Genomic DNA, 1,153,433 nt, shown 5'->3' on the forward strand with positions numbered 1-1,153,433 from the left:
CCTATATAAGTAAAGATGGTTTTCACCCATTTTCTTCTAGGGCAGAAATATGTCACATTCTGCACCCCTTCTCCTTTATATATACAGTAATGAGTGCTTAAGATAAAATTATCTGCTCCACAAACGGCCTACACAATGCCTCTAAAGCAGGAAAGTACTACTTTAGCTCTCAAAATACTTAAGTGGTACATATACCTTTGTCAGTAGAGTTAATGGAGGATGACACTTCTGGTTTGCAACATCTTTTGAGATTTCAGGCTTTGTCTTTGTTCCATACTGGAATGAAAAAAACAAAACCTTTCAGATATTTTTTGTGACAATTCAGTTGTGTCATTGTCCATTTCCAGACCAAAACCTGTGTGAGTGCATATCTGGGCTCTGGTCTGGAATGTGCAGTACTAAAGTTTAAAGCCCTGATCTCCCTGCAGAGCAGAGTTATTCTTCCCAGATTACTCTGAATTAGGTAGAGTAGGGTCTTGAACCAGGGTCTCCTATATTCTAAGCCAGGGCACTATCTGCCAGGAATAGTAGGAATTCCTTCTACTGATGAAAATGTCACAAAATTGATATGTTTACATGAAATAGTGTATTTCAGTTAAGAAACATCATTTTACAGAAATGTTCTGATCAGCTCTATTCAGCAGACCCTCATCATAGGATGATCTCATCCTTAGAGAGTAGGTCATGCTTTCCCTCCCATAAATGATTAAGACAATAATCAACCAGGGTGTTTTGGGCCCCACTGTCCCAGCAATCTGAGGAGGAGGAGCTTCAAATTCAGTCCTCCTTTTCTTTTGATTCCAGAATAGAGAACTGCTTTGTGAGTTTTTCTGATTTCATTCACGCCCAAACATTTTTTTTGGCCAGATATTCTCTTTTGTCAGGCTCTTGGTAGAGATTCTTTATTATACTATATATCAATGGATAAAATTGCTAAGGCAATCTGTCAGAATCCAATAATAACTATCCTCGCTTTCTTCTCATCCAATTCCTTTGTGGCCATCAATGGAGCTCTGAAGCCAGAGGGAACTAAAAAGCCATTGCTTTCAGTGTATGCTTATATGTGGGGGTATATTGATAGTTTGTTGTGCTAGGAAGGAGAGCTTATGAGTGCCTCTGGCAACTGGTGGTGTGTCCTGAGCTTATATAAATTTAAAGATAGCAATAGCAAAGAAAGGGTTTTCTTTAGCTAAGCCCTGTGGTAATAGTAGAAAAAATAAACTGTGCTACTTATGTATAACCACAAAAGGAACCTTCATTCCTAAACAAACAAACAAATACTACAAAGCCCACCAGCCCAAGCTATTTAATAAAATGCCAGTAGAGTAACTAAAACTAGCGGTAGGAATTGTGATGCATTACTCTTGGTCAACTTTTATACTAAGCACAACCATTAAGTGAGAGGATTGGTCTGTAAGCAATAAAAGTCAAATCTTCTATTTTGATAATCCTTCCTGCTTTTTTACTCCTGTTAGTCCTGCAGCTAAGAGGGAGACAGTTGGCGTATATCACAATCACACAAATACATTAATTTTACAAAAAATAGATTTAATTTTAAAATAACACAAAGAAATACTGAAGACATGAAAGTGGATTTCAGTGGAGTTATTGTGGATTAAGAATAGTGTATCTGAGGGAAGAATCTAACCTTAGAGATTTAGCAGCAGTCCTAACCTAAGAACGGGAAAACCCACTAATAACTTTGTGGATACCTCCCTAAATGTTGGGTTGATTTCAGGTACTTGTATCCCCTACCCTTCTTCCCCACCCCCTCCCCTCCAAGAGCATAACTGATACAACAAATAAAATTAATATATAACAAAGGTTTATATAAGACAAATAATTATTAAAACACAATTATTAAAATTTTGAAATTCTTTATTTAACTTTCTTCAGCTATTTAATGCATGGGATCCACTTTATCTGTGAGTCCACAATCTTGGAATGAGTTCCATGTGGAAGGATCCTGTGACAAAGATAGGTTCTAAAACACAAATTCAATTGTTTAACTTATTAATCAGTTATCTCTAATAGATTTCTCACTGTTCTTTGGATTTGTTTTCCTTAGGTAAAGTATAGCCTGGAGAATTATTATAAATCTATGGATTAGTCAAAACAGCTTTTAAAGTAGAAAAAATTACAGGAAGCAAAATAAATATAGTTAGCTCATGATGTTCACACTGTCAGAATTGACTTTAACCTGAAATATTACAGTTTTCATGACAAAATAAATCAGTGCAATTAATTGAATGTCTTATCACCATCTTGTTACAGGTGCAAACTTTTATCCTTCTTCTATACTAGTCATTGTAGGTGATTTTTTTTAGGTATTAGCAAGGAACTACGGTTCCTTAAATGATACTCACTATATATTTCCACTCAATTTTATGTGCCAATGGAATTATGGCACTACTCATAGCAGCTCAATCAAATGACTCTACAGTAGAATTTAGAAATTTTGGCACGTTACTTAATTACCAAAATGTCATTTCAATTCAAAATTATCTTGCCCAGGTGATACTCATAGCCAAGCTCTGCCACTTGTACACACACGAGACATTAAACCCAAACCGTAATATGCCAGTCATTATTTTGAAGCTAGTCTAATTTCTCTAAGTTTCAGCCAGTACCATTATCTCTAATGCCACTTACATCACACACATTCAAATAGTGGTAAAATCTTTAGTTTATGGGCCAGTTCAAATCTCTTTTGTCATAAGAATGGCCGTACTGGATCAGCTCAATGGTCCATCTAGCCTGGTATCCTGTCTCCTGGCAGCAGCCAGGTGCTTTAGAATGAATGAAACAGGCAATCATCCCGTCATCCATCCCCTGTTGTCCACTTCCAGCTTCTAGCAACCAAAGGCTAAGGACAGCCAGAACATGGGGTTGCCTCCCTGACCATCTTGGCTAATAGCCGTTGATGGACCTGTCCTCCATATGTCTAAGAGTATGTCTACACAGCCTGCAGGACTGAGCCTCCCAGCCAATTTGATAGACTAGAGGTAGTAGGGCTTGCAATAGTGTGCTAAAAATAGCTTTGTAGACAACCATTTGAAGTTGTGGCTTGGGCAGGAGCATGGGCTTTGAAGCCCACACTGCAACGTCAAAGTGCTGTCTACATGGCTATAGTTAGCAAGCTAGCTAGTAATTATACTTTATGATACTGTACCAAATATTATAGCTTGCTCAACTGTATTTCCAATACAAATGTAAACAGCATCTGAATGAGCTCTCCCCTGACATCTAGTGATGAGGTGTAGAAGAGGACTTCAGGAGCTGATCGCATTTGCATGGGCACACCCACCCTGCTTAGGTGCTCAGCATGATAGGATTGCCCAAATGATCACTTTGGGCTGGTGTTGGTGTGACGTTGCACTCTATATGATTTTAAAAAAATATGCTAATGAGTGTGAATATAATGTAACTGGAATATGCTTCATGCAAAAGGTCTCTTGTAAGGTATCATTACAAAGTTTATAATCTACTGAGTGTGGGCATCCTATTTGTATAAATGTATCACTCTTGTATCTGAAACTATAAATATGAAACATAACTCTGAGGTCCTATTGTAGTTAGGCAAAGTGTGAGCCATTAATGGTGGTTTGGAATCTTAATGGCTCCCATTAACCAGTACAATTGACTGTGGATGGCTCTGTTTTACTTGTACGTCTTCCTGTATACATGTGTGCTGGCAAGTGGGTAATGAAGGCTTACAGTGACATGTGATCATGTCACCTGAACTGGAATCTATCTTTAACCTGGTGCTTTTCCATTGAGAAGGAGGGGTGGGAACCCAAAGGATTCCTGCCTTATGCAAAAGATATATAAGTGGGTGGAACAGAACGAATGGGGCAGCCACCATGAGAAATTCCCCTAGCTACTACCTGGGCTGGAACAAGGGCTGTACCAGGGGAAAGGATTGTGCCCAGATTAGGAAGGCGTCCAGTCTGTGAAAGAAACTTATTGAAACATCTCTGAGGGTGAGATTTTATCTGTATTCAGTTTTATTACTGTACTAGGCTTAGACATGCGTATTTTACTTGGTAATTAACTTTGTTCTGTCTGTTACTATTTGGAACCACTTAAATACTACTTTTTGTATTTAATAAAATCACTTTTTACTTATTAATTAACCCAGCATAAGTATTAATACCTGGGGGGGGGAAACAGCTGTGCATATCTCTCTATCAGTGTTATAGAGGATGAACAATTTATGAATTTACCCTGTATAAGCTTTATTCAGGGTAAAACAGATTTATTTGGGGTTTGGACCCCACTGGGAGTTGGGCGTCTGAGTGTTAAAGACAGGAACACTTCTTAAGCTGCTTTCAGTTATGTTTGCAGCTTTGGGGCACATGGTTCAGACCCTGGGTCTGCGTTGGAGCAGATTGGCATGTCTAGCTCAACAAGACAGGGTGTTGGAGTCCCAAGCTGGCAGGGAAAGCAGGGGCAGAAGTAGTCTTGGCAGCCCCCAGGGGGTTTCTGTGATCCAACCCATCACAGTTGGATCCCCGGTCTCCTTGTTATCGGGGCATGAGTAATACGGGGTTGTTATCCTTGTTGTGTGAATCAAGGGCTGCAGAACTGTACTTGGCATACCCTGATTGAGGGACTCACCACTCAATAGGCAGGGGACATGGGTTCCAAAACCCAGTGAGTTGAGAGAGGGTGGGGACAGGTACTTGGTGATGTAGACTGTGCTTAAGGGTTATGATACCATTTGACCATTCCTCTCTCCACTGTATAATAAAAAAGCTAATCTAGGGTCAATCGAGTATTTTATTATATACTGCAGAGCTGAAGCAACTGATATCTAGTCTTAGCATTAGACCTGCTTTAGGACAGTGTCTCTGATGCAAGAGGCTGCCCTGTGTGCACCAGCAATGAGAGTCCCCCACTAACAGCTGAAATCACTGAGAACTGTGTTAAGTGGTGGGACCTACGATCGGCTGGCAGGGCAGCCAATGGAGAGGCACGGCAATCAGCCAGCAAGGAGACTGTCAGAGAGGACCAGAGCGGAGCCCTACAGGGATGCGTAGCCAGCGGCCAGCAAGGCAGCTGGTGGAGGGGTGTAGCAATTGGCCAGCAGGGCGGCTGGCGGAGAAGAGCAGTACATAGGATGGCAGAGATGTGTGGCAATCAGCTAGCAAGGTGGCTGGCGGAGATGTGTGGAGCACTGATCAGCCAGCAGGGCAGCCAGTGAAGAGGAGCAGCAACCAAGTGCCTGGGCGAGTAAGGTGCCTTCTTAACCCCGCTCCATCCAGAGTGGGAGGTGAACTCTGCCGCTGCAACTCTGGGTCTGCACTGAAGGGATGGGCACATTAAAGGGACTTTTGGTTGCTGGCCTTAAGACCCCAAGAGAAAAGGACACTGCCCAACTTACTTGGGGGGTGGGTCTTTTGCTCATGATTTATGTTTACAACCCCTGTTTGCAGTGTTTTCCCAAATTAATGCCGAGTTACTTCCGTCCTTTTTTTCCTTACACTCAGACTCCGTGCTTGTGAGAGCGGAAGTATTGCCTCATAGAGGTGCCCAGGGGGTGGTGTGTAATTGTCCCAGGTCAATGGATGGGGGCTTGAGACAGTTTTGTGTTGTATTGCTGAAAAGGAACCCCTAGATACTGAACCCAGCCTTTGTTGCTGCCCACTCTGACTGGCAGAAGGGTTACACAAATGTATAGGCATAAAGTTTACCCACAAACCTTGCTGAATTGCAGTCTAGATACTTAGCTGTTGACTCCACTCAATCTACATGTCCTGGCTGTGAAGCACAGAAGCAGCATCAGATGTTTGGCATATTTTAGGCCTAAATTATGCCCGGGATCTGGTTTATATGTGAGTGTGTATAACAATATTATTAATAAGCTCTATATTTGCTGTGTGATCACTACAGTCCATTTGCAGTATCCGGGATTTATTTAACTGTGCCCTGTAGCCTGGTAATGGTTGTGTTTGAATTTTGTACAACCTTCTGTAGGTTAATGGAGTATGGTCAGGAGAGTCGCTGGTCTACATGTAGCAACTGTTGTTTTGTGCTAGGAGAAGAGCCACATTATCATGTCTTTTCATCTCGCTTTCTAGTTCATCATTATTTAACAAAGGATACATTATTTTAGGACATAGAGGGATTTTATTTATAATCATTTACACGTGTTAGCATCTGATGCCAGAATCATGTTACATTTGAACATTCCCAGAGCATATGCAGAATATCTCCTGTCTGTATGCATCATATTTGGCACTTTGGCTACTTTCCAGTGTAATGAGCCTCCTTTCTTTTTGGGGTAATCTACATTCTATCCAGAATATTGTTGAATATTTATCTGCTTGACATTTTTAAGATTGCTTGTTGTCTCTTCAGTGTTTTCTCCCAAGCCACCTACTTTCCAATCAGCCCAAATGTACATTTCCTTTATTATATGGCTTAGCTAACCTGTAAAGCCATGAAATCTTTTATTAATTTATTATTATTTGCAGTCTGAGGCGCTTGAAAGTTCAGAGTTTTTCAGTAGTTCCCTTCCAGACCTTATTATCAAATTATGTGTATCCATTCATAGAGCTAAAACATGTATTTGATGATTGAAGCTCACTTTTAACCTTATTCCAAGGTTTTAAATTTATTTTCAATTAAATCGCTGCAAAAGTAAGACAATTCTTTATTATTCTCTCATTTTGAATACTGCATGTTGCAGAGCTGAGTGTATTTCTGTGCTTTATCAAATTAACAACAGATTGGTTCATACATTTGGAGGGTTTCTATAATAGCATTTGGTTTAGCCCAGTGATACTCAGACTGAGGCTCACGAACTGCAAGTGGTTCTTTAATGTGTCTCCTGTGGCTCTTTGCAGCATGTGATATTAAAACACTGGGTGATTTAAATATTAACCAATCTAAGTTATTAACCAATCAGGCTACTTTTATTATGTTATTAAGCATTTGTAGGTGATAAAATAATAATACTCGGTCAGTTATTTTGTTATGAGTCATGTGTGTGTGTGTGTGTGTGTGTGTGTGTGTGTGTGTGTGTGTGTAGCTATAGATAAACTAAATATTTCCCCATCAAATATGAACATATAGTACTATAGTAAATGAAAGAATGAATTCACATACTGTGGCTCTTTTGGGTAATGTTGATCACTAATTTGGCTCCTGAACCACTGAGGTCTGAGTTTCACTCATTTAACCCAAGTATTTGGGTCCATACCCCAATTTTTCAAGTACAGTAAATTGTCAAGGTCATTTAGTCTTGAGTGCCTTTTATCTAGCTACTGCTTAAACATGTTATAATGCCTATAAGAACAATAACCTAATATTATTAAAGATGGATTTGTCTGTTGTTTAAATCTTGGTTTAAACTTGGCTTAGATTGGGATGTGTAATCTGGGACATCATCCCATCAATATTTGAAGCACTTATAAAGTGAGAACATTTGGGCACAAAGTTGGAACACCACAGTGGCCTCTTTATGTTTCAGAATGGAACCACATTTGTCTAGCTTCCCTTTAATTTGCAATTACTTCATAAGCTACTGTACTGTATCGCTTGCCCTCCAGTCATGACCATAAATGGCTTCCAATCTAAAATTTGGGTTTAATTGTCTCTGTTATAGTTAATATAGTGAGCACTTTTTAATTCTACAATTTTCTACATTTCTGGTTTTTAGAATGTCCAATTTTGTAGTGCCACAATCTCCCTAGGTACCCTGGGCTACATTCATGAAGGGACTTAGGCCTTGCAATGCTGAGCAGGGAGCCGCATAAGCTAGCCAGTTGGAAATGCTGAGGAGTGGGGGATGGGCCTATCAAAGGGAGATAGGTGCCTAAGGTGAGACAAGAGGGAATCACATATCTTTGGTTGGGATTCACAGCCAGGATCCAGATTGGTCTCCTGGACTTAGGTGCCTTAGCCAAGGCAGGCTTTTGTCATGAAGAACAAAAGAGAGCGAGCGAGCCATGTCATGAAAAACACCTTTATTCACATAAAATGACATTTAAAAACTATTAACAATGTAATAACATTAAAATAGATACATAAAAAGATATGAATAAAATGGAGCAAAACATGTTTGAAGTGAACATTAAAACATAGATCACTAAAGCATCAGCATCACCAAGTTCACTCAAAATACCGTTAACACACCAAGTCAACCGAAAAGGGCCCAGGTTACACGCCAATTTAGAAAAGGTGTAATCAGTCCACAGCCGGACCACAATCAGTGTGTGGAACACACTGCTGTATCCCGGCCACCCTGTTCTGAAGAGCCTTCCAAAGTTGACAGTTTTGCTTGACCCAGCAAAAAGTTGGCCAGGCAAGAAAGTTGCTGAATGTGAGCAACAAATCTTATTCATTCTGAGAACAAACAGGGGCTTGGAAAAAATTAGTCCCAAACTGCTGAAGAGCTGCTGTAAAATAAAAACCAAAAAGAGGATCAATATAGGGTAAAAATGAAACACCGTGTCTGAACTCGAGCAGAAGGGGTGCACCTCCGAGATGCACAAAATAATTGGTTGCTACAGTGTTATGCAGGACCCTCTACTGTAAGTCACTGAAGCATTTAGGAAGAGGAGGTTTGTACAATGTCCTCCAAGCTGGGGACATGGAATCACCCAAGGACAGGGGCAACCTCCAGGCTGTATCTGGGTAGTGTGATGTTATATCTACACACATGCCACAGAGCTGCTTTTTGGTCATGGTTGCAAAAGGAAATCCTTCCAGGTCAACAATCTGCCTGGTTGCACAAGGATCTTGTCCACAAAAAGGGAGACAACTAGTGAGGGGAACACAGGATTCCCTCTGGAAGAAAATCCTTGCAACAACTTTCTGCAAATGCTGAACAGCTCACTGAGGGAGTGCCACTTGGAATGGTCTCAACTTGCAATAGTCTCAAATTGTAGTAGGGGAGGTCTAGGTTGTATATTTGGAAACACTTTCATTAGGAGGGTGGTGAAGCATTGGGATGGGTTACCTAGGGAGGTGGTGGAATCTCCATCCTTAGAGGTTTTTAAGACCCGCTTGACAAAGCCTTGGCTGGGATGATTTAGTTGGGGTTGGTCCTGCTTTGAGCTCTGGACTAGATGACCTCCTGAAGTCTCTTCCAACCCTAATCTTCTATTATTCTAATTCAGTGAGGACATTACACAAAAATTGCATAGATTGGCTTCTGGTTTGAACAGCAAGAGCTGTCACCAACTTCTGGCTTGACTAACTAGGAACAACCAGTTGAGGCAGTTTGGACAACCCAGCCTGAGTAAAGGCTGAAAACAGGCTCCTAGAGGAGAGAACTTCAGCTGGAAAAAGTTGGTTAAAAAAGTGGTCTGGCCATGCACGTCACAGAAATAACCAGGCATTAAAAAGCCCATTATAGACTGGATGCAAAGGTAGACTATGTAATTGGCCAAGTGTCAACAAAAATAGATGAGCGTCAGAGCCCATTCCCACCCTCCTCCCCCCCCCCCCCGCCAACAGTACAATGGAAGAGAGAAAAAGAAATGGACTTCCAGCCAGCAGGGAGTCAGAGTACAGAAACCTCTGAACAGACTGGAGGCAAAAGCCCCTCTGCTGACTAAATCAAGGAGCCCCTGGCCTCCTTCATCTAATGCCAGGACCCCAAAGCAGGGCAAAACCAGTGTAACTGTTACAAAAATGGTAAATATGCCTCTGAGTCCAGTCCAAAAAGCCCAGGGGAGGATCCAGCCACAGTAGCCAATACCACAACATAGAGTCTATAAGGTTGTTGGCAATCATAACCCATCCCTGGAAGGATAGTCCAGGAAGGAACCAGTGCCATTTCTGTAGGCGGCCTTGCACCTTCTCCGCTGCCCCCTCCCAATTCCATAACATTTTTTGTTCAAATCTGAAAAAGACGCCCAGGATCCCCCATTGCACTTGTTGGGGCAACAAAGGGGACCGCTACACTGCCAGGAGCCCAGTGAGATCAAATTGCTCTTAATCCAGTTAATGCGGATAGCATATGCCTGTTCATACACTTGTAAAAGAGTGCAACGTGCCTGCATGTCACAGTCAGACATGAGAAAAACTGGGATATCATCAGCATAGGCCAAACGAACCAGGAGAGTATCTGGCATCCCAACACAAACGTCAGTCAGACGGCTTTTGAGGATGTGCAGGAATGGCTGTAAACTAAGAGCATACAGCATTCCAGACAGAGGACACCCCGATGACTGCCTCTGAAAACTGGGAAGCAGTAGCTAAGGCCTCCACATTAATTTTTGGGACCCTAAAAACATTAAAGAAATATATGAAGATTTTAGATTTTTTATAGAAAGTTGAGGTGGTCTTTCAGCCACTTGGTTATGGCAAAGCGAGTGTGTGTGTGGGGTGAGCGGGAGGGTGTGGATGGTGACTACTTACTGTAAAATGTTTAAAACACACTTTAAAAATGGCCATAGCAAAAACAGATGTTTGAAACTTGAGATAGACACAGTCCCCATTAAGGCTTAGGGCGCCAACTCTGCAAGGTACTTACACGCATGTGCAATGAGGCTAAGAAGATGTTCCATAGAAGTTGGTGGACCTTTAAGTACCTTGCTGAACTGGGTCCTAATGGCCTTTGGCAAATCAAAGCCAATTCTTTCAGTGCAGCCCATCAACCTGTGGGGCATAGCACTGAACAACCAACTGCTGCAATTCTATGTGTGGATGGACTCCTCCACTGGACAGAGCCTCACTGTCACCATCTGGGCACAGGATCTGTGTGTGCAAGAATAGGGCCATGATATGAAAGAATTTTGAGCTGCTCTATTTTGTTTCCAAGCACAGCATTGGAAAACATTGTTCTGCCACCATTAACTGAAAAGAGGGCAAAAACTGAAATAAAATTAATTAAATTGGTAAGAAATGCGGTGGCAGCGGTAGACCATAATATTAAGATGCATAAGTTAACAAATAAGTATATATTAAAGAAATAAGGTAATTGTTTATCGTTTAAAAGTTTGGTAATCGTAAATGTGCCTACAATTTTGGCACACAGCCAAGGACAGTGACTTGGCAGTTTAAGCAGGTTAGCCTATGGCTGGTGTGTTGGTAGGCAGAGCGTGGACTGAGGTCAGATAAAGGTCACTTCAACACTGCAGGGAGGGGTTGGTCCGGCATGCTCAGTACATTTGTTGTGCAACAGTTTTGATTGACCGCCAGCGTTAGCAGCTATGATTGGCCTATAAGTATGGACCACTCAAGAGGGTCCGAAGGTGATTGGCTGATAGGTATGCTAATACTAGGATTGAAAACGAAGCCAACCAAAACAGGCCATTACGTGTATATAATGCAGAGAGCAGGCAGGCAAAAGTCAGGTCAGGTTAGGAGCAGGAGAAGAAAAAGGTGAAGATCAGAGAAACCTAAAAGAGCAAAGAATAGCAAGGCAGAAGACCTGAAAGAAAAAGCAACTGCAGGGTGATGGCAGTAGCAGTGGGTGGCTGGGGCAGAGCAGAAAAGGATCCTGAGACAGAGCAGAAGGATCCTTAAGACAGAGCAGAAAGGAGGAAAACTACGAACAGTAAACATGTGAGCCATAGTATAGGATATAGACTAGAAATAGGGTTAATGAATGTTTATGATAAATGTGTGTTTGTGTTATCAATGTTACATTGTACTATATGTATAAAGGTTAGGGTTCATTAAGATTACCCTGCATATGACCAGGGCTGCCCAGAGGATTCCGGGGGCCCGGGGTCTTCGGCGGCGGGGGGCCCTTCCGTTCCGGGACCCGCCGCCAAAGTGCCCCGAAGACCCGCGGCGGGAGCCCCCCGCCGCCGAATTACCGCCGAAGCGGGACCCGCCGCCGAAGCGCAGCCCGGTCTTCGGCGGTAATTCGGTGGCGGGGGGGGTCCCCGCCGCGGGCCTTCGGGGCACTTCGGCGGCGGGTCCCGGAACAGAAGGGGCCCCCCGCCGCCGAAGACCGGGCTGCGCTGCGGCGGCGGCGGGTCCCGCTTCCCCCGCCCCGGCCCCAGCCCCAGCCTCAGCCTCTTACCTGAGCGCGTCTCCGGCGGGGCCTGAGCTCCGTCCCGCTCAGAGCCGCGTGGTGAGGGGGCGGGGCTGTGAGCTCCACGCCGAGCGGAGGCAGCTGCCCCGCCCCCTCCCCACGCCGCTCTGAGCGGGGCGGGGCTCAGGCCCCGTTGGAGCTCCCAGCCCCGCCCCCTCACCACGCGGCTCGGATCGGGGCGGGGCTCAGGGGCTCGGCCGGAGACTCGGCGCTTGATGCGCTGAGGCTCCAGGAGAGGGGCGGAGGCAGGAGCCTCCGCTCTTCTCTTGGGGGGCCCTGCGGAGCCCGGGGCAAATTGCCCCCTTTGCGCCCCCCCCCCCTCTGGGCGGCCCTGCATATGACTGATCACCATGTGCAGAACATATCATTCAAGCCATTCCAACAGTATGACATTATGGTCTTGGGTACTTCAACTTGTATACCTTTTTAAGGGATTCATATTTATATTTTATTGTAGATTTAGATTAATTGTATGAGGAAAGGTTGGTTATATTAAATAAACTACTTTGTTTTGGAAAAGTACTGCATTAGTGTAAATCCTTTAAATGGAGGGCTCTATCTGTGTCCTCCCAGGGATGAACAGATCTAGTCTGTTCTGGGGAGTTTCCTGAAGGGCATAAGGAGATCCTTGGGCAGGCCCCCTCCTTTCACCTTGCAGGAACAGATTAACATGTCAACATCTTGGAAACCCAGAAGTAAGCAAAAGGAGGGCTACTCCAGGATCCTTGAGTCTGTTCTCGGGGTAATTGTCTTGTAATCTTTACAAGACAATTACCTCCAGTTTTTTTCATTCACTCCAAATCTTGGAAATTAAATGTAAAAGTTGCAAAATTGGGCATGCAAAAGTCAGGACATTCTGTTAACACTGCTACATTGCACATATGTAATAACTGTAATTCTGCTTTCCTTTGTTAAAGTGTAAGCCTAAGTTTTATCCAGTACATAGATAACTATTAAACTATAGCTATATAGTTTTCAATGTCTATTAATGCTGAATAATACTCTAATGTTCTGAATATCAACAACTGGACTACAATTAGTGGATTGAAAAATGTGGGTGTAAACCATGTAGTGAGGCTGTTAATAAAAACTCATGTGCATGAATCTCCTTTACCTTATTTATATGTACTAGTTTTCTTGTAACAGGAGGAGGTTCTCTTGATGTTATCAAAAGTCAGCCCTTATCTTGATGTATCTGTTCCAGATGCTGTTATCCCTGGCAGTCTGAGGGCTTTCTTGTCAGCAGGGCTGAGGCAGCATATTATAACAAGCATTCTCCGTAACAACTGTTCACAGGCACTGTTTTTGGCTTTACAAGCCCAGTTTGTGCGAATCTCCATTGGGATAATGATTATTCATCCAAAATGTTTTCAATAAATTGGGTCTAGCTAGTCTTTCCAAGGGTTCAAAAATGACATGTCTTCACTTTCTTGTCCCCTTACTGGCTTAAGGGAAATAGATAGCATGCTTCCGTAACTGCCCCAGCCCTGGTGGGATCTCGACAAAGGGTCTAATTCTGATAGCTATTACACCACTCACTAACTACAACTTTCTTTTATAATCTGAATCCATTGTCTAATTACAGTATCTAATGTCAGAAATGTAGGCAATTTTGTAATATGTTCCTTGTGGTTAATATACTAACTACATCTTTCTGTACACAACACATCTCTCAGCTCAGAGACAGCTGTGCCCAGCCACACAGACCCAGAGTCTGAAAGGTATTTTGGTGCCTAACTCCCACTGAAAAAACAGTTACCTACCTTCCACTGTAGGTATATGCAAGCCTCCTGCACAGTTGTTGGATTTTTCCCTCAGCTGCATCCGTTAAGGCAGCGTGAGTGCCCCCTGGTGCCTTACACTGCTGCACACAAGTATAAGAGCCTCACTGCCCCAACCTCCCCCCCAGCTCCTTCCTGCTGGAGAGGCTCTGATAGACAGGGGAAGGAGGGTGGGTCATGGAATGGACACAAGCAACACATCTCAAAGAACAATAATTCTGGAAAGGTAGGTATCCATTTTTATTCTTCGAGTGATTGCACATGTATGTCCATTCTACCATAGGTGACTCACAAGCAGTTCGAACTGGAGACAGGTTCAGTGTCTACTTGAACAGAGATTGTAGAACTACCCATCCAAATCTGGCACCATCTCTAGACTGATGAGTGATGGCATAGTGGGAGGTAAATGTGTGGATCAAAGACTAGGTTGCCGCTTATAGATGTCCAGGGTGGGCACCCCACCCAGAAATGCCGCAAAAGTTTCCTGTGAGCTAGTTATGTGAGAGCCACCACTTTTGATGGAGGTTACATATCTGCCGAAGGTTAGCATAGAGTAATACAGCCCGCAATCCACGAGGACATTTTCTGCATGGACACCAGGTGGTCTTTTATTCTGTCTGAATAGCTGTGAGGATGACCTGAACAATTTATTCCAATCCATATAAAAGGCCAAAACTGAACCTCAGTTTCTAAGCACAGGGTAGCGCTTCCGAATGCCTGGTAAAGGAGGAATAAGTATTTCTATGTGAGGATATGGATTTTAAAGAGTTTCAGATACCATTTTACTGTCTGCTTTGAAGTGTTTAAAGGCACAACTGATTAGATTAAGTTGAGAGTCCTTGTTTTTTTTTTTAAATCACTGATGACCAGGGCTGTGGGCTAAGTCTTAAATGTGGTATGGGGACAGTGGTGCAGTGAAAGAAAATGAAGAGGCAGCAACAGAGAAGTCCCCCCTACTCAGTGAAATCACGAAGAGCTGAGCTAAGAGGTGGCTGCTCAGAGTGAAGCACTGCAGAAGTGGCAGAGAGTGGCAAGCAGCAGTAGTGATTACAGCAGCAGAGATAGCAACAGTGAACCAGTTGCCAAGGCAGTGGCAGCAGTAGACACATTGCGTGATGTTTCCATCCCACTTTTCAATAGCTGGGAGGTGAATCCACATGAACTCACCTCTGAATTCTGGGTCCTCACTGACCAAGGACAACAAACTGAGTGGGGTGCAGCAGAGGGAAAGGGGAGTGGTGTGTTAAAGGGACATTCAGACATTGGACTTTTATGCTGCAATGTGGGAAAGTGAGGCAGCAAAGTACTGTGAGATAGATGTTTGCTTGTGGTTACATACTTTCAAATCATGATTGTGATGTTTTCACAAATTAATTATGGGCTCCCTTTCCCTTTTAATAGATGTTTTCTTTTGTTATCCACAGAATCACTTCTTGTGAGTGGGGAAGAATGGCCTCTAAGCTGGTTTTGTGTTGTATTGTTAAGAGGAACCCCTAAATAGAGAACCTGGCTCTTGTTGTTGCCAACACCACTTGGCAGAAGAGTTACATGATATAAAATGTGGGTGTGTATTAAAAAAAACAAAGCAGCAGGAGCAGGGGAATCATCAGTGATAAAGGAAGGCTTTTTAAAAAATATATATATATATATATAAAAGTTAAGAAACAAAACAACACAACACGTTGAACCAGAAATCCTGTAACCCCATAATTTTGTTAGTATTACCCTTTTCCCCTTCTTCCACCTTTTGTGAAACCCACTTGTGTCTGGGCTCATTTGGATGGTTTTTCAGGACAGGAACTTCCATTCCGTATTTGCACAGTAGGGTTTCTAAGCACTGCTGTGACAGTAAGAATTATTGTTAAATGGTCTTTTGTTTTATCACTTTCCTCCTAATGACACACAGTTAACTCTCTGACCATGAAAATGATTTTTTTCAAATAAATCTCACCTAATCTAATGCGGACAGTCTTCATGTAACAACATTCATAGGAAATCATTAAATCAGAATGTCAAGTAGCTGTAAAACTACAGTATATTTTTAAGGACTCATCTTAAACAAAATAGCAGTTGACTTTTTTTACTTGATGGCATGCTGAGGCTGTGATTCTGGGTACTTTTTTGTGTTCATGTAACCAGAAGGTTACCAGACCAAAAAAAAAAAAATCCAGCCTCAGAAAGGCCTACCAGCTTTTCAGAGGATTGATAAAGGAAGACAATTACCACAAATGTGTACTATATTTTAATACGGTTTTTGACATGACTCTAGTTTAGATAGATCAGGGGTTCTCATACTTCATTGCACCGGGACCCTCCTTCTGACAGTAAAGTTACTACATGACCCCTGGATGGGGGGGTGTCGGAGCCCAAGCCCCCCCCCAGGTGAGGGGAAAAGGAGCTGCGGCCTGACCTCCCCTGCCCTGGTGGAGGGAGAGGGGGGCTGCAGCCTGAGCCCCACTGCCCCAGGTGGGGCCAGAGCTTGGGCTTCAGCTTCCGCTCTGGGTCCCAGCAAGTCTAATGCTGGCCCTGGCAACCCCATTAAAATGGGGTTGCAACTCATTTTGGGGTCCCAACCCACTGATGGATAATTGCTTGCCAGATATTTCTATTACAGTTGTCTATTGTTTTTATGCTAAGTGTCAGGTATTGAGAGATGCCAACATGGCCTTGATCAGACCTTCAACCTGAACAGAGGTCCATTGAAATGCATGCTATCTGCTCACAAGGATCCAAATGACAGGACTGCAGCCATAGGCAGATTTTTAAATCATAAGTTTACTTTCTTCAAACTTTTCTATTTCTTCTTTTTGCTGTTCAGAACAATTTTAGTATTTTCTCTTTACGTGTTGGTAATTTAAAGGATTAGGACTCAAACTGTGTATCTAGAGTTCTTCATTCCCTTCAGAGACCGAGACCACAACCTCCAAGATATCCATTTTTATAGACACTGATTATAATAGAGAACATTTCTTAAAACTATTATTTATTTCCAGTGACGATGTGGATGTTTTGATGAAAAGTTCAATGAAATAAAAAACAGTCACTGAATTCTTTGCATATTTTATTTTTCTTTTTTGGATTTCCAACTCACACACATCTGGCATATTTTACATCTTTGCAATAAAACATGGTTACAATAGCTTAAGGAATTTATATATCCAAAATATTTCACCATGATCTCAAGATGAAATGAACTTGTCTTCCAGATGTTCAGTATTCTCCCAATTCTAAGCTATAAACTCAAGATATTGCTTACAGACTGGTGATGAATAACTTAATCATTACGTTGATTCCCCATGATTTCAGAATCTTTTAAATACAAACAACAATGAAGAAGGAATTCAGTGCTAAAACTTTCTAATACAAGGTGGATAACAAATAAGTAATCACATCAATAAATAATGATATGTTTCTGGTGCAAAGTGCCAATACAAAGAATCCATTATCATTTTAAATAAATGACTGCAAGTGAGTGTAAATTCTGAGAAAATTACATTCCTGTTACATGCCTCATAGCCCTACCGACACAATATGTACATCTATGACAATACAGTCACCAAATATACAAAGAAGAAACATGAAGTAAAGTGTATATACCCCTGGGTGTGTAATTTGATCAGTACGTGTGGAAAATTATTCTGATAGTCATCATTACAGTACTGTAAAACATGAAGTGCCTTAGGCTGAGAATGTGACTTCCGGTGAGATTTTCAGAAGAACCTAAAAGAATAACTTATCTTTGCAATAAAAGCTAAGGTTGTTAAACAAACCAAGATATTCAGAGGAAAAATAAGAGAAAAATGAACTGAGGCTCTCTTCCCTCAGCGGACCATATGCCAAATGTGATGAATCCAGAAGTATAGCACTCTTGCCGTGTTGGGAGTCATTAAGCACTGTAAAGCATTACAAGACTCTTGATGATATAATGAAAATCAGAACCTTTCCACTATGCTCCCTTTCTGACTTGTCTATAAGTTTAAAAGGGAAGAATTTAACTTTCATTGTATAATTATGGCAAATGATGGCTTCTTATCCAAATGCTTCATGAGCAAAACTCCACTTGGAAGAGAATGAGTTTAGATTTAAAAAGTGAAAAACATATTTTGGTGAAAATGTCAAAATTACTGTTGCACCCAAATTCAACCCTTTAATGCAAGCTGCACCCTTAGATAGATCTCCAGTTTGATTTGTGTGAATACCCCTGTTCCATCAAGACATCAGGTTTAAAGTACATGCAAGTTGTAACTCCACAATAAAATTAAGAAACATTTTTGTTCTTTATACAAGGTTTTACTTTTACAAAAGTATCCCTTCAAAGTTAAGATGTGCATCTGATGTACAAAGTATCAAACATATTTTTTTCTCAGCTTGAAAAGAGACTGGAAATGGGATGCATGTTAGATTCACAGACTAAACATCGTAACAACTGGACACAAGGTTCCTCAGAATTTTCAAAAGTCTCTTGTGGCGCATCCTACTACCTTTTCTCAATAAACAAAGATATATGAAATAATTACCAAAACATCTCCTAATTCATATAATTTACATGATACAAGCTTGCTTTTCAGCAGCTGGTGTTCAGTTGTGAAAAAACACACAAAATAAAATGGTTGCTGACTACAATGTACAGCTATTGCTGGGTGTAATGGAATGTACAACGGAGGTCAATGCAGACGTGTTTTTCCACCAGAGATTACGCCTTTCATTGTAGCACTTGTGCTCTCAGCTTTACCTTGGCTTTCAGTTCTTCATTCAGCTTCAGTATCTGTTCTGATGCTCATAATGCCACCGATTAAAATCTATATTAAAAGCTACAATGCTACCAGAAGCCATGCCAGTAATCAGAGTTCTGAAAAAGGTAAAAAGATAGATACTGTACTTGTTACATTTTTTACCCATATATTAGTCATCTTTTAACTTTCAAAAACTGCAGGTTACGCTGAATATTAAAAATAGCAACAGAACAGGGGCTTCTCTTTGACAGTTACATATAAATGCATATTGCACTAATTAGGTGTTTTTAAAAAGTTTCACACTGAATATACTCCTAGTTTCTTTCTTTAGCAGAAATAATTGTGATGAGTTTCTAGTTACAATTGACACCTTTAATTGTGAGTCTGAGTTTTTCTTATCTGCCTCCTACAACTGGATCTTGGATGTCAACCAATTGCTGCTACCAAACAATACAAAATGCATTCTATCTGTCCCCACTTAAATGAGAATTGTGTGCTGAAAGTAAGCCTGTGCTTATGTGCATTGCTGAAATGGGGTTTCAGAACCCAGCTTTAGAATCGAGAATAGAGAAATTAGTCTAGTAAAAAGAATCTGCTATATTTGCTTATTGTAAACAAGAAGCTATAGAACGCTGTACAGCACTGTAACATAAAATGGTAGAATTCCAAGAGTAAGTAAGCCTCATTTTGTAAGTTAGTTTTGATTTGGCTGAGACAGAAATCTTGTTTCAGATCATCAAATGATCCACAAATAAATTGATGTATGGATATTTTTGGTGCTGTATCAAACAGTGGCACATAGTATAAAAATTCTAAAAAGTATAAGAAAAATAAGCTGAAATGAATACTATAGGATTTTTTAAAAATCTATGTATCCTTCACATTTCATGAGAGTGAGTTTTGCTGACAAACACCATACTGGCAAATGATGCAAAAACTAAATCCACTCACAACCCGGTATAAATACATCAGTAAGACTTACATTGTAATCACACTAAAATAGGAGATTCAGAGATCAGGCTCATACATCCCTGCACTGGCCAGTGATAATACAATACTCACTCAGGCCCTGATCCTGCAAACACTTATGCATATGCAATCAAGCCAGATCCTTAGCTGCCATAAATCAGTGTATCGCAGATGAAGTCAATGTAATTTCCTGATTTACACTAAGAGAGGAAATGGTGCATGGGACTATGTGTCTGCTTAAAGTTAAGCAGATGTATAAGTGCCTATAGGATCAGAGCCTAAAATGTCAATTCAGCTAGATTAACAGGAAATAACTGAGAGCATAGTTGTATCATATATTTTAAATTAAGTATAACAGTAGTTCGACATGCTAACATCAAAGAAACAGTATTTAATAGTTTTGTTTAATATTTACCGGATGATTTTAATTCTAATGCAGCAACTCACCTCTGATCATGAGACAAGTCCATTGCTCTAATGCCAGCATCACAGCCAGGGTAAATATAGAGCTGTTTAAAATCACAAGCCTGCCACACTTCCACTACTCCATTGTCCCCCCCAGTGACCAGGTTCTGTCCATCACTGCTCAGGAGGATGGCCTTCAGAAGAGACAAACAAAACCAGTAATTTCAGTTAATATTGGGGGAAAACTGACAAGCAGCCCCACAAATAGCTTTCACTAATTAAGTGTATGTTTATGTTTCTGACCACATTTAAAGGTGAAGAGAAATACTTAAAAATAACAAAAACTGTTTAGGGCCCCCAAATTGTCATTGAATTACCTGTGTGCCTTTAAAATGACAAATAAATAAATTTCATCTGTGACCTACAAAGCTTTTCAGTGCCAAGACTTAAGTTCAGCATGCAAAACTTGTGTTTGCCCTGCAGTATTTGATGCCATCACCAACACCTAAGGCAGAGCAGAGATCTGCATTCCTTACACTGCTTCAAGTGCTACTGACAGAACAGGGCCTGAATTCATGTCTTTGCTAATAAGTAAAGAAGGAATTAATTACAAACAATTTTGTTCTAAAGACATATTTCCCACTGAAATTTATGTCTGAACTTAAATTCCAGGAATCATCTGGTATCATAAACAATTTGTTCTTACTTATTTTGAAAAAGCATGAGTTCACTGCTGACTTGAGATGGACATAAAAGAATTTCCATTTGAACATTAAATTTTCTGAGAACAGCAATTTTACGTGTTATTTTCTCAGGGGTGAAAGTAAGATAAAAGACTTACCGATCCGGGGGCCTTGGGCAGAAAGGATGGGGTTGGGGTCAGCCTCCCCCAGCCAGCCCTTCTATGCTGCCCGGTCTGCGCTGACTGGGGCTCTGGTGGCAATTTAAAGGGCCTGGGGATCCGGCCGGCCGCTGCCGTGGTAGGGGTAGCAGCGGCCGGGAACCCTGAACCCTTTTAAATCGCCAGGCCCCAGGGCAGCTGCCCCTTTTGCGCCCCCCTGTTGGCAGCCCTGCTGGTAGGGTGCCTACTCGTTGGTGCTTTAACGTGGGCTGTGTACGGGCCGGTACCAGTGGCCATTTCTTACTGGTATGCCGTACCGGCCCAAACTGGCCCAATTACACCTCTATTTTCTCTAAGTAACATTTCAAATACATTCCATTTATTTAAAAAAAGGAGTGCAGTGTCAAACGGCTGTTTGCATTTAGATTTACCCTGGTTGAGTCATTGATCTCCATCTGAGCTAAGAGTTTGCCATTAATGCTGAAATTGCTGAACCGTCCTCGCTCATAGTAGATGATGCAGTGGCCTTCACTAGATACTGAAATTAAGCGAGGGTACAAGCAGTTTTCAGTTCCTTCAAGTGCTCTCAGCAAATCTCCAGTGATTGTGTGTACCAGACAAGGACCTTCTGTACATTGAAAACAATAAAATATATTATACAGATGCTCATGTCACAAACTATATGCAGTATGCATACTGACAATAAGTCCAGACATAGGCAAACATAGTCCTTGACCTAAAAAGATTACAGTCTACTACAGCAACAATGAAGCAGGTGGCAGCAGATGGAGGAAAAGGATACAGCTTATCAGCAAAGTGCTATTTTTTTAAATTTACTTTACATGTTAACTACTTTCAATTGTATTTTTAACCCTTTTCTAATAATTAATCTTTGCAAACTCCTTCCCGCTTCCTCCTAACTGTTCAGAAGTCTGTCAAGCTGCATTCCCCCTTGTTAATGTGAACTCATTCCATCCCACCCCCTTCAAACAGAAAAACAGATGGGGCCCTATCAGTGTAAGGTAGAGAAGGCTCTCTGAGGACAAGGTAGCCACGTCACCACGTGTTCCTCCTGCAGTAACTGGCAGTTCCTGTAGGTCTTCTCCCCGCATGGATGTATAACATGCACAGATTTTAATACTGAATTATTATTACAGTGGATGTAATTAAAAAGTCAACATTTGTGACTCCCTACTGATTGTGGTAGATGGTATTTTCTAAAGAGTTTTTAATGGTATGCAGTAAACATGCATTTTCTTCAGGTAAATTTGAATGCCATTTTTTAGTGTTGTTGGTAACAAAAAAGAAGTATAAAAGCAAGAACATACTTTTTAAGTACTGGGCTCATCAATTTCCATGTAAGCATTTTTTTTCCAAGTGAGGTAGTGGAAATCTCTTTGGGAACCTAGATATAGCTTCTGCGAGAAGAGAAATAGTCTCTTCTGTGACAGGGGTAACAAGCCAAACTCCTTAAAAGCAGCACAATCTTTCTCTTAAAGAACTTGGGCCCTGATACAGCAGCTGGATTCATGTACCTGCTTAGAGCTCCACTAACTTCAGTGAGCTTCAACACATGGGCCTGCCCATTTAGATCCAGTTGCAGAATCTGGGACCTAGTTTGTGAATTCTTTGGGAAAGGGACAATGTTTTCCTAGATTTTTGTACAATGAAAGTCCAATCCTTACTGAGGCCATTAGACACTACCTCAATAGAAAAAATAATAGTCTCAAACTGCTGTTTGTCAACTTCAGAAACAGTCAAAGAAACGCAGGAAAGTTGCAAGACACAGACAGAGCCAGTTTTAGAACAATTAAAAACTAGATTACTCAAAAGAAAAGAGCAATGTATTAATATTTAAACAGACTGACAAACTGGCTGTTTCCTTGGCCCACATGAACCACCAGGGACAGAAGAAGAAAGAAAGAAAGGAAATCATGTGATTCAGGATTCTGGGTTGAGATCCCAGTGCCTGATGGGACAAAAACAGTGTCGCGGGTGATTCTGGGTACATGTCGTCAGCCCCCCCATGAAAGCCATGGCAGACAATCGTTTCGCGCCTTTTTTCCTGGGTTACCTGAGCAGACGCCATAATATGGCAAGCATGGAGCCCGCTCAGCTCACCATCACCGTACGTCTCCTGGGTGCTGGCAGATGTGGAACTGCATTGTTACACAGCAGCAGCTCATTGCCTTTTGGCAGCAGATGGTGCATTACGATTGGTAGCCATAGTTGTCATATTCCTGGGTGCTCTTTTAGCCGACCTCAGTGAGACCGGTTGGGGTGCCTGGGCAGACATGGGAGTGACTCAGCCAGGTCATTCCCATCTTCTGGTGAGCAGCCAGGAGATGATGATGGCTAGCAGTCATAGTGCACCATCTGCTGCCAGCCTAAGATGTAAAAGATAGATGGATCAAAACAAGAAATTGACCCGATTTGTTTTGTGAAATCAATGGCCTGCTAAACCCAGGGTTTGGGTTCAATCCTTGAGGGGGCCCATTCTGTGTGACAGTTGTTTGTGTTTCTCCTTGATGCAAAGCCACCCCTTTTGTTGGTTTTAATACCCTGTAAGCCATGTCATCAGTCACCCCTCCCTCCGTCAGAGCAACGGCAGACAATTGTTTTGCGCAAAACCAGGTGGGGAGGCGACGGCAGCGCGGTGACGAGAGGGACATGGTCATAGACTTCTCACAAAGTACAGGCCGGGCAATGTGCCCTGGCAATGTGCGCATCATACTGATAAGCGCTGCAAGAGCTCTGCAAACACGCTGGCCAAACAGGAAATGAAATTCAAAAGTTTGCAGGCCTTTTCCTGTCTACCTAGCCAGTGCATCTGAGTTGAGAGCGCTGTCCAGAGTGGTCACAATGGAGCATTCTGGGATAGCTCCCAGAGGGCAATACCGTTGAATTGCATCCTCACTATCCTAAATTCGACCCGCCAAGGCCGATTTCAGCGCTAATACCCTCGTCGGAGGTGAAGTAAAAAAATTGATTTAAAGAGCCCTTTAAGTAAAAAAAAAAAAAAAAAAGGGCTTTGTTGTGTGGACGGGTCCAGCGTTAAATCAAGATAACACTGCTAAATTCGACCTAAAGTCATAGTGTAGACCAGACCTAAGTGTCATATGTATCGATAGAAAATATGTTCAGAGTTGGCAACTGCTGAGACTATCAGAATTAAAATATGTCTTGGTTGAGGAGACTTAGGATAATTAAATTGCACTTGGCTCAAGGGTACACTGAAAAACACTCACTGAAGGAGACTTTGAAATTTTTAAAACAAACTGTAAAATGACTTCTGACCTTTAGCACCACTGATAACAAGTCCCAGCTCTGCACAGACCGATACACAGACAACTTCATGGTCATGACCAGTTAGAACAGCTCTAGGAGCAGGATAATCACCTGTAAAAAAACAATAGTAAGGAATTACAAACCATAAATGTTTCAGCAACAAAGGAGGAGTTTTGCTGCAATTTGTTTTAAATCATTAAGCATCAGAGGAAGGTACAATCTGCATAAATGTCTCATTCTTGGGTTTTCTGTGCAGAACTGCATTTAAACCTCATCAAGGCTCTCATAAAGCAACACTTCAGTGCTCACTTGTTCACATAAATATACCTCTATTATTTAGTAACAGTGGGAGGTGTGCTGTGTATGCTGCACAGGATGACGATAAGATACTGGAAATGTGTGCTATGTATTCTAACTATACGGAAAAGAGAGATTCATTCCAGAGACACATGGAGTATGGCACTATTAAAGGTAATAGTAAAACAATGATATGCAATGTAACATAGCACATACTTCTAGAAAAAAGAAACTTAGAAAAATTATGGTGGATTTCTGAATCCCTTCATGATTTTGTATTATACATATTTCTGAATGTCTATTACATCAAGATTTAAAATACAGGAAAACAAACAGCTGGACGTGTAATTATGAATTTATTTACAGATGTGTGTGTGTGTATGACACAGGTACTTCACACACTGACAATCAGCTACACACATTAAAAAAGAGGTTACTTACCTGTACAGTAACTGGAGTTCTTTGAGGTGTTTTGTCCCTGTGGGACCTACACCTCAGGATGTGCGAAGATTTTTTGTCAGCAGTGTCCAGAAGTTCATGCCTGCCCCCTGCATATCCTCATGCTCCAGTGTGAGGGTATATAGGGATGGGCAGACCCACTGCTGCTCAAGTTTCTTCTCAACCATGAAGCCCAGAAATAAGACTGCAGCAGCGGGGAAGAGGAGCAGATGAGGAGCACCCATAGGGACAAAACATCTTAAAGAACTCCAGTTACTGAACTGGTTAAGTAACCTCTCTTTTTTTCTTCCAGTTGTTGTCCCTATGGGTGCTCCACCTCATAAGACTCCTAAGCAGAGGAGGCAGATTCAGTAAATCAAAGAACAGCTTTGCTACAGGTCACATCCACCCTGGAAGCAGGTATGATAGTGTAGTGCTGGGAAAACGTGTGAACAGATGACCAGGTGGTGGCTGTGCATATGTCCATGATAGGTATATTCTGAAAAGGGCTTTGGAGTTGGATTGAGCCCTAGTGGAATAAGCAGTCACTTTAAGTGGGGGATGCATTTCAGAAGCTTCATAACAAGCTAAAATGTACCCTGAAACTGATTTTGAGTAGAAATAGGCTGTTCCATCATTCTTTCTGTGAAAGAGACAAAGTCTGGGAAAGCCATGAAAGACTGAGTGCTATATCAAGGTAGAAGTCAAGAGACCTACACACATCCAGGGTATGAAGATGAGCCTCCTTTCTCGAAGAGTGAGGCTTGGGGTAAAATACTGTCAATTGAATGTCCTGACTGATGTGGAATTCTGATGAGACCTTAAGGCAGGAAATGCGGATGGGGACATAGAGTCACTTTATCATAGTAGAAAATTGTGTAAGGAGGGTCAGCCATGAATGCCTCAAGTTCTTTCCCCCTCCTGGACAAAATGATGGTTATAAGGAATGACTTATTGAAGGATAAATGAAGGAATGAACAGCTCCCCAGGGGTTCAGATAGAGGTTTTCTTAAGGCACTGAGATCTAGGGTAAGGTCTCACGGTGGAATAGGCTGCTTGAGGTGAGGAAAAAGGTTACACAAACTCTTAAGGAAACTAAGAGTGTTAGGGTGTGCAAAAACAGAAATCCCTTGACCTGTGGATGAAAAAGGCTGTGGATGAAAATAATGGCAGCTAGATGCACCTTAATGGAGCTCATTAACAAACCCTGTGTTTTTTAATTCAGCTGGTAATTGAGTATGTTCCTGAGGTGAGGCTCATGAAGGATATACAGATCGATTGGCACATCAGGCTTGGAAACGCCTCCACTTTTGCAGGTAGTTTTTCCTCCTGGTGGATGTTTCTACTGCTCAGGAGTACATTCTTAACTTTGAGAGAACAGTCTAATTCTATGCCTGAGAACCATTGAGGAGCCAGACCTTGAGGTGCAGTGATGAGAGGCTGGGGTGGGTTATGGTGCTTGATTCTTGTGCTAGGAGATCTGCTGTCAGAGGAAGATGAAGAAGCAAAACTGATATGGGAACCATGCTTGCCTCAATCTTGATGGTGCTATGAGGATAGCTAATGCTCCCTCTTGGTTTACCTTGTTCAGAGCCATGAGGATCAATCGTGTTGGAGAGTAAGCATACCGCAAGGTGCGATGTCAAGGAACGAGAAGGCTGTCCACCATCAGGTTGTGACTGTAATCTCCCCTTGAGCAGAAGCATTTTTTGGCGCTTTGTGTTGGATGGCACTGCAAAGAGAGCTATTTCTGGGATGCTCCAAAACTAACAAATCATCTGAAAGACCAGATTGCTGAGTTCCCACTCACAGTCATGGCAAAAGTGTTTCCACAGGGAGTCTGCCATGCTGTTTTGTAGTCCCGTCAGATAAACTGCTGAGATGTCTATGTGCTGGGACATGCAACAGTTCCATTGCCTTATTAACTCTGCATGTAAGCACTGGTATCTTGCTCCTCCTTGATGATTTATATAGTATATGGCCACTCTGCTGTCCAACATTATTTTGGCTGAGTGGCCCCTGATGCTAGGTAGGAAGTGATCAAACGTACAGCAAACTGCCCTGAGTTTGAGAATGATGATGTGGAGTGACGACAATTAGGGAGTCCAATTGCCTTGGGTTATGAAATTCTGGAGATTTCTTTACCATCCTGAATTGCTTTGTAAAGATAATAAGTGTTCAGAGCCTGAGGTCCAGGACTGGTCTTCAATCTCCTTTTTGTCTTGGGAACCAGGAATGTGCTTTTCTTCCTTGGCTGGAAATTGAAGAGGTGAGGCATGCTGGTTGAAGCTGGGGACAAAGCCTGGAAGCAGCCAGTGTCTATAATATGATTCTTTGTGAACTGGGTTTAATGTGAAAAAAAAAGCTGCAAGTAAGGTATAAACTCACCTTTCACAGCATTAACCTCTCCTATTAAAGCAGAAGGTGTACAAAACTGGCAGGTGATCTGGCTTTTTAGCTAGGGAGAGCAGATATCTGTGAAAAGCAGAAAGAGACATGTGCTTTGTGTATCTGACCAGGGATTTATTAGAGTTTGAGGTTGAGTTTCAGTGGTTTCTTTGTCTATGTGGCTTTTATATCTCCAAGGGTATCATGTGTGGGGTGGAATAATCTGAGGAGATGATGCAACAATCTTATGGATTTTCCAGTCTGTTTTTCCCTTCTGTGGGTTCTTCTGTGAAAGGGGACTGTGACAGTTTGGGAAATCAGTATATGTACAATTCATGAATGTTGTTTGAGATTATGAACTGCAGCTCAGATTCTCAAAGGTATTTAGGTTCCCAACTTCCACTGATTTCAATGCCTCCTAACGTCTATAGATTGATTTAAATGGAAGTTAGAAGCATAAATATCTTTGACGATCTGGACTTCTGTATATATAGTTGTGTCAGACTGCAAACTCTATTTTGAATTTGGGCTTCGTCTGCCTTCTGTCTTTGTACCTCCAGGTTGTACCTCTCTAAGGGATGGTGACACAGGGCTAACCACAAAAAAGTCATTAAATCTTGATAGTCTTCTATTCCAGTGCAAGCACACTTAGACAAAGAAGGTGGCCTTACCAAGAAAACTGTTCCGCCCAGGTAGATGGTAACTGAGCAACAGATCACCTAGAGGATAACTTTGATTACCTGACAAGTGGGGATTGGAACTGTATAAAAGGAAGACTCTCACAAGCTGAGAGAGAGAGAGAGAGAGAGAAAAGAACAAGCAACTGCGTCCATACGCACAACCCAATGATTCAGAGGAGAAGTCAAGTGAAGGAGATGAGATCCTGGACACTCTAGAGGACTCTGATCAAATCCCAAAGAACACCCAACAGCAGTGAGGAAACTAAAGCAGGGAAGGACACATAGTATATTTATTTCTGGACCTGTACATCTCTTGTGCTCTGTAAAGGATAAAGTTATTGCTTTAGAATTCTTTTAGCAAAGTCTGTCTATTATGTGCTTCAACCATCATATGTCCATGGAGAAATTAAATGTAAACCAGAGTGCTCACAGGGATGGAACTCTGTGAAAGGGTGTGCTTAAACTACTGGAGAGTCTGAGATATCAGCACTTGTCCTGGGTGCAAGGTCCCCCATCTGTGAGGGGAAACAGACAGAGTCTGTGCCCATGAAGTGTGCCATGGAGACAAAGACACAGCAACTGGAGCCTACCAAGATCAAGGAAAGTTTAAAAGCATGTGGGCCCGGCGTGTGGGACCCACACACAGCAGCCTGGTGAGTGTCCCGAAGGGGAAGCTTTCCCAGGGCTGCGATGGGGACAATCTAGGCCCAAGTGTTTATTTGGTTGAAAAGTTACTGTGATTCAGTATTGCCAACTCTTGCGATTTCATCGTGACTCTAGTGATTTTGGGTGTTTTTTACCCATCTCATGAAAACATGATGAAAAGATGCCAACTCATGAATTATTCAAGATGGCCACCATCTCCTATTACTGTCAATGGGGCTAAAGCCAGCAAGATGCCCACCATTTCCCGACAGTTTACATGCATGTGGGAGTCCAGCTGCCTTTTATAAAGTGGGCTGCTACTTTCTACTGTTTTCAGTGAAACTGAAGCCATGCCCACATGGCTTCCATGCTATGATTCAGGAGGCTAGAGAGGACATGGACTGTGAGGAGCTGTGGAGACACTATGAAAGGTAGATGAGGAGAGTGAGGAAGAGCAGGGTCCAGGGGGAGCAGAAGGCAGATTTAGGAGGTGCAGAAGGGAGGTTGAGGATGTGGGAGGCAGGAGGGAGACTGAGGAAGGAGTGGGACAGAAGGGAGGCTGAGGAGGGTGCAGGAGGCAGGCTGAGGCTGTGGGAGGCAGGAGGGTGGTTGAGGAGGATGCAGATGACAGTTTCCCAAGTCATGGGGTAGTGGTGAGTAAAGGGAGTCCCCTCTGAGCAGCCAGGATAGTCAGTCTGGAACAGACTGAGAGTCACAGGATTTTGGCACCCGCAAGAGGAGCTCTTGCAATGGTACAAGAAGCAGCTCTGATCCCACAATTTCTCCTCTACTTGGGATCCAGGAGGAGATGAAGCCCCAGGGAGCAGTGAGGGGGGAAGTGCTACTGGGTCTGGGGAAAGGGAGAAGCACTTTGGGGCAGCAAGACAGGGGATCGGGGGACTCAAGGCAGCAACAGGAAGTGTATGGCAGCCCCCCTGTCTTAGGGGTGAGGCGAGGGTAAGTGGAGTCTCCATCTGAAAAACCAGGGAGAGGTGTGCAGTTTGTGTGCATTAAAGGTTGACTTTCAACCTAAATTATCACACACACATAGCCAGAAGAGCAGAGGAAAGTTAAAAAGCCAAAAGACAGACTAAAAATATGGCTTGATGATGTTTTAAAAATGTTTTATGATTTATGGGGCCAATCTCAAGGGGTTCTTTTGGGATCTGACTCATGATTTTTGATCTCTTGATCAAATTATTATAAAGTATTAAAGGTAAGGGGAACTACACAATATCATTAGACTGTGAGAAAACTAATAAATGGTTAAGTTAAATTATCTCATGTGCTTTTAAATTCTGAAAGAAAAGCAGAACACAATTTGTAACAAGATTTTTTCCTTATACTTTGCCAAAGACAGCAGTATATTATCTGTAACATGTTATTCTGGAATAGCAAAACATAAGAACACACTGAAGCTGCAAACATTTAATTTTAAATCAGCAAGACAGCATTAATGTAGAAAAGCAAACATTTTTATAATTAAACTGGATGTGATCTATGATCCCTTTGATTTGCAAACATTAAAGCCTATACAGACTGACAGTGTTCCTAACTGCAGATTTTAAAACATCCTATTTTTGAATATACTTCATAAATTTGTAAAATGTAGTCACAGAATTTGATTATTTGGAGTAACAGTTAAATGGTTACAAAAAATACAATATTTCCCTTCAGGGCTCAAAGAAAGAAAATAAAATTATAGTCAGTGATATTTTCTACTGGGAAAACTGCAGCATGGGGAAGAGAACCTCACCCACATTACATTTCATTGCAAAGAACAGATGTCATGAACCTCAGCAATCATTCAAAATCTAGCAAAATATTCTGTCACTGTCACATCACAACTGATAGATGCAGCTAGAGGTTAAAGGCTATGGCACAGAGGGAGCTGAAGGTGAAACTACCCCACTATGAATTGAAACACCATTACTATAAGCTCATAGTAATTTTCCCAATGTGGCACCTCTGCAAAAGAATCGTTATGGGGTAAACAAAGATAAAATGCACATAAGACTGAGTACTCTCTTCAGGCTACTGAGTTCTTCAGCAAGGTTTAAAATAAAAGACATCTTCTGTTCTCTATGACAAAAATGCAATGCATAATGCATCTGTAAAGCTCTTCTGTGGAAGATGCCATGCTCTTATAGTAAAAAAAAGAAATATGAACAATGTCATTATTTGTTCTGATGCACTGGGTTTTCTCACCATTATAATGCCACTTACAGGAAGTAATATATATACCTATTACTATAGGGAAATATCGCCTACTCTTCTTTTGGAAAAAAGGCCTGATTTAGAGATAGGGTCAAATTCTGTTCACATTGCATCACTGACTTTGATGGGAACAAGACCAGGCCTATAACTGAGCTATAGATGTTGAATTCAATAAATACGCATATGCTACAGAAGCATCTTATCACTGATGCCTTTGTAGAAACCACATAAAATAAATGCATCAAAAGGTGCTATATTTTGGAAGCTGATTAAAATAATCACCTTTAGTTTTTTTAGTCACAAAACATGCACAGATTTTGACAAAATTACAGGTTACATCTGAAAATGATGGAGCTATCGAGGTTAGGGAAAGTTGCCCAATTACAATGAGTTGATGTTTTAGGAAGAAAGATTTTTGATAGTATTAAGTTCAAGACAAGCTTCACAGTATCTCGTCTTGGCAGAACTGTTCCATTACTTGTTCAGAAACATTAATATTGTAGAGCAGGGGTCGGCAACCTATGGCACGCGTGCCAAAGACGGCATGCGAGCCGATTTTTATTGGCACGCTGCTGCCTGCTGGAGTTCCCTCCCACAGGGGAGGGGGGCAGAAGCTTGGTCCTGCTGGCTCCCCTGCCTCTTTCCGCAGTGTGCTGGGTTCCTGCCCCTCCTCCTCCTCCTCCTCCTCTCCATCCCTCCCTTCCTGCCGGCTGATCAGCTGATGGCCCTTGCGAGGAAGGGGGTCGGGGAGGAGTGGAGTCAGCATGCTCACTGCTCCCAGCGGATGCAGAGAAGAAGCGGGGGCAGGGCCTTGTGGAAGGGGGAGCGGGGTGGAATAGGGGCATATCCTCTCCAGCCCCCTGCCGTGAGCACCCCACGACCCCAGCCCACACCCCCAACCCTCTGCCCTGACCCCCCCACACCCAGCCCTCTGTCCTGCAGCCCCGCACCCCCCCCCAAGGCCCCGCCCTCTGCCCTGACCCCCCCACACCCAGCCCTCTGTCCTGCAGCCCCGCACACACCCCAGGTCCCTGCCCTAAGCCCTGTACCCCCTTCACACACATCCAACCCTCTGCTTGACTCCTTCACCCCCCCACACCTTATGCCCTGACACCTGCACTCCCCTCACATGCCCCCAGCCCTCTGCCCTGACTTTTGCACCCCCCCACATCCCCAGCCCCCCACATCCCCACCCCCACCCTGAGCACCAAATGGGAGCTCCTGCACCAACCCCCCACATTCCCACCTGCACCCCTTGCACCAAATGGGAGCTGCCCAGGTAAGTGCCCCACACCCAAACCTCCTGCCCCAACCCTGAGCCTCCTCCCTCATTCTAGCTCCTGGCCAGACCCTACACCCCAATCCTCAGCCTGCTCCTTCACCCCCAGTCCTGTGCTCAGTGCACCCCCACCATCAGCTCAGTGCAGAGAGAGAGGAAGAGAATGAGCCAGACCCAGGGAGAAGGTAGGTACCCACTGTATGTGGGCAGGGCCAGGACCCCAGACCAGCAGCGGGCTGAGCGGGGCCGACAGCTGGAATCCCGGCTGGCAGGAGCTGGTGGATGGAACCCCTGAGTGGCAGCCAGCCCCGCACAGCCCGCTGCCGGTCTTGGGTTCTGGCTGCCGGACCCTTGCCAGCCGGGGCCCCGCTCAGCCCATTGCCAGCCTAGGTGAACAGAACCCCAGACCAGCAGCGGGCTGAGCGGGCTGGCGGCATAAGATCAACATTTTAATTTAATTTTAAATGAAGCTTCTTAAACATTTTGAAAACCTTGTTTATTTTACAACAGAACAATAGTTTAGTTATATAATATATAGACTTATAGAGCGAGACCTTCTAAAAAACATAAAAATGTATTACCGGCACATGAAACCTTAAATTAAAGTGAATAAATGAAGACTTGGCACACCGCTTCTGAAAGGTTGCTGACCCCTGATGTAAAGCTTTAGACACCCACAAAAATCACCACAGGCAATGGACTGCGAATATTGCATAGGTGGAAGAAAGCTAAAAAGAGAAATGTAGTGTGCTCCAATACAGAGAGCACAGGTCTTGGAGTCAGGACAGATGGCTTCTGATCCTGGCTGGGCCACTAACTTGATAGGTGAATTTGGACAAATAACTTAACTTCACTTTGCTTTACTGTTCCCATCTTTAAAATGACAGGTAGTGATACCTTGCTTTGAGATCTATTGATACAAATATTATATACATGATAAGTACTTTTTATTGCATTACTTCCGATGTGTGAGATGGAGCACTGAAATTAGTGTCTTATCTCAACATCAGAGCCCCAAAAGGGCTCACTTACCATAGTATACAGGACAATGGTGGAGGCATATTTTGGTCACCATGCAAAGATGAGAATAGGTGAAGGTAAGGCAAATAGCTTCATGCCAACTTTCTTTGGATTGACACAGTGGAACACTGAACGGGCCTGATTTACAATGAGGTTCTGAAGCCTAGTGTCTGTTATAGACACATTTTGGATGAACAGAAGCAAAAAGCCAAGTTCAAAACCTGGGATTTAAATCGCACTAACATGTAATAGTTTAAATAAACATTTACACATGCAAGCAGATAATACATATACAAACATATCTGTGCAGGCATCTACCTAGTTGAGTCCACATGGTGCAAGATGTTTTGGGATATGTTTTTAAAATTCTGCCCTTTCAAGGTTTAAACACTGCAAATATAGGGTATTAAAAAAATCAAAATATAAAGGGAAGTTTTAGTGGCTCTTCTGAGTCTAAAATAATTCCTCTTTCAGATATAAGTTCACAGAACCTTTTTAATCTGGAATGTTCATCTAGAAAGAGTTTAAAAGTTCCATTTGTGCATTAAATCAAATCAATTTGGTGCACAAACAGAAAATTAAAAACTCTCCAGTGTGCGACTGTGGTCACCCAGAACAGACTATGGAACATATAACAACTCAGTGCCCGATTCACAAATACGAAGGAAGCATCATAATGATACACTCCACTATTCCTGATGCAATTATCTGGCTTAACCACCTAAATGTGAAATTATAGTTGCTGCTCTACATCTACATCAGCCATATGAAGAAGTAGTTTAAAACTGTTGCAGAAACATTAGTTCTAAAGTCAAAGAGTATAGTTTGAGAAATTCTCTATAGAGCTAAATAAGAGTGCAGGCTAATTTGCCTAGGCTCCTTTATTGAAATTCCCAGCGTTCCTTTCAAGCATATGTACAGATACAATGTATACGTAACACTTTAAGAACTATACATTATAAGAGGTGCACAAATTGAGCTCTGGGCTGATAGACACAATGTATTTATAATGGTCAGTGCAACCACAGTTAGAAAAAGCTGTGTTAACTCACACTTCTTGTAACTATCCTGTTGGAAGCTACGGTATGTAATGAGAAATGTCAAGTCCCAAGATCAATGAAATTTCAGGCCCTAGGGACAAAACAGGAATAGCATTGATCCTTTTAAAGAACACCAGTCACCGGCTGAATGTAATATATTGCACAGAGAGGCTCAGGAGGATAAGCGGCCAAGTCCAACCTACCTACCTGACAAAAAATTCAATCAGCTTTTAGCACTAGCTGCCTGCTCTGCTCTCCTTTCTTTCATGCAGGAGTGTGGTTCCAATTAAAGTGTGCAAATTAATTTTTATCACTTCCAAATTAGTGTCTGAATTTGTGTCTGTTTCAGATTAAATCATCTGACCCTCACTTTTCTGCAATTCTATCATCTACTTAGGTCTCTATGCAAAGACAGATTATTTTCTATTTTCAAAATCACCTGTTTGAAAGAGACATTCAATAAAGCCATCATAGCATATACAAATAATACAGCTGTAACAATACATATTGAACATTAGTGTGTATCACATAGTCTTTGGTATGCCTTTTATGAGGAATAATACAGTTACAGTAGCAATAAGCCAAACAAGTACCCAAAAAATCATAAAAGAGAAAAAAAGAACAAACTGGTAATGGATTTAATGCTGTCCTACAATGACTCTGCAGTTATGAGAGACTAAACACAAGAGATTCACATTTCTTCTTTATGGTTTTAAAACATGAATATCTCTGCTGTATTATGAATTGTACATGTAAACAAACCTTTACCATTAAATTCACTGTACCTTTACAAATGAAAACTTAACTAATAGATTTCTCAACCCTAATACTAAACATTAATGGAGAAGATTTTCAAAGGCAGTTAGGTGTCCACCTCACATCTGCGCCTTTGAAAATCTCCCCTTAATCTATTTGGCATATATAGGGCCTGATCTTGCACATACTTAACACTCAGGCCTGGTCTACTGTGTGTGTGTGTGGAGTCGATCTAAGTTATGCAACTTCAGCTATGTGAATAGTGCAGCTGAAGTCGACGTACTTAGATCTACTCACCACGGTGTCTTCACTGCAGTGAGTCGACAGCTGACACTCCCCCGTCAACTCTGCCTGCGCCTCTCGCTCCGGCGTAGTACCAGAGTCGACAGGAGAGTGCTTGGTGGTCGATTTATCGCATCTAGAATAGACGTGATAAATCGATCCCTGCTGGATCGATTGCTGCCCGTCAATCTTGCAGGTAATGTAAGACAAGCCCTCAGTGTAGTAATGAGTAATTTTAATGAGGTCACTGAGATTGCTCCACTTACATTGTAGTAAGCGTATGCATAATTTGACCCATATTGGACCAGAGTTGGCTCTCACTCAAACCCATAGACAGACTCCCACTGAGTTCAGTGGCAGCTTGATAGCCCATAATGAGTGTTTCAGACCTATTTGAAAACAGTTTGGAAATATTTCAGACTGTCCTGAATCAATTTTCTTCTTCCCACAGACATATATAATGTGGTAATCCTTAAAAACTTCCTACTTGCCTCAGATAACTAAATAAAGTTACTTAGGGTATGTCTACACTATGGGATTATTCTGATTTTACATAAACCGGTTTTGTAAAACAGATTGTATAAAGTCGAGTGCACGCAGCCACACTAAGCACATTAATTCGGCGGTGTGCGTCCATGTACCGAGGCTAGCGTCGATTTCCGGAGCATTGCACTGTGGGTAGCTATCCCGTAGCTATCCCATAGTTCCCGCAGTCTCCCCCGCCCATTGGAATTCTGAATTGAGATCCCAATGCAAAAACAGTGTCGCGGGTGATTCTGGGTAAATGTCGTCACTCAGTCCTTCCTCCCTGAAAGCAATGGCAGACAATCATTTTGCGCCCTTTTTCCCTGGATTGGGAGCTCAGCCAAGAATGCAAATGCTTTTCGGAGACTGTGGGGACTGTGGGATAGCTGGAGTCCTCAGTACCCCCACCCTCCCTCCATGACCATCCATTTGATTCTTTGGCTTTCCGTTTTGCTTGTCACACAGCACTGTGCTGTGGCCTCTGTCTATCATAGTCTGGAGATTTTTTCAAATGCTTTGTCATTTCGTCTTCTGTAACGGAGCTCTGATAGAACAGATTTGTCTCCTCATACAGTGATCAGATCCAGTATCTCCCGTACGGTCCATGCTGGAGCTCTTTTTGGATTTGGGACTGCATCGCCACCCGTGCTGATCAGAGCTCCACGCTGGGCAAACAGGAAATGAAATTCAAAGGTTCGCGGGGCTTTTCCCGTCTACCTGGCCAGTGCATCCGAGTTCAGATTGCTTTCCAGAGCGGTCACAATGGTGCACTGTGGGATACCACCCGGAGGCCAATACCGTCGATTTGCGGCCATACTAACCCTAATCCGACATGGCAATACTGATTTCAGCGCTACTCCTCTCGTCGGGGAGGAGTACAAAAATCGGTTTAAAGAGCCCTTTATATCGATATAAAGGGCCTCGTTGTGTGGACGGGGGCAGGGTTAAATCGGTTTAACGCTGCTAAATTCGGTTTAAACGTGTAGTATAGACCAGGTCTTAGTATTTATAGTATTCACTATAGTAATTTTAGGGAGGGATAGGGAATAATGCAGATACTCAGGCAATTATATTTATTTCTCTAAGTCTATTTTCATGGGAAACCACTGCATTTTAAAACTTTGTAAAATTTCATTTTCCTCACATCATGAAAATAACTGCGATAAATGCAAATTTAAAGCAAAAAAAAGCCTTTTTGTTATGGATTGCAGCAACATATTCTAAGTTATAAATTACTTTATACATTCTGTGTAGCAAAATCCTTGTAAAATTGTAACAGAGATCCCCATCCCTCTTTCCAAGTGAGCAAGTTCTTAACCACTGAGCTGGAACAGCACATTTCAAGACTCTTACCCAAACCAATTATTTCCCATTCCTCTGATTTAAACCAGAGCTGATCTACTAGTTCCCACACAGACAATCATGAACTGAGGTCATCTGCTAAGCACAATGTCTATATAGATTGTTTAGTAAAGAGTTCTGCACGAGTTTGACAGGTTTGACTATTGACATATGTGATGTTTACTCAGGATTCCAACTAATACATTAGATTCTCATGAACTGTAGCCAAACCAGTAAGGAGTTCATCCTGACAATCTTTTCTCACAATACATTTGGAAATAATCTATTAATTGCCATAGATATGTTTTCTTTAAGTCAAAGCACGGTTTATGTTTTATATATAAATACACATACAATGTTTTAAAATATATAACTGAAAATATTTAATAAAGTATGGTGCTTTAGAAAATAATGTTTTCTGAAACAATTAAAGTTCCTTTTGGTAATTGGATGCACTGAATCTGAAATTGATAATTAACTGTCTTTCAGTTTAAGAGATCATTATAAAGTCAAGCACCTAGCCCACATAATTACTATAACCTGACATTTTTCTTTGAATTCTTCACCTCCTTACAGTCCGTGATATAATATATCTTATCTGTGTCTCCAGATGACAGCTCTTAAGAAACTAATCCTTTTCTGAAAATATCATCGGCATCTTTCTAGGGAGCCATTCTAAAGATATTAACTAATTGGATTTAACCTACACTGAACATCTTACTTTCATTTTTCCTACAAGATATGTCCTAATCTACTAGCAATAAATGTATAAGAAATGTTGATGCAACAGAGAAATATTTCCTAACAGAATTATTTCATTAACTTAACCCTTGTATCTTCAACAACAAGAATCTTTGAGAGGATTGTAAAATGTGTATACAATTATTAGTGTGAAACAGTCACTTATTTGACAACTTGAAGTCATGGCTATAAGGGATAAAATCTTTCTTGCTAGAGACCTGAATGTATGATTGTGAATGAAAGCACCCTGCATTCACATCCTATACATTATTTGTACAAAATATGCCTTGTGAGGTATCATTTGAAAGCTAATAACTTGCTGGTCAGTAATATACTGGTGATACCGACACAGCCCTGACTAGGCAAAAATTATTAAACAGGTCTACTCTGGACAAAGGAACGTGTGTTTACCTCAATTTACATGGAATTAGTAAACAGGGTCCTTGAGAAAGCAAGAGGGGACAATGGCAGTGTAGGATTTGATATATAAAATATATATATTTTAGGTGTTGGAACATGTGAAAAGATGCCTGCTTGTCTGTCAAGGAAAGAGAACAGCCAGGTAAACAACTTGATCAGCAATGGGATCAGATAAAAAACTCAGCCAGCAGACCAGTCAGGTAAACAACTGAGTTAGCAAGCTAATCTCTTAGTGTTAGGCAGAAAAGTGTTCATACAGTATATAATGAATAACTTTGTAACAATGTATTTTAGGTAAGCACCCAAACTTCGGGGCGCACTTGCATTTAACCCTATTGGTGGACTCACTCACTGAAGCAGCAAACAAACAACATTTACTACTTCAGCTCAAGAGTCTGTCTGTGAACAAGGCAGAAGAAAAAGCATGGAGACACCTTCACCACCAGACTCCATTTCACCTTCTTTACTGTTTGAAAAAAACAGGGTAATCCTTTGAGGAGTAATCCTCAGAAGACTCTACTTCAAAAGGTGACTGGACTATAAAAACGAGGGGAAAAACACCCTGAGGGCTCTCTTCCTATCGCTCTTTCACCTAAGACGACAAAGGAACCAGCTCTTTGACTTCGTGGGAGATTCTGACCTAAGAATTTGGTCAACAATATTGCTGGAAATCTGTAGTAAGGATTTTACCTTGAACCAAGTCTAGCTTGTTAAATTTAGCTACTAGAAAGCATTCTATCTTTATTTCTATTGTAACCATTTTTTACTTTAATGCCTTATACTTGTACTCACTTACAGCCTCTCTCTTTGTAATTAAATGAAGCTTGTCTCATTCTTTAATCAAAACTAATCCAGTGTTAATCTGAATTGCTTGGTAACTCCATTTGAGTTAGCAAACTGTTGTACATTGACCTCTTATGGGGCAATGGAGCTCCAGTATCTGGATTGTCCAGGAGAGGGCTGGACAGTGCAGAACACACATTTTGGGGGGTGGGAAATTTGAAACTAGGAGTGTGTTGGGGTCACCCTGCAAGTAATAACCAAGATTGCTGGAAGCCAGAGTGTGACTGGAATGTTGCTGACAAGCTGCTGAAGTCAGAGTTGCTGGGCCAGAGCCGTAGCTATACACAGACACTCGGTATGACCTGCCTGCTGTTAGGCTGTTTGTGAGTGGCCCAGGTTGGGAGCTACAACAGCAAAGCATTGTGAGGCACCCAAGGTTGTATGGCAGGTGGTGATACAACCCCTTACTTGTCTTGATTGCACCCTGTAATGTGACAATGATATCTGGATGGTTAAAAGAAGGATTCAGGAACTGTGTATAGAGTTTTAAAATGCAATAAGCCCTTCACCAAAGGGCAGAAACTGATTTATTGCTTACCAACATATGTTCAGGAAAAAACAAAACAACTGTCAAATGGACTCTTAGGGAAGTTGCCTGTAACCCATATAGGAAAAGATGTAGAAGGCAATCAATTTTTTCCCCCAAGAACGGATTTCCATTAGTTGAATCATATTAGATTAGATTTAGATTTTGGCCTCCTCACAGGTTTGGCAGCGAGGCCAAGAATTTTACCATCTGTGCAGTCTCTTTCATACATCCAATGATACTGTTGTATTTAAATTAGCTATGGAGTAGGGGTGGTGGTTGGTGAGTTATCTATGATATCTGAATGGTCTAGGACTAAATATATGCCTTACTGCATACGTTTAATTCATAAAGTCAAAAGGACTGAGAACTTAAAACTGGATGGTAATAGATTCTGAATTCGAGTGATGGTTGAACCTGATGATATCTGAACAAAACCAATTCTCAACCACACTTGTAGCTCTTTCCATCACTGCACAATAACTCAACATTCTACATTTCAGTGACACATAGAGTGACAATCCTCGAATAGTATTATATAGATAATGCCATAGACATTTTCACAGATTTGTCCCTTCCATTTTTATCTCTGCTATCAGAGCTCTACAGTGACATTCCCTTGATGAGAATGTGTGTATATTATATATGTACATGCTAGCCTCCACTATAGATCCAAATCTGAGATAATTAATTTTTTCTTTTTATTTAACATAACTGTGTAAAACTTTTTAAAAACTCAGCAAGTAATGCAAGCAGAATAAAAGTCTGAGAAATGCACAAATATTGTAAATATTTTCACTTTGGGCTCTTACCATATTCAGCAAAATGTCTATGAAATTCTATAGAACACTCACAGAACTGTTCTACAATTTTACAAATTGCATCTCGAAGTCCATTAGTTTTTAGCTGACAGAACAGTAAACATTTTTGTTCCCATATTGAAAGACAATAGCAAACATCTTGATTACCTGAATGATCAACAGAAAATTCCTCTAATTGCATTCTTAGTATACATTTTAGCCTTTTATTATCTATTTTCTCAATAGGGACTCAGCAAATGATTACTGAATAGTTATCTCTATCTGATTTACTCTTGTCCCAAGTTGTTCTGGTGCACTGTCAAAAAGCTGCCCTTTTCCACCACAGAGGAATAACATAATAAATAATAAATAATAATAATAAATCTAGCCTTCCCTCACAAATGAAATGGAAACTTTTACTGACATTTTATTTTTCCCTATTTTTATTCAAACACACCACTTCTATACCAATATTGTACTCCCCTTTAAGTCTGTTCCTCAGAGTTACTCATTTGATTCCCCAATATGTGTGACACCTTTGTTTGTGCAGGTTAACATTTGCAATACGGTGTAAAAAGAAAAAAAGGGCGGGGGAGGAGATGACCTTACAAAATAACAAAAGTTAATTAATTAAAATGGAATGGAAACAGTTACAGGGAAGGAGAAATCAAAATATGGAGATACATGTCCTGCCTCTTGAGGGTACAAAGCCAGCTCTTTTTGTTCCAGTATGTTGCAACAGGAGGTGATAGAAATAATTATGAATTTAAGAAAATGCTCTCAAGTTATGATTAGGCCTTGAAATGATTTATCAAAAATATTTTTACCACACATAAGTCCTTTAAATATCTATATTCACTTTTTTCTGAACTAATTTCTCATCACTATTATACTGTACTTTCAATTCACAAGAATAATATCTACATTTTCTAATTTTTATTGATGTTAATGGAACAGATTTAAAAATCAACATACAGAATATAAAGTTAGCACGTGTTTATCACAATATATACTTACTGCTATTTGGATTATCTCCTATAATATGGTGTCGGCCACTCCAGTACCAAAGAAGCAATGTAGCATCACGAGATCCAGAGACAATATAGCAATCACCACCAATATAGGATTCTGATCTGGCAAGGCAAGTAACTACATCCCAGTGGCCAAAAACAATCTGAGTTAATTTTCCTGCAGTAAAAGAAATTACAAGTTTGGTTTCTGTATGTATTCGTATTCTTTTTTATACAAATGACAACAAGCACATTTAAATAACAGTGAAACCAAATAAATTTAATTCAACCATTTTTTTGGCCCTTTTGGACATGTGTAGCCAGCAGTAATTTGAACAGCCCAAAGGCTGCTCTAACTTGATGCAGGATGGATGGATGGCCCCGTACAGAGGCTGCTCAAGGATCAGGGAAGTGCAAAGGTGAGCTTTAAACTATTCACCTTTGCACTTCCTGGACCTTTGTTCTGTGCAGATCAGCCACACCCCAAGCCCTGATCTTAAAAGTTAAAAGAACATAAGAACGGCCATACTGGTTCAGACCAAAGATCCATCTAGACCAGCATCTTGTCTTCTGACAGTGGCCAATGCCAGGTGCCCCAGAGGGAATGAACACACCAGGTAATTATCAAGTGATCCATTTCCTTTCGCTCATTCCCAGCTTCTGGAGAACAGAGGCTAGGGACACCATCCCTGCCCAACAGTCATTGTTCCATGAGCTTTTAACTTCCTGCTGTGCAAAATGATTTTACATAGTCTCATGAATGATTGTCAATACATAAAATCAAATGAACTGTTCCATAACAGTATTACAATATTATGCTGAAAGAACCTATATTTGTTCCACATTAACGTCAACTGCAGGCCTACAATGTTAGTCATCTTTTTTTAATACTCCAATCAGTTTTTAAGTAATACGGGCTCCAAATATATTACAGTGGAAATTTGATCAGAACACAAAAGAAAAACAAAGAAACAAAAAATTCTACTGACTATGGATAGTATATTGTGTACATTTGCTTTCACATTAGATCAACAAAACAAAGAACCACTCACTATCACTGAAACTAAACAACTGAATGTAGAGTCATGTAAAACAAATCAACCCACCCAATCAAAAAAATATTGTAATATAATAAATAGCTTTGGTTCACCTTTTTACACAAGGAATCAATTAATTGATATCACAATGGTTTGTATAGATTTCATTAGCACAACAGTAAACTTTTTGGTTTTCTATTACATCAATTATCTTCAAAATTACATCCATAAGCTATTACAAGCAGATCTTTATAAAGAAGAATTTCTATAATTTCTTGTGTGGTAAGCACTGTACATTAAATACTGTTACTGTGACTAACAGCCATATAGTGACATAAGAGCCCATAAGAAACAGGATATTGTGTTTACGGTCACCTGTTTCTGTAGAATAAACCCGAAAGCTCTTGTCCCAGAAGCCACAGATAAGAATGTAGCGATTATCTGCTGTGACCACAAAACAATGTGCATTGATCTGGATGCTCTGATCCACAAGGTCTGTGATCTGCCGTTTGTTCACACCAGAGTTATTGGCTGTAAAGAAATGCAAAACACATTTACGACTAAGCCATTCCAACACCTTCCTGTCATGCACTTAAGGGAGAAAATGAATACATTTAACTTTCAATGAACTGTGAATTTGTTGTTCAGTAAGCATTTTGAATATAAACAATTGGAGCTGTCTATACTGGATGTCAGAAATATAAAATTATTGTGACTCTTCAGGTTTCCCTTTGAATAAGACAAAAGATTTTATATGCTGTGACAATTCTTGATAAACTGCCTAACACATTGTATAATATGTGCTAATATTTTAAGTACATTGCAGAGGTATTCTCTGATAAAACAGCTACACACTGAACTATGGGAAAATGAAAGAGGTCCATTTATAATCCGAATCCTAACAAACAAACTGTATGGAGTCAATTCTTACGTAAGAACGGCCATACTGGGTCTGACCAAAGGTCCATCAAGCCCAGTATCCTGTCCTCTGACAGTGGCCAATGGCAGATGCCTCAAAGGGAATGAACAGACAGGTTATCAAGTGATCCATGTTCTGTCACCCAATCCCTGCTTCTGGGAAACAGAGGCTAGGGACACTCTTCCTGCCCATTCTGGCTAACAGCCATTGATGGACCTATCCTCCATGAATCCATCTAGCTCCCTTTTGAACCCCGTTAGAGAATTGGCCTTCACAACACCCTCTGGCAAGGAGTTCCAGAGGTTGACAGTGTGTTGCATGAAAAAATACTTTCTTGTGTTTGTTTTAAAACTGCTAACTATTAATTTCATTTGGTGGCCCCTTGTTCTTGTATTATGAGAAGGAGTAAATAACACTTCCTTATTTACTTTCTCTATAGCACTCACGATTTTATAACTTCTATCATATCCCCCCTTAGTCGCCTCTTTTCCAAGCAGAAAATCAGACTTATTAATCTCTCCTCATACGGAAGCTGTTCCATATCCCTAATCATTTTTGTTTCCCCTTTCTGAACTTTTTCCAGTTCCGCTATTTTTTTGGGGGGGATGGGGTGACAGCATCTGCACGCAGTATTCAAGGTGTGGGCATACCATGGATTTATATAAAGGCAATATGATATTTTCTGTCTTATTATCTATCCCTTTCTTGATGATTCCCAACATTCTATTCACTTTTTTGACTGCTGCTGCACATTGAGTGGATGATTTCAGAGAACAATCACAACTATCTCTTTCTTGAGTGGTAACAGCTAATTTAGACCATATCATTGTATATGTATAGTTAGGATTATGTTTTCCAATGTGCCTTACTTTGCATTTATCAACATTAAATTTCATCTGCCATTTTGTTGCCCAGTCACCTAGTTTTGTGAGATCCTTTTGTAGCTCTTCGCAGTCTGCCTGGGACTTAACAATCTTGAGTAGTTTTGTATCATCTGCAAATTTTACCACCTCACTGTTTACCTCTTTTCCCAGATCATTTATGAATATGTTAAATAGGACTGGGCCCAGTACAGATCCCTGGGGGACACCACTATTTACCTCTCTCCATTCTGAAAACTGACCATGTATTCCTACCCTTTCTTTCCTATCTTTTAACAGTTACCAATCCATGAGAGAACCTTCCCTCTTATCCCATGTCTGCTTATTTTGCTTAAAAGCCTTTGGTGAGGGACCTTGTCAAAGGCTTTCTGAAAATCTAAATACACTATATCGACTGGATCGCTGTTGTCCACATGCTTGTTGACCCCCTCAAAGAATTCTAGTAGATTGGTGAGGCATGATTTCCCTTTACAAAAAACATGTTGACTATTTCCCAACAAATTATGTTCATCTATGTGTCTGTCAATTTTGTTCTTTACAATAGTTTCAACCAATTCTTGGTGGTGTACCCTCTGCAGTGAACATCTCATCTTGAGTTGTGTGGCCTTGATGTAAACCACACTTCCACACCCTGGATAGCTAGGTGGCACGGGCATTGATGCAGTTGCAGAAGGGGAAGGTGGTCTACACCTATAATCCCTATTCTTTTTTTCTCTGTAGGTCCTGATGGGTAGACATGGCAGAGTAATAGAGGGATTATTGAGGCCAGTAGTGTTTCCTGGAAGGGGCTGGGGTGTACAACTCACAGGACTTTAGAGTCACCCTTGAGTCCTTTAGCCCATGGAACTTTGTCTCTCTCTGTTACGAAAAGAATGAGGATTATTCGTAGTGAGGCCAGCATCACAGGTTTCCCCTTTGATGGTACTTTTGGGCGAGCTGTTATGTTATGGGTAGATGAAGTTTGTTCAGTACTGAGAGTTGTAATGATCCAGCTGGTTCCCCTGTGCCCGCTGACACCAATAGCAATAGCTGTTTTACTGCCAGCGAAACCAGTACCAACAGTGAGAGGAAATCCCTGGCAGCCGCAAATGCCTCAAGCATAGTGTTGGTACAATGCAGTGCCGCAGATATGAGAGCTTCTTCTGGCTCTGGACTCGACGGTACCCATGTAGGTGCTGGAGTCAAGGGTGCCAACTTCTGCGGTACTGAGGCAGAGGCGTGTTGTGGATCACCCTCTTTTGGTCATCTGCTTTTTATGACTCTTCCTAGGCACTGGGGATTGGGATCAGTGCTGGGACTCTGACACAGTAGAAGCAGCACTCCTTACTGACACTGGGGCATTGGGTGCTAAGTGTGACCCGCCTGGCTCAGATGGAGATCTCAGTCCCACCTTCATGAGCAGAGACTTTAACCTGGCTTTCCCATCTTTTTCTATGTGAGGCTTAAGTCCTTGCAAATTTGGAAATGGTCCCCAGTATGAGCTTCCCCAATGCACTTGAGTGCAAGTCACTCAGGGGCATAGCCTTATTACAGGAAACGCAGGGCTTGAAGCCCAGTGACTGAGGCATCCCTTGGCACCAGGGATTGGCAAAAAAGCAGATAAACACAGAAAATCTACCCTAATGGGTACCACTGAGAAATAAATATTTCCGGTGATTGTGCATGGGGTGCGCACACACCAATAGTAGAATGCACATGTGCAAACACTCGAAAAAGAATTAATATTTGCCTGTTTTCTGTGTAAAACAAAGCACAATATACAAATATAGCTTAATCAACAATTCTTGAAAACACTGTTTTCAACTATATAACCATATTTTTATTATTGACATACCAATCAATGGATCCATTTCAATGGGAAGATGATGGGCTTGATCCAAAGAATATCCTGGGGCTCCCCTGAGGCCTACAGATGAAAGAAGGAATAAAACAAATATGGAACTTGCTTACAAAATTTTCATATTGTTTTTCCAGTATTAGAATTGTAAAATGATTATACCCCATAAAAATGCTTAATCTCTTAACATTTCTTGTTATATCAATTGTTAAGATTCTTTTTTCCAAGTGACAAAATATATAAGTTATTTACTCAAATAAATAAAATTAAATACAAATATATATGCTAACTTTGCGCCAACATCTGCTGTTGCTCACTTCAGCAAATCAACTCCTAATTTACAATGGTGTAACCGACCATTATGTTATATACAAATACAGGGACAGAGCCTCACAGCGCCATCATAGTGGTACAAAAGGGGAGGGACACTGGCTTAGACAGCCAACTGGAGATTCCTTTTCTGGAGGGAAATCCATGAGTGGTGTAAAGCTGGCATAGCTACCTCTATTCCAGCCACTGCTAATATAAGAGATATTTCAGGGGCCTAGCCAGGGAGTGCCGCATTTAGCAATCCTAGTCCACACAAGTGCTACTATAGAGCCATTACTGTTGGTGCAATGTACAGCTATAATTAAAAAGTCATTATTTGCCAAGAGTCACCATACAGTGCATTGGACCAGAGTTTCCTCCTATGCTTAGAAATACATAACTTGAATAGGTGTGGTTAACTGTGGTAGCTGTTGGCTTTTACAATGATGACCCCTATACGTGTGTGAAGAAGATAACATTTACACATTTCTCTGAACTGAATGTTCAATAGTGAGTGATGGAGCTAGTAATAAGATGAAGCCCCTCTCCCATCACACAGGCATAGTTTATATTAGCATACTATTCTGACACAGTAGATCTATCTTAAATGGCAGTATAAAAGTACAAGTGCATAAATTCCATCTGTTTGGGGAATAACATTCTAAACCCATGTTGGGTGGAAATGTTCTGCTCATTGAAACTGCTTCATTATTTTTTCAGCTTACTTAAAAGAAAACTATAATTAAAAAGAAAATGGTATCTGATTTGCTTTGTGTTGCAAACTGAAATTGTGTAAAGTAAGCAGCACTTCTTATCATCCATAATCTGTGATGTTTTAATCAGAATTGACATTTCAGAGTTTTCTACTAGTTGTGGCCAATTTACTGAAAATATATTTATCAAATCCTCTAACAAGTACAACTCTGGACCCAGCGAATCAGTCTTGTTGCAAGATCTCAAGCTTGGTATCTATAATTGATTGGGAGAGGGGACTAAGCGATTTAAATTGGGCTTGGGACATAACATGACAATCTTTTCCATGCCAGACCACTAGACTGTTTACCCTTACAAAGTATGGAAAGCGACGTGTGTGTGTGTATATACTTTACTTTCCAAGTCTCCATAAGAGGAAATGGAGACTACTGCAGAATATAAATATATACACATATTATAATGGGGTTCAAAAGGGAGCTAGATAGATTCATGGAAGATAGGTCCATCAATGGCTATTAGCCAGGATGGGCAGGAAGGGTGTCCCTAGCCTATGTTTGCCAGAAGCTGGGATTGGGTGACAGGACATGGATCACTTGATAACCTGTCTGTTCATTCCCTTTGAGGCATCTGCCATTGGCCACTGTCAGAAGACAGGATACTGGGCTTGATGGACCTTTGGTCTGACCCATTATGGCCATTCTTATGTTTTTATGGTCTAGGCAGGGGTCAGCAACCTTTCAGAAGTGGTGTGCCGAGTCTTCATTTATTCACTCTAATTTAAGGTTTCATGTGCCAGTAATACATTTTAACGTTTTTAGAAGGTCTCTTTCTATAAGTCTATAATATATAACTAAACTATTGTTGTAAGTAAAGTAAATAAGGTTTTTAAAATGTTTAAGAAGCTTCATTTAAAATTAAATTAAAATGCAGAGCTCCCTGGACCAGTGGCCAGGACCTGGGCAGTGTGAGTGCCACTGAAAATCAGCTCATGTGCCGCCTTTGGCACGCATGCCATAGGTTGCCTGCCCCTGGTCTAGGTATACTTAATCCTGTTTTAGCATGGGGGATTGGACTGAGTCACCTCTTAATTCCCCTTCCATCCCTACATTTTTATGATTCTATACAAGACTTGGAATATTGTGCCCCAAGCCCTTGAGTGTTTTAGTTTGGGCTTCTTTAGATGCATTGTCATTGTGAAGTGTATCTGCCTTGGTAAATTAGATATGGTGAGGTAGTTTCAGAGATAAAGTACCAGTAGTAGTATTGCTGTGGAGTCTCTTAATATACAGTCTCTTAATACAGAGTGAGTTGCAATGGTCTAGTCCTGAGGACACTTCTGTGGTTAAGTCCTAATCTGATAGGGAGAGCAAAAGTCTCCTGGTCAACCAAAGATGGCAGAAAACACTATCTGCTAGTGTTGTGATGTCTGTATCCAGGAGCTTGATATATCAATGCCAGACAAATCATCCTCCTGTCTTATACAGGAGTTTGCTATACCAGGCTGCAAACATTAATGATTTTTTCTTTTCTATATTACTGAGCCACAACTTTTAGGCCCTATTTATCACAACAAGTAATCCTCACAAAAGGGGTGGGATGGAGAGGCAAAATTGGTGGAGCAAGACACTTGTGAGGGAGGTAGCACAATTTGGGTGCAGGATAGTTGTGGGGGGGGGGGAAGGCAAATGACTCTTTCCAAGGTCAGAAGACAAACCCAATCTTCTGTAATATCAACAGACATCTTAAGCTTACTATCACCAGACCTTTTAAATTAAGAATCTTCAACTGACAATCCTTATATTTAGTAATAATATAGTCAGTTTCTAGTAATGAAATAAATGTCTAGAGTAGCATGTCATAAAAGTAAAGAGGGTCCTCAATTAACCTTGAAAAATCAGTTTTACAAATCAGTAATTTAACAACTCACCTTAGAAAGCTAGATACTTAGTATTAATGCACTATGCACAAGCTATTATGGAAAAATTAAGCTGTGTTTACATCTTATGATGGTACCTGAGTATCTCTGTGCAGTTTTATGTTCATGAACCTATTCTAAATGCTAGATTGTTGGATAATTATTGTTGGAATAATTAAGTAAAAAACACTACAATTAAATAATGCCACAGTTTTATAATAGAATATACACCTTAAAAAGTTCTTTTATAATTTAAATCTAAGTAGGCAAGATACTTTTTAAGATTGTAAACCAAACCAGCAAGAATTAGAAAATTCAGCATTAAGACTGATACTCTGTCCTAAATTATGCTGTTGTGAAGTAACAGAAAATGCCACATACAGTGTAAAAGCTAAGAACAGTGTAGGATTTATTTTGAATTTCTTGAGTGTTTTGCTTACCCTTCTCTTTTGCCTTACTTATTCAAAAAGCATTGTGGTATTTTAGATAAGTATCAAGATCGCACAAAGGATGCACGGTTTAGTTCACATATGGTTTGTGAACCGAATTCTGCATGTTAGCAAAGATGTTCATGTTTTACGCGGATGTAAGTGAACAAAATAGTTACATGAACCTCAAGGAAAAATCAAGGCCTATAAGGCTTCTCTTAACTAAAGCATGGTTGCTAGGGAACACCTGAGGTTTCCTTAGCTACCGTATCAGCTATTATTTACCTTTGTCTCACTAAAGTGGTGGGAGTGGGTGCGTTTCACTACTCCCACTGTTCTACTGCCCATTAAAAGATCCTTTTAAGAAATGGAGGAGAGAGTTCCCCAAGGGGCCTGCTAACGGGAAAGGGTGGTTAGCCAATGTCCCCAGAAGACCTGAAAAACTGACAGAAGACTAACAAAACACTGTTATTCAAATTAGTATTAAAGTACTGTAGGAGACTGACTTGTTTATGGTCTCTTACACTGGGTTTCTCAACTGCCAGTGTCACAAATGTTTGTAAGCAAATGACTCTTTTGGCAACATGGCTACCACCTGTAGCAGGCTCAGATTACTACTTCTGAACAGAAAACATCTTTTAAATACATTTCCATTTCACAATTTATATATACCAATGACTACTTCTTACCCTTCAACTTTACGCTATAGGGATGAGCAAAATTAATATAATTATCTTTTAAAAAGAGATGTGTAAAACTCTGGATAAACTTTGGGTACCTCTGAATGTGGAGGTACCTGATATAATACTCTAAGGTAATAATAAGATTTGCTTAAACTACGTCTAACCAGATAGCTGTGCAACACCATTTACATGTGTATTGCACAGTGACAGAGCACAGAAACATTTAGAACAGAATGTTGAAATAGATTGATGACCACTTAGTTGTTCACAGGGGTAATGATTAAGTTCTTCTAATTCACCCATATTGGACACTCTGTAAGTGGAGCCAAGGAATATAGTCCTTTAGTTTTTGCTTGTACTATTGGCTCTTGTGACAGACATCTGTATATAGCTGACACACCTTCAAATAGTGAACAGTGATACACACATACTAGCTAGCCTAGTACTATGTATTTCTGAAAATTGTGGCATATTATATATATATGTGGTGTCAAGAATAATAGTACTGTCCCAAAAATGTTACATTAAAGACTGATACCGATGTAGCAACAAAGCAATTGGCTGCCAAGCGAATGTGGTGGCTTTGGGGAGGGAGCTTCTCGGACTGATACCATGGACACTGTGAGTACTCAATACACTCAGGGATAAGTGGGTAAAAAACTGTTGCTTATCTGTAGGCGAGTGGGATTAACCCAGCTACTCTACTTGAAAGTTAGATGCACTGCTTACAGAATGTTTAAATAAGAGATCTATCTATGAGCACATACCTACTGTGTTGTGCCATCTATTCACTGCAAAAAGTCTGCTGCAAGTCACAGTTACCACTGCAGGAATGGTAAGGTGGGGAAGCGTGTTGGCTGCCACGTGTGTGACAGGAGAATTTGATGGAAATTTCAGCACCATTATAACATCCTGCTGCATCTGATCTTTAAACATGAGTGGACTCTGTGGAAGGAAACACTGTTGAGTAGAAAGGAGAAGAGAGCAGAAGAAAACAGAAGGGATAACACAATTAGTGAGGAGGTCTGAGGGAAAACAAGGTTAAAATGAGTAGGCAAACGTGTACATACAGGGAAAACAATGCTATCTGCACTAGCAATATAGGAGGGAAAACTATTGCTGGATCATTACATGAGGACAAATAGAGAAAAGGTATGGTTAAGGTCCATTAGGTTATCATTACAGGTTGTAAAGTGATAAATCAGCATTAATTCAAAAAATCAAAATACAAAATGATCAGAACAGTTAATATTCATACACTGTGGGTAGGAGTCAAATAGAAGAGTCAGTTAACACATTATTACATCAAAAACATAAAATTGTATAAAATCCAATGGCTGAAACAAGAATTTTTAGAGGAGGAACTCAGAAATCCCACAGATGATGAGTTATTTTTCTAGTGCATTGTAGATTTAAGTTAATCGTTAGAGAATACTACATGAATTGACTTTACTTTTTATTCCTTACAAATCATATTAAAAGGTATAAATGATTATAAAATCAGGGTGATAATTCTGTATGTAGAACATAATTTTTTCTCATGGGTAGTAACATTTTTATCACCAGTGAGAATTATATGAATCACGGAACTGGAAGGGACCTCAAGAGGTCATCTAGTTCAGTCCCCTGCACTAGTGGCAGGACTAATTATCTAGACCATTCCTGACAGGTGTTTGTCTAACCTGCTCTTAAAAATCTCCAATGATGGAGATTCCATAACCTTCCCAGGCAATTTATTCCAGTGCTTAACCACCCTGACAGTTAGGAAGTTTTTCTTAATATCCAATCTAAACCTCCCTTGCTGCAATTTAAGCCCATTGCTTCGTGAAGCCCAATTTGCATGTATTAGATGTCTTCATAAATTAACTGCTGTATCAACTAGGATGAATTCTAGGAATTTTCTGAATCTATTGATTTAAACTGCTGTCTAAAATACATTATCTACATTTTTAAGATCTAAAATATCTAGCTATCATGTAAATTTGCAGATACTGTTTAATTTAAAAAAGAGCAAAACTAAAATTTCCAGAGGAATTGCCATTTGCACAATGTAATTTTCCTTATGGGTAATGGAAACTATGAAAGCTAATGAAAATATTATGATCTGTTTACAGAAACTTCGCAGGAAGTTTCTTGCCCTCAGATGTTTAAACCAAAGACACTAATAGGGACAGATATCAGTATTTTTCACTTTGGCTACATAATATAATTCTTTGTAATGAGCACATTAAAGAGTGCATTGGTAATTAATACTGAAGTTCAAATTTAAATTACAAGGACATGATGTGTTCATTCACAGGAATGGACAGAAGGGTTCCAGCATGATTTGAACTATATTTTTTCATTCCTGACAAGCAGCCAATGTTCATAAATCACCCTGGAACATTTCCCCCTTTTTTTGAAACAAAATGTTCAATATGAGAAAAGCATGCAGTCATTTTTATTTCATGCAGTTATACTCAGCAAATACATATTTAGGAAGATAGTTTTTAAATCCAAGATTGGGCAACAGAAGTCAGTGACTGTAGGAAGTTAGAGCTATTCCAACTTCCACTGTGCTGTTTAAGAGCCTGCATGCAATTTCTGCACAGAGTAAGGGCTATGGCATTGTAGGCAACTCAGGGCATGAAAAGAAAGTGTTACTTAAATAGGTATTTTATGACCTATAAAGGATCCTCAGGTTGAAAGGAAATAAATTCTCAACCAGCAGTTATATCTCACCAGGTGCATGGCAGAGCTCCGAGGCGGATGTGGCTCAATAAGCAACTGAGATGGCGTCTGTCCAAAGTTCTGTATCTGTGCCTCCATGGCCTGCAGGGAAAGGAGAGTGATTGTCATAATCAATATGCATCAAAGAGATAGGTCAACACACTATTTGACAATGCAAGCAAATCCTAAGTCAGCCATGAAAAAAGTCCAGAAAATTCACCGGGTGCTCTTCTCTCAGGCTGCAGACTCATCCAAGTGTTAGTATTTTGTAGACAAGCTCTGCTTCTCCTTTCAAGCATGCTTCAGTTAACCAAATAACCATTCTTATTTCCAATAGCTGGGGTTACATGTGAAAATGTTAACCTGTGAGGACATGCAGTTAAGGGCTTCAGAGATTTCTTTGCACCAAATACAACACATATACCTTAATAAAGTCCTTTGTAAGGAGGAAAGTATGAGGGTCTCTAATAAAATACGCCTCTGGGATCTTAAAAGGGGGGAAGCAAATTGAGAAACAAAATTCATGGATAATGTATAAGAAAAAAAATAATCACAATTTCACTAACAAAACAGTTAAAAATAAAAAATACTGGAAATATATCATTTCAAGATACACTATAGCTACAGGGGTTACAATAAAAGTCTTTAGATAATGATCTAACTTCTAGGTAGTATTCTTTTACCAGATAAGATGATATTTAGTTTTTGTGTTTACTTTGGATGAGTTTTCACACCACAGAATATTGACAGTTGTAAAACCATGAAATATATACTGGTAATTAGTAATTCCAACTTTAAATTTCAGCACCAAATTCTGCTCTCAGTGTACGACAGAGTAACTCCCCAAACAGTAGAAACTGGCCCACAGGCTGAGATGTTTCAACAACCTACACAACCCACTCAGACATCCAAGTGTTTTTATGGTATATTTAAAACAATTGCTGGAATTTTTTTTTATTACTGCCTCCACTAATGACACTATTTAAGAACTCTCCTCGACTTTCAGATACCCAGGCTGCATTTCAGTGGATTTCAGAAAATCCAGAACTACACTTTAAATTAAGCAGCTGATTTAAAAAAATACTAAGTAGTATATACCCATATATTTGAAAGGACCATGCCATAAATAATTTTATTGTTTGTGTCGATGAGTTTCTCACCTTAGCATGCAAAAACAGCACATGAAAAAGCCCCCTAAAATATAAACCACATTGATGAATTATATTATTTCTTCTAAAACAATTTAAGAGGCAGTAGAACCTCTTCAATGTGCAGTCTGATTAAATGTACTCTTTCTAATCCACACAAAACAACTGCTGGCCTCTCCCCATTTCTCAAAAAAGAGATTGTAATAGATGACATAGGACATCTAAAATGTTGGTAATATTTAAAAAATATATTACAATATATTTGCTAATATTCAATGAATTATCACAAATAAAATACTGACAAAATAAGAATCTAAGACAAAGTCTAGCTGAAGTCAATGACGACTTTCCATCGACTTGAATGTGCTTTGGATCAGGCCCTGAGTGAATAAAGTCCATTTTGTGATGTGTTATTCCTGTTTTTATAATAATTGCTTACTCACTAATTCACAGAACGCGCTAGTTTGCAATGGGTCTCCTGGGGCCTTATCTTGCAAGGTGCTGAGTATCACCTAGAAACTGATGAGCACATTCAGTTTCTATTGACTTCATCTCCTAGTAGGTGCTCAGCATCTTGCAGGATCAGACATTGGTGCAAACTGGCAAGTTTCCATTGTAGCTGTATTTTAAATAACCAGAATAATCATTATATAAAATATTATACACATACACACAGAAACTTGATTTACGTCAACACAGACACAGTATTTTATATTATGCACATTACTCTGTAACAACACTTTTTAGTTTTTGATTCAATTTGTGTGAATTCGGTGTTCATAAGCGCAAACAAGGACTAATAGCAACAGTTAATGCCAGATATAGTGTGATATACAGGGTTCCATGCAGCTCTGGTAATAATCAGTTGAAGCAAATAACTCCCACTTATCAGTAGTTCAGACAATTATCAAAGTTATTACTATAGTGCTTTTTAAGAATCGTATTTTGAAATACAAATGTGAGTTGTTATACCTACCAGCAATATTGATCACAAAACACACATTCCTCTACCAACTTTTATAGTGGTTGCATTACTGATACTTTTCTCCTCTTGTAGAAGCACTGAAATGAATTATTACATTTTGTAAAGTGATGCCCAGTTCTAATTCACTCATTTGGTCTCATGTTGTCCAGTCTCAGGGATATTCTGATTGTTCAGCTATAAAGTCAATTTACATAAATGTTTTTGACTTTGCCTTGCAGTTCAAGAAGAAGATTTATGATGGCAAAGGGTAGAGAAAGGTAGAATACCATGGAAAACAAGGATGACTTGTTCAGATGACAAGAGATGGACACTTAAAACTTACCTGTCAACAGTATCCATTATTTTACAACTAAAGATGTCCTAGTAAATGCTCACTACCTTTACTTTATGCTACTGATCTTGAGAACAATGAAGTTACCGGTAATCCTGGCAGTGAATTGAATGAGTACCGGGATCAAGACCTTAATCTGTAAACAGGCAATACTGGGTATTGTTATCAGCTTCTACTCACAAAGATACTAAGTACAAAACCCCAAAACAATCCTAAATTCCTCTATGAATAAGTATTTTTTTCTTGTGAAAATGTCTTTTTAAAATAATGGAACTTTTTAAGGAAATGAAACTATATAAATAGCTTTTCTTAAAATGCATATAACATTACTATGCTACTGCACAAGGAGCACCATAAATAATAAGAATTTGCAGGTCTGTAGCTCTTGTTCTTCTACACAGCTCAAAATACTTCAGAAAGGTAAACAAGTCTTATCATCCCCATTTTATATATGAGGTGAAAACTGAGACACAGAGAGGTTAAATGACTTGCCTAAGGATACACAGCATATCTGCAGCAAATTTGGGAATACAGGTCTGTCTCATCTTATGCGCATTAAACATGCGCGATTTCAGCGGTCGGCAAAAACAAAAAAACCAAAACACTAAAAAAAGAAAAATAACAATTTTAATACTGTACCTGCGGTGCGGGCAATTCCGCCCGCCATTACACTCAATGTAATTTTGACTATACGCGATTTTCGCTTTACGCGCTGACTGCGGAACATAACCCCAGCGTAAGATGCAACAGACCTGTAGACTACAGTTCTCTTGATTCCTAGCCCTGGGCTCAATTTACTAGATCAGTGTTTCCCAAACTTGGGACGCCGCTTGTGTAGGGAAAGCCTCTGGCCCGTGCCGCTTCCAGCAGCTCTCATTGGCCTGGAGCAGCGAACCGTGGTCAGTGGGAGCCGCAATCGGCCGGACCTGCGGACGGGGCAGGTAAACAAACCAGCCCGGTCCGGCCCACCAGGGGCTTTCCCTACACAAGCGGTGTCTCAAGTTTGGGAAAACTGTACTAGATCATAGCATACACAGATCAAAAGCAGATTCTCTAGAATATCTCCAGTAATTCAAGCAACAGGCAGGAATAGGAAATAGCTATTATAAACAATTTTTGTATAACTGGCGGGGCACTTACATTATTTCAAATTAATCACAGGACCAGTACAGGCATAGAATTGTTTTTTCTTAATAATCACATCTCTTGCTTTGTATAATGTTCCTTCAAATTCTGTTCCAATGCATCATTTTCCTTTCTCCCATCCACCAAGTCCTCAGTACCAATGTACAAAGCACTCCTATCACTCCTTGAAACACACAATCATTCTAGCTAATTTAATATTTTTCTTATAGAATTACACTTACTTTTATTTCACCTTCAAAATGTCCTCAATGTAGAAAGAACATTAGCTCTGAAAGCACTAGCTTACCAAATTTAACATCTTTGAAACAGCAAAACTACAATTATATTAGTGTTAGCTTACTTAGTAAGGCATTGCAGGAAAGCAATTTGAGGAACTGAATTGAGACTCCCTGCTGTTTTTCTACACATAAAACAAGGTTTGTACTCAAACACTTCAGGGAGCATTTCGTAGTGTATGGTCAAGCTTTTATATCACAGAAAGCAAGGTCTTATATCAAAGAAAACAAGGTCTTAAAAGAAGGAATTAGGGGATACCTGCCCCAAAGCTGTTAGTTGTATTCCACAGGAAACAAAATGAATCTGCTAAATTACATGCAATTTGCAAGTTGAAAAGGACATCCAGCTCAAACACCCTCATTTATGTAACCAGGAAAAAATATAACTTTATAACGTTCAAAATAAAAATATTGCTTCTCATAGAGTAGATAATGGATAAACATGCTGTACATATATTGTACATCAATATAGACACATCTTAGTTGCAATAAGTAATACTCTAAAAATTATGTATTTTGCTCATGAACAATAGATGCTTGGGTTTATATTTTCACATTTACAGACATATTTGACATACGCCAGGGCACTGGGAAGCTGAAGGTGTTCTGCACCTTTCAGGATCAAGCCCTATTGTCACCTTCCTGAAGAATGAACATGCAACTATGTTTGTCTCTCTCTTAGTGTGGCCGCTGACTTTGGCATTTTGGGTATTTTATTTTCACATAAAAGAAGCAGAAATCAATTCTTCCATTAAATGACAGAGGAAATCTTTGTTTCTTCAGGTATAATAGGTAAAAAGGGCACATTAATTAGATGTGAAGAAACCCAAAAACTCAAGTGTTTCTTTGACGTTGGTTTCTTCATTACTGACTGAACTTGTAAACACAAACAGAAACATTTTACGGTATAATGGCTTTTTATTTGTTATTTTCCTCCTATATATTTTTAAGATGAACATGGAGAAACACAGGGACTATTATTGAGGAAGAAGCCACTGGTCCATCTAGTCAATTAGCCCCTCTTTGAAAATAATGACTAACGCTGCCTGTGTAAAACACGAAGCATAAATCACTTTAACGCATGTAATTACGGATAACTAAATAGCATGGAAGGAGTGGGATGATTTCTTAAAATTACTTATATTTTTATTTACAAATAATAAAACAATGACGTTACTGGCTACAGAGCCACTTCATTTTCTTCCCATTTGTCAAAGACTACTGCCATGTTCAGTTAAGCTTTAGGATATATTTTTTCACCAAAACTTCATTATGTTTCACCCAATTTTTCTGCACTTCTTTAATTGTTAATTCCCATGATACTGGTGAGTCCACGGAAATTTTGTCCTACATGATCCATCTGCTCCTGTTGCAAAGTACCTTTAGTTATGCCAAAATCCAGTGCTCATCTATTGCATAGAGAAAGGGAAGGATACCGGTCCCAAAGGTAACTTGAAAAGGCTACTTGTCCTTAGCGTAACTTGCCCCATAACCTCAGCTGTACAAAATGCAATGCCATTCACAGCCTCAGAAACAACTCTGATATTATAATCAAAGGGGCCAACACAGGAGGTGCTGTAGTCAGAATGAACAGGTTGGTTTATGAACAGGAGGCTGCCAAACAACTCTTCAACGCCACATTCTAGAGGCCACTATCCTCTGATTCCACTGAGGAGTACCAAAAGAAACTACACCATCTGCTCAAGAAACTCCCTGCTATAGCACAGGAACAAGTCTACACGGACACACCCCTAGAGCCCTGACCAGGGGTATTCTATCTGCTACCCAAGATCCATAAACCTGGAAACCCTAGACACCCCATCATCTCAGGCATTGGCACTCTTACAGCAGTATTATCTGGCTATTTGGACTTTCTCCTCAGATCCTACGCTACCAGCACTCCTAGCTATCTTAGAGACACCACCGACTTACTGAGGAAACTACAATGCATTGGTGATCTTTCTGAAAACACCATCCTGGCCACCATGGATGTGGAAGCTCTTTACACCAATATTCCACATGAGGATGGACTACAAGCTGTCAGGAATAATATCCCTGATGAGGCCATGGCACATATGGTGGCTGAGCTTTGTGACTTTGTCCTCACCCACAACCATTTCAGATTTGGGGACAACTCATACCTTCAAGTCAGCAGCATTGCTATGGGTACCCGCATGGCCCCACAGTATGCCAACATTTTTATGGCTGACTTAAAACAACGCTTCCTCAGCTCTCATCCCCTAGCGCCCCTTCTCTACTTGCGCTACATTGATGACATCTTCATCATATGGACCCACGGGAAGGAGGCCCTTGAAGAATTCCACCAGGATTTCAACAATTTCCACCCCACCATCAACCTCAGCCTGGACCAGTCCACACAAGAGATCCACTTCCTGGACACTACAGTGCAAATAAGTGACAGTCACATAAACACCAACCTATACCTAAACCTACTGACCAATTACCTACATGCCTCCAGCTTCCATCAGGATACATCACACTACCCATTTTCTACAGCCAAGCCCTAAGATAAAACCACAGTTGCTCCAATCCCTCAGACAGAGACAAACACCAACAAGATCTTTATCAAGCATTCTTAAAACTACAATACCCACCTGTGGAAGTGAGCAAACAGATTGACTGAGCAAGATGGGTACCCAGAAGTCACCTACTACAGGACAGGCCCAACAAGGAAAATAACAGAACACCTCCGGCCATCACATACAGGCGCCAGCTAAAACCTCTCCAGCACATCATCAACGATCTAGAACCTATCCTGGAAAATAAACCCTCACTCTCACAGACCTTGGGAGGCAGGCCAGTCCTCGCTTACAGACAGCCCCCCAACCTGAAGCAAATACTCACCAGCAACTACACACCACACCACAAAAACACTAATCCAGGAACCAATCCCTGTAACAAACCTCATTGTCTACTCTGTCCCCATATCTACTCTAGTGATACTATCAGAGGACCGAACCGCATGAGCCACACCATTAGGGACTCATTCACCTGCACATCTACTAATGTGATATATGTACATTGGCCAAACCGGACAGTCTCTATGTAAAAGAATAAATGGACACAAATCAGACATCAGGAATGGTAACATACAAAAGCCAGTAGGAGTACACTTCAATCTCCCTGGACATTCCATAACAGATTTAAAAGTAGCCATCCTTCAACAAAAAAACTTCAAAAACAGACTTCAAAGAGAAAATGCAGAACTAAAATTCATTTGCAAATTTAACACCATTAATTTGGGCTTGAACAGGGACTGGCTGGCTCACTACAAAAGCAACTTTCTCTCTCTTGGTATTGACACCTTCTCATCAATTATTGGGAGTGGGCTACATCCACCCTGATTGAATTGGCCCTGTCAACACTGGTTCTCCACTTGTAAGGTAACTCCCTTCTCTTCATATATAATAATGCCTGCATCTGTAATTTTCACTTCATGCATCTGAAGAAGTGGGTTTTTTACCCACGAAAGATTATGCCCAAATAAATCTGTTAGTCTTTAAGGTGCCACCAGACTCCTCGTTGTTTTAATCTGTATTTGTTTTCATACACTTTTATTTTTGTATTCAGTGAATAGTGGCACAGTATTTCTTAATGTGTTCTCTCACACAGCCAGCATGATTAACAGCCCCAAAGCACTCTGTTCTTCAGAGGAAACATGATTGACAGCCCATTGGTGGATAGCATACACAGCCTGAAAATGTTATTGTTTTGTACTAATGGTGTGAGATATTGCTTTTTTATTTGCGTCTACAGCTGTTAAATGGCATCAGTATCTTCAGGACGTTTGATAAATTAGGTTAAGAATATTGATTTCTGTTTTATTATTGCACATTTGGAGGGGAAGAAGGGTTGCATTTTACAAACAAGCAGTGACTCAGCTAGTCTGGATTCTTCAGTGCAGTTGGTTATTTGATCAAGTGAATGAAACATGGGCACAGGGGTGGATTTAAGTGACAGGCCACAACTTTAATAATTTAACAGTGGGGAGGGGCATTATCTGGCCCTCCACTCTTCCTCCAAATCAGGTATTTTATTGGATATCGTGTGAGATTAAATGGCCTCAAACCAAATAACCAATAATTTGGGATTGAGCCATTTGAGCCTAACCTGTAGTGCTCAGTCCACCACTAAATCCTCTTGCCATTCCTTTGTGAGTGGAAAAGAGGGTACAAAGAGGGACCTCAGTCTGTGAAGATTAAAGTCTCCCCTTCTTACAGGTAAAAAGTCGACCAGCCACATCCTGGGTCTCTGGAAGCTGGCCCTTACCACCTTTATCTGCACTGGATACTGGCATAGGCAGTGGGTGGCTAAGGTTATGGAGGGCTCGGACCCTCCAGTCTCAGGCCTAGTCCACACTAAAAAGGGGGTTCAAATTAGGGTACGCAAATTCAGCTACGGAAATAGCGTAGCTGAATTCGAAGTATCCTAATTCGAACTACTCACCCGTCCAGATGCGGCGGGGTCGAACTCCGCGGCTCCCCCATCGACTCCACCACCGCCGTTTGCAGTGGTGGAGTACCGGAGTCGACCGCAGCACTTCCGGAGTTCGAACTCCGAGAAGTCGAACTCACCGCGTCGACCCGCGCGGTGAGTATGGACCTGCCCTCAGGAACAGTGCTGCCAGAGTGTTCTGGAGTGCCACTCCTGCACTTGGAATCCAGGATGGCACTATGCCTTGGCACTTCAGGAAGTGGCCATTCCCCACAACACACACACATGGGCAGTTAAGCCCAGAGACGTTTCTCCCTCTCCCTCATGCTAACTTGCCAACAAAGTAAAGGGTAAGGCTAGAACACCACCTTAAAATGCTCAGTGTCACTCTTCTTCCCCCTCCATGTGATGCTGGAGACCCTGAGTGAGGCCAATAGGAGTGTGCTGAGCTCTCAGTTGAGTAAGTCACCATCTGTCCCCAATGGGGCAGCCCTCTTCATCCTGATTGCTCCATGGGGAGGGAACCTCATGAGAGGGTGACTTGGGAGAGGGTTCCTCTTCCTCACAGCTCTAAGGGGGTGGGAATAGTTCCATGGAGGTGCTCTTCTTCCTGACTATATGAGGCCTCCCCTTCAGAAGAAATGGCATGTTCATTCTCTGATAATAATCATGTCCCACTATTTCCTCCACCACATCGTCCCCCTGCTTCCTCAGACCCTATCATCCTATCATGTCCCCTGCTCCATCAACCCCTCTGCTTCCACCAAACCATGTTCTCATCAGCCTCCTGCGCATCCCATCAGCCTCCAGCAAGAAATGGGATGGGGTGGGGCATCATATGGGGAGGGCGCTGTCTGCATGCACATAGATGTGGTGGGTTCCTCCAAATCTGTGAGCAGTGAGAGCCCACAGGCCGGCGCAGGGAGCGGTGCAGACCCACAGGACAGAAGAAATGGCTGTGGGGTGAATAAGGGAGCAGGTTCAACTTCCCCCAAAACTATTTTCACCAGCTGCCTATGGATACTGGTGGCAAGTTACAACAAAGTTAACATTCCTATATGTCTTTCCTGCCATTAAAATTCCCATTCTTACTCTTTTTAAACTAGAAGGTGCCTTCATGATGCTGTAGAGGTGGTGATAAACCTTCTGGACACCCTGCAGTTTGGCCCACTGGAAAAAATTCCCTCCTAATCCAGAAGATTGGTCAGATCCACAGCATCCTAGAAACACAGGTCAGCATACGTGAACTACAAGGAGAGAGAGTGAGGCAGCAGTGGCAGCAAGATGCCCCCTGGACACCCAAGACGGCTTTTAATTGAGAGGGTGAGGCCGTGAGAGAGCCATTTAGCTCTCCCAACTCTCCATCCTTGAGGATCACTGCTACACACACTTTGAGACAGGAGGAAGAGCTAGGCTCCACCATGTCTGAGCATGAACACTTCCCATTTTCTTCCCTGGCTGGCTGACTGTACAGAAGATAGGTTTCAGAGTGGTGGCCGTGTTAGTCTGTATCAGCAAAAAGAACGAGGAGTACTGGTGGCACCTTAGAGACTACCAAATTTATTTGAGCATAAACTTTTGAAGTGAAGAAACAGATTGACAGAGCCAGAAGAGTACCCAGAAGTTACCTACTACAGGACAGGCCCAACAAAGAAATTAACAGAACACCACTAGTCATCGCCTTCAGCCCTCAACTAAAACCTCTCCAGCGCATCATCAAGGATCTACAACCTATCCTGAAGGACGATCCTTCACTCTCACAGATCTTGGGCCAGTCCTTGTTTACAGACAGCCCTCCAACCTGAAGCAAATACTCACCAGCAACCACACTCCACACAACAAAAACACTAACCCAGGAACCAATCTTTGCAACAAAGCCCATTGCCAGCTTTGTCCACATATCTTTTCAGGAGACACCATCATAGGACCTAATCACATCCGCCGCACTATCAGAGGCTCGTTCACCTGTAAATCTACCAATGTGATATATGCCATCATGTGCCACCAATGCCCCTCTGCCATGTACATTGGCCAAACCATACAGTCTCTATTCAAAAGAATAAATGGAAACAAATCAGACATCAAGAATTATAACGTTCAAAATCAGTCGAACACTTCAGCCTCCCTGGGCAGTCAATTACAGATCTCAAAGTTGCAATACTCCAACAAAAAACACTTCAGAAACAGACTCCAACGAGAAACTACAGAATTGGAATTAATTTGCAAACTAGACACCATTTAATTAGGCTTGAATAAAGACTGGGAGTGGATGGGTCATTATACAAAGTAAAAACAGTTTCTCCATGCTAATTTTATCCCCCTACTGATACTCGCACCTTCTTGTCAACTGTTGGAAATGGGCCATCCTGATTATCACTACAAAAGTTTTTTTTCTCCTGCTGAGAATAGCATACCTTACTCTCGTTACAGTTGGTATGGCAACACCCATTTTTTCATGTTCTCTGTGTATATATATCTTCCTACTGTATTTTCCACTGCATGCATCCGATGAAGTGGGTTTAGGCCTACGAAAGCTTATGCTCAAATAAATTTGTTAGTCTCTAAGGTGCCACAAGTACTCCTCATTCTTTGTACAGAAGATGGAACCAAAGAGTCCTCTTGCCAGCTATATAAGTCATCACAGAATCCACCACTACAAAGGGGGCAGACTTGGCTGGGAGTGTAATGTTAAAACATACAGTATGTAACTGCTTCTGAGAGACCAGTGCCTCCACAGAATATGGTGCAGTCTCATTGTCACGCAACCATGGACTCTCAATGGGTAGGCCATCCATGAGGCTTGTGGACTCATTGCCACTCAGCCACTAAGGGGGCAAATTTGAGCTAGAAAAAGTTGTTCAAAATTTTGAAGAATTCTATTCAATTTTTTAAAAAACATTCCTCTCCAAACAAGCAATTTGCTTCTTATTGTAATTTTATATAATATGATTTTCTAAAATGTTATGGAATTATACACTTAGCGGGTGCTATAAAAAAATCTGAAGACATAATTTATATTATGCTTATGTATAATTCCTGTCCCATGATAAAATTTACTGAAACACTTTTCTGTTCATTGCTGCTGTGCCAAATGAAAAAAAAAAAAAGATCGTTCAACATTCACTCGAATATGTGTTAAGTTTATAAAGGAAAACCCTACTTTCTTTGACCATTCAATGGCTGAGTACAGTACTTTAGAGGAGGATTTCTCTGCTAACTCTAATACAAGCTAGGTAAAATAATTCATTAATGGTATATCCTCATGTCAAGAACAGGTAAGATTGTGAAAGTTGGTCAATAAGAATATTCCATTTTCAGATAATCGATAATTTTGCCCCCAAATCACTTTTCTCTTGTTATTCAAATCAGAAAGGGAGGATTACCTTGAAATTTGATTTTAGATGAATGTAGGTGGCAGTTTCTCATCACTCAGCCTGCACCCTCATCAGATAACAGACTTCAAAGTCCTCTTCATTGCCGAGGCTCCAAAATTTATGGTTATATTCCCAGGGCTCAATGCAGGAATTACTAGGGGAAGCTCTATGTTCCATGTTGTGCAGGAGGTCAGACTATATGATCTTTCCCTTCAGGTGTTTAATTCTATGAATCAACTCCTCTTAAAGGTCCTAATCCTTCAATGCAATCTACATGCGTGGACATTGTTTCACTGAGTGGATTGAGAATGTGGCTTATTACTTTTTGTGACTGTAATGAATGGCAGAAGGCTCCTAGAACTACAGAAAAGCATCTTTTTGTATTTAGAAATCAAAATAAAATAAAATAAAAAATATTCTCTGTGTGCTCCCTGCTGTACAGTTCCTGTGAGTTACTACTCGAGTCCCTTGTTCATTAAAAGACGATACTTAGAACATCCTCCTCCCTGGATGCTCTGATTACTTCTGCCTTTCCTGGCTTTTTTGCAATTCCACATCATATTCAAGTTCCTCATCTTTAATTCCAAAGTCCTGCATAACATTGTCCCTGCCTATCTCTCTCCTCTTTCATTTTCTCCCTTTCTCCCTATTAACTTCTTAGGCCTGGACTACACTAGTGGGGGGGTTTGAACTAAGATATGCAACTTCAGCTATGCTATTTGCATAGCTAAAGTCGAAGTATCTTAGTTCGACTTACCTGATCTTCCTCATGGCGGCGAGTCAACTGCCGCGGCTTCCCCGTCGACTTCACTTACTCCTCCTGCCGAGGTGGAGTATGGGCATCGATTAGGGGATTGATTTATCGCATCTAGACAAGATGCGATAAATCGATCCCCGATACATCGAACACTACCCACCGATTCAGCGGGTAGTATAGACGTACCCTTAGTTAGGTTCATCACAGTATTTACTCCTAGTGACACCCTTTTCACCTGCTTCTATTTGCTGAACGACTGAAGAGATACATGGCTAATGGTCTGGAATGGGGTGAGGTCGTCTAAAAAATGTCTGCTGCCACATTTTTCTCAAAGCCAACCTCTCTCCTCTTTGTCTTCCAAGAGGTGGACTTGCAGATCGGTGTAGTCTAAAAAAAATAGCTGTGCTGGAGCTGCCCCCTCCCCACTTGTTCCATCTTCCCCTCACACTTTTGGAAGAGAAAGAGGAAGGAGCAGAACTGAGTGCCACTTTCCCTTCTCCACTCACTTTAGAAAGCAGCAGCATTCATCTTTACTTACACATTGCTAGATGCTGGTCCAAATGCTGCAAGAAGCAGAAAAGATGGCCACAGATGAAATGGGAGAGTGGCAGTCTTTTTAAAGACCTCCCAGATCCTGCAAGATGGGTGACTGAATGCCTCTGCACTTCTGAGGCCAAAAAGATCACAGGAGCAGTGAAAACCTAGCCCTGCTGTTCCCTCAATTTTTGCATCACCAAGAGCCAGGAAGACGAAGAACTCTAAATGCCCTGACCTTGTTTCAGGGCCTTAATGAATGGTGGGAGTGAAGCCAAGGCTCTGGCATGGTGTTGCCTCCACCGATTTGAATGGAATGTGATATTACCAAAAGTGTCTATGCCCATAGATTTGTACTAATCTGAACCAGGGATCCCTCACCATGCTGCAGATTAGTGAGGTTTTTCTGTATGCTGTCTGAGAGCTGTTTAACTGTATGTTTGGGGTTGAGTTAGAGGGAGGAGTTTTGTTTTTGGTGTCTGCACCAACTTTAGTTCCATTTAATAGTCCCTATTGCCTTTGGTTTGGCTTAAGACTTTTTTTTAGGAGCTCAGAGGCCTTTGGGAAGGGGCAACTTACCCATAAAAAACACAATATTATTATAGTAATACCAGCAGGAGGTTTCAATTAGACTTTGAAACTTTACCCACTCTTTTCTAATTAAAAATGTTTTTCAGTGGCTGTGAGGTTTAACAGTGCTTGCTTATAGCTGTGCTAACTATTTTTTTTTACTTTAAAAGCATAAATGTGAGCTTTAAAAATTATTTAAAATTAACAATGAAAATATTAAAAATTGCTGCAGGACAAATTTGGAGAGGGGGTCACTTTCTTTTTTTAATTAAAACAGATTAAATGGCTCCATATCTTTCCCCCTTTCTTTGATCTTATCTCCATTCACTCTATTCTTCATTCTCCTTTTCCTTTTCCACTAGGTCTCCAATTCAATCTCCCCCATGCCATTTCAATGTTCTATTTCTCTTTCAATCTTCTTTCCTCTCTTGCCCATCCTTTCCTCTCCCCTCCCCACTTTTGAAGATGGTCATGAACCTGAGCTAATAAGCACTAATTAGTTTTTCCAAAAAGAATAAAAGACAGGACAAGTGTAGGGGATATAAAAGAAAAAAGAGAGATGGGTGAGTATTGCTGCCATTATTTGTTTAACATCTGTGACTAGCTCTAAATTCCATGCCAGTTGTTGTGGTAGCAAAACTGAAATAAACTAAGCCCCCTGATAATAATAGATAAATAATGATTGCTAAGCATACCTATTAACATCATTTGCATCATATTTTTATGGATTCCAGTCCATTCAAATCAGTAGAGGAACCTGAATGCATCAGATTTTCCAGACAGACTACAACAATGATGATCTTCTAAGGAACCAATCAGGCCATAATGAAAATTTCCCCCCCATAATGAATTCAGTTTTTTAATGCAGTCCTATAAATAAACTGCTACTTTAAATTTACACAAAAAAGTAATTGGCCTGAAAACTAGAAAAAAAGAAAAAAACAATTCCAAAAATGCAATGGATCATGATGGGAGCCAATCTAATTACAACGGTAAACTCATCACACAGACTGACATTGTGACGGAGTTACTGCCAATACATTTGGATTCACACTATGGTCATTATAGACTTGGCAGTGGAACACAACAAAATAGATGTTACTGATGGGAAAGTTTTAGATCATCCAGTCTATCTTCCTGCCAAAGCAAGATTGTTCCCTATATTTTCTAGTGGTTGTTCATTCTAGTTTTAAAAGACCCAAATAATAGAGATTCCACAATTTACTTTGGAAACTATTTTACAGCCTAATTACACCTAGCTGTCAGGAAGCTTTTTCCTGAAGTTCAGCCTACAGTTTCCTTTTTGAATATCCTTCCAGATGGTGATATATACTTCTGGTGGCACACTGAAAAATTCCTCTACCTTACTTGGTTATAGCAACCTTCAGATATTTCTAGATATTTACTATGCCTCCCCTTTACTCAGTCACCACTTGTCAAGCTCTTTAAATATTGCCCATAAATCAATCTTTCCTGTCCTTCCATCATTTTGATGCTCATCAATGAACTCCCTCCAATCTTTCTAATAAGGTTACATCCAGAACTTAATAAAATATTACAGATGCTGTTGCACCACAGCAGGAGAGAGAGATGGACTATTAACTAATAGGGACTTATTCACCTCCATTGGCTAGGGCAGCCAAAGAGGGCATCAATACAACAGCTCTCTTTAGAGAGCCCTGTTGGGAGAGTTTGCATGGAGTCTCACCAGAGAGGATAATAGAGCCGCAATTGTGAGTAAACGATGGGGACTGATTTTTGTGCTAGAGTTTTTCTGGTAATTTCTATAGGGAAGGGAATATTTTGTTCAATTCAGAATATTATTATTTTACACAGTTTAATTTTACTTCAGGTGGTCACAGGCCAAGTACATCTTTGAATTTTTGGTGTATTATAATCTTTAGATGTAGATATATAAATAAATGAGGCTACAGTGTCAAATCTATAGAATACTTCCTTATGGGATAAGAGATTAATCTAATATCTAAACTAATGAGTAATGTCTCCTGTCATGAGTTAGGTAACTTATATATACTTTGGAAAACTGTATCGTATGAGATATACACTATATTTTATTCCACTTGCTTTACAATTAAGAACATATTCTGTGGGGAAAGCCAATAAAATAGAGAAGCAAACAACAGAGCAGGCCTTTTGAGAGTTTGCAGTAATACAAAAGAAATGGTACTTATTCATGAAGGAATGTATTTCAACTGTGATTTTTTTTCTTCTGGTTTATTATTGAAATAAAACATGATCACCAAAGGCATTATTTTTTAATGCTTGGAATACACAAACAGACACAGTTAGTAAATCAAAGTATATAATAGCCACATTTTAGTATTTTTTTGGTTTATAAAAATAAAACTATATAAAAAATTAAAATGTGATTTCATGTTCAACTGCTTCTAGTTGCTTGTTGAAAGAATAGTAGTAAAACCCATGACTGAAAACTTTTTCTTGCTAATGAAATCCAGTAAATCACGATAAAAAATGTGGTTCTCCTACTCTACTGTTTTGCTAATCTTTCCTCTCCATTTTGGTGACAGTAAACCGGAGTGAAGATATTCTATAGTTAACTTTTGGAGTATCAATATTTGCTGTAGGTATATGGTATAAACTGAAGGGAAGGAGAATATTAGGGCATTCTTGTGGGTCCCATCCTCTCACTAGTGTTTTCCTCCCACAAATCTCATCAATCTTTCCTAACACATCACTTAAATCTTGACTTCGCCTTTCTCTCTGACCAAAGCGCTGAGACTCTGTCAGATCCTACTGTTTCATGTTATACTGGCAGAAACACCTGAAATCTGGTAGTGCTAGTAAGGCATGAGTCAGCCCCCAGCCTTCAACTCATGTATCACAGGCCACAAAAGCTATCTTACAAAATAGGCAAACCTTCAAAACAAAAAGCCAAAAAGGGGCTAATTGGGAAATGCTACAGAGTTACAAATACTGAAAGGGCAGTCTTAAATATTCCATCTATGAGACCAGAATTGTAACTTTTCTGTATATTTATTATAGTATTATGGTTTCACTTTTTATAGTAGGCTATACTGTTATTTAAAAAATAAAAGCACACAGTAATTTTCAGGGAGCTTAAAGAAATAATTACATTTGGATTATTTCCAACAAAACATTCTTCATAAAATCCACTCTCTATTCTTGACATAAATTGAAAACTATAATATAGATATGCTCTACCCAGGCTTCAAAATGGCATTAAAAAGGCACATTATCAATATGTTTAAAGTATTTTGAAAGTTTGGTGTTACAGCTCCGTAACTGAAATTGCGATACACTTAGAGACTGAGTAATATCTACTGCAACAAATTAATATATGCAAAATGTGTTGAATAGTAGTTAATTTATGCTGTAATAATGACTGCAATATATCTGAAATCTGTGCTAATCAAGAAAAAGGAGCCCCTTCTAGCTATATCCACTACAATCATCAGCCAGTAATTTTCACCCCACCCACCTTGAGTAAAATATGACTTGAAGTGTCTGGTAAAGTATTTGCTGCTAATTTCTCAAATCAATAATTTGAGAAATTAGCATGTAATAAAACAGCATGTAATAAAAAATCTAAAGATGAAGAAGCAGTTTTTATATACAAGATCTGAATTGTTCATATTTTTGTATTAAAAGCTGGACATGTGGAATTATCTGTTTCATGTGGATTGTACTGATTATAAATCTAGTTTTGAGATAACACTCTAAGATGGCCCCAGAGAGGTATAAGAAGTGGAAGATCAATGATGCTCTCTAGAAGTGGTCATTTGTTACATGACTATTCATTACAAATAATATTCATTATAAATTAAGCCCTCTTTTTGGTTAGTGAAGAACTCTTTTCTTCGCTTTTTAATTCAAGAACTCTTCCTGATTTTCTGCATTAATTCATCTGCAAATAACTATCAGCTATATGAGTTATGTGCAAATTCTTCACTTGGAACATTTCTGTGTTAACTGTGTTGTGTGGTGGGTCATCTAAGTCAGACAGCATTGCTCACTTTCCTCTTTTGTGCGGATGACAAACTTTTTAAACAGGGGAATTTTAAACAGGGGTTTTAAAGGGAGTTTTAAACAGCAGCAAATAAACTCCATACTTTTGGTTTAACTTTTTGGATAAAATCATTTGTGCTACAATTTGTGAAATTATTAGGAATCATATATTTTCATGACTACCTCAGTTCTTTTAATACTCAGGAACAACCAATAATAGGATTCAGGAATTACAGTGAATTGGGCTCAGTGCTTTTATTTGTGAAAATATTCACAAATCAGTATTTTTCATTATTTTACCTGTTTTAATGTTCTTATTTGACCTCCTCACTTAAAAGTCGTCCTGGTTAAAGTTGTTTTGTTGTTATGTTGCTGATCAATTAGGAAACATGTTTGTTTAAAGTTGTGCAATGCTCCCTTCTAACGTTTGGCAGCCGCCTGCTTTGTCCACTGCTTGCAGAAAGAGCAGCCTGTTGCAGCTGTCTGGTGGGGGCTTGGAACCAGGGTGGACCGGCAGCCCCCCCATCAGCTCCCTGCTACCCTAAGTTCCCTGTGCGGCAGCTGCCAGCAGACTAGCAATTGCAGCTGTCCCTTCCCCCACTGCCATGTGCTGCTCCTGCCCTCTGCCTTGGAGCTGCTCCCAGAGCCTCCTGCTTGCTGTGCAGGGTGAAAAGGAAAGGCGAGAGGGGGAAAGGAGGGGGTAATGTCAGGGTGTCCCCCTCCTCCCTGCTCCTACACCCTGCTTACCCCTTCTTCTCCATATAGAGTAGGGTAGGGGGAGGGACGGAGACAGAGAGAGCCTGGGGCAGCAGCTGCTCTCTCAACTTCCTGATCCACTTAAAAAGACAATGCATTTAAGAGTGGGTCAGCTTACTTAAAGGGGCAGTGTGCATCTCTCTCTCTCTCTCTCTCCCACACACAAGGTGTATGTCTGCCTCTGTCTGCTATGCCGTCTCCCCTCCCCTCCATTCCTGCTGCCTTGTAGAGTGAGAGGCTACATTAACAACAATGTATTAACCCTTGAGGCTCAGCCGAGTGCTAGTTCATCATTTAGCACAGGGGTTCTCAAACTGGGAGTTGGGACCCTTCAGGGGGTCATGAGGTTATTACATGGGGGGTCGCGAGCTGTCAGCCTCCACCCCAAACCCTGCTTTGCCTCCAGCATTTATAATGGTGTTAAATATATAAAAAAGTATTTTTAATTTATGGGGGTGGGTGGTACTCAATGAAATTCCACCGGAACAAGTAACTGTGGATTGATAAGGAAAGGCTCATAAGTGCAGGAGGCAGATCTTTCACAGGAGCTGGACCTAAACTTTGGAACTCACTCCCTGAAGAGATAAGAATGATCACGGACACAACCACTTTCATAACTAAATGCAAAACTCATTTGTTCAATTTGGCTTTCCCTGGATAATTTCTTCACACTCACACGCAAACATACAAAAACCACTCTGAACTAATAAAGGTATTTCTCCTACAATCTGGATGCATGGTGAAAGAAGGAAGGTCTATTTCAGGTGCGTGGAAGACACAAATTCAGAGTGATTTGGACATGGAGCTCTTGCTAAAGTCAACAGGATCCATGCACACATTCGCCAAATCAGAGCTAAGTCCTTAGTGCAGGGGTGGACAAACTATGGCCTGCAGCCTGGATCCAGCCCGTCAGGGCTTTGGATCCGACCCGTGGGATTGCCACCCCTGTGGCATCGGCCCTGCGCCACTCCCGGAAGCTGCTGGCACCATGTCCCTGCGGCCCCTGAGGGAGTGGGGTGTGTGTGAGGGAGAAGGCTCTGTGCACTGCCATCACCTGCAGACACCACCCCCCGCAGATCCCATTGGCCGGGAATGGGGAGCCGCGGCCAATGGGCACTTCGGGGGAGGTACCCACAGGCAAGGGCAGCGCGCGGAGTCCTCTGTCTTCTCTCCCACAGGAGATGAAGGGACATGATGCTGGCCGCTTCTGGGAGGGGCGTGGTGCGGAGTCAGGGCAGGCAGGAAGCCTGTCTTAGCCCTGCTGCGCGCCTCTGCCACCCTGGAGCCGCTCAAGGTAAGCGGCACCAGGCCGGAGCCCGCAACCCAAACTCCTCCTGCATCCTACACCCCAGCCCCCTACCACACCCTGCACCCCAACCCCCTGCCGAGCCCCCTGCCCTGAGACCCCTTCCACACTCCGCACCCCCTCCCGCACCCCAACCCTCTGCCCCAGCCCTACATTCATGGCCCTGCATGCAATTCCTCCACCCAGTTGTGGACCTCAGGCCAAAAAATTTGCCCACCCCTGCTTTAGTGCGTAACAAAATAATTGCCATTATCATTATGGCTTTTGCATGTATAAGGGTTTTTCCTGTACATCTTCCTTCAATTAAGTTGGAAAAAAGTGGATACTGACACCAATGACAATCTATCAGTTATTTCACAACTATCCATAATCGTTTCATACAATGACTGCTCCCAGAGAGGAAGCCAGGAGCATCCCTTGTATGGAGGCAATTAGGCAACATTGAACATGTAAGTGAACAATATTGTGAGTACAATTCAATGAAACAGATCCAGAGGGGTGGTTTTGATATTCTGTCAGATCAAAGAAAGAGATCACAGAAGAAAAAAGAAAAGAAATAAGAATAACTCAGAGCAAGAGCAAGAACAAGCACATGCTTGCAAGGGTTAGCAGTGGGTGTCATTATGTAAGTCTTTTATTTTATTCGAATAGTAAGTGTGTTAATTTTTTCCTCATAATTTTTCTAGGTTCAGCAAGCAGGAAAGGCTACCATTCCAACTCTTTGTTAAAGATATATCTATCTTGATGGTTCTTGACAACCCTATCATGTCAGCCCTCTGTAGTAGCAAAGAGTGTTTCAGCAAGAAAAAAAAAAGTGAAAACTGACGTGCTCTACTCTGCTTCCTGTGGGCATATTTCACTATAGCAGATCCAGAGGGATGCTTTGTTGTTCCTGTCAGATCAAAGAAAGAGATAAGAGAAGAAAATATCATCTAAAATATAAAACCCAGAAAGGAGAGTAACTGAAAACCACTACAAGACCACCACATCATTATGACTTTTTTAATCATTTAAATACGCTAACTATAAAGTCCACAGTAAAGAAATAAATATTGTATAGGCCGTATGCTCTACTAGCTGCCAGCAAAACTGTCCTTCTAGGATTAGTTTATGGGCATGGAAACTGACTGTCAGATGGTAGTCATTTTAATCATTTTTCAATTTGGCTGTGTGGGCTGCAGGTATGCTCAGGTATTTTGACAGGTGACTGCTCAGAACAAATATCTGAACCCAGTAACTTCTTCATATTCGTTTGTTTTTTCTGCGAACGTACAATTCATCTTTTGCTGAACATGCCGTACACATAAAGTCTAGCAGTTGTAATGCACTGCCTATCTACATTTGCGACTGAGTATGAAAAAAAAAAAAAGAAGAAAAGCCAGCTAGAATGTGCATACAAACCAAAAACTGTACAGTATAATGCTTCACTTGGTTTTTTAAACACTACTAATGATGAACAAATTGTGTGCTATCAAAGTAGATGGAGATCTGGCAATAATTTTAAACAAAAAAAATAAACAGTAAGCCAAAAATATTAACTTTCTGTGAGTTTATACAAAAAATGTGCTTTCAATGTTACATGTGACTAGTTTAATTACATTTTTAGTCATCAAAATGAGTATCTCCACTTAATCATTTTCAGTTTAATCCACAAGGCAGTACTGAAAAATTATTCACATGGTTATGTTCAATGTTTTTATTTTTTTTAAATGAAATGTATATTAGTGTGCTGTTCACGCTTCAATCACACAATAATTTATTACGTGGAAGAATAAGGCCCTGGCTTTTCAAAAATAACTAGTGAGTTTGAGTTCTCCAACGTCTGGGTACCAAACTTGAGACACATGTTTTCAAAAGAATGGGCGCTTGGAACTTCTGAATATGTCCTTTCGAAGTTTCTCAAGTTGAGCACCCAAGAATAGAGGCACCGAAAATCCCTAGTCACTTTTGAAAATTTAGGGCATGAGATTTATATTGATTAGCCTGTGAAATGGTCATTCCTAGGAGAATATAGAAGTACAAATAATGCAGTAACAATTTTACTTAGTGTACTTTAGATATCATTGTTTTATGCATTAGCATTTTTAACATCAGCTCTTTGAAGTCAGCTGGAACCTGTCCAGAAAAAAGGGTTTGGATTATGATGTAAACCAACAGTAAAGACAATTCCAAATAACATCTAATGTCCAATATAACTGCTGTTTACATATTAAAAAGAGATACAGACTTTGTACCAGAGATGTTCTGTCATGTTTCTCCACAGGAGAAGGCTGTCACAGTAAAGTTCATTATCAATTACAGCTTTACACGTACAAGATGAGTTAAGCTGTCATAATTTTCTCAGCCAGAGATCCTGTGCTGTCAAAGAATGTCAATTTTTAATCTGACACAAGGAAGAAAATTATCTGTTATTCTGACCTCTAATTTCTTGACATTTTAATGCCATAATTGCTGTGGTTAGTGCTGCAACCATGATTTCACCTGTCAAGTAAGAATGAATCAATATCCTTAAGCTGTTTCTCAAATTTTAGCATTTATTTCACAATTTAAGCTTTTTTTTTTTAATACAATAGATATCAGTGATATACAGGCACACCTGCAACTGAGAAATATTAAGATTACAACAACAACAAAATTTCCCCTTAATTTGCGCCTGACAATGTTAATTTTTACTACATAGTTCTTCCTCTTCTCCTTTTATTATAATATAAATACAATTTTGCAATGTGCAGAATAAAAGAGAAGCTACTCAAATTGCTAAAAAGACTCTCTTTCAAGTATTTTTATATTTTAAAACTGGAAGACTTCCCACTTCAAATTCAACAGGGCCTAAGCCAGAAATGTAGGACTTGGATTCACTTTGGGGCATCCAGAGACACAGTTTTGGTTTGAGCTAATTACTACTTGTAATGCATTAGGGTGATTTTTTCCCCTCTCTCTTTCTCTCTATATATATTTGGTGGCACCATGAAATCTGAAGAATAAGTTTCAGTAAATGTAGCATGTATATTATTGAATAGTTATTCCTCTAATTCAGTGCAGATCTCAAGTTCTCAAAGGCTTATTTAAATTAAGAGGTACATCTTGACATACATAAGTTATTGTTAATTTAAATTTTAAAAATCAGAGGTGGACCACACCCATCATGATATTAGGGTGACCACCTTTTCAAAAGGCAAAAGCTGGACACATGCAGGAGCCCTGCCCCCCTCTGTGACTCCACCTTCTGCTCCTCCTCCTCTTCTCCCATGGCCTTCCCCCAGCTCCTCCTCTTCCACACAAGGCCTCACCCCTTGGCCATGCTGGAAGCCAGGGCCAGCCCCTGGTAAGAGCTGCCCAGGGAGCCTGGGCTGCTGTGGGGAGCCCTGGAGCCTCCACTTGCCCTGGATGGGGTGACGGGGTGCCCAAGAGTTGCCCCGGCCCATGTCCTTGCCCCCCGGGGTGCACAGCCCAGGGCAGGTAGAGGGTCCATGACTTGAGGGCTCCCCACAGCAGCCCGGGCTCTCTGGGTGGCTCTTACTACTGCCCAGCTCTGGCTTCTGGCCTGGCCAGGGGTGCGAGGCCTCAGGAAGAAAGGAGGAGCAGAGGGTGGAGCATCATGGCGAGGTGGGGCTAAGGCCCACCTCAGCTCCCCCACCAGAAAGAGGCTGGTGCCCCCTTGCGCCTCGGGCAAGTGCTGAGCAGTGCCGCAGGGAATCCAGGACAAATGCTGTCCTGAAGTCATTCAGCCCAGGACCAGGATTTGAACTCTGCATTTCAGGACTGTGCCACCCAATTTGGGATGGGTGGTCACCCTACATGATATTCATAAAGGGGCAGATGGAGGGACCACTAATAATGGGGCCAGGGAGGTTCTTCTGCACTAGATGGTGATAGAGTATGGGGAAGATCCATAAGCATGTGCCTTCTCCCTGTGCTGCATGGAGCACAACTTTCAAGGGGCTCTGAGTGTAGCCATATTTGTCTGTGGGAAAAAGGGTCATTTAAAGACAAGGATGGGCCATCGTTTTCTCATTGCATGAATCCTCTGGTTTTTTTCACCCAGATAGAGGAGTGCTAAAGCTAGTCTTTAGAGAAGGCTGAAGCATGACCACCTTGAAATAACTCCACAGGATTGCCCAGTTGGTATACACAAGGATATCAGGATTTAGGTGTCTAACTGCCACTTTTGGCACCTAAGTCATTTAGGTGACACTGAGATTCACAAAACCCCTGCTGAGCAGCTGCCCAACATCCCTAGGGATCTATGTTTCTGCTATTAAAGTCCCTGAGGAGACTAAATTTCAGCAGCTGGATATGCACACAGTCACTTCAGTTTTGCTCTCCAGTAGCTCAGTGCCTAACTCACACCTACGCCAAATTGTGATTCACAAACTAGGCATTCTCCTCCTAGTTTACCTCTGGGGCCTCATCTGGTAGATGTGCTCAGAACATGCTTAAACCTACATAAAATGTGCAGAATGAGGAATAAGTGGTGGTGGTGGCCCAGTATTTAGAGCATTTACCTAGGAGACCTGGGGTTCAATTCACCCCTTTGCCTGATGTACAGCAGAGATTTAAACATTGGTTTAAAAATCTGGTTAAAAAATTGGTTCTTTCACCTCCTAGCAGAAGCTACAGCTAGGCTACGGTTGCATTTTAATTTTCTCTCTGGTGCAGTTGCTACTGGAGTATTTATACTCAGTGGAAAAAATTCAGCTGGAGAGCTTTAGAGAGCCCTGTCATAAAATTCCCCATAGACCAGTGGTTAGAGCACTCCTTAGGAAAAGGGAGATCCAAGTTCAAATCCCTGCTCTGCAAAAGGGGAATTGAACACAAGTCTTCCAAGTCCTGAGTACGTGGCCTAACCACTAGGCTAAAAGTTATTAAACGGCTATTATTACAGCTCCCCATCCTTTGTTTTTCTTCAAAAAGTGCTGACCTGTCTTAGCACCTCAACTATAAAAATTCTAGCACCCCTGCTTGTATAGGGGGTCTGGGCACCTCAGTTTGTGAATTCCACATGGTGACAGGGCACCTAAAAGTTAGATACTGCAATGCGGAACATGGCAGCACCCAAGTCCCCCTTGTGAATGCCACCCCCAGTGTTCAACTGAGGCACTCAAGCTGAGTGCTAAGGCAGGATTTCTGCAAAATAGCAAATATGTGAAAATAGTGTGCTCAGTTGTGTGCACAAACTGGCAACTATATGGTCAGTTGGGACACTAATGTACTTTCATAAAAGTAAATATTATCAAAAGGTGACAGAGTGCTAACTTTGTTGTGTTCCCAAATGACAAAGAGGGTCATGGATTTGGATCTGGATCTTGAACCCTCCTCTAAAATTGGGGGAGTGTTCAAATTTGAGGCATTGGGCCATCTATACTGAAAGATAGCACAAAAATAATTAGTTAGGTGTGGGGATCTGGTTCTCTCTTGCTGAACACAAAAGTGTTTTTACCCAGAAGATATTTTTTCCCCTAAACAAAGGCAGGAGCTGGGGATGCAGGGCAAATAATGATTTAAACCCCCAGCCAGGATGGAGGGGAAGAATTCCCTTTTATGACTGGAAGGTTATCATGTTACCTCACCGATCTGCTGATTTCCTGTTCTCACCTTTTATTTGTGGACAAATTGACATTGGGGGTGGGAAAGGCAGTAAGGAATGATCTTTTATTCAGCCAACCTGTGTTGATGATGTTGCTTTGTGATCAATGGCAGACTTTTAACAGCAGTTATTGTACTGAGAAAATGTTCAACTTTTCTTTAAAAAGATCTTTTATATTTAACTATTACCAAGTTAAAATATCAAGCACAACAGTTCACAACCTGCTGTGATATAATACATATGACAAAAAGGAATTTGATTTTCTAGTGTTTATGTATGTATATTTTATGGGGTTTAAAACATACCTTCTTGCTCATATATTGTTCAGTGGACTATCTGCTAAAATCAATTGTTAAAATAAGAAAATGGTATTTAAAAACATAAAAGTCCATTTTTTTACAGAAGAAAGCAAATAACTACTAAAATGTGCAGTTGTAATAAAAACATATCATCCATGCCTGAACTTCTAATAAATACTGATCCAGATATCAAATACCTTTTTATTGGACAGAGAACCTATATACCATTTATGCTTATAGTTCAAATAAATCTGAAAAGCCTCCAAATCTGCTTGTACATATCCATATGATCTTGTATGTGTGATCGCATATGGGCAAAAAGTGAACAAGAAGGTATTTTTACTCTGCAAAGAATACAGAGCAGGATTAGTATTTGAAGTCTTTTAGAGGAACAAGCAGTGATGAGCTGCCAAAATATTAACAACCGGTTCCCTCCTCCTCACCCTATGAGGGGGTCATGCCCCCCCCGGGAATCCTGCCCCCACGTTCCTTGACGGGCCCCCCCCGGACCCTTGCCCCATCCACCCCCCTTCCCTGTCCCCTGACTGCCCCCTGCCGCCCCATCCAACCCCTCCCCTTTCCTGACTGCCCCCCCGGGACCCTTGCCCCCATTCAATCCCCCTGTTCCCTGCCCTCTGACCGCCTCGACCCCGATCCACCCCCCCAACTCCGCTGCCCTCTAACCAACACCCCCTCCATGCTCTCTGCTCCCTTACCGCGCTGCATGGAGATGGGGGCGGGCCGGGCCGGGGCCAGGCTGGGCCATCGGCTGGGGTTGGGACCGGAGCTGGGGCACTTGGCCAGGGCCGGAGTCGGGGCATCCAGCTGGCCGGGGCCGGGCCGGAGCCGCGCCGCCCGGCCAGCTGAGGTTGGGACCGGGCCGGAGCTGCGCCCCCCAGCTGGCCGCGGTCAGGACTGAGCCAGAGCCGCGGCGCCCGGGGATGGGGTCGGGGGCCAGCCCGGAGCCGTGCGGCGCCTGGAGCCCTCCTCGCACCCCCGCCCTCCTGCCCCAGCTCACCTGCAGGAAGCCGCTGCTTCCTCCTCAGTTTTCCCAGGCTTCCCACGCGAACAGCTGATTCGCGGGAAGCCGGGAAGGGGGAGAGAAGCCTCGGGAGCGTTCAGGGGAGGAGGCAGAGGTGGAATGAAGTGAGCTGGGGCCGGGGGAAGGGCAGGGAGCTGCTGGGGCTTTGGTTAAATTTAAAAGCCCTTTTCGAACCGGTTGTCCCTCGTGGGACAACCGGTTCTAAAAGGGCTTCTAAATTTAACAACTGGTTCCCGCGAACCGGTGGGAATCGGCTCCAGCTCACCACTGCGAACAAGTATGTTATGTGTCTAGGTATGACAAACTATTTATGAGGAACTGAAGGGCATTCAGATTTCTTTTCTCTTTTAAACTGAACATTTTGCTCTCATCACTAAAAATAACCTTTCATGTGAAAATTTTCTTCTTGTGTGTGGAATGAAGAAGAAAATGGAGCTGTGAGAAGTGGTTTAGAGTGCACAGGGAAGCACAAGAAAGAAGAGAGATATATGTTAATGACTAAGGGGGCATGGGTTAGATGGGCATGTGGGAGCACAAAAACATCTCCCTGATTTAAAAAAAAAATCCTGACAATAAATTGTGCATGTAACTAAGCTCACAAGAGAGTTGAAGATGCTCATCATGTCACAAGATGTTAAGCAAAGCACACTGACCTCAATCCTACAAGCCACCCTTTGTGGGGAGGCCCTTCAAGTCAGACACAAAGGTCTGTCCATGCAAATCAGGGCCTTATGTATTGCATTACCTCTATTATTGCACAGTTACTAGTCATATTGAACTACTAAGTATTGCACTCCTTTGCTTTCATTGCATAAGCACCTTATTTATACTTTCAAAAATTATTGTTCTTTTGTGCATGCAGATCTGCATTTTATTGCCTCTAATTATGCTCTAAGTCTCTGGAATCTGCAAACAATTATGCACGTACTTAATTTTAAGCACTTGAGTAGTCCCATTGGAGTCAATGGGTCTCATCAAATGCTTAAAATGGGGTATTAGAATAAATGTTTGCAGGATCTGGTCCTTAAAATACACCTTTTGAAGTTCTAGCTCTAAGAATCTAATGATCAGATTTTTTTTTAGTGTCTCTATTCTTGGTTAGCAATCTAAATGGTAAAATGACATTCAAATGCATTATTCCAAAAAATTAGCCTCACTGAATCCAAATGTTTCTTTGATGGCTGTTTCTTTTTCACAATCTACTAGTTTTCTGTCTTCAAGATTAAAAACAAAAAAACACAAAACAAAAACAACTCATCTCTCCCTCCCCCCCGAAAAAAACAATTCCAAAGCCTGGTAGTGTATAAATTATTACTGTTTTGCATACAACAGATGGTAGATATCTGGGGGAATGGACGATTGTGTGTATAGCTTCATCACAGCAGCACTCATCTAGCAGCTGTTGTATCTTCACACTTTTCACTTAATTTTTAATCATTTTACCCAATGCATGAATGATATTTATAGCAATAATTCTTAATAATTTTACTAAAAACAAGCACATTGACTGTAAATAAAACACATATGAGGACAGCAACATGATTCTGCCCAGATGGCTAGTGTAAACATAGTTGAACAAAACACCCGCACAAAAAATCCCACAAAACAACACAACACACACAAAAAATTAAACCTAAAAACCTCCTTTAATGGTAACATTTGATTGTACATTACAGAAAGAAAAACTAAAGTAATTTGAACTAATTCTATTTGTCAGCCTGTAAAGTATAATTCTATTGATGCACATAATTGGTTTTGCATTATCTGGAAATGTTAGGCGTTTTCCTCTGACTCATGACCACAATGCAAAGTAATCTTTTTATTTCAACTTTTCAGTTTTACTAAGTGAATCTATCAGATGCTAATTGTAAAGATGGTTCATTTTGTAGAGCATAACTTGCACTATAATAAATGGAGTGCATATTAACTGTATTATATCTGACAGTGCTTCCTAGCAAAGAAAATACTGCCCAGCAACTACACCTCTTTGACATTTAAACATACTTGACTTTGCGTTTTTGGAATCATCTAGAATCCCAAGTTCTGAATAAAGTCAATAAAATCAAACCAAAAAGGATTATTTTTTAAACTAAAAAAGGATGATACATCAATGATGCCTGGGAGATGACGGCAGTTTTTAGAATGACATGATAGTAAATGCTTACCTCCCTGAGGACAGGATCAGTGATACTATCCAGATTCACAGAGCCTTCATATGTTAGATAGTGGAAAACATTGAGTGCACGCACTGCTTCTGGTCCTCGTTGCTTGTAGCCAAATATAAGGTCAATCCATTGATGAAGCTGGCATGATACAAACTCACTTTCCAGCGCCTGGAAATGAAATTCAAAGTCAGGGGAAAATACTGTTTCTCACATTTACATGCTTAAATTCTGTCTTCACTTTTCTTATTGCATGAAGAAACTGTACTGTACAGCACTACAATTCTTGTTCATACTTACAGTATATATCTGAAGACCTTCAAACAAACATTAAACAACCATTCAACGAATCATATTGTGAAAAAAATTAAAGGACATTACTCTGTGCAACACAAGTGGTGAGGAGAAGGTACTAAATTGCAGCCATAGAAGTGATGATAGCAATAAAGGTTGAGCTTGGCCTCTTTATTACAGAGAAACATCTACCTACCTTTAGATGTCACTGCCAGCATTGGGAGCTTTGAAAGGCTCAGAGAAGGCATAGGATGCCCTTAAATTCCTTCCACTAGCAAACCACTTATCTTGCTTGCCCACAGGCTATTATCTGGAAACATACACAGTTCTCTTCTACAGGTTCTTAGTGTGTATGTAAGCATTAAAAGGTTACATTAACGGATTTGTTATACCAGTTACTAGGACTGGTCGAAAATTTTCCAGTAAAATTATTTTTGGGGGGAAAATTGTTTCAACTAAACAAATGGTTTTGTAATAGTTGCCTCCTTTCTGTCAAAATTTTGATTTTTTTTTGTCAAAAACAGTCAAAAAGTGAAATATTTCAATTTGGATATCCTGCTGTGGTGCCTCCTTGGAGTTATAGTTTGTGTAACCATGCTGAACTAGTAACCAATACTAGTGTAACCATGCTGAATTTTGACTTTTGAATAAAATGTTCAGTTGTTCAAGGTCCAGAAGGGGTCTCTGTCTTTTTGGGGGACCAAGAAGTCAGGGGAATAGAAACCTCTTCCTTGATATTGAGGTGTCATTCACTCTATTGCCAATCACAGGAGGACGGAGTCTGCCTCCTGGCGAAGAATCACCTCATGACAGTGATCCCTGAAGGGGATCCAGGAAGGAAGTTTGCATGGATGGAGGGAGGGAAAGAAACTCTATGTAGTATCCTTAATGGATAATTTATAAGACCCAACGGTCTGTCGTTATGGAGTCCCAACTGTGTGGAAAACCTGCAGGGCATCCCTCAGAATAATGTGGGTATATTGGATGTCACTAATATCGGTGGGTGGATCTTGACCACGACATCAAAAAGCAGCCCTTAGCAAGTGGCTGGGAATGGGAAGAGTTCATGGCAGCAGAGGTGGCTGAAAACAGAGGCCTCTGAATCCTTTGTGGTTTACACAGGAGGTTGGCTGGGTGTTGCTGGCAGAATGCCCAAGTCCCTGGTATGGGGAGAAAAACTACCTATATTAATTATACTAAAACTTTAACTATGCTAATATGTACAATAAACTATTTACAAATTTGTTTAGTGAATAATAATAATAAAAGCTGGAGAAATGTGTGGATGCAGGGATTCTGACTCAGGCCATATGGGAGTAAGAAGGAACTGGAGAAGTGTCAGCCTGCATTGCCTCTTATGCCCTCGGTCTGGAGCATGAGGTGAATTACTGTGCATGTGCAGGCCAACAGACACTGCTTGCTAGAATTTCCAGACTTGCACACATGGCATGCACACGCACCTACGTGTGGAATACATATAGAACTCAAAGAAGAATGTTAAGTTTGGATACAGATGCAAACTTCTACAAAATTCAGATCAAGTGCTCTGTTTCAGGTCCATCTTATGAAAACATGCCTGAGTAGGGTTGCCAACCCTCCAGGATTGTTCTGGAGTCTCCAGGAATTAAAGATTAATCTTTAACTAAATATTATGTCATGTGAGGAAACCTCCAGGAATATGTCCAACAAAAATTGGCAACCATGTGCCTGAGCCACAAAATCCAGAACTGGACAGTTTTTGGAGATTTGGATCTGACGATCCAGTTCATAAACATTCTTCTTCGTTATATATGTGATCTACATTCACTACTGTAGCTCCAGTAAAGGCCATTGGCTTGTCCTTGCCAAGAATGCTAATGGACATAGTCTTATGAAATTGTTATCCATTACCAAAACTGCCAAAACATAGGTTAAATGCAAAAGGAAAGTGAAAGTCATATTATAAAGCTCAACAAGCCCATATGTGAAAGAGTGGCTGATGCCAGAATGGGCCATGGTTTGAACAAACATAGCTACTGTCATTTGGTGCTTGGGAACCTTTTGTGCAATGTCATAGCTCTGGTCCAGGTCAAGAAATCCTGTGCTAGAAACTGTGCTTGGGTGTTGGAGACCCACTGATGTGAAGCAACTTCTTGTTAGCCCTGGAGATCTACAGGATATGGGAGTTAACATTATTAGCCATGTGACAAAGGTTGTGTTTCTTTTATTCAAGCAAGCACATCTGTCTCATGATGAGTGTTGTTCTCCATGTTGGCACTATACATTCTCTCTTTCTGCCCAAACCTAGATATGGAGCTCTAGAGCAGTTAAAAATATAAACGATTGTGATAAGGTTGTCGCATGCATTAAATGCTGCACTGATTTATGCCGATAATCTGAAAGTGGCCTGAGAATAGGATGTTTTTCATTGTTTTATGTTTTATTCCTTTTTGCTGAATATTTTGAATATTTTATGCCTTATTCCATATACAGAATATGAACCTGAAGGATCTTCTGAAGAAGAAAATAATGTAGAGGGCAAGAACATAACAGTTTTAGGCCCAGCTTCTCAAAATGCAACATTAGTATAGCCACATTAAAAAATTTTTTAATATACAGCTGCAATTCAATGAATTGTGTCATTATCTGGCTGAATGTGTCCGGCTAGCTTTAAAATGAAGATATTTACTTATCTGGAGTAAAGGAATTAGGCTCTTAAATTAGCACTTCTAAATAACCTATAATCATCTTTAATTTCTTGAAAATAAAACCAGCATCAACATAACCACTTAAATCAGGTTTTCAGTTAATCACTAATTATAGGAGCTGGCAGCAACCCCCTATATTTAGGTTGCTTAACATTTTCCTTTGTCTGGCTATGCCGGAAAAAAGACAGGAAGCACCAGATGTGATTTTAACTAGGCCACAAATTTATTCTTAAAAATCTGGGAGTACTCAGAAGATAAAAGTGCACAGTGCAGGTAATTCCACATACATTTCTATATACTCAAGAGGCTGCTGTCAGCCCTCTCTCTTTCCAATCCTGGTGCCACCCATCCTGCTGCTGGGACCCTTCCACCACTTTCCGCCCTTATGAGGATTAGGGGGGCTATAAAAGGGGGTGTTTTAATTTTTTAAGTACATCAGAAGCAGGAAGCCTGCCAAACAATCACTGAGGCCACTGGATGATAGAGGTGCTAAAGGAGCACTCAAGGAAGACAAGGCCATTGCGGAGAAACTAAATGAATTCTTTGCATCGGTCTTCACTGCAGAGGGTGAGGGACATTTCCACATCTCAGCCATTTCTTTTAGGTGACAAATCTGAGGAACTGTCCAAGATTGAGGTGTCAATAGAGGAGGTTTTAGAAAAAATGATAAAACAAACAGTAATACTATAAATCACTAGGAACAGATGGTATTCACCCAAGAGTTCTGAAGGAACTAAATATGAAATTGCAGAACTACCAATTGTGGGATGTAACCTATCATCTAAATCAGCCCCTATACCAGATGATTGGAGGATAGCTAATGTGACACCGATTTTTAAAAAAGGCTCCAGAGGTGATTCTGGCATTTACAGGCCAGTAAGCCTAACTTCAGTATCAGGCAAATGGTTGAAACTATAGTAAAGAACAGAATTATCAGACACATAGATGAACATAATTTGTTGGGAAATAGTCAACATGATTTTTGTAAAGGGAAATCATGCCTCACCAATCTACTAGAATTCTTTGAGGGGGTCAACATGCATGTGGACAAAGGAGATCCAGTGGATATAGTGTATTTAGATTTTCAGAAAGCCTTTGACAAGGTCCCTCACCAAAGGCTCTCAAGCAAAATAAGCAGTCATGGGATAAGAGGGAAGGTTCTCTCATGGATTGGTAACTGGTTAAAAGATAGGAAAGAAAGGGTAGGAATAAATGGTCAGTTTTCAGAATGGAGAGAGGTAAATAGTGGTGTCCCCCAGGGATCTGTACTGGGCCTAGTCCTATTTAACATATTCATAAATGATCTGGGAAAAGGGGTAAACAGTGAGGTGGAAAAATTTGAAGACAATACAAAATTACTCAAAATAGCTAAGTCCAAAGCAGATTGCAAAGAGTTACAATGGGATCTCACAAAACTGGGTGACTGGGGAAGAAAATGGCAGATGAAATTCAATGTTGGTAAATGCAAAGTAAGTCACATTGGAAAACATAATCCCAACTATATATACAAAATGATGGGATCTAAATTAGCTGTTACTGCTCAAGAAAGAGATCTTGGAGTCATTGTGGATAGTCCCCTGAAAACATCCACTGAATGTGCAGCAAAAAAAAGCTAATGGAATACTAGGAACCATTAGGAAAGGGATAGATAATAAGGCATAAAATATCGTGATGCCACTATATAAATTCATGGTACATTCACACCTTGAATACTGCATGCAGTTCTTATCACCCCATCTCATAAAAGATATATTAGAATTGAAAAAGGTACAGAGACAGGCAACAAAAATGATTAAAGGTATGGAACAGCTTCCATATGAAGGGTGACTAAAAAGACTTGGTTTAGAATGCTGAAATGGTAGGGCGAAGTGCTGAGTTGGAGGAACCGGGGCCACCTCTCTCTCCTTTTCCCTCTCCCCAGGAGATGAGGGAGCTCCTGCCTCATGTGGTGCACCAGAGAGGAGATGGGCTATTAGTTTGTGGGGTGGTGAGGGAGAGCCTGGCCCAGGTTTCTTGTTTGTAAGCAGTATGACAACACACTATTTTTTCACCATCTCTAATATTTTCCCCTCCCCCACCATTGTTGGAAGAGTTGGTTGTGTATGTTTTAACTCGCATGACCAGTACTTACTCAGCAGCTCATCATTCCAGAGTAAGTCTTACTAACACTGGCAGTTTTGATGCGGTCATATTTTCACACGGATTAACTGTTCTTTAATAATTTCTCTATTCTAAGAAGCACACATGAGCTTCTTTTTAATAATAGAATTTCATATCTTTTGTCTGCTTTTTTAAAATTCAACAAGCATAGTTATTATACTGAGTATGTGAAAAATCCCATTAAAGTGCTGTATGACTAAATGTGGTAGGAGCTTGTGGGAGATTTGTGAGGACTTGAATCTTTCATTATTTTGAATTAGAGACTTTAGAGTTCCCAAAGGATTCTAAGTTTTCAAACAATTCCTAACACTATTGGCATTGGATATATCTGTGTCCCTACATTACAATGCCTTATATAAATTTGAATTATAATAATATAATTCTACTACTAGTTAGAGATGGGCAAAATATTGATTTTTTGGTTTGGTGGCTAACCTGAAAAATTAGAAACAAAAATTTGTGTTGATCCAAAATAGCTAAATTTTTAAATGAAACATTTTTAGGTGTTTTCAGAATGACCTCTCCTCCCCATCTTTTTTTATTCTGATTAAACTATTTGCTGAGTTTGACCCGAATACACAAATACTGTGATCAAACTGAAACTGGATTTTTTGGCAAATAGACTATTTTTTTTCCAAAAAAAAACCAACCCAAAAAAACAAAAGAAAAAAAAGAAAAAAAAATAGCTTTATTACTAATACCTTTAAGTTAGAAAAGTATGAGTAGAGATTAATTCCAAATACATGACATTTTCAGGGTGAAGAATATTGGGACTTCTGTGCCCTAAGAGTCAGCAGTTGCATACGTAGCTCATTTAGATATTTTTGTGGTGGCAGATCAATATCTGGAAGGGACAATGCAAGGCCGAATTCTGTCCAGTTTTCCTCAGTGAAGTTCTAGAGATGCTGTGTGGCAACTTCAACCTGTATTCATGTATAATATAATCAAGTGGGGAAGTACTGGGTCCTATGGGAGGGCAGGGCCTCAATTTTCCTTGAACAAGCAGATGTTAGGGCCTTGATCAACAAATGTACTATTGACTCTGACAATTTTACCACTTCTTGCCCTGACTACAGTCTTCCCTTTTTGGTACAGATTATTGAAATGACTGTGACAAGGCAACAGGTATCCTTTGGAAACCTCAGATATCCTTTCAACCTTTTACAATCTGGATTTGGCATAGGTATGACTTTTTCGACTGTCAGTCTTGATGTCCTGTTTGTCTACCTCTCTTTGTACTGTACATTTACTAATGCTATTCATGATACAGACTCCTTTTCCCTAATTTGGTCTACCAAACCCACAACCCTTTTCTCGTTTGAAAAGTCACTATACTTATGAAATACTAACAATGTGTGTGTCAGTTTCCTGGAGGATATGTGAAATAGTGTAGGGAAAACAGGGTGACGGAATTTTCTGTGTTAATGTAATAATTAATTTCCAGGTACAATTGTAACATAACACACACAACAGTAATAAAATATCTTTAAGATATATCATGCTTATTATTATAAAACACAATGTTCAAGGGCCATTTCAGCATAATCATTCTTTTATGGCTGGCACTGCCACGCATGTTTCCAGCCTGAAATACAAGTAAATATATTTTTAAATAAATAAATAAAATGTTCATGATTTTTGTCTAACGGGAACATAGCAATAATTAATAACTATTATAGATGTTTACTCTTAAATGGCAACTAGATATTACTAAGTGCGTTCTCTGTCCATAATTCAAAAATACACATAAACAAAGAAAGATTTTATTTGAGGGAGGTCTGGAATTAAATTTGTTTGGGGCTCTGCTACATATGATGGAAGCTTCATCTTCAAATGGAGACATCCTACCGCCCAGTCACATTTTTTCCTTCATGTTTTGTTCTTTATGGTAAAAAGATTTTTTTTTTAAAGATGGCACATCCAAATGGTGTACAAATTGTGCTGATTCTTCCTAGTCAACATTTCTAAGATCCAAACTTTTCTCTCTTCAACACAGATAACACTCTAGGTTCAGACCCCAGACATTTCCTGTCTTGATTACTATAATAACCTCTTCTTCTCTGGCCTTAAAACATGAAACATACTGCAATTTGAAAAGAATTGGTTGTTTAAGGAAGGTGATTGTCTAACAACGGTTGAGCAGAATTGTATTCAATGCATTTGGGATATTTTGGGGTCATCTCTTTCCACAGGAGGATATTTCCTGAATGGGTTTCTCTATATAGTAAGGTTAATTAGGCTTCTTTTGCAATGTAAAATGTGTTTTCTCAATAATAATTGTGTGCAACTGCAGCTGTCATACTTAGATTTAAATCACTCTGAATTAGATGTGTTTATTTTGTGTTAAATAAGAATCCTTACAATAATACAAAATATCAAAAAATTACCAACACAGCAAAATGAATCTTTTTTCATGTTCTATTTACTCAGTGCAAAATATTGTCAACTTCTCTCAATAGATGAAAAATAGGCACTGAACCACCCTAACTACCAAAACCTGAGCGCACTAAGGTTTCAAGTTATATATTAAATGTTTGTTAATCATGAAATAATACCCAAGCATCTGAGTAGTCATGAAATGATTCAGAAATGTAAATATTAGCCAAAAATTGTGTATATAAATCATTCTACAGAAAAGATGAAAATTCATCCTTAATAACAAACGTAGAACAGTAACAAAATATGAATTATAAAAACCAGAAACTGAGTGGTCTTTCTAAAAATGTCATTTATAGAAAGTGCATTTTATGCAACACTATAATTTGTAATATAATACATACATGTTCAACCATCAAAATATCATTATAATTAATGTAAATTACAGCAGATCACATCTTTTGTTTTTGAACTACGAAATGCTTATTAAAAAGGCTTTGTTTCACTGTTTCACAGTAGAGTTCTTTGCCTCAATTTAACATGCCTGACTTACTGGCTGAATATGTTCTACTTCTGGCTCTCAGAACACCCAGAAGTCTGCTGGGATTGAGAGGCTGAATAAGACTACAGATGCACATCTGTGGAAGTTTTTTTTTTTTTTTTTAAATGGTAGATTATGATTGATGAACCCAGCATTAGGGTAATGTTATCAGGGACACTTACTGCTTCTGTCCTCTGTGACATCACTGAGGTCAGACCATAATCATGTTAGCATTGAACACAATGCTTTATTAATGTTTCATGAGTAAGTCAGTAGTAATCAGTCTAGCTATGTATGGATAAATTAAACTGGTACAATAATCCCTGATGTATAAATCGAGTGCTTTTAGAATGTACCACAACAGCTCTTAAAAGTAACCTGACAATCACTTTTCCAAGCTTTCTAATTAGACCAATTTTCACAAGTTTCATGGCATTTCCAGGGCCGCCCAGAGGATTCAGGGGGCCTGGGCAAAGTGGGGGAGCTGCGGCGTTTGTACTCACCCGGTGGCGGTCCGGGTGTTCGGCGGCATTTCGGCAGCGGGGGGCCCTTCAGTCGCCCCGGGTCTTCAGCAGCACTGAAGGGCCCCCTGCCGCCGAAATGACACCGAACACCAGGACCGCCAGGGCTAGCGGGGCATTTCGGCGGTGGGGGGCCCTTCAGTCACTCCACGTCTTCGGCAGCACTGAAGGGCCCCCCACCGCCGAAGACCCGGAGCAACTAAAAGGCTCCCCGCCGCTGAAATGCCGGCTGAAGATCCAGACTGCTGCTGGGCCAGGGCTCATGGGGCCCCTGCGGGGCCCAGGGCAAATTGCCCCACTTGCCCTCCCCTCTGGGCAGCCCTGGACATTTCTTTCAATGGAAAGCCATTTCCACCACAGTACACATATTTAGTAAGTATGAAAAAACCCTACAAAGCCCCGTTATTTCCCAATTCTAAAAAGCCTGTTAACCAATAGATTAGATGGTAGAGCCATCTCTCTAAAGCAAATTCTGTGTCTAATGCTGAAATTCTTGATTTATTTATTTCTATTTATTTTAACTATCTATGAATGCATAAGCAAGTTGTAAATAAGCGTTTCTGTCCACATACATAGAATTATAATTTATATATGGCTATGGTAAGCAAAATGTATATGAATATCTATAATGCTGTCAACTAGAAAATACTGAATACCCACATTATGGTTTGTGGTATCACATAAGGATCAATCCAACATAATGGAAAGACTCCCCATTGACTTAAATGGGCTCTGGATCAGAATCATAGTGTCTTGAAAAAGCCTCCAGATTTCTGTGGCTTCCCTGTAAATATGTACAGTATCCATTTTGCTAAGCCTGCTGAACAAATTCCAGCTCTTGGGGCAAACTTACCTCATTTTAGAAATATCGGTACCACCCTCATGCTATATTTTTCTTTAGACAGATTTTTGTAAGACAAGTCAAAGTTTTGGGCTAGAGATGGGCAATTTGAATAATAAATCTGCTGAACAGTACAAATACATGTAGAATCAGACAATAAAGATGGGTACGATCCATTAGGGCATCTCCTTCCACTCCTCTCACAGTTCAGAAATGTTTTCTACAGTACATTTTCTTGTACACTGTCTAATCCAGTTTTATAAGTGCCAAGTGATAGGGACATTAGAAATCTATTCCATAATCTAATAGTAGATTTCAATATCAAGTTTTTCTGATAAATCCATCTGCTTTTTTTCCTTTCTAAGCTCAATCCTATTATTCCAAATTCCTTGGTGTTTATACCATTTTTACAGATGCTTTCCCTGCCTTAACTATTAGTTAGCCCACAACACACATTTAGCTTTAAAAAACAAAAACAAAAAACCCCTCCACATTCTCTTTAAATAGTCCCACCCTCATTCACGTTGTGTCTCTTCTCTGAACTCGCTCTAATTTGTCAATATCCTTCTGCCTTTTAGTTGCCCATAAATGAATGCAGCATTCCAGGTGCAGTCTCACCAGAGTCATATAAAGGGACTAAGTGCTCTGTGTGTAATGATTCCATATACAGGGCTCAAAATTGCACTTGCCTTTTTTGGTGCCGAATGGAACTGCATATCAAATTTGCTATTCATTATCACCCCCAACTTCCTTTTGGCATTACTACTTATCAGATTTTTTCTACCTATTCAATATCTATTTATCCCTTTCAAGATGAATGTCAAATGTATTATCTGCCCGTTATTCAAACTTCTCTATCCCCCTTTTTATTCTTTTCTTACATCTCCCAATTAAGTATTATTTGTAAATTTCATTAATATCCTGTCCTGCTATTTCTGGTTAACTGAACTGTATATGTTGGGGCTTGAGAAACCCAGGCTGACTAAAGACTCTTCTCCATTAGCATTGGCAATCCAAGACTATTTTCTGCCGTGCTATTGCCAAATAAGGACGAGAAGGGGCTGGTGGCCTGCTATCTGAAAAACTGTTTGGATTTGTGGAGGACTGAACTTAATATTTAACAACTATTAAACCACTCATTGTAGAATAGATGTTGGGATGAATAAAGGTCATCCAGAAAATATCTCCCATCAAGAATTGGATAAAAACAGTAGGATGCTAAAATCAGGGGAGACAGGTAGGTTAGGATGATATGTGAATTGGATAGTTCTTGGATTTAAGAGTCTGATAAGTATTCAATCAATTTAAGTCCCTAATTCAACTAACCCATGAATCCTAAATTAGCCTATCTAGTAGTCTGAGCATACCTATGGATGTACAGAGTTCATTTTTTTCCTCTGCAAGCCTAACATTTGGAAGGTGTTTCCAACTTTTAGCTCCAATCCTTTATTAAATGCATAGCATTGTAAATGGCAAAAATACTATACTTTAAATTCATGCAAACAGCTGTTTTCTCCAACAACCATTAATATCCCAGCACAATATCTCTACAGATACCTTAAGGTATTTTTCCAAAAGCAGAAACAAAATGGCAGCATAGAAATCACAGATTAGCACATCATGCATACATTCAATCTGTTTCTCATCACATATTGTCTTTGTTCCCCATTTAAAATTTTACACCTTTAAACATATAAAATGAGAGACAGATTTTAATATAAAAGAATAAAAAGTATTTCTAAAATTTCATGTGGGAATTAAATAATGTGTGCGTTTAATTATTTTCTCCAAAAGGTGGTGGTTTGTTATTTTCTTTCAGTAAGGAATCAAAGAAAACGGAGCTGCTGCTACTCTCATTGAAGTCAACAATAACACTCTTCTTGAATTTGATGAGATTAAGATTGGGACCCATATATTGCCATTGTCTGTGGTAACTATTAACTTTTATAAAGACTGTTAAAATAACTATGTCTATAAAACAAAAAATTCACAGTCAGATATTTTAGAAGGAAAATACCATTTAGTGTCTCCCTAACATTGCAGGACTGTCCTCTTTCATATATGTCTGGTGTTTTGTTATAAAATATGGTAGGTGTTTTAATACTCAGTTATTCTTTTGAACTTTAGAGGGCTGTTTTTATGTGAATCCCAGAAGCACTGTTCCCTAAAAGATATATTTCTAGGAATTAAATTGCAGCACTGGTAAATCAATAAGCTGATGAGTGGCATTCCTCCTAAAAGGTGTTTTAGGCAATGGTCTCCAAGCAGACAGATCTATACACCTCTTGGGTACGCATATATTGAGGGAATCTGTAGGCACAGGTAAGTAGTGGGTATTTTGATTCAGATCCATTTCAGGAAAAAGTTGTTGAGAACTGTGATATAGTGTATGAAATACCTTCCTTTTTCTAAAAATGTTAAAAATATATATCATATTATTCATTTTATCATTAACAAATAGTAACATATGTAAGAAAACCTGCTAATATAGGCAGATGAAATAAATATGAATAATTTTACTTAACACAGATTTTAATTCTAGGAGAAAATGTGTATCAAAGGTCAGATTACCTTTCGAAAGCTCGGTTTATTATGAACAGCTTTGCAAAGTATAAACAAGTGTTGATCATGTGATCATGATCATGTGATCAGAGAAAACAAAGATCTAGGTAGTGGAAAACATTACTGAATATGCACCACTACAATTCTATTATTATTTCATGAAAAAGCATAAATACGCATATTAATACTACTAATCAAGCCACTTTGTCACCAACATAATTTGGTAGATACCCAGAAGGTGAAATACCATGGCTGAAAACAGAGAAGAATAAACAAACAGTCTCCTCTTAAAACTGCTATATCTTTTCCATTGAAAGTATGTTAATTTATCGAAAAATATTTTATTTATGCAAAAAAGTACACTTTATGGTGTTTCATAGCTACAATTCTGCACACTTGGTAGTGATTTGTGGGACTTTTGCAAAACCCGTTCAGAAAATATAGTACTTGGCACAGTAGCTCAGTATTCCTGCATAAACAATTAATTCCTTTTGAATGGAAACTGAACAGCGTCCAATCATGCAAGGAGCTGAGTACTTCCTGCAAACTCCCATTGTGTTTATTTGCAGCAAATGTTCAGTATTTTGCAGGACTGGGCTCTTAATTCTTCGGAATATTTTACATTGTCCAACTGAGGCCCATCAAATCGCTTTCTCCTCAGGGAGCAAATAACCGAATTTACAATTCCATTATTGGTCCTCATTAAAGAAAAATCATTGTACAATAAAGAATCCTATTAAATAAGAGCTGAATGGAAACTCCTCCCCAACTTTTTCTTCTTGCATTTTAACCCTAATTCTGCAGAGGTGAAAAGCCAGTGATATGTTAGCTTGTTAGAAGAGTGAACTTGTTACTAAAGCTTAACTGAAATCTCTCTTACCATCCTGTTGATCCGGACAAAGTCTTCAGGCTTCTTTGCCCAAGGGGGAAGCTCAACATCATTTACAACAACTTCATCCTCTCTGACACCTAGATTATATCCATTACTGTTGACAAACATCTCCGGTAGGTAGTAAAACTCTGGAATTAACTCCTGCCAGAGAGAAAGCATAATGTGTTACCTTGCATATGTACAGAACAGCTGCACGATACTTAAAATTTTCAGAATTTCTGTTTCTCATACAATAAGCATATAAGAAAAACAATCTTCCCCATTTGCACAAAATCATACTTGCATTATTTATATTTCTGTGGACAAGAGATGTTTAAGGAAGAATTTTTATAATATTTTTCTTGTACTTAACTTTGAGCAGACATCTTGTTATAATATATTGAACAGTTTTTGTCTTCCTCAATCTTGTTTCAATAAATGATATGAGTTAGGAAGAGCACTACCTTCTCACCCTTTGTTAAATTAAATATGTTAGAAAGTAATCAGAGATCTTCCACTTCTGTTAAAAAGGAAGAACCTGTGAAATCTTAATGGAAAAGAAGGTTATATTTTAATCCTAATGTTTCTTTGCTTTTTTTTTTCCATATTATCCATTGCATTAACATATATAACACAATTTTATGGATAAAAAGATGGCACATGATGATACACAAAAACAATTTCAGGTGAGTGGACTTTTCTGTAGTCAGCAACATTCAAATATGGACAGGAAGCTGTCAGAATGGCAAAATGTCTTTAAAATTTTAATACATGCAACTTGAATTATGAAAGCTCAGTAAACAGGAACCAAATCTGAGCTGGTATTAATATTTAGGTAGTGCCTACTGTGAAGTTTATCACAGTTTGAAGGAGGTCCTAAGCTGAAATTCAATGATTTTGACACCATAAATATCTCAATTTGTAGGTGCCTATTATTGAAGCAGCTGGTGCTGAATTGCAATAATAGAAAAAGCTACAGCTTTAAACCCCACCATCTTTTCTCTAATATCTAGATAGGGATTAAATTCACTAAATTACATTATTAAAAGCATTAGGGCATTCTGTTGTGTAACATGATCAAAACTGATGACACAGCACCTGAAACCTTAATCTCTTTGTGGTCTTTTCAAAGGCTGCAGACACACAGAGCATAAAAAATCACTGCAGACACTAAAGTATCTAATTAAATCTGATCCACAACTCTACAGAGACTAGAGCAGTTAAAGCACAGAAGGCCCTTTCAAGTTTTATCATTAAAAACAAATATATGAATATTTACATAAAAATTTTAAGTATTTTTAGTGGAACAACTTATTTGGTTCTCTTATACCATTCATGCTGCATGACAAACAGTATGATTCAAATTAGACTAGAAAACACAACACTAATTAATATTTAGCCAATGTAAAATAGTAATTAAATGAGACATGCCTGAACATGCATTATGCTTATTATATAGCTTGTAACTACATAAAACAATAACATTTTAAAGAAATATTTCATACAGTTAACAGTAAAACAAACAATGTAAAAAAGATAAAAACCCTGAATATCATACTGGGTTAAACACAGACTATTTGGCTGGGAATCCTAACTTGTTATATTACCACCTCTAGTTTGTTTACTTGAAGAGTTTTCTAAAAATTCACTCTGATATGGTTGAAAACAAATTGTCCATTTTCCTTCTGACTCTCATCCCATCACTTCTTAGATTCTTGAAGAACCCCTATTTGTCCATTCTCACAGGGACAGCACGGGGCCTGATTATCTTTCCAGAGCTCAGCAAAACCACTCCTAACTGTGGACTAATGAGTTGCCGCAAAGCAACACATGCTGTAGTGCAAATCACAGCCCTCAGAGGTCCTCCAGATGCCTGCTGGCCTCAGAGTGGTGAAAGTATGTCATCTCAAAATAATTAAAATGAAATGGAATACAACAATGGAAAAACTGACTTCTAATTTTAAAAAAAATCTTCATTTAAATTTTGAACAAGAACCATGCAGTGCATATTGCTGATTTTTTGACCGGCTATAACATTTTTATATAGCTGGCTGTTCTATTAACATATAAGAAGACATATATGTCTCTGCAGCTTCTCAGTCATAGAGCCAGACTGGGAAACTCTTGCAGCTGATGTAACTGTACATTTTGCATTATCCAAATAAATGTCCAATCTCTTTTTGACCTCTACTAACCTCTGGCCCTCAATGATACCTTGTGGAAAAGAGTTCCACGCAATTATATATTAATAAATTACCAATTTAAAATGTGATGCCATTCACATTAATTCAATGTCCCTTTGTCCCTGTAGGGTGAGAAAGGGTCAACAGGAGCATCTTATTTACTCTTTATACAATTTATTATTTTGTAGTCATTTAGCATGACCTCTGTTATTTATCTTCTCTGGAAACTAAGCAGTCCCAGTCTTTTAATCTTTCTTCATATGTCGGTCTCTCCAGGCTGCTAATCCTTTTTTGTTGCTCATCTCTAAACACCTTGTATTCCCGATAAATCCTTTTTTGAAACAAGGTGAGCGGATTGATCATAGTACTTCAAGTCAGGGAATAATATCCATGTATGTGAAAACAGTATGATATTTCCAGAATTATTTTCATTCCTATTCATTATTTTGTTTGCTTTCTTGACCACTACCCTGTGGCATCCCACACTTAACTTTCTGCCATTTTGAAAACTGACCATTTATTCCTACTTGTGTGTTTTTTACCTCTTCATCAGTTTCTAATTTAGGACAATATTTTACCTCTCACCATATGACTATTTAGTTCCTTCAAAGCATCTTCTGGGGAACTTTATCAAAGGCTCTTTGAAAGGCCAAATGAATGCTACCTGGTTTTCCTTTGATCACTATTTTGTTGACATGGGGTTATAGAATTCTAGTAGATTAGAGAGGTAAGATTTTCCTTTACTAATGTAATGCTGGTTTGTCCTTATCATATCATGTTCATTTATGTATTTTATAATTCCATTTTAAATGTTGTTTCAATCAATTTTCCTGATAGAAAAGTCTGGTCTGTAATTCCCAAAGTCACCCCTAACATCTTTTTTAAAGACAGAGACAACATTTGTTACACTTCAGTCCAGTTCTTTGTTATTTGGATACTAGACATATTCTAAAGTCTTCTGTCCTTTGTGATAATTACTTCCTATATTGTTGGCAGCTAAAGATAAAACCTAGCTAAATTTATCAAATGCTTCATCCCAAATTTCTAAATAGTTTTAATCTCTGTAAATCTGTAAGGAGAGAACGACTTGGAACTCAGAGAAACTTTTGAATTTTTATTTTAGGACCAATCATATGTTCCATTTTAATACAATGTTCTTCCGTGTTATATTGTACACATTCAACTTGAGCTTTTAATTGTCATACTCGGTAAAAAGCTTTTAACTGTCCTTCTCCATTTGAGATTATAATTCTGCTTGTTGAGGACTAGACAGAAACTCCATTTGGAGTCTGTCAAGATTAAACAAGATCATGGCCAGAAAGCAAAAGTATACCATTCAATTAAGGTGAGCACATCACTCTGAAGGACATGCCCTAATCTGCTAGGATGGAGATCAGGAGAGGAGTAACTAAACCCAAGTCTTGCATGTGGTAGTACAGAATACTATCTACTTGAGTTGTCCAGTGTCAGACCAGGATATACCCTTTTAGTTTATTACATGTGGATATTGGAAGCAGATTATTTCCAAGATGTGCATATCACAAACTTTACAATCACATGGTTTGGACCTATTGACCTGTTACATTTTGTCAAATGTATATCACCCAGAAATAAACTAAACACAAGCATTTACACAAGCTTTAGATGGAACGCTAAAACCTTAGCTAAACCAACAGTATTTCCTGCTTCTCATTCATTTGTATGGATTCTGTAATTTTCCATCAAATAATGGACTGCTACAAACCCCCAATTTCTGCCAAGTAGAAAGGGAGCACTGGTGAAGAAGTTCATGTTTAAAGTATCTTGGAATACCAGTCAAAAGCATATGGCAGATCAGCAACGGTGTATCTACCAAAAGTTGGCCTCCACAGCTCTGTTGTCTGTTGATGCTTTCTATAAACAGATTGCTTCAATCCAAGCTATGAAGTTTTTCACTGTTCGAAGTGGCCATTGTTTAAGAAGTTGATCTTTTCAGAAAAGCCACCAATATAGGATAAAATGCTGATGAGAGCCAAATCTAAAAGTATTTTCTTCCTAAACCACAGCAGCTTCAAACAGTACATGAGCCTATATAGATCAGGATGAAATGGCAAACATGATATACTGTAACACAAAAAGCTTCCCTAACACCTATACCAGCTTGTAGGTATCAAATGGGGCAATGGGGGGGGGAACATTCACAAATCATAAATATTAAATAAAAATTGACATATTAAAAGTATCTATATACCTATGGATTTCCTTTACAAATATATTCTTTATTGTATTTTGTTCAACTGAAGTATACTTTTGCATAGACTAACATATGCAGGATAGTTACTGGCTTCTTGACTATTGCCAAACAGGTAAAAGGGTCCAAACAAATTTTTCAGATGGCATAATCTGTCATGTATTACTTCTTACCAAAATAAATATCTAGTGTTCAAAGAGTTAATAAAACTAGGGATTCTAGTGATCTAAATCCATTTGAGGTCATTTGTATCTAGTACGCCTTGACATCTCTGAAACTGGTAACCTCCTCAGCTCTCTTTCATTCACACATCTAATAAGACAGGTTAGCTTTCTATCACTTAATAGCCAGCTACCTTGTAAGCAGCTCTAGTAGCTTAGATTTTCTCAAATGAAGAATGATGCAGTAAAGCTATGAAGGAGTGTAAAAATGGTAAAATGAATTTTATAACAGACATTTCATGTCTGTAAATGTGATCGCTAGTTTATTTTAATAGCTATACTAAAACCCCGAGGTATATTTAATAGTATTATATGCCTTGTGTCTTTGTATGAGAAAACATCCCCAAACACATTTTCTAATTTACTAGCGTGTGACAAATCCGAGGTGCTTAGGAATTAAACTTTAAAAGTATGTCTTGGGGTGATAGAAGACCACTATTAATACTATCATAATTGTATACCCCTTGCATCAAATCTGACATTTCAGTTTAATATGTTTTGCTAAGAGTATACCATTTTATGGCCTGCTAGTAAAATCAAATCCAACACAGACGTTTTCACTTTTCTAATATAATTCACTTCAAGATTTTAAGCTGCTATTTCTTTCTTTCTTTCTTTCCTTCCTTCCTAAATGGTTGATCCCCTGGCATCCATTAATTCCACAACCGCCTCATATTGGGTCAATGAGTCAGTCAGGAGTACCTCCATTAACTGTATTAATTTGCACTATGTCACCTTAATGACATTTTGTCATAGCTACCTTTCCTGACACCTACATACTCTATTCAAGAAGTAATATAACAAGTTAGAGAGGCAGTAGGAAACATTAGTGTCTGAACAGTAAGTTCTTTGGATGTCAGTGTTACCAAAAACTGGAGGGGAGGAGGGAAGGGAAAAAAAAAAAGATGTGAAAGCTGACTGGCCAACTTATGGTCATTTCCGGGTGACTTGTTTCCTGAAAGGTCATTCTACTAACATTCATTCTTCTTCCAGCTTGCACTGATTACCACAGGAGAAGGTCGACATTAATAAAGAGAGACACAATAAAATAAACTATTTTATCCAGGTTCTCCCTTGTGTGTTACCATGCTGATATAGCACATGCTGTATTAATTCTGTTCGATTCAAGTCAGGTAAATGGATCTCTTTGAAAATGAACCCAAACAGTGCAAACACACTGAGCAAAAAATGTGTAAATAAATCTTTAATCATGCAGTTCACATAATTCTACAATATGTTAGATTTTTTAAAAGTATTGCACCTAATCCATGGGATAGCATTAAGTGCAAATTACTGTTTGCTTTTTACAAACTGATCAAACTACCACAGCCTTATTTTCATTATCTCAATGTGAAACAATTTAGCTATTGAAGAAACGGCAAGAAAGAAACTGTGCCATAATGTCAGTTTTTCAAATAAATACACATTGACAGGTAAATGTCAGATAGCTATTTGGTGTGATTTAAGCATTATATTTTTAAAAGGAGATTAAAATATATTTTAAAATATTAAGCTTGCAGCTGGAAAAGTAAAGCAGGCTAACGTTGTGGGCTTTCTTTGTTCAGCTTTAGAATTTCAATTTACAAACGTACATTGACAATTAAAAATTACCTGATTCATCCTCTCTCTCAAAATAAATCTCAATATCCTATCAACATATTCATAATATAAACTGTTAGACTTTTTATCAGACAGTGTGATAAAGAATTTTTAAAAGCATGTATTTTTCTGAATGTACGTATATTACATGAAAGCCAAAGCTATGGTAACATTCCAGCACATAAAACTACTAATTTTAAAGGATATATATGCATATATACGTTATTTTTGAAGGATTTTGTAATCTCTGCCATTTTAATTTGCTCAGACCAACAGGTTTTCAGCTCAGATTCATTTCAAAAAACTAGTTACATTTAACGTTCCTACCAATTTTTGAAGATTTTACTGGTTTGAGAGGTATTTTATATCTAATACACATAATGGTGAATATCAGTAGAATTAGTAAAACTTTTATAGTGTGCCCATTGTACGGTAAGTGGGATTACATTAACAAGTAATCTCCTCCAAAGAGCCACATGCGGAACTACAGGGATCATAGGTGGAGCTTGAATGAAGTTTTAGAGAAATCTGTTGCAAACTCTAATATAGTACACACATTAAGCGTCATATTTATTGTACATGCAGATACATTCAAAAAGAATTTTTGCCTCTTTACATGCTATTTATTTTCATCCCACCTCAGTCCAATGACTTTCAGACCTACTGTGTAAAAAGTGGAAATTATGAAGCAAGAGAATGTGGATATTTAGCTATTTCAAATTGAGCGAGCTCCAATTACTTTTAATTAACCTAGTTTACTTCTACTAGAAACCTCCACCTCCCATCTTCTCCCCCCCAATATATGAAGACTAAAAAGCAGCATCTTAAGAATGTGACAGTAAGAATAACAATCTAAATTAAAGAATAAAAATTCTGCAAGAGTACTTGACAACATGGGCCAAAAGTATGCAAAGAGATCCAAGCAGTAACAAATAGATCTCAAGAAATGGGATTTCTAGAATTAATAACAGTTCAGCTTCCTTTCTTTTCGTTGAATACACTTTGAGTCGTCAGGAGAAATTCATCCTGATGTCATGGCATTGAGAAATGCACCTCATTAAGGTCTTAAGCCATAAACAACAGCAACAATTAGCTGCTACATTCACTCTTGATTTATCACTAAGAAACAGACTTTAGAGATGGAAAGGTCCTACAGGATCTATCTTCTTGCCAAGTCATGATTGCTCTAGAATATATTTCCTAATGCTTTGCCCAGTCTCTTAAGAAATAGGGCCTTGTACTACTGCCACTGAGAATCTGTGGCACAATCAAATAAATTTCACTGTCAGCAAGTTCTCATATTATGTTGCTCAAATATTCCTTTTATAAAATTCATCCCATTGCTCTTACTTATATCTTTGTCCATGAGAAATTCTCTGAAGTTTTCACTCTTTATCTGAAGTATTTGTATGTTATGTCCCCCTTTAGAATCACTTACCCAAACCATATACATTTCTTTTAATTTTTCTCTGTAAATCAATATGTCCAGCTCCTTAAACATTTTGCTGCTCTTCTTAGTACTTCCTTCAATTTGTCTACATAATTAAAGTAATGAGTTGTCCAGCAATGAAAGCATAACAGTTGCTTTATTCAGCATCTATAAAAAACTCTTTTCTCTAGAACCATAAGATCTGTGTAACAGAACTGAAAGAAAAACAGACTACTTAAGGTGGAATTTTGATACAGTGATATGTTAGCTATTATAATATTAGTCTTATAACTTGGCTTCATTAAAAGCCCTCCTATTGAACTGGACAAAGTGTTTGGACCAGGAAGCTCAATATTGTATAACAAGGAGTTTTTACACACTGTTTACCCAAAGGAAATGTTTTGTACTGTAGCACCAGTATTGGCTTTGTGTAAGTCAGGGGTCTCAAAGTCCCGGCCCGCGGGCCATCTGCGGCCTGAGAACCTCCCCATTTAGGCTGAGACCCATGCAGCCACGCTGCTGGTTCCGTATGCTGCAGGCGCTGCCCCCCGCAGCTCCCATTGGCTGTGGGAGAGGGACAGAGATACCATCACTAGTCGCTGGGCAGAGTTAGCATCATTAGTTGCCACGCAGATTCAGCCATGGAGGCAGCATCACTTTTTTCCACAATGAATATAAACAAATCAAAACACAACTATCTGATGCACACCTTGCTGTAATCCTGAAGGTTTCAACTGCTCAGTCACTGAGGCCAAACATCAACAAACTGACAGAACTGAAGTACTGCCAGGTGTCCGGCAAATATTAAAAACTGTCTGGCAGGCAAAGAATTGTATAAAGTTGTATGACAGTTTTATTATTTCTAAGAAATTCAAAATAAAAAATATAATATAAATGTTTTCTTTTCTGAACACCATCCTCAGTGACATTGGCCCACTGGGAGGATTTGAGGACTGACACTGGCCCTAAGGTAAATTGAGTTTGAGACCCTTGGTGTAAATATTCTATAACTACATTGGGTAAAGCAGTATATTGAATAGTGGTACCAAATATGCCAGCAAGTTTGGCCCAAAGTATGTCTAATCTAACTGTAAAAGGCTTTTATCACTACACTATCAAACTAGCGTATTGTCATTTACTAAATATGCTCCTCTTAAAATATCTTCATATTCATGAACTATGTGAAAAACACCTCACGTCAATATGTACTTTTAATATAATTCTACTTAAACTAAAGATGGAAAAAATCAGAACTTCAGATCTGAAAACCTTGAATTTTGAGTAAGTTCTGGTCCTCACTTCGCAGAATTGGCTATCATCTCTGTAATGGGTGGAGCGAGACCCCCAGGTCCCACTCCCTCCCCCCTTCCCAGGTTCTGGGGGGAATTTCATTTTGAGTCCAAATTCAAACTTTGCAACTCACAGGACCATCTCCTCTTTAAAGTACATGAATAGGATTCCCAAAATGTAGTGACAGTGTATAAGAAATATTTGGCACAAGCATTAATAATACATTTTCATAAGGGCATGCTAGCAGTAATAGTTTAACCATAAAGTTTCTAGAAACTAAAGAGGATTTAATAGTAACAGAAAAAATTGAATATTAAACATTAAATTTTCAAAGCACCTTTATGGGATATTAGCCACATAATATCTATTTGTCCTGTATTTGGGAATTGTATAGCTAAACCTCTGTGAAACTCTATGACATTTTAGGTGGTAAACAAAAAATATCCCTATTTTGAAACTGCATGATGTTTTCTATAAATTAGAAGAAAAGGTTACTCACACTGTGCAGTAACTGTGGTTCTTTAAAACTTGGGTCCTTGGGGGAACTTGACTTCAGGTGCAGATGCGCCTCTCGAGCCCTTGATTACAGATTTTTGTTGAGTGTGTACTGGGCCTGCACATGCATCCTATACATCCTCATACTGTGTACCGACATGATACGTGGCTGCACAGGTGAATCACCATCAGTTTCTTCTCTATTCAAACCTCCCACAGAGAACAGTCCAAAGCAGAGGGGAATGAGGGCAGGTAGTGGAGTACCCACACAGAGACACATCTTGAAGAAAAACAGTTACTGCACAGGGGGAAGAATCTTGTCTTCTTTGAGTCATGTCCCTATGGGTGCTCCACTTCAGGTGACTCCGAAGCAGTATCCCCACAGGGAGAAGGGAGCTTCGGAATTGAGTCCAGAACCGATGATAGAACCAGAATTCCCAGTGCCACATCAGATCTAGCAGCATGGATCAAGGCACATTGCCTAGAAAATGTATTTATTGAAGCCCCTGTAGTGGCCTTACATATCTCAGATACTGGAATATTTTTGAGTAATACCATGGATGTTGCTTGCAACCTGGTAGAGTGCACTATCACCCTGTGGGAGCATTGAGCACTGGCTTCATCCTAACAAGCAACAACAGACCCAGAGATCCAAATAGACAGTCTCTGGGTGGAGATTGTGAACCCTTTGGATCTATCTGCTATGGAAACAAACACTCTAGAGGACTTCTGAAATTGCTTGGTTCTAGCTAGAAAGGCGGTCAAGGAGTGTTTGACATCTAAGGTATGAAAAGAGGTCTCCTGCTGAGACTTATGTAGTTTGGCGGAAAACATCGGTAGATAAATGGTTTGGTTAAGATAAAAGTCCAATAATATTTTAGGTAAAAATTCAGGATGGGATCATAAAGAAATCTTGTCTTTGAAGAACACCATAAAGGGGGATCTGCCATTAAGGCCTCAATTTCCCTGACTCTACGGGCCAACATGGAACCACTATAAAAGCTGTCTACATGGATAAGTGAAGCAAAGAATACATTGCCATCAGTTTGAATGTAGGTCTCGTGAGGCATCTAAGTACAAAGTTGAGATTCCACTTCAGTGGGGAGGGGTCTTTGACTTGGAGGGTAGAGGTTCACCAAATCTTTAATAAAGCTTGAAGACACAGGGTAAGCAAAGATAGAAAACCCTTTTATGTGGAATATGAAAAGCTCATATTGAGATCAAATGAACCTTGATTGAGCTAACTGATAATGCTGATTTCTTTAGGTCCAACAAGTTAACCCATGGTAGCTGAGAGAGATGAGGATTTGGATACGAGCTGCTGGCATTGATACCAGTGGCTGCATCTCTTCCACATCTACAGGTAAGTGACTTGGGTTGATTCCTTTCTATTGATCAGTAACACTTGTACTTCCACAGAACAGATAGATTCTAATGCCACACACCATCAAGGAACCATGCTCTGAGGTGGAGGACCCCCTAAGTTGGGGTCATGTAACTGACTTGTGTTTTGGGAGAGGAGATGGGAGGTGGATCCTGCTCTCCCATACTTGTTGATATAGAACATGCAGGCTACATTGTCCATCGTGATTCTGATTGATTTGCCCCTGATGAGGGGGAGAAAATGAAGGCAGACATTCCTGACTGCCCAGAGTTCCAACAGGTTGATGTGATGACTGGTTTCCTGAGGTCACCATTTGCTCTGAGCGGTGGGAGTACTGAGGTGAGATCCCCATTTCAACAGGTATGCATCCACTGTCATGGTGATTGTCAGAGTTAGATGAAGGAAAGGAATGCCTGCACCAACACTGAGTTGATCTTTCCATCACTCTAGGGAGTCCTTTACATGAAGGGGAACCGAGACTTGTTTGTCTAAGCTGTTGCTGACCAGTGAACAGACCTTTTTGACAGTTCCTTACTGAGGTACTAAGATACTAAGATACAAGGACTCCCTTAAATGGTCCTGACCAGATTTAATAATGTTATGAATCTGTCCCTGGGGAGGTGGGCTCTGGCTGTCAATGAATCCTAGGATGCCCCTATGTACTGTATTTTCTATAAAGGGCTTAACATAGATTTTCTTACATTAAACTGAAAACACAATTTCAGGAAAAGAAAAAGGGCCATCTGAGTGGATTACAGTACTGCTTCATATGATCAGCCCTTGATCAGCCAGTCATCAAGTTATGGGGAAACTAAAATTGCCTCCTGATGAAGCAGCTACTACCACTAAGACCTTGAGAGCACCCTTGAAGCTGAGGAGAGGCCAAAGGGAAGTACTCGGTATTGAAAATGACCTTAGCCTATCGCAAACTGTAGGTATTTTCTGTGAGATGCATGTACCACTACATGGAAATGGGCATCTTGTAGGTTGAGAGCCAATACCCAGTCTCCTGCCTTTAGTGAAGGGATGATAGCTGCCAAGTCACCATCCTGAACTTTTGAGACTTTATAAATTTGTTTAGTAGTCTTAAATCCAAAATTGGTCTCCACTGTCTGTCTTTCTTTGGCAAAAGGAAATACCTTGAATAGAACTCCTTCCCTTGTGAAGAGCGTGGACCCGCTCTAATGGTCCTAATTAAAGGAGGGAGTCTATTTCTTGTCTCAGTGAAAGCTCATGAGGAAGATTCCTGAAGAGGGATGGGGATAGAATGGAGAGAGGGACATAAAGTGGATGGTGTACCCGAATGTTATGACCTCTGTCTCTCTCATGATCTGCTTCCATGCCTGATGGAAATGGGAAAGACGGTGTCTATAGTAGGGGAGATAGGCAAAAGTCTGCAGTTGTTGAACTAGAGATGTGGGAGGATTTGAACCCCTGGCTGATTAATCAAAACTTTTTGATGATGACTGGGTACTTGCAGGAGGATGGGCAGCTCTCTTCCTCTGGAACATATGTCTCTTGGTGGGGGATTCGGTGGATCTTTGAAACCCTGAGAAATTAAACCAAGCAAAATATCTGGGCATTTTGTGACTTACTAACTCTTCTTTTATTCTTAGGTGTGTAGAAAACCAGAGACAGTAAATTTTAATGTGCGAAAAGACTCATCCATGGTCTCTGAAAATAGCTTCAGATCATTGAAGGGGAGGTCTTCTACAGTGTTCTGAACTTCTCTCAGGAACTCTGAGAGTTGGAGCCATGATGCCCTGCACATAACTACTACATGGAAATGGATCAGGCTGCAGTGTCTGAGGCATGTAGGGATGCTTGAAGCAATGATCTAGCTAGTAACCGATCCTCAGTGATGATGGCTTGAAATTGTTCCCTTTGCTCCTGTGAAAGATGATCAATAAAAGCTGTAAATGTATTGTAATTTATGAAATTGTATTTAACCAAGATCACTTGATAGTTTGTGATGTAGCATAGCGAGGTTATGGACTTCTATCCAAAGAAGTACAAGCACTTTTGGTCATAGTCATATGGGATAGACTTGCTTACCTTATTCGTTAATTGCATCCATAACTATAGAATTAAGTGGAGGTGGAAGAATAAGAATTTGGAGTCCTTGGATGGGACAAAATACTTTTTATCCACCTGTTTTCAAGTAGGCAGAACCATAACAGGTGTTTGACAAACACTCTTTGCCAGGTCCTCGTTAATAGATAATGTAGCTCATTGTAAAATGTCAAGCAACTTGTATTGCGAACCCTTGATTCTTGCTATTCGAAGACTATTTTAATGAGGTCCTGAAATTGCTGGAAATCATTGGCCATAGATGATGGTGAATGCATGACCAACCCAAATTGTGATTATGATGATGATCAGACAGGAGTCTGAGGGGTGGCCCCTTTATCTGCCCTAACCTTCTGTTCCTCAAATGTCTCCTTGTGCTGGGGTCTCTATTGAGGAGAAGAGGACTGAATATCACTGTTGGAGCTGGTGATCCGGCAAACTGTCTGATCATATCTGAGGGACACCTATATGGCCATGCAGGGGCCCATATGGGAGATGGGGTGGCATCCTTGGTTGATCCCACCAGCCATGCTATTGTCCACAAGTCTTCTCTGTGGGTATCAAAGAGTGGGTTCATATGTAGATGTGTAGGGACAATGGACAAGACTGAAGGCAGGTTTACCTCCTCCCCTTGGTATCGTTGAATGGTAAGTAGGGGTACCGGCAGAAAATGCTAGTGAATCAGGTGGTACTGGAGAGTGATGGTAGCCTCAGAACTAGAATCTTGGTTTTGGTACCTATGAGCAGTGGAAATTCTGTTTCATCTCACAATTTCAAGTCTTCCAAGCACCTAAATTCCTGTTGTACCATATGGAAGACTGGTACTAACACAGTAGTCTACTTGGTTATTGCCGCAGATGGTTTCTGATGCTTCTGTTTGCATGATACCAAGGGCCCTGACTGGGCAGGTACTAATGATGGAGCTGTGCTTGATAGTCGTGGTCTGGAGGAGTTCTTATGCCTGCCTTCCTTGTAATGTGTAGATGGTACCGAGGATCAGTTGGAGCTCTGTTTGTCCTTCAAGCTCCAGGATTTTCCAGCCCCATCAGTACCAAGAGGAATCAGTTTCCTCTATGGTACTGAGCTGAGGTCAAGCCCAATATAGCCTTGGTGCATGGCTCAAGTATGTATAGGATGCATGCATGAGCCAAAGAGACTCTGCTAACCAAAAAATTCTGATCAGGAGAGGCACATGCACATATGAAGTGGAGCACCCCAGGAACACTACTCAAAAACGAGGGTCTGCTCATTGGTTCTGGTGAAGAGTCTGGCTGCAGCTTCACAATCTGGATGCAATCTACAACCACAGAAACTTGAGTCTTGGGGCAACCAGGTAGCTTTCACCTTGTGGCAAAGTCTCTTGGACTTATCCTCCTGACTGTCATATACATTAGATATACTAAGATGACATTATGGGAAGCATTTCGTCTACAGTGATCTAGTGGGATGGATTCCTCGAATAACTGAATGACAGACAGATTGCTGGGGACAAGACTGAATGACTTGTGTGGCCCAAACTCATCAGTTCAGAGTGACATCTCTGAAATCTTGTGAATCTCAAAGCATAGCAAAGTTTATTCCTTGAACTTTCTGAGAAGAGAACTGATTGGAATGCCCCAGAACAATGGTGTACCAAAGTTGAGGTTTATGTATATATTATATATACACTGTTCCTGCTCTTTGCAGGGATGAAAACATCTGTTTAGTTTTGGTAATAACTTAAGTTAATAGGCAAATATAAACTCATGCTTCAGGACACTACCATAAAAGTCTTTTTAAGTGTTTCTGACTTCAACATGTTTCAGGTCTCTATCACCAATCACAGGTGGAGAAACTGAGATACAGAAAATAACTTTCCCAAGGTTACGCACAAAGAACAAGAAACATAACTGTGTAAAGTGAAATATTTGAGGACTTAGTCAACTTAGGTCAGGTTTAGTTGAAAAGACAAAAGCAAAACACACTTTAAATTTGAAGAAACTGCTACATATTTTTATATAGAAGAAGCTCATTTGAGATTGCAACCCAGCAAGCACTGTGTTCCTCACTTCGTACTATATAGTATCTAAAACATCATAGATATCCAATGGAACACACACAAACTAAGCCTCTTCCATCTCATTGTATATTTGTTTCCTCAAGCTAAGGCAGAAATCCAATCCATAAAGAATGTTGGAGTACCTAGATGTGCAGAACAAATGGTATATAAGATCTCACACTCTTTTGAGACACTTGTAATGTTCATGCAAAAAGAGGTCCAGAATAAAAAGAGAGACTAGCACCTCTATAGTTCCTTTGTTTTGTCAGGTCAATTCAGATGCCTAATGTTAATGTAATCTTGGTGTTTATACTTAATAATCTCAGTGGCAGTAATGGAACAATAAAACCTCTTTAAAAATTGCTTTAAAAAGCATGCACAATTAATATGGATGCTCCAGCCTTTGAATACCACCTTATTACTAGAGAAAATGAGAATCAGGAAAGGATCTTATTGTTTAAAATATTGGAAGATATGGGCTTCCTTTTGACAAGGTCCCATGTATATGTACAATAACCCTTTGTATTTAACAATAGGTAAGTAATAACAACAGTAAAATTACCCTGCTCTCCAGCTGTTTCTGTATATTGTGTAGATGTTGGTTTAATCGAATGCGTATTGTTGCATAATATCCCCAGGCACAGTCAAGTAAAAGCTAAAGCTGTACAAAAAAGCCTACATTTTAAATGGGTCTTGTCATTAATGCTTTATTAATTGCCCCAGGCAATGCAAACCCAGAGCTAGGCGAGCTATAACAATATGACACTTTAAGGTCAAATCCAATTTCTGCTGCGTTTTATGGACTGGGCCAAATATTGAGTTAACAGCAGGAAAGAACAATTTATTGGGCTTTTTTCATATTCTGATTAACTGATCTAAATTAGATCAGATTTTTTTGTGGAAACAAAACAACTTTAAACCCTCAACATAATAGAATTGTTGACTGTTTTCTATTATGGCAACTGTATTTTCTAACAGTCACCTTCTACTTCAAGTGTGTATAATATACAGGGTTTTTATACAAAGAGAGTAAATAAAAAAAGCCTCTATGAGCCTATGTGAAACAAAACATCAGCAATGAAAATGCATAAACTATAGCTCCATGTTATTTAACACAACACATTACATGAATTAATATATGTAAAATTAAACCTACCTTCACATCTGAGGTATCTCTTTGGCTGTTTCTCCAAGATCTTGCCACTGAAGAGAAGGTTCGATCTGGATGGTCAAATTTTGCATCATTTGCATTAAGAAAGAATGTTGTGAAGGGCTCCTGTGACCAAACAAATGAGTACACATATAATACAAGAATGCAGCAGAAATGGATCACACAGCAGTTTCCGAATGAAATATGAGACATTTTTAGTTTAAAATTAAAACATAAAAGAGTAGAATAATAATTGGCATCTCATTTTACACACACACACACACACACTTATATTGATAATGAATTTTGCACCATACAAATCTGATTGCTGGAATGGAAGGATACAATATTGCATACTCTGTCATAAGACTACTGTTGCCATGATAATTGGCAGGCAGGAATGCTCTGGTAATACTTTAATTGAAATCACCATTAAACTCTCTTTGTTACATATATTACTATGCCTGGTCTGATCAGCACAAGACTGCACATTCAAATTAAATCACATGAAAGCACCTACAAAGTTTTTATTTTGATATAATGCCACAGTCTACTCCTGTTTTCTTCTCAGTTGGTAGGATTGGGTGGAGATATGGTGACTCTTTTGACAGGTTGCTAAGATGGGGGGGCGTTGTCTGGCTTTATTGTTATTTTTTGGGCAGTTGATTGAATAAGGTATGAATTTTATTTTGTTCTATGAAGAATTGATTCTTTGTTCATGGTAATGAGTGAAATATAAAGATAAATAACTCAGAGCCTAGGAAGGACACTAACAATCAAAATAAATGAATGTCATCATTTTATCTTTTTATATTATGCCATTCTGAACAGTTATGATACACTCTACCAAACTAGGATTCTATATCTTCAAGAAATATGCTACTAAGGGTTAGCTCTGTTTGTTATCAGTACGTTATATGTGCTGTGGAACTTGCATCAGAACAAGACTTGTGTATAACTAACTCACTGTGTAATCTTTATACACATCTCCCTAATTCCCTACTTCTTGTTTGTGCCTCTGACTTGCGTCATATCAACTATTAGATAAAATAGCAACTATTAAATTTAAACATTGTCACAAAAAAAGGACTGTATCCCAGGAAAGCATTAATTCTCAAAAGGTGTGATAGTAGATAACTGTTATGGGGGGTCATAATTGAATATGACTTTCTAGTGTGATGCTACAGCTATCAGGGCAAAGATTTCCTGACTTGTTCTCAGTCTGGGAGCCTTGCCTTACTCCTCGGTGTCTGTGAAGATGAGTATGAAATTAACCCATCACACTGAATAATATATGATATTCTTGCTGTTTAGCAAATAATTCCAAATGGTGGAATTTTTATTCTATCTTTTTTTCTCTTTTAAATGCCTAGGAAATTATGCACACACAAAAAGACATTAAAAGAATGCAGATTGCAAAGCGAAGGCACTCTAAAGCCTAGTAATGGCAAGTTTTGCCATGAATCTTTGTCCATACAACTTTGAAGCTCCCAATAAAGTCTGAATTAAAATGATCATATACTGTTTTGGTTGCAAGTCCCTAATACATGTTGCACTGTAAATGGTCCAGAGGATTCCCCACCTAGTTACTGCGGGAGTCAGACAGCATGCGGCAAGTGAGGCAGAGAACCACATATTACAGCAGGGGTAGTCAAAAGGCGGACCGCAGGCCAAATATGAACTGCCAGACACTTTTGAACGGACCCCAAAATCTTTTTATTTATTTATCATTATTTTTGTATTTTCGCTGGAGTCTGGACCTTGACTACACCTTGCCCAAAAAATTTGGACCTTGACAAAATTGACTCCCACATATTAAAGTGAGGATAAAAAATATTCAACACTGGCACATTTGCTGAGCATAGTCATAACACCAGACTGAATCAAGATGCAGATAGGAACAGAGTTAAACTTGGGAGGGCAACTTTAACTTTGATGTGCCCATCAAAGCACTTTGGAATGCTTTACTTGGCGACCTTCATGTATGAAATAAGTACCCGGTAGATTCACATTACATGTTTTAATTAAAGACACTTCTTATTGTGGTTTATAATTGAAAAAACATTCTGTAATATTTACAATGGCAAGGTTTGCAAACTATGCCACTTTCCATCCTATTGATCCTGTGAACTTTAGATCTTATTATCTCTGCTTTCTAAAAGCCCCAGCCTATCTTTTTTTTTTTACATTTATACTTTAATTTGATTTGAAGACCATTGAGAAACAGTTTACCGATGGATGCTGAAATCCGAAGCAGTTGATGGATTAAAAAAAAGCAGAAGCCAGAAATATATAGTTACAGTAAATTATGTAAAAACATTAATCCAAAATTCCATGACCTTATTTTAAGCATCTGAGACAAATATACAAAAGCAAGAAAATTCAGAGTCAAGGATTAAACCTGTAACAGTTGAGCACTACAGGGTGTCCTATTATGTTATCCTGCTATGACCTGTTGTGCCTATCTTTTGGATTTTTAATTCTTAACTGGAATTCAGAGCTTTTCCTAGGTTTATTTCAGATACTTCACTTAATTTTAAGGTGATTTTTATTATCTGGAAATATATGTGGTTGGAAAATATAAATATAGTTCATATCTGTATACAATACATTCATTCAAATTTTGTTCTGTGCTACAGATTACTATTTCATTTAAATTTTTCTGTCTGTGAATGCTACAAAGCTGCAAAATGTATTTCATTATAAGCCCATTTCAGTTGTTCATAATATTCTGAATAAAATTGATACCACATTCACTGGCGATGGGATGAGACTTCTGCAACACTTGATTGCCACCATGTGGACCACTCCCTTTCCCCTCTAGAAGTTCAAGACGACGTGTTTTGAGCATACCCATTCCCCTCCAGTGGACAGACACTGGGGTCTGGGTCATGAAGGGGAAGGAAAGAGGAGAGATAGGGTGAAATCTTGTCCCCACTGAAGTCAATGGGAGTTTTGGCATTGACTTCAGTGAATTCCACTCAGGACACATTTAGGCTGGAAATAGGCCAAGGGTCATCATTTTGGCCATCACTGTTTCCCAGCTCTCTTCCTAATGTATGTCATTGGGTATCATCTGCTACATGACTCATTGCTCATTGGTGGTTTGGGGAAAAACTGGCCAGGTTTTCAGATCCACTAAGTGGATTGCCTATTGGGGTTGGGAATGGATTTTTCCCTACTACAGGCTTCCAGTGCCCACTGGGATTTATTGCTTTCTCAATTCAGTCTAGACAAGGGGTTTTGGATTAAGTTTGGATGATTATAGGGATAGCTGGCAGCAACCACTATATTTCCATTTTAAAGGATTACTGAGACCTCTTCATTTGAGAAATGTTAGCAACTCCATTGCTTACAGAAGGTCATTGATATTCAGTTGGGAGAAACCCCTAAGGTTATTGCAGTGCCTTTTCTTTGTCCCATTACATTTTAATCAGATTTAGCTGAGTTGTGAAGTGTTACAAATCACCATTTCCTTTTCCTCACTTGTGCTCCTCAGAACAATTTTGGCAGCCTGACAAAATCACTGAACATTGTAATAGACTGTATCCTACCATTGCCATGCTGCACTGTGAATGCCTGAGAGCTGCCAGAGCAGCTGTGGTGTGGGGGTAGGAAGAAAAGAGTTAGGGTGGGCTTCCTTCAATGACATCCCCACTTCCCTGGACCCAGCATCCCATCTCATGTGGCATGCACTTTCACAATTCCCAGGGATGACGAGACGAGAGAGCTGGGGCAGGCTCCCGCATCATCCCCCAGACCCAGCCATTGCCCCAGTGTCCTATCTCCCACACAGGGACTTGATTTGGGACAGGTGCTCCCCCACTCCTGGTTGGAAGGAGGTAAGAGAGCCACACCAAGATCCCCCATAATCTCTCAGACCCAGTACATGGTCCCAGTAACTCATACCCACCTCTGAGGGCACCACAAGGACTAGAGCCCCCACGTCTGGGAGTGAGAGAAAAAGAGGCAGGCCAAGCTCCTCCTGTTCATCGTCTGAACCTAGCATATGACACCAGTGTTCCATCCCCCTATGCCAGGATAACAGCTTTTTCATGCTGCCAGCTAATGTAGTTACTCCTGAAACTCAAGTAATAGACGTCTGCCACAGTGCTCAAGATTCAAACCACACTGATGATAAAAGGGGCTGCGGGACTGTTACAGTCATAAGAGAAATTATATTTACCTAGGAAATTACATGTAAACAACTATGTTAAAAGAATATTATTTAGGCTGCAACATAAAATACTCAAAAGTTAGGAAATCTCAGGTTCGTGGTGACCCCTACAACCTAAATTCAGCTCACACTTTAAGTACATGATCATAGACTATTTTTTCCATAGGTCTCCTGGGTCATTCAGTTCACAGATTGGACACACAAAAGGGCCAAATTAAGGTTGCATCAGCAACCATTAATCTGGCATTTCCTAATTTTTTAGTGCTTGACTCTGCAACCTCAATAACACTCCTTTAACGCAGTTCCTCACAGCATCGTGGAGGCACAGTTGGGGCAAACAAGACTAGGATTTATAGTTATTGGTTGTACGGTGGGAGTCCCAGAAACCTCCATTGGACACAGTTACTTGCCTAGTGAGAGAGTTGGATGGATGTATATCACTTCTATCTTGTGTTAAGGTAATAAAATTGTGGCCTGCTTAGGTTGCAAATCTACACACACAAACATCAGGACATAAAAAAGTTAAGATATATTGTCCATTTCACACATATGCACTCTTTTTGATTATTGAATAGGCTATTGTTGTATACTTTCTATTGTGAGTACAATATGAGGAATTTAAAGATGCGCTTACTGACTTAGGGCCTGATCCAATACCCACTGAATTTAACGGAAAGACTTTTATTAGCTTCAGTGGACATTGGATCAGGTCTTTAACTTTTTCAAATACCCTGTCTTATTTGTTTACTGATAACAATCAACTATTATAAAACAAGAAATTTAAAATTTTAATTTCTACATCTGTTCTACTGCATTATATACAGAAGGTGAGATCTACACTATCTGGGGAGTCTCTTTGTGTTAAAGCTAACTTGTACCACTGTATTATATCAATGACACCATAGGTGCACATATTCTAAGATCGACTCATACAAACTGGCACTTTTCCACCATAGTCAGATATGAAAAGAACTTGCCGGTTAAAGGTCAACGCCAATGAGAGAACAACAGGGCTGTGGACCTGGGAAAGGAAAACTTTTTATCTCATCATCCCAATGGTCATCACAGTATATTTCATACAGAATAATGGATTTTATTGAAACGTGTCCATAAATTGTGTTAATTTGGGCTGATTTTTATTATACTAGTAGTATGTACCTATAAAGCTGGTGGGTTGTTTTTTTCTGAAACCTATTGTCAGGTTAGTTAAATCTCTATTCAAGAGCACCTAACTACACCATATACTTACATTTGAATGAAAACAACACACAAAAGAAGCCAGGAGACTTCAAAAATCAGCTGAAGGAACAAAACAGGAAGATCTAGCATCACAGGATAGAAGTTTGAAAACAAATGTCCTGCACTTCCTTTGTTTTTATGTTACTGTACATTGTCTGGGTACACAGCAAGAAGGACAGAAGACTTCTTATGGGTTTTAATCAGGCTGCAACTTTATTATATAGATGTCTGGGACTACCCGGCAGATAAAGTGTACAGTGCAGGCAAATCCATCCTTATTTAAATCAGTTCTCTGGGGCTTTCCCCAGCACCCCTTTGTTTCCATCCAGGTCCCCCAGCCAACCCATGGCTTGGATCTTACCATCCACCAGCCTTGTGAGAGGGTTTCGTTGGTCTATGAGAACAGAGGGGGTTGGCTCCCTGCCGTGCTAGTCATAGGAGGCCCCGAACCCCCTCCCACGTTCTGTTCCATTATCCAGTACCTCCTTTTAAGCCTTTTACCAGGCCATTTATCTGGTCACTGGCTGCCCTCCCTGTGGAGTACATGCACTGAACATCCGCCACAAGGAGGCGCCAGCCATTTGCTTGGCTGCCTCCCCCAAACCCTGCCAGGTTCCCTGACATCTGCCAATGGCCTCTTGACTAGCAGCCCTACTGGGGAGAAAGAACCCACTTTTCCCATGTGTGATTGTCAAGGGGCACCAGCAGCTGCATTGTTCTTGACCTGGTACTGCAGCAACTGCCCTTAATGGAGGGCCGCATAGGCGATCCATTTTCTGGATCCTTGAATTGACAGGATTCCTTAAACCAAACCAAAACAAACAACTTGTAAGCTGGAGCCAATAATGTGCATTCTGCCAACCACATGACATTCTGAGGTTCCAGAAAGCCCGCAGCTCACGTAATCTGGCAAACTGGAAATGAGACAAGGTGTCTGCTATGCCATTATCCATGCCCAGCACGTGCTTGGAAGAAAAAACAGATGTTGAAGGTTAAGCATTGTAGAATGCCCTTACCAAATTTCCAATCCTCTGTGATTTGGAAGTTTGGCAATTGATAACCTGTACCACTTCCATGTTATTGCGCCAGAGGCACACCCTTATATTGGCCCCAAATTAATAACCATTTGTACCTGCACAATGATACCCCATTAAATTGATTTAGAAAACTTTTCCACACCCACAACTTTTCCACACCCACACTATACATCTGTATAGTGACTCCTACATAACTGTATGGTCTGGCTATGCCAGCTGTTGCCGCTGCCAGCCAGGCACAAAAATGCCTTCCCCGGGACAATAACCCTGCAAGCAAAGTTCAGCTCCAAGCCCAGGTAGGTTAATGTAGTGTAAAGGTTTTTGTTTGTTTAACCCAACTATTTAGCCAGGGCCTGAAATGTGCCCAACAGGTGAAAACAGTCATTTGACCCAGCTTGCCCGGCAAACAAAATTTGGTTTAGTTCTGCTGGCCGCACCACTGCCCAGTGCAACATTGTACTGAATTTTTGAAAGGCTGCACAGGATACTGAACAGCCCATGGACATAGCCTTGTGGAAATAAAATTGCTGGCGGCAGGTATCTTGCAAACATGCCTGTATTTACAGGAGTTGCGGAAATGACCACCATTATTAAATGCCCAGCAAATACTAGTATGGGTCCGGGGCGCCTTTTGAGCTTGTTGCGGGATGAACAAACCCCTGGTGGCCTTGGTGTTATGCCCTTGAACCACAGTATGTGATGCCACCTTATTCCAGTTTGTGTTGCTGCCCTTAATGTAAAATGCTTATGACATGCCCCCAAACATATTGGGTGCCCGCTTAATTATATTCATATAATTAACAAAGGCCAGGCTACTGTCTGGATAGGCCTGTACCATAACACACACCTAGATGCCTCCCAAATTTTTTCATGTTCTAGGCACCCTTGGCCTCTTGGGCAGTTCGCTGTTTTGCTTCCCTTGTCCATATTTACTGTCTGTGAACACCTTCCTGTGCCATAGGGATATTACATGCACAAATTGCCTATGAGTGAATCATATATTTAGTTGCACTGAGTAGGTGAACTCCCATTGGGTAAGCTACCCCGGCATAACCATACCGAGGACTGCATGTAGGGAGTTCTGTAGAGCCCTGCTACCCCATAATCCCCCCGGGAGTGTCTACTCTGTCCCCTGTGGTTACATGCCCTGATGGCTGATGATTTGCCATGTGCCCCTTCCCTGTCCTGCTGCTGCTGAAACTTGAGCCCCTGTTGGGCCTACCCTGTCACCCTGTGCAGACCCCTCACACCTAGCTGCCTGAAGCTGCTGTTGTAAATGCAAATTAGCTTTCAGCAGCTGTGTAATACCGTCATTGCCCCCCACTGAAGATGACACCCCTAGGTGGGTCTGCCCAGGCTTCTCGACCTTCCACTCCTGGGCCCAGAGTATTTAATACCCCAATCAGCTGACTCTTGCTCCCCTCAGGTGAACTCGCTGAGTGACTGGTTGAGCACGGTCCCTGCACCTGGCTGTGGCCCCTGCAACTGCCACCCTTTGCCAGGCTGGAAGGCTGGATACCACCTCTGCCCAGGACCGGCTCTACCATTTTTGCCGCCCCAAGCAACAACAACAAAAAAGCCGCCCAGACTGTGCCGCTCCAAGAATGGACGAAATGCCACCCCTTAGCATGTGCCGCCCCAGGCACATGCTTCCTCCGGTGGTGCCTGGAGCCAGCCCTGCCTCTGCCACCCATTTCCCCAACCTCTGTGTTGTTTAGATCACACTCACCCTTGGGATCAGCATTACCACCATCCCTTGGGTTAGGTGGAAGAAAACATCCTGTTTTTAGGTGACCTGGTGCCCTTTGAAGTGTTGTAATGCTGTGCAGAAAACCTCAGAAACATCATCACAGACCATTTGACCACCCCATTAATGCACACAGCCCGCTCATCTGAGTGCCTGGACACTCTCCTATGATCATTTGCCTCCCTTAGTCCATGAGGCTGCCCTGGGTTATGCCTTGGGTTATTAAACACACCACCCTGGGCAGTAACAGTTCACGTACTTGTGAGCCCCCTTTGCCCCTGCTGCAGTACTGTCTGTCTTGGGTTCCCTTCCAGTCCCTGGGCTTCTCTGGGGCTGCCCTGCCTGTGCCTGTCCTCTTTCCAGCAAAGGTATAGGCACGTGAGCAGCAAGCAGCACACAGCCATGAAACAGTAAAAAAAAATGTTTTTCCCCTTGCTCTGTCCCTATTCTTCCCCTCACACACAACGGTAATTGTCCCTTGCCTTGTTCCCTCCCCCTCCCAGGAGACGCCCAGCTTGCTCCAAGTGAAATAGAGACTTGCCCCACCCAGGTTTCGTACCTTTATGCACATTCCTGGGGGAAGGGGGGGGTGAGTCACCGTGGCAAAGCACCTTTTGTAGCAGTTTCTGACCTTCCTCTTTTCCCCTGTTACCCCCTCCAACCAACCACAAAGCAGAGCTGCCTTCTTTGGGTAAGCCCAGACAACTTTTGCCCCACCTTTACTTGTGGTGCAGTCATTCTTACTGAAGCAGATAACTTATATGGCACAAAGTCTATGAAAATATCTAGACCAACGTCTGAAAAAACAAACAACTGAATCAGGCTGTAAGATAGTCTGGCTTCAAATACAGGGCTGAAAATTCTTAGCTCATGTATGAGATAACTTTGTGGTGCTTGGTGTACTATAAATACCAATGCTTCTGTGACGGAGATTTGTACCAGCTTTGTTTCAGTTTTTGAAGAATGAGGAGGAACACAGTAACAGGGAAAGAGTTACCCACACAAGGTACGAGTTTTTTTTATGCCCCTTAGTAGTTGGGATGCATGTGCTCATAACAAAGACAAGCGTGCATCATGACCTGAACTACATGGGTTCAGAACAAAAGATAAAGGGGTATGCCATGAAACCATAAACAAACAAGGTAGAACATCGATTAATTAAATCCAGTTTCAAATGATGTGTACGGTACCTTTTACACTGGTAAACAAATAGGGGATGAAAGGATGGCTTTAGAGGAGTAATGTCGGGAAGCACACCTTCTACATAATATGACTCTAACATAGCTGACCGGGACTGTCCTCAGAGATTGGTATCATATAGAACCTTTTTCCTTTATCACATTAATAAACCTGACTGAGACTGGTTCTTTGATCTCTTGAGTATATTCATAACAAAATAACATACCAAAGTGTGATCTAGAAATTGACTAACAACAGATGTTGCTGAAGTGTCATTATAAGAATTTTATTTTATGAATATTCTTTATATTTAAATCACCAAAACATGCAGTTCTGTATAGGAGTTATTCAACTCATTTGTCACACCTAGAAGTGAAGCCATATAAAAATCCATGAAGTGTGAGAATGGGGCCCTTCTGCAGTCTTTCACACTGAGCATCCTCTGCCTTTATCAAAAATTTAAAAATTGATCATGAATTTCCCTAATACTTTCATACATGTGAACTTTATAGATTTAATTATAATATCTGGAAATATCTTCATTCTGGCCATAAATTTCGTCCATGAAACCAACTAAACCTACCTTCCATCATAAACCAGCAAACAAAAAGAACCTTGAAATTCATGGCCACAATGAAGACATTCAGGATGTATATAAAATTCATACTCTACGCTGTCGGATTTTTTTTTTTTTTTTTGGTGATCATCAAGAATTGTTGTTCCTCTAGGCCAATAAAACTCAGGCAATAAAACTTGACATTCACCCCAACAGAAGTCTGGATATTTCAGATTTTCATATTGGGTAATATTGCTATTTCTCACAACCACTTTAGGCTGTGCTTCCCCCCCACCCCCTTTGAATAACAAGTGCTTCTTAAGTTCGCTAATAATTTCATATATAAATATATAAGCTATTTTTGTTACTGTGGTCTAATACTTTCCATCAAACTGAACAATACTACAGTAATTCACTTTGCAATTACTATGTTTACTAATTTAATCATTTTATTTTAATAGTTGCATTTGAAAAACATTTTATTACACTCTATAGTTTTGACTAATATATGATTAGCATACATATATATTATGCTGATAATACTACCCACAATATATATTTCAAGCATTTAAGTAAACATGTTATTATGCATTAGTATAGCAGTTATACAGCCCAAATTGGCCTGTACCTTTGTTGTAATCCTGTATACAGTACTTATGCTAAGTATCCCATAACACCTTGCATTAGCTGAAGTAAGCCTTGGCTTGAGTAGATAGGAAAACTCTCAGGATATTATCAGAATGCAGTCTAAAATGTACAATGTATTAGTTTAAATAGAAGTTAACTAGATATTGACTGCTTTTATTCTGTTTAGCATTACAAATTCTTAATTGTATAACTTTTCTTCTACATTATCTTGGCTTGGGAGAGTTTCTGGGTCAGCTGTACCACTTTCAAGAGTGGATGTAAACAGCTCTGATGAGGCCTCATCATACGGAACTGCTACTCTGAAGCTGTATCGATTTTTAGAGTGTTCTTGGGAGATGGGATGAAGTGTCTCAGAGTTTATACCAAAAGCTTTTAAGGTGTATCGGGGCAGTTGTTTTTATTATAATATGTTCCGCTTATTAGCATCCCCTTGGTTTCCAGCAAAAAGTTGCTATTATCCAACAGTTGCCCAATAAGGGCAAGACAGGCTTTCAGGGCTGCAGTCAGAGAAGAAAGCACTGGGACTTGCCTTCGTGGGCTGCCTGTGGGTGGGACAGCAGTGAGGAAGAGGCTGCAGCTCGGATGACAGGGCCTTCCACAAGAAGGGAAGACTGTGGGCAGGGCAGCAGCAGTGCCACTGGGGGTAGGACAACAACGGGGAGAAGTACTGTGCAGCTCTGCAGGCTCCCAGCAACCCCATGCCTTGTGGAAAGCCCTAGCACCCAGGCTATATCCTCTTTCCCCATTGCTGCACTGCCCAGAGCTTCCCCTCCCAGCCCACAATGCCAAGATTCTGTCTGGGGCTTCCTCACTGGGCAGGATGTAGGTACTCCAGGGCCTTATCTCCTGTGCAGTCCCAGGGCACAGGCAGGGTTGCAGCCAGGGAAAGCATGTCCCACCGCTTCTTTTCCTGGCTGCAAACCTGCCTGAAGCTGGGGCCTTTCTTCCTCCAAAACTTCCCATAAGCTGCATGCCATTGCCAATATCTGTATGCCATTAACACTAAAGTCAATGGGATGGGATTAGTTCACAACAAAATGTTGGTATTAACTGGAAGTTGTTAATATCAGACTTGCTCTGAAGTGGCATCTACTGTCTTGTATTGCAGAGATGCCTAGTGGCCTCACTCAGGGATTAGGCCTCATTGTGCTAGGCCCTGGCAACGGGCGAGGAAGAGGACAAACTACTATTTATAGTATCAGAGGGGTAGTTGTGTTAGTCTGGATCTGTAAAAGCGGCAAAGAGTCCTGTGGCACTTTATAGACTAACAGACGTATTGGGGCATAAGCTTTCGTGGGTGAATACCCACTTCGTCGGATGCATCCAATACGTTTATTAGTCTATAAGGTGCCACAGAACTCTTTGCTGCTTTTAGTATTTATAGGCATCACTGAAGAGTGAGTTTTAAGGAGGGATTCAAAGGATGACAATGTTGTAGTTTTACAGGGAGATCCTGTCATGTACAAAGGTACTTGAGAGAAAATTGGACTACCAATGAAGGTTTGGACCATTAGCACAATGGAGGTGAAAGCTATTGACACCATAAGAGTGGATAGAGTCAGGGACAAGATCTGAAGGACCTAGAAAATAAGAAAAGTCCAGTGTATTAGAGAAGGGTGAACCAGTGGTAGAATGCAGAGAGGGGGTGATTGTCACAGTGATGAGCTAGAGAGATTTTAACAGCATTGTTTTGAATTGACTTTTGGGGAGCATGATTGCATCTGTCAGTGCCAGAAAGGAAGAGGTTGTAATAGACAGGACCCAAGTAGAACACCTACTATTTCAAAAAATGAATTAAGATTAATACCTAAAAAGAATAAATAAAACCAAACCATTGTATTCTGCATGCAAATTGCTAAGTCCAGAAGTCCCAATACATATCTGATGCCCAAAAATCATAGTTTTATGGTAGTAATGACCAGATTCTCTTCTCAACCTCTCATACAGTATTTGATACTGTGGACCTCTCCCTCTTCTCTTTTCTTTCTTTCCTTTTCTTTCGCTAGGTTTCTGCTACTCTGTACTATCTTTGTTCTTTTCCTACTTTGACCACCTCACTCTCAGCACACTTTGGTAATTCCTCTTCCTCCTCCTTCCCCCCTCATTTGTTTCTTCTTTTTCTTGCAGTATCCATTCCTTGGGCAACTCAATCTGCTCCATGGATTTAGCTACCACATTCACCTCTCTCTCTCTCTTTCTGTCCCTTCTGTGTAATCCTGTATCTCCATCTCCTCCTGACGTCCTGCCAATTTCTCAATCTACAAACTGAGCTCAACTTTACTCCCTTTGACCACAGACAACTCATTTACACTCCTTGACCTAAGATTGCAAACTCCTTGGTATATTTCACTCTTACCTAGTCTTCTTCCCTCACAAACTCTTGTTAAATCTTATCTCGTCTCTCAAATTCACCATTCCTCTATGTCCTAACTAGTAAACCCGTTTTATCCCTTATCTATCAATTTACAGCTCTTCTTCTTTGTTTCGATGCTACAGCCAAAATCATCTTCCACAATTACCATTCTGACCATATTACCCCTTAGTCCTAATGCCCTTTTACTATCTCTTTACACATCTGTTTCAAAGTCTTTATTCTTACTTTCCATACTATAGAGAACTCTGTTTGATCACAACTTGAGTTTCTTCCTTCTCTTCTCCCTTTTCACTTTGCCCTCTCTTCCCTTCACTTCCTTTGTTTCCTTCCATTCATGACTGCCTTTTTTTTTTTGGCATGCCATTCCTGTGCTGGGAACACTATCATCCCTATATGCTCTCTCTTCTCTAAATCTGCCCTCAAAATTAACTTCTTTTGGCTATCTTGACATCACTGATCTCCTCTTTGGCACTATTTGCCCCCTTTCTAACATATAACTACATTAAAATATTTTAAAACAAGAGAAAATCATGAAACAAACAAAATAATTATCTTAATCCTTGAAAATAACACTGTTCTGTGAGCAGCTTTTTTCATTCTTTCCCCTTGTTTCCTCTTTCTCTTCCCTAAGGTCTTATTATTTCTCACCACGTTATTTGTCAGATTTATATGGCAAGATCATCAAGGCAGGTACCTGGCCCTCTTCTTTCTTAGTTAGTGCTAAATAAACAACAACATCAACAATAATGATAAGATATTAGCTTAATATAAGAAGTGAGTATTTCTTTGTGTATTTTACATTCAGTCAATAAGAGGAAGTTACTCACCTTGTGAAGTGATGATGGTCCTTCAAGATGTGTGTCCCTCTGGGTGCTCCGCTGTAGGTGTATCTGCGCCCCTGTGCCTCTAATTGGAGATTTTTGGTAGCAATGTCCATTGAGTTGGCACATGTGCTCTCCCTCCCTCGTGGTCTGCTTACAGGCTATTGAGCGCTGCGTGGATGAACTCCCCTCAATTCCTTCTCAATTGCAGAGCCCTTATGGAGAACTCTATAGTAGAGGGGAGGAGGGCGGGTACACACATCTTAAAGAACCATAGTTACTGCACAAGGTGAGTAACTTCCTCTTCTTCTTCGAGCAGTGTCTCTGTGGGTGCTCCTCTGTAGATGACTCCTGAGCAGTACCCACCACTGGAGGCTGGGACTTCAGAGTGGAGTCTGTTACTACAGAGAGTACTGTGGAGTTGAAGATGGCATAAGATTCTGAATTTCCAGTGATCACATAATGTTCTGCGAAAGTGTGGGTGGAGGCCCAAGTTGCTGCTCTGCAGATTTCCAAAATAGGGACATCTTTAAGGAATGTGACCAAGGTAGAAATTGACCTCATGGAGTGCATACAGACTCTGGGTGGAGGCAGCAGGTTGTGCCCTTGATAAGAAGGATTAATGCAACCAGAGGCGCATTTGGATAGTGTTTGAGCCAATACTGTGCAGCGTTTGAATCTTTCCACAAATGAAAGGAAGAGTTTATGGGATTTCCTGAAGTCCTTAGTCCTGTCCAAGTAGAATGCTAGTGTTCGTCTAACATCTAGCATATGCAGAATCAACTCCCTGATGTCACAATGAGGTTTTTGGGAAAAAAATCAGGAAGATGGATCTGTTGATTCATATGGGAAGTGGAGGGAACTTTAAGGAGAAACTTGGGATGCGGCCTCAGAGTTACTTTGTCTTTTAAAAAGACTGTGCGTGGTGGGTGTGCCATCAGGGTTGCAATTTCTCCTATGCAGCTAGCCGAGGTGATGGCAATTAGAAATGCTGTCTTCATGGACAGGTGTAAGAGAGAGCAAGTTGCAATGGACTCAAAGGGAGGTCTAGTCAAAGCTCTGAGAACTAGGTTAAGATCCCAGGCTGGAGTAGATGGTCTCACATACGGGGGAGAGATTTCCAATGCCCTTAAGGAATCTATGCGTCAGTGGGTGAGGAAACACACAATATCCATCTACCTGGTGGTGGAAAGCCATTTTTGCCGCAAGATGTACCTTAAGGGAGATGAGTGAGAGTTTTCATCTCGAGTCTAAAATGTAGTGTAAAATCAGAGGGAGAGAAGATGAGGTTGGGTTTATGTGCTTAGGATGACAACAGACTTGGAATTGTTTCCATATTGTAGGTTAGTACATTGAGTGGTCAATTTTCGGCTGTATAGCAACACGTCTTTCACCTCATCAGAGCATTCTGCCTCTAAGCCTTGGAACCAAGGAGCCAAGCTGGAGGTGGATTCGCAGGTCGGGGTGAAGCATCATCCCATTGTTTTGAGAGGAATGGGCCGAAGAGAAACTGGAGGACATATTGCCTTCTGTGTCAGGTAAGGGAACCATACTTATTTTGGCCAGGAGGGACAATCATAATAACTCTCGCTTTGTCTCACTGAATTTTCAACAGATAGAAAAGGAAACTGGGGAAAGGCACATAAGAGGTCCCCATCTGATGGGAGGATGAGGGCATCTCCCAATGAATGTTTCCCGAAGCCGGCCATGGAGCAGTAATGAGGACATTTCTTGTTCCAGTAAGTAGTGAAGAGATCTGTAAGTCAGGGTTCCCCAAGGGGTGAATATATCTTGAAGCACTTCTGAGTTCAGTTCCCATTCGTGGTCATGACAAAAATTCCAAGTGAGACTGTCAGCAGTCACTTTCTGTATCCCTGGTAAATAGCTGAGATGAGCACACTGTGATGGTTGCACCAATTCCAAAATTTGAGTGCTTCTGTGCAGAGGGAGGGAGATCTGGCACCCCATTGCCAATTTATACAAAACATACAGGCTATATTGTCCATCATGACCTTTGTGTGGGTGTTCTTGATGAAAGGTAGAAAGGTACACAGATGTTCCTGACAGCTCTTAGCTCCAAAAGCTTGATATGGAGGGTCACTTCTGTGGAAGGCCACTTGCCCTGAACCTTGTGGCTGCGTAGGTAAGCTCCCCAGCCTATTAGGGAGGCATCCATCTGTGAGTCTGTGCAGTGGGAGGAATGCTCTTGCTTGTACTGTATTGAGGTTGATGCTAATAAACTCCAGTCACTGTATTGGGGTTAGTGCACCGCTATGATGGAGAGAACCTTGGAGAATATCCTGGCTGGAGCAGTCTGTACTGATAATTGTCCTGCCCAAAGGTTAACCATAGGAATCTCCTGTACGATGGTTGTATCAAGATATGGAAGTAGACATCTTGTAGGTCGAGGGCTGGAAATCACTCTCCTTGCTCTAGAGCTGGAATAATGGCTGCTAGCATGACCCTCTTGAACATCTGCACCTATACGTATTTGTTTAATGCCCTTAGATCTAGAATGGGCCTTCAACCTCCCTTTGCCTCGGGGATCAGGAAATAATGGGAGTAAAACCCCTTGCTCCTGAGTTGCATCAGGTTCTATGGCCCATAGGCATAACAAATGATCTATTTCCTGATGAAGTAAGTTATCATGAGAATGGTCCCTGAAGAGGGACGGGGAAGGAGGATTAGGATGGGGGAGGGATATGAACTGAATGCCGTAACCCTTCAAAATAATCTCTAGGACTCATCTGTCAGAGGTCATATTCTCCCAACTGCTGTGAAAGAGGGCCAGACAACTTCTGAAGGGGCATGACAGTTGTGTAGATGGCAGCTGTGTTGCAAAGTATAATTGTTCAGGCCCTCAACCAACCCATCAGAAGAGCTTAGAAGAGGTGATCTGAGAGGTTGCGGATTGGGGTGCTTCTGCTTTTGAGCCCTGATCCTCTTACGCTGCAGCTCGTAACAGCGCTGAGATGGTGGGTATTGAGGAGGTTGTGACCTCTGCTGTGGTTGAGAGGTGTATCTACTCTTCTGTCCCACAGTGTAGATTCCCAGGGAGCATAATGTGGTCCGTGAATCCTTCAGGATGTGGACAGAAGAATCTGTCTTCTCGGAGAAGAGCTTGGGCCCTTCAAACGGGAGATCTTCTGCAGCTCTTTGGGCAACCCAGAAATGTATAGCCAAGAAGCCTGCCTCATTACTACTGCCATGGAGAGTGGGCAGGCAGCTGTATCAACTATGTCCATTGCTGTCTCTAGCACCAGCCTGGCTATTAACTGACCCTCTGTGAAAATGGTCTGAAACTGCTCCTTTTGTGCCTCTGGTAAATGTTCCAGAAACGCACTCAGTTTCCCATAATTAATAAACTCATATTTGGCCATGACAGCTTAATTTGCAACTCTGAATTGTAATGTCACAGACAACTATGCCTTCTTCCCAAGCCTGATCACATGGGGTCGACTTGGCACGATGTTGCTTGCCTCATGCATTAACCACTATGATGGAGTTGCCTTGCAGATGTTGAAACAGGAAGTCTGCTTTTTGGGAGGGATGTAGTATTCTTTTTCATCTCTCTTGCTCATAGACTCATAGGCTTTAAGGTCAGAAGGGACCATTATGATTTTCTATTTTGACTTCCTGCACAACACAGGCCACAGAATCTCACTCACCCACTCCTGTAACAAACCCCTGACCTATGTCTGAGCTACTGAAGTCCTCAACTTGTGGTTTAAAGACTTCAAGGTTTAGAGAATCCTCCAGCAAGTGGCCCATGCCCCATGCTGCAGAGGAAGGCGAAAAACCCCCAGAGCCTCTGCCAATCTGCCCTGGAGAAAATTCCTTCCCGACCCCAAATATGGCGATCAGCTAAACCCTGAGCATGTGGGCAAGACTCACCAGCCAGACAGCCAGGAAAGAAGGTTGCTGGTTGATGCGATGGAGGCTGCCATATGACTCCGGCAGGATTTGGAAACGCCTCATTAATTGGGAGGGAAATTCTGGATGAGAAGGAGGTGTGCAAAATATCCACCAACTTGTGATGTGTATTTGCCACCTCCTGTAAGAGAACCAGCAGCTCATCTGCCACCCTCTTGGTAAGATCCAGAAAGTTCTTAAAATCATCACTTAGTGATAGCGGCAAGGCATTATAGCCTCATCTGGCGGAGATGAGAAGAAGTTTGCTGGAGGGGTAACTTCCTCTTTGAGCCCTTCATCTTGTTCTGAAAAGCTTCCTCCTCCCTGAGCTCAGGAGCTCTGGACAGCCAGCCTGTAGCATACCATCTGGAGGATTCTTTCGGAAAGCCACTGGACGTCTGTGACGTGTGGGATGTGTATGTTGCCCAAGGATCGCAATATGGCCATTGGGTGGGGGAGGGGAAAGCAAGAGCAGTGGGGTTTCCCCAGAGGGCCTGTATCATAATCATGGATTGGCTCAATGGAATTGAGGAGGACCCTTGTATTGTGATGGTGGGCCAAGATAAGGGGCCAAGGAAAGGATCTCCTCCTCCTCCTGGCCGCTATCAGACTCTGCACTAGGTAACGGCAGCACTGACTTGGGTATTGGTGGTACATGGCCTGGTACAGAGTGTGATTCTGGGTGCTAGGATGTTCTCAGTACCGAGGCCCCGGTACTGAGTAATGGGGATTGAGATTCTTCCCCAACCATCAGGTCTCCAGGGTACTGGAGCTCATGTGGCTAACTCTGTACTGCAGAGGAGTGTCTGTGGTACGTTGTCAGTACCGATGGTTGAGAAGGTGCAGAGTACTCCCTAGACACGAGTTTTGTTGCAGCCAGTACCGAAAGTTCTCTCGGTGCCACTCATTTAAAGATAGCATGGTAATTGTCTTTGTCCTTGGGGGATGGTATGGCTGCCTGAGAGCCTGAGCCCCTGGCTTCTCCAAGTGGTGTGGCAGAGCTCATAATGGAGGCCCCCTTCTGGGTTCCGTGCTTCAGAGCTGCCGGTGTTGTTGGTACCGAGGTGGCCGCACTGGGGAACCCCTCTGGCTGGCCAATGACTCAGAGTCCTTTTTTCCTAGACTTTACAGGGGGAGACTGTTGGGTTTTTTCCAGGACTCTACTCTCTTTGAAGTTAAAGGCTCCGGGCATGATCCGGGGTGAGCACCGGAGTCCCCTGGAGACTGAAGTGCCTTCTCCATAAGGAGGAGTTTTAACTCCAGCTCCCAGTTCCTGCAAGACTGCAGCTTTAGCTGGTGGCAGGGGAAGCATTTCTGAGGGATATGGGAGTCTCCCAGACACCAGTCACAGTGAGAGTGCCTAGCTGTTACAGGAATTGACTCCTTGCAGGAGACTTGCATGGTGTCAAGTATTAGAGGGGTAGCTGTGTTAGTCTGGATCTGTAAAAAGCAACAAAGAGTCCTGTGGCACCTTATAGACTAACTGATGTATTGGAGCATAAGCTTTTATGGGTGAATACCCACATCTGATGAAGTGGGTATTCACTCATGAAAGATTATGCTCCAATACATCTGTTAGGCCTGGTCTACACTAAGGGGGGGGGTCGAACTAAGGTACGCGACTTCAGCTACGCTTAGTTCGGGCTACTCACCAGTCCAGACGCCGCGGGAACGAAGTCCGCAGCTCCAAGGTCAACTCCGCCACCGCCGTTCGCGGTGGTGGAGTTCCGGAGTCGACCGGAGCGCGTGGGGAGTTCGAACTATCGTGTCTTGATTAGACGTGATAGTTCGAACTCCGAGAAGTCGAACTCTCCGCGTCGACCCGCGCGGTATGTATAGACCTACCCTTAGTCTATAAGATGCCACAGGACTCTTTGTTGCTTCTTGCAGGAGAGACATCTCTTGGAGCCTGGAGAGCTGGGCATGGGGCTAGCACCCTCTAGCAATGAGGAATGCAAAAGAAAGGTCTTCTTTCCTACTCTTCTTCTTTTCCTCTTTTTTTGTTAACTGAAAAAAGTTAAGAGTCTTCTAAATGCCCTTTCCCACCCCTGGGAGGGGAGAATCCCCCCAGACAGGGCAGGAAATTTAAACAAAAGTTCTTTTTTTCCCCCTTTAATCCCAACGGAATAAAAAGGAAACACTAACTTTTAAGGAGAACAAAAGAAACAAAAACAAATACTACTTACGCTAATGATGCAGATAAGGAAGGGACAACTGCTTACGCTGTTTGAGGCCACAGGTGGTTGAGAAGGAACTGAACGGGGGTTCCCCTGCGCAGTGCTAGCAGGGGCGGCTCTAGGATTTGCGCTGCCCCAAGCAGGGTGGCACGCCGCGGGGGGCGCTCTGGCGGTCGCCGGTCCTGCGGCTCCGGTGGACCTCCTGGAGACGTGCCTGCGGAGGGTCCGCTGGTCCCGTGGCTCCGGTGGACCTCCCACAGGCATGCCTGCGGATGCTCCACCAGAGCCGTGGGACCAGCGGACCCTCTGCAGGCACGTCTGCGGGAGGTCCACCGGAGCCGCAGGACCAGCGGACCGTCCGCAGACATGCCTGCGGGAGGTCCACCGGAGCCGCCTGCCGCCCTCCCGCGGGATGCCGCCCCAAGCGCGCGCTTGGCACGCTGGGGTCTGGAGCCAGCCCTGAGTGCTAGATAGCTTGTAGGCAGACCATGAGGGAGGGAGAATGCAGGTGCAGGCTTAAGGGACACTGCTACCAAAAATCTCTGATTAGAGGCGCAGATACACCTACAACAGAGCACCCATAGGGACACTACTCGAAGAAGAAGCAGAGTCTTCAGATTAAGAACTTTCAAACAAACAAAAGGAGCTCTTTTCTTGAATACAGGCCAAAATTAGTAGGCAAACATGCAAATGAAATCGCTGTTTTTAAAACACTGGAGGAAGACAGTGTATAGGAACCATATGTGACTCACACAATGTATTCACAGTACATGGATAATTTAGCAACATTTAAGAAGAATTTAGCGATCTTCAAATATAGCAGTTTAATAGCCAACAAGTTCTTTCCCTGGGGTTTGGGAGAACTATACCCTGAATTTGTAGTGAGATGAACTCTTTGATCTTATATATTAGGATTTTAATTTAAGATATATTAAAGAAGTTATTTGTAAAATAACACTCAAGACTGGCCTCCGGTAAATTGATTTACCTTAAGCAAAGATAGATTTTGGTATCTTCTCTACTAATTGCTCCCTGTCTTCCTTTTCCCACCAGCTCACTCAGAAACTTACGAGGTCCTCTGTCTTCATTTCCTTCTCAAAACAATATCTCAGCTTCTGATCAGTCACATGTAAGAAGTACTCTTAAAGTTCTTGAACACACTCCAGAATGCTAAAGATTCTTGGGCATATGAGAGGTGGACACTCATTGCTCAGGACTAAGCAGAAACCGGGATAACACCTTTTAGAAGGGAGTTGGTGGAGCAGACCACCACCAGAAATAAGTATGTTGGAGCTGGCCAACTGCAATGGCCAGTGCAGCCTGAGCACTATTCTAGTGTTTCTTCCCCAGATGTATTGCCTTAAGTACCTGACTACTTAGCCTATGCCTAAGGCTACTCTTGATTATAATGATAAATGAAGTATGAAAAAAGTTCAGGAAACCCTGTCATCACAAGCAAATGAAAAAAATGTAAAATAAAAATACCATTATTTTCTGATCAGTGCATATAATGTATTAGTTACTCCCATCTTAACTCCCTCCAGCACAAAAATGATAATATTTAGAAAAAGTAGAAATACAAGGAGAAAGAATAATATTTCAGTGATTGTATATTTTTTAAAAGTATAATAGTGGTCATCTTGAAAAAAGTATAGCTTTTAGGTGTTTTCCTCTGTGGACTGAGATTGCATGACAAGAGTGTATATTAAAAGTTCTACAATCAATTAATAATTTACTGCTAAAATGGCACAAGGAAGTGAGTGTTTGTTTTTAAATAGAACAGTATGTGTGCATTGGTTGTTTATGACTGAATGTGGGTAATTGCATTGATTAAAACAGTACATAGAGCAGACAGGCCAGTGCAAGTTTCTCAGGCAGCTCTGCCAATGCACCTCAGTCTCAACATGCAACAATCCACTGTTCTCTTCCTCACTCTCATTTGAACAGAGGCTGCCAAAGAGGCAAAGTCATGTGATGGTTTGGAGATAATATAAAATTGACTACACAGCTTATGAACATTGGTTGATCACATCCGATGTCCTGATTATGACAAAGAGGTCAATGCAGCATCCAGAGTTTCAGAAGAAGGTGTAACTTTCCCAGATTGCATCAAGTCAACTGTGCTGTACTGTATACAGGGTGAAGGCAGGGAGGGGATATATTTCCTGACCCCTTCAGAAAATTATCTCAAGTCACAGAATTTTATTACTTTAGTTTACATAACTACACGTTATACTCATAAAATTATCCATCCCTTTAAAAAAATCCAGTTAAAGTTTCTCTCAATTAGAAGGGCATTTAATCTCACAGGCTAATTATGTGCTATGTCAAATAGCATTTATTTGTTCTAAATTTGCCAGCTATTAATTTCATTGAGTAACTCCTTGCTGGTAATATCATTAGCCAGGGAAAAAGGAAGACCAGTGATTTTTTTTTACTATTGCCTTTGTAATTTGGAACACAATTCTTCTCCTTTCTAAACTAGAAAATCCCAGTTTTAAAGCTACCATATTTTAATCTTGCCATATCTCTATTTCTGCTGCCCTTCAACATTTTACTTACTGTAGAGTTTTCTTAGGGCCAGAGGACCAAAACTAGACCAGGACTCCTGAAAGTAGCATACCATTATCCAATGGAATTTTGCTGTTCCCTTTTCTATCCACTGAGCATTGTATTTGCTTTATTACTGCTAAAGAACATTGGCTACAGAGCTTCACTGAGTGATCCCCAATGATATCTAAATCTTTTTCCTTAGGGGATCTAGCAAGTTCATGGCCCATAAGTATATATAATAGAAAGCTTAGAGTATTTTTGCCAAAGTGCATTTCATTGCCTTTATCCAATTTGAACTTCATTTGCTGTTGTGCTGCCCAATCTCCCACAGCATTTATGCCTATCTGGAATTTTGCACACTCCTTCACATTTTTCATTAATCAAAACACTTTAGTGTCACCTGCAAATTTCAGCAAACTTTTATCCAATTCTCCAGTCAAATCATTAATTGACACTACTTCCAAAGCTGAACCTGGAGAAACAGGCATTAGAGGAAAGATAAATATTTTAACTTGTAACCTAAGCAGGGATGAGTCCTATAACCACAGATCTGAACACCCTATCATTGCCAATATGGGAAATGCACACCCTAGTCAGCGGGGTTGGATTTTGATGGTGACAGGAGCAATAAAGGCACCCCTTTGGTGCCTGGTATTTGTGTTGGGTGGCGAGGGAGATAGGGTGCATATCGCAGTAGTGTCTGGGATAGGGCAAACTTTGGGCCATGGTCCCTGACTGATTTGTTCCCACCACCCCATTTGGGACCATTTAGGGGGCTTCCTGGATTTGACCTGCCAGCTTCTGATGCCCTTAAGTTGCTCCACTCTTTCCTTCCTTCAGATAGATTCACTGGATCTCCTGGGATGTCAAGGGCTCAACTAATCACTTTTTTCAGGCCTTCGAGAGTTTTTCCCACAAGGCAGAACTGGCAAACTGTTTTGTGGGTGTTTTCAACTTCTTCTTGACACAAAAGAGGCCTGGATGGTTAAATTAGAGTATTGATTAAATGCAAATTGTGGACAGTTTCTAGTGAAGATTGCAGGGTAGCAAGGTCATTTTGGGCACCAGTCATTAGAACATAAGAACATAAGAATGGCCGTACCGGGTCAGACCAAAGGTCCATCTAGCCCAGTATCTGTCTACCAACAGTGGCCAATGCCAGGTGCCCCAGAGGGAGTGAACCTAACAGGCAATGATCAAGTGATCTCTCTTCTGCCATCCATCTCCATCCTCTGACGAACAGGGGCTAGGGACACCATTCTTACCCATTCTAGCTAATAGCCATTTATGGACTTAGCCACCATGAATTTATCCAGTCCCCTTTTAAACATTGTTATAGTCCTAGCCTTCACAACCTCCTCAGGTAAGGAGTTCCACAAGTTGACTGTGCGCTGCGTGAAGAACTTCCTTTTATTTGTTTTAAACCTGCTGCCTATTAATTTCATTTGGTGACCCCTAGTTCTTGTATTATGGGAATAAGTAAATAACTTTTCCTTATCCACTTTCTCAACATCACTCATGATTTTATATACCTCTATCATATCCCCCCTTAGTCTTCTCTTTTCCAAGCTGAAGAGTCCTAGCCTCTTTAATCTTTCCTCGTATGGGACCCTCTCTAAACCCCTAATCATTTTAGTTGCCCTTTTCTGAACCTTTTCTAGTGCTAGAATATCTTTTTTGAGGTGAGGAGACCACATCTATACACAGTATTCGAGATGTGGGTGTACCATGGATTTATATAAGGGCAATAATATATTCTCAGTCTTATTTTCTATCCCCTTTTTAATGATTCCTAACATCTTGTTTGCTTTTTTGACCGCCTCTGCACACTGCGTGGACATCTTCAGAGAACTATCCACGATGACTCCAAGATCTTTTTCCTGACTCGTTGTAGCTAAATTAGCCCCCATCATGCGGTATGTATAGTTGGGGTTATTTTTTCCAATGTGCATTATTTTACATTTATCCACATTAAATTTCATTTGCCATTTTGTTGCCCAATCACTTAGTTTTGTGAGATCTTTTTGAAGTTCTTCACAATCTGCTTTGGTCTTAACTATCTTGAGCAGTTTAGTATCATCTGCAAACTTTGCCACCTCACTGTTTACCCCTTTCTCCAGATCATTTATGAATAAATTGAATAGGATTGGTCCTAGGACTGACCCTTGGGGAACACCACTAGTTACCCCTCTCCATTCTGAGAATTTACCATTAATTCCTACCCTTTGTTCCCTGTCCTTTAACCAGTTCTCAATCCATGAAAGGACCTTCCCTTTTATCCCATGACAGCTTAATTTACGTAAGAGCCTTTGGTGAGGGACCTTGTCAAAGGCTTTCTGGAAATCTAAGTACACTATGTCTACTGGATCCCCCTTGTCCACATGTTTGTTGACCCCTTCAAAGAACTCTAATAGATTAGTAAGAAACGATTTCCCTTTACAGAAACCATGTTGACTATTGCTCAACAGTTTATGTTTTTCTATGTGTCTGACAATTTTATTCTTAACTATCGTTTCAACTAATTTGCCCGGTACCGACGTTAGATTACCGGTCTGTAATTGCCGGGATCACCCCTAGAGCCCTTTTTAAATATTGGCGTTACATTAGCTAACTTCCAGTCATTGGGTACCGAAGCCGATTTAAAGGACAGGTTACAAACCTTAGTTAATAGTTCCGCAACTTCACATTTGAGTTCTTTCAGAACTCTTGGGTGAATGCCATCTGGTCCCGGTGACTTGTTAATGTTGAGTTTATCAATTAATTCCAAAACCTCCTCTAGTGACACTTCAATCTGTGACAGTTCCTCAGATTTGTCACCTACAAAAGCCAGCTCAGGTTTGGGAATCTCCCTAACATCCTCAGCCGTGAAGACTGAAGCAAAGAATTCATTTAGTTTCTCCGCAATGACTTTATCGTCTTTAAGCGCTCCTTTTGTATTTTGATCGTCAAGGGGCCCCACTGGTTGTTTAGCAGGCTTCCTGCTTCTGATGTACTTAAAAAACATTTTGTTATTACCTTTAGAGTTTTTGGCTAGTCGTTCTTCAAACTCCTCTTTGGCTTTTCTTATTACACTCTTGCACTTAAGTTGGCAGTGTTTGTGTTCCTTTCTATTTGCCTCACTAGGATTTGACTTTTTAAAGGAAGTCTTTTTATCTCTCACTGCTTCTTTTACATGGTTGTTAAGCCACGGTGGCTCTTTTTTTAGTTCTTTTACTGTTTTTCTTAATTTGGGGTATACATTGAAGTTGGGCCTCTATTCTGGTGTCTTTAAAAAGGGCCCATGCAACTTGCAGGGATTTCACTTTAGTCACTGTATCTTTTAACTTTTGTCTAACTAAACCCCTCATTTTTGTATAGTTCCCCCTTTTGAAATTAAATGCCACAGTGTTGGGCAGTTGACATGTTCTTCCTACCACAGGGATGTTGAATGTTATTGTATTATGGTCACTATTTCCAAGCAGTCCTGCTATAGTTACCTCTTGGACCAGCTCCTGCGCTCCACTCAGGATTAAATCTAGAGTTGCCTCTCCCCTTGTAGGTTCCCGTACCAGCTGCTCCATGAAGCAGTCATTTAAAGTATCGAGAAATTTTATCTCTGCATTTCGTCCTGAAGTGAAATGTTCCCAGTCAATATGGGGATAATTGAAATCCCCCACTATTATTGGGTTCTTAATTTTGATAGCCTCTCTAATTTCCCTTAGCATTTCATCATCACTATTACTGTCCTGGTCAGGTGGTCGATAATAGATCCCTAAGGTTATATTTTTACTAGAGCATGAAATTTCTATCCATAGAGATTCTATGGAACATGTGGATTCGCTTAAGATTTTTACTTCGAATCTACACTTTCTTTCACATATAGTGCCACTCCTCCCCCTGCATGACCTGTTCTGTCCTTCCAATATATTTTGTACCCCGGAATGATTGTGTCCCATTGATTGATCTCAGTCCACCAGGTTTCTGTGATGCCTATTATATCAATATCCTCCTTTATCACAAGGCACTCACCCATCTTATTATTTAGACTTCTGGCATTTGTGTACAAACACTTTAAAAACTTGTCCCTGTTTATTAGCCTGCCTTTTTCTGATGTGCCAGATTCTTTTTTATGTGACTGTTTATCATCTGATCTGGCCCTTACATTATAGTCTTCAGTCCTCTGCTCCTGACTATAACCTGGAAATTCTCTATCATCAGACTGTCCCCTAAGAAAAGTCTGTGTCCGATCCACACGCTCCTCTGCAGCGGTCGGCTTTCCCCCATCTCCTAGTTTAAAAACTGCTCTACAACCTTTTTAATGTTTAGTGCCAGCAGTCTGGTTCCACTTCGGTTTAGGTGGAGCCCATCTCTCCTGTATAGGCTCCTCCCATCCCAGAAGTTTCCCCGGTTCCTAATGAACGTGAACCCCTCCTCTCTACACCATCGTCTCATCCACGCATTGAGACTTTGAAGCTCTGCCTGCCTACCTGGCCATTGTTCTGGGGCATTGGCATGGAATGGCGGATATGTGCAGTCTTCAAAGTTTGTTCATCTTGCAGCTCCTCTCAACTCAAGTCTCCAATTTCCTTCAAGGAAAGAGGGGAGGAGTCTGGCTTTCCCTATCAGGTCCCATTGGCTGGCTGTGTGACAGGGGTGGCCGCATCTCATTTCTCATACATCCTACCAGGGGAGGCTCTGTGTTTTTTTGCCGCTGGTCAAGTGGATTCGGCGGCGTTTCTGCGGGTGATCTGCCGGTCCCGTGCCTTTGGCGTACCTGCCGCCAAATTGCCGCCAAAGCCGTGGGACCAGTGGACCTCCCACAGAAACGCCACCAAAGGCTGCCTAACTGCCACCATCACAGAGACCGCCAGGCCACCCACCGCGACTTACCGCCCCAGGCAGGTGCTTCGTGTGTTGGTGCCTGGACCTGCCCCTGCATCCTACACAATTTGTTTTTGTTGGGGTGGAGTGCTATTTTAACTCAAGTTCAATAATTCTATAACAAGGATTGGCAACCCTTTGGCACGCGGCTCACCAGGATAAACACCCTGGTGGGCTGGGCTGGTTTATTTATCTGCTGCGTCCGCAGGTTCGGCCGATCGCAGCTCCCACTGGCCGCGGTTTGCTGCTCCAGGCCAATGAAGGCTGCAGGAAGGGTGGCCAGCACATCCTTTGGCCCGCACCGCTTCCAGCCGCCCCCATTGGCCTGGAACGGCGAACCGCAGCCAATGGGAGCCGCAATCAGTCAAATCTGCGGACGCGGCAGGTAAATAAACCAGCTTGGCCCACCAGGGTCATTACCCTGGCAAGCCGCGTGCCAAAGATTGCCGATCCCTGTTCTATGATAATTTAATTTTATAATAAATCAATGAAGTTGAAGCCTTTAATCCATATTTCTATGTCTATGCCTCATTGCTCTGGTGTTCAGGCTGGATCCAAACTTTGCAGTTTGGGCTCATTGCTTGATCCATTTACAAAGATTTATTTAATGTATTTAATGCCAGGTTTCCAGAAATGAAAGAACATTTCAGTACTCTAACGTGCTGTGCACATTTCAAAATATCCAAAAATACACACGTTTTTGATTCATTTGGAAACATACATTTTATTTTTCTGTCAATGGGAATAAACCTTCAATTTCAGTGGTCCATAATTTTATGTCTGTTTCAATATAAAACTTGAATTCTATAATGACTGCACCACAGTTAAGGTGGGGCAGAGTTTGTCTGGGGCTTAACCGGGAAGGACAGCTCTCCTTTATCGGGGGGTTAGGGGGGAGGAAGGAGGTCAGAAACTGCTGTAAAAAATGTGCTCGGTAGTCAGCTTTGCAGCAATGACTCCCCTCTTCCCCCACAGGAATGTGAGGTCCAAAGGGCATAAAGGTGCGAAATCTGGGTTGGGCAAGTCTCTTTGTTCACTTATATGGCGGTTGTTGCAGTACTGGGTCAAGGACAATGCAGCTGCTGGTGCCCCTTGACGATCACACATGGGACAATGGGTTCTTTCTCCCCAGTAGGGCAGCTAGGCAAGAGGCCATTTGGAGATGTCTGGGAAGCTGGCTAGGTTGGGGGGAGGCAGCCAAGCAAATTGCTGGCACCTCCTTGTGGCAGATGTCCAGTGCAGGTACTCCATAGGGAGGGCAGCCAGTGACCCGATAAATGTCCTGGTAAAGGACTTAAAAGGAGGTACTGGATAAAGGAACAGAACGGGGGAGGGGGTTGGGGACTCCTCTGATTGGTACGGCAGGGAGCCAACCTTCCCCCACCCCATTCTCATGGCCCACCTTAACCCTCTTACGAGGGTGGTGGATGGCAAGTTCCAAGCCATGGGTCGGCTGGGGGACCTGGATGGAAACAAAGGGGGGCTGGTGGAAGCCCTGGAGAATTGATTTGAATAAGCATGGATTTGTCTGCACTGAACACTTTATCTGCAGGGTAGTCCCAGACATCTATATAATAAAGTTGCGGCCTGATTAAAATCCATAACAAGTTTCTCCTGTCCTTCTTGCAGTGTACCCGGACAATTCCCCCTCTGGTCTGACAAAGCCTAAGGTGTTTGTTGTTGTTGGGTATTTTTTGTTTACTTTATTTTTTAAATTTCATGACATGTTGCAAAGCCCACCAGTACCTAAGTTATTAAACTGAGAGGGTAGCTTAAGTGGGTTGAACGTCTTTTACTGTTACATGCAACTTACAAAGTGGGTATTCACCCATGAAAGCTTATGCTCCAATATGTCTGTTAGTCTATAAGGTGCCACAGGACTCTTTTACTGTTTAGGAACTTTTCTTTGAGTTGACTTTTCTTTGTTAAGTTAGTTATTTGTCCTAGTTCCCTCCACACTTCAAGTTCTAAGCATGCCTCTGATTCTTAGGGCAGGAGGACCCTACCCCCCACCCCAATGGCTAGGGATTAGTAGTCAGAGTGCAGATGGAAAATTTGTGAGGCTTTTACATGATTCAACATTCATCGGGAGGATCTGATTGGAATGTATTTATATAACTTGAAATATAGGTACTGGTACATATATACTAGAGAAAGAAACACAAGTAAACATATTAAATGAAAAGCAGGATCCAAAAAACTACTTACAATACGAACAAGCCAGGACAGCGTAGAAGTAGATGTTGAATAATGGGTGTTGTAGTGATAAGGTGGAGTCTGATCATCTTCCCAAGTCTCGTAGCGCTCAGCATAGAACACTGCTCTCTTTGGGTTCAAAGCACCAATGGGCTGCAAAGAGATGAAAAGATGAATAATTTTAACAGATGAAGGGTAGTATGCTTTGGATCTGTGTGTCACTTCTATTCTGCATACATTAGCTAAGATTCACTATATATGAAATTCAGCAGCCAAGTGTAGATAACTTATTCCACATTGTGCTAATCCATTTAGATTACTGAGATGGATTTGGTATTTTATTTCAAAGGCTGGATCTACTAAAACGCTCATAACTTTTCTTTTCTTTTCCTTTTTTTAATTGACAAATATATGTGATCCACATCTGCAACGTTTCAAAGATTTTCTTGAAGTCAGAGTTGTTTCCCAATTAATGCAGTAACATTATTCTGGAAATACACTTTTAAACGGCATTTAAAATGCATTAAGACCAATCTAATATTTCTGTTATTGTCATTCACCGTAATGATACAGCTAATGAAAAGTGACTTTTGCTCACACGGGATACTTTGTAATGCACATTTCATGATGAAAAGATTTCACGCAGAACTGGTGGGTGGTGTTTGGTGATCCTAAGCAGAAATACTTGAAAACATTCATAGTCCTGCAAGACAGCAGCTACGCTCTGAACAAAACCAGGTTTCACTGAGAGAAACCAACAATCTTCTTACTTAAAAGAAATATGAATACTTCGTGAGTTTTAATTTCTGTCATAATCCTTTGTAAAATACACTTGTTATGGCTGCCTGTCTATATTATGTGGCTATTGTGGGAAAATATAGAAAGGTACTGGGATAAAGAAAATACATTGGGAGGGAATATATATCAAACTGTGAGATAATACATGTAAAGTGATCTTAAATATGTAATTTTCAGATAAGATGTTACTAAATTATTTATCTAGTATTAACTGTAACAACAAAAGCAATAGTAATCTGTTAAGAACCGTCAAGGATTAATTTTAGTATTAAAATTAATAAAATGTGGCTTCACGTTCAGAGGAACACACATTACTACACACTGGGATGAATAGTTCAAAAATGTATTGACGTTTTTATTTCTTAGAATCCCAAAAGACTACTTCACGTACATTACAATGTTACAAATAAATAAGAGTTTGGGTGTTTTTATAATAAGCCCCTATTAATCAGGGATTTACAACTTTAACATAAGTATTTACTCATGGATTTTGTAATATTTTTCTCAAAATACTAGAAGTTGTTCAGCATTATTTTGAACTAATCAGCACATTTCAATATATACTCAGTATCCAATATTTTATATCAAAGCTATAACCTCAAAATTATTTTACTTTATTATTACACTTGTATCTTTTATAGAAAATTGGTCTGGCCATTGGAAAAGTGAAAAATGTGTGCTCCAAATTTCATTCTGGAGCATATTTTTCATGCTTAGTTTAAAGTCACCTTACATTTGGAAAGAGTAGACTATCAAACCAGTACGAATGCCATCATCATTATGTTATGTATATCACTAAAAACTATTACTAGCAGAGTTTTAATTAAGTATTTACTGGTTCTGAATTTCCCTGGTCTTTTGAGATGTCTGCGTGTTAATAAGACTGAAGTAGAGCACATTTGTTTCACAATTTAAATAAGGTAACTAACTTCAAAGATAGTTAATATTGTTCAATTCTGCGAATTGAAATACTTCGAGTCAACGCTGTACCAGCATTTTGGTTTACCCTAAACATTCTAAGTGCTTAATACTTTGCTGTGTCATGGGTATGCTAATAGCTTTCTCATATGTGTAAAATGTCTGAGTAATCCCTAAGGATCAGCCTTATCTGATACAGATTGCACTGCAAGGCCTCACATATCATTCTTGAAAGAGAAGCATGACCCATTCCCTAATCTCTTCCAGGCGTCTTCTCAACTACTGAAAAAAGAATAAAATAAATATTTACATTTTTATTTTACTCATGTGTCATCAGTTATTCAATCTCTTCAGTCTTTTACAGTTTAGCTCTTGTGTCTAAAGAAAATGCTCAGACATTGTTACAGTATATAATTTGCAAAAATCTTAGCTTAAACAATTAATTTCTAGAATGAGTAACTTACTAAATGACTATTTTCTTTTCCTATTCATTTGACATACTATAAAATACACTTCCAGTCACCACAGAACTTTACTAATTCTCACTAATGTCCGGGGTCACTTTGTGATTAACTGAATTCAGCAAAAGGGTGAATGAAATAAAAATGTACTGACTAGGAGCAATCTCACTGCTGCCAGTTAGGGTTCACTTCCCAAATCCCTATGGCTATTTGAAAGTTTTAAAAGCTTTATTTTCAATTGCAAGGGTATAGTTGATGATGCTTGTTAACAATCAATGCTCATTCCTTCTGAGAACCAAATACAGAATGAGTTAGTGCGACAGGATTTTGTATCTTCCACAATGTAAAAGCCAGTGAGAGTTCTTAGTCCACTGTAACAGCACTGGCAAATATTGGGAACTTCAAATGACAAAGATGTAACATATCAAGGTTTTATTATAAATATGTGCAAGATGGTCTAGTTGGGAGTGAATGTGTCTAATGGTTAGAGTAGGTTGGGAATCAAAGCTCTAGAGTTCTAATCCTATATTTTAAACTGATTTGCTGTTGCATAGCCTTCACCAAATGAATCACAACCTCTTTTGCCTCAATGTCTCCATCTGCAAAATGGGTATAAACACAAGGACTTTTGTGAGACTTAAATGATGCTTGAAACTATTTTGAAATATTTTAATGGAAACAGTTCTACACTAGCAAGATGCTGTTATTCTCTTTAATGGAGATTTACACCTACATTTCAAAGATATATTTTTGAGGTGAGCTTCTATGTTTTTGTCACATTTAATGTAAAATGTACTGATGCTTCCGTTTCTCTCGAGCAGCTGACAATATGATTGCCAAGCACCACAGAAAACATTGATGCAAACACCATTGTGCTTCTGTGGTCATTTACGCTGAAGAAGTGATATTTCAATTTAGCAGTCTCATATTATCTATAAAGTTATACATTATTATTTTAATGTCATAAAGAGACAAGCTACTGCTTCTAGAAGATACATATTCAATCTACTTCATTAAATTAAAAAGCTGTGTTCTGAAGACTACACTTATTCTCATCAATAATCTTTTCAGACTTAGAATTCAGTTTTCTTTCAATTACCTTAGAATTCATTGGATTGGGAGGATCTGAATCACACATAATGTGTTTGCTGAATAAAATGGATAATTTAGGCAAAACCCAATTGTCACTTCCTGCATGAAAAACCATGGAAGAGAACTTCTCATGTAGAAATCTCCATGAGGAATCCCTTGTCCCAGAGAGGGGACAAAGGATGGAGGGAGAGAGATGGGGTTTGCTTCCATGTGGAAGGTGTCAACTTGACTCTCACCCACTACCCTTTACAGGTCACAGACTGCATGGTGGAAGGATGGGTCAGCTGGGGAACAAGCCTGGTACTCTGAAGACCCATATTCAATTTCCTACTGCATCACAGACTTCTTGTATGGCTATGGATGAGTCACTTGGTCTTTTTCTTTGCCTCAGTTCTCCATCTGTAAAATGGGGATAGTACTTCCCTACCTCAGTTGGTGGTGCAAAGATAAGTCCATAAATACTTGGGAAGTGTACAGATTATGCAGTAATGGGGGTCATAAAAGAACCTTGATAGATGACTTTGTGTGTTGACAATGCCTCCATGAGCTCTGGGGAATGTGGCCAAGCACCCCTATACCTTTTGAATGAGTGTAGCATAAGCTTCTCACTCTCACTAGGCCATCTCTGCTGACCAGTGGAGAAGGCACAGCCCGGACATGGTCCTTACTGTATCTCTCTCATTATTTCCCACTTTGGGCATGCTAGCACTGCTGTGAAAACTAGTCGTGAGAAGTTCTAATGCTTGCTGAGTGTAAGAACGGGATAGTTACTAGTCTAGATGATGTGTGCAAAGGGTACAATTCAGAATCATCTTGGAATTTGCTCCAGGTTAGAAATCTGCCATTTATTTAAACAAATTTTCTCTTGAAGAAAGTCTCTTGATTTTGCTAACACAAACTAAAATTTTCAGATGAATCTGCAGAACACTTAATGAAACAACAAAAATATGATTTAATATCACTTCCATCCTTAGATCCCCTCCCCCCAACATGTCTAATAGTCATGCAGAGAGAGATTACACCCCATAGCTGCATATGTGGAGAGGTCCTCCAGACATGGATATTCCCTCACTGCACAAGAGAGGAAGTGAATGGGATCAGTTACTTCCTAGGCATTGTCCCTACCCCAGATTTCACAGAGAGTACCTATACAGCCCCCATTACCATGACATCTGAGCATCTCACAACATTTAATCAATTTATCAGTAACAGCATCCCAGTGAGTTAGGGAAGTATTATCTCCATTTCACATACAGGTCACTGAGGCACAAAGGGATTAAATGACTTTCCCAGTGGTCACACAGGAAGTGTACGGTAAAGCTGGGAACCCAAATATCCTGAGTCCCAGTCCAGAGCCTTAGATGCAAGTCTAGTCTAGCAGTCTAATTTACTCAAGGCTAATTCATTGTTCTGACACTTCATGTTAAAAAAATTATTATAGAAATTGTTACAAAATAGCCATTTCATCTAAATATATAGTTTCCTTTGTTTTATAAAAATAAAAGTGTCTTAATATTTCTTTAACTTCCTATGTTTAAAAAACCTCTTCTGCATAGGGTCAGATCAAATAATATCTAATTATTCACTCTGCATGATGTGTTTCTAAAATCTACCAACAAAGTAATCCACTATTTTACTACAGCCAAAAGCTTATCTCTGCGTTTGTAAAATAAAAGATTATATAGCCAACTAAGGTCCAATCATTTTACTTTTAATGTACATATTGCACAAAAAGCTGGTTGTTACAACCTATTTTAGTTAACACAATTTGTGTGAATTTTTTCCATTAAAAACAAAGTGAGTATTTGGTTTAACATCAGAAAACTGCTGCTATTTGTTCCATTGCATGTTACCTGGATAATTGACTAATCTCTTTTGGTTTCCAGACTTTCAACCAGTGTATTGCTGATAAATTTAATGCTTTTATCCATTGGACATGTTATGCTAACTCATGTGGTATTTGCCATTTTACTGGCTGTATTTATAGAAGTACATTCCTCACTACAGTAGTGCCAAATTTATCTTCCTATTGGTTTGGTCACTAAAATATTGCTGTTATATGGTCCTGACCTACACAGTATCTATTTTATTTATTTATCTGCAGTCCTAATGCATGTAACAATGTGGTATTTGATTGCCAAGGAAATAATACCATGTGTACATTTAATTTGGCTCGGTCTAAACAGTAAATTTTTTTAATTGATGTAAACAACACTTTAAGGTAGAAAATTTTAAAACTTAATTGAAGAACTTAAATGCTAAAAATTACTTTAAATTTATGCAAAAATATAAGCTGTTTTATGGCTAGTAAATTAATATAGACTTTTTTCTTTCAGCATAACAACTCATTCAGATTCTGAAGTATAGGAGTTTTGTTTAATACATTAATTTTTAAAGTAAGAAAGGTAAATGCTTAATTTTATGGCTTATACAAGACTGAAATTTAACTCATTTCCACGTTGGTGGTATATTTACATGTGGTAAAGGGCAAAGTTAAAAATAAAATGAAGAAATTTGTGCAGCTTAGGTCTAGTTAGAAAGGCTTTTGCTAACTACATAAACTCCATTACATAGTATACAGACATTTAGCAGTATTAAGAGTGGTTTGCCTTGAAATACTCACACTTGGGTGCGTTCATTTGCATTATTACATTTAGAAGCCTTGAGGCATTATCACTTCCTTTTCTTAAAGTGGCACAGTAATATGGGAAAGTGGTTATGCTTATCATCATCTGTCAGTCAAACACCTTCCGCATTGACAAAATATAATTTTTTCCTTTCAATGAATGGGCGTGTGATGGCTCATACACATGTCAATATTAGTAGGACTTTGCCTTACGAAGAAACCATTTTATTTAACAGGATGCATGACTAGAAGTAAATGAGGAAAAATTCCCATTTACACTTTAATGAGCAGGGACAATGTAGCTTGTCAAACTCATGCACTCACTGTAATTTAGGAATAAATGTCAAATAATTTTACACAAACAAATCACATTAAATTCAAAGTGCTATCTTTAAAGAAATTCAGTGTACAATATGACCTGAACACACGTCTCATGTGAATACTCACTGCCACTGGTATTTTTGCATGGGAAATCTCAACAAATGAGAAAAGAAACAGATCACCTGATGGTTTGGTAGTGAAAAGATAATCTATGTATCTATGACAGCCTCTTTCATTAGCTTTTCATCCTGTCAAACAATAAATATAACCTTTAACCTTGTGTATGTAATGAATAAAACTTGAGCTTACACTGTCTAATCAAATGAGAGGTCCAATATATCTTACAGCTACAGCACCTTGATTGCCCCTGTGCCCCTTTTTATAAATCTCCAATTAAGCATATAAGGGGAAAAAAGCAAGAGATAGAAAATTTGACAGAATACTATGAACAAAGAGAATGTGCCTATTTTTAAACTAGAATTTAAATGTAATTGTTTGTGACTGGACAAGCAGTTCTTTAAACATACGAAGATACTATAATGATAGATGCAATACAGCAACCTGAACAGTACAGAATGAAAACACTGACGTATAATGTAAGCTCAAAATTATTTTGTTTTATGGAAATGTAAATATATAACTATGGTACTAAATAAATGTAAAAACAAACATGACTTTCTATAATACTATTTATACTTGTCACTTATATGGTGAGTAAATTATTAAATATTATTTTCATAAAATATAAAACATTAATATTATATAACATACCTGACTCAAAGCAACAAAGATATGGAAATGTAAGGCAGCTGAATTTTTATTTCCTTGCTTTTGTGGGTTTGTGTCAGGTATGTTAAGTGTGTAGGAACCGTAACTGCTTCTGGAAAAAAATTTTAGGGTATTAATTTCCTACACTTTTTTTTAAAAGGATGAGGACTTATGCAACGGCGTTGAGGGTAGACCTGTGAGGAGGTAGAAGTGCAGCAGCTACCAGAGAAGATTTTATCCATCAGTGGCTATGCAGGAAGTCCTAATGTGCCAGCAGCAGTGCAGGAACACTTCTTCATTGTAGATTAAAATCTGACATAAAGGGATAGCTCCTGATGGAGAAGATTTTACATGTGCCCAGTTCCCCATCAATCTGACCTGTGTGCATATCGTACATAACCTTTCAACTGTAATGTGAATAATGACTAAAAATTAGCAACTCCACTAGACTTACTCAGGATCCACCTCTCTACCAAATTTTGTGGAGACAGACAATGAAAGTAGGATTGCCAAGAAAAAATTTCAGACACAGTCTGATGACAAAGACTTCCTGTTGAAAATGTTTGAAGAGTTAAGAGACAAAAACTACACAGAATATTCAAAAGGCACAAAAACTAACCATGTGTGAAATTTCACATTGGCTAGTCAACTGCCTTCACAGAAAAATAAAAATCTATGCTCCATTTTAAGACCATTTTGAAATACAACCTAGTTAGTTGCTACGAGGCGCCACTAGAATAACGTGTTAATGAAAGTTTATAATTCCATTCCTTTTATCCATAAGAACCCCACGTGGTTTGCAGATTACATATAGGGATGGCTTTTCCACCACTGAATACAACTCACATCTTGGTTGCAATGCAGCAGCTATTCTGCTTCAGCAACACTATATACAATGGATTTCAACAGAGGAACTGCTGAGCACTCTGAACTTTTCCAGTTTGAACCATAGGGTAATTTTAGATTAACAGGATATAATTATCCAAATTGGGCAGTATAGGATTCTGAGGTAAAGTATCATTGTGAAAAGTGGGAAAAGATTCTTTAATATGAACACAAATAGTCAGGGACTTGCTTTTGAATCTCCTCTAAAAGAGCAGCACAGCACTCCCTAATACCACAAAAAAAAAAAAAAAAAAGCAAGCTAATTCACTAACAAGTCACTACCTACTCAAAGAAAAATGAACCTACTAAATCAGTAAGCTACTCCCTCTAACACCTATGTTCCTTGGTGGGATCTCATCCAAATATGGACTCAATCAGACCTAAATTATTTAAAAAAACTCTCATGAAACCATACTCTGGAGCAATCTCAGTGCATTGTACTATGCAAACTGCTGCATGCTGCTGCAAATATTAGGAGAGCAAATCAGAGATTTTGAAGAGATGAAGATTCTTATTCATATGTTTTATCATTATCATAAACAATATTGAAAATGGAAAAACTATTTTCACTTTCTTGGGAATTACCTGACATATTCGTACTATCAATGCTGATATCCTATTATTGTAGATTTTGTTGTCACTCTTGATATAAATTACAGCCTCATTATATACTTGCAAAGAATTTCTTTGGAAATTTTTAAATAATATCGTGAAAGAGCAGAGTGCCCTGCATAACCTGAGGCTAGACCTCAACCAGTTTGTTTAGATCTGGCCTTTTTTAAATTTAATTTAGGTATTTATGGTTTTGAAGAAAAAAATGGGATTATATGCAGGTTTACCATCGAATCAGTCCCTCTAACTGCTTTATCTATCCAAGTACTATCCATACATGCCAAGTGCAAAATTAGTCTAGATGTGTCATGAGAGCAGGCTTCCCAACAAGATTACAGTACTTCTGGCTTCTAGAGGTACTGCAACGAAAGTCCTTCTAGCAATTATGCTTCCACTCCCCTCTGTATCAAGGAAATTCAGAGATGCATGGAAATGAAATAAATATTTAAAAGTTAACTACGTGTGTCAAGATATGTTTATTTCTATTTATCTTTCTCTCATTTTGTAAAATTGCTAATAAAATATGTTTTGTTTACAACTATTTGGATGAGATCTTGATATCTAGGAATACACACGTTTACCGTCCTGTAGCCAATCAATAAAGGACATAAAAACACCATAATATAAACATTCAGTCTAAAACAGAAAAAAGTCTTATCTAGGTGACATCCTAAAAGGACAAATTATGTACCATAGAAATCACCTTCTACTTATGAAATTATTTTGTCATTTACTCTTTTAGCATGCCATGTAATGGCAGTCGAGCTAAGGAAATCTATTTTTATAAACCTGAACCTAAAATAACACAACCGCAAAAATGGTTCTGACACATGTGCCAAATGATGTCTTTAACAGGGCATGTTGAGGACTTTATGCTTGCTTTCCTAGATCTATATTTGAATTTTTACACAAGTCCATAAGGCTGAAAACTAATTATTTCAGGAGCTATTGAAACCTTCCTTTTTATATTTACAGGACGTTTTGACACTGCGCTCATAAAATACACCAGACACCTTAAAAAAAAGTTCCCATTTAACACTTATTTGATATAACAAAACAATACCAATCTTCCATAAGAAAAAATATTCTATTAATCTACAAGTTATTTTGCTATCAGGCTTGGAAGGGACCTCAGGAGGTCATCTAGTCCAACCTGCTGTTCAAAGTAGGACCAACCCCCAGACAGATTTTTGCCCCAGATTCCTAAATGGCTCCCTCAAGGATTGAACTCACAACCCTGGGTTTAGAAGGCCGATGCTCAAACCACTGAGCTAATCCTCCTCCCATGAGCCTTTATAAAATAATTATCTTTTCCTGCCAAACTTATTAATTCCACCTATTTAGTAACAAAAATTAAAAATATTCTGTTTCATTAAGAAGGTTGGCTAGATTTCTTTAACATAAATGGTTAAAAATTACCTTTGAAAGATCCCTGAAGTTGCCTGGTAAGGTCAGGTCCAACTCTTCTGATTCGTAGTTCGTTAACACCCATGGAAATACAGGGTATTGGTTTAGATCATTGTATGTTCGTCCTAATGAAGAAAAAACATGCTTGTAAAAGTTATGAAATATTGCCTATTTATGCTACTGATAAACAATCCAGTAGTAAATTATCTTTATATTTGTTGTATCTTATGTTCCCGATTATCTGCTATTATATTAATACAGTTATCACCTGAAGGGAAAAACATGCTCCCAGTTGCATGTATGTGAATGAAAATTGAGAAGACAGCAGCCACATAGGTTATGTGTAAGAAGAAGAGAAGGCAAAAAACCAAAAACCACATGCCACTTAATCCTATTTGATAGCCTCCATTAATGACACTAAACAACATTCTTAAACATCTGTTGAAATTTAAAGTTGGAAAAATCATTTTTGTTTAAGTGTATCCATTGTGACGAGTGTGATACAGATGGTAAGTAACAAATAAAGAAATGCAAAGTTCAGAACTGGATCTAGTCTCTTCCAAAGTTTCAGAGTTTGAATCTCAGGTTTTGAGGTTTGGGCCCATTTCTCCTAATACTGGTTTACCCAAAAGGTTAATTGCACGCCATCTCCCATGATGGTGGAGGGTGCCTTTCCTGAGAAACAGGTGAAATTCCACTGCAGTGGTGGGAATGGGACTGGAGGTAAGTCTGGCACACTGCCTGCCCAGTGTGAAGCCCTGTTCTAATGACTTTTTTAACATAGTAGCGCAAAGGGAGTAGGAGATCTGCAAGGAGCTAGGAGGATCTGCTACTATGCAGATTATCTTATCTTCCCACCCACTAGGTGTGTATCTAAGCCCCATGGAGGCTCCTGCAGCCTGCAGGTTTAAGTAGCTTCTGCAAGGCAGCTCTGTGCTTGCTTCTCAATTCAGAGACAACTGTGCTCCACTCCTTGTCCCCAGTATATGTCCAGCATCCAGCCCATCTACTCAGGCTGGGTATTAGGCTTGTGATTAGAGCCTTAATAAATTATATATTATCCTCTACACGTTGGACTTAAATCATGGAAGAACATTGTGGAGAACTATCTGGACTACATACACAAAGTAATGTCAATACTATAAGCTGTAGTTTAATCTAAAGCATTGAATGGAAGGAGGGAAGGAAGGAGGGAGGGAGGGAGGGTATGTATGGGTGTGCATGAGTGTGTTGTAACCCAAGATATCAACCAAACTTCTATTACAATAATGTTGATCTGGGCATGGTGGCAAATGAGAACAGACACAGGAATGGATTTTAAGCAGCAGCCCACAACGTCATTAAACTTAATGTAGGGGAGGAGCCCTATGCTTCCTGTCACACATACTCTCACACACCAGGCACTTTAAGTGGTTCCGGGGTCCTATCATATAATCCATAATTCAGGATAGCTTCTCATCTGCCTATCCCAGGACTCAACTCACTCAATGGAGACCTACCACCCTCACCCCCAATCTCACGAATGGGACAGAGGGTATTAAAGGGGGACCTCATCCTGTGAAGATTAAGGTTTCCCCATAACCCATGAGCACAAGGCTCATCAGCAAAATCCTAGGTCTTTTACTTTTGGGAATCATTTAAACCACACTGGAAACTGACCACAAGTTGCGATGAACTAACGCCGCTACCACAAATTACTAAATCTTTATTCCTATTTAACTTGGCTGCACCTCCAGAATGCTGAGGGAGAGCGGTTGCTGAAATAAAGCAAAGAGAGACTCCACATGGCCAGGATTAGGGTTTAAACTAACGGAAGGAGAGGGGCCAATCAGCTCCCTTTCTCCCACAGCTGGTCAATGATTAGCTAAGACTCAGGAGGAAGAGGGAATACCCCTCCATCTCCCCAGCATGTATTCTCCTCCTCCCATCATCTGGTCACCACCAGCCCCATCGAGTTTCCCATCCGTTGAGATGGGTGGGTGGATTTTGTTTTAATGTTACTTCCTAACTATTGTCAAGATGAAAAATCTCCTCAAAAAGACTGAACTTAACTCTACCCCCAAGGCATCTCCCCTAAATCTAAGAAACAAATCCCCATTACCACAAGTAAACAGTTCAAATTAGCAAAGTCAATTTGTAGATCCAATTTCTAACAATAATTTGCAGTTAAAATCAATCAATTGGAAATTCTGAATGAATTGCCAACTAGAAGATGGTAAATATGAAAGAACCTTATATCCATGTCAACTAGTAGCTAGCAGTAGTAAAAAAAAAACCCTCAATTATATGAAACATTAAAAAACACAAGTCCCTTAATCCTGCACCAGCTACCATATTGACTTACTGAGAATCACATAATATGCAACATGATTCTTTAAAAAAAATCATGTAATAAATACACGTGTGTGTATGTATGTATTAAATTAACAGACTGAAATAACCTACGTTAACAATTCCCAGTCCTGCTGCAGATTTACAGCCCTGTCTCACTAACTGCTTCCTTCCAGATTTTGGACAGATTCCTGGGATACAAAACCCAGCACAGGGAAACACAGGCTTCCTTGTTCTGGGCAGTTCTACAGAAAAATCATGTCTGCTTTAGTGAAATATAAAACTTTCATTGCTCCACAAACACCCTATTTTTTCAATGAATGTTGATGAACAACAAGCATTTCTCTATTTTTACATACAGTCTCACTGATACCAATAAAAGTAGGTATTAACAGTTTTTGTGTTCTTATTTTGTACTTTTAATAAATCAGTGTTATATCAGAAAATATAAAATTAATTTAGCTACAAATAGAAATTGGAAAGGAAAATTGATCTAATACCTATATATGTGCAAAGTATAAATAAAGAGGAAATAAATACAAATACAGTTCTCACGTAATCTCAACAATTACTACATCAGTGAATATATGTTCTTATAATACTCCTAGAGCAAATGAACATTTATCAAACATATGATTCAAGAAGCATTCAAGAATTATCAGCATAAAGGAGAGAGGGGAAAGGTGTTCAGTGGCTAAAGCAAAGGAATGAGTATTAATAGTTTTAGTTTTTCGTCCTTGCCTTTGCCAAAGTTTTGAAGTAACACCCTGGTATAGTTGCTTGACTTTACTGTGCCTTCATTTTCCACATTTGTAAAATGGGATATTAATTTCCCCTCCCTAAAAGGGTTTAATTAATTAATATTAGTAAAGATCTTGGAGATCCTCAAATGAGAACATAGGAACATAAGAACAGCCATACTGGGTCAGACCAATGGTCCATCTAGCCCAGTATCCTGTCTTCCAACAGTGGCTAACGCCAGGTGCTTCAGAGGGAATTAAAAGAACAGGCAATCATTGAGAGAGCCATCCCCTATTGTCCACTCCCACCTTTCGGCAAAGTAAACAGAGGCGAGGGACACTCAGAGAATGGGGTTGCCATTGATGGACCTGTCTTCCATGAACTTATCTAGTTCTTTTTGGAAACAAGTTATAGTTTTAAAAGAAAGGTTATGTAGAACTGCAAAGGATTTTATTATTTTAAAATAAACGTGCTGATGTTGTTTTCTCATATCATAACCTTGATTGAAGCCAATGGGACTACTGGCATGAAATGGTTAGCAGTTTGAGCCTGATGCCATCACAGGAATCTTTCTCCCTGCTTTCTTCTGAACTCTCTGTACTTCAATACCACTGTATGGGTTGTTCTTTCATAAATGAAGAAGAGTATAATAATGCCATACCATAAAGCAACTCAAGGAGCAAGACTACAATAAATGATAAAATATTTAAAATAAAATAATTTAACTATTGAATCCATAAATCACTCATATAATTTATTCTAACATTTATTTATACATATTCACTAAGAGGTAGTATGGCCTAGCGGATTAAGCAACGAATCGTAAATCAGGAGACTTGGGTTATGACTTGCCATGTGGTTTTGGGCAAGCCACTTAATCTTTTTTTGTTTGTTTCTGATCTGTAAAACGGGGAGGATAATATTTCTGTCTCACCCTCGCTCTGGTGTGTTGTATTAGTTAATATTTGTAAAGTAGTTGAATATATAAAATACTGTATAAACACTAACCATGGCTGGTATAAATGTTATTATTTATAAAATGTTATTCAATATTAATTCAACAATTTTATACTATTATAAATATAAAATAAATTGGGTAAATGAATGTTAATATACATTGTGAATGTAGACATAGTATGTACAAGATGTTATAGGTACTCTATTTATGGATATCTGGATGGACAACAGTGATTTTGTGGTATTATGGGATAATATATCCATAATTCTAAACATGTATAAATATCATTGTTTTAACTCCACAAGGAACAGTCTCCTGATTGCTTTTGATCCTGCTATTATCATTTACTGACTATAAAGAGCAGACAATATTTCATCATAATACCACTTGTTTGGTGTTTGTACACAAGAATTGCTACTGTTTTGTTGAATTATAAAACATAAACCTGTACTGCTTTTGGTAGACATTGTACCTTTTCAGCAGTTGCAGATTTTTCACCAGCTAAGCTTTTAGAGATTAATGTTAAAGACTGAATATTAAATATTGCAAGCCTATGACACTAATCTACTTGAACAATAAAACTGAGGTACAGTAAATGAGATCTCAGAAATACTGGATATGTTTCTTTATTAAAAAAAACTTTTTAATTAAACCATCCAATTTAATGTTTTTATATGGCACTTTAGTTTTGAAGGTAAAGTGATCTAGAGACAGCTGACAAAGAAATTATAACTGCAATTCCGTGGTGAAAATGTTAATGACAGCAAAATATTGTTTAATTAGATGATTGCAGCATCTGGATTAACACTCTTTAAGAGCGATGTTCCTGTGCTTGTCTGCTTCTTCACACTTTACAGACATTTTGTCATCTCTAGGTCATTAGGAAAGAATTTTTAATGATTTTTCTAGAAGCAAGCAGTTTGAGTTACATCTAATTAGATGACAATAATAAGCCCAACACATGCAGTAGCTAAATATATACATAATTAACCAGTGAGGGCTTGTACATCACAGGGTAAAAAAGTGGAAAATGCTAAACAGGAGAAAAAAGAGGAAGGGGGTAGAAGTTGGTCTACATTCATTACCTGGATGTACCATTTTCCCCAAGAAACCTTCAAAAAAGAATAATCCCCAGTCCTTACAGGAAATCATTTAAAAGGAACTCTGTACATAATTACTCCCCATATTTGTTAGACGCCATGGCATACAGGGAATTTAAAAAAAAATGTATGGTAATTTCTGCTTTTTTTAAGGTATGTAAATCAGTTAAAAGTCTGGGAATTAGATTTCAAATTTAACACGTTAAAACCTGGGCACCACAGAGAGACCTCAGCACAGATTTGTAGTTATAACACTCTCTCCCCAATTCTGATTCTTGTATCTTTGATTATTTTAAAGGTTCCCCCCACCTATATTCTTACCAAGTGAGAATAGTAAGAAAACACTTTTTTTGTTGTTGTATCACCTAGAGTGTTCAGTTTACATACATTCTGTTACTATATCATAAGGCCTGTTTTCCTGTGAATCTGGAGAAAGAACACCAAGTCAATTAGCATAGTTACTACTCCTTCTACTGCTTCAAAACTAAGGAATCCTTGAGAAGGGGTTGGACGGAGTTTGGCCAGGAAGGCTTATGTCTACAAAACTAGGACAAAAACCAGGGGCACAGAGAGTATAAAACTGAGACTGATTGATAAATAGCAGAGTGCAGTGTTTACCTTCGGGGGGTAAAAATCCAAACTCCGTTAAAAAAAAAACAGAGCTGTAAGCATGATGAAATATACTCAAGTCAGAAGAGAGGGCAGGGAAGAGGTGAAGATCTTTAAAATAGAATAAAAAGGCAAGAAAATAGGCAGCTTGGAGGTTACAAAGACAGGTTGAAACAAGACATTGGAGATTTTAGAAAATGAAGAGGGCAATTTTGAATTGAATTTCCAGAGGGACAGGAAGCCAGAGAAAGTTATGGAAATCACGTGTCCTTGAATGCGAGTGTTCTGGACTACTTAGGCTTAGAGAACAGTGATTTAGGAAGAGAGAACTACAATAGTTGACACAGACAGTGATTAAGATCTGAGTAAAGATTGTAAGAGAAGCAGAGTTAAAGATGAAAGTGGACAGTGTTTCAGAGGAGGTGATAGGCAGACTTACAGATAAGAAATAAAGTGGCACAATGAAGGCGTTTCAACGAAAAATAATCAGTATATGAAGAATTGATTAGGAAATTATGCAATAGCTAGGAACTGAGAACGTGAAGACAGGCATATTGTTTCATCAAGGAGAGAGTAGAGGATCGAATTGTAGATTTTGGTGTTTGGTTCAGTGATTCTGCTGCAGAGACAGCAACCAATTATCCAAAGCTAACAGTATTACAAGTGGGCAAAGGAGATCTTATGTGAAAGGACAGTCTCACAGATGTCAAGAGAAAGGAAATGGGTTTGTGTCAGAAATCCCACTGGTGAATGTATCCAGCAGTTCCCAATGCTACTGTGTTTGAATGATTGCAATGAAGGATAATATGAGAACATGTGGATGATTTCTTATGGTTTCATAAAGTGCTAGATGCCAAAATTGGTATAATGGCAGGAAGAAGGATAAGCTACAAAAGAGTGGACAAAAGAAGTAACAAAAATACTTGCTAGTTGAAATCTATTGTTTGTGAGAAGAGGAAATATAACGAAAAGAGCTGTGAACTATTTACCAGGATACAATTTGGCAAACATCCATGCTTCTTAAGTGGCTAACGTGTGACTCAGATGAAATGAACAAGTCAGTTAGCAGATGCACAGTGACAGAAAAAAAGAATTAATGGGGGGTATATCTCTCAGTGGTTAAAGATGAGGATATTAAACAGGATGGTGCAATTTAAACAAACAGCTAATGGTCTAAAACTAGCCCATCACTGTCTGCATGAACATTCTGGGTAAAAAAGCTTACACCGTTAAAACCAATATTTTATATTTGTTCCCACTGTGAAGGACTATAAATCTAAAAGTAAAAGAGAGTGTTAGAAATCACACTTTCAGAGAGAAAGCAAATAAAATATGCAATATCTCTATTTAGCAAGACATCATCTTTACCACAAGATTTTATAATTATATTAAATGTTCCAAAGTTGCCCATGAAATTGCACACACCACATTTTGTTTTAATTGACTGACTCACATAGCTTGTTGAAGGTGCTCTCCTGCCAGCATTTGATATACCTTTTGCTTGAAACTTGTGCATTTGGACAGTTATCATCCCTACTGTTTTCAACGTAGGGAAAATGTTTTGTAGGCAAGTGCATTGTTTTGTAGGCAGTTTCTTTTTGAACTGAGCAGTTGATTAGGCTGTCAAAGATAAATTTTATTCTCTCTTTCAAAACAAAACACTGAGAACAGTCTATGAGCAGCAGAAGAGAAGGCAGAGAATGTAACAGCTTTTGGAACTGAAATGTATTCTATAAATTAACAGTTTTGCTACTTACTAAATGAACTTTCAAAATGTAAGAAAGCAAGATAAATATTATTTCACGATGATGCAGATGCATTTCTGGGTTTTCATATGTACTTTGCATGGAAGGCCACGCCTAGTTCATAATAATTTTGCACCATTAGACAGCTGTTATAGAAGAGATTAAAGAAGATTTATCATGTCGCAAGAGTTATAGGACTATTAGAAGAGGTGATAGCACTACAGTGTATGAAGGCTGGAATGAGCCATTTTCAACAAAGAAAACACTAGTGTTTGCTCCCAGCCCCGTAGGAGGGATCTGGCCTTTTCTTAGGTATCTTTGTGGGGTTGGGGGGCGCATTTCCAGCACAGCACAAAGGCTAATATTACCCAACTTGGAAAAGTGATTAGAGAATTTGTAGATCATTAAGGAAGACTCTGGCAGTAGTTCCAAGCAATGCAGACAGGTTTCAGAGAAGGAGCAGCTTTAATTAATGTTCTGCATGATATGGGAAAGCTCCTCAAACATTAATTGCTTAACACCCTCTTCACATCCTACTCTGGGTAGTGTGCACAGGAGCTAATGAAGGGAATTCATTTAACATAACATGCATTATGGTCTTCTTTGAATCTTTCACTAATCAGCACATTGGCTCCCCACATGGAAAATACAAATTGTGTTAACATGTATGGCATCAAGACGTCATCAGCAAGGGTGAGAGAGTTAAGAAATACATTAGTCAATTCAAGATTGACCAAAAGGATCAGGGAACATAGCTTATCTTCTTCTGAAGACCTAGATCTTTACACAGGTTAGGCAATATTACATGCAGATGAAACATCCCTTATCTAAATTTTAGTTTGAATGTCTATTACAGAAAGGCTTAATTAAAGTTGGATATTAATCAGCAAAATGTGGGAAACATTTGGTTAGACAAGAAGCACTGCATCTATTGCACAGTGAGATTGTGAGGCTATGTCTACCCTGGCAATTGAACGAAAAAACTTGTCTTTCAGAAGTGTTAAACCCCCACCCCCAACCCGAAAGACAAAAGTTTTGCTGCAACAAGCACCAGTGTGAACAGCGTATTGTTGGCAGGAGCGCTGTTCTGCTGACAACGCAAACTCCGCTAGTTGGGGTGGATGTTTTTTCTCTGCAGGAGAGCTGACAAACAGCGCCTACACTGCATGACTTTTAGTGGCACGGTTGAAGAGACACAGCCACATCACTGAAAGCTGTGTAGTGTAGACATAGCCTGAGGCAGACAGAATTTGCAAGCTTTCAGAAATTTGATGAGTTCACAGCTGGGTGAATACAGGTGTGTCACATCACAAAAAGACACCACCAAAGTAGCGATCAATTCTGTGTTCAAAAAAAGTTAAGAAGATAACAGAAGCACACAGACAAGCAAAAATAAGAAAAACAAACCAGTATTTCTTCAAATCTTGCATTCAGTAGCAGCTGGGTATCTAGAGTGTAAACGTAGGGCCACACTGTTACAAGGGAGTTGAATGATGTGAAACCAATTACAGGGAAACCTTCCTTAAGTCCCCACCCAAATGACTAAGGCCTGGTCTACACTAGGCGTTTAAACCGGTTTTAGGAGCGTAAAACCGATTTAACACCACACCCGTCCACACTAAGAGGCCCTTTATATCGGTATAAAGGGCTCTTTAAACCGGTTTCTGTACTCCTCCCTAACGAGAGGAGTAGCGCTAATATCGGTATTACCATATCAGATTGGGGTTAGTGTGGCCGCAGATCGACGGTATTGGCCTCCGGGCGGTATCCCACAGTGCACCACTGACCGCTCTGGACAGCAATCTGAACTCGGATGCAGTGGCCAGGTAGACAGGAAAAGCCCCGCGAACTTTTGAATATTTCCTGTTTGCCCAGCGTGGAGCTCCGATCAGCACGTGTGGTGATGCAGTTAAAAATCAAAATAAAGAAAGAGCTCCCGCATGGACGATGCGGACGTGATCGCTGTAAGGGCAGGCAAATCTGTTCTATCAGCGCTCTGTTACAGAAGACGAAATTCAAAATCATTTTTAAAAAATCTCCAGACAGATGCCATAGCAGGGACTCAGCGCACTGCTGCGTGTCAAGCGTAACGGAAAGCCAAAGAATCAAACGGACGCTCATGGACTGGAGGACTCAAGCTATCCCACAGTTCCTGCAGTCTCTGAAAAGCATTTGCATTCTTGGCTGAGCTCCAAATGCTTCTAGGGTCAAAAACAGTGTCCGCGGTGGGTCAGGGCATAGCTAGGCAATTTACGCACCCCCCACCCCCCCTCAGAAGTGAAAGGGAAAACAATCCTCTCTTGACTCTTTTACATGTCACCCTATCTTTACTGAATGCTGCAGATAGACGCGATGGTGCAGCACTCAACACCAACATCCTTGCTCCCCCCACGCTATGGATGGCTGATGGTGCAATATGGCTGGTATCCGTCCTCATCATCAGCCTATTGGCACATGGGGCAGTGCAAAAGGACTGGTAACCATGCTGACTAGCATCCGTCAGGTCGATCAAGGGCGCCTGGCCCTAATTTTTCCTGGTAGATGGTACAGTATGGCTGATAACCATTGTCATCATAGCAACAGGGGGCTGAGCTCCATCAGCCCCCACCCTTCATGTGTAAAGAAAAGATTCAATTGCCCCTGGACTAGCAGAGGGATGCTGGGCTCCTCTCCTACACACTCCTTACTGTCCTGTCTGGACTATCATAGCAGCTGGAGGCTGCCTTCCACTCATATCTCACTAACAAGTCACTGTGTCTTATTCCTGCATTCTTTATTACTTCATCACACAAGTGGGGGGACAATGCTACGGTAGCCCAGGAAGGCTGAGGGAAGAACGGAATCAACAGGTGGGGTTGTTGCAGGAGCACTCCCTGTGAATAGCATACAGCTCATAATTTCTGCAGGATCTGACACAGAGCAGCTGTGCTCTCTGGTTCTATGATACAGTGGTTCTCTAGTACACTTGCCCATATTCTAGGCAGGACTGATTCTATTTTTAGATACCAAAAAGGAGGGATTGACTCAGGGAGTCATTCCCAATTTTGGCTTTTGCGCCCCTGGCTAAGAGCAGCCAGGGGCACTTATGACAGCAACAGATGGTGCAGTGCAAAAGGACTGGTAGCCACGATCATCTTATTACCAATTTATGGCATGGTAGATGGTACAATATGGCTGGTAACCATCTCTGCTATCATGCAAAAGCAAAAGCATGCTGCTGTGTAGCGCTGCTGAATCGCCTCTGTGAGCGGCATCTAGTACACATACGGTGACAGTCACAAAAGGCTAAACAGGCTCCATGATTGCCATGCTATGGCATCTGCCAGGGCAAACCAGGGAAAAAAGGCACGAAATGCTTGTCTGCCGTTGCTTTCCCAGCGGAAGGAGTGACTGACGACATTTACCCAGAACCACCCGCGACAATGATTTTTGCCGCATCAGGCACTGGGATCTCAACCCGGAAATTCCAAGGGGCGGGGGAGGCTGCGGGAACTATGGGATAGCTACGGAATAGCTACCCACAGTGCAATGCTCCAGAAATCGACGCTAGCCTCGGACCGTGGACGCACACCACCGATTTAATGTGTTTAGTGTGGCCGCGCACACTCGATTTTATACAATCTGTTTTGTTAAACCGGTTTATGTAAATTCGGAATAATCCCGTAGTGTAGACGTACCCTAATAAAAAAAAGCCTGTCTAGCAGAGGTAGTCTTTACCTACAGGTTAAACAACAACTTTACTGGAAACCTTTGGGATACTTTAAAGAGGTCTTTGAAGTTTGGAGCTTGTCTATTGTGGGAGACAACTGTCAGTATAAGTATCACTGATTTCTATACCACTTCAGACATAATCATGTCTTCCAAGTCTGGATGTGATGATGATATCTGTAAGCATAAATGAGTGGGCGTTTCAAAACTGATTAATAATGTACAGTGATTTATCAAGAATATGCTTTAAAAAGGAGCTTTGGAGTGTGTCCACTATCATTCTTTGACAGAGTAAGAAGCCTTGTGGATGTTGGGGGGGAGCGTTAGACATGGTATATCTGGACTTTAGTAAAGCTTTTGATTCCATTTCGCATGACCTTCCCATAAACAAACTATGGAAATGCAACCTAGATGAAGCTACTATAAGGTGGGTGCAAAACCGGTTGGAAAACCATTCCCAGAGAGTAGTTATCGGTGGTTCACAGGCATGCTGGAAGGACATAACAAGAGGGATCTGGCAGGGATCAGTTCTGGGTCTGGTTTTGTTCAATATTTTCATCAGTGATTTAGATAATGGCATAGAGAGTACACTTATAAAGTCTGCAGATGATACCAAGCTTGGAGGGGTTACAAGTGCTTTGGAGGATAGGATTAAAATTCAAAATGATCTGGACAAATCGGAGAAATGGGCTGAAGTAAATAGGATGAAATTCAATAAGGACAAATGCAAAGTACTCCATTTAGGAAAGAACAGTCAGTTGCACACATACAAAATGGGAAATGACTGCCTAGGAAGCAAGTATCAGAGGGGTAGCCATGTTAGTCTGTATCCACAAAAACAATGAGGAGTCTGGTGGCTCCTTAAAGACTAACAGATTTATTTGGGCATACACGTTTGTGGGTAAAAATCCACTTCTTCAGAAGCATGGAGTGAAAAATTACAGATACAGGCATAAATATATATTGGCACATGGAGAGAAGGGAGTTACCTTACAAGTGGAGAACCAATGTTGAAGGCCGATTCAGGGGTGGATGTGGTCCACTCCCAATAATTGATGAGGAGGTGTCAATACCAAGAGAGGGAAAATTGCTTTTGTAGTGAGCCAACCACTCCCAGTCCCTATTCAAGTCCAAATTGATGGTGTTAAGTTTGCAAATAAATTGTAGCTCTGCAGTTTCTCTTTGAAGTCTGTTTTTCAAGTTTTTTTGTTGAAGAATGGCTACTTTTAAATCTGTTATTGAATGCCCAGGGAGATTGGCTCACTACAAAAGCAATTTTCCCTCTCTTGGTATTGAACCACATCCACCCTGACTGAATTGGCCTTCAACATTGGTTCTCCACTTGTAAGGTAACTCCCTTCTCTCCATGTGCGAATATATATTTATGCCTGTATCTGTAATTTTCACTCCATGCATCTGAATAAGTGGTTTTTTTTATAATAATAATAATAATAATTGGAGATATACCAATCTCCTAGAACTGGAAGGGACCTTGAAAGGTCATCAAGTCCAGTCCCCTGCCTTCACTAGCAGGACCAATTTTTTGCCCTGATCCCTAAGTGGCCCCTTCAAGGATTGAACTCACAACCCTGGGTTTAGCAGGCCAATGCTCAAACCACTGAGCCCAAATAAATCTGTTAGTCTTCAAGGTGCCACTGGACTCCTCATTGTTTTTGCCTAGGAAGGAGTACTCCGGAAAGGGATCTGGGGGTCATAGTTGATCACAAGCTAAATCTGAGTCAACGGTGTAATGCTGTTGCAGAAAAAGTGAACATCATTCTGGGATGTGTTAGCAGGAGTGTTGTAAGCAAGACACGAGAAGTGCTTCTTCCGCTCTACTCTGCGCTGATTAGGCCTCAACTGGAATATTGTGACCACATGGGCACCACATTTCATGAAGGATGTGGACAAATTGGAGAGAGTCCAGAGAAGAGCAACAAAAATGATTAAAGGTCTAGAAAACTTGACCTATGAGGGAAGATTGAAAAAATTGGGTTTGTTTAGTCTGGAAAAGAGAAGACAGAGAGGCGATAACAACACTTTTCAAGTACGTAAAAGGTTGTTACAAGGAAGAGGAAGAAAAATTGTTCTTTTTAACCTCTGAGGATAAGACAAGAAGCAATAGGCTTAACTTGCAGCAAGGGAGGTTTAGTTTGGACATTAGGAAAAACTTCCTAACTGTCAGGGTGGTTAAGCACTGGAATAAATTGTCTAGGGAGGTTGTAGAATCTCCATCATGGAAGATTTTTAAGAGCTGGTTAGACAAACACCTGTCAGGAATGGTCTAGATAATACTTAGTCCTGCCATGAATGCAGGGGACTGGACCAGTTGACCTTTCAAGGTCCCTTCCAGTCCTATGATTCTATGATTCAAAGGGGCTAGAAACAGATGTTATTTACAAAAACTGTTGACAGAGTGATACTAAAAACATAAGAAGGAAATTATGGAGGAAGGATGGTTTTGTGGTTAATGACCTGGACTAGGACTCAGGATATCTAGTTAGATTCTCAGTTCTACAACAGACCTTCTTGCATGGCACAGGGCAAGCTACTTACACTCTGTGTCTTGGTTTTCCAGCTATATCATGATAACACTTCAATAGCTCACAGGGGCCTCTCAATCTCTTCTATTGAAGCTGGAGTACTTTGTATATATATTTAAATATTTATTGAATCATAGAGATACTGAGAGAATTACTCTAGAGCCTGGTGGTTAGGGCACCCACCTGGGAAAGGGGACACACAGGTTCCATTCCCTACTCCAGTTAATATTTAATTATTTATACAAAGAAAATGGAAAAATTTCAACAGGAAAGATTGAGACCTATTCCATAATATCTTCCCATAGCCTAGTGGTTAGGGCACTAGTGGTTAGGTGGAAGATCTGGGTTCTAGTCTCTGCCTCACGTCTGGCAGAACTGGGATTTGATCCTGGGATTCCCAGATAAGGGCTCTAATCACTGAACTATTGGGCAAAAGGGCCACACAGCATAACCACCATTTTTTCTTCTCCAGTGATTTTGTGAATGGTGCCTATGTCTCCTTGTGACTCTAGCCCTCCCAAAAAAAAAAAATTTGGAGCCCAAATTATTTGGTGAATTCATGTTGGATTTGTGAATGGTTTTGGTTGGCATTTTTTTGGCAAAGAGATTATTGGTGTGAAAAAATTCACTCAGTTCTAGTCAGAGGAAAAGAACAGGTGAGGTGTTAAACCTGGTTTTAGATACATGAGTTCTTTCAGCTCTCTGGCCTGAGGAACATATTAGGGAGGACCATCTTAAGTATGAAAATGAAAAGTAAGTCAAATGGTGTGTCAACTGCAACACTGGAGTACAAAGTGATGTTGATATGCTTGGTGGAGTTAATTTTATTCCCAATTAGAGCTCAATGCTGTGGGATACATGAGAAAGTTTCCCTATGGTGAGATTCATGAGCAATTTATATGATATGCTGCTGGAGAAATAACAGTGACCAATATTCGGTACATTTTTTGTATATCATTCAGAAAGCTGCCTCTTTTTTACATTTCAAATCAGAAATGTTGCCAATATATAGAAAACAGGAAGATGGAAGTGGGATTGCCACGATTACTGTTCAATTAGTGACGACTGCCAGAAAAACTCTTATTTTACTAATAAAGAATTAATATCTATGGAAGTTATTTATCATTTTAAATACCTGATATAATAATTCAGTACAAAGAACTAAAAGAGAAAAGATGCTGTAAACTAATCATACCACAATCCAGGTGACAACTGTACTAGGCGGAATACTGTTGTTATTCTGCTGTCTAGTTGCTGTTGCTGAGAATGACGAAGTAGTGAAATTACATTTTCCCATTATTATTTCCAGACACACTCTGGCAATGGTTTGTTGACTCTAATAAAGCTTCAGACAAAGCTGTCAGCAGAGGAAATGGCAGAAGCAGAGCAAGGAACAACCTTCACAACAATAAATGAATCTAAACCCTCAGTGATAGGTTGTGCGTTTTCTGATAAAATTTAATGTGAGTGTTTCAGAATCTATCATAAAACTGCAGCTGAATTCCAGAGGGATAAATATATTCTATCAAGTCACGGCACTCAAGATTTTGACAAACATAAACATATTATGAGGGATTAAAGAGTTAGAACCTTACCTGCTATAGTATTGAGGAACATCAAGTATTCAAAGTTAGAAATCTCTCGTCGCTGCCAGCGCTGAGTCATGTTGGAGGACTTATAAAGCTGTCTGGGAGTGGCCAGAGATATTCTCCTGGGAATTAAATGTAAAGAATGTTTATTTTAAGAAACTCGTTACATTTTAAAGTACAGAGCAAAGTTATTGGTAGGATTTACATGACAGTGTCCAAAGCCTTTTTATTTTGTTTAATGAAGTCAACAAAACACTACCACTCAAATTTGAGCAATGAATACTTCTCTCTATATTTTATTTTAGCAGTGCTATAGCATTGCTAAAAATGCTAAACTCTCTGTGCCTTGGTCTTCCAGTTTTTAAAAAGGATAATACTATTTCCATACATCACAGGGTTATTTTGAGGATAAATACATTAAGGTGAATGAAAGATGGCTTTGAGTGCAATATATTCCAGAATCACAGACAGAGGATATTTACACACCAATGAAGTTAGTGAATGCCCTCCCTGCAGCCTGCCTATCCCTGCTTTCAACCCCAACAAGCTCCAAGAACACCAGAGACTTTATCTTATATTTACTGTAACAGGGGCAGGGTTTATTGAGGAAAGAAAAGAGGGGGCTCTGGAAAAAGGCAGGAATTATTCCCTTTAGCTGTTGGAGTTAACTGAATTCAAAACTAAGAGTGGTGTTTGCTTGCAAAGCCTGAGAACTGAATTCAGGGCAAGCATTTAGTAATTGATTGTTATTATTAATTATTATTATTATTAAACTTTTATGCTGTGGTAGCATCCACAACCCAATTCAGGTTCAGAGCCCTATTATACAACACATTGTACAGACAGAGTTAGACACAGTCACTGTCCCAAACAGAGTTACCAAAGTATACATTTTAGCTCCAATACACAGCCATAATAACCCCCATATTTATGGCTTCCAGACTTTATTACTGAGATTCCTATCTAGTAATGAAGCTACACCTCATAAAGCTCTGTTGGTATGTCTACAGTCAGAACTCTGGTGTGGTTCCCACCTCCAGGAGAAATATGCTAGCACTCATTGCCAAAAATTGTAGTGTAGCCATGGTAGCAAAGGCAGCAGCTTGGGCTAGCTACCCAAGTACATACTCACGGGGTCTGGACAGGTGTGTACTCAGAGCCGCTACTCCCTCCTGCTGCTGCATGTGCAACTGCAGCTACACTATTTTTAGTGCACTAGCTTGATGAGAGCTAGTGTGCATATGTCTCCTCCAGCTAGGAATCACACCCCAGCTCCTAGTGGAGACACATACTCTAAATGGTATAAAACATAGCAGCATACAGGTTGCCACATACAGGTTGCCACCATTAATAGTCAAGTCTAAAAATCTCTGTTCCTCCATAGGAATAATGCTAGCTGTCTAAGAGATCGCTTTACGCTCCATGAGCATGAACGGCCACAACAGCTAATTTCAACGGAAAAATAAAATTGTTGACTAAAAGGGGGAGATTTGAGAGTGCAGGAAACAGAACTTTCACAGCAGCTTGACCAAGTCTCTGGAACTTCTACAAAAGTGTGTCTGTGTACCTCACCACTTTCAGAATTAACTCAATACTCCTTTCTTTGACTTACTTTGTCCTGAATAAGTTCTTTACATACACAGATACACACTCTCTTTCACACAGAAACAAATAAATCCTATAAACTAAGCAAGCTATGTCTCCTACAAGCTAGAAAGGAAGAATGAGATTGTTATTTCTATTCTTAAATACTTTGGAAATGTATTCTAATGCCCACATTAATACCTAGGCATATGGAAATATTGTGTACATATATTTTACAAGTGAAGAATATAATTATGTATTTACAGATCTCTAAAATGAAGATATTGCTACTTGACAAAATATACCTTTTAGAAATACAGTATGATCACATTTATGATAGACCATTTTACGGTACTGACCTCAACCTTAGCTATATTGGCCCCTGGCTTTATGGGTGTTTGTATAAGTTTATATTTAGGGACTTTAATATTACAATTTGTGACATCTAGGCCCTTTTGGACACAGTTTAGTATATGGATTCTTGACTCAAACACTAATATCTCTGCTACTGTAAAGAGTCCTGCTCAGAGATTTCTCAGTCCATAGATGGCTGAAATAATAGTCCATAATGGCTCCAAAGGAACCAGTCAGGTCTAAAGATGTTAATTTAGCTAACGTGTATTCAGGCTTATATCTAAGCTGCCCTTTTAAAGGAACAAAAGGCAAAAAACTCAGAAAATTCAGTGCTGCCAAGTCAGCAGAACATCTATTATTTGAATTTCTGTGGCTGAGGTTTCAGATCCACCTTTCTGCCAAATAGTATTAAACACCTGTTTTATCGTGTCCTCTATATGCCTTATTCTTATTCAATCCACAATTTTCCCAATGACATTTTATTAGTGAAAAATAACATAAAACATTATAGTAATTGTTACTTTTATTATAAGTAAAATAAACAATATGCAATTAAAGTGGGAGGGTCTGAAAAGTTTGACCAGTCTATGAATAAATATATGTACATTTTATTTAATTATTTGTGGCCTAAATTTTAAAAAGTGACTTGTGATCTGATGTGCCATGAGTTCTGGATGCCCACCTTAAGACACTTTAAAGTGGCTGATTTTCAGAGGATGGTTGCTCAGCACTTTTTGAATATCAGGCCCCTTTAAAAGTGTCAAGTTGGGCATCCAAAAACATTAGTAATTGAAAATGTGAGCCATATATTTGCACACACAGATATTTACATACCTGCATACAGAGTGGACTCAATTTACAGAGCAGAGAATGAGAATTTGTATGCTTAATTTGAACGCACAGTTACCTTGACTTGTGCATATAAATTACCAGTGGTTTGCAAAAAATGGTGTTGCTTACAAATGCAAATTAGATATGCAATTGTCTGTGCAACTACCTGCACACTTATTTGAAAACCTGAGCATCCATCTCTCTACAGCAGCTGCTAAACTGTTGCCAGTTTTTATATTCTTATTTCTCTACAAAATCCAGGGAATCCAATGTACAATACATCTGACAAATATGCAGCATACAGCGCTCAGATTATTTTATATGTGATTTCCATTCTGTTGTGTGTTCCCACACACAGCCTTCTGAAACAATGTGAAAAACTGATTTAACATATTAGTAACTTATATTAAATTATACATAGATTAATAATTAGTTTGTAAAGTGTAAGCTCAACCCCTAAGACACTGTGTGTACTATCAGACACAAATATATTAATTAATTAAAATAAATAAATAAAATATTACTACTAATAATAAATAAAGATCAGTACAATCAACTAATTTATTTTAGACTTGACCCGAAGTCCCCAAGGAATTCTCACAAATCTACAAAATGTCCACGAGTGCTACATTTTGTATATCTGATTCAACTGAAACACGTAGGAAAGCAAATGTATGCAGAGAGCTCCCTATTGACTATATATCTGAGGAATTTCAAAGAGTGTAAGTAATTTCAGCAGGGGCTGAAATAAATTATGCACAATAAATTGGTTCCATACCTACTTGTTTCAGGTAGCACAGGAAGAACCTAATGCTGTATGTTTTGCTAAATCCATCCATCTTTGATCAAACTACACCTCTTTTCGGAAATGCTATCACAAATGTGGAGATGATTATATGGATCTGCTAGCCTGGCTTTTTGGAAGATAGTAAATTCCCATCAGATCAATACCTTATTGTGCAGATTGGAGGCAGACCACTGATATATAGTAAGATATTCCAACTTTTAAAGCAGTACCATGTTCTAGACAGATTTACTAAATATCCTTATGACACTTTGTAGGAAAAAAGTTACTACATAAGTGTGGTAGAAGCTCTTTTATTCCATTCATTTTCCACTTAATTATCTCCAAAGCTGTCTGATACAAAATCTCCATAAGTACCTCACCAAAAAGACAACACCTGGGAAGAAAAGGCTTGGAAATATCACAGGCTCTTTCTGACTGAGGAACAGTCAATATTCACTCTTAATCAAAGCTGTAAAAGGCTATTTATGCTAAGATGACATCCAATTTGATTTTTTCCACCTCTCCTTTCACCAAAAGCAATGTCTACAACTAGCTGGATTGAGGTTTGGAAATCCGTCACTAAGTCACTGATGCAGAACATGTGGCAGCACTGAGCTGACAGTGAATTGAGTCACCATGCCAGCTGAAAGAGATGTTGTTCTTCATCAAGTGACTTCATCATTTGTATTTCCCCCCCTAATAACTGGAGGTACTGTTTTATATTATGGACTATGGCCCACACAATTTCAGCTTAAGGTGCAAGGACATCTTTAATAGTGAAGTACAATAAAGCATCTCTCATCAATTCACTTTGATTTTTGCACTCTTACAAATTAAAAGTTACTAAATCAAGTATTTCAATTCTGAATTAAAAGAAAGCTTCCAGGCTGTGACATTACAGTCTAAACAACTTGAAATAAAAACTGCAACAACAGTCTGCCCAATGGTACCAGACGGCTGCGCCACAAAGAAATTATCATCTTGGTATCAGATGTGAGACACTCAGAGCATGAAGAAACTGACTGTATCAGAGATGGGTGACCTTGGTCTCTAAACCAGAGGAAGCAGAGTGACCATAGTACTCAGGATTGACATGTAATGCTGAGTCCTTAGAAAACATGTGAACTTTATTGGTGCTTCATGGACAACTTTGAAACAACCACACATGCAATCATCACTATTAGTTATTGTTATAACATTTATTCATATGATTTACTGATAGTCACATAACATTTACTTGTCACATAACACATGAACCAGGGATCACCTAATTAAATTAATAGGCAGCAGGTTTAAAAACAAACGTAAGAGATGTTTATTCACCCTGTGCAGTAACTGTGGTTCTTTGAGATGTATCCCCCTAAAGGTGCTCCACCCTAGGTGTGCTTGCTCCCTAGGTGCTTCAGATTGCAGATTTTAGGTAGCAGGGTCCATTCAGCCCAGGCATGCACTGCCCACAGGCTCATGCCCTGCCCCAAGGCTATAAAGAACTGCATGGACAAACTGTCCTCAGTTATCTACTGTAGAACCCATTGTAAAGAATTCCAAAGCAGAGGGGAGGAGGGCAAGTATTGGAGCACCCATAGAGAGAGACATCTCAAAGAAACAGTTACTGGACAGGGTGAGTAACCTTCTCTTCTTCTTTGAGTAGAGAACTATCGGTTCTCCACTCTGTGTAGGGGTGTGGCTTTGGAGTTGAGTGTAGTACTGAAGATAGAACAGGAGAGCCAAATATGGCATCAAAAGCTGCGGCATGAGTAACAAATGTATGAATGGACGTCCAAGTCATGGCTCTACATATTTCTGTGATGGGAACGTTCTTAAGAAAAAGAAGTAGAGAGGGATCTTGTGTTTGCTTGGTGAATAAACAGTCCTGAGCCCCCTTGGAGGCTGTGCATGTGAAGTCTCATGTGATTTATTACAAAGGTGCCAGCTGCCATATATCCCAATATTCATGGATCGGTAACTGGTTGAAAGATAGGAAACAAAAGGTAGGAATAAATGGTCAGTTTTCAGAATGGAGAGAGGCAAATGTGGCGTCCCCCAGGGGTTTCTACTGGGACCAGTCCTATTCGACATATTCATAAATGATCTGGAAAAAGGGGTAAACAGTGAGGTGGCAAAAGTTGCAGATGATACAAAACTACTCAAGATAGTTAAGTCCCAAGCAGACTGTGAAGAGCTACAAAAGGATCTCACATAATTGGGTGACTGGGCAACAAAATGGCAGATGAAATTCAGTGTTGATAAATGCAAAGTAATGCACATTAGAAAACATAATCCCAACTATACATATAAAATGATGGGGTCTAAATTAGCTGTTACCACTCAAGAAAGAGATCTTGGAGTCATTGTGGATAGTTCTCAGAAAACATTCACTCAATGCATAGCAGCAGTCAAGAAAGCAAACAGAATGTTGGGAATCATTAAGAAAGATAGATAGTAAGACAGAAAATATCGAATTGCCTCTATATAAATCCATGGCACATGCACATCTTGAATACTGTGTGCAGACGTGATCACCCCATCTCAAAAAAGATATACTGGAATTGGAAAAAGTTCAGAAAATGATTAGGGGTATAGAACGGCTTCTGTATGATGAGAGGTTAATAAGACCGCAACTTTTTGGCTTGGAAAAGAGATGACTGGGGAGGGGAATATGATAGAGGTCTATAAAATCATGACTGGTGTGGAGAAAGTAAATAAGGAAGTGTTATTTACTCCTTCTCATAACACAAGAACTAGGGGTCACCAAATGAATTTAATAGTTAGCAGGTTTAAAACAAACAAAAGGAAGTATTTTTTTCGCACAACACACAGTCAGGCTGTGGAACTCTTTGCCAGAGGATGTTGTGAAGGCTAAGACTATAACAGGGTTCAAAAAAGAACTAGATAAGTTCACAGAGGATAGGTCCATCAAGGCTATTAGCCAGGATGGGCAGGGATGGTGTCCCTAGCCTCTGTTTGCCAGAAGCTGGAAATGGGCGACCGGGGATGGATCATGTGATGATTACCTGTTTTGTTCATTCCCTCTGGGGCACCTGGCATCGGCCCCTGTCGGAAGACAGGATACTGCGCTGGATGAACCTTTTGTCTGACCCAGTATGGCCGTTCTTATAGCTGGAGACAATTTCTGGCTCATGAGTGAGGGCTGACTTGGATTGTAGAGACTAAATTGGCTAAGGTTATGAACCTGTATGAAGGGAGGAATGCTTTAGCCGTTAATGCATAGAGGTAAGCTACTATGAACTTCGGACCTTGCTCGGGGGTTAAGGCAGACTTTCAGATGTTTAATTGTAGCACAGTCTAAGAAACAGGTCTATGCCCTTCTCAGTGGCCGTTGAAGCTGCATTGAAGGACTGACCTTTGAGCAAGCAATCATTGAGTTATGGGAAAATCAGAGTTCCTTGTCTGCGAAGATGAGCTGATACCACAGAAAGAACTTTTGAGAATACTCTGGGCATAGATGAGAGACCAAATGGGAGCACCATGTATTGAAAGTGCTCTTGAGACAGAGTGAAGTGTAGGTTCCTTCTGAAGGAGAGGTGGATTGCTATATGGAAGTAAGTATCTTGAAGGTTGAGGGCTGAGAACCAGTCCCCTGGTGCAATGATGGAATTATTGCAGCAAGAGTTACCATTCTGAACCTCTGAATCTTTACAAATCTGTTGAGTAATCTTGGCTCTAGAATAGGTCTCCAAGCACCATTTTTTTTTGGAACCAGGAAGTACCTGGAATAAAATCCTTTCCCTCTGTGTTATGTGGGAACTGGTTCTATAGCACCCAGATTCAAGAAAGAGTCAATTTCCTGTTGCAAATGGTGCTTGTGAGGGGGTCCCTCACAAGGGATAGGGAAGGAGTTGGTATGAGGGGAGGGAGGTAAAGTGGATGGAGTATCCTGTTGAAATGATTTCCAACACCTACTTGTCCACAGTGATATGTTCCCAGTTCTGATGGAAATGAAAATGGCGGTCACCGAAATGAGGCAGACATGCAGATCGTTGCAGCAGATCAGAATGGGGATGCTAACTGAGCACCTTGATCAACCCATCCAAATTGGTATTTTGAAGTTGAGGGTTGTGAAGGACATGCCTGAGAAGTTGCTGGTGGGATGAGATCTCTGTGCCGTTTGGGATTTACTGAATTCTAAATTCCCAGAGAGCACAAGGTGGCTCTAAAGTCTTTTAAGGTATGCAGGGATTCATCCATTTTTTCCACAAACAACTTCAATCTGTCAAAAGGAAGGTCCTCAACTGTATTTTGGACCTCCCTTAGAAAACTAGAGATCTGAAGCCAGGAGGCCCGCCTCATGATTATCGCCGTGGAGATAGAATGAGCAGATATATCAGCGGCACCCAGAGAGAGGCCTGCAGAGATGTTTTTGTGAGCAGTTGACTCTCAAAGATGATCACCTGGAACTGCTCCCTCTGGTCTGTTGGAAGATGCTCAATATATGCATTCAACTTTGAATAGTCAGTACAGCTGTATTTCACCACGAGGGCTTGATAATTGGCAATCTTTAATTGTCAGGTAGCCAGTGAGAATGACTTACACCCAGACAAGTCAAGATGCTTTAAGTCTTTATTGTATGGAGCCGATTTAGTATCATGATCTCTGCCATGATCATTCTCAGCATCAACCACAAATTCAGAGTCCTTGGAGAGACCATAATATTTTTATCTGCCTTCTTATAGGTGGGTGGTACTGGACCTGGGCTATGCCAAATTATTTTTGCAGGGTCTATCAATTCCTCATGAATAAGTAGTGCGATGCAGGCAGATGATGAAGTATGCAGAATGTCACGTAATTTATGCTGTGACCTCTTCCAGTGGAATTTGCAAAGAGTCTGCTATCTTTTTAATGAGGTCCTGGAACTGTTTATAATCATCAGCCAAAGACAGTGGAGGAGGCATGACAGCTTCATCTGAGGTGGGGGAAGAGATATTAGTTGTAGAGGTATTCGCTTTGTCCAATCTCACTTCCTGCTCCTCAAAGGTCTCCTCTTGTGGATCAGGAACACTAGAGAGGGAGGCTGGTGGGGACTGCCTGCTCTTCTCCTGGCGAGAAACAGTAGGGGCCCTTGAGATAAGCTATGCAATGGTCCCAATACTGCCACTGAGCAAGGGTGGAGGCACCCAAAGGTGGCCATATCAGCCAGGTGGAGAATGACTCACAAGGATTGCCCAACTCCTTAGAGGTCTCAGGATAGAGACTTCCTTGATAATGGAAGGGAGAGTGCTGGATAGAAATGTGGGAGACTGAGGAAACATCCCCATTGTCTTCCTCATCATCATCATCACTTAGTAGAGGTGGAGCAATTATAGAGAAAGGCAGAGACTCAGTCGGTACTGGGCAAATCTTCAGGGATTGAGAGGTGGGTCAGTACTGCAAGTGGGTCGGTACCGAATGAGAGATTCAGGTGTTTCTGTTACTGCCAAGTCCTGAGGAAATTGAAACTGTTGAGGTACTGAAACAGTGGACGGTACTAATGAGACAAGCTGGGCAGAGGTAACTGTGGCAGAAGGTGCTGATGGTACCAAAGGTCTCATGCACTATGATGAATGATCAGTAGGTGTCGGTCTGGTCTTTTGCAGAGCCAAAGTGCTGCGTACTGAGGTCCTAGTAGACTCTGTTGTTAGAAGAGTTGATAGTCTTCTCTGTGCCAGTCCAATCACCTGATGGTACCCATCTTTCAGAGCAGGAACCTTTAGAATCCTAGGCTTGCTTGTGGTCACAGTAGCTGAAGAACCTGCAGCCTTGTGGGTACCAAGTCGGAGATCAGTAGTTGCCAAAGCAGGACTGCTTTCTAGAGTCCTTTTGAGAGAATTCCAGGGATTTCCTCTTTGATGCTCTAGGGGAGTGTTGCACCGAGGAGGTGGAAGCAGTTGACTTGTTTGGAGATTGTTATATGGGCAGAGTACTCTGGTTGGAGTCAGAGGCTGATCAAAGCAAACTCTTCATCATGAGGAGATGTAAGAAAGTTCCCAGTTCCTTCTGGCCCTCAACTTTAATTGCAAACAAAAATTACACTTTTGGGGAATATGTGACTCCCCAAGGCAGTGAACTCACTGATTTGAGATAGCCTCTCAGCATGAAAGGCAACATTTAAACCCAGGAGAACTGTGGACACCCTCCCAGGGTTTACGCTCCCCTGAAGGGGAGAAACAAAGAAAAACAGATGGAGGGACAATGGTCCTTATCCTAAAAGTATAAGTAAAATCTTTTAAAGTTTTTTTAAATTATAAAATTACTACCACTAACCAACACAAAGAAAACTTGAAGAATTAACACTAACTATTAAGAATGATAGAAAATTACAGTTAAGATAAGCTCAACTCAGATGCTGCTGCAGCTCCGTCTCAGGCCGAGGCAGTTGAGAAGAAACTGAGAGTGGTTCACCTATCCAACTCTACATAATCTCGGTGGAAGGCACAAGGCTGTGGGGGGTCCATGCATGGGCCAAACAGACACTGCTACTTAAAATCTCTGATCTGACACACACGGGGCACAAGTGGACCTAGAGTGGAACACCCATAGGGACTCTACTCAAAGAAGAAGGAAGAACTTCTTCACACAATGCACAATCAACCTGTGGAACTCATTGCCAAGGGATATTGTGAAGAAGTTACTCACCTTGTGCTGTAACGATGGTTCTTAAAGACGTGTGTCCCTATGGCTGCTCCACTGTAGATGTATCTTTGCTAGGCACGGGGGTGCAGATACACCTACAGTGGAGCACATATAGGGACACTACTTGAAGAAGAATGCCAAAAGTATAACTGGGTTCTAAAAATAATTAAATAAGGAGGATAGGTCCATGAATGGCTATTTGTCAAGATGATCTGGGATGCAACCCTATACTCTGGGAGAAATAACAGGATCCAAGATTTTAAAAATTGACTTCTCTTTTATCCTCAATTAACAGGTGCCCAACTTGGGACACTTCAATGGAACCAGATTTTCCCAGGTCGCCCACCTGGGAAAATCTGGTTCCATTGAAGTGTCCCAAGTTGGGCACCTCAGTACTTTCTCAAAATTAAGGTGTTTCAACATGGGCACCCAAAAATTCAGGCATCTGAAATCACTAGTCACTTTTGTCCTAGTCATGGCTAGAAATGTGTGAGGAAGGAAGAGTATATATCTTGTTCATTCCTATGGCTGTTGGCATTTTTGTTTTTAATTATCTTATTAACGCTATACATCCCTGCTCTGTAGGTGAGGACCTTAATGACTGGGCTATTGGCTGTTCTGGAGTGGCCTCTATTTCACTTCAGCCATCAGGCTATACAGCATTGTGCGGTGGGTCTCTCTCAATCTCTCTTTTTGAAGCTGTTCCACTTTGTCCACAATGCTTGCATAGTCATTGGGCCAGAAAAAAAGAGTAAGAAAGACTATAGCCTGATGGTTGGGGCGCTCACCTTGGGTGAGGTGGAACACCTGGGCTCCAGTGCTGGGATTCAAACCCAGGTCTCCTACCTTCCAAGTGAGTGCCTTAGCCATGGGGCTATTACATAAAGAAGGGGGCAGGCAGCATCACCACCTCTTCCTCCTCTATTTTTGTGACTCTTGCCCTTCATTTCCTTTGCTTTTATTAAGAATGCTCAAAATGAAACATTTTGTTTCAGATTAAAATGAAAGGTTTTGTTTGACCTGAAACAAAATTTTTCCAACTTTTTTGATTCACCAAAAATCCAGAAAAAAATTGGTTCAACCCAAACCAATTGTTTTCCCCAATATTTTTGAATAATCAGCAAACTGAAAATTAGTTATTTGCACTTTCAGGACCTTAATTTTATACCTCATCCTCGTTGTAACTCCTGGTAACACAACGCCTTCTGATACCATATTGCATTGATTCAGTGCTGGTTAAGAGGTAAGAGTTTCATGTACTGAATTACTACTACTACTTCCTGCCGCACTTATATAATAAATGATTATGGACAACATTTGCAAATTTGAGTGCCTAATTCCATATTCAGGTACCTTAATAAAAGTGACTTATTTTCAAATATGCTGAGAACCTGCAGCTTCTACTGACTATGTTTGGACATCACTTCTGAAAACCAGGCCTCTTGTAATAGGGACCAAAATATAGTTTTAGGAACATAACTTTAGACATCCAAAATTAAAACTGCAGGTGTATAATGTTTAGGTTGGGCTAAAAGCTACTTTGTAATGAAGTTAGAACAGTTATAGTGCAATTTACATCATCCTGTTAAGTACTGTAGGACTCAGTAAAACCATGCAGCTGAACTACTGTACTATAAATGTTCTCCTTCATTACAGGTTCTCTCATATTTCCAGATAATGACTTTATTATAAATATGGCCTGATTTTTTAATGGAAGGTTGAAAATATTTGTCAATATTATTTTCACATTGCATTAGTGAATTATGTACATATAGTTTTATAAGATTATGACAAATACTCCAACAAAGTGCACAGCTAAAATACGTGAGTTGTGTATTTAGGGAGATAGATATGCATGGATCTGAAGACTGCACAGGGCTGCCCAGAGGGAGGGGCATGTGGGGCAATTTGCCCCAGGCTCCGGGCCCTGCAGGGGCCCCCACAAGAATATAGTATTGCAACTTTTTCTTATGGAAGAGGCCCCCGAAATTGCTTTGCCCCAGGCCCCCTGAATCCTCTGGGCGGCCCTAGACTGCAAGAGAATCCTTAGCCTCAATCAGTAGTGGGCTTGGTTCTTTGGAATGATCACTTCCCTGCTCCTCCACCCAAGACAGCATTATTCTTTCTCCGCTCTCCTCTCACATTGAGCTGTAGGGTTTAGCAGCAATTAGGAAAATCACAGATTCCCCTAGTACTGTACAAGGGCTTCAAGGGCCTATTTAGGCTCTGTAGCTCAGAGTGCGCTAATAATGGAATCTGCCACTCCCAGATCACGTGTGTGCATGTATTGCATACCAGACCATTAACAAGTCTTCTGTCCCGGCTTACAGAAGACACTCAGGATTCAGGCGGGTGATGGAGGATGATTGCTCTCTGTGGCTAATCCACCTGAATACTCAGTGTGGGAGTAAGCATTTTATCTGGCATCCTCCCAGAAGAGGTTGGGAGAGGACAAAAGACCCAGACTGCACTCTGTAAAGGCAGAGGAGGGAGCAGACTTGGAGTATCAGAAGCTAAGACTGCAAAGGAGGGAAAGTCTGGAGTTGGACTGAGGCTAGGGTGGCCAGGTTTGACTCTAGTGACCGGACACCCAAAGTCCGGTTACTGCAGGCAGGGGAGGTCGGGAGGCGCTGGGTCATCACCTGTGCCAGCCCCTACTCAGCTGGGGCTGCCTCCTATCTTGTCGGGCAGCTGCAGCTCTCAGTCCCAGAAAAGCAGGCGAGTCCCTCCTGACCCAGGTGGGGAGGGTGGGAGGGGAAAAGCAGTAAGCGACAGGGGGAGGGGAGGAGAGGAGTGGATTGGGGTGGAGCCTCAGGGGAGAGGCAGAGCAGAGGCAGGGCCTCAGGGAGAAGAGATGGGCAGGGGAGGTTCCTGCACTCCTGCTGGAGTGTCTGGTTTTTAAATATTACCAAGTTTGCAACCCTAGGAGACCTGGATGTGAAGGCAAAAGAGCATCACTCCCTGGCGCGAGGGTTGGTGTATGCATGCAATCAGGCCCCAGAAAATGCCAGAGGGAAAGATGAACATTGGTCTTTCCACAGAAGACAACAGCTGGTAGGAATGATGGGGAGTTTTGAAGGAGGGTGAGTTGTCTCAGAGGCTTAGTGGAACTCTTCACATAATGTAGGTAATGGAAATGGAAGGCTCCTCTGTTTGTTTTGACAATGCAGTGAACCTACGTGCAATTTGTTAATGTTTCAAGCTGGTTTTACCATGTATTTTTATACAGCATATAGATTTCTAAACTTGAGCCCTGAGTTTGCATATTTTTAAATGTATTTCCCTCTTAATCCTAGAAGCAGGAGAAGAATAATTTAATATAATTAGAATAAGAGGGGGAAACTTGGAAAGTGCAAAATACTTTATATACTGATGGATGGTAAAACCAAAACCAAAAATGTTTTTTGCCACTGGAAAAGGCAAAAGAACCCAAGCAAAACTGTTTGGCAAAACCAAAACATGCCCTACCTCAGTTCATGTCTTTAGTTTTAATACTCAAAGCAGCACATCAATTTTGGCAAAAATGTCACCTCAAAAACAAACAAGCACACAGTTCTTTCAATGTTTAAATAACAAACAATTTCAATCAGCTTTATTCTGTTTGTTTACTGGAGTGTGCTCATTTGCTAAAATGTTAAAAAAATTGCTGATTTAAAATACTTTTATATAATGCTGGTTTTCTATAACAACATATCACATCATTAAGTTAAAAATATTGCTGCTCAAGGGACCCTGAAGTGATGGGAATTCCAGACCCCTTGCAGTAGTAATGTTTTAATATTCACAAATATCAAACATTCTGAGTCTGCAAGCATATAAACACAACACAGCATAAAATATTTTAATGACATTACCTTGCTTGTGGCAAACCATAGCTGGTCCCCACTCCAACACGAGGTAAGCTGTACACAACTTTTTTTACTGTTGCTTGGTCAGGAAAATTAAACATAACCGAGGCTGTGATAAGAAGAAAAAAATGTGATTTAAAACACCAGAAATATTTTTCATTAATTTGTGTGTGTCCAGTAAAATTGATGTTTACCAACTTTTATTGATAAAACTCTAATCCTTCCAAGCCCAGCTATGTTCAGCATGAAGGGAATTTTTCCCCTCAAAAGACTGGTGGAACAGTGGTGTTTTAACACTTTACAGTAGAGAGTCTAATAGGTGCTACTGGTAATATTATGCTTTTGTGATAAAATCATTCTATATGGTTGCTGTGTGTGCATTTGGGGATTGTGTTCTGGAGACCCACTTAGTGGAAAAGATTTTTCTGATTTGTCAAAATGGCAGGAGTCCGCTGGAGGTATTGTATCGCAAACGTGAACACAGAGCTGGAAATGAGATAGCTATGGTATGCAGTGAGTGTTAAAGTACAGATGGGCTTTACTATTGTACACAGTTTAAAGCATCCCTAAGTCTGAGTTCAGTTCTTCACATGAGAAATACATTGGTTAGGGGATTTTAGTCTTTTTCCATTGGGTTGGATTCCAAGTTAGTTTCTGTCACTTTGGGGAATCAATATGTGCAGTATCACAGAAGTGGTATGAAAAATGATTTACTTTCATATAAATTCTGAAACTCTACATCTTTATTTATTTCAATAAAGGTTGTGGGCCAATCAAGCTAACTAGACATTGTGTGGAGCAAACTTAGCCAAATAATTTTAAAAAACCAATTATTTGACAAATGTCAACTCTTTTACTGTTTTTGAATTATTCATGAACAGAACTGCAAATATTTCAAATTTATTCATTATTCAAAATTATTCACTTTTTTCAACAAATAAATTCTAGCTCAGAAGATCTTTCGTTAGCAGTTCATTGTGAATTATCAACATTTGTGCTGTTATTGATTAGCTATGTAAATTACATGCTATTGTGTTCACTAAATAGGCAACTTGGACAAATAACAGTACAATTTTCAAATTGTATTTTAAAATAGTGAAATTTTCAAATTTCACTGTTAATTAAGCAATTTAAAAAAATCACTTTTGGCATATATCAGCCATTCAGGCTTAAAATTCCTTTTTTTTTTTTTTTTGAGTATTTGCACTAGTAAGGCTATTGCAATAGAATAGTTTCAGAAAATGAAAGCAAAGGGTATGAGGACATAGCATAAGCAAATCTGTTTAAAGTTCTGAACAATGATGCATGTGTGACAGAGTGCATGGAGTGAACAGATGAGCCTGCACTCTGATCACTCAGCTATTAATTAGTTCCCCCTCCAGAGGAAGCTGACTGGGGTAATCAGACTGACAGGTTGGGTGGGATAAACATTCAATTAGCTATCAGCCCAAGTCTCATAAAGAGGCACAGGAAGGAAGTGCCAGGGAGGGGGAAACAGAGAGAGGAACAGGGCTAGCTAAGCCCAGTCATATAAAAGCTTCAGAAAAGGGAGACCTCTGTTCCCCCCAAGTCCTGAGGAGAGGGCCAAAAGCACTGCATATATTGTAAATAGATTGTTGCATGGGGACTAAAGTGATATTGGTGGAGGGAACTTGAAATAAAAGGTCACTGACTGCACACCTCATGCAGTCTGTGCAGCTTCTGCTGGGAAGAAGATAGGAGAGGAGCCATGCTCTGTTACAATATAGAAAATAGTAGCAGCATTTACCAGCTTCAGTGTGTAGTCTTTATTCATCAAAACTTGTTGTCAGAGTGCCAGATTAAAATCCATATTCATGGCCCATTCACAAATATTTTCTATATCAGATGTAGTGAATAAATACAAGTGTGAGGGATTACTCAAGGAAAATGGCATTTTTCAAAACAAACTACAAAGTTTTAATTTGGGGATGAATGGATACCACCCATAAAAACTACCAGCAGATACCTTATACCAAATAAATGAACAACATAAAGACATACTTCTATTTGCCATAAACACTTCCAAAGCAGTGTTCTGGAGAAGATAACGTCTTGAAAAAACAGCTCGAATCTCACTGAACATCCATTTTCCATGAAGCCCTTCTGTGTAGGCAAGAACCTAAAATAAATAAGGGAAAACAGACACTTATTAGAAGATGTTTTGACAGTACCACAAGTTTTATGCTTCAACAAAATCAGGGTAAGCTTATCTTGTTGAACTTTATGGCACTCAAAAACATTAAGTTCAAAGGTGGACTGAAATGTTTTTAAAAGATAAAGCCTGGTTATAATCAGAGATGTGGCTGTAAACATGGCACCTTCATAATGTGTATATATGCTTCTCATGCGTCATATAAACTTATTTTACTTAGGCAAAAAATGTCCTGCAGTCAAGCACAGGGGAGTGAATAAAGTTCACTTGCAGATAAGCAAGTTATAGTCAATTTTGCAACATGCATGAGACAGAATTGCCTGTTAAGTTCTGAATCCACAATTTTATTGCTGATGATGTGTTGTATAAAGTAAAGAAATAATATGACTTGACCGTCGAATCTCTAATTTGAGTTTACAGGGCTATGAGTTAGAAAAATCCGTGAACCAATATATGAGAATAATTGAAGTGCAGATGTCATTGTTACAATAATTTTTCTAAGATTAACCACATTTTATTACTCCAAATCATTAACAAAATATGGTGACATGTATTTCTCTGTAATTTTAAATACAATATGAAGATTTTTTAAAATATGAGCTGGAAAGTAGCACTGCTTTTCTAACTTGCCAAGTCCCAAATGTAAGGTTCTGTTTGCTGTAACACTTATTGACAAGATACCTAGACCATTTCACTTTTCTGTCATTCCTCAAACTGCTTGAAGTGATGTCTCTTCATATTAATGCTTAGATATTAATGATGCATCTTCATAGATACAAAAGCTTTTTAGTTCAGTTTTAGAATATTCTATTTATGTTCAAGTTACATAGTTTCTGGTATTCTCACAAAATATAACAGATTTTTGTTAAACATTTATTTTCTTCTTTGCATAATAAAAATGACAATCCATTTCAGAAGGAATAATAATAATTGTAAATCAGCTTCTGAAACAGTCTCAGATATTAGCTGTTTCTTAGAAGAAAGCTGGACAGGAAGAGCAGTGAACTATGATGCTCTTCATGGTTTGTGTAGGGTTGATTTGGAGACAAGACCAAGTGTTGATGATACTGTTCTATTTTAGCTCAGCTGTGCACAATTACTAACACTCAGATTCACGGAGTGTTGGAGCAGTGGCTTGTTGGGCTGACTTTGCTTGGCGTTTCCCTGGATGGATGCCAGGGGCTCCTTGCCCCTTACAACCAATAACAGTCTTGCTTGGTGTCAAGTCCCGTGGTAAACTTCCAATGGTTAATTACATTCAGTGTTAAAAATCTGCATTGTATTTATACTTTGAACTTCACTGACTTCAACTTCCAGCCACTGGCTCATCTAACTCCTTTGTCTGCTAGATTAAAGAGCCCTCTAGTATCAGATATCTCCTTCCTGTATAGGAGTTATAGACTGATTAAGTTGTCTCTTAACCTTCTCTTTGATAACCTCAATAGACTCTGCTCTCCTTTTGTCTTTCATTGAGATCAGATGCTAGGGTATACTTGACATCATGTACGTGGAAGCTAAGGTCACCAAGAACAATACACCTCAAAGATTCCAGCACCACACTCATTTTCATTTACTTGCATCTACCACCCTATAATATTTAACAAAAATTGTATATGTGTGAACTCAAGACTCTGAGAGGAGATAAGGAGGCAAATCTTTGGATTTAAAAAGCTAAAAGTAGCTAATGGACATTAGCTATTATAACTGGAATTTTTTTTTAATCAGGTGTGTAAAATATGTATAGTTGTAATGAGGGTGCCGTATATGCTGCAGCTAGTGGCTATGCCACAGAACTCATCCCTTAACACAAAATTGTGCTCCAGCACTTCAGCTTTCACTTAAAAAAAAAAATCTAGCCCTCACGTGAGACTTGTGGTGGGGCAGAGTTAGGAAAAATATTTTATTTACTGACATTACTGGTCATTTAAAATAAAATATTTCAGTTACAATGTCTTGGCATATATAAATATTCAAAATATTACAATATTTTGTACAATATTAACAATATTTATCAGCATATTATATATTGACCATACCTTGATATAGCATTACTCCTTTTTTTTCTTCTTCAAATTATTCGAACAACCACACAACTATAACCTGATACATGTATATTTAACCATTCCTATGAACTTTTTTATTGGGAAGCTGAATGTTCTCTTGGGGCAAAGGTGTTGAGTATCAGGAGACAGAAAGCATGGGAAATTAGAAGAAAGCAGGATGTATTCAATTATTGTCCTCTATTTCCTTCCTGACTATCTATTGTTGTTATAAACATAAGATAAGTGTGTCCATATCGGAGCATCTCAATTATTTAATAGACAAAATCCCACCATACATGTCATCAGTCCTGTTTGAGTTCTAGCGCTAGCATTTTATTTTATTTCTTTCAGGATGGACTTCCAAAACATTTTTACCATCCAACATTCTGATGTCATGTGTAGGAAACAGGCCCTGGCTGTTTTGCATTTCATACAAATAGTTGGGGCAATATTGTATTTTTTTATCTAGAGATGGAGAATAATAGTACCAGATAGTACTGAACGTGTACTTTCTGGCTAGTGCTGGATCCACTATTTACTGTCTGCATTATATCATTCCAGCCATTCTTTTGTTATTTCACATTTAAAGTCTGCAATCCATAACTTAACAGATTCATGCAGTTTGTCTGTTAAAAACAGAGTCATGAAGTTGGAGAGACAAGGTGGGTGAGGTAATACCTTGTATTGGATCGACTTCTGTTGGTGAGAGAGACAAGCTTTCTTGTGTCACAGAGTGCTTGTGTCTCTCACCAACAGAAGTCAGTCCAATAAAAGATATTACCTCACCCACCTTGTCTCTCCAATATCCTGGGACCAACACTACTACTACAACACTGCACAATTATGAAGTTGTATGTTCTAGACAGACATGTTGATTACTGAAACTTCAAGCCCTTGTATGAAATTTTCAAATTAAGAATACTTTGTTCCTTTCTTTTCTGAAAATGATTTTAATAAGGTAAACAATCAGTATAAACTCATTGTGCTTTTTTAAAATATCACCTACATCAAATTGTTTTAAGGGTAGTCCGTCCCTGAAGAAATCATAGACTCATAGCCTATAAGGTCAGAAGAGACCATCATGACCATCTAGTCTGACCTCCTGCACATTGCCACACGAGGAAACAGAACCTCACCCACCCACTCCTGTAACAGTCCCCAAACCTCTGGCTGAGTTACTGAAATTCTCAAATCATGATTTAAAGACTTCAAGTTACAGAGAATCCACCGTTTACAGTAATTTAAACCTGCCAATGACCTATGCCCTATGCTGCAGAGGAAGGCGAAAAAACCCAGGGTGACCCGGGGGAAGATTTCTTCCTGACCCCAAATATGGCAGTTAGCCCCTGAGCATGTGGGCAAGACCCACCAGCCAAACACCTGGGAAAGAATTCGCTATAATAACTCAGAGCCTGCCACATCTAGTATCTCATTTTTCCTTCCATTTATGTCAAGTATCAGAGGGGTAGCCGTGTTAGTCTGGTTCTGTAGAAGCAGCAAAGAATCCTGTGGCACCTTATAGACTAACAGACGTTTTGCAGCATGAGCTTTCGTGGGTGAATACCCACTTCTTCTTGCATCCGAAGAAGTGGGTATTCACCCACGAAAGCTCATGCTGCAAAACGTCTGTTAGTCTATAAGGTGCCACAGGATTCTTTGCTGCTTCTACAGAACCAGACTAACACGGCTACCCGTGCTTGCATCCGAAGAAGTGGGTATTCACCCACGAAAGCTCATGCTGCAAAACGTCTGTTAGTCTATAAGGTGCCACAGGATTCTTTGCTGCTTCCATTTATGTGATATTTGTCTCAATATTAAAATAATTCCTTATGTAGAACATGTTTGAAAGCACTATTTTTTTATTTCTGATATTACTGAGATCTGCTCTTTTTATCTGGTCAAGTGCCTCACACATGCTTAGGTTTTGAAAGGTTAGATTTTTATCACTGTATCGATTTCACTGTACACAAAGTGACAAAAATATTTACATCAATAATAACTGAAATTTACAGACAAAGTAGAAAAATGCTGCTTGAGAACTCACTAGAGTTTCATTTAAGGGTATTTACTTTGTATATTTTGACATGTGATGTTGAAAATTTCTGTTTTAATGGTTATAAAGCTTTATCTTTTTGACTCTCAATGTCTGTTGTCATTAAATAATTGTCAGATCTTCCCCTAATAATTTCCTACAACTGTGTAAATTTAAACCAATAAAAAGACAAAAAAGATTTAAAAATAAACTTCAATATTATCTATAGAAATTATTTTTAAAAATCAAATACTGCCAACCCTACATATGCTCAACAACTATGTACATTTTAAAATAACACGTATTGTTTTATGGGTGCTGGAATTTTGAACTATGTAACAGAATTATATAATGAGATTGTTTGTCAGTTTCAGTTCTTACACCCAATGGTTTCTCCTGATTAGAGATCCATTCTAGTTCTGCCCTGATTTATGCTGCCCATAGTATCTCTTGAAATTTGGTAGCACCAGGCCTCCTATCTCAGCTGGACATCTCAAACATTCCATTTTGATTCATGGTTTCTGGTATAACCATCAAAATCTCTGAATAATTTTTAATTTTGTGGTAAAATATTGTTTTCAGTCTGTAAAGGGAATCATGGAAAATGTATACAGGACCATGGGTAGGACATTCATTTTAAGTACTTTAATTCTATCAATCAATGTCCCCTTGCCTAGGTCATAGTAAATAATTTTCATTAATGGCTCAGTATTTAGTTTAAACAGCTCCACCACTAAGTGATATATTAATCCCTAAATAACTAATTTATTATCCACTATTTTCAGTGGACGTTCTTCATTTTTATGTATCTTTTGCAAAGGCACAGTATCTCTGATTTAGAATAGTTTAGTCTATTCCATTGATTCCTGACCAAACACTTCAATTATTTCTAGTAATACTAGAAATTTATCTTATATTAAAAGCATAAGATTGTCAGCATATAATGAAACTTTGTTTTCTATTCCCAATACACTTATTACCTGAATTTCTTCAGTGTCCCTGAACTTTTGTGCTAATGGTTTGATAATTAAGTGAAATAAGGTTGATCAGGGATAATCGTTGTCTTGTTCCCCTGCGTAATGGTATCAGCTCAATCTTTGTAATACTTCCCCAGATACATGACAGAGGGTTTTTATAGACTATTTTAATGCATTCCTGAAAGTGCAAAACATTTCTCTAACATTCTGAATAAAAATGGACACTCTACTTTTAGTCCCATAACATTCTGGGGACACCAGATTGTTTCTGATTCTATTTTACCCATTTTTCAGAATATTCAGTATTGTCTTTACCATGTAATACTGTCCCCATCTTTCCCCACCATAACCCCCAGAAGTCTGTATCTATACAGTATTTGTTTATCAGGTGCCCTTCAATTACATTCAATGTCACACCTAATTATAACCTTAATTTATACATTTCAAACAATCTAGTTTCCATTTTCTCTTTATATGTTGTGTTATATTTTCTGATATCCTTTATAATGACAAACATTAACATTACTTTTGTACCGTTATTTGTTGAAAACTCTTACCTAACAATATTCCTTCTAATACATGTAACATAAAAATTACTCTATATATGTTTGGCATCAAGGCAGTACTTTTCTTACAACATAAACCACTGTATTTTACCATATTCAAAAATCATTCCGGTTCCCCTTCCCTGATATTTAGTGAGCCCTCAGTTGAGATATACTTATCCTGAATCTAATCAGTTCACTCTACTACTTGGTCTACCATATTTGGTTCTGGGACTGAGGTCAGGAACTTTGGGGCTTCCCCTGTGTGTAGAAAATGTGGGTTTGACCCAGACAAAATATTTTTGAGATTGCTGGAAACATCAGTGCAAACTTAAGCTTTTTCCTAAGGAGCTCTTTGCAGACTTTTGTAAATTAAGCTATTGTCCACCATACATTCTTACAATAATCTTGATAGAAGAATTCTCATTTGCCCTCCACTCTTAATTCTGTCAACTTCCTGGCTGTATGCGAAGAATCAAAACCACGTCTTCTGAAGTTGTGTAGTCACAACTGGATGTAGTCTAGCTGGATTTCTGTTGTGTGCTGGTATGCTGATCTGGTATGCCCTTTCAATCAAAGCTTTAAGGAGCCACGTTTCTAAGTACCATATGGAGTATTTGCCTTTGGTCCCCATTGGCAGTCCTAGAATCTGATTTCCATATCATCTGTTTTTTCAGTCAGTGTTTTAACATGAGATTCCAGACCACAATTCTCTCCACCCAACCTTGTATGTTCTCCTCAATGTTGATAATTTGAGAGTCTATATCTGTAGTAGCTACCACTAGATCATTTAACTACCCACCATGGCCACTTTGTCATTTTACTTTTCTTTGAACTTGCTGAAACAGGTGTCTAGCACCACATTTAATTTGAAAGTAATCAGTGCTACTATTTTACCAGCTATCCCCACAACTGCTGATTCTTCTGACTCCGACTCCTTGGCTTTTTGTTGCCTTCTTTTCTTTTAATCTCGTTCTCCCTTCTTTGTGTTTTTCATCCAGAGATCCCAACCATCACCAAAATTCCTGGGATACGCACATTAACTACAAGTTCAGGAGGAAGGATGGAGAGAGACAGCTCTCAGTTCCTGTTCATTCCTCTTTTCAGCTTCTTGGCAAAAGAGGAAAACTTGTCTCCTGCTGCCATGTTACCAGCGTGCTTGCTTGGGGAAGAGTGGGGGTGGGAGTGGGGGAGAGATGGCCCCAAGCCTGCAGCTTTGCCATTTTCTGGCAAGGGAGGGGGATGGGCCACTGTAACAGAATGCCTCCCTATAGTCACACTCTACACTTCTTTGTAATAATCTTTATATAAAATATGCCTTGTAAGGTATCATCTGAAAACTAATAACTCCCTGGTCAATAATATCATGATGGAATGTGTGTAGCAACGTTATATGGAAAGTTATAAATTCCCCTTGAATGATGTTGGTAGCACATGTTCAAACCCATGTAGCCCCAGATAGGCAGGACGGGTCAAACAGGTCTTAAAGAAAGGACTGTGTGTTTACCTCAGTTTACATACAAGTTATAAACAGGGTCCTCTGACAGTGAAAAGGGGAAGACAGGAGACCAGGAAAATCCATATTTCAGCAAACGGAGGTGAGACAAAACAGCATGCAACCTCTTTCACTACCAGACACCATTGTCACCTTTTTTACTGTTTGAATGAACTTTAAACTAGGGGTAATCTTCAGGAAAATGCATTTCAAAGGGTGACTGATCTATAAAAGTGAGGGGGAAAAACACCCCAAGTTAGCTTTCCCTGTCCATCTCTCTCTTTTTCACCTAAGATGACAAAAGAAACAGACAATGGAATTTAGGAGCAGATTCTGACCTAGGAGCATGTGATAAGAATTTTATGTGAACCAAGTCTAGTTTGATAAATTTAACACTAGAAAGCATTCCATCTTTATTTCTCTAGTAACCATTTCTGACTAACACCCTGTACTTGCACTCAATTTGTAGTTAAACTTGTTTTATTCTTCAATTAAAATTAATCCAGTGTTGTTAATTGTTTGGGTAACTCCATTTAGGATAGCATACTGTTGTATACACCCTTAGAGGTGTAACAGGCTTAATATAGCTGGACTGTCCAGGAGAGGGCTGAACAGTGCACAACACATGTTTTGGGGGAAAATATGGGACTGGGAGTGTATTGAGGTCACCCTGCAAGTAGTAACCAAGGCTGCTGGAAGTCGGAGTGTGGCTGCTATTTACTGACAGGTTCCTGGGGTCAGAGTTGCTAGACCAGGGCGGTAGCTTTACACAGATACTCAGGGTGTGACCTGCATGCTGTCTGGCTGTTTGTGAGGTGCCCAGGTTGAGAGCTACAACAAAGCATTGCGAGGCACCTCAGGCTGCAGAGCAGGGGCGACACAGCCCCTCACTGGTTTGGATTGTACCCATTCCTTTTCTCGTTTTCCCAACAAATGAAGTTTGTCTCCAGGAACTGTGTGCTACCAGTGAGTTCGTAGAGAGAAAGAGAGGTGTGTACGCATGCGTGTGTGTAACCACTGCCTTTCACGCTAATTACACCGGCAATGAGGCAATGACCTCTCACTCAACTCTCCAACTATACTGATGCCATTCCTCCAGTGGGTGGGGCAGTGAGTCCCTCAGTCCACTCTCATTGTCATTTCCACTCTTGCCTCTTTCTGCCCTATTCTCACTTGTCCCCTGTTCCTCTGGGCTCCCCCAGGTCTTAAGTTTAGGTATAAGATCTAGTGGGGGGCTTTGCTGAGAATGCTACTGGTAATTAGGGAAAGGGAGAATGGGAGCTCACCAAGTGTGCTTCCTCACTTGGCCATGACAGGCATATCACCTCCTAGCCCTCATGGTTGTGAAGATAACCTTGAAAATATGAATCTGATGTAAACTAATGCAGCAAAGTTTGCCTGAGTCTGAAACAATAACTCTGATAGGTGGGAACTGCATCATGCATTAGAACTAGGGCCCCATGGACTTCACAATTAATGAGCCAGAGAATTTGGCATTTTTCCAAGTTGACACAAAATTTCAGGGCCACCCAGAGGATTCAGGGGGCCTGGGGCAAAGCAGGGGAGCAGCGCTTGTACTCACCGGATGGTGGTCCGAGTCTGCGGCGGCGGCGGGTCCCTCACTCGCTCTGTGTCTTCAGCAGCACTGAAGGGCCCCCCGCCGCCGAAATGCTGCCGAAGACCCGGACCACTGCCTCTAGCCAGGAAAGGGATTCTTGGCCACGGCTCACGGGGCCCCTGTGGGGCCCGGGGCAAATTGCCCCACTTGCTGCATGCCCCCCCCCGGGTGGCCCTGAAAAATTTAGCACCTTTGCTGTGGAATTTGCTATTTTTGTGTAGCCAGGTGGCTATCATTTCCCCCCCACCCCTCTGCCTTGTTATGACCTGCTTGCAGCTGCCTCTTTCTCTTCACATTTGTCCATAAGAGTGACTCTGGGAAGAAGGATAAAGGAGTTTGAGGCGCAAGTGGTGTTCTCGTCTATCCTCCCTGTGGCAGGAAAAGGCCAGGGTAGAGACCGTCGAATCGTGGAAATCAACGAATGGCTACGCAGATGGTGTCGGAGAGAAGGGTTTGGATTCTTTGACAATGGGATGGTCTTCCAAGAAGAAGGATTGCTAGGCAGAGATGGGCTCCACCTCACGAAGAGAGGGAAGAGCATCTTTGCAAGCAGGCTGGCTAACCTAGTGAGGAGGGCTTTAAACTAGGTTCACCGGGGGAAGGAGACCAAAGCCTCGAGGTAAGTGGGGAAGTGGGATACCGGGAGGAAGCACAAGCAGGAGACTGCAAGAGGGGAGAACTCCTGTCTCAGACGGAGAAAGCGGAACAATCAGCGAGTTATCTTAAGTGCCTATACACAAATGCAAGAAGCCTGGGGAACAAGCAGGGAGAACTAGAAGTCCTGGCACAGTCAGGGAATTATGATGTAATTGGAATAACAGAGACTTGGTGGGATAACTCACATGATTGGAGTACTGTCATGGATGGATATAACCTGTTCAGGAAGGACAGGCAGGGCAGAAAAGGTGGGGGAGTTGCGTTGTATGCAAGAGAGCAGTATGACTGCTCAGAGCTCCAGTATGAAACTGCAGAAAAACCTGAGTGTCTCTGGATTAAATTTAGAAGTATGAACAACAAGGGTAATGTTGTGGTGGGAGTCTGCTACAGACCACCGGACCAGGGGGATGAGGTGGACGAGGCTTTCTTCCAGCAACTAACAGAAGTTGCTAGATCACAGGCCCTGGTTCTCATGGGTGACTTTAATCACCCCGATATCTGCTGGGAGAGCAATACAGCAGTGCACAGACAATCTAGGAAGTTTCTGGAAAGTGTAGGGGACAATTTCCTGGTGCAAGTGCTGGAGGAACCAACTAGGGGAAAAGCTCTTCTTGACCTGCTGCTCACAAACAGGGAAGAAATAGTAGAGGAAGCAATAGTGGATGGGAACCTGGGAGGCAGTGATCATGAGATGGTCGAGTTCAGGATCCTGACAGAAGGAAAAAGGGAAAGCAGTAGAACAGAGACCCTGGACTTCAGAAAAGCAGACTTCGACTCCCTCAGGGAACTGATGGGCAAGGTCCCCTGGGAGAATAACATGTCGGGGAAAGGAGTCGAGGAAAGCTGGCTGTATTTCAAAGAAACCTTATTGAGGTTGCAGGAACAAACCATCCCGATGTGTAGGAAGAAAAGTAAATATGGCAGGCGACCAGCTTGGCTTAACAGTGAAATCCTTGCTCGTCTTAAACACAAAAAAACAGCTTACAAGAAGTGGAAGATTGGACAAATAACCAGGGAGGAGTATAAAAGTATTGTTCAGGCATGCAGGTGTGAAATCAGGAAGGCCAAATCACACTTGGAGTTGCAGCTAGCAGGAGATGTTAGGAGTAACAAGAAGGGTTTCTTTAGGTATGTTAGCAACAGGAAGAAAGTCAAGGAAAGTGTGGGCCCCTTGCTGAATGAGGGAGGGAACCTAGTGACAGAGGATGTGGAGAAAGCTAGTGTACTCAATGCTTTTTTTGCCTCTGTCTTCACAGACAAGGTCAGCTCCCAGACAGCTGCACTCTGCAGCACGGTATGGGGAGGTGGTGACCAGCTCTCTGTGGAGAAAGAAGTAGTTCGGGGCTATTTAGGAAAGCTGGACGAGCACAAGTCCATGGGGCCGGATGCGCTGCATCAGAGGGTGCTAAAGGAGTTGGCCGATGAGATTGCAGAGCCATTGGCCATTACCTTTGAAAACTCATGGCGATCGGGGGAGGTCCCGGATGACTGGAAAAAAGCTAATGTAGTGCCCATCTTTAAAAAAGGGAAGAAGGAAGATCCAGGGAACTACAGGCCAGTCAGTCTCACCTCAGTCCCTGGAAAAATCATGGAACAGGTCCTCAAGGAATCAATCCTGAACCACTTAAAGGAGGGGAAAGTGATCAGGAACAGTCAGCATGGATTCACCAAGGGCAAGTCATGCCTGACTAACCTAATTGCCTTCTATGACGAGATAACCGGCTCTGTGGATGAGGGGAAAGCAGTGGATGTGCTATTTCTGGACTTTAGCAAAGCTTTTGATACAGTCTCCCACAGTATTCTTGCCAGCAAGTTAAAGAAGTATGGGCTGGATGAATGGACGGTAAGGTGGATAGAAAACTGGCTAGATGGTCGGGCTCAACGGGTAGTGATCAATGGTTCCATGTCTAGTTGGCAGCCGGTATCAAGTGGAGTGCCCCAAGGGTCGGTGCTGGGGCCGGTTTTATTCAATATCTTCATTAACGATCTGGAGGATGGTGTGGACTGCACCCTTAACAAGTTTGCAGATGACACTAAACTGGGAGGAGTGGTTGATATGCTGGAGGGTAGGGCTAGGATACAGAGGGACCTAGACAAATTAGAGGATTGGGCCAAAAGAAATATGAGGAGGTTCAACAAGGACAAGTGCAAAGTCCTGCACTTAGGACGGAAGAATCCCATGCACTGCTACAGACTAGGGACCGAATGGCTGGGCAGCAGTTCTGCAGAAAAGGACCTAGGGGTTACGGTGGACAAAAAGCTGAATATGAGTCAACAGTGTGCCCTTGTTGCCAAGAAGGCTAATGGCATTTTGGGTTGTATAAGTAGGGGCATTTCCAGCAGATCAAGGGATGAGATCATTCCCCTCTACTCAGCACTGGTGAGGCCTCATTTGGAGTAGTGTGTCCAGTTTTGGGCCCCACACTACAAGAAGGATGTGGATAAATTGGAGAGAGTCCAGCGGAGGGCAACAAAAATGATTAGGGGGCTGGAGCACATGACTTATGAGGAGAGGCTGAGGGAACTGGGATTGTTTAGTCTGCAGAAGAGAAGAATGAGGGGGGATTTGATAGCTGCTTTCAACTACCTGAAAGGGGGTTCCAAAGAGGATGGATCTAGACTGTTCTCAGTGGTAGAAGATGACAGAACAAGGAGTAATGGTCTCAAGTTGCAGAGGGGGAGGTTTAGGTTGGATATTAGGAAAAACTTTTTCACTAGTAGGGTGGTGAAGAACTGGAATGGGTTACCTAGGGAGGTAGTGGAATCTCCTTCCTTAGAGGTTTTTAAGGTCAGGCTTGACAAAGCCCTGGCTGGGATGATTTAGTTGGGTTTGGTCCTGCTTTGAGCAGGGGGTTGGACTAGATGACCTCCTGAGGTCCCTTCCAACCCTGAGATTCTATGATTCTATGATTAATTTGACTACAATGCCTGAAGCCAGAACCAGAGTCCAAAATTCAAGAACACCTTTTTTGTGCATGCATTAGCAGAAAAAAATGGGTGGAACAAGGGGAAACCATCACAATCACTCAACATCATGGCCTGACTCCTATCTTCTAGGTACAACTGGAAACTATAAACAACAATGCTTTTCAGTCACAGAAGTAACAAGCCAGGGTTAATCATTTCTTAAATTGCTGGTAGGCCTAGTAGGACCAAAATGGCCAGCTGACTCTAATCTAAAACCAGAAGACCATTCATAACTAACAAATATGACCAACTCCAAGGAAGACTATAACCCAGACTGGAACCTATCCAATAAATCACTAATGATGAACTGTATCTGGAATTGAATAGATGCTGCTTCTCAATCTCCTGCTTCAGAAAGAGAAGTTTGTGACTTGGTGGTAATTGACATGAATGATGTTTTTCCTAGAAGATATGCTCTAGAAATTATTTTAGGGAAGCTCTCTAGCCTGTGTTACGCAGGTCAGACTACATGATCACAATTGTATATGGTTGCCAACTTTCTAATTGCACAAACCAAACACCCTGCCCAGCCCCCTGCCATGCCCCTTCCCTGAGGACATGCTCCTACCCCGGCCCTTCTCTGAGGCCCCATCCCCCTGCTCCCCACTCACTCCAGCCCCCCCCTCCATCGCTCACTCTCCCGCACCCTCACTCACTTTCACTGGGTTGGGGCATGGGGTTGTGGTGAGGGCTCCAGCTGGGGGTGAGGGTCCCAGGATGGGGCCAGAAATGAGGAGTTCAGACTGTGGGAGGGGGCTGGAGTCTGAAAGGTCTGGTCTGGGGTGTGAAAGGGGGTGAGGACCTTAGCTGGGGGTGTAAGAAGGGGCTCTGGACTCTGGCCAAGGGGGCAGGGGCATGGGCTCCAGCTGGGGCTGAGGATGAGGGGTTTGGGATGCAAGAGGGGGCTCTGGGCTGGAGCCAAAGGGTTTGGAGTGCAGGAGAGGTCTCAGGGCAGGGCAGGGGGTTGGGATGCAGGCTCCAGGAGGGAGTTTAGGTATAGGAGAGGGTTATGACCTGGGGCAGTGGTGTGGGTAGGTGTGCGGGGTGAGGGAAGGAGTTAGGATAAGGAAAGGGGTTACAACCTGGGGTAGGGGTGCAGGGTCTGGGAGGCAGTTAGTGTTCAGGAGGGGGTTCCGACCTGGGGCAGAGGGTTCAGGGTATGGGCTCCATCCGGGCGGCACTTACCCCAGGCAGCTTCCAGACAGTGGCACAGCGGGGCTCTACCTTGGCTCTGCGGTGCTCCCAGAAGAGGCCGGCATATCTGGGATCCTACGTCTCCGCAGCTCCCATTGGCCATGGTTCCCGGCCAATGGAAGCTGCAGAGCCAGCGCTTGAGGTGGGGGCAACACGCGGTGCTTCCCTGGCAGGCCCTGCACCTAGGAGCTGCAGGGACATGCCGGATGCTTCCAGGAGCTGCACGGAGCCAGGGCAGGAAAAGAAGCCTGCCTTAGCCTCGCTGAGCAACTGATCAGACTTTTAATGGTTGAAAAACGGGACACCTGGCAACCCAACAATGGTCCCTCCTGGCCTCAGAAACTATGAATCATTCCAGAATCAAGAGTTTTTCTTGAAGAGAAAGAATATTTAAAGACCACTGACATTCTTCCCTTGTTGAGAGACATTAGTAATGCCTGTCAATAATGACATCACATCTGCACTAATGGTTTTCATAAACAGTTTAGGATCCTAAATATTGTATATACTCTTAAAAATTAGAAACAAACATAAGCAAAAATCATTTTATCCATCATCTTCCAAGACACTGAACAGACTTAAGTCTTTAGGTCTAGCAAGAAAAATACAAATACTGTAACTAAACAGGTAAAATAACTGTACTGATATATGTAAACATATAAGGAACACAAAATATGTATTTTTAAAAGACAAAAACAATTGCTCAAAAGATGAAAACATCATATGAATAAATTCCTGGAAAAGGGAGAATACAAATGCAAACAGCATGTAACCACACAGCTTAAATGAAACTAGTAAAACTGCTGTTTATTATCCAGAATGTTTTCATTGCCATTTCTGGATTTTCCAGGCTTATAAAATGTATTTGGGCCATTTTGGGATCATCCAATCTTTTTGCTTCAGTTCCCAGTCACAATAAAAATAACCACTTGTAATATCTCACCCATTATATTGTTTTATTTTCTGTACATTTTTTCAGTCCACAACTGCTTTTTATCTATATATATTTCTAAATCTGCATATATTGACCTCACTTCCTTTTGATTAGATTGTGTTTTTGCCTTTCTGAACTGTCTGGGTTTAAGGTTTATCATCAGCAAACCTTAATAGCCTTACTCGAATAGTCTTGGAGGACTGTGATCTCCAGGATGAGCATAAAATACTATGTGCTATTGCAATTCCTCAGTCCACATCAGTTTTTAAAACCTCTCTCAGAATGTTTTTAAACAAATATTGGCACTGTTGCTTCATTTTTCTCCTCCTCTTTGGGGTTTTAAAAAAATGCAGATATTTTTGTGGCTTTGGTTCTTTTTTTCCTTGCCAAATTTTACTCAACTTGTGTTTCTCCTTCCAACACTATTTTTTAAACTTTCAGGAGGTCACCTCCCAATGTTAAAATACGAGGCTCTGCTCACTACATTCTTTTATGAGTTTCTTTGATTGCCATGTTCAGAGTACTTATCCTTTTATAACCACTAAAACAATGTCCACTTATCTGATACATTCAGTACTGATGACTGACTTTCTCTAATTCCCATATTCATTTTTCAGTGAGTCTGAGAGCTACTACCATATTGGCCATTTTTATCTCAGCTTATTTCTTCCTTTTGTGAGCAAGGTGTTTTTGCCACACCTTATGATTCTATGTTCTGTGGAAACATTAGCTAGGATATGGTTGGGACGCAGCAGCAGCATGGTACCTAAGTAGATTGCCCTCATTTGAATTATTAGAATAAAAATCTATTTCTAGATGCGCAACAGTCTCCTTGAACAATAAAATCCTGGTCAAAATAGTCCACTTACATATCACTAAAAAGAAGATCTTAATTATTCTAAAGCCATTATTTCTAATTTAGCTGCCATTGTGAAACACGGATGTATGGTACAAAACAAGTGAATAATTGTTACTGACCTTGGGTGTTATTGTCCTTTCAAATACTGTGGATTCTAAAGAATGATTTTTAGTTTAATTAGTGGGCATTACACATCTGTGTGCATTTGGAGCTTTTCCCCTCTGTATGATCAACACAGAAATCACCAATGCACATAATTCTTGGAATGCTGGGTATGGTATGAAATTCCTGGAAACTCGTAGTATCACCAGGAAAAGATGGAACAGTATTGGACATCACCACCTCAGAGAAGGTAGACACGTACTGTTTTTGTCTCCTCTTCCAAATCAAATTCTAACAGTAAATCCTTCAGACAGACCTTTAGAAGGATCTTCAGCTTAAGAATTCTGGAGGAGACTATATGATAACAACACATGTGGAGAAGCAGAGGACAACTGAACCCAGCTAATGGCATAAAAGGCTATATGGCACATGGTCAAACTTTAAACAGAGGGGTTGAGGGAAAGGGCGGTCATTGACAAAGTACAAAACAGAGAGGCTTGAGGAGGATTAGCTCAAACCAAAGCAAGTTGTGTTCACACCCCAAAAGGATCTTGTACTGGGGTCAAGAGTACAACATTAAGTTGGACTCAATTCTGGTCTGAAATTTGAAAAGATCAGACATTTCAGTTGTAACTAAACATTCAGTGCTGCAAGGATGACTTGAACGGGCTAGTGGTAGGTGCTGGACTACATGTCTGTCACAGAGGTCATGGATTCCGTGACTTTCCACAGCCTCTGTGACTTCTGCAGCTATAGTGGCCAGTGTGGCTGACCCCAGCTCTGAAAGCGGCAGCAGAAATGGAACAGGAAGAAGCTGCCCTGGACCCGACAGCTTGTGTGGCCCTGGACAGCTGGCCCTGGGGACTGCCTGAGCAGCAGCCGGTGGAGCCAGTACCCGGGACCCCCAGAGCAGCGGTGCCCTGGGGTCTGTGAATTTTTGTTTATTGCCTGTGACCTGTCCATGACTTTTACTAAAAACACCCATGACAAATCGTATCCTTAGGTATTGGTACACACCATGCAACTCAACTACACTGAACGCTTCTGCTTCAGCATCACATTTTATGAATCATACCCGAGGTTATTTCTAGATCCTTCACAATATCAAGGATTTATTTTTCTTTTATCCCTTAGATAATATTGTGACCAAGTGGGCATTTGCAGTAATATTTTTATGAATGATATGCATGGCGTGACTTACTTGCCTAGGGATTGCTACCCAGCAGATGCAAAAGAGTTAAAAAGCTGCTCTTGGGGCACAGTAGGATACATGAGATGTGTGTGTCATTTAGCTCTACTGTCTGGGGCAGTACGATTGGGTCATTAAAGGACTGGCTGACTTGAAGGATCCAGAAAGACAATGGGAATCCCAAGGACTGAACAACTGACACCTAATAACAGTAAATTTCAGCAGGCCGAACCTGTGAACTCTGCAGGGATCCTGCAGGAGAACAATGAACCAAAAGGTGTCAGATGACTGTGTTAAGAGTTGGCCTTTGGAGAGACATAGAAGCTCCCACCTGGGACTGAGAGAGCAAGGGTGCATGCCAAAATGGATTCCACTTCACTGTGGCTGGGTAGAGCCCCGACAATGGATATCTGTCTTAACCTTTCCTTTTCTGTGCTAATCTAAGGACTTTGCAGTGTGGACACACTTAGGCCTGGTCTACACTGGGGGGGGGGTCGAACTAAGGTACGCAAGTTCAGCTACTCACCCGTCCAGACGCCGCGGGATCGAAGTCCGCGGCTCCCCCGTCGACTCCGCCACCGCCGTTCGCGGTGGTGGAGTTCCGGAGTCGACGGGAGCGCGTTCGGAGTTCGAACTATCGCGTCTAGATTAGACGCGATAGTTCGCACTCCGAGAAGTCGAACTCTACGCGTCGACCCGGCAGGTAAGTATAGACCTACCCTTAGTCAACTGGAATGCAGCACTGGAATGTAAGCCCAGGCTCAGACTTGGGGCTCAGGCTCAAGCTGTAACTCCTCTTCTGTCAACATACAAACTTCTTGGACTGGGGTTTAGACCCAGGTCCTAGGATACTGCCAGGGTAGAAGGTCCAAGCCCAAGTCAAGGTGGGACCCAGGGTTTGAACCCTACCATTTTGCAGTACAGACACATCTCCCATGGACTCAGGTCTTTGGAGTTCACTAAAAGTATCCCAGAATGCTATGGGCCAACTTCCTTTGTCCCCTATCTTCCAAGAATCACCAATAGACTCCCGGAAAACAGAAGCACCTTTCGCCTTTCTAGAACAGCAGATTGGCATTTAACCCTTCCATTTTATTCTGACTGCTGAGCTGCAAATATACCTTAGGAGAACCTTCTGCATTTGCAATGGATAGCAACCAGAAAAAATCCTTTAGAAAGCATGCTGCATCGTGGTCGTGGAAGCACAGCCAGATTTTGGTTAATCTCTGGTGCAATGTCAGCTAAACAATTGATTTTAGTAAGAGCACCAGGAATGACCATGCACACCAGCAAACAGTGAAGAAGCTGACAGTGTTGGAAATTTACCAGGTTAATGACTAGTACAGAAAATGGATTAAGCAACTCAAGACTGAGTATTAGAAAACCAAGAACCGGAATCACTCTTCTGGTAACTCACCAACACCATACCCATTTTATGACGGGGTGCTGGGGACTGCGCTGAGCACTGACCTGGTGCTGCACAATGACCTGGTCAGCTGTAATGGCAACCAGCTAGCCCCAGAAACCAATATGGGAACCAATGGTAGCCAGCAGCAGGCACTGAAAGAGGCAAATGAAGTAAGTCTGCTGATGAAACCAGCTCCAGAGGAGGCTTTGCCTCAGGAGTGGCTGCAGCACACCCCAAGGCCCTATTTGGAAGAGCTTTTTGATGCACCCTTGGAGGAACTGCCCGCTGTGAAACCGGCAGCAGAAATGGAAGGAAGAAGCAGGAAGAAGCTGCCCTGGACCCTGATAAGTTTCTGGGTCCATTTTTGGGTTTACTAATAGCAGTGGGAGGGATTTCCATGCTATAATCCAAATCAAAAGATATAAACCCCAGGCAGCAGTGTGTATCTGCTAATGGAGAACAGGAAATGCAAACAGTAAAAACAAGCATGTAAAAGTGATTTTTTTTTACCGGCAAGGTGCACATTTTTCCTACTATATTCCAGTCTGTTAAAATAAGAAACATTACCTTCTCTGTACATATGCTGCTAAGGCCTGGTCTACACTAGGACTTTAATTCGAATTTAGCAGTGTTAATTCGAACTAACCGCTCAACCGTCCACACCAGGAAGCCATTTAATTCGAACTAGAGGGCTCTTTAGTTCGAATTTGGTACTCCACCCCGACAGGTGGAGTAACGCTAAATTCGACATGGCTAGCTCGAATTAGGCTAGGTGTGGATGCAAATCGAACTTAGTAGCTCCGGGAGCTATCCCACAGTGCACCACTCTGTTGACGCTCTGGACAGCAGTCTGAGCTTGGATTCTCTGACCAGCCACACAGGAAATGACCTGGGAAAATTTGAATTCATTTTCCTGTCTGGGCACTTTGAATCTGACGTCCTGGCTGGACATCGGGGCGAGCTCCGCAGCACCTGCAACGATGCAGAGCTCTCCAGCAGAGGAGTTCATGTTATCTGTGAATAGAAAGAGGGACCCAGCATAGACTGACTGGGAACTCTTCGATCTGATCGGTGTGTGGGGCGAGGAGTCTGTGCTTTCGGAGCTGCGCTCCAAAACAGGGAATGCGAAGACCTACGAGAAGGTCTCCAAAGCCATGAGAGACAGAGGATACAGGCGGGATGCAACGCAGCGCCGCGTGAAAATCAAGGACCCCAGACAAGGCTACCAAAAAATCAAAGCGGCAAACGGACGCTACGGAGCCTGCCACCACTGCCCCACCAGTGACCGTGGACTCTGACGATGGGACAGTGTCGACGGCCAGTTCCTCGGTGATGTTCGCGGACGGGGAAGATGAGGAAGGGTTTGTGGAGGACGAGGCAGGCGAGAGCGCTTACAACGCTGGTTTCCCCGACAGCCAGGATCTATTCATCACCATCACGGAGATCCCCCAACAACCCTCCCCGGCCATTAACCCGGACCCTGAATCAGGGGAAGGAGCAGTCGGTAAGTGCTTTAACCATGTTAACTTTTATTCTTAATGTAACAGGAATCTTAACTGTGTGAAAAGGAGGTCTCTCTAGATATGGGGATAGAACAGAAATCATCCTTGGAGATATCCACGAAGCTCTCCTTGCGTTAATCGAAAGGCATCAGCAGGAGGTTCCTGGGGAGAGCTGCCTTATTGGGTGCTCCGTGGTAGCACAGTTTTCCGCGCAAAGCTTTCATGAGGTACTCAGGGAGCACTGCCTCCCTGAGCACGGCTTCATCGGGCCCTGGTTCGTGCTAGCTTTCACGCAGCATGCGCTCTCTATCTCCTTCAGTGACCCTCCTCAGGGTGATCTCGCTCGGAGACTCCTGCATCTAATTAGGGTAATTACTGTAATTTTACGCCTGGTCCAAAGTATTTTTAAAAAATCTACGGACAGACGGCATAGCACAGACTCAGCACGCAGCTGCGTGACGAGCGTAACGGAAAGCCAAAGAATATAATGGACGCTCATGGAGGGAGGGGGGAATGAGGACGCAAGGTATCCCACAGTTCCTGCTGTCTCTGAAAAGTATTTGCATTCTTGGATGAGCTCCAAATGCTTCTAGGGTCAAACACAGTGTCTGCGGTGGGTCAGGGCATAGTTCGGCAATTTGCGCACACACCCCACCCACCACCAGAAGTGAAAACAATCCTCTGTTGACTCTTTTACATGTCACCCTATCTTTACTGAATGCTGCAGATAGACGCGATGGTGCAGCACTCAACACCAACATCCTTGCTCCCCCCACGCTATGGATGGCTGATGGTACAAAAAGATGGAAATCCGTCCTCATCATCAGCCTATTGGCACATGGGGCAGTGCAAAAGGGCTGGTAACCATGCCGACTAGCATCAGTAAGGTCGATCAAGGGCGCCTGTCCCTAATTTTTGATGGCAGATGGTGCAATATGGCTGGTAACTGTCCTCATCATTGCAACAGGGGGCTGAGCTCCATCAGCCCCCACCCTTCATTGTAAATAAAAGATTCAATTGCCCCTGGACTAGCAGAGGGATGATGGGCTCCTTCATCCACACTCCTTAATGTCCTGCCTGGACTATCATTGCAGCTGGAGGCTTCCTTCCACTCATTTCTCACAAACAAGTCACTGTGTCTTATTCCTGCATTCTTTATTACTTCATCACACAAGTGGGGGGACAATGGTATGGTAGCCCAGGAAGGCTGGGGTAAGAACGGAATGAACAGGTGGTGTTGTTGCAGGAGCACCCCCTGTGAATAGCATACAGCTCATAATTTATGCAGGATCGGACACAGAGCAGCTGTGCTCTCTGGTTCTATGATACAGTGGTTCCTCTAGTACACTTGCCCATAATCTAGGCAGGACTGATTCTATTTTTAGATACCAAAAAGGAGGGATTGACTCAGAGAGTCATTCCCAATTTTTGCTTTTGCGCCCCTGGCTGCTCGGCCAGGGGCACTTATGACAGCACCAAATGGGGCAGTGCAAAAGGACAGGTAACCATGCCCATCTTATTACCATCTTATTACCAATTTATGGTATGGTAGATGGTACAATATGGCTGGTAACCATCTCTGCTGTCATGCAAAAGCAAAAGCATGCTGCTGTGTAGCGCTGCTGGCCCGCCTCTGTCAGCGGCATCTAGTACACATACGGTGACATACACAAAAGGCAAAACAGTGTCCATGGTTGCCACGCTATGGCGTATGCCAGGGCAATTCTGGGAAAACGGGCTTGAAATGATTGTCTGCCGTTGCTTTCCCGGAGGAAGGAATGACTGGCGACATTTACCCAGAATCCACCGCGAAAATGATTTCTGCCCCAGCAGGCACAGGGGTCTCAAGCCAGAATTCACAGAGACAGCCTAGACTCAGTTAATTGTTCACAAAAATGTATCTTTGCAAGGAACTCACTCCCTGTTTCCCATCTCACAGCTTCCTCTGTCTCCAGACCTGCCACAGCATCCCCCTCGCAGAGGCTGGCAAAGATTAGGCGGCGAAAGAAAAAGACAAGGGACAAGATGTTCGAGGAACGTATGGGCTGCTACCTAGCAGAGGCGGACCAGCAGAGCCAGTGGAGGGAGACCGTCTCTCTGTGCCAGCGCTCACACAGCGAACGGGAGGAGAGGTGGCGTGAGGAAGACAAGCAGGCGACTGAAACGCTGCTTGGACTAGTGAGGGAGCAAACGGACACGCTCAGGCGCCTTGTGGATGTTCTGCAGGACCGCAGGAGGACAGAGACACCCTGCAGTGTATCTGCAACCGCACTCCCCTGCCACACAGTCCCATACCCCCCTCACCGAAAATAATCAGGAGGAGGGGCGGCCGGGGACGTGAATACTGTCACTGCACCACAGCACAGTGCTCAAGTACCTAAAAGCTCTCATACCCTACATTTGCCGAAGTCCTTCACTTCCAGACTCTCAGTAGTCCCAATCCCAATCCCAGTCCCATCCCCTAACTGTCTACTTAATTAATAAAAATGCTTTGCTGTTAATTACTGTTTCCGTTATGTTTTTTCAAAGAAGACTGTGTTTGAATGGGGGGCGTGGGGAAGGGGGTGGTTAATTGCATAGGACAGTCACCTTTCCCAGGGTACAGACACGGGGGCAGGATCAGCAGCGGGTCACACACACGGTGCAGTCAGTAGGCACCCTGGTCGGTTTTTGGAGGTGGTTTCCAGGATCTGTGTGGGCGGGGGAGATGTGACTTTGCAGCGGGGGAGGGCGGTTACAGATCTATACAGCGGTCCTTGTCCTGGACCGCAGAGTCACGCAGCTGAGGAATCTGTATCCGTCCTCCTCCACCACAAGGTCACATATCCGCCCGCACACAGAATTCCATAAAGAGGGATGGCAGGCTCCGTTGAAAGAAGCATTCCGGCACTGCGGACCGCTCTAGGAGCAGGAGCCTGTCATTCCTTGAGTTTAGAGGCGGTCTTTACATCACCGCACACCCTAGCCAGCACAGCCTGCGTCCCAGTTCCAACCCTTTCACGAAAAGTCATGAATAAAGAAACCTTTGTTAAGTAATAATGGGACATGTATTTTATTTTTACACGTGTGCTGGAAGTGGGGGTAACAGGGTGAACGGGGTATGTAACCAAAGAGGAGAGTCAACAGTAACTGGGTAAAGAAACAGGGGCAGGTTCAGCTTCTCTGTAAAGAAACTGAACAGTCACAGGTCACGCTGCTCGCTGGTATTTGAAGAGTTCCTTGTCGCTGTCCCAGGCGCCTGTATAGGGCTTCATGAGCAAGTGCATTAGCGGGCAGGCTGGGTCCCCGAGGATGACTATAGGCATCTGCACATCCACAACAGTTGTTTCGTGGTCCGGGAAGAAACTACCTTCCTGCAGGCGTCTGAGCAGCCCACAGTTCCTGAAAACACACGCATCATGAACCTTGCCTGGCCACCCGACGTTGATGTTTGTAAAACGTCCCCTATGGTCCCCCAGTGCTTGCAGCACCATTGAAAAGTAGCCCAATTTCTCATCAGCTGACTGTGGAAGAGGTGGACGATAAAGTGCGAGGAGGAGAAAACGGCGATGATCGCAGCGGGCTCTGTGCTTGCAGTGCTGTGGCGTCCGCGCTGTCACTGACCAGAAAAGTGCACGAACAGATTGCCCGCAGGCGCTTTCAAGGAGGGAGGGAGGGAGGTTGTGATTGACGGTTCAATGACGACACTTACCCAAAACCACCCTCGACACATTTCTCCCCCCAGCAGGCATTGGGGGCTCTACCCAGCATTCCAATGGGCAGCGGGGACTGCGGGAACTGTGGGATAGCTTCCCACAGTGCACCGCTTCCAAAGTCGACGCTGGCCCCGTGAATGCGGACTCAGAAATTCGAATTAGTGTATTTAGTATGGATACACAAATTCGACTTCATAAGGTCGAATCCACAAATTCGAACTAAGTTGATTCGAAATAGTCTTGTAGTGTAGACAAGGCCTAAGAGCGTCAAATATATTCATTTTCAAATGTAGTCTATTTCTGTTAAATGTAGCCCATGCATTCCATGGGTGGCAAAATCATTTATCCGAAATATAACCAGGCATTTAAATTCAGTCTAGAAATTTGCCAGCAGGGCAAGGGAAATGGCAATGGAGTTGTGTGTGTTTGCATGCAGTCCTAACAGGCTGTATTGTAAGCTGTGGAGAAGCACTAAACCATGTGGATGCTAACACAGCATCACGTTGATTCCCTCATGAATTCTGACCAAATCCTGAGTGCTGAAAGCTTCAAACTCTTCCAGTAGCAGGAACTCCAGATAGGTATGCACATTTCAGGAAAGGCCTTATTTTTCAGGGCCTCCTCTGTAGCTCATCAACCCACTGCACTTGTAGATGTTCTATTTAGTCACCAACTGGGCACCATAAGAACTGCTATTTCCTCCAACATGTGCAATCCCTGAAATGATAGAGAAAGCTTATATAGCACAGTGTGGCCACCAACCTACACCCAAACTCAGTTTTTTTTGGGGGGGGGGGAACTCCTCAAAGTTGTGATTTTTAACTTACCATTCTCGGCATTTCCTTCACTGTGGTTAACCTGGCTGTATCCAGGGAGCTTTTGTGGTCTGAAGCAGCCCTCTGCCAGCATAGTGGAGTTCAGTTGTAAAAAATAATGTTTTCTGTCCTTGAAATTCCAGAATGATTTTTTCTGTGCTCCTGCATTGAGCTACTTTAGACAATAACCCTTTGTGTCTTGTTCTACTCCAGGCTCTTTCATCTCTACAAGCTGCAATACCTCCAAAACTTGCCAACACTGTAGAAGTCTGGCTCACCGTACCTTTGTGGACTGTTCCAAGAGGAAGCGTTTTGTGGTTAACTTATTGTTGAAGTTCTGCACAGGGGCCAACAAGCAAGCTGAGTACCAAAAGCAAAGGGACTTGCGGTAAGAGGAAAGATGCCAAGAGGCAAGCAGAAAGATGCCAAAGGCAAGCAGAAAGGCTCAGGCTGGCTTCACAGCTTGAGGACAGGGTAGCAGTTTGGAGCAGACACTTGCTTCACAGTTCCTGGAACAGGAGCAGCAATTAAGGGAGGAAGATATAGCGCAACAGTGAGAACAGTTAGAGCGGCAGCTCTCTCTTATGACCACAAGAATGCAGACTCCTGCTGCACCCGCACCATGGGCTGCATCCCCTCTGCAGTGCCCTGCATTCCTGGAACAGGTTGGACAACTCCATGGCTGGGAGGCCCATACAATCAGGCCCTACAAGCAACCCCATGTAGGTCTCAGTGCTGAAAACCTCTTGTGTGGGTGCCTCCACCCACCTGCCCTAGAGCCAAGTATGTGGCAAACATGGAAAGAAGGGAAAGGTGAATGCAATAGTAGGGAGGTCTTGTACATACTGTCACTCTTTTCACTTATTTATGCACTTTGTTCTTGGTTATGTTTAACGCTTTTGGTGTTGCTCGTGTGCTAATGGCAGCTAGCCTGTCAGGCAATGGTATCATATTGTACTTTTCCAATAAATGTGTAAAAATAAAGAGTTTTATTTTATAAAGAAATATTACTGCCATCACTGCAACACATCATATGGTGTGTATTTCAGATAATAAAGGTAAACACATGATCAGGGACAACTGGGAAGTTGTATGCAAAATCCATGTCTCAATACAGCTGTATATATCAATCCACACATCAATTACTGACATCAGACCCTACTGTTTCCATCACCCACCCCTCATTTCATAAGCGGTCATGTCATTCATAAGTACAATGCACAGCAATCAACCTCCCATCTCCCCTCCCCCAAGGAATCAACGCTCCCTCTCAAATACACACATTCATAAAGGTACTATTCTCCCTCTTCCGTTGGCCCATGCAAGTCCCTAACATGGGAGCACAAAGCATCCCTGATTTCTGTTGCCTGGGGGCATCCAGCTACAGGTGTGGTAGGTGCACTTTCTGGTTGAGTGTACCAGTTCAGTGGCCCCTCACTGATAGGTCCAATCAAAGGGGAAATGGCTCACCTTTGGCTTCACAAAGATTGTGAAGAGCACACAGTAATGTGGAGAGCATTAATGGCACTGGAATCCAAATGGGTGTGTAGACATTGCTAGTGGGATTTCAGTCTAACAAATTCATATTCAACCACCATTCTACACCTGCTGAGAGTGTAATTAAACCTTCTTTTGTTAGGGCCTCTGAGATCAGGGTACAGTTTCAGAAGCAAAGGCAAAGAGAGTACATGGGGTCCCCCAGAATAATAGTAGGGACAGTAACTCCATTTATGACAATGCCATGTGATGGGAATAGTGTCCCAGCCTGTCCATGAATGCAGACTTCTGATTGGCAGAAAACCTTGGCATCATGGACTATGCCATTGATATTCATAAATTGGCCTCTTTGGTCGACAAGTGCCTGCATAAGTATGGCATCAACATTGTGGTTTATGTACTCATGTTCTTCTTGAGGAAGGCAAACTATGGGCACGAGTCCCATCCATAGCCCCAGCGCAGCTTGGAAACCCCATTCTCTCAGCAATTACTTCAGGAATATCATTTGTGTCTGCTACCTTGGGGTAAACCACACGCCTGATTGCCTCAGAAACCTCCACCACCACTTTACCCACAGTCAACTTTCCAAAACCAAGCTGGTTGGCAATGGGCCTGTAGCAGTCTGAGATAGCCAGTTTCCAGATGGATATAGCAACCTGCTTCTGGACCAGCATGGTCGCCCTAATGCTGTGTCTTTACCCTGGGGAGGGTTGGGGCAAGTTGCTCACAAAGTTCCAGAAATGTATCTTTCTACATGTGTAAGTTCTGGACCTACTGCTGGTCATCCCGGGTCTGTTTGTGGCCCTGCTCCAGGAGCATCAGGCCATATAGGGGGCATCAGCTGCTATTCCAAGTCTCATAAGCAGCATCAGCCACTTTGAGTCTGTGATGACTGTGTCCTCCTCCTCCTCCACCATTAGCTCTGACAGGGGCCTGTGGTAGGTCAGAGGACACCACCAAACTATCCACTGGTATCTCACAGTTCTGTCTGTCTCCTGAAACAGGTGTGAAAGCCCAAGCAGGAGAAATTCTTGAAATGGTGACTCCTCCATGTTGTTGGCTCCAGTTGCCGGAAGCACACAGACCAAAAGGATGTGTTGGCAGGCCAGTCAAACTTCTTGTAATGTGCAATATGGATAGTCAAGTTTTCACACCTGCACCATCAACAAAGGGCTAAAGCAGCCATATTTCAGGAGGGTGCTAGAACATCTGGGGTCTGGCTGACTGGACTAAGGTCTGTGTACTGCACTGGGGACACCAGAGCCCTGGGTTTGGGCCCAAGTAAAAAAATTCATAACCTAGGGTTGGTAATAAGTGTAGATGGTCAAGCCCTGGGTTCTCAAACCCAGGGTTCATTGACTTGAGTTCCACTAACCTTGGGCTTACATTGCAGTGTAGACATACCCTAATAAACCCTACTATGTTTTTAAAGGCTGCCTGGTGTCACTGCATATACTTGCTGAGGTGCATAGATCCCTGAAGAGGGCAAAAAGTCTCTGGATAGGAGTCTAACTCTGTTGAGCTAGCTGGGTAGAGCTCATGGTATCAAACAGGCGAGCTGGAGCCCAGAGGCTCTGTCTTGGAAGTGTTACGGCTATATGGCCTACCCTTAAGGAAGAGTGGGATCCGTTAGGGGTCTGGCACACTGGAGGGTTTCTCCAAGGGACTGTATAAAGGTTGGGGCATAACACAGATCCTGTGGAGCTGTCAAATGCCAGGAGTGCAAAAGGAGCAGACACAGATATACTTGTGCAGAGGGTGAAGATACCAAGATAGTTATACCATCTGGCATAAAAGCACTCCCAACTAGCATCAGTAGATTGAGAAGTAAGGAGGTATGCGATTCTCAGAATGTTCTTGTCCCAAACACAGCAACTACAATGAATGCTAGTCTTAGAGGAACAATATATTCTACATTTTTGCAGAATTTGAGTGCTAATTTATTTCCTTCATGGACCAACATGAGAAAGAAATTTCTAAAGACCCAGACATTTACAATTATGCAAAATTTAAAAAATTATAATAAAAGAGGACGACTAGACATGAATAAATATAAGAAAATGTGAAAACTGAGTTTGGTGAAATATTAGCAGTTTCAAATCAAGACAGATAGTAAAAAATGGAATTGAGGGATCAGGGTTATTTCTCTCCTTCTATAGTTGTGGTCTTGATGCTGCACAGCAGATATTTAAGTCAGATTTAATCAGTGCAGGGCCCCCAAGAGCTGTGATCTATGGATGTAGTTTGGAAGCAGGCTGAAGACAGCAATTTTTCTACTGCATAGGGTAATTTTTTTTCAAAATTATGTTGATACCATCCTTGCCTATATAATGTTTAACCCCCTCCCGCAAACAAACAAACAAACATTCTCTGTTGTGTTGACTAACTTCATGTACAAAAGTAAATGCACTTGCTTCACTAATCCCAAAATTTGGGACTACCTTTTGATCAATTTATTTCTTTGAGATTGTAGCTGTTTTTAAAATTATAACATTTGTTGTACAAAAATAAATGCAATACCTAATTTATAAAGACACATTATGTTAGATACCACATACATGAGATCATCCTTACCAATCCCCGATCCACAAAACTTCCTCCAGTGCAATGTAGCCAAATGCATGAATGGGAAAAACTTAATTCTGCATAATGATTCATAACTGAGATCCACAAAACTCAGAAAATTCAAAGTTCTGTGGTTAGAACCTCAATTACACCACAGATGTGCTCATCTGAGAGAGGAGAGGGCAAAGATGGCCTTTGCTCTACTACCACGAGCTGTTGGAGGCCTGTTTGTGTCCAGTGTAATTCAGAGCTGTTTCAGAGCTGCTCTAAATTATGCCAGTTTGTAATGGACTCCAACAAACCATTATGCTGACCACAGATCATTGGAATGAAGGGCATTCCAGCTACACCTCCTTCCCCGACTCGTCCTTTAGTTGCCCATTAAAAACAACTCCATAGCCTATCTTGCAGTGCTAGAGGAGTATAAAGAATGTCTAGCATGGGAGGAAAGCTGGTCCATGGCTCCCTACAGCAAACCTCAGTGGTATTTTTTGGTACTGTATATGCTAATTATTTTCATGCCTTATTAAATTGTGTGCAAGACGACAAAGCAATGGATATTTTGAGACTCCGAGTATTCTGATATAAGTGCTAGTAAATTTCCAAACCATAACTAACACACAATTATATTTTGCATTTCATTTTCCTTGTTTTGCTTAAAAAGGAAATAAAAATATGCATACATACACATTTTGACACACATTTACCATATAACGCACCAATCACACTGCAACTAAGCACTGCACAGTAAAATCAATGAAAAACATTATAACCACAATATGCAGAAATCAATATATAATATAGAACCAAATGATTACATGTGGAAACACTACATGATTTTATTTCAATGTTCTCAGTATGTAATCAGTCAAATAAATCACTCAAATTAACACAGCTGTATTTATGTGTTTGTACAACAGGGTCCTGGGCATGATTAGGCACTATCGTAATATAAATAATATTTGTATGTACAGATATCCAGATAGACTGTTTGTACACTCAGATATTAATTTATCAGCTTGGTGTTTAATCTGAACCACTGTAAAGGCCAGGCTGCCTGGATCCGTGAAACATTTTCTTAAGGTCCAATCCTGAGCCAGGCTTTACTCATGAAAACAACAAGGGAGTGCTGCAAGGCTGGTGAGAAGGCTGGAAGGAATCCTCAGTCTTAAACTAGAAACAAATTGCAGGACATCCATCCAGCCCAGCCATGTTCAGCTACTTATAGGTATGGATGGGGAGTAGTACACATTACCTAATACTCCCTCCTGTATGCATTTGTAGCCATGTGGAAGTGTGCTATGTGTAGATCCACAGGTCATAACCTTTGGGATACTCATGACCTTCCCTGTAGTGAGCTGTGGAGCTCCAAATGTGCAGATTACTGCAGCACCTGTCAGGACGCAGAATTACTTTGCATGATCTCTTCTCTGTTTATTCCCACTCTCAGCCCCTCAGCAGAGATTCAGCTTCTTAGTAGCTTTTGGCTCTTATGTGCTTTTGAGCAGGTGTGCTGTTCCCAAACTTCTCTCACACATAATCCTTACATGGTGTACAGTACATATTTACCCTTTCCTAGGGTTTGATTTTATAAACACAGAAATTAGCAAAACAAAGTTCAGCTCAAACCTTCTCCTGGGCTTGGCTATTCCTAGCATTCTGACCTTGGGACTGCTGAAACTCACAGCCTAAATTCTCTCTCACTAGCCTAAATTCCCACCTTCCTTATATCCATGTGGGTAACAAGCCAACTGGTTCAGTGAGTCAACAAAACCCCTACCATTGTATCGGAAAATATATCATCTGCAGAATGACTGGTTCTAGCTATTGATATTAAGTCTCTGACTTTGATGAGCACTACATTCACTCTAAGAAAAGAATAAAAATATACTATGCAATAATTTACATGCTGTAGACCTAATTCTGAAAGGTACTGAGCACCTCATGTGTGCTGCTGAGCATCTTCAACTCCTACTGACTTCAACTGGAGCTGAGGGGGCTCAGCAACTCAGAGGAAGAACTCAGCATCTTGCAGGATCAGGCTGCATGTTACTGAAAGACAAAGAAATCTGAACACAAGAAACATTAAAATATTTTGGTTATGTCGGAAGTTAAAGACAAGAAAATTGATCTGTAGTAAAATGTCTTATACCCTTCAACATATGAGGGTATGCTCCTCTAAACTATTTGTGCCTAGGTGTTTGAGGACACACAGCATTTTCATTTTGTGATTATCTTTGCTTTTGTTTTATTACTGTAATATTATTCCATTCTAAGTTTTATTTGTATGTGTGAATGTCATTACTACTAATGGAATACTCTAATACAGGTCAATTACATAAGGAAAATCTATCATAACTAAAGAGATTTGAATCAATTATTTGAATGTTTACAATCTATTAAAGAGCTGCTATTCTGTCTCCCACACACACGTGCATTTTTTAAACATACAATTCTGATTGCTAATTGCCATTCTCATGTGACTATTCTCAATCACTATACTCCATACACAAAAGTCTTACTGTGCATGTGGCTCTGGGAGAAATGTGTTTTTGTTCATAAAGTCTGTCTTCAAATAAATGCCTATCCACTCATGCATAAAAAGAAATCCATGATAAGTCCAAGCTAAAAATAATTACCACTTCCCCCTCAACATTTTAGCACCAGGACAGGTTACTTTCATAGCAGTCTTAAAAAGAAAATCCAACACATGCCAGTTGACAATTGCAAACTAATCCTAGTCTGCTTTCTATTTCTTTTTATGAACTGCAAAGCAAGGTCCAACAGTCAGCCTCTGATGCATCTCAGGTCCAGTACATGCTTTTCAAACCTAATCAAGGGGGTGTAAAAATGTATATAAAAAGATGAAAGTGCCTTTGCCGTTATACATATGGCAAAAAACAGGGAAAGGCTGAAAAAGAAGTGAGATGTTTCATAGGGGAAGGTTAAGTCTGATGCTAATGCTTATTTAAAATGGTGACAGTCTGGAGTAGTGAAGCCTTGCTGGGCTGCTTTAATTTCTCCCTGGAATAGCTCTCTCCCAACCTTCTGCAGCACATCAAAGTCTCTGGAGCTCAATTAAAATTGGATTATATTGAAATGCTCTATCTATGGGACTGTATGCTCACTAACACTTTTCTCTCAGTAATACTCCAGATGACAGTTGCCCATCCCAATTTAAACAGTTGTCATAGAGACCATGAACTAAAGCAGCAGTAACTAACGATACAAAGGAAAGGTAAGTAGTAGGATTTCTGTGAACGAAGGGCTTGGTTTTCAGCAGCACTGTTTACACCATAAATGGCTAAATACACCAAATATAAAAGGCTGTAACACTCTAAGCAGAGAAGCAAAGTAAATGAAATAGCACAGATTTTCATTTGTTCCCCCACCCCCAATAATTAGACAAGTGTCTTGCATGTGGACATGTTTTAACTACTTAAAATATCCAGAATTAAATGACTCTCTCTAAGGAAAGCAGCAGATAAGGCTGTAGACAGACTATAGACAACGGTCTGTAAATTAAAGATGTCAATAGCTACTTTATAATTACAGGTTCAACATGATAAGAATAATCACCAGGTAAAGTATTTCGGTTTCTTCAATAATAGATTATAAAAGATTATTAGTTTTCCATGACTAACTATAACATTGGTAAGCCTTTGATACAAATGTATGACAATTATAAACAATTTGAACCCATTTAATTTTGTTAGTAACACACTGAGCTATACAAAATAGATCAACTACTGATAAAGTCTAGCGCTTTCAAATTACAGATAACAAAACAATTAAAATCAATTAGAAAGATACTCTAGTTGAATTTTGTTACATTCTATCAAAACCTGTCAATGCCACCAGCAAACTCTGGAAGCTTCCAAAAAACAAAATAAGGAAGACAGTTTAAATTTCTGGCAGCACCAGAGGGCAATGTATTTAACAGTGTAGATTTCTTGTCATTATACTATTTTCTCATGTACATGGCATGTTTCTGGCACTATGAAATTCTTAACCTTTCGTGTAATTAGTTTATTGAGAGTCCTAAGGTTGGTTTTTTACTCCCATTGTTGTTGATCACCATGGAAATGAACAATTATTGGTATTTTTCTGTATTGCTCTACTTTTCTTTCAAGCCCTCAGTAAGCATGCTTCTTGCTCTCTTGGGAAGACAGTGTTAGGATTTTGAAGCCGCAACAAGGCAGAGTACAAAGAGTGCAGGCCAAAGGGGATGAAAACAAAAATATGTCAGAAAATCTAAAAACTGCACAGATCAAAATTTGTCAAAACAAGGCCTTGGTTTAAACCAACAAGAAGGGCCCCTTCAGCTTGGGCCTTGACAAAGCGCGGCCTTTTTTATTTTATTTTTATTATTATTTTTAGACCAGCTGCAGAAAACACCAACTAATGAACCTGTCTGGGGCTGCTGTCCCCATCCTGTCAGGCATGTCAGAAAATGACAAGCACTGGGGACAGGCCGCCGCCAGTCATAGACAGGTCTGCCAGCTGGAGAGTTCAGCCCCAATCTAATCATACCACCAGAAAATAACTTTCACGCTTTCAGCCTGACAGGATGGGCTCAAGGAAAAAAAAAGTAATAAAAATTAAGATAGAAATAATGCTTTTTGTTTCAATTACATACCTTTTCCACAAAGAAATTAAACAGAAGATACTAGGAACCAGCATTTACATGGTATTACACTAGAACCAGCCAGCATTCATGCTGGTTCGTATTAATGGAACCATGTGTTCTTGTCTTTATTAAAACAAAAGCACATTTACAAAAGTTAACCATAACTGTCATACAAGAAGTCAAAATAAGACAATATATATACTGTACCTAGACCTTCAATTGCCTCTCCCTCTCTCTACATGCACATGTGCATGTGTGTGAGTGAAAACACACACAGACGCTGTCACTGGTGAAGCTCGACTTTTGAAAATCTGAGACTACTCATATTTGTATAATTTCACTTTCTACAGATAGTGTTTCTCCAAAAGTAAGGGTTCCTACCAGGAATGATGGCTCTTTGAGTATATTGCCACTGCAGATCCACACGCTGGGATACAAATGCCCACAATGCCATTGAGTCAAAACATTCTAGAAAGTAATGATTGGAAAGGCTGTTTGAGCTCCCCAAGTGGAACAACATTTACACCTAATAGTAAAAATGGGAGTAGAGTCTCTACTCTGAACATTCTTAACTCTTTCCCACTCATTCAAAGTTTCAGAAGAATTGAGGAATGAAGGTGGGGAGTATTTCTTTAAGGCAATATACTCTCAGAGAACCACAGTTACAGGTAAGTAACGTTTCTTTCTACTTCAAAAATTGCCTCTGCTGATCTCCACTCTGGGAGATTAATGAGCAATAAACCCCCAAGAGGAAGAGCTGACAAGTATTAATTTAACAAAAATTACAGAAATGCTCTGCACAAACAAGCCTTAGACTGAAATGCTCAATAAAGAGTGTCGTGCCTCAAACTATATGAACAGAGCAACATGTAGCTGTCTTGCAAATCTCTACTCAAGACATGTTGCAGACGTGCCACATAAGCTTGCCTTGGAACTCGCGAAGCAGGGGTCTAGCTAAAAGAGACTAGCTAAAAAGCAATAGGTCTAAATAAAATAATCTATTTAGAAAATCTGTAAATGGAGATAGCTTCCAGTAGTCATTAAACTAGGGTGACCTGACAGCAAGCGTGAAAAATCACGACAGGGGGTGGGAAGGTAATAGGAGCCTATACAAGAAAAAGACCCAAAAATCATGACTGTCCCTATAAAATGGGGACATCTGGTCACCCTACATTAAACACAAAGAAAAATCTAGAGATTACTGAATGTTCCCACTCCCAAACAGTAACTCTATGCTCATTTAACATCTAATTCTATACATTTTAGCATTTTCAATTCAGCAAGCTGGTTACATGGTTTGGAAAAGAGAACAGGGAGAAAAACTCACTTGTTCAATTGAAACTCAATAACTACCTTAGGAAGAAATATCGAGTGAAGAGGTAGGACCTCACTCCCTTTCATGTAAGGTGGAAAAGAGAAACATGCTGCCTTTAAAACCTGTGACTCAGCTTGTTTGTCAAACAAGTAACCTCTGAAAGATTCTGGCATGACATCCATCTTCAAAAAGATGGAACACCATGGCATTATGTGTTTTCCACAAAAGTCAACAGTGTCCCCTCTATTTTGTTCATGAGATGTCATTCTGATAATCTTGAGTGTGAGGAGATGGTTTGCCTTTCTTCTTCTCAGGAAAATAAGATGAGAGAGCCTGTGCTTTTTAAATTATGACTTTATCTGATCAGTTTTGGTATTCAGATCTTTTGGGCAGGCCCTCAGAACCTCCAGTCCTGTTACTGATAGTCTAGATTGGTTGTCTCAGAATCATAGCAAAATTTCTATCCAGTCATGATGGGTGTCCATTTAGCATCTTGGATTCTTGAACTTTCTGAGATATGGGTACTGAATGGTCTACAGAGATACAGCAGATCCTTCTTTAGATATACAAACTGTCAAGAAAAAAGTCTTATGCATTAGTGGAGGACATTTTCTGACTTGTTGTCAAGTGAAAATATATTGCCATTTCTAATTGGTTTCCTAAAATTTTGAATTACCTCCTTTATTTAAGAGCATTATTAGTCATTGTTTTCAGTCAGTGTATATATAGCAGCTGATTCTACATACCTCTACCTCTCCTGGATCATGTTTTTTGTTAGAGAAGTTAAGTATTCCTTTCCTCCAATTCATTACTTTCCACTCCAACTTGGTATCTAAACTTAGGTTTAACAAGATTATTATAGCCTGTTTCAGTCCAGGAAACAAAGGTGTTATAGACAGCAAGCTTTAAAAGTGGCCTTTCTGGTAGCTATCCCATCAGCTAAGAGAGTGAGTGAACTGCAGACTCTGATGGTTGATCTTTGCCTTTCATTATTTTATGGATAAGTCTGTGCTCAGAGAGTAGGTGACACGCTTCTGGTGAAGCCTATAATATAGAGTAAGACGTGAACTGGCCTTTAAGAATGATACAGGAGAACAAGCATGGAATCCCAAGTCCTGAGACCTCTCGTTTAGAGGGGACAAAACTGTCTGTATTAGGAAGCCACAAGCAGACTGAAAGTAAAAACTCAAATGGGAATGGCTATCCTCAATTTAAAATATGAGGTACAGTCTGTGAGCAGTCTAGATGGAACTGTGGAATTATGCTTCTTTTTGGGTGAAAGTGCCAATCACATCTGAGAACCCAGAGAAAGGACAACAGAAGATTTTCAATCTTTGGATGGGTATGTTCAAGTTTTTGAAAATACAGATTGAGAAAAAAAACTTCCTTTTGGAGATTAGGAAGTAAGAAAGCAGAAAGCTGGATACTTCAGAGGAAACCCTTTATTCTGAACTCAGTTGAAGAGGAGAGCAGCTAAAAAGTTGCCCACTTAATATTTGTAGGAGATAAAATGATGCTGTACTAGACATAATGACATGGAAAGCAGATAACCTGCTGTACATGTTGGCTGATGCAGCTTGACATGCTGAGGGCTAGCAAAGACTGGTGGATTTCAAAACTCCTGTACACACAGATATTCTCCTGTGACTAGATGTGGAGTAATAATGGTACTTTGCATTACTGTTTAATCACATACAGGAATCACCATTTATCCACCAATGAAATGCATTCACCACTGGGGTAGAACTCAGCAGCTGCTGAACAGTGTGTAACACCACTACACAACAGTGTGGGTCACAAAGTGATAAAGAATATTATATCCTTCTGAAAAGGCGGGAACTTTAGGTAGGCAGAATATAATTACTAAAATTGGAATTTGGCCAGAACATCAGAACTAACACCTCTGTAGTTGTGAAGGGTACCATGGGATCTTTAATGTCCGCAAGTGGTCAGAATATCCATTTTATGTTCTATCTGAAAAACAGATGAGACATAAAAAGGCATTAGTTTGAAATAGCATTTATAGACAATCTATTTTTCCAGTACACGGTATCTTTATCTAAAACTTCCATGTACTGTTTTGTCATTAGCTTCTGTGCTGCTGCATTATGGTAGCATTATTTAATTCATTTCATTCATCTAGAAGAAAGGAGAGCTCTGGCCTCCTGACCCCAATTTTCACTTAAAGAAACAATTTTTTTTTTGCAAACTAACTCAATTTTTCTCCTGTCAACCTTTAGCCTCGCTTTAAAATATTAACCTTTTTTTCAGCTTGATAAGCACTCAAGTGTCTACTATCCAAATTTAATGTTAATCACTAGTTTTTACCTTTTGATAATGTGATTTTCAATGTTAGCTATCTCTCTCAAGAACTCTGAAGTAATTTAAAAAAGAAATGTCCCTTTGGAACTTAGTAATATTTCACCATTTTTGTACACATTCAAAATATGTACATCTATTTTAATTAATAGTATTTCTTTTGAGATTTATTGCTTTTTTATATTTTGTTTTCCAGAAAGTAGGCTGGAAGATACTCCATTGCTATGAAGTAGGAAAACAAGCAAGTGGAGTCAAAGTCTGAGGACATGTTTCCAAATGGATGGTTCTGCAGTGAAAATAACTCAACAGCACGGGAAAACAACATCCTTACTTTCCCGCCCTTATGTCTGCAGTCATTATCCAAAAATTAGCATATAGTTGTATAAAAGGGAGCAGGCATAGCTGGAGGAAGACTGAAGTAGTAAAGCAGCCATTAAATCAGCGAGCAAGTTTTCTTCTCACTTTTACACTGGTGTTGCCTTACTGATTCATTAGATGAGCATAAGCAGTATAACTGAGAGGAGAATTCAGCCCATGTTATTGCTATGCTTAAATTAGTTACTCTATGCTCATTTAAGTCCAAAGGTAACAGATATAACAGCAATTTTCTCTAAATCTCTCACAAATGAACAACTCCTTAATAGGCCATATCAGTTACTGCAAATATTAGCGCTGATCCTGAAAAGTGCGGCTCTCATTGATTTTGGCAAAAGCTGAGAGCACCTTGAAGGGTCTATACTGAATAAAACCATAACAGGAACACTTTGATTTGGAGAAAATACCCAGTGCTAGAAATGTGAGAGAGGCAATTTTGTTTTGCCTTTTGACAGTCCAGAGCAAACTCCAGAGCAGATACACCCATTTACTTCAGAAGGCAGGGATATGCAAATTTCTCTTTACTGGCAGTGGCCTTTTACCCTTGAAAGCCAACATTAACATATAGCTTAAAGATTATAGCTCATAATCAAAAAGGCGACCTAATAATTAATTTATGAAATAGCTCACTGAGTCAAAATGGAGACTCACTGTTTGAACAGCTTAATCTTCCAATGTATGTGTACAAATGAAAAAACACGTGCCACAACAATTGTTTGTAATGCATTAACCAAGAAAAGTGGCAAACTGTATTTTAAAAATAAATGACATAAGAGATTATTTTTAGAAAACTTTGAAAAAAATCAAGTCATTTGCCATTGGAGCTGCTTAAACAAACAGTAAAAAAAAAAGGGGGGGGAGGGCATTTTTATAAATGTTTACTGAAAAATGTTGACGTTTCATTTTTTTCTTATTGTTGAAAACTTTCAACCACCTCAGTAAAAGACCTGAAATTTTTTGATGATCCTTTTGTCAAATTTAAGGGTATTTTCTATCAAAAATGGAATCTTTGAAGGCAAAAATCGTTCAAACTCAAAATTCAGGAAGCTTCAACAAGGTTTAGCTGCAATCTTTCTTTATGGTCTTGAGGAGGACAACATTCCCTGGACAGTCTCTAAACTTTTATATCTTTCTGTCACAAGATCCTACACATAGTGATCTGTCTGTCTGCAGCAACAAAGGCAGCTAAATAAACCTAGGTGAATGTATATAATGCCCTTATACACATTTTAAATGAAAAAAATACTTCTCATGCTGTAAAAATGATCATGGGGAATTCCTGTGGATGAGCTGTGTTTTGACAGAATGCTGAAACAATCCATTTGTCCATTGAGGAGGCAGAGGTGGCTCTTCTCATGGGAAAAAAATTATTAATGGAAACATCAGCAATATACACAAATATCATAATGTAAATTTTATTCTATTTTAAAAATTAACACAAAATGTGAACATTGAAATAAGGCTAGGAGAAACCTGGCAGCAGTACGATCTTGAACAGGTTTTTGGAGACAAATTCAATGGAAGGAGGTGATGGGTATGGCAGACAATCAGTATGCCCAAGGTGTGGAACTAAGGGGTTTGTATTCACAAAGGATGGGAACATTTTCTGTGATGAGTGACAACTGTTCAAATTAAAACAATGATTCTCAGCTTGTGGCTTCAGCTTCTGGGCATTATACATAGCTCTGCTCAAGTTCATTGTTTTGATCAAAATTCTTAGCCAACTTGACTTCCGTCATAAAAGGCCTGATCCAAAGACCACTAAAGTCAGTGGGAGTACTTCCAGTGACTTCCATAAACTTTGCATTAGACCCAATGAGAGGAACGTTGATTACAGAAACAACCCCTAACACAAATAAAGCAAAAGTGTGGGAAGCAGCACTAAGATCCCTACCTGCCTTTCTAAGCAGAAACAGAGAAAAAGAAAACACATCACCCATCCTGTTCAGTAATCAGCAGGGCTAGGATGAGGAAAGGGGCAATTTTGTAGTATTGAATGGAGATGCAAAGGAATCTTAATGCAATGTCCTGAGCAGGCCTCAGTGTTTCTGTGATTTATACCAGATCAAGTGCCTTCAGTTTACAAGTAAAAGGATGAATTTTTTCTAGAGACATGCAAACTCAATGAGGAATCTGAAAGTCAAACTGGATTCTTTCTTGCTTGCAGATCATCATGAGTAACTATGATCCAACTGACGTGTATGACACAGGTACCTGCGGTATAGCGGAGATGCACAGAATGTACAGTAAATTCTTAGGCACGACAATTGGGGGCGGAAATAGTTTTTTGTTTGTAAGCTGAGTAAATGTATTTCTCTGTGACTCCAGGTCAAAGAGACAAACATGGAACTCCATGATGCTATTTTGAGTGTCACTTTTCATAGTAGAAGGGAGAAAATCCTTCCCTCCCTACCAACTCACAGGCCTGGAGGATTTTCTTTGAAGTCAGAGAAATGTGGTTCTGCTGGGTGGTGGCAGGGAGTGAAGCAGGATTTGGGGAGCCCATGCTGTAGGTGCTCGCCCTCTGCATGCTCTGGAGTCTGCTATGCACGGGCTCCCTGCAAGCCAATGTGCTGTAGGGCTTTGAGGATGGGATGAAGTAGGCCAGGGGATGGGCCCGGGTGATGAATCCACTGGCATCTCTCTTTCCTGAAGAGTTGGAGACATCCATTGGCCTCTCTCTTTCATGGGAGTTAAGACTAAGGAGCAAGATTCCTTCCCAGCCAGCCCCAAGGAAATCTGCTGGAAACAGCCAAATACTCAGGATGTGTGCTGGGGAAAAGGTTTTGGAGATTTCTGCAGCCTAACCTCCTTGGTAAAACTAGCAGGAGACACAATAATTTGGCTTTAAATATCTGGCACGTCTCTACAATTTGAATTTGTTTCTGATATTTAGCTCCAGAGTAAAATGAATTCTTGATCGACTTAGAAGGGTTGTTTGATTGTGCTCTCGGGATGGATGTAGTTTTCGGCCTTTCAAATTTGGAAACAGCATTCCAAACTATGAACAAGTAACTGAACATAAAACTGAACATAATCTTAACTACTGAGCACAAAGGGACAACTTGTCTGAAGGAGGGCCCAGTTTCTAAATGAAAGAAAGAATGGTTTCAGCAAGGTGTTTTGATTGATGTCTGAGCGTGTGACCTTGTGGACTGCTAAGGAAACCAATCAAGTGATGGAATTTGAGCCTTTGGTCCTGTCTGGGCCTCATTTGGTTCCTTGACTGGTCTAGTCTGCTAGGACTACCTGCCCATAGACTCTTACTAGTTTAATTATATGGAATGGTAATACTGACTACCATTTCTGTCTAGTGTTTCTATCAGTGTCTGTCCTCGTTCAAACATGTCCTCAGCAATATATTGTTAAAGGAATCCAAGAGCTAGCTTACTTTCCTTTTTAAAATTATTTATTTATTAGTGTTTGCCCCGCAATTATGGAAGCTGTTTCTGAATAAAAACCTCCTTCCTCACCGCCCCTAAAAGCTTTGAATTTGATGTCGGATGCTGGAAATCACATATTTTGCCCTGATTCCTAGGGTGGATGCTGTACTCTAGATTTGCCCATTACTACACATGAACAGAGTGCTATTTGTAAAGGTGCATAACTTGATCAAATCAAAAACAGGTTTCATCAAAGAAACCCCCCAAAAGGGCTTCCTCATCAAGGGCTGTTTCCCTATCAGATTTTAACTTTCCACTTGCAGCAATTCCAGTGCTGAAGCCCATTGAAAAATGTCACTTTTTTAAATAATGGGGAAATTCATTTTCACTCCACTCTCCTTATACTTCAAAATGTCAGAATCATTCTTAATCAAACTTCCCAACCACCCCCCACCCCTCCTCCCAAAATCCACAACCTCCTCCCCTCCCGCCCCACAAAAATAGCACTCCATCAAACTCACCTTAGGAAGAGACCAAGTCTGTAAAATTTCAGCTTGAAAGATGAAAGTTTTGGAAAGTTATGAATGTTTAAAAATAGCATCATGGAATGGAAACTATTATGTAACCTTAACTAAAGTGGTCACTGCCATTCTAAAGAGAACCTTATTTACTAGAAAAAATATGCATTTGCACTGAGCAAAAATTTAAGTTTCATAATATTCACAAACATTTCAAACAGCAGGGAAAATACTTGGTGTTTTTTTTATTCTGTGATAGAAACTGTTGCTATTTTGTTAGAAATATGCATACCGAAATTAAGAAGGGCAACTGAATCTATTGGTCTAATGCTGGCAACTCTTACTTAAACAAAAATGTTCATAAACCTCAGTGGAAATTTTACCTAAGTAAGGACTGTAGTTGCAGAATTATTTTCTGCCTCTTCATTTTTCCAGTATATGTTTAAAATAATTGAAAATGCTTAATACTATGACACAATTTTGTCTTTCATAGCACTACCATCACTAATACCACAATAGGTCCCAGACTACCTTTGTGTTCAGAAGAAGGTCTTCTACACACAACTATTATACATACCAGTGGTACATTTAGAAGGGTGCAAATGCAACCATTGGGTACAGGACAACCAATACATCAGCCGATAGAGGCATCTAGTGTGAAAGCTTGGGGGGAAAAAAAAAGTAGCTCCAAAGAAGAAAGAACCTACCATTGGTTTCATGTTGTGGCTGATGGAACACTCAAGGAGTAATAGCCATTGTGTGTTTATGGAAACTGGGAGTTGACTAAAAAGTGCCCTGTCAGTTTTCTGCTCATTCTTGCCAGCTGCATTAAAATGCAGCCCTGAGCAATTTTTTTTGTCTGGAATTTCAGGAGCATGGAGTACAAAAGAGCTGATGAGCAATGAATGCTTCACCCTTCCTCAATTAATCTTGTCTCCCTACCTTTGCTTTTGCTTTCCCTCTACATGAAGGTAATAATGACACCCTCATCCATTATCCTTTTATCCCTGTTATTCTCGTGAAATTGCTTAATAATATGTTACAGATTCGTCTTCACTCACATAATTCTTCCTGTCATTTGCAGTATATCATCCTGCAAACATACAGCCCACTTTCACTGGCCGTTCTTTGAAGATTATTGTCAGTGACATCTTCAGGATGCGTTTGGAATCTGGAGCATCATTTCCGTTGCGATGGGGAATTACACTGACTTATCTGTCATTGCCAAAAGCACAACAAGCAATTCAGTGTTAATGCAAAGGTAACACAGGTTTTTATCATGCCGCCAGAACAAGAGCGCTTGTAAATTTATGCTAATATGGCCCTTTTATAGTTTAATAACCTTCTTCTCTACTGGAAAAAGGCACATATACATGCATGCACACACACACACACACACTCACTGGTAGTTTAATAATCTGTGTCAGAGTGTAGTAGGTAATTTGTAGCTGATCCTCTTGTAATTATTTATTTTAAATCTTTTTATGAAGGCTAATCTCGTAGCACAGCAGATCCCCAGTTTTTGTTATAGAGAAGTAGTAAGAACCAACAGAACAGTCTCTATTTCTAGTGGCAGAAATTAACTGTAAATTGTTCCTAGAGCATGAATTCTTTATCTCTTAGTAAAATGATGACAGACCAGGAAGGGGGAAAAAAAAGTGTCTATGGCTGCTGATTCAGTTTGCTTTCCTCACCAAAAGATCAGCAATACTACAAACGAGCAGTTTTCCTTAATCCAGGGTGGCATTCCAGAGGGACCCAGGCTATCCTGCATGCATGCCAAATCTGACAACACATGACAAGCCGGTCGGCGTGCAGTAATTTGACTAATTATACTGGATTAGAGCATATTAATGCAAGCTGTTTTCTCCAGAGTTAATGACCTGCTGACTGGGTTCTGTAAGGCCTCACTAGGTCTACAGACAGCTAAAAAACAAAACCCTGCTTTCTAAGCCCTCGTCATTTCACATCAGCAAATGAGTATATCAAACTACTGAGCAGCAAAATTCAAGCGACATTTTGTCTGCTACAGACCCATGCCGTCTTCCCTAACTTTCCACCTCAAGGGTTTCTTTGATATAAAATTAAAATCAGCTTGGGGGGGGGGTGAGGGGCTCTGCAAAGCAGAGTCCAGAAACTGAGGAAGCGATGCCTTTCTAGATTTTTTTTTTAAAGGAGTAGAAGTGGACTCTGGATATAGTGAGATAAAACTATCAGCCCATATTGCATAGCCATGTGATTTCACTATGATGTTAAAGTCTATACTTTTCCTCATATAACTCAGTACTTCAGAAAAATGTAACTATATAATATAGTGTTGTCACCACAAGATATTAGTAATGGCTCTGGAGACACTTTCATTATAAATCACTTTTTTGCTTGTAATTTTTGGAAAAAAATATTCTTTGGGCTGAATTTTTCATTTGCTTGTTTTTTCTGAGTGCAGTGTTTCTGTTTTGTTTTTGTAAATTGTTTAAAACATTCTGAAGAACTGAATATGAATTAAATTCATTTTCCATACTTGAGTGGATCATTTGAAAATAGTTTCATTGTAAAATTTAAAACTTGCTATACATTTAGATTTTAATGGTGACGAGAACTTTTAACTCATCTGAAATAATATGATTTAAAATTATCAGTTTTTTTCAAGAACCACATACTGTGCATGCACACTAACTGATTTTTCAAAAGCTCTGTAACACAGTTAAGTGCAAAGCCCCAGTTATGCACCTACAATATGGAGCATCACATACTGAAATAAAGAAATGTGCCTTGCTTGATTAGACATAAAATAATAAAATATTGAATCAAATGTTTATGTATACATATGAAAACAAACCTGAATCTCACATAATGCACAGTGAAAGGCTGTGTTTATATTCTAAGTTTTGAATATTTTAATCTTATATTGCGTATTGAAAAGATGGATGTACAATATGAGAGTGCAATTAGGTTTGTTGGGAGGATTATGCTTACATCTCATACTAAAATAAATGTATGTACCATCCCTCACTGTTTTACTTTTCTTTAAGTAAAAAAAAAAAGCTGTAACCTATTAATGTAACATTATGCATTAGAGTATACATGCACAAAAGTAAGGAAACTGAATTGCAACACAGACACATTGAACATGTATTCATGGCATAAATTTAACAGTATATGCATTGATACAAAATATGGAATGTACATGTGTGCAAAGAACCATAACTATGAAATTCCTGACTTTTACACATTTAAATTCACATCTTTCATATTGCATGAATGAGTAAATAGTGTAAAATAATTAATCAGATGTTCAAAATTAACATATGTTGTACACAGTAGGCCAAATTCTGCTCTCATTTGTACAGGTGTAAATCCACTGTAACGGAGTCAACGGAGTTACTCCAGATCTACACTGGCATAAATGAGATCAGAATTTATCTAATGATTTGAGTTATGCCATTGAAAGCCTTTCAGCCAAAGTCTCTCCTGATTTAAACCTACTGCAACTCCCACTAAAATTAGAGGAGCTTTGCACTGCATAAACCAGAGGAGAAATTGACCATTTGCGACTTCCATTTGGAAAAGGCACTGAGCTATTCTCTGCTTTTAGTGTGTGACAGAAGAGGGGTCACGGAACATCTGAAAAACGTCCTAAAAAAATTAGATAGTTTGGGAGATTGCTAATTGGGTAGGGAATTTCACATTTAACTTACTAGTTAAAATACAGCCAGGGAGCCAAATCCTGATCTTGCCATTGACCACAATAAGACCTACTGACCTTGTCTGTAGTGACTGAAAATCATCACCATCCGATTGGCGTTGACGACTCTGTGTAAAATGAGTTGGTGATTATACTTCACTTTACAGTAGACAAGTGTCCACAACACTAAAAGTACTACCACAATTGGCACTTTTTTGCACTCTTAGCAGAGAGCCCAGGGATTGAATAGGTATGAAGACTACTTAACTCTTACCCCAGAGGGGGTTCCTTCAGATCATTGGTCAAGCACATTGGCAGGGAAGTGTGGGAAAGCTTGCTCTGCTGCTGCTCAGGCATAAATAAAGGACATTGGTCTTTGAGGCTGTCAGTCCAGTACCTTTCAAGAGAACTAAATTAGCTGTACACACAAAGTGTACATATTCCTTCCAAAAGGAATTAAAAAAATTACTCATCCAAAACAGACATTTAACACTCCTCTACATAACTATGTAATCAATTTTATACGCAAGTTACTATTATAGCAATAAATTGTAATTACTTTTTAACATCTTATTCTGTATATTTAGAAAGAAAAAATACTGCAACAGAACAAGATACATGATGGCTAAAAATGAAAAAAATAATTCAAATATAATATCTAAAAAGAACATGTATAAACTTATAAGAAAGGATCAGTATTAGATGCCATTAAACATTACTAGAAAATCAGACACAGTAATACAGGATGTTTATAGAAGTTCTGAATGTGAAGGCACTGTTAATCTAAAATTCCAAACTTTGTAACTGACAGAAATTTGGTGGCTGCACCCATGCAGCCCGATTACCACTGATACCTTCAAATCTCTGTCACATTGGCCACAGATGATCTTCCTGAAACTTGCACAGAGGCATAAATCATGTTGTTGTCTTTCCTCCTGTGTTGTTATATAAATTCTGGCAGAGGGACCCAATGTTTGTGACACTATGGGCTGCACTGACAACTTGCCAAGAGCCCAATGCCTGAGCCTGATTTACATATACATTTCCATATTTTACTTACATATATTTTCTTTTATTTTAATCTTCCTTGATAAATAGAAATTACTTGCTGTTTTAGTTCATCAGAGAGAAAAAAAGCGGTAGATTAGCTTTGTTCCTAACATGTAGTGGCTGTGGAACCCACTATTTTTTCTGCAAATCACACGTGGTCCACAGGGGACACACTGCATTGACTTGGAATATGAGGATCTCTCTGGAAGTCAGTGATATGCACTGAGCATGTTCAGGAAATCCATTATTACATCTGAGGATAAGTTATGTTTGTAAGACACCCATGATATCTTGAAATTGATAAACTGGAGAAGGCCATAATTTTTTTCTGTAAAAGGCTACCTTATGAATACTTTTGTCTTTGAGTTTACTGATATTTTGCCAGAAGCACAGCCAACTCATACGCTGCAGGTTCTGAAATCTTGGGTTACCATTCTAAATTTAGAATAAGAGCCTCCATATTCAGAACAACATTTGGGCCATCATGAACATGCTGGAAGGTTCCTTTAACAGGCAAATGTCTGTAACCAGTCTGTTCCACAGTAAAGTTGATTTTTTAAAACAGGCCTACTGAAGCACCAAGATTTGTGACTTTCTGAAGTCTTACATTATGTGGAAGACTTGATTCATTTTGGATGAACAAAGGTTATAATAGCTTGAATATCCTAAGCAAGCTGCTATCTACTACAATTTGCCACCAATTTACTTAAATGTACTTCATCCACTAGAGGCCCAATTTATGCAAAAGACCAGGTTAACTGGAAAGAAAACATTGTTCTTGTTGTAGCAGTTCTAATGTAGCATCTGGCAAAGTGGACCTTTAAAATCTCTATCAAAAAATAAAATACATAAAAGTAGGGAGACACAAAAAGGTTTTCCAGAACTTAATTTCAAGAGACATCACAAATGTAACAATCAAAACAGAAAATCAAATCCCTTTTTGAATGAGAAGTTGACAGATCAAGTTTCAAGTTATTTCTTGTCAGTTCAGAGTACATTAATACTTCACCGTTGAGTATTTAAAAAAACAACATAGATTATTTAAGGATGTTCAAGGTCTTGGAGCTACCTTTGTCCAAATGTAAACAAAGATCTGATTGACTACACACACAGCCAACATTAAAGCACAATCACTGTTTATTACGCAGAATTTACTATTGGAGCTAAACTCTCATCAAATTAGATTCATAAAACAGGTAAAGGACTTTAAAATTAACGTTCTGAGTGGGATTTTCAAAAACATTAATTCAGTGGACAAACACCACATGTAGAGTTTTTTTTATCTGGCTTAATGATGAGGACAATAAATAAAAATCACTAGAAAGTTATAGCATCTGAAAGACAACAAAAAAGGCTCACAGCAGAGACTCCATTAAACATTTAGCTGGTATTTTCCATACACTGATCCAGTGAAAAAGGGCAAGCTGTAAAAATGTGCTTCTGAGAGTTTCAAACCATATTGTACAGAAGTCACATCAAATTAATACTGAGGACCATTTAAAGCTTTTATTCTGAAAAGCTTTTGAAAAAGGATTAAACTATGAAAACTCGCATGATACTAAAGTACCTATTAATGGGTTTAGGGGGGGAGGAACAATGAAAGTGGTATTTTTAGATAAATCGTTACTTTGTATGTAGCAGCACAAAGCATTTGCTAAAGAGATACTGCAACAGCTCTCTAGCAATATCCCACACATTTAAATACTGGTTAGAAAGAGAATTGTTGTCATTTATTAGGAACAATCTTAAATGGAAAACAGTGTCATATCATTTTTTAAACAATAACATAAAAATATCGACAGTTCATTTATTAAAGTCACTAGCACTCATGTTCAAAACATGCACAAGCAAAACCAGTGTAGTGTGACCTTTATACAATTATATATTTATGTAGAAAATACTACTGGTTGTTTGTAGCCTCGAGTATACACATGATATTCTCAAGACTTCTAACAAACTACTCTTATTAAAAAAGTTTGCACTGTACAATACATTTAACATGCAGAAAATTATGTTTTCAAAAATACAACAGGAAACAGCATGAGCAGTGAGAAGAAGGAGCTGGGTAGCTGTCATCTCATCAAAAATAATGAATGCTCAAGAGGTTTCTAACTTAATGTCTTCCCAGTCATTTGTCCAATAACAATGGGCTACCAGGAAAGAAAAGAGTAGGCGGAGAACACACTGCTTCTTCATCAGATCTAGCTAGCACCTGTAACCTCTAAACAACTATGTACCAGCTGAAATCTACATCACAACATCCCCAAAAGACAACTGGAAATGTTGTTCCTAGCCTGCTGTGACTCCATTCAGTTAAGGGATGCACCACATGGTGGATGACAGCTTTGTGTCTGCCCCATCTTGCAGCCTCCCCTCCTCTCTCAACACACAGTCATGCACACACAAAACAGTCTTATGGCTAATGATGCAAACATGAAGTGTAAAGTCTCCTTAATTTGACCCTTGTTAAACTCCTAATTGGATTGAGGCGGGCTCAGAGTGGAAAGCAACCCTGGATTATTCAAGAAAGCTTTTACAAAATGAAGACCAAATTACAAAAGGCTTCCACTCTGGCTGCAGGACACCACAAAGAACAGGCAATGAATTGCAGCTGTCACTTAAGTTAAAAATCTAATCAATTGCCTTTTTTAAACAGGTAACTTTTTGAACAGGTTCTTCATTGTGATACTCTTCAGAGTGTGCTTGACCCAAATTTAATAAGCTGCTATTAAAGCAGAAGAGCAGCTGTAGAGCAAACACTGTAGAGTGATACTGTGCATTCAGAGTCTTAATGATTTTAAAATGACTACAACCACTGCTTCATTCAGAAGGAACAAAGCTCAGGGCTCTTTGCTCAACAATGTCTTAACACAAACTGTCTGAACAGACAGCATTCATTTGTCCTTCATGAACCCAAAAGGTCAGCTGCATTGCTGAGAACATCTCAACAGTTTAATTGTTTCTTCTGTAGGAAGACAGAGGAGAAACTTGGAATTCCTTATATATGAAAACTAGCCTTTTTTTCCCAAGGAAATATACAGCTTAAGTACAGAGACAAGGGGTGCATGATATGCAGACAGGTGTAAAACATGAAGTAATTATAGAAGCTCAAATTAGTTCCTAGGCCTGAGGCAAAAAAGAGAACAGTGCTTTGACAAAAGGGAATAGCAAATAAGGATAGCAAACAAAAAATGGCTTGAATGTGTAAATTAGCAAGAAAAATGAGACAGAAAAGCAGCTTTACTCTACTATTATTCACCACATGAGAACAGAGCAGCTGAACATGATCAAGAGGGCTTTGGAGGAGAGAGGCAGGCATCAACACTGAAACGAAGCCAAAGAGTGGCAGGCCCGCACTTTCTAGTCAGTCACTCATTATGTGGTGAAGTGCTCTTGAGAAGTGCCTCTTATACTTGACCTATCATATTACTTCTTCTGTAAACACATAATCCCTGCTTGTTAGGTGGTGTCAACACTAGCATTCATTCACTGTGGTAGTCCTTTTGTGTATAGACACTTTAGAAGTGCTGCCAAAACCAAAGAATTGACACCATAATAAAACAATTTGAATTTCAACCAGGTAAACAGATCCTATGCATTTCTGTAAAAAGCAGTGTGTAGAGCAGTACATCAATTTTCCCTTATTTGAGACCAAGCTGTTTTCTTTTTGCAAGGCTATTTTCTCTTTGTGTCTTTTTAGAAGTGATAATGAGTGCCTAGTAATTAAGATGACTTAATGAACAGATCTAAGGCCAAGAATAATATCCAGTGCAACTTTTTTATATTGTGTACGTAAATAAAAAGAATTTAAATATTTTCAATGGGGGAAAAATGTGGAAAACCCCAACAAAGACAAGCTCAATGAGTTTGTGAAGAACTTAATGTCATCAACGTGTTGTATGTGGCTGGCATGAAAATTATGAGAAAAGCAAAAAAGTGATTGAGATTTTGTCACATTATAATTTCATCAGATCAGCCATGTATCATTTAAACTTAAACTTAGATTTAAACTTCCATGCAATGAATGAATCAATCATTATAAGTAGGTATATAATGCAATATTGTTCAGTTATGATTATTTTGTTTCTTGCTACAGAACCAAATTCAGATTTAAATATCAGTTCAATTTCTTCTTACTTAACCAATTTAACATGATAAATGATCAATTCTGTGTTTCTAACATAGGATAGGATAGGATACTGTAGACAGGATAGTGCCTTGTAATGAGTGAAGTGCCCAGCACACTTTTGGGTACCATATAACTAAGGCTGAAAGTCTGTCATGGAGGTCACGGAAGTCAAGATTCCATGACTTTCTGGGACCTCCTTGACTTCTGCAGTGCTGGTGTGGCTGACCCCAGGGCTGCCCAGCTGGGGCAGTCCCAGGGCCCGCTGCACCTGCTGGTGCTCAGGCGGCCCCAGGCAGCTTGACCCGGGGGACCCCGGGCAGTCACCCTCGCCTCAGAGCAGCCGTCTTGCCCCGAAGCAGCCGTGGGGCCCGGGTCTGCCTCCCTCCCCCCAGAGCAGCCGTGGGGCCCTGTGCCGTCCCCTCCCTCCGGAGCAGCCGTGGGGTCCTGGGCCACCCCCCACAGGAGCAGCAGCAGGGCCATGGAGGCCACCCCCCAGAGCAGTAGCAGTGCTCTGGAGGTCCCCAGAGCACCTAAGATTTAGTCAGGAGTATTTATTAGTACAAGTCATGGACAGGTCACAGGGCCATGAATTTTTGTTTAGTACCCGTGACCTCTCCATGACTTTTACTAAAAATACCCATGATTAAAACATAGCCTTACATATGACTAATCAAATTATCACTACCTTTCACTCAAAATATGATAAAAGAGTAAAACTCTTCTTTTGTGATAGAATAGCAATGAAAAACACTGTTACAATAGAAGTATCTGGTTTTATACAGAGCCTTTTATGAGATCCCAAGAAGATTTACAAAAGATCAATGGAACTCTATTTTTCACAGCCACTTCATCACTGAATGCATCTGCACAGAGCCACAAAATAATCACACAATTGTTCCAATTTGCATCAGTCTGGTATGAAGTGCTATTGTGACATATCATTAAAGAATAATATATCATACGTTGAACAAATGCCATCATCCCCTCTCCTGTCCCCCCGACACCAACACTAAGGCAGGGGAAACTATGCATCCTCCACTCTTATCTTCAGGTGGATTTAACAAGTAAATTTCTTTATGCTCATCTACTTAGGTATGCATTTGAAGGGAACTTCAACAACTCCAACACTACCAATCTGTTTGGTTAATGTATTTATCAGGCAACACAGAAAGCTTTTCTGTGTTTTGTCTTCAGTTTGCCCTGCCTGAGATCCACAAAAGTGAATGGAATGTCAATGAGATGTGCACACTCTGCAGTAGCTTCTGCATCTTGTTCAAATATCTTTGACCAAATTCTCTGCTGGCATAACTCTACTGACTGCAATGAAATCACGCCAGTAGAGAGTTGGACCATTAGCTTCGCTTCCAAGATAGGTGTGCCTATCATTGCCTCGTCCAACATCTGTTATTACTTCCTACCTTCCACCTCACAACCTAGGCCATTCTTATCTTGCAGCTATTTCTCATTTCCTCCCCATTCTTCCTATTTTCTTCTTTTCTGGAACCACCTAATATGGACCTTCCTTCTTTGTATTCACCAAGCATCTTCACTTTCCTCCCACTTTTCTGCTAGCTTTCTACTGCTGGAATTTACTTCAGCATCAGGATGTACAAGCTTCATACATAACATTATACAATCACATTATTTACTGTAGCTCCTGTCCCTTCCCCAATGCCTTTCATTCATCTATTGTCATGATTCCTTGCATGTGTCTAAATTTGACTAAGAACTCCTCAAGATTGGGATTGGGTCTTCTTTATTTCTGTGAGACAACGCAGAAATGTATGCTACTCTATAAAATTAAACAAGGACAATAATGCATAATGTAGCATTGAGAGTGGATGGCTCACAAGCAGTATGTTCAGTAACACTAACTTAAGTACCTGGCAATGTCAGGCAATACAGGCAAATACAGCAATTTACGGACTCAGCAATAGCTCACTCATTATTGAACATTAGAACCCATTTTAGTGAGGCAGGGACTGTTGGCCAAGATTGTCAGTTTTATCCTCTACCTTTTTTGTGTGTGTGTTTGTTTTTAAGAAGTGACATGACATTTTCCCCAGTCATTAATCTTGTCCCTTCCCACCTGATCCTCATGTCAACCCCGCCCCCCCGCCTTTTTCACCGCTCTCCACTTTCAAACACATTCTTTTCCCCCATTCTGTTAAAGTCTTCCCCTACATTTCCTGCTCCATAACTCTTCCCTATATTTCCTTCCCCGGTTTCATGCTTTGAGCTCACTTTCACACTCTCCAACCTAAAATTGGAACAGCCATCTTTAGAATGCTGCCAAATGCCTTTTCTCCTCCTTCAAACACACATATTTCATTAGATGCTCCTATCTTGATTTTATTGACAATGTTTCCATAATTTCCCACTCTGCAGTTGTTATCTCATGTATGTCTGACTTACTCTATAAGCTTGTTGGGGTACAAACCTTATCTTTAAACAAGTTTCATAAAGTGCATTCTATACAGTGCCTCATAATTAACAACCACTATTTAACTTCTACCTGCATAGTCTCCAGACATGGACAGTTGGGGGTATCAGCTTAACATCTTCTCTGAAATAGTGGTCTCTGGCAAGCAGCAGGCAGCCACTGAAATTGGTTTAGTTAAACAGGTGCAACTTGTATGTGTGGACTTTTTGTATTGGTTTAAGACTAGTTATATTGGTTTAACTTGTACCTGTAAATTTACCAACATAAGGTACATTAATGGAAGCGTAGTTTAAACTGATCTAAATGTATCCACACAGAGAAGTTGCACCAGTTTAAACTAAATCAGTATAAAATCATACCTTTAGTTAAACTGATATGTTATGTGCACATTAGTTCTTAACATGACACTGCTGAGTCAGTTCTAGATGGGAGTTCAAACAGCAGTATGCAGTTTGAACTTACTACATACTGTCCATAAAACAAGCATGTCACTGATCTTCAAGGTCATTGAAACTAACTGCCAAGTTCTCTTTAATCACAGTAGGTGAATGATCATCTATTTTTACATTTAACTACTTGTATGTGAAAACTATTTTACATGAAGGTAAGTTATAGAGTAAATTATATCCACTGGCCCAAATGCAGCATAGTATAAGTGGTGCATTTCCCATGTAAACCTCTGGGTTAAATTAAGCAGAGACATAAAAAGGGTTCAATAAATGTTAGGTGCATGTTACTCATAAAATAGATGTAAAGTGGTAAATTAGTGCAGTTGCACAAAACTATTATTATTGTTACAAAATAAGAAAAGCAGGAAAAGGACTACGGAGTCATTCAAACTCTCTTTCGTGTCTAATGATTTATCCACAATGGAATGCGGGGGGAGGGGGAAGAGAGAGAGAGAGAGAGAATAAATAACTCTGTATTCCAGTCACTAGGACACCTACCTGGGAGGAGGGAGACGAGGGTCCAGTTCCCCTGCTCCAATCCCCTGCTCTTTCATTATTAATCCACACTGGAATAGCTGCAATAGGAGAGCTAGATGGATCCCCATATCAGAATAACCCATAGTTCAGAGATTAGAGCATTTTCTTGATGTGTTCAAATCCCTTCCCCCCAGCTGGTGGGGAAGAGTTGAACCGAGGTCTCCCATATCCCAGATAAAGACTCTAACCACTGAGTTTAATGTTATAAAGTAGGAGATGGCTGCACCACCAGCACCTCTTTTGCTAGACATACTTTGAATGGGCCCCAATCTGGTATGCAGCCTCTGAGCACCCCAATGGATCAGGCCCCACATGCAAATTAGGTGGAAAATGCCTATCTTCCCCCAGTTTATGAATTGCTCTGGGGCCGGTGTGGGCAAACGTTTTAGCCTGAGGGCCTCATCTGGGTATAGAAATTGTATGGTGGGCCATGAATGCTCACCAAATTGGGGGTTGGGGTGCAGAAGGGAGTGAGGGCTCTGAGCTGGGGCCAGAAATTAGAATTCAGGGTGTGGGAGGGGGCTTCAGCCTGGGACTTAGGGGTTTTGCGGGTGGGAGGGGGTCATGGCTGGGGCAGGGGTGTGGGGAGGTTGAGGGCTCCGGCTGGGGGTGCAGGCTCTGGGGTGGGGCTGGGGTTGAGAGGTTTGGGGATCAGGAGGATGCTCCAGGCTGAGTTCGAGGGGTTCGGAGGGCAGGATGGGAGATCAGGGCTGGGGCAGAAGGTTGGGGTGCGAGGGGGGCTCAGGGGTGCAGGCTCCAGGTGGCACTTACTGGAAGCAGTGGCATGTCCCCAATCCAGCTCCTATGTGGAGACGCGGCCAGGTGGCTCGGAGCGCTGCCCCATCTGCAGGCACCGCCACCACAGCTCCCAGAAGCAGCGGCATGCCCCCGCTGTGGCTCCTACGCAGAGGCGTGGCGCCGGGCAGCTCTGTGCACCGCCCCATCCACAGATGCCATCCCTGCAGCTCCCAGTGGCCACAGTTCCTAGACACTGGAAGCTGCGGGGGGGTAGCGCTTGGGGTAGGGACTGCATGCAAAGCCCCCTGGCCCTAGCTACCCTACGTGTGGGAGCTGGAGGGGGGACATGCTGCTACTTCAGGGAGCCGTGTAGAAAGTCTCTGACCCAGTTCCCCAGTGGGAGCTCAAGGGCTGGATTCCGGACATGGCTGTGGGCCGTGGTTTGCCCACCCTTGCTCTGGGGTTTATGCAAGAGTTAGGCATCCATATGCCTAGAATGAGGCAGTGGTGCACATGCCCAGAAGCAGAAACTTAGGCACCAAGTGAGTTTGGGTGCCTACAACGTTCAGTGACAGTTTTGTGGATTGCAGTGGAGCCTATAACTAGGAATTAAATGCCTAAATCTGGGGTTTAGGCACTTAAGTATCTTTGTGGATCCTGGCCTTAATCCCCTAACTATTCCTAACACTCAGAAGGACCAAATTCAGCCTTCACATAAACAGGTGCAGTTCCCACTAATTTTAATCGTACTGACTTAAATGAGAGTTCAATTCAATTTATTAAAATTTGGTCTGCACAAAATACTAAATTGGTATAAGTTGCGCTGACCAATTTACCCCTGAAGTAAATGGACCCCAACATTTAAGCTGCTGCTAAATGTGGCACTTTAACATTACATATCACTTTTGCAAAATGAAATATTTGTAACTGTAGAAATATTTTATAGAATGTTTAAATCCTGACATATTTAACAGCTGAAATTCAACTAAACAAGAGTAGATTATCAGAAACACAAAATTACATTACATTATTTTAATGAGGACCAGAATCGTTAATTGCAATTATTTTTAAATATGTAAAGTTCCCTTTCCAACTAAAAAAATTGATCTGTACTAAGCATTTCTAATACATCCGTTGTTCTAGTATTACATGCCATGTTCTTTTAACACAGGAAAACTAAAAAATGTTAAAGAACTCCCGCAATGGACCTTATGAAATGTGCAAAATATTGGTTTTGTCTGTGAAATGAAATGAAGTTCTGAGGAATTCAATGTGAGGTATGTACTGCTGATTAAATGAACCTCTTGTAATACAACCTACTTTACCTTTTAAACACTGTTCCAGGCATCAGTTTAAGAAGGTAATATGAGTCTGATCCCCAAAAATAAAAACCTATTACATTTGTTCTGCCAGTGAAGGTCAGATTTCACACCAATCATTGTACCAATGATCTTGTAGAGAATGTATTCAAAACACACAGTTTTATAAATGGATGAAAATCAGAAAATGCCACCAACCAAAATATCCTGCTACCATAGCCAGAAAACAAAATCTACTTATTGTAAACATTTTACTAGAGCTTTTAAATTATATTTGTGAGCCAATACAACAAATCAGTCAATCAGCTTTTACATCTTGTTTTTATATACATCTTCCTAGAGCTTTGAGTCCCAGCTATCTAATCTATCTAAAGGTTTTATCTGCCACTCAATATCTTAATATCTAAGCACCTTCCACATACAATCAACAACAATAATGAAGTCTGGACTTCATGGAGTCTCTAATATTTCTCTCCTCTCAAGGTCAAACTCCGCTTAGAGTAGGGAAGTTTTGTTTGCTTTTGGGGGTGAGGACCACCTTGGGAATGGAATGGGATGTTTATACTGTGAGTGTCACTTACAGTGGAAAGGCAAGGCCATAAGCAGACTGGAGATTTGTTAGAGAGGTAACCCTGAAGGGGTAGCTTAGGAAAGCCCTCTTCTACAATGCACTTGTGACCTAAAGATTTCTCTTCACCCATGATGAGCTAGCATGGTCCTGTGACTGCTCATGTGCTCAAAAAAATTTAGATGAGGACCATTCTTATTGTGGCTATACATGTAATAATAAGAATATGAGGAATATTTCTTTAACAGCAGGTTTTCTTTCATGTCTGAGTAATAGTGCATACTGAAATGAATTTTTGGTTCACTTCCCCCAATCCCCTCTTTCCTATATACAGAATTACAACTTTCAGACTTGCATCCTCTGCATCAGATAAGCTTTGCAGGAGCATCTGTTTAAGCACTGAGGTGGCAAGATTTAATAGATTTGTCAGTTATAAAACCAGAAGGGTCCACTCTGATGACCTAGTCCAACCTCCTGTATAATGCAGGCCACGGAACTTCCAAGAATTAATTCCTGTTGGAACTACCACATAACTTTTAGAAAAAACACCCAATCTTGATTTATAAATTGTCATTGATGGAAAAGCCACAACAACCCTTGGTAAATTGTTCCAGTGGTTAATTATTCTCACTGTTAACAATTTGGACCTTATTTCTAATCTGAATTTGTCTAGCTTCAGTTTTTAAACCTTTTCATGTGTGCCATGTTTATTTTGTATCATTATTATTTCTTAATCAAAATGTGTGGCACCAACTCAACTGTCTTACAGAAGTATATTACATAAACACGGATCCCTTTATCAACCTCAGCAAATATACTTTGATGTAAAACCACAAAAGTTAGTTTGATAGGATCTATTTCTATAAATCTGTGTTGACTGGCATAAAACATATTACCGTCCTTTAAATCTTTTAATCAAGTCCCATATCAGCTGTTACATTATTTTGCCCAGGATCAATGTCAAGCTGTCAGGCCTGAGTTGTTCTGTTTACCCTTTTTCAATATTGGCATAACATTAGCTTTCTTTCAGTCTTCTGGAACTTCTCTAGAGTTCCAAGAGTTACTGAAAATCAACACTGAAGACCTAGTGAGTCTTTCAATCAGTTCTTTTAAATGTCTTGGATGCAAGTTATATAGATTTGCTGATTTAAAAATATCTAACTTTGGTAACTGCTGTTTAATATCCTCCTGAGTTACTACTGGAATTGAAAGCATTTCATCACCACCACCACCACCACCACATAAGACTATATAAAATGGTTACTCACCTTCTCATAACTGTTGTTCTTCAAGATGTGTTGTTCATGTCCACTCTAATCAGTTGCGCGCATGCACATGTGCACAGTAGCCAGAGAATTTTCCCCTTAGCAGCATCTGTGGGTCGGCCTGCTGGCCCTGCTGGGTGACTGCATAGTGCATGGTGAAAGTGTGGATGGAGGACCACATTGCTGCTCTGCAGATTTCCTGAGTGGAGACCTATGCCAGGAACGCTGTTGATGAAGCCTGCACCCTGCTAGAGGGCGCAGTGATTGGGGGTGCGGGAACCCTGCCAGCTTGTAGCACTCATGGATACAGAACATAATCCATGACGAAATGCATTGTGACGACACAGGCAAACCTTTTATTCTGTCCACCAATAACTGGACCAATTTTCTGAATGGCTTCATTCCTTTGATGTAAAAGGCTAGCGCCCTGCAGACATCTAATGACTGAAGTATCTGCTCCCTGCTGCTGGAGTGCGGCTTAGGGTAGAATACCAGGAGAAAGACGTCCTGGTTGATGTGAAACTGCGGCACCAACTTCAGGAGGAAAGCACGGTGAGACTGAACTGAATTTGTCCTTATAGAACATGGTGTAAGGGGACTCTGAAGTTAGGGTCTTCAGTTCAGACACCCTCCTTGCCGAGGTTATTGCTACCAGGAATGCCACCTTGTAAGAGAGGTAGAGCAGGGAGCATGTCACCAACGGCTCAAAGGGCGGTCCCATGAGTCGGGACAGGACCAGGTTGAAGTCCCAGACCGGGACAGGCTGATGGACGTGAGGGTATAGCCTGTTGAGTCCCTTTAAAAACTGGCTAACCATGGGGTTAGCAAACACTGAGAGGCCCTCCTGGCCCGGGTGGAAGGTCGAGATGGCGACTAAGTCTACCCTTATTGATGACATAGAAAGTCCCTGCTGCTTCAAATGGAAGAGATAGTCTAGAATGAGCGGTACTGAGGCAAGCGTCGGGGACGAATGGTGCTGTGTCGACTGGATTGAAAATCTCTTCCACTTGGCAAGGTAGGCAGCTCTCATAGAGGGTTTTCTGCTGCCAAGGAAGACCTGTCTAACCTAGTCTGAACATCAGAGGGTGACGCGACTCGAGGCTCGGATGCTGAAGGCGACCGTGATCTTGTGTCAGAAGGTCTGGGAAGAGCAGCAGGGTGACTGGAGCTTCCATGGACTTATCTAGGAGTGATGTATACCAGTGCTGGCAGGGCCAGGCTGGAGCTATCAATATAATCTGAGCTCATTCCCTTCTGAATTTGAGGAGTACCTTATGAATAAGCAGTATGGGATGAAATGCGTATAGGAGACCTCCTCCCCTGTGGAGGAGGAACGTGTCCACTCTGGAGCCCAGGTTGTGATTTTGGAAGGAGCAGAACTGCTGGCACTTCCTGTTGTGCCAAGTGGCAAATAGGTCTATCTGGGGAAGGCCCCAGTTCTGGAAGATTAAGTTCACAACATCCAGGCGAAGAGACCTCTTGTGGCCATGAAAGGACCTGCTGAGGTGATCCACCAGCTTGTTCTGTACCCCAGGGAGGTACAATGCTTGTAGGTGTACTGAATGTTCTACACAGAAGTTCCACAGAATGAGGGCTTCCTGGCACAGGGGAGAGGAGCGTGCACCCCCGTTTGTTGATATAGAACATTGCTGTTATGTTTTCCGTCAGGATTGATACGCACTGTCCCATTAAGTATGCCTGGAAAGTCTGGCATGCTAGGCGCACCACTCTCAACTCTCTGATGTTGATGTGGAGAGCCAGGTCCACCTGAGTCCTGTGGTCTCCTAGATGTGCTCCCCAGCCCATGCATCCATCACTAGCAGAAGAGAGAGTTGTGGACTGGCAAAGGGGATCCCTGAGCATACCTCCTGAGGGTCGAGCCCCTACAAGAGAGAGTCGAGGACCAGGCGAGGCAGGGTCACTATCCTGTCCAAGGTGTGTCCTGGGATGGGCTATACACTGATGCGAGCCATGACTGAAGAGGTCGAAGCCTGAGTCTGGCATGCTGTACCATGGGGGTTCTCAAACTGGGGGTCGGGAAGTTATTACATGGGGGGTTGTGAGCTGTCAGCCTCCACCCCAAACCCCGCTTTGCCTCCAACATTTATAATGGTGTTAAATATATTAAAAAGTGTTTTGAATTTATAAAGGGGGTCACACTCAGTGGCTTGCTATGTGAAAGGGGTCACCAATACTAAAGTTTGAGAACCACTGCTGTACCACATAGGTACATGCAGTCATGTTTTCCCAGAAACTTCAGGCAGTTTCTTGCTGTGTTGGTGGGAAACTGTCTGAGGCCTGAAATTATGTTGGCCAGGGCCTGAAACCTTGTTTCCGGCAGGTATGCCCTGGCTTGGGTCGAGTCCAGTAATGCCCCTATAAACTCTATCCTCTGGACAGGGGACAATGTCGATTTTGCTTCGTTTAGAAGAGGGATGGGCAAACTTTTTGGGCAACACATGGAGCCCTCTGCCCCCCCCCCCGCCTGGGGGCCGCAGGGAAGTGGTGCTGGCTGCTTCTGCAGAGCGGCACGGGGCCCGCGGCACCATGAGGGACAATCCCGCAGGCTGGATCCAACCCACGGGCCGTATTTTGCCCACCCCTGGTTTAGAAGGAGAACCAGACTGTCAAAGGTGGCTCTGAAGAATTTAACATGAGTTTCCAGTTGGGTCCTAGGGCAGCCCTTGATCATCCAGCTGTCACGGTACATAAATACCTGTATCTGGTGCCTGCGCAAGAACGTGGTGAAGACTGCCATGCACTTGGTGAAGACTTGAGGTGCTGCTGACAGGCCAAATGGAAGGACTGTTAATTGGTAGTGAGTATTGTTCACCACAAACCTGAGGTACTTTCTGTGGGGCTGAGCGATTGTGATATGAAAATGTGTGTCCTTCAAGTCAAGGGCAGCATAGCAGTCTGCTGGATCCAATAAGAGGATGATGGATGCCAAAGAGACCATGTAGAACTTGAGTTTCTTCATGAACTTGTTGACTTCTTGTAGGTCCAAGATGGGCCTGAGGCCACCCGTGGCTTTCAGTATTAGGAAATACCGGGAATAGAACCCCTTGCCCTTCTGCTCCTGAGGAATGTCGTCCACTGCCCCTAGCAATAGGAGCGAGTTCACCTCCTGTATAAGAAGTTGCTCGTGAGAGGGGTCCCTGAAGAGGGACGGGGAAGAGGGGTGGAAGGGCGGGAGAGCACAGAATTGGATGGAGTATCCCATCTTTACCGTGTGGAGCACCAAGCGGTCCAAAGTAATACGGGACCATACATGGTAGAAAGGGGATAGTCAGAGGAAAAGGTAGGATGGATCCAGATCACGCTGTGGTGCACTGTTCTTGACCGCCCTTCAAAAGGCCGGTTTGGCCCCTGAAGACGACTTGGATTGTCCCGAGTCCTGGCCAGAGGGTTGATGCAGCCTTCTCCTGCCACTCTGATTCCTCCTTCTGGAGCCATCTTGGTGGTTCTGACGACCGAATCGCTGAGGAGGCTGTGGACAGAAGTGTCTCTGCTGCACTGCAGGGGTATAGCGGCTCAGGGACCTGAGGGTGGCTCTGGAGTCTTTAAGGCTATTTAGCCTTTTCTCAGTTTCCTCTGAGAAGAGTCTCACCCTCAAAAGGCAGGCCCTGAATGGTTTGCAGTACCTCATAGGGGAGGCCAGAAACTTGTAGCCATGAGCCCCTTCTCATAGCCACTTCTGTGGCCATAATCCTCGTGGCCGCATCTGCCCCACCAAGTGCCGCCCGAAAGGATGCCCTTGAGATCAATCTCCCTTCCTCAACCAACACCGAAAATTTGGCACGGAAGTCCAAGGGAAGCAACTCCGTGAATTTAGCCATCGCCAAGCAGATGTTGTAGGAGTACCTGCTGACAATGGCCTGCTAGTTGGATATTCGGAGTTGTAATCCCCATGTCGAGTAAAGCTTTTGTCCGAACAGGTCTAACTTTTTTGCATCCCTATTCTTGGGGGAAGGGCCCTGGAAGCCTTGTTTCCCCTGTTGATTAGCAGCATCCACCACCAGAGAGTCAGGCTGGGGATGAGAATAGAGAGCTTCATAGCCCTTGGAGGGAACAAAGTATCTGCGCTCTTTATAGTTTGCAGTAGGTGGCAGCGAGGCTGGGGTCTCCCACAGGGTCTTATTCATGTCTGTAATTGTTTTAAGTAACAGCAAGGCGATACGGGAAAGACCAGAGGGGGCCAGGATGTTGACCATAGGGTCTGCATCATCTGCAACTTCCTCCACCTTAATGCCCAACCTCTGGGCGACCTACCACACCAGCTGCTGCAACACCCTGGAGTCTTCCAGAACTGGGGCCACTGAAACGCCTGCCAGGAGGAGGAGGCTACCAGGCGAGGTGGTTGCTCCCTACCATCCCCCACCCGAGGGATCTCATGAACCCAGAGTAACTGCAATAGGCTAGCCTGGTCCCGGTGCTCCGAGAGGCACGGGGCTGGTACCGGCACTGGGACCCATGCCAAAGCTGGTGTCGATGCCTGGTGCAGCATGTGCACCGGGGTTGTTGTAGGCACCATTGCAGCCAGCGCCAATAACGGAGGGGGTGCCCACAGAGTCCAAAAGGGCCACTGAGCCATATTTTGCCAATGAGAGGGCCATTGCATCAGGCGGGACCGCCTATGGTGCTGAGAGGTGGATCTTCTGCTCCTACTATAGTCAGAGCGATATGAGTCTGACTCCAACTCGGAATAGGAGGACCAAGGTGGAGCAGCCTCTCTCGACGTAGAGCGTTGAGAACCAGGAGACTGACTGCTCTCCTGTGATGGAGGCACTGGCATGGTGGGGTGCTGATATGATGGGGATCAGCGTGCCGTCATCGCCAGCTTCCTTTTAGACTGTCCAGGGTGCCAGGATGGAGCCTGCTGTGCCAGCGTGCCCTCCTGTCTCGGCGGCGAGAATGGTGCCGTGACGCTGAGCAGGTCCTGCGCCGCCATGATAGCCTCTGGAATGGACGGGAGCGGCAGGTGCTCTGATGGGTTCGGTGAGTGAGACAGGCCCAGACTCAACTGCCTTGCCTGGGCAGGAGTCAACGTGGCCCCACTCTGAGCCTTGGAGCCATGGCCTGACTGAGCTGCCACTGATGGCTGGTCCCTGGGTCTTGCTGAAGGAGATCTGCTTCTCTCTGACCTCTTTTTCTTCTGTGCCAGCAATTGGGACCAGTGCTGAAGGCTAGAGTGGTCCCGAGGGGCTCCATGATGGTGCCAAGCTTCCTTGCCGGTGTCTGTCTTTGACGCCGGACCTTTCAAGGACGGCACCGGCGCGCTTCTCGACAAAGATGATGTGCTGAGAGCGAGATCCCAGGCACCTAGGTTCGACTGAGGTCAGAGAGCTGCCTCCATGAGGAGAATTTTTAGAGGATGCTCCCTCTCTATAACGATTCTCCGTTGGAATTCCCGACAAATCTTGCAGTGGTCTTTTTGGTGACCCTCATCCAGGCACCATAAACAAGAGGTTTTGGGCGGGGGGGGTCACGTTTGGGCATGTGATTTGCACAGATCTGGCAAGTCTTAAAGCCCGGGGATCATGGCATGCCCTGGTAACAAAAGGGGGCGAAAGAAGGGGAAACCCACTGTAACTGAAACTTATAGAACTAATATACCATACTAACTAACTAAACTGGAAACTAACTATGTACAGCGTAAGTAATTAATGAACTGCTAAGCCGCTCGCCAAAGCAAGAGCAAGGCGAAGTTCAAGCTACCGTTACTAGTGGTAAGAAGGAACTGAGGGGGGTAGCAGGTCATCAGGGTTCCATATTGAGCGCCATGAAGGCGTGACTCCAGGGGGCGCCCAGGACAACCCACAGATGCTGCTAAGGGAAAAATTTTCCAGCTACTGTGCACTTGCGCATGCACACATCTGATTGGAATTGACATGAACAAGCACTCAAAGAAGAACATCTGTTTTCTCCTGAAATACATAACAGAAACTTTTAACAACACTTCTGTTTTTTCTGCATTACTGACAATTCTACCATTTCAATCTAGTAAAAGACCAAAATGATTGTTTTTGTTCCTAATATTCTTAAAAAGTTATTGTCCTTAACTCTGCTGGCCATAGATTGCTTTCGTGCTTTCCTTATCAATCTTGAGAATTCTGAGCTTCTGATTTATATTCATTACTATCAACTTTCCCTTTCTTCCATTTGTTATTATTTTTATAACTGCCTCACCTCCCCTGTAAGCCAGGTAGGTTCTTTAACTAGTGCAGTCTTCTCTCTCGATTGTAGCTTTTTGGGTTTCCAATACAAAGTTCTTAAACATTTCCCAATAATCATTCACATTTTTTGTTAAAAGTCTTTCTCCCAACTGATCTGGCTCATAATTATTTTCAGCTTTGTGCAATTGGTCCTTTTAAAACTTCAAGTATATATACATTATTGGTTCAGACTTTATTCTATTTTCACTTTGTCATTGGGCCAGGCTTCACCCCAACTTCAAAGCACACGCTGCCACACCCAGACTTTTGCAAGAAGGCTTATTTTCTTAACAGAGGTTAACAAACAAACAGAATGACTTGCGACTCCTTCCTTAGCCTCATGCTTCAAGGCCACCCCTTCCAGGAGTCTCTCGCACTCCTGCTCCTGGCACCTTCCCAGTTTCAGTCAGCTCTGCTCCCTTCCTGGAATGACAGCCCCAAAACAGCTTCTCTGAGCCCTGGTCCTTGCTCCAGGGACCCACCACAGGAGCTAGCTCCATTCCAGTGTGGCTTTCCATCCCTAGGGCGCAGCCTATGTCTGTCCATCTTCTCCAACTGCCTATTAGCAGCCCTTTATAGACCTAGGTGTAGACTCTCCCTCTTTAATTGTCTGGATAAGACTCACCTGCTCTAGTTCAGGGGAACTGGACTTATTCTATCCACAGGGACCAGTTACCCTATGATATCCCTGCCCCACTTTCCAAAAGAAAAAAAACAAATTTATTTTCCTTCCTGTGAGATGGACTCCTGGGGCTACTCTCAACTCATTCAGTGCAAAAAACACCTTTCCACCCTGACATTCTGCAACATCATTCATTACAACATTTTAGGGCCCAATTTCTTTTCTTGAACTAACCAAAATATTCCCCTTTGTGGTTTAACATAACAACAATATTTCAACCACCATTTCCCACAAGTCCCGCCCAGTCAGAGTGTTTTCTGAGTCCTAGAGGACATAGCCAGGTCCCTCTCCCCAAACACAAACTCTCAGTCCCAGTCACCCTGAGTTTTATGCAGTAGGGGCCAGGCTCACCATGCACAGTTCCTGTATCATCTTATCTCTGTCTCCTGGACTTTGGGTTTGCTGCATGCCTAGACTTTTCCATCTCTGCAAACAGAGCCTCTATTTCAGTCTCAAGTTCATGAACCATCAGGAGTCAATGGTTTCCTTCCTCCTCAGTGATCTAGAGATGTGTGGCTAGTTGTTCTCTCTCGAACTTGAGGTTCTGTAATTCACTCTCCACTGACTTGAGGTCGTCTGTAAGCTTGCTGGCCCTTAGGAGGGGAGCCATAAAAGAAGTCCATGTTTTCTCTTTTCCTGCATTGGACTCCTGTTTCCCACCTCTGTCCCCTATCTGGGCCTCCACTTATTGAGGTGGTCCTGTTTAAGTCCCAAGGCTTGCTTGTTTAACAGATAGTTCTGCCTGGGTTCCCACAGTACTCAGTTAAATTTGGGGTTCTGTTTAGGTGCCCAGAGTATCCTGCGGGGTTTGAGATTTCATTTGGTTCCCCATGATGTCCTGACAAGCCAGGGACTCTGTAAAAACTGGGACTCTGTCTGGGTCTCCATCGTACCTGGTTCATTTTCCTTATCCTTATCTGGGCCTGGACTAATTATTCCTGCATGGCCAAACACTGTTGCTTCTCCCGCTCAACTCCCACCCAAACCTGTGCTAACTCTTGAGCTAACATGACCAGTTAGTTGATGATTTTCCCTCATGAGGTGCTTAGGTCACCCAACTGATATTGGCACTTTCTAAATTGATCCTTCAGTCCTTGGAGAAGGTCATGATTTCCCTCTCAGTCTCCCTTTGACATCCTTACTCCAGTCACCAGGCTTTCTTACTTCCTTTCCTAGTCGATTCTGGACCTTCTCAGTCTTGGGCAGTTGTTGTAGCCCCTGTTTCATGAGAGCCAAGAAACCGACCCAGTCTCTTCCCAGAACTCTGGGCCACAGCAGACCCTTCATAATAACCCCAACCCCTGAATCTCCAACTCAACATCTGTGGTGGGGTAGATGTAGGTCTCGCCCTGGATACAGGAGACATATACTGGGAGGTGTCTGTTGAGACTATTTACCCTCACCTGATCTGCCTGAACCAGACTGTAGCCATAACCTGAGTCTACAAGTCCCTTAAACTACTGTTCCCTCCACTGCAACTGCTACTACCACTAGCGGGGGCCCCTGATTTTTGGAGGAGTCCCCTACCTTTTGGTTCCACTATAGTAATAGTTTAGGTAATCACATTCCATAAATCGGTAAGTCCTTTTAATATGCCTGGACTGTTACACCTGAAGCAAATCATGGCCCCCCCGATCCCTCCTCACCACTAAACTGCAGGGCTATTCAGGTTCTTGTAGGTTGTGTGTGTCCCTCAAGTTTTGTCCACTCAAGGTCTTTTCCCCTGGAGAGCTCCCCTCAGTTTACCATACTGCTCTGGCTGATCATCTCCTTTGGCCTCAAAGAAGGCATCAGCTCGTCCCACAGCTTCCCCAACTGAGGTCGCTGAAAGTGGCATACCTAGCTCTGTGCCCCTCCAGGGAGAACCTTCAGGCACTGCTCCAAAATGATCTGATTCAGGACTTTCTTCACTGAACTGGTCTCAGGACAGAGTCACCACGTCGAGAGGTCCTGTAATTTCTGGGCCACTACCCATGGTCATGCCCCTTGTGGGAACATTTCTACCTGAAGCCTGCATCTATATGCCTTGGGAATCAGCCCTAATTGGTACAGGATGGCTGCCTCCTAGCTGCACTACATAGGAGTTCACCTGTTCATCACTTACTGACCAGTTTGCTGCCTGTGCCTCACCCATCAGGAATGGGGCTATGATGGCCACCCAAGTCAATTCTTCCCAGTCTGCTGCTTTTGCGACCAACTTGAATGTCAGAGGAAGGCCTCGAGGTCATCTTCTGCTCCGAGCTTCGCTAGTCCCAGAGCCAACCAGCCCACAGTCCCATCAGCAAATGTGTACTGGTGTGGCTTAGTATCCACTCCCGTAATTTGGAGTTGACATCTTCCCACCTTGGTTGTGCAGCAAATTGGGATTGCATCAGCAGGGCCTGGGGCGGCTGCTGTTGCTCTTGCTGCTGTCCTACCACTAACAGGCAGATTACCAACTTCATCTTTCCCTTTATTACAGGGCATGTTGGAATCTAGCTTCTGGTACCAAGTGTCATTAGCACCACGGGAGCTAGCTCCATTCTAGAGTGGCTTTCCCTCTCCAGGACACAACCTGCCTCAGTCCATCATCTCCAACGGCCCACTAGCTGCCTTTTATAGGCCCATGTGTAGCCTTGCCCTCTTTAACTGGATGGATTGGGCTCACCTGCTCTGGTCCAGGGAGCTGAGTTTAGTCTCTTCACAGGAACCAGCTACCCTGTGACACACTAACAAATGTGGTCAAGTTATGATCGCTGGTACCTAAGCAACCTCTAAAGAACCTTTAGTTCTGTGATTAATTCCTATTATCCATTGAGGTGAGGTTTAATATAAAATTTGCCTGTGTTGCATGAAACTCTTTTTGAGTTAGGAAATTGTCATCTATAATATTTAGAAATTCTGAGGAAGCTCTAATACTGACAGCATATGTCACTCATATTGAAGTCCCCCATGATCATGCAGCTTTTTTCCTACATTTTATAGATAGGTGTTTCAGGAGCTAGTCACCCTACCTCCTAGTTTGGTCCTTAGGAAATATCAACTATTACCTCATCATATGCTTTATCTGTAAGGAGGTGGATCTATAAACAGTCAGATAATTTTCTTCGGAGTTGTCAGTGACTGAGAAACAGTAATGTAATTTTTGACATAGGAGGGTCACTCCTCCTCCCTTTTTGCCCCTCCATCCCTTCCTAAATAGGTTATAACCATTGACTTTAACATTCCAAATGTGCAAATCATAGCAGCAGGTTTCAGTAATACCAACTAGATCAATTTTTCTGTTAACAATGAGCAATTCCTATTCCCCTTGTTTGTTACCCAGGCTCCTAGCATTGGTGAATAAGCAATGAAAGAGCATGTCCTTTGTTTTCTTGATTAACTTTCTTCTCAGTATCTCAAATTTATGCTAAATGAATTCTCATTTGACCACTTTTTTCCCCCTCACCTTCTGTTATTGGTTTAATATCCTTCTGACTAGTCTAGCCAGCCTGTCCCTGAAGAGATTGGTTCTCATTCCCCATCCAAATTGTATATTCCTTGCTCCCAACAGAAGGTGGACTTTTGTTCCAGAAAGTCAAAGCCTTACACCACTCACCTAGCCTGTGATTCACTTCCAGAATCTTCTACCTTCTGTCTTCATTCATGGGGCAGGAAGTATTTTGGAGATCACTTGGACATTTTTCTCCTTCAGCACCTTTCCAAGTTCCCTGAAGTTGTCTATAATCTGTGAGATATTCCGCAACACAGTTCCATTAGTACTGATATGCACCATCACCAGTGGATTCTTGTCTGTCGACTTCAGAAGCCTATCCCAGCCTTAAGAGTGACATCCTGTGTCTTGGCTCTGGGAAGATATTGGCCTGTTGTCTGCCTGTTCCCTGAAGAATGTTCTTTCCATTCTTCTGAGTATTGACTCATCAACAAGGATCATCTGTCTTCCTTGGATAGTTGGAGGTCTCTTTGTGGGCAATCTTTATTTTCTTACAGGCTGGGATGAGCAGCCATCCACAGGTGCATCCCAGGAAAGGATCACCTTTCTGTTCCTTTCAAACATCTGGATCTTCACATATATTCTGCAGTTTCCACACAGAGGACCTGGTATTGACTGAATACTCATAACTCTGTGAAATTCCTCCCGGTCCTCTTCTCTCTCGTACTTACAACCTGTACCTTATCTGCCTCCAGCCATGTAAAATGCCCCCTCATCCTCTTTCTTGGCAGTTACAAACTGCCAAGCCTCCTCTCCGATTTCCTCTCGCTTTGATTCTTTGGTGGCCAGTTCCTGTCTTTCTTGAATCTGGGGCAGCAGCACTTCCCAAATCTGATTGTCCTGGAATTCTTCAGCTTCTCTGATGCTTTTCAGTGTCTGTACTTGCCCTTTTAACCCAAAAATCTTTTCTACCAGAACTACCATACACAGGAAGTCCCTTCTGGCTTCAGGGAGGAAAGAAAACATTGCACTTGGGTTGCAGGTCATAACCACTGTTCCAACACTGGCCATCACAGCATTGAGCATAGAACTGTAACTAACAGGAAAGCTTCTCACTCTCCAAACTCTCTCTGAAACTCTCCAGTTTACTACCCCTGTTCAGAGCCCCTGAATAAGCACCTGAGACAGGTTTGTTTGTTGGTTTCTTGGTAAGAACCATGTGGCTCAGACCCTCAAATTTTTGATCAGTTCCATTGTTTGATGTCTAAGTGGTTAATCTCTCCCTCGTCATGGAGGGGTGGAGCTGAGCAGGGAGGCTTAGAATAAAAAGTCAGTTGCTTGGTGAACCTGTGAGCTGTAAACAGGGACAGGAATCAGGAGTTCTGGAGGGAGTAAAAAACTTCCAAATCTGAGTACAGAGTTTGGAGGTGAAGAAAGGGGAAGCAAGCATTTAGTTCAATGACTGAGTACCAATGATAGTGTCTCAGCAGGAGTGACTAATCTGTTAGGGAAATAAATGGTGGTTCAGGCAGACTATGTGACCGGCCCTGGGGCTACTGTACCTTACAGTCTGATGACTGTGGAGGCACCTTGGGGTCTTTGACAAGAGGCTTAGAACCATTCCTGAAAATTTATATACAGCTTACAGGAGTAGCCCCAATGATGCCAGTGGAACTACTTGCATAAGGGACTGATGAATGAAGATCTTAATTAGGATGGGTGTGGAATCAGATCAGTTTGATACAGGACAGAACCCAGGCTTCAATAAATGGTTGGTTGGTTGTGTGTAAAATTGCAGGGTATTTTTCTTCCAACCAATGGGTCTGTCCTCACTGAACATACGATCAGGTATCAGAACTTAGCATGCCCAGTAGAAGTACCATTCACTAAAAGAGCTATAAAAAGGAAACTAAACCAAACTGGTGGAATTCAGAGCAACCTTGAGGTATTGAACCAGTAAAGCCCACTGGACCACTGCAAAGCCCATGACAACAAGCAAGAACCACATTAAGGAAAAAAATACCCTATTAAATTACAGAGTTAATTTGTAATTGAGATTTCATTTATTTTAATTTCTTTTGACAATTCAATACAAACAGAAAACGTAGAAATTTCTCCCTTTCCTACTTATAAGTTTTACATAAGAATTTCTTCAGTGATTTAAAGATGAATGATACACATCTATTCCTTCCCTAAAAGTTTACCAACATAAAATTCAAGTATTTACATACAACTTCTTTATAAATGGGGCTTTCATGAATTCCTGCCAATTGTATTACACAACTCTGGAGAATCAATGCTGTAAAGAGACATTCTGCTCCATTTTGGGAAATGGCAACACATTTTACTTTGCTGGGTTTTTTTTTTGTTTTGTTTTGTTTTGTTTTTTTACAGGCATGCCTACCCAGTCTCTTCAGCCTCATAATTAGTTTATGATACACTGAAAATCAAGTTGATTCAATCTGTCTAAGAAAACTGAAATAATGTCAGATACACCCACACTTGTCCAAAATGGTATGCATCATATAACCGTTTTACAGAAATCTCAAGAATCAGACAGGAGCAGAATAAATCATGTTGTGAACAAGCTGTGTTCCAGGCTTCATTAGTTATAATTACCCCCAAAATATGCTCAGCAGAATGCACACGTGTCATCTGGGAGTGACACACAATAGAGCGGGCAACTTATAAACTCCTCCAAGCACAGAAACAGTCCATAAAACAACTGGCTTGTGCATTTGGATTCATGTGATAACACCTCCTATTGCATAAACCACCAGATGACACAGATGGGGCAAATCCAAACATGCAAACGTTTCTTTTGTATAGACGCTGGACTTCATTTTAATCCATTCAAGCACAAACTGCATGAAGCTGTGTATGAAACACTACATCTTTGTCCTTTTTATTCCCCAGATTGTTGCACAGTTGCATAAAATATATGAAACATGTATAGTTACTAAATATTTAAAACATAATGCTTATAAGAAAAATTAAGAATTGCTAAATATCCTTATGTGGCAACAAAAACATCCTAAAAAGGAAAACATTTCCAGTATCTTTTAAGCAGCATGCACATTTAATTAAAAAAATTACCAAAACAGTTAAGTACTAATTGACAATATTCATAAGCAGAGTTCTCTCCTCCTACCCAAAAAAGAAACGGAAGTGAAGAAATATAGTACTGGTATATGGGGTTTACAATTACTTGAAGTACTATTACGGAGACAAACTTACTATAACACTATAACATTAATTTCATTTTCAAATCATAACATAATCCAGTTCAAATTTCCTTGCCTGTTTATATATTTATCCACTGCCTTGTGCTCAAGTCTACCTCAGATACCTCCCATTCCTTCTCATCATCTGGCACATGATGAGAAGGAATGGGAGGTATCCATTTTGGCCATTGTTTGTATGAAACCCTTCTCTACAGCGCTTACAATTTCTAGCAGGGGTGGGCAAACTACGACCCGTGAGCCATTTTAAGCCGGCCCGCAAGCCACACCAGCAGCTTGGCCCCTCTTTGGCGCTCTGTTCGGGGCGCTGGGTCGAGGCTGCACCACGCCGCTTGACCCCACTCCGGCCGGGGAGCTGGGTCTGGGGCCGCACCATGCGGCTCCCGGAAGCCGCGGCATGGCCCCGCTCTGACTCCTATCCGCGCCAATGGGAGCTGCAGGAGAGGTGCCTGTGGAGGGAGCAGCGTGCAGACCCGCCTGGCCATGCCTCCATGTAAGAGTCAGAGAAGGGACATGCCACTTCTTCCAGGAACCGCTTGAGGTAAGCACTGCTCGGAGCCTGCACCCCCGGAGCCTCTCCCCAGGCCCCAACTCCCTGCCCCAGCCCTGATCCCGCTCCTGCTCTCCAAACCCCTCAATCCCAGCCCGGAGCACCCTCCTACACCCCAAACTCTTCATCCCCAGCCTCACCACAGCGCCTGCACCCCAACCCCAATTTTGTGAGCATTCATGGCCCACCATACAATTTCTATTCTCCGATGTGGCCCTTGGACAAAAAGGTTTGCCCACCCCTGATTTATAGTATCCTTTCTCAGTATCCCCATCTCATTTACTTTCCAGGTCTATTCCAACCTCACACTGAACACACATTTTCTTTCTCTCTTGCTTATGTCTCAGTTTCTCTAACCTGTCCCCTTTTCCTGTTATTAGTCTTATTACTAAATGCTTCAGCATAACTGTTTCCTGTGATTTCCCATATACTGTCCACTGTCTCATTATTAAAATTATGTAAAGATTTTTTTTAAAAAATGCTTAAATATTTTTACTACAGTAGGTTAATACATTTTCAGAGTATTCATGACAATTCAGAGGTAATTTAATATTCTCATACAAATATAGGCCACAACACAAATTGATTTTACTGCAAAAGAAATTTGCACATTAAAGAGTTTTCCAATATATTTTAATTGTTTTAATAGAAAGTAAACTAGAAAAATACAAATGTTTATACATATATATGTGTGTGTGTGTGCGCGCACACATTCACTCCTATATACAAATCCATACGCACGCCAGTATGCAAATATATGGATAGACATATGCACACACTCATATAAAGACGTGTGAATGTATGCATGTGTGTGTACATACACACAGATATATAGAGATATATAGATATCTATATTATTTTTGCCTCTAGTGTGTTATTCATTCATTCTATAGCACTGTGAACCCATTTCCCCAGTAACATAAATTACAAAATTTCAAGACATTTTAGAGATACTTGATATTAATTCTTTCATGTTCATTTCCATTAAGAACATTCAAGTTTACACTGGAAAATTAAGCTCTAAGACTTCAGTTCAACAAGGTACATATACATATGCTTAACTTTAAGTACATGAGTAGTCCCACTGAACGCAACAACACTACTCAGGTCCTTAAAGTCAGGCACTTGCTTAAGTACCTTGCTGATGTGGGTCCTAAATCAGAATCATATGTTTAGAAATGGTCACATTAAACACTAATTAGATAAATAAGTATTCCCATGCCTTTTCATAATATTTGAGCACAATCAAGGTTTATTTAAAATATCTGGGGCTAAATTCTGCCCTCAATCACATCTGTGCATCAAAGGGATTGCACGGGTATAAACAATGGCAGAACACTGGCTCTCTATATCTATTTAACAGTACAACTGAAGGGTGGGTTTAAGAACTCATGCACTCATTCTGGCAAACTGCATATAATACTCACAGGCAGAATGGTGTCAATTTCCTATTTTTAAAGCAGTAGAAAAGCATGAACAATTTATGACTATGAGCTTCTATGGCACTATTTGAAATTTTAGCTCTCCTCCCCCCTTTTTTTAATAAAAGAAACAGATATTGAAACTCTCCTGGTTAATAATTTCATTCTGACACTTGAGTTTAAAAGGTTAAGTTACTATCTGAAGAAAGGTAATCTGGCTGCCTTCATAGCAGCCTACAAGATCTGCAATCTGCATAGAGAGGGGCATTTGTCATCATTAGCTGAGCAGTGACAGCTGGCACCTAGGGTGTCCCAGATTCAAGAAGTGGCAAAGAAAAGCACTCTCTTAGTTCAAGTTGCCAGTAAGTATAGCATGCTTCATAAGGAGCAAGACTTTCTTTTTGTAATACACCATGATGTAACAACAGTGACATCTGCATTTTCTTTAACAATGGGAACACACTGATATCATACGATCACCAGATGCCTTTAAACAACAAGATACAAAGTTTTAATATGAACTAACATGAAAATGGCTAAATCTTTTTCAAAATTAGTATACTATGCTTGTCTTCAAAGATGTTTTAGACTGGTTCATAAATTCCATATGCAGGAATAATAAATTGTGGATAAAACCCAGTTTTCAGAGAGATGTATATAAATGTGTCTTGAAACCACTCATGGCCAGTCACTTAAGTCAGACAGGTTAGAATGTATGAAAAAAATTGGTCTTACACTTGGAATACACATGAATACAATAGCTGAAAGCTTTTATGAATACTTGATCAAGCACGATTTTAATAGCGTTATTAGAAACTAAAAACAGGTTCTTAGTGTCTATTTAACAACTTGCAACAAGATTTTTATCAAAACGGTTACATGAGATTTTGGAAATGTACTCATGTTTAAGATTATTTTACTAACAAATGTATGGATGTAAGCTCTAAAAGAGAAGTCCAATTCATACCAGCATCAATAATTAAAGTTATGAAAGCCTAGAGAAAAGGGTACATAAACATAAAATGTTCCTGAACTGATGATTTTTTAAAAGTAAAGCTATATAAACGAAAAGCTACACACTAAAATGCCTTAACCTTAAAAAATATCTTTGCAAGAAAAAGAAAATTACAATGCTCTACAGTTTTCTAGGTTTGGCAACATAATCCATAATGCTAGGTTTTGCATTATTATGTAAACTAGATTTTCACAAATAAAACTAATTTTTGTGTTAATGTAAAATCTATGCAAATACATGCAGTCATTTATCAGGAAAGCTGACAAGCATTCCATATTGGAGAGGGAAAACGAAACTGCCTCAAGAATAGAGGCAATTAATTATTTCTGTATTTTCTCTTCCTCTGTCTTGAGGCACAAAAGTTATCCATCCAGTTAAAACAGCAAATGAAATAAAGAGATTTTTTTTATTTAAAACACATATGGCTTTTGCCTGCAATACTGATCACCACAAGGTCTACAGATGCCCGTGGCTAAATTGTACACTGGCAGATGCACACAGGGGAGAACTGTGCTAATGCAGCGTGGTGAGCAAAACAAATGAAGTACTGAATTTTCTGGAAAAAAAAATCTTTTTTTCCATTGAGATATGCAGTTTGCCTACCAAGTGTAGATTAAGTTAGCAATAAATTTAACCTGAAAAATACTCTCTTAGTCTAGTACACCAAAACAGCTAATAGAAACCTAGCAAAAAAGTGTGTGTGAAATGAAATAAAATACACATACGCACACTAGTTGTAAGGAAGGTACAGTCTCTACGTAATGGATTTGCCAAGATAAACAGTTATACAGTTTTATTCTCACAATTAAAGACTAATAACACATAATGAACACACTCAATGAATACAATGAGACAACTGTTGTCGTACATATTTGCCGTTATTTTTACTTATTTGAGGAGCAATCTCTTGAGGTGCTGTTGAAAATTGCAAGCATTAAGGCTCAATCTAGCTGATGTGATATTACTTACATACACTTCCCAGTGCCAATAAGAATTCTGTATTTATTAGCTGTTTCCTTTTACAAGTTTATTAAAAAAACATGCACGGGTCAAAGTTAGTCTTTCTATACCTGAGAAATTACTTGCACAAGAGAACAAAAAAGCATGGATGGTAAAACATTTACTGGAAATTACTCAGAATCATTTAGACTGCTATAACTTTTCTCCTAATAGGCCTGTAAACATGCATAACATTAAAATTACTGTTGCAATTACCAAGCAAAAACTTCAGTAAAGAATGTTATTTACATTTTATTTTTCTTTAATGAGAAAAAATATGTATGAGTACCCATGCCACATTACATAAGAGAAGTAAATTTAACCCAAAAATCAGTTTTAAGAAATGAGATTCAATTAATAAGTATTTCTCTTTTAATTTGTATAAATTAATTATTTCAGATCAACTGAAAATATGTTTCTGAAGAAGAGGGAAACAGCATTAACATTCACATCAACAAAAGGGAAAAAGTTACTTCACAATGTGTAAGTATAAACAAAAGATAAAAACATAAAACAATAAAAGTTATATTCACAGCACCATTTAAACCTTAGTGAGATGGTTATTTTTGTTTGTTTAGTTTATGAAGAAAACTTTGTCAGTACTATCTCTGTCTTATCAGTTATGCCACAAATGCTTTTTTCTTTGGAATGTACTAATATTTTATACTATTATACATTCGTACTAATATAGCCTTTTTTTTTTTCAATAGCAACAAAGCGTAGAAATTTCTGTAGCTCGGTAATACCACACACTTCAAGAACTGTATGCTTGATTTCTGAATTAATAGCATACATTTTACCTCCACATAAATTCTCATCTTTATTATTTTTGGTGATTTTTACATTTATCATTGAGCATGACGAAATATCATGGATTGTGCCTTGTCACAAAAGGCCTGATTCGATAGACCCCACCCCGATACCGTGCTGACAATGGACATGGAGATTTCTAGTACTCCAGTTAAAATTTCACTCCCAATTTTAAAGGAGGGTTGGAGTAATTTCACTGCTCCTAATAGAATTCACCTCCTCTCCGGCTACTAAATCATACCTTCTAGAGAGACTTTTACTCCACTAGTTCAGAAGTGGTGGCGGGTTTGATTTGGTTTGGGTTTTGTTGCCTTCAGAACGCAGCAGATTACAAGTGTCAGGTATTTTCTAACGAGACCTTTAACCTCATCGCTATTCAAATTACATAAACTGGACTGTTATACAACCAATATACTCAGCATATTTTTCAGGAACAGAGTATAAATGTTTCCAACAATCACATCAAGTTGTTCATATCTATGTTAAGAGGCGCTGCATCTTTTTAATTTATGTTTATGAGACCACATCCCCCGAGCCTCTTTGGGACAGTGTGTGCATGCGTGCGCGTGCACACACGTCCTTTAGTACATGGGGCTTATAACAGGCTAAGGAAGAACTTTTGTGGGAGCATCTTGCTAAAACATGGGCAACGTCACTGCCGTTTTCAGGCAAAACTCCTCAATGACATCATTAGAGATTAATTACATCAACAGGAGTTTTTCCTGAGAAAGGAGAAGACTGGGCACAACATACTTTTTCCACAACAATGATCACATATGAATGTAAAAGCTTTTCAAGGCAAATATAAGACACACAGGTAAATTTTTAGATATAGTGCATTTCATATTTTATGTGGAATTAACTCTCAAAAATTATCCCACTTAAGCATAGAATTCTGTGTGGGATCAAGGCCTAACTGTAAACCTTGAGAAGACCCATTGGATTTCAATGAGAATAATCACATATTTACTGTTAAGCAAGTATGTGTGCACAATCAGGGTCTTCCTAAGGTTCAATTAAATGTATTTATCGTTCATGACCAATTCCCTCAGCCATCTGCATCCACATTATTCTGGGGGAAAACATGTGGAATCTATACACTAAAATATTACAATGAATTACCAGTTTCTCAAGGCTACACTAAAATATGTAAAGCATGTATTCTTACGCCTAAATCTAGATTAAGTGAGATGCACAGAGGATTACCATACTTGACCTATATATTGCAAGGTGAGGGAGAACAGGTTGATTCTCCAGGTAGAGTGACTTGGTATGCACATATTATTGACAGCATTAAAAATATCAATGAACACAGGCTATGACAAAATGTAGGTGAAGAGAGAGAGCACTAAAAGCTGTTTTGTCTGGTTTTTAGGAATGCTGAGCACCTGCAGTTTCCATTGGCCTCTACACGGGAGTTGCAGATTCTTAGCACCTATGAAAAATACGTGATTTATGTTTGCTAGCCAATGTAAAAACAATTTTACAAAATACCTGTGACACGGATATTTATGTTCCTGTAACACTGTTCTCTTATTTGGGTTAGACTAATAGATGTTGAGCAAACCACAGAAGGTGAATATACAAGCAGAGTAACGTCATAATATACACAATTATACGTTTTTAAATGTTACTGCACTTTGGTTTTGATTTACTTACATTCTCTACTTCTTTGGTCTTTCCATCACACAGTAAATTTCAGAAATATAAATGATCAAGAGGAAAGGTTATTTTAGACATGCAGTCATTGGAAGCTGCTCATCCAACATATACAGCTTTATTCTCAAGGTCAGTGCTGAATTCTTTCAGTTGCTTAATCATATACAGCATGAAACAGTAATGAGAATTCTGCAGTGTTGGATGACCCGCTACAGATGTAGTAGATTAAGAGGCGCTAATCCCTACTGATTCCATATTCCTCCCTGGGTTCAGCAGAAAAGAGCATTCTTAAAGTAGGAAACCTTTAAAAAAAATCAGTGTTGGATTGCTTAAATAAAATCCTGTGTACTGAGAAATGTCTGGTTTTGATGAAGCTGATATAGAAGTGAACCAAATGAATAATACAATGCATTTCTCCTATATGAAAGTTTCTGCAGTTTCCAGCGAAAAGTGCAACTTGCAGTTGTGCAAAATGTGTGTTTGCTCTTGAAATATAAAATGATAGAGAAAACAAATTAATACTTGTTTTTACATAAGAACATACAAAACAGGGAAATTTTAAATTAACATTTTTTTCCTGTAATTTCCAGGATGACAAAGTCCAATACTGACAAGATCATTTATATTAATTTTGAAAATTTATTTTTAGTGAGGGGAATAATACATCAAATTGTGCTATTAAGATTCTTTAGCAGTCACAATTGTAATGAATAGCTTGTACTGTAAACATTCGATTCTAATTGATTATTTTTCATTTCAAAAGATAATTATTATAAGGCTCTGCACAAAACTGCATACCGTTTAATATAATCAAAGGGAAAATATTTGTATACATACATTCATATATAAAACCTATTTGCTATATAATAATGAGTATTAATGTCATTAACATGAAACTTTTGGGGAAACTATAGGAACTTTTTCCTTTTTAAATTTACTCTTTTGTTTTATTCTTTCCTGTGTTTGAAAAAGAAGTCAACAGTAAATAAATAAACAATAAAGTACCTTCAAGTTATATTACAAGAAAAGATTCTTCCTATCTGATTTTATATAAAGTGGCATCTAAAGCAAACCCTCTAAAAATGTGTGTCCACTTTATCTAGTGTAAAAACATAAATGTATTGTGGCTGGCAGGATGATACAGATAAAACAGCCAGGGTGCATTAAAAAAAAATTAAGAGCCAAGAAATCAGATACGTTCAATCAGCCTTCAAACCTACTCCAGCAGCAGGGATAAATAATTTAATAAACTCAACTTCATATTCTTTTTCTTTCTCTAATGCAATAAACAGATATTAAAAAAATAAAATTTTACATTCATGAATAGTTGTGTGTAGAATCACAACTATTATATAAGAAGAGATACAAAGAAATATCAATATAAGCACTTAACATATGTGCTTGTACATTCTAGCTAACCTATACTTTTTTTCTCACATGAAAGAACAGTATTGCTGAAATTTATGATCTGGCAACTGAAATTTTCAAATTAGGTTTACTGAAACACAGAATCCCTGTATTCACACATTTTTCAACACAATTGGGCTTTTTGGCTAATAAGAGGACTGCCTAAGCAATACATTTTGAAATGTCTAAATGTAAAATGCATTTCCAGCAGATGTGGTAGTAGTGGGTAGACCTAAGTAATTAGAAAAAAATACCTAGAAAACAGTAATTTGGGAAAACTTACCTCTCTATTTCATAGGCCTCCAACTCCCAACATCACAAATGAGATTATTTTAATCTCACTCTTCCAGTATAAATCATTATCTCTAAAAATAAAACTGAGTGACAGAAAAACCCACTCTATAGTTTTATAATTTACTAAAACCACAGCATTTTAAATATAGGATTGCAAAGTGAACAAACTCAGATAAATGCTCAGAAAACATTCGTAAAATGAACAGATTTTACCATGCCAACAATTAAAGTGTTCCTTCATTCATGGTTAAAACTTTAAACTGGTGCAATGAAATTAATGGCAGGCTTTAATAATAAATGCAACCTATGTAACAATAAATTTTATGTTTTTGCATATTTGCAATAATCACCAAAATGTGACTACTAAACATAATTATGTAAATTGCTCACTTGCTTTTAGGTAAACCTTTACATTTTATTTTAAAACTTTTGATTCAGGAAAGATACAACTTTAATTTTTAACAGATTGTACTAAATAACTAGCAAATTAGCACACTGGCTGAAAGTTCAAGAAATTATTTTGTTTTTAGAAATAGCAAAAATCTCTCGCTCTAAAATATAACTTTAATTTAACTGAATTAGTTGGCAGATGAACTAAATTAAATGGAAGGACTTTGGAGTATGTGTCATCTCCCCAGAAAGGGGCAGTTACCATGACAAGGATGGAGGAAAACACATGCCTTTGCCTGAAGTGTTTAACTTTCAGTTTTAAACAATGATGATGTCTAAACTCCACCAGAAGGATTTATTTTTTAATTGTGTGGAAACAGAGTCAAACAAAAACGAAGTCAATTATTTTTACATTTTCAATGTCTAAAAGAAGTCACTGTGTCCCACACCAGCCAGGACTAATATTTTGGGGCAGCTACTAGTAACAGTGATAACATATCTGCCTGTGTTCTTTTGTGCTGGTTATTGTCAGATCCAGATGCCCAATGGAAGAACGAGATGAAGTAAGAAACAATTCAGCAAGTTCATTTTTCTTACTAAGGAAATCGCCGGGAGCTGACTTCACTTTGTCGGAATAGGTCGACTTGGCCTACAAATTTCCCTGCAGCTTCGCACTGGGCTTTCTTCTCCGCAAGTACCAGTCACAGTTAAAGAGCACTCAAACGCACCAAAGAAAGCCTGCCTACGGTTTCACTTCGGACCCGCTCCTCCTCCGATTCAAGTCAAATTGGCCACTGTCGTCAACGGAGCTGGATCGGGCCCTTGGAAGCAATTAGGCAGAATGGAGCGTCTGGGAATCTCCCCCACCCCCAAGCATGTCTGTGCCTGTTCCAGCTGCAGCCTCTGTTCACAAGAAGCTCTCCTGGGAACCGATGGGGGTTGACCTGAGCAAGGTGGGTAGGATGGGGGTCCTCCATCCGTGCAGCCGGGTCCACCTGGCCACGTGTGGATTGTATAGCCAATACACGTGGGGGTGGGGATTGCGGCACATGCAGCGCTTGCATTACCGTAACTGTGCATAAAGACCTCAGGCTTCTTCGTGATAGCGGGGTGTTCTCTCTCCCACGCACACAGCTACGCGTTACATTGGCGCATTAAAGCTGAAACTCTACATATTAGTGGAGGTAGTAGCGCAAACACAACCACCGCCACCAGGATGCGAACGGGGGGGGAGACTAAACATAATCGCAGCAGGAGACTGCACAGCGGAGATCAGAAAGCATCGTCTGCCCCCTGAATTAGGCCAGGGCATGTACCAGGGTGTGGGGAGGGCAGAGGGGCGACCGCGTGTGTGCAGACGAGGAGGATACATTGGTTAGTGATGTGAGGGGTGAATGGGGGGCATCTGAACTACCCATTCCCTGGGCTGCAGCAGGCGGCAGCTCCGCTCCCGCCTTCTCCACTTGCAGAACGAGCCGCGCGCCCCCCTCCCAGGCTAAAGAGCCGCAGCAGCGTCAGGCTCTCGGACCCGGGAGAGTGGCCTCGTGGGGATTTCTTATTTTCAAAGCGCAGTTGTTGAGAGAGCACCGGGGCAAAGCATTTTGCTCCCAAGCTATATGGCTAACACTGGAAATAATACCCAGCCCGCTCAGCAGAGGGTCAGAGCCTGCTTGCTCACCAGCCCGGGTTTTAGTCCCCTGGACGTGACACTTTGGATGAAGTGAAGAAAGCTGAAGAATATGGAAAGTAGCTATTCCTTATAAAAATAGCAAGAACGTGCTGCGGGCACATTAGGATGCAATTGAGAAGAGGAAAGCTACTTAAGGGTGAGCTGATGTCTGCAGTTACTGCGTTAGGAGTCTAAAGACAACCCTGGTTTCATTTTATTCGTGCGTAGAAAGTTACAGACGCCCATTAAATTCTTCATCTGGATTAATAGTCCCCGAAATACAGGAGCGTCTGCACTAACGCTACATCGAGCAAGCAAAGCACAAAATAAACTCTTCTACACCTTTGATACAAACTTTGCCGCATTAATAGGTTAGTGACAGGAAAACGTTAATGGCACGTAAGTCATCTCTCTGCGACGATAGATGTTTCTTAGAAAATAATTTCAAGGGCCAGTAAATTTAAAAATTAAGAATCTGAGTCATAAATTACAATTTCTTAAAGACACTAGAGGAAAGAGCGTGTGCTATAAATATAAACCGTGTTTCTTCTTAAAGCAAAGCACGGAAGATGCTGCGAAATATGTTTGTCGTTCCAATCTTTGCAAACAGGAGGACCGATTACTGAAATTTAAGATACTAAAGAAGAAATTTGTTTAATTATATATCACACACACGAAAACCCAAACTGTCAGATTACTTGTCTACCAGCATGTCTGCACTCGCTAATGTCCCTCCCGTGTGCACATTTATTAAAACACAGCTTGCAAATAGAGTTCACATTAAAATAAACTGTCCAGATAAGGGGATTAATAGATATTCATTTTGCAACAATGTCCAGAAAGGCATCTGAACATATATGGCGTTGCAATATATTGGAGACATATCCAAGATAAAAATGAAGCTAAGCGCTAGCAAATAAGATTTACTCTAAGTATCTGCTACTTCTGAGACTGAATATGAAAATAAACTGTTAAATGCGTTTAGCAAGATTTCCTTCATAGGTTACAAATATATATAAAAAACAGGCAGAGAGAATGCAATATCTGCATAACCTTAAAATCGATTATACCCCGTCAGAACATCCTTTAAAACAATTTAATTAGCGGGTGCTGTGTAATATTTTATTCCTGCATACACTACATTGCCGAGAATCTATGGCCTTGTACACTGGCCAATTCGTGAGAGGAAATCTTCTGACCTGCAATTACAAACAACTATCAGGAGAAAAGGACACCATGATTTGACGCCAAGAGCGAGTTAATGAATTTACGTATCTGTTCTTTACAGACTAAACCCCCTTATATAGCTCACTAGTTGATGGATGCCCATTAATACACCTGCATTCACATTTCAGCCTTAAGGAGACAAACAGGGATTTAGTGCAGAACACCACAGTTTTGCCAAGTCCTTTCAAAACATCAATACACTTCAAGTTACACCGAAAGGCCAGAGATTCTTCTTGATTTCCAAATGTATAGGTGGCTTGGGTGGTTTTCTGCCAGCGGCCGCCTACCTTTAGTTGGTGTGTACATATATACATGTATATATAGAGCCAAGAGACGGATTAATTAGCCGGGTTTGAGCTAAAGGAGGCTGCAGTGACGAGACCAGTGGCGATTGGCCGCCCGCCTGCCTGGCCCTGCCTTTATAATTTCCACACGAGAGCATCTGGGCTCTTATACTAACCAACAGCCAGCTTCTCCTGACACATACACACACACACACACCGACACCCTGCACTTTTCCCACCATCTGATTAACAGCCCTGCACACACACAGTGATTTCTACAGGAAAACATAAATACACACGAAGAGGGTTTATTATTTTGACTACTGGAAGCCTTGCTGTGTCTCAGTTCAACTTTTGTTTTTATTGCTGCCGGGGAAGTGCCGATCTCAATGCTTTGCTCTCACTCAATGGTCCTTTAAAAAAAAAAGGAAGGAAAGGAAAATATCGCTCCCCCCTTCGAGGCGGCTGATCTAAAAAGGCAGGAAGAGAGCATCTGAGCAGCAGTTGCCACAGCGTATTTTGAAAGACATTTGTTACGTTTCAGAGCGCTGCAGCCTGTTTCCCCTCTGAAGTTGGCTCCAGCTTTAGCAGCCGCATTGGATCCCACAGCTTATTGCGAGACTCCGGTATACAATCCGGATCTCTGCCCCAATATGATCGCGGCCCAGGCCAAGCTGGTGTATCATCTGAATAAATACTACAACGAGAAATGCCAAGCCAGGAAAGCCGCCATCGCCAAAACTATCCGAGAAGTCTGCAAAGTGGTTTCGGACGTACTAAAGGAAGTGGAGGTGCAGGAGCCCCGTTTCATCAGCTCTTTGAACGAGATGGACAACCGCTATGAGGGCTTGGAGGTCATTTCTCCCACAGAGTTCGAAGTGGTCCTTTATCTGAACCAAATGGGAGTTTTCAACTTTGTGGACGACGGCTCTTTGCCGGGCTGCGCCGTGTTAAAGTTAAGCGATGGGCGCAAGAGGAGCATGTCCCTTTGGGTGGAGTTCATCACGGCATCTGGTTACCTTTCTGCTCGCAAAATCCGGTCCAGATTTCAGACTCTGGTGGCCCAAGCCGTGGATAAATGCAGTTACAGAGATGTGGTAAAGATGGTGGCTGACACGAGTGAAGTGAAACTGAGAATTAGAGATAGATATGTCGTGCAGATCACTCCGGCTTTTAAATGCACAGGGATCTGGCCAAGGAGTGCTGCACACTGGCCACTTCCCCACATCCCCTGGCCGGGACCCAACAGGGTAGCAGAGGTCAAAGCTGAAGGATTCAACCTTTTATCCAAGGAGTGTCACTCTCTAGCAGGCAAGCAGAGTTCAGCCGAGAGCGATGCCTGGGTCTTGCAATTCGCAGAAGCGGAGAACAGACTGCAGATGGGCGGCTGCAGAAAGAAATGCCTCTCTATCCTCAAAACCTTACGGGATCGTCATCTGGAACTGCCGGGACAACCCCTGAATAATTATCACATGAAAACTCTGGTTTCATACGAGTGTGAAAAGCATCCCCGTGAATCGGACTGGGACGAGTCTTGCCTGGGCGACCGGCTTAACGGGATTTTACTGCAACTCATTTCCTGCCTTCAGTGCAGGAGGTGCCCACATTACTTCTTGCCCAACTTAGACCTGTTTCAGGGAAAACCTCATTCAGCCCTGGAAAATGCAGCCAAACAAACTTGGCGACTGGCTAGGGAAATACTCACCAACCCGAAAAGTTTGGAAAAACTTTAGAGGACAATTAAAATATGGGCCTAACCGATTAATCTTCTGATTTTTAGATAAAGTTTAAACTTCCTGTTCAAAAAGTCAAATATTTCCACTTGAGAATGCTAATAATATTCTCTTTAAAAGGAATATTGCTTAGGCTCTTCACACACAGACACACACACTCACAACAGCAAACACTATGACATGTCTTCGTCACAGTTTTGAAATTCCCCCTGAAAAATGTATCTTAACACCCGGAAACAAATTCGGCTGTAATTTAACGTGATTGTGACCATTCTGCCTAGAAACGGCACCAATGGATTATAACAAAACCCGGTATTTTTATGTAAATCCCTCTGTGAGTAAAAGCTATTTGGATATGCCATCTGAACAAAACCCTAATGTACATTTTAATTTGTATCAAATATTGTGATCTCACATTGTCTTTGAAATTGTGGATGTTGGTGTTTTGTGATTTGGTGAACAGAAGTTAAATTGCCATTTCGGATACTTCAGGACATTTTCTGCTAAAGAAGATACCATTTAAAAAGGTAGATTTTATCATGGTACTTTTGTTAATTGTCTTTTGAAGTGTCTGAACTTAAAAGTTTACATTTTTCGTTTCATATATATTGCTTGTTCTATTTCTAACATTCCATAAATATACTTGAAATGTTATTTAAATATATTCAAAAGAAATTTGGATTCTGCTTATATAATAACGCTTGAATATTGGAATTATATATTTGAAAAATGCACTTGAAATACACTGGATAATGACTTTTTGTGATTTAGATTTTAATTTCTGTTGCTGATTTTATTTAATTACAAGCTAATAAATGAAGTAAAATAAATATTGTTAAGCGTTTCAAAACTGCATCAAGTTTTCTATTTGAAAATCAGGCCAATGTAATGTTTTGCAAATCATACAGAAACAGCCCTTTTCCTACTAATAGTTTTGTAGAAGAAGAAAATGTTGGTGTATCATATGCACCACAATTTCGTGTGGTAATTAATAGAGCAACACTTTCTAAAGGCATCAGAAAATAAATTTACTTTTGAAAGATTCACTGTACCTTACTAGGTTAATGTTTCTGCATTGTTTTGAACAGTACTGAGGAAACAAAATATAGCACTGAAGCAAAGGCCACTGAATGAGCAATGAGTCTGATTCCTGACAAAAATCAATATTTTGGAGCAAGTAGTAATAAAGAAGAAAGCAAAATTTACAGGTGAAGGGGTCAAGCCAGCAGCAATAAAATGAAGAACAATATAACTTCCCACCTACAAATCCACTATGGATGTAACAAGATTGCAAGTTGCATCTGTAGAAATCAACTCTCTGTGTTCAGAGGGTATTCAGAGAGAATAGCATGTGCACACCCATAAAACTGTAAGTGATTACAAATTGTCTGTTCATACTCCAGCATATGATTATTCAGAACGTATGTGTCTTTAAGTATTTTAAGATTAAAATACAAAATAATATACACCAAAAATAGCAACGTATATCATTTACTTAGTATTTCAATAGTCAACAAGTGCTGAACTAGGCAAATTGCCGATATAATGTCCAGTTGTAAGAACTCATAGTTGGTAGGTATTAGTGAAACCGTTACAATGGCTATTGTGCAAGAATCTTTTTTTATTTAGTCCTACAAGCACGTTCCTCAATGTCAGAAATTATTCCTCAATAGAAAACCCACTTTATTAAAACACGTTTTCAAAAGTGATAACTGCATTATTTAAAAAGTTATTATTGAAAATAAATTACAATGAAGGTCTTTTTGCAAGAAATAATATTGGAGTGACTTTTAAAGGTATCTCCTGTTTACCCCTCCCCCCACTTAAGAAACTTGTAAAATTGTTTTGTGAATAAAGCAATAACAATAAGTATAAACTACATGTCAGAAAGGTGACCTATAGATCTCTATAACAATTCCCCACCACATGTATGCTCGACTTAAAAAAAATCGGATTCAAATTTTTATTCTCAACGCTAATACAGGTCAAATATATGTAAATCGTTCTTAAATTGATTGGATCTACTTCTCTTGCAGATGTCAAGGTGTTTCGTGATATTAAACAATGCAAAAAATTAGATATTTCCCAAGAATCAGCTCGTGTTCAGGCCCACGATAGCCATTTTCTTTTTCAGAAAGAGACTATTAATTTCAGTATCTGAACAGATAACATTTATTAAAACGTGCAGCATTTTCCTATTTGGAAACTAACGTTCTTGAAATAAAAGGATTCTATAAAATCCACTGCAAGAGAAAAGCCCATCACTGTGTCTTAGGGGACCGCAATCTGGGACCGCTGTTACCTCAAGGGATTTCAGAGCAATTGGCTTAACTGCTAAATCTGCCCATGTTCATACAAAGGCATTCAGAGAAAGATTGTTAAAAATGCGCACGCTGTAAGTAATAGAGGATTTACCATCATTAATACATTTCGCTTTTTAATAAAACACAGTAAAAGCCCACAGGAGTAAGAGGCGTTTGGGGGGAGGAGGGGACCTTCCGCACCCTAGGATGTGCGTTCCGATTGTGTTCTCCGGGCAGTGTTTCACATACAAATCGCGTCCAGACCATGCAGACTGTAAACACAACCCAGCCCACGAGGAAACGCACTCTACTCACTTTGGGGTCAATCTTCTTGAAGGCCGGATCATCCTCATCCACCTCGAAGTAGATTTCCGTGGTGGTGATGGAGAGGGTACCTTTGGCCACCACCACAGGGGCGATGAGCTGTGCCGGCGTGCTGAGAACCACCGGGCCTGCAAGACAAGGGCAGGGGCGTCAGGCCGTAGCAACTCCAGCCGGCCCTCCCCCATTCCTTACTGAATGCAGGCGCCCAACAATCCGCCTAATAAAGTCCATTTGGAAGTTGCTTTATGTCTTTCTTGCCAGTGCTCAGCACTCTGCTCTCTCGTGAATAATCTGACAAGAGTTTGTGAGCGGTAGGGTGAGACTCCGAGATGAATCAATGACCAAAATACGGGGGGGGGGGGGTGAATGAAAAATTACTGCCCTCAGAAGCGGGTTCCTTCTCCTTTCATGACCTTCTTATTCCTGATTAACACCAACACTGTTTAGATACAGGAGGTTGCAAGTAGCAGTGACACGTTACATATAGTTCTCAATAAACAGGGTCAGCCGGTTCAGGGGAAGGGAGTCCCAAAAGCTCATAGTTTCCACAAAGTCTGGGGATTCATCTCTAGATATCTGCGCTTTCCTGGGAAAAGCAAATACCGCCGTCTGTACTTTTTATAGAAGCCGAAAACATTCCCTTTCATTAGTGTTAACTCCGAGTCTACAGCTTAAACCAAAAGACATCACAAAAGAAAAACAAATAGCCCCATGTGATGTCTCAAAAAGCAGTACCCGACGTTTTATACCTTTCCAGCAACATTTTTATTTCAATCTCATCGCTAAGAACTTTTAAAATAATCATACCAGAACATTTTACACGAAATATCATTCTTTGCGAGCCGTGTGTGTATTGAGGAATGGGGGTGGGGTAATTTGTATTCTAACTGCCAGCCTTTACGGCGCACTGTGGGAGGTTTTAATTTTAGGAAATCATTTCTGCTTTAATACAAAGAGGCTCTGATCTTTAATCCGAATTCAGTAAATCTGCCGTTAAACTGCTAATGTGATTTAGGAAGCTCACTTATTTTAAACAAAAATAGATTAAATATAACATTCTCTTACAGTCCACAACTAACTTGCAGGGGAAATCTATAGCTAGACACATGAGGGATAAATAATACAGGCTTACTCGACATTTTGGAAACTCAGTGAAACCAAGATATTTTATAGATATCCCCTTTAAAAGCTATTCATCTCAATGTAAAAAAAAATGATCCTGGTCATATTTATGCAGTTAAAATGTTCTGTACAAAAATCGGGATAGCGTGCAGGTGACCACCAGCCTGCTGCATTTCCAGTTGCAATCCCCAGGCACTGAGTAGACCCGCTGGGGTGAGTGGTGTTTCGACACACTGGCACGGACAGGACAAGCTTTGGGCTTGCTCTGCACAACAGCACCAAGGCTAACAGGCACCGGTACAATCTTCTCCTCCTCCCACAATAGGTTACATACACACACACTTCACAATCAGCTGGTGTAGGCAACACTTCACATTACTCACTTAGCCCAACTTAGTCGTGTATCAACGCATCTCTAACTGTCAGGTGAAACACCCAGTTTGAGACTGTATTGCACAATGTATTGTCATTTCCTTTGCAAAATAAATGAAGGGGAAGGCACGGATTATTGTGTGTACAAGAGGGAATCTCAAAAACTCTGTTTCACTGACAGCTTTCAGCAGCCCAGTGTGGCAGGCTAGATAATATTGATACAAACTCTAGTTTCCCTTCAGTTCATTGTTTTCTATCTCCTAATAAACCAGTGTGGCCGCTTGACTCCAGTCAGCTGATCTGAATCACATGCCGCGGGTTTGCTTTGCTCCTGTCCGCTTTTAGCCTCCATCTTCTCTCCGTTATTCTGCTGTGGGAGCCGAGCCCAGCCGCGCCGCGCCGCTAGGAAACCTGGCCTCTCTGCAAAGGGCAGGGTGATCGATCTGCAACGGCGCTTTAAAGGCTCATCAATCTTAATCTAGGTTGCTCAAGTAATTATGCCCGATTCTGTTGTACGATTACAAGTGGATTTGGGTTTCTATTCCCTAGGCTCCTCTTCTTTGTGTTTATAGAAGGAGGATCTATCTATATGGACAGCAGCTCCCTGCCCTGCAGAACCACTTGCCCTCTTAAACAGACCATTCCCACCCCTATTTTAACCCTTACCCAACAGTACCACCAGAGCCGCCGTGTTGCCCTCCCTACTCATTATGCTATACACACCGCAATGGGTTTACGGGCCTTTGTGCTAAAAGAAAACTGCGTTAAGATGATGCATATTGGAAACAACTTGATATTCTATCATTTTAAGGAGACATTAGTGGGCCTTACTGAATCCCAGAAGGAAGATCATCTGTTTAATCCAATTACCTCTCGTTCCCTTGTGTTATGCGAATAAAATAAAAACAAAGTTACTAATATTTAATGGTCAAAAGGCTAAAGCCTATAACCAGAAATCTACAAGGACAATAGGGGAACATCGTGAGTAGATTCCTACGGGTACGTGTGTGATTCTGTGTGTGTATATACACACAGAGTCACACACGTACCCGTACACACACACACACACACACGCACTCACGTGCTACAAGGAAGGAGGGTTTCACTTCCAAGACTGTGATTTAACTCAGGGATCAGTGAATTTCAGATTTTTTTTTCCAGAGAAAGACTCAGAGCTCCTTAAACGGTAAAGTGATTTTGACCAAAAAATAGTGCAGCTATATTCAAACGACATTCTACATTTGTAGAAACGTAATACAAGTGAGCTATGCAAATACTGTTACGAATAACCATTATTGTATTTTCTAAGGAAAACGGATAATTTTCATGAAATATTTTTCCTTCCACAGAGAAGATGAGCGCTTCCTCTGAATAAAGTGTAAGGGATTTCTTATTTTGTTACAGGGAACAAAGATTTTAAAATTCCTGCAGCCGTCTCTCCTCCCTCCCCCCAAAGACGACACAATGAAATATTCAGTCTTATTAGTGTGTCATTTTTACACTAGTCCTTTGGAAATCTCCAATTACAACTTCCAATTCCATAGCACGTTTAAGGAGCACTGAGTCTTTTTGTTGTAGCCTTCAGGGAGCAAACCAGCCACTGAGAGAATACGAAATTAATCCACTACAGCTATATAGAGAGAGGATTATGTTTTAATCCCCTTTGGGACAGTCTCTGGATTTTAAGGATCCGATATTAAAATGTTTACATAAGGCATAATCAAAATACTGCAGATTTTCCATATGGTACCCAGCTATCTGGAAGCTTTGGGTTCTTTTCCAAAACACAGGCGACCATCTAGTGAAACAATAGCGCGACACACCTGACGCCAGAAAGAGTTTGATGGGCTCATTCGGTTTTGGAGAGAGAACGAGTTACAGCTACCAATCGAACCCAATAACCTTTGGGATTGGAGAACTGTGCTTTTGGTTTGTAAGCAAATATTCATCTCAACCACAGACATAGTAATAAAAACGCGCAGAGTAATGAACCCTCCCAGGGTATACCTGTATGATATGTGGGGCATTAGAAAGCAGCTACAAAAGTGAATATTGCTAAATCTGCTCCTAGTGCATGTTAAACTGCAACTAAAAACACGATGTTCCCACCTGAGCTCTGGAAAGACGGGAACTGTTTTCCTGCACTATTTCACTATACAATTTGAAGATTGTTTATGGGTTGACAGGCCACCACGCCCTGTTATCGCTAGAACAGCAGAAGAAAAAAAAGAACAGTGGAAACGCTTGTCAGGAATTTGGATGCTTAAAAAGAGAATATCTTTTCAAGTATAATTTAGTTGAACATTTCCAACCATTTTGAAGTAGACCAGGGGGCCAACAGCGTAACGGAGGAAACGCAACGAACACTTACAGTTAAGAATTCACTTTAGATCCACAGGTTTTTTAATCGGCTCACGTGTAGGACTTTCAGCCTTGTGTGTCCCCTGTGGTAGGCACGTGTGATTTACATTTCTAAAACAAACGATGTAGCGAATATACACTTTTTAAAAGTAATATTTGTTTTTCAAAAGTAAATACTTGTGGGATTGGGCGGTTCCACTGCAAACGCAGAAATCAGTATCTGTTTTTTCCCTTCGTTAACATTTTGATATACAGGGAGTTGGTTTCTTGTATTATAAGGCTAGCAACGAAGGTCAATGCAAATGAAAAGTTTTAGGAACTGAGGGATAGCTTACAATTTAAAAAACAACAACATCGATACAATTACTTCTCTGGAATCTGGCCTTTTATGAAAGCCCAACAAGAGTAACATTCTGAAATATTATCTTAAAGATTTCAGCTTTCTCAGAAGTGCTTTGAGGTGGTTGTTTTTAATGGTAAGAGCTAAAGAGAAATTGGTGTTTACATTGCAGGTGTATTTGCTAAAATGAGAGTGCCCAATAATTCCTAAGTGGAAATATGTTTTCAGTGCACCTGTTGGATTATGAAAAAATATTTTCATAGCTGGCACAGTTTTTTTTACTATTAACCTCAACAGGAACATTTGAGAGTTGAAAATAGTAGATAAAGGAAATTTAATTTGTATGTGGGTAGTTTAAATGGAAATTCTGGTTTTGTATAACTTCGAAAAGCACACCTTTTTGTATGCCATTTTAATTTGATGACCTGGTATTACATATATAGTATACAATTAAAAAAAAAGTTCTGGTATCAACAACAGAGACATATTTTATACATATGAAATAGATTTTGCTATTTTAAAATAAAAATCCAACCTGTTTTTTTAAAATGTTGTGTTCAGTTGAAAGATGGCATCAGAAACAGTCATTTATCTGAACTGTAAATCTACTATGCTTTTCATCATTTAATTTCTTTAAATCTAAATGTGCACATGACCTAAACCTCTTAGAAATTAACTACAATTTCTAAATACAAATAATAATAATTCATGCTTTAATTGTAAAGAGCAAGTCAAGCAAATTGACAATGTCACAATTTAAAATAGTTCTAAAACTAGATATCTGAAATGGGTTCACACTTTAAAATAACTGGTTTAAAATGTGCACTGAAACTTTTTTTAAAATTAAAAAAAAAATCCAAATCCAACTATATAATCACAGAATAAAGATAGAAGCAGAAATAGCTTTAGGCACCAAATAAAAAAGAAGGGAAAGGGATTTGGAGTCAAGGGAACCAAAACTAATGAAAAAGATCTAGATATAGCTAGCTAGCTAAACTGTACAAATATAAGAAAATGTATATAACTGATTTGCAGAATTCAAAGATTTAGCCATCTTTGTTCCTATGACTTTTATAAATCTGACCCCAAAAAGCACTATCAGAAGAATTCTTCAGTCAATATCCTGAAATTTCTCACATCAGAAAGTCAGACCTCATTTATTATAAGGTCAGGAAGAAGTGGTAGTTAATTTCCACTCAATGACACTTCTTAAAAAGCTAAGGCCATCTTATAGGACATGGTAAATTCAGCACCCATTAAAAAGTGTTACTAACAGATTTCAACACACACTAGTACTGACCAACTTGTTGATTGTAAAAAATAACCAGCTTCTAAATTAGACTACTGTGCTTTCTTCTTATCTCTCAATCACCAGTAAACATTAGTTTAATCCATCCTCCCCACTACAACCCATTATGTCTAGCGTTTGTCCTTGCCTGCAAACTGACATTTTTTATATTAAGGGTGAGGAAAGTTATATGATGCTTCTTTTTAATGGACATTATCAAGCTGAACAGATAGACTTCAAATTCTAAAGTTTGACCCAAGTTGTTTTGTTTTTTTTCCATTTTTGCACTATTAAGGTTCAGTGAGAGCCACATATGATGATGTTCGTCCATCGTTGTCGATGAAGACCTCAACAACTCATTCTTTCGATGACCGGACTCTGTGTGTCCGAAGATGACTGATCAGTCCGATTCGGGCATGGAACGTCCTGTCACACGTTGGGCAGACATGTGATGGCACTGTCGATGATGTGCGGGCAGCTCTGGACTTGTGCAGCTCACGCTTTCTTTCAGCCTCAGCAGTACGCCTCGCCTCAGCGGTATTACTGCCTGTGTGAATGAGGCTGCGCCATGCTGGACGGTTCAGTGCGAGGGTTTCCCATGTGGCGGTGTTAATCTCAAAGGACTTCAGAGAGGTCTTCAGCGTGTCCTTGAACCGCTTCTTTTGTTCTCCATGGGAGCGCTTTCCCTGGGCGAGTTCTCCGTAGAAGAGCTGTTTAGGAATGCGCTCATCTGACATTCTCATGACATGTCCAGCCCATCTGGTCTGGGCTCTCATCAGCAGTGTGTGAACTGACGGCAGACTGGCTCTGATAAGGACTTCAGTATCGGGCTCTTTGTCCTGCCATCTGATTTTTAGAAGCTTTCGCAGACAGGAAGTGTGGAAGTGATTGAGCATTCGTGCATGACTCCGATAGACAGTCCACGTCTCGCAGGCGTACAGCAGAGTTGGAAGCACCACTGCTCGGTAGACCTTCAGCCTCGTTGGTAGACTGATCCCTCGACGTTCCCAGACGTTGGAGCGCAATCGGCCAAATGCAGAGCTGGCTTTAGCAATTCTGCACTTTACTTCTTCATCGATTGACACTGCTCGAGAAAGGGTACTGCCCAGGTACGTGAAGTGATCCACTGCCTGAAGTCTCTGTCCATTTACAGTGATGGATGGTTCTGAGTACAGAGTGTGGGGAGCTGGCTGGTGCATGACCTCAGTCTTCTTGATGTTAATGGTGAGGCCGAAGCTGTTGCATGCAGATGAAAACTTGTCCATACTGGCTTGCATTTCTGGCTCTGTACTAGCATTCAGAGTACAATCATCGGCAAAGAGAAAGTCTCGAAGTACAGTTTCCTTCACCTTGGTGATGGCACGCAGTCGCCTCAGATTGAATAGTTTCCCATCGGTTCTGTACTTCAGGCCTACTCCTTCAGTGCAGTGTTGAAAGGCATCAGTCAGAGTGGCAGAGAATATCATGCTAAACAAAGTGGGTGCTAAAACACACCCTTGCTTGACGCCATTGGTGACTGGGAAGGCCTCAGATGTTTCACCGTTATCCAGGACACGAGCCATCATACCGTGATGAAATTGACATACCATTTGTATGAATCGGTCTGGACAGCCGAATTTCGACATGATCCTCCACAGGCCCTGGCGACTGACAGAGTCGAACGCTTTCGTGAGGTCCACAAAAGTTGTGTAGAGTTCACGGTTCTGCTCTTGACATTTCTCCTGTAGCTGACGCGCAGCGAAGATCATGTCAATAGTCCCACGCCCCTTGCGGAAGCCGCACTGTGATTCTGGCAGTAAGCCCTGCTCCAGGTGAGTGATCAGTCGGTTCAACAAAACCCGTGCAAGAACTTTCCCCACTGTAGAGAGCAGCAAGATTCCACGGTGATTGTCGCATACCTGGCGATTGCCCTTCCTCTTATAGAGGTGCACGATGGACGCGTCTCTAAATTCCTGTGGAATGGATCCCTGCTTCCAGAAGGACTGAAACAGCTCAGTGAGTTTCCGTAGCAGCACTGGTCCACCGACTTTGTATACCTCTGCTGGTATGGCATCTGACCCTGGGGATTTGCCACTTGACAGCTGCTTGATGGCTTTCTTCACTTCGTCCTCTTCTGGTGAAGCATCCATGGAGTCATTGACTGCAACCTGGGGCATCTTGTCGATGGCCTCATCACTGATGACTGAGGGGCAGTTGAGAACTGCTTCAAAATGTTCAGCCCATCTCTGGAGAATCTGCGTCTTCTCTGTAAGGAGCACAGTGCCATCAGAGTTCAGGAGGGGAAAGCTCCCAGAAGCCTGTGGACCATAGAGCGTGTTGAGGGCTTCATAAAACTGCTTATAGTCGTTCCTGTCCGCGTATGCTTGTATTTCATCTGCTTTGGCGCTCAGCCACAAGTACCGCATTTTGCGCAGTCGGTTCTGTACTGTTCTGCGAGCGTTGATAAAGGTAGTCTTCTTTGCCGCTGAGGATGGATTGTTCTGATATGTGCGATGCAGGCGGTGCTTCTCAGCAAGTAAGGCCTGGATTTCTGCATCATTTTCATCAAACCAGTCTTGCCGCCTGCATGTGGAGGGCCCTAATACCTTCGATGCCGCTGTATGGACAGTGTTGCGGAATCGCTCCCAGTCTCTCTCAGCGTCATTCTCAATACGAAGAGCAGCAAGCTCGTTCTCTAGGTCTTCTGCTAGATTTTCAGTGATGCAGCTGTTCTTCAGCTTCGACACGAGAGCCACATATATACATCCAAAGGAAGATTTTTGTCTGAATTATATATCTTCTCGGTATTGTTTAGAGAGAAATGTAAAAACGCTATTTTTTTCGGAAAATGTTGTGCTTTACGATATTCATAGAAGTATAGTCCTGTTTATATTGTTCAAAATCTGGTGTAAGGCATCCATGATATAAGGCTTCATCCAGCTCCCATTTAAGTCGATGGAAAAACTCCATGATTGGATGGTGCAGGATTAAGCCACTGATGAATGAGGTCCTGGACACATGGAAAATACATTATGAAAACATGCCAAACCATGCACCTGCTGATAACTGTCCAGGGTTACATCACCTGGCAAAATTCACAACTGCAGAGCCAGGGATGAACACTGATCCTCCATTACCCAAGAAAGTATGAAGACCATCCAAAAGTTTTGCAACGGACATTCTGCTGGGCTTGATGGTATTCCACCCAAGCTGCTCAAAGGTGCCTTGCGGTGGGCCAGCAGACCTTCCAATGCACATAGGTATGAGTATCATGGAGAGCACTGTTGAGTTCATCTACGTACGCAGCAAGCAGAGTTCAAATGGTCACAGCAAATTTGATGTTTTTTGATGAACAGGACTCACCACCTCCTTCATGAAGTCCATGTCTTGCTTACGGATGCAAAAATGTTTTCACCGAGACCATGGGCAGTGGGTGAACCAGCCATTGGGGCAGGCTAGCTCCAAACTCCTCCCCTTCTGCCCGAGGCTTCTCCCTCACTGGAGCCCAGAGCACCTCCACTGCGGCCACCGGCCCCTCTGCCCCAGCCCTGGGCCACCCGAGCACCCCCAGAGCCCACAGCCCTGGAGCGCCGGGCAGGCAGCACATGGGCAGGGTCACACCGGGCTGTTTGGGGAGGCTCAGCCTCCCCCAATCTATGATTCCTGCCACCCATGGCTAAGACAAAGAACAGGATCTATCAAATCTTTCTATTATCTGCATTGCTATATGGGTAAGAACTTGGATCTTCTTATAGGCAGACATGGAGTGACTAGAGAATCCATATGTGCTGCCAGCACCAAATCCTGAGCATAAAGTGGTTTGACTTTGTCAAAAATTTCAGAATCTCACAGAGATCTGACCTTCCTTTAATCATTCATATTCAAATCAGCACTGCATGCTTGTCAGCCACGTCACTAGAATGGACAAAAACACCCCAGCCACACCAGGCTCTAGAAAACTCTACTGATTCGTGAAGGGTTGTGTGCCCTGATCCCAACTGGTTCTGCCCATGCAGCTGTCTCAGAGATTTGTGGATTTGCAGGATTGTGCCAGATCTGAGAACTTTACTACATGATGCCTGGTGCGGCACCATCAACCATGGTGACTCTGGCTAGCACAATGGTTCTCAGTAGACTGTGTGTGTTTAATGATGATCATCATGCCTATAGTGTGCTGAGCTCACTTTTATCAGGCACTCTTTCCCCACCACAGTGGAAACAACCAATGGTTTGTCTAAAGGATCACCACTTCAACCATTTATGGGGCCTAGCTGAAGTATGTTTTGTCCCACTGATGCAGTTAAAGCATGGTTCCAATTTGTGTGTAGATGAGATCTTAACAATGTCCTTGAACTAAGCTAAAGACTTGAACAGTTCACATGGACTTAGCACAGTTCAAGGACATGGTTAAGATTCTGTCTCAACTGCTGCCAGATGATCCAGTATCAGTGATTGCCAAGACTGTACTTAATCATTTGCATCTGGCGAGGAGCTTGTAACTATTCAAGATTTGGAGCTCACTGTCATGATTCATACATTTATCACCTCGAGATTAGACTAATACAATGTGTTCTGCATGAAACTTCACCTTAAAACCATACAGTAACTGAGGCTGGGACCAAAAAAGAGCAGCTTACTTGTTGAGTAGTATTACACCAATCTTCCATGATCTACACTGGCTGCCTGCTGGCCTCCAGGGAGAGTTAGGATATTGTTTTTGAACTTGAAACTTTGAACTAAATTATCTGGGACCTACCCATCTTTGAAACCACTTCTCTTCTTTTGTGATACTATTGCAGTTCTCTATGAGGAATAATAAAAGATTCACATCAAAAAGTGAAAAGGAAAAACTTCACCTGATTCTGGGAAAAGGGAGCATGGCAGCCAAGGTGGCATCATGCTACATAGCAACCTGCCCTGGATAAGAAACTGAGTCTCATAACAAATGGACACAGGATCAAACACCTAACATACCATGTAGCAATAACTTTGATGGGTTGTACCTGCTTCTGAAGAGCTATCTGTGGGGTCTGTCTTTTTCTTTGGCAACAGTAGTATAGCTTGTCATGCCAATACGTTTACTGAATAGAATCAAACTGTGAGGACTTCAACTTTGGAATTGTGAAATAGCCCATTCCACTACCTTCAGGCCATGTGCAAGGTTTTTATTTCCTCCAGTTGTGGAGAAAGAAAGGATAAGATGGCAGAGGGATAGTATGCTAAGGGATTGTGGGGTAATTTGACTGGTTACTAGCTGTATGCATGTTGGATTTTGGGGGAAGAAATGAGCTGTTGAATTTGTGTATGATATATATTATGTACATGTTTGTAAAAGGTGTCAAGGGTATAGTAGAGTGATTATTTCAAATTTATTTTAAACTGAAAAAGTTGTAAAAGTGCACACAATTTCCCCTTTGCGGACTAACTTTAGGGGACTGTTCATACAGCAGCTGAAATTTTACTGACAATTGTTTTTGAACACAGTTGACACTTGCATGATTTCCTTGACCAGTGAGCACAGGGATTTTGTTGGAGACCAGTGGCAGGCAGACTGTGCTGCTACCTCCTTGTCCTTGACTACTTTTTTAAAACAATGTTCAGGAAAAAAAATCACTGTCCATACTGGTCAGTAAAACTCTGACTATAGTAACTTAACTCTGTTTAAACACAATTGTTGCTAACATAATTTTAGATTTAGGTCACAGCCCTGCAATCTAATCTGTGTAGGCAGATTCTTACACCTGCATGGAGCCCAATTAAGTTGTTGGGGCTTTGCCTGTGCAGATCAGAGTGCATGAGACAAGGCTATAGTTTGGATAGGGCCTAGACAATGCAATGACATAATGAGTACACTGAGACAGTGATTCTTGGGGAGCTGAGGGGCTTTGCTTGCTTGGTCATTTGCAGAGACAGTATTAAAACAATCCTGCACCCATCAGAACTAGGAGAATGGTGTCTCCTAGAATCCTGGCTATCTGCTAAGTAGGGGAGAGCCCTAAGGACATGAAAAGCTGTCTCTGTACCCCAACCCTGATAATAAGTCCAGGGTAACCAACTAGTCAGTTGGGAGGCAGGGGCATCAAGAAATCCAGATGCCATTTTAGGAGTTAGGTAACCCAGCTGTGTAGGCATCAGTCCACTAGGGAGCTCAGTATCCAAAATGGATGGATAAGAATACACATTTTTAGGGACCGGGTGGAGGAGAAAGGCATGGTCAGAGGAGCTCTTCAAAGTTGTGCTTGGGAGTCATAAACTTTGACAGAATATTTTGGATAATGTGAAACCAAATTGATTAAAATGCTGAAATGCTTAAAAATAGGATGTTTCTGACATTGTTAATTTTGATATTTTCAAGTAGGAAACGGCTATGCAGCAGTTCTTTCTCTCTCTCTCTCTCTCTGTAGTTTATGACTGAATTTAAATTCAACTCATGTACAAAAATTATTTCCTACTTTACATGTTGATTTAAGGATCAAAATTTGAATATACAGCAGTCACAGACTGAAAATCTGGCTCAGTAAACTTTCCATATTTGGAACCACAAGACTAATATGGCTACAATAAAATAAAGGGCCAATGAAAACTCTGGCAGACTAGATTGTAAGGAATGGATGAAGAAATGCAACCTGCACTGGTCAGAGTGAGAAATTGATGAAACTGAGGAAAGGGGAAATCAAAAGATGTCCTATAGTATTCGTTAAAATTGGTCAAGAGAAAGCTATATGGAGTGCATAACTTAGCAGAAGATCTGTATAGTTGAGTCCTAGTAAAGAAAATTCCGTTGCAGATTTGGGGCACAAGAGATGCTACTAACATTGAATACATTTTAAAATGCATTTCTCCCCAAATTCAGTTTACAATTATATAAAAAATAGATTCAGTAAAAATCGTACTCAGGTTCTCCACCACCGAGGGTATTTATTTTTTTAATGAAGCTTTGTAATCTTGTAATTGTACCCCTAGTGTGGAAGCAAGACAGTTTTTACAACAGAATCTGGCCCTATGTAAGGCTCCTAAAATCTTGTCAGAAATGTAAATGAAGGATTGAAGATATCCCTTGCAGGCTAAATGATTTACTTGTTTATTTTAGATAACGTTACATAGTTTTAACATACTAGAACTTTTGGAACTGTTCCAATTTTCTCTCAACAAAAACAATTTTAATTGGAAATTGCTCAAAATTGTAATGATGTCTGTGATTGTGACTGAAACGAGACAAACAAGTAATTTTGCATAGGCCACCAAATAGATGTCGGTAACTTTTGCTTGCTATCAATCTCATCTGGATTTGAACAGATCTGGAAATGAAAGGCCCTGTATCTCATTAATAATACTACAAGCTGTCCAATTCCCATGATCCAACTTATTTTTCATAGCCCAGGGCAGGAAGTAAATGCATCCACTATGGGTATGTCTACACAGCGAATAAAAACCTGTGGCTGGTCCATCCCAGCTGACTTTTCCCTCTGCATATATTCTTGGAACCTCATCTACTCCCATCTTTATTTCCTCTCTCTCATTCATGCCCAGATATTACTCACTATTTAGAGACTGATCAAAAATATTGCCTGAACTACTTTGTCTGTCTGGTCCTAACTGTTAGTTCTGAAAGCTTACAAATGCCACATTACGGTGCAGCTGAAATGTATGCACATCATGGGACAACTCCCATGAGTAGAGTACCAGCATTGAGGGGTATAGCTTGTTCTGAAAGGATAGGTATGGGAAAAAAAAAGAGAAGTGTTGCACTGTATGTCAAGAACGTAGACACTTGCTCTGACATCCAAGAGAATGTGAGGGACAGACCTATTGAGAATCTCTGGGTGAGGATGACAAGGGAAAAGAACAGTAGCGATGTTATGGTGGGGGTCTATTACAGACCATCAAATCAGGAAGAGGAAGTGTTACAAGCAGGTAATAAGATTAGCTAACATACATGAGCTAGCATTAATGGGGGATTTTAACAGCCATGATATCTGTTGGAAGATTAGCACAGCAAAACATAATTTGTCCTGCAAATTCTTAGCATGTGTGTAGGGGACAACTTTCTGATTCAGAAAGTTGAAGAAACAACTAAGGGGTCATCCATTTTGGATCTGGTTTTGACCAACAGGGATGAATTAGCTGCGAATGTGAAGGTGGTTGGAAACTTGGGAGGAAGTGATCATGATCTGATAGAATTCAAGATCCTTTGGAAAGGAGGGCATGAGAACAGCAAAACAAGGATGCTCGACTTCAGAAAGGTAGATTTTAACTGACTAAGGCAAGGTCCAATGGAAAGACCAATTAGGAAGAAAAGGAGTTGACAGGGGCTGGCAGTTCTTAAAAGATGTAATACTAAAGCTCAACATCAAGCTAGTCTGATGCAGAGGAAAGATAGTTCAGTGGTTTGAGCATTGGCCTGCTAAACCCAGGTTTGTGAGCTCAATCCTTGAGGGGGCCAGTTGGGGATTTAGTTGGGGATTGGTCCTGCTTTGTGCAGAGGGTTGGATTAGATGACCTCCTGAGGTCCCTTCCAACTCTGATATTCTATGATGAAAGAATGCAGATTGGGATAAGTAAAAAACAAATCAGAGATCTTCTGACCAATTTGACTAAATTCAAAGCAGCCGGACAATTTTGGTCACAAAGCTGGAGGAGGGGGGATACTTGCCAATACTTTGGAGGATAGAGCTAGAATTCAGAGGTGTCTTGATAAATTCGAGAACTGGGCTATAGACAACACAATGCAATTCAGCAAAGATAAAAATAAGGTGCTACACTTAGGAAAGAAAAATGAAATGCACAAATACATAAAGGGGCAAAACTAGCTTGGCAGCAGCACTGCTGCAAAGGATCTTGGAGTTCTGGTGGATCACAACTTCAACATGAGTCAGCAATGTGATGCTGTTGCAAAAAAAGAAAAGGGGGGCAACCTAAAATTGCATTAGTTTAACAGAAGCATAGCATGTAAGTCATGGGAGGTGATAGTATGGCTGTACTTGGCGCTAGTTAGGCCTCAGCTGGAGTACTGTGTACAATTTTGGTCACCAATATATAGAAAGGATGTAGAGAAACTAGAAAGGATCTAGAGACGAGAGACCAAGATGATTAAAAGGATAGAATGCAAGACATATGAGCAAAGGCTGAAGGAAGTGAGTATGTTTAGTTCGGGAAAGAAGAGAGTGAGGGGGATATGATAGTAATCTTCAAAGACTTGAAAGACTGCCATAAAAAATAGAGAAGAGTTTTTCTCTTTTGCCATAGAGGGCAGAACAAGAGGCATTGGGTTCAACCTACAGCATAGTAAATTTTTCCTGAGATTTAATCTAAATCTGCTAACTGTAAGAACAGTAGGACAATGGAATCTCCTTCACTGAAGGTTTACAAAAGGAGGCTGGATAGCTATTTGTCTTGGATGGTTTAGACACAACAAATCCTGCACCTTGGCAATGGGTTAGACTAGATGGCCCTTGTGGTCCTTTCTAACTTTAGGATTCATGGGACACAGAATCTTTCCAAAGGTTCACTAAGGCCAAATTCTGCCCTCAGATGTGTGCACAAGCTCTTACTGAAGTCAATGGCAATTGTATACATGCAGCAGAGGTCTGAATGTATTCCTAAAACTTTAAACTGACGTAATCCAGGTGGTTTGAAATTTATTTTAATCTGTTCTCCAGTTTCTAGTTTAGCTTGATATATATATCTCTATCTATATATAGAGATATATATATTTAAAAAAAAAGGTTGTAAAGACAATACTAATGATTGGATAATACATATTCCACATTGAAAGTATAAACTTACCATGAAGTAACATACCAATATATTTTTCATTATGAAAAAAATAATTTACTTAGAGAAAAACAAATTATTAGTAAATTTGCATATTTAAGCTCCTAGATGAAATTACAACATTAGAAAATGGAAAAGAAAAAAAACTACTAAGGATACAGAAGAGTTAGGGATTATCACTTAACTACAACTGGTTTGATTGCAATACCATTGATTAACAATTTATTATTAGAAACTGGCTACAATAGACTGGACTATCATAGTCATTAGTTCTCACAAACATGTGACTTGCCTCTTGAAGTGAATGGTCTGGGAAGGAAAGGAGCTAAAATTGAAACAGAAAATGGTAAAATATTTAATATGTAAATACTAAGAAAATAAAAACAAAAGTTTTGATAATTGAACATGCCACAAAATCCTGTTAAAATACTCCTGCAATTGAAAATCTTGAGACAAAACACAAATTTTCTTTGAATCCATCATGCACACAAAATGAAGTAATTCTGTGTGAGCAATGAAATCCACTACATCACTGCTATTAATTAAAACCGAAAACAAATACTCTTAAGAAGATTCAATCTAAGTTATCCTCATTGTGACATATGGAATACTAGGCTTATCTAATGACTAAGATCCAGAATGCAATTATTTAAAAAATATGACATGTCATATGTAATGTATAGAAGTATGTTCTATAACAGGGATCGGCAACCTTTGGCACGTGGCCCATCAGGGAAATCCGCTGGCAGGCCAGGACGGTTTGTTTACCTGCAGCATCCGCAGGTTCGGCCAATTGCAGCTCCCACTGGTTGTGGTTCACCATTCCAGGCCAATGGGGGCTGCAGGAAGTGGCGCGGGCCGAGGGATGTGCTTCCCTGGATCTTAGTCATTAGATAAGCCTAGTTCTACAATGATTTGTGCAGTATGGTTGATGAAAAGCTATGAAGGAAAGTCTCTGGAATGAAAGATACTTAAAGTCCACTCATGTGAGTGTTTGCAAGTTTGGGCCCATAGTCAGGGTCGGCTCTGGCTTTTTTACTGCCCCAAGCAAAAAAAAAAAGGGGGGGGCAGAGTGGCAAAGCAGGGGGGAAAAACCAAAAACACGGCGCGGCCGGAGCAGCAAAGCGGGGGTGGGGTGGGGGGTGAAAACAAAACAAAAACACGGCACAGCCAGAGCGGCAAAGTGTGGGAGGGGCTGAGAGAGAAGGGAGGCGGCCAGCACTTCAGCGGGGCACTCACCCCGCAGCCCTGACCGCCACGCCGCCTGCCGGGAGGGCTCTGCACCGCTCTGGTCGGCGGGGAGGGAAGGACACGGGCTGCCCTGCCGAGTTTGCTGCAGGGCACTCCCCTCCTCCGCACTGCCGCCCCCTACAGGGTGGCTGGAGCAACGAACAAACAAAAAAAAAAGCGGCCATGCTGCCCTAGGTTTGGGTGGAATGCCGCCCCAAGCACAAGCTTGCTCGGCTGGTGCCTGGAGCCGGTCCTGCCCATAGTCTGTTTCAACTTTCCTTAGCATTTTTCGGTTTTGTTTTACTTTGAAAATCAAGATATTACAATATTTATATTTTCTGAGTGAAAAGTTTTCTAATAACTAATGTCTCTCTATATTTAGAGTTGTACTGTTTTAATAAAATGTGTTTTTTTAAACTGATTGAGTTAAATGTGTACAAAAGCCTGTGTGGGCACTCTTAATTCTATTTTTACTTGGTTTATATTGATTTAGTTTAACTTAATTCTTTAGTGAGTCAAGCTAAATCAATATAACCCAGGTTTAAATTGAATTCAGAGTGTCCATGTAGGGTTATGGACCCATTTAAGTAATTCATTTTTTTAAACTGACCAAGTTAAACCAGTACATCTTTGAATAAAGACATGCCTAAGTGTGGGTCTTCTCTGAAAAGTAGAAGTAAATGGCATTGTGGAGTCCTATATTTACTGTGTTTCAACAACTTCCAGATCAAATGTGTTCAGTTTACAGATAAACATGTTATTTTCAGTGCTAAACCCTGAAACCTGAACCTGAGATCTGAAAGTCAAGCTGCGTTCTTTATTTCTCACTCCACCACCAATTCTAAAGGATTAACAGTCCCAATACGGTCCTTAATGAGACTTTGCAAATCCATGGCCTTCAATGCCTGCGTCACAGAGTTAAACTCTTCAGGGAAGGGTCTATCAGTATTTGTACAGTGTCAAGCACAATGGGGTCCTAGGGTTGTCAACAGTCCCTTATTGCAAGGGACATCCCTTATTTTTTCATCTCTGTACAAGATTGGGAGTGGTTGAGTTCTGTAAAAAGCAACAAGAAATACCCCAGGTGAATTTAGGAGAGTACTACTACTACTACTACTTATTATTATTATTAATACTACTACTGATGATGATGATCGAGAGGAGGAGTGAGCCACAGGTGCTAAGAAATCAGCCCCTTATTTTTAAAATACAATGTTGGCAACCCTAGTCCTCATCATGATAGGTCTCAAATATTACCGTAATATAAATAATAATCATAATAAAGGATTGTTCCTGGAACTTTGTACAACTCTGTGCATAGTTAAGAGCTGAGTGAAATTCTGAATTCCTATCCACTGGGAAATTCCTATATTTCAGTATTTGTTTTCATCCCAAATTGGGAGAGAAAAAAAATCAAAATTATTCATGGAATGGAATTCCAACAAATTCCAATTTGGAGTCAAAACATTTCATTTTGACATTTTTGATCAAAACAAAAGATTTTGACATTCCCTAAGTCAGAATGTTTTGGGTTGTTGAACTGATTTTAAATGCTTCATTTTGAGTCAGTTAAATATTAAACTACACTTTCCCACAGTGGTGCATTACCTCATGGCAGTTGTGGCTTGGAAGTCTGATGTCCCCATTTTCCCTTATGGGCCAGGAGCCCTAGCTGGACTACATATCTCATAATGCATCCAGAGTCATGGGTCTCACAATGCACCATGTAGCTTGATCAGAGGGAAATCTGAATTGCATTATGGGAGATTTAGTTCTCTGGGGAGCAGAAGGGGAGAAGGGGGCCCAAACTACAACTCCCATAAAGCAATGCACTGACAGGGAAATGTAGTTTAATATTTGGTTGAACTGATTTTAAACAAAACATTTCAGGTTACTTCAAAAAATGAAATATTCTGATGTGTGTCAAACCAGAACATTTAGATTTGGAAGAAACTGCATTTCCCCATAAGAAAATCATTTGTATGGATAATTCCCAATCAGCTCTATTCATAACATATGAACATATGAAGAGAAAGATCATTTACTCCACTCTCAATTGTGTTTGCTCTGCTAACAGGAATAAAAGGTAGTAAACTTACTTTAGGGTACGTCTACCCTTCAATAAAACACTTGTGCCAACTTTCTAATTGCAGAAAACCAAACACCCTTGCTTGGCCCCTGCCCCGCCTCCGGCTCACTCTATCCCCTTCCCTCCGCAGCTCATTTTCACTGTACTGGGACAGGGTGAGGGCTCTGGCTGGGGGTGCGGACTCTGGGGTGGGGCTGGGGATGAAAGGGCTGTGGGGGGTGGAGTGAGGGGTTTGGAGTGTGGGAGGGGGCTCTGGGCTGTGGCAGGGGTTTGTGGTGCAGGAGGGGAAGGGGGTGCAGGCTCCAGAAGGGAGTTTTGGTGCAGGAGGGGGCTCAGATCTGGGGCAGGGGGTTGGGGCACGAGGGGCGGGGGTTCAGGCTCCAGGTGGCACTTACCTCAGGCAGCTCCCAGGAAGCTGCAACAAGTCTCTCTGGCTCCTAGGTGGAGGATGGCCAAGGGGCTCTGTGCGCTGCCACCACCTGCAGGCGCTGCCCCTGCAGCTCCCATTGACCATGGTTCCTGGCCAATGGAAGCTGCAGAGCTGGTGCTCATGGTGGGGGCAGCACACAGAGCTCCCATGGCTGTCACTGAGCTGGAGGGACATGCTGGCCACTTCCTGGGAGCCATGCAGAACCGGGCTGGGAGCCTGACAGCGCTGCTGCAGCCAACCGGACTTTAACAGCCCGGTCAGCAGTGCTGACCAGAGATGCCAGGGTCCCTTTTTGACTGGGTGTTCTGGTTGAAAACCGGACATCTGGCAACCCTAGGACCCTCCCCATTGTGGGGTCTCAGATCCCAGAGGCTAGCCCAAGCCCAAACGTCTACACTGTAATTTTATAGCCCCACAGCCCGAGCCCTGCGAACCCAAGTTACCTCACCTGGGCCAGCCATAGCTGGTTTCTTGCACTGTAGATATACCCTAAATCACTAAAGGAAGCAGATGTGTCTCTTGGTATATTTCGGTGACAGGTGTAGGAAAGGCATAGACAAGGTGTAGAATTTTTACAGAAGAGAACTACACTTCTGTTTTTTCCAAGAAAGAAAGAATGGTTGGTCTTGCTTCTGTGGGGTATAGTCTTGGCAGGGCTGTGGGTTCTAATTTTTCTCATGCAGAAAAATAGCTAACAGTTGTCTTTTTTTATTTAGGTTGCTAGGTGTTTTGGAATCACCCTGTGAGCGTGACGACCTTTGGAAAACAGTTTTCTTATCTAGTGTAAAATCCTGCAGTAAATAATTCTAGTGATTGGTGGAGCTGACACAGCATCAGGAGGATGTTTTCTGACAATTAACTCCTGCATTTATTTTCTCTCCACAGCCCTCCCCCTTCTCCTCCTACCCTTGACTTAGGGTACGTCTTCACTACCCGCAGTATCGGCGGGTAGTAATCGATTTCTCGGGGTTCGATATATCGCGTCTCATCTAGATGCGATATATCGATCCCTGAACGTGCTCATGTCGACTCCGTAACTCCACCAACGCGAACGGCAGTAGCGGAGTCGACATGGGAAGCCGCGGACGTCGATCCCGTGCTGTGAGGACAGTAAGTAATTTGATATCAGATACTTCGACTTCAGCTACGTTATTCACGTAGCTGAAGTTGCGTATCTTATATCGATTTTCCCCCATAGTGTAGACCTGCCCTTAGTTTCAAGGATTTGGGTTAGTTTGAGGGTAAAAATGAAATTATGGGTTTTTGTTTTGTTTTGTTTTTTGGTTGGTGTGTGCACCTGTGTACTGCTGCCACATTTCTTGCCACTACTTTCATATGGTCAGAAAGCCTCCCCTATATTATATGGTACAGCAGCATTTGTCCTACTAGAAGTGACAATTGCAGAAAGGAGACTAACTAAGAGGTAGTAATACTTCTGAAGTCCCTTGATGGTGTAGCTGAGACACTACCTGATATTATACAAGAGGCCAAAGATGATGGGATCCACTTTTTAGAAGATGGCACTAACTTGTGTATTTGACATTCAGATTTACTTATGGAAGTGCCTTGCAAGCATTCACGCAAATTGCTGACATTCCTAAGGCAGATTTCCTGGCAGTGTTTAAGATGTTAATTTTTATCAATATCCATAATCCACATTTGAATTATATAGGGCAGGGGTTCTCAAACTTCATTGTACTATGACCCCATTCTGACAACAAAAATTACTACACAACTCCAGAAGAGGAGATGGAAGCCTCAGCCTTCCTGAACCCCGCCTCCCTGGGAATGGGAGGGGCAAAGCCAAAGCCACAGGGCTTCAGCACCAGGCAGAGGACCTGTAACCTGAATCGTTCCACCCAGGGCTGAAGCCCTCAGGCTTCGGCCCTGGGCAGTGTGGCATGCGCTTTGGCCCCAGCAAGTATAAGCCAGCCCTGTCAACCTCATTAAAATGGGGTCGCGACTCACTTTGGGGTCCCAACCCACAGTTTGAGAACCGCTGATATAGGGAAAGAGCTAAACTCTTAGGGAGGAGGGTCATATTCATCTGCATCTCTGAGACCAGAAACATAGGACCCCTCCCCCAAAGTGTGAGTTTCTTAAAGAAGGATAGGACCATGAGGCATGCCTTGCATCTCAGTGTTTTGACTAGCAGGACAGTGTCAAGTATGTACAAGAGCCTACGGTTTGCAGAGGGATTCTAGGGACTTTCAAGATGCATAACAGCTTTATCAGATTACCATGCAGGTTAAATCAACATTTTAATATAGCTGCATACTGTAGCCTTTAAACCATAGCAATTGTATATAAGTATTTATCTGGGGTGTATGTCAAAGGTGGAGCTTGATAGAGATGCCTCCGACCTCTCTCTGCTATTAAATGAAACCTACCAAAGGAATCTAGATTAAGCGATCGCATTAGCTGTCTAAACTTACTATTTTACCAAGGTGAGACAGCAAGGTGTTCAGTGATGGGTACAAAAATGGACATTTCTAAACAGATAAATATTGAGTTGCCATACTGACTGTTGATGATTATATTGTTTATTAGTTGGTCCCAACATGAGTTTTTTTATAATTTAATTTCAAACTGCTAGACTAACTTCATTCATTATTTTTTGTCATTCATGCATGATCTAATTTCTGACTTCCAATTTCCACTGCCTGTGACATCAGAAAGAAGTACTGGAGTAAGGAGAACTTAATCTTAAACCCAGTGATGTTTCAAGTTTCTCCTTCAATATATCACAAAATCCCCATTTCCCCAGTCACAGTGCAAATTAACAAATATATCTTCCATAGTAAAATTAATCTTTTAATACCGATACCTCATTCCAGGTACATTTCTCATATTTTCATTCCACATGAGATAACACACTGGAGAATGTATTAATTCCAAAAGTGTCATTATTTCATACATCTTCCACAACAGGTAACATGGTGCTTCAATGCAGAACATGTAAGAACTCACTGGAACACAATTCCAGAAGTGAATCTAAGACCTGACCACACACCGCCACTCCAATGGAATGTGTTGATACCAAGAGTTCTACTCACTCCCAACTTGCATTCTGACCAACAATGTTCATTCCTTAGTTGCAGCTTCACCCCTTTTTCAATCTCTGCTTGCAGCCAGGAAGCCTCCCCTTTCCCATTCTACTACTGTGACAGAGAGTATATGCTGCTCTTCAGTCCCTCTGGTTTCACTGAGAGGTGGCTATAGGGGAGAGTGCAGGAGCAGAGAGCCCTCAACAACATAATTTGATCTAGTGGAGGGGTTCTCAGACTTTTGTACTGGTGACCCCTTTCACAAAGCAAGCCTCTGAGTGCGACCCCCCCTTATACATTAAAAACACTTTTTTATATATTTAACACCATTATAAATGCTGGAGGCAAAGCGGGGTTTGGGGTGGAGGCTGACAGCTCGCAACCCCCCATGTAATAACCTCGTGATCCCCTGAGGGGTCCCGACCCCCACTTTGAGAACCTCTAATCTAGTGGGAGAAGTGGCTGTGGAAACTGGGGAAATGGAAATACACTCAACAATCTCCTGACTTAAAAAAAAACAAGTTCTGAGAGTATTTTTCCTCCTCGTTTCAACTGTTCTGGTCTTCCATTCTGGTCTTTTAGCAGTTCAACAAGGTGCAGTAGGAACAGTACTCAGGGCTTTGCTTAATCCCCACTGGGCTGGCAGAAGACCATTGTAGAAGGACTTATAACTTAATCAGTTACCTCAACTCACAGTAATAGAACATCTGTTGGACCCAGAATATCAGTAATCTGGTCCCATTGTAACTGTGAGCACTATCAGAAGTCCATTAAATAACTGTCAACACAGGGCACTGGTTACAGAGGTTAAAAGTTAAGATTTTTACATCATCTATTTATTGATACCATGTTAGTGATAAAAAAAATTACCTGCAAGGTTGTCAATCTCTTTCTCTTGGAGCAGACTGACAGCATCATCATCTCCTTCCAGCATGAGCTCGGTTTCTGCATTCTGATTTACCACAGCCTGACTTCGGAAAGTTTTCTTTGACTTTACTACATCTTCTTCAGTGCCTAAATACAAGTTAAAATACTGTGAACTTAGGTAAATGTTTATTTTTTGTATAAAACACGAATACACCAACTACAGTACTACCATAAGTCCTGTACATTAAAAAGAAAATAATATAGTTTTTTAAAAGTACTTATTTAAAAAGGTAGAACATTTGAAAGAGATAAATTGTATGAAACTTTTAGCAAGGATTATGGAATGTGCATCCTCGGTCTGTCTTTTGAATAACCTGTGACTTTGAAACAGGTTTTGCTTTTTAAATATTCTTTCCTTCTTTTCAATAATTCATATTTTGTTTGTCTTCTATATTTCTCCTACAACTTCCCCGAGTGGGGGTGCATGTAGCAGGAGCTGTTCTTGCACTTCTGGAGTCCTGCCTCCCAGTAACCTCCCAGATACAGTCCCGACCAGTTCCTCTCTGAGCGAAGAGATGCTGTTAGGCATTTGGAACTTTAAGAGTTTCTCCTGATTTGTCTGTAATTATTTCACTAAGTCATAAGCAAAGGTGGGACAGGATGGAGGAGTGAGAGACAAAAAGGATAAATTCAGCATGGGGTAGTAATGAGCTGTGACCATTTCAGGTGTTCAGGAGAGAGACAAAAAAGGAAAGGTGAAAGGGGATGATTTTCTTAAATTAAAAAACAAAACAAAAAAGCCCTGCAAAAATCTTGGTACAAAGAAGACACATGCCAATTACACATTGTGTGTTTTATCCCTTCTCCCCTGTCTACATCCATTTTTATCTACTTAAATTGGCAGCTTTTCAGAGCATCTTACACTTTAGAGAGGCACATAGTAATTTTAAATAGTGCTCAAAAGTGTGCCAACTTGGTTTAAATGATAAAATTATAAAGGTGATTAACTCTTCTTAAAACAAGTATAGAGATATTAATAACATTTAATTGAAAGAACTGGAGATGGCTAGTCCAGACAAAGCATGCTTACTCTGGTACCCTTTACATAACATTGTGAGGTCAGCAAAACAATTCTTTCACAATTTGAGACAAATCATAAGTCTTTTTTCCCCCCAGAGATAACAGACTCATAGCAGTTCTCAATGCCAGTATGCTTTCTGTTACTATCCCCGCTTTTTCACAGGAAAATTAATAAAAAGGTTATATATCATATACATCCTCACTTATCTTTATACGTCTCCACCTTGGACTCCTAGATATTAATCTTAGTAATGAACTGACTTTTTTAAGGATACACGGTAGTTACTAGCTTCTTTTTAGTGTTTAGCTCTGAAAATGGAACCTCTTCTTTGGGGTTTTCTATCTAAGGATTACGGCACCCAAAACAGAATGATTAATATTAATGTACTGCATATCAATCTACAATTTATCATTTCCTAATTTGGTTGTGAGAACTAAGAATCAAGTCTAATCTTCCCTAGGTGTAGTATAATTTAGACATTTGTTTCCTATTTGGCTGGATCTTTACACCCATGCCAGAATTCTCATTGACGTTAGTGGGATCAAGATTTAACCCTATAATTATTTAAAGTAGATGTAAGGTGATGGGATGAAAACCTTGAAGACTGAAGTCCACTGTTCACTCACAGAACAGATACAGCCCAGGCACCAGAAGCATATCATCTCACCCTAGATTAGAGAGCACTATCTCTAGTTTCCATGTTCTTTCAATTGCTGCCATTTCAGTTGAGATTGTACAAAAGGGCTTCAATTAGCATCAACTGCAGTGATAGTTTTTATGATGTCACCTGAGCAACCAGAGCAAGACCATCAACTCATTTTGCATATGCCACTTAACACCTACCAAATGGCAACACCTTGCTGTTACTGCTGACCTGGTTTAAATTTGAACCAATGATCAAAAAGTGAAAGTCTTCAAATATCTAGCCAAGTACTACAATTTTAAAAATAAAAGTCCACAAAAAATGACTCGAGACAGAGTTTGGAAAGAGGGAGTAATGTAATACAGTAGCCTATCTAGTTTAGGTCACAAGTGCTGGGTGTTAACAGCTAAATTAGAACTTTGTGTATGTTTGACCCTATCATAAGACACATAACTTAGCATCACTTGCCACAAGTAGTCTCTGCTTCGAAACATCTTAGTATTGGAGTAGTGACAGTGCTGTAGACCCTGCCTGAGATGAACTGACAGCATGGCAGGAGGAAGTGTGCACAGATTGTTCCCCCACACTCTTCCTGGCTCTAGTGTATGTTATAAAAGCTTCTCACTTTCATAAGAACTGAAATTCTCCAAATTTAACAGTTGGGTATAATTGCAGATTAACTCCAGTTCACCAAAATTATTTATTCATGTGTGAAATTATCGTCTCATAAACCAACAAAAGTGTACTGCTGGTACCATGAGAACTTGAAGGCAAACCTCAGAAGCGGAGACTGAAATCTAGCCTATTGTAACTTGCCTGTCACACTGCCGGTAGTTATCCTGTTACAGAAATACTACAATACATCAACATAAGAAATGTAATGTAGTGGAAGGCACTAAGTTAGTTTGGCAAATTTGGATCTCAGCAATTTAGATAAATCTTTCTAAAATCAATTTTGTTTTACAATATTAAACATACATTTATCTACAAGAAATACAGCAAACTGTTCTGTTTTGGTTTGATAGAAGCTGCTTTGGGTTGTCTGTTCTTTAAATTTATCACTTTGTTGAGTGCACCTTAGTTTTGCTGTACTGTACCAAACATTTATCTAAATGAAAGTGTATGAGACCCAAAGTTGCCCTTCAATCACTATATCCTTTATGAATTAGAGTTCCATTTATCAAAATTACAGCAAGAAGAGGTAAGGTCTCGGAGGGCTGTCTCATTACAAGGCTTGTAAATACTGTCCTTACAAAGAAATGGTTTAACACCTAACAAATCAAAAACTGATTGGGAATAGAATTTATTTGAGATCATCTATCTTCAGAAGACTTGCCGTCTTGAGAGCACTTCTTGGCCTTTCTACCCATTCATCAAGAAATTAACAAGCGAATACCACAGACCACCAGATCTCCTTGGATCCTGAAATGTGAAATATGTTTAAAACAGATCTGTCACAGATGTTCTATTTTTATATTCTGGGATGACTTCAAAAGGCCTTAAAAATAAGAGAACCTCTCAAAATAGGAGTAAGAAGGAAAACAGCTTGTCTTTAAAAACAGGTAACACACTGAATAAAAAATTACTTGGCATGAAACTATGTTTCATACTGTTTGCAATGATATAAAAAGAGTGAGGAATAAATGAATATCCTTACATATTATATCTCAGCATTTTAGTATGAATTCTAAATATTTTTATCATAACTTTTTTCAAGTCCCAACAAAACTCCTCTGTAAAGAAACTAATTATAGTATTCTGTCATTATAAGACAGTTCTCAGGAGACAAGGAATGTGTGTTCTAAAGATACTCTGAATAATTAGGTAGCTAGCATCCAGAGGCTTTATATTAAAGTTACTTTTTAATGAGGTTCCATTGGAAAAAGATAGTAAAAAAATTAACAAAACAAATTGTTTAAAGTATGGCAAAAATTTGAAAATGTGGATGCCCAGAATTGAAGTCAACCAAAGCTATGGGTGCTCAAAACCTTGGGTAATCAGAGGGCTAATTAAGGGGCTAAATATCAGTTTACATTGCCATTTTCAATGACGCCAAAGGAAATGAGGTACTCAACTCTCACTGAAGTTTAGTGAGAGTTGGATCATGTACTCTCTTAGGCCAGGTCTACATTTTATTGCATGACAAACCAGAGTGTGAATGTGCAGTGCACCAGCACAGACACTGTTATAGAGCAGTAAAAGTTTTGGAGTGCAACAAAGGATATTATTGCACAGCAAGTTGTTGTGCTGTAGTTTCATATGCTGGCTGGCTGTGCAATAACTTACCATGTAGACAAGCCCTTAAGCTTCTTTGAAAATTCCAGCCACAGGATTCTGGATTCAGCGGAGCATTTAAACTTACGTTTAACTTGAAGCACTTGAGTAATCCCATCCCTATTCTGTTGAATAAAGATGGAAATACTAAAGTACTTCAAGTTAAGCATGTGCTTAAGTGCTTTACTGAATTGAAGCCTGGGTACCTATCTCTAGGCACCCAAGCTTTAAAATTTTGGCCTAAATTCGTATATTTAAATCCTTACATAAGGTTACTGCAGTTTCATGTTTGCATAAAGTGGATTCTTAAGAATCATATCCCTCAAAGAAAAATGAAAATTCACTTACAAAATTAGTTTTTCAAACAGCTATTATTTAACCCAAAATCCATTTCTGTCGTTCCATTTACTATCTTGGGCATTGTTCATAAGTGCATAAAATTCACATTGTTAAAACAAAAGGTGGCTTCCTATAGTAGTTACACTATATGTAAAAACAAGCAGAAAGCTCATTAAAAAAAAATCAAGACTATGTACTCACTCTCACTCCCATGAAAATATACATACTTTAATATTTCTGAAAAGCTGCAAAACGACAAACGTCATCTGTATAGAGTTGAGATTTTTTTAAAAATAAAAAATGAGGAAAAACAACTTGGGAATCCTCTCAAAATAAACATCTAAAAAATTCTAGGAAGACATGAATATCTCAATATAGATACAGCCTCTATAAACATTCCATGTAAACAATGAAATGTAAAAATTCATATATTTCTTCCGTTAGTAAATAATCTATTTTGTTTGGTTGCAGAGGTTTTTATTGTTGTAACATCTGTATTTTCCCTCTCCGTTTTCAATAAAACTAGTAAATTCCAAGTTGGATTCTTCTGGTCACAGCAGATATTACATATGAAGTTAACTTGCCGAGTTCCAACCCTACAAACAATGCCTTTCTAGAATAGGGTTGCCAATCCTCCAGGATTGCCCTGGAGTCTCCAGGAATTAAAGATTAATCTTTAATTAAAGATTATGTCATGTGATGGAACCTCCCAGAATACATCCATCCAAAATTGGCAACCCTATTCTTGATTAAGATTTAAACATGTACCATGAACATAATTTGTGGTTCATTACAAGGAGTACTATAATGTTCAGGATAAATGTAAAAGAAAAAATTCTGAACCATATACATCACCCAATGTTTAATATCTATTAAAACACAGTATTTTTAAACATACCTCATTTTATTTTAAATATAAAGGGAAATATTATTAATTTTAAAAGAAGTTTGTTTGGTAGGTATGGTACTAGCAAAAGGAAACTACTGCTTCTTACAAAGTTGATTCCACAGTTTACTTCAGTGAATTACAGATAAGACAATTTATGCAGAGAACTCGCTTTCATCTTTGAAAAGGGTTGGCAGAATGGAAAGTTAACCCCATTTTAATGTTACCTAAATGTACTGACAGGAAATTCTAATGTTTCCAAACATCTGGAAATCAGCTTCATGGGATGGTGCTCTTCTTTTATTTAAGAATGTTTTTTCATATATTGTCTTTTACAGCTTTATGTGGCTTCTAAAGAGCATTTTGACAGAAGTAGTCTGTCCATTTTACAGCAAAATGCTGCATTTAATTAAAAATTCTCTTTTATAGAAGGTAAAGAAAAGTTTTTGTGAACTTCAGCTCCCCTGGGAAACTTTCTAAAAAAGGGGTGGTTTTCCTCCTCAAAGTGCACTGACATGTACTGCTTTGTAAAACACTGCTTTTTGTTGTTGCATTTTTAGTCTCTAAGATGGTTTTTAATTTCCAATTAAACAAGGGAACTAAGGAATTAGTTCCTCTCAAGAGATGATGTCATATGTGATGACATGAACCATGAAACGATATCATGAGTAACATATAACAAATCTCATAAGTTTGAAAGACTTGGGTAGGTAAAATGTAAGATTATTTCAAAAGCAGACAGAATTAAAATGTTATCTACCGTTTTTACGTTAAGCCATGTTCTGCAAGATACATGAACATACTACAGGAAAAGCTTCAGAGTGTCAGTGTATAAGTGATTTTTTTTCCTGATTTATATATCACATAGTTGAGAATCCTGCCTCCAGTAACCATATTCAAGAGATTAGGTAGGCATTGGGGATCACTGTGGGGTCCAGGCTGTGGAGCATAGCTACTTAATAGCCCATTTGCTCCCCTTCACCAAGACCAGTAGGTCTGGCGAATCTCCATGCTCCCTATCTCCCATATATATTAACCCCTGTTGTGCATTTATATGCCTGGAGCCCCAGGGAGCTGGATTGACTGCATGTAAAGGGTGTGATGTGCACTCCTGTACATGTTCACAAAACCTGCCCTCCTTTTTTTCCTCAGCAGATTATCACTTGTGCTACAATTGGGCCCTCCATACCTGCAGAGACGGTTAGGATTTGCCCATTAGAGTTATAATATTATAATAACAGGGGTCAGCAACCTCTGGCACACGGCTCACCAGGGGCTGGGCCAGTTTGTTTACCTGCCACGTCAGCAGGTTCGGCGGACCGCGGCTCCCACTGGCCGTGGTTTGCCGTCCCAGGCCAATGGGGGTGGCGGGAAGCTGCGGCCAGCACATCCCTTACCCGTGCCGCTTCCCGCTGCTCCCATTGGCCTGGGACGGTGAACCGCGGCCAGTGGGAGCCGTGGTCTGCCAAACCTGCTGATGTGGCAGGTAAACAAAGTGGCCTGGCCCACCAGGGTCCTTACCCTGGCGAGCTGGGTGCCAGAGTTGCTGACCCCTTTATTATAATATGTTTCTGAAACTGCGTAACATTGACTGACATAGAATTATTTTCTGGGAAGACCATAATGGTGACTATTCTCAAGGGAAGCCTGTATCTTAATAGGCTGAAGTTAAGTATTGCCACAGGAACTTAAATTATATTACATTTCAATGATTAAAAATCTCTGAAGAAATGAGGGAGAAAAACCTATCTGGACATGAAAAATTATTATATACTTATAAAGGATACTGCACTCTTAACAAAAAGAAATTTAAAAAATATCAAATTGTTAAAAAAACAACTGGTTTTAGGATACAATTACAGACAAAACCAGAAAGCATCAATAAAAAAGTTTGTCCTGCTTTTTTATAGCTAATAGCTTATGTTTTGATCTTGTCCTCTAACAGTAACATACTATACTCTTTGTCATTGTGTAGTTTGTAAATTAATACTTTATTCTTATATGCCACTTTTTCTTCTGTCAAACCCAAAACCTTTTACATTAGTAAGTACATATCTCCATGGTAATTGTTACTCTTGGGAAACAGAGCCATAGAGGTTAAACAACTTGCCCAAGGTCAAAATCAGTGAGTTGTGCACTCAAATGTAGCAGATTATTATTTACTGTAAAAATTATCATAAGGAAAGTCATAACATTTGTATGCAGTGTTGTTATAGCTGTGATGTTCCCAAGATATTAGAGAGAGAAGGTGGTTGAGGCAATATATTTTATTGGTTCAACTTCTGTTGGTGAGAAGACAAGCTTTCCAGCTCCACAAATATAAGAGAGCAGAGCTGATCCCCTTATTCTACTTCCTGGATTTCTTTCAAGATCATCCAATATTTGGATTGGGTATAGAATGCAATTTGCCACTGGAACTTCCTCACTTGGTTTGGCTGAAGAATAAGCCCATCTTGTATGTAACTCATGTCAGTTATAAACTAATATAATGTCTTACATAACATAAGAACGGCCATACTGGGTCAGACCAAAGGTCCATCTAACCCAGTATCCTGTTTCAGATAGTGGCCAATGCCAGGTGCTCCAGAAGGGATAAACAGAACAGGTAATCATCAAGTGATCCATCCCCTGTTGCTCATTCCCAGCTTTCTAGCATCCTTGCCCATCCTGGCTAATAGCCATCAATGGACCTCCATGGAGTTATCTAGTTCTTTTTTGAACCCTGTTATAGTCTTGGGCTTCACAACATCCTCTGCCAATGAGTTCCACAGGTTGACAGTGCATTGTGTGAAGAAATACTTCCTTTTGTTTGTTTTAAACCTCTGCTGCCTATTCATTTCATTTGGTGACCTCTAGCTTTTGGGTTATGAGGAGGAGTAAATAACACTTCCTTATTTACTTTCTCCACACCAGTCATGATTTTATAGATCTCTATCATATCCCACCTTAGTTGTCTCTTTTCTAAGATGAAAAGTCCCAATCTTATTAATCTCTCCTTATATTGGAGCTGTTCCATACCCCTAATCAGTTTTGTTTTTGTCTTAAAATTAAACCACTTTGTGTACAGTGTAGTCTAGTAAATTACAGATAGCATTAAATGTTTCTGCTATTTTAGGGATCATTTAGAATTCTGTGTCTTAAATTATTAAATATTACACACAAGAAAATTAATTTCAAGCAATAGAAACAATATCCCCAATTGTGCTTGCAACCGTTTTATAAAAACTACAGTAATAACTAAGAGGAAAATAACTACATAACACCAACAGTTATTGCTCAGTGGAAAGGACATCAAGGACACTTGCAAGTAAGAGAATTGGATCAATATTAACACGATTTTCATTTCATGCTTCCCCAACTCCAGTAAGCTGACAATATACTCTGATTATGTGAACTGCCTGCAAGTAACATAGAAAAGGTTATTAGAGCAAGAGGTGGAAATGAAATGCACTTTTTATATTGACAGGTCTGCTAATAGAGTGTACTGATTTTCAAAGCCATGCAATGCATTTTCACAATTTGGTTTTGACAGCAAAAAAGGAATTTCATTTATTCCTAATTCAAAATATTCATACATAAGCAAAGATTTCTTCAGAAAGACCATCAAAGAGGGTATTCATAAATAGCAAAATATTTCAAATGAAATACAATTAAAAAGTTAAGAGAAAATGTGATTGAATTTAAATGTGGTATTACATAAGTATGAGAGGTAAATATAATAATCCTCTTAAAGTATTGAAAAATGCATTCCACGCTTTTGAAAGAGAATTTGATACAATGGGTTTTTTAAGATTAAAGATAAATGGTAGACGTGAAATCCTTCTACAATTAAGCTTGGATTTTGCCTTGATAGGCTTTAGTTTTGAGTTTGGAATATTTAAAACAAGCACACCAGCACATGTGCTACAGAAAATGTGTGCATTCTGTATTTTTATCTGTCTTCAGAACATAGGGACACCAGGTCAAAGCCACCAGAGTTGTAAGAGGCCACTGAGAGTCCGGTTACCTGCAATAACCAGCCTCCACCACTGAGAGGGGAGCAGTAAGCATAATAGCTACTGCTGGAGCCTGGAAGAGCACACAGGAATGGCTCCAGAGGAGAGAGGTAGTGGCAACACCCAAGCCTGCCCCACTCACCCCTCCATCCCCAATGTGCATGCTCTCCCGCCCCTGTCCTGCCCCACTCAACCCTCCATCCCCTGAGCACGGCTCTCCCTGTCCCATCCTGCCCATCACCCCCACCCCTGAAGTGTGGCTCTCCCTCCCCTGCAGTGCCCAACTCACCCCCATGAGGGCAGCAAATGACAGTGTGTTTGTGGGGGTGTAAGAGGAATGGGTGGAAGGGCCTCAGGGGAAGAGATGGAACGGGGTTGGGGAGGTTCTGGAGCTCAGTGTCCAATTTTCACAAATTAGAAAGTTGGCCATGCTAGCTATGCAGTGCCACGTGAGAAACATGTTTTGATTTCAGTCCTGGAATCTCCCACTTTTCCAGTACTGCCAATCCCCAAAGTTCAAGAATCTTGAGTGTCCCCCCAAATGAAATTGCCCCAAAATAATGATAATAAAGATTCAACTATTTTTCCACGGTCTTCTACAGTTTTCGCATGTCCCCAATGCATGTGTGACAATTACAGTGTTGACAGCTCTCACAAATGTATAGTATGGCAATTTTCACCTTTACTACAGGAGATGTCTCTATGAGATCCCATCAAGATCAGGGCCCCATTGTGCAGCACAGAGTACAGTCTCTGACCCAAAGAATTTATAATGCACTGCAAAAAATGGTAGTGACTTTATGATGTGAGAGTAGGAACTGGAATTCACCAAACTCATCTCATATAGATACTAGCAAACATCCATGGGATGGGAACAACTTTTAATCTCTACTGTGGGTAGGATTCAAATTCGTGATCTACAGGTGAAAGATGCTCTAGTTTACCAGCAATGCCTAGTGGCATCCAATAATTGCAAATGTTGCACCTTCAAGAATGAGGTTTGCTTTCTGGAAAGATAGGTTTATCCAAGTGAGTTCTGACCTTTTGCAAACTTACACAAGCAGGGTCTCTGCTCTTTGGGCGTATGCAAAAGCTCTTTTAGTCAGCTACACTTATTCTTAAAGGGACGTAATAAAATTAATCAAAGGCAAATAATAGAATAGTAAAGCAAACAGCTCAACATCCAGATTCACTTTTAAATACAATGTTTTTGCAATATAAAATGATTCCAACAATAATTCCAGGGTCCTTGCACTAACTTTTATACATAGATGCAAATTTTATTTTCACTCTCACATAGGTCATCAAGGTTTGACTCCACAACCTTCAGAATCCACAGTACAGATCATTTCCACTTCTGCTACAGCAGTAGCTTCTGGGAGAAAGCCTGTTCTTATCCTCTGCATGGGCAAGCACACACAGGGATGCATACACAGATCCAATGCTTTTGTGAGATGACAGAAGAATGCTGGACATCAGGATTCTTGGTTTCTATTTCTGGCTCTGAAAGCAGTTTTCTAGTAGTTACAGAGAGCCTGGACAAATATAACAGTGTCCCTGTCTGGGACTGAACCCAGGATCTCTGTAAAGGCATGAGCTTCTAGCACTTGAACTAAAGAACCAGGGCTGAAATCTTACTTCAGTGCGCTCAATAGGTGTTTTGCTATTGACTTCATTGGGACCAGGATTTTAATCCAGATCAGCCGCAGAGCCATAAACCTCTCTATGTGGTCTAGCTGCTAATGGGTCACACAGTGTTAGTGCGAATTATAAAATCACCTAATTTGACATGTTCTTTGAAATGATGTGTGGCAAGTGTACACAATCTGGCTCAGTTGTATTATAGCCCTGGGTTCTATTCCCAGCTCAGCCTGAAGTGAACTTTTGCACAGTCTTGGTTTCACAGTCACCTGTGAAATTGGTGAATGGTAGTTACCTTACAAGGTTTGACTCCTGGGCTCATAACAAAGATTGTTAACCACAAAAATCCGAACAGCACAGAAATATTAGTAGCTGTCAGAATTGGGATTAGGGGTTTGATTTATGGTGCCGTCTCCCAAACTATAGAGTATTGTTTGTGAGAGTCTCTCTCTGGTTTTCTAGTTTTGCTTTCCAGAAATCACAAGAAAGATTAAAACTTTTCATGTTATTGTGAAAGAGCCTGAAAAATGTCATTATTCCCATTATATTCACCAGGGCTGGCTCTAGGTTTTATGCCGCCCCAAGCGAAAAAATTTTGGGCCAGCCCCCCTTTTTTTGGTCTTTTACACGTTTGCACTTTGCATTTTTTGTTTGTTTTGTTTTGGCTCCCCCGGTGTGGGGTCTGGAGCGATTCCATCCGCCCCCCCCCAACCCAAGCAAACAGGAACCCCCCTTGTTTCCTGTCTCTCTTCAAGCTTCGCTCTGAGCTGAGAGGCAGGGGGTGGGGGTACTCTGGAAGGGCGGGGAGAAGTGATGTGCCTGTGTCAGGGGCTGGGATTCTGGACCGGGGTGTGCCTGGGGTGGAGGGCAGGACCCTGGCCTGGGACAGCCAGGCCCCTGGCAGGCGAGGCTGGCAGAGCAGCAGCTGGGGGATGGGTCTCTGGGCACGTCGCAGGGGGCGGGGGGCAGTGGCAGGAGCCCCCTTTATAGACGGCAGGCGGTGGCAGTGGGGCGCAGTGTGGGGCCATGGAGGACGCGGCTGTGAATCCACTGGGCGGCAAGCCCTACTATTACCACAGGGAGGCGAACGAGAGCGGGCCAGGTGTGCAGTGTGAGTGTCTGGCAGACTGGGAGGTGTCCTTCTCGCTGCTGCCCGTGCTCTGCATGCTGGTCTTCGTGCTGGGGCTGTCGGGCAATGGGCTGGTGATCTTCACCGTGGGCCAAGCGCCGCTCTGCCGACACCTACATCGGCAACCTGGTACTGGCTGACCTGGCCTTCGTGGTGACTCTGCTGCTGTGTGCCACCTACACAGCACTGCGCTTCCACTGGCCCTTCAGCTCAGCGCTGTGCAAGCTCAGCAGCTACCTGGTGCTGCTCAACATGTTCGCCTCAGTCTTCTGCCTGGGTTGCCTCAGCTTTGAGCACTACCTGGCCCGCGGCCTGTGCGCTGCTCTCGCTGGCTGCGTTCTGGCTGCTGGCCCTGCCTGCCCTGCTGTTGTGCGACACGCAGCCCAGCCCGGCCGACAACCAGAATGCCGCCCCTGGAAATGTGCCGCCCCAAGCACGTGCTTGCTTTGCTGGTGCCTAGAGCCAGTCCTGATATTCACAGGAGTTGGCAAGATCACTTTCCACGCTGGCTGGAAGTGAGATGCTGTTGAGACAGCATGCTCAGCTGTTTGAAGAGAGAAATTGAGTGCTTTCTTGGGTGGCAAAAGGAAAATCAATGAAAAAACTCTTCAACACAGTTCTCTAGCTCAGTGTTTCCCAAAGTGTGGTATGCGTACCCCTGGTGGTACGTGAAAGGGTCTCAAGGGGTACGTGGGAGAATTTTTTATTTTACTTTATCATAGTTTTTTTTTTTAGAAGCAGAAAACAATTCACTAAAATTTAATATATAAGAATGGTGTACACTTGTACAGTAGAAAAATACACAGGTTTACATTGTAACTAATATGATAACGTGTCCAATAACATCTAATAGCACAGCAGAGCTGACGCAAACCACGTGTGCGTGTTACTGCGGCTCGGGCAATACACTTGCCTTTGTGGCATGCACAGAAGTCAAACTGATGGATAAAAGATAAAAGTGAATAACTACTCGTAGTAATCTAAAGATCGTAGCAAGTACATACTTGGTGTGTATTAATATACAAAATTTCTCTCTTTTTGTTTTTGTTAAACCCATTTACAATGGATTGCTGGCTAAAAATGGGAAGTTTGAAACATACAAAAGAAAATTATGAAGGAAATACGAATGTTAGTGATAATTATGCTGAAAAATGCAGTGATATGGCTACATCAGACAATTGTGATGACAAAATTAGTGAACCGTGTGAACCATCTGTAAGTTTATTGAATGTATCAGCTGCAAAGAATACGAAAAAAGCCCGCAAATATGTTCAAGAATATCTTAAACTTGGATTTTCGTGGACTGGTGATGAGTGGAGCCTGTTCCACTATATGTGATTTGTTATGAGACTCTCACAAATGAAAGTATGAAACCATCCGACCTAAAATGCCATTTTGATAGCAAACAAAGAATATGAGGGAAAACCTGTAGAATTCTTCGAAAACAGGCGCAAAGATCTCCAAAAGTCCCAGAAAACAATTCTTAATGTGACGGGAGGTGAAAATATGAAAGCTTTGGAAGCTTCATATAGTGGCATACTTAATTGCAAAGTCCAGAGCTGCTGAACTGATTGGCAAGACATTAGTAAAACCTGCAGCCAAAGTAATGGTGCAAGTGATGACTGTCGACAAGGCTAGCAAAGCTATAGATTGTGTCCCCCCTCAAGTAACACTGTTCATCGTAGAATCACAGATATGGCCAAAAACGTAAAGCAGCAATTATTGTCAAGAGTACAAAGGAGTCGCTATTATGCACTGGAAGTGGATGAATCCACTGATATTGTGAATTTAGCTAATCTTTTGTTGTTTGTCAGATACGAGCTGAATAATGAAGTCCACGATGATATTTTGTTCTGCCAACCTATGCCAACACACAAAACTGGAGAAGGTATTTTTAAAGTTATTGATGGCTTTATCAAAAACAATGACTTGGATTGGAGTCACTGTGTTGGAATAAGCATGGATGGAGCAAGAGCCATGATCGGTTTGAAGAAAGGCTTTGTTGCACGTATTCAAGCTGTTGCGCCAGAAGCAAAATCAACTTATTGTTGCATTCACAGGGAAGCACTCGCCACCCAGAACATGCAGGCAGAGCTAAAGCAAGTACTGGATGAAGCTGTGAAAATAATCAATTTTGTGAAAGGCCGCCCTCTGAATGCCCGGCTGTTTTCTCTGCTTTGTGATGAGATGGGCACTGATTACACACAACCCTATTTCACACCAAAGTGCGTTGGCTTTCGTGTGGAAAAGTTCTGAATCGCCTGTTTGAGCTGCAAGAAGAACTGCAAGTTTTTTTAGATGAAACCTTTAACCTGCGAGACCGTATACACGACTGGAAATGGCTATGCAAACTAGCATATATTGCAGATATCTTTGCTCATTTAAACAACCTCATTCTATCCTTGCAAGGGAAACTCACATCCATATTCCATGTTCAAGACAAAGTGAGCGCCATGGTCGCAAAATTGAAACTGTGGCATAAACATCTTAGTCGTCGTGAACTGGATTCCTTTCCATCTCGTCATGACTTAATAATAAACTCAACTAACAAACTTGATAGCGATGTGTTGCAAACCATGAAGCAGCATTTGGAAAGCTTGCAGAAAGAACTTTGTAAGTATTTCCCTGAACTGGACGGCACCTTTGACTGGATAAGGAACCCTTTTATCATCAGTGTTCAAACACTGCCAAATAACCTCTGTTTCAGAACAGCTCTTGGAGCTGGCTTCAGATAGCTTCCTGAAAACAAAATTCGAGCAAAATATACTGACGTCATTTTGATTGGGGTTTAGCTCTGAAATCCAGCTCTATCAGACAAAGCTGTCAAGTATCTTCTGCCTTTTCCCGCCTCGTATTTGTGCGAGATTGGATTCTCTGCGCTGGTTGGCATCAAAACAAAAAAATGAAATTGTCTTATTGACGTGGAGCCCCATCTTCATTTTAAGATCACAAACACTGAGCCAGATATCCCCGTGATAATGTCTGGTCAAAAGCAGTTCCATCCCTCACACTGAATAGTTTGGATTGTACTGAAATTTTTTCAATACCAAAATAGTAAGTATTAAAACTAGTGCTTTCTTCACTAACCTAACCAAATCAGCGTATTTTAATTTCAGAATGACATGAATTCACCATATATATATATATATATATATACACACACACACACACATACACACACACACACACACACACGCTATTCTGCCAGACTGTTGATTTGCTTCTATTATTTTAATTATTTCTAATAAGATTTCTATATGTAACTATTATTTCTATTACAAGTTTTGTTTCAACTATATGTAATATAATTTTGTATTTATTTCTAATAAACATTTAATCCAGAATGAAACAAATTAGGAGTGTGTTATAAAAATGTGGCTACCAGCCACCGGCTGGAGAAGGGGGACGCCGGTAAGACAAATGTCTCAAAAGGAGTATGCAACTGTTGTAAGTTTGGGAAACACTGCTCTAGCTAGAAAAGAATGACTATTATAAATGAAGTCCAGGGCTCTATATAAATAATGGGCAAGAGGATCCCTAGGTATATAAGGATAGAGAAGACCTGCTGTAGAAAAAGTCAAAATCTTAATATAATGTGCATCATATTAAAAATAAATATTATATTATGTGTTTTGAAATATGCATGACATGGTGGTTGATAGAGCTCTGTAATAAAGTGTCTTTCCAAACACATTGGCTAGTGGTGTTTTTCAGAATGTTTCCTTAGAAACAGATATTCCTTTTAGTAAGTACAGAACATTGATAACCCCCGGGTGCTTCTGAATACCATAAGTGTATAATCTCATCTGAAGAAAAGCACTTTGCTGAAACACATAAGAATCTGGTTTTTCCCACAACACTGCTGGCTTTTTGTGAACCAAATGTAATACCATAATACAAGTGGTACATGAAGTAAGGTGCAGATCCTGAAACTCATGCACTTGTTATGCAATGCCCAATGGGCATATATGTGAGCATGTGTTCCAAACAGCAAGACGGTATTTCCTATGTATTTTTGTCCTACCGGATTCTGTTCAAATCCTACCAGTTTTAGTATCCCATAAATATAATTTTAACTGGTATTAGTTTTGAAGTAATACAGTGGAAATATTGGGGGGGGGGCGGCGGCGGCGCAACAACAACACAAAAAAGCCACTTCTTACTTTGTTGAAAATAAAGATATTAGCCCTGTTCCTCCATTTCTTCATTCTGTGCAGAGTTGTTCTGTTAGCTTTTTGTCAGCTGAGAAATCTCATTATGCAGGAGATATTTCCCAGAGACTGTTGCAGTCCACTAAAGGGTTTTTTTAATGTGATTGGAGCAATGTAAATGGGCATTAGGACTTGTAAACTGAGACCACTGGGTATGCATCCAGCTCAAGAGGAGCGGGGAACTAAGGAATTTTTAAGCCATTATTATGTGCCCTCCTGATCCTAGGTAGCTGAGAGAGCTGCAGCCCCACCAATGACATACTCCTCTCTCCCCTGCTCATCTTCTCTAAACCAAAGCTTGTGAGGATGTCCTCTGAGGACAGCCTGCTGCTGTCTTCCTCAGTTCCTGTGCAAGGGGAATTCTCTCTCACTCATACCTAGGGCTTTCAGGGTCCCTTTTTATACTCTGGCCCCTTTAACTGGCATAAAAGGGCTAATTTTTTCTGGAATGCTGTATGCATCAAGAGCATGGTATAGGGAACAGGGAATGGAGCTAGTAACCTTACATTTTTTGTCTATATCAGCAGGCTAGAAATACATTCGTGAGACCCCACGAGCTCCATCTGATGCTAACTGTATCTCCAACGGAGGCTTTGTACTCTGTTATTAAAATCAAAATCTTTGGGGATGCTTTGGGCCCAAATAGTGCTTTCTTCATCGTCTCTCACTTAATCCAGCTAAGGCTCAGCCCCTGTGTCCTGTTAACACATCCATTCACATAAAGCACTTCTCTACAGGAAAACCCTTCTGGGTGGAGAATTTTCATCCTCCATCTGAAGCAACAGCAAAGGTAAAACCACAAAGAAACAAACAACAAACAAAACCTGCCTAAAGAGCAATTGAAACATTGCAGCCAACTCGTTACTAGAGTGAATGAGACTCCTGCAACCAAGTGGAGGAGGAGATGAAGAAATGGGGGTTGGAAAAGGAATTTTAAGAAAATCATTGCTTTATGCTTTAAATTGTTGTTAAAACTGAGTAGGGGTGCTCTTATTCTACTGTCAAACTGTGTTTTTAAGCAGAAAGATGGGAGGTGTGAAGGGAATACTGGAAATCAGACTCTGAAGTGCTACTTGGAGCCTGCTGTGAATTGCTTGCAGGATGTCAAACTCCCACTTCCAGACCACTCTCCCAAAGCATCTCTATGGAGTGCTTTGCACACAGAACCTTCTCCCCAGGCTTAATGACTTCTATATTTGCTACTCAGCCATACATCTGAATTCAAAGAACAAGAGTAGGCTCCATACAATTTTAAACACGTTTTAAATCACAATGACTATTCTTTTTCTTAGCACTCAAGCTATCCACGTTGATAAGAATGGAAGGTGTCATGGGTGTGTTTGTGCATACATGTATACATAGTGATGGAGAAGGAAAAGGAAAAGGAAAAGCAGCAGCTAGAAGAACTATGACGCTATTTATTGTTGTTGGTAGTTTTAGTCCTTTCAGAAGTTTCACAGCCCACTGAATTTGCTTTTGGCTAATTTTTTGTTCCTTTTGCACATTTTGGAGTTGACTTGATTCAGCTGAAGGAAGTCAGAAGCAAAGGTGGCCATATCATATGCTGGCAAAAAGGATGAACATTCTATGAAGTGGCATGTATTATAGAAGCCAAGGGATAGGTCAAGGCAGAAGGTATCAAAAGGTGTCAATTTCAGAAGATGTCAGAGGAAACATTTGAAACATAGAAGGCACTTGAAACATAAAATCAAGATATTGCAAAAGTGATTTTCAGTTTTGACGAACATTTTGGATATCTGACAAGACTTGAACTTTGGATAACAGAGATTCTGATATGTAAAGCTTGGAAAAATCATTAAAGTAATTTGCATATTTGCTGGACATTTAGTAATGGGCAGATTTAACCTCCTGATTCAAGGGGTGCAGTATATTAAACTGCTGATGGGGCACTGACCAGCATCCTCTGTCCCGGCACTGCAAACCTAATCCTTGCCCGCCGAGGAGGGAGAAGCCTGAAGAGTGAGCCTGTCCCATACTTACCCTGCATCGGTGGATCTTGTCCCACAGGTCTGTGCTTGGCTCCCCACTCCTGGTCTGTGGGGTCACAGAACTATTCAGGTTTCACCCCAAGGTCAATACATCCAAAGTGGGGAGCTGAGCCCAGTCAAATGGGACATTAGTCACTACTGCAGGGTGAGTATGGGGCAGGGTTGCTCCCCAACCTGTCCCCAAGTCTCCACTCCACACTCGACCAAGAGAAATGTATGTTTGCCTGTTTTTACAGCCTTGGTTTCATGATTTCTGTGTATACAACTGAACCGATGATCTCATGCTAAAGTTATTCCTGGCAGTTACTGAGAACTAACCATAAAGTGACTATGAAAATTCTTGTGCTTCAAGTGGCTAATATTTTTTCAGGTAAACACAGGAAGTAGATTTTTACACTTTACAGTTATTGTAAAGTAACCTTAGAGTGCTTCTGCAAATCAGGTCCCCTTAGCTAGTCAGAGTACAGGAGCTTCCATAATGAGAAAAATAATCAGTATAATTTTGAATATTTCTTGTATTATATTATGGTAGGTTATAATTCCAAAGGAGATCATTATCATGGCTGATCTAATTAATGAGAATATAGTTAAGAGTTTTTTGGGAGTTAGAAATCACCAGGAAGAGGTTTGTGGCAATATCCTGTGTATTTTTTATTTAATTATTGTTACAACTAAGATCTTGCATTGCAAATCTGTTTAATAATCCCTGCTGAAAAACTTTAGACTATGATTGGATCTAGGTTTTTTAAAAATAATTATATACATGAAGCATCCATGTATATATGATCATTTTTAATGGGTCTCAATTACAACATAGTGTCTTTCTTAAAACTATATTGGGAAGAAATGTATTCAAAGATTATTTGGAGAAGCAGTGGATGGCACTGTTGGGCTATAATATAAGGCTGCAGATGCAAATCTCAAATCACAGTATTTCAAAATAATGCACATTTTTATATGCCACTTCAAGACATACAAGGATACAATTTAGGCTTAAGATGATTGAATTTATGTTGGACATAGCACAATTCAATGGAAAATTTAGTTAACACGTTTAGGGGATGTTGGATAATGATGAATTTTGGGGTGAAAATATGGGAGAATCAGCACAATTCTTGATTCCAATATTTTGGCCACTGTAGCTTTATATATATTAAATGGGATATCTGACATTGGGGAACTGGCTGCAAACAAAAAAGACCTGGTTGATAATTGGACTAATGGCAGCAAAAAGTCAGACTGAGAAAATGGAAAGACAATGCTGCTCCAACTGAAGCGGAATGGTTTACATGCCTGTCTCACATGGCTTCCTCTGTAATGATCACATTTAGATGGAAGAACAGAGGGGACTTATTTGATAACATCTGGAAACCTTTAATGCATTAGTACTACTACTACCACATACATATTTTAAAGTACTCTTCATTGTAATATCTAGATTAGTATCTACATAATATCAACCCATAAAGCAGATGCTACTCCTTAAAACTGCTTGTAATTGTCATCCTGTACTTGTATATAGGTTAAAACTAAGCATGCATTGCACTACAGCTTTTCTTTGTAGTTGTTAGCTTTTTGTTTCTTTCCTTTCTTTTATACATGTATATGTGTAATGTTTCTTAAATAATTCAGTTGGGATTGGAAGGCTCTTGGGCCATGGGTTGTGTATTTCTAGTGGCCAATATTTTTTGCATTGTGTGTGTTACTATTTTTTTTCAGCTCAAGCACTAACCTATTTTGAAAAGTGGCTACCTAGAACATTTTTGTTGCTTGTATGTTTAGGGGACAAGTATGAATTATAAGAAAAATCTGATTATCCATGAACAGAATGACATTGGAGGCGTTTTAGGAGAACCTTGATTATATGAAAATGTATTGTGTACGATATAACTAAAATTGCTCACAATAAAGCTTTAAAGATATGTGGATGGTGTTCTTTAAGGTATTTTTCTTCTGAAGATTACATTCTTAACCTCAGCCAATTGCTTCTTTTTTTGTTTTGTTTTCAGTCCATGAAAAGTTCTGACATAAAAGAAAAGGCTTGATAATAAAAACAAATGAATTAGTATTAAATATAAAAGCTAAATTACCGTAAGTTGCATCAGCCTCGTATTTCATATTTCTTTAATTCATGTTTACTAAAATATTACATACATTTCAGAGTTTGAAATTTATTATTAATGTGCTGTCTTACCCTGAAAATTGGTGTTTTGGAGATCTGACTCCATAACAAATCTGCTCAGTTTACAAGTAAAAATATTTTTTTCCCCCCAATGCCTGCAGACTTGATCAGGGATCTGACAGTTGGGTTGCACAGGTATAATTCTGGAAGAAAATGGATTTTCACAGCTATAACTGAAGTCATAACTTGGTCTGTCACATCTTTACTACCAGCAATAGGTCACTCTCATTGTAAGTATATGCTTGCTGAATGTAACTGTAACTAGATTTTACCCATCTTGTGAGGCTGCTACTGAGACCTTTAGCTAGAGATGATTCTATATCACATACCTTTAAATTTGCTTCTGATAATGTCCGATTTATCTAATAAATTTGCTCTAAGATACTTTTTGGATTTAGACTGTCAATTGGGGCAACCTCTGTGGACTATTCTCAGAGACAAGAGGAAGAAACATCTGTTATCTGAAGAGATACTGAAGGCAGGTAACAAGGTACCAGACCTGGAGCACTAAGTGAAGATGTGAGACTGAAGGATGTCATTGCTAAAAAGTGCTTTCAAGAGACTGACTGCAATCAGAAAAGGGCTTGAAGAAAGTGTAATGATTGCTAGGAGTGACACGAGAGGAAGCCTCAGGTTACAATTGTTTTCGAGTAGCTGAGATAAAAAGTTATAGGGATGGACAATTTACATAGCAGCTTTTCATAGGCAGACTAGGAGTTGCTCTCAATAGTGGTGGTATTTTACCAACAAGAAGCATTTTTACAACCTTACAGCAGAGCAAAAACTAAAGGTGAAAATCTTGACACTTCTGGGTAAGGGAAGACAATTAAAATAACATTTAGTTACTCTGACAAGCCAACATGCAAGAGTGTGGAATCTCAAATGTGGAGTGTCCAGAAACTAGGGGGGGGGGGGAAACCAGCTCTCAGATAGTCATGATTAGACATGGACTGAAAAGTCCAGGCATTTGATTTAACAGTGGGGCTCCTGAAGAAATGAAAGCAAACTGATTTTCAAGTGTTGAACATACACAGCCCTCACTGAAACTTTGAGCATTCGTGACAGGTCCCAGAAAGAGCCAGGTGTAGCAGCCTCCTTCAGCTAGAACAACTCTTGAAATCAGGTCACTTTTATTTAGATGCCTAAATATGAATTAGGGGCCTCGCTTTTGTCACACAGGGTTGAAAGCTGTTGCCATATTCCTCATTTAAAATACAACCGTAGTTGCACTTCAAAGGTTGGACATATAATTGGCAGGTTTTTCATTCTTGGGATTCATGACCAATCATTGTGACCACTATAATCAACTTAATTGGCCAAGTTTTCCTGAGCACAGGCAGTAACAGTGGTTCAATACATTTTATACAAATGTTCAGCTACTTGGGCACCGATCTATTTATCTTTACTTTCTCTAGTGCTGACTGCAAGTATGGTCTTTGCTGGACCTGGTCCATGAATTTTGTTATGCACAACACCACAACTGTTTGTGGAAGTTAAGCTTTTGGGGAAGCAGCCCCAAGAGCTTGAATAAGTTCCCTATTCTGCTCTTTAAATGTCCTTTGGGACAGTACTCTGTTTCACAGTCCTAGCTGGGTGCTGTAGTAGCTCATTTAATCACACACTGTTTGTAAGCTATTAAATTAATCATATCAAAAGGGCAACTTCTTACCACACATATGCTTACCAGGTACATATTCCATCATATCGGCACACTAAATGACAGAACTTAGAGTTTACTGCTTTTTACTCATGTTAGCACTGCAGAGCCCAAAAAAGTATGGGGAAAGGAGATGGATTCTATTCTCTCTTGTGCATTTTTTATTTATTTATTTATTACTCAGTTAGTTCTACCTGTGCAACTCCATTAGAGCTTCAATTTAAACAAAAAAAACCTTTCAAGTATAAAACCAAAACTTCACTCAATATTGCCAGCTAGTGTTAATTCAAACATGCTCCATTATATGGCTTATTCTTCTATGCTTAAGTACACTGGGGTATGAATGTATGACTGCATTTCCTTTGCAATCTTCAGAAAAATGAGATACCTACCATACGTATCATAGTAAGAAAAGAACGAAACAAGCAACTTGGCATAGTGTATAGGATATTGGTATATTTGCAAAAGATACTTGTTAAAATCTTTCTAATTTTACACTCAGATGTGCAAATTATTTTAACAGCCTACAAACACTTTTGGCTTCGTGTATAGTATTCACAGAGTTAGAGATGGAAGAGATCTAATAGATCATCCAGTTCATCACCCTACACTTGCAGGCATGACTGTGAAACAGAGCACTACATAAAGGGTAGTTAAAATACATCCATGGGGATTTGTTTTAAACTTTACATTGCTTCAATTTATTGAAGTGTTTTTACTTATTTATTAGCAACCTCAATCATTTACAGTAGTTTGTACCAAACATGGAAACCTCAATATGTATAAATTGGTCAATAATGAGCCTATAGTTAAATACTAGGCCAGGGGTCAGCAACCTCTGGAACATGGTGGGCCGGGCCAGTTTGTTTACCTGCCATGTGGGCAGGTTCGGCTGATGCCAGGCCAATGGGGGCAGCGGGAAGTAGCGAGGGCGAGGGATGTGCTGGCCGCAGCTTCCTGCCCCCCATTGGCCTGGGACGGCGAATGGCGGCCAGTGGGAGCTGCAATCGGCTGAACCTGCCAACGCGGCAGGTAAACAAACTGGCCCGGCCCACCAGGGTGCTTACCCTGGTGGGCCGCGTGCCAGAGGTTGCGGACCCCTGTACTAGGCAGTATTGATAACACTTATAGAAGACGTCTTAGAATGTAATCATAGTACACCTAGATAGGTGGATGAACATTAAAAAATAGATATTTCCTATAGAAAGTAGCCATCTCCACTATCAGAATAAGCTTTACACCCCGTTACTCCCTGTTCTAGCTCTTTAAGGAGGAAACAAACATTCTGATATTGTTTCTCTGAAACAAGTGTACAGACCACAGACATATTTGCCATTCCCAAGACTTTTCTATTCCTTTATGAGTGCGTCATATTATTACAGTATCCATGCATCCACCATCAACGCTGATTTAATTCTAGATTAGTTGTAGAGCAGTCTTTTATTCATCAAGGTCATATCTTGATGGCTACACAAACTCAGATAAATCAGGTGTTAAGCAGGCACATCTCCAAGGAACACAGAAACTCTCATCTGCAATCCTCAGCACATCCTATTATTTATTGCCAAAGAAATGACTGATTAATTTTGTCATCTTTGCTCTGTGTTTTTTTGCTCGGGTGAAGCTGCCTGCTCTCTTTTGCAATGCCTGATCAGACCTATTTAAGTTGATGCCTTTGATCGTAGACACAGAGGAGCTTGCTGACTTAGGCTTTGACTAAACATTCCTCCACTGCAATATTTATGTACAAAACCCGGTCTGATAACTGACAGTCAATGTAGATAACAAAAAACTTATAAGATGTTTTCCAGTATACTCATACCCAAAATAGCATTTCTTGTACTAGTTATCAGTGCAGATTTAAGGCTGCTATTGAAGTAACATTTAAAAAAATATCATTTTTTTTTATCAATAGTTCATTTTCCACAAATAAAATATTTGAGGTCAGGGAATAACCTGTTAGTTGGAAACTGTGTATGATGATTTAAAAAAAAACTGCTTTCAAATTCTTGTGTACAGTGACATTATATTGCATTTTACTATTAAACTATTCCAACATAAGATTATCAAACAAAATGAATAAAAAAATGCAATGAAAATAAAATACCATGGAAAAAAATTCTATGCCTCCAGCTCTTTATTAATCACATTCCAACACCAGAGGCTGAAAGTACATCAAACTGCACCAAATCCTTTTCACATGACAACCTCATAAATTATTCAACTCATTAGTATCACCAAGAGGCATAAAAATAACATCAGTGTTAAGGATGTTTTCTCACAGCGAAAGGTCAACTAAAAGTTTCAATATTAAAATCCATATACCCAAGCCTCTGAAAAGTAAGTACATCAAGGTGGAATCTCTGGGTTTTAACTTCAGTGCATGCTGTTTAAAATTCCTCCAGAATGCCACACCATACTTTTAATTTATTTATGGGAAAGCTGCATATCAGATACATTTACTGCCAACAAGATAACTTCCATCTACTGTAAATTGAAACACAACCAATGAGAGTTTGACTTGCACTGCCCCAGCAATACTTCAGCTTTATTCACCTGAATGTTAAAGGTAAATGGGGTTCCCTTTTGAATGCTGAAATGTAACAGAAGTGGCACATTAAGTTGTGGTGTGGAGGGGGAAATAAGAGGACATCATTTGCATTATAAGGGCATGAAACAAAGTCCACTGAAGTAAATGACAAAATTTCCATTAACTTAAAAAATGGTGCTGAATCAGGCCTTAAGAGGGATTGTAAACCAGTTTCCTTCTTGCTTTTAGGCTGGGTTGAAATCAGAATTTTTACATATTTAAATATTAACAGCCGCCTCAAAATTGCAATTCTGTATTAAAGTAGAATAGAGACTAGGGCTAAAATTAATATTTGTTTCTGAAAAGGAACATCATAATTGTTACAGCAGTTCAAACTAAAGATTTGACATCTGCCTCTGACAGTGGCTCTATATTGGATGCCTCAAAGGAAGGTGGGGGAAAATAAATACACCACTGTGTCAAATGTGCAATACTATATGCCATAAGGGAAAATTAGTTCTTGACCCCAGCTATTGATCAGCTTATGCCCTGAAGCATTACAATTGACAGCCTTTATATTTTAATAAATAATATACTAGCTAGTACAGGGGTGGGCAAACTTTTTGGCCCGAGGGCCACATCTGGGTATGGAAGTTGTATGGCTGGGCCATGAATGCTCACAAAATTGGAGGTTGGGGTGCAGAAGGGGGTGACGGCTCTGGCTGTGGTTGCGGGCTCTGGGGTGGGGCCAGAAATGAGGACTTCAGGGTATGGGAAGGGGTTGGCGTGCAGGGGGAGTGAGGGCTCTGGCTGAGGGTGTGGGGTCTGGGGATGAGGGGTTGGGGGTGCAGAGGAGTGCTCCTGGCTGGGACCAAGGGGTTCGGAGGGCAGTATGGGGATCAGGGCTGGGGCAGAGGGTTGGGGCACAGGAGGGGGTCAGTGGTGCAGGCTCTGGACGGCACTTACCTCAAGCTCCCAGAAGCAGCAGCATGTCCCACCTCTGGCTCCTATGCAGAGGCATGCCCAGACGGCTCTGCACGCTACCCCATCCACAAGCGCTGTCCCTGCAGCTCCCATTAGCCATGGTTCCTGGCAAATAGGAGCTCAGGGGTGCCGCTTGGGGTGGGGGGGAAGCATCCAGAGCCCCCTGGCTGCCCCTACGCATAGGAGCCGGAGGGGGGACATGCCGTTGCTTCCGGGAGCCACGGCACACGCGGAGTGGGGAAAGCCCCCAACCCCATTCCCTGGTGGGAACTCAAGGGCCAGTTTAAAACATCTGCAGAGCCGGATACAGCCTTGGGCCACAGTTTTCCCACCCCTGAGCTAGTATAATTGTACATGCTGATATTCATTTAAATGTCTAATCTTTTCTGAAGCTTACTACAAGTTATTTGCCTCAGTAATATCCTGAAGTGATGAGTTCCACAGATTAACTATACAACATGAATTATATCTAAGACTCAAAACTTCCAGTGACTTCACTGAGAGCTCTGGCTACAAATGGGCTGCATGATTTAGCTCATATTTGCATAAAATGATTTTCCTTGTACCAATTTTCAGTATGTTGCTTTTAAACTTATTTAAGAATAATGCTGGTTCAAGTTTGTTTACATCCAAATATAGTGGAAATTAATACTGGGGCCACTTTATTTTCAATTAGAAATATAAATTAAAAAGGTGGATAGGACCCTTTCCTGAAAAATAATGCCTTTGTAGATGTCTACAGAACTGCACAAGACCTAACTCTGAAAAATGTATCTCCTTCTAGACTCTTGCACCACTAAGGTTCATTCTGCTGTCCAGAGGCATGACCCCATGCTCCAGGTGTCCCTAAACCTCTAACTGCCAGAAGCTGGGACTGGATGACAGGGGATGGATCACTCGATAATTGCCTTGTTCTGTTCATTCCCTCTAAGCATCTGGCATTGACCACTGTCAGAAGACAAGATACTGGGCTAGATGAATCATTGGCCACTCTTATGTTCTTATAAACCCCTGAAACTAACTCTCTGGTGTCACAGGCGAGTCTTGTAAGCATGTCCCAATAAAAGACTGTCCACAAAAGCTTATCACCCCTCCAGGTGTTTGGAGATTAGCTGTGAAGTTCCTCTGTTCAACAGAGCAGGGCCAGCAGGGTAGAAATCCGAAGCCCCACCTAGAGTTGAAGCTGAAGCCATAGCAGTGGAGCTTTGTGGGGGGCCCCAGTCAACTGCCCTACTTGCTACCCCCTAATGCCAGCCCTATCTTTTACATGCAAATAACCAGTGTTGTGGCACAGGTGGGCATTGGAGTTTTTATAGCATGTCGGGTGGGCCTCAGAAAGAAAAGGTTGAGAACCTCGTGATTAAGTGCTTGGTTCATGACTGCCCAAAAGCACTGAGCACAACTGCTAAGCAGCTTTGTTTAAACAAGGGTTTATTGACGTATTTCACAATTTGCAGATAAACATTACTTCTGGTTTAGATTATGTATGCCAAGTTAATGCTTTCAAGATTTTTACGGACAAATTATAAACCTCCTTGAAAAAAGGTCTTATATGGAAGTGTTATGCTATATCATCTCACTGGCCTAAGAGTCATACTCTGCCAAGCAGGAGAGTCAGGTTTGATTCCTTATCCCAGTCTGAATCCTAGGGCCAACGGAGTCTGGGAATGCTTGAAAGGCAGTGGAAGTGCTAATAAGGGGTACCATGGCATAGAGGGGTGGCCTTTATGTATATATGCGGCACTTTTTCAAGCCAATAGGTATAATTGAAGGTGGCACCGCCAATGACCCATCACCCCCCCCAGCTGTGCCGTTGCTCTAAACCTGTTTCTGCTACTGCTGAAAGAAATACTGCTAAGCCTTTGGGAACTAGGAAGAGTGAGTGTTTCACGGCATCCAAAAGCAATTCCTCTGGCCCAACAAGAAATGAGGCTGAAAGAATTCCTGTTCCAGCTTCCTAAAACCATCATGTGAGAAAAAAAAATGACAAACCTCAGCAATCTAATATGGACATAGAAGTCACCAAAACAGCCCCTTTATTAAAAATGGGGTGAGTTAGTACTGACCATATTCCACAGCAGCTTTGAGGAGGGCATCAGAATGAGTGGATCCGAAAGCATTGCGAACAAATCGCCTTCGCCGGCGCAGATCATCCTCCCAATAATCCAAGCGCCAGAAGTCATGCAGTTGGCTACAAAATAGAGAACACATGTCAGTACCAACCAGAACTTGCACTGTATTTACATATAGCATATATATATAATTTCAATACTGCTCCTATATTTCAGTGGCATTAAGGAAAATGTTCCTGCAAAAATATATATTACAAAAATGTGCAATATTCTAACATTTTTACTCGTATGTACGCATTAAAGAGCTCAGCCCTGCCTGTCTCAAAATGCTCTGTCTACTGCTAAAAACATTAATCACAGTGAGCCCATTAACAAATGCAGCATCAAATTACAAGTATTAATGGCACAGCTTGATTTCTTTTACAGTGTTTTTAACAAGGTTAGTAAATCATAGAATGGATCTCAGTGCAAATAGTTTGCAATTTAATGACTATGGTCCCTTAGCAGACTGAACTTAGAAGTATAAAATATTGCCCACTTGAATTTTGTGGAACTATGATTAAACTAACGTGCTGAAATATTCATTGAAATAATTCCCCACTGCCCCCAGCAACCTGAGAAAATTGCAATTTTATTCATTATTAATAACACTGAATTAGAACTGCAAAAAATTTCACCATGTGGTAATTGTCTTGGTAAATTATTATTCCAACACTAACGGAGTCCTTGGATGATTTTATAGCTTCCAGCTAATACAAGCCATTAACAACCATGACCATCTTCATGTTACGTTTCTTTTTTGCATTCAGAACCAATATTAAAGTTCCACAGATTGAGACAGAAACCATTGTTAATCTATATCCAACTGAAAATGCAAATTCATGTCATCCTTTGGTGTTCAATTTAACTCATTACTAAATATGGGACTGGATGGCTGTTTAGTAAACAACCAAACAATATTAGTACTAAGATCGTGGTGGAACATTTCATCAACCTGTCCAACAGCAATGAAAGACTGTGCTTTTAATGACTGCATGCCTTCATTATGAGGAGTTGTACTGCCAGCCACTCCTAGAGGCATCATGACTGTGTGCAAAGGCACAACAGACCCCTTCCACAACCTTTTAAAGGGAATGCACTACACATTTGCCCATTCACTGACCCAACTGTACTGGCTGGTGCAGTGGATTGTATGTTAGCACAGGGAGTGCTACCCTGTAATTGTTACTAGACTCACATGGCTTTTATGTGCCAAAATTGCAAGGACTGCAGTGTGTCTGACCCCTGCTTAGGGGCTCAAAGGCTCATTGAGCAGAAATGAGGGGACAGGTACTATCTAGGCCTCTCTTTCTCTGCTTTGATACAAATGACCTTTATTTAGATTTATGAAACAGCATCAAATCCACACACACATTTTATCATATTATCTTTGTTAATAACCAATTAAAAGATGTTTTACTGTGTGGAGGGAAGAAAGAAAAATATTTAATGAGTAACTAATGAAAGATTAGCAAAATCCCTTTCTTGTTCCCATTTAAAAATATAAACATAATGGAACAGGAGCAGCAAAGGCCTTATTTTTTAAAAAGCACATGGATTTTGTGGCTGTTCTTTGTGAAAATTTGTTTGCTACCACCTAAAAAAGGGCCACTGATTTGAGACAAATGACATAATATTGTACAAATAAGAAATCCATACTAAACTTAGGAAAATTCACCTTTTGAGATATATTTTGATTTTAAATCATGTTCCATGGTGATAGAATATTAATCAGTTTGAACAAGGAAAAATACTGTATTCTCTTAACCAACAATAAAGCAAAATAGCTTTCAAAGCAAGTGTTTTAACCCTATACCTTACAATCTCTGCTGACCTAGAAGCAGTTCCACCCCACCAAGGCACAATGGGACATGAGGATGCACACCACCTCAGAGGATTGAGCCCCAATGATTAGGCCTCTAGCCATCAAAATATGGCTGGCAAGGGTCAGGTGGGAATTTTGTTGTGTCTTCATACAGGATGATGGGTATCCAGACAAGATTCCTACCTAATGCTTTCCAAACAACGATTTGATTCAACAAGCTAAGAAGCAGAAGACTCTTCATTGGAGAGATGACAGCATGGCTTTAATGAGTCTCCCAGCCTTTTGCCAACCCTTGGAGAGAGACTGAGTTCATAACCACATTGTTATTGCTTACATGGTACTGTGCAACATGAGCATTGGCTCACTCATCACAGTCTATAGTGTAATTAAATTAAAATTATTGTATAATGAAAAATTATCTTGAATTTAACAGTGTACTTCGCCCAGTGGGATTCAAAGCACTTTACAAACTATATTACCTGTACATACTATTCTATCAAAGAGAGTATATTAAAAAAACTTTAAGGTCGCATGGTGTATTCAAAAGTTGGAAAATGCCAAAGTTAAGGTTGCACATGTGACCTCATCTCTGTCCCCTTGTGCATGTGCCTTACAACATAGTTTAATTTTAACATGATCACACATTTCTCAAATACAATATAATTCTGCATAAATGTATTTACAGTCTTAAAGACACACTTAGCATCTTGCATTTGTTTTCATTCTCATAACACATGACATTTACATATATAACTTCTGTAAGCATTATATATGGAGGAATTATTTTTTCCACTCTTCACTTCAACAGCCACTGAACTGCCTTTGCTCAGCTCATATTTTCCCATTTCTAGTAGGGAAAATCACCTTTAAGCTGAGTCTAATTCATAAAATTTCAGCCTGAAAGGTTAAAGTTGGGGAAAGTTATAAACAATTTAGATTATAAAAGAAACCTTAACTGTAGCAGTTACTGTGCTGTCCATTGCTATAGGTTGCTAATGACAACAATGTATTACCTATCACATGACAAAGAAGGGGGGGGGGGAGAAGGAGGCGATATTAAGCTTCCTATTACCTCTGAGCAGGGGATATGCTATAGCTGTGGGGAAAGAAACTGACTACAAATCTGAAATCCAACGGGGTGGAATTACAAAGTTAACACATATGGAAGTTGAACCAAGGAAAAGAAATACTCTTGGGGAGCAGGCAGGAAACTACCACTCTGGCATTTTCTTTTTCAAACCTCTGTGAAACATAAGTGAGATAAAAAAAAAAGGTAACACAGAACCAGGAAAGCCTATCCTGCAAAAATAGCAGATTTTGGATCACTTAATACAACAAAGAGCTCAAGTTCTGGTGGAGTCTTGTGGGAGTTAATACTGTAAAAGTAACTAAACTACTAATTATTACCATCTGATGCAAGGATGTTGTCAAGGCCTCACAGGCAAAACATAGGTTGTGCTATTGTGTTGGGGCATTAAGCTGTTTGTATAGAAGTTGGTAACTGACTTGTAAACTAAGGGTTTCTGGATCTTAACCTGTTATGCTCCCAACCTACTGTCAACTCTCTAAGCAAAACTTTCAGTATGATGACAGAAACTCCTCCTTGCCTTATTGCTGGAGACAACAGAGGTATGAAAAACAGATAGGTAAACGTACAGTAACTTCTGAATTGTTGAGTTTCATCATTGTAAAAATCATTAGGGCTTCTTATATAAGAAGCCCTAATGATATATTGCACGGGACTGTTCCCCCATATTCTATTTTACCATATATTTCTTGGGATCAGAGTAAATTTATTGCAATATTATGGTTTGATGCTTTAGTTGGGAATTGGTCCTGCTTTGAGCAGGGGGTTGGACTAAATGACCTCCTGAGGTCCCTTCCAACCCTGATATTCTATTATTCTAAAGATATAAAGAAGAAAAAAGCTATGAACATAATCCTGAACCTAATGCTCTTAAACTTATTTGCTTTAAAAGTCTGGTGGTAAAGAATGCATCACAATTAAAGTTTCAGAGTAGCAGCTGTGTTAGTCTGTATCCACAAAAAGAACAGGAGTACTTGTGGCACCGTAGAGACTAACAAATTTATTTGAGCATAATCTTTCGTGGGCTACAGCCCACTTCATCAGATGCGTAGAATGGAACATATAGTAAGCAGATATATATATAACATACAGAGAACATGAAAAGGTTGGAGTTGCCCTACCAACTCTAAGAGGCTAATTAATTAAGAGAAAAAACTTTTGTAGTGATAAGCAAGATAGCCCATTACAGACAGTTTGACAAGAAGGTGTGAGGATATTTAACATGGGGAAATAGATTCAATGTTGGTAGGGCAACTCCCACCTTTTCATGTTCTCAGTATGTTATATATATCTCCTTACTATATGTTCCATTCTATGAATCCAATGAAGTGGGCTGTAGCCCATGAAAGCTTATGCTCAAATAAATTTGTTAATCTCTAAGGTGCTACAATTAAAGTTGCCTACCATCTGGATTACATACTTGGATGTCATAGTGGAAGTCACTTTAGAAATACTTCAGATAGAGAACACTGACCTATGAAAAACATTTCAGGCGTGAACAATCTTTAATGACTCTAGTGGCCAATACTTCAGCTTAGCTCATCCAAAGGATGGCAGCACCTCAAGCAGAACTGTTCTTCCCTAACAACATGGTAGGCACTGGTTCAATCCTGGCAGAGGAAGAATACCAGCGAATCATCAATAACTCTTCCTGCAACACCTGGATTTTTCCTAGAGGTTCTAATTATTGACCTGACTTGATTTCGCAGTGCCTGAAAAGATACCTTGAGGTGGTCTGCCAGCAAGTCTCATTGTATCTATCCTGTATGGTGTATTGATATGCAACAAATCCTGAATTATGTTTTATAGACGGACCCAATATTTTCCATGTTCAGTAAGATGGCAAGACATATATACATCCCAGAGCTATATAAGCATATCTTGTATCTGTCCAAAGGTTATAAGCTTGTTATCTGCTGCTACTTCTTTCCTGTTTCTTATCTGTAGCATTCTCTCTTACGGGGAGTTATTTATCTTTTGCTGATTACTAACAACACTATCTCTACTTCCTAATTTATATTGAAGCACAAAACAAATCCACAAATGACAATGAATATTTTATCTTTTTCAAAGTCTTAAAGATAACATATTTCTTAATAAGAGGCAATGCTAGCCACTTGAGGTCCCTAAACAGGAATATTTTTGACCTCTCCTCCTTACTTATACCTCACTCACGTCCTAAAGATACTAATTGCATTATTCCCACAAACCAACACACATTAATACACTCATTTAAAAGTCCATGTTAAATAAGATGAATGGTATTTTGAGGGTAATACTAAATTGGGGTCCCCTTGAGCTGCTTGAGGCCCTAAACAATTGCTCAGTCCCCTTATGCCTAGAGTTACCACTGTTCTTGATGTAATGGAAGAACTGACCCCCCTAAAAACAATGAAAATAAAAATATGATATATAGAAATGCATTTAATTAAAGTTAAAACATGAGCTGGATTAGAGACTGGAATAATTCCATACCTTTAGAAATTAAGAATTATGTTTAAACTCCTGTACTTTGTACTTGAAAATGAGAGTATGTAACATTTTAATTTAAGAACATATTAGTAGGGTTGCCTAATGTAATTCCTTACCAAATGGAAACTGAAAAATAAAAAAAAGTATATATGACTCAAACCTATGTTTACTTCTGTGAAATACTGGGAGCATAGAATCAAGTCACTTGGTTCATTTATTTTAGTGAAAAGCACAATATTTCAATAAGCCAAACTTAATAATATTTAATTATTAACATGTTTTATTTCCAGGGCTAACGTGATTATGTGCAATTTCTCAACCATCCCCCACTCCCCAATTTTACATCAGTTAAGTGACATTCAGCATCAGGCCTGTTTTAAGAAAAACTGCATAGGTATGCATATATAATAGAAAAATGCATCATCGTGACAAAATATAGAAATTTGCTATTTAAATTCTTGTGGAACCAAGAGTTTATAGTCTCCAACAATGGAACCAATTTCTGGTAGTTTGGCACAGTACAGCAGAGGGCAAATTTTACATACTTCAGAAAGGAATAGATTTTTCACCCTTTAGTTGGGCAAACAGAATTCCAAAAGTTAACTCTATAATAGATGACCTGGAAAAGCCTTCATGACAGATTTAACTGTAAAAGTACATTTATTTATTTATTGCAAACAAAATAATAAATATCTTTATTATCCTCTAATAGGAAAGAAGGGACTGCAGCAAAATGGTGATAACATTGTATTATCTATAACTACAGAACACCTGTAAAACATTTAATTTAGAATGGTGTGGTATATTTAATTTAGAAACCAGGAAATTATAAACCTCTATGAGCGTATTGCTTTGGAGCTCATGATAAATCACTGCATGGACTCCAGCAGGAGGCAAACCAACAGAAGTTTATTGTGGGCAGTCATCCCCTTTGGGGTTGAGGGGTGTCAACAGCAGTAGTCTCATTTAGTCCATAAAAGGTCCTGAATATAACAGTGAAACATAATACCCCAGCTGAAAAAGGGAACAAAATAGTCCCAGGTAATAAAATAAATACAACAGACCTGTGTCAGGCCTACCTTCCCTCAAGCAGACTCTGGCATCTAACAGTCTATGGCTAGGTCCTTGGCCCCAGTCAGGCCCTCCTTCAGAAAGTTAGCACAAGAGATCTGCTCTTGCTCCTAGCCTCCCCTCAATTGAGCGGGCTTAGCTCTCTTCTTTCAACCACCTCCTTCAAGCCTGATAACTCTTACAGGTGCAGCGGGATGGGACTGATTGACCCCACAGCAGTTTATCAACCCTTTCCTGACCAGTGTAGGGTTTATACAGTCCATCAAAGCCTAACTGAATTTTAGTTTTAATAGCTTTTATAACACACTTTGGAATGACAGGAAATGTTAGCAAGAGTCTGTTCTTGTGGCAAGTAGGGTTGCCAACTTTCTAATAGCACAAAACCCAACATCCTTGCCCCACCCCCTGCCCTGCCACTTCTCCAAGGCCCCACCGCTGCCCCGCCCCTTCTAAGGCCCCACCACTGCTCACTCCATCCCCTTTTCCTCTGTCGCTTGCTCTTCCCCACTCTCACTTACTCACTCATTTTCACTGGGCTGGGGCAGGGAATTGGGGTGCAGGATGGGGTGAGGGCTCCAGCTAGGGGTGCAGGCTCCAGGGTGGGGCCAGAAATGCGGGGCTCAGGGGTTGAAGTGCGGGAGGGGGTGCAGGCTCTGGGCTGGATGTTCTGGCTCCGGGATGGGGCCAGAAATGAGGGGTTCAGGGTGTAGGAGGGGGCTCTCTCCATTTTATTGAATGGGGCTGAGCTCTGGCTGGGAGTGCGGGCTCTGGGATAGGGCTGGGAATGAGGGGCTTGGGGTGCAGGAAGGGGCTCTGGGCTGAGGTGTAGGCTCCAGGCGGGAGTTTGGGTGCGAGAGGGGCTCAGGGCTGAGGCGACTGGGGTGTAGGAGGGGGTGAAGGCTCCGGGGTGGTGCCAGGTGGGACTGGGGTACAGGAGGGAGCTCTGGGCTGGGGCCAAGTGGTCTGGAGTGTGGGATGGGGGCTCTGGGCTGGGGTGTGGGCTCTGGGAGGAAGTTTGGGTGTAGGAGGAGGCTCAAGCAGGGGATTGGGGTATGGTTGGGGGTGTGAGGTGAGGGCTCTGGAGTTTGGGTGTAGGAGGGGGCAGGGAGTTGGGGTGAGGGAGGGAGTGTGGGCTTTGGGCAGCACTGACCACAGGTGGTTCCTGGAAGCGGCCGGCATATTCCTTGGCTCCTAGGTGGAGGCGCAACCAGGCAGCTCTGTGTGCTGCCTCTGCCTGCAGGCACTGCCTCCGCAGCTCCCATTGGCCACAGTTCCCAGCCAATGGGAGCTGCTGAGCTTGCACTCGGTGGGGTGGGGGGAGGCGCGCAAGCAGAACGCCCCGGCCATTCCTCCGCCTAGGGGCCGGAGGGATGTGTCGCCGCTTCTGGCAAGCCCTGTGGAGCCAGGTAGGGAGACTGCCAGCCCTGCGCCAACTGGACTTTTAATGGCCAGGTCAGTGGTGCTGACCAAAGCCGCCAGGGTCCCTTTTTGATGAAGTGTTCCATCAAAAAACAGACACCTGGCAACCCTGGTGTCAAGTGCATAATTTCTATTAACGTTATCCCTTGGTGTACATGACATTGAGAAACAGATAGCCCTATTCAGACTTAAGCACACTGCATAGGTTGTGTAACCTATGCCATGTAGCCCTGAAATTGCACTTCAGTCCTGACCTGAACCCAACTGTCCTATAGCGCTACTGGTCCTCTCTCAATCAAAGATTTCTAAGCATTTCAAATTGAGTTGCACAGCTGTGATGCATGCAGGAACTGATACCATGATGATGAGGCAAAGTATAAAAACCTGGATAGATTAGATAGATAAGAGGGATGTCTAATGAAGAGTAGATTGAAAATGTGAAGGTTACTTACTTGAAACTGGAGTTCTTCAATATGACATCTGTACATTCTTACTCTTTAGGGATGCACTAACGGTGCAGCCTAGACCAACTCCCAGGCTGCACTGTTGGTACATCCAAAGATAACCAAGAGCAGGAATCAGTAGAGGCCACTTCACCACTATCTCATGTCACTTGTGATGAAAGCCACAACTGAAATTATGTTTTCCCACAGTCTTAATAGTTCCACAGTTTCAAAAACGTAATATCTAGAATCGGATTTTTTAAAAAAAATTTACATATTTACTTCAAAATTTTGGATTCAGGCCATTCAATGAAATGGAGAGAGATTTTTTGTGTCTCAGAAATGTACAAGCTAAAATGGAAAGTGTCCTACTTTATATAGTTTATCCAAGGAATAAAAACTTTATCTTCTGCTGCCAGTATCTTCCCATATGCCTAAGTCCCCTGATATATTCTTATTTCTCCTTTAAACAATTTTTCACCATGTGAAAGTTCAGCACAGTGGGAGGGAGGGCAAATGTGGCTTTAAGCCACCTTTACACCCTTGAGATTCTGGGCTGTTCCAGAGAGTCAGTATGGTCTTTGATGTAAATTTATAGCAGCCTTCCAAGAGCTGCCTACTCTCTGCTTCAGACACCCAACATGGTGCTCACTACTATATCCCTGCCTGCTCCTGCCATGTCTCCTGGGCCAAGGTTAGTGGGATGGGCAGCAGCCTAACATAGTGTGTAACATATACTGTGAGAATTCTCCCATGGCTCCTCACGTGTTGTTTATGCCACTGAAACAGTATACAGATGACCATATACAGAAATACATAGAGGGTGAAGCCGAATCCCTCCTACGTTGTGCAGGTCATATATGCACATTGGATTATTTGGGGAAGGAGTTGTGAAAACATTTCATACTCTGTTAAGCCTCCAGCACACTGCTTTGGTTCGGAAAGAGAGCTTTTTTTTGTTTTGTTTTGCCTTTTTTTAAAAAAAACTTTTGAATCTCTATTGTCATTTGTAAGAGGAAGGAGAGCAAGTCTCTAGCCATCCTTCAGCCAATCAGCATGGTAGCTCTGTGATAGCAGCTTCACTGCTGTGAATTGCGCTCCCTATTATGCTGCTGTGAGCCTTCATGTTTGCATGGGATGCTATAACTTGTTGTTTGCTGCATGTCACCTAAAGTTAGTGCTACTGGGTGCAGATGAGCATGGAGGACAGTGCCAGTGCACAAGTACAAAGAGATCCCTAGGCAGGCGATTGGCTACCAGATGGAACAGATTAGGTTTGGATACGTTGTATTAAGGAAGAGGAACAAGCCTGCAGGCATGGGAGAAAGGAGAAGGGAAGTTGTTTGGGAAAAAGTGTGGGCCACTGCTTTAGAAGGAGGGGATCACAAAATCCTCTCTCTGTGTAAAGTGGAGATAACAATACAGAAAAAAAATGGAGAATTGCTGAGCTGCAACAATTTTAGGAATCAATTATATTTTTCCATAATATAGACAAGGAAAAAGGAAAAAATCCAGTCAATGCCTGTGACAGAGTTTACATGATAAGAGGTTGTATGAGATGAAAGAAAATTATACATTGGTGACAAACGTTTTCCAATAGAAGAATAAAGAAAAGAAATCTTTTAATGTATTAGAAATGGCTGTTAATGAAGATGAATTGTTCCCTTCTGCTTCCTAATACCTTAAAGTATAAAAACTACAAGTTAACTCTTACACAGCACACACTGCATTAGGTGTAAACTGAACTTTAATTTCATCAGTCAGAATAGCTAAAAAGCAACTGAATTAGGTAAGAATGATACAGTAGGTGGTAGTTCAGAAATATAAATCAGTAGAAAATGTGATCATATTAGAGCAACTTATTTCTGACTGCTGCTTCACTGAGAAACAATGACTGCTGCTTATGCCAAGCTGGTGTGACATGTTACTCAAAATCACACACCATGTTGCAATGACTTAAAAAAATAAAGAATTATTGTACATAGACAAAGACTAATATTGGCAGCATAAACCAACATGCATAAGTTAGACAATTTATACAGGGAAAATGTTTTAGTCATAAAAATCACAAAAGCTGCATTATGATTTTCAAAGTAAGATTCAGAGAATGTCAGAAATATGTTCTTGGAGACTAGAAACATCAATACAGAGAATAAAGACATTTATGACTCTGATATGACCCCCAATTCAATGAAAGTTTGAAAAGAATTCAGGGAAAATAATACCAACGTAGATTAAGGATCATCTTGGGCAAGCTTGTAACAGGAACTGTTTGTGGTTTTATTAATTAAATAAGCAAGAGGATATTAATTACTGGTACAGCACTGTAACAGGGTGCTGGCCTAAGAGGCACGGAACCAGCCCGTGTTAGCTCAGAACCTGCTAGCACAGCTCCCATCAAGGGGAACTGATTGGAGTTGGTGGGTGTGGCTCATTAAAGGAGCCTAAGAGTAATCACCTGTGAGCCTGCTGGGGAGAAGGCCTATAAAGCTGGCAGGAAGGAAGTGGAAAGAGGGGGGGGGGAGGAACAGGAGGAGTAAGGAACTGCTGCTGCTCCTAGCTAGCAACAGGAACTAGCTGTCCCCCGGGTGGCTACCTAACTCCTATTGAATTGTACAGAGTTGTATATGATGATGGTGGTGGTGGGAACGAACACAGGGAGTAAAAGGACATTGAGTTTTGCAAAGTAAGAGGTCTCCGGCTGATTTCTACCACGAGCGACGAAGCACTTGTCTACAAGCACCAAGAGCATTTCTGGCATGGTACAGGACACAAAAGACAACACAGATCTATCCAAGAAGAGCTCACAATTTAAACACTCAATGCTAAATACACTAGGAAAATGAGGGGAGGATTCAGTCTTTTTAAACATTGTTATGAATATAATGGTTGAGTGACAGTATTTTTAATTAGGTGGGTTAGAGATAGGGAGTTTTGTGAAAGAGGCTGGGTGGAGGGATTCCAGGGGAAAGTACATGGATGATGCAATGAATGCTGGGTTAAAGGGTGGAGCTAGCTGAGAAGTACTTGGAGTATCTGAGTGGTGAGTAAGTAGCTGGATGAGGTTCCATCAGGCATCAAAGAGGAGGGGGTGAAGAAGTACATGGGGAAGTTGGATGACTGGGGACTGTCGGAAAATGCCTTGGGCAGGGGTTGGTTACTGGGCCAGCAAGGTGGGTGGGTGGGCTGCTGAGGTTGTGGGAGTTAGTGAATGGGAGTCTGTGACTGAGCGCTTGGATTGGTGGGTGGTGCATGGTGTTAGTGAGGTATGTACTGTCTCCCCACTTTACCTTCTTCCTGGTGTCACCATTGATGTCTCACTGGATAGTTATCTGTCTGCAAACTAACAATAGGAGCAGAGAGAGAGGAGATAGAGCGCTCCCCTGGTAAACTGAAGAGCAAGTGCCACTGAAGCGCCTAATGTAGGAAGAAGTACTGTGCAGAAAGCCCTGCTGGATGAGTTACATCCCTGTAGAATTGCAGGAAGGAATTATAGGGCTGCTGAATGAGTGAATGACATGGCAGATAAATGACACTTCGAACATCCTGTGTAGGGATGCCAAGATGTGAAAGAGGGAAACAAAAGGAAACGTATCAGAGGGGTAGCCGTGTTAGTCTTGGATCTGTAAAAGCAGCAAAGAATCCTGTGGCACCTTATAGACTAACAGACGTTTTGCAGCATGAGCTTTCGTGGGTGAATACCCACTTCTTCAGATGCAAGTGGTGGAAATTTCTAGGGGCAGGTTTATATATGCAAGCAAGAAGCAAGCTAGAGATAACGAGGTTAGTTCAATCAGGGAGGATGAGGCCCTGTTCTAGCAGTTGAGTGAAAACCAAGAGAGGAGAAACTGGTTCTGTAGTTGGCAAGCCATTCACAGTCTTTGTTTAATCCTGAGCTGATGGTGTCAAATTTGCAGATGAACTGGAGCTCAGCAGTTTCTCTTTGAAGTATGGTCCTGAAGTTTTTTTGCTGCAGGACGGCCACCTTAAGATCTGCTATTGTGTGGCCAGGGAGGTTGAAGTGTTCTCCTACAGGTTTTTGTATATTGCCATTCCTAATATCTGATTTGTGTCCATTTATCCTTTTCCTTAGAGACTGTCCAGTTTGGCCGATGTACATAGCAGAGGGGCATTGCTGGCATATGATGGCATATATTACATTGGTGGACATGCAGGTGAATGAACCGGTGATGGTGTGGCTGATCTGGTTAGGTCCTGTGATGGTGTTGCTGGTGTAGATATGTGGGCAGAGTTGGCATCAAGGTTTGTTGCATGGGTTGGTTCCTGAGCTAGAGTTACTATGGTGCAGGGTGCAGTTACTGGTGAGAATATGCTTCAGGTTGGCAGGTTGTCTGTGGGCGAGGACTGGCCTGCCACCCAAGGCCTGTGAAAGTGTGGGATCATTCTCCAGGATGGGTTGTAGATCCCTGATGATGCGCTGGATGGGTTTTAGCTGGGGACTGTATGTGATGGCCAGTGGAGTCCTGTTGGTTTCTTTCTTGGGTTTGTCTTGCAGTAGGAGGCTTCTGGGTACACGTCTGGCTCTGTTGATCTGTCTCCTTATTTCCTCGTGCGGGTACTGTAGTTTTGAGAATGCTTGGTGGAGATTTTCTAGGTGTTGGTCTCTGTCTGTGGGGTTAGAGCAGATGCGGTTGTACCTCAGTGCTTGGCTGTAGACAATGGATCTTGTGATGTGCCCGGGATGGAAGCTGGAGGCATGAAGGTAGGCATAGCGGTCGGTAGGTTTTCGGTATAGGGTGGTGTTAATGTGACCATCAATTATTTGCACCGTAGTGTCTAGGAAGTGGACCTCCCGTGTAGATTGGTCCAGGCTGAGGTTGATGGTGGGGTGGAAGCTGTTGAAATCGTGGTGGAATTTTTCCAGAGTCTCCTTCCCATGGGTCCAGATGATGAAGATGTCATCAATGTAGCGTAAGTAGAGAAGGGGCGTGAGTGGACGGGAGCTGAGGAAGCGTTGTTCCAGGTCAGCCATAAAAATATTGGCATATTGTGGGGCCATGCGGGTGCCCATAGCGGTGCCACTGGTCTGGAGATATATATTGTCATCAAATTTGAAATAGTTGTGTCTGAGGATAAAGGCACAGAGCTCAGCAACCAGTTGTGCTGTGGCATCATCAGGGATACTGTTCCTGACAGCTTGTATTCCATCAGCATGTGGGATGTTGGTGTAGAGAGCCTCTACATCCATGGTGGCCAGGATGGTGTTTTCTGGAAGGTCACCAATGCATTGTAGTTTCCTCAGGAAATCAGTGGTGTCACGGAGATAGCTGGGAGTGCTGGTGGCATAGGGTCTGAGTAGAGAGTCCACATATCCAGACAGTCCTTCAGTAAGAGTTCCAATGCCCGAGATGATGGGGCATCCAGGATTTCCAGGTTTGTGGATTTTGGGCAGTAGATAGAATAGCCCTGGTCGGGGCTCTAAGGGTATGGTGATTTGTTCCGGTGTTAGCGTAGGGAGTGTCCTGAGTAGATGGTTCAGTTTCTTAGTGTAGAGGAAAGGAAAACGTGAAGCAGGATTCACTGACGAAATGAGAGCAAAGATGTATGCAGAGCCAGAGTCTTGAATGTGAGAATAAGAAGCTTAAACTTGGAACAAAGGAGAAGAGAAAGTTAGTGGTTCAGTGAGGAGAGTGGTATCTAGTGGGGCCTCACAGGGGACTGCTGAAATTCAATATTTTCATTAATGACTTGGATAATGGAGTGGAGAGTATGCTTTTATAATCTGAAAATGACTTCAAGCTGGGAGGGGTTGCCAGCACTTTGGAGGACATGATTAGAATTCAAAACAACCATGACAAATTCGAAAATTGCTCTGAAAACAAGATGAAATTCAATAAAGACAAGTGCAAGGGAAAAATCAAATGAACTACTATGAAATGGGGAATAATTGGCTAGACAGTAGTACTGCTGAAAAGGATCTGGGGATTTTAGTGGATCACAAATTGAATATGAGCAACACTGTGATGCAGTTGCAAAACAGTGAAATATCATATCCAGTTTTGGGCACCACACTTTAAGAATGTTATAGACAAATTGGAGATAGTCCAGAGGAGGGTTATAAAAATGATTAAAGGTTCAGAAAACCTGACCCGTGAGGAAAGGTTAAAAAAATGGGGCATGTTTAGTCTTGAGAAAAGAAGAACATGGGGATGAGGACAACAATCTTCAAACATGTTAAGGGCTGTGAGAAGGAAGATGGAGATAAATTATTCTCCATGTCCACTGAAAGTAGGACAAGAAATAATCAGCTTAATCTGCAGCAAGGGAAATTTATGTTAGATATTAGAAGAAAAACATTCTAACTATCAGATAGTTAAGTACTGGAATAGGCTTCCAAGTGCGGTTGTGGGAGCCCGACAGAGGTTTCTAAACAACAGGTTAGACTCGTTAGGCATGGAGAGGCTGGACAAGTGTTTCAGCCACAGAGACAAAGATGACCAATCGGATTTTAGAGATGTGGAGAAGGAATTGGCAGGACTTGGTCACTGTCTAGATGAGATAGGAGGAGCTGGTGTTCAGGCCAGGGAATTGAGACAAAGCAACCTCAGAGACAATGGGCTGGGGAGACAATGGGAAGAAAGAAAAACTGAGTGGGGGGCGAGAAAGTGACAATGGATTATGGAACCAGCAGGAGGAAGAGGTTTATAAAGGAGGCAGGAGTAGGAAAAAGAAATAGCTAAGGAAGCAGGAGGAAGATGTGTGACTCAGTAAGCAGGTGGCAACAGATAAAATTCAAGGAGCATAACAACAAATATACTGACTGGAGATAAAAACTGTGAAGAATTATCCCTTGGGAGTGGGGAAACAATTCTCTGGACGGTGAAAATTGTTTGAAACCAGAAACTCTAGATAATATGCCACTGTCTCAAATTATTTCTTTTCCTCAGGTCAATATTTTACCTTAATATTGTCTTTGTAGCCAGTGTGTATACATATCTATATTATACTCAGAATCATGCATGGGACTATAATTTCACCAAGAGGCTTTGATGATATCACATGCAATTACCAGAACGTCAGGAAAAACTGCTTTTTATAAAAATATTGGGTAACATATGGTTTAAAATCCTAGATTTCCACCCTGGCTAATGCTGCCCTCTCCCATCTTTGCAGCTTCCCTTTGCTGCTGGCCTCCATTCCCTGCGAGTGGCTTCTAACTTTTTTGACTGCTGAGCTGGTAGGATCCTTTTCAGAACTGGAAGCTCTTGTTGTTGGTTTGCAAGACTGTTCTTCAGGGAGAACAGAAGCAGTTGATGTAGCAGAAAGTCACAGGGTTTTTTTGAATGTTCCTTCCCCCACCACACACATCCTATCATACTAACACAGTATATTAATGCAAGTGAATAAAGCTTTTTCTAAATTTCCCCACAGTCTCCTATAGATGAAGTAGCAGAGGACTGTTTTAGATGCCTGGCTGAATTGTGGTTAAGCAGTGAATTGGAACTTAGAAGATCTGAATTCAATTCTCGGCTTGGCCATAGACATCATGTTAAGCATGTTTTATATTCAACGTAGCCTTCTTTAGAACGTAGCAATGTCGGAGTTGTTCAGATTATTACACCAAATATGCATTACCTTACACTTATCACCAGTGTGCCAGCATGCTGCCCATTCACCAAGCCTTGTTAGGTGTCAGAAATTCCTCACAGCTATCCTGATTCAAAGCCCAGTGAAGTCAGTGTAAAGACTCCCATTTATTTCACTGGGCTTTGACTCAAGACGTATTGTCTCTAGTCTTGTGTATCCTAAATAATTTTGTCTTCTGCAAATTTTCCTACTTAGTGTTTATCCCTTTATTACTGATAAACATATTAAACACTACAAGCCCCAACTCAAAACCTCAGGGCACCCCAGTTTTAAACTATTTCTTCCTTTATACAAAACAGTATGAATAAAATCCTGACGGCATTGAAGTCAACGGCAAACCTTCCACAGACTTCAACAGGGCCAGTATTTCACCCTAAGTTGTTAGTTAAGACTGGTGGATAGAAAACATACCATAACACACCATCTCAAAAGCAAAAAAATGAAAAATTAAGGAATCCAATAGTGACTATAGACTCCTCCCAACCCAGAGAAAAAAACCTCAACACTAGCACATCCACCACACCACGTAGCCATTTTCAAAGACCAGGATCTTAGCAAAAGTGTTGAGCAGAGTTTAGAGTTCCACTCCTTCTTCACAACTTGTTCCCTAGCAGGTATCTAGCCCACTTCAACAATTTCTCTATTCCCAATGTTGGAAAACAGAACTAGCAGACATAACTTGTTATCCACTGGCTACCTGCCATGCATAAGTTGTCAGTTATGTTGAAACATACTATTATTTTTCTTTTTGTTAATTAGTAAATTAAGTACATATCCACAGAGATAAACCCTAAATCTCTCATGCACAGATTTTTCATTTTTTTCCATCCACAGTTTTTAAGCTAGAGTGGCCCAGCAAACATGAGACTTAAAATGCACACAATTTAAAGGCCCATTTTAACTTGCTTAGAACTCAAATAATTTAAAAGAGTTACTTAAAAAAATCCAATCTTTATTCAGAGTTTGTGTTCTGTAAATTGCATTTTTGCAGATATATTTATTTTCACACAAAATAAAGAAATTAACTCTTAACTCATTGTTTCAAGTACACAAACAGAACCTAACTCAACTATGATATTGCTACCACTTCTCTACAATTTTTCTGTTTTGTCTCTTAGCCACTATTTAATCCATGACATTACTTTAGCTCTCTCATAATTACTTAGTTTCCTAAATCCCTCTTGTGAGGAACTTTCAAAAGCTTTTTAAAAATCCAGATAAATTATGCCCATTGGTAGGTTCTTCTTTATGCACTATTTTGTTGACATGTTCAAAGTATTCCAATAAATTCAAAAGGTTTACTTTTGCTTTATAGAAATTGTCCTAGTTTGCCCTTATCATTATATCCATTTAGGTATTTTATAATTATGTTTTAATTACCATTTGACTCATTTACCTGATACTGAAAAAAACCTTACTGGACTGAAATTTCTAGGATTACCCCTAGTGGAAAATAGGTACAAAATATGCTACCCTCTAGTTCAGGGGTCTCAAACTCCCGGCCCACGGGCCATCTGCGGCCCACAAGCCTCCCCAATGTGGCCCGCGGGGCTCAAGCAGTTTTGGGGTCAGGTCTCTCCCTTAGCCCCACCTGCTGCCCGCACCAGTGCAGCGAAGCTGAGCGGCGTCTTCCTGCTCGCTCCAGTGGCTGCCGGCCCCTCCCTGCGGCCCAGGGACGGGGCTTGCCTCCACGTGCTGCCCCCGCCCTGAGCACCCCTGCGGGCAATGGGACGCTGCGGGGGTGGTGCCTTGGGGCAGAAGCGCGCGGAGGCCCCCCAGCCTGCCCCGCCTTGGAACCCCAGGTAATCGCCGCACCCTCGACTCCCTCCCAGACCCTGCACCCCCATGTAACTCTTCCCATGCCCAAACTCCCTCCCAGAGCCTGTACCCCCTCCTGCCCCCAAACTCCCTTCCAGAACCTGCACTCCCTTCCCCTTCCCACACACACTCTCCCAGAGCTTGCACCCCCTCCCCAAACTCCCCAGCCCTCAAACTCCCTCCCAGAGCCTGCACCCCCTTCCCACACACACCCCAGCCTCCAAATTCCCTCCCAGAGCCTGCACCCCCTCCCCACATGTCCCCCAGTCCCCAAACTCCATCCCAGAGACTGCACCCCAGCAGGGCCGGCTCCAGGCACCAGCGAAGGAAGCAAGGGCCCGAAGAACAAACTGTTAATAAATATACTCAAGAAAACAAAGGAATACAATCAGAAGACCCAGACTGTCTATATTTCCATACAGAAATCTCTTTCACTCCAGAATGTCTGCCCTGTTGTTAATGGGTAAATATCTGAAACAAGATTACTTATTCCAAGTGGCTCACTTACACAAAGAAATGGTGACTTTAATGAAAGAAAACTGACCATTCATAAATAGATACACAAAAGATAGTACAACCGGAGGGTAAAGGCCACATCTCTCTTTGAATGCTAACAAAAAATTAGCAAAAGTGCACCTGATGAACCACTGGTCATAGACAATATTTAAAGATCCTACATAGTCCAACTAGAGCTAAGTACTATTATTACTAAACTTAATAGTGGTATATTGATTGTTCTGCACATTTCAGAGCCACAGCTGGATGGAACAATACAATTTTGTTATAGTTTAATATTCAGGTCCTTATTCGATTACACTCCATTGAAGTCAATAGGCAAATGAATAAAGAGATGGAATAAAAACTAAGAATGGATTGTCAGAATTTGGCCCACTAAAATTCTATACAAAATTGTCAGGATTTTTTTAAAAGATAACAAACACATTAGGTATAGTAGAACTGAGGCGTAGTTAAGTGGGAAGGGTACTTAATATTGATAAAGATATGGTAGACTCAGGATATATTTAAATCACTTTTATTTAACTTTTAAACCATGATTTAAATCAGGAAGCAGGAAACCTAAATCATTTTAGTTGCATTTTGTATATGTGCTTTTTAGTTACTTTACCAACCAATACCTTTTGTTAGGAATCATTAAAATAGGTTTGCAATTAAATACAGCTTTCACAAAATTGGGTGCTTTTTTCCCCCCAGCTAACCAGGAGAATACACTATATATGCATTTATTTAAGCTATATATAGTGATTTCCTGTGGGCAAGACAAGCAAGGCAACAGTTGAATGGTCTTGAGCCAAACAATGGCTTTTGAATCAGCCATGTTCTGCTTGAGAGCCCAACACGAAAAGAGGAACCTTTAGCTTTTGTGCAGCATCCTCTCCAGCACCAGAGATGCATACTAGGCTGTCCAGGTGTCCCAGGCATGGTCGGTCTTGGTGCAGTAAACCATGGCACACCTGAACTTGTTAAGCTGGTTATGGGAGCCCAAAGCTGGTAGCCATTCATCTGACCTGAAAATGATGTAGAGCAGAGGCTGTCTCCTACTTTGTCTGTCACAGTGAGATGACGATGCTATGAGCTGCGTAGGAGTCAAAATGGTCCTTTCTTTGTTTGCACAGATCCCCAATAATGTCAGAAGGTGGAGTAAGAATCTGGTCACCGATGGGGTCTCCTAGCTCAATCTGCCTGTTAATAGCCATTTGTCCAGATACAGGAAGACAGCGTAGTGGTTGAATCTCATCTGGGCCATCATCGAGACCTTTGTAAAGACCCAGGGTGCTGTCAGCATCACCAAACGGGATGTACTCTGAAATGGCAGTGCTCGTCATACCTCAAATCTGAGAAACCTTTTGAATAGCCACATGAAAATAAGCATCTTTCATGTTGAGAGCTACAAACCATGTGTTGTTCTTCAGGGAGGGAATTATTGATGCCTAGGTCTCCAGAGAATGGAAGGCTGTATTTAGACGCCTAAGAGAATGCAGAGACTTGTCAGTCTGCTCACTGAAGATATTAGACTCATTAAAGGGCAAGACCTCAATGGTATTCTGGGTCTCCCTGGGGAACCCCAAAGAGTGAAGCTACCATTCATGCCAGATGGCTATGGCTATGGTGATGGCTCTAAACACAGTGTGCATCCACTGCTGCCTGGAGTGATGTCATAGATGCCAGCCTGTTTTCACTGATGAGGGCTTGGAACTAAGCCCTGTCTTCCGTGGAAGTTTGTCTCTGAAGTCCACAAATTTGGAATAAAATTGTGAAATCGTACTGTGCTAGCAATGCCTGATGGTTACACGTTCTGAATCGGAGGCTGGTTGATGAAAATACTTTCCTCTCAAGATGATCAAAGCCTTTAACTCCCTTGTCACTTGATGTTGTCTTGGGGTGCTACATTCCTGTCCCGGTCTGTAGCCATTAAGGAGCTGGGTATTGGGTGGGTAAATAGGAACTCTGTCCCTTTGGCTGGTACAAAATAGCATTTTTCAGCCCTTTTTAGAGTAGAGGCACAGGAGGCAGGAGTATACCATAGTCTTGGTGGTTCCAAAATGGCTTTGTTCCCTTGGAGGGCCACCTTACTAGGGCCAAAGGGTTTCAAGAAGTCCAAGAGACTATATTGAGTATAACGAGCCTCCTCCAGAGGGATCTGGAGCTCAGCTACCACCCTTTGCAAAAGCTTCTGTTGCTGCCTGTGGTCAAAGGATACCAGTGGTCTGCAGGAAAGTCATAGCCAGGAGGAGGGCAGCTCCAAGACTTCCTATGGGATCTGTTTGGGCTTGTCTCCCTCGGGGGAAAGGCTTGTCTGGAACATTGGATTTATCTGATGAGAAAGTAGGTTCCCACTGTTCTGCTGGTGGAAAAATGCTCCAACTTGTGGATGTGGTAGGAGATGATCCTCTTCTTTTTAAGGTAGTTTCTTCTGGTGTTGAAATTTCCCTGAGAAGGACCAGGCCCAACAGGAGAGGAGATTGTGGATAGGGTAAAGCGTAAACATCCTCCAACTGCTTTGGAGGATAGGGTGAAAATTCAAAATGATCTGGACAAATTGGATAAATGGTCTGAGGTAAACAGGATGAAGTTTAATAAAGACAAATGCAAAGTGCTCCACTTAGGAAGGAACAATCAGTTTCACACATACAGAATGGGAAGAGACTGTCTAAGGTCTGGTCCACACTAAGAAGCGGGGTCGAACTAGGGTACGCAAATTCAGCTACGTGAATAGTGTAGCTGAATTCGAAGTACCCTAGTTCGAACTACTCACCCGTCCAGACGCCGCGGAATCGAAGTCCGCGGCTCCAAGGTCGACTCCGCCACCGCCTTTTGCAGTGGTGGAGTACCGGAGTTCGAACTATCGCTTCCGGAGTTCGAACTATCGCGTCCAGATTAGACGCGATAGTTCGAACTCCGAGAAGTCGAACTCACCGCGTCGACCCGGCTCGTAAGTGTAGACTAGCCCTAAGAAAGAATATGTCAGAAAGGGATCTAGGGGTTATAGTGGACCACAAGCTAAATATGAGTCAACAGTGTGATGTTGTTGCAAAAAAAAGCAAACGTGATTCTGGGATGCATTAACAAGTGTGTTGTGAGCAAGACACAAGAAGTCATTCTTCCGCTCTATTCTGCGCTGGTCAGGCCTCAGCTGGTGTATTGTGTCCAGTTCTGGGCACCGCATTTCAAGAAAGATGTGGAGAAATTGGAGAGAGTCCAGAGAAGAGCAACAAGAATGATTAAAGGTCTAGAGAACATGACCTATGAAGGAAGGCTGAAAGAATTGGGTTTGTTTAGTTTGGAAAAGAGAAGACCTAGGGTACGTCTTCACTACCCGCCATATCGGCGGGTAGCAATCGATTTTTCGGTGTTCGATATATCGCGTCTCATCTAGACGCGATATATCGAACTCCGAACGCGCTCTCGTCGACTCCGGAACTCCACCACCGCGAACGGCGGTGGCGGAGTCGACGGGGGAGCCGTGGACGTCGATCCCGCACCGTGAGGACGGGTAAGTAATTCAAACTAAGGTACTTCGACTTCAGCTACGCTATTCGCGTAGATCGAACCCCCCCCCCAGTGTAGACCAGGCCTAAGAGAGGGGACATGATAGCAGTTTTCAGGTATCTAAAAGGGTGTCATAAGGAGGTGGGAGAAAACTTGTTCATCTTAGCCTCTAAGGATAGAACAAGAAGCAATGGGCTTAAACTGCAGCAAGGGAGGTTTAGCTTGGACATTAGGAAAAAGTTCCTAACTGTCAGGGTGGTTAAACATTGGAATAAACTGCCTTGGGAGGTTGTGGAATCTCCATCTCTGGAGATATTTAAGAGTAGGTTAAATAAATGTCTATCAGGGATGGTGTAGACAGTATTTGGTCCTGCCATGAGGGCAGGGGACTGGACTCAATGACCTCTCAAGGTCCCTTCCAGTCCTAGAGTCTATGAATCCTGTGAGGTACAGGTTTCAGCCCTTCCTGGAGTTGAGGAGTGCCAGGGGTGGGGACCAACAGAACTGGTGTGTCCAGTGACCTGATATTCAGAAGATCCCACCCAGGATGTGCTGGAACTGCCGAATGGGGGTCCAATGTGGAACCCCAGTGGAACTGGCTGGTGCCAGTCATTCAGCCTGTGAGATGGAGATTGAGTTGGTACAGTCAGATCCTTTTTACTTTGCACCTTCCCTTCTTGGACCAAAGATTTATGCGGACCTAATTCCTTGTGGTCCACGTATGAAGATTCATCGGACTTGGACTAAGAAAGGAAGAGATCTTTTTTCTTAGAGGCAGATCTAGATGAGGATCCTTTTGCCTATTATCATGTCTCCTACTTTCATGAAAGGGTTTCTTAGATTAACTGTTTTGGTATCTACTCTGGAGCTCATGCTCAGAGGGGTGCTGCTCAAAGTCTGAGGCTGTGCTATGTGGGGCGTCTCCCCAGTCTGGATCTTAGTGGGATCTCATAGTATTCTCCGTGAGATGTTTCCATAAAGGGAGCTTTCATCCCTTACAGGTTCGGGGAGGGAAGAAGCAGTAGACGCTGCACTTGGTGGCAATGGGAGCCTCCACAAGATAGTAAAGGCAGAGCAGATATTAGTTACTGATTGAGAAAGAAATGGGGCAGGAGATACACATCTTAAATTGCCAGACTCTGGGCATAATCCTTCTCCCTGGGGAGATGTTTCCCATGTTGGAGAGGAATTAGACAAACTACACTGGCTATAAAACATTAAAACACTACATCTACGCTTATTAAAACTATTTACAATACATATTTACAGATTCTGAAAGCAGAGGAAAATCATAACAAGACAGAGCATTCCGACTCATGCTATGCAGTTGTAAGAAGGAACTGGAGAGGCACCATGCCACCCTTTATTCCCTCAGTTCAGAGCATGAGGAAAACAACTGTACAAGTGTGGACCAATGGAACTACTTGCTACAAATCTCTGGTCTTTGGTGCATGGAGAACATACATACCCAGGTCTGGAATACCCATAGGCATCAGCACTTGCAGACGAATTTATATGTATTCAGATTCTTAATTTTTGTACATTATTATTATTTTAGAATAGGGTGAATGCTGCATTTCTTCTTTTGCTAGATTATTTTTTATTGTGATTTGTGTCATGTTTTATTTGCATAAAAATTGGAATTCAATAAAAATGCTCAAATAATTCACTTTTTAAATTAACTAAAACATTAAATTAGTTGAATAAAGCTTGTTAAAAAGTTTACAAAACATGTTTTGTATTTAAAACTAGCAGTTATTAAACAAAGGAAGTATTTAGTAGTTAGTGGCCTGAACTGATTGTTTCTGATCACCATGTCTTTCAAGATTTTAGAATTAGTAGATCTCATCCTCTAACATCTAGTTTTTATTCATAGATTGGAAGAGGAGGAAAATAAGATTTCCTGCTTTTTCAACTCTCAATTGGTTTGCTAACTTTTCATGAACTAGTCATTGCACTGAGCTAAATGAATAACATGAAATGAAGAAAATATTCTCTCAATACTTGCAGAAGAGGCTAGTGCTGTCAAAAGCTGGTTTAGCACTTAAAACTCTCATTCCAGGTACTTAGCCAGTGACTATCACCAGTTCAGTGGTTTGACTTTCTTTAAAATTTGGCAGCAAACAAATTATTGCTTAATATTATTTTTTGTATTTAATTTAAATTATTTCCACAGATTTATCATAGTTTTAGACCTTAGCATACATTCTCAATTTCAAATTTAATTGTAAATAGATTTGTTTAAAAAAAAACAAAAAAGTTGTACTTAATTTAAATAACAAAAATCTGATTTAAATAAAAGAATCTGACTCTCTTTTTAAATAATTGATTTTTATCTACCCTGGTTAGAACAGCATTGATTATCAAGCTAGAGAAATAAGGAAAGTAGCTAAAACAATACTGTATAAATGTGCCACCAAGTGGTGACAATATTATTTTACTTCTTATGTAACTTGCATGCCGCAATAAAGGAGGAACAAACATGGCTGCCCCCTGAATACAATATGTAGTGGTCCTCAGCATGCTATCCACATTTTCAGCATCACACAAGAATCTTGGCAGGATTTTGCCATTTTACACTATAATCTCATAAGAAACCTATTAAGCAGTATGGGGGAGGGGGAAGTAACTACATTTTAACAAAATATTTCCTTTATTTGTGATTAGTAGACAATTTTCACTCAAGTTAATACAGTTTGCATTTCTATAGTGCTTTCCATCTAAGAACTTCAAAGTATTTTTCAGATATTACTGCAGGGATTCACAAACTGGTTGTTGTGAGCCGCGCTTGGTCACAAGAGGGTGGGTGGTTGGTTGTGACACACCCACCAAAACCTAATCTCCACTTGCACCCCATTGGGACCAAGGCAGGGAATGAGAAACTCTGCCCGATCCTCTTTCTGTTGTAACTCTGTTCTGCCCCCAATCCAGCTTTTCCTTCAGGCAAAGTTAATTAACACACTTGAAAATGTAAACCTAAGTGACTTGCTGAAGGTTACACACTCACGAAGTCTGTGGCATTCAGGAACAAAGTCTTGTGCTTTACTCAGAAAAAATAAAGAACAATGCTTTACCTACATATTTAAATACTGTTGTTCTAAAACTATATCACACTGCTTATCATTTCTGTCTTATGACAATTTCAGAAAAGCCATAATGAATTACTCTTTCAAACCTCTATAAATTATTCAAACTGCAACTGTTTAATGACAGCTAATTTATAAGTCTGACAATGTGGAGAAATAATTAATCTCCTTGATGTTTACCTACTTACACCAACAGTACACAAAGTCTAGTAAATAATAAATGATGTTTTGCATGAGAACTTATTTTAATTTCCATCGCACATAGTTCTTTGTTAAATTTTAAAATCTAGTATAATTCTGAAACTCTGCAATTTTTACAAATGCTGCACATAGCCTGGTAATTGGAAGTTGCAGAACAAACATTTTAATTCCAGGAATCTATAGGATGGAACTTGCTGCCCAATATTGTGTAGGACAGAATAACTTTTCTCTCTCTCTCTGCTAAAGTATCATACTCAGGTACAAAATGTTTAAACAATGTTGAAGTCAGGGTGATCAGACAGCAAATGTGAAAAATCGGGATGGGGTGGGGGGTCCTATATAAAAAAAAGACCCCAAAATTGGGACTGTTCCTATAAAATCCGGATATCTGGTCACCCTAGTTTAAGTTAAGATAAATATTCAAAAGCAAACAAATTCTGCATTAAACTTGACATTGTTCTTAAGAACTGAAACACTAACATGTTGCACAACATTTTGGATGGTTCTTCACTAATAAATTGTATTAACTGGTAGGCAAACAGTTAGTCTTACCAACAAATGTAACCCATGCTGATGAAATAAATATTTCCCCAAGTGACATATCACTCAGTGCTGTGGAATGTTCTGATAAAGACCATATTTATTACAATATAAAGTAAATGATAAAGTAATTTTAATTTAGAATTTTCTTGTTCTTGTGAATTTTTGTTGGAGCTGAGAAAGCAGCTTGGCAAGCAAATCAAAACTGTTCTATTTATACTTTAATATTGCTGATAGCCATGAGATTCTTTAGAAGTACAGAAACAGTCTTCTATAAAACATCCTGAAACATTATCAGCATGTCCTAATGATTTATTTTTGGCTTTGAAAAATATTATGGGAAAAGGCGTGAACATGATATATTGAAAAAATATTAAACAGAGGAATATTACTACTTTCTTATTTTCCTGTCTTTAGAAATCCTGGTATTTATTTCTTTAAAATAAATACATACACTGAAATAATTTTTGTCTACAAGGTATTCTGTAATATTATACAATTCAGGATATATTTTTCAGCAATGCTCTTTTTTTTCCTTTTACCCATTTAACCTAACCATCAGATAATCCTCTGTGTGACAATCATTAGACGTAATTGATTTTTCCCCCTGACTTATATAAATCAGTAACACATGACCATCTGTATTCTCTTATATTTTCAATGTACTTTCAGAGTAAAAAATTCCTTTATAGCTGATATTGGATAGTATGACTTCTTGCTAGGATATGCTTTTATAAATATAATACAGAACGTATATTAAGTTATATATCCTTAGATAATTTGAATGGATGCTTCTAGATAAAGAAATGTCAATAGAGACGATGAAATAAAAATACAATTAACATGTTTTCATAAATTTCAAGGTGATCATCATAATGTTTTCTAATTTAGCTAATTTTGTTCCTTTAAAGTTCATTGTTCAATTTATTAAGGCTTTGATGCCATAGTTTGAATGGTATTAGATTAGTAATTAGGACAACAGTTTTAAAAGGGAGATTTAAGGGATATTTAGTACATAAACACCCCAGGTCTCATCCTGTGCATAGCAGCTTAATCAATTTCATGGTTCCCTTTAAAGAAAGGAGTTCTCTGTGTTTATAGCAATGACACAGAAACATGGCTAGAAAATCACAGGGTCAGACTTAAAAATTCCCTAATCCAGATTCCAATTGCTTGACCTAAAACAGAAGTTATTTTTGAATCTACATATATGGAATGAGCATAAAATGATCCACACAACTGATAAAAAATGACCTTAGCATTTCTTCAAAAACAGACCATATTTTTAAACCTCTAGAAAGAGGAAAATGAAGTATTTAAAGGTTCAATAACTTTTTGTTATGTATAATTAAGACTTTGAAAAAGATCAAGTGATTTTGAACAGTCTGTATTTGTTCTATATAATTTTTAAGTTAGTATCCACATTCAGGCCCTGATCCTGCAAAGATGTATACACCTGCTTAACCTTAAATACATAAGTAACTCCATTAAAGTGAATGAAACTACTTGCATGCTTAAAGTTAAGCATGTTTATAAATGTAGAGGATCAGACGATATTTTGAAGTACTGGGATTTAACTGCATCACAATTTGAAATTTCAACCCCCAGCCCCAGCCCCAGCCCCAGCCCCACCCCCACCAGACAGAAGGATCTGGAACTATCAAAGGAAACAAATCAAGTAACAAACCAAATAGGTGGATAGGGGAGCCAGAGACTTCATGGGTAAGTCTACACGGCAATAAAACAACTGTAGCTGGCCCAGATCAGCTGACTCGGGCTCAGGACGCTTGTGCTGGGGGGCTACAAAACTGCAGTGTAAACATTTGGGCTCGGGCTGGAGCTGGGGCTTTCGAACCCTGTGAGGCCTGAGCCAGAACATCTACACTGCAATTTTATAGCCCCGCGAGCCCAAGTCAGCTGACACAGGTCAGCCATGGGTGTCTTATTGCCATATAGACATATCGCATGAAGTCCAATAGAAGTTTCCCTATTGCTAATCAATTTTACATGAAAGGTGTTCAGATACCATGGAGATGGGCAGCAGTACCAAACTCTTAGATAAAAAGTAGATCAATATTTTGTGATTCACGGATTTCAGTCCATTTTGTAGGACTGTTCCTTACATCATTATCACAAATGTCTCATCAAACTTGTTCTAAAATAGCACTAGTTACGGTGTCCTTAAAATGGCCAATCCTATGTGACTAGTCCCAAATCAATGGAACTAATCATGTGAGTAAGGATTGCATGTCAGGCACATATTCTATTCCATTGCCCAACTGCTTTGTTAATTTTTTCTAATGTCTAACTTTAACTAACATAGCTTCAGGCTATAGCTTTTTGCTCTATTAGCAACAGACTAAATAATTCAGTTCCTTCATTTATTCCATTGCTCTGAAGATATTTATAGACTATGATCATGACCTTGGGTTTTTTTCTAGACTATCTACATTTAGCTTATTTAGTCATGCTTATATATCATCCTCTAATTTTGTTGCCATATTTGTGCTCTTCATAGTGATTTTCTATAACCTTCCTCAACTGTGTCTTCATACTGCACACACTCCAAATACAATGTACAGCATAACTATTTACAGTTTTAAGTGCGTTTTCTGGTATACATTAGATAGGTTTAATTTTGGTGCTGGAATCCCACTTCTCCTGTTGCCAGTACAGGCTCTGTCACAAACATCCTGTGTGGCCTTGAAAAGAAAATTGCTCTGTCTTGCTTTCTCCCTTCTGTAAAAAAGACACAACACTAACAAAGTAGCTCACAGAGCTGTTGTGAGGATAAGTGGTGGGAAAGTGCTTTACACATGTACAATACTAGAGAAGTATTATTGAGCCTTCAGCCACCACACTCACAGTGACGTGCAGCAAATTCTTTGCTGAGAGCATTAACATACAACTTTCAAAAACAGATAAGCTACCAGACACTTTAAATAATTCAGTAGTCTGGCAAATCCTGGAAAATCATATACTTATTAATGATCTTCACAATTATAGTATTGTCTGCAACTTCCCTTTTATTGTTAGTCCATGAAAGGTAGTGCTGTTCAGGGAAACTTCAGCAACACCTTTTCCCTGTCAATATTTGGATCCCTACCACTCAGGTTTCAGGCCAGGACATGATACAAAAATGGTAGTGTTGGTGCTAACTGATGAATTCCTGCCCGTGGGCAGCAAACAAACCTCTCTGCAGCCTTTAATCCTGTTGAGAATATGGCATGGATAATACACATGAAAGATCATTACAAAGCAAATGGGCTTCACAAGTTGTATTCATTTATGAGTGAATGAACCACTAAACTGTTCAGAGAGAAATCTAGAAAGCTGTGGTGGTCACCTGCTCCTCACCAACCAGGCCTCTATCATGCAAATAACGGCAAAGCTCAATACTCAATTCCATCTACAAGCAATTACATGAGACCAGTCAGAGAAATCGTCAGACACCAATGTCTCATGCAACAAATGCACAAACTCAAATATGTCTCCCCTTCTCTAAGGTAGCCTCGGCCATTAATAAGATGTCCCAGTGACTGGAAGAGTTCAGTAGCTGGATTTAGAGAAGTTAGTTCAAGATAAATCTGGGGAAAACGCAGATGGTAGAAATAGGAAACAATTTGAGGAATCACAGGGTGAGCTAACAGCAAGCTGTACATTTCTGACACTAATACTTTCCATTATAAAGGATTCTGAACAACGCTAACACTTCCATTGTTTGCAACAAGCCTTTGAAATTCAGCAGGGGGAAAGCACTTGGGCTATAGAAGTGCCTTTTCTGAGCCCTATGAAATTCCATTCAGGTTTTGCTGAGATATAAGAACATAAGAGCGGCCATATTGGGTCAGACCAAAGGTCCATCTAGCCCAATATCCTGTTTTCCAACAGTGGCCAATGCCAGGTGCCCCAGAGGGAATGAACAGAACAGGTAACTATCAAGTGATCCATCCCCTGCCGTCTATTCCCAGCTTCTGGCAACAAGAGGCTAGGGACACCATCCCTGCCCAGACTGTTGAAAATTAGCATTTCCCTTCTCTTACTTGGGTTCCTCAGGAAAAAATATTGGCAGCCTGCCAAAACAATAACTGCTCATGAACATTATAAGTCTGAGCCCATGGTGACACCACAGCAATAGTAAAGATTGCTTACAAATGCTGGAAAGCTGCTGAAGCTGAGTGTGAGAGAGAGAGAATTTAATGATAAAGTCTTTAATTACTTGATCATATACTGTTTTTGCCACAGGATTCCAGCCTCATTCAGCGCACATGATGTATGCAAAAGGGGCAGAATGAAGGTTGCAAAAGCAGCCATAAATCTGGCATTTGCTAACTTTCAAGTGTGTGACCTTGCAACTTACATAATATTCTTTTAACATAGGCTAGGTTGGTGGGGTGGGGGTTGTTATGTAATGTACTATAACTTTACCAATGTTCAAAGGAATCAGACTACAAACCATAAAGGTGGCATAAAGTCTTGGTGTCATGCTGGACTCCTCACTACATCTAGAAATGCAGATTGTCACAGTAACAAGGAATGCCTTTTTCAACCTTTAATCAGCAAGAAAACTGTGCCCTTTTCTTTCAGACTTGTACTTAGCCACAATAATGTGTATTTTTATCATCTCTAGGTTAAACTATTGCTCTAGGCTCTGTAGACTCACTCTACCTGGAGCTGAATGCAACAAACCCAAGAAAGCTGATGCTGGTGCAACATGCAACAACTTGTCTCATAAGCAGTAACAGCCAACACAAACATCATACCTATTCTTCTCAATCTTGGTTGGCTCCCCGGTCCTTTAAGAACTGAATTTAAAGTCCTTGTCCTAACCTACACAGCCCTTAACAGATGGGGACCTACCTCCCAAGACCTACCATATAGCTTCAAGACAAATACACTCCACAGGAAAGTTGCAACTGGAAAGACCCAGGTTTAGACTATTGGACATGATTTTATTTATTTCTTCACATTTTTAAAAAAATACAACCATAGGCACTCATTCTATAAAAAAAATCATAACAAACATAACAAGGCCCATAAATATATCCACCTCCACCCACATCCTCCCCAACATACTTTTGCAGTGTGCCTCCCTGGAAGGTTAACAAATCTGGGCTCTGGCAGACCAAAAGGTAGGACTCCTCACAGAGAACACCCTACTAGCAGCTTCCTCATGCTCCAGCTCAAAAACCACTGCTGATCTCAATTGTGGCAGTATACCATGGCGGGATGTAAACCAGGTCCCAAACTATTTAGCGCTTTAGAGGTTAAAGCCAACACCTTGAACTTTACCTGGAAGCTTACTGGAAGCCAGAGCAGATCACTGGACACTGGTTTCATGTGCTCCCAACATGTGAGTCTGCTGAGTAAGCAGCCTGCAAAATTCTGCACTAGCTTCTGCTTCTGAATGGTTTCAAGGTATTGCCCCAAGTAGTGCAAATACTGCAATCTAATCTTGAAGAAACAAAAGGCATGGGTCATTATGGGAAAGTCTGTATTGGAGAGAAAGGTTGCGCTTGTCTTGCACAGAGGAGATGGAGAAAAGCACTCTTGGCTACAGGAACATCCAGGAGCAGCATAGGTTCTAGCACTACTACCAAACTGTTTTCCACATGGCGGTCACACCCCTCTATGAGGGGTACAGATACAAGTCCGCACAACTCTTCACCTTCTTCCCCCAGCCCACTAACATTACCTCAGTCTTTTCTGACTGCACCTCAATCAGCTAGCTCTCATCCAAGCCCCAAGTTCATCTAGACACTGGGTAATTTGTTCATTGCTTGGTCAGACAGGGCAGCGTTCTTAGCAGCAGGACCCATGGCATGGAACTCCTTAAATTAAAGTAAGCTCAAACTTGACTGTGTTCAGATCAAAGGGTAATAAGAATGACCTATAAGTAAAGTAAATTTCACTGGTCTCAGAGCAATAAACTACACTGTGGATATATATATAAAAAACCCCAAAAAACCACACCTTTGCTTTCCTTCAGCATTTAATTGCCAAAAAATGCACAAGGCATTTGTTACCCAACTAGCCCCTCAGTGCCAAATGGGGCATGGTTCTATAGCTCCTATCAGTCCTGACACACTCACTACACCTAACATATTGCTGTAATAGTATTTACCTGCCAAGATGTCATGTGAAGTATCAAATGAAAACTGGTGACACACTGGTTATTAATATCACTGCATGAGGTTCATATGGATGTTGCATAAAGAGTTAAGTATATGTGCTGGAAATATGTTCCTAAAATATGTTTGTGGGCAGAGTTGATAAATAAGTTTGTCCTGCACAAAGGAATGCTGATTTGCCTGTTTGCCTGTGTATATAATGTAAATTGAGCATGGCAATGACAGAGACATTAGGCAGCTCATTTGCATCTGAGGTAAACAGCAGTTATCTGGAAGATGAGGAAACAGCACACACTGCATTGTGAACCCCAGTGGGTCACCCTGACTCTCAAGATAAAGACAGTGAACTTTGGGGAATTTAGAGAGAAGCAAAAGGACATCTTGTTATCCAACATGGAGGGAACAACGAGGTCAGCGCTCTTTGTATCTATGAATGGAGGATCCCCAATTATGTAGGTTGGTGATGCTGAAAAGCAGTTGTAGGTTAGAAAACTGCTTTTGACAAAGCTTGGAGCCTTCTAAGGTTATATGTAGTTTCTTAGAAGCATGTTATACTTTTGTTTCATTTGTAACCATTCTGTTTCTATTACCTCTGTTTAGTATCACTTCAATCTTGTTATTTATTAATAAATGTATTCTTGTTTTTATTATAAATTCATCTCAGTGCTGTTATATTGAAGTGAGGAAGGCATCCTCGTTTGAGCTACTAGGCTGGTGTGTATTCTGTCTCTTTGGAGACAGTGAATGTGTCATTTCTGTGGATGCTGCAGAGAGACTCTTCTGGAGAGTTCAAGAAGTGAAGTAAACCTAGGGTTAACCTGCAAGGCAAAGTTAGGACTGTCTGAGTCTTATGGAGTTTGTTTGGCTGGCTAACAGACTGGGGTGGCAAGAAGCTGCCAGACAGCAGAGCACCAACAAATCCCTCTTTTGCTAAGGCATAGGGTAACAGGGTGACTTCCAGTTCTGGACAACCCTAAGAAAATGTCACATTGTTTTTCACCTGTGTTCACTTTTATGTCATAAATATTCCTTAACTGATTTATCAAGTAATTACTGGACTGTTCTAACTTTATACATTTAAACTATTTGCATCTGTGCTGCCAATAAAAATGTAAATTGGTAAACTTTAAACTCAAAATGAACGACTGGGTGGACATTTTCTAAACTAATTGACATCTGTACCAAGATTTTTAAAACCAGTTCTATTGTGGAGAAAATATTCACATCCAAATTCTAAAGCCTTGAAAATAAAGATTGATAATGGAAGTACTGGCAAAATATTGACTAATTAATGACAATATAGGAGTAGAATTAAGCCACCTGTTTTTTTTATTAATCTGTGCTCATATTAACTGTACTATTTTTGTATTTCTATGAGTTATTTATCTTGATATCAAAAAATAAAACAGTTTAATGAGTGCTGGAAAGAACCCATTATATAAAACTAAACAAACAAGGAAAAATGTTGGGAGGCATAGACTTTAGAGGCCAGTTTCTATGTATCTGTATTAAAACTGATCCAAATTCATGTATATGCTTACTTATATTATGAATGGAACAGACAGAAAACTGGTTTGAGCAGAGAGTATAATTTAACCTTAGTCTAGGACTAAATTAAACAGAAAAATTGGTTATCACCAGTTATAAGTGAGTTATAAAGCTGTTCAGTATTATGGTTTGTTGCTAATGTAGAAAAGGAATTTTGAATCAGCCCTAGCTATACTTCAACTGATGACAAAAATAGAGCCTAATTCCTACACACTATTATTTCTAATCAGCAACACATTGTCTGAAAATTGAGTGCAAGTTTTGAAAGAGGATTATTATACAGTACTAATTTCAAAGCAAAGGTAAAAGAAACCATAAACTGTTTATAATGTATATATTTTTAAGACAAGATTTATGGAAGGAGCAATCTTACTGCTATACTTGTATCCTGTTCAGCATTGTCTCTGAAGTGCACAGTAGGTAAGTAGTTATTAAAATATTATAATCAAAGAGCCTTTAATTTAAAATGGTTTGTTAAAATTATGACTGACTCTTTTCTATATAACTGAAAACTATGGAAGAAAAAGAAGTGCGAGGTGAAACAAAAGAAAAAATTAGTACATTTAGGCAACAGTTTATCCATTTACAAATAACACCACTTTATCTGTTCTTTTCCTTTACAAAATCCAATAAACTGCCATTATATTCCTTTTAAATGGTTCCATTACAAGGATTCTGTAACAACAGACTAATCTCTTGATAATTATAATAAATGCCTGTAATCAAAGCAGGAACCATTTAAAATAGGGAGAAAGGCTGTTTTCCATCAAACTCATTGTAGTTCTGTGACCTTTTGAGCATTAAGCTACATCATAGACCGCCACCTATAACTGCAACATAGCTTTCCAAGCCATCTTACTCAAATAAAAATAAAAGGGATGAGGGAGCAATGGAAATGTGAATTGACACGTTAAGAGTTTTTACTTTTCAACTTTGAACATTATAGAATATTTTAAAAATAAATTCACAAGTTTCCAAATGGCTCAAAATGTATAGAATTTAGATGGAGACCCTCATGGTTTGATTTGGAATGTAATGCTTCTTCGAAAAAAGTGACAGATGATATTTTAGAAAGAAATTCTAATCTGTATGAGTTGTATACCACTGCTAGGCTTAAGAAAGTATTATTTTCCTAAAAGACAGCACATCTTAACACAAAACTTGGTATTGTATTCACATGAACCAACAATGATTTCCAGAGATCATTTAAGTAACTGAAGGCTGATAAAATTACGGGAAATGACTATATATGATCAGAATGGCTTTCATCTGCATTTTGTTAGACCAAGCATTGATTTCACTTTTCAGCTGTGAACAGCAAGAGGCCAGCTGTGGCCAAGGGAGGGAGCATGCAATGCACTAGGGTCACAGTAGAGGCTGAGTTGTCAGAAAATTTAACACTTTTAATGATTAAATCTCTGCAAAAATCTTCAAGTTACAACCATTTGAAAATTATATCCAGCGGGTCCCACAAACTGTCACAGAATAGTGGATTTAATTTATGACAAAGTGAAACCTTTGAACTCTAGTTATGTGAATAAACAGAATTATAAGGAGAAAACAAACACAGCAAGGAAAATATAAAATATACTGCCTTCAAGGCAGAAACAACTACATTTTACTTGGTATTCCCAGATGTGTTCAAGGGAAATTTATGACAGCATACTGAAAAGCAAGATTCCCATTGTGAAACCTTTCACATTTATTTAACTAAGCACAATCATTGAAAATGACCTTTATCCAAACCTTTCACAGCTGTCTTAAAATGATCTAAAACTATTGCCAGATATTCTTTAAATAACATTACTTAACACAAAGTCATTACCCAGGGGCCATATTACACTACTGGCAAGTAAACATGAATCCATTTTCAACAACACGCTACAAAGTTTTAATATTGATAATACACTGAACACCCCTTCTTAAAGAAGTGCCAAACAATACAATTATCACAGTATTTCAGTTCTGGTAATAAATATGATTTTCTTGGTTTTGGCATCTGGTTTGCCACTTAATGAAAGTCAATGGATACAGAACAATGGGGAAAAAAACTTTTCAGTTTTGCATTTAAAACTCTGTATACTCAATAAGATGTCACAATTATTACAAGCAAAGCTGTTCTAGCAACACAATTTGAAGAGGCATCCTCTGCATTTTATTTCATGAAGAAAACTGGGTGCAGCAGTCAAAGGACAGCACACTCAATGGTTTGCATAGTTTTAATTAAGGGGATGCTGAAAGTAAATTGGTATCACTGTTTTCATTGCAGTACTATATTATTATTCTCATAAATTTAAAGTTAGACACAATGTTTGATTCTTAGGCTTACAAAATAGTGTATCAAAATGTTGAACATCTGAATCTTTCTCCTCTTTCCACTTAAACACTGAGCATTAAGGCTAAAAGACTGCCTTAAGGGGATGGCCTCTTGCAGGTCAAGATCAATTGACTACAGCTAGAGAAAAAATTATATTTGAGGATCCAGAATAGAACAGTTCACTTTTTTAAATAGTAAAATTGTAGTTAAACTGGGCACACAATGAAAAAAAAGGATTCGACTCTATTAAGAGGATGATTAGTTCAGTAAATCATGGCTTTCAAATAAAGATGATTATGGTAGCCCCTTGATGTGAGAGGAAGAAGGAGAAGGGTACAGGAGGTTCATTTCACCACAAAGTAATTATGCTGACCCGGAATGTTACCATTTATCATGGCTGAAAGATGACACTCACTATTAGCCAAGGGAAACTGCTACTCAAATGCTTCCATCTAGATCAATACACACCACATTTTTCCCCAGCAAAAAGTAATTATACAACAGAAAACTTCACAATCAATACCCACTCAAGCTAACTTACAGTCTGTGGTACAGATATAAAGGTATGGCACTGTCAACTGTCATTGAGGGCTACAGCATTAGACCCAGTTTAAGGCTGTTTTCTTTCTCTCATAACATAAGACATTGCAGTCTATTTTCAGACATTCCGTATGCTATTGCTCTTTTCTGAATAAAAAAATATTACCCAGTCTCCTTATAGAAAACAAAGTACATGTAAATCATGATTACAGGTCACAATTATAATCAGTAACTAAAACAGATTTACTTATTAATATTTTTTAAAGCCTAGCGTAACACAAAGTAAAATAAAATCAATCTGTTAGGCAAGAAATCAATCCTCGTACTCACTGAAAGCTAAAATATTTCCTGGAGCATTAGTTTCTAAAAGCTGCTGTTGAGAATCTGACCTTTATGAACTCCTGAGATCAGAAAATGGAGGAATATACCTACCTGAAATATTAAATTGATTTTTTTCAGCATTAAACATTTATTAATGTTTGTTTAGACACAAATACCTCTATTAACATACCAGGATAGTAGATAAAATTAGGTTTTAGGACTTCAGGAATTGTTTGAAAATGCATCTAAATGTCAGTTTTGACAACTGCTTTCAGGAAGGTAGAGCTTAGTCTTATAAACCAATCTAATACATCAGGAAAGGTTAAAGGGCATGAAAAAAATCACTACTTCAGTGAAAAAAAATTTGACATCCAATTTTCAAGCTGATTTATCAGTGGAAAGCTAAAATTGATAGTTTGCCATTACTGGGTAGCAGGCTGTCTAAGAAAGCTGTTATAAAGCCTTTCATTTTGATTTAGCCACATGGATCAATACAAACCTATACTGTTTCAATTTTAAAAATATTGATTTTCTGATATAACCTCAGCACGAGAACATTTATCATCAGCCATATTGAAAATATTGAAATTTATTTCATAAACTTATTTTCTCAACACAATATACTGATTTTATTCACATAGCATCTGATCATTGTTAAATGATACTCTAAGTAAAATAATTTTGTCTGTTCACTTTAAAGTTTGAGTTGCACTGTAAATGTGTAAGGGAACTCCTACAGGAAATATTAACAAAACTTCCATTCATTAGACTAGGATATTTTATTTTCTGGTCAATTATTTATGTGCTAATCTTTTCTTAAATTTTTACTAATGTAAGGGCAATGATGTCTCAAAAATCTTCAAACTAGAACATTTTGATATACTTAATATTTCATTCCTGCACATCAAGAAGTCCTAGAAACAGCATAGCATTTCACATTGCCATTTTCTTCCAACATTAGAAGATTAGAAAAAAAAAGAACAAGGCTGTCCAATAAAATGTGAGTATCTAGAGAGGTTATATTTTTCAGTGTTCAAGTCATTCTATCTTATATTTCTTTAGTTTTGTTCATATTTAATATTTTTATTTGATAAAATCCCTTTCAAACTGATGAAAATATTGAGCTCACCGGAAAGTCATGTGGGACAGTGGAAGAAGATATTTAACTTTAGATTTCTACCTTTTTTTTTTTTTAACAACTTATTTTTGTTTTCAAACCCACAAAACATGGTAATGTTTGGGACAAGGTTAGATGCAATTGCCTTTTCAAACCTTTATATTATTTTAAATGAAAAGTGCCTACAAATTATCATATAACCCTGAATCAGAAATGTCTTTTCTGCCAACGGCAGCAGAGCCAAAGAACACAGTGATTCAAATGCCAAAGGATACACAGTAGCACCTTTGAGCACCACTCCATCCCTGTTGAGTTTAGATGCCAGGTCCTTGAAAACACTTGATAAACAGGGCAACAAAATGGTAATAGGAGACTGAATACACTGCAGGAAGAAATAACCTCTCCGGATAAAAAAATTAAAGGTACTTCTAACTGATGAGAAAAATAAGAAACATAAGAATGGCCATACCAGGTCAGACCAATGGTCCATCTAGCCTAGTATCCTGTCTTCTGGCAGTGGCCAATGCCAGGTGCTTCAGAGGGAATGAAAGAACAGGTAATCATCAAGTGATTCATCCCTTGTCGCCCATTCTCAGCTTCTGGCAAACAGAGGCTAGGGACACCATCTCTGCCCATCCTAGCTAATAGCCGTTGACAGACTTATCCTTCATGAACTTATCTAGTTCTTTTTTGAACTCTGGTATAGTCTTGGCCTTCACAACATCCTCTGGCAAAGGTGTTTGATGACGTATGTATATTCAATGTTGAAGTGCCACATCAGATTATGAACTCAAAACAACAAGAAATGATCTTGCTAGATCAGTAAGAAATTGGACAGTGAGAACACCTGTTAGTGACACAAAGATATTCATATTAGCAATTGCTAAAAATGATTGTGAGAAACTCCATATTAAATCAAGTTGAAGTTGAGGCAAATGAAACTGCCCAATTAAATGCAATACAATCATTATAAGAAAGAATATTCTAAATTTGTTGTGTAAGATGGTTTCTAAACCAATAAGGTCTTCCCAGAAGGAGTACTTAAGACTCATGGATAACTTTCCCAGTATGCAGTAGCACTCAAGAAAGCAAACAGGACTGTTGGATGTATTAGAAAATAATACAGACATTATTAAAACCTTATATGATATACTATGGTATGTCCATAATATGAGAGCTTTGTTCAGCTATTCACCTGAAAAACATACATCACAGACACTGAAATATCTGACAAGGGCAAAGAAAAATTTTGGCAATAAGGCAATGCATACACAGGACAGAAGACTACAGAGATTGTGATTATTTAGCTTGGAAGAAGGAATGAAAAGTGAGAGGAAAAAAAGGAAGCGATAGCCTGACTGAACTAACAAATGAAGACCCACAAAACTGATCAGACTACTTTTTGCTGTGTTCCAAAAGCATTAGATATGGGCATGCCCGAAATGAAATGATTCAAAGCAACCCCGCCCCCCCAAGCCCCAAACTTTCTTTGTAATAAGATAATCAATACTAATACTAATACTTAGCTCTTCTCATCCATAAATCTCAAAGCACTTTACAAAGGAAGGAAGGATCATTTCTCTGTTTTACAGATGGGGGAAACTGAGGCACGGGGTGGAAGTGATTTGCTCAGTGTTAACACAAGGGTCAGTGGCAGAGCTGAGAACATAACCTCATTCTTTAGGGCATAAAACTGATCACCTGTGATGCTCAAGAAGGAATCTTGCTCTCAAATAGATGGTACAATCAGGTGTATTTTTGGCAATGGGTAGGAAGGGAGAGTGAGGTTTGGTGGTTGAGGGTGGATTGCCTTCCTCTGAAGCACTATGAACACATGTTCTGATTTGTTACAGCACTGACTACATACACTGTTTCTATTTTTATATCTGTCTTGATATGGCCAGATTACAAAAAAATTGACAAATGAGCTTAATTACTATTCTAGTCAACGTACATTATGCAATTATAGAAAAAATTTTCAACTCTGTATTGATATCTAGAAAAATATAAATATGAAAAGTAACTACTGCACATGATCAGAAGCTATTCTTCAAAATTATAAACCTGGATAGTTTAAAAACTATATTTTAATAATTTTGTGAAAATATTTCCCAATAATCACATTATTTTGGTCCATTGTTTGGACTGATTTCCCCAGTTGCTGGATTTCTGTCTGAAAACCAGCAACACAGAAACAAAAAATCCTTACCAACAACCTGTGTGCCAGTGATCACCAAGATATGATCAGAAATGGCAAACAACTAAGAAAACACAGCATCTGATGAAGTGAGTATTCACCCATGAAAGCTTATGCTCCGATACATCCGTTAGTCTATAAGGTGCCACAGGACTCTGTCACTTTTTACAGATCCAGACTAACACGGCTACCCCTCTGATACCAGAGTTTAGAGTGAAAATGTTAACAGATCCATTTTCTTTTGAGACATTCTTAGACCTAACTATATTCAAAATAAAAAGGAAACATCCTTCTAAAAGAGAATAATGGTGGTTATTCCATGTAATGGTTGTAACATGCAAATACAACAGCTACATCAAGGAACAAAAATCAGACAGCAACTTTATAATGCTTAAGGGCTTCATATTATATAGCACCAGCATTAATGGAAAAGTTAATGTAGCATTGAATAACAGTGAGCAGCTCAGCTGCTGCTGCAGAGGATTTAGATCATGGAAATAATGCATCATTTTTCTTCCCCTATTGCTTTCATGACCAGTTGTAGAAAATACGTAAAGTATTTTCTACATTACCCAATTAATCTCTCAGAAAATGTATACCCAGACACACACATTATGTTATATTAGAGACCTCTCAGGGGAGAAATAAGAGATATAACTATCAAAAGTCAAATGTTTAAATAATTTCAACCACAAAATTCAAAGAAAATAAGAGACAACGCTGAAGTAAATCTGGAAAACTACATATGCTGTTACAAGTGTAACTTGTACAATGGCTCGACTGAGCACTGACATGAAACTTGATATTTTACCATAACTCTGGCTCTTAATTTTCTTGCTTTTGTGCATTGAAATTAGTCATTTAACATTACTTAAATAATTGTTCTGTAAATGTATTGCCATTGTTTTATATCTAGAATTTAAAAACAAAAATATACTTTGCATTTTAAAATCGTCTTAAGTGCATGTGCGGGTGGAAATGAGGAACCTTTGAAAATGTCCAGCAGCCATCATACTGAATAAATATGTAATTACAGAATTACTGAAACACAGAGATAGATCCCATACTGGTAACCTTAAGCTTAGGGGAGTACTGAACAACACACGTGCTTGCCCTTTTATCTATTTATAGCTCTTTTATATGAGAGCATAACAGATTAATTACCAGCAAAAAATAAGTTTGAGAAAATGAATTGTTATGAAAATTATTAAGCTTTAGTTTTGCACTCATCTATGAGTCCCAGGAAATCCATATATTACTGAAGAGACACACCCAAGTTATGCTGCTTTCTACTTGGTGTAAAATTATAACTAATTGTTTTAAAGTGAAATTAACTCAGTGCAAAGGGCCAACACAAGGTGCTCTGCACAGGGCCGCCCAGAGGATTCAGGGGGCCTGGGGAAAGCAATTTTGAGGGGCCCTTCTATAAAAAAAAAGTTGCAATACTATAGAATACTATATTCTCGTGGGGCCCCTGCGGGGCCCGGGGCAAATTGCCCCACTTGCTCTGCACTCCTTAAGGTCTTCAGTGGGGCTGTGAGGGGGAAGAGCCTCTGAAATTCCCATGTGTTGTGAAAGGGAGCATAAAATCAAGTCCAAATCAGTGGGCATGCACAGGCGGGTTTGGGGATTATCTGAGGAAGGAGACACAGAATCCATGACTACACAGATCCCATGACACTAAACTTCTTCTCATTACTGCTGGTTGACGGGACAAAAAAAGAAGGGAAAGTAGTAATTAAAAGATGAGGAAAAATTGAGGCATGATATCATTCTTCCCTCCCTCCCAATTTAACCAATGACCCTCAAAACTCTGCTAGATCTTGGCATAAAATTATAAAATTTGTTATTGATTTTGTGGATATTAGAAGCTGCAGCAGAGTTTATATTTTCCAAAAAAATCAATGGTCTGACATCAGCACATAAAGGACTTCAAAGCATAAGGTTTCTGCACTGAAGTTGGACTGGCAGTGCTTCTCTTCCATGGACCAGCGTTTCATCCTGCCATGTTCTGCCGCTGCACCTCTTGTCTCACTGGAAGAGCAGAGAGAACCAGTGATTCTGACAGTGCAAGGAAAGAAGACTTGCTGCACTCCTATCTACTTTCTGGGTTGTGAAGAAAGCAACACTGATCTGACTTCAGTGGATAAGAATTGAGCACATTTTTGTGCTAAAAATCAGTCTCTGGTACATTATACTTTCAATGGTAATTACACACCTGAGCATGAAAACTGGAGAACAACCACCCTTGCTTCAAGGAAAAAAAACAGGAAAATGACCTGTTCTGTTGTTCTTTAAGATATGTCCATTTCGCTTCAGCCCAGTGCATCAGAGCTGGCAATTTTCCCTATAGCTGTACCCTTTGGGGTGACGCATGCACCCTTAGCACTCTCATGCTAGTGTCTGATTATATAAAAGGCAGCACTGCCTCTAACCCCCATCAGTTCCTTCTTAACAGATAGAGAGTCCATTATGGAGGGGAAGGTAAAGGGTGGGTAGTGGCATGGATGTGTTCAACACATCTCAAACAACAACAGTTACAGAACAGGTTAGTGACCATTTTTTTCTTCAAGTGATTGCATACGTCCATTCCACTACAGGTGACCCTCAAGCATTTGAACTGGAGGAACATTTCAGAACCTACCTGAACAATGACTCTAGAACTACTTGTCCATATTTTGCATAATCTCTGGATTGTTGAGCTATAGCACAATGACCTGTAAAAGTATGCACCAATGATCCTGTTGCAGCTTTACAAATGTCCCTAAGAAGCACCTGAGCCAGGAAAGTAGAGGAAGCTGATTGGGATCTTGTGGAGCATGCTACCACTCTGGCTGGTGGAGGTACTTTGGAAATGTTGTGTAACAGACTTATTATGCAGGAAGACATACAGGAAGAAATCCTTTGTCAAGAGCCCGGGAGGCTTTTCATCCTGTCTGCAACTGAAACAAACAAACAGCTGAGATGATGATCTAAATGATCTCATTTTATCCAAGTAAAAAAACCACAATACCCTTCTGACATCCACAATATGAAGCCGTTCTTCATTCTACTAAGAACAGGGCTTAGGAAAGAATGCCAGTAAGTATACTGCCTGATTGAGATGGAACTCTGAGACAACCTTAATTACGAACTTCAGATGAGGACAGGAGTATACCTTGTCCTTATAAAATACTATGTAAGGATCCACGACCAACACACATAACTGACACCCTTCTTGTGTAGGTAATGGCCAGCAAGAAAGCTACCTTCATAGATAGATGCAGGAAAGAAGAGGTAGCCATCAGTTCAAAGGGAGAATAACATTGCCCACCAAAATCAAGATCCAGGGAGGAGTGGGATCCAGGATATGGGGATACTACCTGTCCAATCCCCTTAGGAATCTGATTGATATAGGGTTAGAAAATAGTAAGTGGCCACCAGGTGCAGGGAGACAGATGTCAGGTGAACTCTGAGGGAACTAACAGAGAGGCTTTGTTGCTTCAGGAAAACAAATATCTAAAACATGCTGGACTGCGGCCAAGACTGGTGAAAAACCCTTCTACTGCACCCATAGGGAAAAACACTCCCACTACAACAGGTAAGAGTACTTGTAGATGACTTCCTCATTTGTATGTCCACAGAACACCCTACTTCTTGAGGTGTTAACATTGGAGCATCCATGCCCTGAGATGGAGAGTGGATGGGTTGGGATGTAGCATTTGACCTCGGTCCTAGAAAACTATGTTGGGGTCCCAAAGAACAGCCAATGGAGTCCCGACTGATAGTTTCAGAAAAGTGGAAAACCAATGCTGGCAAGGCCAAGCTGGTACTACAAAGATCATGTGAGCATGATCCTGTTTGAACCTGTATAATGTCATGGGGAGTTGAAGAATTGGAGTTGAGGAATAGAGAAGCTTTTTATTTCCAAGGGAGTAGGAAAGCATCTGTCAGAGAGCACAGAACGTGACCTGCCCTGGAACAAACCAGGTGGCATTTTCTGTTCAGTCCAGTAGCACACAGATCTATATGTGGAATCACCCAAGTCCAAAAAAACTGAACCTTAAAACATCCAGCCTGAGAAACCACTCGATTGCTGCTGAATGATCTGCTTAGATGATCTGCTGGGCTGTTCAGAACACCAGGAAGGTAGGAGGCTTTGAGATGTATTGCCCTGCTATATAAAACTCCCAAAGATTCATCACCTCCTGACAGAGGCAATCCGATCTGGCCTCACCCTCTCTGTAAAACATCACTACAGTGTTATCTGTTGACTTGTAAGGTCAGTTCTTTAATATGAGGGAGAAAAACAACATGCAAAATGAACTGAATGCAATACGTGGAGAACTAGATCTTGATGCAACCTGTAGTCCTTGATTCCAAGTTGATAGGACTATAGTCTTCAATTCATAGTTCTTACTTAGGTGAGGTCCCAACATAAAGAAGTGTCAATAATGACAGTCTTTGTGGGCAGAGGCAGGGTAAACAGAACTCCCATGACCACATTGTCTAAGGAGGCTAGGACTCCTGCAAGCACATGAACCAACATGTCTAGTGGATGATGAGACAGGGAATTAACCAACTTTCACCAGCCCTGCAACTTCCTGAGATGAAGCCTGCTGTGCCAAATCACGTACATGTAGATCATGTGCCCGAGGAGTGAAATATGGTTTCTTACTGTTGTGAGCAGATGGGCTTTGAGATCTGCACAAATATTTAGCATTGTGTGGCAACTGGCTTATGACAGGAACACCCTGGCCACTGTACTAGAGAGAAGACTGACTTATCCTTGTTGATTAACAAGCCCAGATATTTGAAAAGGAACTGGCTCCTGGCCACACTGATATCCACTTGGAGTTTGGACTGAACTCATACCAGCCAGCCATCCAGGTAGGGACACACTTGCATACTGGCTTTCCTTAGAAATGCAGCTACCAACGCCACGCATTATGTAAATACTCACAGGGCTGCAGGCAGGCCAAAGGACAGTACAATAAATTGATAATGGGTGGTGTTGATCAGAAATCTAAGGAATTTCCTGTGGTTTTGATGGATAGCCACATGGAAATATGAATCCTTCAAGTCAAAGGCAGCATACCAGCCATTTGGATTTATGCAGGGGATAATGGAGACCAGGGTGACCATGCAAAACCTTATTTTCTTTATATATTTGTTCTAATTTTGCAGGTCCAGAATAAGCCTGAGACCAGCTTTTGCCCTTGGCATCAAAAAGTTTTGGGAATAGAAACCCATCCATCAATGGAAAGTGGGAACTTCTCCTATAGCTCCCAATTGCAAAAGATATCATACTTCTTTGAGGAGACAGCCTTGTGGGAATGGTCTCTGAGGAGACACGAGGAAAGGGGATGGAACAGAGGGATGGAAATAAACTGCAGAATGTAACTCTGTTCCACAGTGCTTAGAACTCATTGATAGATAGTAATATGGGCCCAAGCACATAGGAAGTGGGACAGCCGGTTGGAAAATATAGGGAAGGGAGAAACTGGAATGTGGCCATCTGGTACTCCGTCCTTGACAAGGCAGTCAAACAGACTTCTTGGAATTCCCAGTATGTCTCAAAGAACCCACCAAAGAATAAAACTGAGGATGGGGGTGGGGGTGTCTCCTATAAATGAGTAAAATAAGTATCTCTGGAGAGGCTTGTAAATTCCCAGTGACTTGAAGGAGGCCATTGAGTCTGTAAGATTGTACAGCGTCTTATCCATCTTTGGTGAAAAGAGGATCAGACTCTCAAAGGGGAGATCCTGGATTGTCTGCTAGGCCTCTAGATGGAGACCTGACAATTGTAGCCATGAACATCGGTGCATAGTTATTGCAGAAGTCATAACTCTAGCTGCAGAATCAGCCTTGTTTAAGGCCACTTGAAGAGAGGTCCTAGTCACCAGTTTGCCCTCTTCTAACATGGCCTGGAATTCCTACCTGGCAACTTGTCAGAGTACTTTAATATATTGTCCCAAAGGGAGAAATTGTATCTGACCAATAAGGCCCGTTGATTAGAAACTATAGACCGGATCTGGAATAAACTTTTCTACCAAAAGGTCTAATATCTTTTGCCTCTTTGTCCTGAGGAGTACAAGGACGACATCCCTGACATTCATTGCTGACACCAGTAAGGAAGCCAGTGAAGGGTGGGTGTAAACATGATCATACCCCAGTACCATTTCTTATTTCTTTTATCTGTCCGAGGCAGTAAGGATGGCGTTTGCAACAATGACTTTGTAGGCTTCAAAATGGCTTAGTTTATGGGTGGAACCACTCTGGCAGGTCTTGCCAAACTCAGTATATCCACCAGGCTACAAGAAGTCTTTGAACTACTTCTACCTGAATATCCAAAGGGCTGGCCACACCTAGCTAAGGTGGAAGTACTCAGCACCTGCACCAAGTAAAAAGATTCCAAAGGTGGATGCAAATCTTCATAAGAAAGTGAAGCAGTCTTACCCCCTTGTCCTTTGTAATACATGGCTTGAAGTCTCTTTTGATAGTGGTCTTGAACATGGCCCTCACCCAGGCACTTCAGGCACCTGGAATGAGGATCACTAATTGCATAGACTTCTTATAACTGGCACAGGGCTAGAAGCCCTGGACTGAGGCATTCCCCAATACCAAACAAACTCCTGTCCGATAATAGGGATTTGATGCCTGAAAATTAGGAAAAAACCAACAACAAGAAAACTACACTAACTACAACGGGAGTATATCATCCATCTGATGAAGCAAGAGACTAGTATAAAAATAATGGAAATACAATAATTTCTATGTAAAAAATTATTTTCCTGTTTATAATGCCCCTCTATCTGCATTGAAGTGAACATAGTGCTCCATTCTCGCACAGCTCGAAGCAATACCTTTTAAACTAAGCCTAGTACTTTTTTCTTCATTTTACCAGACTAGCTGCTTTCATCACAAGTTTATTAGCCGAGTTACCATATAGCAGAGGTCTCATTGAGGCCATAGGCAGAGAATTTGATTATCATACTGTAACAACATCTAACTTGTGATTTTTCTGCATTTCTTTCATTCCTAGAATATTCAACTGCAATTCTATGTCTTTGATACACTGAATATCAACACCAAGGAAAGACCTTTAACCATAAAAAACAATGTACACCTGGAAAGAAACATTCATGTTTCATCTAGGCCCACAAGGAGACAACATAATTTGAAGCTTTCTGATGAATCAGATAAGCTACCTGTTACTATCCATCTCAACTTGAAAGGCTATTATGGAAGAAATGATTTTTCCTCAGTGTACAGTCTTCCACAGCTACCGCAGTTAGCTATGTAGTAGTGCAGAATAGCCATTGCTTCATGGAAGTTTTTTTCTCCATCTCAATGGTAGTCATCTGAGGCTAAATCAGTATAGTTAGCCAATTCAATTTTGTTCCCAGTGGACACATTTCACCTCACTGCTTTTCTTTTCTGACAGGTTTCAGTCAATTCATTTTCACAGATTTCTGACTCAGCATGAAACTGTGCCATTAACCCTCAACTTTGAAAATAAGACTTTTTTTCTATACACAAAATTATAAAATGTAGAGGGATTTGGGGTTTTTTATGCATGTCAACACATGCCGACAACAAACACTACAATACACTGGCACTATTCAACTGAAAGTCAAATACTTGGCAAACATTCTTATACTCAACTTTTTTTTTTTAAATCTGACTAGCTTCACATTAAAAAAATCTTTATTTATATCCACAATCACCATGAGGCCACTCTATCATGCTTTAATTTATTTTTATTTATATTATGAGCTGGGTGAAACCTTGTTCTGGGTTATGTTAAAATGTCATTCACAGGCTCTATAAAATGTGCAGTGATGGTTGACACTGGCTCAAACATGTCAATTATTATTAGACCAGACATGCTAAAAATGCTATGGAATAGGGAATCCAAAATTGAACCACCTACCTGGTCTCAAATGGCATCAGTGACTAGGCAAGGGCTCCCGTCCAAAAACTTGGAAAACTGGGTTTGAAGATTGAACCTCTGGCATTAAAGCAAGAAGTCTGGGTGGCTGAAGTAGCAGGTGAGTTCATAATTGGATGAAGTTTCATTATGGCTAATAATTGTGTAGTCAATGCCAGGGAAGACCTCCTACAAATTCCCTTTAAAGATATGGCCCAGGTGAGAAAAATGGTTTGTAGAAATTGGTTTGTTGTGAGTGAATGGTTCTTCCCTCAGCAGCAGAAACCATTATAATAGCTATATGTTATGGTAGCTTTCTAGCCAGGGAAAAATGGGGAGTGGGTGAAACCTGTTTTGAGACCTATAGTGTCGGGGAATCTTAGCTGCTAAAGCTCTTGTGGATCGAAACAAGAACTGATCCTTGTTCATTTGATGAATGATTCTGACAAGCAGCAAACAGTTAAAAAGGGAAACCATTTTGGTGGTCAGCAATGTGTGATTTAGCATCTTCAGAGTTGAAAAAGGTTCTTGGAATGGTGCCTGTCTTGACCTGTCCATGTTTCAAAACACCATTCCTACTGGATACAGATGTGAATGCTCACAGTTTGAGACACAGAATTTCAGCTTGGCTTCCCCCTCATCCTCACATCTGAAAATGTAGTTCTGGAAGCTGAGGCTAGAGAAACTGTTAGAGGTGAACTCCCCATTGAAACAGAACGGGCAGGGTATGGCTCAGCCAGTGAATTCCACAGAATCAACAGGAATTTCCAGGGCTGATTAAAATCCTCCCTGGTGATTGAAAGGAAATCCATGGAAAGAAAAGGCCCAAAGTGATTTGGATGGGAATAAAGCTATTTTATGTTCATGATGTGAAACTATTCTGACAAAATTACAGGTTTCAGAGTAGCAGCCGTGTTAGTCTGTATTCGCAAAAAGAACAGGAGTACTTGTGGCACCTTAGAGACTAACAAATTTATTTGAGCATAAGCTTTCATGGGCTACAGCCCACTTCATCGGATGCATGCAGTGGAAAAGAAGCCCTTGAGGAATTCCACCATGATTTCAACAATTTCCACCCCACCATCAACCTCAGCCTGGACCAGTCCACACAAGAGATCCACTTCCTGGACACTACAGTGCTAATAAGCAATGGTCCCAGAAACACCACCCTATACCGGAAGCCTACTGACAGCTATACTTACCTACATGCCTCCAGCTTTCATCCAGACCACACCACACAATCCATTGTCCACAGCCAAGCTCTACGATACAATCGCATTTGCTCCAACGCCTCAGACAGAGACAAACACCTACAAGATCTCTATCAAGCATTCTTACAACTACAATACCCACCTGCTGAAGTGAAGAAACAGATTGACAGAGCCAGAAGAGTACCCAGAAGTCACCTACTACAGGACAGACCCTACAAAGAAAATAACAGAACACCACTAGCTGTCACCTTCAGCCCCCAACTAAAACCTCTCCAGCGCATCATCAAGGATCTACAACCTATCCTTAAGGACGATCCATCACTCTCACAGATCTTGGGAGATGGGCCAGTCCTTGCTTACAGACAGCCCCCAACCTGAAGCAAATTCTCACCAGCAACCACAGACCACACAACAATAACACTAACCCAGGAACCTATCCTCGCAACAAAGCCTGTTGCCAACTCTGTCCACATATCTATCCAGGGGACACCATCATAGGACCTAATCACATCAGCCACACTATCAGAGGCTCGTTCACCTGCACATCTACCAATGTGATATATGCCATCATGTGCCAGCAATGCCTCTCTGCCATGTACATTGGCCAAACCAGACAGTCTCTATGTAAAAGAATAAATGGACACAAATCAGACGTCAAGAATTATAACATTCAAAAACCAGTCAGAGAACACTTCAATCTCGCTGGTCATTCAATTACAGACCTAAAGTCACAATATTACAACAAAAAAAAATCCTTCAAAAACAGACTCCAACGAGAGACTGCTGAATTGGAATTAATTTGCAAAATGGACACCATTAAATTAGGCTTAAATAAAGACTGGCAGTGGATGGGTCATTACACAAAGTAAAACTATTTCCCCATGTTTATTCCCCCCCTTCACCATTCCTCACAACTTCTTGTCAACTGCTGCAAATGGACCATTTTGATTACCACTACAAAAAGTTTCTCTCTCCTCTGCTGGTAATAGCTCACCTTAACTGATCACTCTCGTTAGAGCGTGTATGGTAACACCCATTGTTTCATGGTCTCTGTGTGTGTGTGTATTTATATTATATATATATATATATATATCTTCCTACTGTATTTTCTACTGCATGCATCCCATGAAGTGGGCTGTAGCTCACAAAAGCTTATGCTCAAATAAATTTGTTAGTCTCTAAGGTGCCACAGGTACTCCTGTTCTTTATTCTGACAAAAGACACTGTATACAGGTATTGTGTTTTCCTATTTTAGGCCTCATTGGGATGATGAGCAAAGCTAGATTGGGGGGTGTGGGTTGTTATGAGCTGGGTGATGCCTCATTATCGGCTGAGTTAAAACATCATTCAAACTGATTTGAACTGAACATGTCCTTCATTGAAGACAGTTAAGGGGCCATACCTAAAACAAAGCCTAATAGAATCTGCCCAGAAACTAGCACCATGTAGGCAGGGGTTTCCACTGGATATTGTGACCGGGGATTTGCGAGGGTGTGTGAGAGAACACACAGAAACTGAGAACAGACAGAGGGAGTGGCAAAAAGCAACAAAGCCAAGCAGAAGGTGGTGAGCACAGTGGAAAAAGCTAGAGAGAGAACTTTTGGGTCTATCAGCTAAAGAGGCTTGGGGCTGCAAGCTAAGAAACTGCTCCTCTTGTTTTTGGTTCCTCCTTAGTTGAGAGGAGCAGGATTTTGTACATATCTTGTAAATAAACAAGATTGCATCAAAGAAATACCTGTCCACCAACTTCTCCTCCTAAGTGCAACATCCCCAGAGCCCTGAACTTTGACTAGCTGCTCAGGTCGAAAAGGGGCAACACTATAATATACAAGTCACTATGGGTACAAATTACAACCCTAATATAGCAAAGGGATTCACCTACACAGAGTCCCTATAGCCTGGTCTACGCTAGGGGGATGGGATTGATCTAAGTTACGCAACTTCAGCTACATGAATAACGTAGCTGAAGTCGATGTACTTAGATCTACTTACTGTGGTGTCTTCACTGCATTAAGTCGACAGCTGACACTCTCCAGTCGACTCCGCCTGCACTTCTCGCCCTGGTGGAGTACCGGAGTCGACAGGAGAGTGCTCGGTGGTCAATTTAGCACGTCTAGACTAAATGCGATAAATCGACCCCCGCTGGATCGATCACTGGCCATCAATCCAGTGGGTAATGTAGACAAGGACTTAGTCTACATGTGAGAGCTTACAGCTGTGCAAATGTACTGATGCAGCTGCACCAAGTAATTAATTTGTACCAGGGCTTGCCAGGGCTGAGCCCCGGAACCTGTAGGCTTGGCAGTTCATAGCCTCAGCACCTTTGGGCTTGCCACGTCAGTTATGAAAGTAAAAAAATAGCCTGAGTTCCGGCATCTGTTTCATTACAAATTAAGCACTGGTTGCGCTACCGTAAGATCTCTTGTGTAGCTGATGGGAAAGAGCTTCCTGTCAACACAATTAATCCACCCTCAATGAACAGTGGTAGCTCTCCCACCAACATAATGCTGTGCATACTAGCGCTTATGCCGGTGTAATTTATATGGCTCGGGGGGTGGAATATTCACCTCCCTGTGCAATGTAAGTAGTAGTGTAGACATTGCCTCAAATACTTCAATAAATTCTTCTCAGCAGATTTCTGTAGATTGGGCCTAAGAAAATTCACTTCTGATTATTTTGCTTCCTCCATATATATATATTTTTGCTGTTTCCCGCCTGCGTATTCTACTCATCTTAAAATTAATCTTTGCTAGACATCAAGGTAATAGATTTAGAAAAAGCCCCACAACAAACAAGCAAGCAAACAAAAAACACCAAATTTGAGAGGAGCTAAATGGGGAAAAATTAACTGCTAGACTCTTAAAATTAATAAATATGCATGTGCTATATAATGAAAGAAAAAATGAAATAGTGATAATTTCCAATAGTAAACTAAGAAAAATTTTGTTTACATCAGTCTATTGGTAAAGTATACACAAAGCACGTTTAAAAACTGATTGTTTATAGTCTCAAATTCACCAACAATGTGCATATTCCTGTGTGTCTTTTTCTGTTTTTTTCTAATAATCCAACCAATTAGATAATTTGTTACATAGCAATGTTTTAGAATATTGAATGTACAAATCATATTATTGCATAAGGCAGTTTATTCCTGAAGCTGCAACAATCATTAGATTCTGATGTTCATCTGTTTTATTGAACTACCCGCAGGGAGCTTTATGGGAATACTATCATGTCAAGGTCACAGGATTAAGTGAGCAGTGATGACAGTAAACAAACCTTTTCTGTATATTCTAAAAGGTTTTACTGAGTTACTTAAAATGCCATAAACATAAATAGTCTTCTATCTCTACAATGCATCCATGACAGATGACTTCAAAATACAGCACTCTTGGGCAATGGAGCTTTACAACCTAACCAACAGCCTTTGTTATTGACAAAAGATATCAATATACTCAAGATCACAAATATCAAGAGATGGTTGCAGTCTAAGTTATCCTTAAACATTTTGTGTGCAAACAACATTTGTTTATATTATAAGCCACTTTGTGAACAGATAATACTACAACAGACAAGACGAGAGCTTGTACAGTTTACACTAAATTCACATAGAAAATAACTGTTCTAATTAAATCTGTACCTGGACACAAATCTATACATGGCAATTAAAATAAATAATAATACTTTGCATACTTCAACATCTTCCAACCAAATATCTTTAAGTGTTATATTGATTGGAAGGATTTAATCTCAATACCTCTCAGAAGTAAAACAGACAGTAGCATACCTGTTTTATCAAAGAGAAAATTGGCACAAACAAGTAAAATGACCTGCTTAAAGTCATATAAAATCTGAGGCAGAGATGGGAATCTTCTAAATCTTAGTCCTAGGCTTAACCTCTAGACCATTCTACCTTCCTATATAAAAAATAATCAAAATGAACCTGGCTAAGCTTACCCTTTTCACTCTATTCCCATTTATAAAAATGAAAATCATAACAAGCGTCCTCAAATTATTTTGGGAGAACACAATTAGACAAATAATAAATTACAAAAATGTTTCAAATGAAAAAAGTACAAGAGTAAGAAAAAAATGCGTCTAAGCAGTCCAGAAAGATTTCCTCATCAGTCTACTAATGTGGTATTTCCAATGATTCCAACACAAATGCCTGAGAAGTCTGCCAAAGAGCCAGATGTTACTGTTTGAAAAATATTTTCTATAGCTTGGTATTTGGATACTGTAATCAGCATCTAAAGAAAGAAAGAATGATAGACTGTGACAGTGCTACCACAATCCTAGGCACCTCTTACAAATGTGAAATTTCTTAAGCTTTATATATTTTCATGTGCTAAACAACGAGGACGATGTAATATTCAAATAAATCCATTTAAAATCACAGAATAAATTAAAACATTTGCATTTCTGCAGAAGTTGCCACCTTAGAATTTTAAGACCTTCTTTTTGAGATTTCCCACAATTTAATGTTTCTTGTTTTTCACATTCCTTCCCTCAGCTACTGAACAAGATATGGAGAATATGGGAGACTTGTCTGTATCATACAAAATGCTTACTGGGGCAGCAACTGATAAGGCAAAAGAGACAATGAAGAAAGAGAGAAATGGTCTGGTATCACCTAGATATGTGAAGTTAATTCTTTAAATCCTGTCAGACAGACATCTTCCCTTTCTCAATACCTTGGTCCGTTAAACAATCCTACCCTGGGTTAGAGCCTTAAATTGCCCAAAAGGGATGCACTAGGTACCTTGCTTGCCTACCTAAGGAAAAATGCATTATTTTCCAAGCCTCCTGACTGGTTTCTACCAAGTTCTGTAATGGGGGAAAGGGAGAAAGAAGAGGACACCTGTGAGGAAAATGGTTGCAAGATACTCAACTCCTGGTGTGAATGCCAGCATATCACACCAAGTCCCAGAGTGGAGAGGAATTAGGAGGCAGTAATGACAGAAGAGATTAATTGATATGATGGAAGCTGGACTGCTGCACATGCTTCTGTGTTGCTGGACTGAAGGAGGAGCAGAGTTCTTGCTTAACTTGCTAAGCATGAACCTTGGTCTTTCTGTTGGCAGAGAGTTGTTTGCCACTCTGAAATACTGTATGAGGACTTAAGTTTTTCCTTATATGTCAGAAGCTTTTCCTGACTCTGTCAAGGGCTAATATTTCTTTTCTTCATCTGCCACCTTCCACATGTTCAGATGGGAAAAGAACTGCCTTGTAGGTAGCTATCTTGCCCCAGAGTAAATCTTCAGATTCCCAAATTAGTGCTACCATGAAAAATATTGGTAGTCAGTTGTATAAAGTCAATGATAGAAAGATTTAGATTGTTGTTGTTGTTGTTGTAGGTAAAGGCAGAGATCTGTAGGTCTACTGTTTTCACAGCTTGGAAGGAGAGAATATTGGTAAGGCTTATCTCTTTATGCCAGTCTTTAAATAAAAAGGACTGATCTGCTTCCAAATACTAGGCTGAGAGAGGAAATGCATTAATGATTGTGTGGTGTGCAGAAGATACTGTAAAGGAATAAACAGAAATGAAAGAAAATAACCTGAGGGGAAGAATGGAGCAGCTGTAAGCTCCATCCAAACAAACTCTGGAAATGGGGAAGACAATGAAGAGATTTAAACAGCACTTCACTCTATCTGCAAGCAATGGGTGCCAGTGGAAAGGAAGATAATCAGAAGGTAACCTTATTTCGGCCAAGTCCTTGGTCTCATCAAGAGGGTACATCTTTTGGAGAGGCAGGAGACCAAAACAATTGAAGAAGAGTTTGGGGACATCTTTCAGGGGACAGGGAAGCTCTCAAGAGAGTACAGAATGTAGCTCAAAGAGCCCAACTGTTCCACAGCATGTGCCCATAGGAAAGTTCCCCTCACTCTAAGGCAGAGACTAAAACAGGAGCTGGATAGGCTCATTGTTGCTTCTTCAGCTTGCTATATGATTCCCAGAGCAGAGTGGGCACACTCATAGGTCATTGTATAAAAAGAGACTAAAACCTTAATTTATGTATAGACCCCAAAGAAAGAAATGTGTAAAAAGACAATATTTTCCACTAGCTACAAGAGGAGAAATTTGAATCGAAATGGCTGATGCCAAATAACCTTCTACACTGAATACATCAGCAGGTGCTCTTAGAAAAACAGTGCACACGTGTGCACATTCAACACCCCCTCTGGGAGACACTGTTTTTGCAGGCTTGTATTTGGCACCCAAAGGGTTTCACTGGCAAATAAAACAGATTTTTGATGATATATGGGTTTATATAGATGATGTTTTGATGTGGGGGGAAAAACACAGAAGAGCATAACCAAAGATTCTGGGTAGCTTTGGAAAGAGCCAGAACTCTTACACTAAAGTGAAACAAACAAAAATATGAATTATGTGTAATGGAAACAACACACCTGGGAGAGAAGTTAATACAGCAAGGTGTACAGGTAGTTCACAGTAAGGTTGAGGTTATCATCAACATGCCTGCCCCAACGGACAAGGAAGGGATACAAAGATGGAATGGAAAACTATGTATGGAAATTTGTGCCTAACCTAGCTGCTTAAACCAGCAACCTAATGGACTTGGGATGCTAAACTTAATAAAGATTTTGAGAAATTGAAGTAGTTAAACAGGCTACTGTCCTGAGGTACTATAGTGGAAAATGCAAAACTAAGTTGTTCACAGTTGCCTCCAAGGAGGGTACTGGCACAGTCCTTTTACAGCTTTATGGTTAAAACTGCAGAACAGAGGCTTATGAGTCATAGGTCCTAACCAAAAAAACGGAGTATCAGAGGAAGAGCAGCTTTGGCCTTACTCCATGAGCGTAAAAGGTTTTATGTCTTTGTTTATGGAAGACCAGTGTTAGCTGAAATTGCCCTTAAACCACTTATTACCATTGCCAAAAAGGACTGCCAACCATCCCCCTGGGAATACAGAGATTATTTTGTCAATTACAAATATATGATTTGCCAATCTAATACAAACCTGAGATATATTTGGTGGCTGCAGACACCCTCTAGAGCATTTGACAAAAGTTGAGTGGAGCAAAGTCCAGTGCTAGTCACTGTATATGCCAGTTTGATTTAAAAAGACCTATCCAGTCTCAGATGAAATGTGAACTGTGATTGCCAGGGCAACAGCTCAGAATGAAAATCTGCAGAAAATGATTAAGGGTATTAGCACAGAGTGGCCAGCACAGCATGTTCCCAGCCCCTATCACCAATTCAGGGGAGTATTCTCAATACTTGATGCAATTTTGTTTAAAAGCACCAGGATTGCAATCCCTAAGGCGTTACAGAAAAATATGTTGAAAAGGATTGAGAAATGTCTTACCTGATCATTTCCTCTCCGTTAGCAGCTTCTCTCAGAATTAATTACTCATGGACTAATGCCCCCCACCTGTATTTGGAGACTGACTAATGTTGTATGTGGAGGCTCCAAGACTTAAGTTCCAGCCGCCAGAAGAATTCTAACACAGCTGTAGAAACACTCCAGCAACAAATTATCAGCATTAAGACACCTTGATATGATGTATTAAATTAACCTTAAGAAAATGTGTCTTCATCTTCCTTTATAGACCATTTTTCATTTGTATTTTTGTTATTTGCTAAACTACAAAGGTGGGTTTAAATCAGAGAGAAGCTGCTAACAAAAAGAAAATTATCAGGTAAGAAATTTCTCTTTCTATTGCGCAGCTTCTCTCCTCATTTGTTACTCATGGGAAGTAGCCAGCAGTGAATCCCAGAAGTAGGGAGGGAAAGAATAAACAGAGTTTAATTATTATAGTGGAATCATTGGCAGGTATGGCAGTTCCCCCATATAAAGAAAGAGCTAAAACTAAGGAGTTATGTGGGCACCAACCCAGAGCATCTTCCTCCCAAAAGATGTCCTTGCAGAGGAATGGTAACTTACTTAACAAATCTTCCTCAGATGAGGCTCATACACTTTTCCCCTCAGTGCCTCTAGGCACTTCTGTGAATAGTTTCCCAAGATGCCTTGCATGCCAGCTGATGCAGAATTTTAATATCTTTTTTGCAGCAACTTTGAAGCCCTAAGACCTTGGCATTTTGGATATGAGATGAACAGAGTACTATTGGCATAAGTATTCCACATGCTTGAGATATATCTTTAGAACTCTAGGAATGCCCTTTTATGCCACCCCTTTCCAAGGGTTAGAACAAAATGATGGGAGAATGATCTCCCTGCCATGGTAGAAAAGAGAAAAGGTTTCTGGAGTTATAAGAATAACCTTTTTCTCATGACAAAAGCAGTGGGATTCTTGTAAGGATATGGTAACTAATTCCAAAACTTGTCCTTCGGAGGTGATTAGAAAGACCTGGCTTGTCTAAGTTGTCAATGTGATTAAACTTAGCCCCGATACTTAAATTGGAGGTGTAGTGGGGCAGTAACCCTGCTCGTGCCCTGAAGGGCTTAAAACAGCCCTGTGAGAGGGCTGTGGCGGGGAACCAGTAAGCCTGGGCTGATTGGGGAAGCAGCCACAGCTGGCCCTATAAAAAGGCTGCTAACCAGAGCTCAACAGTCTCTCTTTAGCTGTGAAGGGAGACAGGCCTGGTTGCTGGGAAGCTTAGAATAGGGTATCTAAAGTGGAGCAGGGCTGGGGGAAGGCCAAAGGAGCTGGGGAGCTCAAGCCTGGAAACCCCCCAGGCTGCAGGCCTTGTTAAAGGCTGAGAAGGGTACTGGGGTTGCAGAGGCGCAGCCCAGGGTAGGCAGAGGCAGCAGCTCCAAACCCCCCTTGCAGATTATGAATGGTATAAAGACTGCAGTCTGCCCCAGGGAGTGGGGGCTAGATGGAGACTGGCAATAGCCACTGAGGCAACGTGGGGATAGGGGATTTGGGGGTTCCCTGGGGAGGGAGACCTAGAAGAGGGGGAGAGTACTGTGGTGGGCAGAACCCCTGAGCAGAGGGGCACGGGGTCTGGGAGGGACATGGGGGCCAGCGGCAGGCAAGACATCAGCCGGCAGAGGGTGCTCTGGGGCTGGAAAAGAGCTAATTCCCTGGACAACCAGCAGGAGGTGCCGTGCTAGTGAGTCATCACTGCACCACAGAGGATCCAACGTGCTGGTCTAGAAAATGTTGCCTTGGCTGGTACCCACGTTGCTATGGTGCTGGGTTGTAGGACATCAACCAATCCTCCTGGAGAAACTCTAGTGTAGCTAAGATCCCCAGAACTTTGGGATTATTATATTTGTATTACAACGGCATCTAGAAGTCAGGACCCCATTGTGCTGAACACTGCACAAACAAAGAGGCAGTCCCTGCCTGATACAGCTTTCTGTTTCTCCTCACACCAGAACTGTAAATGTGACCAAACCAATGAATGAAATATCCTGGTTCAATGGAAGTTAATGAAAAATTCATGCTGAACTATACTTCCTCTTCCGATACCCCACCTGTTAACTGTAGATGTTCCCAGTCTGAATGAAGGAGTCCCTGATTCAAGAGGTCTGGTGTTTTCTGCAGGTACAGTATTGGCTATCTAACAAGTCTAATGTGCCTTCTGGACCAGTGGAGGACTACGAGAGAACTTCAGTTATCCCTCTTCCTCTTTTCTGTATCCTTTATGTGAATTGTCTTGAAAGGCAGCAGATGGTTCTCTACCCAGGACTTTATTTTCATTGCCATGGAGAAGCTTTGACCTCTGGTTACTCCCTGGTTTCAGAAAGGATATAAGTAGTCATGCCTCAATCATAAGCCAACCCCTAATGGGAAGTAGGAGGACAGTGCCTCTGTGAGTACCATAGATGTCCACTACATGGTTTCTTGCACCTTACACTGATGCAGCTGGTACTGGTCATGATCATAAGACAGGATTCTGGACTCGATGGACCACTAGTCCAGCCCCATATGGCCATGTTTCTGGGTTGTTGTGTTTTTTAAAGAGGCGTTGAAATGAACTGAAAGGATGCTTATGATGAGATTTTGGAAATTTGTCTTACAAGTATGCTTAGAATCATAGAATCTCAGGGTTGGAAGGGAGCTCAGGAGGTCATCTAGTCCAACCCCCTTCTCAAAGCAGGAGCAATCCCCAGACAGATTTTTGCTTGCTTCTATAGTGAGTATGCAAGGGTCTAGAGTAACAGTTGGGTTGACTTTCAGCATGGTGTTGAAACTACCTGCCCACAAAGGGGCACTGGATGTTATCTAAGAATGACACCTAGCTTTGTATTGTATCAACCTTATCCTACAAAAATGTACGACATTTCTTTGTTTTGTATTAAAATTTTAAACTTTAATATTTGGTTTAATCAGATGTCCTTATCTGGATCTTATGACACCCTCAAAAGAGGCATCAATAGGAAAACATGTACCTAATAGTACTTGAAGAGGAGGATATTTTATTAATATTGAGTTCCTTACAAGCCACCAACTGATATCCTGTCCTGGAAAAGACTTGTAGGTGGTGGTGGACTTTTGTCTGTGCATGTGCAATTCCTGGCTGTTTACAAGGGGGAAGTAGTCCACTCTTCATCCTGTCACAGGGACCACACAACAGAGGAGAGGTACTGCTACACATACCTTGACTGTGGAAGTAGCTCGTTAGATGTCCCCAGGTGCCTGAAAGGCTGTCTAGCTGCTCTCTCAGGCTGTCTAGGACTCAGTTAAGTACTGCAGATGCAACCCAGTACCTCTCAGGGCTTTATTCCAGAAATCAGGATGATTTTGAACATGGAAATGGATTTTTCACTTTCTGCCCTCTAATCCCATGAAGGTGCAGCTTCATGGGAAGTGAAATCCTCATGTGCCTCTCTCTCCTGATCACAGACAGCCTGAAGTGCTCCTAGGACTTTAATATGGAACCACCCTGTGGAGTGGGGGATGGGTGGAGAGAGAGACTTAATCCCATCTTTCAGAGTCTGAGCCTCTTTCCCTAGCAGAGCAAGATTTTATGGTTGATGATTAGAAGACACAATTCCCATTCAGCTGCTGTCTGAAATCTGAGCCCCCTTCCCTGGCAGAGAGGGAATCCTTGGGCTGAAAGCCAGACAGACACAATTTTGAGTAGACTGTAGCCTGAGGTGAGGTTGTGGAGGAGGAACATGCTTCTCTGCATGCCCAGACACACTGCAGAGTTGGGGGAAACGTGGTAAGCACGATACTGACCTCTGCAAAAGAGAAAGTATGTGTAGGAGAAAAGCCCCAGCAAACACTCCCTTGTGGGGAGCGGACAAAGGAGAAGAGGTTTAACCCCGGTTTTTCACTCCGCTTGTTGATTAACAATGATCTGATGTGTTACATGTCCTACAGCACCAAATGAAGCAGGCATATCAAAAGAAGACATGGAAAAGTATGATACTAGTAGATGAAATGTTCTGAGGCACAATCTGGTGACAACTAAAGTATTTAGCTGAAGCAGGGAGATGCATTACAATGTCCCTGCAATTAGGGAAAGAAAACCCTAAAAAAAAATTAGAGATTCTCTTTAGGTAAGCACCAAAAATTCAAAAGGTGTTCAGAATGAAGGAATTAGCATTCTGGAAGGAAGCTAGAAATAAACTAAGAAATACTGGAACTGCCATGACTGACGCCCACATATATATGCTGATCTTATATTTTTATGATGAGAATGATTCAATCCCATTAAGCTAGATGAAAGGTGAAAAGGAGAAAGTGTGACTTTATCTTTTGCTATGATAGAATCAGCTCTGGAACTAAAAATGTAGATCTTTCCTCAAAAAACACCTCAAGTTCCTGGCTTGAATTTCTAGGGTTAGAGTCCAAGTTATGCAACCCAAAATAGTATGTTCCTGTCACTGGAGTACTTGCTGAATTATCTGCAAAATCTGCAGCATCATATGTTCCATAAAAACCAAGAGATTCATGAAGGCTGGATCTGCCTCCAGAACCCTTTCTTCTAGTCTGCAGCTCCCTCTGCAATTAACAAATGAATTAGGACCATATCTGGCTCCCTGCTCAAGTTAGAAGGGCTGGGAAGGAGCTGCAGCTGAAGTGAGTGGAGTTTAGGAGAGAGCTTGAGCAGGGTTAGGCACAGGCACTTCAGTGTTCCTGTCTTTCCCCTTGGTAACAGCCACACAGGTGGTGACAGTCCCAGAGCCTGAGTTTAAGGAAGGCTCCTTTCCTGACCATCCCCTGCCTTCTCTCTGCATTCCAGTCCCTCTTGCTGTGAGCCATCAATATCTGGCTCAGAGGAGGCATCTTTAAATCATCTTCCTCCTCCTTCTGTAATTGCCAAGTCCCACAGCAAAGAGTCCTGTGGCACCTTATAGACTAACAGATGTTTTGCAGCATGAGCTTTCGTGGGTGAATACCCACTTCTTCAGATGCATCTGAAGAAGTGGGTATTCACCCACGAAAGCTCATGCTGCAAAACATCTGTTAGTCTATAAGGTGCCACAGGACTCTTTGCTGCTTCTACAGAACCAGACTAACACGGCTACCCCTCTGATACAAGTCCCACAGGTTCAGAGAAGTGCTTCCCTCCCTCAACCCTTCCCCTTCCAATGAACAAGCACTCAGAGGGGAATGCCCCAGGGGAAGAGGGAGGAAGAGAGAGAGGATGCCAATGAGCAGAGAAAAGAAGATGAGTGTGTGGGTGCAAGAGAGAGAAAGGGAGTAGACTTGGGAGGATGAACAGCCCTAGTGCTGCCCTAATGGACTGAAGAAGAGTGGTTCCACAAAATGCAGTATTACCTAATAAAGTCTGTTAAATCTAGGTAGAGGTCAGCTTCAAACAATTGATTTTCTGAACTTTTTTTTTTTTTTTTAAAGTGACTACTTTCTCATTACTGCAATCCCCCTCAGAACATCAAACAGCTACTTTCAAAATGCCTGTGATGGATATTTAACGTCAACATTTAGACCATAACTTGAACCTAGACTTCTTCATATGCTCTGGATCTGCCATGACGAACATACCTGAAAGTAAAGTCACCACACCTGAGGAAAAGCAGTAACTTTTTTTTTAAAGCTACAAATAGAAGGTATAAAAAAACACCGAATAGATTCTTCTTTAAAAAAAAACCTACTATTTTATAGCAGGGAAATTTAAAGAAAGATCCCAAACAAATGCTATTTATTCATGACCCTACAATACTTTCCTTTTTGATGCAATGGACTTTGTCAATATACCAGTAAGGAAGGAAACAAAATAATTTTGTCTGTACTAAAACTGGAGTTAAAAACATCTATTTGTGAAGTGGAAAAAGATAAAATTGATACTTAAATATTACTTACAGCCTTTAAGAGGCTTTAAACAATACAATATAAATGATTTCCAAAAATATATTATTTCTCTCATATAGGTGAAGCAGGAAGGTATTGTTGAGTAAATTAGTTCTCAGACCAGCAGTGCTAGGTTACATAATCTTTACCCATGCTTGTGGGAACTTATTCTCTCTAGTGTAGTAGTCAAGTAAATGCTTACTAATGTAAGTTGCCTACAGTAAGAAGCTATGCAAAAGGTAATGTGAACTGCAATTCACTTCTGATTTTATGGCTACTTTTAATGCTAATCATTGTCTACTCTTTGTAGAGTGCAATTAGCATAACTGAAATGTTTTATGTGGTATATTATTGAGTTTATCCATACTTATTCTTGTTTTTCAGACCTTTCAAAGAGAGATTATGTTAATATATTCAAAATTCATACTTTGTAAATACTACAAAAGTTCACTCAATCTTGAAGCATCCAACTTCAAAAGCAAGTTTTCTAGGCTTTTCTTATCCTATTCTTTGGAAATCTTGTCTGCCCTTTCTGAATCCTAAGACAGTAGTCAATCATTGTTCACATTTTTCCTCATGGTGCTTCCAGTATTCAACCTCATTCTGTGTTCTATTATAAAAAAAACCAGACAGCTAACACTGTGGCATCCCAAGAGTAAGCATATCAACCATTGGTCGTTGCTTTCTCCAAAGGCAGCATATGCAGGGGTACAAAAACTGGGAAGATATAAGGTAAGAAGAATGTATTATACTGGATTCCAAACACAATAAAACTTGTATCTATTCTACATCTGACACACACACCATAAAACCAGATCTTACTTTCATACCAAAAACATTTGTGCTAAAGACCTTTAAAACAGTCTTTGGACATGTATCATACATACTAAACATGAGCCTAGCTTGGTTCTAGAGAATCCAAGCTTCCAGGAATCATACCCACTCCTTCAAAGCACTTCCTTACCCATCTAGATGCCAAACCTCTTGGATCTTACATAAGTTTTATTGTGTGGAATCAGTGGACAGGTTTTTTTCACATGTTCCTCCTTGGGTCAATTGGCTACTCCCTATGTGTAGTGTCAGGGCCTCTCTCAAATTCAAAAGATCTTCAGGAAATAAGTTTTTCATTCTGCATTCGGAACTGTGGAAGAGACTTTTGACCACAGAGGTCTAGACATCCCATAAACCATATTATGGTAGCTAAGGATTTACCTGGCATGCCAGTTAACCTGGAGCAACTAGAGAGTATATTTGTGGAGTGCCTTGCTACCATGTAAAGTCTTATGGAGAGTTCTATGCCCCTGCAGTCACTATACAGGCACTGGCAGCGGAACATTTTCCCATATCTGCTGCCAGACTGGGAGGTGTCAAGTCCCTCCTGGTTTCCCAGTGACTATTATGGCTTTGAGGGAGGGGCAGTGGCCCTTATCTGGTAAACCTAAAACTGTAGATTAGGGGAGCAATCACTTCTCCACACCAAAACCCAGGAAGAAATGGTAGATCCACCTATCACTTCCAAGAAGACAACTGTCTCATGGCTTGTGGAGATGGTGGCCTACAGCTGTGCAAACAGCATCAGCTCAGATTTGTAACATCATCAACTTGAGTTGGTTTTCACAGAATTCAACAGAATTGAAACCCACCTCATTTTGAGCAGGGATTTTAATGGAAAACTTAAGGTCAATAAGCCCAAAATTACACCTTACTTTTAAAAAAATATATAAACTGATGTATGTTGTTCTCACTAAAATCAGCATTTTTAGTTAAATAGGAAGCACCTTCCCATTCACAGAAATATTAAGTCTAAATAGAAATGAAACATCTGTTTTTTCACTTTTTACTTGCACTTGTTGTGTTGATTCCTCCATTACCAGAGGTAAAAATAAGCCGGTACGGCCCGGTATGGAGTACCAGTTAAAAAAAAAAAAAAAAAAAAAGGTGCAGTAGTGTACTGGCAAATAAGTGGAGCATTCAGTACTGGCTTACTTTCACCTCTTTTTTGGCTGCATAACAAAAAGTTCAAACTCAAAGCTGCTAAAAGCTTGGAAAGGGAAAACCCACTGTCACATTTGTTTGTTGTTTCTCTCCCTCTCCTCCTCCAGCCAGGCTGCCCGACATGGCTAGGCTCCGCGTTCCCCTGACCATCCCACTCAGCAGGGGCTCTTCTCTAGCTTGTAGCAGGGGGACTGGCTGAGGGAGAAGCCTGCCCAGGTAGCCTGCTGCCTGCATAAGAACAGTTTAAATTTAGCTGTTCACCCCGCGGTCTGAACCGTGGGATTAAGGGCTATTTCTGGCATCCTTGTTAATTTCACTCTCAGTTGTTTTGGGGTGGAGGGTGACCAAAGCCGGGGTAGTTCTTTTCTGCCCCCTGGATGAGGCGATCTTCAATAATATACATCGCCTAAAGAACTGCCCCAACTTTGGTCACTCCCCTCCCCAAACAACCGAGAGTGAAATTAATAAGGATGCCAGAAATAGCCCTGAATCATGAACAGCCAAGTTTAAACTGTTCCTATGCAGGCAGCAGGCTACCTGGGGAGGCTTCTCCCTCAGCCAGTCCCCCTGCTCCCTGCTACAAGCTAGAGGGGAGCCCTTGCAGCCCCTGCTGAGTGTGGAGGTCGGGGGAACGCGGAGTTTAGCCGCGTCGGGCAGCCTGGCTGGAGGAGGAGGAGGGAGGACAAGGAGAAAAATGTGATAGTGAGTTTTCAGTTTTTCAGGCTTATTCCAATAGTAAAGTTTTATTATAGACAGTACTGGTAGTAGTAATAGTAGCTTTATTTTCTATATCTAAGTCATGCAATGGGAGGGATCCATGAAGTACATAGGAGAGGCGGGTTGCTTGTGTTTGGACTGTATGGGTAAGAAATGTAACTTACTTCCACCCCCGGCCCCGCCCTTCCATCTGAGGCCCCGCCCCTTCTGGGAGGGGGGGGGGGCAGAGTGAGACCTGTACCGGTAAGAGCTGTATTTAACTTTCACCCCTGTCCATTACATACTTGAAAATAAATGATACACATGCAAACATAGTAACAATAGGGTGAGAACAATATACACAGTGTTTATTAGATACCTTAACATTTATGGTTATATAATATTCATTACACATCTAATTCTAATGAGGCTTAACTCTAAGTCCATGGAACATATATTAGAACCTCATTTACTGTATTGTCAATTAAAGTACAGAACCAAATTTTCAAAATATGTCTGCAGAAGTGAGCATGCACTTTTCTCACACCCATCTTGGGCATGAGAAAATCTTGGGTACACATGTGCAAATGTTTGACTTGTGCATGCAGAGTTTGGTTGCACACACTAGATATTGACCTTTATGTTTGAATGTGAGGATAAAGATTTACCAGTGTATTGTATCAAAGTATATATTGATTATTTATACAGAAATAGTTTGGTAGATAGGGCACTAGTCAGGTGAGCTGGGTTCCATTCCTTGTTCTACCACTGACCTTCCATGTGAGCTTAAACAAGTCATTTTGCCTCTCTGTGCCTCCTCCCACCCTTCATCTCTCTTTTCTATTTACACTGTTATGTCTTTGGGACTGAGACTCTCTCTCTCACTACCTGTTCATACAGCAACTAGCTCGATCCTGGTTGGGGCCTCTAGGCCCTACTGGAATACAAATAATAGTGCTACATGATGATCAACAAGCATAAGTATCTACAAATGATCTAAAACAAATTTTAATAAAATACTGTGTTGATGGGCTATGGAGAATATTGCATCTGCACATCATGTACTAGAAGAGGAATCGCCACACAGGACGACTTTTGAGAAAATAAAAACAGATATAAAGAAGACAAAGGTTCCCTTGAAATGATTCCCACCATCAGCACATCCAATTTTCAATTGTACAGAAATGGCTGATTCATTTTAAATTTTGAAACAAATGTTTATAATTACACATTTATGATTACAGCTTACCTGTGAGAGACTGCTCCCCAAGCACCATGTTTGTTTGTTAGGATATTCAGTATCTTCTGTTTCAGTTGATTGGCTGTAACATGATCACGATGTTTAGCAGCACTTATAAGGTGGTCACACATCTTTTCCTCCTCTCTTCTATCAGCAGCATATTGAGCACACTGTGACTAAAAATTAAAAAATAAATAGTGAATAGTAAATAGAATAATGTAGGAAGTGCCTACAAGTTGCTTAGGCATGATTTTCATATATCTAAAGTGTCCTTTCTACCTACATCTTAGTCACCTTTGTTCTCACTAAACTCAGCATTTCTAGGTAAATAAGAAGCACCTTACCATTCACAGAAATATAAAGTCCAAATGGAAACACAATATCCATTTTTACACTCGTTACTTGCACTGGTTGTGTTGATCCCTCCTCCGGGGAAAATAAGAGCATTAATGCTATGTTAAGGTTTCGAAATTAAGCCATCAAAAGTGAGGAAATGCAGAATTACAGTGAAAACACACTTAACTCTGCCTCTTTGTGCTTATGTCTTAAAATATGGCCTCTTTTTAGATCATTATAAATTATTTGCCAGTTAATACTTTATACAATACATTATACTCTGGAATTTCTTATTCAATATTGCATACAGAAAGCTACAACACTGTACCAGACAGACTTAACTTGACTTTTAAGTCTCAGTAAGATTTACAAAACAAGATCTTAATAGTTCACAAGTTCCGTACTTTTATAATTATGGATCTTAAAGTGGATCTCCATTACCTTTGAAATTAAATGTCTATTTCCTTAATCACCATATGTTACAACATGGAAAAAACACCACAAGTTACATAAAAGTAAAAACAGCTGGAAAAGGTGAAAAGGGATAAAAAAAATCTATCAGAAATACTTGAAACTGAAAACAAGGCTAGAAATAATTATTTGATCATGTTGTTTTCAAAATCCATCTCTCAAGGAATTTCAATAATTACTGCCGTTTCCGTTACAGACTGATTGTGAAAAAGATTCCATTATCGAAACACTGTTAACTTTAGTTTCTATCTTCTAATACCTTTGTTCTCTTTGTAGCATACAGAATTATACATTTCTCTATTTTATTCTCAAAAAGAGACTGAATTCAAATTCTCAATACTCCTTTTAGTAAGGATCTGTTTGAGAAGTCTGAATAGGGCAAATGTGTCTATGGAAATTTAAAAAAACCAATATCAGAGTTTTCTTACAGAGATATATCAAAAAACTACATTATTCTCAAATTATTTTGAATAAATTGTGTTGGTTATTTAATGTGTGTGCGTGCAATTATCATTTCTGAATAAAATCCTTCATTTTGAATTAGGGGTTCTTAAGTTTATGCATTCCATAACAATTGATTGTTTCCCATTTTAGAACAAATTCAACGAAGATTTAATACTAAAACAAAATACTATATCATATTTATTATACCAGCAGTTGCAATTGAGCTAACATTGTACTGGAGACATCTTATTTTATTTCATGAATTCAGGTGTGCATACGTCTACACACTTTTTATTACAGAAAATGGCAGTACTTGGTAAAATTTTAATCATGTCCTTCATTTACTGTATTTAAAACTATTACTGAAAGGCATCTATTTCAGACTGGAATTACATTACTTTCAAGGGTTAATTCATTTTTTCAATTTATCTTCATGTACAGGGAAGCACCAATTAGTACAATGATCTGCCTCAGTAATGAGGTTAATATTTCACCAGCTCATTGGACAGTAAAATTAAATTTTCATTTTTCTTCCTGAACAATTACAGAGGCTAACAAAATGAATGTTAACTGGAAGCAATCACTCCGGAAAAACTGGACTCTTTCAATAACAGCCATAGCCATAAGACAAAATTCACTAGTGTTAACTTTACAAACCCTTATACTTACTTCTACACACCCACATGCACCCACACTGTGTCACTATATAACTTTAGTCAAATAGTTGCATCACTAATGATACAATTGAAGTCTGAGAGGTAAAAGTGTGATTACTTGACTGGTAAAATACCCATTCACTTTTTTCCTACAATGAACAATAATTAGCACGCTCAAAATAATCAAATATTTACAAAATAAATACATTTAAATATTGTTTAATAAAATAAAACTGATTTATAATTTAAAATGCAGTAGATGGTTAAAAAAAAACCTTCCACACATCTTTTAAGTGGGATGCATGCTAATATGATATGATGCCTATGTAACATTATTACAACATCAATATGTAAAACTGTTTCAGACTCTAAGCGCAATCTTATTTTAGGTATATCTAAGATTCATACTGGTACATGATTACATTTAATTTTTTTTATTTTAATTACTTACAGATTTTATCTTACCCATTTCAAACATATTTCTCAGGTTTTTCACAAGACAATAAGTATAATAAAAATGTTATAGAGGAATGTCTTGATTTCCTTACTAGAAAATAAGATTGACTTAAGGCTGTTCCTTTAGGGAATTTAGTTAATATTCTAAATCTTATTTGCTAACAGAAGCTGGAAGTTAATTGAATTTTCTCATTTTGTCTAGAGTTCTGACAGATCTTATACCTCAACATATTCTTCAAAGAGCAGATAACTCAATCTTCTATTGTCATTTTAGGTTACTGTATGATGCCCTGATAAATATCAAATGTTATTTATTGTTGAGGCAATATGAAACTTCACTCTGACATACACTTAATTGTAAATGTGATTTTATCTAAGCTCAAAATATCCAGTATATGTTTGGTAATAAAGTTGTTGCAATCCCATCTGACAAGTGTCTGCTGTCTGGCCTGACAAAATGAAGTAAAGGTTATATGTATTCAAAATGACAACAAGATATCTCTGTGTCTTATATTTTTCTGCTAGGTCAAGGAGCACAAGAACTAGTACATCAAAGTGTAGGTTTTAGAGAGCTGCTTCGATGAGATAAAAACCTCATCAAAATTGAGATTACTGGCTTCTATGTCTTGCCACAAGGTGCTTGTTGGCATTCCCTGACAGATGAATATGTTCATACAGCTATTTATTATCTTCAAGGCTACCAAATCAATCAAACCTAATTCTAATGCCATGCCACCCAAACATTAAAACATGCTTTTGTGTATTACTGTATTTTATATATGAGCATATAGACACACAAACATATACACATAGGCAAAAACAGGAATAATCAAAAAATTTATATTGAAATACCATAGATAAGCTTTTTTAATATCAAAACATATTGCCTGATAAAACCATGTTAAACAAAAAGATTTTTAACATTGTTGTATCAAAAGTTCTGAAATATATCAAAAGATATGTTTGAACAGGAAAATGAGAAATTCTACGTAAACAAAGGGGGAAAAAGTTCAAACATTCATTTAAATACACTTTTTATAATAGTCTAATATTTGTACAGTATTTTGCTACAAAATACTTTCAAACACTATAGCTGGGGTTATATGCTACATTCCTTACTAAAGAAATGAATGATTCACTATGTACTACTTCTGTTAGTAAGGATTATTCACATTAGCAAGAGTTACAGGATCCAGCTCCTGCTTTTCATCTTCCAAAATTAAAGACAATAGATATTTCAAATATTATCCTATCTCCTGTAATTAATTATTCTGATTAGCTTAGCAAGTAGAAAAGATACTTAATATCATCTTCCAATTTATAAATTATACCCGGTAAATAAGATGAAAAAGTACTAGAAAGCATTGGTATTGGTAGTGAAAATACTATACTATTTACAGATCAATATTTATTATTTTTCATAAAGCACCTCAAGTGTGCTAGCCTTTAGTTTTAATTATACACAAAACTCACATTCTATTGATAAAATCCAGCAAAAATAATTTCACTATTAAATGCTGTTTGTTTTACTACTTGCAATAAAATCAGACAAGTTCTTTGTGAACCTTAAAGATCTGCCATATCAAGTTAGTAGGCATTCTGATTAAGGGGTTTCTTCAAGCTGTAAATATTTTCATGCGTTTCAGTGAAGGGATGAGAAGATAAACTAGTTCCTTGTGTTTGACAATTACCACAGCTTTTAAAAACTGGCTTTCAAATGCCTTCAATGTAAATTTCTCTCTCTCTTGGGAAAAAAAAATCTTTATTGTATGAGGTTACAGTCTAAGTGATGGCTGAGTGAAAACAGAAAAGCAGGGATTCATCAAGTCTTGAGCTTACCTCAAATTCGGCGTGTTTGTGTACATCTTCAGCTCTTTGTCGGTTCAAAATAAACTCCGCCTCATTCGCAACACGCACTATGTGGTCTTTCATTGCATGACATAATAATCTAAAACAAAATAAAACACTTGAAATCCATCTTCATATTTAACTTTCTTCAAATACATTCTTTCAATAAGCTTGCCTTAGAATGGAAAAAGTTGAACATTTACCAAATGAAATATAATTGCTAAATTAGTTTACATTAATCATTTTACTTTTTCAGAAGAGTTCATTGTAATTTCATGTATTTGGGAAAACACAGAGAAAACTCTCTACAGTGAAAGAGGCCTTATGCAGTGAGTTTAGTATCAGCTAGCTAACTAAAGGAAACACTGCTTACAGAAGTGGTGTACTTTGGACCTGCTTATAGTGAGACTGCAACCACAAATATAGCATGAATATAGGAACATTTTTTATTGGAACAACTGCTTAACTGTTACTGGTATTTCATCTAGCTAACTAAAATTTGAATGCCCACAGTGCATATAAGATGCAATGTCTTTTTATTTTTATGTATAACAGCAGCAAAAATCAAAGAAATGCAAAGAAAAAAATGCACACTCTATAACTGGAATGATTTGAATGCACCATTATTAAAATACCAGTATTGCCAAAAATCAAATATCCAAAAATGAGACCCATACCATAAAAACAGATTCTTAATAAATACATAAATCATTTTGGATTTTTTCCAATTTGCTTTTGGTTTTTGAACCTTTTGTGTGAACTCAGGTCATATTTTAAAGCTTCTCTCTTCATCCAAGAGGGCTAGAAACTCACTTTTTACAAATATGAAAGCTGAGATTAAATGAAAACAGATTTTTTCATAATCAGAGGTTTCCAGCAGCTGGGGATTTAAGAAAAATATCATGAGACTCATGATAAAATTCCAAGAATTGGCAACACTACATGACATAATAATTGGAAAAAAAAACTAGATTGAGAGCTCTTTTTCAAAAATGACTATGCTCTCTATTATGGTTAGATTCATAGATTCATAGACTCTAGGACTGGAAGGGACCTTGAGAGGTCATTGAGTCCAGTCCCCTGCACTCATAGCAGGACTAAATACTGTCTAGACCATCCCTGATAGACATTTATCTAACCTACTCTTAAATATCTCCAGAGATGGAGATTCCACAACCTCCCTAGGCAGTTTATTCCAACGTTTAACCACCATGACAGTTAGGAACTTTTTCCTAATGTCCAACCTAAATCTCCCTTGCTGCAGTCTAAGCCCATTGCTTCTTGTTCTATCCTTAGAGGCTAAGATGAACAAGTTTTCTCCCTCCTCTTTATGACACTCTTTTAGATACCTGAAAACTGCTATCATGTCCCCTCTTAGTCTTCTCTTTTCCAAACTAAACAAACCCAATTCTTTCAGTCTTCCTTCATAGGTCATGTTCTCTAGACCTTTAATCATTCTTGTTGCTCTTCTCTGGACCCTCTCCAATTTCTCCACAACTTTCTTGAAATGCGGTGCCCAGAACTGGACACAATATTTCAACTGAGGCCTGACCAGTGCAGAGTAGAGCAGAAGAGTGACTTCTCGTGATTTGCTCACAGCACACCTGTTAATGCATCCCAGAATCACGTTTGGTTTTTTTTTTGCAACAGCATCAAACTGTTGACTCATATTTAGCTTGTGGTCCACTATAACCCCTAGATCCCTTTCTGCCATACTCCTTCCTAGACAGTCTCTTCCCATTCTGTATGTGTGAAACTGATTGTTCCTTCCTAAGTGGACCACTTTGCATTTGTCTTTATTAAACTTCATCCTGTTTACCTCAGACCATTTCTCCAATTTGTCCAGATCATTTTGAATTTTGACCCTGTCCTCCAAAGCAGTTAGGACAAGCTCTTTGGGTGGGAATTTCAAAAGTGCTCAATAATGGCCTAATTTTGCTCTCATTGAAGGCAATGAGAGTTTTGTATATTTGTCCCATGGGACTTAGGTGTCTTGACATTTTTTAAAATCTCATTAGGTGCCTATTTGCATTTTTAGGTGCCTAAATATCTTTAAAAACTAGCCCTGAGTGAACAGAGAGCAGTGAGATTTATTCATGGTTATTACTACATTAGTATTTTAAAATTTATAAAAAGGAGGTTGTGTCTCAGTTTTATGAGACTCCTGGAGAGGGAAAGAGGCTCAAGTCAACTGCATCAGGGGATGGGTCAGTGATACTTTACCAGAGATTTCTGAAAAACAGAATTGTGTTTAAAGTTTGTTGCCATTTCTATTCAAGAAAAGAGGACTTTGTACAGTTAATAAATAAACTATGAAAATACTTTACTTGGTGTCACTGATTTCTGCTTCAAACAGGAAACTGGCCTAAAAAGCCCCCAAATATGCTTCCATTCAGCAAAGAGGTGGCAGCAACATCATTATCGCTAGCGTGTCTGAATTAAATCACAGTCTGCTAGCTCTTATCCAATCCCAAATTCATGTTGACACTGTGGATTTCATTCAGTTATTCTAGCTGGGTCAGATATGATGGAGATGAAGAGTTGTGTGTCATCATCATATTAAATATACTGCAGTGCTTACCACACCAGCTGCCTCATGTATGACTTGAACAAGAGAGGTGACAATGTAGGGGAGTCTTCTTGGGGGCATCATTTGCTATGGAGCAGTGGGAGCAGTTGCCCACTCACAACTCCAAACTTTTCATAGCACCCTGGTAGCCAGGCTGTGGTGTCTCCTCCAAGCCTGCAGGAAGTGCTGTTGAGCAGGCTGGGGTAGGTCGCCTAATCCTTACATTGTCAGTGCTGGCCTCCCCCCCCACCCCTACCAGCTGCACAGGAAGCAGCAGCAGTGGTCTGGACCAGAACTAATTACAGAACGAGCCATGTCCTGATCCAATCCCTGTGTCAGCCATTGGTGAGACACCCACCCTGGCTCCCTCTCTGCTCATATCACCTCCCTGCTCCCCTCCACCAAGCAGGCGAAGAAGGGAGAGAGAAGCAAGTATGCCCCCAGACCCCCAAACTTTTCTGAAATGACATCCCTGACTCCTGTGGCATTAGTATAATTGCTTGCAATTACTATTTGATGTCGCTCATAAAGATAGCAATGTAGCTGGTGTGGTTCAGGGATCCATTGGTGCCAAGAGAGCTGGGGTTGGATAAGGTTTTACAGGAATCACCTGGGTCTGATATCTGCATAATAGGTCACTGAGAGGTGGCATGTGAAGTCTCTACTGAGAGCTGGTAGCCCACTGGTCATCATAATGATTGTAAAATATATGGATGGATATTTAAGGAGTTATGTATCTGTATTGAAAATTATGTTCTTAAGGTCTTGGAGTTAAGGCAGGTCACCAGGCGGTAACATACCTCATAGCTGTTCCATTCAGGCAGAGGGTAACAGACACCTATCTCCCTGTCTGGTCGTTGGTATATTACATACCTCACCCAACATGGCTATTTCCAGACTGAACCATGTGCCAACTAAGTGATTGTGGAATATAGAAGAGAGGAAATCTACAGGAAGAAACAGTCAGCAAGGGATGTCCTGTTTATGAAGTATATCTTGGAGTACAAAGAGATACGACTACTTCACCTAAAAGGCAAACGGACAGTGTACTTGTCTCATGAAAAAACAATCACAGCCAGGCAGGCTGTAAAGCACTGCAAGGATTTAGGTGAGCAATAGCCTACCCTACTAGACACGAGAGGATCTTGTTAATTAAGACAAGGATCTAGAATGTGTATTATGATTTTATTTTACATATAATCATTTGTTTCCAATATTTCTACTTGCTACTACTTGAATCTCTATTATTTGTTAAATAAACTTATACTTGATTTCACCATAAACAAATCTAAGTGCTGTGAGTTAAGGGGAGTGGTGACCTGAGGTGGAAAGCAGGGTTGTAACTGTTTCTTTGGAAGCAGCATATTGGTAAATGCTGAGAGTGTTCAATTAAACAGGGGGTGGGCACTCCAGGAAGATGATTAGAGGGCTCAGATGTTGAACAGTGCCTATCACTACCCTGTAGAGTGACAGCGTCTCCTGCGAGGCCTAGAGGGAAGTGCTTGTGTTGCCCGTGGCCAGTGGAATCCGGCAGCTGACACGTGACAGGGACAGACAAGGCTTCCTCATGCTAAGGGCAAGTGGTAGCGAGGTGCCTCATAACCCTGGGTTCCCCCAGGAAGCATCACAGTGGGATCCTAAGATTGTCCACAAATAGAAAAAATTAAATTGCATTATAAACAGCATCAAATGCTGCCAGCAGATCAAAAGTCATCAGTGCCTTCGTCTGCTGCTAGCAAGAGATCATAATGCACCCACAGATCATATACAAATGTAAGCAATGCAGTTTGTACCCCATATATAGACCTGTCACCAGACTGACCAGGGTCAAAGGAAGTCTGAAGAATAAAGATGCAGCCAGAAGTTGCCTCAACGTAATCTTTTTGGTGACTTTAACCAAAAATGGGAGATGGGATGCTTGTAGGGAGTTACACAGATTATCAGCATCAAAAGTAAATTTACTGTGCATATGGCCTGCAATGGCTTCTTTAAAAACTGAAGGAAAGGTGCCCTCCTCCTCCTCTCCTCTTCCTGCTAGAAAAACTTACAATATCCCTTATAAGGGAACCAGATATTTCTGGTGTCTTTTACAGTCCAGGAAGGACAAGAATCAAACCCACACGTTGTAGCATGAAATTGCCCCATCATCATCATATCCTCTATGAATAATACCATATGAAATTAAACCAGAGAAATCATCACATTTGTATCCCCCAAGACACTATTCTGTTTCCATGGCAGTAGATAGTTCAGTCCAAATTCAAGCAATCTTGTCTGCAAAGTAACATGAACACTCTTTTACAGCAAGAAAAATATGACACAGCAATCAGGTGAAGACAGCAATACAAATGCTTCAGGGTTTAAACCTCATGCTTCAGGTTTAAGATGACCTCTAACTATTAATGATCAGGATGAAACCTAGTGTGTGCATGGGAGGAGGCAGATTATCCTACATGTACCAACTGTGGGGTCCTTATATCTTCCTTTGAAGCATCTGGTATGGGATGCTGGATTAGATGACCCTTGTCTGAGGGTACGTCTACACTACAGGATTATTCTGATTTTACATAAACCGGTTTTGTAAAACAGATTGTATAAAGTCGAGTGCACGCGGCCACACTAAGCACATTAATTCGGCAGTGTGCGTCTATGTTCCGAGGCTAGCGTCGATTTCTGGAGCATTGCACTGTGGATAGCTATTCCATAGCTATCCCATAGTTCCCGCAGTCTCCCCTGCCCCTTGGAATTCTGGGGGTTGAGATCCCAGTGCCTGATGGGGCAAAAATCATTGTCGCGGGTGGTTCTGGGTAAATGTCGTCACTCATTCCTTCCTCCGGGAAAGCAACGGCAGACAATCATTTCACGCCCTTTTTCCCTGGATTGCCCTGGCAGACGCCATAGCATGGCAACTGTGGAGCCTGTTTTGCCTTTTGACACTGTCACCATATGTGTACTGGATGCCGTTGACAGAGGCGATACTGCAGCGCTACACAGCAGCATTCATTTGCTTTTGCATGATAGCAGAGACGGTTATCAGCCGTTCTGTACCGTCTGCTGCCATTGTAAATTGGCAATGAGATGACGGTTATCAGTCGTTCTGTACCGTCTGCTGCTGTCATGGGTGCCCCTGGCTGAGGTCGGCCGGGGGTGCAAAGACAAAAATGGGAATGACTCCCCGAGTCAATCCCTCCTTTATGGTATCTAACAATAGAATCAGTCCTGCCTAGAATATGGGGCAAGTGTACTAGAGAACCAGTGTATCAGAGAACCAGAGAGCACAGCCGCTCCATGTCAGATCCCGCAGAAATGATGAGCTGCATGCCATTCACGGGGGGTGCCCCTGCAACAACCCCACCTGTTGCTTCCCTCCTCCCCCAACCTTCCTGGGCTACCGTGGCAGTGTCCCCCCATTTGTGTGATGAAGTAATAAAGAATGCAGGAATAAGAAACAGTGACTTGTTAGTGAGATAAAATGAGGGTGAGGCAGCCTCCAGCTGCTATGATAGTCCAGGCAGTACAGAATCTTTTCTTTAGACATGAAGGGGAGGGGCTGATGGAGCTCAGCCCCCAGTTGCTATGATGAAGACGGTTACCAGCCGTTCTGTACCATCTACTGGGAATGACCGGGAGTCTTTCCTATTTTTACCCAGGCGACCCCGGCCGACCTCACCTGAGGCCAGCCAGGAGCACTCACGGGCTGATGATGACGATGGATAGCAGTCATATTGTACCATCTGCCACCGGGGAGGCGGGGGAGAGGATGCTGCTGTTCACTGCCGCAGCATCGCATCTACCAGCAGCATTCAGTAGACATAGGGTGACATTGAAAAAAGTCAAGAAACGATTTTTTTCCCTTTTCTTTCACGGGGGTGGGTGGGTGGGTAAATTGACGAGCTATACCCTGAACCACCCCGGACAATGTGTTTGACTCTACAGGCATTGGGAGCTCAGCCAAGAATGCAAATGCTTTTCGGAGACTGCGGGATAGCTGGAGTCCTCAGTACCCCCTCCCTCCCTCCATGAGCGTCCATTTGATTCTTTGGCTTTCCGTTACGCTTTTCACGCAGCACTGTGCTGAGTCCCTGCTGTGGCCTCTGTCTGGAGATGTTTTTCAAATGCTTTGGCATTTCGTCTTCTGTAACGGAGCTGTGATAGAACAGATTTGCCTCCCCATACAGTGATCAGATCCAGTATCTCCCATACAGTCCATGCTGGAGCTCTTTTTGGATTTGGGACTGCATCGCCAACCGTGCTGATCAGAGCTCCACGCTGGGCAAACAGGAAATGAAATTCAAAAGTTCGTGGGGCTTTTCCTGTCTACCTGGCCAGTGCATCCGAGTTCAGATTGCTGTCCAGAGCGGTCACAATGGTGCACTGTGGGATACCATCCGGAGGCCAATACCATCGATTTGCGGCCACACTAACCCTAATCCGATATGGTAATACCGATTTCAGCGCTACTCCTCTCGTTGGGGAGGAGTACAGAAACCGGTTTAAAGAGCCCTTTATATAGCTATAAAGGGCCTCGTTGTGTGGACGGGTGCAGCGTTAAATCGGTTTAACGCTGCTAAAATCAGTTTAAACGCATAGTGTAGACCAGGCCTCAGATTAAGTATTGCAATTTCTGTGTTCCTATGGTGTAAAGAAGCCTTAGTATAAATGAGAACCAGGGCCTCTATCTGTGCAGGATTCTCACTCTTAAGAGTAAGTAGAGCTTGCAGAGGAGAGGGAGGAGGCATGTCGCAATACAGAAAGGACTATGATAAAACATAACAAAAAGCAGTTCCAAAAGTCACTAACATAAAAACTGATTTTTGTAAATGAAAAGAGCCTAATAAGAGTAGTCTCCAGGAGTTGCCATCTCTCAGCTGTTAACTTTCAGAAATATACAATCCTAAAAGAAACAAAAGTCTAGGAGAGTTTGGGCACCTTGAAACCAGGTACTCCAGTATCAAGAGACCAAACCAGGCTGGTCTTGAGATGCTTCATATGTTTATAGGCAGTGCTGTGTGGTTTCCTTATATACGTCATAAATTGGAATATCCCTTAAGGCTATCAAATGCAGTACTTCTGCCTCAGATAGTATGAGCCATGACATGACCTGTAAAAAAGGTCTTCCAGCTCTTAGTATGATAGGAAGAAATACAGTTGAACAGCTAGTTATACATGATCACTTTTGTGACAAAAGTGCCCATTGAGCAGATGTCAAATGAAAATAAAAGAATCTAGTAAACCTTCTAAGGACTTTAGTCTGCTCCAAGTAGAAATCAAAAGAAGTTTTAACATTGAAAAAACTTATCAGGAAGGGAATCTGAGCACAGGAAAATGTTGTCAGGATGATAGGCTCATTAGGACGAAAATATATCTCCAACTTAAAGAGTCTATAGCTTTGTAAACGGGCCGACTCACCCCTGCCGCGCCTCCTGCTGGTTCCACTCGGAATTTCCCTCAGTGCAGCCCTGGAGCGCCCTCGGCAGGCTGGTGATCCCCCTATTCGCAGGCCCCCGTGTCCCTCCCTGAACCCGGTGCCCCTTTCTATAATTGGGTCTCCCCCCTCCCAGGGGAACCCCCACCCTACTATCCCCACTTTGCCTCAGTAGTGGCCACTGACAGTCATGGTCTAGCCCCACACCCTGGGGCAGACTGCAGTATCAGCCCACTCATCACAGGCAATAGGGGTTTGAACCTGCTGCTTGTCCTACCCCTGGGCTGCCCTCTGCAACTCCCAGTACCTTTGGCCCTTTGCTAGGCCGCAGCCTGGGGCTTTCCAGGCTGGAGCTTCCCTAGCTCCTCAGCCTGTCCCCCAGCCCTGCTTCACTCAGGTATCTAGTCTCAAGCCCTAAGCAGCCAGGCCCATCTCCCTCTAGCAACAGAGAGAGACTGTCTGTGCTCTGGCTTCCCTGCCTCTTATAAGCCCCAGGGCTTCAGTTTGGGGCGTGGCCCCCAGCTGCAACCACTTCCCCAATCAGCTCAGCTCTGTCAGGCCACAGTTTAAACCCCTTAAAACCCCGGAGCAGGGTCCACCCTGCTACAAGCTTGCTTGTAAAATCTAGTCTCAGGTGATTCATTCACTAGAGTCAGAAACTCATTCACACTGCAAACTAATTGTCACCAGAGGCAAATGAACTACCATTTAAGAAACCTGAACTCACACCTTTTACATCAGAGAAGAAGTTGTAATTGCTTTATTTCAGGACCAGGCTGGGCATCCATTCCAAGGGCATCAGTTTTCACTTACGTACCACCAGCATCAAGGACCACCGGTACCTGATGCCCTCCCAAGTCAATGCCATGTACATCTTTTGACTCTTCTCCTGAGGAAGCGATTCAGTCAAGGTATGAGTCTCCTTCCTAAATTTACCTATCCTAGCCAACTTCCAGAGTAGATGTCACTCTTTTGCTGCTGCTCTATTGTGGAGCGGCTATCTGAGGTCTGAGGTGAGTTTGTCTCTTTACCAATGTGCAAACAGTTTTGATCTCAACAGGATGGAAGTCAGTCCTACCTTGGTAATCATCAACACTAACTGCGCCATGACCATCACCTGGGCTCTGAGGGTCTTGGTGTCAAGAGGGTGATGAATCTGACTTTCTAGTCATGTTTGTACAAAGGCAAATAGCGCTGCTCTGCCAACTTGAATACATTTAACTTAATTAAATACTCTTTAACCCAGTGGTCCCCAACCTTTTTACTTTGTACCCCACCTTACCCCTTACTGAGAGGGGGGATGCGGACAGGGGTAAAGGGTGCCAAGGCTGGGGAAACAGCTGGGGGTGGGCGCAGAACCCTGGGCACAGGGCCGGCATCCAGGACCCCAATTGGAGGACTGGGGCCAGAAGCAGAGCAGGATGATGCTCCCTCCCTGCCCTCCATGGGGGCTGCCCCCCCCCAAATGTTCCTCATCCCCCCCCAAGGGGGCATGCTCCACAGATTGGGGACCTCTGCTATAACCTGTACTTTCCACATTGTGGTTTATGTTAATATTAAGTATTTTGTCACAATTTGCCTTTTTAGTGAAGACTGAAGCAAAATGGGCATTAAACACCTCAGTCTTCTTGATGTCATCAGGTATTAGCACTCCTTCCCTGCGAAGTAATGGACCTACATTTCCCTTTATTTTTCTTTTGCTCATATTGTATTTACAGAACTTACTACCTTTTATGTACCTTGTTAGGTGAAATTCATTTTGTGCCTTAGCCTAATTTTGTCCTACATGCTTGTGGTATTCTTTTGTATTCATCCTTAGTAATCTGTCCATGTTTCTATACTTTTTGTAGAATTCCTTCTTTGATTTTCAGTTAATTAAAGAGCTCCCGATGGCGCTATATTGGCCTCTTATTAATCTTCCTATCTTTCCTTTGCATGAGGGTAGTTTGCCATTGTGCCTTTAATATTGCCTCTTTGAGAAACTGGCAGCTCTCTTGAACTCCTTTTTCTCTTAGATTTTCTTCTCATGGCACCTTATCTACCAGTTCACTGACTTGGCTAAAGTTTTCTATTTTGAAGTTCACAGTCTTTATCCTGCAGCTCTCACTACTTCCTTTCCTCAGGATAATGAAACTGTTTCATGATCACTTTCACCCAAATTGCTTCCAACTAATTCCTCTCTCTTAATCAGAATCAAGTCTGATGTCTAAAATTTGTAGACAGTTAGGTCCACTCCAAGTCATAATTTAGGTAGCCATTGTTTAATCCTTTTTCATAAATTAATTATTCTAACCTCCTAAACCTGTTGCTCTTCTTTGAATTTCTAGTGTGCTAATATCTTCCCAGTAAAAAGATGAGCAGAATTGAGTACAATATTCCTGGAGACAGAGAGAGAGAGAGACAGACTATTACTTCTCTGTTCCATGGCATGGTGGCTATCCGCGCTAAGAATAACACTGTGCAGGCTGTTTAGTTTAAGTCCTTGCTTTTAATAAGGACAAGGATGTGATAGAGTTGGATATATCTGTATCAAACTGTGAACGCCATTTTTTATGGTGAACTCCCTTTGCATTACGTGCTGAACACAGGTCTAACCTTTCTGGAGGCGACTTACTGAATTGCATTTCAGATAGCTGCTCTGCCCAGGAAAGGGTCTTAACTAGTATGTTGAAGCCATTAATACAGTAATCTGAGGCAATCAGCTTTGAATGATTCAACTACTGACCCATGGATCAATGGGTTTTCTACAGAGAGGTGGATGAAGCCTGAAAAGGGGTGGTGGTAGGGGGCCAACCATCAGAACTGAAAGCCTTGCAAGAACAAGAGGGCAGGAGGAATTCTGCCCAGCCTGAAACGTCAGCAGACTCTGACTCACAGAAGGGGTGAGATAGACTCAGGGAGGATGCGTCTCATGACTCTGTTGTTTTACAAAGAGCTATAACACTCAAGTGCTTTTAAATGTAAAATCACTGTGGTTAAGAAGTTCCTTGGCTGAGTCTGTGTTCCTTGCTTTCCTGCCAAGTTGACCCCAAGGAGGTTAAACGAGAAACCCAAAGTGCCTTGGCTGAACTCTGGGAAAATGTATGCAAGTGACTGGGGCACTTCGGAAGTCTGGTGTGCTTGTTTCGGGGGCTAGAACCACTGGATTACAGATCCCATAGCCCCAGAAAGGACTCAGGCAAGTGATATGAGCTAGAATCCTTAGAATCCCAGATCTAGAAACAGTGAATAGACTTCGCCCAAACTCCATTGACTTGGAAGCATGTAGGACCATGTGGTTGGACTACTCACAAGAGAATGATGTCCATATTGGGTCAGGTTGCAACAGACGTCATTAATCCTCCTACCCAAATGATGTCTTCAGATATGAATTTTCACATTCATCAATTTTCTTTTTTAGTTTTGCTATGTTGCAGTCAGTTCTTGCAAGCAAATATCTTGCATAGAATGGAAGTGAAGAGAACTCTTAGTATTTTTTATATTGCTGGATAAAATAGTCATGATTATGTCCCCCAATCTGTCTGGATGCTCCGGATAAGTAAAAAAGGCAGCCTATTCTTAAACAGCAACAGTCAAAATGTATTACAGAATGCACATTTGATATAGTTTAGCTCAGATTCCACTCCCTGTCCCCATTCCTGAAGACCTGCCTGCTTACTTGTCCAGAGGAACAGATGTATTTTCATCAGATGCTCATAGCTGAGATCTGCCAAGATGCAACTTAGACCAGCTTTGGAGCTTACACAGAGCTCTGTGTAAGCTTGAAAGCTTTTGTATCTCTCAAACAGAAGTTGGCCCAATAAAAGACATTACCTCACCCACCTTGTGTGTCTAATCTCATCTCTAAACAGTCAGTCCATAACAAACTTGATACACAGCTCTGTCCTTTGCAACATACAACAACGCTAACATCATCAAGCTAGCCCAGTGCTTGGGCAACCTCAACTCATGGATGAAGAAGAGCAGACTGAAGCTAAACCCAACCAAGACTGGTTGCCAGAGAAAAACATTTTAAGGAATTTGGAGCCATCATGCAGTCTCCTCTGCTTTGAAATGCCAATACACAATTAGTCAATTTGGCGAGTCTTAGATTTTCCATTTGTGGAGGAAATTCCACACCTTCTGTGCATTGTCTGAATGCAGTTAAATGCAGTCCAATGTGTCCTGGGATTCTGGCTTCTCTGTACTCCTTTCATTGGCTTGTCAATCAAGTCTTTGTTTGGGATGTCACAAGTGATTCAAGCCCGTAAGTGCTGGCATCCTTTCTATTGGCCTGTAATCTTGGTGTGTGTATCCAGAAATGCGTCCTGGATTTGAGTTGGGAGGGTGGCAGTAAATTGAGATCTTGTATCAGCAGATCCAGAGAAACCAGAATCTTCTTGTACTCCCGGACCACAGCATTGTCTCACTTGATGTTGGCAGGTGTAATGCCCATCAAAACTAGAAGTCACAATATTGGCGTTGATTCGAGAAAGCCACTAAACATTCCTAAGCATGGCATTAAATTCAGCGTCAACAGATTAGCGTGTGGGCTGTTGAACCAAATTGGTGCACAATATTCCACTGTTGGCAAGAGCCTAGCTTGTATTGATGTTTGAAGTGCGCATCATATCCCCAGCATGTGCCAGCAAGTTTCTGGATGACGTTAACCCTTGTCTTTATCTTCTTTAGGTGGTGTCAAAGTGTTGGCTACAGCTCAGCGTCTGATTGCTGGTAACTCCAACGTACTGTGGATTGTGGACACATGAAAGAGGCAGACCACAAAAGTCCACTTTCAGTGGCACTTTGGCTTCATGGGTTACTCAAGTGGAAGGCAGAGACAAGTGTTTTTGAAGCACTGATATTTCAAAGCTTGGCGACTGAAACCATCTCAAGTGTCTGGAGGCTGTTCATGACTTTTTCTGTGGCCTTCAGAGAGGACATTTGTGTTGTTAGTGCAATGTCATTTGCAGAGATGAATTTACAAGATGATGCGCCTGGAATGTCACTGGTATAGAGATTGAACAATGCGGGTACTAAAACATATCCCTGTGGGAGGCTGTTGTTCAATCTCCGTGATTTACTGGAAGATGTGCTAAGGTGTATGTTAAATCTTCTGTTATTCAGCATCTTGGTGATGAGTCTGATGGTTGATTCGCATGGGAAAGCTAATGACAACTTCAGCATGGGACCTTTGTGCCATACAGTATTTTATTCAGAAAAAAAGGTCCAAGAATGCTGATGTTTGTAATTTTCACTGGTAATCAGATTCTATGTGGCTGGTTAAGGTCACTGCAGTTGCAGCCAGTTCTAAATCCAGCCTCCTCTTTGGGGACCAGTTGCTCCAGTGTCAGCTGTAACTTTAAAAGTAGGAGCTACTCCAACAGTTTATAGCAATTGGTAAGGAAGGAGATGGGCTGGTAGCTTTTTGGGTCAGTGACCTCTTTTCTGGGCTTAAAATGACAATAAACTTGACTATCTTCCACTCTTATAGTATAATACTATAAGAGTGAATGTTGCCGAAGAAGCCAGCCGGCGCTTTCTTGCATTGGACCAAGTTCTTCAAGAATTCGGGATACAGTCTGTCCAATCCTCCCTATTTTCTGGATTTAGTGTTGGAAAGACCCTTGGTCTACTTCATCTACTATGTAGGGGACAGAAAGGGGTGAAAACATCTGGTGCTGATTTGGTGCACTGTAGAGTTGTTTGTAGACTTGGCACCTGATGTTTTAGTCACCGGCACAAGGGAGTCGGCAATTAACTGTGCGGATAAGGCATGTGCACTTAGCTGAGGTAGTTTGTAGGCTGCTGGAGCCACACTTCCTAGAAGACGGAGGAGCTTCCAGGCTTTGTGGCTTGACCCAGTGAAGTCAAGCACCATCACAGTTTCACACCACCTTCTTTCTTCTTGCCGAGTTCAAAGACTCAAGCAATGGCATTGCAGTTACAGGGCTTTTGTTGGCTTGACGTTGGTGGAAGAGTGCCTCGCTCTTTTCTATCGAACAAGGAGTTGTGAAATCACCCAGGGTACATCTGAACCGTTGAACAGTTGTGTCCCCTCAGTTCTCCAACCTGGGGTGCTTTTTACACTGCTTTGCTGTGTAAGCAACCACTCCTGGTCTGCTCTCACACAGCCTTCAGTATGTAAATTACTCTCCGTTACACTGCATGGTTGCTATAGCCAGCCACTCATGGATTACACTGCAGAGTAATACCAGCAAAATCTCCATGCCCAGACTTTACCCCCAAAATGTGCATCTTTGTACTGCCCAGCACCCTCCTGGACAATACAAGCTCATATAAAATCAGTCACTTATTAATAGAAAATGATATGCACAAGCCTTGTTATCCCAAATGGAGTTTCCTAAACACTTCAATCCAAACACACTGGTTTAGATAAAACAATAAATTTAGTTTAACTACAGAAAGATAGATTTTAAGTGATTACAAGTAATGAGGCATAAAAGTCAGAATTGGTTACATTTATTGGGAAATGAAAGTAAAACACAACTAATACCTAACTTAATAAGCTAAATAAATTCAAAAGCAAAGGTCTCTCTCACCATATGTTCCACCAGATTTTATTGGCTAAATCCCCATTCAAACAGGATATCTCCCACAGTCCAATGCTGCTTTTTGTTGTTTCTTCGGGTGTTGTTGATGACGTGAGTAGAGAGATAAGAAGAGAGAGATGTTTTGGGGCATCTGCCGTCTCCCCTTATAGTCCTTTCTCTTTCACAAGAATCATCTCCAGCTGAGGTTCAGCAGATAGAAATTCTGCTTGGACAGGAATCTCAAGCTGTTCCTTTGTCAAAATATAGATTTTCATCCACACCCTCTTTCCTGCCAAAGAATGGCCACTAAATCAGTTGACGATCCATTTGATTTCACTGACACCTGACTGAGGGGTCAGTTTGCCTTTTGTCCCTGCTGTGGCTTCTAATAGAGTTCTGCAACTTCTTGGATATCTGTTTTATATCCCTGAATAAAAATTTGCACGGCTTTACAGTATTCTGGAGCTCATTTCTTTGGTTTGATGATACCTCCATGGATTGATCTAGAAGGTAGAGTTTCAGCTTCATGACTTGTACATTCTAGTAGAGAAGGATAAGCACACTGAACATCTGCTTGGAATCCACAGTTCTTCCAGGCAGAGGAGACACTTACTGTCTCTAGCCTTCAAGCGAATAAGTTCATCACAGATGGACATGGCTTGAAGCCTTCAGGTTTTGGTCCACCATGTTAAGTAGCCCACTACAAGGGGCTCTGTATGAGGTGGTGTATGGGGAGGGGGTTGTGTGACCTGTAGCGTTATGTCCAGACATGTCAGATTAGTTCACAGCAGTCAATAAAGAGTTTGGAAAGTTTTGAAGAAGTTTAGCCTGAGTTAAAAATTTGCAGGTTGGATACTCACCAGTTTCCATCTTGCTGCCAGGGGCAGTAAGAAGGAAGTGAGGGAGGGTTGCGAATATCTCATCCTTTCTGACTTCATATGGGAGGAAAAGGTGGCACAAGATGATGCCCAGCCTGGATGGAGACTGCTACTAAAAAAGCTCCTCTCTCATATTCATGAGGTGCATTTGCACCTATAGTGAGTTCCACACTGATACATACTCAAAAGAAGAATAGTACAGATAAATGCTTTTGATTGAACTATGGTTTTCTTAAGGTCATCAAAAGACTACTTAGAATTTTTTGTGCTAAATATTTTTTACTGGTATGCACTGTGTATCATTGTTAAAAAGTTTCATCACTTTCATTATTGGCTATCATTAGTTTGCTCTGAGCCAATGAATTTCCAAATAATTTTACACACATATTTTGGCAAATAAATGGAAATTTGAAATCCCAATTTTCAGGGAATCACATAACAGCTATTAATGGGGTTCTTGATTTGTGAGACTAGTACCATCAACTCTGCATATTCCCAGAGTAAAATGGATTAAAGAGGCATGCATAAAGCTGATACATTACAATCAAATGCACAACTACAAAATGGGGAATAATTGACTAGGAGGTAGTAGTACTGCTGAAAAGGCTCTGGGGATTGCAGTGGATCACAAATTGAATATGAGTCAACAATGTGATGCAGTTGCAAAAAAGGCTAACAACATTCAGAGGTGCATTAACAAGAGTGTTGTATATAAGGGCTTGTCTACACTACCACGTGGGGTCGATCTAAGATACACAACTTCAGCTACATGAATAGTGTAGCTGAAGTTGACATACTTAGATCTACTTACTGCGGTGACTTCACTGAGGTAAGTCGACAGCTGATGTTCTCCTGTCGACTCCGCTTGCGCTCCTCACTCTGGTGGAGTACTGGAGTTGATGGGAGAGTGCTCAGTGGTCAATTTATCATGTCTATCGCGATAAATCAACCCCCACTGGACCGATCGCTGCCTGCTGATCCAGCGAGTAGCGTAGACAAGCCCTAAGACATGGAAGGTAATTGTCCTGCTCTACTCAGCAATGGTGAGGATTGATGGCTGGAATACTTTGCCCAATTCTGGGTGCCACACTTTATGACACATGGACAAATTGGAGAGATTCCAAAGGAGAGCAACAAAAATGATAGAAGATTTAGAAAACCTGACCTATGAAGAAAGGTTAAAAAAAATGTGGCTATTTAGTCCTAAGAAAAGGAGACTGTGGGGGGCCCTGATAGTCTTCCACTGTGTTAAGGGCTGTTATAAAGAAGATGATAATCAGTTATTCTCGTTGTCCACTGAAGACAGACCAAGGAATAGCAGGCTTAATCTGCAGCAAGGAGATTTAGGTTAGATATTAGGGAAAACTTTCTAACTATAAGAGTAGTTAAGCTCTGGAGTAGGCTTCCAAGGTAGCTGTGGAATCCCCATCACTGGAGGTTTTAACAACAGGTTGGACATGTCAGGGATGGTCTAGGTGTACTTAGCCTTGCCTCAGCACCTTGATGATGTTTCAAGGTCCTTACAGCCCTACATTTCTATGATTCCAAGGACTGAAAAATGTTTGCAGTGGCAATGTTCTTTTACAGATTGATATTTAATGGAATTTTCCTATAAATCTGTCTTGCAAATATTAAATTTATGTTATAACCAGAAGCTCTTTTTATACTGAAAACTACAAAAATAGTGCCTATGAATAATACTTAGCAATTATGCAACTTTTTAATTTTAATTGTCAACCATGAACTAATCCTCATAATGGCCCTTTGAGGCAGGTAAGTATTATCTCAATTTTACAGATGGGAAAACTGAGACGGGGTAATGTAACTTGTCTAAGGTTAGAGAGAGAGTCAGGAACAGAATCAGAAGTAAACTCAGGAGTACCTGGGTAGTAATCCCATGTTTCTAAAACTGGAAAATAGTGCCAGAATGTCATGTAAATCATGACTACACAAATAGAAGCAGTTCAGACATCTATAGCACAACACTACCTTGAGAAAGCTAAAATACAAATATACTAACACATTATTTAAAAACAGGATGCTATTTATCAAAACCCAGGTAACGGGAATGTGGGCAATCTGTTTTTACTTTAGGAGTCAAAACTAATTATTATAATGAAAAGTCTTGTTTCATTATATTTCCAGTGAAATCATTAAAGATCACAATGGTGCACAAATGTTTTGATGCAGAAACAACAAACAGGAAATCAAAATTAGGAAACCTTTTAATAACATCCATATTTTAAAACCTGTAGGTGTAAGACTGAATGATTAAAAATTATGAACTGCTTTCCTTGTATTTTTAATTTTGTTTAAAAAAAAAGATGAGCTAGGCAAGGTTTATTTTGGTGAAACTGTTGATTTATTAAATAGATCATACACAATCTAATTCAGACTTTTTAACTATTCGTAGTCTTCATTTTGCACTTTAATAATTTAAAATCCAGTCATTATTGCATAGTGATTATATGCAATTTTACATCCCATTAACCATGCTTTGTTTTAATTATAAAGATCCTTTGTTAGATTCCTTTAAATGATCCAGTTTATAATTTCAGGCTGTCCTAGGGAGCACTTTAATTCAGCTGCACATTCATCAACTGTTTATGTCCCGTTAATTGTTGACAACTGCACAATCACATTCTCTAGCTATGATTGATGAATCACATTCACAAGTTTAGCTATTAAGTAGAATAAATATTTATAACAATTTCCACTTAAAGTATTGTTATCTTTATCCCCAGAAGGGTAAATTAAAAACTGATCTGCTAACTGTGGAGGAGAACAAGTGTCCTAGTAACATACACACACATATTCTGAAACATACCTCTGAAAAAAATACGTGGAAGAAGATGTACCTACAGATAGTTTGGTTAGGCATTCATTTGATTGGCCCTAAAGAGCAAGTTCTTTAATACTGCTCCTTCTGCTTTGAAGGTTACTGCTAGATGGATGTACACAGCCCACTGATATATCACGGTTATTACATATGAACTTAAAAAAATGCAGTTTTGACATTTGTTCAGCAGTGTCATTTTATCAATGAGTGTGCAATAATCAGATCTGATTTTACTATCAAATGATGATGTTGTAAACAAAAAACCAAAACAAAATTTGGGTGAGTTTTCCAGCTAAAATGGTTAAGTATAAAAACCATAGGAGACAAGCCAAGAAATTTGGACAAAACTACGGAAACCAAGTTTACTGTACAGTTTATTATTATTTAATATTTATACTACAATAGTGTTTAGTCAGGATCATTGCCCCATTGTGAGAGGTGCTCTACAAAGACATGGTTCCTGCCCAGAAGAATTTACAGTCACATGGGCCAGATTCTCAGATGATGTATATCAGTGTAGCTCCATTGCCTTCGAGGGAGCTATGCTCATTTACACCAACTGAAAATCTAGCCCAAGTGTATAAACTTAGTTTCTAGATAGAGCTGTTTACTGCATTATTTTTCAGTGTTTACTAGTCATCCTACGACAAGAATGTACGACTGAACAGCATATGAGTATATCATACAATTAGACCAAAAAAATTATGCTCCTTCAATAAAGATAACATTTCAACAAGGGAAGATTTGATGTTTCTGTATTGTTAATGTCATACTACCAGTAAAAATGAAACTATAAAACAAACCAGCAAAAAAATCTTCAACAAGTGTATTATTACAAAGATTTTTGTTCAGCACCACATATAATACCATCAAAGACATCTAGGTTTAAAAGGTTTCTACCCCCTCGCCAATAGAAGCTATACAGGCAATGGAGGTGATGACTACCTCTGCCTAGAAATATCTTCTGCCAGCTAAGCCAAAGAGTGCACCATTATTGCTCAGCTGGCTGGACAGACAGTATTGAAAAATGATGGCACAGAACAAAAGATAAAAGCAGACACAGACCAAAGTAACATTAAAATTACTCTAGTGTTAATAAAGTATCTTAACTGCTTGTAAAACTAGGTAGCTCACATAAACTTGATGTTTAATCTGTTTTATGTAGTACCTTAGATAGCACCAAGTAGTCTAGATAAAATAATTTCTCATGAACTGAGAATATAAGGAAGTGCATCTGTACAATGAATACTGTGCTCCTAAAACAGATGGAGTGGCAGATGGGTTTACAGATTGGGCTCCCTAGATCCTCTGTGTAAAACAACCTTGCTACTCAGTAGGATAATGGCTCAAATCTCAAATAAACCTCAAACCTTTACACAGCACACAGGGTGTTTTCAGTCAATTAATAAGAGTTTAACATTTTATACCTTACTAAATTAAATATTTGCTTTGCACAGTATTTGTGCAGTAAATTTCTTTTAATTAAAATGGCCTTTTCTCAAGTCTTTCTGGAGCAGATGGTGAGAAAGTAGTATCACCGAATGGAATGAAATGCAAAATGACTACTTGTCCAAAAGCTTTAAAATTAATTACCTTCCTTCATTGATGAGCTCAATAAACGCAAGTCCTGCATTCTTCTGAATAGAATTCTGCCATTCCTAAAGGGAAAAAAATACCATGTTTAAAAAGCAGTAAGGGATTTTAATAGGAAGCCTGAATTTGACCTTGATGAGTGTCAGAGGATTATCTGATCAACATTTTGCATGGGATTGTCTGCCCACCATATGCTTTGTCTTTTAAAATACACCTTCGTACTTCTGTAACACAATAACTGAAATTCTATCAGTGGTAGACGAGCAGCCAATATAACAATTAACTGAAATATGCTGAAGTACATAACAATTTAGAGATATGCAAGTTTCTAATGCCAGTAAATGGAAGGGTTCAAAAGAATACCATAAAACCAGATCAAGATCACAAATGAAGACTCTGCTAGGATGAGAGAGCAAGAGTTCAACTCATCCTACTGCCAAATCTGCTTTTTGCTTAGAACAAAAATTTCCCATGTGTGCTATGATCTACCCTGCTTTGAAATGGGAATAGATTAAAGTGCATTAGGGAACTTTTGTGTGTGGCAGCAAAGTCCACACACACATTTAGTGTGCCGCAGGTTGTTGTGGAATAGATTTATACCCCATCTCACTGCAAACTAAGTATTCATATCGATAAACCCTTAGTTTCAGCCCTTCCATTGGCTGGCATTAATTTGGTGCCTATCATAGTCTTCATTACTGAGCAAGGCCTAATGCCTCAGCCTTGGGAAGTGATCAACTTTCATCCACCTATCTTACAAATAAAGTAACCGAAGTTGCACAAAGTCACTTCTGTTGCAATTGGTACTGACATAAGTCTCTAATATGGCAAATCTTATCAACATAGTCACACTGTCTTTCAGAATAAACATAACATTTGTCTGTCTGTGACTGTCTGTAAGTACTGGACAAAAGACCCCTCCAGAGCCAGCAACAGAAAACTGGATTCCTGATTCACAACATTTCTCCGCTGTTTAACAAAAAGTGATGTGTCACATCCCCCTTTGTTGGATGATCCACACACAAGATTATTACTGCTACCATCTACTCTTAGTTCAAGGGATAGAGGTCATAGAATCATAGAACCACAGGGTTAGAAGGGACCCCAATGTTCATCTAGTCTAACATCCTACCAATATTCAAGATTTGTTGTGTCTAAAGAATCCAAGACAGATGGCTATCCAGCCTCTTTTTGAAAACCTCCAGTGAAGGAGCTTCCGTGACTTCCCTGGACAGTTTGTTCCACTGTTCTGCTGGTATTACAGTTAGGGAAGTTTTTCCTGAGATTGAATCTAATCTAAATCTGCTATGCTGTAGTTTGAACCCATTGCCTGACCTCTGTGGAAAGAGAGAACAATTTGTCTACATCTTTCTTATGGCAGCCTTTCAAGTAGTTGAAAACAGCTATCATATCCCCCCCTTAATCTCTTCTTTTTCAGACTAAACATAGCCAGTTCCTTCAGCCTTTATTATTATTATTATACTAAGAATATGCCAGCACTTGAGGGTTACAAAAAAGATACTAACAGAATACTATAAACTCATGGGTGGATTAAAGGTATTGGTGCTATAGGCCCATGTCTAAAGCTTCAGCTCCTGAAGTAATATGATTACATCAGAATCTTTCACTCTTTAATATTTTTTAAAAGTAAATTTTTAGCTCATGGTTGCAAAAAGCTTGAAAATATGAACCAAGCAAAACCGATACAGTGATGGCTGCCCGACTCTGCACAGAGCCTGAAACAAAACCTCAGTGTCCCACTGTCCCATGCATCTCACCGATGTGTTAACTATAACCAGAAGCAATGGAGGGGGCACTACCTACATCACACCAATAGAGGACTCTGGGTAGTAGTAGGAAAGAATCCACTGGGTCTCAACCCACCTTTCTACCAAGCAGATACACCCTGTTTGATGGGTGACATACTGGGGAGCCTCACTACTGCACTCCTGCATCTTCAGCAAACTGAAAATATAGGGGGGAGGGGTAGCTCAGTGGTTTGAGCATTGGCCTGCTAAACCCAGGGTTGAGAGTTCAATCCTTGAGGGGGCCACTTAGGGATCTGGGGCAAAAATCAGTACTTGGTCCTGCTAGTGAAGGCAGGGGGCTGGACTTGATGACTTTTCAAGGTCCCTTCCAGTTCTAGGAGATTGGTATATCTCCAATTATTATTATAAGGGATCGCTGATGCTCTACTGTCATACCTTGGGGGCACAGGGTGCCTCATGTTTCTGCTCCTGCTATCCCCACTCCAAGGTAGGGAGCGGGGACAGGACCATTGGGAGGCCAGATCACCTGCCTACAAGGCCTAAACTTGAGTAACTACAAAGCTTTAATTCCTTCTGCTAAGAAAATATGGAAAATAACTATTAAAAGATGACTTACATTACCATTAACAAATCAAATTCTATTAACATGAAAAAATATTCCAAATATTCTCCTCAGTTTCAACCAGCCAGTGTCACTTTAGAAATTGAATGTAGTCACTGTCTAGTCCCAATACGCTCTAAATATTCAGTAGCAGCCATTTCCTGTGTTTTTGGAGGGAAGCAAAGAGATGGGAACAATTGAGATGCTTTGAAGAAGCCAGACCTAACTGGTCCTCCTGCTCTCATCTGATTGGAAGCCATTATTATAATTGATCTATCCTCCCACTTTGCCTTGCATCCCTGACTGCTTGATCTAATCTCTTTTCTCAAGGGGGAAGAAGCAGTACAAAACTTCCTGGCAGGAAGTTCACAGTACTTCTGTTCATTTGGTTACAGAAGTGTGAGATGTGAGTAGAGTTAGGCTGGCAGCATTAGGCTAAGAGGTGTCATTAGCAGAGATTTGTACTTAAAAATTGTATGCTAGTATTGCTTCCATTTAGCTGAAACCTTAATTTTTGAATTGTTCAGGGACTGTATTTATTTCTCTATTGTCCTTGAATTTTTTATTTATTATTATTTATTTGACCGTATTTCCAAAATAAGGGCCTGACACTCCACTGTGCTCCCTGTGTAGTGAATCATACCTGTGCAAAGTGGATGTAAAATGCTACCATTCTGATTTGGTAGCATTTTACACCCACTTTGCACAGGTGGAAATGACTGCATAAGGTGCAAAGCCTGGAGAACCACCCTTATGGTTAGTATCAGTTTACTGGATATGGTCTTCCAAGTTAACCTTTGACAATATCTTGCTTTTTGATATTACATGTGAAAAACTCACTGACATTTTATGTTAAATTTTGTGATAGTAGTAAAAGTAACAATAACAAGATTCAACAACTAAACATTTTCTGATTATAAAGATTAGAGACCCTTAAAGTCCTCCAATGTCTATATTTTTCTCAACAGACTCTAGTAAGTGAATAAGTAGACTTTAGGAGTTCTAAAAATCATCTTTTAATTCTCATTCCACTGTAAAAGAGAGCTGAAATCTCAATTAATGTTATCTTTATTGTATCCTCTCTTTTCTGTCTCCCCACTAACTTAATTAGTCTGAATATTTTATTTCTTCCTTCATTTTTATTGCAACATTGAACCTTAATTGAATATGCAGTACTAAGATTTTAATAACCTAGTTAATTCCTCAATTACGGTACCTTAATCATAACTTCTTTTCAGAGAAACAATTCAATTAGTTTGGTCCTTTTGTTTCCTTTCCTTGAATATGCCTGGAAAAAGAAGTCTACGAGGTCAACTCTATAGTTGTGACCTTCCTTTTTCTTGGGGACAGGTTCTCTGGGTTTTATAAAAACTCTCCTGTCTTCATGAAATCCAGGTGGTTTAACCCTAGGATTATCCTTGATTTGAATTTCATGTTGCAAGATTTCTTACTAATGGGGTGGTCACATCACATGTCTAAAATCATGACCTAAACCATCTTCAAAGTAAAGGCTCACAGGAAATTTCATTTTGATTACTGAAAGTGTTTCCCTGAGGCAGAAAGAATGGATCTGGGGAGGGAATGAAGCCTAAATGAACTTGCCAATACTGATCAGAGTGAGGATTAGGATCTAAGCACTCCAACTCCCTCCCATTACCTTTACCCTCCACCATCCCCTCTCCTCACACTCATTCCTACTGTTGGGGTAGACATAAGATTGAAAAATCTGGACCTGAGCAATTATTTTTCCAGGTTCTGCAGCTAGCTGCTGATGAGCGAGAAGAGAAGAAAAGACACGAGGTTACACATGAGCTAGTCCTCCACGTAAATTTTGAGCCAATTTTAGGATTCTTATCAAAGACACCTCCTTATACTTGCCTACACTCATAATAAAATGAGTTCCAGAATGACTGACAACATGCTCCTGGAAGGCAACCAGCAAATATGGGGACCTCTTGGGATATTGGGTAAATCACAGCAATGAAAGAGAGTTAGGAATTTCTGAAGTGAAATCTATATGAATCTAATTTTTCAAGTGAGACTTTTTTATAGATGGCACAAAGATACCATCGGGGGGAGGGGGTGCATTAGAATTCACTGGCTACAATCTGGGGAGACTAAGGCCTCAGCCACCTTCTATCTCCTTGACCTGCAGAGAAACTTATGTTCACCTTTTTCTGTCTGCCTTTGAAGCATAGAGAGCCATTTCTCATGGAGTCTGCAATTATACTCTGCAAAAAGTAACAAATTTAAATGATAGATTATTAACTCTAATTTCCACTATGGAACGATTAGTGCATCGCCACAATTTCCAGATTTTATCTGGTTTACATGGCTGCACAATTAACATTAACCTTTGTAAGTTAGGATTTTCTGAAGTGTACCAGGCTACACTTGTGAGGTGGAGGGGAAAAGCTAATAGACGAGACTCCATGCATTCTGTCCTCCTGGAACCTGCTAGCTCTCTCCACTCTTCAGGATCTACCATGTGGCTGTTTCCCACCTGTAAGGTCTTTGCAGGATATATCCAGTACGAGCCTTTGCCACTCTGGTATCTAAGACCATTCACAAATACAAATGTCCTGATAGGGCAGTGAGAAATATCTTGACAGATTAGGAAGTGAAGGGATAGAAGGTACTGTAGCTTTCTCTTTTAGGATTGATCCAGCAGGGGCATAGAGGATGCCCAGATCAGGATGTCATTGAGACAGGCATAGAGGTATATCCCTTCCAGATAAAAACTGGCCCCTGGAACAACCAGGATCTTCATGAAGACTCAGGTCTGGATGAGATCAAAGACAAGAGAGTGCAGATCACTGAGGGCAAATCAGAGAAAGTGACAGTGCCATGGCTGTGGGGATGTACAGGCAGGTGTCCCACAGAACAATCTAGCAAAGGAAATTGGCCAGCATGAAGAAACGAATAAACTCTGAAACTTACATTAACAGAGGCAGATGCTCAGGAGATGGAGGTCGAGGATGGGCCCGAAGACATTCCTACCATGAATAAGGATTTAATGGGAGTAAAGTCCCACTCCTCTTACTTGTGGTTAGGAGACCAGGCAAATTACTCTTTCCAGAGGATCCTGAATTTTAGAGTGCAAGGCACAGGCACTTGCGTAAGCCTGAGAGAGATAAAAGGCTTAAAGGGAAAAGAAGCTCTCTGCTTCCTCTATAGAAGGGAAGAACTAGCTCTGCCAAGATTAATTTACATACTATAATTCAATCCAGCGCCGATCTGATGCTTTATTGTTTTGGAGTTTGTGATCTGGTTTTAGAAATGATATTAAATAGTGCATGTAAATATATTTATGTACGGGTGAGAGACTGTGAAAGATATAATGTGGGGAAAGTGTGTCATCCTGACAAAACAACTTGTGAACACTGGGTCGTGAGCCCAAATTCAACTAACAAACCAGAAATTCTGCCACAGTGACCAAACGTTCTGTATAGACTTTGTCTTGTTTTGCTTTGGGTTTCCTATACAAATATTCTGGACCCTATGTGGAGATGACTTTGTTGAATCAGAATGTGCAGCAGCTGAGCTGGGTGGAGCTGACTTTGATCTGTGGCTGCTTGGTTCTGGTGCAGTGGGGCAAAACTTGTTAGTGAGGACACTGCTATACTGCAGCAGACAGGTTAAGAGAAGCCTCTTCGTAGCTGGATTCTAACTGGATTCATGACAGAGATTTAGATGGGTGAGAACTATTTTGTGAACAACAGTTTTGGGCCTCAATAAGCTAGGCAATCAATAACTGGGACTTTGAAGTCAACCATTCCCTTCCCAACACTGCTGGGGTTTTGCTAACTTCATTGTATTATGTAAATAGGTATTTATCGCGCTTTTCCAAATATAAAGTATATGTGGTTTCCTATTCCCAAGAATGCCTCAGTGCAGGGCCGCCCAGAGGATTCCGGGGGCCCGGGGTCTTCAGCGGCGGGGGGCCCTTCAGTTCCGGGACCCTCCCCCGAAGTGCCCCAAAGACCCACGGTGGGGGACCCCCGCCGCCGAATTACCACCGAAGACCGGGCTGCGCTTCGGCGGCGGGTCCCGCTCCGTCTTCGGCGGTAATTCGCCAGCAGGGGGTCCTTCCGCCCCGGAGCGGAAGGACCCCCCCGCCGGCGAAGACCAGGAGCGAAGAAGCTCCTGCGCCCGGCCCCGCAAGAGTTTGCCGGGCCCCCCGGAGCGAGTGAGGGATCCGGCTCCAGGGGCCCCGAAAAACTCTCGTGGGGGCCCCTGTGGGGCTCGGGGCCTGGGGCAAATTGCCCCTCTTGCCCCCCCTCTGGGCGGCCCTGCCTCAGTGTTTTCAAGTAGGGAATAAATACCTATAAAAGTCACCAGGGGATATAGATTTTGAGATCTTAAACCCTGAGAGTGGACAAGTTTTAAACAGTGGCTCATTTATTTTTTTAAATGTGAGACCTAGACATCGTCTGTATCTGGCCCACACCCTCCTCTCCCTCTACTTACTTTTAAATGAGGTCCCAAAGCAAGTTCTTCCACTTCTCTTCTCTTCCCGCTCCTCCCATGACTCTTTCTGGTGTCATAAAGCAGCCTCTTGCTTTTATAGATTGTCCTCCACACCCATTCAGAGCTGATCCAGAATCTGAAGACTGAACTACAACCATCTATCCCCCTCTGCTCTGCTAACCCATCTTAACTGCCCTACTGAGCTCAGAATAGTCCAGCATTTTTCCCCTGGGGTGCTTCATTGGATTTGAACCACATTCTGTCAGGACACATAGGTGAGAGAAGTTGTCTCAAAGGGTTCCTACTTTGGTTACCTCCCACATCCCCACTCCAAGTGTAATCTTTCTGCCTGGTGTCATAGCAGTAACAAGGGCCAGGTTCCGAGGATGTCTAACACTTCTATTTAAAATAAATAAAATGAGCCTCTGCTTAAAACATTTTCAGACCCAATAGCGCTCTACTAGGGCAGTCTGGCTCTGGGGGTGGCTTTACTTTTTTATTCATATCAGGCTTTGCAGAGTGGGTCCCAGCTTCAGTCTCTGCCTGGTTTGATCCACTGTAGTGTTTGTCCACTCCAACACACCCCTTCAAGGATCTTGATACCCTTACAGGGAAATCACTGAGTTTGAATTTTGCACCCACCTTGGTGTTCCAGTTCCTCAGGAAAGGAGGACTTGTAACAGGAGAACCATTCCTAACGGACCCCTTGGAAAACCAGGACCTATAGCAGGTCAGGCTGTGATTGGAAGAGTTGTGCAGTAACAACTCAGGTTGTTTGTAGTAACCAGAGGTTGTCAAATAGTTTATGAGGAGCAGATACATCTTGCACTTCGGAGACAACAAAGATCCCATCACCGACCAAAGATCCATATTCAAATTTATGTTTTTGACTTCCTGGAATATTCTACTTGTACAACTGAATCTTTAAAATGCCTCAAGGAGCACAGAGTGTAAAGCACAGGCACACCTTTGTACAGAATATAGAGTAAATAAATAAATAATAAAAATGGACTGTTTATTTTGGAAGAATACTGCAGCTTAGATGTCACTATTAGGAGGATTGTCCTTATATACAACAGCCTAAATGTATAGATTCTTAATTACAAGCCATTAGCTTCAATTATTTCCCCTTGTAGAATGCCAATCAAATTCCTCTCTCCTCCTTGATGTTTACATGCTTCAAATATTTGGAAATGGTTTTCATGTTACAGTCCTGTCCAAATTATACACATTTAAATCGAATCCTGCAAACACTTAAGCATGTGCTTGATTTGAAGTCAATGGGATTACTCATGTGCTTAAAGTGACTGTCACATGCTGTAATTAATTACATGCTTAAGAGTTTAAAGGTCTGGAGTTACTTCTTTTAATCTTATAAGGGTTTATCTATTTCAGAAAGTTGCACCAATTTAAATCTGTTTTTAAATTGATATAGAATGCAAATACATGTGTGGGCACTCTAATTTTGCTTTAAGACTGGCTTACCTGGGTTTATCTTAAACCTGTTCCTAAATGACTTAAGCTAAACCAAAATAAACCACACTCAAACTGAAATAAGAGTGTCCACACCAGGATTTGCACCATTTAACTAAATCAATTTAACTGATGCCTGAATAAAACCAATGCAACTTTTTTGAATAGCCAAAGCCCTACATCAATCATTCTTCCTTAAGAATTTTTGTTGTTTTTATATACATTTCCTTCAACCTTCCTATATCTTTTAGTGTTAAAGTGACCACAGATAAACATAGAATTCTAAGTAAAATCTCACCATAGTCATAGAGAGTGGCTATAAATTCTCCAATCCACTTTGTGTACATTGCCCAATATTATTTTGACTTTTGAAACCATAATGAACTGAAAGCTCATATCTGCTTTACTGTACATTCACTCCAGTGTTTGCATCGACTATGTTTAATTTGTCCACTAATTCTGTAATTCTCTAACGCTATCAATGTAATCTGGCACAATTTCATTTTTTTAAACCATTTACAGTTCCACAGCTTCTCAAAGAAACTGTTTTCAAAACCTATTTACACCTGAACTGCAAGACTGAAGTTTTGAAATGTTCTCATCTCTATGAGAGTCTCATAAGAAGTTTTATTTGTTAATTATAAGTAAATCATTTTTGCTTGTTATATATGAAATTTCCCTCATAATTCCCCAGATGGCATCTCTTGGGAGATCTTGTATGCAACATGTAATGTCTAAAATCCAAGTCTTTCCTTAAGAAAAGGAATCAGGAACAGATCTTTTCCTTGCAACACAAGTTGCTCTTAAAATGCTTCCTTTGCAGACCCTTGGGTTATGATCCTGATTAAACTTAAAGCACAGTGGGGGAAATCCCTTTTAGCTAATCAGGAGAATAAATGAAAACTTCAAAACTGCCAAATATTGAAGTTTGTTAGCTATTAAGAATTTCAATTTGTTACTTTATACTTTTAAACAGGTGAACTAGTAATGTATTTTAAATAAAAAATAAATGTCTTAATATTTAAGAAAATAAACCTCTCTTGACGACAGATAAGGTACAGAAAAATGTAAGTGATATCTGATAAGGCTTTATTATAAAAACTGGAAGAATCCTATGGGATAAAATCACTCAATTTATGCAGAAGCTGTACCTCTGAAGAGGGGAAACTTTAAAAGAAATCTGGGAATAATTAGAAGCTATTGTAGTATTGAAAAAAAGATTGGAAAAAAATATTGAAATCTAAATCTGCTACATATCAAAGAAGAAAATATAATGAAAAAAAACTAATGTGAAGCACTTTTTAAAAAAAATTGCATGGTTTGAGAATCTGCCACTCAAGCCAGCATCACAGCTGTGACATATAGCACTAGGCTATGGGGAACAAAGACTATAATCAAGCACAGATCTTGTCAAAAATAACACATCTTCATCATTTTTACGCAAAAATATACTGCATTCAACATGAGGATGCCTGCTTTATATAACATGCAAGTCATTTCATATTACCAATTTTCCATGGAAAAAAAATTAAGTATTTAAAGAACAATTTTTGTTCTATGTAAATATAAAACGAAAATAAACCTAAAATTAATTTAGTTTTTAGTCTAATGCAATGGGTGTTATTATGGCTTGTTAAAAGAAAAAATAGAGAAAGATATACCAAAAATAGAGAGAAGAGAAAACAATTATTAAAACCAAATGATGCACTATACCTATAGAAGTTCCTTAAAGCTTAAAATGTATTTTTCACAGAGACTCAAAATTCCTTTGGGGGAATGGACTTGATTGCATATCCTTCAGTCTAAAAGGCTACCCATATGAAATGAATTATCCATGACATGTACCTTCAGACATTTGTAATGTGATATTTCATGTAAATTTAGACCATACCTTGGACGTGAGCCACTGGCAATGTTAAGTTTATTCAGGAGCTCAGATAAGAAAAAAAATTCTGACATCCTCGCTAATCTGTAGTCGTTAACATGGAATTTCTAACATAAAGAGCATAAAAGCATCTAATTTGCTGTAGCAAATGAAAGGAAAACAAACTTTGCATTTCCCTTTCCTTTTTCAATGTCTAAAGTTACCCTGTTCTATGCAAACAAAATCTTACTTTTCAAAGATTTCTAGATCATCATCTGTCTTTTGAAAGACAAAAATACACACAGCAAATTTCTATAAGTAATCTGGAGAATGTCATACATTTTGAATACCCATTTTAAATAAAGATTTGCTCATGTTATCAAAAAAAGCCTTAGTTACAAAACAAATATTTAAAAAGCACACAAAACATATACTGCTTCCAATCTGTATTTCTCAAATCTTCTTATGGAGAAGGGCAGGTACCATTATCCTCATTTTATATAAAAATCAGTGGCAGCATTAAGAACGGAACCCAAGTCTCCTGACTCCCAGTTTTGTGGCATACACAGAGAACCACACTATCTCCGTATATGCAGTTTCTCAAAGTCTCTCTCCTCTTAGCCAATATTTTCAACTATTTTCTTCATATTCAAATTCTTTAATGTTTAGCATACCTTTTTCACAGCTAGTTTTAAAATTAAACAGAAAAGCAAGTCTATAAAATTACTTTATATAAAATATTGGGACTGCAAGTATGGTGGCACTACTTGATATCATACAACGTTCTGGGGCTGGTTAGATTCATATATTCAGGCTTGATAAAGAAGGGAGAAGAGTCGTACCACTACATTAGAACCCCCTGTTGACCAATTCCTATCTGAACATTTCATGCCATTCTGTCAGAAGGCAACAATGTAATGTTACAACAGTGATCTCAGAATTGCCTACTGACAATGGGGTTCTAAATCTTCTTAATAGGGATGCAAAGGGAACAATCCTTAAATGCTCAGAAATGTCAGATTTGTGGGACACGCAGTAACAACTCTTCTTTATGTGGGTGATTGGGTACAGAGAAGAAAGCTTCTTTATACAAAAGCATTACAATTTTTGGTAAAATAGAAACTGAATAAATAATTCTAATTTTTCTAAATCTGTGTAAATCCTTTTTTCACCTTTAAAAACTGGACAGTTATATATTTTGAATCATTAAATAACTTTTCTAAAATACATAAAAATAGCAAATTGATTTAGCTACATTTGTTAATAGCTTCACTAAGAAGTCTAAAGAAAAAGCATTGCAGAAAGAGCTTAAATTTCCTCACTCTTCCTTTCAATCAATATTTGAGGCAAAGTTTCATCTCCAGGGCCCTTAATGGCAGGAATTCCTGGAGCCAGCAAATGAGTAATGTTAAACCTATGATTAGATGATGAGGCCATCAAAGACACTAGACCCTAATGCTACATTCCACTTTATTCCTGTGATTTGCACTAAAACCAAAGACTAAGGGAGAAGGCATTGTAAGTTATTCCTTCCCTCAAGTAAAGGCTTCAAAAGCTGTTAAAAAAAAGCAGCATGACATGAAACTCAAAGGCCTTAATGGATCTTTTGGAATTTCCCTTGAACCCAGGACTTAACCATTAGGTAACAAATTTTTCAAGTGCCCTGCAGGAGAAGGTTTGAAGTTCAAACCCCACTGAGGATTCCTGCCAGAGATGTATTTTTCTTTAACTTCTCCCTAACCAATATCCATCTTGGCTAAAAGAAAAACAAGATCTAATGATTTCCTTATGGGTACAGGCTTGAGGAAACGTAACCTACAGACTGGCAAACAGCAGGTAAGTTGGAAAAAAAGCAGCTACATTCAGTTGTAAATATTACTAATTTTCAGCTCTCTGTACTTTTGACCAGTCTTCACTTAAGCTAGATACTGTACTCATTGTTTGGACACATTTCAAATATGCACAGTGGATTCTACAATACAAACTAAGAGCAAGTACAAGCTTAGTAATAGTGCTCTGTGTGTGTGTGTATTTTATATTATATAATATATAATAAAATAAAATAATATATATATATATATAAATTAAATTCATAGGCACCTCATTTTACACACTACTCTGTATGAATTTAATTGTTATTTAGGCATTTGTGTGTGTGCATTTGTTAAATAATCTAAAATAATTAAATCTTTGGAGAAAATTTAGAAGCTGTTTGGGATTGGGGCTCTATTAGGGTAATACATATTTGCTGTAGAAAACTAAAGAAACCAAAGAATATTTGTTGATTCTTTAATACAACTATATTTTACAAGATTACAGGTATGTAAGAAATCTAGCCAGTAACACATTTTAAATTTAGTTAAAATCTAGGGGTGAATTATCAAAAGCACCAGGAGAAGTTATTTCAGTTTCAAAATATTTTTAATAATTTTGTATTCTCAGTTTTTTTCATCTTTGAGTGTTTCTGTGAGAAATCTAAAATTATGTTAAATAATTTGAATGCATGATAATTGAAAAATGGAAAATTAAAAAAAAATCCAAGCTTCTGAGAGATTATTAATAACCATTTTGCCCAGCTTTTTAAATACTGACTGAAAGCCTACATCAAATGTGCAATAACTTACATCATGTATCCTAGAGGTGAAAGTTAATGTTACTACATAATAACATTTTAAAAATAACTAATTCAGGAAAATGAAAGTTTCATGTGAAATTATGACCAAAAATTCTGCATAACAGGATAAAGTGTTTAATGTATATGCATATATATTTTACAAATAACTGTTTAGAAAATATTACCTTGCATGTTAATATGAATGTACTGTTGCTCTACAACATGTACCAAGAAATTACACTTTACAGAAAGGTGTGAGAAATGGCATTTATATTTGCATCATATTCAAATAGAAAGAATGAAAGAAAAAAATAAGCAAGAATAACAAACTCAAAATTTAGTAATATGTCACTGTGTGAAGAAACTAATACAATTAAAGCCAAAAAATGTCTTACCTGTGAACAAAGCAGCATAACAAGTTCAACCACAGAAGTACTCGACTTCATACACACAAGGCCTGCAATGAACAATCCAAAGTGAATTAAAAAGGTTACATATATCAAGCTGTCAAAACTCTGTCATTTTATACATTCTATAAAACTGAATTTGTTTCCTTAAAACCAATGTAACATGTATTTTCAATCATTCAAATTTACTGAAACAAGTTTGAAGTGAAAACGGCCTTAAGAACTTTTGATTCAGATATACATAAATGTACAGAAAGCAGCACACAATTGTTTGGAATCATTCTCATGTGTAGGTTAGAGTTTTTTATTTAATCATATTTTATATTTAAATTTTTTTTTGAGGGTTAGCGCATTTCAATGACTAGTAGAAAGCAATCTTACCCAAGAAAACTTCATATAGAAATACACTGTGACTATAACCACAAAATCTTTGGAGGCCTGAACCTACATTGACTAAAGTTATTCATATGCATAAGTCTCATACTATTGTCTTTGCAGGATCAGACCCTTGTTTAGTAACTAGTTAGATTTTCTTTTGGAAACTTCCCCTTCATGTAGCTGAAAATATAAAATATTTAGTTAAGGAAAATATGATTGCCATAATAGCTGTCATTTTCCAATGTGCTTCTGAAATAATACAATTAACTACAGGCTTCCACTAAAATGTCTTAATATAATTCAATATTACTTTGTTTTCCTGAAAATACGGGCTGAAGATGTAAAGGAGAAAAATGTTCTTAGTTACAGTGTCAGTAAAAATAAAATCAGCACTTAGCATGATGAATGAATTTTGTCATCTGTAATTCTTAGATCATTTATAAATTAAAGCAACATGAGCATAGTTAAATATACAGAACTTTATACTTAACTCTGAATAATTATTACAATATAGTATGTTCATATTTATTTGCAGCTTCAGAACTGTAGATTTCCTTTTGGAGAGAATCAGTGTCACATTTTGCATGTAAAAGATACATTTTAAATAGTGGATTGGCCATTTGAAATGCAATAGGTATTGGAGGAGAAAGGCAAATTTATTTTGTTAATTTTAAATATAGTAGTTTCAAATTTTAAAATTAAATAGGATATATGTTCATTTTAATGGTTTGGGACATGGACACCCTTCCTACGATGCTGAATAAAAACGTCTAATATAGAAAAAGTTTCTTCATAGCACTAGTTACTAAATGGAAAGTTGAAAAGCAAATGGATTTGTTTTAAGTAGGTTTCAACAAACAGCCCATAGAGACAAAAGTACTCCTACACAATAGCATGTATATTTATTGCAGGTAGCGGATAAATACTCTTTTGTGCCTGCTAAGCTAACAACCCCATCCTTATTGTATTGTAAGACAGAACAAGCTGTAAGAAGCCACTAGTATTCCATTTTATCAGTTCTTTGAGCAGACAGTTAACTAATGAACTAAGATGTAGATGTGAAAAGCTCATTTAGGGAGACAATTGCTGTAATTGATCAGCTATTCTTATGCTCAAGTGCTAGAGGATCAAAAAGATTAATGGGACACTTTTCACCTGCAGGCTACCTCAACTATGTGAAATCTGACAAAGAAAAACTAAAGAGGATGACCAAACTATACAGCTAAATCAACACAATTAGCATGGATAGTCTGAATATTTTAAGACAGAATATACAATTTGCACCTACATAAATCCACTTAGGTTCACTGGAATTCAAAATTCTATTTCTGCCACATATACATATTTCCTTTCAACATTAAAATAATTTGTCTTACAGTGTGTGACTTAGGCAAAATAAATTATAAAAAAGAATTCCTCCTAAAGTAATTTTCTCAAAAATTACTTCTTGAACTATTAATTGTCCTTTAAAAAGAGAACAAAATGTTTCCAGTCATCACGTACAATTGAGTAGAATAAAGACAAGATACCTCCGTTAGATAAGTATTTAGGTCCTCTGCAGTGATTCCTCTGTATACCTTTGATACATTTTCAAAAATAAACAGAGTGAACTATTTGGAAAATATTTTGTACACAGAACAAATATGCCCATTTGTTTCATTACATTAGAAATGTCTGAAGTCCAAAGGCATTTTATAGTAGTTAAGTCATGTGCATAGCTCTCACTGACATGGACAAAGTTTGGCGCGTTGAACAAAAGTAGAACAAGACTCCATCTGACAGAGAGTCAAAATTATTATTCATTATTTTTATTATGCTAGTAATTGGATCTCAGGATCCTTTTGTATTAGGCAGTGTGCACACAATACAATACCTGCCTAACATACAATCCATATCAATGCAAATGTAGCTATTTGTAATATAAAAGTTACCATAATTTATCAAACTTTGAAAAATCTTCCTTGTATTATTATTGGCTTAGTGAAGTGAAGCCCCATGCTCTACTTCATAGCATTTATCTGTTTGTCTGGATGTAATATGATAACTTTGGAACACAGTGTCTGATCAATTCCAAAATTTCAGGTATTGATTTGGGTGAAAAACAGAAAAAAAAACCAGACTAGGGAACTGAAGGACACAGAGCCCCTGACATCTGGTTAGCACACCAATCAGGTCTGTAATTTTCTATAGATCAAAGGCAGTTGATGACAGCTATTAAACACCTTTCATCATAACACTGCCCCCACCCATCTCATCCCACTACATTTAAAAAAGTTGACACCCTGAATGACTTATCTCCCAGACAGAAAAAAGGAAGTTATTTAACAAATTACAAATTGAAAATATTAAACCATTTACACATGAAGACAGGTGAGGCAGGAAGGCAGTTCACAGGAAGGGGGGGGGGGTTCAAGGAGCGGAGATATGCAAGGAGCCTCTGCCTATTGAATAGGAAGGCCACTTGTCTGGTTTTAACATAAGAATATAAGAGCGACCATACTGGGTCAGATCAAAGGTCCATCTAGCCCAGTATCCTGTCTTCTGACGGTGGCCACTGCCAGGTGCCACAGGGGGAATGAACAGAACAGGTAATCATAAAGGGATCCATTCCTTGTCACCCTTCCTTAGGGGAACCCTTCCATTCCTTCCTTAGGAAGAGACAGGTATTAGTAATTTTGAACTGGACAGTCCTCTTATCAGGTGGGTTCTTCCATCTGGTTCTGAAACAAAACTGTACGTGGATTTCTCCCATATTGGACAGGGGGATGCCACTTTGAAGAACGTACACTTCCATCCCCCTCCCATCCCCCCGGTGTGACCTTGCACACACCATGAATGCAAGGGTCATGCCGGCAGGGGCGGGGCAGCACATTCTTCAAAATGGCACCTCTCTGTCCAGCATAACCTCGCATGTGCAGTCACATCAGCAGGGGTGGGCCATGCCGACAGAAGTGGGCCCACATTATTCCCAGAATAGCAGAATGTCCGGTGTTCCAGGAATGTTTGAGTGGCCACACTACAAGGCAATGAAGCGTGCAACCCTCTAGACATGGATGGGCTAACACAAGAGCAGTAACAAAGGAAAAGTGAGGGGGATGCACAGAGCTTCTAGCATATATAGCAGAGGGGGTACTGGTGGGGCACACAGAGACCCTGCCATGGGGGCAGGGAGGACACACAGCACTTGGCATACGGCAGAAGAGAGAATGGGAGGTACAGAGAGTCACTGGCATGGAGAATAGGAAACCCTCATATGGAAGGAACAGGAGAATTGGGGACATACAGAGCCCCTGGCATGAGAGAGTGGGGAGTGGATTTGCAGGGAGTCGCTGAAATAGAAGGGAAAGGGAGGCAGGCACACAGGGAGCACGCAACCCCTTCTAGGTATGATAGTACTCAGAGGCCCCTGCTGAGATCAGGGCCCCATGGTGCTAGGCACTGTACAAACACACAGGTAACAGACATTTTCTCCCCTGAAGGGCTCACAGTCTAAATAGCCAGGCAAAAGTTGGGAGAAAGGAAATTGTATCCCCATTTTACAGCTAGGAAAGTAAGGCACAAAGTGGTGGAGTCATTTCCCCAAAGGTCACTCTGTGCCACAGATAGGAACAGAATCTATGTCTCCTTAGTCCCAATCTTGTGCTTGAATTGAAATAAGCATCATTCCATAGGCAATGCATGGGCGGGGGGGGATGCAGAGTCAAGATTGCTGCTTGGCTTGCTGTGGGGTGGGGGAAGAGGGGTTCTGTCCTTCTCCTGCTGTGTCTATCCCCTGGTACACTCAGCCCCTGTCCCCAGCAGCCAGGCCCGGACAGGGAGTGGAAGGAGCAGGACCAGCCACTTCTCACGCCCGCCACTCAGGGTCACTGCTCTGTGCAGTGTAGCAGCTGCCTGAGAGAGTCTGGCTGGGCAGGCAGCAGCTTCCGCTCCCTGCTCAGGCAGGGCTGCTGGGGACAGAGGCCGAGTGAGCCGGAGTCCCCTCTTCCCCCACCCCCACCCCGGCATGTTTCCGTCTCACTTGGCCCCTGTCCCACCACTGCCTCCTCAGCTAGGCTCTGTCTCAGGCAGTCACCATGTTGCACAGAGCACTGACCTGGAGAGTCTGGCTTCAGCTGCATGAGAAGTGGCTCTGTCCCACTCCCTGCCCAGCCCGGCCGCCAGGGAGAGCATGCTGGGGTGAAGGCACAGAGAGAGAAAGACAAGCCCCCCTTTCCACCCCCACAGGTAACATAGGGCGGGGAGAGCGTGTTGGCCCCGGGCTGGGTGCAGGGTGTGAAGGGTTGCTAGGCAGAAGAGACATGTGGGGCGGTCACATGTCCTCCCCTTACAAGTCATCTATGCATCATTCTTATTTCAAAGTGATTTTTAGAAATTGTACAGTCATTACATTGGGTACAAATTGCTACAGCAAATTAGAGGGATAGAGGCATTACCTAACGGTGGCTTTTGAGACTGTGGAAAACACACATCTCTCCTTCCCCCCGACATAGATCCTGTGATAAAATGTGTTGTAATTTCAAAGAAACAACTGTTGCCTGTGTTTTTCAGCTGTAGATGGGTTGTCCCTATACAATCTATATCAAATGCTATTACAGAAGCTTAATATAATTATTAAAATACAAGTAGATACTTCCTGCATACATCAAGGTTAAAAAGGTCATCGTTCAACTGAATGGACTACATGCTGTCTATATTTTCTCTTCTTAGTACTTTCCTTCATCATCTAGTCTGAGTTCATTAAATATAACCATCAAGTTCTGCAGCTTGATCGCAACAATGACCACATGTATGGATGCAGTAACTGGGGGCACCAAGTGCATGACCTTAGCTAATCTGTAATAAATGATGTATGGCTAGTAATTAGTTGGAAATGCTCTGGTTTTTCAGTGCTCTTCAGTTGCCCCTTAATATACGCTAATTATATTTTTTTGCCATCACTGTGACCTATTAATGCATAAAAAAGATTAATTTCAACTTTACTATTGTAGGTTATGTCTGTGACATTAATACAATGAAAGCTTCAAAACTTTAAACTCACTATGCTAAACTAGTCAATCTGTATGAATTTCTTTTCTGAAAAAATACAAAGGAGGTTGATAACCTCATTTTTTAAAAAAAAACCTTATGAAATAAGATCATGGTTTTGAACATCTTTTTATTATTATTAATACAATGTGTGTAGGAGTCTAAGTGAAATACCATCACTATTTCGTCTGGTCTTTATCAAGGTTTGTCTGCAGTTTCTTTCAATTATTTTACTTTGGGTTAACTTAAAACCTTATTGAACTAGAATCAATGGTAATATTAGCATGAAAAATGTTTTATATCCTTTATGGAGCTTAGAAAAACTCTTAATAAATCAGATCATTAGAACCTGCAAATAACTAACTGAATTACAGTTTCTAATTAACTGAGCAAGTCTCAGATATGTTTATGCAGAAAGCGAGAGAGCAGCTTACTTATTATAGACTTATTTCACATAAATAATTTACACTCTCACCAACCCATGGCATATACTCAAAACTTAAGAAGCTCTATATAGAATATAAGCATGTGTGAAGAAACAAAAGTATATTATAGTTATATGCATTATTTTTATTACCATGTGGAAAATGCATGAGATTTAAGAATTTTTGGAAATGAATAACATTGCTTAAAACTCAAATACTGAAAAAGCTTGAACATAATACACCTTTTCCTTTCCTCTTCTAACTTCTTATTGGCTATTTTAGATTTCTTTCCCACTCACATAGGGTCTTCCGTGTCCTTGTAATAAACCTAAATTCCCTTAGTTTATCTGTAAGGATTGCTACCGAGTATCACAAGACACTCCCCTTCCACAGGAGCTGCGCACTCTTTCTCCACCACAAGTCCCACAGTCCCTCCTGGCCTGTGTATCCAGGGATGGAATGGAAACCAAACATGGATCTCTCTACCTGACATAGCACAGATAATTACAACTGCCCAACTGTATTCAGTCTTTCCATTGTATTTTATTAGTGTTTATTAGAGATGGTTCACCAAAGTGGTGATGAGATCCATATTAGATTTAGTCAGAGGGGTCATATTAGTGATTGGAGCAGGATTTTGGGTTTAACAACATTAAATCTATTACAAATGTACTGTGAGATTTTGGTTGAAAATGGCAAAATGTTTCAAAATTAGCAGTTCTTGTAAAATTTCCTCCAGGGCCAAAATCTTTTGACTGTTTACTTGAGGAATTCTGGCTATATCCAAAGTGGAGCTAGAAAATAATCTTCCAGTGTTTTCATTTAGGAAAAATAAAAATTGTATTTTTGGGTTCAAATCTGTATCCTTCCATTTCCCACCCTAACCTGACATTCAAAGGGATTTGGATTCAATGCTCTGGCTCAACTGTAGTATTGACTATGAGAGAGACACGGAGGGTAAGCCAATACTGAAGTGATAAGGGATGTATAGGAAAGAAAAAGAGCTCAAGAAAGAGTGCAACAACAGAGATGGAAATGTGGGAAATGAGTGTGATATGTATAAAATTAGTTATTGTTTGAAACGAGACAGCTTGACTGTTGGACAGGGAAAAAGTGTGAAGGGTTATGGGAAGGATGAGGTGACTTAAGTCAGCTCACAGAGAAACACTGAAAGAGGTACTTGCCTGTGTCCAGCTCTGGAAAAACAATGAATTAAGCAGTACGTAATCAGTAGCCAGCAGTGGAGAAATCCTTCCCTTTTCAACTAACCCATATGGCAGGTTTTTATAGAAATATTGTTTACTTGGTACTGGTGGAATAGTAGTGACTCCCTGAAGCAGGTGGGCTGTGCCTTCTCCAGGGAAAAGACAGAGGAGTATTGGGGAAGATGATACAAAAGGAACATGGAGCAGGATATAACCCTTTGCAAGGCTTACTTTGAAAGATGGATTTCAGAACTGACAGTATTGCATAGTTTGTACGTATTTGGGTTATGTTGGTGGGCTAGATTTGCCAATAGTGTAAAGCCTGTCAAACATTCAGTAATGGTGGAAAATCTGCTGGGGAAATGCCAGTTATGGCCCAGACCGGCTACAACCTCACAAACTGGGTGGGTGGGAAGGGGTCACTGCAGTCCAAGAAGTTGGCACCCATCAAAAATGTGGCAGGTAGAGTCAGGGTCACTGACTGAGCACTGATCTTCAGCACCTCTAGCTGGCAGAATTCCTATGGAGAGTCCCAGTGCAAATTAAATCTGCCCCTATACTAAGCACCATGGGAGATGGGCTGCATAAGCATCACAGCTTGTCCCCCCACAAGGGGTAAATCCCCAATGGAGCGCAAGGGGCTGCTAATGAGAGGTGTCATTTAAGTGAATATGAATTTGACCCAGTGTATTTATAGTTAATAAAAATTGTTATGTTTACATCTCAGTCTCGTCTGGTCCTGGTACCAAGTACTGTACAACATGTGTAACTGTTATTCTCTGACGCTAGTATCCTATATATAGAAAAGCCATCACCTTGTTTCTTAGGCATCAAACAGGTCACTGAGGAAGTCTCTGTCAAAGTTTGTGGGGATTTCTGGAACTCCTATCTTAAGAACACTATTGTGAGCATTGATAGGTCATGTAAATAACACATATTGCCTCAAATTGTCAGTTCAATTTGGGCTAAGATGTAAGAAACAGATCCTAATTCTAGTCTTACAGGAAAAAAGCATGTGGATTTGTACAAGATTCAAGGAAAAGAAGGAATACCTACATATCCTTAGCCACTCCGGTTACTAAAGGGAACCTACAGTAGAAACATAACATATGTAGAAGAGTAACAGAATGGCAAAAAACACTACAACACATTGATTATAGGAAGGTGATTTAGTACAATATATACAAAATTTACTCTTAAAAAATTACAGGCTTTCACACTATCTCATGAGCTATAACAATTCAAATATTACACAAATTGGTGCCACATTACTTTTAGGAATCCAGTCTCTCACTACAATTTTTGTCCAAGATACATTAATGTGAATGGAAGATTATATATATATAAAATGCTCATACATCAAATGGAGAAGAAAACACTTAATGGGTGGTTAAACCACCACACACAATTTAATTTATAACATTGCAAAAAAAAGGTTTTCAAACATCCATTTTGTCATTTCCCACGTCTGGTAATTCTTCAGTAAGACATCAGTTACTGATGTTCTCAATGTGTTGTACTTGTATTTGTGTTTCCCTCTTCTAGTAAAAATAGTTAGCTCTGGGCACTTCTGAAAATATTTTGCAGTGATAGATTGTATTTATTTGTCTTCTCCAACTGACATAAAGGGGGCAGATCTTCAGCTGGTGTAACTGACAATAGCTCAATCAAGAATCTATTAATATGACACCCACTAATCACCAATGGTACAAAGTATCAGAGGGATAGCCGTGTTAGTCTGGATCTGTAAAAGCAGCAAAGAATCCTGTGGCACCTTATAGATTAACAGACGTTTTGCAGCATGAGCTTTCGTGGGTGAATACCCACTTCTTCAGATGCAAGACACTTCACTTGCATCTGAAGAAGTGGGTATTCACCCACGAAAGCTCATGCTGCAAAACGTCTGTTAGTCTATAAGGTGCCACAGGATTCTTTGCTGCAACGGTACAAAAAAAATCTCCCCTTTATAGGAGAATAGCACCCTAAAAGTTAGTTTTAAGGCACCAATTTAGGTATCGACTGAAGTGAATTAGACCACTTTTGGAGTAAGGTGCTACTTAATGTGAGTAAAAGTATCAGAATTTGTCCCTAAATTATTAACAGCAGAACAACTAAATTCACATCTCAATCTACTCTGAAGTCCTCTTTCAGCACATCTATACCAGCAATTAAAAAAATGGTGATCACACTTCAATATCTTCTCATTCATATTCACTAATATTTCTTTGCGCATTGTTGATCTACCACTTTTGGACAGAGTTCAAACTGACAGATAAGGGGTGGAACCAGCTGAGCTGCAAGCAGTTAGCACAGCACAGTCCTGAGGTCCTCATGCAGTTTTATAGAACCGTATATATATATTTTTTTAAGATCAGAAAGACCATTATGATTCCTGCACAACTCAGATCACATAAATTTACCCAGTAACTCCTGTATCTAGGCCCATAATTTGTGGATGAACTAAAGCTTATCTTTTAAAAAAGATATCCAAACTTGAGTAAAGAATCAGTAATGGAGAATTTACCAACCCAAATCTCAGTTATTTTGAAATATTTATTTCTTATGTTTCAGTTTCCTTTATTTCAATGACAGTATCAGTCCTGGTATTATCATCAGCTCCCCAGAAACCAGCATTGACATCACTTTGCCTCCTTCATTTGCCATCCTACGGTTGTCTCCACTGACGGACTGAAATTCTTTTGTCCTCATTATTTGTGATTTGCCATTACAAAAATGTCTCCATAGACCAGAGGTTCCCAAAATGTTTTTTTGCTGAACCCACTTTAGAGATTCATGACACATGTATGCCCCCTTTGGCACAGGGGAAAGGGGAGACTTGGGTAGTGGTGAGTTCAGAGTCTGTGTGAAGTGGAAGGTAAAGGGGAAAATCCCCATATGACCAGCATGTGTGGGGAAGAGACTCAAATCCCAGTTGCCCAGAGCAGCAACTGATGCACGGTGGCTCTGCAGCCTCCTGGTGTGCATGTATGCGTGGGGCCAGGATGTATGCATGGGGTATCTTCTTTATACCTTTGTTGCAGTCTTTTTATTGTATAAAAATGTATCCAAGTCTGTGGGGGAGGAGAGAGAGTAGTTTGTTTTAATTTGTAAATAAAACAGGCTTGATAACTTCCTAACATTTACGCTCAAGTAACATTGGCATGTGGTTAGACAACTTGTTTGCTAAGTTTAAAACTGGTGCAATTTGAAAGAGCTCAGTTACTAACCCTTCAACCACCAAATTGTATCTTAAAATGGAAAAATAGCATTTAGCTAAGAATATGCATATAATTATTTAAGTGTGGTAGCATAGGGCGAGCTAAATAAAAATCATGATCGACAGATTGTGAAATTAACTATGTATTACTGCTATTTTTTTTTAAATACCTTTCAACAAAAACTTTCTTGGTGTTATCCTTCCAAACTTTTCTAATTCAGGATTTAACCACACTTTCTCTGATCAGTAAGTCTCAGTTTTCCCTGAATATGATTCTTGAATCTAGGCTTTGTCCAAATGTTGATGCTTCTTCCTCCATATCATTTATAAAATCTAACTTTTTCCCTCTGTGTCTAGATAGTAAAAACTTTCGTGATCAATCTTGATTACTGCCAATCTTGATTACTGCAACGTCCCCTTTTATGGTCTTCATGCCACCCATGTCTTGATTCTACCTCAACTTCCGTAAAATATGGATGCTAATGTTTTCTCCTGCATATCTTAATCCAGTTACTACAATGCAAATGATACCAGTTTCAATACCCTTTTTGTGTGCATCTCGTACAACTGTTTCGTAAAGTATCAACTATTCTGTTCACAAACCTTGTGAACTTATTAGTGACCAATCATTCTTTCTGTAATCCCTATGGTTCTTTTCTAACCTCATCACCTTATTTTCTTTATACCCCTTTTTGTGTCTTGTGTGAAAATAGATTGTAAGCTTTTTAGACAGGGAACACTTGTAATTTATATATACTGTAAGGTGCCTAACAATTTTGGGTGCTGTAAAATAATAATGTTAAGTCTGTAAATACCTACTTCGTCAGACGCATACCCACGAAAGCTTATGCTCCAATACATCTGTTAGTCTTTAAGGTGCCACAGGACTCTTTGTTGCTTTTTACAGATCCAGACTAACATGGCTACCCCTCTGAATGTTAAGTCTGGTTAATGATATATTAATTAGAAGAAAGATGTGAGCAAGTCCATACAGTGGAGATGCTTGGAAAGTGTAGTTTTTCTGTGGAGCTTTGTCTCCAAGACTCAAAATATAGAAAAACAGATGTCAACATGGACCTCTTTAATATAAGTTTTAATCTATTTGGACAGGATAGCTTTGGCTCGGTCTATTGTGGATGTCCCCAAAATGTCCAACAGCCATTAATCTACCCAAAATTCTAGATTCTTAGTAAGGCAAAACTTTGCTGCCCTTCCATGAATCCAGACAGTGAAACTGTTATATCCTGTCATCTGAGAAAGGGGGTGTGGGGGGAAGACACTTATGCACAAAGGAACATAATCAAAGTCACCTTATTTTATATACTAGGTTAAGTGAGAATTACTATAGAAGGTTACTGACTAAACAACAGCTAAAATCAGAAATCACCATCTTGTCCACAGGGCCAAAGGGAAGCTTGCACAAGATCTTTAAGTCACAATTTAAACTATATCTTAGGACAAACTCCAAGATAGAGATCTGTATCTTATAAGAGCCCTTAAGAAACTAATCAGTTTGGGAAACCAGTGAAAAAACAACAACCCTATATCGGACACACAGAGGTCAGAAGCCCAACCTTTTGAAATACTGATAGTCAGGTACATACCAAAAACTTCCCGCAGAAGATCTAGGACTTTGTTCAAGGCGCGCGTGCACACACACACACACACACACAGAACTGTCTCTTAGGAAAATAAAAGAACTTCTTCCAAATCATGTCAAGAGGGTTAACCCCTTGCACATGAAGTCATCAGATATAGGATCTGGAGTGTAGTGGTGGAGACCCTATCACTGAGACAGGAGACTAGGAATCTGGGTAAGGAGTCACTGCTTGTACATGAACAGCTCAAATATTGGCAAACCAGGCTTTTCTTGGGCAAGCAGGAATAGTTGCATCTGCCTCAATCTTTCAGACAACTTTGACTAATGGGAAGCTGGGGATAGGAGGGAGTCAGATAAAGCCGGCCCATGGACCAAGGGACAAAAAAGATTCTATGGTGGGCCACAACAGACCACATCTAGGTACCCAATGCAATTCTTCTGGAATTAGGTACTCATCACTGACAAACAGGTCATATATGGGAACTCCCACCCGGACAAAGGGGTTCTAAATAATAAGAGGGAGCGACCACTCCCGAGGAAATACTGCATTTTAGTTTAGCCTGCATGCAAAGATGGTCTGACCACCATGAGGGCTATTAGATGCTTTTCTTTCCACAGGAAGTGGATACTCAATTCTCTTATTAACCTAGGATGCCTGGTTTTCCACAGTGATTTCAACATATCAGAAAACAGTTCCACTGTCTGATCAGATCACCGCTGCTGCTACTTTTTTTCCTTTTGTCTCTTTGAAGCAGATTAGAGCCAATCTCACTGTTCTATGTGAAACTTTACAATAAAAGCAAATGGCCATTTATGTGCAATTTAAACTCTCTCGGAGACAACTGTCCTTATGCGATCCAGAACACCACCTGTGCCCTCTACCTCAGACTTCCTCTAGTGCAGGGAAAATTGAAAAAAGTCCTTTGAGCTTTCTATTATCAGATGGGCATAATCTTGACATGAGAAGAAATTAATTAAGTTGTGTCCAGATTGGTGGTCCTGTGAATAGCAAGCTTTAATAGATGTATATGAATCTGGAAGTGAACCTGAGGAATGGATTATTTGCATGACACAAGGACAAGGAAGTGAAAACTTTGCTGGGTGATAGCACCTAGAATTCACAAACTCCTTTTAGTTTCATAGCTCTCTCCACTAAGGGGAAGACTTATTTATAATTAGTCTGGAAGTGCACATACGATTGGACAAGACTGTGTGAGTTTAGGAGACCTCATGAACCAGGCCAAGGAAGTCTTAGTCTCTCTGGTCTTTTCCACAAATGACTGAGTCTCTGGAAGAAAAGATTCCAGGGGTAAACATTTAACTCCCAGCAGGAATACAAAATCTTTAATTCAAATACACATGACACTTCAATGTACATAGTATCAAGTTGTGGCTCTGATAGTGAAGAAGTTTTAAGCCTACTGATTGGAGGAGCCTGACAGAAGCTAGCTTGTCTATATATGGAAGTTATCTCAATATAAGTTGAGATGTAAATTTAGACACATTCAATTATGGTACAACTCTGTGTGTGGACACTTATTCTTGTATAATAGACCTCTTTACCTTCCTCTTCACTCATTCTGGAATCAGAGTGTCCACCTGGTTAGTTGTACCACTAAATCTTTCCTGTATAGACAAGCCCAAGTCAAAGGATATGAGTTATCATTCAACATGTTTCTTTCCACCATCTCTGAAGGCCCTAATGCAGTTTCTTAGTTTTCTACCTTCATCACCAAACCTTTGAGTCAGTTTTCAGCAATGAATTTTGTTTTTATATTTAATCTATTGTATTTTTGACTTAAACAGTGTAAAATAAATTCTATATCCATAACACCTCAACTGTACTGTTTTTCAAGTTAACTTGAAGTTGGCCAAGAAAGTTTTCAAGTTCTTTCCTGGTGCACATCTTGAAGGCAAGTAACAAAAGCATGTACACAACCAATAGGATGTATTGCAGGAGTGTATATAAAACACATGGACAAGCAAAGGAGTTTTTTACTGTTGTAATGTTTAATTGGTCACCCAATTAAAGGTTTCAATACACGTCATAAGGACAAGTGCTAAACAGATATTGGTTTAAAGGCACATGGAAGGGAAGGCTGTGAAAAAACCACCACTACCAACATCAATTTTGGAAAACCCCTGGGTACTGAGGTCAGGCTGAAGGTACTATTTTATTGTATTATAGAAGAAATGTTCCAGAGCAAAACCTGGCACTGGGATGTTATTCACATCCTACAGGTTTATCAAGGCTAGATAGTTCTCTGGGAGCAATTCCTAGGATCCCTGTGTAGATTGATTCTATTTTAAACCTCATGGGGGTGACAAGTGGGGCAAATACCAGTCTAACCATTTCAAGTCCAAAAATCAAGCACAGTCCCCTGCTGGGTTTTGAATGATGAATTAAGTGGAATAAGAGCTGGAGAACCTCTGCCTGCAGGGAACTGCAATCACAGCATGAACATCCTTTAGATGCTGAATAAAATTCTGGCATAGTGCCTCATTTTTCTTTGGACCTCGACAGAGGAGGAGAAAATAATATAAGGAAAAAAGATGCTTGTCCTTAAAAAAATTTTTTTACTACATAGTCCAGTGTTATCATGCAGCAGTTCCACTTGTTTGATGTGATGAGTCCACCTACAGGTTATGTTAGAGTAGTACTTACAAATCAAAGGGCTTGCTCAGAAAGTCTTTATAAAATTCTTTTCTGGAGCAACAACAAGTACGTCTCTCCAGGTTTGCTCTAGGATGAGACAAATTGGTAAAAAAAGAAAAACAAATTAATTCTGCATAAAAGCAGAAAGCTAGGTCGCTGCAAGAGAAAGGGATGTGGGGGAAATGCAAGACATCAGTTGGCTAGCAGAATCCTTGGTCTGACCCAGAACGTCCATTCTTATGTTCTTAAGCCACTGACCCCTAAACGTAGCAAGACCAAAGGAGTACATGTATTTTCTTCTTTGAGAGTTACTGACGTAGTGGATAGTGGGTAAGCAGTCGATCTGATAGATCTTGATTTTAAGTAAGGCTTTTGACACTGTCCCACATGACATTCGCATAAAGCAAACTAGGGAAATGTGGTCTAGATGAAATGAATATAAGGTGGGTACACAACTGGTCGAATGATCATATTCAAAAGGCAGTTATCACTGCTGTCAAACAGATGGTATATCTAGTGGGTCCCACAAGGGTCTGCCCTGGGTCTGGTACTATTCAATATTTTCATTAATGACTTGGATAAAGGACTGGAGAATGTGCTTATAAAATTAGTGGATGATGCCAAGCTGGGAGGTGTTACTCACATTTTGGATGACAGGATTAGAATTCAAAATGACCTTTACAAATTGAAGAATTGGTCTGAATTCAACAAGGTGAAATTCAATAAAGACAAGTGCAAAGTATTACATGTAGGAAAAAAAATAAAATGCACAACTAAAAAATGGGGAATAGCTGGCTATGTAGTAGTACTGCTGAAAAGGATTGGGGGTACAGTGGATCACAAACTGAATACGAGTCAACAATGTGATGCACCTGCAAAAAAGGCTAATATTCTGGGGTGTATTAACATGAGTGTCATATGTAAGACACGGGAGGTAATTGTCCTGTCCTATTTGGCACTGGTGAGGCATCATCTGGAGTACCGTGTCCAGTTCTGGCTGATGCACTTTAGGACACACAAAAATGATAAAAGGTTTAGAAAACCTGGCCTATTAGGAAAGATTAAAAAAACTGGGCATGTTTAGTCTTGAGAAGAGAAGACTGAGGGGGAACTTGATAGTCTTCAAGTGTGTTAAGGGCTGTTATATAGAGGATAGGGATCAATTGTTCTCCATGTCCACTGAATGTAGGACAAAAAGAAATGGGCTTAACCTGCAGCAAGGGCGATTTAGGTTAGATATTAGGAACAATTTTCTAACTATAAGGGTAGCTAAGCTCTGGAATAAGCTTCTAGATTGTGGAACTCCCATCACTGGAGGCTTTTAAAAAAAAGTTGGACAAACACCTTTCAGGAATGGTCTAAATTTAGTTGGTCCTGCCACAGTTCAGAACGCTAGACTTGGTGACTTCTTGAGGTCCCTTCCAGCCCAACATTTCTATAACATCCTCAAGGGGGTATTCTACTATAGTTTTGGACACACAGACCAGTCCTGTCCAGGTTTTCCTCAACGGCTTGAGGGCTGAAGAGTGACAACTAGTTTGAAAAAGAACCTCGGATATGCTGTCCAAGACTGCACATGGCAAACAGGGTCTGAGAAATCCAAGAATGTCCCCTGGTCCAAATTTCTATATGTTCAAATTTTCCAAGTACTCCCTTACCTGCTCTCTATGAAGAGTTGTTTGTATTAAGTCTTCCTTGTTTCTTAATCATAAATTTTTTAGTTTTGTTAATGACATTTTAAAAAACAAAATTCAGCATTTCAGTCCTTCTCAATACTTCTTTCCAACAGCTCTTACTCATGAGATTTCTTAATTTGTCAAAATTTACTTTCCTGAAATCAAATGCCTTTTTAGAGCTCTGTTCTATTAATCCATTCCTTATTATACTGAATGAAAGTAATTGGTTTGAGGCTTTCATATTATTTTCTCATTTTCAGTCAATTGTTCACTATTAGTAAGAAACAGATCCAGGATAGCTTCTGCTCTACTTGTTAAAGATGTATTATTAACTGGTGTACTAGTGATGAGACAGAGTCAAAGTACCAATTGACAATCCCTATTCTCCTAAAGTTAGACTTGGACCACATAGGCTAAAGACGAAGAAGAGGGCATAAGTGATTAGTCTCTGTTACACAGTGAAAAGCATCTTTGAAACAGTCCAAATCATAAGACCATGTTGGACTTTTTCAGCAGAAGTACAATTATATGTGAAATTAATTACTGTAGGTTCACTTTTCAAAAAAAGTGCCAGATGATATGCATTTTCCAGTAGCTATCTGAAACTCTGATTTGTAATATTTCCTGCCATGTTAAACGTGTTCAGAACATACATTTCTGGGTGGGAATCTTAGGAATTCAGGAGTTAAACCTGAAAGATCAGGACAACATACTTTGTTCCCTACTTCACGGAATTCCTACAACCTAATTAAATGGCTCATCAAGCTAGTACAGGGATCGGCAACCTTTGGCATGCGGCCCACCAGGGTAAACATCCTGGTGGGCCAGGCTGGTTTGTTTACCTGCCACGTCTGGAGGTTCATCCGATTGCGGCTCCCACCGGCCGCGGTTTGACGCTTCAGGCCAATGGGCGCTGCGAGAAGCGGCGTGAGCCGAGGGATGTGCTGGCTGCGGCTTCTCACAGGTCCCATTGGCCTGGGACGGCGAACTGCAGCCAGTGGGAGCCACAATCAGCTGAACCTGTGGACGCGGCAGGTAAACAAACCAGCCCACCTGGGGGCTTACCCTGGCGAGCTGCATGCTAAAGGTTGCCGATCCCTGAGCTAGTAGTATATCGTAAAGACACAGGGCGTTCTTCTATAACTATCCTGTGGCAGGTGCTCAGAGAAGATTGCACTGTGGCTAAAATAAGCAGAGGTTTCTGCTATGACAGTTTTCAGTTCCTGTGTATCCAAAGATCTGTGAACTGTCAAATAGTGTTTTCTGCCAAATAGAGTGGAAATTGTAAAGTCCTGAATCTTGATTCTGTTGAATGGCAAGCATGCATTTATACTGATTTTTACTGCCTCTATAACCTTTCATCATTCTCTGATCCAGATTTATGGCAAATTTGTAATACTTTATATCTCTCTATATTTATTTGACTTGTCAAAATGTCCTTTTGTAGGAAACATTTCATGTTCTAGTAGCCTTTTAAGTGGGATGACTGTACACAGGGAGGCTGTTTCAGTAACATCTCTTTTGGTGGTCTCAATTAGGGAAAGAATTTTGCATAACTGATATTTATGAAATTCCAGCAGGCTGTACACAATACTTTAAGGTAATTCATCAACAACTTGTTTCTGTTTAGGAAGGGGCTGTAAAATGTGCCCAGTAGGATTCCAGTTTGCAGTGATATTTTCTGTTTGGAGCTTTTTAAGGGACTTTTTTGTCTTGTGTAATAAACACCTGCTGATTTTCATGTGGTTGGAACCAAATTCTGCAAATTCCATTTTTTATTACAAAAACTCATGAAATACCACATGAAAGCAATGTGCAAAACATTCCACATGTGTAAAGCCACCCTCATCAAATGCTCTAATAATATTCAGTTGTTCAATGCATTGTTAGTGACACTGAACACTTTTCAGAAGTTCAGAAGAAAGTCACTTATCTGTACCTCAAATTCTTGTTCCAATTTTTAGCCATATGAGACTTGTTAAAGTCTTTCAGAGACAGTAGTGTTGTTTTGCTGGGATTCTGTTGCAAGTGTTTTATAGTAGATTCACAAGATAAGGAAAACAATAAGCAGTGAGGTAAGTAAATAACTGGTTGTGCAAGTCAATAGTGAAATATGTAATTCTCCCTGACTAGCTTCTAGGTACCTTAACAGCTGAAAATTGTCCAGGACAATATATTTTGAGAATTTAAAAAATATTGTTCTGAGGATCTATGAACTGAAGGAGTGCCCAGAATTGGGCTCTGGTTGCTTTTTGCTACAGAAAATGGCATAAGGCATAATCTCCATCTAATTAGGTATTTTAGAGTGATAGCTCTGTTATGAGCTCTGACAAAGCGTTTTCTCTCCCCCCTTCTCAAAGATTTGTTACATTATTGAAAAAATTTATACTTTCAAGATGGTCCCTAAACTGGGCTCTTTGAACTCTGTGAACAGTGACCAGTGCAAGTTTTGTGGAGAAAACAAAAAGATGACACATACATAGTAGCCATTTTGGAGGCCCAGACGGATCCAGACAGGATCTGTAAGGAAAAGGGATGTGAATACAAGAGGGTAATGTTACTTATACAACGTTTAACTTTTTTTCTGTTACATGTTAATATTGATTTTTAATTTTTAGTCAGACTGCTGATTGCCTGGCCTGCTGGAGAGTGCCAAACAATTAGCAAAATAATTTGATTAACTGAAAGAAATAGTTCCTGGGTGTGTGAATAAAATTAGGAGTCTGGATATGGCAGAAGGGGAGGGAGGGGGAGAGAGAGAACAGTGTGCAGCAGAGGAGAGCTGGGGGCTAGCAAGGAGATAGTCAGCTTGTTAGCATCTGTGCTCCAGACCCCAGGAATGACAACAAAAAAAAAGCCTTGAAAAATCTCAGAGAGCAAGGTGGAGAGAAATTTTGAGCACACAGGGCTCACCAATTTTTCAGCAAAGTGTATCAAGGAATCCCCAGATTGTCACAGTCTATTGGCAAAACTTGCTAACCATGTATATGCAACCACAAAAGCTACAAGTCATGCAGGTTTTAGACCTCGAAATGGAACAAACTGTGCAGGTAGCATCAATAAATTTTCTCCTAGTGATACGAGAGGGCAAAGTGTTCACGCTGATTCTTTTAACTCCATCAGCTGCTATGGATACCACTGATCACAATGTGCTGCCATATTTGAGGAGTGGATGGTACTGCTGCTCGTTACTGGCTAAATTCCTTTCTTTGGTCCAAAGGATTGTTTTGGGCAACTGCTCCAAGAATTCTCCTATGCAGGGTTCCACATGAATCTTATTGTCTCATCTCTTGTGTAATAGGTACACAAGGCCGTTTGATGGGTTAATGAGGAGGCATGGGCTGTGCTACCATCAGTATGATATTCTCGGTTTCATCTAATTTGAATGGTGCAGTGGAATGTATAACACAGTATTTGTAAGAAAATGACCCTTGGAGAAGGGCTACCTGGTTGAGGCTCCATTCAGACAAGATTGAGGTAATAATGATTAGGAAATCAGAAGGATTGGTAAAGATTATATTAGTATCCCTCACTGGAGGCGTGAAAGCACCATATGTGACAAAGGATCACAATTTAGGAGTCTTGTTAGATCCTAGGACACTCCAGCGCAGCTATACTGAAGAGTGCCTTTTTTTTTTTTTTTGCATCTGTGCCCAGGAAGGAGGGTGTATATGAGGGGTGGGCAAACTTTTTGGCCTGATGGCTGCATTGGGTTTCATAAACTGTATGGAGGGCCGGTTAGGGGAGGGTGTCGTGGGCCGGCCCCAACCTCCTATCTGCCCCCTCCCGGACTCCTTCCCCATCCAACTCCTCCTGTTCCCTGATGGCCCCCCCGGGACCCCTGCCCCATCCACACACACTCACTCCCTGTCCCAACCACCCCTGGACCCCCGCCGCCCCATCCAACCCCTCCTCTCATTCCTGAGAGGCCCCCCGGGATGACAGCCCCATCCAATTACCCCTTCTCCCTGTCCCCTGACTGCCCTGGAACCCCTGCCCCTGACTGCCCCCTGCCATCCCATCCAACACCCCCCTCCTTCCTGACTGCTCCCCGGGACCCCTGCCCCCATTCAACCCCCCCTTTTCCCTCCGACCACCATCCACACCCCTGCCCCCTGACCACCACCCTAAACTCCCCTGCCTTCTATCCAACCGCCCCTGCTCCCTGCCCCCTTACTGTGCTGCCTGGAGCACCGGTGGCTGGCAGTGCTACAGCTGTGCCACCCGGATGGAGCTGGGCCTTGCCGCCGCCACCACCATGCAGCACAGCCACCGGGTCAGGCCCAGCTCTGCAGCTGCGCTGCCCAGAGCATTGCACCGGCAGCGGAGCAAGCTAGCTGAGGCTGCGGGGGAAAGGGGACAGCGAGGGAGGGGCTGGGGCTAGCCACCCAGGCCAGGAGCTCAGGGGCCGGGCAGGACGGTCCCACGGGTCATGGGCCGTAGTTTGCCCACCTCTGGTGTATATACTTTTCAATACAGACCATTTTAGAGTTAATCAAACCATTGTCACCTCAAGGCTAGACTATTGTAATGCACTTTACCTGGGTTGCATCTGGAGACCATCTGGAAACTGAAGACATCACACTATGTGTCTGCCCAACTGTTAAACAGAGCTTCACAATGAAAGCTCCGAATCCCTGACTTCTGTTATCTGGCTGTTTTCGGGTTGATTCTAAGCTGTTGGTTTTAAACTTTGTAACTCTTGTTGCATAAGGTGGCACTAGCCAACACGTCTGACAGGCCTGAGTTTGTAAGTTGGGTGGCATTGATCTGGTTTGTGGTGTCAATTGTTTAACGTAAGTTGAATTTGACATAATCAATCAGTAGCACTAAAATAGTAGCTCTACCTGGCATGGGGACGTGTATACCTATCTCCAAGAATAGTTTTAACGTACATAGTGGTTTAAGAAATCAATGAATCACATCAAGATACAAACAGTAAGAAGTGCAAGACACTAGGAGAGAAAAAGTTTATTGGGAAGAGAGACAAAAAGGGGAAAAGTACTACTTTATAAAGCAAGCAGAAAATCGGTATATCAATAAACACCTCCTGCATCCCCAGTCAGCAACTATACAAAGTCCTTGTGACACCAGTTGTCTTACTAGAACATTATGAACAACTAAAAGTTGTGAGATCTCTGCTTGTCTCTGGCTCAGTCCTGACCACAGCAGCCAGTTCCAAATATCTCTTCTCAAAACATAAACCACATTGTACTTATTATCTGAGCATGGACTGGAACTGTGCTTCAGGTTATTAACTGAGGGAAATCCTATGGTCTGTGTTAGACAGGTGGTCAGACCAGACCATCAGTGCTCCCTTCTGGTTTTATAATCAATGAATCTATAAGTTTAAGGCATATATAACAGCATGGTGTAGTATACAGGTTTTTATCATCTAGAGTTTGAGATTCCTGCGTTAACCAAGAGGTGAAACCATGAATGACTTATGCAGGTCTTCTCAAAAGGGTGCCAATAAAACTTTTATTGTACCACATCAGATATTATGCACATGTCTCATACAGAAATTGTTTTAGAATTGGAAGTAAACCTATGTAGGTCATGGAGGGAGAGAACAATTATAACTAATATTTTAGAAAGCTCTAACCATAATCTAAAGTAGCCTAATATTGTGAACTTATAGTTTGATATCTCATGATCTATCAGGGATAAAATGGATGCCATGTATCAATGAATATGTACTGAATACTGGTACTGGGACACTAACAATGAAATTCCATTATTTGGTGAGATAAGGAACAAACATTTATAGAACATACTTTTTTTTTTTTTTCCAGGGGGGAGAGTATAAGGGGAGAGTTTTTAATTTGAAAGTAGTGGCTGTTTGAAGTTGCTCAAAGGTTTGGAATGCTAGATGCTGTCTCAGCAGCTATATATTAATAAGCAGAGTGCTAGGTAAAGTGGGTTATAAATGCACCCATGACTATGTAATTTATTACATGGGTTTCAACAACTGTGCAATTATAAATAAAACCCAGACACATAGAAGAGCCTAGATCCATCAGGGCTGAGGGCCAGCATCTTCTATTGGCATCAATGATAACTGATGGTGTTCAGCACCTCACAGAATTAAGCTGTTGGTAGTTTGGTAGATGCTTTAGAATCATGCAAAAAATAAAACAAACTAAATAAACCAGGCATGCAGATTTTGAAAGACAGCAAGAAGAGGAATGAAATATTTATGCTTTAAACTTGAGTAATTAAAAGGAAATATGTTTTACAACATACAATAAACAGATTTATGTTGATCAATTTGAAAAAGAGGCAGCAACGCCAAACGAGATGAAATGAAGTTTATTTACTACTTTGTAATCTTGTTATAATTAAAATCTTTAAACATATAAACAATAGATCAAATTCTTACAAAGAGAACAGACAAGCTAATTGTCGTTTGCCAATAAAAGATTCAACTTACATTATCAAGACACTACACAAAAATTCTGTGCACTCACACCCTAGGAAGCATTCTATTGGTATACTCCATTCAACAGAGTCAGAGAAGATGCCCTTTGAAGGGACAAGGGGATCATAATCTTTTTAATAAAGAAATGCTAGGAAATTATTCTGAATAGAATTTTTTCCATTTATATAATTACTCTGATTGATCAATGCTTAGATATCAAGATGATAAGCACTATATACATATCCAAGATAGACAACTTAACCCTTAAGCACATTTATTATATCTAAGGGTAGGTCCATACTTACCCGCCGGGTCGACGCGGAGAGTTCGACTTCTCGGAGTTCGAACTATCGCGTCTAATCTAGACGCGATAGTTCGAACTCCGAACGCGCTCCCGTCGACTCTGGAACTCCACCACCGCGAACGGCAGTGGCAGAGTCGACGGGGGAGCCACGGAGTTCGATCCCGCGGCGTCTGGACAGGTAGGAAATTCGAACTAAGGTAGTTCGACTTCAGCTGAAGTCGCGTACCTTAGTTCGACCCCCCCCGTAGTGTAGACCAGGCCTAACACTACAATAAACAAGTAGTTTCTTTTTCCTTTATAAGTATCATTGAGTGTGCATAAGACAGCTTGCTTATCAAAAGCCATTATTTTTATTATCTTCATATCTTAAAGAGGAAATAGTACTCCTTGATCAATAACTACTAAGTAGACAAGAAATACCTTTTTGCATTGAGTGGAACATTTTCAAACATTGATGCCTACAAACTAGGCACCCAAATAACTGACCTTACTTCAACAGGAGTTGAGTTCTAAGCATATCTGAAAATGAGGTTACTTATGTAGGTGTCAACATATAATTTAGTTGCTTAACTTTGGATGTCCAATTTTGAAAATTTTGGACTGCCCAGGTAAAAACTCATCTTCGCAAAAGGGAAATAAATGAAAGATGTATAGATGTGATTAGTATATAGATTAGATATGCAACAACAAGTTACAGAACATGATTAATTATCTTCCCTTGGGTGAAAAGAATGATTATCCAATGTGGAAGAATTATTTTTGCTGCCATTCCATTAATACATACGGGTAACAGACACTCTTGGATTAAAAAACTTTTGTTCCATCTACTTTTCAGACCTTTCTAGTAATAGTCTGAATAATTAGCTATATCAACAGCAATTTCTTTCTGCTGAATATAATTGCATATTTTGATGAAAGCTTTGAAAATTAGAAGAGACCAGCCTTAAGAGCACCAGAGAAATAAGTAGTTAATCAAATGGTGTAAGGGAAGACGTTTTAAATGTAATAGAGTAGGTCAAAAATGAAATTCTCTCTTTTTTTTTTTTTTTTTTTAAATGAGATGAATATACTCCTGTTCAGCTAAGACACCACCAAGTGTAGGTTCGAAATTTGGTCTCATGTAAAATTGTTAAAAACTTGCAGTAAAAGTTTATTGGGTTCTAAATATCTATTTATTAAAAACTCCACTCTTTTGTTATAAAAACACAAAAGGGCCAGAAGATAATAGCTGTTATGTCAGACTATAAAACGTTTTGCTTTATTTCTTTACAGGCAAACAGCCAATAGATAAAACACAAAGCAACACATATTCTCTTTCCCAGAGCTTTGTTAATATCATTAATGATGCTGATATACAGTTGTGACAACCAAAATATGAACCTTTATCTTACGGCAGAAAGATCTATCACCATGAGATCACATTAAAATACTGCTCTTTACTGCAACAAGGTACATGTAATGACAAGATAAATGCTACCTCTTTAGGTTGCACTTTGTGTGTGTTGTGAAGTATTATAGAGAAAATTCCTATGAGTGCTGCCACTGATTCAGTTGCATTGCTGGGAGCCTAACTGTGGTCAGGACTCCTGTGGCTTCTGACATTTTAATCTCTGTCACTTGCCAGAAGCTGCTGGAGTTCATGGTGGGGCTCCCACCATTGCTGGCACCAATACAGCTAAACCAGTGCTAGTACCTGTAGGAATGTGTCTTAAGAAAGGACCTAAACGAAACTAAGCCAAGCCGGTTTGCACTTTGTAAGAAAGAGTGAAATTAAACAATATCTGTCAAATATCTGCTATGAACTGTGATTCTCGTTTTACTGATTTTAAGAGGTTAATTCAAATAACGTTGTAACCAAAGTTGCTAAGATGTGCCACCAGTAATTTCACCGAAATAAGGTATCTAAGACAGGAACCCAGTGAAGCAGCTTAGAATCACTGCAAATTTCTGGGAAAATCCCCAGCCAGTAGCTTTACATGTGTTTAAGTGAAATCAATAGTTTCCTTTCACAATTGTAAAACTATGAGACAATAGAAAATATTTTAACCCCTGTGGGGAATTATTGCATTCAAATGACTTTCCTTGTGTTACAGAGTAATTAAACAAATGACCGCACTGCACCTTTCAGAGGGGAGAAGGTTGTCCGACTGGCCAAGGGAACAGTGTTCTAGGGCTGTGAGGGAGGGGAAAAATGAGGTCAGAACTGCTGCAAAAGTGGGGAATGGCTCAGACTGGCAACGGTGACTCATCCCTTGGGACTAGAAGGGTTGTAAAGGGCAAGCCCAGGCCAGAGAAGCCCTCTTCCACAGAGCAGGTGAGGCAGCACCCACTCCCTACCCCCTTTAGGTGGCAAAGTACCAGGATTGGTTAGGACCTGCTGGGCACTGCGCTAGTCATCCCTTTATAGGGGGGCTGGGAAGAAATTTTTCCTTCACCACCAGATTGGTGAGTTGGTGGAGTTTTCACCTTCCCCACAGTGGGTTCAGGGAGGGCACTGTTAATGTGAGGCATGAAGGGAGTTACGCTATATGTTGCAACTCATTATGTAACTGGGGGGCGGATGTCCAGTGCAGAAACTCCATAGGGAAGGTGTACAGTGACCAGATAAATGGCTTGGTAAAGGACTTAAAAAGGAGGTGTTGGTTAAAGGATGTGTGTGTGTTTGGGGCTCCTATGAATGGTACGGCAGGGAGCCAACTCCCCTTTCTTATAGACCACCTTCCTATGAGGGAAGGGCGATGGTAAGGTCCCAGCAATGGGTTGGCTGGGGGACCTGGATGAAAAAAAAAAGGGGGGGGGAGGGCTGGCAGAAGCCCCTTGGATAGTTATTGAATGAATATAGGGTTACCTGCACTGTATTCTGTTATTAGCCAGGTAGTCCAAAACATCTAATAATGAAGTTGCAGCCTGATTAAAATCATATCAAGCATTTCCTGTCCTTTTTTTGGTATAGCCAGACAACAAACATAAGGCCAATTGCCCAAGAACCAGAATCATCAGACTCAAATACACTGAGCATTAAGGATAGAAGAAGGGTATGTGGTGGGGGGGTGTTGGCTCTGGGCAGTGGGAGAATTACGTATTAGTATTTGGGTGGTACGTGTGTAGGAGAGGAGGAGTCTGGCTGGAGAATTTGAACACAAAGTTATGTTTTTCACAATAGCCCTTATGTAGATCATTATATGTATAAACTTTGCTGCTTTGCATGAATATCTTTGTTCATTGCAAAGAGTAACTATTTGTATATTGTGAATAAAAATAGTGTAGGAAGTCTATTTATTTCTCTTCCCAACACTTTATGACCACTAGGAAATCAGGACAATATGTAAATATGAACTAAAAGCCTTTTAAAAGGTTCTGAGAATGTTCCATTCAACAATAACTACACATTAACCTCCCCAACCCAGACCATATTGCAAAATATGTAAAATAAGGTAGCGATTTGCCTGTGTAAATCCATCTGCACATGATGGGGAGTAAGAAGGGTTACTTATCATGGAATCTTCCATTTCTATCTCCATACATTATCTATCTTAGCACACAGTCTCCTTCCTTTTTCTCCCAGGTTCAATTATTTTGATCTGCTCTCTCATTTTTCTAGTCTCTTAAAAATCAGACTGAGTGACTTACAGTATTTATATGTATTAACTTTAAAATACTATGAATTAAAGTTAATTATGTTGTGTTTGTTTGGAAGCCAGGATGAACAGCTTGTTTATGTACCCAGGGTGCCACTTAAAAACAAATTAAGAAACTGGGAACAAAAGTAGTCAAATTTTCATGACTCCACAGGCATTACTCAAATAGAAAATAAGTTACGGGAAATGAAACAATATCTTCCTAAATTTTTTAATGCACCACTAAATAGTTATATAACTTCCACTGAAAAGGAAAGATTAATTCACAGCTCACGTGCATATAGCATTTTGTGCCTTGTGCACAGAGTAATAGCCAAAATATTAGTAATTTAATAATGGTTCAGTACCTTCAATCAGCAGTTCTTGTCCGTGACTGCCCAACAGCGTACGGGACAAGAAAGGGGCGAAGTCTACAAAAATTTCACGCAGGAGTGGGGCCACTTTTTCTAAAGCTCTTTCAAGCTTTGCAGTGATGCTGTTGAAAAGAAAGCATGTAAATTGAAGGCAAATAAATATCAGCAATTAAATGATATCACATTATGTCTATTTACTAATTAAGGCAATAAGTATCAGTGTGTCTTCTGATAATGGAATGACTGTGATTTGATTAACAATAGTGTTTAAAAAGCATTATTTACGTTAGTAAAGAAATTGTAACACTCATGTCCAGCTCAGGAAAATGATGTCTCACTAACTTAGCAGGACTTATAAATCAATACAAAATAGAAATCATTTTATTCTAATTTTTAAGGGATGATGAGAGAACCCCAGGCATCAAAATGCAAGTCCTCTTCATCTATCATCTCAACTAATGATGTATGTTTGTTGTGCTTAAAAAACAGACCATGATTTTACTACAAAAACTTTTGGTAAGATATAAACCTCAATGAGTTTACCTTTTAAATACAGAAAATTTAATTAAAAGGTGAAAATACTGCAGCATGGAAAATGTCCAACTTTTAAGTGTTCTCATTTTGTGCAATTTTTTTCCCAAATGAACTTTCACATCCATGAGGCAAGGACTCTCAATACTGAAATAGCCAAACTGGATGTACCTGATTTCACAGAACTTAATTGTCCTATTTATATCACCTTCCATAATGAAGAGTCTAATATAATTTGTCTTTGTTGTATTGTTTATTCTGCTTTTGTATTATACAAGTGAACAGAGTACCTATCAATAACTGCATTTTAAATAGCTCTAAAATATGCATGAATGTGCACTGCCAGTTGCTCTGCAGCAACAATTTGCACTCTCAGTCTTTCATAATTTTTCTCAAACTTCAGAAGCATGAAGAGGAGAATTTTTAATGGTTAAGACCACCTCATACAAACATTCTTGCTTTCTTGATAAACTTTCAGACAACAAAATCTAGCTTTGAGATGTTAGGCAAAATGGAGCACGTGATAGGGATGGGAGTCAGGAGACCTGGAGTCTACTTACTGGCTTTGCCACTTACTAGCTATGTAACCTTGGGTAAGTCATATCACATTTCTGCATCTGTTTTCAGACTCTCCCTTTCTCTGACTTGTCTATTTAGATGGTAAGCCTTTTGGAGCAGGGATTATTTCTCAGTATCTGCTTGTACACAACCTACCATTTTGGGGGCTTCTAGGTGCTACCCTAACATAAATATTAAGTAATAATCCTTTGTCTAGAGTAGTGGTTCCCAAACTGTGGGATGTGCCCTCATAGAAGGAACGTTCAGGGGGCACACGGCGGGGCCTAGGCCAGCCCCCATGGGGGCAGTGAGGGAGCACCACCCAGCACTACTCTGCCCCCAGCCCAGCTCTGCCCTCAGCCCAAGCTCCACTCCACCCCCAGCCCAGCTCCGCCCTCATTCCCTCTCCCCCCTAGCCAGCTCTGCCTCTAGCCCCAGATCCCCCCCATTACCCAGTTCTGCCCCCAACTCTGTCTTCAGACCAAGCTCCACTACTGAACCAACTGTGCAGTTATGAAGGGTGGGGCATGGACAGAATCCATTACTGGTAAGTGGGGCACAACAGGAAAAAAGTTTGGGCACCACTGGTCTAGAGTTCCAAGTTTATCAGGTGCTATTAAATACTCAGCATGTGCTATTTCATCGTGACTGAGTTATTGTAGTCCCTTGGGCTTCCCATGCATGTAACTCCCCTCCCCATCAGTGGCTTGACAAGCTACTTCCTTCTCCTCTTTCAAATCTGTACTAAAGATTCAAAGTATTCAGTGTTTCCCTCAACAGATGAATCATTAGTTTAAAAACACAACAGGAAACTAGGTTTTTCCTCTTTTGGGCCTTTAGTAGTCTTTGTCTTTGGACTGCATGCCGTTGGGGGCAAAAACCGTCTTCTTTTTGCTTCTTTTACAGCACTGAGAACATTATTGTTCTTAATTATTTAAGTGCTGACATTTTAAGTACAGGAAGAAACTAAAATTATTGATGATACCTGGAATGATGAATTCTGAGTTTTCAAAGGCATCCACTACATATAGAACTATATATAAATAAAGTTCATATGAAAGTCTTTAACTTATAATAAATAACATAAACCAGATGACGTTAATACAGATCAGAAGCTCTCTTCCAACAACTCAAAATCATTTTGATTCTTTTCTTGCAGTGCATTGCACTGCTGTTTGTACTAGCTGAAATTCAGATACTGGATTTGAAGAACTCTACAGTTGCTGCTAGAGATAAGGAAACAAAAAAAACCAGAACAGTGCAAAACCCACCAATTTTTATTTATTTGTTTCACTGTAGATATGTTCACAACTCCTGAGTTTGGAGTTCACTTCACCTTGAAAACTTCAAGTGAAATTTGAGTGTACAAAGCTGATGTTTGCAAGTTTTGAAATGTATATGAACTCTCCTGATCTATCCACATAATAGGGATGGGAGATTTTGTGACCTGTTACTTGACATTGTTTTTGATGACTTTGACAGATGCCTCTCTGGGTTCTTCAAGTTTAACTGATTAGCAGACTCCTGATATCTTCACTCCTCACGGGGGTTGTCAAATTAAGCTGGCCTCCACAAAGATCCAAAATATATTTTCAAGGGAGTGTGTGCCCTGCTGGCTGTTCCCCTACCCAAAACACACACACAGCAGTAAAGTGGCAGCGAGACAGGCTATTCTGGTGCTGCAGCTGCCTGCAACAGCCACTTACCTATTCTGTGAAGGTAGAATAGCTCAAAGTACAATGTGCAGTAATAAGGAAACACCATGTAGGGAGTAAATACAATCCCTCTTCACTTCTGAAATAAGGGACTTTTAAGAGTGTTTTGCAGTAACTTGATGCTGCCTTTTCCACTCAATTTGCAGATGTTCAGGACAAATTGGAAATTCTCTAATCCTTCCCCCCCCCCACCCCCTCAGTTTAGTCCAGTTCAACAGTGGATCAAATTTAAAGTACTGGAATTGTCTGACGTTCACATGAAAAACTCTGCATCATATTAAAAATACCTTGTACCATCCAGTTCTCTTCTGAAGTTGTTCAGATACTAGAATGATGAGGGCCTCAAAAGTACGTATATAGATGTGATAGACAGGATCCCTGTTTGAATAAGTGGGTCAACTAATAAAGAGACTGTTCCTGCTCTCTCTGAAGCAAATAGGGGTTTGCCATTGACTTCAGCAGGAGCCAAAGTGCACCCCAAATTGCTGCCAGCAGGTAGAATAAGTAAACATTTGCCTGAAGTAGTACAGAGGACTGAGTTCCCTATCCATGATCAAAAGTAACTGAAGCTTTCTCCCTATCACTGGTCTCCATTTCTAGCTATAGGTCATACAAAACTCTTCAGGATAGCATTATAGAAAATGAACTAATTTCACGCATCAACAAAATAGTCTCAATAACCTGCATTCCACTGGTCACTTGAATAGATTTATAAGAATACAGAACCTTCTTAGATCATTCTCCTCTATGTAACATTATTAACCTGGAGTTGATGATAATAGGAAATTATAAAATATAGAGATTACATACTACTCCTTACATAGACAAGACATTTACTGCCCACAGTATATTGAATCACAAAATTAACACATCTCTGGAGGCTTCCCAGTAACAATCTAGGAAGCTTTTAAAGTTTGATAATTAATAATTTCTTATTTTGCAGACTGAAAGAAACACAACCCAGAAATATAGGGGAAAGTCTGGAAAATTTAGACTGGAAATGTATGTTTTAAGACAGAATCAAGTAGATTGAAATGAAAATGATTCTTAAATGCAGGGACTTGATAACTTTTTCCCCACAGCAAAAAGTATGTCACCCTGGGGAGAGGTCTCACTACTTATTAGTATGGTTGATTACACAGGAAGTATGTAATAAATTCACCTCTACAATTAATAATCAATTTTAACCATACAGTCAAAAAGAAGGATTGAAGACGTTTTCTTTAAATTATCTAGAAGGTTATATATCCCAAAGAAGAAGACATAAAAACAAACTAAATGACTAACTGGCAAAATGCCAGCTACACAAAGGTGACCCGTATTAAAGGTTTTACTAGATGGAAAAGTAACCAGGGAGAAAATTAGGTATGCAATTAGTTTACTTCAACCTGTACAACTTCCAGGCTTAGATGGCTTGCCTGTCAGATTTGATTAAACCTACCAAGAATGGCTATAGCAGCTTTTATTAAATATACTTTTATACAGAGTACTATATCTCCAGGGAAGCTAACCATCTGTCCTGGAATATTTCCTTTTGCAATATGCTTTGAGCTAAATAAAAATCCAGATTCTCAAGACCTATATGTTTCCTTAACAATGACTCCAAAATTCTATCTAAAAAAACTTACGTTTTTCAATAAGGATTTATTATATGGCAGATCCACCAGTTTACACTTGGAGAAACAATGCTGTATTAAATGGTAGTCAAGAGAATCTACTTAATCTAAAAAGCGTGCAACTCACTAAAACGGAAGATTTTTCAAACACACAATGACGATTGCCATTGCATTTGCATTTATATCCTCAGTTGGACTTCAGACTCAAAGAGGCTAAGCTGCATACTGGTAGATGTTCTACAATTGTATCTCTTTTCTACACAGAAATAATACTGTCATAAATGTACAACTTTCAGTGGTCATCAGTCACTAGAATCAATAATTTGTTTTTCATCTGACAATTCAGTTATTCAGCTTTCAGGTATTGAAACTATTCCTTGTGACTTCTATAGCTCTCTAAGAACTCTAAACAAGATCCAAAGACTTACAATAAGCTCATTTATACACATTTAAAATAACAAGAAAAATTAAACAAACCACCTTATATTCCAGTGCATTTTAGTTTAAATTGACAGAGCACTGGACTGGGAGTCAGGAGGTCTGGGTTCTATTCCTATCTCTATTATAGACCAGCAGTGTAGTCTTGGGCAACTCACTTCACCCTCCCTCTCACTCTAGTTCAATCTTGCCTATTTAGATTTTAAGCTCTTTGCAGCAGAAACTTATTTCTGTGTATATTCAGCTTCAAGCACAATAGGGGTCTCAATTCCATTTGGATCCTCTAGGTGCTGCTATAATATATACCATATATTGAAAAAGCACTCTCCCCCTCCCCCCACCCCAGTGAATTGTGGGGGTTTTCACCTGCTCTGCACATTTTGTTCACCGGGTTAGTCCCAGACATCTAATAATAAAGTTGTGGCCTACTATACCCGTATCTAATGTCTCCTGTCATTCTTTCAGCATAGCCAGACAACCAGTCAGTTTATGTCAGTAGGCCTGCCTGCTACACTGGCTCTCCCTCCATTCACTGCTTTGCACAATGATTTTATTATGGCAAATCATATAAGTGGTGAAAAAGACAGGACAATCCCATAGGAATCAATCATAGAATTAAAGGAAAATATGACTAGCAGTCTCTACTATCATTCAGAATTGGCACATAGATGGAAGTTGGGGACATGGATCCAATGCTTTGAAGTGGTGACAAAAATGCTTCTCTTACTTTTTCAGTTATACTAACAGTTTTAAAGCTGCAGCATTAGAACTGGCACTGGTCAGAACATGGAATTTCTGTTCCATGGGAAATTCCAACATTTTGAAATTTATTTTCATTCCAAATGAGAATGAAAAGTCAAAATTTTGAAATTTCCCACAGGAATGAAATTCCAAATATTTTAGAATAATAAAAATCATAAAACTTTGTTTCTATAGCATCAGACTGTTTTGTTTCAATAATGTCAAAACACTTCATTTCTTGTTAAAAATAAGTTCTAGGATATATTCTGGATCCAAAGTGTTTCTTAATAAGCATTGCAACAGTATTGTTTCTAATGTGCTAGTGGAAAACATTATGACTGTTGCACTGGTTAAAATGGTTTAAAAATAAACTCCTTAGAAGACCAGTTTTAATTATAAGATTTGACATAGTTTGGTATCTGAACACTTCAAAGACTGGTTTTATCCCTTCTATTATACAGTAAGTAATTTGTTCTGCAAAAGTTTCTGTTTCTACTTGGCAATGTGGGCTTTTAGAAGTTTTGTATGGAATTTTCTTATTAACAATATTAAATGTGATAAAATTTTAGACAAATGTTGTAAAACATTGGTCAATGCTTTTTAATAAAGTATTAGCGCCTGAAACTATTTTAAACAACTTATTTTAAAGCAACATTTTTTCAGTTTAACACTAACATTTTAGCACTTAAGGATATTATTTTGTATGATTGACTATATTAACTATTGTTTTGTTGGAGATCATATTAACAACATATCTTGACATGATTATATGTTCTATCCATCTTAGATACTCATATAGTTGTCATCACTGTTGTATCTGAGGACCTCACATATATCAGAGCTCATAACTTCTCTGTGAGGTAGGGAAGTATTATCCTCATTTCACAGATAGGCAAGTCGGGCACAGAGACCCTAACTGATTTGCTCAGGTCACAAAGGATATCTGAAAAGGCAAGAAACTGAATCCAGATCGCCCATGGCTGCAGTCACTGGACTAGCCTACCTCTCATTCTAACATATCAAACTAGCACATTTATTGGTGTATAATACCAATTGGGATTTTGTTGTGGAAGTATAATTCTATTCTAGTCTATGTAGGTGATTATACTACCCTCATCACCGTAGTCTCTGAGGGCCTTCCACTAGTGCATTGTGCCATGTGACTAACATCACCACTTAAAACACTACTGCAGTGTTGTGATTGTCAAGCCATAGCTAGAAAATAATAAAATAAATAAATATATACAATTGAACTCACTTCAAGGCTAGCAGTATGTTTCAGTTATTTTAATAACTATTTTGCATCCTCCCAGGATATTTTATAAATTTCATTTTTGCATTATTTTGGTTATTGCCTGTGTGATTTTGTTGTGCCATGAGAAAGACAACTAAAATGAAATTATAAAGTATGCACACCTCATGTTTTCAGCGGAATCTTCTGGCATTGGAGCAACAGTTTGTACAGCTGGAAGGTTTTTACTGGTAGCACCATTCACAAAGCTAGAGGATGAAGAGGAAGAGGAAGATCCTGAATCCACTGCACCTGTCACCAAAAGAAATTTAGATTTTATTTCAGTTTGAAAAATACAAATTTTATAGATTTTAAATTCAATGGTGTTTCCTGTCATGTCAGTCTATTTTAAAATAAGTAATAAATCTTATCCATTAAAAGAAATTAAGAGCTTTAACTTATAAAAAACAGAATGATTCACTATGCTAATAAGGCTATAGGTTTTTGATATTGCTCTGCATATTTACAATTAATTTATGTCTACTGCTAAATTAGACAGTCATATGTTACAAATTAGAATGTATTTTAACATAAAAATGAAGGGAAACCACAGATCAAAGTACAATGTAACATAAAATATAATAATATATATAAAATTAAAAAAAGGTTCAAAAGAAAAATGTTCCTTCCTCCTAATTTCACTGCTGATTTAATTATTTTTATAGATGAGTGATTAACTCTGCAAAGCTACATATTAATATTATTTTATATAGCACTTTTCATTCTCAAAAGCCCTTTTACAAACATTAAATAGCAGTTCTGGAGAAAAAGAAACAAAATAAAAACGAGTCTTACCTCTTGTTCTCAATGATCCTAAAAATAAATTCCACAGGCTAAAATATTTTCACACCATTGTATGAGACAAACCATCATCAGAATGATAAAGCTATATTCATTATAAGTTTGTGGGGAGAATGAGAGAGGTGTGTGTGTGTGTGTGTGCCTATATATTTTTTTTTAATACGTATCACATACACCTAGGGTGACCAGACATCCTGATACTAGGAGCTTTTTCTTATATAGGACCCTATTACATCACCTATATACCTTGTCCTGATTTTTTCACACTGGCTGTCTGGTTATCCTATACAAGGCTTTGGAGCGGAGCCCGGAGCTGGAGCTTGGAACAGCTCTGGAGCAGTGGAGCTGCAGGTTTTTGCCTGGAGCAGAGCCAGAGCACAGCTCCAAATTCCTGAACCTATATGCACCTCAGTTTACCTCCTTGGTATTCTCTTGCCTGACTGCAAGGACATAACTCAAAAGAGGTTATATGGGAGGAAAGTAAACAAGGACAAAGGTAAGCTACACTCTTGAGAGAATACCAATGGCCCTTGAGGAAACAATGGAGAAGCTATTAATTGGGGAACATCCCTACCTGACTTCAACCAGCCTGGAAAGGTTTGCTTCATTCCAGACCTGAGTTTAGGATCAAAGGGGATATTAAAATCCTAAAAGATGTTGCCCTAAAAAAGGAAGGTGGGTTGTCAGAAGCTGTACAGGAAGGAGATGCTAACAGAAACACAGAAACGGCAGTAAGCAGGCTGTCTCTCTCAACCCAGAGGTGAAGGTAACTGGGATGAAAAGAATTTACAAAAGCTTTCAAGGAAACATTAAGGTTTAGATAAGGGAAAATAGGCATATAGGCCTTTATTGTTTTTACCCTTTGCTCTGCCTGCTATATACCCTTTGAATAAATAAAAAATGCTTCGTTTTCAAGAAGCTGTTTTTGCTATAATTAGTCACTGTCACAGGCTCCCAGAGGAAAAGGGCTTGCAGATGTCAAACCCAGTTGGGCATGTCCAGTTAAGACAGTTTGGAAACAGGATGGCTGTGCCCAGAAATCCAGCCAAAGAGTGGTAGGAGTGCATGGGTACACTCAGAGAGGAGTCAAGGTACTGAAATCTGTCCCCAAAAGGGTGCACTTGAGACATACTAATAGAGGCCTAAAATCTAAGCTTGTCCTGTGACAGTGGTGATAACAATTGGATTTTGACTGTGTCATGATGATTTGGAATGCGACAGCTTGTTTTTGTATTTTGTTTTTTAAATAATTGTCCTAAAGATCTTAGTGAAGAATACTTTTCTAAGATGAAGTTATATCCATGTGACATTTGTGGCATATTGTAAAAACTACAAGAAATAGAGGATGTGGGGGGACATCTAGTGTCTCTAAATGACTGAATAGCATTTTCTCCATCTCAGTAAACTATTGCTTAGTTCATTTTACAATGTAGTATTTGCCTTAAGAACAGAACCATATAATACATTATATTAATTACTGCAGGTATATTACTGAATCACCTGAACTGTAAATCCCACACTTCAGCTAATTCAATGACAAAAACAAAGCAACCCCCTCACAAAGCCCCAAAGCAAACAAACAAACAAAAAAAATCATGACTTGACTCTCAATGTAAGCAACGTGTTTATATTTTCAATGCGTCAGATATATCCAACAGCTTCTGATTTGTAATTTATCATTGCCACATATACACTTTTTAAAACATGGAAATTAAGTTCTACCTTTTGGAAATGGAGGGAGGCAAAGAACAGCTTTTAAACTATTTGCAGAGATCAGAGAGTTAGAATAAATATTCATTCAGGTTAATTCAGGCATAAAAAGCTTTACAAAAAGGAACGAGCCCAAAATGGCAATGAACTACCTTACCCAAAGATCAGTTAAGAAGCTCAGAACATTTGTAGTTCTGATAAATTAAATGGGTAAAATTGGCTGAAATACTTTCCAGTCAATACTTTCCCAAAAATCTGCTATGCCAAGTCTGCTAGACAAAAAGGGGTATGATAAAAAGAATACACAGAAGGTGCAGGCGTAACTATGAAAAAACTAACATTTACCTACAGTCAACACACTGTGGCATCTGATACCACAGTATTTCCCTGTACTGTACTTAGAATCATTGTGCTTTCCTAATAGCAATCACTGTACAAAGAAGAGCTATTCAGTTGATTTAAGGTATGGAGTGCTTAAAGTAATGATGTGAAGATCTGAGGCCTAAAATATCATTTAGAGAAAAAACTTTAATATAGGACTGTCTTATGGTATATGAGGGGATTACAAACAGAACTTGAACTAAACAGAAACAGGTAAACAAATAGAAATGTTTACAAAAGTGTTAATTTAATTAATTTATAGAGCAATTTTTTTTCCTCCAAAGATTAATTAAAATTTCTGTGGGCAAAGTCCTGTTAGCGAGAGTTAAAGGTGACCTGCAAAGGAAAAAATGAGTGCATTTCCTATTTTATTCTATGAAGCAGAAAGAATGCTGGGAAGATTTCAGCCCTCTTCCCCCCCAACAGATTTTATTTTTCTCAACCCTTGACTGAAGTTGAGGAATGTTATATCATGGAACTAACTCTCAACTATCAATAACTTCCTCTCTCAATTCTATGTCATTGCTCTGATATCTGTGATGTCATAATCCTACCCAGTCTCCTGTCATCCACAGATTCTTCCAGCGTAGGCAGCCTCTGAACTTCTAATGTAACAAATAAAAATTAAAGCCCCACCTCCCAAAGGCCTTCCTTATAGCATAATAACTAGGGTTGCCAGGCATCCAGTTTTAGACTAGAACGCCTGGTTGAAAAGGGATTGTGGCGGCTCCGGTCAGCACTGCTGCCCAGGTTGTTGAAAGTCCAGTTGGCTGCCCACAGTGGGGCAGGAAGGGTGCCTGCCCTGCTCCACCCGGCTCCCAGGAAGCTGCTGGCATCTCCCTCTGGCACCCAGGCGAAGGGGCAACCACGGGACCTTTGTGCACTGTCCCTACCCCGAGCGCTGTCTCCGCAGCTCCCATTGGCTGGGAACTGCAGCCAATGGGAGCTACAGAGGCAGCGCCTGCAGGCAGGGTCAGTACATGGAGCCATCTGGCCTCTATGCTTCTAAGACATCATTAGGACTATATATTCATCTATATACGGTTGAATAATTTTCTTAAACAATAATGGTGGGGATACACAGAGCAAGAGGAAATTATGTCCTTCTTAGAGGACAAAAAGATATAATTGAGCTTTCAATTGAGGTATAATAATAATAGAAAGGAGACAACTGCAGGAAAAATACAACACAAAGAAAAAGATGAGGTTCACAAAAATATTTAAGGACGATACCTGTTGTATTAATCATACTTTTTGGTGTAGCTCCTGTAGCAGCAAATATGTTTGGTGTAGTACCCGGTGGCAGAACACCTCCAGCAGTGGCAGCTCCAACTGTGGTAACAGCTAGACTACCTGGAGGCGGTTTCTTTACAGGTACGACAACACTCCTGCAGAGAAAGAAATGGCAACTTAATACACCACCACAAAGGAGTGACACATGGGGTTTGTTTTTATTTTAACCACTTTTGATAAGAAATACACAAATAATCTTACAAATGTAGGGCTGGAAGAGGCCTTGAAAAGTCATCGAGTCCATAACCCTTGTGCTGAGGCAGGACAAGGTAAATTTAGATCCTCCCTGAGAGGTATTTGTCCAACCTGTTCTTAAAAAACCTCCAATGATGGGAATTCCAAAACTTCCCTTGGAACCCTATTCCAGAGGTTAACTACCCTTATAGTTGGAAAGCTTTTCCTAACACAAAGTAAATCTCCCTTGTTGCAGATTAAGATCATTACTACTACTTTTACATTCAGTACATGAGGAGAATGACTGATCAACAATTTAACAATTATAGGGGACAGGTCCTCCTTGAAGAGTTATCAGTCCCCCCACCCCCCACCCCGAGCCTTCTTGTCTCAAGACTAAACATGCCCTGTTTTTTGTTAAACTTTCCTTCTAGGTCAGGTTTTTTAAAACCTTTTATCATTTTTGTTTTTCTCCTCTGGACTCTTTCTAATTTGTCCACATTTTTCCTAAAGTGTGGCATCCAGAATTGGAAACACTTCAGCTGAGGCCTCACCAGTGCCAAATAGAGTGAAACAATTACCTCCCGTGTCATACATATGACTCTGTTGTTAATATACCCCAGAATGATATTAACCTTTCTTACAACAGCATCACATTGTTGACTTGTGTTCAATTTGTGATCCACTACAACCCCCAGATCATCTTCAGGAGTAATACCACCTAACCAGTTTTTCCCCATTTTGTAGCCGTACATTTGATTTTTCCTTCCTCGGTGAGGTACTTTACATTTGTCTTTATTGAATTTTATATTGTTGATTTCAAACCAATTTTCCAAGGTCATTTTGAATTCTAATCCTGTTCTCCAAAGTGATGGCAACCCTTCACCCCCATCTTGGTGTCAACTACATATTTTATAAACATTCTACACTCCATTATTCAAGTACAAATGAAAATACTGAATGGTATCAGACCCATGAGACCCTTCTAGATACACTCTCCCAGTTTGACAGCAAACCATTGATAACTACTCTTTGAGTACAGTTTTTCAACAAGTTGTGCACCTGCGTTATAGTAATTTAATCTAGAGTGCATTTCCCTAGTTTTCTTATGAGAATATCACATGGAACTGTGTTAAAAGCCTCACTAAAATTAAGATATATCATGTTTACTGCTTCTCCCTAAGCATTAGGCCAGTAACTCTGTCAAAGAAGGAAATTAGGTTGGTTTGGCTTGATTTGTTCTTGACAAATCCATGCTGGCTATTCCTTATAACCCCTACTGTCCTTTAGGTGCTTACAAACTGATTGTTTAATAATTGGTTCCAGTATCTGTCCTAGTATCCAAGTTAGGCTGACTGATCTGTAATTCCCCAGGTCCTTTTTGTTCACCTTTTTAAAGATAGGTACTATGTTAGCCCTTCTCCAGTCCTCTAGGACTTCATCCATTCCTCATAAGATAATTACAAATGGTTCCAAGATTGCTTCAGCTAGTTCCTTAAGTACCTTAGGATGAATTTCATCTGGCCCTGATGACTTGAATACATGTAGCTTACCTAATATTCTTTAACCTGTTCTTTCCCTATTTTGGTTCGTTCTCCCTTGTTGTTAATATTAATTGTTTTGAGTACATGATCACTACTAACTTTTTTAGTGAAGAGTGAAGCAAAATAGGCATAATTATACCTAAATATTTTCTTAACTTTTATTGCTAGTGTAGTCTCGTTGATCAAGTATGACATTGAAAGCTAGGAACTTCAAAATTCTAATCCAGGTCTTGCCACTTTGTGGTCATGAGAATCTCAATTAATCTCTGTTTCAATTGCAACACCTGTAAAATGGAAATATCTCCTCTTTCACAAGGATGTTGTGTAGTCTAATAATTGTCATTGGTGTCTTTATAGCACTTTGCATTTTCAAACTACTTTAAAAGTGCAAATACTGCAATTATTGTGGCAATGCAGTACATATTGCTAGTGCACATCTGTACAATCTTAGATGAAACTGAAATTGAATAGATGCCATTAGATGGTCTTATCAAAGCCATCAAAATTATAGTTATTATAGACAATATCTGAATATAGGACCTGATTCTCCACTGCCTTGCACCTGATGCAGTCAACTATACCTATAAAAAGCAGTGTAAATGTACCAGTGTTCTGCATTCACACTTGAGGTGGTGTTTTATATCCACTTTGCTCTCAAAAGTGCTAAGGAGCAAACTGAAAACACAATGTGCAAGACAGTAAGACTCAAGCCCACAGTGTATATAATATATTTAATTTTATTAATTTAGAATTAAATTTATAAATTTAAAATTTATAATTTAAAAAAGTTTGTTGCAATATTGAGACTTTATAAACTTTCAAAAAAAGAATGTATAGACCACATACAGGCAGTGATTATTGTAGTGATACAAGTACATATGCATCACATCTGAAGACAGCATTTGTCTTCATCCTATTTGTAACTAAATGGCCTGATATATGCAGTTCAAAATTAAAAAAGGAAAATACCAAAGGGACATTTAAACAGTGCTTTTCTTAACAAGAGGTCTCTGTCTGGCAGAAATGAAATCTGTCTACTTTTAATGTGTCTCTCTTCATTTTATAGAAAGACTATTTCTGTGGCCCCTGATTCATAACAGAACTAGAAAGTGAAGAACAAATGTGAAACAGAAGGGATTTTTAAATTCAAGAAAAAAAAGATGCTTATCATTTTCATTATACCCACATGCTTTTTTTTCTGAACACATGCACTTCATTTTTCAACTAAAATAGGCATAATATTGTAGTATTGAAATAAAAGAACAAAAGAATGTAGCTATTTAGGGTAATATGTCAATTTCCTGGCTACAGTTCTGCACTTCAGAAAGTGCTTTTAGTAAGGATTTCTCAGTATATTTCTTAGTAAACCTGACAAGACTCTTTCAGAAAAAAAGTGTGTTTTAAGAAGAAAGTGTAGCTAGATCTCCGATTCTCATTTATTAAAAAAATGAGGTCCAAGGTAAACTTATAGACCAATATTTCGGCTCCCCTTGCAAAAAACCCCAAAAAACTAATATATTCCATCTCAGAATTTGTTTTTATTCGGGACAGCCCAACTTTCTGGTTGGGGAGTACACCCTTCCGGTCTGCCGACAAAAAAGGAGACGGATTTTTAATCAAACTGCAATAGTCTCAAAGGACTCTTTTTAAAAAGGCCTGCTTCCAATGGTTTGACTTAGAGGTCGAGTAGGATACAGAAGAGAATAGAGCTTTAGGAAACTCCATATATACTAGGTCTAAGTGCAGAGAGTCAAATAAAATTAGAATGGATGTTTGTTTACTGTCTACGTCAAACAGAAGTCATTAAGCACTGTCCCCTGTGCTGTCTCTGTGCCTCATTTAAACCTAAAACTCATCTGGGAATGCTGACAGGTGTCAGGTGCACTTGGAGATAGTGATTTGCTAACTTCTCGGTCATCTTGCTTAGAACAGAAGATTAGACACTGGGTAGTACTGGAGAGATAGGTTGCATCAAGAGTTGGTTTCATTAGTACCAAGCTTGAGTAAATGTGGGTGACAGACCACTCTCTTTCAATGACACTAACCATAGGGTCAACGGACCTGATCGTAGTATCAACCTGTTAGCATCCCAGGGGCTCTTAGCTATCCAGGGCCATTATGTGTCAGAGTTGTCAGTGGAGAATCAGATTTCCTGTGCCATGTTCTGAGAAAGGGTGCTGCATGCCATCTGAATGTGATTGTTGAAAGCTGGAGACTAGAGTTGCCATCTCAGATATGCATGATTATTTCTGCAAAAATAGGCCAAGATAGTTCCACAGAGAAGGCATAGAAATTTAAAGTATTGGTTGTGCCTTTCCCTCTCCATATCTGTAAGTATTTTCTGCTCTTGGTGTTGAGTATCTATCCTTCACGTTTTTAATGTGACAGATCATCTGAGAATCTCTATAATCTGTGGGACAAAGAGTGGGAAGGGAGTGTTTCTACCTAGCATGCCGTTAGATCTGTGTGACTTAACTTCTTGGCTTAGTAGGATTTTCCATTATACGTTTTAAGACGGTAGATGGGAACACACATTCTATGGTGGGCAATCAAAATTGGGCCTTTTGCTTGCTAAGAAGTGGGAAAGAGCTCAGATATCAGCTAAGAGGAAATGATTGTCTGATCAGGATGAGGATGCAATGCTCTGCACATCAATTGCTGCCTTCTTTGAAAGTAAGAGTAAAGATTGTCATGTGGTTAATAGACTGACTGGCAGCTCAGGAGATCTGGGTTCCCTTCCTCTGTAAATAGATTTCCTACCTGGGCTTTGAACCATCTCTCTGTGCCTCAGTTCACCATTTGTAAACAGGGAATATTGCCCTAACGCACAGGGATGTTGTGAGAGTAGATCCACAAAAGCCTGGAAAATTCTCTAATACTATGTGATGAAGGCATAGAAGTACAAGAAGCATAAGTCTTAGTTAAGAAGTGGCCAGATGTCCCTCACTAAATGTTGGCCATCTGGGGCAGTGGTCACTTTTCAAAAGTAGAAGAATGCATGTTCTTCAGTCTCTATGGCTCTGAATTGTATGTTCAGTCCAAATTTCATCCAGACAGAGGCAGTGATGGTGTTCTAAGATCAGATGCCATTTCTTGTGTCTTCAAGGCTCTGTTTTTGATTATTTTGTTTTCAAAGTGGGTCAGGAGCTCTTGATTTCACACAAGACAGGGGTCTTACCACAGGTCCCAGGACCATTCAGCTTCTCCCTCTGCTGAACAACAGTCTTCACCACTCCCACCCAACAGTATCTATTGCAGAACATGAGTCCCAGGCATGGTTACAGCTCCCTGTCTCCTCCTCATCTATGTGAAGAGAAGACGCGTTTGCTGATGGTAAGCTCTCACATAGCAGCATCCATGAGTAATGCTCTGGTTGTCTATGAAAATGTCCCATGCTGGCTTCCCATAGAATACTGAGACATGTTTAAGGTCTCAGTCCTAAGTACTCAATGGCCTGGGCTTAGCCTACCTAAATCTAAAGGTCTGGGTCATGGACTGTGTCCAATAATTCCACTCCTCCTTAATGGAACTTCCTGCTGTAAGGATAAAGCTAATCTGTGCAGAAGTCTGAACTTTCTTGGCATGTGGTCTGAGTCTGTGGGACAAACTCCCATAGGAATTAAGGACCATTACTAACCTCAACATCTGCTCCTGCAGCTATGCAACCTGAGATTGCCTAACAAACTGTAAGCTATATGTACATTTAAACAAACACACACAAACAACCCCTACCAAAATCCTATCACAATAACACAATGTATACACAATTTTCCCACTGGGGAGAGGATGAGTGAAGGAACAAACCACATGGTAGATCAGAGGTGGGCAAACTACAGCCCACAGGCCATATCTGGACCATGGGACTCTCCTGCTTGGCCCCTGAGCTCCTGGCCCAGGAGGCTAGCCCCCGGCCCCTCCCCTGCTATTCCCGCTCTCCCGCAGCCTCAGCTCACAGTGCCGCCAGCACAATGCTCTGGGTGGCAGGGCTGAGAGCTCCTGGGGCAGCACAGCTGCAAAGCCCAGCCTGACCCGGTGCTCTGTGCTGCGCGGTGGCATGGCTGGCTGGCTCCAGCCACGCGGCGCCGCTGTAGCACCACCAGCGCTCCAGGCAGCGTGGTAAGGGGGCAGGGAATGGGGTGGGGGACTGGATAGAGGGCAGGGGAGTTCGGGGTGGTGGTCAGGGGCTGAGGGGTGTGGATAGGGGTCGGGGCGGTCAGAGGGCGGTTGAATTGGGATAGGAGTCCCAGGGGGCAGTCAGGAAGGAGGGGGGGTTGGATGGGGCGGCAGGGGACAGTCAGGGGTGGGGGTTCCGGGGACAGGGAACAGGAGAGGGTTGGATGGGGCAGGAGTCGGGGAGGGGGGGGTCATCAGGGGGCGGGCAAGGGGTGGGGGCTGGGCCACGCCTGGCTGTTTGAAGAGGCACAGCCTCCCCTAACTGGCCCTCCATACAATTTCCGAAACCCGATATGGCCCTCAGGCCAAAAAGTTTGCCCGCCCCTGCGGTAGATGTTAGTCACATTGCTTAATGCATCACTGGAAGGCACTCAAATACTATGGTCATGAGAGCAGTATAAGAATCTATATAAAATAAAACAGGGCAGTGTATCAGCATTGTCAGAAGCCCAGTTTGTTTCATCTCCTTCCAGGCCTGGACTGCACAGTAGGCCTCCCTTGCACTTTAAAGGTGTGACATTGAAAAGTGCTTGGTGTTGGCCTAACTTTGCTCCCACTGAAGACAATAAGAATTTTGCAATTAGCGGCTATGGGAGCAGAGAGGCCAAAAGTGAGCACTTTTCAAACTCACACCCAGAATCTGTTTAGTGATGCTGTGAGAAGAAGAAATATCTTCTGACATGTACCATAATTTAAATGCTTCGTTCTGGTTACTGGATCATATGCTTCATTATGGTGCTCCCAAATGGGTCTTTCCTCTATATTGTCAACAAAGATCTTGTAAGATCCTGAAGTGTCTGCTGGGCCAGCTGTTCTTTTTGTATCTTGCAGCCTGTGGGACTTTTTCAGGTGAATGTCTTCAAGACCCTCTAAAACAATTCTGATCCCCAGGAACTTCTAGAGTGTATGACTGGTAAATTTGCTGAGATCTTACAATGGGCAAAACAAGATCTCAGAGAAGATAAAAAGATATGCTAGATAAAAGATTGTGGAAGCTTAGGAAAGGAAAGAACAGTCCAGAATTGAAACATAGGAATTGCCATTCTGGATCAGAATCGAGGTCCACCTAGGCCAGTTATAGCTCCAGGGCGAGCTGTTCCTTTGACATCAGTCTCTCATTAAGCATCCTTTCATTTTACAGGCCCATATATGTACTACACTTAGAATCCTGTGACTGACCCCACTTTTAGATTGCATACCCAGGTCACAGGACCTGACACCTTCAGAAGGTCCAACTGGGTTCTGGCACCTGCTATAGACATTTTTCAGGACTTGTGACCACTACGAAAATGCAGTGTCAGAAAACAGTTTGTTCAAAACAAATTATTATTTATTTGTCCATAGGAACATAAATGGAGAGGAAGGACTAATTCCCTTTACAGGACACATCCCTAGTGGTCTAATATATGTGAACCCATCTATGTGAGAGATATGGGATAGATGATCAAAGTCACTGATATTTCTTGATATGATAAAGTACTTAGCACCTCCTGAATTTCTAAAAGAACTTGGCACTAAAGAGGTGTCTCAAAGCATCAAGACATGCAGTTCTAGGCATGCTAGCACATTCAAACACAGCCTGATAAAACAGGGTAAAAAGAGCACCATATAAATCATTGCATGCCTATGGAATAAAGCTCGGTAAATTGGAAATACAGGAGTGACAAACTGCAAAGTTTTAGCCACCAAGTGTGCAGACAGTTCTTATTCATATATTGTTATGTACTGGTACATATGAAAGACCATAAACAAAGGGTAATGATAAATGGTGATTGTATCAGGTTATAAAGGTGGATGTGCATGGGGTGGAAATGCACATCCAAAAGAAAGTGGTGAAGGTGGGTGGGTGAAGGGTTGTTTGTTTTTTGTTAAATTAGCTGGAATGAGATTAATACCATGTAAATTAATTTCTCAGGTATACCTCTCTATGTGGTGGTGACAACACTGAAGAAATAAAAAATTTAAAAAGGGGATAAGAAAGTTATGAAACAGGCAGGATACAAAATAAGTCAGGAAAAAATAAGCTAATATATTCAGTGTGAATGTAACAAATCCTAAATACCTATAAAATCTGGGGCTTCAGTACTTATAAATGTACCTGTGATATTTACAGATCTGTGGTGTGTGCGCAAGCTGCATACTGCTATCCTACCCAAAAAGAGATGATTTGGCATTCTAATCAACTGAATGATGTTGAATAGCAGCAAAAATAGTCAGACTTCTTTCTCATTTGTTCCAGGACTTCAAGATATGATAGAAATTTCTGCATAAATATAGATGCAGAAATGCTTCTTATTAAAATGACTATCCAAAGTATGGAATGTTTACAGCACTCATTACATGATTTAAAAAGAAATTCATAAGGCACAAAAACAAGATGACTTAAAACTTCAGTAATTTCAGGTTAGGAACTTTCTAGCAGGAAGACATAAGAACGGCCATACTGGGTCAGACCAAAGGTCCATGAAGCCCAGTATCCTGTCCTCTGACAGTGGCCAATGGAAGGTGCCCCAAAGGGAATGAACAGACAGGTTATCATCAAGTGATTCATGCCGTGTCACCCAATCCCAGCTTCTGGCAAACAGAGGCTAAGGACACCATTCCTGCCCATCCTGACTAAGAGCCATTGATGGACCTATCTTCCATGAATCTATCCCCCTTTTGAACCCTGTTATAATATTGACTTTCACAACACCCTCTGGCAAGGAGTTCCAGAGGTTGACAGTGCATTATGTGAAAAAATACTTTCTTGTGTTTGTTTTAAACCTACCTATTAATTTCATTTGGTGGCCCCTTGTTCTTGTATTATGAGGAGGAGTAAATAACACTTCCTTATTTACTTTCTCTATACCACTCATGATTTTATAGACCTCTATCATATCCCCCTTTAGTCTCCTCTTTTCCAAGCAGAAAAGTCCCAGTCTTATTAATCTGTCCTCATACGGAACCCATTCCATACTCCTAATCATTTTTGTTGCTCTTTTCTGAACCTTTTCCAATACATCTTTTTTGAGATGGGGCGACCACATCTTCATGCAGTATTCAAGATGTGGGCATACCATGGATTTATATAGAGGCAATATGATATTTTCTGTCTTATTATCTATCCCTTTCTTGATGATTCCCATCATTCTGTTCGGGTTTTTTGACTGCCGCTGAACATGAAGTGGATGATTTCAGGGAACTATCCACAATGACACCAAGATCTCTTTCTTGAGTGGTAACAGCTAATTTATACCCCATCATTTTATATGTATACTTAGGATTATGTTTTCCAATGTGCATTACTTTGCATTTATCAACATTAAATTTCATCTGCCATTTTGTTGCACAGTCACCCAGTTTTGTGAGATCCTTTTGTAGCTCTTCGCAGTCTGCCTGGGACTTAACTATCTTGAGTAGTTTTGTATCAACTGCAAATTTTGCCACCTCACTGTTTACCCCTTTTTCCAGATCGTTTGTGAATATGTTAAATAGGACTGGGCCCAGTACAGATCCCTGGGGGACACCACTATTTACCTCTCTCCATTCTGAAAACTGACCATTTATTCCTACCCTTTGTTTCCTATCTTTTAACCAGTTATCAATCCATGAGAGAACCTTCCCTCTTACCCCATGACTGCTTATTTTGCTTAAAAACCTTTGGTGAGGGACCTTGTATTTGTTTTAAACCTGCTGCCTATTAATTTCATTTGGTGGCCCCTAGTTCTTGTATTATGGGAATAAGTAAATAACTTTTCCTTATCCACTTTCTCCGCATCACTCATGATTTTATATACCTCTATCATATCCCCCCTTAGTCTCCTCTTTTCCAAGCTGAAGAGTCCTAGCCTCTTTAATTTCTCCTCATATGGGACCCGTTCCAAACCCCTAATCATTTTAGTTGCCCTTTTCTGAACCTTTTCTAGTGGCAGTATATTTTTTGAGATGAGACCACCACATCTGTACGCAGTATTTGAGATGCGGGCGTACCATCGAGTTATATAAGGGCAATAATATGTTCTCAGTCTTATTCTCTATCCCCTTTTTAATGGTTCTTAACATCCTGTTTGCTTTTTTGACCGCCTCTGCACACTGCGTGGACATCTTCAGAGGACTATCCACGATGACTCCAAGATCTTTTTCCTGACTTGTTGTAGCTAGATTAGCCCCCATCATATTGTATGTATAGTTGGGGTTATTTTTTCCAATGTGCATTACTTTACATTTATCCACATTAAATTTCATTTGCCATTTTGTTGCCCAATCACTTCATCAACAGTGAAGACCGATGCAAAGAATTCATTTAGTTTCTCCGCAATGGCTTATCTTTGAGTGCTCCTTTAGCATCTTGATCGTCCAGTGGCCCCACTGGTTGTTTAGCAGGCTTTCTGCTTCTGATGTATTTAAAAAAATGTTTGCTATTACTTTTGGGGTCTTTGGTTAGCTGTTCTTCAAATTCTTTTTTGGTCTTTCTAATTATATTTTTACACTTCATTTGCCAGACTTTATGCTCTTTTCTATTTTCCTCATTAGGATTTATCTTTTTAAAAGATGCCTTTTTGCCTCTCTGCTTCTTTTACTTTGTTGTTTTACCACGGTGGCTCTTTTTTGGTTCTCTATGTTTTTTAAATTGGGGTATATATTTAAGTTGAGCCTCTATTATGGTGTCTTTCAAAAGTTTCCACGCAGCTTCTAGGGATTTTACTTTTGGTGCTGTACCTTTTAATTTCTGTTTCACTAACCTCCTCATTTTTGTGTAGTTCCCCTTTCTGAAATTAAATGGGTCAGTCTTGGCCACTGTGGAGTTTTCCTTGCCACAGGGATGTTAAATTTAATTATATTGTGGTCACTATTATCAAGAGGTCCAGCTATATTCACCTCTTGGACCTGATCCTGTGCTCCATTTAGGACTAAATCAAGAATTGCCTCTCCTCTTGTGGGTTCCACGACTAGCTGCTCCAAGAAGCAGTCATTTAAGGTGTCAAGAAACTTTATCTCAGCATCCCTTCCTGAAGTGATATGTATGCAGTCAATATGTAGATAGTTGAAATCTCCCATTATTATTATTATCATCAATAATAATAATTTATTTTAATAGCCTCTCTAATCTACCTGAGCATTTCAGAGTCACTAACACCATCCTGGTCAGGTGGTCTGTAATATATGCTATATTCTTATTATTAAGACTAGTAATGTATCAAACAAACTGCAGAATATGATCACCATATAGAATCACTCAAACAGTTTCACAATGCCCAGTGTCCTGGACTGATTATTTCTGGTGCAACAAACCACATTTAGAAAATATATTCTGATACTAGTAATAACTAGAACTGAATTTTATTGTTTTTTGCCATCAAAATGATGAGAATGGAAGAAGGAATTACTGGCACATTATGTTCCATTACAGTTATAAGTCTAGGACAGAAACCCTCAGTGCTTGCTTCTAAACATGTCACCTTGGATGTTATTTTCAAGGAGTTCAGTTTGATGTTAAAAGACATGTCATAACTTTGAGAATCCAGGCTCCACTGTCCCAGAAATCTGTTTATATAGCTCATAATGTAATTACAGCTACCTTAACACAGATGAGGCAGAAGGCAGCAATATATTGAAAACTAATTGAAAAATGCAGTTGTCCAGAAGCACTTGCAGGGAAGAGGTCTCTGAAAAGCTACGCAAAGCTTCAGAGTTTGAAGTGAAATTTTTGATGTTGTCACTCTCAATCTATTGAATGGCTGACAGACAATCAAACCCGTCTGGCTGGCTGGCAGCTCATTTTGCTGGCAGGTGGCAAACAATTAGACACACCAATTTGTGCCTCCTGATGACATTAAAGCATGAAACTAAGTTGTATGCAGGGCCTAGTGATTTGTGTGAAAGCATTTCAAAAATAATACTCTTTGCCGTGGCAACTCATTTCAGACTGCCACCTCCCATTATAGCTTTGAGCAGTGAAGATGACAGGCTTGAGTTACGTGCAGCGCAAGGCCGCTTCTGTTCAATCCGTCATCAGTGCCCCTCGAGACCTCAATCCCCTCCTTTCATCAATATCACCTCATCATTTACATTCGATAGTACTTGACCTGCTGCATACATTAACTACACAGAAGTCCCATTTGATAAAATGTGCTGGAACATGTTTTGTGCTTTTACATTTCATTTATAGTTATATAAATTCTAAGAAATAATGCACTGTAACACATATGTTACTCTAAGCAAGTACCATTGCCAATTTCATTATAAAAAAAGAAATATTAAGTGTTATAAATATTGTATTAGATAATAAAAGTGAACACTGCCTTGAACTTTATTTACATGAGCTTTGGTAAATTTTCATTTGACCCCAATATATATAATAAGAGGTTGCAATTTAAAAAAAAATGTTTTAAAAGCACACAGCTCTTTAAAAATAGTTTGTTAATTATTTTACCATTATTCCAATGGTTTCTTTTATAAGAATCACCAATTTAAGAAATATATATCTTGTAGCACATGGTAATGTACATAAACTTTCAAAGAAAATACCATATAAAAGTATCAAATATCTTCAATTTCTTAAATAAACTAACCAACAAAAATATACCTACAAATCTATTACAGATTTTCCAACACAAATAATGATTGTAATACTTTCCTTCTAGACAAAAAGGGGTTTTAGGTATAGCCCGGAAACACTAGGACAGAGAACAACTAAGCTGCAACTTACTTCAGTCTTCCAGAGATAATGGAGGAAGGACAGGAGGGAAAAATTCACAAAGCATTACAACCTAAAATACAGACGTATTGTTTCTAAGTGGCTCTCTTAATGCATTTCTATGCCAATCTCTTAAATATAATTTTAAATCTACTATCAGTTATTTCTCAGCCCATGGGTTGTAACCCCCAAAACTGGTTTCAGGAAAGTCAAGGTGACCCTCTCTTTTTCTCCATTTTATAGTCTTCCATTTATTTTTTTAGAAAAAATGTCTCCACGGCCTATGTCTCCTTATAGCTAGGAAGATAACATTGAAAACATGAACTAAGTGCAAACTAATGCCATGATACCTGACTGAACCTGCGGGCAGCCCACATTAATACTTTTGGATATGACTGTTCCATTCATCTCTGCCTAGGCCCTCTGGACTCTGATACTGCAGCCATGACATTTGGCATTTTTTCCAAATTGTCATGGAATTCAGTATTTTTCTATTTTGTCATATAACATTCTGGTTTGTCTCCCTACCCTGCTAGGACCTCCCTGCAGTGGTCTTTTGGTCTCCCAGTTGGAAATTAATTAGATTACAATGCATGTTCCCTACACTGTTCCATGGAACCAGGCAGCATGGTGGTTTTTTTCCTCTCTTCTATGGATCGATCTCTTGCAGCTTTCCTCTATGGCAGATTTAGATCAAAGCATACACCAGAATGCTTGCCAGCACCCACAGTACTTCAAAGGAGCCATTGTAGCAGATGACAAGGGAACCTGGGCATGTATACAAGCACGGAAAGCATGGAGCACTGAGCTATTTGGGGACCAAGAATCCATCTTTACAAAAGAAAACCTTTAGATTCTTCTAGTAAAGTTTATAGGTTTACAAAATCAGAAGACAATTTTAATAGCAATACCATATATAAAAAAACCCTCTGAGCATTTCCCAGTAACACCAAATGTAATAGCCAAAGCTGCCCAGCCTCACATAACTGGGGAAAACACTGAATGCTCCCTGAGTCTCAGATGGGGGAAATCTGCTGCTGCCAGTCAAATTAAAGCTGTTCACTTTTTCCAGTGACTAATTTATAATAGATACAAGAACTGCTGTTTAGCCAAGTAAGGGCAACTAGTTCTACTTAGTACAAATGAATGAAAATACAGGTGTGTCTTCTTTTTCCAACTTTTAATATTTGTCTGGTATGAGTGGGAAGGAATCAAACACAAGAACTTCCTGTTTTGCTGTCCACTGACAGGATATGTTACATTCTTTTCTGAATACGGCTCTGTTGTTACAAAATACTTTACTGATCAGCACTGGCTCTCTCTGAATTATTCTTTCCAGAGGTGGAATGTGGTATGTGTCAAACTGGGATTTGTCAACATGTATCAGGAGCACTGTCTTGTTGCAACCAGCCTGCCCTTCCCATATTAGTAAGTGGGAGAGAGCCCCCAGCTAAGGGGTGCCCCAGGACATCTCTGATGAGGGTAAGGGGAGGGTGTTGGTATAGAAAACATTGAGAACCACTGATCTACGCTTGGACTAACTCCTGAGATAACAATCTGCTTTGAAAGAGAAACTGCTGAGCTCCAGTTCATCTGCAAATTTGACACCATCAGCTCAGGATTAAACAAAGACTGTGAATGGCTTGCCAACTACAGAACCAGTTTCTCCTCTCTTGGTTTTCACTCAACTGCTAGAACAGGGCCTCATCCTCCCTGATTGAACTAACCTCGTTATCTCTAGCTTGCTTCTTGCTTGCATATATAAACCTGCCCCTGGAAATTTCCACCACTTGCATCTGAAGAAGTGGGTATTCACCCACGAAAGCTCATGCTGCAAAACGTCCGTTAGTCTATAAGGTGCCACAGGATTCTTTGCTGCTTTGACTAGCAGGCAGTGCGCATTCAAAGATTGGGACTCAGTCTTTTCAGTCACTCTTTTTCACTGAGCTTTCTTGCTGATCAAGGGAGGGAGTAAACTGGGCCACACATAAACCTAGTGCAGCACATGCTGTCAAGTGCAGCGTTAACAGCAATGCCACCCAGCACAGTAAGAGGTAGAGCCAATGGTCTGCCCATTTCCCAACTCCATTACATCCCGTCTCCCACACATGCACTGAGCAATGCAGGTAGCCAGTGCAGGGGCACCTCCTCACACACCTGTGCCACTGCATTAGCCAGGACACAGTTTGACCCTGTAGTACTCAGAAAATAAAACCAACAAAATGCTTAATGTCTATACAACATTAATAAAGTTATTAAAAAGCTGACAATTGCATATAACCTTAGGCCCTGAATCTGTATTGAGAACCATTAATGTAGATGCACAAGTTCGCCTGGAGTCTCACTGAAATTAATAGGACTCTGTGCAGGTGAAGATTCTGATGTAGGCTTAGAGCCCACATGCAGTGCTACAATCAAAAAGGAAAATTAATATGTTAAAGTTTGAGTATTTACTATTTCTTAGGTAAATGCCATGTAATTTGTAAATAGTGTACATGCAGTACTGCTAAATGTAAAAGAAGATAGCTTTGAAAATATTTGGGAATATGATGGTTGCTCTCACAGAAAAAACCTCAAAGGTTTTTCATCTATTTTTCCCCCTTGAAACCAACCCAAATTACCATATGTAGGTTGATGAATGGAAAAAAAAGCTTCTTCCTAATAAAGTAGGCAATAAGTAGACTGTCTCTCTGAAATGATCAAAAGAACGAAGATATTTTGGGAAGACCACATTCTCTTTTTGACATTCCAGTCCCAGTCCATTCCCTGCCTCTCTTTTCCAACAGGTACAATCTCACTGTTTATTAATTTGTCCACTGAGGCAGCTTCCAACAATTTTGTCTTATCAGCTTCACTATACTTGTGTAATGAAAAGTGCTTCCTAACATCATATAAGTTTTTATCCTGCAATTTTCATTTATCCTTTTTCTCCTTACTATTTACATTAACCTGCAACTAGTGACTGGATTTTGTTTCCATTAGCATTTTATGGACAATAATTTAATCCTCTATTATGAGAATTTTTGTGTGTATTTCATACTTCTGTAGTGGTTTTCCTCTATCATATTTTAAACCTGAAATATTTATTTTTGAAGTATCCTCAGAATTTTTTTTTCAGGATGTGGTTATACGAATCGGAAGTACAGTTGAACCCTGTTATGTCGCCGGCCTAGGGGTTTGCCAAAAATAGTCGAGATAACCGATGATTGAGATAAACCCCTATCCACCCCCCCACCCCTGAACTCCCCTGCCCTCTCTCCAACACCCCCTCCCTGCCCCCTTACCGCGGTGCCTGCACGTGGCTGGATCCGGCGAAGCGGGACGGGGAAGCGGGGCCGGGCGGCCGTGGACGGGGACCTGGAGCCGGGCAGCCAAAGAAGCGGGACCCGGTAAGCGGGCCGGGCGGCAGGCGAAGCGGGACCGGGTAAGCGGGGCCGGGCGGCAGGCGAAGCGGGGACCGGGTAAGCGGGGCCGGGCGGGCGGCGAAGCGGGGACCGGGTAAGCGGGGCCGGGCGGGCGGGCGGCAGGCGAAGCGGGGACCAGGTAAGCGGGACCGGGCGGGCGGGGACCGGGTAAGCGGGGCCGGGCGGGCGGGCGGCAGGCTAAGCGGGGACCGGCGAAGCGGGGCCGGGCGGGCGGCCGGGGACCCGGTAAGAGGGGACAACAGCGCGGGAGCCAGGCGAAGCGGGGACCGGCGAAGCGGGGCCGGGCGGGCGGCGAAGCGGGGCCGGGCGGACGGGCGGCGGCGAAGCGGGGCCGGGCGGACGGGCGGGCGGCGAAGCGGGGACCGGCGAAGCGGGGCCGGACGGACGGGCGGCGGCGAAGCGGGGACCGGCGAAGCGGGGCCGGACGGACGGGCGGGCGGCGAAACGGGGACCGGGTATGCGCGGCGAAGCGGGGACCGCGAAGCGGGGCCGGGCGGACAGCGAAGCGGGACCGGTGGCGGCGAAGCGGGGACCGGCGAAGCGGGGCCGGACGGACGGGCGGGCGGCGAAACGGGGACCGGGTATGCGGGGCCGAGCGGGCGGGCGGGGACCGGGGATGCGGGGCCAGGCGGGCGGCGAAGCGGGGACCGGCGAAGCGGGGCCGGGCGGACAGCGAAGCGGGGACCGGGTATGCGGGGCCGGGCGGCCGGGCGGGCACGCGGTCTGCGGGGCAGGGCGCGCGGGCGGCGACCCGGGGACCGGGGATGCGGGGCCGGACGGACGGGCGGGCGGCGAAGCGGGGACCGGCGAAGCGGGGCCGGGCGGACGGAAGGGCGGGCGGCGAAGCAGGGACCGGGTATGCGGGGCCGAGCGGCCGGGCGGCGACCGGGCATGCGGGGCCTTGCGGACGGGCGGTGCCCGTTTATGCTGTGCCTGGCGGTCTGGAGGAGATGCGGGGACCGGGTATGCGGGGCCGAGCGGGCGGCGAAGCGGGGACCGGGTATGCTGGGCCGGGCGGGCGGGCGGGGACCGGGTATGCTGGACCGGGCGGGCGGGCGGGGACCGGGTATGCGGGACCGGGCGGGCGGGCGGGGACCGGGTATGCTGGGCCGGGCGGGCGGGCGGGGACCGGGTATGCGGGGCCGGGCGGGCGGGCGGCGAAGCGGGGACCAACGAAGCGGGGCCGGGCGGACGGGCGGGCGGCGAAGCAGGGACCGGCGAAGTGGGGCCGGGCGGCGAAGCGGGGACCGGGGAAGCGGGGCCGGGCGGGCGGGTACGCGGGGAACCGCGGGGCTGGGGAGCCGGGGCTAGGGCAGGAGTCGCGTGGCCGGGGAGGGATGCGGCAGGAGCCGAGCAGGGCCGCCGCCGGAGTTACAGTCGAACCCATTTATCTCGACCTCGGTTAGTGGCAAAAGCTCTTCTGTGCTCGAGATATTAGGGTTCGGCGAGATTAAAGAATCGACATAACCGATGAGAAACCGATAAGACAAAGAGGGAGTTTGGCGGTTCCACTACTAAAACGTCGACTTAATAGGGTTGGCAAGTTAACCGAGGTCGAGATAAATGGGTTCGACTATATATTTCTAAAGCACTATTTTATAATTTTGCCACACATCAGAGCTTGTGCTGGATTGTTTAATTAATTCATTGTTTGACTGATTCTTCTTTTGCACAGGTTAAGGATGAACACACAATACAAGTAATTGTCAATTGCATCTCTCAACACAACTCCTACATTAAGACTTATTCAGCTGGTGTGGTTGCCTCAAATTAAGCTACTTTAACCAGCAGCGTGAGCATTTTCAGTCAACCATGAGAAATTTAAAAAAAAAATGGCTCTCAATGTAAAATGTGTTCCCTTAAAATATATAAAAAAGTTGGTCTTAAAAACTTTAAAAATGAAACACAGGATTCAGTCTCAATCTTGTTCTTATGGAAGTATGCACACAATCTGGCATGACTGATTTCACTACTGGAAGAGGACTGGTATGACAAACATTTGGAAATATTTTGTTGTGACTTCACACAGCCAGTCTCTTTTATATAAACAGAGACTTTTTCCCATTCAAAATATGGTTTTAAAAGAGAAAAAAGTTTTATTACATCAACAGTTCTTTAAAACAGGCTTGTTCTTCCAGCACCAATTACAGTTTTATTGGGTGCTTAGAAAGAAAAACAATGTAAATAACTTTTGCAGACACTGTATGGTCTGGTTTAAGTAATGCCATGAAGAAATAAAGCAACTGTATTTTCTTAATACTATCTAATCTGAATTCACACTGGACTATCAACATGTTAACAAATAAATACTCCAAATCTCAGCATTACAACAATATAAAATAATTAACTCAGCCATATACCTGTCAAAGGAGTGAAACTGCATAGGAAGAATTGACTGAGCTTCCCTCTTCAACGCAGGATCTGGGTAAGGGATAGGATCAGGACCACACTCTGCAATTTCAATGGGGGCTGCCACAAGGCTTTTTAGTATCTCCTTGACATTCATGCCTTTGCTTTGGCTGATGCTGGATATTGAAGGTGCAGGCTTCAAGATTTCACTGGGACTTTCTGTTAAGCTTTCCTGAGATTTCTTTACCTCAGAAGACAAAGTAGACAATAATTCACTCATAGCATCAGGGCCTGTGCTTGTCTCTAAGTCTGTCCCATTTAAGATGCTGGGCATCTGCTCCTCTCCAATACCAGAATCTGTATGAGGAATGGAGCTTTCCAGCTGAATATCTTCAACTGGTGTTGGTGTTTCTTTTTCCTTGATATTCTCTGGAAATACAGCAGGAGTCTCTGTAGTGAAAAAGGGTTATAAACAATAGTTAAAGCTTAGTCTGGAGTTGTATAACAAATATATCACTGAAGCGTTATAAGATAGAAGCTATCAAGTCTTAGAAAGCATATAAATCTTAGCAAATTAACAACAGAGAACGCAACCCTGCAGTGCACACAAAACTTTCATTGGATTCTATGGACATTTTCTGCACATGATGGGCTGCATAATGGAGCCCAGAGTTGTGTTACATAATCTCAGTGACATTTTAAAAAATACAACCCACTCCTTATAAAGTTATTAAATGGCAGGACATTGCATGCTAGAACATAGCTTGACATGTTTATTGTGGTAGTCTAAACACACTACTCAGCTACAAATCAGATGTCAAAACATTAATTTACATATATTACCAGTAAGGACACTGGAAATATGTGCAAAAAAAGCTTTAAAATCTCTTCAAGTGCTTAATATATCTACTGCTTTCAGGACAATTTAAACTTCCATTTAAAAGAAAATTAAGTGTCTAGCCTTTCTGGTATCTTACATAACATATAAATGTGAACCAATGCTGTGAATCCTTCTTGAGTCTCTAAGCAAGACAGACAAATAATAGTTCAAAACTCCAGTAGGATTTTTTGGCACATATTGAGAGAAGAATGAACACAGCTTTCAGATCCCAGGTTGATTCAAATCCCAAATATCAACAGAAACTGAGGGGATGGGGGAAGTGAAATCAGTGGAATTTTGAAAAATGTCCAACGCCCTTATTAATAACGTCTTGCAAATGTCTGCTTTTATCAACTATTTACAATGAAACACACAAATAACTTCACTATAAAAGCATAGCAATCTGATGCTCCCATTGGAATCCGGCTAGAGCTGTGAAGACCTGCCTCAGATGGTCAATATTTCAGATTACTCTTCAGGGAGACACACATTGTGGTTATCTTTTCAATGCCAAAAAGCCTGAACTCAAACTGAAGATTTGTTTATTTATAATATCAATTTATTTTTATTAAGGACACTTGAGATAAAAACTCTGAAAGTAAAATTTGAATAGTCTAGATATAAATTATGGCCTCTCATGTTTGTATTTGCCTTTGTGATTCTGAGAAAATGGTAAATCTGGTTACTTTGGAAGATAATATCCTGCAGTATATGTAAATAAAATTCTGCTTTATTAAGGGTTCTAAATAAAATGTTTTTTTTAACATAACTATCAGAAATTGTATGGTAACAGTTTATGATTTGAAATTGTAATAGACAAGTGGACTATAATGTCAAAACATTATAAAAGTATATTAGGTACAAATATATTGTATCTTTATATATTATATATACACACACACACACACACACACAACATACATATATGTATTTACACATTGTATATGTGAACTGTATAGAATATATGTATATATTATACATACATGCCTTTGAACTAATTTCAACTTAGAACAATTCATATACAATTGTATAACAACGTTATACACCATATACTGGCAGATGACCTCTTGAGGTCTCTTCCAACCCTAATCCTCTATGATTCTTTGAACTGCAAGCCCTAGAGAAGACCCAAGGAAAATGATTTGTTACTAGGAACACCGTTTTCTTCTTCTAAATGTTGCATGCACTCCCCATGACACACATATACTTTCACAAACAGAATGACTTGTCTTTTCCAAAGTAGATACCAACCCCACTTTTTAAATCAGGAAGCAGAAACTGGATTTATGTACTGCAAAGCTGACAACCACTTGAAAAGATATATCCCCATTACACACACATTGTCTACTAGAGTCCACAGAATATTTATCATCATAGATATCTAGCACGATAGAGTTTAGAAAAAGTAATCAGATCAGTGACATGATCTTAATGGATTTTTTGAGACTAAGTTTCCCAATACAAAAATAAGAAAGATAAGTCTGAACTGGAGGGAACAAGGGGCTTTGACATCCAGTCCAAGAACACTGTTGCTCTGCTTAAGCTGAAGCTGCTTTATTGGTTTCCTATGAATATCCTGCTCCTTGGGAAGAGGAGTGGGTCAAATTGACACTCTAGAGCAGACACAGTAAATATTCATGTTGACTAAATTCTGCAGAGGAGGAGACAGTGACTATATACAGTATCATTCAAAAGTAGACACACTAAAAGATGGCCCATAATTTGAATTTTTATCTGGTTTACAATAAAAATCCATACTCTACATGTACAAATGTAGGGAATTTAGTATTATGATATATTGCTTCCTGTATAAAGGAATTTCTCTGAAATTGCAAAATATCATACACACAATTTTCAGCAATCACCACAAAGTAAAAATACCTCTTTATTCTCTCTCTAAGCAAAAGTCAAGCCCCAGTGCCAGTACACTTTCTGAAGTTCAAACTGAAGGGTGAATTATATTTTAATCTGGCTTTGCTATTACAAAGTATTTCTACTCAGATACACAGAATTTTGATATGCAGCCATTACAACATACCTGACTAAATCACAAAACTGGGAAATGTTAAGATTCTAACTTAAAATTATTTATTAATCCATCTAAAATTTAAGACTGAAATATACCATATTTCCCAAAATATCCGCAAACAAAAGAGAGCATTAAGAAAGTTAACTTGCTCTATTGTCCCCGTTTATTACAGACAATTCGTAACATTTCAGCTCTAAGATTAAATTTGATTTATTTATGAATGCAGTCTAGACCCTGATTATTAAACTATAATAATTATGGATTGTTATTTATAATAATTTAGATATATGAAAAAAGCTTCCAATAAAACCACTGTACATACAAATATATTAAAAGGTATTGTACTTCCAGTGAGATCAAACTTTTAACCTCATTCCTTTATTGCCCTTCCACAGTATCAATTCCATAAGAAACTGATTGCATTAAACCAACTGAACAGTGTATTTGATTTATTATTATGAACAGTAATTTCTGCATAAGACTTACATTTTATAATATTTCTTATTGGATGCATTCAAATTATTTTCCAAAATATCACAGTCCCAATAAGTAATATACTTTAAATGATCCAAAGTTGCTTTTTATTTGTGGCCACTCTGCACGCTGCCTCTGCCCGCAGGCACTGCCCCTGCAACTCCCTTTGGCTGTGGTTCCTGGCCAATGGGAGCTGAGGAGCTGGGTGGGGGGCAGCACGCAGAGTTGTCTGCCGCACCTCTGCCTAGGAGTATCCAGGACAGGTCGCCACTTGCAGGGAGCCTCCCGAGGTGAGCAATGCCTTGGATCTGACACCCTGCACCGTCTCCCATGCCCCAACCCTCTGCCCTGAGCCCCCTCCCGCACCCAAACTCCCTCCCTCTTAGTTAACCAGCATTTTTCACTTAGCTGCACCCCCCATTCTCCCAACATGTTAGATAAAACAGCTTTTACTGTATTTAAGTGCCAGATATGCTAAACATTCATATGGCCTTTCATGCTTCAACTACCATTCCAGACGACATGCTTCCACGCTGAGGACGCTCGTTAAAAAAAATCATGTGTTAATGAAATTTGGGAATGAACTTCTTGGGGAAGAATTGAACATCTCCTGCTCTGTGTTACCCGCATTCTGCCATATTTCATGTTATAGCAGTTTGAGATGATGACCCAGCACATGATGTTCGTTTCAAGAACACTTTCACTGAAGATTTAACAAAATACAAAGAAGGTACCAATGTGAGATTTTAAAGATAGCTACAGCATTCAGATCTGAGGGGAAGAAGGTGTGGAGCATGTTTTCAGAAGTCTTAAAAGAGCAACACTCCGATGCGGAAACTACAGAACCCGAAACCCGCCCTCCCCCCCACCTTCTGCTGGTGGCTGTCGCAACCCTATACATAGTTATGGCTCTGTATGGCCAATTGTCGGTCCACGGCCATCTTGTTCTGCTAAAAGGACAAGGCAGCCTCCATCTTGGACCAGGTTCTTGTTCCACAGGAGAGGGCAGAGATCTAATTCTGCCCAGCAACACCGTGGTGTCGTGTGCAACCCTGAGGTGCGGTGTGCAACATTATAGTTCTGTGTGCATTTTCCCGCTCTTTTTGGCCTGGTCATCTAGGGGTCAGGCTAGTGCCTTGTGCAGAGATGCCAGTGTGTCGTGTGCAGACCCTGTTGGCGTGGGGGGCAACAGTTCAGAGCCTGAAGGGTGTAGGAGCCAGGGACCAATCAGATGCTGACATGAGTGAGTGAGACCCTTCGAATAAAACTAGGTTTCCCCCCCAAATTTTTGTGGAGTATCCACGTGTCAGCTGAAGGGCCTGATCAACCTTTTGGCCAGGGTCTCCTCCAGGTATAGCTAGCTCGTAGTATGGAGTATCCGCGTGTCAGCTGAAGGGCCTGATCAACCTTTCAGCCAGGGTCTCCTCCCGGTATAGCTAGCTCGTGTCGTGTCGTTTTGGATTTATCATCGCTTTGGATTTATCGTTTTGGATCTATTTCTATCAGCTCGTCATGCTTCTGGTGTCTGCTCTGCTGGTCAGCTGCGCCTGGAGTGCGGTATTTGCTTTCTAATTTCTGACATCTTGCTTACCTAGCTTCCCCTCTTTTTCCCCCTCCCTAACTCGGTACCAAGTGTGTATACAGTATATGAGAGTTGAATTATTGAGCTCATAATTGCACAGTTGTTTAGTTTGTATAGTTGTTCTGGGTTTTAGTAGATAGTTAATTGTAGACTGTTTTAGGTTGTGTGAGTTACTGCTCTGTCTTTGTCTGGAGTGCTTGGTGCTAGGTGCTGTCTCCACCTGAGGATTAGCTGACCAAGGGGTTTCTGTCCCCGTGGTCTGTGAGAGTGGAACCTGCACAATCGCAGCCGCACCACACTCTCGGTAAATCCCTTAGTGTGAAAGCAAGGGCGGTTGAGGCAGTGGCCTGTGGGTCTCTTTTTTCTGTGTTGCACTGGGCACCGCTCTGACTAACCCGATTTCCATCTTGTGTAATTGGTGTGTCTGCCTACTCAGTGTGAAGCAGTGAGCAGTATAGATTTGTATTGTTAATGATTTTTGGGTGTGTTTGTATTGTTTGATAACATCCCAGCTAAGAATTGCCCCCCTCCTCGGCCAACGTTGTAACTATCCCCCAAAGAAACGCAGCCACTTGGCTTTAAACTTTATTCTGGTCCAGCCTGGTTTTTCCTCTCCCAATACAAATCTTATGGAACCGCAATCGGTTTCGGACAGTGGCATCTGACTTAGATGATGAAAATGATCATGCGTTGGTCCACACTGCTTTAGATCATTGTCAAGCAGAACCCGTCATCAGCACTGATGCAGGGGTCAGCAATGTGTCCATACACTGACACAAGTGTCCATGATAAAAAAAATTGAGATATGTGGGGGGGCATGCATGGTCTGCTCCCTGCAAGCGGCTCCCCGTCCTTGCTGTTGCTGGTGGAGGCAAAGCCAGGCAGCTCTGCATGCTGCCTCCATCCCCACTCCCTTCACAAGCACTGAATCTGCGGCTACCAGCCCATTGGCTGGGAACCACAGTCAATGGGAGCTGCAGGGGCAGCATTGGCTGCGCCTGTGCATAGGAGCCGAAGGGGGGACATGCTACTGCTTCCTGGAGCTGCTTGAGGTAAGCGCTGCACAGAGCCTGCACACACACACCCTGTGCCCCACTCCTCTGCCCCAGCCCTGATCCCCCTCCTAAACCCCAACCTCTTGGTCCCAGCTCCACCCCAGAGCCTGCACCGCCAGCTGGAGCCCGCACACACACACACCCGCCCCAGCCCGGAGCCCCCTCCTGCACTATGAACAACTCATTTCTGACCCCACCCCAGAACCCACACTCCCAGACCAGAGCCTGTACCCCCTCTCTCACCCCAATCCCCTGCCTCAGGCTGGAGCCCCCTCCTGCCCCTGCCCCTGTCACTAAGTCTGGTAATTTTGTAAAGCGTCAATCTCGCAACATGGTGGTGCTAATCCCTGCATGGATGCGTGTACTCTGGAAAGATGGCTGAAGGATGAAGGGATATATGAATCTTTAGTGCATCTGGCACATAAATATCTTGAAAAACCAGATACAACAATGCCATGTGAACGCCTGTTCTCACAGTCATGTGGCGTAAACAAGAAATGGGCACCATTATCTCCCATAAATGTAAACAAACTTGTTTGTCTGAGGGATTGGCTGAACAAGAAGTAGGACTGAGTGGACTTGTAGGCTCTAAAGTTTGACATTGTTTTATTTTTGAGTACAGTTACTTTTTGTATATTATTCCACATTTGTAAGTTCAACATTCATAATAAAGAAATTGCAATACTGTACTTGTAATGGAGAAATTGAAAAATACTATTTCTTTTGTGTTATACAGTGCAAATATTTGTAATAAAAATAAATATAAAGTGAGCACTGTACACTTTGTATTCTGTGTTGTAACTGAAATGAATATATTTGAAAATATAGAAAACAGCCAAAATATTTAAATAAATGGTATCCTGTCATTGCTTAATAGCACAATTAATTGCACGATTAATCAATTATTTTATCACAATTTTTTTTTGCTGCTTGACAGCCCTACTAGAAAGTTTTTAAGATGAATTACAATTTATACACAGGACCAAAGAAACCAATTGATTTAGCTATAGCACTGCATGTCAAAGCTTTATTACATTCCCATTGATTTTCTTTCATAATACTTTTGTCTTCTACGGACTGCAGGACTGGAACAAAGAGTATATCTTTTCACACAAGGCAGTCAAATTATATTTAGCCAATCCTCTTAAATTTATAGAGTGGGTGCTCTTAGAACAGAAGAATCTTGAGTACTTAACCCACCTTAGCTAAATGAGAAGTTAAACATGAACAGCAGCAAAAATATAACTGATTACATCTGTCTATTGTTATAACATTCTGACAGCCAGCTTGTAAATTTTCAACAACCCTCATCAGTTTTCTGTAGCATTAGGCCATGTCAGTAGACAAAGCAGGAACATTACTAGACCTAGTGATCTTAACCCTGTCAGAAGTCGGCAGTTGGATACCAGATGCCTCTTTCTTACTGTTTTTCATTGTAACTAATGAGTTCATCTACTACATTATGGAAAAAATATGGGCTTAAGTTAAGTAAATGACATGATGTCTATGTGGTGACCTCATCTGTCACATTCCTTCCCTAAAATATCTTGTTTTACTGTGATTTATGAAGTGCATTGCCATTTTTTTTGCCTATTAAGTTATCTAAATAGTAGGAAACAAATATATAGGCTTCCTATTATCACAGGCACGAAAATTATATTCACATAGGTAAATATATAATGTTTTGCTATTCCAACAAATTGACATTTAAAAGACAGTCTGCTTTTATCTTTACGCCAAGCTTCCCAATTCTAAGTAATTAATCCAGGGGTCAGCAACCTCTGGCACGCGGCTCACCAGGGTAAGCACCCTGGAGGGCCGGGCCACTTTGTTTACCTGCCGCATCGGCAGGTTCAGCGATTGCGGCTCCCACTGGCCACGGTTCGCCGCTCCAGGACAATTGAGGAGGTGGGAAGCCGTGGCCAGCATAACCCTTGGCCCGTGCCGCTTCACGCAGCCCCCTTTGGCCTAGGACAGTGAACCGCGGCCAGTGGGAGCTGTGATCAGCTGAACCTGCCGACGCGGCAGGTAAACAAACTGGCCCGGCCCGCCAGGGTAAGCCGTGTGCCAGAGGTTGCCAACACCTGAATTAATCATTTGTGTATATTATGGGAACTCATTTTGTATTTCTTTGCCACATTTATTCTATATCTTTATTACATACAAAATAAAGTTGAAAATTTGCAAAAGTCAAATATCTGAATTTTCAACTGCTTATAGTATGGCCAAATCAAAAACACTGTTCATGAAGCTACCAAATGCAACTCTCCGATCCATGGGCGGCAGGTATCATAGGCTGGGGGAGGCTGTGCCTCCCCAAACAGCCAGGCGTTGCCCCAACAATGCTCCACCCCCAGGCTCCCTCTGTTGCTGTGCGGTGACCCCGGTTCAGGCTGCGGCCGTGCCACCCGCCCTTCCAATGAGCAGGAGGCGCTAGCCTAGGGCAGGGACTGGAAGCTGTGGTGATGGGAGGCTCTCTGGGTTCCGGCGGGCAGCAGGCGCAGAAGGGGTAAGGCCTTGGGTGGAAGGCTAGCCTCCCCGAGCCAGCGGTTCACGCGCCACCCATACCCCAATCCCACAACTATCCCGATACCATATGTCAAAGTCCTGTTGCAAACCATGGAGATGCCAGAAAAAAAAGTGTCAACTTTTTTTTTTTAAATAATGGAACATGTTAGGCAACCTTAACAGGAGAGTTGTTGCCTCTCTAGCATAATTAAAAGCAACACTGACATTTTTTCTATTAGCCCTTCTATCCCCACATAGAGAGCACCGTCAATGAATGGTTCCTGACCTGCTGGTCACAAGGAAAGAACTCTAAACAAATCCCTTTCCATTGTCAAGTACCAGGTATTTTTCTGTACCTGTGGAAGAAGCAAGACCACCATAGAATAACCACACCTACCTACTTGGTTCTTAACCGACAAAGGACACAAGTAAATGACTCAACATTACAGGAAACATGTACAAAGGGGTTATGATAACAAGTGGAGTTGTGACAGAAAAATGCAAAGCAAGTGAACACAACAGTAACAGAAGATGACAATGGAACAAATGTCTAACAGAGTTTTGATCTAACCTGACAAACTACTCCAAGTCCACTCTTATTTATCTCAGTTCCCAGCACTGGAAACTTCATTTTGTATCACAGGCAGAAGTTACAATGGGGAGTGGTGAGAAATCCTTGCTGGCTGGCCCTGGTCTTAGCCTGAGCAAGTTGCTGCAACAGCTGATCAGCCTGCACTGATCCTGTCACCGGCAGCTAGGCTTCCCATGTGAATTTAGTATGACTGTCTGCATGTGCGCTACTTATTAGACATGATCACTCTTTAGCTACATTTATTGAGACAGTGCTCGTTCGCGCTCTCACTTTGGCTTTCTGGGCACTGCTATGCAACTCATTTTGCTTTTTTACTCTAATGAGATCTCATTTGCTGCTGGGCCTATTTAAAGATTTTTTTTCCTTTGCTAACTGAAGGACAGTAGGGAAAGGAAAGAGGAAAGGAAGAGCCCACTTGATTTACTTGACTACTTTTATATGGGGGAGGATTAGCTCAGTGGTTTGAGCATTGGCCTGCTAAACCCAGGGTTGTGAGTACAATCCTTGAGGGGGCCATTTAGGGAACTGGCATCAAAATCTGTCTGGGGATTAGTCCCGCTTTGAGAGGGGGTTGGACTAGATGACCTCCTGAGGTCCCTTCCAATCCTGATATTCTATGATTTCTTCTGCCTCCTCTACAGGCTGAATGCTTGGTTTTTCATAATCCTTTCTAGACTCACGCAGACAGGAAAGGAGGCCCCATCTATCCTGAGCTAAGAACGGTATTAACCAAGCCATTTCTGCGTAACACAGCTCCTAGCCCACTGTAGATGAGGTCCTCAGTTTATGTAATCAAAAAACCCAAAACTTGACTCTTCTCTGCAGTGTGGAATAATTTCAAACAAATATACATGAGTTGCAAACCATAAAGGTGGTGTTCAAGGGAACTTTCCTGTCTTTACCAAATATTCACTAAATAATATTTTAAAGCATCTGCTGTCATGGCACTTGGAACACTGGACAATCACTTAAAACATCATAAAAATAACATAAAATTTAAGAAACAATATAAAAGTCAAACAATGTGGTTATTAAAACACAGATAATGGGGGTATTTTCCAGTTGTTAACAGCTACTGGAAAACATGTTTTTTACTATCTCATTTCCTCCCTCAGCTTTACCCTCCATTCTCTGCAGTAGTGCTGCCAACCCTTTTCCACCAACAGCATCTGCTAAGACATCTATACACCAGTTGTGAGCACCTACTCCTGGTTGCCAAACTAACAGCAAAAGGTTTCAAAATTATTCAAGGTCTACAGGGTCAATGGAGAAGTAACAATAACTGCAAGACATAGGAAAACTGAATACACAAGGGAATACTATATTTCAGTTGTAGAAATTCCAGCAAATAGAGAAAAAAAGAGTATTGAAACATGTTTTGTTTGTATTAAAACCTATATGAATACAAGTTAAGGACAAATGACAGTGTACATTTATTGTGAACTCTATTTCCCTTGCTTTTGTAGGTTTATATAGTAGCTGACGTGCAAATTCAAAAAATACTTGTATGATGTGGAAATAATTTTGCAGATTAATTAGGGAATTTTGGGGAGGAGGGGAAGTAAGATGAGGGAAATAGGGGGGAATCCAGGTAATGGTTCTCAGTTATGTGGACAATGACATTGTCTCCACAAACCTTTGGTGTAGGAGGCTAATTGTAACAATGACCTCCTTGAAGAGCTGTGAAACCCTGCAAGTTAAACAGTTTCTGAAGAATAGCCTTCATGCAATGTTGAGATAACAGAGATTTGCGACCGTGTGAACCAATCTCCACATGACGAGTCTAGAGATTTGAGATAGAAGTATGTTGTGGATCTACTACTGAAGCTGACACTTCTCTGGTTGAGTGAGTCATGAGACATTCGGTACAAGGACAGCAATTCTGTAGCTTTACTGGATGCATAAGTATTATCCACTTAGCCTTTGGACCACAATGACTTGAGTCTCAGATATTTCTGCAAAGACAAGTAGTCTGCTGAACTTTCTACGATATTTAGTTCTGTCTAAGAAATATGGACTGAGGTGAAAATCTGATTCTTTTTTGGCAAAAAATTTGGGTTGAGATTTATGTACCACTTGTCTTTGTGGAATGTCGTATAAGGTGGTTAGCCGATGGTATCTGCAACTCCAAGACCCTCGTGGGTGAGGTAGTGTCCATTAAGCGGTACAAAGAACACCACCACCTGGGTTCAAAAGGCCTATCCATGATTTTATTCAACATCAAATTCTAGTCCCAAAGGTTATTGGCTAGAAGATGGGAGGTAACAAAAAATTGTTAAGCTCTTTATATTTTCCCTTCTCAGGATGACAGACACTATGGTTCTCTTTCACAAGGACATAGTAGGCAAAAATATCAGCTAAGTAAATCTTTAGAGTAGCCAGGGATAACTTTGGTTACACCAGAGCCAGGGGAAACCTATGTTAATTAGATCTGGACAGGAAACTATCTGGAGAAAACTTTTCAGATCAATTCTATTTAGTAGCATAACACTACCAAGCACATGGCTGTCTGGACTGCCTGGATCTCCTCAGGTAATCATAAAATATCTTGTCTTAGAAACCCAGCAGCCATACTGTCAGGTTAAGGAACCTGAGATCTGGATGATTTTCTACTGACAGCAGATCTTGACACAGGAAAGAGTGAATGGATGATTTTTGAACAGAAACCAGCAACTCTGAAAATCATGCCAGCTTGACTAAAAATAATTCTGAGTCTGCTAAATAATCCTGCTAAACATTTCCTAAATATTCTGGGGAGGAAAGGAAACAGAAGGGGGAATAAAAGCATAAAGGAGCCCTTTTTCACAGCATAAAATAGATGCATTTGATATACTGTGAAACTTAATCAGTTCTCAAGAAAAATGTGGAACACCTGTTCTGACTTGTAGAAAATGTGGCCATGTCCAAATGGCCCACCTTGCAACTAACAAACATGCCACTGAAGATCTAAGTGAAAGCTTATCTTTCCAGCTCAGGATTTTGGCTATGTTTTGGGGAGGGAGGCCACTTTTCTCCACATAGAAGACTAATTTTTCTTCTGACACCACTGAAGCACCCTATCTCTCCCTTTTCTATTAAAGTGATACATGATACACACACTGTCTGAGAATCTGTGCTGGTTACTCTCTGATCTGTAGGAGGAAGTAATGGCCCTGAACTCTAGCAAGTTATATGCAGAGATCTAATTCCTAAAGCTTCCAAAAATCAGAGGCAATTAGAGTCTAAATTTGCATCCCAATTTAGATAAAAAGATATATACCTATCGCCACTTGAGGGACCAGCTGAGAGGACATCCATTACAAGACATTCTCAGTCAAAGTCAACCACAGCATAAAGTCTTCCAGCTGCTAAAAAGGTAACGTTACCATATCTGCGATGAGAATCTTTGTTTTTTGTACCAGATGCACAAGGGTCACTCCCACTAACTTGCAAAGATGGTGATAAAAGGTACAGACCACTATCAGGCCTATTGCTCTCAGATACAATGTCACTGGGTCTTTTAGCTTGGACCACAGGTTCTGAGAACTCATCCCAGACTTGAATTAGGACAGAGCACTGTTAGGTTCTAGGGTGGTCCCTATGAAGGTGAGAACCAAAGTTGAGGCCAAGATAGGTTTCTTTGCTTACTTGCAGATTAAGAGTTATGAATAGGGGAACTCATATGTCTGAAGTGAATTACTATGCTGTAAGATCTTTTGAGTCAGTTGCCCAGATACAAACACACTGGAAGCATCTAACAATGCAGATGAGCTGCAATCCTAGACATGCACTTGGTGAATACCTTGGGAGCTGCTGTCAACCCAAAAAGTTCTATCTTGTGGGGCAGTGGTCATGGCCCATAATAAACCTGAAGCACTTCCTGTGCCTTTACCTTATTGAAAAGTTACATGCTAAGGGAAAACTAATGTCATCATCTGAACATCGCCCAGTGAAGTCCCAGATTGTACAACAATGGAAATAGTGACTCCCCTCCAGAGCCACTTTAAGAGACTCCTAGGCTCAGCACTCTGAATTTGCCAAGGCTGAAGGTATGTCCTGACCTAAAAGTGACTTCCTAGTTCACATTATGCAGGACAACATAATTGACGACATCATCCTGCAAGGAACCCATATAAAAGATAACACCCACGAATGATGCTGATATATTGCTGGCTGCAATCTTGCTGCCTCCCTCAGTCACGGAAAATGTTGCTTTCCTACATACATCGAGCAAGGCACTGAGGATTATAATATGATAATCACCAGGAGCACGGAACGTTCACCATCTCAATAAGAATTGGCAAGATAATGGTGGTTGATGTGTTAACCACCAAATACAGACTGCCCTTCTCTCCCATTACCCCCCCAGTGTATCACACCGCAGACTGGGAATGGCTGGGTCACTCCAAAAAATAATTTCCCCTCTGTTGATACTCACACCTTCTTGTCAACTGTTGGGAACGGGCCACATCCACCCTCACTGAATTGGCCTCATTAGCACCGACTCCCCACTTGGTAAGTCAACTCCCATCTTTTCATGTGCTGTATTTTTATACCTGCTTACTGTATTTTCCACTCCATGCATCTGATGAAGTGGGTTATAGCCCACGAAAGCTTATGCCCAAATAAATTTGTAAGTCTCTAAGGTGCCACAAGGATTCCTCGTTGTTTTTGCTGATAGAGACTAACACGGCTACCCCTCTGAGGCCTGGTCTACACTAGGGGGGGTGTCGAACTAAGGTACGCAAGTTCAGCTACGCGAATAGCGTAGCTGAACTCGAACTACCTTAGTTCAAACTACTCACCCGTCCAGACGCTGCGGGATTGAAGTCCGTGGCTCCCCCGTCGACTCCGCCACCGCCATTCCCGGTGGTGGAGTTCCGGAGTCACCGGAAGCGCGTTCGGAGTTCGAACTATCGCCTCTAGATTAGACATGATAGTTCGAACTCCGAGAAGTCGAACTCTACGCGTCGACCCGGCAGGTAAGTATAGACCTACCCTTAGATCTGCGGTGGATAGTTCATGAAACTGACTTAAGTGGCTAGGGACCTTCACCTAAAGCAGCTCCTGCTCAAACAGGCCATATGGTCTGCTTCAGCAGAAGGTCCTTGTCAGATCGGAGGTCACTCTTGGGTTCCAAGTCTGCTGCCACTTCACGCACCGGAGCAGGTGCTTCTACGAAGAGATGGAGGAGCTGTTTCCCATTGGTTGCATAAAATCAATTGAGATCACTCCAGGTCTCATGGGGACTCTTCCACACACTTCCTGTGGAAGGTGGATCGGCACAGGGATAGTGCTGGTGCACAGGATGGTGCGGGTACATCTAACCAATCCCAAGTACTGAGTAGGGAGGTTAGAGACCCTGTACCCTCAATTCTGGTTCTGGTCATGGGGTATCCATTGAGTCTGCTACTGACAATAGTAATGCCAGCACTAATGGTTTCCACACTGGTGGCATACCAGGCAGCTACAGATCTCCTTTGCTCTTCCATCCCAACTTCTCCTGTGGTGCAGGATTTTGCCAGGGCTGTGTTGTTTATAGCCCCATTAGATGAACACGTCATTGAACCCTTGTCTGTCAGCACCACATCCTGACATTCCTTTTCCACAGTCCGTGGAAGGAGGGATAGTCCTGAGCTCAGTGCAAGGGAACTCAGCACCATGAAATTCCTTGGCACCATTGCAGTCGACACCACAGATATTATCACGTCGGCTTTCACAGCCCTGCACTTTGGCACCGTCAGCCACTTTGGTACCAATGATGACTTCAGGGTTGACACTGCTTCCAGAGCCAGAGTATTTGGTGCTGGCAGTACCACTTCCATCACTGTTGCTGGTCCCTGCCTCATTCTGGGTGATGGACAAGTCAAACTGATTACTCACTCCCCCAGGAATTGCTCCACCTTTATCCCTGGAATTCCAAGGCTCCTCGGCAACGAGGTTGGAATCTTCCTCCTTTTGCTCTCCATCACCCAACCCAACCAAGGACCGTTTATGGAGCATTGCAGGCACAAGGATTGCACTTATTTCACATCCCAACTGTAGGAACTTGCCCCAGTGCCTCGAGGCTACCAGTGCCCTATCCTTACCAGTGGCCTCAATGGAATCTGTAGGACACTCCTAGGTCATAGAGGTCACACACCTCAGCTCACTCTAAGGCAAGGTTGCTGCACAGATTGGTGGCAGGAACTGTGGACCCACCGCAGGTTCAGTGAAAATTAGTGTCTGATCTAGATTTGAATTCCAGGGAGGAGCAGTGAAAGCTACTGCTGTTTCTCCAAAAGAATGAGAAAGGTTTTTAAGTCTCCAGAAGTGTGGCCATACTCTGTGTCCTGTTACGCTTTACCCAGGGTATCCCCATATAAATATTTACAAAAGATACTCAAGATACTGTGACTTTCCATTGTAAAGATAAGTATGTGATGTGTCTTTCTGCTTAAAGACAATACAATTTTAATTGTATCATTATTCTGATAGCAAAATTTCCTATTACCCCATATGGTACCCATGAGGGTCTTGTTTTTATTTTTTCCTCTTCTTCTTAAATGCTTCCTGTCTTATCATTAAGATAATTTAGAATTTATGAAGAAGTGTTGAATTAACCACGATGAAAACTGAAATAATCCCTGTATTATCCACAGATCAGATACAGCACAGGGGATGGCAGTGCAAATTCGCTGACAAAGTGTACCTTTAATTAAATACTACCAGTGGGGTGAGCCACACTGATACTATCATCAAGAAGGCTAATGGCATTTTGGGCTGTATAAGTAGGGGCATTGCCAGCAGACTGAGGGATGTGATCATTCCCCTCTATTTGACATTGGTGAGACCTCATCTGGAGTACTGTGTCCAGTTTTGGGCCCCACACTAAAAGAAGGATGTGGAAAAATTGGAAAGAGTCCAGCGAAGGGCAACAAAAATGATTAGGGGGCTGGAGCACATGACTTATGAGGAGAGACTGAGGGAACTGGGATTGTTTACTCTGAAGAGAAGAATGATGGGGGATGTGATAGCTGCTTTCAACTACCTAAAAGGGGGTCCCAAAAGAGGATAGATCTAGATTGTTCTCAGTGGTACCAGATGACAGAACAAGGAGTAATGGTCTCAAGTTGCAGAGGGGGAGGTTTAGGTTGGATATTAGGAAAAACTTTTTCATTAGGAGGGTGGTGAAGCACTGGAATGGGTTACCTAGGGAGGTGCTGGAATCTCCTTCCTTAGAGGTTTTTAAGGTCAGGCTTGACAAAGCCCAGGCTGGGATGATTTAGTTGGGGATTGGTCCTGCTTTGAGCAGGGGGTTGGACAAGATGACCTCCTGAGGTCCCTTCCAACCCTGATATTCTATGATCATCACTAGAGAGATACAGAACAGCTTTTCATGCTGAGAGCATTCAAAGCGAAGCTCACTGCCAAGTACAATGATGAAGAAAATTCTTGGAACCTACATCTGACACTGGCTATAGATGTCCACTTCAGATATCTTCCAACCGCATATAGGAAAATGCTTGACACCACTAGAGTCTCTCAACTACTCAAATATGTCTTACTAAAGAAAATACATATACATATCCAAAAACACAACCTAAGAAAAATACCCATATTAAGCTTAAAGGCAGGGCTGTAGCAACAAAGAACGTGGCCCCCTCCGAACATAAGTCCGGGGCCCCTTACAATGCAGAAACTGGAATGCGGTATTTATTTTATACAATATACAGGGTTCATATTATGTATACATAGGCCTAGAGTGTACATGTATTCCGTATTTACGCAAAGCGCTTCTTTCGAGCCTTGTTCTCCGCAAATTGGTTAATCAATGCGTCATAGTCCAGAGATCTGGCAATCTTGTTTTCGATTGAGATAACTGCAAGCGCAGAAAGCCTGTCATCTGTCATGGTTGAGCGCAGGATATTCTTGATCAGTTTCATTCTGCTGAAGCTCCTTTCAGCACCAGCGACAGTAACTGGTGTGGTCAGAAGAATTCTGATGCAAATGCAAAGATTCGGATATATCTCCTGAAGGCTGTTCTTGTATATGTACGTTAAAAAATTGTTTGCCGTGACAAGTCCTCTCTCTTTCTTGATGACATAAATAAAACGATTCAATTCCATTATGAGTTCGTTGGCATCAATGTCTCCCATTTTTCTTTCAAAATTTTTGCTGTGATTCTCCAGTTCATTTTCTCTGTGACACTGCTTCAGGCTGTTAGCGTTGTACAGAAATCCAAACAACTTATACCACTCCACGAGTTGGTCAAATCGCGACGAAACAGAAGATATGGCCTGATCAGTGAGAACAAGAAAGAACTGCGATTTGAATTTTTCTTCAGCAGAAAGACGACTCGAATCATCAGCACATTCATAATCAAACATTCTCTTCTTACGTCGCACCCTGGTTTCTGGAAACACCTGCTCAATACCCATATGCTCTGCTATTTCACATGCATTTGTGACCACAGAGTTATATCCTGTATTTCGATAGTCTTCCAAAAACTTCATTGTAGCACCGACTTCTGCCTGCAGTACGTCAATTGACACATCTGATGACTGAATTAATTTGCTGGTTTTATTGACGTGAAATAGTATATCGTACCACGTGTACACAGTCAGAACAAAAGGCCACGTAGTAAAAGCGCACCGGCTTCTGTTGCTGTATTGCCATCTTTCTTTTCGAGCGCATATTCTCGCAAAGATGACAAAGCATTGCACAATTCTTCAAGGTGATAACGCAATGGCTTCACAGCATCAATTCTCGACTCCCGACAAGTGTCCGATAACCCTTTAACAGATATTGGCATATGTTCTTGAAGTATATCCCAACATAAAGGTGACGAAGAAAAGATAACGTATATTCTGTTAATCAGACCGAAAAAGTCAACGGCATATTTCGATGACTTTGCCGCGTCTGAGATCACAAGATTCCAATTGTGAGCTCCACATGGTACATACAAGGCACGGTCATTTATTTCTAGCATGCGGGCTTGAACTCCTTTATTCTTTCCTCTCATATTTGCGCCGTTATCATAAACTTGGCTTCTCATGTCAGCAATGTCTATTCCTAAGTTGTTTGCCTTTTCAAGAAACGCTTCCAATAAGCCCTTGCCAGTTGTATCATGAACATTAAGAAAACCAACAAATGCTTCACGAATATTGACACCATCTTCACCGTTGCATTCAACAAAGCGTAACACCACAGACATCTGTTCTTCATGTGACACGTCGGGAGTACAGTCCAAAATAACTGAATAATATTTTGCTTTTTTAAGCTGCGCTATGTTGGCCTCTTGAATGTTACTGGCAACAAGTTGAATCAGCTCGTTTTGGATCTGTGGACTGAGGTACTGAACATGTGTCTCTGCCTTCTTAATCCTCTGTAAAAGTTCGCTGAGGACAGTATCATACTTTGCGAGCAATTCAAACAGTCCCAAAAAGTTGCCATTCGAAGGATCGCCAAGCTTTTCATTACTTCCTCGAAATGCCAAGTTTCTTTCGGACAAGAAAACAACGACATCAACCATGCGTTTGACAACATTTCTCCAGAAATCTTTCTTTCAGAAAAGCCTGCAATTCGAGTTGGTCAATAGATGTACGGTTTACTATGCCTGACCGAAGGTCAAACCATTTTACCATACAGTCTTGATGACCTTTGCCTGTTTCATGCTGCTGAAGTCTTTTTGACAGTGCTTTCCAAGCAGATGTTTCACGATGTAGCGATATGTCGCCAGTGCCAAATAATTTACAACAAAAACAAAAAATGGCATCTTTCTGAACTGAGTACATTAACCATGAACGTCTTATTTTCTCGTCATTTGCCATGGTTCGATAGAAATAAGTACTTGTGAACCTCCGTCTTTCCTCGTCAAATGGAAATTCGTAACTTTCATTCTGCTGCGGTGGGCCACGTGCAACAATGTCACACATTTGCCTGTCCGATATTATAGACGGCCAATCTCCTGGATCATCAGTCAGTGGTTCAGATTCAGATACTTCTTTCCCGGCAGCAGCTGGAATATGTCACAGTTTGTTTGGTAGAACAACTGGCTTCACCTTCGACCTCACTTGAAGCACTTCTGGATACTTCTGGATACGATTAGTCGCTGCTAGCACTGTCCGTTTTATATGCCTGTACCTGTACGTTGGATTGCAGCGCAAAATACGTTGACAACTTTGGAATTTTCTCAAGTTCCTTCTCGGCATCTTTTGCTGCCTTTCGTTTACTGCTCCGCTCTTATACGTTCTCTTAGACATCACAAAGCACGCTTCTATTACAACTAAATTAATAACATTTATCCGCCGACCGCCATTATGAACGTAAATACACATTCTTTGAATGGGTCCAACTAAAATTCGAAACTGACCGACAGACAACTGATGTAGCCAATAGCATTATGATCTATCATAATGACTTCACGGTTTTGTCAGTAAAACTGACATGGATTGTGCAATAGCGTCAATAAATGTCACTTACCTAGTTATATCTTACATTTTTTTGCCACTTTTAGGGGCCCCCTTCCTTGCGGGGCCCCCTCTGGTCGGAGGGTACGGAGGGCGCTCGCTACACCTCTGCTTAAAGGAACCCATATATTTAAATAACTCAATTTTCCCCATCTGTTTTCTGGCTAAATACAACTAAATACAAACTTGAATAATTAGATTCTGCCTACCAAATTATCTTGTAGTTTTCATTAGATAATTTATTATGCAAGAGTGAACTGATGTGCCAATACAGAGGGTGAAAGATCAAAGTGTGGGAGCAAAGTCAAAAGTGTACTATCATCCAAGTCTCAGTTGGTCTTGTTTAGTGAATGGATGGAAGTTTAGTGGTTATAACAATACTAAAGGTGGATTGCTTATAAGCAGCCAGTGTTTCTTCCTGAATTACTAATGTTCCAGCCCTGAAGAGCCCTGACATAATTCCAACAATAGTGATAAAACATGCTGCTAATATCTCACCAAACTTTCAACACAATTATCACAACAGGCTGGCAAAGAACGAACTCTTAATATACTCAGTGTAAGGCCTGGTTAATACAATATATATGTTCAATAAATATATGACTTTAACTAGTAAGACAAACTTAGTACCCATTTCTGAAGGCAAAATTGTTATTGTAATATACGGTAGAGGAGACATGACGGATATAAAAACAGCCTCCTCTTAAATATTTTGATGTACTCTGTATGTCTACCCATCCACTCTATTTTAAAAATCTATACTTTTCTCTCTTTTTTTTTAATACACTTTTGCTACTTATATTTTATCTCAAGAACCATACTGCATATAAATAGCAAAACTAATCTTTTCTATGTTTGCTATCTGTCTTTATTTCAAGTGCCATATTTTGTACAAACAATATTAATCTTGTTTATATATCCTTTTTATTGCATAAAATTTAATAAAACAAAATTTTAACATTGTCTCTGGATTGCTCTGTATGTTTTGATTTGCAAGCAGATGTGGCTAAAAATGAAATATCCTAATGCCTGCTATATAAAAAGGTGCTATAAATGTGGAACAAGAAGATAATGAGGAAACAGGATTCAAATATATTTTAGGGTTTATTTTGCAGCACTTCTGAATTAACAGCATACAATTCCTTTTATAAAGGGTGGATAAGTACGCCAGTTATGTCACAACTAAGAATATTAAATTAGCACACTGACGTGACAAAAAGCTCACTGAATGATCCTGAAGTAAAAGATATATATATTTGTTTATTTTTGGCAATAATGGGGAAATTTTATGGGAGGAGAAATACTGAAATTCAAGTAAGAAACATTTGAATTTGAAATCAATTAGTGAAGTCAGTAAATTATAAAGGTTCATAAATGAGGGACTGAGAAATACAGAACTTTACCTAATAGATCAGCATTTTTCAAATGCAGCCCTTGTGGCTGCATGTGGTCATCAGGGGCTTTTCTTGTGGCCATAGGGTCCTGGGCAGTGATGGGGGGGCGGGGGAGGGCAGAAAGCAGCAGCTCTTCCCTGGGGCCGCCAACAGCTGGTGTGAGTTCCCCACCTTCCTGGAGCCAGTGGGGAGGTGGGCTCCGGGCACACAGCAGCAGGCTCACTCCCCCCGACATTGCCCCTGCTGCCTTCCCTAGTCCCCCATCCATCCCCTCATTGCCCTGGGCCCGGCTGGTGTGCTACCCACCTCCCCATCCAGGGCTTAATTTGTCCCCGGCTTGCTGGGGCAGAGTAAGTCTCTGCTGTAAAAAGTGATATTTATATTTTTGTTAATATGTCTTTTCAGTGCCTCCCAGCTACCTAGCAGACTTACTAGCTAGCGAGTCTTAATTATAAAAAAAGCGCAAAACAAACAACAAAAAAAGACAAGAACACGCAAAGCACCTTATTTATGTTTCTATTCCGTTTTGGTCCAGTAAAAAAATAAGAGACTACTGTACATTATTTTTATTATTGAGTCTGCAGACAAAACCCTACATAAGTAAATAACAATGATTTGGACATATATATATGTGTTTTTGCTAAAGTTAATTAAATATTTTAGGAAAAATTGTCAGAGTGGCCACCAGCAAGAACTGGTGACCACACTCCAAGGCCAAACATTTTCTTTGTGAGAATCCTTGACTGAAGAGTTTAACGTTGTAAAGCATTTGGAACATGAAAAGCACCATATCAGTGCTAAGTATTCTTAGTAAACTAGGAAGTCATCCTATTCCTCATATTTTATCAGAAATAGTCACCGAATTAATTACTAGGTTTTGGTTTGTATTTATCATTCTTTTTACTTTTTGGGTTTTTATCTGAGTGACACAGAGAGCATGATCAGCAGATAAAGTATGGTTGCACCTATTCACTTTTTGCATTTCTACTGTAACATTTGCACACAAGTTGGAAAATCCACATGTACACTTGGCTACAAATGCACCTATTTAACTTTGTACATATGCAAATCCCTGAAATTTGAAAAATGTAGCCCATGCATATGCATATTTTCAATCTGAAAAACCAGCCTGTATTACAAAACATTTGCTGTGACTGCAGAAACTGTCTCTCTCCAGAATAGCACAGTACAGCAATCAACAACATATAAAATAAAACTTTACATTATATACAATATAAAAGGTTTACATACAAACAAAAAGTGAAAGAAGAAAAGGAAAGGAAGAGAGAAGACCTGTAGGAAGTGTGAGGAAAGGGAACACTGAAAAAGTAGTACTAAAGATTTAATTTATTCCCTGTATGCAATCTTTTTAAAATAGGTCTGATTTGCTTTCATACCTAAAGGAGGTATTGTTGCAGCAAGAATAAAAAGAATAAGCCCAAACCAAAAACATTCAAAATTTCCTTCTCAACTCTCTCCACCTTAACATTACTTTTTTGTTTACCCACTGTTAATTAATTTAGTAGGTGTCACTGAAATGAACAATAGGTAATAGAAGTGGGAAAGATACTTCCAAAAGTATATGTAGCCAGGAAGGAAGACTTGTCTTAAGGGTATCCTTACCAGGTGACAGTCTGATCTCCAGTTAACCTGAGGCGTATGCTTATTTACCAAGAATTACATCACGGTTAGTTATTTAATTACATTACACTAAATAAGGACACCCAAACAGGTTAGGAGATGATGATAATATTACCTTTGTAAAATGAGTGGGCAAAGCTCTGCTCAGGAATTAGCTTGGCAAGGAATCCATGGTTCAAACTTGGGTGAGGGATAGATGGTATGACCACAACTGTGGAGAAAATCATGGAATCAAATGTGAGCCAGCTAATAACCGCCTGTGATCTGGTCCACTGTGGATCCATGACAGAAGTCCTATCTCATTGAAACATGCAAATATGGCACTATTAACAAAAATGCATTTCTGAAGAAAGGAAACAAGTTATGTATCGAGAGATAGGAAACATCAGACCAATTAGTAGGGAATCATAAAAAACAACATTTATAGGGAAAAAGACACATATAAGACAAACATGGCTGAAATAGTTAATTGAAACAAGCAGTTTCCTACTCCAGCACCACAACATATGACCAGGAAGGACACATTAAATACAACATAAAATTATGGTTTCTCATAGCTGACCAGCTAAATATAAGTTTATTAAATGAAAACAGCCAATGAGGACATGGATTTTTTTTTAAACTTAGTGTACAAAGGTAGAAAGTAAGCAAGCTAAGATATAACAATGAATTAGATAAAATGAATAAAAGTAGGGCTGTCAATTAATTGCATTTAACGCAAGTTTTAATGCAAAACAAAGTAACAAGATTAAAAAAGTCATGATTAATTGCAGTTTTAATCGCACTGTTAAATCATAATAGAATACAAATTTAAATGTATTATAAATATTTTTGAAGTTTTTCAACATTTTCAAATATATTGATTTCAATCACAACAGAATATAAAGTGTACAGTGTTCACTTTATATAATTTTTGTATTACAAATATTTGCACTGTAAACAAAAAATAGTGCAATCTACAAGTCAATGCATGGAGTGACATATGAATGTTTAGCATATCTGGCACTTAAATAACTTGCAATGACTGCTAAAACAGTGCCATGCAAACATCTGTTCTCCCTTTCAGGTGACACTGTAAAAAAAGCGGGCAACGTTATTTCCCGGAAAATGTAAACAAACTTGTTTGTCTTAGCGATTGGCTGACCAAGAAGTAGCACTCAGTGGACTTGTAAAACTTTAGAGACTACACTGTTTTGTTTTTGAGTGCAGTTATGAAAAAATAATTCTACATTTGTAAGTTGCACTAGCATGATAAAGAGATTGCACTACAGTACTTGTATGATGTAAATTGAAAATACTATTTCTTCTGTTTATCTTTTTTACAGTGCAAATATTTGTCATAAAATAATATAAAATGAGCAGTATACACTTTGTATTCTGTGTTGTAATTGAAATCAATATATCTTAAAATGTAGAAAAATATCAAAAATATTTATAATACATTTAAATTGGTTTTCTATTATTGTTTAACAGTGTAGTTAAAACTGATTAATGATGACTATTTATTAATCTCACGATTAATTGCAATTTTTTAATCATTTGACAGACCTAAATAAAAGCAAATAGGACATGAATTTAAATTACACTATACATGATATGAAAATCAGCAGTTCCAAAAACTAAGACAGCAAATCAAATTCAGTTCAAGAAGCAACATGTTCATGAAAAGCAACATGCAGAGATTTGGCCACTGATTTCTAATCACTCTTTTCCAATATATTTATATGGCTGTTCTGAGAGAGAAAACAGAGCACAGTCATAAACCAATCTATTTCAATGGCTTAAATAAGCCATTGGACTGGCAAACTGAACATTACAAACAGTGGAGGAACGCATTTGGATACAAAACTCTTGGCAGGTTCTGCAGCTGACAGATAGCGCTCCCAAAAGCTGGGATATCATTTGCCAGGAAAAAATAAGAATTCACACTAATCAGGTAAAGAATGCAATAAAGGCAACAATTCTAGTTTATTAGACTTCCAGGGGCTTTTCAGTGCAGACCCAAACTAGAAAGACAGCAGGACTCAAGAGAGTTAATAGTCCTTGCTATATTAGCTTTTCACAAGACTAAGTTTAAACAGAAGTAACTTCAACTAGGGAGCTAGCTGTGTTTGCTGATTACAAACTTCAGGCAGTGCATTTAGAGTCAGAGAGAGCTGCTCACAGTAGACAAACGACAATTTTTAGGTCTACTTTGACAGGTTAATATCTTGTCCTTTCACAACTTTAAATTCACAAGGGCTCTCCTTCTTTGAATGTACATATAAATTAAAAAATGGATGCATAAATACAGAATAAGCAAATGAAAGTAAGTTAAATCCTATAAGCAGAAGCTCATAATTTAAATCTAACTTATTAACAACCAACATATATTAAAGAAGCTTGGAGAAACTAAAGAACAAAATAGTCTCATTAGCCTTCACACCTGTCATACAATTTAAAACAGTTTTTGTAGTCAAATATTTACCGTTTCAAGGAAATTCTGAAAAACAAAATGAAAAATAAGTGGGAAAAATAGATGTACCTGTACTTGTTGGTGAATTTATTTCTTGTCTGATATTTCTACCTGCCTGGCTCCCACATCTTGCAGTCTCCCGTTGAGGTTCTAGGATATCACGGTACTTGGAGACCATCAGCACAGAAATAAAGTAAACTACTGCCAAAGCCAAAAATTGAGCCTGTTTGCTATCATCCTGAGTGAGAGAAAAAGGAACACATCTATCATACTTGACATTTACACAGAACTTTTAAATCAAGATAATGAATGTGTTTTAGAAACATCAATCTTTTTAGATGTTATACCTGCTTATTTGCTTACAATTCAATTCCTGAATTACCTATACGCTAATTGGAATGTTAAAATCAGTGGTTATAACCTATTTAGGAAGGATAGTGTGGGCAAACGGGGAGGGGGAATAGCCTTCTGGGTCAATAATAGCATTATTTGTTTCTGATGCACTCAGAACAAAATTAGCTTCAATGCTTATGGATCAATGTCCTAACAAATAGACACCAACTAATACTCCATCTTGTGCTTTGCTATAGACCACCAAATCATACTAGGGAAAAGGGCGACCGTCGCTTTACGTACCAATCTATAACATATAGGAAAAAAACATGTAATCATAGGGGACTTCAATTTGTGTGCCATATGCTGGCAGTCTCATGTGCTAGTACTAGAGCATCCTTGGAATTTGTAAAAATTATAGGTTACAATTTCCTAACTCAAAAAGTGTTGCAGCCAACACAGGGGAATCTTTTATTAGACTTCTCATAACAGAACTAAAAATTAAAGTTAACTTAGGCACAAGTGATCATGACTTGATCACATTACAATGTGAAAGACTCAAGTCCAGATCAGTAATATGTATACACTTGGTGTGTTAAAGTCAGTTTCACAAAGCTGAAAACAATTATGAGCCAAAATTAGCTAGGAGTGTTTCTCCATCACTGATAATTTTTAAATCAAGATTACATATTTTCTAAAAGATATACTCTAGCAATTAATCTTGGAGTTCTATGGCCTGTGATATACAGGAGGTCAGACTAGATTATCACAATTGTCCCTTCCGGCTTTGGAAATCTATGAACTGATGAACGGGTAAGCGTGTACACAGAAAGATTAGGTGACTTGCCTAAGATCTCAGAACAAACAAGTGGCAAAGTCAGCAATAGAATGGAAGAATCAGAATTGAAGTCCCTTGCTCTTACTTCGAGACCACACTATAAATTTGTAGCATAAAATGAGTGAAGATATTATATTTATTTGTGTGTCATTTATGGATGCAGCAACTATTCTGAGAAGTCTACATCAGCATTTGTGGTTCAGCATGCATTCCCCTAGAATACTGCCAGAAGGGATAATAGAGTCATTTAGCATAGATGGGTTATATAAAGCTACTCAGCACCATAACGGAACAGGATCTTATATGATTATAAATGTTGCATCAATAAGGAGAAGCAACATTTCACCCCAGAGATTGCTGCATTTCAGAGATTGTTGAAGTTTTCCTTGTATGTAGTTTGCATATCAGTTTCAGCTTGTAAAGTGCAATGAAATTATGTAAGCCATCTCTCTTACCAAATAACATCACTTTTATTAAACACTTCATTTTGTAAGAAAAAGGAGAAAGATAGATTACGTAGAATTTGGCATATTTCTTCCCCCAAAAATAGAAATCAAAAGCCTTTTTTGGAGGTGAGTACAGATTTTAAGTTCATGCAGCTTCCAAAGCTGTCCTTTTTAAAAATGCAAGTTATTTGTAACATCAATCTTTCTTTTAAATATTAGTGAATATATTGCAAAAAGAAAAATCACGGTCGATATTACTCACCACATCACGAAAAACAACTGCTCGCAGACGATTAATGTCAACATCCTGAAGAAGTCTATCAGGATCCTTTATTGGGGAAAGGTTACCAGGAACATTTTCCAATGGTGACTAAAAATGTAAAATTATTTTTCCAAAATGTACGGAGATTTTTATTCAAAACATTTCTTTGATCCACAATAAATAAATTAAATACATTAGTACTAACTGCAGACAAAAAAGGCAACATTCAGATACTGGTTCTACAAACACAGTGATGCTTTACTTATTTTAATGCATTAGTACTGAATAGTCAGATACAGAATTATTTATGTTCTTCAAAAGCAATGTTTTAATCCTACTGGACAAATGCACCACTCTCTAGTAGTTAACATATTAACTGTAGCAAGAGGAGACTAATTTGTTTTGTATTGTCAATAAGAAATATTTCCTATGCATGTGATAGGCTAAAAATTTGTTTCTATAAGTGAAAATAACTTAGAAAATTCAGCCTCATTCAATTTTATACAGAGAATTATTATTACAGTCCCATGCAGGCCATGCATGTTCAGTATTCTACTTACAGTAATGTGACCTGTTTTCTTTAAACAATAAACACTGCAATCCATTTAACAATTAACATATACAAATGTTCTGTTTTCTATGGTCCAATGTTTGTCTTGTGTTGAGTTTGGCAAAATTGCTAGAATATATTTTTGGTATGGTTTTATAAAATAATCTAGTGATATTTGTGGCTATAAGTCTTATTTGAAACAGTATTTTGTGGCAAGAGACTATATTATGAAAGTAGTAATGAGATTATCATGATAAGTGAATTTGGGCTGGATATACCAAAGCATCATCTTTGAGACCAGGGATGGTTTGTGTGTCTTGTACATTTAGTTTAGGGCCCTTAAACCCCCAAAACTGTGACCAAATTTGGAGACTATTCAGAAATGAGCAACTTAAATAATAAAGAACAGGAGTACTTGTGGCATCTTAAAGACTAAGTATGCATAACAACAGGAAAAGTCTAAGCAATTGAGATGAGCTATCATCAGCAGGAGGAAAAAAACTTTTTGAAGTGATAATTAAGATGGCCCATAGAAGGTGTGAGGAGAACTTAACATAGGGAAATAGATTCAATTAGTGTAATGACCCAACCATTCCCAGTCTCTGTTTAGGCCAGTGTTAATTGTATCTAATTTGCATATTAATTCGAGTTCAGCAGTTTCTCTTTGGAGTTTGTTTTTGAAGGTTTTTTGTTGCAAAATTGCCACCTTCAAGTCTGTCGCTGAGTGGTTAGAGAGGCTGAAGTGTTCTCCCACTGGTTTTTGAATGTTATGATTCCTGATGTCAGATTTGTGTCCATTTATTCTTTTGCGTAGAGACTGTCCGGTTTGGCCAATGTACATGGCAGAGGGGCATTGCTGGCACATGATGGCATATATCACGTTGGTAAATGTGCAGGTGTACGAGCCCCTGATGGCGTGTCTGATGTGATTAGGTCCTATGATGGTGTCACTTGAATGGATATGTGGACAGAGCTGGCATCGGGCTTTGTTGCAAGGATAGGTTCCTGGGTTAGTGTTTATGTTGTATGGTGTGCGGTTGCTGGTGAGTATTTGCTTCAGGTTGGGAGGCTGTCTATAAGCGAGGACTGGCCTGTCTCCCAAGATCTGTGAGAGTGAGGGATCATCTTTAAGGATAGGTTGTAAATCTTTGATGATGCACTGGAGAGGTTTTAGTTGGGGGCTGTAGGTGATGGCTAGTGGCGTTCTGTTATTTTCTTTTTTAGGCCTGTCCTGTAGTAGGTGGCTTCTGGGTACTCTTCTGGCTCTGTCAATCTGTTTTTTCACTTCAGCAGGTGGGTATTGTAGTTTTAAGAATGCTTGATAGAGATCTTGTAGGTGTTTATCTCTGTCTGAGGGATTGGAGCAAATACAGTTGTATCTTAGAGCTTGGCTGTAGACAATGGATCGTGTGGTGTGTCTGGGATGGAAGCTGGAGGCATGTAAGTAAGTATAGCGGTCAGTGGGTTTCCGGTATAGGGTGGTATTTATGTGACCATTGTTTATTAGCACAGTAGTGTCTAGGAAATAGACCACTTGTGTGGATTGGTCTAGGCTGAGGTTGATGGTGGGATGGAAATTGTTAAAATCACGGTGGAATTCCTCGAGGGCTTCTTTTCCATGAGTCCAGATGATGAAGATGTCATCAATGTAGCGCAAGTAGAGTAGGGACGTTAGGGAACGAGAGCTAAGGAAGCGTTGTTCTAAGTCAGCCATAAAGATGTTGGCATACTGAGGGGCCATGCGGGTACCCATAGCAGTGCCACTGACTTGAAGATATATATTGTCCCCAAATGTGAAATAGTTGTGGGTGAGGACAAAGTCACAAAGTTCAGCCACCAGGTTAGCCGTGATATTATCGGGGAATAAATGGACATAAATCTGACATCAGGAATCATAACATTCAAAAACCAGTGGGAGAACACCTCAACCTCTCTAACCACTCAGTGACAGGTGGCAATTTTGCAACAAAAAACCTTCAAAAACAGACTCCAAAGAGAAACTGCTGAACTCGAATTAATATGCAAATTAGATACAATTAACACTTGCCTAAACAGAGACTGGGAATGGTTCAATCTTACACTAATTGAATCTATTTCCCTATGTTAAGTTCTCCTCACACCTTCTATGGGCCATCTTAATTATCACTTCAAAAAGTTTTTTTCCTCCTGCTGATGATAGCTCATCTCAATTGCTTAGACTTTTCCTGTTGTTATGCATACTTCCACCTTTTCATGTTCTCTGTATGTATAAATATCTCCTGTCTGTGTGTTCCATTCTATGCATCCGAAGACGTGAGCTGTAGCTCACGAAAGCTCATGCTAAAATAAATTTGTTAGTCTTTAAGGTGCCACAAGTACTCCTGTTCTTTTTGCGGATACAGACTAACACGGCTGCTACTCTGAAACCTGTCATTAAATAATGACACCAAACTGACTGAAATGTAAGTGACAAACAAATTTAGACCTTGTTCTTGGAGTCATATCCACAAAGACAGACCCTGATTTACACACACAGCCCTACTGAAGTTAATGGAATTCTACAAGGATGCAAGAGTCCACCCACAAAAATCTGACTGCAGGCTTTGGCCATGCATCTCACGAGGCTTTAGAAATCAAAGAAATATGTATAGATAAGTCAAATTGCAATACGGTGGGGGAGAAGATGTGCTCTCTGGAGCAGAAGTAGGAGAGAGTAAAGTATTGGAGAACAGTTCTAATCATGCCATTAAATTAACTATTTTCTTCCTTTTAATTTTTTTCTTGTTTCAATGAAAAAGAAACAGGAAATCGAGATAGGAATTGAGAGACAGGAAATCGGTGACAATTCAGCTTCTGTTTTAAAAGAAGTCTAGAAATTAACTACAATCATCTCCTGCTCATTTTAAGCACTGGTACAACCTATATTAACAACATTAGATTACCTTGGTCATTGCTGCTGCAGTCACACCCTGAAGAGTCTCCTGAGTTTTACTGCTGATTAGTGAAAATTTGTTCAACCTCTCTCTTTGTCTTTGTCGACACTCTAAACAGTTTCTCACAGCAACACAACAAACTAAAAAAAGATACAATTGAACGTTATCATTAGGTGATTACACAGTTACCATTTAATGAAGTGCCTATACCTCCAAGGAATGATTATATCCCAGTAGCAATTGTATAAATAAATAGGCATAACAAATCTCTTAAATCATACTCTGGTGATACTGAGAAATTATTATGGTGACTTTTCCAATTTCACTCTGTTTTTGGTTAATCAGGTTCCTTAATTTTTTGACTAGTTGTCTTAAACAAGGCTCGTATTTAAAGCTACAAGAAGTTTGAAAAAGGCAAATTATTCCCCCGTAACCGGAGTTCTTAGATTATGATCATGTTGTCCCTGTTGATCCACTATTTTTGGAAGCATACTCCTTAATGTTGCCAAAGCCAACCTTAACATTTGTTGTGGCTAGAAGACAGAAAAAAGGTAGGAATCAATGGTTACTTTCCATCACATCAGAGATTAGCAGCAGACTGCCACAAGGTTCCACATGAGGACTGACAATAGTAATTATCAGTGATCTGAAAAGGTGGGAGAACAGTGTTGTGGCGTAATTTGCAGCTGACAAAAATTATTCAGCTCAGTCAAGAACTGAGAAGACTCTGAGGAATTTAAAAGGGACCTAGCCAAACTAGATAAACAACATGCAATATGATGGCAGATGGAATTCAACATTGATAACTTAAAGCAATGTACAACAAAACAGAATAATTTGAACTATGCTTGCTGCTTCTAAGGTCCTACATTAATTGTAGCAATTTATCAAAAAGTGTTGGGCATCACTGTGGACAGCTCAGTGACTTTCTGCTCAATGCACAGCAGCAGACAAAAAAATCTTCCCCAAAACCAAAAAATAATGATATAAATATAGAATGCATAAGGAATAGCATGGAGAACAACACAGAAAATATTATAATGCTCTTATATAAATCAATGGTACAACCTCACCTGAAATAGTGTGCTCAGTCTTGGTCACCACATCTCAAAAATGATTTAAAGGGGTGATAGGTGACAAGTATAATTAGCAGAATGAGAAGACTCTTACTTGAACATAGATTGAAAAGATTGGGACTCTTACTATAAAGTGATCCAATTTTCCATTTAAAAACGGGACATGGGAGCCAGAAGGTAGAGGATACCCTTTTTTCTTTTTTTGTCTTCCCACTTCTCCATCACCTTCCCTTATCCCTCCACCAAAATATTTCCTTGTAATATCCCAAGAAGTGTCTCATTTCTTCCACTTTGACCGTATGACTTAACGGTAGGATATTGGGCGGGGGGGGGGGGACGACACAGGAGACTGCTATCTGCAGCTCCAATACTTATTTTGGAAACTAGTTGTCACTGAGGTCAGGTGCACTTATTCTCACAGATTATACTGTTTGGTGTAACAGTTTATAATAGTGTGGGCAGGTTTGGTTCTGAACTAGCAGTGAGAACTCTGAAAAAACATTGTCAAGAATTCCCTTTTAGGGATCCCTACACTTGAGAAAATTATTCAAAGTAATAAAACACTCGAGGACAGTTGATAAATAGTTAAAGACTGGGGAATTGCTCTTCTGAAATGAACTCTCTTTAAAGCGGGGTTCTTTGTTCCATTGAGGTTCTGCAGCTCACTCCACGCCACTGAGTCTGGATCCTTCAAGGTCGATTTCATTAAAAACGTTTTTTTCACAGTCATAAGATCTAACAGCTTGGGAAAATAATTGATAAAGCGTTGTTTATAGACAGCATGAAAACAACAACAAAAAACGGTTACCCACCTTTTAGTAACTGTTGTTCTTCGAGATGTGTTGCTCATGTCCATTCAAAGTAGGTGTGCGCGCGCCGCGTGCACGCCAGCCGGAAGATTTTCCCCTAGCAGCATCCATAGGGTCAGCCCTGGCGCCCCCTGGAGTGGCGCCACTATGGCGCCCTATAAAGGGGCCTGCCGACCGTCCACCCCCTCAGTTCTTTCTTGCCGGCACTCCTACAGAGGGGCAGGAGGGTGGGTATTGGAATGGACATGAACAACACATCTCGAAGAACAACAGTTACTAAAAGGTGGGTAACTGTTTTTTCTTCTTCGAGTGGTTGTTCATGTCCATTCAAAGTAGGTGACTCACAAGCCTAACCTTAGGTGGCGGGGTCGGAGGTCACTGCTGACTGGAGTACTGCACGACCGAAGGCGGCATCATCCCTAGCCTGGTGCGTGATGGCATAGTGCGACATGTACGTGTGGATGGAGGACCACGTGGCAGCTCTACAAATCTCCTGAGTCGGGATCTGAGCCAGGAACGCCACAGAGGAGGCCTGCACCCTGGTAGAGTGGGCCGTAACCGGAGGAATAGGGGTTTTGGCTATACGATAGCATTCCCGTATGCAGGCCGTGATCCAAGAAGAGATCCTCTGAAAGGAGACTGGGAGCCCCTTCATTCTATTTGCCACCGCGATGAAGAGCTGGGTCGACCGTCTAAACGGCTTTGTCCGTTCAACATAAAAGGCCAGGGCCCTGCGGACATCCAGGGAATGTAGCCTCCGCTCCTTACCAGCACAGTGTGGCTTTGGATAAAACACCGGTAGGAAGATATCTTGTCCCATATGGAATTGGGAGACGACTTTGGGAAGGAAAGTCGGGTGAGGTCTAAGTTGGACCTTGTCCTTATAGAAGACAGTGTACGGGGGTTCGGATGTCAATGCCCTGAGCTCTGATAACCTCCTTGCCGAGGTGATCGCTACAAGAAAAGCGACTTTGTATGACAGGTACAGCAGCAAGCATGAAGCCAGGGGCTCGAAGGGAGGACCCGTGAGGGCGGAGAGAACCAGGTTCAGGTCCCAGGTAGGAGCTGGTAGACGGACATGCGGGAATAGCCTGTCCATGCCCTTAAGGAAACGACTAACCAGCGGGTTTGCGAACACTGAGGTGCCCCCTTCTCCCGTGTGGAAAGCCAAGATGGCCGCTAAGTGAACTCGAACCAAGGAGAGGGAAAGGCCCAACTGTCTCAGGTGGAGCAGATAGTCTAAGATAACGGGAATTGGGGCCCGCAACGGTTCCTGCCCTCGCTGACCAAACCAGATGGAGAAGCGTTTCCATTTGTCCAGGTAGGTGGCCCTGGTCGAGGGTTTTCTGCTACCGAGCAGCACTTGTCTGACCTGTTGGGAGCATTGCATCTCCACCGGGTTCAACCATGGAGCAACCAGGCTGTGAGGTGGAGAGATTGCAAGTTCGGGTGGCGGAGGCAGCCCTGGTCCTGCATGATCAGGTCCGGCAGCAGGGGCAGCGTCAGGGGCGCTCTGGTGGACATGTGCAGGAGCGACGTGTACCAATGTTGGCGCGGCCACGCTGATGCCATCAGGATTACATGGGCGTGATCCCTGCGGATCTTGAGAATTACCCTGTGTATCAAGGGAAATGGAGGAAAGGCATAGAGCAGCCATTCCTTCCACGACAGGAGGAAGGCGTCCGACAGAGACTGCGGGCTGTGGCCCCGGAGGGAGCAAAACCGCTGACACTTCCTGTTGTCCTTTGAAGCAAAGAGGTCTAATTGGGGACAACCCCAGAGCCGGAAGATTGAGTGCACGACGTCCCGACGAAGGGACCACTCGTGGCCCTGGAAAGAGCGCCTGAGAGCATCCGCCAGGCCGTTCTGTTCCCCCGGGAGGTAGAACGCCGTCAGGTGGGTAGCATTCTGAACACAAAAGTCCCACAGCGCGAGGGCTTCCCTGCACAGGGGAGAGGACAGTGCACCCCTCTGTTTGTTGATATAGAAGACCGCTGATGTGTTGTCCGTGAGGACTGAGACACACCTGCCGGCCAGGTGGGATTGGAAGGTAAGACAAACCAGGCAAACAGCTCTCAGCTCCCTGACATTGATATATAACTTGAGGTCCTCCTGCGACCACAAGCCCTGTGTCCTGAGATCCCCAAGTGTGCTCCCCATCCCTGATCCGAGGCATCCATCACCAGGGAGAGGGATGGTTGAGGGGTGGCGAAGGGAACACCCAAGCACACCTTCTGTGGGTCGAGCCACCATTGGAGAGAGCTCAGCACCACCTGGGGAAGGGTCACCACTGAGTCCAGGGGATCCCTGGCTGGGCGGTATACCGTTGTTAGCCAGGATTGTAGTGGGCGGAGCCGGAGTCTGGCATGGCTCACCACGTAGGTGCATGCCGCCATGTGGCCCAACAGCTTGAGGCAGTTTCTTGCCATGGTGGTTGGGGCAAGGTGCAGACCGAGAATGATTTCAGACATGGACCAGAACCTGGACTCTGGAAGATACGCTCTGGTGTGTGTTGAGTCCAGGACCACCCCTATAAATTCTATCCTTTGGGTAGGAGACAGGGTGGACTTGGCCTCATTTAAGAGGAGGCCGAGCTTGAGGACGGTCCGCCTGATGAAAAGCACCTGAGCTTCCACCTGCTGCTTGGAGCAGCTTTTTATAAGCCAATCGTCCAAGTAGGGGAACACCTGGGTACCCCACTTGCGTAGAAAGGCCACCACGACTGCCATGCACTTCGTGAAGACCCTTGGTGTCGCCGATAGGCCAAACGGGACCACTGTGAACTGCAGATGGGCGTCGGCCACGACAAACCTGAGGTATCGACGGTGTCGGGGGATTATGGCAATATGGAAATATGCGTCCTTTAAGTTGAGAGCGGCATACCAGTCTCCTGGATCCAAGGAGGGAATGATCGAAGACAGGGAGACCATGCGGAACCTGAGCTTTTTCACAAACTTGTTCAGCCGCCACAAGTCCAGGATGGGTCTGAGGCCCCCTTTTGCCTTCGGTATTAGAAAATACCGGGAGTAGAAACCTCTGCCCCTGAGCTCCTGAGGAACTTCCTTCACTGCCCCTGCTATGAGGAGGGACCGCACTTCCTGAATTAGAGGGACGGGGAGGGAGCTGGTGGGGCGGGAGGGAGGAGAACTGGATAGAATATCCCCTCTCTACCGTGCGAAGCACCCAACTGTCTGACATGATTTGGGACCAGGCATGGTAGAAGGGGGACAGACGTGACCCAAAGGTAGGGAAAGAAGGATCCGCAGTCCTGATCGGTAGGCCGTCCTTGACCGTACCATCAAATAGGGGGTCTAGGCCTCGACGACGGCCTTGGTTGGCCGGATGCCTGGCCGGAGGGGTGGTGCTGGTGGCGCCTCTGCCCGTTCCTGCCCCGTCTGTGCCCAACCTCTGGACGATTCTGAGGCTGGTAAAGGGCGCAGGGCTGCTTGCGGCCTAAACTGCCTACATTGGGTTGCCGGGGTACACAGGCCTAGCGAGCGAAGTGTAGCCCTCGATTCCTTTAGACTATGCAGACACTTATCCGTTTTGTCCGAAAACAGCATCTGCCCTTCGAAGGGGAGGTCCTGGATAGTCTGCTGGACCTCATAGGGGAGGCCCGAGACCTGGAGCCCCGCTCCCCGCCTCATAACCAGACCTGTTGCCATGGAGCGTGAGGCTGAGTCCGCTGCATCTAGGGCAGCCTGAAGGGAGGTTCGGGAGATGAGCTTTCCCTCTTCCACCAAGGCCGAAAACTCTGCCCTCGAATCCTGGGGAAGGAGCTCGGTAAACTTCGACATGGCCGAACATGCGTTATGGCCATATCGGCTTACGACAGCCTGTTGGCTGGCTATTCGTAATTGAAGGCCTGCCGTGGAGTACACCTTTCTACCAAAGAGGTCGAGCCTTTTGGCGTCCCTGTTCTTTGGCATCGACCCTTGAAACCTCTGATGCTCCCTTTGGCTGGCCGCGTCTACCACCAGGGAGTCCGGGGAACGGTGGGTGTACAAATGCTCATGCCCCTTCGAGGGCACAAAATAACGCCTCTCTGTTTTCTTGGCAGTAGGGGCCAATGAGGCTGGTGTTTGCCATAAGATGCGGGACGTGTCCTTTATGGTCTTGATCAATGGTAGGGCCACCCTGGATGGTCCCGATGGAGCCAGGATGTCCACTACCAGATCTACGTCCACCTCAATTTCCTCAGCCTGGATTGCGAGGCTCTGAGCCGCTCGCCTGAGCAGTTGCTGAAGGACCCTAGTGTCTTCCAGGGCCAGTGCTGTGGCCGTGCCCGTGACCGCCTCATGCGGGGAAGAAGAGGAGGAAATCACTTGGCTCGGCCCGTCCTCCGGCGCTCCCAGCCCGTCGGGGTCCGGCGGCACACAGTACTGAGGTTGCGGGGCCGGTGTCGGTTCCAAATGCGGCACCGCAGCTGGTACCGGGGACTCCAATGAACGGCTTGGCGTGTCTGGCGGCACCTGTTGAGCATGAACCATGGTCGTCGCCGGTGCCGATGCCTGGCTAGGGGCTGCTGAACTTAGATGCGGCACACCCCTGCCTGGTGACAGTGCCGGTGGAGGAGGCAACTGCGCCGGGGCCATCGATGCCGAGGAGACCGAGGCCGACCTGGCGCGAGGACCAAACGCCTGGCCCACTGACTGGTGGTAGGCCCAAGGGGTCCAAAAGGGCCACTGAGAGGGCGGTTGCCATTCCTGCTGCCACTGAGGTGGGTGCCGCTGGTGGCTCACCCCCGAAGTTGATCTCCTGCTCCGTGACAGGTTGGAGCAACAGGAGTCCGCCTCTGAGTCTGACGTCTCTGAATAAGAGGACCTGGGGGGAGCAGCACCCGTCGTCGCCGGGGAGCAGCGCGGAGGCGGGGAGCTGTCTCTCTGGTCCGGTGCTGCCCGGGTGGCGCGGGATGGAGAGGGAGGCGACAGCATAGCTGGCTTGCCCCTAGACTGTACTGGGGGACGAGCTATGGTCAGCAACTCCCTGCCACGATGCGGGGAGGCCGGTACTGGGAGTCTCAGCAGGTCTGAGGCCGCCTCGAATGCCTCCAGCATCGAGGGGGGACGCACGTCTCTGCTAAGGCCCAGGGATGATGGTCGCTCCGGACTCGACCACCTTCTCTCTGGTGCGGGAGTCGACAGAGCATCCGGGGGCTGTAGCCGAGCCTGTCCACTTGTACCAGTGGACGGCGTCGGCCTGTGGAGGTCCTGGAGGGGCGATCGCTCCCTCACCGACCTCTTCTTCTTAGCAGGCATCGGGGAGGGCGAGCGATGCCACACTGAGGCCGACTTCTTATGACCCGACTCCCTCCGGTGCCGGGTTTTAGAGGATTTGGGCTGGGCCCTAAGTCCTGATGCCGGTGCCGGGGCGCTCCGCACCGACGATGACGTGCTGGGCACCGCGTCAGCCAGCTTCGGGTCCGAAGGTGGCCGCAAAGCAGCCTCCATCAGAAGAACTCTAAGTCTTTGTGCTCTGTCTTTGAGAGTTCTGGGACGGAAGCCCCTGCAAATAGTGCACTGGTCCCTTTGGTGGCTCTCCCTGAGGCACCGCAGACAAGCAGAGTGCGGGTCACTCTTTGGCATGAATTTTCCGCAGTCCTTGCAGAGTTTAAACCCGGGAGACCCGGGCATGCCCTGGCGGGGCGACAAGTAGGTTGGGGGGGAAACCCCCAATAACAAGAACTATGTACAACTAATCTAGATAGACTAACTATATACACGAGGTTTTATGGACACTGCTAAACTTGCTATCAGCAAGCGAAGTTCCAGCTAGCCGTCACCGGCAGGCCCCTTTATAGGGCGCCGTAGTGGCACCACTCCAGGGGGCGCCAGGGCCGACCCTATGGACGCTGCTAGGGGAAAATCTTCCAGCTGGCATGCACGCAGCGCACACACACCTACTTTGAATGGACATGAACAACCACTCGAAGAACCACCAAATTTGCCATCGTATTGCATGTTGTTCATGTAGTTTGGTTAGGTCCCTCTTAAATTCCTCATAGTCTTCTCAGTTCTTGACTGAGCTGAATGATTTTTGTCAGCAACAAATAATGCTGCAATTCATTTGAAAAGACAATATTTTCAAGATCTGCTGCCAATGAGAAAGGTAATGAGAACACATGGGGTCACAGTTCTTCATACCTTTTCAAAGAATGTTTTCATTTACAAATCTGTGTACACATAGCCCAAACTATCACTGTTTGTTAGATGCTTTACAGGCACATGGCTGAGGTGTATTCTCCCAAAAGAGGGGATCTGCAGAGGCAATTCTCAGAGAACCAAAGACCATGATGAAAAATCTTACAACAGAAGAGCAGCACAGCAGATCAGTGTTTGAGGGAAACAGTAATTTTCCTACTTTCACTAGTTTTCTTGTATTAATATTTTGCTGTCCTACAACGTGCTTTACAATTTGAATTTCATCAATGACAACTGTGATTCTCATCTATTTTTGTGCTTCAATAGAACCATCATAACTATTGTAACAAGTCATTAAACACTCTGTGGTACTTTAGTCTATCACATCATAGTCAGAACCAGGTTAATTCCTACTTTTATTCATTGTAGCCGTAGCTCATTGATCTGTAAGTAATTATATGTGTTGTTCTATAAGACTTACCCAGCCTTAGGCACTGTCGCATTAAGCCTCCAGAAGACATGTTTTTTTCAGCTTCAATCTCACTGAAGTTTAGAGAACTGGCAAATACCAGTACATCAACCATAGCCATCAGACGGCTCAGGAAAGTCACTGCTGTCTCTGCTGACATTCCTTGGGTCACTTCAATATTTTCCAATTCAGTCTTTAAGAGAAAATAATTATATTAGACTTAACTTCAAACAACAAACATAGCACACCCACATCTCAATTGTTAACAATAAATAAGTAAATGAGAAAAATTACAAAAAAACCTATTTCCTATATTTAGGGTTGGCAGAATTCGGTTTTTTTTGTTTGTTTTTTTTACTATAAAACAATATTAACCATCAAAAGTATAAGACTTTTTCAATTTTTTTCTATTTTTATTTTTATAGTTGCTGGAAATTAAAGGGGTGTAGTGTTGGCTTAGGGTAGCATTGGCTACAAGGGGCTCCCTGTGTAGATGAGGGGTTCAAGGCACCAGGGCCCATGGTGCAGGGGAGGCTGTGGTCCTGGCTTGGTGGAACAGAGGCTCCTGGCCAGGGTTGCAAGGAGGATGATCCCATGGCTATGGGATGATGCTGCTGAACAGATCCTGCCCAGGGATGACTGTTACATTCCTGGCTGGTGAGTGAGTGAGCAGGACCATGACAGTGGAGCTGAAAACGGCTCCCTGAACAGCTGTGGGGCTGGTGACACCTGATCCTGGCAGATGCAAGGTACAGGGAAGTCTGTGGTTCTGATGGAGCAGGGCAGAGCAGAGACCCTCAGCCAGGGCTATGAGAAGATGTCATTGTCCCCAGCCACGGGAGAGGCCACCCTGCTACTGAATGGCTCCTGCCTGGAGCAGGGTGGCCTCCTCCGTGCAATCTTGGCTGGGGGTGTCTACTCAGGCCCGCCAGGTCTTCAGAGTTCTCAGCACCTTGAACCTGAAGGGATCCAGTGTTACTGGCTCAGTGGCAGCACAGAGACCTCTCTGCAGCCCTGCTGTCATGACCCCACTCCTGTGACAGCAGTTGATGCCTGATTCTTAGCAGCACAGGGGGAGGGAGAGGCTGCACTCTTGCTTTTACCAATCACTCTATTTTTCACTGGTTTCAGTATGTCAGTTTAAATCAACATTTATCAAAATATATTGATTAAAATTGAATCCTGCCAAGCCTATCTATATTTGGGTCAATGCAAATTACTTATGAGTGAACTTAAACATAATGGAGTGGGAAGATGAATTCACACTTGCATGCTGTAATAGGTATTATGAAGTCTAATATCTCTGAGAAAACTATTAGTATTTACATAGAACCAAACTGTGGCCCAGCTAGCACAGCTGTGCAAGGCACAAAGGAGTGCATGACGCCCCTTTATGTCTCTGAGCAATCTAACTGCATGACAGCACAGGAAGGAAAATGGGCTCTGCAGAGCTGCTATGTCTCCACCTGCCCCTACGCACATAGATGGGTGAGAGAAGTGGAATGGGGTGGGAACTGGGCAGAGTCTTAGCGTATCACTGACGTGTAGTTGGAGCGAAGGAATGTACGCTGTACTGGGCATAAACTTAGCACAGTTTACTCCCTTCCTGGATCAGCAGGTGAGGGAGTTTACTCCCTCCCTGTTGCTCCAGTGAGGGAGGAAATCATGCCAGGTTTATACTTGGTGCAGCATACATTCCACGTGGAATCACAATCTCCACCTTGGGCTGCCTCTTAGTCTAGGCTCATGGCAAAGCCACTCCTGAGTCTGCAATTGTTTCATAAATGTAAAAAAGGGTTATGATTTAGCGTAACATTTTCAAAAGTGCCTAAGTGACTGGAGCCTGAGCCTCATTTTCATATGTGAGTTAAGCTCTTAGGGACAGATTTTTAAATTTATTTAGGTGTCTAAATATGCAGGTAGGTGTCTAGTGAGATTTACAAAAGTGCCTAGGAGGCCAACTCCCATTAAAATCTCTGAAAATTTGGTGCCTAGGTGCTTTTGAAAATCCCATGAGGTGCCTATCTGCATCTTCAGGCACCTAAATACCTTGGCTTTAGGAACCTAAGGCCTGGTCCACACTAAAAAGGGGGCTCGAATTAGGGTACGCAAATTCAGCTACGGGAATAGCGTAGCTGAATTCGAAGTATCCTAATTCGAACTACTCACCCATCCAGACGCGGCGGGGTCGAACTCCGCGGCTCCCCCGTCGACTCCACCACCGCCGTTTGCAGTGGTGGAGTACCGGAGTCGACAGCGGCGCTTCCGGAGTTTGAACTATCGCGTCTAGATCAGACGTTATAGTTCGAACTCCGTGAAGTCGAACTCACCGCATCGACCCGCGCGGTGAGTATGGACCTGACCTAAGTCTCACTGATAATGGGACTTAAGTTCCTAGGTCTTTTTTGAAAATGGGACTCAGGTGCTTGTGAAAATTTTAGCCTTTTGGTTCCAGTTTCAGGGATTCTGTAAGACAAATAAGGAGCTTAAAATATATTATTTTGTCCTGTTATACACATTTTTTCCATAACAAGAATAAAGAAAATTCTTTTAAAACCTTTTCTTTCCCTATTGCTGAGAATTTAATGTCCTCAGTGAACAGTAACTTGTTGAAATAGTTGTTTAGGTTTAACAGCATACCAACAGTGCCAATAATGCCAAACAATATTAAGAAAACAATTGTTCTGACACGTGAAAGGTATAATGTGTCTTTCTGTCATCAGAATGATAGATAACATTGCAAGACATGTCAGTTACATGGGTATTCTGGGAAGTGTTGTCACTATTTAAAATCTGTCCAGCAAGACAAAACAAATGATACGATGACAATTAGATCTTTGAAACACCATTTCCCTTTGAAGGACTGCCACTAGCATTCCTCTAGGCAGTTATTCCCTGCTATTTTATGTTATTTTTCTACCGTGACCCTCCTTGTCATAGTAGAAGAAACATTATTAATTCACATAGAAAAGTAGCAAATTGTTTATATATAAAACACTTACACAAATGAAATTTAAACTGAAGAAGCCATATCTGAATAGCAAGAAGCCATGACTGGGTGTGAATTAGTAGGCTGCTGGTGCAATTCTCAGGTGGTTATAGAAACATGGCCTTTGGACTCACCTCAATAATCACCAGAAATATGCACCAATGGTTTATTAGTGGACTCCCTGTTGTGGATTATTGCTATAATACAATTATTTATATTGTACCATATACATTTTCTTAAGGGAGTAGATCTTTTATTTCCCAATGTCAAATGTCCAGGTTTATTTTTACATAAAATAGTAAATCCATGTAAAAGCATGTTTTATAGGATAGTTTTTACATGATTTTTGCTAGCATTACATAGAAGAAAAAATTTGAATTTTCTTTAGGAAATCTCCCTAAATGCTGCCAATTCGCTATAAAGACAATAAATAGCCTTCTATTAGGTCTAATTACTATAATTAAATCCACCTCTTAAAGGTAATATACTAGAATGTATTCTAACTACATTTAAGAGACATTTTCTTGTTTAGCAAACTGTTTTCAGAAGCTAGAATGTTTTAGAATGGTATGGTAAAACTCATGCTTACTATGTAAATTTTAAAAGGACTAACTAAATTCCCAGATGGTTATATGTCCAGAGTTTGAACTAAATCAGATTTTCACAGCAGACGGACACTTCTGCAATTTATATTAGATCATAGGACTTGTCTAACTTTGACTTGGTAGTTTACAATAAGCAGAATATAATCATTAGCCAATGCATTAAATTACACTAAGATAAACATTTCAGGACAAGTCCATAAATGCACTTAATTTACTCCTGACCATATCCTATAATATGGCGTGATTTTTTTTTAAAGCCAAAATGTCAAATTATCAAAAATAATAAAGTTTGAAAAACTTAAAAACTGAAACTTACAGCAGTAATACTAACCTTAGAACCCTGGACATGCAATAGACAAAACAGACAACAGATTACAACAATAAAAGAAAAAGAAAATTATTAAAGTTAACTGAAAATACAATGTAAAATTGAAACAAAGTAATATTTTGGAATCAGACCTTTATCTGATTAATTTATAATAGGAATAAACATTGCATCTTAGAAAGTGAACATCTGAAAACAAAGACTTCAAAAATAACTAAACTGCAAACAGTATGGACTTAAAATCTAATTTTTTAATTTGATTATACAGTTCCTTTCCACATTGATCCATCCAAACTGAAAGACATTTTAAATATGTACATGGAAAAAATGTATAGGATGTTAGTAATGTATACCCACTGTCGAATTTTACTTGTTATATAAATCACAGAAGGACATGACATAATTGTGCCATTCTCCAGTCAACTGAAACTGAAAAAAGTAAATCCAGCCTCAGTATTTATGATTTGAGAGATAAATCATATTTATAAAATTAAATTGACAAAACATATATATAAATCATAAGAAAAAAATGCTTGATTCTTTAGCCGTAATGCTTTTTGGACTGGAGCACCACAAGATACCTTGTTAAATACACCAGAGTTGTGCACAATTTTCAAACCTAATCCCAAACTGTACTCAACATTTGAATGATTTTGAGCCACCAGTGGAAGTCCAAGTTTTGGATCACCTCAGGAATTTAGGGCTAGTCCCAATGATTAGCAGTTCTGCAAGGTTTCTTGCAGGTTTTAGTTTCAGTCAGAACCCTTTCCCCACAAGAGGTGTGTCATTTAGTTGTCAGGAGCCATATTTTTTAAAACTAACGATTTTTTGGGCCTTTACGATTTTAAATCCCCAACCTGTTAAACCTTATAGGGTGGGTGCTGAGCAAGCAGGGCATCTAAAAATTGAGGGATCCAAAATCACAAGTCATTTTTGATAATTTAGGTCCTAACTACCTTGGAAAATGGAGGTGGAAAAATAGAAGACTACTGCACCTCTAGCACTGAAGACAATTTAAGGTAGTCAGTATTAAAATGTAATATATTACTAACAGTTACCACACTGTGATATCTGTTGTTTCCTTGTAAACAGAACAAAATCTTGGTGCCCATGATGTTGTACACAAATGCAGCACAAGATAGATTCTCCAGGTATGAAAGTAAAAAAAAAACTAGTTTTAAAGAATATTTTAATATTGTCATAATTCAGATGGCACATTTTTGAAACCAAAAGCATTTCAACTATGTTACGCTAATAGTGCCATTGCAGTATCAACTCCAGCAAAATGAGAAGGAAGTTCTCTTTTCTTTTTTGGTAGAAAACTGTGTCTAACCATCCTTTCACATGTGGAAGTTCAGGTCTTGGTCTGGACTCTGAAGCTTAAACCCATCTTTGGGACCCAATGACATTTTTTCTTTAGATTCCTCAACAGGTGAAATCCGGGTCCCATTACATCAATGTCATAACACCCACTGATTTCAATGGGACAAGGATTTGACATTAGGTTCACTGAAGCCCTGTTTGATCCCAAAACCTTCAATTTTATCCTTTAAGCCACATCCTTAAATCCCTGGTTATGGCTGTCATTTTATATTAACTAATGACTAGCTGGAACTGTCAGTCTGTCCACATCATGCTTTAACTGGCAACATCTGTTGCTGTTAACAAAACGAATTTTTCATAATCCTTACTCCCTTTCCTGAATGCCCTTTGTCTTGTTTTGCATTTTCACATTTTGTCTTATATGGTTGCAAAAATTTTAGGGCACACAGTGTCTTCTTTGTATTTATAAAATGTCATGTACATTTGAGACACCAAAAATAGTTTAAGTGCTAAAAAGATATATATTAGCATCTCCCAGTGCAAGGCCTTTGAAGGATTACCTCAATCCCTGCTAGGCCAATGAGCAGTAGACTAGGACCGGGAAATGAACTCTTTCTGGCATATTATCATAAAATAACATTATTAGATCAAATGCTTACCATTTTTATTTATTTTAGTATTTTCATGTATTATTTCATATATCCTATTGGAAATTAAAAGGCGCCTATCCTTGGCTCTAGGCAATTTTTATACTAAATAACATGCAATCCCCCCCAAACAAACAAAAAACCCACCAGCAACTACGTTAAAAGCAAATTGTTAGTTACAATGTCAAGCACTCAAGTTAAGCAACACCAGAATATTTTGCCTGTGACAACTTTATTTCAGCCGTCTTGTGTGTATGCATTATGATACAGTCTTTAATTATACGATCACCTACTACGTTTTCCACAAGAGCCCTGCCTCAATTGACTGCATGGAACAGATGGTGCTCATTTAATAAGCAGAAATTCAATATTTTGTTGTATCTTCATTTCCTCAAAGTGTATCCCTAGACCTTATTTACTCTACACTATCCAAAAATTGCTCTGAAGACACTATTAATAATTTCCTCATGGGCTTCTCTATGGTGCTCCTCATTAGAGTGTTTCACAAACATTAATGAATTTATTTTCATAACAACTCTGAGATGAGGGTTATGATCAGCTCCCTATCTATAAAATGGGGATGAGGCACAGAGATGTTGAAGTCCACAAATATCTGCTAACTTTGGGTGCCCAATTTGAGACATCTAGAACCTGATTTTTCCAAATTCTTAGCATTATATAGCACTTCATATCTTCAAAGCACAGCTCCCACTGAGGTCAGTTCCAGTTGAGAGTGCTCAGCTCTTTTGCAAATCAGATCCCAGGTTCTCAAGTCAATGAGTTCTCAGAAAATGAGGTATACACAGGAAATGACCACCTATTAAAAGTTGGGTTAAGGAACTTGCCTAGCATCACACAGAATCAAATCCTCCAGAGCAGCATTCAACTACCTTAACAAAGAGACTGTCCTTTCCATTCCTGTAACCCCCCTGCCATATTCCCAATACACCTTCCAATTTCTGCAACAAATGGAGCAGGGGTCCTACCAAAAACAATTTCCTTCACTACACAACCCTGATTCATTCCCAGAGCAGGTCCATCCTCTGAACTGAATGAGGCAGGGATCCTGTGGAAAGAACAGTATGTGATCACGTAACTGGAGACTATCATAATGCATATACACAAGAGGACTGATTAAAGTAACATAGGTAACCTTAATTCTGGAATTTCCTAACTTTTGGATGCTTGACTTTGCAACCTTAATACTGACCTTTGGTTTGTGTGTGTATAATTTCTTAGGTTTTAAAAAAAGCAAACTAAAAAACCCCCATATTAACAACCATATAGAAAAGGTATAGACAAGGGCAATGAAAATAATTAAGGGCATTGAACAGCTTCCATATGAAGGGAGATTAGAAAGACTAGGACTAATTCAGTTTGGACAAGAGGTGACTAAGGGATGTGATAAAGGTCTATAAAATCATGAATGGTGTGAAGAAAGTAAGTGTTATTTATGCCTTCACATAACACAAAAACCAGGGGTCACCCAATGAAATTAACAGGCAACAGGTTTAAAACAAACAGAAGTCCTTCTTCACACAGTCAAACTCTGGAACTTGTTGCCAGGGAATGTTGTGAAGCCCAAAACTGTAACTGGATCAAAAAAAGAAATGGATAAATTCACCATCAGTGGCAGTTAGCTAAGATGGCCAAGGATACAGACTCATGTTCTCGGTGTCCTTAAGCCTCTGACTGCCAGATGCTGGGACTGGACAACAGGTTCACTGGATTATTGTCCCGTTCTGCTCATTTCCCTTGAAACATCTGGCATTCGCCACAGTTGGAAGACAGGTTATTGGGTTAGACGGACCATTGGTCTGACTCAAAATGGCCATTCTTATGTTCGTATGGTTCATCAGCAGGATAGGGACCATTCAATCCACTGCACAAACCTCTGCCACCTCAACCAATGGAATAACTGATCTCAGTAGTCAGTTGCCATCTGCTATGTGGACCAGCACTAGATGAGGATGGACAATTTGCCAGTTTTCACAGAGAATGATAGCAGAGGAATGGTGGAGACTCAGGAATTGTGGGTCCCATTCCATGCCCCGGAGAGGAGTGTATTCTAGTGGGCACAGACTCTTCTGTCCATTTCCTATGTGACCCCTTCTGCCCCTCCCCTCCAATCTGTCCCTGTCCCAGTCCTGACCCTCCACCACCCCTCATCCCAGTTCCATTCTCCACATTTCAGGCTTCTCATCCCAGTCCCTGTCTCCTTGCCCAGCAAGTCATATTCTTCCTCCACTGTCCCAATTTCTTTCTGCCCAGTCTCCTTGCCCAGGTATTTCCAGTTCCCTCCTCTCAATTCCTCATCCCATCTTTCTCCCCTACCCTGACCTCCAGTTGTGCAGCCCGCATCATCCCCGTCCTAATCTCCATCCCCGGGCTCCTTGTTCAATCTCACTGTCCCCTCTCCACCATTTTCTTGCCCAGTTTCTTTGCCCAGAGAATCCCAGTTCTGCCCTCGCATCCTGGTTCTTTGTCAGATTGGTTTCCCTTCCTTTTAACATCTTCCTCCTGCCCCCACTGGTTTTCAGTCCCAGTCTCTCCCCTCCCCCAATCTCATCAAATTTCAGTGTACGCCAACACCTACTGGTTCCTTCTGTTTCCATCCCCAGCTCCCAGTCCCCATGCCCAACCAATCCCAGTTTCCTGCCTGCTCCCAGACCCAGTAGCCTTCCAGCCAGTCTCAGTCTCTATTCCAGCTCTCAGTTCCATGTCTGAACTTTTAAAAGAAAAAGTCACTAGAGTTTTACCAAGAAAAGTTTGCAAGAATTTCTGAACATGGGCAAAACAATGTATTTTTCCCTACTTTTGTTTTCAGAATTGACTGAACCAAAAATTCAACTTGAGACAGACATCCAGCATGGAAAATTTCACCCCAAGTCATTAAAGTTTGGCAAAGTTATAAGCCATTGAGAACAGGGTCTTATAATGGGAAATGTCAGATGTCTCCCCCTCCCTCCTGCCACGTGGCCTTGAGGGAAAACTGTAGCAAACCAGTTAGAGAGTTCAGCAAGTAGTGGTATAAGCAGCCAAAGCAGGAAGCTTTGGTCATCTGCACACTCAGAGAACTTTCTACAGTTTTGACTGCACTTTTTCTGCCCTGAGTTGATTGGCTGCTTGCTCCAATCCTTCCCCTACACCCCCTCACAATCTTTTCACATCAGCTTCACTCCACATTTGACGCTCTTACCGGGGTCTGTCTCCATCATCTCTCTTACCTCTTCCCCTCCTAAATAACCTCACCCCCTCTCCAAAAAAGGGACATTTGCCGCCATCACATAATTCACTATGGTTTTGTGTTATACCCCTTTCCCCACCCTGTTCTCTGGGGCAGGGACCACCTACTATTCTATGTTTATGCAGTGCCTAGCACTCTTGATTGCCCCTTAGGGGACACCATAATAAACATGATTAATAATAAATAATATAAAAATAACTTTACAACATAGTTTGAATGTGGTATTTTTAAATTTACTTCAAGGTTCTGCTGCCATGAAGAAACCACTCTTACCTGAATTTATTGAAAATGTACATTTATTTAGTATCAAGTGAATGCAGGAAATGGGAAACAGCAATGTGATCTACACCTTAAAGATTAGTTTCAATTTTTATTTATTTATTTTAACAAATGAACCCAATTTACGATTTTACTTTTGGGAGAATCGTTTTTCCTTATGCTCTAATTTCAGTTTTCTCAAGGATGTACTAATTTGGACGATGATGAACTGAATGTGAGTTATGCAATAGGAGCAGGACTGAGCCCTGGCTTACTTATTTTACCCTTAGACGGTCCAGGTTGGAAGAACACTGTGGTTCTCGTTTTCTCCATCTTTTAAACTTTTCTCTTTGAATTTCTACTTTCCCTTCTTCTGTGTCCACTGCAATGCAGGATAGATACAGGGCTTTGTTGGAGTGTTTTAAAATTAAAACTGTTGATATCAGCTGCTCTACACATCTCTTGGCATACAATACTCTGCTTTCAGCTGATACCTACAGATTCACAGCAGATAGCTCTGCAATGATTCAATCTCTTCCAGAACTGGAGAGCAGAAAATTGAGTCCAAAGCTGACAACTGATGTAACTACACAGAGACCCCTTGCTGTGGCTTTAATGAGCTAATTTTGACTAGACTGTACCTAGTTATGCAAATAAAAAGATAGCAATACCATAATGAAAATTTAGGTGAGTACAACATAGCCATTCTTATGATTGAGCTTTCTACTTCATGACGATTGCTACAGCAGGTGATATCAGAAAAAGAGAACCTCCAAATCCACTCCACTGATTATGAGACTTGTCTTATAGTAATGCAGCAGAAAGCATGCTGGGGAGCTCTGGAATCTCAAAGGCAGTTAGCTCCTGTTCTGACTTCCTGAAAACCAGCTTGTAAGAAAAACAGTTAATTAAAGGCAAGGCAATATTAGTGTGGCCAGAAGGTGATTTTTCTAGGAAGAATTAGCATATGATTATTGCAACAGAGTCCTGAACTATTCTTGATCAAATCTGAGCCTATTCTCAGGTCTGACGTCATGTTTTCCTATCTACTGGTTGCATGCATACTAAAGGAAAAAGTTTCCAACTTGGGTGCCTGAAATAGTTGATCATATTATGCTTCCACTGAAATCAATAGCATTTACAGATACCCAGCACCTCTAAAAAAAAAATCAGGCCACTACATGTTTAATATGGAGTTAGGTGCCTAACTTCAGGCAGTAAAGTTTGACATTTTTTGCCATATAGAAATTAAGCACCTTAGATCATTCCAGAGCCCTTTCAGGATGCAAAGAGCCAACCAGGACTATAGTAAGTCACCTCAAGGAAATTCTTTTGTTAATATGCTACATACCATGTTGTGTATTGGAGAACAGCTGTGGTTACTTTGTTATAAATTTATTAGGCCTACATTACACCAAATAACTGTAAAGTAGAGGTGGTTGGGGATTTTCCAATGAAAGATGGTTTGTCAGAAAATACCCATCTGTTGACCCCAAAATGTTTCCAAGAACATAAGAACGGCCATACTGGGTCAAACCACAGGTCCATCTAGCCAAGCATCTTGTCTTCTGATAGTGGCCAATGCCAGGTGCTTCAGAGGAAATGAACAGAACAGGTAATCATCAAGTGATCCGTCCCTTGTCGCCCATTCTCAGCTTCTGGCAAACAAAGACTAGGGACACCATCCCTGCCCATCCTGGCTAATAGCCATTGATTGGCCTATCTCCATGAACTTACCTAGTTCTTTTTTGAACCCTATTATAGTCTTGGCCTTCACAACATCCTCTGGCAAAGAGTTCCACAGGTTGGCTGTGAGTTGAGTGAAAAAATACTTCCTTTTATTTGTTTTAAAACTGCTACCTATGAATTTCATTTCATGTCCCCTAGTTCTTGTGTTATGAGAAGAAGTAAATAGCACTTCCTTATTTACTTTCTCCATATCAGTCATGATTTTACAAATCTCTATCATATCCCCCCTTAGTTGTCTCTTTTCAAAGCTGAAAAGTCCCAGTCTTATTAATCTCTCCTTATGTGGAAGCTGATCCATGAGAGGACCTTCCCTCTTAACCCATGACACCTTTCTTTGCTGAAGAGCCTTTGCTGAGGGATCTTGTCAAAGGCTTTCTGAAAATCTAAGTACACTGTGTCCACTGGATTCCCCCTTGTCCACATGCATGTTGACACCCTCAAAGAATTCTAGTAGATTGGTGAGGCATGATTTCCCTTTACAAAAACCATGTTGACTTTTCACCAACAAATCAGGATCATGTGTGTGTGTCTGACAATTCTGTTCTTTACTATAGTTTCAACCAGTTTGCCCAGTACTGAAGTTAGGCTTACCGGGCATTAATTGCCGAGATTGCCTCTGGAGCCTTTTTAAAAAAATGGGTGAATACCATTTGGTCCTCTCTCTAGTTTTTTTTCCTTTGCTCCTTCCTGCTCATGACCTAAATGAAATTCAAGCTTTAAATGCTCAACTCCTGCATTGCTAATGGGAAACAGCTAAGTGAAAGAGATCCTCTTCCCCCTTTTATAAATGATAGCTAGACTCAAGGGAAGAATAATTTGTATCCTGTGGCTCTTATTAACTACTATCAAAAGATCAGATTCTTAAGAACTGATTTTTTTAACAGGTACAACATTCTGGATTGTAAGGGAACTAGGAAGCTCAAGAGACACACTCATCATATAGATCAAACCAAAGAGAAACCTGAATCTATAAAGGAACTGAAATGTTTGTGAGGTTCAAGAAATGAACTACAAACACCAACAACTCTCTCTTTTTGAGACTGAGTAAATGCTGGATTAAACATAGCTAGGTAAAAAAATCTGTATCACAATTATGAAACTAGAAAAGCAACTAACTACCTGTCTTTCCATCATAAACTAATGATCAGATAGGATGACAAGTGTTAATTATTTTTTTCTTTTTTGCCCAGGGACGGTGTCCCTCTTCACATTTCTTTATGTTTGGTCAAAAGATAAAATACACCGGGAGTCAGGTTCACTAATGCTGTTAAAGGAAGGTGTAAATTAAAAGTACTGTGCCACAAGGTTAAATCACTGGAAAGAAGGCATGTGATATTAATATTTTAAAGCTTCAAAATGGGCACACAGATTTTCAGTGAGAAGTACTATAAATGCCTTGATACCTGTCACAAATATGGTTGAAAAATACAGTTACAAAACAATGAAGTAAAATACACATAGCATATGAGTTCATTCTTTTTGATAAACTGAATAAGCACATATCTAGTGTGATCAGGGCTGGTGCAACCATTTAGGTGACCTAGGCAGTCGCCTAGGGCGCTAGGATTTGGGGGGCGCCATTTTCTTCAGCAGCGACCGTGGTGGCCAGATCTTTGGCCGCCCCGGTTGCCGTCGGCATTTAGGCAGAGGGAGCTGGGGCAGGGGAGCGCAGGGAGGGCCGCCTGCAGCAAGTAAGGGGGGCAGTTAGGGTTAGGCACCACAAGCTTGGGAGGCGGGAGAAGTGAAGCAGTGACGCCGTGCTCAGGGAGGAGGCGGAGCAGGGGTGAGCTGGAGCAGGGGGGTGCCTCAGGGCAGAGGGTGGGGAGCTGCCGCGGGGGGGTACCTCAGGGCAGAGGGGGGAGTCTCTCTGTCTGCCATGCTGTCTCCCCTCCCTCAATTTGTGCTGCCTTGTAGAGTGTGAGGCTACATTAACAAAAATGTGTTAACTCTTTAGGGATCAGCTGAGTGCTAGTTCATCATTTAGCAGTAAGACATTCCCTGGGAAACATCCCATCCTCTGACTTTGCCACCTCAACCAAGCTTTACAATCATCATTGCTGTGTATAGTATACTATAGTACTATAGTATAGCGTATATATATATATACACACACACACATATATACATACACACATATAATATAAAATATAGTCTTTTGTCTGGTGAACATTTTTTCCCTGGAACCTAACCCTGCTATTTATATTAATACTTATGGGGAAATTGGATTCGCTTAACATTGTTTCGCTTAAAGTTGCATTGTCCAGGAACATAACTACAACGTTAAGCGACGAGTTATTGTACTTGTTTCTAAAACTTCCCTTACCTGCATGGCAAGCTCTCTCTATTACTCATTGCCCCTCTCCCAACTTTTTATTCAGTGCCACTTGATCAGCTTTCATCTGGGGTAGCATTTCAGTGGTACTGTTTGGAAAACTTCAGCGTTATAACCTCTGTTTTAAATCCACTTCATTTTGTAATAACTTTAAATATAGAACGGTACCACACAAGTAATTGAGAAATGACTATACCCATATGTATAATATAACGATGTATTCTAAAGGGTTTCCTTTAATAAAATAAACTCCAGCTCAAAGAGAAAAGTTTGAGCCACTTACACATGACAAGTTCTTGGGCTAAATATACATCATGTATGTACTTACATTTTAATTAAGAAGTGTGTTGTACAAATTCTTTTGCTGTTATTATTCTAACAAGATGACAAAACTGAATGTTTTGTAAGGGAGTTTGCTATAGTCTAGTTAAGAATTTTTTTTTTTTAAATATTCAACCTTTTAATTTTGAAATCTCGTGGAACATAGAGCAAAACCACCTTCATTAAGAACATCTTATTGTTGCAAACCAGGATATTACGATGTGTAAACACAACACTATTCAAAAGATAAGGGTAATTGATAAGACTTTATCGGATGTTCATGTACTATATACAATAAATAAAGGGCAACTCTGAATTACAGGACTAAAGGTCTATCAAGTGGTTTTGCAATGACATAAATCATTATAGCAAAGCTAGAGTCACCAAGATCCAGAGATGGAATTATAGCCAAGTAATTCAAACCGTGCCTGTTTTATATTTTATATACTATGAGGATTCCACATAAAGCATCTTCATTTTCAAACAAAGCCCCAGCTGCTTGTTTTGAAAAATGTGTTTGAGTGCCCTTCCTCTAAACACTACCAGAGCAGCTTTCATCTTAAGACGTATTGCTGTGGTTTTTCCCTGTGCACGTTAAGAAGCAGCTTTCTTTGCAATGTAACATTGTAAAAATCTTTCCTTTAACATATTTGATGTCATTCTTGTGACTAAAGTGCAGGGTGGATTCATACCTGTGAATTACAACACTTTTTGTTCACAGCAAATAGAACAAGAATAAAGTTGCTTGCTAATTCAGATGATGCAAATAATATAGGTACAGTATATACATACCCATTGTCTACATCAGTATCATATGATTCTGTTTAGATAGTTGCTAGCCCATTAATATGTTTCAGTGCCAAATACTATTAGTCCAGCTAGTAGAGCAATAGTGTGAAACTATTTTTAGTTACATAAATACTGGTGATAAAGAATATAGGCAAAGAAGTGAGGGTTGTCCAGAGGCTTGAGCAGGAGATAGAGCTTAGGGATCTCTAAGCTCTATTATTGGCACTGCTGCTGATCTGTTGCATTACTTTAGGGAAGTCACTTAACCCATTTGTATCTCATTTTCCCCATCTGAAAATGTCATTAATAGCCACAGTTCCTTACATGAGTGTTTGAGGTATAACACTGTTTTTACTTAAAATGTTTTTAGATCTTCAGATGAGATATTGAACACAAAACATTGCTATTACTAATTAAACTGCATTTTCATGCTAAAGGAGGGGCCTTTCCTTCACCCTTCCCAATGCAGCCCCTTAAAACACTGAACCTTAACAGTTTGGTTGATATTGATCAAACTTTTGGAAGAAATCAGTTGTTTTCTCTCCTGTTAAAAAGAAACCTATTCAGTCATAGACAATCCTGTGTTACTATTCTTAACAGTAATTTTTAACATGACCACTAGATGGAAATATTGTACTTACAGTTGGAGATGTGGCTGCAGATAACAATGGCAAAATCCCTCCACACGCAATGATAATATTGTCTACCATCTGGGAAATGAGGTGGATCGTGTTGTGTACAAAAATAATGTTTTCATTGCTATTGACAAAGTCCATTACAGATTTTGTAGAATGACTACAAAAATAGGGAGAAAAAAAAGATATATTATAACACCAATGTTTTTTTAAAAAGTTTAGATTCTCTGTTTTTTGAAACCTGAACTTTAATGTTTCCTAGTTGTATGGTATTGTCTTTGTAATAATAAAAAGATAAAATGAAAAATATTTTAAAATACTGATAGGAGCTAGCCTAGCATAATAATTTAGTGATATTTTTATTTCATACCAGACTATAACTATTTCTATACTATCCGTTATAGAGCCCAGACTCTGCCAACCTTATTAACACTGTTTAGTGCCTTACTTCACAAACAATTGGAACCAATGGGAGCACTCATGGAGTAAAGTACTGTACTGTCCAATATGAATAAGGGTGGCAGAATTTGGCACTTAATGATACCTTTTAAAATAGCTCTGATAATAACGAATGACCAGATTGTCTACAAGAGAGGGCCCCAGACTGATCTGTAGACCACCAGTAGTCCACAAAGCACCTGCTGGTGTTCTTTGGAGAGTTGGTTGGTCACAAGTGTAAGCTTCTCTTTATTTCCACTTGCTATATTCCACTAAAAGATAGCTAAACATATAGAACTGTGTTCCTAATGTTAATTTTCCATGTTAGTAATAGCTGTGGATGCCACAGGGATCAAATGATCAACGTGAGGCACAACTGTCCCCATGACTGCATATAGGTGGGAAAGTGTCCATAGGACAAATTACTTTCAAGATGTAATTCACATTATGAAAATGTTTAGGAGTCTTTGGTCTATTGATGTTATGTGCTTGTCCATAACACAGCATGAGTAATTAAATTACCCAGTTCATGAAATTAGTGGCCAGTAAACAAACAGTATTGGTCTTAATTCCAGAAGGAATTACAAACTAAACGTCTAATTTGCCAGTGAATTTCAGGTAAACAAAGGGGGCAAAAATAAGGTGATTGGTAAAAAAAAAACTACTACTACTGACTATTTTATAGTGAGGTCACATAAACGTGGAAATTAAAGTCAAGTCAATTGGTAATCTGATTTAATTAAGCGAATTCTCAACTACTGATAATACATCATTACAGCTTTTGCAGAATGAATTATGCCATTCTGGGAAATAGATGAAATAGTGCCTGATGTACCGCTACACTTTGACTACAAGTAGTAACTATTAAGGTAGTTTCTTCGCTTAACTAAAAGGAATCATAACAGAAGAGTCATCAAGGTGAAAAGCAATGTATTTAAACAATACATTCTTTTTTAAAATGGTAAACAGATGTTTTTTAAAAAGGCACAAGATCACTTGCACTATTTTTTAAATTTTAAAAATGTGTTAAATACATAAATGAATTAAGATGTTATGGCAAAAAATATACAGTTAATAGCAATGTAGCCATCAAGGCTAATCAAGACAAAGCATGTCTTTATTGTTTTACAATTGGAAATCTTTACAGAAATGAAAACTTGTTTATAGGCTAGCTGTGACTGCCTACTAAATTCTCCTGGAGGAATCTCTGTATTAAGTCATAAAATAGATGAATTATTCAAACACAGGATGAAGACTGGTGTGTGGAACAAATATTTCTGGATTAAGAATGCAAACATCTCCAAACGCTAGTAGTGGCTACTAAAAATAATAGCACAGATATTTGTCGTCCCCATATTAAATGTAGTCATTACTAATAGAAAGTCCATTAAGATACAGTAATTCAAAAAAGACAGGTGAGATACTACAGTTTTTATCCCTCACAAAGAATAGGAATTAACTGAGGCATGTCAGATACTACAATAAGGTAAGTCTGGTAAAGCTGACTTTACAATGGAAATTTACCTTTAAAAAAGTAGCTATCAATACATGTCTTGTATCTAATTATGTCTTTACTTTGCTGATAAACACATACATAATAAAATTAAAAATAAGAAATATAGCTTTTCTACCTTCTCCAAACATGTACATCTGTTTCTAATGCAAACAGCAAATCTGTCAGCAGCCTCTGGTGCATTGGAGACCATTTAAACTCTGGAATACGAAACATAGTTGTGCGTGGACCTGGACTAAACTGGCGTCGTTGTTCTTCTGTCATTGGCATTCCTCGAAATCCCAAGTCAACTCTCAAGTCTCTGTCTTGCTGGGTAACAGACCGACCTTGCACAGCCTATGTTAATAAAAAGTTCAAAGTTTGTGTTAAACATATGCAATGAATTCTAACACTGCACACGGATAAGATTTGGAGAAGGAGGGCCTATAATTGGAGCTGAAAATAAAAAATAAATATACCAGTAGTGCCATCCAGATAAAGTTGGTGTAATTTGATGTAGCCCCATTGAAACTACTCTGATTTACACCAGCTAACAATCTGGCCTCACATCTGGGCCTTCATTTCAGTTGTTTAGTGACATTTTGCATTTCAGATTCCTCAACGTGCACCCTGAAGGGATTTTGTTTACAGTGTGTTTATTTTTGGCAAGTTGATCCTGTCTAGATATTTTGAGGGATGTGAGAGACACACTCTATACCTCGGGGGAGTGCCCTGTAACCCCTCTATTTATATATAATTGTGATCATGCACATAAAGCATGCCATGTGAGGCGTCAGGGGAAAGGTTATGATCTGCTGAAAGCCATTGTTCTATCTAAATATTGCATATGAAATTATAAGAATTGTGTTGTATGGTTTTCACTAAAATGTGCTGTGGGTGTGGGAAGTGCCCAGATACTAGCTCTCCAGAGACAACGACAAGGGAGGTAACTAATGCCTGGGTTTGGGCTGAGCAGACATCACCAGCCATTGTCCAGCAGAGGAGTTACAATTCAATGACTCACTCACAGGACATGCACTGGGGTATTGCTTCACCTTGTGAATCAGCAATGCCCACCAGACATTCCTGGACTCGTGTCCTCCAAGCACATGGGACTAAGGGTATAAAAGAGAACACAATGGCCCCATGCTTGGCCTTTTCTCCTCCCCACTCCCCACCTATGTTGCAAGCAACAAAGACACTCAGAAGACTGAAGACTCCAACAGAGGATACTGGACCAGGTTTCAAGGGTGAAACCTGTGTACTGTGAACTGCAATATTCAGTGGGATGAGAAAAACTGCTTAATCTAAATGTTGCCCAGCCTATTAGGGTTGAGAGTTTAGACTGCATGCTTATATTCTGGTAAACACTCTGACTTTTTGCTCATCATTTATAATCACTTAAAATCTATCTTTTTGTAATCAAATTTATTTTACTGTTTATCTTTACCAGTGAGTTTGCCTGAAGTATTTGCTAAATCTGCTCAGGTTTACAAAGGCTGGTGTATATCCACTATCCATTGATGTAGTGGTGAACCAATTAATAAACTTGCACTGATTGTCTTGAGCAGTCCAAGAGGGCATATTCCTGAGGTACAAGGCTAGAGCTGGGAGAATTTGGCTGGTGCCTTTCTCTGTGTGATTCATGAGTGGCTCTGGGAGCATTCATGCAATCTAGCTGGGTGTGGGGCTCCACATGCGGTTGCGCTAAGTGATAACAGCACCTGGAGGAGTTTGCAGCTTGTCACTAGCAAAGCATTGTGAGAGACAGCCTAGGCTGGAGAGCTAAGGGGGCACAACTGTACCCTGGAGATCCTGTTACAGGGTACAGTATTTATGTATACTTTTTTAGGAAGATCATCATCATAGTCTTTTTCCCTCAGAATTACAAATCTAACTTTCCAGGTATCTTGTACCTGATTGTGTCTTAATTGAGCAAGTTTTCTGGCCTCCCAGGACAGCCTTTAGTGTCTCCTAGCAGGTGGAGAATTTGTGGGTTATATTGTTTTAATTTCTAGGTAGTCCTAAGCTGTTTACACTTGGTGGACACACACGATGGAGAAAAAGGAATTATTTAGTGTGATACACAAGATTACTGGGAGGAAAATTTTATAGAGAAAGAATTTAAACAGAATGTTAGGAAAAAATCTTCCTAATGATGAAATCACTTAGACTGTGGAACAGTCTCCCACAAAAGAAATAGCAGAAGCCACATTGCTTGGGATTATTTTAAAACCAGGCTAGATAATACAAAAGAAAGAAATAATATTGCATTAGCTGAAGATGGATTGGGTGATCCTTTCTTTTCGTATTTTCTATTCTAAATGAAACACATTTAGAATAAGTTGCTTTAAATGGACATTTTAGTCAGTGGATTTTTCAAATCACATTCAATTGCAAATTCCTGAATACTGCATGCCGATTGTCAGAAAAAAAGACATCTATGGTGTATTTATTTTTGCATTGTAAAAAGCAGAATAGTACAGAAACCCAGCTCTAAAGTTTACTTGATCTTTAGTCTGAAATGTTGTAACCTCCATTTTCATAGAATCATAGAATATCAGGGTTGGAAGGGACCTCAGGAGGTCATCTAGTCCAACCCCCTGCTCAAAGCAGGACCAATTCCCAACTAAATCATCCCAGCCAGGGCTTTGTCAAGCCTGACCTTAAAAACCAATAAGGAAGGAGATTCCACCACTTCCCTAGGTAACCCATTCCAGTGCTTCACCACCCTCCTAGTGAAAAAGGTTTTCCTAATATCCAACCTAAACCTCCCCCACTGCAACTTGAGACCATTACTCCTTGTTCTGTCATCCGGTACCACTGAGAACAGTCTAGATCCATCCTCTTTGGAACCCCCTTTCAGGTAGCTGAAAGCAGCTATCAAATCCCCCCTCATTCTTCTCTTCTCTAGACTAAAGAACATTGTTAACTCAATTGTCAAACTGGTCTGTTAAGATCTAAATTTCTGCTGCTACTGCTGCTTGTCTATTTTATATCTCCTCAGAATAATTTTTACAGACTTGATCCTACACCAGTGAAGTCATGGGATTTTTTACCATTGATTTGAATGAGACCAGGATCAGCTCCTAAAACCTGGGAGACAACAGTAATTAAAATAAAGTGTGTGGGAACAAAAGGAGGAGGAATTTCACCTAAAAATGGAATCTGGAAATATCAAGAATATTTACACAAGTTGGAGAGATCTTTCAGTCTTGAATTTGGTGGCCATAGTTTTCCTAGTGATTATGTAAAATATCTGTACTGTGGTTTAGTTTTTTTCTGTATCATATCAATCTGAAACAAGTATTTAGCATTTAGAATAAACACTTAATTTTAGTAGTTTTTAGTACCCTCAGTAAGGATAAGGGTGCCATTGTGCTGGGGACTTCTAACTCCAACATAGATTAAAAAAGATAGTCCTTGGCCTGATGAATTTATAATCTGAACAAAAGGCAACAAGTGAAATTTATCAAGGGAGTCGGGAAGGGAGAGAGAGGAGAAAACAAGAATAACAGTTTACAAGATAAGATAGCGTAGCTCTGCCTATTTTATCTCTATATGTATAGATCTATATATAGATATTGGTTAAAACAGGAAAGAGGAGGAATATATCCCTACATACCTCTCCCTTTGATATTTTAACCAAAAAACCTACACTCCACAATAGAAGCAATCTGTTCCCCATTACTCCCCTATTCCTCAGTACATTTGCTGATTTTCCTGGAATCAGTAGTCTTTGTTTGATGATTTAGAATAAGAATAAACCATCTGGCAACTGAAAAAAATCACAGTTTGAACAGCTTTGACACCTTCTTCTTCGCTAAAGGTTTTGGGTTTTTTTCCCTCTATTATGCAGAGTGCCTTAAAATCTGGCGGATCCTTTACCTTGCTTGAGGTGCTGCAGTAATTTTGAGAACGTTTTCACCAATTTGAGAGTTTGCATACAAAAGAACCTATGCTCCCTCTCATGGCACTTGTCAATGCATAGGTCAATGTATTGTACCGACATGCCAAATGCAGGAAGTGGCTCAGTATCTCTGCTCACTGAAGCTTAGCATTACTCTTTTTCAGTCTCCTTGTTAAAGGAACATTCTTCTCCCTGAAGAGTAGGGGTAGATACAGGGAAGCCAGAATCTGTTACTTTGAGAGGAGTACTGTAGTTTTTGTGGGGAGGGAACTGCCTTCTGGAAGCCCTGAATTCTCAATATCTGAGAGAGACTACTACAGATTCTGGAGTTCTTCATGCAGCAGTGTTCTTCAGAAAGACAGGGTAGCCTTAGATGTCTGACCAGATGATGACCATTGTGCTGCTACAGGTATCAGTATTCCTCTCAAGGTGTTCCTGATGCTATGTTAAGTGATGCCTGCTGCAAACTACTATACATAATGCTACAAGGCCAGCCTCTGTATCAGCTCTACCTGTCATCCCTAGTTTCAAGGGACTTGGTTGACTACTGAATCCATCTGACCACCTCCCTAGAGGAGTAACCTGTGTACATGGTTGTTTGAAGAAAGTTGTTTGGTCATTTTAAAGCTCTAAATCAGACTCTCTTTTTGCCAAGTCTTTACCAAGAATCCTTAAGTGGATGTGGCAATTGCTAGAGTGGCAAGGTGACATCATCCATTTCTGCACTCTGGAGATTCTCAGCAAAGATCTCAGTGTCTTTCTGTAACACTGAATACAAGAGCCTCCATGATGCCAACAATGTATGCACAATCCTGGAAGTGAAGTCAGGCTTATCCTCCCACTTGAGCAGCTTGAAATAATCCTTATCCTGTACCTGAAGATCAGGTAATTCTGGGACTGCCAGTATTCCTGTAAGGGGAAGGGGAAACTGAATTGAAGTGCTGTCTGTTGAGACACAGCCTCATGGTGGTGGAGTGAGACCAGTGGTGTAAAACCTGGCCCTGAACGGAAACAGTAGGGCTGGAAGGTGGGCAACAATAAGCCAATCCAAACTGGAAATTGAGTTCCTGTTTCCCATGCATATGTGAATTGTTGGCCCAAGTTGGTGACGTTTGCTATAGACATGCAAAGGGCACAGGAATATGCCCCCGTGCACAGTAGGTAAGGGGAACAGCAGTGGCGAGGAAGGGAGGAGAGGAATAGTGACTAAATGAAGTTGTTCTGGCCTGGAAGCTCTTAGAACTTCAGCAGGGCCAGCCTAGAACCTAGGAGGGGCTCTAAGTCTGGTGGGCTCCTTGGCCCTACTGTGAAATCCGCAGAAGTGGAGAATTTCCAAAACCCTAGGTGCTCATGACCTACTCAGCAGAGCACTGATTGTATATCATAGTAAAAGAGATTGATCTGTTTTCTACCTGTTTTCCTGAGCATGATCCACTAGACAACTTGAAGGAAAAGAAAGATTTCCAGTGGCTATCTTTGGTAGTTAGGTAAAGCTTTCCCAGCATAGCCCTCTGGGGTCTGAGTGAGTCAGATATGTTGAACCCCTTAGCAGAGACCCCAATGCAGAAACACAGACACAGACTAAGGATGTGAATAATTCTCTTTGGGCACAGTCAGGGAATGCCATATACTATGGGTGTTCCATTATCAGAAGAGTTTCTCTGTAATTTAGGAACTTCTTTTCTCTATGCTTCTCTGTATCAGCCCATAAGAGTACAGATCTCCTCACATATTGGAGACAGCAAGGACTGGTAATGATTAGGGCTCCGTGTCAGTCATGGAAGTCATGAAAGTCACAGATTCCGTGACTTCCCACGACCTCTATGACTTCTGCAGCGGCCAGTGTGGCTGATCTCAGGGTCACCCAAGCAGCTGGCTCCTGAGACCAGCTGCTCAGGTTGCCCAGGGGACAACCTCACCAGCCGCAGCTGGAGCAGTCCCGGGGACAGCCACACCAGCCACTGCTTGGGCAGCCCCAACAGCAGGCCTGAGGCGCTGAGTCCAGCAGTCCTGAGGAGCAGCTGTGGTCTGCTGGCCCTGGCAGTGGTCCCCTGGGCGGCTGGCCAGAGTAGCCGCAGTCTGCAGCCCCCAGAAGCTGGTGCTGCAGACCACGAGCAACCCCAGCAGAAGCCCCCCTATGTGACCTCCTCCAACATTTAGTCACAGGTATTTTTAATACATGTCATGGACTGGTCACAGGCCGTGAATTTTTATTTATTGCCCGTGACCTGTCCATGACTTTTACTAAAAATACGCATTACTAAATTGTAGACTTAGTAATGATGAGATAGTAAGGCTCTTATATGGATAGGATATTACCACCAAAAAAAGTTTTGAGTATTGTCTCCAAAGTTGGAACGCTACCCAAACGCTGATTGGCACAGAGAAACAAAGAGAATTAAACCATTAAAAACAGTGAAGAAACACTGGAATTTATATTTTATTATACTCTGTCTTACCAAAAAGCCTAAGTAAAATATAGAATGGTTGTAGCCATGTTGGTCCCAGGATATTAGAGAGACAAGTTGGGTAAGGTAATCTCCTTTACTGGACCAACTTCTATTGATGTGAGAGAAGTGGATCCAATAAAACTATTACCTCATGCACCTTGCTTAAATAAAATACAAACATTTCTAGCCTTAAAACAGAAAAAAAAGAATTTAGATGCATACAATAAACTTTTATAATCATTATTAACATTGTCCACAGGAAATAAATCATGTGGGCTAATAATATATTCTCCAGCAACATTTTTAAAGTGATATTCCATAATTGCAATGAGTGAGATTTTCTTATCATAAAATAACATCATTAAACATGGACCAACCATTTTGAAAATAAAAATGTTTGCAAGACATATTTCTGATATGATGCTAAAGAGAATACCTTTAAAAGTTGGCCACAGCTGTGATTAGATTAATTAGAAATACTTTTGTGATTAGATTAATTATCCTGTAATCAAATACATATATGTCACATACTGATATAATTATAGCACCTCTAACTTACTTGGGTTGTAGTAGTTGTCTGGATCTTCCTTATCTCCTTCCCTGCTTCTTTACCATCATCAGATCTTTCAGTATCTGATATTATACTTCCTGCATCAACATTAGGTAGACTTTTGCTACCAGAAGACTCTGTCTCCAGGGTTGTAGCTGTCATCTCAGCATATTCTAATCCTTTGGATGATGAAGCTAACTCCCTTTCAGAAAGGTTGCTCATTCCATCTGAAGTTGTATGAATCTTGAACTCCTTATCCTCTATTATACTTGAAGTACATGTTATATCTACACTACCAGTCATGTGAGCAAGCAATGCAAGATCATCAGTTACACCAAGATGCATTTGAGTCTCTTGTACATTTGGAATAGTAATGTGATTACTGGAAAGTTCAGGGAGAAGTTTCTCTTCTTGGCTGGGTATTTTATCAAAAAGAAATGAGGTATTGTTAGTAGAAGGTTCATCTTTCTCATCAGCCAGTGTTATCAAAGGCCCATTATCCTTCTCTTCGCTTTTCTTAATGATACCAACACTACCATGGACATTGTTTTGGAGTTTCTCAACAGCAGCACAATATACGTTATCTAAAAGGGATTCAACTTCCACGAGGGCACCATTCTCTCCAGTTACCAGAGTCTCTGGTGATAAATCCATATCATCAAGCTTTACTTCTGTGGCTTCTACCTTTTCAGCTTTTATATCAACTAACAGATCATGAACCTCAACATGTACACCCCCTCCTGGTCTATCTGAACTTCCAAGCACATCATCTGACACCTTTGTAGCCATGAGCAAGTCCCTGGTATCTGTGCTGACAGGGTAATCTGTTTCACTTTCTGGGCTTTGGCTTTGTGAAAGGTCTTCTATCTCCCGAATTTCCAGTCCACCTTTTGCTCCTGTTGTCTGAGATGAAAGGCCTGAGATAGTGCTCACATTCCCCTTTTTCCCCTTTTTTATGTTCTCTTCCTCTTGCCTTTGATATTCTTCATACATTTTTGCTAGATACTCCTTGTGAGCTTCATAGGTGACCTTAAATGGAACACGACAGATCATAATTTCAGAGTAAATATATACTTTGTCAATTTAGGGGGGGAATCAATAGTATAATTAATGTATAGTTCATTAAACATTTCACAGCAAAGAACTCACACTAAAAGAAAAATGCTAACTTATGTCCTATGCTATCCACAAGATGGCACTACATCACTTTACATTGTATCTACTGTATTATTGGCCCCTTTGGCTTAGGGAGATATTGGGATCAACAGAAACTACAGAAACTAAGTCTTACCTTGGAATGTGCTATAGAAAGAGTATCCACCCAGACCCTCCAGCCTCCCCATTCATATTTTATTGCATGATACAAGAGAATACGGAAGATGTTGTACACCATCTCTGTGATTTTCTGTTCTTCAGAATTCTTAGGATTAATATATCCCAGAGAAAACATCCAGTCCTGCCACACCGAACACTGAAGTAAACATCTAAAGTAAAATAATTAGGTCAAAATATATCCAAATGAAATTGAACTTTTTTTTTTTCATTTTTTTTAATTCAGATGAGTAAAACAGGATAAAAACAATTTAAACAGTCTCTCTCCTATGAGCTTCAATGTAATCTTAATAGATCACTTATTTTTGTTTTAAATTCAGGATCTTAAAATGCTGTTAAGTAAAGCATTGTGAACAAAACAAAAATATCTATCACTGATTTAAAATTAACTACCGGATGTTCATACCATTTGTTTTAACCACATATTTATTACATATTATGTAAAACTGCACAATACAATACTCAAGACTTTTATCCAAAATTTCTTGTGTATTAACAACATTGAGTGTGGCAACAGGTAAACTATTTCTGTTACTGGGAGAAATAACATTTGATTTACATACCTTCTGTTTTCACGACTATTACTGAAAAGTTTTATCATATCAGATAAAAACAAACGCCGAACTTCCATCAGCTCTGCACTTGGTGTGGAATTTTTTAACAATGTTGCCACCACTTTAAGAATCACTGTAAAAGAGCAAATATGTCACAACACATTTTTAAATCCCATCCAAAAACCAGCTGTTGAAATCATAAAAGTATTGAATAAAAGGCAATTTCCTTTGAAGTACTCAACATATTAACTGTTTTTGCAATGTGAAATAACACTTTCTTAAAAAAAACAACCCCTCGCCATTAATTTGAAACAAACATAAAATAATATCCTTACTTGGATTCTGAATTTTCACTGTAGAATCTGGCTCTGGATGTGGTTTATGAACAACTTGAGTGCATACTTGTTCTGTCAAAATCTAAAACAAACCAATTATTTATTTACCATCTATTAATTTTATAGAATAAACTTCAAATTTCTATTTGATCTTATTGTGCTGTGGTTTATTATGAACAATGGAACAATGCATGTTAGGCCTTGATACAAAAAATGCTTTAGTAAAATAATAATATTGCTGCAACGATGCAAAGGAAAAAACAGATTTTAATTACAAACCAATCTTGAATGCAAGGAATCAAGTTTTCATTTAATATATTAACAAATAAATGTATTCTGGACAGCTATGAACATTTTAAAATTATTTTTAAATGTCAAAGCACCCCCTCTCTTCTGATTCCAATCCACCTTAATATCTAGATTATTTTTATTAGAATTTAGTATCACCTCAGAACATTTTAATGTAAAACTGTGTCAAAAATTCACATATTTCCTCTACAGATAGGTGTCTCATATGTGAACATTTTGCAAATGAAATCTTGGCTGATTTTTTTGTAATAGTATTATTTTGAATATGTAGATCTGTTCAAACCATATGCTGCCAAAAAACTGTATCGTTTCAGGTACTGATTCAAACCCTTATATCATGAGGAAGGTCAAGGTAGGCCCATGACTGGACAGATGAATGACCTAGTATTCAGTACATCTCCAAAATTCCAAGTAGTTCCTACTGAAGTAATAATTATCTGCTGTCTTCTGGGAAAGGCTGGGGACACCAACTTCAATAGGAACTGTTGGGTGCTCAGCACTTTTGAAAATCAGGCCACTTATTAAGGTGCCTAAATATCGACTGAACAGCCTGACTTTTGAGATCCATTTTTTAAAATCTTCTCATATTCTTATGCCAGGGTGTTAGACGACAAAGTGGTAGAAATGCCTGCACCCAGTTTACCCTAGAGAATACATTGTTGGCACCTCCTGTAAGGTGAGCAAGAAATTTCCTACCACAGACAAGGTTAAGAAGTGGATAAAATAGTAGCCCATGACCAATAGCAGCCTCTCCCAGAAGACACTTAAGTATAAATAAAGGGCAGGTAGAAGCCTTAGCCTGTGGGGAATATAGGGGGTTGAAAGTAAGTGTTGGTCAAGTATTTGTTTAGTTGTGAAAAACTTGTCATTTCATAACAAAACAATCATATTTCCCATTTTGTTCACCATTGTGCGGCCTTTGGGGTTTCATATGAATATAAAACTTTGAGCAAAACTCATGGATTTTGGATATCAGTAAATAAAACCCATCAGGTTTTCTTCAGTAAAACTGTACAAAGAATTATTCAGTTGGTTTTGTCCTGTTCTAATTATACAGACCTACATACAGAAGCTGAAAATATATAAACTAAATTAAAGAAAGTCGCAGTTAATAGAAATGTATATACAACTACACAGCATATGGCTCAATACACAAAGAATCCTGCAGAGAATCTAAAAATTTTCAGCATCAGTATTAAATTAACGCTGCTTGGTGAAACTGTGTGATGAACTTTGAATGGCTAACGTACAAATCTCAATTGGAAAAACTGACCTGAGCCTACTGAACCATGATGCTGGTTAAATAAACTAGTTTGATTATTTACATTTAAGATTATTAGGGAATAGTGGTAAGAAATGTAAGAAAATATTTTTACAGTTGGTAATAAGGACAAAAACCAACCAAAATAAAAGCCAAAAACAAAACAAAAACAACTATCCTTGATGAACTTCAAAAGGGCTTTGGTTTATGTTATTCAAGAAAACCATTAAGTATTTTCTTTATCTAACAAAAGGTCTCTCTGGAACTGTACTGAAGTCATGGGAAATGTTCTCTGCTATATCAAAGCTTGATGATATTGACAACTAAATTGGTTATTTGGAGTGTAGGAAATATATTTTACTTTTGTAATAAAGAATGTAGCTTCTTGCTCTCTTTTAAGTGTTAGTGATTTGTTAACTATTATGTAGTTTTACTATGTACAATTCAAACTATGTTTCACCCACATATAGTTATACTTCAGAGTCTGTTAAGTGACTTCAAAATTCAAATGCTGTAAAGCACTTTGGGGTCCTTCATAAACTTAACATATGGCAAAAGCGAAAATAAAAGCTGTATATTCAATAGATTTTACAGAGGTACAGAACATGAAATGTTGCTCAAACTTTTGAAAACTTATCTCTGGGCACATCTTTCTAAAAATATCTGGATTGATTATGCAAAAAAAAAAAAAAGTCAGACCTGCATTACATCCCCTATGAGGGTGTGCGCACAAGTACATATATAATTAAGATTCAGCATATAATCACAGTTATTGTGTACACAAATGAAAAGTGAGCTGTGCAGCTTATCATTTGTATGCAGTTACAAATTAAAGCCCAGTCCAGCAAAGCCATAAACACATGGTAACTTTAAAAGATGTATTTTTACCAAAAATATCTTTTATTCAGACTATTCTGAGTGATAGTGATATAGTGCTCACAGATCAACCCCTCTGTGTATCAAAAATGAAATAAAAATAATCTCCCCAACTATGTAGCATCCAGCAACTAAAGAGAAATTAAATACTACTGAGGTTGAATAAATTAACTAATAGTCAACTAAAGTTTTTCTGTCAACTAGAATAATAAAAATACTTGCACGATGTCAAAACTTTTTCAGCAGCTACCCAAATGCCCCCTTTTCTCTCCTGTCAATCAAACTACTGGTCCTGAATCCATGGTGCATCGTTTGCTAGAATACAGACACCCCCATACAAAGTCATATTAACCTCAAGTTTTGATAGAAAAAACTCTTCCAGCTTTGTCAAAGTTGTTTTCACCTAATATTTAAATCATATTAGGGTGGATAGAAATCAGATTTTTTTGATATATTTTTTTTTGAGGAAAAAACCTATCTCAAGATACATTATACCTCAAAGATATCTCATCATGGAATAGGGATTATAAATTCTAATTCTATAGTATGAGACAATATATTCATGTAATGTTTAAGAAAAGTTTTGTAAATTAGTTCCAATAGTTCATAGATTAGACACCCAATCTTATGGGGTTCCAGAGGCTTTTGTATAGATTATTTAGGTTAATTTTTCTATCTATCCAATGGGACTCAGTGCTCAGTCTAGAAAATATCATCAGAGATGCTTAGTTTTGCAGTTCTCAAACTGTGGATTTGTGTCTCCAGAGATAACATGCTTGTTAACAGCAAAAATGTTTTAAAATAAATATATAGAGAGAGGTGAGGAAAAACAGACCTCAGCCCTATTGTCCCTCTGCAAATTTGTGTACACAGAGCTGATCCTTTACCTCTCTCTAAAAGTGCAAAGTTTCAAAAAGTTCGGTGAATAGAAGATTGTTGGGGGTGGAATAGATCTGGACAAGGAGAAGTTTGCAGATAAATGTGAGAAGAGAGGGACAGGCAGTAGAAACAAAAGTGATTGTTTGACCAGCATATTCCAAAAGTCTTGAGGTCTTTCCAAGCGTAGCCTTCATTGACTTGAGATCTACCATACCATTCTCTCACTAGAAGGGAAAACCTATAATGGCAGCAGGCCATAAAAGAGACCCAGTTTGGGAATATTTTAAAGACGTTCCTCTACCTGTGGGCAAGACATGCATGCGTGCAAAATACAAACAGTGCAACAAAGAAATGCAAGGCCTGGTTGACCAAATGAAAGTGTTCCTTCTCAGGAGGAAGCTGCATTGAAGATGATGAAAGGAACACGTCTGAACATGCAGGATCTTCAGGTTGGTAAACCTTTTTATTTCATACTTCTCTCTTAAGGACTGCCTGTCTTCCTTCTGGACTATTCTTGAATTCTCATGTTTGAGCAAAAAATATAGCAGTGATTTGTGATAAATAAATAGCTGAAGTAGGCAGATCTTCCTTTTACAATTTCACCTTTAAAGTGAATTCAATGAGTGTACTAAATGAGCAGTATGGTAATAATAATTAAATAACTGCATTGACTTTTTTAAGGAGAATCCATCCTCAACATACAGGATTCTGAAGACTATCCACCTTCAAGATCACCATTATTTTATATAGTTTCAGAGTTATCTGCCAATGATAGTGTTTCAGTCACATCACGTATGTCACATAGCCACAGTATATCACCTGTAGCAAAAAGAAAAGAAAAAAACCCTCCATCATCCAGAAACCACCATATATAAATTTGTGATAAGAACCAGCGGATTACAAAAAGAGGTAATTGATGAAAAAATTGCCTGTTTTTTTTGTATGCAACAAACTCTCCTTTCCATATGATTAAGAACCCACACTTTATTAACATGGTTCAGTCAGTCAGTCATTAAGACCAGGATACAGTGCACCCAACAGAGGAGATATCACATGCAAATTTCTGGATAAAATGTATGAAAGAGAAATTGAGCAGTGTGAAAAAGGTCTAGAGGGTGAAATTGTTAACCCGAGTCTTGATGGGGTGAGCAATGTCCACAACGATCCTGTTGTATGTGCTTCTGTGAGAACAGAAGAAGGGAATGTCTTCCTTACAGAAACAATTGATACATCAGGAAATGCATACACAGCAAAATACTTACAAGTAGCAGCAGTACTAGCTATAACAAACTGTGGGGAAAAAAATTCAAATGTCTAGTACACACCTTGGTCAGACAGTGCTGCAAATGTATCCAAGATGAGAAGAAAATATTTAGAAGAGAGAGTCCCAAGCTAATAAGCTGAGTTTCAATGCTCATTTGATACACCGCCTAGCCAAAGACTTCAGTGTTCCAGAAATAAAGGCTAATGTTGTTGAAATTGCAAAATACTTCTGCAACAACCACTTTGCAGCAGGTGCTCTGAAAAAAGTGGGAGGAACCAAGCTAACTCTCTCACAAGATGTGTGATGGAACTCAGTAGTGGACTGTTTTGAGCACTATATCAAGAGCTGGCCCAATCTGATGTCAGTTTGTGAACAAAATCGTGAAAAAAATAGATGGCACTATCACAGCCAAAGTTCTCAGCATTGGGCTTAAGAGAAATGTTGAACACATGCTGAGTACCCTGCAGCCTATTTTTGTAGCCTTGAACAAAATGCAGGGAAATAGCTGTTTTATTGCTGACACTGCTGAAATTTGGAATCTTAAAAAGAGAAATATGCAATGACAGAGTTAAATTACAAGCATTAAAGAAACGAATGGGACAAGCACCATTTCCAGCTCATTTTCTTGCAAATATTCTCAACACTCAATACCAGGGTCAAATCTTAACTGCTGAAGAAGAGGAGTTGGCTATGACATGGACATCCAGCAATCATCTCTCCATAATGCCAACTATAATAAACTTCAGAGCTAAGGATGAACCATTCAAGAAATATATGTTTGCTGATGTTTTAAAGAAAGTCACACCAGTGAACTGGTGGAAGTCACTTAAGCATTTGGATTCAGAGACTGTTGAAGTGATAATCTCACTTTTAACAGCAGTAGCTTCTTCTGCCGGTGTAGAAAGAATATTTTCTTCCTTTAGACTAATTCATTCCAAATTGAGAAATCGTTTGGAACCTGAAAAAGCAGGAAAGATTGTTTTTCTTTTCTAGATTATGAACAACAGAAAAATGAAGGTAAAAATGACTGAGTTAGCTGCAGAAGCCAATATTTTAAGTTTTTCATGTTGACCTGGCTGACAGTCAATTTAATTTTTGTTTTTAAAAAATATTTCATGTAACTATTTTAGTTAAAAACAAACAATTTTAATAAAAACAAACCTGATTTTAAAAAGCTTGAATGCATAACTAAATTCAAAAAATCATGCGCTTCTTTTGTGAAAATATTATAGGTTTGCTGTTGAAGAAAAAAATCCAATTGTTGTTAACGTTGTTGTTTTAGTTAAATAAAACAATGTGTGTGTCTGTCTGGTGATGATTAACCTGTTGAACTGGAGATTGTTCACCTCCCAATGACTTTATAAATATCTGCTTCAATTACCTTTGGTAAATGAAATAACCAAACAATCATTCATTTTCTAATATAGATGTAAAACTAATCTGAAAAGTTTACAAAATAAATCACTGTTTAAAAATGTATAGTGTGTACCTTCTAAAAATGAAACCTACATCTATCTCTGAGTTGTGAAGAATATGTATTAAGGTTATAATAACCAACAAGAATGCACTTTTCTGTAGAAATCCATGATTAAAGAGAGTCTTCCTGACTAGTAATTTAAATCAAATCCACCGTGAATCATATCCATAAACTATCACAGGTGTTTCTTAAAAGTGGGCTCTATCCTAGATCAGGAGAAAGGCATAATCACATGCCTTAGGATACATCTACACTGGAGTTTGGATCATGCTTCCCAACTTGGGAGACAGTCACATGCTAGCTCTGCTTGGGCTAGCATACTAAAAATAGTATTGTAGGCAGAGGTAGCGTGGGCAGCAGCTTGGGTTAGTCACCTAAGTACAAATGCACCCTAGGTATCTATACAGATGGCCCCAAGCCACTGCACATGCTACCCTTGGCTACACTATTGTTTTTAGCAGGCTAGCTCAAGCAGAGCTCACACTTAAAAAACCCCACCTAGGATAGTTTAAGGACATGATTAAATATTAGGTGAGAACTTTTGATGCAAGACACAGCTGGAAGAGTTTTGCAACAGAAATTGGTAGTGTAGTTCAGTGCAGATGCAGTGTAGACATAGCCATATTGTGCAGACAGAGTCCTATGATTCCTCATTATGAGGAAGACAGAATCCCTTTCCTATTCCATAACTTGTTCCTATTCTGAGATGACAAATTGTTTTGTATTGGGGCAACAACATACACCAGTTACAAAGTTATGTATGTGTATATCATCGGTGGTGTAATGCATCTTATTCTGCATGTAAAAACAAACCACAAATTCAAAGACATTAATGCATGATTCATTATAAACTCAGAACTTTTGTCCTTTGGAAGTTAATGCCACCAAAGTAGCTTGAAATACCAATGCATCTAGAAGTTGATGTACTCAAAGCCACCTGAAATGTTCAAGACCAACATATAAACCTGACTTGCTCAAAATCACTGCTGGCTGGACTGTGATACTCTTTGGAAAGAAACTTCATGAACTTCTACTAAGCAGCCACAGGTGCTACAGAGCATATTCATAGGTAAAGTGGGGCAGATCACCTCAAGCTACATCTATGCTAAGAATTAAAGGCATGATTTCTACACATATTTGTGCTAGCCCTCATCTGAGCTAGTGCAATAAAAACAGTAGTGTAGCCGCATAGTACAGGCAGCAGGGCATGAGTTAATTATTAGGGGGGAGGGATAGCTCAGTGGTTTGAGCATTGGCCTGCTAAACCCAGGGTTGTGAGTTCAATCCTTGAGGGGGCCACTTAGGGATCTGGGGCAAAAAATTGGTCCTGCTAGTGAAGGCAGGGGGCTGGACTTGATGACCTTTCAAGGTCCCTTCCAGTTCTAGGAGATATACCTATCTCCAATTATAAAAAAATAAAAAATAACTGCCTAGCCTACAAACCCGCCAGGACCCCATGAGTATGTACTTGGGAGAGTTAGGCCATGCCACCCCTGCTGCTGCCCATACTACCATGGGTACACTACTATGTTTAGCATGGTAGTTCAGATGAGAGCTAGTGTGTAAGTATGTGTACTTGAGCTGGGAATGACACCCCTAGCTCATACTGTGGATGTTTCCTAAAATATCCTATGTGATGCTTCAAATGACAGTACCTCAATCACTCATATTAACAAATCAGGGATCCCACTCTCCTCACAACCTCTCACCCCCACCCTTCAGTTCCTCAGTGTGTTGACTTAGCCACTTAATGAAGAAAAACAACTTGAAAAGGCACCCTAAAGATACTCATACTTAGTCAAACCTCCAAAATAAGAGATTTAAAATCTGCCTCACAAGTTAATGCAGGGCCAAATTAAGAGAAAAAGCAGTCACTATTCACTCTTTCATAACTATTATTCTTCTAGATGTGTTGCATGTGTCCATCACATTGTAGGTGTATGTTCAATTTTCCCTAGTGTTAGTTGGAGGAGTGGCCCCCACCCATCTCAGGCTCCTCCTGCTTAGATAGGAGGGTATAAAGGGCAGAGCCACCGCACCTCTCCTTTAGTTCCCTCCCACCAAAAGCCCAATGAGAAGGAAGGTGGGTTGTATAATGGACTAATGCAATCTCTCTCAAAGAACAACAGTTCTGAAAGGATGAATAACTGCTTTGAATGAGTGCTTGCATATGTCTATTATACTGTGGGTGACTCCGAAGGTGTTATTAAAGGCAGTGGGGCTCAGAGTCTCATTGCAAGAGGGACTATAGGACTGCTTTCTCAGTAAGTGAATACAGTCTAGAAAACATGTAGACAGATGACCATGTCGCTGCTCTGCAGATGTCCACGATAGGGACATGTCCCATGAATGCTGCAGCGGGAGCCTTATGTGGCATAAATATTGATAACTTTGAAGACATAGCCAAGGACACACATGAATGGAGAGCTACTGTCAAGAACAGTTTGAGGAAGACAGGCAAGAAAAACTGACTGAAAAAAAGGCCCAAGTATCATGCAAAGTCTTCCATGGGAGCCTGCATGTTTGTGTGTGACATGTTTGCATCTTGCTCCTCATGGGTCAGGTTATACAGCCACATGAGGACACATGCAATGCTGTGACATCATCATTGGATAGGACAGACAGCCATACATGAGTTCCTAATAGATTTAGCAACGACTGACTGGTTTGGTGTTAGGAAGGAGATAACATTGTTACTGTGTGCACTACCCATTGGAGGGGTGGGCGGTAGGTTAACCCAATTGTGCCCTTGTATTATTTGGTGAATAGTTTAGAAATCCAGATAAATAGGTTATTTTAATTGTTTTGTAAAGGGTTCACTAGTCAAATATTGACCAAAATTCTACAAATTGGCAGAGAATATTTCAACTAGAGCTGGTTAGAAAATGTTTTCCTCCCTCCATCCCCTCATCCCCCAAATGTTCACCTGTTAAGTTGGGGAAAGAAACCCTGAAAAAAAATATTTTGGTTTTCAGCTGAAAGTTCTTGAGTTTTGAGTGTTCTGTTTCCTGAAGGAAGGTTGAGAATTTGATAAGAAAGCAGATACTATATGTGAAAATTTCCATTTAGTTCTATACTCAATTTTCTGTCAAATAAAAAAAAAATGTCAACCAGTCCTAATTTCAACCAGTTCTGCTGCTGACTTCTATTTGTTAAGCAGGGAACTTGCCCACTGGAGCTGCTGCTGTGTCTCCTGGAATACCTCTTGCCTCCCTTTGCCCCACTGGTGTGGGCACCAGGACCTGACTATCTCCCATGATACACCACAGTCTCTTCCTATGACTGAGCTCTGCAGTGCTGGCCCATCATGGGGGACATATACTGGAAGGGGAATGCAGACGATAAATGAGAATGAGGGACCCAAACTACAATTCCCATTGGGGCACTGAGGGACTTCAGACAGACCCAAAGGGCAGAACTGTGAATATTAATTATCCTCTCCTTCCACGCACCTTAGGAATCTCCTGTGACCAGGGCGGTTTGCCACATCGAAAGCAGGCATCCTATAAATCAAATTCAGCATAACAGTCTCCTGAATCAAGGGGAGGAATAATAGGAGCAAGGGGCACCATATGGAACTTTAGATTTTTTATGTATCTGTTTAGACTCCAAAGGTCTAGGATGGGTCAGACTCCTCTGGCTTTGGTTATTAGAAAGTATCAGGGGTGGGGGGAACCCTGCCCTGAAGAAGAGGTGGCACTTCTTCAGCTTCCAAAGAACCTAAAGTCTGCACTTCTTGAATTAGTACACACTCTTGAGAATGGTCCCTGAAAAGGGACTGAAAAGTGGCATGGGAGTAGAGGACAGAAAGAGTTGTAGAGTATATCCCAATTCCACCATGCTTTGTACCCACTTATTTGAGGTGACAGCAAGCAGGGAATGTAATAAGCTTCTTCCTGAAGGGAGGAGAAGGGCCAGAAAGATCTGGCAAGTTACCTGCTGTCTTCAATATAGGAATCAAACAGGGGCCTTTGAGACTTGTGGCTGCTGGCTCATGTGACTAAGGATATGGGAGCTAGAGGCTTCCTGCTCCAAGAGTTTTGCTTGCACACAGAACGGTCAGGCTGTCTATAGGACTAGAATTGCTGTTTTCACGGATATTGAGAATGATATTTTGTCCTCTTTGTATCCTGGGTGTACAGACCTAACAACGTCAAAACTGCTCTAGAGTCCTATAGTGTGCATAATGCCTCATCCATTTTGGATGAGAATAAGGCACAGTCCTTTAAAGGGAGGTTCTCAATCGTTGTACTTCTGCAGCTATCCCTGATGACTGCAACCAGGAAGAATGGTGCACAGTTACTGCTGTCACCACAGGCTTGGCCACAGAACCTGCTGCATCTAAAGAAGCCTGTAGAGATGATCAAGAGACCAGCTTTTCCATAGCAAGAGACGGGAATGGTTCCCGAGAGCCTTCTGGCAATTTATTTGCAAACTGAGACATTGCCTCACAATTAAAATAGGTCATAACGGGCCAGTGGAGCCTGATGATTGACAGTAAGAGGGAAATTCATTGTGGAATACATCTCCCCCCAATAGATCTTGGTTTTTTGCATCCTTTTCTATGGGGATACCCTTGTCCCTGGCCTTGATGATATCTGTAATTTACTGCAGCTAATAGTGAGCCTGGAACAGTATGTAATTAAAACTGCTCAAAACCTTGGGATGGAAGCTGGTGTTTGCAATCCATTCATTTAACCACCAGTGGAACAGATGAAAGGGCTTGCCACAGGATCTTAATAGGCCGCATGATGGCCTTACTTATAGGTAGGGCTACCTTTACAATCATAGCTGGATGCAAACTATTCTTCTATTCTCCTCTACCATCTCTACTTGTATTCTTCTGAGGAGCTCTTGGTAGACTTTAAATTCTCTGATACCACTGAGGACACTTCCAGTTCCAGACCCTCATCCTAAAGACAAGGCAGTGTGACACTGGGAGGAGTCTTCAGAGCCTGGAACTGTGAGCATGAAAGGCTTCGTAACTATCGGAATCATGCAAAGATATGGAGTCATTACCAGAGGTCTAAAGACAGACACAGAGAAGGCAGATGAATGTATTAATGGGCCTAAGGTTGACTATAGCAGACTATACTAGAGCCTACACCTGTGACTGTGCCAAAATAGCTTCTTCACCCTGAATCAATGGTGATGGCAGTACCAAATGGCATAATACATCTCTCACTGCCATATAGGACTCCACAATTGTTGACACCAGTATAGGAGGTTGTCCCACTGTGATCAGTGATGGCTGATGTACTGTCATAGCCAAAGAAGTAGCTGGTCTTGATGGTCCCTGTGGGGAGGATACTGGAGTCAATGCTTCAGGTCTATGGGTGTCAGTGAGAGCTGGTACCAGGGAGCATCAAGCCAAAGACACACTTTACCCTTGGTACCAGATTGACTTTCTGTAGGAAGTCCCATACCATGGACCTCAAAGAACCTGATGACAACTTTTGCTTGCGTTTTTGAGACATGGATTGTTCTGTGTCTTAGGTCTTGAAAGAGCAATACTGGCAATGGGGATCTCCCAAGACTTCTCTCTGTTGGCAACGCCACGGGAGCACACCTGGAAGGAGCTGTGAATGGGCTCTCTCACCATGACCAAGAGCGTTTGGATGCCAGACAAAGAGCCACTTCCATAACAATATATGGAATATATGGAAAGTTGAGGTGCTCCTCTCTCAGCTTTTTCATTCTGCTTTTTAAGCCCCAGCAGATTGAGCACCTGTCTCTTAGTTGATCTTCAGTGCAGCATGTTAGGCAGCCCAAATGAGGGTCACTGGCAGACACTGGCTTTCAACAACCAGAATCAGGCTTGAAACCCGGAGATTTTGGTATAGGCTCCACCAGTACCAGGCAAGGTCCGGAGGCCCACCTGATTACAAGAATGAAGAAAAATTTAAACAAATTAAAAAGTAGAAAGAAAAAAAAGTCCAGTGTATGAAGAACAGTACCACTAGACAAAAAGTAAGCTGAAGTACCCACAACTTTGTTCTGAATGCTCCAGCTACTGACCACAAACAGTAAGAAGCAACTGAAGGAGGAGTGGGGCAGCTTTGCCCTTTATGTCTTTCTCCCTGAACACAAGGAGGCAGGGATGGATGAAGCCACCCCATAGGTACTGCTAGGGACGACTCTCCAGCACTGGTACATGAGACGTGCCCACACAGCATAACGGACACATGCAATCACTCAAAGAAGAAAATAAAGCTTAAATAGCAGTATGTACATATCCTCTGTGTTTTGAGAATTCATAACATATTTGGGGAGATACCACTCTTAAAGCAATCAGTTCACTAATGATCCAAATTCTATTTCAAAACACAGCAAGCCCATTTGTTAACCGGTAATCAAGCTTGTTCCAGTTATAAATATTTAATATCTTTGTTTACATAGAATCCTTTTATCATCACCAATCATTTAGAAAACACCACAAATATGTGTGACATTTTACAAGAGATAGCAGAACAAATTCCCTGTCTCAAAGGCTTACAATACGATCAGTCTTAGGGCAAATATCTTTTACATATTATGTAACCTTTCATCTCAGTTCTGATTACGTGCAATTATGGTACCTGAAAGTATCTGAAAAAAAATCATTCCATTATTTTAGATCAGCCTCTCCTGCAATTTTGAACTTTTATCAAAGAAATGTAGGCACTGCTATATGGAAAGCAAGCGTCTTCACTGGGTCATTTAGCATCACTTACTTTCAGGAGCTTATGACAAAAATTTGTGTGTTCAGGATCAAAGGTCAATATCATATTTGTAGATCATAAGAATGATTCAAGTCAACTACCATGTTTCATGAACTGAGCATTTAGACACTCCATATCTAAGGTCTCTTATTCTAGTGCATGCTTGTAACTCTGAACAGAAAGTTAGCAGTATTAAAAACACAGATATAACTGAGCATGAGACACACAGCAGTTCAATTATGCCAACTCAACTGTCTCAACCTAAGCAAATTGTTTTGCCTTTTTTTCAAATTGGAGATTGATATAGCTAATCCCATCAAACTTTAAAATTTACATTGCAAAGGTACAGAAACATACCATGGATTTTTTGTGTCAACCTGGAAAACTTTTCTGACAGCTTGGCACAAAAAGATGAAACAGCAATTTGGTAAGTCATTCTGGCTTCATAAAAGAAGTGTGTTTAAGGCCATAACTAGCAATTCAAAGACAAGTACATTCAACAGGTTTCTTTCTGGTCAAATCCAAAAAACTACTGCAGAATATTTCTCTCACTCCCTAGAAAAAAGAGCTTGCATATTACTCCATATTATTTCTCATTTTATAGTGGGAAAACTGAGACAATGAGATTTGCCTGAGGCCACACTGTGAATCACTGGCAAAACCAAGATTAGAACTCAGGAAAGGGAAGTAATGTTAATGTAACTAGAGGTTATTGAGATAAGTGGTCCCTTTCTGAATTCCACTGTGGGCACAATTGCGCTCCATGTACCTGAGACCGGAGAATATTTGCTAGTAGTGTCCATTGATCTGTGCTCCTGACCTCCTCATGCTCTTTACCAAAGGCATAAGGGATGAGGTGGACTGACCGCCTCTGCAGTTCCTTCTCTACTATGAAGCCAGTCATGAACTGATGCAGAGGAGAAGGAGGGTGGGTAGTGGAATACAAATAGGGACCACACATCTAAAAGAACTCATTACAATAAGGTAAGTAACTTCTTACCTTTCTTCGAGTTGTGGTTCCTATGTGTATTCTCCTGTGGGTGACTGACAAGCAGTACTTAGAAAGGAGGTGGATGTGAGGATGCTTGTATAGCTATTTGCAGGATTAATGTCCCAAAGGATGAATCAGTGGCAGAGTCCTGGATTAAGGTGTAATGTCCTGTAAATGTGTGGATGGAACTCCATGTAGCTGCCCTGCAAATATCAAGAAAGGGTACCTCTCGAAGTGATGCTATTGAGGTTGCCTGAGCCCTTATAGAGTGAGCTCTTACCCATGTGAGGGAGGAAGCTGTGTCAACTGAAAGAAGGCTACAGCTAGAGATCCTGTGAGAAGACATGGCTTGTCCTCATACTTATTCTGCTATGGCAATGAACAGTCTAGGTGACTTCCTAATCTGTTTTGTTCTCTGCAGGTAGAATGCCAATGCTCATCACAGATGGAGGGAATGAAGTCTGCACTCCTCACTAGAGGCATGAGGCTTTGGGAAAAACACAGGTAAGTGAATTGACTGGTTTATATGAAATTCTGAAACTATTTTAGGACTGGATTTTGGATGTAGTAAAGGCAAGACCTTATCCTTATGGAATATTGTGTTTGGTGGATCCACCATTAAAGCCCCTAGTACTCCTACTCTTCTGGCTGAGGTGATGACAACAAGGAAGGTAACCCTCACTGATAGGTAAGACATGGAACACATAGCTAGCAGTTTTATGGGAGGTTTAGCGAGTGCTCAAAGCACTAAAGTAAGATTCCCCTTGGGGGATTGGTTTCTTCACAGATGGAAAGTTTCTGACCAGATTTCAACAACCTGACTGTTACCCTGAGGATAAGAATATAATCCAAAATTGTGGAAATATCAGGTGCCTCTGGAGATATATAGTTTTGCTGGGCCCAGACAGATGAAGGTTTCAACATGGCTAGATTATATTTTCCAGTGGAGTCTTTTCTGTTACTAGTGAGAGTAATTTTCACAGCTTCAGAGCAGGAATGTTCTAGGCTCAATGCCCATCCAAATACCATGCCATGAGATGAAAGCATTGGGGGTGTAATGTCTGACCCTGCCATTTATCTGGATCAAGAAATCTCAAAAGATCTGAACATTGATAAGTGGATTTGTAGGAGGTTTGGAAAGCATAATTGTCTGGGCCATCTGGAGGCAATGAGGATGATTTGAGCCCTGTCTAGTCGAATTTTCCATAGAACCAGAGATAATAGTGCAATGGGAGGCATAACTGAAGTGATTTGTCAAAGGTAGAAGAGGACTATTGCTCACTGAAGCAGTTTACTTTACACTTCCTGTTTCTCACTGAGTGAAGGTGGTGTTTATTACTGAATCAGGTAATTCCCACTTGTGATAGGTGGCAAAATGCCTGCTGAGGCTGTCCACCAGCACATTTTGGGTGTCTGGGAGGTACACTGCAGATAGGGTTATTTGGTTCTGTATACACCAGGTCCATAAATTAACCACTTCTAAAAAGAGCAGGATGGAGTACATCTCTTCCTGCTTATTTATATAGAAAATAGTAGTTATGTTGTCCGACATTATTAGGATGTGCTGGGATTGTGTGAATGGTAGGAATGTTTTGTTGTAGGGCTCTCAGTTCCAGAAGACTGATGTGCATTCTGGCTGCCCGAGGGATCCTAGTGCTATGTGATTGTCTATATGAGCTCCCCTATCCTACCAGGGAGAGGTCTGTAATTATCATTGTTGGGTGTGAGGGATAGAAATGGAATTCCCATGCACACATGTCCAGTGTCCCTCCACCATTCCCTCACTTAGAAGGAATTGTCCCTATGGTATTCATGCTGTGTGCGCTTGGTGTACATACTGTTTGGAGCCAGCTTACAGTCAATGAAGGTTCAGTCTGGCATATGGCCCTGGAGAGTAAGGTATATTACACACTAAAGTTTGTGCGTAACCAGGTCTATCACAGTGCTCATGGAGTGAAATCTGTGGAGAGGTAGGCCCTCACTTTGACTGAATCCAGTGTTGATCCTATAAAGTCAGAGAGGCTTCAGAGTTGTGAACCACCTATGTCTTTATTTATATAAGGTTCTCCCACCACCAGTGTATTTATATACAAGCCTTGCAGGATTAGTCACCTCCTTTACAGGCAGAGGCAGCCTTCAGCTAGGAGGCCTCCAGTTCCCTCCCTGACTGACTTCTCCCTGGCTGCTCTCCACCTTCTGGCTCTCTCCCAGCCTTTATAGCTCTTGGCTTGTCAGGCCAGCAGGTGTTGCCAATCCTCAGGCAAGCATCAGGCCTTTTCCATCAGCTCCAATCTGTTTCCCCTGATTGGAGCTGACTGGGCAGGAGCTAATTAGGTGCTTTTGCACCAGCACCCTGGTACACTGCTGTATTGCTCCCCATTGGAGAAGAGATTGTACTTCCTGAAGGAGAACCACCTTATGAGACTGGGTCCCTGAAAAGGGACAGGGAAGAGGGTTTTGGAGGAGGGGGGCAGAGAAACTATGGTACAGATGGAATGGATATCCAGCATGTACTGGTCTGTTGTTCTCACTGCCCAGTTTTGGGGAAATTTTGCTAGTTATTCCCCAATGGATCTCAGTAATAGGTGGAGATGGCATCAATACCAGGTTGCAGCTCTCTGGTGTCATGTTAAAAATAACTCTTGGTTGGAAGGTGAGGCTGGGTAGCCACAGGTGAAGTGGAAGATGCATCTTTTGTTGTTTGTGAGGTGGCTTGTATGACGGAGAGTGATAAAATCATTCAGGTAATCAACTCACAATCTTTGACAGTACCAGCAATTCCTGATCTTTTGGGTCTCAGTGTTTCATTTTAGGTAGCACCAAAGTCAGCCTCTGAGTCAATGTGGAGGCTGCTACTGAAGGACTTTCACTTCTATGAGTCTTTTGAACATGCCCACGCAGCTTAGGAGGACCTAATTTCTTATGGCTCAGGCATGAGGGCTCACCTGACTTGGAAAGAGTCGAGGTGGGTCTCTCCCCTTAGATCATCTAGGAGGGGATCTGTTTTTATGTATGTAAGAGTGCCCCTTACTCCCATGAGGGGGTCAGACAAAGGGCTCGTCCCACTCAATTCCAGAGTCAGACACTCTGGCCAATGTTCAGGAAAGTCTCCCTGGCCTGGGTCTGAATGGGGATTCATTGCCTGCTCCATAACATGTTTCTGAAGTTGAACTTCTAATGCCTGCTGAGTTAGGCTGGGAAAGGAGTGTCAAAAATTGCATTTGGTGGAGCAGAGGCAGCACTGATGATCATTGCTCACCAAAAAGAAGCAGGGGCAGAAAATGCAATTTTTGTAGCCCAGACTCTTGGGCATCCTCAAAATCCCATTCTGGGAGATTGGGAGCACAGGGTTGGGAGTCTAAAACTGACTAACTAGAACTATCAAAACACTAACAACAAAAACTAAGAATAATTTAACATTTTAAATATTTACAGGAAGAAGAGAAAGGATCAGCTTGGGACACTGGAGGTTTCTGACTCAGGCTATGAGGTGGTAAGAAGGAACTGAAGAGGTGGTTCTGCCTTGCCCTGCCCCTTATACTCTGGGTGCAGAGCACGATGAGAACAGGGATACAGGCATGGATCAACAGACACTACTTGCAGGAATTCTTCGACCGCATGCCTACCCACAGTGGAATACACATAGGCATGCAAAGAAGAACTCCTCACACCTAACTTTGTGCTCATTCCTCCAGACCACTTTGCCTTACTGACAGAGGAGCTGAGCATATACTGCTTCAACTGAGTTCAACTGCAGCTTTGAGCATTCAGCACTTCTGAAAAATCAGTGCAAGGTGTTTCAAATTGGGCATGCCAAAAATTCAGAATACACAGTTAGTTTGCCAAAATTTGCTTTAACTGGATTGCTCAACATCACATACAAAGTCAGTGACATATGCAGGGCTACAATTGAGTCCTCTCAAGTCACAGTCATCTTCCTTCACCACAACAGCACCTTTCTCTTCCTGCAATCCTCTGCCTCCTTCTGTACATACCTTACAACTTCTAAAGCAAATGAGGCAGCAATCCCACACACAACCTAATTCATTATCTGATTGTAATTCACTATGCAATGTGTTCCTTAAAGCCCAGTGCCAGGAGGTGGGAGGCTCCTACACTGTATTTTGCCACCAGCGAAGGGTATGGACCACTGGGGTCATTTGGTGGGTCTCTGGAGGCTGTCAGGAGAAATTGGGCCCCACTCTATCTCAATGGATCTGGCATACCCAGGCTGTCTACTCATGGGGCTCCCAATTCAGTGTGTGCTGATGCTCTTTTGGCAACAACATGGACCCAGCCTTAAATTAGTGTGTTCATATTCAGTTATTATTTTGGCACATTGCCAACCACACAACCTAGAGAAGGCAAATGGAAATTTTCAACAATTTACAACTCAACTAAACCCCAATTGACTTTCACTAGAAAAAACAAATGAGGCATTTTTATGCCTCCAAGGATTTCTCCCACTGAATTTCAGAAGACTGCTGCAAAAACAGAAGGTGTTAGAGCTCTCAAAGTTTCTTTATAAAATAATTTTTTTAACAATCTAAATCAAAGGTCATTTCTAGCTCCATAGGTGTATGTAAAGCTTTACAGACAAGTTGCAAAAATTGCAACAGTGCTTATGAAAAAAAATCTAAACAAACACGATAAGTACTTGTTTGATTCAGAGAGGATCTTTTTTTAAATTTCAGATTTTAATATAGCCATAGTGACCTGAAGATTGAAATCTTTTAAATACAGATTCATATAAACATTTTTCTTATTCTACACGTTTTTTGCAACAAATGATATTTGCATGTTTAAGTAATTTGTACCTCATAAAGTGTGTTATATGTTGTAACGGTCACAGTATTTGTATGCAGCATCAACCTCTCTCCAAGAAGAGTGAAAAGACTATGGGTATGCATGATTTCAACCTTTCGTCTGGAGGAAAGAACATAAAAATACAAAATATAAACATGCTGAAGATTTTAAGTAGATGCAAAACTAGAGAAGTAATGTATTTTTTTCCACACGTCAAACTTGGACTTTATAATATCTATGTTTTATATTGTTTATTATCCTTTTATCATGTAATGTTGCATATTACTTTAAGCTATTTCTGAATATTCATTTAAGCTGTTCTGGCCATACTGAATGGTTGTGAGAATGCAATTTTATATGCAGGATGGGTTCCTGTATGTAACTACCTTCTTGCCCTCAAAGATGTTCATCATAAACACTTTCCTTTGGTAGAGGACAGACAGACTAGGCTGTACCCCCCGTCCCCAAATCTGTCAAGGATATCCCTACATTGGACAGATGGGTAACTGATGAGCAACATGAAGTGCTGCCTTTCCCTCACAAGATTCAGTGTTACACTCCCATATGTCTTGCAAGAAAGGTACTTTAACATTTAAGGATTTTATTACCATTGTCAGTCTCTGTTCACAGCTTTCTTTCATACAGACAATAAAACAGTCCTCATATATCTATTAAAACAATCCAGTATGAGCAATACAAAATTCTGAAGAGTTGTGAAATTCCAGCTGAGTGGAATACTGTTTTAGCATATTGTAACGCAAGTCAGAACAAACTATACCTTAAAAGTAGAGAAGGAAGAAGCTCTGGTTCCCAAATAAAACATCAGGGAAATTCAGCCAATCCCCCAAATTGCATTCTGTTTAAACATGTATATAGCACCATAAATATGCACAGTACTTATTGTATAGTGCCATAAATCTACACAGTGCTTTAAGAAAAAAAATATGGAAAATGAAGTGCAAACTCCCTATCCAGAAGCATTTACACTCTATATGGAAGAATAGGTACAATATGGATTAAACCAATACATAATACATAAAGAGTGCTAGTGGTCATATCTGAAATGCTTAGAATAGAAAAGTATCAAAGGTGTAGCCATGTTAGTCTGGATCTGTAAAAAGCGACGAAGAGTCCTGTGGCACCTTATAGACTAATGGAAGTATTGGAGCATAAGCTTTCGTGGGTGAATACCCACTTCATCAGACACATTCGTCACCCATGAAAGCTTATGCTCCAATACTTCTGTTAGTCTATAAGGTGCCACAAGACACTGTCGCTTTTTAGAATAGAAAAGTTTTCATGACTTTCCTCTATGGAACTACAAAGGCAAGTTGCACAAACTGTTCTGGTGGTATGTAGCCAAATCTCTCTAATTTATTAAATTCACAGATATTTCTGTCAATATTTGCAAGGGAGATGAGAATAAATATAATATAGCACACTTTTGTTATTTTTTCAGACTTTTTTTTAAATAAAGTTTCTTACAAAAAGCTACATTAATAAAATATTAAAATTGCATGATTAACAATTTAAGAGTCAGGAAACACAATCTTAGCTCTGCCTCTTGTGTATATTCATTACAATACAGTCTTCAGTTTCATAATTACATACCACACTCTTTCTAAAATGATAAAATATAATACAAGTTTCAACAACCTTAAATATATGTGGAGCATCTTGTAGTGCTATGTACTGTTCTGAACATAGCAAGGAGCTCATGAGTCATTTATATGAACACAATACAGGTATATGTAACATACTACAGATTGAGGATACAAAAGAATAATAATGAAAACTTACTGGCTTATATATACTACATGTGCTCAAAGCAATATTGGCTTTATGGTTAACTGACTTCTCACCAACACTGCTCCCAAGGAAGGCATTTTAACAAGTTTTGTAAGCACCTATCTTATAAAGGAGAACTTGCATAGAAATTTGATAAGAATGGCCATACCGGGTCAGACCAAAGGTCCATCTAGCCCAGTATCCTGTCTTCTGACAGTGGCCAATGCCCCAGAGGGAATGAACAGAACAAGAAACCATCAAGTGATTCATCCCCTGTTGCTTCTGGGGAACAGAGGCTAGGAACACCATCCCTGTCCATCCTGGCTACTAGTCATTGATGGACCTATCCTCCATCAACTTATTTAGTTCTTTTTTGAACCCTGTTATAGCCTTAGTCTTCACAACATCCTCTGGTAAGGAGTTCCACAGGTTGACTGTGTTGTGTGAAGAAATACTTCCTTTTGTTTGTTTTAAACCTGCTGCCTATTAATTTCATTTGGTGAACCCTAGTTCTTGCCCTAGTTCTTGTATTATGAGGAGTAAATAACACTTCCCTATTTACTTGCTCTACACCACTCATGATTTTATAGACCATCATATCCCGTCCCCGCCCCTTAGTCATCTTTTTTCCTAGCTGAAAAGTCCCAGTCTTATTAATCTCTCCTCATACGGAAGCCATTCCATACCCCTAATCATTTTTGTTGCCCTTTTCTGAACCTTTTCCAATTCCAATATATTTTTGGGGGGATGGGACAACCACATCTGCACACAGTATTCAAGATGTGGGAGTACCATGGATTTATATGGAGGCAATATGATATTCTCTGTCTTATTATCTATCCCTTTCTTAATGATGGGCAACATTCTGTTCACCTTTTTGACCGCCGCTGCACATTGAGTGGATGTTTTCAGAGAACTATCCATAATGATTCCAAGATCTCTTTCTTAAGTGGTAACAGCTAATTTAAAGGTACATTTTAAAGGTACACTGGACCACTGGGGCTATGAAATTAGTGTAAGGAAGAAAAACACTACAGGTTACCACACTTGTGCCACAGAATTTAAGGCCAGAAGGGACAACCAGGCCATCTGCTCTGATCTTCTCTATATCAGTGGTGCACTCTCCTTTACTGTTAACAGAATCTGTTCACGCCCCCCCCCCCACCTCAATTACTGCACAGCCAAGGCTTCCTCAGAAGTGGAGCTTGGGCTGAAGGCGGAGTTGGGGGTGGAACTGGTCTGGGGGCAGAGAGGAATTGAGAGCAGAGCTGGTCTGGGGGCAAAGCAGGGGGCAGAGTGGAGCTGGGGCATGGGCCAGAGTGGGATTGGGTGTGTAGTAGGGTAGGGGATGGATCTGGTCTGGAGACGGAGCAGGACTGGGGGCTGAATGTGGTTGGGGGCGGAGCTCGGCTGAGGGTGGAGTGGGACTGGAAGTGGGTGTACCTCCCTGCCCCTCATGGGCGATGGCCCGGTTCCTGCCGCGCACCCCCTGAATGTTCCTCTGTGCCCCTTAGTGGAGCTCACCCCACAGTTTGGGGACCAGTGCTCTATATCACAGGCCATTAAACACTATCCAACCATCCACAAAACAAACCCAACAACTAAAATTAGACCGAAGTATTACAAGAGACTAAATTATGCTGTGCCACAGGCAGAGGACAGAGACTGAGGTGCATCAGTTCTTGAAGCCTCTGCAGTGGCATAGAATTAATGTAGTAACATATACCTAAAGGATCCTCACAAGTGACATGCCCCATCCTGCAGAGGAAGACGAACATCCCCCTAAGATCACTGCCAATCTGACTTCGGGGGATTTCCTTCCTGAACATGGTGATAAATTAGACCCTGAGCACGCGAGCAAGACTCACCAGCCGTGCACTTGAGAAAGAAAATTCTCAGTACCACCTCAGTACCAGCCCATCCAATGTCCCAACTGCAAATGTGGTCATCTTACATGTTTGAGACAATGTATTTGAGAAATAGTATGTTTTCATACAATTAGACTATTGTGGTATGCACATGCAAGGGGACATATTTATGGCAATGTGTGCACCTTTAATTTTGAAATTTCCTGACTTGTGCTTAAATGTGAAAGTTAACACTCTCTTAACATACATTCTGTATAAAAACAAAAACAAAAATCAACTAAATACAATTGGGGGGAGAGAGGACACACAACTTTGTTGACTTTGTATTAAGGTGGTTAGACAAAATAGCCAACCAACAAAAAACATAAATAAGAAGGAAAGAATCAATTAAGTCACTTGACATATCATCTACACTCCACTCATCTATTAGTTCCCCTTCTCAGCATCAACTATCTTGACTCTTCTGCTAAAGAGCCAATGGACACCTATGAACTATAGCAATGTTAACTGGTTTTGTGTTTAGGTGTTTTAATTATTAATATTAATGCAGCTTTTGTAAGTTACATTGTGTGAAGCTGCATATGTGGTTTTGTATTGGTGTGTGAAGAACTGCAAATAGTGTCATTTTTTCTGTAATGTTTAGGAAAAATGTATGAGAATGAGCTATTTATGTTAGAGATTATTTTCAAGTTATTTCTGTGCATAAAAATTACAGCATTAAACTCAGTGTGTGCATAAACATAAGTGTATTTTATAGTGCACCATATAAACAGAACATGAGGTTGTTAGTGCGGGGAGGCGTTCGGATAAAGGCTTTTGGTTGGTGGATGAAGAGACCAAGGTTGTGTGTGGGGAAGGTCAAGCTTGTCTGCACTGAGGAATCAAGATCTCCCCATGGCACTACTACCTTGATGGCCAGGAGGCTGGACTGGCTCCCCTCCACCCTAGGCCTCAAAGCCCTAATTCTGTCTAGCTCAGGCTTCACATTGCACACAAGCGTCTTTGCCCCTGGGTCTCACAAATCCCTAATAAATCCCATTTCTCCAAACTCTTTCACAAATTATCATCTCCCCTCAAGTCCCATCTCTTCCCTGCCCAGCTTCCCTCCCTCCCTCGCTCACTAGGGGTACATGCAGATTGTGGCTGATGAATCAAGCTTGCAGTGTCAGAAAAAATGACGTGGCTGACAGAACCCAGCAGTTCTTCTGGATAATCATTGTACTACTCACAATTATTCTTTACCAGGAATAATTGTTTAGTTTTAAAACTTCAGAAGTGGTCCAAGTCCAAGATATCAGAAAAAAAATCAGATAGACGTGCACAGGTATGCATGTGTGAGATTTGGCATTTGAGGATTGTGAGTTTTTAGCTATTCAAACTCCCAAAATGTGATGTGAACAGGACAAATTTCAAAATGGGAGCATTTTAAAATATTTCAGCTGTAAAGATTCGCTAAAAAATTTACAGAAAATTCCTTTATGAAGAGCTATCACATCACATTTGGAAAGCAAATTCAGTAACTTAAGTGCAAAACAGAAGGGATTTTATTTCTTCTCTAATGATGCGCTGATTGTATTTAACTATGGAGTCCCTACTGATGCATCCATAATTGGCTGGATTCTCCGAAGAGCTTCAGGGGTTCAGACAACCCAAATTTTCAGTGGGAGAACCCCTTTAAGCACTTTTGAAAATCCCACCCTTCATTTCCTATAGTGTTCCTGGGAAGCAACAGAGCTTGCCATTGATTTATTGGCAGAAAGACAATTTTGTAGTCAATTCACTAGACTGGTCACAACATCGTTATTGGACAAATCACAACTGCTTCAGGCCTTTTTACCCATTTTTAAATTGGAAAGAACTCCTGTCTAACACAACTGTTTTGAGGTTTTAGCCAGTAATATTTATAAAACCCTTGGGGATCCTCAGGTGCAATGCAAATTAGAAATACAAAATATGATTAACAGCAGCAATTTGAACTTAATAAATCCCTTGAGAAAAATTCCATGTAGGCATCTTTTCTACAATTAACCATGTCTGTTAAGTGAGTGTACTTTATTGATCATTCTATGCTAGAGCCCCTCAAGAAAAAAATAGTGTGTCTACAAATATCCTGTCCTAGATTGATACCTACTTTTCTAACCACTTCCTCATTTCTGATGAAGGCATTATATCTGGAACTTAAGCCCCTTCCATCATGGAGTTGATCATTATTTTTAATTCTTCATCTACATTCTCTTTCTGGAGTATCATATTGCTAGTTTCAGCCTTGGATGTCACTCCAAATTACATGTCCATCAAATCAAGGTCCCATCTATCTACTTTTCTTGTTCATGTCAACTCCTCACCAGATCATAACTTCCTACTATCAAACATTTTGAAAGGCTGAACTTTTGAGTAAAACATACTACCTGTTCTGTGTCTTATTCCACAGCAGATTTCCTTAAATTAGACTTTTACTTTTCCCAGGGACAGAAATCTTACAAACACTCTTTATTTAAAATATTTTTTCTTCTCATAACTCAATTGTTTAAGTAGGCCAATCACCATATCTAAAGTGTCAGAATTAATCATCAAGTTGAGCTAAAATCCTTAACCTTCCTTTAACCGCATCCCACATTAATAAAATTCCCTCTTATAGTCTTTCTAAATCACTACCCTGAAATTTCAGGTAATACTGAAAACTGAAGCCAGATAACATTCTCACTCCAAGAAAAAAGAACATATATTCTTGTCTACAGTCATAATCACTGATCTTCTTAATCCAAATCATCCTAGAAGAGAATACCTTAAAAAAAATTTTTTATGTTATGTAGATCAAAATCTAAAGCATTTTGTGAGTCATGTATGAAGTACAATAAGCTATGTAAAAATTAACTATTGTATATAGAACAGGAGCACTTGTGGCACCTTGGAGATTTTTTCAGCATAAGCTTTTGTGTATATAGAGATTTTACTTTCCAAATGATCAAGTGTTTGGCTCTGCTGGGTCATAAAATTTTCCTTGATGCTACTCTACAGTGATAGCTAATATTTTTATGAGAATGTTTTATTATTCCTCAATTTTATTTATTTCCATTATCTTTTTAAATGTCTTTATGTAATTCCTCCTAGATGTTTATTCCTAATGCAACTGAAAATGCAAATGACTGACAAACAATCTTTAATGATCCATAAAACATTGAGTTTCATATCTACTGCACTTTCAGAGATATATGGCCAAATGAGAACAATACATTTAATTTATAAACACCATTACTGAGTTTTTTGTTTTGTTTTCTAAAGCAATTTTGGTTTAAGACTTATTTTCACATAAACATTTAAAAGTTACCAGACAATGTTTTTTACCTTTTGAAATTACTATTTTGTAAGAAATTAATCTGAAAATTAGATATTTTTCCTCACTGCATATCTATAAAAACAGAATCTGCAAATTACTCATCATAGACACTGCAGTTAATGCATTCTAAGCACTTTCTAGATGTCATGTTTTGTATTTTAAACTGAATACTACAAAAAAGAAAACAAATTATAATAATTGTATGACACTACAACTACTTCAGACGGTACACTTACTTGTGACCCAGGTGTTTGAGAAAATATCCCAGTACCTTCAGAGCCTGCACCCAGATACTTTCACTTTTGGAAGCCAGTAATTTATAAATGACTCTACAATGAAATTTAAAAAAAAAATCAGTTAGCATATTCTCTCAGTTTACCACCAAACACCAGACATTTCCATGGAATCATTCATAGTACTGTGAAAGTAAACAGTAAAATAGTAAGAAAAGCGCTAAGAAAGGAACAAACACATATAAGTGAAAGGAAGTATGGTGGGATCACAAGCTATGCTAGTGGGTTGGGGTCATGGTCCCTTTAAGACAGGTCTCAAAATGGAGGGGAAATAATTTCAGTTTCAACCAAATTAAATTAAACAGTCAAAAGGCTTCTTTCTTTGACTATTGGTCCAAATGAAGAAAAACAAACAAGACCTTCAATCTAATCCAAGGTTCCACAGACACAGGGCTGCTTCCTTTAGCCAAGGTTCCAGTTGGAACAAAAACAAAACAAAAAAAAAACATTCTACAGTCCTTGAGCAGTAGGACAGTTTTGCTGTGTTCAAGATGAGTGGTTAATTAGGCCTTTAAGCTAGCCAAGGCCAGGTTCAGAAGTTTTATAAGACAGCAGGAAACCAGAGAGTACTTCTCTCCCTAGCAAAACTTCACACTCACTCTCCCAACCTGGAAACCGCCCCCCACCCTTTTTTAAAATGGTTTCTGCCATGGGCAGTGGGTATAATAGGCCAGGGAAGGCTTAGTCTTCCCTGGTGCTGCCGCCGACCTGCCACTGGACACCTGAGCCAAGGAGGCCTCGCCCCTTCCCCAAGCCACCCACCATTTCCTCCCCACCCCTTGACCCCTTCTCTTCCCCCCCCCCCCAAGCGCGCTGTGTCCCTGCTCCTCCGCCTACCTCCCAGCATTTCCCACCTGGCCACTGCCAAACAGCTGTTGACAGCGTTAGCATGCTCTGGGAGGGAGGGGGAGAAGTGGAAATGTGGCATGCTCAGGGGAGGAGGCGAGACCAGGGTGGGGATCTGGGGAAGGAGTTGCAATAAGGGCAGGGAGGCGGGGGAGACTTTAGGGAAGGGGTTGGAATGGGGGTGGGGCCTCATGGAAGGGGTGGAGTGGGGGAGGGGCCGGGGGCAGAGGTGCGAGTCGAGCACCCACGGGAAAGAGGGGAAGTCAGCGCCTATGCTTGTAACAATCTTATGTACTTGAAAACTGTTATCATGCCTCCTCCCTCTCAGTCTTCCCTTCTCCAGACTATACAAACCCAGTTTTTTCAATCATCACTCATAGGTCATATTTTCTAGACTTTTAATCATTTTTGTCACTCTTCTCTGGGCTTTCTTCAATTTGTCCACATGTTTCCTGAAATGTGGCATCCAGAACTGGACACAATACTCCAACTGAGGCCTAATCAGCTTGGAGTAGAGCAGAAGAATTACTTCTCGTGTCTTGCTTATAATACTCTTGCTAATACACCCCAGAATTATGTTCACTTTTTTTGAAACAGTGTTACACTATGGACTCATATCTAGCTTGTGGTGCACTATGACCCCCAGAGCCCTTTCTGCAGTACTCCTTCCTAGGCAGTCGTTTCCCATTTTGTATGTGTGCAACTGATTGTTCCTTCCTAAATGAAGTAATTTGCATTTATCCTTATTGAATTTCATCCTATTTACTTCAGTTCATTTTTCCAGTTTGTTGAGATCATTTTGAATTTTAATCCTATCCTCCAAAGCACTTGCAACCCCTTCCAGCTTGGTATCGTCCGCAAACTTTATAAATGTACTCTCAATACCATTATCTAAATCACTGATGAAGATATTGACCAGAACTGAACTCAGAACTGATCCCTGTGGAATCCCACTTGCTATGCTTCCAGCATGACTGTGAACCACTGATAACTACTATCTGTGAATGGTTTTCCAACCAGTTTTGCACCCACTTTATAGTAGCTCCATCTAGGTTGCATTTCCCTCGTTAGTTTATGAGAAGGTCATGCGAGATAGTATCAAAAGCTTTACTAAAGTCAAGATATACCATATCTACTGCTTCCGCTTCCCGCCACCCCCATCCCAGCATACCTCTGCCATTTCTATATTTTCTGTTATTCTTCTCCTCCCACCCCCCGTGAGTAACAGGCCCACCCTATCCTTGCTCTTCCTCTTGCTTCTAACGTATCTGTAGAATGGTTTGTAGAATTTGAATTTTATAGAATTTAAAGATATCAAGAGATGGGGAATCCACCATTTAGACTGTAGATTGTTCCAATAGTTAATCACCCTGACTTTAAACATTTGTTCCTTATTTCTAATATGAATTTGTCTGACTTCAGCTTCCATTGGTGGTTCTTATGCCTTTCTCTGCTAGATTACAAAAATCTTTAAGTAGCTGGTATTTTATACTTGTACACTAAAAAAGTTACTTCACAATTCCCTCTAAGAGAAACTATACAGATTGAGCTGCAAGTCTCTCACTTTCAGGCCCTCAATTTTCATGGCTCTTTACTACACCCTCTCCAATATTTCAAAAATGTTGACATGAGAATGGAACACAGTATTCTAAAATTGATATTACTAATGTCTCATACAGAGGTAAAGTCACATCCCTACTCCTAACTCCCCTGATCCAAGGATTACATTAGCCTTTTTCACCACAGCATCACACTGGGGAGCTCATGGTGAATTACTTTTCCACTGGGACCCCTAAATCCTTTTCAGTCACTGCTTTCAAGAATATATTCTGTAGGCACAGTCTGCATTTTCCACCTAGATATATGACCTAGCATTTGGCTATATTAAAACACACATTTCTGTAGGGGCCCAGGTTACCAAATGATCCCAATTGCTCTGTATGATTGCTCTCATTATTATTTACCACTCTGTCAATCTTTGCGTCATCTAGAAATCTCATCACCAATGACTTTATATCTACTTCCATATCATTGAAGAAAATGCTGAATAGTGTCAGGCCTAGTAGAGATCCCATCCCTGCAGAGCCACCCTAGAAACACCAATGATGAGTCCCCAATTAACATTTTTTTAATCTGTCATTTAGCTGTTCTTAATCAATATTACATTTTTTTTAAAATCATAATGCTGTATAGTACCAAGTCAAATGTCTTAGGAAAGTCTACATGTATTCAAATCTATGCCAGGGGTGCTGGAACCCCCCCCCTATTTTTAAAAGTGGGAGGGCCATGCCACCTTTTAAACATGGGCGTAGTTTGAGGGACAGGGGGCTGCATTTCCCCCTAAACTGCAAGTCTCAAGTAGGCGCGAGTTTAGCCCCTGACAGTGGTGGCAGCCTCTTCCCGGTGAGGGGGGCCTTAGCTCCTCCTCACCATGAGGCCTGGCCCCTATCCACGGCCCTGCCCGTGCTCCTTCTCTTCTCCCTGAGTCCCCACCCCCTGGCCAGGCTGGATGCCAGAGATGGGCCATGGTAAGAGCTTCCCATGGAGTCTGGGCTGCTGTAGAGAGCCCTGGGCCCCGCACCTGCCCTGAGCAGGGGACTGGGGTGCCTCAGAGCCACCTCCAACTCATGTCCCCACCCCCCAGGCTGCGCCACCCAGATAGAGTTGCCATCCTCCAGGATCAACTTGGAGTCTCCAGGGATTAAAGATTAATCCATAATTAAAGATGATCATGTGATGAAACCTCCAGGAATACTTCTAATCAAAATTGTCGACCTTACGCCCAGGGCAGGGAGAGGGCCCAGGTCTCCCCACAGTGGCCCGGGCTCCCTGGATGTCTCTTATCACTGCCCTGCTCTGGCTTCAGGTAGGGGGTGGGGCCTCTGGGGGAAGAGGAGGAGGGGCAGGGCCTCGTGCCCCACCACTTCTACCAAGGTTCCGGCGCTATTGATCTATGGCTTTATCAACCAAACTTGTAATCTCATTAAAAAATGGAGATAAGGTTTGACACGCCCTATTTTCCATAAAACCACGTTGACTGGCATTAATCAACTATCCATTCTTTAACACTTTATTAACTGAATAATGTATTAGGTTTTCCATTATTTTGCCTGGGACTGATGTCAGGCTAGCTTGACTAGCCGGGTCATCCTGCTTGCCCTTTTTTATATTGCCACAGTATCACCACTCTTCCAGAATTTCACCAGAATTCCAAGATTAAAAATTAACACCAGTGGGACAAAGATACCTTCAGCCAACTCTTTTAGAACTCTTGGGTGCAAGTTATTCAGTCTGATTTAAAAATATTTATTTCTAGTAGATGCTATTTAACATCTTCCCTATATTCTCATTTACACTCTAGAGAGATTAGGTCACAAGATGATAAATCAGTATTTGTTTGAGCCACTATTGTTTAAAAACATATTCTATGTATGAGGATAAAGCAAAGAAGAATTAAACAGTGAAAGTATGTTGGCTTTACTAGAAAGTCAACTTTAGACATAACTTTACTCATTTTCATCTGAACTGTTGGGGAACAACCCTGCAATTTGCCAGGATGACCAACTGGATGACCTGAAAGGTCATTCCTATCTTTTTCTTCTCTTCTATGCGACTGATGTTATAAAAGCTTTCATGTTGTGAAAGAATAAAATTCTATATTTAGTATAGTCCATACATGTATTTGTACTCCAAAAGCAAGCAATTGCACTTTTTATGTTTGTGGGAAAGGAAGCAGGTTGGAGGGAGATTAGTTTCGAAAATATATTGTCATTTCTCCATCTTACCGTATCCCGTTTCTTTGATCAAACGCAGGTATCATAGATGCTGGATGTTCTGACATTAGAGCCACTAGCAACTGCAGCACATCATGAATATTTTCATCCTATGTGACAAGCATCAAAATCTTTTAGAAAATATTCTTAATTGAATGCTTTCCATAAAGTTGGTACAATTGATTACAGTCAAAGATAAGTAATTATAGAAACCTACCTCATGCATTGTTAATAAGTAATTTAATATACTCTGCAGCTCATCTTCCTTGACTCCTCTATCCTAAAAAAGAATGGATATTTCTTCATAGAGAGCTTAAATTCTTCACACTCTGCCTAAGAAAATAATTGACTATAAAGTCTCTCTAAAATAGGATACCATTAAAAACTAACAATGTCTAGAATTATCTTATGAATGAAGTACCAGCTAAAGTCAAAGGGCTAGATTCTCTCCTCCACTCTATCCATCTACCACTTGGACAGTGCAAAAGAGACAGACCTGTCCCTGTCCCCAATGCACAGGATTTATAGTGTCGGGGGAGTCTGCAGCAGCCAAAGCTAGCATTGCCAACTACAGCCCATTCCCATAGTTCCCAAATAAAAGGGCATATCTGGAGAAAGAAAGAATGAGAGAAGAAGTGTGGGCAGAACACACTGAACCCTGCACCCTGGTTATTCTCAAATGACAGATGATCCACTGCTTACAATGTGTCATTTGGGACACATAAGAGCAGCTCAAAGACTACTCAAAACTGCACCAGGGCCAGACAGAATCAAGAAGCTGTAACTAACTTCCTGACCGACCTCTCCCCTTCTCATACCAATTAAATCTCTACCACAGTGCCGTAGAGTAGAGAATCTGTCCCAAATGCTTTAAAGGACTCTATAGCAGCAGGTTAGGAGTCTGTACCTTTTTGGTCTATAAATATGTTGAAACAGATATAAAAGCAGTGTAGTATGACTGATATGAAATATCCTAAAAGTTCATTGCATTCAGGGTAGGTGTGTGGTTTTTTTGGGGTTTTTTTTTGGGGGGGGAGAGGGTTAAGAAGTATTACTGCACAAACCAATTAATAATAATATTAATCAGGTTTAGACAAAATAATTGCCAGGAATTATGTATCTAGTGCTTCATTAGAAACTACTCAATATCTACCTTGGGCCTTCAAGTTTGTTACATTTATCAAATTGCTAACATTCTCAAATAAGATTATTTTACCTTCAATATAAGCTGTTTCAAAAACAGAAGCATAAATGCTCGTAGTGATATGATTTCTTTCTGTGATGGCCGAGGACCTTCTGGAAGAAGAAAAAAACACCACCTTTTAAATGTACTATATGTACCTGCTCTTAGTGACAGCAGCATTTTCAAGGGATTGCATTTCCTGCAGTAGATTGAGTACTGTGCTAACTACACGAAAGTTAGCATCTGCAAATGATGACACAAACTTTTCAGAATTCTATTATGTATAACCAAAATTCCTTATGTGATGTTTCCTTTTCAATGAAAAACGAATCACAGTTTTTACAGAGACACAGAAACATCAAATGTTAGGCAATAGAAATCTAATATGGGCTAACAATAACTAAACCATCAAAGTTATACCAGTTGGATGGAACACTATACAGAAGGGGTTTTTTTTGTTTTGTTTTTTTAATTCTAACCTGATTATGGCATTACTTGCATGAAAGACTAATCCTATATAATCAAAGAGAAATTTCCAGTTCAGTAAAATAATAGATCCATGCCAGCTAAAAATACATTGTCTACAATAGTTTATAACCAGTATTTCTCCATTCAAGAGTTCTTAATAAAACAGACTATAAAAAAAAAATCTAAAAAACTCAATGGAAGTTAACAATAAGATGCAATAAACATCACTTTCTATTCATTCATCCGTTCTTCTTTTTGATTCCCCATCCATCTCCTTTACTAGTATATTGTATGTTAAATTGGAAAACTCCCTTGCATCTTTCCGGTGATGCCTAGCACACAATTTGTGTGGTATAAATAAAATAGCCTAGGTTACTTTTTCAGGAGCAATTTAACTTGCACAAAATAACATTCTTTATTTCAGTGGCTATATTTCTGTCCCATTTCATGGATGAAACATTATTAAGAACCACCGTGAGGCACATTTTCTAGTCTCTGAGGTTTTTGTCTGAAATATAGTCTCTGCCTTACACAGGGTATTTGAAAATACGGACATTGTTATTAGATCCAACAGAAAAGAAGCAGTCTTTTAAATAGAAAAAATATTTTTATGCACATGAATTTTTATGCCATCATGCAACTGACCTCTTCCCACATAAAATGCAGAGATGAATTTGGATTTAAGGTAGTAGCCTGAAACTACATCAACAGATGCATGAATTATTACAGTGATACTGTGCTCCCACCAAAAGGTCCTACACCACACTATATTCTATGTGGTTGCATCATTGTGGTCAGAAAGCACGCCCCTAATTACTTCAGATATATGCATCTCCTGATGCCTCTCCATGTCAACCCACATGAGTTCCACTGGTGGAGTAGTGTTAGTCTACTTCTCCATACTGTGGAAGCAGTATTCTCTCCAAAGTCTAGACTAAGGCTCTGAACCTCCTCCTGAGAGATTATAATGAAAGAACCTCAAAACAAAACTTAATCATGGGAGATAGCCAAGGGTGTGATACTGATGAGAAGAAAAAGACAGGAAGGATTTCTAGGAGAAAAGTTTCAAGGAGTGATTTGTAGGAAGGTGTTCCAAACCAACCGGTACTAGGAATCTAATCATAGAAAGGTTAGCTTCATATCGATGTTCCAATACCTGTTAACATATCTAGAGATGTGAGTGAGTCATTCAATGTTTTAGCAGATGATGATCAAAACTCTGTTTGATGTCAGGTTATAGTCCAAACACTGAAAAAACATATTCCCGCCTTCTTCAGTTTACTACTGCTTATTATTGGTATTCTGGCTGCCTAGAGGCTAAGGCTCTGTAGTAGGCACCATACAAGCAGAACAGAAATAGTTCCTGTCCAAAACAGATCACGACAAAGTCAGGCTAGGCAACTGCAAGAGAGTGGTCCTGTTTGGTTCCAGAAACTGGACGGGTGCAAGCCTGCCCGCAGCTAACGGCTCCTCCCCACAGCCTAAGGGAGGGTAGCTCCTGACCTTGGGACTCAAATAAATACGGGGGACAACAAAAGAGAAAACAAGGACAGGTGTGAAGGTCAAAGGGTCAAAAGTACGGAATCTGAATGGGACACCGAGCAGAGAACCCCGGACTGCACCCACTGCTCCTCAAAGGTGTCAAGGAAGCCAGCAGATGCAGCCCAGAGGAACTCTGCCCAGATATGTGAATGGAGAGAGGAATGGAAATAGGCCCCACAGTTGCAGAGCATGCCCTCGGCCAACATGCTCTTCCAAGTGTTATGGATTACCACTTTGGCCATCGTTAGGAGGAGATTGACGAGGTGGTCTTACAATTGCATGGGGTCACGGATGGGGTGCATAAATTAGAAGGTTGGGGGAGAAGTGCTGCCAGAACCGCAAAAGCAGGTCCAGGAGGAGCCGGAAAAGGGGCAGCAACCAGGCGCACTCAAGGTAGGTGTGTGCCGGGGTCTCCCTCACACAGCAAAAGGAACAGGCATCGGAAATAGAGGTGAACTGCACCAGGTATACACCTGTGCTCACAGCTCCATGAGGGAGGCACCAACTGATATCCTCGGCAGGCCATGGGACCAGGCTGGAATACAGACTGGCCCACCGGGGTTCCTTACCCTTAACAAATAGCAATAGGTCCTGCCACTTAGTATTGGGGCAAGGCATGAGGGTGAGGAAATGGAGAGTATGGAGCATAAGTGTGTACATATGTGCCCTTGGCATGGTTTGAAAGTGAACTGACTGCAGCTCACACAGCCGGCTCCAGGTATACAGGGGGATGATGGCTGGGTGGAAGGGCTCATGGATAGGGATGCAAGAGAGTAGTGGAAGGCAGATATGTTAACCTTAAAATGATAAAGGCCCTTTTTCCTATAAGCTGGGAAGAGGTTACACCTCAGGTCAAATAGAGACATCTGAACCCAATAAAGGGCTGCCTGAGACCTTTAAAAACCCTTCCTCTGGCCAGAGAAGGGGAGGAGAGACAAGCTGCTGTAGGGCTAGTGGCAGCAGGGGTATAGGCTTCTCTGGGGTGAGAGGCAGTTCTCCTCCCTAGAAAGGAAACAACCAAAACTGAGTGCCCTGTTTAGGGGAATGACTGACACCTCAGCTAACAACAGGTCGACAACACCATACCCCCATGCCCAGCGAGGGGGCAGGGAAAGTGTCCCCTTTGTTTTGTGTTTGAAAATTGATTTATTTTTGTTTGCTGGAGGAGCACTCCTTGTGCCTGCCCTGAGGCCTACCTTGAAAATACTGACAAGAGAACAACAGAGGAGGAAGACACCCACTGTACAGAGTGGGGGCTGATTTACGACAGCCCCCAGCACTGCCAGAGGGGGAAATGGTAGGAGGTGTCTTGCCACAAGATGATCACAATCTAAATTTAAAACAAGACGACTCAACAGGTGGATAAAACAAACAGATGGGAGGCGCACAAGGGAACAGAAGATAGTTATGAACAGCAGAATAAGCAATGATCACAGCAGTTACAGCACACCAGCTGCCTAATACTAGACTGGGTACAACAATACTGGAAAGTACGGAAGCTAAGTAAATTGGATTCTGCTGCTGTAAATTTGCCACTTTTATGAGTCTCATTTGGCTTTGATGCTAGTAGAGCGACTAATGCAGACACAGCCTTATTTTCTGGACTGTAGTACTGCCATCCCCAGAGTTCAAAAATAATAAATCAGACCTCAAAGACTATGCGGTAACAAAAACAAACTACCACCATCATCTCAATTTTTGAGCCAAAGGTTAAATCATAGTTTTCTGGTTTATTTTCTGATTTTTTTTAAATCATCCTCTCTGTCTCCAACGTGAGAGACACAATTACAGTGTTGCGTCTTTCACAAATTTATCAAGAGTAATCCAATTCTGGCCCCTGCTGTGGGACCTCTGATTAGAAGACCCAAACAAAACCAGGTCCTATTGTGCTACAGCCTGTAGAACACATAGCAAGAGGCAGTCCCTGCCTGAAAGAACATACATTCTAGTGCAAAGCATGGTGATGAATTTGTCACACTAGGACCAGGCAACTCAAATCGTTTAGTGGCTATGAAACTTCCATTAGATGGGAGTAACTGTTAATCTCTGCTGAGCTGAACCTGATTCAAACTAGTGATCTACAGGTGAAAAGCTTTATATCTCATTAGCAATGTCCTGAGGTTAGAAAGTGCCCAGTAAATGCTAACATAACACCTTAGAGAATGAGGCTTGCTTTCTGGTAAGATAAGCTTATTAAATCACATGCTGACCGTTTTGGAGCTTACACAGGCAGGTTCTTCCATTCTCTGGAGATAGGCAAAATCTCTCCCTTACATTGCACTCAGTCTCAAACACACTCTATAATAAGTTGCCACCTCCTGCTCTTAAAGAGACAGCTCCCATTACCCAAAATATAAACACTAAAAACACAACAAGAAAAATATTAGCAGAACACCCAAATTCACTTCTAAATACTTTTTGCAATATGAAATCATTCCAACAATTACTTCAGGCTCCTCACATTAACTTTTATGCATGTGTGTGTGTATATTTTTTCATCCCCACATGGGTCACCGGCAGGGTTTGAGAAACAGCCTTCAGATCCACTGCACAGACCTCTTCTACTTCAGCGATATAGGAATAATTGATTGTAAGGGGAACAGCATGTGTGTGGATGAGTATGTAAAGGGAGATATAACACATACTTTTGTTAGCATACTATATAAGTATTTGTGAGACGGCAGAATGCTTGGCATCAGGATTCTGAGCTTCTAATCCTGGATCTGGGATCACAATGTAATCTATTGGCTAGCATAACCAACTATAACAACCTCTCTGTTTGGGTCTTCTGCTGGGACTGAGCATGGGGCCTCTGGATTTAAAAGGCATGAGCCCCAGGCTAATAAACTCAGACTTGTTAGCATCAAAGCAATAGCAGAATCATTAATTCTTAACATGTGGCCTCTCCACCAGAGGTGACAGAATCAGAGGGGGATAGTGCGGGTCTCAGAAACACCTAATCTTACAGAAAAAAATTAAATTATGTGACAAAGTGGATCAGACCTGGGTTCATCAGATTAAAGAGATGGGTTCTATTACCAGAAATGCCAGAACAGATTTTATGCAAGTTGCTCATCTGGGAAATGGGTGAATGACAGTAATTCCCCCCCACATCACCCCTATCTCTTATTCCCCAAGGTAACAGTATGATGTTCTGGGTTCAGAATAAGGGTTGAGAAGGGCCCTTGAACAGCAAAAGAGGTGGATGAGCGTTCACGGTTTTTAAGTTTGTACATTTCCCTAGATTACAGGGCACCAGTAGGGAAAAGTCTCTCTCTGATTTTGCTTCTCTAACTCATGGGAAGACTGGAGCTTTTCATCTAACGGCTTGAAGCAGGAGCCAAAATCATGTTACTTATAAATTTGTGAGAGTTAGTAACACTGAGAATAAAAGAGGTGGCCTATCTTCAGAAATGAGCCTTTTAACTTGGGAATATTATCCTCTTTCCCCGCTTTTTCTTGTTTCTTTCACTTCTTGCTGTGGTGGACAGACGTCAATTATTACAAGTTATTTTTACTATTAGGTAGAGATGAACTTGAATTTTAATGAATATTAATACATAGTTACCAGCATGTTATAGCCAGTATGCTTGAATATAAAAATACCTATTATGTTTAGCTAGTTATGTTACAAAGCTAGTTATGTTACAAGCTAATCAAAGACATTCCGGGGGGGGGGGGAAGGGTGTTTGTCTCCCATGGAAATGCAAATGTTAGGAAGACAACCCCTCCTTAGCCAGAAAAAAGACGGTTACTCACCGTTGTAACTGTTGTTCTTCGAGACGTGTTGCTCATATCCATTCCATGTAGGTGTGCGCGCGCCGTGTGCACGTTCATCGGAAGACTTTTACCCTAGCAACTCAGTGGGTCGGCTCGGCGCCCCCTGGAGTGTCGCCACCATGGCCCCGGATATATACCCCAGCCGACCCACCCACTCCTCAGTTCCTTCTTGCCGGCTACTCCGACAGTGGGGAAGGAGGGTGGGTGTGGAATGGATATGAGCAACACTCGAAGAACAACAGTTACAACGTTGAGTAACCGTCTTTTCTTCTTCGAGTGATTGCTCATATCCATTCCATGTAGGTGATTCCCAAGCCTTACCTAGGCGGTGGGGTCGGAGTGAGACGTGGCGGAATGTAAAACTGCCAAGCCGAAGGCCGCATCGTCTCTAGACTGCTGCACCAGAGCGTAGTGCGAAGCAAACGTATGGACTGAAGACAAGGTCGCTGCACGGCAGATCTCCTGGACCGGTACATGTGCCAGGAAGGCGGCTGAAGAAGCCTGAGCCCTCGTAGAATTGGCAGTGAGGTAGCCCGCTGGGACATGGGCCAGGTCATAGCACGTGCGGATGCATGCTGTCAGCCACGAAGAAATCCTTTGAGTGGAGATGGGAAGGCCTTTCATACGGTCCGCAACTGCCATGAAAAGCTGGGGGGACTTACGGAAGGGCCTTGTGCAGTCAATATAAAATGCAAGCGCCCTGTGGACATCTAGGGAGTGCAACCGCTGCTCCCGTGGAGATGAATGAGGTTTCGGGAAGAAAACTGGGAGGAAGATGTCCTGATTCGTATGAAAGGCCGAAACCACCTTAGGGAGAAAAGCAGGATGTGGCCGCAACTGTACTTTGTCTTTATGAAAGACAGTGTAAGGGGGGTCCACGGTGAGGGCCCGGAGCTCGGAGACCCTCCTAGCCGAAGTAATGGCCACCAGAAAAACTGTCTTCCATGAAAGGTATAGGAGAGAGCAGGTTGCCAGTGGCTCAAAGGGCAGACCCATGAGCCTGTTCAGGACTAGGTTAAGGTCCCAGGCAGGGGCAGGGTGACGGACTTGGGGGTAGAGGCGTTCCAGCCCTTTGCGGAACCTAGCGACCACCGGGTTAGAGAACACAGAGTACCCACTCTCGCCGGGATGGAAAGCGGAAATGGCCACTAAGTGGACCTTCAGGGAAGATATGGCCAGGCCCTGCTGTTTAAGGTGCCAGAGGTAGTCCAGAATAACTGGAACGGGGACCTCCGTGGGCGCAAGAATCCGTGACGCACACCAGACTGAGAAACGCTTCCACTTGGCCAAGTAAGTGGATCGAGTGGAAGGTTTTCTGCTACTGAGCAGAACGTGCTGCACAGGGGCGGAGCAGCGCAGCTCGGAGGTGTCTAGCCACGCAGGAGCCACACCGTGAGGTGGAGAGCCGGGAGGTCCGGATGGCGGAGACTGCCGTGCTCCTGGGTTATAAGGTCCGGGCAGAGAGGGAGGGTGATCGGCGGGGACACAGAGAGGTTGAGCAGAGTGGTGTACCAGGGCTGCCTGGGCCACGCTGGAGCAATCAGGATCAGATGAGCCCTGTCCTGACGTAGCTTCAACAGAACCCTGTGTACAAGAGGGAACGGGGGAAACGCATAGAGCAGTTGGTGCTTCCACTGAATAAGAAACGCGTCCGAGATTGAGCCTGGTGAGTGGCCCTGGAACGAGCAGAACGCTTGGCATTTCCTGTTCGTGCACGTCGCGAACAGGTCCACCCGGGAAAAGCCCCACTTGCGGAAGATCGCGTGGATAATGTCCGGTCTTATGGACCATTCGTGGCACAGGAAGGATCTGCTCAGCCAATCCGCGAGAGTGTTCCGAACTCCCAGGAGAAAGGAGGCTACCAGGTCGACCGTATGTGCTATGCAGAATTCCCATAACTCGATGGCTTCTCGGCAAAGAGGGGAGGAGCGAGTCCCGCCCTGCTTGTTTATGTAATACATGGCCGTTGTATTGTCCGTAAAGACGGAGACAATGGCCAGACAGAAGCCTGAGGAACGCTTGGCATGCCAGGTGAACTGCTCTGAGCTCTCGGACATTTATGTGAAGGGAGAGCTCCTCTGGTGACCACAGGCCTTGGGTACGCAGGCGGCCTAGGTGGGCTCCCCAGCCGAGGGAAGACGCATCTGTCGTCAGAGAGAGTGTGGGCTGCGGTGGATGAAATGGCAACCCTGCACACACCATGGAGCAGTTCAGCCACCAGTCGAGGGAGTGGAGCGCACTCGGCGGAACGGTGACTAATGTGTCCATCGAGTCCCTGGCTGGACAGTACACCGAATGGAGCCACGTCTGAAGAGGGCGAAGTCTAAGCCTGGCGAACTTGGTGACATATGTACACGCTGCCATGTGGCCCAGTAGAGCGAGGCAAGTGCGGACCGAGCTCGTGGGGAAGGCTTGAAGGCTGCAGACGATGGTAGCCAACGCTAGGAACCTTGGCTGAGGAAGACACGCCTTGGCCAGAGTGGAGTCTAAGGTCACTCCTATAAAGTCCAGCCTCTGCGTGGGAACCAGGGTGGATTTGTCCATGCTGAGCAGCAGGCCAAGGCATGTGAACAGGTCCTTTGCCACTCGCACATGCTCCCTGACTTGTTCCTGGGAAGCCCCCTTGAGGAGCCAGTTGTCCAGGTAGGGGAACACAAGGAGCCCTTGGCGACGGAGATGTGCGGCTACCACTGCCATGCACTTCGTAAACACTCGAGGTGCTGTGGAGAGGCCGAAGGGAAGGACCACAAACTGAAAATGCCGATGGCCCACCACGAAGCGGAGGTATTGTCTGTGCGGAGGAAAAATGGCTATATGAAAGTAAGCGTCTTTCATGTCGAGGGCAGCATACCAATCTCCGGGATCCAAGGACGGGATAATGGTCCCTAGGGAGACCATCTGGAACTTTAACTTTATTAGGAATTTGTTGAGGCCGCGCAGGTCTAGGATCGGCCTGAGACCCCCTTTCGACTTTGGCACCAGGAAGTAACGGGAGTAAAAACCCCTGCTCCATTGATTCCTTGGCACCTCCTCTATCGCTCCGATGTCGAGAAGCGTCTGGACCTCTTATAAGAGGAATTGTTCGTGAGAGGGGTCCCTGAAGAGGGACTGGGAGGGAGGACGGTAAGGCGGGGTTGAAGCAAACTGGAGGTGGTAACCTTGCTTCACGGTGCGCAGGACCCAGACGTCCGAGGTCAGATGGAACCACGCAGGGAAAAAATTAGAGAGGTAGTTGGAGAAGGGAGGGAAAGGATCCTGAACTGAAAATGGTATGCTGCCCCTGGGCATGCCTTCAAAAGGACGACTTCGGGTCCAGTTGCGGTTTGGAGGAGCCGCGATTCTGGTTAGACCGAGGGCCTGAATAACGTCTGTGGCCTCCACGCCCTCGGCGCCCGCCGAAATCTTGTCTCTGTCTCGGGACAGAGTACGGACGGAAAGGCTGGGGGCGGTAAGTGCGCCGCTGGGTTACGGGAGTATGCATACCCAGGTTACACATAGTAACCCTATTGTCTTTTAAGTTCTGGAGCCTAGTGTCAATTTTCTCTGAGAACAAGTCTTTGCCCTCGAAGGGCAAGTCCTGTATAGTATACTGGAGCTCGGGCGGAAGGTTGGACGCCTGCAGCCAGGAGATGCGCCTCATGGTAACGCCGGCCACCAAGGTCCTGGCTGCGGAGTCCGCCGCGTCTAGGGAAGCCTGTAAAGAGGTCCTAGCCACCTTCTTCACTTCCTCCAGGAAGGCCTTAAACTCTTGGCGGGAATCTGGGGGAAAGAAACTCCCGGAATTTCACCATCTCCCCTCAGGTGTTGTAATTGTAGCGACTCAGGAGAGCGTGCTGATTCGCTACGCAGAGCTGCAAGGCGCCCGCCAAATACACCTTGCGGCCCAGGAGGTTCATCCATCTGGTCTCCTTGGATTTTGGAGCGGGGGCCGGCTGTCCATGGCGCTCCTTGTCATTAACGGACTGGACGACCAGAGAGGAGGGAGGAGGATGCATATAGAGGTACTCATACCCACTGGATGGCACCATGTATTTTCGCTTGACTCTCTTTGCTGTCGGTGGAATAGAAGCTGGCGATTGCCACAATGTATCTGCCTTGGCTTGGATAGTTTTGTTAAACGGCAGAGCCACTCTGGTGGGCGCGTCCGCCGCCAGGATGGTGCAGACAGGATCCTCAACCTCTGGGACCTCCTCTACCTGCAGGTTGATGTTGAGGGCAATTCGCCTGAGGAGGTCCTGATGTGCAGCAAGGTCAACCGGGGGTGGGCTCGAAGACGATGAGCCAGCTACTGCCTCATCCAGTGAAGAAAAGGACGAGACACCGGGGGCGAGGGCATCCTGCATCTACTCCTCAAGCTGCGGCTCCTGCTCCAGTTGCACCTGTGAGGTGGCTGCAGGAGGTAACTGGGTGTCCGTGCCAGCTGGCGAAGGACGGCTAATTGTGGCCTCAGGGGCTCGATGCTCCAAAGAGGCGGCCCGCGATGGAACCAGAGGAGCACCTTGGGCCTGATGGTACGCCCATGGTGTCCAAAAGGGCCACTGCTGATTACCCTGAGCTTCGGAATGTGCTTCCTGAAACAAGCCCTCCGGCACATCCACCTCCTGGTCCTGGGAGTAGTAACTTCCCGCCTGGGACGAAGCCGACGGATGTCTGGAAGACCATGGTGGAGCAGATAGGCCTTGGGCTGACGTCCCCACCGATCTGGTGCTCCTCCGCACCGGGGAGCGGTGCCGCGAAGAACTCCGGTGCCGAGAACGAGACCGGAACCTACGACCGGCCCAGTGCCGGGAGGTCGACCTGGACCTGGAGTATCGGCGTCAGGAGTGGCTTCTGGTGGAGTGGTGCCGTGACCTCGAGCGGTGCCGTGAGTAATATGACGGCGACCGGGATCGAGAACGGTGCCGCAAGTCTGACCGGCGCCGTGCCGAGGAGTGGTGCCGGGACTGCGAGCGGCGTGAAGAGCGAGAACGGTGCCGGGACCTGGAACGCCAGCGGGACCGCGAACGGGAGCGGTGCCGGTCGGGAGCGCTGGCGGAAGCAGGATGGATCAGGGCTGGCTTCCCAATCGATTGGATGACCCGCACCGATGGTGCCGGGGGTGGTGGCGGTGCCGCATCCGACAGCGCGATCAGGTCCTTCGCTACCTCACAGACCTCTGGCGTGGATGGCACAATCAACTCGACCACGGCGGGTGCCGGGGAGACAGGAGCCGGACTCGACGGGCCTTGGCGAACCATAGTCGACGGCAACGGCTTAGCAGGCACCACGGTGGCTGCAGGCACCGGGCGGTGCGACGGAGCCGTGCCCTCATGCCGCATCTCGGGCGGTGCCGGAGTGGCAGGGGTCTTAGCTTTCTTCGCTCGAGGAGAGAGCGAGCGCCTCTGGCTTGACTTAGGAGCCGGTGACGTCCGGTGCCGGGACAGAGTGGACGCACCGGTGCGGCCTGGTGCCGAAGAGGAACTCCTCGAGTCCGATGGAGGTGCACTCGGTGCTGAGGACAGAGGGGTAAGAGCCGCCTCCATGAGGAGCTGTTTAAGTCTAATGTCCCTCTCCTTTTTGGTGCGAGGCTTAAAAGACTTACAAATTGAGAACTTAGCCAATAAGTGCGACTCCCCGAGGCACTTCAAACAGGAGTCGTGCGGATCTCCTGTAGGCATCGGGCGATGGCAAGCCGAGCACGGCTTGAATCCCGGGGAGCCGGGCATGAGCTCCGGTCCCGGTGCGGGGAGGGCCTAAGCCCCGAACCCGCTAAACTTACTGAAATCTAACTTAACAACTAAGAATTAACTATACTATCTAAGTTTAAACTAATTTGAGAACTATATACACAAGAACTATGAGAATGCTAGGGAGGTGGAGGTCAGCTAAGCTGCACTCCACTGTTCCAACGACCGACACGGGCGGTAAGAAGGAACTGAGGAGTGGGTGGGTCGGCTGGGGTATATATCCGGGGCCATGGTGGCGCCACTCCAGGGGGCGCCCAGCTGACCCACTGAGTTGCTAGGGTAAAAGTCTTCCAACGAACGTGCACGCGGCACGCGCACACCTACATGGAATGGATATGAGCAATCACTCGAAGAAGAACCTTGTTTATAAACACCCTAAGAGTGTTTATACAAATTCAAAAAAGAGCTGCATTTTAAACTTTATCTTGGTTTAACGTTCTATGCCAATTTCTTTTATTTTATGTTTTGAAAAATGGATGAAAGCTTGTTTATTGTGACTGATGTTTTGTATAAAAATATTTGATAGGACTTTTAATTGTAAAGACTGCAACTGGAAAACACAAGAAGGACTTCAAAGAGAAGCAACATTGAAGTCCTTATCAAAGCATAAAATGTATGGGTAAAGTAGGCCTATACCAACTCACTCCTCCCCTTTTCTCTTTTCAAATAAAACCCTCTGTTTGTGTCCTTACAACGCCAGGAAAAAGATGTGTAGTTTGAAATATTTTAAACTTTTAGGTTATTTCTTAAATGTTGAAATGGAAAGCACCTTTGTGAAATACATACTTACAAATATGTTAGATAAATACAGAGCTCCTAATATTATTGCTATCTACATGGTAAAATGCTTTACCTATCAACATGGAATCAAATGATCTTGCTAAACTAATTACAAATGTAAGAAGACATTTAAGTATAGAATATTTGTATTAATGGGAAATTAATTAATTACTGGTAGAACTCAAGCAACTCACTCACCTCACTCAGGAAGACAAAAAAATAATTCCTTCAAAATTATTATAATGAATCAGCAACTACATTGAAAACTATTTAAGTTAAAGACTTTCTCAGAGTTATTTTAAAAGACTGTTCATATAAAAACTTGTATATAAAAGAAAAAGTGTAATTGGAAGAAGAAAGACAACAAAAATATGCATATTCATCAAACAGACTGCATATTCAGAAACTGAACATGTCACCTTAGCCAACTGCATGGAGGCAATGAAAAAGTGACAGCAACCAATTTGAATCTAAAAAAGTCTGAAAGAGGTGTGTTCTTCTATAATGTCATAAAAATAGGAAGAAAAAAAAAACCTCTAAAGAGAACATCTCTCAAACCCACCCACAGGCCCGCTGCTACCCAGCTTAAACAGCAAGCAATCATCAATGCATCATGCCCATCTCTACAACAAAAATAGAGAAGGATTCACAAAGAAACCAACCCAAGGAAACCTCCCCAATATTTCAACACTGATTGAAAGATAAATTTAAATATGAATGTGCCAAAGGATTAGATTTAAAATTCTTAAAGATTTTATTGAGATATGAAAATATTATTGCAACTTAAAATACTGACAGTTTCTCCAGTTAATCACCAAAGGCTAGATTCCCAAAGAAACTTAAGCACAAGGACACTTATTGTTTAGGTGCCTAGAAAATCACTTGGTTTCACAAATCCTGAATTTGGCACCTACCCTCCCTATACATGGAATGGAGGGAGACAGGGCCCTAACCTAAAGCAGCCAAAGGGAGATGTCAAGCTGGCATGTGTCCTAAGCCCCAACTCTCTTTTGGAGGTAACTGCTTAAGCCCAGACTGCAGGGATGCACCTCCCTTCATTTGGGATTCTTAGTAGCAGACCCTTTCTTCATGAAATACCTATGCAATTTTAGCAAGAAGCTGGGGATTTACCCCATAAAACTTTTAATCCAGTGGTAAAGATATTCACCTGACCTGTGGGAAACATTCAGTTCAAGTACCCCCTCCATATGAGGGGAAGAATGGATTTGAACTGGGATGTGCTACTTCTCAGGTGAGTGCCCTTGCCACTGGGCTATAGCACAGTCTGATGTGGGGCTCCTTCAATCTCTCCTGGTACATGAATCACTCTGGGGCTTAGGCATCCAGATGCCTAGTATGGGGTGGCAGTGTGCATGCTCACAAGCAGAAACATAGATGTTTAGGAAACTTTTACTACAAAAATGTAGGTGATGAGCAAGTTTAGGTGTCTACAGTGTTCAGGGGCAGATGAGCTGGGGCTTTGTGAACCCCAGTGGGGCCTAAAATGGGAGCTAGGCACATTAGTCCTTTTGTGAATCTGTCCCCACATGGTTAGACCACATGTTGCTGGAGAGGACACAGGGCTCAATGGTGGTAAGCAGAGAAATAGTGGGATTTAATGGATTTAAGATTCTCAGTATCTGTAATTGGCCTGTTTTAAGGCAGATCCTACATGGCTCCCTCTAAGTAACTGATTTAAATTTAGTTAAGATAACGTACTTTGTCCAATTATAAACTGGCTGGTTATTAAAAATAAGACAGGTTCCACCTGGCCAGAAGTAAAGTTCTTTTGCCCACTGTCTTAGTTATCTAAGGATAGACTGACTGGCATCACAATAATTTTGAGAAATAAGACCTTGTTCTTAACTTACCAAGAGCAAAGTGCCCTACCAAAAGTGGGGTTCACACTCAGAAGTGTAGTCTCTGCTTAAAACTCTCCACAGAGAGGCATACAGAAAAGACTGTAACAGAAGTAACTAGTCCCAAAGCTGAGCCATTCTTTTTAGGTGACAAATCTGAGGAACTGTCCCAGACTGAAGTGTCATTAGAGAAGGCTTTGGAACAAATTGATAAATTAAACAATAATAAGTCACTAGGAACAGATGTTACTCACCAAGAGTTTTGAAAGAACTCAAATATGAAATTGCAGAACTACTAACTATAGTATGTAATCTATTATTTAAATCAGCTTCTGTACCAGATGACTGGAGGATAGCTAATGTGATGCCAATTTTTAAATAATGGCTCCAGAGGTGATCCCGGCAATTACAGCCTAACTTCAGTACCAGGCAAACTGGATGAAACTACAGTAAAGAACAGAATTATCAGATGAACACAATTTGTTGGGGAGGAGTTGACATGGCTTTTGTAAAAGGAAATAATACCTTACCAATCTACTAGAATTCTATGAGAGGGTCAACAAGCATGTGGATGAGGGGACCCGGTGATATAGTGTACATAGATTTTCAGAAAGCCTTTGACAAGGTCCTTCACCAAAGGCTCTTAGGCAATGTAAGCTGTCATGGGAAAAGAGGGATGGTCCTCTCGTGGATCAGTGACTGGTTAAAAGATAGAAAAGAAGGGGTAGGAATAAACAGTTTTCAGAAAGGAGAGAAGTAAATAATGGTGCCCCCCAGGGGTCTACACTGGGACCAGTACTGTTTAACATATTCACACATTGTCTTGAAAAAGAGGGAAGGTGGAGTGGTAAAATTTGCAGACAATACAAAACTACTCAAGATAGTTAAGTCCAATGCAGACTGCACAGAGTTACAAACTCTTTGGGATCTCACAAAACTGGACAACAAAATGACGGATGAAATTCAGTCTTGATAAATGCAAAGTAATGCAAATGAGAAAATATTATCCCAACTATATATATAAAATGATGGGGTCTAAATTAGCTGTTACCACTCAAGAATGAGATCATTGAGTCATTATGGATAGTTCTCTGAAAACATCTGCTCAATATGCAGGAGCAGTCAAAAAAGCTAACAATGTTAGGAACCACTAGGAAAGGGATAGACAATAAGACAGTAAATATCATAATGCCACTATATAAATTCATAGTACACCCACATCTTGATTACTGTGTGCAAATATGAATGCCCCATCTCAAGAATATTGGAATTGGTACAAGTACAGAGAAGGGTAACTAAAATTATTAGGGGTATGGAACGGCTTCTGTATGAGGAGGGATTAAAAAGACTAGGACTTTTCAGCTTGAAAAGGAGAAGAATAAGGGGGGGGATATGATAGAGGTCTATAAAATCTTGACTGGTGTAGATAAAGTGAATAAGGAGATGTTACTTGCACAAGAATGAGGGATCACTCAGGCAGCAAGTATAAAACAAACAAAAGGAAGTACTTCCTCACCCAACACATAGTCAACCTGTGTAACTCATTGCCAGGGGATGTTCTGAAGGCCAAGACTATAACAGGGTTCAAAAAAGCACTAGAGAACTTAATGGAGGATAGGTCCATCAATGGCTAGTAGCCAGGATGGGTAGGGATGTACCACCAAATCAATGTATTGCTGTTGCAGCCATTACTTATTAAGAGTGACCCAGAGAGGAAAATAATAAATTTTTAAGCTTTTCTTCGCAGGTTTCTGACATTAAAAATTCAAGTATCACTTAGTGCCTTTTAAGAAAAACAGAGTATGGATAACTGGAGAACTAATAGGCTTACAACATCACTATTACCATTTTTTTTCATTCCAGGTCATGTTAAGATTTTTAATTTAAACTGCAACATTCAGTCCTTACCTTGCTTTTGTTTTAAATAGCCATATAACACATTTTGAAATGGTGCAAGTTCAAATAAAAATGTAAATAGCAGAAACATACCACCGAGGTTACCTGGGCAACTTGAGGAATACTCAGTTTTTAATACAATCATTAAAAGGCACCATCCATCATAAAAAAATAGAAAGGAGTTAACTATTTTATTTTCTACAATTTCCACAGAAAAATAATTTAAGAAGGAAGGAATATAACTGTTAGGAACCTTAATCTCAATTGCCTACTGCTAAATGTCTTTATATACTATGGCTATAAATACGCAACCTTGTGAAAATCTCCTGTCTTGACATTTTATCACAGATTTAACAGAACAGAGTATGATTATAGCAGAATGGCAGCTCTGCTGTGGTTTAAAGTTAAGATCAGATTTCTGTTTAAAGTTCGACTATTCTAAGTGCTCTAAGATCTGTAATGTTACTTGAATTGCCTTGAAATTTGGTGTGCTTCATGGGAGTAGAGGGGAGGGGTTCCTGAGATGCAGTTCCCCCACCCCAGCTTTTCTTAATCTATTCTGGTAATGCTTTTTTGCACAGAGGGAGAGATCAAACCAGGCAGGGCCGTCCTTAGGCATAGGCAGAATAGGCAGCCGGACAGATGGGAAGCAGTGGAGCATGTAAGAGCTGGCTGCTGGGTCCTAGAGAGAGCCAAATGCAGCACAGGCGGAGGGAGGGGATTGGCTGCTGGGGTCTCTGGGAAGGGGAGGTGGTAGGGGTTGGGGAAGGAGCTCACCTGTGCGTGTGACTCTTCCCCTCCCCCCGGCTGAGGTGAGGTGAGGCAGGCTCTGTGGCTCTGGAACCAGTATCCTTTGTTGTCCCCCATAACATCCATTCTTCTCCCCCCCTTCCCCATGGAGCACCCCCTCCTTTCTCCCTCCTCCCCAGGAGCATCCCTCCCTCAGGGCTGGGTTGGGTGAGGTGCTGGGGGCTAGGTGGGGGGAGGAGGCTGGCTGCCTGCCTGCTGAGGAATGAAAGTGAAAGTAACTCACTTCCTCGGCCAGGATTGGAATGTCACACAGGGCTGGGCTGGGGTTAGCCAGATGTGTGAAAAATCAGGACAGGGGGTTGGGGTATTTTCCTATCTGTCCAGACGCCGCGGGATCGAACTCTGCGGTTCCCCCGTCAACTCCGCCACCGCCGTTTGCGGTGGTGGAGTTCCGGAGTCGACGGGAGCGCGTTCGGAGTTCGAACTATCGCGTCTAGATTAGACGCGATAGTTCGAACTCCGAGAAGTCGAACTCTCCGCGTCGACCCGGCGGGTAAGTATGGACCTACCCTTGTTCCCTTTAGCTGCCTCACCCTCCTTCCCTGTAGTTGTAGTATGAGATGTGGTTTTTTCCTGTCCTTTTTCCATGTGGGGGAGGGGAGAGATGGTTCAGAAGTGTGAGCACTTATTTAAACTGTTACGGATCTTAATGAGAATGAGTCAAACCCATCTTGGTCAGCAAGTTGGCAAGAATTGAAATGGCAACTACTATGGTGCCCCTTTTTATAGCCCCACCCTCAGAACATGCTGGAGTTCTCAGGGGAGGAGTTAGAGAGGGATGCATGATTTGCTCTAACAAGCACTACTAGTAGAAGGGCTGCACTGTTCATTAGCACCAATCACTCATGTTCAAAAAGCGGGAACATTCAGAAGACACTTAAAGAAGAAATAGAAGTGCCATCATATAGAACCGTACTGACTGTCTCCAGAAGGCTCATCAGAAAAAAGTAACCTCTAGATCCACAGCACAGACTTATACCACTTGAGCTAAAGGAGTAACTAGTATAGAGGTGGGCAAACTACGACCCGTGGGCCACATCTGGCCCACGGGACCCTCCTGCCCAGCCCCTGAGCTCCTGGCCCAGGAGGCTCTCCCCCAGCCCCTCCCCCGCTGTTCTACCTCCCTCACAGGCTCAGTGCGCTGTGCTGCCGGCGCAATGCTCTGGGCAGTGCAGCTGCAGAGCCGTGGCCTGACTCTGTGCTGCACAGTGGCGTGGCTGGCTCCAGCCACAGCCACGCCGCCAGCCACCAGTGCTCCAGGCAGCACGGTAAGGGGGTAGGGAGCAGGGGGGGTTGGATAGAGGGCAGGGGAGTTCGGGCTGGTGGTCGGGAGTGGGGTGGTCAGAGGGCAGGGTACGGGGGGAGTTGAATGGGTGCAGGGGTTCTGGGGGTCAGTCAGGAAGGAGGGAGGGTTGGATGGGGCAGCAGGGGTGGAGGTTCCAGGGGCAGTCAGGGGACAGGGAGTGGGTGGATGGGGCAGAGATCCTGGGGGGGCCCATCAGGGAATGGGGGGATTGGATGGGGCAGGAGTCCCAAGCTGTCAGGGGGCAAGAAGCGGGGGGGGGGGAAGATGGGGGCCAGGCCACACCTGGCTGTTTGGGGAGGCACAGCCTCCCCTAACCGGCCCTCCATACAATTTCCAAAACCCGAAGCGGCCCTTGGGCCAAAAAGTTTGCCTGCCCCTGAACTAGTAGCAGTAATATGCTATTATCCTCTATGTAGACAAGCCACTAGAGAGGGTGGTGAAGTAAGTGTCCCTTAGTGTGAGAGGTACATCAGCCAACTGGTAGCACAGTGAAATAAGTGTTAACCATTTTCAGAGTCTCTGATGAAACGTGCTGACCTTTGGTGAAGCCAGCCACAAATAGATGCGAGGATAATCTGAAAGATTTGGCCATGTCCATGCAATATTGAAGAGCTCTGGATACATTGAAGGTTTGGAATGGGGCTTTAGGAAGAACACAAATAAGTTGCTTGGCTGGTTTAAGTGGAATTCAAAAACCATCTTGAGGGTGAATTTTGCATGACGCCTCAGTACCACTTTGTCCCTATGGAACAAGGTATAAAGGAGTTCCAGCATGAGTGCCTGAAGCTCATTCACTTCTCTGGCCAAGGTGATCACCACCAGAAAGATCACTTGAAAATAAGATGGTGAACAAAGCACTCTGGGAAGAGCATGGATGGGTGGAGCTCCATAAGCTTCAAAAGGACAATGTTGAGATCCATCCTGAAGTAGTTTCCATAACCAATGAGTAAGAATGCATTAAGTCTTTAAGGAATTCAGATACCATTAGATGAGAAAAGACCAAGAGTGGCTATATCAATGGATGATATGGCTTCTAGATGGACTCTGAACTAAATGAAAGCCCAATATACTTTAACTGCAGCAAATGGTCCAGAATCACCAGTACTGGAACCTGCCCCAGCTCTAGGATGTGTTGGGCCACCCATATCAAGAACCTTTTCCATTTGGAGGAGTTTTCCTCATGGGAAGCTTGTTGCTCTGTGCTAAGATTTCCTTGATGTGTGAGTGGCCATCCCTTTCCAGGGCACTCAGCCAGTCAACATCCTAGCCATCATTTTCAGCAACTTTGGGTCTGGATGGAATGCTTTATCTTGATTTTGTGACACCAGGTCTGGGAGCCTGATCAGGGCTTGTGTGGACAACAGGTTGCTCAGTCAGTAGGGAGCTGTGAAATGAATTTATCATGGTCTCATCTGGCCTCGGCAATGATCCTGGGGATTAGCAGAATCCATGAGGAAGTGTAAAGGGGGCCCTGATTCCCCTACCAAAGGAAAATGTCTGGCACAGATCCTGTGGCTCCTGTCTCCTCTGGAATAGAAGCTTGGGCACTCAGCACTGTGCTTGGTGGCAAACAGGTCTATCATTTCCATTGATGGAATAGTGACCTGGTGATGGATTTCAGCAGTAACCACTCTGATTCTTGACAGATTGTCTGCTTAGGAAATCTATCAAGATGTTCTTGGCTCCCAGAAGGTGGAGAGCTATCTGGCTTATGCCATGCAGCTAGCAACTGCTCCATAGTTTGATTGTCTCTCTGAAGAGGGAGAAAAAGATGGCACTTCCTTGCTTAGATGGCATATTGCTGAGGTACTGTTTGTTTGTATCTACTCTACAGAATGTTATAAGAACAGAAAGAATGCCCTGCATGTGAGCCTGAAGACTCTGAGCTCCAAGACTTTAATGTGAAGTTTCATGTCCTCTGGGATCCATGTTCAGGGTTTGTTTTTGGTTTTTTTGGTTCGGCCAGGCAGCACTGGGGGGAGGCGGGGCTTGGGAGGCATGGCGCCATGCTGTGGGGGCGGGGACTTGGGCAGTGCGGCACTCGGCGGGGGCAGGCTTCAGCAGCATGGCGCTCGGGGGCGCGGGGACTTGGGCAGCGCAGTGTGGTGCTCGGGAGGGGCGGGGACTTGGGCAGCGCAGTGCGGTGCTCGGGAGGGGCGGGGGACTTGGGCAACGTGATGCTCGGAGGGGGCAGGGGACTTGGGTGGCGTGACGCTCAGGGGCGGGGGCAACGCTCAGGAAGGCAGGGGATTTGGGCGGCGTGACGCTCGGGGGGGGCGGGGGACTTGGGCGGCGTGACGCTCGGGGGGGGGCGGGGGACTTGGGTGGCGTGACACCCAAGTCCCCCGCCCCCCCACAAGCATCGCACAGCTTGGAGGGGCCGGGGGACTTGGGCGGCGCAACGCTCGGGGGCGACGCAACGCTTGCGGGGGCGGGGGACTTGGGCGGCGTGACACTCGGGGGGGGCGGCGCGACGCTCGGGGGGGCGGAGCAGCACTCTGTTTTCGCTTGGGGCGGCAAAAATGTTAGAGCCGGCCCTGCCTGGCAATGAGTTCTACAGGCTGACTGTGCATTGTGTGAAGTAGTAATTCCTTCTGTTTGTTTTAATGCTGCTGCCTATTAATTTCCTTGGGTGACCCCTGGGTGTTATGTGAAGGAAAAAATAACACTTCCTTATTCACTTTCTCCACAACATTCATGATTTTATAGACCTTTGTCATATCCCCCCTCAGTCATCTTTTTTCCAAGATGAATAGTCTGGGTCTTTTTAATCTCTCCTCGTATGGAAGACATTCCATACCCCCTTAATAATTTGTTACCCTTCTCTGCACCTTTCCAATTCTAATATACCTTTTTGAGATGCGGTGACCAGAACTGCACACAGTATTCATGGTATGGGCATACCATAAATTTATATAGTAACATTGTGATATGTACTGTCTTCTTTTCTAGCTCTTTCCTAATTGTTCCTCACATTGTTAGCTTTTTTGACTGCCATTGCACATTGAGGGGCTGTTTTCAGAGAACTATCCACAATGACTCCAAGATTTCTTTCTTTAGTGTAACAGCTAATTGAGACCCCCATCATGTTGTATATATAGTTAGGATTATGTTTTCCACTGTGCATTACTTTGAATTTATCAACACTGAATTTCTATTACTATTTTGTTTCCCAGTCATCCAGTTTTGAGACACCCCTTGGTAATTCCCCGCAGTCTGCTTTGGACTTACAAAATTAGTCAAGATCGTTATCATCTGCAAACTTTGTCACTGTTTACCTCTTTTTCCAGATAATTTATGAATATGTTGAATAGCACTAGTCTCAGAACTGGTCCATTGGAAACCCCCTTATTTAGCTCTTTCCACTGTGAAAACTGACTATTTGTTCCTACCCTTTGTTTCCTATCTTTTAACCACTTCCTGATCCATGAGAGAACCTTTCCTCTTATCCCATGACTGCTTACATTGTTTAACAGCCTTTGGTGAGGGACCTTGTTGCTCTGTGAAAGTCCAAGTATACTATACACACTAGATCACCTTTGTCCACATGTATGTTGAACTCTTAAAGAATTCTAATAGATTTAGGAGGCATAATTTCCCTTTACAAAAGCCAGGTACTGAAGTTGGGCTTAGTGACCTGGAATTGCCGAGACCGCCTCTGGAGCCTTTTTATAAAAAAAAAATTGGCATTATGTTAGCGATCTTTCAGTCATCTGGAACAGAGGCAAATTTTAGTGATAGTTTATATACCACAGTTAGTAGTTCTGCAATTTCATATCTGAGTTCCTTCAGAAATCTTCAATCAGTACAATGTGGTCCTGGTGAATTATTACTGTTTAATTTAGTTCCAAAACCTCCTGTACTGACTCCTCAATTTTGGACAGTTCCTCAGGTTTGTCACCTAAAAAGAATGGCTCAGGGTGGGAATCTCCCATCTTCTGCATTGGAAACCGATGCAAAGAATTCATTTAGCTTCTCTGCAATGGTCTTGTCTTCCTGAATGCTGAGCTTTTAACACAATGAGAATATGGAATATTTTTTTAAAGGTGGTGAGCTATGTTCTCTCTCTTTAAATTTTTAAACTTTTAAATAACTGTAATAGCCAGTGAGTACATTTTTGCTTAAAACTATATACTAAAATACACTTTAATTAAAATTTGGTGAATTAGAGAAGCGTGATAAGAACACAAAGAAAGAATGCTACAATTCAACAGCTGTTATAGGAATTATCTTCTGCCTTTACTATTTCCTCTGAGACATAAATCCAAGACTACACACCAAAAGGAATGTTTTTTTTAAAGAAAATCATTAAAATAATTATTAAAGCATTTGTTAAACTTTAACACAATACCTTGAAAGGACTGGATAAATGGAATAGCTAATATGGACTGAAGTAATTCCAGTGCAAAAGATTAATCAGATCCATCCAAGTATTTCTATATTTTTTCAAATTGTGATCAATTAAGCAATTTTTAAAACTATACATAAAATTGAAAAATTTAGAAATTCTTGCATTCCTTTTCAGTATTTCATAAGCTATTTGAAGCATGACACTATCAATGTTTTAATTTTAAACTGAAAATTAGGTATACTTACACTTCTAAGGTCTCTCATAAAACTTCCAACATATTCATTAGCAGACAGGCTTTAAAGGCATCAACATTATAGTGTTACTAATTGGCATCCGATTATCTCTCATTACTTGCTTTGGAAAGGCTGAGGTTTATTAGCATCTTGATGCTGATGGAAATACAATACCTGATAGCACATATTGTAGCTCTCTACAAATACTGAAATACTGTTAAGTGTCCCATAGCTTTGAACTCTAAATTGCTAAGAAATCTACATACTGAAAGCAACTGCATATTATCTGAGCTTGACTGGCATATCTGAAAACCCCATGACAGAGTCTGCAATTTGAAGCAGATTCAAGAAAGTTAGGTACATTATGGAGAGTTGTAATGTGAGTATGAGGTGGATTTTCTGAAGAGGAAAAAACCCTTTTATATCAAATTTAAAACCCTGAATTAATTTGACACATTTTCAGACCACAGTTTTGGCCTTATAGACACTATGATTTTTGGAATCTAGCACCCTCAATGGATGGTGTTCCACAAATAGCAACATTGGACTCTGTAGTCTAGACAAAGATCAGTTTGAGGTTTGTTTGATTGGTTGGTTGGTTTTACCACACAGTCATCTCACCAGGCTCAGAACAGAGTAAGATGATTTATGACAATAATTCCCGAACCTGACACACTCTGCAGCCTCTGCCCCTCTGGTACTGCCAAGGTTCTACATCCCAAGGACCTGACTGAGAGACGCAAGAGGCACCTCTATGGGTGCATCAAAGTTTCCAAACTGTAAAGTTACTGAAGTTCCCACTTGGTCTTATTCTTGAAGCAAGACAATAGTGGGAATTCACTGAGGTGGGTATCTATAGAAAGGCTATTTCTGTACTTAATCACCAGTTACCAGATGTAGTTTTCATAATTTATGATGATATAGACTTCTCATACACTTTAATGGAAAATGTAAGCACAAAAAAGTCATTTGCAGCTTTTTTAAAATGTTATCATAGACAGAAAACTAAGTATCTTGTAGCGGAATGAGCAGAGGGCTGGGAACAAGGAAATCCTGAGGTGTAATCCCAGCTCTGGTAGTGACTCCTTTTGAGATCCTCTGCCTCCTCACTTCGAAAGTGGGGATACCTCTCTATAGCATGCTCAATCCCTGCAATTGCATTATTATGCATAAACATAAGAAATGGAAAAAACATATGCCAACGGCTCCCTGACAATTTATGGTTATTCCAAACTATTCATATTTTTCCTTAATTTCTGTATTCTCAAGCTAAAAAATGTCAGTATGATACTATTATAGCACAGAAATAAAATTTCTCTTAAGTTTTCAGTTTGTCAGCAGGATAGGAAAGATCAGATGATGAGGAGGATATTAGTAAGCTTCCAGTGGCTCTCGGAGACTTTGAGCCAAAAGTTTGCTTTACACAAGAGTAGTCCATTAAATGCAACAGGAGTACTGCAGTACCTAAAACCTGCATATATACTATAGATGCAATTTAGCCTCTTATATATTATTGTGGTATTTACATTTAATTACTTATTGAGCTAAAAACCTGTATGTAACTAAATGCTGTTAAATTAGAGTAGAGAGAAAATATTACTGAGTTTAAAATACACCATTAGAGATCTCGGAGACAAAAATCAGAGCTGTTCATGCAGTTTTAAGGGTCACCTATGACAGTAGTCCATCACTAAGCAAAAGTCAAATCTTGTGTAGTGAAGGTTCCTTTTGCCTATAAGACAGGCACCATGAAATGTGCGTTTTCTGAGAGTACTGTAAAATTATTACAAACTGCAGCAAATCAGAAGAGAGGTATTATAGAAAGATAGAACTACAGAATTATCTTGTGAAGAAGAAGTTAATAAAAATCAGAAAATCAAAAATTTCAGTTGTTTTTTTTTTAAAAACGTACCACAGGTATCTATGAAGACACCTAAAAATTGATTATTTTCAAAAGTACCCCAAAAAGAGATGCATAAAGTGCAATAAAACATCATTTAATATTTCATAAAAGTAAGTATTTATGTACTATTTAAGCTGTCAGCCAGTTTCACACATTGTCACCTATTATCAACTTCCATCTAACTCGTCTAACTGCTACACAAGCTCTCACGTTTCCATTGCTATTATCATCATTCATTATGAGAAAGTTGTATAATCAGTTTGTTATAAAATTGAATTGTACTGTATTGTACTTACCTAGTCCTTTAGGAGTAATGCCACTGCTATCAGCAGGATTAACTACCCAGTAGTAGTATTTCAGTGTGTGCATTAGCTGTAATACTGTTCCTACTCTGCGTATGGTGGTGTAGATAGTAGCAGTGCCAATAAATTCAGCAGACAGATAGGTATACAGTGAAAGCTGCACCTGAAGAATAAAATTTTAGCCCACAAATATAAAGTTAAATCTTATTTTCATATTAAATAGAGACATTAACAGTAAGTGAATTAAAATTATTATATAATGAGTAATTTTTTGCCCCAATGGCTCATATTTTGGCTACTTAAAGTATGATTTTTCAGATTTTGCATTTCATTTTCATTAATACAGTCTTAAGCTACCATGCATGAAAAAAATGGCAGGTTGATTACTATTGGGGATGAATAATCATTTCTATCATATTTCTCAACAAAGAAGATGAACAATTAAAAACTCAGTATACATGTTAGATGTAAAACTGCAAATTATAGGATTTTTTTGCCTTTGCAAATATTTAATACTGCATTTAAAAAAAGTAAGCTGCATTAATTATCATAGGTAAAGGAAAACTTGTATGTCACTTTATAGTACAAGAAGCAACAACACATTTACACTGTACACATACCTTTGCAGGGGTATGTATCCAAATAGCAGGATTAAAAAGGATGTGATCACACAGTTGCTTCAGTAAAGGTGCGCCATGTGACAATCCATCCAGATATTTTGCAAAAGACAAAAATTGCTCCAGAACTGCCCTGGTTATATGAACTCTAGATGACTGAACAAAGAAAAAAATCAGAAAAAATGTAAACTCTGTCTTAATACACTTCCTTCTTTTAGAGTAAGGCTGGAAGATTGCATGAAATTTGAACTGGGGCAGTATTTACTAAGCACAAGTAAAAATGCTACATTCTTATTCTTAAAGACAAGAATAAAATCAGACAAATACATATACATTCTATAACTCATACTATTGGTCTTTCTCACAGAGAAGAAAACTATTTTTGGTCCATACAGTTTCCCAGTTCAAAAGATGAATATTGTGTTCACTAATAATTCACCTCAGTAATGGTCAAGATTTAAATGCTCCTTTTTGCTTACTGATAAGGTGTCTGAATCTTATTAACTTCAACATTTGCTTTGAAACTATGCTCAAATATCTGCAGCTAAAATTATTTTTTTCCTGTTTTCTCCATTTTATTTTCCTCCATATCATAGTCAGTCTTCCACTCTTTGCAGTGTTGTGCCTTGTTAATTCCTTTTGAAGTCTTCAGCATTTCTGCAGTGCTGTGAACTACTTAAATATTTTATGGTGGAACATTTTTTTTCCAAGTCAATGGGTGTCTCAATACAACTGAGCAAGCAGGCTTTTGTTTTTAAACCTATAGTGTAGTTTGAGGTTTGATTTTTTTTCTTACTATCTTTTTATTTAAAGAAGCCTTCAGTTTCATAGCATACAGTGTAAAATCATGGATGAAGTGCTATTTTCTCACTTGACATGTAGATCCATTTTACATGTTTGTGTTTTGTTTGTTTTTTTAGTAAACAAGAGAAACCAATAGTGTTGAGCAGCAACACAATGCCATTGTAAGGGTATCATTTATTTTTAATGTTCTATGCCTATTAACTGAGAAAATATGGTATATTACTTAACAAGTAAAAGATTTTTTTTCTAATTGTCAATGCTGCAACTCAGCTTGAGATCTGAGACTTAAGATAGGTTCTTTCTTCATTTGTATTATTGTAGCACCTAGCAGTATGTCTACACAGCATTATGGAGCAAGACTCTGGAGCTCAGGCTCTGAAGACTAGGGAGTAGAGTGGGCTTCAGAGCCTGAGATGCAATTTCAAAGCTCTATCTATGCAACTATTTTTAGAGTGCTAGCACAAGCCCACTAGCCTCAGTCTATCAACCCAGACTTGGAGGCTTGCTTCAAAATGTTGTGTAAACACATCTTAGGAGGCCTAGTCATGGACCATGACTCCATTGTGCTAGACACTGTACAAACACAAGACAAAAAAATGGTCCCTGCCTAAAAGAGTTTACAATCTAGGTATAAGAGAGAGAGAGAGAGAGAGAGAGAGAGACACACACACACACACACAATGGAGTATAAAGGAAACAATCAGACAATACTGGTGATAGGCAGTGGTCACAGCACACCAGCAGCCTAACGATTGTAAATTATTTTGTAGGCATTATGGCAAATTAGAGTTTTGAATGTAGATAATCAGGTAGCTTTGTGCATGTTTATGGGGAGCTACTCCAAAGCATGAGGGGCAGCATGGGAGGAAGCATGAAGGTGTTTGAAAATTTTACAAGTGGGCTATGAGGGCTGGCGTCATGCATGGACCAGTTGGAGGCAAGAGTCAACCTCTTGATCACAAATCACGTGGTAGGCAGAATGGGAATAATGCATCACCACCAGTAAAACCATTTCGCAACTGACACATAGATAAGAGTTCATTTGATGCACAAGTCAGAAAATAATCTCTCTCCATTCACCTCTCTATTCTATTTGGTCATATGCACGTAATTGTACAAAACTCTACAATAAGAATAGTGAGGCTAGAGATGAAATAAAAAATAATTCTTCTTCTATAGCTGCAAGTTTGACAGGAGCATTTATCAGGGAAGTAAGAGAGGCGGTTACTTACCTGTAACTGGAGGTTCTTCTTCCCAGATCCACTGCAGACTACGTGGCTCTGGGAAGAAGGATAAAGGAGTTTGAGGCGCAAGTGGTGTTCTCGTCTATCCTCCCTGTGGCAGGAAAAGGCCAGGGTAGAGACCGTCGAATCGTGGAAATCAACGAATGGCTACGCAGATGGTGTCAGAGAGAAGGGTTTGGATTCTTTGACAATGGGATGGTCTTCCAAGAAGAAGGATTGCTAGGCAGAGACGGGCTCCACCTCACGAAGAGAGGGAAGAGCATCTTTGCAAGCAGGCTGGCTAACCTAGTGAGGAGGGCTTTAAACTAGGTTCACCGGGGGAAGGAGACCAAAGCCCCGAGGTAAGTGGGGAAGTGGGATACCGGGAGGAAGCACAAGCAGGAGACTGCAAGAGGGGAGGATTCCTGTCTCAGACCGAGAAAGCGGGACAATCAGCGAGTTATCTTAAGTGCCTATACACAAATGCAAGAAGCCTGGGGAACAAGCAGGGAGAACTAGAAGTCCTGGCACAGTCAGGGAATTATGATGTAATTGGCATTTTGGGTTGTATAAGTAGGGGCATTTCCAGCAGATCGAGGGATGTGATCATTCCCCTCTACTCAGCACTGGTGAGGCCTCATTTGGAGTACTGTGTCCAGTTTTGGGCCCCACACTACAAGAAGGATGTGGATAAATTGGAGAGAGTCCAGCGGAGGGCAACAAAAATGATTAGGGGGCTGGAGCACATGACTTATGAGGAGAGGCTGAGGGAACTGGGATTGTTTAGTCTGCAGAAGAGAAGAATGAGGGGGGATTTGATAGCTGCTTTCAACTACCTGAAAAGGGGTTCCAAAGAGGATGGATCTAGACTGTTCTCAGTGGTAGAAGATGACAGAACAAGGAGTAATAATCTCAAGTTGCAGAGGGGGAGGTTTAGGCTGGATATTAGGAAAAACTTTTTCACTAGTAGGGTGGTGAAGAACTGGAATGGGTTACCTAGGGAGGTAGTGGAATCTCCTTCCTTAGAGGTTTTTAAGGTCAGGCTTGACAAAGCCCTGGCTGGGATGATTTAGTTGGGTTTGGTCCTGCTTTGAGCAGGGGGTTGGACTAGATGACCTCCTGAGGTCCCTTCCAACCCTGAGATTCTATGATTCTATGATGTGTGATCCCTATTTGGATTCTAAACGTGGGTGCACATGTGCGCAATGTGCCGGCACTGGAAGGTTTCATAGCAGAGTCCATTAACCCGCATGCATCATGCATTGCCTCGTACTTCCGTCTGAGGTTATAATAGGCCATGTGGGTTGATGCCTCTCCATTGCCCTTCTTACTGCTGAATATTCCAGTGTGGAGCAGAGGAGAAGAAGGGCAGATATTGGAATCCAAATAGGGACCACACATCTTGAAGAACCTCCAGCTACAGGTAAGTAACCTCCTCTTCTCCTTCAAATGATGGTCCCTATATGGATTCCAAATGTGGGTGAATGGCAAGCAGTGATCAGCATGGAGGGTGGGTGTGGGAATGTGGATGAAAGTACTGAGTGCAATACAGCTTGGCCTACTCCTGCATCTGCTGCTGCTGCGTAGGCGATGGTGTAATGTGAGGTGAAATGTGCACAGGTGACATGGCTGCTTGAGCCTAGGTAGAGTGTGCCGTGATAACATCAGGTTGCCTCATGTTGCTGAACGTGTAGCATTCCTGGATGCACCCAGAGACCCATTTGGAAATGAGTTGTGAGGAGACAGTGTGGCCCTTGCATCATTTGGCAATTGCTAACAGAGTTATGATGATGTTTGGAAGTCAAGGGCTTGTTGCAGACATCAAGGCAGTGGAGGAGTCTGTCTGCAGTTGAGGTGTAGGGTTTAGGGTAGAAAACTGAGGTGTATACACTGATTGAGGTGGAACTTGGACCACCACTTTAGGAAGTAATTTAGGGTATAGATGCAAAGACACTTTGTCTTTGTGGAATATGGTGTATGGGGGCTCAGCCATCATGGCCACTAGTTCACTGACCCATCTAGCCAAGGTAATGGCCATTAAGAAGATTACCTTCATGGAGAAATATGAAAGGGAGAACATCACCAGGAGTTCAAAGGGTGGTTTTCTGAGAGCGGCAAGAACAAGATTAAGGTCCCACAAGGCTGTGAGTTTTTGTACTGATGGGAAGGTGTGGAACAGGCCCTTTAGGGAACAGACTGTGGTAGGGTGTGTAAACACAGAAATGCCATCCATTGGGCTGAGGAAGGCACTGAATGCCACCAGCTGGACGCATATGGAGTTGAGGGCTAGGCCCGAAATCTTGAGTTCAAGAAGACAGTCCAGGACAATAGGTATGGATATCGTCGTGAGTGGGTATTGCTGACTGTGTGCCCGGGAGGTGAAGCGCTTTCATTTCACTTGGTAGCAGGCTCTGGTGGATGTTCTTCTGCTTTGGGTAAGGATACAATGCATTGGGGTGGAGCAGGCCCTGCCAGAGCTTGAGCTCCATCCAAAAACAAAGCTATGAGGTGAAGAGGGCTAGGATGCTGGAGCTGCCCCTGGTCTTGAATAAGGAGATCCAGCTGTGTGGAGAGGCAGAGTGATGTGCAGGCAGACCAGTTCAGGAAGTCCATGAACCAGCACTGTCATGGCCAAAATGGGGCTGTGAGTATCACCCTTGCTCGATCCTGATGAATCTTGCAGACGACTTGCAGTAGGAGGGAAAGGAAAAGGATGTCGCCCTGTGAGTCATCTCCCACCACGCCTCTGAAGCAATAGAAGGCAAGTTTGCAGTTCTCACAGATGGCAAAAAGGTCCAAACATAAAGGTAAAGGTAATAATTGGAGATATACCAATCTCCTAGAACTGGAAGGGACCTCGAAAGGTCATTGAGTCCAGCCCCCTGCCTTCACTAGCAGGACCAATTTTTGCCCCAGATCCCTAAGTGGCCTCCTCAAGAATTGAACTCACAACCCTGGGTTTAAGCAGGCCAATGCTCAAACCATTGAGCTATCCCTCCCCCCCTCTCTGGGGGAGAGGTGCCCCACTCATGGAAGCGGTATTGGAATGTGGTGTTGTGCAATTCCCATCCATGGTTCATATAGAGAATCCTGCTGAACATGTCAGCGAGAGAGTTTGGGTGCCCAGGAGGTATGTGGCTTACAGAGTGACTGGTGCTAATGCACCAGGTCCATAGGCGGATGGACTCTGAACAAAGAGAAGAGACCTGGCACCTCTCTGTTTGCTGATGTAAATCACTGCTGCAATGTTGTTGGAGAGTAATTGGATGAGCTTGGCTTGGACGAGGGGGAGGAATGCATGGCAGGCAAGCCAGACAGCCCTCATCTATAGAACATTTATGTGCATCTTGGCCTATCGAGGCATCCACACTCCCTGTGCCATGTAACAGGCAGGTGAGCTTCCCAACCTGCAAGGGAGGCATCTGTTATGTCTCATGGTGTGGGAGGGGTGAAGTGGACACCTATCAGGACTTTGAAGGGTCAGTCCACCAGGTGAAGGATGTCAACACCTGCTGTGTGATCAGGACTTTGTTATCTACCTATTCTGTGTTTGATTGGTAGACGGAGAGGAGCCAGAGTTGCAGGCAACGCATGTGAAGGTAAGTATGGTGTCACTAAGGGCACACACTGCCATGTGGCCAAGAAGAGAGAGTGGCAGAATGTGACCTGGGGCTTGCGGTGCAGATCTGCGATTAGAGTCATGAGGGTGGCAAAGTGGTCCGTTGGCAGGAAGGCTTGTGTGGCAACAGAGTCCAGCCATGCTCCAATGAAGGCAATGGTCTATGTATGTATGCTAACTGATTTCTCCATGTTGATACAAATGCCAAGAGATGCGAGGAGAGCATGGATGGTGGAGAGGAGGGTTTGACGGGAGCATTCAATAAGGAGCCAGTCATCCAGGTAAGGGAAGATGGAGTAGCCAAGATGGTGCATGCGTGCGACTATGACAGAGAAGACTTTGGTGAAGTCTCATGGACCCATCGCTATGCCAAAAGGTAGGACCCCGAACTGGTAGTGGCTGGGTTCAACTTGGAATCAGAAACTTTCGATGGGCTGAGTGAATATCGTTGTGAAAATAGGCATCTTTCATGTTGAGATCCATGAACCAGGCTTTGCGGGGGAAGGGATGGGGTAAATCGCCTCATCTGGGGAGGAAGAGGCATCATTCCACCTCTCTTTCCTTCTCCATATACACCAATGGGAAGCCATGGACAGAGCGGGGCGGGTTCAGTAGGAGTGGCAGGGCGGCAATTGAGTCAACAGTAAGAGTCACCAGGCACCAGAGGACTGTATACCATGGCTCTGTAGTGGGGTCATAAGCCGAGGGGTGAGGAGGTCATTGCTGTGAGTCTGGACTGTGGTGGGGGGGACTGGGAGAATGAGGGCTCTGGTTCCGAGAAACCTTCAGACTTGAAGGGTGGGAATGGTGGAGCCGTCAGTACCATTGGGGGTTCCAGCAGAAGCAGTAAGCGTTCATCCACTGGAGAAGCAAGGACGGAGGAGCCTGGTGGTCCCAAAAGCAGGGGGGGAGCCCAGGTAAGTGAGAAGCAGCTCCTTAGCAGACAAAAGTGGGGTCATGCGGCCAGGAGTGCAAGGGGCCTCGCAGGACAATGCCAAGGGTCCAGCTGGTGTAGATGACACTGGCAGTACAGGGATCAAAGCCAGCATTTCACCAGCGGGTCCTGTTTGTGCTTCTCCTTACACTCCATCCAGAGCAGCTTAGGAGCTGGGGCAGCCAGGTACACACATGACAGTTCCGGGAGGCAATGCTGTATTTGTGGGCATTCCTGGACACCTGCCCTTACGCCCATGGCCATGCTTCTCAGTCTCATGGCGGGACTTGTTCAACATCATTGGTAATGTCGGATCTGGCACCCAAGAAGTGAACGGGGGGTGGAGGGGGAAGAGAGGTCACTTGCTGTCCTATAAGGCACATTCAGACCTAAACTATGGCAAGGCCTGTTTTACACATAAGGGAATAATGAAGGATTTCCAAATAATGAAATGAAATATTTGTATTGTAATAATTTTATAAATGAACCAGAAAGTGAAAATGTACTTACTAAAATCTGCCTTGAACCAAGGCTGTAGATTGTTGAGCTACAATGCATAGCCACTAAAAACCTCATTTTACTTTTATTTGCTTGTAACTGTTTTGTCTTTATCCCTTATACTTGAAGTCACTTAAAACCTCTCTCTTTTGTTAATGAGCTTGTTTTGTTTTTTATTGAAATGACTTAACTCCAGCTGAGACAACAAGCTGCTGTGCTTTTGTGGCTTTAAAGGAGCAACAAACCTTATTTATTCTAAGAGTGTTCAAGAAGAGGGCTGGACACTTCAGGGAAGGCAGTCTTGGGGAAATTCAGGACTCAAAGTGTGTTGGGGTCACTTGGCTAGCAGTAACCCAGGGTGGTGGATATCAGAGTTGGGCTCTTGTGCTGTAGGCAGGCTGCTGGGTCAGAGTGATGAACAGGGTTACATAACAGGTGTCTGCTATCCACAGCTACAGAGTATGTAAGGCACACCGGGTTACAGGGTAGGCAGTGACAATCTCTGACTGGCCTGGATTGCACCTCAAATTGTGACAGCCAAGTAACACATTTCACCTAAATTTATCTGGTTGAAACCATGTAGGGAGTCTCCTAGTATCGCTCTCAATCAGCTAAATTGCTGTAAAAAGTGTTAACCTACATCTACACTAAGGAAATGGTTCTGGTTAGATTGAGGTTATCTAGACCAAACCTGACCTCTTTTACTAATCTACACCATGGTGATGGGCAGCAATATAAAATCCCTAACATTGTTCAGGAATATTAACATTGATCTTCTCCCAAGTCCCTTTCTCCCATTGGCATGTATTATAAAAAGAACACGAATGTACAGAAGAATACAAAAGCAAAGCATTCTGATGTATATCATTTTTTACTTGCATGCATAAACATTAACCATAGATATTAAAGCTCTATTGATTTGACAGAACTGTAACTCTGAACTTTGCAATTAAATCTCAAACTTAACATTGTGACAATTGCTTGACAATCACCCAAGCCTCTCAAATGAAAATACATTTTTAAAAAAATCAAAATTGAAGACCACCTCACCCTCAAAACAAAACCATACCAAAACCAACCAGTTTTCCAAACCTCTTTCATGTAAAACAAGTGGAGGAAAAAAATACAACAGAAGAATCCAACTGTTCTATTATTGAAATTCCATGATGGACATTGATTACAGAATAATATAAAAATGACAAACCTGAAGGTGGGTATTTGATCATTCATTAGAGTGTTTGCAAATTGCAAAAAGTATTTTAGACTAAGTTTAAATTTTCAAATTTATAAAAAGATACATTATAAAGGAACACATTATGTTCAAAATTAGATTTTTAATTAAGATTAGAATATTAAAATAGAACAAGAAAATACAGAACAGCTAATGGTATTTTTAACAAGAATTATGGTACAGTCTTTTAGAATTAAAAAAAAGACTTTTAATCTCTCTATTCCTTTTTAAATAGAAAAATCCTAACTAAATTTAAATCTCCAAATAATGAAGATTAAATCAGGGACCAATTGGGCTTTATATGATGGCTGGTATGTTCATTTGCAATTTGTGACCTAATATTAGTTTTCTGGAAGGAATAATTCATCAGAGCATCCTTTCCGATCACTGACCAATAAGGAGAAAAATGGTGAAAAGTCTTGATGGTGGATCTCGCAAGTCCTGGCAGGTGGGGAAGGGGGAGGGGGGGAATTAAAAAAACTCTTGCTCTGGGGGACTGACACTCTTCATTCACCCTGTGTCTTGTGTGTTTTGGAGTATCCTTTAAACACTTTCAGAAACATATTGCACACACGTAGGCCTAGATCATCATAATTAAAATAAAAGTAACTTCCAAAGGGACTAGACAAATTGAGTTTTATCCTCCTTCCAGAGGCTTCCCAGTGTTTTACTAACCTTGCACAGCCTTCCACAGTACAGAAGCCATCTGGCAAGGAAAGCAACTGAATTATGAATAAAATGCTCTTAAGAGAAGTGTGTTCATAAACTTAATCACTTAATGATTTGCAAATGCCTTGAAACATGAGGATTTGTAGTCAGTCTTTAAAAAAAGTCAGTCTCTAAAATAAATGGTGTATGTGGCCATTCTGGCACTGATAGCACTATCACAGATGTGTGTCAGCTCAACTCATGCAGCTGGTCAAACTTGATCTGATGCTCAGAATGGAAAAGGTGGTGGAAATTATACCCTTATATATCAGTCATTGCCTTCTTTGAATTTCAGGTTGGAACTTACCTCTCCTATGGTGATAAACCATTTTTGCTGGTCCACCCTCAGAAACCAATGGAACCAGTAAATTTTCATGAGGCTTTATGTGAAAATACTGTTACATTAAGAGACCCACATTTATGATTTAATGGAATTTTATAAAACATTTTGTTCCCAACTATCAATGAAGTTTCCTAAGTTTCCTCTTTCACACCTTCATCATAGGTCACCTAAGTTTACAGTAACTGGAATCGGCAGTAGAGTGACTAGAGTGCTAGTGGTTCCAAGTCTAGGGCTCATTAAGGTGTTTTTAAAGTTTTTTGCCTGTGCAGCACAAGGAAAGGAACATTTATTTTGCTTCACAATAGCATCTACTAAGTTTCAGTCAGTGATTTTGTTTCAAGTGGTAGACAGCCTAGCTATTCTAAATTGTCTCCACTTGACTGCTGATACAAATACCTTCCATTATGAGGAAAATTACTTTGATGACTAAATTTCAAAAATTTGGTCTGAACTATCTGGCACCATGGGAGCAAGGTAAGTTCTGGAGGGAACAAATGCTACATCTCTGCTTGGAGGTGTTGGGATCATTTGTTCCAACAGCATGGGTTTGGATGATATGTTCTTGGTTGACAACTACTTGTAGACCAGTACGAGGTCTATTACTGGTAGAGAAGTCCATCCCTTCCTGAGTCAAGGAGGCAGCTGTTGGAGCACATTTGACAAGAACTCCTCAGGTTTCGGATTCACTACTCATCCAATCGTAAATAACCCAAGCTTAGTGAACTTCAGGACATGATGCAAGACTCATTTGTTTTTCCTAGATATGAAGAAATGGGAAGACTTTGGAAGGAGACTGCTCTCGATGGTAGCCCATTCTTTATTATTGTTGTTTTGTTAATTAATGGTTGAAGGGATATTACAGCATTTGTCTATTCAAATCTGTATATTTAAGGAATTTTCATGGGTGCCTAGAATAAGAGAGAGTTACTCCTTTTGATGTGGATTTTATGTATAAATAAAATGAAATTATAAAAATAAACAAAAACTGGAGGAACTTTTAAAGCAGGGGTCAGAAACCTCTGGCATGCGGCTCACCAGGGTAAGCACCCTGGCGGGCCAGGCCAGTTTGTTTACCTGCCATGTCGGCAGGTTCGGCCAATCGCAGCTCCCACTGGCTGCGGTTCGCCATCCCAGGTCAAAGAGGGTGGCAGGAAGCCGTGGCCAGCACATCCCTCGCCGCTTCACGCCGCCCCCATTGGCCTGGGACGGCAAACTGCGTGCTTACCCTGGCGAGATGCATGCCAGAGGTTGCCAACCCCTGTTTTAAAGAGTACCCACTAAGTTTAAACTTGGCTTTCCAGTTCTACACAGGATTTGAGCGGTAAGACGTATCTGAGCTTAAAGGGAAGTTACTAATAAATATGAGGAAAGAGAAAAGGGATCTCTGAACATTAGTATATGACATGAACTATGGAAAAGAAGAAAAGCACCCTGTAAACAGCATATAAAATATTCAAATTACAGAACTTCCTAGATACTTACTAACACAGAGAACTAAAAGACTAGTAGCACAAAAAATACATGACTGAAAATACTGTATTCAGCTAGGTTTTCAGAATGATAGTATTAATACTAAGAATAATATTAATACTACTTACCTTTTCAAGGAGGTAGCCAATGACTAAAAAGCCTTTTCCACCCAGCATTTGTTCTTGCATGGCTACTGAACTCTTAAGAAGTTCGACCAGGAAAGCCAAAAGGGTGGCACTGCATGTAAAGTACAGGCATTAATCAGATTAAAAATGTTCTAAAAGCAATCTTTTGTGTTTTCACTAGTCACCAGTTATTAAGTGAGAAGAAAAAAATTAAGTTCACTTTAAGCCTAAGTATGAGACTAGAAATTTCACATTTTATATTGAATAGTTTTTAGTCAATTATTCACATATTACATTACTTTTGTGATCATATTCAAACTAGGAGTGATGATCATCTACGTCAACTCTCCTACTTTGGCCAGGACTGTCCCAGGTTTTAAACACCCCCTTCCAGAACTTGCTATCAAAGTCTTGGGCAGTTGGATGAGGCAGGAACTGATGAGTGAGATCCAGCTGACAGACCTAGATTGGTGTAGATGAGGGCTGTCTCAGCAATTTTTTTAAACTTCAAAATCAAGAGAAATCTTGTAAATTTCAGACCAAACTTGTGGTCACTCTACACCATCACTCCAGTCTCAATGGTTACTACTAAAGCTGATATGTATTCATGCAGGCAATACTATCCAGAACATAGCACAATGGAGCTGTGGTGTTGAGTGTTTCCTTCATACTTCCTCCCCAACAACCCTGAGGACAGAGTCCAGGCATCAATATCTGGCCACACAACATGGTCCAATGTGCACCTTAGTATGGGCTAAAGATCAGTTTCACCTGTTGGGGAAAGTGTAAAGAAGAGACCAGTCCAGGAGAATCAAGGAAACCAGCCTCCAGGCCAGTAGTGCTTAGCCCCTCTCTGTGAACGAGGTGCTTAGCTGGGATGGAGAGACAAAAAAGGGGTCACAAAAGGAACAGAAGAAAAGGTGGGAGAGACTACAGAAGACAGACTTGCCAAAACAAAGGTGAAAATATATATTGTGAGGACACGGGGTGATAGACAATGGGATGTGTGAGAAACCAATTAATTGAGGGGGAGAAAAAAATCAATTAACAAAGCTGGGTCAGAGCAATGTAGCAAGGAAAATAAATGCATTAATAAGGTGGAGTCAGAGGAAGAGAAAGAAATGCATTCACCTGTTGTTCAGAAGTACACAGAAGGGGAAAAATAGGAACTCATGGCAGAGATTAAAAAGAGGAGCACATTTTTTTTTCATGAGATGATTTTTTAAATAAGCCAGGGAGCTGTTGGATTGTTGCAAATAAACTATAGTGTACCAAAGGCATGGGCCTTAAATATAGCCCTTCTAAAATGAAAGTAACAAAAATTCATTCAAATTTAGAGGCAAATATCTATTTGTCCCCATATATTTAGTTTGTTATACGAATTCTCCCTGGAAAATTAATTTGTGTACTGGCAACAATGGAAGAATGAATTAAAGAAAATATCAACCCTACACTTTACAAATTTAAATTTTACTTAAAGAATCTAACTAAAGGTTCTACTGCTCCTCAAACACAACTTATTTCGGAAAAACATTTTGAGACCAGGTAATCCATGCCAGCACCAAAAAAATTATCAGCATGAGGAGGGAAACAGGAAGCAGTATTCCTGGTGAGCAGCACTGAGATGAAAGTACACAGTGTAGTCAGAATGCATGCTGTGAACAGGATATAGTGTCTTGTCTTGCTTTATTATTGTACAATAAATCAGTATAAAACCACACACAGTATCCTCTACAAATCATCAGCAGTAAAGAACACAGACAATATCCAATTACAGTACTCAAAAGCTTTTAATCAAATCAGTCTGTCAAACTGTCATTGATTTCAAATTAGGTAAAATTAATCAGCTTTATTTTTTATCCTGACAGAAAAGTATTGTATTTTATTAAGTATATCTATAGTGAACAACTTTACTCTTTTGCAGCTCAGGAGAGGCAAACTGTGTCTTACAAAAAACTGACATATACAACATTTCAGATTGACATATATTTAGAAATATAATTGTTTAAACTAGTCAGAACCTAATATGCCAATCCTGCATAGATTTTATACCTGTACTTAATACTATGCACTGTGAATAGTCCCCTTTTCTTCAATAGGACTGTTCACCATGTGTGTAAAGTTAAGGAAAAGCATAAATCATTGTGAGCTTAAGCCCTAGAATTATAATCATGAATAGGATTGATATAAAAATCAGAAATTATTATTAGAAATTATAATGGTTGATGGACTATTTAATATGGGGGTAAACTAGGACTCAGAACACCTGGGTTTTCCCCAGTTTTGCCGGTGGCCTACTGTGTGTCCCTGGGCAAGTTACTTCACCTCTCTGTGCCTCTAACCATTTGTTCATCTTGTCTATTTTGATTGTAAGATCACTGATAAAGAATTACTCTTACTATATAGTCATACTGTCTTTAGAACAATGGGGCCCCAATCTTGTATGAGGCCTCTGGGCACTACTTTAATGTAAATATATATGACAACTACTACCACCACCACAAACACATATGGTATTTTATGGGGAAAAGCCATTAGTACCATATACAGTATAAATCAAATCTTTGAGAGAACACGTTAATGGGCCGCTGCAAACCTAAAATAATTAAAATTACAAGTACCAGAGAAATTAGAGGTTAAATAGAGCCATCTCACATTCACCTAAAGATATAACCATCAAGAAGTTTGGGGCACATTCTGTATAAGACACAACAGAGTTGACTACATTTAGCCTCACAGTTAAACATAACTAGAGAAAAAATGGTTTATGTGTATTACCAAACAGAAAAGACGGTTACTCACCTGTAGTAACTGTTGTTCTTCGAGATGTGTTGCTCCAATCCATTCCAGTTAGGTGTGCGCGCCGCACGTGCACGGCTTCTCCGGAACTTTTTTACCCTAGCTACTCCGGCGGGCCGGCTGGCGCCCCCTGGAGTGGCGTCGCTATGGCGCCTGTTATATACCCCAGCCAGCCCGTCCGCTCCTCAGTTCCTTCTTGCCGGCTACTCCGACAGTGGGGAAGGAGGGCGGGTCTGGAATGGATTGGAGCAACACATCTCGAAGAACAACAGTTACTACAGGTGAGTAACCGTCTTTTCTTCTTCGAGTGATTGCTCCAATGCATTCCAGTTAGGTGATTCCCAAGCCTTACCTAGGCGGTGGGGTCGGAGTGAGACGTGGCAGAGTGTAAAACTGCTGAGCCGAAGGCTGCGTCGTCTCGAGACTGCTGCACCAACGCGTAGTGGGAGGCGAAGGTGTGGACCGAAGACCATGTGGCCGCTCGACAGATGTCCTGGATGGGGACATGGCTCAGGAAGGCGGCAGACGAGGCTTGCGCCCTCGTGGAATGAGCGGTGAAGCGGCCCGGGGGCACGCGAGCCAGCTCGTAGCATGCTCTGATGCACTGAGTTACCCAGGAGGAGATGCGCTGGGAAGAGACCGGCTCGCCTTTCATGCGATCGGCGACTGCTATGAAGAGCTGTGTAGAACGCCGAAAAGGCTTCGTCCGCTCGATGTAAAAAGCGAGCGCTCTATGGACGTCGAGGGTGTGGAGCTGCTGTTCCCGAGGCGAGGCATGGGGCTTCGGGAAGAAGACCGGGAGAAAGATGTCCTGATTGAGGTGGAAAGCCGAGACCACTTTTGGCAGGAAGGCCGGATGCGGACGAAGCTGCACCTTGTCTGCGTGGAAGACGGTGTATGGCGGACCTACCGTCAGCGCCCGGAGCTCCGAGACTCGTCTGGCCGATGTTATGGCGACGAGGAAGGCCGTCTTCCAGGAGAGGTAAAGAAGAGAACACGTGGCCATAGGTTCGAATGGCGGACCCATGAGTTTGGACAGGACGAGGTTCAAATCCCAGGTTGGGGCCGGACGCTGCACCGGCGGGTACAATCGGTCCAGGCCTTTCAGGAAGCGGGAGACCATCGGATTGGAAAAGATGGAGCGACCTTCCAGAGAAGGACGAAAAGCGGACACCGCTGCCAGGTGTACCCGCAAGGAGGAGACCGCCAGACCTTGCTCCTTAAGGTACCAGAGGTAGTCCAGGATGGTAGGGACGGGTACGACGAAAGGGTTGAGTCCTCGTTGGTCACACCAGAGCGCGAACCTCTTCCATTTCGCCAGGTAGGTGGAGCGAGTGGAAGGCTTTCTGCTCTCAAGCAGGACTTGCTGCACGGCCGCCGAACAGTCCCTCTCTGCGTGGGTCAACCACGCAGGTACCAGGCTGTAAGATGGAGGGACTGCAGGTTCGGATGGTGGAGTCTGCCGAAGTCCTGCGTGATAAGGTCCGGCCATAACGGGAGGGGGATGGGATCCCGAACGGAGAGCTCGAGCAGCAGGGTGTACCAATGCTGTCTCGGCCAGGCCGGAGCCACGAGTATGACGGTGGCTCGATCCCTCCGCAGCTTCTGGAGCACTCTGTGCACGAGCGGGAAAGGAGGGAAGGCATAGAGGAGGTGAGTCTGCCAGGGATACAGGAAAGCGTCCGACAGAGAGCCCGGCGAGTGACCCCGGAACGAGCAAAACTGGAGACACTTCCTGTTCGCCTTGGAGGTGAAGAGGTCGACCCGGGGAAACCCCCACCTCTGGAAAATCGTATGTGCAACGTCGGGACGAAGGGACCACTCGTGGGAGAGAAATGACCTGCTGAGATGGTCGGCCAGCGTGTTCTGCACTCCCGGAAGAAAAGACGCTTCTAGGTGAATGGAGTGGGTCACGCAGAAGTCCCACAGGAGGATCGCTTCCTCGCAGAGGGGAGAAGAGCGGGCTCCGCCCTGCTTGTTCACATAGTACATCGCAGCGGTGTTGTCCGTGAGTACTGTTACACAACGGCGTTGCAGGTGGGAGCAGAAGGTTCGGCAGGCGAGGCGGATGGCACGGAGCTCGCGGACATTGATGTGTAGCGCGAGCTCCCGGGGCGACCAAAGGCCTTGGGTGTGAAGGTCGCCCAGGTGGGCCCCCCAACCGAGTGCTGAGGCATCCGTGGTCAGCGTGGCGGATGGGCGAGGAGGATGGAACGGGACTCCCGCACACACGACCTCCGGGTTGAGCCACCAGCGGAGGGAGTCGAGGGCCGTCCTGTTGACCGTGACCACCAAGTCGATGGGGTCTCGATGAGGCCGGTACACCGTCGCGAGCCAGGACTGGAAGGGGCGAAGATGGAGTCGCGCATATGCGGTGACATATGTGCAGGAGGCCATGTGACCCAGAAGGCGTAGGCAGGAGCGCACTGTTGTGGTCGGGAAGGCGACGAGATCCCGGATGATGGAGACCATCGTCTGGTGCCGGGCGCGAGGAAGAGAGGCCCTGGCAACCGTGGAGTCGAGAACCGCTCCGATGAACTCCAGCCGCTGCGTTGGGAACAAAGTGGACTTCTCGGTGTTGATGAGAAGACCAAGCCGCTGAAAGAGAGACAGAATTTCTGCCATCTGTTCTATCACGAGCTGACGGGACTGAGCTCGGACCAGCCAGTCATCAAGATACGGGTAGACGTGCATCTGACGACGGCGGAGGGCTGCTGCTACGACTGCCATGCATTTTGTAAATACCCTCGGTGCAGTGGAGAGTCCGAATGGCAACACGGGGAACTGGTAGTGGGCGTTGTTGACCACAAACCGAAGGTAACGCCGATGAGGAGGATAGATCGCGACATGGAAGTAGGCGTCCATGTCGAGGGCGGCAAACCAGTCTCCCGGATCCAGGGAGGGAATAATGGTCCCCAGGGTGACCATACGAAACTTGGGCTTGAGCAGGTATTTGTTCAGCTCGCGAAGGTCCAGGATAGGACGTAGCCCGCCTTTCGCCTTGGGGATGAGAAAATAACGGGAATAAAATCCCCTGCCCTGCTTGTCTTGAGGTACTGCCTCTATGGCATCCACGCTCAACAGAGTCTGAACCTCTTGTAAGAGGACTTGCTCGTGAGAGGGGTCCCTGAAGAGGGACAGGGAGGGTGGGTGGGAAGGTGGGGGCGAAACAAATTGAAGGCGGTATCCCGACTGGACTGTTTGAAGCACCCAGTTGTCTGATGTTAAGCGGGACCACGCCGAAAAGAAATGGGAAAGGCGGTTGTGAAATAATGGGGAAGGATCCGGTAGGGAGAGTGATGGGCCGTCCTCGATCGCCCCATCAAAAGGCCTGCTTAGCCCCCTGAGGGGCCTTGGAAGCGGCCTGGCCCTGGTTGCGGCGGTTGCCGGACGGACGACGGCGATTTTGGGTCGGTCGTCGGCTGACATAGGGGCGATAGCGCTGTTGGTAGCGGGAGGGCTGCGGCCGGAAGGGCCTGCGCTGCGTCGCCGGCGTATGCATGCCTAGCGTGCGGATGGCGATGCGCCCGTCCTTCAGGGTCTGGATCCGAGAATCTGTCTTTTCGGAAAACAGACCCTGGGTGTCGAAGGGGAGGTCCTGAAGGGTATACTGCACCTCCGGCGGCAGGGTGGAGGACTGCAGCCAGGAGATGCGCCTCATTGTCACGCCGGATGCCAAGGTCCGAGCCCCGGAGTCCGCGGCGTCGAGGGCGGCCGTAATAGATGACCGGGAGGACTTCCTCCCCTCGTCCAGCAAGGCGGAGAACTCCTGGCGTGATGTGGAAGGCAGGAGCTCCGTGAACTTCGCCAGGGACGTCAGAATGTCAAAGACGTACCTGGCGAGGAGGACCATGATGTTTGCGATCCTCAGCTGCAAACCCCCTGCGGAGTAGATCTTACGGCCGAGCAAGTCCATGCGCTTGGCGTCCTTGGACTTAGGCGCAGCGGCAGGTTGGCCGTGCCTCTCGCGGTCGTTAACAGATTGGACTACGAGGGAGTCCGGGGTTGGGTGGGAGTAAAGGTACTCATAGCCTGATGGTGGGGCTGAGTACTTCCGCTCGACCCCGCGTGCTGTGGGTGGAATGGAAGCGGGGGTCTGCCAGAGCGTAGTGGCGTTTTTTTGAATGGTCCGGACAAAGGGTAACGCCACGCGGACGGGAGCGTCTGCACCCACCACATTGGTAATTGGATCCTCGTCCTCATGGACCTCCTCGACGGGGAGATTCATGGACGCCGCCACCCTGCGAAGCAGGTCCTGGAAGGGCCGGAGGTCAATGGGCGGGGGTTCGCTGGCCGCAGCACCTGCCACCGCCTCATCCGGCGAGGATGATGAAGATGCACCCTGCACAACTGGCTCAGGCTCTACGTTCGGTGGCTGAGCCTCCTCCGAATCGTGAGGCGTGGGTGATTGGCGGACCGGATGAGCAGAGGGCTCGTGCGGAGAGGAGGGAGGCGGCCGGCTAACAGTTGCTTCAGGGCCCCTGGTGCTGGTGGTCACATCCCTCCTGGGAAATGGGATACCCTGCGTTTCATGCTGCCCCCACGGGACCCAGTAGCCCCACTGCTCATGAGGGAGTCCTTGAGGGGTCGGCCATCGGTGGGCAGTATCGTCGGCACCGGAGGCCACGGACGCTGGGCGGGATGGCCAAGGCGGTGCTGTGGTGCCGAAGGACTGAACCGCTGAAGGCGGGAGGCCCTGCACCGATGGCACCGAGGGTCAATACGCAGAGCGCCGACGGGACGGTGAACGTGAGCGCGGGCTGCAGCGGTGCCGGGAGCTCGACCGGCGCCAGGAGCTCGACCGGGACCGGGATCCGCGGTGCCGGGAGTGACTCTGAGAGTCGCGGTGCCGAGACGATCTCCGACGGTACCGACGGTACGGTGACCTAGATCGGTGCCGGGAGTGCGACCGGTACCGAGATCGAGAGCGGTACCGGGACTCAGACCGGCGTCGGGATGGCGCTCGGTGCCGTGAAGAGGAGCGGCGACGAGATCCCGAACGACGGGACGGGGACCTGCGCCGGGACCGGGACCGGGACCGTCTTCCATGCCGCTCGTCGATAGAGGGCGATCTTGTCATTCTGGCTGGCTTGCCCAGAGAGACAACAGCCCGCACCGGCGGTGCCGGGGGCCGGAGGCTCGGAGCCTCTATAAGCCTGATCAGGTCCCGCGCGGAGGAGAATGTCTCCTGCGTCGAAGGCAGCCTTGCCTCAACCTCGGTCGGTGCCGGGGAGCGTGGCGGTGCCGGACTCGACGGCGCTTGCAGAGCCGGAGTCGAGGGCTCAGGGCCCGCTTTACGCACTGCCGCAGCCACTCTCGTGGCGGACTCTGTGCGTGCCTTCGCTACAGCCTTCGCCAGTTTCTGCTTGCGTGAAGGCGAGAGCGAGCGGTGCCGGGTCGTCTTAGGCGGCGGTTTAGGTACCGTGGCCACGGTGCCGGAGCCGGTCAGTGCCGCGGGTGCACTCTGCACCGAAGAAGCCCTCGGTGCCGGCGCTGACGGTGCCGGGGGCTGGAGGGACGCCTCCATAAGGAGCTGCTTGAGGCGACTGTCTCTGTCCTTACGGGTCCGCGGCTTAAAAGCCGAACAAATAGCACACTTGTCGGTGCGGTGTGCCTCACCCAGGCAACGGAGGCAGGAGCCGTGAGGGTCACCCACTGGCATAGGCCTCTGGCACGCTGCACAGGGCTTAAAGCCCGGTGCCTTGGGCATGAGCCCGCACCGGGGAGGGGAAGGGAGGAAATACTCCCCCTATCCTTATCTAAAACACTAACTAACTACTAAACTAACTATACTAACACTAAAGAAACTATATACAGCAATGAGTAGCGAGAGCTAGGGATGTGGAGGACTACTGAGCACTCCACAGTTCCGACTGCCGTCACGGGCGGGAAGAAGGAACTGAGGAGCGGACGGGCCGGCTGGGGTATATAACAGGCGCCATAGCGGCGCCACTCCAGTGGGCGCCAGCCGGCCCGCCGGAGTAGCTAGGGTAAAAAAGTTCCGGAGAAGCCGTGCACGCACGGCGCGCACACCTAACTGGAATGCATTGGAGCAATCACTCGAAGAAGAACACAGAGCTATTAAGGAGCGTCTAACATGTCAAATGATATAAGAAAGATCTGTAAAGTCACTTCACAAATAGTTGTTTTTAAACTGCCCTTGGACATATAGTATAGAAATTAAATGATTAAAGGAAAGGACAGAAAAATTATATGCTTGGCCTGAGTTTGTTGTGGAAGTCTTGCATACATATTTCAGTCATTGGCTTGGGAAAGGGACAGACTACATTAATTCATATTTTGTACAGGAGCTGTTATTTAAAGAAAAGAGGACAGAGACAGGCCTTTCCTCTTTTATATACTGTACATTATCTAACATGTATGTTTTATACTATGGAAAGTTTTACCTGGCTACCTGAAAGACCTAACTAATACACAAATGTGAAAGTTACTTCCTTTCAACCCCCCCTGTAAGTTCCACTTTAACACTTATTGAGACTGACTTCCCAACCAAGCATAGATAGTACTAGAATAAACAAGTAATCACTCTCTCTGACACTGAATTATAAGGGCCTTGTTTGAGAAGATATCTCATCAGGAGGATTAGGCCCCTAGTTTTTAACACTGTATAATTCTAGAGCTAGTCAAACAAACAGTTAATTGTATTAAGTCAGCCATTCAACATATTAGCAAATGAGCTATAGCTGAAGCCTTTAAAGTATAAAATTTATTTTATCAGCAGAACCATGAAGCCAAAAAGAAGCTTTAAAAATGGTTACTGTTGACATAATGGAAGTAATATTGTTTAGAAGGCCATCTTCCAAGATGAACATTTTTCAAACAGAATTTAACAAACTTACCAGTAACTAAAATGCATCGGATTGCTGCAGGGCTCACATTAAACTTGCAAAATTCTGTGCACTGCCATACAAAATTTCTCTCCATTCTTGCCTATTTCCAACTCCCCTAGATACAAAGGCAAATATAAAGGATACTTCAGCCCATTCCTACATCTCTTCTATACCATGTCCCATCTAGAACACATCAGGTTGCCTGCACAACAGCTAAAATATACGATATACACAATGGCAAGTATGCATGTAAACTAATACTGAAGAAAACAGATAGTGTGTTTTCTGATGAAAAATGTGTTGATCTCAGAACATCAGAATATGTTTCCAGCAATACTTTTCAATCCACAGCAGGAAATTGCCACGCTTTTCAATGGATGCTGCTACACCTCCTATTCTAGAATTAGCAAATAATGGAGATAACAGTCTCTGGAAGATTATATGTACTTTATCATGATAAATACCTGGAACTGGTTATATGAACAATCTACTACAAAAACTTTTTTTTTCCACAAATGTACCAACAAGTGTACTCTTGGAAGGGTAAGAAAGCTTTTAATCAGAAAGGTGGAGATATTTATCAGAAAATATATGTGCTATGGGAATAACTTATGGGCTCAACAGAGAGACAAAGATATCCTTTATATTTGCACGTGTTGGCTATTTTTCCTGTATAATTTAGGCAGAACATTATTATGCATATGACAAAACAAATTAAGTCAGTCACATTAATTATCTAACTTCTCTATAAACTGATTTCCTTCATTCAGAAACGTGATTTAATATGAATCTCTATTATGGTAAATCATCTTCTCTTGAAATGTTACCAAAAAGCTACTTAGCAATGCCACCCCTTAAACAGAAGGATGATAGTTTTACAGCTTACAGTCATTAAAAAACAGATTTTGGATAACGGGTTTCATAATTCCAGAATGTGATAATCCTCATTCTTAAAAAAACCAAAAAAACATTAACTTTTGCTCGTGACATGTAATGCAATCAAAATAGCTTCTTGTATAGTTCCTTCAAGCTGCGTATTCAGACCCCGAAACATTTTCAAGTATAAAGACAATTCATTTGTAACATTTGAAGATCCCAGCCGTATGGTCTATACTGAGTGAATCAATGAACAATAGGCAACTTTCTTTAAGAAACTCTAAAATGAATGTTTCCCCCTTTGTGAGCAATTTATTATTGCTTTATAGATCTAAAACATTTGATTAACTGGAGAACTTGCTCCTAAATGGGCTGAAATTTCACTATGTCCCTTACAGACCAGATCACTTAACAGACATATTATGTATCCATATCAAACAACAAATGCTTCAATAGAAATCTGGGGAGGAGTAGAGGGTGGGGGTTGTAATATAACAACAAGAACAATAATAATACATTGCAGAGATAAACCTGGCACAGTCTGTATTAGTGAGAGAGAGTTCTATGTCTACAAATCAACCAAAGATAGTAAAAGAAACTTTGGTCACTGTTGCTTTCTGAGACTATGAAAATTGATTCTATAACAGCTTGAGAGGGTGAGCCATTGATTCAAAATAGAAAATATCCCTTCATGGAGGAAAGAGTCATGTTGTGTCTAAATTCTATTTTTCCCCTGCCCACCAGCATTTCCTCCATAAATTCAAAGCTACCTAACTGTCCCCTGGAACTGTACATTATTTAGGCAGTTGGATGTAAGAAAATTATAGAAGTGAGGTTTGATGGAAACAGAAGGAAGTACTGTTGCAAAGGTCTCACAGTCTCCACTAACAGTATGACATGTACATTGAGCAGGAGATGTGAAAGGATAGAATGTCGCAGTTTTCCAGATCTGGTTAACTTTGGAGAGGATTCATTAAAAACTGATCCCATTCAGATTTCATAATTCCCAAAGAGGAAACAAAAGCACCAATTGATCTATTGTATCAAAAGTTGTTAATATATTCACTAGTATTTGCTAGACATAAAGAGAGAAAATTAATAGAAAGGAAAAATATATATAGTCCTACACCTAAAAGCTGTGTTCAGTTTTGACAAAGAAATTTACTAAACTACCTGGAGTTAACTTTTCCAATCCACTGACAAATACGATATTGATGAAGGTCTGTGATTTAGGGATAATTATAAAGAAGGTAACAAACTGGTAAAAGTCTGTAACATTTTTCAACAAGAGTTATTGCTGTTGGGAAAAGGGTTAAATGAGTTTTGCTGACTCACCACTTAATCTGCTTCACTTTAGAAGTAATCATGCCAGAGGGAGAAGGTTTAAACTGATCTTCATTATCTTATTGTTCATTTCTTAGTTAATAAGATCAAACACAGGAAAGAGGCCTTGTTTGGACCTTACTTATTGTGTTGATTGTGTTTGTAGTGCAGGTTGGGAAAATTACCTACTTACAGAGTGCAAAATAGAATTGTATTAGCACTCTAAAGCTGAAGTCATCCTGCTGTGCATATCTGGAAGCATCCCTTTGTTCAGCTAAATAAATAGACTTGTTCAGATTTAATCATGCCTTCTAAAACATGTCCGTCATAAAACAGGAAGGGCCCCACTGCTTCCTATTATTACTCAATGGTGGAGCAATGGAGACATTCTGGGCTGTGCGTGTGTTCAGATGAGATCTTAACCAGGAGCAACGGTGGCTCCAGGCACCAGTGCTCCAAGCGCATGCCTGGGGTAGTAAGCCACAGAGGGCGGCCTGCCAGTCCCTGCGAGGGCGGCAGTCAGGCTGCCTTCAGTGGCTTGCCTCTGGGAGGTCCGTCGGTCCCGCGGTAATTCGGCGGTGGGTACGCTGAAGCTGCGGGACTGGCGGACCTCCTGCAGGCATGCTGCCGAATCCGCGGGACCAGGGACCTCCTACAGGTGCACCGCCGAAGGCAGCCTGACTGCTGTGCTTGGGGCAGCAAAAAAGCTAGAGCCGCCCCTGACCAGGAGCAACTAGCTAGGTTAGTCTCCATATGCTCCTTCTGGTTTTCTAAGTTCCCTGTCCCCCTTCCACTTGCCTTCAATGTGTGTGGAGGAAGGGACGGAAGGAGAATGCTTCTTCCTCTTTCCCTTCCCATCCTCTTCCCCTTTTCTTGTGCTGCAGGCTAGGGAGAAGGGTATCACATTCTGGATCCAGCCATCAAAACCTGACCTCCCACCACTGACTGTGGGACTGGTAATGGGCCCAAAGTGATTAGCTCCTCCCTGCAGGAGATGGAGTGGGAAGGAGATTGCTACTATCTGCTGCCTGGCAAGTAGCCATTTAGGGCACTATGTTTCAGCCCCACCCTTCTCACCCATAATCTGGTTGCTGGATTTCCTTCAATGCCAGAGGCTAGGCTGATCCCCAGTTTTGAGGTCTGAAAGGGACTTTTCCCATATAGCAAAACTGGTGAACTTCTATATGGGTTTTTACCATCTGTCCAGCATGTCTGTTTTGGGGGTTATATTACAACTGTTGCAATGTTGGCAGGTTGGTTGGTACATTAGAAAGGTCTGATTTGAGGTCACTGTAAATCAGTGAGCTGCTTGGACATACATTAGCCCTCAGTACAGTACTAAGGTATTAGATGTCTTATGCAGCATGCAACTCCCCTCCTTCCATGTCTCCTATCTCCAGCATTAGAGAAGTGGTATGGGACCAGACTGACTTCCAGTCTGGGCCCCTGGGTAGGCTTGAAGGTGTAGAGGGAGCACGGCCTTCATATCCACCCACAGGTTTGTAGCGTCTGGGGCCATTAGAGGCAGTGGAGAATTACAATGGAACAACCCTCTCAGGTAGCTTGGAGTTGTTACCCCAGAAAAGGTAATAGTTTTAAATAAAGTTCCGGTCTCCATATTTAATCATATTGTGGTGTGTGTGTCTCATTATTTCCATGACCACATCAATGAGTGGGACACATTAGTGATACAAAAAATTTCCAAAACCCATGTATGCTCTTAAGAATGTTGCTGTAAACTAGCAGATTAAAAGAAACCTATGGTAAAAATTTGAGACACAAATGATCCCTCCCCATTTTGTTCTTCCCGTACTCTTAAATTCAGCTATCCAATTCATGAGGTATAACTGTAAACTGCAAAGATAGGAACAACGGAAAAACAAAAAGAGAACTGGATAAATTCATGGCGGTTAAAACCATTAATGGCTATTAGCCAGGATGGGTAAGGAATGGTGTCCCTAGACTCTGTCTGTCAGAAGGTGGAGATGGATGGCAGGAGAGAGATCACTTGATCATTACCTGTTAGGTTCACTCCCTCTGGGGCACCTGGCATTGGCCACTGTCAGGATACTGACAGGATACTGGGCTAGATGGACCTTTGGTCTGACCCAGTACAGCCGTTCTTATGTTCCTAAACACAAAAAGACTAGAAAAATCACTGATACTGCAAGATATTTGATTGACGAAGGCAGGGCAGACACTGGAAACTATTCAGAGGTGGAGATGAAGAAAGAATAGAAACATGGATACAAGGCTGTCATTTTTTTCATTCACACTTATCTCTCAAGAGGCAGACAACATCCTTTCAATCTGGACTGACTGAGCTAAAAATACAGAAAAATGCTATTACTAGAGGCGTTTGAAAAAGGGGATGAATTTTAATTTTTTTTGGCAACAAATTCATCTCTGCTTTGTCTAAAATCAGTATTTAGAAAATTTTAACTCCTCTAGTTATTTTATTTACTTCCTACATATGTGATATCTTTCTGATTATTCTTGATATCCTCTGTATAAAGTATGTAGTCTGAAATCCTGGATTGCCATTTCTAGAATAAGTGTAGGAAAGATTGGGTCCAAGTCTTATTTTGCCGCTAAATGCTTTAACCCTAATCTAGTCTACCAAACAATTTAAATCCTCCTACTTCTTTCAGGATTTTTCTCCAGATGTACTGAATCATTATAAGCAAAACCAGAAAAATCATATGATTTGCACAGGAATTGAGTTAGCAGAGAAGATTACACTTCATACACTGTCAAGAATCAGAGGGGTAGCTGTGTTAGTCTGGATCTGTAAAAGCAGCAAAAAGAGTCCTGTGGCACCTTATAGACTAACAGACGTTTTGGAGCATGAGCTTTCGTGGGTGAATACCCACTTCGTCGTTGCATCCGAAACGAAAGCTCATGCTCCAAAACGTCTGTTAGTCTATAAGGTACCACAGGACTCTTTGCTGCTTTTACTTCATACACTGTCGAATTCAATATTAATGTCAATGAGAAGAAGTACACCTGAATTAATACCAACAGTGACAAAAATATAAGACGATTTCTGAACAATGTTAATCCTCTGATATTATAATCCCAAAATATATTATCAAAAGGATCTGCAGCTGTACCACAAAATATGTAGGCATAATACCTCACTTGCTGGTAGGTAAATATCTCTGATTGAAACTGCAGAATTTTCTACTATAACTACTATCTTTGAGAAGCAAGAGAAAAAGAAGAAATTGTTAGCATTCCAATTCCCCCTTCTGAAAAAGACACAGGGTATGTCTACACTACGGGATTATTCCGATTTTACATAAACCGGTTTTGTAAAACAGATTGTATAAAGTCGAGTGCACGCAGCCAGACTAAGCACATTAATTCGGCGGTGTGCGTCCATGGTCCGAGGCTAGCGTCGATTTCTGGAGCGTTGCACTGTGGGTAGCTATCCCGTAGCTATCCCATAGTTTCCGCAGTCTCCCCCGCCCATTGGAATTCTGGGTTGAGACCCAAATGCATGATGGTGCAAAAACAGTGTCGCAGGTGTTTCTGGGTAAATGTCATCACTCATTCCTTCCTCCGGGAAAGCAACGGCAGACAATCATTTTGTGCCCCTTTTCCCCGGATTGCCCTGGCAGACGCCATAGCATGGCAACCATGGAGCCTGTTTTGCCTTTTGTCATTGTCACCATGTGTGTACTCGATGCCCCTGACAGAGGCAATACTGCAGTGCTACAGAGCAGCAATCATTTGCCTTTGCAAGATAGCAGAGACGGTTATCAGTTGTTCTGTACCGTCTGCCACGTCATTGTAAATTGGCGATGAGATGACGGTTATCAGTCGTTCTGTACCGTCTGCTGCTGTCATGGGTGCTCCTGGCTGAGGTCATTCCCTCCTTTATGTTGTATCTAAAAATAGAGTCAGTCCTGCCTAGAATATGGGGCAAGTGTGCTAGAGAACCAGTGTACCATAGAGCACAGCCGCTCCGTGTCAGATTCCGCAGAAATGATGAGCTGCATGCCATTCTAGGGGGTGCCCCTGCAACAACCCCACCCGTTGCTTCCCTGCTCCCCCAACCCTCCTGAGCTACCACTGCAGTGTCCCCCCATTTGTGTGATGAAGTAATAAAGAAACACAGGAATAAGAAACACTGACTTGTTAGTGAGATAAAATGAGGGGGAGGAAGCCTCCAGCTGCTATGATAGTCCAGGCAGGACATTAATCAGTGCGGGGACAGAAGCCCAGCATCCCGCTGCTATGATAGTCCAGGCAGTACAGAATCTTTTCTTTAGACATGAAGAGGGGGGGGGGCTGATGGAGCTCAGCCCCCAGTTGCTGTGATGAAGACGGTTACCAGCCGTTCTGTACCATCTACTGGGAATGACCGGGAGTCATTCCTATTTTTACCCAGGCGACCCCGGCCGACCTCACCTGAGGCCAGCCAGGAGCACTCACGGGCTGATGACGACGATGGATAGCAGTCATATTGTACCATCTGCCACCGGGGAGAGGAGCGGAGAGGATGCTGTTGTTCACTGCCGTAGCATCGCGTCTACCAGCAGCATTCAGTAGACATAGGGTGACATTGAAAAAAGTCAAGAAACGATTTTTTTCCCTTTTCTTTCCCGGGGGGGGGGGGTAAATTGACGAGCTATACCCTGAACCACCCTGGACAATGTGTTTGACCCTACAGGCATTGGGAGCTCAGCCAAGAATGCAAATGCTTTTCGGAGACTGCGGGGGCTGTGGGATAGCTGGAGTCCTCAGTACCCCTTCCCTTCCTCCATAAGCGTCCATTTGATTCTTTGGCTTTCCGTTACGCTTGTCACGCAGCACTGTGCTGAGTCCCTGCTGTGGCCTCTGTCTGGAGATTTTTTCAAATGCTTTGGCATTTCGTCTTCTGTAACGGAACTGTGATAGAACAGATTTGCCTCCCCATACAGCGATCAGATCCAGTATCTCCCATACAGTCCATGCTGGAGCTCTTTTTGGATTTGGGACTGCATCGCCACCCATGCTGATCAAAGCTCCACGCTGGGCAAACAGGAAATGAAATTCAAAAGTTCGCGGGGCTTTTCCTGTCTACCTGGCCAGTGCATCCGAGTTCAGATGGCTGTCCAGAGCGGTCACAATGGTGCACTGTGGGATACCACCCAGAGGCCAATACCGTCCATTTGCGGCCACACTATCCCTAATCCGATATGGTAATACCGATTTCAGCGCTACTCCTCTTGTTGGGGAGGAGTACAGAAACCGGTTTAAAGAGCCCTTTATATCGATGTAAAGGGCCTCATTGTGTGGACGGGTGCAGCGTTAAATCGGTTTAACGCTGCTAAAATCGGTTTAAACGCGTAGTGTAGACCAGGCATGAATGATGGTCTAAAATTAGACCAACAACTGAGTTTAGTGTAGACAGCAGTTCACATTGTTCTGCTGCTCTCCTCTCTGAGCAGATAAGTACAAGAATCTCTACAGCGTTTAGACAGCAAGATTGTTGGCCCGCGCACAAGACTGGAACAGATAAGACAGAGCTATGGGACAACAACAAACTGAACAAGAATATCAGCAGGCCATTGGGTAGCTGAGGTAGGATTGCCCAGCACAGTAATTAAACATTTTATTCATACTAAATCTATCATTTTGGGGGAAATTAAGGTATCAGCATGTCAGAGAATAAAATTTAATGTAGGAACCTTGTTGGGACCATAAATCTTTACACAGCTGTTTAAATCTAGAAAAATAGATTTCAAAAGGACTTGAATTTATTAAACAGATTTTGATTTGTTGAGAAAATAAAAGGGAAAAAAGGCTGGAAGCCTACAATATTTATTTTGGAGCATCAGGCCTCCCAGCTACACACAAGATAAGAGATATCGGGGCCCACTTACAAAAGAGTCACCCAATTTGCACCCCCTGCCCCCACCAGAGAGAGAGAGGGGTGATAGCAATAGTAGCTGGTCTTTACAAACCAAATGGTCTGGTGACATCAAAAGTCATTTGGACTTACTTTCTGCAGGGAGATAATACACGTTATGTTCTGGCCTAATTGCTTTTTATGAAGATGGGGCTTACCTGTTTTGTTTGAAAGAACTGGAACGCTATTGTGTTAAACATATTGTAATAATCTCTCTTTATAAATTTACATAGGACAAACAAGGTAATGATTACATTTATGTTTAAACAGAAAATAGGCAGCAATTAAAAATTTGAATTAGGGAAAATCAATTATAAAATTTTGAAAAAGTAGCAACTGGGTAAAAAGTGAAATACACAATAAGGTAAACTTTACAAAGTAGAAAATCAGGAAAGTTAACAAAAGTTATATAGGTAAGGGACCCTCTCCTCTCCATCACAATCCTTCCACACAGCAAGCCTTTGTCTCCCTAATGTCTATGCCTCCACATCCTTCCCTCTCTAGCGCCTTTCCTCATCTGACTTTTCCATTCTCCTCAATGTCCCTTCTCTCCTTCTTTCATTTTCCTACATCCTTGTTTATTTTAACTCCCCTATCCTGCCATAATCCTCATCCCACCTCTATCCTATAAAAAAGTAAAATAAAAAGATAAAGTGTAACAATCACCAGCTTGATCATTTTTGTTACATCTCTTTCCCCAATCTGTCATCTGTTTGAGTCTTTTATTATTTGCTCTTCAGAACAGAGACTGCATCTTGGTACAGTATGTTTGCATAGTGTTTAGCGTGACAGGTTGCAGATTCTGATTAGAAGTTAAATAATAATCTGATTCCATAAGAACATCAATATCTTTAAAAAAGGAATTTATTGCCTGATTCAATTAGAGCAAATGTCTTTCTCGTCAAAGTTCCACTAACTCCATAAATGGCCATATACATTTAAAATTGGATTTAGTGTTTTCACTAGGGAAACCACAGAGTGAAAGAGGGTTTTCTAAAACTCACATTATAATCTCACTTAAGTGCTTCAAACAGAAGAGTCAGGGCAATTTATTATTTTACTGTCTACAAAATAAGTTTAATAAATTGAATATAAAGTAGATTTTGTCATATCTAAAGCTTCCTAAAACTAGAATGGGTCATTTTGTTTATTTCTATGCTATTAAGTTCACAGATAAATAAATACTCCTTCAGTTACGTCAAACCAAGCATTTTTTCACTTCTGCCTTTACAAACTGCAAAGTAAAATTCATCATGTGCAAAGCACAATTAAATCTATGTTAGCAATAAGTGAATATCCCACCTACAGAAGTACACAACTACTCTATCTGGGTAAAATATGGAGGGATTGGAGAAGGGGTTGGGGGCAAATCAATATCACTGTGGTACAAACAGAGTATAGTTATTTCAGGGAAAATCCAGTGATTAATTTATATCTATGTACTGGAAAATCTACACATTGAATATAGGAATTTTCAACACTTCTTTTGGAAATCATTTCTATTTCAGTACGCAATTCAAGTGAAAGGTTCTTAAGTCACTATAAAGGGAGCAGACAATTTGCCACTATATCACCACACTGGACTTGCTGCTAAAAATAGAATGAAATATAGGAAATTTATCTTACAACTGAAATGAACACAAAATTTAAGATTTTCCACAGTCTCTCTGTCAAAAGTTTGGTGTTACTTTAATACTAGTTTAACTGTTCTTCAGTTATTCTTTCAAAAATACCACTGAACGTGCATTTATTCTAATCCTGAAGTGCATTTTCTGTGTCTAAGAATTAAAACATACAACAGAGCAGAAAATTTAACAATTTATACACTTCCCAAAGAACTATCTAAAATTACTAGAAATTACTCACTGCTATTAATTACAATAAAATACACAAAAGAGTGTATTTAAAAAAATCTGGCCAATGTTCCTGGCAAGGGAAGAAGGCCCCTATGCCTATGATTAGCCCTGGAAAGAGATTTGAGTTGCACAGCCCTTGTGCAGACTCTAAACATTCAAAAATCCATGAGGGGGAGTGCTCCTACCCATCTAGCAAGACATTTTTTCTAGAACAGTGTTTCTCAAACGGGGGTTGCCGCTTGTGTAGGAAAAGGCCCTGGTGAGCCGGGCCAGTTTGTTTACCTGCCCCGTCCGCAGGTCTGGCCAATCACGGCTCCCACTGGCCATGGTTCGCCACTCCAGGCCAATGGGAGCTGCTGGAAGCGGTGAGGGCCGAGGGACTTACTGTCCGCCGCTTCCAGCAGCCCCCATTGGCCTGCAGCAGCGAACCGTGGCCAGTGGGAGCCGCGGTCAGCCAGACTTGCGAACAGGGCAGGTAAACAAACCAGCCTGGCCCATCAGGGGCTTTCCCTACACAAGCAGCGACCCCAGTTTGAGAAACACTGTTCTAGAAGATTCTGGAATATCAGCATCCCCGTTGTACATATCTTACACATGGGGAAACACAGAGGCAATTCTCAAAGTACACTGTCATATCTGTGCTGTCTGACTAACAGCTCAAGCCCTTCAACACTAATGACATGCACGGAGCCACAGCCATTGTTCTGGATAACTCAGAGCTGTGCCTGTGGCTAATAGACCAGGGTCCTCCTCTCTATCCTGATGCAGCATGTGCAGTCTTCTCCAACAGATTTATTCACCAGAGCAATGTCCTTTGTTAATTTGGGATAGTAGGCCAACTAAAGGAGAATTTTAATTCAGCAAGATCTACAGCATTAACAAAATATACATATTTTGTATATGCACCCCTGGTAGATTGAACTCCATGTTTAGTGCACTACATTAGTTTCATTTTCCTATGGAATTTCCTTTAGTTTAAAAGCATTCTTCAGCATGATATTATACAGTACCATGGTAAATGCCTTAGGTGCCAACTCTGTGGGTGCTCCGGGACTCATGCACCCATGGGAAAAAAATAGTGGGTGCTCAGCACCCACCAGTCACAGCTGTTTGGCAGCTGGGGGAGGGCAGAGAGTAGCTAGTGCTAGGGGCCTTGGGGGAGGGGTTGGAGCAGGGATGGGAAGAGGCAGAGCGAGGGTGGGGCCTTGGGGAAACAGGCAGAGCAGGAGCATGGCAGGGGTGGAACACTTCCAGAGAAAAATAAAAGACAGTGGTAAATGCCATTTAAAAAGTTAATGTTTTCATGATAGAAACAGAAAGAAGAGCGCACATAAGTCACAGCATTTATATTAACCAAATTACCACAAGAGGAAAAAAACAGTGCTAGCATACTTTATGTAAATTGCTTGAAATAAGCTTACCAGACAGTTGTTTCCATTTGACTGTCATTTAGTTGCCGATTGTCTAGCTGGGCAAAGAGAGGAAAAAGAACCTGAATCCCTCCAATCGAATGAATTGCACTGTGAATTGAGTGGGTTACTATAGCTTTCACATCCTATATTAAAAAAACAAAAAAAAGTTTCTCAGTGTTAGTTTGTATTTGCTATTATCATGTTTTACCATAAATGTCTAATATTTGAAAACTAGTTACCAATGGCACTTCAAAGACACGATTTACTATGCTTTTTATTTTCTGTCAATTTAGTCTAAATGCTATAAAGATAATTTCTCTTCATAACTTCAAGCCATCCAAATATGTAAACAAACACCACAAAGGTATGTTTCACACAAAGTCTATACAGGTAACACATACTGTGGACATTTTGCCACAAAAGGTGTTATTAAAAATTAGGGCTGTCAAGCAGTTAAAAAAATCAAGCACAATTAATCGCACTGTTAAACAATATTAGAACACTATTTATTTAAATATTTGATGTTTTCTACATTTTCAAATATATTGATATTAATCACAACATAAAATACAAAATGTAGAGTGCTCACTTTATATTTTTATTATAAATATGTGCTCTGTAAAAAACAAAAGAAATAGTATTTCAATTCATCTCAAAAGTACTGTAGTGCAATCTCTATCATGAAAGTTGAACTTACAACTTTTGTTTATGTACAAAAAAACTGCATAAAAAATAAAATAATGTAAAACTTTACAGCCTAATTAGTCCTATTTTTTGTTCAGCCAATCGTTCAGAGAAACAAGTTTGTTTACATTTGCAGGACATAATGCTGGTCGCTTCTTGTTCACAATGTCACTTGAAAATGAGAGCAGGTGTTCGCATGGCACTGTTGTAGCCAGTGAAACAAGATATTTACATGCCAGATGGACTAAAGATTCATATGTCCCTTCGTGCTTCAGCCACCATTCCAGAGGACGTGTCCACGCTGATGATGGGTTCTGCTCAAAAACAATCCAAAGCAGTGCAGACTGACGCATGTTCATTTTCATCATCTGAGTCAGATGCCACCAGCAGCAGGTTGATTTTCCGTTTTTGGTAGTTCAGGTTCTGTAGTTTCCCCATCAGAGTGCTGCTCTTTTAAGACATCTGACAGCATGCTCCACACCTCATCCCTCTCAGATTTTGGAAGGCACTTCAAATTCTTAAACCTTAGGTCAAGTGCAGTAGCTATCTTTAGAAATCTCACATTCGTACCTTCTTTCCATTTTCTCAAATCTGCAGTGAAAGCATTCTTAAAATGGACAACATGTGCTAAATCACCATCTGAGACTGCTATAACATGGAAGATGTGGCAGAATGTGGGTAAAACAGAGCAGGGGACATTGAACTCCTTGGGGGAGAATTGTGTCACAAATTGAATTAATGCATTTTTTTTTAAAACAAGTGTCATATGCATGGAAGCATGTCCTCTGGAATGGTGGCCGAAGCATGAAAGGGCATAAGAATGTTAGCATATTTGGCACATAAATACCTTGCAATCCCATGTGAATGCCTGTTCTCGCTTTCCCATGTGAACGCCTGTTCTCGCTTTCAGGTGACATTGTAAATAAGAAGTGGGCAGCATTATCTCCCATAAATCTAAACAAATGTGATTGTCATAGTGATTGACTGAACAAGAAGTAGGACTGAATGGACTTGTAGGGTCTAAAGTGTTACATTGTTTTGTTTTTGAGTGTAGTTATGTAACAAAAAAATCTACATTTGTAAGTTACACTTTCACAGTAAAGACATTGCACTCCAGTACTTGCATGAGGTGAATTGAAAAATACTATTTCTTTTGTTTATCATTTTACAATGTTAATATTTGTAATAAAAATAATATAAAGTGAGCAGTGCACACTTCGTAATCTGTGTTGAAATTGAAATCAATATATTTGAAAATGCAGAAAAACATCCAAAATATTTAATACATTTAAACTGGTATTGTATTGTTTAACAGTGCGATTAAAACTGCAATTAATCGTAATTAGTTTTTTTGAGTTAATTGTGAGAGTTAACTGTGATTAATCCACAGCCATATTAAAAATGCTTTAACCATAGAATGCTTTAGTTGGTCCATTTTAATGTTAAACTGGACCTATTCAAAGTTCTTGGTTTCATTACCTATTTCGCTCAAAATAACTGGGCTGGAAAATAAGGCAAGCATTAAACTGATGGCCCTCAACCTATAATTTGACAAACTCTTGTTCACTGTGTAATACACACATTTCTTTACTGCATCATTAATAATTTTGGCTCAAGAAAACAAGTGAAAAAGTAGCTAGGTGAGAATGATAGCTACTCATATTTAAAAACAAACAAACGTTAATCTACAACTAAAGCAATGCTAAATGAAAACAGCAATGGCAGCAGCATACTATGTCATCATACAAGATGTAGATTGGACAGAGATTGCAGAATTTTTGTGTTAGCAGAGTTTGGCCTAAACATGAGATATTTCTGGAGAAGTATAGTTATATACATCTTGCTAACCGATGCACCTCAAACAATTAATAGGTTATATAGTTGATGATGGCCATATAAGCGACAGTGTTTGCTGTCCTTCATGCTGAAGGAAAGATACAGAAATGTTAGCCAGTACAAAAGGAAGGGAAATCCATGGGTTAAATGGAGAAAATGACAGCCTCAGTCAGATGAGGTGTAAAAAGGGGCTAATGGATACATAGGAAAGACTACACACACTAAAAGGTAATAACAATACTAATTAGAAACAGACCCTCAATCACACTTTGGCAGCCTGTATGGCTGTAAGCTCCATTAACAAAAACATGAAAATAAAGTACCAATATAAACAAACCTGAAGCATAAGAGCATGTGGAGAGTGTACGAAAATTGAAGGGTTTTCCTTTGGTGAGGATTCAAGGCATAGTTGAGCATCAGTAGCCTTAGCATTGTAAGTAAAGGCAATACTACTTGCAAGTTTCCCATCATATAGAACTTGTTTGTGGTGCTCAGCCAGATGAATATCACTCTCAGATTTAAATTTGAAAGTACTCTGGAGAAAAAAAAGTGACTTGAAACATGTATATTTTAAATGAATAATAAAAATGCATGTCACATGATCTGTTTATTGTATTATATGAAGGAAGGGCAGGCAAGCAATACAGAATCTATTAAACTATATTTTGTATTTTCTGCTGTTTTTGAAATGTTTTCATATATTTAAGCCACAAATATATACTTGAATTTTATTACCATTAGTAATGTAAAACTGGGATAGGACGGGGAATCATTTTTTCAACCTAAAAGAACAAATCAAAGTATTTACTACATGCTACTATTAGCATGTCATTTTGTTCATTTATCTGGTATGATTTATTCTTCTAGGCAGCAGCATTAATGTTTTAACAGGTTGCAATTAATCTATGTTTCAGAAAATGCATCACAAAAAGCAGATATAAATCTATTAATATTAACAGTAATACAGTATACACCTTCCAAAGTACAGGACATTTCAATTATTCCACATTTTATTTAGGATAAAAAAAGTTTAATGATCTAGAAATTATTTGTATTATTTGTTCTTTATTTGTGAATCTTTTTTCCCAAACTAAACTCTTACTTTGTTTAACATGGATTGCCAGTATAGCAAAGATAATTTTTCAGTGACACCATTCAGAATTGCCAAAGATATTAAAAACTGTTTACATGCTGTATGGGTTCTTATGGTTTCAACAGATTTTCATATGTTCTTAATCTTGCTTCTTTGACTTTTTACTAATTACATTACATGTTTACCAAGTCCAAAGAAAATATTTTAATGGAAGAGTTTATACATGCATACTTCCCAGGGCTTCTACCAATATCTTTTTGATTTAATGGAAAGGGGTTTTATAAAACAGCATGCATCCCATGCTTCATTAACTAACAGACAATAACACATTCCAAGGCGCTACCGATGTGAAAAACTACTTACAACAAATAAAAAAAACAAAAACAAAACAACAACCCTCTCCCTCCCCCCCCACATAATTTTCCAAATGCCAGATTTCAAGAATAATGATTTTCAAAGTTAAGGGAAGACTGGAAATCTGTATTACTCTGAAATATATTGTGATTCTTATTTGATTCAAAACCATGTTTTCTGGCAACACTGTCAAACTGACCAAGCATGAAGAGATACATTCATTTCCTTCTGCAACAAGCTGTCACCTTTACTTGACTTACTACTTTAGCATGCTATAATCATTTGACAGCTGCGGGAAGGCAACTAGTGGTAAAACACAGGATCCATAAAAATAAACCAAAACTGTTAGAAATTATTACCATTCAAGTAATGAAGTTTGAATTTCAATGTAATGATTTCTAAAATCATCATTAAATAATCTGTTCTGAAGGCTAATCAAATTCACATTGCTCAAACTGCATATAACCAACCACATTTCAAAATGTGCAACTTTTTTATCATTTTCTGTCCTCCTCAACTTCTCCTATTTACACTCCCACCAGCGCTCCCACCCAGTGTTGTATGTAATAATTAGATCAGGGGACTGGTGGCATGCTATCCAAGTCCACTGATCTCCAGGCTAGTAGCAAACAAAGACAATTTGTAAGAGGCTCCTTGCTCCCTTCCCACAAATTGCATTTTCTTACAAATATACAGCTACTCTTCATGTAATGCAGCTAATTTTTGCTGATAATGCTACCTAGACTTCACTTAACAGTTAATAAGCATAGTTATATTACCTCACAAACATCTGCCTGAGAAAAAGGGAGTATGTCTTTTTAAAAAATGGGACAATTTCTTTAAATGTACAGATAATTAAAGTATTCTATTTGTTGCCCCTCCCCCAGTGTCAAAAGCAGTGGTTTACATATTGAGCAAACCTACATTTGCCTTTTTGTTGATTTCAAAAAAAAATTTGCATTCCAGCTTTTGACATGTTTTTAAGTTTTACCACCATATGAAATCTCTTCCAACACAGGGAAAAAAATGCCATACCCTGGTGTTTTTTTCAGGAGCAAAAACCCATTTTTTAATATATTTTTTTAAGATACTTTGCCAAATTTCTAGGTTTTGCAACTATAAGCATGGCAGACAGTTTCATATTATTTCATCCTTACATTTTGGTAGCACTTAGAGGCCTAAATCAGGTGGATTCAGACACAGAAAAATGGCAAAACTCTACACCATTTTTGTCACTACGTCGTTATAGACTTTTAACATAACTCTTGAAAGTAATTTCAGTAGCTTCTTATTACTCTAATATCTACTGCTTCTGAGTATTAGGAAACTTGTTATCCAGTTGAAAGTTTACCAGAAATATAAACTTCTAACCACTTCAATCTTATATCATTGAATAGTGGAAAGACAAAAGCAATTTAAACTGAAATTACAAGAAACATTTTGACTTACTACTTGAGGGGAAATAAGGGTTCAACCAAGGAGAGGAAAGTAGGAAAGATAGGGATGACAGATCAAGGAAAGAAGCCCTGTGTTCACACAGCTAGTCTCTTATTTTAAAACAAGCCCTCTGCTAACGTTGTTAAAATACTACTAATTGAAAACGTGAGTTTTATTTTGTTTTTAAATTAAATACTTACCTGCTGAGAAAAAAAACAAATGAAAAGGAATGATTGAGGATGAGTAGAGAGGAAAAGCATGATTGTCCAACATTTTAGGATCTTCCAACCCATTTGGACTTTTTCATTATATTGGACCCAGAGACCAGAATAATTTAGTTAGATCTAGCGTGAACATTCCCTATTACTGTTTGCAGCAGGTTCTGTGAACATTTTATTCAGAATTCAATGCCCTGAATTTCAAAAACCCATTTTATTAATAAATTTAAGATCTGTGCTGCCTAGTAGTTTACAATGTTTACACTGGTTCAAAAGCAAATTAATGTTCTAGATCACTGCCTGAAAGCCAGACACACACAAGTTAGATCTCTCTTTCACTTTGTCAGACTTCTGACAACTACAGACAGAAAGCTTTTGCCTGAAGGAAGTGATCATAACCTGGAGCTCCCATAAGATCCACACTCGGAATTATCATCAAGGTAGGGAAAGAAATGTGTAAATGTTTGTACACAACAATACTTTGTTACTTATATTGATTGTTAGTATCATGAGGGAAGAGACTCACTGTAGCACTGACGTCCCACTTAGTAAGGCAACTCCCATCTTCTCATGTGCTATAATATTTATACTGCTTTCTGTATTTTTCACTCCATGCATCTGATAAAGTGGGTTTTAGCCCACAAAAACTTATGCCCAAATACATTTGTTAGTCTGTAAGGTGCCACAGGGAAACCTTGTTTTGTATGCACACAGAAAACACTCTGACTACTTATACTGCACTAGAGCAAATGGCATAAATCTGTGAAGTTGGCTCATGGAGAGCTTCCATGTCTTCACAAGATGTGGCCCTTTCCCCATACTTGCAGAGAGAGCTGCTCTCATGTTGGTTTCTATTCACGTTATCTGGGCTGAATTAAAAAAAAAGCATAGACAAGGACACTTAAACCTTGTAAAAGGTAAATTTAATAGGATAGCAGTATTTTCTTAAAATATCCCACACTGTAGCATTGTTGATCCTGCTCGGAAAAGGTTAAATGGGGTCTACTGTCTCACACAAACCAAAAAGATGCCACCAGCAGCAGGCTGATTTTCCGTTTTTAGTGGTTCGGGTTCTGTTCGGAGTGTTGCTCTTTTAAGACATCTGACAGCATGCTCCACACCTCGTCCCTCTCATTAAGTCATTAATCCTCGTGGAAACAAGAGGTGGGAATGGCTCCATGAGAAAAGAGGATGGAGGGTCTGTACCCTGCCGGAGGTCGCACCCCACTTTTTGGCAAAACTGTGCATTTTTCCAGTTGATCAGTTGCCAAGAGCAAATGGGACAAATGTCCAGTTTTGCCAAAAAAGAGTCAGGACAGCCGGGACAGCACTTAAAAAAAGGATTGTTCCACCCAAAACAGGATGTATGGTCACCCTACCAATGATCTATAAGACATATAGGATTGAGAATAATATGGTGTTACTGAGATCCAATTATTTAGGGACGTTGATACCAACACTGTATTTTCTGTATATATATTAAACATTTTGGTATTAATCATTAACAGATAAATGTTCAGAATTGAGCAGCCTTTTATTTGAGCATCTGAGCATCCCCATCACTGTTTTGAAAACCGGCCTTAATTCTGAATCACAGGCCTGGTCTACACTACGAGTTTATCTCGAATTTAGCAGCGTTAAATCGAATTAACCCTGCACCCGTCCACACAACGAAGCCCTTTACTTCGATATAAAAGGCTCTTAATATCGATATCTGTACTCCTCCCCAACAAAGGGAGTAGCGCTGAAATTGGTATTGCCATTTCAAATTAGGGTTAGTGTGGCCACAATTCGACGCTATTGGCCTCTGGGAGCTATCCCACAGTGCACCATTGTGACCGCTCTGGACAGCCATCTGAACTCGGATACACTGGACAGGTATACAGGAAAAGCCCCGAGAACTTTTGAATTTCATTTCCTGTTTGCCCAGTGTGGAGAATTGATCAGCACAGGCGACCATGCAGTCCCAGAATCAAAAAAGAGCTCCAGCATGGACTGTATGGGAGATACTGAATCTGATCTCTGTATGGGGAGATTAATCTGTTCTATCAGAACTCCATTCCAAAAGACAAAATGCCAAAACATTTGAAAAAATCTCCAAGGCCATGATGGACAGAGGCCACAACAGGGGCTCAACACAGTGCTGCGTGAAACTTAAGGAGCTGAGACAAGCGTACCAGAAAGCCAAAGAATCAAATGGATGCTCATGGAGGGAGGGGCGACTGATGACTGTAGCTATCCCACAGTTCCCACACTCTCCGAAAACCATTTGAATTCTGGGCTGAGCTCCCAAAGCCTGAAGGGTCAAAAACATTGCCGCGGGTGGTTCAGGGTACATGACTTCAGCCTCCCCCCTCCCTGTGAAAGCAAACAGAAAAAAATCGTTTCTTGCCTTTTTTCAATATCACCATATGTCTACTGGATGCTGCTGGCAGACGCGGTGCTGCAGCGCTACACAGCAGCAACCCCTTGCCTTGCCTTGTGGACGGAAGACGGTACAGTATGACTGATATCCGTCATCGTCATCCCGTGGGTGCTCCTGGCTGGCCTCGGTACGGTCGGTCGGGGTTGCCTGGGCAAAAAAGGGAATGACTCCAGGTCATTCTCTTCTTTAAGTTTTGTCTAATGGAGATTCAGTCCTGCCTGGAATATCATGGCAACTGGAGGCTTCTGCCTCAGGCTGCTCTCCCAGTCAACAGCACTGCGCGGTCGCGCCTACCCCAGCCTTCTCCTTGCTACTGGGGCTCACAATCAGATACTTAGTCCTTTACATTTTGCTGCAAATAAAAAAATTAAGCTGCCGTTTAGAACTGTCCCCCAACATACATATCCTGGGACATTTTGTATTTTATCAGTGTCAACCAAAGGCCCACAGACAAATGGAGATTCAGTCCTGCCTGTGTTTCTATCCTAGTGCTTGTCACAGATTCCCATTTTCAGCTATAGGCTGAGCAAGTGCAGAATAGTGGTTCACTCTACCTCACTGTAAGCCAACCACTCTCCCCTCCCCCCTTTGATCTCTGCTTGAAATAAACTCAGTGTTGTTTCTTATTCATGCATTCTTTTTTACTTCATCACACAAATGGGGGGATAACTGCCATGGTAGCCCAGGAGGGGTAGGGGAGGAGGGAAGCAACGGGTAGGGTTTGTTGCAGGGGCACCCCCTAGAATGGCATGCAGCTCATCATTTCTGCGGTATGTCTGGGGCTCTGACCCAGAGCGGCCATTTGCCTCTCTGGTTCTTTAGTAGGCTTGCCTGATATTCTTGGCAGGACTGACTCTCCATTAGACAAAACTTGAAGAAGAGAATGACCAGGGGAGTCATTCCCATTTCTGTCCAGGCGCCCCCGACTGACCTCACCGAGGCTGGCCAAGAGCACCCATGGCAGCAGCAGACAGTACAGTATGGCTGGTAACCGTCTTTCCTAACTTGCAAAAGGCAAGGGGATGCTGCTGTGTAGCACTGCAGTACCGCGTCTGTCAGCAGCATCCAGTAGACATACGGCGACAGTGAAAAAGGCTGAACGGGCTCCATGGTTTCCATGCTATGGCATCTGCCCGAGCAATCCAGGGAAAAGGGTGCAAAATGATTGTCTGCCGTTGCTTTCATGGAGGGAGGATTGACTGACGACATTTACCCATAGCCACCCGCGACAAATTTTTGGCCCCATCAGGCACTGGTATCTCAACCCAGAATTCCAATGGGTGGGGGAGACTGCGGGAACTATGGGACAGCTACGGGATAGCTACCCACAGTGCAACGCTCTGGAAGTCGACACTAGCCTTGGTATATGGACGCACAACGAATTAATGTGCTTAGTGTGGCCGTGTGCACTCGACTTTATACAATCTGTTTCCAAAAATCGATTTCTGTAAAAACGGAATAATCCCGTAGTGTAGACATACCCTTAGTATATTTATGACTTTGGCATCCTTCTTAATTGTCTGGTATAATTTTGATAGCACCTCAGGCACACATTTTCTATTTTTGTTCCTATCTACCTGATTTGTTCTTTTTTTGTGACTGCTAAAAGATGTTCCTGCTGCTATTATCGATTTACAGCAGTACACTAATTTATCATGTCACCTTGCTCAAAAAAGTAAGGGTTCAAATGCTTTTAAACCAAGTATAAGAGAAGAGAGTATGCTATCTTCTATAAACCTATGGGCTTATAACTAAAGTTGCTTAGCAGATCCAAGATGGTGAAATAGCTCAGAGATAAGTAAATGCCCCCAACCTTTGTCTAAAATGTATGATCTTTACTTTGGGGGTTTTGTGCATCTCAATTGTTTTTTCTATCCAAGCACAGACATTTAGAGGTTGAAAAGCCACTAAAAAAAAAAAAAAAAAACCTCTTCTATTGTTTTCAGCCCAGGATAACTACAGAGTTTTCATATAGTTGGGCAACATCTGGATACTTATCTGAACTGACCTACAAACCTTTTGAGACGTTTCCAGAATTGTGTGTTCTAATGTGGCAGACTACAAATTCTGCAGCTTTTTTTTAATTGAGTTTTTAAATTAATTAAATATGAAAGTAAGTGGTACAGTACCCATTTACTGTAAAATTATACTTCATTATACACTGTCAGTACATTTTCTAGGTCTCTGTATAACAGCAACTTTATATACAATGCATAATAAGAGTTGACAAGAAGGAATTTTGAGATTTTGGCAGCTCGGAAGTGAAACAATTAACACTTTCAGCATGGGGAAAGTGCACCAGACCATCTGGAATTGAGAGAGAAAACTGGTAGTTGTATGATTCTAATAAAATGATCAGCAGTGAACGAATTAAAGTTGGTATTTAAACTGTCTGCTTTTGTTTTTGGAGTTCACAGATCCCAGAAATATTATTCCAAATTTTCTGCAAACTCCAGTAGGAATTGTTTAACTGATTTATCCTTAATGTTGGCAAGATTATCGTTACAACCATCAGGATTAAATATCTAATTTTTATATAAAGGAAAGCTTACATCTCACTGCACAATATCATTGCAAGTGTTGGCCAATTAATAGATACCACAACCACCTCTGTAGTCAAACATAATAAATGAGACAAGATCCTGGATACAAAACAGTGAACTAAAGCAACTTTCATTCCACTAAGCATTAACATACACTGTCTACTAGGTACTGTGTTTTGTTTCACTGCTAGTGAATATGATTGTTTCAAATTCCAGAAAAACCGACACATACAGTCACATAGGACATATTTCCTATTATCTATGTACCTCACATATACTCTCCTATTCATATAATACACATAGCATGAGAGACATTTATAGTCTCACTGTATATCACGACAACTTTGTTTTTACAGGATCATTTTCCAAATGTCACAACAAATGTTAATGGAGTTTAAATGCATCTTACCTTATTTTCATCTGTTAATTTAAATTCTGTATTTTACACATACATAGCACCTGACTTCTGAGGGACTCAAAGTGCTTTAAAAACAATACCAAAAGTGTTACCATTTTACAAACGGGGAAACTAAGGCTCAAAAAGATTGACACTATGTCACCAAAGAAGAGTATGGAATAGAATCCAGCTCTGTCTCCTATCCTCATGCCTTAACTGCTGCAGTTAGACAAACCAGCTAAAATAATGCTATTTACAGTTTCCACAGAAAATAATACATATTGCTTTTATCAGAGAACAAAGTAACGTATGTACCATCAATTTGTCGAAAATATTCACGTGATGGCATTGGCACAACCATGAAAACCAAAGTACCACTGATATTTCAACTGCAGAACATTTTAAATTCTGAATTTGCACTTTATAAGAGTAGACGGTTACATTTTGATCAGTCTTGGTCTGTTACCTCTCTCTAAGTTTGCGGTACAAAACAATAAAAAGGCTTGATTTCCCTTGTTTGGAATAGAATATAATTGCAATTTCACATAGTTTCTTTGTGACCCAAACACACATTGTACACTCAAGTATGCTTCAAAGGAAAACAAAATTTAGTGATTCTTTTAAAAAGCTGGTTGAATTTCTGATTGGTAAAGACACAGTTGTGGAAAACACAGATGTGGTTTATATTTCACTGAGAACATTTTACAAACCTCTACTCAAGCAGTCCCAAAAGAGGTGAATTCAAACAAAATCGTTGGCTAAAAAAATAAAAATACCTCATTGTGTTTTTAATTGGAAAATTATTTTTATATTTGTGAAATAAATTAAGTTATTACCTTATATCCAGGTCCTAACTGATGTATTGCAAATATCTGTGCCGGATTGAGTGCTTCAGTGAACACATATACTGCTCCAAGTTGACCACAAAACACTCTATTTGCATCAGCTGTCTCTGAAGAGCCAAGAAAACATTTATCATAGCTCTGTATAAAAGAGAAGAAATTTTAATGAATTTAAAATACACAGTGGATATTCAAAGAAACAGTCTTTGTTTATTTTTACCATCAAAACAAACTAGATTATTGAATAAAGTAATATCAAGAAAAGAAAAAAATAACTTTAATTAGTGTAACCCACTCTGGAGCTAGTTGTTCCTGTCATATTACTCTAAGCCTCAAGAGCAATGGCTACAGAAGCTGAGGACTAAATTTCCAAGATTGCCTAGAGTTCAGGGTGAAGATTGAATAAGTTGAAAGCTACTACAAAAACCATTCATAAACCAGAACTCTGAGACAAAGGTTTTGTTTTACTTTCGGTTTTGGCTATTGCTGGTTTTGGCTGTTGTTGGGTGGACCAGAAACTTTGAACGCTGTTTGTGGTTACCTCATTGTTAAAGGATGTCAGCCCATGAGACCAACTACGCAGGAGGCTGAGGAGGTCAGGCTACCAAGAGCCAACCTAATTTTCTATTGGACTCCAGACCAGTGAGCCTCAGAAAGAAACTACCCTTTTAGGGCGAAGACCTCATAAGGAATCCTATGTCTATTTATTTTATTTGTGCGTTTTAAGCCAGCCAATAATTACAGTGCTGCATCACCCAGTTAAGAACTGATTCTCAATTCACTATCTGCCCAGGTGGGCTTTGGGAGGGAGCAGGGAGGTTTGGGCCCATTGTAAATGCTGGGAGGAGAAGGGTGTAAGATATTATTATTCTAGTTACTTCTCTTTCCTTATCCCTTATCCTTTGTCCCCTGTACCTAATAAAGTTCTCTCTGCTGTTACTTTGGGAATAGTGATGATTATTTTATATTTTGCATATTGGAATACAATCCTAGTATATTATTTGTTAGTAAACATTTTCCCAAGGGAAAGCCTGCTTGTGTTCCAGGCACATAGGCAGCACTTTGGCTGGAGGCAACAGGTTCCAAGATAGAGAACTCAGGACCCAGACTCCTAAAGTGAAAAGGGAGAAATCACTCCAAGCAGCAAGAAGAAGGCTTAAGACACACCTCAGGGCTGGAATTACTTTAGTTATTACAAGCATATTTATTTTATGACTGTTTGCCATGGTTGGTTTTCATTCACATTCTTCTTCCAGGATTAAAAACAAATAGCCAATTCAGCAAGTATCAAGCAGTCTCCTACATTTGGACCCAGAACACATGCAATATTCAAATTTGTCTCCTTTTATTCTAGAATTGCAAATAGGTAATCAGTCATAACTACACACTGGTGTTCAATGAATTAAACACCTTCTTCCTTGCATATTCTTTCTGAGTTAACAAGGAAAATAATTAAGTGTTTATCATACTGAATGGAAACTTGTACAACTGCTAACTGTGGCATGTGACCTGTCATTTAAATCAGCTTCTGTACCAGATGATTGTAAAATAGCTAATGTGACACCAACTTTTTAAAAAGGCTCCAGAGGTGATCCTGGCAATTACACGCCAGTAAGCCTAACTTCAGTACCAGGCAAACTGGTTGAAACTATAGTAAAGAACAGAATTGTCTGACACATAGATGACACATAGATGAACATGATTTGTTGAGGAAGAGTCAACATGTTTTTTATAAAGGGAAATCATGCATCACCAATTTACTAGCATTCTCTGAGTGACAACAAGCGTGTGGACAAGGGTGATCTAGTGGACATACAGTACTTAGATTTTCAGAAAGCCTTTGACAAGGTCCCTCAGCAAAGGCTCTTCAGCAAAGTAAGCTGTCATGGGTTAAGAGGGAAGGTCCCCTCATGGATCAGTAACTGGTTAAAAGATAGGAAAGAAAGGGTAAATAAATGGTCAGTTCTCAGAATGGAGAGAGGTAAATAGTGGTGTTTCCCAGCGGTTTGAACAGGGACCAGTACTATGCATAATATTCATAAAAGATCTGGAAAAAGGCATAAACAGTGAGGCAGCAAAATTTGCAGATGATACAAAACTACTCAAGATAGTTAAGTCCCAGGCAGACTGCGAAGAGCTACAAAAGGATCTCACAAATCTGAGGGACTGGGCAACAAAATGGAAGATGAAATGCAATGCTGATAAATGCAAAGTAATGCATATTGGAAAACATCATCCCAACTATACATATCAAGCGATGGGGTCTCAATCAGCTGTTACCACTCAAGAAAGAGATCTTGGAGTCATTGTGGATAGTTCTCTGAAAACATCCACTCAATGTGCAACGGCAGTCAAAAAAGAGAACAGAATGTTGGGAATCATTAAAAAAGTGATAGATAAGACAGAAAATATCATATTGGCTATATATAACTCCATGGTATGCCCACACTTTGAATACTGCGTGCAGATGTGGTCACCCCATCTCAAAAAAGATATATTGGAATTGAAAAAGCTTCAGAAAAGGGCAAAAAATGATTGGGGTATGAGGAGAGATTAAGAAGATTTTGACTTCTCAGCTTGGAAAAGAGATGACTAAGGGGGGATATGATAGAGGTTTATAAAACCATGACTGGTGTGGAGAAAGTAAATAAGGAAGTGTTATTTACTCCTCCTCATAACTAAGGCTACATTTTAGTCATGGGTATTTTTAGTTAAAGTCATGGGCAGCAAACAATAATTCATGGCACGTGACCTGTCTATGATTTGTACTATATACCCCTGACTAAATCATGGGGGTGGGGGGTAACCCAAGGGTGTCATGGGGGGTGGCCTGGGGGTGCAGAGGGTGCTGGGTGGATGGCCCAGGTGCACTGGAGGGGGCAGCCTGGAACCCCCACTGGTGCTGTGGGGGGGGGCTGGCAGGCTCCCTACCTGGCTCCGCACCTCCCCGGAAGCGGCGACACCCCCCCCTCTCAGCTCCTAGGCGGTGGCACGGCCAGACAGCTCTGCACACTGCCTCCGCCCCGCGGCCAATGGGAGCTGCGGGGTGGTATCTGCAGGCAGAGGCAGCACATGGAGCAAGGAGCTGAGGGAGGGAAACGTCGATGCTTCTAGAGAGCCGCCCAGAGCCCTCAACTCCTCCAGCGCCCCAATCCCCACCAGCGAGCCCCCTCCCACATCCAAACTCCTCCTGCTACTGGGAAAAAGGGGTGCAGTGGCCTGAGATTGCTCCAGCAGCAGCTGGTTCAGCCAATCCAGAGCCTGCCCGAGCTGCTCAGGTGGCCCCCGGGCCAGCCATACTGGCCGCTGCAGAAGTCACAGAGGTCCAAGAAAGTCACGGAATCCGTGACAAACTTGCAGCCTTACTCATAACACAAGACCTAGGGGTCACCAAATGAAATGAATAGGTAACAGATTTAAAAGAAAGAAAAGAAGGCATTAAAAGACAGAAGGCATTTCTTCACAGAATGCACAGTCAACCTGTGGAACTCCTTGCCATAGGATGTTGTGAAACCCAGGACTATAACAGGGTTAAAAAATGAACTAGATAAGTTCATGGAGCATAGGTCCATCAATGGTTATTACAAGTAACCATTTCCAGTGTTTTTTCTGGTGTTTACTGCATGAACACCAATTTCTTCTAAAAAAATCACTAGTGTTTTGTCAGAGTTAACTGATTAAAATAAAAAATCAGAAGCCCTGTATATATTGTACAGCATCTAAGATGATGGAGCCACAACCTGACTGAACCCTTTAGGTGACACAACAATATTAACAGTATCATTTAATAGCAGTGGATAATTGTTTTTTAAATTTAAAATGATTTAACATTTTTATTTAAATCAAATACGTTTATTTTTTTTAAAATAAACCTGTTTAAAATTCAATATAAAATATAACAACATATGTCAAGGTATAAACTTCTAATCTATAGAATATATAGCAAGAGACCACAAGGGTAATCTAGTCTAAGCCCTGCCAAGACACAGGATTTGTCATGTCTAAACTATCCACAACTGTCTCCTTTTGAAAGCCTCCAGCGAAGGAGTTTCCACAACCTCTCAAGGCAGTGTGTTCCATTGTCTTACTGTTCTTACAGTTAGGAAGTTTTTCCTGAGATTTAATCTAAAACTGCTATGCTGTAGTTTAAACCCATTGCTTCTTGCCCTGCGACAAGAGGACAACTTGCCCTGCGACAAGAGAGGACAACTTTTCTCTTTTTTATGACAGCCTTTCAAGTATTTGAAAGCTGCTGTTATGCCCCCTCAATCTCCTCTTTTCCAAACTAAACATACCCAGTTCCTTCAGCCTTTACTCGTATAGCTTGCATTCCATCCCTTTGATCATCTTTATTGCTCGCCTCTGGATTGTTTCCAGTTTCTTCACATTCTTTCTATACATTGGTGATCAAAATTGGACACAGTACTCTGGCGGAGGCCTAACTAGTGCCAAGTACAGTGGTACTATCACCTCCCGTGACTTGCATGCTATGCCTCTCATTAATGCGACCTAAAAATGCCTTTGCTTTTTTTTTTTGCGCAACAGCATCACATTGCTGACTCATGTTGAAGTTGTGATCCGCCACAACTCCCAGATCCTCCTCAGCAGTGCAGTTGCCAAACCAGTTATACCCCACTCTATATTTGTGCATTTGTTTTTTCTTCTCTAAATGTAGCACCTTACATTTGTCTTTGTTGAATTTCATTTTGTGGCTATAGCCCAGTTCTCCAATTTATCAGAATTCTTCTGAATTTTAGCTCCATCCTCCAAAGTGTTGGCAACCCTCCCCTGCAGCTTTGTGTCATTTGCAAATTTGAACAGTATGCTCTCTATTCAAACATCTAGGTCATTAATAAAGATGTTAAACAACACCGGATCCAGAACGGACCCCCACTTGAGGCCTCCTTCCATTAACAGTTACTCTGTTTGTGGTTGTTTAGCCAATTATGTATCCATTTAATGGTAGTTTGCCAAACCTGCATTTCTCCAGGTTAATTATTAGAATGTCATGAGAGGCTGTGTCAAAAGCCTTGCTGAAGTCCAGTATATTATGTCCACTGCATTCCCCCTATCCACCAAACCAGTTATCCTGTCAAAGAAGGAAATCAAGCTGGTTTGGCACAATTTGTTCATGGTAAATCCATGCTGGCTGCTAGAGATTGTCCTTCATTCTCCAGGTATTTGCAAAATAAATGTTTTATACATTGCTCTAGTAACTTCCCAGGTATCGAAGTCAGGCTCTCAGGTCTAAAGTGCCTTGGCTCCTCCTTTTCCCCCTTTTAAAATGAGCACTATGTTAGCCCTTCTCCAGTATTCCGGGACCTCCCCTTAAGTCAGGTCAACTACAACCACTGTAGTCCACACTGTGCTCGGTTGGTGATACGTGTCCTCACCAGGAGCGCTTGCACCGACAGCCCTCAGACCCATGCAGCAACAGGCAATGTAAGCAATGCAGTGTCTACTCAGACAATTCATCGACCTAATTACCTCAGCTTAAGCACTACACTTCTCATGGAGCTGGAGTTATGATGTCAGAATAGTGGGCGACTTACATCAGTGGGAGGGATATTTTAGTGTAGATGCTTACAGAGTTAGGTCAATGTAAGCTGCCTTATGTCCACCTAACTCTGTAGTGTAGACCAGACTTAAGTCCTCAGCAGACTACTGCTGCACAGATTCACACCCCAGCTTGCCGTGAACTAAAGTTGGTGTAGAAAAACTAGGGTGACTAGACAGCAAGTGTGAAAAATCAGGACAGGGGGTGGGGAATAATAGGAACCTATATAAGAAAAAGACCCAAAAATCGGGACTGTCCCTATAAAATTAAGACATCTGGTCACCCTAAGAGAAACCCACAGGCAACACATCTCAAAGAACATCAGTTACTATCACTCTTTTTCTTCATTGAGTGATTATCTATAACTTCCACTCTCAGAGACTGAAAAGCAGTTTACAGATGGAGGTAGGTATTGAAGTCTTACATAAAGACAGATCGAAGTACTACTTTACCAAAGGCTTTATCTTTTCAAGTTGCCTGTCTAATTACATACTGTTTTCTGAAAGTATGAACAGAAGCTCATGTGGCTGCCTTACAAATTTCTAAAATGGAGACATTATTAAAGGAAGTTACAGAAGCATCTTGGGCTCTTGTACAATGGGTCCTAATTACTAATGGGGGATCCTGACCTGCAAGCATGTAGCACAATTTAATGTCTTGAAATTCAATTTGAAAGCTTCTGAGAATAAATCTGTTTACCTTTAACTCTCCTGGCATATGACACAATACATTTGGAAGAATGCCTAAAAGATTTAGTTCAATTTAGATAAAAGGCTAAAACTCTAGATATATCTAAAGAATGAAGAGTACTTTTCATTCTATTGGCATGAGGTTTTGGACAAAATATTGTTAAGTTAATTGACTAGTTAACATTACATTGGTCTTAGGTAGGAGACTCAGATAAGGCCTTAATGAAACCTTATCCGTATGAAAAATTATATAGGGAGGACCTGACATCAAAGTATTAAATTTACCCACTCTACATACAGAAGTAATCACTACTAAAAATACTGTTTTCACAGACTGAAGACTTAACAGACAGGTAGTTAAAAGCCCAAATGAGGTTTTCATTAACCTAGCCAATACAACATTCAGATCCCATGGAGCACGTGGATCCTTTATAGGTGGAAATACATTAGCCAGATGCTTAAGAAATCTTTCAGTAATAGGATGAGAAAATATATTATAACCATAATCTTAGGATGTTATGCAGATACCGGTGCTAGATGCACTTTAATTGAAATCATTGACAATCTAGAGAATTTTAAGGATAGAAGGTAATCTAAAATGAAAGTAACATCAGTATGAAAAGGGGAAATACTATGGTCCCAGGACCAACCATCTAATCTTTTCCATTTAGATCTATAAGTAGCTCCAGTGGAAAGATTTTTTTTTTATTGTTATCTATTAAAACTGCTTAAGAAAAGGTTTTTAGTCTTATTCAAGCAGCTGTCAGATGTAGGGATGCCAAGAGGAAGATTTGACCCTTTGTTCTGTGATATGAAGTCAGCAATCAGAGGAAGGGTGATCAGTGAAAGTATCAACAACCTGATCAGGTCTGGAAACCAATATAGCCTGGGCCATGCTGGTGCAATGAGATTTATGGAAGTTGAGTCTTGACTGAGATTCACTGCAGAAGTTCTTGGAATCAACTGTATTGGAGGTAAGCCTGATGAAAGCCTAGGGACCGTGAATGCATCAGCTATAGAGCCTGGACTGATCCCTGCCTTTGAACAATACCGCTGACACTTTTTGTTGAGGTTTTTGGCAAAGCAATGAATATGAGATCATTTCCATTTCTGGAATATTACACAAGCCACAGTTCTCTTAAAAGTCTATTCATGATCTGATGGAAACTGTCTACTTAGCTTAGGTCTGTACGACTATTCAGAAGAAACTAGCAGATGAGCTGCTTTCAGCGACACTTTATGTTCTAATACACCGCTTTCAAAGAATTTGCACTTTTTGACATAAGGGTGTTAATCTTGCCTCTCCTTGTTTTTTTTAAACGTAAAACATGGCAGAGGAAGTGTCTGTCATGACTTGAATAACTTTGCCCTGGATTAGATAAAGAAAGAATATATAGGCCATGTGAATTGCTCCAAGTTCCAACATATTTATATGTAGAAAAGCCTCTGAGACCATAATGCTTAAGACCATAATGCTTAATCATGTTGGATATATCAGATTGTCTCTCAAAGAAAGAAGACTGCAGTGGTTGAAAGGGTCGATGTGACCCAGGGACCCCTTTGTGCCAACTGGCAGAGAGCACCAGGGGTGCATAGGGTTTTACAGGAAACCCCCCATCAGATATCTGCATAATAGGTCACCAAAGGGTTGCATGTGAGATCTCTACTGAGAACCAGTAGCTCACTGGTTGTCATAATTATTGCAAAACATATGTACAGATAATATTTAAGGAGTTATGTATCCATACTGAAAAATATATTCTTAAGGTCTTGGAGTTAAGGCAGGTCACAAGGAGGTAACTGATTCATATCTCCCTGTTCGGCCATTTGCGTACTGTATGCCTTACAAGCTAGACCTAATTTCCATACTGAGTCAGAGGCAATTTAAGAGATTGTGAAATCTACAAGGGAGGAAATCTACAGGAAGAAACCAATAGTTGGGGTGTCCTGATTATGAATAAAGACAAAGGATTTATGTGGTTTGACTTGGGGTGCAATGAGAGAGACACAATTCTTCATGTAGGAGGCAAACTGACAGCATGTTGGCTCATGAAAGTTGGATCACACCCAGGATGGCTCAAAAGCCCTGCATGGATTTTAGGTGAGGAATACTCTAGAATGCATGTTATGATTTTACTATATATGTAACCATTTGTTTCCAGTACTTCTAGTTGCTACTAGTTGAATATCTATACTTTGTTAAAGACACGTTTACAATGAAATCTAGTATAATTGCTGCGTATTAAGCAATGATCTGAGCTGGAACTGGTAAATTAGAGTGTACTGTTTCTTTAGAAGCTAAAAATCTGTGAATATTGTGATTGTCCAGTAGACCAGTGCCTGGATACCACACAGAGAGCTCAGAGGGTTGGAGTGTGCCAATTGTTAACCTGTAGTGTGGCAGTGGCCTTTTAGGCCTTGAGGGGAGTGCTTGTGTTGTCCTTAGCCTGTCTTATGAAAGGAGACTCAAAGAGCTTGGCTTGTTTAGCCTAACCAAAAGAAGGCTGAGGGGAGATATGATTGCTCTTTATAAATATATCAGAGGGATAAATATCAGGGAGGGAGAGGAATTATTTAAGCTTAGTAGCAATGTGGACACAAGAACAAATGGATGTAAAGTGGACACTAGGAAGTTTAGACTTCAAATTAGATGAAGGTTTCTAACCATTAGAGGAGTGAACTTCTAGAACAGCCTTCCAAGGGGAGTTGTGGGGGCAAAAGACATATCTGGCTTCAAGATTAAGCTTGATAAGTTTATGGAGGGGATGGTATGATGGGATAGCCTAATTTTGGCAATTAATTGATCTTTGATTATTAGCAGGTAAATATGACCAATGGTCTGTGATGAGATATTAGATGGGGTGGGATCTGAGTTACTAAAAAGAATTCTTTCCTGGGTGCTGGCCGGTGAGTCTTGCCCACATGCTCAGGGTTTAATTGATCGTCATATTTGGGGTCGGGAAGGAATTTTCCTCCGGGGCAGATTGGCAGAGGCCCTGGAGGTTTTTCGCCTTCCTCTGCAACATGGGGCACGGGTCACTTGCTGGAGGATTCTCTGCATCTTGAGGTCTTTAAACCATGATTTGAGGACTTCAATAACTCAGACATAGGTTAGGGGTTTGTTACAGGAGTGGGTCAGTGAGATTCTGTGGCCTGCCTTGTGCAGGAGGTCAGACTAGATGATCATAATGGTCCTTTCTGACCTTAAAGTCTATAAGTCGAGGAGCTGACCCACAGCAGGCACAAACAAGGCTTCCTGATGCTAAAGGTGGGTGATAGTGAGGTTCCTCACAATCTTGAGTACCTCTGTGAAGCATCATAGTCGCCTGTAATTAGACTGTCTGTACTGTCTCTTTCTGATTTGTGAATTATAAATTCCAAGGATCTTTTAGGCAGCTCTTGAAACCTTCACAGTATGCAATGAATCATGAGTCTTGGGACTGTATAAATTTGTTCCTTCAAAAGGTAATTCTTCCACTGTATTCTGAACATCAAGTGGAAAGACAGAGGCCTGAAGCCATGAAGCTCTTGTCATGACTATCACCAATGCAACTAAACAGGTCAGCTGCATCTGTAGCTGTTTGTAAAGCAATTCTGAAGACTAAAAGTCCTTCATTAACAACAATCTGCATTTCTTGTTGAGATTCCTGAGGTACTTTATCCAAAAATGCTAACAGTTTTTGCCAACAGACAATTATATCTAGATAGAAGAGCATGATAAGTAACAAATGCTTGTTTGGAGTATAGCCAAGGAATACCTCTTTCTACCCAAAAGATTAAGATGTTCAGGCTTGAGCTGGAGACCAGGCTCTGGCATTCTGTAAAGGGGGTGGGTCCCAGAGCTCAAGCTCTAGCCCAAAAGTACAGATCCCACAAGCCCAAGTCAGCTGGCATGGGCCAGCCATAGATTTTTAATTGCAGTAGAGACATACTCACAGGCTCCTTGTTCTTGGGAGTCATTTTATAAGGAGCTGCTTTGTGTGCTCTGGAGCAGCAATGACCACCAAAGACTTGGGCAATGGACTGGTATAAAATGTTTCTAAGTTTTCTCTCGGAACTTGATATGTCCGATCAGCTTTCTTTGATGTAGCTGCAATAACTGGTGAGGTTGGCCATAAAGTTTGCACTGGTTCTATTAACTAGTCATTTAGGGCATGGCTACTCTGTCATGAGCAAAAGAATATAAAATATCTAAAAGCCTATGATATTTGTCAGAAACCACCTCAATTGGTATTTCCAGAGCTGCTGCAATCCTCTTGAAAATGTATATAATCAACCAGTGATAAGGAAGAAGTTGCTGTTAACCCTTCAAATCAGGAGGTTGCTCATAAGGGTGAAGCATGAGAACGTTCATAATCCTTGAGAGAAGACTTCTGAGGTATGGTTTTAGGATGAACCTCTGATGAAAGATAAGCAAGTGAGTAAGGAGGAGATTGCTCCAAATTTGCATCAGAAACTGATAATGCACATTCTTCTGAATAAGGAGCAAATCTTTGAGGAGTCTTCATTAAGTGAATACCAGATCCTGCAGTCACATGTATAACAGACTACACTGCTGAGTCACTGCTACACAGTACTGATAATGGAATGGCAGCATGAGCTGATAGAGAAGATTCTGGATGATCAGATACCACTAAATCTGATAGTACCATCAATGAAGGTGATGAAGAAATTGGTACCAGTGCTGGAGATGTATAACCAAATTAGTAACAGTGTATGCAATACTGATGAGAAAGGTATCATAGAGGCAGCATCTTTGACCTTAGATGCTGCCTGTGCACTCAGTACACTCTTGAGGGCATTCTGCGCCAAAAAATTTTAAAAAAATTCTGCACACAATATTTTAAAATTCTGCAAATTTCATTTGTCAAAATAACACTACATAATCATGCCAGTTTCAATTATTTTGATAATTTATTTCAAAATACTTGACAGCAAGTATGTTTGTACCAATACAGACATACAACATTTCCCCCAGGAGTAGAGAGTTAAAGAAATCCCTATGACAACCTAGTTCCTGTTTCTCTGCCACCTTTCCCCCCACCCCTGAGCCTAGCTTTGCCAGGGAGCTCTCCCGCCTCAGAGTCTAGCTGCAGGGGCCCCAAACCCCCTCCCCACTAGAGCCCAGCTGTGGGGCCCCCTTGCCCTGATACCTGCCCCCTCCCCACCCAGAGCCCAGGGATCCAGAGGGAGAAACAGCCTGATACTTGGTCCCAGGCTTGCACATAGTTTCCTGTACACCGCACTTTCCTTCCCTCAGGGCATGCTGGGAACTGCGGCTGCCAGGAACCCTCTAGCTCCCTCTCTCTTCCCCCATCAGTGTCTTCTATGTGTGAGCTGGGCTCTGGTGGGGCCAGAAGTCCCTAGTAACGCTAGCAGCACTGTAGCCCATTTCTGCAGGGGAAAGGAAATTCTGCACGCACATTAATTTCTGCAAAATTCTGCATTGTGCAGTGGCGCAGAATTCCCCCAGGAGTAACTCAGTACTGAATCCTTGCATATTGATGGTATGCCTCTAGTAGAAGGTACAGTAACCTTCAGAGGCCATAATGAAGCCTCAGTGTTCAGACAACTCTCTCTTTAATGGTACAATCTCTCAGATATCCTTCAGGGCTTTTGTGGGCACTTTTCTATGCCATAAAGTCCCTTCCAAAGCAGCAGTTTGAGGTAATCTTGTCTTTTTTTTTTTTGAAGGACCAGGAGATTGAAATGTGTCCCTTCTCAGCCATAGATCTTTTAACTGCTGCAGGAGCATTATTTGTATAGGGAACACTGGAGACAGACTGATCTGACTGAGCAGGATCTGATTCAGGTCTCATGGATCTGTTCAGGAAACACATCCTGAGTTTAATTTCCTTGTTCTTTTTGAGACCACTTGCCAACATAACATAATCTACTAGGAATATACCAGTCCCCTAGACAATAAAAACTTTTTTTTTTTGAGTGTCTCTGACCAGCATAGCAACCCTACATGAAAGACATATCTTAGAACATGGAGATTTAGGAGCCATCATAGCTGTTCTATTATCCATTGCCCGTACCTAACAATGTTAAACCTATCTCAAAATACTAATTAAAACTAAAATACAGTTAAACCCTGTTATCTCGACGGCCTAGGGGTTTGCCAAAAGCCATCGAGATAACCAATGATCGAGATAAACCCCTATCCACCCCCCCACCCCCTCCCTGCCCCCTTACCGCGCTGCCTGCACGTGGCTGGATCCGGCAAAGCGGAGCCGGGCGGACGGACGAACGGACGGACGGACGGGCGGGCGGGGAAGCGGAGCCGGCGGGCGGGCGGCAGGCGAAGCCGGGACCAGGTATGTGGGGTGGGGACGGGCAGGGACCAGGTATGCGGGCCGGGCGGGCGGGCGGGGACAGGCAGGGACCGGGTATGCGGGGCGGGGAAGCGGGGACCGGCGGGCGGGGAAGCGGAGCCGGCGGGCGGGTGGCAGGAGAAGCCGGGACCAGGTATGTGGGGCGGGGACGGGCGGGGACGGGCGGGGACCAGGTATGCGGGCCGGGCGGGCGGGCGGGGACAGGCAGGGACCGGGTATGCGGGGCGGGGAAGCGGGGACCGGCGGGCGGGGAAGCGGAGCCGGCGGGCGGGCGGCAGGAGAAGCCGGGACCAGGTATGTGGGGCGGGGACGGGCAGGGACCAGGTATGCGGGCCGGGCGGGCGGGGACAGGCAGGGACCGGGTATGCGGGGGCGGGCGGGGAAGCGGAGCCGGGCGGACGGGCGGACGGCGAAGCGGGGAACCGCGGGGCTGGGGAGCCGGGGAGCGGGCGGCTGGGGACACGGTGGGTCGGGGACGCGGGGAGCCGGGCGGCTGGGGACGCGGGAAGCGGGCGGCTGGGGAACCGCGCGGCTGGAGAGCCGGGGAGCCGGCGGCTGGGGACGCGGGAAGCGGGCGGCTGGGGAACCGCGCGGCTGGAGAGCCGGGGAGCCGGCGGCTGGGGACACGGTGGGTCGGGGACGGGCTCGAGATATTAGGGTTCGGCAAATCGACATAAGAGATGAGAAACTCATAAGCCAAAGAGGGAGTCTGGCGGTTCCACTTGTAAACCGTCGACTTAACAGGATTGGCAAGTTAACCGAGGTCGACATAAATGGGTTCGACTGTACTAACAAAACTAATCTAAAGCTAACTGACTAAAACAACAAATATTTACAAAAGACTAAATAGTGAGTTTAAAACAAAGATAATGGACTGCTAAAATGTTCTGTCTGTAGCCTAAGGCTGCATTAGAAGGAACTGAGTAGCAGTTGGTCTGCACCACCCTTTTATTCCCTCAGGGGATCGGCTGGGGGGCAGACATTCTCTGAGCATCCAAGGACCAACAGGGGACAGCTAGCAGGAAAAAGGTTCTGATTTCTGGCAACAGGAGGCACACAATACCATGAGTGGATGGCATGTAGACTATCACTTGAAGAAGTGCTATTTTAATTGAGCTAAGTATTCTATTTACAGAGTGAGAAGGAAGATGTTCTTTTTAAAACAAATTAAATGGTCTCCCTCTTTCTCCACTCTCAAAGTGGCCTTTTGAATGTTCACTTGCCATTTATTACCCTGCTCAAAAAGCTGACACCAAATTAGGAAGGAGTGGTTTATTAGCTTGTGTTTAAATGAGGGAGTCTAACTGGTTTCTAACTATGTCAAGTTCCTCTAAAATTAACTTATTAAAATTAACTCAATTAACTTATCTCCTTTTCTCAATGGTTTTGGTTGTTGCCGGGACTTTTGTTTGTTTTTTAAAAATACAAAAGGCATACAAAGCAATGTTTCCTCTTGTGTGCATTAAGATTCCAAATCATGACTGAAAAATAATTTATTTCCGGAAAGAATATTTCATTTACAAATTCTATAAAGACTATCTTTAACATAACTTGAGAATCACCAATTAGCAAAAGCTGTGGCACTATATTTACATTCTAATCAAAGGGACAGAAGTTTGATTGAGTCATCCAATTAGAGATACACAGCCGGATTTAATAATAGAAAAGAGAAATAAGACTATTCTGGAAAACAGATTTACTGAAAAGACCCCTTACATTTGAATTCTGTACCATTCAATCAGTAACATGTCCTGAAATCTATGCAGATGAAGTAAGAACTATTAATACATTTGCCAAGAAGAGCTATATAGAATTGAACATCTTGAGCAAGAAAATCTTTGCATATAGTTAAAAAATTTAGCACTACTGGGAAATATATTCTAGAAATCTTATGTTTTATGTATCTTTTCATCCATGAACAATTATCTATGTAAAATAATACTTTATTATTTAAGACAGTGGTTCTCAACCAGGGGTCTGAGGCCCCCTGGGGGCTTCAAACAGGTTTCAGGGGGTCCTCCAAACATGACCAGTATTAGACTCACTGGGGCCCAGGGCAGAAAGCCAAAGCCCCACCACGCAGGACTGCAGCCTGAGACCCCGAGCCCAAGTACCATGGACTAAAGCTGAAGCCTGAGGAACTTAGCTTCAGAGTGCCCCCTGTGGCGTGGGGCTCTGGGCAACTGCCTACTTGCTACCCCTTAATGCTGTGCCCTGGGTTGCATATGCAGAAAAACAGTTGTTGTGGCACAGTTGGGCTGTGGAGTTTTTATGGCATGTTGAGGGGGCCTCAGAAAGACAAAGGCTGAGAACCGCTGATTTAAGGTGACAAGCACTGCCTGCCATTTGGAAAGAGGATTCTTTTATGCTGCTAGGAATCTTCTACCATTGCTCCCATGCTGATTAAGAAGCATGTTATCTCAAAGTGGGTGATGAGAAGGATCTTTGCAGGAAAAAAAGATAGGAAAGAAGAGTTGGAAGGGTGGATTTCTCAAAGTTCAAAACCCTTCTCAAAATCTGCTGGGGGTGAAGGTAGCTTAAGATATTTATATCTGAATCCTTCCTACATTGTCAGATATCACTTATGCCAGAGCTTGAATAAGGCTCTGGCATCCCTGTAGGAGCAAGTAGGTCAGCTGGTGGGATATGGGAGGAGCAAGTAGGTCAGGTGGTGGGATATGAAAGGAGCCACTGTGCCAGACAGAGGGGTGGGGGAAAGGGGAAGTGGTGGCATAGGGGAAAGAACTTGAAGAGGTGACACAGACTGGTTGCATTGTGAGCAGGAAGACCAAGCTGAGGGGCAGGCTGCACAGGAATGGGGCAGTCACTCTCTCACACAGAATCTGGGGCGGTACAAAGGACAATCCTGACCTCCACATTATGCTATATACTGCCCCATAAAAATTCTTCCTGCCCTACCTGTTGTATAGATCTAGTACAATTAATATTTTTTTAAAGAAATACTGAGGATTAATGGTCATTTTTGCCATTAGTTTTCATAGCTGAAAGTTTACCAGCAGATACTGAGGCAGAAAACCTTAAGAGAAACGCAAAATAATGGTCCTCTATCAAAATGGCCACTGCCTCCAATAATTCCCAAAGAAAGCAAACTCCCTGTCAGAGAAGCAGGTACCTCTATGTCAGGAGGTGAAGAGGAGCTCTATGAGAAGATATGTATGGAAGCAAGATCCATCTTTGTTAAGGGCAGCTTTCTCTCAGTCCCACTGAGAACATTGTGAGATGGTCTTAAATTTGAAAGATGGCAATTCTTCATGGAATCCTCTCTAGTCGAATATTATTCCTCAGCCTCTGCTGAAGCAAATTCCTTCAATTATGAAGAACAGCAGTAAACAATTACTAGTAATCTTAATAATGTCTTCAAATGTAGCCTATACACAAGATTTCAAATGAATTAACAAAGGCTACATCTACTCTGTGAGCTAGGGGCATGATTCCCCAGTTTGTGTATGCATACTTGCACTTGCTTGATGAGAGCTAGAGAGTCAGTATAAATAGCAGCATAGCTGTGGTAGCACCGGGAGAGGTGAAGGAGGCATGGGTTAGCCATGCTGAACACATACCCACTGGTTTCAGGTAGGTTTGTACTCCGCACAGCTCAGCCATGACTCCACTGTCATGCTACCATGGCTACACTTCTATTTATACTCATACAAGCTCTCATCAAGCAAGCACAAGCATGTGTACACAAACAGGGGAAGATCATCCTTTGATTGCCAAATAGGTTACATCTACACTACAAGCAATCAGGCTAAACAGGCAAATGAAATCCATCTCTGTGTCTGTCATTAAGTGGCAAGCCTCAAATTTAACACCACATGGGAGAGATCACTATATGCCTATCCCCACTCTCACATACCTGGCATTTAACTGGGTTCAGAGTGGGGTCACCAGATCCCATCATATAATCAAGAACTTGGAATAGACCTTCCATGAGACATGGGAGGAGGGGGAAGAGAGTATCAAAGCAGGAACTGCAGTTCACAAGTATTTCAGGTACCCCCTTTTCCTAGAGGAACACTGTCCACCTACAAAATCCCAGCTTTCATTTACCTCTGGGAGCTGGCCCTCGTAGTTTTTGTCCATACTGAACACCAGCCACAAATTGCAATGAGCTAAACAAACAGTCTTACTTTTCCTAATCGTAAACTATCAAGGCTATTTCCTTTCAACTCAACCGTGCCTCCATGACTTTGTGAGGAAGTCAAAAAAATATCAGCAGAACTTGGCCAATTTGGGCCAATGGACCAAATAGGCAGTGAGTCAGACTGCAGCTTCCTGAAGAACACAGCTCTTGTTCTACAACTAAGGGGAATGAGGAAGGGACTGCTGAAAACAGCAAGAGGCCTTTGAAAACCCCATGATGAGTTTAAATAGATCAGGATGAGGTGAAGGGGCGCATGAGAGCCAAACAGCCCAGCCAATAAGAGGTGGAGGACATCAGGAGGAGAAGGGGTCTGGCTGCTGCTTCACCAAGCATATACTCCCACCTCCACTTCACTTCCACATGCTGTGTCTCATGGAGGCAGTCCAATCACCCACACCTCCCATTGAGATGGGGATGAAACGTGTTGCTATATTATGTAAAGGACCTGTTTTAAAATTGATCTTAACTCAAAACAAACAGATTTATTTATGAATTCTCATTCATTTCATTCAGCAACCAAAAAGTAGTGCTGTAATTTTGTGGAGAATATGTTGCATTTTACATACACAACAAAAAGATTGAATCCCTGCTTTAACACAAAAAACTCAACATGTTTAACTGTGGTGCCACAATTGGCACTTCATTAACATCAAGCCAACTGATACAAGGCATGAAAGACAATCTTGTTATTAAGAAACAGAATTCAGACTACAAAGATCCGAGTTCCTGGACCTGCTACACACATTATAACATGACTAAGGCATGTAATTTAATTTCTCTTTGCCTCCATTTTCCACCTCTGAACTGGGGATATTTAATCTTTAAAATTGATTTGAAATGTTTCAATCTGGACTGAACACAGTATAAGAACTCCAGATATGCAACACAAGTGAACTAATTTTTATTATGAGACATGTGTGGTAACTTGGTTGAATTAGACTCAACATTTTCTGTCACTCAGATATAATGTTTAAATTGAATTTTAGCTATTTCATGGAAAACCTATATTATAAAATTAATGTCCCACAGGTAAAAAAAGATAATTTCCAATCCATTGTGTTATCCAGGGTCTGTATATATTATAATACATTAAAATATCTTCTATAATCTGAAAACACATTGAAGTTTGTGAATTTCATATTCATCTCTCTTCAAAATAGTCTCAACATAAGAGCTTATATGCTAATAAAGATAAGAAATACATCTAACCCCAGATGTTCTATTAAAATATATAACTAAAAAAGGAATAACTCTAGTAGAACCCAATTCTTGATTTTTTTTTCTTTTTAAGAAATTAAAAAAAAATTTAAGGAAATAAACATGCCTGTTATTTATACAATCCTATTTTTTAACCAAATAGGAATGTACAAATGAATTATGGTCCTATGCATGCACTTGAGAGGATAGCAAACAGTCACTAAAGAAAAGGAAAGGAAAAATCTCTTACATCGTTTGTGTTAACATGCCAAGCCATATCACCATAGGATACCAGTTGACCATTAACGTAACACCGAATTTCACTGTTTCTCCAACGATTGTAGATGTGCACAATGCTGATCATGTACCACTAAAAATAATTTGAAAAGATATTGTTATACAACATTATTATTAAATGCTAACAATCAACATATCATGTTTGACTCCAATCCTGTAAAGTAATGTAGGAGTAGGAATCCTTGCATCCCCAAAGAGAGTCATTTTAAATCAGTAAGACTTCACATTTAAGTACCTGGCCACTGGGATCTCTTTGCAGAATCAGGTCCAAAAATTGTACATATAATCACTATATAGATGTGGTTTTTTAAAGTACAATTTAACTAACTTTTGTTCTGCACACAAAACATGAACAAGGAAGTTCAGATAGAAAATTATGTTTTAAACTTAGCTATAATACCCTTTTATTTTTATAAGATCTGCATGTCTAAAGACCATTTAATAATAAAGCATATCATGTTGAATATTGTATTAAAAACATATTGTCTGAATTGGCCCCGCCTCGCAGGTGATTCTGATTACTCTGTGTGACTACCCTGTTCTCAGAATTACTAACCACTTGGCTAATGTGTGTGTAGTCATCCACTAATTTTTTTAATCAGAGGTGATTTTATCTTCCAGATCACTGAAGAAAATATTGAATAGCACTGGAACTAGAACCAATCTCTGTGGAACATTACTGGAAACAGCCCACCATTCAGTGATAATTATTCATTAACAATTATTTTTTGATATCTGTCAGCCTAAAGGAGGAGCAACTACAGAAGTTACTCAGCAATTCATACCTGAGTCTCCATGGTAAACAAGTTTTAGTATACACATTTAAAAATCATCTAAAGCTGTCCTTCAGAATAAACATAAAACCAGACATCTGGAATAGCATTTAAAGCTTCAACTCTTCAGTTTGCAACTGATCACCTGGTCAACTTTTTTGTTTGCTTATTTGTTTTAACAATGCAGATACAGATAACAGTCAATTGGTTAGAGTTGGCCTGTCTTGAAAGTAACACTCCATGTTTTGGGAACTATTGCATGTCTTCTCCAGATTGACCTGGATTAAAAATGTATTCACTAAATGGGTAAGCATTCACTAGAAGAAAGATCAAGCAGTTCTGTGATACCAAAGGTCAATCCATACTGAAGTTGTTGTTGTTGTGGTTTTTTTTTTCTAAAATTACTGCTTATTTTGCAAACGTTGGCTTTAACTTCACCTACTGTGGGGTGGCTACAAATGGTTCATCACTAGCTGTGAAGGAAGTGTTTTTTTTACCCTTCATCAGCTCACTTCATACACGGTATTAGTGCCAGGATTCTGATGTTTCAGGAACAAATCTTCCACTACTGTATTAAGTGATCCCATCTTATTTAGAACAATGTTTTGTATTTCTATCAAGTGCCATTGATTGAGCTTACGGGTGTTAACTATCAAGATTACTTGTCTTCGCTGATAACTCTTGTTCAGGGATAATCCTCCACACTACCTTTTATGAGTAAAATGGTATGCTAGAGGAACGTTTAAGCACTGTATCCCTTAGATCCACATGAAAATAAGTGGGGCTCTACCAAATTCGCGGTCCATTGTGATCAATTTCATGGCCAGAGTGTTTTAAAATGGGTCAATTTCACGTTTTCAGATGTTTACATCTGAAATTTCAGTGTTGTAACCGTGGGAGTCCCGACCCAAAAGGGGATCATGGGGGTCACAAAGCTAATGTAAGGAGGTTGGGGGATTACCACCCTCAATTTTGTGCTGCCTTCAGAGCTGCAGAGCTTCCTGAATCTGGGTCTGATCTCCCTTGTGCCGCTGGGAGCCTTTAGAGCTGGTAGCAGCCACAGAGCTTCCTGCAGCCAGGGAGGTACCCAGAGGTGGGTCTGATCTCCCCCCAAGAGCAGCCATGCAGGAGAAGAGGAAGTCCCATCCTTCCCCAGCCTGGCGAAACGAAGGAGACCCTGGCTGACACCCCCAGCCCTGCCCCTCCCTCACCTCCCAACAGCTAGATTTCACAGGGGATCTAATTTCATGGTCTGTGACATGTTTTTCATGGCCATGAATTTGGTAAGACCCTAAAAATAAGCTATGTATCCCATGCGGTTTAGCCTGGTTAGCAAAAGATTTCAGAATGAAAAAAAACTTGTCAAGGGCAGAATAACTACTGTTAGTACAGTAGAACCTCAGAGTCACAGACACCTCAGGAATGGAGGTTGTCCGTAACCCTGAAATGTCCGTAACTCCGAATGAGACATTATGGACTTCAGCCACTGGGGAGAGGGGGTTGGGGCTGCAGCCGCAGGTGCGGTCAGGGCTTCTGACTGTCAGGAGCACCAGGACTCAGGCATTTTGATCTGGGGTGGGGTGCGGGGCTCACGGCTTTAGCTACGGGAGGGACTGCTGTGGCTGAAACTAGTGTTCCCGTCATAGCCAAAACCCCGAGCCCCCTACGGGGCTGAGAAGCTGTGAACAAAGCCACAGGGCTGAATCCCCGAGCCCCAGCGCTGCCTCCAGATCTAAAGCCCTGAGCCATGGTGCTCCCAAGAGTCAGAAGCCCTGACATCCACCCCACCTCTTCACCCTGAGGCTGCAGTCCTAACCCTCCCTTCCCCCCGGGCTGACGTCCTGAGCCCCAGGGTTAAATCTCCAAGGCAGTAAAGTATTTGCATGCATGTGTGTGGGTGTGTGCATTCGTGCATCTCCGCTGCTGCCCGATTACTTCTGGTTCGGGGGGTGTCCAGTTGATCGGTAAGTCCAAAACTCTGGTATTCATATATCCTGTATCTAAGGGCATATCTTCATTGAAGAATTAACTCAAGTTATCTACACTTCAGCTAACTCCTCTTGAATTAGCTTAGTTCAAGTGAGAATGATCACACTGCAAAACACTCGAGCTCCACAAAGTAGTTGTATCCCTACTTCATAACTAGCCTAAGAATCAATAGCACTTGAACTTCAACCAACACCTTGTGACAGGCCAGCTAGCTCAAAGTTAAAGCACCACTTTAACCAGAGGTTTTGATGTGTGGACAGGAATCAGGTTAGAGGCAACACTTATGTTATACCTCAGGTTAGCACTGTAATGAAGACAAACCCTACACTGAAAAGTTCCTTAAATGTTCCTATTCTTGAGGATATGACTATCCAAGATTCTCTCTGCTGATGCAGATATGCAGTTTTTTCTAATTCCAGACAACTCAAAGTTTACTTCCTTTCTAGTTACAATCTTGAAAAACTATTTTATGATACTTGATCAATATGGAGAAATATGTTCATTTTTTTTAGATCCACCCTTAAAAAGTGACCTAGAATGATAAAGCTGAAAATATTAGTATAAAGTTAAGAAAGAAAATTTTATTACTGGGCAGACTTCAGAACAATTACATTATGTATCCATGCAGTATGGGCTTTTCTAGGTTGACCCGATTTCATGGTTTTCAGTGGATCTTCACACCAGCTGCTTACGTTTTGATTTACATAATATCCAGTGGATGACTTTCCCCTGAGTGAGTCAGTGTCTCAACTCTAAAGATAACCTTTTAATATCCTACATAAGTAATTCTAATGTGTCTGGTCTAATTGCATCTCTAAGCCTCTGCCAAATTTCCTTATGATCATTTAAATTAGGGTCTTTTTCAGACTTGGCTACAGACCAATAACTACAGTAAATATCTACAATCCAGAAACAGTATTATAATTTAATCAATTTATAGGATGCCTACAAGGCATCCAAATACCAGACCGTGAAGACAAAATAGTATACATATTATGAAGTAAATGGTTTGAGACTAGTATTTTTATGGACATCAATATTTAATTTTAAAATTCCAGAAGCTAGTTGATAATATTGACATTAAAAAAAATACACTGAGAAAAAAAAATGTTCCCCCTGCACCCTCCCCTTTTATATCTGTTTGAACTCAACAAGTGGCTTTTATTAAGTCCTGCTTTCTCTAAGACAATGGGGGAGCAGGGTGGAAGCTTCATGGGTGAAGTGTGACCTGTCTCCCCACATCCCGATCCCGTTTGTTGTAGTTAAACATCCTTACCCAAATAGGAAATTTAGATAGAATTCTTTCTCAAAGTATAAAACAATGCTTAACTGACTGGAGGGGTTACTCTTCATTAAACGTCTCACCTCTGCCTCCATGTCCACGTAACTACAAACTGTAGTGAATGATGATCAGTAAGTGTTTGCAAGATGTGTTAATATTCAATTTCTGATCATACAAAAACAAATACGATAATTTTAAGTTGTCATAAGTTTCTGAATGTGTTTCAAGGAGGACTTTCAAAAGTTGTCTAATTTAGAAGTGCCTACCGTGCCTAATTTATCTATATCTTAAACTCTTATTTGAGTGGTGAAAGTTTTGTCTACATTTTTTAATTTATGCTTCTAAGTATGAAAAAATTCAGTCCTAGGCGTCTCACGCTCCACAAGCTAGTACTCATGGATACAGTCTAAAATGTCACAGGCAGCAGTTCCCATATTCTTCTTTAAGCTTTTTTCTTCTTGGGGAAAAAAAAAAAAAGAACAAACATGAAAAAAAATGCCCCCTTCAGGCTGCAGAGACAAGTTTGGATTATTTCACATTTATCTTAATGAGCTAAGTGGTACAGGCTTTTGAATAAAATATAAATGTACAGGCCTGATCAATTGTGCCCATTAAACATCCAATGGCACTGTATATAAGAGATGGGATAATAAATGCTACACATCCTGACCAATTTTCAACTTGGTATTAACCTTCTTCATAGCTTAATTCCCCCCCTACAGTTTAAACAAGAACGTTTCTTTCTTTTTAATATAAAATCATCATTCATTTTCTGTTCTAAACTGTAATGTTGCTGTGGACGGTTACATTCTTTCCTCTCTCGTAAGTGGATGCATTTAAGTGGTAGGTGTCCTGATTCCGAACATATAGTTGTACGTCACAACTAGAATTCTTTTGAATGAAAAAGGCCTATTTGGAAACGAAGAAATATTAAGTTTAAAATCAATTACATGCTGAATGCCCTGCTTACACTTGCCAACTGAAGCATTTGATATATAATCCTAAAATTGATGGAATTTTAGTAATCCTATTTATGGGCCACATTTAACCATTTTTCTTATACATCTATTGGAAGCACTAATATTCCACTAGAGCAGCAAATGTAGACATATAATAAATTAAATAGATCAAGTATTACAGAGCAGCCATTGTGGATTCTAGAGTGAGTGGTGATAACTCCTGCTATGGAAAAGACTGTGCAATCGTATGTATTAAAACCACTTGAGTTTATAAAAAAAATTGCAAACAAGTTTTCCATTCTGTCTCTTGCCCTGCTCAAAGGTGATTTTGTTAATTCAAACAAAAAAAAAGTTTAAGCAAAATGTGTTCAGTGGATATTCATTTTGGCAAGGAAAGAAAAAAACACTCCAAACAAAATTCTAGCTACATGCTAATTTTGTTGGGTTTTCTCCCCCTCTTTACAACAAAAATAAGTCCTCAGTGCGGATTAGTGCAATTTATTTGCTTGCATGAAAGAGAAAGATTTTAAATAAGTTATAGGCAAGTGAAAACTAAGCTCACATCAGTGGACATCTGTTAACATTTAGCAGACTAATTAGAATTGCCCCTCTGTGACTTAACACCAGTTCTTGTTTCAACATAGCTTTGCAGACCCACTCAGACTCCTACTATACCTGAGCTGAGTTCTGCAGGGTTGGGGGATATTGCTAGGACAATTTGCATGAGGGAAACTGAAAAGGTCTTAAACAGAGTGAAAAATGTTTTGACCACACTACCGTAAAATCAGGAACAGGATAAAATTACAAACACATAATAAAAAAATCAAAACCAGTAAATCCTATAATTTGGCGAGTGTCCCCGAAAATTGTACTGCATTCTATTATAGCTTCAAAACAAAGCTTTCATTTAAAATATATGTTCCAACTTTTTCTGTTGTGAAGATACAGCCATCACAATAAACCTATGGGCTCACAAGGAAACACCACAATTTGCAGAAAAATATCTCCTGGTCGTACAACAGCAGTGCTGCTCCCCTTCTCTGTCTAAGAAAAGTATGTATGCAAACAAACTCCAGTAGGGACAATTTAAATGTTAACATTATTGAGCATGGACATTTTTTCTTTCAAGAACTTTAGCATAAAGAGTTATATTTAATACAAAATAGTATTACACAGTTAATTTTATACCTCAAGAAAAGCAGTAGTAAGGGTTCACAGAATCATAGACTGCAACTTGAGACCATTACTCCTTGTTCTGTCATCTGGAACCAAGGAGAACAGTCTAGATCCATCCTCTTTGGTTCCAAGAGCTAAATTAAGCCACATTGCATATACACTAGAACCTCAGAGATATGGACACCTTGGGAATGGAGGTTGTAACTCTGAAACATTTGCAACTCTGAACAAGTTCAGTTCGGGCTCCAGATCCAGCGGCTGAAAAGCCAGGCTAGGCCAGGCCTCAGCAGCAGCTGAGCTCCCTACTCAGCCCCAGCATAAGTTTGCAAGCTTGCCCACTCCCAGCAGAGAGTTGGGTGTGTCTGTGAGAAAACAGCGGGTCCTCCTCCCAGCCAGGGAATCGGGGTGGTAAAAACAGTGCATCACCCTCCCAGCGGCAGGAGGGGGGTGTAAAAACAGCATAAGGGATGAAAGCAGTTCAGACCCCAGCACCGCTCCTGCAGTGCTGGCTGGCTCCAGCTGCCTTGGGCTGGCAGCCCCAGTGTCTTGCTATAAGTGGCTGCCCTGTGGGTGGGGCAGCCCAAATGTGCCTACCTCTAAGATGCAATACAGGTACAGTACAGTATTTGCTTTTTGGGGGGGTCTCTCCTGCTGCAACATACAACAAAGCATGTGCAACAGAGTTCAGAAGATTTACTTCTGCATTTTTTTGACTTATGATTTTAACTGTGCAATTATAATTTTACATTAGTGCAATATTTTGCATTGAATTAGATGTTTATATTATCCAATTTTGGGCTGGCTGCATACACAGAGCTAATATTGCAAACCACAGAAGCAATAGTCCTCTGATCTCCAGAGAACTCCGACACAGCAACACCAGGAATAATGTGGTCATTTTCTATGCCCCTCTTTATCTAAAAGAAACTGAAGAACTGAAGACATTTCAGAGACAAGTAACAAGAATGATAAGGGACTGGAAGGTAGGGTTGCCAATTTTGGTTGGACATATTCCTGGAGGTTTCATCACATGACAATCTTTAATGAAAGATTCATCTTTAAGTCCTGGAGACTCCAGGACAATCATGGAGGGTTGGCAGCCCTACTGGAAGGATTAGTTTAGAAGGAAACATTTAAAAAGGTTAAATATAGATACCTTGTTTAAGTAATAACCAGGGTGCTAACTGAAAAACAAAATTGGTCATTCTCTTCCAAATTCCACTTACAAACCCAACTCCAATGGCTTGACACAAAAGTGAAATACTTCTCAAGGAGGATTGTTTAGGCATTTAAAAATGCGATTTCCCATTCTCTGCTGAGCTCCTCAAATTTGTCTCCCTTAAGTGAGGTTTATTTGCACCTTTAGGCAGGACTGAATGCTTTGGCTTCCAGAGTCATGTGATGTCAGTCTAAGCATTTGTTTACTTAAAAAACATACTTCTAGCCCTCATGTTTATAAAGAAAAGCTTGAAAAAGTGAATCAAGTGCAACTCATGCAATGATGGCCTTCCTGCATCTGCAGACAGCCTCCAGTCCAGGTAGGAGTCCACCATACATACAGACCAGGGCCTTGCTGTTCAGTGGGGAAGCTTACATGCCCCACCAGGCTCTGCTAGACTCTATTCCACTTGATAGTGTCTCAAATGTCCTTTCAGGCTTCCATCATCCTCTCTGTCCTATTGGCTTCATGGGTTAGTTAAGGATAAAAAAGTCTGGTAATCTCCCAAATACTGCTCATCTGTGGCCCCAAAATGAAACTGCAGTCACAGTAGGGTTGAACAGATCTTTAAAATATTATCTCTCCTTTTTTATATGCTGTGATCAGCAGAGAAGTGGTTACGGGCAGGAAAATAATTGGCATTTAAATTATTCTAACTGAAAATTTGAGTCAATGTCCCTTTCAGGTGAATACAGTGGTTTACACTTCTTAAAACTATTGTCAGGCTCTTTGCAGACTCAGGCACCACAGAATCTGTTTGCATTCAGTTTACATTTTAACAGTGCTCTTCTTTACATCCATAAGAGCAATATTTACTAAAATAAATTAAAACCAAGATGCTTGAGAATCTGGTGGCAGCCTCAAACAAAAAACAACACAGTAGTTTAAAGAGGAGAGCGATTATAACCATCTACAAATATTTAAGGGATAGAAACACTAAGGAAGAAGAAGAATTAGCATAAGAGAAGGTATAACAGGAGCCTTGGATTAAAGTTAAGAAAGGAAAATTTTAGACTGAATTACAATGGAGAGATCTACTACTCTGTAGAATAATTTACCAAGGGAAGCATTGGGAGCCCAAACACTTGGCATACTTAAACCAAGACAGGCAAAATTCTAATAAAAGTACAAGATACAAGAGAGAGAATGCAACATTCATAGGGAGAATGAACAACCAACCTGCCAGATCTTTTCTATTTCTAGTGTGAGATGGCATATGACTTGCACCCAAAAACAATGATTGGCTAGAGGCCAGGGTGGACAAAGAGAGGTACCACCCCATGAAGTTCCTGCCAGGTCCATCCCCCTATTGTAGTGGTGGAATGGCATCAGGAAATTGACTAAGAGACCAACAGACTTGCATTGGGAGTGGAGGTGCAGTAGTGTCACTTTTGAACAAAGACAAGGTGTTGGTTACCAATGAATGGATTGTCACTGGAGGGGAGGGATGCCACTACAAAACCATTAGCTAGGTTTTGCTGAGGGTCACTGGATGACTTTCAGCTAGTGACCAGCTCCAAAGCCACTATTCTAGATTAAAGTTCTTGTCATTTTCTACTCTGGCAAGACCTTTCAAGCCTTATGGCCCACTGTCACACAAATCAAGGCCCTGTTTCAATGTGTGGCACAGCAAGCAACTTACATTGGAGAACTGCCATCCCGATATTGAAACTGAGAAACATACAGCCATTTCAAACTATGGTACTCAGGAGCTAGTGTCACTCCACACTACAATCAGTATAGATACTCTTCATACCAAAGAGCACAGTTTACAAGAGTGCTTTAAAAGACTTGTGTGATTCAAAACCATACACAGACTTAGCTCTCAAGTGTAAGGGCAGAGAAGCAGTGAAGACAGCTGTCTGCCTTCATCTGGGTGCTCTGTCTGCTATGCTGCTCCTACTTTACATGATGTAGTTGCACAGTATATAGGAAACTGTTCTGACAGTTTATATGCCCAGTAATCTCTGTTCTATAGATCAGTGGTTCCCAAATTGTGAATCAGGACTCCAAAGTGGGTCACAACCTCATTTTAATGGGGTCACCAGGGCTAGCTTAGACTTGCTGGGGCCCAGGCCTGAAGCCCGAGCCCCACCACCCAAGGCCGAAGCTTGAGTGTTTCAGCTCTGTGTGTTGGGACTCAGACTACAGGCGCCATGCCAGGGGCTGAAGCCCTTAGGCTTCAGCTTTGCCCTCCCACCCCAGACGGGTCAGTGGGGCTCAGACGTGCTCAGGCTTCGGTCCTCCCTCCTGGGTTCATGCAGTAATTTTTATTGTCAGAAGGGGGTCACGGTGCAATGAAGCTTGAGATGGAATGGAACATGGGAGCTGTTCCTGCTCCTACCAGTGTTTCAGACGCTGATAATTTTAAAAAGCGACAAAGAGTCCTGTGGCACCTTATAGACTAACAGAAGTATTGGAGCATAAGCTTTCATGGGTGAATAACACTTCGTCAGACACATGTGACGGTGAAGTGAGCATTCACCCACGAAAGCTTATGCTCCAATACTTCTGGTAGTCTATAAGGTGCCACAGGACTCTTTGTCGCTTTTTACAGATCCAGACTAACACGGCTACCCCTCTGATACTCGATAATTTTAAGGCCTTGTCTTGCACTAGAAGGCTGAGGCCCAAAACTGAGAATCCCGTGTGCACAGTATTGTTAAAGTATGATATTTAAAAGGAAAAAAATTATATTGAAAGGGAAAGTGACCAAATAATTTAAATGATGTTCAGTTAAAATGAAATGAGAAAAGGAAGTTAAAATAGCTGATTCACTCTACTACTTTCATCTCATTCAGCCTGCATTGATGGGTTCTGGAAAGCATAGCAACAGAAGCTGGCTTCTCAGGCTCTCAAAAATAATTAGCGCCACAAGATGTCACACTTTTTAAGTGAATTGTTCTGCAAGTAGTGCAAAAAAGACATATCAGTCTGTGATGCTACATCTGTATGTTATAATTTCCAGATAGAATAGGATGAGTTAAGAGGCTCACTCTATAATATGACAATACCCTGCTGAACAAAAGATTTAATGATTATATTACTGCATAATGTTTCTCTAAATAAAATCTCACTGCTGCAAAGATTCACATTTTATTTCTTATATTCACATGGCCATGATTTATAAACCTGTAAACTTTCAAAACCAAATCAGTCACCCTCAACTTAGATTTTTTTCTTTTTGGGGGGGGAGGGGGGTGGGTATTTCAATTTGTCACACAACAAAGATTTCAGTGTGTGGATGTAAGTGTGTTCAAGAAGTATCTATGAGCTTAGTGTCAGTGAAATTTAAACGCTCTGTCCAGATGAATACACACATAAAACAAAGGTAAGTGCTCCAGAATTCCTTCATTATAACAAATGTAATGTCTTTCGCTTGGATAGTACAGCAGCAGCATGTTAGAGGTTGTCACGGGCTAACAATTACGGAAGTGGCTCAAAAATAAAGTGATCACAAGTTCAGGAGCAATTTTTATAAATGAAGGTTTTTTAAAAGTGTTTTTATTTATTTATGTACGTGTCCAAAAAAGAGGGAGTCCTTTATAGATATGATTCTTAGTTTGAACAATTGTGTAATTTTTAAATAGAAATACTGAACATCAATGTTCACAATCTGGATTGTGTCTTTTTAAAATATTTCTAGGGCCTTTAACATGTCTAATTATATTTTAGTAAAATCTCTCTTTTTATAGTTCACTATTTTTATTACATATGCCTTATATTTGCCTTGCTGTTTTATATATTTTATATATGTAATATGTATCAAAATGCATTAATAAAATTAAAACCAATGGAGGTATATTAACTGGAAAAGTCTAGTTTTCATGAATTTTAGTGATGTTTAATTTTAAAACAGTTCATATCATTTTACCACTGAGGTGGAAAAATCTGAAAATGAAAAAAAATATTTTTGTTCGTCAATATCAGAGACAACCAGGAAGATCTTCAGAGGAATGTGATCTCTCTCTATCTCTGGAAAACTTGTCTAACAGAACAATTCTATGTTGCCCATAACTTGAGCATAGATAGCTTACTTAACTGTGGTTCAGTAAAAAATAAAAGCAGTTGTTCTTCAGAGATTGAGGATAATAAAGTTTTTGCCAAAAAATATCTATGACAAGTAAATCCTTAAGAGAATCACTGGAAGATAAGATTGCCTACCACTGAAAAGTCAAAACTGGCATTTCAGTAGTTAAAAACACCCATCATCAATCCACCAGTTTTAAAATTACAATTTAACTAGCCAGTTGCTTTGCCAATAGGTGCATCTTCTGAAGGTCTACATGCACATGCTGGAGGAGCATCTGATCACACCTGGAGTGAAATCTCTAAACAAGGCAACAAGAAATGTAGGCACAAATTGAAAAGGACAGTTTGGATTTCTTATACTGGAGTTGGTAATTGTATTTGGTGGTGGTATATTCCCCCAATATATTATACTGCATGTGCACATCATACATAAACACATTATTAATGGGAAATAAAAGATGCACATAAAATCTCATTACAAAATACCTAACTTTATCTGACAAAGTCTTTCTTTTCAGCACCTCCTATATACCAACACATAACACAGAGGCTGAAAAGTGTGATCTCTATTGAATACAAAATTGGTAAGCAATCATCCACATTAGATACACTTGGCAAGTTAGTGAACACATGATCACTTGAAAGTGATATTCACGCAATGAGGCATACATACACCTGTTACTAGTTCAAAGTTAGTAAAACCTCAGACTGAACACAGTCAATTTCGCATAAACTAAAACTGACATTTTTCAAAGGATTGCCTACAGCAAGATCAGAGTTACAACCAAACAGACTATGCTCATTTATGGTAAAAATGAGTGAGATGACTTCTCGATAAAATAAAGACTGGCAGTTCTAGCAGTAATAAGAAAAGAAACAACTGCTAAGACCCACAGCATTTTGGTACTAAAACCTTAATCAAAAGGTAAGTAATTTTGTTTTGGCCTGGGATTGTAATACATGTATAATTGCTTCCAAAAAGCACAAACAAAAGAGCTGAAAAGGGATCAAGTCCCAGAGAGACCATGGCAAAATCAAGGAGGATTTATTTGAATTCAGAGAAAACTAATTTACTATTGATTGCAACTACAGATTTGTACTTTCAAAACTAATCTATATCAAATCTGTAAATCTTTAAATCAAGACTTGGTATCTATCTAAGGGCTTATCTACATATGGGGGAAGGAGGAGTGTATGCCTGTGGATTAGGTTTGTGTTCACAAACTGCTGCAGAATAAATATTCCAAAATAATTGTATCCACATGGCCGGGTTTTATCTGCATTGCTCTGAATCAGTGAATACACGACAGTGACTTTTTTCAAAGTAAGCACTCAGCATTCTGGGCAGGTATCCATAGTGCTTTGTGCCCCGGCTGTGACAGCACCCATATTCATCATAGTTGTATCATTATATGATTATGACATAGTTATGATGCATCTTGTACAAAATGTGCCATGTAAGGTGCTATGAAAAATTGTGATTTTTTAATATGATTATCCTATTTGTGTGCGTGTATCTTTTATATCTGAAGCTATGAATATTGACTATGTATCTGTATTTCAAATGTGGTTACACCTGGGTAACACCCACTAGGCAAGATGCTTCCAGTCTAGATAGCTGGTTGTGAAGGGCCTGTTCAAGGTAATGGGCAATTAAAGGAAATAGTAGGTCTTAGGAGAAGCTTATCCCCCACCTGGTGAGCCTTCCTGAGAACGCTCCAGACAGCCTATGAGTAATGGCTGCTATGACTCAGCACAGCATGCAAGGGCATGTGACCAGACCACATGACCTTGAACTGCATTTTGGTATCTGTATTTTTCCACAAACCGGTCTGGAAACTTAGCTTGGAACAAAGGGTTCCAGCCATATGGAAAAACTATACAAGGTGGGGAGTGACATCATCTCTTAGCCTCACTCCCCACACAAGAGAACTCTTGAGGAACAAAGACTGCTGGTCCCAGGCTAAAGGGATTTCTAACCTATATATGGAAACTTGGTGGACTGCTTGTATCATCAATCAGGGTGAGAAATTGCTAATCCAAATCCTTTCTATCTAGTATATTAGGCTTAGTTTGCAGTTTTTGTTTTAGATAATCTGCTTTGATCTGTTTGCTATCACTTATAATCACTTAAAATCTATCTTTCTGTAGTAAATAAACATGTTTTATGATTTATCTTAACCAGTGTGTCTTTAAAGTGAAGCGTCTGGGAAAAATCTCAGCTTGGTGCATCTTTTTCCCACATCGAGGGGAAAGCAATCTATATTAATGAGCTCGCATTGTACAGATCCCTTTGCAGTGCAAGATGGTATAATTCTGGGTGTATATCCAACAAGGCTGAGGAGCTGGGAAATTAGCTGTTGTCTTCTGTTTGTCCTTGAGTGGCTTAGATAAAGCACTCAGGTAGCTCAGTTGGGTGTTTGACGCCACCTGCTGTCATTTTGGGTGATAACACGGCCTGGAGAGGCTATCTGAATCACCAGCGGAGCAGTGTGAGAAGGAGCAACACAGTTGACTGGTTAGGAGGCACAGCAGTTCCCACGGCTCCCAGACTGCACCCCAGGGGTGACAACCCATCACATAGCGCATACACATGGCACTGACTTTTTTCAAAGCAAGCACTCAGCATTCTGGGCAGGTATCCCATAGTGCTTTGTCCCCCTGCTGGGCTCTACACATTCTGGAATTTTTCTCATGGCACATTGTGGGATACCTACAGGAAGCCACTAGAATTCTGGCACTTAAGATCAAACTAAAATTCCCATAATTCTTCTGTCTTTTGCTGTCAGCCAGGATGTGGGGGGACCTCACTCAGTTACTTGCTACTGCCCAGGCACCAATTAATACACAATACTTGATGCACACACATTTGTAATCATACACCCAGGCAGATTTGGAAGCTAGCTGCCATGCTGCTGAGCCAGATTTGGTAGAGGAAGAAGTGGAGGAGATTGGACAACTACCCATGGATATAATGTTTCTGGGGCAGTTTCACTTGATTCAATGCCATTTCTGCGCTTGAGGAACCAGCATTGACTATTGGGCAAGGACAGTGACCTGGTCCTGGGATGGGCAGCAAAAGAGGCAAAATTTCAGATTGACACATGCCATGTACATAGAGGTCTATCCAGAGCTCACCCTGAAGCTGCACTAGCATCACACCAACATGAAACCTTCCCTCACTGTGGAAAATGTGTGGCCATAGCCATCTGGAAGCTCACCATCTCCAACCGATACTGATTATATTATTACGATGGTGTTGTGATTCCCACTATCATTCTGGGATAGCCTGCTTATCCTTAATTTCCCTGCCTTATAAAGCCTTTTATTGGACACTTAGGATGGCAGAAAGGACCTTTTTAATTATATTCTGAGTAGCTACAAAATGACAATGGAGTATGTATTCGTAAGGCTGAAAGGAAGATGACCTTGTCACATAGTGAGGCTGGAGACTCATGTCTCAACTGCTTGCTGTGTTTTGCATACCATCTGTGAGAGGAAGAGAGAGCACCTCATTGACAGGTGGGAAGCAGAGATGCAAAGAGTTTCAGGCAGCTATGAACAACCAGTGAGGCTTCCTTTGCCAATTACAGCAAATCATCAGGGCCACAGGTTAGGGATGCCCTGTACTCCTTTTCTAAGGCTAGGAGTTGAAGTGTTGCAATGTAATTTTATTATGCACTGTGGCATGGTTTCATAACTCTGTATACGGTTTTACTCAAATAGAAGATTATATGGTTTTTAAAATGGGTTATGCAACTGCTTGGGGTGTTTATCATTTATGGGATATCTGGTGTTTTATAAGACTTTAGTGAAAATAATTTTTACTGATCAAACAGCGCAAATAATAAACACCATTTATAGAACAAAACTGCAAACATTTATTGATTCCAATCACAACATAAAACAAAGCAAACGTTATACAACATTACAGTGAAGATGTGTAACAAATGCCTAAAAGTTCTGAGTTTGTACAAATGTTTGATGTACTGGTCACATGCATGTGTAGGTACCTGTTGCCTGTACCTGGTATAGGACAGGGTGGGAAGAAATCATCATTTGTGGGCATAGGAGTTAAGGAGGGCTCCCAGCATTCACTGTTTTCAACATCCTGGGTGGTGGTGGAGGAGGGAAGAAAGTGCCTGTTTGAACTTTAGAAATGGTACTGCTGCTCCCAGTACACATTGTTCTCCGTGGGCTGCAGGACATGGTAAGGACTTTGGTTGCAGTGCTGAGCCAAAACATTGCACCAAAATGTTCTCCATCAAGACTAATTTTTTACATCAGGTCCAGAAGCTGTTTTTGCCCATCCCTGTCTTTCTCAGTGGTTTCCCTTGTCAATTCTGTGTCATCTTCTCTCTCAGCAATGACAACTTCTCAGTCCTTCTGTCTCTCTGCAAGGAGAAAATCCCTCCACTCTTCTGTTTTCTTAGCCCTCTTCTGGGATGCTGACAAAAGTTCCTAAACATTTCAGTTTTGGTCTTTTTTTTTTTCCCGGAGATTTGCTAGGCATTTTGCACTTGGTGACATGCCAAAATAGAGCACTGTCTTTGCCTTAACTTCTGTTTTATATCACCTGCCAACCTGCACAAAGCATACAGCAAAATAAATAGTGTTCTGCTGTAACTGTTTTGAACTTAAGTAGTTAATGCTGAGAATCTTATTTTCAGCTACCCAACTATCTTATGAACGCTATGCATTTTTAGTATTTCACTTTGGGAAACAGATCTCATAAAACGCTAAGATAGTTGAAATTTCTGGGTACTGCTCAAATTGTGAAGTGAAGTGTTTATTGGGGGGAGGGGCTTTTGCATTTTTCTTCCTGTAACTGACATTTCAATAAACATGCCTACATTACAAGGGCTTTTAAAAAAAAAAAAAGCATGACTGCAGAGCAATAGCTTAACCAGGGGCAGAGGGGCCAGTGGTCAACCAGTTGGGAAAAGGAACATGAAGAGCACAGGAAAGGAGAGTTGGGGGTGGATGCCAATAAAGCAAATAGCTGTGGAAACTGAAAATATCAAGGAATAATCAATCCTCTTCCGATCTTAAATTCCCAGGCCCAGATACCAATTTTTAGAACACAGCATAGTGGGGAGGGAGGGCTGGAAGCTGGCAAGGTTTGGAAAGGCTCTTAACTCCTGGTGGTGCCCACTGGACAACCAGAACAAAAGATTTTTGAAGTTACCCATACAATTTTATTATAATATAGGCTAGAATACTTACTGGGAGAGGTCTCCTTCCCAGCACTATCATGCTGAGCATCCACCTGGGTTTTGGGAATTGTTTGCTTCTATGGGTTTGCCTTAGGTTTTCATGTAGGGAAAAGATCCTGGCTTCCATGGGAAATCTGGTCAGGGTAGGAGACTGTGTTCTCTTTGATGCCTTCAGTGCTGACCATAACATACCAGGGTTAGGTGGTGGCCTTCCTGGAAAAAATCTGATCCTCAAAGTAGGGGTGAGTACTTGGAGCACTGTTTCTGTTTTTTGGGGGGAGGGGGAGTTCCCCATAATTCTGCAGCTGCCCATTCCCAGTGTGGCAGCAGTGAGAAGTCCAAAGAGTGACCCCTCTTAGTTCAGTCCTGACTTAACAACAGATACCATAATATCAAGATATACTAGTGTATATCAAAGCAAATAACTGTCTCCTCTCCCCAGATCACAAGAAAATCCCTGACCCTCTGCATGGTTCCATGCTCATGTAATGCTCCAGAAGTGCATCACCACAAGTGGGGTGGTTCCTGGCTAGCGGTGAAATCCAGCCAACATGACCCCAGAGAAGTAGAGGGGACACAGGCAAACACACTATGGTCCTGGTGTAAAGCAATGTAGTATGGGATGGCAGTGAGAGGACTGAAAAATTAATCTGATACATAGATGCATCCACATAAATTGAATTTAATCTATTTTCAATGTGGATTATCCAATTTGCACTAATTGGCCAGTTAATTTGGAAGAAACTTGTGTCATGCATACGCAGGGCATTTTAATTTAAAAAAAGAATGAAACACCTGACCCAACCGGGTGTGTCTGAGCCCTAAATTTTAAGAAAAAAGTTATGGGTTTGATGCAGATATTACTGGATTAGGTTCTATGGCCTACGTTATGCATGAGGTCAGAATAGATTACCACAGTGTTCCCTTCTGGCCTTAAAATCTATGCAATTACAATTTGCAAGGCACAGAATACCACAGAGTCTGATTACTGCCAATAGATCCAGCAGGAATCCATTAGGGCCTACTCTGAGGTGTGTACACAAAATGGTAACAGGCTAGACAAATGAGCTACTCACACAGGTAAAAAAAATCTGACAAAAATTTATTCCTTGCCCCTTTTGGATCAACAATACACAGCAATAGAAGGAATGAGTTTGCCAGTACACATGTTAATGAGCAAACAATGATTTTACTTCACATAACATATCAGTATCCCAGCAAAGCATATACCAACACTATATATACCACTGGAAGAAAGGCAAAAAAACAAACAAGTTTACCGTAACAGACATATAAAGCTGTTGTGCTAGATAACCAGTCCAAATGAGAATGAATATTAAAAAGCTGGAAGCCAACAGAATCATTATCCCCATAGAAGCATCAGAATTACATATTGTGGAAATGAACAGTGGAAGGTGCTAGAGAAATGTTCATGTTACTAGGAATAAGAGAAATCTCAAATCTCTACTGATACAGGAGAAAGGTGAAAGCTTGTTTCTCCATGGAACAGATAAGGCAACAAAATCTGCATCACTGCCAGCAGACTCGTTACAGGCACTAATATCACCAAAGTCCCCAAATGCAAAATAGATTCAGTAAATAAATTTCAGTATTTTTATTCAGAAATTAAATGACCTATGTAATAAAACATACACCTCTACCTTGATATAACGCTGTCCTTGGGAGCCAAAAAATCTTACCGCATTATAGGTGAAACCGTGTTATATTGAATTTGCTTTGATCCACCTGAGTGTGCAGCCCCGCCCCTCCGGAGCACTGCTTTACCACGTTATATCCAAATTTGTGTTATATCGGGTGGCATTATATCGAGGTAGCAGTGTATTTGTTAGTTATATTAAAATGTTGACAAATTCAAAACAAAAAGTAGGCTCCAGAACAATAAAGAAAGAGGACAAAATTGCAAAATATTCCTACTGGACAGAGGCAGCTAATCTTTTTTCCCCAGCATCTTTCTACAGGTCAACTTCCAAAATTTACTGTATGAAAGTTGTATCATGAGATCAGACCTCTGGAGATGCAGATGACCAAATGTGTCACACCTTTGCAAGGGTTACCAAGAACTCGCTAAATGGAGGGCAGAGTTGTTTGAAAATCCAACTACATTTCAAATATTTCTTTAAAAAGAGATGAAGAATTTGCCCATCACCAAACAAAATTTCCTTATTATAACAGCTCAAGCAGTATTTAAATATGTAGCAAACCTCAATTCCAGATATTCCAAGTGAGAATAAACTTAATCCATACTGTACATCCCTGTGTTGCATAGTATTCATTTAATTTCCAGGAACCTTAGAAATGCATACACTGCGTTTCATTTCATTACTCAACATTACATTTCAAAACTGGGTGAGGCAATTGTCAGTATGGTTAGCTGGATATTTTACTTCAGCTCTCATCAATGTACGGTTTGATAATAGATTCTTTGAAAATGAAGAGCCAAATATTTAAAAGAATGTTGAAGCTTACTGAACAGAAACATATATAGTTTTTAAAAATAAAACTAAACCAGTTCATCAGGATTATAGAAATTCCCTGACAATCCTTCTCTGTCTGAAATTCTAATTGTTTCAACAGTATTTAAGCACTGGGCAGGGACTCTTTTCATTCTGTGTTTGTACAGCGCCTAGCACAATGGAGTCCTGGTCCATGATTAGGGTGCTTAGGCGCCATGGCAAATAAAATAAACAAAAACAAACAAATAAAAAGAGTTGGTCCTATATATTGGTATGTATTTCTTCATAAACCATTACTATATATCTCCCATTGTTTCTTGTGATGATGTCCTGTTCTAACTCTGACATATAATTCATATGACAGAGAGTCATAGAAATTAGTTATAAATAAGAAGTGAGAAATGATCACTTTTACTGTGACACCAAGGGAGTCTATTTCCTCACAGAGGTACTTTATCACACTTTCATAATCATTCTTCATGATTTTGCTTACCTTGCGTGGCTGAAAATCATACTTCACACAATGCTGAAAACCTTTTCCTTTTGATTTCAATGATGTAACTATTAAGCAGTTGCCAACGAAATGAGCAGAGTACCCAACTCCTTTGCTAGTGCGAAAACTGAAAAGAAAGAATAATTAAGGACAAAGTAATATAAAACTCTCAAAGGGAATTTTAGGTACAACCCCCATTAAATCTTTATAAGCAATACAACTTTTGAAGCACAGAGCAAAATATTTTCCTTTCTTTTAGATAATTATTAGCTGATGTATCAGGGAAAACAGATTAAATACATCTACTCACATTAATCTAGGTATTGACAATATTAAATCTCGGTGTCTCAAAAACAGCAGTTATTCTCATAAAACTGCTGAGAGGTAGAAAATATCTTCACTTTACAAAGAGAGAAATGTCGCACAAAGACATTAAGGGCCAGATTTTTTCAAGAATTTAGATAGATGCCTACAGGTAATTTCAAAAGAACCTAGGCAGCTAACTTCCATTTTGGGAGTCAGGCACCTTAGTGCTTTGAAATTCCCATTAGGTGCCTAAATTCCTCTAAAAATATGTCCCTAAGTAACCACTAGGAACTGAACCCAAATATCCCGAGTCCCCGTTCGATGCCACAATCAGAAGATCATTCTTCCTGTATGTTACATATTATGCATCATATCATACATGTAGGTCAACAATTAGGTGCCTAAAATTAGGTTCCTAATCCATACTCAGACACCTAAACAGAAGTGACCTGATTTTCAAAAGTGATGAGCATCTACTAACCCCTCAATGAGCTATGTCCTGTGACATTATCTCTTCTCAATTCTGATTTCTCTGACTCCCTGTATCATCCTGTCCCCTACACATCTCATCTAATTTCTTTCCCGCTTTGCTTTCTAACATGACTGAATTACCCTATCCTAAAAAAGGCTCTTTTACCCCATCTGCCACTCCATCTACCATCCCTTTTCCTCCTCCCCTTTAAATCCAGGTGCTTTGACAATTGTGTTTTTTTTTTCTTTGCCTTGACTTCTTCTCCCCCCAGCACACTCCTCTTAAGACTTACCATAAGAATACAAATGACAGTGCTTTTTAGTCATTTCTATCTTCATCTTACATTCATCCCTGTGCTTTCAATTTTCATTTGCTCCATCTCTGGGCTTTCTCGTTTTTATATTCAGCCTACTGTTCTACTTTCCACAACTTCATCAGGAGCTCTTCCATCTTCTGCCCTTGCCCATTTTTCATCAGTGTCCCAATGGATTTTGTCCTTGGTCCTCTCTTCTCCTTCTACAACTTATTCCTTGGGAATCTCAACTGCCCAGTCCCACATATGCAACTCTGTCAACTACCAACTAAAGATTTAACTCAGTAAAAACCTCTATTTCCTCTCATCCAAACTCTCTTCTGTCTCTATCATTATCAACAGCTCAATTATCCCGTCACTCATCAAGGCTCACAAACTACATGCCATATTCCAAGACAAAAAAACTATGTTAAATGCAGTTAAGGTTGAGACTACATATCAGTAACTTAAAAGGGAAAATACATTACGGGGATTAATTATCCCAAATGCAAGCATTAAAACCCAAAGGAATTCATTGTTAAGATAATGCTTTAAAAGAAATCCAAACATATTAAGGTATGGAAATACACAGTTCAGGCAACCAAACAAACTTCATTTTTCCTGATAGCAATGCCATGACAGCAATACAATTATGAAAACACATGAGTTTTTGTGATCCCAGATTGCATTAAACTGATTTTTAAAAGACATTTTTCATATATTTTAACCCCATTATGGTGTTCACTACAGGACAGAGTCAAAGCTGTTTGGTTACCTTTTACTGTGCACAAATACTTCCAGTCTTCCTCATAGGGCTGACTCGTTACAACTAATAAAATTGTTGCATGCAAGATAATTCCTGACCTGACCCTAACTGTATTATAACAATTAGATAGTCATTAATAAATTAGCTTAATTACAACCTACTTTAATCAAATATAGCCTAAGCACAAAATTGCAATTAACTTTAACTCTGTGGAAAGTTTGAAGAACCTATGTTAGTCTGTTAAGAAAATCTAGGATGACAAAAAGACACACAGATTCTAAATTTCTTAAAGGATACAGTTTTTAATTAGTTTTTAACAAACTAATTAACAGCTTTGCTTTTCAATTCTTAGAAAATTCATTCTGTACTCAATGAGTAAGTGTTGTAAGTTTAGGGAGGATATGCTACATTTTCCATGCATAATAAAGATAATGAATCCCTGCTTTAAGCGCAAAAGATCACTCAACCTTTACTGCAGAGTCACAACCAGCCCCTACACAACTACAATTCATTCTCTCTCCCTTATATATTCATAGATTATTAAAACCAGAAGAGACCATTGTGATCATCTGATTTTAGTCTGATCCCCTGCATAACAAAGGGTATATAGCATTTCCCCGTAATAATTTCTGCTTCATGTCCAATAGCTGTGCTTGCAGTAAAGCAGCTCTTTTAGAAAAACATCCAGTTTTGATTAAAAAATGTCCAGTGATAGTGAATTTACCACAACCCGTGGTAAATTGTTCCAATGATTAATTCTCCCCACTGTTAAAATGTGGACCTCATTTCTACTCTGAATTTGATAGGGTGATCTCTTCCACATAGAATATGCTTGAGTATGCTCAGTTTTGGCATTCAAATTTTTTATGAGATTGCACTCCCCACTAGCTCATCCATGTGGGGTCTTTGCCTAGGCAGCAGGAAGAAAGGAATCTTAGCTCCATTAAGGGCCCTCCCCTTGGGTTGGGAGAGGGGGAAGCATCACCTGAGCTGGTGAACTGCCCAGAGGGGCTCAGATAAGCCATTGGCCCCTGGACACTTTGCTGGGGAAGGTATATATGACCTGACCTCTCCTGTAGTATACTGCGGTACTGTCTCTTGAAAATTAATCATGCATAATCACCGGAGGGCCTCCCCACATAAGGGGTCTCTCACATGATGCAAGCACACTTAGAGGTCTGCAATGCATGCTCAGAGTCTATAGGAGCCATCTTGGTAACTATCTATTAAAAAGGGTTGTGATATAAAAAGACAGTTACCTTTTCTGTAACCGGTGTTCGAGATGTGTTGCTAATGTCCACTCCATATTAGGTGTGAGTGCTCGCCACATGCACTGATGCCTTAAGTTTTTCCCTTAGCAGAATCCGTAGGGGACCGGCTCTGGCGCCCTCTGGAGTGGCACCCACATGGCACGATATGAGGGGCGCTGCCAGCTCCCCCATCCTCAGTTCCTTCTTGCCAGAAACTCCGACAGTGGGGAAGGAGGGCGGGTTGTGGAATGAATATGCGCAACACATCTCGAAGAACACCAGTTACAGAAAAGGTAACTGTTTTCTTCTTTGAGTGCTTGCTCATATCCATTCCATATTAGGTATCAGAGGGGTAGCCATGTTAGTCTGGATCTGTAAAAGCAGAAAAGAATCCTGTGGCAACTTATAGACTAACAGACGTTTTGCAGCATGAGCTTTCGTGGGTGAATACCCACTTCGTCGGATGCATCCGATGAAGTGGGTATTCACCCACGAAAGCTCATGCTGCAAAACGTCTGTTAGTCTATAAGGTGCCACAGGATTCTTTATTCCATATTAAGTGACTCCAAAGCAGTAACCTTGGAGGTGGGTAGGAGTTCACGGATGTGTAGATTACAACACAGCTCTGCAGATCCCAGTGTCACCCCTGGCCTGCTAAGTGATGGCATAATGAACAGTAAACGTGTGGACAGAGGACCACGTCGCAGCTCTACAGATGTCCAGGATAGGGATGTGCGCCAGGAAGGCCACCGAAGATGCCTGCACTCTCATCCAGTGCTGGCTCCAGTTTTTTTGCTGCCCCGAGCAAAAAAAAAAAAAAACCAAAGCCAGAGTGACACCACCAAAGGGGGGGGGGGGAAGGAGTGCCACCCCTGGAAAAGTGCCGCCCCAAAAGGGCCAAAATGCTGCCCCTTGAAAAGTGCCGCCTCAAGCACATGCTTGGAATGCTGGTGCCTAGAGGCGGCCCAGCTCTCATCGAGTGGGCTCTAACGATTGGCGGTAGCGGAATCCCCACCACGTCACAGCAAGTCCTTATGCATGAGGTAATCCAAATGGAAATCCTCTGTGAGGACACCAGGTGACACTTCATCCTATCCGCTGTAGCGACAAAGAGTTGAGTCGATTTATGGAAAGACTTGGTACATTCTAAGTAAAAAGCCAAGGCCCTCTGGACATCCAGGGCATGAAGACACCTCTCTTTAATCGTCTTGTGCGCTTTGGGACAGAACCCCGGGAGGAAGATGTACTGGTTCATATGGAAGGTGGACACCACCTTTGCCAGGAAAGCCAGGTGGGGCTGCAACTGAACCTTATCTTCGTAGAAGACCATGTACGGCAGTTCCAAGATCAAGCCTTTAATTTCCCGAGACTGGTCTTGCCAATGTCACCGCCACCAGGAATGTGACCTTCCATGACAAATGGGAAAGGGAGCAGGAACCCAGTTGTTCAAAGGACAGGCCAGTGAGCCTAGGGAGGGCCAAGTTAAGATCCCTCTGTGCGACAGGAGCCTGCACCTGCAGGAAATCTCTTTCCAGCCCTCTCAAGGATCTGACCATCATGTCATGGGAGAACACCATCTGTCCTTGGATCGGCAGGTGAAAAGCGGAGATCGCTGCAAGATGCACTCTAATGGAAGAGTGTGCTGGGCCCAGGCTCCTCAAATGGAGCAGGTAGCCCAGGACAGCCTGTATGGAGGAATGGGGGAGAGACGCCCCGTTCAGATGCCCAGCAGGTAAACCTTGTCCACTTGGCCAGGTAAGTCAGTCTAGTTGAGGACTTCCTACTTTCCAGGAGGACCTGTTGGACTCCTTCCGAACAAGTCCGCTACTCCGGGTTCAGCCACGCAGCATCTATGCTGAGAGGTGAAGGAACCCAAGGTTGGGGTGTAAGAGCCGACTGTGGTCCTGCGACAGCAGGTCTGGTTGGCTGGGCAGGGACCAGGGAGGGGCCGCTGACAGGCTCATGAGCATGTCGAACCAATGACAAGGCCACACTGGGGCAATCATGATAACCTGTGCCTCGTCTCTCTTGATCTTTGCTAGGGCACTGCTGATGAGTGGAATCGGAGGGAACATGTACATCAGGCTCCCTGACCACAACAGGAGGAAGGCATCGGAAAGGGAGTCCTTGCTCAGATGCTGTTGAGAACAAAACCTATGGCATTTCCTGTTCTGTCTGGTGGTGAACTGGTCTAGTTGGGGAGTTCCCCACCTTTGGAAGATCATGCAGGCTACCTCTGGATGGAGTGACCACTCCTTGTGAGAGGAGAAGTCCCTGCTGAGCTGGTCTGCCAGCATATTCCTGACACCGGGAAGGTGACAAGCTTCTAGGTGGATTTCATGGCTGATGCAGAAATCCCACAGGTGGAGCGCCTCCTGACAGAGAACCGATGAGCAACACTTCTTCTTACCTGTTGATGTAGAACATCGAGGCTGTGTTGTCCGTCAGGACTTGTACCAACTTACCCGACAGGTGGGGCAAGAAGACTCCACATGCCAGCTGGACTGCTCAGAGTTCTTTGACATTTATGTGTAACCATGCCTCCTCCGGGGAGGTTGCTGAGATGTGCCCCCCCCAGCCGAGGTCCAAGGCATCTGACACCAACTCAATGGAGTGAGGAGGGCTGTTGAACGGAACTCCCCAGGACTGTCCTGCAGTCAGTCCACCTTCTCAGCGAAGTAAGTATCGCCTGGGGAATGGTAACGATCTTCTCTAGGGGGTTTCAAGACTGGGAATAGACTGATGCCAGCCATTGTTGCAGGGGCTGCATCCAGAGCCTGGCATGGCAGAACATGCAAGTGTACACTGCCATGTGGCCCAACAGGCGCAGATAGACCCTGGCTGTAGTCAGAGGGAACGCGGAGACTTCCGCGATGAGTTTCGTCAACATGTGGAACCTTTCCCGCTGCAGGAACACTCTGGCGCAGGTAGAGTCAAGGATCACGCCGATGATCTCTATCTTCTGCACTGGCACTAATGTCGACCTTTTGTTGTTCACCAGTAGCCCCAGGGAGCGGCATGTGGCTTAAAACACCACAACGTTCATTCAGACTTGAGACCTGGAGCCACCCTTGACGAACCAGTCGTTGAGGTCCGGGTAGATCTGGATACCCCGACACGTGAGGTAAGTCGCTACCACCAACATGCACTTGGTACACACCCTCAGTGCTGTCGCCAGGCCGAATGGGAGGACTGTAAACTGGTAGTGGTGGGCCCCACCATAAACTGGAGGAAGTGTCTTTGTCCTTGAAAGATCGCTATGTGGAAGTATGCATCCTTCAAGTTGAGGGTGGCATACCAGTCTCCCGGATCCAGGGAGGGGATAATAGAAGCCAGAGACACCATGCAGAACTTTACCTTCTGTAGGTACTTGTTGAGGTCTCGCAGGTCCAGGATGGTCCGCAGACCCCCCTTGGACTTTGGGATTAAAAAGTACCAGGAACAGAACCCCTTGTTCCTGTATTTGAGAGGAACTTCTAGCACCACACCCAGCTGTAGTAACCCCTTTACCTCCTGCACGAGGAGACTCTCGTGAGAGGGGTCCTTGAAGAGTGACAGGGAAGGCAGGTGGACAGAGGAGGTAGAAAGGAACTGGAGGGTATAACCCCATTCCACTGTGGTAAGGACCCAGCGGTGCCAAGTTATAGCAGTCCACACCGGGTGGAAAGGGGAAAGGTGGTCGGAGAACACTGGGAAAGATGGATCCAGGGAATAGTCTGGTAAGTCGCCTTTGAGCACACCCTCAAAACAACCGTTTCGCCCCCTGCTTGTTACAGGCAGAGCCTGACTGGGCAGAGGATGGAGGCGGGTGGTTCAGGTGGCTCTTGTAACCCTTGGCTCATTTATGGGGCTGGTCCTGCCGAGGCTGGCTCGTCTGGCCCTCAGGCTGCTGCTGCAGTTTGAACAGCTTAAATGCTGAGACTGGGATGTACAGATCCAGGGTTTTCAGGATGGTGCAGGAGTCCTTAAGGCCATGCAACTTGCTGTCTGTTTGCTCCAAAATAGGGCCCCACCACCAAAGGGCAGGTCCTGCAATGACTGCTGGGCCTCAGTGGACAACCCATAGAGGAGCAACCAAGAGGCTTGCCGCATAGAGACAGCAGACGCCATGGTGTGGGAAGCAGCATCAGCAGCATCTGATGCCACCTGGAGGGCCACCCGGGCCACAGTTGTGCCCTCATCGAGGATCACTCGGAATTCCTTCTTGGAAGCCTCGGGGAGCAACCCTTCGAACGTGGCCATGGCTTGCCACATATTAAAGTCATATCAGCCAAGGAGGGCTTGGTGGTTGGCCACTCTCAGCTGAAGGCTGGAAGACTAATAAACTTTATGCCCAAAGAGATCCAGCCTCTTCACGTCTTTATTTTTTGGGGGTGGTCTTGGGTTGTCCTTGCCTCCCCTTGTGGTTAACCGCCTCAACCACAAGGGAATTAGGGGCTGGGTGGGAGTATAAGTACTCATGCCCTCTGATTGGCAGGAAGTACTTGCATTTGGCCCTTTTAGAGATAGGGGCCAGGGAAGAGGGGAGTCTGCCACAGGGCATCAGTGATTTTGGAAACCCCTTCGTGAAAGCGGAGACACACCCTGGCAGGAGCTGAGGAGCAGAGGACGTCAGAGAGTCTGAGGGCTCTTCCAATTCATCTGACCTGATGCCCCAGGCTAGAAGCGACCCTCTTCAATAGTTCCTGGTGCACTTTGGTGTCATCCTGAGGAACTGGGTTGGGGGGCCCCGTGATAGCCTCATCCAGTGACAACGAGGATGATGCCAGTGCTGCGGGAACCTCCATGTCCATTGGTGGTCCAGCAGCTCACTCCCCTGGGTCCTTCTGGACATGTGGGGACTTACCCCCTGAAGCCTCGAGCACAAGAAGGGGACTGGATACCAAGGCCACTGGCCTCTCTGAGGTGGCTCTTGTCCAATTGGTACCGGTTGCTGCATCCCGAAGCTGAGCTGTCCAAGCGAGACTGATTTGGTTGGGCTCTCAGGGACCAACGGTGTTCGGCGGATCTGCAGCGGATACCCAGCGATCCACGCCTCATGCTACTCAACCGATACCGGGACATCAAACAGGACTGGGAGCTACCATGGGTTGCTTGCCAGGAGGATCAGCCTGAGTAGGGTGACCTTCTTGGAGACAGGTGAGGATGGCCCTTGGAGAAGGTCTGGGCCAGTCCCGGAGTTCTTGCTGGGTGGCGCATGCCTCAGAGTCTGCGCCGATCTACCAGCAAGGTATGCCACAAGTCCCTCTATCGGTGCCCCCGGTGTGGGGACCGAAGAGGGCACTGCTGAGCCTGCCTCTCTAGTCCTGAGGCAGGACGATTTCAGGCGCGAACACTGGTGGGACGTCCCTCTCAATGGGGATCGGTACAGCTGAGGTGGGGACACACATGTAGGTCTCACCATGGGTTTTCCCCAAGATGGGAATTGCGGGAGCAGGTGTGGACGGCAGCATGAGCATCAAGATCTTTTGAGGTGCTCGAAGAGCTTCAGGCATTGACAGCACCTGAAGCTGCCTAGGGCCTGCCCCGCTATCTGTGGTTGCAGGCAAAGCATGGGATGGGCTGCACCACTCGACTTGAGGTGGAGCCCGAGTTCCCAATGGGGGTGTTAAGCTGCCTGGCATGGGTTGTGCCTCTTCCCCAGCCCTCTCCTTTCCCTTACGGGAGTTAGGAGATCTTCCCCTCCCAGTCTTTTTTGGCTTCTTAACCGAAGCCATGGAGGGGGACCAATGCCGGCTCATGGTTGGTGCCGTGGTTCTCAGTGTGGCGTCGGACCGCTGCTCCAGTGCCAGAGTGAATGCTGACTTCATCAGGAGCACTTTCAGACGGATATCATGCTCTCTCTTCATCCTAGGTTTGAAGGACTTGCAGATACGGCACTTGTCATTTATGTGCCCTTCGTCCAAGCACCTTAGGCAGCTGATAGGTGGATCACTGATAGGCATAGGCCGTTTGCAATGATCACAGGGCTTAAAGCCTGGGGACCGGGGCATGCCCCATCCCCTGGCTGAGTCCTGTTCAGGACTAATGAAGAGTTGAGAACTACTACTAAGGATAACTAAGAACTACTAACTATACACAAATATATTACAGGTTTTAAACGTTTGCAAGAACTGAGAATGAAACAACACTAGCCGAAGCAGCAGAAGTTCCAGTACCATCACTGGCGGCAAGAAGGAACTGAGGGTGGGGGAGCTGGTGGTGCCCATTATGCCGCGCTATGCAGGTGCCACTCCACAGGGCGCCAGAGCCGGTCCCCTATGGATACTGCTAAGGGAAAAACTTCTGACACCGGTGCATGTGGGAAGCACACACACATCTAATATGGAATGGATATGAGCAAGCACTCGAAGAACTTTATATTCCTAGTCTGACTTGCGGCTCCTGAAGCACAAAGGCTGCAGCATACTCACAAGGAAGATACTCTCAGCTGCCTGGTCATGCTAGAAAACACAACATGGTGTCAGAAGTGACCACATTCTGCAAGTAGTGGCTGTTTTTGTCAGGAGCACGGTGGATTTGTACATTTTGTCAACTGCTACACACAGACAAGAAATGCAATCCACAAACCAGCAGGAGCCAAACAGAAGGTACAGAGTACTGAAATACAGAGAGTACACAAACGTGAAACTAAAAATAAAGCAGTTAAACTAGAAAATAGTATTTAAAAGAACCTGAACGTGGAGGGTTGTAAGCCACTCTGACATTTATCTTTTAATTGGTAATCTTGCTGAGAATTGGAAGAGACAGGAGCAACACTACCACATCTTTATGAAAGCTTTGGAAGCAGATAAAAAAAAGAAGAGGACATAAGTAGCCATTTTACTGCACAGAGTGTGAGAAGAGGCTCTGAAAGTTTAACACGCACATTCTTACAGCAAACCAACTGAAAATGCTCCCACTTTGGATGAGGTATCAACAATGCTTAGGAACTAATGTAACTCTAAGAAACATATGATGTCTAAACAATACCAGTTCTGGTCTCACCCACACCTAGGAAAAAAGAGTAAATAGGTAAGTATGTCGCAGAGCTGAGGCAAAAAAAACAGTCTGAATTGACATGCTCCGAGACAAAATCGTGTTCAGTGTCACTGATCAAAGGACAAAAGTAAAGATTGAAGCAGCTCATTTTTACTTGCAAAAAGAGATTTGCAGAGCCTCACAAACCACAAAGAAACAAAGAGAGATCATGTGTGGGTGGCATACTGACAAGTTGATGCCGGCTCTTGCACAAAAGAGTATTCAGAGCAGCATGGTCAAGGCCTAGCCACTTTATAGAGCAAAGCAGACACACCAAAGCTCACACAAAGAAACTGAGCACACTTTGTGGAAAGATACACCCGCCCAGAGTTTGCCCAGCTTTTGGAGTAACATGTCTCTAACATGGAAAATTAAATTACTATTCATCCATGTTATAGTAGCAAACTTACACAAAAGACTAAGCCACAAATCTCTGGCCGAAATAGAATGTGAGCAATCTCATCTGGTAGATACAAGTATCCACACTCCACAGAACCTTAGTATTCTACACTGTATATGAGGAATGTACTTAAAGTTCAAGCTTAATACTGGGGCAGAAGCTAAGGCTTTACCAATTCACCTTTTCAAACAGATACCAGGTCTCATCCAGATAAAACTGTCTGATGTTGCACTTATAACATATGGCAGTTCCAGAATAGACTCTGAACAGGACACACTAACAGCCGCAACAGACAAAAACAAGCTCAATCCTCAGTTCATCACCACTAAGGCTACTTCTACGTAGCAAGGGATATGATTCCCAGCTCACATACATGTTGTATATGAGCTGGGAATCAATGTATAGTGCAAGCTCAATGAATCAACACAAGTATATACAGTAGCGTAATCATGGCAGCGTGGGTAGTGGTGGCACAGATTAGTACTTACCCCATAGAGGTTCAGGTGGGTTTGTACTCAGAATGGCTAAGCCATGTCACTCCTGCCCATGCTACCATGGTTATGCTATGTTTATAATCGCAAAAGCTCTCACTGAGTTAGCGTAAGTATGTGTACAGGAGCTGGGAATCACACCCCTGGTATATAGTTCACTGAATTTGTGCAATATCCAGCAGTATTCACAGGAACAAGAGAGTTCTGTGGGAAGCATCCCATATATACAAACCTATCAGTCACCTGTCATACACAGCTGCAGAAATATACCTTTCGTAGTGACACACACTCAAAGATGCACTCAGGCAGTTAGAAAAGCAAAGGGTCATAGCCAAAGTGAACATACCCACTCCATGGGTTAACAGTGTGGTGATAACTAAAGCTAAATAGCAAGATTAGGATTTGTTTGCATCCCAGAGACCTGAATAAGGCTATACTGAGCCAGTATTATTCCATCCCCACACAAGCAGATGTTCAGTGCCAACAAGCTCGTAAAAGCACATTCACTATAGTAGATAAGAAAGATGGATATTGGGAAGTTACATTAGCTAAAGAGTCATCTCAATGGTTCATCTTCAGTACACCGTGGCACAGATACAAGTTTCTCCATCTACCTTTTGGAATAAAAGGCAACTTGTGAAGTATTTCAACAAAAGAACAGTGATACATATGGAGCTATTTCAGGAGTCCATATAATAGCAGATGACATGATAATAGCAGCATCAACTCAGGCATAACATGATTAGATACTGAAGAAAGTGAAGGCAAGTCTCAGAGTGCTCACAGCACATTAAAGCAGCTGTGAGAAATACAGAAGAAATACTATAACTGGACAGCAAACCCACTATCTGTGTTCCATTAATGAGATCTGATATGAACTGAAACACAAGGATGGTAATCAGCAAGGGTGGTAGCTACAGGTCCAGAGCCATAGTCATAACACACTGAGCTATCTACAGGGGAAACATACAGATGTAAGAGAAAGCACCTAGACACCTGACTGTACCATAGCAGAAACAGATATACAACAGATATCTAAATCAGAAGAATCATATGAGCAGCAATTGGTAACTGCACAAGATGAGGAGCAATCAGAATCAAAACCAATATCTTATGAGACACAGGTTGCATCAGAACCATCAGAAAATAAATTCACAAGAAGTGGACATTAGGTATGCATGCCAGCGCAATACTGTGACTTGTGTGATAATAATATACCAGAACTATGCGAGCAGTGTAAGCCAGTGGTAAAGTCTAAGATCCAACAGGGTAAGTATTAACCTCTAATCTGTACAGATGAGCAAGCGGTCAGCAGTGTTGTAAGAGTCTTCTCATGCCTCAAGTCTGGTGCTGAGGCCATTGTTTGAGAAGTTGTTTTTTGGAGGAATTTTAAGAATTAAAAAAGGGAGATGTGATATATTGTGGTACAGTCTCTAATACTAGCCACGCATAATCACCAGAGAGCTTCCAAGTGCAAGGGGTCTCACATGATCACATAATTGTAGAAATGTAGCACTAGAAGGAACTTTGATAGGTTATCTAGTCCAGGGGTTTTCAACCTTTTCTCTTTCTAAGGCCCCCTCAATATGCTATAAAAACTCCAGGGCCCACTTGTGCCACAACAACTGTTTTTCTGCATCTAAAACCAGGGCCAGCATTAGGGGGGTAGCAAGTAGAGCAATTGCCCTGTGTCCCATGGCACAGGATGCCTTGTGAAGCTAATTTGCTCAGGCTTTGGCTTCAGCTCCAGGTGGTGGGACTTTGAGCCCCAGGCTTCAGCCCCAGGTGGTGGAGCTTTGGCTTCCTGCAGGTCTAATGCCAGACCTGCTTGGCAGACATCCTGACACTGGCTTGCAGCCCCCCAGTGGGTCCCCAACCCCTGGTTGAGAACCACTGATCTAGTACAATCCCCTGCACTAAGGAAGGACTAAGTATTATCTAGACCATCCCTGACAGGTGTTTGTCTAACCCGGGGGTCGCTAAGCACCCTGGCAGGCCGGGCCAGTTTGTTTACCTGCTGCGTCCGCAGGCTTGGCTGATCGTGGCTCCCACTGGCCGCAGTTCGCTGCTCCAGGCCAATGGGGGCGGTGGGAAGCCACGGCCAGCACATCCCTCGGCCCACGCCACTTCCCGCAACCGCCATTGATCTGGAGAGGGAGCCGCGATCAGCCAAACCTGCGGACGTGGCCAGTAAACAAACTGGCCCGGCCCGCCAGGGTCCTTACCCTGGCAGGTCGCGTGACAGAGGTTGCCGACCCCTGGTCTAATCTGTTCTTAAAAATCTCTTAAGTAATTTGTTCCAGTGCCTAACTACCCTTACAGTTAGGAAGTTGTTCCTAATGTCTAATCTAAATGTCCCTTTCTGCAATTTATTTATTTTCCTGTCCTCAGCGGATAAGAGGAACAATTTATCGTCCTGCTTTTTATAACAACCTTTTAAGTACTTGAAGACTATTATATTTGCTCAGTTTTCTCTCCTTCAGACTGAATAAACCCATTTTTTTCAATCTTTTCTTGTAGGTCATGTTTTCTAGATCTTTAATCATTTTTTTTGCTCTCCTCCGGACTTTCTCCAATTTGTCTACCTCTTTCCCAAAGTGTAGCACTCACAACTGGGGACAGTACTCCATTTGAGACCTTATCAGTGCTGAGCAGAGTTGAAGAATTATTTCTCATGTCTTGCTTACAACATTCCTGCTAATAAATCCTAAAACGATGTTCACTTTTTTCCCCCCAACAGTATTACACTGTTGACTCATTTAGTTTGTGATCCACTACAACCCCCAGATCCTTTTCTGCAGTACTCCTTCCTAAGCAGCCATTTCCCATTTTGTGTTTATGCAACTGATTATCCCTTCATAAGCATAATATTTTGCATCTGTTCTTATTGAATTTCACCTTATTTATTTCAGACCACTTCTCTAGTTAGTCAAGATCATTTTGAATTCTAATCCTGTCCTCCAAAGCACTTGAAACCCCTCTCAGCTTGGTATCATCCAAAAACTTTATAAGCATACTTTCTATGCCATTACCAAATCATTTATGAACATATTGAATAGATCAACAATTGGGCCCAACTCAATATGCTCCATTCATAACTGCTCTCTGAGTACAGTTTTCCAACCAGTCATGCACTCACTTTATAGTACATTCATCTAGACCAGGGGTAGGCAACCTATGGCACGTGTGCCGAAGGCAGCACGTGAGCTGATTTTCAGTGGCACTCACACTGCCCGGGTCCTTAAATATTTCTAAAAAATATTTACTTTACATAAAACAATAGTTTAGTTATATATTATAGACTTATAGAAAGACCTTCTAAAAATGTTAAAATGTATTACTGGCACACCAAACCTTAAATTAGAGTGAATAAATGAAGACTTGGCACACCACTTCTGAAAGGTTGCCAACCCCTGATCTAGACTATATTTCCTAGTTTGCTTATGACAATGTCATATGAGACAGTAACAAAAGCCTCACTAAAGTTCAGATATATCACACTTACTTACTGCTTCCTTCCATCCACAAGGCTTGTTAATCTAACAAAGAAGGATATTCGGTTGTTTTGACATGATTTGTTCTTGACAAATCCATGCTGACTGCTACTTATCACCTTATCTTCTATGACGCATGCACACTCGGGTGTCTGCATGCTCAGTCTGTAGGAGACATCTTTTTATGCATCTAATAAAAAGATTCCAACTTTAATCTCACTTAAGGTTTCTGCAGTGCAGAGGTTGCAGTATAATCAAGGAAGATGCTACTGGCTGCCTAACCGACCTAGAAAGCATTATATTTTTGGCTAGAGCCCTCTCACATACCTAGTCCACTGCTTTCCCTTACAAGGGAAACTGTGGCACAGCTGAGTGCTGCTGCAGCTAAGTCGTCAGCTGACAGTGAGAAAACTGAGGCAGTTCAGGAGTATTGCATAATATGGGATTCCCACCCATGCCTGGGAAGGATACGTAGGAAGCAGCCATGATGCCCTTTTCAGAAGGTGTTCCTCAGTATCCATGGCCATCTTAGTCAAGGGACTCTGATTCACAGTCCACATGGAAGTGAAGCAGAGAGAGGAATCTGTCCGTGAGGAAGGAACATAAGATTATCCCAAAGAGGTGAGATGGTTTCCTCATATACAGACACCACAGGGGTGGAAACAGACACCTGCAGAGGGTGTGCCAAACTTGAGGAGGGATACTGCGGGACACCTTAGTCAAGGGTCCATCAAACCCGACATGAAAGTGGGACAGAGAGAAGAATAAGTCCCTTACTGCTTTGTTAAGACCAGCTTTGCAGGGGGGCCTGGGACCACCCACACTATCAGGAGGGTGCTTCCTACACCATGCCAAAGGGAAGCACTACTATCACTTAAAGTTAGAGAATGATGGACAAGAGAGGTGATTCTGAAGTAAAAACCAAGCAAGGGTCCATGTTGGCAACCGCCAGGTCTTCAAGTCACTCAAAGTATGAGATGGGCAGAATTTGAGGACCGGTTGCTAGGAACTAGCAAATACCCCATTCAGGCACAGCTAGACCTCCTTGGAGCCTTGGTTCTTAACCAATTCTGTCTTAGTGCAAAGCAGCTAGCACCATGAACATTCAGATGTATGCTGGGTGTGTGTGTGTAGGAATTTACTCAACATGGGGCAAATCCTTCTCTGAATTTGACACTACAGGTTGAGGTTGTGTCAAATCTTTAGAGGCTGGGCTTGGCCTATGAAAATAATTTGGCCCTAATATTAGAATGGGTAAACTGTGGGCTGGCATCAGACATTAATTTGGGTCATTATTGAGCAGCATATTTTGCATGGGGATATCAGACTTCCAGAACCCTAAGAGCAGGTTTTAGTTAGATTACTGGAGAGGTGGTTTGTATCAGAACAACAAAGGGTAAGCAAAGGAGGATTTACAAAGGGCTACGGAATTTAGGGACCTGCAATGGGGGAGAGATCTAACACTCTGACCCTCAAAATTTCAAAAAACACTTAAGATGACAAAGTGAGTCATAACTATTACAAGAGTGATGGAAGGCTGGGATGGAAGGCTCAGTCAAAGTAGTACGGATCTGACTACTGTAGAGGCTGTTGGTGCAAGTTTCCTCACAGGGAGGGGAGTTACCTTAGAAAAGGAAATTTAAGTTCATAATGACATTAAAAAGTGCATATTCTTCAGTGAATTGGGATCCCATTCATTCAGGATTGGAGGAATTATATCTACAGTATAGGAGCCCAATGAATAATGCCCATGGTGGCATTCAAATGCATACAAGGGTATAGAGGCCCCTGTCAGGGAAAATACTCCAGAGGTATATATGTGGTAAATTCTTTCTATTTATCCATTCATTCTGGATCAAGTGAAAGGTCACATGAGTAGGTGATGATATATGGGCACAATATTGTTTGTTTATTTGGCCCACAGACAAGTGGACAATTCCTCTCGGAAGTTGAATTGCTAGGCCTCAGCAGTGAGGCTGCTCTGTTCAGCATAGATGGCCGTACATGCTCTGGGGGCATGGGAACAGATCAGGACGGTGAGTGTTTGGATCTGTAGGCAAAGTATTATGCATTGCAGACAGTCAGTCAATTCACTTGGAGAGACTCACAGTTGGGCCTTCATGGTGAGGTGATTCTGAGTTGGTATGGCAGGAGTGATATGCTCTAGGACCAGCTGATGCCTCTCTTACACTCTGACAACCAGGAAATAGTCACTTGAAATCACCATTGTACACCGAGCAAAAATTACTAGGGATTTTGTAAGGGGTTGGCTTAATCAAGGCAAAAAACCGATATGGGGTAGATCCCGGATCTTTCCCCAAGTGTGATTGTAAACCGCTCTAAAATAATGCAGGGAAGGATATAGCAAGGACCTGATTAGCCTGCATGATGCAGGCAAAGGACCTCTTCCATTCTGTTTGTACAGTGCCTACCACAATGGATACCCATTCTTGGTTGGTCTTTAAGCACTACTGTAATAAACATGATTAATAAGAAGAATATGGGTGAATTGGAAAGTGGCCAAATTTGTATGCGATTATATTTGGTACCTGAATTATTCAAGGGATATGAGGTGTACCTCTGCAACAGGGGAGCAGATATATTTTTGAAGGAAGAAGGAAATTGTGAACTATCTGGGAACACAACTGGAGGGTGGAGGGAAGTCAGCCAAACTAATAGCTGGTGCCTCTTTGTGGCAGATGTTCACTGCATGGAGCTAGAATTCAGGATGTGACAAAGTGTCACTGATCAAGAGACTGATCAAGCCCTTGGACCACTACCCCTTCCTACTTCTCCATGTGGGCACCAATGATACTTCCAAGAATGACCTTGAGCTGGTCACTGCGGACTATGTGCCTCTGGGAAGAAGGATAAAGGAGTTTGAGGTGCAAGTCATGTTCTCATCCATCCTCCTTGTTGAAGGAAAAGGCCCAGAGCTTCAGTGTGAAACTGGAGAAAAGCCTGTTGAGAGTCTTTGGATTAAGTTTAGAGGTGAGAGCAAAAAGGGTGATATTGTGGTGTGCGTCTGCAATAGACCATGAAACCAGAAGGATGAGGTAGATGAGGCTTTCTTTAGACAATTAACAGAAGTTTATGGATCACATGCCCTGGTTCTCATGGGGGATGAGAATCACCCTGACATCTGCTGGGAGAGCAATACAGCAGTGCGCAGACAATCCAGGAAGTTTTTGGAGAGTGTTGGGGACGACTTCCTGGTGCAAGTGCTGGAGGAACCAACTAGGGACCTTGCTCGCCTTGACCTGCTGCTCAGAAACAGGGAAGAATTTAGTTTAGTTTTAGTTGGGGTTGGTCCTGCTTTGAACAGGGAGTTGGACTAGATGACCACCTGAGGTCTCTTCCAGCCCTAATCTTATACAATTCTATGAATTGGTAGGGGAAATAGAAGTGGATGACAATCTGGGCAGCAGTGACCATGAGATAGTCGAGTCCAGGATCCTGAGGAAAGGAGAGCAGCAGAATACAGACCTTGCACTTCAGAAAAGCAGATTTTGACTCCCTCAGGGAACTGATGGGCAAGATCCCTTGGGAGGCTAATATGAGGGGGAAAGGAGTCCAGGAGAGCTGGCTGTATTTTAAAGGAATCTTATTGAGGGCACAGGAACAAACCATCCCAATGTGCAGAAAGAATAGCAAATATGGCAGGTGACTAGGTTGGCTTAACAGAGAAATCTTTGGTGAGCTTAAATACAAAAAGGAAGCTTATAAGAAGTGAAAACTTGGACAGATGTCTAGGGAGGGGTATAAAATATTATTTGAGCATGCAGGGGTGTAATCAGGAAGGCCAAAGCACAACTGGAGTTGCATCTTGCAAAGGCTGTGAAGGGTAACAAAAAGGGTTTCTACAGGTATGTTAGCAACAAGAAGGTGGTCAGGGAAAGTGTGGGACCCTTACTGAATGGGGGTGGCAACTAGTGACAGATGTGGAAAAAGCTGAAGTACTCAATCCTTTTTTTGCCTCAGTCTTCACAGACAAGGTCAGCTCCCAGACTGCTGCACTGGGCAGCACAGTATGGGGAGGAGGTGAGCAGCCCTCAGTGATGAAAGAACAGGTTCAGGACTATTTAGAAAAACTAGACATGCACAAGTCAATGGGGCTGGATATGCATCTGAGGGTGCTGAGGGAGTTGGCTGATGTGATTGCAGAGCCATTGGCCATTATCTTTGGAAACTCATGATTGGGGGAGGTTCTGGACAACTGGAAAAAGGCAAATATAGCTCCCATCTTAAAAAGGGAAGAAGGAGAATGTGGGGAACTACAGACCGAAGCCTCACCTCAGTCCCTGGAAAAATCATGGAGTAGGTCCTCAAGGAATCCATTTTGAAGCACTTGTAGGAGAGGAGGGTGATCAGGGACAGTCAACATGGATTCACCAAGGCCAAGTCATGCCTGACCAACATGATTGCCTTCTATGATGAGATAACTGGCTCTGTGCATATGGGGAAAGCAGTGGATGTGATATACGTTGACTTTAGCAAAGCTTTTGATACAGTCTCCCACAGAATTCTTGCCAGCAAGTTAAAGAGGTATGGATTGGATAGATGGACTATAAGGTAGATAGAAAGCTGGCTAGATCGTCAAGATCAGGAAGTGATCAATGGCTCGATGTCTAGTTAGCAGCCGGTATCAAGCGAAGTGCCCCAGAGGTTGGTCCTGGGGCTGATTTTGTTCAACATCTTCATTAATGATCTGGATGATGGGAGGGATCGCACCCTCAGCAAGTTCATGGGTGACACTAAACTGGGGGGAGAGGTAGATACACTGGAGGGTAGGCATAGGGTCCAGAGTGACCTAGACAAATTGGAGGATTGGGACAAAAGAAATCTGAGGAGGTTCAACAAGAAGTGCAAAGTCCTGCATTTAGGATGGAAGAATCCCATGCACTGCTATTGGCTGGGGACTGACTGGCTAAGGGGCAGTTCGGCAGAAAAGGACCTGGGGATTATAGTGGATGAGAAGCTGGATATGAGTCAACGGTGTGCCCTTGTTGCCAAGAAAGCTAATGGCATATTGGGCTGCATTAGTAGGAGCACTGCCAGCTGATCGAGGGAAGTGATTATTCCCCTCTATTCCGCACTTGTCAGGCCACATCTGGAGTATTGTGTCCAGTTTTGGGGCCCCCACTACAGAAAGGATGTCGACAAATTGGAGAGAGAGTCCACCGGTGTAGCCCATAGGATTATTTTGCTAGCTATGATATCCTACTAATCCAACCACCTGTATCAAATGTTTCTCTTTCTGAATTAATCAATTTTATTCTTATATTTTATCAGTATTAATTCCTTTGAATTTGTGCGTTGAGGCATATAATATGTGTTTCCTAATAATTATATGTAGTTTTGCTAAAATGCAAGAAGCCTACTGGCCTGTATCTGGTAAAATCCACTAAATAGCGATAAGTATAATCAGTTAAGAGTAAGTCAGCAGAAAAAGTGGTAACGTTTGGCACAGATAGGAATGGTCCCCGAACTTTGGGGAACCAAAGGGAAGAACTATACCCAACACTGAAGAGGTTTATCTTGAGTCTACAACCAGCTGGTAACCGCAGGGTATACCGCAACCTGGAAGTTGACAAGATAGCCTAGACTGGCAGTTTTTGGAGTGAGATAATCCTTATTAATATAGAGAGAGGAAGTGTCATAATCCACTAACATACAGGATAAGGGTACCCATAAATTTCTTAGGGTACGGAAATAAGATTTGGGTATAGTAGATTGGGCCTGAATTACATAGCGTCAGGATCCTATAAAATACTTCGTAAGGATGAAGTCTAGAGCGCTCTTTTAGCTCTTCATGCTCTTTTAGTCTTTAGCTCTATAGACTATATTTTTATCTACTTAACATTCTATCTTCTATCACGCTATCAGCTCAGCTTGTGCAGTATAGTGTAACTACTCAACATTCCTAACTATTGGGGAAGCCAGCACCATCATGTTATCAGGCATGCCAGGAGTAAGGCTGGTCCTTCACCTCCTATTACCGGGTCCTCAAGGAAGGGTTTGAGTATCTTAAGTTAAGGTACTTATAATAGGAATGTTATCACCAGGAGTTTTGGAATTCTTTTACTGTTTTGCAGTGATAAGTTTCATAGCATTTACTATTCTTTTGTTAATCTCAAAGATTTTATCAATTTGGTATTGTCCTCAGTGCAAGTGTTTTTGCCAGGTACCCCGAGAGTCCTCTCCTGATATAGAACTGTGAGTTCTCATAACCTGCAGTCTGAATTGGACAAGAACCTATAAATCTTCTGGTCAAATGCGTTCAGTGACGAGCCATAACAACTAACCCATAAAATTCTGGTCAACACCGGAGCACAACGAAAATGATTAGGGGGCTGGGGCACATGACTTATGAGGAGAGGCTGAGGGAACTGGGCTTATTTAGTCTGCAGAAGAGAAGAGTGAGGGGGGATTGGAAAAGAGGAGACTACGTGGGGATATGATAGAGGTATATAAAATCATGAGTGGTGTGGAGAAAGTGAATAAGAAAAAGTTATTTACTTGTTCCCATAATATAAGAACTAGGGGCCACCAAATGAAATTAATGGGCAGCAGGTTTAAAACAAATAAAATGAAGTTGTTCTTCACACAGCGCACAGTCAACTTGTGAAACTCCTTGCCTGAGGAGGTTGTGGAGGCTAAGACTATAACAGGGTTTAAAAGAGAACTAGATAAATTCATGGAAGTTAAGTCCATTAATGGCCATTAACCAGGATGGGTAAGGAATGGTGTCCCTAGCTTCTATTTGTCAGAGGGAGGTGATGGATGGCAGGAGAGAGATCACTTGATCATTACCTATTAGTTCATCCCCTCTGGGGCACCTGGCATTGGCTGGTTGGTAGACAGGATACTGGGCTGGATGGACCTTTGGTCTGACCCAGTATGGCCATTCTTACGTTCTTATGATTTGATAGCAGCCTTCAACTACCTGAAGGGGGCTTCCAAAGAGGATGGAGCTAGGCTGTTCTCAGTGGTGGCAGATGACAGAACAAGGAGCAATGGTGTCAAGTTGCAGTAAGGGAGGTTTAGGTTGGATATTAGGAAAAACTATTTCACTAGGAGGGTGGTGAAGCACTGGAATGGGTTACCTAGGGAGGTGGTGCAATCTCCATCCTTAGATGTTTTTAAGGCCTGGCTTGACAAAGCACTGGCTGGGATGATTTAGTTGGGATTGGTCCCACTTTGAGCAGGGGGTTAGACTAGATGACCTCCCAAGGTCTCTTCGAACTCTAATCTTCTATGATTCTAAGTACTCATTCTACAGAGGCTCCGGTTCCCTTATAAATTGGAACTGGAAGTAGATTTAAGGGAAGGCATCCACTGCAGAATTTGAGGAATGGGGTTGGGGCTCCTAACGTCTAGTACTGCAAGAAGACAACCCCATTTCCATAATCTCTTAACCCAGCAATGATAACCTGCACTTTATGAGTTATTGCTGGATAGTTTCCAGATAAATAAATAAATTTGCTGCCTGATTAACCACATTCCTTTTATCTTGTGATTCTTCCTGCCTGTGAAGGACAATTACTTTCTTGTATGCCCATATGAAGAAGAACTTGATGGACTAATAAATGTATACAATTAAAGTTTTCTTTTTCATTCATGATAAAATACACTGGTTTTATTAATATCTTCAGTGAGAGATGACAGAAGAAACTGAGGAGCACGTCGCCACCCTGCAGATATCCTGAGTAAGGATCTGGGCTGGGAATACCACTGAGGAGACCTTCACTCTAGTGCACATTGGTGCAGGAGCCGGTACTTTTTCCAACTCGTAGCATTCCCGGATACAGGACATGATCCACGATGAAATCCTCTGTGACGAGACCGGGAGGCCTTTCACCCAGTCTGCGATTGCCACAAACAGCTGGTTCAGTTTACAGAACAGCTTTGTGCTTTCTTTGTAAAAGGCCAGCGCTCGAACGTCCAGGGAATTTAGCCTTTGTTCTCGACTATCTGCATGAGGCTTAGGGCAGAAGACCAACCATGACATTTTTCCTACTGGAGTGGAACTGGGACACAATCTTTAGGAGAAAAGCCAGGTGAGGCCTAAGTTGCACCATGTCCTTATAGAAGATGGTATACAGAGGGCCAGAGGTTAAGGCTTTAAGTTCCAACACTATCCTTGCTGAAGCGATGGTGACTAGGAAGGCCACCTTCCATGATAGGTAGATTCACCAGGGGTTCAAATGGGGGTCCCATTAGCCTGGAAAGGACTAGGTTGAGCTCCCACACTAGGATTGGTTCCTTAATATGCACGTATAGCCTGTCCAGACCTTTCAGGAAACAACTGACCATCGGGTTGGCAAAGACAGAATGGCCAGCTGCCCCCGGTGGAAGGCCAAAATGGTGCCAGGTGGACCTTGAGAGACGATACTGAGAGGCCCTGCTGTTTTAAGTGTAGTAGGTAGTCCAGGATAAGTGGTCTGGGCACCTCCATCGGATGAGCACAACCCTGAGAACACCAGATTAAAAACCTTTTCCACTTGGCCAGGTAGGTAGCCCTGGTGGAGGGTTTCCTGCTACCAAGTAGGACCTCCCTAACAGACTCAGAAGACATGAGCTCCATTAGGTTTAGCCATGAAGCTTCCAAGTGGTGAGGTGAAGAGTCTTGAGGTCAGGATGATGAAGCCAACCGCACTCTTGGGTGATCAGGTCCGGAACCGGGGGCAATGAGATTGGAATGTCCACTGACAGCTCCTGGTGCATGGTGAAGCAGAGCTGGTGAGGCCTGGCCAGTGGTACCAGTATGACCACTGCCTTGTCCCTGTGGATTTTGAGCAGAATCTTGTGGATGAGTGGAAACAATGGGAATACATACAACAGATGGTCTGTCCGAGGAAGGAGAAACGCGCTTGCAAGAGAGCCCAGACTGTGATTCCAGAAGGAACAGAATCAAGGACATTTTCTGTTGCTCTTTGTGGTGAACAGGTCAATTTGAGGAACTCCCCACCTCTGGAAGATGTTGTGTACTATGTCCGGGTGGACAGACCACTCGTAATTGTGGAAGAATCTGCTGAGGTAGTCCGCCAACTTGTTCTGAGAACTGGGAGGTAAGCCTCTTCCAAGTGAATAGAGTGGGTTATGCAGAAGTCCCACAGCTCAAGGGCTTTCAAAGACAGGGGAGAGGAACAAGACCCACCTTGCTTGTTGATGTAAAACATCACAGTCGTGTTCTCTGTCATGACACCCATGCACTTCCTTCACAATTGGGCTTGGAAAGCTTGACATGTTTATCGGACTGCTCTCAACTGCTTGATGTTGAGTGAGAGCTTGTCCTGTGATCAGAGACCTTGGGTCTGTAGTTCTCCCAGGTGAGCACCCCATCCCACTGCCAACGTATCTGTCTCTAGGGATAGAGCAGGCTGGGTCTGGTTGAATGGGACTCCCCCACATACATCCTGAGGGTTGAGCCACCAGTGTAGAGACTTGAGAACCTGCACAGGAATGATGATCACCTTGTCCACGCTGTCGCACCCTGCATGGTAGGCCAAGGCCAGACAACCTTGGAGAGGCCTGAGCCTCTGCCTGGAGTGCTGTACCACATATGTACATGCTGCCATGTGGCCAAGGAGCCTTAAACAACCCCTCGCTGTGGTAGTAGGGTACTGTTTGAGGCTTTGTATGTCGTCTGCCATCGACCAAAAAGGAGCCTCTGACAGTGATGCCCTGGCCTGGCCCAAGTCCAACACTGCTCTGATAAACTCTATCCTCTGTGTCGGGGATAGGATTGATTTGTGCTCATTGAGTAGGAAACTCAACCTGTTGAAGGTGGACCTTATGAAGCTGACCTCTCTCCACTTGGTCCCTGGAGCATCCCCTGAGCAGCCAGTTGTCGAGGTATAGATTTACCTGCACCTGCCTCCAGCGTAGGAAGGCAGCCACGACCAACATGCACTTGGTGAACACTTGGGAGGCCGTTGACAGGCCAAAGGGGAGGACCATGAATTGGTAATGGTTGTAGTTGATCACGAACCTGAGGAATCGTCCGTAGGCAAGAATTATAGAGATGTGGAAGTACGTGTCCTTGAGTTCGAGGGCGACGTACCACTCACCCGGATCCAGAGAGGAAATAATTGCAGTTAATGAAATCATGCGGAACCTCAATTTTTTCCATGAAGCTTTTGAGGCCTTGCACATCGAGGGTGGGTCTGAGACCCTCCCTTGGCTTTGGGGATTAGGAAATAATAGGAATAGAATTCCTTGCCCCTTAGCTCCTGAGGAACCTCCTCCAATGCTCCTGCAGTGAGGAGCGTTTGGATCTCCTATATAAAGGAGATGCACATGAGAAGGGTCCCTGAAGAGGGACGGGGAAAGTGGGTGGGAGGGAGAGGAGGAGCAGAATTGGAGAGAATATCCCACTTCCAGCATGTGAAGGACCCACCAGACTGAAGTAATCTGTGACCAAGTATGGTAGAAGTGGGACAGATGATTGAGAAAGAAGAGAGAAGGATCCGGTTTGCTGGCTGGTGCATGAACACCAGGCATGTCTTCAAAAGGCCTGCTTAGAGTCCAACAATGGCCTTGTCGAGCCCTGTCCGGGTGGAGGATGAGGAGGCTTGCACCTGCCATTCCTGCCCTGCTTCCTGGAGAAGTCCTGCCTGGAACAAGGAGGATAGAAGCACTACGGAGGATGGGGCTTAAAATGGCAGGGGTGTGCATGCCCAACGATTTCATTGTCACCTGTGAATCTTTTAGGCTGTGAAGCCTGGAATCTGTTTGCTCTGCAAACAGGCCCGTGCCATCAAAAGGCAGGTCTTGAATAGTTTAACTGTGGTGGGTGGTGGAAGGGAGTCCAGACTCCTGCAGCCAGGAACAACTCCTCATGGCTATGCCAGAGGACAAGATCCACGCGGCTGAGTCCACAGCGTCCAGTGAGGCCTGTAAAGAGGTCCATGTCACCACCTTGCCCTCCTCACTATAACTGCAAACTCTGGCCTAGAGTCAGAAGGCACAAGCTCCTTAAATTTCATCATGGAGTCCCATGAATTACAATTGTATCTGCTGAGGATTGCCGGCTGGTTAGCGATCCTCAGCTGAAGCCCTTTAGTCAAGTAGACCTTCCAGCCAAAGAGATCCATCTTTTTGGAATCTTTTGGCTTGGGAGTCAGGCCCTGTTGCCCCAACTCTCTCTCTCTCGTTTACCGCCGCCACCACTAATGAGCAGGGCTGCGGGTGAAAGAATAAGTACTCTTACCTTTTAAGGGGTACAAAATACTTCATCTCCTCCTCGGCTGTCAGGGGGATGGAGGCAGGGGTTTGCCACAGAGATTTTGCGGTGGCTTGAATGGTTTTTATAAGGGTCAGTATTACCCTGGATGACCCTTCAAGGGCTAAAATATCAACCATTGGGTCCCCGACTCAACCACCTCCTCAGCCTGGAGCCCCATATTGTGGACAGTCCTCTGCAGTAGGTCCTGGTGTGCTCTATCATCAATAGGGGGTGGCACAGAGAAGGAAGACCCCGCAACTTCATCTGCAACTGCAGCCTTGGGTCTGTTCCTATCTGAATAAATTACTTCCCATTCTGATGCAAAGACTAATTCTCAGACTAATTGGACTACTGAAGTCTGTTCTATTTGCAAGGGTGGAATCTGATAGGGATACGTTAAGCATGTTAAGTATCCCTGCTCCTATTTATTAGTGTTATGCATGTGTGTTTATCCCTGGCTGATTGAAGAAAATAAAAGGTTGATAAGCCCTCTCCCATGGCTTACAGTTTAAAAAGAGTTCAGCTGAGTAGAAGTGATGAGTCCCAATGTTAAACTGCTCCTAATGATGAACAAGAAAGGAAGGTTGGGGAATTAAAGGAAATTTCTCATCCAGAGTGTGATTGAGAAAAGTGACCTAATCTCTTCCTCAAAATCAAGCTATTCCCTATCTATCCTAGTCTGCATTCCAAAAAGGACTCTATTTGAACCAGTCATCCTTCCTTCACTTGAGCACTCCCACAAGTTTTTGTGCCCTAAATGACTACATATAGTTTTACTAGATACATCCACATAAATATCAATGTTGCTTATGGTTACTTGTCTAATGTGCCCTCTTCCATACCTGATTTATTGACTATTGTTACACTTTTTCTATTTTATAAACTTATGGAAAGTCAAGACAAATAGGAAACAACTTTAAAACTTCCCTTTTATATTTATCCAAAATATGCAGAAGATTTAAACAAATAGTAATATTTGATACATTGATCAGTAAGGAAAACTATAAAAAATACATTATTTTCAGATACTGTGTAGGAACGGTCTTTTTGTTTGTGTTTGTTTGGTGGGTGTGATGGTATGGGGGTGGGGGAAGCCGCATACCTGGTGAAATGATATGTACATTGCTGAATGTTCTATAACTTAAATAGGAAGTTTTTGTGATATAAAAACAGTAGAAGCAGAAAGTAAAATGGAAAGATACAATGTACAAGACAATGAACTAAGTAATGCGGAGAATTTGATAACACTGTGGATCTTTCACTAACACTGAGGCTATTTCTCCTATTCATTGATTTACTGTCTATCTTTTCCCATTCCAACTAAGGCTACCTATAGTTTGAGCAAATACCCAAACTGATTTCCTCTTCCTTACCCATGTTTTCACCACCCAGATGAAACACCTGTTTAAAATGAATAAAAATAAATTTAAAATACTAACTGCTATAATAAAACGACCACCATCATTTATCTCTGAGATAGTACTATTAATCCACAGTGCTTTACAAAGGAGTCATCATTTTCTTCATAGCAGAGATAGGGAAACTGAGTAAAGATTTCTTCTTCCATTTTAGGCATTCATTGTTAGCATACTATTAGGAACTACTGCTTACATCTTTTTAATAGGACGTGGTGGTGGAGCAGGCATTTTCCTTTTTGAGACACTATCATTCCATCATCAATACCTTAAAGAAGCCTATAATAAATGTGTAAAAAGCAACGCTGAGAGCATAGCAAATTTCTCTCATAAGGTCATAGAACTATGAAGATCAGTGGAGCCTTAAATGTCTCTGATGAGAAAATATTACACTACAAAGGCACATCCCCAAATTGTACTGACAGGAAATAATTTCTTTACAAATTAATTCTTAAAACACAGTACATTGTGTTTTACGGTTGATCTAAAAGGCATATTGCTTGCACTGTTGCATTTCAAATATTATTAAGAAATAAATAGCATAGACAACCTTAGAGAACTTTCTAACAAAGTAAAATTTATTAAACTCTGGAAATGCTGGCAAAAAAAGAGCTTCAACTACTAATTTGTATTTTACAATTAACTATTTACAAGAAAACCAAAATAAAATATATACGAGTTACTTACCAATAAAGATAGGGCTTATCCTTATCTACATTAATATTGTTTAATGGATCCATACGAAACCAGGTGTTAAGAGTAAACCCATTTTGGTAAGGCCACTTAGCAATAGGAGGTAACGCAATTGCCTACAGAAAAGGAAACAGTAAAAATTACTAATGTAAGTATGTGGATTTGCAGTGTTTAATCAAATACAACTATTTTGAAAGGACACAAAAATGACAATCACTGCACTATAAATGCTTTAATGTTTAATTACTCTTATAAAATTTTCTTGTTTTCAGTTCTCCAACTACATAAATTATATCAATGGAGGACTTGAGGAGAGATTAATAAAACCAATTAAATTATATATTGAATACCTTACAGAAGGGGTAGCATTCTGAGTAGAAAATGCCAGGGAGTAAATTACTTTTATGGGTGTTAAAATACAAAATTAAACTTTTGACAACTGCAAAATCTATTTAAATGCCAGGAGCACATTATTCATACTAGATAACACAACAAAAGATTCAACAAGATACAATTTTTAAAAATATGCCCTTTAAGGATTTGAAAACACTATACTGCTGTTTCCATGGCCTTGGAATTGATGTTATATAGTGAAGAAGTGGAGAAGTTTAATAAGTGACTCTGAGGGTAAAATTAAATAAATGTTAGAGAGTAGCCTGTGTGGAAATCAAAGGATGTGATTTGATGCAGTGCCATGGATGTTGGTGTTTATGAAAAATTGTTTGATTTGCTAGGCTGTGACTGACTGAAGACTTTGGCTTGTTGTATAGAGATAATAAATACAAGATATAAAACCCTTCTTTTCTCAGTATGGTACCCATAACTAAAGTAAATCACTTTAATGGCTTTTCAGAATTAAATGTTTATGATGCTACAGATTATTATGGTAAAGCCCCAATTATGAGTGCTTTCTTCAAACAAAATATAGCATATTTCTAGATAACAGAAATTAGGGATCATCAGCCTTCTGTACAACTCTCTGAACACAATATTTTCTCACTTTATGTACATGATCTAAGAAAGTATATAGAAGGAATTATTTTTCTAGGTAATTAGGTCAGTTTAATTAAAAAACCAAGCAGTTTACCTTTTTCAGTTCTATCAAGGTCATTTTAAGGAGTACGTTAGTCAAACAAACATTTTTACACTGGTATTATTTAGTTTTTATCACTGATGATTACTAGGCTTTCCCTCTGCCCACTCCAAAGCAGACCCACCTTGGTGCATTTTCCCAAGGGACAGAAGAATGTGTGGGAATGAGCAACAGCAAACAAATATGTATTACTGAACAAACTAGAGTAACTAGGATTCCCTGAGCAGGGAAAGATTAATACATTTCAATAATTTAACAGAGAAAGTTTGCATCTGTGGTATTCTAATTAGGGAGTATAGAAATGGGCAGCACTTGGTGGACTGCTTAAAAGCAGAATAGGTTAATCACATGTGACACTCCTCCTGGGAAAGATTTAGAACTGCCACAACTCCGACATAAGCTAGTATGTAATAAACTCAGTTTGCATGGGGGATTGTAATTTATTTTCTTGTTTTGAGGGGATGGAGGAGGAACATCTGATACTACAAACAATAAGGGAATTCAAGTAAAGTATTATAGTTAGAGAGGTGTGAAACTGTACTGAATTCCTTGGGGAAGGGGGTGTTTCTTCTTGTGTATCCAGAAAGGCTCTACTATACACAAATACAGAATACCGCCTGTTATTTACATATCAAAAAGCATGCCATATGCACACCTCTCAAATGTTCTCCATTTTGAGTGGGGTCACTCTTTTTAGTCCCGAATATACCACGAAAGTTGAATTCTATTGTTGAAAATTCACAAAATCATAGAAACGTAGGGTTGTAGGGGACCTCAAGAAGTCATCAAGCCCAACCTCCTGTGCTGAGACATGACCAGGTATACCTAGACTATCCCTGACAGATGTTTGGCTAACCAGTTCTTAGAAACTTCCAATTCCACAACCTCCATCGGAAGCCTATTCCAATGCTTAACTATTCTTGTAGAATTACATTTTTTTTCTAATATCTAACTTGAATCTCCTTTACTGCAGGCCATGGCCATTGCTTCTTGTTCTATTTCAGGGGACATGTAGAACAATTGCTCACCATCCTCTTTATAAAAGTGCTTAACACATTTGAAGATTTATCAGATTCTTTCTCATTTTCTTTTCTCGAGACTGAACATGCCCAGTTTTTTTAACCTTTCCCCCATAGGTCAGGTTTTCTAAATCTTTCATCATTTCAGTAGCTCTCCTCTGGACTCTTTATATTTTGTCCACATCTTTCTTAAAATGGGGCTCCCAGAACTGAACACAGTACTTCAGCTGAGGCCTCACCAGTGCCAAGTGGAGCAGGATAATTACCTTCCACATCTTACAGACAACACCCCTGCTAATACATCCCAGAATATTAGAGGAGATTACTTGTAACTGGAGAATATTCAAGATATATGGTCCTTATCTGGGGTTATGTGGGGTTACATATTGTGACAAAGTCAAGCTGGATGTCTGCTGGAAGGTAGCTGTGTTAGCCCTAGAACTTTAAAGTCCCTCTTCCCTACTAGCTGAGACAGGGTTACCTCAGGTCAATTAGAGACACCTGAATCCAACTAAGGGCTGCCCTAGGCCTTTAAAAAACCCCTCCTCTGGTTAGAGAAAGGGGGAAGAGAGAGAGAGAGAGAGACACACACAAAAGCTGCTGCCAGGCTAGTGATAGCAGGGAAGTAAGCTGCTCCAGGATGAGAGGCTATGCTCCTTGCCATAGGGGAAACAGCCACACCTGATTGCCTGCTAGGGGAAGGACTGACATCCCAGGGCAACCAAGAGGATGACACCCTGCACCAGCAAAGAGGCAACGAAAGGTATCCCCTTGGGGTTTTTTGTTTACAAGACTGTTTCTTTTTGTTTGGTGGAGGATCACTCCTTAGGCTGACCCTGAGGCCTACCCTGAAAATACGACCAAGAGAGCATAGAAGGGGGAAGGCAAACCCTGACCTGAATGGGGCAGATTACCCAGACCCGCCATCGCCAGAGGGGGAGGTGATAAGTCTGGCAGGATAAAGGAGATGCCTTGCCACAGTATGTGCATCATGACCCCGAAGACGGAGAATTTGAACATAGTATCTGTTGGTCTGCCCTGGCTCACCACGTGCCTCTGACTGACAGGATAAATGGAGAGGTGGACTGACTCTTTCTAGTTCCTTCTCTACCATGAGTCAGATAAGATCCAAAGCAGAGGAGAAGGGCAGATAGCGCAATACAGATAGGAACCACTCATCTCAAAGATCCTCCAGTTAGAGGTAAGTAAACTTTTCTTCAAGTGATGGTCCCTCTTGTATTCCACTGTGGCTGATTGACAAGGATATCTAAGGAGGAAGATGATGCAAGGATGGCTGAACAGAGTACCACCATCCCAAATGAGGCATCAGCAGAAGAGTCCTCCACCAGGACATAATGTCTTGTAAATTTGTGAATGGAGCTTCACATGGCTGCTTTACAGATGTTCAGGAGTAGTATTTCTTGAAGAGATGACATAGTTGTTGCTTGCACTCTGATGGAATGAGCTTTTATCCCATTGGGGAGGTGGAGGAAGGTCTGATAGCTGACAGAGTAGAATGCAGGCAGAGATCCATTTGGAGATTCTCCAGGTGGAGAAGGCATGGTCTCTGACTCTTTCTGCTATAGTGATGAACAGCCTCAGGAATTTCCTGATTCATCTTAATCCCTGTAGGTAGACGGTCAAAGCCCGCCAAACATCAAGGGAGTGGAGTCTTAGTTTCTGTGTAGAAGCATGCAGTTTTGGGAAGAACACAGGTAAATGAATCAATTGGTTATGGTGAAATCACTCCAAGTTCACCAATCCTTCTCACTGAGGTGATGGCTACAAGAAAAGATATGAAGCAAGTAGCTAAAGGTTAAAAGAGGGGGTTTTGTGAGTACTGACAGAACAAGGTTCTGGGGTGTAGGCTTCTGAATAGGTGGGAAGATTCGTATTAGGCCTTTCCACAATATTGGTCAGTGGATATGCAAAGACCGAGTAGCCCTGAGAAAGTGGATGGTATGTGCTGATTGCCATTAAGTGGACTTGGAAGGAGCTGATGGACAAACCTGATGTCTTTAAAGATAGTATATAGTCCAAGACAGGAAGAACATCCGTAGTCTCTGGGAGAATGCCTCTTTGTTGGGCCCCAAAAGAGAAGCATTTCCATTTAACAAGGTAACATTTTCTAGTAAAGTCCTTTCTACTATTGGAGAGGAAGTCTTATATAGCTGAAAGCATGAACATTCTAAGGATGATATCTATCCAAACACCACGCCCTGAGGTGGAGCGGACACAGATCAGCATGGCAGATCTTACCGTTCCACTGGGTCAGGAGCTTGGAGAACATTAACATGATGATTGGTGGTAGGGGTGACATATGTAGGAATTTGGGAAATCAGAACTGTCTGTGCCAGAAGGGAGCGAGCAAAATGACCCTCACTCTGTCCCACCAGATTTTGAGTAGAACTCATGGCAGGAGCAGTAGCGGGGGGCAGGCATGGTTGAACTGGTCCAGCATCACCCTGGGAGTAATGACCTAGGGCTCCTCTGGAGCAATAGGTGATGCATTTCCTGTTTGCTTGAGAGATACCTGGTTGGGCTTTCCATTAGGGTGAAAATATTGTGCAGTACCAAGAGTGGAATTCCAATTATGGTCAACTGCAAAATGTCTGCCATAGGACTCTGCAAGCACATTTTGCTTCCCTGGTAGGTAGGCTGCCATTAGAGTAATTTTATTGCTGATCTAACACTTCCAGAAACTGGCTGCTTCTGCATACAGGGAGGCAGATATTGCTCCTCCTTCCTTGTTGATATAGAAAACAGTCGTAACGTTTTCTGACATTATAAGGACATGGTAAGCGCAGATGAACGGAAGAAAGGACTCACATGCCTTCTGTACGGCTCACAATTCCAAGATATTAATGTGCATCCTGACCTCGTCCAGGCACAGAGTGACTGTTCATGTGGATTCCCCAATCTAACAGGGATGTATCTGTAACGATGGTCCTGTCCAGAGAGGAATGGAGAAAGGGGATATACATGCGTACCTGATGAGGATTTGTCCACCGTAGTAGGGAAGACAGTACCTTGGCCAGAACTGTCACCATGAGGTTCACAAAATGTTGTCTTAGGGAGTATACCGACTACAGCCAAGCCTGAAGGCAACAAAGGTGGAGTCTTGCAAACAGGGTGACATAGGTGCATGCAGCCATCTGACTTAAAGGCAGGCATGGCTTGACTGGTACTCAAGGATTATTTGTGACATGAACTATGATATTCTTCATGGACTGGATCCTGTCTGTGGGCAGATATGTTCTTGAGGTGACAGAATTTAAAGGATGCCCCAATGAAGTCCAGAGATTGTATGGGGGTGAGAACAGATTTTTCTAAGTTTACACTGATTCCCAGTAAGACAGGAGGTGTAGCATCATGGAAATTCATGCATAGTCCTCCCAGCAGGACTTGGCAACAAGGAGCCAGTTGTTGACACAGGGAAAGACAATGAGACCATGACGCTATTCTGCAGATAGATACTCTGTACTGAAAATGGTCAGAGCCTACCATGCATCTGAGAAAGCATCTGTGGGCGGGATGAATGTCTATGTGAAAGTGGGCATCCTTCATATCAAGAGACGTGAACCCCTTACTGCTGCCAACGTGACCATGCAAAATCTGAGTTGACTAATGAGATGGTGGAGGTCAAGGACTTGTCTCCAACCATCCTTCTTTTGGGGTGGCAGGAACCCTCTCTCTTGTTATTACAGGAGGACATGTTTAAAACTCCTTGCTGCAGTAAAGAGTTTACTACTTGTTTGAGAATATTCATGAGAATGGCTCCTCAAGGAGGAGGTACAGGGGTGTTGGAGGAGATAGGGATGCAAATGATCTTATAGCCAGACTGGATGACATTCACCATCCACTTGTCTGTTACCACACTCCCATTGTTGAAAAGAGTGTTAGACAACCCACAAATGGTGGGGTGGGGGGGAGGTTGGGCTTAGAGTTTCATAGCTTGAATGCCCATCAAAAATAACTTTGAGGTGGAGGCTGACACGGAGATGCCGAGACTTTTGCAGAGGGTGTTGGGAAGCGGGACTTTTGATCACACACACACACCATGATTTGTGGGGTCTCTGACAGAAGAACTGCTGAGCCATATATATCAGATTTGGTCAATGGACTGTAAACATCCTCTTAGAAGCAGATGTGTATATCTGCACCGAGCAAAGAGCAGCCCTGAAATCCTTCAGGCTATGGAGGGATTCATCCATCTTCTGGTTGAAGAGGTGCAATTCATCAAAGAACTTGTCTAGGGAACCCTGATGCATGGAGCCATGACTCCCTGCATATGACAGCTCTAGAGGAGGTATCAGTGGCATCAACTGCAGATTGGAGGGCAGTCTGAGCTATCAGTTTTCCCTCGTGAATCAGAGCTTGAAAATGAGCTCTGTCCTGTTGCGGAAGGCTGTCAGTAAACTCTTCAAACATGGCACTGTTCAGGAAATCCTATTTAGATAGTAGCGCTCCGTAACTGGCTATCCTGAACTGGAGGCTGGATCTGCTGCATTTTCCCTGTCAGCAGGACTAGACTGGGGATGTTGCTGTCTAGCCCTTTCAGAAGTGACATGGACTACTAGTGAATTGGGATCAGAATGAGAAAACAAAACTTCTGCACCTTGGTCAGCACCTAATAATGCTTCGGTGCCTCTTTGGGGGTTGATATGCAAGTGGCGGGGGTATGCCAAAGTATCCTAGCTAGCTCCAGTATGGCTTCATTAATGTGGAGAGCTATTCTGTTGGGTCAAGAAGCATGTAGGATGTCTAGGAGTTTGTGCTGGGAATCCTGGATCTCCTCAAGGGGAACCTGCAGCTATCCAGCAACTCTGTGGAGAAGGCTCTGGGACTGCCTAAAGTCATAGGGGAGGGGATGTGGATGTCACCATTTCGTCCAGAGATGTCAATGGCAGTCCTGCTGGTTCCAGTGCAACCACCGGATCTGAAGCATAATGTTCCTCTTCCTCTGTCAGATCCAGGGGCAGATCTGAGCATCCCCTTAGAGTGGATCAATTCTGCAGGGGTTACTGGTTCCAAGGCCCTCAATATGGCCAGTAAGAGGGATCAATAGGTGGTTGCAGGAGCTCCCATAGCGTGGGGTACCTGCAGCTCTGAGTTAAAGGCAGTGGAGGTTGGCCCAAAATGTGTGTGGGTCTTCTGAGTGGTGAATACGTAGGGTAAGGAAAGATCAGTTCATCCAATGACTCAAAATCTCCCAATGAGGAGAAGGCCGATTCCAGTTCCAGTAGTGGTACTCTCAATGCCATTGGAGGGGAGGTATATTCTGTGTATGGGAGGGGTGATAAGCTCCTTCCAGAGGTTGATTCTCTTGGTGGTCATATTGTCTCCCCGGAAATGGAGGGGCCTGATGAAGGAGGGGATTCCAGATCTGGGAGAGCTAAAATATCCTGTAGAGCTGGAACAGATTCAGATTCAGATCTCCCTGGTGTGAGTGGGGTTCTGCTTGTCTAACCAATCAGAGCCAGTGATATCTGAAGTTGGCGGTGATCTGACTTAGTCAGTGCTGATGCATCCTGGAGTTTGGGAGCAGCCAAGAATGATGTACCAACAGAACATGTTTTGGTACTGGACTTTCTTGTCATGCCTCTGGGACTTAGTACATCCTAAGTCCTCATGGGCTGAGCTGCAAGGCTTGCTTACAGCCGAGTCCAACTTCTTTGAAGTGGACTTTGAGGAAGAATTAATATCATGCTTATGAGAGTGTTTCCTAACTTCCCGCCATGGTGTCTGTGGGGGTAGATTTTCCCACACCAGAGCTGGACTTCGCAGCAGGAGGTACACTCCTTGATGAATCAGGCCAATGCACGGGGGGTGGGGAGTTTCCCTGGCCTGGGTTCAGTTGAGGTCTCGTGGCCTTCTCCATGAGGTATTTGCAGAGACAAAGACCCTGCCTTTCTCAGGTATGGCTGGCGAACAATTGACTGATACTGCACCTTGCCGCAACGAGAGCTTTCCCAAGGGAGTACAGGCAGCTCTGGTGATTGTCGTTGATTGAGAAGGATTAGGGCAAGAAGCACAGAGTGTCAAGCCCAGAGTCCTGGGCATGGTCTGGTACCCGAACAGAGTGGGTGGAGAGGGGTATCCCCCCAGACACTAATCTAATTTTAGAGATTAAAAACTATTAAAACTATTTACAAACTAGATTTTTATTTTGTAGGACGAAGTTGAAGCTGTGGACACTAAAGATTCTGACCCAGACCATGTGGCAGTGAAAAGGAACTGGAGAAGCAGTCAGTCCGCCCATCCATTTAGCCCCTCAGGTGAGCCAGTGCACCTGCGCAGACCAGTGGATGCTACTTTCCAATTCTCTGCCTCAGGGCACTATGGTGCGCATGCATAAACCCACAGTAGAAAACAACAGGGACCATCACTCGAAGAACTAGCCTTTTTCCATCCAATTATTTCCATCAGAAATAAAGATTATTAGCACCAAGAGAATAAATCCCACACCATTTATAGGTTCTCCATATGAATAATTTTTGTGTATCTAATTTTGGAGTCTGTCATACATTTTATCCCACCTTTGAGCCTTGGCAAATTGGAAGTAAAGGCTATGTGTTTTACATTTACATAACAAGACAAGTATAAGTATGTGTCCTGAAGAGATTACAACCTGAGTGAGTGGTCCTTCAAATACTCCCATGCATTGGGCTTATTCTCTTAAGTAAGCCCATTGACTCTCTTACATAAGTCCGTATTGTCCCTAAATAAAACAATATGATACATGCAGAACAAAGATTTTAATTTTGGTATTACATTTTTTCAAGGTGTTTTTTAATCCCATCCTTTTATTTTTATATATTAGGAAATATAATATCCTCATTTTTATTTATTTATGTATACAAGATATATATAAAATCTTTCCTAATTTTCCCCATAATTATTCATACTTACTATTCTTTTATCCTCCTTTGGCCTCATTCCAAATATTATTCAAAATGCATCAAGATTGTGTGTGTTTTATATATAAACACACACAGAAAAACCCACTGACAAAGGCGTATGTTCCCTCTAGTGCTGGTTCACATGCAGGACAACAGCCTACTAGTGCTATCAGTTATTTTATTAGCTCAAGTGGCAAATGACTGTGCTGTGGATCTAAAGGTTCTAACAGGGTGGATAAAATTTTTAAAAAATAATTTATTTCAATTATTTTTTTGGATTATTTAAATTATAATATTTTTCTTTTTAAATATAAACCTGTTTAAAAATGAAATCTAAATTTAATATAAAATGCATTAAGACCTTATTGTAATCTCTTACAACATTTAAATACAAAATAAATATGTTAAATCCATGACTGAGCCTTTGTCAAGAGAGATAAAGGATGCTTTTCTGTATAAAGAAACAGAAGAAAAAGAACTAACTTTTGAGGTCAAGCTTTATAAATATGGCACAATGGGTCATGCACTGTATATTAAGGGCTTTTTCCAGTTAATAAAAATAAAGTTTATATGCTGTTTTGTGTGTTTAATTAAATTCCAGTTAACACCCTAAAGGTGCTTGATACAAATCAAGAGCAAAAAGTTAATTATGTAGTAAATAATCAATATATCATTCATCATCATATGATTCATCATTTTCTAAAATACTAAAAGAGTACAATTAATAAGAAGGCAAAAATATTAAGTTCTCTCATTGCTTAAATAAAAGCTTATAGTTATAGTGTTGTACCCTCCTAAATAACAAAAAGATGTACCAAACCTACTGTAAAGACTATTTAGTTATAGCCATTAAAACTGAGTTACAAATGGAAAAGTTGATAAAAATCTATTATTTAAATTGAGGCTTTTCACTTGGTGATTTCAAGCATCCCACCCCTGGTTCTAACCCTGATCGTGAACAACGTTTGTGTCAATATCATTCCATTTGAGGAAATTTGTGTTTGTTTTCAATTTGCTTTTTAAAAAAAATCCGCTCATTGAGTAAGCAGGCTGGATCTACGCAGGGACAAATCAGGGTTCCACAGTGAAGGAGGCTGCTGTGCGCAGGATCGCTCCTTCATCTGTTGCAGAAATTGGAATGTGTGTTGTGTCTGAGGTAAGGGTTTGCAAAATGAGAAAGGATGTCTTACGATTGGGAAAGATGAATGCTGCCCTGATAAACTGGATTCTATCCCTGCCTCTGTTACACAGTTCCGGGGTGATGCTAAGCAAGTCAGTTAAATTAAACTTTTCAGTGATGGTCACTTATTGTGTTATCCTCATTTTCTGGGTGCATAGCTTGAGATCTTGGAGCCTCACAAGTGCTGAGCTCTCATAGCTGCAATTAAAGTCAGTGTGAAATATGGTTTGAACATATAAAGGATTATATAATGCTGAGCAACTGAAATATCTCAGTTCTTAGGCATCTCAAACTGGACACCCAAAATCAGTGGATATTTCTGAACTTCACCTCTTTCTCACCTCTTCATCTGTAAAATCAGGATAATACCCACCTCACTTCACACAGGCTTTGTGAAAATAATGTTTGTGAGCCACTCAGATACCATAGTGGTGAGCACCATAGACAAGCACATGAACAAGTTAATACTTTCTGTATTTAGAGCAGGTTAGTAATAAGGCCTAGGACACACGTTGAATGAGGATAAAACAAAATATTGAATAGCTGCTCATTTATTGAGTACCACCCATTGTGTGCATTGAATGAGGCAGTGTTCTTGTGAAAAAATAGTATATGATCATGTAATTAGAGACTGTAACCCTAAGGCATATACACAAGGGGGCCAAATTAAGGTTGCATAGGCTACCTTAATTCTGGCATTTCTTAATTTTTGAGTGATTGACTTTACAAGCTTCCTAATTTTCTTTTAATATATTTTTGTGGGTAATATTACATATACAGTATTTTATATATACACAATATATAATGTGTAATATATGTACAAACACACAAAGACACAGAATGAATGAATGAATGGTGTATACATGACAGCGTGGAGCAGGATAAAGTGTTTATCATTAGAGATTTGGATCAGGCATTACTCTCAAAGCCACAAATGAGGTATGCTAGTCATCTCAAACAAGAGTTGACAAAACTTCCATACCACAACATACTTTAATTTTTCTGTGTCATATATAGCATACATATGTTAAGAGTTTATAAAAAATACTGCTGGTATTGTTTTTCCTATTCTTCAGTCTATAAAGGTGTGTACCTTAGTTACCATGAGTCCAATTTACAGATCTCAGAGAGCCATACCTGTATAAATGATCTAAAGCTGCTTTTCTTGAATAAAAGTACCACATTTTGAGGTCAGAAGTGAGTGCCTGCTCCAGCTGGTTACTGCGAATCATCTCTTTCCACCAACATACAGCTTCTAATTTAAGCCATGATGGTGCATGAGACTCAGGCACATGTATTCTGGAGAGTGTGGGAAACGGATAGTACACAATTGGGGGGCAGAGGGAGAACCCTGACAATTTGCTCTTAAAAACATTAGCAGTAGTCTCAGTGGACACTATTTAGGTGAGGCAGTTAAAGGCACATGATAAAATTTAGAACTGGGCTATCATCATCATAATTGTGTATGCATGTGTACAAGCATGCACCATACACAATTTATTATATAGTATCAGCCTCTTCTTTTAATCATTTACTATTATGGTAAACTTTCTATTTAAAAAAAAATGTTGCCCCACAATACGTCTCTCCTAATCTATCTCATGCAAAAAATCTCCTTTTACTTTTGATGTTAAGTACCTTGAGGCATGGTATCACCTCAGTATTATGTCAGTTCTGCCAAGCTTGCCCAAACATCCAAGACCTAGTCTATTCTGGAAAAATTATACTGCGTAATGTTTTCCTCATTTCTTTATTTATTAAGAAGGATATCCAAACCGATAAAGTAATGCATGCAAGAAAGTTATTTTATTGTTCCCAGAAACAGAAGCATTTTGGTTAAAAACTTACTGCAGCACTACAGCCCGGGAAGTTGAAAAAGGTATCAGGACCATGTCTCTGTGGCATCTGATTAAGGACTGACAATAGTTTAACTGCATGTCTTGGCTGTTAAAACAACAGAATTGTAGAAATGTCAATGCAACCAGTTAATAATGGTATTCTATAGCTTTATTAGCCACTGGATAGTTTTCAAACAAACCAGTAAATTAATTCTAAAACTGTTTTTAAAAAAACTTTTAAAACAGTAATTCAATTAACATAAAAAATCAATTTCATATGCCTCTAGAGACCATTTACATTAACCTCAGGCACTAATGCACTGACACTTAATACTTTATCTGGCCACAGCTTACCCAGATTCCATTTTCGCCTCGAAGCATGCTGAACAAAAGCTTCAACTCCTTGACAGTGATGCTGTAGCTGGCAAGAACCCCCAACATATCAACTAGAAGATCTTCAAAGGAAAACAAAGTTATTCTGAACTCTGAATTACACTGTTTGTCAAAGAAATTATTTGCAAGTACAAGCTGAAAATGGCAATTTCATTAAAAGTAAACTTTACTCACAAATATTAAAATCAAATTCTCTCCTTAAATATAGTATAACAAAATATGAATTAAAGAATGTCCATCTTTCCCATAAAAATCATTTATGTTTAAAATACACATACGATTACATGCCCATTTTTAGAATTACCAGTTTTTAACAAAACAGTAAATAAGTACCCAAAAACAATCTTTTCTGTTTGCAGTTTTATCACAATGGGCTAGGAATCTATTGCTGAATATTTATCACCTTTGTATTGCACATTTTAGGATGTTTCCTCATTCTTCTTGTAGCATGCGTGAGCTAAGATGTACACATCAACATTATTTGAACTGTTTGCTACATCATCTTGCAATTTAATTTCTCTGCATTCTTCTTTAATTTGGTACCCAAATATGAAAACTTTAGATATGACCACAATGCAATGCCAAACAATGGGGGGGGAAGAGGCTCCGCTAAAGTCCATCACTACAAGTGACGAAAATTACTATAGAATAATTAATAGACGACATATCCTCCATTATAGTATTTCAAAAACCAAGAAACCTCTACAGATAGTAGGAACAAAAAAATTCACTTTTCAGAGGAGAGAGCATTCAAGATTAATAAATAGATTTTAGACTTTTTTTAAAAAATGAAAAATATATGCTCATTTTAAGGTTTTAGATAGTTTGGGGAATCCTGGTTCTTTCCATACTCTCTTTGCTTTCCCTCAAAGCCCAATACTTCTAAGAATTGCTATTAGTGTCCTCAGATGCCATTATAGCAGGAGGAAGGATAGTATAAGTTGAGGCCCTGAGAGAGAAAACACAAAAGGCTGTTACAATTTCAAGGAGCAGCTTCCAATGTACAGAGGATTCAGACCAAACAGATTAAGGCAAACTAGGGCCCTTATCCACCAATATTTTAGACATGCTTCTAAATCCTGATGGGTTTCAGAGTAGCCAGACATCTCCTTCTCCATAACATTCTTTGTTCTAACCAAACTCAGAATTTTTCCCTTCCTCCTCATCTCCAAAGAACACCTCTCTCCTACTCTGTTTCCATGGCTGGTTTGGGGTGAGAAAACTGCCTGGGAAATAACTTTTCCGCTGCTAAGGAAGGTCACCATATTTCCCTTCAATTTACCAGAACATTTTGCATTACAGCTGGAGGATATAGGATGAGTTATAACTAAAAGACCCCTAAACATTTTCCCTAACTAGCCTTTTTCAGTTGCTCATAACTACCAAACTTTCACTTTCTGAGCTAAAATTTTTCAGAGCTTGTATCCAGGATTTATTTTTTCTGAAAATGTGAGTGAACATTTTTTAGTCATTTAGTAGTTTGTAGACAGCAAAAAAACCCTTCTCTTTTAAAAAGTGTGGTTTTGTCTGTGTTTAAAACTGCTCTTATACATCAGCAGGAAGGTGTGGAAACTTTAAATCAGTCTGGGAAATGGTGAGATGTGTGATTTCACAGGTCTAATTAATATCTATTTGATTTGTCTGAGTTAGAATAGTTTATATATTGTACTTCAAGCATTTAAAAAAAAAACACAATTTCCTAATGTTCTAACAGCACTGACATGTGCACACAAATACCTTTTTAAAAAGCTTTGTCTTATTTGATGCACATATGCATACTAAATGATGCAGGACTCTGAAGGAAAGCCCCTAAAAAGTTTTCAGGAGACAGTTATAGGACTGTATCCTAATTACAAGATCACACACTGTTTTTTCTACAGAACCACTCCCTCCTCCTGTGTGCTGGCTGAATGGTACATGGGTGCATAGTAATTAGGAATAGGGTCCTCTAGATCCATGCATCACTTTGAAGTGAGTTCCATTTGTAATTCCCCCAGTGTGTGCTATGAGTAATCCACTGAAGCCAATGGATTTGCTCTGAATTTGTGCCACTGAAAGAGCAGATTATAGCACTCAACGAGAAAATTGGAGCACGCAGTGAATGAGGCCTCATTTAGTGCACAGGTTGCATGATGGACAATTAATAATGCACAAGTTCACTCACTGAACAGTGAAGATAAAAATAAATTTAAAAAATCCACCTAGTCACTTATGGCCACTTTCACCATAGGGTCCAAGTGCCTCCCAAGTATTTAAATAAAGAAATAATAATAATGATCTCTTTCTCTCTTTATCCTGTAGGATAAATCACTTCATTAATTAAGAGGGTTTTTGTAAATGTATACTGCAAGAGTGGGTGTGTGGGGTTCTGCTTGTGAAGAGCTTAGAGGGAAAACAAAAATCAAATATTTTTAAGTGATGACATGTGTGGTCTCTTCATCTTATGGGAGTCCACATACATTTCCTATCAATGTTCTGCCTCATTCACTGAATACCATCCAGCCTGCATCCTGATTGCAGCAGAAGTCCTGAGGAAACAACAGTACTTGATCTGGTAATTAAGGACTGTAACACACTGAATTTGCAGAAACGGGCAGAGTTGAGAATGCAAGTCAATTTTGGCCCTGACTTTTGAGTAATCCACTTTGCAACCTTAACCTTCTTCTAAGTTTGTTTCTTTTTTTATTATTGTGTGTGTGTACTTTGAGAGTTTTTTCTTTAAATAGGAAAATAAATTGTGTAATATGGATGTATTTGGTAGAGAGCAGAAGATCTCTCAAAAATTCCATTCATCTTCGATACCTATGTTATCACACTGCCAACAGAACAGACACACATTTTTAAATTCTTTATCATTCAAGTTACTACACACGTGCAAGGTATATTTTTAATAATCCTTACGATTACAAAATTAAAACAGATCTTCACTGGACCGTCAAAATACATGTTCTAGCCAGGGACACACTCCATGGCAAATTTCACATTTCTGCTCAAACTGCTGCTGATCTAGAGCTTTTCAAAAAAGCTGCTTTTTATAATAGCAAAATTATTTTTCAGCACTCCCCTTTTACTCAAACTGGGGTGAAGTGTTTTTATTCAAACTTAAAAACACAGCAACATCACATACACACTAAGCAAAAAACACTGAAAGGTTCAAACCCAGAATTTTCTAAGTAATAAGCAAAAGAAGAATGCCCTTAAAATGCAAACTCTTGGGCCACTTTTATTATTAGTATTGCTACATGCTCCAGTTACAAAGAGTTAGATTAAATTAGATTCATTTCTTCTTTTGATATAATTGAAGTTCATTTAAACTTTTTTCTTGCTTGGTTTTTTATTAATAAATCCTGGTACTTACATATCACAAGTCTTGTTTGAAAAGATTTAATCCATACTTAGTATAACCATACTAATCCACTCACCGTATAGGAATGGCAATGTCAAAAAGCATGGCTTTTCTGAGGTTCGTGTCATTTTATGTGATGCTAAGTCATAATAAGAATACCACACAGGTTTAACATGTGTCTAGAGTCTCATTTTGTAAATAAGACTATAAAAATGAAATTATAGGAGGAGGAGAGAAACCTTTTCTCCTTATTTTAATGAATTTCAAACAATTAATGTAACAGGTTTTACTTGCAGTAACTGCCACCTCATGTACACTTGTCAAACTGTACTTAGGGTTGCCAATTTTGGTTGAATGTATTCCTGGAGGTTTCATCACATGACAATCTTTAACAAAAGATAAATTTTTAATTCCTGGAGACTCCAGGGCAATCCTGGAGGGTTGGCAATGCTAGCTGTACTTAATATTTTATATTTACTCTGTAAACACAACTGAAAGAACCTTAATTCAGTCATGTAAGGAACAGCTTAAAACTTTAACATAGCTCAGTTGTCTCTGAAGTAACATTGAGCATAGTGGGGGGAAAAGATTGTCTACATTGTATCATGTTCAGACAGCAATCTACAGTAAGTTCCAGTCCATTCTCTATATACAAAGTGGATAGAAAATCTTTTTCTACTTGATTTACACCAACTTTGAGCATAGCATCTGGACGAGAGAGATAACATGGCATTTCCCTTCATAGTTCATCTGCATGGAAGGCATTGGCAACACAACTTCAGAAGGAACTACCTTGTGCTTCCTTAAGTTTAGTAACCAAGCTTTACCAGCTGGCTGTGGTTTTCCACTGTTTTCAAATGGATACATTTCCAGGAACAATTTCTGTTAGCAGCCCAGCTGCCTCTATAGCATTATTTCATGGGAGCAACTTTAGTTTAACTTTGGCTTAAAAATAGTAACTGTTTCAGTGCTCAAAATTCAGTTCAAGCAACTTTTGAGCAGCCTAACTACCTGCAGCATAACAACTGAGCTCCTGGAGGTGAACTGGGTCTCAATGAAGGAAAGGCAACTGTAAACTGTACTTTGTGTGACAAGTTAGGCTAGCAAACACCAATTCAGATTTTGTTATTACTAATATACTATCCATAGAAACAGTTGGGTCAGCAGACTTGCTTCATTAGTTGTCACCCAAAAATGTAGGGACTCAATTTTCAGAGTTCTCTGAAGGAAAACACTTTTTAGATGATTAGCGGATGGCCATAACAGCTATCTAGTCATTATAGTAATCTTTTGCCCTCAACTACTGATAAAATGGCTCAACCCCTTCCTGTAGTATAATCTTCAGATTGTCAGGGTATCTAGATGACCTGTGACAGAAAGTTTCTGGGAAGGAGACAAACAACAATGGCAGTCACCCCACTTTTCAATGCAATTGATTACAGAGAAAAGTGTTCCTATACAGAAGCTGTCATGAAGATCAAGATATTATTTCCTCTGCCACAGCATCTTCAAAATCTCAGCACATAAAACGGTTTAAGTAGATGGCAACCTCATGTATATGAATTGCCTCCACTCAAATGAAGTCAGCTTTTTCCCCCACTATGAAGTATTTTCTATCCACTTTGTATATAGAGAATGGACTGGAACTTACTGTAGATTGCTGTCTGAACATGATACAATGTAGACAATCTTTTTCTACTTGATTTACACCAACTTTGATCACAGTATTTCAGGAAGTACTGAGAGAGATAGAGCCACAGTTAATGAATTGCAACTTTGCAAGAAGGATACCCAGCTTGGAATATTAGGCCCACCACTGACAGATTGTTACTATTTTGGAAGAAAGTGGTATCAACATCCTAGAACTAAGCAATGGTTTGGCCCTTGTTCAAAAGATCCTCACTGAATGCTAGGAAACAGACAATTATTATACCATCACATTTTTTCACCTCACCATTTTGGAAAAGTGGATAGGAATGACTGTAGCAAAGCAGATCTGGCACCATCTGGAGTCCTCCTGTCAACCTTGATCCCTATACATCAGGCTAGCTTAGGGCATTCGTTATTGTTAGGCAATAGCCTCCTGGTGATGATCAGCTATTAGGTACCCATGTTCATTCATTTTTTATTTGTTAGTATCCAATGCCACCATTGACCATGAGGTGGTAGTGATACATCTGCAGAAGCTGGAGAAGTAGAAGCAAAGCAACTAACTCTGGTGTGTCAGTTCCTTTCTTTCAAAGGTCCAATAGGTGACTCATCCACCCATATGGCTCTCTCATGAAGGGTCCAGCAGAGTTATTGTGAACAGGAATTAAACAGCACATACATGGGGATTTTACTAGTGACTGACATACATTCTGAGCTGCAGTGCCATCAGAATTCTGACACACACTGTCTTTTAATCAGATCTGTAGAGTAGTTTCCACTCTTTCACTTTCATAGGAGCAGAGATAAAAGCAAACTTGCCTAAGCTCTCTCTTAAAAACCTTCTCTGAAATGCTGCTGATAGGCAGGAAAAAGCATTCTTAGAAAAATTAATGGAGTGGGTATCCACTCCCTTTACTGATGAGTTATGCCAGCATTTTATCAATACTTGCAACCTCATGGGTCTTTGATTCCCAACTGCTTCTAGATCCCAAATATTACACTGTCTTCTGCCATCTTCAGTTACTTAGGCTGTTTCTACTCTTTCACTATGATATTGGCATCATCATAGTTATATGTGCCTCATCAGAGTTACCCTTGAGACTATTTGGAAAGTGGAGAACTCAATGGCTTGTTTGCTTTCTCAGTGGAGCAGGGTTTTGTGAGCATATTACATTTACTGCACTCGTTTCTTATGTTTCAGTTAGAAACCAAAATGTTAGTTTTTACAGAATAATGCCCTTTACAGGTAGAACTTGACTGCCCCTTTCCTTGTATACCATTTTAACACTTGAAAGGTTGGTCACAGGGCATATGTAATAGTGCATCTTTGTCCGTGTGAGTATATTGATTTGCTACTGCTTGAGTTTTTGGTTCTTCACACCACAGAATATCATCTATTGGCTTAAGCATTTACTTGAGGGGGCACAAGACTATGCAGCATGTTTCTCAGGGATGTTAGCAGTGGGTACCTATTACTACTACTTAGTAGCAATATGATTTGATGTATAGTCTTGAATTATGAGCAGCAAATTCACTCAGACTGAAAAGAACAAATCATTTACTATTTTAAAACATACTTATAAGGACCCAAAATGTGCTAGGCACCTCAAAGGCACTTACTCTGAACAGCTTAAATGGGCCTATTTATGAAGATTTAGTATTGCATTCAATTTTATATTTACTAAACCCACCAAGATACACAAGTCTCAGTGTAAACACTTTCACACTGCGGTTAACATCATCCTTTCTCCAACTCCTCTCTTGATTATAGCGTCTTCACTTAAGGACTCATCTAAATTTAGAATCAAAATTCCTTTTGGCAGGTACCATATTTTTACTTCTTCTGTAAAGCCACTAGCACATATCTGGGCACTAAAAATAAAATAATCACCTATATATCTTTTCGCTTAACAACTATTTGTAAATCAGCTAGAATTTATGCAAAGAAAAATTATTCAACCCTTCAAAAATTTCACTAATTTTTTAGATCAAGTACTTTACTCTCAAACACAGTACTAAAATACATAAGATCAAAAAGTAAGTTACTGAACCCTAAGCTGATGAAGACAAGATGGCCTTTTGAATTTCTCCTGCACCTCCCCAACAACTGTAATGAGTGAAAAATTAGTTCTGTAAATCCTACTGATCACATTCTAAAAGTGGAAGCTTAGCCTACCCTTCTAAGCAGAGTATCTCAGATTACTTTCAACTAAGAAAACAGAACAATCTCCAGATATTGAGAGTATGAATAAATTGCAAGCCTCAGACAGGCAACATCTTCTGTAATCCCAGACTCTCATAGATGTGCAAATAAAGTATGCTATGTTTTAGTAGAAGGAAACATAGGGAATACTCAAAAAAAATAGACAAGATTAAAGCCATTTGACATGAAAATTAAAGAGAGGCTATAAAGAGCACAGACATTTTAACAGACAGGCAAAAATTGAAGTACAGAAACTAAAATAAAAATGCTTAATACAGTCCAAAAATACAATATTCAATAAATATGAACATTTCTAGCGTTCTCTTGGTTTTTATCACAAATAATATTGTACTATTATTTAAGTGGGCAATAATAATGGTTCAATTGTTTTACAATATAATAATTCATAGCAATTAATATTGTTTTTAGAAACTGAGAATAAGTGTCAGAGATGCTCTTATGAGATATTGAAAGTTGTCTTATTTTAATCACTAAGATCAGGCAGTCATCTATTTTCTTTTTAAAAGAATTGTGCATACTAACTACCAGTAAATTATTTCAACATTAGTTCTAAAACCAGAGTATTTTACAATCTTTGCCCATTATATTTCGATAAAGTTGATTTAGTACTGTTGACTCAGTATCAATACTAATGAAATTTACTGTTTTTGAAATGTAAATAATGACTATGCTTGCAATGCTTGAGTGTTCAAGAACACTGAATTTATACATATCAATCAGTAATTTATACCTGCAATCATGTCGTCCACTGTACTCATCTTCAGCAGTACCTGTTCAATTAAGCCAACTTCCGTGCTGGTCTGTAAATTACGGACACTCTTTCGTAGAATGGCTGTGAACATACTCCAGATTTCTGCTTGGCATGTTACATCACAGTGTTCTAAAAGCTCTGACATACACGTTATGCTCTCTGCATCCTGGATTATAAAGTTCATCTCTAGATCAAACTCTCCACCAACCAGCTAAAAAGAAAAAAAAAACCAAATGTTAGTATGTGTAATGTATAATTTGAGTATTACTAGAGTTGAGCAGTGAATCTGAACTGGCTGGCACCTTTTCAGGTCCTTATTTCAACCAATATTGCAACAAATCAGGAAGACAATCAGGATGGCAAAAGCACAGTGGCCACTAAGATCATATAAGAAATTAACTTAAATTTTCCCTCAGTATTGGATAGCACACTTTCAGAAATAAAAATCTCTCTGCAGTCCTCCTTACGCCAACTAATTCAAAGGGCAGATTGACTCCAATGAATACAGGAATAGCAGCATCTGAATTGGCTCAGAAATCAAAATATCTTTGCAATCCTCTTTAGACCAACTCACTCAAAGCACAGGCTGACTCCAGCAAACAAGTGCTCTAGTAGCAGCATTAGAATTGGCTCAAATAATAGCACACACCTATCTGCAGCTCTTGGAAAAGAAAGTTGCCTACTCAAAGGATAAAGCTGGAGATATGTCAACTCAATGTATTACTTCTGAGACTCCCTGAAGTAGAAAATTCCAATCCAGTGAGCTTTCTTTCTGAACAGATCCCAAAATTACTTGGCATGTAGGTAAAACTGAATAACCAAAAAAACCAGAGCCTATTGGGCTCCAAATACAGCCAAAAGAAAGTGCATTCACCCCAACCTGCAAATATCTGCCTACGTAACTGAAGAGAGGCAATCCATGCAAGAGATCTTACTCAAATGACGAACACTTGTTATTTTTTTCAGAATTTTTCTCCTCCTTTATAGCAGCAGAAAATTTCATTCAATCCAGGAACAAAACTACGCAGAGATCAGAATATTAGACATATTACCTTATACCCAGTAACGATAAAGATATTTGAAAATACAAATATTTCCTATAAAGACTCCAAATATAGTCTATAATTTGCTAAGAAAAAACAAAAAATCTTAAGGCATAATACTATATGTTAAATGAAAGATATTTTTAAAAGTATGTGCTGTGTGCTTACTTTCAGTGAATACATGTTGATAGGGAATAACTTTATGACAACCTAACTTTTCATAGTTTAATTGAGAAAAGTCTTCACTTTCCACAGTCTATACACTATACCAGTGGTTCCCAAACTTGTTCCGCTGCTTGTGCAGGGAAAGCCCCTGGGGGGCCGGGCCGGTTTGTTTATCTGCCATGTTCACAGGTTTGGCTGATGGCGGCTCCCAGTGGCCACAGTTCACTGCTCCAGGTCAATGGGACCTGCTGGAAGCAGCATCCAGTACATCCCTCAGCCCGCGTCACTTCCAGCAGCTCCCATTGGCCTGGAGCAGTAAACCGCGGCCACTGGGAGCCGCGATCGGCTGAACCTGCGGATGCGGCAGGTAAACAAATGAGCCCACCGCACAAGCGGCGGAACGAGTTTGGGAACCACTGGACTATACGATAATTAAAGTGGCCAGTATGAAACAATAGGTACACCTTTTTCACATAGGTAGACCAGCCTGCACATTCGGTATTCTTTCCTTTACTTTTGGCCCCAACATTCACAGTTGTTAATCCTCAGACCTGACTAAAACTACTGAAAGTGATCAACTCAGGTTTCCATTAACTTAAGGATTCATCTCACCTTACCAATTAATCACTAACAACCAATTTAAAATATTCTAATGATGTAGTTCAGAATTTACTAAATGATAAATCAGTTGACTACCAATTTGGACTCTAGAGATATCCTAGTTACATTCAAATCAATCTGTTGCTTCAATTATTAGCAGTATTTGAATTTTAGGTTTATTATGAGATTTAAATGAATGTGAAAAATGTAATTACTTAGAATTTAAGCAGTCATTTATAATAGATGCCTTGGGTAACCATATTTTTCCAAAGAAAAAACTGAAGCACTTTTCTGGAGACAGTCATGCAAAAGACTAAAGTGCACTTCTCAAAAAACTGGGTTTGTTTTGCGATTTCTGACTTAGTAGTAACACATGCTTATTCTATGTGGAGAATTTTTTCAGTAAATTAGAGTTGTGTATTAGAGTAACTTACAATAATGAGTGTCATTAACATTCTTTTTGAACAAATAGCTTTGTACTGTTCACATCGATTCAAATTTTCTCAGCACACCAAACACTACTAAACAGTTTTTGCCTGCTAATTTCTACTCAGCATAGCAATACTGTACACAGAAGTTAAAATAAACTGCAATAAGAGGGAAAATTCTCACTGCATGAAGGAAGAGGGGCTGGGGGTGGAGGTACTGCTTAGGAGGTAGAAGCAAAGGAGAAGAGAGGGCTCTTTTGCTTTATTTTCAGCAGAAGGGGCAACAGTGCTCCCACATAACTTTAATCCCTAGCATTTAAACACAGTTTCACTTATAAAAAACCAAATTATTTCTGTTCATGCAACATCTTAGAGACAAGGATTTAGTAAATGTGCTGTATTTTAAAGTATTGACAAGGCAGGTAATGTAAAGGCTTCTATTGGGCTAAACATAATTTGAACTATGCACTACAATTATTAAGGCAAGAAATTCTTTTAGCTGATGTACAGATTACACCGGAAAGGAAGACCTTTTGGGACAGAAGACTGCAGATTTGTGTATTTATTTGTGTAAAAGGCAGCAGATGGTTTAACTTGCTTGCTTCTTCCTCAAATATCAATGCTAATACAAATATTTTTCTATTTTTCCAAAGGGCAGTAATAATTTAGTATTCCCACAATAACTTTTTAAGTACTATTACAGTTTGTCATATAAACTGGATATATAAATATACATTATTTAGCTATGAAAAGATGCATACATTATAAGTTGCCATACAACTTTTTTATTGAAAAATATGCACATGATCATTTTATTGGACAAATCGATAAGTATGTGGGAATTGGTTCAAGAGGTAAACATACCTGAATCACTAAGTAACAATAACAGGGTAGATAAAAATAAAATTTAAATGGAGATTTTTTAAAATTATTTTTAAGTGTAAAATAAACAAATTTTTCTGTTATGAAATTATGAAAACTTATACTAAGGCCTAAACTTAAATATTAGAATTACTTAAATTAAATAAATATTAAGCAGTATGTTTGCCATCAAAATGTTAAAGAAAGTAAAACTACTGAACTGGAAATAGTTGACCAAGCACCTGAAACCAGAGTTTACTGAAATGCTAAACTAACATTTGACACTGGTAACCTCTTCTACAGATGCAGAGAAAATGTATTCTTCATTTCAGTTTATTCAATTCATTCAGTTCAATGATTAGCTCATTCACAGTTGAGAAACCAATTAGGAGTTGAAAAAGCAAGAAAGCTTGTTTTCCTCTTCCAATTTCTGGACAAAATCTAGGTGTGAAAGGATCAGATCTACTAATTCTAAAACCCTGAAGGACATGACAGAAGCAGTCTGTCTAATTCACTAACTGCAGATATTCCCTTTTTAAATGTTTTAAAAGTAAAACTTGTTTTGATACATTTATTTTCTTATGTACATACATTTAAGGTAGTTTTATTTAATAAAAGCAATTTTAAATGAAATTAAATTAAAATGCACAAAGACAGCAATTTCCATCCAAAGAGAGCTAAACAAATAAGTAAAAAAAAAATCATCTAGCAAATAAGAAATGTATCATTCACCATTAACTAACATAAAAAATTAAGAATATGAATAAATGTATGTTAAGGTACATAGTTACTTAAATGTGCATAGATACAGTGAGTGTATCCCTCCTCGTTAGCAAAAAGAAGTACCACTTTGTGTAAAGGCTATATTTAATTACAAATCAACATATTTAATTGTTGCCAACCAATGAGAATCAACCTTTCTTTAGGAAAATAAAGCATGAATGCAAAACAAGATAAAAATTGATAATTTAGATCAAAGTTTCCCTGCTTGGTGATTTAAATCAATCCATTCCAGTCGACAGAGGAAAGATACCAAAAAAACTAGCAACGCTAAAAATTTATAAATGGGGCATTTAAAAAAAAAGGGGGGGGGGGAGAAGAGAGAATTTTAAGAAGTCCTAAAGTCAAAAGAAAAAAATCCTGAGATTTGGCATCAATGTGAGCTAAGAGGGGGAGAAAAGTCTCAAGAGACAAAACATAACTCTACGGGGGTAACCCAAAAAGTAAACTAGTATGGCTAAAATGGTAAGGATCATGAGGTAATTGTTGCCAGAGAGACATCCTTCAGAACATGGAGATTCAACCCTAGGGAAGCCAATAAAAAGGAACATTAACCACAAAAGGCAATGTGTAAGGAGAAAGAGTTAAGATTGGATAGTCTCATTATCTCTATAAATACCCAGAGTTACAGTGGTAAATAACAAAACCTGAATTTTGGAAGATATAAACCCTTCACTGAGGGACATAAGCCAACCTATAGGGGTCAGAAAAACTTTTTTAGTGCAAGTTACATCATAACTGCCTACTGCAGAGTTTTTTGTTTGTTACTCTGAAGTGCCTGGTACTGGCCATTTCAACACAGGATACTAGATTAGATTAACAAAATAACTAAAAAAAACCAACCAGTTTTAATTTGCCTTGAAATACCAGTTTCCAGATTTTTAGGGTTTCCAAACATTTTTTATATTTATTCCAGGTTTATATCAAAACAAAGAGTTTATATGAAACCAAATATCCTTCCCTCCCAATCAAAGAAATCTCCATTAATCTAAACAAAAAGCTCAGAGACAAATAACTATTAGTCAAACCTACAAAGTAATCCTCATTTTTCACATGCTCCAGAAGAGAATTTCTGCAGTAAACCAAATATCTTAAAGTATAACCAAAAAGGCTGGGACATAAACCCTTATAGAAGATCAAATGGTACTACTATAAATCATTCCTGTTTTTGTATCATATATGTAATAAATTCCTCCTCCTATGTCAAACTTACAATTTTACTTTTGATTCTTGACTGAATAGTCAATATCCAATTTGAGCCAGTGCTTTAGCATCTACTAACAAGCCTCTTGAAGTCTATCAAGGTCATGTATCACTGTTTAATAGTCTCTTATCGTACTCTATAAAATAGTAATAAATGAGGACGCAAACTAATTCCCAGATTGTGGTTCTGAGACAGATAACCTTAAAATCACACAATTCAGAACTCTTTGGCTACGCTACTCAACCAATGTTATTTATTATTTCTGAAGAACTGAACAATGTGTTCATTAGTATACAAAGCATACACCAGTGATCTGTTCTGTGCCTCTTTAGTGCAGAGAGATATGGGGCATTTGCACTGGTATGACTATTGCTTGCATACTGTGTCCAGGTCTGGAGTCCAGATCCAGGTCTGGAGTCCACAATTCAAGAATGTTGATAAATTGGAGAGAGTTCAGAGAAAAGCAGTGAGATTGATTAAAAGATTGATCAAAACCTTGCCTTTTAGCGATAGACTCAAGGAACTCAATGTATTTAGCTTAATATTTTATTTGTTATGCGGTGCTTTGATTACAATTTATAAGTATGTACACGAGGAACAAATAATTAATAATGGGCTCTTCAGTCCAGCAGAAAAAAAGTTTAACATGGTCCAATGGCTGGAAGCTGAAGCTAAACAATTTAAGATTGAAAATACGGGTTAAATTTTTAACTGAGTGTAATTAACAATTGCAACAACTTATCAATAGTTGTGATGGATTCTCAATCGCTGGCAATTTTTAAAATCGGGGTTGGATGTTTTCCTAAAAGGTATGCTCTAGGATAGGGATGGGCAAACTACAGCCTGCAGGCTGGATCCGGCCCATAAGCTGTTTTAATCCAGCCCTCGAGCTCCCACTGGGGAGCGGGGTCTGGGGTTTGCCCTGCTCCAGCACTCCAGCCAGGGGGTAAGGTCAGGGGCCACTCCACACAGCTCCCAGAAGCAGCTACATGGTCCCACTCCGGCTCCTATGTGTAGGAGCAGCCAGGGGCCTCCCGCTCTGCATGCTGCCCCTGCCCCAAGCGCCACCCCTGCAGCTCCCATTGGCTGTGCCTCCATGTAGGAGCTGGAGAAGGGTCATGCCGCTGCTTCTGGGAGCCGCTTGAGGTAAGCGCCACCCAGAGCGTGCACCTGAGTCTCTCCCTATGCCCCAATCCCCTACTCCAGCCCTGATCCCCCTCCTGCCCTCTGAATCCCTCGATACCAGCCCAGAACACCCTCCTACACACCAAATTCCTCATCCCCAGCCCCACCCCAGAGCATGCACCCCAAACCGGAGCCTGCATCTCTTCCCGCACCCCAACTCCCTGCCCCAGCCCTCATCCCCCTCCTGCCCCACGAACCCCTTGGTCCTAGCCTAGAGCACCATCCTACACCCCCAACTCCTCATCCCCAGCCCCATCCCAGAGCCTGCACCCCCAGCTGGAGCTCTCACCCCGCCCCCATACCCCATTCCCCTGCCCCATCCCAGAGCCCTCTCCCACACTCTGAACTCATTTCTGGCCCCACCTCAGAGCCCACACCCCCAACCAGAGCCCTCACCCCCTCCCACACCCAAACCCCAATTTTGTGAACATTCATGGTCTGCCATACAATTTCTATTCCCAGATGTGGCCCTTGGGCCAAAAAGTTTGCCTACCCATGCTCTAGGAATTATTTTGGGGAAGTTCTATGGTCTGTGTTATACAGGTGGTTAGACTAGATCACAATTGTCCTTTCTGGCCTTTGAATCTATGTCTCTTTAGTGACTATATTTATTTTGATGTAAAAAAGAAAAAGGAAACGAGAAGACCTATTTTATTACTCTGGGCACCTGCAGCATATTTTAGAAATAGACTGATCACAACCCTATAATTACTATAGATCCAACAGTAGCCAGGCAAAATAGATATCGGACAAGCTTTCCCTTCTACTAGTAACCTCTGTTAAGTTTCCCACTGCCTCAAAAGCCAAAAATAGATAAGGCACACTGAAAATTTTACCTATTAAGTAGTAGTATGGGAAGAACAAGTCCCACAGTTGAAGAACCATACATAGGGCCCTGCCGAATTCATGGCCATGAAAAATGTGTCACAGACCATGAAATCTGGTCTCCACTATGAAATCTGCTGGCGGGGAGGGAAGCGGGGTAGCTCGTACCATGCACCGGGCTCCAGCTATTAGTACTGGAAGGGCGGCAGAAGAACAGGACTTCCTCTTCACCTGCACGGACCAGTCCCGGGGCCAGGTCAGACACACCTCCCCCAGCTGCAGGAAGCTCCATACCCCCACCCCGCTTCCTACCCACATCACGCCTCAGCAGTGGGAGGAGGGGTTACTGTAGAGGGAGCAGCTGTGGAGCTTCTTGGAGCCAGGGGAGATTCCTGGAGGTAGATCTGACCTGGCCCTGTGAGCAGCCCCTGCAGGAGAAGAGGAAGTCCCATCTCTCTCCAGCCCAACCAGGACCAGCAACTGGAGCCCAGTAAATAGTAGGAGCACGGGGCATCACTGCAACTGGGGAGGGCTTAGAGAGCCATTACCCCACCCCTCCCATTTTTAACATGGTCATAGTTTGGGAGCAGGGGCATTGCCCCCACAAACTGCAAGCCTTGGGCAGATATAGAGAAGTGCCGGCAGGGGTTGCACTTTGCAGTGAGGAAGCTGATCACCATTATCAGCTCTGCCACCACAAAGCGCAGCCCCATCAGTACCATCGGCCTGAAACTTGCAGTTTGTGGGGGGCAATGCAACCCCATCTCCCAACTATGCCCACATTAAAAAGTGGTCAGGCACCAGTGCCCCCACCACACACACACTTCTACAAAGGTTCTGGTGCCCTTGCCCCCAGCCCTGCCCCTCTCTGGTTCCAGGCTCAGAACTCAGGAACTAGAGGGGAGTTGGGCTGGCTGTGAGGGTGGAACCACAGCACACACACACTGACCACAGGACCCTGGACAGTCAAAAAGTGATGACTTCCCCCCCATCATGCAATCCTCACGTCTGCGCTGCCCGCTGCTCTCCAGCTGCCCAGTTCTGAAGGCAGTGCTTCTCTCAACAGCAGCACAGAAGTAAGGGTGGGAATACCGCAATCCCCCTACAACAGCCTTGTGACCCTTCCACAACCCTTTTTTGGGACAGGACTGCCATGGTTATAACACCATGAAATTTCAGATGTAAACATCTGAAACCATAAAACTGACAATTTGTAAAATTCTATTAGCATTAAATTGACCAAAATGGACCGTGAATTTGGCAGGGCCCTTACTATGTGGTCAAAAGCTCTTTTATACAAAGAGGGCTCCCGCTCATGTGTCTTATGGCAAACTAAGATAGGAAAGGGTGGTTTCAGATAGATGTACGTTAACTGGCCTACCTAACACTGCAGTAAAAAACCTGTGGCACCAAGTCTCAGAGCCTGGGTCAATTGACTCAGGACTCCAGCTGTAAAGCTAAAAATTGCAGTGTAGACATTTGGGCTTGGACTGGAGCCCAGAGTCTGAGACCTACCCTCTCACACAGGGTTTCAGAGCTTGGGCTCCCGCCTGAGCCTGAGTGTCCACACTGAAAGTTTTAGCCCCACAGCCTGAGCCCTGCAAGCCTGAGTCAGCTGACTGGCCCAGCCATGCCATAGGTCTTTTATTGCAGTGTAGATAAGCCCTGAGCATTTTATAAGTCAATACCAACTCTTTAAACTCCTATTATATAACTATTTCGCAGATGAGGTCAATAGGTATATGATGAGGGAGTTGGGTAAATTCATCCACTACCCAGTGGGACTGGTACTCATTCATACCCAGCAACCAAAGTTACTTAGGGTACGTTTACACTTACCGGGACGGTCGACGCGGCGAGTTCGACTGCTCGGAGTTCGAACTATCGCGTCTGATCTAGACGCGATAGTTCGAACCCCGGAAGCGCTAGTTCGAACTCCGGTACTCCACCGCGGCAGGAGGAGTTGCCGGAGTCGACCCTGGAGCCGCGGAGTTCGCTTCCGCGGCGTCTGGACGGTAAGTAAGTCGAACTAGGGTAGTTCGAATTCAGCTACGTTATTCACGTAGCTGAATTCGCGTACCCTAGTTCGACCCCCGAGCTTAGTGTAGACCAGGGCTATGGAAGGATGAAGTATACCTATCCAACCAGGAGCAAATATGTTTTTGGCTGATATTAAGAAAGAAATTGGTAAATATTTGGGAACCAGGCTAGAGGTGCAGAGGAGGCAGCCAAGACAACTGTTGGTGCTTCCTTGTGGCAGATGTCCAGGACAGGTACTCGTTACTGAAAGAACATCATTCTCTGATAAACCTGATTTGGCTGGGGATTTAGGGGAAAGCAACCCCTAAGAAAGCTGGGGAAAGGAGTCTGGGGGTTGTAAAGTCAGGTACAGCAAGGAGACAACACACCTTTTTTTTTCCCTTCAGCTTCCTTCAACCCTTATATGAAGGAAGAATGGCAGGGTCCCATCACTGGGATGGGACCAGGCTAGAAAGGAGAAGGACTGACAGCAGTCCTTCTGAATAGGTGGAAACAATTAAGGAAATATCTAGTAGCTTAAGCCTCTGCTGTAATTCATCATGTGTGAAAAAACTTGAAAATGGGGACTCATGTTTCCATGTGCGATGTTGTAGTGAGCAATGTTGCTGTTTGTACATGTTTCTCAAAATATGTTCACACAGCTGCCCCCTGGCTGGAGCTACAACCACCTCATCTCAAATAGCTGTTACCTTCACCTTCGCTGATCAACTATCACATTCCAACTGCCACAGAACCTTTAGACTCCAACATTCCATCTGGTTAACCCAACATGTTATCACAAGGCTCACTGAAGACAATGACAATCCTGGAAGATTTGAGCAAGTGGCAAATGAGGGGTATGTGCTGTGTAAGTTTGTGTGCTGGATGTGTTGTACACATGGTTTTGAAGAACTGTGGCAGTTGGTTGAAGTAATCCACCATGTGTGCAGTCTCCCTCATATAGCCAATACAATTTTTGCATACCAATTAGTTGCAGAATAAGGGTAGTTCATTTGTTAAGTGACCTCTGATATCACAATGGTCTAGGACTTTTGGCATGACAGATTACTGTAGCTGTACACTATGGAGGTATAATCTTGTAAAAACAAAATGGCTTAGAAGTTAAAAATTGTATGGCAACATACAATGAAACCTCATGATGATTCAACTTGGCGATATACTGCACAAAAAGAGCTCTTAATCATTCCTGTAGCTATTTCCATTTTTGGCCTCAGTGACACAATGAGTGACATTTCTGGAATCTTATTATATATTATTACATGCACTATACAATTTATTGCTGGGTATTCCGAGATATGATAATTGAATAAAGTTATGCCTTAATTAAACCACATTTATTGCCTTTATAGTCTTTCTTCCAGTGTGGTCGGAACAATGCCCAACTCAGTGACATTTTTCTTGAAAGACAATGCAGATGAGGTAATACCGGTTATTGGACCAACTTTTAATTGGTGAAAGAGTCAAACTTTTGAGCTATGTAGAGCTCTTCTTCAGGTCTGGGAAAGGTACTCAAGACTGTCACACCTAAATACAAGGAAGAACCAATTGTATAGCATAAGCAGTTAACGCACGTTTTAAGACTCCATTCACACTATACTGACCCATTAACACCCCAGCAACCATAGGTCCAAAAAGGGAGTTAGTAGGTTACAGATTATTGTAATAAGGCATAAATCCAGTGTCTTTATTAAGACAATGATTCTTAGTGTCTTACAAAGTTATGAATTTAAGTGCCCAGGCTTGTCTTTTGAAGGTGCTGTGCAGGTTTCCTTTGAGGATGAGGACAGAGGTTCTGTATGGAGTGATTGTTTTGTGAAAAATATTGGCTGACTGGTGATACAGTGTTTTGCCTTATTTTTCTGAGAGTACATTCAAGAGAATAGTGATTGTCTGCTTTCACCCATATATTGGAATATTTAGTGCACTGAATGAGACAGACACGTTGTGGTAGGCATGTGTAGGACCTATGGATCTTGAAACATGTGTTGTAGAGGGTATTGATCACCACAACAGTGGAGATGTATCTGCAGGTTTTGCGTCGGTTGTTATGTAAGAATCTAGTGCCACTTTGTATTCATGGGTCCTGGTCTGTGGGGAGCTTGCTTCTGGTGATGAGCTTGGAGAGGCTGAGGGGTTCAGCAAAGATTTCCTTCAGGATGTGGTCCCCATTGAGTATGGGTTGTAACTGTTCAAGTTGTCATCTACCACCCCACACTGGAACCCACATTGAGAAATAATTGGAGTGTGCAGTCAGAGGGGATTTTTTTCTCCTGTATTGAAGCAGGTTCTCTTAGGGTATTTGGGTGGCCTGTGATGTGGTCCTCTTCTCTCATGGAGTGTCATTTGGTGAAGGTGATTTTAAGTGTCTACCCAGACTTTGTCCTCAGAGAACCTTCTGTGGTATCTGAGTACTTGGCTGTAGCTAACAAATTTTTTGGTGTGTTTAGGGTGATTACTGGATCTGTGAAGGTAAGTGTGGTGATCTGTGGGCTTCTTGCATGTAGTTGCCTGTCAAGTTCCATTGTTAAAGCTGATCATGGTGTCTAGGAAGTTGATACTTGTGCAGGAGTGTTCTAGAGAGTTTGATGGCTGCTGAAGTTGCGATAAAAACCTATTAGGGAGTCTAGGTCCTCAGTCCAGAGAATGAAAATATGAATGTACTCAAGTATACAATTGGTTTTGTGGTGCACTTGTCCAGAAATTCTTCCAAAAGGTGGCCCAGAAAGAGTTTGGCATATTGGAGAGCCATCCTAGTACCCATGGTTGTTTCCATGATTGCGACAAAGTATTGTTGAATGTAAAATTGTTATGGGTGAGGATGAAATGGATGAGTTTAGCAATGTGTTTGGGTGGATATCAATGTTGTCCACTGTCTTGTAGGTATTTGAGCAGGCAGCGATGCTATCATTTTGAGGAATGTTGGTGTACAGGGAGGTAACATTCATTGTGGCAAGGCTTTTACCAACAAAAGTTGGTCCAATAAAAATTACCTCATCTCGCTAATATCCTGGGACTAACATGACTACAACATGGCAAACAACATTGTTCTTGAAAGATCTAAGTGTAAATCCATATGACAGCACATAATTCTTCATACTATTATGCTATTACTGTACTCTCTCTAAAAGTTTTAGCTTATGGTACTTTTTTATAGAAATAACTTTCACTGTGTTTGGCATGAATAAAATAGTACAGTACTACACAGATATTACGTAATGACTTTGTAGAACAACCTACATTACTTTGTTTAAGCAAATGTCATGCATGGAGTATATAGATCACGTTGCATGTTCAGCCTTAAATTTGGGATTTTCTTATCTAGCATTTAAATGTACCTTAAAATTGCATTGACATAGGCTTTGAAATTAATTTCTTAGGTTTTCTTTAAGAAAAAGTGGATCAGTATTCATGTTTTCAGAGCTCTCAAGCCCTGCTAGTTTACAAAAAATTATAAGTGTAGGCCCTATTCCCTCCAACTTGTTACACATAGATAGTTGCACCCCACTGAATTCAACAGGCCTCTATGTGGGTTGGGGGGGGGGTCCCTCTTGGGGTCCAAAGTTTGTAAATTGAATTATATCAAATTACTTGGATAGAGAGATATGGCAAACCTCAACCAAAGCCACCTGTATCCAGCCAGCATTGACTATGGCCTGCTGAGTTCTCATAAAACAGCACAAAACCTTTATTTGTCTGTGTTTGTTCTAAAAGACCAGAGCTTTGAATTTAGCTACTATGATTTAACATATATATTCCTTGTTCTGGACAAAGCCTGTGTGTTACATATTTATTACATCAATCAGGGAAGACAGTGCTTTTGTCGCCCTTTCGCCATCCCATAAAAATTAAATATAAACCAACAGGTTTGGCCATATGTACATAAGTCAAGGGAGGGTGGCATTTTTTTTTAGATTTTAGGTTTTTTAAAGAGTCATTTGAGCACAATGGGACAGCTAAAATATATTCTTTTTGTCTTCAAATATGTATTTGAAATAATTTGAAGAGAATATAAGAAGTCATAAAAGAACACAGATTTTATAAGCAACAAAACATTGTAATTATCAATGACCTCCTGTTATACTTATCTGCCTCAGGACATTAGCTTTTCTGGGACAGAAACCATAACAGAAGAAACTGTAACAATTACTACAACAGCTGTCTGCTTTCTACTAATTTCCCTAAGGAAGAAGATCATTTCTCACTAACGTCTCCAGGACCAGGAGTCTGATTTTCCCAACACGAGAAATGGGCAAACCAGAAACTCTACCTAGTGCAAAAGGCTACTATAGGGTTATTTTTTTTAAAAATCACTGTTAATCTGGAATAGAATAATATTGTTTCAATTAACAGACCAGGCCAAACATATCTGACACTTCAATTAAGTCAGTATAGTCACAAAAGAAATTAATTTGGCCCATTGTGTTTAAGCCTGTAAAACAATTACTACCAATGCTTAAATAATAATTAAAAGATAACAAATAAGTATGAATCTTTAAGGGGATTGTCCCAAAACTCTTGGAGAATGTGTGCCCTGGGCTCTCAATGCTGAAGCTGCAGTAAAGGAATGTCCATTGAATCTATTCACCTCTGCCTTGCTCCAGTGGACCACCAGGTCCTGAATATGAAAGGCAAGTCCTTAGACTGCAAAGAAGTGGATGGACAGGAAGTGTGCATCAAGATGGGTAATCACAGGGTACATCTACACTGCAAAAACTACCCCGCAGTAGCCAATTTCAGGGCCTGGGGCCAACTGATTCAGGCTCACACTACAGGACTAAAAATAGCAATGTAGACACTCCCACCTGGGCTGGAGCTTGGGCTTTAAAACACTCAGAAAAGGGAGAGAATATCAGAGCTCAGGATCTAGCCTGAGCACTAATGTCTACACTGCTATTTTTAGTCTTGTAACATAAGCCCTGCAAGCCCAAGTCAGTTGACCCAGGCTCCAAGACTTGGTGCCACAGGGTTGTTTTTGTTTTGCAGTGTAGATGGACCCACATTTATTTTGGTAAGTAACCACTGGTTCTTCCTTTAAGATCTGCCTGCATGGATCCCCTCCTCCCCTGGAAGATTAGGCATCATCTGTGGGGGATCTACTGGGGGATCTCAGAAGTATTAACTGAAAAGCTATTACAGGACTGCTCCTCTGAACTGGGCATTAGATCTAAAGCTTAGGTAAAGAGAATAATGCTGTTTGAGGGTGTATTCAGAACTCCAAACAAGCATCTCTAGACATTTCCATTATAGATACACTGCAATATTATATCCTGGAGGCTGCCTAGTACTTAGATGAGTGTGCACTAATCCCCACAGTTTGGGGCGGGGGAAAGAGAGGGAGAACTGCCAGATCAAAGAAGTTTAGTATACATATCATTATCTATTTGGACTGACCTCTGGTTTTAGTCGCATATGCCAAAAAGTCTGTCAGACTTCTGGTTTGTTCTGGTCTTGTTTTGTTAACAAAGGGTCTCTTTTACATATAAAACTTGAAGTCTTACGTCTGCTGATTGTCACTGAGGCTTAGAGAAAGAAAAAAGAGCTAATGGCATGAATCTCACGAATTGTTCAGGCTACTTAACTATGAAGAACACTTGTTTTACATAGAGATAGTACATAACTGCATTAGCATGAGGTTCAGATCCCATGACAGAGATGGTCATCCACCAGAGGGAATACCCAACATATATTTAAGAAATGTCAATAAAGATAAACCTAGAACAACCACCCATGCACTAGAAGCTGGAAGGTTGGAAATACACCCAGTTCAACTCTGACAGAGCTCAAAGAGTTATATGACTGTTTTACTTGCAAGTATATACGCAAAATTAAAATAAGATGATTGTCTACTTGGGTTTAACCCTTTCTCAGCTGCACAAAGGACAATCCCTTCCCATTTCATTAGAACACTTTCTGGTAAAGGCTTCCTGTTTCACAACAGAATTTTTTTGGACCCCAGTAGAACATGTTTACTCAAGCTATTACTTTGTGAGACTTCAGATCTGAACAGAGACTCTTACCTGACCCTGAAACAAGAAACCTGTAAGACTAGTAATAAGGACTTGCATTTATGTTATCAGTTCCAGGATGGAGAACCACAATTGTGGTTAGTAACCCTAGACTGGCTCAACATCTTGTCTCTATCCTATGTGACTTAATAGTTTCTCTTATACATTCCTTCTGATTCTGAACCCAATCTAAAGAGAGAGGACTGTCATATACTGGGTCCTGCCTGCCTCTAGACAGAGGAAAAGAAACCAGGCATTTTCCTTGGTGGCAAAATGATCTGAGACTTGCCACATCTTCAAAAGAGTTTGAAAAATGCTGTCCTTCCATTACCATCAGGGCATCGGTAACAGACCTCAGATAGTTGCAGGAACCACAGAGCTTGATATCAGTCCCAACAGCCCCAAAACAGATAGATAATAAATAAAAGACACTCTGGAAAGGACCAACACACAACAGAAGGGGAAGGAACCCATGAGGGCTGAGTCACAGATGCTGCCTGCAGCCATGCACAAACCTAACTTTTTTCTTCTTAATTAGTAGTAATGACTGTTATAAAGGAATGGGAACAGGGAAGGGAGATAAAAACAGACTACGGTAGTGTTATAAAAAGAGTGTGCGCCCACTGCTCCTTCGGGTAGTTAGAAATAACTGAAGAGCCATTGGAACCACATCTTTTTGTATCCTCCAATCCCAATGTGAGAGAGGTGGTTAGAAAAAGAAGGTATGTCTACATTCCGATTAGACACCCGCTGCTGGCCCATGGCATCCGACTTAAGCTCATGGGGCTCAGGCTAAGATGCTGTTAAAATGCAGTCTTGGCATTCAGGCTCAGGTGGCAGCCCAGGCCCTGGGACCCTCCCACCTCACAAGGTCCCAGAACTTAGGCTGCAGCCTGAGCCAAAACGCCTACTTTGACAATTAAACAGCCCCTTAGCCCAAGCCCCGCGAGCCCAAATCAACTGGTACAGGCCAGCTGCACGTTTTTAACTGCAGTATAGATATACCAGAACAGCCCCAACAAACACTGCTTGCTAGAAACTTCAAGCTCCCCTACTAACATTTCCAATCCTGAGCTAAGAAGTATTGCCTCAAGGAGAGAAAGGTAGTTTCTGTTTATACAAATTTTGGCTTCTCCAATAAGATTGTAAACAATGTGCCAGTTAAGATAATTGTTTTGTAATGTAGATTCTTCTATTAGTAACTGGGCTGAGAGCATCAGCTTGCTACATGGCCTTATAACTTTCAGCCCCGAAAAACTAATGGGATCATTCAAACCTGCAAGCTAGATCACATAGAATCATAGAAGATTAGGGTTGGATGAGACCTCAGGAAGTCATCTAGTCCAAACCCCTGCTCAAAGCAGGACCAATCCCAACTAAATCATCCCAGCCAGGGCTCTGTCAAGCCAGGCATTAAAAACCTCTAAGGATGGAGATTCCACCGCCTCCCTACGTAACCCATTTCAGTGCTTCACCACCCTCCTAGTGAAATAGTGTTTCCTAATATCCAACCTAGACCTCCCCCACTGCAACTTGAGATCATTGCTCCTTGTTCTGTCATCTGCCACCACTAAGAACAGCCGAGCTCCATCCTCTTTGGAACCCCCGTTCAGGTAGTTGAAGGCTGCTATCAAATCCCACTTCACGCTTCTCTTCTGCAGACTTAGTAAGCCCAGTTCCCTCAGCCTCTCCTCATAAATCATGTGCCCCAGCCCCCTAATCATTTTTGTTGCCCTCCACTGGACTCTCTATTTGTCCACATCCTTTCTGTACTGTGGGGCCCAAAATAAGACAATACTCCAGATCTGGCCTCACCTGTGCCAAATAGAAGGGATAATCACTTCCCTCCATCTTCTGGCAATGCTCCTACTAATGCAGCCCAATATATTGTCAACCTTCTTGGCAACACGGGCACACTGTTGACTTATATCCAGCTCCTCATCCACTGTAATCCCCAGGTCCTTTTCTGCCGAACTGCTGCTTAGCCAGTCGGTCCCCAGCCTGTAGCAGTGCATGGGATTCTTCCATTCTAAGTGCAGGACTCTGCACTCATCCTTGTTAAACCTCTTCAGATTTCTTTTGTTCCAATCCTCCAATTTATCTAGGTCACTCTGGACCCTATCTCTACTCTCCAGCGTATCTACCTCTCCCCCCATTTTAGTGTCATCTGCAAACTTGCTGAGGGTGCAATCCATCCCATCATCCAGATCATTAATGAAATCATCTTCACTTCCCTCACCAATCCTCTTTAGCCCCCAACCCTTTACAAAGAGATTGGATTTTATTTCAGAGGGGGTCAGGGAGTGTTTTCCAGGTGTAGGTGATCACATGGTTTACAGAGGAGACTGAAGATATGAAAGACGAAGTTAGTCATGAGGATACGACGACATATGGCATAATGTATAGGGATTCTGTACTCTGGTTAGTTTATTTAATAAACACTCTGAATACATTTTGCAGTTACATATGAGTAGACTTGGCAGAATTTGATTTTTTTAATAATTTTGATGGATAATATTGACATTTATTTTTAAGCATTTCCTCTATTTCTATTTAAATTTTCACAAGTGCACAAATGTATGGGTTTTAAGCATGTTTTAATTTTTATTAATTTAAATTTTCCACAGTTGTGGGAAATTAAGAGGGGGGCTCAGAAAATTATTTCAAGACAGATGTTGAGATTCAAAAATATGTAGCTTTATAACCATTAAAAACACAAACTGTCAACATCACATGTCAAAATATACAAATTAAATATCCTTAAATCAAACTCAAGTTCTCAAGCAGCATTTTTTTTACTTTATCCACATATTTTGATTATTGTAGATTGAAATATTTTTTCATCAGCTTATTCGTGTTCAGTGAAATCAACATTTACTGACATTTAACCAATAAAAATCTAATCCTTCCCAGACAGCTTATAAGCACCTCAGTAATCATAGCACTAAATGCCTAAGAGTTCACAGGAAACAATTATTTCTATCTTTTCACACCACCTAGAACAGTGATGCCCAAACTTTTCTATCACACCTCCTCTTGCCAATAATGGAATAATAAAGGGCCGAGAGTGGAGCAGGGGCCAAAGCTGTGGCCAGATGGCACACTCTCCTCACCTCCTTGTGGGTGTTGACACAGGCTCACCCAGACAATCCTCAATGATCCCCTAGGGGGTGTGCCCCACAGTTTGAGAACCACTGACCTAGAACCTCAGACACATAATAGCAGCTTTCAGTCTGACTTAATTTGGGATGTAGATCATCTCAAAAGAAGCAATACTATATATGTAAATAATAATGTCCTATGCTGCCCTTATTATAGACAGGACTGATAGCAACACCTATTAAGGGGTTGTCTGATTCTTCTCATTATGTTGTTTATAACTTTACCAAACTATGTGCTCAAATGTGCTGAAATTTTCCATGCTGTGCGTCTGCCTCAGGCTAAAAGTTTTTTAAAGATTTCACCCAAAATGGTTCAGCTTTTTTGGAGAACAAGGCTAGAGGGGAAATGGTTGTTTTGCCCATGTTAAAAAAGAAAGTGGGTTTAAAAAAAAAGATTAATGCCCTCATGCTTTGGCGCAGGAATGAGAAATTGGCAGGTGCTGGCCTTTCACCATCCCATGAAAATCCAGTTATAAGGCTTTGAGAAACCACAGTTCACACATGCTCAGTACAGACTTGCTAGAATGTAACAGCTAAAATCTCAAAAAAAATCTGTCCTCACTGAGCACGTTTAAGTTGCCCAGCTCATACTTGTGACCAGACTGTGCACACCATCTCCCACCAGAGCAACTGACTGTAGTACGATGAGGCCCTAAAACATAAACCCTTATATCAGAGGCCCGGTATGAGGCCTAAGGCCTGAACTAAAGTAATGGTCAAGGCTTTGCTAACATAAAGCAAAGTTAAGCTCTGAGCCAGAGGCAGGCCCTGGTCACAGACGCTGGCAAGGAAAGGGCTGATGCTGCAAAAAGAGACATACTTAAAAGGTACTGGACACTAGATATCAGAACATTTGCATACTTGCACATTCCACACAGATAACAAGGAACAGGCTGACCCATCCTAAAGACAGGGTCAAAAGGGTAATACAATGGATAGAGTTGTTTTGTTCGAATCTTATTGTGTAGAGGGGTTGTACCTTGCTACGTAGAGAGGTTGCAACTCAATACATCAGGAGTATTGTATAACTTGTTTGTACCTGTGTATAAAAATCTATCACTGGGGCAGTGTCTTTGTCTGGCCTACGGGGCAGTGAAGAGTCCTGCCACTGACTGAGCCGGTCCATTGTCAGGGAGCACATATGTACTCTCAGAACTGTAGACATCTGATCCAGGGAGCTAGAGACTGTGCTTCGTTTGACAATAAACCTGGCTGGATGCCTTCGTACCTTATCAGAGTCTGTGGTCATTGGGGGTTCTCTCGGGGTCTGCTGTGCCAGCGATCTGCAGAGCCAGGGCAGCACACAGAGGGAACACATGCACACAGCCGACTGATATCAACATTGAATAGAGCAGAGCACCATACCGGTGGCGTCTTACAAAACTGAGCATGATCCATTCCATCATTATGGCTCCTATTTGTGACTGGACTGTGCATGCACCACTGATACCAGTCAGCACTGTGTCCCTGGGGAACCAGGGCACAGTATCCAGCCTGTCTGACTCATGAAAGGACACACACACACACACAGCCTCTGCTGAAACCAAAACCAATCAGAGAAAAGACTTGCAGAGAGCAGTGAAGGGCGGTGGGGAGACACCTAGACCCCTCCTGACAAGGGTGACAAGATTAAGGCAACTCCCCTAGCCTCATCTGCATCAAAGATGGGACAGGGAGGCATCTCCATTAGCATATAGAAGAGAGAACAGAGATTCCAAAGCAAGAACCACACTGAACTCTGGGATCAGAAAAGCAGGGAAGCATTGCAGCCTGGGGGATCTCTGCTCCAGATGTTAATGAACCTATGCCTGCACACACCCAGCTCAGCAGTTATCAGACCAATTCTAGTAATAAATCCTTGATTGATATCCAAAACACTGAAGCTGTCTAATTGCATTGTGAGCTCTCTGGAAGAATCATCACCCATAGCCAAAAGTGATCAGCTCCTATTGTCTAGCCTAAAGAAAACCCTTGAGTCATCAGTTTACCCATAAACAAATCTAGTGTTCTCCCTTGAACCGTTGAATTTTCCCTACAAAAATCCCTACTCACACTCCAGTAAGTGTTCTGATGCATGGATCCAAACTCTGCATCCCTTCCACCAGGATTTCATCTTCTCCTGACTGATCGTGCTGGGGGCTCTGCCTGTCTCCAGCACTCAGGACCCTGAGCTACCACCATCACCTGGGAATCCTGACTAGTTCAAGCTTCATGGAAGTGGTGAGATCCCCCTCTCTGTTTTCTTTTCTACCTCAGGTATAACTTTCTAACCCTGACTTGTTTAATCAGATATAATTTTCTATATATGATTTTGTAACCTTTAATAGTGTAACTGTTATATTGGCTTAGGCTCTCCTCGTGTAGTTATCACTATTATTCAATAAATAACTTTCATGGTTAAGCTGGTTGCTTCCCCCCCCCGAACTTTACTCTGTTGTTTTTAGCTTCCCCATTTACTCTGCAGAAACGCTTCTCATCTTCTCTTAGGGGACTTACAGAAGGGAAAAGTAGAGCTCCATATGAAAACACAAGTGACAAGCATTACATTGATAGAATTATAGAAACCCCTCCCCCAGAAGAGTAACCCTAATAAATGAGCCTCCCCCAAAGTAATGGGCAAATCTGGTAACACTACCTCCCTACCGGAAGGGAGCATGCTCCAGTCCAAGGAGACTATACAACTTTAATATTAAATATTTTGAATGCTTGATTTTGCAAGCATAATAATGTTCTTTTAACACAGGCTGGGTTTTTTTGAGAGCAATATTATTTAAAATAGTGTATTTTCACACACACACACTGCTAATGCTGAAGATTTTACTGAATATTATGACCTTTGAGTTTAACATAGTACTTAATGATTGCAGTAAGAACTATAACAACAAAGATTGTGTCTTTGAATAAACTATTTAATTTACCTGCAATTAAAAATTCAGATTTTCAAACAAATCCACTTACAAAAGTTTATAAGATTTGGACAGTTTTTCAAAATATTTAAACCTTTTGTTCTACAGCTCTTTTAAACACATGCAATGTAACATGTCACTTGATTCATTTTAATGACAAAGCCGGTTTCTGTGCAACAAAATCCAGTTTAATATGATTAAGGTTTTATTGATGTCATGCATCCTCAAGAGCTTTGCAGACCAAAAAAATAATCTATTGACCTGGCTGTTTCATATTAACTAGCTGAATAAGATCATCTGAGATATAGGAGGGCTGATGAAAAAGGAACAAGAAATTATGGAATTGTGAAGGACACAAGCATTTTAATATAAACAATAAGGTGTTTAGCCAATACAGTTTTTATGTTATAGTCAAGTTAACGAACAATTTTTCAACTGTCTTGCTGGCTATCAACTGTGACTATCAAAAGCAGAGGTAATTATTACTGAAGTACACAGAGTATGTCTAGACACCCTCTGAAATTTGGCTTTCAATGTGTCATCCTCTAATAATAGGTAGGTTTGAAGCCTTTAAGATTAGATGACTGTATTCTTCTCACTTTTCTCCCTGTTGGGAAATACATGATCCTGGGTGGCCTCTTTACTTTTCTTGTTCATGGAGTAATGTACATAATTTAAGAATCTGAGATGATCCATGTTTAGTTGTGTTTGTCCCCCAGAAATAATCAGGTTGTTAAAATATTCTGTCTTTTTTTATTTATAATAGACCCAGGAATTTCTTGTTCTTGATCTCATTCTAGGTCAAAGGAGCTGTACTGCAGTTTCCCATTTGCTTTGCTTTTCTTCTACACTGACCCAATATATTTCTATGCTTTTCTACACTATCAAATTTTGTATCACTTTTGGTGTAAATTCTTGCCCTCAGTCCTTCCAATCCTATATAGTCAACATGTAAGATCTCGTAAACATGTAAGATCTCGTAATCATCCCACCAAACTTCAGTTATGCCCACTGATCATGCTTTCCATTATTGTCACTTCTAGCTCATCTTGCTTAAAAGATGATTACATCACTAAAACCAGTATATAAACTGTTAGAAGAAACTGTGCTACTGTTGCAGGGTTCTGCTTTAACTGATGAAAATAGCTGTAATATTGTAATGGTTTGGCCAAAAATATATCCAAGTGCAGATAGGCCTAAGAACTCACCTCCCTAATGTATGTTTAGCATTTGCAGTCACTACCGACATTAAGAACTTCACTGAGCATCCTTGGGTATTCCATGGCTGTCACAACCATCCTGATTGAAAAGCATTGCTGTCCATGAATACATAAGCAATTGCTTTGTTATTTCCTGTTTTCAGACGGTATCTTAGGTATTTATACAGTGACAACCATTGAAGTATCTATGTTCTTTCCTCTACTGTTGTCCTTTCAGCAGACCCTAGGGCTGTCAATCAAGGAATACATACTCCAAGTATTATTCCTGATCCATGAAATTTTGCTTCTACAGGCACTGAATTGAAATTGGAATATGTCTTACAGAATTTATCTGATCAATTTGTGCACTTTCACAACGAGACTAGAGTCAAGATTTTCACAAATGTGTGCCTATAGTTAGCCTCCTACAAACAGGACTAAGTGGCCTGATTTTCAGAAAAAAATGGAGCATCTGTGTGCTCAGCAAAGTCAGTACACCTCTACCCCAATACAACGCTGTCCTTGGGAGCCAAAAAATCTTACCACTTTATAGGTGAAATCGTGTTATATTGAACTTGCTTTGATCCACCAGAGTGCGCAGCCCCCTCCCCACCAGAGCACTGCTTTACCATGTTATATCCAAATTCATGTCATATCGGGTGGCGTTATATCGAGGTAGCAGTGTATTTTAAGTACATTATTATTGTTATTAAAAATGAGAAGAGAGGTCGGGTGGGGAAGTGACAAAAGCATGGATTTCAATGGAAAGTTATTGCTATCAGTTAGCCAACTGAATTAGGCAGAAAAAAACTGAAGCACTGGGTGGGGGGTAGCGGGCAAAAAGGCTTGCAGGAAGCAGCAGCTGCTATTTGGGGCTCCTAAGCCTCATGAGTTTACTGCTCTACTATTGAAAGACCTAAATATCAGTGACAAATACCTCAAAATGTAGATAAATTGTGCAACAGAGGAATGCACTTGCCATGTGGGACTTCTCCTGTGCAGTTTAGAAGTCCCAAATGCCAGCCACCTCCTCGTGAAAGCCTTTGCCAGTTTCCACCAAGCCCGGTTTTAGTTTAAAATTCTCGTACTCCTGCAGTTCTCCCAGTGGTCACTCATTCCTCCTAGAGAATTCCTAAAACAGAAGGGGACAGGCTCAGAAATTGGTAAATAGAAGATAAATGTGTTTTTTCTATGCTGCACAGAGTGAGTTATGTGGCCTACTAGCAACACTAAATTATACAGCCATTTTCACAACTGCACAATCACATTATACACAAGGCTGTAGGTATACACATTCATCCATCCCTTTAGTCAGTTTTCCATTCCTGCCCATGCTGAAGAAGTGAGGGATAGCAGCTCAGACACTGCAAGTGCAGAATTTTGAATGTATGAAACTTAAAGATCTGCAGTCACTTGTCTCTAAAGGAGAGCGATACTTAGTTTGGCATTTGGGAAGCGAGTTGGAATTTGGTGATGGAGAAGCGTTTAGTTATGGAGAAGAATTTGGGAATGGGATTGTGTGGACCCTGATTAATGAGAAATACAAGAAACAGAAACCTAATCAGAGCCGGGGGTGGGGGGGGTGTTCTGGAAACATCTGACAGTTCCGGTCTCTTCAGCAAAGGAGTACACTGCAGTTGAGAGAGGACAAAGAAATTGGGGCTTCTGTAACAGAGGAAAGCAGGAAGATTTGGCAGCTAGAATAAGGTAGTTTGGGTTTACTTGTAATGACGAGAAAGAAATAGGGCTGTTTCAACAGCTGGTACACCCTTGAGCTTGGTCTATATCCTCTTCCAGTGCTATGAAGATGAACTATCCAGACAGGGGCTTTTTTCACAGATTCTTTTCATGAAGTTGGCCCTGACAGTATGCTGCCATAGGAGGAAAAACTGCAACAAGACTTTTAGAGCAGGGGGAAAGAACCTTGTTCCATCTAAATTTAACTACTTTACAGATTACAAATAAAATGTTGGCATATGAAACAATTCTATTTAATTCTGTGCAGCTGACTTCATTAAGCAACAGCCAATTACAGGTTGATGAGAAAAAAAATCCTTAGCCAGCATTCCTTCTATAACAAAGCTTTTATAAGAATTCCAGAAAGCACCAACATTTCTGTAACTGAAGTAAACTCATTCAAAGCTTTTAGAAAAAGACGTTACAACAGAACCTTGCTAATTCTCATTAGTGACTGGAAGACCCATTGTACATTTCTGAATTTTGTGAATTAGTGAGGACGCAAATACACAAAAAAAGCATAAGGCATCTCTAAGTTTACTTTGTTCAGCTGATAAATGCATTTTTAATTGATAGCATGCTAGTAAATGTGATATCTTTTCTACAACTAAGGTAACTGTATCTTAGTAACACAATACAACACTGCAGTATAATTCTATTTGGTCTCTGATCAGAAGTGGAGGAACCACCAGATTGTGTGTATAAAGTGAATTACAGAAGGTGAAGTTAAGCAAAACTCAAATTAGCAAGGCTCCACTGCAACTGTAATGTAACTCCTCAGTTAAGGTATTCTCTGTAAATAACAGAAGTTTCTAGGAATTATTGTTAAACAAAATTCACATTTTCATGCAAAACCAATCCATACATTTTCTTTCCAAAACCAGTAAATGTATATTAATCTTCAAATTTTTTTGCACCTGAAATCTGATTAGGACTTCAGCAGAAAATTTCTTAACACCTTGAGGGAGGAGAAGGATTCTATTTTTTTAATGTTTCTAATATTTAAGACAAATTTTTAAAACCTGCTCATAGCAAGTACAAGCACTTCTTGAAGCAATGCCATAGATATCGCTTGTGCTCTTGTGGAATTAGCCTTTATCTGATGAGGGGATGGAAGAGCTGATAGAGCAAAATACAGTATATGCCACATTTCCTGTTTGTTTGGGAAGCGAACAGGTTCCTGGTGGGGATCTTCCACAGAGTGAAAATATTGTTCACCAGAGTCGTGTAACTCCCATTCCTGGTCTATGGCAAAATGTCTTCTGAGACAGTCCAATAGCACACTCTCTGGAAGGTAGACTGCCGATAAGGTGGTATGATTGTCAATGCATCAGTTCCACAAACAGACTGCTTCTGCATACAGGGGCATAGCTCTCACTCCTCCCTGTTTGTTGATGTAAAAGATGGTCATGATGTTGTCCGACATCATGAGGGTAGGTGACCTTCAATGAACGTGAGAAAGGCTTTGCAAGCCCTTCAAATTGCTCACTGTTCCAAAATATTGATGTGTATCCTGGACTTTTGAGATGTTCAGATGACGTGAGCTCCTCAACCCAATAGGGAGGCATCTGTAATGATAGTTCTGTCTGGTGGAGAGTCAAGGAAGGGAACACCCAAACATACCTGGTGGGGGTTCTTCCACCATACAGGATGCACATCAAGGTGGTATTACTTTGGTGGGAATAGTCTCTCTGATGATGCTGGTTTGGAGAGGACACTATTTGAAGTCATGCCTACTGGCAATGAAGGTGAAGCCTGGTAAATGGCATGGCGTAAGTGCATGAAGCCATATGACCCAGGGGAGAGAGAATTCTTAACAAGTGCTCAACTAAGTTCCCTGTGAGCTGTGCAGCCACGCGCCAGCCTATTTAGCACCACACAGGTACTCAGGTAAGTCTTGAGTCCATTCAGTTTACTTTCCATCTGCTCTGTGAACAGTACCTGGCCGAAGGGGAGGTCCTGCATTGACTGCTGGGCCTCAGTCACCGGACCCATGAGGAGCAGCCAGGATGCCCTCCGCCTGGAAGTGGCCGAAGCCACGATACAAGCCTGGAGGGCAGTTCTGGCCACCGCCGTGCCCTCTTCAAGGATCACATGGAAATCCTTCCTGGTCCCTTCAGACAGCGAGACCTCGAATTTGGCCATGGTCTGCCACATGTTGTAGTTGTAGCAGCCAAGGGGGGGAATCTAGTCTTTACCTTGATTATCTAAACTCATGTGAAAATTACAATTTGCCTAATCTTCATCAGGATTTTACCTGGATTCAGCTGACTCAAGTTAGTTAATTTGAGTTAACGCTTTTTTTCTTTGCAGTAAAGACAAGACCCTAACACATGGGTGGGCAAACTACGGCCCACAGGCCGGATTCAGGCCATCAGGGCTTTGAATCCAGCCCATGGGATTGCCATCCTCATGGCACCACAGGCCCCGCACCACTTCCGGAAGTGGCCAACACCAGGTCCCTGTGGCCCTTAGGGGCGTGGGGGGGGAGAGACACAGGACTCTGCACACTGCCCTCACCTGCAGGCACTACCCACCGCAACTCCCATTGGCTGGAAACGGGGAACCACGGCCAATGGGAGCTTCGGGGAAGGTGCCAGCAAGCAAGGGGAGCGCACGGAGCCCTCTGCCCCCCGATCCCCCAGGGGCGGCAGAGATGTGGTGCTGGCCGCTTCCGGGAGCAGCACAAGGCAAGAGCAGGCAGAGAGCCTGCCTTAGCCCCACTGCATGCTGTTGCTGCCACCCTGGAGCCACTCAAGGTAAGTGGCGCCAGGCCGGAGCCTGCACCCCAAGCTCCTCATGCACCCCAACCCCCTGAGCCCTCTGCCACACCCTACACTCCTCCTGCACCCTAACCCCGTGTCCTGAGCCCCCTCCCTGCACCGAGCCCCTTGCCACGTCCCTCCTGCACCTCAACCCACTGCCCTGAGCCTCTGCCGTACTATGCACCCCTTCCTGCACCCCAACCCCTTGCCCTGAGCCCCTTCCTGCACACCGCACCCCCTCCAATCTCCCACACTCTCCCCCACACCCCAACCCCCTGCCCTACATTCATGGCCCTACATGCAATTTCCCCACCCTGATGTGGCCCTCGGGCCAAAATGTTTGCCCATCCCTGCCCTAACACCATAACCCTGCAAAAAGGATGTGCATAGATCCATAGGGTTGTAATAAACGTGATAAGAGTTGCACCCTATTTATTCAGCTTATATTATATTTATTCTGCATTTAATTCCCCCTTTCACTCATCTTTTTCCAATTTGCTAAAATACAATTAAGCACAAAGACAGGAAAAAGTCGTAAAGTAGTGGAGGTCAATGATGCAAAGCTAGCCAGAAGAAGTGAATTTTGAGAAGGGAATTAACAGAGGAGAGTACGTGTGCATGAGAGTACATTAGAGAGTGTTTTTGCAAGGTGGAACTAGTTGGAACTCATCTGCAGTGACTTTTAATTGGCCCACCTTCCTAAACAGAAAGCTAACCTACTTATCCAGCCTGGACTCTCAACATTTACTACTACTACTATTTCCTGTCCCTTCTTCCAAGATGTGACACAGCAGGAGAAGCAGCGTACTTCAAGCTAAAAGTACTTATGCAGCTACATACCAGGAGTAATAGGGTTTAGCAAATTTGCTCATCATTCCCTCATACTAATAAACTCATCTGGTAGATGCTTAACTTTTGCTCCAAAAATATATTATGGTGGGATTGCATTTTATCAACTACATATAGAATATTACCAACTGAAAAAAGTATACCCAACCTTTCTGAAGCTCAGAGCTATGCAGAAATTTAAATGAACTATTGCCCTGGAAAAGACCGAACACAACCACCATTTCGTACACTTGTGCTGTAATGAAGTACATATTACCAAAGGTGCTCTGATTATCTCAGGAGTTCTCCAGTTTTCATGTGCCTTTTGCTTTAAGTAGTATGTACCATGAGATCACTGAGAAGGGGCTCATCTTTGAATAAGCAGGGTTAATACACGGTAGGAGCTGTAAAATGGGGTAAAGTACTTTATTACTAATTCACAGTGGACAATACACCTAGTTTTTCATCATGCCCCAAAATATGCCACTTATTCCATGCACCCTATGTCCACATTTGAAAGTACCTATGTAGGAATAGAGCAAACTTGGAATGAGCAGTTACATTCCTTTATGAAGGAGGACACAAGTAAACAGTGAGTTGCTTATATCTTCATTCTCAGGAGGCATGATCAGTAAAACTTAACTATTTCAAGAGAGCATAATTCTACTGGTGAAGAGTTAAGATATCTTTTTCCCAACTAATTTTAAACAAGTACAATACAAATTGTTTCTTAAAACATATAATCTGTTCCTCATTTGGTTTCCTTAATTAACATAATATGTGTTCGTTAAGACTAGGATTAAAGAAAGGTAATATTTCATTTCAGCAAATTAATCTCAACATTTCACAGACTGACATCTCTCCAAGATACTTTGATGTTGTGTCCATTCAGCATTCACCCATCTTATACTGTCTGAAACTCTAAAGGACATCCCCCAACAATGCACCTGTATGTTATAGTTTCCATGGCTGGGCTTGAATTTAACAAGGATTTTGCTGTGTTCAGGATAAGAACTTTAAACACTCCTATTGCCTGAACTAATGAGATCAGACAGCTCCATCTGTACTGGACATATTCTCTTTAGGGTATCGTGTGTCTGGAAGATTCTATGATGATACATCTTTAAATATGATGACAAAATTATGGCAAAATATATTATTTACAAGGGCATATATCAGACAATAGGAAATTGTTATTATTCACTATACTGAAAATCAAAATATTTCAGATGTTTTACTGTTATCCATCTATAAATGTATAGTTTTCCCAGAAATGCAAATTCCTTTTGCTTCTCTCTGGCTGAGATCTCAACTCTGACTACTGCACTGACTGGCTTCATGTTTATTAGCAGAAAGGATGCTGCCTCTGCTTTTGACTTCAGAAGTTCTATACAAACATATAAAAACAAAGAAAATGGGGATATTATATGACTGAAAGGGAATTTGTACACAAGTTTAAACTACTATCTCCCTTTCTGACTCATTACATTTCTACACCTCTCTTCTCTAGTCTTAAGAGCCTCATCTCTAAAATAACCATCATTTTTGTTTGGATTGTTTACATTTACTGGCACCTAGCTTCTCTCTCCCACTTAAATTTTTAAATGCATTATTGGGTTGACACATGCTTTGCTGGTCCATGAAAAGGAAGAATGGGAAGGTGAGATGATGTGAAAGGACCAAAAGTCACCTAAAACTTTATTCTTCATTACTTGAAGTTTGCCCATCATTCTATACAACTAAATAAAATCTGAAGGCAAAACAAAATTAGTGGAATTACAGAAAGGCGCATGCGGTGCATGAGGTGAAATCGGCAGTGTATCAGCCTTGCTTCTCCTTAAAGCTTCTAAAATCCACTTCAATTTTCTATACTTTTTTCTCTTGAATCAAACAATCAAAACTACATAAATAGCCACATCAAGATATAACTCCAAGCACTCAAGAGGATGATTAGGTGTCTTCTCATTTCACTTTCAAACCAGTTATTACACAGTGTAATAAAGGTTTTTAAAGTAATTTCAGCAGTACTGCATTCTTTTATCAGAAATGTTTTAGTAATGTAAAATAGGAAGAAATGCCATAAAAATATTTTTCTACTCTTCATACATTGGATAAAATAGGTCCCAACCTGGAATATTTGAAATACTCAGAGTTTAAGACCAGAGGGGACTACCAGATCATCTAGTCTAACCTCCTATATATCACAGGATGCCAACACCACCCAGACATCCCCATGCCAAGCCCAACAATCAGAACTAAACCAAAATAGTACAGATCTCAGGAGCTTTAACTATTACATGCCACAGGCAGAGAACAGGAGGTACGAGATGCAACCATGCCCAATGCCTTTGCAATGGCATGGTACTAATTAAGTGAGATATACTCAGATGATCCTAATAAGTGAACCACACTCCATGCTGCAGAGAAAGACAAAGAACCCCCAAGGTCACTGCAAATCTGCAGGAAAATTCCTTCCAAATGCCTTACATAGTGATCAGTCAGACCTGAGCATGTGAGCAAAAACAGCCAACTAAGCACCTGAGAGAGAAAATTCTCAGTGCTACCTCAGAGCACCAGCCCGTCCCATCCAATGCCTCCCTCTCCAGTGGTGGCTCCATCTGATACTTCAAAGGAAGAAGACAAAACCATACAAACAAAGAATACATGCCTTTCCTGACCACCTACTGGTGACTGGCTAAAGCACTGAAGCATGAGATATTATGAACATGAAACATGAATTATAAGGTAATCACAAAGATCTCAAGCCCAGCCTCCCAACACCACAGGAAACCCCATCATACAATCTCACTCAGACATTTGTCAAGTTCCATCTTAAAACTAGTTGTTTGCCTCCACAACTCCTACTAGGAGGTTGTTCCAGCACCTCACTCCTCTGAGGGTTAAAAATCTCTTCTAATTTCCAGGCTACATTTATTCATGGCCAATTTTTACCAATTTGTTCTTGGGGCAACACTGTCCTTTAGCTTAAATAGCTCTTCACCTTACCTGATGTTACTGTCCCTGATGTATCTACAAACATCAGTAATATCCCCTCTCAGCCTTTGTTTTGCTAAGCTTAAAAGAGATTAAACTGTTTCTTCTCGTAAGAGAGGCTCTCCGTTCCTCTGATCATCCTAGTAGCTGTTCTCTGCATCTGTTTCAGTTTGAATTCATCTTTCTTGAGAACAGTACACAGTTTTCCAGGTAAGATCTTATCAACCAGTGCCTTATACAATGGTATTATTACTTCTTTATTTTTACTGGAAATACCTCATCTGATACATCCTAGGATCCTAATTGCCTTTTTTTGCAGCCGAATCACATTGGTGGCTCATAGTCATGCTGTGATTGACCAGCACACCCCAAATTTCCCCCCTCCTCTGTATCTTTCAACTGATAAGCACGCAGCTTACAGCAGAAATTCTTGTTAGTCTAAGTGTATGAGCTTGCACTTCATATTATAAAATGTCATCCCATTTCTATTAAGCCAGTCCTCAAGGTTATCCAGTTATTCCTGTATAATATTCTGATTCTCCACTGAATTGACATTGCCATCCAACTTCGTATCAGCACATTTCATATGAAGAGCCAAAAGTAAGAAGAGCCACTGAGTTGGCAAAAGTGATTTGTAAGAACTAAATTTGCATTGCAAAATTATTTTCTACTTTAAAAATGCACATTTTTTATTTGAACTTACTATTTAATTTTAAAAAACAATCTGAAATATCACAAAATTTAACAATAATTGTTTGTTTATATGGTATTAACATTCAGAAAAAATTCCCCCCAAAGGTTTCAGAGTGATTAGAAGGGTCAATTAAAAATTCCACTGGAAACTAAGTGTCGTTATGCAACAACTGACACCACCCAAAAAAAAAAAGCTACTTAATAAATAAGCTTTGGAGAAATCAATATTAACCAGCCTAAGAATAAAATTTATTCAGCTGCTCTTTTTTTTTTTAATATATAATTGCTGACAATGAAAAACTAACATTCTTTTACCTAACAGTTTTGAAAATGAGTATACAAGTAAAATATTTCAAGGATGTAAAGGCATTAAAAATTTCCAAACAATCTTGATCAACAGCACTTCAGTTACATGAATGATTCCTCTAAATAGGATCATGTCCTCCAATTTTTATTAGAGAATAAACCTCCTTTTATCCATGCTTTATAGCATATACACCATAATATTGGTATAATCAAGACTGTACTGTGCAGACGGTTTCCAATTATCTTACCAAATGACCAAACAGCTCACTATTCATCTAGTTCTACCATAATAATGATATTTCAATTTCAAAAGTTCAGGGCTTCAGGGTCTATTTTCCCTATCAATGCACACACAAATCTCATTAACATTAATGGAAGTTACACATGTGCATCAACAAGAAAAAAGCATCTTTTGCATTATACCAATGTCCACAGCACCAACTGGATTTTTCCAATTTCAACAGGTAGAATAAATGTTCTGTTTGTATCATTTATAAACACACATTTCCTCACTCTGGTTCTGGTGGGCTAAATCATAGAACAAACTGTCTGCTTGCCAGTTCAGGATATATTTGGGAAACATAGCAAAACATGAGAGGATGTACAGCAATGAACAATGACTGGCTGAGCAGACGTCAGAAACCATTCCATGCCGTTACCCCCACAGTCTAATAGGGAATGCTGGTTGTGAGCTAATATTATTGTAAAACTGAAAAAGTTACTGTCTTAATATCAAATGTCCTCTTCCCATTGTCTTTTTTCCACTGGTAGTTCCCTCAAGGCTGCGTACCTGGCCCCTATTGTCCTCTGTCTTCCCTTAACCTTTTCTGTCTGTTCTGCCAAGGCTCTCGTTCAGGCCATCACGTTACACCCGAATTCCTACTCCAGCTACATTGTCCACTCAGCCTCTTGAGCAAGACGATTCTCTTCAAAACAGGTTGAGGCTTGATGTATGATGTGACACTACTACAGTCTATTGCCAGCCAGCTCTTCCTAATTAATGGGGTCATTGACTCCCTTCCTTAAGATATACTTTCAAGGTGTCCTTCTAGCATTTCCCTCTGTCCCCCATGGTCCTCTTACCATGATGATGTTGAGAAAAGAGAACTTACTCATCTTCTGAAGCATCAGCCATCCGCACACAATGACAATCACAGCAAAGATGTTTCATAATCTTTGCCTCACCATTGGTGACATTAGCTGCAGAAAGAACACTGGTATTGTTGTGATAGTCTTCCCATCTGATATGGAAAATCTTCCTAATGCAGCACTATTGGTACTACTACAGATGCTTAAGATGGCTTCAGTATGTCACCCATGTGTCACACCAATAAAGAAGAGTGGAGATGACTACTGCATTTTAGACCAGGATTGTTTCCATCTCCAGATCTCTGTCAATAAATACACGATGGAACAACTTTCTGAAGAATACACTGGCAAAACGGATTTTACAGTCAATCACCACATCAAGCTTGGCTGTCTGGGAGAGGAGGCTACCCAGGTAAGAGAAATGCTCAACATTTTCCAGGAATTCAACACCAATCACAATTTGTGGGAGAACAGGGGCAACTTGTACTGGGACAGGCCTGGTGGAGAACCTTAGTCTTTCCAATGTTGAGGGAAAGTTCCAGGTTATGATAGGTGCCTGAGAAGAGAACTAGGGTGGATTGCAGGTCAGTCTCAGTGTGCATGAGGACAGCACAGTCATCAGCATCCTGAAAGTTAGTAACAGTCCTGGTGATTTTAGTTTTAGAATGAAGACACCGCAGATTGAAGAGCTGGCCATCCATGTGATACTCAATCCCAATTCCAGAAGAAAGGCAGTCATAAATAAGAACCAAGATTACAGCAAGATAGATGGAAAAAAAGGTTGAGGCAATAACACAGCCCTACGTAACAGCAGTACGGTTGGTGAACGGGTCCGTCTCCAACCCATTACAGAGGACAGTGGCAGTCATCCCCTCATGAAGTAGCCTGAGAATAGGAATCAACTTCAATGAAAAATGGAACCCAGACAGCACCTTCTATAATGCTTCAAGATTAAGGCCTTTGATTCCATCAATTATGTCAATAAATGCCAAACAATGGCTGGTATTGTTCTCTACACTTCTCTTGGATCTGTCGTACAACAAAAGTCATGTGGGTGGTGCCCCAAGACAGTCAAACCACAGTGGGATGAAGAAAATACAACTGATATAAAACACAGCAGATTGTCTCTAAAATGGATCATTTTATGGTTTATCTTACAGTGGTCACCCTTAAAAGGTCAGCACTTTATCGCAGTTACTGTTTAGTAATATTTGAAAAACCACAGTATTTCTCTATAGTGAAGATAGGAAAATAGTGCAGCATGTGATAAGTGCTATGTAGTAACTGTGGCTAACCATTGAACTTTTAAGAGTGACAGCTATTTAATAAGGCTTAATGCATACCAATACACAATGTATACTCAAAAAATGGGAGCTACATTTCAAGTAGATCTAAATGTTTTCTAAATGTATCCAGAATAATCACCTTTGAGTTAAATACAAACAAAAGCAATATCGGAATTTTTTTTCCCAAAAAACTACCAGCATAACTATATGACAGGGGTATAAAACAAAAGTGCCTCAGCAGTACCAAATGCTGCTTCTGGAACAGACATCACTACACAGTATTTATTAAGTGCCATAATTATGCTTGGAGTGAACAGAAGAGGAGAAGGTACTAAATCCCTGCACGACAGAACTTTACCTGAAATTAGACAGCACAGTTTGAACATACAGTAAAAACGGTTACTTACCTTTGTAACTGTTGTTCTTCGAGATGTGTTGCTCATATCCATTCCATGTAGGTGTGTGCGTGCGCCGCGTGCACGTTCGTCGGAGACTTTTACCCTAGCAACTCAGTGGGTCGGCTGGGCGCCCCCTGGAGTGGCGCCGCTATAGCGCCAGATATATACAGCAGCCGACCCACCCACTCCTCAGTTCCTTCTTGCCGGCTACTCCGACAGTGGGGAAGGAGGGTGGGTTTGGAATGGATATGAGCAACACATCTCGAAGAACAACAGTTACAAAGGTAAGTAACTGTTTTTTCTTCTTCGAGTGATTGCTCATATCCATTCCATGTAGGTGATTCCCAAGCCTTACGTAGGCGGTGGGGTCGGAGTGAGATGTTGCAGAATGCAAACTGCTGAGCCAAAGGCTGCATCATCTCTGGACAGTTAGACCAAAGAGGCAAAGGTCCGGATAGAGGACCAGGTAGTAGCATGACATAGCCCCTGGAAGGGTATGTGAGTCGGAAAGGCAGGAGAAGAAGCCTGAGCCCTAGTGAAACGAGCAGTAAGGTGGGTCGACGGAACATGGGCCAAGTCACAGGAGGTGCGAATGCATGACATCATCCAAGATGAAAGGCTCTGGGAGGAGACAGGTAGGCCGTTCATCCGGTCTGCCAATACAACGAAGAGTTGGGGGCGTACCAAAAGGCTTGTCCGCTTGACATAAAAAGCGAGCGCCCTACGGAGTCTAGGGAGGGCAAATGTGCTCCCGTCGCAATGAATGGGGCTTCGGAAAGAAGACCAGAAGGAAGATATCCCGGATGATATGAAAGGTCAACAGCACCTTAGGGAGGAAGGCTGGACGTGGTCACAACCGCTCCTCGTCCTTACGCCACATAGTGTACCGTGGGTCCACTGTGAGAGCCTGAAGCTCGGAGACTTGTCTAGCCGATGCAAAGGCTACAAGGAAAAAACTGCCTCTCAGGACAGGAATCTCAGCGAGCATGTTGTCAGTGGGTCGAATGGAGCAGGCATAAGTCTGCTTATAACCAGGTTGAAGACCCAGGAGTTGGTGGGCGGCGAACCTGTGGGCATAAATGCCCCAAGCCCTTGAGGGACCTAGAAACCACAGAGTGTGAGAATATGAAGCGGCCACTCCCCCCTGGGAGGAAGGTAGAGACGGCTGCCAAGTGCACCCTTAATGATGAACTGCGCCAGGCGCTGCTGTTTGAAGATCATAGGCAATCCAAGAGGAAATGGATCGGAACCTCTGTGGGGGAAACCTTGTGTTTCGTAGCAGCAGAAGAAAAACTGCCAGTTGGGCAGATACGTTAACCGAGTGGAAGGCTTCCTACCACCCAGGAGAATCCTGTAGAACCGAGGCAGGACAATGTAACTCGGATCGGTTTAGGCCCGCAGCAGGTATGCGGAGATGTGCAGGGATTGCAGGTCTAGGTGGTAAAGTTTGCCGTGATCCAGCGTTATGAGGTCTGGCAAAGAGGCAGGGGAATCGGTTGGCTACCAACCTGGTGTACCAGTGGTGCCTGAACCACACTGGAGCGATCATGATCAGATGCGCTCTGTCCCTGCGGAGTGTTTGCAGGACCTTGCGAACCAGCAGGAGCGGTGGGAAAGTGGACGGTAGACGGCTCGTCCACGGCATCAGAAAGTAGCCAAGATTGAGCCCGGGGAGAGGCCTTGGCATGAGCAGAACTTCTCCCTTGTTCCGTTCCCGCGAGAGTGAAGTTCCGGAAACGTAATGTATAACATCCGGAGGAATCAACCACTTATGAGACCGGAAGGAACTGCTGAGGCGATCCGCCAGAGTGTTACGGACCCTTAGGAGAAAGGGCGCTACCAGGTACGTCAATTGAGCTGTGCAGGAGTCTCGGAGCTAGCTAGGTACCTGCAAAGAGAGGAGGACCATGCTCCTCCGTGCTTGTTTATGCAACGGGTGTCGGTTGTGGTGTTTGTGAACACCAAGACACAAAAACCTTGTAGGCGCTGCTGACGCGCCTGGTACACAAGGCAGGCTGCTCTCAACTCCCGGACATTGACGTGCAAGGGCAGCTGCCGAGCCAACCAAAGGTCTGGAGTGGGAAACTGACCCAAGTGAGCACCGCAGTCAAGAGAGGGGGGCGTCCATCCTGAGGGACACCGAGGGTGAGGAGGATGGAACAGTACCCCTGCACACATCAGGGAGGGCGTTGACTCCCAGCCGAGGGAGCCTAGGACGCTCGGGGGGATCGAGGCGACCATGACCATGCTGCCTGTGGCCGGGTGGTACACTGACGTGAGTCACGATAGAGTGTACAGAGGCGAAGCCTGGCATGTTCGGTTATGCACGTGCAGGCAGCCATGTGGCCCAGAAAACCTAGGCAAGTTCAAGCCAAAGTTGCCGGGAAGGTCCGTAGACCTTGTACAATGGTTACCATCGCGTGAACGCAAGGCGTAGGTAAGCAGGCTGGGCGACACTGAAGTGCAGGGTGGCCTCAGTTAAGTCTATTCCCTGAGTGGGAATCCGGGTGGATTTCGCTATGTGGATTCTCAGGCCGAAACGCAGGAATAAGACCTCATCGCCGCCCACACGAGTGGTAACTTGGGCCTCGGTGGCCCCTGGAATGATCCAATCGTCCAGATACGGAGAACGTGTATCCGACGGTGGCGGAGTGGGCGGCGACTACAGCCAGACCCTGTGAATACACAGGGGGCTGTAGAGAGGCCGGCCGGGAGGACCATAAACTGGAAATGACGGTTGGTCACAAACCGGAGGTACCTTCTGAGCGGAGGATAAATAGTGACGTGAAAATACGCGCCCTTCATATCGAGGGCGGCATACCAGTCTCCAGGAACCAAGGATGGAATGACGGTCCCCATGGATACCATGCGGAATTCCAGGTATATCATAACTGGTTGAGCTCCCGCAGGTCTAGGATAGGTCTGAGACCACCCTTTACCTTGGGGATCAGGAACTAGTGGGGCTAGAACCTTGTTCCCCCCTGGAGACCGAGGAACCTCCTCCATAGCTCCGATGGCGAGGAGCGCCCGCACCTCTTGCAAGAGGAATTGCTCGTGAGAGGGGTTCCTAAGAGGGGCGAGGAGGGCTAAGCGTTGCCCGATTGGTGGTTAGGAGGACCCTGATTTTAGCCCCTTAGGGGTCCCGACCAACGCCTACGGCTGCCTCAGCGTCACCTGCTGGCAAAGCCCTGTCTTTGTCTAGGCGCAGGGTAAGGGTGGCGAGGCTGGGCGGAAAGGTCGGCGGTGAGACATCTGCATATACATGCCGAGAGGGAGTGCATAGCGACCTCGCTGTCCTTTGGGCCTTGCAGCCTAGGGTCAGTTTTGAGAACAGGCCTTTGTCATGGAAGGACGAGTCCTGTATAGTGTGCAGGAGCTGCGAGGGAAGGCTCAATAACTGGAGCTCTGAAATGCACCTCGTGGCAACACCGGAGGCCAGAGTCGTGGCTGTGGAGTTTCGCTACATCCAACAAGGTGTGGAGGGAAGCTCTCGCCACTTCCGGTCCTTTCTCCGGGAGGGCATCAAACTCGTGACAGGAGATCTGAGCAACCGACTCCGTAAATTGTCGCACACCGCTCATAGTAACAGCTAAGCAGGGCTTGCTGGAGCGAAGTTGCAAGGCGCCTGCCGCGTACATCTTATGGCCCAGGAAGCCACGTCGCCTAGCCCCCTTGGACATAGGGGCTGGTACCTGTAGGTCATGGCATTGCGTCTGATTGACGGACTAGATGACAAGGGAGCAGGGGAAAGACGTACATATAGGTGCCCGTCGCCCCTGGAGGATACCATGCAGATGCATTCGACTCCCGTGCCTATGGGCGGGATGTGTGGGCTCACGCTCCTGGACGACCTGCTGATCCGGTGGGATGTGGGAATCCGGTGGCAGAACCGGACTCCCTCCGTACCGGTCGGGGGGGGGGGGACGGGTAACTGTCACCCCTGGTACCCAGTGCTCTGACGGAACAGAACGTGATGGGACCACAGGTAGGCCTTTGGCCTGATGGCATGCCCAAGATGTACAGGGCAGCCACTGATAGGGGGTCAGGGTCCTGGCCTGGAGTACCGGGAAGACTCTGGTGTGCACATCCGAATGGATGGCCATGGAGAAGTTATAGCCCTGGGCAGGGACTCTCTCCCCATCTCATGGCGCTCGACGCGGCACCGGGGATCGGTACCGTGAGGCCTACCGGTACTGGGAGCGAGAGTGGGACCTGCAACCGGAGCGATGCCGGGAGGCTGACCGAGATCTCGAGGCTCGACGCCGGGAGTGGCTACGTGAGTCCAGTGCCTGGAGCGGTGCCGGAAGCTGAATCGGCACCGAGTGTACCAGGTCGGGGGACGGGACGCTGATCGGTGCCGCGGGTATGAACGGTACCGATATGGGGAACGGTGGCAGGACCGTGCGATCGTGAACGGTGCCGCTCTGCGGTGCCGACGCAGGGCGGCGTGAGCAAGACAGGCTCGCCGATAGACAATATAACCCGCACCGGCAGTGTCGGGGGTTAAAGCAGCGCAGGCTCTGCCTTTACCATCAGCTCTCTCGCCGTAGAAATGTTTCCGGCATTGAGGGAATAGTGAGCTCAACCACAGCTCGCACCGGGGAGCGTTCAGGTGCTGGACTCGACGGCCCTTGCGTGGCCGGAGTCTACGGTGCTGATACTGTCGGTGCCGCAGCAGGTACAGGTGCCGGGCAGTGCGACGTAGTAGAGCACTCGGGCTGCGGAGCAGGCGGCTCGGACGCAGCTTAATAGCGAGCTCGACCACGGTTCGTACCGGGGAGCTTTCCAGCACCGGACTCGACGGCTGTTGCCTGGCCGGAGTTAACGGTGTGGATACTGTCGGTGCCACGGCAGACATCGGTGCCGGGCGAACCGACTGAGCGTAGCGCTCGGCTGCGGAGCAGGCGGCTCGGACGCAGCTTCATAGCGAGCTCGACCACGGTCCGTACCGGGGAGCTTTCCAGCACCGGACTCGACGCTCTTGCCTGGCCGGAGTTAATGGTGCGGATATTGACGGTGCTGCGCAGACATCGGTGCCGGGCGATCCGACTGAGTATAGCGCTCGGCTGCGGAGCAGGCGGCTCGGTCGCAGCTTCATAGCGAGCTCGACCACGGTTCGTACCGGGGAGCTTTCCAGCACCGGACTTGACGGCTCTTGCCTGGCCGGAGTTAATGGTGCGGATATTGTCGGTGTCGCGGCAGACATCGGTGCCGGTCGATCTGACTGAGCATAGCGCTCGGCTGCGGAGCGGGCGGCTCGGACGCAGCAAGGATATTGAGCCTCTTCATCCTCCAAGAGAGGGATCCATGCTGAGTGGACGTCGGAGCCAGCAACGGCCGGTGCCAAGAGGCCTTGGCGGTACCGGCAATCCGGTGCCGAGGGAGCGCTCCTTGAAGACCAACGAGCGCTTGGTGCCGAGAGTGGAGGAGCAAGAGCTGCCTCCCTCAGGAGCTGTTTGAGACGAAAGCCCCGCTCCCCTTTGTTCTCGGATTAAAGGCCTCACAAATGCGGTACTTATCTGTGAGGTGAGATTCCTCGAGGCACTTAAGAGAGGATCTGTTGTGAACATTAGAAACCCTGTGGACCGGGCATCGGACCCGGCACCGGGTGAGGGGAAGGAGATAAACCCCGAGTCCCTGTGAAATAAATACACTATACTATACTACAAAACAAAGAAAGTTAACTACAACTATAACATCTGAACTATATACTTAACGAGAGAAACTACGAGTAACTAGGGAAGTGGAGGTCAGCTAAGCCGCGCTCCACTGTTCCAACGACCGACACGGGCGGTAAGAAGGAACTGAGGAGTGGGTGGGTCGGCTGGTGTATATATCCGGCGCCATGGTGGCGCCACTCCAGGGGGCGCCCAGCCGACCCACTGAGTTGCTAGGGTAAAAGTCTCCGACGAACGTGCACGCGGCGCGCACATACCTACATGGAATGGATATGAGCAATCACTCGAAGAAGAACAATGGATTACCAGATAAAGGCCTCATCTAAAAGGAGCGCAGATTTTTTTTAAAAAACTAAAAATATGTAAAGATAGATGTTTAAATAAACTACCATGTCCTATTTCATATGCATATTTAACTAATTATGTTTCCTTAAAGATCAAATTAGGTAGGATCTCAGCAATTTTCTTTTAAAGTTTAACTGTAAATATATAGTAGTTCAATACCAGTGATCATAGCTGATTATAAAGTTTATCATATTTTTAAAAAATACTTTTGTCTTAATGAAACAAACAAGCTATTAAATACTTTTAAGTATTATTTAAGTAAAAGTATTGTAGAACTGGCAAATCTAAAAATACTGTCGGAACACAACCGCTCACTTAATAAACCTTATTCATATTCATTTTGGTTTCACTTAAAAGGCTACTCTGTTTCCGTAGCAGCAAAGTCTTTGCTTTTTGTATGTTTTGTACATTGATGTCCCAGTTGTATGCCGTTTTAGGTGACTTTGGAGTCTAAAATAATAATTTTACTAAAAGGAGACAGAACAATTTTTACCAGTTAGAGTATATGTTGGCATTATGTAATTCAGGACAACATGACAAACATATGAAAAGGACTTGGAGAGAAAAAAAATAATAAAATGTCCTATTGTTATTGAAAAAAAAAATCAAACCTACACCCTACTGGCATTCCTCACACAACACAGTATTTTAAAGTTATGAGCAGCAATCTCTCTGGAGTACCTTCATCTAACTCACTTTTCGGATTCCAGACCAAGTTACAATACTAGAATATTTCTCAAACACAGTAGACATCTCCTTTCAGCTCTCTAATTTCACTTCCACAAACAATTTCAACTACAATTACATTCATGAGATCTATTTAGCTCCAGTTTTAAAAGGAGTTTAAAATGTTACAAATATCTTACTCAATGTTATGTATTAAGCATCCCCAGTGTGCTTAGAGCTGTATGTACAGCACACAGACTCATTAATGTCTGAGAGCCTCTCAATTACTATAGCAATAGGGATCGTACAAATACTTAGACAACTGATCACACAGTCTGGTAGGGACACTTAAGTAGCCAAGAATAAGTGGTGGCTATGGCATGCTCTTCTAATTAAATTTTGCGTTTCATGTTCATGAAAAATCTTGTCTTGGAGCCTGAAGTCCATAAAACAGGTATTGAACTCACAGTTCCCTACTTCGTCTTGTCCACTTTGAGAGTAATTAAATTTCCATGGCCCGTTCAGTAATTGGCCACTCTACTGAAAATGCTACCATGAAGTAATACAACTATTGGCACATGACTTCAGAGATACTGACATTTTAGAATTCACTTTATAATGAATTGAGAAAATTCCTTTTTAATTTATGTTTTCAAGTTTTAGTACTTCAATCCATTAATCTATACAGGTTATTTAAATCTATTTTTTCAGAGAAAACATTGTACTTTTTAGTATGACTTGTATGACAAGAGGCCAAAAATAGAGGGTCAGTTAAGTATGATCTGAGAATTATTAATTTGTATTATAATACTAGGGAGCCTAGTAAAGGAACAGGACACCACTGTGCTAGGTGCTGTACAAACAGAACAAAAGGATTGTCCCTGAACCTATCTAAATATGAGACAGATGGATTCACAAAGACACGAGAGTAAAAGAAAAACAGTGTAACACTATTGGTCAGCATGATAGTCCATGAATTTGGCACACACCAGTGGCTTAACCACTGTCATGTTTTTGTAGGCATCATGGCAAAGGAGAGTTTTAAGGGGGGATCTGAAAGTGGATAATGAGGTAGCTTTGAGGAAGTTTACAAGGAGTGGCTTCCAAGCATGAAGGGAACCATGGGAGAAAGCACAACTTTGCTTGTTTGAAACGTTAACAAGTTGGAGGCTGGTATCATGGCCAATTGGAGGGGACAGTCAACATTTCAATAACAAATGAGAAGCAATACATAGGGTACAGATAAGGCATGAAAGGCCTTCAAAGTGAAGACAAGCTTACATGTTTTAGGTGATAGAGAAGTGGATGCAAAGAAAGGGGCAACATTGTCAAAGTGACAGATTATGAAAATTAGACAAAGTGGGTGATGTAGTATCTTTTATTGGACCAACTGCTGTTGGTATAAGAGACATGCTTTCAAGCTACAGAGTTCTTCAGGTTTTTGCATTTTGAATGGATGAGCAGCGAAGGTTACATGTGTCAAGGCCAGAGAGAAAGATATTGCATGAGAGTTTTTCAGTGTGGATGAATATGAAAAGCCTTATCTTAGCGATGTTATACAGGAAAAATCTGCAAGTGTTAGACATAACTTGGATGCAAGGACCTACAGAGAGGTTCAGAAGACTGGAAGTTGGATATGTAACTTTCACCTCTAAGTTGTTAGTTCAAATACAGCTCAGTTTGGTAGAGATCACCAGAGCTTGAAAACAACTACTTCCCATAAGCAAGTGAAGCTTGCCCTGCTAAGTGAAGAGACGTACAGCAGGAACTGCAGATCTCAGCATTTCAACCTCTATTTTTGGCCAATAGGGTTCAAACGATAACCTTCCAACTAAGTGTAAACCAGTGCACTGTTATCTTCAGAAGCCTACAGTAGGCATTCCAATGCCTCTACTGTTGCTCAATAGCTTTGATAGTAAGCAAGTGAAATTAAGATGACACTGATCAGTTTTATTACAGTTATTTACCCTTTGGACAGCAGAGAAAAAAAATCAGAAATCATGTAAATTTCATGCTAGTGCCATCTGACAAAACTACAAGCAACAGGAAAGGCAGGCACTGAGATTATTCATAGGTGAAGGGGACTGAAAAAAACTGAGGAACAGAGAAGCAGAGATTAATCCCTGCCTTTCAAAGCTATCAGAAGGCTCTGAAATAAGGACAGAGTAGCGAAAATCCCTCTCCTTCTCTGTCCCTAGATGGATCTGGAAGCAGAAAAAAAAAGAATGAAATTGCTTCTCCCTACCAGAAGCAAGAACAATGGGTTTCCAATTTGTAAGAGATCTATTAGCCAGAGATTAACTGGAAAAAATCCCGTATACAGCCCCAAACAGGGTCCACTGACAGTATACAAGTAGAAATCCCACTACTTTCTGCATTTCTAGCATCTACAAATGGTAGGGGGCCGATAGCTATCGGTTTCTCGTCAGTTCATTGCCAACAGACCTCACTAGTAGGACCCCATTCTTATCTTTCATATATACCTCTGAGTAGTATATTTAATAGTCCACATTTTGAATCCTAGTATTAATATGCTGGCTGTTTCCTTAATTCTTGAATTTTCCCCCTTTTCTCATTTGATAGAGCCTGAGTCTGCAGAACTTGAAGACAATGTAAGACCCATCTTTTTTCTCCAAGCTTCTATAGAAGGGAATGGGGGTTTAGGCTATTTTTAGGTGGGAGACGTTGTCCTTGACATTGTACAACATTCTGTCTATTGTTTAAAAATATTGTGCATACTTCCAGAGACTGGTCTTTATATAAAAAGTGATCATAAAATGACAAGGTATGGAGTCATGAACAGACTATGTATGAAGGTTTTAAGATAAGTACGGTAACTGCATTTTAAAACTATAGATGAAAATATCTGTTTCCATAATTTATCTGCCAATACTTACATTTAAGCTTCTGTGATTCCCTTGCAAGAGCAGATAACTTCACTGATATTTAAAAGAGCTAAAGCAGAGAGGTAGGATAGTCCGTGATTATATCAAATAATGGAGTCAGGAGATATGGGAGTGCTATCCTTGTCCGTCACATACACCTCTGACTAGTATACTTACCAGTTCACAGTTTCAAGACTGGGCTTAACCTGCTGGCTTTTCATTGGTTTATGTTAAATCAGATAGTGCCTATCAGTGGAATAACCATTCCATTGAGTTACTTCTCTGTGCCTCAATTCCCCTGTATATAAAACGGAGATATTTAGCTACTTCAAGGCTGCACTGAGACTTATTTCATTCTAAACTGATTTGAGATTCCTTAATGAAAGTTGATATAGAAATGCAATTACTCTTTTTACAGTATATATGAAATAGTATACAATATTCTATGTCTTACTCTACTTTACTAGAAAGGTTGATTGTTTTTCTCTTACTATAATTACTGGATAAATAAAATCTTGGGAGGTAAGCTTTCACATAAAACTGTATTTCTTTATATTTTTCAACTACACATCAGTGATTTAGAGTTCTAAACAGCTTATTTTTTTTAAATCTCACTTCTGTTTACCTTTAAGTTCACACTCATACAACCTCTTCTGAAGGACCGGAACCAAATGTATAATAAAGAAACAAAAATGTGCAAGAATTTATAGTTGGTCATTTCCAGTAATTTTTTTAACATAATTCTTTGCATATTCAAATGCAAAACTGCAATGAAGCTAATCAAAATTGATTATATCTAAACTAATGAATATGTATTAAAAGCACTCCCTAGTACAGAGCATTAAGACATCAGTATTGCTTTTTTTCAGTACAGTAATTTGAAATTAGTTTAATTCTGAGATAATTGGTTTTATATAAAAATATACGTATTGAAATAAAACTAGAAGTAACATATTACATGCTCACAGCAGCTGTTACCTTTCAATATTCAGTATTTCTAGAATTAGATCATCAACTTATTCATGCACCTATTTTTTTACATCAGACTTCACCCATTACTTCTCAAGAAAGATCTCCTCATTCAGTGTCAGTGTAAACCTTTTAACAGTTTTCCTTTTTAAGAATCCATCACAGGCTTCACTAAATCAAGTGCTTTCTTCAACTTTTGAAGACTGATTATGTAATGTACAAATATTGACACAAATTGCCCAAAGTTCCAAAAGAAGTAAAACATTCAAGTGTAACTACTCCAACCTTCTTTCTTTATTCAGTTATTTCAACCTGTTTTATAGACTTCACACAAATAGTAAAATGCTCCTTCTGTCAAAGCAATGTGAAAGAGAAATTCTGATTTACCACACAGAAGTTTTTGGGGTTTATTTTATTAAGTAGTAGTAAGTTACTTCACATATTACAGAACTACCATCTTAATTTCAACACTAAGCACAAGACCCATAAATACTCACCTCCACAGTTGTTTTTATATACAACAGCGTTTCCTAAAAATAGCTGAATTACTTAAAACTTGTAAATTTAAAGGCTACACTGTCAAAAAAAAGTTAAAGGAAGATGTCTAAAAGCTCTCTCTAAGCTGTACATAATCAGAGTCAAGTAAACATAAGACATATGTATCATAGTAAGACAAGACAAGGAATTATATAACAAGACATGGATGACTGAGCTGCTCATCTATCCCATTTTACAATAAATATTGTTGCTGCCCAAATGGTTATATAGTTTATTAACGATTAACATGGAAGTATTATAACCTGCTATTTTTCCTTCTAACTACTTAATTGTCCCGCTTTGCAAATAAATATTGCAGAGAAATTATTATAAAAGGATGACAGCAAATAAAGCTAACATTGATATGATATATGATATGTGTAATAAAGCTCAAATTGATATGATATATTTAGGAACAATAACACATGCGTCACACAGCACTGAAAGGCTGTTGAGATTTAACCACAAAATGAATGTCTAATAGCAATCTTACGTCTGGACCAGATTAGTCATTACCAATCTGAGATTATGATTTGAAAGTACATACAGAAAATGCATACCTGACAAAAAACTGTAACTGCTCTACTGGAATTAAAAAGCAAACACATGTGGATTTACCAACTCACTGTTAAATACTGATTATCATCCATTTAAAGTAGTTTCTTTTACCGCCACATTAAGTCCCAGAAAATTATTATTTTAGGTCCATCCCCATACACTTATCAATTTCTAAAGAGAAATTTCATTCAAGTGAGTTACTTTCAAAAGATTATTTAGAAGACACCACACCACAGGTTGTGACACAATCATAAAAATGTGCGGTTGGAAAGGATCTTGAGAAGCCCAACCCTCAGCACTGACACAAGGCCCAGGAAATCTCCACAGTCCCTTGCCGGTGTTTATCCAAAATGGTCTGAAAACCCCCCAATGATGGGGATTCCACAACCTCCCCTGGAATCCTATTCCAGAAGTGAACTACCTCTTTACCTAGAAAGTTTTCCCTAGTATCTACCATAAATCTCTCTTGTTGCAGAATACACCCATTACTTCTTGTCCTACCTTCAGCAGAAACAGAGACGTGACCACAGTCCTCTTTATAACAGCCTGTGATGCTGTATGATAGAAATATGACCAAGTATATCATTAATATTGCCACTGTGAGAAAACTGCAACAAATCTTGTACAAATCATGTCATGTAAGGTGTCAATGTAAAAGTTATGATTTGATAAGTATGATTATCTTGTTTATATGCATGCATCTTCACTATATCTGAAATTATGACTATTGGCTATATACCTGTATCACCATTGTGTTTAATCCCAGGGTAACACACCCAAGGTAGTTTAGATTCAGTCTAGGCAGCATATTGTTTGCCCAATATGGACTTCACTCTCATAACGGGCCATAGAAGAAACTCATTCTGCCCACATAAATCTTTCTGTGAGTCAGCAAGCCATGTAAGGGTATGTGACCTGCTCATGTGACCCTGGACTCCATTTTGTGCCAGTAACTTTCCACAGACAGGGACTGTGAGCTTTGCTTGGGATAGTAAAAATCCAAGCACATGGCAGAGGATATAAAAGACCCTGAAACATCTCCATGTTGCCCCTTTCCTTTTCTAATTCGCTGGACTATGGACTTATAACTAAAAGGAGCATTCTGAACTATGGACTGAAGACCTTCAAACCTTTTGGAAGTTACCAGAGATACTTTACAAGCCACCAGTCTATAACATCACCAGTACAAACCTGATAAGGATTTTGCAATCAAAGTATGTATATAATCCATTAACCATTTTAACTGTCTTCTCCTTTTCTTTATTAATAAACCTTTAGATTTTAGTTACTAAAGGACTGCAAGCAGCGCGATCAGTGGTTAAGATCTGAGTTATATCTTGACCTGGCTATGTGAGTGGTCTCTTTGATTAAATCAGTTTTCAATAACCACTCATCAAACTCTAGTGGCTGGGTGATGAAATAAGGACTGGAATGCCTAAGGAGATTGCATTTTTTACTTCTTGTTAACCAATGTGTTGAGACAGAAGTTTACTTTTGTTACTGGTGAAGGGCCAAAATCCATGAGCTATGTAAAATCCTGAAACAGGCTATGTCAACAACTTTTTACAGGCCCAAAGTCCAGAGTTTGGTCAAGAGGCCAAGAGGCTTAGCTAACAGTAACAATATTAGTTAAGAAAATCAGAACAAACAAGAGACAGCCTTGCTTTTTACTAAAATAAGCATGGTCAGCAAAACGTCAGATGGGGAGCAGTAATTGGCACTCTTATCTGAAGCTGCAAAACAGACCAAAGGAATGAAAGGGGCACCATGTCTGCCATGCTCTCCCCACACACCAACCTTGAGTTCATGGAAGAGGTTCAAGCATGTTAGTATGAGATATGACATCCTCCCTCTCACAGATGCAAACCCCCAGGGGCGGCTCTAGGAATCCCGCCGCCCCAAGCAGGGCGGTGCGCCGCAGAGCGCGCTCTGGCGGTCGCTGGTCCCGCGGCTCCAGGGGACCTCTTGCAGACGTGCCTGCGGAGGTTCCGCTGGTCCCGCAGCTCCGGTGGAGCATCCGGAGGCATGCCTGCGGGAGGTCCGCCGGAGCCGCGGGACCAGCGAACCCTCCGCAGTCATGCCTGCGGGAGGTCCACTGGTCCCGCAGCTCCGGTGGAGCATCCGGAGGCATGACTGCGGAAGGTCCGCCGGAGCCGTCTGCCGCCCTGCCGGCAAAATGCCGCCCCAAGCGCGCGCTTGGGGCGCTGGGGTCTGGAGCCAGCCCTGCATACCCCTCCTCTCTTCCAGATACCAGTGTCTGCCTTTAGAAACACAATTGAAAAACAATTTCTATTGCCATGTACTTTTCAATGTCTTTTTGCTTTATGCCCCAGGTTATGTACCTGCTGGACAATCAGAGGAGCTACTTCATTCCTATCAGAATTCAACATATATATTTTATACTAATATACTTTATACATTGTTTAAAAAAAACAAACCTGTATACTAATTATATGTTACTTATTAACCTGAAACCATGGGCGGAAACATTACATAATCTTTGACTATTGGATACTGTGCTTATCTTGTCTTGCTGCTAGACCTATCCAGGGGCTCGGGACCACCCACCCCATCACTTCCCTCCGCCCATGGAAAATCCATATAATCCACTGTAATCAATTGTTTGGCAGTGACTCTGAGCCTAATAAGCAAAGTGACACTCCGCCAGCGCTGCGCGTAATAAACCCATGTGCTTGATTCTACACGGCATCTATTTTGTTCCTTCACTGGCTTGGTATATCTAATGATAGAATAACCAACAGTCTGGGGTGAGTATGCCCTGTTTCTCAGCAGTTTGTCTTGAATGTGACCCACTGAGGCACGGTGACACAGCCCTGAACATATCTGAAGACTATTTTAAGCTTTTCTCAAGACTAAACATGCCCAGTTTTATTTAATTGTTCCTCATAGGTCAGGTTTTCTAACCATTTTTGTGGGTCTCTTCTGGACTCTTTCTAATTTGTCCACATCTTTCTTAAGGTTTGGTGCCCAGAACTTGACACCGTCCTCCAGTTGAGGCCTCACCATGGCTAAGCAGAGTAGGACAATTACCTCCCTGTCTTACACTCAAGACTGTTAACACGCCTGAATGACATTAGCCTTTTTTGCAAATGCATCACATTGTAAACTCTTACTCAACCTCTGGATCCTTTGAGTCAGTACTACTACCTAGCCAGTTATTCCCCATTTTGTAGGTGTTCATATGATTTTTCCTTCCTTAGTGTAGCAATTTGCACTTATCTTTATTGAATTTCATCTTAAATTCAGGCTAATTCTAATTTGGTGGGCCTGTATTCCTTTTACCTTTTCTGATCAAGATTTATTGTTATGGGTTATTGTGATGCTGTATGAACTTTCACTTTTACAGTGACCACAAAATTAAGGTAATTGGTAGGCCCAATTAGAACAGAACTGTGAGAATAACTGATTTTTTGGTTTTGGTTCACTGACAGTTCAGAGAAAAAAATCACTTGAACAGAAACCAAAATTTTATGGAATTTTTGGCAAATTGAAAAAGTTGGGAAAACTATTTCAGATCAGCCAAAACACTGTGTTCAACCCAAAACAAAACGTTACTTTAATAAAAATTATGAAAAAGGCATATTGAGTCATTTTTTCTTCTATAACCAATTTGGGTCAGAAAACCAGAGTCGATCAGCTGATCCATCTCAGAGCCAAGATAGCTCCTCCCTTAAATTAACCCTCTGGCTCTCACAAGCTCTCCTTACGCTAGCATTCGAGTGCCTAACAGCAGTGTGTTAAACAATGCTGGCTGTGGACATTAAATTCACACTATTCCCCAACAAAGGAGCCTAGTTTCAGCAGCTCACTCCCTCCCACTCATTTTCTCCTCTTCACCAGATAGAGTGCTAAGGTGCTACTCCTGTTTTCCTCTACTTTAGAGACTGACTTTTTCCAATATTAAGGCTTGCTCCCATCTGAAATGAAATGACAGAAGATTAAGACAGAAATATTTGTTATGAACATTTTTTCTGACTCCTGCTTCCAACATTCAGCATTCAAAAAACGGAAATACCATGACATTTATCATCTATAATTTGTCAACCTAGTCTTTAGTTTACTAGATGGAAGAAAGGGGGCGGGGGGTGCTTAATGTCACACTTAAGTACAATACACACATAGCTTTACTTGAAGGCATAACTAAGTCTGTACCTCTTATTGTAAAGCATAGCCAAAAAAAAATACTGTGATAGTGTGCAGCAAATAATTGGTTTAGACTTTCAAATATGCAAAGCCTAAGAAAATAAGCAGCTAAATGAAAAAGTTTCCAGTCTATAGTCTTTAATGTATAGTGGAAGTGTGGCTAAATGATGATGTAGCCGCTTTATTTAACTACACAGGCGCTCAGATTAATTTGGTTCCAAAAGCTTTCACTTGATAATGCTTTTAAACAAGAGTTCAGATTTGTAGGCCTAATTTACAAGTATTGTATTTGGGTATTGTGATAGATGCATAATTGAGCTCTAGAGTCAGAGAAATCCCAATCGAAATAGGTATTCGCCAAATGTTGAGAGCTAGCAGTTTTTTGACAAAGTAACAAATGGATTTCAGCCCTCATGACAAGGACCAGTGTTATTTAAATTACTGTAAGCCACCCCATTGGGCTAGGTGCAGTACAAAAATCATAGGTAAACATATCCCTGCTTATACCCTGATAGAGATTATTATCTAATAAAAACACAAGTGAGGGTAACAAAAATAGGAAGGAAGGGAAGATGGATGGAAAGAATTAATATTAATAAGATCACATTTCAAACAGGCTGTGTGCCCATGATAATTTTAGAAAAATGTTTAAAATGATTTGGAACTATTTTTAAATCCCCTAGCAAACCATAACCCTCTTTGCACCTTAACATTTCCCCCCACTTCAAAAGTAACCCAGGACATGTCACCTGTTATTCAAATTTGCTCTTTTTCTCCCTCCTCTGTATAAACCATATCCAGTCATGATTCTACCATTTCATTTCTTAGGTTAAAATGTACGCCCATTTAGAGTTACCTTTGAATGAAGGCCAAGTGAAATTAGTAAGAATTCAGTCACCACAGAAAACATTCATTTTGATGAAAAGTTATAGGCAGGGCTGGGGTAGGGGGTTGGGATGCTGGCTCCAGGAGGGGGCTCAGAGCTCGGGCAGGGGGCTGGGGTTCTGGAGGGGATGAGGGCTCCGGCCAGTCAGCATTTACATTGGGAGGCTCCCGGTTAGCAGCACAGCAGGGCTAAGGCAGACTCCCTGCCTGCGCTGGCCCCGCACCACTCCCGGAAGCAGCTGGCGTGTCCCTGCAGCCTCGGGGGTGGGGTGGGGGAAGAGACATGGGGCTATGTGCACTGCCTCTGCCTGCAGGCACTGCCCCTGCAGATCCCCTTGGCCTCATTTCCTGGCCAATGGGAGCTGCGGAGATGGCACCCAAGGCGAGAGCAGCACACGGAGACCCTCTGCCCCACCCCCGGGGCCACAGGGACATGCCAATCACTTCTGGGAGCGGTGCAGGACCAGGGCAGGCAAAGAGCCTGCCTTAGCCCCACTGCGCCGCCAGACTTTTATCGCCTAAAATCTCCTGGTTTGACTTCAGTAGCCTCTGGGAAATAGAGCCCAATTCCAGGAGACTCCCAGCAAAACCCGGAGGGTTGGAAACCCTAGTTCACTTTCCGTGTGCCCCCTGCTGGAGCCAGACAGCATGGAGGAGGAAGCGCCCTGATTCAAATACAGAGGAAAAATTAACAGAATCTCTGGGGGCAGGTAGGGAGAATAGACTAGGACAAGGAACCTGGGGAGGATGGAGAAACTAGGGTTGAACACTGGCCTGGCAGGGGTGGGGAGAAGAAAGTTGTGGGGAGTGGGGAGACTGGGACTGTCTGGACAAGGAGATGGACAGAGTTGTGGGAACAGAAACTGGAACTGGGAATTACTGGGGGGTGGGGGAGAAAGGAAGCAGTGGGAGAGGATACAGATGGTGAGAAGTCCGAGTATAGGGAGGAAAATAGGAATGAGTTGGCAAAAGAGACTGGGACAAAGAGCTAGGGCAGACTGGGGTACATTGACATGGGATAGGGAGCTCAGGGAGACTGGTGCTGGGGGACAGTAGGAATAGGGAATGTGGACAGCAGAGGTAACTGATTGGATAGAAATTCAGAATGGAATTGGCTGAGCAAGGGACCTGGAAAGGGGAAGGGGTCCAGGAGGAGTCATTCAGAAAGGGGGACTTGAAGGAGAAACTTGAGGAATGGAGACTAGAACTGGGTAGGCAAGGAAAATGAGGCTGAGATGAAGAGTCATGGGCAAGGAAGAGAAAAGTTTGAGACAAGGACAAGTTGGAGGGGGATGGAGCAGAAGGGGTCAAACCTTGGGAGAGGGGTGAAATCAGCAAATGAATGGAATGGAACCCCATATTCTTGAGTCTCAACATTGCTATCCGTGAAATGCACTGGCAAAGTGCCATGTTCCCCTCTAGTGCTGGTCCACAGAGGGGATGACAACCTACTACTACTATCAGTTACTCCATGAGCTCAAGTGGCAGAAGCCCATGGGGTGTATCTGTAGATATCAACCCTGTTGATGAACCAGAGGGGGTATCAATATGCCACCACATAATGGAATGTGTTTTTTCTGTTTGCCTGTTTATAAATCATGGAAATTACACACACAAAACAAGTATGTTAAAAGAACATTACTAAGGTTGAATGAGGAAATTAGTAATTATGTCTTCAAAGCAGGGATTGAACAGTGGGAAGTAAATAAGCAAAAGCAGAAAAAAATCTTGAATAGCTGCTCATTACATTAGCACCATCCATCCTGTGCACTGAATGAGACAGGGATGTGTGTGTAAAAAGTACTACAGGATCACATAGCTGAAGACCATATCACAGTTCATACATATAAGAGGACAAAATTACGGTTGCAAAAGCAACTTTAATTCTTTCATTATCTAAATGTTTAGTACCTAACTTTGCACCTTAAACAGAGAAGAGGGGGGTGGGAGAGGGGTTTTATAATAATAATAATAGGCTTGGCAGAATTCAATTTTTATTAAGCATATTTTAATGTATTTTAATTTCCACAATTTCAGGAGATTATGGGGGAAGGTCTAGGGTACTGCTGTAGCGCTGCCGAAGGCCCCGAGAACCTGGCTGCAAGGTGCAGGGGAGGCTTAGGTCATGCCCCAGCAGAGCACAGACCTCTCAGTAAGGGGTGCAAGGATGATGATGAGCCACCAGCCAAGGGGGAGGCCACCCACTACTGAATGGCTTCTGCCTGGGCACAACCCCCCCCCACACACACACACCCCCTCATGAGTGAGTGACCCATGACAGCGAAACTGCAGAGGGCTCCCTGTATGGCTGGTATATGCAGGGCAGGCTGCCCTTGACTATTATCAAGGGATTTTTTTGTCAGTTCGTGTGTCGGGTGAAATCAGTCGTTACTGATAACTAACAATTTAAATCAAAAACTGCCAACCCTAAATACAATACCAGGTCAGCAAACATCCACAGCTAATTACCAAAGGACAGATGAATAGTGGACTATATGGAAAAGTTCAAAGAGAGGAAGCAAAATTATTTGAACACTGAGGTCAAATACAGAGATGAAGGAAAGAGGCTGATCACTCCAAGATGAAATCTAACAGTGATGGCACACGTGTATGATCAAAGTTAAGACTACACCTGAATTTTCATTTTAATGGGATCTTTGTAACCTTTTAGTTATGAATACTGAGTTAGGGAAATAGGCACACAGAAATTTCCACACAGTTATCAATACAGTATTAATGGTGGATATCTAGATTTCTAGTAATCACACCCATCTAGAAAACTGGGTGAGGTCAGAGGGAAATAACTCAAATGTTTGTATGTGAATGGAAGGAAACTGGACAATAAAATGGAGTAACAAACTACTGATGAAGGAGGTCAAACCAGATATTATAAGGATCACACAAATATGGTGGACTAGCACTCATGACATGAATATGGGTATTGAAGCCTATGTGCAATTTAGGAAAAATAGGAATAAAGGTGGACGGTTAGCATCATACATCAACGAAGCAGTCAACTGTAAAGAAATCAGAAGCAATAGTATGGACAAAATCTGTTTGAGTCAAAGTCACTTTGGGCAAGGATTATAAAAAGTTTTATTGGGATAGTGCTAGGTCTGTTATAGGCCCCAGGGTTACAAGCAAATATGGAGAGAGCTCTCTTTAATACTATTAGCAAGAGAAATTATTTTGTGAATTGTGTCATCACAGAAGACTAACTTCCTGGACACAGACTTGAAAATAAATGCGGGTTAATAGTGGCAAGGCCCAGTTATTCTTGGAGGTGAGAGATGACCATTTTCATCAAATTCTCACCAAGCCAACCAGAGGAGATGCAATTTCAGACTTGGTTTTGGTAACTAGTGAGGACATCATAGAAGAGCTGGTCACAGGAAATCTTGGATTGAGTGATCACAAGTTGATTTAATTTAAATTAAATGGAAGGATAATCAAAACCTGGTAGTCAACTATGACTTTTCATTTCAAAAGGGCAGGCTTTGGGAAATTAAGGGAACTAGTTGAAGAAGTCAACTGGACTGAAGAGTGCAAGTCCTTCAATGTGGAAGAGGCTTAGATTTTTTTAAAAATGAACTGTACAAAGTCTGAAATTTGCATCCCAGGCAAGGGTCAAAAATTGAAGAGAACAGCTCCAGACTCAGCTGAATGAATGACCACCTCAATAAAGACTATTATTAGGAGTAAGCAGAAAGTTTATCAGGGGACAGGCCTCAACAGCCCTGGAGCTCACTTCCAGTTTGTTTTAGGTTCCTAAAAGCTAATGCTTCAGGTTTCAGCCAGCCACCTGCAGGGGTCAGGAATATCTTCGGAAAGGTGGGTGTGTGTTTGTTAATTCCTTCCTTTGATGCATCAGGGATGGTTGTGGTTGCAGTTGGAACACTGGATGGGGAGAACCAGGGCTCTGAGTTGGCACCACACATGCTTTCTTGCAGGTGCTTGGCTGGCTGGTTCTTGCACTTACGCTCAGGGTCTCATTGCCATATGTGGAGCTGGGAAGGAATCTTCCCCCAGGTTACACTGGCAGTGACCTGTGCTGTGGTTGCCTTCCTCTGTAGCATGAGAGTGCAGATCACTTCCAGCATTATAAAGGTATATTTCACTTTATTATTTCCCTGCCACTGTGGGGGCCTCAGGCACTAGTCCATCTCAGTCCCTCCTATTTTCTGCCTGTGGCACATAATAGTCTAGTCTCCTGTGGGCTGTAGTACTTTGGTCTAATTTCGATTGTTGAGTTTAGTGTACAGGCGCTGCGATACTCAGAAGATCAGACTAAAAGTGGTGGCCCTTGCTAATTTAAGTTAATATCAGTAAATCATATGTTCAGCTAATGCTGACCCTTTAGTTTCTCCAGAATCTTACAGAAACATGCATACAGACTTATCTACTGATGAGCTGTCCATTAAATAATCATCACACTTGCATTTACCAAAATCTCCAAGCATTGTCCTCTCTGGAACAATCATCAACCAGGATATAGCTGTGGCATCCTTCTGGCCAACACTCAAAATGTGTGTTATTTTAATAGGGTCATTTTGCCTATTTAGAATTGGTTTGGGTACGGAAAGTGGAATAAAGGGTCTAGTGTTTGTTAGGTAATCAGTGATAGAGTGTCAGCATTGCTGGAAGTGTTACTATAAAGTTCTATTTTTGTAACATTTCTATTAGGCAACTACAGGCCATCAGGCATTGGGCACCTGTGAAAAATAAAGTGGAGGGGGGACAGCACCCTTTGATGGACACCCAGCCAGCCAGCTGGCTGTAAAATCCCTCTTGGTAGCTATTCTTTACTTGCTTTACCTGTAAAGGGTTAAAAAGTCCCCCCCGGTTAAAGAAAAAAATGGGCATCTGAACAAAAGAGCCAATGGGAAGGCTAGAACTTTTTTAAGTGGGGAAAGAAACTTTCCCTTTGTCTGTTGTTCTCTGGGCTGCACGGACATGGAGCAGCAATGCTATAAACAGGAATGCTGTGTAAGGTTTGAACCAGGTATAAAAAAGTATCTTCCATACCTAGAAGAAATAATTTGGATACGGAACGTTTAGACAGACACTATCAGGTTTATTTCTTAATTTGGCTTCTGTATCTCCTCTGTGCTAACCCCTGATACTTTTGTTTGCTTGTAATCTTTAAACTGAACCTCCAAGAAAGCTAGTTTGGGTGCTTAATTTTTGGAATTGGTCTTTTAAAAATCTAGCAAATGCCTAAGTTCCAGATGTATTTTCTCTTTTTGTTTGAAAAAAAATTACCCTTTTTAAGGAGGATTTGGATTTTTGTGTCCTAAGAGGTTTGTGCATATGCTGTTTGATTAGCCGGTGGCCACAGCTAATTTCCTTTGTTTTCTTTCTCAGCTTGAGGGTACCCCACAGGGAGGAATTCCCATTTGTTCCTTCTTGGGTCCAAGGGTTGGTTGGTTGGTTTTTGGCATGTGGGTGGTGGCAGTGTTTACCAAGCCAAGGTCTGGGAAAGGCTGTAACCTTGGGAGTTTAATACAAGCCTGGAGTGGCAAGTATTAATGTTTAGAATCTTTGCGGGCCCCCACCTTCTGTACTCAAAGTGCTAGAGTGGGGATTCAGCCTTGACAGCATCATATAAATATATGTTAAGAAATGAATACCCTGAAATCCATCTTTTGACTAGCAGCTGCTCAGTAAGGATTTGATGTGGTGGGGAGAGGGGGAAAAGAGAGAAGGGGGAGAGAGGAGACAGTGTTCATATGCTGGATCTAGACTAAATGTGTCTTCATTTCAAATAAACATTAAATATGCACATTTTAAAGATGACTGTTTAACAATGCACAGTATTCAATGTGTTAAGGGGAAGACACAAACACTCAAATACATTTCTAAGTAAGAGAAGGAGTATAAATCAATTTGATAGAGTAGTGAGAAATTTTCATGTAAATGGTATTTCTACAACTATAATAATGCATATTTTGAGCCTTGTTGATTTTCTTCTCCTTTAAGAACTAGAAAGGGATAGGAAAAAGATCTATTCTGCTGATGTGAAAAACCACCATTACACAAGTCGCAAAAACAGAGTGATCCTCAGACAGTTTCTTGTTTGGAGGCAAAGAGTTATCACTCATGGGCAGCAGTATATATTGAGAGATTAATGCCAGAAGGGACCACTGGATTATCTAGTCTGACCTCTCTGTATCTCTCAGTTATCCCTATATCGAGCCAAATAACTGGGTTTGAATAAAGCATATCTTCCAGAAGGGCAGACAGTCTTGAGCTGAAGACATCACAGGTCAGAGAACCACCACTTCTCTTGGTAGTTTGTTCCAATGGTTAATCACCCTTTCTGCTAAAAAATTCTGCCTAATTTATCATTTTGATTTGTCTGGCTTCAGCTTCCAAACATTGGTTCTACTTTTATTCTAGAATTCTATAAAAAAATAAAAAATTTGTTTGATGGCAAATAAAAAAATCTATACAGAAGAACACCTGTGCTGAAACGCTCATTTCATTCTCAAACAAAAACTAAAACATTTTAAAACCTGTGTCAACATTGATTTAAAATTTTTTTTTGAGTTTTGTTTTATGCAATATAAATTATTCCTTTCACCTGAGCACAATTCCATGTCCACCATTCAAGACTCCTAATCCCACACACAAATATTTGATTTTATAATATTTTGCCAAACTCTGAAAAAAAAACAAAAAAACAAAAGATTCAGCAGGTTTCAACTGTCTAACACTTTCTTCACTTCAACTTGTCCCTTCCATGTCTTAGTGGCTACAGTTAGTTTACAAACCAGCATTGTGTAGAAGTAGTTAAAATTATTCCTTCCAGTGTGAACTAACTTATGTTTTTCAACACAATGTAATTTGCCATGGTGCGGCACAATTGCTAATTTTATTAGGTCCTCTGTCTTCTCTAGTCTTGACAAGGCAGATTTCATAACATTTATCAAGTTTTGCCACCTATTGTTCCTCTTCCTTTTCTATATCAGTATGAATTACACTCTGGTCCTAGTATGACTCTCTGGGACCTTTTCCTGTTAGTGTTTTTCCACGTTAAAAAATTTAGTTATTTCAGCCCATTGGCCTAGTACTAAAATAAGCATGATTGGTCAAATTCCCAGGACCAACCTTTGCATTATTAAAACACTAGCATATTTGCTCCCATCAAATTCCCCAGTTAGTAGCATGTAAAATGGCATATTTCATCAGCAGTTCAGCTACTTCCTTCTTCAACTCTTCCATAACTGTAGGATGAATATCATGGGTACACTGGAACTGCCATCTCGGATTAGACCTGAGCGTCCATTTAGTTCAGCATAGCATCTCCAACAGTGGTCAGCACCAGATGTTTCATAGGAAGGTGTAAAAGTATGTGGTAATCAGATGTGGGATTGTCTGCCCTAGAGAAGAGTCTCTTCCTAACCCCTAAATTAGGACGACTGGGGTAAGCCCTGAAGCACAGGATTTTATATAGCATCAAAAAAAAATTTTCACTATATTTACTGTAATTCTTATTATCCATACAAATGGTCAATCCCTCTTTGAATCCTGATAAGCTGTTCCCCTCAATGACATTCTGTGGAAATAAGTTCCACAATCTAATTATGCATTGTGTGGCAAGGACAGAAGACACTGAATGTGGCTTTATTTTTAAATGTCTGGGAATAGCCAGCAGATAAAAGTGTACAGTGCAGAAAATTCCTTAATCATTTGAATCTATACCTGGGCTGCTTCCATCAGCCCTCTCTCTTACTCATCCTGGTCCCCAGCCAACCCACTGCTGGGACCTCAGCATCCCCACCTCCTTGAATGAGGACTAAAGAAGGCCTATAAAGGAAGGGGGTTGGCTGCCTGCCAGATCAGCCATAAGAGCCCTGAACCACCCTGTTTCCACTCCTTTAAAAGAATACCTCCTTTAAATCCTTTACCAATGCATTTTATCTGATCACTGTAACCCTTCCCTACAGAGTACCTGCACTCAACATCCGCCCTACATTTACATAATGAGTTGTGACATCACCTAATTCCCATTTCATGTTCTCCTCAACTAAGCCCCCAGCTGTGGCAAAAGTGAAAAAGCCCCCACCTCACCTTGGCCAGTCTGGCAGTCAAGGAAAAATTCCTTCCTAGCTCCAGAGAAACGAATGACCAGCACAATGTCCACAGTGGAGCCTGAAAAATCCCAATATTTCACCAGTTCCATGGGTGGGAGAGTAGGTGCTGTGCCACCTGGTGCAGGTAAAAGGCGGCTTTTCCAGCACTGGCATGGACTGACATAGTCCCTGCTCTCTTCTGGTCACCTGGGGATATGGGTCAGCATCCCCACACTGACCTGGTCTGCAACGGAAAGTCACTACCTTGCTCTCTAGGGGCACACACTTTTCCAACAAGCCAGACAGCCCCCACCACCTACCATGCAGTGTGGTCATTTTATCAGTTTTGATTTTGCCACTTTTCAATTTCATTCTGTTTGTTTTTTATGAGGCAAGGAGAACAAATTCCAAATCCAAATTCTCTACACTATTCATTATCTTGTATGATGTCCCCTCTTGTTCATCATCTTCCTAGAGTAAACAATCCCAGTCTTTTCACTGTCTTATGAAGATAGGTGATGAAAATAGTTGTTCCACACATAATTTATCTCCAACCCAATTCTCTATATACAATATTATTTTAGTTGTGGGGTGACCAGTACAGCATACAGTATTCCAGATGAGGCCTGTACATATTTATATAATAGCTTTTTTATTTCCATTCTGTTCCTCATGCTGCCTAACATTTTGTTAGCTTTTTTTGACAGCAGCTATGCACTGACCAGAGGCATAATAAAGGTAACAAGAAAACATTTCACAAGTACATTATAAGAGAAAGACCAAGGGCAGGGTATGCTCATTGCTCAATGAGGAGGGAAAGACAACAACAGAAAATGCAGCAATGACTAACATGTTAAATGCTCTTTTTGTTTGTTTTCACCAAAAAGTTAGTAGTGGTTGAATGATTAATATAGTGAATATCAGTATAAATGGGATATGATCTGAGACTAAAAATACAAAAGAACAAGTTAAGAATTATTTAGACACCTTAGTTGTCTTCACGTTAACAGGGCCTGATGAAATATATCCTAGAATATTTAAGGAACTGGCTGAAGAGATCTCTGAGCCATTAGTGATCACCTTTAAGAACTCAGAAGATGGAAGATATACCCAAGGGCAGAGGAAGAGGGCAAATATAGTACATATCTGTAAAAAAGGGAATAAAGACAACCCAGAGAATTATAGACCAATCAGCTTAAGTTTGGAACCCAGAGGAAAATAGTCAAACAATCAATTTGTAAGCCTCTAGAAGATAAGTAATTAACAGTCAACATGGATTTGTCAAGAATAAATCATGTCTAGCCAACCTACTATCTTTCTTTGACAGGGTAACAAGCCTTGTGGAGAGAGGGGAAGCACTAGATGCAATATATCTAGACTTCACTTTGATATAGTCTCACATGACTTTCTCATAAACCAGAGAAATATAGCCTAAAAACAAACCTACCTTAAAGTTCGTACACAACTAGCTGGAAAAGATTCACAATTAAGTTGGAAGGGCATATCGAGGGGGGTCCTGCAGGAATCAATCTGATTCTATTCAATTTCTTCATAGGTGATTTGGATAATGGCATAAAGAGTACAATTATAAAGACTGGTTGACACCAAGCTGGGAGGGGTTGCAAACGCTTTGGAGGACAAGAATAGAATTCATAATGATCTGCACAAACTGGAGAAAGTCTGAATTAAAGACGAGGAACGTGAACAAGGACAAATGCAAAGTACTCCTCTTAGGAAGGAATAAGTGGAGTAAGGCACCATACTTTGGGAAATATATAGACAAAGTGGAGAAAGTCCAGAGGAGAGAAGAAAAAACACAAAAAACCCCAACATTAAGCATTTAGAAATCATGACCTATGAGGAAAGATTTAAAAAATGAAAAAATGTGATTGTTTAGTCTGGAGAAGAGAAGATTGAAGGGGGACATAACAGTCTAAGTATGTAGAAGGTTGTTATAAAGCAAAGGGTGATAAATTGTTCTCTTTATCCACTGAGGACAGGGCAAGATGTAATAGACTTAAATTGCAGCACAGAAGATTTAGTTTAAACATCAGGAAGAACTTCCTAACTGTAAGGATAGTTAAGCACTGGAACAAATTACCTAGGGAGGTTGTATAACTTCCATTATTGGAGGTTTTTAAGAACAGGTTAAACAAACACCTGTCAGGAACGGTCAAGAAAATACTTAGTCCTGTCTCAGGTCATCTAGTCCAATGCCCTGCACTATCAAGGTCCTTTCCAGTACTACACTTTTAAGGTTTTGTGATTAATTGATCTATCCGATGCCAAGGTCCTTTTTCCAAGGTGATTTAAGTTAACTTTGAACCCAGTAAGGTCTAAGTAATTTGAAGTTTTCCCTCCAATGTGCAATACTTTACATTTATCGACATTGAATTTCACCTGATATCATGCTTCCTATTTACTTAGCTTGGTTAGGAGCTTGAGGTGCTTATCATCTTCTTTGGATTTGACTAACCTCAGGAACTTGGAACTACTTACAAATTTTACTCCCACACCATTAAACTTACTAACCACCACCAGTCCTAAGAACAGAACTGTGTGGTTAACAATTATCAGTTTGCCATGATGAAAGTTGACCATTTATCCCTACTCTGCCGGTCTCTTAGCGAGCCATCATATCTGGTCCTGGCCACGTGATGGTCTATACTTTATTCATTTGTTCAGCATCTGTATGTTTAAATACCGATATCTGTCTGTTTCATTTTTATTACCTAAAGCAACGCGTATTTCCACAAATTATTTGTATTGGGGCATATGGGTCCCACTGTGCTGTGCACAGTATAAACATACAACAAAAATGGTCCCTGCTTCAGACAGCTTACAGCCTACTAAGTAAAACAATACATTTATATTCTGGTAGTACCAAAAAAAGCCAGTCAGGATAGGAAACCCATTATGCACAGCAATTTAGAAAAAACAGAGAGACAATCCCTACCCTGATGAAGTTTATTTTCTCTGCAGTATATTTATCTGCTTTAGTTGCTCCCTCATCATCCTGCACAGCGGCACAACTACATATATAAAAAAATCATTTTTAAGGTTACCTTTGGCTATGTGTTCTTCAAAACCGTAATATGACATTTTCATTTTATAATTTACCTGCCATACTTTATGCGCCTTTCTAATGGATTCACTTTGGCCATATTTCCAACTTCTGAAGGATACATTTTCTGTGCAAATAACCTCTTGGGCCTTGATATTTAATCATCGTTTTTTCCACCCTTCTAGCTTCCTTTTATTTGGGAGGATCATGTCATCTGTGTCTCAAACATGGTCTAAGAATTTTAGTATACTCACTTGACTTGAACTAAATTACTCATAAAAATATCCTTACTTTTAAATTTTATTCACAGAATGAGTATTTGGTATAATCCTTCCTTTCAAGCATATTTGACAACCATATTGTGGTCACCATTTTCAAAACTGAACATTATCAGTAACAAAATCATTTGATCCAATGAGGTTTGAGGTGACCGTAGTCAATTCAATAATACTCTAGTTGCATGACAAATGTGGTACCCAAAATATGAGAAAAACCTCACATATTTGTCAGAGACAGTTATAATCTGCCCAGAAAGGGTCTTCACACTATTTCTATAGTCTAACTATAACTGAGCATAGCATAAGTGTTCAGTTCTGATCTGGTGGCAAATTGCCAGATGTGATCTCATCTCCCATTTCCCTCAGGGTTAGAAAGTTTCTCTCACTTAATGGAAGGTTTGGGTCTGAAGTGTTACAATTTTATTACAGTTGAAATTGAGAGCTATGGTTTCACTTAAGGTCCTGAAATGGAAAGTGTTGGGCAATCTTTTTTTCCCACTGCTTACAACTTTGCCGAACTTTAATCATTTATGCTGAAATTTTCCACGGCAGGTATCTGCCTCAGTCAGATGCAAGTTTTGGTTTTTTAAAGTGTGAACAAAAATTGTTCAGCCTTTTCTGACAAAAAAAAAAAAAAAAAAAAAAGAGTTGAGCAAATCATTTTTTCTCCTATGTTAAACATTTATTTGGAGATGCTCTAGCTGTAGCTCCATACTTAAGAGCCGAAATTTGAAGTTTGGCAGACTGCTATCCTGGTGACAACAATGTGTCTTACCATTCCTGTAAAAATTCACTCAAATGTGGCTGAGTTAGGAGCCTCCACTAAGTATCAAATGCACAAGTTTTCAGAGTTTGGCAGTTAAATTGTGCAAATATATTCACGTGTGATTCTGGGCAAGTCACAAACTAAACTTTTCACCTGAGCGTTCCTCATTTTCTGGGCACCCAACTTGAGACACTTGGGGTCTAATTTGCATTAGTGCTGACCACTGAGCTGCAAAATTCAAGTCCACTGGAGCTGTGCTTTGAACATATGAAGTGCTATAAAAATGCCAACTACTCAAAAATCAGTCCCTAGGTGTCTCAAACCGAGCAGCCAAAATTGGTGAACGCTTCTGACATTTTGGTCTTAATCTCTGTTCTGCAGTTCCCCATCTCTAAAATGGGAATTCCGTTAAATTGCTCGCTACAGGGGCATTGTGAAGATAAATTCATTAACATTAATAAAGCACTCAGATACTATGGTGATGAGCACCATAGAAAAGCCCAGGAGAAAATTAGTATTTCTTTATTCTGTGCACAGTTTGGATGGCGTGCAGTAAATACATGTTGCACACTGAATGAGGGTAAATATATTAGATTATTACCCATTCATTGAGCATCACCCATCATGGACCATGAGGCAGGAGTCCTGCAGAAAAAAGTAGTATGTGATCTTGTAATTAAAGACTGCACCATAACGTACACTCGGAAGGTGCTGAATTAAGGTTGCACAGAAAACCTATAAATGCTGGCATTTCCTAAATTTGAGTGCTTGACATTTCTTTAAATATTGTTTTTGGACTGCAGTATTAATATATATTACTGCTTGCTGAATCAATTTTTAAAGCCACTTTTAAGTTAGACCATTTCTAAGGGTAACTTCACTGTGGTACATTCAAAAGAAATCCTTACAAGAAGAATCAAGTTGGCTGATCTGGGGCATATGGTCAAGGTAATATTCATTAGATACCTACCAGACACTTGCTTAAGTGGGTATGGGTATAATAGTTATTTGACCAGGAAGAGTGGCAAGAAAACCAGGTTGAAAGTCAGTAGCATTGTAATTTAGAATGTATATTTCACAGACTGACACTTCAGGCTCATTCAGTAAGTACCACCCTGTGACAAAGTGGGCATTTTCTTAATGTTTTCTCAGAATACTGTGTGCCTCAGTTTCCCGTGTGTTACTCAAGTATTCAGGTGGTGGGATAAAGCTGTGTGATCACTGCAGTGACCCTAGCAGAAAGATGTGACTGCTGATTGGCTGCCAGGGATAGAGAATAGCTGACAATTGATGGACAGGCCCTCCTCCTCTGCAGGAATCAGCTGGAGGTGTTGATGCAGATCAGATGACCTGCTGGCCCAGGAAAAAGACAAAGGGAGGAGGAGGGGCAACAGGTGTGATGGCCACCAGGCAGCTGGAACTGGTTCAGTCTGGGGTTTTGGGTCTCGGGGAACAGAGCCCAAGGTTGGGGCTTTAGACTCTCCCCTCGCCCCAAGATGGACTTCGCTGAAAATTCTTGATTTCTGTGCTATCAGAATCTGTCCTACGCTGTGTTTCTGTCAACTAATAAACCCTTCTGTTTTTCAACACTGGCTGAGAATCACTGCTGACTGCAAAGTTGAGGTGCGTGGCCTTCTCGGGTTCTATAAGGCTTCCCAAGATGTCCCTTCTCGCAACGGAGAGGTCATGGGGTGAACGGGGTGCTGAACACTCCAAGGTCAGACCCAGGAAGTTCTGAAGCCAAGAAGGCTCCTTATGCTGATGAAAGAGTGACCTGAGGAGAAGTTACACTGAACCAGAGACCTGGCTGAGCCTCATACAGAGCAGTTCCAGAGCACATAGACCTGTGACCTCCATGACATACCCACTATTGGACTTTTTCAATAATCAGAATTATTGTTGTTATATAAAGGTTTTTCACAACTTGTGCACAGTACATGCTTTTCCCAATATTTTTTCAGCTGAGAAAAAAGTACCAGAATTGGAACCTGGTAACTAATTACTTGCACTTGCAATGTAAATTATAAGTGATACCCCTTACCAATCAAAGGTTATTTGAAATAACTGCCTGTTATTTTAAACTAGATGAGTTTGCTTTGGCATTATTTCCGCCTTTATTTCCTTTTACATAAAAGCTGTGTGTTTCTGTGTAATCTTGCACTCATGCCGATTCAAGTATCAGTTGTGATGGGAATACCAGAATGAGACCACTAACTCATCTTAGAGACCAGTAAAAATAACATCCAGATAGTGATGATTTTCAAGCATAACTCTCAAGATTGGATGTGCTGCAGATATGCTTTAGTAGAAACACTGCTTTGGACTTGAAGCAGGAATTAATACAGGGAAATCTTATGGTTGTAGGAGGTCAGACTAGACAATCACAATGGTCCTTTCTGGCTTTAAAAAGAAAAATAATGAATAACTGATCTGGAATGGATTAAAGACAATGAACAAATGTGAAAAGACTATGGATGCCCTTTGTCAATCACCTGTAACATCCAGCCCTTTCTTCTAGCCTTTCAGTTTAGATTCTTATGTAACAACTACATTGACTTAGTTCACTTACATTGTCAGTTATATTTAGGCTTGGAATTAGATTTTTTTTTAAACCAGTGAATTACAGATAACGTCAATTTCTGTGGACACATGGAAACCAATGAAAAGATATTTCCATTGATAATCTAAATTTACAGAAAGACAAAAAAGAACATTTAAGGATGTTATTTTTACTGGACTCAAAGAATAATCAATAGCATGTCAATATAACAGTTAATGTACTTACTATCAATATATAAACAATTGTTTTAATTGTTATAAATCTTCAACTTTTTCTATCTCAATGTCTGACATTAAATAACTGATCTGCCCCCTTTTGACACCTATAATTTCCCACAACTATGAACATTCAAATTGATAAAAATTAAAAAATGCTTTAAAAAACACTGATATTGTCCATCAATTTTTTAAAAAGTAAAATTCCAGCAAGCTTAGTTATACTAGTTAAAGACTTTGTGGGTTACCCTTTTCAGCTCATGATAGTAGTGTGAATTACAACGCAAATGGTTAATTTCTTTATCTTTCAAAATGAAATATCAATTGACTGGGAATCAATAGATCTAGGTTCTACTCCCAGTTCTGTTACTGACCTGCTGTGTGACCGTGGGATGGTCCTCTCTGTATGCCTGTGTTACCCCCTGCCTATGCTTTATCCATCTTGTCTATGTAGACTGTAAGTTCTTTAGGACAGGAACTGTATGTTTGTATAGCCCCTGGCACAGTGGGGCTCTGTTCTCATTTGGGACAGCTCCGTACTACTGTAATACAAATACTAATAGTCACTTTTGAACACTTTCCTCCAGGTTTTTTTTTCCCCTCAAATGAACAGGCATTAAAATAAGCAAAGACTAAAAGACATGCTCCAAGACTCAACTCCATTCTCCAATATTAAAGGAACACATTCATTTTAATTCAAAGTGAGACATTTATAACAACTATTCAATTTAAGTTCAAGTTTAGATCTATACATCCCACAACTAATTCTCAAAGTGACAGTTGAACGAAACTGTCCTTTTAGCCCTTGATCTTGGCTTTTTCAGAATGTTTGGCTCTTAAGTTCAGCCATATCTTTACATTGTCACTTACAATTGCAAATAAATAATTCTGAATTACCACAAGACACTAAATTATGCCCTCAATAACCATGATGCCATTAAACTAATAACCACTGCCTCTAATACATGCACTGCTCTGCCTCTTAAAAATCCTGCAGTTAGGCCAGACAGTAGCATTAGGAAGCAGTGTTTTACTGGGGCTTCAGCAAGTAGAAGAAGTTTATATTCTTCCTTTTTGTAGAAGGGGATTTGACAATTCAATAGTCCTTATTAAAAAACAGAGTGACAAAGTCATCAGCCTAACAGACAACAAAGGAGAAAGTAAAGTATATGCCTTCCAGACTTAAAGAGTTAAGTAAAAATATTTCAAATGGTCAAACTGAGCCCAAATTACTTCCCTTAAATCGCTTATTTTGCATGGACACCAAAGGGGCTAGAAGCCACCTTGCCATAACTCTTCCTTTTGGCACAAGATGAAAGAAATGGAGAGAAAGCTTGTTTAGTCTCTAGAGAGAGTGACTTACTTGGTTCAACAATGTCCCCTTCAGCTATTAAAGAATTTGATCCTATCTATACAGACTTGGAAAGATGGTAACTGACATTTGACATGCAGGAGGATGAGGTAATCTCTTTTATTGAACCAACTTCTGTTAACAGTTGGTTTAACAACAGATATTACCTCACCCACCTTGTCTCTCTAAATCCTGGGACCAGCATGGCTACAACAACACTGCATGCATTTGGCGTCTATACAGCAAGTGTTAGTTAGTACAGTGATTAATACAGTATAAAAACCTAGAGAGATGGAAAATGTTTCAGAAAAGTAATATTAACTAACTAGCAGTGTTCTGTGATGTCAACTACAATAGGAAACTATGAGTAACAGAATGTCATAAGAAATTAAATGTTACTTTTCTGATATTGTAGGTCATACAATATGAAAAAGGGTTTTATGTCCTCCAAAGATTTTATAGCCATGTTTAATTTGCCAAAGACGAAATCATAATTCAATATTTAAAAGTAACTGATAAGGTACTTCAGATGTGGGTTACATAAGTTGTTGAAAACTGTTCTCCAGTTTTAAAAAGGGTTGACAGAAATTAAGTAGGTCCATCAGCTAAAGGCATTTCTCAAAAGTGATGAAAAAAAGTAATACTCTATAAAATACAAAATCCTTTATATTTAGCTTATGAAGAGTAAAAACTTCAGAGTAGAGAATGTTTTTTTTTTTACTTCAGAATTGAAATTTTGTAAGTTTTCCAAATCCAATAAATGCAGTATTTTTAGGCTTGGAAGGATTGTTTTTTATTGGAAATGTCAACAAGCAGCGATTTCACCTCTCTCTCTCTCTCTCTCTCTCTCTCTCTCTCTCTCACACACACACACACACCCCTCTCCTCTCCTCCAATAACAGAAATTTACCGATAGGCAAAATAAGAAAAATGCTGCTTGAGAACTTGGTTTGATTTAAGAATATTTAATTTGTATATTTTGACATGTGATGTTGCCAATTTGTATTTTAATGGTTATGAACTTAACTTTTTAAATTTCAACATCTACTGTCATTAAATAATTCTTACCTCCTCAAGTTCCCACAACTGTGAAAATTTAAATTGATAAAATTAAAAAAGTTTTTGCACAAACATGAACATTTATATAGAAAATTGAAAATATGCTTAAAAATAAACATTGATATTTGTGGAAATTATGAACAATTACAAATATAATTCTGCCAAACCTATATGTTTAAGAATAGGCTTCTAGTTTAGTCATTGGAGTCACTGGAGTCCCTGAGGAAAGGCGACAGTTGAAACTAAAAAGACTACAAACTAAACTATGCAGTCATGAACATGACAAAGTGGGGAAATCTTCAGATACAGATCAAACAATAGGACTGAAAAATAAGCACAAAACAGTTTATTAAAGTTATTTCACTGACATTTATATGAAAGACATACCCCCATTTTAAAAGCAGAACAGGAAAATATATATATATATTTATTTATGACAACAAAGCTAACATCAGCATAACAAGATTCACTCCAGTCTAACTCAGGCAAAGCTGAGATTTTTAGTGCCATATAAGTATTGAATAAATGAAGCCCCAAGAACAAAATCCTATCATAGTGCATGAAATAACTCAGTCAAGATTTTTCATCTTTGTAGTATATTGGAACCCAGTATGGCTTCGCAAAGAAAAAAAAATGTCTATTATATGATCAAATTATGTAAATTGTATGTGCGCTCTGTAGAAAGTCTTGAGTTTGCTGCTGAGCTCTAACTGGTGTGGCCTTTTAACTAAGCTTTTGCAATTTAAAGTAACATTCACACCTGAAATTAATCGTGACAACACAAAAAACTTCAGAACAAGAAAACTGGAAATATTAAAATCATGCATGTATGCAAGATACTGCTTTTCACAGATAAAACAGAAGTAGCTAGGGCAGTGGGTCTCAAAAAAATTTTTTTTCACAGCCCACTTGAAAATTGCTCGGGGGACCACTTAATGATCTTTCCAAATGTTGTTTGCACCATTAGCTAGCTATCGTAATGCGCTTTGGATAAAAGCGCTATATTAAAAAAACCTTAATTAACTTTTTTGTTCTACAAATAAAAGCACACAACTCATTTTAATATCAGTAGTCTTACCTTTCTAATGTGATGGATCTGGCCTCTCACCCCCTGTTGGGGCTGGGAAGGAAGGGAGGGGGTCTCTCCCCAGTAGCCACAGCCCTGAAGCTGGGGAAAATCACCTCTTTGGCCGCCACAACCCTGCACATCCCAAATTCCCCCCACCCTCTCTTCTCACCCCACTGCCCCCATTCCCCCCAAGGCTACCACCTCACTTTACATGTGCATCTTCTCCAAGGTCCAGGCACCTAATTAGTGGAGCCACACTTGCGCGGCTCCACTAATTAAGTGGGTAGCCTTTCATTCTCTTGTGTGCAGCTGCGCAGGCGTGCATCTTAGAGGGACCACCTGAATGGAGATTGCAGACCACAGTTTGAGAACCTCTGAGCTAGGGTAACCAAATAGTTGTAGAGTATAAACTTAAAAAAGGAATTTTTATTCAATACTTAGAGCAACAGAAAGAGAGGAACAAGTCAATGTTTATTATTTGCCACAAACATGGGCTCTAGATCTTACAAAATATATTTTATGTCAGAGTCATCTCCATCTTAGTAGATCTGTACCTCATCTTTCAATCTAAAGAACCAACTAAAAGATTGCTTGCATAAAATCAGTGTCAAGAACGGATAAATCAAACTGAGAATTTCTCTTGATATCAGTGGAATGTTTCCACTTTGGCAATGTAGAGATATAGGGTAAATTTTTCATAAGTGACTATATGACTTTGGTCACCCCGTTTATCTGAGAATAAAACAACTTGAGGGATACAACTTCTAATCACAGATATGACGAGGAGAGACCATTTGGTCATCCAGTTGGACAATCTGCATTCTTAAACATTCTTTAATTTATAATGAAGGCGCTTTAGCCAGTTTTTAATAGGCATTCCGAAAATATGGACCAGATCATTGGCTCCTGCTCAGGACTATTTGCACCATTGTATCACCACAAAGACAACAAATATCTACCTTTAAAAGGCTGGTGGGAATTCTCTTTGCACAGGGAGATTCCCAACTAGTGTGAAACTAAATATGCATGTTTTATGCCATCTCCTTCACCAGTGTAAGTGGCAAGCTGAAGGTGTAACAAAAAAAGATTGCCTTTAAAGCCACACTATTGCTCACATACACCACGCCCTCTGGCGATGGTGTTGTAAGCGCTGGCGTCGGTTGCTCTTCCAGTTCCGGGACTGGAAGTACTATGGCTGCTGTAGTTGTTGGTATGGGAGCCGGCTCCACCACCTCTGTCTGGGTCTCTGGTAACACAGACGGGGTCCTGGTGGTTGGCTCAGGAACAGGGATGGGTCCGGCAGCTAGTCTGGCTTGGCTGCGTGTAACCACTCCCTCCGTTTTTTTGCTGTTCAACGTGTCGGGCCAAGTCGTTCCCCAGTAGCATGGGAATCGCATGGTTGTCATAGACAGCAAAAGTCCACTTCCCTGACCAGCCCTTGTACTGGACAGGTAAACGCACTGTAGGTAATGTTACAGGTTTTGACATGAAGGGTCGAATTGTCACTTTGGTTTTCTGGTTGATGAATTTGGGGTCCACGAAGGTTCGGTGGATAGCTGACACATGCGCTGCAGTGTCACTCCATGCGATGATCTCCTTTTCGTCCACTCTCAAAGTTTCCCTATGTTCTAAGGGTATTTGAGATACATCTATGTCCGGCTTTCCTTGGTGTGAAGGTGCAAGGAGTTGCACTCGGTTTAAGTTCTTTGGGCATTTGGCTTTGATATGCCCCAGTTCATTGCATCGAAAACATCGCCCACTTGATGGGTCACCGGTTTGTGTTGGTCTACTGGAGACTGGTGGGGTAGAAGAAGAAGTAGGGTGTGACTGTCCTTGGGTTGTAGGTGTGGGCTTGATTGGCCCTCGATGGTAGGGTTTAGTCTCGGTGGGTACCTTGTGGGATTCGCTCCCCTTGGCAGCAGTTTTCTTGTTCGGTGTAACTGCCATCCATTTGGCTCTAATCTCCCCTGCCTCAGTGATATTTTTTGGTTTTCCATCTCGTATGTAGCGTGTAATGTCCTCAGGAACACCATCCAAGAACTGCTCCATCATTATCAGGAGGTTTAGCTCGTCCATGGTTGTAACATTGGCTCCTGATAACCAGGAAGAATAATGCTTTTCAATGTAGGAGGCGTGTTTTGGAAATGACTCCTCTGGTTTCCATTTCTGCTCTCTGAAACGCTGACAGGCGTGATCAGGGGTTATGCCCATTCTGTACTTGGCCTTGGTTAGAAACAGTTTATAGTCGTTCATGTTGCCCCTAGGCATTTCAGTTGCCACCTGTAATAAGTCTCCGCAGAGCTGTGACCTCAGCTCTACCATGTATTGGTATTCAGGGATCTTGTACCCAAGGCAGACCCTTTCAAAGTTTTCTAAGAAGGCCTAAACATCTTCACCTGCCCTGTAGGCGGGAAATTTTCTCTGAGAAGGTTGATCAGTAGGTTGAAAAGGGGTTGGATTGGTTGGCTCCTGCTGCTTAGTCTTTGCTAATTCCAGAGCCTGCTGGTGGGTCTCCCTCAGGATTTCCATTTGTCTCTTGTGCTCAGCCTCTTGTTTCTCCAGCTCCCTCTTGTGGTTAGCTTCTTCCCTGGCCCTTTCTGCAATAATTAGTTCCATCTGTCTTTGATGTTCTTTTTGTTTTTCTTCAGCCTGCAGCCTGGCCAGGTCGAGTTTGCTAATTGTTTCACCAGTACTCATGATTGTGTGCCTTCTGGTGCTGGCCACACCCCTATGCAGTCAGTGAACTGTCTGTGGTGTCTGACAGTCCCTAACCCTGGCTATGATAACTTGAGTAAAGAAAGAGAAATCAATCCTTTGTATAGCAAATTGTGGTTTGTGTACTGTTACTGTTTTGTACTGAGAAAGAGGGAAAGAGTAAAAAAAATTCTCTGTCTCCCTCTGCTCTGAGTTGCTGTACTCAGCAGCCCAGCTGAAAGGCTGCTGCTAACAATACCCCTGAGAAAAATCTGGTCTATTTCCTCACGGATCTGTGTTCTCCTGCCTCCTGATCCTTTCAAAAGACACAGGAAGAAAAAAACCTGGCTGGAGGGTTTCTCTCTCCCCCCCCAAACCTGTTTTTCCCGCTGGATGGGAATGTACTTTGACGAGCACTTCCCCCCACCTTAGGAATCCTGAGTGATACCTGATATCACAAAGGAAGGACACACCTCTAGAGAATAGCTGTATTCAGCGTAGCCCAGTTGAAAAAAAACTGCCTCTATCAATGGGTTCGAAACTCCGCTGCCACCATGTCAGAGTCTACCCTCACTTGAAACTGGGTGGTTTCAAAGTGAGGACCCGCATGTCTTCCCCCACCCCAAAATCCTAGGGTAGGTCTCCTTGTCGCTGCCACCACCTCGGTCAATTACGTGGGCCGGGACACCCCTGTATTCCCCCTCCCACTCCTCTTTCCAGAGACGTTCCCTGGGGAAATACAGATCCACTCACAGGAGGGAAACCTCCCCCCTCCCTCTCTCCTAGCCACTGGAAAGAGATACCTGATTCAAACTGCTTGAATCAAACCCAGGAGGAATTCTCTCTTCCCCCTCCCTTCTCTGCCCGGAGATAAGCCGTCTCACCACCGAGAGAGAACGTCTTAGCCCTTCCCCTGTATTCACAGTAGAGGGATTTAATCAAATCTTTATAGAAAGAATTTATTAAAAGAAAAACAAGAAAATACAGAATCTCTATGAGTCCAAGCTGGACACTCATAGGGTATAACCTTGCTAAGTTCTGGAGAGAATCCTCTCTCTTTCTCAGTACAACAAAACAGGCAGAATTAAGAATAATCAATAACAAACACACAGAATTGCAAGCATAGGATTATTAGGTGAGGACACAAAGTATCTTTCTAATACTCACTATCTTGACTAGAAGAAATTAGTTCAGAAAGGTGGAAGCTGGTAGAGACTTGATTAAAACGTCTGGACTCTTATAACTCCAAACGGCTAAAGACAAAACACACAGCAACAGAGGGAAAAAGTTCCCTCCTAGAAATTTCAAATTCTCTTCCCTGATTGGTCCTCAGGTCAGGTGCCTACCAGGTACTATTTTTAACCCTTTACTAACTATTCATGACACAAGGCACAAAAGGATCTCAACAATGGCAGCAAGTTAAGTTAATTCTAGAGAACCTCAACCAAAGTGTAAATCTAAATACAAAATGTTTCAGTTATGTTGGCATCTGTACTGTAAGTTGTTTAGATAAAGTGAATTTGCTGCTACTGAATTCAACAGGAACATTCAGAGTTATCCTTATACAATGCTTCATTTAAACATGTTTACTAACTGTAGCTATTTGTATATTGCATACCAAAACAATGTTAAAAGAATGTTAGGAATGCAAAGAACTCAAAAGTTAGGAAGTGCAAGAATTAAGGTTACTTAATTTTAATTCAGCCCCATTCTGTCTATGCATTATGATAGTCTTCAGTTGCAAGACTACATGCCTTATTCCACAAATTATACATTCAAACCATAGCTATCACTGACTTCAGTTGCAGTTGTACGTGTTCAGTATTTCTACAAATCTGGACCCACATCTCAGTTTGGGTACCCAGAAAATAAGAACACAAAACACAGCCACCTGTGAAGAGCTTCATTTAAGTGTCTTTCTGAGCATCACATGGAACTTCGTATTCAACCTTCGCCTCTCCCACAATACTCTAGGATGATATTCCACTGCCTTAACTACAAGACAACACACTCTCTTCAGTCTTGTCTACACATGGATGTCCAGAAAAATTAATCCAATTTAATTCAAGATGTGAATTTGAAGTGGATTAGTTAAACCACGCTGGCACTGTTATTCAGAATAAAAGTGGCTTTAATTGGGTTTAATTCACTAAACTAAACTGAAATAAGCCCACTTTAAACCTGTGTGAACACCCTCATTCAGAATTAATGTGGTTTAATTGATCCACTTCAAATGCATATCATTAGTTAATTAAGATTAACTTTCCAGATGTCCACATGTAGATAAATCCTTCCTGCAGCCTTTCTCCCCCTCCTCTTTCAGTACACATCTTCCTACTTCTACAACAAACAATGCAGGGGTTCTACAGATAATAGCTTAAATCACTAAACCAACCTGATTCATTCCCTGAGCTCTATCAATCCTGTGCACAGTGAGACACGGGTCCTATGGAAAAATACAATATGTGATCAAGTTATTAATGACTATCATCATGCATCCTCTGCACCAGGGTATCCGAGGATGCACAGGCAACCTGAATTCTGGCATTTCCTTTTTTGAGTGCATGACTTTGTCAATCAATATAGTTCCACATTATGGATTTTCCCTTTAAATTTGCTTTTTAAAAAACTTCAATAGACAAAACTATATTAAATGAATGTTACGGTTGCAATCTTCTTTGGGCAAAAATTATTAATATTTTAAGTGTAATAAGCCAGTAGGTGATCTCAATGCTGTGATGCAGTGTGCCATACAAGAAAGCTGGCTTCATTTGACTTCAAATACTTATCTCTAGACTAGATACATGATACTTGTGTAAGGGAGAAGGAAAGAATTACCGTATTTACTCAATCATAAGCCAATTCATTTATAAGACAACCCTTCCCAAGATGGAAGATGGATAAGTAAAAATGGAAAATGTTTATGACCCATTCATAAGCAGACCCTATAATTCAGGGGTCAGCAAACTTTGGCTCCGGGGCCATCAGGATAAGCTGCTGGTGGGCCAAGATGGTTTGTTTACCTAAATAAACAAAGTGTCCCGGTGCACCAGCTGCTTACCCTGACAGGCCAGGACAGCAACTGGTGGGGAATTTTTTTTGGGGGGGAGGGAGGGAAGGAACTGGGGGTCAGGGAGTAACCCCTGTGACCCCCACCCCCACATGACCCCACCCCTAGCCCGGGACCTCCACACTCTCCCCATCACATCCCTTCCCACCTTATCTGGGGAGGGCCAGGGTAGGATGTCTCTGACCTGGCTGGGGCTGCTCTGGCAGGCTGGCCAGCACGGCCGCAGCCTGCTCCGGTGGGCTAGTCTGAGCGGCCTGGCCACAGCATGTTCCAGTGGGCTGGGCCGGGCGGCATGGCCACCATGTGCTCCAGCAGGCCGGGCAGTGCAGAAACAGCCTGCTCTGGGGGGTGGGGCCGAGTGGCACAGCTGTAGCTCGTCAGCCCCGGAGGCTGGGGCAAAAACAGCATGGCCAGAAGCGCAGATACTCTGGCCCCACCTCTTCCCTTCTGGCTCTGCTGGCTGTGCTGCCTCTCCTTGCTCCCTCTGTTGGGGGGAGGGGCTGTGTTCCATTTCTCCCTCTCTATACCCATTCATAAGCCGACCCCCTTCTCTGGTGCTTCCCTTTTTTACTAAAAAGATTTGGCTTATAAATGAATATATATGGTATTACTCAAACTCATAATCAAAATTCTGACAATACACAAAATGAAACAGATGGACGAAAATGGGGTAGAAAAAGCTCAGCATGACACAGCATGTGAAAAACACATGCAAAGGAAAGGCTACCTCTTGCTCCAACCTCCTTAGCAAAATCTATCCCACAGTTGCATCTAAAATGGTGTTTCTCTCTTCCCATTCACAATGCTCTCTAGTTCTAGCTACAGAGTATCACTTACATTAAAAACAGTGATTTATGTCATGAAGCATGCTTTATCTTGCCAACTATGTTTTCTCCAGAAGAGATTATTTTAACTACTGACCATTGTCTCTGAATCTTTTGGCAAGTCAGTGATTTAGTCTTGAGAGTTATGAACTTTACATATGGCACTGTCACAGCATATGACAGATCAGAATCATAGCTATGAATTATGTTGTATGCATTCTATACTAAACTGCAAAACATAAATCAATATCAGATACATATTACCACATCTTTAGATCTTAATTACTAAATGTCCTAATTTATAGCAGAAATTTTTGGGGGTTTTACTTCCATTTTCTGTACTTTAGATACTGACATCACATTTGTTAAATATAAAATGTGCTGGTCATCATCTTTATGTTCTCAGTTGTAGTAGCTGTCTTACTATGGCAGCTCTCAAATTTGGTTCATTGCGTGTAATTACTTCCAGCATTTCCACCTGCTTTCACTGTCAGCTGCCCTCACATTACGCTCATTAAGCACAAACAAAAAGATCTCAAGCGTCTTACACGCCTTTGTGTTTCACTGCTCAGCGACTGTTCCAAATGACCTTGCTGTAATAAAACTAGAAAGATATACAATGGTGTCTTTTGCATAGGGCCAGCTGGCTTGGTTTTTACTCCATTTTGTGCGCACTTCTAGCACCATGCTTCTGAGAAAACTAAATCTGTATGTGGAGATTTGACAGATTTTAATAACTAACGAAGTCATTTGCATACAGATGACCATACTTTACTAGATTAATACATAAATGTTTAGTCTGGCAAAAAAAATCTTAAATAATCCAAGAAATACAAAATTCACTGTCTACAGAAAGCCCTTATCAAGCTTTTTTATATTAATTAGCTTTATCATGAAATAAGCAATTTTTTTACTAGAATTACAGTCTGCTCTTTAAAAGAAAACTGAAGTAATAAAATTCTCATGTCAGATATTTAATATATACAGAATAATATATTTAAAAGTTCATTTCCCTAACAGTTTTCAGAGAAGCTACTGACTACGTTTCACTCTCTCTGTAAGGGGTGATATGAATGGTCTAAAAAGCTGCTGCTCTGCTCATACTTCCACTTAACAATTGTTAAGACTCATTCAACTATTCAGTAGTTGTGTTTAAAAAAAAAACACGAAAAAGAAAGTGCTTTGAGGAGAAATGCAATTATCCATGAAGCATTTGGAAGGTGGAGGAGAGGGAGTTCATCCCTTTTTAAACAAAACTGTGTAGAGACCCTGGGTTCGAAGTCTTCATAGGCAGAGTCTGGAAGCACACAAAACAAATCTACTCTGCAATTTCACTAAGATGGTTCTTACTCAAGAGAGGCCATGGAATGGAAAACTAAGACAGATCAGGACTGAGAAACATTTAAAGAGTTATGTGGAAAGCTTGCACACTAGTTCATTGTACAGTCATTCATAAATATAGGAGCCTCAATAGAAAGATATTTGAAGATGAAATTTACATATCCAACACCACAAAAAAAGCAAAACCACATACTGTGTTTCTAACGATAGTGAAGAGTGTTCCCAAAACAGTTAGATTGGAAGAGAGAGGAAAGGAGAGAAAAAACTACACTATAATGTCCTTATTTTTACTCTATCCTCCCATACCTTTAGTAGCACCAGATAAGCCAGAGTTTAATAGGGCTAATATTCAGCTACATATAAAGGCTTGTGCAAACACAAAAATAGAAGGAGGTTTGGAATCAGTCAGGTTTACATTATTGTTTAAGTCAGTTATGCTAGAAATCCCTCAGCATGCTGATGCAATTCCCCAAGATGTCTGAAATCAGAAGACATGAAGGTGCAAGCAGGCAACTATTACTATATGCAAAACTAGAATTTTAGAATAATGCATTAAATATTTTATATTTGAAATGGAAATCAATGTATTAAATTTTCATTACATACATCGGTACGTAAGTTGTATACATTTGAATTTACAACCTGGTGTTTCAAAACAGTAGCCATTAAGATCTACATTCCTGAAACATAGACCATTCAACTCCATACTTATGAAACAAGATAACAATTCATAGTAATTTTGAACTTTAGAATTTTCGCTTCTTCAAAATTACTACAAGATATATGTGAACTATAGTACCTGGAAACTCACTGAAGAGATGCAAATAAAACAGAGCCTGAAAGCCATACACTACTGTAGACAACAATGATCATTTGCACCGAATAGTAAAAACAGTACAATACCCAAGGCTATGGTCCCAGAGTCCCTTAACAGCAACAGAAATTATATACAAGAATGTAAGTGCAGGAGGAAGGCAGAACTGAAAATAAAAAGAGATATCATACAAATACCAGCTTGGCAGACAGAAGTCCATTAAAGATTACAAAGCAATTACCAGTATAATGACCTACACATGACAACACATTTAAACGAACTTATTTTCCCCCAAAACAACAAGAGAGTAAATTTGAAGTAGAGTACATATGTTGGGAACTGTATCAGAAAGACAAAAGTACAACTCTGGAGACATCTACAAATATTCTCAATTCATCCCTGTCAGAAATAAGGTTACAAATTCTGAATACACATGCACTCAAAAATTCCATTAAATTTCTTTTAGACTATCCTCTCATATATACACAAGTTAAAATTGTGCAGCTATAACAGAAGTAGCCATTTCACCTCTGTAATAACTATGAGATCTTCTACTTGTGAAGGCGAGCTTTCTTGCCTAACTACCATGAGATAAGAATACTTTATTTTTGCATCAGTATACATAGATTTTTAAAAAAAATAATCATCATTCTTATGACTCATGTATAACTGGTATACATAGGTTATAAAATATTTATCAAGTTAAAGATGAGAAATGTATTTTAAAAAACATACACTGTGCAAGCATCAAGATAGAAATAACCGAATAATCTGAAAAGCAGATGGGGCCCAAGTACAGTACACAGATACAACTGCAATACTGATGGCACACTAGTAAGACAGCTTAGATGGATGGAAGCTAACTGACGGAAATTCTCAGAAAATTGAGAAGGAGAACAAACTCAAGTCAGTGTACTGACATAAGGAGGTGCAGAATATGGTCTGGGCAGTGGGAAATGCAGTGACACAATTTTGGATGCATTAGCAGGAAACGTTGAAGGACTGAAGCTAACAGGCCAGAGAGGAAGATGAGAAAAGTTATAGCAGTTACGGTGACAGATTAGCACCTGGGCAAAGAGGAATAAGATATATACAATGAAAACAAATTCAGCAGTAGCAGACCATAGGTGGAGAAGAGGAGTCAAAAGATAAAAGCAGGGCTGGGATCATGAAGGAAGGGGAGAATAGCAGAATTGCCAAAGGCAATAGATAAAAGGAGGAAGCAGATTTCAAAGATTCGTTTTTACCATGTTGAGCTTGAGTTGACCCATTCTGGAAGATTGAAAGGAGAAAGATGGTGGTGAGTAGTCAGGATGAAAAAGAATATCTGTGATTCATCATAGAGGGAGTAGAAACAACTATTGTAGCCAATTAGTTCATTTTGTCGTCTATTTATCATTTGTTATTTGGTATATGGTCAATTCATAATATTTCATTGACTTCATTGAAATCAGAATTTCACTCCCAGTGTTCCGCAATGAAGATGGCAGAGTAGAAATAGTACACATAATCCCCAAACAACTTTACTTAAAAGCCAGAAGGGTTGAAGTAGAACAGTATATGAAGAGCTAGGTTAACAGCACTCACGTGGCCACCAGAAATAAGGCAATTTATTAACAGCATACAGAATGCCTTCCTAAGCAAAACTCCCAGTGATCAGAAAGGTCAATTACTGTAGATTGTTGAAACTGATGATGATTTTCTCTTTTCTGGTCACTTGTGGGTTTATGTTGTTAAATGTGACTAGAGTTACAATAAACAATTTTGTTAAAGTTTTATAAATCTAAAGAAATACATTCAAATCAAAAACAATTTCCTCTGGAACAGACACTGCTTCATTGTAGGGCTGTTTATGTACCAACCTCAGATTTTTAAAATACAAGTCATTTTGATTTGTTCAGAAAAGTATATTATTTTCCACTCTCCTCATGTACAGAATTGTCTGAATCATTATTTTGCTCATACTTCATCCCACGCACAGTAAAAACTGCCTTCAGGAACAGGCAAAGCCTGGAAAATTTAAGCTTGAAAAGACAAAAAGTTTCAGAAAGTTATGGACCATTGAAAACAAGGGGGTACAATGAAAAAGACTCATTTCAGCTATAGCAGCTCGTGCCGCTCCTGCTATGAAATAAGTTTAAACTTTCTCATAGAAGATGATTCTGTGGAATTAACTGTCTATGCCAGTGCTAAAGCCATCCATAACAATAGGTTCTTCAAAAGAGATTATTTAAAAAGTTATAATACTGCCATATCTAATTTGTTTGTTTTGTTTTCATGGCAGAATGGCGGTCCCCAATCTCCTTTGACCTTCTTTTAATATCGAACAGGTCTTCCTTCTGAATGCATAAGTTACTGCACTTACCCATTCCTATACTCTTTAATCACGTGAAACTGCAGATCACATTACTGTATTTACAAACAATAGCAACAAAACATAAAATCAAATAATATTACTACAACCCTAAAATTAAGTATTAGAGAACAACTTGTCTATCCCCCACACTTTCACACTTACGAACAGGCATGTGCCAATCTGTCTCTGGTAGCCCTATCCTTCCAGCTGTTTCTCAATTCTCTTAGAATAGATCTTCCTGTCAGATCTTCTGAGATAATGTCACCTCACCAGGATTTCTGATTTACTATATTGCCACTGTCAGAGTTTAAGGCAACTGCACCTGTCTTCCTCCCTCCCGCCGTGATCCATCAATGACACACCCACTTTTTAGGCTTCTGGCTCCCAGCTGTCACCTCTCTTGGGAGGAGATCTGTCTCTCTATCCATCCTAACCATGTTTTTCAGGCTGCACAGTTCCCTACCTACACTATTACTCCATCAAGCCAGGCTGCCTATACAGGCCAGCATCTGCACTTCCCCTCTGCCCCCCTGTTGAGACTATACACAGCATAATTGCCCACAGTTTAAATTACCACATAGTTCTAAGGAAGCACATTTACTCTTAAGGTGAAAGCATTACAGAGAGATTTTAAAAACGATAAAAGAAACTATGCACATGGTAATACGTTTACCAAAGATCACCCCCCAACTCCAGCAGGGGCTCTTTAGGAGTCAGTCCTTCAAACCCCAGAAACATTTTTTTTCCTGTGGTTACAAGTTCATAATAATTTTAGCTCAGACCAAGCACACCAGCTGGGTAGATCAGCTTGTTGTTTTACATAGCAAGGGCCTCTGATCTTCAGATTCCAGGAACACATAATCAGTACACAATAGTCCCTTTCTCAAGGCATTGCTTTTAAAGTCTGTCTTTTGCATAACCAGTGGAGGGCTTTTGCATTCACCACACCCTCAATATTGCTCAAGAATTCCACTTCACACATATTGTCCCAAGAGACCATTCTTGTGCACCAGATTTTTCAGCATCGTTTTGATCATCCAAGCTCCTTATAATACATAACTAAGGCTATGATTTTGGCATGAGTATTTTTATTTAAAGTCACAGACAGGATGTGGGAACTAAACACTAAATCATGGAAAGGTACACAGGTCTGGCATTAGGGGGTAGCAAGCAGGGCAACTGTCAGGGACTCCACACCACAGGGGGCCCCATGAAGCTAAGTTGCAGGCAGCAGGGCTCAGGCTTCATTTTCGAGTAGGATTATATTAATGCAAATTAGGAACTTTTTAGTTTGTGCCTGCAGCAGCCACACAGGGGAGTTAAAGCCCAGCACTTGGATGCTCACCGCTATTCACATCGCTATAGTCAAAACTCTGGGGCAGTGCAGACATAGTATCACGTATAGCTTTTAGAAGACCGAGCCTAACTACTATGAACAGATGGTTTGTTTTGGGGAAAGGTTGTGAGTGGATGCATCATTGCATTTATTAGTACTTACAATTGAAATGTTATGTAAATAAAATGTATTCTCTCTCCTCTGCTAGGAAGAAATTCACTTTTGTTGAATAGTTGGATTTTTGCAAATATAGGGCTTAAGCCTCTATAATAAAATGCAGCCTCCAACATTTCTACATGCGAAGACAAATCAAATGAAGTTGGCCTAAATTATTATTATTCCTATAGTAATTCTGTCCATAAAGTAAAAAAAACTGCAGATCTTATGTAATGTCAATTCACAAAGATAGGAAGACTCTCACCACTCAAAACGTATTACAATTGTGATAAAATGAAAGAAAAAAGAAAAGTATTGAAGACATGAGGTACAATGCACAACCTCCAGCACCATGAGACAAAAAGCTTTCATTTTTAATTGAGATTCTAGTTTCTCTTTATTAGCTTTCAATATTTAAGTAGATCTGAACAAGTAACAAGTAATGCTTTTCTTTGTTAGACACTCCCTAGCAAAATTATTTTGAGATCCAAGTTTGTGGCAAATAGGAATTTCACAGCAATTTGTAAAGCATTTCAGCTGAATTTGGGCAAAGTAGTATAAGAAAAGTGTATAACACTATCATAATCAGCAAGTCAAACTATACTGTGCAATCTAATGGCTTTCAAATAAGTGTAAAATAAAGATGGCTTTCAAATAACTGTAGAATTTTCATGTATTACCTATGAATACCATCTAATAACACTGAAACTTTAAAATCCCTGACTACTTGTCTAGTTGGAAATAGGCAACACTTAAAAATATTATGGCTGGAGCTGAAATTAATATGGGGTCCGTGCTCTTTATGCACGAAACAGTCACCTCATATCAAAATATCACTGCCTACCAAGTATAGGATCAGGTCTGTGGTTTAATGCTTACTTGTTTTCACAGCAGTTTCAGTTTACGTACATAATCCTTTATGCTGGGTCATTGTGGGTCCTTGGTTTTTTTATACAACAGCATAAATCATCTCATAGAATACAAGTAATAACAGCATGCTTACACTGTAGAAATCAATACAAAGAAAATATATTTCCATAAAATTATATAAACCTGAAAGAGATACACATTGGTATCATGTTCGTTTAACACCCAGGCTGGAACTGGGAAGTGTACCAAATGCTATGCAGGTCCCACAAAGACAGTGGCCCTTTTTAAACATAGGTACATTACCGCACCCCCACCTCCCCAGGGCATTCATTAACTAAGACCTTGGACTCATTTAACAGCAAGTGAAAACAAAAGACAATAAAGATTCTATGACACTAGTTACTGTACAAGACTATGATAGGCTTTACTTGCAGTGCTAGATTAGGGAGTCCACCTTTCCCTCATGTTACTTTTTCATATAATTTAGTTATGTTATGGCGGAAATAAACAGATAATGCTGTTACACATAGTATGACAAGTTTGTTCTTTTTTCTTACTGTGCACGCAAGTTTTTAGGTTTGGACAAAAAGGTTGGGTTTGTTTCCTGACGCAAGTTCTTCATGTTACATTTTCCTCTTTTCTCCTACAGAAGATATGTCTAGCCCCTGCAGGCCTCCAAAGACTTGAGCTCAGATCAGGGAATACAAACAGCTATAAAAAGGTATCTGTGAAATTTAGTTAGAGCACTCAACTCATTTATTTCCTTCCTTGTAAATGTCTACCACATCTTTTCCTCCCTACAGCTCAACAGCAGAAGTGTCACACTTATGTAGGTATTTTGTTACAAGTGTCCACACACAGACTAGCATTTCAGAATATCTATACATAGACCTGCACCAAAAGAACTAAAGGTATGACAAAAACAACAAGGAGTCCGGTGGCACCTTAAACATTAACATTTATTTGGTCATAAGCTTTTGTGGGTAAAAAACCTCTGAAGAGAGGTGTTTTTACCCATGAAAGCTTGTGCCCAAATAAATCTGTTAGTCTTTAAGGTGCCACTGGACTACTACTTGTTCTTGTGCATACAGACTAACATGGCTACCCCCGATAAAGGTATGACAGGTATTTCAGTTCCAGTTTGTATGCAGACAAGGCCTCTCTCTATTCCCATTTTACTGATGCACAATGTGTGCCTATCTCAGAGGAGCATTAAAATAAAATCATTAATATTTCTAACATGCCCCTACTGCAGTGATGAGGGCCATAACTAGATAATACCTCTAATAAATGTGGAATTATTTTTACCCAGGATGTTACAATTGTAGACATTTCACCTTGTAACCTTCACAAGAGAATACTTTAAAGCATAAGGTATACCAAACTAATAAGTTTACAGATGTTCAAGTGCATCCTGTGATGCATTCAAGAAATCCTATCAATTTGTAGTTGAAGGAGCACAACATCAGTCTGACAGTACAAAAACGACAGTCATACTAGCCTGTAGCAGGCTGAATCCCGTCTCATTCTAAAATATGTTTATGCTTCATTAATACTTGAATGGACAACCCTCAAGTTCTCTACTGTTGTTACTTGTAGGACTGTTTTTTTTCTTAATTTCTTTACACTTCAAGTTTTTGAACCTTCGCTTACTAGCTCCAAACAGCAGCAAAGAATCCTGTGGCACCTTATAGACTAACAGACGTTTTGCAGCATGAGCTTTCGTGGGTGAATACCCACTTCTTCGGATGCATCCACGAAAGCTCATGCTGCAAAACGTCTGTTAGTCTATAAGGTGCCACAGGATTCTTTGCTGCTTTTACAGAACCAGACTAACAAGGCTACCCCTCTGATACTTAGCTCCAAACAGGAATGAAAGGAGAATCACCTCTTTCATTAACTCATTATATAACCAACTTCTATAAATATTAGCTCTCAAATACTTGGCAAAGGAGATACTCAAAGGATGTTTGCTCTTACTTTCTACATTCTGTAATATCCATATAATGCTTTGTATTCTTGCCAGAATTACACATTACACTTACAGATTACCAGTTAATTTTTCATTATCAACTTTACTTATTATTGAGCAGTTATACAGATAATATGAATAAGAGGGACTGAAAAAGAATGAGAAATGACAGTGCGTATTAACTAAGCTCTGCAGAGAGAACAAAAGAATACAGACAAAACACTGAAGTCCACCAATGCCCTTCCTATTACAATCTCAGGAAATGATTTTGTAGGACATGCCTAGGCTGATATCTGTTGTCAGAGTTGTCATGCCCCATCTGTCTGTTTAGTCTGCACATTCCCTCGTACGACCATTAGGCAGATTTTATTATCCAATTATTTTTTAGTCCCTTATGGTGGGCCTGGGAATGTTAGGCCCGGGACCATAGATTCATAGGGGGTAAGTAGCCTTTCTAGTATTTTCTTGAGGGCCTCGTGAAAACATACACATATAAATGTAAATATAAAATATAAAAATAGTATTATAATTGAGCCTTAGAGGCACTCCCAAATAATTAATATATATAAATATATTAATATATATCACATCAGGGTCACCAGTGTTGTCAGAGCAGTACCGGTATGGTGCTCTGCTTTCTCCTTGTTGATATCACTCGGCTGCGTGCGTGAGTTCCCTCTGTGTGCTGCCCCAGCTCTGCAGATAGCTGACACAGCAGACCCGACGAGAATCCCCAATAACCACAGAGTCCAGTAAGATGCAAAGTCACGTCAGCTAGGTTTATTGCGACCTCGGACACAATTGCAGTTCCCTGTAGGTTTCTTAGCCTAACTCAGGGCATACTACGAGAAAGTGCCTCTTGGCAAGGACCCAGCTTAGTGGCGGGACTTTCCACTCCCCCTACGGCCGGACAAAGGCACCTCCCCAGGACTGCATTCTTATACACAGATACAAACAAGTTACACATCACACCTGACGTATTAAGGTACAACCTCTTTACGTAGCAAGTTACAACCCTTCTACGTATTAAGGCACCGCCTTCTACCTTGTACATGTTGGTTCGAACAAAACAACTCTATCCATCATTTTACCCTTTTGCCCCTGTCATTGGGATGGGTCGGCCTGTCCTTTCGTTATCTATGGAATGTTTTAGTATAATATGTTCTAATACTGTGTTTATTTTTTGGTATGCTAGGTGAATATGTATTTCTGCAGCATTAGCCCTTTTCGTGCCAGCTTCTGTGAACCAAGCCGGCCTCTGGCTCACAGCTTAACTTTGCTTTTGTTAGCAAAGTCTTGTTCATTACTTCAGTTCAGGCCTCATACTAGGCCTTTATCAGGGCCTGCACTTACTACAATATCAACATCTGGTCTTCTCTCATTGCTACAGAAAAGAGTGAAACACCCATATTCCAACCAACATGCTCTAAGAAACTTTCTCCTAATTTAAATTTTGTGAACCTGTTTAACTACATGCAAAGATCACTATAGTAAATTAATTTAATTAACACTCAAATACCAGTGGGTATCCAAGAAACTGACCATTTCTGTTGGTCTTAATTTTACTACTCATTCAGAATTTGCACTTTTAAAAAAAGTATAGCCAGTGAATTTTCAGAGAATGCAGTTAGTTTTCCCAGGCTCTAGAGCTCCACCTCCTGATTTAAGGCAGATCTGGTGATTATATCACGGCAGAAGCAAATGGATTAATACCTACCAAAAAAAAATTACAATCAAACTTGAACACAAAGTCTGGGCAGCATACTGGAGCATTCATTCCAGTATCGTGTTTAACAGTGGCCAACAGCAGATCTTTTAGAGCAGAGTTTCTCAAACTAGGGTGGCCACTTGTGTGGGGAAAGCCCCTGGCAGGCTGGGCCGGTTTGTTTAGCTGTCCTGTCCGCAGGTCTGGCTGATCGCAGCTCCCACTGGCCGTCGTTCACCGCTGCAGGCCAACGGGGGCTGCTGGAAGCAGCGGCCAGTAAGCCCCTCGGCCCACAGTCTGGTCAAACTCTCCTGTTTTCCAACAGAATCTTTTCAATCTCAGCAGAACACATCCAATTCAGTGTCCCAGCTGGCCAGAAGTCAAGCTGGTGACATGAGAAACTTCTTACTGGCTGGAGATTAATCTCAACCCTGCAGCAGCAGATCCAGTAGTTTGGAAAGTAGAGCTTATTGATACCCACATCAAACAACAAAACTGTTAACCCTTAGCCAGGGTTATTGATAGCATCACCCTCACTGACTTCCACAAAGATCTCGTACAATCAATGGATTTTGAGAGAACATGTAAAAATTCCTGACACCAGTGTGGGGGGCTGGTTGGGGAGCACTATTAGTGAGATTGAGTCTTCCTCAGGCCTGGAGCAAAAAAAGAAATAATTGGCATTATCCTTCAATGGAAAAAACTGGCTGGACTTACCCACTGACGACAAATAATGCAAAATAGAGACTTTTATACGTAGACTTTGAGTAGTGGAGTGGAAACTGAGCTCTAACAGTCCACCAAAACACTGTCCTTCCCTATCAGATAATACACCCAAATGAGCCAACAGTGGATTCTGCCTGAGAACAAGAAAACTCCCTATCTTTGTTGACTAGATCAAAACCCATTGTGATGTTCATCAGAAACTGAACAAATTTATACCTGACCAGAAGCAGGAAGCCTTACAGGCCAAAACAAACTCTAAACTCCAGTACACTGATGTGGAATCTCACCCACTGCAGAGTTCATAAACCTAGTAGAGAGTGCAATCAAGGTAAAAGGACCATGGTCCACACATCTGGGACTATTGTAGCAAATAGCCATGGAGGTGAAAAAAAGTTTCCTTGACAGCCAAGTCCTCCTTTTGTCTTTTGCAGTCAAGCATCTTAAAAAGTCTTGAGCCACAATGTTACAAGTGTTCAGTGTCAAGACTCAGGTTGTTCACCCATAATCAATCACAGTTTTGGGGACTATCAAAGCCCCAGTGGCTCCACCTTTTATAATTGGGTGAAAATGAATTGGATTAGTCATTCTTTATTTCTACAAAGTTCTGAAGACTGGTACACTTTTTCCTGAAGGAAAAAATTGACATGTAGTCAACTGGGCCTCAATAGATTCCCCCATCAGCAGGCAGCCCTTCTTCCATTGCAGCCCAGACAGTGCCGGATTAGCCACTGGGCCAACAGGGCCTGGCCAATTGGGGTGCCACCATGCCCTGACCCCATGCACCCGACGCTCCTGCCGGGAAGTGGGACGGGGCATAGGGGCTTCCCCAGCTCCTCAGCAAGGGTGCTGGCGGAGGCTGGGGGACAAGCCCCCATGCCCTGACCCCATTTCCCCAGCAGGAGCACTGGGGGGGAATTGCAGGAAATGATAGGAAGGGGCCCCCACTTGCTCTGGCCCAGGGCCCCACAAAACCATAATCTGCCTCTGATCCCAGGTGATACCTGTGCCATATAGGCTACCTAATCTTTTTCTTCTTTCAAGAAAAAGAAAGTAACCCCCAAATGGCAGAAAGAAACCAGTGAGGGAAGCACTGAAGATACAGCATGCAATCCAAGTTTGTGCATCTTTAGCAGTTAATATAATAATAAAATATAATATATGGAGCTATACCCATCTCACAGAACTGGAAGGAACCCTGAAAGCTCATTGAATCCAGACCCCTGCCTTCACTAGCAGGACCAAGTACTGATTTTGCCCCAGATCCCTAAGTGGCCCCCTCAAGGATTGAACTCCCAACCCTGGGTTTAGCAGGCCAATGCTCAAACCACTGAGCTATCCCTCCCTCCTGAAACTGAAGAGAAGCTGGGGCCACTCTCCCGCCCTTTTATACCATTGGACTCCTCTCTAAGAAAAGGGGGAGGGAAAGTAAGTAGCCCAACAGACCATGCTCTCAAGAAGATTCTAGAAGCTTCCAGCACAAGCACACAAACAGAACTGTGCAGACACCACTTTAAGAACTGAATTTCTGGATTCTTCCCTATTTAAGACAAGTCTGGCTCAGGCCAAGGGGCAGAAATATTCCTCCTATAAATATATTTCTTTAAATGTTCCTATTTTGTTATATTTCTGCTTCTTTGTTCCAAATTACATGTACAATTTAGAGGCTTGAAAAAAAAATATCCTTTTTCAATTGGCAAGCCAACTGACTCCCTACATTTTAAATGGAGCCGCAGAGCACTTTTAATATAATGTATTTTGAACACAGCTATCCAGCGTGTCTGGAAACTGTTGAATCACATTAAAATAAAATAAAAAAAGCATTTTTTCTTTAAAAAGATCAAGAGGGATTTTTCCCCCCTTTTTTAAAAAAAGGAAGCGCTTCCCTCTGGAGAACAACTTTCATATTAAAAGTAAATATGTAGGACAAATCAATTTTTTTCCCTTTACAAGAATGTCAGTGTTTAACTCAAGTCTTAAAAGCCACCTGGCCAAAATATAATTTGGAAAGTATCTAACTGACTTTGTAAACAAGCTATAACTCATTTAAGTGGTTTATCTATCAGTATAACAGCTGTTCTAAGACCAATATAGTTTCACTGGATCTACATAGGCAGGCTGAAACCAATTTTCCACAGTGACCATTGAATGAGATGCTATTTTAGGAAAACCTATTACAGGAAAAAGTGAAGCAAAGCCAAAATATAACAAGAGAAATGTAGACAGCTTTTTTAAAAAAAATAAATATTTTAGCTACCTACCTACACTACAAAACAACTGTTTTAGTCCCTTAATTTAAGGCGGTGTCATTATAATGGTGGCATGGAGAAAAAGGGCTACCTGTATGGAGATAAGAAGTGTTTTGAGTTCTGTATACATATAGATTAAAACTAACAAGATCTCTGATCCTAAAGAAAGTACAGATAATGAAGTTCCCTTTCATATTTTCCAAGAACATTGTTATTCATTTTAGAGGGGTTTTCCCAATTGTTTATAAAAAGGATATTTTAAGGTGCATGACAGACCTCTCAACTGCATCTTGAAAACAAAAGGTTGATAATATAGTAAATTATATTCTTTTCCTAGAAATGTCAAAACTATGATGTAAAATGTATAACAAAACTGATACAATTAATTATATGTTATTCCTTTCCGTCCATACCACATTTGCATACCCCACTATGACTAATAGATTAGAATATCAATAGAACATAATTTAAATATTTTGGGTGTTTTCTACATTTTCAAATATATTGATTTCAAATACACAGAATACAAAGTGTACAGTGCTCACTTTATACTTATTTTTATTACAAATATTTGCACTGTAAAAAACAAAAGTATCAGGTGAATTGAAAAATACAAGTTCTGTAGTGAAATCTCTAACATGAAAGTTGAACTTACAAATGTAGAATTATGTACAAAAAATTGCATTAAAAATAAAGCAATGTAAAACTTTAGAGCCTACAAGTCCACTCAGTCCTACTTCTTCTTCAGCCAATCGCTAAGACAAAAAGTTTGTTTACATTTGCAGGATATAATGCTGCCCACTTCTTGTTTACAATGTCACCTGAAAGTAACAGGCATTCGCATGGCACTGTTGTAGCCAGCGTCACAAGATATTTACGTACCAGATGTGCTAAAGATTCATAGGTTCCTTTATGCGTCAATGCATCCATGCTGATGGCGGGTTCTGCCCAATAATCATCCAAAGCAGACTGGACCGACATTTGTTTTCAACATCTGTATCAGATGCCACCAGCAGAAGGTTGATTTTCTTTTTCGGTGTTTCGGGTTTTATAGTTTCCGCATTCGCAGTGTTGCTCTTTTAAGACTTCTGAAAGCATGCTCCACATCTTGTGCCTCTCAGATTTTGGAAGGCACTTCAGATTCTTAAACCTTGGGTTGATTACTGTAACTATCTTTAGAAATCTCACAGTGGTACCTTCTTTGCGTTTTGGCAAATATGCAGTGAAAAAGTGTTCTTAAAACGAACATGTGCTGGGTCATCATTTGAGACTGCTATAACAGGAAATATATGGCACAATGTGGGTAAAACAGAACAGGAGAGAGAATTCTTCTCCAAGGAGTTCAGTCACAAGTTTAATTAATGTTTTGTTTTTTTTAAAACAAGCATCATCAGCATGTCCTCTGGAATGGTTTCCAAAGCAAGAAGGGGCATACAAATGTTGAGCATATCTTGCACGTAAATACCTTGCAATGCTGGCTACAAAACTACCGTGAGAACACCTGTTCTCACTTTCAGGTGACACTGTAAATAAGAAGATGTCAGCATTATCTCTTGTAAATGTAAGCAAACTTGTTTGTCTTAGTGATTGGCTGAACAAGATGTAGGACTGAGTGGACTTGTAGGCTCTAAAGTTTTACATTCTTTTGATTTTGAGTGCAGTTATATAACAAAAAATCTAGATTTGTAAATTGCACTTTCACGATACAGAGATTGCACTACAGTACATGTATGAGGTGAACTGAAATGTACTATTTCTTTTTTATCATTGTTAGAGAAAATATTTGTAATAAAAATATAAAATGAGCACTGTACAATTTGTATTGTGTTGTAATTGAAAGCAACATATTTGAAAATGTAGAAAAATATCCCAGAGTATTTAATACATTTTAATTGGTATTTTATTATTTACCAGTGTGATTAAAACTGCAATTAATTATGATTAATTTTGGAGTTAATTGCATGAGTTAACTGCGATTAATTGATAGTCTCAATTTCATTTTATTTGAACCTCAGATATCCTTGATCACTGTCAATCTGGCTTTTAGCCTAGATATCACATGGGGAAATGCATTGGTTATAGTATAATACAGGGTAGTGCTGGACAGCCACAATATTGTGGACAGATCTTATTTTGCTAATAACAGAGATAAAAGATTAAAGCCCTTCACAACCCTGTCTCACCTATACATTTTCTCCTCCTGTATCCTCTCAACATCTCTGAGTAGGAAGGATTGACTTAAATCAAGGTAATTTAAATCACCAATTGCAAAGCCTCGATTTAATTCATTAGTTTTCATCAACTTTACACCTTTCTTTAGAACCCAATTAAAATACAAATGGAATTCTCGGTTGATATAAACATTAACACATGTTGATTTATATCTAAATAGAGCTTTTACACTAGATTTTGTATATCTTTTTGCTGCCAAGGAGGGTAACACTATCATGATATACATTTATTTAAGCAATGACATAGCTTAATATTTTCAGATTTCTATCAATTGTACATTTTAGTATGTTAGAAAATGGTGAACGATATTGCTTATTTATTAGATAATGTTTGGTCATGATTTGTATCAACCTACTCTGGGATAACTGGAATTTAAACACAAAACAGTGTATTAAATTTTTATTAAACACAATAGCCTTAAAAATGTTGTAGAAACTTCTTTTCAAAAAATATTTCACATTAACAAATAAAAATTTCTTAAAGGAATAGAGGGAGTAACCATAGCCTGTGAATTAACCTGATTTTTCCAGTCATTAATTGCTGGGTAAAGAGGACAAACTTTTCTACATTAGTCATTTGAATGGAAAGTGACAATTAGCTCAACCTCTGCCTTTTGAATTCAAGTATTTTGTACTTCAGTTTCAAGATTAGTTTTAACTTTTACATACTAAAATTAAGTGAAAAGAGTTGAACCACCAACATTAGTGTCCAAGCGGTATCACATTAACTTCTTTTTATACAGGCTGCTTTTACAGATCCAGACTAACACGGCTACCCCTCTGATACTTCTTTTTAAACGTTATTTCATCTGACACTTCGCACAGATTCTCTTAAGACTAAAAGGAATTAAAAAATGATATGTTAATGTTCTGTATGAAGTTTTATGAAAGAGCTCTTGGTTTATGATGGCATAAAGTTTCAATCTCCCTTCTATAAACAGAAATTTTGAGTAGAGTTTTCTACATTCTACTGACCTACACAGGAAAGTTTCCACAGAGACTCAAACTGGACTGGAGCTATTTGGTATTAATGTTTACAAAGGAGACAACGGGGAAAGGTTTGGGGTGGACTGGAAAATAAGGGCTCAGTGGGCACATGAACTTGAAAAGGGGTCCTCATCGTAAGGCTAGCATGGGGTTCTGTGTGTGGAAGAACAAAAATGACTGCAGAACTATGCTGGAGCCAGATAGTCAGATTGAAGCATAGGCTCTGGAAGCATAGACCAGAAGAGGCAAGAAAGCTGAAGCTCTCACCCCAGCCATGTCTGCAGTCAGAGTCCTTTCATGCAGCTGTAGAAGCAACGTAGAGTTCATTCCTTCTCAAATGAACTTCATTTATTTGGGGAAAGCAGGCACAAGCTGAATAGCATCTTCAACAGTCAATAACACTCAATGCCTAACTCTTAATAATCTGAGTTTGCATAATATACACACAATTCTGCTAAATGGAGCAGCAGTTTTGTTCATTGCTCAAGAGACCTGATCTTAATTAAAAATCAAACCGTTCATTTTCATTTATTGTAACATTCTGTCTACCTTTCTTTTGGTTCCCTCCCGCCATTCCCCACAACATCTTCGTAGCTTTTCTCATCCTGTGTCCCTTCATATTTATTTTCTTTCATACTAATTTCTCCTTCTATCCTCTTGTGTTCTTTTCTATCTTTCCTTGTGGTTTCTCCCTCTGGAGATTCCATGTTTTCATGAGAACTAGTACTTCCTGTGGGCAATCTTATCTTCTCCTTCTTTCCAATCCCCAGTATCACCCTCATTTTTTTCCACATTTCAAATCTCACCTTACCTCCATCCTCTTCAATCTCTTTTTCTTCCTCCACATCCTCTCACCCACTGCCACTGAAACACCTACACTTAATTCATTTCTCTCAATTATTCTTTCATGAATCCACCTTATGCACACCATGTCCCTCCCTCCCCCAGTCAAACCACCACATCCATGCAATCACTCCTCACTGGGCACTGAATCTTATTTACTTTAGTAGAAGAGGGGATAGGAGGCATTTGTTAACAACATTGCCTCTTAAATCTGTCATAGGTAGTTCTCATAGTAATCCTCTGCCACCACACTACGGCCTGGTCCACACTACGAGTTTATATAGAATTTAGCAGCGTTAAATCGCATTAACCCTGCACCCGTCCGCACAATTAAGCCCTTTATAGTGATATAAAGAGCTCTTAATACCGATATCTGTACTCCTCCCCGACGAGGGGAGTAGCGCTGAAATCGATATTGCCATTTCAGTTTAGGGTTAGTGTGGCCGCAATTCGACGGTATTGGCCTCCAGGCACTATCCCACAGTGCACCATTGTGACGGCACTGGACAGCAATCTGAACTCAGATGCACTGGCCAGGTAGACAGGAAAAGCCGCGCGAACTTTTGAATTTCATTTCCTGTTTGCCCAGAGTGGAGAGCTGATCAGCACAGGTGATCATGCAGAGCTCATCAGCACAGGTAACCATGCAGTCTGAGAATCGAGAATGGACTGTACGGGAGGTGCAGGATCTGATCGCTACATGAGGAGAGGATTCCATGCTAGCTGAACTATGTTCCAAAAGACGAAATGAAAAAACATTTGAAAAAAGTCTCCAAGGTCATGATGGAGAGAGGCCACAGCAGGGACTCAGTACAGTGCCCTGTGAAAGTTAAGGAGCTCAGACAAGCCTACCATAAAACCAAAGAAGTAAACGGAAGGTCCGGGGCAGGGCCGCAAACATGCCGCTTCTATGCTGAGCTGCATGCAATTCTAGGGGGGGTCCGCCACCACTACCCCACCCCTGACAGTGGATTCCGAGAAGTGGGTAATCTCAGCCATGCTTGAGGATTCTGCGGACGGGAAAGATGAGGAGGAGGAAGAGGAGGACGAGCTTGCGGAGAGCACACAGCACTCCGTTCTCCCCAACAGCCAAGACCTTTTTCTCAGCCTGACGGAAGGCACCTCTGGTGAGAGTGTACCTTTGTAAATAGAAAACATGGTTTAAAAGCAAGCATTTTTTAATGATTAAATTGCCGAGGACTTGGGATGCATTCGCGGCCAGTACAGCTACTGGAAAAGTCTGTTAACGTGTCTGGGGATGAAGCAGAAATCCTCCAGGGACATCTCCATGAAGCTCTCCTGGAGGTACTCCAAAAGCCTTTGCAGAAGGTTTCTGGGCAGCGCAGCCTTATTCCGTCCTCCATGGTAGGACACTTGACCACGCCATGCTACTAGCAAGTCATCTGGTATCATTGCATGACAAAGCCTGGCAGAATATGGTCCCGGTGTTTCCTGGCATTCAAGCAACATCTGTTCTTTATCTCGCTGTGTTATCCTCAGGAGAGTGATATCGTTCATGGTAACCTGGTTGAAATACGGGAATTTAATTAAAGGGGACAGAGGTGGCCATTCCTACTGGGCTGTTTGCCTGTCGCTGAAAAGAAATCCTTCCCTGCAGTTAGCCAAGCGGGGGGAGGAGAGGGAGTGATTGGCGCTGAGCTTTTTCACGTTTGGCTAGCAGGGATCTTCCCTGATACCAGCCACATGGAGGGGTAAAGCGATCATTCCAAAGAACTGGATGGGGGGGCTGGTTTCTGCTGCTGCACGTTAACAGGAAAGCCGCAGCACTCAACAGGCTTTGCTTGGTATGTGGGAAAGGAGGGCACTGGATATATGAAGGCTGCAGAAGCTGAAAGACTATGGTTTACCATGGTCGCATGCAAGCCAAATTCTGTTGCCCAGACCTGCATCTGTGATCTCTAACACGAAAGCTGCAGGCACTCAATTTTAAGATGCAAAATGCGACCTTGTACTCAAATCACATGTGCTATGTAATGTGAATAGTGTTGTTCACCGTCAAAGAGTATAAGCATTGTTCTGTACAATGTATCTTTTTAAATACTTCTCTCTTTTTTTCCCCTCCCTCCCTCCCGCAGCTGCTAATTTTTCAAGCCTCCCTCCTCCGTCCCGAAGGCTATCTCGGATAAGGTGGCGGAAAAAAAGGACGCGAGACGAAATGTTCACTGAAATCATGGAATCGACCCACAATGAAAGAGCTCAACTGACTGAGTGGAAGGACATGGTATCAAAGTACAGGAAAGATGCCAGTTAACGTGAAGAGAGGAGGGACGAACGTGAAGAGAGGTGTTGGCAGGAAGATCAACAGTGGCGGGATGCAACGCTGGGGCTACTGCGTGATCAAACTGACATGCTCCGGCGTCTGGTGGAGCTTCAGGAATGGCAGCAGGATCACAGAGTGCTGCAACAGCCCCTGTATAGCCACTCTCCCCCCTCACCATGTTCCATAGCCTCCTCACCCAGAAGTGTAAGAACGCGGGGGGGGGGGGGAAGGTCCGTGCACCCACCCACTCCACCCCAGTGGACAGCCCAAGCAAAAGGCTGTCATTACTTTGAACTTTTTTAGTGGACTTTTCCTTCCCTCCTATCCTCCTCCCAAACCCCACCCGGGCTACCTTGTCAGTTCTTTCCCTCCTTTTATAATCAATTAATAAAGAACACATGATTTTTAAATGATAGTGACTTTATTTCCTTAGAAAGCAAGCTGTGATCGAAGGGGGAGGGTGGGTTGCTTACAGGGAATGAATCAATCAAGGGGGCGGGTTTTCATCAAGGAGAAACAAAACAGTCACACCGTACCCTGGTCAGTGACGAAACTGGTTTCCAAAGCTTCTCTGATATGCACCGCTTCCTGGTGTGTTCTTCTAATCGCCCTGGTGTCTGGCTGCGCGTAATCAGCAGCCAGGTGATTTGCCTCAGCCTCCCGCCCCGCCATAAAGGTCTCCCCCTTACTCTCACAGAGATTGTGGAGCACACAGCAAGCAGCAATAACAATGGGGATATTAGTTTGGCTGAGGTCTGAGCGAGTCAGTAATGTGTGCCAGCATCCCTTTAAACGTCCAAATGCACATTCTACCACCATTCTGCACTTGCTCGGCCTGTAATTAAACAGCTCCTGACTACTGTCTAGGCTGCCTGTGTATGGCTTCATGAGCCATGGCATCAAGGGGTAGGCTGGGTCCCCAAGGATAACTACGGGCATTTCAACATCCCCAACTGTTATTTTCTGGTCTGGGAAGTAATTCCCTTGCTGCAGCCGTTTAAACAGATTAGTGTTCCTGAAGACGCGAGCGTCATGAACCCTTCCCAGCCATCCCATGTTGATGCTGGTGAAACGTCCTTTGTGATCCACCAGTGCTTGAAGCACCATTGAAAAGTACCCCTTGTGGTTTACATACTGGGTGCTCTGGTGCTCCGGTGCCAAGATAGGGATATGGGTTCCATCTATCGCCCCACCACAGTTAGGGAATCCCATTGCAGCAAAGCCATCCACTATGACCTGCACATTTCCCAGAGTCACTACCTTTCGTAGCAGCAGCTTAGTGATTGCTTTGGCTACTTGCATCGCAGCAGCCCCCACAGTAGATTTGTCCACTCCAAATTGATTCTCGACTGACCGGTAGCTGTCTGGCATTGCAAGCTTCCAGAGGGCTATCGCCACTCGCTTCTCAACTGTGAGGGCTGCTCTCATCTTGGTATTCTGACTGCTGTCTTGAACTGAGCGGGCTCCATGCTTGCTGTGGTATGGCATCTTCACAGTTCACCCAGGGAAAAAAGCGTGAAACAGTTGCCTGCCGTTGCTTTCACGGAGGGAGGGGTGAGGCTGTACCCAGAACCACCAACGATAATGCTTTTTGCCCCATCAGGCACTGGGATCTCGACCCAGAATTCCAATGGACAGGGGAGACTGCGGGAACTATGGGATAGCTACCCACAGTGCAACGCTCCTGAAATCGATGCTAGCCTCGGTACATGGAAGCACACCACCGAATTTGTGCTTAGTGTGGCCGCATGCACTCGACTTTATACAATCTGTTTCCAAATACCGGTTTCTGTAAAATCGGAATAATCCCGTAGCATAGACATACCCTTGGTGTAGTTCAACAAGGCCAAAAACAAAGCCATTTTCCTTATGTCGCCAATGGAACTATTTTTTAATTTCTGAAAAATAATCCACTTTAAAGATGGACTAGCCATGGCGCACACCTTTAACCAGCTGTTCTGATATTCTCAGTGGAAAAATCATGTCCTCAATATCCATATGGTGAGAGCTGTTTCCTGACAAACACCTATTGGTTATGATGGCTCAGGGCCAACTTACATGTCAGTCCTACAACTGCCTGGGTTTTGGGTATATTAATTGTTTAGAATTCCTGTACAATACTACAAGTGATCTCCCTGCTAGATCTTTGTGCAAGCACTGAGACATTTGTCCTATGTGACTACTGCTATTCTAATTGATGAACAAAAATACCCAAATATAAGAAAGCAGACCATACATACTTCTGGCAGATGATTTTGGTTATACCATATCAGGTGCATGAAGAAGCAGTTCACATTATAAGGTACTATACCTACAAAGACTGGAAATAGATCACTACATCAAAACATTGAATTGGGGACAAATTTAATCACAAAGGTGAATAAGAGTCCATGATGAGTGGGCAGAAAGACAAGCAGTTGTCACACAAAAACGAGATATCGTGGAGGTACACAATCTGGATCTACTGCAGCATTTTTTTTTAAATGGTGGGAGGAAGCAGATAATGGCTGATCTCAAAGAAAAGCAAGTATGGCAAGTGGTAGATGGACTAATCCTCTTTCAGGAAACATCAGCTTGATCCTCCATGACATGCCTGACTCTCACTGCTGCACTGATATTCCACAGAAGTCACTATTGTTCCTTCTGCAGCAGCCTGCATTTCACTGGCATAAACTCAAACATGAATTTAATTCAAAATTAAAGGGGGGGGGGGGAACAAAGATTCCAATTCTGCCTTCTAACATTCTGAGTATGGATACTGTGAAAAATATCATTTATATAGGACTGCTATCCTTGGATGAGAGGGAAGACATGATGGATAAATGTTTTTTATTGAAACACTTTTTTTTTTTTAAATGAAAATCAGATTTTGTTTTAGTTCACTTCAATTAATTTAACATTAACCTGCATAAAATTTAATTTGTAATTATGACAACCTACATTGAGGCCTAAATTTACTATAATGTACTACATCTTTTATATAAGAAATATGCTGCATCAGTTGAGCCCTACACAAATTTTAAATAGAATAAGGAGGGAAATGGAGGTTTCTTACCTGTAACCAGAGGTTCTTTTGACATGTGTGGTCCCTATGGGTAGGCATGCTCCATGCACCTGAGAATAGAGATCTCTAGCAAGCAGTGTCAGATGGTCTGTACCTGCAAATTTGCTCCCTCCATGCGCCATACTGATATAAGGGGCAGTGAGGACCAATGCCTCTTCCACTCTCTTACTAAGAATCAAATAGGATGCAAAGCAGAGAGAAAGGAGAGAGAGTAGTGAAACACAGATGTAGTCACAGGCCTCTAACTCCCAGCATCACCACATCTGTGGCGTCTCCACTTGCCATCACTGTAGAACTTTCCTCTGTCATCAGAATAATATGAAGTCAAGACACTTTAATATGAGGCGTCGGTACCAAGTGGTAACTGGGCCCTTGTGTGCCTAGGCTTATCCTGCAAGGGATCTCAGAGCAACATGGGGCCTAAAAGTTGTAATGAGCAGGACGATCCATATGTGAAACATGCCCTGACGTTCACTAACTCAAGTCTCCAGCTACAGGGTTAGTAGTGAAGCCCTCAACACTTTCTATGGTGGATGAGAGTGCTACACTTAACAGCATAACAAGTGGATACAGGCATATCAGTCATCTATTACTATAGAGGGTTGCAAATGCATGCCATTGGAGTTCAGGAGAAAGGGCAAGAGTGTAGCCATCACCATTAAAAACTCAAGTGTGTATTATGACGACACAGGAAAGTGCTTGCATTCACATATTGTGTGTGTGTAAATAATTTTTTTCTAACATATAGTGTTTATGTATATATTTGACTAACACAATTCATTAGTTTTCCAACAGTTCTCTCCCTGGAGGAAGTCACATGATTTGTGGCTCTTGACATGGAAGATGCTTAATTTTCTGTGAGACGGATTAATGTCGACATGTGTTTCCCTTGGGTTCCTGGAAGGACAGGGGCACTACCAGTTCAGAGTACTCCACCTTCTGGCATTCTTGGGAATCTATGTAAACATGTGAGTCCACCATGACTCACGTGAAAACTGTAGACTTCAGAGGAGCAACTCTAGTGCCACTCCCCCTCCTCCTGGCACGACCTGTTCTGTCCTTCTGATATATTTTGTACCCCAGAATGATTGTGTCTCATTGATTGTCCCCACTCCAGCAGGTTTCTGTGATGCCTATTATATCAATATCCTCCTTTAACATGATGCACTCTAGTTCACCCATCTTATTATTACTTAGACTTCTAGCATTTGGGTACAAGCACAAAACTTTAAAAAAAAAAAACTTGTCACTGTTTATTTGTCTGCCCTTTTCTGATGTGTCAGATTCTTTATGTGAATGTTTCTTCTCTGATCTGGCCCATACTTTATCCTCTTCCATCCTCTAATCCTGACTAGAACCTAAAGAATCTCTATCAATAGACTCTCCTCTAAGAGAAGTCTCTGTCCGATCCACGTGCTCCGCTGCAGAAATCAGCTTTCCCCCATCTCTTAGTTTAAAAACTGCTCTGCAACCTTTTTAATGTTAAGTGCCAGCAGTCTGGATCCACTTTGGTTTAGGTGGAGCCCATCCTTCCTGTATAGGCTCCCCCATCTCAAAAGTTTCCACACATCCTACTAAATCTAAACCCCTCCTCTCTACAACATCATCTCATCCACACATTGAGGATGAAACATTATACCTTAATCCAGGCTTCTTCTGCAGATGCAGCTGTTGGGACTAGACTATTATAGCCATCTATACCAGTTTTATCTTCTTATCCCTTTCCTGTTTGTATTCTGCTTACCAGTCACCCATGTGTGGAATATACAGAGGGACCAGCACTCGAAGAAATGGAGGTTACTTACCCTGGAGGCATAATCTCCAAACATGTAGGCAGCCCATGGCACTGGTTACTTAAGGCGACAGCACCATTCAGCAGCATCTTGGTATCTGAGCAGCCCCATTCAGGATTATGGTGCTCACCCCATACAGGAAAGGGGCTAGAAAAGGTGCCCTAAAAATTGTCTGCTTCCACAGAACCTGACCAGCCCACTATATCTGGAAGGTTATGGATCTATATTGTAATTGTAAGTTTGTTCATTTTCTGACAATAGTTTTGTGGAACATTAGGACTCTCTGTGACAACCCTACTGCCAGCCAGCTGGAGAGAGGCACAGCACTTGTTGCACGAGAAATGTCCAGGTATAGGGCCAATATGACCATATTGCACAAAACCATAGTCACTGATGGAGAGCAACTCGCAGCAACAGGTAAAGGGTACATAGAATCATAGAGGATTAGGGTTGGAAGAGACCTCAGGAGGTCATCTAGTCCAACCCCCTGTCCAAAGCAGGACCAACCCCAACTAAATCATCCCCGCCAGAGCTTTGTCAAGCTGGGCCTCAAGAACCTTGAGGGATGAAGATTCCACCACCTCCCTAGTAACCCATTCCAGGGCTTCACCACCCTCCTAGTGAAATAGTGTTTTCTAATATCTAACGCAGACCGCCCCCACTGCAACTTGAGACCATTGCTCCTTGTTCTGTCATCTGCCACCACTGAGAACAGCCAAGCTCCATCCTCTTTGGAATCCCCTTCAGGTAGTTGAAGCCTGCTATCAAATCCCCCTCACTTCTCTTTTGCAGACTAAACAAGCCCAGTTCCCTCAGCCTCTCCTCATAAGTCATTTGCCCCAGCCCCCTGATCATTTTTGTTGCCCTCTGCTGGACTCTCGTCAATTTGTTCACATCCTTTTGGTAGTGAGGGGCCCAAAACTGGAGACGCAACATTTCAGATCTGGCCTCACCTGTGCCAAATAGAGGGGAATAATCACTTCCCTCGACCTGCTAGCAATGCTCCTACTAATGCAGCCCAATATGCCGTGCCTTCTTCGCAACAAGGGCACACTGTTGACTCATATCCAGCTTCTCATCCACTCTGATCTCCAAGTCTTCCTCTGCAGAACTGCGGCATAACTAGGCGGTCCCCATCCTGTAGCAGTGCATGAGATTCTTCCATCCTAAGTACAGGACTCTGCACTTGTCCATGTTGAACCTCATCAGATTTATTTTGGCCCAATCCTCCAATTTGTCTAGGTCACTCTTGACCCCACTCCTACCCTCCCGTGTATCTACCTCTCCCCCCATCTTAGTGTCATCCGCGAACTCCCTGAGAGTGTAATCTATCCCATCATCCAGATCATTAATGAAGATGTTGAACAAAACCGGCCCCAGGACCGACCTCTGGGGCACCCCACTTGATACCGGTTGCCAACTAGATATCGAGCCATTGATCACTACTTGTTGAGCCCGACAAACTAGCCATCTTTCTATCCACCTTATAGTCCATTAATCCAACCCATACTTTTTTAACTTGCTCGTAAGAATACTGTGGGAGACCGTATCAAAGACTTCGCTAAAGTCAATATATATCAATCCACCACTTTCCCCATATCCACAGAGCCAGGTATCTCATCATAGAAGGCAATCAGGTTGGTCAGGCATGACCTGCCCATGGTGACTGTTCCTGATCACCTTCATCTCCTGCCAGTGCTTCAAAATGGTTTCCTTCCATTTCTATGGTAACTTTTTAAAAATATACGTTATATCTAGGATTTTGGTTCTACTAGTGATACACATCACCTTAATATTGGTGCTGCACATAACAAAATTCATTCGGTACACGTATAGGAAAAATTAGAGGCAACATTGGATGTAAGATGTCTGGGGGTTTCTCATGCATATCATGGACTTTCTTGAGAGAGATCTGGAGCTTGGTTGACAATCTCTGCAAGAGCTCCTGGTATTGTCTGTCATCATCAGGCAGGGAAAGCATTAATGGAGTGATTGCCTCACTGGGTGAGAAAGATAACTCAGCCGTTGGAACAATCAGTACCAGTAGATCCAGTTTGACTTCCTCTGCATATTTTGACTGAGTCTGTTGGTGTCTGCCAAGAGAAGAGAGACGGTGCAATTCCAGTACAGATCCAGGGTGTTTAGTATACCAGTTCCATGGACCCAAGTAGGGCCAGTATGAAGGGTCGACTGGTTGGGGAGGGTCCCAAGGCATTGGGTACCATCAGGCTCTTGGGTAGTCCTATCTGGGAGGATGACAACTCCAAGAGCTTCCAGAGTTTTGCTCTAAGCTTGGCTCCCCACGAGGCGGCAAAGACTCATCTAGAACATTGGACTCAGCCTACAAGAAGGTAGATTTATGTTCTACCAGTGGTACCAGCACCTCTAGCTAGTGGACACAGTAGAGTGAACCCCCTTCTTCTTCAAGTGGTTTCTTCCAATGCTGAAATGTCTCCCAGGAGGACCAGGAGCAATAGAAGAGGAGACTGCTGTTAGGGCAAAACAAAAATACCCTCTGGTGAGTAAAAGTTTCAGGCCATCCTGGAGTTCAGAGTCCCAGAGACCAAGGCCAACAGACCCATAACGAAGGTGTGGTGGGCAGCAGATCCTGCCTCAAGTGTATTGGTACTGTCGAAAGGAGTCTTATGTGGAGCTCCCAATCAGTGCTGGAGGGTGCTAATTCTTTGGCCTAAGAGTTGGAGCCAGAGTCAGCACCAACATATCCTTCTTCCTTCGCACCTTCCCCTTTCAACATGTTTTAATAATTATAACAAATCAATGAGACTGACTCTCTCTCTAGGAAAATATCTAAAAATTGCAAAAACAATATTCAGATTATTGATTTGAATCAAGGTTTCCTGCCTGCTGATAAAAAAAAATCAGTGATTTAAATCACTGTTATAGCAATCCTCCCAAGGGGGTAGAACAAGGAAATAAAGAGCAACATTAGAGCAGTTTAAACATCTCTACTTGAGAGCATATAGGACTCCATAGTAAATAAATGTATAGTTACATTAAAAGCAGAGCAAGAAAGTCTTGACAAGATCTAATTTGGCACAGAAACATTATTACATCATAAAATGTAGGTGGCCCCTTCTGCTAGACCAGTGATTTTCAAATACTTTAGGCTTGGTACCTTTCCAAATACCTTTCCAAATAATGTAGTCTACTGCATACCCACATCTGAGATAGGGTCATAATATACCTATGAAAATGGGGTGGGAGGGGCGCAGACATCTGAAGGGGATAGCACAATGTGTTGTCTGCCATTACAGGATTTTTATCATGTACCTCCTCACGAAAGCCCACATACCACTGTGCGAAAACCACTGTGCTAGACATGGTGTACTTAGCATTTAAAAAAAAAGTCTTTACTTTTCTGAAGGCCATGACACAGTGATACATTTTTCCAGGCCAAAACAAACTGACCAAACTATTGTTTCTTCAACACACTGAGCTGTTGAATCCAAGATAGTTGTCTTCATGGAGAAACCCAGGTGTCACTTAGCAGCTACCTTGAACCTGGTACATAGATGTGTTATCAGGCCCCAATCTGGCTTCTTTATGGCCATGGTGGAGTCCTGCAATGCCCTAGCAAACTTCCAACAGCATAAATACCACTGAGTGTATGACACTGCATAGTTACTGTCAAATTGATGTGACTGTCCAGTCAGATGCAATTTCCTGTCAAAAATAAAGGAAAATTAATCATCTTTCCTTTTTCAAACACTGACTTTTGGAGTCCCATGCCAAAGCTTAAGGGGCAGATGGTCAAATCTATTGCTACAGACTTCCAACTACTATGAGTAACAGATTTCATACCAATGAAAAAATTCCCCCCTTTTAAAAAAAATCATGTCTGTATATAAACACACAGTACAGTGCATATGATTTATATTAATTTTAATAGTTTAAAATACAAAATAAGGATGATATCAGCAAGTTAGGAAAGTAGTACATCACTCAATGTAGGAAAGAAAGGGGTTATGTTAGCTTAATGAAAAAATATACTTTGTAGTTTGTGTAAAGTGCAGGTTTTGTTAGCTGTCATGGAAAGGCTTTGAAAGAATATAGCTTAATTGGAAAAGCTGGACCTGAAAGGTAATGGATGAGATAGAAGGAAGAAGCAGTCCCAATTATCAGGGATAGTTAAGAAGAAACGATTGTGGACAGTAACCTGCAATGACCCCAAAGAAGTCAAAACTTGTTTTTAAGCTAAGTTAACAGGCAATGACATCACTTGTTTAGTAAAGAGTTCATTGCTAACACCTGCGTGACCAATTTGGATCCAACCAACCTGGGTCTAGCCTTTTTATAAGTATTCTCATCAAATGTTTTGTTACTGTTTGGATGTAGTAAAGTCAGCAAAAGTAGGAGGATGGTGCCACTTTAGCACTTTTAACCCGTAGCCCATGAGGCTAGCTTGCTAGCCTGCTATATTGCACAATATGTTTTCTTCATTGGTTTGACTGATAATATTGTTATTTTCTTAGGGTTCTGTTTATATTAAATTCCAATATATATTATGAATAATAGTTGACTGTAATGCAAGGATCCTACAGGCCTGTATCCTGTATGATTAAGCTAGAGCAAGTTAGCATAAGTGTTTGTAACCTTTGGCATAGATAAATGTCCTACCAGTTATCCCTTTGTCTTTTGGGAACTGAATGGGGAACCAAACAGAGAACCTAATGTGTTTACCATGAGTCTGGAACAGACCAGTAACCACAGGGTACACCACAGAACATGGAAGTCATGATTTAGGCCAAAGGTAATGGTTTCAGGGATGAAATAATTGATATTAATATGTATGAATATATGTCATAATATGTTAGCCTATAGAATAAATGTATCCAAAGATTTATCTGGGTGAGGAAATAGGATTTGGGCATGGTAGCTTGGGCACTGATATGAATATTCAGGGCATTGCCAGGACCCTATAAAAGGGCAAACAACCAGGTAGAGGGGTTGCTCTTTCTATTTTCTGTTAATCTCTCAGTTCAGCTACTCAGCATTCGAATCTGATCTCTATCAACTTGGGGAACCTAGACCATCAAATTAATTGGACATGCCAGAGATGAGACCGGTCCTCTATCTCCCACTACCATGTCTCCAGGGAAGGCTGTGAGGATGCTAGTTTAAATACTCTTTTAGAATAGAAATGGTACCATCAGGGACCATAGAATTGTATTACTTCTTTGTGACTCTGTATTTTCTCTCTGATTATCCTTTCATTCATCTTAATAAAGATCTTGACATTCTGGTATTGTCCTCAGTATACATGTCTTTGTCACACACTCCAAGAGTCCACACATGACATAGAACTCTGCGTTTTCTAATCCTGTAGCCTGAATTGGGACAAGAAACAAAATATCTTTTGGTCAGATCACTGGCAAGCCGTAACAAACTAGCCCCATAAATTCAGGTCAACAAACCCAATGGTTAACACACTCACCCAGGATGTGGGAGAGCCCAACTCAGACCCTCCCTCCCCCTCTTTCTGAGGCAGGAATTGAACCTGAGTCTCTCACATCCTAGGTCAGTGCACCAACAACTGGGCTAGAAGCTATAAATTACTTCCTATTTAGGCTTTGGGACATGTTTACGGCAATTGTACAAATATAATTTGGGCTTTCAATTTAATAAAGGAATTTATGGTTAAATTACTGTTGTGGTAATACTGGGCATAAAATAATAATTCCAACACTCAAAGTTCAATCTATTTCTATATTCAAATGAAGACAGGACTCTTCTCAATCTTCTGATGCTTCTTTTCCACAAAACAAACCTGAGAATCTTCAGGAAAATTAAATAAAAGAATTATGAAGACTATTTCTTTAATGTAAGTTTTCTAAAGGTCTTATGCCTTTATTACATACTACAATTCCCACATGATGTTGCCATAGCTTTTAGATTTATATTCCCCCAGGAAAATATTCCATGAGATAACAGCTATTCTTGAATAAGATACTATAGCTGAGCTCTTATGATGGCCTCCTTGCTGCAAGCAAGAACACAGGATAGAAAGTAGAACACCAATACAATTTACAGTCCTTTACACAAGAATCTAAAAAACTAAATGAAAGCTATTTAAAGTATAATACCAACTACATATCCAAACTGAAAATAAAGTGCAATTTTTGACAGAGTAGTCAGTCAGAACAGCTTACTAAACTAAGCAATCATTTAAAGATGCCAAACGATGGCTTTGAGATTGGTTGCCTAATACATGAGGTAAAATTTTCAAAAGTGTACAAGTCCCATTTTCAAAAGGGACTTAGGCCTCAGCTATACTACAAAAGTTTTGCCAGCATAGCTATATCAGCTGCGAGTTTGGGGAAAAAATTATCACACTCCAGCCCAACATAGCTATGCCACCAACCCCGCAGTGAAATGATGGTAACAGAAGAGTGCTTCTGTCAGCATAGCTGGTATTGTTTGTGGAGATGGTGTAGCTAAGCCAGCAGAACTCCTCCTGCCATCTTACATTGTATCTACAGTAGGGGGGCTCCACTGGCATGGCTATACCACCCAAGGTTCTGTGAGGTAGACACACCCGTAGGCTCCTAAGCACTTAAGTCACTTTTAAAAGTTGGGCTACAGTGCTTTTTAAAATGTTACTAATGATCTAGTTCAACTACAAATGATTGGGTTCAACAGTATTCACTAAGTATATGAGAAGATGTGTTGCCTGTTATGCAGGAGGTCAGACTTCATGAACATTATGGTCCTTTCTGACATTAATCTATTAATATATTAATCTAATCAATTTTTAAAATATGAGTTGCAGTATTTCAGGTATTACATGTTCCTGAGTCTCCCTACCTATTTATATGCATCTACAATCATATCTTCCCCATTTTCTTCATATATTTCTCTCCCACGTTGCTTTACTGGAGACCCACATTAAACCAAGACCAGACAGAGCAGTACTGGGCTAGGAAAGCCCCATCCCTCAGCAGCTGCAGGGTATGCTCCAGGTGGAGGGATAGTTTAAAAGGCCTCTGGGATAGCCCAGGGGTTAGGAGGAAGTATACCAGGAAATGAGGTGGCTTTAAGAGGAGTGGCTGAGGCATTCTTAAAGCTAATCTGGAAACAGTGATCCAGATTCTCCCCCACTCACCCTCTTTGGGCAGTGGAAACTCACAAGAGACTGGAAAGAATAGGACATTGTCCTACTAACAGACTAAACAGATACTCCGAAGTCTGTAACTACACCCCATACAGGGGAGCCACAGCCTGGTAGAAAGCAACCTGGGGGCAGCATAACTTGGGCTATACTAGCGAGTAGTCCAGATATTGTAATGTCCCCCATAGAGTCCTGGGTTGGAACCCAGTGCACTGGAAGGGCCCACAGCTCCCTACCTCCTTCAAGAGGGATTGAGGCCTACTGCACACAACTCAGCTGGGGCCCACTATAGAACAGTCAGGCCAGAAAATGTTGGAGCCACTCCCTGACCACTAACGCCGAGGACTATCAGACTCATTCGCTACAGAGAGTAACACAATGTGGTGGTATTATAATCTTATTTTATATTCTAGCACAGTGATTCTCAACCTTTCCAGACTAATGTCTCTCTTTCAGGACCCTGATTTATCTTGCATACCTCATTTAAACTACTTGCTTACAAAATCAGACATAAAAATACAAAGAAGTGTCATAGCACACTATTACTGAAAAATTCCTTAATTTATTTTATAATTACGTGGTAAAAATGAGAAAGTAATTGGAATATAAATATTGTACTTACATTTCAGTGTATAATATATAGAGCTGTATAAACAAGTTAGTCTGTATGAAATTTTAGTTTGTACTAAGTTTGCTAATGCTTTTATGTAGCTTGTTGTAAAACTAAACAAATATCTAGCTGAGCTGATGTATGCCCTGGAAGACCTCTACGTAACTCCAGGGGTATGTGTACCCCTGGTTGAGAACCACAGTTCTAACATGTAGTCAATATATTCCAGTGTACATTATGAAGAATGCCTTAAAATATACAATATTGAAAAAATATGTCTGATGTGCACTGGACCGCTAAGTAACCCCCATATTCATCATTTATATATCGTTGTGATATTTCATACAAAAGTATGCCACTAAGATACCATATGAAAGGTATCTGCTGAAACTCATTTTTATTTCAAAATTTGTATATTGTTAGTGTATGAAGTTAGGAGATTTTGCTATATGGCTGTTATTGAAATATGTTGAGAGTCTAAGAGATGCCCATTGCTAATTCTCCAGTGATTAAAAGGGGGTTGATCCACACCCATGCAGGCATTAAATCACCATTGATCAGCAGGGGAATTGTAAACAAGAGATGTACAATTCTGGAAGAGAGTTGTGCAAGCACCACACAATAGGGACTGCTCAACTTTGACTCAGTAAGGCCCACCTGGACATGCCTGGGACAGTATCTTTCCAGGGTGATGGATTGGGAGTATAAAATAAGAGATAGAGGCATCATGAGACTCTCTCCCCTAACCCACCTATTCTGAAGGCAACAAGAACACGGGGAAGACAAAGACTTTGAACTAAGGAGATTGGTCCCAGGCTGAGAAGAAATTCAGGCTGTGTATTAAGAACTATAACCTACCTGCAACAAACAGTGGAGATGAGAAAAGCTGTTTGATTCAAATCTTACTTAATCTGAAAGTTTAGGATTCAGAATGAATGTTTACTTTTTATTTTCTTAGGTAACTATCTCTGACCTTTATGCCTATCACTTATAATCACTTAAAATCTATCTTTCTGTAGTTAATAAACTGATTTTAATGTTTTATCTTTACCAGGGAGGTTGTCTAAAGTGTTCAATGAATCTGTTCAGATTACAAAAACTGGTGCATATCCACTATCCTTTGACAAAGTGGCAACCTAATTAATGAACTTGCATAGTTCAAGAGAAGGTCTTGAGCAGTGTAAGATGGTACATTTCTGGAATACATTTCTGGAGGCTCGGGGGATTTGCTGGTATTTGCCTGTACATAGTTCATGAGTGGCTTGGAGAGCATTCATGCAATTTAGCTGGGTGTGTCTCTGCATGCTGGTAGCTTGAGTAATAACAGCACCTGGAGGGGTTGCTGCTTGTCACTAGCAAAGCATTGTGAGAGCGCGCCCAGGCTGGAGAGTCAAGAGAGCACAGCAGTCCCATTGTTACAGGCTGTACCTTGGGGCTCCCATCACAATGTCAACTTCAGTCATCAACAAACTATGAACTCACAGAACATTTGAGGGAAGGATTTGTGCAGGAATGGACCTTTAAAAAGGGTTACAGATTTCAAAACTTACAAAATAATTGTAGTTATTACAAGGAAATTCTGCTCCTTAAGAATAGGTGTCAAAATTCACCAATGACAGGAAAAATAAGATGAAGTTTCAGCAAGTTTTCATTAGAGCAAACCTGAGGGAAAGTCAGTACAAAAAAAAAATACCTGGGCATTATTTTAGTTCTGGTTGTTTAACACCAGCATCACTTATTTATCACCTTCCAAACAAATCAATTCAAGATATTCATACTTTAGTAGAGGTCCTCGCTCAGGGTCTTTCTGCTTAATCAGAGTGCAGCCATAGACCTGTGTTTCAGATCAGTTTATTAATAGGGATAGAGAGTCACAAGTTTATCATCATTGCAAGATCAAATAGATTGGCTGTGGGGAAAAAGTCTTGTTAATGATCATTAGCAAAGATGGTACAAAATGGACACACTGTACCTAAGTAAATGGATTTCAGGATGCAAGTCATTTTAACTCTGAATTTCCATCCTTGAATAAAATGAAGTTAAGCTGATTGTGCAATATGTTAATACCTTTTTCCATAAGTCACCAGTTTGCTAATAAAAAGTCATATGGGACTGCAAATTCAAAGTGGAGATCTATTCTAAAGAGTATGTAAAAATGGTGTCTAGCTACTCAGCAGATATGCTTATGTATAAAGAGTCCTATTTGTTTAGTTTTTCCTGAAGTGTACATTTTTAATTACTTTTTATTGCTGTCAACCCTGTATACCCAGCACTTCTCAAAAGGTGAATTAGGTTCATTTCTAAATCATGCATCATCATAAAAACTAATAACTAATTTCCATCCATCAGGCCACCAGTGTAAACCCACTGAAGACAACAGAATTGCACAGGCCTCAACTGCACAATAACCACAGGGAGAATTTAGAAAAACAGTAAAGATTTGTTAGGTGCTACTTCTCCCTCCATGCAACTTAAAAAAACCCACTACTGTCTTTGCAGTTATCCATGCAACTAAAACACTACCTGAAACCCTCCAAGGTTCCATCTTCAACTCTGGAAGTACTCTTCAGTACCCTAGCTTACTGGTCCCTCCTCTCTCTCTTTACATTTGCATTCCCTATGTGGATTTACTGATAATTCCACTTGAAGGCAACAGGATGCATATAAAAGGCCTAGAAGTGCCCCCTGAGCAGCTAACTTTCCTACCCCATCTTACTTCAACTCCTCACTCATCAAAGCACTACTGCAGATGTCCTTAAGTTAGCAAAAGTTTCCTAATTTGTTTAGAGAAAAGGTTTCTGTACCAAGATGGCTTTCCCCTTAAGGACCAGGAGGCAGCCCCAAAACTTCCCTGCAGTCTCCCAGGGATCCCTTATCCCTGCCTTCCAGGGTGCAATGAGGGCAGTGATAAGGTATCCCCATGGATGGAGTACACTGCACCCCAAGCTCTCGGGATGTATTTCACAGTTCCACAGACAGCAGCAGCCAGTCTAGGAAGTGTGTTTTGCCACTGAAACCTACACGTTATGTCAAAATTAACTGCAACGTTTCATTTTATAGTTTGACAGCCCTTGAAACGGTCTTAATTGTCCTCCAAACGTGCACAGGGCATTTTCCTGCCAATGTGACTCAGCCTAGAGGTGGAGAGCCCAAATCTCAGATTAGAAACTACAGTCATTCTACTGAGACAGCCACCAAAGGAGCTAATTATGCAGTTTATGTACTCATGTTCCTTATGGGCACCTGAGTCCTCTCGATAGCACTGCCACAGTTAGGAAACAGGATGAGCAGTAGAGTTTTCCCATAGTAAACTACATTCCCAGGGCTAGACTGTCAACATTCTGGGGGTGGGGGGAAGGCGCTAGCCACTTTGGGATAGGTTTACTTTGACTAGGGTCTGTGCACTGCAGTGTTGACACCAGAACCCCAGTATCAAGCACAGGTCAGAAAATTATAAACCTAGGGTTAAAATGCAGTGTAGATGCTCAAGCCCAGGATTCCCCGACATGGGTCTGTTTACTTGAGTCCCTAGGCTTTCCTTGCAGTGTAGACATGCTTTGGGATAGAGCCCTGATCCCTAGGGTCAAAAAGACTTAAATGTAACCCAGAACAGTATGGGAACTGGAGTTAAGAGGATGGGCTGAAGGGGAGTCCAAGTGGGGCAGAAGAATCTTATTTGTTTGTGACTTTTGTTATGCTGGAAGGGATCTGAACTCAAAGTAACCCAGATGGAGGGCTGGGCCACATCAATCCCTGGGGGAGACAGAAAACCCAGGTGAGAGGAAGTTGATGGGGGAAATGCCTGAAGTACTATGCTCAGCCAGAAGGTTGCACTATGACAATTCTATTTTCAATTAAGAAGTGTTCCTTGAGCTCTAATCACCCCCCTCCTTTAAAAAAAGTGACTATATGAATGATTGTTTAAGTTGCTCAATTTTCACATTCTTATTTCCTGATTCTCGATTCTGTTCACTTAAAGGAAATGAATAACCCACTCACCAATGGCGAAGAAAAAGTGTTTCTATTAACTTCTGCAGAATCTAAACATTCATTTAAAGAAAGTTTCTACCTCTTGTGGTTGCACAGATAACCTACGAAAGATGAACTGAATATAAACCACAACATGTGGTTACCTCAATACAGACAGATAACTACAATGTCTCTGCTCCTCAGATTTTCCAAGATGCAGTTGAGTGAAAAAACTAACCTTGGTGGTTTTTACTGCTACTAATAGAAAAGGAGCCATGCACTGCAGCTTTTCACAAGTGAGGACAACTCAAAGCAGAAACTACAAAAGATGAAACCCACATGCAAAAGTCTGGGGAACACTACTCTAGTGAGAACATCAGCATCTTCCCTTGTCTCAGGAGCTTGGTTGAGATAGCAAGTTTTTCTTGTGTTTCTCAAGTAGGCTTGCCCCAGAGAGTAGGGACTTTCATTGGCTTAATAGTTTAGCTACTAGGTGTTTTGTAAGCCCTGTGTCTGAAGTGGTAGGTAGAAGTAAGAGCTTGATGGGAGTAAGTTAGCAAAGAAGTAAAGGTATGGAGAAATTTGGGAGGGAGGGAGATGGAGAAAAAGAGGAAGAAAGAAAAGGAAACACACTGAGGTCCCCACAGGAAAGGAAAAGGAGGTACAAGAAACATGAAACATTAATTTTTAAAACGTATTAATACAGTATTTTTCACTTTGGTTAGTAGGCTTACTCCTCAGGCTAGCAGGTGTAATGTAAGTTTTTCAAGCCCTCTTTTATCTTAAAGAGATTTCTTTGTTTGTTTTCCATGTATTTTCCAGTGCTCCTTCAGAATCTATGACTGAGGTCAACAACTAGAGAGTAAGCCAGTAAAACCTACAATTCAAACATATTGCACAGGCGAGAGACCTGATATTCTGCAGTACATATTGAAATATTTAGAGGTAGGAAGGAGGGTGCACACAAATGGAGTTGAGCTTGGCATATTCTGATTCATGCATATTTCTTTGACTATTTTTAACCAAACCTTTGCAGTTCACCTTTAATACTCCAGAATCCTATAGTTTAAATATAGACAGTAGTACATCCCTTTAACATATTCATTTTGTGGAAATGCCACCAAAAATATGATATAGTTAAGATTTTCAAAGGCGATCTAGCCACACGACTTACTGATTTTGGTGCAAGTCACACAGCAAAATCCTCTAGTCATTCTGAAAATCTCAATCAATGTGCTTCTTTACAAAGTTTTTCTAAAAATATTATGATTAATGCTACCCATAGGAGAAATAAATCTACTTCTAATTGTATAGTAACATTGGCAAATGAATCAAGATAAAAAATATTTGCATGTGCCCAAAAACAAGACTCTAGCAGATCATTAAAGCAGCAAGTACTATAGGTGATGGTGATAAGGAGGGGGAGGGGAGGGAAGGGAGAGAAGAGTAGCGAGTTTAGCTGAGAAAACCCCACTCCTCAACTCTAGGAAACAACTTTCCCAGTTTTAAATGTCAAACATTTTTTGCTGATAGCTGCGTCCCAAGCCATGATTGAACCCTGCTCTCCAAGGAATCAGTCAGGTACATTCTGCACTACCAGAAGCTTCCAGAGCAATCATACAGTTTGGCAGCCACTCTGGTCAACCTTGCTTTAGGGTCCATACAAGATTTTGGGGGTATTTTTAGGATTCTGTACCTCAAGACCATACATTTTAAGAATCTGCCTCTACCACTGCTGAGCATTTTTAAATATCAACATTTCATGCCATCTCGACACCCCATTCCCATACTCACTAAGAATTTGCATGATTTGGCATATACAAAATCAAGATAGAGTTTTAATACATGAAATGCATTTGAATAAGAGGGGTAAATGAGGCCGGAGCTTGGGGATATAGAATAGATCTCAATTGTCATTTGATAATGACCACTAATGTGAAAAATATGCAAAATTATAAATATATTTAACATAATTATAGTAATTTGAATCAAATATTTCATTTTTTTGAATTATAAATGATTATTAGTGTTCTTTCTAGAAGTACACATAAGTGTCCTAACGCGAGTAATACAGGTCACTACTTGTCATTGCCACTTTATTCTACAAATGTTAACACTGCTTTTGTCAGGTCACTGCAATTTGATTAACTTCCAAATACTTGGAGTAATATGAACATTGTTTGGTAAAGTTTTTGGAAATGACTTGAAACAATTACGTAGTCATCCACACAGCAGTGAATCATGTAGGGGTGGCATCTGGATCCAGTGCACCTTTCCTCACATATATGCCTCAAGACATGCTCGTTTTATATTTCCTATAAATGCTTCAGTTTTCTGTCTTAAGAAGTTGAGCTTTGGTGTTGACTGATACCTCTGCCAATTTTTGCTGCTCATGATTTCTGCCATGCTTCTGATATGACAATTTGATTGTGGCTTACAGCCATGAATTTGGTTGACTGTTCAAATACATCAGGCATTATTGCATTGACGTCACCCAGTAAAGAGCGAGTGTATCCAGCTTGCAAAATCTTTCACACAGTGGTTCCCGTGGGAGCCGAGATAGGATGCTACTGTCTCTTACACTGACTGTGCATGGTACAATGTTCCAGTGTTGCTCAGTTGAAGCACAGCAGTTTGTTATAGTTCTCCCTTGGAGTGCAGGATTCCATAATTACCAGAGATGTTAGACCAGGGATCTCAAACTCAAATCACTACGATGGCTACATGAGGACTAGTACATTGGCCTAAGGGCCACATCACTGACACCTTTTCATATAAAGGTATAAAAGCCTCCCTTCCGTGTCTGGCCTCTCCCCGCCCTTTCCCTGCCCCCATTCCAAACCCTTCCCCAAATCCCCACCCCTGCTCCCCTGAGCGCACAGCTCCCCGCTCCTCCTCCCTCCCTCTTGGAAAGCACTAAGCACCGCCAAACAGCTCTTTGGCAGTGGGAAGTGCCTGGAGGTAGGCAGGGACACAGCACACTTGGGGGGGAGGTCGGTGGGTGAGAGGAGCTTGGCAGCTGCAGGAAATAACTGAGTTAGACTCTGGTCAAGGTAACCATTACCATCTTTTGCAACCATCACCATTTGTTGTACAAGGATGTTATTAGGTTCCCCAGCCAAGATGGCCATCTATTCTCTGTTCATCACCACAACTCCCTGGTTTACTTCAGCTGGGGTGTTTTCTGCCTGTGATAACTACTTGTGCTTTAGAGTGTGTTGGAGTAACTTCTTCGGCTGAATGAGTTCTGTACAAATGATGTCAATCATTTACAATTTTCTGCAACCATCAAGACAACATTCTGTGGAGCTAGCTGTGTACATGTAAACTGATACATTCTGCTCACTTTTGTAGCTCTGCTAGATTTTAGACACTCTGAGCTGAAGTCTTTGTACCTATCAAGGACAAGGTATATCTCACCTGCTGCTAGTTTGCATTCAATGTAGTCTCTGAAATTGGTCTCACAGTTCTTGATGATACCACTTTCTAGCCAATGTACTTACCTAAAGCACTGCAAAACCTTCTATGCAGGTGTCTTCTTGTGAAGTATGTCAAGTTGACAAGTCTGTCTGCAGCTACTTCTTTAGGTTAGACAGCCCTGGGAATCTTCATGTCATCAGTGAACACTGATGTTAGTACAGGAGCCAACGCATGAGCGTTTGAGTCTTGGCAGTACACCAAGACTAATCTATAAGCTAGGTGGAGGATTTATCAGGACACTTGTAATGATACTCTCAATGAGAAGAGCTAGCAGAGTTATCTAATTTAGAGGATAACTTAGCAAACAATGCTAATTCACAAAAAAAAAGGAGTACTTGTGGCACCTTAGAGACTAACAAATTTATTTCAGCATAAGCTTTTGTGGGCTACAGCTCACTTCTTTGGATGCATAGAATGGAACACACAGACAGGAGATATTTATACATACAGAGAACATGAAAAGGTGGAAGTATGCATAACAACTGGAAGAGTCCAAACAATTGAGATGAGCTATCCTCAGCAGGAGAAAAAAAACCTTTGAAGTGATAACTGAGATGACCCATAGAAGGTGTGAGGAGAACTTAACATAGGAAAATAGATTCAATTAGTGTAATGACCCAACCATTCCCAGTCTAAACCTAAGTTAATTGTATCTAATTTGCATATTAATTCAAGTTCAGCAGTCTCTCTTTGGAGTCTGTTTCTGAAGTGTTTTTGTTGCAAAATTGCCACCTTCAAGTCTGTCACTGAGTGGTTAGAGAGGCTGAAGTGTTCTCCCACTAGTTTTTGAATGTTATGATTCCTGATGTCAGATTTGTGTCCATTTATTCTTTTGCATAGAGACTATCCAGTTTGGCCAATGTACATGGCAGAGGGGCATTGCTGGCACATATCACGTTGGTAGATGTGTAAGTGAACGAGCCCCTGATGGCGTGGCTGATGTGATTAGGTCCTATGATGGTGTCACTTGAATAGATATGTGGACAGAGCTGGCATCGGGCTTTGTTGCAAAGATAGGTTCCTGGGTTAGTGTTTATGTTGTATGGTGTGCGGTTGCTGGTGAGTATTTGCTTCAGGTTGGGAGGCTGTTTGTAAGCGAGGACTGGCCTGTCTCCCAAGATCTGTGAGAGTGAGGGGTCATCTTTCAGGATAGGTTGTAGATCTTTGATGATGCGCTGGAGAGGTTTTAGTTGGGGGCTGTAGGCGATGGCTAGTGATGTTCGGTTATTTTCTTTGTTGGGCCTGTCCTGTAGTAGGTGGCTTCTGGGTACTCTTCTGGCTCTGTCAATCTGTTTTTTCACTTCAGCAGGTGGGATTGTAGTTTTAAGAATTCAGGATCACTCAGAATTTGAAACAGTATCATTCTTTGTGTTTTTTTTTTGTTTTTTTTTTTAAACTGGCCCACTTGAGGATTGAACTCCCAACCCTGGGTTTAGCAGGCCAATGCTCAAACCACTGAGCTATCCCTCCCCCATGTTTTATCTGGCTTTATCTGGTACAACAGTTCTGACCTACTGGACAAACTGTTTTCCAATTCTGCCTATTATAATGTCAAAATCATCATCAGTGACTAACTTGAGCACATTTTATGTCTTACTTCTGAACACAATTATGCCTGCAGTGCCTGGAGACAACAGCACAAGAAGTTCCTCAAAGTGATGTGACATGTGCTTGATCAGTTATCTGCATGAAAGTTTCTGGCCTCCATGGGCTTGGTAAACCAGAAACAACTCTGTAGCATTTCAGATGAGAGATACTGTCCTGTGTTACAACTGTAACCAGTGACTCAAGCACTGCATTCATTTCCTCGTGCTGCACTTGTGCAGCATTTGCAGCTGCTTTTACTGATAACTGCCCAAATTTGAAAATTAATCATCATGAGTGAATGTAAGAATCTAAGTGAGCACACTCAGAGTACTAGAAAATGCCTTGTGTCTTGATTCAGGGGGATAAGGGGAAATACTAGCAAAATATACTGCTAAGGACATAACGTATGTAACTCCTGGCTAATTACATAACAAAATATCTTGAAATTTTCATTAAAAGTAATTGAAATTTAATGAAAATGGTTTCACTGTCCCCTCGCTTGTGAATCAGGACAAAGGCATTAATGAGCACTTTGAAATATGAGAACTTAACAGTGACAAGTTGTCATGAGGCAGTTTCTTTTGAAACTAAAGTCTTGAAATTTGGACTCCACAAAATACACTGTATGGATACTAAAACAAGGTACTGCCAAAAACTTGCATTTGCCTACTATACTAATAACCTTAAGTATCATTTGCCTTGTTACCACACCATGGTGTCAGATATTTACAGTTTTTACCCGCACAGAAAACAGGAAATAGTGTTACTGTATGATAGCTTGACAAATGGTATTTTAATTAGTTCTATAATGTAGAATGCATTATAATATTAATCTACAGGCTAGAATAAGGCATGTATTACACCACTGCAAAGTGTGCACTACAGAAGAATAGCCTTCTGAGCAACTAGACATTATTAAAAGGAATGTGGTCCAACATGAATGCCTCAGAATCTAGATATAATGATAAAACAAGATCTCAAAGCTCTAAGCCATCAGGGTGAAAGCTGGGCACCTATTTTTAATAGGATAGGACTTTTATTAAAAGTCACAAGCTTTCATCCATTCACCCAAATGTCTCCCCTACTAACAAACAACTTGTGTCTTGGCTAAATTGACCTTTACGACTCACGTACTTTCATCCCAATCTCAGACACTGGATGAGTAAAACTGTATAATTTGAGAGTGATCAAATATGAAAAGCTCAGTGCCAGCAGTTTACTGGTGACACTCCCCCTCTAGAAGTCTAAATAGCCTCACATTCATATTCAAAAGCAGGAATTACCAGACCGGTCCATGTACAAAACCTGCATGTGCAAGGGCTATGGAGGACAAGCACCTGCCCAGCCCTATTCTGTATGACCTCTGAGGAAAAAGTGAAACTACTAAAAAGAGTGAGATTACTATTCAGCCCAGCATGATCCTTTAAATGAGTAACCTGGACTTCATTCGGTCAACTACCACCAAAACATCTAGTACAGTCACCATGGACACCCTACCCTTGTTCATCACCAGGAAGAGATCAACCCCCATTTATACAATTCTACCCTCCACTGCATACATCAAGCTGAACCCATGACTATTAGGAATTGAGAGAATGTGGAATTCAAATACAACTGGTTTTGCTCCCACCACAGCTTTGAAGGTGGTCACTAAAATGAGTAATAATTTGCTGTATAGTTTTTTGAGCAAGGGCTTAACCACCACTTGTTTAAAAATAACTTATGTCTCTGCCTTTTCAAAGTGAGATATTAACCCAGAGACAGCACAAAGTTTCTCTATATATTTAGCATGAAGGACAGTTTCAACTCCCTAAGCAAATCCATCATCTCAGAAAACAAAGCTAGGTCACAACCAAGCAGACAATGCATTTCTTCCCTACTTGACACTGTCTCCACAGATGAGGAACAATAGTTTTTCCATGCATTTTTTACTTCATTGATTTAAATAGTTTTCAAATATTAATGAAATAAATATCCAAGGAAAAAATACAACAAATTACATATGGGAATGAAAAGTCTGGATCTGCTTTTGTCTTCATTAAACCAGTGCGACTCATTGCTTAAAATTATTTACTCACAATTTACAGTAGTGTAGATGAGAGAAGAATCAGGCCCCTAGCATAAAAAAAGTGCCAGAATGCAAAAGGCTGAAAACAGTTTACAATCCATAGTAATGACTGGAGTTAAAAATTGTTGCAAAATGCTACATTCCTCAGTAACGTAACTGTAAGCAGTAATTTTCAACAATGCCTCAGCATCTTTTTATTACAGTGCTAAAAAGAACTCATCTCACTAAGATATGTACATACTGTTTAGCTAGGATTTCAATTTTCAGACTAAAACCAAAAAATACTAGCTGCAATTTTTCAAGACACAGCATTTTGTTTTGAAAGCACAAGCAAGCTTCCAGAAAACTTGAAGTTTCTTTAAATGGAGTTTCAAACAAACTCATGTCTTAATCACACAGTCCTCTATAAATTATAGTCTGCATCACTTCCTGTTCATCCTCTATTATTCAATTCTTGGTCACACATAGCAGTATGTTAAATAACACTGTGCATGCGCGGTAACAATTAGAAATTTGTATACAAAGGAAACATTTTTTAAAGAAAATTCACAAAACAGTTTTAAAAAAAAAACCAAAACCAACCTTTTTCCTTTCAAATATATACAATCAATTCAAATAAACCTATACATACCATGTTTCTAGGAAATTACAAGGATCTAAAGTAGACAAAAAGTACACTAACAGAAAATAATTAAACACAGAAGCTGAAAACCTGAAATCACTATTATACTGGGCCAGCAGCATCACACTACAGTGAAGAATGAGATTAGTTTCTTGTTTAAACAATGGTTTGGCCAAGTGCTCCAAAATCCATATGCCTACTCAGATTACCCTGAAAACTGTTGTCCCTCATTGGAATCAGAGCAGGGTAAGTGGTCTAAATATGAGGTTAAGAGGATCCCAAGATTCAGGAACCAAGAAAAATCACCTCATATCAATATTTTATACCCCTTATATAACTTTTTTCTGTTCACACCTGGAGTTCATACTATGCCTATGAATCTCCCCAATCTGATACTACATATTCACAACTTCTTAGCTACAGTCTGGCATCCATTGCCACTTTAGGGAAACTATGTTTAACAAGTTACTTGGGGTAAAAGCTGAATCTGCAATGTGGCTTGAGCCAAGTTGATAAGTTAAAGTCATTTGGACATATACAACAGCACTGGAGCGCTGTTGCAAGCTTGAGTGTATGCAGGCATCTTGATGTCAATGAGAGTTTCAAGGATGATATGATGTGACCATTGAACCTGAACAGCATCCATATACTGCGAGTTTGAATCCTGCCTTTTGTTTCTTTCTGAGCATGTATGTTGTGCACATTAACTGCTCTCTGCCAGCATCCTGCAGGGGCTCCTTCTGGAAGTTTAATCTTGAGAGCAAAGCTTCTCATTTTAGAGCCAGTATTTCAGAGGTCTCTAAAATCCACATGCAGATGCAAATTTTACTTTAGAAGCATTCTCAAGGAAAACAGCATTAAACAAACAGAAGGAAGATGAAAGTGTCTAGCAAGTACCAGCACAAGGGTAATTGAATCATGCCACATGTTTCTTGCCCATCTCCTGAATAATGGGTATGAGTGTGATCCAAGAAAAGGAAGCAGCTGCAAATCTCAATGTCAACACATTCTACAGCAGGAATAGTCAATATGCAGACTGCAGGCCAAATCCAGACCACCAGACACTTTTGAATGGACTCCAAAAATCTTATCATTATTGTTATTTTATTATTTTCCCTAGAGTCTGGACCGTGACAAAAAATTAACTACATGGTTGCTGAACATCAGTAGAGCTCTATTTTAAGTACTAGTGTAAGGTCACAGGTGGACATTGACTAAAGTGACCAAGACACTGTCAGTATGTTTATGTTCATCAAGGAAACTAAACAAAAAAACACCAGTCAATTTTACCTTTTCAAAATGCTGCAGATTCTGTGAAAAGGGAGGTAAACAAAATAGACTCTAGAAAAGTGTTAGTCACATGGTCCACAGTCATAGCAAACCTCATTTAAGGTTATGCGACTATTCAGTTCAATATCTAGTTGTGTCAAGATTAAACCACCACCTGGGAACCTTGTTTTCCTCTTCCAATCTATGAATAGAAATTGAATGTAATGCTGAGATCTACTCGTTTCAAAATTTTGAAGGGCATGACCACCAGAACATCAGTTTATTTCACTAACTAAAGATAATATTTTGCTTAAATAAATCTGTTTTATTAACCGCATTTGATAATTGTTAATGTATCCAGCACATTTAAGGTAGTTTTATTTAACTATAAAAAAAATCTAAAGTGTTTTTCTGCATTTTAATCTCCATCCAAACAGAGCCTCACACAAATAGAATTAAAAAAATCAATCCAGTGAATATGAGATGTATCACACCATATTTGACAAAAAATTGAAAAATTAAGTAGCTGAATAAACATAAGTCAAGCTATGCAATACTTTAAATGTGTGTAGATCAGGGGTAGGCAACCTATGGCATGCGTGCCAAAGGCAGCACCCAAGCTGAATTTTCAGTGGCACTCACGCTGCCCAGGTCCTGGCCACTGGTCTGGGGGGCTCTGCATTTTAATTTAATTTTAAATGAAGCTTCTTAAACATTTTAAAAACCTTATTTTCTTTACATACAACAATAATTTGGTTATATATTATAGATTTATAGAAAGAGACCTTCTAAAAACATGAAAATGTATTACTGGCACGCGAAACCTTAAATTAGAGTGAATAAATGAACACTCGGCACACCACTTCTGAAAGGTTGCTGACCCCTGGTGTAGACGGAGCATACCCCCAGTTAGTAAAGGAAGCACCAAACAGTGTAAAGGCTATATTTAGTTGCAAATCAATGTTTTAATGGTTACCAACCAGTGAGAATCAACCCTTCTTTAGGCAAATAACTGAAAGTACAAATCCAAAACAAGATTAAAATAGTTTGAATCAAGTTTTCCTGCCTGCTGATTTAAATCATGATTAAAATTGGTGATTTAAATCAATCCACCCTGAGATTACCATATACTGCAATACTATAGCTTGCAAGCCAATAAAACTGTATAATCATATTATATTAGTTATCAGTATCATCATAGTGCCTACAAGACCCAGTTGCAGATCAGAACCCCTTTTTGCTTGGCTCTGTCCAAATACAGAACAAAAAGTATCTACAGGAGTGATCTAAAGACTAGAGATTCTGTCTTCGTATATTGACTTAAAATGTAAGCTTTTTTCTCCTCGATTGTTCATACAAATTATTGTAGACAGTATAGGTACACAAAACACTTCAACAAAAGAAATACATAATCGTGGTTATTGAATAGTGAGTCTTTGTGACAAATGTTATATAGGTGCAATATTTAACATTTTAAAGCCACTGCAGGCCTAGCAGACCCTTGTTGCCTCCGGATCTTCCATTATGCCTCTTCAGACATTCCAGTTCTCCCCCACAACCCTTCAAATTACATTTATGTTCTCTGTTCCATCTAAGGTTGCTACCTTTCAATTTGCTGTAACTGGACCCCAAGACCCCACCCCTGCTCCACCTCTTCCCCCCCCCCCCCCCCCAAGACCCTGCCCTCTGTCACTCACTCCTCTCCCTCACATCCCTGTCACTCACTGGATCATCTCCACCTCCCCCACCCACCCAAACTGTGCTCCCTCTGCTCCAGGGCTGGGACGGGAGCTGCTGCAGCCTGACAAGGAGCCTGCCTGCAGGTAAGAAGTAGCCCTGGCTGAGCACCCTTTTTGACTTTCTGGTTGAAAACCAGGCACCTGGCAACCCTAAATGACACCTGGACACAGAAGCCAAAAAAAAGACTGAGTAAAACCTGGACGGGTGGCAACCCTAGCTCCACCTCACAACAGACTGAGTACTTTTTTGGGAGCCACCATTAGGCAGACCATGCCCTAAGCAACTTAAGTGAGCTTTAGGTGCAGACTTCAGAAAAGCTTCTGTGCCTTGGCTCCAGCTCCACTTTCCCCGATGGTCCCACCACCATAACACATACACCATGGATATATACTCCAGACAATTATGTAAACAGCTATATACACAAGGAGAAATTGAAAGAAAATCGTAAGTTTTATATGATATAGGTTCTGGTTCCAGCTCCATAGTTCAGATTGACAGTTCCTCGATAATCCATATTTTGATATACACCCTCATGTATATGAAGGAGTTATTCACCTTTCCCCCTTTCTGTTTAACAATATACAAATTGGATGTTGATGTAAAAATGTTTGTAACTTCAGCTTTTTATTTTCATGTTCCTTTGTTCTTTCAAAGGATGGCATAGCTTCTCTTCAACTGTACTGAGTAACCTTAACAGTAAAGTTTTTGAATTTTTACATCTTTCAATGAGGCTGAGTAAAGGCTGCTTTGGAAACTGTAACCTGTGAATTTCTTGACTTGTTTTGATTCAACACTAAAGTGTTACATTAATGTGAATATTGTATTAAATATTCCATGTGTTTAAATGAAAACCCATTATTAGAAATCCAACATTGGTGTAGAATGGCTATTAATTCTGACACAACATTAATTTGAAAGTTTAATTTAAATAAATGCAGTTATGCTTTAAAAAAAAAACAACACAACTGTGTGCACTTCCAGACAGACACATGAAATAATCATTTTGAATGCCACTCTGTGCTTTTTTTTTTAAATGAAAGCAAGCATACAAGTAATAATGTACTACTTAGTAACAATTATTTTCAACTTTAAGAGCACATTCCACAAGTGACTGCACTCATACCAAGGTTTTTTACATAGATATGTAAACAGAACATTTGATAGAGCACTATAAACTTTCTGGAAAATATTTTACAGTACATTTCTAATGCTTGGAAAACAAATTGACAGTAAAAAGACAGATCTGGTTATGGGACCATCCATCAGAACTTTCAATACAAAAGGAAAGTTAGAAATTGCCAAACACCTGAGTTTAGCCATTAAGTATACCATCAGTAATATAGTGCTATAATCATGATTTTATATCTTTTTTTGTTCTCTTAGATCTATAAAGAAAGTTTGTTTCCAAATAGTTTCTCTTGCTACAGTGTATCAGTGCCAAGGGGGATAAAAAGTTCATTACCTACATTGAACTAGCACTAGGAGAGCCATAATATAGCATAAGGCTTGACGAATCCACTCAAAGGGGAGAGGAAACTTCCGCAGGGATCTTACCTCGTCTGCTACTGCAAATTAAGCTTTCATTTAAAAAAAATGCATCCTAGCCTTTACAGTTAAGAAACCCTTCCAAGTGCAAATAAAATGTAAATTAATGAAGCATTTACTTCTAAAAATCTGGAAAACGCACACCCTGAAAACAACAACTTTAAGATACCTTAGGCTCTATTTCGCACCCCACAAATCCCCAGTGTAGATGTGCTACACTGCACCAGCCTAAGATGCATCGGTAACTGGCAACCACCATTTTACATCAATGCCATGTATCTATATTAAAGGGCTGCACCAATGTAACTACACTGATGTAGTTATACCTGTACAAGTTTCCCTTTAAACACTAATTCTAGCTCCAGAATACAATCTGAACAGTTCTCGTGTGGGGGAGAAACCCTCCAAGGCTAAGGAAATATTTCTTCCTCCACACGAACCTCAGAGCTTTGATAGCCTCCATACCAATTTTATTGCCACTAAAAATTTAAGAGGAGAAATAGTCAGTAGATTCCCCAGATTCATTCAACAAATTGATCCTGTCCAATTCTTTTCTCAAACCTTATGACACAGAAGAGCAAAACTTTAGTTACAGAAGATCCATGCATCACCATGAAGGGTATCAATAATCCTGTTCCTAAGAGACCTATGAACTGCATCCAATTCGATATTATAAAACTTGTCTCCAAGTCCATCTTTCTTCGCCCTTTAAACAATACTATATATCTAGAAGTTATGCCAGGCTTCAGCCATCCTCTTTCTACCTGGCTTCAAATCTTAAAACTTACTTTGAGCACTGACAGCAACATAGGCACTCTGGTTAGTGACCTAATAGATGCTTTGACAGTCAACATAGCATCTTCTATAATGACCATTAACTAGCTACCCTTTCAGTTTCAAGACGACCTTTCATAAGAAGTAGGGAGAAAGGAGTAAATTTGATGCTAAACCCCACAACTGATAGTTCAGAACTAACCTATATCAGCACACATGGAAGTAAATAAAGGTCCTGGACAGTTTGACTCCACAAGACAAAACTTCAAAGGAAAACATCCCTATAGTAAATCTTTGGCTAAGGAACAGATAAAATGTTTTAATGTATCAGTTTTTTAATTCTGGAACATTCAAACCAGTGCTGGGATATCAATAAATATAATGAAGGGCCAAATTCTACCATGCTACAGAGGGCACCATTACACACCCAATATTCCCACTACAGAAGTACCTGCAGTGGTCACAGTATCTTCCGTACTACAAGATACAATGGTACTATGTCACTAAAGTGTCATAAGTCGATTTTTAAATGGTACACTTTGAACTACTTCAGACTGGATCACTTGATAGGAAATGTTAAAAATGCATGAAATGCAGCATAATTTTGGAATACTCAAACAGATTTTTCAGAGTTAATTTAAGATAAGTTATTTAATAAATTGATTACATGTAAGCAGCAGTTTATTTTAAACAATTGTGAACAGCAACAACACTTTGCAGAATTTGCTGGCTCAGCATCAATTCAGGGACCGCAATTTCTTAATTCTGTTATGTTTGGATACAGAGAATATTTTCATCATACATACTGTATCGCAGAAGTCATTTTTCAAGAATCATAAATTACTGTGACAACCACATATAATGTAATAAGAGAAGACCAACTCACTGTAGACTCCCTTAAACAAAACAAAGCTAGACACCTCCAAATGGCTTGTGTACATGCTACGGGATAGTTAAAGGCAAGATTAATGTCACAGACTGGCACACTATATCATCTAATCCAAGAAGTCATTGAAGACAGCACTTTAGTTGTGTGCGCTAATGTGAATGGACATTGTTTAAAGGACACTCATTCATAGATAGTATGATATAGCGACTATAAATTGTTTTCCTCAACCTCAAGCTTTTCCTCAGAAACCCCCCCACAAACCACTCTAAAATAAAGAAATGCATTTCATTTTAAATACTGGGAGCTAAAAATCAATAATGCAGCAGCAGGGGAATGTTGGTAGTTTACGGGATCATAATTTTGTGTTCTAGCTTCCAGGCTCAATCTATTTGTTTTACTTGTGGGCAAATTAACTTCCAAAATATAAGTATAAATGCATACTAGTCATGCAGTGCACTGGAGAGTGTTAGATTATATTTCCACATCAAAGAAAGATGACATTCTTTCTGTTCTATTGTATACCTGAGTCCATCTGTTAAGCAATGACTTATCCAGAATGCATAGCTACTGCAGTAGCTTCCCAAGTGGTTTTATGTTCACGTGTGTCCCCTGATGTTGAAAGCATTACTACAACCTTTATTCATATTTCTAGATTTAAGTGCATACATTTCAACAGTAACTAAACAGTGGGTAGATCCTGTAACCAAATATTTTAAACAAACATTTTATGAGTTTCTGAGAAATATCACCAAACAAAAACCAAAACCAAAAATTAATGTTAGCCTAATTGCTGATACAAAAACTGTCAGATTTAAGCTTCTTCCCTTTTGATTAGCAATACCAACAAACGAGGTTAAACACAGGAAAAAAGATTAAGCACTCTACAGTTATGTCGTGATCTGAAGCTACTAAAAGAAATCACTTCATGTTATTTCCCTATTCCCAGTGCTACTGTGAAATGAATGGATAATATCTAGTAAAGTGATGACTAACAAGTTCTGACAACTTATACCACAATAGTTTATCTGAAAGGTTATTTGTAAAGACAAAATAGCTTGAAGAGAACAGAGGAAACTCCTATCAGTTGTCTGTCTTTGACTTGACATATTCACAAAACAAGAGCTAACTCTTGTGCATCCATATAAACCATAAAGTTTAAAATGATCTAACCAACCCACATCTCTCTCTGAATGCTGCAGCTCTTCCATTCAGCCTGCTTTAGGTCAAATGCAAATAATTGTCAAACATCGGAACAATACATGGTTTTAAAGTGCCAGATACAATTTTATCTCTGTGCATGTTTTTGTTACAAAATGAACATAAGTTTAACATTTTAAACTTGTTTGTTAGAATGGCAGTTTAAATTAAGTGCCCTTCAGTCTTAAACAGTGGCTTTCTATCCTACTTCATAAGTAAAATAGAGGATATATTTCGTTGACTGAACTGCTTTCAAAAGCTTTGCTGCAGTGAAGCTTGCATTCAGGAGCAGCACCAAATTACACATAATTGAAAGTGATTCATTTTTAGATCCATTTTCCCCTCTCCTTAGACTTCTGTAGGTTTCCCAGGCTTTGGTAGCGCAAAAACATTAAGTCATACAATCTTGCAGTAACTCTTTCATACCATGAAGTGAGTGAATGACCAAGGAGCTATATTGTAACATCCTTTTCCTGTTTTGTGTGTTTTACCCACATGTAATAATGATTTTCAACATACAGATCATTTTGACACCCTTAATTCTGGAGGCAAGAATGCAGTTTGGTACACTAGAACAGGGGATTAAGACATGAACAAACGAATCCTTTACAACAGATTGTAGCGATAAACACTTATTAAAACGACGCAAAAACTCTCCTCCTCAACATATCAAACCCGATTAGCTCGGAGCTAACAGGGTTAAATCTTTCACATATTTGCATCTCCAGGGAAAGATACAAGCTCGGGCTACTTTTCAATCTTATACAATTAAAAATAGATACAACATCGAATGCCCCTTTTCTTCAGAGGAATAAGTGGTCAGGCTATCTGGCAGTTTGCAAGCACCTGAAGTTGTCAATTACTGGTTCTAGTATACAATAAACAAACAAATTGCACCTACTCCACTTTCACAACAGAATACAGGGCAGGGGAAGGAGGAGGAGGAAGATTAGACTGTGAAGAGTACGTGTTTGTTTCACCAGCTGAGGTCCTGTGCGGAGTTTAGGCTGAGCAGAGGGGTCTCTCGCACAAGGTGAGGAAGGTGCTGTTAGGTACACGGTAGAGCGAGTGGGTTGCATATGGATGAGTGTGGAGTGTGCGTCTCACAAACCGGCATTGTGGGGAAGGGTGGAGTATGCCAGGGTCTCTCCTAGGGGCGGAGAGGGAGCAATAGGTGCCTGCAGGGGATCGGGGCGGGGAAAGGGGGCAATCAATGGATACGCGTGGTTTTAGGATGGGAGGGGAGCAGTGGTGGGAATTGGCTGGGGGGCGGGGGGGAATGGGTGGGGTGCGTGTGGAAGGGAAGTCGCCAGCTGGGGAGGATGCGTAGTAGATGCCTGGGTCCCTCGGGGGTCGGCAGGGGGCGCGGGCTGCCCTAGCCCTGCCCGCAGGGGTGCCGATGGGGAGGGGTGCCGGCCCCTTACCAGGTTGAGCACGGTCTCCACGATGTCCCGGTTGCTAACCTCCCCGACCTGGATGAGTCCGATGAGGACGGCGAATTTCATGCGGATGTTGCGGATCGGCACCGACGGGTTAATCATCCCCGCGGGGAGCACCACGGCCCCGGAGCCCGACGCTCGCAGCTCCCCCATCACCGCGGCGCTGCTCCCGCCGCCGCCGCCGCCGCCTCCTCCGGCCCCGACAGGGATGAGCCCCGCGGGCTGCGGGTCCGGCCCTGACACCGGCTTTTCACTCGCCATCTACCCCCCGCGCCCTCCGGCACCTGCCCCCGGCCCAGCCCAGCCCAGCCCAGCATCCACCGCAGCAGCGCCCGGCGGGGCCGCAGGGAGCCGGTCCGAGGCGCAGGGACTGTCCCGGCAGCCGCTCCGCTATAATGAGGGATTATTATGGGCGCCGCTGCCCCGTTAGCCGGAGCCCGCCCGCCCGCCCGGGGCCGCCTCCCCGCAGCGGGGCCGGAGGAGCAGCCGCCGCGCCCGGCCCGGAGGCGGTGCTGGGAAGCGGGCTGGGCACGGGTCTGCGAGCCGCTGGCAGCGCTGCCGCTGCCGCTGTTGTTGTGGAGCCGGAGCCGCTACCGCCGCCGCCGCTCACTCCGCCATGTTGCCGCCCCCTGCCTGCGGTAGCCGCCAGGGCGCCTGCGCTGAGCCCGTGGGGGGGCGTGGCCGGGCTGCGCGGCCCCCTCCCCCCAGCTGGAGACAGGTGAGCAGGTGCGTCGGGTGCGCCAGACCCGGAGCGGCCGCTCCCCCCCCCTCCCGCCCGGATGCAGGTTACGCAACTGAGGCTGGGGCCGCAGAGTCACCACCGCCGCTGGAGATACCGTCTCCCCCCTGCCCTGGCCGGCGTCGGGCTCCCTAAGCTCCCGCTTTGCCCTGCGGGCGGGACACGGGGTACCGGGAGAACCCGGGGCCCTGCCGAGCTTGTGTTCTCGCCGCCCGCCTCTGGGGCTGGGGTCACAGCCTTGATTGGGGGCCCCTGACTCACTGCTAATGACCCATCCGCTGTGAAGTCATTTACACGCCCCGTTGCTAGCAGGGGTGCTGGAACAGTGTTTTATAGTGGAGGTGCTGAAAGCCATTGACAAAACTGTAAACCCTGTATATGATGGAAACCACTTCAAACTGGGGGTGCTGCTGCCACATCCACAACATCCCTAATGCTAGCCCCTAGGCACGGTGGAGGTACAAAATAAGCTGCTCACCCCTAATAAGCCCTGTCTCAGATCCCTGGCTGAAGTTTTAAAAACCTGATTTTGAAACCCCAACCCTTCCACTTTGTCTTACCCTGGCTGAAAGTTTAGAGAACATCACCCAAGCAGTTTCAGAAACAGAGATTTAAAGCTCAATGAATGAAGCAACAAAGATGTTCCTAATATTCTGAACTTTTGTTTCTGAGCGAGAGAGAGAATGCTCAGCCAGACCATGGGTCCATTAAGTTCAGTATCGTGGTATTAATAGTGGCTAGCACTGACTATTTAAGAGGCAGAACTGCTTATCAAATATCAGTTATCAAATATCCTGGCCTCAGGGAAAGCTTTCTTCCTAACCTTTCAGTGGTTAAAGGCTGGGTTATGCCCCCAAATTTGAGGGGTTGTATTCCTTCCCAAGTGCTTTTTAGTATTTATTTTATAACACTGCCTGTTCTTGTAATGCATATGACTGTCTAATCTTTATACATTCTGCCAAGTTCTTGGCTTCAATGATATCTCATGGCAATCAGTTCCTTCAAGCCTATTTCTTGAGCTAGAGCAGAGGAAAGAAGTGTCTTTTACTTGTTCTGGGCCAGCTCAAGTAATAATTATTTGAATATTTAAAGTTATATACACATTAGATCTTTCTCACATATACATGGGAGTAGTTCCCACTTTGTTCAAAAACACTAATCAATTGTGTGGGATTCAGTTTTACCCTCAGACTTGGTTGATTATAGTTTATCTCTTAGAACATCTCGATTCCAAACCTTAAAATACTCTTATTAAAGTGTTCACTCCCACCTCCCTTATATCCAGATTGGGTTAACAAGCTGCATCTGCCACAATTGGTCGGCAGAACTCAGCATCTCCCTGAAGAATTCCAGCACCTGGTGATAAGGTGGATCAGTGGGAGTTAAGCACCTATTTATCTTTGTGAATTCTACCCATGTGCATAGCCTAGACACATATGGCCATGAGGAGGGTACGTACTGTTAGGGAACCCAGTCTGTTTCCTCCTATATGGAAGAAGCAAAAGACAGAAAGCAACCAAAGTTTCAATGGGGGGGAAATAGGGAAATGAGGCTATCTTGAAAGGAAAGAGATTCATTTCTTTACAGTTCACAAGATTCCTCCAGCAACTTTGCACAGTTTACAGAGTTTGCAGTGAATTCTGTTGCTGAGCAATTTTAAAATATTTGTAAAAACCTTAGAAAGTTCCCAGGCAAAAACCTTAACCTAAGCTATAGTTGAAAAAATCTATTATCTATTTCACCTGCATTTTTTTTTTGAAGAGAACATTGTAGTTTTCTCAAAAAAAACCCACAAACCTGTGAATGCCTGTCAATTTCAAATTAAGGTTTTATCTTACAAACAAACCAAACGTATACAAATGCTTAATTAAGATCACCCAAAAAACCTGAACTCTGTCTGATTGCACAACCCTGAAAAGAAATAAAAACATTGACCATCTCAGTGAATCTGCATGATGGATGGATAAAATTGTCTTAGAGTTTGGTGGTTCTCAAGTTTGTGTGATAGTGGTAGAGTTTCAATAAGCTTGTTTGTGTTATTTTAACTGTTCAAAGTGTTTTTCTAGTATGTTTATTTTGTAAAATGTAACCTTACCTTAGAATTTTATCCTTTTTTGAGAAAATCACAACATTTCTTAAGGGTTTTTGTATTACTTATACATTTCTTCCTCAAAAAGTAACAGGATCTTTCCTCTTTCTATACCACCACACTCCGCACCTATTCCAAAGACCCTAACTATTCTCCATATTTGAGTAGCTTCATTTTAAAATAACAATCCCACTTTGGACTCTTATTGTATAAACTTTCTTATTACAGACTGTTCATGACAGCTTGCACTTTAATTTACACTCTTAAGCTTTAGATTACAAAAAACAGTTGTGTGTGTCTGCACTGAATTTGTAATAGTTATTGTCCTATGCTTGATCAAGAGTTGCAAGAGGAAAAAGTTGTATTTGTGAAACACTATATAAGTATGATTTTCAGTTCAGGACTTGAACTGAGGCAGAACAAGGTTGACTGCTGTTTCCTCTGTTAAAGTAATTAAATATGCAGTACAGAATATAAGGAAATACTGTGAGAGAAGGGAGGAAAATTCCCCATATCAGCTTTTAATTACAGGCTTCTTTTAATTCTGAAGATCACATTCGTTTTTAGAAATAAGTTTATGAAATGAGGTCTTTTTTTTTAACTGGATCAGTGTATAGAATAGTTGTCTTTAATCAATACCATTTGCTTTTTGATAAGCAACATTTAAATGTGATGAGTGTTCATCAACTAATGTGAACATTATTGTAGCATTGACTTTCTGAAAGAAAAAATCTAACACTAAACTCTGCTCTAAACTAATCTCAGCTTTGGTGCTTCCTTTGCACTTCATCATATTGCAAATTAAAAGAAAAAAATAAGAGAATATCATCCAAATTTTTCTAACTAGTGCTCTCTTTGATTTTGGTATAGGCTGTGCACACAGCTCCCATTGACATCAATAAGTGTTCCATTCACTGACTAGACACAGTCACCAAGATGTTGCAATGCTCAGTGTCACAATAAGCTACTGGAAAAATCACAGGCACAATGTTGTGATCCACAAAGCCTGAGTTAGTATGATGAATGCGGGGAAAGAGGCAACTTTGCACATGATCTACAAAGCTAGAATGCTAGGTGGGGAGATGCTTATGTTAGTCTTGATGCTGATGAGATGGGGTATATGCTAAGCCCCACCCCTCTCATGGTGACTGGCACCTAAGTGTGGGCTGCAACAAGGCAGGTGATCCATGAAGTGGGAGAAGATAGGTGCTCCTCCATCTAAGTTGAGTATGGGACCTGATCCAGTAGTTGTGCTCAGAGGCTGCTTAACTATACAGAAAACAGCCCTGGAGGAGCTCCCTTATGACTTTTAGCCCAGTGGTTAGAACACTCAGATGGATTGTGACAGACCAAGTCCTCCCTCTCCCTAATGAAATGGGATTTGAACAGGGATCTACTACCTCTCATGTGAGTGGTCTAACCCTTTGGTTCCAGGCTAGTCTAGTATGAATCTCTCCTATTGAGGTTATTCCACTTAACTCAGTCATTGAATCATAGAATATCAGGGTTGGAAGGGACCTCAGGAGGTCCCCAGACAGATTTTTTGCCCCAAATCCCTAAATGTCCCTCTCAAGGATTGAATTCACAACACTGGGTTTAGCAGGCCAATGCTCAAACCACTGAGCTATCCCTCTCCCCCCACACCATTGAGCCAGAGAGAGTGACTCTATAGCCCAGGGGTTGGGGCATTCACTTAAGAGGCGACAGATTCCTGTTCAAATCACTTCACCTCATGAGGCAGAGAGGGGACTTGAATGGATGGTCACCCACATGTCAGATGAGTGCTTTAACCCCGTGCTAAAGATTATAAGGGAGGTCCTTGTCTTTCCCTGGGTATTGTGTGTAATGTGTTAGGAGGCTGCTGAGCATGCCAACTGGTTAAGACCATACATGTGACTTAATTGGAAGAGTGCCTTGAGTGCAGAGGACTGAACTAGATGACCTCTTGAGGTCCCTTCCAGTTCTATGATTCTATGAGTGGTAACCTTCCCCTTTTTCATAGTTTGCTCTGCAACTTAGGCAGGAGATAGGTACCCATATTCCTAGAGTGAAACAGCAGTGCACAGGCTCAGAGGCCAAAACTTAGAGACCTAGAGACCTTTTGCTGCAAAAACTTAAGTTCCAAGCAAGTTTAGGTGGGAGCTGAGTGGCACTTTTGGGGATCGCAGTGGCATCTAAAAACAGGACTTATGAGCCTAAGTACCTTTGTGGATTCGGGGCCTAACCCCCAATCTTGCAAGATGTTATGGGCAGGCAAATTCCTGCACTTGCACAGAGCCCCAGTGACTTTATTATGCAAGATCAGTGCCATAGTTATGGGATATAATGGGATATGATACTACCCTGGAAAATCTCTGGAACAAACAGCCAGTATGCAGGGAAAGCACACTCACTACTACACTCCTTAAGGCAGTGTTTCCCAAATTTGGGACACCGCTTGTGTAGGGAAAGCCCCTGGTGGGCCGGGCCGGTTTGTTTACCTGCCCCGTCCGCGGGTCCGGCCAATCACGGCTCCCACGGGCCGCGGTTCGCTGCTCCAGGCCAATGGGAGCTGCTGGAAGCAGCGACCAGTACATCCCTCGGCCCGCCACTTCCAGCAGCTCTCATTGGCCTGGAGCAGCAAACCGCGGCCAGTGGGAGCCGTGATCAGGCGGACCTGCGGACGGGGCAGGTAAACAAACCGGCCCGGCCCACCAGGGGCTTTCCCTACACAAGTGGCATCCCAAGTTTGGGAAACACTGCCTTAAGGGATGCAGTGTACTTGTCCATACAGGCTTGTGAGAAAGGGGAGACAGGGACATGGCCCTACTCCCTTTCTGTTTTGTGGCAATATGCTCTCCAGTGAGACATGGAGAAAGCAAAGTCTCTGTTCCTTGAATATGCCTTTGCCTGCCTCCCCTTTCTCACCACTATGCCAGAAACTTGGAGGAGGGGGCTCCTTCTATCCTTCCCCTAACTTTGCATAGCTTTATAAAGAACTGTCAGAATCTGGGCCACAAATAATGGAACTGTTCAATTTAATAAGGACATTAATTTTGCTATGCTCTGTCTCAATTATAAAATTTTAATGAAATACAAAAATAGTGGGCTGTTGCAGCTCAGAACTGAGATGCATTTGAACTACTCAGAATCTTCCACTGTAGCATCCAAATCTCATTTTTTTTTTCAATCTTTCCTCATATGTCAAATTTTCTAGACCCTTAATCATTTTTGTTGCTCTGGACTTTCTCCAATTTGTCCATGTCTTTCCTGAAATGTGGTGTCCAGAACTGGACCCAATATTCCAGCTGAGGCCTTATCAGCACGGAGTGGATTGAAAGAATTACTTCTCACGTCTTACTTACAATAATCCTGCTAATATATCCCAGAATGATGTTTGCTTTTTATTTTATTTTTTTTTTGCATCAGTGTTACACTGTTGACTCATATTTAGCTTGTGATCTGCTATAATACCCAGATCCCTTTCTGTAGTACTCCTTCCTAGGCAGTCATTTCCCATTTTGTATGGATGCAATTGATTGTTCCCTCATAAGAGGAGTACTTTCATCCTATTTACTTTAAACCATTTCTCCAGTTTGTCCAGATCATTTGAATTTGCACCCCCTTGGTATCATCTGCAAACTTTATACATGTTCTCTCTATGCCATTATCTAAATCATTGATGAAGATATTGACCAGAACTGGACCCAGGACAGATCCCTGTGGGACCCCACTCAATATGCCCTTCTAGCTTGACTGCGAACCACTGATAACTACTCAATGGGAATGGTTTTCCAACCAATTATGCACCCACCTTATAGTAGCTCCATTTAAGCTATATTTCCCTAGTTAGTTTATGAGAGGCTCATGTGAGACAGTATCAAAACCCTTACTAAAGTCAAGATAAACCACGTCTACTGCTTCCCCCATCCACAAGGTTTGTTACCCTGTCAAAGAAAGCTATTAGTTTGGTTTGACATGATTTATTCTTGACAAATCCATGTTGACTGTTACTTATCTCATTATCTTCTAGGTGTCTGCAAATTGCTTAATTATTTGCTCCATTATCCTTCCAAGTATTGAAGTTAAACTGACTGATCTAATTCCCCACGTTGTTCTTAGTCTCCTTTTTATAGACAGGCTCTATATTTGCCCTCTTCCAGTACTCTGGAATCTCTCCTGTCTTCCATGAGTTTTCAGAGATAATTGCTAATGGCTCAGATAGCTCCTCAGTCAGCTCCTTGAGTATTCTAGGATGTATTTCATCAGGCCCTACCAACTTGAAGACATCTAACTTGTCTAAGTAATTTTTAACTTGTTCTTTCCCTGTTTTAGCCTCAGATCCTACCTCATTTTCACTGGTGTTCACTATGTTAGCTATCCAGTTGCTACTAATCTTTTGGTGAAAACTGAAACAAAAAAGTCATTTAGCACTTCTGCCATTTCCAAATTTTCTGTTATTGTTTTCCCCCATCCTTGAGTAATGAGCCTAACATGTCCTTGGTTGTCGTCTTGCTTGTAATGTATTTGTAGAAGGGTTTCTTGTTATCATTTATGTCTCTAACTAGTTTAATCTCATTTTGTGCCTTGGCCTTTCTAATTTTGTGCCTACACGCCTATGTTGTTTGTTCACTCACAAACTTAAAACATGTTTTTTAAAAGCCAGGAAATAGAGGCTGAAGAATGAGATGCTAGACATTTCAGTTGCAGGAGAAACTATGATTTCACCAGATTCTTTTTATTTTATTGTGAAATATTACCCACTTAATTCAATAACAATTTAAAAATAGCTCATGTCCATGTGGAGTTGACGCTATTGACATTTTTCTCTTCTGTTTTTTATATTCTGCATAATAAAATAGACTGAGTTTATTCTCATGACTATGACTAGTAGTAAGTGCCCATACCATTTCATTTTTTAAAAATTTAAACACACACATACAAACCGGGCAGTAGTTAAAGTAACAAAGGCCACCAAAATCTATACATTTTTAAAAATCTAGATAAAAACATTTATTCAGTTTGTCAGTTTTCCTGCAACATTGTTTTATTATGGTACAACTGCAATAAAAAAAGATTTATATAAAAATGCGAATGAACAACCAGGTAGAAATGATTCTAGCTTTTGGGAGTCAACAATCTTTTCTCCTTGTGTGAAGGTTCAAGAGAGAAGGGAAGAATGTAGAGTGAGAGTTCTAGTAATAACAAACCTCTCTAAAAGCTATGTCTACAAAACCATACTCCCACATTTTTTCAAGTTTAGTAGTAGTACTCTGTAAGTAGGCAGAATAAATCAATAAAACTACTTGTGGAGTAGTGTGCTATTCAATCTTGGTAAAGGTAGCAGACTCAGGTCTATAGGGAACAACAGAAATTACAATGTAAACTCTCCTTTGACTCTTTTTTGTAATATGGAAAATTAGAAATGTAACAGACTAAGTATCAGGCACAATAGAAAAACCTATCAGACTACTAGGTCAGGCAGCCCACTGGTTAAAACCCAGAAAGAAGAAAAAATGTGACAACATGAATTGCCAGAAACTAGGGCTGTCAAGCGATTAAAAAATTAATTGCAATTAATCACACTGTTAAACAATAACAATACCATTTATTTAAATATTTGTGGATTTTTCTACATTTTCAAATATATTGATTTCAATTTCAACACAGAATATAAAGTCTACAGTGCTCACTTTATATTTATTTTTAATAAAAAATATTTGTGCTGTAAAAAACAAAAGAAATTATATTTTTCAATTCACCTCATACAAGTACTGTAGTGCAATCTCTTTATCATGATAGTTGAACTTGCAAATGTAGAATTATGTACAAAAAATAACTGCATTAAAAAATAAAACTGTAAACTTCAGAGCCTACAAGTCCACTCAGGCCTACTTCTTTTTCAGCCAGTCACTCAGACAGACAAGTTTGTTTACATTTGCAGGAGATAATGATGCCCACTTCTTGTTTATAATGCCACTTGAAAGTGAGAACAGATGTTCACATGGCACTGTAGCTGGCGTTGCAAGATATTTACATGCCAGATGCACTAAAGATTCATATGTCCCTTCATGCTTCAACCACCATTCCAAAGGATATGTGTCCATGCTGATGACGGGTTCTGCTCGATAATGATCCAAAGTAGTGCAGACTGACGCATGTTCACTTTCATCAGATGAGTCAGATGCTACCAATAGAAGGTTGATTTTCTTTTTTGATGGTTCGGGTTCTGTAGTTTCTGCATTGGAGTGTTGCTCTTTTAAGACTTCTGAAAGCATGCACCATACCTCGTCCCTCTCAGATTTTGGAAAGCACTTTAGATTCTTAATCCTTGGGTTGAGTGCTATAGCTATCTTTACAAATCTTACATTGGTACCTCCTTTGCATTTTATCAGATCTGCAGTGAAAGTGTTCTTAAAATGAACATATGCTGGATCATCTTCCAAGACTGCTATAATATGAAATATATGGCAGAATGTGGATAAAACAGAACAGGAGACATACTATTCCCCCTCAAGGAGTTCAGTTAAAATTTAATTAACACATTTTTTTAATGAGCGTCATTGCCGTGCTGACTACAGAAGTGCCAGTTCTCACTTTTAGGTAACATTGTGAATAAGAAGCCGCCAGCATTATCTCCCGTAAATGTAAACAAACTTGTTTGTCTTAGCAATTGAGTGAATAAGAAGTAGGACTGAGTGAACTTGTAGGCTCTAAAGTTTTACATTGTTTTGTTTTGAGTGCAGTTATAACAAAAAAAATCTACATTTGTAAGTTGCACTTTCATGATAAAGAGATTGCTTTATGGTAGTTGTATGAGGTGAACTGAAAAATACTATTTATTTTGTTATCTTTACAGTGCAAATACTTGTAATAAAAATAATATAAAGTGAGCAGTATACACTTTGTATTCTGTGTTGTAATTGAAATCAATATATTTGAAAATATAGGAAAACATTCAAAAATAGTTGTTAAACAATAGAATACCAATTGAAATTTAACAGTGTGATTAAAACTGCAATTAATCATGATGAAAGCCAACAACACAGTTCCCTTAAATTAATGCAGCCTTAGGCCTCCACCCAGACACCCAAATCAAATACGATGAGGATTACTGAAAATCTTATTAATCATATAAGAAAGTTCCACCAATCCCAAAGGATCGGATACATTACCTCCCAGGTTAATGAATATTCCAGTTTAAAGCCAATCCTTATTAAGTAAACTAAAATTTATTTTAAAAAAGAGAGTATTAGTTAAAAGATGCGTGTAGATATAGACATAAGTACAATTCTGAGATCAGATCCATGATTGATAGAGATGGGTGAGCTTTGTAGTTGCAAAGAGTTCTTTAAGAATTAGTCCATAGGCTATAGTCCACTGTTCATATTCAGGGTGATCCAGATTAGGACTGGAGATCTCAGCCTTATAATATAAGCTTCCCCTGCATGGAGCATCAAGCAGATGTGAGATAAAAAGGATCAGGACCCAAGGGGTTTTTATACAGTTCCAGGCCTTCCCTTGACAGGTTGGATCCCCTAGGCCAGTGGTTCTCAAACTTTTTTACTGATGACCCCTTTCACATAGCAAGCCTCTGAGTGCAACCCCCCCTTATAAATTAAAAACATTTTGTTATATATTTAACACCATCATAAAAGCTGGAGGCAAAGCAGAGTTGTGATGGGGGTTGACAGCTCACGACCCCCCATGAAATAACCTCATGACCCCCTGAGGGGTCCCAACCCCAGATTGAGAACCCTTGCCTTAGGCCAGTGTTTCCCAAACTTGGGATGCCGCTTGTGTAGGGAAAGCCCCTGGCGGGCCAGGCAGGTTTGTTTAGTGTCCCTCAGACCGCACTGCTTCCAGCAGCTCCCATTGGCCTGGAGCAGCGAACCGCAGCCAGTGGGAGCTGCAATCGGCCGGACCTGCGGACGCGGCAGGTAAACAAACCAGCCCGGCCCGCCAGGGGCTTTCCCTACACAAGCAGCGTCCCAAGTTTGGGGGAAACTGCCTTAGGCGAACAATAGGCAATCGTAGAGACCTTGAAGTAGACCTATTTCCTGAGCATCACCGGTAGTTAGCTACACAGATTAACATAAGGCAGTTGCCTGTTTTCCACCAAATTATGCACAAGAGTTTATTAATTAGAATATGAACTCTGCCTTACCTATTAAAATGCTACAATAAACAGACATTGTTTTAATCCCCTAGAATCTGAACTCAGTTATAATTGTTCTTAAATTATTTTTATGTCTACATGGAGATTGTGTAAAATCAGTATGCTGAGTATTATTCTATTATGAAACATTCCTTATGACATTATCACAAGTTACTAATTACAATTATATCTGTTGGAGAAGAGAGAAATCTGTTATGAAAATACCTTTGCATCTGTTAAGGTAATTTTAATTGGCAGACAGAATGTATGCAGTGTTGTATATATAATATTTTAGCTACCTAGAAGAGAATGAAATGTTTAGACAGATGATCTTTGCTGGCCATTGTTCTCTGACTAGGCTTCTGAGCATTGCCAACAGCAGGAGACACAAGTATAGCAAACTATCACACTTCATTGCAAGCATTTCCCCAAACAATTACCGTTAAATTACAACTATGTTGAAATAGCATTTACAATATGCCAAGATGGGAGTGGAAGGTTTAAAAGTATGAATAGGCTTGTTTGTGTGAATACTTCATAGATATTTTAGTGCCTAATTGTATCATTTTTTATAAATTGCTGGTGTTTCTGAATTTCATTGAAATTGGCAATTTGAGCCTACAGTAGCTGAGTGAAAATGTTTTGGCTGGGTATGGAATAACAGATGCTCATAAAAGGCCTGATATTGCACTCACTGAGGTCAATGACAAAGTTCCCTTCAGCGGTGCATAATCCGAGCTAAGCAGGGTAGTTTGGCAAACTTTTTTTAAAATTATCAAAAACAGCTTAACATTGCTGACTTATTTACTTGTCTCTTGGCATGTATAAATATTTTGAAATTTTCCTCTTTATGTATATTCAGCCATTGATTCTGTGACTTCATAAAAAATGGTTTAAGTTTCCATCCTGCATCATGATTCAATAATGCAGATCCATACTGACTTCAATGGGACTCCAAGCAGACATACACAGGTCTGTGCAGGCAGACCCAGTGCAGAATTAAGGGTCTTGATTGGTAGCCAAAAGAATCTTAAGAGCAAGATCATTATGAGCTTGAAGTGGAAGAATATCATAAAGACAAGAACCAGTTTCTGTTTTTGATTTATATCCATGCAACCCTATTGATCTCATTCAGGTTTCATGGATGAAAATAAGACTATATAAGAGCAGCCATACTGGGTCAGACCAATAGTTCATCTATCCCAGTATCCTGTCTTCTGACAGGGGCCAACAAAATATTAATCTTAAAGCATTAGCCCACTACATAACAATAATAACATCATAGTAATATCCTCATACACACACAGTTCAAGCGATAGTATCATATTCCCTGCATACATGAAAACCTGCACAAACCTTAATTCCAATCTTTCAATGTTACATTTGAATAAGAATCTATTAATGATAGATCTGTCCTTATTTATTAAGGAAGAAGCATTGTCTGCAATGCAATGAGGAGAAAACTGGGTGCTGAAAAGGAGAGATCTCCTGAAGGATGCACCTTTCTGTGAGTAGAAGGTAGTGCAAATAAACAGTAATTTACACCACAATTACTGTGACCCCTGAGTAGGCCAGAAAGTAGCCCTCACTGGGATGGATCAGCTCTGCTGTAGAAACCCTTGGATAAATTATTTTAAAAGGGACAAATTCTATCTACTTATCACTGGGGGCGAAAGTCTGATCAGTGGTGCAAGCCCTATGTGTTTGAGAGCAAACCATTCTCCTTCTGTGCTTACTGGAACTCAATATCAGAAGGGCAAGAGTCACTTCAAATAAGTTTATTTGCACCATGCTCTACAGTGCATAACTAATGAGCTGAGTTTATCTAATGCATCCTAAATACCAGTGATGACAATTATGGTAAAAAAAATGTAATAACTGAAGGGCAAGCTTAGATGATTAAATCAGCTGCAGTTCTGCTTCTCTGTGTGCAATACAAAAAGATACACTCTAGATGCCCCAGCTGTGGTGACATCAGCTCCCCAAGCTTAATTTTATTTGCAAAGAAAGTAATCAGAGAAGATAATAAAAGATGAATAACCTTCAAAGTTAAAAGTCTCTGGAAGAAGAAAGGAATAGAATAAGATACCAGAGTATGACCTCTGACTGTTAAATAACAGAGAAAGTCTGCATGAAATAAGAGATTATTTGATGAAATTTGGAGTTGATGGATCCATCCTATATCCAACACTTAAGTTAAAGGTTGAAGTAAAGACTGGCTTCCATTTGCAGCCACATCAAAACTGAACACTAACCTGCTGCCTGAAGTAGAAAAAAGCACATAACTGAACTCTACGGAAGATAATAAAAAGACCAGTAGTCATCCACGAAAATAAGTCAGAGTTGTGGTTCTTGAAAGGGTTTATCAAGCTTTAAAAAAAAACAAAAAAACTCAAACCTTAAGGGATTCTCTGTACTAGTAAGAGTGAGAAATTGACAGTGCTGAGCAATCAAATATAGCGTGTTAAATATAGTTGGATGTGGGCAGTCAGGTCTAAACAGTCAGAGCTGTGGGGGTGACCAGGCCCAGAGGTTAAAGCAGAACTGAGTTGGAGTAAACAATCAGGGCTAGTTGGGCCAGAAGGATATAGTCAGTGCCAAGGATCAGAAACTGAATGCCAGAACTAGTGAATGAGCCAGAGATGTGGTCAGGAAGCGGATCCAGGGATCAAAGCCAGGGTGTCAAGGATGAAGAATTAATTAATGATCTGGAGAGGGGCGTGGATTGCACCCTCAGCAAATTTGCAGATGACACTAAACTGGGAGGAGGAGTAGATACGCTGGAGGGTAGGGATAGGATACAGAGGGACCTAGACAATTTAGAGGATTGGGCCAAAAGAAATCTAATGAGGTTCAGCAAGGAAAAGTGCAGAGTCCTGCATTTAGAATGGAAGAATCCCATGCACTGCTACAGACTAGGGACCGAATGGCTAGGCAGCAGTTCTGCAGAAAAGGAACTAGGGGTTATAGTGGACGAGAAGCTGGATATAGTCAACAGTGTGCCCTTGTTGCCAAGAGGGCTAACGGCATTTAGGGCTGTATAAGTAGGAGCATTGCCAGCATATCGAGGGATGTGATCATTCCCCTCTATTCAGCATTGGTGTGGCCTGATCTGGAGTACTGTGCCCAGTTTTGGGCCCTACACTACAAGAAGGATGTGGAAAAATTGGAAAGAGTCCAGCGGAGTGCAACAAAAACGATTAGGGGGCTGGAACACATGACTTATGAGGAGAGGCTGAGGGAACTGGGATTATTTAGTCTGCGGAAGAGAAGAACGATGGGGGATTTGATAGCTGCTTTCAGCTACCTAAAAGGGGGTTCCAAAGAGGATGGATCTAGACTGATCTCAGTGGTACCAGATGACAGAACAAGGAGTAATGGTCTCAAGTTGCAGTGGGGAAGGTTTAGGTTGGATATTAGGAAAAACTTTTTCTCTAGGAGGGTGGTGAAACATTGGAATGGGTTACCTAGGGAGGTGGTGGAATCTCCTTCCTTAGAGGTTTTTAAGGCCCGGCTTGACAAAGCCCTGGCTGGGATACTTTAGTTGGGAATTGGTCCTGCTTTGAGCAGGGGCTTGGACTAGATGACTTTCTGAGGTCCCTTCCAAACCTGATATTCTATAATTATGATTCTAAGAAGGGTAGGAACTGGAATGAGCACAAGACCAGACTGGGCTTGGCAGGCACAGACACAGGAAGCAGGCTCAAACAGCTTTGGCATGAGCATTGAGCAGCTCTGGCTGCTGTGGGGTCAAGTAATAGCTTAGCTTCACCTCTCCAGCAATCAGGAAGTGCAGTGAATCAGGCAACTCCTGCCAGAATCACCTATACCCAGGTATATCTCTAAGGTGCCACAAGTACTCCTGTTCTTTTCGCGGATACAGACTAACACGGCTGCTACTCTGAAACCTATACCGAGGATGTTGCTAAGAGACCGAGTCTGCTGGCTCCTTGACATGCTGGCACTGTGGACAGTGTGACTCAGGCCTTGTCTACACTACAAGACTATTTCGAATCAACTTAGTTCGAATTTGTGGATTCGACCTTATGAAGTTGAATTTGTGTATCCATACTAAATACACTAGTTCGAATTTCTGAGTCCACATTCACGGGGCCAGCGTCGACTTTTGAAGTGGTGCACTGTGGGAAGCTATCCCACAGTTCCTGCACTCCCCGCTGCCCATTGGAATGCTGGGTAGAGCCCCCAATGCCTGCTGGGGGGAGAAATGTGTCGAGGGTGGTTTTGGGTAAGTGTCGTCATTGAACCGTCAATCACAACCTCCCTCCCTCCCTCCGTGAAAGCGCCTGCGGGCAATCTGTTCGTGCACTTTTCTGGTCAGTGACAGCGCGGACGCCACAGCACTGCAAGCACGGAGCCCGCTGCGATCATCGCCGTTTTCTCCTCCTCGCACTTTATCATCCACGTCTTCCACAGTCAGCTGCTGAGAAATTGGGCTACTTTTCAATGGTGCTGCAAGCACTGGGGGACCATAGGGGACGTTTTACAAACATCAACGTCGGGTGGCCGGGCAAGGTTCATGATGCGTGTGTTTTCAGGAACTGTGGGCTGCTCAGACGCCTGCAGGAAGGTAGTTTCTTCCCGGACCACGAAATAACTGTTGTGGATGTGCAGATGCCTATAGTCATCCTCGGGGACCCAGCCTGCCCGCTAATGCACTTGCTCATGAAGCCCTATACAGGCGCCTGGGACAGCGACAAGGAACTCTTCAAATACCAGCGAGCAGCGAGCAGCGTGACCTGTGACTGTTCAGTTTCTTTACAGAGAAGCTGAACCTGCCCCTGTTTCTTTACCCAGTTACTGTTGACTCTCCTCTTCGGTTACATACCCCGTTCACCCCGTTACCCCCACTTCCAGCACACGTGTAAAAATAAAATACATGTCCCATTATTACTTAACAAAGGTTTCTTTATTCATGACTTTCCGTGAAAGGGTTGAAACTGGGACGCAGGCTGTGCTGGCTAGGGTGTGCGGTGATGTAAAGACCGCCTCTAAACTCAAGGAATGACAGGCTCCTGCTCCTAGAGCGGTCCGCAGTGCCGGAAGGCTTCTTTCAACGGAGCCTGCCATCCCTCTTTATGGAATTCTGTGTGCGGGCGGATATGTGACCTTGTGGTGGAGGAGGACGGATACAGATTCCTCAGCTGCGTGACTCAGCGGTCCAGGACAAGGACCGATGTATAAGATCTGTAACCGCCCTCCCCCGCTGCAAAGTCACATCTCCCCCGCCCACACAGATCCTGGAAACCACCTCCAAAAACCGACCAGGTTGCCTACTGACTGCACCGTGTGTGTGACCCGCTGCTGATCCTGCCCCCGTGTCTGTACCCTGGGAAAGGTGACTGTCCTATGCAATTAACCACCCCCTTCCCTACGCCCCCCATTCGAACACAGTCTTCTTTGAAAAAACATAACGGAAACAGTAATTAACAGCAAATCATTTTTATTAATTAAGTAGACAGTTAGGGGATGGGACTGGGATTGGGACTACTGTGAGTCTGGAAGTGAAGGACTTCGGCAACTGTAGGGTATGAGAGCTTTTGGGTACTTGAGCACTGTGCTGTGGTGCAGTGACAGTATTCACGTCCCCGGCCGCCCCTCCTCCTGATTATTTTCGGTGAGGGGGGTATGGGACTTTGTGGCGGGGGACGGCAGTTGCAGATACACTGCAGGGGGGCTCTGTCCTCCTGCGGTCCTGCAGAACATCCACAAGGCGCCTGAGCGTGTCCGTTTGCTCCCTCACTAGTCCAAGCATTGTTTCAGTCGCCTGGTTGTCTTCCTCACGCCACCTCTCCTCCCGTTCGCTGTCTGAGCGCTGGCACAGAGAGACGGTCTCCCTCCACTGGCTCTGCTGGTCCGCCTCTGCTAGGTAGCAGCCCATACGTTCCTCGAACATCTTGTCCCTTGTCTTTTTCTTTCGCCGCCTAATCTTCGCCAGCCTCTGCGAGGGGGATGCTGTGGCAGGTCTGGAGACAGTGGAAGCTGTGAGATGGGAAACAGGGAGTGAATTCCTTGCAAAGATACATTTTTGCGAACAATTAACTGAGTCTAGGCTGTCTCTGTGAATTCTGGGTTGAGACCCCTGTGCCTGCTGGGGCAGAAATCATTTTCGCGGTGGATTCTGGGTAAATGTCGCCAGTCATTCCTTCCTCCGGGAAAGCAACGGCAGACAATCATTTCAAGCCCGTTTTCCCAGAATTGCCCTGGCATATGCCATAGCGTGGCAACCATGGACACTGTTTTGCCTTTTGTGTATGTCACCGTATGTGTACTAGATGCCGCTGACAGAGGCGGGCCAGCAGCGCTACACAGCAGCATGCTTTTGCTTTTGCATGACAGCAGAGATGGTTACCAGCCATATTGTACCATCTACCATACCATAAATTGGTAATAAGATGGTAATAAGATGGGCATGGTTACCTGTCCTTTTGCACTGCCCCATTTGGTGCTGTCATAAGTGCCCCTGGCCGAGCAGCCAGGGGCGCAAAAGCAAAAATTGGGAATGACTCCCTGAGTCAATCCCTCCTTTTTGGTATATAAAAATAGAATCAGACCTGCCTAGAATATAGGCAAGTGTACTAGATAACCACTGTATCATAGAACCAGAGAGCACAGCTGCTCTGTGTCAGATCCTGCAGAAATTATGATCTGTATGCTATTCACAGGGGGTGCTCCTGCAACAACACCACCTGTTCATTCCGTTCTTACCCCAGCCTTCCTGGGCTACCATACCATTGTCCCAACACTTGTGTGATGAAGTAATAAAGAATGCAGTAATAAGACACAGTGACTTCTTTGTGAGAAATGAGTGGAAGGAAGCCTCCAGCTGCAATGATAGTCCAGGCAGGACATTAAGGAGTGTGGATGAAGGAGCCCATCATCCCTCTGCTAGTCCAGGGGCAATTGAATCTTTTATTTACAATGAAGGGTGGGGGCTGATGGAGCTCAGCCCCCTGTTGCAATGATGAGGACGGTTACCAGCCATATTGCACCATCTGCCATCAAAAATTAGGGACAGGCGCCCTTGATCGACCTTACTGATGCTAGTCGGCATGGTTACCAGCCCTTTTGCACTGCCCCATGTGCCAATAGGCTGATGATGAGGATGGATTTCCATCATTTTGTACCATCAGCCATCCATAGCGTGGGGGGAGCAAGGATGTTGGTGTTGAGTGCTGCACCATCGCGTCTATCTGCAGCATTCAGTAAAGATAGGGTGACATGTAAAAGAGTCAACAGAGGATTGTTTTCACTTCTGGTGGTGGGTGGGGTGTGTGCGCAAATTGCCGAACTATGCCCTGACCCACCGCAGACACTGTGTTTGACCCTAGAAGCATTTGGAGCTCATCCAAGAATGCAAATACTTTTCAGAGACAGCAGGAACTGTGGGATACCTTGCGTCCTCATCCCCCCTCCATGAGCGTCCATTATATTCTTTGGCTTTCCGTTACGCTCGTCACGCAGCTGCGTGCTGAGTCTGTGCTATGCTGTCTGTCCGTAGATTTTTTAAAAATACTTTGGACTAGGCGTAAAATTACAGTAATTAACCTAATTAGTTGCAGGATTCTCCGAGCGAAATCACCCTGAGGAGGGTCACTGAAGGAGATAGAGAGCGCATGCTGCGTGAAAGCTAGCACGAACCAGGGCCCGATGCAGCCGTGCTCGGGGAGGCAGTGCTCCCTGAGTACCTCATGAAAGCCTCGCGCGGAAAACTGTGCTACCACGGAGCACCCAATAAGGCAGCTCTCCTCAGGAACCTCCTGCTGATGCTTTTCGATTAACGCAAGGAGAGCTTCGTGGAGATCTCCAAGGATGATTTCTGTTCTATCCCCATATATAGAGAGTCCTCCTTTTCACACAGTTAAGATTCCTGTTATATTAAGAATAAAAGTTAACATGGTTAAAGCACTTACCGACTGCTCCTTCCCCTGATTCAGGGTCCGGGTTAATGGCCGGGGAGGGTTGTTGGGGGATCTCCGTGACGGTGATGAATAGATCCTGGCTGTCGGGGAAACCAGCGTTGTAAGCGCTCTTGCCTGCCTCGTCCTCCACAAACCCTTCCTCATCTTCCCCGTCCGCGAACATCACCGAGGAACTGGCCGTCGACACTGTCCCATCGTCAGAGTCCACGGTCACTGGTGGGGCAGTGGTGGCAGGCTCCGTAGCGTCCGTTTGCCGCTTTGATTTTTTGGTAGCCTTGTCTGGGGTCCTTGGTTTTCACGCGGCGATGCGTTGCATGACGGCTGTATCCTCTGTCTGGATCATGGCTTTGGAGACCTTCTCGTAGGTCTTTGCATTCCGTTTGTTGGAGCGCAGCTCCGAAAGCACAGACTCCTCGCCCCACACACCGATCAGATCCAAGAGTTCCCGGTCAGTCTATGCCGGGTCCCTCTTTCTATTCAGAGATTACATGAACTCCTCTGCTGGAGAGCTCTGCATTGCTGCCGGTGCTGCTGAGCTCGCCCCGATGTCCAACCACGAAATGAGATTCTAACTGTCCAGACAGGAAAAGGAATTCAAATTTTCCCGGGTCGTTTCCTGTGTGGCTGCTCAGAGCATCGAAGGTCGGACTGCTGTCCAGAGCGTCAACAGAGTGGTGCAGTGTGGGATAGCTCCCGGAGCTACTAAGTTCGATTTGCATCCACACCTAGCCTAATTCGAGCTAGCCATGTCGAATTTAGCGTTACTCCACCTGTCGGGGTGGAGTACCAAATTCGAACTAAAGAGCCCTCTAGTTCGAATTAAATGGCTTCCTAGTGTAGACGGTTGAGCGGTTAGTTCGAATTAACGCTGCTAAATTCGAATTAAAGTCCTAGTGTAGACCAGGCCTCAGTTATTAGTTGAGATGTTCCTGCAACCTGCAGGAAGAATAGCACATGCTATCGTACATGCCCATATTACTGTAAATGGAAGGAGACTGAAGTTATTTCAATGTAAATAAACTTGAAATTAAACAGAAGCCAATGGAATATTATCGTATCTTGAACAAGCTGGATTAGTTGATTAACTGAACGTTAAATGCTGTCTTTCATTTATTCCAGAAAATTACCTTAGAAAAATATTAAGTGAAGTACTCTATACTCCAGAAATACCAAAGTTAAGGTTTCATAAGAAACCATAACTTCTCCCTTGGGCCTATGCATTCTGATCCAATTGCATGATTACCAGTTTTCAAAAAATACATTAGAATATTTTGCTATTTTTTAATAATCTTATAGGGCACATTTTGTAAGGTGAACAGCAAATGAGGCAGGACTCTGCTGGGGACCTTGCCTCATTCACTAGGTATCTTCATACATAATTGCCTTTCTTATGTACTCTGATTTGCACAGTAGTAGAACATGCTACATATGTGTAAACAGCTTGTAGAAAAAATACATATTATTTGAGAAATAGTATGAATGAGTCAATGGTTTGAGCATGTACGCTGAACTCCCCTTTCAACACTGGGAGTGGTCCCCTCCAGGTCAGGGATGAGTCACATTGGTGGGGTAGTGTGGGGAAGTTTTCATTGCTTCTGTCTCTCTTCTGCACCTGTTTTGTAGACAAATAAAGGTGTTTTATTTCAAGAGCTGTCAATTTGTTCTTTATCCTGAGCATAGGATTGATCTAAAAAAGAAATAAGATATTAAAATATATTGTAGAATTAAAAAAAAATAATTTTTTTGAACTTTTAGCATCTTCTGTGTAACATGCTGTGCACACTTGTGATGAGCTGATCCAAAGTGTGATTTGGCTTCATGGGCTATGGATTAAACTTTTAGGCCCCATTCCTGCAACTGATTGTGTGCGCGTGGACTGTTGCGCCTACACTAAATCCCAGAGACCTCAATAGGTAGCGGTCCTCTCACACATCAACTGCAGAATCAGGGTGCCCAAATCAGTTTGGTAATATAAATACATACATAGTAAGGCTAGTCCCTACATTAAAACAAAAAAAAACCCAGAAAACGAAAATGTACAGTCCAAAGGCCGGATCCTGTAAACACCTACTACCTGCCATAATGCTTGCTACTATGAGAAGTTCTATGATAGCATAATTGGCCCAAAATAGACAATATACATACATGAATGGGGGGAAGTGCAACATGACAGTTTTTGGGAATGGAATGGAGGAGAGAGGTAAGAAAAATAAAAAATATTAAAAACAGCAGCTTTTTTGGTTTAAAACTTTCATAATTTTCACCCACTCTTAGGCTATTTTAACACTTTCCTATTTTAACATGTTATCCAGTTGTCACTAATTTTAGCCATTTTCTGTTTATCATCAACTCTCTTCAGTTTTCACATTTGCCTTTATATAATACGACCACACAAAAGTCCCCTCCCCATTAAAAGTAACTTATTGTGTAATGCAAGGGAAGCAATTGTATTCTTAATGTATTTTGTCCATCAACTCAAAGTTATATGAAAATAACTCATCGCCTGAGGTCCCAGTTCTGCAGTTGGCTGCATATAAATGCACCTCCAAAGAGTCCTACTGACTTAAATAAAAGTATGCCTGTGTGCAGTCAGTGGAAAGATCAAGCCCTTAGATATTAAACCCCTTCAGATTATGATAGTTGAACACTGATCCACTCTCCTTGAGCAACTGTAAGCATCCAGAAGGCATGTCCTTCTCTCTCCTCTATGCTACACTCTGTACTTTGCAGTCATAAAGCCAATTACTGAAATCAATACAGCACCATGAAGGGTAGTCCTGAAAATTATAAGGTAAAATAGTAATACTTTATATGTAATTTGGGACGGGGAAGGCATGTGTATGCTATAGCTCCTACGTTTTCTATCTTAATTTATTTTTGTGAAGGCAAGTAGGAGAGATGAAGAAACCCCTTGAAATAAAAGGTATTTTGTTTGTCATATTATTAATAGAAACAAACAAAAGGAATCACTTTGGACACATTCTCTACTCATTTATTTGTAATTCAAAAAAGGCTCCAGATACTCTCAATTACAGGTTGGTAGGCCTAACTTCGGTACCAGGAAAATTGATTGAAACTATAGTAAAGAAAAGAATTAACAGATACATAGATAAACATGATATGCTGAGGAAGAGTGAACGTAGCTTTTGTAAAGGGAAATCATGCCTCACCAATCTACTAAAATACTTTGAGGGTGTCAACAAGCATGTGGACAAGGGTGATTCAGTAGATATAGTGTTCTTGGACTTTCAGAAAGCATTTGACAAAGTCCCTTACCAAAGGCTCTTAAGCAAACTAAGCATCATGGGATAAGACAGACGGTCTTCTTAGGGATCAGTAACTGGTTAAAAGATAGGTAACAAAAGGTAGGAATAAATGGTTTGTTTTCACAATGGAGAGAGGATAAATAGCAGGATATGCTGATTTACAAATATTCCTGCCGTAGCTTTGATAGTCTAGGATAACTGATATGAAGCTGGCCAACACAGCAATAGCCATGCTTACTGCTGGCAATCATTGTCAGGCCCTGGTTTATGCTCAGAGGGAGGATTTCCCTGGTTATGCTCTGCAGGCTCTGCTAGAGAGGTGAGTAATGGCACCTATTGAGCAGTTCTGGTCTGGCTGCAGGTTTGCCTCACAGTCATTACTACTGTGGTACATTTAGGTAGCTCCATCATCTATCTATGTAAATTCTCACCTACTCTCCCCAACACACATGCACCATTTTTTTTATTTTAAAGTATTAATTTAGGGCTACCTCATAACATTACAATCTGTCCAGTGTAAGGGGCATTATGGTGTTGTGCTGCTGCTGCTGGAGCAGCCAGGGTTGCAGTCTCCCTCCTGGTCTCCCCACCACTCTGTAATGGGAGTGGTTGGAGCGATGAATGCCAGGAACATTTCCTGGTGTTGCTTTCTGCACTTCTCCAGAATCTGTTGTGCCACAGAGATCATGTCATTTGTGGATGGCCTGAAGCTACACTGTGATTCGGGGAGGAGTTCCTCAGCAAGGGGGAGAAGGCAGTTTAGTAGGTTCCGGGCAAGGATCTTCCCTGCAATGGAGAGGAGGGTAATACCTCTGTAGTTCCTGCACAAAGATTTGTCCCCTTTCTTGAATATTGTAACAATGTATGTATGCCTAACGATTGTCTCCAGAAGCAAGTACACCTGTCAGTTAAGTCAGGGAAGAAGGGCTCGCAGAGGGCAGCAGAAGTGCTTCGAAGACATACTGAAAGTACACCTTAAAAAGGGAGTCATCAACACAACAAACTGGGAGGACTTGACACGCCATAGCTCACTTGGAGGAGACTCATAAGACAGAGAAGCGACAAAGGTGGAAAGAAAGGGCACAGCAGTCCAGCCAACAACTATGTCTCCTCCAAGATTACACTTATCACTTCTGTAGGAAAATCTGCAGGGCACGAATTGGGCTCTTCAGCCACTTAAAAACCCACCAATGAACCCCTTTGGCAGACATCATCCTCGCATCAAGGGATAGCTGAAGAATGGGAGTAAACTGTGCCAGGTCAATACCTAGTGCAGAATACACTGTCTGACACACCAGCGTAACTCTACTGCTGGGCACACTGAGGGTAGGGGGCAGAGCCATAGCTCTCACCCCTTCTCACCCACTTCTGCAGTGGAGTAAGAACTTTATGCATCCTGATTTCCCTCCCACAGTTACCTGTGGTGTGGGTAGCTGGTGCAGAGAGGTATGGAGTCACTTGCACACCTATATTGCCCTGCTAGCTGGGACACGATTCCGCCCTTACGTTTCACAGATTTCCAAATAATGATCCGATTGTCTGTATTAATATACCTACGGCTAATCCTGTTGAGAACTGTGTCCAGTTGACCACTTTAAGAAGAGTGAAAGGGCATCAGGAAAATCTCCTACTTCACTGTTGTGTTCTTAAAGTCACCAGAAATTGTTGCTGGATTTTAATATATATTTTGATTACTATTTATAGGCATTTCTAATGACACTTTTCACCATAGTATCCATGAACCTCGCAAGCATTAATGGATTTACCCTCACAACACTCCTACAAGGTAATGGATGATATACCGTTTTACAGGTGGGAAACTGAGGCATTGGGAGCAATGAATTCAGATTTCCTGAGACCCAGTCTATTGCCTTAACCACAAGACCATCTGTTTTCCCTTCCTAGCCTTATTGTGTATTTCCAGGTATATGTTTTTCTACATACAGATATTAAGAATGGATTTAGTCACTCATTTTCAAAACTGGCCTCTGTTTCTGAACCTGTAATTAAATAAATTACTTCAATTGCAACCATGAATAGTCTAAGTCCCTGATTTGTGGGCACAGCCAAGTAGTTACAAGTTTAAGTGAGTTAAACTGGGCCACTAAAAGAGAAGCCCAGTTAAGACTAGGATGAAAATTTGGTCTTTAGATTTCATCATAGTTCTGTAAAGACCCATCTGTTCTTCTCTGAGATTGGCAGTTACTTTTAAAACCAAAATTATGCAAACAACTTAAAAGAAACAAAAGTAACTATCAGAGGGGTAGCCGTGTTAGTCTGGATCTGTAAAAACAGCAAAGAGTCCTGTGGCACCTTATAGACTAACAGACATATTGGAGCATGAGCTTTCGTGGGTGAGTACCCACTTCGTCGGACGCAACAGTAACTATATAAAAAGTAACTATATATAATAATTTTGCCAAACATATATAATTTTTCATCACTTTTTCCATAGTGATGCAAATGTATCAAAGATAAAGTGGCCAGTATGTACATCATGCATATCCTTGTAGTCCTGAAGAAATATTATTCTGTAAAAACTGTTTTTGCCTACCACATACTTTATTCATCTGAAATATTTGCATCTATTCTTTCAGATTTATGGCCTTATCCAATTTTCATGTAACTCAGTTTAACATAATGTACACAAATGAGTCCTGTAATCTGGCTCTTTTATGTACATTACAGTAAAAAGCTGTTATGTCCTTTGTTGATTTTTTTTTATTTACAATAAAAATTATTCTGAACCATTGAGTTTTGCACATAGCTAGTCTTTATAACATCTATTTCTATTACTCTTAACCTGATCCTTCCTCTTTCTCCATCCACCTTCTTTTGTATTATCCTATTCTAGTTTCTTACATTAAATAAGAAGCTCTTCAAGGCAATGACAGTGTGTTTCTTTGTGTTTATATAGTAGGGTGACCAGATGACAAGAACAAAATATTGGGACACATGGGGGAAGGGCCCAAGCAAAAAAAAAAAAAAAAGCCGGAGTGCCGCCGAAGCAAAAAAAAAAAGGCTCACCAGTGTACTTCTCCAGCCCTGAGCCAAAATATTGTGACAATTGGCATCCTGACCATCCATCCATCAGGATGTGGGACAAACAACTGAATATCGGGACATCTGGTCACCCTATTATATAGACTAAGCACAACAGGCACTGATCCAGACTGGGGTTTCTGTGCAGTACTGTAATACAAATGCTAAGTAACAATCATAATTTGTAAATTATCTCCTTAGGCTGTAAAAGGTGTGATCTGGTGGAACACAGGGTGATGTTCTTGAGTGTGAGGAAGAGAGATTTCTCAGCCTGATTCTGAAACTCACTCCAGGAACAGAAATTTCTGTAGCAAGTAAGGGGGTGGCGGGAACTAATTTGTTTTGAGTAAGGGTTTTAATTTAATACCAACATTTATTGTATTTTGGATAAGCTAATTGGGAAGGAAAGAAATTTAAAATATGTAAAACACTTTTGTAATGTGTGAAAGAGCTCAGATTTTGTGGTAATCAGTGTTCAATAAAAACTTAGGGCCAAACAGGGGCAGGGATGGGTTCCATATAGTCTGTCTTCTAAGCATTCTTAATTATTGTTGGAAGTATAGCTAATAGTCTTTGTGAGGCAACATCGTAGAACAAGCAAGTGCCTGGTTAATGCAACACTACATAGTCACTCTCTATAGGGATCTCTAGCCATTGTCCATCCAGAAAAGACAGCTAAAGTCTTTGCTAAATTTCAAAAGAAGCATCGTTATACAGTACTATTTTACTATAATTTTCATGATATTAAGTTCCAGATTCTCAACTTGGCATAACTCCCCTGAAGTAAGGAAAGCAATACCTGCTTACACTGGCTAATAATCTGGCCCAAGCCTTTTCCCACAGTGAACTGATAGTACAAATGTAGCTAAGTATTAATTAAAAGAAACATCTAGAGTGTAAACATTACAAATTGATCACCTTCTGTGTGGGACTTAATTTATAATCATCAATGTGTAAGCGAATGTCTTGAACTTAACTAGAACACTTTTTAGCATAATGAGGGGCAGGGGATTACAGAGCTATTAATAAATTTATTTATTACAGATAATGCTAGTGTGGAAATCTTAAGGCCAGATCATCAATAACAATAATAGAATTTTATCCGCAACAGCTACAGCACAGCGGTGCCCTTTCTCTCCCTCACCTCCCCCATCCACCACCAATGCATATTTCTCATTATGTCTATTGATGCTACTGTGACAGTTTTGGGCAAAATGGAAGACCCCATAGGTTGTGAAGTGACAGTGGTAGCTTTCTTTTGCTATAATAAATAATGAATGAATGCATTTATTTATTGAATTTTCAGCTTGTTCAATATGGTGTAGCAGAGTGCGTATGTTGAAAGAGAAATAATAAATTAAACTTAGACACTGAAGCAAGAACTGCTATTACTATAAGCTCCACCAGGTTAGTTATTATCTTCATCATGGATTTATTAGTATTAGGATGGAGTGTCCAATACTGCCCTTTGCTCCTATCACAAAGAGCAAGTGTTATTTTTATAAATAATTTCCACCACAAATGACTCTTAAACATAGAAATAATGTCATGCAAGGGAATTTCCTGACAATGCAAAGGTAATAAGCAAGGTAATAAGAAATTAAGGTGATATTTACACCCATTAATCTTCAAAGATTAGCCCCCTACTCTTATGATAATTAATTTAATATCCTCACACAGACACAGAGTTCAAACAACAGTCTCCCATTCAATCCATGCATGAAAACCCACACAACTGTAATTACCAACTTTCTAATGTTACATTTTAAAGTAATTTATCATTAAGTATAAATTTAAGATTACAACTTTAGCATCCCCATATATCATACAGAGGATTAGAAAGTTGACATTCAAAATTTTACATTTTCAAAACTACAAACTTGCATTATGTTTACCCACAAACTTTAATCAGCACCCATATTTACATATTAACTTTTTTCAAAACTAAATCTTCTTAACTCTACATTTATATAGTTATTAATAAGTGTATATTTAAAATGCTCTTAAATGTAACACTATATAAAAAATATGCACCAATTGAAGAGGTTTGAATCCAGCCTCTAATTTTGTACCCACATTGACTATAGCTGCAAATAGGAATTTGCAAATTTGCATACAAAGTAAGAAGCCCCTTTATAGATTTGGCCATATAATTAAAGAGTCTTGTGTGCAGTAACTTTGTCTTAATTAGTCTGTCGTTTAAAATTCCTTAAGTAATATCAGTTTACTAAGCGGTTTCTAGTGAATACTTGTATTTATACATTCAATAGAGAAGACAAAAAACTAGATGGCAAACTACCTGTTGTATTTGGTAACTAGAGGATGCCCCTGTTTGATAATTCCTGAAATATTTCTAGGTAGTTTGCCAAATTTCCCTTTATAAACTCAATTAGCTACTAGATTTACAAAATTTGCTAAGAAGGAGGCAAGAGTCTTGAAAGATCATATTGTTCTAATGGTATGGTAATTTTTGTTGACAAACATTATGCTGCAATTGCTATACATACAGTATTTAATTTTGTACAACTTCTGCTGTGAATTCCATTCCAAAAAAAGAAATGGTTAGCTTAGAATTGGAAAAATCTGAAAACAAATATTTATGGGATGAAAATGTTTACAAGCTTCACATTTTATTTTGTCCTTGTGCGGAGGTTATAAAATAGTAAAGAAAAACATAATAATCAAGAATTACAATGAAATAAGCCTAGACATTTCTAACATAAAAGGTCTCCGACCATCAAGGTCAACATTTTAAAATTTGTGTACCTAAAGTTTGCCACCTAAATCCATATTTTGGATCTAAATAAGTGGCCTGACTCTAGAGGTATGGCACACTCAAAGCTTCCAGTGACGTCAATGGAAGCTGAAAGTGTTCATCACCTTTGGAGAAAGTCAGATTACTTACAAGTTTGGGTGCTTAACTTCAGGCACTGAGTTCAAATATTTCGGCCCTAGTCATTTCCTGCTAATGCAGCATTGTTCCTTACACCATATTCACTAATGTAATTTACAAAGTGACAGGGTTTCCACCAATTCCCCTTAGCAACTATGCCATAGTTTAATGCAGTGTTTCCCAAACTTGGGATGCCGCTTGTGTAGGGAAAGCCCCTGGCAGGCTGGGCCGGTTTGTTTACCTGCCGCGTCCGCAGGTCTGGCCAATCACGGCTCCCACTGGCTGCAGTTCGCTGCTCCAGGCCAATGAGAGCTGCTGAAAGCAGCAGCCAGTACGTTTCTCAGCCTGCGTGGCTTCCAGCAGCTCCAATTGGCCTGGAGCAGCGAACCGCGGCCAGTGGGAGACATGATTGGCCGGACCTGTGGACGCGGCAGGTAAACAAACTGGCCCGGCCCGCCAGGGGCTTTCACTACACAAGCAGCGTCCCAAGTTTGGGAAACACTGGTTTAATGGATCTCATTGTTCAGAAAGTCAAAATAGCAGAAAACCTCACTTTTGCTATAACTGCAATTTATGGCGACTTGGACCACTTTAAGCAATTCCTCTCATCACTTGTGTGTAGACCTTACATTTTTCCCCAAAATCTTATCATATTCACTCTTATTTATCATTTGCTAAAAAGTGTCTTATCTTTCATCATAAATCTATCACACCAGCCTCTTAATAATTTGTGAGACAGCTCTGAATTCCTTGCAGTTTATTAAAGTATTTCTGGCATTGTGGTGTTGAGAGCTGAAGAAACTATTCTAGATGCTGTCTTGGCAGTGCCAAATGAAGAGGAAGAATCACCTCCCTCTTTCTGATGGATATCTCTATTAACTGAAAAAAAGTCAGCAACCTTAACTATGTTTTAAAGTTGTCTGGTGATGTCTCATGCCCCTTTCCAGAATACTAGGTTCAGCAAAATTCATACCTCTGAAAAACAGGAAATACAGATTTGGAGTACATGCCCACAAACTTAACTCTGCCCAGTTTGAGCAATGGTCCCGTACACCCATAACACCTACTCTCACACTGCCTTTGTAGATCGTTCACATCACTCAGGAAGTAGGGCACATGACCTCTGTAGATGTAGTACAGAGTTTAACACCTCTTTGATATGACAAACTTTGTATAGAGGTGAGCTGTACTGAAGAGAAGGTACCTAAACCTGTTCTACACATTAACACTGAGCCTATTCCCCAGAAACAAATGCACATTTGGTAAATTTTACAGTCCCTTCACCTTTACCAACAGGATTCCATCTAACACTGTTTTCACTTACTCATCCTTAAATCCACAGACTACTCTCATTCTCTACCTTACAGCTGACAGTCCCCATGATAAGAAGATGCATATGCCCCACTGTTCATAGAATCATAGAAGAAGAGTTGGAAGAGACCTCAGGAGGTCATCTAGTCCAAATGCTTGCTCAAAGCAGGACCAACACCAGCTAAATCATCCCAGCCAGGGCTTTGTCAAACCAGGCCTTTAAATCCTCTAAGGATGGAGATTCCACTACCTCTCTAGGTAACCCATTCCAGTGCTTCACCACCCTCCTAGTGAAATAGCTTTTCCTAATATACAACCTAGACCTCTCCCACTGCAACTTGAGACCATTGTTCCTTGTTCTGTCATCTGCCACCACTGAGAACAGCCGAGGTCCATCCTCTTTGGAGCCCCCCTTCAGGTAGTTGACGCATGCTATCAAATCCCCCCTCACTTTTCTCTTCTCATCTCTCCCACAGCCTCGCCTCATAAATCCTGTGCCCCACCCCCCTAATCATTTCTGTTGCCCTCCGCTGGTCTCCTTCCAATTTTTCCACATCCTTCTTGTAGTGTAGGGCCCAAAACTGGACACAGTACTCCAGATGAGTCCTCACCAATGTCAAATAGAGGGGAATGATCAGGTCCCTCTATCTGCTGGCCATGCCCCTACTTATACAGCCCAAAATGCCATTAGCCCTCTTGGCAACAGGGGCACACTGTTGACTCATATCCAGCTTCTCATTCACTTTAACCCCTAAGTCCTTTTCTGCAGAACTGCTGTCTAGCCATTCATTCCCTAGTCTGTAACAGTGAATGGGATTCTTCCGTCCTAAGTGCAGGACTCTGCACTTGTCCTTGTTGAACCTCATCAGGTTTATTTTGGCCCAATCATCTAAATTGTCTAGGTCCCTCTGTATCCTATCTCTACCCTCCAGCGTATCTACTCCTCCTCCCAGTTTAGTATCATCTGCAAACTTGCTGAGAGTGCAGTCCATGCCTTCCTCCAGATCATTAATGAAGATACTGAACAAAACCGGTCCAAGGACCAACCTTTGGACACTCCGCTTGAAACCAGATGCCAACTAGATATGGAGCCAATGATCACTACCCGTTAAGCCCGATGACCTAGCTAGTTTTCTATCCACCTTTTAGTCCATTCATCCAGCCGATACTTCTTTTACTTGACAGCAAGAATACTGTGGGAAACCGTATCAAAAGCTTTGCTACAGTCAAGGAAAAACAGATCCACTGCTTTCCCCTCATCCACAGACCTAGTTATCTCCTCATAGAAGGCAATTGACTTAGTCAGGCATGACTTGCCCTTGGTGAATCCATGCTGACTGTTCCTGATCACTTTCCTCTCCTCTAAGTGCTTCAGAATTGATTCCTTGAGGACCTGCTCCATGATTTTTCCAGGGACTGATTTTTCCAGGCTAACTGACCTGTAGTTCCCTGGATCCTCCTTCTTCCCTTTTTTAAAGATGGGCACTACAGTAGCCTTTTTCCAGTCATCCGGGACCTCCCCCGATCGTCATGAGTTTTCAAAGATAATGGCCAATGGCTCTGCAATCACATCTGCCAACTCCTTTAGCACCCTTGGATGCAGTGCATCCGGCCGCATGGACTTGTGCTCGTCCAGTTTTTCTGAATAGTCCCGAACCACTTCTTTCTCCACAGAAGGCTGGTCACCTCCTCCCCATGCTGTGCTGCCCAGTGCAGCAGTCTGGGAGCTGACCTTGTTTGTGAAGACAGAGGCAAAAAAAAGCATTGAGTACATTAGCTTTTTCCACATCCTCTGTCACTAGGTTGTCTCCCTCATTCAGTAAGGGGCCCACACTCTCCTAGACTTTCTTCTTGTTGCTTACATACCTGAAGAAACCCTTCTTGTTACTCTTAACATCTCTTGCTAGCTGCAACTCCAAGTGTGATTTGGCCAGGGCCAGCTCCAGACCCCAGCGCACCAAGCGCGCGCTTGGGGCGGCGTCCCGCGGGAGGGTGGCAGGCGGCTCCGGTGGACCTCCCGCAGACGTGCCTGCAGAGGGTCCGCTAGTCCCGCGGCTCCGGTGGAGCATCCGCAGGCATGCCTGCGGGAGGTCCACCAGAGCCGCGGGACCAGCGGACCCTCCGCAGGCACGTCTGCGGGAGGTTCACCGCAGCCGCGGGACCGGCGACTGCCAGAGCGCCCCCGCGGCGTGCCGCCCTGCTTGGGGCAGCGGAAATCCTAGAGCCGCCCCTGGATTTGGCCTTCCTGATTTCACTCCTACTGCCTGAGCAATATTTTTATACTCCTCTCTCGTCATTTGTCCAATCTTCCACTTCTTGTAAGCTTCTTTTTTGTGTTTAAGATCAGCAAGGATTTCACTGTTACGGCAAGCTGGTCACCTGCCATATTTACTGTTCTTTCCACACATCAGGATGTTTTTTTCCTGAAACCTCAATAAGAATTCTTTAAAATACAGCCAGCTCTCCTGGACTCCTTTCCCCCTCATGTTATTCTCCCATGGGATTCTGCCTATTATTTCCCTGAGGGAGTCAAAGTCTGCTTCTCTGAAGTCCAGAGTCCGTATTCTGCTGCTCTCCTTTCTTCCGTGTGTCAGGATCCTGAACTCAACCATCTCATGGTCACTGCCTCCCAGGTTCCCATCCACTTTTGCTTCCCCTACTAATTCTTCCTGGTTTGTGAGCAGCAGGTCTAGAAGAGCTCTGCCCCTAGTTGGTTCCTCCAGTCCATTCATCCAATCCATATTTTTTTAACTTGCTGACAAAGAATACTGTGGGAGACCGTATCAAAAGCTTGCTAATGTCAAGATATATCATGTCCATTGCTTTCCCCATATTCATGGAGCTGGTTATCTCATCATAGAAGGCAATCAGATTGGTCAGGCATGACTTGCCCTTGGTGAATCCATGTTGACTGTTCCTGATCACCTTCCTCTCCTCCAAGTGCTTCAGAATGGGATTCCTTGAAGACTTGCTCCATGTTTTTTTTCCGGGGACTGATGTGAGGCTGACCAGTCTGCAGTTCCCTGGATTCTCCTTCTTCCCTTTTTTAAAGATGGGCACTATATTTGCCTTTTCCCAATCATTCGGGATCTCCCCCGATTGCTACGAGTTTTCAAAGATAATGGCCAATGGCTCTGCAATCACATCTGCCAACTCCCTCAGCACCCTTAGATGCATTGCATCCGGCCCCATGGACTTTTGCATGTCCGGCTTTTCTAAATTTTCCTTAACCTGTTCTTTCACTACTGAGGGCTGCTTACCTCCTCCCCACACTGTGCTGCCCACTGCAGCAATCTGGGAGCTGAACTTGTCTGTGAAGACCGAGGCAAAAAAAAGCTTTCCACATCATCTGTCACTAGGTTGCCTCTCCCATTCAGTAAGGTTCCCACGCTTTCCTGGACCATCTTCTTGTTGCTAACATACCTGTAGAAACCCTTCTTGTTACTCTTCACATCCCTTGCTAGCTGCAACTCCAGTTGTACTTCGGTGTTCCTGATTACACCCCTTTTGACACAACCTACAGAACTCAGCACAGACATAAGGCATACTGGATCCCTCAAACTACACATGCACCTCTTCCTTTTATTACACACACTTGAGAGGGTCAGAGGACAGGGCTGAGACCCCTCCCTAAAGGACAGGGACCCCTAGATCACTTCATATTATAATCCCAGCTCTGCCAAGTTTTGCTAACTAATCCCTCCATGGTTTTACAACTACACCTAACACAATGAACAAAACTGGAGTGTGTGCCAGTAATCCAGTGACTATTGCCAGCTCTAGGGGGCACAAAGTTAAGATTGCATTAGTTTATACTGTGATTCTGTATTTTCTGGTTTTCAAAGATTTGAGTTTTGCTGAACACAGACCTGATTCATGTCCCAGCAGCAATACAGTTTTATTCCATGTTGGTTACAATAACTTTAAGCATCTCTCTCTCTCTTCTTATCCCCACCTTTTCCCTCCATCCTCTGCAACATATAGCTCCCCTACAAAGCTTTCCAGCTAACCTTCTCTTTCCTGTCCCATTAAGCTATTAGCACTTTAGGAGTCACTCGTTGCTGCCTGGCACCCTCTATTGCTGTGTACACACATCCCAGGCAGCAGTTTACAAGAGGTTATATTCTTGGTTATGTAGGTCAAGCTATAGGTTAAACCAGGCCATGCACCCCCATTATCCCTCCTCCAGCACGGCCTGGTCTCCAATCCAGTCAGGCATCCCCAGTCTGCGTCTCCTGCAAGCTAGCTCTGGCTCCCATACACTATGGCCAGCCTCCCTGCCCCTTCCTCCCCACACACATATGCAGGGGTGGCATGTACCCTATCTTTGTATTTCCTGGTTTTTAGAGGTTTGAACTTGTGTTAAATTTAGTGTCCCCCTAGATCGTGACTCACATGGGGGAGCAGGGAGAGGGGCTCATACCTCCCCAGAGGGATAGGGCCCCCCATATACAGGGTCACAGAGTGGCAGGAGCAGGCATCACACACACCTAAAGGGGCAGAGCCCCCCAGATCCTGGCACACATGTGGAGGCAGGATGAGGGACTCAGGCACCCAGAGATCCTAGCTCCAATGTGGTGGGGCAGGGAGATGGGCTCAAACAGCAGTCATTGCATACCTGTGTAGAGCATGTATAATTTAATATCTTTCAGAAAATATTTAGAGGTGCTTCTGAATTGTCTGTACAAATTAGCAGGCATATTTCCCAAAACCCTCTTTGAGAGAGGCAGATAGTAACAACATGCCTATATATCAGTGTCAGTTTTCTACCAATGGTAGAGTTCACATTTTCAGTGCATGGGTTCAGTTTAGGTTCAATGACCACCGCATGTCCCCTTGAGCGACCAAATTACTGTGACAACTGGCTGCCTATAAATTCTCTTGACTAGTCTTGCTTCACATGCACTTTCCAATCTCTTTGGTTTCACAAGTGTTTAGTACGTGCAAATCCAAAGAGCCTAATTCTTCCTTTAATAATATTTTCAACAGTGCTTATTCAAAGGGGCAGTGGATGCCATGCACAATGTGAGATAAAAGTCACGCAACTTAGATCAAATGGGGGATGATCAGAGCCATGGTTTGAATCCCAGGTTAGTGGGAAAAAAATTGTATAAAGAACTTACTGATTTTTTTAAATGCTGTTTTTTTTCAAGGGGGCTGTATGTTGGGAACCCCTTGCTTATATTATCCCAAATTTGGGCAACTAATTTGACCCAATACCCTCAGGAGGCAAAACAAATTTAAAGATAATTAGAATAGGCATGCAGATTTTAGAGCTCTTAGAGTCATCCTTTAAATAAAAAGTGCTTCCCAACCTTATATATAGCAGAGCTGTTGCCCCCCCCATGATACAATATTTTGTATTAAATTAATAATCAGTGACTGATTTTCTATATTAAGATTCCCAGCACAATATAATCCAAGAAAGGGGGACATTTTAGGAAGGGTCTCTACATAGCTGTCCACAGCATAGGAGGCTCAGAGAGGTGTGAAATTGCCCAATAATTTCATTCATCTAAGAACATCTAATTGAGAGCACCCCGTGGAGAGGAATGCAGCCTGAAACAATATGTGACACACTCCATTCATCTCACTGGGTGTTCTCATCTCTCATCCCTCCTGCTTCCTCCACCCTTGTCAGTGCTTGTTGAGCCTGTCATATTCACCAAGTGTGCTCCTCCTGAGTCCCTCAACCCAGTTTCAGCCCACTCCAAGCATGCCTGTTCTCGGCTCCCTCTTGGATCTTGGGGCACTTATAGGGGGCATGGCAAGGGGATCAGACCTCCTCAAATGTTTAATTTATTTTATTTTCAGAAGTAATTTGATCCCATTCTGAATTATCTGGCATACTCAGATTACATTTCCCACAAGTAAAAAGCCCCTTGACAGAGGCAGATAGCAACAACATGCCTACAGTTCAGTCTCAGATTTCTGCCAAAGGTAAAGTTCAATTTTACAGTCCCTGGGTGCAGCTTAGGTTCAGTGACTACAGCATGTCCTCTTGAGCCACCAAGGTCACATGTAGATGGTGTGACTAGAAACCCTTTTGGCTAGTCTTTCTGCATGTGCTTATTGCTATTGGTTTGGTGTATGAGCATTTAATACATGCAAATCGAAAGAGCCTAATTCTTTCTTTAGTGACATTTTCAATAGTGCTTCCCCAAAGAGGCAGTGGGTGCCATGCCCTAGGTGAGATAATTGTCTAGCAACTGAGATCTCTTGGGGAACAATCAGAGCCATGGTTTGAGTCACTGGTGTGCACAAAATTGTTGGTAGACTCTGTCTTTGTGAAATGCTCTTTTTTCTAAGGGGCTGTCTGTCAGGAACCCCTTTGTCATATGACCCCAAGTTTGTATCACTATACCTACCTCACACCTCTATGAGGCACAGCAAATTTCAAGACAATCAGAGTAAGCATGTTAGTTTTATAGCTCCTAGAAAAAATGTGCTTTAAACCAGAATGGGTTCTAAACCTTACATATAGCAGAGCTGGTACTCTGCTGTCATACATGCTTCCCAAAATTGTTCTGTCTTTTCTTCCCCTACTATATCATTTTTGCAATTTGATATATAGATAGTATGAACCAAAACTTGGATCTGACTACCAACAGAGTACTGGAAATTTGGATCCAAATCTCAGTTTTGCAGTCTGAGCTCAACTCTATTCATATCTGATTTTCTGTCCACTACCATTCTGTAGCTGATGCAAATAATGATGAAAGTTACCAGTCAGGTTAAGTGAGTCAGGAAATAGGGGAAATTATCAATGTAGTTTAATTTGCTCTGACTTGGCACGGAGTGGGTGAAACTTATACTGATGGGAGTGGGTGGCAGGGGATGGATCACTTGGTGATTGCCTATTCTGTTCATTCCCTCTGAGACACCTGGCATTGGCCACTGTCAGAAGAGAGGATACTGGGCTAGATGGACCACTGGTCTGACCCAGTATGGCCATTCATATGTTCTAAATGAGGGCTGAATTTGCCCTTAGCCCAAATTTACACCACAGTTTACATGATGGTTCAGTTTGGCCCAGAAGTTTCCCATATGCTGAATGCATTTATGCCTAACTGAATTTGTATCACCTTTCTTTTCTTTCCATTTTGCAGATTTTCTGGATACTTCTTTTCTCCGACTGAACTCCTGTTGCACCCTGCTACACACAGTTCTCTCTGACCCCACTACTGCTCTCCAAACCATTCGCCACCCATGCTAATGTCTGCCACTATCAGCAGCCCAGCACAACTTTCCCCTACTCTTCCCCACTGCAGTCTGCCATCCTATGTGATCCACCATGCTCCTCCCACATTTATACTGCAGTTTACCACTTTCCACAGACCCACATTGCTTCCTTAATCACTCTCCCCCACCACTGCAGCCTGCCACTGTCAGGAGTGAGGGCCTGCAGCTGGGCCTGGGATGATGACAGCTGAAACCCTTAGACAGATCTCCTGATTGGCTGAGCAGGATTGCCAGGACTGCTCTTAAGCCCAGCAGTAGCACTTGCCCAGTGGCTGCTCAATACTTACACCCACAGCTATGATTGTGCCTGTGTGCACCTTGTTCCCTGCCTTGCTACTTCCCTGCTTGGTTTCTGACTCCTGAATCTTGAATCCAGCTCCAATTAGTAGGCAGCACTGCTCATGACCCTGACCAATAGGCTAGGCTGCAAACACTCTAGTCCAAGACAGTTTGAGCAGCCCAACAAACAAAAAAGAGGTAAAGGATGGGAGTAAGAATGAGTTAGTTACTGGAATGGATACTGCTAAAACCCGAATCTCTCTGTTGGAGATAGTGGGTGCCCTACAAAACCTACAGATGCAGGTAGACATCCTCCAGGTGCAGAATGCTACAGTGCAAACACAGGCCATATCACCTGTGACTCCTTCCCCTCAGGAATCTAAAATTCCCCTGTTGGACAAGTTTGGCAGTGATCACAGTCAGTTTCACAGTTTTATGAACCAGTGCCAGTTCCTATTCCTGCTGTGCCCACAATCCTCCTACACTGACCAGTTTCAGGTGGGTCATATCATTAGTCAGCTGACTGGAGAGGAATTGGCTGGGGCCTCTCTGCTTCTGGAAAATTGTAGCCTGTCCTGAACCAGTTGAGGACTTTGTTCAAGACATGGCAGTAATTTCTGATGACCCCAAGCTGTATGTGCACAGCCAAGGCTGCACTCCAGGCCCTGTGACAGGGATGTCAGCCAGTTGCTAATTATGCCATGGAGTTTCAGCATCTGGTAGCTGACACTGTATGTAATGAGGCTGCACAGTGCTACCACTTTTGTCTCAGCCTCGAATATGAGATCAAAGACAAGCTGGCACTGGTCGAGTAGAGCCAGTCTGCATGCATTGATCGAGCTCAGTATTAAAACTGACTACTGCCTGATGGAACGCTACCTAGCAAGAAGGTTGATGTCCCAATCCCCATTGATCTTGCCAGGTCTGATCCACCAACCCCAGGACTCTCATCCCAGGCTGGCCCTATTTCTCTGATGCAGAGAAAAACCTGCATTGTGCGTTGGGCCTATCCCTGTACTGCAGTGAACAGGGACATCTTACATCAAGCTGCTCTATGAAAGCCCAGTCCTGCATTTCCAGTCAGAATACAACAAAGCCCAACCCTGATTGAGGGGTCTGGGCTGGGTTGGCATCTTCCCCTTCGCTCTGATACTTCATGCCAACACGGATCCATAAGAACAGCCATATTGTGTCAGGTGAAAGATCCATCTAGCCCAGTATCCTGTCTTCCAACAGCGGCCAATGCCAGGTGCCCCAGAGGGAATGAACAGAACAGGCAATCACCAAGTGATCCATCCCCTGCCACCTACTCCCATCCTCTGGCAAACAGAGGCTGGGGATACCACTGGGACTTTGGCAACAGCTAATCGCAATCTGACACCCTGCCAACTCCCACTCCTTCTCCAGCACCCTGCTATGTTGGAGGTTAACCTAGAAGCCCTAGCACACCCTGACACTTCAAGCAATTTTTGGAATTTGCCCAAGTACACAACATCCTGACCCAGCGTAAGACTCCTTCCAACTTTGTGGAGGCTATTGACTGATTGCTTCTGTCTTCAGGCCTGTTCACCCATCAAACAGCCCCCTTAGAAGTCATCATGCTTCAAGGTCACAATGCAAGTTGATCTGCACACCACACCACAGACTAGGCTGCTGACATGTGCCAAGAACACCAAGAGCTCAAGGAGCAATTGAGATCTGTAAAGGTATACAGGGAGATGTCAGCAAACCAGTAAAGTGCCTGAACCCACTATTGCTTATTGCTAAAAGCAGCCAAGTCAGCAGGCTTAGCTTATCCAAGGAAGGAGGGGAGGGGGTTTTGGGTGCCACAGAAAAGGCAGCTTGACCCCGCGTCCTTCCTGATAAGAACTGTGTTGAAGTTGTTGATACATGCATTTTAGAAGAGCAGGGTGTGCCCCAGGAATGACTATTGGGGCCTCAAGGCTGCAAACTCTGGAAAAACCCACACCTGGTTAATCAATAATCAGAAGGAACCTCTTGCTTGACCATTGAAACTGCTTACTTAACAAGTTTTCTTTAAGTATACATTTTATTACTAATGTATAAATAAGGGGAAAAAGTTTGAGGTAGTTGGACTCTTTTGGACTCTCCCTCTGGATACATCTTGTGGTCCCCACCAGCAGACGGAAGATTTGGACACTGGAAGCGGGCTGCTGTGTCACTTGAGAGCCACACTCAGCTTTGGTAATTATCAAGGGTTGGGGGTGTTTTACTAATCTGTTGCAGACATGTGTAAGTGCTTGAAACTAGGTAAAGTTTAGCTTTAAGTTAAAGCACTCTTGTGTTGTCCTGTTTGTGACAGCCATCTATCGGTCGGACGGCCGTGTCTCCCCTGATTTATTTCCTGACACCACCTCGCACAGAGTAAAAGTTACCAAGAGCTTTGGGTTGAAAGAACCCCGGGTAACAAAGGACGCCTACAGACACCACGCTGACCAGAGCCATCTGACTTCCATAAACCTAGCTGTAGGGGTACAAGGTCTGGCTATCTACCCAGAACCTCAAGTCAGTCCATTTGTCAGCCAAAGCTGATCACCAGTATCGGGTCTATTCAAGATTTTGAACAGGTCAGTCCTGTAGCCTTCAAGCTGCAACTTCCTGCTTCGCTCAGTATTCCATCCAGTATTTCACATTTCCCTCCTTAAGCCCCAGTGGTGAGAATAGGTTCTTGAATTGCTCCAGCTGACCACTGTTGCCACACCTGTTTGAGGGCATGAAGAATACTTAGTCCAACAAATCCTTGAGTCCTGGTGAGTTAGGAGAAAACTCCAGTACCTGGTCGATGTGGAGGGCTATGGCCCAGGTGACTGATTTTAGGAATTTGTTGAAAAAAATTCACACCCCAGACCTGCTACAGGACTTCCAATGGGCCCATGAAGACAATGCTGCTGTTGTTTTGTACTGCTGCACCTGTGGGTTTTTTTTAAGCAAATGTTAGGTAATAATAAATAAGACCAGTTATAATCATTGCTTAATCCAAATTCAAACTGGCAATCTTCAAAGAAAGAAGCACTGCCATCTTGTACACACATTCACACTATTTACCAAATGGAATATTGACTGACATTACCATCTCATGTCAACAAATCTTGGGGGCGGGGGGACATTTATTTGGCTGGAAAATAACTGATTCTTTGTTGTTTTGGAGCTGCAGAATTAGGTGGAGATGTTACTATTCACTGTGTAATATCCTGAAGGACTGTCTATGTATTGACTGATTAAACGTTCCATTATTTTGTTGTGAGAAATGGTACATCTGCACTGAACTGCTGGGATTTTTTGTTTAATGAAATATTTGTGTATCTTCTCTGTAAGTATCTTGCTGTTTAGATCAGGGAGAAACTCTTTATTTTCTCACATCTGTTTATACAGAAATGGTTTTAAGAAGTGGTGTCAATCTTTACATATTCATTGATTTCTCAAAAATTAAGGTTTGTTATTTTTTCAGATTCTTTTTGTGTGAGAGAGTAGATATAAGGTTTCCCTCAAGTACAGTACCTTAAATTGAAGGTTTTGGTTTATTGGGGAAAAAAATTACCATTGGCGTAAATATTTATTTCCCATACCTACATTATCAGGTCAGAATTAGAGCATTAGAAACAACCAGTGCATTGATTTTTGTCACTGAGGGTTCTTACTTACTTCCAGTGAAGACATTACTTCATTGGGAACTGAAGGCTCTCAGCATCTTGTAGTATTGAGCCAAAAGGGCTAATCCAAAGCCCATTAAATTAATTGAAAACTTTTCCATTTACTCTAATGGGTTTTAGATCAGGCCCTCAGTGAGATTCATAGAGTTTAAGGCCAGAAGGGACCATCAGACCATCTAGATTGACGTTCTGTATATCCCAGGCTATTAAATTTCACTGTTATCTCTGAATTGAACCCAATAACCTGGGTTTGACTAAAGCATATCTTGCAGAAAGGCATCCAGTCTTGATTTGAAGACATGAAGAGATGGAAAATTCAACACTTTCCTTGGTCATTTGTTCCAGTGGTTAATCACCCTCACTGTTAAATATGTGTGCCTCATTTTTAATTTGAATTCGTCTGGCTTCAGCTTCCAGACACTGTTTTTTGTTCTGTCTCTCTCAGATAGATTAATCAGCCCTTTAGTACCCAATATTTTCTCCTCGTGAAGGTACTTATATGCTGTAATCAAGTCACCTCTCAAATTTCTTTCTGATAAACTAAGCAGATTGAGCTCTTCAAGTCTTGCTGTAAAGGCATTTTCTCCAGTCTTTGAATCATTTTCTGGTTCCTTTCTGCACCCTCTGGAATTTTTCAACATCCTTTTTAAAATATGAACACAAGAACTGGATGCAGTATTCCAGTATCAGTCTCAACAAAGCAGTATACAGAAGTAAAATCACCTGCCTATTCCTACTCACTAGTACCCTGTCTATACATCCAAGGATTGCATTAACCTCTTTTGGCACAGCATTGCACTGAGAGCTCATGTTCAGTTGTTTGTCCACTACGACCCTTAAAATCCTTTTCAGAATCACTGCTTTCCAGGAAACAATCTCTCACTCTGGAGATATGACCAGCATTATGTGATCCCAGATGTATGCCCTTGCATTGGCTGTATTAAAACACAAACAAAACAAACCCAAACATTGTTTGAATGTGTCCAATTTTCAAGTGATCCTGATCGCTCTGTATGACTGCCCTGCCCTCATAATTATTTACCACTCTGCCAATCTTTGTGTCAGCCACAAATTTTACAAGCAGTGGTTTTCTATTTACTTCCAGATCATTATTTAAAATGTGGACTAGTATTAGGCCTAATACCAGTCCCCGTGAAAGACCCCCATTCGATAATTCCCCATTGATGACTACACATTGGGATCTGTCACAGTTAGCCAGTTCTTAATCCATTTAACATGTGCTTTGAGATCATACAGTATGTTATGTGTTACTAAGTTTATTACATCTACATAGTTACCTTTTATCAACGAGACTCGTAATCTCATCAAAGAATGAAACCAGGTTTGTTTCTGAAGATCCATCAGTTTGTTGGAGCATCAGAGAAAGAAATACAAAGACAGAAAAATAATTTTTCCTTGTTTGTTTTCAAATGACTTCTGGGGGGCAGGTGTTCCCTCCAGACCCCACTTCTAGTTGTTTATATGCTTGTAGTATATGAGGGGTTGTCTGAGTAAAACAGACTGACAAAAGAAAGTTTCTTTCTCCTCTTTTTCCCTTATGAGAGAGAGGAATCCAAGTGAAAACAAAGGAAGACAAAGGTACAGGCAGTACTATGTCTCAGGCAGTATTTTTGGATTCAGCTCTTTGGGCTGGGTCTATCAGCAGGTCTATTGTCTTTTAGTGGGGTCTATCTCCAGCCCTTTCTCTTGGGGCATGTCCCAGACATTCTAGTAACTCATCTACCCTTGGCATTCAGTAGGTGTCGAATTTCAAGATGGAATTAGCCTTCCTAAAGTCAATGTAGTACCAAACCAAACGGTCCAGCATAGGATCGAGAACTGTGGGGCTCCTGCATTCACTTTTGGATTTCACAAGTATCCTCGTCTCCAGCACAGCTCACATTTCCTCTCAGACTGTATCCCACATCCTCTGTGGCAATGGTTCAGGGTTCTCCCTGACTAGCTGGCCTAGGGTGGTCTCTAGATGTTGTTGACCAACTGTGTTCTCCCTGGACAGGTGGAGAATCCAGTTACAAAGTCCTTGATGAATTGGAGGAGCTGCTTCTTTGAGCAAGGGAGAGCCACTCACTCCTCAGTAGTATTATCAGGCTTGGCTGCCAGGTACTTGGGGCCCTAATGCAGGTTCTGTTGGAGAGAGGGTTCTCAGCGTGTTCCAAGGTTTGGGAAGATTCACATGATAGACCTTGGTTTCTTTTCTCCTCCTGGGTAGTCTTATCTCATGGTCCACATGCTCTACCTGCCTGACCCTTTCAACTGCACACTGCCATTGGGCCATTAATTTGGACTTGGCTGAGGGTAGTAGCAGAAGGACACGGTCCTCCGGGTGGATATGGGTGGGGGGATAAGATAGAGGTCTATAAAATCTTGACTGTGTGAGAAAGTGAATAAGAAAATGTTATTTACTCCTTCACATAACACAAGAACTAGGGGTCACCCAAGGAAATTAATAGGCAGCATGTTTAAAACAAACAAAAGGAAGTACTTCTTCACACAATGCACAGTCAACCTATGAAACTCTTTGCCAGGGGATGATGTGAAGGCCAAGACTATAACAGGGTTCAAAAAAGAACTAGATAAGTTCCTGGAGGATAGGTCCGTCAATGGCTATTAGCCAGGATGAGCAGGGATGAAACACCATGACATGCTCTGATTGTCCCTAGCCTCTGTTTGCTAGAAGCTGGGAGTGGATGACAGAGGATGGATCAATTGATGATTGTCTTTCTTCATTCCCTCTGGGGCACCTGGTATTGGCCACTGTCGGAAGACAGGATCCTGGGCTAGATGGACCATTGGTCTTACCCATTATGGCCATTCTTATGTGGAAAGACCATAGTTGCACCTCTTACTGTTTAATTCCTGTATGTGTTGGGCCTTTCTCAGATTCCCTCTGGTGAACACCCATATGTTTCTGAGTTGTTCCCTTAACACTATAAGACATATTGGGTTGTGCCTAAGGCTCCCTATGTCTTGTTCCTCCCAACCTTCTCATAGGAAGGTTGTGGCTCACCCTGCTGAGGGTCTGTTACCTCATCATTTACAGAGGCCAGTTGTTCATATGCATAGCTCAGTGTAGGGGCATCCCTTTGTTCTTGCACAAAATTCATGCCTTGTAGGAGGGCTTCCAGGTCCCAACTGCTTACTTCTTCTTTCTCCTGGTCTAAGGGCTAGTCTGACCATCTGGGCTGTTCCCTTTGCAATCAGGCCCCTCAGAGGGATTGTTACTGATTCTGGTTCACCCTCCCAGGTCTCTCGCCATTCCATCCCCCACCCAGCTGATGCCTTGCGTGATTCTGCCTGAACTGATTCTTCAGAGGATCAGCAGCTGTGTTGCTTGGGATGTTCTTTCCTCAAAGTTGTCGGCTTCCCCAAGGCTTCCGAAGCTCCAGGGGACTTGTTTGAATAATTGGCCTGGATTCTCATTCACTACCTGGGCTTGTGCATTAATGACTTGCCAGAAAAAGTGCTAGTCCCAGCCTTCGATTATGGGGTAGGCCATTTTTTCAGCTAGGGCTACCATTTTCACTATGCTGTGGGCTCCCACTGTCAGTTGTATACACTGGCAGAGGTAAATTTTGATGTCACCATGTGTGCACTGCAGGTGGATCATATTCTTAGGAGTGACCTCACCTCCTACCATGGAGGCTTGAACCACCATCTAGCTGCAGCTGAAGTCTGAGAGTCCTTGAATCATCTTCCGTTGGACCATCACCAGTACCATCAACTGTGGAGAAGTTGTTTTCCATGCCCAGCTTTCTGCCATTCATCCCTGGACACATTAGCGTTCCTTAAGAGGGCACTCCCTCTCTGTGTGTCTTGTCTGCCTACAAGAATAGCACATTAACAGGTTGGCACCGTTGACACCTTTTCTAAGTGAGGGTGAGGCCAGGGGTGGTGGGCAAACACTTGTCTGTGAGTCGTGCTCCAAGCATTTGAGGTGCCTGGCAGTTTCACTGGCAGTGTTGTACCCAAACCTAACCCCCAGTCCCCTCTTGGACTAGCCCTGGTCTAAGGGCTAGTCTGACCATCTGGGGTGTTCCCTTTGGAGTCAGGCCCCTCAGAGGGATTGTTACTGATTCTGGTTCACCCTCCCGGGTCTCTCACCATTCCATCCCCCACCCAGCTGATGCCTTGCATGATTCTGCCTCAACTGATCCTTCAGCTTTTACAAAGTCCTCCATTACCTTTACCGCTTCTGATAACATCCCTGGGTGGTGCTGTAGTACCCACTCCCTGCCTTTCATGTGTAATGTGTGCGTTAATTATTCTGTCACAATAGCCTCAGCCACTTGGGCCCCCAATTGTTCCTCCAGGTGGAGCCACTTCCAACAGTGTTCTTTCAACCATTGTGCTACTATCCAGGATTTTTTCCCCCTTGGGATAGCTCTCTGTAGCAACGTGGACTTACCCCTGCGGCGCCTCCCGCTGGTCTCTTCTGGGAATTAGCTCTCCAGCCTCTGGAGCGCCCTCTGCAGGCCGGTGTCCTGCTGCCTCTTGGCCCGCCATGTCCCTCCCAGGACCCAGTGCCCCTTTATCTGGGGCGCTGCCCCCTGGCAGTAACCCCTCAGTCTTAGGGTCTCCCCTCCCCAGGGAACCCCCGCCCACTATCCCCACCTCGCCTCAGTATACAGCTACTGCCAGTCATTGTCTAGCCCCTGTGCCCTGTGGCAGACTGCAGTATCAGCCTACTCATCACCAGCAAGGGGGGTTTTGACCTGCTGCCTTTGCCTACCCTTGAGCTGCCCTCTGCAACCCCCAGTACCTATTTGTCTCACCGGCTCCCCTGCCTTTCCCCATCCCTGCTTCACTCAGGTACCCTGTCTCTAGCTCCCTGCAGCCAGGCCCATCTCCCTCTATAAACCGAGAGAGACTGCTGAGCTCCTGGCTCCCAGCCTCTTTATACAGACCAGCTGGGGCCTGATTATACAGACCAGCTGGGGCCAGCTGCGGCTGTTTCCCCAATCAGACTAGGGTTTTCTGTCTCAACCCCAGCCCTCTCCAAGGGCTGTCTTTAAACTCCTCAAAGCATGAGTGGGTGACCACCCTGCTACACTCTCAAATCTAATTTGTTGATGGTGGATTTCTTTGGAGATAGCCAAATAATCCCAAATGGCTGACTTTACTTATTTGTAATCTTTTACCTGCTCCAAATCCATATTACAATAAACCACCTGTGCTGGACCTGTTCAGTATGGGGCCAGAATCAAAGCTCACTGTTCTGTTTGCCACAGGGCTGCTAGTTCCATCCTCTCAAGTGTAACTAAGAAGGCTTCAGGCTCATCATCTGGCTCCATCTTGGTTATTTCACTGGTCCTTGTGGGGGAATCCCTTTGGTGGAAGCGTGACCTGGTGGGACTCCCTGGAAGTGGAGGGCTGGCACTATCCACTGTATTGTTTCTTTTTGAAACTCCTGCTGCAGGGCCATCAGATCACTCAGCAGCTATTGTTGCTGTGTGGTCTGAACTTGCTGCTGGGTGGTCCACTGTTGCAGCAATTGCTATTGGAACTGCTGTTCCTGAGCAGCTTGCTGCTGCTGGATCTCCGCTAATCACTTATACAAGTGGTTTTCAACCTTTTTTCATTTGCAGACACCTACAAAATTTCAAATGGAAATGCAGACCCCTTTGGAAATCTTAGGGCTTGGCTACACTTACGGTTTGCAGCGCTGGTAGTTTACAGCACTGGTCATCCAGCTGTGTAGGAGCAGCGCTGGTGTGTGGCCACACTCACAGCTACCAGCGCTGGTGTGTGGCCACATTTGCAGCGCTGTTGGGAGTGCTGCATTATGGGCAGCTATCCCAGCATTCAAGTGGCAACAACGTGCTTTTCAAAAGAGGGGGGTGGAGGGTGGTGTACTGTGAGAGGGAGCGGGGAAGAGAGAGTGGATTTTTGGAGCCAACACTGTGTGTTAGTTTCCTGGATTGAAAAATCACAAAATGTTCACGAGCCCTTAGTTTTAACTCTTAATTGCAAACAGCCTGCCTCCAACATGGACTCCCCGCTGTTTCACTCACTCCCTGTGGTGTACTGTGACAGGGAGCGGGGAAGAGAGAGAGAGTGGATTTTTGGAGCCAACAGTTTAGCTTCCTGGATTGAAAAATCACAAAATGTTCGCGAACCCTTGGTCTTAATTGCAAACAGCCTGCCTCCAACGCTGTTTCTCTGTCAAGCAAACATTCACTCCCTGCCTCTCATTTGATCGTTCACAGCCAGGTACAGATAGCTCCTGTTTGCTGTGATCAGTGTTTGTTTTTTAGATAAGCAGTTCAAAGGAGCTCCGATCAGAGTTCACAACAAAACAAAGAGAGGCTGCATAACAAAACAAAGAGAGTAATTTAGTTAAAAGCTTTCTGGGATATCTCCTTATTCCCTGGAGGCCAATAAAAGCGCTGGTGTGTGTCCACACTTGATGAGCAGCGCTGGATCACCAGTGCTGCAATCACTACACCCCAACCTGGCCAGGTGTACAGACAGCGCTGCAGCCAGGGAGTTGCAGCGCTGGATGTGCCTTGCAGGTGTGGACGGTTACTAATTGCAGCGCTGGAAAGCCTCTACCAGCGCTGCAACTTGCAAGTGTAGCCAAGCCCTTAGACATAGTCTGTCGACCTCTGGGGATCTGCAGACCACATGTTGAAAACCACTGACTTATACCACTGCTCTGGTTCCCTCTTGTGTGGAGCAGCTGAGCTCTATTCCCTCTACAGTTGTTTTTTTAAACCTTATGCGTCAGGCATTCTTCCTCAAGTCCCTTCCAGACCCCACTTCTAGTAATTTATAATGCACCCCTTCCAGTTCATAGCATATGAGGATTTCACTGAGTAAAACAAACAGATAAAAGAATGGTCACCTTCCTGCTCTCTCCCTTATGAGAGAGGGGAATCCAAGAGAAAGGAAAGGTAGCCTGTCTCTCAGGCAGTCTTTCTGGATTCAGCTCTTTGGCTGAGTCTATCAGCGGGGTCCATTGTCTTTTAGTGGAGTCTTCTTCCAGCCCTTCCTCTTTGGGCATGTTGCTTTGTAGCTGGTCTGCGCAGCTTTGGGAGCAGAGAGGCCTGCAACTGTCTCTCTCGGCTGATCTGTCTCTGTTGTCAGCCATCTCTGCGGTGGAACAGCCCTTCTCCTGTCCACCGCCCTTTCCTGTGGCACGTCTTCCCTTTCTAAGCTCTCCCCACCCTTCAGACAGAACAAACCTTACAGGTGCATCTTGTTAGAGCTGAACAGGCCCAGAAGAGCTTGTTAGTTACCCCTACACCAGAGTGAGGGCATGTCCTATCACATGCCTCTAAATCCTTATTTGTTATATAGGTCCGCATTGTCATTCTGAACGAGGGTCCTGATTCTGCTCTCATTTACACCAGTGCACAATGAAGTAATTCCACTGAACTCAACTGAGGGCAGGTCTACACTAAGGGCGGGGGTCGAACTAGGGTACGCAAGTTCAGCTACGTGAATAGCGTAGCTGAACTCGAAGTACCCTAGTTCGAACTACTTACCCGTCCAGACGCCGCGGGATTGAAGTCCGCGGCTCCAAGGTCGACTCCGCCACCGCCTTTTGCAGTGGTGGAGTACCGGAGTCGACCGCGGTGCTTCCAGAGTTCGAACTATCGCGTCTAGATCAGACGCGATAGTTCGAACTCCGAGAAGTCGAACTCACCGCGTCGACCCGGACGGTAAGTGTAGACTAGCCCTGAGTAACACCAGTATGAAAATGATGTAACGAAAGGAAAGTCAGGCATAATGTGCTGCTTTTTTCTGTAGATATAAGAACCACATGCTTCAGTGAGAATAAAATTTACATTGATTTGGACTAGATTGGCAATAGGATTAAAAGACTTTTCCTTCTAGGTTACTGGTTTCATTGCAATCTATGGTGAGCAAAAATCATTACCATCTAATTGTTATTCAGTTGTTTATGGGAAACTAGTGATCTTGAATCAGTTCCCAGCAGATGTGTGGTTATATCACAGAAACCACAGTAATTAGCTTTGTTGGTAGTTTCAGCAGAAAGGCTAAGGAATGTGTCATGGAGACGACTATCCTTCCATGCCAAGAAAAGGCTGCTCAAAGTCAGTAAAGGCACCTTGATTGGGCAGTATGAGGAAGCATGTACTGCCAGTGCCTATGCTTTATCAGCCATGTGGATAAATAGAGGCTTTCTGCCTTCAATGTTATACATTTAGTACCTTTCACAAGTACTGAAATTGTTTTTGTATATCTGTATAAAATGCCCTTAAGAACAGCATAAGAAGTATCCATTTTTGAAGGTTTCATATGCAAAAGGCAAAACTAAACAACAAAATTATGGATTATTAGGGGATTTAACTTTTTTAGATAAAGTGTTAAAGGTTTCCTAGTAACAAAGATGTTACTAGGTACTGTAAATAAGGTAGAATACAGTCCACTGCAATCAGCAACTATTCAGCTTCTGAGAAAGTTAAAAATTATGAATGCTTAGTTCAAAACTCTGAATGCTATTTCATTTATTTCTGTTCCGTATTAGTATAACACAAATAATTTGGAATCTACTTGTATTATGTTAACATCATCAGTGTTAAATGATGTATACTAAAATGTTTTGAAGAGTAAAGATGTTGCAGGTATAGCTGAATATATCCAGGTACCTTCTGGAATGTACATCGAATTTACCTACTTACTCCCTTTATCGTTTTCCCAAAATATTGCTAAACATTTTGGGTCCAGTGTGTGGTATTAGGGATTGTGCTTTTAAGGGCTGAGCTTCCCAGACAGAAAGTCTGGGCACAGCATTGAGAAGCTTTTGTTGTTACGCACAACCAGCTGGAACAGGACACAGAATAATGTAGAGCTCTTGCAAGCACCTTAAACACCAAGTGATCACTGAACACCATATTGTACCAGGAGCAAAAAGGAACTAAGAAAATACCTTGAATGGAAGAGTGAAGCAATTAAAAGCCCCACCCGAGTTGAAAAATATCAGGAAATGTGGAAGACAATTGGAGAAAGTACAGACTGCACGTCACTCTGTATCTGCAAACAATGGATGCCAGCAAAAAGGAAGGCGGTCAGAAGGTAGCCTGCTTTCTGACACTAACTAGTGTTGAAGCACTTGATGTGTTCAACACTCTTCAATTAACTCCAGCAGAGAAGGCGAACCATGAAACTGTATTATAGAAATATCAGGGTACTGTACTTATGTAATGAGAGAGAACCAAATGAGAGAGATTTTTTAAAACAGAGTACAAACTGAAGGTTAAACCACAGAAAAGTCTGTGATTAATCTAAGTGCAAAGAACCAAGGTTGCAGTTTTGGTGGGGGCTAACTAGTTCCTTATAAGAGACCAGATTGTGATTGCAATCTGGAACAAAAATCTCAGAGAGGTTACTGGAAGACCCAGCATTAACCCTTGACAAAGCAATTAGAATTTGCCATGCAAAGAAAGTCACCTAGTCCAGAATGAAGCTTATGGAGGGTTCTGACACTGTAAATATGATTAAGAATCCAAAATGTACAAGCAAAGAGATCTAAGGTGAAAAAGCATGCAGAGCTCAAAGTCCGAGTTCAGTAAAAACAGCACATGGACCTGCACGCACTGTGGCAATCAATGCAAGCCAAAACAATGCCCAGCATATGGGAAAAGATGCAAGAAATACAATGGATTACATCACTTTTCAAGAGTTTGTAAGCACCAGCAAAACATGCAAAGCTTGGCCAATGAGGACTAAGACAGCTCAGATGAATCCTTCACAGGATCAATGGACAATGATTGGACTATCAACCTGAAATCAAATGGGACATTTATTAATTTTAAGTTGGACACTGGTGCACAAGACAATGTGTGTCCAGAAGCAGTGTTAATAACACTAAAAGAAAAGTATTGGAGAGTAAATTGGGAAAACTTAGGGCTTGCAGCAGTGAGCTTATCCCTACTGAAGGCATATGTGAACTAGATGTCTGGGTAAGTAACAAATTGAAAAGATATAACTTGTAGTAGTACTGGGGAAAAGAGCACCCATTATTGGACTAAAAGTGTGTCAAGCTCTTGGTCTTACCAATAGGGTGCACTGTTTGGAGGGGAAGGGAATCAAAACAATTGAGAGAGAGTTTGAGGACATCTAAGGGATAGGGAAGCTCTCAACACAATATAGAATGGAGCTGAAAGAGCCCAACTGCACCACAATTCATGCCCCTAGGAAAATTGTCCTCACCCAAAGGCAGCTCCTAAAAGTGAAGCTGGATAGGGTCATTGTTCTGGGAATCATAGAGTGAGCAGAAGAGCCAAGAGAGTGGGTACACTCAGTCACTATAGAAGAAATACAACAACAACAAAAGAGAGAGACACAAAACACTTTGCTTATGTATAAACTGAAAATAATTAAATAACTATATGAAAAAGGAACATTTTCCACTATCTACAAGGGGAGACATTTTTGGGGAGTTAGCCGATGCCAAATATTTTTCTACACTTGATGTGTCAGTAGGGTACTGGCAGGTGCCTTCCCCCCCCGCTTTTTTTTTAAAGCACATATTTGTGCACATTTAGCACCCCCCTTGGGAAATGGCAAACCGTTGTTTGGGTTGTGTTCAGCACCCAAGGTGTATTTTCTGGTGAAAAAACAAAATTTTGGTGGTGGGGGGTGGCGGGGTGGTTTACTAAGTTTTTCATAGATGATGTTTTGATCTGGGAAAAACAGTACAAGCGCATGGCCAGAGGCTCCAAGCAGCTTCAGAAAGAAGCAGAGCTGATGGGCTAAAGCTAAACAAACACAAATGTAAATAATGTGTAACAGAAATAGCACACGGGGGAGAGAAGTTAATACAGCAAGGAGTATTGGTAGATCATAGTAAGGCTGAGGCCATCATTACCATGTCTGCCTTGTCTGTTGAGGCAGGCCTTGCAATGGTGAACTGTAAAGGGAAATTTGTGCCTTATCTAGCAGCTCAAAGCGGCAACCTGAGACCTCCACTGTGGAAATATGTCCAATGGGCATGGGATGCAAATGTTAATAAGGGGTTTGAGAAATGGAAGGAGTTAATTAAAGAGGCCTCAGTCCTGAGATACTACGACAGTAAGTACAAAACTAAGTTGTCCACAGATGTCTCCAAGGAGGTTACTGGCCAAGTCTGCATAGAACATCATGGTCAAAATTGGAGACCAGTGGCTTCTGCCTCACAGGGGCTAACAAACACTAAGTGTTAATACAGTCAAGTAGAGGAGGCAGCTTTGGCCTTAGTCCATGGGTGTAAAAAGTTTTGTGTGTTTATTTATGGGAAGCCTGCGTTAGCTGAAGCTGATCATAAATTGCTTATTACCATTGCCAAAAGGGATCTGGCAAATGCCTCTCTTAGCATACGGACATCAGATCATATGTTTGTAAGTGGAAAAAAATGCAGATTGCATAAAACCTGGGAGATATTTGGTGGTTGCAGAGAAACTCTCTAGAACAGGGGTTCCCAAACTGTGGTACGCATACCTCTGGGGGGATGTGAGCCATTTCTGGGGGGTACACAGGAGGAATTAATGGTGGATTTTATTTATCAATTATTTTATTTATTGCATTTTCATAATAGGCTACTCAGATGAAGCTGTAAAACTCCATGGGAATTTGTTATATAAAATATGGTAGTTAATTTACCATACAAGATGTACCAGTGAGAACACAGATACAGAGAGATGCTAGTGTACAGGGCCCTTACCTCCAATCACCATATAACATGGATTCAGTTCCCCAGCAACTGTTCAGTCTAACTAATCTCAGAATTTCATCAGGGTTTTTGTTTTCGTTTTCGTTATATATGTCACACTAGAACAGTAGTTCCCAAACTTTAACAACCTGTGAACCCCTTTCAACAAAATGTCAAGTCTCGCAAACCCCCTCCTAAAAATGAATATTTCCAGGTATTACGTTATGAAAATGGCAACATTCTTCCAAGATCTCACTTTTGTAGCTTGTATCACGTTGAATAAGCCTGTTATAAAACAAGTCTCCTATGTTTCATCAAGGAGTGTCAGATGTGAAACAGCATGAAGGTATTTAAGAAGCCAACTCAAGTAGTTTCTCCTACACAAGCATTCAGGGCTTGAGCAGTCCAGGCAAACAACGCACATTACAACAAAGCTTAAACTTGTTCTTCATAATAATTTTAAAAACAATACTAGCTGCCTATTTAATTTTAAAAACAGCAGAATATATCTACCTCCCTTTCCATTTCTTATAAGGAGTCTTTAAGTTTAAATTTCCTCAGTGTAATAGATATGCTTGCTTTGATCTGCTTAGCTCTTGGAAGTCCAGGGCCTCCGGGCTGCTGACCGCTTGCTGCCCGGGATCCCTAGGGACAGCTCTGTCCGCCATTAGGGAATTTTTCCCTGAGAACACCCTGTAACATTTTACGAACCCCCAGGGTTCCACTAGAACTATATCTGTACGTAACCCCCAGGGAACCACTAGAACTATATCTGTACGTAACAGTGAAATATGGACAGATGGCTAAAGACAGGTAGAGTTAAGAAGAACACACAAAGTATCAGTAATGAGAAGGATAGGGGTACGTGCACATCTGGCAGATCTGGAAGGCAGTACACAATAAGAAAAGTTTGGGAACCTCTGCTCTAGAACATTTGCAAAAAGAGAGTGAAACAAAGCCCAGAGCAAGATTTTGTACGTCAATTTGATTAAAAAAACACCTATCCAGTCTCAGATTAAATTTGGACTGTGATTGCTAGGGCTTCTATTAGGACAGGAGGACCTGGGAAAGCAAATTAGTTTGCAAATTTATTCCAATTCAGCAGTTTCTCATTGGAGTTTCGTTGGAGTTCTTGCAACAAAGCCCGTTGCCAACTCTGTCCACATATCTATTTAGGGGACACCATCATAGGACCTAAGCACATCAGCCACACTATCAGAGGCTCATTCACCTGCACATCTACCAATGTGATATATGCCATCATGTGCCAGCAATGTCCCTCTGCCATGTACATTGGCCAAACCGGACAGTGTCTATGTAAAAGAATAAATGGACACAAATCAGATGTCAAGAATTATAACATTGAAAAACCAGTCGGAGAACACTTCAATCTCCCTGGCCACTCAATTACAGACCTAAAAGTGGCAATACTACAACAAAAAAACTTCAAAAACAGACTCCAACGAGAAACTGCTGAATTGGAATTAATTTGCAAGGTAGACACCATTAAATTAGGCTTGAATAAAGACTGGGAGTGGATAGGTCATTACACAAAGTAGAACTATTCCCCCTATTGTTACTCACACTTTCTTGTCAGTTGTTGGAAATGGGCCATCATGATTATCACTACAAAAGTTTTTTTCCTGCTGACAATAGCCCACCTTAACTGATTACACTCGTTATAGTTGGTATGGCAACACCCATTTTTTCATGTTCTCTGTGTGTGTGTATATATATATATATATATATATATATATATATATATATAGTCTTCCTACTGTATTTTCCACTGCATGCATCCGATGAAGTGGGTTTTAGCCCATGAAAGCTTATGCTTAAATAAATTTGTTAGTCTCTAAGGTGCCACAAGTACTCCTTGTTCTTTTTGCTGATACAGACTAACATGGCTACCACTCTGAAACCTGAACATTATTGGTAAGTTTAGGCTTTATCTATACTGGCACTTCATCGGCAAAACTTTTGTCATTCAGGCATTAAAAAAACACTCCACTCCAAATGACAAAAGTTTTATTGATGAAAAGTGCCGGTGTGAACAGCGCTTTGTCAGCAGATGTGCTCTCCTGCTGACAAAGCCGCTGTCGCTCATGGTGGGGGGAAGTTTTTTGTCGGCAGGAGAACTCTCTCTCCTGCCAACAAACAGCAGCTACACTGCACTGCTTTTAGCAACACGGCCATAGCGGCACAGCCGTGTTGCTAAAAACTGCCTAGTGTAGCCATACCCTTTGTTGTTAGGTTAGTTACAAATATTTGTAATTTTGTGTTATATTAATGTTGGGTTGTTTAGGTGTTAAGTTTTTACTTAGGAAGATGTGGTATTGCGGTCTGTGCTTTTAAGGGGCTGAGCTTCCCAGAGAGTTTGGGCAGATGGCTGTAAAGCTATTGTTATGCATGGTCTGTTGGAACAAGATACAGAATAAAGCAGAATACAGCAATGACCATTGTGCACTTTAAGCACTGAGTGATCACTCAACACCATAAAGGGTTTGGATCTCAAATGACAAGTACCATTGCAATGAATATGACAAGGATGTCTGTTTATTTCAAAGGGAGCTGGGATCAGCAAGAAACAGAACACAGTTCTGATCTCACATGCACCAGTTTAAGTCCATTGACTTTGATAAAGTTACCCTTTATTTAGGGCAACATTCTGCCTTCATTTATTCCTGTACTACCACACTAAGGGTATGCCTACACTGGCAGAGTTACAGCGCTGGCAGTTACAGTGACGTTCAGAGAGCGCTCAAGGGAAACCGCTGTTGTGTGTTCACATTGTCAACTGCCTGCGCAATAGCGTGTTCACACTTGCAGTGGTATTTGGAGGGGTGCACTCTGGGCAGCTATCCCACAGAGCATCTCTTCCTTTTCTGCCGCTAAGAGTTATGAGAAGGCAGAGGGGGTCACGGGGCATCCTGGGTCCTGTCCCAATGCCCTGTGATGCATTGTTTCACATCCTAGCAATCCCTGTGCTTCTGTCCACATTTGGTGCCGTCTTTCAACGGTTTGTGTACTGTGCGCTCTGCCTCTTTGGTCTCCAGGAATCCCAAACTGTTGACCAGTATGCTGCTCACTCTGACTAACATGTCACAAAGTAGCAGTGGAATTATTCCTTAAACTACAAAGGCTAGAGGAGTGCAACATTAATCTCACCACACGTACTAGCTATGGCACAAGATTGCTTGTGGCATTCATGGAGGTGCTGACCACAGTAGAACGCCACTTTTGGGCTCAGGAAACAAGCACTGAGTGGTGGGATAACATCATCATGCACGTCTGGGATGATGAGCAGTGGCTGCAGAACTTTCGGATGAGGAAAGCCACATTCATAGGACTGTGTGATGAGCTCGCCCCAGCCCTGCGGCACAGGGACACAAGAATGAGCACTGCCCTATGGTTGGAGAAGTGCATTGTGATTGCACTGTGGAAGCTGCCTACTCCAGACTGCTACCGATCGGTCACTAACCAGTTCAGAGTGGGAAAGTCAATCATTCAACTCATGTTGATGGAAGTATTCAGGGCCATTAATCGCATCCTACTCCGAAAGACTGTGACTCTGGGCAACATGCGTAACATTCAAGTATCAGAGGGGTAGCCGTGTTAGTCTGTATCTGTAAAAGCAGCAGAGTCTTGTGGCACCTTATAGACTAACAGACGTTTTGGAGCATGAGCTTTCGTGGGTGAATACCCACTTCGTCGGATGCATCCCATGAAAGCTCATGCTCCAAAACGACTGTTAGTCTATAAGGTGCCACAAGACTCTTTGATGCGTAACATTGTGGATGGCTTTGCACAAATGGGCTTCCCTAACTGCTGAGGGGCAATAAATGGCATACATATTCCAATTCTGGCACCAGGCCACCTAGCACATTAATTGGAAGGAGTATTTCTCTATGGTTCTCCAGGCTCTTGTGGATCACAGAGGGCATTTCATGGACATTAATGCAGGCTGGTCCGGAAAGGTGCATGATGCATGCATCTTTTGGAACACGGGCCTGTTCAGGAAGCTGCAAGCAGGGACTTTCTTCCTGGACCAGAAGATCACCACCGGGGAAGTCAAAATGACCATTGTGTTACTGGGAAACCCTGTCTACCCCTTAATGCTGTGGCTTATAAATCCATACACGAGGCACCTTGACAACAGCAAGGAGTGGTTCAACAACAGGCTGAGCAAGTGCAGAATGACTGTTGAGTGTGCTTTTGGTCATTTAAAGGCCTGTTGGCGCTGCCTATATGGGAAACAGGACCTGGCCGATGACATTATTCCTATGCTTATAGCCGTGTGCTATATGCGCCATAATATTTGTGAAGGGAAGGATGAAAGCTTCATTCAGGGCTGGACTGGAGGCTGAATTTGAACAGCCAGAGACCAGGGCTATTAGAGGGGCACAGCGTGGGGCCATAAGGATCAGGGATGGCTTGAGGCAGCAATTTGAAGCTGAATCCACTAATATTTGTTGATGTGCTCGGAAGTGTAGTGCTTGTAATGCTAGGAGGTTATTGTGATTAATGCAGCTGACGTACTATGAAGGTATAAGATAATTGTCTGTTGCTTTGCAGGGCTCCATTTGCTTTAAATTAATAGAATAAAGATTGCTTTCAAACCAACACAATTCTTTTATTTAAAAACAACCACCAGAGGAGAGAGACAAAAAAAACATATCAGCATTGAGGGGGATGGGGAAAGGGAAGGTCCCAGGAGGAGGTGGGGTCCAGAACAGTTAAAGATTTGTTTATGTCCAGGGATCATATCCTTTGGAGTACAGTGCAGTGGGTACTGTACTTCAGAAGGGCTAAGCTGCAAAGGGATGGGTGTTGAGTGCAGTGGGTAGTGGAAGTCCGCAGTGCTGGACTGTGAGTGGGAAGGAGTGGAATGCCACGAGTACAGACTGGAGCCAGGAGGTTGACAAGAGTGTGTTGACAGTGCCTGTGGGAGGCATGGGAAAGTTTTGTGACAGCAGCTGCAGGGGTTTTCGGCTGCGAGTGCATCATAATCTCATGCAGAAAGTCCTCCTTAGTTTTTTGTGGCCGCTTTCTAATTCTGCACAGCTGTTCAGCTGGTGATAACAAAGAGGGAGGCTGGGCTCCCCAGGTCATCTCTGTGAAGCCAAAATGCAACATTTTACAGGAGCAGTATTGTTTGCAACGCACAGAACACTGATTCAGTGATTTAAAACACAGCCACTATTCACATACCTGTCACTAACTGGCTGACCCCAGGCAAACACACATGAGCCACAAGACCCCCAAAATGGTGAGTAACCACAGGGGAAATCAGTGTTCCCGGATCCTACTGTACACTGGGCACCTGGGGAAAGTCAGCACTGTAGGGGGGGCCTGATAATCATTCCTGTCCCCACATTTTCCACAGGCTGTGTTCATTATGGAAGATATCTCGCTGCTGAGGGTGAGCAGGGAATCAAGGGAAGGTGAAGGGCAATCAATCACCAAGGGGCCTAAGGCTTCTGAAAAAGATTAAAAGTGTATTGGCTTGGTTCTCTACATATAGTTTGGTTACTGCAGAATATATCAGTGATTTTCCATAATTTCCATAACAAGTGGAACACTATTACTATGATTTTTCCATAACATTTCCCCCAGGCCTTCAGCTTTAGTAATACCACATTTTTTTGTTCATTAAGTCACATTCAAATGCCCATATTTTGTACATATTTGATATGGAGATTTCACAATGGGTATGAAAGGTAAAATTGTATTCCTCTCTCCTCCCTCGGCTGTGCTTTTTAAAAATAGTCTCTCATAATGTTTACACACACAGCTTCTGTGCCTTATTCTTTTATATTACCCGCATATCCATAAGGGAAGAGGTAGAAATATATTATGAGGAATTAGTGTAAATTCTCAAGACTGGCCTTGTATTACAGACTAGTCATTTGGAAAATCCATTTTATTTGTGATGAAGTAGAGGATCAGGGTAGCTGATACAGACACACTAACATATGACTGATGAGGATATCTGAGACAGCAAAAGTCATTGTAAGCCAATGTTTTGCTTTCATGTTTTGTCTAGTCTCAAAGTCCCATGCAGTAGAATCAAGCAAGCTAATAGGGACTGTATCTGAATGATAAAACCCCATGACATTATAATTACATTTTTGTGATATCCAGACAAGGCATGTGCCAACTCTGCACCATATAAGGAAAGCTTGGAATCCATTTCTTAAAGCCAACAGTTTCAGATTTTGCTGTGTGATTGTATAAAGAATGGCATGAACTTAACACTAGGAAATCTTATAAATATCAGAGAAAAAGAATGACAACTATGCTTTTTCATGCAGCAAAATTTAAGTGAACTATAAAATTAAAGTGAAAAATATTATTTGTGTGGGAGTTGAGCTCAGTTAATGAAACTGAAAGGTTTTTGCCCTCTGCATATTTATTTGTTAGTTCTCAAAAGACAGTTATTCACAACAAATAATTTGACTGCTCTACTACAGAGTTTTCTTCTGAATAAAGAAGTGCTTGTGTTTGTATATACAGTACACCACAGTGAGCTTCACTTTTATACTAGGAAGGACTTTGTTTTCTGTTTAAAATGTTCATTAATTTTTCAACACCACTACAAACTACTATCTTCCAATGACAGATTAGCATATGTCTAAATGATCTATATTAGACTACAAATTCTGTTTTGTTTTGTGAACACCATTTTGATAGTAAGAATACACTGTGTCTACATGTTTGCCTATTACTATCCATTTGGTGCTGCAATCTTTGTGGAGGTGTCAGGAAAAATTCTGGCACCTAGAAGAAGGCTAATTATACAGTGCAATCAAGTGTCATTAATAGAGCTCATGTCACGTGGCAAATACACCCCATCCCTCTTTGGGGCAGGGCAAGGGCATTGCAGCCCCAGGGTTAAGCTTGCCTGACTATTTTTCACCTCAGTGGCCAACATCAATATGGCAGCCCTTTCCTTTAGGGCAGTACAGCCCTGGGGCCAGCATCATATGGCGGCCCTTGCCCTCAAGGCAATACAGACCTGGGGCCAGCATCAATATGGCGGCCCTTGCCCTCAAGGCTGTATGGCCCTGGGGCCAGCATCAATATGGTGGCTCTTGCCTTCAGGGCAGTACAGCCCTGGGGCCAGCATCAATATGGTTGTTCCCCAAAGTGGGGCTGCATGGCCTGGTGGCCAGAGTCAATATGGGTCACCCTCCAGTATGGGGCTTCATGGCCTAGTGGCCAGTGGGGGAGTGTGCTATCACCCAGGGATGGGTGGCAGCCAGGGTAGGGGGAACTGGGCCCTCCTTGCTTCACTAAGTCCCAGCCCTTGTCCCTTGCAGTGGCAAGTGGATCATCACTGAGTCAGCAGGGAACTGTCCAAAACATGCTGACAGCCATCAGGACAATAGCTAGTGCCCCCCAGGCTACTTCCTACCATATCTCCTGTGGCTGTGGTCTGAGTATCTTCAGGGTCTCCAGATTCCTCAGCCTGTGCTGCTCCCAGTAGTTCCAAACTCCCTTGGGCATCCATAGGTATCTGGACCTCTGCCTGGGTCTTGGTGCCTCTAGTTCCCACAGTCTGGGGCTTCAGCTTCTCCCAGGCTGGAGCTCACAACATGCATCCTTCCTCTCTGCTAGTCAGCCCAGACTGAGCTGAATTGCCCTCTTTTATACTGCAGCTCTAGCTGGAGCATGCCCAGCAGGGGTGAGGGGTGTGTGGCTTCCGCTGCCAAGAGCGTGGGATTAACCCCTTCATCTCCAGTGTGGGGCAAATACGGCCCATCATAGCTGGGCAGAGAAAAGTAATTCCATTCCATGGAGAATTTTGATATTTGAAAATATGGTTTAATTCTATTCTGGAACAAAAACTAAAAAAATCAAAAATCTCTACCATAGGGAATGGGGCACTTTCAAATGGCAGACTGCCCCAAGGTCATGTACCTTAGAAGCCCTGGGGTTTGTTTTGCCATAGCAATGTGCCTGTCAGCCTGCTGAGGACTCTGGAATTCCGGGCTCCCCAATAATACACCAGGCACAAAGCTGAAGAGCCAGATAGATGGGCTGACAGGAAACCAGGCAAAAAATCAACCAGTCTCCAGAGCACTTAGATTTCACCAAAATCGACAAAATTACAACAAAACATTGTTTTGCCAGAATTTCTCTGACTAGCTGTAGTTGTTAACCTGCAGGGTTTAATCACTCAAATTAAGCAACCTAACCACTGAGCTAGCTGCCACTTGAGGAACTAGTTAAACTAGGTGAGCTTGTAACCAAGCAATAGATCACCTGACAAGGAACTTGAAGTACTGAGGAGAATCACCTGATGGGGGAGACTGGCAATTTATAAAAGAGAGGATTTTTGACTGGCTATTTTAGAGAGGGCAGGGAGTAGACCTGGACCAGGTGCAAACAAGGTTGTGCAGGAAGAGAAAAGGAATCCTGGATCCCCTGAAAAGACACTGACCAAATCCCAAAGTACTCGTGCAGTAGTGAGTTAACCAAGGCAGGGGTTTTCAAGCAGGTATACAGCATCTTTGGTATAAAAGATCAGCCAGAACAACACTCATTTGGTCTTCAAATTGACATGTGATTGTAACTGACCAGGCAAAACCCTGCTAGAAGGGTTTGATCTTCTGGAAACCTACTTGGGTTTCCAGGGGGAAGATGGGTGACACCTGGTAAGATAACACACGTAGAGTGTTTTTATAATATGTTTTCTCTAATGCTTTTATCTTTATCAATGTACACATACAGTGCTTTGTGAAAGCTGGCTGTTCATTGCTAAGCCCTGTTAGAGCCCCTGGGAGAGAGCAGAATGGCAGGCCATGGATTAAAGTCAAACCTACTGGGATAAGCACTGTCACTTACAGGGGGACTGTAAGCCTAAATCCCTGGTTTGGTGGGAGCAGGATGTGGGTCCTCCCACCTCACAGAGTAGTGATGATGGCTAGCAGTCTGAGACCTAAAGTGCTTGAGCAGAACATGAAGAGGGCAGAGGTACAGCTTACCCTGGAACTGGGACAGTGTCTACTTATTTTACTTATACAAAAGAGTCATTCTGAAAGAATAACACACTACTCTTGTATCTTGAGTACTCTTACTATCAATGGCCTTTAGTAAGTCAGAGCCTCTCTGCCTTAGCCCACCATGCCTCCTTGCAAGTTCCCACATGGGTGAGCTTGCTTGTTTGGATTCCAGCTTAGGTGTGTGTGGAAGTGCACAAGTACCACCTTCACAGCATGCTCCACTTTTCAGCCTGGTACTGTGGACTCCTTTCTATGTGTGCATTATGGCATCATGGATTGGAGAGACTGAGGCAGAGATAGGGTGGTGAGGTTGGCAGGTCATTGGTGCATTCTCCTGCTCCCTTCTTCCAAACTAGTGAGAGAATCTATTGACTTGATAACATGACTCCTATGCAGAGATGAAAGGAGCCAGGTGGGATTGGCAACGTAACGAGTATGAGGTGTCTCCATTGATAGCCCTTGACAGATCTGGGAGGATTTGGGGTTTGGAACATTTGGATCTTTCCAGCTAGGTAAGGGAGGCTAATCTGTAGAGCTAGTTGGAAAAATTCTGCAAAATGTTTGTTGGAAATTGCCCAAAATCAAAGTTTTTCAGAGACAGATTTTGATGAAGTTCTGACAAAATACAGGTAGAGGTACATCAGCACTCTGCCTGACAGGCAGGTTTTCATGCCTGGTTTCCTGCCACCTCATTCATTCAGCTCCTTCTCAGCCCACTTGATTGGCTTCTGTAGAGCCCGGGCCTCCATGCTTGTGGCTACTTGGCAGCCCAGGTTTCCAGGTTCCTTTTCATTTAGAGAATTTTTTTTAAAAATTCCCCTGAATTGGAACAATACCAAATTTCAAAATATCAAAATCCTCCAGAATGGAAGAATTACAAGGAAACTCATTGAATTTCCACTCCCCTAATGAAATTATTTCCAAGGTGAAGCACATCATACCCTTAGTTGCTTTGCTGAATACAGAGAACATAGATTGAGTTTAAGGGTGGAGTCCTGGACCCATTATGCTCTGTGGGAGTTTTGCCATTGACTTCAGTGGGGCCAGGATTTCTCTCTAGGACCACAGTAAATCACCCTGGTACTAAACTGTGAGACACTAGTAACTAAGCTCAGAAAGGATGTCTTCCTTTGTTGTACTGTGTTAAACAATAAAATAATCTTAAAGCTGTTACATTTCCTCTCTGTGATATGATCGTTTTCTAATTTGTTCAGTGAGAATACTACTTAGCTTCTTCACAGTGTCCTGTATTATGCTCTTGTTTTCAGTGTGCTCTGGGTTGTAAAGGCATCTACTATGTTGTTGGAAGAAGAATGAGGAGTACTTGTGGCACCTTAGAGACAACAAATGTATTTAAGCATAAGCTTTCGTGGGCTAAAACCCACTTCATCGGATGCATTTTGTTGGAGTTGTGCAGCATGTTACAAAGAAAATACACAGCATACTCTCTAATAGAAATTTTACTCTTGTTCTGTCTTGCTTTGTTTTACCTTAATCTAAACTGAGTTATTTGAAGTATTGATTTGGTCTTTGTGTATAGACAACAGAACAGAATTCTGCTGTTGAGGTTCAGATCTAAAACAAAAGAGTTTACAAAAAGAGAAGAAGCAGTGAAGAAAGAACCTGATAAAAATTGTGGGGGAGGGAAAGTAAAGTAGTGGCCCTTATGGAATTATGGAAGGCGTCCAGTTTAATTAAATAGTGGAAGAATTTGGATGATGTTTTCTAACAACTGAGCAGTATTTTTATGAAAGTGCTGTTGAAGTTGGTGGCAAGAAAAAATAATCAGTTCTCATATTGCTAGGAAAAAATGATATTTTCAAATACATTTCCCACAAGCACAGGATGTGTATGAGGATAAGGCTTTAATAAAGGTGCAGTACACTGAAAATAAGATCATAAGTAATATAGCTACGTACAACACACAAGAGTATTGTGAAGATGAAATATTTGTATAGAACTTTGAAAACAGAAAGTTCTGCATACCACAAATGCGAAGTATTTTTGTATTAACAAAATAATTTAATTGCTTAATCTTAGTAGGGTATGGTTGCCAACCCTCCAGGATTGGTCTGGAGTCTCTAGGAATCAAAGATTAATATTTAATTAACGATTATGTCATGTGATCTCCAGGAATACGTCCAACCAAAATTACCACCAGTTATTTCACAATTCTTGAAACACTCTTAATGAAGGGTCCAAATACCTTTTAATTATTAAGTGACAAGACAGGGAAAGATTTGAATTGAATCACTTAGCTATTGATCTGTTCAACGTATCAGACTGCTCTTATGTAGACTTTTAAACCCTTTTCTCCATTTGGAAGAACGAGCACTTGAAAATAGATTTTATGACTGGGCTAAAGTGAACCTCTCCAGTGTATCCCAGAGTCATCCAAAGGGCCAAACAGCAACTACTAATTAAATGTTTGTGATCGTTTGACTAGTTTTTATGCTTCTGAATTACCAACTTCTAAGGCTGAATCTGACACATACTGAGAATTTCTTTTTGCGATTATCTTCAGAGTAATACATAATGGCCAGGGAAGGTCTCTTCTATATTCTTGATCAAAACTTTGGAACTACCAGAAAGGAAACCAGACTAAGGATTACTAGAATAAATGTGTGGTGGAGAGAGCATATAAGAATGGGGAGGAAATTGTTGTGACACTGCTGTGTTGTGGAGCCTGGAGGACCTCTGAGGAAAAACAGATCACAAGTATATTTTATACTACACACACACGTTTATATACATACACACAAACAGGTTCCTGAGGCCACTGTTGGCTGCAGCTATGAGTTCTTATACTTGCAGATAGGAAATCAGGCAGCGTCAATGACGATCTTGGCAGTAACAGCTCTTCTGACTGCAGGGTAACAATTTATGACTGCTGTACATGGAGACACCACAGTCAGCAGCCAAGGATAGAATTCATAATGTTTGATTCCAAATGTATAGGTCTCTACCCAGTGATATAAGGAAGAAACTTATGGTAAATAATACCATGTGTGGTTTGATAACAGTTGTATATCCATAATATTTTAAGATGAAGTTGTAGTAAAGGCATATGACTTTTTTTAACTGGTCGTAAATGCATTGGCTTTTTTAACTGCTGTCTTTCAAAATGATAAAAAAATGTATATCACAAAATATTGTGCCTTTCATTTTACAGAAATATACATAGAGGTAAAGATACTACAGATCTGAGAAAACCAGGTAACATATTGCTTGCAGCAGAATAGCAGAATCTTTAAAAATAAAAAGAACAAAATGAACTGTACTGGAATCTAGGTTTGACAGTTTATATAATCTAAATACGTGGTTTACACAAAGATCTGCTTCTCCTTCCCTGTCTAGGTGCAGATTAGATTCATGCAAAATTTATCTTTTTTTAGTATTCTTTTCTTGCTATTCCTTGTTCTTTCTTCCCCCCTTCTAAGTTTTGTTTTAATTGGAGGTGTGAGTGTGTGTGTGAGATGTGAAGTCTGTCAAAAAGCTGTCTTGTGTTTTAACCTGATGGTGGCTTTATTGCCATCTTCAGTTCATCTGGCAGGAGGTGCCACACTTGTGGGTCAACTGAAAAAAGGCTCTGTCTCCCGTTTGCACCAATTTTATCCTGTCTGTGGCAGTTTCATTCTCCCTTCAGACAGCATCTTCCTTGGTAAATCATGGTTCCAGAGGGAGAGATAATCTTTGAGATAGGTTGGTCCCAAACCTATTTAAAAACCTTGAAGATCAAGACTAAGTCTTTGGACTTGATCATATGTCACCCAGTGCAGAGATCTGAGTGCTCAAGTGCTATGCTTCTGTCAGCAAGCATGTGGCTACCAGGTGCAGCAGTAGCTACAGCTTCTTTAGAATTGATGGATGCATTCCCCACTACTGTGCATTACTATTACAACAGCTGAGCCCAGAGGACACAAGTCTGTATAACTGAGATGTTTCTCAAAAGACTTATCACTTTGTTGTCTAAGCAAAATACAAGTAAGATTCAGCATAATCTTGTTTGATATGGTCAACACATGGTTTCATGATTTTCGACCCTAAATCCCCATTTTCTTCTCTTTTCTTCCTCATTTGCTCTCTCTTCTCCCGCCCCACCCCCAGTCACACTCAGGTGCTAACCAATAGAAGAGGTCATTGCAGGGGAAGGCTTTGGCAAAGAGGGGTTTGAATCTTGATCTGAACCAAACCGAGCTAAGTCTCCATCTGATTTCTTCTGGCACAGTGTTCAACAGCCTGAGTTCTGCCATTGAGAAAACTCTTCTCCTAGTACCTCAGAAGTCTAAACCAGGGTTTTCTAGGGTCATTATTCCTATGGAGCATAGTAACATGGTGGTTTGTATATAGTGAGATAGGATTTCATGCTCTTGAAGAGTAACTGATTTAAAGTCTTGTAAATTAGGGCCAGTACATTCAAAATAACTGTTCAAATCTGTTTGTCCCCATTTGTTGGAGATGGGAGGAGCATTTTTGTTTCCAACACTTATCATCAGGGCCGGCTCCAGACCCCAGGGCGCCAAGCGCGCGCTTGAGGTGGCATTTTGCCGGGAGGGCGGCAGGCGGCTCCGGCGGACCTTCCGCAGTCATGCCTGCGGGAGGTCCACCGGAGCCGCGGGATCAGCGGACCTCCCGCAGGCATGACTGCGGAGGGTCCGCTGGTCCCGTGGCTCAGGTGGGCCTCCCGCAGGCATGCCTGCAGATGCTGCATCGGAGCCGCGGGACCAGCGGACTGTAGTGAGTCGGTGTGGCTCCCCTCCTGCCCGGCAGAGGGAGCTCCCTTGCCAACCCCCCAGTGGGCGGAGCTACCGCCACCAGTCCCCGTCCCCCGGAAGTCAAGGGGCAGGGCAGGAAGTAGAAAAGGAGCGCACCAAAGCTCAGTCAGAGGCCAGCCACCGCCGAGAGCAGATGTGCCGGCGGGAGCTCCCGGCTGGGAACCCTCCTCGGCCCGAGGCAACTACCCTGCCTGGCCGGAGCTTCCCCGTGCTCACTACGACGAGGAGTCCCCGGAGCCTCCCCGGAGCCGGTACCGGGAGAAGCCCCCAGGATTGCCTAGCGGCTGCTATGACGAGGAGCCCCCAGGCTTGCCTAGCGCCCGCTATGACGAGGAGCCCCCCAGGCCCTGCTGTTACCCGGAGGAGCCGCCTGAGCAGTCCTGGCCCGACCTCCCGGAGGAGCTACCGGACCTGCCGCCAAGCCCGGGTCCAGAGGAGCTGATGCAGATGGACTGGCCCGAACCCAGTGCAACCGACGAGGTAGGTCCTGAAGGGGAAATGGAGTGTAGCCCGGGGGTAGCCGACCCCTGTCAGGCTGCAGGCACTGAAGTGCTGATGTCAGTGTGTTGCGGCCAGGATCCCCACTGACTGCAGCGGATCCACGCCGCTGCTAGGGCCCCGGGCTGGGACACAGTGGAGTGGGTGGGCCTGTGTCCCCCCTGCCACCCCACTCACAGGTGGCAGTCTCCACCCTCACACCAGCACCCCGACCCAAAGGTCTGGACTTACCGGTTGTTTGCTCAGCTCCTGACTGAGGACCTGAGTCCCTGAACTTGAACTGCTGCTCAGCCCTGCCTGAGGGTCTGAGCCCTGTGTTTGTTGCTGCCCCACCCTGAGCTAGGGCCTGGGCTTATACACTGGGCTTACTTGTACCGCTGTTGCCCAGCCCCTGCTCCAGAGGGCCTGGGCTTACTTGTACTGCTGCTGCCCAGCCCCTGCTCCAGAGGGCCTGGGCCCAATTTGTACTGCTGTTGCCCAGCCCCTGCTCTAGAGGGCCTGGGCTTACTTGTACCGCTGTTGCCCAGCCCCTGCTCCAGAGGGCCTGGGCCTATTTTGTACTGACTTGTACTGCTGTTGCCCAGCCCCTGCTCCAGAGGGCCTGGGCTTACTTGTACCGCTGTTGCCCAGCCCCTGCTCCAGAGGGCCTGGGCCTGATTGTACTGCTGTTGCCCAGCCCCTGCTCCAGAGGGCCTGGGCCTTCTAACGTTGTTCTCTGTCACTCAAGCAGACTAAGAGGAGATAAGAAGTGAGTCAGGGTGGCTCCCCTCCTGCCCGCTGGAGGGTCGAGCCCCGACCAACTGATTACACGGACCCTCTGCAGGCACGTCTGCAAGAGGTCCCCCGGAGCCGCGGGACCGGCGACCGGCAGCGCGCCCCCTGTGGCATGCCGCCGTGCTTGGGGTGGCCAAATTCCTAGAGCCGCCCCTGCTTATCATGCCTGAACATAGGGTGCAAACATGTTAAAAAACAACTCTGACAACCACCACAGGTAACAGTAATATCAGTAAACAACACATTTTGGAAAGTAGCCCTCCAAATTTTGTCTTGAAAATGTGCAGCATGGATTTCAGATTCATAACCTCATTTGATTGTCTTCTAAATATTTCTCTGCAGATTTCTTACCCCAGAAGAGAGAAAGAGATTGAGGACTGCAGTGCAAGACAGGTAGCTTTTCTGGATACAAAGCTGCAGGGATATCTGGCCCCTAGGATTTTTCTATGCTAGAGTTACCTTGATTATACTTAACTTCATGTAGTTACCTTGAGTGTACATTTCATGTCTCAGTGTGCATCCACACACAGCATTCATATATATTCAGCACAGTCACCATTACACTTTTCACTGATACAAGCACTCAGCTCAATGTATTTAATAATAATGCTTTCCAGGCGCACAGCCTAGAGTTTCTGGCACCACTCCAAACTGCAGTGTACTATGGATGACTGCCTTCTTAAGACCTCATAGACCTCAGGAGGGCTTACAGGAGGAAAGATCAAACTCTCAAACCTCCCACAACCCCTACTCTGGAAAGTCCCATAATTCCTCTAGTGTCTACAAATCGCTGGGAAGCTAAATGGGTACCAGTTGCAAGTTGCTTCTGTCACCCACCAACTTTTAGAAAATTTTGATCTCCTCTACCATGGATTGCTGATTGTCATGTCAGGTTTACCGTTTTCTGGGTGTCATGAAACTGTGCCACAGATCAACAAGTCATCTGAAGTGGCAGATCTGTAGTGTGTGTGTGTTCTAGCTTTGCTAATGGAGAACCTGAGTGCAAGAAGGTGAGCAAGCAGATAAGGCCCACGAATGTAAGAGGAGCAAGTGGCTGCATGGTCTCCTGCTGGACACAATGTGCATGGTCAAGCAGCAGTTCTGGGCCAAGCCCTCCCCTCACCCACACACACAATGCAGTGGAGCTACATTGTTTTGCAGAGCTGGGATGATGAGCAGTGCCTACAGAATGTTTAGATTAGGTCGGCTGCTTTCTTGAAACTCTGTGAGGAGTTAGTATTGGGCTGCAGCACCGAAGTAGGAAGAGAGCCCCAATATCTGTGCTAAAATATGTGGCAATGGCACTATGTGTATTGGCCACCCTTGACTGGTATAGGTCCATTAAGAACTAGTGCAGTGTTGGCCAGTACACGTTGCAGTGGTGGTAGTTAAGGTTTGTGACACCACAAACATTGTGTTTCATGGGTACATGTTAAAAGTGGCCGTCTCAAAAATTGAGGGATTTTGGCAGCTAGGACTCCTGAAACATGCTGGTGAATCATTGGTACCCATTGTCTGTCCTGTATCCCCCATATTCCCTTGCCCCCCTTAATAAGTAGTCATTAATAGAAAGTAGGCCTTGATGGACTACCGTGGATATTCATGGACACCTATTGGGTGCACAGGTAAAGTGCCTGGCAAGAAGGTTTTCAGGAACTCTCACCCTCTGAGACTAAGCATGTAGGAACTCTTCTCCCAACAGAACAATATTGACTTAGAGTCTCTGTTCAGAGGGTGGATCCAGCACACCCACTATTGTTTTGGGTTATGAAGTTACTGCTTGATGTCAGGTAGAAGATGGTTCCACTACACTCATAGCAGATGCTTGGTGGTAGCCACGTATGTCTTTTGTAGGTAGAAACCCCCATGAAGATGCCTGCTCCCTTGTAACAACTGCTCAGTGAACAATGTCATTTTGATCATGGGTGCCTGATGTGCCCTTAACACTTGTGAAAGCAAAGAGAAGGTTTTTCAAGCCTGGATGGACTTTGAGGACAAGTCATTTCCAGCTGCCTGAAGGCAGAGACCAAGCAGAGATGCATAACTCCAGATTAGGAATAGAACTGCTAACAGTCATGCATAAGAGATGCCCTGTGCTCTCACCTGCTGGTGACTTTGTGTGGACATACACTGTGGATTTGTTATGGCCTTCTTTCCCTTTTATCAGGTGAATGAGCCATTATTATAAGCGATTCTTGTTTCCTAATTCTGGATCTTTGAACATTTTGAGACCATCAAGTTTAATGTACTTAAAACAACTTAGTTTAATTTTTGCTTAGCTGTTAGCAGTTACTTATTCTCTTTTGACTGGTGTCTCTGAAAACATCGAGACAACTGCTTATTGGGAGTGCTAGTAACACATCAAAACATCATGTTGCTTGCTGCCATGACATAACAGCACAACTTTGTAAAACTACTGTCAGTGTACAAGTCTTACAATGAACCACACAGCAGTGCTATCAGACCTATGTAAACCCACCGCAGATGTGAAACGCCTGCTGGTGTAACATAACAATACAGTGATAAAACTTTGTAGAAATACTGCAGGTTTCCCCAACTATTTACAATCAGTTCAGGTTTGCATGGTATGTTAGCTTAACAGCAACACACATCTGGCAAACAAGAGAGTCATTGATTTAGAAAGTGCTCAGACATACAAGGCCTCAGAGGTAGTGGAATTGTATTTCCCCAGGGTACAAGTTCTGTTTTGCTCATCTTTGAATTGTGTAGAGTAAATAGGATAAGATTGTGAAAGGTTGCTATTGTAAAAGTGCCCACCTCGAAGTTCTCCATGCAGAGTGCTCTGTGTTTTGGAATGTAGGGCAGCAGGGAGGTGAGGTTGGACCTCAGCAGTTGAGCCTGGGCAGGAGGTTGAAGATTGCTGTGCAATTACTTCACTTACACTGCTAGAATCATGTTCCTTGTCTGTCATGTATGCACTATGTCAGGGCCGCCCAGAGGATTCAGGGGTCTGGGGCAAAGCAATTTCGGGGGCCCCTTCCATAAAAAAAAGTTGCAATACTATAGAATACTATATTCTTGTGGGGGCCCCTGCACGACCTGGGGCAAATTGCCCCACTTCCCCCCCCCCCGAGTGGCCCTGCACTATGTATGGCCCACTGCCCATTCATACTATGGGTTAAAGTTCTTGTGTGAGGGTCAGAACCAGTCTTTTTGGGCTTACTGCAAAGATAACTGTAATAGTGCTCGCTTGGTTTTACGGACAGTATATAAAATTGGGGTTAGACATGCAGCTTACATTTCCTGAATTCTGTGCAGATATGGGAACAGATTTTCAAGTGCTCAGCACCACAATTGTGGACAAATTTTCAAATATAGCTTAGTTCTCCTTTAGGCACATAATGAGATGGTAGAGGGGGTAATAGGGAGGGGACCAGGTGGAGATGTAGGCACTTCCATCCTCAAATGAGGCCCTCTCCACCACCACCATCACATAAAAAAAAAGTCACTGATGGTCGCTTCCATAAAAATCATGGAGAAATGTACTCTGGAGACCACAAACAATGAAGTTTAACAAACTCTAGGAATGGTGAGCCTGACATCTATGTTTTCAGGTTGAATGATTCATGTTAAATTAGGGAGATCAAAAGAATAAAAATAAAGTCTCCACCTAAGAACACAGTATATGGACCAGGTTCAGACTCCATGTCTGTAACTTGCTGCATAAAGGATCTGATGATCTGCTGCTGAACACATTAGGCCTGATACTCCACTGCCTGCACCTGGTGCAGTCTCTTACACCTGTGCAAAGTGGGTGCAAAACACCATTCTGATTAGGTAATGGCTTGCACAAGTGTATGTGACTATCCAAGGTGAAAGGCAGTGAAGAATCATGCCTAATATTAGTAATGTAAAGCTATACTACACAGAACACAAAACCCTAAGAGTTATAGAGCTGTTCACGCTACAGAGGTGCAGCCACCCATTTCTTGGTGACATTCTTGAAGCACCTTAGAACTTCTAGGACTGATGTGTAGCAGTAATATCCTTCTGGTCAGAGAGGGAGAGAGAGAGAATGAGACTGGGGTTTTTAGCCTTTGCCAGCAGAAAGTAATTCTTGAGCTACCTGACTGGCTAAATGTCAACTATTTTTGATGAACAACACTCCACACATATGTTGGCCATCAGTTTAGTGCAATATATCAGGCTAGATTTGGCTGGAACTGGTCTTTTTTTCTGAGTTGTTCCTTAGAGAGATCAGCATTATTTGGATATATGTCCTATACAGCTCATCAATATATAAAAACTCCCCAAATTATGATTTATAAGCTAAATCACAGCACACAGATACCAAAATGTAATACTCTGTGTGTACTTGGGATTCTCAGCCTGCTGAGTCACCATTCTAGCTCCAAGAGGCTCTTTTTTCAAACACTAATTATTTATGTACAACATTGTAGGATCTCTTGTTACTTTTATTATAGCTCAAGCCAGTTTGTGTTTATCCTATTCTACAATTAGCAAGGGATGCAAAAACCAGTCAAGTCATTAGAGCAAATTTAAAAATCTAAGAAAATGTTAATTTTCAAAAAAAATTATCCTGAAGCATGTTCCTTTACATTTGAATCAAAGTTGTGAGAATACCAAAGGCTTAAACACTTCACCACCATGGAAAGCATTTAAAAGAAAATTTTAGGTTGAAGTTTACAAAAAAATTGACAAGGATTAAAAATGGTAGCTTGGGAATAGTTTTCATATGAGAGCGAAAGTAATGCAATGAAAACACATTGCAAATGGGTTACTATAAAACTGAAAATTGTCATTTTGTAGGTTGAATCAAAGAGATTATACAGTACTTTATAAATGCTGCATGGAAGGAAACGTATGTATCTTTCTCTGTATACATGTACAAGCACATAGAAATTAATATAAAAATTATATTTAATTCTCTATTTTCTCTTCATTTTCCTGAAGCAAAACTATGTGTTTTGATCAGTCAAATTTCCTGTCTTTTCACATATTACATGATGAAGAAATGTGTATTTCAGTTTTTAAAGAAAGTATATGATACTGAATGTGTGTATATACACTCAGTATTATATACTGTACTTTCTTTTACAACTGAACTTATTGCACAAGTAATAATTTTGTAATAATCAAGGAAAAAATCCTTTTATTTAAATTGCAATTACCAAAATATGTGCTATTCTCTACAGATTAGTCCAGTTATCATAAGACAACTACCATAGAATATCAGGGTTGGAAGGGACCTCATTTAGTCCAACCTGCTGCTCAAAGCAGGACCAATCCCCAGACAGATTTTTGCCCTAGATAGATCCCTAATTGGCCCCCTCAAGGATTGAGCTTGCAACCTTGGGTTTAAGAGGCCAATGTTCAAACCACTGAGCTATCCCTCCCCTCAATGAGGCAGGTGATGCCACTTGGTTAATGAAAGCCAGTGCTCCAGGTAAGGCTTGAACTCAACCTCAGCATAGCTCCTCTCAGCACTGCCCTAAAAGTACTGTGTGCTAACCAATTGCACCACTGGAGCACCTGCACTACTAGAGCACCTTTTAAAAAAAGTAATTTAAACATGAGCAATCCCCAGGCAGATTTTTCCTCTAATTCCCTAAATGGCCCCCTTAAGGACTGAATTCACAACCGTGGGTTTAGGAAGCTAATGCTCAAACCACTGAGCTATCCTTGCACAAGCATAATTTACATTAGTGAAATACTTAGGATATTTTTGATAGCGTCACCAGAGGACAACTAAGGGACATCATATCAAAAGATCACTATGGGTTTTTGTATCTAATCCAGTGAAGATTCTTAATGCTTCTCTTTAGTTTTGCAGTGCTTATCACATCATAGTTACTTTTCTAAGCTCTCATACTGTATGAAATGTATTTTACTTACTACATTTCTCCTGTTGGCTTGTACTTACAGACTTTTCACAAATAGGCAAGAGAAATATTTTAAATTCCTCTGGCATTCTAAGGACAGAAATTTTGAATAAAAAGTTCAACTTTAAGTGTCATCAAAGCTGAATAGAATTTGATCTTAAAACATTCAGATACATTTCAGTTTGGGGAGGGAAACAATAAAAATATGAAAACCCTTAGTATGTTGCATTTGCTCCAACTGAAAGAGGAATGGTAGAATAACAGAACTGAAGTCAGTTGTAGAATAGGATCACTGTAAAGAAGTGATAATGACTTGTTTCAACTTGGAATTCATTGGCTCACTTTTGAGATGTTTTTTGCATTAGCTGGAAGTAGCTTCGGCAGCTCTGACTACACTGGCCTGTGTTTACAAATGCTTTTCAAAATGTGCCTAGTTCAAAGTAGCTTGGACGTATGCAATTTTTACACTCAGTTCTTTAAGGATATGCATTAAAACAAAGTACCACTAATGTGAAATGGAAAATCTAAATCCAGTCCATGTTTAGAAATAGATAGCTAGGCAGGATGGATCCAATATTTACGATCTAGAATAAGCAGGAAAGAAACCAATATGAAAAGTCAATGTTGTGAACCTCCCTCATTGCTACATGGCTGAGGCCCAGATCCACAAAGGTACTTAGCTGCTTAAATTCCAGATTTAGGTGCTTCAGTCCCAGTTTTAGGCACCACTGCAATCCACAAAATCCCTACTTGGCTGCCACCTAACCCGGTAGGTGGCTAAATTTTCAGGGTAAAACTCCCCTAGGCACCTAAGTTTCAGCTTCTAGACATATGCACTGCTCCCTCACACTGGGGTGTCTAGCTGCCTGTCTGCCGCTTAAGCCCCAGTGTGATCCACAAACCAGGAGAAGATAGGTGGAGAAGCTCTGAGCTCAGCTACCGCATCATGCCCTAATCAAATTGAGGAGGTGGTGGTGCCAATCTGTGATAAATGTAGGGGTGTGGGGGGAGCTCCCTTTTATAGCCAACCAGTAGCTATAAAATCCCTCTTAGTAGCTGTTCTCTAATTTCTCTACCTGTAAAGGGTTAAAAAGTCTCACTGCAATACAAAGAAAGTGAATGGGCACCTGGCCTAAAGAGCCAATGGGAAGGCTAGAACTTTTTTTAAATTGAGAAAAAACTCCCTTTTTGTCTGTCTGTTGTTGTTCTCCCAGGGAGAGGCAGACAGGGCAGCAGCTATGCTGTAAGAAGCATGGGACAAGTATGAAAAAAATCATCAGTATCATACCTAGAAACTACTCATTTAAAACCCAGATTTGTAAGTAGATCAGAAAATGTCTAGAAAGATGTAATTAGGTTTATCCCTTTTATTTCTTTATGGATTGTGGATTCTCCTGTGCTAACACAAGGTGTTTTTGTTTTGCTTGTAACCTTTAACCTGGACCTCAAGAAAGCTATTCTTGTTGCTTAATCCTTGTAGCTGCTCTTTTAAAAATCTAGCAATAGCTTGAGTTCCCAGATGTATTTTCTTTCTTTTTTAAAATAAAATTTACCTTTTTTAAAGAACAGAATTGAATTTTTGTGTCTTAAGAGGTTTGTTCAAATGTTGTTTAATTAGCTGGTGGCAACAGCTGAATTTCCTTTTTTTTCTCTCTTCCTTTCTGAGCTCGTCCCCAGAGGGGGGGTGAAAGGGCTTGAGGGTACCCCACAGGAAGGAATTCCCAAGTGCACCTTCCTGGGCTCTCAAAGGGGTTCTGCACTTGGGTGGTGGCAGCATCTACCAATCCAAGGTCAGAGAAAAGTTGTAACCTTGGGAATAATACAAGCCTGGAGTGGCCAGTATTAATTTTTAGAGTCCTTGCAGGCCTCCACCTTCTGCACTCGAAGTGCCAGAGTGGGGAATTAGCCTTAACACCATCTTATAACTTTTAGCCCAGTAGTTAAAGCACTCATCTGGGAGGTGGGAAACCCAGGTTCAATTTCACACTCAGTCATGGGAGCCAATGGACTACACTTTGGGACTCGCACTTTGCAGGTGGGTGTCCTAACCATGGACTACAGAATCATTCCTATACTCTTTCTTTCTGGCCCAATGACTCTTTAAGTATTTATATATCCTGGAAGAGCATCAATAGGAGAGATTGAGGGAGCCCCATATAAAAATATCCCAAAGCTCAGTGGTTAGAGCATTCTCCTGACAGTTGGGAGACCCTATTCAAATACTTTCTTCCACTCAGATAGAGGGGGAAATTGTACTTGAGTCCCCACATTCCAGGTGAGTGCTCTAACTACTGGGCTAAAAGTTATATGGTCTCCTACTTCTCTGCCAGACATTTTGTGTGGAGTGAGGTAGGTGCCTTACTCATTCTTGCAAGAAATTACTTAGGTGCCTAAATTGCCTAACTCCTGGAGAGGGGTTCCTGTCTCTGCTAGCAGAGATAGATGCTTCCCATCAGCTCAGACTTGGGCACTGAACTCCCTGAGGGGACATACCTCTTCTTAGCATCTACCACTGACTAGCTTAGGGAGCTCCACACTTACGGTGCAAGCTTTTGTGGATCCCATTCTTAGGCACTGATCTCTCTCCATTCATTGCATAGGAGTCTAGTCAGTAATTCAGACTTCGTAGATGCCAGGGGTGTTTCAATGGTTTTCTAGGCACCCAAAAATTAGGTTTTGCAATGCCTATGTCCTTTTGTGGATCTAGACATGGCTGTATATTGTGTATTAGGAGGATTAAGGCATATTTTGGCCATGTGCAAACCCAAATTTTTCGAATGACTTTGGCCTTGTATTCCATACATGAGGGTGACTGAGTGCAGCAGTCCTGGCCAAATACCATAAGACACAACATTAACTGCCTATCCAGAGCTCCCACAGAAGTACAGGGCAGAAATGCAAACAAAGCTGGTGACTGAAAGACCAGCCAGGCACCTCTAGAGAATCAACTCCCTCATCGGCAGTCAGAAAACTCTTCTAGCTGGCAGAGATCTACATCTACATGTTAGAAGGCTGGGTTGTAGCCTGAAAGGATCCTTTTTCTGTTTGGTCTCTATTACGGTAAAAACAAACAACACCCCCCTAAAAAGCCCAAACCCTTTTCGTTTCTTTTGTATAAACTGCAATTGCAACCTCAGGAATATAACCTTGGGAATATACTGTGGAGCAAATGGCTCACTGCACCAGTTTACATTCTGCAAATCGCTGGGATTGTCAAAGGAGTCTTAGCTAGTAGTAAAATTGCCCTTTCCATCAAAGAATCTCAGCTAGCACAAACTAGTTCTGAAATATGTCTCAGTCTAAGCATGCCATATTGCAGAGTACCGTAGATTGCCCATAACATCATATTGCTGAGAATAGTCATTAACACACAAACGCTGAACCTCCATCCCTTTAAAAAAACTTGGGTTTTTAATAGTTTTTAAAATTAGAGTGATGTACAGAATTTAAAATTCTGTGAACTACTGTGCACAAAACCTGCATACTACAGTCTGCTGTTCCCCAACTTGAGGAATTACACTGTTAATTTGAGCGGCTTGCCTTGACACAGCCCTACACTGAACTTGTTTACTGCCAAAAAGAAAAGAAAACTATCAATCCTATAAAGATCTACAGGACACCAACATGGAGGAGTAACTTTTATCTTCTGCTTCCTCTAGTAAATTCAAGGAAGAAGGGCGTCCACTGCCATTGCAACAGAAGATAGAGGTTAAAGAAAAGCAATTGTCTCCTTATAAAAACAGAACTGCAAGCAACTGCAGCTTGTAAATAGTGTGCAACTTTAAGATACAGATCTTCTCCTGATCATTTGGTATTTCAGCAATGAAAAAGAAAAGGAAAACAAAGAATAAATCCTCACTAAGTGTCTTGGTCCCTATTGTGTATACCACTCTCCAGCTGCAATGGGCTGAAGGAATTCCTGTTTCTATACTCAGTGGAGCAATGCTAACTAATTGAGCTAAGTATTTCCAGGGCAGCATGAGCATTACCCAGCCATATGTGGCAAGCCAACCCTGACTGATGCATATTAAATCTCATTATAGAATTTATGAGCGTGGCATACAGAGAAAACCAAACCAACCCAAAAACCAATATTTTATATATTGTATTTGTAGCTGATGCTGAAGCTTCCAGAATGTTCAAAGAAGAGTTCTAACAGCTTTGATGCATGTGATTTGTTTCCTGACCATAATGGTCTCTTTTGAAAGTGCTTCCCTACACTTGGATCAAATTGTGTCCAGCTCTGCGCAGATGCATGAAGAAGGAGGGAGGTACCTTTGTGCAAGAACCTAGCAGCAGGACTGCTCCCACTTAAGTGCTGCCAGGGGCACCAGCCACCTCAAAGCGATGAGCTGCACCTCCTCTTCATCAGTCAGGGCTGGTTTGAAGTGGGAGGCTGAAGCATATCTCATAGCCTCTAATATTTGCTCCTCTATAGCCCCTGGAGAAATTTCTGCTGAGCTGTCCAGAATTCCTGCTATCGCAGTCTGGGCCTCCTCACCTCCTTCCATTGTGGTCTGTGGCTTCGAGCCAAAGCCTAGCCCAAAATGGATAAAGTGAAGCATCAGAACCAGGGCACAAATCTAACAAAGACAGATTTACTAGCCTTGTTGTACTCGCACTTGGAGTGAGTGTGGCCAACTGGATTGGAAGTCAAGAGCCCTATGTTCTATTCCCCAATCTACCTTTAACCTTCTGTCTTACCTTAAACAAATCACTTTGCCTCTCTGTGCAGTGAGATTTAGTAGCAGTGCTGCATCCTGCAGAATAACATTGTGCTTTTGGAGCTACAAAGTTCCAACCATAGATGGGTTTGTGTGCAGATGGAAGGGCTTTATATTTAGCTGGTGAGTTTACAAACCGATTTATGGAATAAACACTCCTGCAGTAGGCAGTTCATTATGTGAGGGGGCCAAACTGTAAAAAACAAACACCTAAGATGTGCACACAGATAGGTAATTGTAGCATGAATGGGTAAGTGTATGAGTAAGTAGGTGAAGGAGAGCAATAGTATCCATTTAACTCTTACAGTTACTTGCATGGTCATGGCTACTTTTAAGCACCTATTTTGAAAATTTGGCCTCAAAATGGTTAACACCTGAATGTTAGTCTTGCTAAACAAAATAATTTATAGATGCTTGACATCATGCAGGAAGGAATGCTTAAATAATACATCTCTATTGACCTATGGCTTCCTGAGTCTGACATCAGTTTGTTCAGTTACTTTGTTAAAGTGAGAGAATCACAAATCCTGATTTGACAGGTTTCTGGTTTTATGCAAACCATTCACATAGATTTGAAATACTGGACTGAAGAGCCTTGAAGTTTCAGAATTTACCACTCATCTCATTCATGCTCATCACTTTACTTATCCCTGTTGGAGTTATTCAAATACAGAACAGGTTTGTGCTTACGTATTGAACTGGATTCAATGTTATATCCTTAGTCCCACAGGAAATATTTGCTATTAATAAACAGCAGCCCAAAATAAAGGATTAAAAATACAAAGCTGCTCCCATTTAAATCAAGAGCAGAGCTCCCACCTACAAGAATGGAATCTTTTGTGTTTTATTGTCAGAAGTGGCCTGAATAATAAATGTTCTTGCAATTAATTCTTTTAAAAATACAATTCTGTGCAAACTAAGAGGCAACAGATACCTTTGCAGGGTAAATTGATGAAGACAGTTATTGTACATCTAATCGTTTAGGGGATCTGAACACTTATCTCCATATATCTAGAAACCAGCTCTGGAACCCTGTCAACAAATTACCTTCAAGTCAGTTTCTAAGATACTGACAAAAAGAGTGAACAGCACAGTCAGATTACATGTAACGGCCACATATCCCATCTGACAGATTGCACAATAGAGGTTACAAATTATCATGGCTCCAGACTGCATTTCAAAGAACTTTTAACACATAAGGACTGAGTTCTGGAAATAAAATAGGATCAGAGCCTGAGAATAGGATTTTCTTTTATACTTGCTGCCTCTGCCTGTCCTGCACCTATTCTATGGATAATGACAAGCATTGTCAGCCCAGCACATTTAATGGACACTAAATTAAATAAAACAAAGCACTGAAGTAGGGAAAATTTGTTAATTTGTTACATCGTTAACTATATCACATTTTGATGAGCACATGGGGTAAGATCTCACAGTTTCCTCTGCATTGTAGGGAACATTTTGGAGTGCTTCAGTAATTTAACAAAGAACTCACTATAAAAATCTATGAACGTTTTGTTGTTTCTATATTGTTCCTTGAGCTTCGTGTTAAAGATCATTGTCCTGACCAGAATATCACTAATACAAGCAATTAGTAAGTTTCTCTGTATCAACATGCGGTGTTTTGTGCTGTGTCAAAGCATAGCTGCTCTTTATAAATGAAACCAATAGAAGTCTGATGCACTAGCACAGTTTAAACAATGTCTCTGCTTTAAGGAGAAAAACTTCTCAAAAGCACCAGGCTTTTATATAAGAAATTGACAGAAATACTAGAAACTCTTCTGATCTCCCCACAGTCACTTGACTTTAAGACTTTACTCTATGTGGAACAATACAACTGCAAGGGGATTCATATATAGATGGAGTGATTGTGGCAACAACATAAGAATACCTCAGTTTCATCATCCTTTGGCACAACTAACTAGTAATGCCTCAAGCTCTAATGCCGCTAAGCTTTTGGTGACTCTAGATAACCTCGGGCCGATCGCACGCCCCGTGGCGGTGACAAAACTTTCAAGCTCTAATGGCAGTTTTCATCACTTGATCTCTTTATAAAATGGATAAGAATAACTATTCAAATAGGTTTTTTCCTACACACATCCCAAATTTAATACATTTCCTTGTGGAGTTGTATATATGAGGTACTTTGATGACCTAAATTCTAAAGAAAAGAACTTGCATCCAGAAGTACATCCCACCTTTCACTTTGCTCCCAGACCTCAATCACTAGCATAGCTATGAAATAGTTGTCAGCTGGACAAGCATTCTGGGTAGTGTGCAGATGAGCAATCCAAGCTACTACTCTGGCTCAAGATGCAAACAAAATATGATGCAAAGTAAGTGGTGTTTTGCATCCTGATGATACTTAGTATGTTCTTAGCTATTTCATAGCAGTTCTTGTGCCTAAACTGTGTGTGTTTTCAAGGAGATGTGTTCTTTTCTGTATCCTTTGCAGATACCTTTGCAGGGTAGATTGATGAAGACTGTAAGCTTTCATAGCATCCATCTCCTGTATGTGTATGTCATTTCAATCTTTCTGTTTCTTTGTGCAGACACTGAGTTCACCAACAATTACCTTTCTTCATTGTATTGTTTAAGATATGTTACTTCCATATTTCCAGGTGATACAATGGTTCTCAAAGAGGGCAGTTAGTCCAAAGCAAGTTTACATCCATTTCAATATACAATTTCTTATAAATAGCCAACAGTAAAATAATAAAGCAGCATTATGTCAGGACCTTCTTCCTATCACTGGAAGGGATGCAGGCTTTACAAAAATTATATACAATAAACACCTTCTTTAGAATTCTCCACTGCTACTATCATCCACCCTTGTCCTTCTGGAGGCATCCCAAAGAGCTTCATTGTATCCTTCTGGCCAATCACCATCTTCCTCAAAGATAAGAATATCTCCCGTGTTTAGTTTGCTGTAAGGTATGCCCATGAGCAGGCTGTTGGACCACATCAAGTACTTGGTCACTTGTCAATCTACAGAAATAATACAGTCTAGAGAATTAAAGGAGCCTTTTATTGTTATGCCCCAAGAAAGAATTAAAGTTTGCGATTTCCTTTGTCTGCACAATATATTGAATATTAAACATTTCCCCTTGTTCTCAGGGGAATGGGTAAGAAGGGACATATCTCCTGAAGAAGAGCTCTGTGTGGCTCAAAAGCTTGTCTCTCTCACCATCAGAAGACTGAGGGTGGTGGGTTAAAATAGGTGCTTATATAAGACAAAGCCCCAAATATCAGGACTGTCCCTATAAAATCAGAACATCTGGACATCCTATATCTGCTGTTTTTGGAGACTACAATAAAGCTCTACCAGATATGCTTGCCTCCATGCCTGATAGAAAAGCATTCTTATTGTTTATGGAGTATTTTTCCATAACACATTGGGATCCACAAGCAACCTACATTTCAATCTGTACTTTATTCTGTGAACATAAGCTGAGTCTCCTTCAAAATCTATTTACTGTATGTATGTTATCAGTTATTTGTGGGGATGGTTTTTAAGGATAATTTTACTGTAATTCTTTAGATCTTTAAACCCTATTATTTAAAAGGAAGCAGTATTCTGGAGATTTGTGAATAATGAGAAAAATAATTGACTTTTCATTGACTTCTAAACAGACTTTAATTTTGATTGCCGTTTCATCTATTTTTGCTCTCTGTTTGTGAAGCAGAGTCCTGTGCAGATGAAAGTTCATATAAAGCTACATTTTGAGCCTGTTGCCAAGAGTCACTTAATTACAAAACAAAATTTGGTTTAGATGGAAACTGTATCTGTTTTATTTCCCCCACCAAAATGCAAACAAATGCAAATAGTGAATGAGACCCAACCCTGCAAATACTTAATGCTTATGCTGAAGTGTTTGCAGGATCTGAACCCAAATTCGTAAAATTCAGTCAAACTAAGGAACACAAAACAGGATTCAATTCACTGAATAAATATTTCATTGCAAATTGTTCGCTCAACTCTATTCAAATAAATTATTTGAAAAGTCTAAGGAATATTTTAGTTGATATCAGTATTATTCTGTGTTTGTGGTTTCATCTTTTGTCTGACTTGTTTTGTTATGTTATTTTAAAAGTGAAACAGATTGTAATATTAAACACACAGATTCCCAAATACACTAAGGCCTCTTAACACAGCTTTGGCAGAGTGAAGGGGTTTTAAGACAGATGTAAAGGTCACTTGTGCCTACATTAAGACTCTGTTACATTTCAGAGTTATAAAGGGCCTGTCGAAGGTTAACATCTTGAGGTCGTCCCCTTAGGGTTGGAGCAGGCACATTGCTTACCTCCTGTGTCATTCTCTGGGCAGCTGCAACCCTGTGGTCTGGTTCTAAAGTACAGCCCTCCAGCTGTGCCTTTTAGTAAGTCCACCCTATTTTGAGGGATATAAAGCAGTCCATACAAAAGGAAAATACTTCCCTGACCCCATTCTTTGTGCTAGGGAGAAGAAAGCAGTCTTTCAGGCCCTGCAGGCAGCATCAGTTCCTGCTTCATATTGAGAGTAGATATCAGGGCTTAATCATGGAGGAATTTGTAAAAAGAAAACCAGCCTGGTCTATCTTCTTCCTCGGACAGCTTGGGCTGATAGCTTACGCAAACCACAGGTCGGTTAGTGCCATCAGGCTGCCAGTCTGGATGCTCTGTGTTCTGGCTCTCCTTGCTTCTGCATGCCACTTCTATGGCACTGAGTTTCTTCCTTTTTAAAAGGGAAGAACTCACAGGTGCAGCAGATTGGGGCTGATTGTGACCACAGGAGTTCCTTAACAGTTGCCTAGCTGGTGCGAGGGCATCTGCCCTGCCATCGGGCCCTTAGTGTAAATAAGAACTGAGGCTCACAGAATCCTCTTTTGCCTCTAAAAAAATCCTTGCTACTGTTACTGTTTACTGCTGAAGGTTTCATATTTTGTTTGCTTTTGAAAGGCTTCGGTAGAAGTATTTGTCTTGGTTCATCTGTTAGGTTCAGTGGTTAAACTAATTGTCTACCAATCACAGTTAATACACACATTCACATACTGTTGTTGGAAGCCTAGCACTTAGAGTTTAGGCTATGTCTACACTACAGCCTATGTTGGCATAATTTATGTCCTTTAGGGGGGTGAAGAAACCACCTCCGTGAGCAACATAAGTTACACTGACATAAGCGCATATGTGTGTGATGAGTTGGACCACCCATCTGGGATGCCACTTGATGTAATGGGGTTTCACTGGTCCTCTCCTACTCCACTAGCCTGGATTCCCTCTCCCTGTTTTGCTGAATTAGGCTTTCCGGCCTCTTGCAGCACACACACACAGGTAGGGCCACACCTAGCTGAAGACACAGACTGAAGTCAGCTCTGTGTGAGAGGACTCATCCAGTACTCACTTTTTGGGAGATAAACCCAAAATAATATTGTCTTGCACTGTAGAATAATCTATACAATGTAAGCTCATAAATTCGCCCTCTCCCTCAATGTGGAGGAAGATATGCACGACTTCTTGCCCCTGCCATGCCCCCACTCTCCCCAGGTAGAAATTACATAAAATGGGTTTAATAATAAACAAAACAAATTTTATTGACTATAAAAGGCAGATTTTAAGTGGTTAAAGAGATACTAATCTGCTTTGTTCTGTTTGCTAAGTAACTAAACCAAAACACGCAAACTAAGCTCGATTCACTAGAGAAATTGGCTACAAATAGTAATTTCTCACCCTAAATACTGTCAAAGGCAGATTACAGAAAGTCTTGAAAGGCAGCTGCACTGGACAGCAGCTTGAGACTTCAGGTATTACTCACAAGCTAGACACCCTTCTAACTTGGGTTCAGATCTTCTCCCCCCTGTTCAGTTCTTTTTTCCAGGTGTTTTTCAGTGTCTCTTTGGATGGGGAGGCAGAGGAGAACCACGATGATGTCACTCCTCTTCCTTATATAGCTTTTGGATATGGCAGGAACCCTTTGCCTTCCAGTGGAAAAACACCGGCATTCCAAGGGAAGAGAGGGTCCAGTACCAGATGACCCAGACCCATGTCTCTGCAGGGCTACGGCAGCCATTATTTGCAGGCTGTCTGGAATGTCCACAGGAAGACTAAGCCCTTTCACAGTCCATTGTCTTTGCTAATGGGCCATCAGTCCTCTCTGGCTTTTCATTGTTGTACCTGAAGGGCTAGTTGTGGGTGACACCCAAAATAGCACATTTGAAATACAGATACATGGTCAATATTTCTAACTTCAGATACAGAAATGATACTGGCATACAAATTGGATAATTACATTCAGTAAATCATAACCTTTACAATGATATCTTACATGAGCCATCTTGCATAAAGTACATCCCAGTTGTCATCCATATCATAAGCATATTTTCATAATTAATATGGAGTGTAATGTCACAATATGCACCATGCTACGTCAACAGGGAGCTTCTCCCACCGACATAGCTTCTGCTGTTCACAGAGAGCTCTCTCCCATTGGCATAGTGTCTTCACCAGACGCACTGCAGCAGTGCAGCTGCATTGATACAGCTGCACAACTGCAGCGCTGTACATGTAGACATGGCCTTATAAGGACAGTGATGAATATAACGGGTTTTCCAGTCGACTCAAGGTAAAGTAATTTTATAACTGAATGTTCAGAGAAGTTTCAAGAGGGTGTATAAAAAGGGCAGGTTGTAAGATAGGCAGCACTCTCTCCCTTGATACACCTTTTCCCTGTTTGCATGGGATCACCTGACTTTAATATGAAGAATCTGCAGTTTTAAAAAAGAAAATTAGTCGTAAGTGCATGCATTGTCCAATGTGCAAGACAGACTTGTCCATCAAAGATACAGATGAACTTTTCAGCAAAATAGGAGGTCATGTGAGTTAATTATGCTTTTTTCCTCCTACCATTTAATAAGAAACAAAGTTACCATGGAGACTGACTGGATAAGGCATTCTATTTTTGGTACAAAACACCTACTAGAAGGAACACACTTAGTGAGGCATTTTCAAAGGCAGCAAGATGAGTGCTCTGTGGAAGAAAAGATTTTGGTTGTTCTTTGCCGTTTTCTTCGTTTGCATGTGCAGGATAGTGGATTTTCAAAGACAGCTCATCTTACCTGAGAGTGGTACTCACAAATAGATGATACAACAAACTCACTCTAAGATGGGAAAATGCAGTATATTAGTGCAAAGGACACACCCTTTTGTTTGAGGGGAAGAAAGATACTCTTAGCAAATGTACATTGTATGTACAGCACGGTGGAGTGCCCTGACACAAAGAGCAATAATGTTGCTCACAGATACTGTACTGTCTCCTGCTCCACAAGACAGAGACACGTTGTCCCCTCTGCCTTCATGAGTAAGAGAACACTGGAATTACACAGTTTGCCTGAGGCAGCTTATCTAGCAGGAGATGGCAGTAGTTTATAGGTATGTACAGAGCACCTTTAGCACACTCTCTGGTACAACGTACCATGGTCACTGGATGTGCCCCTGAGACAATGGCCAGCATACCTTTGGCAGAGCAGGGGAAGGTAATATGGGGCTGTGCACTACTGAGAATTTTGCATTTTTCAGGATACACTGTACTAGTCACTGGGAGATAACTAGAGATGTTGACAGCCCCTTCCAGCTCAACCATCTTTATAATAGGTACGTACCATGATCTTAACATCCCAAAGCTATGTTTGCAGTAGTGCATTAACCCCTTTTCTGCTCATCCAGCCCAACTTGAGGCACTGCTTTTTGTCAGTACTTGGGTTTAAAATTCTTCCATTCTAAATGCCATAATTTAGGTCTATGTAGAGATATATACAGACAAACAAAATGTCACGTCAAATATTGTAAACAACATTTCATAAAACGAAGAGAGCAGAACAGTGATTTCCAATACCGCAATCCAGTTTCTGGTGCTGGTGAGCCAGCAGAGCGGGGAATCCCTAGAACAACACTATGTAGAAGAAGATAAACAAACAACCACCAAACAAAGCCATAGTAAAGTTTCACTGGCATGAAGTAAAGTGGTAGGTTACAAGGAATTTTGGTATTGGTAGTAGGGAAAACTGATCAGTTTTGTGAAAATAGTAAGCATCAGTTGAAAAGGTGTGATATTACCGATTCATTAATGGTCCAGAATAACACATGACTAATGGAAGAACAGCATTTATTCAATAACCTTTGCCATTCTGAGAAACCCATTGAATGCTCTCCCTGCCCCTCCTCCTCAGCAATATACTGTTTGTCTCGGGTAGTGTAGAAAATGCTATCACCCTTCCTGCACTAGAACATACTGTATATGTTGCCAGCAGTGGGTACAGAATGTGCATTGTGTGGGCAAAGCTTTAGTTCTGGCTTTACAATACACATTCCAAATATATTCTCCCTTTCATATAGCCACTGTACATAATAATACGTGATAATGCTAATAACACTTAACACTGATGTACTGTTTCAGAGCACTATACAAAGACAAGTGCCTTGCATGGTGTCAAGTATCAGGGGAGTAGCCGTGTTAGTCTGGATCCACAAAAACAATAAAGAGTCTGGTGGCACCTTAAGGAGCATCTGAAAAAATGAGGGGTTTTTTTACCCATGAAAGCTTATGCCCAAATAAATCTGTTAGTCTTTAAGGTACCACCGGACTCCTTGTTGTTTTTATACAAAGAAAAGCACTCCAGCAAAACTTCCCCAACCCAGGTCTCCAATGACCTCTTCTTGTTTTTAGTTATTTTGCTAATCTATATACTCTCCATCCTTTTCCCTGTTTCTTTTCTCCATGTTATGAAAATGGTTCTGAATGCTAACACAGTATTTAATGCAATTGCAGCCTTTTATTTTAAAGTAATTATATAGGGCCAAGTTCTGTGTCCCTTTTTCATATTGAGTAGCACCTTACTATGCCAGGATTCTCCTTGATTTCAAAGGAACTACTAGCACGCTAAGGTACTTCTTAACAAGAGTAAGCTTGGCAGAATATGGGCCACAGTGTGTGTATCAAGTACATGACTGAAAATATATCAGTTAATTTCCAGGTTAAGGAAGCACTTGCCAGCTGCACACGTTTAGACTCAAGAGCGTCTCTCTTCACATGCACCATTCATGTATAAGCTGCTGCTTTAACCAGAGAGAGATGACTCACCCTTCAAAATGCATGAAAAAAATACACAAGACAAGATAGTGTTCTCTGGATTCGTATGATTTTGAGCATTACTGGAACAACATTTGCCCACTTTGTTTGGCTGTAGAAAATGAATAGAGGATTTATGATGTGTGCTACTGTGTTAGAAACAGAACTGAGCTCATTTAACCGAGAGCATGTAGCAATAATATAGTTGAAATCATTTTAATTATTGTCACTGGAGAAGGAGTCAGGTTTTTTTTCATTAAAATCTCTGGCTTGTTACATTGACTAATCTAGGCATTTTAAAATCAAATTACTTACTGGTTTCCTGCTGATCTTTGTGAAAACTTAATATGAACATCTGGTGTCAGGAAGATGCAAAACAGCTTAAATGTATATGTTTATTACATTTTTCTTTACATACAAAGGGACAAATCCTGGCTCCTCTGAGGCCTACCAAGCTTAGGAGTGGGAGGAGGCATCTGAATGGCACTGTTTGTATAATGCCTTCTGGGCATGTGGGAGGGAGGATGAAAGGCACCTGATGATACACCCTATAAAAGAGTGTAGCCAGCGCTACCCCCAGGGCAGCCATGACCATTTATTGGCTGTTTAGCAGCATTTATAACACACTCCAACAACTAATTGATCCAAATGTTGCTGTGGTCCATTCCTCTGTGCATGGTACAGGTGCTTGCTGGCTGCCTGTTTCTCCCATTGATGGTGGTAAGGCTGAGGACTTTTATCCTTGTCAACAGCCATTCCGTGTCACCCTGTAAATAATCTATGTGGATGTAGGATTATATACAGTATGTGGATAAAGATTTGGGTATCATGGTGGATAATCAGCTGAACATGAGCTCCCAATGTGATGCTGTGGCCACAGGACTAATGCAGTGATGAGATGCACAAACAGGGGAATCTTGAGTAGGAGTAGAGAGGTTATTTTAACCTTTATATTTGGCACTGGTACCACCACTGCTCAAATACTGTATCCAATTCTGGTAACTACAGTTCAAAAAAGATGTTGAACAATTGGAGAGGGTTCAGAGAAGAGCCATGAGAATCAGTAAAGGATTAGAAAACATGCCTTAGAGTGATAGACTCAAAGAGCTCAATCTATTTAGCTTAACAAAGAGAAGGTTAAAGGGTGAGTTGAATACAGTCCATAAGTACCTACATGGGGAACAAATATTTAATAATGGGCTCTTCAATCTATCAGAGAAAGGTATAACACAATTAATGATTGGAAGTTGAACCTAGACAAATTCAGACAGGAAATGGGGCATAAAATTTTAATAGTGTGGGAAATTAACCAGTGGAACAATTTACAAAGGGTTGTGGTGGGTTCTCCATCACTGACAATTTGTAAATCAAGTTTGGATGATTTTCTAAAAGATATGGTCTAGGAATTATTTTGGGGAAGTTCTATGGCCTGTGTTACACAGGAGGTCAGACTAGATCAGTGGTTTGCAACCTGTGGTCTGTGGACCCCTGGGGGTCCACAGACTATGTCGCAGGGGTCCACAAAAGGTTGTTGTTACTATAGAATAGTGGTTTTCAACCTGTGGTTCATGGACCCCATGGGGGTCCGCAGATTATATCTAAGATTTTCAAAGTGGTCTGCGCCTCCATTCGAAATTTTTTAGGAGTCCACAAATGAAAAAAGGTTGAAACCACTGGAATAGATGATTGCAATAGTCCCTTCCAGCCTTGGTATCCATGACTTGTGCAGTGTGCAGAGATGTTTATTCCTCCTGTTTTGGTATTTGTTTGCATTACAGATAACTTCTTTCATGTTCTGGAACTAGAACTAGTGTAATGTTTCTATGCAAAGAACTTTTCTACTTCTCTGGGCTTCCCACTTCTACTTCCTTGATCTCCCTCATCCTCAGTGTGATTTGCCTCTTACCATCCTCACTCCCAAACAAATAGAGCCAGTGTATATATAGGATGTCCAGGAGAGGACTTCCAGCATCTGTATGTGCATAAATATGTGCATTCTTACAAATGAAACTCCTCCAAAACATTCAGGAAAGCAAAATGCGGTTGCACAAACATCCACACCCACATCCACAAAATCACTATTAATCAGGTCAAAGTGCAATTCAAAATTGGCAAACATGTTTGGGTATAATTTCCCCCAATGATTAGCCCAGCTCTAGTGGATTTCCAGATAAAGAACAAAATACTTTGCACATTGCAGATACATTATAATCCACACATTTGTTAGTGATGATTTGAAAATAAAAGGAAGCACCTTTGATATAAAAATCAAACAGAAAACATGACAATTTCAGTAAAAAGAATGAGAGAAATAAAGCCTAAGCCAGGGGAACCTTGAGATGGGCTCTCTTAAGTAAAGACTTCAATACATGAAGTGCTGTATAGAATGCATTTGATTCCTCGAGGAAATGTAATTTTCCCAAACCCCATTATCATCCTTCCTTTCTTTTTGTTGTTTCCGGCTACTATTGTAGCCTCTTTCTGTCTTCCCCTGGTTTGATAGGGATGAATGAGATGCAGTGATTCATTGCATGGCCATTACATATTTTTGGCTATCTTCCATTGAGAACCCAAAGAAAATGGGCCAACATGTTCAAACCTAAGTGACTAAAGTTGGTTCCTAAATTAATGTAAAAGTAGTCTGACAAAAGTAGCATCTGACAGGGGTGCTGAGCATCTGCAGCTCGGACTGACTTATGCTTGCATTGCTTCTGAAAATCAGGTCACGTTTACTTAGGTGCCTACATAAAGATTTGAGTACCTTACTTTAGGTACCTATGTTTTGGCCGTGGCCCCTGTCTGTGTACAGTATTTATAAGGCACATATCACCTTGTAGTCTAATTCATTTAAGATCTGTTATCATGCTAGGTGTGCTAGGTAATATTTTCTTCTCCATTTACACATATCACTTCCATTGCCATTGAGACTTCTGTACCTCTTTTAGCAGCTTCAATTAAAACTTATTTAAATGTATTGTATTCAGTCTTTTAAAAACAAAAACCTTCTCCTTTTTTGAAGTATCATTATACTTGTTTATAGCTGGAAACGGAACACAAGATGTTCCTGTTCTATAATTGCACTAGCATTTATTTTTCAGAGAGATTTGTGTTTTCTTTGACTTTTTGTTCTGTTCTTGAAAGCATAGGATAATCTAACTTTGTTCTCCTATTGATAGTGTTTTCAAGTGGCTGCAGTTATAAGTAGCATACCTGCTGAGATGTTATTTACTTAGAACTGAAGTTCTGTTATAGACAGTTAGACTTTCAGAGACAATACAAACAATTATGGATGGGCAAATGGATTTAGAGAAAATAAGGGCAGAGCTAAACCTTTAGGACAGTCTCGTGGGTTAAGGCCCAGCAAGGACTGGGCATCAGAAATCTGACCAGACTGTGTGATATCTTGGAAAAATCACTTATGCAGGAATTTTCAAAAGACTACTTTTGAGTACTCCCCAGGGATTTGGCTGGCCAGTTTAGGATACTCAGAAAACAAGGGGGAATCTTCAAAGCAGATCTTAGCCACCTGTTTTCTTTGAAAATTGGGCCTCTTTTTGGAGTGCTTAACCTGTTTGGATGCTCAGGCCTCAGCTACCTGCCTAGCTACTGGGATTTTGAAAGCTTTAGTGTTGGATCCCATCCAGACAGAGTTGGTTGGTCTCATTGTTTCTGAATGTCCCAGCTCTCTTCTGCCTTCCATACCATTCAAGGTCACTGCAGACACTTCAGTAATTCTCTCTAGAAGCTGGGACAGCACACAAACCTTTCTTCTTTTTGGTTCTTATTAAAGTTGGAAAGGGTTCTGCTCTGAGAACGTGGCAGGTTCTGAGGGCCCTAGTCACAGCCATGGAGACAGCCTAACGCTGGAGCACCCTCCAACACAACTCTCCTGATTGTTCCACAAAATTATTTGAAGACCATGTGCAGAGACTGGGGGGGGAGGAGGCATACAGGGGCATTCTCTCCCCTCCCCCCAAACTGTATACGTGGATAAAAGATTACTTTTTCTATGCACCCACGATTTCTTATATGAAGGGCAAAGCCATCTGGAATCCAACTGACTTTTCTGTTTCCGCCCCTCACAGCAGGTATCACAAGTTTTGCAGATGATGCAGAGAGTGATGCAACAATATGCAACTGCGTAGATGTCTAGCTATTTCCAGTTGAATTAGATGACGTTAGTGTGTAAGAGCACAAAGATTGTTCATTGTGTGGCACACAAATTCAATGTTGTCTTCGTGGAATCCTGTAAAGTAAAGTAAGTCAAAGTGCTTTGGGCTTTCTTATTATAATTGGGAAATTGTACTCAGTCTTTGTGGGCTGAAGCAATCATCACAGTTTTCCCCGACATGCAGACAGCTTCAGGCCTTAAGCATCAAGAGACTGCGCAGCCCAGTGACATGCATTGGGCATGTAAATGGAAAAGTGTATTTGCAGAAAAATGCAATACACTGCCATCATACAGCATCTTAAAGAACTCCGAGAACAAGGCGAAAAGTGATTTCTCTAGAAGCAAGTGACCTTTATCATCACATGTGCGGAGTTTAATTCATTGCCTGCTTGATTATCTTTCAGCATATTATGAAAGTTGTTCATGCCTCTCACAAAGCACTTGAAGGCATCAGTACCCCACTTGCAAATGCTTTGTCTATCATAGGAAAAACGAAAATGTACCAGTGAAGAAGACTGGAATGAAACATGGAAAGGAATCCCAGAATTCTTCCAAGACAACAACATTGCAGTGCAGATGAAGACACACTTCAACCAACAAAAAGAAGAAGAGTTTAAAAAGCCTTGGCAACTCTTATGGACTTCATTGTCCCAATAAATTTGGGTCAAAATAAGTATGTAGAAGAGGCAACAAGTGCACATGAAATGCCCATGACTGTAAGTGCACCTGAAAAAAACAGGTGGCATCAGAAGTTATCCCTTCCTGTTTTGGAATCCATAATTGCAGAGTTAGAGAGAATTAATGGCAATTGCTGAAGCTTCTGATTCAGTGTTAAGGTGTGACAAAAATGGCAATCAGCCACTCTTGCAGAAATATGCATTCCCACTCAACATAAATTCTCACCTTGCAGCTGGAGAAATGGATATTTTTGACAGTACTGAATCTCCTGTTACCTTTCAAAGAAGAAATATCTCAAATTACATACCCAAACTATTACAAACTCATTCAGTTAGCTCTCAGATCGCCAGTTGGGATGGCCACATCGGAACAAAGCTTTTCTGCAATGAGATGAATTAGAAATGGGTTGTGTTCAATGATGAGAGAAGAAAGATACTTTCTTCACTGGCTCTTCTTCACATAGAAGCTGATTTAACTGCAAAGCTGATTCCTTAGAACTTTGTGGATGTTTATGCTAACTGAAGGGAAAAACGATTGCATCTACATTAAGGTAAATACAGTATTTCTACATTAACACAATGTTTATGTATCTCTAAAACTAAGGAGACATGATTCATAATTACATGAAAGTGCTTGATTCTGTTTAGTGGTAGCTAGTAAACATCAAATAATTAAATTAAAACAAAAAATGAAGGATGATTAAATAATAAACTGTGTTTGTGGTTTTAAGTACATTGTAATTTAAGTACCACTAATAATAATCAGTAAATTCAAAAATCAGAGCTATACTTATTAAGCCCTCTGCCACGCCCCCCCCCCCCCCGCCCCGCACACACAAATACAGACGTCAAACTCTCCTTATGTTGAGGACTGGAGAGAATGCCTTACAGTGAGATTTGAAGAGTTCAATCTGCTTAGTTTATCAAAAAGAAGATTGAGAAGTGACTGGGTTTTTCATCTAGAGAGAAAGGCATAACAAAAACCACTGGCTGGGAGCTGAAGCTAGAGAAATTCAAATTAGAAATTTGCCAGAAATATGTGACATTGAGGGGGATTAACCATGGGAACAAATTCCCAAGGGAAGTGGTAGATTCTCCATCTCTTCAAATAAGACTAGATACCTTTCTTGGAGATTTGCTTTGACCAAACACAAGTTGTGGGTCTCCATATAGGGGTAATTGAGTGCAATTCTAGTGTTTTACAGACATAGGTCAGACTACAAGATCTAATAGTCCCTTCTGGCCTTAAAATCAATGAATCTATGTCCAGAAAGTGCAGAGTGTCCACTCCAGAGTCTGCTTTAACTGTGGTATTATGCAAATAAGCCATCAAGGTGGATTCACAGTGTGGATGAGTCTGAGCACCCGCCTTTTCCCAGTATCATACACCTTTAATAATGTCCAGAGGTATTTAAACAAAGTGGAATGACAAACCACTTTTCAGACCCCATCTAGAACAGGCAGTGAACTGTGCCACTGTAATCTCCTGTCACTCGCCCTCCTCTGCCCCTTTAGTTTCTTTGAACTGCAACCAGCACAGCCAATACGCATATCCTGTCATTTTCAAATTCCATCCACACAGACAGCGAAAACAATTTTGGTTACTGCCAGAGCACTAACTTAAAAGGAGAAGCACTGGGAAAAATAAAGGATGTTGTTGTAACAATGAATATCGCTATTTCCATAATACGTAGCCAGTAAACGCTCTGTGACTTACCTTCTGTGACTAGCTAGTGCTGAGCACATTGCTGGCCAATGAATGCGCTTAGCATAAGCTCACATATTTTTTAGGGCACCCAAAGGGTGCACAGGGCTTAAAGCACCTTGTGCTGAACAAATTCTCTGTGGGCCTGGGGCAGGGCAGAAATGCCCAGTCGGTGCACATTAGCATATATAAATTATTTATTTAATAAGCTAATTAGGCCTAGATGGGAAGTGTAAAAGCAGGCCGTTTATTTATGTTAGGACCCAGCCAACCAACACTGGTGTCCCATTGCGCTAGAAGTTCAGTATTGCCAACCACAGGTATTAAAAAATCATTAGTCAAGCTCCCCCAAAATCATGAGATCAGCTTAAAAAAAAAATCTATATATCTAGCCATCACAGCCGTGAACATCAACTTTGCACTACATAAAGCCATTACAATCATGTTATATCTTGCTGCAGGCTGAATCTCTTCCCTTTATTCTCCTCAAAGGGGACTAATTCTGGAGTACTTGGAGAATTTCTGGATGCTTCTGAAAATTCTCTTTGGTGCTTATATTTCACAATTACAGCATTATTCTCTTACTTGAATCTCTCAAGTTTCCTAGTGCCCAGCAACATGGGAATGCCCAGGTACAAACTGAAAATCCCCAAGGCACCTAACTCCCATTTGAATAATGTTTCCTCTAATATTCTTCCATACATCAAGAGCAAACAGATATTTTCCTTTAGAATGACCTTCATTCTTGTGTGATCATTTGGGGATCTGTCTGTACAAGTTATGAATTGTGGTTGATAGTTTGATCTTTTCCCATGAAAATTGCTGTGTCAATGAATGCCTCTATGTAAATATGGAATCCATCATGGCCTTGGCAGGGCCTATCACACATACCCAGGAGACGAAGGACAAAGGAGAGTAGTTAACCTTAACTACTGCACTGTCACCACACAATAGGTATGCTAAGGAGGTTGGCTGAAGTTTGGAGAACCAGTTTTCTCCAACTACTCAACAGGGACCAATCATTTAGAAAGCGGAAAATTTCAAAACAAGTTAAAGAGATAGAGATGACAAAACAGAGGTTTAAAAAGGACTCATTGGGGAAGGCTTTTTAGAGAGAGACAGAAAGTTTGGGGCAGGAGAGGGGAATAGGTGGCATGCTTTTGCAGCACGAAGAAACAAGATCAAAGAAAACAAGCTAATTTAGGAAGAGGGAGGCTCAAATGGCTCAGAAGTCAAGCCATAAGCTGTGGTAGAAAGATCCTGGACATCCTCAGACAACCCTGACCCGGCTCAAAGAATATTCCAGAGTGCTGAAGAAACAGAGACAGGGGTTCATTATTTTTTATAGATCTGTGTATTTCTTATGCTATTAAGTAAAGAGCCATGATCTTTTAGAATCCTGTGCAAAGTCTGTGAGTATATTAGACCTATCCATGTGTTCCTGAAGAGGTTAACTGTAAATCCAGAGCACCCTCATACTGCAGTTCTGGAAGAGGGGTGTTCAAGCTATGGAGGGGGACAGCATGTCTCCACCCCCACAGCTCCTAGCCAATGGGAGATGTGGGGAGAGTGCTGGGGGCAGCGCATGGAGCTGCCTCCCCACCCAGGGGCCACAGAGATGTGCCAGCAGCCGGCCGCTTCTGGGAGTGGTGTAGGGCCACTGTTAATCCGGCCCTGGTCACATAGGAAAATATTTTTATATGCAATCATCTGAAACCTGATAGCTTTAAAAACAGAATACTTTGAATATTTCATATCTTCTTTTCACATTTAATCAAAATGAATTTAAACAGATTCTTGAGATTGTGTGACATTACATTAGTACCCTTGCAACTTTATTCAACTGTCAGAGGTTGAGACTGAGGAACATTACTGGCTCCAGTGGTATTCTCTGTTTAAAGCATAGGCAATTTCCTGCTATGATAGAAGTATTGTTCCGCAGGTGATTCAGAGACTTTGCACTTCTGTTGATCTTAGGTACGCTTTTATTAGTATACTCCAGCTTCTGCCCAATCAATTTGTTGTTTTCCTGCTGTGTGCAATATTTGTATTGTCCCCTATCTAGGATGTCTGGAAGAATTCTTGAGATTGTGTGACATTACACAGTCTCAAGAATTGTCACAATCTCAAGAACAATCTCAAGAACTGTCAATTGTCAATCTCAAGAACTGACAATTATCACAATCTCATTACACAATCTCAAGAACTGTCAATTCAGTGTGATGTTACTGAGGGCAGCTGAAAACTCTAATTACTGCCGTGTAACAATTCCCATTCAAGCTGTCTAATTTCAGAAACTGTCATCTACTAGACTTTTCAGGCCTGGTTTCTGTTCAATGGTAAAGTATTTTGGAAAGTTAATGCTAAACTAAACCTGTTATTTTTGAAATCTAGGAGAGTGAAACTATATTTTTCTCTTGATTAATAATAATGTTCTTAACAGCTCTAGTATCTAGGGGTAGAAAGGAGAAATATGGTATGGGGCAACAAAGAGTCCTGTGGCACCTTATAGACTAACAGATGTATTGGTATGGGAATTGAGAAGTGTGTTTTGCTGTTCAGGTGAAGATTAGTTTTGATTTGACTGACTCATGAACATTTGAAAATTGCACAGTGAGCATGCACAGTAAATCTGTTACAATTATAGTGCCCATATGCTCAGAATGGACCTAATATAATGTCCATTGAAGTGAATGGGAAGACTCCCACTGATGTCAATGAGATTTGGACCTGGTCCCATATGTGCATCCGAGGAAGGGCATGCTATATGTACATGGATATAGAGCTAACTTTCTTGCATAGTTAAGGTGTTCAGAGGATGAGCCAAGGGCCTCTTAAGGCAATGCTGTGCACACTCATTCCCCACAGCTTCTATAAAGGAGCTGTAGTGGAGCCTACAATCTGTCCGAGTATTTTAAGAGAAGAAAAAAAAAGACCCACTTTAAAAAAAACCAACATTGCAGGTCTTCTTTATAAGTCATAAAGAAGGGAAAATGGCCTTCTTCTTACATTTCCTTTCAGCTGTGGATTTAAATAACATTTAGTTCAGATATTTTATTTGAATTAAAGGAAGAGAGTATGCTTCAATGAACAGGGTGGGAACTTTTTATGAATTGTACACTTTACAGTTGTTTATAAATTCTTGGCATTGTTCCTGAGGAAGTGATGAATGCCATGAATCCTAAAGAGTTCACTGGATTTGCCAGTCCTGTCCACACCTGTGAGAGCCTTAATGGCCAAGAGGAAATGGGAGGAGAATACAGAGACCTGAGTTCACCAAATTATTCCTGTAGTTCCTATTTTCTTCTGTATCTTTCTTTCCTTTCTTTTAGTTTATGTGGTCTGTTCTTGAATCAATTGTTGTAATGAACTGAATGAAGGATGCTTTTATTCCCATGAAGTTGTGAAGGATTCCATACTTGTGTCTTCAATCTCCACTGCTGAATAAAATAATCAAGGCTTTGATATCAAAATCAACTTATTTTTAAGGCCCTTATAGAATCCAAACTGTTAACTAGCATGGTGCAGGAAATCAACATGACATATAAGCTGAGCATAGTCTATAGATTTGTGGGCTTGAAAGGACAAATCCTGATTCGTTATCAGAAATTGTTTCAAACCTTGCTGCTATTCATTTCAATGCAGCACCACACTGGAACAAATCCACTAAAAATGCCAGGAGTTCACCTTCATCCCCCTTCTCCCTTAATGATTTCCTTCACCTGAGTCTACTATGTTCACAAGCTCACATTTTATTTTGCCACAGTTGTTCCTTTTCTTGAACTCTGTTGCCTGCTAGAAACATTGTGCTACCTAATTGGAACACTTCCCTCCTGTAGATCTGCAAGAATGTTTGCAGTGAAAATTCCACCCAGATCTTATCTTTCAAAACACTGCCTTTTACTGACATTTTTCACATAGGGCCAAATCTTTAGGTTCCCACTTACATTAGGTGCCTACTGTGCGTCCCATGTCACCTCCCACATCAAGAGGTGATAGGGAGATTGGGTCAACAGAAGGGGAATTCTGCCTCTGTGACATGCTCACCCTCTTCTAACCTTGCAAAAGTCCTCTGAAGGTTGGCTCAGCATAGTTGAGGACTGAGGAACTGGCTGGTCTCAGGATTCTTACTACCATGCAACCTTTACAGGTGAGGGCTATATTAGACTGTGCTGTTTCCCTCCCCCACTCATCATGCCATGGAATCCCCTTTTAAGGGAGTCTTATCGACAACTGGGGTATAGAAGAACCCCAGCAAGTATGTCTCTGGCAGGAACTGTGCTTTCAGGAGGTTGGCTTGAGCAGCTGGGCTTAATGATAGAGAAGATGCATGGAGCATCCATGTGGTTGCTCTGACATTCTGCTAATCATGGAGAATTCTTAGTTAAGGGGATTGAAACCCGCTCCTCCTCCCCAGCTTCTTCTGTGGTGGGAAGCCATGCCCTTGCCCTCCCAGTCTTCTTCCCCGAGGGAAAATTGAAAAGAAAACTCCATGAGTTGAAAATTAGTTCTCTCACTTATGTGGATTATTCTTACACATGGAAAAATGAAGCCCTCTGTATTAAATCTGTTCTTGTTCAGGCAAACTCTTGTTCACTTCAATGAGAATTTACCAAGTAAGAACTTCAAGATTCAGCCTACAGTTATTGGGTGCAAATTAAATCCAAAATCCAATATAAGCATCCATTGTGCTTAGTTTTCAACTGCTTAAAATGTTAAACCAATCTTCCAGGGTTTTTGATTGGTGCTAGTTTCCATGACAGTTTCCATTTGAGAATTTGGCTGCACTGTTTTAGAATCTGCATTCTATCCCTCAATGTTTTTAGAGCAGGTCTGGCCTAATGACTATTTGTGAGTGTTTTTTGTTGGTGTTGTTGTTGTTGAGCCATTGTCTACATTTTCTGTGAGTTCCCTATTTTCTTTTTCCCATTCTACAACCAGAATCTCTTTAATACTGTTTACCCCAAATTTAAACAAGAACTGTTAAGCTACTCCAGGTTAATCCAAGCGTTTTCAGTCCATTTCTTAGACTGGGTGAGGGGCTGTCATTATGCACTTGTGATCAGGGTTGGGCAAATACAGCAAAAATGCATTAGTAAATATTATTGAAAATAAAAACCCCAGAGTTACAGTAGATTCCCAGAGTTACAAACACCTCTGGAATGGAGATTGTCCATAACTCTGAAATGTTTGTTACTCTGAACAAAACATTATGGTTGCTCTTTCAAAAGTTTACAGCTGAACATTGACTTAATACAACTTTACGGTTGTGACAAAGTTCCTCCTCTACCTTGTTGGGTCCTGCGCTCATTGGTGGATTTTTGCTAGCCTCAGAGATCTTCCTGTGTTGGATCAGGAGTTGGGAGGTTTTGGGGGGAACCCGGGACCACCTTCTACCCCGGGTTCCAGCCCAGGGCCCTGTGGTCTGCAGCTATCTAGAGTGCCTTCTGGAACAGCTACACAACAGCTACAATTCCCTGGGCTACTTCCCCATGGCCTTCTCCCAACACCTTCTGTATCCTCACCACAGGACCTTCCTCCTGATGTCTGTTAACACTTGTACTCCTCAGTCCTCCAGCAGCTCACTCTCAGCTCCTTGCACCTTTTGCTCCCAGTTCCTCACATGCGCACCACAAACTGATGTGAGCTCCTTTTTAAACCCAGGTGCCCTGATTAGCCTGCCTTAATTGAGTCTAGCAGCTTCTTGATTGGCTGCAGGTGTTCTAATCAGCCTGTCTGCCTTAATTGTTTCCAGAAAGTTATTGATTGTTCTGGAACCTTTCCTGTTACCTTACCTAGGGAAAGGGGACCTACTTAACCTGGGGCTAATATATCTACCTTCGATCACTCTCCCGTAGCTATCTGGCCTGATGCTGTCACACTATACAAAAGAAAAATGCTGCTTTTAACCATCTTAATTTAAATTAAACAAGCACAGAAACTGTGTTCTTACCTTGTCAAATCTTTTTTTTAAAAATTGTTTTTGTAGTTTATATTGAACACAGTACTGTACAGTTTGCTTTATTATTATTATTTTTTGTCTGCTGCTGCCTGATTGTGTATTTCCAGTTTCAAATGAGGTGTGTGGTTGACTGTCTGTTCATAACTCTGGTGTCCATAGCTCTGAGGTTCTACTGTACTTCTTTGTAATTTACAACCCTTTATATTGCTTTACTGGTAAACATCCCCATAGGTGACCTTTTTTTCCACAAAGCAAAAACACCATGACTAGCAGTAGTAGAATGCTAATGTTGTAAATATCAGTCTTACGAATGGCTGACTATTTGAACCATTTTTCTGCTGCTGAATTTAGCTTTCTGCTGCTGAATGCATCTTCAGTCCTTCAGCCAACTTTCAAGCAGCTGAACAGGTTTGAAAAGGCAGATTTGGTGGCAAAGAAGAGGTGCAGTTCTCTGACACAAAGAAAAATCAGGCACACTCTATATTTTTTACAATGCATTATATACATTATCATTGAGCAAATTAAATTATGCACCATACAAACTGTAATTGAAATGTTTAATGTTATGCACCTTTTTATTGTATGAATGTCTCAATCCCCAATTAGTTAGCACAATAGGGGTTCTACTGTGCCAAATATTTATGAGACTGTTTGCATCGGAAGAGCTCCTGTAGCCATTTTGAAAAGCTCTTTTTATTATCCTCAAAATAGATTAATTTTACAATGCTTGTGGATAATTTACAGACAAGAAAAGGATTCTGTTTTCTTAAATAATTACATAAAATCTTAACTTAAATAAGCCTTAAATAATTTAATCATGGAACAGAAACAACACCATGGAATTTACCACTGATGGCCAATTATATGGTGTGAAAACGTATAGGGATCTGTTTACAAACTATAATTTTTACAGGCTATAATTTTTTCTCACACAGCAATTACACAGTGACAAATTAATAACAATGACAACCGCTGTGTGTATAAATTAAAAACAGAAGAAAGGGCTCAGTTCATTGTGTTAATTATTTACAACAAATGATTCAAAATGGCCAACTAGTGATGTTCTTTCCTGATGTCTCTTCACTTCACATCCCTCTTTCTTTCTTTCTTTCATGTTAAGGCCAGTCAAATTTTTCACCATATGCATACTTAACAGAACTGATCCCCTTGTTTGCACTGACTAAAATGGTCAAACCGAGGTGCCTAAAATTAGGCTCTGAAATCCACATTTAGGCCTCTAAATAGAAGTGATCTCATTTGAAGAGGTGTTGATCACCAGCAGCTCCCATTGACTTCAATGGGATTTTACAGTGGCTGCAATGAGACACAAGTGACTAAGTTTTCCTCTTACTTATAAGAACATAAGAACATAACATAAGAATGGCCATATTGGGTCAGACCAAAGGTCCATCCAGCCCAATATCCTGTCTACTGACAGTGGCCAATGCCAGGTGTCCCAGAGGGCGTGAACCTAACAGGTAACGACCAAGTGATCTCTCTCCTGCCATCCATCTCCACCCTCTGACAAACAGAGGCTAGGGACACAATTCCTTACCCATCCTGGCTAATAGCCATTAATCCAAAGTAATTCCACTGCTGGTTTGCAGAAGATAACATAGATACAACCACACATAAGCCCTCCACACATACTGGCAAGGACTTCAGTGGAGTTACACAATGTAACTGGCAGGATAATTTGGCCTGTCATGTTCTAGATGTCTCCGCCCACTCTGTTGCATAACCTAATGCAAACTTACAACAAAAAATGTTGAGATACCTTTTAACAATGAATACATGATTCCCTTTTACAGTATTGTGTGTAAATGATGACCCCTTGTTGTTTACATTCTCCCAGAAAAATCTCCTTTTAGACTCAAAATTGCTTTTTAAAGGTACATGGTCTCTCCAAATATTCCTCTTTCCCCAGTGCATTTCCTGTCTCAGGGCAAGGCTTACACTTTTCAGTATTAACCCTGTTCAAATCAAAATAGTGAAAAATCTGCTGTCTAGTAAATGAAAGGAGTAAATCCCATAAATCCATTCACATAAGCTGTACAAAGATTCTGGCAGTGATATGTGCTTCCTGTCGCATGTATCTCTACCATCCGGTCGAGACAGTTAAGGACTCAGTATAGCAAGCCATTAAATCCCAACTAAAGAATACCAAGCTACGGTAGTTAGAGGCTCACATACTGCTAATGCCGTGCTGATCTGCTTCTGGCCACATTCCATGTCATCTTTTAATTCCTTTTGTGAAACATGAATGTCAGCTTTCAATTGCTTTGGACAAGGATCTTGGCTAGATTTTAGTTCTTCCAGGATGACAGCTACAATCTCTATTTGAGCAGGAACTATACACCATCATCATCTCAATTTCCTTCCCTGGAAATATTCCACATTGCTGATGCCAGTTGTCATAAGCTTCTGAGAACTCAGTTTGGACACTTGGAGTGACCTATTTTCCTTGTTGGGAAAAAGTGAGTGGAAACACTCAATATTTCTTGTATGTTAAAATGTTAAGGGACAACTTACGTTGTATTATTACTCCTAATGTTTTACTGTTAAAAGATCTAACCAAATGTTGTGTGAATAAGAATGGTCCCTTCATGCTTTTAGTGCTGAGCTCTCTATTAACCTTTGACACTCATTGACAAACTTTTGGAGTTGCTATTTACTGTCACTGCTATATAGTGGGATTTAATGGACAGACTGGGACTGAGGTCACTGGATGATGATATCCTAGTGGAGTGTGCCAATAGCTCTATTTTAATTGATGTGTGCTTTATTGGCAGATAAAGAGTCTGAGGCTACGTCTACACTACCCGCCGTATCGGCGGGTAGCGATCGATTTTTCAGGGATCGATATATCGCGTCTCATCTAGACGCGATATATCGATCCCCGAACGCGCTTATATCGATTCCGGAACTCCACCACCGCGAACGGCGGTGGCGGCGTCGATATGGAGAGCCCCGGAGATCGATCCCGCGCCGTGAGGACGGGTAAGTTATCGATATAAGATACTTCGACTTCAGCTACGTTATTCACGTAGCTGAAGTTGCGTATCTTATATCGATTTTTCCCCTTAGTGTAGACCAGCCCACATTCAACTCCCACTGAGATCAATAAGAATCCTTTCATTGACTTCAAGAGGAGATGAATCAGACCAAAACTGAGGACCAGTAGTAGGCTGGGCCAGTATTTCATTCTTGAAGTCAATATTCAGTACTCATTATGAGTATTGTAGTTATATATATACCTACTTTTCCTGCAGCTAGGTTTCTGTCAGTAACTGGGCAGTGGGCAGGCATGCCCAGTAGTTAGAACAGGAGTCAGATCCAGTCGTTAGAGCCAGAGTTGGTAGCCAGGAATTGGAGCTCAGGGTTAGAGCCAAAGTCAGAAGTCAAGAATCTGAGCCAAAGGGTCAGAGCCAGACGCCAGAGCCAAGATGTTAGGAACTGGAGCCAAGGATCAGGGCCAGGTTACCTGGAGCAAGGTAAGCAAGGCTGGGTCCAAGGCAGGCACAGGGCTGGGAACAACAGACACAGAAATGATCACAGCTGTGGATGATGCTTTGAACAGCTGCTGCTGCTGGGCTTAAGAGTCGGTCTGCTGACTCTTCCAAACAATCAGGCGATGTAGTCAATCAAGCAGCCTGCTACAGGCCAGCTGTGCTCATTAGGTTACCCGGTGACTGGTTCTGCTGCAGAAACTGATTCTTGACACTTTATTCTATTACAGTATTTGGACTCAGATGTAATATCTCTATAATCCAAATTTTTTTATTTAATTATACAAATATGCTAAGAATTGCAAGACTGCTATTTAGTATTCTGAGTGAACTAGTACTACTTCTGTTGTCAAAAAAGAAAAGTTTCTTAAAAATGAACTTTAATTTCTTTAATATGTTTATTACTGCATAACACTAGGTTGCTTCTTTGGCAACACTTCAAAATTATGGCTCAGTAATACTGAATGGAAGTGACCAAACTATTTATGTAGAAGTGTTTGTGTCATTTATGTTATTACCAAATGCTGCACAGTCATGATGATTAATGTTAATACAATAAATAATTAATCGTTATGTCATTATTTTAAAGAGTTACTGCAATTTTTGTGAATTAGCACTTCTTAATCTTGTTCTAAAATACGATATTCTGAATCGATCTATATCAATCCCCCTGGGCACTTAATCATATATACAATCGATCTATATCAATCCCCCTGGGCACTTAATCATATATACAATCATATATACATGCTGGCAGGCCCCAGCATGCCAAGCGTGGGCGGCAAGCCACGGGGGGCACTCTGCTGGTGCCGCGAGGGCGGCAGGCAGGCTGCCTCCGGCGGCTTGCTTGCGAAGAGTCTGCTGGTCCCGCAGCTTCGGTGGACCTCCTGCAGGCGTGCCTGCGGAGGGTCCGCTGGTCCCGCGGCTTCGGAGGACCTCCCGCAGGCATGCCTGCGAGAGGTCCGACGAAGCCGCAGGACCAGCGGACCCTCTGCAGGCAAACCGCCGGAGGCAGCCTGCCTGCTGTGCTTGGGGCGGCAAAATCCCTAGAGCCGCCCCTATATACAATGTATCCATTAAAGGGTAAAACAATTCTATACTGAGAAAATGCATTCACTGGGTCAGAATCTGGAGTCCAGCCAAGTTGCATGCTGTACAGGTGAAACTATTTGTTATGTATGATATGGCTGTCTTAGAGTTTCTTAAAACATAGTTGGAGTTGGTCCTGCTTTGAGCAGGGGGTTGGACTCGATGACCTCCTGAGGTCTCTTCCAACTCTAATCTTCTACGATTCTGATTGTTGTCGGGGCAGAGTTCAGGATAGCCGGGATTCTTAACTGCAATTTTCAGCTTTTTCAAATATTTAGTTTTCTTTTAATTTAACCTTAACTCTGAATTTACTGACCTTTAAAAAAATAAATACAATGTTCTTGTAAGTGATTTTACTTTTAAAACTCCAGCTTAATGAAGTTTATTTTTCTGTGAATAATATGTAGTTTCTGATAACTTCTGTAGGGTGATAGACAACGTATTGTGACTATAAGCAGTAATTGCACAGTTAAGTGATTATGGTATTGCAAGATGTAATGCACAACCTCACACTATCCTAAGTCTTTTCTTTCTCTTTATATTTTTCTTAATACATATTTAGTGATATATTTGTCAGTTTTACTTTTATACAAACTAATGAACCAAATGACTAAAATAAACAGTGAAACTCCTTGGCCCAGATTCCCAGATCTAGCTGAGGAGTACACAGCACTCTCAGGAAGATGAGTAAAAAGTATCAAGCTGCCTTGATTCCAGCAAATCTCTAATCCATCAGCTACACCATCTATTCTGGAGTAAAGGATGATCATTTTCTATATCCTCTATTTATGTTAGTATAGTCACTTCTACTTAGTCTACCTGCCTTGCCTTATTGTACCTGAATGCCTCAAGATTTGCTTTCACATTGAGGGTGAACTGTTTAGCACCTGGTGAAGAACAGGAGATGTTAGTTTTGGAATCATAGAATATCAGGGTGTGAAGAGACCTTATCTAGTCCAACCCCCTGCTCAAAGCAAGACCATTCCCCAGACAGATTGTTGCCCCAGATCCCTAAATGGCCCCCTCAGGGATTGAACTCATAACCCCATGGTTTAGTAAGCCAATGCTCAAACCACTGACTTATCCCTCCCCTGTATTAATTGCTTTGAGTCCCATGAAGGAACAATTTTTGCTGCCTAAGGCTTGATTTGGGGTATTTCAGATTGGGCATTGGGCTGGGTTAGGGTTGCCAACTTTCTAATTGCACAAAACCAAACACCATTGTTTTGCCCCCTTCCCTGAGGCCCTGCCCCTGCCCCGCCACTTCTCTGTGGCTCTATCCAACTCACTCCAGCCCCCCTTCCCTCCGTCGCTAGCTCTCCCCCACCCTCACTGACTTTCACTGGGCTGGGGGTTGGGGTGTGGGAGAGAGCTCCAGGCTGGGGCCAAGGAGTTTGGAGTGTGGGAGGAGGCTCAGGGCTGGAGCAGGGGGTTGGGATCTGGGAGGGGGTGTGGGCTGTGGGATGGAGTTTGGATGCAGGAGGGGCTCAGGGCTGGGAGTTGGGGTGCAGGAGGGAGTGCAGGGTGTGGGCTCTGGGAGGGAGTTTGGGTGTAGGAGGGGGTTCCGACCTGGGGTAGGGCGTTGGAGTATGGGTGGGTGTGCTAGGTGCGGGCTCTGGGAGGGAGTTAAGATTCAGGAGGGGATTCTGACCTGGGGAAGGGGGTTCAGGGAGCGGGCTCTGGCCAGGCAGTGCTTACCTTAGGTAGCTCCTGGTCAGCAGTGCAGCGGGGCTAAGGCAGGATGCCTGCCTGCCCTGGCTCTGTGCTGCTCCTGGAAGTGGCTGGCATGTCTGGCCCCTAGGCGGAGGCATGGCCAAGCAGCTCTGCGTGGTGCATGCTGCCTGTGCCTCCAGGCACCGCCCCCACAGCTCCCATTGGCCGTAATTCCCGGCTAATGGGAGCTGTGGAGCTAGCGCTCAAGGTGAGGACAGTACACGGAGCTTCCCTGGCCACCCCGTGCCTAGGGTCCCACAGGGACATGCGAGCCACTTCTGGGAGCCACGCAGAGCCAGGGCAGGAAGCTTGCCTTAGCCCTGCTGTGCCGCCAACCGGACTTTTAAAGGCCCAGTCAGCAGTGCCAGGGTCCCTTTTTTACCTGGCGTTCCGGTCAGAAACCAGATGCCTGGCATTCCTAAGCTGGTTGCCTAGCTCCCATTGATTTCAGTGGGAGTTATGTACCTAAATACTTTTGTGAATCCCACCCTAAGGGCCTGATCCAAAACCATTTGAAGCAGGTGGTAGTCCTTCCATTGAATTCAATAGGATTTGGATCATGTCCTAACTCAACAATATTGGGAAATAGTACATGATGCTTGTTACCTGAAAGGAAACTATTGTCAAAGCAACCACCAATAGGCCCAGGGCAGGTCAAAACCTGTCCATTTTCCTCTTGGGTGCATGTATTTCATCTGCTCTCCCCACACAACTCTGTGCAATGTTAATAAAAAAGTCCAGCCCCTGGTATAACATAATTCTAGTCCAACATATATTTTAAATCATGTAAATACATTCTGGTTTCCTGACCGATTCGTTGCATTACATGTTTCCCTTCATTTAGAAGAAAAAGGATATTGTTGCCTTTTTGGATCCAAAACACCTTATCTTTTTAATTTCAAAAGCATGATAATTTCTACATCAGCGTTATCTGAAAAAGTTTATAAAGCTATAATCCCACTATGACAAGCACCTTGCTTTTTGCATCTAACTGACTCAATCTCAACCACAGACCTATCAGTATTTTCTCTGCGCTCATAATATGGTGAATGAAATGGAACCAACTGATTACAGTAACATGGATGGAATTTAAAACTCAAGAACAAATGATTCAGAGAAAACTGACACCAGCACTACCTACTTCTATTTTATTGACTCATTATAAACAGGATATATAGCTGTGGAAAATCTCTCTCTCTCTAGAGATTTGAACTAAGGAGTCCAGAATCCATAAGAACAGCTCCATCACCTGCGTTAAAGAAGAATCTCCATTAGCTATCAATAGACCTAAGTGTCTAATTCACAACAGAGACAAGGTGGGTGAGGTAATATCTTTTATTGGGCCAATTTCTGTTGGTGGAGGGAACAAGTATTCAGGTTTCACAGAGCTAAATTTTTCTTTTAATATCCTGGAAGCAACACAGCTACACCAACACTGCAAATACTAACTCACTACAAACCTTTAATGCATTAAGGTAGCCTCTCTTTCTAGTCATGGAATATCAGGAAGTAGATAATATCTTCAAAATTAATTATTAATACAAAAGCATATAGTGAATATGATTATTAGAACTGGCCAGAACATTTCAACTTTTCTTTTAATTGAAGCCAAAACGTTTCATGAAGAGATCAATTTGATGAAGGTCTCTTGAGAGTAAAAGACTATCCCTTCTGCCTGGTGGGATATATGAGAGCCAGATTCAAGTCACTGCTGTGCCTGATTTAGAGTGATTTAGGATAAAAACTCTGCTTGATTAGAGCATGGGCTTGGAATTAAAGACCCAGGCTCATCAGGCTACTGTCAGAAGACTGGTTTGTAGGCAGTCAAGCCAAGTGCTCAGAGTCCAAATGCCAAAGCCCAAGGTCAAAGCAGAGTCAAAACCAGGGCCAAGGATCAGAATCGTAGTCAGTGTCCACATGCCAGAGCCAAGGATTGAGACAGAGTAAAAGCCAGGAATTAGAGCCAAGGGTCAGAACCGGGTTATCTGAAGATAGAAGCCGGGCTGGTTCCAAGGCAGAAGCAGGGTTAGGACAGGACTTAACAAAGCTGGTGCAGAGCAGGGTCTGGGCTGGGTGCAGGGCAAGGCATAAGATGGAGCAGTGCAGAAGCAAGAGTAGGGCTGATAGCAAAGCAAGCACAGAGAGACAGAGAATCCACAGAAGCATGCATTGAGCAGCTGCTGGGCTTAAGCGCAAGCCTTATCTGATCAGGTGGTTCTGCTATGGCCCAGCTGTGCTCACATTGCCTGATGACTGGGCAGGTGCAGCTGCAGACCCTCATTGTAGTTGATTATACTTATTACATTTGGAGAGACAAGGAGTGTGTTGCGGGCCTCAGAAAGCCAGTCAATACATGGCTCTTGCCCTAAAGAGTACACAATCTACATTTAACCTGCACAGCAAGCAAAAGAGATAGAGATGGGACAAAGGTGATAATAAGATCATGTGGTCTCTCAGGAAGGCATGTCTGCATCTTGATAGCTGGGATTAAGTGTTTTACGTATTTTAACATGTTAATTTAAAAAAAAATTGTTTCTTATTTGGTAGAAGTGAATTTTAATCAGGTGAGGAAGTTGGCTTGATGAGCAAGTTAGGATAGCATGTTACAAGTTTAAGGGAAAGCGTGGAATAAAGCATCTAAGGCCTGTTGGGAATGCTGTCTATGCTCCCAAACAGGGATCTAAGGGGGTATAAGGACTCCTGTCCCCTTATTTACTACTGTGACTTTCAGAGACACTATTCAGTCCCTACTCTGCTCCTGGACAGCATAGTTATGTGCTGCTCCTTATTCAGAATAGACTGCAAAATGCTTATCCAGCCTATGGACATTTGTAAAAGGCAAAGAGAGCATCAGGGCTGGCATGACTGGTGCAATGGAGCTAGTTGGCAGGGCTAGATTCCTTCTGAAGTGGCTATAGCACTGTTTTTTTTTTTTTAAAGAATAATGCTGAGTAATTTAGTTACTTTTCAGGCTCCAAAGTACCAAGGATTAACTGTAGTTACTCTCGCGTGTAATGCTGTCATTCCTATTCTTAGCAACAATGGTTGTTGGTATCCAGTCTGGCCACAGCATCATGAAAAAATTCACATATGTGATGCAGGAGTAATGGGAAATCTCTTACTTCTCTGGGAAAATAATCAATAATATGTCAAATTACTTGAAGTAATCTGTTGCTGCTTACTGAGATGGATGAGAAAGATACATTATCCAGTGACCTGCACCTTATTTTGCTATGTACACCTAGAATCATAGAACCATAGGATTAGAAGGGGCTGCAAGTGTCATCTAGTCTAATCCTCTGCTAAAATGCAGGATTTGTTCGGTCTAAACCAGGGGCGGGCAAACTATGGCCCGGGGGCCTCATCCGGCCCTTCAGATGTTTTAATCCGGCCCTCAAGCTCCCCCCGGGGAGCAGGGTCAGGGGCTTGCCCCACTCCATGCCGCTCCTGGAAGCAGCAGCATGTCCCCCCTCAGCACACTGCCCCCACCCCAAGTGCCACCCCTGCAGCCCTGGAACTGTGTCCAATGGGAGCTGCAGGGGCAGCACCTGTGGATGGGGCAGTGCGCAGAGCCATCTGGCCATACCTCTGCATAGGAGACAGGGGCGGGGAGACATGCCACTGCTTCTGGGAGCTGCTTGAGGTAAGCACAGCCCGAGAGCTGCTTGAGGTAAGCACCCCTGACCCTCTCCTGTGCCCCAACTCCTTGCCCTAGCCCTGATCCCCCTCCTGGCCTCTGAGCCCCTTGGTCCCAGCCCAGAGCACCCTCCTGCACCCCCAAGCCCTCATCCCCAGCCCCATGCCAGAGCCCGCATCCGCAGCTGGAGCCCTCACCCCCCCCACCCCAGTCTGGACCCCACTCCCACACCCTGAACTCCTCTTTTCTGGCCCCACCCCAGAGTCCTCACCCCCTTCCGCACCTCAACCCCCAATTTTGTGAGCATTTATGGCTTGCCATACAATTTCCATATCCAGATGTGGCCCTTGGGCCAAAAAGTTTGCCCACCCCTGGTCTAAACCATCCAAGACGATGGCTATCCAGCCTCTTTTGGAAAACCTCCAGTGAAGAAGCTTCCATGACTTCCTTAGGCAGTCTGGTCCATTGTCCTACTGTTCTTACAGTTAGGAAGTTTATCCTGAGATTCAATCTAAATCTGCTATGCTGTAATTTGAACCTGTTGCCTCTTGTCCTGCCTTTTGCCAACTTTTCCTCATCTTTTTTATGGCAGCCTTTCAAATATTTGAAGACCACTGTCATGTCCTCCCTCAATGTCTCTGTTAATACAATCTAAAATTGCATTTTTTTTTTGCAACAGCATCGCATTGCTGACTCATTTTGTGGTTGTGATTCACCACAACTCCCAGATCCTTCTCAGCAGTGCTGCTGCTAAGCCGGTTACCCCCCATTCTGTACTTACACATTTGGTTTTTCTTCCCTAACTGTAGCACCTGACATTTGTCTTTGTTGAATTTCATTTTGTAGTCTATAGCCCAGTTGTCAATCTCTCTGAATTTTAGCTCACTCCTCCAAAGTATTGGCAACCCCACTTTATGTCATTTGTAAACCTGATCACTATGCTCTCTATTCATACATATTGGTAATTAATAAAGAAATTAATAAACACCACACCCAAAACAGCTCCCTGTGGAACCCCACTTGGGACCTTCCTCCAATCTGACACATTCCATTAATAATTACTCTGTTTACAGTTGTTTAACCAATTATGTATCCAATTAGTTGTAGTTCCAGCAAACCTGCATTTCTCCAGCTTACTTATCAGAATGTCATGTGGTACTGTGTCAAAAGCCTTGCTAAAGTCCAGGTATATTATATCCACTGCATTCCCCCTATCCACCAAACCAGTTACCCTGTCAAAGAAGGAAATTAAGCTGGTTTGGCATGATTTGTTCTTGGTAAATCAATGCTGGCTGCTAGTGATTAGGCCTTCATCCTCCTGGTATTCACAAATTGAATGTTTTATACATTGCTCTAATAGCTTCCCAAGTATTGAGGTCAGGCTGACTGGTCTATAGTTCCCCAGCTCCTCCTCCCCCCCCCCTTTTTAAAGATGGGCTTTAACTTAGCCCTTTTCCAGTCTTCTGGGAACTCCCTTGTCATCCATGAATTTGCAAATATTATTGCCAGTGGCTCTGAGATTTCTTCTGCTAATTCCTTCAGTACCCTTGGGTGCATAGCATCACACCCCACTGACTTGGATTTATTCAAATTGGTCAGAAGATCTGACATGTTCTTTATTTATCCTGATTTGCAGCCCTTCTCCTTTATTGTCTGTGGTAACTTCACTAGTCATCCAGTCACATGTTATTTTTTGTGAAAAGACAGAAGCAAAGTAGGCATTGAGCGGCTCTGTCTTCCTGTCATCTTCCATTACCAGCTCACCTTCTCCATTGAGCAGAGGTCCCACACCATCCTTAATCTTTCTTTTTTTTTGTCTGACATATTTGAAGACCCCTTTTTCATGATCTCTAACATTCCTTGCCAGCTGTAACTCATTCTTTGCCATGGATTTCCTGATTTTGTCCCTACACACTTGTGCTGTTCCCATGTATACTTCCTTAGTGACATGCCCCTCCTTCTATTTTCTGTATGTATCCAAAGCTCCTTGTGCAGCCATATTAGCCTTCTGTGGCTCTTCTTATCTTTCCTCTGCATCAGACTAGCTTGATGTTGAGCCTCTAATATTACATCATTTAGGAACTGCTAGCCCCCTTCAACTCCTTTTCTAATTGGTCTTTCCATGGGACCTTGCCTACTATTTCCATGAGTTGGTTGAAATCTGCCTTTCTGGAGTCCAGAGTCCTTGTTTTGCTGTTCTCATGTCCTCCTTTCCATAGGATCTTGAATTCTATCAGATCATGATCACTTCCTCCAAAGTTCCTGATCACCTTCATGTTTGCAATTAATTCATCCCTGTTGGTCAAAACCAGATCCAAAATAGGTGATCCCCTAATTGTTTCCTCAACTTGCTGAATCAGAAAGTTATCCCCTACACATACTAAGAATTTGCAGGACATATTATGTTTTGCTGTAATAGTCTTCCAACAGATTTCAGGGAAGTTAAAATCCCCCATTAATACTATCTCATGTATGTTAGCTAATCTTGTTACCCACTTGTAGAATGACTCATCCACTCCACCTTCCTGATTTGGTGGTCTGTAATAGACCTCCAAATAACAATTCTACTGTTCTTTTCCCTTTTTAGCCTCACCCAGAAACTCTCAATAGGTCTGTCACACTTCCTCTTGGACCTCAGAGCAAGTATATACATTCTTGATGTACAGTGCAACACCTTTTTTCCTCATACTTATCCTTTCGGAACAAGCTATCACCCTCAATGCTGGTACTCCAGTCATGGGAGTTGTCCCACCAAGTCTCTGTAATGTGAAGTAGCTCATAATTTTCTTCATATACCATGACTTCCAGTTCATCCTACTTGTTCCTCATACTCTTTGCATTTGTATACAGGCATCAAAGATATTTTGCAGACTGCCCTGGTGAAAGTGAATATAAATTATTACCAAATCAGAATAGTAGCATTTTACACTCACTTTGCACAGTGGTAAATGCAAACACAAGGTGCAAGACAGCGGAGAATAAAATCCACAATCACTATTCAACAAGCAAAAGAGAGTTAGTTTTAGTGCCCTGACCAACCTTATGGGACATTTCTTCCCCAGATGAAGTGGTAATAATGAAAATTCTTATAGCAGTGTGTGAAGTGAGCCTCGCACATAACAGCTACTTCATTTCTTTGTATATAAGCAATCAGGTACTTCAGATACTTCAAAACACTTTGGTTCATTTGATTAAAAATGAATGGAGGTAGAAACAGTTCTTAACGTTTCAGGGTAATAGATCCTTCCAGTCTGTTTACATATTAGTACTATACCCCAATGGCAGTAATCAGATTATTGGAATATCACACACATTAATTTGTTTAGTTTTACCATAGTATTTTGCTCTCTTACTATCCCTTTCACTTTGCCCAATTTATTTCCTGCCAATTGCATGTATTCCTCTTACTGTCTCTTGTTCCCCCTTTCCTTCTCTTTAATCCATCCTCTTTCCTTCATTGTGTTTTGATCTCTCCTCTCTTCTAATGTTCCTTCTGGCTCCTTCCTCCCCAACCTCTTCTGCCTCTCATCTCATTAGGCTCTTTTTACTTTTCCTGCCCTAAATCCACTTTACATCAACAGGAATTGAGCACACTCAGCACCTTTATAGGATTAGCTTGAAGGCAATGGAATTAATTCATGAATGATTCTATGAAAAAGCACACATGACAGCAGGATTGGGGCTCCATGTGTTAACAATGTAGTGATTCATTTGAATTACAACAAATTGAGAGTTTTAAGTAAAACTCACTACCATTACAGACTACCTTTAAAATAGAGAAGATAATACAAATGTATTTCACCAACCTCAGGTCATATACAGGGAAATATTGACTTGTAAATTAGTGTCCTGCGAGCTTCCTTATTCTTTAATGAGTGTAGAAGAAAAACAATGAAACATTATTAATAATAATAATAAAGAGAGGAAGGAAAGATTTTAAAATGACATAGTTTAGACAAGATGCATTATCTAATTCAGATCTGGATTTATTTTCATGAAAACTAGACTTTGCTTCTTTAGAAAAAAAATCATAGAATCATAGAATGTTAGGGTTGGAAGGTCATCTAGTCCAATCTCCTGCTCAAAGCAGGACCAACAGCAACTACATCATCCCAGCCAGGGCTTTGTCAAACCGGGCCTAAAAACCTCTAAGGATGGAGATTCCACCATCTCCCTAGGTAACCCATTACAGTGCTTCACCACTCTCCTTGTGAAATAGTATTTCCTAATATCCACCCTAGACCTCCCCCACTGCAACTTGAGACCATTGCTCCTTGTTCTGTCATCTGCCACCACTGAGAACAGCCGAGCTCCATCCTCTTTGGAACCCCCCTTCAGGTAGTTGAAGGCTGCTGTCAAATTCCCCCTCACTCTTCTCTTCTGCAGATTAAATAAGCCCAGTTCCCTCAGCCTCTACTAATAAGTCATGTGCCCCAGCCCCCTAATCATTTTCGTTGCCCTCTGCTGGACTCTCTTCAATTTGTCCACATCCCTTTTGTAGTGTGGGAACCAAAACTGGACACAATACTCCAGGTGTGGCCTCACCAGTGCCGAATAGATGGGAATAATCACTCCCCTCAATCTGCTGGCAGTACTCCTACTAATACAGCCCAATATGCCGTTGGCCTTTCTGGCAACAAGGGCACACTGCTGACTCATGTCCAGCTTCTCATCCACTGTAATCCCCAAGTCCTTTTCTGCAGAACTGCTGCTTAGCCGGTCAATCCCCAGTCTGTAGTGGTGCATGGGATTCTTCCTTCCTAAGTGCAGGACTCTGCGCTTGTCCTTGTTGAACCTCATCAGATTTGTTTTGGCCCAATCCTCCAATTTGTCTAGGTCACTCTGGACCCTATCCCTACCTTCCAGCATATCTACCTCTCCCCACAGCTTAGTGTCATCTGCGAACTTGCTGAGGGTGCAATTCATCCCATCCAGATCATTAATAAAGATGATGAACAAAACCAGCCCCAGGACCGATCCCTGAGGCAATCCGATTGGTACCGGCTGCCAACTAGTCATCGAGCCATTGTCTATGAGGGAAAATGAGGGAAAAGAATGAATAAGGAGTTTCCTATATCTTAGCTCCATATGTATCCATAAATAAGTTACTTGTTGCCATGTTGTTGTTTTTTTTAGTATGTGGTGTTAGACTGATTAGGCCTGTGTGCTGTGTGTCCTGAAATAGATGGTTGGTTATTGTTAGCATAATCTCCAGATCACCCATAAGAGTCATTCCTATACAGATAGTAACCATGGTGCCATATTTCTACTGTAGCTTTTGTAACTGCCATGACTTATAATATCTATCCATTGAGATAAGAATATCCTCCTTTGCATTTGATAAACCACCATGGAACTTTTTTACTTGCTCCAGCTGATATAGAGACTTTGGGGTTTATTTTACCAAGGGGTAAACTTGGGCTTGTACTTCATTGACATGCTCTGAGGTGGAAAAGGACATGCGATTCTCTTTCCATCCCAGCATGGTCATACAGGGCTCAGAGTGCTGGCAGCAGTGTCTCCTGAATGTCCCTGGGGAGGCTGGCTAGTACACATATGCTATGTACTTAAATGCCAGCATTACTCAGAGGATACTCTGCTATATATTTCATTTACTGCAAATGCAAATTCTGCCATTCCCCAGCTATTGTCATGCTTGGATGAGATCACTTCCTGCATGAAGAGCAACTGTATGGAGCTCAGTATGGAAAGACAGAAGTGATGCTACTGGATAGACATTTGAAGAAGTTTTCAACACCATCCCATTGCTTTTATAGTGGGCATCTGCTCCACCATCACCAAAACAGCTTTGAGTTGCTGTGCTCCTGGACATCTCTGTGATACTAGACTCTCATATGGCAAAATCAGCAGGAAAAGCCTTCTCCTACCTGTGGCTGGCCAGAAGATGAAGAGCCATCCTGTCATACGCAGACCTGGCTCTGGTTATCCATTTATTAGTGACTTTCAGACCTTATTGTAGCACACTATGCACAGTCCAGGCAAGCTAAAGGAAATACAGGTGGAGTCGTTTCTCTGATGACAAACACAGGTCAATAGGAGCACTTCAGCAGCACTGGCTGCTCCTTGGATACAGTCTTAGTTTTGGTCTTCAAGGCTTTAAATGGGCTAAAGCCAAGCTGTCTCAAATACTACCTCTTGTTCCATGACCATAACCTCCTGAGGAACAAGAGAGAACAAGAATACAAGCCCAAATAAGTAGGGTCCCACCAAATTCACAGCCATGAAAAATGTATCATGGACCGTGAAATTTGGTTTCCCTCTGTGAAATCTGGTCTTGTGTGCTTTTACCCTATACTATACAGATTACATGAGGGAGACCAGTGTTTCTCAAATTGGGTGTCCTGACCCAAAAGAGAGTTGCAGGGAGGTTGCAAGGTTATTTTAGGGAGTCATGGTATTGGTACCCTTACTTCTGCGCTGCCTTTATAGCTGGGTGACCGGAGAGTGGTGGCTGCTGATTGAGTGCCCAGCTCTGCAGGCAGCAGCGCAGAAGTAAAGGTAGGATGTCATAGTATGGCATTGCCTACTTCTCTGCTGGTGGTGGTTCTGCCTTCAGCAGCCACCGCTTTCCTTCTGCCCAGCTCTGAAGGCAGTGCCGCCACCAGCAGCAGTGCAGAAGTAAGGGTAGCAGTACCACAACCCCCCCACTACAATAACCTTGCAACCCCCCACACAACTCCTTTTTGGCTTAGGACCCCCTACTATTACACCAACATGAAATTTCAGATTTAAATAGCTGAAATAATGAAATTTACAATTTTTAAAATCCTATGACCGTGAAATTGGTAGGGCCCTACAAATAAGAAATATATCCTAAAATAAACCTACCTACTTCTGGATAGGGCCAGAGAAGAAGAAACTGAGGCCTTTGTGTTCTATATTCCACAATGATGGGTGTTGTATAAAATCCTTATAGATGAACAAATGGACAAAAAGTTCCCAATGTCATTAACAATGGCACATTTGCAGCATGCTTTTTATACATGCAGAGTTTTATTATAAGGGGGGAAATACTTTTAGTAGTCGTTTGTGTTGTATCATGTAGGTCACAGCAGAGTCTGGCCTCTCTTGTATAAACAATCTACACTGATAATGAAAACTTTAATCCAAAATGGAAAAAATCTTCCACAAAATGTGCAAACAGTCATAGGGAAACAGTTGAAAGCCATAACAGCTATCCTGAGGAAACAGTGATTGATGTTTTGTTTAATTAGAATACAAATCTCATACTAAATAATAAGTATGCAGTCACCAGCCAATTAATTACTCAAACTTCATTATAAAGAATACCAGGGCCACAATTAGCTATTGCATATTCACCTCTCATTTGAATTACATATTTTAGACAACAGTAAAAAAGCAATACATTTATTTATTTTGATTTAAAATATTTTATAACCACACCCTGTCATAGGCGCTAGGCGATTTAACTTATAATAAAAACAGCAAGTCATGTATATAATAGAAGCACCACAACAATGTAACACTGGCATTCATTTCTGCCTTCAGCTACACTGATGGAACTAAGAACGCCATTGGTTCCAAAGGGTTCCACCAATGGCTGTGAGGGATCCAATGGGATTCCATGGCAGTAAGTGAGGGCACAATTTGGTCCTGGAAAATTAAAACTATACCAACAGCACAGCTTATCATCTTCTTTCAAGAACTTTCAGAGAAAGCAACTTCCTCAGAGAGCTCCACAGGAACACCTTGACAGATGTGATTCTGGTAGCAGCCTAGGACATCCTTTAAGAAAGGCAGAATGCACAGTGTTTAAAGGCCTCCTTGCTGCAGATATAGGCCTAAAAATATTTTTATCCTCAACTAGATGGGAAGGTTATCAATGGATGGGGAAATTGACTGGACTAGCCATTGCAGAATGAGTTGTTCTGCCATAACTATTCTGGCATAGCTCCCCATGTGGACATTATTCTGAGATAAAAATAATTTATTCTAGAACTATTACTCCATTTTAGAAGTGGACTAATTATTCTGGAATAAAGAGACTTTTGTTCTGAAACAGAGTGTCCACACAGGGAGATATTCTGTAATAACTATTCCAGTCAAATTCCCCATGTAGACAAGCCCTGAGAAAGACAAGTGAGAGGGTAATACAGTGGGAAGGACAGCAGTTTCTTTCTTGTTCACGCCACACAAAGCATTCAGAAATATGTCAGAATGTGTGGCGCCTGAGAACACACCAGGGCAATTTCCATTCATTCAATACTTGTCATTCTTAGATGAAAAATTCATAAATGAGCTCAGGAACCAGAGATCTGTGCAATGTCTTATGCATAAAGGAATCAAACTATGTAGGGTTAAAAAAAGTAATGAAATGTCAGTTTCCTTTTGCTGCTGACAGGGCCAGTTGATACTGAACTGTGGGGACGCTCTGTTTATGAAACGCTGAGTAGTGATAAAGAAATGGTGTTATGAATGGTCCACATCTAAGCAAAAAAGATCCAGGAGGAATTTAGACTCTGGACATCATTTTAACAAATTTAATTGGAGTAGTAATTTGAGAGCCCAAATGTTTCCAGAAATCACATACAATGTGGACTTCAGATATTACAAGACACAATCTATCTTGATGTTTAGTAACAAGGAGGATAGTCTGTGAGCAGTAGCCTGGGTACTCAATGAAACTATGGTTACTTAGTGGTGTCACCTTTTGAACCTACTTCTTGCTTTTATTAGCTGTGACCATATGGAGCTCACAGATGGCAAATAAAACAGTTACATCTTGTTCAAATAGGTGGGGGAAAGAACAGTAAATACATTGCTGGCAAAAATCAAGATCAGTGATGCATGGGGTACGTGTCGGTGTGGCCTCAATGTCAGATAGATCATGGCACTTTTGTCCCTAAGGGCATTTTCGGTTTTAAAATTTGAATCTACTGGACTTAGAAGTGAGAGAGGATCTGACACTAACTGCCTGGGATGAGAGGGGAAAAATGAAGCAGAAACTCATTCCCTGCCTTCCAACCCTCAGGCATTTCCTCACTTCCCATTCCTAATGAGAGGCTTCTTCTCTCCTCCCTTCCCTAGAACATTACCTGTGGTATTTTCTCTCTTCACCCCTTCATTCCCCCACCCACTATGGAAGTGCTTGCTCAGTATTCCCCATTCTATCTGATTGGTGTGCTCGGTTGCCTCTGCCTGAGCCCAGGGACAGAGTGAAGCACTGACTGGTATGGTCCATTTGCAAGCACAATGGTGCCAATGTTTACACAGCCAGAGTGAGTAGGATGTTAGGATCAGGAGGCCAAAATTGCATCCTCACTAGTTAGAACTTGGGTGGGCCCCCATTCACAGCACTACCAAGTTAGTTGTTGTGCTTTGATGATTAAAGGCATTCTCTCAGCAGAAGGGTTTAGCAGCAATAAGGTAATGAATGTGGGTGATTGATCTTGAATATTGATCTACATCCCAAAATGTGTATAGGATTCTTTGGGCAGTGTGTTGGAATGTCAGGGGAGTAGCCACTTTCAGCACTCTCCCCCCCAGAGGCAAGAAGTGGGATTACAAGCTAGTACGGCTGAATAGGTCTAACCGCCAAACGGTGGAGCAGCCATCACAGGGGAATATTCTAGATCAGGGGTAGGCAACCTATGGCACGGGTGCCGAAGACGGCACATGAGCTGATTTTCAGTGGCACTCACACTGCCCAGGTCCTGGCCACCAGTCCAGGGGGCTCTGCAGTTTAATTTAATTTTAAATGAAGCTTCTTAAACATTTTAAAACCCTTATTTACTTTACATACAACAATAGTTTAGTTATATATTATAGACTTATAGAAAGAGACCTTCTAAAAATGTTAAAATGTATTACTGGCACATGAAACCTTAAATCAGAGTGAATAAATGAAGACTCGGCACACCACTTCTGAAAGGTTGCTGACCTCTGCTGTAGACAGGCTCAGTGTATGTCTTCACTACAGAGTTAACCTGTGGTCTTATGGGGGTTTTAACCCCAACCCCCCTACCATCTATACACAAAAACTTCGGACCCAGATTTGGAGGTGCTTTAAGTCTGGGCTAGCTTACCTGGCTGGGGGTATAGGTTGGAACCTGGGTGCTGCTTTCATTCGGGCAGGAACCCACCTACTTTGCAGTGAGGATGCAGGAAAAAAAAATCACTCAAGTTCTTAGTCCTCCAATGCCCTTCCTACAATTCCTCCCACAGTCCCACTATTAATACAATTAACTGGGAAAGAAACTCAGAACATCTCAGAGTTGTGGGCTATGCCCCACAAACGTATGTGGGTAATTGAAGAAACAGTGAGGACAGTAATGTGGCTATGCAGTGGGAACACTCAAATCTGGGCTAAGGCTAACGTGGATAATCAGATCTAGGTGCTAGATACCCTGGTTAACTGCGCAGTGAAGACACACCCTCAGGCAAAGGAAGGCTTCACACGTAGGCCCTGTAACAAAAGCCATTGAGATATAGGATACTGAGCTCAGGTTCACACAGGGAGGGTAAGGCTTGGAGAATCCTTGACCGGGGTGAGGGGAGGAAATGGTTTAGGGAACATAATCTCTAGAAGGCAAGCTGAGATCAGGCTGGGTTCTACAAGCTCCTAGGCTTGCTAAAAGAACATCTGGTAGATCTGTTCTGTTCCCATAACTCAAGAGGGAAGTCTGTCTATCTTAGCTGGTAGTGAAGTATAAGATTAGATGAGTCAAGGCTGTTTATTGTTTTGAAATCATTTTCTCTAATGCTCTGTTCCATTTATTAAACAAATCTACTTGTTTTAAGTCTGTCCATCACTATAAGATTTGTCACAAGCTCCTGAAGAGTTCCCCATGTCCAGTCAGACCTGCATGGTAATAAGCGGTTATCATGGAGTGAGTGTTGTACCCAGATCTGGGTCTAAGAGTGGGAAAATTGCAAAAATTCCTTCTCAAATATTGGATGGGTAAAACTATGACGCTTAAGTATTGCAGGCTGTGGAAGTGCAGAAGTGAAAAAACGCACTACATTTTACCAATTATAATCACTTTATACTACAATTCTCAGACAAATGAAAGATTTCAGTGGTCCAACCAGTGGGTAAATAGTTAAAAGAGCTTAGCCAGGTGGAGCAAGACTCTGAGATACCAAGGTTTCCCCTCACATCTATTCACTAATTTGCTTGGTTTTCTTGGCATTTTTTAACATATTCAGTATTCAAGTTAGTTCTTCATTCAAGAGCATGGGCATTCACAATGGTGGGTTACATTAACCTGATGCACAAAAAACTAGCTATGGTTAGAATTAAGTCAGATCAGTTGGAGACAGGATATGTGCAAAGAGAAGCAGCATTTAGCAACTATGTCTAGAAAGAGGAGTGTGCACTGGTTGGGTATGTGTGCTGGAATGGCCTCCTGGTTAATTGGCAGTTTATATTTATGCCTGTCTCTGTATGCAGTATTTTGCATAATCTATTCTCCCCTTGAGAGAGAAATATAAGACAATGTAGCTGATAACTGAATTAAAGAGAGAGAAGACCAAGAACTATTGGAAATGAGGAGCTCTACCCTTCACTCTTACAATTTGCTACTATAGGTATATCATACTCCACATACTTTTCTACGCATAGGAGTCAGCACTGGTACAACTACACCAATTACTTATTACCAGTTTCTGTACAGGGACTATTCCTAGTAATAATTGGAGATATACCAATCTCCTAGAACTGGAAGGGACCTTGAGGTCATTGAGTCCAGCCCCCTGCCTTCACTAGCAGGACCAATTTTTGCCCCAGATCCTTAAGTGGCCCCCTCAAGGATTGAACTCACAACCCTGGGTTTAGCAGGCCAATACTCAAACCACTGAGCTATCCCTCCCCCATGGACAAATGGTAACATTTACAGAAGTGCCTAAGGGCCAGATTTTTAAAGGTATATAGGTCCTAAAAATCCAGGTAAGCACCTAGTGGGATTTACAGAAGCACCTAAGTGCTCATCTTCCATTGGAACCTGAATCTTTAGGTGCCTAAATACTTTAAAAATGTAAACAGGACTTAGACTCACTTTCATTCTTTTGAAAATTTTACCCAAAGCCTTATCGAGGATGCAGTAGACTGGGAAATCCCACTTGATTGAGACCTTTCCTATGGAACTGAATTAAGCCCAATGAGACATTGAGAATGCCACAATGCTGCTTCCTTGAGATGGCTATTCTGATGAGTTAGGACCCCTGGAAGTGGTACTCATCTACGATCTTCATGATACTAAGAAGCTGTTGGTGTTTTCTCTCTGCTAAATGAAATCTACAGCAAACATGGTTTAATGTCCCCTTCCAGGACATTTCAAATGTTCCTTAAAATTAACTCTCTTCAGGCCGGCAGGATCACCAGACTTTTCAGAAACTTGGTTCCATTATACGTCTGTAGTTCAATTGCATTTTGCCAGAAGTTTTGGAAATAGCACGCTGGGCCTTTGTTGGTAGCAGGCCTCTGCTACCATTGAAGTCTTTGTTATTTATTTATTTCAATTTACAATCCTGGAAAAGTAAGTGCCCATCTAGATTATTATGGGTGTGTTTATGATCGCTGCAATTTACAGCTTCATAATATCCACTAAAATAAATTGCTCCTTGTCATGGGTTCCACTCATCACTACTGGTACCTCCTCCTGGTCACTCTGGGGTTAGCTCTTTCCAGGTGCTGTGCCCTCCTCTGGCAGTCTCTCCACCCATCTTCTTCTCTCACCCTGCAACCCCTCTCGCTCTAGGAGCTACAGCTTCTTGTTTGTGACTTGGCCTTTCAGCTAAGTCACTATGGTCCTCCCCTTCAGGGGTATAACAGTCTTCCAACATGAACTTCTGTCTACCATCTGCCCTGAGCCACATCCCCAGTGGCTGGTAGGGGAATCTGGGTCCACCCTCTACTCTGGGGTCCAGCTCAGGGGCCCTCTCATCAGGAGTCAAAGTCTGCCCTACCCCATATCTTGCTGCCTTTCCTACCTTTCTGGTTGTCCCCCTTCTCTGGGTTTGCCAGCCCAAACTCCTTCCTTTTAGGGAGTAACTGTAGGTTACCTAGCTACCTCCAGCTTCTTTTGTTTCTGTCCAACTGAGCCTCATTTAATCAATTCATGCTCCCTGGTTCCTCCTCCGAGTACAGCCTGAGTAGTTAATTGGCCCACCTGTACACCTTAACTCCTTCAAGTCTTGTGTGGGGTGGACACTCCATCATATTCTTATGCCAAAATCTTCACAAATAAATCCCACCCCTCAACCCTACTACGGGATGTCTATCCCCAAAACTCCTCAACCTGTCTTCATACCCCAAAACTGAGCTTATAGGTTTGCTTGTAAAAAGTAAATCCATCTGAGCACCATTTCACATATGAAAAGGCATCCTCTGTGCTAGCCTGAACTAACTCCCTTTGAAGTGGATGGATAGGCTCCCATTAATTTCAGTGGGAGTTGGACTGAGCCCTTTTATCAGATATACATCTTAATCAGAAAAAGAAGTCACCTAATGGGGCCTCTTAATTGAGCAGATATTACAATATGTAAATTAAAGACCTTCTGTTAGTTTAATCAGAGGCTATGTCTACACTACCGCTTTTGTTGGTAAAAATTTTGTTGGTCGGGGTGTGAAAAAAACACTCCCCTGACAGACATACGTTTCACCGACAGAAGCGCCAGTGTGGACAATGCTATGGTGGCAGGAGATGCTCATAGCTATCATCACTCATTAAGGGTGGTTTAATTATGCTGATGGGAGAGGTCTCTTCTGTCGGTGTAGAGTAGTGTGACCAGATAGCAAGTGTGAAAAATCGAGAAAGTGGGTGGGAGGTACTAGGAGCCTATATAAGAAAAGACCCAAAAATCGGGACTGTCCCTGTAAAATCAGGACATCTGGTCACCCTAGTGTAGAGTGGCTACATGGGAGACCTTACAGAGGCGCAGCTGCAGCAAGACTGCTGTGCTGCTATAAGGTCTGTTGTGTAGACATAGCCTGAGACTTCTTCTCTTTCCTCAATTAAGCACAACACAATGAAACAGAAATCGATCCCAGTCGAGCCAAGAGTTCACCGAAGTCTGAGTTCTAATGAGACTTTTTGTGCAAAAGTCTGTAACATCTTTGCTAACAACGTACAGCAACAGCCTTGAACAGTCCTTAGAAAAGTCTTTTCATTTTGAGACTGGCTCTAGAAAGATTTACTCCGATTCTTTTGTCATCAGCATGGCCATGCACAATGCCAAAGTAGGATTCAAGAAAATCAGATTAAAAAGATAACAAGATGGAATTTAGGCTCTATTAGAAAATATTTAAAATAGCCACCGTGTGTGGTGCCTAGTTAGAAGATACAGTATCCAAAACAAGGAGAATTAAAAATAATTAAGAGTCCTAAAGTGAATCGATTACTATAAACAAGAGGGAAGTACTAAGAGCTTATTCCAAGTTTCTGAGTGAAAATTGGCAGAAATTTGGATTAGAGAAACTTCTCAAGCCTGTGATATGATCTTTAGTGGACAGATTTTACAACATACCTGAGGGGAAAATAGAAATAACTGATTTTTGGGAAGGTACGTTTAGTTTTCTCTAACTTTGTGAAGACTTTTCACTGCTTTCATAAACTGTCAGAAGGATTTTCACTGACTCAAATGTAATTTGAAGGGAGGTGAGATTTTGTTTTTAAAGCATTGTGTTTTATATTCCATTTCCCTAATCTGGAAACAAAATACAAATACAATATTCCTTAAGCAAAATCTCATTACCTCTCTTCAATCTCAGTATATGTTTTTGTGACCTGAGATTCTGATTACAGGAACGATAATGTGGGAGCATAGTGAAATACTCTAGAAAACCTTTTATTTCATAACAAAATGTTCTCCCATGCCTAAATGTCACTATGTCAAATTAACTTGGTTTAGGTTAAATGAATTGGGGTGGGGTACATGGGAAGGTACTGGAACCCCTGTGAGGTTTGTCTTGCATTTGAGAACCCTGGTAGCCTTTCTTTGAGACCCAGGGAAGTTGGCTTTGATGGGAGGCCCATATAAACATAAGCCGTCCAGACTGGGAAACTCGAGAAGTGTGCTGCTTGCTTGGACCTAGAATTCAGGATATGATGGAGTGTCTGCCGAGACTCATCAAGCCCTCAGACTGATACCCCTTCCTACTTTTCCATGTGGGCACCAATGATACTGCCAAGAATGACCTTGAATGGGTCACTGCAGACTATGTGGCTCTGAGAAGAAGGATAAAGGAGTTTGAGGAGCAAGTCATGTTCTCGTCCATCCTCCCTGTTGAAGGAAAAGGCCCAGGTAACGACCATCGAATTGTGGAATGCATGGTTGTGCAGGCGGTGTTGGAGAGAGGGCTTTGGATTCTCCGACCATGGGATGTTGTTCAGGAAGAAGCATTGCTGTGAAGAAATGGGATCGACCTAACAAAGAGAGAGAAAAGCATCTTCGCAGGCCGGCTTGCTAACCTAGTGAGTAGGGCTTTAAACTAGGCTCGCTATGGGATGGAGACCTAAGCCCTGAGGTAAGTGGGGAAGTGGGATACCTGGACGAAACACAAGGAGGAGGGTACAACAGGGGAGGCCTCCGTATTCATACTGAGAAAGTAGGGCTATTGGTAAGTTATCTTCCGTACATGAATGCAAGAAGCCTGGGAAACAAGCAGGAAGAATTGGAAGTCCTGGCACAGTCAAGGAACTATGATGTGATTGGAATAACAGATACTTGGTGGGGTAACTCATATGACTGAGCACTGTCATGGATGGGTATAAACTGTTCAGGAAGGACAGGTGGGGGAGAAAAGGTGCAGGAGTTGCACTGTGTGTAAGGGAGCAGTAGGATTGCTCAGAGCTCCGGTATGAAACTGGAGAAAAGCCTATTGAGAGTCTTTGGGTTAAGTTCAGAGGTGAGAGCAACAAGGGTGATGTCGTGATAGCCATCCGCTATAGACCACCAGACCAGGAGGATGAGGTAGACAAGGCTTTTTTCGGACAACTAACAGAAGTTTCCAGTTCACAGGCTCTGGTTCTCATGGGGGACTTCAATCACCCTGACATCTGCTGGGAGAGCAATACAGCTGTGCACAGACAATCCAGAAAGTTTTTGGAGAGTGTTGGGGACAACTTCCTGGTGAAAGTGCTGGAGGAACCAACTAGAGGCCATGCTCCTCTTGACCTGCTGCTCACAAACAGGGAAGAATTGGTAGGGGATGTATAAGTGGGTGGCAACCTGGCAGCCGTGACCATGAGATGGTCGAGTTCAGGATCCTGACAAGAGGAAGAAAGGAGAGCAGCAGAATATGGACCTTGGACTTCAGAAAAGCAGACTTTGACTCCCTCAGGAAAATGAGAGAAAGGAGTCCAGAAGAACTGGCTGTATTTTAAAGAAGCCTTATTCAGGGCGCAGGAACAAACCATCCTGATGTACAGAAAGAAAAGCAAATATGGCAGGTGACCAGAGAACAGAGAAATTTTCAGTGAGCTTAAGCACAAAAAGGAAGTGGAAACTTGGACAGATGACTAGGGAGGAGTATAAAAATATTGCTTGAGCATGCAGGGGTGTAATCAGGAAGGCCAAAGCAAAACTGGAGCTGCAGCTAGCAAGGGCTGTGAAGGGTAACAAGAAGGGTTTCAACAGTTTTGTTAGTAACAAGGTGGTCAGGGAAAGTGTGGGACCTTTACTGAATGGGGGAGGCAACCTAGTGACAGATGATGTGGAAAAACTGAAGTACTCAATGCTTTTTTTGCCTTGGTCTTCACAGACAAGGTCAGCTTCCAGACTGCTGCACTGGGCAGCACAGTACGGGGAGGAATTGAGTAGCCCTCGGTGGTGAAAGAACAGGTTAAGGACTATTTAGAAAAGCTGGATGTGCACAAGTACATGGGGCTGGATGCAATGCATCCGAGGGTGCTGAGAGAGTTGGCTGATGTGATTGAAGAGCCATTCAGCATTATCTTTGAAAAGGATGATGGGAAAAAGGCAAATATAGTGCCCATCTTTAAAAGGGGGAAGGAGAATCCGGGGAACTACAGATGGGTCAGCCTCACCTCAATCCCCGGAAAAATCATGGAGCAGGTTGTAAAGAAATCCACTTTGAAGCGTTTGGAGGAGAGGAAGGTGATCAGAAACAGTCAACATGGATTCACCAAGGACAAGTCATGCCTGATCAACCTGATTGCCTTCTATGATGAGATAAATGGCTCTGTGATATAACCTGACTTTAGTAAAGCTTTTGATATGATCTCCCATAGTATTCTTGCTAGCAAGTTAAAGAAATAAGGATTGGATGAATGGACTATAAAGTGGATATAAAGCTGGCTAGATCGTTTGGCTCAAGCGTAGTGATCAACGACTTGATATCTAGTTGGCAGCCGGTACCAAGCAAAGTGCCCTAGGGCCAGTTTTGTTCAACATCTTCATTAAAGATCTGAATGACAGGATGGATTGCACCCTCAGGAAGTTTTCAGATGACACTAAGCTGGGGGGAGAGGTAGATGTCAGAAGTCTAATGGCATATTAGGCTGCATTAGTAGGAGCGTTGCCAGCAAATTGAGGGAAGTGATTATTCCTCTTTATTCAGCACTGGTGAGGCCACATCTGGAGTATTGTGTCCAGTTTTGCACACCCCCCCTCCACTACAGAAAGGATGTGGACAAATTGGAGAGAGTCCAGCGGAGGGCAATGGAAATGATTAGGGGGCTGGGGCACATGACTTACGAGGAGAGGCTCAGGGAACTGGGCTTGTTTAGTCTGCAGAAGAGACGAGTGAGGGGGGATTTGGTAGCAGCCTTCAACTACCTGAAGGGGGGTTCCAAAGAGGATGGGATCTTCTATGATTCTATGAAATACAGTCCTACTTGTAGCAGTGGCTCCAGACCAATCATTTCATCCAAAATCATATGATTTGGAGTAGTTTGTGGCTCTAATTTGCTATATCAATGAGTCGCCCTCTTCAGAAATCAGCCAAGAGTGTCTGGGAGAGGTCACCAGGGACATTCTGAATTAATCAGAAACTAGGGACTTTCCCCCAAGGCAGGGGGATTAAAGTGCTGGGGAAAGGTAGGAGACATAGGAAAAGTCAGCCGGAGAGTACTCAGGGGAATTAATGGCTTAGGCAGAGCTCACATTTTACTGCAAGCTCCTGATCCTGCTGCTGGCACGGAGACCCAGGGCCCTACTTACTCCCTGTGCGGACCTCCAGAGGAGCTCTAGAGATCAAAGGAAGAGACTCGCTTCTCAGGACAGAGATGCCCAAGCCTGCCTTCCTCAAAAAAGACTTGAGGTCCCACAGTCCTCAGCACCTGGTTCCCACCATCTCCAAGATGGCTGACAGTTGTGCTCTTAAACGGAAGCGTTTGTAGCCACAAGCTACTCGGTATTCTTCACTAACCCTTCAGAGGAATTGGGAATTACTGTTTAGGTGTATCCATTCACTAGGGAGTGTGGATTGTGGATTTTATTATTCATTTACTTACAATAGAGCAGTTTAGCCACACCTTTTTTGTTGCAATTTTCTATTATTTTCAGTTTCTTGTTAGTTGATATAAAACCATTCAAATTGAGATGCCTCTTTCTGTATTTTCCTGCTCGTTTTGTGTGTTGTTTTGTTGATTCCTTCAATTATAAGATTGATCTCCTTTTATGTGAGTGGGAAAGGACTTATAATATGAAGGTAATTTGGGGTGCCAGAGCTGGTCCCTCAGGTGGAAATACCAAATATTCAGCCTGGTATCAGAATTGTCCTACTGGAGAGCTCCTACAAAACAGATGCATATTTCCTGCTTAAAGCCCAAGGATTGTTGCCCAGAAACCAGAGGTTTATCTTAGAGGCATGTGCATGGAGTCCATTTGAAGATGGTGTTACTAGTATGTATGTTAATGGTGGGGAGGAGGGCAAATTAATAATGTAGTAGGATGAATTTTCACAGCATTCTGATTCTCGTTGTTTTTCTCTCCGTGGATTACAAAGGTGGTGCTGAGATTTTTTAAAAAACAAATCTGTTCAGCTCTTGACCTTCACTGCTGTTGAACAATTTTCACCTGGCATAAGCATCCCTCTCACTTGCTGAGAGATGAATAAAAAAATGTGTCTAGTACGTCAGAAAAAAAAGAGTGTATTTTTTGAAGGAGACTTGTGTACTTTTTGACACTCACTGCTGACCTTGAAGCAGATGATATAGGACAACTGTAGCTGCAGGGAAGCTCATAGCTAGTCCAGTCTCAGTCACTGTCAGCAAGAGTCATGTTGGAATGCCTTCCAAGGCACTACGTGGCTTAAAATAACTTCACATTTTAGAATTTTTGCTTTTTACATTTTATACTTTGTTAGCTGATTTTCCAAAGTACAGTGACTCTTCCTTCAATCCTATTTCAACCCATCCCCTAACTCTCCTCTTCTCCCCTCCCTCTCCCTCCTCTGGTATGTTGGAAACCAACATGCTCTTTAGAAAAAGCTTGTGTCTCATTCAGCAGAGCTCTACTATTTTTCTTTAATAGAATGTTTAAAGCCACTATCAGTCATGACAGAATGGTAGGGGAAGAGGTTATCTTATAGTCCTTTTGTGCGGCTTGAGATAATAAATTCAAAACCTGTAGATAGCTGTTCCCATACGGGATTACATATACCATAAAAAGGCTTGGGAATGCTAAATGAATAATCAAACAGGTCAAAATGTGAAATGTGAGGGAAAATATCTGATGAAACTCCACCCTGCCACATTTCTTTTCACTATAAATAACCACCTTTGCCTTAACTCAGAATGTTTTTAATATAAGCTTTGCAATACACAATAAAAAGCCCTATTGCAACAAATGCATGCATATATTTTAAATATATAATATATAATTCATTTTTTTTGAATCACCTACATATAGGGATGCTTAAATTTACAGGATCAAATATCTGTAATCCACATCCTTCATCACACCCCTCCTTGGGATTTATAATGTCCTTATTTGTCCTGTTCATCATACAGACCCTGATTCTGCAAACAGTCACTCAAATACTTCAATTTACACATGAGTGTGAAGTTAAAACATACATAATTTTTCTGGCAATTTGAGATCTCAGATTTGAGGTTTCTTGTGTCAGAGACCTGTATGTACCTCTATGTATTGCCTATAAAATAAAATAATAAGATATTGTAAAAAACCTACAGCGTTATTCCTTTTTTTTAATATGCTGTCATTTGTGGATGGTGCAGAGCCAGTGTGCCCTGCATTGCTGTGAAGGAAAATTGGATTCTATCCTTAAACCTGGACTATCTAATCTGGCTGTGCTGCTGAGTCAGTCTCTGGGGTAAGAATATCTTGCATCACTCAGCAACCTTCCATTCATTCCACACATCACCATTCTCTCACACAGAGCTGGACAATATGATCTGAAACAAGTCCCGTCCAGTCTCCCTTGGTTAAAGAAACAGAATCAGAAAACTAGTGATGTGATGGCAGGATACCAGGTACTGAGAAACTTGTTTCTCCTTGAGGATGTGGATCCAAGACTGGAGGAGGCTTTAAACTTACTGTGGAAGGGGCAGTCCCAGAAAAGTGGGATGCAGGAGACATCTCTAGAGGGCAATAGAAAGGGGCAATATGTGGAAAAATACCTATAAAACTCTTTCCATGATGAAAAAGTATTATAAAAAGTAAAAATGCTGCAGAGAATATTAAAATCCAGCCCAATAATTGAGCTTTAGACAGTTAAATATTTTAGTGTAGACAGATAAATATTACAATAAATAAACCCTTTCAAAATGAATATTCTTTATCACTGCAGTAAAATGCTGGGAGTTGAATTTTTTGTTTTATCTCTAAGCACTTGTCTACCCAGTGCCCAAAGTAAACTAGATTGAACTGACTGTGATTTCCCCTGTTATCTAAACAAAATGGACACCTGATTGAATCTTGAAATGGCAATGTTAAGGGCTGCTTCATCAGCTTGAAGTGACATATGTAAGTTGCCCCTGCTGCACTGTGTATGACTCTTGATATTGACTAAAACTTGAGCTGTAGAGTTGCAACCTAAGTCTGAATCCACATACTTTCAAAGGGAATTAAACCAATCAAATTATATCAGCTAAATTCTGATACTTGAGATGGATTTTAAATGTAAACAAATAGATTTGGATTTGCCTCATGCACCATCTTATTTGCTGGATATAAATGTTATTCCTTCTCCATGATATGCAGTCAAATATGAATGAGTTACCTAAAGCAAGCTATTCTAGAAAGGCCTTTTATGTTGTGTTATTGATGGACATAAGCTTTTGGTGTTTTTAGTTGAAAAGGAATTTCTTTTGTAGTTAAATGAAAGCCTGATTTATTAAGGTTTTGCAGTGAGTTTATGGTAGGCAATTAGTTCTGTTGCTAGGCAGCGCTAATAACAGTTTTGAAGTACAATTTGCTTAAATGTATTAAAATGGCTTTGCTCTAGGCTTGGAACAGTTTGAATTACATTCAGAGAGTCTCAGGCGTTGCTATTTTAATGAATTTGAACTTTGCAAACTATCTGGATAGTTTAGTACAACCTTGAATGAACCTAATTCTTTTTGCATTTAAAGAAATGTGAACCTTAAAGATGATAGAAGAAGTTATGGTGATGTTTGATACCTTCTCATCTCTTGCCTCCTAACCATTGCTCATGGGTAGCTTCTCCGGTACCGTCAAGAATGCCAGCATCACTCTTTTCTCAAAATCCTTCCCACCTACGCTCTGTTTACATCATCAGCTACTGTTTCAATCTTGGCTATCTCATTCTTAAACAGTTTTTTAGAAAAAGTATTTTTCATTTATATAAACTCCTTTCCCTGTCACCCCTCATCCTCCTTTACCCCTGTCATACACCTGATATTTACAGCTTGCCATCCTTCTCAGTTACTCAGCAAAGTTTGCTGGAGTATCAGCATCTTGATTGCTCGGTTTCACTCTTACCTAATAGACATTCCTCTGCCTCTAAATGTAGTGATCCTTACTAAGATTCAGTCACTGTCTCTATCCTATTCTATTTCAGCCCTCTTGGTCTTTTTTTTAATAAGCCTTTGTTTTATTGAGTGTTTTTGAAGTGTAACCATAGCAGATATGCTGGTGTCTAATATATAGAAAACAATTTCATGACAGGATTACAAATGGATACATATCATGTGAAATGACATATTGCTGAACTTCTTTCACAAGTTTACAAAAAGATGGCTATTAACAAAATTTAGTGTCCAATTCTACCACCCTTACTCAGGTTAAGCAGTGATTTACTCTAAAAGGAATCTCATTAATTAAGATTTTAATGCTGATGCGAGTATAGGTAGCAGAATCTGGCCCTTCATTAAAAATATTGTTCATTACATTCCTTCATAAAACCTATTATATAAAAAATAAATGAATATATGTATGTCAATGAGGGAGAAGAAAGCAGCAAGCAAAGAGCTATTTGTAATTAAGATATACATATCCATTTAGTAAGGGGTTATCATACATTACTGAAATTGAATATTGGGCCATATCTTCATCTGATGTGAATATCCATAGCTGCATCATCAGTGGAACTATGCTGATTTGCATCAGCTGAGGATATGGCCTATTGTTCTAAGAACTGCTTAAAGAGTCTAAACACCCAATAGCTAATTTTAAAGAAAAATACTTTACAATTTGGGACTTGATGCCCATTGAAGTCTGTGAAAATACTCCCACACCTCCTGCAATGCACGGATTTGCCAATGGCCTTCACCTTCATAAAACAGGCCAAACAAGGAAAACTAAAATTATGAATCAGTATAAAATGATGTTCTAATGATAAGAAGATAATTAAGTTAAACTTTGCTCTGGCAGCATCAATATCAGTCTATCTGGCTCATACTAGATGATTAAGCTAGAGGATCTGTCTCTCAAAATATGCATATTTATAAAGAAATAATTAGGCTCAAAATGTAGTAATTTCCATTATTAAAATAATAGGAATCCTACATAGAAAAAACCTGAGAGGGTACAAGCAAGGCAATGTGAAGCAAAGAGTTTGTTGTTGGGATTACACATAAAAGTGAGCTTTGAAAAGAAAAGTCCATAGGTATTAGTCTATTGCTAAACTGAATCTTGAAGTAAGGATTCTGGGGCATCTTCTGAGACCTTTGACTTCCTATGTTGCATTTGAGTCTCGGCTTTCTCTGGGTGTTTCTCTGATTACCAAAGGTCAAACAAAATGTCCCTGGGAATAACAACAAATTTAAGTCCCACATCTGTTGTTTTTTTTCTAGTGAAGCTTTGATGGCTCTTCATGAGATATGAAGAGTAATCTGAAGAGATCCCAATTTTAGAATTAACAAGCCTCAAAGGAGGAGTCCTACTTGCACAAGATAGAATCTTTTTTCTTACCGCAAAGGGCTCATAAGCGACAAGGATAGTCCTAGGATTCCTATGATCTGACAGTTTTCTGCCCAGAAATCTCAGGGCAGAGGTAAAAGCAATAGGTCCCTATGTTTCTTGACAATTCAAAAGATATTGAAGCCTCTGCACAAGAAAAATGTGTTGTCAGATGCATCCATTTTATAGTGCATTGTTTTGTTTTCCATATTAAATATGGAAATATTCCATTCTATCCAGTGTAGTGGGTTTGGTGATCAGCTATCAGGTCTTTAGGTCCTTCTAAACTCTGGGGAAGAGACTCTACCCCACATTTTTACCTAAGGCAATGACAGAAATGTACAGTGGTTCAGCTCTTTCATCACTTTCTATCTCCATCCAACTCACCAACTTCTGCCTCTGCCATACTTTTAAACTACCTCCATCACACTATAACCAAACTGGCATCCCATTACTTTGCTCTGGATAGAGTCTAGACCTGTTCCTTCAACCTCTATTGAGAGGGATGTGCACTGTCATACCACATAGTATTTAAGGATCCCTCCACTATATCTTATGTTGGCAGATGGTTGTACTTTTATTGTGGCAGGCACTATGCCTGCCACTGCTTGTGCCTTTTTGCCAGAAGACATTCATTGTTGCTTAATTTGGACAGTCTTATTTTTTAACGTTAATCATTTTAAATTGTCAAGGAAGTCACAATCAATGCTGATTTTGGCCCTCACGAGCTCTCAAGTGTGGTATTCCAAATACAAAGGAAGGGAGAGAAGGAACAGAGAAGTTAGCTCTAATTGTATCTTTTTCACCTGCCCATTTAAACAGATAATAGCCGTTCTGTGATTTGGTTCCTTTTGTAATTATCATTCCTTTATAATACTGACCCTCCTGATGCCACATCCTTCCACTGTCTTCTCATACATGTCACTTTGGCCCATGTGGAGCGGCAGAATAATGTATAGTGCACCATCTTGTACAGGATAGGGCTGTTACGCCATTAAGGACTTCTGATGACATGAACACAAAGCTCTGGTGGTTTATTAATTGGCATATTCTGTCTTTGGCATATTTTGCTTCATTTGAGCCATCAAAGCTTTTTCACTCATATTCAGGGGCTTGACAGTTTCATGGTGAGAGCTATTTACATTCCCCAAAGTGAATAATAAATTTTTTTTTATTTTGTGCTTTGATATCACTTTCTTATTATGTACTCTCCTGACATTACTTTCCTGTTATGACATACTGAAGAGTAATAACAAAGTAAATATCAATTTTATATTGCATCTTTCTAAACTTTTTTATAACTGTTCAGTGCTGACATAAATACAGAACATTTAATAAGTGTAAAGTTTCACAGTTTTAGAATCTTCTATGTATTGTATAAAAAGGGGTTTCTGTTTTTTCTAGCTCAAAGTAATTCAGGCTTCCAGCCTTTTGTTATCAGATAATTCTCTAGAGCTGTATCATTTCAAATTGCTTTTTGACCTTGAATTTCTTTCTCTGCTCCTAAGCAGCATCTGCCAGTGCATTAAGTTGGTACACCCTGTGAGGGAGGCCCAGCTCTCCCTGTATAAAACAGACATCAGCTTTCACTCTGGTGGAATGTCTATGTAGTATCTTGGAGAGTGCTGTGATAAAGAACTGCAGGATGTAAGTGCTTTCTTCTCTATTTCTTATGCACTGGCTAGTGTTACGGTTTGTTTCCATCCTGGAGAGTGATTTACTCAGCTCCCTCTGAAGTTATTTTCAATATCATTTAATGAAGTGGCTACTTGGGGCATAATGACTTCGTTATGACTAGCAGCTCTAGCTGGAAGGAATATGCTGATTCTCTGAAGAAAGATGAAGGTACCTGCTTATTTCAATGATGGTGAGAAATACTTCTACACATTTTCATGCTACTATATTATAGTGAACATGAAATGTTACTGAAAGGGCAGTGGAGTGGTCATCACCTCTATATTAACAATGCCTAACATTTTCCATTTTCAGTTGCTTACAGCTTTGACAAACTTTACCTGTATAGGCTGAAATTTGCCCTAGCTAATCTCTGGCTCCCTTTTTTAAAAGTTTCAGCAAAAACAGTTTTCAGCCATTTAAGAAAATCAAGTTGGTGAATAATAAGTAGTGTTGTCCCCCTCTCTCCTCCATCTGTTCTTTGAACAGCTCAAGCATTTTCATTTGGCGTCAAGCTTGACATCTGGCAACTCCATATCAATTTGGCCAAATCAAATCTCAATTTGCACATGCACAACAGATACTGCAAAATGAATTTGTAGCTCTTTCAGGCTATGTCTACACTATTACCTGGGGTTGTGATTCCCAGCTCGCATACACATACTTGCACTAGCTTTGTGGGAGCTAGTGCGAGTTTAAATAGTAGTGCAGCTGTGGTAGCATGGGCAGAGGTGGCACAACTGAGGTGGGCCGGGTACAAACCCACCTGAACCCTGTGGCCTTCCTCAGCCTTCCTCAGCTGTGCTGCTGCTCCCCATGCTACCACAGCTATGGTGCTATTTATACTCGCGCTAGCTCTCTTTGAGCTAGGCAAGTATATGTACACAAGTTGGGAATCACACCCCTAGCCTGTAGACTAGATGTAGCCTTAGGGTTTTCCATCCACTGATCTCAAAGTCCTTTTCAAAAGAGGTATGTATCATTATCCCCATTTTATAGATAGGGAAATTGAGGGCATGTCTGCACAAGGACAATGAGGAAAGTGAAGCCAAATTAACTACAGGTGTGAAGTTAAAGCACATTAAAACACTGTGTGGATGCTCTGACTCAGGAGTAATGTGGCTTTAGTTCATTTTAGCTTATGAAGAAGTGGGTATTCACCCACGAAAGCTCATGCTGCAAAACGTCTGTTAGTCTATAAGGTGCCACAGGATTCTTTGTTGCTTCAAAGGAGGGTAAGCCTAACCAAACTAAGGCCACTTTACTTCTGAATCAGAGCATCCACACAGGGGTTTAATGTATTTTAACTAATGCACTTTTGTGGAGAAGGTGGCATTAATCTGTAATAATTTGATAAATATGGGACCTGGCTATTAAGATGGTCCATACATGGCTATATAGGGTTATGGAAGTGTGGGAATGTATAGGCTGCTCTTCAACTCGTAGTCCCTATGTGTATTTCACACAAGGGGACGCATGCACCCCAGGCACCTGAGTTTGGACATGTTTAGTAAACAGTGTCCATTGATTCACACATGCACAATAGACCTCCGCTCATGCTCTGAACCGAGGGCAAAAAGGGCAGTTTCAGACCAGGGCCTCTCCAGTTCCTTCTTATTGCCACTTGGCCTGGGCCAAAATTCCGTGTCTGCTTCGATCTTCCTCTTCTGTGAACCTATTAATACAATTTGTAAATCGTTTCATAGTTCACTATTTTAGTGGTTTTATAGTTAACATAGTTTATTTCTCTCCACTCTGGGGAGCTTCTCCCTCTGAAGAGGGGCTATGCCAAGATTTCCGGGGTTCAAGAACTGTGTCTCCTGCCCTTGTTCCTTCCCCGTCAGTCATGACCAACAGCGCTGCCTTTATTGCCTCAGGGAGGCTCATATTGCCACCAAGTGCAACACCTGCCACTCCATCATCCCTGAACTCATGAAGGATGAGAGCTCCATCTGTGGAAGCACCTCATAGAACAGACTATGTAACTCCATTCAGATTCAGGCTGGGCACATCCCTCTGTACAATGGCCTCAGACAGTGAGCAGTGCCCCTCTGAGCATGAGCTTCAGCGTCTAGGCAAAAACTGTTAAGTTTAAGAAACCCTCTCATGAGAATAGGGGATGTGAACATAGGCATAAGGACAGATCTCTGTCTAGATCTGCCTCTAAAGGAAAACATCTCTCCTCATCTTGGTCAAAGTCAGGTGAACCCTTGCATGTGGGTCCTAAAGAATTAGGCCTGCATAAGCCTTCTGTCCAAGAAGGAGAGGTGAAAAAGAAGAAGGATCCAACAGTTCTAGCTCCACCCTACAAACCTAAGGAGCAGTACCCAACAGTTCCGCCTGGGAGTTCAATGCTGGGATCCCATTTGACAGCTCTGACATTCACCCTGCGGTATTCCCTGAACACAAGATCTTCAGATGACTCAGATATGCTGGTACCCTCCTCAGGAGTCTCCCAGAGGAGGGTACCTCACTGGAGGATATCTTTGCTTTTTCCTATCCACAATTTTCCCTGCTATCAGATCCAGCTCTTCTTAGAGTCATCACTATGCCCCCGGAAACCACCTTGAGGTGGAGAATATCACCCCCAATTACTCCCACAACTAATATCCCCCACCAGTACTGTTGGTGCCGCTGGTAGAAACGGAGCCTATCATCTCATCAAGTGAATTTGATGCTCCAGATGAGGCATCCTCCCCAAGGGAAACAAGCCCAGTCAGAGATCAAATAAGGTACTGGAATCATCCATCTCTTTCCGAATACAACTATGCAGGGGATCACTAGTACCCAAAGCCCTGAGGTCCTCCCTCTCTGATCAGACTCTACTGGTCTTACTGGGGTTCATGGGAGCCATATAGCAGATGCCCGGGCTCCATGCAGGAATCACAGTGACCCTCCCCTCCCAGCCAATGCCAACCAGATTTGTCAGAATTTGTGGAGGATGAAGCAATCAAGTCAGATCCACTGGATCCAACTGGCATATCATCCTTCTCACTGAATGAAGAGGTGGATCCATCATTCCCCTATCCACTCAATACCACAAACAGTACCAGGAGTTGTTGCAGAGGGTGGCAACCAAATTGCAAATACCTCTCAAAGAGGTTCAAGATACACAGCAGCGTCTATTGGACATTCTCCGGCCCTCTGGCCCTTCGAGGGTGGCCCTTCCAGTTATCCAAGACATCTTGGAACCTGCCAGATCAGTGTAGCACATCCCTGCCTCTTGGGTCACTACCCCAAAGAAATCTGAGAAATGGTATTTCATATCAGCTAAAGGGGCAGAATTCTTACTCTCCCATCTGATACTCCTTAGTAGTGCAAGCAGGTACAGAATGGCCCAGGGCATAGTACTCCAAGACTACCCCACCAGACAAGGGTTCTAAAAGCCTCACCCTTTGGGGTAGGAAAGTATTCTCATCTGCTAGTCTCCAATTCAAAGTCGCTAACTACCAGATGTTGTTAACAAAATATGATTTCCTTAATTATGCCAAGTATACAGATTTTAAAAACAAACTTCCCCAGGAAAACAGGGCTCTATTCCAAGCCCTCATTGATGAAGGCAGGCTGGTGGCCAAAACATCACTTCAAGCGGTAGTTGACACAGCTGATTCTGACTCTAGAGCTATTGCCACAGTTGTAGTCATGAGGCATGAGGTGTGGTTGCAATTTCAGAGTTCCTCAGGGAGGTCCAGAATACCATTGAGGACCTTCCCTTTGAATTTAACTTTTTAATGCAAAGACCAAAAAGTCTTAGCACACTCTAACAGACTCTAGAAAACCTTATACTCCCTGGGCATTTACACCCTAAGCCAGAAGAGGAAGCACCATAAGCAACCCTATTGATCCAGACCACCTCCTCAGGTGTTCTATCACCAATGCTCATATGAACCTCCATATAAGAAGCAAAGGACTCAAAGACTCAGCTATACAGCTGCTTCTGCCTCTACAACCACCATCCAACTCCACCCACTATCCAATGGGTTCTTTTGATGCTATGGTCAAAGACCAGTACTGACAATGATGCCAGGCCTCATTTCTTTCCATACCTTTGGTGGTTGCCTTACCCACTTTGCTCTCATCTGGGCAGCAATAACTACAGGCAAGTGGGTTCTAGACATCATCCACCAAGGCTACGCAATCGAGTTTCTCACCTCCCCACCACAAACCCCCTTTCTGACTCCTTTTCAGGGACCTCTCTGACAAGGAGATTCTGCATCAAGAGGTAAACTCTTCTCCAGAAAGGCGCCACAGAATTAGTGCCCCCTTAACATGGGAGGAAGAGGTTCTACTCCCCATATTTCTTGGACCCCAAGAAATCAGGAAGATGGAGACTGATTTTTGACCTATGCCAACTGAATGTATTCATCCGAAAATTCTAATTCCACATAGTCACATTGGCATCAATAATTCCGTCTCTGGAAAAGGGCATTTGACTTGCAGCCCTTGACATGAAAGACACTTATTTGTATATATATTCACCTATCCCACAGAAGGTTCCTGAGATTCCTCATTGGGCAGGACCACTTCCAGTTCAGAGTACTTCTATTGAGACTAGCTATGGCATCCAGGGTTATCATAAAGCTCCTTTCAGTAGTGGCAGCAGAATCTCCAACCAAGAGATTCCATGTCATGAGCTATATAATAAAAGAGGTCACCCTTGAGCCTCAAACCATAATCAGGACTTGCTTTTCCCTCCTTGGCCATGTTACATCATTTGCCAGGCTTCATCTCCACTGCTTACAGACCATCTACTCACCAGAAAAAAGCAACATAAATGCCAAAGTAACAATTCCAGCCAAGGTTTTGGCCTCACTTACCTGCTGGACAAAGCTGGGGAAAGTTGGGGTGGGATTTCCTTTCCTCACCCCTACAGCTAAGATGACTTTAGTCACAGACACCTCCCTATTTGGCTAGGGAGCTCATATGAACAATCACACTACAGAAGCTACTTGGACCCCTCAAGAGGCCAGGATGCAAATTAATTTACTCGAATTAAGGGTGGTCCATTGGGCCTGCAATGCATTCTTCCCACTCATCCGATTCTGTCATATCCAAGTAATGGTGGACAATAAGACAACTGTCTTCTGCATAAACAAGCAGTGAGGAACAAGATCCCTGCCTCCTGTTTGTAAAGATGGTTGACCTCTGGAACTGGTGTATCAGATATCATATCACTCTCTCTGAAGTATATCTACCAGGCACACAGAACTCCCTAGCAGTCTTAGCAGATGTTTTCAAGATATCATGAATGGGAGATTCACAATTCTGTTCTCAACGACATCTTCAACCGATAGAGAACACCATCCTGGGACCACTTTGCCTTGCAAGAGACCAGGAAACTTCTTCTGTACTGTTCCAGAGTGACTCTGGGCTGGGACTTGAAGGACAATGACCTTTTGTTACCCCAGGATGGACCACCTCAGATATGCCTTCCCTCCCATCCCACTGATACCACAATTCCTGCGAAAGACTTGGGGCATCCTCATTGTGTCCAACTGGCCAAGGCAGTTCTGGTTCTCAGAACTCCTGAGGATTCCGATCCATCTGTCTATTGACATCCAACCATTTCTGGATCTGCCAATGCAACACAATGGCACGCTCAAGCATCCTAATCTGGGGCCACAGCAACTCAAGGTGTTTGAATGGACATTATGTGCAGAGTGTTCATGCTCTATAGCATTTCAATCCAACCTCAACCAGAGAAGGAAGGATTCAACCAGAAAATGTTATTTAGCCAAATGGAAGCATTTCACCTTTTGATCACAACACCATCATTTATCTCCAGAGTCCACTGTGATCCAGTCTTCTACTACAGATACAGCTCTGTGGACAGCAGTCTTACAGACCACCATAACATCTGCATTTATGCGCACACCTTCTGTTTGACCCCTGCTTTAAGCTAAGCTCCCACATGGGGAATATATATTGGGACCATCAAACAAAGAAGAAATTGAGGTTATTTATCTGTAGCTGGATGTTCTTTGAGATCACAGAATCATAGAAGATTAGGGTTGGAAGAGACCTCAGAACGTCATCTAGTCCAACCCTCTGCTCAGAGCAAGACCAACCCCAACTAAATCATCCCCGCCAGGGCTTTGTCAAGCCACGGCTTAAAAACCTCTAAGGATGGAGATCTCCATAGGTAATCCATTCCAGTGCTTCACCACCCCGCTAGTGAAATAGTTTTTCCTAATATCCAAACAAGACAACCCCCACTGCAACTTGAAACCATTGCTCGTTATTCTGTCACACACTCCGTCACATCCTGAATTCTAGCTCCATGCAAGCAGCACACTCTCTGGATAGCAGATGGATGACTCTGTCCCCCTTAGGACGGAGTCCCCAACTACCACCACCCATCTCCTCCTCTTGGGAGTGGTGGTCATGGAGCCCCCATCCCTAGGACAATGCATCCTATACCTTCCAGTCGATGGGGTCTCCTTCTGAACCCTTCCCTCAGATGACTCTTCCAAACCATTCTTCGCCGTGCAGAGAGCCTGAAAACAGTTTCTTACCTCTATCTGCATTGGGGGTACATGGGTTCCCCTCTTTCTTCTTCTGGAGGTCACATGCAGCCAATTTCCTTCCCCGTTGTGCACTGCCCTCTCTGATTCTTCAGCATGAATCATAGAATCATAGAATCTCAGGGTTGGAAGGGACCTCAGGAGGTCATCTAGTCCAACCCCCTGCTCAAAGCAGGACCAAACCCAACTAAATCATCCGAGCCAGGGCTTTGTCAAGCCTGACCTTAAAAACCTCTAAGGAAGGAGATTCCACTACCTCCCTAGGTAACCCATTCCAGTTCTTCACCACCCTACTAGTGAAAAAGTTTTTCCTAATATCCAGCCTAAACCTCCCCCTCTGCAACTTGAGACCATTACTCCTTGTTCTGTCATCTTCTACCACTGAGAACAGTCTAGATCCATCCTCTTTGGAACCCCCTTTCAGGTAGTTGAAAGCAGCTATCAAATCCCCCCTCATTCTTCTCTTCTGCAGACTAAACAATCCCAGTTCCCTCAGCGTCTCCTCATAAGTCATGTGCTCCAGCCCCCTAATCATTTTTGTTGCCCTCCGCTGGACTCTCTCCAATTTATCCACATCCTTCTTGTAGTGTGGGGCCCAAAACTGGACACAGTACTCCAAATGAGGCCTCACCAGTGCTGAGTAGAGGGGAATGATCACATCCCTTGATCTGCTGGAAATGCCCCTACTTATACAACCCAAAATGCCATTAGCCTTCTTGGCAACAAGGGCACACTGTTGACTCATATTCAGCTTTTCGTCCACCGTAACCCCTAGGTCCTTTTCTGCAGAACTGCTGCCCAGCCATTCGGTCCCTAGTCTGTAGCAGTGCATGGGATTTTTCCATCCTAAGTGCAGGACTCTGCACTTGTCCTTGTTGAACCTCATCATATTTCTTTTGGCCCAATCCTCTAATTTGTCTAGGTCCCTCTGTATCCTAGCCCTACCCTCCAGCGTATCAACCACTCCTCCCAGTTTAGTGTCACTCCTCCCAGTTTAGCGTCATTCCTCCCAGTTAGCTGTGCCTGCAGTACCAAACACTGACTTCTATCCAGAAAGTCTTCATTTTCTCTGATCGACACAGGATTAATACTTGGGTCTCTTGTCCTTTAACCTTCTCTTCCAATATGGCGACCAGCTTGCACTTCGTACAGACGAAGTCACTTCTGTCCTGTGGGAGAAAGACAAACATGGCACATCCTGTGCAGGTCACAACAGCTGATCGCTCACTATCCATATTGTCATCCTTTAAAGAGTGACGATCAACACCTCTCCAGTTCATTTTTCTTACAGTGCATTTTGATATGATCCTCAGCAGAGAGGATGGAGAGTGGGTAGTGGAATTCAGATAGGGACCACACAAGGCTGGGGACCGACTGGCTAAGCAGCTGTTCGTCAGAAAAGGACCTGGGGATTACAGTGGATGAGAAGCTGTATATGAGTCAACAGTGTGCCCTTGTTGCCAAGGAGGCTAATGGCATATTGGGCTGCATTCGTAGAAGCATTGCCAGCAGATCCAGGATAAGGTTTAGGTAAGATTGGATGCAAATATGCCTCTGATTGCTAAGTACCTTTAGGCAAAAGAATAATATGTTTGTTTTGACGAAGCTGTTTGAGTCACTTTAATCAGTTGCTGGTCACACGCTCCTGGAGGGAAGATTCTTTCAGGTGCCAGATATAGTTGGGACTGGTGAGGGAATCACAGAAGGAAGCAGAGAGCTGCCACCCGAGGATCCAGTCTACTAGAGATTTGTAGAGGGGTGAAGGTAAAGAAACACATCACCTGAGGTGTGCACTCAAGAAAGACTACAAAGGGATCTAAGGCACCACTCACCCTGTAACCATGACAAGATGATTGGTGAAAGGGGGGAGAGGGCTGTAGTGTGGTGAACTGTCGAGTTCCACTTTGGAAGAAGTGCAGGTAGAGGCCTGTCACTTGGAAAGAGTGCCCACGGAGAGACTGGGAGAGAGATCACAGGTGCAGCTCACCCCTGAATCATGACAACTTTCAGTTCCAACTTTTCATTAATTTGGCTTAACTTTCCTGAGTATCCTCAGGCAGACAAGCCCTTAGGCACAGAGACTTACATAGTATCAACCAGCAGGCTTGTAGCAGAGTCAGGAATAGAACCCATCTCCTGAGTCCCAGGTCAATGCCCTACTCACTGCAACACACTGTGGCTTGCTCAACATCACAATTGCACTGCACATGATCCTAGGTCCTTCTGGGCATTGTTATAAAGCAGCCTCACAGAACTAAGCTCCAGACCAGACAAAGACACAATGATGATTCTTTCTACTGCTGTTTTTCCCTCCATCATACTATTTTACCCTTCCTGCCTTATTCAATACAGTGGATGGATGATGAATAAGACAGGGTTATGTACAATAATAAATATGACTTATTATTAATTATTTGGAGTACTGTAGCATCTCAGGGTCCAAGACCCCATTGTGATAGGTGCTATACAGGCACAAAATAAGAGGATAGTCCCTGTCCCACAGGGCTTACAATCTAATTATAAGACAAGAGACAGCAGATGGATATAGACAGACAGGGAGTACCAGGAAACAGTGACACAATATTGGTCATCAGGAGAGGCAGTGGTCACACCACACCAGCAGCTTCAACCTTGTCAAGTTTTTTTGTAGGCATTATGGCAAAAGAGCATTGAGGCGGGATTTGAAGGTGGATCATGAGGTAGCTTTCTGGATGTTTGTGGGGAGCACCTTCCAAGGGTGAGGGGCAGCAGGGCAGAAAGCAGGGCTTGTTTGAAAACTTAAGTGGACGATGGAGGCTGGCATCATGGGCTTATTGGAGGAGAGCATCACCAGCTCTATAGCAAATGAGATGATAGGTAGGGTGGGGATTGACTGAAGGCTTACCTACATTTGAAACACTAGAGTGGCACACCAGCAGCACTGCAACTGCACCGCTGTAGTACTTTAGTGTAGACATTACCTATGGGAGAGGTTCACTCATTGCTGTGGTTAATCCACCTCCCTGAGAAGCAGTAGGTAAGTCTATGAAAGAATTCTTCCATCAACCTAGTGCTATCTGCATCAGGGGTTAGGTTGCCATAGCAACATCTCTCAGGGGTGTGGCCTTTTTACACCCCCTGAGTGTCATAGCTGGGTCAACCTCACTTTTTAGTGTAGGCCAGGCCTGAGAAGGGCTTTGAAAGTGAGTAAAACCAGCTTATATTTGATGCAATAGAGAACAGGAAACAGTAGAGGGATTCAGATTGTGGGGTGACATGGTTGACGCAATGGGATAGGAAAACCATCTTTGCATCAGCATTGTGAATGGATCTGAATGGGACATAACTGTATTAGTCAAGGCCAGAAAGAAGGATGTTGCCGTAATCAAGACATGAGATGATGAGAGCTTGGACAAGAGTTTTAACTGTGTAGAAAGAACAGGAGTACTTGTGGCACCTTAGAGACTAACAAATTTATTTGAGCATAAGCTTTCATGGGCTACAGCCCACTTCAACGGATGCACAGAATGGAACATATAAGAAGAGTATATATATACATACAGAGAAGATGCCATACCAGCTCTAAGAGGCTAATTAATTAAGATGACCTGTTAACAGCAGGAAAAAAAAACTTTTGTAGTGATAATCAAGATGTTCAATTACAGACAGTTGACAAGAGGTGTAAGGATAGTTATCATAAGGAAATAGTTTCAAGTAGCGTAATGACTCAGCCATTCCCAGTCTCTATTCAAGCCAGAGTTAATGGTATCTAATCTGCAAATCAATTCAAGCTCAGCAGTTTCTCGTTGGAGTCTGTTTTTGAAGTCTTTCTGTTGCAAAATTGCCACCTAACTGTGTAGGTGCATCAGAAAAGCTGTAATTTAGGCCTGGTCTACACTGGGGGGGGATGAGACACGATATATCGATCCCCAATAAATTGATCGCTACCCGCCGATCCGGCGGGTAGTCTGGATGTACCCTTAGAGATGTTAGGCAGAAAGTATCGGTAAGTTCTAGACATAAACTGGATGTAAGGCGCTTGGGAAAGGTCTGAGTTGAAGATGATGCCCATGTTACCAGTCTTCTCAGGGAGGGGAAGGAGAGCATGTGACTGGATGAAACCGGGGGAATCCCAGGAATGAATCCATTGGTGCTTTCACAGCCTCCCCCCAAAGAAGGACCTCTTCCCTATTCACTGTGAAAGTGAGGTTCTAAGAAGGATGGTCTTGTGCTTAAGGTACTGGTCTGGGACTCATGGAATCTGGCCTCTACTCTTGGCTCTGTGACAGATTTCCTATATGATACTGGGCAAGCCACTTAGACCAACATTTTCAGTGATGTTCACTAATTGAGTGTGCTTCATTTCTTGCATTCCTGGCTTGAGGTACCTGGCTTTCAGATGTGCTGAGCCCTCATGACTCACATGGATGTAGGTCTCTGAAGTTGGGCACCCAAAAATTCAGTCACCAGAATTAGGGGTCATTTGTTTGCATCTGTAACATGGGATAATAGCACTTCCTTATCTCACAGTGGTGTTGAGAAGACAAATTCACTAATGTTTGTGAGGCACTCAGATACTACACGGGGACAAACATTCAGTTTCCAGTATGTGCTGTATTCTTTTCAGGAAAGAAATGTTCATGTAGCAATCCGATGGCCTGCAGCAGAGTGGGAGTAGCCTCAAGCTGATGCACAGCCCTGTGTACTCTGTAAGCCTCCCTGCAGGGGCCAAACAAGGGAGATAATTGATTAGGACTGGGTTATTAACCAGTTAACAAGGGTATCCTGCTCATCCACTGGGAATGGTTAAAAGGGAGACAGGAAAGGAGAGGGGAAGGCTAGGCAAAGAAGCCCAGGATCTCATAGAAGTGAGACTGCTCTCTCCTCTACCCTTCACTCTGTGACAAGGGGGTACATCTAAAATTAGGAAAAGCATTATGGTGATGGGACATTGTGACAGAGTGGGAATTTCCATGGTCCTTGGATGAGAATCATATGTGCCTAGTTTCCCCTGTATGCTGCATGTTTAACCAGGCGGTGAGGAAAAGGTGTTCACTATTGACAGAGTCCCAGTAATCCAGGTGTGACTGTTGCCTGACTGCCAGGGTTCCATGCCCATGGAGAACCCAGAAGACAATGCTCCAGACATGTGGTTGTCTAGTAACTAATGACCATGGACTGATGACCTCCTGCCATCCCTTTTCCCCCCATGCAGAAAGCTAGACAGTTCAGACCAGCTGGAGAACAAAGGAAAAAGGTGGATGGTCAAGTGAGGATGTTTTCCCGGGAAGAGGAACAAAGGATGGAGGAGGGGAGTTTGGTTCGTGGAGTGTGGTCTGCTGGATGGAGGGGCACTTGTGGACTGTGAGCTGCGAGAGGGCCCTGGGCTCTAGTTAGATCCAATTGGACTTGGCTGCAACTTTTCTGCTCTCTATGCTAACCCAAGGATTTCCTGCACTGAGTTCCAGACATTTAGCAAATTGTTCTGTTTTACATTGCTGTCTGAGAATCACTCCAGTCTAAAGAGGTCGGGTTTGCATTGCTCCCTTTGTGTGTGCAAATCTCCTCCGTGGGTCCAGCTTGAGTGGACTCACTGAGTGGCGCTCATGGAGTGAGGCAGGTGTGCTGAAGGCTCAGAGGTGTGGGCCCAGGAGGTAGTGAAACCAAGTGGCTTACCCCAGTAATAGAGTGCAACCTTCAAGGAGGGCTGACACACTGAAAGGATCTTCCCAGGGACCATTACAAAGCTGTGAGAGACGCACTGGACCTGTGGTTCCATGACAGACATGAAGCTGTATGAGACATTGTAAAGGAAGTGCGTTGTGGTGAACTTACATAATAGTGTGAAGACCGCTTGCAAAGTGAAATCCAGGGGGAGGGAGCCCACCCGAGCCCACCCCATCACAGGAAGGAGCCCCCCCCCCGCCACAAGGCCCAGCCTTACACATGATGATTTTGATGAGCCACAAATGGAACTACCCTTATGAGTAAGGGCTGCTGGACTGAGCTTTTTCACATTAGAATGATCAATGCAGTTTTCCCTTTAAGAAACCTAGAAACTGACTCTGCATTCACTATTTTCAGGGGTTGCTTATTAGGTCTAACTTTACAAGAAGTATAATCCTCTATTTTCTTAGGGCTTGGCTACACTTGCAAGTTGCAGCGCTGGTAGAGGCTTTCCAGCGCTGCAATTAGTAACCGTCCACACCTGCAAGGCACATCTAGCGCTGCAACTCCCTGGCTGCAGCGCTGACTGTACACCTGGTCAGGTTGGGGTGTAGCGATTGCAGCGCTGGTGATCCAGCACTGCTCATCAAGTGTGGACACACACCAGCACTTTTATTGGCCTCCAGGGAATAAGGAGATATCCCAGAATGCTTTTAACTAAATTACTCTCTTTGTTTTGTTATGCAGCCTCTCTTTGTTTTGTTGTGAACTCCGATCGGAGCTCCGTTGAACTGCTTATCTAAAAAACAAACACTGATCACAGCAAACAGGAGCTATCTGTACCTGGCTGTGAACGATCAAATGAGAGTCAGGGAGTGAATGTTTGCTTGACAGAGAATCAGCGTTGGATGCAGGCTGTTTGCAATTAAGACTAAGGGTTCGCGAACATTTTGTGATTTTTCAATCCAGGAAGCTAACACACAGTGTTGGCTCCAAAAATCCACTCTCTCTCTCTTCCCCGCTCCCTGTCACAGTACACCACAGGGAGTGAGTGAAACAGCGGGGAGTCCGTGTTGGAGGCAGGCTGTTTGCAATTAAGAGTTAAGACTAAGGGTTCGCGAACATTTTGTGATTTTTCAATCCAGGAAGCTAACACACAGTGTTGGCTCCAAAAATCCACTCTCTCTATCTTCCCCGCTCCCTGTCACAGTACACCACCCTCCACCCCCCTCTTTTGAAAAGCACGTTGTTGCCACTTGAATGCTGGGATAGCTGCCCATAATGCAGCACTCCCAACAGCGCTGCAAATGCTGCAGATGTGGCCACACACCAGCGCTGGTAGCTGTGAGTGTGGCCACACACCAGCGCTGTTCCTGCACTGCTGCATGACCAGCGCTGTAACTCCCAGCGCTGCAACTTTCAAGTGTAGCCAAGCCCTTAGTGCTCAATCCTGCAGTCCTTGAAGTATACAGCAAAACTGCTGATGGCTTCAGTGGTTCCAGATTGGACCTTTGATTTGTAACTTATTTTACTGTAAGACACTCTGGTACTTGGGTGATAGGACGATAATGCTACACTTCCATATAAATACGATAAAGTGCACACACATGTGGAAGACAAAACATTTATTTTAATATTTCTGTGAATTAGGATAAATGCCCTGCTCTGTTTAGCAACAGTCTCCTCTACACTGAACTTCTTTCTAGTAGTAAATTATGCATCTGAGTGGCAATTCTCCGAACTAGCAACTTTCAAATACCAGTGTTCTTATATATTAACACATTCAGAATTTGAATTTAAAATAATTTCTTGGGTCAGATAAATATTTGTTTCCAAATACTAACCGAGTTATACCTGTATATGCCCAAGACTAGCAGCTTTGTGGGCTGATGTAGTAACATTTTTCATTTTAAGAGGGAAGTGATTTTAGCCTTGATGACATTTTTGGATAACCCCACTGTGGCTGATGGTTCATTCCCAGAAAAAATGCTGGAGGAAAGATGTAATTACCCATTAGTTCTACAAACAGGCAAACAAAGGGTTAAGTGATGCTGAGAAGTTGTACTGGCTTGCTTCATTGCCATGATATTATTAGAAGTGGGTTACTTATAAAACCTTGCATGGTTCTTTGGCTTCTACTTTTGAATGGTTTTCTATTCTGGGTCTTTCAGCTGCTGATAGATAATTATAGGGTTCTGAACTGAGATGGAAATTTAAGTCTGCTATATCATCTTTTAAGTTATCTACCCTTTTATTACTTAGAATGGCTTTGATGTTCAGTATGTGCTAGGCCTATGTATCCAGGGTAGATAAAAATCAATGCTTTTTAAAATTTGTCTTTTTTTTAATTTAAATCACATTGTTTTGATTTTATTTAAATTGTCATGTGTGTCATTTTAAAAATAAACCTGTTTAAAATGAAACCAGAATTTCTTATAAAATCTCTTACAACATTTAAATAAAAATAAATATGTTGATTCCATGACTGAGCCTCTGTCAAACACTTTGGGTTACAGGCTGCTTTGCTATATAAAGAAACAATCAGGGGAGAACTAACTAACTTTTGAAGTCAAGCTTTATAAATATGGCACAATAGGTCATGTAAGGGCTTGAACCTGTGGTGTCCCAGTGATGCGCTACTGGTGCAAGAGCGTGGCTAAGTCATTACAGGTGTTGGGACCCAGCACCTGACTCTAGGAGACACCATCATGTTTCTCCTCAGGATCATCCACTGAGCCCACCAGGATGCTCTCATACTCCTTTCTTATAGCTTCTCCTTACCTGGGCTCTGATTGGCTTACTTCTCAAAATTTGAATATTTATGACTTCACCACGGAAATTTGCTCTCCAGCTCATGGTAAAACACTGATCTGCCTGGTAACTACCAGCCCTTGCTTCCGGATGGTTCTGGGCACCTCAAATAAATGGCCTTTCTCTGTCTCCTTGCATGTGTATGTAGACAGAGATAAAAACAAAGAGAAATCCATTAATTTCTCAACTGCCTCCTTCTCTGTTTCTAATTAAATAAAATACTGCAGTGCAAATGGCATGTGGGTTATACAGCAGAAGTCTTGGATTGATGTTTTCCTGGGGGAGTAATGTAACAAGGAAGAAGGAGCAGAGTACACAACTGGAAAGGAGCAACACTGGTGTGAAAGCAGGACATTGTGGGAAAAAGGGACAACATTCCTCAGAGTGCAGCCTCTTGTGTTGATTTCAATACCTGGAATCTGGAGGAGGGAAAAAAGCTGCCATTGCTGCAGGTTATTAAAAAAACCCTATTTGGAATATTTTAAAAAGAAATTCCTGTACCCCTGGGTAAATAAAGAAAAGAAAAGAAGCCAAATGTAACCAGAGCAACAAAGAGATGCAAGGCCAGAATGAAGCAACATTATGAAAAACGCTCCTCAGAAGGCAATAACTTTGACCACAATGAGGTGAATGTTGGTGAACAATCTTGATCACATGGTTAGTAAACTTATTTTTGCATCAGTCTTATGCACTGCTTACCTTGCCATTTTATGCTAGTAGGTGATTATTTAGATTATTGTCATAAATTTCTGTTTTGGGTGGATTACTTATGAATTTCAAAATGTTTGTGTTCAAAATATAACTGATATCCTTGTGGGAGTATTAATCAACTATGTTTTCACTATTATGGCTGGACTTCTGAAATGATTTTTTTATTACTCAATATAGTCAAAGAGCCTAGGTGAAGTTTTCCTGTTTAAAAGCAAAGTTTTATTAGGCATTTATGAATTTAACATTTAAAAATGTTTTTTCAAGCTCTTTAGTATGTTGCTAGAGATAAGGATCACCGAAATCTATTTAAACCTTTATGATTTATTAACTCTCCCTATAAAATTGGGTTTAGAATAAATTATATAATTTAAACAGTGGTACAAACAGCTGCAGTTAGATGACTCTTTCATTTACAATCTACTTTTTTTTTTAAAGCAGTGCACTGAATAATAGTGAGTGAGAGCCACTTTTTTACCATTTTGTTTCTGGGTTCAATTTAGACATCAGGGGTTATGAACATTCATTATGTGCAATGTCTACAACTTCAGAGTCATCTGCTGGTACCACCAGCAGTGCTGCAACTAAAAAAAAAATCTGTCTTTTGTCTTGTTCAAAACAAACATTTCATTGATGCAATTCAGTCTTTGCCACCAGACTACACCCACCTGGTAGAACAGACATTGCTGGAAGATTGCGTGATGCTGCGTATGAGAAGGAAGCTGAACAGCGAGCAAAGAACATTGACAGGAAATTTGTTAATGTGAGTTTTGATGGGTGGAACAATGCACACGATGATCTAGTAACACATCCTTGTGTGAAAACAGAAAATGGAGTTGTTTATCTTACAGAAACATTTGGATACATCAGAAAATGCTCATACATCAGAATACTTAAAGGAAGTAGCAGTAAAAGCTATAAGAAACTGAGTAAAAATTCAAGTGTCAAGCACACAGCTTTGTTGCAGACCATGCTGCAAAAGTACCAAAGATGAGAATAAAGAAATCTAGAAAAAGATAATAAAGGGAACCTGAAACTTGTAACATATGGATGCTCATTTGATGCATCTTTTAATCAAAGACTTAAGTACAGCTCGAGGAATAAAGGAAAATGTTGTTGACATTTCAAAATACTTATGTAACAACCACTTTTTGTCAGCTTCACTGAAGAGAACAGAAGGATCCAAACTAAGACCATGTCTACACTAGCACTGATGCTGGCAAAACTTTTGTCACTCAGGGGTGTGAAAAAACACACCCCTGAGTGACATAAGTTTTACTGGCATAAGTACCCGTGTGCACAGAGCTATGTAGGCAGGAGAGTGTCTCCCGCCAACATAGCTACCGCCACTCATTGAGCTGATTTTATTAAGTCGATGAGAGAGCTCTCTTCCCTCCATATAATGCAACTACATAAGTGATCTTACAGCAGCACAGATGTATCAGTACAGCTGTGCCGCTGTAAACTTACAAGTGTAGACATGGCCTAATTCTCCCCCAGGATGCATAATAGAAATCAATCGGTGAGTGTTTTGAACTATTTATTAAGAACTGGCCTATTCTCATTACAAATTGTGAAGTAAACCATGACAAAATCAATGGAACCATCACAGCCAAAATACTCAACATTGGACTAAAGAGAAATAGATGATATATCCATAGCCTCAGACAAACTAAAGAAAGATTGGTGCTGTATTGCTGATGAAATTGGGAAAGCACTTCAAGAGACATTGAAGAAAGAAATACCCAACAAACTTAAATTGCAGGCAGTAAAGAAGCGGATGGATCATGCACTTACACCACCTCACATTCTTCCCAATATTATCAACCCAGAGTACCAGGGTAGATGCCTAACTGCTGAAGAAGAAGATGCTGCTATGACATGGACATCTAATAATCACCCATCAGTCATGCTAACCATCATAAGTAAAAGGGTTGGAGATGAACTGTTCAAGCAGTACATATTTGCTGATGATGTTTTAAAGACAGTCACACCACTGAATTGGTGGTAGTCACTAGCTCAGCACTTGGAACCAGAATTTGTTGATGTGCTACACCAGCTTTGATAACAGTAATCTCTTGTGCAATGTCTACAACTTCAGAGTCATCTGCCGGTACCACCAGCAGTGCTGCAACTAAAAAAAAAAAAAATCTGTCTTTTGTCTTGTTCAAAACAAACATTTCATTGATGCGATTCAATCATTGCCACCAGACTACACCCACCTGGTAGAACAGACATTGCTGGAAGATTGCGGGATGCTGCGTATGAGAAGGAAACTGAACAGTGAGCCAAGAACGTTGACAGAATGAAAGAACCCCACAGAAGTTGGAGGGGAGACAAGGAGGACTCTTCAAAGGGCACACTGAAGGAGCGATTACAGAGGTGAGAGGAGAACCAGGAGAGGACACAGCCACAGAAGCCAAGGGAGAAGACAAGATTTGAAGAAAAGCATGGTTGAGAGGTCAAGGAGGATGAGAATGTAGTATTGGTTCTGAGAGTGGAGAGAGTGGTTTCAGTGGAGTGCAAAGGGCAGAAGCTAGATTGGAAAGAGTCTCGGATGGAATTGGAGGAAACTCCATGTAGTGATTATCATACCCACAGAGCCTGTAGACCCACTTTAAACTGGTGTAAATCAAGAATAATTCAACTTAAGCCAGCACAGAAACATGTAAAACCAGAACAGTGAGAAGAAGATCAGGCCCAAACTGAAAGTGTTATGGAGGCAAGGGCTCAGTCCTGTCCATATTGAAGTGAATGGGAAAACTCTAAGGCCTAAGTTCTCAAAAGTAATTGGGTGCCTAATTCCCATAGATTTCAATGGAAGTTAGGCATCTAAATACCTTTCAGGATCTGGACCTATGTGACTTCAGTGGAAGTAAGACTGGGGTCATTCCATATAATTATAAAATAATCAATAATTTTGGAAATCCCAAATAATTAACAGGGTAATTTGGGTAGACAGAAATACTACAAATAATACAGTGGGTGAACGGATTTGGCTTGTTACCTTCCCAGATCTGAGTTGAGAAGGTTTTGTTGTGATTTCAGTGGGATTGCTCATGTGCCTAAAGTTTAGGCACTGCATAAGCCATTGTTGCAGGATCAGGCCTAAATGCTTAAATCTAGCCAAGTACTGTATTTGGGGTGAAATTCTTAAGCTTTTATGTACCCAATTAGCACATCACTTAGGAGCTGATTGTCAACTGGTGCAAACTGTCATAGCTCAATGGAGCTTATGATTGGGCCCCTATGGATTAATTGGGATTTAAGTAGTGTCTCTGGATAGGTCTTTGTGCAGGCTGTCTTCAGGAGGGTGAATGCCAATCTAACTGAATATTGTTTGATTTTACAATATATTATTCTTTGTGTTTTATGTGTTCACTGAAATATCAGTTTGAAAAATAAAAGAAAAAAAGAAGTGAGTAGCTAAAACTTCAGCCTCATTGGGGTTAATTAGAAGGCAATGATTGAGCAAGGCAGATTTAGAATAGATTTCTAACCATAAGGGTAGTTAAGCTCTGGAACAGGTTACCTAGGGAGGATGTGGATTCCCTGTCACTGGAGATTTTAAAGAACCGTGTGGACAAACATTTGTCTGGGATGATTTACGGATACTTAATCCTGCCTCAGGGTGAGGGGATGGACTGGTCAGTCTCTCAAGGTCCCTTCCAGCCCTACGTGTGTATGAATCTAAGGTTTGCTCCTGTTGAAACTCTACTGAAAAATAAAAGCACACCTAGAAAAACTTAAGGCTTCTGTAGCCAATGACAATAATTTAATGTTCTATATCTGTCCTCTCTGCTCTTGTTTATCATGCTAACCTACTGTACATTGCAGCCTGAAGGCGGGAGAAGCAGCTTTCACTCATCCCGCCTACACTGTGTTGGACTGTCAACTGCCAACCCTTGAAAGTAATCATTATTATGGCATGACAGAAAGACATTTACAGTTTACTCAGGTGGGTATTTGGGCTGTTTATGTTTGAATGTTGCCTGCAATATAGCAAATATAAAAATCTCAAATCAAAAGTGTGTCTGAAAAGTGCAAGTTTTACACCAAACTAATTTTTATTGATTGAACTCCTTTCCCAGTTGCCGTGAAGCTAAAATGAGTTGGTGTAAATATCTAGGATGAAAAAGCACAGCTTGCAACCATTCTGCAATTCTGATTAACTAACACCCACATTTAATAAATATATCCTTTATTTAATGGCAAGCTGATTTTTAAAAAAAATGTGGTTAAGTTCAGTTTGAAGTCAGGCTATGGTAAATTTCATTAGAATAAAATTGCATTTCTTTAGTTAGCAGACATTTTGCGGCAGTCAGGGTTTGTTAAATTATTAACAAAATGTAATTTTAATATTTTTATAAAAGCAAAGAAATAACTGAACTGCATTTAGGAGTAAATCTAAAACAGCCTCTAAAATGCATCTAATAGCTCTTTATGTTAAAAAGCAAGTTAAACATGTTTTGGTTTTTGTCATCGGAATCATTAAAGGCCAAATTCTACTCTTGCATACATGTGTAAGGGGGAGGAATAGCTCAGTGGTTTGAGCATTGGCCTGCTAAACCCAGAGCTGTAAACTCAATCCTTGAGGGGGCCACTTAGGGATCTGGGGCAAAATCAGTACTTGGTCCTGCTAGTGAAGGGAGGGGGCTGGACTTGATGACCTTTCAAGGTCCCTTCCAGTTCTAGGAGATTGGTATAGCTCCAATTATTACCTCTGTGTGCTACTCAAATTGAAGTCTATGGTGCAGATTTTGAAATCTAAAATCATAAATAGTCAAATGACTTCTGTGGAGCAAGGAAGGAACTATTCAAGGGGATCAGAATCTGACTCCTGGGTGATAGCCATCCCCATGTATTCAGAGCCACAATTTGGCTCTCTATACTATCAGCATTAACTGAAACCCCAATTCACTGAAACATCCCTATTCAGCAAAGCACTTAAGCATATATTTCACTTTAAACACATTATTATATCTCATTAAAGCATTGGGACTTAAACATGTGTTAAAGTACTAACAGGGATGGACTTAAGCATGTGCTTAGATGCTTTACTGAATAAGGACCCAAAGAATAACCATTAGGTGGAGGGAATTTTATTTACATTTTTCTTGGCAGGTGTATGTTATTTCAGATCTTTCAGCTCACTTCAGTACATAGTTTTTGACTCCATATTTGATGATAGTGATAAAAAAATCAGAGTAAAATCAGGAAAAAAGATTGTCAAATATCATCCTACATTTAGTTTCCTGTGAAATAGCTAACACACAATAACTAGTGTTATAATTGCTCCTTCCTGTAGTGCCAGATTAGGTCAGGGGTCTTTGAAGTGCTTGGCAAAGGGACTTAGTTCCTGGCAGAGGGCACCGAGGGTGCACGGGGATTCCCTGGGTCAGATATATGCATATTAGTTCACCAAAAGGTGGCATGTGAGGTCTCTACTGAGAGTCAGTTGCTCACTGGTCATCATAATCATTGTGAAATGAAGGTATGGATAATATTTGAGTTATGTATCTGTACTAAAAGTTCATGTTCTCAAGGTCTTAAAGGTAAGGCAACTTACCATAAGGTGACATGCCTTGGAAAGGCTCCTTTCAGGCAAGAGGTAACAGACGCAGGGCTATATTTCAAACAGTCCTTCTGAGTTTCCCTCCTTACAAGAGCAATTCATCCTCCGCCTCCTCCAAGAGCTGGGGCTGTATTCCAGACAGCCCCCTGTGTCTCTCCCTTTAAGATAGGCATCTCTCAGCTCTCCTCCTTGATCTGGGCTGTAATATAGGACAGCAGCAAGGCCCTAACCAGCTTCTCCTTCAGCTGGCCCCTTTTCCCCTAGTAGTCCTCAAGCTGATAGAGTTGCACAGGCAGCCTTCTCATGCTGGTATCTGCCCATTATGAGGGAGAAGGCAAAATATATGCTAGTCCCCTTCCCCAGCTCATCCCCGATTGGTTGGGTGAGAAGGGAGTCTTGCCCTGCCCCGCTCTGTAAGGCTCCTGATCCCAGGTCCTTAAAGGAACTGTAATGAATTTCTCTCCATAAAGTACTACTTGCCCCCAGGACTGCTTCCTCTTTACCCATATCTCCTATTTCTCAGATCTTTGCCTAAATCAGACTTCCTCAGCTCTTAAAGAACCACAACTATGGGACAGGGATTGCTGACCCTTAGGCCTTATTACCTTTAAAGGACAACCTAACTCCATCACAGTTCTGGACAATTGTGGTTGGAATGGTGGACCCCAAGAGGAGAGGTGGTAGTAGTGATAGCAGTGGACTATCCTAAACAGCTTTTTAATAGATACTACAGATTTTGGCTGTTTGTCAAACATAGTGCCCTCAGTCCACCAGAGTTAGGCAATATTTTTACTTCTTGTTATTAGGTGAAGTGGGTTAGCAGGCAACAGTTTTAATGTAGCCCAGGGCAAAAGCAAGGAGAGTGGTTGATTATATTGTAATAGAACTTCCCTGGATGAATTCCTGTTTGAACTGTAGCATATCTTTTAGAAAAATATCCAACCTTGATTTAAAAGTTTGCAGATATAAAAAATTCACCACAACCCTTGATAAAATGTTCCAGTGGTTAATTACTCTCCCTGCTAAAATTTTGCATCATATTTCTCGTCAAATTTTAGCTAACTTCAACTTTGTCTACTAGATTGAAGAGCCCTCTACTATCAAATTTCTGTTCTCTATGTCAGTACTTCCTATAATCAAGCTGGTCCTTAACATTCTCTTTGATAAGCTAAATAAATTGAGCTATAAGGCTTGTTTTCCTATCCTTTAATCATTCTCATGGCTCAGCTCTGAATTTTCTCCAATTTTTCAACATCCTTCTTGAACTGTGGACACAGTATTTCAGTACCATTCATACCAGGGCCAAAAATATTGCCCAACATCCAGGGACGCATTAGCCTTTTTGGCCACACTGTCATACTAGGAGTGCATGTTTGGCTGATAATCCACCATGAACCCCAAGTCTTTTTCAGAGTCACTGCTTTCCCCTGTCATGTATATATGGACTACATTCTTTTTTCCTAAATGTACAGCTTTGCATTTGACTGTAGTAAAACACGTTTGCTTGAACCTAGCTTACCAAGTGATCCAGATCACTCTGTATCAGTGACTTGTCCTCTTCATTATTTACCACTCTCTCAATCTTCGTCATCTGAAAACTTTCAGTCAAGATTTTACAAGGCAAGTGATAAAAATTTTGAATAGCATAGGACCAATTGCAGTGTGACCCCACCCTAGAGACAAATATGCTTGACGATCATTTACAGTTACATTTTGATACCTGTCAGTTAGCCCATTTAATCCATTTAATGTGTGCCATGTTAATTTTATATTGTTCTAGTTTCTTAATCAAAATGTTGTGTGGTACTAAGTCAAATGACGTACAGACATTTAAGTATATTACATCAACACTATTACCTTTATCAAGCAAACTCATAATCATATAAAAAAAGTTACCAAGTTAGTTCAATAAGGTCTAATTTCTACAAACACATGTTGAGTGGCATTAATTACATTACCCTCCACTAGCACCACAATAATGGTGCTATATGGTAGAAGTGGCATCTTCCATCTAGCCACCTATTTTCAGTCATTTATGTTCTCCCTCATCATGTCAAACTAGCCAGGCTCCTCTCATTAGGTTTCTGCAGGGACTAAGATGGTAAGAATCTTATCTCTCAAACAGATAGAGCTGATTCATGGTGAGTGGTACTTGTCATTTCTGAACCCCTGCTCTGCAGAAGACAATAGCAAGTAACCTGTGTGGTGATGGATCAGTGAGCCCTCCACCAGCTCCTTTTCTGACCTGTGCTCCCCCACAAAGCCCTGAAAACCTGCACAGCTGGCTTCTTGGTGTAGTGATGGTGTAAATCCCACCTTTGAGCTCCCCAAATTCTAACTGTCCCCACCACATGCAGAAGAACCACACCGATTCTGCTGTATTTGTGTAAAGAGGCTGGATTGGGACCTAGGACTTTTTCTATGGATTTAATATGTCTGCATCTGTAGTTTGACTAAAGGAAATTTTGCTTTTAAGCAGACTATGGGGTAACGATTGTCTAAATATTCAACTCAGGGTGAGCTAAAGTCTGTGACTGAGCAAAACCTCCCTTGATTTTGAGGAGTGCATAGTTTGGCCCACTCACTGTCAGGAATCAGGGCCTGCAACAGAGCTAGTCTCCTGGCAGCCTCATCGGTACAGCTGGCCTGCAGCAGGCTGCTTGAATGACCGCACCACGTGATTGGCTGGCTGTGGGGTGAGGGAAGCAGGTCAGATCTTAAATCATCATCATCAGCTCACTGGCTGCGCAATTCTCATGCCCACCACTGCACCAGCAATGTTTTACTTTGTTACTGGCCTGGCCTGGCCTCTGCCCTGTCCCTGCCTTGAACCTCTCCTTGCCTGCTGCCCTGCTTGCTCCAGTTCCTTCCCTCTGGTTTGACCCTTGACTCTGGCTTCCAAATACTTGACTCTGACCTCAATCTTTGGTTCCTGAAGCCTGCTCTGACCACTACGGCTGATGTCTGTTCCGATCACTAGGCTAGACTGCCCTTGTCCTGGTTGGCTGACATTCACTAATGGCTTGATCCTGCAAGGTGCTGAATACTCCAGCTCAGATCCAGCACGTAAGTAAAAGCTTAACTAGAAGCATGTGAGTAGCCCCATTTACTTCAGTGAGATTACATGCTTAAGTGCTTTGTGAGATCAGGACCAGAACTCTCAGCATTTTGCAGAATCAAGCCCTATGACATTGAGAAAGGTTGTAAAACTACTGCAACAGTTGTAAGTTGCAAATGCCTCCTCTCAGATACTGATTTCAGGAGAGTTATTGGTTTCATATCTCTCCCTACCTTTTCCTACAGTAATTTTGAAACTGTTTTCTTATTTTCCTGAATTTCAATTGCAATCAATATTCAGGTATCCACCAGAATCAACACAAACAAAATAGAAGAAATACTCATTTTTTGTAATCTTTATTCCTTAGTGTAGTGAGTCGGTGTGGCTCCCCTCCTGCCGGCAGAGGGAGCGCCCTTGCAGGCACCCAAGTGGGCGGAGCCACCACCCACCTGTCCCCACCCCCCCGGAAGCCAAGGGGCGGGACAGGAAGTAGAAAAGCCGGCCGCCAGAGCTCAGTCGGAGCCCAGCCACCGCCAGGAGCAGACGTACTGGTGGGAGCTCCTGACTGGGAACCCTCCAGGACCCGATGCAGCTGTCCTGACTGGCCGGAGCTTCCCCGCGCCCACTACGACGAGGAGCCGCCGGAGCTTCCCTGTGACAGGTACTGGGAGGAGCCGCTGGAACTCCCCCGCGCCCACTACGAAGAGGAGCCACCAGAGCTCCCCCGCCCCTGCTGTTACCCAGAGGAGCCGCCTGAGCGCGCCTGGCCGGACTTCCCCGAGGAGCTGCCAGACCTGCCACCGAGCCCTGGTCTTGAGGAGCCTATGCTGGTTGACTGGCCTGGAGCTGGCGGCACGGACGAGGTAGGCCCTGAGGGGGAAAGTGGAAGTAGCCCGGGGGTAGCCGACCCCTGTCAGGCTGCAGACGCAGAGGTCCCTATGTCAGTGTTTTGCGGTCAGGACCCCACTGACCAGCGGCGGTGATAGCTGCTGCTAGGGCCCCGGCCTGGGACACAGTGGAGTGGGTGGGCCTGTGTCCCCCCTGCCACCCCACGCACGGTTGGCAGTTTTCCCCCTCACCCAACACTCAGGTGTAAGGACCTGGGCCTCTTCACCTACTGGTAGTTTTGCTGCTCAGCCCCTGCACCAAAGGGCCTAAGCTTGTTGGACTGGTTACTGCTCAGCCCCTGCACCAAAGGGCCTGAGCTTACTGCACTGTTTTGCTGCTCAGCCCCTGCACCAAAGGGCCTGAGCTCCTTATTGTACTGTTTTCTGCTCAGCCCCTGCACCAAAGGGCCTGAGCTTATTGTACCGTTTGCTGCTCAGCCCCTGCTCCAAAGGGCCTGAGCTTATTGTACTGTTTTCTGCTGCACAGCCCACGGTGACAGCGGACGCATAAGGAGTTGGTGTGGCTCCCCTCCTGCCCCAGGAGGGTCGAGCCCCGGCCCACTCGATTACACTTAGAATTCTCAAAAGGAAATTATATTCTGTTATAAATAAATTACAAAACAATTATTTGAATACACTCACACACATTCTGATGAATGAGCTTTTTTTATTTTTTAAGAAATACAATATATATACACTCGTTATTCATTTGTGTAAAAATGACTGTTCCTCGGTAAATGAGCACATTGTGCACATTTTGTTCTCACCAATCTCTGCCTTTTGAGATCTCATGCTCAGTAATCCCTTTTTTCCTACATCTCATGGATTAAGACTTCTCCTCCAGCGTGACAGACTTTAAATAACCTAATGACTAGGTGCCTGCAAAATCCCTTTGCCTGTGTTATAAATAACAATGTGTAGTCCTCAGTGAATACTAAGAATGTAAATCAGCACTGCTCTTGCTGTTATAGTATCAGAAAAAAACCGCAATTGAATTATAGCCTTATGTTCAACCATGGACCATGAAATTAGTAGGTAATATCAATGTACTGCAACTCATACCCTTAAAAAAAGGATCAGAATTGAAATTATGAAAAACATTTTTTTTTAACAAAACAACTACTATTCTTTGTAGCCCATTTGGACCATCACTGCATCATTTGTGACAGCAAAGGGTGAAAAATCGAATCTGCATTTGATTGGCAACTGGTTATTAACCACTGAAAATGCTCTAAAACTGGTAAATAGCAACATAAACCCTACTGTATAATTTCACTTTAAATTTTTCCTTTCTTCTTATTCTTTTATAACACATCTACTGTTCGCTACTAGTGGTATGTCTTTTAGATAGTAAGTTCCTAGGGACAAAGAGTAAGATTCAATTCTGTTTAGTTACATGGGTATAAATCTCAAATAACTACTGACTTCCATGATGTTACTCTAGATTTACACCCATGAGGTATAATCGGGGAATATGGATTCAGTGTGAGATTATGAATTCTCTGTATGTGTCTTTACCAAACAGCACGCTCCATTTTGAAGGTGTAGCCTTTTGTCTTCTCTGTTTTGTCAGGGAAGAGGTCACCTTGGCAACAAAGTCACCTGGCAGAGGTCTAAGATCCCCTGAAGGGGCTGAGCAGGACATCACCTGACAAAAGTTATAAAAGTTTATCACTTTATAAAAGTTATAAAAAGACATGAGCTGCTTTACTCACAGTCCCATTTTTCTCCCACTGAAGAGGAGGAAGAAACAACCCAACAAGTAGGGGCCTGATGAGGCAGAGGATCCAACCTATCTTCCTGAACATAGATGGTCCCCCACCACCACCCAATGGAAGGGTGAGCTAATGAGGGGCATTGTGTTTAGAGTATTGATTGTTTTCTAAGCAATCTCTACTGGCTTGTGCTTTATCTGTTAAGTAAAAAAGCAATGATGTTAGAACTCTGTGCAAAGTGTCTCCATGTGTGTAACAGGCTTTACAATCACTATTTGCATCATGAGAGAATTACACTGTAACCCCGAGGCTCACACCTGGGATGAAGTTCTGTGTTTAAGTAACAGGGGAGTCAGTAGGGTCAACACTGAGCCCAGGAGTAGGTAGCTGGCCAGCAGGTTCTGCTCTCACACTAGAGGGTCTGTAACTGAGAGTGTGCCTGGGGACCCCAAGCTTGGTGCAGTGGCTGGGCTCTGTTCAGCTACTGGAGGCTTAAAACACCTGGTGATCCCACCACAGGATCTCCTCACAGAAATCTAGTGAGTGTCCAAGAGAGGGCACTCGACTGGGACCTGTGACGACCAGGAGAACACTGAGCAGAATTTGGGCCATCTATTGTTATTTGTGTCTTGTCCTGTTCAGAGCACACTTCTGGCATTTAAATAGTAGTAAATAATAATACATTGTCATCTGTTGACCTATGATCCTGTCTTGACTTCAGAAAAAAGGATTTAATTAGCTTGCTATTATGTCCTGGGGTATATTGCTGACAAGATAAATATAATGCTGCTAAGAGGTATAATACTGACAGATTATATTAAAATGCTTTTTAGAATAAAAATGTAAGTAAAATAACTCAAATGATGAATAATAATGGGCTTTGCTATAGCATAAAGTAATTAGTGCGAGTCCTAATGAGGTAGGCTTGATAATTAGCCGAAGTAGGCCTAAGGGTTTGACATAAGGTCATAAATGGTGCACTCTCATGCTATGTGACAAACAAGTTAAGTGCAATAAAAATAGGTAACTGCATAATTGCATAAGTAAGCTTGAAATAGAGTATTTTAGGTATTTTTGCAGGTTCTGTAACTATACAGATAACTGCATTGATGCATAGGATTTATTAGGAAATTAATTGACACAAATAGCCTGTGTTAACAATTACAAATAGGACTGTGGTCAACCTGCATAACACTGTGACCCCAGAAACCCCCCATGCCCACTGGCAGGGAGCCCCCCATACTGTAGCTCACATCAGGACTCATTGCCCCAAAACATTGTTGTCATAATATATATCCCAAAGGTGTCATGTAAGGTATGTGTAAACTGGTGACATGCTGGTCCTGAAAGTCATGGTGTGATGTATGTACAGGCTGTAGAGAATGAGTTATAGATGTGTCCTGGAAATACATTCTTAAAATGTGTCTGGAAGACAGAGTGGACACGCATTGGCTCACAGGTCTGGGTGTCCTGAGCAAGATGTCACAACCACCCATGGGCAAAGGGCAGGACCAAGGTTTATTATGGTTATTGAAATGGTCAAATATGTGTAGGTAGAATAAGATAAAAGTTCTGAATATTTGCCCTGAAAATTGGGTGCATTGGGTCCCTGAAACAGTGTACACTGCATCTGCTATCTTTGTTTTCCATGAATCTTAGGAATGTGTGAGTATGCCAATAATCCTAAGAGCTATTTCACTGTTTGTGATTTTGTGATGTTTGGTTATATTAATGAGTGGACTTATTTGGATGTTAAGTAAAGTTTTTATCTATATCTGTTGTGTCTCACCAATCCCTTACTCAACAACAATCTTCTATGAAGCTGCATGGGAAGGACCTGTGTTAGTAACAAGTGTAATTTGAAATTCTTATAATTCACCAGGCTACACTTCTTTCTTATAGGTAATAGGCCCGATTCTCTTTGCCGGATTCAATGAAGTATGCCTAGTTAGTATCCTGTTACATGAATAAGAACAAAAGGATTTGGTCCTACACATAGTTTGTTTGCGCCTGCCTACTGTGTCATAATGCTAAAATCAAACAGGTTTAGCCACCACCCTTCGGTCTTCTAAATTTGTTTGATTTTCTTGACTTTGCAGGACCTAATTTGCAGTAACCAGAGCCACTAACGCACTTTCTGTACAAATAGTAGGCAAGGTCTAATGAAATCCCATCTTCATTTTATCTCTACATCTGCATTAACAATTTTTAAAGGAGTTTACTTACTGTAACTGAAGATTCTTCAAGATGTGTGGTCCCTATCTGTATTTCACATATGAGTATGCATGCACACCATGTGCCAGAGTCCTGAAATTCTTCAAAGCAGTGTCTGTTGGCCTGCACATGCACAGTAGCTCTCCTTGTTCTCCTGACTGAGGGTATAAGAAGCAGTGTGGTTTGACACCTCTCCAGTTCCTCGTTTTACCACAAATCCAACAGGTTCCAAAGCAGAGGGGATGGAGGGCAGGTAGTGGAATACAGATAGGTACCACACATCTCAAAGAACTTCCAGTTACAGTATGTAACCTCCACTTCTTCTTCAAGTGCTGGTCCCTATGTTTATTCCACACATGGGTGATTAGCAAGCAGTGTTCAAACTGGAAGGAAGCCGGTAACAAATATGCTGCTGATGCCCCTGCTGTGTCCACAGCCAAGGCATGAACTAGAGTGTACTGTGTCATGAACATGTGGCTAGAACTCCAAGTGGCTGCCCTGCAGGTGTCCTGCAGCAGAACCTCAGATAAGGATGCTGTGGAAGCAGTTTGTGCTCACATGGAGTGAGCTGTGACACCCCCAGGGGTGAGGAAGTTTTGCTATCTTATCGCACTCTAAGATGCATCCCAAAACCCACTTAGAAATCCTCTGGGAATATATAGCTAGCCCACACGATCTCTCTGTTATGGCAATAAACAGTCTCGGTGATTTTCTAATAGGTTTGGTTCTTTGTGAGTAGAATGCCTGGGCATGCTAAACTTTGAGGGAATGAAGTCTTTGTCTTTAGAGGAAGCATGGGGTTTGGGGAAAAAATACAGGCATTGTTTGATTAATATGGAATTCAGATACAATTTTGGGAAGAAATTTGAAGTGTAGTTGGGATGTTTTCTCTATGAAACATTGTATAAGGAGGATCTGCCATGTTGGATCTAAGCTCACTGACCCTCCTGTGATAGCCACTAAGAACACCACCTTCATGGACTGGTGCGTCATGGCACATGTTGACATGGGTTCAAAAGGTGGGCCTGTGAGTGTCAACAAGATGAGGTTAAGGTTCCATTGAGGTGTAGGTTTAAGCTCAAGTGGGAAGATCCTGATCTGATCTTTCATAAACCATGTGGTAGTATGGTGAGTAAAGATGGAACATCCTTCCACTGGGGGAGGAAGGCACTTACCGTTGCTAGCTGTACTTGCAGTGAACTAATAGCAAGACCTGATGTCTTCAGGGAGAGGAGATAGTCTGGAACAATTGGGATACTCTGTAGAATGTTGGTGGAGTTGTGCCAGTCTGAAAAAATCTCCATTTGGCCAGATAGCAGGTTCTAGTTGAGTCCTTTCTACTTTGGTTAAGGCTGTTACAAAGTGGGGCCAAGCATGAGTGTTCTACTTCCGACAACCATCAGGCTGTGAGGTGGAGTGAGCTCAGGTTGGGATGCCTTATTTCCCACCCCCTGTCCCCTTCCTGGATTAGCAGATTTGGGAATGGGACGATCCTGATTGGTAGGTGGGCAGACATCATTAGAAGTTCCATGAAGCAAAACTGTCTTGGCCAGTAGGGTGCTAGGAGAAGGATGTTGGTGCTTTTTCAATGTATCTTCCCCATGACTTACGGAAGTAGGGGAATGGGAGGAAAGGCATATCTGAGGCCGTTCATCCAAGACAGCAGGAGAGCGTCACCCTGGGAGTCCTGACCCATGGCTCCTGGGACAATATAGAGGTAGCTTTCTGTTTGTTTGGAACACAAAGAGGTCCCATAGTGGAGAACCTTATTGTGTAAATATCTCACTTAGGACTGTATCTGGAATTTCCCACTCATGGTCTGCCAAGAAGTTTCTGCTTAGTTTGTTTGCAAAGGAGTTGGGAATACCAGGGAAGTGTGCGTCCTGTGTCGTGATGCCATTCCTGATGCACCAGTTCCAAAGTCTGTGGGCTTGAGGCAGAGGGGGCGAGATCTTGCTCCTCCCTGTTTGTTTATATAGACCACCGTGGTGATATTGTCTGACATTATCTGTGTATGGAGCATATAAAGGAAGGAAGGCATTGCAAGCAAGTCAGTTGGCCCTTAGTTCCAGTATGTTTATATGTAGCTTGGCTTCTCATGGGGTCCAGGTATCCTGAGCAGTGTCATTGTCCAGGTGACCACCCCACCACAGGAGGGAGGCATGGGCATGGGAGGGCTGAAGGGAACCCCCACCATGACCCTTTCTGGATTTGACCACCAAGCAAGGAAGGAGTTAACTCTGGTGGGAACTGACACTGTGGAGTTGATGTGGTCCTTGTTCATCTGACAGATTGACTGGAGCCAAACTTGCAGACACAGCAAGTGGTGTCTAGGAAACGGCATAACGTAGGTGCATGCAGCCATGTGGTCTTACAGTGAAAGACACCTGTGGAAAGTAGCTTATGGTCTGTGGGTAATGCATGAAATCAGGTTGCTCATTGTATGAAACCCATATGCAGAGAGGAATGCTCTGGCAGAAACCAAGTCTGTCCTCGCCCCTATAAAGTTTATTGTCTGCTACCACAGAGAAAACCTTCCTAAATACTCTGGGTGCTGTCGTGAGCCCAAAGGGGAGGACCTGAAATTGGAAATATTCTTGGCCAACTGTAAAACACAGGAACTTCCTGTATGATGGGTGAATGTCCACATGGAAATACATGTCCTTCATGTCAAGAGCTGCAAAACCACATCCCTTCCTGAAGGGAGGAGATTATTGATGCCAACATAATCATCCAGAATTTCAGCTTTTGAATAAAAATGTTGAGTTGCCAAAGGTCCAGCTCCTGGTACTGCTGGTGGTGATCTGGGGAACAGGCAAAGAAAGATTGACCACGTCATCTGGGGATGATGAAGAGGGATCTGTCAGTACCTGTGGCTCCGGTTCTGGCTATTCCTCCTTATACACCAACAGAACCATTTATCAAGAGAAGGAGAAGTGGTACAACTCCTGAGAAGGTTGTGGACTCTTGCCACAAGTATCTCACAGACCCCAATAAAGCCAGAAAGATGGATCAATCGGTTGCTGGGGACCCCAAGAGAATCGGTACCAGTGGTCCCTGGGGGGTCATACACAGAGAAATGGCAATCATAACCCCTCGACTGTCTGTTGGGGGTCGAGTGTCTCCATGGAGATACTGGTGCAGCTATCTCCTCTAATTCATCCAAGTCTGAAAACTGTTCCAGTGGTAGCAGTGGGGCTGTTGGTACTGGGACACTCCTGCCAAATGGCTGGAGATGGGATGGCTCCTGGACATTGATATAGACTCTTGTTTCAGAGGAAGGACATCCCTCAGGAAGGCAGCATTGGAAAGAAGTAGAGACTGTGGATAAGGAAGAAACATATCCTCTGGTGTTATGTATATTTCTATATGCCCTGGTGTCCAAGGGGTTCCAACAGTCAAATGTGGAGAACCTGGCACATCTGTGGCAGCTGGACATTCTTTAGCTGAATGAGGCGGTACCGACAATGGATCCAGACCAGCACAGGTAGATGGAATCAATGAATGTCTGTCCTTATGTTTCAGTACCAAGGTGACCGACGGAACTGGCAGATCTTTCTTTTCATGTATCTTGCCCTCTAGTCTGGGGATCTTCAGTAGAGCTGGCTCCTTAGGTTCCATATGTGATGTCTCACCTGACCTGGATAGGCTCAGAGAGGAAGCATGTTTCTTATGGACAGTTCTTGAAGGAGATCTATCCTTGCACCCCTGAAAATGCCCTCTATTCTCATGGGGACCCTAGAAAAAGAGTCCTTAGGCTTAGATGTTGAAGGCTGTGCTCCAAGACATGTGCTTGGAGGGGCATTGCTAGTCAGCTGAGGCTGATGTATAGGGAGGTCTCCTTGGCCTGGACTGGAGAGGGGCCTCATAGCCTTGTCCATCAGATGCTTTCATAGGCACAGCTCCCAGGCTGCTTGAGTTCTGGGTGGGAAGGAGTGACATTTCTGCAAAGTGCACAATCTATGTGCCTCACCCAGATAGTACAGGCACTGTTGATGTTTGCCACTGATGGAGACGGAGCGAGGGCAGGAGATGAAATCCTTGAATCCTGGGACTCTGGGCATAGTCCTGGAGCTGGGAAGGGGTTCCCCAACTGAGGGAAAGAAATTCTCTGTGCTAACTATAACTTTAACTACTAAGCTAAAATATATAACCATTTACAAATATTTTCTTTCTTTGCAGGTTATACAACTAAGTGACAGAGGGCAAAATTCAGACTCAGGCCATGCAGCCGTAAGAAGGAAGTGGAGAGGTGTTGACCTTCACTGCCACTTATACCCTAGGTCAGGAGCACAAGGAGATCTACTGCGCATGTGTGGGCCAACAGACACTGCATTGAAGAATTTCCAGACTTGGGCTCAGGGTGTGCATGCATGCCCATGTGTGGAATACAAATAGGGACAAGCACTTGAGAAGAAACAGCCCCTATTCCTTCCTAGATCCAATTCTTTTTCTATGTACCCTTATTCTCAAAGTTTGTAACTATTTTATTTTTCACTATTGGCTTATGTTTTCAGTTGCCTTGCTTTAATCCACTAACACAAATAAATCAAGCAATGACATCAGTCCAAAACGTTAATAGCAAAAAAATCTTGAACTGCCTTTTCAAACTATCCCAAACAGTTACTGCTTGAATATTATGGGGTAGAGAGTTTCAGCAAACTCAGGCTAGAAAAACTGACAAAACGATTAGTAAAGTAGGGTTAAGTTTAATTAAATGTGCATAGATGTGAGCCAAATTCCTGAATATATGTGTAGAGACATCATTAAAATTCAAAGGTTAATAATAATATGATGGTATTTGGCTCTTTCGTAGCACTTTTCATTTGAGTCTCTGAAAGCACCTTTTGAATATGAATTAAACCTCGATGCTCTGTGAAGTAGGTGAATAATTATATCTCTTATGTTAAACCTGGGTAAACTGAAGCTATGAGAAGTAAAGTGACTTGCCCCAGTTCAAGTACTGAGTTATTGGTAGCATAGATAGAGCCTAAAAGATGAATTCATAAAATTCAAACCCAGGCTGATTTTGAATATATTCACCTTGTGAATGAACTTCTCTCACAGATTTGTTCTTAGAACCTAATTCAGAAGTTGCACACAATTTACTCTTCAGGTCTGAATTTGACCCTTGCAACTTGGAGAAAAATATTTGCAAAGACTGTAAGATAAAGCACTGGGAAGATTGATAATGTTTTGCTATGAGAGAGACAAGGTGGGTGAGGCAATATCTTTTATTGGAACAACTTCAGTTCATGAAAGAGACAAGCTTTGGAGCTTGCACAGAGCTTCTTCTTGACCCAAAGAATAGCTCTGTGTAAACTCAAAAGCTCAAAACAGAAGTTGGTCCAATAAAAGATATTACCTCACCCACCTTGTTTCTCTAATATCCTGGGGCTGACACAGGTACACTGTATACAATGTTTTGCTATGTCAATGGTTCGACGCAGTTGAAACCACTAGTCTGAAATGAGTATATTGACACTAACTATTTAAATAGAACAATCAACCCATTAAACTGTAACATAATGAAATGGGCTATGTCAGGCACTTCCACTGAGATCTCAATAGAAGAACTGTAGCATAACAAAGTGTCTATTAGAATCAGAGTGCATTATGAGGGACTGACTCACATGCTTGGGAGAGAGTGATATTGCTTTGTTCTTTTAAGTGAAGATTAAATAACCACAAAAATCAATTATAAAGCAATGGTAATGGTCTTATTTTAAATCACAAACACTGAAAGCAAAATATTCTATTACTTTTCCCAGACCAAAATGGATTGTGTATTTGGCCTTAACTACTATCTTACAATTCGCCCCTTTCTGCTGAGGCATGAGAGGACGTGTGTGTGTGTGTGTGTGTGTGTGTGTGTGTGTGTGTGTATATATATATATATATATATAATTTTAAAGGGACATTGGCAATATTAAAAAAACATTCTCTCTCTGGACATCTTCTATTTGTAATTATTACAAGTAACAATTAACTTGCTATAACTGAAAGAGACATAGAAAAAAGAGGATCCTTTTCAGTTTGTTTACTTTGTACAGTTGAGAGAAAAATACCCTCCCATATCTTTCTACACATGAGGAAGAGGGGCAAGAGATACATGGGGTTGCTGCGATTGATAGGTGTGGCAGGGGGCATGTGGAGCATCCACTCCCATAGCCATTTGTTTGGTGCAATATCTCCGCACTTAAAATACTGTAAAAGAGATGAATACCTGTGCCCTGAAAGGGCAGTTAAAGCTTTCCTAGTCAAACAGAACCAGGAGCTGCACTCGCTTGTTTATACATGGGGATGGCAGCTTCCTGACAAAATACCAGTTTGCAGTGGTATTGAAAAAAGCTTTAGCCTTCTGCAGTCTCAACCTGGCTAACTTTGGTACACATTCTTGTGGGATTTGGGCAGAGACATCAGCAACATCGGAGAGTTTTGAATCTCACAGGGTTCAGAGCTAGAAATCAAATTATTACAGGACTTATGTCTTCCCTGGGGGAAAGATTCCTGTGACTGGCAATAAGTATAACTTAACCTGTCTGTTTCTGATTCCAGGGGATTTCCAAAGCCATAGTCGATGTTTGGATTTGTGGGCACTCTATAATACATCTGGCCCACAGAATGGTGGCCAGGTCTTCTTCTTAGCATATGCGTTACATGCCTCAGATGGCACGTAACCAAGATTCATCACCGAATTTGGTCCTCTGGTTGAATCATTAGCTTCCCCAACCTGGGTCAGGTACTGACAGGGAGCATGACATGAACGCTGATCCATGCCCCTTGGTCAGCAGATGAATCGTGGCTGAGCTTCAAGGCCGAAGCTGTATTCATTTAAGAGTTCACTGGAGAGGCATGTTATGAGATCAGCTCTTGGCATAGCAGAGGTCTTGTGAGCTGGTCCCAGAGCTCACTGGTGGAGCTTGTTGATGTTGGGTTGATTTAACAATTAATTGTGGCCAGGCATTGGCCAGGCAACAGGTGGTTTGCAGCTTAGCTTCAAGGTTGAATCCATTTGCCTGTGGTGGCATGGCAGATAGATCATGAGCTGGTCTCAGTGCTTGTTAATGCTGCTCATTGATGATAAGTTGATTAAGCAATTTCAGCCAGATGTCAGCCAGGCAACAGGTGGATAGCAGCTAAGCATCAAGGTTGAAGCTATTTGCCTTCAATGGTCTGGCAGACTGGACATGAGCCAGTCCCAGCACTCCTGAGGGCCTGATTATTCACCTGAGCTAAAATTATCTTGGGGACTGTAGGGGCTGCACTAGTTTAAATGTAGAGACTAGGGATACAGAGGGATGTGATCTAGTTACACAGCTGTGGCCTTGCCCTCAATTGATTTGGTCAGAGATGCTCACAAGATGGGTTTGGTGCAGGGCCATTGAATTACACTGCATGAACAGAACAAGAAAGCATGTAAACCATAATTTTGAGATATGGGGTGGGGTGGGGAGAGGTGATCGCACATAGCGATACTGATACAGGGGGTCTGTGCTCTTTAAGAAGGATGGAGTTTATCTGTAAGATGTTGGGGCTGACATTTGGTTCTGTGACCTTGGGGATTGGGTCAGGCAGGAGATGGGTATCACGCATAGTGAGTGTGCACTCATGCTAATCACTGGTGATCCCAGCAACCAGTGTCCAGTGAGAGTAAAGGCTAAAAGGACCAGCTGCCAGAGGTAAATGAGACCCAGGATTGTGCAGTTTGACCTTGCGCTCATGGAGTTCTGACTCCCAGGCTGCTTTCCTGGAATCCTTCTAGGCTATAGTTAAGGGCCTTCCACAGAAGACCAGCTTGCTTCCTGTAGTTCCTCTCTCAGCCTGGGAGTCAGCACTCTATCCCAGAACACAGAAGAATGAGAGGTAGCCCTGAAGGATTGAGGCTGTGACAGGACTGCAGGGAACCAGGCTGAGGGTCAGTGCTCTATACCAGAGAAGAAAAACTTAAAGGTACTCCAGAAGGGGCTGGGAATTGAGTTCAGAGTGTGAACTGAGGAGCCCAAGAGAAGTGAAAGAACTTTTTGTTTGTTTGGACTTCTGCTACCCTGAAAAGAGACTGACGCAACCAGAGGGCTGAGCCACTTGAACCCTTGGGAGAGAAGAAACTGAGGCAAGCAATGCCTGCAATGCTATGCTTGGCTAGAATGGGGTGCTGCAAGTCAGGCATGCCCTGTTAAGGTAGCTGTCACCATCTTTAACACATACAGTTCACACGTATAATATCTATTAATCATTTATAAATAGAACCTTAATAGAAAGTGTGACCAAGTAATAATATATACAATGCTGGGAGGGGCTATAGAATTCTGTTTGTTTATAATTGAATAGAACATTACAAGCAGAATAAAGGTATGTTAGAGCACATTTTCTCTCTATTTTTCTGCATGTCCTTTAGGTTAGTCAAGAAGCTGCTTCTTCCCAGGATTTTCAGGAGTCCACCAGCTGCCTGCTCCCCTATCATCAGTCTTTTGAAGGCTGCCTGATATGCCTGCTGTCTTGCTGATCCTGAAAGTGTCTTCAGAGGTGGATGTCTTGCTGTTCCTCAATCCTCTTGCATTTGACATCAGTGAGGCAGAAAATCTTCCTGCTCCCCACTGCTATTGCTGAAGCACTCAGCTGGAGCCCAGGAGATTGGTCGCATCCTCAAATTACAGCGAGTTGGCAAACTCTCCAGCTGTCAAGTGCAGGCTGGTGTTCACTTTAGAACATATGTGAAAAGTTGGGATTGCTGTGTGCTGCTCATGCAGCCACTCCAGCAGGTGCAGAGTAGAATTCACATGAATCAGTACCTCTTGTTGTTTCTGGTGGCAGGGAAGGGAGCCATTCTGCACCTGCAATACCTTAAGATTTGTGCCAGGAACAACTAAAATGGCTGCAGAGCTTATGTCCCACTGTGAGTATCCTGACTGTATTGTTGCTTCTCAGATACACCCCCACAATTAATATCAGCCAGTGTGTGAGACAAAGAAGATGAACAAACCTCTTGTCATTCTCTGTATGCACTTATTGGCACTCTTGTGAACCCGGAAAGAAGCTAGTCAATCAATCAGCTTGTTCAACAGATTGTGTACTGTACAAAGACCCAAACCACATAGTCACAGAGAGTTATCCTGCCAGGAGCTGCTAATATCTTCTCCAAAGCTGATCAAATAATCACTCAGTTGTTTTCCACTCCAAAAGCATGGACCCGCTTGTCAGACATGTTTGGAAAAGCTTTAGCAGAACTTAGCAGAGCAAGATGAGTAGCTTTGGCAGCTGTTGCTGAGGAAATGGAACCAACATCCACATGCAGAAGCATATCTTCTTCCATAAACAAAAATAACAATGACCAATATTCTTGCAACCATGTCCTTTTCCGGGACATAGGGAAAGATAATTGTAAGACAACAGAAAATCAGCATAATAGGACAAAGACAATAGGAAGTCTCGTACTCCACTCGTTACCAGAGGTAATACCAGGGGTAATTACCATTGACTTCCATGGAATTAATACTGAGTCTCACAGAAGCATGTGACAGAAGGTCCCTGCTTTGAAGATCTAACAATCTAATTTTAGCTGAGACATGATGAGTGGGGCTAACAGTTAGGGAAGGAATGCAGAGGCAGTGAATGTGCATTGGATGGATCAATTACAGGTCTTTAATTTAATTATAATTACTGACTATTCATGGGCATCATGAATATAGCTAAGGCTGTTTGCTTTCACTGAGTGCCAGTAGAGACGAAATGCCCTGACATTTTTGCATCAATTCCCCTGCTAGCTTTCTGTCAATGTATGATACAAACTGTGTAGGCAATGTCACTGGTGTCAACTACAAAAGCTCCCAAGTGCAATGCTTTTCTGTCTTTGCTAAATTAAACAATGTACTGCTAGTGGGCTATGGCCATGCACCACCTCCTACCACAGCACAGGCTACTACTGCTACCAGCTGCCTAGGAGAAGCATGTGAGGGGCCAGTAACAGCATCACTCCCACTCTCCTTACCAGCTACTCTGGGCTCTCTGTCAGCAGCTGCAACACAACCCTCTCCCAGTTCATACAGTTCTATTGTGCTGCAGCAGGAAATGGACATTAACATATCATCTCTTCTTGCGCTGCCACTACTCAACGTCACTTAGCCCCTGGCACTGCCTGAGTACAGGAATTGCAAAGCAAAAATGAATTCTGTTTGTGCCTTTTACAGCTAGTTTTCTTGCGGTGTTTAATGATAGAGTCTGTGTTTTTCTTATAAGATCTTATTTTGACAGTTTGGCTCAGTCTTTAAAATCTGCATTTATGTATATTTTTTTTTGTTTAAATCTTGGAGGATTTTTCAATTTATTTTTCCACCCAATGCTATGGAAACACAGAAGCCCTTCTAACATGCAAGAAGAGAAAAGAGTGAGGCATGAATTATCTGAGTCATAGCTGGTAGCTAAGTGGGTAGTAAATTAATGTATTAAGGCACCTGCCAAAGCCAGACATAAACCCAGATTATGTCTCTCTAACAGGGTGCACGGCATGTTCCCATAACACTAGTTTGGATTGACAGCTAGTGCAGAGGCTGGATAAGACCATTAACACTTGCCTTCTTTTGGGTGTCTGTCACCACTGCTGGTGCTGCCCTTCAACTCAGTTCTGCTTCTGCTCAGGATGAGCACTATGAAGGATCCTGGTTGTGTCCCGCAACCGAGAGAGTGCAAGTGGGGAAAGGGTCCTCTCCAGTTTTGCAAAGTGTCTGCTGCAGACAGACTAGGGGATTATTTTTTCCAACCTTGCTGGAGCAGAGTGATTCTGCTAAATTGACCTTTCTGATCATATGGATTAGGTTCAGCCAATCAGGGATACAGGGAGCATGCAAATTACCTTTGGTGATAGTTCCCAATGAAGCCAGGCTGAACTTGACATACAGTTCACCTTTTATTTCATTTGCAAAGAGTAAGGATGAATGCAGGTTAAGATGAAGAAATGGAACTTTATTAAACCCAGTGTATTGCTCTGTCCATGTGGCTTAGTTGCTTCCAAACAAACTCCCTACATTCCCTGTTTTCCTGGTGTCCTTCTCCAGAACATGGACCCCAGCTCCACTGATCATGATACATCTTCCCTATTTTAAAAATGTTTTAATATAAACATTTTAAAACAAATAATTGATGTCCAGATGCCCACCCTATGGCCCTTTGGATATGCTAGCACATAGCTGAACTGGAGTCTTGCCTTTACCATACACTCAGCTGGTTACCTAGTCTTTGGGACAGTTTGGTCTTCTCAAAAGATGCCACATCAGGAGTGACGTGTCTCTGTCACCCGTCTCAGAGTCTAGCAAACTACCTTTTTGTGGAGTCTCCTCCCTCCCTGTTGGACTGGCCTCCAGACAGTCCTCTATCTCTCCATTCCGTGATGAGCTCTATATCTCTATAGTCTCTGGTGTTGTGTCTGCTGGCCTTTAAGTGCCTCCTGTTACTTTGGATCACTCATCCCTCTTGTGTAGCCAACTCGTATAACCTGGGTGCCACTGCACCTCTCATGACTCCTTAATCCACTCCTTCTGGTGGCTGGATCTTTACAGGAATGCCACCCTCCAGGGCCAGTGGGTATTTGGCTGACATGTTTGTTGGCCTTCTCCTCTCAGTAATGTCTCCATCTTTCTGGGTGCAACAGGTCTCCCCTCATTGTCACAGGGTTTTGGTCCGTCCCATCAGCGCCTGAGCTGGACTGGTTTGGCACCACTGGGGTGGAGTATTCCAGTGTGCCAAAAATGCTACCAAGGGGTCAGAAACAGCCATGTGTAACAGCCTCTTAGCTGATTTCACCTTGCCATTACTCTGTGGGTAGGCTGGGAGGAGATGTGGTGGACAAACTCCCATTTGAGTTCAAATTTCTTGAATTCTTCCCAGGCAAACTGGGGTCCATTGTCAGTAAACACAGTGTCTGGAATGGCATATCTTGAAAAGTGGACCCTCAGTGTGACAATCATTGACTTGCTTCTTATATTAGGCAGGGCATTGGCCTCCCAAACAGTTTAGTAGCTGTCCACTGTAATCAAGTACTGCTTTTCCTTGAAGGTAAATAAATCCACTCCCACCTTTTCCCAGGGTTGGGTGGGCCGCTCATGAGGTAATAGAGTCTCTTTCTGCTGACAGTTACACATGCCTGGCAGGTGTCCTGACCTTCTGTCAAAGAGCAGAGTTGGGTATTCATTTCCAGTCAGTAAACACACTCTTGGGCCCATCTAAGACAGCTGTTAATGCCCACGTGTGCAGGGAGGCATGGTATTTACCAGGTAATATCATGGCTTTTACCCCCATGAGAAAAACTAGTTAGTCCCCGTTTAAAGTAATTTCTGTTTTAAACAAACTGTTTTATTAATGCACACGTTATTCTTAGTTTAAGTTACACATTCAAATTTTGGTTGCATAAGGGAGTAGATTCATAGATTAATTTCGGATAGTACAAATACAAAGCAAAACTACAGTGGCCATAATACTAATATATGTAAATATAATATTGGACATCAGAAGGTCTGTATATATTTTGGTTCAGTATTTTCTTAAGGAAGGAATACATGTCACAACTCATTCCATTTTTCAGTATTATATAAACAAAAGTAAAAAACATTTGATTATATGAAAACAACAATAATGCAGAGTTGTAGGCTTGAAGCATTAAGCAATCAGAAGCAATCACTTGCAGACTACCAGTCCAGGCTCCCTTTGGTCATGAAGCATTCTGTAGCAGAAGACCGACTTTCACATACTGGATAGACTCAGTGCCTCAGTTTTGAATGGATGTATCCAAAGTTTGAAAAGATTCATTCTATGCTTGCTGGACTCTGATGCAAGATTTAAAATTCCTTGTAGATTTGTACTGTAGTCTTAATTAACATTTTGAATGCAGACAAATTTTGTATTTAAATGAACTTAAAGCAAAAATATTTCTGAATAGTCAATTATTTATCTGAATTTGTTCAGTATGCTGGCAGCTTTCAAAGATGTATATTCATTTGTCCTAGAGCTTGTAAAGGCCACTGGACTGATTCTGGTCTGTCGCATAAATACTGGGGGGAAAAAGCATTTTTTTTCTGTATAGTATGTACCTGCAAAATAACTAGAATATTAGTCTATTTAACTAACATACCAAACAGTTTCATTCAGTTGGTTTACACAATGGGCCATAAATATTTCTATAATATACCAAATTGTGTTGTGTTGCAACTATGCAATTCCATTTAAATCAGTACATCCGGCCAAATGTTCTGAGAATATATATTAGAAATTTGTTATAGTGTCAGTCCAGTTTAGTATCCTATTCATCTGAAATACAGACCACTGGAAGGGTATGAATGATGTGTAAATCAATGTGAAATTAATAAAGACAAGAATGTGCAAATCACCAAGTGAAACATTACAGATCTGAGAACAGGAATGTTTTAATTAAATCGATCAGGAGAGTTTCAGAATTAGGAGGCCAAAGGTAGGTTTCTAAATAAGGGATCAATTGTGGCTTTGCTGCAGCCCTGTTATTGGGGCACTGCATAGCTGTGCTGCCCCAGGAGCAGAGCAAGAATCAGCAGGTGACTCAGAAGGTTCCGCTCGAATATTATATCTTTTTTGTTTGTGTCTGTCTTGTCTATTTAGTTTATAAGTTCTTCAGGGCAGGGACCATCTACTCTTGTGTTTGTACAGTGTCTACCACAATGGGGCCCTGATCTTGGTTGGTCCCTAGGAACCACCATAATAAATATGACTAATAATTAATGGTTCCCCCCTTTGCTTCAGTGGGAGAGAAGTAATCCGTTCCAGTCCTATACTTAGTGCAGATTAGTTCCTCTTCCATCCACACAGCCTAATCCAAAGCCCAGTGGAGTCAATGGAAGGAGTTTGGATCAGGCCTTAGCTGCGATGCTCTGACTGGTGGATTGGGTGTGGAGATTTGGCTGAATTCAGACTCTGCACTCACCTGTTTGGGAAGTGCAGAATAGTAAGAGAACTAATTTAAACTCACAAACCCCCAAAATGAGACATGCCAAACCTGTGGAAAAAACACAGAAACTGGGCTTGTTTTTGGCTTAATTGGCTTGTGTTGCTTGTTGGCTAGTTTTTGGCTTGTAGCTTGTTGCTTTTTGTAGCTTGTTGCTTCTTTTTTTGATCAGCTCCTAGCAAGCAGAAGCAAGGGGGGGGTCAAGCAGTGGCAAGGGGCGGGGAAGCAGGGTCAAGAAGCAAGCAGGGGCAAGGGGTGGGAGAGAGTCAGAGGTCCACAGAGGGCCCACCACAGTCCCAGACTGCACGCCGGGGGGATCTAGTCACATAGAGTGTTGGGGTTTGTAGGGATTGGCTTGTTTTGGCCTTGTTTTGAAATGGGATTAGTTTGATTTTTGGCTTATTGTGAAAGTCAGGGTGCTTATTTACCACGTGAAAGTTGGCAACTGTGCCCCAAACTTTTATCCATTGCCCTCGGCATCTCAAGGAGCTAAACTAATCAAAATGGGCAGATGACAGTTCTATGCTCATTGAAGAGGACCGATATACTACTAGGTGGCAAGTGTGAAGCACAACCAGATAAAAATCCTTCCATTTTATTCTGGATAGAGGGTCACATCAGAAATAATTATATATCCCTTCATGTCTGGCAACCTTAAATAAAAGTACTACAGTGATTTTTTAAAAGGATCTACTTCCGGCCTTTTAAAGCCAACTACTAATTAATACAATGAGATCATGGATAAAGAAAATCCATTCTATACCAGACGTTGACAGCACTTTTAATATGTCTCCTGGTCAGCAGTGCCTGCCTTAGTGGCTGTTTGTCAAAGAGGGGTAGACATCTGTAAAGTTCCTGCAAGCTGGTAGTGTTCTCAGACTGAGAAATGACAATGCCAGAAGCATCCATCTCTGAAAAATCATTTTAAAGTGGCACATATATCATCTAGATTTTGCTTCCCATAGAAACACAGTGGAATTTGCGTCTGTAGTAACAGTGACTGTACGAATAGCAATGTTTGAGCAGTTAACTCTTTATAGCCTTTTCTTTCACTTGTATCGAGGTTATCATAGAATCATAGAATCTCAGGGTTGGAAGGGACCTCAGGAGGTCATCTAGTCCAACCCCCTGCTCAAAGCAGGACCAAACCCAACTAAATCATCCGAGCCAGGGCTTTGTCAAGCCTGACCTTAAAAACCTCTAAGGAAGGAGATTCCACTACCTCCCTAGATAACCCATTCCAGTTCTTCACCACCCTACTAGTGAAAAAGTTTTTCCTAATATCCAGCCTAAACCTCCCCCTCTGCAACTTGAGACCATTACTCCTTGTTCTGTCATCTTCTACCACTGAGAACAGTCTAGATCCATCCTCTTTGGAACCCCCTTTCGGGTAGTTGAAAGCAGCTATCAAATCCCCCCTCATTCTTCTCTTCTGCAGACTAAACAATCCCAGTTCCCTCAGCGTCTCCTCATAAGTCATGTGCTCCAGCCCCCTAATCATTTTTGTTGCCCTCCGCTGGACTCTCTCCAATTTATCCACATCCTTCTTGTAGTGTGGGGCCCAAAACTGGACACAGTACTCCAAATGAGGCCTCACCAGTGCTGAGTAGAGGGGAATGATCACATCCCTTGATCTGCTGGAAATGCCCCTACTTATACAACCCAAAATGCCATTAGCCTTCTTGGCAACAAGGGCACACTGTTGACTCATATTCAGCTTTTCGTCCACCGTAACCCCTAGGTCCTTTTCTGCAGAACTGCTGCCCAGCCATTCGGTCCCTAGTCTGTAGCAGTGCATGGGATTCTTCCGTCCTAAGTGCAGGACTCTGCACTTGTCCTTGTTGAACCTCATCATATTTCTTTTGGCCCAATCCTCTAATGTGTCTAGGTCCCTCTGTATCCTATCCCTACCCTCCAGCGTATGAACTACTCCTCCCAGTTTAGTGTCATCTGCAAACTTGCTAAGGGTGCAGTCCACACCATCCTCCAGATCGTTAATGAAGATATTGAATAAAACCGGCCCCAGCACCGACCCTTGAGGCACTCCACTTGATACCGGCTGCCAACTAGACATGGAACCATTGATCACTACCCGTTGAGCCCGACCATCTAGCCAGTTTTCTATCCACCTTACCGTCCATTCATCCAGCCCATACTTCTTTAACTTGCTGGCAAGAATACTGTGGGAGACTGTATCAAAAGCTTTGCTAAAGTCCAGAAATAGCACATCCACTGCTTTCCCCTCATCCACAGAGCCGGTTAGAAATCAACCAAATCACTTCACAAAAGTCTGAATACTTCTCAGCAGATAGTATATGCTGGTACAAGCCTGCAGCTCAGAACACTACTTTACACAATGCATTAACTAGCAGACCTGAAGATGAGCTCTGTGTGGCTTGAAAGCTTGTCTCTCTCAGCAACAGAAGTTGGTCCAATAAAAGATATTACCTCTGCCACATTGTCTCTCCAGTGCACTAGCAGCATCATTCCCCACAACAATGCTTCCCCTCAACTATTATCTTTCATGATATGGGGATCCTTGCTACAGTTAAGAGAAACAAGTATTTCATCTACATACATAAATATAGATGAATTACTAAAAAAGAAGACTAAGTAAATAAATTAGAAAAATTAGTATTAGGTGGTTCCATTAATTTGTCACCTGATGTGGAAGCTTTGGTTATTTCATTTTGGGGATATTTCTGAACATGACACAACTCACCACTGTAGCACAATTCTTATTTTCTGCTCAGAAGGAGCATGAGTAGGGTTTTGAAGGTCTGTGTAGCAGTGCATTAGCAGTGTTACACGGGAAGGTAATGCGACAGCTGACCACACTCCCTTCTGCCTAACTGTAGCCAGTGCATCTAGTTCATCACATTCATTCTAGTGCATCTAGTTCATGTAGCACAATCGTAACAAAACACGTGGCTAAAACAAGTCTTTTATGTTAATAAAATCTTTGTGTAGCTCAGAAACATAATTTGAGATAAGAACAAATGTTATTTAAATAAAAACAAACAAAGGGAGAAGTGGAATGAAAATTAATTTTCTTTTCCATGAAGGAAAAAGTGTCAAAAATCACTAAGTATAGAGAGAAGAGGATGTGTCAGAAAAATCTATTGGAAGTGCAGCTCTTTAAAAATATTATCCATTGGACTGCAAATAACCAACCTTACAAAAATGAGGACGAAGATCTTCTCATTAAGACCTGTGGGTTGCAGACACTGTAATGTGTAGGTCATAGATGACTCCCTGTGTCCTAACATAATTTCAATATCTTGTTAGGCTCCAACACAATTGCTGCCAGGCAACCTAGCTTATGGCTCCTGATAGTACTGTAATGTTCTATTATGTATGTCTCAGGCTATGCTAACCACATTGATCTTCCCAAAGGGATACTTCAGCAGGTATGTATCATGAGTGGTATTATAACTGATTAATCTTTTAATTGTATAGCCTAAAATAGGATAATAAAATACTAGATTTATAGATGTTCTTGCATTGTGCACAACTCTCACGTCCATAATCCCCATCTGGTGTGAAGAAAAGTAATTTGTTTTTCCCTAAACATGTCAGGGAGTTAAATGCATGTTGCTTATGGTCTTGAAGCTTTGAGGCACATCTAACAGCAATAAGAGGAACAATCGTACACCAAAGCTTTTTGTTTCCATGGAAATTGATTTGGGCTGTGCTGGGAGCTAGACCTTTATGTCTTGGTTAGGTAGTTTGTCCTGATTTGTTAGTATTCTTATGCTAGGATAGTCATTTCAAATAGCGCTGTAGGCACAGACTCTCGAGATTAAGAGTCACCGAAACCTGATCACTAGAACTACCACGATTTATTAATTATTAGAGACAGGTCCAAAACACAGAGCTTGAATTTTGATGATGAATTTTCCAAAGTCATGGAGTGAAATCTTGGCTCTGTTAAGGTCAATGGCAAAATTCTCATTGGGCCAGCACTTCACCACAGGTGTTTAAATCAGGCATTTTGGCTCAGCCCATTATACAGGTGGGAGAGACCAGCAGTTAAGGTCAGGAGCTGGATTTGGACCCAGATCTCACCCAATTTTCAGTTTTCTCATCCAGGATTTTGGTTCAGGCCTATGTCTGTTAGTTGTCTTCTTCTGGAAGGAGAAGAGTAATTTGCAAACACTGCATTCTGTACTATGGTCATGTAAATCTCATTTAATCTGGGAGCCAGGAACTAACAACGTAAAACATTCCTGATCAAAAAGGGCTTTCAAATATTTCTGACAGTTATTGTCCTTTCACTTACATTCTAAACTGCATAAAAGAACATTTCTTAATGCATGCTTTTTCATTTCACGTACTTTGGTTAACAGACCATCTCTGATACAGGAGAACAATTAAAAGCATATTAGTCACAATTAGGTATTCAGCTTTTTACAATAGAGCAGGCATAAAAATACATCAGAGCTATGGAAGTGTGTGGAGAGGAAGGATTTTATCTGCATTATCATTTTTCAGAGTGTCCTGAAGACAAACTCAGCCTTGGTATAAGTGAGTGCCTTGATTTCAACAGGTTGAATTTCCTCAACAGTGTGTATAAAATACAGGTTGAAAAATAGAAAGGCAGATTGCTTGGCCTTACATGGATGGACAGTGGTGAAAGATGGCATATGGAAATGCTCCTCTTCCCCAAGAGCCAGAAAATGCACAGTGCTGTGTTCTAGGGAGTGTACGGTTACCTCTCTTCTTCCTTTCTTCAGGCAGCATGGCACCCCATGGGATCAGGAGGAGGCTGGGCCATAGCTCTGCCCCAGTAAGCAGGGCTGGCCTGCTGTGCAGGGCATGCTGTAACCCACAGAGCAATGTCATAGCAGGCAGACATAGGCTGTGTGGGCAGGTGCTCTCAGACAGAATTCGTCTGGGTGCTTCCAGAGAGCTACTGCAGCTCCGCGCCATCTCTTACCAAGCACTGTGAGCAGAGGACAGTCTAGCCCATATGAAACAGAATTTAAAGGGGCAAATATTTCACAATTCCTTTCCAAATACAACTAACTTGTGAAACTGATTCATGGGGGTAGGTCTCCTCCTGCAGCTCCCAAGCACATGGGACCCACAGCAACACCCAATTAGACAAGGCAGCATAGCCCTCCTGCAAATGCTTGTGGGTGAGGAGGGGCATGGTTTTATCCCCATCCTCCCCTTTTGTTCTCTCTTGGGTGTGTCTTGCCCCTCATGGGCTGTGATTGTGCTCAGTAGCTGGACGGGGTGGATATGACACTTCTGGCAGTACCCAGGGTTCTGAGACCTCTCACTAACATCTGCCCTTACCATAAGGGGGCATTGTCCATGCCTGCCTGGGTTCCCTTTCTGATTCCACCAGGCACAGGCAACACAAGCACTTCCCCCTCAACCTATATAGCCTCTGCTGCACCTCTGCAGGTCAGTGATTTAGGGTTTAGAGAGGGTCCCATACGAGGAAAGATTAAAGAGGCTAGGACTCTTCAGCTTGGAAAAGAGAAGACTAAGGGGGGACATGATAGAGGTATATATAATCATGAGTGATGTTGAGAAAGTGGATAAGGAAAAGTTATTTACTTATTCCCATAATACAAGAACTAGGGGTCACCAAATGAAATTAATAGGCAGCAGGTTTAAAACAAATAAAAGGAAGTTCTTCTTCACGCAGCGCACAGTCAACTTGTGGAACTCCTTACCTGAGGAGGTTGTGAAGGCTAGGACTATAACGATGTTTAAAAGGGGACTGGATAAATTCATGGTGGCTAAGTCCATAAATGGCTATTAGCCAGAATGGGTAAGAATGGTGTCCCTAGCCTCTGTTCGTCAGAGGATGGAGATGGATGGCAGGAGAGAGATCACTTGATCATTGCCTGTTAGGTTCACTCCCTCTGGGGCACCTGGCATTGGCCACTGTCAGTAGACAGATACCGGGCTAGATGGACCTTTGGTCTGACCCGGTACGGCCTTTCTTATGTTCTTATGTTCTTAGTGATAGGCACAGTCCAACTCCTGAGCCCACCGAGTGTCCCTCCGAAGTGTCCAGGCCCTGGTCCACTGGACACTCACTGTATGCACAGATCTGTTGCTCCCAAAGGAGAAGTACTCCAGCTTACCAGTTTCACTTCAGACCACTGCTGTGCTTAACACATAGCACTTAGCCCTGTTTTCACTATAAACAAATCTAAGGGTAGGTTTACACTTACCTTCCGGGTCGATGTGGTGAGTTCGACTTCTCGGAGTTCGAACTATCGCGTCTGATCTAGACGCAATAGTTCGAACTCCGGAAGCGCTGCGGTCGACTCCGGTACTCCACCACTGCAAACGGCGGTGGCGGAGTCGATGGGGGAGCCGTGGAGTTCGACCCCGACGCGTCTGGACGGGTGAGTAGGTCAAACTAGGGTACTTCGAAATCAGCTACGCTATTCACGTAGCTGAATTTGCATACCCTAGTTCGACCCCCCTTCTTAGTGTAGACTAGACCTAAGTTTATTCACTAAAATCAAAGCAGCAAAGAGTCTTGTGGCATCTTATAGACTAACAGACGTTTTGGAGCATGAGCTTTCGTGGGTGAATACCCACTTCGTCGGATGCATGACATGCATGACATGCATCCGACGAAGTGGGTATTCACCCACGAAAGCTCATGCTCCAAAATGTCTGTTAGTCTATAAGGTGCCACAAGACTCTTTGCTGCTTTTACAGATCCAGACTAACACAGCTACCCCTCTGACACTTGTCACTAAAATCAAAGATTCAAATAATAGCAAGTAGGCAGAAGTATTGGAAACACTGGTTATATCTAAAACAAAATCACAATACACCTTCGAGAACCTAGACTTTACTAACGAGACAGTCTTCTGTCTCACCCAAAATCTTTCTCCCAGTGTTACCTCAAAATTTGGACCTCCAGTGTAGGGAAGTTTTCCCTATAAGTATGCCTATTCATGTTTGTGTCTTGGCTTACATTGAATTTACTGTGTTTTGTAGTGTTGTGTTTGCAATAATATAGTTGGTTGTAATATGTTGTGGTTAATGGACTTCATTTTCCAAGATGGTGTCTGGCCTGAAAGTGTGAACAACAACATAGACTCCATCTTTGCTACCCTCCTTCACAAACTTTCGCACCCTTTTTTTTCCTTTGGCGGGAAGCAGAGACTGCCTCTGAGGAGACTGGTGCAAACCAGTTGGAATTGAAACTTTCACACCACAGAGGCTACAAAAGGATTGTGCACCCTGCCAGTCAGGCTGTACATCAGAGAGGCACTTTGTGCGGGCATCGGAGGATCCCTTCACCAGCCACCTGATCCATATCATCAATTGAGACATCTAACACCTGAGTCTACTTACCAGTTCCTGGTTCCAGTGACTTGCCTATATCATCGGTTTCTGGTTCCATCCGTGAAGGTCCTGTGTTCCTGCTGTCCCCAGCAGCCACTGGAAGGCAGTTGCAGGTCCAGGATCCAATGCACCCTAGCAGCAAAAGGACAGACAGTTACCTACCATCAGCAGCTGTGTTCATATCCAGTTAATCCGTTCATCTCGCAAGGGTCCAGAGGAAACCTACAAGTACACTTTTAGGGTTTTATTTTGTATTTGCCAAGGGTTGTTTGGGGACCGGGCTTCAGGCCCATTTTGGGGCAATCACAAAGTTGTTTTACAGTTTATCTGCTTTCCCACCCCCTCCCTCATATTGTTAACATTCCCTCAATAAACCCTAGTTTTGTTTTCAAAGTAGATCATTCTGTCTAGCCTTCTGTTACATACCTGGTGGGCTGTGGGAGGATTATTGGTTACTTACTCCCCAGGTGATAGAGATACTGGTTTGCCAGTCCAAGAACCTGGCCCTGATACCGAAGAACACATAACACCGGCATTCCAATAATGGCTTGCCTAAGACTATGCAATTTGCTTTATTCAAAGGGGTAATGAGGTAGTGGTCTGCCTTATAGGAATTGCCAGGGTGTTACCAGGGGGCTTGTCTCCAACCCGCAGAGGGCTCCCCAGATCAAGCTAATCTTGCTAACTCATGAAAGGATACGGATACAGCCTTTCACTCAAGGATGGATGCACAAGCAACAATTCTTCAAAAAGAAAATAATTATTTACTGAAAAAGAAATGAACAGTTACGGTGTACTTCATTAAGCAAGAAAAAGCATTACAGCATTACACTATACATTTAAAGATCATACATGAGAGCAGCCTAGTAAAATAAACAAAGGCCCTATGGCTGCTACAATGTTAACCTGATGTTATAATACAGTATTATACTTGATACAATGCAATAAAAACCCTTACATATACATAGAAAAGAACATTACAATATTATAATACAAGAAAAACAGTTACTACTTAACACTGTCATTCTGTTCACGTGGGATGGATCATAGAATCATAGAATCATAGAATATCAGGGTTGGAAGGGACCTCAGGAGGTCATCTAGTCCAAACCCCAGCTCAAAGCAGGACCAATTCCCAACTAAATCATCCCAGACAGGGCTTTGTCAAGCCTGACCTTAAAAACCTCTAAGGAAGGAGATTCCACCACTTCCCTAGGTAACCCATTCCAGTGCTTCACCACGCTCCTAGTGAAAAAGTTTTTCCTAATATTCAACTTAAATCTCCCCCACTGCAACTTGAGACCATTACTCCTTGTTCTGTCATCTGGTAGCACTGAGAACAGTCTAGATCGGTGGTTCCTAAACTTTAACAACCTGTGAACCCCTTTCACTAAAACGTCAAGTCTCGCGAACCCCCTCCTCAAAGTGAATATTTCCAGGGTTTTGCTCCTTTACCTGCATATTAATTATAAAAGCAGTGATCTTGGAAATATAAAATTGGTTTTTATGACATGGTTATTACACACTATTTATTATTCGTTATTATTTATCATTACAGCATTTTTTCCCAAGACCTCACTTTTGTAGCTTGTAGCACTTTGAATAAGCCTGTTATGAGACAAGGCTCCTGTGTTTCATCAAGGAGTATCAGATGTGAAACAGCATGAAAGTATTTAAGAAACCAACTCAAAGAGTTCCTCCTACACAAGCATTCAGGTCTTAAGCAGTCCAGGCAAACAACGCACATTACAACAAAGCTTAAACTTGTTCTTCATAATAATTTTAAAAACAATACTAGCTGCCTATTTCATTTTAAAAACAGCAAAAAATAACTGTCCAGTTTGGCCAATGTACATGGATGGTGATATTTGTATTTAAATTTCAAGTCATCTGATCAAAGCATCAGCAAATGCATGCCCCATACCAATTATGACTATGTAGAAATACACAGTAAACACCATTCCCAGTGTCCAAACCGGACAGTCTCTACGCAAAAGAATAAATGGACACAAATCTGACATCAGGAATCATAACATTCAAAAACCAGTGGGAGAACACTTCAACATCTCTAACCACTCAGTGACAGACTTGAAGGTGGCAATTTTACAACAAAAAGCTTCAAAAACAGACTCCAAAGAGAAACTGCTGAACTTGAATTAATATGCAAACTAGATACTATTAACAGTGGCCTAAACAAAGACTGGGAATGGTTGGGTCATTACACCAATTGAATCTATTTTCCTATGTTAAGTTCTCCTCACACCTTCTATGGGCCATCTTAATTATCACTTCAAAAAGTTTTTTTTCCTTCTGCTGACGATAGCTCATCTCAATTGATTAGACTCTGCCTGTTGGTATGCATACTTCCACCTTTTCATGTTCTCTGTATGTATAAATATCCCCTGTCTGTGTGTTCCATTCTATGCATCCGAAGAAGTGCGCTGCAGCTCACGAAAGCTCATGCTAAAATAAATTTGTTAGTCTTTAAGGTGCCACAAGTACTCCTGTTCTTTTTGCGGATACAGACTAACACGCTGCTACTCTGAAACCTGTCCTGATACTGTCACCTCAATTATGTCAATTGGGAGAGGTCACATTTTTATGAGCCCCTTCCGCAGTTTTTCTCTGCCAATCTTTATCAAGGTGCTGCAAGGTTTTTCAAAACAGCTAAAAGCAAAATCTCTCATTACACCAGCATTTAACAGCCAGGCCTCCTGTGGCCATCCATTTGTAAGACAACCACTCTGGCTGCTTGTCCCCTAAATGAAGGATACTAGGTGTCTCTCTCTGCATTCTCTTGCTATACCAGACTAATTCTTTGAACATAGTCATAAACAGGACACTCCCCTGCTGCATGTTCCACCAACCACAGTCCCACGCTCAGAGCAAGAGGGAAGTAGACCAGCTATCAGTACACCAAGATAAATGTAACACTAGTGGAAACACTAAGAAAACATAATTACTGTGCATGGCAGTAGCCTCTCCTTAAACATTTATACCTTGGATGTACCAAGGCAGATCTTTTTAAATGTGAAACAGGTATCAGAGGATCATGGGACCTGGCAAAATTTAACTTCTGCTAGAGGAGAAAAAAATAACATATGAACATGCTAGATATTTTAAAACTCAATGTAATAGTTTTAACATGCTATAAATGGCAATATTTTTTGCAGAAAAACTAAGCTATTTAGTGGCTATGATAAATGTGCTATGCTAGCAAGTAAAGGAGCATAGGAAAGAGTCTGGGGACAAAAAACAGGGGAGAGGGTGAAGGGCTCTAGAGGTTCCTCTAAGGCAGCAGTTCTCAAACTATGGGGCAGGCCTCTCAAGAGAGGCGTTGGAATGCGTCAAGGAAGGCACAAGCTGTGTGCTTTTTTGTTTGTTTGTTTGTTTGTTTGTCTGAAGAACTCTAACTGTCAGCCCCAGGTGGCTGGAGGTCATGCAGAAGGGCTATGCACACCCAGGAGGTGGGGATAAGGGGGACAGCCAGAGCCAGAGTCAGAGCCCCGCCACCCCATGAGTGACAACCAGAGCTCCATCATCTGACATGGCTGCAACTACACTGCATATTCCTACCTAATCAGTTTCTCCACCTTTAGTCTCTGTACCATCTTGCCAATGACTGTGTTCTCTTTCTGCAGCAGTTGTGTGGGCATGAATATCAAAAGCTTGCCAATATGCATCCAATAATTAAATATGTTAATAAGCACAGTTTTTACTTTTTTTTAATACTTTCCAACTTATTCATTCTTTTTTGACCTCTATTTTGTAGATAGCAAAATAATTCAAATGGCCACTTAGGAAAATAATTGGTGGAACAGGTGTTTTATTTTTCGATTATCCACAGTGAGATAGTGGAAGTCAGCAACAGAATGTGTATTACCCAGTGCATTACTGCATTCACTGTAGTAAAAAATCCTTATAATTTAGAGTAGCCCAGAATAACTGGACTATTGAGGAGGATATTGCAGTGCAATATGAATAGCAAGAGAAAATGATGATGCAGCTGTAGAAAACCCTAAAATCTATAGCTAGATATTCCTGCAATGGAGGCTAAGGTGACTTGAAAGTGGCTAGGCAAAACTGACTTTGAGAGAGTTTGCAACTTAGGTAAAAATCCTAATATATTTGATTCAAAACCGGGTAAGCAAAAGCTATGCTCATTGCCCACAAGAACTGCCACTAAAATAATAAGTAATTTAGGCAATTTACCCTGCTACAACATCTGGAGTGGAATGACGCAGTCCAATAGTAATAAAGGAACAGAAGAAACAACACTATGAGAAACCAGTGCTAAAGAATCAAGGCAGGGAATACCAGCAAATTGAAATGGGAAAATGTCTGTTGTATGTTTCTCTTCTTATGGAAGCAGTACTGGGAGGCTTTCACAGAGCAGGATCATTTCCAAGGCTCATGAGTAGCAGGTCTGCCTCCATCCTCCACAAATGAAAGTAATTTGAGGAGCAGAGGAACTGATTGTTGCTACCCAGTACTGGAGGAATTGAATATCAATTGCATCATTTGGTGTTTGTCTCATCTGATGGTATTTACCTTCCTTGCTGGTGTTTGTGTTGGCTCTCTGAACACTTTGGCACTGATTTATGTTTTCAAGCAGCTGCGTCTTTTGTGTTGCAGGTTTTAGAGTTTTCATTTTTTGTCTGGCCATGAGGATGTGGGTTAGACACAGACCTGCCAGTATTGTACTATTCCTACTAAAAAGAAATTAGCTGATGGCTTAAGGGAATAGTAGGAGTAATTTCAACTGAACTCAGAAGCCCTGCTATTTGTGTATGGCTGTTGTAGGTCTTCTTTAGGCCTAATATGCATTACTAGTTGTTATTAAAGCCTTTGAGATTTGTTTTTTTTACTTTATTTTGTTGAGCATCTGTTAACTTTCATTCTCAACAGCTGTGGGCCTTAGTTTGCCCCCTCCCTTACTTTTCATAGTTCCTCACCAAGCAGGACTATGTGTGTCCCCAGGCTTGCAGAGGCTGCTGGACAGGCCAAACTGGGGCTCCTAATTTCCATGTTCTCAGTGCTGCCCTTTTCTTCCCACTAGCTGGAGAGCAAGCAGCAGCAGCAGCCTGGGCCAGAGCTCAGTGTAGAGCGAGCCAGGGCCCACTCCCTGACCTAGAGCTGGCAATCGGTGTGATAACCCTCTGGCCTTCTTCCCCTCATCTCTGCATTCCCTGGGATAGGACCAGCACACCACCTCCCTGTCACCCACTGGAATGGGACCAGCCCACCAACCCAATTTGCCGAGGGGATGCAGAAGTGGGCATGCTGACAAAAATTTTTCCCTCCCCCATTGAATTTTTCTGAAATTATACCCGTGTACTTTTCCCTCTGAAATTTTTGATTAATCAGCTCTCCAATCTCTTCTCCATATCCTTTACATATCTGTCCAATATGTGTAGATCATGAGATTTTTGTCCCAATTACTTTCATGTATTGTTCTCAGTGGTAGAAGATGACAGAACAAGGAGTAATGGTCTCAAGTTGCAGAGGGGGAGGTTTAGGCTGGATATTAGGAAAAACTTTTTCACTAGTAGGGTGGTGAAGAACTGGAATGGGTTACCTAGGGAGGTAGTGGAATCTCCTTCCTTAGAGGTTTTTAAGGTCAGGCTTGACAAAGCCCTGGCTGGGATGATTTAGTTGGGTTTGGTCCTGCTTTGAGCAGGGGGTTGGACTAGATGACCTCCTGAGGTCCCTTCCAACCCTGAGATTCTATGATTCTATGATTGTTTACTAACGATGTCTGTTCCCTAATGTGGTATATATTGCTGAAAATAAATGCATCCATACTGCCTATGTATACAACTCAATAATGTAAAATACTCTTAAAAAAAGGTATTGCATGACTTTGTAACAAACAAGGAGAAATGGCAGGACAGGAGATTCTGAATGCCACTGGGATTAGTTAGTCTGGAGTTCGCATTAGTCTTCTCTGTCAGTGATTGCTGGGAGATCTATTGCCTTTCATTTACTTCCAGCTATGGGACCCCTAGTAGAATGGTAGAGCAGAAAAATGACTGCCAAAAAAGCATGGTAAATTGAGGGCTAATAAGGAAAGTATAAATTGACTTTGTTAGTGGCTCCAGTATAGCTGTTTGGATATTGGTTGGCAAGCTATGTCTCTGTCATACAGTAGGAAGCTTTTGATTATAATTGGGCCAAAGAATTAAATATTGCCATGAGCTAGTTCAGGGGTGGCCAACCTGCGCCTGAGAGCCAGAATTTACCAATGTGCATTGCTAAAGAGCCACAGTAAAACATCAGCAGCCCCCTGCCAGCTCCCCCTCTTGCACCCAGTGTCTCCCACCTGCCAGCAGCACCACTGATCAGCACCTAACCCTCCATCCCTGCGCCTCCCGCCTGCCGCGATCAGCTGTTTTGTGGTGTACAGGAGGCTCGGGGCAGGGGGGAGCAAGGGCGCAACTGGGGCTGGGGCCCGGGGGGAAGGACTGGAGTGGGGTTGGGGGCTGGGGCAGAGCCAGGAGTTGAGCAGTGAGCACCCTCCGGCACATTGGAAAGTTGGCGCCTGTAGCTCCAGCTCCGGAGTTGGCGCCTATACATGGAGCCGCATATTAACCTCTGAAGAGCTGCATGTGGCTCCGGAGTCACAGGTTGGCCACTCCTGATCTAGTTTAAAAAACAAAGGTTAGTTCTTCAGAAGCAACAGCCACTTGCTATTAAATTGCCTGTCTTGACCTGGCATCAAGGGAAGATCAGAGCAAGGCAAATGATGATTAGATCAACAAAGTAGAATTTTTGATAGTAGATGAGAAAGGAGAAACAAGTTAAAGCAGATTAGTAGAGATGTTTAGAGAGTCACTTCAAACTTTAGCTCCACTAGAATTTAGCCTTGGGTGGTACACTGGCAAGCCATGGTTTATACACTTGAACGATCCCTGAATATTGGCTGAGCTGGAGCTCTCTTTTCCCAGTCAGACACACTCACTTTTCCATCAGAAACCGCCTTTTCCCCACAATGAATCCTGAGATTCAGCCAAACATTTAAGGTCCTTCTGAGAACAGAGCAAGGGCCATTTCAACATTACTAGATCTTTCACGTGCAATTGAAAAACTTGGGCTCCTAGACTTCTGTCTTTGACAATGGATTCTGAAGGTGTGGAACTGTTATTTATCTGTACCACAAGTATGGTGACTGTACATTTGGAGTGGTATTGCAGAGAGTTCACCTAACACAAACCTCCAAGTGAACCTGAAGGGATTGATTCATGTGCAAGCCCTGTGAACCACACTGCAGGGTTCAGTCTGCATTCAACGCCCCCAGGAATTTTGCATAAATTTCTAACTCAGTTACTTGGAGAATGTGAAACAAAGAGTTTACAATTCTGTTCCATGAGCCTGTTTTCTGTGGGACTGCTAAAACAACATGTAGCAGTGTACTTTTCCACACCCTTAGAATTCACTCTTAAGAATAGAGATGTAAAAGAGATGCTTTTCACAATTCCAGGGTTATATATAACTCACGGTCCATTTATTTCAAACTGTCAGTACACTAGGATGTACAGAAAACATGTGAAGTCACTGAACAAAGAAACATTTTTTCTGACACATTAAATAAGTGTATGAAAACTGGATACATTTTATCTAGTGGAAATTTGACAAAGTGAGAACAATTTTAGTTCAGCTTTTTTTCTGAGTTTTATATTCACAGAGATCAGCAATCCATTATCAGTTCTGCAAAAGTACCCACAGGACTTAATCTAACAATAAAACAGCGTTTAAAAATCTAGTTAAGATTGATAAGTAACTACATCACTATCACTTATTACATCATTTCCAAACCCCAAACATTTAAAAGCAAGGAAATGAACAATTGAGGATATCTTACACCACTCACATAAATGTTAACACACTATGCTTATCAAGCACAGAAGAATGCATATCTGAGCACAAGTCAACACCCTGGATTCTAACACATGGAGGTTTTCTTCAATAAGATTTGTTTTTTACATAAATACAACAGTGTACAAAGTTGCAGAAAGAGCATATTGAATAAAGTCTATAGAGAGAAACTTCACTCAGTACAGAGTCCTGTGGCACCTTATAGAATAACAGACGTATTGGAGCATGAGCTTTCGTGGGTGATGCATCCTACGACGTGGGTATTCACCCATGAAAGCTCATGCTCCAATACATCTGTTAGTCTATAAGGTGCCACAGGACTCTTTGGTGCTTTTACAGATCCAGACTAACACGGCTACCCCTCTGATACTTCACTCAGTACAAATGTCACAACTAATCTACCAGACAGTACTTGGCAATTCATGGGTTTGGTTTGTGGCATCAGCTCTGTAATGGCAACTGCAGCTGGTGTCATAATTTAGTTATGCCTAATTGGTGCTGCCAGCTTTCAAGAGGTCACATGCAATGGCCATTATCTTTTCTCCCAAAACAATTTCAATATACACAGTTGCTCTAAGGTATCAAAGTACCAGTCATGACACAGTCAGTAACAATTCCTAGTGCAAAAGGGGAAAAAAATGTATTGGGAAAAGGGACCGGTTAAGTTTTGTTAATTTAAATTGTTGATGTCAGTCTTCCATTTAGGGCTTGTCTATACAACAGAGACACAGAGCGCAGAATGCTGGAGTGTGAATACACACCGCCCCAGGCTGCCAACTAAGGAGATGTCTACCTCTGGCAGCAAGTCTCAGATCCAGTCTCACCTCTCTCCCCAGGCTTTACAGATTGAGCTCCAGCCCAAGCCCACACACTAAGTGACCATGTGGACCCTGCTACCACACATGAAAAGTTCTGAAGTGCACCTAAAGAGTCCTACAGAACTTTTAGTGTGCCGCAGCAGGGTCCACACAACCACTTAATGTGTGGCAAGCTGGTGTGCTTGCCATGCACAAAGTCTCCTATAGATATGCCCTCAAGTTTTCTGAGCATGGATGAACGTTTGAAATCTCTGTGTGCTGCCTTTCTGGTACAGAAGTATTTCCATTCCATGGGTAGGCCTGTCAGTGAGAAGCTTTGAAATAGCCCCATATGTGCCCACTATGGTGGATAAAAAAAGAATTCCGTAGTGTTGCCCCTAGCTTTGCACACCACACACAGGAATGCCATTCACAATATGTGCTATTATTTGGTCCACTTTGGCCAATATCTGTAGAGCTGAGCCAAATTTAAGGTAACAAACCCTGGGGGAAAATTAGCAATTTTGGTTTCAAATAAGCATTCACAGATTTGGAAAATGGATTCATTAATTGTAACCTGGAGCCTAACTATTGGCATCTATGCCACATTCATCACTATGGTGCTTGAGCACCAAGAGCTTGATCCAAATCCTATTGAAATAAATGGGAAACTTCACTGATTTCAATGGGCTTTGGGTCAAGCCCCAACTTAAGGAGCAGTGTTCTGTTTTGAATCCCATCCCTGGCAGCCACTGTGAGAGGGCTGTAACACCCATCACAACATGCACGAGGGATCTGTATACTCTGGTTGTCACAAATTTTCACTCGGAACTGCTCACACGGGGTCCCCAAACTGCAAGTCCTTGATGTGCAGTGCTCCCATTGAATTAAACAGCCATTTTGCACACGGCCTGCTTCCAGAATTGGGCACTAAAAATACAGTAGCACAGTGCAGGGAGACAGAATATAGGCTGTAGCTTCCATGTAATGCTATTGACTGAGCACCAGGAGCCTAAACCAAAGCATAGTGTCTTCAGTGATGCAATGCTGATTTACATTAGCTGAAGGTATGTATATATGTAATGTTTCTTTGAATCACGCTAATGTTTTTCAACTAAACTTTAAAAAAAATACAAAAAGCCCCATCAAATTCATATAAAATGCATTTAAAAAATTCGGCATAAAGCAAACCTTCAGACTCCCAATCTACCTGCACAATTTGTAGCTGTTTCAAACTTGTGATCACTCAGACCCATTTTCCTCTGCACTAGTAAAGTCAGACACTAATCTCATTAGGCCCTATTAGTCTGATGAAAGTTTTTATCTGCTGCTTCTTTCCAAGAGAACAAAGGAGTGAAGGCCTGCTTCTCCTCTTACTTACACTGGTGTAAATCAGGTCTAATTCTATTCAAGTCAATCTTTTTCTTAGTGTATGCGCAACATGCCGCAGGTGGCATGTGACCAGGATTCGTCACCGAATTTGGTCTGCTGGTTGGATCATTAGGTTCCCTGGCCTGGGCTGGGTACTGATGGGAAGTGCGACATGAACGTTGATTCATGCTCCCCTTGAAGTCAATGAAAAAATGCTGTGAAAGTAGAATAAATCCAATTATGTCTTTTTTCCTTTAGAATCTGAATACTTTAAAGATTTTTGCTTTCTTGGATTGAAACGCACTGAAGTGAATCTACTAATTAAAGTGTTTTAGGTTTTGGCAAGAGGTCTTGGTTTCCCTTGGTCTGACATCATCATCTTCCTTAATTAAAGCAAATTCAGTCTTATCACTATTTTTATGGGGGTGGAATGAGGCATCCAAGTGCAGGCGGTACCTCACACTGTGTTCTATTCTATTTCTATTCCATATCCGTTCTTATAAGGGCCAAAGTGTGTACTAGGAGTTGCCCATTACTTTCTTGTCATAATTTCATGCCAGTTAGTCTTTGTCATAGTATACTATTCTCTTTAAAAGACTACACATTTGTTGCAATTGTTTTTCCCCCTCTAATCTTCAATCTGCATCATAAATAATTACACACAGAATTATCTCTTATAATGACTAATGGGAGTTCTTCAGTTAGCCAAAAACTCCATAAGGAATATTTATTCAAATTCTAATTACAAATTATTTTCCTATAATAAATGGGAGGCTTTTGTTAGCACGAAGTAGACTACCACGTAGATTCTAAGTTATTTGGATGGATTTATTAGGGTGGCATTACCTAATTATGAATTTTCAACAAGTTTGGGGAGTGCATTTAGGCTTGATTAATGTAGATCAACAGTACTGAATAATACAGCCTTGAATCTATGAATACCTTAGCATTCTAACTAGTTTCCTTTCCCTTGTTTCTATTCAAACACGTGTTGGTAATTTGGACTCCCTTATGCTCATTTAAGTGCTAACAGCCATTCTATCACTGCATATAGAAGTCTAAGTTGGTTAAAACAACTTATTGAGAAGCTAGAAGAAGTTGTAAGAAGATAGAAGGTGGTTACACTAATTTCCTTGAGGGGATGTAAGATGGTCTAAGGGATTGAGATTGTCCGAGTGCTGGAGGATACAAGTTATTATAAGAAGACCTACCCTTACGTATCACCTCTGAATCTGGCCCCTTGAATTTTATCTAGGTTTCAACCACACTCCGCTTACTGTCTCTTACCAAGCCTGTAAAAGCACAATTCCTGAATATTTATAAAGAAAATCACAGCTGCAGAGAATGCCTATTGAAAGATCATTAGATCTCTAACCCAAGGCTGTTACCTATTGTGATGATCTGCTCTCAACTCAGAGGAACAACCCTTTATTCATTTAAAGAAATTGGAGGGTTAGAAAGGCTTTCATGCTGGGGTACCATTTACAAGGAGACAAACAGTTCTTTTCACCCAGTGATATGTATATGTACATACCAGGTATAGTGTTTGGGACCCATTCCAGCATATGTGCTCTTCTAGCTCTACAAGCCAATATGTGGCACCCTGTTGGTCTATGCCTCACTGGTTTTTTATGCTGGGCTGCTAACTCTCAAATTTTCTGAGCAACAGGGCAGTCCACTCATCCTCCCATGGAACCGTTTATTTCTCCTCATTTAAAAGTAGAGAGCCAAATTCCAAGTTATACTATTGTAAAATTGTATAAAATCTATTGAAGTCACAGGAGTGACTCCAGATTTAGATTAGTGTAAGTGAGATCAGAATCTAACCCATGGTTTCTCTGTTTGTAGAAAGTGTCATCTTTATACTATCTGCTCAGCTTTTCGTACACGGTATATGCTGAAGCAATAATTCTGACTGAGGGCCCAGCTCTGCACAGAAGTAAGGGTGGCAATACCATACCATGCCATCCTTACTTGTATGCTGCTGCTGGCGGCAGCTCTGCCTTCAAAGCTGGAGTCCCAGCCAGCAGCCGCCGCTTTCCAGCTGCCCCTACAATAACCTTTGTGACCTACCCAAATCTCCTTTTTGGGTCCTTTACAATTACAACACCATGACATTTCAGATTTAAATAGCTGAAATAATGAAATTTACTATTTTAAAATCCCATGACCGTGAAATTGACCAAAATGGACTGTGAATTTGGTAGGGCCCTAGGAATGATAGCTGAGTACAATGTGTACAGCTACAGGATCGTGCCATCTTGAAATTTGCTCTCTGAAAGATTATCCTTTAATCAAGGGAAAGCCATTCCTTTCACTCTTTCTAAAAAATACCTGTGCCCTTCTGTTAGGCATGGTGTTTTTCACAGGAGAGAAAATGAAGGAAGTCTTATGTGACTGCAGGTTTCCCTGATGTTCTGTGGGTGATAGTGCATGCCAGCAGACAGGACAGAGGATATAGGAACAGAAAGCACTTCTGTAGTATGCTGCAACTCAGATTCTCAATATATTAACCAGGTATCTTGACTCTTCAAAATCCTGCTATGTAAAAGTTCCTCATGTCATAGCTCTCCAGAGCTCACTGGCCAATTGATACACAAGTACCATGTCACCCATATGGCTTCATTAAACTTGTCACTAATAAATTAAGATAGAAATTTCTGTTCAGGCAAATGGATTTCAATTTAAACCGTATTTGCTGATGCCTTATGAGAATCATGAAGATGAAGGGCAACAAAGACATAATGAAATGCAGAAAGTAATTTATGGTATCAATGAAAAACCTCTCGGAATCATTCATATTTGTTTCATAGGCATATACAATCCTGTCAAAGTTTGCCAACTCCTTCCCAAGAGAAAATACCGGGCTTTTGGAGTCACATACCAACTACATGATATGACATGCTCTCTTCTATTGAAATAGTCTGTTCATTCATGAAGAGGAAGAGCTAGTGAAAGTGGAACAGAATACAAGAGAGAGAGATAAGTGAGAGGCAAAGAAGAGCAGTATATACAGAAAAAAGCAGAGCTGAACACTTCATTTCCAGTGGAGATGCATTCCAGTTCATATTTCTGATTGGTTATTGTTCAGATTAAAAAATTCTTATTACCATTGTCAAGCTGTCTAGAATGGCTCGCGAATGTAGGTGCCAAGCTCAGGGCAGACTGTTACCAATGGGGGCACAAACCCCAAATGGAGGTGTGTTCTATAATTAGATTTCACCAAGCAAGTATCAAGTGTGAACTTCTCAAGCACTGTATCAGCCCTAATATTGAGTCACACACAGTGCTCCGGTCTATCTTGCCACCCATGCAGGTTACTCCCAGTCCCAAAGGACCAGTCACTTACCTCAGGTCAATTGTATCTCAGATCTCTCACCAAAGACAATGTTTGCAGCCAGTCCTATCATTAACTATCTAAAGATTTATTAACTAAGAAAAAGAAATGAGAGTTATTTACAAGGTTGAAGGAGGTAAACATACACACACAAATGAGTTACAGTCTTAGATTTCAAAAAGTAATAGAAGTTGCTGTAATGTGCAAGTTCTATAAGTCCTTTAGGGCTAACCCAAGCTAGGCAGCTTGAGGATCCCTTGCTTATGCTTATAAAGATTGCCTTCTCCAAATTCCAAGCAGCATAGTGATGACAATTTCCTCATGACAGGGATTTTTATTTCCTTCCCCCAGAGTTCAAGTGTGATGGGATGAGTGTTTGTGCACAGCCCTTGTTCTTAAGTATGGGGAAAACAATCAACAAATTCTTTTGTCTACTGATGTTCCACAATGATTCATCTGGTATCTATAGGCCTTCTTTTGTTGAGCAGATGACACCTCTTGTGTTAATCTAGTATTTCACACTTGGTAATGCGTCTATCCTGACTGGGTTTTTTTCCAGTTTCATAGTGTAGCCTTTTATTTTATTTAAAGTGACTTTAGTAACGTTGTATTACACCACCGTGGGTTCAGCTCTTATGGGCTACAGTTTCAAGCTCAACAGTCTCACCTCTGAGACTTGCTTCATATTTAGAGCATCTAGAAACACATGAAGATCCAGGATAGTAACCACACATACATTCACAAGTACAAGATCTAATCTATTTTAAAAGTTTTATTAAAGTCACAAGCAAAGTTATGATTACCCATTAATATAGAAATCCTATAAAGACCTATGCAATAATTATAACTGTAGTCATACTCACATCCTTAACGATATATCTTAGGATCTGATGGATGCCTTGCTAATTGATCATCAGTCAAGGGATGGTTCCTGTTGGAGTTCCCTGTAGGTAACCCATTTTACACAATCTGGGAGCCTTCTTTTATCTTGTGATTCTGACAACACCTAACACTCTGCACATGTGTATGAAGGTGTCAACCTTCTTGTTCCTCTTATCTGTACTGCACCCAACAGAATATTGGGGTGCCCTGTTTTTCCCAGGTTATTTGTAGTTCCTTTTAAACTCATTAGCATCTATGCACAACATGTACCCTGCAGTCAGGAACATGTTGGAAGAGATGTTACAACGAGGTATCATGTGATCTCAAACAGTACATTGTGGTCAAATTGTCACAACATCTCCTGTTAGCACATCATTCTTGTGGCAAAGAGTCCCTCTTTGGACACTTACTTATGTCAAGCATTTCGTAAGCCTATGGCCTAGTATGGCTAAGCTGACATCTTACAGGCCTCTGCCTGTAGGCCTTGCATTTCAGCCCTGATTTACTTAGATATCTAATGTACACTTATCACTTCTAAATACTTATCAATCTTATATTTCTGTGACCTTACAACTTAAACTTATTTAGCATACAATGATTATATATGACATAGCATATGAGTATCTCATAACATCACACCACACACAATAAGTGAATGATAAAATGAACCAATTGGCCACAATAGCAAACACTTTTTTATAGTTACAGAGCTAATGCTTAAATATTAAGTTATAACACGGGATACATATATCGTAAGTGAGATTCACAAACATTTCATAAAAAGTCCAAATTTTAAGCACATCTCTTTAAATCTAATGCCTATTTTAAGAACACTAACACACAGGGGGGCCAGACTGGTTTCCAGTTATGCATTTGTCAGTGTTCAGTGAGGCCTGGGGGCCTTGGCATGAGCTGGCATTTGGTCTGCCAGTGTCACAACCATCCTATAAACTAATAAAAGAAGAAATTGGGGAAAAAATCAGAAGAAAAGCAATTATTGGTAATCACCTTATTTTCCTGACCTTTCTCATCTTCCTTTGCTTTCTTTTTGCTTTGCTCCACTTCTTTCTTTTTGCCCTTTGCTTTCTGACTCATCAAAGGTCAAGGACCATAGGAAGGTGCATGATGGCTAATGAAATAGGAAAAAGAAATTTCCCTTGGCTCTTTCGCTTTTTTGTTTCTGAGCAAGCATGAATTGGCTGAGAAATTTCATAGCTGTCTCTTTCCTCCTCTTCTCTATTGAGAGGCTTCCTCCGAACAAGTGAGAGAAGAAAAGAGAGAGACCAGATAAGTAGTTGTGTCAAGAGGTGGCTCAAGTTATCCATTGTGTCCCTTCTCTTTATTTACTGGGATGAACTAAATATTCCATCAACTCAAAGCTTCCAAAACATTAATGCCTCTTTCTTTGTCTAAAGGCGTAATACCCAATGTGAAGTATCTGCACTTCCAAAATCATTGGGGGAGAGCTGTGGATATATCTGCATATGAAGATATTACAGACTGAGACCAAGCCAGTGGGAAGCAAACCCACAAAGCAGATGGCTTGTCTACTCAGTGCAGCTATGTGCACTGGTCGGGTGTGAATTCTAAAGAGCATCACCAGTATGTTGGACACTAACTGGCCCATGTAGACCCTTTTGGTGTGCATTAAAAATTTCCCAGTTCATAATTCACACCCTTATACTGTGCATTGCTGTGCCATGCAAACAAGCCGTAAGTCTCCCACAGGAGACTATGCTTATTCTGATCTGGACCTATCTTTCCCCCATAATCAAGGTGCTTATTTAAAATGTTTTAACTTCATAAAGCAGAAATACTGCCTATTATAATAGTCGATAGAGGGTCTGTAATCTATTTATTAGGGCTGTCGATTAATTGCAGTTAACTCACGCAATTAACTAAAAAAAATTAATTGCGATTAAAAAATGTATTGAGATTAATTGCAGTTTTAACCGCATTGTTAAGCAATATTAACATTTATTAAATATTTTGGATGCTTTTCCACATTTTAAGATATATTGTATTCTGTGTTGTAATTGAAATCAGTGTATATTATTTTTATTACAAATATTTGCACTGTAAAAATAATAAACAAAAGAAATAGTGTTTTTCAATTCACCTTATACAAATAAATTCTGTAGTGCAATCCCTTTATCGTGAAAGTGCAATTTACAAATGTAGGTTTTTTTTGTTACATAACTGCACTCAAAAACAAAAAAATGTAAAACTTCAGAGTCTACAAGTCCACTCAGTCCTACTTCTTGTTCAGCCAATCGCTAAGACAAACAAGTCTGTTTACATTTACAGGAGATAATGCTGCCCTCTTCTTATTTATAATGTCACCTGAAAGTGAGAACAGGCATCTGCAAGGCACTTTGGTAGCCGGCATTGCAAGGTATTTACATGCCAGATATGCTAAACGTTCGTATGCCCTTCCATGCTTCGGCCACCATTCCAGAGGACATACTTCCATGCTGATGAGACTGGCTAAAAAAAATGCGTTAATTAAATTTGTGACTGAACTCCTTGGAGGAGAATTGTATGTCCTCTGCTCTGTTTTATCCACATTGTGCCATATCTTTCATGTTAGAGCAGTCTCGGATGCTGATCCAGCACATGCGGTTTATTTTAAGAACACTTTCACTGCAGATTTGACAAAATGCAAAGAAGGTACCAATGTGAGATTTCTAAAGATAGCTACAGCACTCGAATCAAGTGCCTTCCAAAATCTGAGAGGGACGAGGTGTGGAGCATGCTTTCCGAAGTCTTAGAAGAGCAACACTCTGATGCAGAAACTACAGAACCCAAACCATCAAAAAAGAAAATCAATTAATTTTTTTAATCGCTTGACAGCCCTACTATTTATCACATCTTCACTTATTGCTTAATGTGCCTGTTAGTAAAATAACCTTGGGAAATGGTGTACATACTAATAGTACTATATAATTCATGAAGTAACTGATAATTCAGTACATGTTAAGCCTTCTCCTACATGTTATTTAAAAGGACTAATACAACCTAAGACTCATCCCGTTTTTCTTTCCTCCCTGCATGTCTTGAGTGGCCAATATCCATAAACTTTACCTGGAGCAAAGATGATGTTGAAACTATCATGGTTCCCTCTGATTTTGTAGCTCCAATAGTACTTTCCATAGCTCTCCTCTCCACTTTTAGACTCCACTATGTTCATATTATAGTAAGAGAAGGGTACTCACCTTGTGAGATTCTTCGAGATGTGTCTCCCTGTATCTCCAGGTGATAGAGCATTCCTGTGCTTTTCTCAGAGAGTTTTGCAGCCATGCCCGTACAGGTTGTGCACATGCAGTGCCTGCCTCATGTGCTGTTGGCACTTTATCTACCATGCATGTGACCAGAACTCCATAGTTCCTTCCCTACTGCAGAGTCTGCTTTAAACTCCGAAATAGAAGGGAGAACGAAGGGTAGTAGAGCACCCACGGGGAAACACATCTCAAATAACCTTTATTGAGCTGATGGAGAGGACAGATTGTTTTAATTCCTGGAGGTAGTCTAATATCAATGAAAGAAGTGTAGATGTTGCATTGGTTTGTCTGGTGGTGCACCATGCGGTAAATCTCTTCCACTTATGTAGGTAGGTACTATGTGTAGCATGTTTTCTATTGTGGAGTAGCACCCACTGGACCCGTTCAGAGCAATTTAGTTCATCATTAGAGAACCATAGAGGAGCCATGCCTTCAGATGTAGCTGCTTTATGTTCAGATGTTGCATTTGGCTCTCTTGTGTTAACAGGCCCTTCCAGAGAGGGAGAGTGATTGGGGCACATGCTGACATCCATGTTATGTACAGATACCATGCTTATCTTGGCAATGTGGGGGCTATTAGGATGACTTTGGCTTCATCGGTCCTAATTTTCTGTATTGCTTTGGATAGTAATGGTATTGATGGGAACACATAGAGGAGGTCTGTGTTCCACCTGGTCAGGAATGCATCCCTCATTGATTGCTTCCCCAGACATGTTCTGGAGCAGAATTTCGAACCCTTGGTGTTGCGGGCAGTCATGAATAGATCTATTTATGGGTGGCCCGATTTTCAGAATATGCATTCCAGTATCATGTCTTTTAATTCCCATTTGTGGCCATGGGGAAAATGTCTACTGAGTTCATCTGCCATGGTGTTCTGGCATGCAGGTAGGTAGGAAGCTGAGATATGTCTATTGTGTTGGATGCACCAATTCCAGAATCTCATAACCTCGGTACATAGCGAGTGTGATCAGGCTCCCCCTTGCCTGTTTATGTAACGCATGCAAGCGATGTTGTCAATCATTACTCTTATGTTTTTGTTTCTTATGAACAATAGGAAGTGGAGTCAGGCATTGCGGACAGCACGAAGTTCTAGCAGGTTTATGTATAGCCTTGTCTCGGCTGTGGACCATAATCCCTGAACTGTGTGATGTTGCATGTGCTCTCCCTGCACAATAAGGGAGGCATCCATTGTGATAATCTGTGATGCAGGATCTTTTGTGAACAGGATCCCTGAGCACAGATTAAGTCCACCAGGTTAATGGGTCCTTGACCTTGGGAGGCATTGTTAACCATATGTTTAACCTGTGTTTGTTTGGTCTGTAGATGGTTGCTAGCTATCCTTGCAGTCAATGCATGTGCAAGCGTGTATGTTTGACCACAAATGTGTATGTTGTCAGGTGGTCTGGACTCTGACCTATGGGCTGTTCTGAACTGTGGATATGAGTGTCTATCATCTCGAATCTGTCTCGAGGAAGTGACGCCTTCACCGCCATCGAGTTGAGGTAAGCGCCAATGAATTCTAACTGTTAAGCTAGTTCTATTGTTGATTTCTTCTATTGTCGTTTGGGTAGAGCAAATGGTTCTGATTGAGTATGTGACTTCAAGAGACATTCATCCAGGTAAGGAAATATTATTATTCCTTGTTTTCTCAGGTGCATCATTACTACCACAGGGATCTTTGAGAATACGTGAGGTGCTGTTAACAGGCTGAAAGGTAAAACCTTGCATTGATAGTGGTCTGTGTCCAAAGTAAATCTCAGAAAATGCCTGTGGGCAGGGTGTATTGTAACATGAAAATAAGTATCCTGCAGGTCAAGGGCTGAAAACCAGCCCCCTGATCCAGCTCTGGTATTATTGTTATCAAGGTGACCATCTTGAACCACTGCTTTCTCACAAATTTGTTCAGTTGCCTGAGACTGAGGATAGGTCCTCATCCCCCATTTTTCTTTTGTGTTGAAAAATAGTGGATTGGAAATGCTATCTTGGAGGAGGGAGATGTCTGTCAGATATCCATTAGCTCATGTTGTGTTTCCGGCAATTCTTCCAGAGCAATGTTGTGCTCAGTGGCCACTCTTTTGAATAAGTCTTGGAAGTCGGTAAAGTTATCTGCTGTGGTTGGTGGTGGAGGCATAATAGCCTTGTCCAGTGAGGAAGATGAATTGTTGTTGGTTGGCGAGATGTCAGGATCAGTGTCCTCTTCCTGCTCTGCAATGGGTTCATCCCGTCTCGGTCATTACAGTCTCAGAAGGTAGCGGTGGGGATCTAGTGTCTTCCCTATGTGGGCTGTGGCACCTGCTGTGGTGTCTTTTCTAAGACCCCCCAGGGGGTTCAATATGGCCAGTGACCAGGATAGAGCATGGATGGTGCCATCCATGGGTGGCCATACCATGCTGGCATGTCCTGAGTGTATGAGGGTCATGGTCATATGGGTCCGGTAGCAATAGGTGTCCTGCTTGGGGAGGAATGGTGAGAGGAGAATACCCCTTCAACCTCATCATCTTCATCGTTCAAGAACCATTGGAGATAAATGTTGGCATGGTACCAATGGCCCTGATGAGACATCTGTGCCTAAGAGAGGGGACTCCGGAGTTGAGAAGCCCAACAAATCCTTGTGGTGCAGAAAATGGCATGGTGCTGAGCGCCTTGGAGCCGGAGGGCCAGGTGACGATTGCACCAGGGGTGCATTGTGCTGAGCTGGTGCCGGAGCAGTTTGTGTTGACGCTATTGAACTAGCAGCATTGGGCTTCTGCATGGAGACTGGTGCAGTTGCCAGTGCTGTTTCCTTTGGTGCTGCCAACAGTGCCGTGGTGGAGGTTGGCAGCTTAGAGCCCTTAGCCTCGACACCAGAGCACTAGTTTTCAGTGTTGGCCACCGCACAGACAGTGCCAGAGGTGCCCAGAGTAGCGTAGGTGCTGAGCCACAGTGCAGCCGGCACCGATCAGAACAATTTTTCGGCGACTGTTCTTTTTTTTATGTCTGCTCTCTATCGCCATTTTTTGTGGGGTGGGGGTTGGCCTTCGGGAACCTTGGCAGTGAGAAGACCAGTGACCTATGCTGGGAAGAGGATTCCTGCCCCGGGTCAGAGGCTGGTTTTAAGGACTTCTCCATCAAGATGAGTTTAAGTCTCAGGTCTTTATCCCTTCATGCCACATGTTAAAGTGGGCACATTTCTGAGGAATGTGAGCTTCCCTCAGGCAACAGACACATTGAGTGTGTCCATCTGACACAGGCATTGCCTCTCTGCACATCGTACATCTTTTCAATCCTGGTGAACAAGGCATTTTCTTAACCTAATACCAACTGTACTAAGGGATGGAAAAATAAAACTTCTTTTTAAATAGGGGACATAACTCTAATATCTGAAACTTAATTTGTCTAAACTATCCTAACTCACTAATTTATCTATTTGAAACAAAGGTGTTCAATGGGACTGCTGAGCTCTGTCTCAGGCTGGGGATGGTTGAGAAGGAACTGAGGAGTCCGGGTTGCGCACACGCGAGATGAAGCAGGCACCGCACATGCGCAACCCATAGGAGCACTGCTGCAAAACTCTCAGAGAAAAGGCACAGGGACGCACTATCGCCTGGAGCAGAGCACCCACCGGGACATCTCTCGAAGAAGAAACAAGAATGCAGCCTGTATACAATCAGAATCCTGTCTGGCACACATGTTTTCTTAACTGGATTGGCCATGACTTTAGCACCATACAGAATGCTATGGTGCTGATAGTGACAGAGAGGGATAGGTTTGTATCAAATTATGAACTACTTTTTATATTATGTGTTGTACACATCTCAATTTGCCCAAGGCAAGCTATTGGATTGCAGTCCTGACAACCTGACATCTCACTGAGAGACTATCACTGAAAACCCATCAAGATGGCAAGCTGGAACCATTGGATTTGATCCTCTCTCAGTTTTTGGACCATTCACTGTAATAATGGCTTTTCTATGGTGGCCCATGGCGGAAGGGGACTGGAGTTTTCCAATTGAGCCCATGGCAAGGAAGGAAACTGTTTTTAAGAGTGGGGTCCTACTTTGAGCAGAGGGATCAACCATCGCCACATGTAAAGAGGTCTTTCAGGACAGAAGGGACATGAGGGACTCTGCCTAGCTTGGAATGCTGACAAATCTTGGACTTACAGGAGGGGTGAGAACATTTCATGGCTCCTTGGTGTTTTACAAAAGTTTGTAATTCCTGAGTACTTCCAAGAGTACAGTCACTGTAGTTAAGAAATTCCTTTGCTAAGCCTGTGTTACTTCCTTGCTTTCCTCCACATTGTTCCCAAAGGAGTTAAACTGGAAACCCAGGGTTCCCACAGCCTGAGTGGAGCTCTGGGGAAGTGTGTGTAAGTGACTTGGGCTCAGGAAATCTGAGGCTTTGGTTTCAGGGTCTAGGATGTCTGGATTAAACTATACCCAGACTCAGCTGAATTGGAAGCTGAATGTGGAACCCTGTGACTGGGTCCATTCACAACAGTCTGGGGGTGTCTGTACAGAGGGATACTAAGCCAAATTGTAACATTGCTATTCTCTTGGGTGTTTGCTAGATTCATTAGACATTCTTTTATTCTGACATATTAATATCACTGTTTGGACTACAGTTCTTGTTGATTACAAATGTATAGAATAAAGAGACAAACTGTGGTGCTGTTGTTCTCTCTCCCAGCAGTTATAAAGATATATTTTCTAGCCTCCTAACAGCTTCGAGACTCCTTGTTGCTGTAGTCTCCTCAGCTTATGAGCCATGACGAGCAGAATTTACAGCGTATTTAGGAGTATAGGTCAATCCATCTCAGATGTTTGAAGAACACGTAGGAAATGTTATTAAGGTCACTAATCAGAAATTGAAGTCTCACTCCCTATTGAAAAAGAAAGTTTGAATTATAGTCTGGAATTAAAACTTGTCAAATTACTTACCAGGGTTACATGGTGATATAATAAATCAAATGACTGCAGTTAAGATATTGGATATATTACAAATATTTTACAACAAATTTTGTATATTTATTTTATTTTGAAGCAGTAAGGAACTCTTCAACAACATGCAGACATCCTACACATTAAATGTATTATCTAAGCATAAAATAAATTACAGATTAAATATGGTTTAGAAATGTATAAATGAACAGACTACAAGTATATCTGATGTAACTACGTGATAATGAATATTGGTTCTTGTCACTTCATTTCATGAATAGACATTTAGGGGTAAATTTTCAATAAAACATGTGAAAATATAAATTATATTGAACATTAATAACATACCCAAATCCCTCTGTAAAATATTGAAAGTAATAATTTTATGGAAAAATTAATTTAGATACCCGACTGCTATCAGTTGAAATTAATTAGCTTAGGGTCTCATTCTGATCTCACACTAGCTTGCAAGTGAAATCAAAATAATTAATACTGACTAATACCTGTGTAAGATATAAAACCTAGACCATAAGAAAGGAAAATTGGAATGGTTATTTATAAAATACTTATTACATGGTTGGTAACTGGATGCATTACTGAGGCCCATACTTCTGGTAAGTAATATATTTACAGTAAGAAAACCTTAGAGAGAAAAACAAATCCTTTTTTGAGTTACCATAAACTACACAATCTAACATCTCATTTTTCATATAATAAATAAATATGAGTCTAGAATGCAGGGGAATTTGGACAAAAAGCATTCTGCTTAAGTAACTGTTTTGAAGTCTCCTTAGTTGTTGGCTAGTTGTAAAACCTATTCTTTGTGGGTTCACACTCAAGAATAGAATATTATCTTCCTAACAACTCCAAGTCATTGACTATCATCTTTAGCTCTTCAAATGTCCATTTGCAAGCACATATTCCATGCAGCATTCACTGCCTCCTCCCCTACATTGCCAACCTCCTTCGACTGATTCAATCAAAATTAATATGTATGCTTTAGCTCAAACATAAGATATGGGCTTGATACAGGAATTATTAGGTGAAATTCTTTGGCCTATTTTATACAATAAATCAGATTAGATTATCAGAATGGTTTCTTCTGACCTTAAAATCTATGAATTAGCTAACCATTAGGAACTATAAAAACGCAGGCAAACATGGCAGCAACTACTACACTCAGGTGACTATAATTAAAAGTAACTACCACACATCTATTCAGTGTGATAATATCTTCTTTTTTCTCCAAAAGTGATATAAAACCTAAAAAAAATGGGCACCCTCTGCAAAGAGATGCACAAAGATTTTTGACCCACTGGGTAAATGAGTCAGTGATTGTGTAGTACTACAAGGTCAAGAGAGGCATAATTGGTGGGGATTTGAGATTTTAGTTATGTTTTGCTATTGTAGTCAATGAGTCAATAATCATGTGGAGATATATGATTCTGATATGGCGGGATGCAATGTCATTTACTTTGCCTTGCATATGAGCCCCAATGCTCACATGTCTTATCAATTACACTGATTTGGAGATGTGGATCAGAATTTTGTCCATTGACCTTAAATATCAAAAGGAAACATAGATAATACATAATAAAACATAATCAACATGGAAGTTATATAACCAAGGCTGGTACAAAATAGTAGGATGTAGCAGCACCTGCCTAAAGCTGTTATCTTGTTATACAGAATTTCAGCTTTTGTTTAAAAACAAAAGTAAGTCTCTAGGTGTTATAGTTGTGAAAAAACCCACTACCAACAAAATTCTGTAAGTGTGAACTGAGTGTAGCTGATGTGCAGAAGTCTATCTGAGTCTGCAGAGAGTCTGGAACAACAGATCTGAGAGGTTTCTACTTCCCCATTTACCATAGTGAAGTGTTAACTCAGATGCCCACTGATAATTTAAATGTCGACATTGTTAACTCTTCATTTCTCCCCCAACCCATCATTTTGCAAACCCATCTCACATTATTGTTTTGATCCCAGGAAGAAAATATATAGTTAAAATCACATTTTGAGTGAATTCAAATGCTGAGCACGCTGGGGTAGTAGTAATGCCAGCAGACAGCATGCTTGCTGCCACCAAACTCCTTCAAGTGCATTTCAATTCTGCCCTGCCAGTTCTGAATCTCTCTTAATTTTTTTAATAATTTTTTATTTTTATAATCAACAAACTACACAAGTACATGACAAATGTGTAATGTTAATCACACTCAGTCATGTAGCTTTTTGGAAGGGTACTATAATAGTAGTCCAGAATGACTATTAATCAACCAATTGTCTTGTATGACTTAAGTAAAAGTATGAACTTGATTCTACAGAGCTGCAAGGTTAGTGTGCTAACATAGGAATTGCTATACAAGATCAGACCTGTGGTCTGTATCATCTAGTATCTTGTCTTTTTCAGTGGCTAGGCACTTCGGAGAAAGCTGTGAGGAAACCCTATAGTGGATAACTATTGCATAATCTGCCTACAAGGAGAGAGTCTCCCTAACCACCATAAATTAATGATTGGCTTATATTCTGAAGCAGAAGATATTGTATCCCTTCTAAAATATGTATTTATCCTAACTAATGTAACTGTGGTTACTTTTCTTATTCATGTAAATCATAGAATCACAGAACTGGAAGGGACCTCGAGAGGTCATCTAGTCCAGTCACCTGCACTCAAGGCAGGACTAAGCATTATCTAGAACATCCCTGACAGGTGTTCATCCAACCTGCTCTTAAAAATCCCCAATGATGGAGATTCCACCACCTCCCTGAGCAATTTATTCCAATGCTTAACCACTCTGACAGTTAGGAAGTTTTTCCTAATGTCCAGCCTAAATTGCCCTTGCTGCAATTTAAGCCCATTGCTTCTTGTCCTATCCTCAGAGGTTAAGGAGAACAATTTTTCTCCCTCCTCCTTGTAACAGTCTTTTATCTACTTGAAAACTGTCATCACGTCCCCTCTCAGTCTTCTCTTCTCCAAACTAAACAAACTCAATTCTTTCAATCATCCCTCATAGGTCATGTTTTCTAGACCTTTAATCATTTTTGTTGCTTTTCTCTGGACTTTCTCTAATTTGTCCACATCTTTCCTGAAATGTGGCACCCAGAACTGAACACAATAATTCCAGCTGAGGCCTAATCAGCGCAGAGTAGAGTGCAAGAATTACTTCTCGTGTCTTGCTTACAATCTTCCGGCTAATACATCCCAGAATGATTTTTATGCTTTTTTTTGCAACAGTGTTGCACTGTTGACTCATATTTAGCTTGTGATCCACAGTGACCCCCAGATCCCTTTCTGCAGTACTCCTTCCTAGGCAGTCATTTCCCATTTTGTATGTGTGCAACTGATTGTTCCTACCTATGTGGAGTACTTTGCATTTGTCCTTACTGAATGTCATCCTATTTACTTCTAAATGTCTAATCCTCATTTGGATCCTACTAAAGACTGACTTCATTGAGAACTTGTGGAAATGAGTTACAGGGGTTAATGATGCATGGTTTAAGAACAATATTTTTAATCCATTTTAATTTTTTTCTTTTTTAATTTTACTGAATGTCTCTTTTTTTCTTGTATGAAATGCCAGTATACAGGAATGCCTTCTTAACCTTGTCTACACCATTCATTATTTTGTTTAATCCCTCTCATGTACTTCTAGTTTCCTCTCTAAACAGTCTTCATCTTTCCAGTCACTCTTCATATGAAGGTATTTTGCCTTTATTTATTTTCATTGCCCATCTCTGAATCCCTTTTTTATTTCTGCTGCATCTATTGTAACACATAGCATTCTAGGTGAAGACGTCCCAATTAGGTGGAGGTGTTCCCATAGGTGTCACCATAGGTGAAGGTGTCCCAATTAGCTCCCCTCATATAGAAACCAGAGACAAAGTCAACAGAGATTTTATTTTCATGTATGGACCACCAAAGATTAAAGGATTCATAAGGGAGCTCACTGATACCTTTTCAGCAATGGTGGTGAAATAGCTCAGGCTTGTGAGCCTGGGAGTTTTCGACATGCATATTGAGAAGGCCAGAGATGCAAAAGCCCAAAAACTCACCTCCTCACTTGTGTCCCTAGGATTTTCACTGGTCCTCTGTGGTCCAACCCACATAGCCAGTCACACCCTGGACCTGATTTTTGCCTAGATGTCAAGATAGATGACATCACAACCTGCACTAGAACTGGGCAGGAAGCACTGAGAAGAATGATTGTCCTGCCTTGCCATAAAGATCATGCACATCCAGGAAGGTTTCTCAAACAGCATGGATCTGCTCAGATACTACAATGTATACAAATCTATATAGAACAGAATACACAGGGATGTTTTTACAGGGTAGTGGGCTAGGCTTACTTGAACTGTCGATTCCCACATCAGTTTCAGTGATGCACCAGCTCATATATTTAAAACAGCAATGCACTTCAAATTAATCAGCATACACACTCTTGTATTTGTACAAGAGTGTGTCTATTTTGCCTTAGTGCCCAGGAATTGTGATTTTTGCTAGACCTAGTAAAAACAGAGCTCCTCAGCATACAGACTGTACCTAATTTTCTGGTTATTTTTTCTTACTTTACCTCCAAAAAAGGTAAGAGAGTAATATTATTACTACATATCTTTATAACATATCCATTTCAATAGGTTAGTATCCTGTAACTAAACAGGCTCCGGTCCTTTCACAATATGGTCTGTTATATGCCTCTTTAAGTACCTACCCCATATTGTTGGATTTCTAGAGCTTCTAATAATACAAATTTATTAACAACAAAAAAGTTAACTGAATTTATCAAGCCACACAAATGACTTGAATTTTGGGCAAAGGTTCAGGATGGCAGGTGTTTGCCCACCAGGTCAGCAAAGAGCTGACAGAATGAGAAATAACCAAGCAAAATAAGGGATCAGCTAAATGAAGGCAAACAAACATCCGGCATCAAGAGCTCAAATAATTAGGTCCAAAAGGTTTCTCACAACCCAACACTTCCCTGATCACCCAGCAAAATCCAGCTCTCACATTAATCCAAAGCCCAGCGAGAATGAGAAGAAAAGATTCACTCCACTTATAGCCTTTTTTGACAGAGTAATTCACAGCAGTGGAGCTCAGTCACATTCCCATCAGGTTTAGGTTCCTTTGCAATCCCTGTAACAAGTGCAGAGATCTGTGTTAGACATTCTGTTCAAGGAGAGGTTAATCTTTTCATTGCCAGCTGCTTTATGGGCTCTAGACATCTTTTTCACTCTCTCTCTATTCAGGGAAGGAAGGAAGGCCTAATAGCCTCTGGACATTTCCGCTGTGCATTTGAGACTGAAAGTGGGGCTGATCAAATACCCATGTAGAGGGGATGCAGGAACTGTGACCTGGTGTGCCTGTGATAGTCCTCACTGAAAATGCCAAGATTGGGGCAGGCTGCAAAAAGGAAAGCAGATTCTCCCAAAGACTGGTGGCTAACACTAAAGTTTAGAATTACCAACCAGTCGCAAACTGTACTCCTGATCCCCCACACTGATTATCAAGAAAAGAAAAGAAAAGAAAAGAAAAGAAAAGAAAAGAAAAGAAAAGAAAAGAAAAGAAAAGAAATCACGCAGCCCCATTTATTGCATGGTATGGTGTATTACCACCCTTCCTTCTGCGCTGCTGCTGGCATCCCATTGCCTTCAGAACTGGGTGGCTGGAGAGTGGCAACTGGCTGGGAGCCCAAAGGTGCCAGAGCTAAGAACTGCCAAGCATACAGGTGCCTGGCTCAGCCCCCACAAGCCCAGGCACAAATTAAGCACTGCTTACCGGATCTTAAGTTCTTGCAGTAGCATCAGCTATGATTGAGCTTGGATGCCACCCATTTTTTCATTCATGATGGAAACGGAGCCAAAAATTAATGCGACTGCGAGTAAACATCGGAAAGTTGACAATGAAAACCCAGCTTTTAACCCAAACTGGATAGTGGATTTTTTTTTATTATGATACCTCATTTAAATGCAAAAACTTTGTGTTTAATATGTCAAGTTTAATCGTCTGTAAGGTCGTCAATGCGAGGCACCACGTTGAATCAAAGCACAGTAACTTCAACGCGGCCTACCCTCCCGGCAGCATAGCAACAGGGGACCGAATTGAAAATCTGAAGTCTTTACAGCACACTTAAAATGTCATTCTCACACCATCGGTGACTGTACAGGAAAAACCAACAACTGCATCTCTTTGGCTAATGTTGGTACTAGCTAAAAAGAAAAAGCCTTTCCTGGATGCCGCGCGTGTGAAGGAGTACACGTTGGAAATGCTGGAGGAGCTTTTTTGCCGGAGATAAAAAAAAAGATGACCTTGTGAACGTGTATGAAAGTTCCTCTGTCTGATTCCACCGCAGTGTGAAGATTGGAGGTAATTTATGAAGATCATTTGTCAGCACTTCTTTCCGATTTAAAAAACACCAAATACATGTCTCTTTCCGTGGAGGAATCAAGCGATTTAAGTGACACACGCTGTTTGTTAGATTTTATGACGGTGAAATTTTCAAGGAAGAATTTTTGTGCTTAATACAAGTAGAAACCTACACCACAGGAGAAATTATTTTTGAAAAGGTAAAAGACTTTTTTGAAAAAAAGGGTTTATATCTGCAGAAAGTAAACTTTCTTGTTACAGATGGAGGTCTCTCAGTGACAGGGAAAGAGAAGGGCTTTCTCTACTTCCAAGCCTAAGTACAGAAGAAAAATGTGTGGAAATTGATTAGATTAGGAAGACTTGCTTGAAATAAATAACTGACAGAAGTCAACTAAGTAAGAAGAAGTGAGCTGTAGCCCATGAAAGCTTATGCTGAAATAAATTTGTTAGTCTCTAAGGTGCCACAAGTACTCCCGTTCTTTTTGCGGATACAGACTAACACGTCTGCTATTCTGAAATAAGTAAGAATAGTAATAACTAAGGCAATTTAGCTGAGAGGCTTAGAATACTAGCAACCTCAAGTTTCAGCAAACAAATAATACAATTATGTTTTATGGGCAGTCGAATATGGAAACACAATGGTAACTGGCATAAAGGAAAAAATAAGATCAAGTGGCAAAGAGCAAAAGATATTACAGATAATCAAAGATGTATTTGAAACATACTTGGTAAGTGGCACTAGCTATTTATTGCTCTGGAATGTTTAATAATTTGTTAAAGATGATTAATGGAAACCTATATTGCTACACTACCAAAATATAATTTTCCACTGCCCAAACTGGACAGACCAGTCTACTATGTCAGGGCAGTGTTAAGGCCCTAACTCTCATTCAAACTAAAGAAAAAACTCCCATTGACTTCAATCAGCAATAGATGAGATCTGTAAGACTGCATCTAAATTTGAAACTAAATGCGTACCTCTTTTGAGAAATTTCTAAATTATGTGAAGGAAGTAGTGAACTGACTGCCAAAAAAAAAAAAAGATTAGAAGATTAGGGTTTGAAGAGACCTCAGGAGGTCATTTAGTCCAACCCCCTGCTCAAAACAACCAACCCCAACTAAATCATCCCAGCCAGGGCTTTGTCAAGCTGGGCCTTAAAAACCTCTAAGGATGGAGATTCCACCACCTCCCTAGGTAACCCATTCCAGTGCTTCACCACCCTCCTAGTGAAATAGTGTTTCCTAATAGCCAACCTAGACCTCCACCATGGCTACTTGAGACCATTGCTCCTTATTCTGTCATCTGCCACCACTGAGAACAGCCAAATTCCATCCTCTTTGGAACCCCACCTTCAGGTAGTTGAAGGCTGCTATCAAATCCCCCCTCACTCTTCTCTTCTGCAGACTAAACAAGCCCAGTTCCCTCAGCCTCTCCTCATAAGTCATGTGCCCAGTTCCCTGATCGTTTTTGTTGCCCTCTGTTGGATTCTTTCCAATTCGTCCACATCCTTTCTGTAATGGGGGGCTCATAACTGGACGCAATGCTCCAGATGTGGCCTCACCTGTGCTGAATAGAGGGGAATAATCACTTCTCTCAATCTGCTGGCAATGCTCCTATTAATGCAGCCCAATATGCCGTGCCTTCTTGGCAACAAGGGCACACTGCTGACTCATATCCAGCTTCTCATCCACTGTAATCCCCAGGTCCTTTTCTGCTGAACTGCTGCTTAGCCAGTCGGTCTCCGGTCTGTAGCAGTGCATGGGATTCTATCTTCCTAAGTGCAGGACTCTGCACTTGTCCTTGTTGAACCTTGTCATATTTCTTTTGGCCCAATCCTCCAATTTGTCTAGGTCACTCTGGACCCTATCCCTACCCTCCACCATATCTACCTCTTCCCCCCGCTCAGTGTCATCTGTGAACTGATTTAGGGACTAACCCCAACAACTACTTTCAAGAATACAGCTTGTTACTTTCAGAGCAGTAAGAAGTAATTTCAAAGGCCCCATAGGAGCTGGGTGCCTAAATGCCTTTGAGGAGCTAGGCCAAAGTTGATAGGGAAAGAAAAGCCTTAGCCAAAGGGACTGATCCTTTTCTATCTAAGTGAATGCAAGTTTTGCCTTTGACTTCAGTGGATCCAGATTGGGCCCATAGCTTTATCTATAAAACTACTTTCGAAAGACTTCATATGCCAATTAAAAAAAATCCCATTAAGGATTTGCTCTAGTGAATTCATAATTACCAGCAAGAATTTGTTACTATCATGATGATAAGCTATGTCATATGGACTGTATAATTTACTAATGAAATACCTTCTCCTTGTGACTTTATTGCCCTCTCCTAGTAATTAATCTTCTAGATAGGTTACAAAGTGACAGGCTGTAATTTGTATGTAATATTTAGAAGTTGATCACCCACATTTAGACATTTTGATAAGGTTATAGCACAGCTCCCTAATATTAATTTCCACCAAAGAGGAATTATCTCCTCATTGCACTTTATCCACCATTTGCTTTATGACTTGGATTATGTAGCATATTTATTGTCAGACTATGCCAAATTTGCCATTCCAGGGAAATTTTCTGAGTGTCTCTCTTACTCATGATTTAAGGTGCAATGACTAATTTACCCTTTAAATATAATGTACAGTAGGGCCCAATTTGGTAGTGAAAAACATGGCAATGATGGTGTGTCTTCACCACAGGTGTGTCTTCACCACAGGTTAGCCTAGTCCTGGTGAGAACAGCCACACTGCAAAGCTTGACCTGAGTTAGAATCATAGAATCTTAGAAGAATAGGGTTGGAAGAGACTTCAGGAGGTCATCTAATCCAATCCCCTGCTCAAAGCAGGACCAGCACCAACTAAATCATCCCAGCCAGGGCTTTGTCAAGCCGGGCCTTAAAAATCTCTAAGGATGGAGATTCCACTACCTCCCTAGGTGTGTCCTCCCTAGTTACTGTGTCCTCATTGGTTCTGCACTCACTAGGGCACATCCCATGGTTCTTTGTGCTGCAGTGAATTGTGGGAGAACTTGCCACAGTTTCACCTGTGTGCCCAGATGGACAGACAAGGCACTGGAAGACTATTAGCACTTGAGAGATGCTGAATTTTGGGGGGGAAAATTTCAGCAACAGGGTTTAGCTGTTTCTAAGAATAAGGCTAGGGAAAAAAATATTGTTTTGCCCATGTTAAAAACATTTAGCAAAAGATGTAGCACTCCCATGCTTTTGATGAGGGACTTCATATTTGACAGGTGGGTAGCTTTGGTGTCTGGGATGTGACATTTGCTATTCCCAGGAAAATCTGCTCAAATTTGGCCAAGTTAAAAGCCTTTGAAAAATTGCAATTTGCACATGCTCAGTAGAAACTTCTTAGATTTTAGCAGCTAAACTGCCCAAAGATTCCAGCCATACTGGGATACTCTAGCTGGCCACTGAACAGGATTTTCCCTGCAGCTGCAGCTTGGGCTGCTGCAGGCCATGCTGGGTCTGGGTACCTGGCAGCCTGTCTTTCCTGTGGTCTCAAAGACCCTCCTAGTGGATGTAGGAAGCAGGAAGACGCCTGATTTGAATGCAGAGGGGACAACAGCTGGACCTGTGGGTGAGAGAGAAGGGAGTAGATTGGCACAAGGAGTATAGGTAGGAGGAGAGTGGGTGGCAGAAACTGGGGGACTGTCAGTTGGGTTGAGGGAGATCAGCACTGGAAGCTGAGGAAGGCAATAGGGGGAGCACTGCAAGCCAGTTGGTGGGAGTAAGACAGATTGGATGAGGATCTGGGGGGTGATACCGAGGCTGGCTGGGCAAGGAGACTGGGACTGAGAACCATCAGGTAAAGAAAGGGAGGGAGGTCTGTTGAGAGGCTGGGGTGCAAGGGGAGAACTGGGGCTGGCTGGGCAAAAAAGACTGGGACATGGAACTGAAGAAGGGGACACAGAAACTGCATGAGGAGCCCAGGGAGAACTGGGATTGGGAGCATAGGTGAAGGATGGTGACTAAAGTCCAAAGTGGAGAAGAGAGACAGATGGGATGAAGACTCAGGACTGGAGAAACTAGGACTGGGCAAGGATACTGGCATTAGAAGTGGAGGGCAACTAGGAATGAGTTGAAAGTCCAGAAGGATGAAACTAGGACTTGCTGGTCAGGAACCTAGGAATGGGAGGAGAAGCCTGCAGAGTGGAAACTGGGACTGACTAGGCGAGGAGAATGGAACTGGCATGAGGAGCCGGGGTGGGGAAAATACAGAACAGATTGGAGGGAATGGGGCACAATGAGTCATACTTTGGGATGAGTGGGCAGAAGAGTCTGTGCTCACTATTAGAGTGGAGGCAACACCAGAGTCTGGAATGGAACCTAAGATTCCTGAGTCTTGCCATTCCGCTGCTATCAGCAAATAGCTATGAAACCCATTGGGAAAATGTCCCATCCCACTATAGTGCTGGTCCACATACAGAATAACAATCTATTATTGCCATCAGTTATTTAATTAGCTCAAGTGGCAGATGTCTGTGTGGTGGATTTAAAGGTTCCAACCCTGCTGATGACCCATGAGTGTCGATGTGTTGTCACCTGATGGCATTTCAGTTCTTTCAGTTTGCTTTTTTAAAACAGGAAATTACACAAAAATATGTTAAAATAGTATTGTTAAAGTTGCAAAGTCAGGCACTCAACAGCTAAGAAATACTAAAATTAAGGTTGCCTGTACTCTGAAAAATAAATTCCTAGGCCTCTCAAATTGGGCACCCAAATTAATGGATATTTTTCACTGCAATCTCTCTATACCTCAGTTCCCCATCTGTACAATGGCATAATAATACCTCTTCATCTTATAGAGGTGTTGTGAAAATAAATCAATGTTTATGAAACTCTCAAATTCTATAATGATGAATGTCAGAGAAAAACCCATGAGAAAATTAATAATTGTGTCTTCAGAGCAAGGTTTAAATGGTGTGCAATAAATAAGGCCTGGGGCCACACACTGAACAATGTGAATAAAACAAAATATTGAATAACTGCTCACCAAGTGCTTTGGATGAGGCCGGGGGTCCAGTGGAAAAAATAGTATGTGATCACGGAATTAAAGATTGTATCATAATATATAAACACAAAGGGGATAAATTAAGGTTCCACAGGCAACTTTAAATCTGGCATTTCCTAACTTCTGAATGCTTGACTTTGCAACCTGAATAAATGTTCTTTCAATGTAGTTTTTTGGTATGTAATTAGATAGATAGGTGCATAGATACATAGATAGATACATAGATATCATTATGGTGACTTGTCTAGAGATTTAATAAATATATTTTATATCCAAGCATAGGAGCCAAAGTTGTCACTGTGAGCCAAAGAGACTGCAATCAGAAACCTGGGAGACAGTAAGGTTGTAGGTTTAAATCCAGTATGAGCTACTTCTCCCAGTCTATGACCTCAGACAGGTAACTGTGCATGACTTTCCAGGGTCTCAGTAAACTTCTAGCTATGAAATTAGAATTTTTTAAATGCACATTTTCAGTGAAAACTGCAAATAGAATCTGAGCTGAACTTTCTAAGGTAAGTAAACCAGAAAAAAAAAGGAATATGCCTCATAACATCAATGTAGTTACAGGCCAAGTTGCATTTCCATTATAAACTATGTTTCTGTAATCCAGCCACAAAGAAATCACTGCTGGCTGTAATTTACCATACAATCCCCAGCCTCTCAGCAATTTCCCCCCCTCACAAAAATATAAGGAAATCTTTTAATATGCTTCTAGAATCTAGAAGTGCCAAAGTAAAGACAATCATATTTACTTGTGCTGGGTGTTTTTGGTTCTTCAGCTAACTTTACAGACCCTTAGGGCCATGTCTTTGAAGGTGCACAGTCCTTCAGGAGTTGAGGTCACTCAGTATGTCATAAGAAGCATCCTTCTCCGCCAGACCATACATTTCAAATCTATCCTGTTGATAGCTTTTATATTATTGGTTTGGTTCTTAAGGGCTAATCTAGCTTCTACATGTGGTATGGTTCCTTTTCCATAACATTTTATTCTATGAACTTTCCTTGTAACAGTGTCATATCATTAAATTCAATACAGCATCCTATGGAGAATTCCGTTAAAGATCTGTCAAACAGTTCTTTCTCTGTTGTTCCTTTGGGGTTGAGGTCAGAACATCAGTACTACTCAGATGTAGTTTTGATGTTTTAACACATATTCTAAGTAAACATAAATTATCAACAGGTGTAAAAATGGCTTTAGAATATTGCACAGTGCAGTCAGAAGGATGAATTCCTTCCTGGAAATGTAACATAACATGCAAGTACGAATACTTCCAAAACAGCAGAATCCAAATACTGTGTCCCTCTAACCCAGTATCCTGTCTTCTGACAGTATCTGGTGTCAGATGTTTCAGAGGGAATGAACAGAACAGGACAATTTATTGAGGGATCCATCCTCTATCATCCACTCTGAGCTTCTGGCAGTCAGACATATAGGAACACTGTAAAGTTGTGGCCACTTACCTCTTGTAAGTGCCTCCTACTGGCCAGGTATGTTCCTGCACTCTCTGCTTTTGTGATGCTCTCTGCTGGCAGTTTCTCTTTTCAGATGGGTTTTCAGTGACTCAGCCCTCCAGCTGAGACACTTACAGTCTGAATGTAAAACAAACAGAAAACAAATCCCTTCCGGGGTAATACAGTCCAAAAAATGATCCCCTCCCGCCCCTCCCCCCCCCCCCGAGTTCCTCAGTCCCATCTCTGGACTTAGTTAAGTACTTGCCCCTTTCTAGGGCTCAAAAAGAAACTTGTTGCCTCCTTGGCCTTTGGCCACTCTGCCTGTGGCCAGTGGGGGGGAACCCAGGCCCGTCCACTATTCTGAGTACCAACACAGGGAGTTTACAACTAGCAGCCACCTGCTGTTTCCTTTACTATTGTCTATGACTGCATTCCCTAGGCTTCTTCCCACTTTGTCCCATCAGCTTTTCCCACTCTGTCCCATCTGGCCTGTTCTCTGTTTATGCAGGGTCCCTACCAGACCTCCGTGCCTAAGGAATCTGTAACAGTCTCTCAGTCCTGTTCTCTCAGGGTTCTTTCTCACAGGCCCCTTCACCTACAGAGCTTATAACAGTCTCTGGCCCTTCTTGTCAAGGCTCTCTCTCCCAGGCCTCTGTGCTTGGAGTACTTCACAGTCCTATCCTTACTTAGGCAGGGTTTTGCCTCAGTCTCTGTACCTGTGGAGTCTCCCAGCTTTCTACTCCTTTTGGTCTCAACCAGCGACTGCTCTGTCCAGCTGCCGCAGCTTCCTCAGCCAGCCAGGAACAGCATTCTTCCTCCTCTGGCTCCAGCCAGCAACTGAGCTGTCCAGGCCCTGCACTGATATTGGCATAGCTATGTCTTTCAGGGGTGTGAAAAATCCACACCCCTGAGAGGTGTTGCTATGCCAACATAATTCCCGGTATAGACAGTGCTAGGTCTATGGAAGAATTCTTCCGTCGACCTACCAATTGCCTCACAGGAGATGGATTAACTACAGTGATGGGAAAAACCCTCCTGTCACTGTACCGTCTACACTGAAGTGCCACAGTGGTGCCACTGCAACTGTGCCACTGTAGCATTTTAAGGGTAGACATAGCCTGAGGGGAACAAGAAGAATGTGTCCAGCGCCAGGTGTGCAGCTGTTCAGTGAGGCAGCGTGGAAAGAGAAAGCTCCTTGCATACTCTTTCCCTGCCTTGTGCATTCATGCAGTGGCTGGGCACAGATGAACTCTATGTTTGCACAGGTAATTAAGAGGGAGTGGAGTTGTGGAAACAGCTGAAAAAATAATTGATTATATAAGTACATATATACCAGAAAAACAGAAACAGCAAGTTATTGTTATACAGAAGAAAATGACATCAATCCTTTGGGACAGACAAAGTATAATATCTTTTGTTGGACCACCTTCTGTTGGTGGAAGGTACCAACTTTTGAGGTACACAGAGCTCTTCTTCAGGTCTGGGGAAGGAAGCAGAGTGTCTGAGCTAAATACAAGGTGGGACAGATTGTTAAGCTGAAGAGGTCACTTGAAATGAAGTGGGCAATTGGGGGTTAGATTGCTTTGCATAAAAGGTTTGAAGTGGGCAATTAAGCGAGGCAGGCAGCCTGATGTGTTGTTATAAATTGTTTTAATGAGATATAAAACCAATGTCCTTGTAAAGTCATTGGCTTTTGATGTTTAGCAGAGTGATTGTAAAATGGGACCCTACCTCACTCTAAATTATCTCAGTGGGACAAGAAGCAAACCATTTCTCACCATCCCTGGCATGACCCAGAGGAACAGACTGGGCATGATTTCCCACCTGTGGGGAAAGGGTGCCACACTAGTAATTCCAAGGAACTTCCCTTCCCCTCATTTACCTAGTGAGGCTACATTAGCAAGGCATCGTCTGCTAGGTCCCCAGAACACTTGGGGATTGGGTTTAAAGTCGCAACCCAATTACTCTTGCTTCTTGAGGGATGTCACAGCTGCTCTTGAGACACCAGGATTCGGCCTGAACACTGGAGACTATGACAAGGGAGCTTCCCAATCACCTTGCCCTCTCGTCATGGTACCTCCTTCCCAGTTGCTCCTTTTACCCACGTCAGATCCATCTGTGAGGTGAAGTGCCCCCACCCACTTAGTAGATAGATTCCCACTAAGTAACATATCCCTAACTGGGGCAGTAGTTTTATCTTGAACTAAACTGTTTAAAAGGACACACACATAAAAGGAAGTTTTTGGAAAGTGTAGGGGACAATTTCCTGGTACAAGTGCTGGAGGAACCAACTAGGGGCAGAGCTCTTCTTGACCTGCTGCTCACAAACCGGGAAGAATTAGTAGGGGAAGCAAAAGTGGAAGGGAACTTGGGAGGCAGTGACCATGAGATGGTCGAGTTCAGTATCCTGACACAAGGAAGAAAGGCGAGCAGCAGAATATGGACCCTGGACTTCAGAAAAGCAGACTTTGACTCCCTCAGGGAACTGATGGGCAAGATCCCCTGGGAGAATAACATGAGGGGGAAAGGAGTCCAGGAGAGCTGGCTGTATTTTAAAGAATCCTTATTGAGATTGCGGGAACAAACCATCCCAATGTGCTGACAGAATAGTAAATATGGCAGACAACCAGCTTGGCTTAACAGTGAAATCCTTGCTGATCTTAAATGCAAAAAAGAAGCTTACAAGAAGTGGAAGATTGGACAAATGAACAGGGAGGAGTATAAAAATATTGCTCAGGCATGCGGGAGTGAAATCAGGAAGGCCAAATCACACTTGGAGTTGCAGCTAGCAAGAGATGTTAAGAATAACAAGAAGGGTTTCTTCAGGTATGTTAGCTACAAGAAGAAAGTCAAGGAAAGTGTGGGCCCCTTACTGAATGAAGGAGGCAACCTAGTGACAGAGGATGTGGAAAAAGCTAATGTACTCAATGCTTTTTTTGCCTCTGTCTTCACAAACAAGGTCAGTTCCCAGACTGCTGCACTGGACAGCACAGCATGGGGAGGAGGTGACCAGACCTCTGTGGAGAAAGAAGTGGTTCAGGACTATTTAGAAAAGCTGGACGAGCACAAGTCCCGGGGGCCGGATGCGCTGCATCTGAAGTGTTATATCCTTGGGGCAGCCGGTGTCGGAAGCAATCACTTGAGGCCAGAGAGCAGGCAGCTAACCAAAACCTCCATTTTATTTACAGATATACAGAGAGCTCACTCAGCTGGTTGAAACCGGCTGAGCTAACCCATAATAATCTAACTCAGTTGCCATAGCAACAAAAACCATGACAACCAAATACACAACATGAAGGTGCTCAAGGAGTTGGCAAATGTGATTGCAGAGCCATTGGCCATTATCTTTGAACTCATGGTAATTGGGGGAGGTCCTGGATGACTGGAAAAAGGCTAATGTAGTGCCCATCTTTAAAAAAGGGAAGAAGAAAGATCCGGGGAACTACAGGCCAGTCAGTCTCACTTCAGTCTCTGGAAAAATCATGGAGCAGGTCCTCAAGGAATCAATTCTGAAGCACTTAGAGGAGAGGAGAGTGATTAGGAATAGTCAGCATGGATTCACCAAGGGCAAATCATGCCTGACTAACCTAATTGCCTTCTATGAGGAGATAACTGGCTCTGTGGATGAGGGGAAAGCAGTGGACATGTTATTCCTTGACTTTAGCAAAGCTTTTGATATGATCTCCCACAGTATTCTTGCCAGCAAGTTAAAGAAGTTTGGGCTTGATGAACGGACTATAAGGTGGATAGAAAGCTGGCTAGATCATCGGGCTCAACGGGTAGTGATCTATGGCTCCATGTCTAGTTGGCAGCTGGTATCAAGCGGAGTGTCCCAAGGGTCAGTCCTGGGGCCAGTTTTGTTCAATATCTTCATTAATGATCTAGAAGATGGTGTGGACTGCACTCTCAGCAAGTTTGCAGATGACACTAAACTGGGAGGAGTGATATATACACTGGAGGGTAGGGATAGGGCGTGGGTGGGGCATTGGGGAAGGGTGGAGTCTGGGGCAGAGCCTGGGGTGAAGCACCCCCCAGCACTTTGAAAAGTCGGCGCCTGTGAAAACACCAAATTAAAAAAAACAGTTTATCTTTTTCAGGAACAGCTTAAAAATGGAAGAAAACTTGTTAGCAGATTTCAAAATATACTAAGCAGTTGAAAGGTTTTAAAATATACTAAAGCAATCCTGACACTAGTTCCCAGATGAAAAGACATACTAAACTATTTACTCTATCTGTCTATATAACCCCTGCCTCGCTTCTTCCCCCACACATATTTTAAACAGTAACTCTCTCTTCCGTGGGGTGGTGAAACTTGGCTCTTCAGTTTGGTAGTGTCAGCAGGGGTGTGTGATGAGGATAATGCCCCGTTCTCTGGGTTATGGCTTCACTCAGAGTTCCACACAAATTATCACAGGAGTTTTCCAGACCACCCCTTTTCTTCTTTATTGTGTAAGTCCCAAATCTTCCCCTAAAACAAAGACCTTTGCTCTAAAGGTCACTAGATGTTGTTCCACAGTGGACTTTAGTGAACAAAGAAGACCCGCCTCCCAAGCGGGTGAATGCGCTGGTTGAGTACTCACCAGGGAAGTGGCCCACTCACGCCTCCCCCTCCACCCCGTACTGAAGGGTCAATTGAAAAGGAGAGAAAGAAAAAAAGATCTCCTCTGAGCACTGGCCTCACCGGCCTACAGCAAGGATGGGGCTGCCTTTGTCTAAGGCTATGGACAGCCCATGCAAGTCTTTGCCTCAGGACTGGACTGGACAAGCCTCTCTAGAACCAGCTGAAGTTACCACACAGGACTCACCGCCTTCTCTATGGACTCAGGGCTTGCTATGAACGCCTCCAGGTCACTGCTAGTCACGGCTCCCCGCATGGCTGGTCTCAGGGCAGTATGGTGGTGATGGTGGGTGTTACTAAGCTCTCGTAGTTCATCTCCTTCCCTGCTGCTCCTCTTACGCTCCTTAACTGGGGTCTTTGTAACCACTCTCTATAGGCCCCTTCTTTCTCTAGTGCAGTTGTTCACTCCCTTCTTCAGGGTTCTTCCCTGCTGGGTCTGTCTCCTTGTTCACAGTGTGTTTTCCACTGTCCTCACTGACCTTCCCCTTTGTTCCACTCTTAGGCTCTCATTTATACTTGTCACTGTGTCTGTATGCAGCTCTCCTCTGGCCTCTCACACTGTTTTTCTACTCCTGGCTTCCAGCCACTGCTCCCACACCCCACTTGGTGCTGCTCTTCCTGTCCCCCTTTCCCCAGCAGATACCGAGGCCAGCACCTGAGCTGGGGCTCCCTGATTTGACCCGGCTGACTGGTCAATTAGTTTGACTTAGGGTACTGGCTACTTCCCAAAGGCACTGTTCTAGAGCTCTCTGATTGGCCAGAGGTCCTGTCAGTCCAGCTACTGACTCCTCTTTGCCCCTTCCCCTTTCTCCTGGTTTGGCGAGGGGACCAATGAACTATCCCAGAAATTTTAGTAGGAGGCCAACTGTCCTCTTACACATGTCTCTAATGCTTCTTCCGGGAACTGTTTCCCCTAATGAAAATTAAAAGCTCCTAGCCTGACCTACAAATGCTGTCACACAGAAAAGGAATGAGCAGATTAATGGAAATTTTAGTTACTCTCCTTACTGCTAATGGCAGCAGATCAAGTGGAGGGAACATGCAAATGGATTAACAGACCCTTGGACATCTAGACACCGTTGAAAACCAGTAGGCAACAAAAAATAAACTGTTTTACTTCCTGTCTTACTGAGAAACTGCTGATTCATAAAAGCCCCTGTCCAGTAAAAGTCATGACCCAAAGGAAAAGGATAGGGAGTGAGAAGAACAGATGATTATGAGTGACTAAGAATTTCAATCACAGAAGCATAAACGACAAACTCAGGATCCCTGGCAATAGAAATAGTTGACTTAACAGATGTTAGGCAGTTCTTTTCAGAGGAAACAGTTCTGAGCATGAGCCTAATTGAGTATTTCAGATCTGTATAAATTAACATTTTTTAAAGCCTTGGATAGTCTCAGGTGATTTTCTGGGTAAACATTTACAGTTTTCCAGGTCCTTTCAGTGAAACATTTATTATCAAAGGTTAATTCCTCTATTTCAGAAATTATACACTGGAAAACAGAATATGCAACAGAAAAGAAACCAGAATGCAATAATCTGTCTTGAGAAATGAGACAAAAAACTTGATAATTAATGCAGTACTCTATTTTGGGTGCTCATGATGTTAAGTGTACTTCTTATATAAATTCTGTTGTCTGAACAGTTCCTAGGGGCAAACATCTGTTTATGTGAAATTTTATTAAGAAAATAGCTTCATTTAAATCTTCAATCATAGTCCCCTAATGCAAATGTGAGTGTAAAGTGAAAAAGTCAGGGGAAAATCTTAGCAATTAGGTGTCTCTAAATTAACCCATTTTTTACTTTTCGGTCAACTCAGGAGTAGTTGTAACACACAACTGGATATCAATTCAAGCATAGTCATTTTCCTTTTTAAGAAGAAGTATTAGAGACATCCCAATAACTTAAAGCCTTTGTAATGCTCTGACTCAGCATGATTGTTCATGGGAGCTGCAAAAACAGACCCTGCAAATTAAATTGACATTTGTAATTGAAGCGTAAGCAGAGAGTTTCCATATATTACAATGCAGATGGAGTGCTTTCTCTGGGATATAAAATTAAGAGAATCCAATAAAGGTATCAGAACATGAATGAGGCTTCCTTCGTAGAAAATCAAATCTAAAGAATGAGGTGAGTCTTCTTGACTCATCAGGTTAAGAGAGAGAGGATATGTAATACAAGGGATAATAGAAGTGCTAAGTATGTTACATCCGAGTGGCCTGATTCTCCATTGCCTTTTACTTTGTGCAGTCAGTATAGCTGATTGGAAAATTTAAACAAAAACTAAATTTTGATGCAAAGGAGGAACAAAATGTGTGTGAAAAAATTGTGCACAGGGCCAGCATGAGGTCTATGCCACATTTCAGTCCACATAAATTTTCAAAATTGGGCTAAATGAAACCCAGACTCTGTAAGAACATAAGAGCGGTCATACCAATGGTCAATCTAGCCGAGTATCCTGTCTTCTGATGGTGGCCAATGCCAGATGCATAAGAGAGAATGAATAGAACAGGCAATCATTGAGTGATCCATCCCCTGTCGTCACTCCCAGCTTATGGCAAACAGAGGCTAGGGGCACTCAGAGCATGATGTTGCATCCCAGACCATCCTAGCTAATAGTAATTGATGGACCTATTCTCCATGAACTTATCTAGTTCTTTTTTAAACCCTGTTATAGTTTTGGCCTTCACAATATCCCCTCGCAACAATTTCCACAGCTTGTGCTGGCCTGTGGCATAGAGTTGGATTTCACCATTTGTGGACAGTTTTGTGAACTTTTTTCTATTTTCCAAAAATCTGAAGTAGTCATTTATACCTGTGCATAATGCCAAATCAGAATGGATAAACAGGATGAAGTGAAATAGAAAAATCATGCACTTTAGCTGTAATTTGAGAAAAAGAATTTTTCCTAAATATCAGAAAGTTTAGTTTTTTAAATGAAGTAGCATTTATTTTGGATGATGGGAAAAATCCCTGGGTATAAATGTCTGCAACTCCATCAACTTTAAAACAGTTGCACCTGATTATATGTGAGATGAACTTAATCCTATACTTTCAGAAATAATTTGTACTTTTTACTCATTAGTGTGGAAGCAACTGATACAACATAGAATCATAGAAATATAGGGCTGAAAGGGACCTTGAGAGGTCATCAAGTCCATCCCCCCCATTCCCCCACCTCAATGCTGAGGCAGGACCAAGTAAATCTAGGCCATCCCTGACAGGTGTTTGTCTAACCTATTCTTAAAATCTCAAGAGATGGGAATTCTACAACCTCCCTTGGAAGCCCGTTCCAGAGCTTAATTACCCTTATAGTTAGAAAGTTTTTCCTAATATCAAACCTACATCTCTCTTGCTGCAGATTAAGTCTATTACTTCTTGTCCTACCTTCAGTGGACATGGAGCACAAATGGTCCCTATCCTCTTCATAACAGCCCTTAACATGTCTGAAGACTATTATCAGGTCCCCTCTCAATCTTCTTTTCTCAAGACTAAACATGCTCAGTGTTTTTAACTGTTCCCCATAGGTCAGGTTTTTTAAACTTTATATCATTTTTGTTGATGTCCTTGAGACTCTCTCCAATTTGTCTACATCTTTCCTAAAGTGAGGATCCCAAAGTTGGACACAGTACTCCAGCGGAGGCCTCACCAGTGCTGAGTAGAGAGAGACAATTACCTCCCTTGTCTTACATATGACACTCCTGTTAATACACCCCAGAATGATATTAGTCTTTTTTGCAAATGCATCACATTGTTGACTCATATTGATTTTATGATCTGCTATGACCCCCAAATCCTTTTCAGCAGTATTACCAGTTAGTTCTCATTTTGTAGCTGTGCATTTGATTTTTCCTTTCTAAGTGTAGTAATTTGCACTAATCTTTATTGAATTTTATCTTGTTGAATTCAGACCAAATTCTCCTATTGGTCAAGGTTGTTTTGACTTCTAATCCTGTCATCTGCAAATTTTCTAAGCACACTTTTCACTCCATTATTCAAATCAATAATGAAAATATTGAATAGTACCGGACTGATGACTGACCCTTGTGGGACGCCACTAGTTATGCCCTCTCATCTTGACAGTGAACCATTGATAACTACTCTTTGAGTGTGGTCTTTCAATCAGTTGTGCACCCACCTTATAGTAATTTCATCTAGACCACATTTCCCTAGTTTGCTTATCAGAATATCATGTGTAACTGTGTTAAAGCCTTACTACAATAAAGATAAATCTTGTCTGCTGCTTCCCTCCATCCACTAGATCAGTAAGCCTGTCAAAGAAGTAAATTAGGCTGGTTTGGCATGATTTGTTCTTGACAAATCCATTCTGGCTATTTCTTATAACCCTATTATCTTATAGGTGCTTCCAAACTGATTATTTAATAATTTGTTCCAGTATTTTCCCAGGTACCAAAATTAGGCTGATTGGTCTCTAATTCCTCAGGACCAATTTGTTTCCCTTATTAAAGATGGTGTCATGGTTCCTCACTCTCAACTGGGGAGGGAGGCCACTCCGCCTCACTACAGGCAGACAGCTAGTAACAGTCTATAGGGGAATCTCTTGCCCTCTGGGCGGCGCAGAGCCACAAAAAGTCTTTAGCTTGCAGCCACCTGTCTGGGGCAAACAGTAATTAACAGTCTGTAAGGGAACTCTGTCCCTCTGGGTGGGGCAGATCACAGTCTATGACTCCACAGCCTTCTGTTTGGGAGCGAGCCCAGAACACATCCCAGGCCTTCTGGCCAAAAAGAGGGGGTTTGGCCGCCACCCCGGAGGTGGGGTCAGTGGCAGAGCAGGCAGGGGGACCTGGCTTACCATACTCCACCGGGTTCCAGCCCAGGGCCTTAACAGTGGCAGATGGGTCTGCCCTTGGGTCAGCGGGGATCCTCCCAAAACACGCTGACTCGCTCTACAGCAGCAGAACTGGACTAAAGTCTGGTTCCCCTTGGCTACTTCCTACCACAGTCTGGGTGTAGGGCTCCATAGTCCAAAGATCTTCTGTCCCCTCAGGATACTCGGCTGCCAGCAGTCCCCATAACTCTTCAGGACATTCATCTGATGATGGTCCTGGCAGCTCCTCAGGATACTTGTCCTTCTCCTCTAACTGCAGCGCATGGCTCCACTTGGGGGTTAATCTGGGATCCTGCAAAGATCTCTGCTCCCTGGAAGAGACGTCTGCTCCCTCCGGTGGCCCAGCCCCAACTGAGCTTCAGGGCTCGCCTTTTATACTCCCTGCCCTGTCCCAGGACTTCTTGTGCTGAGGGTGGGACATATTCGGCTCCGCCCACCAGAGGGCATGTAGAGGTGCCTCGCTCTCCAATTCAGAGGGAGGCCACTTTGACTTACTATAGATGGGTATTATGTTTGCCTTTCTCCAGTCCTCAGGGGCCTCACTTCTCCTTCGTGAATGCTCAAAGACAATTACTATCAATTTCAAGATTCAGAGGGGTAGCCGTGTTAGTCTGGATCTGTAAAAAGCAACAAAGAGTTCTGTGGCACCTTATAGACCAGGGGTAGGAAACCTATGGCACTTGTGCTGAAGGCGGCACGCGAGCTGATTTTCAGTGGCACTCAGACTGCCCGGGTCCTGGCCACCGGTCTGGGGGGCTCTGCATTTTAATTTAACTTTAAATGAAGCTTCTTAAACATTTTAAAACCCTTATTTACTTTACATACAACAATAGTGTTGTGGAAAAATTGACCACACTGTTGAATTTTGGGTTAGACACAGCCTTGAGGCACCTTTATTATTACAAGCATGCATGCAGGGAGAGGGTTAAGCTTCCCTCTGCCTGTTACAAATTTTACCAAGCTTATAAAGGTTAAAACCGCAAATTAACACGTACTTAGATTTCCTTATTTGGTTTTTCCTGTTATTGTTCTTTGACAGTTTTCGTTGGTAGTCTGTCTGCCTGTAAGACCCCTCCTTTGCGGTTGCATTGGATAAGGCTCAGCATTCTAGCTGAGCTTCCCTCAGTTCCCCTTTCTCTGGTTTCTTCATCACCCCCCCCCCCTCGTGCCCCTGATATAGACAGACAAGAATTGCAGAAGTTAACCTTTGTTCTATATAGCAATTGGGTTTTGCTAACAGGCCTGGGCCTGAAAGGCAGGGGTTAGGATGCAGTTTGCTTTTGACCCTATGGGTGGGGGTCTGGATCTTAATTGTTAATAACGCCTTATTGTTTACCAAATTGCCCAATACAACTGCTTCCAATAGAGTTGCACAGCAAGCCCCCTCCCAACTACATGGGCCCCCTCCCAACTGCGCCCACCTACGTGCGGCTACATTGTACAAGACCCTTTATTAATTTTCCATTGCTAATATGTTGTTATACTAGGCCATGTTTCACAATTATCTGTAGGCGTTGGTTCCCCTTTCTCCTGTTGGCCTTTCGATTATGCCATACCAGCTATCCTATGTCTTAATATCAAGCTGACGTATAATGGCCTAATGTTAATTATGCTCAGCTAATTCAACATGGGGCAAGCGGGACACAGTCTGGGGCAAGTGGGACCCCTTAAAATCCCTAACATTTCCCTCCTTTTGATGCCAATGGCATCAACTTCCTCAATGTGAATATTTATTAAGTTCCGGACTCCAGAACTTATAGGCTAATTTTATAGGGGTGCTTCCAGGATTTCAGACAGACAGGGATTTAATTTCCTCAAGGGAACAAGGGCCACTTAGTAAAGTGGCATAAACAAAGCAAATATAGGGCAGGGACAACAAGCTCTACAGCAACAATAATAAAAAACAAATATATAATGACAACCCTCCTTTGGAAAGGCCCCAGTATATGTACCTAGAGGTATGGAGGGCTAGAGGGTTTTGATAATGTCCTGTAAAACAATTGAGTTAACAAGAACGCAGCTATCATTGGCCTGGATAAGAGGTTGGGAAGCAAGGGTTGTTATGTGGCCGTTACCTTCCTAACAAACATGATTATGATCAGTAACAATTTCTCCAGGGTTAAGCTTTCAGATGGACTGGAGATGAGGGGGTTCTAAGGGTCATAATGTCCATAGGTTACCTAGTCCTATCCAGAGATCCGGTCTTATTTTCATGGTACCGATTAAGAACTAGTTAGGGCCGTGGGGTGGTTTAACTGGTTCACCACCTTTTCTGTAGTTCCAAAAGCAAGCTCAGCTGTCATAATATAACAGATATTCTGGTTACCCTTTATTCAATTTTAGTTCCTCTTTTTGGGGCCCTGACCACATCTGTTTGCCCCCACATGCCCTTTGTACAGAAAAGCCACTGTTCCATTTTGGGAACTTTCCACTGAGACTCCTTTTACCTTTTGACACACAGAAGCAACTTTTTATCACTCTTACATCACTCTGTCCCCCTCCTCTCCTCCCCTTATACACAGAGACAAGCTGAACCAAAACAGCCTGAAAACAGACTTATCCAAAGTTTAGGCCTAAAAGCCCAGTCAAAGTTCTAAGCCCACCGTAATTTCCTTCTTGTCCTGCTTATCCTTATACACATTCATCACCGCTTCTGGCTTTCCTTCTTTCCAACTGTTGCCATAAAGTTCATTAACAATCATTAGCTTCACATGCTCTTATGCATTAAATCAAGCAGTTAATACTGGGCAAGCAATGATAAATGCATCCATTACAAAAGCAACAATAACATAACCCCATACCAAACAATAATAATAAAAGCAATAACAATTCTATGGCAATAAAACAATGGGGTTGGGATTACTAAATGGTTTTAGTTACACAACACAAAACATCATATTTAGTACACAAAATAGAAACCCTATAGGCTATATAAAAAGCATTATTTTCATTTTGATATATATTCTGGAATATGTGACTTTGCCATTGAAGCTCAGAAATTTTTGTACTACTGGTAAGACTGCAAACAAATTCTGGAACCAGTCAGGTACTAGGGTAGTCCAATTAAAGGGTATCTAAGCCTAAAGGGCTGGTTACAAAATGTCTCTTTCTAGGCCAATTCAATATGACTGCAGTGGTGAGATTAAATATGCAGCAGTGGTGAGATTAAATGTATGTCTTGTAAATAGTGGTCTCTACAAGCACACAACTATCATTAGCTTAAAGAAGCAGGTGTCCTGTCAGGATAGTTTCTTGTTCTATATTCTTCTAACAGAACTGAATATGATCACTTCTCCTGGCTTCAGTTTACATACACACTGAAGCTGTGGGGGTTCTAATGGCGAGAGCATCCATTGGTTTCCTATCCCAATCCAAATATTGTTGTAGGAGCACTAACTATTAATTGGCTAGGCATATCAGGTGGCTTGATTTCCAAAAGGTCTTGGTGAATCACCCAATCTCATATACAACCTTCCCACGGGCCTGGAAGGATTCGGTATGTGGAAGCTCACACTTCCTTTAACTGGTCCATATGCTTGGAAGGAGCACTGTGAATGCACACAGTTTTGCCCAGAGAATTCCAATTATGCCTCCATGACCACAGGTCAGATGGTACTCCTGAGATGTCTGTAAGGGCCGTGGGCCACGCCTGGTGCTTAAGATCACTCTGAATGGCCATTAGCTGGTCACCCAGAAAATCCCAAACATGCCAGATCCCACTGCAATGCCTTCCCAGCATCAGTGATATTTAATACCACCTCTTTTAATACCTTCTGGGTCATAGAACTAAGGGCTGAAATAACGTGCAATTCACCCATTTCCACCTACGCCTGAGTTAACCACGCCCCAGTAATAAGACTGGGTATACTTTTCCAGTTGGTCCAATCTATCTTTATGTTGTTAGGTTTTACAAATACTCCAAGCGGAGACAGCACTGTGGGCCCTTTTCCACAATGTGTCAGTGATATTCCTTCTTTTCCTGGACCTGTGACTCCAAAGGTGTTGCAACATTAGTTAAATGGCCCTTTTAGGAACAATTTGGATAGATAGCGGCAATTTGAGAGTGAGTTAACCGTAAAGTAAACCTGATAGTCCCTAACGTGGCATTAAGTATAGTTCATTTGAATCCCTCTGGGTCTCTTTTCTATAGGGGCTATACCACAACTGTTGGTTATATACATGGATATTTTCCTGCGATGCCTCTGGGTTTGTAGTATGAGAGGGAGAATACTGTAAAAGGTACAGGTGATGTTATTTGCTACAGGGGTGGCCTCTAGGCAGGAAAACAGACAAGTTCTGTGGATATACGTTTGGTTATTTACCAAATAGGTAACCAAATAGCAAAGGGGACCTTTTCATGAGTATCATGGCAGATTCCAGAAACTAGCATTTAATCTACCTATCATAAACGCATCTATTTCAAAGATTGTTTCCTTACACAAGTTGGCTAGTTTGTCTGTAAGTTCCCCTTTTCCCATTCCACTGCCCACGCACTCTGAGGGTGGTGAGCACAATGTAAATGCTGCTCAATGTGGAGAGCCTTGTGGACTTGTTGCATGACCTGACCCATAAAGTGGATACCTTGGTCACTGTTTATAGAAACAGGGAGACCGAATTATGAATAAAAATCCCTAAACAATTTTTTTGCTACTGTGATGGAGGCAGCCTCTGCACAAGGTAAGGCTCCAATCCATCCAGAGACTATACAGACACATATTTATATGACCAACCGTTTGGCATGTTGATAAAGTCAATCCAGATATTCACAGACAGGCCCCACAGAGTGGGGTGAGCTGCCGGTTAGTCCGGACTGGCTTACCACTATTGTGTACTACTAGTGTCGTGACACCAGTGCAGTTTATCCCTCCTTTGCTTACATGGGCCAAACCATGAGGCACATGAGCAAAGCAAGGCAACAAAGTTTTGGGCGCTACCGAGCGACCATCCAGCTGCTCCATCAGCCCCATCCCACCCTAAGTTCATTAAGGAGGAGAGTTTGAGGAACACTACAAGTTTCATTTTCAGGTAGCTTTGGCTAGCTTCCGCAAGCTATTCTTCGAGATTTCGTAGTCTTAATTCACTTAGCTGTCCGGCAGTGAGGCAGCAAGGGAGAGGTTGCTAGCACAATCACCTTGCTTGCTAGGAGGCTTTATTATGTCCTCAGGTGGAAAGGTTGTGTTCTTAGTAAGATTCAAAGGCTCAGTGGGTCTGTCAGCAGACAAAGGAAAAGTTGCCACATCTTTACCCTGTCCTTTACTCCTGTTGTCTAGAAGGAGCAACAACGCCAGAAGGAAAGATAAACCGATCATCAGTCGGAGAGCCATTACAGTGAGAAACATGGGCAGGTAGTCCGTTCCTGACACTTCACAGCGGTGTTGGCAATTAACAGGATTTGATAAGGGTCTTTCAGAATGAGGCCAGAGTAGTGTCTCACCGGTGGACCTCCATGTAGATCCAGCCTTCTGGTTTCAGCAAGCAGCAGAACTACTGTATATAAAAAGACCTAACACATTTCATTAGTTTCTTACAATAATTAAGCATTGTATTATTTATCAAATGAATGTCCATCTGAGCCAAAGCCAGCAGGGCACTGTTGATAGTTGCATTAGGTGCCCTGGTACAAATTTTATAAAAGCTTAATCTGGCCTTTCAATTGGGAGTGGCCTTCAAAAGGCATGTGACCATACTAGATCTGTGAAGCTGCACATAACTTGTTACAATGTGTCCAGTATATTAAGTTCACAATCACTGTTGCTACTCACAGTTATGCCAAAGTTTTACAGCAGTTTTGGCATTTGTCTTTTTACAAGAAAATACTTTACTAAAACTAACACATACTTACAATTACAACATTTAAACATAAAATTAATCTAAATAATTTTTCTTTATAAATACCCTTACTGATTGCAGGCAAAACTGAGGAATTACTCAAAGTACTCCCCATATGTCCTGTATATTTTTTATAGACAGGTCAGGTTTTAATGGTTTTTATCTTTTAACTTCTGTTCTTAAATACATGTTGATTTTTAAATGGAAAACACAATCCATTTTGGCTTTCCTTTGACAACGTAACCGTTGATTGCATAGAGCCACCTTAAGGCTTAGTGTGGGGTACTTACTATAGCTTCTATTTGCTATTTGTTACCAAAACAGATTCAAAATCTCGTACCAAAATTTTATAACACATTAAATTACCTTAAGGATCAAATATTAAATACCAAAATTAACACTACTTTCTTTTTGTTTGTTTTTACAACCCCAAAACAACACCAATTTATTATAAAACAAAGATTGTACCCACCATACGTGTTTTTTAACAGACTTGACTATTTTTTATAGTAAAATGATTTTACTTAAATAACCTCTTGCCTGGATTATTCACAGACACTCCTAAAGGAATGACTGCAAAGAAACCAAGATATTTCTTTTCATAACCCCTTCTTTTAATATTTGTATATAGTTTTACTGCTTAATTTCCTCCAATAACTACAGAGTTAATTTTTAACTTTCCTTCTTTAACTTCCTCAAACTGCGGTTGCCTGCTTGTATGGGCCCAATCCTTTTTTCTTTAATTTAACTTTAAATGAAGCTTCTTAAACATTTTAAAACCCTTATTTACTTTACATACAACAATAGTTTAGTTATATATTATAGACTTATAGAAAGAGACCTTCTAAAAATGTTTAAATGTATTACTGGTACGCAAAACCTTAAATCAGAGTGAATAAATGAAGATTCTGCACACCACTTCTGAAAGGTTGCTGACCCCTGTTATAGACTAACAGATGTATTGGAGCATAAGCTTTCATGGGTGAATACCCACTTCGTCAGACGCAAGTGGGTATTCACCCATGAAAGCTTATGCTCCAATACATCTGTTAGTCTATAAGGTGCCACAGGACTCTTTGTTGCAATTTCAAGATTGTTTCAGCAAGTTCCCTAAGTACCCCAGGATGAATTTCTACACACCCTATCAACTTGAATATATCTGGTGCAACCACTGCAGGGATTCTGTGTCCAGTTCTGGTGTCCATAATTCAAGAAGAATGTTGATAAATTGTAGAGGATTCAGAGAAGAGCCACATGAATCATTAAAAGATTAGAAAACTTTCCGTATGGTGATGGACTCAAAGAGCTCAATCTACTTAGCTTAACAAAGAGAAGTTTAAGGGGTGAGTTGATTACCTACATGGGAAACAAATATTTAATCATTAGATCTTCAATCTAGCAAAGGAAGGTGTAACCTGATCCAATGGCTGGAAGCTGAAGCTGGACAAATTCAGATTGGCAATAAGGCATACAATTTTACTGGTGAGAATAATTAACCACTGGAACCATTTACCAAGGATCGTGGTGCATTCGCCATCACTGACAATTTTTTAAATCAAGCTTGGATGTTTTTCTAAAAGATATGCTCTGGGAATCATTTTGGGGAAGGTCTATGGGCTGTATTATACAGGAGGCCAGACTACAGGATCACAATGGTCCCTTCTGACCTTAGAATCTATGAATGTACAACAAGCGTGGTAAAAAGCATACTGTGTCAGGCCAGTGCCTGCGGTGATGCCTTCGGAAAAGCAACATAGCCTAGAGCTCTAGCACACCGTATCTCTCTGGGACCAGGGAGCCAGAAACAGGTGATTTAGAAGAGAAATATCCCTAAATCTTGGATATACATTCACCTCTACACATGGGAAGCAGCAAGTCCCATGGAGAGGGTATTGGACTAAGAAACAAAACACAGTCTATTCCCAGCCCCATTACTGATCTATGGTCTAATCATGGACAATTAATTTCAGTTCCCTGTGCCTCAGATTCCTCATCTTTAAAATAGAGTAATTGTACTTACTCTCCTTTACAAAGTGCTTTGAGAGTGACTGAAGAAAACCACTGTAACTGCTAAGTAGTAATTCTAGCTCTCCTATTGTATGAAATACTGTACTGAAAAAATACATTATTTCAATAGTGTGTTTTATATTTTTGGAGAAGAGAGAACTTTAGAGAGGCAGTAGAGAAAATAAATGATTAAATAAATAATTAACAGAATATATAACAATTGTATAAAGGTCTGTATACTACAAGAGATGGTGAAATCTTGATAAGATAGCCTCAGTCACGCTCCAGATGAAGTCAATAGCAAAACTCCCATTGATTTATGTGGCACCAGAACTGGACCCACAATGAGGTGTATAGCCTGCTTTTGCAAGTTAGTGCTGCCAAGCAGAGCAGTAATTTGCAATATGTTTTTCAATATAGTAGAGACATCTGATGTGTGGGTAGCAAGAAAATTAACTGTATTTGGCCTCAACTTCTCCCACATTCTGCCTTCAGCATCTTCTAAGCCTCCCGTGATTGTTTTCTATGCAGGCTTACTGCCATAGGTTGAGTGATAGGAGCACACCATTTAGGTGTTTTCATTCATATAGTGGGTGTGCTCAAGCAGCTGCTTTTGCCCTTAATTTGTTTACCGCTTACTCATTTTTCATCCACCCAAGTCTATTTCTGTACTAACTTACTACAAGACATATGGCCCCTTCTGGCTGAAATCCTGGCCCCAATGAAGTCAATAGGAGTTTTGCCATTGAGGTCAGTGGAGCCAAGATATTACCCTCTGTCTTTATCTCAGCTTGTGCCTAGTACTCTATCACCTCACATTACTTTCAGATTCTTCTGCAATTCTCAAGTACAACAGACAGAGTCCCTTCTTGCTAAGTCTTGAAATTGTGCTATATGGTGATTCACCCATTGCAATTAGGTGGGGAAAAAACAAAAGAAAACCAAAAACGCATTTTAGTGACTAATTTGCATCTCATGATTTTCAGATTATTTTCAAGAATACAATATTGTTTTTTCTTCTAACAACTCCATATTATCATCTGAATGTATAATTGATATGTACGGTCTGCTAGGTACATAGCTATAAATATTTTTAAAATCATTATAAGGTTAAGAATAAGAGTCCTTCAATGACATTGGGGCATCATAGAGCTGGAAGCTATTAACTTCAATAGGAGCCAGACCAGATCATCTCCAATGAGGAACGTGATTTTTTTTTATTCCAGCCTCTTATGCTGTCAGGCATTTATAAGATACTATAAAACAGTTGCCAATTCACTTCAATTCAGATTGAATGGCCATTGAATTTAATGGGGCCAGGATTTCACCCTTGGATCACAGGAGGAATACCAATGCATAATTTTATAAATTCCAATATCCAAATATTGGGACCCTCAGAAATATTCAGTCTATTGAAATCTTAGTTCCAAATAGCCAGAAAGAAATGCTTCACATCTTATGCACTCTGCCAATGTTTTGAACAAAACCGGTGCAGTTTTCCATTATGAAACACATTTCTGTCTATCATTATCTAAAACTGATAAAATGTTCTTCATCCTTTCAAACCTTTTAAACAAAGTTAACTCTTTTTACCACCAATGTACTGTTAACTGTGACCTCATCACTGTGAAATGCTGATGCAGTTATAGTTCACTAAACTGGAGCAAAAAGCCAAGTGCTATTGGCATTAGATAGCATGTGACTATTTAGGTACACTAAACAATGAGCCTTGGTAATTTGTTGACTCTAGACAACTGAGACCATCAATTCAGTTTCAGAGATTAGGCTTCAGTTAATGCATCTGGAACCAGTAATAAATACAGTGAAATGGCTTTTATAGTCATTGCGGCCAGAGATTGAAATCCCTGCTATAATAAAGACTTTACTACCATCTAAGACATTTACATTAAATTGAAATTATCCCTAGGTCTCAAATATATATGCTTTTATTAAAATTATGGTGGACAGAATCATTGTCACCAGGCCCCAACGCTAATCTCCTCATTCCTATATTGCCAGATACTACTGCAGCATCATCCATCCCCACTTCTTCTGGGTCCTGCAGAGATCACTCTGCAGACCCAGGGTACTTTCTCAGGTAAGGGATGAAAACTGGTTGAATTGGAGGTAGGATAAAACATTTGTAATTAAAACATTAAGGATCTAACACATTTATATTAAAAGTCTTTACTAAAAAACCAAAACTATGTTGTTGCAAAACAAGTCTAGCAAGTTCTAGTACGGGTAACATAATAGAAAGAAAAAAAGGACAGGGCTTAAAAGCCAAATCACTGCCTCCAAGAGAGAGAGAACACTGCAAACATTGCAAGCAAATATTGAATCAAATGAACGGAAAGGGAGCATATTAATGAAGCTAAAGCAACACTCACTAAATACTGAATTCGCTCATTATTAATTACCCTAATCGCAATACAAGATCAAACATTTAGACAGCATTATGTGGGAACAAATGTAACAGGAGACACCAAGCCACCATTCATTGGTATACATTAGATAAGGAGACATAGACATTATCTATTTTACACAGACTTCACATTCACACTGATACGATCAATCGTCCAGACTGGGTGTTGCATGGGGAAAAGCTGACAGATTGAGGCCAAAGTTCAGAGTGTAAGAGTGTCTATTTCATTTAAACAGGTTCTGATGATGGAAATATCCCACAGAATTTTCTTAAAATATAAGATAAAGCCCTGTCCTTCCCTATTTTAAACGATGTAACAGAAGACCACACAGACAATCCTTGTACCATATAAGCATTACATAGTATATCAGTCCTACTGATGAAAAATATGCACACTTGCATTTCATAGCAGATGCCTTGCTCAAATATAGGAGTGTTACCATGTTCATCATTGGCTCCATTTTCTGTCCTTGTGTTTGTCAGCATCTACATCTGTCCTGACAACTCAGGATATTATTAGGCAAAATAAGAACACCCTTAGAGGCCTTAGGCTCTCCAGGTATCAATATCACTGTCACGTTTCAAAATAATCAATTACATTAAAAAACTGCTTCCTTCCATAATCACAGCAGGGACCCTGATACCAGCTGTTTAGTGCTAGTATCACCATCCTCACTACACGAGTCACATGGGGTCACCTTCTCTATCTAAATGGCTCATGCATCATTCTCTGGCATCTGCAAAGGATGCTGTATTGTTGTCTAGCTATCTTCAAGGAACTTTCTATAGCCCCAAAGTGTGAAAAGTGCTGACTGGAGTTGGATACCTAACCTCAGGGGGCAGAAAAGCAATGCAATATAAGCCGTTCTACAAATGTACCCAACTGCAGGGCATTTCTGCCATGCTGTGGTAAACCAGTTTCCTAGATGTCTGGCTGAACTCAGAGGCAAGCACAGTAGGTGCTCCCAGTGAAAAGAGTCACAAAGTTCAAATAAATACGAGGATTCCTTTACTGGGGCTGCCAGAAGTAAATGGTGCAAATATCCTAGATACATTTGTTTTATTGGCTTCCACACACACACAAAAAGAAAGAAGAAAAAAAAAGATAATCACAACAGTTCCCAACCCAGCGCCTAGGAGCAGTCCCATCCAGGTGGATGAAAGTAACTATGTCCCAGTGTAACTACCCCATGCTGTCCTCCCACCTGCAGGCCACATCTATGTGCTCTTGTTCCAGCAGCTACTACTGGCCACTTGCCAGCAACAATGCGTACCTCTATCCAGCTTTCAGGCCCTCCTTCTCAAGCCCCAACCCCTGCTCCCAAGACTGCTGCCTGCTACTGTAGCTCACTGTGAGGCCTGTCTGAGCCCAGTCTCCTCAGACCTCAGGTTGGACTTCCCTTTCCTGTGCTGGAAGGCCTATGGAGCCCTTTGCTGCCTGGATGTGGAATAAGAGTGCCAGCAGGTTCATTACAATATGACTACAGCCCCAGTATCCTCCTTTATGAGGTGCTTTGAGTACCCTAACTATCTAAGGCATGTTTCACAGTAAGCGTATTGTTTGCAAAGGCCAATGCAGCTCAGAAGACTGTTGACTGTTTTGGTTGATGTGGCAGGTATGTTATGCTGTGATAGTTGCACATATCACACATATCATTTCATTAGGTGTATGTTTCATAACAGAAAATGATTACAGAGTTTGGCATTGTTAATAAGCTCAACAATGACATCAATTAAGGTTAGGACTTTCAATGGAGCTTAAGGGAACTTAAATGCTTCTATGTAATCATAGCTATCACATTACTAGTAAGGGAGTGCTACGTTAATACCTGTGGTAAGCGGAATATGCACAATGTGAAGTAGACATTTCCAGAAACCTTAGGAGACTCAGAGTGCTTGTTAAGTTAATAAAAATGCTGTTCCTTCTCTCCAATCAAACTGACTGCACAGTGCTTACTAAATCTATTACTGTCACTGAAAGGAATGGGATAACTTAAACGACTGATTTTTTTTGGTATAAGAGAAAAACTATATCAAACACTATCCAATTCCCCCCAAATTACTGTTAGAAGCAGTGTTGCTGAAGAAGTTATGATCAGTGACCTTTGAATACAGTGATATTATATAAGAGCTGAAGACAGAGCTGCATGTAGTGAACCAAATCCAGATCTGGTGTAACTCCGCTGGTTTCAGTGTAGTTACAGCAGGCATGGATTTGCTCCTGTATGCAAACATTGGTCATTTAAGTGGAAGCCTAGATAAATTCACTGCTCTATGGTAATATGTCAATCACTGACAAGATTGGAATCTTCAAATTGTGGGAATGTCTATTATGATGGCTACAGCCTAGAAATTTAGTAATATGTGCTTTTTTCTTTAGTCACTTGACTTCATTCTCCTCTCATGCACAGTGATGTAAATCAGGACTAATGTCATTGAAGTCACACCAGTGTAAAATCAGTATAATTGAATGGAGAAACAGTGCTACTGCATGTAAAAATGTTGTGGTCTCAGTTTGCACTGCAACTGAGCAGAGCAAGAGGTATAAACAATGATAAATTTAAAAGTCAGTTATACTGGTGTTTTTAGGCTAAAATGTTAAAAGATCAGTTCTTAATGTTAGGCATCTAAATCCGTATTTAGGTTTTAAAATATAAATAGCCATATTTTCAGAGGTGTTCACTTTAGGCACCCAGACTTGAAAATTTGGACCGTAGTTTCCAGAGCATCACTGAGGCTAGAGATGTATTTTGAGTTTCCCATACTATTCAGAATGCAGAGCTCATTTGTAAAAATTACCATGCTATCTGACACCTTTTGAAAGGCATGGCACTTGCATTGTAGTAAACAAGGCAGGCATACATTAATTGGTTTGTTGATGGTTATTGAAGCTGACAGATTGGTTGCTGAGGTAGTTTTAGGGCACACTCTCACCAACAGGTACAACTTTTTAAAAATCACAAGTGCTAAAGCCACAAACAAATAGCTGATTTTAGTCCTGGATTGGATGTTTGAAACTTTAACCAATGAAAAGGACACTCAAAATTCCTTTTACTAGAGTAAAGAGTTTACAGTAACTCTGTGCTTTACCTAATAGTCTACAGTCCTGAAACCTTAACCACCAGTCTTTCAGCAAAGTTGTATTTTATTTGTCTGAATAGGAGCATAGTGAAGTTAACCCCTCAGTTTCAGGAAATCCCCCAGAGAACAGGCAGAATGTTATGGCTCCCTCATTTGCCTTTAATTTGTAAATGCATTGCTTCCCTAGTGTTCCCCATGAACTGTGACAGCATCCTTTTGCTACAATTGTTTCGGTTACAGCTGACCCATTGCCTCTGTTAGATAAGTGTTATTCTTTTACAGTGGTTTGTGTTAACATAATATTCTCTCTGGATGGATTTGCACCTCATCACTCACAGCAATGCTAATCAGCTTGGTTTCAGTAATATAATTTATGCAATCAACAGCACACAGACTCCTTGTGGTAACAACTGTAGCATATTGTCTATTGGCTATGTGTGTCAGTGACATAGAATATGCTAGGGAATATCTAACCCCTTGCTAAAAGTAACTCCACTGAGTTATTTCATATTTGAATGTCCTCAAACTATGAAGTCAATGGAAGCTGACTGTGCTCAGCATCTCCCCAGATTTGGCAGTTAGCACTTATAAGGTCATCTCTACTACAAACTGAAATGTCATAGGATTGACCTCGCTGCAGCACCCACCAGGAAGCAAACCTAGCAGCATGACACTGCAGTTTACTTGATCTGAGGATAACTACTTATTCAGAATTAAAATTTACATAAAAATCTAACAATATAAGTAGAGGCATGCAAATACAGTCTTGTTCAATCTCATGGGCAAAAGGTGATTTTAAATGTTGCAATGTATCTAGTATAAAGGAGTGTTGTGTAACCATATTTGTTCTCATTATTAGCTTGCTATTTATGGCAGGCAACCAGAGTATGTTTTATGGTTAAACGTTTTCCCTCTCATCAACAGTTGATTGCAAAAGTCACAAAGGAACATAATTATTATTGCAGGTTTTATAAAGGTGTATGATTGTAGTATACATTGATAAGGAAATGGATGTAAAACAATAAGAGGGCTTAACTCTTCATTGCATCAGTAGAATTTACTGATACCAAATAATGCAAAATGGAAATACACAAATTAATGCAGTAGGCTGTGTATGTTACATTATAGTATACAAACTTGTTACAAACAGCATGACAGAGTAATCTATTAAATAATACCAAGTAACTCAAACAAATGGTGAAACTTTTACCATCAATAATATATTTAAAAAAACTTTTACCACCAATCAAGCAGCATTTACAAGGAACAGTTTAGTGCATAGAATTAGAGTGGTTATGCTCTGTTACCTGCAAGGTGAGGGCAAGTACAATGCTGACCCCTCCTGGAAGTCTTCTGCGCTGTGTTTAGCAAAGCCGTGCAGAATGCATGTCCTTTCTACTGACTATCTGACTGGCCTGAGTTCTTGTTTATGTGCTAGCATCTTCCTAGATTCATTGATGACCTGCATGGTTGTCCATCAATTACTGCATGGCTTCTTGCACACATAATTATACTGGGATGGTGGCTGTAGATCCGTTAGTAGCTATGGCAAACATCTTAGTCCTCATAGGCTCTAACAGGTTTAGCTCTGAATTTAGGAACCACTGGTGCAGGTTAATATAGTGTACCAGTACATCACATTCAGAGCTATAGCAGGATACAGCTGTGGAGAATGAGGATATCTGTATTTGTAATGAATATATGTACCTCAGTTTACCTGCTTGATATTATTGTGTCTGACTGCATGGATTTAAATAATTCTAAAGGGACTGTTAGGAAGAGCAAACAAGAAATAAAACAATGATAGAGAGAAGATATCTCCAAGCCCAACTGGACTTACTAGAGGTGCCGTGGTTATCAAACAGTGGGGCTGCAACCCAGAGATCTGATCTAAGAACAGTTGAACTGCAGGGCTCCATCCTTTAGAGAAGTGAAAAAAACCAGGCCTGTCACTTGAGGGGTGCATTCAAGCAGGAATACTAAGGAAGCCTAAAGCACCACTCACACTGTAACCATGGCAGCTGCCTTTTTAAAACACCCTAAACTTAGTACTGTAACCAAGTTACTGTGCTAATGGGGGTGGCTACTCCCAGAGGAGAAGGACTACTGGCCCAGGAAGGAAGCCTGAGAGAAAAATCAGGCGAGGGGATAGGCTTCCTGCTTGGGGAGGGGGAGAGGAGGCAAAGGGCTTGAAGTCAGCAGCGCAAGCAGGAAAGCCAACCTCTTACAGTAATAACAGCCATGTTCTGTTGTTACTGATCTCATGCCTGCAACATCATTCCAGGGACTCTGCCTGCTTGTACTCACCCACCAAAAAGGAGCCTGCAAGTCACCCAACAGTATTCTGCCTTTACATGGAATATGTATATTAACACGACCTTTCTTAGACACACTTGAGCAACTTACTATCATAGCTATCAGCCATTGTGGGATATCTACTGTAATCATGCTGCTGCACAAAGCCCCATCCCTGAATTCAGCAGGGTTCGTACTTCTCTTTCCATTCACAGCTACTATCACGTATCTACATGCATGCAAAATTATTAGGCTAACAATAAGAATACTCCTGTAGCTAATGCACTGGCCTGGGACCCCTGAGACCAGGGTTCAGTTCCCAGCTCTGCCTCAGACCTGGTGTGACCTTGGACAGTCACTTGGTCCCCAGCCATGCCCATGCTTCACTTGAAGCATGTGAATGGTCTCACTGAGGTCAATGGGAAAATGCTGTGAGTGTGCTAGTAAGAAAAACCAGGGAATAGCTTAACAGGAGGCAACCGTACTTACCAGCAGAAATAGAGGGAGCTGCAGCAAGCAACAGCCAGTTGCAAAATGACTACTTAGGAATACAGCTGCTTGTCTCTACCATATTTAGATAGTTCACCACCAGAAAGCCATGCTAGGAAAAAGTTCCCTTAAGAGGTCAACCCTGAACTAGAGAGAGTTAGCAGGGATGAGGCAGTCATGAAAGAAGGTGTGCTTGGGGAGAGGGGTTGTTTCTGTGTCTCAAGGCACCACGTCACAGGCATGTGAATCCATATTTAGGCAACTAAATAAAGCAGATTTTTCCCCCCAGAGGTACTGAGTACCAACAGTTATCATAGTCTTCAATGTGATGTTTGGGTGTTCAGCACATCCAAAATTCATAACACTTAATTGGATGCCTAGTAAGGATTTTAGAACCATATCCACTAAGGGACCTAGGCACCTACATCCCAGATTTATGTGCTATCATAATCCACAAAACCCTCCTTGATTGCCTCCTAATCCTGTAGATGCCTAAACTCACTTGGCACCAAACTTTTTGCTGTTAAAGTCCCCATGGCACCTAAGTTTCTGCCTCTGTGCACATGCCTTGGTGCCTCACTCTAGATGTCCAAATGCCTATTTCGTGCCTAATCCCTAGTGTGATCCTCAAACTGGGAGAAGATAGGCATTCACCGCCTATCTTGCCTGTGGGCCTGAGCCAATAGGCATGCTTAAAGCACACCTAACTCCACACAAAATGATCAGAAGCAGAAAGAGGCAGCAGACTCCCTTGTAACCTTTAGCCCAGTGATTAGGTTGATCACCTGGATGTGAGAGACCCCAATTCAATTCTTCTCTCTGCCTGATGAAGGGAAAGGATTCAAACATGGGTTTCCTACCTCTCAGTTCAGTGCCCTAACCACTGGCCAATAGAATTATTCTCTCTCTAGCCCATTTAATATTTAATTATTTAATACAAAGTATAATAGCATCAACAGGAGAGATTGAGAAAAGCCCATACCCCATAATCCTGTGGTTAGGGCCTATTGATTAACTCTGGATAATTAATGTGTTGAAGGAAATTGTGATCTGGTTGCAGACAAACAAGCAGCAAGAGGCTAAATTCTTCAATTAAATTATTTACTTCCAATTAGTCACTGAGCTCTATTCATGGGCATGTTTCAAACCAACAAGAGAGTAAACAAACCAGAACAATGTTGGTGAAGCTAGTTTAGTCACTCTGTCTGTTGTGCTGTTTCACCTCGTGTACATGTTTTATGGATAGATTTGTGTGCAGAGATAAGCTGCATGTGCTGACACCCTCTTTTTGACACAAATGGATGCAGAGTGAGCAAATAAGTCCTAGCACTAACACATACGTGGCCTGAGACTGATCTCTGAAACTGATTTTATTATGGTGTAATGACGTTGACTACAGTGGAATGATGGTGATCATTTCTATGTGAACCTTTATTGCTTACGCCTGCGATGGCTGATAGGCATAGGCTTTCCAGATAATAAGCCACTTGGATTTGAGAGACTGTCAATTTAAATAGATTCTGGAGCTCACCACCTCTGCCATCCCACCCATGGTGTTGTTCCCACAGCCCCTTGCATTATCTGATGATTCCCAGGTAATAAAGCTATAATGATCAATTTGCATGAAGAATAAATCTAGTGCTGTTCTGTTCTTGTAAAAAGGAACATCAAAACACACAGGCCAGATTACCCTCTCCCACAGTAATACTCACAGGAAGAGGTAAAGCAGGGAGGATCATCTTGCAGAGTTTCCCCCCAGCTAATTCTGTCAGGGTGGTGGTTGTCTGTATTTGGAGTGAAAGGGGATTCACTATACCCCTAAGTCCCATTCACCTCAAGAGACATCACAGAAGGTACTCCTAGGCCATAGGCCTCTGTGATGAATCAGGGTGGGGCAGGCTAGGGTTGCCAACCCTCCAGGATTGGCCTGGAGTCTCCAGGAATTAAAGTTTAATTTTTAATTAAAGATTATGTCATGTGATGAAATCTCCAGGAATACATCCAATGAAAACTGGCAACCCTAGGGGCAGTCCCCCTCTCCCCCATCTGGGTCCCTGACAATGTGGCTCCATTGCATCCATACTGCCAGAGCTTCTCCTTCCCAAGCCTGTTCCTAGAACCGTTCCCACTTACCCAACACAGAGGGAGTTCCATACTAAAGGTAATACAGCATGATGAATTCCTCACTCAGGCAAACTCTGGAGGACTTCAAATAGTTTTTCTTCAGTGAGTGAGAACAAGACTGGTCCCAACAATATTTTATAAGTGGTCTGATTTGAGGGGCCTTGTAGTAGTCAATTAAATGACCCAGCCAGGTATCATGAAGCAGAGTATATTTTTTCATCCTATTATTTAAGCATATATAAAAAGGATACAGAGTCTTTGAGCCTAATTATCTTCTCATTTACCCCTATATAAATGAGGAGTTATGCTACTGAAGTCAATGTAGTTTCAGTGGTATAAAACCACTGAAAGTCAGAGGAGACTCAGGCACGTTGTGTCAAGTAAAATTATAAATAGTTTATGTTCAGATATGAGGAGGAACTAAGGACTGAGGTCTACGTTTCGCAATGCAACACACAGATAGGCTGCTGGTGTGTCAAGACCATTGCCTATCATACTGACCAAGATTGTCTCATTGTTTCCATTTACTCCCCCGTCAGTCTGTCTGTATCCATCTGTTGTCGCTTCTCTTAGACCATAAGCTCCTGGAGTCAGTAACTGTCTTTTTGGTTTGTGTTTGTACATTGCGTAGCACAATAGCATCCTGGCCCATGACTGTGACTTGTAGGGGCTATGATTATGCAAACACAGGTGCTAGAACTAAGAGTGCTAGGGGCTCTGCCGCACCCCCTGGCTTGGCGCGGTTTCCATCATATACAGGGTTTACAATTTCGTTCAATGGCTCTCAGCACCCCCACTACACAAACTGTTCCAATGCCCTTGTATACAAATAAATAATAACAACAACTTACAGCAGCTCATTTAGCCCCAAACATGGGGCTAACTATTGGTTGAATACTGCCCACGTGCAGATGTTGTGCAGGTCTGGAAAACTTTCAGACATTGGCCTCTCAGAGCCAGATCTACCATAGCCTGACCTGCCTGACAGACAGGGGACTATTAGGAATCCCTTCTTACTAACAAAGAAGCAGCTTGGTTTACCAGTTACTTTAGGACTCCTTGAGTGGTAGTGTCACTACACTAACCAGTGTGAACAAATTGATATATAAACCAGGATGGGACGTGTAAACAGGGGAATCTCAAATAGGAGTAGAGAAGTTATTTTACCTCTGTATTTGGCTCTGATGTGATGATTGCTGGTCAAGTTCTGGTGCCCACAATTCAAGAAAGATGTTGATATATTGAAGAGAGTTCAGAGAAGAGACATGAAAAGGATTATAAAATTTGCCTTAGAAAGACTCAAAGACCTCAATCTATTGAACTTAACAAAGAGACGGTTAAGGGATGATTTCATTACAATCTATACGTATCTACATGGAGAACAAACACAGTAGAGCCCTGTTTAACCAAGCCTCCGTTATCTGGCTCTCCGTATTAACCAAAGCTCCTGCTGACAGCCCCAGGCGGCCGAGGCTCCCATTGACAGCACTGGGTAGCTGTGGCTCCCTCTGACAGCTGGAGCCCTGGCTGCCCATTCAATGGTTTATCTGGATTTTTGGTCATCTGAACTGGCCCCAGCCCCAACTGGATCAGATAATTGGAGTTCCGCTGTATTTAACAATGGGCTCTTCAATCTATCCAAGAAAGATATAACATGATCCAATGGCTGGACACTGAAGCTAGGCAAATTCAGACTGGAAATAAGGCATAAACTTTTACTGATGAGTGTAATAGTCCCTATTGGCTTTGGAACCTATGAATCAATAGGTGTGAGGTTGAGAGTTGGCAGAAGGTCTAAAACAGACAAAATCAGCCTAATTTTTTGAAAGGATCTGAAGACCTGGTACAAGCCATCTCTATGAAATTATTGCTTTTTGTAATCCTATTTCTGCAAAGAATAATCTCTGCTGTTTTTCTATTTATCAGCTAAAATTTCTTTGTTAAGAAAATAAGAAAAGTTATTGAAATGTACATGGAGTGGCCATTTTGTCTCATGAGCACAGTTCCAATGCATTGATATAAAGCATTTACTATTTCTTCAGAAATCTACAAAGCCTTGTCTAGTGTTCATTAATTAAAAGGGTTTAATATAAGAAGCCTTTCCTTAAGTGCTTTCCAAGATTATTTTGATAGCAATCTACTGTTGTCACATCAATCACATGTCTGTATGATGTGGAATAAGAGTTTGAGGGATTAATCTCCAAGATTAAGATACATGGTATGATGTAAGGAATTTTATATTCTTAGTACTATGTTTAATAATCTAGCCCAAAGTTTTCAGTGAGTTTGATGATCTTTACTTAGTTCTGCAAAACTTGCAGTCCATTGTAGTGCCATTGCACAGCTCTGGTTCTGAGCAACCTTCCTCCTAAACTGACTGTTCTTTGGATGTGAATTAACTCATAGCACTACAATAAAGTTTTGTTATAAGTGTTATTTTAAATGTGTTCGGATTAAAGATGCCATCTGATAGCTGCTAAATCTGGGTGTAACTGGGGCCAGATTCATTCCTACACTAACACATATCATCACATGGAGAAAGAGGAAGAAACTTGTGCCTCGTTTATGAAAGGGCTAGCAGGAGCCAGCATGGCCCACTAGGGTAGTCCTGAGGGCTTTCCTAGCTTGTGCTCCTGTTTCACTGGGGCCAGTATTTATAATAAGGCCCCCTTTCTCATGTGGGATACCCTCACCCTGTCTCTGTCCTGCTCACAGCCTTCCCAGAATGCCATCTAGAAGGAGACAGAGGACAGTGCTGAATCAGGCCCCAGGTGTTTTAACATAAGCTTGTGAGTCCCAGTACAAAATGTGACCTTTGAAAACTCCCCTTCATCACAATTAAGGATTTGGTACAAGAAGCCACCTTTTTGGCTTCTTGAAAATCCAGATTTGGATTTTTTGGTCAGTTTCACCACCATTGCAATTTTTTTTTCAAACACAATAATACTAGTGACTCCTGCTGCAGCATTCCAAGTCACACACTCTTACAGCATATCCATAAACCAATAAAAGTGAATGAGTATGACTGAATATGGGACAGGGCAGTTGGAACATTATGATTTTCCTCTTTTTTGGTAGAGTTGTCACAAATGAAGACCATAGTAATATGCCTAGCTTAAGGGTGATCAGTAAGATACACATTAGTCATTTGCTTTTAGCCCTTGTGCCATCTCATGCAGCTAACCCTGGTCCAAACCCCGTTGCTCCAAGCTTGGCCCAGCTGCCACATTCCAACACATTTCTGCGATAGGGAGGTCATTTTGAACCTTCATTTTCTATTAAAAGAAATAGATAGTATTCAATATTTCCAATCTGCTCCTTTTAAAGTAGAAGCTGAAAGCTCACAAAGGCCTGGTTACAAGAGAAGCAAGATGGAAAGAAGAGGCAGCTGGGCTGAAAATTCTGAAGGGAAAAAAAATGTTCTTGAGTGAATGCATTTAAAAAAAGAGACTGTCAACCCAGATATTGCTGCTTTCAGGCTCTCCAGTGGCTGGGTCACTTAGAAATTTCATTTTCTATCAAAAGAGAATTGAAAATATCTCCTTAATGGAAAATGAAACTCCTAAATGCTCTGGCTGCCGGTGAAATGCAGAATGAATAGCTAGGCCAAGGCCAGAGGGAGAAATACCAGGAACCCTGGGCACGGCCAGATTCTGGAAAGAGCAAGGATTAAAACTCTCTCCATTGCCCTGACTCATTTGGCACATATTTTCTCTACTGCTCTTAGTATCCTTTTACAATGTTTCTCAAAGCAGGATCCTCCCCCCACCCCCCACCCCCAATAAATCATATTCAAAATAACCATCCCCAAAACAAAACAGAGTTCCATTGAAGGAGCTAGCCAGAATTCAGAAAAGATTCATTGCATGAGTTCACAGTTTGGAGGCTATGTGTAGAGATTGTTCATGCCAGAACTAAGGCAGATTTAGAGCTCCAAGCAGAGATATGAAGTACCTGTCTTAGGTGGGGAGCTGAGCTCTCTAGCCTTCTTTACTAAATAAATAAGGCTTTCATAGCAACAGTTTCCCTGTCACTTTTGTCATGTATTGTCTTACAGTGAGAAATCTCCCTGACAATCTTTTTAAATGGCATGAACAGTTCTTAAAAGAAAACATTCATTTAGATCAGTGGTGAGCAACCTGCAGCCCATGGGCCACATGCAGCCTGTCAGGGTAATCCACTGGCAGGCCATGAGACAGTTTGTTTACATTGACCAGCAGCCAGCACATCCTTGTGGTCCGCGCCACTTCCTGCAGCTCCCATTGGCCGGGAACGGTGAACCGCAGCCAAAGGGAGCTGTGGGCAGCCTGCCTGCGGATGGTCAATGGATAGCTCAGTGGTTTGAGCCTTGGCTTGCTAAACGCAGGATTGTGAGTTCAGTCCTTGAGGGGGCCATTTAGGGAACTGGGGTAAAAATCTAAACAAACTGTCTCGCAGCCTGCCAGTGGATTACCCTGATGGACTGTGTGTACAGCCTCTGAGCCACAGGTTGCCCACCATTGATTTAGATGGTCTGAGCTGTTGAAATCCAATCCAGCTTCCTTGAAGATAAATATAGGAAGTGGAAAGAAGAGCATAGAACAGCTAGAATATGCAACTTCTGTCTCTGATGCTATCACATGCAGCCCAGCCACTGGAGAAACACAGAAACAGCACATGGTCTTATTAGCCAGCCTGAGTATGTTGACACTCCAATTAAAAAACTGTGACTGGCCAGTGCTGGATGACTGGGACTCAGGCTGCAGGGCTGTTTAACTGTGGTGTAGAGATTCTGGTCTGGGCTTCAGCCAGAGTTCTGGGAACCTCCCACCTCGCAGGGTCCTCCAGCCTGAGCCCAGACATCTACACTGTAATTAAACAGCACCACAGCCTGAGCCCCATGAGCTCGAGTCAGCTGGCATAGATTTTTAATTGCAGTGTAGACATACCCACTGAGGCTGATAAACTTTTACCAGAGATAGGTTGTCTAAAGCATTATTTTATCTGGTCTTTCTGGTCACAGGCCTGTTGCAAAGCAAGGTATTGTCTTGGCCAGTTAAGCCAAATTATTTTTGGACAGAAGGCAAAGAGAGAAAGAAGGAAAGCAGAGCTATGAGGTAGGGGGAAGAAGCCACTAGTCAAGGAGTGGGAGACCGCAGGAAATGGGGACACAAATCCCAAGTATTTAGGATTTAGCCAAGCCAATGGAGTCTGTGGCATCATTGGGCTTTTTTCCCTGGCTCAATCTGATTAGGACACCTTGCAGGCTGAAGATGAAGGCCCAACAGTTGCGGTAGATCCCCAGAGATGGTGGGGACTGCACCAGCGATGATGGTGAAGATGGCTCCTGCCAATCTGCCTATCCTAATGTCTCCCTTTTGCTTTTTTAGTAACCGCCTATAATATACAATGTTCAAAAAGTGGTTGCAGCCTTGTTTTATTAAAACAAAATAAAACATTGACTATGAACATTTTTGGATTTTTCAGCTTGTTATGTCAAGCCATGGCTATACCAGGAACCATGAAAACCCCTTATCACAGGGTTTGAAGGGTTTTTTTGTTTGTTTGTTTGTTTTTGCATTTTTTAAATGTAATCCAGTTTATAACTAGTTTGAATATTTTGCTTACTTTATAGCAACTTTACATGATTGGTTGAGTTGGACTTTAGCTACTTTGGGCAACTTAACTATAAACCTCTTCACAACACCGATTAGTAATCACAATAATCTCAAACCATTGCACGTTTGAGTGTACTCACTGTACCTTCCAGACTTTCAGATCTTCCAGGGTTTTGTTGGTTTTTTTAAATTGGAACTTTAACCTAGTTGTCTTTCAAATGTTTGATAACTCCAGTATTCCAAGAAGGTCGTTATTCTTAGTTGCATTTCCAGTGGTAATTCAGTGTTCCCATCTCCTGCCTCTGTCAGATGACAAGAAACATTGCACACTTTATAAACTATCAATAAATATACCTTTTAGATTAAAGTCATTAGTTTAGGTCCGTTGCAGTATATAGCATTAGTATTAGCATAGCATTAGTATATAGCATCACTATTAGCAACTTGTCATCCTGTTGGGATACCAACAATCTCTTAATAATTTGCCCTTTATAGAGTGGATCCTTAACATAAAGAGTGACCAAGACATTTCTTTCTGGAAAGCTGTTTTAAAATTCTCATTAGAAGTTTTCAATGTCTTTTGTACTAAGCACTAAGTACTGCTTATCTGCATACAAGACACAAAAGAGGCAAAGGGATTGTTCTTGTATGTCTTAGCCCATGTGTGTGCTGCACAGCTGTGTGACTAGAATTATTGATAGACATCTAGTGGAGGTTAGTGATAATCATATGTGTCTTCATAACCCCTTCTGACACTGCTGAAGGGAGGCACACAAAGCTGTTTTCATGGACAGACTGATCATCACAGAGAGCTTGCAAATATATTGTCTGCAGTTCTGAATAATCCCTCTGAATGTACATCACCTGAAGTACATTTGAAAGCCATTTATACCTGCCAGAGTTGACTTTTGCTGTCATTATCTAGTATATTCTTGTTTCCACTAAGTGCTATTACCCTCAAAGCAACAGTCATAAAGCCTATGCTAAAGCAAATGACAAAAGAGATTCAACACTGTCACTGCCATTATTTTTCATGACAACAGCCAAATGATGCTACCATATATACAGATGTAAACAGGATCAGAATGAATTCTCCACTGACAGCTAGCTGGGGGTGGGGGAACAGACTTCAGGAGCAAATTGTATTTACATGAACACACCTACTCTGCTTAGATATCCAGCAGATAGAGCTATGTTGCTCAAAGTAATCAACTTTGGCTGGTGTTGGGTTAGAAACCACTTTAGTACTGAATGCAGGGGTAGTGAAATGCTGTTACATGGGCTGCAGGTGAACCGGGGCTTGGGGAGGCTAGCCCCTAGCTGGCCGGCCCCTTCAGCCTGGGGCCCCACCCCTCCCACTCCCACTCCCTCCAGAGGCCAGAGCTCCCCACCCTCACCCCCGCCAGCCCCAGGCCACCAGAGCACAGTTCCCCCCCCCAACCAATCCAACCACAGAGCGCCAGGCGGGCAGGCAGCTGAGCGCAGCCCCCAATCCTAGCACAGTGGGTGGTACAGACCTCAGTAACCCCAGCAGGCCTCAAACACCAGGCAGGCAGGCAGCATGAGCACTGGTTCCAGCTGTCCAGAGTCCCTGGCTGCAAGCCGGCCCCCACCACCCCCAGCCTGTGGCAAGGGTGCTGAAGCCCTCCCAAAAATGGGGGGCGGGGCCCCGATCCTCCTGCAGTGGAGGCAAAAGCAGCTCACTTCCTGTATTCCAGGCCCCCTGCCCAGGGCATGTGGAGGGACCCAGGCTCTTGGCTCTGGTGGGGTGGGGGGCTCGGAGCCACAGCCCAGCCATGATAAGAGCCAGGCAGGGAGTTTTGGGGAGTCATGGTGGACCCTACACCTGTCCGTGGTGCAGGGTGCCCGAGAAGCCCCTGGCCTCTGTCCCCACCTCCCGGGTCCCCCGCCCAGGGCAGGTGAAGGATCTGCAACTCTGCAGCGCCTCACAGCTGCCCCCTCAGCTCTTTCCATGGCCAGGCTGCAGCTCTGAGCCCTTCTCCCCACCCAGGCCAGAGCTGGGTCAGGAAGAGCAGCGCAGGCAGCTGTGGGGATCCAACATGGAGTCACAGACCCTCCACCTGCCCCAGATGGGTGGGGAGCCCAGGGGGTGGGGACACAGGCTGCAGGCTGCTCTCAGATTCGCGCACCCCGGACAGGTGGAGGGTCCACACAGCTGCCCAGGTTCTCCCGCCTGGCTCTATGCTGACCTGGCCAGAAGTGGGGCCTTGGGGGGAAGAGGAGGGGGAGGGGCAGGGACTGCCCCAGTGAAAAGAGGATGGGCCAGGCACCCCACTTTCAAAAAGTGGGAAGTCCCTGGCCCCCTAGCTTCCCTCAGTTCCAGGCCTCGGCCACAGGAGAAGGAAGAGCCACAGCAAAGTGCGGTGGGAAGTAGGAGGGCTCTGGGGGTGGAGTGTGGGCAGGGCTATGCAGGCAATTTGGGGAGGCTCAGCCTTCCCTTGCTTTTGATACCTGCTGCCCATGTGCTATTACCAATATTGTTATCATTATTGTATGAATAAAGAGAAGCAGAACTGTGCTTAACCTACCTCAAATGAGGGGATCACCCTCAGCTGAAAGGACCTTGTTAAGCCAGGGGCTCGAATGCCAGAGTCCTGTGAAAGTAAGAGGGGTGGCAACAGGTGTCCCAGCCACGAGGTGTGGACTCTCCTCAAGGGTCCCTGGTCTGGTTTAACCTGTTCCTCCCCACTGTTCAAAGAAAGAGCTAAATAGGCTTCATTAGGAGCCTCTTTGTTATTTTAAATGCTCAATCAGTTGTGGTGGGACTGTGTTTCTGCCCACCCTTCTAAGAGCTAAAAATTACTGAGAGACTGATGTGCAGAGGTCACAGCAGAGAGGCAGGTGGCAGCAAAAGGTGACTGACAGTCGGCTGGCGGGGCAATCAGCAGAAAGGAACTGTGGCTGGTAGGATGGCCAGCAGAGAGGAACCGCAGCTGGTGGGATGGCCAGCCAAAGCAAGTGGAGCAAGCAAAGTGACTTCTTCCCCAGGTGGGAGGTGAACTCACACAGATGCACCTCTGAACCCTGGGTCCTCTCAGGCTAAGGACAACCATTGTGAGTGGGGTATGGTGAGGGAGCAGAGAGGGGCACAGAAAAGTAACTTTTGGTTGAAGAACTCAAGAACATGAGGCGGAAGGCACTGTCCCATGCACTCTGGGGTGGGTGTCCTGCTCACAGCTTTATGATTATGAATCCCTCTTGTGGACTATGACTCCCACTTGTGACTTCCCTACTTTCATTAAAAGTTTTCTTTTAGACTCTGTGCTTGCGAGTGAGGAAGTACTGTCGTTCAGAGGAGCCCAGTGGTGGTGTGTAATTTTCCCAGGTTACTGGATGGGGGGGGCTCAAGCTGGTTCAGTGTTGTGTTGTTGAAAAGGAACCCCTAGATATTGAACCCGGCCCTGGTTGCTGCCAGCCCCACCTAGCAGAAGTGTTACATGGGCTCTAGCGCTGAGACCATATACCACAAACAGGCTGCCTGTCCTTGTTAGGATATAGATATTCAGGCCTGTCTGCAAAGGCCTATACTTTAAGAATATAGGTGTATTCTTATCACTTAGCTAGTTATAGAGGTATAAAAGAAAGAATCAAAAATCACTGCCTGTCTGTGTAATGGCCTTCTCTTACTGTGACAGTCTGAGGCCTGATTCTTCAGCTAAGCAGCAGAGGCCAGCCATAAACTGGGAAGTGTATGGTCACATCCTCACATTCCAAACTAGTCACATTGAAATAAGGTGCTATTGGGCTGTTAGGAATACAGTCCTGTCCTGATAATGCCTATCATCTCCAGAGAAAGGGAAGAGCCTAGAAGATGTAAAAGGAAACTTAGTTTGATAGCATCCTGTCTGGCAAGAGCTCACTTATCAATAACTGGGATGTGAAATCCTCATTTCTGTATTGTTCTATCACTGTAGTCTCCACTTACCTATTGTTTGTCTGTATAATCTCTGTCTGGTTCTGTGATTATTTCTGTCTGCTGTATAATTACTTTTGTTGGGTGTAAACCAATTAAGGTGGTGGGATATAATTGGTTAATTAACCATGTTACAGTATGTTAGGATTGATTAGTTAAATTTCAGTAAAATGATTGGTTAAGATATAGCTAAGCAGAACTCAAGTTTTACTATATAGTCTGCAGTCAATCAGGAAGTAAGGGGGGGATGGGAACAGGGACTGGGGATGTGGGTGGGGGAATTGGGATCATGTTTTGCTAAAGGGGGAAATGGGAACAGGGGATGGGAACAGAAACAGGGACACAGGCAAGGCTCTGTGGTGTCAGAGCTGGGAAGGGGGACACTAAGGAAGGAAACTGGAATCATGCTTGCTGGAAGTTCACCCCAATAAACATTGAATTGTTTGCGCCTTTGGACTTCGGGTATTGTTGCTCTCTGTTCATGCGAGAAGGACCAGGGAAGTGAGAGGGTGAAGGAATAAGCCCCCTAACAGTCCTCAAACTCTGATTCACTCCTCACAAAGCCACTTCCTACCTTGCCTCCTTCTTAGGACCTCTTAAAAGTCTCTCCAGTTTACAAACCCCTCCCAGGATTTTTCTGTGGCTCCAGTTATAGGCTTTAGCTCATGCAGCTCTCACAACAATGCTATAAACTCCTCTTTTTGTGTGATTAATTTTTTAATTGATTTTCACAAATAAATAGATAATGCAAAGTACAAAAGCCATAATTGACCTATGGCTTGTATATATTTCTGAATACCGCACACTTCATGGGATCTCCAGTAGACCAGACAATACAAAACCATACCACACTACAAAGACATAACATATTAGGAGGAGGGCAACAGTAATGAAATAGGAGTAGACATACATGAATAGGTAAAGGAGGGAAGGAGAGAATCAATGGAAGGAGGGAAAAAGAGAAGAGGTTCAGTGGAATGGAGGTCTGGCATTCTTTGGGCCATCTCAATATTTTTTTATCCAAACATATCTAGAAACAGGGTCCAAATTTCTTCAAATTCATATAATTGCTCTTTCGTACTGAGTACAGGTTGCTCCTTATAATTCCTAGGAGGACTTCTGTCAATCACATGATCTAGGACTCTCAATAGCCTCACCAAAGAGGTGGGCTAACCAGGCAAGGACAGGCTGAGCCCAACTCCCTTAAAAGGCTCACTTCTTCTGTGGTGGTGGTGTTATGGATTTGGGAGCTGCTGGGACTCACAATTATATCACTGTGCTATGCGATGCTCGCATCTGAGCACAGTTTGATACCTACTTGACTTCTCTAGTCTTTTTTTTTTAATCATCCTTTGTGGCTACTCAGTCATACCAAAAGAGGCTTTACCAGTAAGCTGACTTTCCAGGGATATCACACTGTCCTTGATTAAACTCAGTCTGTATCTGAGACTCTTATCCAAGAGGATTACTTGAAAACTGATAGCTGTGTCTCACTTCTGCAACAATTCCTTCAAAAGCCCACAGGATTTAGATGCAAAAATTCTAACATGGATACACTGCAGAGTAATAGCAGAACTATTGTTCAGCATGTGCACCCCTCAGTGGCTCTTTTTTCTCCAGCAATTGAAGACTGTATTTTTACCTTCTGATGTCATTCTGATTTGCTAGTATACAAGCAGATTATATTTCCCCTGTATTTTATGTAAATGCTGTTATGTCTGAAATGTGCATATACTTTTAGTTATGCAAGTGAAAGATTTGATTTACCTTGTATTCTTCAGTGAAGGAGTACAAAACCAAATTCAAACAGCAGGTAAAACAATATCTATGCACAAAGCCCTTGAGCAGACATGCCTTTTCTAGGTTGGAATGGTTGTCAGCAATAAAACCAATGGACAGATTCTGCAAAATAAGCCAATAATGTCTCTCTCTGTTCATCTCATCCAGGGTTTAGTCTGAGGTGTGATCCAAGAGAAGTGCTACATTTGGAGAAGAGCCAGTATCTGGGGATTTTTTTCATTTCCATCAGATGTGAAAGAGACCCAGTGTGCTGCCAAAACCAGTATAGGTCCTGGCTGACAGCTACTCCAGATGTCTGAGGTTGCACGTACCACACCACCAACTGTATCTTTGAAAGACATGTTCAGTCTGAGAGCCAATGCTTCATATGTTACAGAAACACTTACACTTGAAAAATATTCTCTGGATGGCATAAGGTGCTTTGGTGCTAAATAGTTTAAAAGCCCTCTAAAACATATGTGTGTTACTTTGCACTGAGGCACCAAGTCCAGTACAATCATTTCAGTACAATGTTACAATGGCAACTGCTTCAGAATAATTGAAACTATTTTTCTTTTTCATATGTCTTGAAATAGCAAGTTGCTGTCTGGCAAATGATTTTGGTCTCATAAAGCTTGAAAGAAAGGTGAGAGAGACAGAAAGTGGAGAAGGACTTTTGACTAGAAAACTCCTAGGATTAGCAGGTCTAATGGAGAAGCTGAACACTAGTGGAGATGCAGCAACACTGCTGCAGTCACAACTCTTTCACAGTTCTTGATTTCTTCCAAAAATATCCAATATATATATATTTAGTCATATGTCACATTCTAAAATATCCCATATATATATATATATGGGTTGATTACAGATGTTTTAATGCTGCAGAAAAAAGCAAGAGCCTCCTTCTTTGCTCTTCTATTGATCCATTTTTTATAAATGGGACATATGACTCACTCACAGTTTGTTACATGTATTGTCACATGTAGTACCTTGTACTTTTCTGTGCATCTTAAGTATTTGCATTAGTGCTGATGTGCTATTTTCTTGTCTTATCGCTTTTCAAATGTCACACTTCACTACCTTGAGCTGCCTATATATCTCACCTCTGTTCTTCCTCTGCACAACTGTCTTCTTTATTTGAATGGTTCCTCTGTACTGTCACCTCAATCAGATCATCATCTACAACTGAGAGCTGAGAGCCAAATATGCCATGTTAGAGTTTGTCACTCTGTGTAGTGGCCCTTACGTGTTTATTTTTAATTGAACAAACTATTAAAATGTTGAGAGGGTTTTTCTAAAAAAACCTCTCATATTTCAGGTTGCTCTTTCCATACTAACATATATATATATATATATATATATATATATATATATATATATATATATATATATATAAGAGCAAGAGAGAACATGTTAGTATGGAAAGAGCTGGTAGTAACAACACCAATGATTTTGATGTTTTGGACAGCTGTGGGCACTGCATAGTATATGATATGCCTCTAGCAGCAGCATCTTGTATTCGACTAGAAAGCTTTTGGATGCTGTGTGACAATGGAAAGAATGCCTTTTTATCCTTCTTTCCCCCTCCCTCTCTTCACCTGGTCTTATTAGCCTCTCTTGGGGTCAACATTGGTAGCTGTAACTCTTTAAAACACACACACCACAGCTAGGCTATCCTGAGGAATATTTCTCTGAGACAGTATCTAATGCGATTGCATGTGTTTCATTCCCATTTTTTTAAAAAGCCTTCCGATTGACTTCCTTGTCTAGATGTACTGTGACCGCTTTCTGTTACTTTCGTGTTCAACTGAGCCTTTTAAAAGACTGTTATTTGAGCGAGAACTTTTATGAAGGCTGTTTTAATTTTTTTCCCCCGCATCCGCAATGCTGCTGCCTGTAGCCAGCTCCAGGGCACCCCTCTCTCTGAGTCTCTGGCCTCAAGCAGCTCTCTGCCATGACTTGTGTCGCTATCTTTAGCCTTCAAATGCGAGCGGTGTTAAAAAGCGGCCGCCCAGCCAGGCAGCGGCACAGCTGCGAGCAGTGGCACAGGAGGCAGCAAACAGGGCTGCTAACAGGGGAGTTTGAGTGGGAGTTTGCAGGGGGAGGTGGAAGGGGGCCGCGCCGTGTCCCCTCTGTTCCCCTAGGTACAAGCACCGAGCGAGGCCGGGACAGCAGCAGCCATGAGCCAAGCCGCGGAGGACACACCGAGGATGAGAGCATGCAGCAGCTGCGGTATGTACCTGGTTCTAGCGGGGGACCCAGAGCAGTACTATATATGCATGAAGTGCCGCCTAATAGAGTTGCTGGAGGAAAAGATCCAGGGCCTAGAGCTGCAGGTAGAAACCCTGATAGAGAATAGAAGGGGGTTCGAGCAGCTGATGGAGCAATGGCAAGCAGTAACTGAACGGGAATGCCCAGGGGCACAGGGCGAAGCAGGGGCTAAGGCCAACGAGGGGGGACCGCCAGACGAGGACGATGGGCGGTGGAAGCATGTGACCGTGAGAAGCAGGCCGAGGAAAAGGAGAGCCAGTGAGGGGGAAATAGAGCTAAGGAACAGGTTTGAAGGTCTGGAGAATGAGGAAGGGATACAGCAGGTGGTAGCTGACGGTGGGAGGCCAAGGAAAAAGAGACGAGCGGCCAGTCCCATAGAAAGAGGGGAGGAGTCTATGGAGACAGCACCAAGTTTGGGCCCAGGGAGGTTACAGGATGGCTTAAGGGAAACCACAAGGGATGATAGGAATGGAAGGAGCATGCAACGAGGGGGGACGGGGGATAGGTTAGAGGACCGCACTATCCCCAGGCAAAGGCAGGTCTACGTGATTGGGGATTCCATACTGAGAAGGTTGGACAGGCCTGTGACCAGGGCCGATCCGGAGAACAGAAGGGTGTGCTGTCTACCGGGCGCTAAAATACGGGATGTGGACCTGAGGTTGAAAAGGATCCTAAGAGGAGCAGGTAAGAACCCTTTGGTCATCCTTCATGTGGGAACGAATGACACTGCTAGATTCTCGCTAGACAGGATCAAGGGAGACTATGCCAGGTTGGGTAAGACGCTCAAGGAAATTGAGGCTCAGGTGATCTTCAGTGGGATCCTACCTGTCCCTAGGGAAGGGTGCCAAAGGGGTGAGAGAATCGTGACGATTAACAGTTGGCTGAGGGAGTAGTGTTACAAGGAGGGCTTTGGGATGTATGGGCACTGGGAGGCTTTTGGGGACAGACAACTGTTCTCGTGGGATGGGCTCCACCTAAGTAGGGAAGGAAGTAGACTTCTAGGAGGGAGGCTGGCTCATCTGATTAAAAGAGCTTTAAACTAGACACTGAGGGGAGACGGTTGGGAGAGGTCCTGGTGCTCTCCACGCCAAATTTATACATTGGGAGTGAGAACAACAAGATAACAACAGATATAGCTAGAGGGGGACAGGCAGGTGTAAGGAAGAGGGGGGGGACGGATACTAGATCTACAGGTCATGCTGGTAGTACTGTGTCCCTATCGAGTTGGGTGAAAAGAGTGAGAGGAGCCCAACAGCAAAAATTAGGATGTTTGTTCACCAATGCGAGAAGCTTAGGTAATAAAATGGAGGAACTGGAGCTCTTGGTCCAAGAATTGAAACCGGATATCGTAGGAATAACCGAAACATGGTGGAACGGTAGCCATGACTGGAGTACAGGTATGGAAGGGTATGTGCTGTTTAGGAAAGACCGATGCAAAGGTAAAGGTGGGGGAGTAGCATTGTATATTAATAATGAGGTGAAATGTAATGAAATAACTAGCAATGCAATGGATAATACGGAGTCTGTCTGGGCAATGGTCACATTGGGGAAGAAAACTACTAGAGCCTCACCCGGGATAGTGATTGGGGTGTGCTATAGACCGCCGGGATCTAGCCTGGAGACGGATAGAGAGCTCTTTAATGTTTTTAAGGAGGTAAACACTAATAGGAACTGCTTGATCATGGGGGATTTTAACTTCCCGGATATAGATTGGGAAACAAATGCTAGTAATAATAACAGGGCTCAGCTTTTCCTAGACGTGATAGCTGATGAATTCCTTCATCAAGTGGTTGCTGAACCGACGAGGGGGGATGCCATTTTAGATCTGGTTTTGGTAAGTAACGAGGACCTTGTTGAGGAAATAGTTGTAGGGGACAAACTTGGCTCGAGTGATCATGAGCTAATTCGTTTCAAAATAAATGAGAGGATAATCAATATTGCATCTGAGACTAGGGTTTACGATTTCAAAAGGGCTAACTTTACTAAACTAAGGCGACTAGTTAGGGAAGTGGACTGGAATAACATATTTAGGGATCTAAAGGCAGATGACGCCTGGGGTTACTTCAGGTTGAAGTTGCAGGAGATGTCAGAGGCATGTATCCCGAGAAAGGGAAAACGGCTCGTAGGTAGCAGTTTTAGACCGAGCTGGATGAGCAAGCGTCTCAGAGGGGTCATTAAGAAAAAACAGAAAGCTTACCAGGAGTGGAAAATGGGAGGGATCAGCAAAGAAACCTACCTTATTGAGGTCAGAGGGTGTAGGGAAGCAGTGAGAAAGGCAAAGCGACGGGTGGAGATGGACCTAGCGAAGGGGATTAAAACCAATAGCAAAAGGTTTTTTAGCCATATAAATAGGAAGAAAACCAAGAAAGAAGAAGTGGGACCGCTTAAAACTTTGAACGGAGTGGAGATTAGGGATAATCTTGGAATGGCACAATATCTGAACGAATATTTTGCCTCGGTCTTCAATGAGGCTAATGAAGGGCTAAGGAATAGTGATAGAGGGACCGATGGGAATGAGGATATGGGGGTAGACATTACGGTATCGGAGGTGGAAACCAAACTTGAACAGCTTAACGGAAGTAAATCGGGGGGTCCGGATAATCTTCACCCTAGAATATTAAGGGAATTAGCGAGTGATATTGCTAGCCCGTTAGCGATGATTTTTAATAAATCTCTAAATTCGGGGATTGTACCGTTAGACTGGAGATTAGCTAATGTAGTTCCTATATTCAAGAAGGGGAAAAAAAGTGACCTGGGTAACTACAGGCCTGTTAGTTTAACATCTGTAGTATGCAAAGTCATGGAAAAAATTTTAAAAGAGAGAGTGGTTACGGAGCAGGAGGCCGATGGCAACTGGGATAGTTTACAGCATGGATTTACGAAAGGTAGATCGTGCCAAACCAACCTGATCTCCTTCTTTGAGAAAGTAACAGATTTTTTAGACAAGGGAAATGCGGTGGATCTAATATATCTGGATTTCAGTAAGGCGTTTGATACGGTACCGCATGAGGAATTACTGGTTAAATTGGAAAAGATGGGGATTGAAATGAAAATCCAGAGGTGGATAAGGAGCTGGTTAAAGGGGAGACTGCAGAGGGTAGTATTGAAGGGGGAACTGTCGGGTTGGAGGGGGGTTACCAGTGGAGTTCCTCAAGGTTCGGTTTTGGGTCCGATTTTATTCAATCTATTTATTGCTGACCTGGGAACCAAGAGTAGGAGTGGGCTGATAAAGTTTGCGGACGACACTAAGTTGGGAGGTATTGCCAATTCGGAAAAGGATCAGGATATCCTCCAGGGAGATTTGGATGACCTTGTAAACTGGAGTATTAGTAACAGGATGAAATTCAATAGTGAGAAGTGTAAGGTTATGCATTTAGGGATGACTAACAAGAATTTTAGTTATAAGCTAGGGACGCACCAGTTGCAAGTAACGGAGGAGGAGAAGGACCTAGGAGTCCTGGTTGATCGTAGGATGACTATGAGCAGGCAATGTGATGTGGCCGTTAAAAAAGCAAATGTGGTCTTGGGATGCATTAGGCGAGGTATTTCTAGTAGGGATAAGGAGGTGCTAGTCCCGTTATATAAGGCGTTGGTGAGACCTCATCTGGAGTATTGTGTGCAGTTTTGGTCTCCCATGTTTAAGAAGGATGAATTCAAACTGGAACGGGTACAAAGAAGGGCCACTAGAATGGTCCGAGGCATGGAAGGCCTGTCGTATGAAAGGAGACTTGAGGAGCTCGGTTTGTTTTCCCTAACCAAAAGAAGGATAAGAGGAGATATGATTGCACTCTTTAAATATATCCGAGGGATAAATACCAGGGAAGGAGAGGAATTATTTCAGCTCAGTGCTAATGTGGACACGAGGACAAACGGATATAAATTGTCAGTCAGGAAATTTAGGCTTGAAATTAGACGAAGGTTTCTAACTATCAGGGGAGTGCAATACTGGAACAGCCTACCGAGGGAAACAGTGGGGGCGAAGGACCTCCATGACTTTAAGATTAAGCTAGATAAGTTTATGGAGGAGATGGTATGATAGGATACCGGGCTTAGTCAATAGGTTAATTAAGTGCCGCACTGGTAAATAGTACATGGGTCAATGATATGATATTCTTAACCTTTTTCCAGAGGGTATGGCTGGAGAGTCTTGCCCGCATGCTCGGGGTTCAGCTGACCGCCATATTTGGGGTCGGGAAGGAATTTTCCTCCAGGATAGATTGGCTGTGGCCCTGGAGGTTTTTCGCCTTCCTCCGAAGCATGGGGCAGGGGTCGCTTGCTAAAGGAGTGGGGGGATCGGCTTATGTGGCCTGCATCTTGCAGGAGGTCAGACTAGATGAACATATTGGTCCCTTCTGATCTTGAATTCTATGATTCTATGATTCTATGATACTCTGTGGTTAGTGCAGTGACAACATTCACTGTTACTCCTACTTTTCCGCATTTTAAAGGCTGTTTTAAAAATAATAACCTTTAAAAGCAAGTCTTCTCACTTTATCCCACCAGGTCTCCCAGCACTTGAATTATTCCTTTGTTTGCTGAGGCCTACAAAATGCGAAGCCTGGCTCGCTCTCTCAAACACACACACATTGCACACATATACGTACAGCAGCTAACTGGCTGCATGAACAGGAAAGAGAAAGTGTAGAATATGCAGAAGAAATATTCCTACATCTTTGAAAAATGAAGGACCATTAATTAATCAGCGCTAACAGTGATTACCTATTAGCAACCACCCTGATTCATGTCATCCCAACTAGGATTATCAAACATAACTAAATGGAAATAGGGATTAAATACAAAGGTCCTGAGTCTGCCCTTAGCTTCGCTGGTTTTACAGTTTTAGAACTCCATTGACTGCAGTGGAGTCACTCTTAATTTAAATTTCTGTGCATTCAAAGTATATGAGAAGCCAGAATTAAAAACAAAAGGTGCACCATTTTGCTCCAATAGCAGTCATCTGAAAACCCCTATTGTCATTCATGGAGACAGACTTCCATGCTATATTTTTAGATTTGTGATATGTACTTACGAGTAGAGCTGTGTTGATCGCTGATTTTTCATTTCACTGAGGTAAGGTGAGTGAGGTAATATCTTTCATTGGACCAACTTCTAGTTCAATAAAAGATATTACCTCACCCAGCTTGTCTTAATAACATCCTGGGATTGCCACGGCTACAACTACACTGCATACAACAATGCAAGTATTTGTTTCACTACCAGTTCTGAAAAAATTGAAAAAAAAGTTTCAGTTCATGTCAAACCAAAACTGAATTTTTTTCCAATTTTTGGCAAATCAAAAGCATTGGAAAAATTTCATTTTGGGTTAATGGAACTTTTTGTTCTACCTGAAATGAAACATTTCATATTGGGCCATTGTTAACCTTTTTTAAATGCCAAGAAAATGAAGGACTAGCTTCACAAAACTGAGGTGGAGGAGGTGGAGCCTCCCTCCCACTTGCAATCATTTAGCCTAGTGGTTAAAGTAGTCACCTGGGATGTGAGAGAGCAAAGTTCAAATCCCCACTCTAGAGCAGGACCTAGCACCCACCCGTTCCCCCTCATAGGGAAGTGCCATAATCACTAGTCTATAGAGTTATTTTCACTCTCTCTCAATCTGGCCCAATGACTACTCAAGTATTTTATACAAAATGGAACAGCTTCAACAGAAGAGACTGAGAGAGCTCCGTTAGAGCCCTGAAAATCTGCGGGTGTCTGCTTTATATCTGCAGATGTGGATATCTGTGGACCATTTCTGCGGATAGCAGCATGGATGTGGATAGCAGTGCGGAGACGGGCTGGCAGCTGTGGGGAGCCTAGGTCCCTCCACCTGCCCTGGGCAGAGGGGCTGGGGGGCAGGGACACTGAGCGAGGAGTCTGGGATACTGGGCAGGGGGGGCTGGGACATTTGGCAAAGGGCCTAGGGGGCAGGGGCAGGGGGGCAGGAACACAGGCCGGGGGCTGCTTGGGCTTCCTGCCCAGGGCAGGTAAAGGATCCGCCGCAGCTCCTCACAGCCACCAGCGTGGCTCTCCCGGACCCGGCTACAGCCACGGGGGCGGCTTGGAGCTGCATCTCGGCCACAGTAAGAGCCAGGCGGGCAGCTGAGTCCCCACCTCCCACACTCCTTGCCTGGCCGAGGACAGGTGGAGGGTCTGCGGGCTCCCCATAGCTGCCCACGCAGCTCTCCCTGACTGGGTTCTGGTGGGGGTCGGTTGCCTCGGAGCCTCAGCCCGGCCCCCAGTGCAGAGCCCTGCAAATCCATGGATAGCTGCAGATAATTTTTGCAGATCGGATGCGGATACACCTTTGTATATCCACGCAGGGCTCTCAGCCTCATCCCAGCATACCCTATAGACTAGTGATTAAGGCACTCCCCTTGACAGGGAAGACCTACATTCAAGTCCCTACTCTGTGAGTGAGTGCTCTAACTACTGGGCTAAAAGTTATATCAGAAGCACCATTACCTCATCATCTTCCTGTTTTGTGAGTGGTGCCTCAATGCCCTTGTGAATTTAGACTGAAAAAAAATCAAAACATTTCTGAAGATTTCTCTTTCCATTTCAACCCAAACAGGTGGCCAAAATCTACATAAATTTGCAAAATGTTTCAGTTGACCCAAATCTGTATATTTTGGCAAAAAAAAAGTTTTAGCAGAAAAATTCTGCCCACCTCTACCTATGAGTGCAGTTTTCCATTTTCCAAGCACATATGTTCTTTTGCAAATCATTGGAAATCTGGAGAATTCAACAGAGGCATATGCAAATTCTTCACAAACATCCAGTGTTCAAAGTACGGCGCCAAATGTCAACCATGACATAGTCTATTATCATCCACTGAGATTCTGATTTTCATATGGACTGATCTCCTGATTTTAGTATTCCCATGTCAACGCTTTATGTTGATGCACAGCATTATTGACAAAAATGACATTTCATCTTAGCAAATGTGCTTAATCTGCTAGTCAAGATGTCTCAAAAACTGATCAAAAATGCCTACAAAATATTCCTGCTTAAATTTTGATTTTTTTAAGAAATATATTTCCTGACTGCTGTTCTTCGATTTGTTATATCGTGTAGGAAAATAGAAAAGATTAGTCCTTAAAATCTCACCAGCATTACCATTACCTTACATAACTTAGTCATCCTACATTTATGTGCTAATTGTTGCATAATATAAACAGCAGAGGTGATCAGATAATACAAAAAGTGATTCACTAATATATTTAGGCAAATAAACATGAAGTTCATTCTGCTGTTATTTATGGACTCAGATTATTTGCCCTTTGCCGGAATTTGGATCGATACCAATTTATTCATTCAAGTTGTTGTGAATCCTGAAAGTTTCAGGAAATTAAGCATGAGTGATTATTGGTTCAAGAATTTGTACTGGAAATGCCTTATTTTTCATTATTAGTTGTTAATTGCCCTCCTTTTAAAAAGTTTGTCCTCCCGTCTGAGAGCAGAAACAATATCACGTAATTGAGTGACCAATTAATTGGTGTGAAAAGCAAATAGCTGAATTGAACAGGTCTCTAACAACCAATAGGCTGAAATTTCTTCACATAAACTGTGCAGCAAATACTCATGGAGGATTTATATAGTCTTAGAAATCACTGTCATCTTGTAAACAGTAAAAAGAACTAAATTCCTCTATTTTATTTGCAGTGAATAATTTGACCAGTTTTAGGAAAAGGTCTGACTATGATACACCGTTGATTGTGTTGTATATGCTTTTCCCCCAAAGCAGAAAGTCAGGTAATTATTCCACATTTTTTATGAAGGAACCTTATAAATCACCTCAGTTTCCAATCAGCTTCAGTTTACACACCCATCCCTTCACCCAGCTTTACAGCTGCTCCTTTACATCATAGCAGGACTGGACACAATTCTGTTTGGCATGCTTGGTGCTTTAAGGATTCCTTTCATCGTCCTTTAGAATTCATTTTCTCTTTTTCAATATTCCACTTCAAGCATCACTCAGGCATTTTATCAAAATGTATGATTTCTCTGTTTTTGTTGACAGGAAGTTTAAGCTTCCCCATCTCCCATTACAAAGATTTTTATCTAAGCTTTGAAATTGTTATTCAGTGAAGTGAAGTGGTAAATCTGTCCTCATCCATAGTGTGTTCAGACTACTGACTGGAACATTTTGGCTGACATTATTAAAAAGAAATCTAACCCCAATCTATTTTATTTTCAGTTTTCCTTATCTCCAGTGATGTATGAAATTTCTTTTAGGTTATTACAAATCTTCATCAGAATTTGTTTTACCTTGTCATGCTGAGGCAGACTTCTGTTATGTTGCTATTTTCACTAGTGCAAGATCATGACTTGAAGCTTGATTCAGTGAAAACATTTGCCTTGCTTTGGAGCCAGGCACATTTTTTGCTCCAATGAACCCCTAGCAATACGGTGCTAAATCTTGGTCCCATTGAAGTAAATGGGAGCTTTGTCTGACTTAGGAATTGACCCAGGGTCTTGTTGAGACAAAGGGCAAGATCCACAAATCGCGTAAACTGATTTTGATGGAACTGTGCTGATTTGTGCTGGCTGAAGATTTGGTCTGAAGTGTTTTGAGATTTGTCTGAAGCTTTTCTAAACTATTTGTACATGAGGTCTCTACTGTGTTTTTCAGACATAGGCCCACGTTTGGGTCAATTAGGAGGCATATCACCCCAGCAGCAGTTCAAGACTGGGGGTTCTCCACCTGGGGGGGAACACCTTACCTGCCCTTGGCATATTGTTGAGTGAAGGGGGTCCCAGCTAGATCTTGATAGGATGGAATATGGGCCACAGGGTGGTGTATGATATGAAAATGGAGGCTATGGTCTGGTAAAGTTTGAGAACCACTGCTCTAGGAGGCAGTGAGCATGTAGTCCTCTTCCCTAGGGGTCACCGAATGAAATTAATAGGCAGCAGATTTAAAACAAACAAAAGGAAGTATTTTTTTCATCCAATGTAAGTCAACCTGTGGAACTCCTTGCCAGAGAATGTTGTGGCAGTTAAGACTATAACAGAGTTCAAAAAAGAACTAGATAAATTAATGGAGGATAGGTCCATCAAAGGGTATTAGCCAGGATGGACAGGGATAGTGTCCCTAGCCTCTGTCTGCCAGAAGCTGGCAATAGGTGACAGGGGATGGTTATCTGATCTGTTCATTCCCTCTGGGGTGGCTGGCATTGGCCACTGTCAGAAGATAGGATACTGGGCTAGATGGACCTTTGGTCTGACCCAGTATGGCTGTTCTTATGTTCTCTATGCCTAGCCACCTCCACTGGTCACTGGGGGGTGGGAGGCTGGACTATGGCCCCTCCTCTCCCTGCCCAACTAGTAGTAGCAGCATCTACTATTAGTTACACCCTTAAATAACCCTCATGGAGCTGACTTTAGTTCCTGGGTGTCTATGATAATAATTCAGGGAGAGGAACACTGTCCCTGGGAGGCAGGGAGCCAAAGGCAGACTCAGAGTCCCGAATGTGAGGCAATTGAGAGGGAGACAGGGGAGACACTAATTCGAGTGAGAAAGGTCTCTGCCAGCTCAGGGGAGTTACTGTGGCATGTCTCTGCAAGATCACCAGTGCACCTGCTCAAAGGAGGAAGATGAGAGAGAGAGAGAGAAAAGGATTAAAGTGAGAATGATTGACAGGTATCAGAGGAGTAGCCATGTTAGTCTGGATCTGTAAAAAGCAACAAAGAGTCCTGTGGCACCTTATAGATTAACAGAAGTATTGGAGCATAAGCTTTCATGGGTGAATACCCACTTCGTCAGACGCGTATTCACCCACAAAAGCTTATGCTCCAATACTTCTGTTAATCTATAAGGTGCCACAAGGACTCTTTGTCACTTTTAATGATTGACAGGTTAAGCCTAGGGAATGAGTCAGCCTAACCAGTGAGGAAGATTCTCCTGATAGGCCAGCCCCTGAGGAGCCATGTTTTAAGGAGAGAAGGAGCCAGTACTGAGGGGAGGACATGCTTTCTGTGAGCTTGGGAGTCCTATGCCTGCATGCAGGGTCATCCCTGAAAACTGGCCTCTGGGTACTTGGAAGCAATAATCCTAAACTTGTTCTGGTCCCTGTTCATGGTAGCTCTTAGTTTATAGGATTTCGATTGGAAAGCTTCCATTTAGTTTAGGACTAATTTTTCCCTTTGCTCTCTAGCTAAAGCAGTTACCACGTGGCAAGAAATACTTCTTATTGCTTGATCAGGAGTTCCTGCTTGCTTTAACCTACAGTTGGGCTTTATAGAATAAGGGTACGTCTACACTTACCTGCCGGTTCGACGCGGAGAGTTCGACTTTTTGGAGTTCGAACTATCGCCTCTGATCTAGACGCGATAGTTCGAACTCCGGAAGCGTAAGAAATTAGGATTTTATCAATTATTTGCCTATAGTCTGCACCTGTTCCCTGAGTCCCTCTATGGGGAGAGTTACCTCAGGAGCAGAAGCAGTAAACATTTGGTAGTGAAAATTCTACATGACCAGCATAGGATAGTGTGGATCTCAATTAAGTCCCCTCCTACAGCTACTGAGGGAACCCGGCCAGGATCTGAACCTGAGGCTCATCCACTTTATGGAGACTGTGAGTGCATCAACCCTTAGTTAGGTAGTCAGGTCCATAGTGGATAGGTATCTTCCAAAAAGACTGTGTCCTAAATCAGTGGTATAACTTGCTCTCTGCTACTGGCACTGAACACACCACCTTCACCAGCCAGCTAGAGCCCCAGCATAGCACATGTATCAACATGACATTATTCCCCTCTCGCGTAAGTCACAAGGTTGGGCACCGTTGACCCTCAGAGTATGTGTTTGCATTGTTAATTTATGTTCACCTTTTGTTTAATACAATTACCTGGTTTGATCTACTGTTTATGTCTCTGTTATTTCTTGGGAGTCCCCATATATATATAAGCTTTTGATACAGTCTCCCACAGTATTCTTGCCAGCAAGTTAAAGAAGTCTAGGCTGGATGAATGGACGGTAAGGTGGATAGAAAACTGGCTAGATGGTCGGGCTCAACGGGTAGTGATCAATGGTTCCATGTCTAGTTGGCAGCCAGTATCAAGTGGAGTGCCCCAAGGGTCGGTGCTGGGGCCGGTTTTGTTCAATATCTTCATTAACGATCTGGAGGATGGTGTGGACTGCACCCTTAGCAAGTTTGCAGATGACACTAAACTGGGAGGAGTGGTTGATACGCTGGAGGGTAGGGATAGGATACAGAGGGACCTAGACAAATTAGAGGATTGGGCCAAAAGAAATATGATGAGGTTCAACAAGGACAAGTGCAGAGTCCTGCATTTAGGATGGAAGAATCCCATGCACTGCTATAGATTAGGGACCGAATGGCTGGGCAGCAGTTCTGCAGAAAGGGACCTAGGGGTTACGGTGGACGAAAAGCTGAATATGAGTCAACAGTGTGCCCTTGTTGCCAAGAAGGCTAATGGCATTTTGGGTTGTATAAGTAGGGGCATTTCCAGCAGATCGAGGGATGTGATCATTCCCCTCTATTCAGCACTGGTGAGGCCTCATTTGGAGTACTGTGTCCAGTTTTGGGCCCCACACTACAAGAAGGATGTGGATAAATTGGAGATAGTCCAGCGGAGGGCAACAAAAATGATTAGGGGGCTGGAGCACATGACTTATGAGGAGAGGCTGAGGGAACTGAGATTGTTTAGCCTGCAGAAGAGAAGAATGAGGCGGGATTTGATAGCTGCTTTCAACTACCTGAAAGGGGGTTCCAAAGAGGATGGATCTAGACTGTTCTCAGTGGTAGAAGATGACAGAACAAGGAGTAATAATCTCAAGTTGCAGAGGGGGAGGTTTAGGTTGGACATTAGGAAAAACTTTTTCACTAGTAGGGTGGTGAAGCACTGGAATGGGTTACCTAGGGAGGTGGTGGAATGTCCTTCCTTAGAGGTTTTTAAGGTCAGGCTTGACAAAGCCCTGGCTGGGATGATTTAGTTGGGTTTGATCCTGCTTTGAGCAGGGGGTTGGACTAGATGACCTCCTGAGGTCCCTTCCAACCCTGAGATTCTATGATTCTATGATCAGCTGGTGGGTCAGGGGGTTAGACAGGAGTTAGAACACCCCCTGGTACTTTCACCGAGAAAGAGTGTGTGTTTTTGTTTTGGGACAAGATGAAGTTTAGCAAAATCCCCTTCTCTTACTTTCCCTAAGACACAGATGGTGAAATCAGTAAAAATGAGAGAGGAAAAACCCTCTGCCTCTTCTAAAATATTCCTAGATCTAGCCTCTACACAGGCCTCTTTCTGCAACAAAGCTCTCTATAGCTCAAACACTGAATGCAACGTGGCAGCTAATTAGGTGATTATAGTTATTGTCAAGAATAGAACCTGTTATTGTTGAGTGGCTGTGATGATGCGAGACTCGAGTGTGTGTTGTTGGTTCAGTCTAAGAAAAATGAAGATGCAAATGAAGGGAGCTTGTCTGGTTCAGATGAAGATTTATTAGTGAATACTTTTTTCCCTGGTTTTGGATCATTTTAATTATTTTTCCTCGCTAAAGCATTTAGCCAGTCATTTTTCTTTCCTTTTTACTTTGAGAGTATAAATGTAAGAACTGAATGTCATTTAACAATAGAGGAGTTTCTCCTGTCACTCAATCACTTTGTGTCAAAACTTTTTTAATATCTTGCTAATCTTCCTCAAACTATTACTTTAGACATTATTGTCTAGCTTTAATTAGGACTTTATGTGGGATCATAGCATGGTATCCATTTTTAAACAGACTTCCTCACTGAGTTCAATGGATGATATGAACTGGCCCAGGTAGTCTGGCCAAAGGAAAGAGGTATCCAAACTACAACTCACATGAGGCTCCACAGCGCCATAAGCAGGTGCAATTTTGTGTTGAACTGACTCAAAACAAGGCATTTTGATTTGGTTCAACAAACAGAAATATTTCAACTAAAAATGTCAAAGTAAAACATTTTGACATTTAACCGAAGTTTTTTGAAAACGTATCATTCCACATAACATTGTGATAACTTTTCCTCCTGCATTAGAACAAACATAAGTGTTAAAATATTGGAATTTTGCACAGGCTGTAAATTCAGTTTTTCACTCAGCTCTAGTCTACAATCCCAGTCCTTCCACCCTCCACAGAACACTGAGGAGTAGCCCACAGCAAACCCCTGCCTTCAGCCAGCCAACCTAGCTTGCCATGGGCAGGAATACGTTTCACTCCATCAAAGGGTATAACAGTGACTGTGTTTCCTCTGAAATCTTGGGGACACAGTGGGTCCTTCAGTCACTGTACTTCTGGGGATTTCCTCTGGGCTGGTGCATCTTCATGCTCCCCACTGGGATGTGCTCTGGTTTAACACCACAGCTTAGTATTAAATATGCTAAGGAAATATGGGCTGTGTTTTCAAATCTTAAGAATTGACACCATAAAATAAACCAACCAGAAATGCTGATGAGAACAAAATATATATTCCATAAGGGCATAGAGCCAAATACGAGTTACCTAACAAGAATAGCCCTGTGACACTGGCAGACCAGGTGCCAGCTCATGCCAAGGCCCCTAGGCCACACTGAACAGTGACAAATGCATAGCTGGAAAGCAGTCTGGCTCACTTATAAGAATTTGTTTAGTGTTTGGACTTTGTGAAAAGCTTGTGAGTGGCTGCATGACTTCATCTCACTTATACTATCTATATCCCATGTTAAAGGGCAATATTTAAGTGTTCGTTTGTAATCATAACAGTGTTTGCTATGAAACTTGAACACCCTTCCCTCCCAGTCAGGAGAGAGGCATTAGCAAGTGTGAAATACTAGTTTACCACAAGAGGTGTCATCTCCTGCCCAACAAAAGAAGGCCTGTAGACACCAGATGAACCCTTGGGGAACATCAGTGGACAAAAGACTTTGTTGATTGCTCTCTCCGTGTCCATGAAGAGCAGCTGTGCACAAACCCTCATTCCATCACAATTTGAACACTGGGGGATGGGAATAAAAATCCTTGACCAGAAGGCTCTGTAGCACTATGCTACTTGGAATTTGGAGAGGGCAATATTTCTAATCATAAGCAAGGGATCCCCAAGCTCCTGAGCATGGGTTAGCCCTAAAGGACATATAGAGCTTGCACATTACAGCAGCTTCTATTACTTTTTGAAACCTTAGACTGTAACTCATTTGTGTGTGTATGTTTCCCTGCTTCAACCTTGTAAATAACTCTAATTTCTTTTTCTTAGTTAATAAATCCTTAGATAGTTCATTACAGGACTGGCTACAAGCATTGTCTTTGCTGACAGATCTGAGGTACTACTGACCTGGGGTAAGTGATTGGTCCTTTGGGACTGGAAGTAACCTGAATATTACTGTGATTTTTGGTGGAAGTGACCATCTACCACTAAGCCCGGCTTCCCTGGGTGGCAATATAGACCAGAGTGCCCAAGGGGACTGTCTGTGACTCCATGTTAGGGCTGTTATAGTGTTTGAGGAGTTCATATTTGACACTTCTGTGGATCAAATCCTTTGTGTTGGTGGGTGTTCAGATACTACCCCACAGAAAAGCTTAAAAAGGAAAATAAAATACCTTGTCCTGCGCAGGTTTTAGGTGGTGTGCATGAGGCATGTGGGCCACAATAATACCACCAGTTCTAATCTTTTCACCTGTAGATCTCAAAGTGCTTTCAGTGAGGCAGTATCATTATCCTCATTTTACAGATGGGGAAACTGAAGCACAGAGAGGTGACTTCCTTCCACCCAGCGGGACAGTGGCAGAGCCAGGAATAAAACCCAGCTCTCCTGAGTCTCAAGTCCATATTGCCGCCTCCTTGAGCAATAAATAGAAATTCAACAGCTGCCTCATTTGCCAAACACATCCATCTTAAACACTGAGGGCAAAATTCATCTTGGGAAAGTGCAATACCACCAGTGTAATACCACCTAGTCAACGTCTGTGTCAGGGGTTCAGCCAGCTGAGTGGATGTGAAAGCCCTGCACAAATGCTCGACCTCCCGCAACTCTGTCCCAGGCTCTCCCCCACTCCTCCCCTTCCCCCCCAAGCCCCTGCCACCCTGCCTCTTCCTGCCCCCACCCTGCCCCCTCTTCCTGCCTTCCCCCTTCCCCTGAGCACACCCCACCCTCACTCCTTTCTATCCCCACACCGCCTTCTGCATGCCGCTAAACAGCTGATCTACAGTGGCAGGAGCGGTGGAAGCTCCCTAAAAGTGGTCCCAGCCCCCCGTGCCACCATTTCTCCCCATCCCCATACCACTCCTTCTCCCCAAGCCCTCGGCCTCATGCTGCCCATTCCCCCCAAGGCCCCATCCTTGTACTGCCTCTTCCTCCCAAGACCCTGCCCCCACTCACTCCTCTCTGTCCCTCCCCCCATCGCTCACCTTTATGGCCGGTAAAAAGGGGGAGGGCAAATCCATCCCACTTTTAGAAGTCATGGGGCCATGGCCCCCTGGTCCCCCTTGTTCCAGTGCCCCTTTGCTACAGGTGGGAGGGAGAGGGAGGCACTGATAGGGGGGCTGCTGATGGGTGCTGAGCACCCATTTTTTTCCCATGGGTGCAGCTATGAAGCCCTGAGCACTATGGAACTGGTCTCCATGCCAGGCTGTGTGGGGCCAGTATGGAATGAAGAGATTGGGGTGGTCTGAGGGCCAGATAAGAGGCAGCAGATGTACCTTCATCCACACCCCACTCAGTTTCACTAAGGAGGAATCTAGTGCAGGTGATGATATGACCCAGTATGTGATCATCCCCTTTCAATGGGAGTTAGGCACTTAAACACCATTAAGGATCTGGACTCTAAACCTTAAAGCTGTGCAAAGGGAGTCTCAAATGATACTGAGAATTCTCTATCCCTTACACTGGTGGAAGCATTTTAAATAACTACACATGGTGTAAGACAGCAGAAGAGCAGGTCTTCTGTAGCTATAGCTCTGACTCTCTCAAATTAAACTTGAGACACTGCAGAAGCGTGCTTGGACTCTTGCAGTTTATTATTGTAACTTCCGGGAGTGTACCCTGAAATTTCCATTTGCATACTAATAAATGCCTTCAGGTAATATAATTTATTTATGCCTTTTTGCATAGAAACATTCAGAAAGTTCATACATAGTAATGCTGCATTTAAGGAATGCATCACTAAACTTCTAATTAGGGCAATGATATTTTCCCAAAAGAATTTTAAAAAAGCCTAAAGGTAGAAGAAGCCTATACACTACTGTTTCCAGGAATGTAAATGTGCCATGAGGGCTCCACATGAAAGTGGAAAATGAGGAATACAGTGGATGAAAGAAAATGAATTAGAAGAACTTGGCAGAAAAAAGGTCATAATTGATTTAGTGGCTAGATGCATCAATGCAGAAAAAGATCACAGTGATGCAAGTGAAACCATGCGACAAGCTTCCAGCAATGCATCAGGACTTGAAGGGAAACAGCAAATACTGCCTGAAGCATGATAGCCATATAAACTGAAGCAGACAACACAAGAACATCATGATCAGAAAGCCCTGGGAGGTTATCCGCAAGTATCATGCATGAAGATTTAAGGGGGAAAAAGTATTTAGAGACAAACCACCATCATGGGTGCAAAACATCTTTCAAGATTTTAAAAGTTCCTCATATCCAATAAGCTACCACATTACCACCGGGAAATGGGAAAAGATGTATTGTTTATTTAATAGAAGCCCTGAATCAATTCCCCACCAACATTTCTACTGGTTGGCGATGCTTATATGAGTGCGCTGAACAAATATGCAGGCTTACATTTTCAAAAGGATATAAGAGAGCTCGACTCCCAACTCCCATTGAAAATGGGGAACTGTTAATTGTGTTGAGACACTTTCCATGTCACAGATGGACTTTCTCATACCTCCCTAAGCCATGTGCACACAGGCACACACAAAGAGCTGGCTGACTGCAGGTCATGACCCAACACAGCACAAGAGTCAGAAATTGAGACAAAATGTCACCAAATAGCATGCTTTGAAATTTAATTTTATGCATGTTATCAAAATAGCAGGAAGAAAACTTGTGTGGAATATTACTGCAGTACTTAGTTATGGTGTAGATCCAATATTCTGTTTGCACTGTGGCTTTAAATGTAAGAAGTCTGTCTGCTACAGGGCAGGAAAGATTCAAGAGGAAGGATCACTCTGCTTTCCCTTTCATGGGGGTTGTAAATGTGTGCTTTGTTGTTTTCCTTAAGCAAAAATAAAATAGCTGAACTGCTATAATGAAGTGATATATGTCCTTATGGGAAATGGAAGATATGCTCAAAATTGCAGACAGTGCAGATACATGTACTTTCAAGGTATGAGCCTGCAACCCACTATCAAAACCATCTTGTGAAAACTCCAGAACACACAACACTTTGGCTACATGATGCTGAATATGTCTCTCTCAACACCAAACTTTGAATTCAGACCAGATCCTTGAGTAAGCCCTGCCTGTTGATTGTTCTCCTAGATGCTATCAGAGTTTCAATGAGACAAGCAGAGTAACCCCTTCATTCTAGGAACTTTCTTTGAAATGCAAAGCTGCTATATTAAACTTGCTTTGATTTTGGTGAAGAATTGGACCCTGGGATAACAAATCTGGCCTCGGATTTAGGAACAATGTGTGCTCCACTGGCATGTTTATGTGGTTGGGAAACCACTAAGATCACTTCTACTGCCTTCCTTCTGATCTGTATTTACCCTGATGATGATGATGATGATGGACACTGGGGGAAAAGCATAAAGTAAGTCCTTTGGCCACTTGAGCAACAAGAGATCTAACCCTAGGGTTCCTGGCTCACTTTTTTGAACCTTCCAGTTTGCCCTGGATGAAAAGAGATCCAGCACCAGAACTCCTAAGCTTTTGATGATCAGTCAGAAGGATTTGTTGTGGAGAATCCATTCCACCTGATTGATTTTTTCTTTCTGCTCCACCAGTTGGCTTTCACCTTGCTGGTTCCTTTGATATGCAAAGCCCTGATAGGTCATACGTGGGCCTCTGTCCACTGAATTAATAATGCTGCTTGCTTTTGCACAGCTCTTGATCTTGAAACCCTGAAAATTTACGTACGCTATTGCTGATGTGTTGTCAGTCACTACCAGAATATATGACCATTTGGCAACACTGGGCCAGTTGTTGAAGAATTGCCCTCAGCTCTAGAAAATGTATGTTTTTCTTTCATTTCAAGGAGGACCATGTCCACTGAACCCCTGACTTCTTAGAGAACACTCCCCATCATTCCAGACTGGCAACTCTTGTTATGACTTACCTCTATGGCTCAGTCATGGCCATCCTTCTCTGGAATCTCTCCAGACTCATCCACCAGTTTGGGGATTTCAGTACAAGTGACAGAATGTTCACTTTCCAAGATGAAACAAATTCAGAAAATGATGAGGGGGAAAGACAGCAGAAAACTCTGGAGAGCTCTCATATGCATTCTTGCCAAGGCACGCTCTCTATGCAGGACATGATCATCTCTAGAATGCTCATTAGGGTGCTTGCTGACATCTTTCGGCATCTCCTCCCAAGGGTAATTCTGATCTGATCTTGTCCCATCTTTCAGCTGACAAATATTTTGTGGGCCTCTACCAACATTCTGAGAGAAATTAGGCACTGAAATGGTTAAAGACTACTCTTTCTGAAATTTACTATAAATCCATGTTGTTGCAATATTTGGATAATTGAACAAGTCTCTTGAGTGGACCCCTCCTTGGACAGGGCTCTGTCTAGAATGTCATCCAGGAAAGGTTATATCTGTATTCCCTTTTGCCTGAAAAAAGCCACTAGAATGAGGACTTCCATGAACACCTGGGGCATGGATGATGTCCAAAAGATAATACTTTGTACTGAAAGTGATCAGTCCCATGAGTGAATAGCAGAAGTCTCCTGTGCATCTCATGAACTGGCACATGAAAATAGGCCTCCTTCAAAACAAATGATCACCACCACTATGGACTTCAAGGTCTCCACCTTGAATCTAATCCTTCTAATGAACTTGCTGAGGTTTCTTAAGTCAAACACCACTCCGTCCTCCGCAGATCTCTTGGGTACCAGAAACAAGAGTGAGTGGTAGCCAGAAAACATCTCTGCCTTGGGAATTCTCTATTGCACTGATTCGCAAAGGTGATCTATGGTCTTTAGCATATTTTGCTTCTTTTATGGATTTAAGGATACTGGATAAGGGAGAAAATGACCATTTGGAATCTTTGAAATTTCTATGCTGTACCTTTGTCATACCATATCCAGGACCCATCTATCTGACACGGAGAGAGGTCATAGGTCCTTGAATTTTAATAGTCTTCCCCATAGGTGTTCCTCATCAGAACTCTCCTGACCATAGTTAGGTATTGTTTCTAGTGCTGGAATTTGCATTGTGGGAAGACTTGTCTCTCCCCTTTTCAAGGTTAGACTGGTTTCATTTGTTTTTGTTTTAATTTTAATTTTCACAGTTGCAGGAAAATAGCAGGGATTACAGCTAGGGCAGCACTAACAGTGGGGCTGCAGGAGTTCCCTATGCTGGCAAGGGACCCAAGATATCTAGGTGCAAGGGAGGCTGCAGTCCTGGCAAGTGACACAGAGACCGGGCCACAAGGAGGACGACTAGATGCCACGGCTGTGCAGGGGGATGCCACCCTGCTGCTGAACAGCTCCTACGTGGGGATAGCCCCCACACTCCTAGCCATGAATGAGTGAGTGGGGCTATGACAGTAGGGCTGCAGGGGGCTCTCTGCATGGCCCTGGGGCTGGTGACCCCTGATCCTTTTGGGGGCTAGGTGTGGGGGAAGGCCCTGCTTGCTGACTGTTATCAATGGATTTTTTTAATCAATTCTGTGTGTTGGGTGAAATTCATATTTACCAATTACTAACCATTTAAATCAAATCAATCCTGCCAAGCCTAAATATGTCAATATTTTCCTAGGAGTGTGGTGCCCAAAGGTGAAAGCAGTAGATGCCAGAACCAACAACTTCCTTACTCCATGCCTCTGCATATGCAATCCCAAATCCTTTGGCTCATCCCTGTCACATTGCATTGCAAGTTTGTCTAATTTGCTATACTTCATAATTCCAACCTTTTCTGAAGAGCTGCCCCTGTGTCTTATCTTGTGTGTGTCTAAAATCTCTAGACCAGAAAATGTCTTGTATTTTTGGCAAGTACAGTGCAGAGGGCACTGTCAGTACATAAATTAAATAATAAAACACAAGTCTTTCCCCATCACTGCTTTTCCCCCTCACACTGAAATCTCTTTCAGCTTATTTTCCCTCTGATTTATTCGCTTTTTCCAAGCTGAATCTCACTTTATTTTCTCCCTTTGTTTCAAATCTCTGTAAGTCCCTTTTATATAATTTCTGTATCCACACTAGTGTTCTGCTCCACCCAGTTAAGGATCAGCTGTGAGTTTAATTAATGTGCTATTCATTGTCCTTTCCAGATCATTATTGAAAATATTAAGGCTGGGCCTAAAACAAATTCCTATTACCCCACTTGACAATTAGCTTCTTTTGATACTCTGCTGCTATCACATCCCTTTTTTTATGGTCTTTCAGCTAGTTTTCAGTCCGCATGACAGCTAGGTCAATCTGAAGTAATTCCGAGTAAGATTAAACGAAATACAGTGTGAAGTGCTTGACTTAAAACCCATATATGGATTTTATAAATATCTATTGCTTTCTCTCACCTGCTGCTTCAGTAGTGTTATCAAAAGAATCAATCATGTCTGTCTGGCAAATCTATTTTTATAAACTTACATTACTTCTTGCTCATGGTTCCATTATCACTGGAAGTTTAATGCTTTTGGGGCCTGATTCACCATGTTACTCCAATTTTATGCCAGTGTAACTCCACTGAGGTAACGTAGTGAAGAATCAGGCCCTTTAGTTATGGGATTTGTTCCATTATTTTGCTAGATTTTTATTTTTTTCTATTTTATAATATCAGATAAATGCCTTAGGCTTGACTCTTAGAAGTGCTGAGCAGCCACAGCTCCAACTGAAACCAATCAGTTCTGCACATACTCGGCACTTTGGACATTCATGGATCCTCAGCTGGGGTAAGTTGGTGTTGCTGCAGTGTAGAGGGAGTTTGCTCCAGCTGCGGATCTGGCCTGTGAAGTGCATATCTAAATAATTACTGAACTCCTCAGGTGGTTGAAACCATTTGCCATGAGGCCTCTTTCCCCGGGAGAGGCATAAGGTGTGCAGTAAACAATGTCTGAGAAAAGCACTGCTTGTCGTGTTGAATTACAGACCCAATCAATAGGGCTATTGCCGTGAAAAAAGCAAACAGGATTTCTCCCTATGGGTATCTCTTGGTCATTCTAAATTTGAATGCCTTCTACCTCTGTGACTGTTACATAACCAGACAGTGTTCAGTACTGCACATTGCTCTTGATTGTGTTATTTTTGCATGTAACTTGCTCAACCATTTCACTTTTTAATTTGTTTACTTTTCGTTATATTTAACCTCATTGTTCTCAGTATGCGTTTTAAGGCATAACATGACATACAATCATTTCCTTCAGAAAGATGGACGTTTTTACCGGCTGAAAACTTACAATTTCACCCCCACCTCCCTGTCTACTTAATGTGATTTTAAATATTCATGTAGTTTCAATGCTTTATTTCAGTGACTTTCATTGTGACCTTCAATTCTTTTCTCTGTTTGAATATTAAGTGGGTACATATGTTAATTTATCTATGGGAAAACATTTTTAACAGATGGGATGCCTATTTAAAAATTACAATGGAGGATCTGAAATAACAGCATGTAATAACCTCCAAATCTGTGAATCTCTTCCTCCCTATCAAGCATGGAATTAGAGATATGATTTCATTTGATACAAAGCCAAATCTGATTTAATTGAGAACCACACAATTCTTATTTATTTCGATTTATTAGACATATGAAAAGTCACCTCCCCAAACCTGGGGGAAGATTTTCAAAGGAAGGAAAGGGCAGTGAGGCATTAAATTCTCACTAAAAATCAATGGCTTAGTTGCCATTTGTGACTTTCTAACTCTTCCCCAGCTGTCTTGCCATCTCTTAAAATCCCATACAAAATTATACAACTAAGCATCCAAGTCATCCACATCTCTTCACAAAAAAACAACTGTCATCAAATCAAGCAACCAGTGCTCCATAATACCTCAGACTATACCCCATCTCTTCAGCACTCTCACCCAGCCTCAAAGCCTGGGGAAACAGCCCTTGTAGCATGCCCTGAATGAAGGGCAACACAATTCAGGCTAGTTTGCACCACAGTATTTCTGGGGGCAGGGACTTGAAGGTAACTCTCTTCTCACAGGCAAGGGGGGGGCACCCTGACCACTGGGCTACGGAGTCTCTCTCTTGCACTGGCACAAAGAACAGTGAATTATGTAGACAAATCAGAGCAGCTTCAGCAGGCAACTAAAGAGAACTGAGTGCAGCTATGGCAATAATTACAACGTAGAGAGACAGTCACTCAGTAGGCAGATCCCAGAAACTAACCAATAGTCAGTACAGAGCACACCAACTATGTCAGGTACGCCCAGTAAGCCAGGCCACTTGGCAGGTAAGCAGCCACATTCTGCACCAATTTCAGTAGTTTTATCATATTGTATTACAATAAGCCAGGGTCAATTTGTAGCCAACCTTCACGCCTGGTGCCAATGAGAGGCTCCCACATGTGGCTGTGGCCAAAGACAGGCAATGCCTCACATCACTGATGACCGCCCTCTGACCAAATTTGATGGTGATCTGAGGGCTCTGCACTTCACTGATGAGGCTGCTGCAGATTGGCTTGACAAGCCTTGCATTCAATAAGAATAGATTTATGGTGTATCTTCATGTCTGATTTTCAAGTGAGGCACAAATTAGAGATGACAGAAAAAAACCCAGAAACATTTGGAAAAACTTTTTTCCCCATTTTTTCTGATGGTCCATATGGAAAAATGGGGAGTTTGGGGAAAAATTGAAAAGAAACTTATATGAAATATTTTCTCTCAGAATGAATAGTGAAAGATGAAGGAAAGGGGAAAAAAGAGCTACATTAGTAACTCTTTATTATATTATACTGGTACATAGGATGGCTAGTTCTTTCTACAATTACGACACCATATATATGATGATAATGCATTGCTAAAGAGTCTACTGTTGTGACTATAAAGTTTGGATATATTTGGATCCAAATTTACTGTTGGTCCTTAATGTTGTACTCTGCTAACTAATAGGAAATTCATTTTTCCAAGCTTTTTTCTCTAGAAACATGAATTTCTTCTGTATCTGCATGGTAATGTTAGGTCAAGTTTATTTACATACCAGTTCTGAACCCAAAGGATATAACCTTCCTTTTTCTCTAAACAGTATCGATGTTTTTTGTTTTCAACATTTTATACTTTTCTCCTATTTGGCAACAGGCAAAAAATACACCTAAATATCTTAGTGTGTAACTGGAGCACCATCCCTAATATTAGGTATATTTCACATTATTATTTGATTCCAAACTAAATCATTTATTCTTATTTATTTAATAAATATACCAAAATGCACTAACTAAATGATGCGTAATACATTTTTCATTCTTAAAGAAACAAATAAAATTTAGTTTTGATAAGCAAGTAACTATTGTAGATATTTCAATTTTTTCCCAAAAATTCTATTTTTTTTCCCTCCAGAAACAAAATTCTTTCCCCCCATGCCTTCAAAATTTCTGGAAATTTTGCATCTCTAGGCACAATTCCTCCCTAAACAGGGCAGCGCTGCAGCATGCCCCATTCAGAATTATGGATAATTGTCCTAATCTTGCCCATTGTGTTCAACCAACTAACACTACACCGATACCTCGATATAACGCCACCCGATATAACATGAATTTGGATATAACGTGGTAAAGCAGCGCTCCAGGGGGGCAGGGCTGCGCACTCTGGTGGATCAAAGCAAATTCAATATAACACGGTTTCACGTATAACATGGTAAGATTGTTTGGCTCCCAAGGACAGCGTTATATCGAGGTAGAGGTGTATTAGTTACTCATGTACAATTTTTTGCATTTGTAAAGGCTTTCAGATCAATGATGCCGCACTGTGATAATGGACCATTCTGCCCTTGGAAGGAATTTTGTATCTATCAGCATATTTAAAGCCAAATTGATGCCTTCATTTTTTAATGTTATGTTTTTAAGTGCAGTTCTATCCTGAAAAATGACTATGTAAAACTTTAGAGAGACAGGATAAGGTAATATCTTTTATTGGTCCAGCTTCTGTTGGTGAGAGAGACAAACCTTTGAGCTTACAGAGAGCACTTCTTCAGGTCTGGGAAACTTACTCAGGTCAAGTCTACACTACAAAATTAAGTCGACTTAAGTTACATGGATGTACAGCCACTGCAGTAATAAAATCAATTTTTCATGGCCACACTGTGCTCCTTCTGTTGGTGGTGAGTGTCCTCATTAGGAGCACCAATTTAACAGACAGTGTGGGGCATTGTGGGGACTGACAGGTTGGAGTCCCGCCACCCTGAGGCTGACAGCTGGAGGCAGGGCTTCAGCTGTCATCCGTAGGGCGGCAGGGTGCCACCAGGCTGATACCTAGAGCCCCACCACCGTGTAATCAGTGACTTACATCAGTGGGAGGGACATTTTAGTGTAGACGCTTACAGAGTTAAGTCGACATAAGCTACTTAGGTTGACCTAACTCTGTAAGGTAGCACAAGCCTCAGTGTCACAGACAAATACCAGATGGAACAGATTGTTTAGCATAAGTAGTTAACACATATTTCCGGGGACCAATTCAAGGTGAAGTGGCCCATTAACACTCTTCCATTCATAGAGAAGGAAGAGGGAGGAGGCAAAGCAGCTGTGGGGGTTTCAGTGCACTATAGATTGTTGTAATAATGTTCCAGAGGATGAAAATATCATTGATGTATCTCAGGCATATCATTGGTGATTGGTTCAGAAATTCTTCTAAAAGGTGGCCCATGAAGAGGTTGGCATATTGCAAAGCCATCCTAGTACCCATGGCTGTTCCCATGGTTTGGACAAAATGTTTGTTGTTGAATGTAAAATTGTTATGGGTGAGAAAGAAGTGGATGAGTTTAGCAATGTATTTGGGGTGGATATCTGAATGTTGTCCATTGTCTTGTAAATATTTGAGGCAGGCAGCTATGCCATCATTATGAGGGATGTTGGTGTGTAGGGAGGTGACATCAATGGTGGTAAGGATGATGTTCTGAGGGAAGCTGTTAATGCTGCAGAGTTTCTGGAGGAAGTTGGCTGTGTCCTGGAGGAAGCTGGCCCTTTGTGTCGCGAGTTGTTTGAGGATGTTTTTTATGAGTCTCGATATTCCCAATATTCTTCAATGAGAATGCCATGGATAGATATGATGCATCTGCCTGGTTTCCCTTGTTTGTGTATCCTGAGAAGCATGTAGATGGTCCCTGGGGTTGGTTCATGGGGGGATGAGTTTGTAAATCATGGACTGAGTAGAGAAACTGAATTTATGGCCTATTACAACAATCTTAACCAAATAACAACACCCCATGCCCCCTCAACACACACATACACAACTGCTTCCTCTCTCCCCCAACACTCCCTATGAGTGGAAGGGTGAGTTAATGGGCCACTTCACCTTGAATGGTCCCTTGAAATATGTGTTAACTACTTATGCTAAACAGTCTGTTCCATCTTGTTTTCAACTGTAACACCTATAGCAAGTTTCCAAGACCTGAAGAAGAGCTCTGTGTAAGCTCAAAAGCCTGTCTCTCTCATCAACAGAACTTGGTCCAGTAAAAGATATTATCTCACCCACCTTACCTCACTAATATCCTGAGACCAACATGGCTACACCAACACTGCATATATAAAACTGTCACCTTCTTATTACTCATTTTTGCTACATTTAGGTATTCAGAATCAGATCCACTCACTCTAAAGACAAAAATATTTTTTTAATACTTTTCATTCCTGTTAGCCTTGCATCACCAACATAGCTAAAAGAGTGAGCTGGATTCTATTCCTTCTGAGCCCTGTCAGAATTATTTAAATTCCAATCACAGAGCCAATTATAAATTATAGTTAGCAAATTCCAATCACAGTTACGCATCTACAAACATATGGAAGGCTGTAAGATAAATAGGTTTCAGTGAGGGCTTACTCTGTAGACAGTGATGTTGCACAGATGTCACTGAAGTCCCAATTGGCCTGAAGAGTCTTTAGCACTGGTGATGATGCATAAGAAGGAAAGGATCCAGGCTGGCTTTCACACCTCAGGTTGGGCTTATAGGGTTGACAGTAAGTAAAAACACCTGTTTATCAGTAAACAGTCAGGAAGACATTGAGATACAACATGGAATTGCACTATACCAGTTTTATAGTCACTCTTCTCAAATGAATTGCAATTAATGTACTATTTTTAAGCTACACATTACAATATCCTTGCTATGCAAAGCATAAATGTGGAGTGGGTACAGATGCTAATATTCAGGAGATTTCAGATTGCAAAGTCAGGTTGGGTTTTGACTCTCCACTCAATATAATCTCTACCTACTATGTCTATGAGCTCTTCCCTTCTCCAGGCCTTTCTGATCCAAATCCTCTTTCTCCCCCTCTCCCCTTCTTAGATGACCCCATGACATTGTATATGTGTTTGTGGAGAAGTTAGGGACTGGTGACTTTTCTGGCACTGTTTGTGCAGTCTCTCATGATCCTACCACCTGTCCAATTAACTCTCACAATGCATGGGGGGATCTGGAAGGTTCAGTGAAGGACACAGGATAGGTGACAGCTAGAAGCCAGTCTAAGGAAGCAGGTGCTTGGGGCGACCAATACAAAGGGGTGGCACTCAGGGCCGGTGCAAGGATGTTTCGCGCCCTAGGTGAAACTTCCACCTTGCGCCCTCCCCCATTCCCGAGCCCCCGCCCTGAGGCGCCTTCCCATGGGAGCTCCCCCCCTCCGCCCTGAGGCACCCCCTATGCCCCAGCTCACCCCTGCTCCACCTCCACCCCAAGCACGCCATCGCTGCTTCACTTCTCCCACCTCCGAGGCTTGCAGCGCCTAAGCTGATTGGCGCCGCAAGCCTGGGAGGCGGGAGAAGTGAAGCAGCCACGGCGTGCTCGGGGAGGAGGCGGGGCAGGGGTGAGCTGGGGCAGGGAGTTCCCCTGCGTGCCACCCCCCCACCCTTACTTGCTGCAGGTGTCCCTCCCCATGCTCCCCTGCCACAGCTCCCTCCGAAGATCCGGCCGCCACGGTCGCTGCCGAAGAAAATGGCGCTCCCCAAATCCTAGTACCGTAGGCAACCGCCTAGGTCACCTAAATGGTTGCACCGGACCTGGCGGCACTCCGTCCGCTATTGGGGTCACACGTCCGGGTCTTCAGCAGGAATTCAGCAGCAGGCCCCTCAGTCCCTCTCTTCCGAAGTGCTGCCAAAGAGGAAGAGAGGGAGTGAAGGACCTGCCACTGAACTGCCGCCGAAGAATGGAGTGGCGTGATTGAGCTGCCACCAAAGTGCCACCGACCGCCCTTTTTTTTCTTTTTTTTTTTGCTGCTTGGGGCGGCAGAAAACCTGGAGCCGGCTCTGGTTGTAAGGAGTGATGGATTTCAAGGAGGGAGAAAATAAATGAATATGAATGAGTTGGAGACATTTGAGCTCTGAAACCTATTTCAAAAGCCCACAGTATATGTGCTATTTCTTTTTAACGTCTGCAGACATTCCAAATGAAAGGTGCTGTATGCATATTGCATAGTACTAGAGTACTTTTACTTTGTCCTAAAAAACACATAGAAATGATCTTCAGGATGGTAGGAGTAGTAAACAAGAGCCTTCATTGACAACTTTGGGCTTAGTATTGCTCTCCTAGTTCAAGCAAACTCCTGTGTTGTAGTATTTTATTATATAAGAGATACTGGGCCAAACTGGTTTTACACTGGGGATGAATTTGTCCTTCTGCATACAATACAGCTTTCCTTTTCATAGTCTGATTCTTTCCTTGCAGTGTGCTGTTAATTCCCTTTCATTCATATCAATGGATGAAAAAATACAAACATTACAAAACAACACAGTTATTAAAAGAACCCAAGATCCAAAAATTCAATTCATTTCCACTTTATAGCTAATATTATTTTAACGTTATTTATATTAAAATGTCAGCCAAGTGATCTTGTAATCAAGCAATTGTCAGCTCTTCTCTTATGAGTTTTCACATGCATAGTTTTGTCACTCTGCTGAAACTTAACACACAAGGAAGTCTTTGCCTGGCAGCAAGTTTTATTTTTACCAGTTTAAAAAAAAAAATCAGTTATGTAATTTTTGAAACTCTGAGCAACCCCAAAAGGTATTTAGAATTCTCAGGCTTTTTTTTGCTTGTGCTTTTGTGCTTGTAGGACACAAAAATTACTTGATTTTTAATCTCTTTATTCTGGTGAAGCTATTTGGAGGTGGTGTTCAAAGCCAATTTTAATCCAAATTGTTAAAAAAAGGCATGGAATAAGGGAAATTGTGTCCATCTCTTTTTTTTTTAAATCGGTTCAAACGACTAGGCCTGAATATGAGATACTCCTTTACTGAGTACAATTATGACACAAATTAACAATTGCACATGCATTGGAAAAAATGGTTCTATTTTAGCTTGAGGCATTAAGGCCTGATGCAGAGCCCACTAAATCAGCGGGAGTCTTTCCATTAAATTCAATGGGCATTGGATCAGGCCCTTACATTGCATACTATATGGCTTATTATGAGTTTGTGCCTGCTTTTACCACAATTTTGCAGACTAATGCCATGACTAATTCAACGGACTTTAATCTGTCCCCTCTTTTTTTGTTTCAACGTAGCAATGGGCAAATCAGTTGTTATAAAATAAGGACCAACTCAAACCTCCTTCCTTTTTCTGAGCTATTTATAAAGTTTGGAATAGGCACCCTTATCAGGCAGCTCCTAGGCTTTCATCTCTGCCCACAATATTAGAGCTGGTTCAAATGCTTCATAGAAAAGTTTTGCAGAAAAAAAATGGCTTTTTCCTCAAAAAACAGAACTTTTGAGAAAAATTGTTGACACAAAATTTTTCCATTTTTCCCACAAACACTTTGGTGACATTTTTGCTAATATTTTTAATCAAAATCATTGTGTTTGAAGTCATTAGAGAACAATTTTATCTACTGAAAACATGGCTTTCACTAAACAAAAAAAATTGATAATTTCTAAGACAGTTTGAAGAAATATTTTCATTAAAAAATAAACATATATATTGTGTGTGTGTGTGCGCGTGCGTGTGTGTGTGAAATGAAAATGGAGGTATTTTGAACCCAGTAAAATGGAAACAGTTTTGAAATTACTCATGAAATGTTGTTTTCCCCATTTTCCAACCAGTTTTACCCAATATATGCCAACAAATTCTCATCTTCCCATGGATCCACTGATGAACACCCAACATACTGCTATCACCAAACACGACACTCCTTAATCCTGCTCCTTTCAGACCCTCCCTCACAACATGGTGCTGCTTGTCTCCCCTAGATTCCTTCTAGCTCCTTCTTTTAATTTTTAAAATCTCTTGTGGAATCCAGCAACCTTTTAACTGTAGTTTTATTTTACCACACTGCTTTTAATTGAATGAAATCTATTACTTGCACTGCAGGCAGGTAAAATAATCAAATTCTAGAGCATGAAGGTGTCCAACTCCAGTGGCAAGCTAGGTGGTCATCACAACATATCTTAATAATGGAAATAGACATTGACGGGAAGGTAGAATGGAAAGAAGAGTTGGCACTGTGCAGGTAGATTGTGTGGAAAAGGGAGGCATCTAGAACTTTGTTGAAGGATTTGGGTGATGTGCATTATTATAGCCTTTATGTCAAAAATGTGGCTAAGTTTCAGACAAACATCTCAGCTTTTGAGGTTTACCTTTTCCCCCATCTAAAGGGAAACATTCTCTACTACCAGAGGGATGTTAGCAATAGACCCTGTTGCTTGTTTGGTTAGTAGTTCCTCAGGCCAGATACCAGGGTGCTCTATTACAGCAGTAACAGGCATATTGTAAGAATCTACACCGATGTATGTCTGGGCCAGAAGAACATGGGTTCAAGCACACTATTGATAATGGGCTACTACCTAATGCTGATGCTGCAATGCAGTAGAATGGAGTGCTCCACTACCAGAATCTGTCAAAAAGCTCCAAAAGGCACAATGGGGTCCCAATCTACGTTGGAAACTGGATTCTTCTGTAGTACACATAGGTGATACTAATAGGGATTCATATCCACACTTTGCTATGAACCAATATACACCATAACAAGATATACTTAATGGCATTTCAATTTTTGTGTCAGAATGTTTATAGTTAATAGCTCCACAGTATGTTATTTATTATTACTTATCACTTGTCTTAGGTAGCACCTATTATATGCTAGGCACAGTGCAAATAGACAAGAGACAGATATATGAAAAGTAGAACAATAACAAGTAGGTTGGTCATTGGGTTGGTTGGATCCATGGTTTGAGAAGATGATTTTTAAAAACATATATTTAGACCATTCCCCAAGTACCCTCAAACCAGTCATTGTCAGTAAGCTGATTTCCAATAGGTGGTCTGGTAGAAATGAGTCTCCAGAAGGAATTTGCGTGCAGCGAGGATAGAGGCATTGTGGACTCTATGATTAATTTATTTAACAAAAACAGTATTAAAAATCTTGCTTAAATCCACTTAAAAGGCACAACATAGTTCAGCATCCAGTATTGCATTACTTATAGGTAGCTGCACTGCAACTAAATTTTATGTAATTTAATAATTCTTGGTAAATTTCCTGCCTTTTGGAGCTTTTTGACAGATTCTGGTAGTGGAGCACTCCATTCTACTACATTGCAGCATCAGCATTAGGTAGTAGCCCATTATCAATAGTGTGCTTGAACCCATGTTCTTCTGGCTTATTATCTGAGAGAGTTATGGGGATAGTTTGGAATTCTTTTAAAGGAACTAATCAAGTGAGGTAATGCAGCAGTTGGAGAATGAGGACACCTGACATAGCCTGCTGTTTTAAGCCTGGCAAGATTGTCTTATGGCCATCTCTGCTCTGGACTATGATTGCAAGGAACATCTCTCCGTCCCATTTGTCATCCTCAAACTTTTGTACTGGTGACCCCTTTCACACAGCAAGCCTCTGAGTGCAACCCCCCTTATAAATTAAAAACATTTTTTTATATATTTAACACCATCATAAATGCTGGAGGCAAGGCAGGCTTTGAGATGGAGGATGACAACTCATGACCCCCCCATGTAATAACCTCGCAACCCCCTGAGGGGTACCAATCCCCAGTTTGAGAACCCCTGTTCTAGGATGACAAATGGGAGGGAGAGATGTTCCTTGCAATCATAGTCCAGAGCAGAGATGGCCATAAGACAATCTTGCTAGGCTTAAAACATCAGGCTGTCAGGTGTCCTCATTCTCCAACTGCTGCATTACCTCACTTGATTAGTTCCTTTAAAAGAATTCCAAACTATCCCCATAACTCTCTCAGATAATAAGCCTCCTCACTATACACAAGCTCCCTCTCCCTCATGTGGGGCTAGGAGGCCATGAGGGGCCAAAAGATTCTTCCACCTTTCTTCTGTTATTCCTGGGGCAGGGGTTGGTTTCTGCAGATGTCTGGTACGTGAGGAAAGTAAATCCATTGATCATATAGCACAAGCTCTGAGGGACTGGGCAAATGCTGGGGCCTGCCATTAATCCATGAACTAACCTCTTACTGAGTGACCTCCTCTGCAAACACATTCTTGTTCACACAAACTCACAAAACAGCTCACAGAGTCTGCAACTGCTGACATCACCAGCATCCAATTCCTGAAACTGTACAGGTATCATCTCCCCAGAGTTGCTAGGAGATGAAATGAAAACATGATCACGACCACCCCCTTTTAACATGGGCTTTAGAACTGCTCTTGTCATAGAAATAATTTGATAATTATCCCAGATGAAGCATAAACTATAACAAAACTGAATTGTGAAATACAGCTTGTAGGAGGTAATCTTTATGAGATGGGGTAGCTAGAAATCTTCAATCTGGTAAAAGTCAATTTTGTGAAAGTTGTCAAACTGACAGGATTGGAAACAGCAAACCTCTTTAGTCCACAGGTACAGCACATGTAAGCTTCTCTATACCACACATGCCTCCAGCTTGTTCCAGAGATGCCACCTCTAGCAGTGAGAAGATAATTCAGCAATCAAGCTCACTTAGGTCTTGGCCTCTCTGCTGTGACTATGAATAAAAGTACAAATCAGTGTCCATGGTAAACAGTATTTTCCATCACATGGACACCTGTTCTCTCAAAACTGGGCAGACATCAGCAGATGGCCATAATAACTCCCAATCACTTCTGACCTGGACAATGTTCAAGTAATAAACTGAATATGAAGGGTTCAGTAACCTATTGCCAATCCACTAAACCAGACAGTCTCCCTGGATCTATTTAACTCCTCAGAATTCACTAAAATAGCTTGAATACAATTTTTTTTAATTGAAGAGCCCTGGAGTTCTTAAACTCTCTGATGCTTTATATATAGGCCAAAGAGTGCTTTTCTGCAGGATTGAAGA

General features: G+C 41.5%; 2 protein-coding genes and 3 long non-coding RNA genes across 10 annotated transcripts; 3 read left to right on the forward strand and 2 right to left on the reverse strand.

Annotated features, from left to right (window-relative positions):
• Positions 1 to 16,839: 16,839 nt before the first annotated feature.
• On the reverse strand, positions 16,840 to 859,707 carry NBEA (neurobeachin). 6 transcript variants are annotated; one of them, XM_045015904.1, is made up of 59 exons: positions 859,356 to 859,707; positions 730,101 to 730,332; positions 722,112 to 722,212; positions 721,768 to 721,863; positions 709,720 to 709,841; positions 681,897 to 682,023; positions 662,237 to 662,356; positions 644,035 to 644,181; positions 635,069 to 635,266; positions 632,221 to 632,354; positions 611,199 to 611,307; positions 600,244 to 600,396; positions 599,618 to 599,786; positions 574,701 to 574,780; positions 573,702 to 573,764; positions 573,497 to 573,594; positions 568,809 to 568,901; positions 561,591 to 561,699; positions 543,016 to 543,097; positions 542,690 to 542,813; positions 542,086 to 542,278; positions 540,804 to 541,823; positions 534,024 to 534,241; positions 531,961 to 532,114; positions 520,660 to 520,668; positions 516,747 to 516,927; positions 508,250 to 508,380; positions 504,779 to 504,886; positions 502,969 to 503,137; positions 500,560 to 500,655; positions 477,871 to 478,309; positions 459,456 to 459,610; positions 455,456 to 455,582; positions 448,435 to 448,562; positions 421,531 to 421,592; positions 408,345 to 408,409; positions 388,499 to 388,607; positions 384,306 to 384,472; positions 318,249 to 318,373; positions 290,625 to 290,768; positions 267,714 to 267,850; positions 181,120 to 181,237; positions 179,104 to 179,206; positions 165,070 to 165,185; positions 149,752 to 149,864; positions 139,864 to 140,004; positions 110,382 to 110,501; positions 94,296 to 94,448; positions 81,437 to 81,604; positions 53,123 to 53,185; positions 52,711 to 52,800; positions 50,757 to 50,949; positions 45,938 to 46,009; positions 42,679 to 42,834; positions 41,274 to 41,444; positions 24,028 to 24,129; positions 21,162 to 21,358; positions 19,932 to 20,083; positions 16,840 to 18,631 (listed from the first exon to the last, which is right to left on the reverse strand). In XM_045015904.1, exons 1-59 carry the CDS (start codon positions 859,629 to 859,631, stop codon positions 18,541 to 18,543), a joined length of 8,889 nt encoding a protein of 2,962 aa, XP_044871839.1. In that variant the 5' UTR covers positions 859,632 to 859,707; the 3' UTR covers positions 16,840 to 18,540. The 6 variants fall into 6 exon arrangements, with proteins under 6 accessions (XP_044871839.1, XP_044871834.1, XP_044871848.1 ...); XM_045015899.1 differs by having other exon boundaries at positions 520,645 to 520,668; XM_045015913.1 differs by lacking the exon at positions 520,660 to 520,668.
• On the forward strand, positions 263,525 to 266,471 carry MAB21L1 (mab-21 like 1). Its single transcript, XM_045015947.1, has one exon. The coding sequence runs from the start codon at positions 264,016 to 264,018 to the stop codon at positions 265,093 to 265,095; it is 1,080 nt and encodes a 359-aa protein (XP_044871882.1). The 5' UTR covers positions 263,525 to 264,015; the 3' UTR covers positions 265,096 to 266,471.
• On the forward strand, positions 686,467 to 689,248 carry LOC123369902. Its single transcript, XR_006579180.1, has 4 exons — positions 686,467 to 686,737; positions 687,025 to 687,660; positions 687,744 to 688,106; positions 688,988 to 689,248. It is a non-coding gene; the product is annotated as an uncharacterized LOC123369902 (long non-coding RNA).
• A 107,851-nt stretch (positions 859,708 to 967,558) lies between the features above and the next one.
• On the forward strand, positions 967,559 to 1,028,703 carry LOC123369923. The gene is made up of 3 exons (XR_006579186.1): positions 967,559 to 967,654; positions 1,026,282 to 1,026,492; positions 1,027,188 to 1,028,703. It is a non-coding gene; the product is annotated as an uncharacterized LOC123369923 (long non-coding RNA).
• Positions 1,028,704 to 1,079,613: 50,910 nt separating this feature from the next.
• Positions 1,079,614 to 1,113,206, reverse strand: LOC123369927. The gene is made up of 4 exons (XR_006579191.1): positions 1,113,066 to 1,113,206; positions 1,108,491 to 1,108,530; positions 1,089,038 to 1,089,690; positions 1,079,614 to 1,079,743 (listed from the first exon to the last, which is right to left on the reverse strand). It is a non-coding gene; the product is annotated as an uncharacterized LOC123369927 (long non-coding RNA).
• Positions 1,113,207 to 1,153,433: the final 40,227 nt, after the last annotated feature.

The sequence above is a fragment of the Mauremys mutica genome, chromosome 1 (genome assembly GCF_020497125.1).
Source record: "Mauremys mutica isolate MM-2020 ecotype Southern chromosome 1, ASM2049712v1, whole genome shotgun sequence".
Classification (NCBI taxonomy): Eukaryota; Metazoa; Chordata; order Testudines; family Geoemydidae; genus Mauremys; species Mauremys mutica.

What these genes read in the sequence shown, in the direction of transcription:
- MAB21L1 (XM_045015947.1), top strand. Translation starts at nt 264,016, where the DNA reads ATGATCGCGGCCCAGGCCAAGCTGGTGTATCATCTGAATAAATACTAC.
- NBEA (XM_045015899.1), bottom strand. Translation starts at nt 859,631, where the DNA reads ATGGCGAGTGAAAAGCCGGTGTCAGGGCCGGACCCGCAGCCCGCGGGG. An exon ending in AGTGGACGACATGATTGCAG is followed by an intron (nt 722,213 to 730,100) that starts GTATAAATTACT and finishes TTTCCTTTGAAG; the next exon opens with ATCTTCTAGTTGATATGTTG. An exon ending in GAGCTCATCAATGAAGGAAG is followed by an intron (nt 388,608 to 408,344) that starts GTAATTAATTTT and finishes ATTTTGTTTTAG; the next exon opens with ATTATTATGTCATGCAATGA.